We start from the raw sequence: 1150314 nt of genomic DNA, 5'->3' as shown, positions 1-1150314 counted from the left end.
AGCTTTTTGCCGAGATGTAGATGAGAAGAGGCGCTAAAGACGAAGGTAGTATGCTGTCCGGAGCTAAGAGCCGCTCCCGGGCGTCTTTCGGCAGAAGCCGCGCTAAGGAGAGCACTGTGAGCGGCACAATCGTCTTTGCGCGAAGAAGCCGCTTCTTCGGCTCCGGGAGCCGGGGAGAGCGGCAGCTTCGGAAAGGTGAAGAAGCAAGCTGTACAACACTGGGATTGTGTGCGCACCTTGTCAATTGATACAAAACAGTACTTTTGCACTCTCCTGACTTTTCCAGTCACATGAATATTCGATTGGAAGCTGTTTTGGACAACTTTTCTTCCTGCCAAACACTTGGCAGACATCCGTGCAACGTCTAGAACACGATTGGAGTTGTTTTCTGTGCTGGCACAGTTTTTCCGAGCCAGACATAGTGGAAAAGCTTTTTGCCGAGATGTAGATGAGAAGAGGCGCTAAAGACGAAGGTAGGATGCTGTCCGGAGCTAAGAGCCGCTCCCGGGCGTCTTTCGGCAGAAGCCGCGCTAAGGAGAGCACTGTGAGCGGCACAATCGTCTTTGCGCGAAGAAGCCGCATCTTCGGCTCCGGGAGCCGGAGAGAGCGGCAGCTTCGGGAAGGTGAAGAAGCAAGCTGTACAACACTGGGATTGTGTGCGCACCTTGCCAACTATTAGAAAACAGTACTTTTGCACTCTCCTGACTTTTCCAATCACATGAACGTTCGATTGGAAGCTGTTTTGGACAACTTTTCTTTTCTTCCTGCCAAACAATTGGCAGAAATCCGTGCAACGTCTAGAACACGATGGGAGATGTTTTCTGTGCTGGCACAGTTTTTCCTAGCCAGACATAGTGGAAAAGCTTTCTGCCGAGATGTAGATGAGAAGAGGCGCTAAAGACGAAGGTAGGATGCTGTCCGGAGCTAAGAGCCGCTCCGGGGCGTCTTTCGGCAGAAGCCGCGCTAAGGAGAGCACTGTGAGCGGCACAATCGTCTTTGCGCGAAGAAGCCGCTTCTTCGGCTCCGGGAGCCGTGGAGAGCGGCAGCTTCGGAACAGTGAAGAAGAAAGCTGTACAACACTGGGATGGTGTGCGCACCTTGCCAATTATTAGAAAACAGTACCTTTGCACTCTCCTGACTTTTCCAATCACATGAACATTCGATTGGAAGCAGTTTTGGACAACTTTTCTTTTCTTCCTGCCAAACACTTGGGAGACATCTCTGCAACGTCTAGAACACGATGGGAGATGTTTTCTGTGCTGGCACAGTTTTTCCTAGCCAGATAGTGGAAAAGGTTTTTGCCGAGATGTAGATGAGAAGAGGCGCTAAAGACGAAGGTAGGATGCTGTCCGGAGCTAAGAGCCGCTCCCGGGCGTCTTTCGGCAGAAGCCGCGCTAAGGAGAGCACTGTGAGCGGCACAATCGTCTTTGCGCGAAGAAGCCGCATCTTCGGCTCCGGGAGCCGGGGAGAGCGGCAGCTTCGGAAAGGTGAAGAAGCAAGCTGTACAACACTGGGATTGTGTGCGCACCTTGCCAACTATTAGAAAACAGTACTTTTGCACTCTCCTGACTTTTCCAGTCACATGAACGTTCGATTGGAAGCTGTTTTGGACAACTTTTCTTTTCTTCCTGCCAAACACTTGGCAGACATCCGTGCAACGTCTAGAACACGATGGGAGATGTTTTCTGTGCTGGCAGAGTTTTTCCTAGCCAGACATAGTGGAAAAGCTTTCTGCCGAGATGTAGATGAGAAGAGGCGCTAAAGACAAAGGTAGGATGCTGTCCGGAGCTAAGAGCCGCTCCGGGGCGTCTTTCGGCAGAAGCCGCGCTAAGGAGAGCACTGTGAGCGGCACAATCGTCTTTGCGCGAAGAAGCCGCTTCTTCGGCTCCGGGATCCGTGGAGAGCGGCAGCTTCGGAAAGGTGAAGAAGCAAGCTGTACAACACTGGGATTGTGTGCGCAGCTTGCCAACTCATAGAAAACAGTACTTTTGCACTCTCCTGACTTTTCCAATCACATGAACGTTCGATTGGAAGCTGTTTTGGACAACTTTTCTTTTCTTCCTGCCAAACACTTGGCAGACATCCGTGCAACGTCTAGAACATGATGGGAGATGTTTTCTGTGCTGGTACAGTTTTTCTTAGCCAGACATAGTGGAAAAGCTTTTTGCCGAGATGTAGATGAGAAGAGGTGCTAAAGACGAAGGTAGGATGCTGTCCGGAGCTAAGAGCCGCTCCCGGGCGTCTTTCGGCAGAAGCCGCGCTAAGGAGAGCACTGTGAGCGGCACAATCGTCTTTGCGCGAAGAAGCCGCTTCTTCGGCTCCGGGAGCCGGAGAGGGCGGCAGCTTCAGAAAGGTGAAGAAGCAAGCTGTACAACACTGGGATTGTGTGCGCACCTTGCCAACTATTAGAAAACAGTACTTTTGCACTCTCCTGACTTTTCCAATCACATGAACGTTCGATTGGAAGCTGTTTTGGACAACTTTTCTTTTCTTCCTGCCAAACACTTGGCAGACATCCGTGCAACGTCTAGAACACGATGGGAGATTTTTTCTGTGCTGGCACAGTTTTTCCTAGCCAGACATAGTGGAAAAGCTTTTTTCCAAGATGTAGATGAGAAGAGGGGCTAAAGACGAAGGTAGGATGCTATCCGGAGCTAAGAGCCGCTCCCGGGCGTCTTTCGGCAGAAGCCGCGCTAAGGAGAGCACTGTGAGCGGCACAATCGTCTTTGCACGAAGAAGCCGCTTCTTCGGCTCCGGGAGTCGGAGAGAGCGGCAGCTTCGGAAAGGTGAAGAAGCAAGCTGTACAACACTGGGATTGTGTGCGCACCTTGCCAACTGATACAAAGCAGTACTTTTGCACTCTCCTGACTTTTCCAGTCACATGAACATTCGATTAGAAGCTGTTTTGGACAACTTTTCTTTTCTTCCTGCCAAACACTTGGCAGACATCCGTGCAACGTCTGGAACACGATGGGAGATGTTTTCGGTGCTGGCACAGTTTTTCCTAGCAGACATAGTGGAAAAGCTTTTTGCCGAGATGTAGATGAGAAGAGGCGCTAAAGACGAAGGTAGGATGCTGTCCGGAGCTAAGAGCCGCTCCGGGGCGTCTTTCGGCAGAAGCCGCGCTAAGGAGAGCACTGTGAGCGGCACAATCGTCTTTGCGCGAAGAAGCCGCATCTTCGGCTCCGGCAGCAGGAGAGAGCGGCAGCTTCGGAAAGGTGAAGAAGCAAGCTGTACAACACTGGGATTGTGTGCGCACTTTGCCAACTGATACAAAACAGTACTTTTGCACTCTCCTCACTTTTCCAGTCACATGAACATTCGATTGGAAGCTGTTTTGGACAATTTTTCTTTTCTTCCTGCCAAACACTTGGCAGACATCCGTGCAACGTCTAAAACACGATGGGAGATGTTTTCTGTGCTGGCACAGTTTTTCCTAGCCAGACATAGTGGAAAAGCTTTTTGCCGAGATGTAGATGAGAAGAGGCGCTAAAGACGAAGGTAGGATGCTGTCCGGAGCTAAGAGCCGCTCCGGGGCGTCTTTCGGCAGAAGCCACGCTAAGGAGACCACTGTGAGCGGCACAATCGTCCTTGCGCGAAGAAGCCGCTTCTTCGGCTCCGGGAGGCGGAGGGAGCGGCAGCTTCGGGAAGGTGAAGAAGCAAGCTGTACAACACTGGGATTGTGTGCGCACCTTGCCAACTGATACAAAACAGTACTTTTGCACTCTCCTGACTTTTCCAGTCACATGAACATTCGATTGGAAGCTGTTTTGGACAACTTTTCTTTTCTTCCTGCCAAACACTTGGCAGACATCCGTGCAACGTCTAGAACACAATGGGAGATGTTTTCTGTGCTGGCACAGTTTTTCCTAGCCAGACATAGCGGAAAAGCTTTTTACCGAGTTGTAGATGAGAAGAGGCGCTAAAGACGAAGGTAGGATGCTGTCCGGAGCTAAGAGCCGCTCCGGGGCGTCTTTCGGCAGAAGCCGCGCTAAGGAGAGCACTGTGAGCGGCACAATCGTCTTTGCGCGAAGAAGCCGCATCTTCGGCTCCGGGAGCCGGGGAGAGCGGCAGCTTCGGAAAGGTGAAGAAGCAAGCTGTACAACACTGGGATTGTGTGCGCACCTTGCCAACTATTAGAAAACAGTACTTTTGCACTCTCCTGACTTTTCCAGTCACATGAACGTTCGATTGGAAGCTGTTTTGGACAACTTTTCTTTTCTTCCTGCCAAACACTTGGCAGACATCCGTGCAACGTCTAGAACACGATGGGAGATGTTTTCTGTGCTGGCAGAGTTTTTCCTAGCCAGACATAGTGGAAAAGCTTTCTGCCGAGATGTAGATGAGAAGAGGCGCTAAAGACAAAGGTAGGATGCTGTCCGGAGCTAAGAGCCGCTCCGGGGCGTCTTTCGGCAGAAGCCGCGCTAAGGAGAGCACTGTGAGCGGCACAATCGTCTTTGCGCGAAGAAGCCGCTTCTTCGGCTCCGGGAGCCGGAGAGGGCGGCAGCTTCAGAAAGGTGAAGAAGCAAGCTGTACAACACTGGGATTGTGTGCGCAGCTTGCCAACTCATAGAAAACAGTACTTTTGCACTCTCCTGACTTTTCCAATCACATGAACGTTCGATTGGAAGCTGTTTTGGACAACTTTTCTTTTCTTCCTGCCAAACACTTGGCAGACATCCGTGCAACGTCTAGAACATGATGGGAGATGTTTTCTGTGCTGGTACAGTTTTTCTTAGCCAGACATAGTGGAAAAGCTTTTTGCCGAGATGTAGATGAGAAGAGGTGCTAAAGACGAAGGTAGGATGCTGTCCGGAGCTAAGAGCCGCTCCCGGGCGTCTTTCGGCAGAAGCCGCGCTAAGGAGAGCACTGTGAGCGGCACAATCGTCTTTGCGCGAAGAAGCCGCTTCTTCGGCTCCGGGAGCCGGAGAGGGCGGCAGCTTCAGAAAGGTGAAGAAGCAAGCTGTACAACACTGGGATTGTGTGCGCACCTTGCCAACTATTAGAAAACAGTACTTTTGCACTCTCCTGACTTTTACAATCACATGAACGTTCGATTGGAAGCTGTTTTGGACAACTTTTCTTTTCTTCCTGCCAAACACTTGGCAGACATCCGTGCAACGTCTAGAACACGATGGGAGATTTTTTCTGTGCTGGCACAGTTTTTCCTAGCCAGACATAGTGGAAAAGCTTTTTTCCAAGATGTAGATGAGAAGAGGGGCTAAAGACGAAGGTAGGATGCTATCCGGAGCTAAGAGCCGCTCCCGGGCGTCTTTCGGCAGAAGCCGCGCTAAGGAGAGCACTGTGAGCGGCACAATCGTCTTTGCGCGAAGAAGCCGCTTCTTCGGCTCCGGGAGCCGGAGAGAGCGGCAGCTTCGGCAAGGTGAAGAAGCAAGCTGTACAACACTGGGATTGTGTGCGCACCTTGCCAACTGATACAAAGCAGTACTTTTGCACTCTCCTGACTTTTCCAGTCACATGAACATTCGATTAGAAGCTGTTTTGGACAACTTTTCTTTTCTTCCTGCCAAACACTTGGCAGACATCCGTGCAACGTCTGGAACACGATGGGAGATGTTTTCGGTGCTGGCACAGTTTTTCCTAGCAGACATAGTGGAAAAGCTTTTTGCCGAGATGTAGATGAGAAGAGGCGCTAAAGACGAAGGTAGGATGCTGTCCGGAGCTAAGAGCCGCTCCGGGGCGTCTTTCGGCAGAAGCCGCGCTAAGGAGAGCACTGTGAGCGGCACAATCGTCTTTGCGCGAAGAAGCCGCATCTTCGGCTCCGGCAGCAGGAGAGAGCGGCAGCTTCGGAAAGGTGAAGAAGCAAGCTGTACAACACTGGGATTGTGTGCGCACTTTGCCAACTGATACAAAACAGTACTTTTGCACTCTCCTCACTTTTCCAGTCACATGAACATTCGATTGGAAGCTGTTTTGGACAATTTTTCTTTTCTTCCTGCCAAACACTTGGCAGACATCCGTGCAACGTCTAAAACACGATGGGAGATGTTTTCTGTGCTGGCACAGTTTTTCCTAGCCAGACATAGTGGAAAAGCTTTTTGCCGAGATGTAGATGAGAAGAGGCGCTAAAGACGAAGGTAGGATGCTGTCCGGAGCTAAGAGCCGCTCCGGGGCGTCTTTCGGCAGAAGCCACGCTAAGGAGACCACTGTGAGCGGCACAATCGTCCTTGCGCGAAGAAGCCGCTTCTTCGGCTCCGGGAGGCGGAGGGAGCGGCAGCTTCGGGAAGGTGAAGAAGCAAGCTGTACAACACTGGGATTGTGTGCGCACCTTGCCAACTGATACAAAACAGTACTTTTGCACTCTCCTGACTTTTCCAGTCACATGAACATTCGATTAGAAGCTGTTTTGGACAACTTTTCTTTTCTTCCTGCCAAACACTTGGCAGACATCCGTGCAACGTCTGGAACACGATGGGAGATGTTTTCTGTGCTGCAACAGTTTTTCCTAGCAGACATAGTGGAAAAGCTTTTTGCCGAGATGTAGATGAGAAGAGGCGCTAAAGACGAAGGTAGTATGCTGTCCGGAGCTAAGAGCCGCTCCCGGGCGTCTTTCGGCAGAAGCCGCGCTAAGGAGAGCACTGTGAGCGGCACAATCGTCTTTGCGCGAAGAAGCCGCTTCTTCGGCTCCGGGAGCCGGAGAGAGCGGCAGCTTCGGAAAGGTGAAGAAGCAAGCTGTACAACACTGGGATTGTGTGCGCACCTTGCCAATTGATACAAAACAGTACTTTTGCACTCTCCTGACTTTTCCAGTCACATGAATATTCGATTGGAAGCTGTTTTGGACAACTTTTCTTCCTGCCAAACACTTGGCAGACATCCGTGCAACGTCTAGAACACGATTGGAGTTGTTTTCTGTGCTGGCACAGTTTTTCCGAGCCAGACATAGTGGAAAAGCTTTTTGCCGAGATGTAGATGAGAAGAGGCGCTAAAGACGAAGGTAGGATGCTGTCCGGAGCTAAGAGCCGCTCCCGGGCGTCTTTCGGCAGAAGCCGCGCTAAGGAGAGCACTGTGAGCGGCACAATCGTCTTTGCGCGAAGAAGCCGCTTCTTCGGCTCCGGGATCCGTGGAGAGCGGCAGCTTCGGAAAGGTGAAGAAGCAAGCTGTACAACACTGGGATTGTGTGCACAGCTTGCCAACTCATAGAAAACAGTACTTTTGCACTCTCCTGACTTTTCCAATCACATGAACGTTCGATTGGAAGCTGTTTTGGACAACTTTTCTTTTCTTCCTGCCAAACACTTGGCAGACATCCGTGCAACGTCTAGAACATGATGGGAGATGTTTTCTGTGCTGGTACAGTTTTTCTTAGCCAGACATAGTGGAAAAGCTTTTTGCCGAGATGTAGATGAGAAGAGGTGCTAAAGACGAAGGTAGGATGCTGTCCGGAGCTAAGAGCCGCTCCCGGGCGTCTTTCGGCAGAAGCCGCGCTAAGGAGAGCACTGTGAGCGGCACAATCGTCTTTGCGCGAAGAAGCCGCTTCTTCGGCTCCGGGAGCCGGAGAGGGCGGCAGCTTCAGAAAGGTGAAGAAGCAAGCTGTACAACACTGGGATTGTGTGCGCACCTTGCCAACTATTAGAAAACAGTACTTTTGCACTCTCCTGACTTTTACAATCACATGAACGTTCGATTGGAAGCTGTTTTGGACAACTTTTCTTTTCTTCCTGCCAAACACTTGGCAGACATCCGTGCAACGTCTAGAACACGATGGGAGATTTTTTCTGTGCTGGCACAGTTTTTCCTAGCCAGACATAGTGGAAAAGCTTTTTTCCAAGATGTAGATGAGAAGAGGGGCTAAAGACGAAGGTAGGATGCTATCCGGAGCTAAGAGCCGCTCCCGGGCGTCTTTCGGCAGAAGCCGCGCTAAGGAGAGCACTGTGAGCGGCACAATCGTCTTTGCGCGAAGAAGCCGCTTCTTCGGCTCCGGGAGCCGGAGAGAGCGGCAGCTTCGGCAAGGTGAAGAAGCAAGCTGTACAACACTGGGATTGTGTGCGCACCTTGCCAACTGATACAAAGCAGTACTTTTGCACTCTCCTGACTTTTCCAGTCACATGAACATTCGATTAGAAGCTGTTTTGGACAACTTTTCTTTTCTTCCTGCCAAACACTTGGCAGACATCCGTGCAACGTCTGGAACACGATGGGAGATGTTTTCGGTGCTGGCACAGTTTTTCCTAGCAGACATAGTGGAAAAGCTTTTTGCCGAGATGTAGATGAGAAGAGGCGCTAAAGACGAAGGTAGGATGCTGTCCGGAGCTAAGAGCCGCTCCGGGGCGTCTTTGGGCAGAAGCCGCGCTAAGGAGAGCACTGTGAGCGGCACAATCGTCTTTGCGCGAAGAAGCCGCATCTTCGGCTCCGGCAGCAGGAGAGAGCGGCAGCTTCGGAAAGGTGAAGAAGCAAGCTGTACAACACTGGGATTGTGTGCGCACTTTGCCAACTGATACAAAACAGTACTTTTGCACTCTCCTCACTTTTCCAGTCACATGAACATTCGATTGGAAGCTGTTTTGGACAATTTTTCTTTTCTTCCTGCCAAACACTTGGCAGACATCCGTGCAACGTCTAAAACACGATGGGAGATGTTTTCTGTGCTGGCACAGTTTTTCCTAGCCAGACATAGTGGAAAAGCTTTTTGCCGAGATGTAGATGAGAAGAGGCGCTAAAGACGAAGGTAGGATGCTGTCCGGAGCTAAGAGCCGCTCCGGGGCGTCTTTCGGCAGAAGCCACGCTAAGGAGACCACTGTGAGCGGCACAATCGTCCTTGCGCGAAGAAGCCGCTTCTTCGGCTCCGGGAGGCGGAGGGAGCGGCAGCTTCGGGAAGGTGAAGAAGCAAGCTGTACAACACTGGGATTGTGTGCGCACCTTGCCAACTGATACAAAACAGTACTTTTGCACTCTCCTGACTTTTCCAGTCACATGAACATTCGATTAGAAGCTGTTTTGGACAACTTTTCTTTTCTTCCTGCCAAACACTTGGCAGACATCCGTGCAACGTCTGGAACACGATGGGAGATGTTTTCTGTGCTGCAACAGTTTTTCCTAGCAGACATAGTGGAAAAGCTTTTTGCCGAGATGTAGATGAGAAGAGGCGCTAAAGACGAAGGTAGTATGCTGTCCGGAGCTAAGAGCCGCTCCCGGGCGTCTTTCGGCAGAAGCCGCGCTAAGGAGAGCACTGTGAGCGGCACAATCGTCTTTGCGCGAAGAAGCCGCTTCTTCGGCTCCGGGAGCCGGAGAGAGCGGCAGCTTCGGAAAGGTGAAGAAGCAAGCTGTACAACACTGGGATTGTGTGCGCACCTTGCCAATTGATACAAAACAGTACTTTTGCACTCTCCTGACTTTTCCAGTCACATGAATATTCGATTGGAAGCTGTTTTGGACAACTTTTCTTCCTGCCAAACACTTGGCAGACATCCGTGCAACGTCTAGAACACGATTGGAGTTGTTTTCTGTGCTGGCACAGTTTTTCCGAGCCAGACATAGTGGAAAAGCTTTTTGCCGAGATGTAGATGAGAAGAGGCGCTAAAGACGAAGGTAGGATGCTGTCCGGAGCTAAGAGCCGCTCCCGGGCGTCTTTCGGCAGAAGCCGCGCTAAGGAGAGCACTGTGAGCGGCACAATCGTCTTTGCGCGAAGAAGCCGCATCTTCGGCTCCGGGAGCCGGAGAGAGCGGCAGCTTCGGGAAGGTGAAGAAGCAAGCTGTACAACACTGGGATTGTGTGCGCACCTTGCCAACTATTAGAAAACAGTACTTTTGCACTCTCCTGACTTTTCCAATCACATGAACGTTCGATTGGAAGCTGTTTTGGACAACTTTTCTTTTCTTCCTGCCAAACAATTGGCAGAAATCCGTGCAACGTCTAGAACACGATGGGAGATGTTTTCTGTGCTGGCACAGTTTTTCCTAGCCAGACATAGTGGAAAAGCTTTCTGCCGAGATGTAGATGAGAAGAGGCGCTAAAGACGAAGGTAGGATGCTGTCCGGAGCTAAGAGCCGCTCCGGGGCGTCTTTCGGCAGAAGCCGCGCTAAGGAGAGCACTGTGAGCGGCACAATCGTCTTTGCGCGAAGAAGCCGCTTCTTCGGCTCCGGGAGCCGTGGAGAGCGGCAGCTTCGGAACAGTGAAGAAGAAAGCTGTACAACACTGGGATGGTGTGCGCACCTTGCCAATTATTAGAAAACAGTACCTTTGCACTCTCCTGACTTTTCCAATCACATGAACATTCGATTGGAAGCAGTTTTGGACAACTTTTCTTTTCTTCCTGCCAAACACTTGGGAGACATCTCTGCAACGTCTAGAACACGATGGGAGATGTTTTCTGTGCTGGCACAGTTTTTCCTAGCCAGATAGTGGAAAAGGTTTTTGCCGAGATGTAGATGAGAAGAGGCGCTAAAGACGAAGGTAGGATGCTGTCCGGAGCTAAGAGCCGCTCCCGGGCGTCTTTCGGCAGAAGCCGCGCTAAGGAGAGCACTGTGAGCGGCACAATCGTCTTTGCGCGAAGAAGCCGCATCTTCGGCTCCGGGAGCCGGGGAGAGCGGCAGCTTCGGAAAGGTGAAGAAGCAAGCTGTACAACACTGGGATTGTGTGCGCACCTTGCCAACTATTAGAAAACAGTACTTTTGCACTCTCCTGACTTTTCCAGTCACATGAACGTTCGATTGGAAGCTGTTTTGGACAACTTTTCTTTTCTTCCTGCCAAACACTTGGCAGACATCCGTGCAACGTCTAGAACACGATGGGAGATGTTTTCTGTGCTGGCAGAGTTTTTCCTAGCCAGACATAGTGGAAAAGCTTTCTGCCGAGATGTAGATGAGAAGAGGCGCTAAAGACAAAGGTAGGATGCTGTCCGGAGCTAAGAGCCGCTCCGGGGCGTCTTTCGGCAGAAGCCGCGCTAAGGAGAGCACTGTGAGCGGCACAATCGTCTTTGCGCGAAGAAGCCGCTTCTTCGGCTCCGGGATCCGTGGAGAGCGGCAGCTTCGGAAAGGTGAAGAAGCAAGCTGTACAACACTGGGATTGTGTGCGCAGCTTGCCAACTCATAGAAAACAGTACTTTTGCACTCTCCTGACTTTTCCAATCACATGAACGTTCGATTGGAAGCTGTTTTGGACAACTTTTCTTTTCTTCCTGCCAAACACTTGGCAGACATCCGTGCAACGTCTAGAACATGATGGGAGATGTTTTCTGTGCTGGTACAGTTTTTCTTAGGCAGACATAGTGGAAAAGCTTTTTGCCGAGATGTAGATGAGAAGAGGTGCTAAAGACGAAGGTAGGATGCTGTCCGGAGCTAAGAGCCGCTCCCGGGCGTCTTTCGGCAGAAGCCGCGCTAAGGAGAGCACTGTGAGCGGCACAATCGTCTTTGCGCGAAGAAGCCGCTTCTTCGGCTCCGGGAGCCGGAGAGGGCGGCAGCTTCAGAAAGGTGAAGAAGCAAGCTGTACAACACTGGGATTGTGTGCGCACCTTGCCAACTATTAGAAAACAGTACTTTTGCACTCTCCTGACTTTTCCAATCACATGAACGTTCGATTGGAAGCTGTTTTGGACAACTTTTCTTTTCTTCCTGCCAAACACTTGGCAGACATCCGTGCAACGTCTAGAACACGATGGGAGATTTTTTCTGTGCTGGCACAGTTTTTCCTAGCCAGACATAGTGGAAAAGCTTTTTTCCAAGATGTAGATGAGAAGAGGTGCTAAAGACGAAGGTAGGATGCTATCCGGAGCTAAGAGCCGCTCCCGGGCGTCTTTCGGCAGAAGCCGCGCTAAGGAGAGCACTGTGAGCGGCACAATCGTCTTTGCACGAAGAAGCCGCTTCTTCGGCTCCGGGAGTCGGAGAGAGCGGCAGCTTCGGAAAGGTGAAGAAGCAAGCTGTACAACACTGGGATTGTGTGCGCACCTTGCCAACTGATACAAAGCAGTACTTTTGCACTCTCCTGACTTTTCCAGTCACATGAACATTCGATTAGAAGCTGTTTTGGACAACTTTTCTTTTCTTCCTGCCAAACACTTGGCAGACATCCGTGCAACGTCTGGAACACGATGGGAGATGTTTTCGGTGCTGGCACAGTTTTTCCTAGCAGACATAGTGGAAAAGCTTTTTGCCGAGATGTAGATGAGAAGAGGCGCTAAAGACGAAGGTAGGATGCTGTCCGGAGCTAAGAGCCGCTCCGGGGCGTCTTTCGGCAGAAGCCGCGCTAAGGAGAGCACTGTGAGCGGCACAATCGTCTTTGCGCGAAGAAGCCGCATCTTCGGCTCCGGCAGCAGGAGAGAGCGGCAGCTTCGGAAAGGTGAAGAAGCAAGCTGTACAACACTGGGATTGTGTGCGCACCTTGCCAACTATTAGAAAACAGTACGTTTGCACTCTCCTGACTTTTCCAATCACATGAACGTTCCATTGGAAGCTGTTTTGGACAACTTTTCTTTTCTTCCTGCCAAACACTTGGCAGACATCCGTGCAACGTCTAGAACATGATGGGAGATGTTTTCTGTGCTGGCACAGTTTTTCCTAGCCAGACATAGTGGAAAAGCTTTTTGCCGAGATGTAGATGAGAAGAGGCGCTAAAGACGAAGGTAGGATGCTGTCCGGAGCTAAGAGCCGCTCCGGGGCGTCTTTCGGCAGAAGCCGCGCTAAGGAGAGCACTGTGAGCGGCACAATCGTCTTTGCGCGAAGAAGCCGCTTCTTCGGCTCCTCGAGCCGGAGAGAGCGGCAACTTGGAAAAGGTAAAGAAGCAAGCTGTACAACACTGGGATTGTGTGCGCACCTTGCCAACTATTAGAAAACAGTACTTTTGCACTCTCCTGACTTTTCCAATCACATGAACGTTCCATTGGAAGCTGTTTTGGACAACTTTTCTTTTCTTCCTGCCAAACACTCGGCAGACATCCGTGCAACGTCTAGAACACGATGGGAGATGTTTTCTGTGCTGGCACAGTTTTTCCTAGCCAGACATAGTGGAAAAGCTTTTTGCCAAGATGTAGATGAGAAGAGGCGCTAAAGACGAAGGTAGGATGCTGTCCGGAGCTAAGAGCCGCTCCCGGGCGTCTTTCGGCAGAAGCCGCGCTAAGGAGAGCACTGTGAGCGGCACAATCGTCTTTGCGCGAAGAAGCCGCTTCTTCGGCTCCGGGAGCCGGGTAGAGCGGCAGCTTCGAAAGGGTGAAGAAGCAAGCTGTACAACACTGGGATTGTGTGTGTACCTTGCCAACTGATACAAAACAGTACTTTTGCACTCTCCTGACTTTTCCAGTCACATGAACATTCGATTGGAAGCTGTTTTGGACAACTTTTCTTTTCTTCCTGCCAAACACTTGGCAGACATCCGTGCAACGTCTGGAACACGATGGGAGATGTTTTCTGTGCTGGCACAGTTTTTCCTAGCAGACATAGTGGAAAAGCTTTTTGCCGAGATGTAGATGAGAAGAGGCGCTAAAGACGAAGGTAGGATGCTGTCCGGAGCTAAGAGCCGCTCCGGGGCGTCTTTCGGCAGAAGCCGCGCTAAGGAGAGCACTGTGAGCGGCACAATCGTCTTTGCGCGAAGAAGCCGCATCTTCGGCTCCGGCAGCCGGAGAGAGCGGCAGCTTCGGAAAGGTGAAGAAGCAAGCTGTACAACACTGGGATTGTGTGCGCACCTTGCCAACTGATACAAAACAGTACTTTTGCACTCTCCTTACTTTTCCAGTCACATGAACATTCGATTAGAAGCTGTTTTGGACAACTTTTCTTTTCTTCCTGCCAAACACTTGGCAGACATCCGTGCAACGTCTAAAATACGATGGGAGATGTTTTCTGTGCTGGCACAGTTTTTCCTAGCCAGACATAGTGGAAAAGCTTTTTGCCGAGATGTAGATGAGAAGAGGCGCTAAAGACGAAGGTAGGATGCTGTCCAGAGCTAAGAGCCGCTCCCGGGCGTCTTTCGGCAGAAGCCACGCTAAGGAGACCACTGTGAGCGGCACAATCGTCCTTGCGCGAAGAAGCCGCTTCTTCGGCTCCGGGAGCCGGAGGGAGCGGCAGCTTCGGGAAGGTGAAGAAGCAAGCTGTACAACACTGGGATTGCGTGCGCACCTTGCCAACTGATACAAAACAGTACTTTTGCACTCTCCTGACTTTTCCAGTCACATGAACATTCGATTAGAAGCTGTTTTGGACAACTTTTCTTTTCTTCCTGCCAAACACTTGGCAGACATCCGTGCAACGTCTGGAACACGATGGGAGATGTTTTCTGTGCTGGCACAGTTTTTCCTAGCAGACATAGTGGAAAAGCTTTTTGCCGAGATGTAGATGAGAAGAGGCGCTAAAGACGAAGGTAGGATGCTGTCCGGAGCTAAGAGCCGCTCCCGGGCGTCTTTCGGCAGAAGCCGCGCTAAGGAGAGCACTGTGAGCGGCACAATCGTCTTTGCGCGAAGAAGCCGCTTCTTCGGCTCCGGGAGCCGGAGAGAGCGGCAGCTTCGGAAAGGTGAAGAAGCAAGCTGTACAACACTGGGATTGTGTGCGCACCTTGCCAACTGATACAAAACAGTACTTTTGCACTCTCCTGACTTTTCCAGTCACATGAATATTCGATTGGAAGCTGTTTTGGACAACTTTTCTTCCTGCCAAACACTTGGCAGACATCCGTGCAACGTCTAGAACACGATTGGAGTTGTTTTCTGTGCTGGCACAGTTTTTCCGAGCCAGACATAGTGGAAAAGCTTTTTGCCGAGATGTAGATGAGAAGAGGCGCTAAAGACGAAGGTAGGATGCTGTCCGGAGCTAAGAGCCGCTCCGGGGCGTCTTTGGGCAGAAGCCGCGCTAAGGAGAGCACTGTGAGCGGCACAATCGTCTTTGCGCGAAGAAGCCGCATCTTCGGCTCCGGCAGCAGGAGAGAGCGGCAGCTTCGGAAAGGTGAAGAAGCAAGCTGTACAACACTGGGATTGTGTGCGCACTTTGCCAACTGATACAAAACAGTACTTTTGCACTCTCCTCACTTTTCCAGTCACATGAACATTCGATTGGAAGCTGTTTTGGACAATTTTTCTTTTCTTCCTGCCAAACACTTGGCAGACATCCGTGCAACGTCTAAAACACGATGGGAGATGTTTTCTGTGCTGGCACAGTTTTTCCTAGCCAGACATAGTGGAAAAGCTTTTTGCCGAGATGTAGATGAGAAGAGGCGCTAAAGACGAAGGTAGGATGCTGTCCGGAGCTAAGAGCCGCTCCGGGGCGTCTTTCGGCAGAAGCCACGCTAAGGAGACCACTGTGAGCGGCACAATCGTCCTTGCGCGAAGAAGCCGCTTCTTCGGCTCCGGGAGGCGGAGGGAGCGGCAGCTTCGGGAAGGTGAAGAAGCAAGCTGTACAACACTGGGATTGTGTGCGCACCTTGCCAACTGATACAAAACAGTACTTTTGCACTCTCCTGACTTTTCCAGTCACATGAACATTCGATTAGAAGCTGTTTTGGACAACTTTTCTTTTCTTCCTGCCAAACACTTGGCAGACATCCGTGCAACGTCTGGAACACGATGGGAGATGTTTTCTGTGCTGCAACAGTTTTTCCTAGCAGACATAGTGGAAAAGCTTTTTGCCGAGATGTAGATGAGAAGAGGCGCTAAAGACGAAGGTAGTATGCTGTCCGGAGCTAAGAGCCGCTCCCGGGCGTCTTTCGGCAGAAGCCGCGCTAAGGAGAGCACTGTGAGCGGCACAATCGTCTTTGCGCGAAGAAGCCGCTTCTTCGGCTCCGGGAGCCGGAGAGAGCGGCAGCTTCGGAAAGGTGAAGAAGCAAGCTGTACAACACTGGGATTGTGTGCGCACCTTGCCAATTGATACAAAACAGTACTTTTGCACTCTCCTGACTTTTCCAGTCACATGAATATTCGATTGGAAGCTGTTTTGGACAACTTTTCTTCCTGCCAAACACTTGGCAGACATCCGTGCAACGTCTAGAACACGATTGGAGTTGTTTTCTGTGCTGGCACAGTTTTTCCGAGCCAGACATAGTGGAAAAGCTTTTTGCCGAGATGTAGATGAGAAGAGGCGCTAAAGACGAAGGTAGGATGCTGTCCGGAGCTAAGAGCCGCTCCCGGGCGTCTTTCGGCAGAAGCCGCGCTAAGGAGAGCACTGTGAGCGGCACAATCGTCTTTGCGCGAAGAAGCCGCATCTTCGGCTCCGGGAGCCGGAGAGAGCGGCAGCTTCGGGAAGGTGAAGAAGCAAGCTGTACAACACTGGGATTGTGTGCGCACCTTGCCAACTATTAGAAAACAGTACTTTTGCACTCTCCTGACTTTTCCAATCACATGAACGTTCGATTGGAAGCTGTTTTGGACAACTTTTCTTTTCTTCCTGCCAAACAATTGGCAGAAATCCGTGCAACGTCTAGAACACGATGGGAGATGTTTTCTGTGCTGGCACAGTTTTTCCTAGCCAGACATAGTGGAAAAGCTTTCTGCCGAGATGTAGATGAGAAGAGGCGCTAAAGACGAAGGTAGGATGCTGTCCGGAGCTAAGAGCCGCTCCGGGGCGTCTTTCGGCAGAAGCCGCGCTAAGGAGAGCACTGTGAGCGGCACAATCGTCTTTGCGCGAAGAAGCCGCTTCTTCGGCTCCGGGAGCCGTGGAGAGCGGCAGCTTCGGAACAGTGAAGAAGAAAGCTGTACAACACTGGGATGGTGTGCGCACCTTGCCAATTATTAGAAAACAGTACCTTTGCACTCTCCTGACTTTTCCAATCACATGAACATTCGATTGGAAGCAGTTTTGGACAACTTTTCTTTTCTTCCTGCCAAACACTTGGGAGACATCTCTGCAACGTCTAGAACACGATGGGAGATGTTTTCTGTGCTGGCACAGTTTTTCCTAGCCAGATAGTGGAAAAGGTTTTTGCCGAGATGTAGATGAGAAGAGGCGCTAAAGACGAAGGTAGGATGCTGTCCGGAGCTAAGAGCCGCTCCCGGGCGTCTTTCGGCAGAAGCCGCGCTAAGGAGAGCACTGTGAGCGGCACAATCGTCTTTGCGCGAAGAAGCCGCATCTTCGGCTCCGGGAGCCGGGGAGAGCGGCAGCTTCGGAAAGGTGAAGAAGCAAGCTGTACAACACTGGGATTGTGTGCGCACCTTGCCAACTATTAGAAAACAGTACTTTTGCACTCTCCTGACTTTTCCAGTCACATGAACGTTCGATTGGAAGCTGTTTTGGACAACTTTTCTTTTCTTCCTGCCAAACACTTGGCAGACATCCGTGCAACGTCTAGAACACGATGGGAGATGTTTTCTGTGCTGGCAGAGTTTTTCCTAGCCAGACATAGTGGAAAAGCTTTCTGCCGAGATGTAGATGAGAAGAGGCGCTAAAGACAAAGGTAGGATGCTGTCCGGAGCTAAGAGCCGCTCCGGGGCGTCTTTCGGCAGAAGCCGCGCTAAGGAGAGCACTGTGAGCGGCACAATCGTCTTTGCGCGAAGAAGCCGCTTCTTCGGCTCCGGGATCCGTGGAGAGCGGCAGCTTCGGAAAGGTGAAGAAGCAAGCTGTACAACACTGGGATTGTGTGCGCAGCTTGCCAACTCATAGAAAACAGTACTTTTGCACTCTCCTGACTTTTCCAATCACATGAACGTTCGATTGGAAGCTGTTTTGGACAACTTTTCTTTTCTTCCTGCCAAACACTTGGCAGACATCCGTGCAACGTCTAGAACATGATGGGAGATGTTTTCTGTGCTGGTACAGTTTTTCTTAGCCAGACATAGTGGAAAAGCTTTTTGCCGAGATGTAGATGAGAAGAGGTGCTAAAGACGAAGGTAGGATGCTGTCCGGAGCTAAGAGCCGCTCCCGGGCGTCTTTCGGCAGAAGCCGCGCTAAGGAGAGCACTGTGAGCGGCACAATCGTCTTTGCGCGAAGAAGCCGCTTCTTCGGCTCCGGGAGCCGGAGAGGGCGGCAGCTTCAGAAAGGTGAAGAAGCAAGCTGTACAACACTGGGATTGTGTGCGCACCTTGCCAACTATTAGAAAACAGTACTTTTGCACTCTCCTGACTTTTCCAATCACATGAACGTTCGATTGGAAGCTGTTTTGGACAACTTTTCTTTTCTTCCTGCCAAACACTTGGCAGACATCCGTGCAACGTCTAGAACACGATGGGAGATTTTTTCTGTGCTGGCACAGTTTTTCCTAGCCAGACATAGTGGAAAAGCTTTTTTCCAAGATGTAGATGAGAAGAGGTGCTAAAGACGAAGGTAGGATGCTATCCGGAGCTAAGAGCCGCTCCCGGGCGTCTTTCGGCAGAAGCCGCGCTAAGGAGAGCACTGTGAGCGGCACAATCGTCTTTGCACGAAGAAGCCGCTTCTTCGGCTCCGGGAGTCGGAGAGAGCGGCAGCTTCGGAAAGGTGAAGAAGCAAGCTGTACAACACTGGGATTGTGTGCGCACCTTGCCAACTGATACAAAGCAGTACTTTTGCACTCTCCTGACTTTTCCAGTCACATGAACATTCGATTAGAAGCTGTTTTGGACAACTTTTCTTTTCTTCCTGCCAAACACTTGGCAGACATCCGTGCAACGTCTGGAACACGATGGGAGATGTTTTCGGTGCTGGCACAGTTTTTCCTAGCAGACATAGTGGAAAAGCTTTTTGCCGAGATGTAGATGAGAAGAGGCGCTAAAGACGAAGGTAGGATGCTGTCCGGAGCTAAGAGCCGCTCCGGGGCGTCTTTCGGCAGAAGCCGCGCTAAGGAGAGCACTGTGAGCGGCACAATCGTCTTTGCGCGAAGAAGCCGCATCTTCGGCTCCGGCAGCAGGAGAGAGCGGCAGCTTCGGAAAGGTGAAGAAGCAAGCTGTACAACACTGGGATTGTGTGCGCACCTTGCCAACTATTAGAAAACAGTACGTTTGCACTCTCCTGACTTTTCCAATCACATGAACGTTCCATTGGAAGCTGTTTTGGACAACTTTTCTTTTCTTCCTGCCAAACACTTGGCAGACATCCGTGCAACGTCTAGAACATGATGGGAGATGTTTTCTGTGCTGGCACAGTTTTTCCTAGCCAGACATAGTGGAAAAGCTTTTTGCCGAGATGTAGATGAGAAGAGGCGCTAAAGACGAAGGTAGGATGCTGTCCGGAGCTAAGAGCCGCTCCGGGGCGTCTTTCGGCAGAAGCCGCGCTAAGGAGAGCACTGTGAGCGGCACAATCGTCTTTGCGCGAAGAAGCCGCTTCTTCGGCTCCTCGAGCCGGAGAGAGCGGCAACTTGGAAAAGGTAAAGAAGCAAGCTGTACAACACTGGGATTGTGTGCGCACCTTGCCAACTATTAGAAAACAGTACTTTTGCACTCTCCTGACTTTTCCAATCACATGAACGTTCCATTGGAAGCTGTTTTGGACAACTTTTCTTTTCTTCCTGCCAAACACTCGGCAGACATCCGTGCAACGTCTAGAACACGATGGGAGATGTTTTCTGTGCTGGCACAGTTTTTCCTAGCCAGACATAGTGGAAAAGCTTTTTGCCAAGATGTAGATGAGAAGAGGCGCTAAAGACGAAGGTAGGATGCTGTCCGGAGCTAAGAGCCGCTCCCGGGCGTCTTTCGGCAGAAGCCGCGCTAAGGAGAGCACTGTGAGCGGCACAATCGTCTTTGCGCGAAGAAGCCGCTTCTTCGGCTCCGGGAGCCGGGTAGAGCGGCAGCTTCGAAAGGGTGAAGAAGCAAGCTGTACAACACTGGGATTGTGTGTGTACCTTGCCAACTGATACAAAACAGTACTTTTGCACTCTCCTGACTTTTCCAGTCACATGAACATTCGATTGGAAGCTGTTTTGGACAACTTTTCTTTTCTTCCTGCCAAACACTTGGCAGACATCCGTGCAACGTCTGGAACACGATGGGAGATGTTTTCTGTGCTGGCACAGTTTTTCCTAGCAGACATAGTGGAAAAGCTTTTTGCCGAGATGTAGATGAGAAGAGGCGCTAAAGACGAAGGTAGGATGCTGTCCGGAGCTAAGAGCCGCTCCGGGGCGTCTTTCGGCAGAAGCCGCGCTAAGGAGAGCACTGTGAGCGGCACAATCGTCTTTGCGCGAAGAAGCCGCATCTTCGGCTCCGGCAGCCGGAGAGAGCGGCAGCTTCGGAAAGGTGAAGAAGCAAGCTGTACAACACTGGGATTGTGTGCGCACCTTGCCAACTGATACAAAACAGTACTTTTGCACTCTCCTTACTTTTCCAGTCACATGAACATTCGATTAGAAGCTGTTTTGGACAACTTTTCTTTTCTTCCTGCCAAACACTTGGCAGACATCCGTGCAACGTCTAAAATACGATGGGAGATGTTTTCTGTGCTGGCACAGTTTTTCCTAGCCAGACATAGTGGAAAAGCTTTTTGCCGAGATGTAGATGAGAAGAGGCGCTAAAGACGAAGGTAGGATGCTGTCCAGAGCTAAGAGCCGCTCCCGGGCGTCTTTCGGCAGAAGCCACGCTAAGGAGACCACTGTGAGCGGCACAATCGTCCTTGCGCGAAGAAGCCGCTTCTTCGGCTCCGGGAGCCGGAGGGAGCGGCAGCTTCGGGAAGGTGAAGAAGCAAGCTGTACAACACTGGGATTGCGTGCGCACCTTGCCAACTGATACAAAACAGTACTTTTGCACTCTCCTGACTTTTCCAGTCACATGAACATTCGATTAGAAGCTGTTTTGGACAACTTTTCTTTTCTTCCTGCCAAACACTTGGCAGACATCCGTGCAACGTCTGGAACACGATGGGAGATGTTTTCTGTGCTGGCACAGTTTTTCCTAGCAGACATAGTGGAAAAGCTTTTTGCCGAGATGTAGATGAGAAGAGGCGCTAAAGACGAAGGTAGGATGCTGTCCGGAGCTAAGAGCCGCTCCCGGGCGTCTTTCGGCAGAAGCCGCGCTAAGGAGAGCACTGTGAGCGGCACAATCGTCTTTGCGCGAAGAAGCCGCTTCTTCGGCTCCGGGAGCCGGAGAGAGCGGCAGCTTCGGAAAGGTGAAGAAGCAAGCTGTACAACACTGGGATTGTGTGCGCACCTTGCCAACTGATACAAAACAGTACTTTTGCACTCTCCTGACTTTTCCAGTCACATGAATATTCGATTGGAAGCTGTTTTGGACAACTTTTCTTCCTGCCAAACACTTGGCAGACATCCGTGCAACGTCTAGAACACGATTGGAGTTGTTTTCTGTGCTGGCACAGTTTTTCCGAGCCAGACATAGTGGAAAAGCTTTTTGCCGAGATGTAGATGAGAAGAGGCGCTAAAGACGAAGGTAGGATGCTGTCCGGAGCTAAGAGCCGCTCCGGGGCGTCTTTGGGCAGAAGCCGCGCTAAGGAGAGCACTGTGAGCGGCACAATCGTCTTTGCGCGAAGAAGCCGCATCTTCGGCTCCGGCAGCAGGAGAGAGCGGCAGCTTCGGAAAGGTGAAGAAGCAAGCTGTACAACACTGGGATTGTGTGCGCACTTTGCCAACTGATACAAAACAGTACTTTTGCACTCTCCTCACTTTTCCAGTCACATGAACATTCGATTGGAAGCTGTTTTGGACAATTTTTCTTTTCTTCCTGCCAAACACTTGGCAGACATCCGTGCAACGTCTAAAACACGATGGGAGATGTTTTCTGTGCTGGCACAGTTTTTCCTAGCCAGACATAGTGGAAAAGCTTTTTGCCGAGATGTAGATGAGAAGAGGCGCTAAAGACGAAGGTAGGATGCTGTCCGGAGCTAAGAGCCGCTCCGGGGCGTCTTTCGGCAGAAGCCACGCTAAGGAGACCACTGTGAGCGGCACAATCGTCCTTGCGCGAAGAAGCCGCTTCTTCGGCTCCGGGAGGCGGAGGGAGCGGCAGCTTCGGGAAGGTGAAGAAGCAAGCTGTACAACACTGGGATTGTGTGCGCACCTTGCCAACTGATACAAAACAGTACTTTTGCACTCTCCTGACTTTTCCAGTCACATGAACATTCGATTAGAAGCTGTTTTGGACAACTTTTCTTTTCTTCCTGCCAAACACTTGGCAGACATCCGTGCAACGTCTGGAACACGATGGGAGATGTTTTCTGTGCTGCAACAGTTTTTCCTAGCAGACATAGTGGAAAAGCTTTTTGCCGAGATGTAGATGAGAAGAGGCGCTAAAGACGAAGGTAGTATGCTGTCCGGAGCTAAGAGCCGCTCCCGGGCGTCTTTCGGCAGAAGCCGCGCTAAGGAGAGCACTGTGAGCGGCACAATCGTCTTTGCGCGAAGAAGCCGCTTCTTCGGCTCCGGGAGCCGGAGAGAGCGGCAGCTTCGGAAAGGTGAAGAAGCAAGCTGTACAACACTGGGATTGTGTGCGCACCTTGCCAATTGATACAAAACAGTACTTTTGCACTCTCCTGACTTTTCCAGTCACATGAATATTCGATTGGAAGCTGTTTTGGACAACTTTTCTTCCTGCCAAACACTTGGCAGACATCCGTGCAACGTCTAGAACACGATTGGAGTTGTTTTCTGTGCTGGCACAGTTTTTCCGAGCCAGACATAGTGGAAAAGCTTTTTGCCGAGATGTAGATGAGAAGAGGCGCTAAAGACGAAGGTAGGATGCTGTCCGGAGCTAAGAGCCGCTCCCGGGCGTCTTTCGGCAGAAGCCGCGCTAAGGAGAGCACTGTGAGCGGCACAATCGTCTTTGCGCGAAGAAGCCGCATCTTCGGCTCCGGGAGCCGGAGAGAGCGGCAGCTTCGGGAAGGTGAAGAAGCAAGCTGTACAACACTGGGATTGTGTGCGCACCTTGCCAACTATTAGAAAACAGTACTTTTGCACTCTCCTGACTTTTCCAATCACATGAACGTTCGATTGGAAGCTGTTTTGGACAACTTTTCTTTTCTTCCTGCCAAACAATTGGCAGAAATCCGTGCAACGTCTAGAACACGATGGGAGATGTTTTCTGTGCTGGCACAGTTTTTCCTAGCCAGACATAGTGGAAAAGCTTTCTGCCGAGATGTAGATGAGAAGAGGCGCTAAAGACGAAGGTAGGATGCTGTCCGGAGCTAAGAGCCGCTCCGGGGCGTCTTTCGGCAGAAGCCGCGCTAAGGAGAGCACTGTGAGCGGCACAATCGTCTTTGCGCGAAGAAGCCGCTTCTTCGGCTCCGGGAGCCGTGGAGAGCGGCAGCTTCGGAACAGTGAAGAAGAAAGCTGTACAACACTGGGATGGTGTGCGCACCTTGCCAATTATTAGAAAACAGTACCTTTGCACTCTCCTGACTTTTCCAATCACATGAACATTCGATTGGAAGCAGTTTTGGACAACTTTTCTTTTCTTCCTGCCAAACACTTGGGAGACATCTCTGCAACGTCTAGAACACGATGGGAGATGTTTTCTGTGCTGGCACAGTTTTTCCTAGCCAGATAGTGGAAAAGGTTTTTGCCGAGATGTAGATGAGAAGAGGCGCTAAAGACGAAGGTAGGATGCTGTCCGGAGCTAAGAGCCGCTCCCGGGCGTCTTTCGGCAGAAGCCGCGCTAAGGAGAGCACTGTGAGCGGCACAATCGTCTTTGCGCGAAGAAGCCGCATCTTCGGCTCCGGGAGCCGGGGAGAGCGGCAGCTTCGGAAAGGTGAAGAAGCAAGCTGTACAACACTGGGATTGTGTGCGCACCTTGCCAACTATTAGAAAACAGTACTTTTGCACTCTCCTGACTTTTCCAGTCACATGAACGTTCGATTGGAAGCTGTTTTGGACAACTTTTCTTTTCTTCCTGCCAAACACTTGGCAGACATCCGTGCAACGTCTAGAACACGATGGGAGATGTTTTCTGTGCTGGCAGAGTTTTTCCTAGCCAGACATAGTGGAAAAGCTTTCTGCCGAGATGTAGATGAGAAGAGGCGCTAAAGACAAAGGTAGGATGCTGTCCGGAGCTAAGAGCCGCTCCGGGGCGTCTTTCGGCAGAAGCCGCGCTAAGGAGAGCACTGTGAGCGGCACAATCGTCTTTGCGCGAAGAAGCCGCTTCTTCGGCTCCGGGATCCGTGGAGAGCGGCAGCTTCGGAAAGGTGAAGAAGCAAGCTGTACAACACTGGGATTGTGTGCGCAGCTTGCCAACTCATAGAAAACAGTACTTTTGCACTCTCCTGACTTTTCCAATCACATGAACGTTCGATTGGAAGCTGTTTTGGACAACTTTTCTTTTCTTCCTGCCAAACACTTGGCAGACATCCGTGCAACGTCTAGAACATGATGGGAGATGTTTTCTGTGCTGGTACAGTTTTTCTTAGCCAGACATAGTGGAAAAGCTTTTTGCCGAGATGTAGATGAGAAGAGGTGCTAAAGACGAAGGTAGGATGCTGTCCGGAGCTAAGAGCCGCTCCCGGGCGTCTTTCGGCAGAAGCCGCGCTAAGGAGAGCACTGTGAGCGGCACAATCGTCTTTGCGCGAAGAAGCCGCTTCTTCGGCTCCGGGAGCCGGAGAGGGCGGCAGCTTCAGAAAGGTGAAGAAGCAAGCTGTACAACACTGGGATTGTGTGCGCACCTTGCCAACTATTAGAAAACAGTACTTTTGCACTCTCCTGACTTTTCCAATCACATGAACGTTCGATTGGAAGCTGTTTTGGACAACTTTTCTTTTCTTCCTGCCAAACACTTGGCAGACATCCGTGCAACGTCTAGAACACGATGGGAGATTTTTTCTGTGCTGGCACAGTTTTTCCTAGCCAGACATAGTGGAAAAGCTTTTTTCCAAGATGTAGATGAGAAGAGGGGCTAAAGACGAAGGTAGGATGCTATCCGGAGCTAAGAGCCGCTCCCGGGCGTCTTTCGGCAGAAGCCGCGCTAAGGAGAGCACTGTGAGCGGCACAATCGTCTTTGCACGAAGAAGCCGCTTCTTCGGCTCCGGGAGTCGGAGAGAGCGGCAGCTTCGGAAAGGTGAAGAAGCAAGCTGTACAACACTGGGATTGTGTGCGCACCTTGCCAACTGATACAAAGCAGTACTTTTGCACTCTCCTGACTTTTCCAGTCACATGAACATTCGATTAGAAGCTGTTTTGGACAACTTTTCTTTTCTTCCTGCCAAACACTTGGCAGACATCCGTGCAACGTCTGGAACACGATGGGAGATGTTTTCTGTGCTGGCACAGTTTTTCCTAGCAGACATAGTGGAAAAGCTTTTTGCCGAGATGTAGATGAGAAGAGGCGCTAAAGACGAAGGTAGGATGCTGTCCGGAGCTAAGAGCCGCTCCGGGGCGTCTTTCGGCAGAAGCCGCGCTAAGGAGAGCACTGTGAGCGGCACAATCGTCTTTGCGCGAAGAAGCCGCATCTTCGGCTCCGGCAGCAGGAGAGAGCGGCAGCTTCGGAAAGGTGAAGAAGCAAGCTGTACAACACTGGGATTGTGTGCGCACCTTGCCAACTATTAGAAAACAGTACGTTTGCACTCTCCTGACTTTTCCAATCACATGAACGTTCCATTGGAAGCTGTTTTGGACAACTTTTCTTTTCTTCCTGCCAAACACTTGGCAGACATCCGTGCAACGTCTAGAACATGATGGGAGATGTTTTCTGTGCTGGCACAGTTTTTCCTAGCCAGACATAGTGGAAAAGCTTTTTGCCGAGATGTAGATGAGAAGAGGCGCTAAAGACGAAGGTAGGATGCTGTCCGGAGCTAAGAGCCGCTCCGGGGCGTCTTTCGGCAGAAGCCGCGCTAAGGAGAGCACTGTGAGCGGCACAATCGTCTTTGCGCGAAGAAGCCGCTTCTTCGGCTCCTCGAGCCGGAGAGAGCGGCAACTTGGAAAAGGTAAAGAAGCAAGCTGTACAACACTGGGATTGTGTGCGCACCTTGCCAACTATTAGAAAACAGTACTTTTGCACTCTCCTGACTTTTCCAATCACATGAACGTTCCATTGGAAGCTGTTTTGGACAACTTTTCTTTTCTTCCTGCCAAACACTCGGCAGACATCCGTGCAACGTCTAGAACACGATGGGAGATGTTTTCTGTGCTGGCACAGTTTTTCCTAGCCAGACATAGTGGAAAAGCTTTTTGCCAAGATGTAGATGAGAAGAGGCGCTAAAGACGAAGGTAGGATGCTGTCCGGAGCTAAGAGCCGCTCCCGGGCGTCTTTCGGCAGAAGCCGCGCTAAGGAGAGCACTGTGAGCGGCACAATCGTCTTTGCGCGAAGAAGCCGCTTCTTCGGCTCCGGGAGCCGGGTAGAGCGGCAGCTTCGAAAGGGTGAAGAAGCAAGCTGTACAACACTGGGATTGTGTGTGTACCTTGCCAACTGATACAAAACAGTACTTTTGCACTCTCCTGACTTTTCCAGTCACATGAACATTCGATTGGAAGCTGTTTTGGACAACTTTTCTTTTCTTCCTGCCAAACACTTGGCAGACATCCGTGCAACGTCTGGAACACGATGGGAGATGTTTTCTGTGCTGGCACAGTTTTTCCTAGCAGACATAGTGGAAAAGCTTTTTGCCGAGATGTAGATGAGAAGAGGCGCTAAAGACGAAGGTAGGATGCTGTCCGGAGCTAAGAGCCGCTCCGGGGCGTCTTTCGGCAGAAGCCGCGCTAAGGAGAGCACTGTGAGCGGCACAATCGTCTTTGCGCGAAGAAGCCGCATCTTCGGCTCCGGCAGCCGGAGAGAGCGGCAGCTTCGGAAAGGTGAAGAAGCAAGCTGTACAACACTGGGATTGTGTGCGCACCTTGCCAACTGATACAAAACAGTACTTTTGCACTCTCCTTACTTTTCCAGTCACATGAACATTCGATTAGAAGCTGTTTTGGACAACTTTTCTTTTCTTCCTGCCAAACACTTGGCAGACATCCGTGCAACGTCTAAAATACGATGGGAGATGTTTTCTGTGCTGGCACAGTTTTTCCTAGCCAGACATAGTGGAAAAGCTTTTTGCCGAGATGTAGATGAGAAGAGGCGCTAAAGACGAAGGTAGGATGCTGTCCAGAGCTAAGAGCCGCTCCCGGGCGTCTTTCGGCAGAAGCCACGCTAAGGAGACCACTGTGAGCGGCACAATCGTCCTTGCGCGAAGAAGCCGCTTCTTCGGCTCCGGGAGCCGGAGGGAGCGGCAGCTTCGGGAAGGTGAAGAAGCAAGCTGTACAACACTGGGATTGCGTGCGCACCTTGCCAACTGATACAAAACAGTACTTTTGCACTCTCCTGACTTTTCCAGTCACATGAACATTCGATTAGAAGCTGTTTTGGACAACTTTTCTTTTCTTCCTGCCAAACACTTGGCAGACATCCGTGCAACGTCTGGAACACGATGGGAGATGTTTTCTGTGCTGGCACAGTTTTTCCTAGCAGACATAGTGGAAAAGCTTTTTGCCGAGATGTAGATGAGAAGAGGCGCTAAAGACGAAGGTAGGATGCTGTCCGGAGCTAAGAGCCGCTCCCGGGCGTCTTTCGGCAGAAGCCGCGCTAAGGAGAGCACTGTGAGCGGCACAATCGTCTTTGCGCGAAGAAGCCGCTTCTTCGGCTCCGGGAGCCGGAGAGAGCGGCAGCTTCGGAAAGGTGAAGAAGCAAGCTGTACAACACTGGGATTGTGTGCGCACCTTGCCAACTGATACAAAACAGTACTTTTGCACTCTCCTGACTTTTCCAGTCACATGAATATTCGATTGGAAGCTGTTTTGGACAACTTTTCTTCCTGCCAAACACTTGGCAGACATCCGTGCAACGTCTAGAACACGATTGGAGTTGTTTTCTGTGCTGGCACAGTTTTTCCGAGCCAGACATAGTGGAAAAGCTTTTTGCCGAGATGTAGATGAGAAGAGGCGCTAAAGACGAAGGTAGGATGCTGTCCGGAGCTAAGAGCCGCTCCCGGGCGTCTTTCGGCAGAAGCCGCGCTAAGGAGAGCACTGTGAGCGGCACAATCGTCTTTGCGCGAAGAAGCCGCATCTTCGGCTCCGGGAGCCGGAGAGAGCGGCAGCTTCGGGAAGGTGAAGAAGCAAGCTGTACAACACTGGGATTGTGTGCGCACCTTGCCAACTATTAGAAAACAGTACGTTTGCACTCTCCTGACTTTTCCAATCACATGAACGTTCCATTGGAAGCTGTTTTGGACAACTTTTCTTTTCTTCCTGCCAAACACTTGGCAGACATCCGTGCAACGTCTAGAACATGATGGGAGATGTTTTCTGTGCTGGCACAGTTTTTCCAAGCCAGACATAGTGGAAAAGCTTTTTGCCGAGATGTAGATGAGAAGAGGCGCTAAAGACGAAGGTAGGATGCTGTCCGGAGCTAAGAGCCGCTCCGGGGCGTCTTTCGGCAGAAGCTGCGCTAAGGAGAGCACTGTGAGCGGCACAATCGTCTTTGCGCGAAGAAGCCGCTACTTCGGCTCCGGGAGCCGGGGAGAGCGGCAACTTGGAAAAGGTAAAGAAGCAAGCTGTACAACACTGGGATTGTGTGCGCACCTTGCCAACTATTAGAAAACAGTACTTTTGCACTCTCCTGACTTTTCCAATCACATGAACGTTCGATTGGAAGCTGTTTTGGACAACTTTTCTTTTCTTCCTGCCAAACACTTGGCAGACATCCGTGCAACGTCTAGAACACGATGGGAGATGTTTTCTGTGCTGGCACAGTTTTTCTTAGCCAGACATAGTGGAAAAGCTTTTTGCCAAGATGTAGATGAGAAGAGGGGCTAAAGACGAAGGTAGGATGCTATCCGGAGCTAAGAGCCGCTCCCGGGCGTCTTTCGGCAGAAGCCGCGCTAAGGAGAGCACTGTGAGCGGCACAATCGTCTTTGCGCGAAGAAGCCGCTTCTTCGGCTCCTCGAGCCGGAGAGAGCGGCAACTTGGAAAAGGTAAAGAAGCAAGCTGTACAACACTGGGATTGTGTGCGCACCTTGCCAACTATTAGAAAACAGTACTTTTGCACTCTCCTGACTTTTCCAATCACATGAACGTTCCATTGGAAGCTGTTTTGGACAACTTTTCTTTTCTTCCTGCCAAACACTCGGCAGACATCCGTGCAACGTCTAGAACACGATGGGAGATGTTTTCTGTGCTGGCACAGTTTTTCCTAGCCAGACATAGTGGAAAAGCTTTTTGCCAAGATGTAGATGAGAAGAGGCGCTAAAGACGAAGGTAGGATGCTGTCCGGAGCTAAGAGCCGCTCCCGGGCGTCTTTCGGCAGAAGCCGCGCTAAGGAGAGCACTGTGAGCGGCACAATCGTCTTTGCGCGAAGAAGCCGCTTCTTCGGCTCCGGGAGCCGGGTAGAGCGGCAGCTTCGAAAGGGTGAAGAAGCAAGCTGTACAACACTGGGATTGTGTGTGTACCTTGCCAACTGATACAAAACAGTACTTTTGCACTCTCCTGACTTTTCCAGTCACATGAACATTCGATTGGAAGCTGTTTTGGACAACTTTTCTTTTCTTCCTGCCAAACACTTGGCAGACATCCGTGCAACGTCTAAAACACGATGGGAGATGTTTTCTGTGCTGGCACAGTTTTTCCTAGCCAGACATAGTGGAAAAGCTTTTTGCCGAGATGTAGATGAGAAGAGGCGCTAAAGACGAAGGTAGGATGCTGTCCGGTGCTAAGAGCCGCTCCGGGGCGTCTTTCGGCAGAAGCCACGCTAAGGAGACCACTGTGAGCGGCACAATCGTCTTTGCGCGAAGAAGCCGCTTCTTCGGCTCCGGGAGCCGGAGAGAGCGGCAACTTGGAAAAGGTAAAGAAGCAAGCTGTACAACACTGGGATTGTGTGCGCACCTTGCCAACTATTAGAAAACAGTACTTTTGCACTCTCCTGACTTTTCCAGTCACATGAACATTCGATTGGAATCAGTTTTGGACAACTTTTCTTTTCTTCCTGCCAAACACTTGGCAGAAATCCGTGCAATGTCTAGAACACGATGGGAGATGTTTTCTGTGCTGGCACAGTTTTTCCTAGCCAGACATAGTGGAAAAGCTTTTTGCCAAGATGTAGATGAGAAGAGGGGCTAAAGACGAAGGTAGGATGCTATCCGGAGCTAAGAGCCGCTCCGGGGCGTCTTTCGGCAGAAGTCGCGCTAAGGAGAGCACTGTGAGCGGCACAATCGTCTTTGCGCGAAGAAGCCGCTTCTTCGACTCCTCGAGCCGGAGAGAGCGGCAACTTGGAAAAGGTAAAGAAGCAAGCTGTACAACACTGGGATTGTGTGCGCACCTTGCCAACTATTAGAAAACAGTACTTTTGCACTCTCCTGACTTTTCCAGTCACATGAACATTCGATTGGAAGCTGTTTTGGACAACTTTTCTTTTCTTCCTGCCAAACACTTGGCAGACATCCGTGCAACGTCTGGAACACGATGGGAGATGTTTTCTGTGCTGGCACAGTTTTTCCTAGCAGACATAGTGGAAAAGCTTTTTGCCGAGATGTAGATGAGAAGAGGCGCTAAAGACGAAGGTAGGATGCTGTCCGGAGCTAAGAGCCGCTCCGGGGCGTCTTTCGGCAGAAGCCGCGCTAAGGAGAGCACTGTGAGCGGCACAATCGTCTTTGCGCGAAGAAGCCGCATCTTCGGCTCCGGCAGCCGGAGAGAGCGGCAGCTTCGGAAAGGTGAAGAAGCAAGCTGTACAACACTGGGATTGTGTGCGCACCTTGCCAACTGATACAAAACAGTACTTTTGCACTCTCCTCACTTTTCCAGACACATGAACATTCGATTAGAAGCTGTTTTGGACAACTTTTCTTTTCTTCCTGCCAAACACTTGGCAGACATCCGTGCAACGTCTGGAACACGATGGGAGATGTTTTCTGTGCTGGCACAGTTTTTCCTAGCAGACATAGTGGAAAAGCTTTTTGCCGAGATGTAGATGAGAAGAGGCGCTAAAGACGAAGGTAGGATGCTGTCCGGAGCTAAGAGCCGCTCCCGGGCGTCTTTCGGCAGAAGCCGCGCTAAGGAGAGCACTGTGAGCGGCACAATCGTCTTTGCGCGAAGAAGCCGCTTCTTCGGCTCCGGGAGCCGGAGAGAGCGGCAGCTTCGGAAAGGTGAAGAAGCAAGCTGTACAACACTGGGATTGTGTGCGCACCTTGCCAACTGATACAAAACAGTACTTTTGCACTCTCCTGACTTTTCCAGTCACATGAATATTCGATTGGAAGCTGTTTTGGACAACTTTTCTTCCTGCCAAACACTTGGCAGACATCCGTGCAACGTCTGGAACACGATTGGAGTTGTTTTCTGTGCTGGCACAGTTTTTTCGAGCCAGACATAGTGGAAAAGCTTTTTGCCGAGATGTCGATGAGAAGAGGCGCTAAAGACGAAGGTAGGATGCTGTCCGGAGCTAAGAGCCGCTCCCGGGCGTCTTTCGGCAGAAGCCGCGCTAAGGAGAGCACTGTGAGCGGCACAATCGTCTTTGCGCGAAGAAGCCGCATCTTCGGCTCCGGGAGCCGGAGAGAGCGGCAGCTTCGGGAAGGTGAAGAAGCAAGCTGTACAACACTGGGATTGTGTGCGCACCTTGCCAACTATTAGAAAACAGTACGTTTGCACTCTCCTGACTTTTCCAATCACATGAACGTTCCATTGGAAGCTGTTTTGGACAACTTTTCTTTTCTTCCTGCCAAACACTTGGCAGACATCCGTGCAACGTCTAGAACATGATGGGAGATGTTTTCTGTGCTGGCACAGTTTTTCCTAGCCAGACATAGTGGAAAAGCTTTTTGCCGAGATGTAGATGAGAAGAGGCGCTAAAGACGAAGGTAGGATGCTGTCCGGAGCTAAGAGCCGCTCCGGGGCGTCTTTCGGCAGAAGCCGCGCTAAGGAGAGCACTGTGAGCGGCACAATCGTCTTTGCGCGAAGAAGCCGCTTCTTCGGCTCCTCGAGCCGGAGAGAGCGGCAACTTGGAAAAGGTAAAGAAGCAAGCTGTACAACACTGGGATTGTGTGCGCACCTTGCCAACTATTAGAAAACAGTACTTTTGCACTCTCCTGACTTTTCCAATCACATGAACGTTCCATTGGAAGCTGTTTTGGACAACTTTTCTTTTCTTCCTGCCAAACACTCGGCAGACATCCGTGCAACGTCTAGAACACGATGGGAGATGTTTTCTGTGCTGGCACAGTTTTTCCTAGCCAGACATAGTGGAAAAGCTTTTTGCCAAGATGTAGATGAGAAGAGGCGCTAAAGACGAAGGTAGGATGCTGTCCGGAGCTAAGAGCCGCTCCCGGGCGTCTTTCGGCAGAAGCCGCGCTAAGGAGAGCACTGTGAGCGGCACAATCGTCTTTGCGCGAAGAAGCCGCTTCTTCGGCTCCGGGAGCCGGGTAGAGCGGCAGCTTCGAAAGGGTGAAGAAGCAAGCTGTACAACACTGGGATTGTGTGTGTACCTTGCCAACTGATACAAAACAGTACTTTTGCACTCTCCTGACTTTTCCAGTCACATGAACATTCGATTGGAAGCTGTTTTGGACAACTTTTCTTTTCTTCCTGCCAAACACTTGGCAGACATCCGTGCAACGTCTGGAACACGATGGGAGATGTTTTCTGTGCTGGCACAGTTTTTCCTAGCAGACATAGTGGAAAAGCTTTTTGCCGAGATGTAGATGAGAAGAGGCGCTAAAGACGAAGGTAGGATGCTGTCCGGAGCTAAGAGCCGCTCCGGGGCGTCTTTCGGCAGAAGCCGCGCTAAGGAGAGCACTGTGAGCGGCACAATCGTCTTTGCGCGAAGAAGCCGCATCTTCGGCTCCGGCAGCCGGAGAGAGCGGCAGCTTCGGAAAGGTGAAGAAGCAAGCTGTACAACACTGGGATTGTGTGCGCACCTTGCCAACTGATACAAAACAGTACTTTTGCACTCTCCTTACTTTTCCAGTCACATGAACATTCGATTAGAAGCTGTTTTGGACAACTTTTCTTTTCTTCCTGCCAAACACTTGGCAGACATCCGTGCAACGTCTAAAATACGATGGGAGATGTTTTCTGTGCTGGCACAGTTTTTCCTAGCCAGACATAGTGGAAAAGCTTTTTGCCGAGATGTAGATGAGAAGAGGCGCTAAAGACGAAGGTAGGATGCTGTCCAGAGCTAAGAGCCGCTCCCGGGCGTCTTTCGGCAGAAGCCACGCTAAGGAGACCACTGTGAGCGGCACAATCGTCCTTGCGCGAAGAAGCCGCTTCTTCGGCTCCGGGAGCCGGAGGGAGCGGCAGCTTCGGGAAGGTGAAGAAGCAAGCTGTACAACACTGGGATTGCGTGCGCACCTTGCCAACTGATACAAAACAGTACTTTTGCACTCTCCTGACTTTTCCAGTCACATGAACATTCGATTAGAAGCTGTTTTGGACAACTTTTCTTTTCTTCCTGCCAAACACTTGGCAGACATCCGTGCAACGTCTGGAACACGATGGGAGATGTTTTCTGTGCTGGCACAGTTTTTCCTAGCAGACATAGTGGAAAAGCTTTTTGCCGAGATGTAGATGAGAAGAGGCGCTAAAGACGAAGGTAGGATGCTGTCCGGAGCTAAGAGCCGCTCCCGGGCGTCTTTCGGCAGAAGCCGCGCTAAGGAGAGCACTGTGAGCGGCACAATCGTCTTTGCGCGAAGAAGCCGCTTCTTCGGCTCCGGGAGCCGGAGAGAGCGGCAGCTTCGGAAAGGTGAAGAAGCAAGCTGTACAACACTGGGATTGTGTGCGCACCTTGCCAACTGATACAAAACAGTACTTTTGCACTCTCCTGACTTTTCCAGTCACATGAATATTCGATTGGAAGCTGTTTTGGACAACTTTTCTTCCTGCCAAACACTTGGCAGACATCCGTGCAACGTCTAGAACACGATTGGAGTTGTTTTCTGTGCTGGCACAGTTTTTCCGAGCCAGACATAGTGGAAAAGCTTTTTGCCGAGATGTAGATGAGAAGAGGCGCTAAAGACGAAGGTAGGATGCTGTCCGGAGCTAAGAGCCGCTCCCGGGCGTCTTTCGGCAGAAGCCGCGCTAAGGAGAGCACTGTGAGCGGCACAATCGTCTTTGCGCGAAGAAGCCGCATCTTCGGCTCCGGGAGCCGGAGAGAGCGGCAGCTTCGGGAAGGTGAAGAAGCAAGCTGTACAACACTGGGATTGTGTGCGCACCTTGCCAACTATTAGAAAACAGTACGTTTGCACTCTCCTGACTTTTCCAATCACATGAACGTTCCATTGGAAGCTGTTTTGGACAACTTTTCTTTTCTTCCTGCCAAACACTTGGCAGACATCCGTGCAACGTCTAGAACATGATGGGAGATGTTTTCTGTGCTGGCACAGTTTTTCCAAGCCAGACATAGTGGAAAAGCTTTTTGCCGAGATGTAGATGAGAAGAGGCGCTAAAGACGAAGGTAGGATGCTGTCCGGAGCTAAGAGCCGCTCCGGGGCGTCTTTCGGCAGAAGCTGCGCTAAGGAGAGCACTGTGAGCGGCACAATCGTCTTTGCGCGAAGAAGCCGCTACTTCGGCTCCGGGAGCCGGGGAGAGCGGCAACTTGGAAAAGGTAAAGAAGCAAGCTGTACAACACTGGGATTGTGTGCGCACCTTGCCAACTATTAGAAAACAGTACTTTTGCACTCTCCTGACTTTTCCAATCACATGAACGTTCGATTGGAAGCTGTTTTGGACAACTTTTCTTTTCTTCCTGCCAAACACTTGGCAGACATCCGTGCAACGTCTAGAACACGATGGGAGATGTTTTCTGTGCTGGCACAGTTTTTCTTAGCCAGACATAGTGGAAAAGCTTTTTGCCAAGATGTAGATGAGAAGAGGGGCTAAAGACGAAGGTAGGATGCTATCCGGAGCTAAGAGCCGCTCCCGGGCGTCTTTCGGCAGAAGCCGCGCTAAGGAGAGCACTGTGAGCGGCACAATCGTCTTTGCGCGAAGAAGCCGCTTCTTCGGCTCCTCGAGCCGGAGAGAGCGGCAACTTGGAAAAGGTAAAGAAGCAAGCTGTACAACACTGGGATTGTGTGCGCACCTTGCCAACTATTAGAAAACAGTACTTTTGCACTCTCCTGACTTTTCCAATCACATGAACGTTCCATTGGAAGCTGTTTTGGACAACTTTTCTTTTCTTCCTGCCAAACACTCGGCAGACATCCGTGCAACGTCTAGAACACGATGGGAGATGTTTTCTGTGCTGGCACAGTTTTTCCTAGCCAGACATAGTGGAAAAGCTTTTTGCCAAGATGTAGATGAGAAGAGGCGCTAAAGACGAAGGTAGGATGCTGTCCGGAGCTAAGAGCCGCTCCCGGGCGTCTTTCGGCAGAAGCCGCGCTAAGGAGAGCACTGTGAGCGGCACAATCGTCTTTGCGCGAAGAAGCCGCTTCTTCGGCTCCGGGAGCCGGGTAGAGCGGCAGCTTCGAAAGGGTGAAGAAGCAAGCTGTACAACACTGGGATTGTGTGTGTACCTTGCCAACTGATACAAAACAGTACTTTTGCACTCTCCTGACTTTTCCAGTCACATGAACATTCGATTGGAAGCTGTTTTGGACAACTTTTCTTTTCTTCCTGCCAAACACTTGGCAGACATCCGTGCAACGTCTAAAACACGATGGGAGATGTTTTCTGTGCTGGCACAGTTTTTCCTAGCCAGACATAGTGGAAAAGCTTTTTGCCGAGATGTAGATGAGAAGAGGCGCTAAAGACGAAGGTAGGATGCTGTCCGGTGCTAAGAGCCGCTCCGGGGCGTCTTTCGGCAGAAGCCACGCTAAGGAGACCACTGTGAGCGGCACAATCGTCTTTGCGCGAAGAAGCCGCTTCTTCGGCTCCGGGAGCCGGAGAGAGCGGCAACTTGGAAAAGGTAAAGAAGCAAGCTGTACAACACTGGGATTGTGTGCGCACCTTGCCAACTATTAGAAAACAGTACTTTTGCACTCTCCTGACTTTTCCAGTCACATGAACATTCGATTGGAATCAGTTTTGGACAACTTTTCTTTTCTTCCTGCCAAACACTTGGCAGAAATCCGTGCAATGTCTAGAACACGATGGGAGATGTTTTCTGTGCTGGCACAGTTTTTCCTAGCCAGACATAGTGGAAAAGCTTTTTGCCAAGATGTAGATGAGAAGAGGGGCTAAAGACGAAGGTAGGATGCTATCCGGAGCTAAGAGCCGCTCCGGGGCGTCTTTCGGCAGAAGCCGCGCTAAGGAGAGCACTGTGAGCGGCACAATCGTCTTTGCGCGAAGAAGCCGCTTCTTCGACTCCTCGAGCCGGAGAGAGCGGCAACTTGGAAAAGGTAAAGAAGCAAGCTGTACAACACTGGGATTGTGTGCGCACCTTGCCAACTATTAGAAAACAGTACTTTTGCACTCTCCTGACTTTTCCAGTCACATGAACATTCGATTGGAAGCTGTTTTGGACAACTTTTCTTTTCTTCCTGCCAAACACTTGGCAGACATCCGTGCAACGTCTAAAAAACGATGGGAGATGTTTTCTGTGCTGGCACAGTTTTTCCTAGCCAGACATAGTGGAAAAGCTTTTTGCCGAGATGTAGATGAGAAGAGGCGCTAAAGACGAAGGTAGGATGCTGTCCGGAGCTAAGAGCCGCTCCCGGGCGTCTTTCGGCAGAAGCCGCGCTAAGGAGAGCACTGTGAGCGGCACAATCGTCTTTGCGCGAAGAAGCCGCTTCTTCGGCTCCGGGAGCCGGGTAGAGCGGCAGCTTCGAAAGGGTGAAGAAGCAAGCTGTACAACACTGGGATTGTGTGTGTACCTTGCCAACTGATACAAAACAGTACTTTTGCACTCTCCTGACTTTTCCAGTCACATGAACATTCGATTGGAAGCTGTTTTGGACAACTTTTCTTTTCTTCCTGCCAAACACTTGGCAGACATCCGTGCAACGTCTGGAACACGATGGGAGATGTTTTCTGTGCTGGCACAGTTTTTCCTAGCAGACATAGTGGAAAAGCTTTTTGCCGAGATGTAGATGAGAAGAGGCGCTAAAGACGAAGGTAGGATGCTGTCCGGAGCTAAGAGCCGCTCCGGGGCGTCTTTCGGCAGAAGCCGCGCTAAGGAGAGCACTGTGAGCGGCACAATCGTCTTTGCGCGAAGAAGCCGCATCTTCGGCTCCGGCAGCCGGAGAGAGCGGCAGCTTCGGAAAGGTGAAGAAGCAAGCTGTACAACACTGGGATTGTGTGCGCACCTTGCCAACTGATACAAAACAGTACTTTTGCACTCTCCTTACTTTTCCAGTCACATGAACATTCGATTAGAAGCTGTTTTGGACAACTTTTCTTTTCTTCCTGCCAAACACTTGGCAGACATCCGTGCAACGTCTAAAATACGATGGGAGATGTTTTCTGTGCTGGCACAGTTTTTCCTAGCCAGACATAGTGGAAAAGCTTTTTGCCGAGATGTAGATGAGAAGAGGCGCTAAAGACGAAGGTAGGATGCTGTCCAGAGCTAAGAGCCGCTCCGGGGCGTCTTTCGGCAGAAGCCACGCTAAGGAGACCACTGTGAGCGGCACAATCGTCCTTGCGCGAAGAAGCCGCTTCTTCGGCTCCGGGAGCCGGAGGGAGCGGCAGCTTCGGGAAGGTGAAGAAGCAAGCTGTACAACACTGGGATTGCGTGCGCACCTTGCCAACTGATACAAAACAGTACTTTTGCACTCTCCTGACTTTTCCAGTCACATGAACATTCGATTAGAAGCTGTTTTGGACAACTTTTCTTCCTGCCAAACACTTGGCAGACATCCGTGCAACGTCTAGAACACGATTGGAGTTGTTTTCTGTGCTGGCACAGTTTTTCCGAGCCAGACATAGTGGAAAAGCTTTTTGCCGAGATGTAGATGAGAAGAGGCGCTAAAGACGAAGGTAGGATGCTGTCCGGAGCTAAGAGCCGCTCCGGGGCGTCTTTCGGCAGAAGCTGCGCTAAGGAGAGCACTGTGAGCGGCACAATCGTCTTTGCGCGAAGAAGCCGCTACTTCGGCTCCGGGAGCCGGGGAGAGCGGCAACTTGGAAAAGGTAAAGAAGCAAGCTGTACAACACTGGGATTGTGTGCGCACCTTGCCAACTATTAGAAAACAGTACTTTTGCACTCTCCTGACTTTTCCAATCACATGAACGTTCGATTGGAAGCTGTTTTGGACAACTTTTCTTTTCTTCCTGCCAAACACTCGGCAGACATCCGTGCAACGTCTAGAACACGATGGGAGATGTTTTCTGTGCTGGCACAGTTTTTCCTAGCCAGACATAGTGGAAAAGCTTTTTGCCAAGATGTAGATGAGAAGAGGCGCTAAAGACGAAGGTAGGATGCTGTCCGGAGCTAAGAGCCGCTCCCGGGCGTCTTTCGGCAGAAGCCGCGCTAAGGAGAGCACTGTGAGCGGCACAATCGTCTTTGCGCGAAGAAGCCGCTTCTTCGGCTCCGGGAGCCGGGTAGAGCGGCAGCTTCGAAAGGGTGAAGAAGCAAGCTGTACAACACTGGGATTGTGTGTGTACCTTGCCAACTGATACAAAACAGTACTTTTGCACTCTCCTGACTTTTCCAGTCACATGAACATTCGATTGGAAGCTGTTTTGGACAACTTTTCTTTTCTTCCTGCCAAACACTTGGCAGACATCCGTGCAACGTCTAAAACACGATGGGAGATGTTTTCTGTGCTGGCACAGTTTTTCCTAGCCAGACATAGTGGAAAAGCTTTTTGCCGAGATGTAGATGAGAAGAGGCGCTAAAGACGAAGGTAGGATGCTGTCCGGAGCTAAGAGCCGCTCCGGGGCGTCTTTCGGCAGAAGCCACGCTAAGGAGACCACTGTGAGCGGCACAATCGTCTTTGCGCGAAGAAGCCGCTTCTTCGGCTCCGGGAGCCGGAGAGAGCGGCAACTTGGAAAAGGTAAAGAAGCAAGCTGTACAACACTGGGATTGTGTGCGCACCTTGCCAACTATTAGAAAACAGTACTTTTGCACTCTCCTGACTTTTCCAGTCACATGAACATTCGATTGGAATCAGTTTTGGACAACTTTTCTTTTCTTCCTGCCAAACACTTGGCAGAAATCCGTGCAATGTCTAGAACACGATGGGAGATGTTTTCTGTGCTGGCACAGTTTTTCCTAGCCAGACATAGTGGAAAAGCTTTTTGCCAAGATGTAGATGAGAAGAGGGGCTAAAGACGAAGGTAGGATGCTATCCGGAGCTAAGAGCCGCTCCGGGGCGTCTTTCGGCAGAAGCCGCGCTAAGGAGAGCACTGTGAGCGGCACAATCGTCTTTGCGCGAAGAAGCCGCTTCTTCGACTCCTCGAGCCGGAGAGAGCGGCAACTTGGAAAAGGTAAAGAAGCAAGCTGTACAACACTGGGATTGTGTGCGCACCTTGCCAACTATTAGAAAACAGTACTTTTGCACTCTCCTGACTTTTCCAGTCACATGAACATTCGATTGGAAGCTGTTTTGGACAACTTTTCTTTTCTTCCTGCCAAACACTTGGCAGACATCCGTGCAACGTCTAAAAAACGATGGGAGATGTTTTCTGTGCTGGCACAGTTTTTCCTAGCCAGACATAGTGGAAAAGCTTTTTGCCGAGATGTAGATGAGAAGAGGCGCTAAAGACGAAGGTAGGATGCTGTCCGGAGCTAAGAGCCGCTCCGGGGCGTCTTTCGGCAGAAGCCACGCTAAGGAGACCACTGTGAGCGGCACAATCGTCTTTGCGCGAAGAAGCCGCTTCTTCGGCTCCGGGAGCCGGAGAGAGCGGCAACTTGGAAAAGGTAAAGAAGCAAGCTGTACAACACTGGGATTGTGTGCGCACCTTGCCAACTATTAGAAAACAGTACTTTTGCACTCTCCTGACTTTTCCAGTCACATGAACATTCGATTGGAAGCTGTTTTGGACAACTTTTCTTTTCTTCCTGCCAAACACTTGGCAGACATCCGTGCAACGTCTAGAACACGATGGGAGATGTTTTCTGTGCTGGCACAGTTTTTCCTAGCCAGACATAGCGGAAAAGCTTTTTGCTGAGATGTAGATGAGAAGAGGCGCTAAAGACGAAGGTAGGATGCTGTCCGGAGCTAAGAGCCGCTCCCGGGCGTCTTTCGGCAGAAGCCGCGCTAAGGAGAGCACTGTGAGCGGCACAATCGTCTCTGCGCGAAGAAGCCGCTTCTTCGACTCCTCGAGCCGGAGAGAGCGGCAACTTGGAAAAGGTAAAGAAGCAAGCTGTACAACACTGGGATTGTGTGCGCACCTTGCCAACTATTAGAAAACAGTACTTTTGCACTCTCCTGACTTTTCCAATCACATGAACATTCGATTGGAAGCTGTTTTGGACAACTTTTCTTTTCTTCCTGCCAAACACTTGGCAGACATCCGTGCAACGTCTAGAACACGATGGGAGATGTTTTCTGTGCTGGCACAGTTTTTCCTAGCCAGACATAGTGGAAAAGCTTTTTGCCGAGATGTAGATGAGAAGAGGCGCTGAAGACGAAGGTAGGATGCTGTCCGGAGCTAAGAGCCGCTCCCGGGCGTCTTTCGGCAGAAGCCGCGCTAAGGAGAGCACTGTGAGCGGCACAATTGTCTTTGCGCGAAGAAGCCGCTACTTCGGCTTATCGAGCCGGAGAAAGCGGCAACTTGGAAAAGGTAAAGAAGCAAGCTGTACAACACTGGGATTGTGTGCGCACCTTGCCAACTGATACAAAACAGTACTTTTGCACTCTCCTGACTTTTCCAATCACATGAACGTTCGATTGGAAGCTGTTTTGGACAACTTTTCTTCCTGCCAAACACTTGGCAGACATCCGTGCAACGTCTAGAACACGATGGGAGATTTTTTCTGTGCTGGCACAGTTTTTCCGAGCCAGACATAGTGGAAAAGCTTTTTTCCAAGATGTAGATGAGAAGAGGGGCTAAAGACGAAGGTAGGATGCTATCCGGAGCTAAGAGCCGCTCCCGGGCGTCTTTCGGCAGAAGCCGCGCTAAGGAGAGCACTGTGAGCGGCACAATCGTCTTTGCGCGAAGAAGCCGCTTCTTCGGCTCCGGGAGCCGGAGAGAGCGGCAGCTTCGGAAAGGTGAAGAAGCAAGCTGTACAACACTGGGATTGTGTGCGCACCTTGCCAACTGATACAAAGCAGTACTTTTGCACTCTCCTGACTTTTCCAGTCACATGAACATTCGATTGGAAGCTGTTTTGGACAACTTTTCTTTTCTTCCTGCCAAACACTTGGCAGACATCCGTGCAACGTCTGGAACACGATGGGAGATGTTTTCTGTGCTGGCACAGTTTTTCCTAGCAGACATAGTGGAAAAGCTTTTTGCCGAGATGTAGATGAGAAGAGGCGCTAAAGACGAAGGTAGGATGCTGTCCGGAGCTAAGAGCCGCTCCGGGGCGTCTTTCGGCAGAAGCCGCGCTAAGGAGAGCACTGTGAGCGGCACAATCGTCTTTGCGCGAAGAAGCCGCATCTTCGGCTCCGGCAGCCGGAGAGAGCGGCAGCTTCGGAAAGGTGAAGAAGCAAGCTGTACAACACTGGGATTGTGTGCGCACCTTGCCAACTGATACAAAACAGTACTTTTGCACTCTCCTCACTTTTCCAGTCACATGAACATTCGATTGGAAGCTGTTTTGGACAACTTTTCTTTTCTTCCTGCCAAACACTTGGCAGACATCCGTGCAACGTCTAAAATACGATGGGAGATGTTTTCTGTGCTGGCACAGTTTTTCCTAGCCAGACATAGTGGAAAAGCTTTTTGCCGAGATGTAGATGAGAAGAGGCGCTAAAGACGAAGGTAGGATGCTGTCCAGAGCTAAGAGCCGCTCCGGGGCGTCTTTCGGCAGAAGCCACGCTAAGGAGACCACTGTGAGCGGCACAATCGTCTTTGCGCGAAGAAGCCGCTTCTTCGGCTCCGGGAGCCGGAGAGAGCGGCAGCTTCGGGAAGGTGAAGATGCAAGCTGTACAACACTGGGATTGTGTGCGCACCTTGCCAACTATTAGAAAACAGTACGTTTGCACTCTCCTGACTTTTCCAATCACATGAACGTTCCATTGGAAGCTGTTTTGGACAACTTTTCTTTTCTTCCTGCCAAACACTTGGCAGACATCCGTGCAACGTCTAGAACATGATGGGAGATGTTTTCTGTGCTGGCACAGTTTTTCCTAGCCAGACATAGTGGAAAAGCTTTTTGCCGAGATGTAGATGAGAAGAGGCGCTAAAGACGAAGGTAGGATGCTGTCCGGAGCTAAGAGCCGCTCCGGGGCGTCTTTCGGCAGAAGCTGCGCTAAGGAGAGCACTGTGAGCGGCACAATCGTCTTTGCGCGAAGAAGCCGCTACTTCGGCTCCGGGAGCCGGAGAGAGCGGCAACTTGGAAAAGGTAAAGAAGCAAGCTGTACAACACTGGGATTGTGTGCGCACCTTGCCAACTATTAGAAAACAGTACTTTTGCACTCTCCTGACTTTTCCAATCACATGAACGTTCGATTGGAAGCTGTTTTGGACAACTTTTCTTTTCTTCCTGCCAAACACTTGGCAGACATCCGTGCAACGTCTAGAACACGATGGGAGATGTTTTCTGTGCTGGCACAGTTTTTCTTAGCCAGACATAGTGGAAAAGCTTTTTGCCAAGATGTAGATGAGAAGAGGGGCTAAAGACGAAGGTAGGATGCTATCCGGAGCTAAGAGCCGCTCCCGGGCGTCTTTCGGCAGAAGCCGCGCTAAGGAGTGCACTGTGAGTGGCACAATCGTCTTTGCGCGAAGAAGTCGCTTCTTCGGCTCCTCGAGCCGGAGAGAGCGGCAACTTGGAAAAGGTAAAGAAGCAAGCTGTACAACACTGGGATTGTGTGCTCACCTTGCCAACTATTAGAAAACAGTACTTTTGCACTCTCCTGACTTTTCCAATCACATGAACGTTCCATTGGAAGCTGTTTTGGACAACTTTTCTTTTCTTCCTGCCAAACACTCGGCAGACATCCGTGCAACGTCTAGAACACGATGGGAGATGTTTTCTGTGCTGGCACAGTTTTTCCTAGCCAGACATAGTGGAAAAGCTTTTTGCCAAGATGTAGATGAGAAGAGGCGCTAAAGACGAAGGTAGGATGCTGTCCGGAGCTAAGAGCCGCTCCCGGGCGTCTTTCGGCAGAAGCCGCGCTAAGGAGAGCACTGTGAGCGGCACAATCGTCTTTGCGCGAAGAAGCCGCTTCTTCGGCTCCGGGAGCCGGGTAGAGCGGCAGCTTCGAAAGGGTGAAGAAGCAAGCTGTACAACACTGGGATTGTGTGTGTACCTTGCCAACTGATACAAAACAGTACTTTTGCACTCTCCTGACTTTTCCAGTCACATGAACATTCGATTGGAAGCTGTTTTGGACAACTTTTCTTTTCTTCCTGCCAAACACTTGGCAGACATCCGTGCAACGTCTAAAACACGATGGGAGATGTTTTCTGTGCTGGCACAGTTTTTCCTAGCCAGACATAGTGGAAAAGCTTTTTGCCGAGATGTAGATGAGAAGAGGCGCTAAAGACGAAGGTAGGATGCTGTCCGGTGCTAAGAGCCGCTCCGGGGCGTCTTTCGGCAGAAGCCACGCTAAGGAGACCACTGTGAGCGGCACAATCGTCTTTGCGCGAAGAAGCCGCTTCTTCGACTCCGGGAGCCGGAGAGAGCGGCAACTTGGAAAAGGTAAAGAAGCAAGCTGTACAACACTGGGATTGTGTGCGCACCTTGCCAACTATTAGAAAACAGTACTTTTGCACTCTCCTGACTTTTCCAGTCACATGAACATTCGATTGGAAGCAGTTTTGGACAACTTTTCTTTTCTTCCTGCCAAACACTTGGCAGAAATCCGTGCAATGTCTAGAACACGATGGGAGATGTTTTCTGTGCTGGCACAGTTTTTCCTAGCCAGACATAGTGGAAAAGCTTTTTGCCAAGATGTAGATGAGAAGAGGGGCTAAAGACGAAGGTTGGATGCTATCCGGAGCTAAGAGCCGCTCCGGGGCGTCTTTCGGCAGAAGCCGCGCTAAGGAGAGCACTGTGAGCGGCACAATCGTCTTTGCGCGAAGAAGCCGCTTCTTCGACTCCTCGAGCCGGAGAGAGCGGCAACTTGGAAAAGGTAAAGAAGCAAGCTGTACAACACTGGGATTGTGTGCGCACCTTGCCAACTATTAGAAAACAGTACTTTTGCACTCTCCTGACTTTTCCAGTCACATGAACATTCGATTAGAAGCTGTTTTGGACAACTTTTCTTTTCTTCCTGCCAAACACTTGGCAGACATCCGTGCAACGTCTGGAACACGATGGGAGATGTTTTCTGTGCTGGCACAGTTTTTCCTAGCAGACATAGTGGAAAAGCTTTTTGCCGAGATGTAGATGAGAAGAGGCGCTAAAGACGAAGGTAGGATGCTGTCCGGAGCTAAGAGCCGCTCCCGGGCGTCTTTCGGCAGAAGCCGCGCTAAGGAGAGCACTGTGAGCGGCACAATCGTCTTTGCGCGAAGAAGCCGCATCTTCGGCTCCGGGAGCCGGAGAGAGCGGCAGCTTCGGAAAGGTGAAGAAGCAAGCTGTACAACACTGGGATTGTGTGCGCACCTTGCCAACTGATACAAAACAGTACTTTTGCACTCTCCTGACTTTTCCAGTCACATGAACATTCGATTGGAAGCTGTTTTGGACAACTTTTCTTTTCTTCCTGCCAAACACTTGGCAGACATCCGTGCAACGTCTAAAAAACGATGGGAGATGTTTTCTGTGCTGGCACAGTTTTTCCTAGCCAGACATAGTGGAAAAGCTTTTTGCCGAGATGTAGATGAGAAGAGGCGCTAAAGACGAAGGTAGGATGCTGTCCGGAGCTAAGAGCCGCTCCGGGGCGTCTTTCGGCAGAAGCCACGCTAAGACCACTGTGAGCGGCACAATCGTCTTTGCGCGAAGAAGCCGCTTCTTCGGCTCCGGGAGCCGGAGAGAGCGGCAACTTGGAAAAGGTAAAGAAGCAACCTGTACAACACTGGGATTGTGTGCGCACCTTGCCAACTATTAGAAAACAGTACTTTTGCACTCTCCTGACTTTTCCAGTCACATGAACATTCGATTGGAAGCTGTTTTGGACAACTTTTCTTTTCTTCCTGCCAAACACTTGGCAGACATCCGTGCAACGTCTAGAACACGATGGGAGATGTTTTCTGTGCTGGCACAGTTTTTCCTAGCCAGACATAGTGGAAAAGCTTTTTGCCGAGATGTAGATGAGAAGAGGCGCTAAAGACGAAGGTAGGATGCTGTCCGGAGCTAAGAGCCGCTCCCGGGCGTCTTTCGGCAGAAGCCGCGCTAAGGAGAGCACTGTGAGCGGCACAATCGTCTTTGCGCGAAGAAGCCGCATCTTCGGCTTATCGAGCTGGAGAAAGCGGCAACTTGGAAAAGGTAAAGAAGCAAGCTGTACAACACTGGGATTGTGTGCGCACCTTGCCAACTGATACAAAACAGTACTTTTGCACTCTCCTGACTTTTCCAATCACATGAACGTTCGATTGGAAGCTGTTTTGGACAACTTTTCTTCCTGCCAAACACTTGGCAGACATCCGTGCAACGTCTAGAACACGATGGGAGATTTTTTCTGTGCTGGCACAGTTTTTCCGAGCCAGACATAGTGGAAAAGCTTTTTGCCGAGATGTAGATGAGAAGAGGGGCTAAAAACGAAGGTAGGATGCTATCCGGAGCTAAGAGCCGCTCCGGGGCGTCTTTCGGCAGAAGCCGCGCTAAGGAGAGCACTGTGAGCGGCACAATCGCCTTTGCGCGAAGAAGCCGCTTCTTCGACTCCTCGAGCCGGAGAGAGCGGCAACTTGGAAAAGGTAAAGAAGCAAGCTGTACAACACTGGGATTGTGTGCGCACCTTGCCAACTATTAGAAAACAGTACTTTTGCACTCTCCTGACTTTTCCAATCACATGAACATTCGATTGGAAGCTGTTTTGGACAACTTTTCTTTTCTTCCTGCCAAACACTTGGCAGACATCCGTGCAACGTCTAGAACACGATGGGAGATGTTTTCTGTGCTGGCACAGTTTTTCCTAGCCAGACATAGTGGAAAAGCTTTTTGCCGAGATGTAGATGAGAAGAGGCGCTAAAGACGAAGGTAGGATGCTGTCCGGAGCTAAGAGCCGCTCCCGGGCGTCTTTCGGCAGAAGCCGCGCTAAGGAGAGCACTGTGAGCGGCACAATCGTCTTTGCGCGAAGAAGCCGCTACTTCGGCTTATCGAGCTGGAGAAAGCGGCAACTTGGAAAAGGTAAAGAAGCAAGATGTACAACACTGGGATTGTGTGCGCACCTTGCCAACTATTAGAAAACAGTACTTTTGCACTCTCCTGACTTTTCCAATCACATGAACGTTCCATTGGAAGCTGTTTTGGACAACTTTTCTTTTCTTCCTGCCAAACACTTGGCAGACATCCGTGCAACGTCTAGAACATGATGGGAGATGTTTTCTGTGCTGGCACAGTTTTTCCTAGCCAGACATAGTGGAAAAGCTTTTTGCCGAGATGTAGATGAGAAGAGGGGCTAAAGACGAAGGTAGGATGCTGTCCAGAGCTAAGAGCCGCTCCGGGGCGTCTTTCGGCAGAAGCCACGCTAAGGAGACCACTGTGAGCGGCACAATCGTCTTTGCGCGAAGAAGCCGCATCTTCGGCTCCGGCAGCCAGAGAGAGCGGCAGCTTCGGAAAGGTGAAGAAGCAAGCTGTACAACACTGGGATTGTGTGCGCACCTTGCCAACTGATACAAAACAGTACTTTTGCACTCTCCTCACTTTTCCAGTCACATGAACATTCGATTGGAAGCTGTTTTGGACAACTTTTCTTTTCTTCCTGCCAAACACTTGGCAGACATCCGTGCAACGTCTAAAATACGATGGGAGATGTTTTCTGTGCTGGCACAGTTTTTCCTAGCCAGACATAGCGGAAAAGCTTTTGGCCGAGTTGTAGATGAGAAGAGGCGCTAAAGACGAAGGTAGGATGCTGTCCAGAGCTAAGAGCCGCTCCGGGGCGTCTTTCGGCAGAAGCCACGCTAAGGAGACCACTGTGAGCGGCACAATCGTCCTTGCGCGAAGAAGCCGCTTCTTCGGCTCCGGGAGCCGGAGGGAGCGGCAGCTTCGGGAAGGTGAACAACCAAGCTGTACAACACTGGGATTGCGTGCGCACCTTGCCAACTGATACAAAACAGTACTTTTGCACTCTCCTGACTTTTCCAGTCACATGAACATTCGATTAGAAGCTGTTTTGGACAACTTTTCTTTTCTTCCTGCCAAACACTTGGCAGACATCCGTGCAACGTCTGGAACACGATGGGAGATGTTTTCTGTGCTGGCACAGTTTTTCCTAGCAGACATAGTGGAAAAGCTTTTTGCCGAGATGTAGATGAGAAGAGGCGCTAAAGACGAAGGTAGGATGCTGTCCGGAGCTAAGAGCCGCTCCGGGGCGTCTTTCGGCAGAAGCCGCGCTAAGGAGAGCACTGTGAGCGGCACAATCGTCTTTGCGCGAAGAAGCCGCATCTTCGGCTCCGGCAGCCGGAGAGAGCGGCAGCTTCGGAAAGGTGAAGAAGCAAGCTGTACAACACTGGGATTGTGTGCGCACCTTGCCAACTGATACAAAACAGTACTTTTGCACTCTCCTCACTTTTCCAGTCACATGAACATTCGATTGGAAGCTGTTTTGGACAACTTTTCTTTTCTTCCTGCCAAACACTTGGCAGACATCCGTGCAACGTCTAAAATACGATGGGAGATGTTTTCTGTGCTGGCACAGTTTTTCCTAGCCAGACATAGTGGAAAAGCTTTTTGCCGAGATGTAGATGAGAAGAGGCGCTAAAGACGAAGGTAGGATGCTGTCCAGAGCTAAGAGCCGCTCCGGGGCGTCTTTCGGCAGAAGCCACGCTAAGGAGACCACTGTGAGCGGCACAATCGTCCTTGCGCGAAGAAGCCGCTTCTTCGGCTCCGGGAGCCGGAGGGAGCGGCAGCTTCGGGAAGGTGAAGAAGCAAGCTGTACAACACTGGGATTGCGTGCGCACCTTGCCAACTGATACAAAACAGTACTTTTGCACTCTCCTGACTTTTCCAGTCACATGAACATTCGATTAGAAGCTGTTTTGGACAACTTTTCTTTTCTTCCTGCCAAACACTTGGCAGACATCCGTGCAACGTCTGGAACACGATGGGAGATGTTTTCTGTGCTGGCACAGTTTTTCCTAGCAGACATAGTGGAAAAGCTTTTTGCCGAGATGTAGATGAGAAGAGGCGCTAAAGACGAAGGTAGGATGCTGTCCGGAGCTAAGAGCCGCTCCCGGGCGTCTTTCGGCAGAAGCCGCGCTAAGGAGAGCACTGTGAGCGGCACAATCGTCTTTGCGCGAAGAAGCCGCTTCTTCGGCTCCGGGAGCCGGAGATAGCGGCAGCTTCGGAAAGGTGAAGATGCAAGCTGTACAACACTGGGATTGTGTGCGCACCTTGCCAACTGATACAAAACAGTACTTTTGCACTCTCCTGACTTTTCCAGTCACATGAACATTCGATTGGAAGCTGTTTTGGACAACTTTTCTTTTCTTCCTGCCAAACACTTGGCAGACATCCGTGCAACGTCTAGAACACGATGGGAGATGTTTTCTGTGCTGGCACAGTTTTATCTAGCCAGACATAGCGGAAAAGCTTTTTGCTGAGATGTAGATGAGAAGAGGCGCTAAAGACGAAGGTAGGATGCTGTCCGGAGCTAAGAGCCGCTCCGGGGCGTCTTTCGGCAGAAGCCGCGCTAAGGAGAGCACTGTGAGCGGCACAATCGTCTCTGCGCGAAGAAGCCGCTTCTTCGACTCCTCGAGCCGGAGAGAGCGGCAACTTGGAAAAGGTAAAGAAGCAAGCTGTACAACACTGGGATTGTGTGCGCACCTTGCCAACTATTAGAAAACAGTACTTTTGCACTCTCCTGACTTTTCCAATCACATGAACATTCGATTGGAAGCTGTTTTGGACAACTTTTCTTTTCTTCCTGCCAAACACTTGGCAGACATCCGTGCAACGTCTAGAACACGATGGGAGATGTTTTCTGTGCTGGCACAGTTTTTCCTAGCAGACATAGTGGAAAAGCTTTTTGCCGAGATGTAGATGAGAAGAGGCGCTAAAGACGAAGGTAGGATGCTGTCCGGAGCTAAGAGCCGCTCCGGGGCGTCTTTCGGCAGAAGCCGCGCTAAGGAGAGCACTGTGAGCGGCACAATCGTCTTTGCGCGAAGAAGCCGCATCTTCGGCTCCGGCAGCCGGAGAGAGCGGCAGCTTCGGAAAGGTGAAGAAGCAAGCTGTACAACACTGGGATTGTGTGCGCACCTTGCCAACTGATACAAAACAGTACTTTTGCACTCTCCTCACTTTTCCAGTCACATGAACATTCGATTAGAAGCTGTTTTGGACAACTTTTCTTTTCTTCCTGCCAAACACTTGGCAGACATCCGTGCAACGTCTAAAACACGATGGGAGATGTTTTCTGTGCTGGCACAGTTTTTCCTAGCCAGACATAGTGGAAAAGCTTTTTGCCGAGATGTAGATGAGAAGAGGCGCTAAAGACGAAGGTAGGATGCTGTCCGGAGCTAAGAGCCGCTCCGGGGCGTCTTTCGGCAGAAGCCACGCTAAGGAGACCACTGTGAGCGGCACAATCGTCCTTGCGCGAAGAAGCCGCTTCTTCGGCTCCGGGGGCCGGAGGGAGCGGCAGCTTCGGGAAGGTGAAGAAGCAAGCTGTACAACACTGGGATTGCGTGCGCACCTTGCCAACTGATACAAAACAGTACTTTTGCACTCTCCTGACTTTTCCAGTCACATGAACATTCGATTAGAAGCTGTTTTGGACAACTTTTCTTTTCTTCCTGCCAAACACTTGGCAGACATCCGTGCAACGTCTGGAACACGATGGGAGATGTTTTCTGTGCTGGCACAGTTTTTCCTAGCAGACATAGTGGAAAAGCTTTTTGCCGAGATGTAGATGAGAAGAGGCGCTAAAGACGAAGGTAGGATGCTGTCCGGAGCTAAGAGCCGCTCCCGGGCGTCTTTCGGCAGAAGCCGCGCTAAGGAGAGCACTGTGAGCGGCACAATCGTCTTTGCGCGAAGAAGCCGCTTCTTCGGCTCCGGGAGCCGGAGAGAGCGGCAGCTTCGGAAAGGTGAAGATGCAAGCTGTACAACACTGGGATTGTGTGCGCACCTTGCCAACTGATACAAAACAGTACTTTTGCACTCTCCTGACTTTTCCAGTCACATGAACATTCGATTGGAAGCTGTTTTGGACAACTTTTCTTTTCTTCCTGCCAAACACTTGGCAGACATCCGTGCAACGTCTAGAACACGATTGGAGTTGTTTTCTGTGCTGGCACAGTTTTTCCAAGCCAGACATAGTGGAAAAGCTTTTTGCCGAGATGTAGATGAGAAGAGGCGCTAAAGACGAAGGTAGGATGCTGTCCGGAGCTAAGAGCCGCTCCCGGGCGTCTTTCGGCAGAAGCCGCGCTAAGGAGAGCACTGTGAGCGGCACAATCGTCTTTGCGCGAAGAAGCCGCATCTTCGGCTCCGGGAGCCAGAGAGAGCGGCAGCTTCGGGAAGGTGAAGAAGCAAGCTGTACAACACTGGGATTGCGTGCGCACCTTGCCAACTGATACAAAACAGTACTTTTGCACTCTCCTGACTTTTCCAGTCACATGAACATTCGATAAGAAGCTGTTTTGGACAACTTTTCTTTTCTTCCTGCCAAACACTTGGCAGACATCCGTGCAACGTCTGGAACACGATGGGAGATGTTTTCTGTGCTGGCACAGTTTTTCCTAGCAGACATAGTGGAAAAGCTTTTTGCCGAGATGTAGATGAGAAGAGGCGCTAAAGACGAAGGTAGGATGCTGTCCGGAGCTAAGAGCCGCTCCCGGGCGTCTTTCGGCAGAAGCCGCGCTAAGGAGAGCACTGTGAGCGGCAGAATCGTCTTTGCGCGAAGAAGCCGCTTCTTCGGCTCCGGGAGCCGGAGAGAGCGGCAGCTTCGGAAAGGTGAAGAAGCAAGCTGTACAACACTGGGATTGTGTGCGCACCTTGCCAACTGATACAAAACAGTACTTTTGCACTCTCCTGACTTTTCCAGTCACATGAATATTCGATTGGAAGCTGTTTTGGACAACTTTTCTTTTCTTCCTGCCAAACACTTGGCAGACATCCGTGCAACGTCTAGAACACGATTGGAGTTGTTTTCTGTGCTGGCACAGTTTTTCCAAGCCAGACATAGTGGAAAAGCTTTTTGCCGAGATGTAGATGAGAAGAGGCGCTAAAGACGAAGGTAGGATGCTGTCCGGAGCTAAGAGCCGCTCCCGGGCGTCTTTCGGCAGAAGCCGCGCTAAGGAGAGCACTGTGAGCGGCACAATCGTCTTTGCGCGAAGAAGCCGCATCTTCGGCTCCGGGAGCCAGAGAGAGCGGCAGCTTCGGGAAGGTGAAGAAGCAAGCTGTACAACACTGGGATTGTGTGCGCACCTTGCCAACTATTAGAAAACAGTACGTTTGCACTCTCCTGACTTTTCCAATCACATGAACGTTCCATTGGAAGCTGTTTTGGACAACTTTTCTTTTCTTCCTGCCAAACACTTGGCAGACATCCGTGCAACGTCTAGAACATGATGGGAGATGTTTTCTGTGCTGGCACAGTTTTTCCTAGCCAGACATAGTGGAAAAGCTTTTTGCCGAGATGTAGATGAGAAGTGGCGCTAAAGACGAAGGTAGGATGCTGTCCGGAGCTAAGAGCCGCTCCGGGGCGTCTTTCGGCAGAAGCTGCGCTAAGGAGAGCACTGTGAGCGGCACAATCGTCTTTGCGCGAAGAAGCCGCTTCTTCGGCTCCGGGAGCCGGGGAGAGCGGCAACTTGGAAAAGGTAAAGAAGCAAGCTGTACAACACTGGGATTGTGTGCGCACCTTGCCAACTATTAGAAAACAGTACTTTTGCACTCTCCTGACTTTTCCAATCACATGAATGTTCGATTGGAAGCTGTTTTGGACAACTTTTCTTTTCTTCCTGCCAAACACTTGGCAGACATCCGTGCAACGTCTAGAACACGATGGGAGATGTTTTCTGTGCTGGCACAGTTTTTCCTAGCCAGACATAGTGGAAAAGCTTTTTGCCAAGATGTAGATGAGAAGAGGGGCTAAAGACGAAGGTAGGATGCTATCCGGAGCTAAGAGCCGCTCCGGGGCGTCTTTCGGCAGAAGCTGCGCTAAGGAGAGCACTGTGAGCGGCACAATCGTCTTTGCGCCAAGAAGCCGCTTCTTCGGCTCCGGGAGCCGGGTAGAGCGGCAGCTTCGAAAGGGTGAAGAAGCAAGCTGTACAACACTGGGATTGTGTGTGCACCTTGCCAACTGATACAAAACAGTACTTTTGCACTCTCCTGACTTTTCCAGTCACATGAACATTCGATTAGAAGCTGTTTTGGACAACTTTTCTTTTCTTCCTGCCAAACACTTGGCAGACATCCGTGCAACGTCTGGAACACGATGGGAGATGTTTTCTGTGCTGGCACAGTTTTTCCTAGCAGACATAGTGGAAAAGCTTTTTGCCGAGATGTAGATGAGAAGAGGCGCTAAAGACGAAGGTAGGATGCTGTCCGGAGCTAAGAGCCGCTCCCGGGCGTCTTTCGGCAGAAGCCGCGCTAAGGAGAGCACTGTGAGCGGCACAATCGTCTTTGCGCGAAGAAGCCGCATCTTCGGCTCCGGGAGCCGGAGAGAGCGGCAACTTCGGAAAGGTGAAGAAGCAAGCTGTACAACACTGGGATTGTGTGCGCACCTTGCCAACTGATACAAAACAGTACTTTTGCACTCTCCTGACTTTTCCAGTCACATGAACATTCGATTGGAAGCTGTTTTGGACAACTTTTCTTTTCTTCCTGCCAAACACTTGGCAGACATCCGTGCAACGTCTAAAACACGATGGGAGATGTTTTCTGTGCTGGCACAGTTTTTCCTAGCCAGACATAGTGGAAAAGCTTTTTGCCGAGATGTAGATGAGAAGAGGCGCTAAAGACGAAGGTAGGATGCTGTCCGGTGCTAAGAGCCGCTCCAGGGCGTCTTTCGGCAGAAGCCACGCTAAGGAGAGCACTGTGAGCGGCACAATCGTCTTTGCGCGAAGAAGCCGCTTCTTCGGCTCCGGGAGCCGGAGAGAGCGGCAACTTGGAAAAGGTAAAGAAGCAAGCTGTACAACACTGGGATTGTGTGCGCACCTTGCCAACTATTAGAAAACAGTACTTTTGCACTCTCCTGACTTTTCCAGTCACATGAACATTCGATTAGAAGCTGTTTTGGACAACTTTTCTTTTCTTCCTGCCAAACACTTGGCAGAAATCCGTGCAACGTCTAGAAAACGATGGGAGATGTTTTCTGTGCTGGCACAGTTTTTCCTAGCAGACATAGTGGAAAAGCTTTTTGCCGAGATGTAGATGAGAAGAGGCGCTAAAGACGAAGGTAGGATGCTGTCCGGAGCTAAGAGCCGCTCCCGGGCGTCTTTCGGCAGAAGCCGCGCTAAGGAGAGCACTGTGAGCGGCACAATCGTCTTTGCGCGAAGAAGCCGCATCTTCGGCTCCGGGAGCCGGAGAGAGCGGCAACTTCGGAAAGGTGAAGAAGCAAGCTGTACAACACTGGGATTGCGTGCGCACCTTGCCAACTGATACAAAACAGTACTTTTGCACTCTCCTGACTTTTCCAGTCACATGAACATTCGATTGGAAGCTGTTTTGGACAACTTTTCTTTTCTTCCTGCCAAACACTTGGCAGACATCCGTGCAACGTCTAAAACACGATGGGAGATGTTTTCTGTGCTGGCACAGTTTTTCCTAGCCAGACATAGTGGAAAAGCTTTTTGCCGAGATGTAGATGAGAAGAGGCGCTAAAGACGAAGGTAGGATGCTGTCCGGTGCTAAGAGCCGCTCCGGGGCGTCTTTCGGCAGAAGCCACGCTAAGGAGACCACTGTGAGCGGCACAATCGTCCTTGCGCGAAGAAGCCGCTTCTTCGGCTCCGGGAGCCGGAGAGAGCGGCAACTTGGAAAAGGTAAAGAAGCAAGCTGTACAACACTGGGATTGTGTGCGCACCTTGCCAACTATTAGAAAACAGTACTTTTGCACTCTCCTGACTTTTCCAGTCACATGAACATTCGATTGGAAGCAGTTTTGGACAACTTTTCTTTTCTTCCTGCCAAACACTTGGCTGAAATCCGTGTAATGTCTAGAACACGATGGGAGATGTTTTCTGTGCTGGCACAGTTTTTCCTAGCCAGACATAGTGGAAAAGCTTTTTGCCAAGATGTAGATGAGAAGAGGGGCTAAAGACGAAGGTAGGATGCTATCCGGAGCTAAGAGCCGCTCCGGGGCGTCTTTCGGCAGAAGCCGCGCTAAGGAGAGCACTGTGAGCGGCACAATCGTCTTTGCGCGAAGAAGCCGCTTCTTCGGCTCCGGGAGCCGGAGAGAGCGGCTGCTTCGGAAAGGTGAAGAAGCAAGCTGTACAACACTGGGAATGTGTGCGCACCTTGCCAACTATTAGAAAACAGTACTTTTGCACTCTCCTGACTTTTCCAATCACATGAACGTTCGATTGGAAGCTGTTTTGGACAACTTTTCTTTTCTTCCTGCCAAACACTTGGCAGACATCCGTGCAACGTCTAGAACACGATGGGAGATGTTTCCTGTGCTGGCACAGTTTTTCCTAGCCAGACATAGTGGAAAAGCTTTTTGCCAAGATGTAGATGAGAAGAGGGGCTAAAGACGAAGGTAGGATGCTATCCGGAGCTAAGAGCCGCTCCGGGGCGTCGTTCGGCAGAAGCCGCGCTAAGGAGTGCACTGTGAGCGGCACAATCGTCTTTGCGCGAAGAAGCCGCTTCTTCGGCTTATCGAGCTGGAGAAAGCGGCAACTTGGAAAAGGTAAAGAAGCAAGCTGTACAACACTGGGATTGTGTGCGCACCTTGCCAACTGATACAAAACAGTACTTTTGCACTCTCCTGACTTTTCCAATCACATGAACGTTCGATTGGAAGCTGTTTTGGACAACTTTTCTTTTCTTCCTGCCAAACACTTGGCAGACATCCGTGCAACGTCTAGAACACGATGGGAGATGTTTTCTGTGCTGGCACAGTTTTTCCTAGCCAGACATAGTAGAAAAGCTTTTTGCCGAGATGTAGATGAGAAGAGGCGCTAAAGACGAAGGTAGGATGCTGTCCGGAGCTAAGAGCCGCTCCCGGGCGTCTTTCGGCAGAAGCCGCGCTAAGGAGAGCACTGTGAGCGGCACAATCGTCTTTGCACAAAGAAGCCGCTTCTTCGGCTCCGGGAGCCGGGTAGAGCGGCAGCTTCGAAAGGGTGAAGAAGCAAGCTGTACAACACTGGGATTGTGTGTGCACCTTGCCAACTGATACAAAACAGTACTTTTGCACTCTCCTGACTTTTCCAGTCACATGAACATTCGATTAGAAGCTGTTTTGGACAACTTTTCTTTTCTTCCTGCCAAACACTTGGCAGACATCCGTGCAACGTCTGGAACACGATGGGAGATGTTTTCTGTGCTGGCACAGTTTTTCCTAGCAGACATAGTGGAAAAGCTTTTTGCCGAGATGTAGATGAGAAGAGGCGCTAAAGACGAAGGTAGGATGCTGTCCGGAGCTAAGAGCCGCTCCCGGGCGTCTTTCGGCAGAAGCCGCGCTAAGGAGAGCACTGTGAGCGGCACAATCGTCTTTGCGCGAAGAAGCCGCATCTTCGGCTCCGGGAGCCGGAGAGAGCGGCAGCTTCGGAAAGGTGAAGAAGCAAGCTGTACAACACTGGGATTGTGTGCGCACCTTGCCAACTGATACAAAACAGTACTTTTGCACTCTCCTGACTTTTCCAGTCACATGAACATTCGATTGGAAGCTGTTTTGGACAACTTTTCTTTTCTTCCTGCCAAACACTTGGCAGACATCCGTGCAACGTCTAAAACACGATGGGAGATGTTTTCTGTGCTGGCACAGTTTTTCCTAGCCAGACATAGTGGAAAAGCTTTTTTCTGAGATGGAGATGAGAAGAGGCGCTAAAGACGAAGGTAGGATGCTGTCCGGTGCTAAGAGCCGCTCCGGGGCGTCTTTCGGCAGAAGCCACGCTAAGGAGAGCACTGTGAGCGGCACAATCGTCTTTGCGCGAAGAAGCCGCTTCTTCGGCTCCGGGAGCCGGAGAGAGCGGCAACTTGGAAAAGGTAAAGAAGCAAGCTGTACAACACTGGGATTGTGTGCGCACCTTGCCAACTATTAGAAAACAGTACTTTTGCACTCTCCTGACTTTTCCAGTCACATGAACATTCGATTGGAAGCAGTTTTGGACAACTCTTCTTTTCTTACTGCCAAACACTTGGCAGAAATCCGTGCAATGTCTAGAACACGATGGGAGATGTTTTCTGTGCTGGCACAGTTTTTCCTAGCCAGACATAGTGGAAAAGCTTTTTGCCAAGATGTAGATGAGAAGAGGGGCTAAAGACGAAGGTAGGATGCTATCCGGAGCTAAGAGCCGCTCCGGGGCGTCTTTCAGCAGAAGCCGCGCTAAGGAGAGCACTGTGAGCGGCACAATCGTCTTTGCGCGAAGAAGCCGCTTCTTCGGCTTATCGAGCCGGAGAAAGCGGCAACTTGGAAAAGGTAAAGAAGCAAGCTGTACAACTCTGGGATTGTGTGCGCACCTTGCCAACTGATACAAAACAGTACTTTTGCACTCTCCTGACTTTTCCAATCACATGAACGTTCGATTGGAAGCTGTTTTGGACAACTTTTCTTTTCTTCCTGCCAAACACTTGGCAGACATCCGTGCAACGTCTAGAACACGATGGGAGATGTTTTCTGTGCTGGCACAGTTTTTCCTAGCCAGACATAGTGGAAAAGCTTTTTGCTGAGATGTAGATGAGAAGAGGCGCTAAAGACGAAGGTAGGATGCTGTCCGGAGCTAAGAGCCGCTCCCGGGCGTCTTTCGGCAGAAGCCGCGCTAAGGAGAGCACTGTGAGCGGCACAATCGTCTTTGCGCGAAGAAGCCGCTTCTTCGGCTCCGGGAGCCGGAGAGAGCGGCAGCTTCGGGAAGGTGAAGAAGCAAGCTGTACAACACTGGGATTGTGTGCGCACCTTGCCAACTATTAGAAAACAGTACTTTTGCACTCTCCTGACTTTTCCAGTCACATGAACATTCGATTAGAAGCTGTTTTGGACAACTTTTCTTTTCTTCCTGCCAAACACTTGGCAGACATCCGTGCAATGTCTAGAACACGATGGGAGATGTTTTCTGTGCTGGCACAGTTTTTCCTAGCCAGACATAGTAGAAAAGCTTTTTGCCGAGATGTAGATGAGAAGAGGCGCTAAAGACGAAGGTAGGATGCTGTCCGGAGCTAAGAGCCGCTCCCGGGCGTCTTTCGGCAGAAGCCGCGCTAAGGAGAGCACTGTGAGCGGCACAATCGTCTTTGCGCGAAGAAGCCGCTTCTTCGGCCCTGGGAGCCGGAGAGAGCGGCAGCTTCGGAAAGGTGAAGAAGCAAGCTGTACAACACTGGGAATGTGTGCGCACCTTGCCAACTATTAGAAAACAGTACTTTTGCACTCTCCTGACTTTTCCAATCACATGAACGTTCGATTGGAAGCTGTTTTGGACAACTTTTCTTTTCTTCCTGCCAAACACTTGGCAGACATCCGTGCAACGTCTAGAACACGATGGGAGATGTTTTCTGTGCTGGCACAGTTTTTCCTAGCCAGACATAGTGGAAAAGCTTTTTGCCAAGATGTAGATGAGAAGAGGGGCTAAAGACGACGGTAGGATGCTATCCGGAGCTAAGAGCCGCTCCGGGGCGTCTTTCGGCAGAAGCCGCGCTAAGGAGAGCACTGTGAGCGGCACAATCGTCTTTGCGCGAAGAAGCCGCTTCTTCGGCTTATCGAGCCGGAGAGAGCGGCAACTTGGAAAAGGTAAAGAAGCAAGCTGTAAACACTGGGATTGTGTGCGCACCTTGCCAACTGATACAAAACAGTACTTTTGCACTCTCCTGACTTTTCCAGTCACATGAACATTCGATTGGAAGCAGTTTTGGACAACTTTTCTTTTCTTCCTGCCAAACACTTGGCAGAAATCCGTGCAATGTCTAGAACACGATGGGAGATGTTTTCTGTGCTGGCACAGTTTTTCCTAGCCAGACATAGTGGAAAAGCTTTTTGCCAAGATGTAGATGAGAAGAGGGGCTAAAGACGAAGGTAGGATGCTATCCGGAGCTAAGAGCCGCTCCGGGGCGTCTTTCGGCAGAAGCCGCGCTAAGGAGAGCACTGTGAGCGGCACAATCGTCTTTGCGCGAAGAAGCCGCTTCTTCGACTCCTCGAGCCGGAGAGAGCGGCAACTTGGAAAAGGTAAAGAAGCAAGCTGTACAACACTGGGATTGTGTTGCCACCTTGCCAACTATTAGAAAACAGTACTTTTGCACTCTCCTGACTTTTCCAATCACATGAACGTTCGATTGGAAGCTGTTTTGGACAACTTTTCTTTTCTTCCTGCCAAACACTTGGCAGACATCCGTGCAACGTCTAGAACACGATGGGAGATGTTTTCTGTGCTGGCAGAGTTTTTCCTAGCCAGACATAGTGGAAAAGCTTTTTGCCGAGATGTAGATGAGAAGAGGCGCTAAAGACGAAGGTAGGATGCTGTCCGGAGCTAAGAGCCGCTCCCGGGCGTCTTTCGGCAGAAGCCGCGCTAAGGAGAGCACTGTGAGCGGCACAATCGTCTTTGCGCGAAGAAGCCGCTTCTTTAGCTCCGGGAGCCGGAGAGAGCGGCAGCTTCGGGAAGGTGAAGAAGCAAGCTGTACAACACTGGGATTGTGTGCGCACCTTGCCAACTATTAGAAAACAGTACTTTTGCACTCTCCTGACTTTTCCAGTCACATGAACATTCGATTAGAAGCTGTTTTGGACAACTTTTCTTTTCTTCCTGCCAAACACTTGGCAGACATCCGTGCAACGTCTAGAACACGATGGGAGATGTTTTCTGTGCTGGCACAGTTTTTCCTAGCCAGACATAGTAGAAAAGCTTTTTGCCGAGATGTAGATGAGAAGAGGCGCTAAAGACGAAGGTAGGATGCTGTCCGGAGCTAAGAGCCGCTCCCGGGCGTCTTTCGGCAGAAGCCGCGCTAAGGAGAGCACTGTGAGCGGCACAATCGTCTTTGCGCGAAGAAGCCGCTTCTTCGGCTCCGGGAGCCGGAGAGAGCGGCAGCTTCGGAAAGGTGAAGAAGCAAGCTGTACAACACTGGGAATGTGTGCGCACCTTGCCAATTATTAGAAAACAGTACTTTTGCACTCTCCTGACTTTTCCAATCACATGAACGTTCGATTGGAAGCTGTTTTGGACAACTTTTCTTTTCTTCCTGCCAAACACTTGGCAGACATCCGTGCAACGTCTAGAACACGATGGGAGATGTTTTCTGTGCTGGCACAGTTTTTCCTAGCCAGACATAGTGGAAAAGCTTTTTGCCGAGATGTAGATGAGAAGAGGCGCTAAAGACGAAGGTAGGATGCTGTCCGGAGCTAAGAGCCGCTCCGGGGCGTCTTTCGGCAGAGGCTGCGCTAAGGAGAGCACTGTGAGCGGCACAATCGTCTTTGCGCGAAGAAGCCGCTTCTTCGGCTCCGGGAGCCGGGGAGAGCGGCAACTTGGAAAAGGTAAAGAAGCAAGCTGTACAACACTGGGATTGTGTGCGCACCTTGCCAACTATTAGAAAACAGTACTTTTGCACTCTCCTGACTTTTCCAATCACATGAACGTTCGATTGGAAGCTGTTTTGGACAACTTTTCTTTTCTTCCTGCCAAACACTTGGCAGACATCCGTGCAACGTCTAGAACACGATGGGAGATGTTTTCTGTGCTGGCACAGTTTTTCCTAGCAGACATAGTGGAAAAGCTTTTTGCCGAGATGTAGATGAGAAGAGGCGCTAAAGACGAAGGTAGGATGCTGTCCGGAGCTAAGAGCCGCTCCCGGGCGTCTTTCGGCAGAAGCCGCGCTAAGGAGAGCACTGTGAGCGGCACAATCGTCTTTGCGCGAAGAAGCCGCATCTTCGGCTCCGGGAGCCGGAGAGAGCGGCAGCTTCGGAAAGGTGAAGAAGCAAGCTGTACAACACTGGGAATGTGTGCGCACCTTGCCAACTATTAGAAAACAGTACTTTTGCACTCTCCTGACTTTTCCAATCACATGAACGTTCGATTGGAAGCTGTTTTGGACAACTTTTCTTTTCTTCCTGCCAAACACTTGGCAGACATCCGTGCAACGTCTAAAACACGATGGGAGATGTTTTCTGTGCTGGCACAGTTTTTCCTAGCCAGACATAGTGGAAAAGCTTTTTGCCGAGATGTAGATGAGAAGAGGCGCTAAAGACGAAGGTAGGATGCTGTCCGGAGCTAAGAGCCGCTCCGGGGCGTCTTTCGGCAGAAGCCACGCTAAGGAGACCACTGTGAGCGGCACAATCGTCTTTGCGCGAAGAAGCCGCTTCTTCGGCTCCGGGAGCCGGAGAGAGCGGCAACTTGGAAAAGGTAAAGAAGCAAGCTGTACAACACTGGGATTGTGTGCGCACCTCGCCAACTATTAGAAAACAGTACTTTTGCACTCTCCTGACTTTTCCAATCACATGAACGTTCGATTGGAAGCTGTTTTGGACAACTTTTCTTTTCTTCCTGCCAAACACTTGGCAGACATCCGTGCAACGTCTAGAACACGATGGGAGATGTTTTCTGTGCTGGCAGAGTTTTTCCTAGCCAGACATAGTGGAAAAGCTTTTTGCCGAAATGTAGATGAGAAGAGGCGCTAAAGACGAAGGTAGGATGCTGTCCGGAGCTAAGAGCCGCTCCCGGGCGTCTTTCGGCAGAAGCCGCGCTAAGGAGAGCACTGTGAGCGGCACAATCGTCTTTGCGCGAAGAAGCCGCTTCTTCGGCTCCGGGAGCCGGAGAGAGCGGCTGCTTCGGAAAGGTGAAGAAGCAAGCTGTACAACACTGGGAATGTGTGCGCACCTTGCCAACTATTAGAAAACAGTACTTTTGCACTCTCCTGACTTTTCCAATCACATGAACGTTCGATTGGAAGCTGTTTTGGACAACTTTTCTTTTCTTCCTGCCAAACACTTGGCAGACATCCGTGCAACGTCTAGAACACGATGGGAGATGTTTCCTGTGCTGGCACAGTTTTTCCTAGCCAGACATAGTGGAAAAGCTTTTTGCCAAGATGTAGATGAGAAGAGGGGCTAAAGACGAAGGTAGGATGCTATCCGGAGCTAAGAGCCGCTCCGGGGCGTCGTTCGGCAGAAGCCGCGCTAAGGAGAGCACTGTGAGCGGCACAATCGTCTTGCGCGAAGAAGCCGCTTCTTCGGCTTATCGATCTGGAGAAAGCGGCAACTTGGAAAAGGTAAAGAAGCAAGCTGTACAACACTGGGATTGTGTGCGCACCTTGCCAACTGATACAAAACAGTACTTTTGCACTCTCCTGACTTTTCCAATCACATGAACGTTCGATTGGAAGCTGTTTTGGACAACTTTTCTTTTCTTCCTGCCAAACACTTGGCAGACATCCGTGCAACGTCTAGAACACGATGGGAGATGTTTTCTGTGCTGGCACAGTTTTTCCTAGCCAGACATAGTGGAAAAGCTTTTTGCTGAGATGTAGATGAGAAGAGGCGCTAAAGACGAAGGTAGGATGCTGTCCGGAGCTAAGAGCCGCTCCCGGGCGTCTTTCGGCAGAAGCCGCGCTAAGGAGAGCACTGTGAGCGGCACAATCGTCTTTGCGCGAAGAAGCCGCTTCTTCAGCTCCGGGAGCCGGAGAGAGCGGCAGCTTCGGGAAGGTGAAGAAGCAAGCTGTACAACACTGGGATTGTGTGCGCACCTTGCCAACTATTAGAAAACAGTACTTTTGCACTCTCCTGACTTTTCCAGTCACATGAACATTCGATTAGAAGCTGTTTTGGACAACTTTTCTTTTCTTCCTGCCAAACACTTGGCAGACATCCGTGCAACGTCTAGAACACGATGGGAGATGTTTTCTGTGCTGGCACAGTTTTTCCTAGCCAGACATAGTAGAAAAGCTTTTTGCCGAGATGTAGATGAGAAGAGGCGCTAAAGACGAAGGTAGGATGCTGTCCGGAGCTAAGAGCCGCTCCCGGGCGTCTTTCGGCAGAAGCCGCGCTAAGGAGAGCACTGTGAGCGGCACAATCGTCTTTGCGCGAAGAAGCCGCTTCTTCGGCTCCGGGAGCCGGAGAGAGCGGCAGCTTCGGAAAGGTGAAGAAGCAAGCTGTACAACACTGGGAATGTGTGCGCACCTTGCCAACTATTAGAAAACAGTACTTTTGCACTCTCCTGACTTTTCCAATCACATGAACGTTCGATTGGAAGCTGTTTTGGACAACTTTTCTTTTCTTCCTGCCAAACACTTGGCAGACATCCGTGCAACGTCTAGAACACGATGGGAGATGTTTTCTGTGCTGGCACAGTTTTTCCTAGCCAGACATAGTGGAAAAGCTTTTTGCCAAGATGTAGATGAGAAGAGGGGCTAAAGACGAAGGTAGGATGCTATCCGGAGCTAAGAGCCGCTCCGGGGCGTCTTTCGGCAGAAGCCGCGCTAAGGAGAGCACTGTGAGCGGCACAATCGTCTTTGCGCGAAGAAGCCGCTTCTTCGGCTTATCGAGCCGGAGAGAGCGGCAACTTGGAAAAGGTAAAGAAGCAAGCTGTAAACACTGGGATTGTGTGCGCACCTTGCCAACTATTAGAAAACAGTACTTTTGCACTCTCCTGACTTTTCCAGTCACATGAACATTCGATTAGAAGCTGTTTTGGACAACTTTTCTTTTCTTCCTGCCAAACACTTGGCAGACATCCGTGCAATGTCTAGAACACGATGGGAGATGTTTTCTGTGCTGGCACAGTTTTTCCTAGCCAGACATGGTGGAAAAGCTTTTTGCCGAGATGCAGATGAGAAGAGGCACTAAAGATGAAGGTAGGATGCTGTCCGGAGCTAAGAGCCGCTCCCGGGCGTCTTTCGGCAGAAGCCGCGCTAAGGAGAGCACTGTGAGCGGCACAATCGTCTTTGCGCGAAGAAGCCGCTTCTTCAGCTCCGGGAGCCGGAGAGGGCGGCAGCTTCAGTAAGGTGAAGAAGCAAGCTGTACAACACTGGGATTGTGTGCGCACCTTGCCAACTGATACAAAACAGTACTTTTGCACTCTCCTGACTTTTCCAGACACATGAACGTTCGATTGGAAACTGTTTTGGACAACTTTTCTTTTCTTCCTGCCAAACACTTGGCAGACATCCGTGCAACGTCTAGAACATGATGGGAGATGTTTTCTGTGCTGGCACAGTTTTTCCTAGCCAGACATAGTGGAAAAGCTTTTTGCCGAGATGTAGATGAGAAGAGGCGCTAAAGACGAAGGTAGGATGCTGTCCGGAGCTAAGAGCCGCTCCGGGGCGTCTTTCGGCAGAAGCTGCGCTAAGGAGAGCACTGTGAGCGGCACAATCGTCTTTGCGCGAAGAAGCCGCTTCTTCGGCTCCGGGAGCCGGGAAGAGCGGCAACTTGGAAAAGGTAAAGAAGCAAGCTGTACAACACTGGGATTGTGTGCGCACCTTGAAAACTATTAGAAAACAGTACTTTTGCACTCTCCTGACTTTTCCAGTCACATGAACATTCGATTGGAAGCTGTTTTGGACAACTTTTCTTTTCTTCCTGCCAAACACTTGGCAGACATCCGTGCAACGTCTAGAACACGATGGGAGATGTTTTCTGTGCTGGCACAGTTTTTCCTAGCCAGACATAGTGGAAAAGCTTTTTTCTGAGATGTAGATGAGAAGAGGCGCTAAAGACGAAGGTAGGATGCTGTCCGGAGCTAAGAGCTGCTCCCGGGCGTCTTTCGGCAGAAGCCGCGCTAAGGAGAGCACTGTGAGCGGCACAATCGTCTTTGCGCGAAGAAGCCGCATCTTCAGCTCCGGGAGCCGGTTAGAGCGGCAGCTTTGGATAGGTGAAGAAGCAAGCTGTACAACACTGGGATTGTGTGCGCACCTTGCCAACTGACGGAAAACAGTACCTTTGCACTCTCCTGACTTTTCCAATCACATGAACATTCGATTGGAAGCTGTTTTGGACAACTGTTCTTTTCTTCCTGCCAAACACTTGGCAGAAATCCGTGCAACGTCTAGAACACAATGGGAGATGTTTTCTGTGCTGGCACAGTTTTTCCGAGCCAGACATAGTGGAAAAGCTTTTTGCCTAGATGTAGATGAGAAGAGGCGCTAAAGACGAAGGTAGGATGCTGTCCGGAGCTAAGAGCCGCTCCCGGGCGTCTTTCGGCAGAAGCCGCGCTAAGGAGAGCACTGTGAGCGGCACAATGGTCTTTGCGCGAAGAAGCCGCATGTTCGGCTCCGGGAGCCGGAGAGAGCGGCAGCTTCGGAAAAGTGAAGAAGCAAGCTGTACAACACTGGGATTGTGTGCGCACCTTGCCAACTATTAGAAAACAGTACTTTTGCACTCTCCTGACTTTTCCAATCACATGAACGTTCGATTGGAAGCTGTTTTGGACAACTTTTCTTTTCTTCCTGCCAAACACTTGGCAGACATCCGTGCAACGTCTAGAACACGATGGGAGATGTTTTCTGTGCTGGCACAGTTTTTCTTAGCCAGACATAGTGGAAAAGCTTTTTGCCGAGATGTAGATGAGAAGAGGCGCTAAAGACGAAGGTAGGATGCGGTCCGGAGCTAAGAGCCGCTCCCGGGCGTCTTTCGGCAGAAGCCGCGCTAAGGAGAGCACTGTGAGCGGCACAATCGTCTTGCGCGAAGAAGCCGCATCTTCGGCTCCGGGAGCCGGAGAGAGCGGCAGCTTCGTGAAGGTGAAGAAGCAAGCTGTACAACACTGGGATTGTGTGCGCACCTTGCCAACTATTAGAAAACAGTACTTTTGCACTCTCCTGACTTTTCCAATCACATGAACGTTCGATTGGAAGCTGTTTTGGACAACTTTTCTTTTCTTCCTGCCAAACACTTGGCAAAAATCCGTGCAACGTCTAGAACACGATGGGAGATGTTTTCTGTGCTGGCACAGTTTTTCTTAGCCAGACATAGTGGAAAAGCTTTTTGCCGAGATGTAGATGAGAAGAGGCGCTAAAGACGAAGGTAGGATGCTGTCCGGAGCTAAGAGCCGCTCCCGGGCGTCTTTCGGCAGAAGCTGCGCTAAGGAGAGCACTGTGAGCGGCACAATCGTCTTGCGCGAAGAAGCCGCATCTTCGGCTCCAAGAGCCGGAGAGAGCGGCAGCTTCGGGAAGGTGAAGAAGCAAGCTGTACAACACTGGGATTGTGTGCGCACCTTGCCAACTATTAGAAAACAGTACTTTTGCACTCTCCTGACTTTTCCAGTCACATGAACATACGATTAGAAGCTGTTTTGGACAACTTTTCTTTTCTTCCTGCCAAACACTTGGCAGACATCCGTGCAATGTCTAGAACACGATGGGAGATGTTTTCTGTGCTGGCACAGTTTTTCCTAGCCAGACATAGTAGAAAAGCTTTTTGCCGAGATGTAGATGAGAAGAGGCGCTAAAGACGAAGGTAGGATGCTGTCCGGAGCTAAGAGCCGCTCCCGGGCGTCTTTCGGCAGAAGCCGCGCTAAGGAGAGCACTGTGAGCGGCACAATCGTCTTTGCGCGAAGAAGCCGCTTCTTCGGCTCCGGGAGCCGGAGAGAGCGGCAGCTTCGGAAAGGTGAAGAAGCAAGCTGTACAACACTGGGATTGTGTGCGCACCTTGCCAACTATTAGAAAACAGTACTTTTGCACTCTCCTGACTTTTCCAATCACATGAACGTTCGATTGGAAGCTGTTTTGGACAACTTTTCTTTTCTTCCTGCCAAACACTTGGCAGACATCCGTGCAACGTCTAGAACACGATGGGAGATGTTTTCTGTGCTGACACAGTTTTTCCTAGCCAGACATAGTGGAAAAGCTTTTTCTGAGACGTAGATGAGAAGAGGCGCTAAAGACGAAGGTAGGATGCTGTCCGGAGCTAAGAGCCGCTCCCGGGCGTCTTTCGGCAGAAGCCGCGCTAAGGAGAGCACTGTGAGCGGCACAATCGTCTTTGCGCGAAGAAGCCGCTTCTTCAGCTCCGGGAGCCGGAGAGGGCGGCAGCTTCAGTAAGGTGAAGAAGCAAGCTGTACAACACTGGGATTGTGTGCGCACCTTGCCAACTGATACAAAACAGTACTTTTGCACTCTCCTGACTTTTCCAGTCACATGAACGTTCGATTGGAAACTGTTTTGGACAACTTTTCTTTTCTTCCTGCCAAACACTTGGCAGACATCCGTGCAACGTCTAGAACATGATGGGAGATGTTTTCTGTGCTGGCACAGTTTTTCCTAGCCAGACATAGTGGAAAAGCTTTTTGCCGAGATGTAGATGAGAAGAGGCGCTAAAGACGAAGGTAGGATGCTGTCCGGAGCTAAGAGCCGCTCCGGGGCGTCTTTCAGCAGAAGCTGCGCTAAGGAGAGCACTGTGAGCGGCACAATCGTCTTTGCGCGAAGAAGCCGCTTCTTCGGCTCCGGGAGCCGGGAAGAGCGGCAACTTGGAAAAGGTAAAGAAGCAAGCTGTACAACACTGGGATTGTGTGCGCACCTTGCCAACTATTAGAAAACAGTACTTTTGCACTCTCCTGACTTTTCCAATCACATGAACGTTCGATTGGAAGCTGTTTTGGACAACTTTTCTTTTCTTCCTGCCAAACACTTGGCAGACATCCGTGCAACGTCTAGAACACGATGGGAGATGTTTTCTGTGCTGGCACAGTTTTTCCTAGCCAGACATAGTGGAAAAGCTTTTTGCCAAGATGTAGATTAGAAGAGGGGCTAAAGACGAAGGTAGGATGCTATCCGGAGCTAAGAGCCGCTCCCGGGCGTCTTTCGGCAGAAGCCGCGCTAAGGAGAGCACTGTGAGCGGCACAATCGTCTTTGCGCGAAGAAGCCGCTTCTTCGGCTCCGGGAGCCGGGTAGAGCGGCAGCTTCGAAAGGGTGAAGAAGCAAGCTGTACAACACTGGGATTGTGTGTGCACCTTGCCAACTGATACAAAACAGTACTTTTGCACTCTCCTGACTTTTCCAGTCACATGAACATTCAATTAGAAGCTGTTTTGGACAACTTTTCTTTTCTTCCTGCCAAACACTTGGCAGACATCCGTGCAACGTCTGGAACACGATGGGAGATGTTTTCTGTGCTGGCACAGTTTTTCCTAGCAGACATAGTGGAAAAGCTTTTTGCCGAGATGTAGATGAGAAGAGGCGCTAAAGACGAAGGTAGGATGCTGTCCGGAGCTAAGAGCCGCTCCCGGGCGTCTTTCGGCAGAAGTCGCGCTAAGGAGAGCACTGTGAGCGGCACAATCGTCTTTGCGCGAAGAAGCCGCATCTTCGGCTCCGGGAGCCGGAGAGAGCGGCAGCTTCGGAAAGGTGAAGAAGCAAGCTGTACAACACTGGGAATGTGTGCGCACCTTGCCAACTATTAGAAAACAGTACTTTTGCACTCTCCTGACTTTTCCAATCACATGAACGTTCGATTGGAAGCTGTTTTGGACAACTTTTCTTTTCTTCCTGCCAAACACTTGGCAGACATCCGTGCAACGTCTAGAACACGATGGGAGATGTTTTCTGTGCTGGCACAGTTTTTCCTAGCCAGACATAGTGGAAAAGCTTTTTTCTGAGATGGAGATGAGAAGAGGCACTAAAGACGAAGGTAGGATGCTGTCCGGTGCTAAGAGCCGCTCCGGGGCGTCTTTCGGCAGAAGCCACGCTAAGGAGAGCACTGTGAGCGGCACAATCGTCTTTGCGCGAAGAAGCCGCTTCTTCGGCTCCGGGAGCCGGAGAGAGCGGCAACTTGGAAAAGGTAAAGAAGCAAGCTGTACAACACTGGGATTGTGTGCGCACCTTGCCAACTATTAGAAAACAGTACTTTTGCATTCTCCTGACTTTTCCAGTCACATGAACATTCGATTGGAAGCAGTTTTGGACAACTTTTCTTTTCTTCCTGCCAAACACTTGGCAGAAATCCGTGCAATGTCTAGAACACGATGGGAGATGTTTTCTGTGCTGGCACAGTTTTTCCTAGCCAGACATAGTGGAAAAGCTTTTTGCCAAGATGTAGATGAGAAGAGGGGCTAAAGACGAAGGTAGGATGCTATCCGGAGCTAAGAGCCGCTCCGGGGCGTCTTTCAGCAGAAGCCGCGCTAAGGAGAGCACTGTGAGCGGCACAATCGTCTTTGCGCGAAGAAGCCGCTTCTTCGGCTTATCGAGCTGGAGAAAGCGGCAACTTGGAAAAGGTAAAGAAGCAAGCTGTACAACACTGGGATTGTGTGCGCACCTTGCCAACTGATACAAAACAGTACTTTTGCACTCTCCTGACTTTTCCAATCACATGAACGTTCGATTGGAAGCTGTTTTGGACAACTTTTCTTTTCTTCCTGCCAAACACTTGGCAGACATCCGTGCAACGTCTAGAACACGATGGGAGATGTTTTCTGTGCTGGCACAGTTTTTCCTAGCCAGACATAGTGGAAAAGCTTTTTGCTGAGATGTAGATGAGAAGAGGCGCTAAAGACGAAGGTAGGATGCTGTCCGGAGCTAAGAGCCGCTCCCGGGCGTCTTTCGGCAGAAGCCGCGCTAAGGAGAGCACTGTGAGCGGCACAATCGTCTTTGCGCGAAGAAGCCGCTTCTTCGGCTCCGGGAGCCGGAGAGAGCGGCAGCTTCGGGAAGGTGAAGAAGCAAGCTGTACAACACTGGGATTGTGTGCGCACCTTGCCAGCTATTAGAAAACAGTACTTTTGCACTCTCCTGACTTTTCCAGTCACATGAACATTCGATTAGAAGCTGTTTTGGACAACTTTTCTTTTCTTCCTGCCAAACACTTGGCAGACATCCGTGCAATGTCTAGAACACGATGGGAGATGTTTTCTGTGCTGGCACAGTTTTTCCTAGCCAGACATAGTAGAAAAGCTTTTTGCCGAGATGTAGATGAGAAGAGGCGCTAAAGACGAAGGTAGGATGCTGTCCGGAGCTAAGAGCCGCTCCCGGGCGTCTTTCGGCAGAAGCCGCGCTAAGGAGAGCACTGTGAGCGGCACAATCGTCTTTGCGCGAAGAAGCCGCTTCTTCGGCTCCGGGAGCCGGAGAGAGCGGCAGCTTCGGAAAGGTGAAGAAGCAAGCTGTACAACACTGGGAATGTGTGCGCACCTTGCCAACTATTAGAAAACAGTACTTTTGCACTCTCCTGACTTTTCCAATCACATGAACGTTCGATTGGAAGCTGTTTTGGACAACTTTTCTTTTCTTCCTGCCAAACACTTGGCAGACATCCGTGCAACGTCTAGAACACGATGGGAGATGTTTTCTGTGCTGGCACAGTTTTTCCTAGCCAGACATAGTGGAAAAGATTTTTGCCAAGATGTAGATGAGAAGAGGGGCTAAAGACGAAGGTAGGATGCTATCCGGAGCTAAGAGCCGCTCCGGGGCGTCTTTCGGCAGAAGCCGCGCTAAGGAGAGCACTGTGAGCGGCACAATCGCCTTTGCGCGAAGAAGCCGCTTCTTCGACTTATCGAGCCGGAGAGAGCGGCAACTTGGAAAAGGTAAAGAAGCAAGCTGTAAACACTGGGATTGTGTGCGCACCTTCCCAACTATTAGAAAACAGTACTTTTGCACTCTCCTGACTTTTCCAATCACATGAACGTTCGATTGGAAGCTGTTTTGGACAACTTTTCTTTTCTTCCTGCCAAACACTTGGCAGACATCCGTGCAACGTCTAGAACACGATGGGAGATGTTTTCTGTGCTGGCACAGTTTTTCCTAGCCAGACATAGTGGAAAAGCTTTTTGCTGAGATGTAGATGAGAAGAGGCGCTAAAGACGAAGGTAGGATGCTGTCCGGAGCTAAGAGCCGCTCCCGGGCGTCTTTCGGCAGAAGCCGCGCTAAGGAGAGCACTGTGAGCGGCACAATCGTCTTTGCGCGAAGAAGCCGCTCCTTCGGCTCCGGGAGCCGGAGAGAGCGGCAGCTTCGGGAAGGTGAAGAAGCAAGCTGTACAACACTGGGATTGTGTGCGCACCTTGCCAACTATTAGAAAACAGTACTTTTGCACTCTCCTGACTTTTCCAGTCACATGAACATTCGATTAGAAGCTGTTTTGGACAACTTTCCTTTTCTTCCTGCCAAACACTTGGCAGACATCCGTGCAATGTCTAGAACACGATGGGAGATGTTTTCTGTGCTGGCACAGTTTTTCCTAGCCAGACATGGTGGAAAAGCTTTTTGCCGAGATGCAGATGAGAAGAGGCACTAAAGATGAAGGTAGGATGCTGTCCGGAGCTAAGAGCCGCTCCCGGGCGTCTTTCGGCAGAAGCCGCGCTAAGGAGAGCACTGTGAGCGGCACAATCGTCTTTGCGCGAAGAAGCCGCTTCTTCAGCTCCGGGAGCCGGAGAGAGCGGCAGCTTCGGGAAGGTGAAGAAGCAAGCTGTACAACACTGGGATTGTGTGCGCACCTTGCCAACTGATAGAAAACAGTACTTTGGCACTCTCCTGACTTTTCCAATCACATGAACGTTCGATTGGAAGCTGTTTTGGACAACTTTTCTTTTCTTCCTGCCAAACACTTGGCAGACATCCGTGCAACGTCTAGAACACGATGGGAGATGTTTTCTGTGCTGGCACAGTTTTTCCTAGCCAGACATAGTGGAAAAGCTTTTTGCCGAGATGTAGATGAGAAGAGGCGCTAAAGACGAAGGTAGGATGCTATCCGGAGCTAAGAGCCGCTCCGGGACGTCTTTCGGCAGAAGCCGCGCTAAGGAGAGCACTGTGAGCGGCACAATCGTCTTTGCGCGAAGAAGCCGCTTCTTCGGCTCCGGGAGCCGGAGAGAGCGGCAGCTTCGGAAAGGTGAAGAAGCAAGCTGTACAACACTGGGATTGTGTGCGCACCTTGCCAACTGATACAAAACAGTACTTTTGCACTCTCCTGACTTTTCCAGTCACATGAACATTCGATCGGAAGCTGTTTTGGACAACTTGTCTTTTCTTCCTGCCAAACACTTGGCAGACATCCGTGCAACGTCTAGAACAAGATGGGAGATGTTTTCTGTGCTGGCACAGTTTTTCCTAGCCAGACATAGTGGAAAAGCTTTTTGCTGAGATGTAGATGAGAAGAGGCGCTAAAGACGAAGGTAGGATGCTGTCCGGAGCTAAGAGCCGCTCCCGGGCGTCTTTCGGCAGAAGCCGCGCTAAGGAGAGCACTGTGAGCGGCACAATCGTCTTTGCGCGAAGAAGCCGCATCTTCGGCTTCGGGAGCCGGGGAGAGCGGCAACTCGGAAAAGGTAAAGAAGCAAGCTGTACACCACTGGGATTGTGTGCGCACCTTGAAAACTATTAGAAAACAGTACTTTTGCACTCTCCTGACTTTTCCAGTCACATGAACATTCGATTGGAAGCTGTTTTGGACAACTTTTCTTTTCTTCCTGCCAAACACTTTGCAGACATCCGTGCAACGTCTAGAACACGATGGGAGATGTTTTCTGTGCTGGCACAGTTTTTCGTAGCCAGTCATAGTGGAAAAGCTTTTTTCTGAGATGTAGATGAGAAGAGGCGCTAAAGACGAAGGTAGGATGCTGTCCGGAGCTAAGAGCTGCTCCCGGGCGTCTTTCGGCAGAAGCCGAGCTAAGGAGAGCACTGTGAGCGGCACAATCGTCTTTGCGCGAAGAAGCCGCATCTTCAGCTCCGAGCCGGTTAGAGCGGCAGCTTTGGATAGGTGAAGAAGCAAGCTGTACAACACTGGGATTGTGTGCGCACCTTGCCAACTGACGGAAAACAGTACCTTTGCACTCTCCTGACTTTTCCAATCACATGAACATTCGATTGGAAGCTGTTTTGGACAACTGTTCTTTTCTTCCTGCCAAACACTTGGCAGAAATCCGTGCAACGTCTAGAACACAATGGGAGATGTTTTCTGTGCTGGCACAGTTTTTCCGAGCCAGACATAGTGGAAAAGCTTTTTGCCTAGATGTAGATGAGAAGAGGCGCTAAAGACGAAGGTAGGATGCTGTCCGGAGCTAAGAGCCGCTCCCGGGCGTCTTTCGGCAGAAGCCGCGCTAAGGAGAGCACTGTGAGCGGCACAATGGTCTTTGCGCGAAGAAGCCGCATGTTCGGCTCCGGGAGCCGGAGAGAGCGGCAGCTTCGGAAAGGTGAAGAAGCAAGCTGTACAACACTGGGATTGTGTGCGCACCTTGCCAACTATTAGAAAACAGTACTTTTGCACTCTCCTGACTTTTCCAATCACATGAACGTTCGATTGGAAGCTGTTTTGGACAACTTTTCTTTTCTTCCTGCCAAACACTTGGCAGACATCCGTGCAACGTCTAGAACACGATGGGAGATGTTTTCTGTGCTGGCACAGTTTTTCTTAGCCAGACATAGTGGAAAAGCTTTTTGCCGAGATGTAGATGAGAAGAGGCGCTAAAGACGAAGGTAGGATGCGGTCCGGAGCTAAGAGCCGCTCCCGGGCGTCTTTCGGCAGAAGCCGCGCTAAGGAGAGCACTGTGAGCGGCACAATCGTCTTGCGCGAAGAAGCCGCATCTTCGGCTCCGGGAGCCGGAGAGAGCGGCAGCTTCGTGAAGGTGAAGAAGCAAGCTGTACAACACTGGGATTGTGTGCGCACCTTGCCAACTATTAGAAAACAGTACTTTTGCACTCTCCTGACTTTTCCAATCACATGAACGTTCGATTGGAAGCTGTTTTGGACAACTTTTCTTTTCTTCCTGCCAAACACTTGGCAAAAATCTGTGCAACGTCTAGAACACGATGGGAGATGTTTTCTGTGCTGGCACAGTTTTTCTTAGCCAGACATAGTGGAAAAGCTTTTTGCCGAGATGTAGATGAGAAGAGGCGCTAAAGACGAAGGTAGGATGCTGTCCGGAGCTAAGAGCCGCTCCCGGGCGTCTTTCGGCAGAAGCCGCGCTAAGGAGAGCACTGTGAGCGGCACAATCGTCTTGCGCGAAGAAGCCGCATCTTCGGCTCCGGGAGCCGGAGAGAGCGGCAGCTTCGGGAAGGTGAAGAAGCAAGCTGTACAACACTGGGATTGTGTGCGCACCTTGCCAACTGATACAAAACAGTACTTTGGCACTCTCCTGACTTTTCCAGTCACATGAACATTCGATTGGAAGCTGTTTTGGACAACTTTTCTTTTCTTCCTGCCAAACACTTGGCAGACATCCGTGCAACGTCTAGAACACAATGGGAGATGTTTTCTGTGCTGGCACAGTTTTTCCTAGCCAGACATAGTGGAAAAGCTTTTTGCCGAGTTGTAGATGAGAAGAGGCGCTAAAGACGAAGGTAGGATGCTGTCCGGAGCTAAGAGCCGCTCCCGGGCGTCTTTCGGCAGAAGCCGCGCTAAGGAGAGCACTGTGAGCGGCACAATCGTCTTGCGCGAAGAAGCCGCATCTTCGGCTCCAAGAGCCGGAGAGAGCGGCAGCTTCGGGAAGGTGAAGAAGCAAGCTGTACAACACTGGGATTGTGTGCGCACCTTGCCAACTATTAGAAAACAGTACTTTTGCACTCTCCTGACTTTTCCAGTCACATGAACATACGATTAGAAGCTGTTTTGGACAACTTTTCATTTCTTCCTGCCAAACACTTGGCAGACATCCGTGCAATGTCTAGAACACGATGGGAGATGTTTTCTGTGCTGGCACAGTTTTTCCTAGCCAGACATAGTAGAAAAGCTTTTTGCCGAGATGTAGATGAGAAGAGGCGCTAAAGACGAAGGTAGGATGCTGTCCGGAGCTAAGAGCCGCTCCCGGGCGTCTTTCGGCAGAAGCCGCGCTAAGGAGAGCACTGTGAGCGGCACAATCGTCTTTGCGCGAAGAAGCCGCTTCTTCGGCTCCGGGAGCCGGAGAGAGCGGCAGCTTCGGAAAGGTGAAGAAGCAAGCTGTACAACACTGGGAATGTGTGCGCACCTTGCCAACTATTAGAAAACAGTACTTTTGCACTCTCCTGACTTTTCCAATCACATGAACGTTCGATTGGAAGCTGTTTTGGACAACTTTTCTTTTCTTCCTGCCAAACACTTGGCAGACATCCGTGCAACGTCTAGAACACGATGGGAGATGTTTTCTGTGCTGGCACAGTTTTTCCTAGCCAGACATAGTGGAAAAGCTTTTTGCCAAGATGTAGATGAGAAGAGGGGCTAAAGACGAAGGTAGGATGCTATCCGGAGCTAAGAGCCGCTCCCGGGCGTCTTTCGGCAGAAGCCGCGCTAAGGAGAGCACTGTGAGCGGCACAATCGTCTTTGCGCGAAGAAGCCGCTTCTTCGGCTTATCGAGCCGGAGAGAGCGGCAACTTGGAAAAGGTAAAGAAGCAAGCTGTAAACACTGGGATTGTGTGCGCACCTTGCCAACTATTAGAAAACAGTACTTTTGCACTCTCCTGACTTTTCCAATCACATGAACGTTCGATTGGAAGCTGTTTTGGACAACTTTTCTTTTCTTCCTGCCAAACACTTGGCAGACATCCGTGCAACGTCTAGAACACGATGGGAGATGTTTTCTGTGCTGGCACAGTTTTTCCTAGCCAGACATAGTGGAAAAGCTTTTTTCTGAGATGTAGATGAGAAGAGGCGCTAAAGACGAAGGTAGGATGCTGTCCGGAGCTAAGAGCCGCTCCCGGGCGTCTTTCTGCAGAAGCCGCGCTAAGGAGAGCACTGTGAGCGGCACAATCGTCTTTGCGCGAAGAAGCCGCTCCTTCGGCTCCGGGAGCCGGAGAGAGCGGCAGCTTCGGGAAGGTGAAGAAGCAAGCTGTACAACACTGGGATTGTGTGCGCACCTTGCCAACTATTAGAAAACAGTACTTTTGCACTCTCCTGACTTTTCCAGTCACATGAACATTCGATTAGAAGCTGTTTTGGACAACTTTTCTTTTCTTCCTGCCAAACACTTGGCAGACATCCGTGCAATGTCTAGAACACGATGGGAGATGTTTTCTGTGCTGGCACAGTTTTTCCTAGCCAGACATGGTGGAAAAGCTTTTTGCCGAGATGCAGATGAGAAGAGGCACTAAAGATGAAGGTAGGATGCTGTCCGGAGCTAAGAGCCGCTCCCGGGCGTCTTTCGGCAGAAGCCGCGCTAAGGAGAGCACTGTGAGCGGCACAATCGTCTTTGCGCGAAGAAGCCGCTTCTTCAGCTCTGGGAGCCGGAGAGGGCGGCAGCTTCAGTAAGGGGAAGAAGCAAGCTGTACAACACTGGGATTGTGTGCGCACCTTGCCAACTGATACAAAACAGTACTTTTGCACTCTCCTGACTTTTCCAGTCACATGAACGTTCGATTGGAAACTGTTTTGGACAACTTTTCTTCCTGCCAAACACTTGGCAGACATCCGTGCAACGTCTAGAACACGATGGGAGATGTTTTCTGTGCTGGCACAGTTTTTCCTAGCCAGACATAGTGGAAAAGCTTTTTGCTGAGATGTAGATGAGAAGAGGCGCTAAAGACGAAGGTAGGATGCTGTCCGGAGCTAAGAGCCGCTCCCGGGCGTCTTTCGGCAGAAGCCGCGCTAAGGAGAGCACTGTGAGCGGCACAATCGTCTTTGCGCGAAGAAGCCGCTTCTTCAGCTCCGGGAGCCGGAGAGAGCGGCAGCTTCGGGAAGGTGAAGAAGCAAGCTGTACAACACTGGGATTGTGTGCGCACCTTGCCAACTGATAGAAAACAGTACTTTGGCACTCTCCTGACTTTTCCAATCACATGAACGTTCGATTGGAAGCTGTTTTGGACAACTTTTCTTTTCTTCCTGCCAAACACTTGGCAGACATCCGTGCAACGTCTAGAACACGATGGGAGATGTTTTCTGTGCTGGCACAGTTTTTCCTAGCCAGACATAGTGGAAAAGCTTTTTGCCAAGATGTAGATGAGAAGAGGCGCTAAAGACGAAGGTAGGATGCTGTCCGGAGCTAAGAGCCGCTCCCGGGCGTCTTTCGGCAGAAGCCGCGCTAAGGAGAGCACTGTGAGCGTCACAATCGTCTTTGCGCGAAGAAGCCGCATCTTCGGCTCCGGGAGCCGGGGAGGGCGGCAGCTTCGGGAAGGTGAAGAAGCAAGTTGTACAACACTGGGATTGTGTGCGCACCTTGCCAACGGATACAAAACAGTACTTTTGCACTCTCCTGACTTTTCCAGTCACATGAACATTCGATCGGAAGCTGTTTTGGACAACTTGTCTTTTCTTCCTGCCAAACACTTGGCAGACATCCGTGCAACGTCTAGAACACGATGGGAGATGTTTTCTGTGCTGGCACAGTTTTTCCTAGCCAGACATAGTGGAAAAGCTTTTTGCTGAGATGTAGATGAGAAGAGGCGCTAAAGACGAAGGTAGGATGCTGTCCGGAGCTAAGAGCCGCTCCCGGGCGTCTTTCGGCAGAAGCCGCGCTAAGGAGAGCACTGTGAGCGGCACAATCGTCTTTGCGCGAAGAAGCCGCATCTTCGGCTCCGGGAGCCGGAGAGAGCGGCAGCTTCGGGAAGGTGAAGAAGCAAGCTGTACAACACTGGGATTGTGTGCGCACCTTGCCAACTGATACAAAACAGTACTTTGGCACTCTCCTGACTTTTCCAGTCACATGAACATTCGATTGGAAGCTGTTTTGGACAACTTTTCTTTTCTTCCTGCCAAACACTTGGCAGACATCCGTGCAACGTCTAGAACACAATGGGAGATGTTTTCTGTGCTGGCACAGTTTTTCCTAGCCAGACATAGCGGAAAAGCTTTTTGCCGAGTTGTAGATGAGAAGAGGCGCTAAAGACGAAGGTAGGATGCTGTCCGGAGCTAAGAGCCGCTCCCGGGCGTCTTTCGGCAGAAGCCGCGCTAAGGAGAGCACTGTGAGCGGCACAATCGTCTTGCGCGAAGAAGCCGCATCTTCGGCTCCAAGAGCCGGAGAGAGCGGCAGCTTCGGGAAGGTGAAGAAGCAAGCTGTACAACACTGGGATTGTGTGCGCACCTTGCCAACTATTAGAAAACAGTACTTTTGCACTCTCCTGACTTTTCCAGTCACATGAACATACGATTAGAAGCTGTTTTGGACAACTTTTCTTTTCTTCCTGCCAAACACTTGGCAGACATCCGTGCAATGTCTAGAACACGATGGGAGATGTTTTCTGTGCTGGCACAGTTTTTCCTAGCCAGACATAGTAGAAAAGCTTTTTGCCGAGATGTAGATGAGAAGAGGCGCTAAAGACGAAGGTAGGATGCTGTCCGGAGCTAAGAGCCGCTCCCGGGCGTCTTTCGGCAGAAGCCGCGCTAAGGAGAGCACTGTGAGCGGCACAATCGTCTTTGCGCGAAGAAGCCGCTTCTTCGGCTCCGGGAGCCGGAGAGAGCGGCAGCTTCGGAAAGGTGAAGAAGCAAGCTGTACAACACTGGGAATGTGTGCGCACCTTGCCAACTATTAGAAAACAGTACTTTTGCACTCTCCTGACTTTTCCAATCACATGAACGTTCGATTGGAAGCTGTTTTGGACAACTTTTCTTTTCTTCCTGCCAAACACTTGGCAGACATCCGTGCAACGTCTAGAACACGATGGGAGATGTTTTCTGTGCTGGCACAGTTTTTCCTAGCCAGACATAGTGGAAAAGCTTTTTGCCAAGATGTAGATGAGAAGAGGGGCTAAAGACGAAGGTAGGATGCTATCCGGAGCTAAGAGCCGCTCCGGGGCGTCTTTCGGCAGAAGCCGCGCTAAGGAGAGCACTGTGAGCGGCACAATCGTCTTTGCGCGAAGAAGCCGCTTCTTCGGCTTATCGAGCCGGAGAGAGCGGCAACTTGGAAAAGGTAAAGAAGCAAGCTGTAAACACTGGGATTGTGTGCGCACCTTGCCAACTATTAGAAAACAGTACTTTTGCACTCTCCTGACTTTTCCAATCACATGAACGTTCGATTGGAAGCTGTTTTGGACAACTTTTCTTTTCTTCCTGCCAAACACTTGGCAGACATCCGTGCAACGTCTAGAACACGATGGGAGATGTTTTCTGTGCTGGCACAGTTTTTCCTAGCCAGACATAGTGGAAAAGCTTTTTTCTGAGATGTAGATGAGAAGAGGCGCTAAAGACGAAGGTAGGATGCTGTCCGGAGCTAAGAGCCGCTCCCGGGCGTCTTTCTGCAGAAGCCGCGCTAAGGAGAGCACTGTGAGCGGCACAATCGTCTTTGCGCGAAGAAGCCGCTCCTTCGGCTCCGGGAGCCGGAGAGAGCGGCAGCTTCGGGAAGGTGAAGAAGCAAGCTGTACAACACTGGGATTGTGTGCGCACCTTGCCAACTATTAGAAAACAGTACTTTTGCACTCTCCTGACTTTTCCAGTCACATGAACATTCGATTAGAAGCTGTTTTGGACAACTTTTCTTTTCTTCCTGCCAAACACTTGGCAGACATCCGTGCAATGTCTAGAACACGATGGGAGATGTTTTCTGTGCTGGCACAGTTTTTCCTAGCCAGACATGGTGGAAAAGCTTTTTGCCGAGATGCAGATGAGAAGAGGCACTAAAGATGAAGGTAGGATGCTGTCCGGAGCTAAGAGCCGCTCCCGGGCGTCTTTCGGCAGAAGCCGCGCTAAGGAGAGCACTGTGAGCGGCACAATCGTCTTTGCGCGAAGAAGCCGCTTCTTCAGCTCTGGGAGCCGGAGAGGGCGGCAGCTTCAGTAAGGGGAAGAAGCAAGCTGTACAACACTGGGATTGTGTGCGCACCTTGCCAACTGATACAAAACAGTACTTTTGCACTCTCCTGACTTTTCCAGTCACATGAACGTTCGATTGGAAACTGTTTTGGACAACTTTTCTTCCTGCCAAACACTTGGCAGACATCCGTGCAACGTCTAGAACACGATGGGAGATGTTTTCTGTGCTGGCACAGTTTTTCCTAGCCAGACATAGTGGAAAAGCTTTTTGCTGAGATGTAGATGAGAAGAGGCGCTAAAGACGAAGGTAGGATGCTGTCCGGAGCTAAGAGCCGCTCCCGGGCGTCTTTCGGCAGAAGCCGCGCTAAGGAGAGCACTGTGAGCGGCACAATCGTCTTTGCGCGAAGAAGCCGCTTCTTCAGCTCCGGGAGCCGGAGAGAGCGGCAGCTTCGGGAAGGTGAAGAAGCAAGCTGTACAACACAGGGATTGTGTGCGCACCTTGCCAACTGATAGAAAACAGTACTTTGGCACTCTCCTGACTTTTCCAATCACATGAACGTTCGATTGGAAGCTGTTTTGGACAACTTTTCTTTTCTTCCTGCCAAACACTTGGCAGACATCCGTGCAACGTCTAGAACACGATGGGAGATGTTTTCTGTGCTGGCACAGTTTTTCCTAGCCAGACATAGTGGAAAAGCTTTTTGCCAAGATGTAGATGAGAAGAGGCGCTAAAGACGAAGGTAGGATGCTGTCCGGAGCTAAGAGCCGCTCCCGGGCGTCTTTCGGCAGAAGCCGCGCTAAGGAGAGCACTGTGAGCGTCACAATCGTCTTTGCGCGAAGAAGCCGCATCTTCGGCTCCGGGAGCCGGGGAGGGCGGCAGCTTCGGGAAGGTGAAGAAGCAAGTTGTACAACACTGGGATTGTGTGCGCACCTTGCCAACTGATACAAAACAGTACTTTTGCACTCTCCTGACTTTTCCAGTCACATGAACATTCGATCGGAAGCTGTTTTGGACAACTTGTCTTTTCTTCCTGCCAAACACTTGGCAGACATCCGTGCAACGTCTAGAACACGATGGGAGATGTTTTCTGTGCTGGCACAGTTTTTCCTAGCCAGACATAGTGGAAAAGCTTTTTGCTGAGATGTAGATGAGAAGAGGCGCTAAAGACGAAGGTAGGATGCTGTCCGGAGCTAAGAGCCGCTCCCGGGCGTCTTTCGGCAGAAGCCGCGCTAAGGAGAGCACTGTGAGCGGCACAATCGTCTTTGCGCGAAGAAGCCGCATCTTCGGCTCCGGGAGCCGGGGAGAGCGGCAACTCGGAAAAGGTAAAGAAGCAAGCTGTACACCACTGGGATTGTGTGCGCACCTTGAAAACTATTAGAAAACAGTACTTTTGCACTGTCCTGACTTTTCCAGTCACATGAACATTCGATTGGAAGCTGTTTTGGACAACTTTTCTTTTCTTCCTGCCAAACACTTGGCAGACATCCGTGCAACGTCTAGAACACGATGGGAGATGTTTTCTGTGCTGGCACAGTTTTTCCTAGCCAGACATAGTGGAAAAGCTTTTTTCTGAGATGTAGATGAGAAGAGGCACTAAAGACGAAGGTAGGATGCTGTCCGGAGCTAAGAGCTGCTCCCGGGCGTCTTTCGGCAGAAGCCGCGCTAAGGAGAGCACTGTGAGCGGCACAATCGTCTTTGCGCGAAGAAGCCGCATCTTCAGCTCCGGGAGCCGGTTAGAGCGGCAGCTTTGGATAGGTGAAGAAGCAAGCTGTACAACACTGGGATTGTGTGCGCACCTTGCCAACTGACGGAAAACAGTACCTTTGCACTCTCCTGACTTTTCCAATCACATGAACATTCGATTGGAAGCTGTTTTGGACAATTGTTCTTTTCTTCCTGCCAAACACTTGGCAGAAATCCGTGCAACGTCTAGAACACAATGGGAGATGTTTTCTGTGCTGGCACAGTTTTTCCGAGCCAGACATAGTGGAAAAGCTTTTTGCCTAGATGTAGATGAGAAGAGGCGCTAAAGACGAAGGTAGGATGCTGTCCGGAGCTAAGAGCCGCTCCCGGGCGTCTTTCGGCAGAAGCTGCGCTAAGGAGAGCACTGTGAGCGGCACAATCGTCTTTGCGCGAAGAAGCCGCATGTTCGGCTCCGGGAGCCGGAGAGAGCGGCAGCTTCGGAAAGGTAAAGAAGCAAGCTGTACAACACTGGGATTGTGTGCGCACCTTGCCAACTATTAGAAAACAGTACTTTTGCACTGTCCTGACTTTTCCAATCACATGAACGTTCGATTGGAAGCTGTTTTGGACAACTTTTCTTTTCTTCCTGCCAAACACTTGGCAGACATCCGTGCAACGTCTAGAACACGATGGGAGATGTTTTCTGTGCTGGCACAGTTTTTCTTAGCCAGACATAGTGGAAAAGCTTTTTGCCGAGATGTAGATGAGAAGAGGCGCTAAAGACGAAGGTAGGATGCTGTCCGGAGCTAAGAGCCGCTCCCGGGCGTCTTTCGGCAGAAGCCGCGCTAAGGAGAGCACTGTGAGCGGCACAATCGTCTTGCGCGAAGAAGCCGCATCTTCGGCTCCGGGAGCCGGAGAGAGCGGCAGCTTCGGGAAGGTGAAGAAGCAAGCTGAACAACACTGGGATTGTGTGCGCACCTTGCCAACTATTAGAAAACAGTACTTTTGCACTCTCCTGACTTTTCCAATCACATGAACGTTCGATTGGAAGCTGTTTTGGACAACTTTTCTTTTCTTCCTGCCAAACACTTGGCAAAAATCCGTGCAACGTCTAGAACACGATGGGAGATGTTTTCTGTGCTGGCACAGTTTTTCTTAGCCAGACATAGTGGAAAAGCTTTTTGCCGAGATGTAGATGAGAAGAGGCGCTAAAGACGAAGGTAGGATGCTGTCCGGAGCTAAGAGCCGCTCCCGGGCGTCTTTCGGCAGAAGCCGCGCTAAGGAGAGCACTGTGAGCGGCACAATCGTCTTTGCGCGAAGAAGCCGCATCTTCGGCTCCGGGAGCCGGAGAGAGCGGCAGCTTCGGGAAGGTGAAGAAGCAAGCTGTACAACACTGGGATTGTGTGCGCACCTTGCCAACTGATACAAAACAGTACTTTTGCACTCTCCTGACTTTTCCAGTCACATGAACATTCGATTGGAAGCTGTTTTGGACAACTTTTCTTTTCTTCTTGCCAAACACTTGGCAGACATCCGTGCAACGTCTAGAACACAATGGGAGATGTTTTCTGTGCTGGCACAGTTTTTCCTAGCCAGACATAGCGGAAAAGCTTTTTGCCGAGTTGTAGATGAGAAGAGGCGCTAAAGACGAAGGTAGGATGCTGTCCGGAGCTAAGAGCCGCTCCCGGGCGTCTTTCGGCAGAAGCCGCGCTAAGGAGAGCACTGTGAGCGGCACAATCGTCTTGCGCGAAGAAGCTGCATCTTCGGCTCCGGGAGCCGGAGAGAGCGGCAGCTTCGGGAAGGTGAAGAAGCAAGCTGTACAACACTGGGATTGTGTGCGCACCTTGCCAACTGATACAAAACAGTACTTTTGCACTCTCCTGACTTTTCCAGTCACATGAACATTCGATTGGAAGCTGTTTTGGACAACTTTTCTTTTCTTCCTGCCAAACACTTGGCAGACATCCGTGCAACGTCTAGAACACAATGGGCGATGTTTTCTGTGCTGGCACAGTTTTTCCTAGCCAGACATAGTGGAAAAGCTTTTTGCCGAGTTGTAGATGAGAAGAGGCGCTAAAGATGAAGGTAGGATGCTGTCCGGAGCTAAGAGCCGCTCCCGGGCGTCTTTCGGCAGAAGCCGCGCTAAGGAGAGCACTGTGAGCGGCACAATCGTCTTTGCGCGAAGAAGCCGCTTCTTCGGCTCTGGGAGCCGGAGAGAGCGGCAACTTGGAAAATGTATAGAAGCAAGCTGTACAACACTGGGATTGTGTGCGCACCTTGCCAACTATTAGAAAACAGTACTTTTGCACTCTCCTGACTTTTCCAGTCACATGAACATTCGATTGGAAGCTGTTTTGGACAACTTTTCTTTTCTTCCTGCCAAACACTTGGCAGACATCCGTGCAACGTCTAGAACACGATGGGAGATGTTTTCTGTGCTGGCACAGTTTTTCCTAGCCAGACATAGTGGAAAAGCTTTTTGCTGAGATGTAGATGAGAAGAGGCGCTAAAGACGAAGGTAGGATGCTGTCCGGAGCTAAGAGCCGCTCCCGGGCGTCTTTCGGCAGAAGCCGCGCTAAGGAGAGCACTGTGAGCGGCACAATCGTCTTTGCGCGAAGAAGCCGCTTCTTCGGCTCCGGGAGCCGGAGAGAGCGGCAACTTGGAAAATGTATAGAAGCAAGCTGTACAACACTGGGATTGTGTGCGCACCTTGCCAACTATTAGAAAACAGTACTTTTGCACTCTCCTGACTTTTCCAGTCACATGAACATTCGATTGGAAGCTGTTTTGGACAACTTTTCTTTTCTTCCTGCCAAACACTTGGCAGACATCCGTGCAACGTCTAGAACACGATGGGAGATGTTTTCTGTGCTGGCACAGTTTTTCCTAGCCAGACATAGTGGAAAAGCTTTTTGCTGAGATGTAGATGAGAAGAGGCGCTAAAGACGAAGGTAGGATGCTGTCCGGAGCTAAGAGCCGCTCCCGGGCGTCTTTTGGCAGAAGCCGCGCTAAGGAGAGCACTGTGAGCGGCACAATCGTCTTGCGCGAAGAAGCCGCATCTTCGGCTCCGGGAGCCGGAGAGAGCGGCAGCTTCGGGAAGGTGAAGAAGCAAGCTGTACAACACTGGGATTGTGTGCGCACCTTGCCAACTGATACAAAACAGTACTTTTGCACTCTCCTGACTTTTCCAGTCACATGAACATTCGATTGGAAGCTGTTTTGGACAACTTTTCTTTTCTTCCTGCCAAACACTTGGCAGACATCCGTGCAACGTCTAGAACAGAATGGGCGATGTTTTCTGTGCTGGCACAGTTTTTCCTAGCCAGACATAGCGGAAAAGCTTTTTGCCGAGTTGTAGATGAGAAGAGGCGCTAAAGACGAAGGTAGGAAGCTGTCCGGAGCTAAGAGCCGCTCCCGGGCGTCTTTCGGCAGAAGCCGCGCTAAGGAGAGCACTGTGAGCGGCACAATCGTCTTTGCGCGAAGAAGCCGCTTCTTCGGCTCCGGGAGCCGGAGAGAGCGGCAACTTGGAAAATGTATAGAAGCAAGCTGTACAACACTGGGATTGTGTGCGCACCTTGCCAACTATTAGAAAACAGTACTTTTGCACTCTCCTGACTTTTCCAGTCACATGAACATTCGATTGGAAGCTGTTTTGGACAACTTTTCTTCCTGCCAAACACTTGGCAGACATCCGTGCAACGTCTAGAACACGATGGGAGATGTTTTCTGTGCTGGCACAGTTTTTCCTAGCCAGACATAGTGGAAAAGCTTTTTGCCGAGATGTAGATGAGAAGAGGCGCTAAAGACGAAGGTAGAATGCTGTCCGGAGCTAAGAGCCGCTCCCGGGCGTCTTTCGGCAGAAGCCGCGCTAAGAGGAGCACTGAGAGCGGCACAATCGTCTTTGCGCGAAGAAGCCGCTTCTTCGGCTCCGGGAGCCGGGGTGAGCGGCAGCTTCGGAAAGGTGAAGAAGCAAGCTGTACAACACTGGGATTGTGTGCGCACCTTGGCAACTGATACAAAACAGTACTTTGGCACTCTCCTGACTTTTCCAATCACATGAACATTCGATTGGAAGCAGTTTTGGACAACTTTTCTTTTCTTCCTGCCAAACACTTGGCAGACATCCGTGCAACGTCTAGAACACGATGGGAGATGTTTTCTGTGCTGGCACAGTTTTTCTTAGCCAGACATAGTGGAAAAGCTTTTTGCCGAGATGTAGATGAGAAGAGGCGCTAAAGACGAAGGTAGGATGCTGTCCGGAGCTAAGAGCCGCTCCCGGGCGTCTTTCGGCAGAAGCCGCGCTAAGGAGAGCACTGTGAGCGGCACAATCGTCTTTGCGCGAAGAAGCCGCATGTTCGGCTCCAGGAGCCGGAGAGAGCGGCAGCTTCGGAAAGGTGAAGAAGCAAGCTGTACAACACTGGGATTGTGTGCGCACCTTGCCAACTCATAGAAAACAGTACTTTTGCACTCTCCTGACTTTTCCAATCACATGAACATTCGATTGGAAGCTGTTTTGGACAACTTTTCTTTTCTTCCTGCCAAACATTTGGAAGACATCTCTGCAACTTCTAGAACACGATGGGAGATGTTTTCTGTGCTGGCACAGTTTTTCCTAGCCAGACATAGTGGAAAAGCTTTTTGCTGAGATGTAGATGAGAAGAGGCGCTAAAGACGAAGGTAGGATGCTGTCCGGAGCTAAGAGCCGCTCCCGGGCGTCTTTCGGCAGAAGCCGCGCTAAGGAGAGCAGTGAGAGCGGCACAATCGTCTTTGCGCGAAGAAGCCGCTTCTTCGGCTCCGGGAGCCGGGGAGAGCGGCAGCTTCGAAAAAGTGAAGAAGCAAGCTGTACAACACTGGGATTGTGTGCGCACCTTGCCAGCTGACGGAAAACAGTACCTTTGCACTCTCCTGACTTTTCCAATCACATGAACATTCGATTGGAAGCTGTTTTGGACAACTGTTCTTTTCTTCCTGCCAAACACTTGGCAGACATCCGTGCAACGTCTAGAACACGATGGGAGATGTTTTCTGTGCTGGCACCGTTTTTCCGAGCCAGACATAGTGGAAAAGCTTTTTGCCTAGATGTAGATGAGAAGAGGCGCTAAAGACGAAGGTAGGATGCTGTCCGGAGCTAAGAGCCGCTCCCGGGCGTCTTTCGGCAGAAGCCGCGCTAAGGAGAGCACTGTGAGCGGCACAATCGTCTTTGCGCGAAGAAGCCGCATCTTCGGCTCCGGCAGCCGGAGAGAGCGGCAGCTTCGGGAAGGTGAAGAAGCAAGCTGTACAACACTGGGATTGTGTGCGCACCTTGCCAACTATTAGAAAACAGTACTTTTGCACTCTCCTGACTTTTCCAATCACATGAACGTTCGATTGGAAGCTGTTTTGGACAACTTTTCTTTTCTTCCTGCCAAACACTTGGCAGACATCCGTGCAACGTCTAGAACACGATGGGAGATGTTTTCTGTGCTGGCACAGTTTTTCTTTGCCAGACATAGTGGAAAAGCTTTTTGCCGAGATGTAGATGAGAAGAGGCGCTAAAGACGAAGGTAGGATGCTGTCCGGAGCTAAGAGCCGCTCCCGGGCGTCTTTCGGCAGAAGCCGCGCTAAGGAGAGCACTGTGAGCGGCACAATCGTCTTGCGCGAAGAAGCCGCATCTTCGGCTCCGGGAGCCGGAGAGAGCGGCAGCTTCGGGAAGGTGAAGAAGCAAGCTGTACAACACTGGGATTGTGTGCGCACCTTGCCAACTATTAGAAAAAAGTACTTTTGCACTCTCCTGACTTTTCCAGTCACATGAACATTCGATTGGAAGCTGTTTTGGACAACTTTTCTTTTCTTCCTGCCAAACACTTGGCAGACATCCGTGCAACGTCTAGAACACAATGGGAGATGTTTTCTGTGCTGGCACAGTTTTTCCTAGCCAGACATAGCGGAAAAGCTTTTTGCCGAGTTGTAGATGAGAAGAGGCGCTAAAGACGAAGGTAGGATGCTGTCCGGAGCTAAGAGCCGCTCCCGGGCGTCTTTCGGCAGAAGCCGCGCTAAGGAGAGCACTGTGAGCGGCACAATCGTCTTTGCGCGAAGAAGCCGCTTCTTCGGCTCCGGGAGCCGGAGAGAGCGGCAACTTGGAAAATGTATAGAAGCAAGCTGTACAACACTGGGATTGTGTGCGCACCTTGCCAACTATTAGAAAACAGTACCTTTGCACTCTCCTGACTTTTCCAATCACATGAACATTCGATTGGAAGCTGTTTTGGAAAACTTTTCTTTTCTTCCTGCCAAACACTTGGAAGACATCTCTGCAACTTCTAGAACACGATGGGAGATGTTTTCTGTGCTGGCACAGTTTTTCCTAGCCAGACATAGTGGAAAAGCTTTTTGCCGAGATGTAGATTAGAAGAGGCGCTAAAGACGAAGGTAGGATGCTGTCCGGAGCTAAGAGCCGCTCCCGGGTGTCTTTCGGCAGACGCCGTGCTAAGGAGAGCACTGTGAGCGGCACAATCGTCTTTGCGCGAAGAAGCCGCTTCTTCGGCTCCGGGAGCCGGGGAGAGAGGCAACTCGGAAAAGGTAAAGAAGCAAGCTGTACAACACTGGGATTGTGTGCGCACCTTTCCAACTATTAGAAAACAGTACTTTTGCACTCTCCTGACTTTTCCAGTCACATGAACATTCGATTGGAAGCTGTTTTGGACAACTTTTCTTTTCTTCCTGCCAAACACTTGGCAGAAATCCGTGCAATGTCTAGAACACAATGGGAGATATTTTCTGTGCTGGCACAGTTTTTCCGAGCCAGACATAGTGGTAAAGCTTTTTGCCGAGATGTAGATGAGAAGAGGCGCTAAAGACGAAGGTAGGATGCTGTCCGGAGCTAAGAGCCGCTCCCGGGCGTCTTTCGGCAGAAGCCGCGCTAAGGAGAGCACTGTGAGCGGCACAATCGTCTTTGCGCGAAGAAGCCACTTCTTCGGCTCCGGGAGCCGGGGAGAGCGGCAGCTTCGGAAAAGTGAAGAAGCAAGCTGTACAACACTGGGATTGTGTGCGCACCTTGCCAACTGATAGAAAACAGTACTTTGGCACTCTCCTGACTTTTCCAATCACATGAACATTCGATTGGAAGCAGTTTTGGACAACTTTTCTTTTCTTCCTGCCAAACACTTGGCAGACATCCGTGCAACGTCTAGAACACGATGGGAGATGTTTTCTGTGCTGGCACAGTTTTTCCTAGCCAGACATAGTGGAAAAGCTTTTTGCCGAGATGTAGATGAGAAGAGGCGCTAAAGACGAAGGTAGGATGCTCTGCGGAGCTAAGAGCCGCTCCCGGGCGTCTTTCGGCAGAAGCCGCGCTAAGGAGAGCACTGTGAGCGGCACAATCGTCTTTTCGCAAAGAAGCCGCTTCTTCGGCTCCGGGAGCCGGAGAGAGCGGCAACTTCGAAAAGGTAAAGAAGCAAGCTGTACAACACTGGGATTGTGTGCGCACCTTGCCAACTATTAGAAAACAGTACTTTTGCACTCTCCTGACTTTTCCAGTCACATGAACATTCTATTGGAAACTGTTTTGGACAACTTTTCTTTTCTTCCTGCCAAACACTTGGCAGAAATCCGTGCAACGTCTAGAACACGATGGGAGATGTTTTCTGTGCTGGCACAGTTTTTCCGAGCCAGACATAGTGGAAAAGCTTTCTGCCGAGATGTAGATGAGAAGAGGCGCTAAAGACGAAGGTAGGATGCTGTCCGGAGCTAAGAGCCGCTCCCGGGCGTCTTTCGGCAGAAGCCGCGCTAAGGAGAGCACTGTGAGCGGCACAATCGTCTTTGCGCGAAGAAGCCGCTTCTTCGGCTCGGGGAGCTGGAGAGAGCGGCAACTTGGAAAATGTATAGAAGAAAGCTGTACAACACTGGGATTGTGTGCGCACCTTGCCAACTATTAGAAAACAGTACTTTTGCACTCTCCTGACTTTTCCAGTCACATGAACATTCGATTAGAAGCTGTTTTGGACAACTTTTCTTTTCTTCCTGCCAAACACTTGGCAGACATCCGTGCAACGTCTAGAACACGATGGGAGATGTTTTCTGTGCTGGCACATTTTTTCCGAGCCAGACATAGTGGAAAAGCTTTTTGCCGAGATGTAGATGAGAAGAGGCGCTAAAGACGAAGGTAGGATGCTGTCCGGAGCTAAGAGCCGCTCCCGGGCGTCTTTCGGCAGAAGCCGCGCTAAGGAGAGCACTGTGAGCGGCACAATCGTCTTTGCGCGAAGAAGCCGCTTCTTCGGCTCCGGGAGCCGGAGAGAGCGGCAACTTGGAAAATGTATAGAAGCAAGCTGTACAACACTGGGATTGTGTGCGCACCTTGCCAACTATTAGAAAACAGTACTTTTGCACTCTCCTGACTTTTCCAGTCACATGAACATTCGATTGGAAGCTGTTTTGGACAACTTTTCTTTTCTTCCTGCCAAACACTTGGCAGAAATCCGTGCAATGTCTAGAACACGATGGGAGATGTTTTCTGTGCTGGCACAGTTTTTCTGAGCCAGACATAGTGGAAAAGCTTTTTGCCGAGATGTAGATGAGAAGAGGCGCTAAAGACGAAGGTAGGATGCTGTCCGGAGCTAAGAGCCGCTCCCGGGCGTCTTTCGGCAGAAGCCGCGCTAAGGAGAGCACTGAGAGCGGCACAATCGTCTTTGCGCGAAGAAGCCGCTTCTTCGGCTCCGGGAGCCGGAGAGGGCGGCAGCTTCAGAAAGGTGAAGAAGCAAGCTGTACAACACTGGGATTGTGTGCGCACCTTGCCAACTATTAGAAAACTGTACTTTTGCACTCTCCTGACTTTTCCAATCACATGAACATCCGATTGGAAGCTGTTTTGGACAACTTTTCTTTTCTTCCTGCCAAACACTTGGCAGACATCCGTGCAACGTCTAGAACACGATGGGAGATGTTTTCTGTGCTGGCACAGTTTTTCCTAGCCAGACGTAGTGGAAAAGCTTTTTGCTGAGATGTAGATGAGAAGAGGCGCTAAAGACGAAGGTAGGATGCTGTCCGGAGCTAAGAGCTGCTCCCGGGCGTCTTTCGGCAGAAGCCGCGCTAAGGAGAGCACTGTGAGTGGCACAATCGTCTTTGCGCGAAGAAGCCGCTTCTTCGGCTCCGGGAGCCGGGGAGAGCGGCAGCTTCGGAAAAGTGAAGAAGCAAGCTGTACAACACTGGGATTGTGTGCGCACCTTGCCAACTGATAGAAAACAGTACTTTGGCACTCTCCTGACTTTTCCAATCACATGAACATTCGATTGGAAGCTGTTTAGGACAACTTTTCTTTTCTTCCTGCCAAACACTTGGCAGACATCCGTGCAACGTCTAGAACACGATGGGAGATGTTTTCTGTGCTGGCACAGTTTTTCCTAGCCAGACATAGTGGAAAAGCTTTTTGCCGAGATGTAGATGAGAAGAGGCGCTAAAGACGAAGGTAGGATGCTGTCCGGAGCTAAGAGCCGCTCCCGGGCGTCTTTCGCCAGAAGCCGCGCTAAGGAGAGGACTGTGAGCGGCACAATCGTCTTTTCGCAAAGAAGCCGCTTCTTCGGCTCCGGGAGCCGGAGAGAGGGGCAGCTTCGGAAATGTGAAGAAGCAAGCTGTACAACACTGGGATTGTGTGCGCACCTTGCCAACTATTAGAAAACAGTACTTTTGCACTCTCCTGACTTTTCCAGTCACATGAACATTCGATTGGAAACTGGTTTGGACAACTTTTCTTTTCTTCCTGCCAAACAATTGGCAGAAATCCGTGCAACGTCTAGAACACGATGGGAGATGTTTTCTGTGCTGGCACAGTTTTTCCTAGCCAGACATAGTGGAAAAGCTTTCTGCCGAGATGTAGATGAGAAGAGGCGCTAAAGACGAAGGTAGGATGCTGTCCGGAGCTAAGAGCCGCTCCGGGGCGTCTTTCGGCAGAAGCCGCGCTAAGGAGAGCACTGTGAGCGGCACAATCGTCTTTGCGCGAAGAAGCCGCTTCTTCGGCTCCGGGAGCCGTGGAGAGCGGCAGCTTCGGAACAGTGAAGAAGCAAGCTGTACAACACTGGGATGGTGTGCGCACCTTGGCAACTATTAGAAAACAGTACCTTTGCACTCTCCTGACTTTTCCAATCACATGAACATTCGATTGGAAGCAGTTTTGGACAACTTTTCTTTTCTTCCTGCCAAACACTTGGCAGACATCTCTGCAACGTCTAGAACACGATGGGAGATGTTTTCTGTGCTGGCACAGTTTTTCCTAGCCAGATAGTGGAAAAGCTTTTAGCCGAGATGTAGATGAGAAGAGGCACTAAAGTCGAAGGTAGGATGCTGTCCGGAGCTAAGAGCCGCTCCCGGGCGTCTTTCGGCAGAAGCCGCGCTAAGGAGAGCACTGTGAGCGGCACAATCGTCTTTGCGCGAAGAAGCCGCATCTTCGGCTCCGGGAGCCGGAGAGAGGGGCAGCTTCGGAAAGGTGAAGAAGCAAGCTGTACAACACTGGGATTGTGTGCGCACCTTGCCAGCTATTAGAAAACAGTACTTTTGCACTCTCCTGGCTTTTCCAATCACATGAACATTCGATTGGAAGCTGTTTTGGACAACTTTTCTTTTCTTCCTGCCAAACACTTGGCAGACATCCGTGCAAGGTCTAGAACACAATGGGAGATGTTTTCTGTGCTGGCACAGTTTTCCCTAGCCAGACATAGTGGAAAAGCTTTCTGCCGAGATGTAGATGAGAAGAGGCGCTAAAGACGAAGGTAGGATGCTGTCCGGAGCTAAGAGCCGCTCCGGGGCGTCTTTCGGCAGAAGCCGCGCTAAGGAGAGCACTGTGAGCGGCACAATCGTCTTTGCGCGAAGAAGCCGCTTCTTCGGCTCCGGGATCCGTGGAGAGCGGCAGCTTCGGAAAGGTGAAGAAGCAAGCTGTACAACACTGGGATTGTGTGCGCACCTTGCCAACTCATAGAAAACAGTACTTTTGCACTCTCCTGACTTTTCCAATCACATGAACGTTCGATTGGAAGCTGTTTTGGACAACTTTTCTTCCTGCCAAACACTTGGCAGACATCCGTGCAACGTCTAGAACATGATGGGAGATGATTTCTGTGCTGGTACAGTTTTTCTTAGCCAGACATAGTGGAAAAGCTTTTTGCCGAGATGTAGATGAGAAGAGGTGCTAAAGACGAAGGTAGGATGCTGTCCGGAGCTAAGAGCCGCTCCCGGGCGTCTTTCGGCAGAAGCCGCGCTAAGGAGAGCACTGTGAGCGGCACAATCGTCTTTGCGCGAAGAAGCCGCTTCTTCGGCTCCGGGAGCCGGAGAGAGCGGCAGCTTCAGAAAGGTGAAGAAGCAAGCTGTACAACACTGGGATTGTGTGCGCACCTTGCCAACTGATACAAAACAGTACTTTTGCACTCTCCTGACTTTTCCAGTCACATGAACATTCGATTGAAAGCTGTTTTGGACAACTTTTCTTTTCTTCCTGCCAAACACTTGGCAGACATCCGTGCAACGTCTAGAACACAATGGGAGATGTTTTCTGTGCTGGCACAGTTTTTCCGAGCCAGACATACCGGAAAACCTTTTTGCCGAGTTGTAGATGAGAAGAGGCGCTAAAGACGAAGGTAGGATGCTGTCCGGAGCTAAGAGCCGCTCCCGGGCATCTTTCGGCAGAAGCCGCGCTAAGGAGAGCACTGTGAGCGGCACAATCGTCTTTGCGCGAAGAAGCCGCTTCTTCGGCTCCGGGAGCCGGAGAGAGCGGCAACTTGGAAAATGTATAGAAGCAAGCTGTACAACACTGGGATTGTGTGCGCACCTTGCCAACTATTAGAAAACAGTACTTTTGCACTCTCCTGACTTTTCCAGTCACATGAACATTCGATTGGAAGCTGTTTTGGACAACTTTTCTTTTCTTCCTGCCAAACACTTGGCAGACATCCGTGCAACGTCTAGAACACGATGGGAGATGTTTTCTGTGCTGGCACAGTTTTTCCGAGCCAGACATAGTGGAAAAGCTTTTTGCCGAGATGTAGATGAGGAGAGGCGCTAAAGACGAAGGTAGGATGCTGTCCGGAGCTAGGAGCCGCTCCCGGGCGTCTTTCGGCAGAAGCCGCGCCAAGGAGAGCACTGTGAGCGGCACAATCATCTTTGCGCGAAGAAGCCGCTTCTTCGGCTCCGGGAAACCGGAGAGAGCGGCAACTCGGAAAAGGTAAAGAAGCAAGCTGTACAACACTGGGATTGTGTGCGCACCTTGCCAACTGATAGAAAACAGTACTTTGGCACTCTCCTGACTTTTCCAATCACATGAACATTCGATTGGAAGCAGTTTTGGACAATTTTTCTTTTCTTCCTGCCAAACACTTGGCAGACATCCGTGCAACGTCTAGAACACGATGAGAGATGTTTTCTGTGCTGGCACAGTTTTTCTTAGCCAGACATAGTGGAAAAGCTTTTTGCCGAGATGTAGATGAGAAGAGGTGCTAAAGACGAAGGTAGGATGCTGTCCGGAGCTAAGAGCCGCTCCCGGGCGTCTTTCGGCAGAAGTCGCGCTAAGGAGAGCACTGTGAGCGGCACAATCAACTTTGCGCGAAGAAGCCGCTTCTTCGGCTCCGGGAAACCGGAGAGAGCGGCAACTCGGAAAAGGCGAAGAAGCAAGCTGTACAACACTGGGATTGTGTGCGCACCTTGCCAACTATTAGAAAACAGTACTTTTGCACTCTCCTGACTTTTCCAGTCACATGAACATTCGATTGGAAGCTGTTTTGGACAACTTTTCTTTTCTTCCTGCCAAACACTTGGCAAAAATCCGTGCAACGTCTAGAACACGATGGGAGATGTTTTCTGTGCTGGCACAGTTTTTCCGAGCCAGGCATAGTGGAAAAGCTTTTTGCCGAGATGTAGATGAGAAGAGGCGCTAAAGACGAAGGTAGGATGCTGTCCGTAGCTAAGAGCCGCTCTGGGGCGTCTTTCGGCAGAAGCCACGCTAAGGAGAGCACTGTGAGCGGCACAATCATCTTTGCGTGAAGAAGCCGCTTCTTCGGCTCCGGGAGCCGGGGAGAGCGGCAGCTTCGGGAAGGTGAAGAAGCAAGCTGTACAACACTGGGATTGTGTGCGCACCGTGCCAACAGATAAAAAACAGTACCTTTGCACTCTCCTGACTTTTCCAATCACATGAACATCCGATTGGAAGCAGCTTTGGACGACTTTTCTTTTCTTCCTGCCAAACACTTGGCAGACATCCGTGCAACGTCTAGAACACGATGGGAGATGTTTTCTGTGCTGGCACAGTTTTTCCTAGCCAGACATAGTGGAAAAGCTTTTTGCTGAGATGTAGATGAGAAGAGGCGCTAAAGACGAAGGTAGGATGCTGTCCGGAGCTAAGAGCCGCTCCCGGGCGTCTTTCGGCAGAAGCCGCGCTAAGGAGAGCACTGTGAGCGGCACAATCGTCTTTGCGCAAAGAAGCCGCTTCTTCGGCTGCGGGAGCCGGAGAGAGCGGCAGCTTCAGAAAGGTGAAGAAACAAGCTGTACAACACTGGGATTGTGTGCGCACCTTGCCAACTATTAGAAAACAGTACCTTTGCACTCTCCTGACTTTTCCAATCACATGAACATTCGATTGGAAGCTGTTTTGGACAACTTTTCTTTTCTTCCTGCCAAACACTTTGGAGACATCTCTGCAACGTCTAGAACACGATGGGGGATGTTTTCTGTGCTGGCACAGTTTTTCCTAGCCAGATAGTGGAAAAGCTTTTTGCCGAGATGTAGATGAGGAGAGGCGCTAAAGACGAAGGTAGGATGCTGTCCGGAGCTAGGAGCCGCTCCCGGGCGTCTTTCGGCAGAAGCCGCGCCAAGGAGAGCACTGTGAGCGGCACAATCGTCTTTGCACGAAGAAGCCGCTTCTTCAGCTCCGGGAGCCGGAGAGAGCGGCAACTTGGAAAATGTATAGAAGCAAGCTGTACAACACTGGGATTGTGTGCGCACCTTGCCAACTATTAGAAAACAGTACTTTTGCACTCTCCTTACTTTTCCAGTCACATGAACATTCGATTGGAAGCTGTTTTGGACAACTTTTCTTTTCTTCCTGCCAAACACTTGGCAGACATCCGTGCAACGTCTAGAACACGATGGGAGATGTTTTCTGTGCTGGCACAGTTTTTACTAGCCAGACATAGTGGAAAAGCTTTTTGCTGAGATGTAGATGAGAAGAGGCGCTAAAGACGAAGGTAGGATGCTGTCCGGAGCTAAGAGCCGCTCCCGGGCGTCTTTCGGCAGAAGCCGCGCTAAGGAGAGCACTGTGAGCGGCACAATCGTCTTTGCGCGAAGAAGCCGCTTCTTCGACTCCGGGAGCCGGGGAGAGCGGCAGCTTCGGAAAGGTGAAGAAGCAAGCTGTACAACACTGGGATTGTGTGCGCACCTTGCCAACTGATAGAAAACAGTACTTTGGCACTCTCCTGACTTTTCCAATCACATGAACATTCGATTGGAAGCAGTTATGGACAATTTTTCTTTTCTTCCTGCCAAACACTTGGCAGACATCCGTGCAACGTCTAGAACACGATGGGAGATGTTTTCTGTGCTGGCACAGTTTTTCCTAGCCAGACATAGTGGAAAAGCTTTTTGCTGAGATGTAGATGAGAAGAGGCGCTAAAGACGAAGGTAGGATGCTGTCCGGAGCTAAGAGCCGCTCCCGGGCGTCTTTCGGCAGAAGCCGGGCTAAGGAGAGCACTGTGAGCGGCACAATCGTCTTTGCGCGAAGAAGCCGCTTCTTCGGCTCCGGGAGCCGGGGAGAGCGGCAGCTTCGGAAAGGTGAAGAAGCAAGCTGTACAACACTGGGATTGTGTGCGCACCGTGCCAACAGATAAAAAACAGTACCTTTGCACTCTCCTGACTTTTCCAATCACATGAACATCCGATTGGAAGCAGTTTTGGACGACTTTTCTTTTCTTCCTGCCAAACACTTGGCAGACATCCGTGCAACGTCTAGAACACGATGGGAGATGTTTTCTGTGCTGGCACAGTTTTTCCTAGCCAGACATAGTGGAAAAGCTTTTTGCTGAGATGTAGATGAGAAGAGGCGCTAAAGACGAAGGTAGGATGCTGTCCGGAGCTAAGAGCCGCTCCCGGGCGTCTTTCGGCAGAAGCCGCGCTAAGGAGAGCACTGTGAGCGGCACAATCGTCTTTGCGCAAAGAAGCCGCTTCTTCGGCTGCGGGAGCCGGAGAGAGCGGCAGCTTCAGAAAGGTGAAGAAACAAGCTGTACAACACTGGGATTGTGTGCGCACCTTGCCAACTATTAGAAAACAGTACCTTTGCACTCTCCTGACTTTTCCAATCACATGAACATTCGATTGGAAGCTGTTTTGGACAACTTTTCTTTTCTTCCTGCCAAACACTTTGGAGACATCTCTGCAACGTCTAGAACACGATGGGGGATGTTTTCTGTGCTGGCACAGTTTTTCCTAGCCAGATAGTGGAAAAGCTTTTTGCCGAGATGTAGATGAGGAGAGGCGCTAAAGACGAAGGTAGGATGCTGTCCGGAGCTAGGAGCCGCTCCCGGGCGTCTTTCGGCAGAAGCCGCGCCAAGGAGAGCACTGTGAGCGGCACAATCGTCTTTGCACGAAGAAGCCGCTTCTTCAGCTCCGGGAGCCGGAGAGAGCGGCAACTTGGAAAATGTATAGAAGCAAGCTGTACAACACTGGGATTGTGTGCGCACCTTGCCAACTATTAGAAAACAGTACTTTTGCACTCTCCTTACTTTTCCAGTCACATGAATATTCGATTGGAAGCTGTTTTGGACAACTTTTCTTTTCTTCCTGCCAAACACTTGGCAGACATCCGTGCAACGTCTAGAACACGATGGGAGATGTTTTCTGTGCTGGCACAGTTTTTACTAGCCAGACATAGTGGAAAAGCTTTTTGCTGAGATGTAGATGAGAAGAGGCGCTAAAGACGAAGGTAGGATGCTGTCCGGAGCTAAGAGCCGCTCCCGGGCGTCTTTCGGCAGAAGCCGCGCTAAGGAGAGCACTGTGAGCGGCACAATCGTCTTTGCGCGAAGAAGCCGCTTCTTCGACTCCGGGAGCCGGGGAGAGCGGCAGCTTCGGAAAGGTGAAGAAGCAAGCTGTACAACACTGGGATTGTGTGCGCACCTTGCCAACTGATAGAAAACAGTACTTTGGCACTCTCCTGACTTTTCCAATCACATGAACATTCGATTGGAAGCAGTTATGGACAATTTTTCTTTTCTTCCTGCCAAACACTTGGCAGACATCCGTGCAACGTCTAGAACACGATGGGAGATGTTTTCTGTGCTGGCACAGTTTTTCCTAGCCAGACATAGTGGAAAAGCTTTTTGCTGAGATGTAGATGAGAAGAGGCGCTAAAGACGAAGGTAGGATGCTGTCCGGAGCTAAGAGCCGCTCCCGGGCGTCTTTCGGCAGAAGCCGGGCTAAGGAGAGCACTGTGAGCGGCACAATCGTCTTTGCGCGAAGAAGCCGCTTCTTCGGCTCCGGGAGCCGGGGAGAGCGGCAGCTTCGGAAAGGTGAAGAAGCAAGCTGTACAACACTGGGATTGTGTGCGCACCTTGCCAACTATTAGAAAACAGTACTTTTGCACTCTCCTGACTTTTCCAATCACATGAACATTCGATTGGAAACTGTTTTGGACAACTTTTCTTTTCTTCCTGCCAAAAACTTGGCAGAAATCCGTGCAACGTCTAGAACACGATGGGAGATGTTTTCTGTGCTGGCACAGTTTTTCCTAGCCAGACATAGTGGAAAAGCTTTCTGCCGAGATGTAGATGAGAAGAGGCGCTAAAGACGAAGGTAGGATGCTGTCCGGAGCTAAGAGCCGCTCCGGGGCGTCTTTCGGCAGAAGCCGCGCTAAGGAGAGCACTGTGAGCGGCACAATCGTCTTTGCGCGAAGAAGCCGCTTCTTCGACTCCGGGAGCCGTGGAGAGCGGCAGCTTCGGAAAGGCGAAGGAGCAAGCTTTACAACACTGGGATTGTGTGCGCACCTTGCCAACTATTAGAAAACAGTACTTTTGCACTCTCCTGACTTTTCCAGTCACATGAACATTCGATTGGAAGCTGTTTTGGACAACTTTTCTTTTCTTCCTGCCAAACACTTGGCAAAAATCCGTGCAACGTCTAGAACACGATGGGAGATGTTTTCTGTGCTGGAACAGTTTTTCCGAGCCAGGCATAGTGGAAAAGCTTTTTGCCGAGATGTAGATGAGAAGAGGCGCTAAAGACGAAGGTAGGATGCTGTCCGTAGCTAAGAGCCGCTCTGGGGCGTCTTTCGGCAGAAGCCACGCTAAGGAGAGCACTGTGAGCGGCACAATCGTCTTTGCGTGAAGAAGCCACTTCTTCGGCTCTGGGAGTCGGGGAGAGCGGCAGCTTCGGGAAGGTGAAGAAGCAAGCTGTACAACACTGGGATTGTGTGCGCACCGTGCCAACAGATAAAAAACAGTACCTTTGCACTCTCCTCACTTTTCCAATCACATGAACATCCGATTGGAAGCAGTTTTGGACAACTTTTCTTTTCTTCCTGCCAAACACTTGGCAGACATCCGTGCAACGTCTAGAACACGATGGGAGATGTTTTCTCTGCTGGCACAGTTTTTCCTAGCCAGACATAGTGGAAAAGCTTTTTGCTGAGATGTAGATGAGAAGAGGCGCTAAAGACGAAGGTAGGATGCTGTCCGGAGCTAAGAGCCGCTCCCGGGCGTCTTTCGGCAGAAGCCGCGCTAAGGAGAGCACTGTGAGCGGCACAATCGTCTTTGCGCAAAGAAGCCGCTTCTTCGGCTGCGGGAGCCGGAGAGAGCGGCAGCTTCAGAAAGGTGAAGAAACAAGCTGTACAACACTGGGATTGTGTGCGCACCTTGCCAACTATTAGAAAACAGTACCTTTGCACTCTCCTGACTTTTCCAATCACATGAACATTCGATTGGAAGCAGTTTTGGACAACTTTTCTTTTCTTCCTGCCAAACACTTGGGAGACATCTCTGCAACTTCTAGAACACGATGGGAGATGTTTTCTGTGCTGGCACAGTTTTTCGTAGCCAGACATAGTGGAAAAGCTTTTTGCCGAGATGTAGATGAGAAGAGGCGCTAAAGACGAAGGTAGGATGCTGTCCGGAGCTAAGAGCCGCTCCCGGGCGTCTTTCGGCAGAAGCCATGCTAAGGAGAGCACTGTGAGCGGCACAATCGTCTTTGCGCGAAGAAGCCGCTTCTTCGGCTCCGGGAGCCGGAGAGAGCGGCAACTTGGAAAATGTATAGAAGCAAGCTGTACAACACTGGGATTGTGTGCGCACCTTGCCAACTATTAGAAAACAGCACTTTTGCACTCTCCTGACTTTTCCAGTCACATGAACATTCGATTGGAAGCTGTTTTGGACAACTTTTCTTTTCTTCCTGCCAAACACTTGGCAGACATCCGTGCAACGTCTAGAACACGATGGGAGATGTTTTCTGTGCTGGCACAGTTTTTCCTAGCCAGACATAGTGGAAAAGCTTTTTGCCGAGATGTAGATTAGAAGAGGCGCTAAAGACGAAGGTAGGATGCTGTCCGGAGCTTAGAGCCGCTCCCGGGCGTCTTTCGGCAGAAGCCGCGCTAAGGAGAGCACTGTGAGCGGCACAATCGTCTTTGCGCGAAGAAGCCGCTTCTTCGGCTCCGGGAGCCGGGGAGAGCGGCAGCTTCGGAAAGGTGAAGAAGCAAGCTGTACAACACTGGGATTGTGTGCGCACCTTGCCAACTATTAGAAAACAGTACTTTTGCACTCTCCTGACTTTTCCAGTCACATGAACATCCGATTGAAGCTGTTTTGGACAACTTTTCTTTTCTTCCTGACAAAAACTTGGGAGACATCTCTGCAACTTCTAGAACACGATGGGAGATGTTTTCTGTGCTGGCACAGTTTTTCCTAGCCAGACATAGTGGAAAAGCTTTTTGCCGAGATGTAGATGAGAAGAGGCGCTAAAGACGAAGGTAGGATGCTGTCCGGAGCTAAGAGCCGCTCCCGGGCGTCTTTCGGCAGAAGCCGCGCTAAGGAGAGCACTGTGAGTGGCACAATCGTCTTTGCGCGAAGAAGCCGCTTCTTCGGCTCCGGGAGCTGGGGAGAGAGGCAACTCGGAAAAGGTAAAGAAGCAAGCTGTAAAACACTGGGATTGTGTGCGCACCTTGCCAACTATTAGAAAACAGTACTTTTGCACTCTCCTGACTTTTCCAGTCACATGAACATTCGATTGGAAGCTGTTTTGGACAACTTTTCTTTTCTTCCTGCCAAACACTTGGCAGAAATCCGTGCAATGTCTAGAACACGATGGGAGAAGTTTTCTGTGCTGGCACAGTTTTTCCTAGCCAGACATAGTGGAAAAGCTTTTTGCCGAGATGTAGATGAGGAGAGGCGCTAAAGACGAAGGTAGGATGCTGTCCGGAGCTAAGAGCCGCTCCCGGGCGTCTTTCGGCAGAAGCCGCGCTAAGGAGAGCACTGTGTGCGGCACAATCGTCTTTGCGCGAAGAAGCCACTTCTTCGGCTCCGGGAGCCGGAGAGAGCAGGTACTTGGAAAAGGCGAAGAAGCAAGCTGTACAACACTGGGATTGTGTGCGCACCTTGCCAACTATTAGAAAACAGTACTTTTGAACTCTCCTGACTTTTCCAGTCACATGAACATTCGATTGGAAGCTGTTTTGGACAACTTTTCTTTTCTTCCTGCCAAACACTTGGCAGACATCCGTGCAACGTCTAGAACACGATGGGAGATGTTTTCTGTGCTGGCACAGTTTTTCCTAGCCAGACATAGTGGAAAAGCTTTTTGCTGAGATGTAGATGAGAAGAGGCGCTAAAGACGAAGGTAGGATGCTGTCCGGAGCTAAGAGCCGCTCCCGGGCGTCTTTCGGCAGAAGCCGCGCTAAGGAGAGCACTGTGAGCGGCACAATCGTCTCTGCGCGAAGAAGCCGCAACTTCGACTCCGGGAGCCGGGGAGAGCAGCAGCTTCGGAAAGGTGAAGAAGCAAGCTGTACAACACTGGGATTGTGTGCGCACCTTGCAAACTATTAGAAAACAGTACTTTTGCACTCTCCTGACTTTTCCAATCACATGAACATCCGATTGAAGCTGTTTTGGACAACTTTTCTTTTCTTCCTGCCAAACACTTGGGAGACATCTCTGCAACTTCTAGAACACGATGGGAGATGTTTTCTGTGCTGGCACAGTTTTTCGTAGCCAGACATAATGGAAAAGCTTTTTGCCGAGATGTAGATGAGAAGAGGCGCTAAAGACGAAGGTAGGATGCTGTCCGGAGCTAAGAGCCGCTCCCGGGCGTCTTTCGGCAGAAGCCGCGCTAAGGAGAGCACTGTGAGTGGCACAATCGTCTTTGCGCGAAGAAGCCGCTTCTTCGGCTCCGGGAGCTGGGGAGAGAGGCAACTCGGGAAAGGTAAAGAAGCAAGCTGTACAACACTAGGATTGTGTGCGCACCTTGCCAACTATTAGAAAACAGTACTTTTGCACTCTCCTGACTTTTCCAGTCACATGAACATTCGATTGGAAGCTGTTTTGGACAACTTTTCTTTTCTTCCTGCCAAACACTTGGCAGAAATCCGTGCAATGTCTAGAACACGATGGGAGAAGTTTTCTGTGCTGGCACAGTTTTTCCGAGCCAGACATAGTGGAAAAGCTTTTTGCCGAGATGTAGATGAGGAGAGGCGCTAAAGACGAAGGTAGGATGCTGTCCGGAGCTAAGAGCCGCTCCCGGGCATCTTTCGGCAGAAGTCGCGCTAAGGAGAGCACTGTGTGCGGCACAATCGTCTTTGCGCGAAGAAGCCACTTCTTCGGCTCCGGGAGCCGGAGAGAGCGGGTACTTGGAAAAGGCGAAGAAGCAAGCTGTACAACACTGGGATTGTGTGCGCACCTTGCCAACTATTAGAAAACAGTACTTTTGAACTCTCCTGACTTTTCCAGTCACATGAACATTCGATTGGAAGCTGTTTTGGACAACTTTTCTTTTCTTCCTGCCAAACACTTGGCAGACATCCGTGCAACGTCTAGAACACGATGGGAGATGTTTTCTGTGCTGGCACAGTTTTTCCTAGCCAGACATAGTGGAAAAGCTTTTTGCTGAGATGTAGATGAGAAGAGGCGCTAAAGACGAAGGTAGGATGCTGTCCGGAGCTAAGAGCCGCTCCCGGGCGTCTTTCGGCAGAAGCCGCGCTAAGGAGAGCACTGTGAGCGGCACAATCGTCTCTGCGCGAAGAAGCCGCTTCTTCGGCTCCGGGAGCCGGGGAGAGCAGCAGCTTCAGAAAGGTGAAGAAGCAAGCTGTACAACACTGGGATTGTGTGCGCACCTTGCAAACTATTAGAAAACAGTACTTTTGCACTCTCCTGACTTTTCCAATCACATGAACATCCGATTGAAGCTGTTTTGGACAACTTTTCTTTTCTTCCTGCCAAACACTTGGGAGACATCTCTGCAACTTCTAGAACACGATGGGAGATGTTTTCTGTGCTGGCACAGTTTTTCGTAGCCAGACATAGTGGAAAAGCTTTTTGCCGAGATGTAGATGAGAAGAGGCGCTAAAGACGAAGGTAGGATGCTGTCCGGAGCTAAGAGCCGCTCCCGGGCGTCTTTCGGCAGAAGCCGTGCTAAGGAGAGCACTGTGAGCGGCACAATCGTCTTTGCGCGAAGAAGCCGCTTCTTCGGCTCCGGGAGCCGGAGAGAGCGGCAACTTGGAAAATGTATAGAAGCAAGCTGTACAACACTGGGCTTGTGTGCGCACCTTGCCAACTATTAGAAAACAGTACTTTTGCACTCTCCTGACTTTTCCAGTCACATGAACATTCGATTGGAAGTTGTTTTGGACAACTTTTCTTTTCTTCCTGCCAAACACTTGGCAGACATCCGTGCAACGTCTAGAACACGATGGGAGATGTTTTCTGTGCTGGCACAGTTTTTCCTAGCCAGACATAGTGGAAAAGCTTTTTGCCGAGATGTAGATGAGAAGAGGCGCTAAAGACGAAGGTAGGATGCTGTCCGGAGCTTAGAGCCGCTCCCGGGCGTCTTTCGGCAGAAGCCGCGCTAAGGAGAGCACTGTGAGCGGCACAATCGTCTTTGCGCGAAGAAGCGGCTTCTTCGGCTCCGGGAGCCGGGGAGAGCGGCAGCTTTGGAAAGGTGAAGAAGCAAGCTGTACAACACTGGGATTGTGTGCGCACCTTGCCAACTATTAGAAAACAGTACTTTTGCACTCTCCTGACTTTTCCAATCACATGAACATCCGATTGAAGCTGATTTGGACAACTTTTCTTTTCTTCCTGACAAAAACTTGGCAGAAATCCGTGCAATGTCTAGAACACGATGGGAGATGTTTTCTGTGCTGGCACAGTTTTTCCGAGCCAGACATAGTGGAAAAGCTTTTTGCCGAGATGTAGATGAGGAGAGGCGCTAAAGACGAAGGTAGGATGCTGTCCGGAGCTAAGAGCCGCTCCCGGGCATCTTTCGGCAGAAGCCGCGCTAAGGAGAGCACTGTGTGCGGCACAATCGTCTTTGCGCGAAGAAGCCACTTCTTCGGCTCCGGGAGCCGGAGAGAGCGGGTACTTAGAAAAGGTAAAGAAGCAAGCTGTACAACACTGGGATTGTGTGCGCACCTTGCCAACTATTAGAAAACAGTACTTTTGAACTCTCCTGACTTTTCCAGTCACATGAACATTCGATTGGAAGCTGTTTTGGACAACTTTTCTTTTCTTCCTGCCAAACACTTGGCAGACATCCGTGCAACGTCTAGAACACGATGGGAGATGTTTTCTGTGCTGGCACAGTTTTTCCTAGCCAGACATAGTGGGAAAGCTTTTTGCTGAGATGTAGATGAGAAGAGGCGCTAAAGACGAAGGTAGGATGCTGTCCGGAGCTAAGAGCCGCTCCCGGGCGTCTTTCGGCAGAAGCCGCGCTAAGGAGAGCACTGTGAGCGGCACAATCGTCTCTGCGCGAAGAAGCCGCTTCTTCGGCTCCGGGAGCCGGGGAGAGCAGCAGCTTCGGAAAGGTTAAGAAGCAAGCTGTACAACACTGGGATTGTGTGCGCACCTTGCCAACTATTAGAAAACAGTACTTTTGCACTCTCCTGACTTTTCCAATCACATGAACATCCGATTGAAGCTGTTTTGGACAACTTTTCTTTTCTTCCTGCCAAACACTTGGGAGACATCTCTGCAACTTCTAGAACACGATGGGAGATGTTTTCTGTGCTGGCACAGTTTTTCCAAGCCAGACATAGTGGAAAAGCTTTTTGCCGAAATGTAGATGAGAAGAGGCGCTAAAGACGAAGGTAGGATGCTGTCCGGAGCTAAGAGCCGCTCCCGGGCGTCCTTCGGCAGAAGCCGCGCTAAGGAGAGCACTGTGAGCGGCACAATCGTCTTTGCGTGAAGAAGCCGCATCTTCGGCTCCGGGAGCCGGAGAGAGCGGCAACTTGGAAAAGGTAAAGAAGCAAGCTGTACAACACTGGGATTGTGTGCGCACCTTGCCAACTATTAGAAAACAGTACTTTTGCACTCTACTGACTTTTCCAGTCACATGAACATTCGATTGGAAGCTGTTTTGGACAACTTTTTTTCTCTTCCTGCCAAACACTTAGCAGAAATCCGTGCAACGTCTAGAACACGAGGGGAGATGTTTTCTGTGCTGGCACAGTTTTTCCGAGCCAGACATATGGAAAAGCTTTTTGCCGAAATGTAGATGAGAAGAGGCGCTAAAGACGAAGGTAGGATGCTGTCCGGAGCTAAGAGCCGCTCCCGGGCGTCCTTCGGCAGAAGCCGCGCTAAGGAGAGCACTGTGAGCGGCACAATCGTCTTTGCGTGAAGAAGCCGCATCTTCGGCTCCGGGAGCCGGAGAGAGCGGCAGCTTCGGGAAGGTGAAGAAGCAAGCTGTACAACACTGGGATTGTGTGCGCACCTTGCCAACTATTAGAAAACAGTACTTTTGCACTGTCCTGACTTTTCCAATCACATGAACATTCGATCGGAAGCTGTTTTGGAAAACTTTTCTTTTCTTCCTGCCAAACACTTGGCAGACATCCGTGCAACGTCTAGAACACGATGGGAGATGTTTTCTCTGCTGGCACAGTTTTTCCGAGCCAGACATAGTGGAAAAGCTTTTTGCCGAGATGTAGATGAGAAGAGGCGCTAAAGATGAAGGTAGGATGCTGTCCGGAGCTAAGAGCCGCTCCCGGGCGTCCTTCGGCAGAAGCCGCGCTAAGGAGAGCACTGTGAGCGGCACAATCGTCTTTGCGCGAAGAAGCCGCATCTTCGGCTCCGGGAGCCGGAGAGAGCGGCAGCTTCGGGAAGGTGAAGAAGCAAGCTGTACAACACTGGGATTGTGTGCGCACCTTGCCAACTATTAGAAAACAGTACTTTTGCACTGTCCTGACTTTTCCAATCACATGAACATTCGATCGGAAGCTGTTTTGGACAACTTTTCTTTTCTTCCTGCCAAACACTTGGCAGAAATCCGTGCAACGTCTAGAACACGATGGGAGATGTTTTCTGTGCTGGCACAGTTTTTCCGAGCCAGACATAGTGGAAAAGCTTTTTGCCGAAATGTAGATGAGAAGAGGCGCTAAAGACGAAGGTAGGATGCTGTCCGGAGCTAAGAGCCGCTCCCGGGCGTCTTTCGGCAGAAGCCGCGCTAAGGAGAGCACTGTGAGCGGCACAATCGTCTTTGCGCGAAGAAGCCGCTTCTTCGGCTCCGGAAGCCGGAGAGAGCGGCAGCTTCGGAATGGTGAAGAAGCAAGCTGTACAACACTGGGATTGTGTGCGCACCTTGCCAACTGATACAAAACAGTACTTTTGCACTCTCCTGACTTTTCCAGTAACATGAACATTCGATTGGAAGCTGTTTTGGACAACTTTTCTTTTCTTCCTGCCAAACACTTGGCAGACATCCGTGCAACGTCTAGAACACGATGGGAGATGTTTTCAGTGCTGGCACAGTTTTTCCGAGCCAGACATAGTGGAAAAGCTTTTTGCCGAGATGTAGATGAGAAGAGGCGCTAAAGACGAAGGTAGGATGCTGTCCGGAGCTAAGAGCCGCTCCCGGGCGTCCTTCGGCAGAAGCCGCGCTAAGGAGAGCACTGTGAGCGGCACAATCGTCTTTGCGTGAAGAAGCCGCATCTTCGGCTCCGGGAGCCGGAGAGAGCGGCAGCTTCGGGAAGGTGAAGAAGCAAGCTGTACAACACTGGGATTGTGTGCGCACCTTGCCAACTATTAGAAAACAGTACTTTTGCACTGTCCTGACTTTTCCAATCACATGAACATTCGATCGGAAGCTGTTTTGGAAAACTTTTCTTTTCTTCCTGCCAAACACTTGGCAGACATCCGTGCAACGTCTAGAACACGATGGGAGATGTTTTCTCTGCTGGCACAGTTTTTCCGAGCCAGACATAGTGGAAAAGCTTTTTGCCGAGATGTAGATGAGAAGAGGCGCTAAAGATGAAGGTAGGATGCTGTCCGGAGCTAAGAGCCGCTCCCGGGCGTCCTTCGGCAGAAGCCGCGCTAAGGAGAGCACTGTGAGCGGCACAATCGTCTTTGCGCGAAGAAGCCGCATCTTCGGCTCCGGGAGCCGGAGAGAGCGGCAGCTTCGGGAAGGTGAAGAAGCAAGCTGTACAACACTGGGATTGTGTGCGCACCTTGCCAACTATTAGAAAACAGTACTTTTGCACTGTCCTGACTTTTCCAATCACATGAACATTCGATCGGAAGCTGTTTTGGACAACTTTTCTTTTCTTCCTGCCAAACACTTGGCAGAAATCCGTGCAACGTCTAGAACACGATGGGAGATGTTTTCTGTGCTGGCACAGTTTTTCCGAGCCAGACATAGTGGAAAAGCTTTTTGCCGAAATGTAGATGAGAAGAGGCGCTAAAGACGAAGGTAGGATGCTGTCCGGAGCTAAGAGCCGCTCCCGGGCGTCTTTCGGCAGAAGCCGCGCTAAGGAGAGCACTGTGAGCGGCACAATCGTCTTTGCGCGAAGAAGCCGCTTCTTCGGCTCCGGAAGCCGGAGAGAGCGGCAGCTTCGGAATGGTGAAGAAGCAAGCTGTACAACACTGGGATTGTGTGCGCACCTTGCCAACTGATACAAAACAGTACTTTTGCACTCTCCTGACTTTTCCAGTAACATGAACATTCGATTGGAAGCTGTTTTGGACAACTTTTCTTTTCTTCCTGCCAAACACTTGGCAGACATCCGTGCAACGTCTAGAACACGATGGGAGATGTTTTCAGTGCTGGCACAGTTTTTCCGAGCCAGACATAGTGGAAAAGCTTTTTGCCGAGATGTAGATGAGAAGAGGCGCTAAAGACGAAGGTAGGATGCTGTCCGGAGCTAAGAGCCGCTCCCGGGCGTCCTTCGGCAGAAGCCGCGCTAAGGAGAGCACTGTGAGCGGCACAATCGTCTTTGCGCGAAGAAGCCGCATCTTCGGCTCCGGGAGCCGGAGAGAGCGGCAGCTTCGGGAAGGTGAAGAAGCAAGCTGTACAACACTGGGATTGTGTGCGCACCTTGCCAACTATTAGAAAACAGTACTTTTGCACTGTCCTGACTTTTCCAATCACATGAACATTCGATCGGAAGCTGTTTTGGACAACTTTTCTTTTCTTCCTGCCAAACACTTGGCAGACATCCGTGCAACGTCTAGAACACGATGGGAGATGTTTTCTGTGCTGGCACAGTTTTTCCTAGCCAGACATAGTGGAAAAGCTTTTTGCCGAGATGTAGATGAGAAGAGGCGCTAAAGACGAAGGTAGGATGCTGTCCGGAGCTAAGAGCCGCTCCCGGGCGTCCTTCGGTAGAAGCCGCGCTAAGGAGAGCACTGTGAGCGGCACAATCGTCTTTGCGCGAAGAAGCCGCTTCTTCGGCTCCGGGAGCCAGGTAGAGCGGCAGCTTCGGGAAGGTGAAGAAGCAAGCTGTACAACACTGGGATTGTGTGCGCACCTTGCCAACTATTAGAAAACAGTACTTTTGCACTGTCCTGACTTTTCCAATCACATGAACATTCGATCGGAAGCTGTTTTGGAAAACTTTTCTTTTCTTCCTGCCAAACACTTGGCAGACATCCGTGCAACGTCTAGAACACGAGGGGAGATGTTTTCTCTGCTGGCACAGTTTTTCCGAGCCAGACATAGTGGAAAAGCTTTTTGCCGAGATGTAGATGAGAAGAGGCGCTAAAGACGAAGGTAGGATGCTGTCCGGAGCTAAGAGCCGCTCCCGGGCGTCCTTCGGCAGAAGCCGCGCTAAGGAGAGCACTGTGAGCGGCACAATCGTCTTTGCGCGAAGAAGCCGCATCTTCGGCTCCGGGAGCCGGAGAGAGCGGCAGCTTCGGGAAGGTGAAGAAGCAAGCTGTACAACACTGGGATTGTGTGCGCACCTTGCCAACTATTAGAAAACAGTACTTTTGCACTGTCCTGACTTTTCCAATCACATGAACATTCGATCGGAAGCTGTTTTGGACAACTTTTCTTTTCTTCCTGCCAAACACTTGGCAGACATCCGTGCAACGTCTAGAACACGATGGGAGATGTTTTCTGTGCTGGCACAGTTTTTCCTAGCCAGACATAGTGGAAAAGCTTTTTGCCGAGATGTAGATGAGAAGAGGCGCTAAAGACGAAGGTAGGATGCTGTCCGGAGCTAAGAGCCGCTCCCGGGCGTCCTTCGGCAGAAGCCGCGCTAAGGAGAGCACTGTGAGCGGCACAATCGTCTTTGCGCGAAGAAGCCGCATCTTCGGCTCCGGGAGCCGGAGAGAGCGGCAGCTTCGGGAAGGTGAAGAAGCAAGCTGTACAACACTGGGATTGTGTGCGCACCTTGCCAACTATTAGAAAACAGTACTTTTGCACTGTCCTGACTTTTCCAATCACATGAACATTCGATCGGAAGCTGTTTTGGACAACTTTTCTTTTCTTCCTGCCAAACACTTGGCAGACATCCGTGCAACGTCTAGAACTCGATGGGAGATGTTTTCTGTGCTGGCACAGTTTTTCCTAGCCAGGCATAATGGTAAAGCTTTTTGCCGAGATGTAGATGAGAAGAGGCGCTAAAGACGAAGGTAGGATGCTGTCCGGAGCTAAGAGCCGCTCCCGGGCGTCCTTCGGTAGAAGCCGCGCTAAGGAGAGCACTGTGAGCGGCACAATCGTCTTTGCGCGAAGAAGCCGCTTCTTCGGCTCCGGGAGCCGGGTAGAGCGGCAGCTTCGGGAAGGTGAAGAAGCAAGCTGTACAACACTGGGATTGTGTGCGCACCTTGCCAACTATTAGAAAACAGTACTTTTGCACTGTCCTGACTTTTCCAATCACATGAACATTCGATCGGAAGCTGTTTTAGAAAACTTTTCTTTTCTTCCTGCCAAACACTTGGCAGACATCCGTGCAACGTCTAGAACACGATGGGAGATGTTTTCAGTGCTGGCACAGTTTTTCCGAGCCAGACATAGTGGAAAAGCTTTTTGCCGAGATGTAGATGAGAAGAGGCGCTAAAGACGAAGGTAGGATGCTGTCCGGAGCTAAGAGCCGCTCCCGGGCGTCTTTCGGCAGAAGCCGCGCTAAGGAGAGCACTGTGAGCGGCACAATCGTCTTTGCGCGAAGAAGCCGCTTCTTCGGCTCCGGGAGCCGGAGAGAGCGGCAGCTTCGGAATGGTGAAGAAGCAAGCTGTACAACACTGGGATTGTGTGCGCACCTTGCCAACTGATACAAAACAGTACTTTTGCACTCTCCTGACTTTTCCAATCACATGAACGTTCGATTGGAAGCTGTTTTGGACAACTTTTCTTTTCTTCCTGCCAAACACTTGGCAGACATCCGTGCAACGTCTAGAACACGATGGGAGATGTTTTCTGTGCTGGCACATTTTTTCCGAGCCAGACATAGTGGAAAAGCTTTTTGCTGAGATGTAGATGAGAAGAGGCGCTAAAGACGAAGGTAGGATGCTGTCCGGAGCTAAGAGCCGGTCCCGGGCGTCTTTCGGCAGAAGCCGCGCTAAGGAGAGCACTGTGAGCGGCACAATCGTCTTTGCGCGAAGAAGCCGCTTCTTCGGCTCCGGGAGCCGGGTAGAGCGGCAACTTGGAAAAGGTAAAGAAGCAAGCTGTACAACACTGGGATTGTGTGCGCACCTTGCCAACTATTAGAAAACAGTACTTTTGCACTCTCCTGACTTTTCCAATCACATGAACATTCGATCGGAAGCTGTTTTGGACAACTTTTCTTTTCTTCCTTCCAAACACTTGGCAGACATCCGTGCAACGTCTAGAACACGATGGGAGATGTTTTCTGTGCTGGCACAGTTTTTCCTAGCCAAGCATAGTGGAAAAGCTTTTTGCCGAGATGTAGATGAGAAGAGGCGCTAAAGACGAAGGTTGGATGCTGTCCGGAGCTAAGAGCCGCTCCCGGGCGTCTTTGGGCAGAAGCCGCGCTAAGGAGAGCACTGTGAGCGGCACAATCGTCTTTGCGCGAAGAAGCCGCTTCTTCGGCTCCGGGAGCCGGAGAGAGCGGCAGCTTCGGGAAGGTAATAAGCAAGCCGTACAACACTAGGATTGTGTGCGCAGCTTGCCAACTGATAGAAAACAGTACTTTTGCACTCTCCTGACTTTTCCAATCACATGAAGATTCGATTGGAAGCTGTTTTGGACAACTTTTCTTTTCTTCCTGCCAAACACTTGGCAGACATCTCTGCAACTTCTAGAACATGATGGGAGATGTTTTCTGTGCTGGCACAGTTTTTCCGAGCCAGACGTATTGGAAAAGCGTTTTGCTCTCATGTAGACTAAAAAGGACGCTAAAGACGAAGGTAGGATGCTCTCCGGAGCTAAGAGCCGCTCCCGGGCGTCTTTGGGCAGAACCCGCGCTAAGGAGAGCACTGTGAGCGGCACAATCGTCTTTGCGCGAAGAAGCCGCTTCTTCGGCTCCGGGAGACGGAGAGAGGGGCAGCTTCGGGAAGGTGAAGAAGCAAGCTGTACAACTCTGGGATTGTGTGCGCGGCTTGCCAACTGATAGAAAACAGTACTTTTGCACTCTCCTGACTTTTCCAATCACATGAACATTCGATTGGAAGCTGTTTTGGACAACTTTTCTTTTCTTCCTGCCAAACACTTGGCAGACATCTCTGAAACTTCTAGAACATGATGGGAGATGTTTTCTGTGCTGGCCGAGTTTCTCCTAGCCAGACGTATTGGAAAAGCGTTTTGCTAAGATGTAGACTACAAAAGATGCTAAAGACGAAGGTAGGATGCTCTCCGGAGCTAAGAGCCGCTCCCGGGCGTCTTTGGGCAGAAGCCGCGCTAAGGAGAGCACTGTGAGCGGCACAATCGTCTTTGCGAGAAGAAGCCGCTTCTTCGGCTCCGGGAGCCGGGGAGAGCGGCAGCTTCGGGAAGGTGAAGAAGCAAGCTGTACAACACTGGGATTGTGTGCGCACCTTGCCAACTGATAGAAAACAGTACTTTTGCACTCTCCTGACTTTTCCAATCACATGAACATTCGATCGGAAGCTGTTTTGGAAAACTTTTCTTTTCTTCCTGCCAAACACTTGGCAGACATCCGTGCAACGTCTAGAACACGATGGGAGATGTTTTCTCTGCTGGCACAGTTTTTCCGAGCCAGACATAGTGGAAAAGCTTTTTGCCGAGATGTAGATGAGAAGAGGCGCTAAAGATGAAGGTAGGATGCTGTCCGGAGCTAAGAGCCGCTCCCGGGCGTCCTTCGGCAGAAGCCGCGCTAAGGAGAGCACTGTGAGCGGCACAATCGTCTTTGCGCGAAGAAGCCGCATCTTCGGCTCCGGGAGCCGGAGAGAGCGGCAGCTTCGGGAAGGTGAAGAAGCAAGCTGTACAACACTGGGATTGTGTGCGCACCTTGCCAACTATTAGAAAACAGTACTTTTGCACTGTCCTGACTTTTCCAATCACATGAACATTCGATCGGAAGCTGTTTTGGACAACTTTTCTTTTCTTCCTGCCAAACACTTGGCAGAAATCCGTGCAACGTCTAGAACACGATGGGAGATGTTTTCTGTGCTGGCACAGTTTTTCCGAGCCAGACATAGTGGAAAAGCTTTTTGCTGAAATGTAGATGAGAAGAGGCGCTAAAGACGAAGGTAGGATGCTGTCCGGAGCTAAGAGCCGCTCCCGGGCGTCTTTCGGCAGAAGCCGCGCTAAGGAGAGCACTGTGAGCGGCACAATCGTCTTTGCGCGAAGAAGCCGCTTCTTCGGCTCCGGAAGCCGGAGAGAGCGGCAGCTTCGGAATGGTGAAGAAGCAAGCTGTACAACACTGGGATTGTGTGCGCACCTTGCCAACTGATACAAAACAGTACTTTTGCACTCTCCTGACTTTTCCAGTAACATGAACATTCGATTGGAAGCTGTTTTGGACAACTTTTCTTTTCTTCCTGCCAAACACTTGGCAGACATCCGTGCAACGTCTAGAACACGATGGGAGATGTTTTCAGTGCTGGCACAGTTTTTCCGAGCCAGACATAGTGGAAAAGCTTTTTGCCGAGATGTAGATGAGAAGAGGCGCTAAAGACGAAGGTAGGATGCTGTCCGGAGCTAAGAGCCGCTCCCGGGCGTCCTTCGGCAGAAGCCGCGCTAAGGAGAGCACTGTGAGCGGCACAATCGTCTTTGCGCGAAGAAGCCGCATCTTCGGCTCCGGGAGCCGGAGAGAGCGGCAGCTTCGGGAAGGTGAAGAAGCAAGCTGTACAACACTGGGATTGTGTGCGCACCTTGCCAACTATTAGAAAACAGTACTTTTGCACTGTCCTGACTTTTCCAATCACATGAACATTCGATCGGAAGCTGTTTTGGACAACTTTTCTTTTCTTCCTGCCAAACACTTGGCAGACATCCGTGCAACGTCTAGAACACGATGGGAGATGTTTTCTGTGCTGGCACAGTTTTTCCTAGCCAGACATAGTGGAAAAGCTTTTTGCCGAGATGTAGATGAGAAGAGGCGCTAAAGACGAAGGTAGGATGCTGTCCGGAGCTAAGAGCCGCTCCCGGGCGTCCTTCGGTAGAAGCCGCGCTAAGGAGAGCACTGTGAGCGGCACAATCGTCTTTGCGCGAAGAAGCCGCTTCTTCGGCTCCGGGAGCCAGGTAGAGCGGCAGCTTCGGGAAGGTGAAGAAGCAAGCTGTACAACACTGGGATTGTGTGCGCACCTTGCCAACTATTAGAAAACAGTACTTTTGCACTGTCCTGACTTTTCCAATCACATGAACATTCGATCGGAAGCTGTTTTGGAAAACTTTTCTTTTCTTCCTGCCAAACACTTGGCAGACATCCGTGCAACGTCTAGAACACGAGGGGAGATGTTTTCTCTGCTGGCACAGTTTTTCCGAGCCAGACATAGTGGAAAAGCTTTTTGCCGAGATGTAGATGAGAAGAGGCGCTAAAGACGAAGGTAGGATGCTGTCCGGAGCTAAGAGCCGCTCCCGGGCGTCCTTCGGCAGAAGCCGCGCTAAGGAGAGCACTGTGAGCGGCACAATCGTCTTTGCGCGAAGAAGCCGCATCTTCGGCTCCGGGAGCCGGAGAGAGCGGCAGCTTCGGGAAGGTGAAGAAGCAAGCTGTACAACACTGGGATTGTGTGCGCACCTTGCCAACTATTAGAAAACAGTACTTTTGCACTGTCCTGACTTTTCCAATCACATGAACATTCGATCGGAAGCTGTTTTGGACAACTTTTCTTTTCTTCCTGCCAAACACTTGGCAGACATCCGTGCAACGTCTAGAACACGATGGGAGATGTTTTCTGTGCTGGCACAGTTTTTCCTAGCCAGACATAGTGGAAAAGCTTTTTGCCGAGATGTAGATGAGAAGAGGCGCTAAAGACGAAGGTAGGATGCTGTCCGGAGCTAAGAGCCGCTCCCGGGCGTCCTTCGGCAGAAGCCGCGCTAAGGAGAGCACTGTGAGCGGCACAATCGTCTTTGCGCGAAGAAGCCGCATCTTCGGCTCCGGGAGCCGGAGAGAGCGGCAGCTTCGGGAAGGTGAAGAAGCAAGCTGTACAACACTGGGATTGTGTGCGCACCTTGCCAACTATTAGAAAACAGTACTTTTGCACTGTCCTGACTTTTCCAATCACATGAACATTCGATCGGAAGCTGTTTTGGACAACTTTTCTTTTCTTCCTGCCAAACACTTGGCAGACATCCGTGCAACGTCTAGAACTCGATGGGAGATGTTTTCTGTGCTGGCACAGTTTTTCCTAGCCAGGCATAATGGTAAAGCTTTTTGCCGAGATGTAGATGAGAAGAGGCGCTAAAGACGAAGGTAGGATGCTGTCCGGAGCTAAGAGCCGCTCCCGGGCGTCCTTCGGTAGAAGCCGCGCTAAGGAGAGCACTGTGAGCGGCACAATCGTCTTTGCGCGAAGAAGCCGCTTCTTCGGCTCCGGGAGCCGGGTAGAGCGGCAGCTTCGGGAAGGTGAAGAAGCAAGCTGTACAACACTGGGATTGTGTGCGCACCTTGCCAACTATTAGAAAACAGTACTTTTGCACTGTCCTGACTTTTCCAATCACATGAACATTCGATCGGAAGCTGTTTTGGAAAACTTTTCTTTTCTTCCTGCCAAACACTTGGCAGACATCCGTGCAACGTCTAGAACACGATGGGAGATGTTTTCAGTGCTGGCACAGTTTTTCCGAGCCAGACATAGTGGAAAAGCTTTTTGCCGAGATGTAGATGAGAAGAGGCGCTAAAGACGAAGGTAGGATGCTGTCCGGAGCTAAGAGCCGCTCCCGGGCGTCTTTCGGCAGAAGCCGCGCTAAGGAGAGCACTGTGAGCGGCACAATCGTCTTTGCGCGAAGAAGCCGCTTCTTCGGCTCCGGGAGCCGGAGAGAGCGGCAGCTTCGGAATGGTGAAGAAGCAAGCTGTACAACACTGGGATTGTGTGCGCACCTTGCCAACTGATACAAAACAGTACTTTTGCACTCTCCTGACTTTTCCAATCACATGAACGTTCGATTGGAAGCTGTTTTGGACAACTTTTCTTTTCTTCCTGCCAAACACTTGGCAGACATCCGTGCAACGTCTAGAACACGATGGGAGATGTTTTCTGTGCTGGCACATTTTTTCCGAGCCAGACATAGTGGAAAAGCTTTTTGCTGAGATGTAGATGAGAAGAGGCGCTAAAGACGAAGGTAGGATGCTGTCCGGAGCTAAGAGCCGGTCCCGGGCGTCTTTCGGCAGAAGCCGCGCTAAGGAGAGCACTGTGAGCGGCACAATCGTCTTTGCGCGAAGAAGCCGCTTCTTCGGCTCCGGGAGCCGGGTAGAGCGGCAACTTGGAAAAGGTAAAGAAGCAAGCTGTACAACACTGGGATTGTGTGCGCACCTTGCCAACTATTAGAAAACAGTACTTTTGCACTCTCCTGACTTTTCCAATCACATGAACATTCGATCGGAAGCTGTTTTGGACAACTTTTCTTTTCTTCCTTCCAAACACTTGGCAGACATCCGTGCAACGTCTAGAACACGATGGGAGATGTTTTCTGTGCTGGCACAGTTTTTCCTAGCCAAGCATAGTGGAAAAGCTTTTTGCCGAGATGTAGATGAGAAGAGGCGCTAAAGACGAAGGTTGGATGCTGTCCGGAGCTAAGAGCCGCTCCCGGGCGTCTTTGGGCAGAAGCCGCGCTAAGGAGAGCACTGTGAGCGGCACAATCGTCTTTGCGCGAAGAAGCCGCTTCTTCGGCTCCGGGAGCCGGAGAGAGCGGCAGCTTCGGGAAGGTAATAAGCAAGCCGTACAACACTAGGATTGTGTGCGCAGCTTGCCAACTGATAGAAAACAGTACTTTTGCACTCTCCTGACTTTTCCAATCACATGAAGATTCGATTGGAAGCTGTTTTGGACAACTTTTCTTTTCTTCCTGCCAAACACTTGGCAGACATCTCTGCAACTTCTAGAACATGATGGGAGATGTTTTCTGTGCTGGCACAGTTTTTCCGAGCCAGACGTATTGGAAAAGCGTTTTGCTCTCATGTAGACTAAAAAGGACGCTAAAGACGAAGGTAGGATGCTCTCCGGAGCTAAGAGCCGCTCCCGGGCGTCTTTGGGCAGAACCCGCGCTAAGGAGAGCACTGTGAGCGGCACAATCGTCTTTGCGCGAAGAAGCCGCTTCTTCGGCTCCGGGAGACGGAGAGAGGGGCAGCTTCGGGAAGGTGAAGAAGCAAGCTGTACAACTCTGGGATTGTGTGCGCGGCTTGCCAACTGATAGAAAACAGTACTTTTGCACTCTCCTGACTTTTCCAATCACATGAACATTCGATTGGAAGCTGTTTTGGACAACTTTTCTTTTCTTCCTGCCAAACACTTGGCAGACATCTCTGAAACTTCTAGAACATGATGGGAGATGTTTTCTGTGCTGGCCGAGTTTCTCCTAGCCAGACGTATTGGAAAAGCGTTTTGCTAAGATGTAGACTACAAAAGATGCTAAAGACGAAGGTAGGATGCTCTCCGGAGCTAAGAGCCGCTCCCGGGCGTCTTTGGGCAGAAGCCGCGCTAAGGAGAGCACTGTGAGCGGCACAATCGTCTTTGCGAGAAGAAGCCGCTTCTTCGGCTCCGGGAGCCGGGGAGAGCGGCAGCTTCGGGAAGGTGAAGAAGCAAGCTGTACAACACTGGGATTGTGTGCGCACCTTGCCAACTGATAGAAAACAGTACTTTTGCACTCTCCTGACTTTTCCAATCACATGAACATTCGATTGGAAGCTGTTTTGGACAACTTTTCTTTTCTTCCTGCCAAACACTTGACAGACATCTCTGCAACTTCTAGAACACGATGGGAGATGTTTTCTGTGCTGGCAGAGATTTTCCTAGCCAGACGTATTGGAAAAGCGTTTTGCTAAGATGTAGACTACAAAAGATGCTAAAGACGAAGGTAGGATGCTCTCCGGAGCTAAGAGCCGCTCCCGGGCGTCTTTGGGCAGAAGCCGCGCTAAGGAGAGCACTGTGAGCGGCACAATCGTCTTTGCCCGAAGAAGCCGCTTCTTCGACTCCGGGAGCCGGGGAGAGCGGCAGCTTCGGGAAGGTGAAGAAGCAAGCTGTACAACACTGGGATTGTGTGCGCACCTTGCCAACTGATAGAAAACAGTACTTTTGCACTCTCCTGACTTTTCCAATCACATGAACATTCGATTGGAAGCTGTTTTGGACAACTTTTCTTTTCTTCCTGCCAAACACTTGGCAGACATCTCTGAAACTTCTAGAACATGATGGGAGATGTTTTCTGTGCTGGCAGAGTTTCTCCTAGCCAGACGTATTGGAAAAGCGTTTTGCTAAGATGTAGAGTACAAAAGACGCTAAAGACGAAGGTAGGATGCTCTCCGGAGCTAAGAGCCGCTCCCGGGCGTCTTTGGGCAGAAGTCGAGCTAAGGAGAGCACTGTGAGCGGCACAATCGTCTTTGCGCGAAGATGCCGCTTCTTCGGCTCCGGGAGCCGGAGAGAGCGGCAGCTTCGGGAAGGTGAAGAAGCAAGCTGTACAACACTGGGATTGTGTGCACGGCTTGCCAACTGATAGAAAACAGTACTTTTGCACTCCCCTGACTTTTCCAATCACATGAGCATTCGATTGGAAGCTGTTTTGGACAACTTTTCTTTTCTTCCTGCCAAACACTTGGCAGACATCTCTGCAACTTCTAGAACACGATGGGAGATGTTTTCTGTGCTGGCAGAGTTTCTCCTAGCCAGACATACTGGGAAAGCGTTTTGCTAAGATGTAGACTACAAAAGACGCTAAAGACGAAGGTACGATGCTCTCCGGAGCTAAGAGCCGCTCCCGGGCATCTTTGGGCAGAAGTCGAGCTAAGGAGAGCACTGTGAGCGGCACAATCGTCTTTGCGCGAAGATGCCGCTTCTTCGGATCCGGGAGCCGGAGAGAGCGGCAGCTTCGGAAAGGTGAAGAAGCAAGCTGTACAACACTGGGATTGTGTGCGCACCTTGCCAACTGATAGAAAACAGTACTTTTGCACTCTCCTGACTTTTCCAATCACATGAACATTCGATTGGAGGCTGTTTTGGACAACTTTTCTTTTCTTCCTGCCAAACACTTGACAGACATCTCTGCAACTTCTAGAACACGATGGGAGATGTTTTCTGTGCTGGCAGAGATTTTCCTAGCCAGACGTATTGGAAAAGCGTTTTGCTAAGATGTAGAGTACAAAAGACGCTAAAGACGAAGGTAGGATGCTCTCCGGAGGTAAGAGCCGCTCCCGGGCGTCCTTCGGTAGAAGCCGCGCTAAGGAGAGCACTGTGAGCGGCACAATCGTCTTTGCGAGAAGAAGCCGCTTCTACAGCTCCGGGAGCCGGGGAGAGCGGCAGCTTCGGGAAGGTGAAGAAGCAAGCTGTACAACACTGGGATTGTGTGCGCAGCTTGCCAACTGATAGAAAACAGTACTTTTGCACTCTCCTGACTTTTCCAATCACATGAACATTCGATTGGAAGCTGTTTTGGACAACTTTTCTTTTCTTCCTGCCAAACACTTGGCAGACATCTCTGCAACTTCTAGAACATGATGGGAGATGTTTTCTGTGCTGGCAGAGATTTTCCTAGCCAGACGTATTGGAAAAGCGTTTTGCTAAGATGTAGAGTACAAAAGACGCTAAAGACGAAGGTAGGATGCTCTCCGGAGCTAAGAGCCGCTCCCGGGCGTCTTTGGGCACAAGCCGCACTAAGGAGAGCACTGTGAGCGGCACAATCGTCTTTGCGAGAAGAAGCCGCTTCTACAGCTCCGGGAGCCGGGGAGAGCGACAGCTTCGGGAAGGTGAAGAAGCAAGCTGTACAACACTGGGATTGTGTGCGCAGCTTGCCAACTGATAGAAAACAGTACTTTTGCACTCTCCTGACTTTTCCAATCACATGAACATTCGATCGGAAGCTGTTTTGGAAAACTTTTCTTCTCTTCCTGCCAAACACTTGGCAGACATCCGTGCAACGTCTAGAACACGATGGGAGATGTTTTCTCTGCTGGCACAGTTTTTCCGAGCCAGACATAGTGGAAAAGCTTTTTCCCGAGATGTAGATGAGAAGAGGCGCTAAAGACGAAGGTAGGATGCTGTCCGGAGCTAAGAGCCGCTCCCGGGCGTCCTTCGGCAGAAGCCGCGCTAAGGAGAGCACTGTGAGCGGCACAATCGTCTTTGCGCGAAGAAGCCGCATCTTCGGCTCCGGGAGCCGGAGAGAGCGGCAGCTTCGGGAAGGTGAAGAAGCAAGCTGTACAACACTGGGATTGTGTGCGCACCTTGCCAACTATTAGAAAACAGTACTTTTGCACTGTCCTGACTTTTCCAATCACATGAACATTCGATCGGAAGCTGTTTTGGACAACTTTTCTTTTCTTCCTGCCAAACACTTGGCAGACATCCGTGCAACGTCTAGAACACGATGGGAGATGTTTTCTGTGCTGGCACAGTTTTTCCTAGCCAGACATAGTGGAAAAGCTTTTTGCCGAGATGTAGATGAGAAGAGGCGCTAAAGACGAAGGTAGGATGCTGTCCGGAGCTAAGAGCCGCTCCCGGGCGTCCTTCGGTAGAAGCCGCGCTAAGGAGAGCACTGTGAGCGGCACAATCGTCTTTGCGCGAAGAAGCCGCATCTTCGGCTCCGGGAGCCGGAGAGAGCGGCAGCTTCGGGAAGGTGAAGAAGCAAGCTGTACAACACTGGGATTGTGTGCGCACCTTGCCAACTATTAGAAAACAGTACTTTTGCACTGTCCTGACTTTTCCAATCACATGAACATTCGATCGGAAGCTGTTTTGGAAAACTTTTCTTTTCTTCCTGCCAAACACTTGGCAGACATCCGTGCAACGTCTAGAACACGATGGGAGATGTTTTCTGTGCTGGCACAGTTTTTCCTAGCCAGGCATAATGGTAAAGCTTTTTGCCGAGATGTAGATGAGAAGAGGCGCTAAAGACGAAGGTTGGATGCTGTCCGGAGCTAAGAGCCGCTCCCGGGCGTCTTTCGGCAGAAGCCGCGCTAAGGAGAGCACTGTGGGCGACACAATCGTCTTTGCGCAAAGAAACCGCTTCTTCGGCTCCGGGAGCCGGAGAGAGCGGCAGCTTCGGGAAGGTGAAGAAGCAAGCTGTACAACACTGGGATTGTGTGCGCACCTTGCCAACTATTAGAAAACAGTACTTTTGCACTCTACTGACTTTTCCAGTCACATGAACGTTCGATTGGAAGCTGTTTTGGAAAACTTTTTTTTTCTTCCTGCCAAACACTTGGCAGAAATCCGTGCAACGTCTAGAACACGATGGGAGATGTTTTCTGTGCTGGCACAGTTTTTCCGAGCCAGACATAGTGGAAAAGCTTTTTGCCGAAATGTAGATGAGAAGAGGCGCTAAAGACGAAGGTAGGATGCTGTCCGGAGCTAAGAGCCGCTCCCGGGCGTCTTTCGGCAGAAGCCGCGCTAAGGAGAGCACTGTGAGCGGCACAATCGTCTTTGCGCGAAGAAGCCGCTTCTTCGGCTCCGGAAGCCGGAGAGAGCGGCAGCTTCGGAATGGTGAAGAAGCAAGCTGTACAACACTGGGATTGTGTGCGCACCTTGCCAACTGATACAAAACAGTACTTTTGCACTCTCCTGACTTTTCCAGTAACATGAACATTCGATTGGAAGCTGTTTTGGACAACTTTTCTTTTCTTCCTGCCAAACACTTGGCAGACATCCGTGCAACGTCTAGAACACGATGGGAGATGTTTTCAGTGCTGGCACAGTTTTTCCTAGCAGACATAGTGGAAAAGCTTTTTGCCGAGATGTAGATGAGAAGAGGCGCTAAAGACGAAGGTAGGATGCTGTCCGGAGCTAAGAGCCGCTCCCGGGCGTCCTTCGGCAGAAGCCGCGCTAAGGAGAGCACTGTGAGCGGCACAATCGTCTTTGCGCGAAGAAGCCGCATCTTCGGCTCCGGGAGCCGGAGAGAGCGGCAGCTTCGGGAAGGTGAAGAAGCAAGCTGTACAACACTGGGATTGTGTGCGCACCTTGCCAACTGATACAAAACAGTAGTTTTGCACTCTCCTGACTTTTCCAATCACATGAACTTTCGATTGGAAGCTGTTTTGGACCACTTTTCTTTTCTTCCTGCCAAACACTTGGCAGACATCCGTGCAACGTCTAGAACACGATGGGAGATGTTTTCTGTGCTGGCACAGTTTTTCCTAGCCAGACATAGTGGAAAAGCTTTTTGCCGAGATGTAAATGAGAAGAGGCGCTAAAGACGAAGGTAGGATGCTGTCCGGAGCTAAGAGCCGCTCCGGGGCGTCTTTCGGCAGAAGCCGCGCTAAGGAGAGCACTGTGAGCGGCACAATCGTCTTTGCGCGAAGAAGCCGCTTCTTTAGCTCCGGGAGCCGGAGAGAGCGGTAGCTTCGGGAAGGTGAAGAAGCAAGCTGTACAACACTGGGATTGTGTGCGCACCTTGCCAACTATTAGAAAACAGTACTTTTGCACTCTCCTGACTTTTCCAATCACATGAACGTTCGATTGGAAGCTGTTTTGGACAACTTTTCTTTTCTTCCTGCCAAACACTTGGCAGACATCCGTGCAACGTCTAGAACACGATGGGAGATGTTTTCTGTGCTGGCACAGTTTTTCCGAGCCAGACATAGTGGAAAAGCTTTTTGCCGAAATGTAGATGAGAAGAGGCGCTAAAGACGAAGGTAGGATGCTGTCCGGAGCTAAGAGCCGCTCCCGGGCGTCCTTCGGCAGAAGCCGCGCTAAGGAGAGCACTGTGGGCGACACAATCGTCTTTGCGCAAAGAAGCCGCTTCTTCGGCTCCGGGAGCCGGAGAGAGCGGCAGCTTCGGGAAGGTGAAGAAGCAAGCTGTACAACACTGGGATTGTGTGCGCACCTTGCCAACTATTAGAAAACAGTACTTTTGCACTCTCCTGACTTTTCCAATCACATGAACATTCGATCGGAAGCTGTTTTGGACAACTTTTCTTTTCTTCCTTCCAAACACTTGGCAGACATCCGTGCAACGTCTAGAACATGATGGGAGATGTTTTCTGTGCTGGCACAGTTTTTCCTAGCCAAGCATAGTGGAAAAGCTTTTTGCCGAGATGTAGATGAGAAGAGGCGCTAAAGACGAAGGTTGGATGCTGTCCGGAGCTAAGAGCCGCTCCCGGGCGTCTTTCGGCAGAAGCCGCGCTAAGGAGAGCACTGTGGGCGACACAATCGTCTTTGCGCAAAGAAGCCGCTTCTTCGGCTCCGGGAGCCGGAGAGAGCGGCAGCTTCGGGAAGGTGAAGAAGCAAGCTGTACAACACTGGGATTGTGTGCGCACCTTGCCAACTATTAGAAAACAGTACTTTTGCACTCTCCTGACTTTTCCAATCACATGAACGTTCGATCGGAAGCTGTTTTGGACAACTTTTCTTTTCTTCCTGCCAAACACTTGGCAGACATCCGTGCAACGTCTAGAACACGATGGGAGATGTTTTCTGTGCTGGCACAGTTTTTCCTAGCCAGACATAGTGGAAAAGCTTTTTGCCGAGATGTAGATGAGAAGAGGCGCTAAAGACGAAGGTAGGACGCTGTCCGGAGCTAAGAGCCGCTTCGGGGCGTCTTTCGGCAGAAGCCGCGCTAAGGAGAGCACTGTGAGCGGCACAATCGTCTTTGCGCGAAGAAGCCGCTTCTTCGGCTCCGAGAGCCGGGTAGAGCGGCAACTTGGAAAAGGTAAAGAAGCAAGCTGTACAACACTGGGATTGTGTGCGCACCTTGCCAACTATTAGAAAACAGTACTTTTGCACTCTACTGACTTTTCCAGTCACATGAACATTCGATTGGAAGCTGTTTTGGACAACTTTTTTTTTCTTCCTGCCAAACACTTGGCAGAAATCCGTGCAACGTCTAGAACACGAGGGGAGATGTTTTCTGTGCTGGCACAGTTTTTCCGAGCCAGACATATGGAAAAGCTTTTTGCCGAAATGTAGATGAGAAGAGGCGCTAAAGACGAAGGTAGGATGCTGTCCGGAGCTAAGAGCCGCTCCCGGGCGTCCTTCGGCAGAAGCCGCGCTAAGGAGAGCACTGTGAGCGGCACAATCGTCTTTGCGTGAAGAAGCCGCATCTTCGGCTCCGGGAGCCGGAGAGAGCGGCAGCTTCGGGAAGGTGAAGAAGCAAGCTGTACAACACTGGGATTGTGTGCGCACCTTGCCAACTATTAGAAAACAGTACTTTTGCACTGTCCTGACTTTTCCAATCACATGAACGTTCGATTGGAAGCTGTTTTGGACAACTTTTCTTTTCTTCCTGCCAAACACTTGGCAGACATCCGTGCAACGTCTAGAACACAATTGGAGATGTTTTCTGTGCTGGCACAGTTTTTCCAAGCCAGACATAGTGGAAAAGCTTTTTGCCGAAATGTAGATGAGAAGAGGCGCTAAAGACGAAGGTAGGATGCTCTCCGGAGCTAAGAGCCGCTCCCGGGCGTCTTTCGGCAGAAGCCGCGCTAAGGAGAGCACTGTGAGCGGCACAATCGTCTTTGTGCGAAGAAGCCGCTTCTTCGGCTCCGGGAGCCGGAGAGAGCGGCAGCTTCGGGAAGGTGAAGAAGCAAGCTGTACAACACTGGGATTGCATGCGCACCTTGCCAACTGATACAAAATAGTACTTTTGCACTGTCCTGACTTTTCCAGTCACATGAACATTCGATTAGAAGCTGTTTTAGACAACTCTCCTTTTCTTCCTGCCAAACACTTGGCAGACATCCTGACAACGTCTGGAACACGATGGGAGATGTTTTCTGTGCCGGCACAGTTTTTCCTAGCAGACATAGTGGAAAAGCTTTTTGCCGAGATGTAGATGAGAAGAGGCGCTAAAGACGAAGGTAGGATGCTGTCCGGAGCTAAGAGCCGCTCCCGGGCGTCCTTCGGCAGAAGCCGCGCTAAGGAGAGCACTGTGAGCGGCACAATCGTCTTTGCGTGAAGAAGCCGCATCTTCGGCTCCGGGAGCCGGAGAGAGCGGCAATTTGGAAAAGGTAAAGAAGCAAGCTGTACAACACTGGGATTGTGTGCGCACCTTGCCAACTATTAGAAAACAGTACTTTTGCACTCTCCTGACTTTTTCAATCACATGAACGTTCGATTGGAAGCTGTTTTGGACAACTTTTTTTCTCTTCCTGCGAAACACTTGGCAGACATCCGTGCAACGACTAGAACACGATGGGAGATGTTTTCTCTGCTGGCACAGTTTTTCCGAGCCAGACATAATGGAAAAGCTTTTTGCCGAGATGTAGATGAGAAGAGGCGCTAAAGACGAAGGTAGGATGCTGTCCGGAGCTAAGAGCCGCTCCCGGGCGTCCTTCGGCAGAAGCCGCGCTAAGGAGAGCACTGTGAGCGGCACAATCGTCTTTGCGCGAAGAAGCCGCTTCTTTAGCTCCGGGAGCCGGAGAGAGCGGCAGCTTCGGGAAGGTGAAGAAGCAAGCTGTACAACACTGGGATTGTGTGCGCACCTTGCCAACTATTAGAAAACAGTACTTTTGCACTGTCCTGACTTTTCCAATCACATGAACATTCGATCGGAAGCTGTTTTGGACAACTTTTCTTTTCTTCCTGCCAAACACTTGGCAGACATCCGTGCAACGTCTAGAACACGATGGGAGATGTTTTCTGTGCTGGCACAGTTTTTCCTAGCCAGACATAGTGGAAAAGCTTTTTGCCGAGATGTAGATGAGAAGAGGCGCTAAAGACGAAGGTAGGATGCTGTCCGGAGCTAAGAGCCGCTCCCGGGCGTCCTTCGGTAGAAGCCGCGCTAAGGAGAGCACTGTGAGCGGCACAATCGTCTTTGCGCGAAGAAGCCGCTTCTTCGGCTCCGGGAGCCGGGTAGAGCGGCAGCTTCGGGAAGGTGAAGAAGCAAGCTGTACAACACTGGGATTGTGTGCGCACCTTGCCAACTATTAGAAAACAGTACTTTTGCACTGTCCTGACTTTTCCAATCACATGAACATTCGATCGGAAGCTGTTTTGGAAAACTTTTCTTTTCTTCCTGCCAAACACTTAGCAGACATCCGTGCAACGTCTAGAACATGATGGGAGATGTTTTCTCTGCTGGCACAGTTTTTCCGAGCCAGACATAGTGGAAAAGCTTTTTGCCGAGATGTAGATGAGAAGAGGCGCTAAAGACGAAGGTAGGATGCTGTCCGGAGCTAAGAGCCGCTCCCGGGCGTCCTTCGGCAGAAGCCGCGCTAAGGAGAGCACTGTGAGCGGCACAATCGTCTTTGCGCGAAGAAGCCGCATCTTCGGCTCCGGGAGCCGGAGAGAGCGGCAGCTTCGGGAAGGTGAAGAAGCAAGCTGTACAACACTGGGATTGTGTGCGCACCTTGCCAACTATTAGAAAACAGTACTTTTGCACTGTCCTGACTTTTCCAATCACATGAACATTCGATCGGAAGCTGTTTTGGACAACTTTTCTTTTCTTCCTGCCAAACACTTGGCAGACATCCGTGCAACGTCTAGAACACGATGGGAGATGTTTTCTGTGCTGGCACAGTTTTTCCTAGCCAGACATAGTGGAAAAGCTTTTTGCCGAGATGTAGATGAGAAGAGGCGCTAAAGACGAAGGTAGGATGCTGTCCGGAGCTAAGAGCCGCTCCCGGGCGTCCTTCGGTAGAAGCCGCGCTAAGGAGAGCACTGTGAGCGGCACAATCGTCTTTGCGCGAAGAAGCCGCATCTTCGGCTCCGGGAGCCGGAGAGAGCGGCAGCTTCGGGAAGGTGAAGAAGCAAGCTGTACAACACTGGGATTGTGTGCGCACCTTGCCAACTATTAGAAAACAGTACTTTTGCACTGTCCTGACTTTTCCAATCACATGAACATTCGATCGGAAGCTGTTTTGGAAAACTTTTCTTTTCTTCCTGCCAAACACTTGGCAGACATCCGTGCAACGTCTAGAACACGATGGGAGATGTTTTCTGTGCTGGCACAGTTTTTCCTAGCCAGACATAGTGGTAAAGCTTTTTGCCGAGATGTAGATGAGAAGAGGCGCTAAAGACGAAGGTTGGATGCTGTCCGGAGCTAAGAGCCGCTCCCGGGCGTCTTTCGGCAGAAGCCGCGCTAAGGAGAGCACTGTGGGCGACACAATCGTCTTTGCGCAAAGAAACCGCTTCTTCAGCTCCGGGAGCCGGAGAGAGCGGCAGCTTCGGGAAGGTGAAGAAGCAAGCTGTACAACACTGGGATTGTGTGCGCACCTTGCCAACTATTAGAAAACAGTACTTTTGCACTCTACTGACTTTTCCAGTCACATGAACGTTCGATTGGAAGCTGTTTTGGACAACTTTTTTTTTCTTCCTGCCAAACACTTGGCAGAAATCCGTGCAACGTCTAGAACACGATGGGAGATGTTTTCTGTGCTGGCACAGTTTTTCCTAGCCAGACATAGTGGAAAAGCTTTTTGCCGAGATGTAGATGAGAAGAGGCGCTAAAGACGAAGGTAGGATGCTGTCCGGAGCTAAGAGCCGCTCCCGGGCGTCTTTCGGCAGAAGCCGCGCTAAGGAGAGCACTGTGAGCGGCACAATCGTCTTTGCGCGAAGAAGCCGCTTCTTCGGCTCCGGAAGCCGGAGAGAGCGGCAGCTTCGGAATGGTGAAGAAGCAAGCTGTACAACACTGGGATTGTGTGCGCACCTTGCCAACTGATACAAAACAGTACTTTTGCACTCTCCTGACTTTTCCAGTAACATGAACGTTCGATTGGAAGCTGTTTTGGACAACTTTTCTTTTCTTCCTGCCAAACGTTTGGCAGACATCCGTGCAACGTCTAGAACACGATGGGAGATGTTTTCAGTGCTGGCACAGTTTTTCCGAGCCAGACATAGTGGAAAAGCTTTTTGCTGAGATGTAGATGAGAAGAGGCGCTAAAGACGAAGGTAGGATGCTGTCCGGAGCTAAGAGCCGGTCCCGGGCGTCTTTCGGCAGAAGACGCGCTAAGGAGAGCACTGTGAGCGGCACAATCGTCTTTGCGCGAAGAAGCCGCTTCTTCGGCTCCGAGAGCCGGGTAGAGCGGCAACTTGGAAAAGGTAAAGAAGCAAGCTGTACAACACTGGGATTGTGTGCGCACCTTGCCAACTATTAGAAAACAGTACTTTTGCACTCTACTGACTTTTCCAGTCACATGAACATTCAATTGGAAGCTGTTTTGGACAACTTTTTTTTTCTTCCTGACAAACACTTGGCAGAAATCCGTGCAACGTCTAGAACACGATGGGAGATGTTTTCTGTGCTGGCACAGTTTTTCCAAGCCAGACATAGTGGAAAAGCTTTTTGCCGAAATGTAGATGAGAAGAGGCGCTAAAGACGAAGGTAGGATGCTGTCCGGAGCTAAGAGCCGCTCCCGGGCGTCCTTCGGCAGAAGCCGCGCTAAGGAGAGCACTGTGAGCGGCACAATCGTCTTTGCGTGAAGAAGCCGCATCTTCGGCTCCGGGAGCCGGAGAGAGCGGCAACTTGGAAAAGGTAAAGAAGCAAGCTGTACAACACTGGGATTGTGTGCGCACCTTGCCAACTATTAGAAAACAGTACTTTTGCACTCTACTGACTTTTCCAGTTACATGAACATTCGATTGGAAGCTGTTTTGGACAACTTTTTTTTTCTTCCTGCCAAACACTTGGCAGAAATCCGTGCAACGTCTAGAACACGAGGGGAGATGTTTTCTGTGCTGGCACAGTTTTTCCGAGCCAGACATATGGAAAAGCTTTTTGCCGAAATGTAGATGAGAAGAGGCGCTAAAGACGAAGGTAGGATGCTGTCCGGAGCTAAGAGCCGCTCCCGGGCGTCCTTCGGCAGAAGCCGCGCTAAGGAGAGCACTGTGAGCGGCACAATCGTCTTTGCGTGAAGAAGCCGCATCTTCGGCTCCGGGAGCCGGAGAGAGCGGCAGCTTCGGGAAGGTGAAGAAGCAAGCTGTACAACACTGGGATTGTGTGCGCACCTTGCCAACTATTAGAAAACAGTACTTTTGCACTCTCCTGACTTTTCCAATCACATGAACATTCGATTGGAAGCTGTTTTGGACAACTTTTCTTTTCTTCCTGCCAAACACTTGGCAGACATCCGTGCAACGTCTAGAACACAATTGGAGATGTTTTCTGTGCTGGCACAGTTTTTCTGAGCCAGACATAGTGGAAAAGCTTTTTGCTGAGATGTAGATGAGAAGAGGCGCTAAAGACGAAGGTAGGATGCTGTCCGGAGCTAAGAGCCGCTCCCGGGCGTCCTTCGGCAGAAGCCGCGCTAAGGAGAGCACTGTGGGCGACACAATCGTCTTTGCGCAAAGAAGCCGCTTCTTCGGCTCCGGGAGCCGGAGAGAGCGGCAGCTTCGGGAAGGTGAAGAAGCAAGCTGTACAACACTGGGATTGTGTGCGCACCTTGCCAACTATTAGAAAACAGTACTTTTGCACTCTCCTGACTTTTCCAATCACATGAACATTCGATCGGAAGCTGTTTTGGACAACTTTTCTTTTCTTCCTTCCAAACACTTGGCAGACATCCGTGCAACGTCTAGAACACGATGGGAGATGTTTTCTGTGCTGGCACAGTTTTTCCTAGCCAAGCATAGTGGAAAAGCTTTTTGCCGAGATGTAGATGAGAAGAGGCGCTAAAGACGAAGGTTGGATGCTGTCCGGAGCTAAGAGCCGCTCCCGGGCGTCTTTCGGCAGAAGCCGCGCTAAGGAGAGCACTGTGGGCGACACAATCGTCTTTGCGCAAAGAAGCCGCTTCTTCGGCTCCGGGAGCCGGAGAGAGCGGCAGCTTCGGGAAGGTGAAGAAGCAAGCTGTACAACACTGGGATTGTGTGCGCACCTTGCCAACTATTAGAAAACAGTACTTTTGCACTCTCCTGACTTTTCCAATCACATGAACGTTCGATCGGAAGCTGTTTTGGACAACTTTTCTTTTCTTCCTGCCAAACACTTGGCAGACATCCGTGCAACGTCTAGAACACGATGGGAGATGTTTTCTGTGCTGGCACAGTTTTTCCTAGCCAGACATAGTGGAAAAGCTTTTTGCCGAGATGTAGATGAGAAGAGGCGCTAAAGACGAAGGTAGGACGCTGTCCGGAGCTAAGAGCCGCTTCGGGGCGTCTTTCGGCAGAAGCCGCGCTAAGGAGAGCACTGTGAGCGGCACAATCGTCTTTGCGCGAAGAAGCCGCTTCTTCGGCTCCGAGAGCCGGGTAGAGCGGCAACTTGGAAAAGGTAAAGAAGCAAGCTGTACAACACTGGGATTGTGTGCGCACCTTGCCAACTATTAGAAAACAGTACTTTTGCACTCTACTGACTTTTCCAGTCACATGAACATTCGATTGGAAGCTGTTTTGGACAACTTTTTTTTTCTTCCTGCCAAACACTTGGCAGAAATCCGTGCAACGTCTAGAACACGAGGGGAGATGTTTTCTGTGCTGGCACAGTTTTTCCGAGCCAGACATATGGAAAAGCTTTTTGCCGAAATGTAGATGAGAAGAGGCGCTAAAGACGAAGGTAGGATGCTGTCCGGAGCTAAGAGCCGCTCCCGGGCGTCCTTCGGCAGAAGCCGCGCTAAGGAGAGCACTGTGAGCGGCACAATCGTCTTTGCGTGAAGAAGCCGCATCTTCGGCTCCGGGAGCCGGAGAGAGCGGCAGCTTCGGGAAGGTGAAGAAGCAAGCTGTACAACACTGGGATTGTGTGCGCACCTTGCCAACTATTAGAAAACAGTACTTTTGCACTCTCCTGACTTTTCCAATCACATGAACGTTCGATTGGAAGCTGTTTTGGACAACTTTTCTTTTCTTCCTGCCAAACACTTGGCAGACATCCGTGCAACGTCTAGAACACAATTGGAGATGTTTTCTGTGCTGGCAAAGTTTTTCCAAGCCAGACATAGTGGAAAAGCTTTTTGCCGAAATGTAGATGAGAAGAGGCGCTAAAGACGAAGGTAGGATGCTCTCCGGAGCTAAGAGCCGCTCCCGGGCGTCTTTGGGCAGAAGCCGCGCTAAGGAGAGCACTGTGAGCGGCACAATCGTCTTTGCGCGAAGAAGCCGCTTCTTCGGCTCCGGGAGCCGGAGAGAGCGGCAGCTTCGGGAAGGTGAAGAAGCAAGCTGTACAACACTGGGATTGCATGCGCACCTTGCCAACTGATACAAAATAGTACTTTTGCACTGTCCTGACTTTTCCAGTCACATGAACATTCGATTAGAAGCTGTTTTAGACAACTCTCCTTTTCTTCCTGCCAAACACTTGGCAGACATCCGTGCAACGTCTGGAACACGATGGGAGATGTTTTCTGTGCTGGCACAGTTTTTCCTAGCAGACATAGTGGAAAAGCTTTTTGCCGAGATGTAGATGAGAAGAGGCGCTAAAGACGAAGGTAGGATGCTGTCCGGAGCTAAGAGCCGCTCCCGGGCATCCTTCGGCAGAAGCCGCGCTAAGGAGAGCACTGTGAGCGGCACAATCGTCTTTGCGTGAAGAAGCCGCATCTTCGGCTCCGGGAGCCGGAGAGAGCGGCAACTTGGAAAAGGTAAAGAAGCAAGCTGTACAACACTGGCATTCTCTGCGCACCTTGCCAACTATTACAAAACAGTACTTTTGCACTCTCCTGACTTTTCCAATCACATGAACGTTCGATTGGAAGCTGTTTTGGACAACTTTTTTTCTCTTCCTGCCAAACACTTGGCAGACATCCGTGCAACGTCTAGAACACGATGGGAGATGTTTTCAGTGCTGGCACAGTTTTTCCGAGCCAGACATAGTGGAAAAGCTTTTTGCCGAGATGTAGATGAGAAGAGGCGCTAAAGACGAAGGTAGGATGCTGTCCGGAGCTAAGAGCCGCTCCCGGGCGTCCTTCGGCAGAAGCCGCGCTAAGGAGAGCACTGTGAGCGGCACAATCGTCTTTGCGCGAAGAAGCCGCATCTTCGGCTCCGGGAGCCGGAGAGAGCGGCAGCTTCGGGAAGGTGAAGAAGCAAGCTGTACAACACTGGGATTGTGTGCGCACCTTGCCAACTATTAGAAAACAGTACTTTTGCACTGTCCTGACTTTTCCAATCACATGAACATTCGATCGGAAGCTGTTTTGGACAACTTTTCTTTTCTTCCTGCCAAACACTTGGCAGACATCCGTGCAACGTCTAGAACACGATGGGAGATGTTTTCTGTGCTGGCACAGTTTTTCCTAGCCAGACATAGTGGAAAAGCTTTTTGCCGAGATGTAGATGAGAAGAGGCGCTAAAGACGAAGGTAGGATGCTGTCCGGAGCTAAGAGCCGCTCCCGGGCGTCCTTCGGTAGAAGCCGCGCTAAGGAGAGCACTGTGAGCGGCACAATCGTCTTTGCGCGAAGAAGCCGCTTCTTCGGCTCCGGGAGCCGGGTAGAGCGGCAGCTTCGGGAAGGTGAAGAAGCAAGCTGTACAACACTGGGATTGTGTGCGCACCTTGCCAACTATTAGAAAACAGTACTTTTGCACTGTCCTGACTTTTCCAATCACATGAACATTCGATCGGAAGCTGTTTTGGAAAACTTTTCTTTTCTTCCTGCCAAACACTTGGCAGACATCCGTGCAACGTCTAGAACACGATGGGAGATGTTTTCTCTGCTGGCACAGTTTTTCCGAGCCAGACATAGTGGAAAAGCTTTTTGCCGAGATGTAGATGAGAAGAGGCGCTAAAGACGAAGGTAGGATGCTGTCCGGAGCTAAGAGCCGCTCCCGGGCGTCCTTCGGCAGAAGCCGCGCTAAGGAGAGCACTGTGAGCGGCACAATCGTCTTTGCGCGAAGAAGCCGCATCTTCGGCTCCGGGAGCCGGAGAGAGCGGCAGCTTCGGGAAGGTGAAGAAGCAAGCTGTACAACACTGGGATTGTGTGCGCACCTTGCCAACTATTAGAAAACAGTACTTTGGCACTGTCCTGACTTTTCCAATCACATGAACATTCGATCGGAAGCTGTTTTGGACAACTTTTCTTTTCTTCCTGCCAAACACTTGGCAGAAATCCGTGCAACGTCTAGAACACGATGGGAGATGTTTTCTGTGCTGGCACAGTTTTTCCGAGCCAGACATAGTGGAAAAGCTTTTTGCCGAAATGTAGATGAGAAGAGGCGCTAAAGACGAAGGTAGGATGCTGTCCGGAGCTAAGAGCCGCTCCCGGGCGTCTTTGGGCAGAAGCCGCGCTAAGGAGAGCACTGTGAGCGGCACAATCGTCTTTGCGCGGAGAAGCCGCTTCTTCGGCTCCGGAAGCCGGAGAGAGCGGCAGCTTCGGAATGGTGAAGAAGCAAGCTGTACAACACTGGGATTGTGTGCGCACCTTGCCAACTGATACAAAACAGTACTTTTGCACTCTCCTGACTTTTCCAGTAACATGAACATTCGATTGGAAGCTGTTTTGGACAACTTTTCTTTTCTTCCTGCCAAACACTTGGCAGACATCCGTGCAACGTCTAGAACACGATGGGAGATGTTTTCAGTGCTGGCACAGTTTTTCCGAGCCAGACATAGTGGAAAAGCTTTTTGCCGAGATGTAGATGAGAAGAGGCGCTAAAGACGAAGGTAGGATGCTGTCCGGAGCTAAGAGCCGCTCCCGGGCGTCCTTCGGTAGAAGCCGCGCTAAGGAGAGCACTGTGAGCGGCACAATCGTCTTTGCGCGAAGAAGCCGCATCTTCGGCTCCGGGAGCCGGAGAGAGCGGCAGCTTCGGGAAGGTGAAGAAGCAAGCTGTACAACACTGGGATTGTGTGCGCACCTTGCCAACTATTAGAAAACAGTACTTTTGCACTGTCCTGACTTTTCCAATCACATGAACATTCGATCGGAAGCTGTTTTGGACAACTTTTCTTTTCTTCCTGCCAAACACTTGGCAGACATCCGTGCAACGTCTAGAACACGATGGGAGATGTTTTCTGTGCTGGCACAGTTTTTCCTAGCCGGACATAGTGGAAAAGCTTTTTGCCGAGATGTAGATGAGAAGAGGCGCTAAAGACGAAGGTAGGATGCTGTCCGGAGCTAAGAGCCGCTCCCGGGCGTCCTTCGGTAGAAGCCGCGCTAAGGAGAGCACTGTGAGCGGCACAATCGTCTTTGCGCGAAGAAGCCGCATCTTCGGCTCCGGGAGCCGGAGAGAGCGGCAGCTTCGGGAAGGTGAAGAAGCAAGCTGTACAACACTGGGATTGTGTGCGCACCTTGCCAACTATTAGAAAACAGTACTTTTGCACTGTCCTGACTTTTCCAATCACATGAACATTCGATCGGAAGCTGTTTTGGACAACTTTTCTTTTCTTCCTGCCAAACACTTGGCAGACATCCGTGCAACGTCTAGAACACGATGGGAGATGTTTTCTGTGCTGGCACAGTTTTTCCTAGCCAGACATAGTGGAAAAGCTTTTTGCCGAGATGTAGATGAGAAGAGGCGCTAAAGACGAAGGTAGGATGCTGTCCGGAGCTAAGAGCCGCTCCCGGGCGTCCTTCGGCAGAAGCCGCGCTAAGGAGAGCACTGTGAGCGGCACAATCGTCTTTGCGCGAAGAAGCCGCATCTTCGGCTCCGGGAGCCGGAGAGAGCGGCAGCATCGGGAAGGTGAAGAAGCAAGCTGTACAACACTGGGATTGTGTGCGCACCTTGCCAACTATTAGAAAACAGTACTTTTGCACTGTCCTGACTTTTCCAATCACATGAACATTCGATCGGAAGCTGTTTTGGACAACTTTTCTTTTCTTCCTGCCAAACACTTGGCAGACATCCGTGCAACGTCTAGAACACGATGGGAGATGTTTTCTGTGCTGGCACAGTTTTTCCTAGCCAGGCATAATGGTAAAGCTTTTTGCCGAGATGTAGATGAGAAGAGGCGCTAAAGACGAAGGTAGGATGCTGTCCGGAGCTAAGAGCCGCTCCCGGGCGTCCTTCGGTAGAAGCCGCGCTAAGGAGAGCACTGTGAGCGGCACAATCGTCTTTGCGCGAAGAAGCCGCTTCTTCGGCTCCGGGAGCCGGAGAGAGCGGCAGCTTCGGGAAGGTGAAGAAGCAAGCTGTACAACACTGGGATTGTGTGCGCACCTTGCCAACTATTAGAAAACAGTACTTTTGCACTGTCCTGACTTTTCCAATCACATGAACATTCGATCGGAAGCTGTTTTGGAAAACTTTTCTTTTCTTCCTGCCAAACACTTGGCAGACATCCGTGCAACGTCTAGAACACGATGGGAGATGTTTTCAGTGCTGGCACAGTTTTTCCGAGCCAGACATAGTGGAAAAGCTTTTTGCCGAGATGTAGATGAGAAGAGGCGCTAAAGACGAAGGTAGGATGCTGTCCGGAGCTAAGAGCCGCTCCCGGGCGTCTTTCGGCAGAAGCCGCGCTAAGGAGAGCACTGTGAGCGGCACAATCGTCTTTGCGCGAAGAAGTCGCTTCTTCGGCTCCGGGAGCCGGAGAGAGCGGCAGCTTCGGAATGGTGAAGAAGCAAGCTGTACAACACTGGGATTGTGTGCGCACCTTGCCAACTGATACAAAACAGTACTTTTGCACTCTCCTGACTTTTCCAGTAACATGAACGTTCGATTGGAAGCTGTTTTGGACAACTTTTCTTTTCTTCCTGCCAAACACTTGGCAGACATCCGTGCAACGTCTAGAACACGATGGGAGATGTTTTCTGTGCTGGCACAGTTTTTCCGAGCCAGACATAGTGGAAAAGCTTTTTGCTGAGATGTAGATGAGAAGAGGCGCTAAAGACGAAGGTAGGATGCTGTCCGGAGCTAAGAGCCGGTCCCGGGCGTCTTTCGGCAGAAGCCGCGCTAAGGAGAGCACTGTGAGCGGCACAATCGTCTTTGCACGAAGAAGCCGCTTCTTCGGCTCCGGGAGCCGGGTAGAGCGGCAACTTGGAAAAGGTAAAGAAGCAAGCTGTACAACACTGGGATTGTGTGCGCACCTTGCCAACTATTAGAAAACAGTACTTTTGCACTCTCCTGACTTTTCCAATCACATGAACATTCGATCGGAAGCTGTTTTGGACAACTTTTCTTTTCTTCCTTCCAAACACTTGGCAGACATCCGTGCAACGTCTAGAACACGATGGGAGATGTTTTCTGTGCTGGCACAGTTTTTCCTAGCCAAGCATAGTGGAAAAGCTTTTTGCCGAGATGTAGATGAGAAGAGGCGCTAAAGACGAAGGTTGGATGCTGTCCGGAGCTAAGAGCCGCTCCCGGGCGTCTTTGGGCAGAAGCCGGGCTAAGGAGAGCACTGTGAGCGGCACAATCGTCTTTGCGCGAAGAAGCCGCTTCTTCGGCTCCGGGAGCCGGAGAGAGCGGCAGCTTCGGGAAGGTAATAAGCAAGCCGTACAACACTAGGATTGTGTGCGCAGCTTGCCAACTGATAGAAAACAGTACTTTTGCACTCTCCTGACTTTTCCAATCACATGAAGGTTCGATTGGAAGCTGTTTTGGACAACTTTTCTTTTCTTCCTGCCAAACACTTGGCAGACATCTCTGCAACTTCTAGAACATGATGGGAGATGTTTTCTGTGCTGGCACAGTTTCTCCTTGCCAGACGTATTGGAAAAGCGTTTTGCTCTCATGTAGACTAAAAAAGACGCTAAAGACGAAGGTAGGATGCTCTCCGGAGCTAAGAGCCGCTCCCGGGCGTCTTTGGGCAGAAGCCGCGCTAAGGAGAGCACTGTGAGCGGCACAATCGTCTTTGCGCGAAGAAGCCGCTTCTTCGGCTCCGGGAGACGGAGAGAGGGGCAGCTTCGGGAAGGTGAAGAAGCAAGCTGTACAACTCTGGGATTGTGTGCGCGGCTTGCCAACTGATAGAAAACAGTACTTTTGCACTCTCCTGACTTTTCCAATCACATGAACATTCGATTGGAAGCTGTTTTGGACAACTTTTCTTTTCTTCCTGCCAAACACTTGGCAGACATCTCTGAAACTTCTAGAACATGATGGGAGATGTTTTCTGTGCTGGCAGAGTTTCTCCTAGCCAGACGTATTGGAAAAGCGTTTTGCTAAGATGTAGACTACAAAAGATGCTAAAGAAGAAGGTTGGATGCTGTCCGGAGCTAAGAGCCGCTCCCGGGCGTCTTTGGGCAGTAGCCGCGCTAAGGAGAGCACTGTGAGCGGCACAATCGTCTTTGCGCGAAGATGCCGCTTCTTCGGATCCGGGAGCCGGAGAGAGCGGCAGCTTCGGGAAGGTGAAGAAGCAAGCTGTACAACACTGGGATTGTGTGCGCACCTTGCCAACTATTAGAAAACAGTACTTTTGCACTCTCCTGACTTTTCCAATCACATGAACATTCGATTGGAGGCTGTTTTGGACAACTTTTCTTTTCTTCCTGCCAAACACTTGACAGACATCTCTGCAACTTCTAGAACACGATGGGAGATGTTTTCTGTGCTGGCAGAGATTTTCCTAGCCAGACGTATTGGAAAAGCGTTTTGCTAAGATGTAGAGTACAAAAGACGCTAAAGACGAAGGTAGGATGCTCTCCGGAGCTAAGAGCCGCTCCCGGGCGTCTTTGGGCACAAGCCGCACTAAGGAGAGCACTGTGAGCGGCACAATCGTCTTTGCGAGAAGAAGCCGCTTCTACAGCTCCGGGAGCCGGGGAGAGCGGCAGCTTCGGGAAGGTGAAGAAGCAAGCTGTACAACACTGGGATTGTGTGCGCAGCTTGCCAACTGATAGAAAACAGTACTTTTGCACTCTCCTGACTTTTCCAATCACATGAACATTCGATTGGAAGCTGTTTTGGACAACTTTTCTTTTCTTCCTGCCAAACACTTGGCAGACATCTCTGCAACTTCTAGAACATGATGGGAGATGTTTTCTGTGCTGGCAGAGATTTTCCTAGCCAGACGTATTGGAAAAGCGTTTTGCTAAGATGTAGAGTACAAAAGACGCTAAAGACGAAGGTAGGATGCTCTCCGGAGCTAAGAGCCGCTCCCGGGCGTCTTTGGGCACAAGCCGCACTAAGGAGAGCACTGTGAGCGGCACAATCGTCTTTGCGAGAAGAAGCCGCTTCTACAGCTCCGGGAGCCGGGGAGAGCGGCAGCTTCGGGAAGGTGAAGAAGCAAGCTGTACAACACTGGGATTGTGTGCGCAGCTTGCCAACTGATAGAAAACAGTACTTTTGCACTCTCCTGACTTTTCCAATCACATGAACATTCGATTGGAAGCTGTTTTGGACAACTTTTCTTTTCTTCCTGCCAAACACTTGGCAGACATCTCTGCAACTTCTAGAACATGATGGGAGATGTTTTCTGTGCTGGCACAGTTTCTCCTTGCCAGACGTATTGGAAAAGCGTTTTGCTATCATGTAGACTACAAAAGGCGCTAAAGACGAAGGTAGGATGCTCTCCGGAGCTAAGAGCCGCTCCCGGGCGTCTTTGGGCAGAAGCCGCGCTAAGGAGAGCACTGTGAGCGGCACAATCGTCTTTGCGCGAAGAAGCCGCTTCTTCGGCTCCGGGAGCCGGGTAGAGCGGCAGCTTCGGGAAGGTGAAGAAGCAAGCTGTACAACACTGGGATTGTGTGCGCACCTTGCCAACTATTAGAAAACAGTACTTTTGCACTGTCCTGACTTTTCCAATCACATGAACATTCGATCGGAAGCTGTTTTGGAAAACTTTTCTTTTCTTCCTGCCAAACACTTGGCAGACATCCGTGCAACGTCTAGAACACGATGGGAGATGTTTTCTCTGCTGGCACAGTTTTTCCGAGCCAGACATAGTGGAAAAGCTTTTTGCCGAGATGTAGATGAGAAGAGGCGCTAAAGACGAAGGTAGGATGCTGTCCGGAGCTAAGAGCCGCTCCCGGGCGTCCTTCGGCAGAAGCCGCGCTAAGGAGAGCACTGTGAGCGGCACAATCGTCTTTGCGCGAAGAAGCCGCATCTTCGGCTCCGGGAGCCGGAGAGAGCGGCAGCTTCGGGAAGGTGAAGAAGCAAGCTGTACAACACTGGGATTGTGTGCGCACCTTGCCAACTATTAGAAAACAGTACTTTTGCACTGTCCTGACTTTTCCAATCACATGAACATTCGATCGGAAGCTGTTTTGGACAACTTTTTTTTTCTTCCTGCCAAACACTTGGCAGACATCCGTGCAACGTCTAGAACACGATGGGAGATGTTTTCTGTGCTGGCACAGTTTTTCCTAGCCAGACATAGTGGAAAAGCTTTTTGCCGAGATGTAGATGAGAAGAGGCGCTAAAGACGAAGGTAGGATGCTGTCCGGAGCTAAGAGCCGCTCCCGGGCGTCCTTCGGTAGAAGCCGCGCTAAAGAGAGCACTGTGAGCGGCACAATCGTCTTTGCGCGAAGAAGCCGCATCTTCGGCTCCGGGAGCCGGAGAGAGCGGCAGCTTCGGGAAGGTGAAGAAGCAAGCTGTACAACACTGGGATTGTGTGCGCACCTTGCCAACTATTAGAAAACAGTACTTTTGCACTGTCCTGACTTTTCCAATCACATGAACATTCGATCGGAAGCTGTTTTGGAAAACTTTTCTTTTCTTCCTGCCAAACACTTGGCAGACATCCGTGCAACGTCTAGAACACGACGGGAGATGTTTTCTGTGCTGGCACAGTTTTTCCGAGCCAGACATAGTGGAAAAGCTTTTTGCCGAAATGTAGATGAGAAGAGGCGCTAAAGACGAAGGTAGGATGCTGTCCGGAGCTAAGAGCCGCTCCCGGGCGTCTTTCGGCAGAAGCCGCGCTAAGGAGAGCACTGTGAGCGGCACAATCGTCTTTGCGCGAAGAAGCCGCTTCTTCGGCTCCGGGAGCCGGAGAGAGCGGCAGCTTCGGAATGGTGAAGAAGCAAGCTGTACAACACTGGGATTGTGTGCGCACCTTGCCAACTGATACAAAACAGTACTTTTGCACTCTCCTGACTTTTCCAGTAACATGAACATTCGATTGGAAGCTGTTTTGGACAACTTTTCTTTTCTTCCTGCCAAACACTTGGCAGACATCCGTGCAACGTCTAGAACACGATGGGAGATGTTTTCAGTGCTGGCACAGTTTTTCCGAGCCAGACATAGTGGAAAAGCTTTTTGCCGAGATGTAGATGAGAAGAGGCGCTAAAGACGAAGGTAGGATGCTGTCCGGAGCTAAGAGCCGCTCCCGGGCGTCCTTCGGCAGAAGCCGCGCTAAGGAGAGCACTGTGAGCGGCACAATCGTCTTTGCGCGAAGAAGCCGCATCTTCGGCTCCGGGAGCCGGAGAGAGCGGCAGCTTCGGGAAGGTGAAGAAGCAAGCTGTACAACACTGGGATTGTGTGCGCACCTTGCCAACTATTAGAAAACAGTACTTTTGCACTGTCCTGACTTTTCCTATCACATGAACATTCGATCGGAAGCTGTTTTGGACAACTTTTCTTTTCTTCCTGCCAAACACTTGGCAGACATCCGTGCAACGTCTAGAACACGATGGGAGATGTTTTCTGTGCTGGCACAGTTTTTCCTAGCCAGACATAGTGGAAAAGCTTTTTGCCGAGATGTAGATGAGAAGAGGCGCTAAAGACGAAGGTAGGATGCTGTCCGGAGCTAAGAGCCGCTCCCGGGCGTCCTTCGGCAGAAGCCGCGCTAAGGAGAGCACTGTGAGCGGCACAATCGTCTTTGCGCGAAGAAGCCGCATCTTCGGCTCCGGGAGCCGGAGAGAGCGGCAGCTTCGGGAAGGTGAAGAAGCAAGCTGTACAACACTGGGATTGTGTGCGCACCTTGCCAACTATTAGAAAACAGTACTTTTGCACTGTCCTGACTTTTCCAATCACATGAACATTCGATCGGAAGCTGTTTTGGACAACTTTTCTTTTCTTCCTGCCAAACACTTGGCAGACATCCGTGCAACGTCTAGAACACGATGGGAGATGTTTTCTGTGCTGGCACAGTTTTGCCTAGCCAGACATAGTGGAAAAGCTTTTTGCCGAGATGTAGATGAGAAGAGGCGCTAAAGACGAAGGTAGGATGCTGTCCGGAGCTAAGAGCCGCTCCCGGGCGTCTTTCGGCAGAAGCCGCGCTAAGGAGAGCACTGTGAGCGGCACAATCGTCTTTGCGCGAAGAAGCCGCATCTTCGGCTCCGGGAGCCGGAGAGAGCGGCAGCTTCGGGAAGGTGAAGAAGCAAGCTGTACAACACTGGGATTGTGTGCGCACCTTGCCAACTATTAGAAAACAGTACTTTTGCACTGTCCTGACTTTTCCAATCACATGAACATTCGATCGGAAGCTGTTTTGGACAACTTTTCTTTTCTTCCTGCCAAACACTTGGCAGACATCCGTGCAACGTCTAGAACACGATGGGAGATGTTTTCTGTGCTGGCACAGTTTTTCCTAGCCAGGCATAATGGTAAAGCTTTTTGCCGAGATGTAGATGAGAAGAGGCGCTAAAGACGAAGGTAGGATGCTGTCCGGAGCTAAGAGCCGCTCCCGGGCGTCCTTCGGTAGAAGCCGCGCTAAGGAGAGCACTGTGAGCGGCACAATCGTCTTTGCGCGAAGAAGCCGCTTCTTCGGCTCCGGGAGCCGGAGACAGCGGCAGCTTCGGAATGGTGAAGAAGCAAGCTGTACAACACTGGGATTGTGTGCGCACCTTGCCAACTGATACAAAACAGTACTTTTGCACTCTCCTGACTTTTCCAGTAACATGAACGTTCGATTGGAAGCTGTTTTGGACAACTTTTCTTTTCTTCCTGCCAAACACTTGGCAGACATCCGTGCAACGTCTAGAACACGATGGGAAATGTTTTCAGTGCTGGCACAGTTTTTCCGAGCCAGACATAGTGGAAAAGCTTTTTGCTGAGATGTAGATGAGAAGAGGCGCTAAAGACGAAGGTAGGATGCTGTCCGGAGCTAAGAGCCGGTCCCGGGCGTCTTTCGGCAGAAGCCGCGCTAAGGAGAGCACTGTGAGCGGCACAATCGTCTTTGCGCGAAGAAGCCGCTTCTTCGGCTCCGGGAGCCGGGTAGAGCGGCAACTTGGAAAAGGTAAAGAAGCAAGCTGTACAACACTGGGATTGTGTGCGCACCTTGCCAACTATTAGAAAACAGTACTTTTGCACTCTCCTGACTTTTCCAATCACATGAACATTCGATCGGAAGCTGTTTTGGACAACTTTTCTTTTCTTCCTTCCAAACACTTGGCAGACATCCGTGCAACGTCTAGAACACGATGGGAGATGTTTTCTGTGCTGGCACAGTTTTTCCTAGCCAAGCATAGTGGAAAAGCTTTTTGCCGAGATGTAGATGAGAAGAGGCGCTAAAGACGAAGGTTGGATGCTGTCCGGAGCTAAGAGCCGCTCCCGGGCGTCTTTCGGCAGAAGCCGCGCTAAGGAGAGCACTGTGGGCGACACAATCGTCTTTGCGCAAAGAAGCCGCTTCTTCGGCTCCGGGAGCCGGAGAGAGCGGCAGCTTCGGGAAGGTGAAGAAGCAAGCTGTACAACACTGGGATTGTGTGCGCACCTTGCCAACTATTAGAAAACAGTACTTTTGCACTCTCCTGACTTTTCCAATCACATGAACGTTCGATCGGAAGCTGTTTTGGACAACTTTTCTTTTCTTCCTGCCAAACACTTGGCAGACATCCGTGCAACGTCTAGAACACGATGGGAGATGTTTTCTGTGCTGGCACAGTTTTTCCTAGCCAGACATAGTGGAAAAGCTTTTTGCCGAGATGTAGATGAGAAGAGGCGCTAAAGACGAAGGTAGGACGCTGTCCGGAGCTAAGAGCCGCTTCGGGGCGTCTTTCGGCAGAAGCCGCGCTAAGGAGAGCACTGTGAGCGGCACAATCGTCTTTGCGCGAAGAAGCCGCTTCTTCGGCTCCGAGAGCCGGGTAGAGCGGCAACTTGGAAAAGGTAAAGAAGCAAGCTGTACAACACTGGGATTGTGTGCGCACCTTGCCAACTATTAGAAAACAGTACTTTTGCACTCTCCTGACTTTTCCAGTCACATGAACATTCAATTGGAAGCTGTTTTGGACAACTCTTTTTTTCTTCCTGCCAAACACTTGGCAGAAATCCGTGCAACGTCTAGAACACGATGGGAGATGTTTTCTGTGCTGGCACAGTTTTTCCAAGCCAGACATAGTGGAAAAGCTTTTTGCCGAAATGTAGATGAGAAGAGGCGCTAAAGACGAAGGTAGGATGCTGTCCGGAGCTAAGAGCCGCTCCCGGGCGTCCTTCGGCAGAAGCCGCGCTAAGGAGAGCACTGTGAGCGGCACAATCGTCTTTGCGTGAAGAAGCCGCATCTTCGGCTCCGGGAGCCGGGTAGAGCGGCAACTTGGAAAAGGTAAAGAAGCAAGCTGTACAACACTGGGATTGTGTGCGCACCTTGCCAACTATTAGAAAACAGTACTTTTGCACTCTACTGACTTTTCCAGTCACATGAACATTCGATTGGAAGCTGTTTTGGACAACTTTTTTTTTCTTCCTGCCAAACACTTGGCAGAAATCCGTGCAACGTCTAGAACACGATGGGAGATGTTCTCTCTGCTGGCACAGTTTTTCCGAGCCAGACATATGGAAAAGCTTTTTGCCGAAATGTAGATGAGAAGAGGCGCTAAAGACGAAGGTAGGATGCTGTCCGGAGCTAAGAGCCGCTCCCGGGCGTCCTTCGGCAGAAGCCGCGCTAAGGAGAGCACTGTGAGCGGCACAATCGTCTTTGCGTGAAGAAGCCGCATCTTCGGCTCTGGGAGCCGGAGAGAGCGGCAGCTTCGGGAAGGTGAAGAAGCAAGCTGTACAACACTGGAATTGTGTGCGCACCTTGCCAACTATTAGAAAACAGTACTTTTGCACTCTCCTGACTTTTCCAATCACATGAACGTTCGATTAGAAGCTGTTTTGGACAACTTTTCTTTTCTTCCTGCCAAACACTTGGCAGACATCCGTGCAACGTCTAGAACACAATTGGAGATGTTTTCTGTGCTGGCACAGTTTTTCCGAGCCAAGCATAGTGGAAAAGCTTTTTGCCGAGATGTAGATGAGAAGAGGCGCTAAAGACGAAGGTTGGATGCTGTCCGGAGCTAAGAGCCGCTCCCGGGCGTCGTTCGGCAGAAGCCGCGCTAAGGAGAGCACTGTGGGCGACACAATCGTCTTTGCGCGAAGAAGCCGCTTCTTCGGCTCCGGGAGCCGGAGAGAGCGGCAGCTTCGGGAAGGTGAAGAAGCAAGCTGTACAACACTGGGATTGTGTGCGCACCTTGCCAACTATTAGAAAACAGTACTTTTGCACTCTCCTGACTTTTCCAATCACATGAACGTTCGATCGGAAGCTGTTTTGGACAACTTTTCTTTTCTTCCTGCCAAACACTTGGCAGACATCCGTGCAACGTCTAGAACACGATGGGAGATGTTTTCTGTGCTGGCACAGTTTTTCCTAGCCAGACATAGTGGAAAAGCTTTTTGCCGAGATGTAGATGAGAAGAGGCGCTAAAGACGAAGGTAGGACGCTGTCCGGAGCTAAGAGCCGCTTCGGGGCGTCTTTCGGCAGAAGCCGCGCTAAGGAGAGCACTGTGAGCGGCACAATCGTCTTTGCGCGAAGAAGCCGCTTCTTCGGCTCCGAGAGCCGGGTAGAGCGGCAACTTGGAAAAGGTAAAGAAGCAAGCTGTACAACACTGGGATTGTGTGCGCACCTTGCCAACTATTAGAAAACAGTACTTTTGCACTCTCCTGACTTTTCCAGTCACATGAACATTCAATTGGAAGCTGTTTTGGACAACTTTTTTTTTCTTCCTGCCAAACACTTGGCAGAAATCCGTGCAACGTCTAGAACACGATGGGAGATGTTTTCTGTGCTGGCACAGTTTTTCCAAGCCAGACATAGTGGAAAAGCTTTTTGCCGAAATGTAGATGAGAAGAGGCGCTAAAGACGAAGGTAGGATGCTGTCCGGAGCTAAGAGCCGCTCCCGGGCGTCCTTCGGCAGAAGCCGCGCTAAGGAGAGCACTGTGAGTGGCACAATCGTCTTTGCGTGAAGAAGCCGCATCTTCGGCTCCAGGAGCCGGAGAGAGCGGCAACTTGGAAAAGGTAAATAAGCAAGCTGTACAACACTGGGATTGTGTGCGCACCTTGCCAACTATTAGAAAACAGTACTTTTGCACTCTACTGACTTTTCCAGTCACATGAACATTCGATTGGAAGCTGTTTTGGACAACTTTTTTTTTCTTCCTGCCAAACACTTGGCAGAAATCCGTGCAACGTCTAGAACACGAGGGGAGATGTTTTCTGTGCTGGCACAGTTTTTCCGAGCCAGACATATGGAAAAGCTTTTTCCGAAATGTAGATGAGAAGAGGCGCTAAAGACGAAGGTATGATGCTGTCCGGAGCTAAGAGCCGCTCCCGGGCGTCCTTCGGCAGAAGCCGCGCTAAGGAGAGCACTGTGAGCGGCACAATCGTCTTTGCGTGAAGAAGCCGCATCTTCGGCTCCGGGAGCCAGAGAGAGCGGCAGCTTCGGGAAGGTGAAGAAGCAAGCTGTACAACACTGGGATTGTGTGCGCACCTTGCCAACTATTAGAAAACAGTACTTTTGCACTCTCCTGACTTTTCCAATCACATGAACGTTCGATTGGAAGCTGTTTTGGACAACTTTTCTTTTCTTCCTGCCAAACACTTGGCAGACATCCGTGCAACGTCTGGAACACGATGGGAGATGTTTTCTGTGCTGGCACAGTTTTTCCTAGCAGACATAGTGGAAAAGCTTTTTGCCGAGATGTAGATGAGAAGAGGCGCTAAAGACGAAGGTAGGATGCTGTCCGGAGCTAAGAGCCGCTCCCGGGCGTCCTTCGGCAGAAGCCGCGCTAAGGAGAGCACTGTGAGCGGCACAATCGTCTTTGCGTGAAGAAGCCGCATCTTCGGCTCCGGGAGCCGGAGAGAGCGGCAGCTTCGGGAAGGTGAAGAAGCAAGCTGTACAACACTGGGATTGTGTGCGCACCTTGCCAACTATTAGAAAACAGTACTTTTGCACTCTCCTGACTTTTCCAATCACATGAACGTTCGATTGGAAGCTGTTTTGGACAACTTTTCTTTTCTTCCTGCCAAACACTTGGCAGACATCCGTGCAACGTCTAGAACACGATGGGAGATGTTTTCTGTGCTGGCACAGTTTTTCCTTGCCAGACATAGTGGAAAAGCTTTTTGCCGAGATGTAGATGAGAAGAGGCGCTAAAGACGAAGGTAGGATGCTGTCCGGAGCTAAGAGCCGCTCCCGGGCGTCCTTCGGCAGAAGCCGCGCTAAGGAGAGCACTGTGAGCGGCACAATCGTCTTTGCGTGAAGAAGCCGCATCTTCGGCTCCGGGAGCCGGAGAGAGCGGCAACTTGGAAAAGGTAAAGAAGCAAGCTGTACAACACTGGCATTCTCTGCGCACCTTGCCAACTATTACAAAACAGTACTTTTGCACTCTCCTGACTTTTCCAATCACATGAACGTTCGATTGGAAGCTGTTTTGGACAACTTTTTTTCTCTTCCTGCCAAACACTTGGCAGACATCCGTGCAACGTCTAGAACACGATGGGAGATGTTTTCTCTGCTGGCACAGTTTTTCCGAGCCAGACATAGTGGAACAGCTTTTTGCCGAGATGTAGATGAGAAGAGGCGCTAAAGACGAAGGTAGGATGCTGTCCGGAGCTAAGAGCCGCTCCCGGGCGTCCTTCGGCAGAAGCCGCGCTAAGGAGAGCACTGTGAGCGGCACAATCGTCTTTGCGTGAAGAAGCCGCATCTTCGGCTCCGGGAGCCGGAGAGAGCGGCAGCTTCGGGAAGGTGAAGAAGCAAGCTGTACAACACTGGGATTGTGTGCGCACCTTGCCAACTATTAGAAAACAGTACTTTTGCACTCTCCTGACTTTTCCAATCACATGAACGTTCGATTGGAAGCTGTTTTGGACAACTTTTCTTTTCTTCCTGCCAAACACTTGGCAGACATCCGTGCAACGTCTAGAACACAATTGGAGATGTTTTCTGTGCTGGCACAGTTTTTCTGAGCCAGACATAGTGGAAAAGCTTTTTGCCGAGATGTAGATGAGAAGAGGCGCTAAAGACGAAGGTAGGATGCTGTCCGGAGCTAAGAGCCGCTCCCGGGCGTCTTTCGGCAGAAGCCGCGCTAAGGAGAGCACTGTGAGCGGCACAATCGTCTTTGCGCGAAGAAGCCGCTTCTTCGGCTCCGGGAGCCGGAGAGAGCGGCAGCTTCGGGAAGGTGAAGAAGCAAGCTGTACAACACTGGGATTGCATGCGCACCTTGCCAACTGATACAAAATAGTACTTTTGCACTGTCCTGACTTTTCCAGTCACATGAACATTCGATTAGAAGCTGTTTTAGACAACTCTCCTTTTCTTCCTGCCAAACACTTGGCAGACATCCGTGCAACGTCTGGAACACGATGGGAGATGTTTTCTGTGCTGGCACAGTTTTTCCTAGCAGACATAGTGGAAAAGCTTTTTGCCGAGATGTAGATGAGAAGAGGCGCTAAAGACGAAGGTAGGATGCTGTCCGGAGCTAAGAGCCGCTCCCGGGCGTCCTTCGGCAGAAGCCGCGCTAAGGAGAGCACTGTGAGCGGCACAATCGTCTTTGCGTGAAGAAGCCGCATCTTCGGCTCCGGGAGCCGGAGAGAGCGGCAACTTGGAAAAGGTAAAGAAGCAAGCTGTACAACACTGGCATTCTCTGCGCACCTTGCCAACTATTACAAAACAGTACTTTTGCACTCTCCTGACTTTTCCAATCACATGAACGTTCGATTGGAAGCTGTTTTGGTCAACTTTTTTTCTCTTCCTGCCAAACACTTGGCAGACATCCGTGCAACGTCTAGAACACGATGGGAGATGTTTTCTCTGCTGGCACAGTTTTTCCGAGCCAGACATAGTGGAAAAGCTTTTTGCCGAGATGTAGATGAGAAGAGGCGCTAAAGACGAAGGTAGGATGCTGTCCGGAGCTAAGAGCCGCTCCCGGGCGTCCTTCGGCAGAAGCCGCGCTAAGGAGAGCACTGTGAGCGGCACAATCGTCTTTGCGCGAAGAAGCCGCATCTTCGGCTCCGGGAGCCGGAGAGAGCGGCAGCTTCGGGAAGGTGAAGAAGCAAGCTGTACAACACTGGGATTGTGTGCGCACCTTGCCAACTATTAGAAAACAGTACTTTTGCACTGTCCTGACTTTTCCAATCACATGAACATTCGATCGGAAGCTGTTTTAGACAACTTTTCTTTTCTTCCTGCCAAACACTTGGCAGATATCCGTGCAACGTCTAGAACACGATGGGAGATGTTTTCTGTGCTGGCACAGTTTTCCCTAGCCAGACATAGTGGAAAAGCTTTTTGCCGAGATGTAGATGAGAAGAGGCGCTAAAGACGACGGTAGGATGCTGTCCGGAGCTAAGAGCCGCTCCCGGGCGTCTTTCGGCAGAAGCCGCGCTAAGGAGAGCACTGTGAGCGGCACAATCGTCTTTGCGCGAAGAAGCCGCATCTTCGGCTCCGGGAGCCGGAGAGAGCGGCAGCTTCGGGAAGGTGAAGAAGCAAGCTGTACAACACTGGGATTGTGTGCGCACCTTGCCAACTATTAGAAAACAGTACTTTTGCACTGTCCTGACTTTTCCAATCACATGAACATTCGATCGGAAGCTGTTTTGGACAACTTTTCTTTTCTTCCTGCCAAACACTTGGCAGACATCTGTGCAACGTCTAGAACACGATGGGAGATGTTTTCTGTGCTGGCACAGTTTTTCCTAGCCAGACATAGTGGAAAAGCTTTTTGCCGAGATGTAGATGAGAAGAGGCGCTAAAGATGAAGGTAGGATGCTGTCCGGAGCTAAGAGCCGCTCCGGGGCGTCTTTCGGCAGAAGCCGCGCTAAGGAGAGCACTGTGAGCGGCACAATCGTCTTTGCGCGAAGAAGCCGCTTCTTTGGCTCCGGGAGCCGGGTAGAGCGGCAACTTGGAAAAGGTAAAGAAGCAAGCTGTACAACACTGGGATTGTGTGCGCACCTTGCCAACTATTAGAAAACAGTACTTTTGCACTCTCCTGACTTTTCCAATCACATGAACGTTCGATTGGAAGCTGTTTTGGACAACTTTTCTTTTCTTCCTGCCAAACACTTGGCAGACATCCGTGCAACGTCTGGAACACGATGGGAGATGTTTTCTGTGCTGGCACAGTTTTTCCTAGCCAGACATAGTGGAAAAGCTTTTTGCCGAGATGCAGATGAGAAGAGGCGCTAAAGACGAAGGTAGGATGCTGTCCGGAGCTAAGAGCCGCTCCCGGGCGTCTTTCGGCAGAAGCCGCGCTAAGGAGAGCACTGTGAGGGCACAATAGTCTTTGCGCGAAGAAGCCGCATCTTTGGCTCCGGGAGCCGGAGAGAGCGGCAGCTTCGGGAAGGTGAAGAAGCAAGCTGTACAACACTGGGATTGCGTGCGCACCTTGCCAACTGATACAAAATAGTACTTTTGCACTCTCCTGACTTTTCCAGTCACATGAACATTCGATTAGATACTGTTTTGGACAACTTTCCTTTTCTTCCTGCCAAACACTTGGCAGACATCCGTGCAACGTCTGGAACACGATGGGAGATGTTTTCTGTGCTGGCACAGTTTTTCCCTGCAGACATAGTGGAAAAGCTTTTTGCCGAGATGTAGATGAGAAGAGGCGCTAAAGACGAAGGTAGGATGCTGTCCGGAGCTAAGAGCCGCTCCCGGGCGTCTTTCGGCAGAAGCCGCGCTAAGGAGAGCACTGTGAGCGGCACAATCGTCTTTGTGCGAAGAAGCCGCTTCTTTAGCTCCGAGAGCCGGAGAGAGCGGCAGCTTCGGGAAGGTGAAGAAGCAAGCTGTACAACACTGGGATTGTGTGCGCACCTTGCCAACTATTAGAAAACAGTACTTTTGCACTCTCCTGACTTTTCCAATCACATGAACGTTCGATTGGAAGCTGTTTTGGACAACTTTTCTTTTCTTCCTGCCAAACACTTGGCAGACATCCGTGCAACGTCTAGAACACGATGGGAGATGTTTTCTGTGCTGGCACAGTTTTTCCGAGCCAGACATAGTGGAAAAGCTTTTTGCCGAAATGTAGATGAGAAGAGGCGCTAAAGACGAAGGTAGGATGCTGTCCGGAGCTAAGAGCTGCTCCCGGGCGTCCTTCGGCAGAAGCCGCGCTAAGGAGAGCACTGTGAGCGGCACAATCGTCTTTGCGCGAAGAAGTCGCATCTTCGGCTCCGGGAGCCGGGGAGAGCGGCAGCTTCGGGAAGGTGAAGAAGCAAGCTGTACAACACTGGGATTGTGTGCGCACCTTGCCAACTATTAGAAAACAGTACTTTTGCACTCTCCTGACTTTTCCAATCACATGAACATTCGATCGGAAGCTGTTTTGGACAACTTTTCTTTTCTTCCTTCCAAACACTTGGCAGACATCCGTGCAACGTCTAGAACACGATGGGAGATGTTTTCTGTGCTGGCACAGTTTTTCCTAGCCAAGCATAGTGGAAAAGCTTTTTGCCGAGATGTAGATGAGAAGAGGCACTAAAGACGAAGGTTGGATGCTGTCCGGAGCTAAGAGCCGCTCCCGGGCGTCTTTCGGCAGAAGCTGCGCTAAGGAGAGCACTGTGAGCGGCACAATCGTCTTTGCGCAAAGAAGCCGCTTCTTCGGCTCCGGGAGCCGGAGAGAGCGGCAGCTTCGGGAAGGTGAAGAAGCAAGCTGTACAACACTGGGATTGTGTGCGCACCTTGCCAACTATTAGAAAACAGTACTTTTGCACTCTCCTGACTTTTCCAATCACATGAACGTTCGATCGGAAGCTGTTTTGGACAACTTTTCTTTTCTTCCTGCCAAACACTTGGCAGACATCCGTGCAACGTCTAGAACACGATGGGAGATGTTTTCTGTGCTGGCACAGTTTTTCCTAGCCAGACATAGTGGAAAAGCTTTTTGCCGAGATGTAGATGAGAAGAGGCGCTAAAGACGAAGGTAGGACGCTGTCCGGAGCTAAGAGCCGCTTCGGGGCGTCTTTCGGCAGAAGCCGCGCTAAGGAGAGCACTGTGAGTGGCACAATCGTCTTTGCGCGAAGAAGCCGCTTCTTCGGCTCCGAGAGCCGGGTAGAGCGGCAACTTGGAAAAGGTAAAGAAGCAAGCTGTACAACACTGGGATTGTGTGCGCACCTTGCCAACTATTAGAAAACAGTACTTTTGCACTCTCCTGACTTTTCCAGTCACATGAACATTCAATTGGAAGCTGTTTTGGACAACTTTTTTTTTCTTCCTGCCAAACACTTGGCAGAAATCCGTGCAACGTCTAGAACACGATGGGAGATGTTTTCTGTGCTGGCACAGTTTTTCCAAGCCAGACATAGTGGAAAAGCTTTCTGCCGAAATGTAGATGAGAAGAGGCGCTAAAGACGAAGGTAGGATGCTGTCCGGAGCTAAGAGCCGCTCCCGGGCGTCCTTCGGCAGAAGCCGCGCTAAGGAGAGCACTGTGAGCGGCACAATCGTCTTTGCGTGAAGAAGCCGCATCTTCGGCTCCGGGAGCCGGAGAGAGCGGCAACTTGGAAAAGGTAAAGAAGCAAGCTGTACAACACTGGGATTGTGTGCGCACCTTGCCAACTATTAGAAAACAGTACTTTTGCACTCTCCTGACTTTTCCAGTCACATGAACATTCGATTGGAAGCTGTTTTGGACAACTTTTTTTTTCTTCCTGCCAAACACTTGGCAGAAATCCGTGCAACGTCTAGAACACGAGGGGAGATGTTTTCTGTGCTGGCACAGTTTTTCCGAGCCAGACATATGGAAAAGCTTTTTGCCGAAATGTAGATGAGAAGAGGCGCTAAAGACGAAGGTAGGATGCTGTCCGGAGCTAAGAGCCGCTCCCGGGCGTCCTTCGGCAGAAGCCGCGCTAAGGAGAGCACTGTGAGCGGCACAATCGTCTTTGCGTGAAGAAGCCGCATCTTCGGCTCCGGGAGCCGGAGAGAGCGGCAGCTTCGGGAAGGTGAAGAAGCAAGCTGTACAACACTGGGATTGTGTGCGCACCTTGCCAACTATTAGAAAACAGTACTTTTGCACTCTCCTGACTTTTCCAATCACATGAACGTTCGATTGGAAGCTGTTTTGGACAACTTTTCTTTTCTTCCTGCCAAAAACTTGGCAGACATCCGTGCAACGTCTAGAACACAATTGGAGATGTTTTCTGTGCTGGCACAGTTTTTCTGAGCCAGACATAGTGGAAAAGCTTTTTGCTGAGATGTAGATGAGAAGAGGCGCTAAAGACGAAGGTAGGATGCTCTCCGGAGCTAAGAGCCGCTCCCGGGCGTCTTTCGGCAGAAGCCGCGCTAAGGAGAGCACTGTGAGCGGCACAATCGTCTTTGCGCGAAGAAGCCGCTTCTTCGGCTCCGGGAGCCGGAGAGAGCGGCAGCTTCGGGAAGGTGAAGAAGCAAGCTGTACAACACTGGGATTGCATGCGCACCTTGCCAACTGATACAAAATAGTACTTTTGCACTGTCCTGACTTTTCCAGTCACATGAACATTCGATTAGAAGCTGTTTTAGACAACTCTCCTTTTCTTCCTGCCAAACACTTGGCAGACATCCGTGCAACGTCTGGAACACGATGGGAGATGTTTTCTGTGCTGGCACAGTTTTTCCTAGCAGACATAGTGGAAAAGCTTTTTGCCGAGATGTAGATGAGAAGAGGCGCTAAAGACGAAGGTAGGATGCTGTCCGGAGCTAAGAGCCGCTCCCGGGCGTCTTTCGGCAGAAGCCGCGCTAAGGAGAGCACTGTGAGCGGCACAATCGTCTTTGCGCGAAGAAGCCGCTTCTTCGGCTCCGGGAGCCGGAGAGAGCGGCAGCTTCGGAAAGGTGAAGAAGCAAGCTGTACAACACTGGGATTGTGTGCGCACCTTGCCAACTATTAGAAAACAGTACTTTTGCACTCTCCTCACTTTTCCAGTAACATGAACATTCGATTGGAAGCTGTTTTGGACAACTTTTCTTTTCTTCCTGCCAAACACTTGGCAGACATCCGTGCAACGTCTAGAACACGATTGGAGATGTTTTCAGTGCTGGCACAGTTTTTCCGAGCCAGACATAGTGGAAAAGCTTTTTGCCGAGATGTAGATGAGAAGAGGCGCTAAAGAAGAAGGTAGGATGCTGTCCGGAGCTAAGAGCCGCTCCCGGGCGTCTTTCGGCAGAAGCCGCGCTAAGGAGAGCACTGTGAGCGGCACAATCGTCTTTGCGCGAAGAAGCCGCTTCTTCGGCTCCGGGAGCCGGAGAGAGCGGCAGCTTCGGAAAGGTGAAGAAGCAAGCTGTACAACACTGGGATTGTGTGCGCACCTTGCCAACTGATACAAAACAGTACTTTTGCACTCTCCTGACTTTTCCAATCACATGAACGTTCGATTGGAAGCTGTTTTGGACAACTTTTCTTTTCTTCCTGCCAAACACTTGGCAGACATCCGTGCAACGTCTAGAACACGATGGGAGATGTTTTCTGTGCTGGCACAGTTTTTCCTAGCCAGACAAAGTGGAAAAGCTTTTTGCCGAGATGTAGATGAGAAGAGGCGCTAAAGAAGAAGGTAGGATGCTGTCCGGAGCTAAGAGCCGCTCCGGGGCGTCTTTCGGCAGAAGCCGCGCTAAGGAGAGCACTGTGAGCGGCACAATCGTCTTTGCGCGAAGAAGCCGCTTCTTCGGCTCCGGGAGCCGGGTAGAGCGGCAACTTGGAAAAGGTAAAGAAGCAAGCTGTACAACACTGGGATTGTGTGCGCACCTTGCCAACTATTAGAAAACAGTACTTTTGCACTCTCCTGACTTTTCCAGTCACATGAACATTCGATTGGAAGCTGTTTTGGACAACTTTTCTTTTCTTCCTGCCAAACACTTGGCAGATATCCGTGCAACGTCTAGAACACGATGGGAGATGTTTTCTGTGCTGGCACAGTTTTCCCTAGCCAGACATAGTGGAAAAGCTTTTTGCCGAGATGTAGATGAGAAGAGGCGCTAAAGACGAAGGTAGGATGCTGTCCGGAGCTAAGAGCCGCTCCCGGGCGTCTTTCGGCAGAAGCCGCGCTAAGGAGAGCACTGTGAGCAGCACAATCGTCTTTGCGCGAAGAAGCCGCATCTTCGGCTCCGGGAGCCGGAGAGAGCGGCAGCTTCGGGAAGGTGAAGAAGCAAGCTGTACAACACTGGGATTGTGTGCGCACCTTGCCAACTATTAGAAAACAGTACTTTTGCACTGTCCTGACTTTTCCAATCACATGAACGTTCGATTGGAAGCTGTTTTGGACAACTTTTCTTTTCTTCCTGCCAAACACTTGGCAGACATCCGTGCAACGTCTAGAACACGATGGGAGATGTTTTCTGTGCTGGCACAGTTTTTCCTAGCCAGACATAGTGGAAAAGCTTTTTGCCAAGATGTAGATGAGAAGATGCGCTAAAGACGAAGGTAGGATGCTGTCCGGAGCTAAGAGCCGCTCCCGGGCGTCTTTCGGCAGAAGCCGCGCTAAGGAGAGCACTGTGAGCGGCACAATCGTCTTTGCGCGAAGAAGCCGCTTCTTCGGCTCCGGGAGCCGGAGAGAGCGGCAGCTTCGGGAAGGTGAAGAAGCAAGCTGTACAACACTGGGATTGCGTGCGCACCTTGCCAACTGATACAAAAGAGTACTTTTGCACTCTCTTGACTTTTCCAATCACATGAACATTCGATTGGAAGCTGTTTTGGACAACTTTTCTTTTCTTCCTGCCAAACACTTGGCAGACATCCGTGCAACGTCTAGAACACGATGGGAGATGTTTTCTGTGCTGGCACAGTTTTTCCTAGCCAGACATAGTGGAAAAGCTTTTTGCCAAGATGTAGATGAGAAGATGCGCTAAAGACGAAGGTAGGATGCTGTCCGGAGCTAAGAGCCGCTCCCGGGCGTCTTTCGGCAGAAGCCGCGCTAAGGAGAGCACTGTGAGGGCACAATCGTCTTTGCGCGAAGAAGCCGCTTCTTTGGATCCGGGAGCCGGGGAGAGCGGCAACTTGGAAAAGGTAAAGAAGCAAGCTGTACAACACTGGGATTGTGTGCGCACCTTGCCAACTATTAGAAAACAGTACTTTTGCACTCTCCTGACTTTTCCAGTCACATGAACATTCGATTGGAAGCTGTTTTGGACAACTTTTCTTTTCTTCCTGCCAAACACTTGGCAGAAATCCGTGCAACGTCTAGAACACGATGGGAGATGTTTTCTGTGCTGGCACAGTTTTCCCTAGCCAGACATAGTGGAAAAGCTTTTTGCCGAGATGTAGATGAGAAGAGGCGCTAAAGACGAAGGTAGGATGCTGTCCGGAGCTAAGAGCCGCTCCCGGGCGTCTTTCGGCAGAAGCCGCGCTAAGGAGAGCACTGTGAGCGGCACAATAGCCTTTGCGCGAAGAAGCCGCATCTATGGCTCCGGGAGCCGGAGAGAGCGGCAGCTTCGGGAAGGTGAAGAAGCAAGCTGTACAACACTGGGATTGTGTGCGCACCTTGCCAACTATTAGAAAACAGTACTTTTGCACTCTCCTGACTTTTCCAATCACATGAATGTTCGATTGGAAGCTGTTTTGGACAACTTTTCTTTTCTTCCTGCCAAACACTTGGCAGACATCCGTGCAACGTCTAGAACACGATGGGAGATGTTTTCTGTGCTGGCACAGTTTTTCCTAGCCAGACATAGTGGAAAAGCTTTTTGCCAAGATGTAGATGAGAAGATGCGCTAAAGACGAAGGTAGGATGCTGTCCGGAGCTAAGAGCCGCTCCCGGGCGTCTTTCGGCAGAAGCCGCGCTAAGGAGAGCACTGTGAGTGGCACAATCGTCTTTGCGCGAAGAAGCCGCTTCTTCGGCTCCGGGAGCCGGAGAGAGCGGCAGCTTCGGGAAGGTGAAGAAGCAAGCTGTACAACACTGGGATTGCGTGCGCACCTTGCCAACTGATACAAAAGAGTACTTTTGCACTCTCTTGACTTTTCCAATCACATGAACATTCGATTGGAAGCTGTTTTGGACAACTTTTCTTTTCTTCCTGCCAAACACTTGGCAGACATCCGTGCAACGTCTAGAACACGATGGGAGATGTTTTCTGTGCTGGCACAGTTTTTCCTAGCCAGACATAGTGGAAAAGCTTTTTGCCAAGATGTAGATGAGAAGATGCGCTAAAGACGAAGGTAGGATGCTGTCCGGAGCTAAGAGCCGCTCCCGGGCGTCTTTCGGCAGAAGCCGCGCTAAGGAGAGCACTGTGAGCGGCACAATCGTCTTTGCGCGAAGAAGCCGCTTCTTTGGATCTGGGAGCCGGGGAGAGCGGCAACTTGGAAAAGGTAAAGAAGCAAGCTGTACAACACTGGGATTGTGTGCGCACCTTGCCAACTATTAGAAAACAGTACTTTTGCACTCTCCTGACTTTTCCAGTCACATGAACATTCGATTGGAAGCTGTTTTGGACAACTTTTCTTTTCTTCCTGCCAAACACTTGGCAGAAATCCGTGCAACGTCTAGAACACGATGGGAGATGTTTTCTGTGCTGGCACAGTTTTCCCTAGCCAGACATAGTGGAAAAGCTTTTTGCCGAGATGTAGATGAGAAGAGGCGCTAAAGACGAAGGTAGGATGCTGTCCGGAGCTAAGAGCCGCTCCCGGGCGTCTTTCGGCAGAAGCCGCGCTAAGGAGAGCACTGTGAGCAGCACAATCGTCTTTGCGCGAAGAAGCCGCATCTTCGGCTCCGGGAGTTGGAGAGAGCGGCAGCTTCGGGAAGGTGAAGAAGCAAGCTGTACAACACTGGGATTGTGTGTGCACCTTGCCAACTGATACAAAACAGTACTTTTGCACTCTCCTGACTTTTCCAATCACATGAACGTTCGATTGGAAGCTGTTTTGGACAACTTTTCTTTTCTTCCTGCCAAACACTTGGCAGATATCCGTGCAACGTCTAGAACACGATGGGAGATGTTTTCTGTGCTGGCACAGTTTTCCCTAGCCAGACATAGTGGAAAAGCTTTTTGCCGAGATGTAGATGAGAAGAGGCGCTAAAGACGAAGGTAGGATGCTGTCCGGAGCTAAGAGCCGCTCCCGGGCGTCTTTCGGCAGAAGCCGCGCTAAGGAGAGCACTGTGAGCGGCACAATCGTCTTTGCGCGAAGAAGCCGCTTCTTCGGCTCCGGGAGCCGGGTAGAGCGGCAACTTGGAAAAAGTAAAGAAGCAAGCTGTACAACACTGGGATTGTGTGCGCACCTTGCCAACTATTAGAAAACAGTACTTTTGCACTCTCCTGACTTTTCCAGACACATGAACATTCGATTGGAAGCTGTTTTGGACAACTTTTCTTTTCTTCCTGCCAAACACTTGGCAGATATCCGTGCAACGTCTAGAACACGATGGGAGATGTTTTCTGTGCTGGCACAGTTTTCCCTAGCCAGACATAGTGGAAAAGCTTTTTGCCGAGATGTAGATGAGAAGAGGCGCTAAAGACGAAGGTAGGATGCTGTCCGGAGCTAAGAGCCGCTCCCGGGCGTCTTTCGGCAGAAGCCGCGCTAAGGAGAGCACTGTGAGCAGCACAATCGTCTTTGCGCGAAGAAGCCGCATCTTCGGCTCCGGGAGCCGGAGAGAGCGGCAGCTTCGGGAAGGTGAAGAAGCAAGCTGTACAACACTGGGATTGTGTGCGCACCTTGCCAACTATTAGAAAACAGTACTTTTGCACTGTCCTGACTTTTCCAATCACATGAACATTCGATCGGAAGCTGTTTTGGACAACTTTTCTTTTCTTCCTGCCAAACACTTGGCAGACATCTGTGCAACGTCTAGAACACGATGGGAGATGTTTTCTGTGCTGGCACAGTTTTTCCTAGCCAGACATAGTGGAAAAGCTTTTTGCCGAGATGTAGATGAGAAGAGGCGCTAAAGATGAAGGTAGGATGCTGTCCGGAGCTAAGAGCCGCTCCGGGGCGTCTTTCGGCAGAAGCCGCGCTAAGGAGAGCACTGTGAGCAGCACAATCGTCTTTGCGCGAAGAAGCCGCATCTTCGGCTCCGGGAGCCGGAGAGAGCGGCAGCTTCGGGAAGGTGAAGAAGCAAGCTGTACAACACTGGGATTGTGTGTGCACCTTGCCAACTGATACAAAACAGTACTTTTGCACTCTCCTGACTTTTCCAATCACATGAACGTTCGATTGGAAGCTGTTTTGGACAACTTTTCTTTTCTTCCTGCCAAACACTTGGCAGATATCCGTGCAACGTCTAGAACACGATGGGAGATGTTTTCTGTGCTGGCACAGTTTTCCCTAGCCAGACATAGTGGAAAAGCTTTTTGCCGAGATGTAGATGAGAAGAGGCGCTAAAGACGAAGGTAGGATGCTGTCCGGAGCTAAGAGCCGCTCCCGGGCGTCTTTCGGCAGAAGCCGCGCTAAGGAGAGCACTGTGAGCAGCACAATCGTCTTTGCGCGAAGAAGCCGCATCTTCGGCTCCGGGAGCCGGAGAGAGCGGCAGCTTCGGGAAGGTGAAGAAGCAAGCTGTACAACACTGGGATTGTGTGCGCACTTTGCAAACTATTAGAAAACAGTACTTTTGCACTGTCCTGACTTTTCCAATCACATGAACATTCGATCGGAAGCTGTTTTGGACAACTTTTCTTTTCTTCCTGCCAAACACTTGGCAGACATCTGTGCAACGTCTAGAACACGATGGGAGATGTTTTCTGTGCTGGCACAGTTTTTCCTAGCCAGACATAGTGGAAAAGCTTTTTGCCGAGATGTAGATGAGAAGAGGCGCTAAAGATGAAGGTAGGATGCTGTCCGGAGCTAAGAGCCGCTCCGGGGCGTCTTTCGGCAGAAGCCGCGCTAAGGAGAGCACTGTGAGCGGCACAATCGTCTTTGCGCGAAGAAGCCGCTTCTTTGGCTCCGGGAGCCGGGTAGAGCGGCAACTTGGAAAAGGTAAAGAAGCAAGTTGTACAACACTGGGATTGTGTGCGCACCTTGCCAACTATTAGAAAACAGTACTTTTGCACTCTCCTGACATTTCCAATCACATGAACGTTCGATTGGAAGCTGTTTTGGACAACTTTTCTTTTCTTCCTGCCAAACACTTGGCAGACATCCGTGCAACGTCTAGAACACGATGGGAGATGTTTTCTGTGCTGGCACAGTTTTTCCTAGCCAGACATAGTGGAAAAGCCTTTTGCCGAGATGTAGATGAGAAGAGGCGCTAAAGACGAAGGTAGGATGCTGTCCGGAGCTAAGAGCCGCTCCCGGGCGTCTTTCGGCAGAAGCCGCGCTAAGGAGAGCACTGTGAGGGCACAATAGTCTTTGCGCGAAGAAGCCGCATCTTTGGCTCCGGGAGCCGGAGAGAGCGGCAGCTTCGGGAAGGTGAAGAAGCAAGCTGTACAACACTGGGATTGTGTGCGCACCTTGCCAACTATTAGAAAACAGTACTTTTGCACTCTCCTGACTTTTCCAATCACATGAACATTCGATTGGAAGCTGTTTTGGACAACTTTTCTTTTCTTCCTGCCAAACACTTGGCAGACATCCGTGCAACGTCTAGAACACAATGGGAGATGTTTTCTGTGCTGGCACAGTTTTTCCTAGCCAGACATAGTGGAAAAGCTTTTTGCTGAGATGTAGATGAGAAGAGGCGCTAAAGACGAAGGTAGGATGCTGTCCGGAGCTAAGAGCCGCTCCCGGGCGTCTTTCGGCAGAAGCCGCGCTAAGGAGAGCACTGTGAGCGGCACAATCGTCTTTGCGCGAAGAAGCCGCTTCTTCGGCTCCGGGAGCCGGAGAGAGCGGCAGCTTCGGGAAGGTGAAGAAGCAAGCTGTACAACACTGGGATTGCGTGCGCACCTTGCCAACTGATACAAAACAGTACTTTTGCACTCTCCTGACTTTTCCAGTCACATGAACATTCGATTAGAAGCTGTTTTGGACAACTTTCCTTTTCTTCCTGCCAAACACTTGGCAGACATCCGTGCAACGTCTGGAACACGATGGGAGATGTTTTCTGTGCTGGCACAGTTTTTCCTAGCAGACATAGTGGAAAAGCTTTTTGCCGAGATGTAGATGAGAAGAGGCGCTAAAGACGAAGGTAGGATGCTGTCCGGAGCTAAGAGCCGCTCCCGGGCGTCTTTCGGCAGAAGCCGCGCTAAGGAGAGCACTGTGAGCGGCACAATCGTCTTTGCGCGAAGAAGCCGCTTCTTCGGCTCCGGGAGCCGGAGAGAGCGGCAGCTTCGGGAAGGTGAAGAAGCAAGCTGTACAACACTGGGATTGCGTGCGCACCTTGCCAACTGATACAAAACAGTACTTTTGCACACTCCTCACTTTTCCAGTCACATGAACATTCGATTGGAAGCTGTTTTGGACAACTTTTCTTTTCTTCCTGCCAAACACTTGGCAGACATCCGTGCAACGTCTAGAACACGATGGGAGATGTTTTCAGTGCTGGCACAGTTTTTCCGAGCCAGACATAGTGGAAAAGCTTTTTGCCGAGATGTAGATGAGAAGAGGCACTAAAGACGAAGGTAGGATGCTGTCCGGAGCTAAGAGCCGCTCCCGGGCGTCTTTCGGCAGAAGCTGCGCTAAGGAGAGCACTGTGAGCGGCACAATCGTCTTTGCGCGAAGAAGCCGCTTCTTCAGCTCCGGGAGCCGGGTAGAGCGGCAACTTGGAAAAGGTAAAGAAGCAAGCTGTACAACACTGGGATTGTGTGCGCACCTTGCCAACTATTAGAAAACAGTACTTTTGCACTCTCCTGACTTTTCCAGTCACATGAACGTTCGATTGGAAGCTGTTTTGGACAACTTTTTTTTTCTTCCTGCCAAACACTTGGCAGAAATCCGTGCAACGTCTAGAACACGATGGGAGATGTTTTCTGTGCTGGCACAGTTTTTCCGAGCCAGACATAGTGGAAAAGCTTTTTGCCGAAATGTAGATGAGAAGAGGCGCTAAAGACGAAGGTAGGATGCTGTCCGGAGCTAAGAGCCGCTCCCGGGCGTCCTTCGGCAGAAGCCGCGCTAAGGAGAGCACTGTGAGCGGCACAATCGTCTTTGCGTGAAGAAGCCGCATCTTCGGCTCCGGGAGCCGGAGAGAGCGGCAGCTTCGGGAAGGTGAAGAAGCAAGCTGTACAACACTGGGATTGTGTGCGCACCTTGCCAACTATTAGAAAACAGTACTTTTGCACTCTCCTGACTTTTCCAATCACATGAACATTCGATTGGAAGCTGTTTTGGACAACTTTTCTTTTCTTCCTGCCAAACACTTGGCAGACATCCGTGCAACGTCTAGAACACAATTGGAGATGTTTTCTGTGCTGGCACAGTTTTTCCTAGCCAGACATAGTGGAAAAGCTTTTTGCTGAGATGTAGATGAGAAGAGGCGCTAAAGACGAAGGTAGGATGCTGTCCGGAGCTAAGAGCCGCTCCCGGGCGTCTTTCGGCAGAAGCCGCGCTAAGGAGAGCACTGTGAGCGGCACAATCGTCTTTGCGCGAAGAAGCCGCTTCTTCGGCTCCGGGAGCCGGAGAGAGCGGCAGCTTCGGAAAGGTGAAGAAGCAAGCTGTACAACACTGGGATTGTGTGTGCACCTTGCCAACTGATACAAAACAGTACTTTTGCACTCTCCTGACTTTTCCAATCACATGAACGTTCGATTGGAAGCTGTTTTGGAAAACTTTTCTTTTCTTCCGGCCAAACACTTGGCAGACATCCGTGCAACGTCTAGAACACGATTGGAGATGTTTTCTGTGCTGGCACAGTTTTTCCTAGCCAGACATAGTGGAAAAGCTTTTTGCCGAGATGTAGATGAGAAGAGGCGCTAAAGAAGAAGGTAGGATGCTGTCCGGAGCTAAGAGCCGCTCCCGGGCGTCTTTCGGCAGAAGCCGCGCTAAGGAGAGCACTGTGAGCGGCACAATCGTCTTTGCGCGAAGAAGCCGCTTCTTTGGCTCCGGGAGCCGGAGAGAGCGGCAGCTTCGGGAAGGTGAAGAAGCAAGCTGTACAACACTGGGATTGTGTGCGCACCTTGCCAACTGATACAAAAAAGTACTTTTTCACTCTACTGACTTTTCCAGTCACATGAACATTCGATTGGAAGCTGTTTTGGACAACTTTTCTTTTCTTCCTGCCAAACCCTTGGCAGACATCTGTGCAACGTCTAGAACACGATGGGAGATGTTTTCTGTGCTGGCACAGTTTTTCCTAGCCAGACATAGTGGAAAAGCTTTTTGCCGAGATGTAGATGAGAAGAGGCGCTAAAGATGAAGGTAGGATGCTGTCCGGAGCTAAGAGCCGCTCCGGGGCGTCTTTCGGCAGAAGCCGCGCTAAGGAGAGCACTGTGAGCGGCACAATCGTCTTTGCGCGAAGAAGCCGCATCTTCGGCTCCGGGAGCCGGAGAGAGCGGCAGCTTCGGGAAGGTGAAGAAGCAAGCTGTACAACACTGGGATTATGTGCGCACCTTGCCAACTATTAGAAAACAGTACTTTTGCACTCTCCTGACATTTCCAATCACATGAACGTTCGATTGGAAGCTGTTTTGGACAACTTTTCTTTTCTTCCTGCCAAACACTTGGCAGACATCCGTGCAACGTCTAGAAGACGATGGGAGATGTTTTCTGTGCTGGCACAGTTTTTCCTAGCCAGGCATAGTGGAAAAGCTTTTTGCCGAGATGTAGATGAGAAGAGGCGCTAAAGACGAAGGTAGGATGCTGTCCGGAGCTAAGAGCCGCTCCCGGGCGTCCTTCGGCAGAAGCCGCGCTAAGGAGAGCACTGTGAGCGGCACAATCGTCTTTGCGTGAAGAAGCCGCATCTTCGGCTCCGGGAGCCGGAGAGAGCGGCAGCTTCGGGAAGGTGAAGAAGCAAGCTGTACAACACTGGGATTGTGTGCGCACCTTGCCAACTATTAGAAAACAGTACTTTTGCACTCTCCTGACTTTTCCAATCACATGAACGTTCGATTGGAAGCTGTTTTGGACAACTTTTCTTTTCTTCCTGCCAAACACTTGGCAGACATCCGTGCAACGTCTAGAACACAATTGGAGATGTTTTCTGTGCTGGCACAGTTTTTCCTAGCCAGACATAGTGGAAAAGCTTTTTGCTGAGATGTAGATGAGAAGAGGCGCTAAAGACGAAGGTAGGATGCTGTCCGGAGCTAAGAGCCGCTCCCGGGCGTCTTTCGGCAGAAGCCGCGCTAAGGAGAGCACTGTGAGCGGCACAATCGTCTTTGCGCGAAGAAGCCGCTTCTTCGGCTCCGGGAGCCGGAGAGAGCAGCAGCTTCGGAAAGGTGAAGAAGCAAGCTGTACAACACTGGGATTGTGTGTGCACCTCGCCAACTGATACTAAACAGTACTTTTGCACTCTCCTGACTTTTCCAAACACATGAACGTTCGATTGGAAGCTGTTTTGGGCAACTTTTCTTTTCTTCCTGCCAAACACTTGGCAGACATCCGTGCAACGTCTAGAACACGATTGGAGATGTTTTCAGTGCTGGCACAGTTTTCCCTAGCCAGACATAGTGGAAAAGCTTTTTGCCGAGATGTAGATGAGAAGAGGCGCTAAAGAAGAAGGTAGGATGCTGTCCGGAGCTAAGAGCCGCTCCCGGGCGTCTTTCGGCAGAAGCCGCGCTAAGGAGAGCACTGTGAGCGGCACAATCGTCTTTGCGCGAAGAAGCCGCTTCTTTGGCTCCGGGAGCCGGAGAGAGCGGCAACTTGGAAAAGGTAAAGAAGCAAGCTGTACAACACTGGGATTGTGTGCGCACCTTGCCAACTGATACAAAACAGTACTTTTTCACTCTACTGACTTTTCCAGTCACATGAACGTTCGATTGGAAGCTGTTTTGGACAACTTGTCTTTTCTTCCTGCCAAACACTTGGCAGACATCAGTGCAACGTCTAGAACACGATGGGAGATGTTTTCTGTGCTGGCACAGTTTTTCCTAGCCAGGCATAGTGGAAAAGCTTTTTGCCGAGATGTAGATGAGAAGAGGCGCTAAAGACGAAGGTAGGATGCTGTCCGGAGCTAAGAGCCGCTCCCGGGCGTCCTTCGGCAGAAGCCGCGCTAAGGAGAGCACTGTGAGCGGCACAATCGTCTTTGCGTGAAGAAGCCGCATCTTCGGCTCCGGGAGCCGGAGAGAGCGGCAGCTTCGGGAAGGTGAAGAAGCAAGCTGTACAACACTGGGATTGTGTGCGCACCTTGCCAACTATTAGAAAACAGTACTTTTGCACTCTCCTGACTTTTCCAATCACATGAACGTTCGATTGGAAGCTGTTTTGGACAACTTTTCTTTTCTTCCTGCCAAACACTTGGCAGACATCCGTGCAACGTCTAGAACACAATTGGAGATGTTTTCTGTGCTGGCACAGTTTTTCCTAGCCAGACATAGTGGAAAAGCTTTTTGCTGAGATGTAGATGAGAAGAGGCGCTAAAGACGAAGGTAGGATGCTGTCCGGAGCTAAGAGCCGCTCCCGGGCGTCTTTCGGCAGAAGCCGCGCTAAGGAGAGCACTGTGAGCGGCACAATCGTCTTTGCGCGAAGAAGCCGCTTCTTCGGCTCCGGGAGCCGGAGAGAGCAGCAGCTTCGGAAAGGTGAAGAAGCAAGCTGTACAACACTGGGATTGTGTGTGCACCTCGCCAACTGATACTAAACAGTACTTTTGCACTCTCCTGACTTTTCCAAACACATGAACGTTCGATTGGAAGCTGTTTTGGGCAACTTTTCTTTTCTTCCTGCCAAACACTTGGCAGACATCCGTGCAACGTCTAGAACACGATTGGAGATGTTTTCAGTGCTGGCACAGTTTTCCCTAGCCAGACATAGTGGAAAAGCTTTTTGCCGAGATGTAGATGAGAAGAGGCGCTAAAGAAGAAGGTAGGATGCTGTCCGGAGCTAAGAGCCGCTCCCGGGCGTCTTTCGGCAGAAGCCGCGCTAAGGAGAGCACTGTGAGCGGCACAATCGTCTTTGCGCGAAGAAGCCGCTTCTTTGGCTCCGGGAGCCGGAGAGAGCGGCAACTTGGAAAAGGTAAAGAAGCAAGCTGTACAACACTGGGATTGTGTGCGCACCTTGCCAACTGATACAAAACAGTACTTTTTCACTCTACTGACTTTTCCAGTCACATGAACGTTCGATTGGAAGCTGTTTTGGACAACTTGTCTTTTCTTCCTGCCAAACACTTGGCAGACATCAGTGCAACGTCTAGAACACGATGGGAGATGTTTTCTGTGCTGGCACAGTTTTTCCTAGCCAGACATAGTGGAAAAGCTTTTTGCCAAGATGTAGATGAGAAGATGCGCTAAAGACGAAGGTAGGATGCTGTCCGGAGCTAAGAGCCGCTCCCGGGCGTCTTTCGGCAGAAGCCGCGCTAAGGAGAGCACTGTGAGCGGCACAATCGTCTTTGCGCGAAGAAGCCGCTTCTTCGGCTCCGGGAGCCGGAGAGAGCGGCAGCTTCGGGAAGGTGAAGAAGCAAGCTGTACAACACTGGGATTATGTGCGCACCTTGCCAACTATTAGAAAACAGTACTTTTGCACTCTCCTGACATTTCCAATCACATGAACGTTCGATTGGAAGCTGTTTTGGACAACTTTTCTTTTCTTCCTGCCAAACACTTGGCAGACATCCGTGCAACGTCTAGAAGACGATGGGAGATGTTTTCTGTGCTGGCACAGTTTTTCCTAGCCAGGCATAGTGGAAAAGCTTTTTGCCGAGATGTAGATGAGAAGAGGCCCTAAAGACGAAGGTAGGATGCTGTCCGGAGCTAAGAGCCGCTCCCGGGCGTCCTTCGGCAGAAGCCGCGCTAAGGAGAGCACTGTGAGCGGCACAATCGTCTTTGCGTGAAGAAGCCGCATCTTCGACTCCGGGAGCCGGAGAGAGCGGCAGCTTCGGGAAGGTGAAGAAGCAAGCTGTACAACACTGGGATTGTGTGCGCACCTTGCCAACTATTAGAAAACAGTACTTTTGCACTCTCCTGACTTTTCCAATCACATGAACGTTCGATTGGAAGCTGTTTTGGACAACTTTTCTTTTCTTCCTGCCAAACACTTGGCAGACATCCGTGCAACGTCTAGAACACAATTGGAGATGTTTTCTGTGCTGGCACAGTTTTTCCTAGCCAGACATAGTGGAAAAGCTTTTTGCTGAGATGTAGATGAGAAGAGGCGCTAAAGACGAAGGTAGGATGCTGTCCGGAGCTAAGAGCCGCTCCCGGGCGTCTTTCGGCAGAAGCCGCGCTAAGGAGAGCACTGTGAGCGGCACAATCGTCTTTGCGCGAAGAAGCCGCTTCTTCGGCTCCGGGAGCCGGAGAGAGCAGCAGCTTCGGAAAGGTGAAGAAGCAAGCTGTACAACACTGGGATTGTGTGCACACCTTGCCAACTGATACTAAACAGTACTTTTGCACTCTCCTGACTTTTCCAATCACATGAACATTCGATTGGAAGCTGTTTTGGACAACTTTTCTTTTCTTCCTGCCAAACACTTGGCAGACATCCGTGCAACGTCTAGAACACGATTGGAGATGTTTTCAGTGCTGGCACAGTTTTTCCGAGCCAGACATAGTGGAAAAGCTTTTTGCCGAGATGTAGATGAGAAGAGGCGCTAAAGAAGAAGGTAGGATGCTGTCCGGAGCTAAGAGCCGCTCCCGGGCGTCTTTCGGCAGAAGCCGCGCTAAGGAGAGCACTGTGAGCGGCACAATCGTCTTTGCGCGAAGAAGCCGCTTCTTTGGCTCCGGGAGCCGGAGAGAGCGGCAGCTTCCGGAAGGTGAAGAAGCAAGCTGTACAACACTGGGATTGTGTGCGCACCTTGCCAACTGATACAAAACAGTACTTTTTCACTCTACTGACTTTTCCAGTCACATGAACGTTCGATTGGAAGCTGTTTTGGACAACTTGTCTTTTCTTCCTGCCAAACACTTGGCAGACATCAGTGCAACGTCTAGAACACGATGGGAGATGTTTTCTGTGCTGGCACAGTTTTTCCTAGCCAGACATAGTGGAAAAGCTTTTTGCCAAGATGTAGATGAGAAGATGCGCTAAAGACGAAGGTAGGATGCTGTCCGGAGCTAAGAGCCGCTCCCGGGCGTCTTTCGGCAGAAGCCGCGCTAAGGAGAGCACTGTGAGCGGCACAATCGTCTTTGCGCGAAGAAGCCGCTTCTTCGGCTCCGGGAGCCGGGTAGAGCGGCAACTTGGAAAAGGTAAAGAAGCAAGCTGTACAACACTGGGATTGTGTGCGCACCTTGCCAACTATTAGAAAACAGTACTTTTGCACTCTCCTGACTTTTCCAATCACATGAACGTTCGATTGGAAGCTGTTTTGGACAACTTTTCTTTTCTTCCTGCCAAACACTTGGCAGACATCCGTGCAACGTCTAGAACACGATTGGAGATGTTTTCTGTGCTGGCACAGTTTTTCCTAGCCAGACATAGTGGAAAAGCTTTTTGCTGAGATGTAGATGAGAAGAGGCGCTAAAGACGAAGGTAGGATGCTGTCCGGAGCTAAGAGCCGCTCCCGGGCGTCTTTCGGCAGAAGCCGCGCTAAGGAGAGCACTGTGAGCGGCACAATCGTCTTTGCGCGAAGAAGCCGCTTCTTCGGCTCCGGGAGCCGGAGAGAGCGGCAGCTTCGGGAAGGTGAAGAAGCAAGCTGTACAACACTGGGATTGCGTGCGCACCTTGCCAACTGATACAAAACAGTACTTTTGCACTCTCCTGACTTTTCCAGTCACATGAACATTCGATTAGAAGCTGTTTTGGACAACTTTCCTTTTCTTCCTGCCAAACACTTGGCAGACATCCGTGCAACGTCTGGAACACGATGGGAGATGTTTTCTGTGCTGGCACAGTTTTTCCTAGCAGACATAGTGGAAAAGCTTTTTGCCAAGATGTAGATGAGAAGAGGCGCTAAAGACGAAGGTAGGATGCTGTCCGGAGCTAAGAGCCGCTCCCGGGCATCTTTCGGCAGAAGCCGCGCTAAGGAGAGCACTGTGAGCGGCACAATCGTCTTTGCGCGAAGAAGCCGCTTCTTCGGCTCCGGGAGCCGGAGAGAGCGGCAGCTTCGGGAAGGTGAAGAAGCAAGCTGTACAACACTGGGATTGCGTGCGCACCTTGCCAACTGATACAAAACAGTACTTTTGCACACTCCTCACTTTTCCAGTCACATGAACATTCGATTGGAAGCTGTTTTGGACAACTTTTCTTTTCTTCCTGCCAAACACTTGGCAGACATCCGTGCAACGTCTAGAACACGATGGGAGATGTTTTTTGTGCTGGCACAGTTTTTCCGAGCCAGACATAGTGGAAAAGCTTTTTGCCGAAATGTAGATGAGAAGAGGCGCTAAAGACGAAGGTAGGATGCTGTCCGGAGCTAAGAGCCGCTCCCGGGCGTCTTTCGGCAGAAGCCGCGCTAAGGAGAGCACTGTGAGCGGCACAATCGTCTTTGCGCGAAGAAGCCGCATCTTCGGCTCCGGGAGCCGGAGAGAGCGGCAGCTTCGGGAAGGTGAAGAAGCAAGCTGTACAACACTGGGATTGTGTGCGCACCTTGCCAACTATTAGAAAACAGTACTTTTGCACTGTCCTGACTTTTCCAATCACATGAACATTCGATCGGAAGCTGTTTTGGACAACTTTTCTTTTCTTCCTGCCAAACACTTGGCAGACATCCGTGCAATGTCTAGAAGACGATGGGAGATGTTTTCTGTGCTGGCACAGTTTTTCCTAGCCAGGCATAGTGGAAAAGCTTTTTGCCGAGATGTAGATGAGAAGAGGCGCTAAAGACGAAGGTAGGATGCTGTCCGGAGCTAAGAGCCGCTCCCGGGCGTCCTTCGGCAGAAGCCGCGCTAAGGAGAGCACTGTGAGCGGCACAATCGTCTTTGCGTGAAGAAGCCGCATCTTCGGCTCCGGGAGCCGGAGAGAGCGGCAGCTTCGGGAAGGTGAAGAAGCAAGCTGTACAACACTGGGATTGCGTGCGCACCTTGCCAACTGATACAAAAAAGTACTTTTGCACTCTCCTGACTTTTCCAGTCACATGAACATTCGATTAGAAGCGGTTTTGGACAACTTTCCTTTTCTTCCTGCCAAACACTTGGCAGACATCCGTGCAACGTCTGGAACACGATGGGAGATGTTTTCTGTGCTGGCACAGTTTTTCCTAGCAGACATAGTGGAAAAGCTTTTTGCCGAGATGTAGATGAGAAGAGGCGCTAAAGACGAAGGTAGGATGCTGTCCGGAGCTAAGAGCCGCTCCCGGGCGTCTTTCGGCAGAAGCCGCGCTAAGGAGAGCACTGTGAGCGGCACAATCGTCTTTGCGCGAAGAAGCCGCTTCTTCGGCTCCGGGAGCCGGAGAGAGCGGCAGCTTCGGAAAGGTGAAGAAGCAAGCTGTACAACACTGGGATTGTGTGCGCACCTTGCCAACTGATACAAAACAGTACTTTTGCACTCTCCTGACTTTTCCAATCACATGAACGTTCGATTGGAAGCTGTTTTGGACAACTTTTCTTTTCTTCCTGCCAAACACTTGGCAGACATCCGTGCAACGTCTAGAACACGATGGGAGATGTTTTCTGTGCTGGCACAGTTTTTCCGAGCCAGACATAGTGGAAAAGCTTTTTGCCGAAATGTAGATGAGAAGAGGCGCTAAAGACGAAGGTAGGATGCTGTCCGGAGCTAAGAGCCGCTCCCGGGCGTCCTTTGGCAGAAGCCGCGCTAAGGAGAGCACTGTGAGCGGCACAATCGTCTTTGCGCGAAGAAGCCGCATCTTCGGCTCCGGGAGCCGGAGAGAGCGGCAGCTTCGGGAAGGTGAAGAAGCAAGCTGTACAACACTGGGATTGTGTTCGCACCTTGCCAACTGATACAAAACAGTACTTTTGCACTCTCCTGACTTTTCCAGTCACATGAACATTCGATTGGAAGCTGTTTTGGACAACTTTTTTTTTCTTCCTGCCAAAAACTTGGCAGAAATCCGTGCAACGTCTAGAACACGATGGGAGATGTTTTCTGTGCTGGCACAGTTTTTCCGCGCCAGACATAGTGGAAAAGCTTTTTGCCGAAATGTAGATGAGAAGAGGCGCTAAAGACGAAGGTAGGATGCTGTCCGGAGCTAAGAGCCGCTTCCGGGGCGTCTTTCGGCAGAAGCTGCGCTAAGGAGAGCACTGTGAGCGGCACAATCGTCTTTGCGCGAAGAAGCCGCATCTTTGGCTCCGGGAGCCGGAGAGAGCGGCAGCTTCGGGAAGGTGAAGAAGCAAGCTGTACAACACTGGGATTGTGTGCGCACCTTGCCAACTATTAGAAAACAGTACTTTTGCACTGTCCTGACTTTTCCAATCACATGAACATTCGATCGGAAGCTGTTTTGGATAACTTTTCTTTTCTTCCTGCCAAACACTTGGCAGACATCCGTGCAACGTCTAGAACACAATTGGAGATGTTTTCTGTGCTGGCACAGTTTTTCCTAGCCAGACATAGTGGAAAAGCTTTTTGCTGAGATGTAGATGAGAAGAGGCGCTAAAGACGAAGGTAGGATGCTGTCCGGAGCTAAGAGCCGCTCCCGGGCGTCTTTCGGCAGAAGCCGCGCTAAGGAGAGCACTGTGAGCGGCACAATCGTCTTTGCGCGAAGAAGCCGCTTCTTCGGCTCCGGGAGCCGGAGAGAGCGGCAGCTTCGGGAAGGTGAAGAAGCAAGCTGTACAACACTGGGATTGCGTGCGCACCTTGCCAACTGATACAAAAAAGTACTTTTGCACTCTCCTGACTTTTCCAGTCACATGAACATTCGATTAGAAGCGGTTTTGGACAACTTTCCTTTTCTTCCTGCCAAACACTTGGCAGACATCCGTGCAACGTCTGGAACACGATGGGAGATGTTTTCTGTGCTGGCACAGTTTTTCCTAGCAGACATAGTGGAAAAGCTTTTTGCCGAGATGTAGATGAGAAGAGGCGCTAAAGACGAAGGTAGGATGCTGTCCGGAGCTAAGAGCCGCTCCCGGGCGTCTTTCGGCAGAAGCCGCGCTAAGGAGAGCACTGTGAGCGGCACAATCGTCTTTGCGCGAAGAAGCCGCTTCTTCGGCTCCGGGAGCCGGAGAGAGCGGCAGCTTCGGAAAGGTGAAGAAGCAAGCTGTACAACACTGGGATTGTGTGCGCACCTTGCCAACTGATACAAAACAGTACTTTTGCACTCTCCTGACTTTTCCAATCACATGAACTTTCGATTGGAAGCTGTTTTGGACAACTTTTCTTTTCTTCCTGCCAAACACTTGGCAGACATCCGTGCAACGTCTAGAACACGATTGGAGATGTTTTCAGTGCTGGCACAGTTTTTCCGAGCCAGACATAGTGGAAAAGCTTTTTGCCGAGATGTAGATGAGAAGAGGCGCTGAAGAAGAATGTAGGATGCTGTCCGGAGCTAAGAGCCGCTCCCGGGCGTCTTTCGGCAGAAGCCGCGCTAAGGAGAGCACTGTGAGCGGCACAATCGTCTTTGCGCGAAGAAGCCGCTTCTTCGGCTCCGGGAGCCGGAGAGAGCGGCAGCTTCGGGAAGGTGAAGAAGCAAGCTGTACAACACTGGGATTGTGTGCGCACCTTGCCAACTGATACAAAACAGTACTTTTGCACTCTCCTGACTTTTCCAATCACATGAACGTTCGATTGGAAGCTGTTTTGGACAACTTTTCTTTTCTTCCTGCCAAACACTTGGCAGACATCCGTGCAACGTCTAGAACACGATGGGAGATGTTTTCTGTGCTGGCACAGTTTTTCCGAGCCAGACATAGTGGAAAAGCTTTTTGCCGAAATGTAGATGAGAAGAGGCGCTAAAGACGAAGGTAGGATGCTGTCCGGAGCTAAGAGCCGCTCCCGGGCGTCCTTCGGCAGAAGCCGCGCTAAGGAGAGCACTGTGAGCGGCACAATCGTCTTTGCGCGAAGAAGCCGCATCTTCGGCTCCGGGAGCCGGAGAGAGCGGCAGCTTCGGGAAGGTGAAGAAGCAAGCTGTACAACACTGGGATTGTGTTCGCACCTTGCCAACTGATACAAAACAGTACTTTTGCACTCTCCTGACTTTTCCAGTCACATGAACATTCGATTGGAAGCTGTTTTGGACAACTTTTTTTTTCTTCCTGCCAAACACTTGGCAGAAATCCGTGCAACGTCTAGAACACGATGGGAGATGTTTTCTGTGCTGGCACAGTTTTTCCGCGCCAGACATAGTGGAAAAGCTTTTTGCCGAAATGTAGATGAGAAGAGGCGCTAAAGACGAAGGTAGGATGCTGTCCGGAGCTAAGAGCCGCTTCCGGGGCGTCTTTCGGCAGAAGCTGCGCTAAGGAGAGCACTGTGAGCGGCACAATCGTCTTTGCGCGAAGAAGCCGCTTCTTCGGCTCCGGGAGCCGGGGAGAGCGGCAACTTGGAAAAGGTAAAGAAGCAAGCTGTACAACTCTGGGATTGTGTGCGCACCTTGCCAACTATTAGAAAACAGTACTTTTGCACTGTCCTGACTTTTCCAGTCACAAGAACATTCGATTGGAAGTTGTTTTGGACGACTTTTCTTTTCTTCCTGCCAAACACTTGGCAGACATCTGTGCAACGTCTAGAACACGATGGGAGATGTTTTCTGTGCTGGCACAGTTTTTCCTAGCCAGACATAGTGGAAAAGCTTTTTGCCGAGATGTAGATGAGAAGAGGCGCTAAAGATGAAGGTAGGATGCTGTCCGGAGCTAAGAGCCGCTCCGGGGCGTCTTTGGGCAGAAGCCGCGCTAAGGAGAGCACTGTGAGCGGCACAATCGTCTTTGCGCGAAGAAGCCGCTTCTTCGGCTCCGGGAGCCGGGTAGAGCGGCAACTTGGAAAAGGTAAAGAAGCAAGCTGTACAACACTGGCATTCTCTGCGCACCTTGCCAACTATTACAAAACAGTACTTTTGCAATCTCCTGACTTTTCCAATCACATGAACGTTCGAGTGGAAGCTGTTTTGGACAACTTTTCTTTTCTTCCTGCCAAACACTTGGCAGACATCCGTGCAACGTCTAGAACACGATGGGAGATGTTTTCTCGGCTGGCACAGTTTTTCCGAGCCAGACATAGTGGAAAAGCTTTTTGCCGAGATGTAGATGAGAAGAGGCGCTAAAGACGAAGGTAGGATGCTGTCCGGAGCTAAGAGCCGCTCCCAGGCGTCCTTCGGCAGAAGCCGCGCTAAGGAGAGCACTGTGAGCGGCACAATCGTCTTTGCGCGAAGAAGCCGCTTCTTCGGCTCCGGGAGCCGGAGAGAGCGGCAGCTTCGGGAAGGTGAAGAAGCAAGCTGTACAACACTGGGATTGCGTGCGCACCTTGCCAACTGATACAAAAAAGTACTTTTGCACTCTCCTGACTTTTCCAGTCTCATGAACATTCGATTAGAAGCGGTTTTGGGCAACTTTCCTTTTCTTCCTGCCAAACACTTGGCAGACATCCGTGCAACGTCTGGAACACGATGGGAGATGTTTTCTGTGCTGGCACAGTTTTTCCTAGCAGACATAGTGGAAAAGCTTTTTGCCGAGATGTAGATGAGAAGAGGCGCTAAAGACGAAGGTAGGATGCTGTCCGGAGCTAAGAGCCGCTCCCGGGCGTCTTTCGGCAGAAGCCGCGCTAAGGAGAGCACTGAGAGCGGCACAATCGTCTTTGCGCGAAGAAGCCGCTTCTTCGGCTCCGGGAGCCGGAGAGAGCGGCAGCTTCGGAAAGGTGAAGAAGCAAGCTGTACAACACTGGGATTGTGTGCGCACCTTGCCAACTGATACAAAACAGTACTTTTGCACTCTCCTGACTTTTCCAATCACATGAACGTTCGATTGGAAGCTGTTTTGGACAACTTTTCTTTTCTTCCTGCCAAACACTTGGCAGACATCCGTGCAACGTCTAGAACACGATGGGAGATGTTTTCTGTGCTGGCACAGTTTTTCCGAGCCAGACATAGTGGAAAAGCTTTTTGCCGAAATGTAGATGAGAAGAGGCGCTAAAGACGAAGGTAGGATGCTGTCCGGAGCTAAGAGCCGCTCCCGGGCGTCCTTCGGCAGAAGCCGCGCTAAGGAGAGCACTGTGAGCGGCACAATCGTCTTTGCGCGAAGAAGCCGCATCTTCGGCTCCGGGAGCCGGAGAGAGCGGCAGCTTCGGGAAGGTGAAGAAGCAAGCTGTACAACACTGGGATTGTGTTCGCACCTTGCCAACTGATACAAAACAGTACTTTTGCACTCTCCTGACTTTTCCAGTCACATGAACATTCGATTGGAAGCTGTTTTGGACAACTTTTTTTTTCTTCCTGCCAAAAACTTGGCAGAAATCCATGCAACGTCTAGAACACGATGGGAGATGTTTTCTGTGCTGGCACAGTTTTTCCGCGCCAGACATAGTGGAAAAGCTTTTTGCCGAAATGTAGATGAGAAGAGGCGCTAAAGACGAAGGTAGGATGCTGTCCGGAGCTAAGAGCCGCTTCCGGGGCGTCTTTCGGCAGAAGCTGCGCTAAGGAGAGCACTGTGAGCGGCACAATCGTCTTTGCGCGAAGAAGCCGCATCTTCGGCTCCGGGAGCCGGAGAGAGCGGCAGCTTCGGGAAGGTGAAGAAGCAAGCTGTACAACACTGGGATTGTGTGCGCACCTTGCCAACTATTAGAAAACAGTACTTTTGCACTGTCCTGACTTTTCCAATCACATGAACATTCGATCGGAAGCTGTTTTGGACAACTTTTCTTTTCTTCCTGCCAAACACTTGGCAGACATCCGTGCAATGTCTAGAACACGATGGGAGATGTTTTCTGTGCTGGCACAGTTTTTCCTAGCCAGGCATAGTGGAAAAGCTTTTTGCCGAGATGTAGATGAGAAGAGGCGCTAAAGACGAAGGTAGGATGCTGTCCGGAGCTAAGAGCCGCTCCCGGGCGTCCTTCGGCAGAAGCCGCGCTAAGGAGAGCACTGTGAGCGGCACAATCGTCTTTGCGTGAAGAAGCCGCATCTTCGGCTCCGGGAGCCGGAGAGAGCGGCAGCTTCGGGAAGGTGAAGAAGCAAGCTGTACAACACTGGGATTGTGTGCGCACCTTGCCAACTATTAGAAAACAGTACTTTTGCACTCTCCTGACTTTTCCAATCACATGAACATTCGATTGGAAGCTGTTTTGGATAACTTTTCTTTTCTTCCTGCCAAACACTTGGCAGACATCCGTGCAACGTCTAGAACACAATTGGAGATGTTTTCTGTGCTGGCACAGTTTTTCCTAGCCAGACATAGTGGAAAAGCTTTTTGCTGAGATGTAGATGAGAAGAGGCGCTAAAGACGAAGGTAGGATGCTGTCCGGAGCTAAGAGCCGCTCCCGGGCGTCTTTCGGCAGAAGCCGCGCTAAGGAGAGCACTGTGAGCGGCACAATCGTCTTTGCGCGAAGAAGCCGCTTCTTCGGCTCCGGGAGCCGGAGAGAGCGACAGCTTTGGGAAGGTGAAGAAGCAAGCTGTACAACACTGGGATTGCGTGCGCACCTTGCCAACTGATACAAAAAAGTACTTTTGCACTCTCCTGACTTTTCCAGTCACATGAACATTCGATTAGAAGCGGTTTTGGACAACTTTCCTTTTCTTCCTGCCAAACACTTGGCAGACATCCGTGCAACGTCTGGAACACGATGGGAGATGTTTTCTGTGCTGGCACAGTTTTTCCTAGCAGACATAGTGGAAAAGCTTTTTGCCGAGATGTAGATGAGAAGAGGCGCTAAAGACGAAGGTAGGATGCTGTCCGGAGCTAAGAGCCGCTCCCGGGCGTCTTTCGGCAGAAGCCGCGCTAAGGAGAGCACTGTGAGCGGCACAATCGTCTTTGCGCGAAGAAGCCGCTTCTTCGGCTCCGGGAGCCGGAAAGAGCGGCAGCTTCGGAAAGGTGAAGAAGCAAGCTGTACAACACTGGGATTGTGTGCGCACCTTGCCAACTGATACAAAACAGTACTTTTGCACTCTCCTGACTTTTCCAATCACATGAACATTCGATTGGAAGCTGTTTTGGACAACTTTTCTTTTCTTCCTGCCAAACACTTGGCAGACATCCGTGCAACGTCTAGAACACGATTGGAGATGTTTTCAGTGCTGGCACAGTTTTTCCGAGCCAGACATAGTGGAAAAGCTTTTTGCCGAGATGTAGATGAGAAGAGGCGCTAAAGAAGAAGGTAGGATGCTGTCCGGAGCTAAGAGCCGCTCCCGGGCGTCTTTCGGCAGAAGCCGCGCTAAGGAGAGCACTGTGAGCGGCACAATCGTCTTTGCGCGAAGAAGCCGCTTCTTCGGCTCCAAGAGCCGGAGAGAGCGGCAACTTGGAAAAGGTAAAGAAGCAAGCTGTACAACTCTGGGATTGTGTGCGCACCTTGCCAACTATTAGAAAACAGTACTTTTGCACTGTCCTGACTTTTCCAGTCACAAGAACATTCGATTAGAAGTTGTTTTGGACGACTTTTCTTTTCTTCCTGCCAAACACTTGGCAGACATCTGTGCAACGTCTAGAACACGATGGGAGATGTTTTCTGTGCTGGCACAGTTTTTCCTAGCCAGACATAGTGGAAAAGCTTTTTGCCGAGATGTAGATGAGAAGAGGCGCTAAAGATGAAGGTAGGATGCTGTCCGGAGCTAAGAGCCGCTCCGGGGCGTCTTTGGGCAGAAGCCGCGCTAAGGAGAGCACTGTGAGCGGCACAATCGTCTTTGCGCGAAGAAGCCGCTTCTTCGGCTCCGGGAGCCGGGTAGAGCGGCAACTTGGAAAAGGTAAAGAAGCAAGCTGTACAACACTGGCATTCTCTGCGCACCTTGCCAACTATTACAAAACAGTACTTTTGCAATCTCCTGACTTTTCCAATCACATGAACGTTCGATTGGAAGCTGTTTTGGACAACTTTTCTTTTCTTCCTGCCAAACACTTGGCAGACATCCATGCAACGTCTAGAACACGATGGGAGATGTTTTCTCTGCTGGCACAGTTTTTCCGAGCCAGACATAGTGGAAAAGCTTTTTGCCGAGATGTAGATGAGAAGAGGCGCTAAAGACGAAGGTAGGATGCTGTCCGGAGCTAAGAGCCGCTCCCGGGCATCCTTCGGCAGAAGCCGCGCTAAGGAGAGCACTGTGAGCGGCACAATCGTCTTTGCGCGAAGAAGCCGCATCTTCGGCTCCGGGAGCCGGAGAGAGCGGCAGCTTCGGGAAGGTGAAGAAGCAAGCTGTACAACACTGGGATTGTGTGCGCACCTTGCCAACTATTAGAAAACAGTACTTTTGCACTGTCCTGACTTTTCCAATCACATGAACGTTCGATTGGAAGCTGTTTTGGACAACTTGTCTTTTCTTCCTGCCAAACACTTGGCAGACATCCGTGCAACGTCTAGAACACGATGGGAGATGTTTTCTGTGCTGGCACAGTTTTTCCTAGCCAGACATAGTGGAAAAGCTTTTTGCCAAGATGTAGATGAGAAGATGCGCTAAAGACGAAGGTAGGATGCTGTCCGGAGCTAAGAGCCGCTCCCGGGCGTCTTTCGGCAGAAGCCGCGCTAAGGAGAGCACTGTGAGCAGCACAATCGTCTTTGCGCAAAGAAGCCGCTTCTTCGGCTCCAAGAGCCGGAGAGAGCGGCAGCTTCGGGAAGGTGAAGAAGCAAGCTGTACAACACTGGGATTGCGTGCGCACCTTGCCAACTGATACAAAAGAGTACTTTTGCACTCTCTTGACTTTTCCAGTAACATGAACGTTCGATTGGAAGCTGTTTTGGACAACTTTTCTTTTCTTCCTGCCAAACACTTGGCAGACATCCGTGCAACGTCTAGAACACGATGGGAGATGTTTTCAGTGCTGGCACAGTTTTTCCGAGCCAGACATAGTGGAAAAGCTTTTTGCCGAGATGTAGATGAGAAGAGGCGCTAAAGACGAAGGTAGGATGCTGTCCGGAGCTAAGAGCCGGTCCCGGGCGTCTTTCGGCAGAAGCCGCGCTAAGGAGAGCACTGTGAGCGGCACAATCGTCTTTGCGCGAAGAAGCCGCTTCTTCGGCTCCGGGAGCCGGGTAGAGCGGCAACTTGGAAAAGGTAAAGAAGCAAGCTGTACAACACTGGGATTGTGTGCGCACCTTGCCAACTATTAGAAAACAGTACTTTTGCACTCTCCTGACTTTTCCAATCACATGAACATTCGATCGGAAGCTGTTTTGGACAACTTTTCTTTTCTTCCTGCCAAACACTTGGCAGACATTTGTGCAACGTCTAGAAGACGATCGGAGATGTTTTCTGTGCTGGCACAGTTTTTCCTAGCCAGGCATAGTGGAAAAGCTTTTTGCCGAGATGTAGATGAGAAGAGGCGCTAAAGACGAAGGTAGGATGCTGTCCGGAGCTAAGAGCCGCTCCCGGGCGTCTTTCGGCAGAAGCCGCGCTAAGGAGAGCACTGTGAGCGGCACAATCGTCTTTGCGCGAGGAAGCCGCATCTTCGGCTCCGGGAGCCGGAGAGAGCGGCAGCTTCGGGAAGGTGAAGAAGCAAGCTGTACAACACTGGGATTGTGTGCGCACCTTGCCAACTATTAGAAAACAGTACTTTTGCACTGTCCTGACTTTTCCAATCACATGAACATTCGATCGGAAGCTGTTTTGGACAACTTTTCTTTTCTTCCTGCCAAACACTTGGCAGACATCCGTGCAACGTCTGGAACACGATGGGAGATGTTTTCTGTGCTGGCACAGTTTTTCCTAGCAGACATAGTGGAAAAGCTTTTTGCCGAGATGTAGATGAGAAGAGGCGCTAAAGACGAAGGTAGGATGCTGTCCGGAGCTAAGAGCCGCTCCGGGGCGTCTTTCGGCAGAAGCCGCGCTAAGGAGAGCACTGTGAGCGGCACAATCGTCTTTGCGCGAAGAAGCCGCATTTTCGGCTCCGGGAGCCGGAGAGAGCGGCAGCTTCGGAATGGTGAAGAAGCAAGCTGTACAACATTGGGATTGTGTGCGCACCTTGCCAACTGATACAAAACAGTACTTTTGCACTCTCCTGACTTTTCCAGTAACATGAACATTCGATTGGAAGCTGTTTTGGACAACTTTTCTTTTCTTCCTGCCAAACACTTGGCAGACATCCGTGCAACGTCTAGAACACGATGGGAGATGTTTTCTGAGCTGGCACAGTTTTTCCTAGCCAGACATAGTGGAAAAGCTTTTTGCCGAGATGTAGATGAGAAGAGGCGCTAAAGACGAAGGTAGGATGCTGTCCGGAGCTAAGAGCCGCTCCCGGGCGTCCTTCGGCAGAAGCCGCGCTAAGGAGAGCACTGTGAGCGGCACAATCGTCTTTGCGCGAAGAAGCCGCATCTTCGGCTCCGGGAGCCGGAGAGAGCGGCAGCTTCGGGAAGGTGAAGAAGCAAGCTGTACAACACTGGGATTGTGTGCGCACCTTGCCAACTATTAGAAAACAGTACTTTTGCACTGTCCTGACTTTTCCAATCACATGAACGTTCGATTGGAAGCTGTTTTGGACAACTTGTCTTTTCTTCCTGCCAAACACTTGGCAGACATCCGTGCAACGTCTAGAACACGATGGGAGATGTTTTCTGTGCTGGCACAGTTTTTCCTAGCCAGACATAGTGGAAAAGCTTTTTGCCAAGATGTAGATGAGAAGATGCGCTAAAGACGAAGGTAGGATGCTGTCCGGAGCTAAGAGCCGCTCCCGGTCGTCTTTCGGCAGAAGCCGCGCTAAGGAGAGCACTGTGAGCAGCACAATCGTCTTTGCGCAAAGAAGCCGCTTCTTCGGCTCCAAGAGCCGGAGAGAGCGGCAGCTTCGGGAAGGTGAAGAAGCAAGCTGTACAACACTGGGATTGCGTGCGCACCTTGCCAACTGATACAAAAGAGTACTTTTGCACTCTCTTGACTTTTCCAGTAACATGAACGTTCGATTGGAAGCTGTTTTGGACAACTTTTCTTTTCTTCCTGCCAAACACTTGGCAGACATCCGTGCAACGTCTAGAACACGATGGGAGATGTTTTCAGTGCTGGCACAGTTTTTCCGAGCCAGACATAGTGGAAAAGCTTTTTGCCGAGATGTACATGAGAAGAGGCGCTAAAGACGAAGGTAGGATGCTGTCCGGAGCTAAGAGCCGGTCCCGGGCGTCTTTCGGCAGAAGCCGCGCTAAGGAGAGCACTGTGAGCGGCACAATCGTCTTTGCGCGAAGAAGCCGCTTCTTCGGCTTCGGGAGCCGGGTAGAGCGGCAACTTGGAAAAGGTAAAGAAGCAAGCTGTACAACACTGGGATTGTGTGCGCACCTTGCCAACTATTAGAAAACAGTACTTTTGCACTCTCCTGACTTTTCCAATCACATGAACATTCGATCGGAAGCTGTTTTGGACAACTTTTCTTTTCTTCCTGCCAAACACTTGGCAGACATTTGTGCAACGTCTAGAAGACGATCGGAGATGTTTTCTGTGCTGGCACAGTTTTTCCTAGCCAGGCATAGTGGAAAAGCTTTTTGCCGAGATGTAGATGAGAAGAGGCGCTAAAGACGAAGGTAGGATGCTGTCCGGAGCTAAGAGCCGCTCCCGGGCGTCTTTCGGCAGAAGCCGCGCTAAGGAGAGCACTGTGAGCGGCACAATCGTCTTTGCGCGAGGAAGCCGCATCTTCGGCTCCGGGAGCCGGAGAGAGCGGCAGCTTCGGGAAGGTGAAGAAGCAAGCTGTACAACACTGGGATTGTGTGCGCACCTTGCCAACTATTAGAAAACAGTACTTTTGCACTGTCCTGACTTTTCCAATCACATGAACATTCGATCGGAAGCTGTTTTGGACAACTTTTCTTTTCTTCCTGCCAAACACTTGGCAGACATTTGTGCAACGTCTAGAAGTCGATCGGAGATGTTTTCTGTGCTGGCACAGTTTTTCCTAGCCAGACATAGTGGAAAAGCTTTTTGCCGAAATGTAGATGAGAATAGGCGCTAAAGACGAAGGTAGGATGCTGTCCGGAGCTAAGAGCCGCTCCGGGGCGTCTTTCGGCAGAAGCCGCGCTAAGGAGAGCACTGTGAGCGGCACAATCGTCTTTGCGCGAAGAAGCCGCATTTTCGGCTCCGGGAGCCGGAGAGAGCGGCAGCTTCGGAATGGTGAAGAAGCAAGCTGTACAACACTGGGATTGTGTGCGCACCTTGCCAACTGATACAAAACAGTACTTTTGCACTCTCCTGAGTTTTCCAATCACATGAACGTTCGATTGGAAGCTGTTTTGGACAACTTTTCTTTTCTTCCTGCCAAACACTTGGCAGACATCTGTGCAACGTCTAGAACACGATGGGAGATGTTTTCTGTGCTGGCACAGTTTTTCCTAGCCAGACATAGTGGAAAAGCTTTTTGCCGAGATGTAGATGAGAAGATGCGCTAAAGACGAAGGTAGGATGCTGTCCGGAGCTAAGAGCCGCTTCGGGGCGTCTTTCGGCAGAAGCCGCGCTAAGGAGAGCACTGTGAGCGGCACAATCGTCTTTGCGCGAAGAAGCCGCTTCTTCGGCTCCGGGAGCCGGGTAGAGCGGCAACTTGGAAAAGGTAAAGAAGCAAGCTGTACAACACTGGGATTGTGTGCGCACCTTGCCAACTATTAGAAAACAGTACTTTTGCACTCTCCTGACTTTTCCAGTCACATGAACATTCGATTGGAAGCTGTTTTGGACAACTTTTTTTTTCTTCCTGCCAAACACTTGGCAGAAATCCGTGCAACGTCTAGAACACGATGGGAGATGTTTTCTGTGCTGGCACAGTTTTTCCGAGCCAGACATAGTGGAAAAGCTTTTTGCCGAAATGTAGATGAGAAGAGGCGCTAAAGACGAAGGTAGGATGCTGTCCGGAGCTAAGAGCCGCTCCCGGGCGTCCTTCGGCAGAAGCCGCGCTAAGGAGAGCACTGTGAGCGGCACAATCGTCTTTGCGCGAAGAAGCTGCATCTTCGGCTCCGGGAGCCGGAGAGAGCGGCAGCTTCGGGAAGGTGAAGAAGCAAGCTGTACAACACTGGGATTGTGTGCGCACCTTGCCAACTATTAGAAAACAGTACTTTTGCACTCTCCTGACTTTTCCAATCACATGAACGTTCGATTGGAAGCTGTTTTGGACAACTTTTCTTTTCTTCCTGCCAAACACTTGGCAGACATCCGTGCAACGTCTAGAACACAATTGGAGATGTTTTCTGTGCTGGCAAAGTTTTTCCTAGCAGACATAGTGGAAAAGCTTTTTGCCGAGATGTAGATGAGAAGAGGCGCTAAAGACGAAGGTAGGATGCTGTCCGGAGCTAAGAGCCGCTCCCGGGCGTCCTTCGGCAGAAGCCGCGCTAAGGAGAGCACTGTGAGCGGCACAATCGTCTTTGCGCGAAGAAGCCGCATCTTCGGCTCCGGGAGCCGGGGAGAGCGCCAGCTTCGGGAAGGTGAAGAAGCAAGCTGTACAACACTGGGATTGTGTGCGCACCTTGCCAACTGATACAAAACAGTACTTTTGCACTCTCCTCACTTTTCCAGTCACATGAACATTCGATTGGAAGCTGTTTTGGACAACTTTTCTTTTCTTCCTGCCAAACACTTGGCAGACATCCGTGCAACGTCTAGAACACGATGGGAGATGTTTTCTGTGCTGGCACAGTTTTTCCTAGCCAGGCATAGTGGAAAAGCTTTTTGCCGAGATGTAGATGAGAAGAGGCGCTAAAGACGAAGGTTGGATGCTGTCCGGAGCTAAGAGCCGCTCCCGGGCGTCTTTCGGCAGAAGCCGCGCTAAGGAGAGCACTGTGAGCGGCACAATCGTCTTTGCGCAAAGAAGCCGCTTCTTCAGCTCCGGGAGCCGGAGAGAGCGGCAGCTTCGGGAAGGTGAAGAAGCAAGCTGTACAACACTGGGATTGTGTGCGCACCTTGCCAACTATTAGAAAACAGTACTTTTGCACTCTCCTGAGTTTTCCAGTCACATGAACATTCGATTGGAAGCTGTTTTGGACAACTTTTTTTTTCTTCCTGCCAAACACTTGGCAGAAATCCGTGCAACGTCTAGAACACGATGGGAGATGTTTTCTGTGCTGGCACAGTTTTTCCGAGCCAGACATAGTGGAAAAGCTTTTTGCCGAAATGTAGATGAGAATAGGCGCTAAAGACGAAGGTAGGATGCTGTCCGGAGCTAAGAGCCGCTCCGGGGCGTCTTTCGGCAGAAGCCGCGCTAAGGAGAGCACTGTGAGCGGCACAATCGTCTTTGCGCGAAGAAGCCGCATTTTCGGCTCCGGGAGCCGGAGAGAGCGGCAGCTTCGGAATGGTGAAGAAGCAAGCTGTACAACACTGGGATTGTGTGCGCACCTTGCCAACTGATACAAAACAGTACTTTTGCACTCTCCTGACTTTTCCAGTAACATGAACATTCGATTGGAAGCTGTTTTGGACAACTTTTCTTTTCTTCCTGCCAAACACTTGGCAGACATCCGTGCAACGTCTAGAACACGATGGGAGATGTTTTCAGTGCTGGCACAGTTTTTCCGAGCCAGACATAGTGGAAAAGCTTTTTGCCGAGATGTAGATGAGAAGAGGCACTAAAGACGAAGGTAGGATGCTGTCCGGAGCTAAGAGCCGCTCCTGGGCGTCTTTCGGCAAAAGCTGCGCTAAGGAGAGCACTGAGAGCGGCACAATCGTCTTTGCGCGAAGAAGCCGCTTCTTCGGCTCCGGGAGCCGGGTAGAGCGGCAACTTGGAAAAGTTAAAGAAGCAAGCTGTACAACACTGGAATTGTGTGCGCACCTTGCCAACTATTAGAAAACAGTACTTTTGCACTCTCCTGAGTTTTCCAATCACATGAACGTTCGATTGGAAGCTGTTTTGGACAACTTTTCTTTTCTTCCTGCCAAACACTTGGCAGACATCTGTGCAACGTCTAGAACACGATGGGAGATGTTTTCTGTGCTGGCACAGTTTTTCCTAGCCAGACATAGTGGAAAAGCTTTTTGCCGAGATGTAGATGAGAAGAGGCGCTAAAGACGAAGGTAGGATGCTGTCCGGAGCTAAGAGCCGCTTCGGGGCGTCTTTCGGCAGAAGCCGCGCTAAGGAGAGCACTGTGAGCGGCACAATCGTCTTTGCGCGAAGAAGCCGCTTCTTCGGCTCCGGGAGCCGGGTAGAGCGGCAACTTGGAAAAGGTAAAGAAGCAAGCTGTACAACACTGGGATTGTGTGCGCACCTTGCCAACTATTAGAAAACAGTACTTTTGCACTCTCCTCACTTTTCCAGTCACATGAACATTCGATTGGAAGCTGTTTTGGACAACTTTTTTTTTCTTCCTGCCAAACACTTGGCAGAAATCCGTGCAACGTCTAGAACACGATGGGAGATGTTTTCTGTGCTGGCACAGTTTTTCCGAGCCAGACATAGTGGAAAAGCTTTTTGCCGAGATGTAGATGAGAAGAGGCGCTAAAGACGAAGGTAGGATGCTGTCCGGAGCTAAGAGCCGCTCCCGGGCGTCCTTCGGCAGAAGCCGCGCTAAGGAGAGCACTGTGAGCGGCACAATCGTCTTTGCGCGAAGAAGCCGCATCTTCGGCTCCGGGAGCCGGGGAGAGCGCCAGCTTCGGGAAGGTGAAGAAGCAAGCTGTACAACACTGGGATTGTGTGCGCACCTTGCCAACTGATACAAAACAGTACTTTTGCACTCTCCTCACTTTTCCAGTCACATGAACATTCGATTGGAAGCTGTTTTGGACAACTTTTCTTTTCTTCCTGCCAAACACTTGGCAGACATCCGTGCAACGTCTAGAACACGATGGGAGATGTTTTCTGTGCTGGCACAGTTTTTCCTAGCCAGGCATAGTGGAAAAGCTTTTTGCCGAGATGTAGATGAGAAGAGGCGCTAAAGACGAAGGTTGGATGCTGTCCGGAGCTAAGAGCCGCTCCCGGGCGTCTTTCGGCAGAAGCCGCGCTAAGGAGAGCACTGTGAGCGGCACAATCGTCTTTGCGCAAAGAAGCCGCTTCTTCAGCTCCGGGAGCCGGAGAGAGCGGCAGCTTCGGGAAGGTGAAGAAGCAAGCTGTACAACACTGGGATTGTGTGCGCACCTTGCCAACTATTAGAAAACAGTACTTTTGCACTCTCCTGACTTTTCCAGTCACATGAACATTCGATTGGAAGCTGTTTTGGACAACTTTTTTTTTCTTCCTGCCAAACACTTGGCAGAAATCCGTGCAACGTCTAGAACACGATGGGAGATGTTTTCTGTGCTGGCACAGTTTTTCCGAGCCAGACATAGTGGAAAAGCTTTTTGCCGAAATGTAGATGAGAAGAGGCGCTAAAGACGAAGGTAGGATGCTGTCCGGAGCTAAGAGCCGCTCCCGGGCGTCCTTCGGCAGAAGCCGCGCTAAGGAGAGCACTGTGAGCGGCACAATCGTCTTTGCGCGAAGAAGCTGCATCTTCGGCTCCGGGAGCCGGAGAGAGCGGCAGCTTCGGGAAGGTGAAGAAGCAAGCTGTACAACACTGGGATTGTGTGCGCACCTTGCCAACTATTAGAAAACAGTACTTTTGCACTCTCCTGACTTTTCCAATCACATGAACGTTCGATTGGAAGCTGTTTTGGACAACTTTTCTTTTCTTCCTGCCAAACACTTGGCAGACATCCGTGCAACGTCTAGAACACAATTGGAGATGTTTTCTGTGCTGGCAAAGTTTTTCCTAGCAGACATAGTGGAAAAGCTTTTTGCCGAGATGTAGATGAGAAGAGGCGCTAAAGACGAAGGTAGGATGCTGTCCGGAGCTAAGAGCCGCTCCCGGGCGTCCTTCGGCAGAAGCCGCGCTAAGGAGAGCACTGTGAGCGGCACAATCGTCTTTGCGCGAAGAAGCCGCATCTTCGGCTCCGGGAGCCGGGGAGAGCGCCAGCTTCGGGAAGGTGAAGAAGCAAGCTGTACAACACTGGGATTGTGTGCGCACCTTGCCAACTGATACAAAACAGTACTTTTGCACTCTCCTCACTTTTCCAGTCACATGAACATTCGATTGGAAGCTGTTTTGGACAACTTTTCTTTTCTTCCTGCCAAACACTTGGCAGACATCCGTGCAACGTCTAGAACACGATGGGAGATGTTTTCTGTGCTGGCACAGTTTTTCCTAGCCAGGCATAGTGGAAAAGCTTTTTGCCGAGATGTAGATGAGAAGAGGCGCTAAAGACGAAGGTTGGATGCTGTCCGGAGCTAAGAGCCGCTCCCGGGCGTCTTTCGGCAGAAGCCGCGCTAAGGAGAGCACTGTGAGCGGCACAATCGTCTTTGCGCAAAGAAGCCGCTTCTTCAGCTCCGGGAGCCGGAGAGAGCGGCAGCTTCGGGAAGGTGAAGAAGCAAGCTGTACAACACTGGGATTGTGTGCGCACCTTGCCAACTATTAGAAAACAGTACTTTTGCACTCTCCTGACTTTTCCAATCACATGAACGTTTGATTGGAAGCTGTTTTGGACAACTTTTCTCTTCTTTCTGCCAAACACTTGGCAGACATCCGTGCAACGTCTAGAACACGATGGGAGATGTTTTCTGTGCTGGCACAGTTTTTCCTAGCCAGACATAGTGGAAAAGCTTTTTGCCGAGATGTAGATGAGAAGAGGCGCTAAAGACGAAGGTAGGATGCTGTCTGGAGCTAAGAGCCGCTTCGGGGCGTCTTTCGGCAGAAGCCGCGCTAAGGAGAGCACTGTGAGCGGCACAATCGTCTTTGCGCGAAGAAGCCGCTTCTTCGGCTCCGGGAGCCGGGTAGAGCGGCAACTTGGAAAAGGTAAAGAAGCAAGCTGTACAACACTGGGATTGTGTGCGCAGCTTGCCAACTGATACAAAACAGTACTTTTGCACTCTCCTCACTTTTCCAGTCACATGAACATTCGATTGGAAGCTGTTTTGGACAACTTTTCTTTTCTTCCTGCCAAACACTTGGCAGACATCCGTGCAACGTCTAGAACACGATGGGAGATGTTTTCTGTGCTGGCACAGTTTTTCCTAGCCAGGCATAGTGGAAAAGCTTTTTGCCGAGATGTAGATGAGAAGAGGCGCTAAAGACGAAGGTTGGATGCTGTCCGGAGCTAAGAGCCGCTCCCGGGCGTCTTTCAGCAGAAGCCGCGCTAAGGAGAGCACTGTGAGCGGCACAATCGTCTTTGCGCAAAGAAGCCGCTTCTTCGGCTCCGGGAGCCGGTTAGAGCGGCAACTTGGAAAAGGTAAAGAAGCAAGCTGTACAACACTGGGTTGTGTGCGCACCTTGCCAAATATTAGAAAACAGTACTTTTGCACTCTCCTGACTCTTCCAGTCACATGAACATTCGATTGGAAGCTGTTTTGGACAACTTTTTTTTTCTTCCTGCCAAACACTTGGCAGAAATCCGTGCAATGTCTAGAACACGATGGGAGATGTTTTCTGTGCTGGCACAGTTTTTCCGAGCCAGACATAGTGGAAAAGCTTTTTGCCGAAATGTAGATGAGAAGAGGCGCTAAAGACGAAGGTAGGATGCTGTCCGGAGCTAAGAGCCGCTCCCGGGCGTCCTTCGGCAGATACCGCGCTAAGGAGAGCACTGTGAGCGGCACAATCGTCTTTGCGCGAAGAAGCCGCTTCTTCGGCTCCGGGAGCCGGAGAGAACGGCAGCTTCGGAAAGGTGAAGAAGCAAGCTGTACAACACTGGGATTGTGTGCGCACCTTGCCAACTATTAGAAAACAGTACTTTTGCACTCTCCTGACTTTTCCAATCACATGAACGTTCGATCGGAAGCTGTTTTGGACAACTTTTCTTTTCTTCCTGCCAAACACTTTGCAGACATCTGTGCAACGTCTAGAACACGATGGGAGATGTTTTCTGTGCTGGCACAGTTTTTCCTAGCAGACATAGTGGAAAAGCTTTTTGCCGAGATGTAGATGAGAAGAGGCGCTAAAGACGAAGGTAGGATGCTGTCCGGAGCTAAGAGCCGCTCCCGGGCGTCTTTCGGCAGAAGCCGCGCTAAGGAGAGCACTGTGAGCGGCACAATCGTCTTTGCGCGAAGAAGCCGCTTCTTCGGCTCCGGGAGCCGGAGAGAGCGGCAGCTTCGGAAAGGTGAAGAAGCAAGCTGTACAACACTGGGATTGTGTGCGCACCTTGCCAACTATTAGAAAAAAGTACTTTTGCACTCTCCTCACTTTTCCAGTCACATGAACATTCGATTGGAAGCTGTTTTGGACAACTTTTCTTTTCTTCCTGCCAAACACTTGGCAGACATCCGTGCAACGTCTAGAACACGATTGGAGATGTTTTCAGTGCTGGCACAGTTTTTCCGAGCCAGACATAGTGGAAAAGCTTTTTGCCGAGATGTAGATGAGAAGAGGCGCTAAAGAAGAAGGTAGGATGCTGTCCGGAGCTAAGAGCCGCTCCCGGGCGTCTTTCGGCAGAAGCCGCGCTAAGGAGAGCACTGTGAGCGGCACAATCGTCTTTGCGCGAAGAAGCCGCTTCTTCGGCTCCGGGACCTGGAGAGAGCGGCAGCTTCGGAATGGTGAAGAAGCAAGCTGTACAACACTGGATTGTGTGCGCACCTTGCCAACTGATACAAAACAGTACTTTTGCACTCTCCTGACTTTTCCAATCACATGAACGTTCGATTGGAAGCTGTTTTGGACAACTTTTCTTTTCTTCCTGCCAAACACTTGGCAGACATCCGTGCAACGTCTAGAACACGATGGGAGATGTTTTCTGTGCTGGCACAGTTTTTCCTAGCCAGACAAAGTGGAAAAGCTTTTTGCTGAGATGTAGATGAGAAGAGGCGCTAAAGACGAAGGTAGGATGCTTTCCGGAGCTAAGAGCCGCTCCCGGGCGTCTTTCGGCAGAAGCCGCGCTAAGGAGAGCACTGTGAGCGGCACAATCGTCTTTGCGCGAAGAAGCCGCTTCTTCGGCTCCGGGAGCCGGGTAGAGCGGCAACTTGGAAAAGGTAAAGAAGCAAGCTGTACAACACTGAGATTGTGTGCGCACCTTGCCAACTATTAGAAAACAGTACTTTTGCACTCTCCTGACTTTTCCAGTCACATGAACATTCGATTGGAAGCTGTTTTGGACAACTTTTCTTTTCTTCCTGCCAAACACTTGGCAGATATCCGTGCAACGTCTAGAACACGATGGGAGATGTTTTCTGTGCTGGCACAGTTTTCCCTAGCCAGACATAGTGGAAAAGCTTTTTGCCGAGATGTAGATGAGAAGAGGCGCTAAAGACGAAGGTAGGATGCTGTCCGGAGCTAAGAGCCGCTCCCGGGCGTCTTTCGGCAGAAGCCGCGCTAAGGAGAGCACTGTGAGCAGCACAATCGTCTTTGCGCGAAGAAGCCGCATCTTCGGCTCCGGGAGCCGGAGAGAGCGGCAGCTTCGGGAAGGTGAAGAAGCAAGCTGTACAACACTGGGATTGTGTGCGCACCTTGCCAAATATTAGAAAACAGTACTTTTGCACTGTCCTGACTTTTCCAATCACATGAACATTCGATTGGAAGCTGTTTTGGACAACTTTTCTTTTCTTCCTGCCAAACACTTGGCAGACATCTGTGCAACGTCTAGAACACGATGGGAGATGTTTTCTGTGCTGGCACAGTTTTTCCTAGCCAGACATAGTGGAAAAGCTTTTTGCCGAGATGTAGATGAGAAGAGGCGCTAAAGATGAAGGTAGGATGCTGTCCGGAGCTAAGAGCCGCTCCGGGGCGTCTTTCGGCAGAAGCCGCGCTAAGGAGAGCACTGTGAGCGGCACAATCGTCTTTGCGCGAAGAAGCCGCTTCTTTGGCTCCGGGAGCCGGGTAGAGCGGCAACTTGGAAAAGGTAAAAAAGCAAGCTGTACAACACTGGGATTGTGTGCGCACCTTGCCAACTATTAGAAAACAGTACTTTTGCACTCTCCTGACTTTTCCAATCACATGAACGTTCGATTGGAAGCTGTTTTGGACAACTTTTCTTTTCTTCCTGCCAAACACTTGGCAGACATCCGTGCAACGTCTAGAACACGATGGGAGATGTTTTCTGTGCTGGCACAGTTTTTCCTAGCCAGACATAGTGGAAAAGCTTTTTGCCAAGATGTAGATGAGAAGATGCGCTAAAGACGAAGGTAGGATGCTGTCCGGAGCTAAGAGCCGCTCCCGGGCGTCTTTCGGCAGAAGCCGCGCTAAGGAGAGCACTGTGAGCGGCACAATCGTCTTTGCGCGAAGAAGCCGCTTCTTCGGCTCCGGGAGCCGGAGAGAGCGGCAGCTTCGGGAAGGTGAAGAAGCAAGCTGTACAACACTGGGATTGCGTGCGCACCTTGCCAACTGATACAAAAGAGTACTTTTGCACTCTCTTGACTTTTCCAATCACATGAACATTCGATTGGAAGCTGTTTTGGACAACTTTTCTTTTCTTCCTGCCAAACACTTGGCAGACATCCGTGCAACGTCTAGAACACGATGGGAGATGTTTTCTGTTCTGGCACAGTTTTTCCTAGCCAGACATAGTGGAAAAGCTTTTTGCCGAGATGTAGATGAGAAGAGGCGCTAAAGACGAAGGTAGGATGCTGTCCGGAGCTAAGAGCCGCTCCCGGGCGTCCTTCGGCAGAAGCCGCGCTAAGGAGAGCACTGTGAGCGGCACAATCGTCTTTGCGCGAAGAAGCCGCTTCTTTGGATCTGGGAGCCGGGGAGAGCGGCAACTTGGAAAAGGTAAAGAAGCAAGCTGTACAACACTGGGATGGTGTGCGCACCTTGCCAACTATTAGAAAACAGTACTTTTGCACTCTCCTCACTTTTCCAGTCACATGAACATTTGATTGGAAGCTGTTTTGGACAACTTTTCTTTTCTTCCTGCCAAACACTTGGCAGAAATCCGTGCAACGTCTAGAACACGATGGGAGATGTTTTCTGTGCTGGCACAGTTTTCCCTAGCCAGACATAGTGGAAAAGCTTTTTGCCGAGATGTAGATGAGAAGAGGCGCTAAAGACGAAGGTAGGATGCTGTCCGGAGCTAAGAGCCGCTCCCGGGCGTCTTTCGGCAGAAGCCGCGCTAAGGAGAGCACTGTGAGCGGCACAATCGTCTTTGCGCGAAGAAGCCGCTTCTTCGGCTCCGGGAGCCGGAGAGAGCGGCAGCTTCGGAAAGGTGAAGAAGCAAGCTGTACAACACTGGGATTGTGTGCGCACCTTGCCAACTATTAGAAAAAAGTACTTTTGCACTCTCCTCACTTTTCCAGTCACATGAACATTCGATTGGAAGCTGTTTTGGACAACTTTTCTTTTCTTCCTGCCAAACACTTGGCAGACATCCGTGCAACGTCTAGAACACGATTGGAGATGTTTTCAGTGCTGGCACAGTTTTTCCGAGCCAGACATAGTGGAAAAGCTTTTTGCCGAGATGTAGATGAGAAGAGGCGCTAAAGAAGAAGGTAGGATGCTGTCCGGAGCTAAGAGCCGCTCCCGGGCGTCTTTCGGCAGAAGCCGCGCTAAGGAGAGCACTGTGAGCGGCACAATCGTCTTTGCGCGAAGAAGCCGCTTCTTCGGCTCCGGGAGCCGGGTAGAGCGGCAACTTGGAAAAGGTAAAGAAGCAAGCTGTACAACACTGAGATTGTGTGCGCACCTTGCCAACTATTAGAAAACAGTACTTTTGCACTCTCCTGACTTTTCCAGTCACATGAACATTCGATTGGAAGCTGTTTTGGACAACTTTTCTTTTCTTCCTGCCAAACACTTGGCAGATATCCGTGCAACGTCTAGAACACGATGGGAGATGTTTTCTGTGCTGGCACAGTTTTCCCTAGCCAGACATAGTGGAAAAGCTTTTTGCCGAGATGTAGATGAGAAGAGGCGCTAAAGACGAAGGTAGGATGCTGTCCGGAGCTAAGAGCCGCTCCCGGGCGTCTTTCGGCAGAAGCCGCGCTAAGGAGAGCACTGTGAGCAGCACAATCGTCTTTGCGCGAAGAAGCCGCATCTTCGGCTCCGGGAGCCGGAGAGAGCGGCAGCTTCGGGAAGGTGAAGAAGCAAGCTGTACAACACTGGGATTGTGTGCGCACCTTGCCAACTATTAGAAAACAGTACTTTTGCACTGTCCTGACTTTTCCAATCACATGAACATTCGATTGGAAGCTGTTTTGGACAACTTTTCTTTTCTTCCTGCCAAACACTTGGCAGACATCTGTGCAACGTCTAGAACACGATGGGAGATGTTTTCTGTGCTGGCACAGTTTTTCCTAGCCAGACATAGTGGAAAAGCTTTTTGCCGAGATGTAGATGAGAAGAGGCGCTAAAGATGAAGGTAGGATGCTGTCCGGAGCTAAGAGCCGCTCCGGGGCGTCTTTCGGCAGAAGCCGCGCTAAGGAGAGCACTGTGAGCGGCACAATCGTCTTTGCGCGAAGAAGCCGCTTCTTTGGCTCCGGGAGCCGGGTAGAGCGGCAACTTGGAAAAGGTAAAGAAGCAAGCTGTACAACACTGGGATTGTGTGCGCACCTTGCCAACTATTAGAAAACAGTACTTTTGCACTCTCCTGACTTTTCCAATCACATGAACGTTCGATTGGAAGCTGTTTTGGACAACTTTTCTTTTCTTCCTGCCAAACACTTGGCAGACATCCGTGCAACGTCTGGAACACGATGGGAGATGTTTTCTGTGCTGGCACAGTTTTTCCTAGCCAGACATAGTGGAAAAGCTTTTTGCCGAGATGTAGATGAGAAGAGGCGCTAAAGACGAAGGTAGGATGCTGTCCGGAGCTAAGAGCCGCTCCCGGGCGTCTTTCGGCAGAAGCCGCGCTAAGGAGAGCACTGTGAGGGCACAATAGTCTTTGCGCGAAGAAGCCGCATCTTTGGCTCCGGGAGCCGGAGAGAGCGGCAGCTTCGGGAAGGTGAAGAAGCAAGCTGTACAACACTGGGATTGTGTGCGCACCTTGCCAACTATTAGAAAACAGTACTTTTGCACTCTCCTGACTTTTCCAATCACATGAACGTTCGATTGGAAGCTGTTTTGGACAACTTTTCTTTTCTTCCTGCCAAACACTTGGCAGACATCCGTGCAACGTCTAGAACACGATGGGAGATGTTTTCTGTGCTGGCACAGTTTTTCCTAGCCAGACATAGTGGAAAAGCTTTTTGCCAAGATGTAGATGAGAAGATGCGCTAAAGACGAAGGTAGGATGCTGTCCGGAGCTAAGAGCCGCTCCCGGGCGTCTTTCGGCAGAAGCCGCGCTAAGGAGAGCACTGTGAGCGGCACAATCGTCTTTGCGCGAAGAAGCCGCTTCTTCGGCTCCGGGAGCCGGAGAGAGCGGCAGCTTCGGGAAGGTGAAGAAGCAAGCTGTACAACACTGGGATTGCGTGCGCACCTTGCCAACTGATACAAAAGAGTACTTTTGCACTCTCTTGACTTTTCCAATCACATGAACATTCGATTGGAAGCTGTTTTGGACAACTTTTCTTTTCTTCCTGCCAAACACTTGGCAGACATCCGTGCAACGTCTAGAACACGATGGGAGATGTTTTCTGTTCTGGCACAGTTTTTCCTAGCCAGACATAGTGGAAAAGCTTTTTGCCGAGATGTAGATGAGAAGAGGCGCTAAAGACGAAGGTAGGATGCTGTCCGGAGCTAAGAGCCGCTCCCGGGCGTCCTTCGGCAGAAGCCGCGCTAAGGAGAGCACTGTGAGCGGCACAATCGTCTTTGCGCGAAGAAGCCGCTTCTTTGGATCTGGGAGCCGGGGAGAGCGGCAACTTGGAAAAGGTAAAGAAGCAAGCTGTACAACACTGGGATGGTGTGCGCACCTTGCCAACTATTAGAAAACAGTACTTTTGCACTCTCCTCACTTTTCCAGTCACATGAACATTTGATTGGAAGCTGTTTTGGACAACTTTTCTTTTCTTCCTGCCAAACACTTGGCAGAAATCCGTGCAACGTCTAGAACACGATGGGAGATGTTTTCTGTGCTGGCACAGTTTTTCCTAGCCAGACATAGTGGAAAAGCTTTTTGCCGAGATGTAGATGAGAAGAGGCGCTAAAGACGAAGGTAGGATGCTGTCCGGAGCTAAGAGCCGCTCCCGGGCGTCTTTCGGCAGAAGCCGCGCTAAGGAGAGCACTGTGAGCAGCACAATCGTCTTTGCGCGAAGAAGCCGCATCTTCGGCTCCGGGAGCCGGAGAGAGCGGCAGCTTCGGGAAGGTGAAGAAGCAAGCTGTACAACACTGGGATTGTGTGTGCACCTTGCCAACTGATACAAAACAGTACTTTTGCACTCTCCTGACTTTTCCAATCACATGAACGTTCGATTGGAAGCTGTTTTGGACAACTTTTCTTTTCTTCCTGCCAAACACTTGGCAGATATCCGTGCAACGTCTAGAACACGATGGGAGATGTTTTCTGTGCTGGCACAGTTTTCCCTAGCCAGACATAGTGGAAAAGCTTTTTGCCGAGATGTAGATGAGAAGAGACGCTAAAGACGAAGGTAGGATGCTGTCCGGAGCTAAGAGCCGCTCCCGGGCGTCTTCCGGCAGAAGCCGCGCTAAGGAGAGCACTGTGAGCAGCACAATCGTCTTTGAGCAAAGAAGCCGCTTCTTCGGCTCCGGGAGCCGGAGAGAGCGGCAGCTTCGGGAAGGTGAAGAAGCAAGCTGTACAACACTGGGATTGTGTGCGCACCTTGCAAACTATTAGAAAACAGTACTTTTGCACTGTCCTGACTTTTCCAATCACATGAACATTCGATCGGAAGCTGTTTTGGACAACTTTTCTTTTCTTCCTGCCAAACACTTGGCAGACATCTGTGCAACTTCTAGAACACGATGGGAGATGTTTTCTGTGCTGGCACAGTTTTTCCTAGACAGACATACTGGGAAAGCTTTTTGCCGAGATTTAGATGAGAAGAGGCGCTAAAGATGAAGGTAGGATGCTGTCCGGAGCTAAGAGCCGCTCCGGGGCGTCTTTCGGCAGAAGCCGCGCTAAGGAGAGCACTGTGAGCGGCACAATCGTCTTTGCGCGAAGAAGCCGCTTCTTTGGCTCCGGGAGCCGGGTAGAGCGGCAACTTGGAAAAGGTAAAGAAGCAAGCTGTACAACACTGGGATGGTGTGCGCACCTTGCCAACTATTAGAAAACAGTACTTTTGCACTCTCCTGACATTTCCAATCACATGAACGTTCGATTGGAAGCTGTTTTGGACAACTTTTCTTTTCTTCCTGCCAAACACTTGGCAGACATCCGTGCAACGTCTAGAACACGATGGGAGATGTTTTCTGTGCTGGCACAGTTTTTCCTAGCCAGACATAGTGGAAAAGCCTTTTGCCGAGATGTAGATGAGAAGAGGTGCTGAAGACGAAGGTAGTATGCTGTCCGGAGCTAAGAGCCGCTCCCGGGCGTCTTTCGGCAGAAGCCACGCTAAGGAGAGCACTGTGAGGGCACAATAGTCTTTGCGCGAAGAAGCCGCATCTTTGGCTCCGGGAGCCGGAGAGAGCGGCAGCTTCGGGAAGGTGAAGAAGCAAGCTGTACAACACTGGGATTGTGTGCGCACCTTGCCAACTATTAGAAAACAGTACTTTTGCACTCTCCTGACTTTTCCAATCACATGAACGTTCGATTGGAAGCTGTTTTGGACAACTTGTCTTTTCTTCCTGCCAAACACTTGGCAGACATCCGTGCAACGTCTAGAACACGATGGGAGATGTTTTCTGTGCTGGCACAGTTTTTCCTAGCCAGACATAGTGGAAAAGCTTTTTGCCAAGATGTAGATGAGAAGATGCGCTAAAGACGAAGGTAGGATGCTGTCCGGAGCTAAGAGCCGCTCCCGGGCGTCTTTCGGCAGAAGCCGCGCTAAGGAGAGCACTGTGAGCAGCACAATCGTCTTTGCGCGAAGAAGCCGCTTCTTCGGCTCCAAGAGCCGGAGAGAGCGGCAGCTTCGGGAAGGTGAAGAAGCAAGCTGTACAACACTGGGATTGCGTGCGCACCTTGCCAACTGATACAAAAGAGTACTTTTGCACTCTCTTGACTTTTCCAATCACATGAACATTCGATTGGAAGCTGTTTTGGACAACTTTTCTTTTCTTCCTGCCAAACACTTGGCAGACATCCGTGCAACGTCTAGAACACGATGGGAGATGTTTTCTGTGCTGGCACAGTTTTTCCTAGCCAGACATAGTGGAAAACCTTTTTGCCGAGATGTAGATGAGAAGAGGCGCTAAAGACGAAGGTAGGATGCTGTCCGGAGCTAAGAGCCGCTCCCGGGCGTCTTTCGGCAGAAGCCGCGCTAAGGAGAGCACTGTGAGCGGCACAATCGTCTTTGCGCGAAGAAGCCGCATCTTCGGCTCCGGGAGCCGGAGAGAGCGGCAGCTTCGGGAAGGTGAAGAAGCAAGCTGTACAACACTGGGATTGTGTGCGCACCTTGCCAACTATTAGAAAACAGTACTTTTGCACTCTCCTGACTTTTCCAATCTCATGAACGTTCGATTGGAAGCTGTTTTGGACAACTTTTCTTTTCTTCCTGCCAAACACTTGGCAGACATCCGTGCAACGTCTAGAACACGATGGGAGATGTTTTCTGTACTGGCACAGTTTTTCCTAGCCAGACATAGTGGAAAACCTTTTTGCCGAGATGTAAATTAGAAGAGGCGCTAAAGACGAAGGTAGGATGCTGTCCGGAGCTAAGAGCCGCTCCGGGGCGTCTTTCGGCAGAAGCCGCGCTAAGGAGAGCACTGTGAGCGGCACAATCGTCTTTGCGCGAAGAAGCCGCTTCTTCGGCTCCGGGAGCCGGGGAGAGCGGCAACTTGGAAAAGGTAAAGAAGCAAGCTGTACAACACTGGGATTGTGTGCGCACCTTGCCAACTATTAGAAAACAGTACTTTTGCACTCTCCTCACTTTTCCAGTCACATGAACATTCGATTGGAAGCTGTTTTGGACAACTTTTCTTTTCTTCCTGCCAAACACTTGGCAGACATCCGTGCAACGTCTAGAACACGATGGGAGATGTTTTCTGTGCTGGCACAGTTTTTCCTAGCCAGACATAGTGGAAAAGCTTTTTGCCAAGATGTAGATGAGAAGATGCGCTAAAGACGAAGGTAGGATGCTGTCCGGAGCTAAGAGCCGCTCCCGGGCGTCTTTCGGCAGAAGCCGCGCTAAGGAGAGCACTGTGAGCGGCACAATCGTCTTTGCGCGAAGAAGCCGCTTCTTCGGCTCCGGGAGCCGGAGAGAGCGGCAGCTTCGGGAAGGTGAAGAAGCAAGCTGTACAACACTGGGATTGCGTGCGCACCTTGCCAACTGATACAAAAGAGTACTTTGGCACTCTCTTGACTTTTCCAATCACATGAACATTCGATTGGAAGCTGTTTTGGACAACTTTTCTTTTCTTCCTGCCAAACACTTGGCAGACATCCGTGCAACGTCTAGAACACGATGGGAGATGTTTTCTGTGCTGGCACAGTTTTTCCTAGCCAGACATAGTGGAAAAGCTTTTTGCCAAGATGTAGATGAGAAGATGCGCTAAAGACGAAGGTAGGATGCTGTCCGGAGCTAAGAGCCGCTCCCGGGCGTCTTTCGGCAGAAGCCGCGCTAAGGAGAGCACTGTGAGCAGCACAATCGTCTTTGCGCAAAGAAGCCGCTTCTTCGGCTCCAAGAGCCGGAGAGAGCGGCAGCTTCGGGAAGGTGAAGAAGCAAGCTGTACAACACTGGGATTGCGTGCGCACCTTGCCAACTGATACAAAAGAGTACTTTTGCACTCTCTTGACTTTTCCAATCACATGAACATTCGATTGGAAGCTGTTTTGGACAACTTTTCTTTTCTTCCTGCCAAACACTTGGCAGACATCCGTGCAACGTCTAGAACACGATGGGAGATGTTTTCTGTGCTGGCACAGTTTTTCCTAGCCAGACATAGTGGAAAAGCTTTTTGCCGAGATGTAGATGAGAAGAGGCGCTAAAGACGAAGGTAGGATGCTGTCCGGAGCTAAGAGCCGCTCCCGGGCGTCTTTCGGCAGAAGCCGCGCTAAGGAGAGCACTGTGAGCGGCACAATCGTCTTTGCGCGAAGAAGCCGCTTCTTTGGATCTGGGAGCCGGGTAGAGCGGCAACTTGGAAAAGGTAAAGAAGCAAGCTGTACAACACTGGGATTGTGTGCGCACCTTGCCAACTATTAGAAAACAGTACTTTTGCACTCTCCTGACTTTTCCAGTCACATGAACATTCGATTGGAAGCTGTTTTGGACAACTTTTCTTTTCTTCCTGCCAAACACTTGGCAGAAATCCGTGCAACGTCTAGAACACGATGGGAGATGTTTTCTGTGCTGGCACAGTTTTTCCGAGCCAGACATAGTGGAAAAGCTTTTTGCCGAGATGTAGATGAGAAGAGGTGCTAAAGACGAAGGTAGGATGCTGTCTGGAGCTAACAGCCGCTCCCGGGCGTCTTTCGGCAGAAGCTGCGCTAAGGAGAGCACTGTGAGCGGCACAATCGTCTTTGCGCGAAGAAGCCGCATCTTCGGCTCCGGGAGCCGGAGAGAGCGGCAGCTTCGGGAAGGTGAAGAAGCAAGCTGTACAACACTGGGATTGTGTGCGCACCTTGCCAACTATTAGAAAACAGTACTTTTGCACTCTCCTGACTTTTCCAATCTCATGAACGTTCGATTGGAAGCTGTTTTGGACAACTTTTCTTTTCTTCCTGCCAAACACTTGGCAGACATCCGTGCAACGTCTAGAACACGATGGGAGATGTTTTCTGTACTGGCACAGTTTTTCCTAGCCAGACATAGTGGAAAACCTTTTTGCCGAGATGTAAATTAGAAGAGGCGCTAAAGACGAAGGTAGGATGCTGTCCGGAGCTAAGAGCCGCTCCGGGGCGTCTTTCGGCAGAAGCCGCGCTAAGGAGAGCACTGTGAGCGGCACAATCGTCTTTGCGCGAAGAAGCCGCTTCTTCGGCTCCGGGAGCCGGGGAGAGCGGCAACTTGGAAAAGGTAAAGAAGCAAGCTGTACAACACTGGGATTGTGTGCGCACCTTGCCAACTATTAGAAAACAGTACTTTTGCACTCTCCTCACTTTTCCAGTCACATGAACGTTCGATTGGAAGCTGTTTTGGACAACTTTTCTTTTCTTCCTGCCAAACACTTGGCAGACATCCGTGCAACGTCTAGAACACGATGGGAGATGTTTTCTGTACTGGCACAGTTTTTCCTAGCCAGACATAGTGGAAAACCTTTTTGCCGAGATGTAAATTAGAAGAGGCGCTAAAGACGAAGGTAGGATGCTGTCCGGAGCTAAGAGCCGCTCCCGGGCGTCTTTCGGCAGAAGCCGCGCTAAGGAGAGCACTGTGAGCGGCACAATCGTCTTTGCGCGAAGAAGCCGCTTCTTCGGCTCCGGGAGCCGGGGAGAGCGGCAACTTGGAAAAGGTAAAGAAGCAAGCTGTACAACACTGGGATTGTGTGCGCACCTTGCCAACTATTAGAAAACAGTACTTTTGCACTCTCCTCACTTTTCCAGTCACATGAACATTCGATTGGAAGCTGTTTTGGACAACTTTTCTTTTCTTCCTGCCAAACACTTGGCAGACATCCGTGCAACGTCTAGAACACGATGGGAGATGTTTTCTGTGCTGGCACAGTTTTTCCTAGCCAGACATAGTGGAAAAGCTTTTTGCCGAGATGTAGATGAGAAGAGGCGCTAAAGACGAAGGTAGGATGCTGTCCGGAGCTAAGAGCCGCTCCCGGGCGTCTTTCGGCAGAAGCCGCGCTAAGGAGAGCACTGTGAGCGGCACAATCGTCTTTGCGCGAAGAAGCCGCTTCTTTGGATCTGGGAGCCGGGTAGAGCGGCAACTTGGAAAAGGTAAAGAAGCAAGCTGTACAACACTGGGATTGTGTGCGCACCTTGCCAACTATTAGAAAACAGTACTTTTGCACTCTCCTGACTTTTCCAGTCACATGAACATTTGATTGGAAGCTGTTTTGGACAACTTTTCTTTTCTTCCTGCCAAACACTTGGCAGAAATCCGTGCAACGTCTAGAACACGATGGGAGATGTTTTCTGTGCTGGCACAGTTTTTCCGAGCCAGACATAGTGGAAAAGCTTTTTGCCGAGATGTAGATGAGAAGAGGTGCTAAAGACGAAGGTAGGATGCTGTCTGGAGCTAACAGCCGCTCCCGGGCGTCTTTCGGCAGAAGCTGCGCTAAGGAGAGCACTGTGAGCGGCACAATCGTCTTTGCGCGAAGAAGCCGCATCTTCGGCTCCGGGAGCCGGAGAGAGCGGCAGCTTCGGGAAGGTGAAGAAGCAAGCTGTACAACACTGGGATTGTGTGCGCACCTTGCCAACTATTAGAAAACAGTACTTTTGCACTCTCCTGACTTTTCCAATCTCATGAACGTTCGATTGGAAGCTGTTTTGGACAACTTTTCTTTTCTTCCTGCCAAACACTTGGCAGACATCCGTGCAACGTCTAGAACACGATGGGAGATGTTTTCTGTACTGGCACAGTTTTTCCTAGCCAGACATAGTGGAAAACCTTTTTGCCGAGATGTAAATTAGAAGAGGCGCTAAAGACGAAGGTAGGATGCTGTCCGGAGCTAAGAGCCGCTCCGGGGCGTCTTTCGGCAGAAGCCGCGCTAAGGAGAGCACTGTGAGCGGCACAATCGTCTTTGCGCGAAGAAGCCGCTTCTTCGGCTCCGGGAGCCGGGGAGAGCGGCAACTTGGAAAAGGTAAAGAAGCAAGCTGTACAACACTGGGATTGTGTGCGCACCTTGCCAACTATTAGAAAACAGTACTTTTGCACTCTCCTCACTTTTCCAGTCACATGAACGTTCGATTGGAAGCTGTTTTGGACAACTTTTCTTTTCTTCCTGCCAAACACTTGGCAGACATCCGTGCAACGTCTAGAACACGATGGGAGATGTTTTCTGTACTGGCACAGTTTTTCCTAGCCAGACATAGTGGAAAACCTTTTTGCCGAGATGTAAATTAGAAGAGGCGCTAAAGACGAAGGTAGGATGCTGTCCGGAGCTAAGAGCCGCTCCGGGGCGTCTTTCGGCAGAAGCCGCGCTAAGGAGAGCACTGTGAGCGGCACAATCGTCTTTGCGCGAAGAAGCCGCTTCTTCGGCTCCGGGAGCCGGGGAGAGCGGCAACTTGGAAAAGGTAAAGAAGCAAGCTGTACAACACTGGGATTGTGTGCGCACCTTGCCAACTATTAGAAAACAGTACTTTTGCACTCTCCTCACTTTTCCAGTCACATGAACATTCGATTGGAAGCTGTTTTGGACAACTTTTCTTTTCTTCCTGCCAAACACTTGGCAGACATCCGTGCAACGTCTAGAACACGATGGGAGATGTTTTCTGTGCTGGCACAGTTTTTCCGAGCCAGACATAGTGGAAAAGCTTTTTGCTGAGATGTAGATGAGAAGAGGCGCTAAAGACGAAGGTAGGATGCTGTCCGGAGCTAAGAGCCGCTCCCGGGCGTCTTTCGGCAGAAGCCGCGCTAGAGAGAGCACTGTGAGCGGCACAATCGTCTTTGCGCGAAGAAGCCGCTTCTCGGCTTAGGGAGCCGGAGAGAGCGGCAGCTTCGGGAAGGTGAAGAAGCAAGCTGTACAACACTGGGATTGTGTGCGCACCTTGCCAACTATTAGAAAACAGTACTTTTGCACTCTCCTGACTTTTCCAATCACATGAACGTTCGATTGGAAGCTGTTTTGGACAACTTGTCTTTTCTTCCTGCCAAACACTTGGCAGACATCCGTGCAACGTCTAGAACACGATGGGAGATGTTTTCTGTGCTGGCACAGTTTTTCCTAGCCAGACATAGTGGAAAAGCTTTTTGCCAAGATGTAGATTAGAAGATGCGCTAAAGACGAAGGTAGGATGCTGTCCGGAGCTAAGAGCCGCTCCCGGGCGTCTTTCGGCAGAAGCCGCGCTAAGGAGAGCACTGTGAGCGGCACAATCGTCTTTGCGCGAAGAAGCCGCTTCTTCGGCTCCGGGAGCCGGAGAGAGCGGCAGCTTCGGGAAGGTGAAGAAGCAAGCTGTACAACACTGGGATTGCGTGCGCACCTTGCCAACTGATACAAAAGAGTACTTTTGCACTCTCTTGACTTTTCCAATCACATGAACATTCGATTGGAAGCTGTTTTGGACAACTTTTCTTTTCTTCCTGCCAAACACTTGGCAGACATCCGTGCAACGTCTAGAACACGATGGGAGATGTTTTCTGTTCTGGCACAGTTTTTCCTAGCCAGACATAGTGGAAAAGCTTTTTGCCGAGATGTAGATGAGAAGAGGCGCTAAAGACGAAGGTAGGATGCTGTCCGGAGCTAAGAGCCGCTCCCGCGCGTCCTTCGGCAGAAGCCGCGCTAAGGAGAGCACTGTGAGCGGCACAATCGTCTTTGCGCGAAGAAGCCGCTTCTTTGGATCTGGGAGCCGGGGAGAGCGGCAACTTGGAAAAGGTAAAGAAGCAAGCTGTACAACACTGGGATTGTGTGCGCACCTTGCCAACTATTAGAAAACAGTACTTTTGCACTCTCCTCACTTTTCCAGTCACATGAACATTCGATTGGAAGCTGTTTTGGACAACTTTTCTTTTCTTCCTGCCAAACACTTGGCAGAAATCCGTGCAACGTCTAGAACACGATGGGAGATGTTTTCTGTGCTGGCACAGTTTTCCCTAGCCAGACATAGTGGAAAAGCTTTTTGCCGAGATGTAGATGAGAAGAGGCGCTAAAGACGAAGGTAGGATGCTGTCCGGAGCTAAGAGCCGCTCCCGGGCGTCTTTCGGCAGAAGCCGCGCTAAGGAGAGCACTGTGAGCAGCACAATCGTCTTTGCGCGAAGAAGCCGCATCTTCGGCTCCGGGAGCCGGAGAGAGCGGCAGCTTCGGGAAGGTGAAGAAGCAAGCTGTACAACACTGGGATTGTGTGTGCACCTTGCCAACTGATACAAAACAGTACTTTTGCACTCTCCTGACTTTTCCAATCACATGAACGTTCGATTGGAAGCTGTTTTGGACAACTTTTCTTTTCTTCCTGCCAAACACTTGGCAGATATCCGTGCAACGTCTAGAACACGATGGGAGATGTTTTCTGTGCTGGCACAGTTTTCCCTAGCCAGACATAGTGGAAAAGCTTTTTGCCGAGATGTAGATGAGAAGAGGCGCTAAAGACGAAGGTAGGATGCTGTCCGGAGCTAAGAGCCGCTCCCGGGCGTCTTTCGGCAGAAGCCGCGCTAAGGAGAGCACTGTGAGCAGCACAATCGTCTTTGCGCAAAGAAGCCGCTTCTTCGGCTCCGGGAGCCGGAGAGAGCGGCAGCTTCGGGAAGGTGAAGAAGCAAGCTGTACAACACTGGGATTGTGTGCGCACCTTGCAAACTATTAGAAAACAGTACTTTTGCACTGTCCTGACTTTTCCAATCACATGAACATTCGATCGGAAGCTGTTTTGGACAACTTTTCTTTTCTTCCTGCCAAACACTTGGCAGACATCTGTGCAACTTCTAGAACACGATGGGAGATGTTTTCTGTGCTGGCACAGTTTTTCCTAGACAGACATACTGGGAAAGCTTTTTGCCGAGATGTAGATGAGAAGAGGCGCTAAAGATGAAGGTAGGATGCTGTCCGGAGCTAAGAGCCGCTCCGGGGCGTCTTTCGGCAGAAGCCGCGCTAAGGAGAGCACTGTGAGCAGCACAATCGTCTTTGCGCGAAGAAGCCGCTTCTTTGGCTCCGGGAGCCGGGTAGAGCGGCAACTTGGAAAAGGTAAAGAAGCAAGCTGTACAACACTGGGATTGTGTGCGCACCTTGCCAACTATTAGAAAACAGTACTTTTGCACTCTCCTGACATTTCCAATCACATGAACGTTCGATTGGAAGCTGTTTTGGACAACTTTTCTTTTCTTCCTGCCAAACACTTGGCAGACATCCGTGCAACGTCTAGAACACGATGGGAGATGTTTTCTGTGCTGGCACAGTTTTTCCTAGCCAGACATAGTGGAAAAGCCTTTTGCCGAGATGTAGATGAGAAGAGGTGCTGAAGACGAAGGTAGTATGCTGTCCGGAGCTAAGAGCCGCTCCCGGGCGTCTTTCGGCAGAAGCCACGCTAAGGAGAGCACTGTGAGGGCACAATAGTCTTTGCGCGAAGAAGCCGCATCTTTGGCTCCGGGAGCCGGAGAGAGCGGCAGCTTCGGGAAGGTGAAGAAGCAAGCTGTACAACACTGGGATTGTGTGCGCACCTTGCCAACTATTAGAAAACAGTACTTTTGCACTCTCCTGACTTTTCCAATCACATGAACGTTCGATTGGAAGCTGTTTTGGACAACTTGTCTTTTCTTCCTGCCAAACACTTGGCAGACATCCGTGCAACGTCTAGAACACGATGGGAGATGTTTTCTGTGCTGGCACAGTTTTTCCTAGCCAGACATAGTGGAAAAGCTTTTTGCCAAGATGTAGATGAGAAGATGCGCTAAAGACGAAGGTAGGATGCTGTCCGGAGCTAAGAGCCGCTCCCGGGCGTCTTTCGGCAGAAGCCGCGCTAAGGAGAGCACTGTGAGCGGCACAATCGTCTTTGCGCGAAGAAGCCGCTTCTTTGGATCTGGGAGCCGGGTAGAGCGGCAACTTGGAAAAGGTAAAGAAGCAAGCTGTACAACACTGGGATGGTGTGCGCACCTTGCCAACTATTAGAAAACAGTACTTTTGCACTCTCCTCACTTTTCCAGTCACATGAACATTTGATTGGAAGCTGTTTTGGACAACTTTTCTTTTCTTCCTGCCAAACACTTGGCAGAAATCCGTGCAACGTCTAGAACACGATGGGAGATGTTTTCTGTGCTGGCACAGTTTTCCCTAGCCAGACATAGTGGAAAAGCTTTTTGCCGAGATGTAGATGAGAAGAGGCGCTAAAGACGAAGGTAGGATGCTGTCCGGAGCTAAGAGCCGCTCCCGGGCGTCTTTCGGCAGAAGCCGCGCTAAGGAGAGCACTGTGAGCAGCACAATCGTCTTTGCGCGAAGAAGCCGCATCTTCGGCTCCGGGAGCCGGAGAGAGCGGCAGCTTCGGGAAGGTGAAGAAGCAAGCTGTACAACACTGGGATTGAGTGTGCACCTTGCCAACTGATACAAAACAGTACTTTTGCACTCTCCTGACTTTTCCAATCACATGAACGTTCGATTGGAAGCTGTTTTGGACAACTTTTCTTTTCTTCCTGCCAAACACTTGGCAGATATCCGTGCAACGTCTAGAACACGATGGGAGATGTTTTCTGTGCTGGCACAGTTTTCCCTAGCCAGACATAGTGGAAAAGCTTTTTGCCGAGATGTAGATGAGAAGAGACGCTAAAGACGAAGGTAGGATGCTGTCCGGAGCTAAGAGCCGCTCCCGGGCGTCTTTCGGCAGAAGCCGCGCTAAGGAGAGCACTGTGAGCAGCACAATCGTCTTTGAGCAAAGAAGCCGCTTCTTCGGCTCCGGGAGCCGGAGAGAGCGGCAGCTTCGGGAAGGTGAAGAAGCAAGCTGTACAACACTGGGATTGTGTGCGCACCTTGCAAACTATTAGAAAACAGTACTTTTGCACTGTCCTGACTTTTCCAATCACATGAACATTCGATCGGAAGCTGTTTTGGACAACTTTTCTTTTCTTCCTGCCAAACACTTGGCAGACATCTGTGCAACTTCTAGAACACGATGGGAGATGTTTTCTGTGCTGGCACAGTTTTTCCTAGACAGACATACTGGGAAAGCTTTTTGCCGAGATTTAGATGAGAAGAGGCGCTAAAGATGAAGGTAGGATGCTGTCCGGAGCTAAGAGCCGCTCCGGGGCGTCTTTCGGCAGAAGCCGCGCTAAGGAGAGCACTGTGAGCGGCACAATCGTCTTTGCGCGAAGAAGCCGCTTCTTTGGCTCCGGGAGCCGGGTAGAGCGGCAACTTGGAAAAGGTAAAGAAGCAAGCTGTACAACACTGGGATTGTGTGCGCACCTTGCCAACTATTAGAAAACAGTACTTTTGCACTCTCCTGACATTTCCAATCACATGAACGTTCGATTGGAAGCTGTTTTGGACAACTTTTCTTTTCTTCCTGCCAAACACTTGGCAGACATCCGTGCAACGTCTAGAACACGATGGGAGATGTTTTCTGTGCTGGCACAGTTTTTCCTAGCCAGACATAGTGGAAAAGCCTTTTGCCGAGATGTAGATGAGAAGAGGTGCTGAAGACGAAGGTAGTATGCTGTCCGGAGCTAAGAGCCGCTCCCGGGCGTCTTTCGGCAGAAGCCACGCTAAGGAGAGCACTGTGAGGGCACAATAGTCTTTGCGCGAAGAAGCCGCATCTTTGGCTCCGGGAGCCGGAGAGAGCGGCAGCTTCGGGAAGGTGAAGAAGCAAGCTGTACAACACTGGGATTGTGTGCGCACCTTGCCAACTATTAGAAAACAGTACTTTTGCACTCTCCTGACTTTTCCAATCACATGAACGTTCGATTGGAAGCTGTTTTGGACAACTTGTCTTTTCTTCCTGCCAAACACTTGGCAGACATCCGTGCAACGTCTAGAACACGATGGGAGATGTTTTCTGTGCTGGCACAGTTTTTCCTAGCCAGACATAGTGGAAAAGCTTTTTGCCAAGATGTAGATGAGAAGATGCGCTAAAGACGAAGGTAGGATGCTGTCCGGAGCTAAGAGCCGCTCCCGGGCGTCTTTCGGCAGAAGCCGCGCTAAGGAGAGCACTGTGAGCAGCACAATCGTCTTTGCGCGAAGAAGCCGCTTCTTCGGCTCCAAGAGCCGGAGAGAGCGGCAGCTTCGGGAAGGTGAAGAAGCAAGCTGTACAACACTGGGATTGCGTGCGCACCTTGCCAACTGATACAAAAGAGTACTTTTGCACTCTCTTGACTTTTCCAATCACATGAACATTCGATTGGAAGCTGTTTTGGACAACTTTTCTTTTCTTCCTGCCAAACACTTGGCAGACATCCGTGCAACGTCTAGAACACGATGGGAGATGTTTTCTGTGCTGGCACAGTTTTTCCTAGCCAGACATAGTGGAAAAGCTTTTTGCCGAGATGTAGATGAGAAGAGGCGCTAAAGACGAAGGTAGGATGCTGTCCGGAGCTAAGAGCCGCTCCCGGGCGTCTTTCGGCAGAAGCCGCGCTAAGGAGAGCACTGTGAGCGGCACAATCGTCTTTGCGCGAAGAAGCCGCATCTTCGGCTCCGGGAGCCGGAGAGAGCGGCAGCTTCGGGAAGGTGAAGAAGCAAGCTGTACAACACTGGGATTGTGTGCGCACCTTGCCAACTATTAGAAAACAGTACTTTTGCACTCTCCTGACTTTTCCAATCTCATGAACGTTCGATTGGAAGCTGTTTTGGACAACTTTTCTTTTCTTCCTGCCAAACACTTGGCAGACATCCGTGCAACGTCTAGAACACGATGGGAGATGTTTTCTGTACTGGCACAGTTTTTCCTAGCCAGACATAGTGGAAAACCTTTTTGCCGAGATGTAAATTAGAAGAGGCGCTAAAGACGAAGGTAGGATGCTGTCCGGAGCTAAGAGCCGCTCCGGGGCGTCTTTCGGCAGAAGCCGCGCTAAGGAGAGCACTGTGAGCGGCACAATCGTCTTTGCGCGAAGAAGCCGCTTCTTCGGCTCCGGGAGCCGGGGAGAGCGGCAACTTGGAAAAGGTAAAGAAGCAAGCTGTACAACACTGGGATTGTGTGCGCACCTTGCCAACTATTAGAAAACAGTACTTTTGCACTCTCCTCACTTTTCCAGTCACATGAACATTCGATTGGAAGCTGTTTTGGACAACTTTTCTTTTCTTCCTGCCAAACACTTGGCAGACATCCGTGCAACGTCTAGAACACGATGGGAGATGTTTTCTGTGCTGGCACAGTTTTTCCTAGCCAGACATAGTGGAAAAGCTTTTTGCCAAGATGTAGATGAGAAGATGCGCTAAAGACGAAGGTAGGATGCTGTCCGGAGCTAAGAGCCGCTCCCGGGCGTCTTTCGGCAGAAGCCGCGCTAAGGAGAGCACTGTGAGCGGCACAATCGTCTTTGCGCGAAGAAGCCGCTTCTTCGGCTCCGGGAGCCGGAGAGAGCGGCAGCTTCGGGAAGGTGAAGAAGCAAGCTGTACAACACTGGGATTGCGTGCGCACCTTGCCAACTGATACAAAAGAGTACTTTTGCACTCTCTTGACTTTTCCAATCACATGAACATTCGATTGGAAGCTGTTTTGGACAACTTTTCTTTTCTTCCTGCCAAACACTTGGCAGACATCCGTGCAACGTCTAGAACACGATGGGAGATGTTTTCTGTGCTGGCACAGTTTTTCCTAGCCAGACATAGTGGAAAAGCTTTTTGCCAAGATGTAGATGAGAAGATGCGCTAAAGACGAAGGTAGGATGCTGTCCGGAGCTAAGAGCCGCTCCCGGGCGTCTTTCGGCAGAAGCCGCGCTAAGGAGAGCACTGTGAGCAGCACAATCGTCTTTGCGCAAAGAAGCCGCTTCTTCGGCTCCAAGAGCCGGAGAGAGCGGCAGCTTCGGGAAGGTGAAGAAGCAAGCTGTTCAACACTGGGATTGCGTGCGCACCTTGCCAACTGATACAAAAGAGTACTTTTGCACTCTCTTGACTTTTCCAATCACATGAACATTCGATTGGAAGCTGTTTTGGACAACTTTTCTTTTCTTCCTGCCAAACACTTGGCAGACATCCGTGCAACGTCTAGAACACGATGGGAGATGTTTTCTGTTCTGGCACAGTTTTTCCTAGCCAGACATAGTGGAAAAGCTTTTTGCCGAGATGTAGATGAGAAGAGGCGCTAAAGACGAAGGTAGGATGCTGTCCGGAGCTAAGAGCCGCTCCCGGGCGTCTTTCGGCAGAAGCCGCGCTAAGGAGAGCACTGTGAGCGGCACAATCGTCTTTGCGCGAAGAAGCCGCTTCTTTGGATCTGGGAGCCGGGTAGAGCGGCAACTTGGAAAAGGTAAAGAAGCAAGCTGTACAACACTGGGATTGTGTGCGCACCTTGCCAACTATTAGAAAACAGTACTTTTGCACTCTCCTGACTTTTCCAGTCACATGAACATTCGATTGGAAGCTGTTTTGGACAACTTTTCTTTTCTTCCTGCCAAACACTTGGCAGAAATCCGTGCAACGTCTAGAACACGATGGGAGATGTTTTCTGTGCTGGCACAGTTTTTCCGAGCCAGACATAGTGGAAAAGCTTTTTGCCGAGATGTAGATGAGAAGAGGTGCTAAAGACGAAGGTAGGATGCTGTCTGGAGCTAACAGCCGCTCCCGGGCGTCTTTCGGCAGAAGCTGCGCTAAGGAGAGCACTGTGAGCGGCACAATCGTCTTTGCGCGAAGAAGCCGCATCTTCGGCTCCGGGAGCCGGAGAGAGCGGCAGCTTCGGGAAGGTGAAGAAGCAAGCTGTACAACACTGGGATTGTGTGCGCACCTTGCCAACTATTAGAAAACAGTACTTTTGCACTCTCCTGACTTTTCCAATCTCATGAACGTTCGATTGGAAGCTGTTTTGGACAACTTTTCTTTTCTTCCTGCCAAACACTTGGCAGACATCCGTGCAACGTCTAGAACACGATGGGAGATGTTTTCTGTACTGGCACAGTTTTTCCTAGCCAGACATAGTGGAAAACCTTTTTGCCGAGATGTAGATGAGAAGAGGCGCTAAAGACGAAGGTAGGATGCTGTCCGGAGCTAAGAGCCGCTCCGGGGCGTCTTTCGGCAGAAGCCGCGCTAAGGAGAGCACTGTGAGCGGCACAATCGTCTTTGCGCGAAGAAGCCGCTTCTTCGGCTCCGGGAGCCGGGGAGAGCGGCAACTTGGAAAAGGTAAAGAAGCAAGCTGTACAACACTGGGATTGTGTGCGCACCTTGCCAACTATTAGAAAACAGTACTTTTGCACTCTCCTCACTTTTCCAGTCACATGAACGTTCGATTGGAAGCTGTTTTGGACAACTTTTCTTTTCTTCCTGCCAAACACTTGGCAGACATCCGTGCAACGTCTAGAACACGATGGGAGATGTTTTCTGTACTGGCACAGTTTTTCCTAGCCAGACATAGTGGAAAACCTTTTTGCCGAGATGTAAATTAGAAGAGGCGCTAAAGACGAAGGTAGGATGCTGTCCGGAGCTAAGAGCCGCTCCGGGGCGTCTTTCGGCAGAAGCCGCGCTAAGGAGAGCACTGTGAGCGGCACAATCGTCTTTGCGCGAAGAAGCCGCTTCTTCGGCTCCGGGAGCCGGGGAGAGCGGCAACTTGGAAAAGGTAAAGAAGCAAGCTGTACAACACTGGGATTGTGTGCGCACCTTGCCAACTATTAGAAAACAGTACTTTTGCACTCTCCTCACTTTTCCAGTCACATGAACATTCGATTGGAAGCTGTTTTGGACAACTTTTCTTTTCTTCCTGCCAAACACTTGGCAGACATCCGTGCAACGTCTAGAACACGATGGGAGATGTTTTCTGTGCTGGCACAGTTTTTCCGAGCCAGACATAGTGGAAAAGCTTTTTGCCGAGATGTAGATGAGAAGAGGCGCTAAAGACGAAGGTAGGATGCTGTCCGGAGCTAAGAGCCGCTCCCGGGCGTCTTTCGGCAGAAGCCGCGCTAGAGAGAGCACTGTGAGCGGCACAATCGTCTTTGCGCGAAGAAGCCGCTTCTCGGCTTAGGGAGCCGGAGAGAGCGGCAGCTTCGGGAAGGTGAAGAAGCAAGCTGTACAACACTGGGATTGTGTGCGCACCTTGCCAACTATTAGAAAACAGTACTTTTGCACTCTCCTGACTTTTCCAATCACATGAACGTTCGATTGGAAGCTGTTTTGGACAACTTGTCTTTTCTTCCTGCCAAACACTTGGCAGACATCCGTGCAACGTCTAGAACACGATGGGAGATGTTTTCTGTGCTGGCACAGTTTTTCCTAGCCAGACATAGTGGAAAAGCTTTTTGCCAAGATGTAGATTAGAAGATGCGCTAAAGACGAAGGTAGGATGCTGTCCGGAGCTAAGAGCCGCTCCCGGGCGTCTTTCGGCAGAAGCCGCGCTAAGGAGAGCACTGTGAGCGGCACAATCGTCTTTGCGCGAAGAAGCCGCTTCTTCGGCTCCGGGAGCCGGAGAGAGCGGCAGCTTCGGGAAGGTGAAGAAGCAAGCTGTACAACACTGGGATTGCGTGCGCACCTTGCCAACTGATACAAAAGAGTACTTTTTCACTCTCTTGACTTTTCCAATCACATGAACATTCGATTGGAAGCTGTTTTGGACAACTTTTCTTTTCTTCCTGCCAAACACTTGGCAGACATCCGTGCAACGTCTAGAACACGATGGGAGATGTTTTCTGTTCTGGCACAGTTTTCCCTAGCCAGACATAGTGGAAAAGCTTTTTGCCGAGATGTAGATGAGAAGAGGCGCTAAAGACGAAGGTAGGATGCTGTCCGGAGCTAAGAGCCGCTCCCGCGCGTCCTTCGGCAGAAGCCGCGCTAAGGAGAGCACTGTGAGCGGCACAATCGTCTTTGCGCGAAGAAGCCGCTTCTTTGGATCTGGGAGCCGGGGAGAGCGGCAACTTGGAAAAGGTAAAGAAGCAAGCTGTACAACACTGGGATTGTGTGCGCACCTTGCCAACTATTAGAAAACAGTACTTTTGCACTCTCCTCACTTTTCCAGTCACATGAACATTCGATTGGAAGCTGTTTTGGACAACTTTTCTTTTCTTCCTGCCAAACACTTGGCAGAAATCCGTGCAACGTCTAGAACACGATGGGAGATGTTTTCTGTGCTGGCACAGTTTTCCCTAGCCAGACATAGTGGAAAAGCTTTTTGCCGAGATGTAGATGAGAAGAGGCGCTAAAGACGAAGGTAGGATGCTGTCCGGAGCTAAGAGCCGCTCCCGGGCGTCTTTCGGCAGAAGCCGCGCTAAGGAGAGCACTGTGAGCAGCACAATCGTCTTTGCGCGAAGAAGCCGCATCTTCGGCTCCGGGAGCCGGAGAGAGCGGCAGCTTCGGGAAGGTGAAGAAGCAAGCTGTACAACACTGGGATTGTGTGTGCACCTTGCCAACTGATACAAAACAGTACTTTTGCACTCTCCTGACTTTTCCAATCACATGAACGTTCGATTGGAAGCTGTTTTGGACAACTTTTCTTTTCTTCCTGCCAAACACTTGGCAGATATCCGTGCAACGTCTAGAACACGATGGGAGATGTTTTCTGTGCTGGCACAGTTTTCCCTAGCCAGACATAGTGGAAAAGCTTTTTGCCGAGATGTAGATGAGAAGAGGCGCTAAAGACGAAGGTAGGATGCTGTCCGGAGCTAAGAGCCGCTCCCGGGCGTCTTTCGGCAGAAGCCGCGCTAAGGAGAGCACTGTGAGCAGCACAATCGTCTTTGCGCAAAGAAGCCGCTTCTTCGGCTCCGGGAGCCGGAGAGAGCGGCAGCTTCGGGAAGGTGAAGAAGCAAGCTGTACAACACTGGGATTGTGTGCGCACCTTGCAAACTATTAGAAAACAGTACTTTTGCACTGTCCTGACTTTTCCAATCACATGAACATTCGATCGGAAGCTGTTTTGGACAACTTTTCTTTTCTTCCTGCCAAACACTTGGCAGACATCTGTGCAACTTCTAGAACACGATGGGAGATGTTTTCTGTGCTGGCACAGTTTTTCCTAGACAGACATACTGGGAAAGCTTTTTGCCGAGATGTAGATGAGAAGAGGCGCTAAAGATGAAGGTAGGATGCTGTCCGGAGCTAAGAGCCGCTCCGGGGCGTCTTTCGGCAGAAGCCGCGCTAAGGAGAGCACTGTGAGCGGCACAATCGTCTTTGCGCGAAGAAGCTGCTTCTTTGGCTCCGGGAGCCGGGTAGAGCGGCAACTTGGAAAAGGTAAAGAAGCAAGCTGTACAACACTGGGATTGTGTGCGCACCTTGCCAACTATTAGAAAACAGTACTTTTGCACTCTCCTGACATTTCCAATCACATGAACGTTCGATTGGAAGCTGTTTTGGACAACTTTTCTTTTCTTCCTGCCAAACACTTGGCAGAAATCCGTGCAACGTCTAGAACACGATGGGAGATGTTTTCTGTGCTGGCACAGTTTTTCCTAGCCAGACATAGTGGAAAAGCCTTTTGCCGAGATGTAGATGAGAAGAGGTGCTGAAGACGAAGGTAGTATGCTGTCCGGAGCTAAGAGCCGCTCCCGGGCGTCTTTCGGCAGAAGCCACGCTAAGGAGAGCACTGTGAGGGCACAATAGTCTTTGCGCGAAGAAGCCGCATCTTTGGCTCCGGGAGCCGGAGAGAGCGGCAGCTTCGGGAAGGTGAAGAAGCAAGCTGTACAACACTGGGATTGTGTGCGCACCTTGCCAACTATTAGAAAACAGTACTTTTGCACTCTCCTGACTTTTCCAATCACATGAACGTTCGATTGGAAGCTGTTTTGGACAACTTGTCTTTTCTTCCTGCCAAACACTTGGCAGACATCCGTGCAACGTCTAGAACACGATGGGAGATGTTTTCTGTGCTGGCACAGTTTTTCCTAGCCAGACATAGTGGAAAAGCTTTTTGCCAAGATGTAGATGAGAAGATGCGCTAAAGACGAAGGTAGGATGCTGTCCGGAGCTAAGAGCCGCTCCCGGGCGTCTTTCGGCAGAAGCCGCGCTAAGGAGAGCACTGTGAGCGGCACAATCGTCTTTGCGCGAAGAAGCCGCTTCTTTGGATCTGGGAGCCGGGTAGAGCGGCAACTTGGAAAAGGTAAAGAAGCAAGCTGTACAACACTGGGATGGTGTGCGCACCTTGCCAACTATTAGAAAACAGTACTTTTGCACTCTCCTCACTTTTCCAGTCACATGAACATTTGATTGGAAGCTGTTTTGGACAACTTTTCTTTTCTTCCTGCCAAACACTTGGCAGAAATCCGTGCAACGTCTAGAACACGATGGGAGATGTTTTCTGTGCTGGCACATTTTTCCCTAGCCAGACATAGTGGAAAAGCTTTTTGCCGAGATGTAGATGAGAAGAGGCGCTAAAGACGAAGGTAGGATGCTGTCCGGAGCTAAGAGCCGCTCCCGGGCGTCTTTCGGCAGAAGCCGCGCTAAGGAGAGCACTGTGAGCAGCACAATCGTCTTTGCGCGAAGAAGCCGCATCTTCGGCTCCGGGAGCCGGAGAGAGCGGCAGCTTCGGGAAGGTGAAGAAGCAAGCTGTACAACACTGGGATTGTGTGTGCACCTTGCCAACTGATACAAAACAGTACTTTTGCACTCTCCTGACTTTTCCAATCACATGAACGTTCGATTGGAAGCTGTTTTGGACAACTTTTCTTTTCTTCCTGCCAAACACTTGGCAGATATCCGTGCAACGTCTAGAACACGATGGGAGATGTTTTCTGTGCTGGCACAGTTTTCCCTAGCCAGACATAGTGGAAAAGCTTTTTGCCGAGATGTAGATGAGAAGAGACGCTAAAGACGAAGGTAGGATGCTGTCCGGAGCTAAGAGCCGCTCCCGGGCGTCTTTCGGCAGAAGCCGCGCTAAGGAGAGCACTGTGAGCAGCACAATCGTCTTTGAGCAAAGAAGCCGCTTCTTCGGCTCCGGGAGCCGGAGAGAGCGGCAGCTTCGGGAAGGTGAAGAAGCAAGCTGTACAACACTGGGATTGTGTGCGCACCTTGCAAACTATTAGAAAACAGTACTTTTGCACTGTCCTGACTTTTCCAATCACATGAACATTCGATCGGAAGCTGTTTTGGACAACTTTTCTTTTCTTCCTGCCAAACACTTGGCAGACATCTGTGCAACTTCTAGAACACGATGGGAGATGTTTTCTGTGCTGGCACAGTTTTTCCTAGACAGACATACTGGGAAAGCTTTTTGCCGAGATTTAGATGAGAAGAGGCGCTAAAGATGAAGGTAGGATGCTGTCCGGAGCTAAGAGCCGCTCCGGGGCGTCTTTCGGCAGAAGCCGCGCTAAGGAGAGCACTGTGAGCGGCACAATCGTCTTTGCGCGAAGAAGCCGCTTCTTTGGCTCCGGGAGCCGGGTAGAGCGGCAACTTGGAAAAGGTAAAGAAGCAAGCTGTACAACACTGGGATTGTGTGCGCACCTTGCCAACTATTAGAAAACAGTACTTTTGCACTCTCCTGACATTTCCAATCACATGAACGTTCGATTGGAAGCTGTTTTGGACAACTTTTCTTTTCTTCCTGCCAAACACTTGGCAGACATCCGTGCAACGTCTAGAACACGATGGGAGATGTTTTCTGTGCTGGCACAGTTTTTCCTAGCCAGACATAGTGGAAAAGCCTTTTGCCGAGATGTAGATGAGAAGAGGTGCTGAAGACGAAGGTAGTATGCTGTCCGGAGCTAAGAGCCGCTCCCGGGCGTCTTTCGGCAGAAGCCACGCTAAGGAGAGCACTGTGAGGGCACAATAGTCTTTGCGCGAAGAAGCCGCATCTTTGGCTCCGGGAGCCGGAGAGAGCGGCAGCTTCGGGAAGGTGAAGAAGCAAGCTGTACAACACTGGGATTGTGTGCGCACCTTGCCAACTATTAGAAAACAGTACTTTTGCACTCTCCTGACTTTTCCAATCACATGAACGTTCGATTGGAAGCTGTTTTGGACAACTTGTCTTTTCTTCCTGCCAAACACTTGGCAGACATCCGTGCAACGTCTAGAACACGATGGGAGATGTTTTCTGTGCTGGCACAGTTTTTCCTAGCCAGACATAGTGGAAAAGCTTTTTGCCGAGATGTAGATGAGAAGAGGCGCTAAAGACGAAGGTAGGATGCTGTCCGGAGCTAAGAGCCGCTCCCGGGCGTCTTTCGGCAGAAGCCGCGCTAAGGAGAGCACTGTGAGCAGCACAATCGTCTTTGCGCGAAGAAGCCGCTTCTTCGGCTCCAAGAGCCGGAGAGAGCGGCAGCTTCGGGAAGGTGAAGAAGCAAGCTGTACAACACTGGGATTGCGTGCGCACCTTGCCAACTGATACAAAAGAGTACTTTTGCACTCTCTTGACTTTTCCAATCACATGAACATTCGATTGGAAGCTGTTTTGGACAACTTTTCTTTTCTTCCTGCCAAACACTTGGCAGACATCCGTGCAACGTCTAGAACACGATGGGAGATGTTTTCTGTGCTGGCACAGTTTTTCCTAGCCAGACATAGTGGAAAAGCTTTTTGCCGAGATGTAGATGAGAAGAGGCGCTAAAGACGAAGGTAGGATGCTGTCCGGAGCTAAGAGCCGCTCCCGGGCGTCTTTCGGCAGAAGCCGCGCTAAGGAGAGCACTGTGAGCGGCACAATCGTCTTTGCGCGAAGAAGCCGCATCTTCGGCTCCGGGAGCCGGAGAGAGCGGCAGCTTCGGGAAGGTGAAGAAGCAAGCTGTACAACACTGGGATTGTGTGCGCACCTTGCCAACTATTAGAAAACAGTACTTTTGCACTCTCCTGACTTTTCCAATCTCATGAACGTTCGATTGGAAGCTGTTTTGGACAACTTTTCTTTTCTTCCTGCCAAACACTTGGCAGACATCCGTGCAACGTCTAGAACACGATGGGAGATGTTTTCTGTACTGGCACAGTTTTTCCTAGCCAGACATAGTGGAAAACCTTTTTGCCGAGATGTAAATTAGAAGAGGCGCTAAAGACGAAGGTAGGATGCTGTCCGGAGCTAAGAGCCGCTCCGGGGCGTCTTTCGGCAGAAGCCGCGCTAAGGAGAGCACTGTGAGCGGCACAATCGTCTTTGCGCGAAGAAGCCGCTTCTTCGGCTCCGGGAGCCGGGGAGAGCGGCAACTTGGAAAAGGTAAAGAAGCAAGCTGTACAACACTGGGATTGTGTGCGCACCTTGCCAACTATTAGAAAACAGTACTTTTGCACTCTCCTCACTTTTCCAGTCACATGAACATTCGATTGGAAGCTGTTTTGGACAACTTTTCTTTTCTTCCTGCCAAACACTTGGCAGACATCCGTGCAACGTCTAGAACACGATGGGAGATGTTTTCTGTGCTGGCACAGTTTTTCCTAGCCAGACATAGTGGAAAAGCTTTTTGCCAAGATGTAGATGAGAAGATGCGCTAAAGACGAAGGTAGGATGCTGTCCGGAGCTAAGAGCCGCTCCCGGGCGTCTTTCGGCAGAAGCCGCGCTAAGGAGAGCACTGTGAGCGGCACAATCGTCTTTGCGCGAAGAAGCCGCTTCTTCGGCTCCGGGAGCCGGAGAGAGCGGCAGCTTCGGGAAGGTGAAGAAGCAAGCTGTACAACACTGGGATTGCGTGCGCACCTTGCCAACTGATACAAAAGAGTACTTTTGCACTCTCTTGACTTTTCCAATCACATGAACATTCGATTGGAAGCTGTTTTGGACAACTTTTCTTTTCTTCCTGCCAAACACTTGGCAGACATCCGTGCAACGTCTAGAACACGATGGGAGATGTTTTCTGTGCTGGCACAGTTTTTCCTAGCCAGACATAGTGGAAAAGCTTTTTGCCAAGATGTAGATGAGAAGATGCGCTAAAGACGAAGGTAGGATGCTGTCCGGAGCTAAGAGCCGCTCCCGGGCGTCTTTCGGCAGAAGCCGCGCTAAGGAGAGCACTGTGAGCAGCACAATCGTCTTTGCGCAAAGAAGCCGCTTCTTCGGCTCCAAGAGCCGGAGAGAGCGGCAGCTTCGGGAAGGTGAAGAAGCAAGCTGTACAACACTGGGATTGCGTGCGCACCTTGCCAACTGATACAAAAGAGTACTTTTGCACTCTCTTGACTTTTCCAATCACATGAACATTCGATTGGAAGCTGTTTTGGACAACTTTTCTTTTCTTCCTGCCAAACACTTGGCAGACATCCGTGCAACGTCTAGAACACGATGGGAGATGTTTTCTGTGCTGGCACAGTTTTTCCTAGCCAGACATAGTGGAAAAGCTTTTTGCCGAGATGTAGATGAGAAGAGGCGCTAAAGACGAAGGTAGGATGCTGTCCGGAGCTAAGAGCCGCTCCCGGGCGTCTTTCGGCAGAAGCCGCGCTAAGGAGAGCACTGTGAGCGGCACAATCGTCTTTGCGCGAAGAAGCCGCTTCTTTGGATCTGGGAGCCGGGTAGAGCGGCAACTTGGAAAAGGTAAAGAAGCAAGCTGTACAACACTGGGATTGTGTGCGCACCTTGCCAACTATTAGAAAACAGTACTTTTGCACTCTCCTGACTTTTCCAGTCACATGAACATTCGATTGGAAGCTGTTTTGGACAACTTTTCTTTTCTTCCTGCCAAACACTTGGCAGAAATCCGTGCAACGTCTAGAACACGATGGGAGATGTTTTCTGTGCTGGCACAGTTTTTCCGAGCCAGACATAGTGGAAAAGCTTTTTGCCGAGATGTAGATGAGAAGAGGTGCTAAAGACGAAGGTAGGATGCTGTCTGGAGCTAACAGCCGCTCCCGGGCGTCTTTCGGCAGAAGCTGCGCTAAGGAGAGCACTGTGAGCGGCACAATCGTCTTTGCGCGAAGAAGCCGCATCTTCGGCTCCGGGAGCCGGAGAGAGCGGCAGCTTCGGGAAGGTGAAGAAGCAAGCTGTACAACACTGGGATTGTGTGCGCACCTTGCCAACTATTAGAAAACAGTACTTTTGCACTCTCCTGACTTTTCCAATCTCATGAACGTTCGATTGGAAGCTGTTTTGGACAACTTTTCTTTTCTTCCTGCCAAACACTTGGCAGACATCCGTGCAACGTCTAGAACACGATGGGAGATGTTTTCTGTACTGGCACAGTTTTTCCTAGCCAGACATAGTGGAAAACCTTTTTGCCGAGATGTAAATTAGAAGAGGCGCTAAAGACGAAGGTAGGATGCTGTCCGGAGCTAAGAGCCGCTCCGGGGCGTCTTTCGGCAGAAGCCGCGCTAAGGAGAGCACTGTGAGCGGCACAATCGTCTTTGCGCGAAGAAGCCGCTTCTTCGGCTCCGGGAGCCGGGGAGAGCGGCAACTTGGAAAAGGTAAAGAAGCAAGCTGTACAACACTGGGATTGTGTGCGCACCTTGCCAACTATTAGAAAACAGTACTTTTGCACTCTCCTCACTTTTCCAGTCACATGAACGTTCGATTGGAAGCTGTTTTGGACAACTTTTCTTTTCTTCCTGCCAAACACTTGGCAGACATCCGTGCAACGTCTAGAACACGATGGGAGATGTTTTCTGTACTGGCACAGTTTTTCCTAGCCAGACATAGTGGAAAACCTTTTTGCCGAGATGTAAATTAGAAGAGGCGCTAAAGACGAAGGTAGGATGCTGTCCGGAGCTAAGAGCCGCTCCGGGGCGTCTTTCGGCAGAAGCCGCGCTAAGGAGAGCACTGTGAGCGGCACAATCGTCTTTGCGCGAAGAAGCCGCTTCTTCGGCTCCGGGAGCCGGGGAGAGCGGCAACTTGGAAAAGGTAAAGAAGCAAGCTGTACAACACTGGGATTGTGTGCGCACCTTGCCAACTATTAGAAAACAGTACTTTTGCACTCTCCTCACTTTTCCAGTCACATGAACATTCGATTGGAAGCTGTTTTGGACAACTTTTCTTTTCTTCCTGCCAAACACTTGGCAGACATCCGTGCAACGTCTAGAACACGATGGGAGATGTTTTCTGTGCTGGCACAGTTTTTCCGAGCCAGACATAGTGGAAAAGCTTTTTGCCGAGATGTAGATGAGAAGAGGCGCTAAAGACGAAGGTAGGATGCTGTCCGGAGCTAAGAGCCGCTCCCGGGCGTCTTTCGGCAGAAGCCGCGCTAGAGAGAGCACTGTGAGCGGCACAATCGTCTTTGCGCGAAGAAGCCGCTTCTCGGCTTAGGGAGCCGGAGAGAGCGGCAGCTTCGGGAAGGTGAAGAAGCAAGCTGTACAACACTGGGATTGTGTGCGCACCTTGCCAACTATTAGAAAACAGTACTTTTGCACTCTCCTGACTTTTCCAATCACATGAACGTTCGATTGGAAGCTGTTTTGGACAACTTGTCTTTTCTTCCTGCCAAACACTTGGCAGACATCCGTGCAACGTCTAGAACACGATGGGAGATGTTTTCTGTGCTGGCACAGTTTTTCCTAGCCAGACATAGTGGAAAAGCTTTTTGCCAAGATGTAGATTAGAAGATGCGCTAAAGACGAAGGTAGGATGCTGTCCGGAGCTAAGAGCCGCTCCCGGGCGTCTTTCGGCAGAAGCCGCGCTAAGGAGAGCACTGTGAGCGGCACAATCGTCTTTGCGCGAAGAAGCCGCTTCTTCGGCTCCGGGAGCCGGAGAGAGCGGCAGCTTCGGGAAGGTGAAGAAGCAAGCTGTACAACACTGGGATTGCGTGCGCACCTTGCCAACTGATACAAAAGAGTACTTTTGCACTCTCTTGACTTTTCCAATCACATGAACATTCGATTGGAAGCTGTTTTGGACAACTTTTCTTTTCTTCCTGCCAAACACTTGGCAGACATCCGTGCAACGTCTAGAACACGATGGGAGATGTTTTCTGTTCTGGCACAGTTTTTCCTAGCCAGACATAGTGGAAAAGCTTTTTGCCGAGATGTAGATGAGAAGAGGCGCTAAAGACGAAGGTAGGATGCTGTCCGGAGCTAAGAGCCGCTCCCGCGCGTCCTTCGGCAGAAGCCGCGCTAAGGAGAGCACTGTGAGCGGCACAATCGTCTTTGCGCGAAGAAGCCGCTTCTTTGGATCTGGGAGCCGGGGAGAGCGGCAACTTGGAAAAGGTAAAGAAGCAAGCTGTACAACACTGGGATTGTGTGCGCACCTTGCCAACTATTAGAAAACAGTACTTTTGCACTCTCCTCACTTTTCCAGTCACATGAACATTCGATTGGAAGCTGTTTTGGACAACTTTTCTTTTCTTCCTGCCAAACACTTGGCAGAAATCCGTGCAACGTCTAGAACACGATGGGAGATGTTTTCTGTGCTGGCACAGTTTTCCCTAGCCAGACATAGTGGAAAAGCTTTTTGCCGAGATGTAGATGAGAAGAGGCGCTAAAGACGAAGGTAGGATGCTGTCCGGAGCTAAGAGCCGCTCCCGGGCGTCTTTCGGCAGAAGCCGCGCTAAGGAGAGCACTGTGAGCAGCACAATCGTCTTTGCGCGAAGAAGCCGCATCTTCGGCTCCGGGAGCCGGAGAGAGCGGCAGCTTCGGGAAGGTGAAGAAGCAAGCTGTACAACACTGGGATTGTGTGTGCACCTTGCCAACTGATACAAAACAGTACTTTTGCACTCTCCTGACTTTTCCAATCACATGAACGTTCGATTGGAAGCTGTTTTGGACAACTTTTCTTTTCTTCCTGCCAAACACTTGGCAGATATCCGTGCAACGTCTAGAACACGATGGGAGATGTTTTCTGTGCTGGCACAGTTTTCCCTAGCCAGACATAGTGGAAAAGCTTTTTGCCGAGATGTAGATGAGAAGAGGCGCTAAAGACGAAGGTAGGATGCTGTCCGGAGCTAAGAGCCGCTCCCGGGCGTCTTTCGGCAGAAGCCGCGCTAAGGAGAGCACTGTGAGCAGCACAATCGTCTTTGCGCAAAGAAGCCGCTTCTTCGGCTCCGGGAGCCGGAGAGAGCGGCAGCTTCGGGAAGGTGAAGAAGCAAGCTGTACAACACTGGGATTGTGTGCGCACCTTGCAAACTATTAGAAAACAGTACTTTTGCACTGTCCTGACTTTTCCAATCACATGAACATTCGATCGGAAGCTGTTTTGGACAACTTTTCTTTTCTTCCTGCCAAACACTTGGCAGACATCTGTGCAACTTCTAGAACACGATGGGAGATGTTTTCTGTGCTGGCACAGTTTTTCCTAGACAGACATACTGGGAAAGCTTTTTGCCGAGATGTAGATGAGAAGAGGCGCTAAAGATGAAGGTAGGATGCTGTCCGGAGCTAAGAGCCGCTCCGGGGCGTCTTTCGGCAGAAGCCGCGCTAAGGAGAGCACTGTGAGCGGCACAATCGTCTTTGCGCGAAGAAGCCGCTTCTTTGGCTCCGGGAGCCGGGTAGAGCGGCAACTTGGAAAAGGTAAAGAAGCAAGCTGTACAACACTGGGATTGTGTGCGCACCTTGCCAACTATTAGAAAACAGTACTTTTGCACTCTCCTGACATTTCCAATCACATGAACGTTCGATTGGAAGCTGTTTTGGACAACTTTTCTTTTCTTCCTGCCAAACACTTGGCAGACATCCGTGCAACGTCTAGAACACGATGGGAGATGTTTTCTGTGCTGGCACAGTTTTTCCTAGCCAGACATAGTGGAAAAGCCTTTTGCCGAGATGTAGATGAGAAGAGGTGCTGAAGACGAAGGTAGTATGCTGTCCGGAGCTAAGAGCCGCTCCCGGGCGTCTTTCGGCAGAAGCCACGCTAAGGAGAGCACTGTGAGGGCACAATAGTCTTTGCGCGAAGAAGCCGCATCTTTGGCTCCGGGAGCCGGAGAGAGCGGCAGCTTCGGGAAGGTGAAGAAGCAAGCTGTACAACACTGGGATTGTGTGCGCACCTTGCCAACTATTAGAAAACAGTACTTTTGCACTCTCCTGACTTTTCCAGTCACATGAACATTCGATTGGAAGCTGTTTTGGACAACTTTTCTTTTCTTCCTGCCAAACACTTGGCAGACATCCGTGCAACGTCTAGAACACGATGGGAGATGTTTTCTGTGCTGGCACAGTTTTTCCTAGCCAGACATAGTGGAAAAGCTTTTTGCCAAGATGTAGATGAGAAGATGCGCTAAAGACGAAGGTAGGATGCTGTCCGGAGCTAAGAGCCGCTCCCGGGCGTCTTTCGGCAGAAGCCGCGCTAAGGAGAGCACTGTGAGCGGCACAATCGTCTTTGCGCGAAGAAGCCGCTTCTTTGGATCTGGGAGCCGGGTAGAGCGGCAACTTGGAAAAGGTAAAGAAGCAAGCTGTACAACACTGGGATTGTGTGCGCACCTTGCCAACTATTAGAAAACAGTACTTTTGCACTCTCCTGACTTTTCCAGTCACATGAACATTCGATTGGAAGCTGTTTTGGACAACTTTTCTTTTCTTCCTGCCAAACACTTGGCAGAAATCCGTGCAACGTCTAGAACACGATGGGAGATGTTTTCTGTGCTGGCACAGTTTTTCCGAGCCAGACATAGTGGAAAAGCTTTTTGCCGAGATGTAGATGAGAAGAGGTGCTAAAGACGAAGGTAGGATGCTGTCTGGAGCTAACAGCCGCTCCCGGGCGTCTTTCGGCAGAAGCTGCGCTAAGGAGAGCACTGTGAGCGGCACAATCGTCTTTGCGCGAAGAAGCCGCATCTTCGGCTCCGGGAGCCGGAGAGAGCGGCAGCTTCGGGAAGGTGAAGAAGCAAGCTGTACAACACTGGGATTGTGTGCGCACCTTGCCAACTATTAGAAAACAGTACTTTTGCACTCTCCTGACTTTTCCAATCTCATGAACGTTCGATTGGAAGCTGTTTTGGACAACTTTTCTTTTCTTCCTGCCAAACACTTGGCAGACATCCGTGCAACGTCTAGAACACGATGGGAGATGTTTTCTGTGCTGGCACAGTTTTTCCTAGCCAGACATAGTGGAAAACCTTTTTGCCGAGATGTAAATTAGAAGAGGCGCTAAAGACGAAGGTAGGATGCTGTCCGGAGCTAAGAGCCGCTCCGGGGCGTCTTTCGGCAGAAGCCGCGCTAAGGAGAGCACTGTGAGCGGCACAATCGTCTTTGCGCGAAGAAGCCGCTTCTTCGGCTCCGGGAGCCGGGGAGAGCGGCAACTTGGAAAAGGTAAAGAAGCAAGCTGTACAACACTGGGATTGTGTGCGCACCTTGCCAACTATTAGAAAACAGTACTTTTGCACTCTCCTCACTTTTCCAGTCACATGAACATTCGATTGGAAGCTGTTTTGGACAACTTTTCTTTTCTTCCTGCCAAACACTTGGCAGACATCCGTGCAACGTCTAGAACACGATGGGAGATGTTTTCTGTGCTGGCACAGTTTTTCCGAGCCAGACATAGTGGAAAAGCTTTTTGCCGAGATGTAGATGAGAAGAGGCGCTAAAGACGAAGGTAGGATGCTGTCCGGAGCTAAGAGCCGCTCCCGGGCGTCTTTCGGCAGAAGCCGCGCTAGAGAGAGCACTGTGAGCGGCACAATCGTCTTTGCGCGAAGAAGCCGCTTCTCGGCTCCGGGAGCCGGAGAGAGCGGCAGCTTCGGGAAGGTGAAGAAGCAAGCTGTACAACACTGGGATTGTGTGCGCACCTTGCCAACTATTAGAAAACAGTACTTTTGCACTCTCCTGACTTTTCCAATCACATGAACGTTCGATTGGAAGCTGTTTTGGACAACTTTTCTTTTCTTCCTGCCAAACACTTGGCAGACATCCGTGCAACGTCTAGAACACGATGGGAGATGTTTTCTGTGCTGGCACAGTTTTTCCTAGCCAGACATAGTGGAAAAGCTTTTTGCCAAGATGTAGATTAGAAGATGCGCTAAAGACGAAGGTAGGATGCTGTCCGGAGCTAAGAGCCGCTCCCGGGCGTCTTTCGGCAGAAGCCGCGCTAAGGAGAGCACTGTGAGCGGCACAATCGTCTTTGCGCGAAGAAGCCGCTTCTTCGGCTCCGGGAGCCGGAGAGAGCGGCAGCTTCGGGAAGGTGAAGAAGCAAGCTGTACAACACTGGGATTGCGTGCGCACCTTGCCAACTGATACAAAAGAGTACTTTTGCACTCTCTTGACTTTTCCAATCACATGAACATTCGATTGGAAGCTGTTTTGGACAACTTTTCTTTTCTTCCTGCCAAACACTTGGCAGACATCCGTGCAACGTCTAGAACACGATGGGAGATATTTTCTGTTCTGGCACAGTTTTTCCTAGCCAGACATAGTGGAAAAGCTTTTTGCCGAGATGTAGATGAGAAGAGGCGCTAAAGACGAAGGTAGGATGCTGTCCGGAGCTAAGAGCCGCTCCCGGGCGTCCTTCGGCAGAAGCCGCGCTAAGGAGAGCACTGTGAGCGGCACAATCGTCTTTGCGCGAAGAAGCCGCTTCTTTGGATCTGGGAGCCGGGGAGAGCGGCAACTTGGAAAAGGTAAAGAAGCAAGCTGTACAACACTGGGATTGTGTGCGCACCTTGCCAACTATTAGAAAACAGTACTTTTGCACTCTCCTCACTTTTCCAGTCACATGAACATTCGATTGGAAGCTGTTTTGGACAACTTTTCTTTTCTTCCTGCCAAACACTTGGCAGAAATCCGTGCAACGTCTAGAACACGATGGGAGATGTTTTCTGTGCTGGCACAGTTTTCCCTAGCCAGACATAGTGGAAAAGCTTTTTGCCGAGATGTAGATGAGAAGAGGCGCTAAAGACGAAGGTAGGATGCTGTCCGGAGCTAAGAGCCGCTCCCGGGCGTCTTTCGGCAGAAGCCGCGCTAAGGAGAGCACTGTGAGCAGCACAATCGTCTTTGCGCGAAGAAGCCGCATCTTCGGCTCCGGGAGCCGGAGAGAGCGGCAGCTTCGGGAAGGTGAAGAAGCAAGCTGTACAACACTGGGATTGTGTGTGCACCTCGCCAACTGATACAAAACAGTACTTTTGCACTCTCCTGACTTTTCCAATCACATGAACGTTCGATTGGAAGCTGTTTTGGACAACTTTTCTTTTCTTCCTGCCAAACACTTGGCAGATATCCGTGCAACGTCTAGAACACGATGGGAGATGTTTTCTGTGCTGGCACAGTTTTCCCTAGCCAGACATAGTGGAAAAGCTTTTTGCCGAGATGTAGATGAGAAGAGGCGCTAAAGACGAAGGTAGGATGCTGTCCGGAGCTAAGAGCCGCTCCCGGGCGTCTTTCGGCAGAAGCCGCGCTAAGGAGAGCACTGTGAGCAGCACAATCGTCTTTGCGCAAAGAAGCCGCTTCTTCGGCTCCGGGAGCCGGAGAGAGCGGCAGCTTCGGGAAGGTGAAGAAGCAAGCTGTACAACACTGGGATTGTGTGCGCACCTTGCAAACTATTAGAAAACAGTACTTTTGCACTGTCCTGACTTTTCCAATCACATGAACGTTCGATCGGAAGCTGTTTTGGACAACTTTTCTTTTCTTCCTGCCAAACACTTGGCAGACATCTGTGCAACTTCTAGAACACGATGGGAGATGTTTTCTGTGCTGGCACAGTTTTTCCTAGACAGACATACTGGGAAAGCTTTTTGCCGAGATGTAGATGAGAAGAGGCGCTAAAGATGAAGGTAGGATGCTGTCCGGAGCTAAGAGCCGCTCCGGGGCGTCTTTCGGCAGAAGCCGCGCTAAGGAGAGCACTGTGAGCGGCACAATCGTCTTTGCGCGAAGAAGCCGCTTCTTTGGCTCCGGGAGCCGGGTAGAGCGGCAACTTGGAAAAGGTAAAGAAGCAAGCTGTACAACACTGGGATTGTGTGCGCACCTTGCCAACTATTAGAAAACAGTACTTTTGCACTCTCCTGACATTTCCAATCACATGAACGTTCGATTGGAAGCTGTTTTGGACAACTTTTCTTTTCTTCCTGCCAAACACTTGGCAGACATCCGTGCAACGTCTAGAACACGATGGGAGATGTTTTCTGTGCTGGCACAGTTTTTCCTAGCCAGACATAGTGGAAAAGCCTTTTGCCGAGATGTAGATGAGAAGAGGTGCTGAAGACGAAGGTAGTATGCTGTCCGGAGCTAAGAGCCGCTCCCGGGCGTCTTTCGGCAGAAGCCACGCTAAGGAGAGCACTGTGAGGGCACAATAGTCTTTGCGCGAAGAAGCCGCATCTTTGGCTCCGGGAGCCGGAGAGAGCGGCAGCTTCGGGAAGGTGAAGAAGCAAGCTGTACAACACTGGGATTGTGTGCGCACCTTGCCAACTATTAGAAAACAGTACTTTTGCACTCTCCTGACTTTTCCAATCACATGAACGTTCGATTGGAAGCTGTTTTGGACAACTTGTCTTTTCTTCCTGCCAAACACTTGGCAGACATCCGTGCAACGTCTAGAACACGATGGGAGATGTTTTCTGTGCTGGCACAGTTTTTCCTAGCCAGACATAGTGGAAAAGCTTTTTGCCAAGATGTAGATGAGAAGATGCGCTAAAGACGAAGGTAGGATGCTGTCCGGAGCTAAGAGCCGCTCCCGGGCGTCTTTCGGCAGAAGCCGCGCTAAGGAGAGCACTGTGAGCAGCACAATCGTCTTTGCGCAAAGAAGCCGCTTCTTCGGCTCCAAGAGCCGGAGAGAGCGGCAGCTTCGGGAAGGTGAAGAAGCAAGCTGTACAACACTGGGATTGCGTGCGCACCTTGCCAACTGATACAAAAGAGTACTTTTGCACTCTCTTGACTTTTCCAATCACATGAACATTCGATTGGAAGCTGTTTTGGACAACTTTTCTTTTCTTCCTGCCAAACACTTGGCAGACATTGGTGCAACGTCTAGAACACGATGGGAGATGTTTTCTGTGCTGGCACAGTTTTCCCTAGCCAGACATAGTGGAAAAGCTTTTTGCCGAGATGTAGATGAGAAGAGGCGCTAAAGACGAAGGTAGGATGCTGTCCGGAGCTAAGAGCCGCTCCCGGGCGTCTTTCGGCAGAAGCCGCGCTAAGGAGAGCACTGTGAGCAGCACAATCGTCTTTGCGCAAAGAAGCCGCTTCTTCGGCTCCGGGAGCCGGAGAGAGCGGCAGCTTCGGGAAGGTGAAGAAGCAAGCTGTACAACACTGGGATTGTGTGCGCACCTTGCAAACTATTAGAAAACAGTACTTTTGCACTGTCCTGACTTTTCCAATCACATGAACGTTCGATCGGAAGCTGTTTTGGACAACTTTTCTTTTCTTCCTGCCAAACACTTGGCAGACATCTGTGCAACTTCTAGAACACGATGGGAGATGTTTTCTGTGCTGGCACAGTTTTTCCTAGACAGACATACTGGGAAAGCTTTTTGCCGAGATGTAGATGAGAAGAGGCGCTAAAGATGAAGGTAGGATGCTGTCCGGAGCTAAGAGCCGCTCCGGGGCGTCTTTCGGCAGAAGCCGCGCTAAGGAGAGCACTGTGAGCGGCACAATCGTCTTTGCGCGAAGAAGCCGCTTCTTTGGCTCCGGGAGCCGGGTAGAGCGGCAACTTGGAAAAGGTAAAGAAGCAAGCTGTACAACACTGGGATTGTGTGCGCACCTTGCCAACTATTAGAAAACAGTACTTTTGCACTCTCCTGACATTTCCAATCACATGAACGTTCGATTGGAAGCTGTTTTGGACAACTTTTCTTTTCTTCCTGCCAAACACTTGGCAGACATCCGTGCAACGTCTAGAACACGATGGGAGATGTTTTCTGTGCTGGCACAGTTTTTCCTAGCCAGACATAGTGGAAAAGCCTTTTGCCGAGATGTAGATGAGAAGAGGTGCTGAAGACGAAGGTAGTATGCTGTCCGGAGCTAAGAGCCGCTCCCGGGCGTCTTTCGGCAGAAGCCACGCTAAGGAGAGCACTGTGAGGGCACAATAGTCTTTGCGCGAAGAAGCCGCATCTTTGGCTCCGGGAGCCGGAGAGAGCGGCAGCTTCGGGAAGGTGAAGAAGCAAGCTGTACAACACTGGGATTGTGTGCGCACCTTGCCAACTATTAGAAAACAGTACTTTTGCACTCTCCTGACTTTTCCAATCACATGAACGTTCGATTGGAAGCTGTTTTGGACAACTTGTCTTTTCTTCCTGCCAAACACTTGGCAGACATCCGTGCAACGTCTAGAACACGATGGGAGATGTTTTCTGTGCTGGCACAGTTTTTCCTAGCCAGACATAGTGGAAAAGCTTTTTGCCAAGATGTAGATGAGAAGATGCGCTAAAGACGAAGGTAGGATGCTGTCCGGAGCTAAGAGCCGCTCCCGGGCGTCTTTCGGCAGAAGCCGCGCTAAGGAGAGCACTGTGAGCGGCACAATCGTCTTTGCGCGAAGAAGCCGCTTCTTTGGATCTGGGAGCCGGGTAGAGCGGCAACTTGGAAAAGGTAAAGAAGCAAGCTGTACAACACTGGGATTGTGTGCGCACCTTGCCAACTATTAGAAAACAGTACTTTTGCACTCTCCTGACTTTTCCAGTCACATGAACATTCGATTGGAAGCTGTTTTGGACAACTTTTCTTTTCTTCCTGCCAAACACTTGGCAGAAATCCGTGCAACGTCTAGAACACGATGGGAGATGTTTTCTGTGCTGGCACAGTTTTTCCGAGCCAGACATAGTGGAAAAGCTTTTTGCCGAGATGTAGATGAGAAGAGGTGCTAAAGACGAAGGTAGGATGCTGTCTGGAGCTAACAGCCGCTCCCGGGCGTCTTTCGGCAGAAGCCGCGCTAAGGAGAGCACTGTGAGCGGCACAATCGTCTTTGCGCGAAGAAGCCGCATCTTCGGCTCCGGGAGCCGGAGAGAGCGGCAGCTTCGGGAAGGTGAAGAAGCAAGCTGTACAACACTGGGATTGTGTGCGCACCTTGCCAACTATTAGAAAACAGTACTTTTGCACTCTCCTGACTTTTCCAATCTCATGAACGTTCGATTGGAAGCTGTTTTGGACAACTTTTCTTTTCTTCCTGCCAAACACTTGGCAGACATCCGTGCAACGTCTAGAACACGATGGGAGATGTTTTCTGCGCTGGCACAGTTTTTCCTAGCCCGACATAGTGGAAAACCTTTTTGCCGAGATGTAAATTAGAAGAGGCGCTAAAGACGAAGGTAGGATGCTGTCCGGAGCTAAGAGCCGCTCCAGGGCGTCTTTCGGCAGAAGCCGCGCTAAGGAGAGCACTGTGAGCGGCACAATCGTCTTTGCGCGAAGAAGCCGCTTCTTCGGCTCCGGGAGCCGGGGAGAGCGGCAACTTGGAAAAGGTAAAGAAGCAAGCTGTACAACACTGGGATTGTGTGCGCACCTTGCCAACTATTAGAAAACAGTACTTTTGCACTCTCCTCACTTTTCCAGTCACATGAACATTCGATTGGAAGCTGTTTTGGACAACTTTTCTTTTCTTCCTGCCAAACACTTGGCAGACATCCGTGCAACGTCTAGAACACGATGGGAGATGTTTTCTGTGCTGGCACAGTTTTTCCGAGCCAGACATAGTGGAAAAGCTTTTTGCCGAGATGTAGATGAGAAGAGGCGCTAAAGACGAAGGTAGGATGCTGTCCGGAGCTAAGAGCCGCTCCCGGGCGTCTTTCGGCAGAAGCCGCGCTAGAGAGAGCACTGTGAGCGGCACAATCGTCTTTGCGCGAAGAAGCCGCTTCTCGGCTCCGGGAGCCGGAGAGAGCGGCAGCTTCGGGAAGGTGAAGAAGCAAGCTGTACAACACTGGGATTGTGTGCGCACCTTGCCAACTATTAGAAAACAGTACTTTTGCACTCTCCTGACTTTTCCAATCACATGAACGTTCGATTGGAAGCTGTTTTGGACAACTTTTCTTTTCTTCCTGCCAAACACTTGGCAGACATCCGTGCAACGTCTAGAACACGATGGGAGATGTTTTCTGTGCTGGCACAGTTTTTCCTAGCCAGACATAGTGGAAAAGCTTTTTGCCAAGATGTAGATTAGAAGATGCGCTAAAGACGAAGGTAGGATGCTGTCCGGAGCTAAGAGCCGCTCCCGGGCGTCTTTCGGCAGAAGCCGCGCTAAGGAGAGCACTGTGAGCGGCACAATCGTCTTTGCGCGAAGAAGCCGCTTCTTCGGCTCCGGGAGCCGGGGAGAGCGGCAACTTGGAAAAGGTAAAGAAGCAAGCTGTACAACACTGGGATTGTGTGCGCACCTTGCCAACTATTAGAAAACAGTACTTTTGCACTCTCCTCACTTTTCCAGTCACATGAACATTCGATTGGAAGCTGTTTTGGACAACTTTTCTTTTCTTCCTGCCAAACACTTGGCAGAAATCCGTGCAACGTCTAGAACACGATGGGAGATGTTTTCTGTGCTGGCACAGTTTTCCCTAGCCAGACATAGTGGAAAAGCTTTTTGCCGAGATGTAGATGAGAAGATGCGCTAAAGACGAAGGTAGGATGCTGTCCGGAGCTAAGAGCCGCTCCGGGGCGTCTTTCGGCAGAAGCCACGCTAAGGAGACCACTGTGAGCGGCACAATCGTCTTTGCGCGAAGAAGCCGCTTCTTCGGCTCCGGGAGCCGGGGAGAGCGGCAGCTTCGAAAAGGTAAAGAAGCAAGCTGTACAACACTGGGATTGTGTGCGCGCCTTGCCAACTATTAGAAAACAGTACTTTTGCACTCTCCTGACTTTTCCAGTCACATGAACATTCGATTGGAAGCTTTTTTGGACAACTTTTTTTTTCTTCCTGCCAAACACTTGGCAGACATCCGTGCAACGTCTAGAACACGATTGGAGATGTTTTCAGTGCTGGCACAGTTTTTCCGAGCCAGACATAGTGGAAAAGCTTTTTGCCGAAATGTAGATGAGAAGAGGCGCTAAAGATGAAGGTAGGATGCTGTCCGGAGCTAAGAGCCGCTCCGGGGCGTCTTTCGGCAGAAGCCGCGCTAAGGAGAGCACTGTGAGCGGCACAATCGTCTTTGCGCGAAGAAGCCGCATCTTCGGCTCCGGGAGCCGGAGAGAGCGGCAGCTTCGGGAAGGTGAAGAAGCAAGCTGTACAACACTGGGATTGTGTGCGCACCTAGCCAACTATTAGAAAACAGTACATTTGCACTCTCCTGATTTTTCCAATCACATGAACGTTCCATTAGAAGCTGTTTTGGACAACTTTTCTTTTCTTCCTGCCAAACACTTGGCAGACATCCGTGCAACGTCTAAAACACGATTGGAGTTGTTTTCTGTGCTGGCACAGTTTTTCTGAGCCAGACATAGTGGAAAAGCTTTTTGCCGAGATGTAGATGAGAAGAGGCGCTAAAGACGAAGGTAGGATGCTGTCCGGAGCTAAGAGCCGCTCCCGGGCGTCTTTCGGCAGAAGCCGCGCTAAGGAGAGCACTGTGAGCGGCACAATCGTCTTTGCGCGAAGAAGCCGCATCTCCGGCTCCGGGAGCCGGAGAGAGCGGCAGCTTCGGAAAGGTGAAGAAGCAAGCTGTACAACACTGGGATTGTGTGCGCACCTTGCCAACTGATTCAAAACAGTACTTTTGCACTCTCCTCACTTTTCCAGTCACATGAACATTCGATTGGAAGCTGTTTTGGACAACTTTTCTTTTCTTCCTGCCAAACACTTGGCAGACATCCGTGCAACGTCTGGAACACGATGGGAGATGTTTTCTGTGCTGGCACAGTTTTTCCTAGCAGACATAGTGGAAAAGCTTTTTGCCGAGATTTGTCGATGAGAAGAGGCGCTAAAGACGAAGGTAGGATGCTGTCCGGAGCTAAGAGCCGCTCCCGGGCGTCTTTCGGCAGAAGCCGCGCTAAGGAGAGCACTGTGAGCGGCACAATCGTCTTTGCGCGAAGAAGCCGCTTCTTCGGCTCCGGGAGCCGGAGAGAGCGGCAGCTTCGGAAAGGTGAAGAAGCAAGCTGTACAACACTGGGATTGTGTGCGCACCTTGCCAACTGATACAAAACAGTACTTTTGCACTCTCCTGACTTTTCCAGTCACATGAACATTCGATTGGAAGCTGTTTTGGACAACTTTTCTTTTCTTCCTGCCAAACACTTGGCAGACATCCGTGCAACGTCTAGAACACGATGGGAGATGTTTTCTGTGCTGGCACAGTTTTTCCTAGCCAGACATAGTGGAAAAGCTTTTTGCCGAGATGTAGATGAGAAGAGGCGCTAAAGACGAAGGTAGGATGCTGTCCGGAGCTAAGAGCCGCTCCGGGGCGTCTTTCGGCAGAAGCCGCGCTAAGGAGAGCACTGTGAGCGGCACAATCGTCTTCGCGCGAAGAAGCCGCTTCTTCGACTCCGGGAGCCGGGGAGAGCGGCAGCTTCGAAAATGTAAAGAAGCAAGTTGTACAACACTGGGATTGTGTGCGCACCTTGCCAACTATTAGAAAACAGTACTTTTGCACTCTCCTGATTTTCCAGTCACATGAACATTCGATTGGAAGCTGTTTTGGACAACTTTCCTTTTCTTCCTGCCAAACACTTGGCAGACATCCGTGCAACGTCTAGAACACGATTAGAGATGTTTTCAGTGCTGGCACAGTTTTTCCGAGCTAGACATAGTGGAAAAGCTTTTTGCCGAGATGTAGATGAGAAGAGGCGCTAAAGATGAAGGTAGGATGCTGTCCAGAGCTAAAAGCCGCTCCCGGGCGTCTTTCGGCAGAAGCCGCGCTAAGGAGAGCACTGTGAGCGGCACAATCGTCTTTGCGCGAAGAAGCCGCATCTTCGGCTCCGGGAGCCGGAGAGAGCGGCAGCTTCGGGAAGGTGAAGAAGCAAGCTGTACAACACTGGGATTGTGTGCGCACCTTGCCAACTATTAGAAAACAGTACTTTTGCACTCTCCTGACTTTTCCAGTCACATGAACATTCGATTGGAAGCAGTTTTGGACAAATTTTTTTTTCTTCCTGCCAAACACTTGGCAGAAATCCGTGCAACGTCTAGAACACGATGGGAGATGTTTTCTGTGCTGGCACAGTTTTTCCGAGCCAGACATAGTGGAAAAGCTTTTTGCTGAAATGTAGATGAGAAGAGGCGCTAAAGACGAAGGTAGGATGCTGTCCGGAGCTAAGAGCCGCTCCCGGGCGTCTTTCGGCAGAAGCCGCGCTAAGGACAGCACTGTGAGCGGCACAATGGTCTTTGCGCGAAGAAGCCGCATCTTCGGCTCCGGGAGCCGGAGAGAGCGGCAGCTTCGGGAAGGTGAAGAAGCAACCTGTACAACACTGGGATTGTGTGCGCACCTTGCCAACTATTAGAAAACAGTACTTTTGCACTCTCCTGACTTTTCCAATCTCATGAACGTTCGATTGGAAGCTGTTTTGGACAACTTTTCTTTTCTTCCTGCCAAACACTTGGCAGACCTCCGTGCAACGTCTAGAACACGATGGGAGATGTTTTCTGTGCTGGCACAGTTTTTCCGAGCCAGACATATGTAGAAGTCCATCCGAAAATCCTTCATTTTTTGCCTCACAATTGTCATGAGAAAAGACTACCGAAGGGTTAAAGCTGCTGAGCCGGTTGGGAAAGAAAGTCTCCTGCTTATCTGCTGTGTTCACAAGTGATGTTTGCAGAACACGCCATGCTGTACTCGAAGGGGGCATGCTGCCCTTTTCTGGACAATTGAACTGGACTTTCTTCCAAACTCCTGAGCTGGCTGGACTGAGCTCTGGGGTGGTTCCCCTCCGCTCCATGAGAAGACCCCTCTTGCCTGTCTTCAACCACCATGACAGACCAACAGAGATGCGAATCCCCTTGTCAAGGAACCCAGAACCCCTCTGGCACCCTATTGACACCCCCATGGCACCCCCATGGCACCCCCATGGCAACCTCCTTCCAGAGACAGGGACTGTTCTCCCTCCCAACTCAGGGAGGGGGAAAACTTAACGTACCTGTGAGCATTCGGCCATGAAAACAATGGACTTCTCCCCTCCATGGAAACCTAATTTCAGTTACCTTCCCCCAACCAAGAACAGTATATATATTGGGGTTCGGTCCGACTGTCCTTTGAGTACTCCCCAAGACGTGCACCAGCGAGTTTCGGCGGCGGGACCCCGAGGACATCACGTTTTGGTAGCTATACCCCATTCCCTGACCTTCTTTCCTCCCTTTTTCCTTGTCTTACCCTTCTCTTCCCCGGATCCCTTAACCAAACGCATACTTAGCTGTGGTTATAATCAATAAACTATACCTTGTTGATTTGTTACTGCAAAACCCCTGTGCCTCTTGTGTTGGTTATTTTGCACCCAAAAATCATTCGTCACCCGTTTATTTCGGGCGGACCATCACATAATTGGCGTCACGGACAAGGATTCCAGCAGCCAGTGAGATTTTGCAGGTTTTGTGTGGTTTGTAACCTCTCGCAGACTACACATGCCAAAGCCAAATCTCATGCTCGATTGAGCACACAGGCTCCGGAATTGACACAAAAGATTTTTCGGTGCAAAAGCAGGGGAAATTGTTACTGTCATTTCTGATACTGATTTTACCGGCACGGACACTGACACTGATACTTCTCCTGATCCTGATATTGATGCTGTTACTGATATTGATACTGATATTGATACTGTTGTTGTTGTTGTATTTGAATTGAATATGAACCTGTTACTGTGGTTTTTGAGTTGAATCTGAACTTGTTATTGTTGTTTTTGAGCTGAATTTGAACCTGTTACTGTTTTTTTTTTTTTTTTTACTGCTGTATTTCGTGTACCTGGACTGTCTAAAAGGGAAGGGGCAGACTTGAAGTAATTAAGCAGTGCCTTTTAGACAGATATTGTCCCTTCACCTACACAGGGAGCGAGGGGCGGCACAGCAAAGGCTGAGTGGCTTTTCCCTGTTCTAGGTTTCTCGTCCCCTCACAGAGAAAACATTTGTGTGTGTGTGTGTGAGTGTGTGCGTCTAGACTGTCTGGAAAGGAAGGGACAATCTGAAGCAATTAAAACAGTACCTTCCAGACAGATTTGGTTTCTTCAGCTATCTAGGGAGACAGAGTGGAACAAAAGTCTGTATGATTGTGTAACTTGAGTTCGCAAATCAGCTCCCTGGTATAGTCCTAGTCCCTTCACACAAAAATGAGTGAAAATCTCAATCCTAAAGCAAAAGCTGACTTTTACACCTTGCTTGCTAAATACCATGCCAAACCGTCATCTGGCGGAGAAACTTGGGCAGAGAACAATTGGTTTAATTTGGAAAATGTCATTGATAGAATATGTTCTCTGCAACATGAATCAAAATTCAAAATGGGTAAAAATAAAAACATTCTTTGCTCAGTTCTTGGAGCATGCCTTACTGCAGCCATAGAAAACCGCTGTAAACGGAGAACTGAGGAAATGGTAATTATAGATTCCCTTCAAAATTTGGTTGAAATTTTGCAAAAACAGTTAAATGAAGACAGAAATGAAATTTACACACTGCGAGCTGCTCTTAGGGAAGAACACACCAAAGCCATACATAAAATCAACTCCTCTACAGAGGAGGAAGAAAAAGTAACACCTTGCATTAAAAAGATTTATCCTTACAAAGAACTTGAGGCAGCAAAACAAAAAGAATCTGAAATAGCTAAAATTTGTGGGGAAAATTGTTGTCCTCATTTGAGACCTTTTATTAAAACTGAATACAATTACATTAATGATGAAGACATGGATCCCCACATAACAACCAAACAAACACCATTCAGCGCTACCGAATTAGCTAAATTGAAAAAGGAATTCGGTCGCCTCCCCCACGAATCAGAAACAGAATATGTGTTCCGTGTTTCTCTCACTGGTGGAGACCAGATTAAGTTAACTGAACAAGAAGCCAGTGGTTACTGGGGACACGGTGTTTTCCTAACAACGGGAGATAAGCGTGACTCCTGGTCTCTAACACAACGTGCAGCCTATTGGGCTGGAGGAATAAATCCCCTGGAAAGGGGTGATCCCTTAGCAATTGCCACTACCCCTGACCAAATCCTAGAAAGTGTACAAAAAGCTGCATGTTTGCAAATGATTCATGAGAAAAAATTAATTCCTGGTTTTGAATCCCCAATGCAATTGCCTGTGAAGCCTGAAATTATGACCCCTTTAATTCGTGGGCTTCCAGAAACACTGAAATCAACCGCAATCACTATTCAGAAAACAGTTATGGCTCTAAGCCCAATAGATAGATTAGAAAGACTTCTTAGCAACTCCACTGATCAGTCTGAATCCACTGACACTGCACCTTCACCCTACACACCAACACAGGCTCCCACAACACCATCTGATACATCTAACAGTAACCGCAAGATTTGGACATGGGGTGAGGTAGCAGTTGATTTAATAAACTATTGTAGACAGTATGGGCCTGTAAAAACCCTGGAAGAAAAATCTGAAAAAACAAAAGGTGTCCGGTTTATGGGAACCCCTAACGCTGAAAACATAGAACCAAGAAAACAGATTTCCAACAGACAACGCTGGTGGATGCTGGGAATAAAGAAAGGGGTTCCCCGGGACATAATGGATGGTTTACCACTTGAAAAATTGCAGAAAATCATAACCAACTGGAATTTTAGAAGGACAAATACCCAGCCCAGTGCCCCGATCCCCCTCCCTCACCAGAAACTAACAAATACTCCTACCAGTACACAGTTCAGTACACACAATACATCACAGTCTTTCACACAGAACACAAGCAATGAGCCAAAGTTAACTCTTTCACAGTCTCTTCCTCGGAACCTGGGCAGTGAAGCTGCATCTCAGCCTCTCCCACAGAACACAGCCAGTGAGCCAAAATTAACTCTTTCTCAGCTTCTTTCACAGAACTTGGACAGTGAAACCCTGGCTGCGTGTCTCCTGAAAAGCACCAGCAGTAAGCCGGAAGTAACTCTTTCGCAACTTCTTTCACAGAATCTAAGCAACGTAACTGCCCACCCGCCCGTGCCCCAAATCACAAACAACGAAACTTCACCAACAGAGCTTTCGGGAAACTAATATCTCCACCGCTTACAGGTGAGCGAAGGGGTGGAGATTGGGTTTACTTACGAAGGCTCACAAAAAATAAATCAGGAGACATGTTAATTACAGCAATCACGGGTCCTAAAAAAGTTCTGGTAACCTACATTGTTGATACGGGAGCCCAGATCTCTGCATTAACACATAGAGATGCCCAGAAGTGTGGAGTCGTTCCAACAAAAAAGCAATGCTGCGTTCTTAATGCTTTAGGAACCATAGAACCCATGAACATTGCTTTAGTCAAAATAACACTCCCTGGAGAAGAAAATCAATTGATTATCAAAATGGTAATTGGGGACATACCGAATAATCTGCTAGGGATGGATGTCCTTGCAGGAAGACAGTGGGAAGACACCGAGGGTTTCCTCTGGTCTTTTGGCACTCCACAACTAAACATTAGACTGCTTCAAACTGCACCCGCACTGCCTTACAGTAAAACAATCAATGTGAAACAGTATCCCTTGCCTTCTGGAGCTAGAGAAGGCATCAAACCAGTTATTCAGGAATTGCGTGATCAAGGAATAATTGTTAACACACACTCCCCATACAATTCACCCGTGTGGCCAGTCCGAAAGCCTAACGGGAAGTGGAGGCTTACGGTTGATTACCGTAGGCTGAATGCCAACACTGACCCTCTGACTGCAGCAGTTCCAAATTTAGCTGAACTGATAACATCAATACAAGAAAAGGCTCACACAATCATGGCAACCATAGATGTCAAAGACATGTTCTTCATGATACCTATACAGCCAGAGGACATGGATCGCTTTGCATTCACATGGGAGGGACAACAGTACACATTCACCAGACTCCCTCAGGGATACAAACACTCTCCAACACTAGCACATCATGCTTTAGCAAAAGAATTAGAAAAGATACCTAAACCTGACACTGTAGCTGTGTACCAATACATTGATGACATTTTGGTAGGAGGAGAGGAAATTAAAGAGGTGGGGGATCTCCAGCAGAATATAATCTCTCATCTGGAGAGCCTTGATTTAAAGATCCCTTCAGAGAAAATCCAAAAACCTTCTCAGGAAGTGAAGTTCCTGGGAATTTGGTGGCGATCTGGCAGCACATGCATCCCACCTGACACTCTAACTTCTCTAGAGCAGATGAAAATGCCTGAAAACAAAAAAGACCTCCAGCAAGCCTTAGGACTGTTAGTATTCTGGAGGAAACACATCCCAGATTTCTCAATCATTGCTAGGCCCCTTTACAATTTACTGAGGAAAGGAATAAAATGGGATTGGACTGCTTCTCAGGAGGAAGCACTGCAGTTATTGATTTTTGAAGCCACTGCACATCAGGCATTGGGGCCCATCCATCCTAAAGACCCTTTCCAAGTGGAATGGGGATTTGCCTCCTCAGGGTTATCAATACACATCTGGCAGCGAGGTCCTGAAGGCCCAACAAGGCCTGTCAGCTTCTTTTCCCGTGGTTTTAAAGATGCTGAAAAAAGATACACTACCTGGGAAAAAGGATTGTTTGTTGTTAGCTTAGCTCTCATTGAAGTAGAGAAAATCACACGGCAGCAAGCTATCATCTTGAGAGGTCCCTTCAAGGTAATTAAAGCTGTCACAAATGGGACCCCTCCACCTGACGGCATAGCTCAAAAATCATCAGTCAGGAAATGGTATGCTCAAATAGAGTATTACTGCAATAGCTTTTCTGTCACAGAAGGTGCTGCAAAATTCTTAGCCATACAAGACACTGAGAGCCTAGATAGTAGCCAAGACAAACCTGCTTCTGTAATAAAAATAGCACCACCATTCTCACCCAAAATAGCAGCAAACTGTTGGTTTACAGATGCTTCCTCAAAGCGGGAAGGAAAAATTTGGAGATATAAGGCGGCTGCCTTACAAATTTCATCTGGTGAAAAGATTATCACAGAAGGGGAGGGCAGCGCTCAGGTAGGAGAACTCATAGCCCTCTGGAGTGTCTTCCAGCGTGAGGCACAAAACACTTCTCCTGTTTACATCTACACTGATTCATATGCGGTATACAAAGGCTGCACTGAGTGGCTCCCTTTCTGGCAACAGAATGGCTGGGAAGTTAACAGAATCCCAGTTTGGCAGAAAGATAAATGGAAAGAAATCCTAGAAATCGCCAGTAAAGGAAACTTTCTGGTTGGTTGGGTAGCTTCTCATCAAACTGATGGGAATCAAGCAGGTGAATGGAACAACAAAGCTGATGAACTAGCAAGGCTTAGCCCCCTGAAAAAAGAAACTATTTCAGAGGATTGGAATCAACTGTTAGAATGGTTACATGTAAAAAGGCAGCACACAGGTGCCAAAGATCTGTACCAGGAAGCACACGCCCGCGGCTGGCCAGTCACCAGAGAAATGTGTAAAACGTGCATATCGGCCTGCGAACAGTGCCGCAAGCGACTGGAGAGGCATCCTTTAGAGGATGACCCTCTGCATTTGAGGAAAGGTAAAGGCTTGTGGGATGCGTGGCAGATAGATTATATTGGTCCTTTTAAGAAATCAGGAGGTAAACATTTTGTGTTAGTAGGAGTGGAAATTGTATCTGGGTTAGTACAAGCTGATGCTTTTAAAAGGGCCACAGGTGAAAATACAGTCAAAGCTTTGCAGGGGTGGTTTGGAACTTTTCCAAAGCCACAAGAAATTCAGTCTGACAACGGGTCTCACTTTACTGCCAAGGTGGTTCAGGATTGGGCCAAAGCCGAAGGCATAAAGTGGACCTTTCACACTCCTTACTACCCTCAGGCTAACGGGATCGTAGAAAGGACAAATGGCCTTTTAAAGCGGTTCCTTAAGCCCCACAAAGCAAGCTGGGACTGTCGACTGTGGGAGGCTGTTAAAGGGGTAAACAGCAGGTGGGGAGTGAATGGTTGCCCCAAAGTCACTGCCTTTTACCCCACACCTCCAAGCATCATCCCTTCGCTGGAAGGTCCTGACGATGCAAACAATCCATCGCATTACCCTGGACAACCTGTCTTAGTGGACCTCCCCTCGGTGGGCGAGGTACCACTTGTGCTGAAAACCCCTCTGAATAAATATGCATGGGTAGCCTCTGACGCTCTTGGAAAAGAGCACCGCATACACACACGCTGGATAATCCCCTCATTTTAAACTCCTTTCTGCCTCTCAGTGGCAGGATTTTTTGTTGTTCTTGCTTTTACAGGTGAACCCCGAGGGACATGAGAGTCGTCTGAAAACATGATAACCTTGCTAATACTTTTCTGCATTTTACCGCAATTTCATGGACAACCCCCTGGTGAGCAGCTGTGGCTTGAAGCCATTGTTCAGCACACCAGTGCCCTTGGAACCTATCCTAAGGGTCGTTACCCGAGCCTGGCAACCCTAGTGCAGCATGACTCCAAGGTATACCGCCCGAATGAGTGGAGGTGGGACCAGAATGAGTTGATGAGAACCCTGACGGGAACGGTTGGTGAGTCAATTGTGGTAACATGCAGAAAAGTGGAAGGAACCCTCCATGAAAAGGCCACCTCCATCATAATTGCTGGAAATTTTATGGAAGCAGGTGGAAAGAATTATCTGAACATCCCCTCAGCAAGATTGTGTCCCACAAAGAAATGGGGTTGTTCCAAAATAGAAAGTCCCCTTACTCTGTGTTGTCGCCAGGAACATGTTGGTAGTTATGTTTCTAGTGCCAAAACCACCAATGTTGCAATTACAAAAGATTGTAATGATGAATCACTTGATTGCTGGTACAGTTTTACTTTGGCCAAACCCACTTACGTGACATGTCGCTGGGAGAATGACACAGCTAGTCCATTAGGACTGAGAGGCTTGGTTTACACATTTAAGATAAACACTGCACCAAAACCCACACCGAGTGCTGTAATCACACTCTCTCAGACCCTAAGTGAGAGCCTTTTTTCTAACTTCACATCCCGAATGGCAGGAGCAGCAGGGAACTCCTTCGAGTGGCCCTGGTCTCATGCCTTCCTGCAATCCACCGGATCTATGGGAGATGTCACGGGTCTGAACTTGCTAACAGTAGTTACACATGAGGATATGCTGTACACCAGACAAGAATGGGAAAGACGCAGAACCTGGCAGGTTCATGGAGTAGTGGGTGAAAAAATTAGTGTTGGGTGCCGAATGGTTAATGGGTCTAATTACAGCAAAGCAAGGTCAATCAGTGTTTCCACAGATCGGGAAAACGAACAGCAGCAAATCTGCACACACCCAAGCATACGGGATTGCTGGTACAGTTTCACATTAACCGGCACTACAGAGGTAATTTGCCTCTGGGCCAAAGATACTCAAGGCCTTTCTTTTAAATTTATAATTAATGTTGAAACTACTGCTCCCACTGTCGCCACTGTTACCACTACACCCATACCACCAGTCATACTCATCCCAATAATTTTCGAGATTGGACCTTATGTGATCAGGAAAACTGGCCAACAACAAATATTGTTCAATCCGGCATGGTCTCTCAAACAAGTCAAATTGCTAATGCAGAACAATGTTTCAGATATTGAACCAGCCTGTTCTCCGTTCCTGCAAACCTCTTTTGAAGGCTGGACCACTTGGCTTCGGAAACGAAGCTCCTTTAAGAGGACACCAAGGGATGTGACCGGTGTTGTGGGTACAGGATTGGGAATTCTGAATAGCATTGACTCTGAAGTACTAATGAACAAATTGGCTGCTACAACTAGAGATCTGGCCGGACTGCAGCAACCACTGAGGTCATCTCTGTCAGCCTTAGGGACACACCAGTGGCTGCTGTCAAACATTTTGCCAAATTGGGAAAGAGTGAATGTGGATGATCACAAATTGGTAATTGATGCACTTAGTGCTACACAGAACAATGTTTCCTTAGCCCTCAGCTGTGTCCAGGCACAATTGTGGATGCAATCTGTCTCTGCTGCAATCATAAGAGAGGGCGAGGAAGGCACCTTCCCCACAGAAATTCGGAAAATAATCTGGGACAGTGCCACTGAATTTGAAAGAGAATTCCAATCCTGGTGGAACCTGGTGAACTTTACCTATGATCCCATTTCAAACACAGCCACTGCTTTTGTCCTAACCATACGCAATGCCTCTGTACATTTGGTCTTCCCTGTTATTGCATTAGGATTAAACCATGACGGAGCTGTTCTCTATCCTACTGAACATAGGGGATGGGCCCGTCAGGTTGATGACAAATGGCAAACTGTTAACCTGGAAACTTGTGTTGTCCGAGAACAGCAAGGGTTTATCTGTGAAAGCAACGCAATTGTAGCTCAGGATATCTGTTTGGACACAGAGCAGAACATCTGTCATTTCGAGATTCGTCCACATGAGGATACCCAGACAGTTCTTATATACATAGGCAATGGCTGTGCATGCTTTAGAACGACATGTGATTCTGTCTTTGTAGAAGATGTTGTAGTAGATACAAAGAATCATTCAAATTTTTGTGCTTGTAACTTTACTAAGATAGTAGGATGCGATTTCTCTTATGAAGCTCCAGTTACTTCTCACCATCTACTGCAATCCAACTACACGCTGATCCAGAAGCTGATGCCTACTCCTATCGGAATGAACCTCACCCTCGTGAGACAACTATTGCTCCATCAAGACCTGATTGACATCCTCGAGAAAATCAAGGAGAGCGGACAGAAGACCCTGGTGACTGTTCATCACAACGTGAGACAAATACACCGGGTTATGGAGAGGGTAAAGCAAGATGCTGAGCATAGGTGGTGGGATACTCTCTTCGGGTGGTCACCTACTGCCACAGGTGTTCTGAACAGTGTGTGCCATCCAATTGTTGTTCTTTTGATCCTAGTTACGCTTGGCTTTATCTTGTCAGCAGCCCTATTCATTTTGAATTGGAGAATGATGAAAAAGCTTAAGAAACTGTCAGCTGTAGTCAATGCACACCGCTTAGCTGATGTACTCCATACAATAGATGTCCCCAAAACACTTGATACAAAAAGGTTATGAATCAGGCATATGTGCTTCAGAACAACTTCTTAAATATCAAGTATGACTTACAGAAAGTTACTTTAATTTTTAGTAAATAATTTTAAAAGACGATGATTATATTATGATTTGTTTGTTGTTTTGATTATTTATGATTTGTTTTAATCATTTTGAAATTGTTAAACAAATGATATCGTTTTAATTAGTTAATATTTTTTTTTTTTTTTTTTTTGAAATTGTTAAAATTAATCATAATTTTTTGAAATTGTTGTAACAAATAACCACGTGTGAAGTTGTTATGATGATTAATTATGTTTATGTTTGTTGGTTCCCCTTTTCCCTTTTTCTTTTCCTTCTCTTCCCCTTTTATTCCCCTCTCTCCTGTCATCCTTACTTTTCCGGGGTTATGCTACCAACGTGCAACGAGTTTCGAAGACACTCTAGAGCTCTGCTGATGAAGATTCCTCAAGACAATCGTGAGTCACGGGGTCGTGTAGAAGTCCATCCGAAAATCCTTCATTTTTTGCCTCACAATTGTCATGAGAAAAGACTACCGAAGGGTTAAAGCTGCTGAGCCGGTTGGGAAAGAAAGTCTCCTGCTTATCTGCTGTGTTCACAAGTGATGTTTGCAGAACACGCCATGCTGTACTCGAAGGGGGCATGCTGCCCTTTTCTGGACAATTGAACTGGACTTTCTTCCAAACTCCTGAGCTGGCTGGACTGAGCTCTGGGGTGGTTCCCCTCCGCTCCATGAGAAGACCCCTCTTGCCTGTCTTCAACCACCATGACAGACCAACAGAGATGCGAATCCCCTTGTCAAGGAACCCAGAACCCCTCTGGCACCCTATTGACACCCCCATGGCACCCCCATGGCACCCCCATGGCAACCTCCTTCCAGAGACAGGGACTGTTCTCCCTCCCAACTCAGGGAGGGGGAAAACTTAACGTACCTGTGAGCATTCGGCCATGAAAACAATGGACTTCTCCCCTCCATGGAAACCTAATTTCAGTTACCTTCCCCCAACCAAGAACAGTATATATATTGGGGTTCGGTCCGACTGTCCTTTGAGTACTCCCCAAGACGTGCACCAGCGAGTTTCGGCGGCGGGACCCCGAGGACATCACGTTTTGGTAGCTATACCCCATTCCCTGACCTCCTTTCCTCCCTTTTTCCTTGTCTTACCCTTCTCTTCCCCGGATCCCTTAACCAAACGCATACTTAGCTGTGGTTATAATCAATAAACTATACCTTGTTGATTTGTTACTGCAAAACCCCTGTGCCTCTTGTGTTGGTTATTTTGCACCCAAAAATCATTCGTCACCCGTTTATTTCGGGCGGACCATCACAACATAGTGGAAAAGCTTTTTGCTGAGATGTAGATGAGAAGAGGCGCTAAAGACGAAGGTAGGATGCTGTCCGGAGCTAAGAGCCGCTCCCGGGCGTCTTTCGGCAGAAGCCGCGCTAAGGAGAGCACTGTGAGCGGCACAATCGTCTTCGCGCGAAGAAGCCGCTTCTTCGGCTCCGGGAGCCGGGGAGAGCGGCAGCTTCGAAAAGGTAAAGAAGCAAGTTGTACAACACTGGGATTGTGTGCGCACCTTGCCAACTATTAGAAAACAGTACTTTTGCACTCTCCTGATTTTCCAGTCACATGAACATTCGATTGGAAGCTGTTTTGGACAACTTTCCTTTTCTTCCTGCCAAACATTTGGCAGACATCCGTGCAACGTCTAGAACACGATTAGAGATGTTTTCAGTGCTGGCACAGTTTTTCCGAGCTAGACATAGTGGAAAAGCTTTTTGCCGAGATGTAGATGAGAAGAGGCGCTAAAGATGAAGGTAGGATGCTGTCCAGAGCTAAGAGCCGCTCCGGGGCGTCTTTCGGCAGAAGCCACGCTAAGGAGACCACTGTGAGCGGCACAATCGTCTTTGCGCGAAGAAGCCGCTTCTTCGGCTCCGGGAGCCGGGTAGAGCGGCAACTTGGAAAAGGTAAAGAAGCAAGCTGTACAACACTGGGATTGTGTGCGCACCTTGCCAACTGATACAAAACAGTACTTTTGCACTCTCCTGACTTTTCCAGTCACATGAACATTCGATTGGAAGCTGTTTTGGACAACTTTTCTTTTCTTCCTGCCAAACACTTGGCAGAAATCCGTGCAACGTCTAGAACACGATGGGAGATGTTTTCTGTGCTGGCACAGTTTTTCCGAGCCAGACATAGTGGAAAAGCTTTTTGCTGAAATGTAGATGAGAAGAGGCGCTAAAGACGAAGGTAGGATGCTGTCCGGAGCTAAGAGCCGCTCCCGGGCGTCTTTCGGCAGAAGCCGCGCTAAGGACAGCACTGTGAGCGGCACAATGGTCTTTGCGCGAAGAAGCCGCATCTTCGGCTCCGGGAGCCGGAGAGAGCGGCAGCTTCGGGAAGGTGAAGAAGCAACCTGTACAACACTGGGATTGTGTGCGCACCTTGCCAACTATTAGAAAACAGTACTTTTGCACTCTCCTGACTTTTCCAATCTCATGAACGTTCGATCGGAAGCTGTTTTGGACAACTTTTCTTTTCTTCCTGCCAAACACTTGGCAGACCTCCGTGCAACGTCTAGAACACGATGGGAGATGTTTTCTGTGCTGGCACAGTTTTTCCGAGCCAGACATAGTGGAAAAGCTTTTTGCTGAGATGTAGATGAGAAGAGGCGCTAAAGACGAAGGTAGGATGCTGTCCGGAGCTAAGAGCCGCTCCCGGGCGTCTTTCGGCAGAAGCCGCGCTAAGGAGAGCACTGTGAGCGGCACAATCGTCTTCGCGCGAAGAAGCCGCTTCTTCGGCTCCGGGAGCCGGGGAGAGCGGCAGCTTCGAAAAGGTAAAGAAGCAAGTTGTACAACACTGGGATTGTGTGCGCACCTTGCCAACTATTAGAAAACAGTACTTTTGCACTCTCCTGATTTTCCAGTCACATGAACATTCGATTGGAAGCTGTTTTGGACAACTTTCCTTTTCTTCCTGCCAAACATTTGGCAGACATCCGTGCAACGTCTAGAACACGATTAGAGATGTTTTCAGTGCTGGCACAGTTTTTCCGAGCTAGACATAGTGGAAAAGCTTTTTGCCGAGATGTAGATGAGAAGAGGCGCTAAAGATGAAGGTAGGATGCTGTCCAGAGCTAAGAGCCGCTCCGGGGCGTCTTTCGGCAGAAGCCACGCTAAGGAGACCACTGTGAGCGGCACAATCGTCTTTGCGCGAAGAAGCCGCTTCTTCGGCTCCGGGAGCCGGGTAGAGCGGCAACTTGGAAAAGGTAAAGAAGCAAGCTGTACAACACTGGGATTGTGTGCGCACCTTGCCAACTGATACAAAACAGTACTTTTGCACTCTCCTGACTTTTCCAGTCACATGAACATTCGATTGGAAGCTGTTTTGGACAACTTTTCTTTTCTTCCTGCCAAACACTTGGCAGAAATCCGTGCAACGTCTAGAACACGATTAGAGATGTTTTCTGTGCTGGCACAGTTTTTCCGAGCCAGACATAGTGGAAAAGCTTTTTGCTGAAATGTAGATGAGAAGAGGCGCTAAAGACGAAGGTAGGATGCTGTCCGGAGCTAAGAGCCGCTCCCGGGCGTCTTTCGGCAGAAGCCGCGCTAAGGACAGCACTGTGAGCGGCACAATCGTCTTTGCGCGAAGAAGCCGCATCTTCGGCTCCGGGAGCCGGAGAGAGCGGCAGCTTCGGGAAGGTGAAGAAGCAAGCTGTACAACACTGGGATTGTGTGCGCACCTTGCCAACTATTAGAAAACAGTACTTTTGCACTCTCCTGACTTTTCCAATCTCATGAACGTTCGATTGGAAGCTGTTTTGGACAACTTTTCTTTTCTTCCTGCCAAACACTTGGCAGACCTCCGTGCAACGTCTAGAACACGATGGGAGATGTTTTCTGTGCTGGCACAGTTTTTCCGAGCCAGACATAGTGGAAAAGCTTTTTGCTGAGATGTAGATGAGAAGAGGCGCTAAAGACGAAGGTAGGATGCTGTCCGGAGCTAAGAGCCGCTCCCGGGCGTCTTTCGGCAGAAGCCGCGCTAAGGAGAGCACTGTGAGCGGCACAATCGTCCTTGCGCGAAGAAGCCGCTTCTTCGGCTCCGGGAGCCGGAGAGAGCGGCACCTTCGGGAAGGTGAAGAAGCAAGCTGTACAACACTGGGATTGTGTGCGCACCTTGCCAACTGATACAAAACAGTACTTTTGCACTCTCCTGACTTTTCCAGTCACATGAACATTCGATTGGAAGCTGTTTTGGACAACTTTTCTTTTCTTCCTGCCAAACACTTGGCAGACATCCGTGCAACGTCTAGAACACGATTGGAGATGTTTTCAGTGCTGGCACAGTTTTTCTGAGCCAGACATAGTGGAAAAGTTTTTTGCCGAGATGTAGATGAGAAGAGGCGCGAAAGACGAAGGTAGGATGCTGTCCGGAGCTAAGAGCCGCTCCCGGGCGTCTTTCAGCAGAAGCCGCGCTAAGGAGAGCACTGTGAGCGGCACAATCGTCTTTGCGCGAAGCAGCCGCATCTTCGGCTCCGGGAGCCGGAGAGAGCGGCAGCTTCGGGAAAGTGAAGAAGCAAGCTGTACAACGCTGGGATTGTGTGCGCACCTTGCCAACTATTAGAAAACAGTACTTTTGCACTCTCCTGACTTTTCCAATCACATGAACGTTCCATTGGAAGCTGTTTTGGACAACTTTTCTTTTCTTCCTGCCAAACACTTGGCAGACATCCGTGCAACGTCTAGAACACGATGGGAGATGTTTTCTGTGCTGGCACAGTTTTTCCTAGCCAGACATAGTGGAAAAGCTTTTTGCTGAGATGTAGATGAGAAGAGGCGCTAAAGACGAAGGTAGGATGCTGTCCGGAGCTAAGAGCCGCTCCGGGGCGTCTTTCGGCAGAAGCTGCGCTAAGGAGAGCACTGTGAGCGGCACAATCGTCTTTGCGCGAAGAAGCCGCTTCTTCGGCTCCGGGAGCCGGAGAGAGCGGCAGCTTCGGAAAGGTGAAGAAGCAAGCTGTACAACACTGGGATTGTGTGCGCACCTTGCCAACTGATACAAAACAGTACTTTTGCACTCTCCTGACTTTTCCAGTCACATGAACATTCGATTGGAAGCTGTTTTGGACAACTTTTCTTTTCTTCCTGCCAAACACTTGGCAGACATCCGTGCAACGTCTAGAACACGATTGGAGATGTTTTCAGTGCTGGCACAGTTTTTCCGAGCCAGACATAGTGGAAAAGCTTTTTGCCGAGATGTAGATGAGAAGAGGCGCTAAAGACGAAGGTAGGATGCTGTCCGGAGCTAAGAGCCGCTCCCGGGCGTCTTTCGGCAGAAGCCGCGCTAAGGAGAGCACTGTGAGCGGCACAATCGTCTTTGCGCGAAGAAGCCGCTTCTTTGGCTCCGGGAGCCGCAAAGAGCGGCAGCTTCGGGAAGGTGAAGAAGCAAGCTGTACAACACTGGGATTGTGTGCGCACCTTGCCAACTATTAGAAAACAGTACTTTTGCACTCTCCTGACTTTTCCAATCACATGAACGTTCCATTGGAAGCTGTTTTGGACAACTTTTCTTTTCTTCCTGCCAAACACTTGTCAGACATCCGTGCAACGTCTAGTACATGATGGGAGATGTTTTCTGTGCTGGCACAGTTCTTCCGAGCCAGACATAGTGGAAAAGCTTTTTGCCGAGATGTAGATGAGAAGAGGCGCTAAAGACGAAGGTAGGATGCTGTCCGGAGCTAAGAGCCGCTCCCGGGCGTCTTTCGGCAGAAGCTCCGCTAAGGAGAGCACTGTGAGCGGCACAATCGTCTTTGCGCGAAGGAGCCGCTTCCTCGGCTCCGGGAGCCCCGGAGAGCGGCAACTTGGAAAAGGTAAAGAAGCAAGCTGTACAACACTGGGATTGTGTGCGCACCTTGCCAACTATTAGAAAACAGTCCTTTTGCACTCTCCTGACTTTTCCAATCACATGAACGTTCGATTGGAAGCTGTTTTGGACAACTTTTCTTTTCTTCCTGCCAAACACTTGGCAGACATCCGTGCAACGTCTAGAACACGATGGGAGATGTTTTCAGTGCTGGCACAGTTTTTCCGAGCCAGACATAGTGGAAAAGCTTTTTGCCGAGATGTAGATGAGAAGAGGCGCTAAAGACGAAGGTAGGATGCTGTCCGGAGCTAAGAGCCGCTCCCGGGCGTCTTTCGGCAGAAGCCGCGCTAAGGAGAGCACTGTGAGTGGCACAATCGTCTTTGCGCGAAGAAGCCGCATCTTCGGCTCCGGGAGCCGGAGAGAGCGGCAGCTTCGGGAAGGTGAAGAAGCAAGCTGTACAACACTGGGATTGTGTGCGCACCTTGCCAACTATTAGAAAACAGTACTTTTGCACTCTCCTGACTTTTCCAATCACATGAACGTTCGATTGGAAGTTGTTTTGGACAACTTTTCTTTTCTTCCTGCCAAACACTTGGCAGACATCCGTGCAACGTCTAGAACACGATGGGAGATGTTTTCAGTGCTGGCACAGTTTTTCCTAGCCAGACATAGTGGAAAAGCTTTTTGCCGAAATGTAGATGAGAAGAGGCGCTAAAGATGAAGGTAGGATGCTGTCCGGAGCTAAGAGCCGCTCCCGGGCGTCCTTCGGCAGAAGCCGCGCTAGGGAGAGCACTGTGAGCGGCACAATCGTCTTTGCGCGAAGAAGCCGCTTCTTCGGCTCCGGGAGCCGGGTAGAGCGGCAACTTGGAAAAGGTAAAGAAGCAAGCTGTACAACACTGGGATTGTGTGCGCACCTTGCCAACTGATACAAAACAGTACTTTTGCACTCTCCTGACTTTTCCAGTCACATGAACATTCGATTGGAAGCTGTTTTGGACAACTTTTCTTTTCTTCCTGCCAAACACTTGGCAGACCTCCGTGCAACGTCTAGAACACGATTGGAGATGTTTTCAGTGCTGGCACAGTTTTTCCGAGCCAGACATAGTGGAAAACCTTTTTGCCGAGATGTAGATGAGAAGAGGCGCTAAAGACGAAGGTAGGATGCTGTCGGGAGCTAAGAGCCGCTCCCGGGCGTCTTTCGGCAGAAGCCGCGCTAAGGAGAGCACTGTGAGCGGCACAATCGTCTTTGCGCGAAGAAGCCGCATCTTCGGCTCCGGGAGCCGGAGAGAGCGGCAGCTTCGGGAAGGTGAAGAAGCAAGCTGTACAACACTGGGATTGTGTGCGCACCTTGCCAACTATTAGAAAACAGTACTTTTGCACTCTCCTGACTTTTCCAATCACATGAACGTTCCATTGGAAGCTGTTTTGGACAACTTTTCTTTTCTTCCTGCCAAACACTTGTCAGACATCCGTGCAACGTCTAGAACATGATGGGAGATGTTTTCTGTGCTGGCACAGTTCTTCCGAGCCAGACATAGTGGAAAAGCTTTTTGCCGAGATGTAGATGAGAAGAGGCGCTAAAGACGAAGGTAGGATGCCGTCCGGAGCTAAGATCCGCTCCCGGGCGTCTTTCGGCAGAAGCTCCGCTAAGGAGAGCACTGTGAGCGGCACAATCGTCTTTGCGCGAAGGAGCCGCTTCCTCGGCTCCGGGAGCCGGGTAGAGCGGCAACTTGGAAAAGGTAAAGAAGCAAGCTGTACAACACTGGGATTGTGTGCGCACCTTGCCAACTATTAGAAAACAGTCCTTTTGCACTCTCCTGACTTTTCCAATCACATGAACGTTCGATTGGAAGCTGTTTTGGACAACTTTTCTTTTCTTCCTGCCAAACACTTGGCAGACATCCGTGCAACGTCTAGAACACGATGGGAGATGTTTTCAGTGCTGGCACAGTTTTTCCAAGCCAGACATAGTGGAAAAGCTTTTTGCCGAGATGTAGATGAGAAGAGGCGCTAAAGACGAAGGTAGGATGCTGTCTGGAGCTAAGAGCCGCTCCCGGGCGTCTTTCGGCAGAAGCCGCGCTAAGGAGAGCACTGTGAGTGGCACAATCGTCTTTGCGCGAAGAAGCCGCATCTTCGGCTCCGGGTGCCGGAGAGAGCGGCAGCTTCGGGAAGGTGAAGAAGCAAGCTGTACAACACTGGGATTGTGTGCGCACCTTGCCAACTATTAGAAAACAGTAGTTTTGCACTCTCCTGACTTTTCCAATCACATGAACGTTCGATTGGAAGCTGTTTTGGACAACTTTTCTTTTCTTCCTGCCAAACACTTGGCAGACATCCGTGCAACGTCTAGAACACGATGGGAGATGTTTTCTGTGCTGGCACAGTTTTTCCTAGCCAGACATAGTGGAAAAGCTTTTTGCCGAAATGTAGATGAGAAGAGGCGCTAAAGATGAAGGTAGGATGCTGTCCGGAGCTAAGAGCCGCTCCCGGGCGTCCTTCGGCAGAAGCCGCGCTAAGGAGAGCACTGTGAGCGGCACAATCGTCTTTGCGTGAAGAAGCCGCATCTTCGGCTCCGGGAGCCGGAGAGAGCGGCAGCTTCGGGAAGGTGAAGAAGCAAGCTGTACAACACTGGGATTGTGTGCGCACCTTGCCAACTGATACAAAACAGTACTTTTGCACTCTCCTGACTTTTCCAGTCACTTGAACATTCGATTGGAATCTTTTTTGGACAACTTTTCTTTTCTTCCTGCCAAACACTTGGCAGACATCCGTGCAACGTCTAGAACACGATGGGAGATGTTTTCTGTGCTGGCACAGTTTTTCCTAGCAGACATAGTGGAAAAGCTTTTTGCCGAGATGTAAATGAGAAGAGGCGCTAAAGACGAAGGTAGGATGCTGTCCGGAGCAAAGAGCCGCCCGGGGGCGTCTTTCGGCAGAAGCCGCGCTAAGGAGAGCACTGTGAGCGGCACAATCGTCTTTGCGCGAAGAAGCCGCTTCTTCGGCTCCGGGAGCTGGAGAGAGCGGCAGCTTCGGGAAGGTGAAGAAGCAAGCTGTACAACACTGGGATTGCGTGCGCACCTTGCCAACTGATACAAAACAGTACTTTTGCACTCCCCTGACTTTTCCAGTCACATGAACATTCGATTAGAAGCTGTTTTGGACAACTTTCCTTTTCTTCCTGCCAAACACTTGGCAGACATCCGTGCAACGTCTGGAACACGATGGGAGATGTTTTCTGTGCTGGCACAGTTTTTCCTAGCCAGACATAGTGGAAAAGCTTTTTGCCGAGATGTAGATGAGAAGATGCGCTAAAGACGAAGGTAGGATGCTGTCCGGAGCTAAGAGCCGCTCCGGGGCGTCTTTCGGCAGAAGCCACGCTAAGGAGACCACTGTGAGCGGCACAATCGTCTTTGCGCGAAGAAGCCGCTTCTTCGGCTCCGGGAGCCGGGGAGAGCGGCAGCTTCGAAAAGGTAAAGAAGCAAGCTGTACAACACTGGGATTGTGTGCGCGCCTTGCCAACTATTAGAAAACAGTACTTTTGCACTCTCCTGACTTTTCCAGTCACATGAACATTCGATTGGAAGCTTTTTTGGACAACTTTTTTTTTCTTCCTGCCAAACACTTGGCAGACATCCGTGCAACGTCTAGAACACGATTGGAGATGTTTTCAGTGCTGGCACAGTTTTTCCGAGCCAGACATTGTGGAAAAGCTTTTTGCCGAAATGTAGATGAGAAGAGGCGCTAAAGATGAAGGTAGGATGCTGTCCGGAGCTAAGAGCCGCTCCGGGGCGTCTTTCGGCAGAAGCCACGCTAAGGAGACCACTGTGAGCGGCACAATCGTCTTTGCGCGAAGAAGCCGCATCTTCGGCTCCGGGAGCCGGAGAGAGCGGCAGCTTCGGGAAGGTGAAGAAGCAAGCTGTACAACACTGGGATTGTGTGCGCACCTAGCCAACTATTAGAAAACAGTACATTTGCACTCTCCTGATTTTTCCAATCACATGAACGTTCCATTAGAAGCTGTTTTGGACAACTTTTCTTTTCTTCCTGCCAAACACTTGGCAGACATCCGTGCAACGTCTAAAACACGATGGGAGATGTTTTCTGTGCTGGCACAGTTTTTCCTAGCCAGACATAGTGGAAAAGCTTTTTGCCGAGATGTAGATGAGAAGAGGCGCTAAAGACGAAGGTAGGATGCTGTCCAGAGCTAAGAGCCGCTCCGGGGCGTCTTTCGGCAGAAGCCACGCTAAGGAGACCACTGTGAGCGGCACAATCGTCTTTGCGCGAAGAAGCCGCTTCTTCGGCTCCGGGAGCCGGAGAGAGCGGCAGCTTCGGGAAGGTGAAGAAGCAAGCTGTACAACACTGGGATTGCGTGCGCACCTTGCCAACTGATACAAAACAGTACTTTTGCACTCTCCTGACTTTTCCAGTCACATGAACATTCGATTAGAAGCTGTTTTGGACAACTTTTCTTTTCTTCCTGCCAAACACTTGGCAGACATCCGTGCAACGTCTGGAACACGATGGGAGATGTTTTCTGTGCTGGCACAGTTTTTCCTAGCAGACATAGTGGAAAAGCTTTTTGCCGAGATGTAGATGAGAAGAGGCGCTAAAGACGAAGGTAGGATGCTGTCCGGAGCTAAGAGCCGCTCCCGGGCGTCTTTCGGCAGAAGCCGCGCTAAGGAGAGCACTGTGAGCGGCACAATCGTCTTTGCGCGAAGAAGCCGCTTCTTCGGCTCCGGGAGCCGGAGAGAGCGGCAGCTTCGGAAAGGTGAAGAAGCAAGCTGTACAACACTGGGATTGTGTGCGCACCTTGCCAACTGATACAAAACAGTACTTTTGCACTCTCCTGACTTTTCCAGTCACATGAACATTCGATTGGAAGCTGTTTTGGACAACTGTTCTTTTCTTCCTGCCAAACACTTGGCAGACATCCGTGCAACGTCTAGAACACGATTGGAGTTGTTTTCTGTGCTGGCACAGTTTTTCCTAGCAGACATAGTGGAAAAGCTTTTTGCCGAGATGTAGATGAGAAGAGGCGCTAAAGACGAAGGTAGGATGCTGTCCGGAGCTAAGAGCCGCTCCGGGGCGTCTTTCGGCAGAAGCCGCGCTAAGGAGAGCACTGTGAGCGGCACAATCGTCTTTGCGCGAAGAAGCCGCATCTTCGGCTCCGGGAGCCGGAGAGAGCGGCAGCTTCGGAAAGGTGAAGAAGCAAGCTGTACAACACTGGGATTGTGTGCGCACCTTGCCAACTGATACAAAACAGTACTTTTGCACTCTCCTCACTTTTCCAGTCACATGAACATTCGATTGGAAGCTGTTTTGGACAACTTTTCTTTTCTTCCTGCCAAACACTTGGCAGACATCCGTGCAACGTCTAGAACACGATGGGAGATGTTTTCTGTGCTGGCACAGTTTTTCCTAGCAGACATAGTGGAAAAGCTTTTTGCCGAGATTTGTCGATGAGAAGAGGCGCTAAAGACGAAGGTAGGATGCTGTCCGGAGCTAAGAGCCGCTCCCGGGCGTCTTTCGGCAGAAGCCGCGCTAAGGAGAGCACTGTGAGCGGCACAATCGTCTTTGCGCGAAGAAGCCGCTTCTTCGGCTCCGGGAGCCGGAGAGAGCGGCAGCTTCGGAAAGGTGAAGAAGCAAGCTGTACAACACTGGGATTGTGTGCGCACCTTGCCAACTATTAGAAAACAGTACTTTTGCACTCTCCTGACTTTTCCAATCACATGAACGTTCGATTGGAAGCTGTTTTGGACAACTTTTCTTTTCTTCCTGCCAAACACTTGGCAGACATCCGTGCAACGTCTAGAACATGATGGGAGATGTTTTCTGTGCTGGCACAGTTTTTCCGAGCCAGACATAGTGGAAAAGCTTTTTGCCGAGATTTGTCGATGAGAAGAGGCGCTAAAGACGAAGGTAGGATGCTGTCCGGAGCTAAGAGACGCTCCCGGGCGTCTTTCGGCAGAAGCCGCGCTAAGGAGAGCACTGTGAGCGGCACAATCGTCTTTGCGCGAAGAAGCCGCATCTTCGGCTCCGGGAGCCGGAGAGAGCGGCAGCTTCGGAAAGGTGAAGAAGCAAGCTGTACAACACTGGGATTGTGTGCGCACCTTGCCAACTGATACAAAACAGTACTTTTGCACTCTCCTGACTTTTCCAGTCACATGAACATTCGATTGGAAGCTGTTTTGGACAACTTTTCTTTTCTTCCTGCCAAACACTTGGCAGACATCCGTGCAACGTCTAAAACACGATGGGAGATGTTTTCTGTGCTGGCACAGTTTTTCCTAGCCAGACATAGTGGAAAAGCTTTTTGCCGAGATGTAGATGAGAAGAGGCGCTAAAGACGAAGGTAGGATGCTGTCCGGAGCTAAGAGCCGCTCCGGGGCGTCTTTCGGCAGAAGCCACGCTAAGGAGACCACTGTGAGCGGCACAATCGTCTTTGCGCGAAGAAGCCGCTTCTTCGGCTCCGGGAGCCGGAGAGAGCGGCAGCTTCGGGAAGGTGAAGAAGCAAGCTGTACAACACTGGGATTGCGTGCGCACCTTGCCAACTGATACAAAACAGTACTTTTGCACTCTCCTGACTTTTCCAGTCACATGAACATTCGATTAGAAGCTGTTTTGGACAACTTTTCTTTTCTTCCTGCCAAACACTTGGCAGACATCCGTGCAACGTCTGGAACACGATGGGAGATGTTTTCTGTGCTGGCACAGTTTTTCCTAGCAGACATAGTGGAAAAGCTTTTTGCCGAGATGTAGATGAGAAGAGGCGCTAAAGACGAAGGTAGGATGCTGTCCGGAGCTAAGAGCCGCTCCCGGGCGTCTTTCGGCAGAAGCCGCGCTAAGGAGAGCACTGTGAGCGGCACAATCGTCTTTGCGCGAAGAAGCCGCTTCTTCGGCTCCGGGAGCCGGAGAGAGCGGCAGCTTCGGAAAGGTGAAGAAGCAAGCTGTACAACACTGGGATTGTGTGCGCACCTTGCCAACTGATACAAAACAGTACTTTTGCACTCTCCTGACTTTTCCAGTCACATGAACATTCGATTGGAAGCTGTTTTGGACAACTTTTCTTTTCTTCCTGCCAAACACTTGGCAGACATCCGTGCAACGTCTAGAACACGATTGGAGTTGTTTTCTGTGCTGGCACTGTTTTTCTGAGCCAGACATAGTGGAAAAGCTTTTTGCCGAGATGTAGATGAGAAGAGGCGCTAAAGACGAAGGTAGGATGCTGTCCGGAGCTAAGAGCCGCTCCGGGGCGTCTTTCGGCAGAAGCCGCGCTAAGGAGAGCACTGTGAGCGGCACAATCGTCTTTGCGCGAAGAAGCCGCTTCTTCGGCTCCGGGAGCCGGAGAGAGCGGCAGCTTCGGAAAGGTGAAGAAGCAAGCTGTACAACACTGGGATTGTGTGCGCAGCTTGCCAACTGATACAAAACAGTACTTTTGCACTCTCCTCACTTTTCCAGTCACATGAACATTCGATTGGAAGCTGTTTTGGACAACTTTTCTTTTCTTCCTGCCAAACACTTGGCAGACATCCGTGCAACGTCTGGAACACGATGGGAGATGTTTTCTGTGCTGGCACAGTTTTTCCTAGCAGACATAGTGGAAAAGCTTTTTGCCGAGATTTGTCGATGAGAAGAGGCGCTAAAGACGAAGGTAGGATGCTGTCCGGAGCTAAGAGCCGCTCCCGGGCGTCTTTCGGCAGAAGCCGCGCTAAGGAGAGCACTGTGAGCGGCACAATCGTCTTTGCGCGAAGAAGCCGCTTCTTCGGCTCCGGGAGCCGGAGAGAGCGGCAGCTTCGGAAAGGTGAAGAAGCAAGCTGTACAACACTGGGATTGTGTGCGCACCTTGCCAACTATTAGAAAACAGTACTTTTGCACTCTCCTGACTTTTCCAATCACATGAACGTTCGATTGGAAGCTGTTTCAGACAACTTTTCTTTTCTTCCTGCCAAACACTTGGCAGACATCCGTGCAACGTCTAGAACACGATGGGAGATGTTTTCTGTGCTGGCACAGTTTTTCCGAGCCAGACATAGTGGAAAAGCTTTTTGCCGAGATGTAGATGAGAAGAGGCGCTAAAGATGAAGGTAGGATGCTGTCCGGAGCTAAGAGCCGCTCCCGGGCGTCTTTCGGCAGAAGCCGCGCTAAGGAGAGCACTGTGAGCGGCCCAATCGTCTTTGCGCGAAGAAGCCGCATCTTCGGCTCCGGGAGCCGGAGAGAGCGGCAGCTTCGGGAAGGTGAAGAAGCAAGCTGTACAACACTGGGATTGTGTGCGCACCTTGCCAACTATTAGAAAACAGTACTTTTGCACTCTCCTGACTTTTCCAATCACATGAACATTCGATTGGAAGCAGTTTTGGACAACTTTTCTTTTCTTCCTGCCAAACACTTGACAGACATCTGTGCAACGTCTAGAACACGATGGGAGATGTTTTCTGTGCTGGCACAGTTTTTCCTAGCAGACATAGTGGAAAAGCTTTTTGCCGAGATGTAAATGAGAAGAGGCGCTAAAGACGAAGGTAGGATGCTGTCCGGAGCTAAGAGCCGCCCGGGGGCGTCTTTCGGCAGAAGCCGCGCTAAGGAGAGCACTGTGAGCGGCACAATCGTCTTTGCGCGAAGAAGCCGCTTCTTCGGCTCCGGGAGCCGGAGAGAGCGGCAGCTTCGGAAAGGTGAAGAAGCAAGCTGTACAACACTGGGATTGTGTGCGCACCTTGCCAACTATTAGAAAACAGTACTTTTGCACTCTCCTGACTTTTCCAATCACATGAACGTTCGATTGGAAGCTGTTTCAGACAACTTTTCTTTTCTTCCTGCCAAACACTTGGCAGACATCCGTGCAATGTCTAGAACACGATGGGAGATGTTTTCTGTGCTGGCACAGTTTTTCCGAGCCAGACATAGTGGAAAAGCTTTTTGCCGTGATGTAGATGAGAAGAGGCGCTAAAGATGAAGGTAGGATGCTGTCCGGAGCTAAGAGCCGCTCCCGGGCGTCTTTCGGCAGAAGCCGCGCTAAGGAGAGCACTGTGAGCGGCCCAATCGTCTTTGCGCGAAGAAGCCGCATCTTCGGCTCCGGGAGCCGGAGAGAGCGGCAGCTTCGGGAAGGTGAAGAAGCAAGCTGTACAACACTGGGATTGTGTGCGCACCTTGCCAACTATTAGAAAACAGTACTTTTGCACTCTCCTGACTTTTCCAATCACATGAACATTCGATTGGAAGCAGTTTTGGACAACTTTTCTTTTCTTCCTGCCAAACACTTGACAGACATCTGTGCAACGTCTAGAACACGATGGGAGATGTTTTCTGTGCTGGCACAGTTTTTCCTAGCAGACATAGTGGAAAAGCTTTTTGCCGAGATGTAAATGAGAAGAGGCGCTAAAGACGAAGGTAGGATGCTGTCCGGAGCTAAGAGCCGCCCGGGGGCGTCTTTCGGCAGAAGCCGCGCTAAGGAGAGCACTGTGAGCGGCACAATCGTCTTTGCGCGAAGAAGCCGCTTCTTCGGCTCCGGGAGCCGGAGAGAGCGGCAGCTTCGGGAAGGTGAAGAAGCAAGCTGTACAACACTGGGATTGCGTGCGCACCTTGCCAACTGATACAAAACAGTACTTTTGCACTCTCCTGACTTTTCCAGTCACATGAACATTCGATTAGAAGCTGTTTTGGACAACTTTCCTCTTCTTCCTGCCAAACACTTGGCAGACATCCGTGCAACGTCTGGAACACGATGGGAGATGTTTTCTGTGCTGGCACAGTTTTTCCTAGCAGACATAGTGGAAAAGCTTTTTGCCGAGATGTAGATGAGAAGAGGCGCTAAAGACGAAGGTAGGATGCTGTCCGGAGCTAAGAGCCGCTCCCGGGCGTCTTTGGGCAGAAGCCGCGCTAAGGAGAGCACTGTGAGCGGCACAATCGTCTTTGCGCGAAGAAGCCGCTTCTTCGGCTCCGGGAGCCGTGGAGAGGGGCAGCTTCGGAAAGGTGAAGAAGCAAGCTGTACAACACTGGGATTGTGTGCGCACCTTGCCAACTGATACAAAACAGTACTTTTGCACTCTCCTGACTTTTCCAGTCACTTGAACATTCGATTGGAATCTTTTTTGGACAACTTTTCTTTTCTTCCTGCCAAACACTTGGCAGACATCCGTGCAACGTCTAGAACACGATTGGAGATGTTTTCAGTGCTGGCACAGTTTTTCCGAGCCAGACATAGTGGAAAAGCTTTTTGCCGAGATGTATATGAGAAGAGGCGCTAAAGAAGAAGGTAGGATGCTGTCCGGAGCTAAGAGCCGCTCCAGGGCGTCTTTCAGCAGAAGCCGCGCTAAGGAGAGCACTGTGAGCGGCACAATCGTCTTTGCGCGAAGAAGCCGCTTCTTCGGTTCCGGGAGCCGGAGAGAGCGGCAGCTTCGGAATGGTGAAGAAGCAAGCTGTACAACACTGGGATTGTGTGCGCACCTTGCCAACTATTAGAAAACAGTACTTTTGCACTCTCCTCACTTTTCCAGTCACATGAACATTCGATTGGAAGCTGTTTTGGGCAACTTTTCTTTTCTTCCTGCCAAACACTTGGCAGACATCCGTGCAACGTCTAGAACACGATGGGAGATGTTTTCAGTGCTGGCACAGTTTTTCCGAGCCAGACATAGTGGAAAATCTTTTTGCCGAGATGTAGATGAGAAGAGGCGCTAAAGACGAAGGTAGGAGGCTGTCCGGAGCTAAGAGCCGCTCCCGGGCGTCTTTCGGCAGAAGCCGCGCTAAGGAGAGCACTGTGAGTGGCACAATCGTCTTTGGCGAAGAAGCCGCATCTTCGGCTCCGGGAGCCAGAGAGAGCGGCAGCTTCGGGAAGGTGAAGAAGCAACCTGTACAACACTGGGATTGTGTGCGCACCTTGCTACCTATTAGAAAACCGTACTTTTGCACTCTCCTGTCTTTTCCAATCACATGAACGTTCGATTGGAAGCAGTTTTGGACAACTTTTCTTTTCTTCCTGCCAAACACTTGGCAGACATCCGTGCAACGTCTAGAACACGATGGGAGATGTTTTCTGTGCTGGCACAGTTTTTCCGAGCCAGACATAGTGGAAAAGCTTTTTGCCGAGATGTAGATGAGAAGAGGCGCTAAAGACGAAGGTAGGATGCTTTCCAGAGCTAAGAGCCGCTCCGGGGCGTCTTTCGGCAGAAGCCACGCTAAGGAGACCACTGTGAGCGGCACAATCGTCTTTGCGCGAAGAAGCCGCTTCTTCGGCTCCGGGAGCCGGGTAGAGCGGCAACTTGGAAAAGGTAAAGAAGCAAGCTGTACAACACTGGGATTGTGTGCGCACCTTGCCAACTATTAGAAAACAGTACGTTTGCACTCTCCTGACTTTTCCAGTCACATGAACATTCGATTGGAAGCTGTTTTGGACAACTTTTTTTTTCTTCCTGCCAAACACTTGGCAGAAATCTGTGCAACGTCTAGAACACGATGGGAGATGTTTTCTGTGCTGGCACAGTTTTTCCTAGCCAGACATAGTGGAAAAGCTTTTTGCTGAGATGTAGATGAGAAGAGGCGCTAAAGACGAAGGTAGGATGCTGTCCGGAGCTAAGAGCCGCTCCCGGGCGTCTTTCGGCAGAAGCCGCGCTAAGGAGAGCACTGTGAGCGGCACAATCGTCTTTGCGTAAAGAAGCCGCATCTTCGGCTCCGGGAGCCGGAGAGAGCGGCAGCTTCGGGAAGGTGAAGAAGCAAGCTGTACAACACTGGGATTGTGTGCGCACCTTGCCAACTATTAGAAAACAGTACATTTGCACTCTCCTGACTTTTCCAATCACATGAACGTTCGATTGGAAGCTGTTTTGGACAACTTTTCTTTTCTTCCTGCCAAACACTTGGCAGACATCCGTGCAACGTCTAGAACACGATGGGAGATGTTTTCTGTGCTGGCACAGTTTTTCCTAGCCAGACATAGTGGAAAAGCTTTTTGCCGAGATGTAGATGAGAAGAGGCGCTAAAGACGAAGGTAGGATGCTGTCCGGAGCTAAGAGCCGCTCCGGGGCGTCTTTCGGCAGAAGCTGCGCTAAGGAGAGCACTGTGAGCGGCACAATCGTCTTTGCGCGAAGAAGCCGCTTCTTCGGCTCCGGGAGCCGGAGAGAGCGGCGACTTGGAAAAGGTAAAGAAGCAAGCTGTACAACACTGGGATTGTGTGCGCACCTTGCCAACTATTAGAAAACAGTACTTTTGCACTCTCCTGACTTTTCCAATCACATGAACGTTCGATTGGAAGCTGTTTTGGACAACTTTTCTTTTCTTCCTGCCAAACACTTGGCAGACATCCGTGCAACGTCTAGAACACGATGGGAGATGTTTTCTGTGCTGGCACAGTTTTTCCTAGCCAGACATAGTGGAAAAGCTTTTTTCCAAGATGTAGATGAGAAGAGGGGCTAAAGACGAAGGTAGGATGCTATCCAGAGCTAAGAGCCGCTCCGGGACGTCTTTCGGCAGAAGCCGCGCTAAGGAGAGCACTGTGAGCGGCACAATCGTCTTTGCGCGAAGAAGCCGCTTCTTCGGCTCCGGGAGCCGGAGAGAGCGGCAGCTTCGGAAAGGTGAAGAAGCAAGCTGTACAACACTGGGATTGTGTGCGCACCTTGCCAACTGATACAAAGCAGTACTTTTGCACTCTCCTGACTTTTCCAGTCACATGAACATTCGATTAGAAGATGTTTTGGGAAACTTTTCTTTTCTTCCTGCCAAACACTTGGCAGACATCCGTGCAACGTCTGGAACACGATGGGAGATGTTTTCTGTGCTGGCACAGCTTTTCTTAGCAGACATAGTGGAAAAGCTTTTTGCCGAGATGTAGATGAGAAGAGGCGCTAAAGACGAAGGTAGGATGCTGTCCGGAGCTAAGAGCCGCTCCCGGGCGTCTTTGGGCAGAAGCCGCGCTAAGGAGAGCACTGTGAGCGGCACAATCGTCTTTGCGCGAAGAAGCCGCTTCTTCGGCTCCGGGAGCCGGAGAGAGCGGCAGCTTCGGAAAGGTGAAGATGCAAGCTGTACAACACTGGGATTGTGTGCGCACCTTGCCAACTGATACAAAACAGTACTTTTGCACTCTCCTGACTTTTCCAGTCACATGAACATTCGATTGGAAGCTGTTTTGGACAACTTTTCTTTTCTTCCTGCCAAACACTTGGCAGACATCCGTGCAACGTCTAGAACACGATTGGAGTTGTTTTCTGTGCTGGCACAGTTTTTCCGAGCCAGACATAGTGGAAAAGCTTTTTGCCGAGATGTAGATGAGAAGAGGCGCTAAAGACGAAGGTAGGATGCTGTCCGGAGCTAAGAGCCGCTCCCGGGCGTCTTTCGGCAGAAGCCGCGCTAAGGAGAGCACTGTGAGCGGCACAATCGTCTTTGCGCGAAGAAGCCGCATCTTCGGCTCCGGGAGCCGGAGAGAGCGGCAGCTTCGGGAAGGTGAAGAAGCAAGCTGTACAACACTGGGATTGCGTGCGCACCTTGCCAACTGATACAAAACAGTACTTTTGCACTCTCCTGACTTTTCCAGTCACATGAACATTCGATTAGAAGCTGTTTTGGACAACTTTCGTTTTCTTCCTGCCAAACACTTGGCAGACATCCGTGCAACGTCTGGAACACGATGGGAGATGTTTTCTGTGCTGGCACAGTTTTTCCTAGCCAGACATAGTGGAAAAGCTTTTTGCCGAGATGTAGATGAGAAGAGGCGCTAAAGACGAAGGTAGGATGCTGTCCGGAGCTAAGAGCCGCTCCCGGGCGTCTTTCGGCAGAAGCCGCGCTAAGGAGAGCACTGTGAGCGGCACAATCGTCTTTGCGCGAAGAAGCCGCTTCTTCGGCTCCGGGAGCCGGAGAGAGCGGCAGCTTCGGAAAGGTGAAGAAGCAAGCTGTACAACACTGGGATTGTGTGCGCACCTTGCCAACTGATACAAAACAGTACTTTTGCACTCTCCTGACTTTTCCAGTCACATGAATATTCGATTGGAAGCTGTTTTGGACAACTTTTCTTTTCTTCCTGCCAAACACTTGGCAGACGTCCGTGCAACGTCTAGAACACGATTGGAGTTGTTTTCTGTGCTGGCACAGTTTTTCCGAGCCAGACATAGTGGAAAAGCTTTTTGCCGAGATGTAGATGAGAAGAGGCGCTAAAGACGAAGGTAGGATGCTGTCCGGAGCTAAGAGCCGCTCCGGGGCGTCTTTCGGCAGAAGCCGCGCTAAGGAGAGCACTGTGAGCGGCACAATCGTCTTTGCGCGAAGAAGCCGCTTCTTCGGCTCCGGGAGCCGGGGAGAGCGGCAACTCTGAAAAGGTAAAGAAGCAAGCTGTACAACACTGGGATTGTGTGCGCACCTTGCCAACTATTAGAAAACAGTACTTTTGCACTCTCCTGACTTTTCCAGTCACATGAACATTCGATTGGAAGCTGTTTTGGACAACTTTTCTTTTCTTCCTGCCAAACACTTGGCAGACATCTCTGCAACTTCTATAACACGATGGGAGATGTTTTCTGTGCTGGCACAGTTTCTCCTAGCCAGACATACTGGGAAAGCATTTTGCTAAGATGTAGACTACAAAAGACGCTAAAGACGAAGGTAGGATGCTCTCCGGAGATAAGCGCCGCTCCCGGGCGTCTTTGGGCAGAAGCCGCGCTAAGGAGAGCACTGTGAGCGGCACAATCGTCTTTGCGCGAAGAAGCCGCTTCTTCGGCTCTGGGAGACGGAGAGAGCGGTAGCTTCGGGAAGGTGAAGAAGCAAGCTGTACAACACTGGGATTGTGTGCGCAGCTTGCCAACTGATAGAAAACAGTACTTTTGCACTCTCCTTACTTTTCCAATCACATGAACATTCGATTGGAAGCTGTTTTGGACAACTTTTCTTTTCTTCCTGCCAAACACTTGGCAGACCTCTGTGCAACTTCTAGAACACGATGGGAGATGTTTTCTGTGCTGGCACAGTTTCTCCTAGCCAGACATACTGGGAAAGCGTTTTGCTAAGATGTAGACTACAAAAGACGCTAAAGACGAAGGTAGGATGCTCTCCGGAGCTAAGAGCCGCTCCCGGGCGTCTTTGGGCAGAAGCCGCGCTAAGGAGAGCACTGTGAGCGGCACAATCGTCCTTGCGCGAAGAAGCCGCTTCTTCGGCTCCGGGAGCCGGAGAGTGCGGCAGCTTCGGGAAGGTGAAGAAGCAAGCTGTACAACACTGGGATTGTGTGCGCACCTTGCCAACTGATAGAAAACAGTACTTTTGCACTCTCCTGACTTTTCCAATCACATGAACATTCGATTGGAAGCTGTTTTGGACAACTTTTCTTTTCTTCCTGCCAAACACTTGGCAGACCGCCGTGCAACTTCTAGAACACGATGGGAGATGTTTTCTGTGCTGGCACAGTTTCTCCTAGCCAGACATACTGGGAAAGCATTTTGCTAAGATGTAGACTACAAAAGACGCTAAAGACGAAGGTAGGATGCTCTCCAAAGCGAAGAGCCGCTCCCGGGCGTCTTTGGGCAGAAGCCGCGCTAAGGAGAGCACTGTGAGCGGCACAATCGTCTTTGCGCGAAGAAGCCGCTTCTTCGGCTCTGGGAGACGGAGAGAGCGGCAGCTTCGGGAAGGTGAAGAAGCAAGCTGTACAACACTGGGATTGTGTGCGCAGCTTGCCAACTGATAGAAAACAGTACTTTTGCACTCTCCTGACTTTTCCAGTCACATGAACATTCGATTGGAAGCTGTTTTGGACAACTTTTCTTCCTGCCAAACACTTGGCAGACCGCCGTGCAACTTCTAGAACACGATGGGAGATGTTTCCTGTGCTGGCACAGTTTTTCCTAGCCAGACATAGTGGAAAATCTATTTGCTAAGACGTAGACTACAAAAGACGCTAAAGACGAAGGTAGGATGCTCTCCGGAGCTAAGAGCCGCTCCCGGGCGTCTTTGGGCAGAAGCCGCGCTAAGGAGAGCACTGTGAGCGGCACAGTCGTCTTTGCGTAAAGAAGCCGCTTCTTCGACTCCAGGTGCCGGGGAGACCGGCAGCTTCGGGAAGGTGAAGAAGCAAGCTGTACAACACTGGGATTGTGTGCGCAGCTTGCCAACTGATAGATAACAGTACTTTTGCACTCTCCTGACTTTTCCAATCACATGAACATTCGATTGGAAGCTGTTTTGGACAACTTTTCTTCCTGCCAAACACTTGGCAGACATCTCTGCGACTTCTAGAACACGATGGGAGATGTTTTCTGTGCTGGCACAGTTTTTTCTAGCCAGACATACTGGGAAAGCGTTTTGCTAAGATGTAGACTACAAAAGACGCTAAAGACGAAGGTAGGATGCTCTCCGGGGCTAAGAGCCGCTCCCGGGCGTCTTTGGGCAGAAGCCGCGCTAAGGAGAGCACTGTGAGCGGCACAATCGTCTTCGCGCGAAGAAGCCGCTTCTTCGGCTCCAGGAGCCGGGGAGACCGGCAGCTTCGGGAAGGTGAAGAAGCAAGCTCTACAACACTGGGATTTTGTGCGCACCTTGCCAACTGATAGAAAACAGTACTTTTGCACTCTCCTGACTTTTCCAATCACATGAACATTCGATTGGAAGCTGTTTTGGACAACTTTTCTTTTCTTACTGCCAAACACTTGGCAGACCGTCGTGCAACTTCTAGAACACGATGGGAGATGTTTTCTGTGCTGGTACAGTATTTCCTAGACAGACATAGTGGAAAATCTATTTGCTAAGACGGAGACTACAAAAGACGCTAAAGACGAAGGTAGGATGCTCTCCGGAGCTAAGAGCCGCTCCCGGGCGTCTTTGGGCAGAAGCCGCGCTAAGGAGAGCACTGTGAGCGGCACAATCGTCTTTGCGCGAAGAAGCCGCTTCTTCGGCTCCAGGAGCCGGGGAGAGCGGCAGCTTCGGGAAGGTGAAGAAGCAAGCTGTACAACACTGGGATTGTGTGCGCACCTTGCCAACTGATAGAAAACAGTACTTTTGCACTCTCCTGACTTTTACAATCACATGAACATTCGATTGGAAGCTGTTTTGGACAACTTTTCTTCCTGCCAAACACTTGGCAGACCTCCGTGCAACTTCTAGAACACGATGGGAGATGTTTTCTGTGCTGGCACAGGTTCTCCTAGCCAGACATACTGGGAAAGCGTTTTGCTAAGATGTAGACTACAAAAGACGCTAAAGACGAAGGTAGGATGCTCTCCAGAGCGAAGAGCCGCTCCCGGGCGTCTTTGGGCAGAAGCCGCGCTAAGGAGAGCACTGTGAGCGGCACAATCGTCCTTGTGCGAAGAAGCCGCTTCTTCGGCTCCGGGAGCCGGAGAGAGCGGCAGCTTCGGGAAGGTGAAGAAGCAAGCTGTACAACACTGGGATTGTGTGCGCAGCTTGCCAACTGATAGAAAACAGTACTTTTGCACTCTCCTGACTTTTCCAGTCACATGAACATTCGATTGGAAGCTGTTTTGGACAACTTTTCTTGTCTTCCTGCCAAACACTTGGCAGACTGCCGTGCAACTTCTAGAACACGATGGGAGATGTTTTCTGTGCTGGCACAGTTTCTCCTAGCCAGACGTAGTAAAAAATCTATTTGCTAAGACGTAGACTACAAAAGACGCTAAAGACGAAGGTAGAATGCTCTCCGGAGCTAAGAGCCGCTCCCGGGCGTCTTTGGGCAGAAGCTGCGCTAAGGAGAGCACTGTGAGCGGCACAATCGTCTTTGCGCGAAGAAGCCGCTTCTTCGGCTCCAGGAGCCGGGGAGACCGGCAGCTTCGGGAAGGTGAAGAAGCAAGCTGTACAACACTGGGATTGTGTGTGCACCTTGCCAACTGATAGAAAACAGTACTTTTGCACTCTCCTGACTTTTCCAATCACATGAACATTCGATTGGAAGCTGTTTTGGCCAACTTTTCTTCCTGCCAAACACTTGGCAGACCGCCGTGCAACTTCTAGAACACGATGGGAGATGTTTTCTGTGCTGGCACAGTTTTTCCTTGACAGACATAGTGGAAAATCTATTTGCTAAGACGTAGACTACAAAAGACGCTAAAGACGAAGGTAGGATGCTCTCCGGAGCTAAGAGCCGCTCCCGGGCGTCTTTGGGCAGAAGCCCCGTTAAGGAGAGCACTGTGAGCGGCACAATCGTCTTTGCGTAAAGAAGCCGCTTCTTCGACTCCAGGTGCCGGGGAGACCGGCAGCTTCGGGAAGGCGAGGAAGCAAGCTGTACAACACTGGGATTGTGTGCGCAGCTTGCCAACTGATAGAAAACAGTACTTTTGGACTGTCCTGACTTTTCCAATCACATGAACATTCGATTGGAAGCTGTTTTGGACAACTTTTCTTCCTGCCAAACACTTGGCAGACATCTCTGCAACTTCTAGAACACGATGGGAGATGTTTTCTGTGCTGGCACAGTTTTTTCTAGCCAGACATACTGGGAAAGCGTTTTGCTAAGATGTAGACTACAAAAGACGCTAAAGACGAAGGTAGGATGCTCTCCGGGGCTAAGAGCCGCTCCCGGGCGTCTTTGGGCAGAAGCCGCGCTAAGGAGAGCACTGTGAGCGGCACAATCGTCTTTGCGTAAAGAAGCCGCTTCTTCGACTCCAGGTGCCGGGGAGACCGGCAGCTTCGGGAAGGTGAAGAAGCAAGCTGTACAACACTGGGATTGTGTGCGCAGCTTGCCAACTGATAGATAACAGTACTTTTGGACTGTCCTGACTTTTCCAATCACATGAACATTCGATTGGAAGCTGTTTTGGACAACTTTTCTTCCTGCCAAACACTTGGCAGACATCTCTGCAACTTCTAGAACACGATAGGAGATGTTTTCTGTGCTGGCACAGTTTTTTCTAGCCAGACATACTGGGAAAGCGTTTTGCTAAGATGTAGACTACAAAAGACTCTAAAGACGAAGGTAGGATGCTCTCCGGGGCTAAGAGCCGCTCCCGGGCGTCTTTGGGCAGAAGCCGCGCTAAGGAGAGCACTGTGAGCGGCACAATCGTCTTTGCGCGAAGAAGCCGCTTCTTCGGCTCCGGGAGCCGGGGAGACCGGCAGCTTCGGGAAGGTGAAGAAGCAAGCTGTACAACACTGGGATTGTGTGCGCAGCTTGCCAACTGATAGAAAACAGTACTTTTGCACTCTCGTGACTTTTCCAATCACATGAACATTCGATTGGAAGCTGTTTTGGACAACTTTTCTTCCTGCCAAACACTTGGCAGACCTCCGTGCAACTTCTAGAACACGATGGGAGATGTTTTCTGTGCTGGCACAGTTTCTCCTAGCCAGACATACTGGGAAAGCATTTTGCTAAGATGTAGACTACAAAAGACGCTAAAGACGAAGGTAGGATGCTCTCCGGAGCTAAGAGCCGCTCCCGGGCGTCTTTGGGCAGAAGCCGCGCTAAGGAGAGCACTGTGAGCGGCACAATCGTCTTTGCGCGACGAAGCCGCTTCTTCGGCTCCGGGAGCCAGAGAGAGCGGCAGCTTCGGGAAGGTGAAGAAGCAAGCTGTACAACACTGGGATTGTGTGCGCAGCTTGCCAACTGATAGAAAACAGTACTTTTGCACTCTCGTGACTTTTCCAATCACATGAACATTCGATTGGAAGCTGTTTTGGACAACTTTTCTTTTCTTCCTGCCAAACACTTGGCAGACCTCCGTGCAACTTCTAGAACACGATGGGAGATGTTTTCTGTGCTGGCACAGTTTTTCCTAGCCGGACATACTGGGAAAGCGTTTTGCTAAGATGTAGACTACAAAAGACGCTAAAGACGAAGGTAGGATGCTCTCCGGAGCTAAGGGCCGCTCTCGGGCGTCTTTGGGCAGAAGCCGCGCTAAGGAGAGCACTGTGAGCGGCACAATCGTCTTTGCGCGAAGAAGCCGCTTCTTCGGCTCCAGGAGCCGGGGAGACCGGCAGCTTCGGGAAGGTGAAGAAGCAAGCTGTACAACACTGGGATTGTGTGCGCACCTTGCCAACTGATAGAAAACAGTACTTTTGCACTCTCCTGACTTTTCCAATCACATGAACATTTGATTGGAAGCTGTTTTGGACAACTTTTCTTTTCTTCCTGCCAAACACTTGGCAGACATCTCTGCAACTTCTAGAACACGATGGGAGATGTTTTCTGTGCTGGCACAGTTTTTCCTAGACAGACATACTGGGAAAGCGTTTTGCTAAGATGTAGAATACAAAAGACGCTAAAGACGAAGGTAGGATGCTCTCCGGAGCTAAGAGCCGCTCCCGGGCGTCTTTGGGCAGAAGCCGCGCTAAGGAGAGCACTGTGAGCGGCACAATCGTCTTTGCGTAAAGAAGTCGCTTCTTCGGCTCCAGGTGCCGGAGAGAGCGGCAGCTTCGGGAAGGTGAAGAAGCAAGCTGTACAACACTGGGATTGTGTGCGCAGCTTGCCAACTGATAGAAAACAGTACTTTTGGACTGTCCTGACTTTTCCAATCACATGAACATTCGATTGGAAGCTGTTTTGGACAACTTTTCTTCCTGCCAAACACTTGGCAGACATCTCTGCAACTCCTAGAACACGATGGGAGATGTTTTCTGTGCTGGCACAGTTTTTCCTAGACAGACATAGTGGAAAATGTATTTGCTATGACGTAGACTACAAAAGACGCTAAAGACGAAGGTAGGATGCTCTCCGGAGCTAAGAGCCGCTCCCGGGCGTCTTTGGGCAGAAGCCGCGCTAAGGAGAGCACTGTGAGCGGCACAATCGTCTTTGCGCGAAGAAGCCGCTTCTTCGGCTCTGGGAGACGGAGAGAGCGGCAGCTTCGGGAAGGTGAAGAAGCAAGCTGTACAACACTGGGATTGTGTGCGCAGCTTGCCAACTGATAGAAAACAGTACTTTTGCACTCTCCTGACTTTTCCAATCACATGAACATTCGATTGGAAGCTGTTTTGGACAACTTTTCTTTTCTTCCTGCCAAACACTTGGCAGACCTCCGTGCAACTTCTAGAACACGATGGGAGATGTTTTCTCTGCTGGCACAGTTTCTCCTAGCCAGACATACTGGGAAAGCGTTTTGCTAAGATGTAGACTACAAAAGACGCTAAAGACGAAGGTAGGATGCTCTCCGGAGCTAAGAGCCGCTCCCGGGCGTCTTTGGGCAGAAGCCGCGCTAAGAACAGCACTGTGAGCGGCACAATCGTCTTTGCGCAAAGAAGCCGCTTCTTCGGCTTTAGGAGTCAGAGAGAGCGGCAGCTTCGGGAAGGTGAAGAAGCAAGCTGTACAACACTTGGATTGTGTGCGCAGCTTGCCAACTGATAGAAAACAGTACTTTTGCACTCTCCTGACTTTTCCAGTCACATGAACATACGATTGGAAGCTGTTTTGGACAACTTTTCTTCCTGCCAAACACTTGGCAGACCGCCGTGCAACTTCTAGAACACGATGGGAGATGTTTTCTGTGCTGGCACAGTTTTTCCTAGCCAGACATAGTGGAAAATCTATTTGCTAAGACGTAGACTACAAAAGACGCTAAAGACGAAGGTAGGATGCTCTCCGGAGCTAAGAGCCGCTCCCGGGCGTCTTTGGGCAGAAGCCGCGCTAAGGAGAGCACTGTGAGCGGCACAATCGTCTTTGCGTAAAGAAGCCGCTTCTTCGGCTCCAGGTGCCGGGGAGACCGGCAGCTTCGGGAAGGTGAAGAAGCAAGCTGTACAACACTGGGAATGTGTGCGCAGCTTGCCAACTGATAGAAAACAGTACTTTTGGACTCTCCTGACTTTTCCAATCACATGAACATTCGATTGGAAGCTGTTTTGGACAACTTTTCTTCCTGCCAAACACTTGGCAGACCTCCGTGCAACTTCTAGAACACGATGGGAGATGTTTTCTGTGCTGGCACAGATTCTCCTAGCCAGAAATACTGGGAAAGCGTTTTGCTAAGATGTAGACTACAAAAGACGCTAAAGACGAAGGTAGGATGCTCTCCAGAGCTAAGAGCCGCTCCCGGGCGTCTTTGGGCAGAAGCCGCGCTAAGGAGAGCACTGTGAGCGGCACAATCGTCCTTGTGCGAAGAAGCCGCTTCTTCGGCTCCGGGAGCCGGAGAGAGCGGCAGCTTCGGGAAGGTGAAGAAGCAAGCTGTACAACACTGGGATTGTGTGCGCAGCTTGCCAACTGATAGAAAACAGTACTTTTGCACTCTCCTGACTTTTCCAATGACATGAACATTCGATTGGAAGCTGTTTTGGACAACTTTTCTTGTCTTCCTGCCAAACACTTGGCAGACCGCCGTGCAACTTCTAGAACACGATGGGAGATGTTTTCTGTGCTGGCACAGTTTCTCCTAGCCAGATGTAGTGGAAAATCTATTTGCAAAGACGTAGACTACAAAAGACGCTAAAGACGAAGGTAGAATGCTCTCCGGAGCTAAGAGCCGCTCCCGGGCGTCTTTGGGCAGAAGCCGCGCTAAGGAGAGCACTGTGAGCGGCACAATCGTCTTTGCGCGAAGAAGCCGCTTCTTCGGCTCCAGGAGCCGGGGAGACCAGCAGCTTCGGGAAGGTGAAGAAGCAAGCTGTACAACACTGGGATTGTGTGTGCACCTTGCCAACTGATAGAAAACAGTACTTTTGGACTGTCCTGACTTTTCCAATCACATGAACATTCGATTGGAAGCTGTTTTGGACAACTTTTCTTCCAGCCAAACACTTGGCAGACATCTCTGCAACTTCTAGAACACGATGGGAGATGTTTTCTGTGCTGGCACAGTTTTTTCTAGCCAGACATACTGGGAAAGCGTTTTGCTAAGATGTAGACTACAAAAGACGCTAAAGACGAAGGTAGGATGCTCTCCGGGGCTAAAAGCCGCGCCCGGGCGTCTTTGGGCAGAAGCCGCGCTAAGGAGAGCACTGTGAGCGGCACAATCGTCTTTGCGCGAAGAAGCCGCTTCTTCGGCTCCAGGAGCCGGGGAGACCGGCAGCTTCGGGAAGATGAAGAAGCAAGCTGTACAACACTGGGATTGTGTGCGCACCTTGCCAACTGATAGAAAACAGTACTTTTGCACTCTCCTGACTTTTCCAATCACATGAACATTCGATTGGAAGCTGTTTTGGACAACTTTTCTTTTCTTCCTGCCAAACACTTGGCAGACCGCCGTGCAACTTCTAGAACACGATGGGAGATGTTTTCTGTGCTGGCACAGTTTTTCCTAGCCAGACATAGTGGAAAATCTATTTGCTAAGACGTAGACTACAAAAGACGCTAAAGACGAAGGTAGGATGCTCTCCGGAGCTAAGAGCCGCTCCCGGGCGTCTTTGGGCAGAAGCCGCGCTAAGGAGAGCACTGTGAGCGGCACAATCGTCTTTGCATAAAGAAGCCGCTTCTTCGGCTCCAGGTGCCGGGGAGACCGGCAGCTTCGGGAAGGTGAAGAAGCAAGCTGTACAACACTGGGATTGTGTGCGCAGCTTGCCAACTGATAGAAAACAGTACTTTTGGACTGTCCTGACTTTTCCAGTCACATGAACATTCGATTGGAAGCTGTTTTGGACAACTTTTCTTCCTGCCAAACACTTGGCAGACATCTCTGCAACTTCTAGAACACGATGGGAGATGTTTTCTGTGCTGGCACAGTTTTTCCTTGACAGACATAGTGGAAAATCTATTTGCTAAGACGTAGACTACAAAAGACGCTAAAGACGAAGGTAGGATGCTCTCCGGAGCTAAGGGCCGCTCTCGGGCGTCTTTGGGCAGAAGCCGCGCTAAGGAGAGCACTGTGAGCGGCACAATCGTCTTTGCGCGAAGAAGCCGCTTCTTCGGCTCCAGGAGCCGGGGAGACCGGCAGCTTCGGGAAGGTGAAGAAGCAAGCTGTACAACACTGGGATTGTGTGCGCACCTTGCCAACTGATAGAAAACAGTACTTTTGCACTCTCCTGACTTTTCCAATCACATGAACATTTGATTGGAAGCTGTTTTGGACAACTTTTCTTTTCTTCCTGCCAAACACTTGGCAGACATCTCTGCAACTTCTAGAACACGATGGGAGATGTTTTCTGTGCTGGCACAGTTTTTCCTAGACAGACATACTGGGAAAGCGTTTTGCTAAGATGTAGAATACAAAAGACGCTAAAGACGAAGGTAGGATGCTCTCCGGAGCTAAGAGCCGCTCCCGGGCGTCTTTGGGCAGAAGCCGCGCTAAGGAGAGCACTGTGAGCGGCACAATCGTCCTTGTGCGAAGAAGCCGCTTCTTCGGCTCCGGGAGCCGGAGAGAGCGGCAGCTTCGGGAAGGTGAAGAAGCAAGCTGTACAACACTGGGATTGTGTGCGCCGCTTGCCAACTGATAGAAAACAGTACTTTTGCACTCTCCTGACTTTTCCAGTCACATGAACATTCGATTGGAAGCTGTTTTGGACAACTTTTCTTTTCTTCCTGCCAAACACTTGGCAGACCGCCGTGCAACTTCTAGAACACGATGGGAGATGTTTTCTGTGCTGGCACAGTTTTTCCTTGACAGACATAGTGGAAAATCTATTTGCTAAGACGTAGACTACAAAAGACGCTAAAGACGAAGGTAGGATGCTCTCCGGAGCTAAGGGCCGCTCTCGGGCGTCTTTGGGCAGAAGCCGCGCTAAGGAGAGCACTGTGAGCGGCACAATCGTCTTTGCGCGAAGAAGCCGCTTCTTCGGCTCCAGGAGCCGGGGAGACCGGCAGCTTCGGGAAGGTGAAGAAGCAAGCTGTACAACACTGGGATTGTGTGCGCACCTTGCCAACTGATAGAAAACAGTACTTTTGCACTCTCCTGACTTTTCCAATCACATGAACATTTGATTGGAAGCTGTTTTGGACAACTTTTCTTTTCTTCCTGCCAAACACTTGGCAGACATCTCTGCAACTTCTAGAACACGATGGGAGATGTTTTCTGTGCTGGCACAGTTTCTCCTAGCCAGATGTAGTGGAAAATCTATTTGCAAAGACGTAGACTACAAAAGACGCTAAAGACGAAGGTAGAATGCTCTCCGGAGCTAAGAGCCGCTCCCGGGCGTCTTTGGGCAGAAGCCGCGCTAAGGAGAGCACTGTGAGCGGCACAATCGTCTTTGCGCGAAGAAGCCGCTTCTTCGGCTCCAGGAGCCGGGGAGACCAGCAGCTTCGGGAAGGTGAAGAAGCAAGCTGTACAACACTGGGATTGTGTGTGCACCTTGCCAACTGATAGAAAACAGTACTTTTGGACTGTCCTGACTTTTCCAATCACATGAACATTCGATTGGAAGCTGTTTTGGACAACTTTTCTTCCAGCCAAACACTTGGCAGACATCTCTGCAACTTCTAGAACACGATGGGAGATGTTTTCTGTGCTGGCACAGTTTTTTCTAGCCAGACATACTGGGAAAGCGTTTTGCTAAGATGTAGACTACAAAAGACGCTAAAGACGAAGGTAGGATGCTCTCCGGGGCTAAAAGCCGCGCCCGGGCGTCTTTGGGCAGAAGCCGCGCTAAGGAGAGCACTGTGAGCGGCACAATCGTCTTTGCGCGAAGAAGCCGCTTCTTCGGCTCCAGGAGCCGGGGAGACCGGCAGCTTCGGGAAGATGAAGAAGCAAGCTGTACAACACTGGGATTGTGTGCGCACCTTGCCAACTGATAGAAAACAGTACTTTTGCACTCTCCTGACTTTTCCAATCACATGAACATTCGATTGGAAGCTGTTTTGGACAACTTTTCTTTTCTTCCTGCCAAACACTTGGCAGACCGCCGTGCAACTTCTAGAACACGATGGGAGATGTTTTCTGTGCTGGCACAGTTTTTCCTAGCCAGACATAGTGGAAAATCTATTTGCTAAGACGTAGACTACAAAAGACGCTAAAGACGAAGGTAGGATGCTCTCCGGAGCTAAGAGCCGCTCCCGGGCGTCTTTGGGCAGAAGCCGCGCTAAGGAGAGCACTGTGAGCGGCACAATCGTCTTTGCATAAAGAAGCCGCTTCTTCGGCTCCAGGTGCCGGGGAGACCGGCAGCTTCGGGAAGGTGAAGAAGCAAGCTGTACAACACTGGGATTGTGTGCGCAGCTTGCCAACTGATAGAAAACAGTACTTTTGGACTGTCCTGACTTTTCCAGTCACATGAACATTCGATTGGAAGCTGTTTTGGACAACTTTTCTTCCTGCCAAACACTTGGCAGACATCTCTGCAACTTCTAGAACACGATGGGAGATGTTTTCTGTGCTGGCACAGTTTTTCCTTGACAGACATAGTGGAAAATCTATTTGCTAAGACGTAGACTACAAAAGACGCTAAAGACGAAGGTAGGATGCTCTCCGGAGCTAAGGGCCGCTCTCGGGCGTCTTTGGGCAGAAGCCGCGCTAAGGAGAGCACTGTGAGCGGCACAATCGTCTTTGCGCGAAGAAGCCGCTTCTTCGGCTCCAGGAGCCGGGGAGACCGGCAGCTTCGGGAAGGTGAAGAAGCAAGCTGTACAACACTGGGATTGTGTGCGCACCTTGCCAACTGATAGAAAACAGTACTTTTGCACTCTCCTGACTTTTCCAATCACATGAACATTTGATTGGAAGCTGTTTTGGACAACTTTTCTTTTCTTCCTGCCAAACACTTGGCAGACATCTCTGCAACTTCTAGAACACGATGGGAGATGTTTTCTGTGCTGGCACAGTTTTTCCTAGACAGACATACTGGGAAAGCGTTTTGCTAAGATGTAGAATACAAAAGACGCTAAAGACGAAGGTAGGATGCTCTCCGGAGCTAAGAGCCGCTCCCGGGCGTCTTTGGGCAGAAGCCGCGCTAAGGAGAGCACTGTGAGCGGCACAATCGTCCTTGTGCGAAGAAGCCGCTTCTTCGGCTCCGGGAGCCGGAGAGAGCGGCAGCTTCGGGAAGGTGAAGAAGCAAGCTGTACAACACTGGGATTGTGTGCGCCGCTTGCCAACTGATAGAAAACAGTACTTTTGCACTCTCCTGACTTTTCCAGTCACATGAACATTCGATTGGAAGCTGTTTTGGACAACTTTTCTTTTCTTCCTGCCAAACACTTGGCAGACCGCCGTGCAACTTCTAGAACACGATGGGAGATGTTTTCTGTGCTGGCACAGTTTTTCCTTGACAGACATAGTGGAAAATCTATTTGCTAAGACGTAGACTACAAAAGACGCTAAAGACGAAGGTAGGATGCTCTCCGGAGCTAAGGGCCGCTCTCGGGCGTCTTTGGGCAGAAGCCGCGCTAAGGAGAGCACTGTGAGCGGCACAATCGTCTTTGCGCGAAGAAGCCGCTTCTTCGGCTCCAGGAGCCGGGGAGACCGGCAGCTTCGGGAAGGTGAAGAAGCAAGCTGTACAACACTGGGATTGTGTGCGCACCTTGCCAACTGATAGAAAACAGTACTTTTGCACTCTCCTGACTTTTCCAATCACATGAACATTTGATTGGAAGCTGTTTTGGACAACTTTTCTTTTCTTCCTGCCAAACACTTGGCAGACATCTCTGCAACTTCTAGAACACGATGGGAGATGTTTTCTGTGCTGGCACAGTTTTTCCTAGACAGACATAGTGGAAAATGTATTTGCTAAGACGTAGACTACAAAAGACGCTAAAGACGAAGGTAGTATGCTCTCCGGAGCTAAGAGCCGCTCCCGGGCGTCTTTGGGCAGAAGCCGCGCTAAGGAGAGCACTGTGAGCGGCACAATCGTCCGTGCGCGAAGAAGCCGCTTCTTCGGCTCCGGGAGCCGGAGAGTGCGGCAGCTTCGGGAAGGTGAAGAAGCAAGCTGTACAACACTGGGATTGTGTGCGCACCTTGCCAACTGATAGAAAACAGTACTTTTGCACTCTCCTGACTTTTCCAATCACATGAACATTCGATTGGAAGCTGTTTTGGACAACTTTTCTTTTCTTCCTGCCAAACACTTGGCAGACCTCCGTGCAACTTCTAGAACACGATGGGAGATGTTTTCTGTGCTGGCACAGTTTCTCCTAGCCAGACATACTGGGAAAGCGTTTTGCTAAGATGTAGACTACAAAAGACGCTAAAGACGAAGGTAGGATGCTCTCCGGAGCTAAGAGCCGCTCCCGGGCGTCTTTGGGCAGAAGCCGCGCTAAGGAGAGCACTGTGAGCGGCACAATCGTCTTTGCGCAAAGAAGCCGCTTCTTCGGCTTTAGGAGCCAGAGAGAGCGGCAGCTTCGGGAAGGTGAAGAAGCAAGCTGTACAACACTGGGATTGTGTGCGCAGCTTGCCAACTGATAGAAAACAGTACTTTTGCACTCTCCTGACTTTTCCAGTCACATGAACATTCGATTGGAAGCTGTTTTGGACAACTTTTCTTTTCTTCCTGCCAAACACCTGGCAGACCGCCGTGCAACTTCTAGAACACGATGGGAGATGTTTTCTGTGCTGGCACAGTTTTTCCTAGACAGACATAGTGGAAAATGTATTTGCTAAGACGTAGACTACAAAAGACGCTAAAGACGAAGGTAGGATGCTCTCCGGAGCTAAGAACCGCTCCCGGGCGTCTTTGGGCAGAAGCCGCGCTAAGGAGAGCACTGTGAGCGGCACAATCGTCCGTGCGCGAAGAAGCCGCTTCTTCGGCTCCGGGAGCCGGAGAGTGCGGCAGCTTCGGGAAGGTGAAGAAGCAAGCTGTACAACACTGGGATTGTGCGCGCACCTTGCCAACTGATAGAAAACAGTACTTTTGCACTCTCCTGACTTTTCCAATCACATGAACATTCGATTGGAAGCTGTTTTGGACAACTTTTCTTTTCTTCCTGCCAAACACTTGGCAGACCTCCGTGCAACTTCTAGAACACGATGGGAGATGTTTTCTGTGCTGGCACAGTTTCTCCTAGCCAGACATACTGGGAAAGCGTTTTGCTAAGATGTAGACTACAAAAGACGCTAAAGACGAAGGTAGGATGCTCTCCGGAGCTAAGAGCCGCTCCCGGGCGTCTTTGGGCAGAAGCCGCGCTAAGAACAGCACTGTGAGCGGCACAATCGTCTTTGCGCAAAGAAGCCGCTTCTTCGGCTTTAGGAGCCAGAGAGAGCGGCAGCTTCGGGAAGGTGAAGAAGCAAGCTGTACAACACTGGGATTGTGTGCGCAGCTTGCCAACTGATAGAAAACAGTACTTTTGCACTCTCCTGACTTTTCCAGTCACATGAACATTCGATTGGAAGCTGTTTTGGACAACTTTTCTTCCTGCCAAACACTTGGCAGACATCTCTGCAACTTCTAGAACACGATGGGAGATGTTTTCTGTGCTGGCACAGTTTCTCCTAGCCAGACATACTGGGAAAGCGTTTTGCTAAGATGTAGACTACAAAAGACGCTAAAGACGAAGGTAGGATGCTCTCCGGGGCTAAGAGCCGCTCCCGGGCGTCTTTGGGCAGAAGCCGCGCTAAGGAGAGCACTGTGAGCGGCACAATCGTCTTTGCGCAAAGAAGCCGCTTCTTCGGCTTTAGGAGCCAGAGAGAGCGGCAGCTTCGGGAAGGTGAAGAAGCAAGCTGTACAACACTGGGATTGTGTGCGCAGCTTGCCAACTGATAGAAAACAGTACTTTTGCACTCTCCTGACTTTTCCAGTCACATGAACATTCGATTGGAAGCTGTTTTGGACAACTTTTCTTCCTGCCAAACACTTGGCAGACATCTCTGCAACTTCTAGAACACGATGGGAGATGTTTTCTGTGCTGGCACAGTTTTTTCTAGCCAGACATACTGGGAAAGCGTTTTGCTAAGATGTAGACTACAAAAGACGCTAAAGACGAAGGTAGGATGCTCTCCGGGGCTAAGAGCCGCTCCCGGGCGTCTTTGGGCAGAAGCCGCGCTAAGGAGAGCACTGTGAGCGGCACAATCGTCTTTGCGCGAAGAAGCCGCTTCTTCGGCTCCAGGAGCCGGGGAGACCGGCAGCTTCGGGAAGGTGAAGAAGCAAGCTGTACAACACTGAGATTGTGTGCGCACCTTGCCAACTGATAGAAAACAGTACTTTTGCACTCTCCTGACTTTTCCAATCACATGAACATTCGATTGGAAGCTGTTTTAGACAACTTTTCTTTTCTTCCTGCCAAACACTTGGCAGACCGCCGTGCAACTTCTAGAACACGATGGGAGATGTTTTCTGTGCTGGCACAGTTTGCCCTCGCCAGACATAGTGGAAAATCTATTTGCTAAGACGGAGACTACAAAAGACGCTAAAGACGAAGGTAGGATGCTCTCCGGAGCTAAGAGCCGCTCCCGGGCGTCTTTGGGCAGAAGCCGCGCTAAGGAGAGCACTGTGAGCGGCACAATCGTCTTTGCGCGAAGAAGCCGCTTCTTCGGCTCCAGGAGCCGGGGAGACCGGCAGCTTCGGGAAGGTGAAGAAGCAAGCTGTACAACACTGGGATTGTGTGCGCACCTTGCCAACTGATAAAAAACAGTATTTTGGACTGTCCTGACTTTTCCAATCACATGAACATTCGATTGGAAGCTGTTTTGGACAACTTTTCTTCCTGCCAAACACCTGGCAGACATCTCTGCAACTTATAGAACACGATGGGAGATGTTTTCTGTGTTGGCACAGTTTTTCCTAGCCAGACATAGTGGAAAAGCTATTTGCTAAGACGGAGACTACAAAAGACGCTAAAGACGAAGGTAGGATGCTCTCCGGAGCTAAGAGCCTCTCCCGGGCGTCTTTGGGCAGAAGCCGCGCTAAGGAGAGCACTGTGAGCGGCACAATCGTCTTTGCGCAAAGAAGCCGCTTCTTCGGCTCCGGGAGTCAGAGAGAGCGGCAGCTTCGGGAAAGTGAAGAAGCAAGCTGTACAAAACTGGGATTGTGTGCGCACCTTGCCAACTGATAGAAAACAGTACTTTTGCGCTCTCCTGACTTTTCCAATCACATGAACATTCGATTGGAAGCTGTTTTGGACAACTTTTCTTCCAGCCAAACACTTGGCAGACATCTCTGCAACTTCTAGAACACGATGGGAGATGTTTTCTGTGCTGGCACAGTTTTTTCTAGCCAGACATCCTGGGAAAGCGTTTTGCTAAGATGTAGACTACAAAAGACGCTAAAGACGAAGGTAGGATGCTCTCCGGGGCTAAGAGCCGCTCCCGGGCGTCTTTGGGCAGAAGCCGCGCTAAGGAGAGCACTGTGAGCGGCACAATCGTCTTTGCGCGAAGAAGCCGCTTCTTCGGCTCCAGGAGCCGGGGAGACCGGCAGCTTCGGGAAGGTGAAGAAGCAAGCTGTGCAACACTGGGATTGTGTGCGCACCTTGCCAACTGATAGAAAACAGTACTTTTGCACTCTCCTGACTTTTCCAATCACATGAACATTCGATTGGAAGCTGTTTTGGACAACTTTTCTTTTCTTCCTGCCAAACACTTGGCAGACATCTCTGCAACTTCTAGAACACGATGGGAGATGTTTTCTGTGCTGGCACAGTTTTTCCTAGACAGACATAGTGGAAAATCTGTTTGCTAAGACGGAGACTACAAAAGACGCTAAAGACGAAGGTAGGATGCTCTCCGGAGCTAAGAGCCGCTCCCGGGCGTCTTTGGGCAGAAGCCGCGCTAAGGAGAGCACTGTGAGCGGCACAATCGTCTTTGCGCGAAGAAGCCGCTTCTTCGGCTCCAGGCGCCGGGGAGACCGGCAGCTTCGGGAAGGTGAAGAAGCAAGCTGTACAACACTGGGATTGTGTGCGCACCTTGCCAACTGATAAAAAACAGTATTTTGGACTGTCCTGACTTTTCCAATCACATGAACATTCGATTGGAAGCTGTTTTGGACAACTTTTCTTCCTGCCAAACACCTGGCAGACATCTCTGCAACTTATAGAACACGATGGGAGATGTTTTCTGTGTTGGCACAGTTTTTCCTAGCCAGACATACTGGAAAATCTATTTGCTAAGACGGAGACTACAAAAGACGCTAAAGACGAAGGTAGGATGCTCTCCGGAGCTAAGAGCCTCTCCCGGGCGTCTTTGGGCAGAAGCCGCGCTAAGGAGAGCACTGTGAGCGGCACAATCGTCTTTGCGCAAAGAAGCCGCTTCTTCGGCTCCGGGAGTCAGAGAGAGCGGCAGCTTCGGGAAAGTGAAGAAGCAAGCTGTACAAAACTGGGATTGTGTGCGCACCTTGCCAACTGATAGAAAACAGTACTTTTGCGCTCTCCTGACTTTTCCAATCACATGAACATTCGATTGGAAGCTGTTTTGGACAACTTTTCTTCCTGCCAAACACTTGGCAGATATCTCTGCAACTTCTAGAACACGATGGGAGATGTTTTCTGTGCTGGCACCGTTTCTCCTAGCCAGACATACTGGGAAAGCATTTTGCTAAGATGTAGACTACAAAAGATGCTAAAGACGAAGGTAGGATGCTCTCCGGAGATAAGCGCCGCTCCCGGGCGTCTTTGGGCAGAAGCCGCGCTAAGGAGAGCACTGTGAGCGGCACAATCGTCTTTGCGCGAAGAAGCCGCTTCTTCGGCTCCGGGAGACGGAGAGAGCGGCAGCTTCGGGAAGGTGAAGAAGCAAGCTGTACAACACTGGGATTGTGTGCGCAGCTTGCCAACTGATAGAAAACAGTACTTTTGCACTCTCCTGACTTTTCCAATCACATGAACATTCGATTGGAAGCTGTTTTGGACAACTTTTCTTTTCTTCCTGCCAAACACTTGGCAGACCGCCGTGCAACTTCTAGAACACGATGGGAGATGTTTTCTGTGCTGGATCAGTTTTTCCTAGCCAGACATAGTGGAAAATCTATTTGCTAAGACGTAGACTACAAAAGACGCTAAAGACGAAGGTAGGATGCTCTCCGGAGCTAAGAGCCGCTCCCGGGCGTCTTTGGGCAGAAGCCGCGCTAAGGAGAGCACTGTGAGCGGCACAATCGTCTTTGCGTAAAGAAGCCGCTTCTTCGGCTCCAGGTGCCGGGGAGACCGGCAGCTTCGGGAAGGTGAAGAAGCAAGCTGTACAACACTGGGATTGTGTGCGCACCTTGCCAACTGATAGAAAACAGTACTTTTGGACTGTCCTGACTTTTCCAATCACATGAACATTCGATTGGAAGCTGTTTTGGACAACTTTTCTTCCTGCCAAACACTTGGCAGACATCTCTGCAACTTCTAGAACACGATGGGAGATGTTTTCTGTGCTGGCACAGTTTTTTCTAGCCAGACATACTGGGAAAGCGTTTTGCTAAGATGTAGACTACAAAAGACGCTAAAGACGAAGGTAGGATGCTCTCCGGAGCTAAGAGCCGCTCCCGGGCGTCTTTGGGCAGAAGCCGCGCTAAGGAGAGCACTGTGAGCGGCACAATCGTCTTTGTGCGAAGAAGCCGCTTCTTCGGCTCCAGGAGCCGGAGAGAGCGGCAGCTTCGGGAAGGTGAAGAAGCAAGCTGTACAACACTGGGATTGTGTGCGCAGCTTGCCAACTGATAGAAAACAGTACTTTTGCACTCTCCTGACTTTTCCAATCACATGAACATTCGATTGGAAGCTGTTTTGGACAACTTTTCTTTTCTTCCTGCCAAACACCTGGCAGACCGCCGTGCAACTTCTAGAACACGATGGGAGATGTTTTCTGTGCTGGCACAGTTTTTCCTAGACAGACATAGTGGAAAATGTATTTGCTAAGACGTAGACTACAAAAGACGCTAAAGACGAAGGTAGGATGCTCTCCGGAGCTAAGAGCCGCTCCCGGGCGTCTTTGGGCAGAAGCCGCGCTAAGGAGAGCACTGTGAGCGGCACAATCGTCCGTGCGCGAAGAAGCCGCTTCTTCGGCTCCGGGAGCCGGAGAGTGCGGCAGCTTCGGGAAGGTGAAGAAGCAAGCTGTACAACACTGGGATTGTGTGCGCACCTTGCCAACTGATAGAAAACAGTACTTTTGCACTCTCCTGACTTTTCCAATCACATGAACATTCGATTGGAAGCTGTTTTGGACAACTTTTCTTTTCTTCCTGCCAAACACTTGGCAGACCTCCGTGCAACTTCTAGAACACGATGGGAGATGTTTTCTGTGCTGGCACAGTTTCTCCTAGCCAGACATACTGGGAAAGCGTTTTGCTAAGATGTAGACTACAAAAGACGCTAAAGACGAAGGTAGGATGCTCTCCGGAGCTAAGAGCCACTCCCGGGCGTATTTGGGCAGAAGCCGCGCTAAGGAGAGCACTGTGAGCGGCACAATCGTCTTTGCGCAAAGATGCCGCTTCTTCGGCTTTAGGAGCCAGAGAGAGCGGCAGCTTCGGGAAGGTGAAGAAGCAAGCTGTACAACACTGGGATTGTGTGCGCAGCTTGCCAACTGATAGAAAACAGTACTTTTGCACTCTCCTGACTTTTCCAGTCACATGAACATTCGATTGGAAGCTGTTTTGGACAACTTTTCTTCCTGCCAAACACTTGGCAGACATCTCTGCAACTTCTAGAACACGATGGGAGATGTTTTCTGTGCTGGCACAGTTTTTTCTAGCCAGACATACTGGGAAAGCGTTTTGCTAAGATGTAGACTACAAAAGACGCTAAAGACGAAGGTAGGATGCTCTCCGGGGCTAAGAGCCGCTCCCAGGCGTCTTTGGGCAGAAGCCGCGCTAAGGAGAGCACTGTGAGTGGCACAATCGTCTTTGCGCGAAGAAGCCGCTTCTTCGGCTCCAGGAGCCGGGGAGACCGGCAGCTTCGGGAAGGTGAAGAAGCAAGCTGTACAACACTGGGATTGTGTGCGCACCTTGCCAACTGATAGAAAACAGTACTTTTGCACTCTCCTGACTTTTCCAATCACATGAACATTCGATTGGAAGCTGTTTTGGACAACTTTTCTTTTCTTCCTGCCAAACACTTGGCAGACCGCCGTGCAACTTCTAGAACACGATGGGAGATGTTTTCTGTGCTGGCACAGTTTTTCCTAGACAGACATAGTGGAAAATCTATTTGCTAAGACGTAGACTACAAAAGACGCTAAAGACGAAGGTAGGATGCTCTCCGGAGCTAAGGGCCGCTCTCGGGCGTCTTTGGGCAGAAGCCGCGCTAAGGAGAGCACTGTGAGCGGCACAATCGTCTTTGCGCGAAGAAGCCGCTTCTTCGGCTCCAGGAGCCGGGGAGACCGGCAGCTTCGGGAAGGTGAAGAAGCAAGCTGTACAACACTGGGATTGTGTGCGCACCTTGCCAACTGATAGAAAACAGTACTTTTGCACTCTCCTGACTTTTCCAATCACATGAACATTTGATTGGAAGCTGTTTTGGACAACTTTTCTTTTCTTCCTGCCAAACACTTGGCAGACATCTCTGCAACTTCTAGAACACGATGGGAGATGTTTTCTGTGCTGGCACAGTTTTTCCTAGACAGACATACTGGGAAAGCGTTTTGCTAAGATGTAGAATACAAAAGACGCTAAAGACGAAGGTAGGATGCTCTCCGGAGCTAAGAGCCGCTCCCGGGCGTCTTTGGGCAGAAGCCGCGCTAAGGAGAGCACTGTGAGCGGCACAATCGTCTTTGTGCGAAGAAGCCGCTTCTTCGGCTCCAGGAGCCGGAGAGAGCGGCAGCTTCGGGAAGGTGAAGAAGCAAGCTGTACAACACTGGGATTGTGTGCGCAGCTTGCCAACTGATAGAAAACAGTACTTTTGCACTCTCCTGACTTTTCCAATCACATGAACATTCGATTGGAAGCTGTTTTGGACAACTTTTCTTTTCTTCCTGCCAAACACCTGGCAGACCGCCGTGCAACTTCTAGAACACGATGGGAGATGTTTTCTGTGCTGGCACAGTTTTTCCTAGACAGACATAGTGGAAAATGTATTTGCTAAGACGTAGACTACAAAAGACGCTAAAGACGAAGGTAGGATGCTCTCCGGAGCTAAGAGCCGCTCCCGGGCGTCTTTGGGCAGAAGCCGCGCTAAGGAGAGCACTGTGAGCGGCACAATCGTCCGTGCGCGAAGAAGCCGCTTCTTCGGCTCCGGGAGCCGGAGAGTGCGGCAGCTTCGGGAAGGTGAAGAAGCAAGCTGTACAACACTGGGATTGTGTGCGCACCTTGCCAACTGATAGAAAACAGTACTTTTGCACTCTCCTGACTTTTCCAATCACATGAACATTCGATTGGAAGCTGTTTTGGACAACTTTTCTTTTCTTCCTGCCAAACACTTGGCAGACCTCCGTGCAACTTCTAGAACACGATGGGAGATGTTTTCTGTGCTGGCACAGTTTTTTCTAGCCAGACATACTGGGAAAGCGTTTTGCTAAGATGTAGACTACAAAAGACGCTAAAGACGAAGGTAGGATGCTCTCCGGAGCTAAGAGCCGCTCCCGGGCGTATTTGGGCAGAAGCCGCGCTAAGGAGAGCACTGTGAGCGGCACAATCGTCTTTGCGCAAAGAAGCCGCTTCTTCGGCTTTAGGAGCCAGAGAGAGCGGCAGCTTCGGGAAGGTGAAGAAGCAAGCTGTACAACACTGGGATTGTGTGCGCAGCTTGCCAACTGATAGAAAACAGTACTTTTGCACTCTCCTGACTTTTCCAGTCACATGAACATTCGATTGGAAGCTGTTTTGGACAACTTTTCTTCCAGCCAAACACTTGGCAGACATCTCTGCAACTTCTAGAACACGATGGGAGATGTTTTCTGTGCTGGCACAGTTTTTTCTAGCCAGACATACTGGGAAAGCGTTTTGCTAAGATGTAGACTACAAAAGACGCTAAAGACGAAGGTAGGATGCTCTCCGGGGCTAAGAGCCGCGCCCGGGCGTCTTTGGGCAGAAGCCGCGCTAAGGAGAGCACTGTGAGCGGCACAATCGTCTTTGCGCGAAGAAGCCGCTTCTTCGGCTCCAGGAGCCGGGGAGACCGGCAGCTTCGGGAAGATGAAGAAGCAAGCTGTACAACACTGGGATTGTGTGCGCACCTTGCCAACTGATAGAAAACAGTACTTTTGCACTCTCCTGACTTTTCCAATCACATGAACATTCGATTGGAAGCTGTTTTGGACAACTTTTCTTTTCTTCCTGCCAAACACTTGGCAGACCGCCGTGCAACTTCTAGAACACGATGGGAGATGTTTTCTGTGCTGGCACAGTTTTTCCTAGCCAGACATAGTGGAAAATCTATTTGCTAAGACGTAGACTACAAAAGACGCTAAAGACGAAGGTAGGATGCTCTCCGGAGCTAAGAGCCGCTCCCGGGCGTCTTTGGGCAGAAGCCGCGCTAAGGAGAGCACTGTGAGCGGCACAATCGTCTTTGCGTAAAGAAGCCGCTTCTTCGGCTCCAGGTGCCGGGGAGACCGGCAGCTTCGGGAAGGTGAAGAAGCAAGCTGTACAACACTGGGATTGTGTGCGCAGCTTGCCAACTGATAGAAAACAGTACTTTTGGACTGTCCTGACTTTTCCAATCACATGAACATTCGATTGGAAGCTGTTTTGGACAACTTTTCTTCCTGCCAAACACTTGGCAGACATCTCTGCAACTTCTAGAATACGATGGGAGATGTTTTCTGTGCTGGCACAGTTTTTTCTAGCCAGACATACTGGGAAAGCGTTTTGCTAAGATGTGGACTACAAAAGACGCTAAAGACGAAGGTAGGATGCTCTCCGGAGCTAAGAGCCGCTCCCGGGCGTCTTTGGGCAGAAGCCGCGCTAAGGAGAGCACTGTGAGCGGCACAATCGTCTTTGCGCGAAGAAGCCGCTTCTTCGGCTCCAGGAGCCGGGGAGACCGGCAGCTTCGGGAAGGTGAAGAAGCAAGCTGTACAACACTGGGATTGTGTGCGCACCTTGCCAACTGATAGAAAACAGTACTTTTGCACTCTCCTGACTTTTCCAATCACATGAACATTCGATTGGAAGCTGTTTTGGACAACTTTTCTTCCTGCCAAACACTTGGCAGACATCTCTGCAACTTCTAGAACACGATGGGTGATGTTTTCTGTGCTGGCACCGTTTCTCCTAGCCAGACATACTGGGAAAGCATTTTGCTAAGATGTAGACTACAAAAGATGCTAAAGACGAAGGTAGGATGCTCTCCGGAGATAAGCGCCGCTCCCGGGCGTCTTTGGGCAGAAGCCGCGCTAAGGAGAGCACTGTGAGCGGCACAATCGTCTTTGCGCGAAGAAGCCGCTTCTTCGGCTCCGGGAGACGGAGAGAGCGGCAGCTTCGGGAAGGTGAAGAAGCAAGCTGTACAACACTGGGATTGTGTGCGCAGCTTGCCAACTGATAGAAAACAGTACTTTTGCACTCTCCTGACTTTTCCAATCACATGAACATTCGATTGGAAGCTGTTTTGGACAACTTTTCTTTTCTTCCTGCCAAACACTTGGCAGACCGCCGTGCAACTTCTAGAACACGATGGGAGATGTTTTCTGTGCTGGCACAGTTTTTCCTAGCCAGACATAGTGGAAAATCTATTTGCTAAGACGTAGACTACAAAAGACGCTAAAGACGAAGGTAGGATGCTCTCCGGAGCTAAGAGCCGCTCCCGGGCGTCTTTGGGCAGAAGCCGCGCTAAGGAGAGCACTGTGAGCGGCACAATCGTCTTTGCGTAAAGAAGCCGCTTCTTCGGCTCCAGGTGCCGGGGAGACCGGCAGCTTCGGGAAGGTGAAGAAGCAAGCTGTACAACACTGGGATTGTGTGCGCAGCTTGCCAACTGATAGAAAACAGTACTTTTGGACTGTCCTGACTTTTCCAATCACATGAACATTCGATTGGAAGCTGTTTTGGACAACTTTTCTTCCTGCCAAACACTTGGCAGACATCTCTGCAACTTCTAGAACACGATGGGAGATGTTTTCTGTGCTGGCACAGTTTTTTCTAGCCAGACATACTGGGAAAGCGTTTTGCTAAGATGTAGACTACAAAAGACGCTAAAGACGAAGGTAGGATGCTCTCCAGAGCTAAGAGCCGCTCCCGGGCGTCTTTGGGCAGAAGCCGCGCTAAGGAGAGCACTGTGAGCGGCACAATCGTCCTTGTGCGAAGAAGCCGCTTCTTCGGCTGTGGGAGCCGGAGAGAGCGGCAGCTTCGGGAAGGTGAAGAAGCAAGCTGTACAACACTGGGATTGTGTGCGCCGCTTGCCAACTGATAGAAAACAGTACTTTTGCACTCTCCTGACTTTTCCAGTCACATGAACATTCGATTGGAAGCTGTTTTGGACAACTTTTCTTTTCTTCCTGCCAAACACTTGGCAGACCGCCGTGCAACTTCTAGAACACGATGGGAGATGTTTTCTGTGCTGGCACAGTTTTTCCTAGACAGACATAGTGGAAAATCTATTTGCTAAGACGTAGACTACAAAAGACGCTAAAGACGAAGGTAGGATGCTCTCCGGAGCTAAGGGCCGCTCTCGGGCGTCTTTGGGCAGAAGCCGCGCTAAGGAGAGCACTGTGAGCGGCACAATCGTCTTTGCGCGAAGAAGCCGCTTCTTCGGCTCCAGGAGCCGGGGAGACCGGCAGCTTCGGGAAGGTGAAGAAGCAAGCTGTACAACACTGGGATTGTGTGCGCACCTTGCCAACTGATAGAAAACAGTACTTTTGCACTCTCCTGACTTTTCCAATCACATGAACATTTGATTGGAAGCTGTTTTGGACAACTTTTCTTTTCTTCCTGCCAAACACTTGGCAGACATCTCTGCAACTTCTAGAACACGATGGGAGATGTTTTCTGTGCTGGCACAGTTTTTCCTAGGCAGACATACTGGGAAAGCATTTTGCTAAGATGTAGAATACAAAAGACGCTAAAGACGAAGGTAGGATGCTCTCCGGAGCTAAGAGCCGCTCCCGGGCGTCTTTGGGCAGAAGCCGCGCTAAGGAGAGCACTGTGAGCGGCACAATCGTCCTTGTGCGAAGAAGCCGCTTCTTCGGCTCCAGGAGCCGGAGAGAGCGGCAGCTTCGGGAAGGTGAAGAAGAAAGCTGTACAACACTGGGATTGTGTGCGCAGCTTGCCAACTGATAGAAAACAGTACTTTTGCACTCTCCTGACTTTTCCAATCACATGAACATTCGATTGGAAGCTGTTTTGGACAACTTTTCTTTTCTTCCTGCCAAACACCTGGCAGACCGCCGTGCAACTTCTAGAACACGATGGGAGATGTTTTCTGTGCTGGCACAGTTTTTCCTAGACAGACATAGTGGAAAATGTATTTGCTAAGACGTAGACTACAAAAGACGCTAAAGACGAAGGTAGGATGCTCTCCGGAGCTAAGAGCCGCTCCCGGGCGTCTTTGGGCAGAAGCCGCGCTAAGGAGAGCACTGTGAGTGGCACAATCGTCTTTGCGCGAAGAAGCCGCTTCTTCGGCTCCAGGAGCCGGGGAGACCGGCAGCTTCGGGAAGGTGAAGAAGCAAGCTGTACAACACTGGGATTGTGTGCGCAGCTTGCCAACTGATAGAAAACAGTACTTTTGGACTGTCCTGACTTTTCCAATCACATGAACATTCGATTGGAAGCTGTTTTGGACAACTTTTCTTTTCTTCCTGCCAAACACTTGGCAGACCGTCGTGCAACTTCTAGAACACGATGGGAGATGTTTTCTGTGCTGGCACAGTTTTTCCTAGACAGACATAGTGGAAAATCTATTTGCTAAGACGGAGACTACAAAAGACGCTAAAGACGAAGGTAGGATGCTCTCCGGAGCTAAGAGCCGCTCCCGGGCGTCTTTGGGCAGAAGCCGCGCTAAGGAGAGCACTGTGAGCGGCACAATCGTCTTTGCGCGAAGAAGCCGCTTCTTCGGCTCCAGGAGCCGGGGAGACCGGCAGCTTCGGGAAGGTGAAGAAGCAAGCTGTACAACACTGGGATTGTGTGCGCACCTTGCCAACTGATAGAAAACAGTACTTTTGCACTCTCCTGACTTTTCCAATCACATGAACATTCGATTGGAAGCTGTTTTGGACAACTTTTCTTCCTGCCAAACACTTTGCAGACCTCCGTGCAACTTCTAGAACACGATGGGAGATGTTTTCTGTGCTGGCACAGGTTCTCCTAGCCAGACATACTGGGAAAGCGTTTTGCTAAGATGTAGACTACAAAAGACGCTAAAGACGAAGGTAGGATGCTCTCCAGAGCTAAGAGCCGCTCCCGGGCGTCTTTGGGCAGAAGCCGCGCTAAGGAGAGCACTGTGAGCGGCGCAATCGTCCTTGTGCGAAGAAGCCGCTTCTTCGGCTCCGGGAGCCGGAGAGAGCGGCAGCTTCGGGAAGGTGAAGAAGCAAGCTGTACAACACTGGGATTGTGTGCGCAGCTTGCCAACTGATAGAAAACAGTACTTTTGCACTCTCCTGACTTTTCCAGTCACATGAACATTCGATTGGAAGCTGTTTTGGACAACTTTTCTTTTCTTCCTGCCAAACACTTGGCAGACTGCCGTGCAACTTCTAGAACACGATGGGAGATGTTTTCTGTGCTGGCACAGTTTTTCCTAGCCAGACGTAGTGGAAAATCTATTTGCTAAGACGTAGACTACAAAAGACGCTAAAGACGATGGTAGAATGCTCTCCGGAGCTAAGAGCCGCTCCCGGGCGTCTTTGGGCAGAAGCCGCGCTAAGGAGAGCACTGTGAGCGGCACAATCGTCTTTGCGCGAAGAAGCCGCTTCTTCGGCTCCAGGAGCCGGGGAGACCGGCAGCTTCGGGAAGGTGAAGAAGCAAGCTGTACAACACTGGGATTGTGTGTGCACCTTGCCAACTGATAGAAAACAGTACTTTTGCACTCTCCTGACTTTTCCAAGCACATGAACATTCGATTGGAAGCTGTTTTGGACAACTTTTCTTCCAGCCAAACACTTGGCAGACATCTCTGCAACTTCTAGAACACGATGGGAGATGTTTTCTGTGCTGGCACAGTTTTTTCTAGCCAGACATACTGGGAAAGCGTTTTGCTAAGATGTAGACTACAAAAGACGCTAAAGACGAAGGTAGGATGCTCTCCGGGGCTAAGAGCCGCGCCCGGGCGTCTTTGGGCAGAAGCCGCGCTAAGGAGAGCACTGTGAGCGGCACAATCGTCTTTGCGCGAAGAAGCCGCTTCTTCGGCTCCAGGAGCCGGGGAGACCGGCAGCTTCGGGAAGATGAAGAAGCAAGCTGTACAACACTGGGATTGTGTGCGCACCTTGCCAACTGATAGAAAACAGAACTTTTGCACTCTCCTGACTTTTCCAATCACATGAACATTCGATTGGAAGCTGTTTTGGACAACTTTTCTTTTCTTCCTGCCAAACACTTGGCAGACATCTCTGCAACTTCTAGAACACGATGGGAGATGTTTTCTGTGCTGGCACAGTTTTTCCTAGACAGACATACTGGGAAAGCGTTTTGCTAAGATGTAGAATACAAAAGACGCTAAAGACGAAGGTAGGATGCTCTCCGGAGCTAAGAGCCGCTCCCGGGCGTCTTTGGGCAGAAGCCGCGCTAAGGAGAGCACTGTGAGTGGCACAATCGTCTTTGCGTAAAGAAGCCGCTTCTTCGGCTCCAGGTGCCGGGGAGACCGGCAGCTTCGGGAAGGTGAAGAAGCAAGCTGTACAACACTGGGATTGTGTGCGCAGCTTGCCAACTGATAGAAAACAGTACTTTTGGACTGTCCTGACTTTTCCAATCACATGAACATTCGATTGGAAGCTGTTTTGGACAACTTTTCTTCCTGCCAAACACTTGGCAGACATCTCTGCAACTTCTAGAACACGATGGGAGATGTTTTCTGTGCTGGCACAGTTTCTCCTAGCCAGACATACTGGGAAAGCATTTTGCTAAGATGTAGACTACAAAAGACGCTAAAGACGAAGGTAGGATGCTCTCCGGAGATAAGCGCCGCTCCCGGGCGTCTTTGGGCAGAAGCCGCGCTAAGGAGAGCACTGTGAGCGGCACAATCGTCTTTGCGCGAAGAAGCCGCTTCTTCGGCTCCGGGAGCCGGAGAGAGCGGCAGCTTCGGGAAGGTGAAGAAGCAAGCTGTACAACACTGGGATTGTGTGCGCACCTTGCCAACTGATAGAAAACAGTACTTTTGCACTCTCCTGACTTTTCCAATCACATGAACATTCGATTGGAAGCTGTTTTGGACAACTTTTCTTTTCTTCCTGCCAAACACTTGGCAGACCTCCGTGCAACTTCTAGAACACGATGGGAGATGTTTTCTGTGCTGGCACAGTTTTTCCTGGCCAGACATAGTGGAAAATCTATTTGCTAAGATTTGGACTACAAAAGACGCTAAAGACGAAGGTAGGATGCTCTCCGGAGCTAAGAGCCGCTCCCGGGCGTCTTTGGGCAGAAGCCGCGCTAAGGAGAGCACTGTGAGCGGCACAATCGTCTTTGCGTAAAGAAGCCGCTTCTTCGGCTCCAGGTGCCGGGGAGACCGGCAGCTTCGGGAAGGTGAAGAAGCAAGCTGTACAACACTGGGATTGTGTGCGCAGCTTGCCAACTGATAGAAAACAGTACTTTTGGACTGTCCTGACTTTTCCAATCACATGAACATTCGATTGGAAGCTGTTTTGGACAACTTTTCTTCCTGCCAAACACTTGGCAGACATCTCTGCAACTTCTAGAACACGATGGGAGATGTTTTCTGTGCTGGCACAGTTTTTTCTAGCCAGACATACTGGGAAAGCGTTTTGCTAAGATGTAGACTACAAAAGACGCTAAAGACGAAGGTAGGATGCTCTCCAGAGCTAAGAGCCGCTCCCGGGCGTCTTTGGGCAGAAGCCGCGCTAAGGAGAGCACTGTGAGCGGCACAATCGTCCTTGTGCGAAGAAGCCGCTTCTTCGGCTCCGGGAGCCGGAGAGAGCGGCAGCTTCGGGAAGGTGAAGAAGCAAGCTGTACAACACTGGGATTGTGTGCGCCGCTTGCCAACTGATAGAAAACAGTACTTTTGCACTCTCCTGACTTTTCCAATCACATGAACATTTGATTGGAAGCTGTTTTGGACAACTTTTCTTTTCTTCCTGCCAAACACTTGGCAGACATCTCTGCAACTTCTAGAACACGATGGGAGATGTTTTCTGTGCTGGCACAGTTTTTCCTAGACAGACATACTGGGAAAGCGTTTTGCTAAGATGTAGAATACAAAAGACGCTAAAGACGAAGGTAGGATGCTCTCCGGAGCTAAGAGCCGCTCCCGGGCGTCTTTGGGCAGAAGCCGCGCTAAGGAGAGCACTGTGAGCGGCACAATCGTCCTTGTGCGAAGAAGCCGCTTCTTCGGCTCCAGGAGCCGGAGAGAGCGGCAGCTTCGGGAAGGTGAAGAAGCAAGCTGTACAACACTGGGATTGTGTGCGCAGCTTGCCAACTGATAGAAAACAGTACTTTTGCACTCTCCTGACTTTTCCAATCACATGAACATTCGATTGGAAGCTGTTTTGGACAACTTTTCTTTTCTTCCTGCCAAACACCTGGCAGACCGCCGTGCAACTTCTAGAACACGATGGGAGATGTTTTCTGTGCTGGCACAGTTTTTCCTAGACAGACATAGTGGAAAATGTATTTGCTAAGACGTAGACTACAAAAGACGCTAAAGACGAAGGTAGGATGCTCTCCGGAGCTAAGAGCCGCTCCCGGGCGTCTTTGGGCAGAAGCCGCGCTAAGGAGAGCACTGTGAGCGGCACAATCGTCCGTGCGCGAAGAAGCCGCTTCTTCGGCTCCGGGAGCCGGAGAGTGCGGCAGCTTCGGGAAGGTGAAGAAGCAAGCTGTACAACACTGGGATTGTGTGCGCACCTTGCCAACTGATAGAAAACAGTACTTTTGCACTCTCCTGACTTTTCCAATCACATGAACATTCGATTGGAAGCTGTTTTGGACAACTTTTCTTTTCTTCCTGCCAAACACTTGGCAGACATCTCTGCAACTTCTAGAACACGATGGGAGATGTTTTCTGTGCTGGCACAGTTTTTCCTAGACAGACATACTGGGAAAGCGTTTTGCTAAGATGTAGAATACAAAAGACGCTAAAGACGAAGGTAGGATGCTCTCCGGAGCTAAGAGCCGCTCCCGGGCGTCTTTGGGCAGAAGCCGCGCTAAGGAGAGCACTGTGAGTGGCACAATCGTCTTTGCGTAAAGAAGCCGCTTCTTCGGCTCCAGGTGCCGGGGAGACCGGCAGCTTCGGGAAGGTGAAGAAGCAAGCTGTACAACACTGGGATTGTGTGCGCAGCTTGCCAACTGATAGAAAACAGTACTTTTGGACTGTCCTGACTTTTCCAATCACATGAACATTCGATTGGAAGCTGTTTTGGACAACTTTTCTTCCTGCCAAACACTTGGCAGACATCTCTGCAACTTCTAGAACACGATGGGAGATGTTTTCTGTGCTGGCACAGTTTCTCCTAGCCAGACATACTGGGAAAGCATTTTGCTAAGATGTAGACTACAAAAGACGCTAAAGACGAAGGTAGGATGCTCTCCGGAGATAAGCGCCGCTCCCGGGCGTCTTTGGGCAGAAGCCGCGCTAAGGAGAGCACTGTGAGCGGCACAATCGTCTTTGCGCGAAGAAGCCGCTTCTTCGGCTCCGGGAGCCGGAGAGAGCGGCAGCTTCGGGAAGGTGAAGAAGCAAGCTGTACAACACTGGGATTGTGTGCGCACCTTGCCAACTGATAGAAAACAGTACTTTTGCACTCTCCTGACTTTTCCAATCACATGAACATTCGATTGGAAGCTGTTTTGGACAACTTTTCTTTTCTTCCTGCCAAACACTTGGCAGACCTCCGTGCAACTTCTAGAACACGATGGGAGATGTTTTCTGTGCTGGCACAGTTTTTCCTGGCCAGACATAGTGGAAAATCTATTTGCTAAGATTTGGACTACAAAAGACGCTAAAGACGAAGGTAGGATGCTCTCCGGAGCTAAGAGCCGCTCCCGGGCGTCTTTGGGCAGAAGCCGCGCTAAGGAGAGCACTGTGAGCGGCACAATCGTCTTTGCGTAAAGAAGCCGCTTCTTCGGCTCCAGGTGCCGGGGAGACCGGCAGCTTCGGGAAGGTGAAGAAGCAAGCTGTACAACACTGGGATTGTGTGCGCAGCTTGCCAACTGATAGAAAACAGTACTTTTGGACTGTCCTGACTTTTCCAATCACATGAACATTCGATTGGAAGCTGTTTTGGACAACTTTTCTTCCTGCCAAACACTTGGCAGACATCTCTGCAACTTCTAGAACACGATGGGAGATGTTTTCTGTGCTGGCACAGTTTTTTCTAGCCAGACATACTGGGAAAGCGTTTTGCTAAGATGTAGACTACAAAAGACGCTAAAGACGAAGGTAGGATGCTCTCCAGAGCTAAGAGCCGCTCCCGGGCGTCTTTGGGCAGAAGCCGCGCTAAGGAGAGCACTGTGAGCGGCACAATCGTCCTTGTGCGAAGAAGCCGCTTCTTCGGCTCCGGGAGCCGGAGAGAGCGGCAGCTTCGGGAAGGTGAAGAAGCAAGCTGTACAACACTGGGATTGTGTGCGCCGCTTGCCAACTGATAGAAAACAGTACTTTTGCACTCTCCTGACTTTTCCAATCACATGAACATTTGATTGGAAGCTGTTTTGGACAACTTTTCTTTTCTTCCTGCCAAACACTTGGCAGACATCTCTGCAACTTCTAGAACACGATGGGAGATGTTTTCTGTGCTGGCACAGTTTTTCCTAGACAGACATACTGGGAAAGCGTTTTGCTAAGATGTAGAATACAAAAGACGCTAAAGACGAAGGTAGGATGCTCTCCGGAGCTAAGAGCCGCTCCCGGGCGTCTTTGGGCAGAAGCCGCGCTAAGGAGAGCACTGTGAGCGGCACAATCGTCCTTGTGCGAAGAAGCCGCTTCTTCGGCTCCAGGAGCCGGAGAGAGCGGCAGCTTCGGGAAGGTGAAGAAGCAAGCTGTACAACACTGGGATTGTGTGCGCAGCTTGCCAACTGATAGAAAACAGTACTTTTGCACTCTCCTGACTTTTCCAATCACATGAACATTCGATTGGAAGCTGTTTTGGACAACTTTTCTTTTCTTCCTGCCAAACACCTGGCAGACCGCCGTGCAACTTCTAGAACACGATGGGAGATGTTTTCTGTGCTGGCACAGTTTTTCCTAGACAGACATAGTGGAAAATGTATTTGCTAAGACGTAGACTACAAAAGACGCTAAAGACGAAGGTAGGATGCTCTCCGGAGCTAAGAGCCGCTCCCGGGCGTCTTTGGGCAGAAGCCGCGCTAAGGAGAGCACTGTGAGTGGCACAATCGTCCGTGCGCGAAGAAGCCGCTTCTTCGGCTCCGGGAGCCGGAGAGTGCGGCAGCTTCGGGAAGGTGAAGAAGCAAGCTGTACAACACTGGGATTGTGTGCGCACCTTGCCAACTGATAGAAAACAGTACTTTTGCACTCTCCTGACTTTTCCAATCACATGAACATTCGATTGGAAGCTGTTTTGGACAACTTTTCTTTTCTTCCTGCCAAACACTTGGCAGACCTCCGTGCAACTTCTAGAACACGATGGGAGATGTTTTCTGTGCTGGCACAGTTTCTCCTAGCCAGACATACTGGGAAAGCGTTTTGCTAAGATGTAGACTACAAAAGACGCTAAAGCAGAAGGTAGGATGCTCTCCAGAGCTAAGAGCCGCTCCCGGGCGTCTTTGGGCAGAAGCCGCGCTAAGGAGAGCACTGTGAGCGGCACAATCGTCTTTGCGCAAAGAAGCCGCTTCTTCGGCTTTAGGAGCCCGAGAGAGCGGCAGCTTCGGGAAGGTGAAGAAGCAAGCTGTACAACACTGGGATTGTGTGCGCAGCTTGCCAACTGATAGAAAACAGTACTTTTGCACTCTCCTGACTTTTCCAGTCACATGAACATTCGATTGGAAGCTGTTTTGGACAACTTTTCTTCCTGCCAAACACTTGGCAGACATCTCTGCAACTTCTAGAACACGATGGGAGATGTTTTCTGTGCTGGCACAGTTTTTTCTAGCCAGACATATTGGGAAAGCGTTTTGCTAAGATGTAGACTACAAAAGACGCTAAAGACGAAGGTAGGATGCTCTCCGGGGCTAAGAGCCGCTCCCAGGCGTCTTTGGGCAGAAGCCGCGCTAAGGAGAGCACTGTGAGTGGCACAATCGTCTTAGCGCGAAGAAGCCGCTTCTTCGGCTCCAGGAGCCGGGGAGACCGGCAGCTTCGGGAAGGTGAAGAAGCAAGCTGTACAACACTGGGATTGTGTGCGCACCTTGCCAACTGATAGAAAACAGTACTTTTGCACTCTCCTGACTTTTCCAATCACATGAACATTCGATTGGAAGCTGTTTTGGACAACTTTTCTTCCTGCCAAACACTTGGCAGACCTCCGTGCAACTTCTAGAACACGATGGAAGATGTTTTCTGTGCTGGCACAGTTTCTCCTAGCCAGACATACTGGGAAAGCGTTTTGCTAAGATGTAGACTACAAAAGACGCTAAAGACGAAGGTAGGATGCTCTCCGGAGATAAGCGCCGCTCCCGGGCGTCTTTGGGCAGAAGCCGCGCTAAGGAGAGCACTGTGAGCGGCACAATCGTCTTTGCGCAAAGAAGCCGCTTCTTCGGCTTTAGGATCCAGAGAGAGCGGCAGCTTTGGGAAGGTGAAGAAGCAAGCTGTACAACACTGGGATTGTGTGCGCAGCTTGCCAACTGATAGAAAACAGTACTTTTGCACTCTCCTGACTTTTCCAGTCACATGAACATTCGATTGGAAGCTGTTTTGGACAACTTTTCTTCCTGCCAAACACTTGGCAGACATCTCTGCAACTTCTAGAACACGATGGGAGATGTTTTCTGTGCTGGCACAGTTTTTCCTAGCCAGACATAGTGGAAAATCTATTTGCTAAGACGGAGACTACAAAAGACGCTAAAGACGAAGGTAGGATGCTCTCCGGAGCTAAGAGCCGCTCCCGGGCGTCTTTGGGCAGAAGCCGCGCTAAGGAGAGCACTGTGAGCGGCACAATCGTCTTTGCGCGAAGAAGCCGCTTCTTCGGCTCCAGGAGCCGGGGAGACCGGCAGCTTCGGGAAGGTGAAGAAGCAAGCTGTACAACACTGGGATTGTGTGCGCACCTTGCCAACTGATAGAAAACAGTACTGTTGCACTCTCCTGACTTTTCCAATCACATGAACATTCGATTGGAAGCTGTTTTGGACAACTTTTCTTCCTGCCAAACACTTTGCAGACCTCCGTGCAACTTCTAGAACACGATGGGAGATGTTTTCTGTGCTGGCACAGGTTCTCCTTGCCAGACATACTGGGAAAGCGTTTTGCTAAGATGTAGACTACAAAAGACGCTAAAGACGAAGGTAGGATGCTCTCCGGAGCTAAGAGCCGCTCCCGGGCGTCTTTGGGCAGAAGCCGCGCTAAGGAGAGCACTGTGAGCGGCACAATCGTCTTTGCGCAAAGAAGCCGCTTCTTCGGCTTTAGGAGCCAGAGAGAGCGGCAGCTTCGGGAAGGTGAAGAAGCAAGCTGTACAACACTGGGATTGTGTGCGCAGCTTGCCAACTGATAGAAAACAGTACTTTTGCACTCTCCTGACTTTTCCAGTCACATGAACATTCGATTGGAAGCTGTTTTGGACAACTTTTCTTCCTGCCAAACACTTGGCAGACATCTCTGCAACTTCTAGAACACGATGGGAGATGTTTTCTGTGCTGGCACAGTTTTTTCTAGCCAGACATACTGGGAAAGCGTTTTGCTAAGATGTAGACTACAAAAGACGCTAAAGACGAAGGTAGGATGCTCTCCAGAGCTAAGAGCCGCTCCCGGGCGTCTTTGGGCAGAAGCCGCGCTAAGGAGAGCACTGTGAGTGGCACAATCGTCTTTGCGCGAAGAAGCCGCTTCTTCGGCTCCAGGAGCCGGGGAGACCGGCAGCTTCGGGAAGGTGAAGAAGCAAGCTGTACAACACTGGGATTGTGTGCGCACCTTGCCAACTGATAGAAAACAGTACTTTTGCACTCTCCTGACTTTTCCAATCACATGAACATTCGATTGGAAGCTGTTTTGGACAACTTTTCTTTTCTTCCTGCCAAACACTTGGCAGACCGTCGTGCAACTTCTAGAACACGATGGGAGATGTTTTCTGTGCTGGCACAGTTTTTCCTAGACAGACATAGTGGAAAATCTATTTGCTAAGACGGAGACTACAAAAGACGCTAAAGACGAAGGTAGGATGCTCTCCGGAGCTAAGAGCCGCTCCCGGGCGTCTTTGGGCAGAAGCCGCGCTAAGGAGAGCACTGTGAGCGGCACAATCGTCTTTGCGCGAAGAAGCCGCTTCTTCGGCTCCAGGAGCCGGGGAGACCGGCAGCTTCGGGAAGGTGAAGAAGCAAGCTGTACAACACTGGGATTGTGTGCGCACCTTGCCAACTGATAGAAAACAGTACTTTTGCACTCTCCTGACTTTTCCAATCACATGAACATTCGATTGGAAGCTGTTTTGGACAACTTTTCTTCCTGCCAAACACTTTGCAGACCTCCGTGCAACTTCTAGAACACGATGGGAGATGTTTTCTGTGCTGGCACAGGTTCTCCTTGCCAGACATACTGGGAAAGCGTTTTGCTAAGATGTAGACTACAAAAGACGCTAAAGACGAAGGTAGGATGCTCTCCAGAGCTAAGAGCCGCTCCCGGGCGTCTTTGGGCAGAAGCCGCGCTAAGGAGAGCACTGTGAGCGGCACAATCGTCCTTGTGCGAAGAAGCCGCTTCTTCGGCTCCGGGAGCCGGAGAGAGCGGCAGCTTCGGGAAGGTGAAGAAGCAAGCTGTACAACACTGGGATTGTGTGCGCAGCTTGCCAACTGATAGAAAACAGTACTTTTGCACTCTCCTGACTTTTCCAGTCACATGAACATTCGATTGGAAGCTGTTTTGGACAACTTTTCTTTTCTTCCTGCCAAACACTTGGCAGACTGCCGTGCAACTTCTAGAACACGATGGGAGATGTTTTCTGTGCTGGCACAGTTTTTCCTAGCCAGACGTAGTGGAAAATCTATTTGCTAAGACGTAGACTACAAAAGACGCTAAAGACGATGGTAGAATGCTCTCCGGAGCTAAGAGCCGCTCCCGGGCGTCTTTGGGCAGAAGCCGCGCTAAGGAGAGCACTGTGAGCGGCACAATCGTCTTTGCGCGAAGAAGCCGCTTCTTCGGCTCCAGGAGCCGGGGAGACCGGCAGCTTCGGGAAGGTGAAGAAGCAAGCTGTACAACACTGGGATTGTGTGTGCACCTTGCCAACTGATAGAAAATAGTACTTTTGCACTCTCCTGACTTTTCCAAGCACATGAACATTCGATTGGAAGCTGTTTTGGACAACTTTTCTTCCAGCAAAACACTTGGCAGACATCTCTGCAACTTCTAGAACACGATGGGAGATGTTTTCTGTGCTGGCACAGTTTTTTCTAGCCAGACATACTGGGAAAGCGTTTTGCTAAGATGTAGACTACAAAAGACGCTAAAGACGAAGGTAGGATGCTCTCCGGGGCTAAGAGCCGCGCCCGGGCGTCTTTGGGCAGAAGCCGCGCTAAGGAGAGCACTGTGAGCGGCACAATCGTCTTTGCGCGAAGAAGCCGCTTCTTCGGCTCCAGGAGCCGGGGAGACCGGCAGCTTCGGGAAGATGAAGAAGCAAGCTGTACAACACTGGGATTGTGTGCGCACCTTGCCAACTGATAGAAAACAGTACTTTTGCACTCTCCTGACTTTTCCAATCACATGAACATTCGATTGGAAGCTGTTTTGGACAACTTTTCTTTTCTTCCTGCCAAACACTTGGCAGACCGCCGTGCAACTTCTAGAACACGATGGGAGATGTTTTCTGTGCTGGCACAGTTTTTCCTAGCCAGACATAGTGGAAAATCTATTTGCTAAGACGTAGACTACAAAAGACGCTAAAGACGAAGGTAGGATGCTCTCCGGAGCTAAGAGCCGCTCCCGGGCGTCTTTGGGCAGAAGCCGCGCTAAGGAGAGCACTGTGAGCGGCACAATCGTCTTTGCGTAAAGAAGCCGCTTCTTCGGCTCCAGGTGCCGGGGAGACCGGCAGCTTCGGGAAGGTGAAGAAGCAAGCTGTACAACACTGGGATTGTGTGCGCAGCTTGCCAACTGATAGAAAACAGTACTTTTGGACTGTCCTGACTTTTCCAATCACATGAACATTCGATTGGAAGCTGTTTTGGACAACTTTTCTTCCTGCCAAACACTTGGCAGACATCTCTGCAACTTCTAGAACACGATGGGAGATGTTTTCTGTGCTGGCACAGTTTTTTCTAGCCAGACATACTGGGAAAGCGTTTTGCTAAGATGTGGACTACAAAAGACGCTAAAGACGAAGGTAGGATGCTCTCCGGGGCTAAGAGCCGCTCCCGGGCGTCTTTGGGCAGAAGCCGCGCTAAGGAGAGCACTGTGAGCGGCACAATCGTCTTTGCGCGAAGAAGCCGCTTCTTCGGCTCCAGGAGCCGGGGAGACCGGCAGCTTCGGGAAGGTGAAGAAGCAAGCTGTACAACACTGGGATTGTGTGCGCACCTTGCCAACTGATAGAAAACAGTACTGTTGCACTCTCCTGACTTTTCCAATCACATGAACATTCGATTGGAAGCTGTTTTGGACAACTTTTCTTCCTGCCAAACACTTGGCAGACATCTCTGCAACTTCTAGAACACGATGGGAGATGTTTTCTGTGCTGGCACAGTTTCTCCTAGCCAGACATACTGGGAAAGCATTTTGCTAAGATGTAGACTACAAAAGACGCTAAAGACGAAGGTAGGATGCTCTCCGGAGATAAGCGCCGCTCCCGGGCGTCTTTGGGCAGAAGCCGCGCTAAGGAGAGCACTGTGAGCGGCACAATCGTCTTTGCGCGAAGAAGCCGCTTCTTCGGCTCCGGGAGACGGAGAGAGCGGCAGCTTCGGGAAGGTGAAGAAGCAAGCTGTACAACACTGGGATTGTGTGCGCACCTTGCCAACTGATAGAAAACAGTACTTTTGCACTCTCCTGACTTTTCCAATCACATGAACATTCGATTGGAAGCTGTTTTGGACAACTTTTCTTTTCTTCCTGCCAAACACTTGGCAGACTGCCGTGCAACTTCTAGAACACGATGGGAGATGTTTTCTGTGCTGGCACAGTTTTTCCTAGACAGACATAGTGGAAAATCTATTTGCTAAGACGGAGACTACAAAAGACGCTAAAGACGAAGGTAGGATGCTCTCCGGAGCTAAGAGCCGCTCCCGGGCGTCTTTGGGCAGAAGCCGCGCTAAGGAGAGCACTGTGAGCGGCACAATCGTCTTTGCGTAAAGAAGCCGCTTCTTCGGCTCCAGGTGCCGGGGAGACCGGCAGCTTCGGGAAGGTGAAGAAGCAAGCTGTACAACACTGGGATTGTGTGCGCAGCTTGCCAACTGATAGAAAACAGTACTTTTGGACTGTCCTGACTTTTCCAATCACATGAACATTCGATTGGAAGCTGTTTTGGACAACTTTTCTTCCTGCCAAACACTTGGCAGACATCTCTGCAACTTCTAGAACACGATGGGAGATGTTTTCTGTGCTGGCACAGTTTTTTCTAGCCAGACATACTGGGAAAGCATTTTGCTAAGATGTAGACTACAAAAGACGCTAAAGACGAAGGTAGGATGCTCTCCAGAGCTAAGAGCCGCTCCCGGGCGTCTTTGGGCAGAAGCCGCGCTAAGGAGAGCACTGTGAGCGGCACAATCGTCCTTGTACGAAGAAGCCGCTTCTTCGGCTCCGGGAGCCGGAGAGAGCGGCAGCTTCGGGAAGGTGAAGAAGCAAGCTGTACAACACTGGGATTGTGTGCGCAGCTTGCCAACTGATAGAAAACAGTACTTTTGCACTCTCCTGACTTTTCCAGTCACATGAACATTCGATTGGAAGCTGTTTTGGACAACTTTTCTTTTCTTCCTGCCAAACACTTGGCAGACTGCCGTGCAACTTCTAGAACACGATCGGAGATGTTTTCTGTGCTGGCGCAGTTTTTCCTAGACAGACATAGTGGAAAATCTATTTGCTAAGACGTAGACTACAAAAGACGCTAAAGACGAAGGTAGGATGCTCTCCGGAGCTAAGGGCCGCTCTCGGGCGTCTTTGGGCAGAAGCCGCGCTAAGGAGAGCACTGTGAGCGGCACAATCGTCTTTGCGTAAAGAAGCCGCTTCTTCGGCTCCAGGAGCCGGGGAGACCGGCAGCTTCGGGAAGGTGAAGAAGCAAGCTGTACAACACTGGGATTGTGTGCGCACCTTGCCAACTGATAGAAAACAGTACTTTTGCACTCTCCTGACTTTTCCAATCACATGAACATTTGATTGGAAGCGGTTTTGGACAACTTTTCTTTTCTTCCTGCCAAACACTTGGCAGACATCTCTGCAACTTCTAGAACACGATGGGAGATGTTTTCTGTGCTGGCACAGTTTTTCCTAGACAGACATACTGGGAAAGCGTTTTGCTAAGATGTAGAATACAAAAGACGCTAAAGACGAAGGTAGGATGCTCTCCGGAGCTAAGAGCCGCTCCCGGGCGTCTTTGGGCAGAAGCCGCGCTAAGGAGAGCACTGTGAGCGGCACAATCGTCTTTGTGCGAAGAAGCCGCTTCTTCGGCTCCAGGAGCCGGAGAGAGCGGCAGCTTCGGGAAGGTGAAGAAGCAAGCTGTACAACACTGGGATTGTGTGCGCAGCTTGCCAACTGATAGAAAACAGTACTTTTGCACTCTCCTGACTTTTCCAATCACATGAACATTCGATTGGAAGCTGTTTTGGACAACTTTTCTTTTCTTCCTGCCAAACACCTGGCAGACCGCCGTGCAACTTCTAGAACACGATGGGAGATGTTTTCTGTGCTGGCACAGTTTTTCCTAGACAGACATAGTGGAAAATGTATTTGCTAAGACGTAGACTACAAAAGACGCTAAAGACGAAGGTAGGATGCTCTCCGGAGCTAAGAGCCGCTCCCGGGCGTCTTTGGGCAGAAGCCGCGCTAAGGAGAGCACTGTGAGTGGCACAATCGTCCGTGCGCGAAGAAGCCGCTTCTTCGGCTCCGGGAGCCGGAGAGTGCGGCAGCTTCGGGAAGGTGAAGAAGCAAGCTGTACAACACTGGGATTGTGTGCGCACCTTGCCAACTGATAGAAAACAGTACTTTTGCACTCTCCTGACTTTTCCAGTCACATGAACATTCGATTGGAAGCTGTTTTGGACAACTTTTCTTTTCTTCCTGCCAAACACTTGGCAGACCTCCGTGCAACTTCTAGAACACGATGGGAGATGTTTTCTGTGCTGGCACAGTTTCTCCTAGCCAGACATACTGGGAAAGCGTTTTGCTAAGATGTAGACTACAAAAGACGCTAAAGACGAAGGTAGGATGCTCTCCGGAGCTAAGAGCCGCTCCCGGGCGTCTTTGGGCAGAAGCCGCGCTAAGGAGAGCACTGTGAGCGGCACAATCGTCTTTGCGCAAAGAAGCCGCTTCTTCGGCTTTAGGAGCCAGAGAGAGCGGCAGCTTCGGGAAGGTGAAGAAGCAAGCTGTACAACACTGGGATTGTGTGCGCAGCTTGCCAACTGATAGAAAACAGTACTTTTGCACTCTCCTGACTTTTCCAGTCACATGAACATTCGATTGGAAGCTGTTTTGGACAACTTTTCTTCCTGCCAAACACTTGGCAGACATCTCTGCAACTTCTAGAACACGATGGGAGATGTTTTCTGTGCTGGCACAGTTTTTTCTAGCCAGACATACTGGGAAAGCGTTTTGCTAAGATGTAGACTACAAAAGACGCTAAAGACGAAGGTAGGATGCTCTCCGGGGCTAAGAGCCGCTCCCGGGCGTCTTTGGGCAGAAGCCGCGCTAAGGAGAGCACTGTGAGTGGCACAATCGTCTTTGCGCGAAGAAGCCGCTTCTTCGGCTCCAGGAGCCGGGGAGACCGGCAGCTTCGGGAAGGTGAAGAAGCAAGCTGTACAACACTGGGATTGTGTGCGCACCTTGCCAACTGATAGAAAACAGTACTTTTGCACTCTCCTGACTTTTCCAATCACATGAACATTCGATTGGAAGCTGTTTTGGACAACTTTTCTTTTCTTCCTGCCAAACACTTGGCAGACCGTCGTGCAACTTCTAGAACACGATGGGAGATGTTTTCTGTGCTGGCACAGTTTTTCCTAGACAGACATAGTGGAAAATCTATTTGCTAAGACGGAGACTACAAAAGACGCTAAAGACGAAGGTAGGATGCTCTCCGGAGCTAAGAGCCGCTCCCGGGCGTCTTTGGGCAGAAGCCGCGCTAAGGAGAGCACTGTGAGCGGCACAATCGTCTTTGCGCGAAGAAGCCGCTTCTTCGGCTCCAGGAGCCGGGGAGACCGGCAGCTTCGGGAAGGTGAAGAAGCAAGCTGTACAACACTGGGATTGTGTGCGCACCTTGCCAACTGATAGAAAACAGTACTTTTGCACTCTCCTGACTTTTCCAATCACATGAACATTCGATTGGAAGCTGTTTTGGACAACTTTTCTTCCTGCCAAACACTTTGCAGACCTCCGTGCAACTTCTAGAACACGATGGGAGATGTTTTCTGTGCTGGCACAGGTTCTCCTTGCCAGACATACTGGGAAAGCGTTTTGCTAAGATGTAGACTACAAAAGACGCTAAAGACGAAGGTAGGATGCTCTCCAGAGCTAAGAGCCGCTCCCGGGCGTCTTTGGGCAGAAGCCGCGCTAAGGAGAGCACTGTGAGCGGCACAATCGTCCTTGTGCGAAGAAGCCGCTTCTTCGGCTCCGGGAGCCGGAGAGAGCGGCAGCTTCGGGAAGGTGAAGAAGCAAGCTGTACAACACTGGGATTGTGTGCGCAGCTTGCCAACTGATAGAAAACAGTACTTTTGCACTCTCCTGACTTTTCCAGTCACATGAACATTCGATTGGAAGCTGTTTTGGACAACTTTTCTTTTCTTCCTGCCAAACACTTGGCAGACTGCCGTGCAACTTCTAGAACACGATGGGAGATGTTTTCTGTGCTGGCACAGTTTTTCCTAGCCAGACGTAGTGGAAAATCTATTTGCTAAGACGTAGACTACAAAAGACGCTAAAGACGATGGTAGAATGCTCTCCGGAGCTAAGAGCCGCTCCCGGGCGTCTTTGGGCAGAAGCCGCGCTAAGGAGAGCACTGTGAGCGGCACAATCGTCTTTGCGCGAAGAAGCCGCTTCTTCGGCTCCAGGAGCCGGGGAGACCGGCAGCTTCGGGAAGGTGAAGAAGCAAGCTGTACAACACTGGGATTGTGTGTGCACCTTGCCAACTGATAGAAAATAGTACTTTTGCACTCTCCTGACTTTTCCAAGCACATGAACATTCGATTGGAAGCTGTTTTGGACAACTTTTCTTCCAGCAAAACACTTGGCAGACATCTCTGCAACTTCTAGAACACGATGGGAGATGTTTTCTGTGCTGGCACAGTTTTTTCTAGCCAGACATACTGGGAAAGCGTTTTGCTAAGATGTAGACTACAAAAGACGCTAAAGACGAAGGTAGGATGCTCTCCGGGGCTAAGAGCCGCGCCCGGGCGTCTTTGGGCAGAAGCCGCGCTAAGGAGAGCACTGTGAGCGGCACAATCGTCTTTGCGCGAAGAAGCCGCTTCTTCGGCTCCAGGAGCCGGGGAGACCGGCAGCTTCGGGAAGATGAAGAAGCAAGCTGTACAACACTGGGATTGTGTGCGCACCTTGCCAACTGATACAAAACAGTACTTTTGCACTCTCCTGACTTTTCCAATCACATGAACATTCGATTGGAAGCTGTTTTGGACAACTTTTCTTTTCTTCCTGCCAAACACTTGGCAGACCGCCGTGCAACTTCTAGAACACGATGGGAGATGTTTTCTGTGCTGGCACAGTTTTTCCTAGCCAGACATAGTGGAAAATCTATTTGCTAAGACGTAGACTACAAAAGACGCTAAAGACGAAGGTAGGATGCTCTCCGGAGCTAAGAGCCGCTCCCGGGCGTCTTTGGGCAGAAGCCGCGCTAAGGAGAGCACTGTGAGCGGCACAATCGTCTTTGCGTAAAGAAGCCGCTTCTTCGGCTCCAGGTGCCGGGGAGACCGGCAGCTTCGGGAAGGTGAAGAAGCAAGCTGTACAACACTGGGATTGTGTGCGCAGCTTGCCAACTGATAGAAAACAGTACTTTTGGACTGTCCTGACTTTTCCAATCACATGAACATTCGATTGGAAGCTGTTTTGGACAACTTTTCTTCCTGCCAAACACTTGGCAGACATCTCTGCAACTTCTAGAACACGATGGGAGATGTTTTCTGTGCTGGCACAGTTTTTTCTAGCCAGACATACTGGGAAAGCGTTTTGCTAAGATGTGGACTACAAAAGACGCTAAAGACGAAGGTAGGATGCTCTCCGGGGCTAAGAGCCGCTCCCGGGCGTCTTTGGGCAGAAGCCGCGCTAAGGAGAGCACTGTGAGCGGCACAATCGTCTTTGCGCGAAGAAGCCGCTTCTTCGGCTCCAGGAGCCGGGGAGACCGGCAGCTTCGGGAAGGTGAAGAAGCAAGCTGTACAACACTGGGATTGTGTGCGCACCTTGCCAACTGATAGAAAACAGTACTGTTGCACTCTCCTGACTTTTCCAATCACATGAACATTCGATTGGAAGCTGTTTTGGACAACTTTTCTTCCTGCCAAACACTTGGCAGACATCTCTGCAACTTCTAGAACACGATGGGAGATGTTTTCTGTGCTGGCACAGTTTCTCCTAGCCAGACATACTGGGAAAGCATTTTGCTAAGATGTAGACTACAAAAGACGCTAAAGACGAAGGTAGGATGCTCTCCGGAGATAAGCGCCGCTCCCGGGCGTCTTTGGGCAGAAGCCGCGCTAAGGAGAGCACTGTGAGCGGCACAATCGTCTTTGCGCGAAGAAGCCGCTTCTTCGGCTCCGGGAGACGGAGAGAGCGGCAGCTTCGGGAAGGTGAAGAAGCAAGCTGTACAACACTGGGATTGTGTGCGCACCTTGCCAACTGATAGAAAACAGTACTTTTGCACTCTCCTGACTTTTCCAATCACATGAACATTCGATTGGAAGCTGTTTTGGACAACTTTTCTTTTCTTCCTGCCAAACACTTGGCAGACTGCCGTGCAACTTCTAGAACACGATGGGAGATGTTTTCTGTGCTGGCACAGTTTTTCCTAGACAGACATAGTGGAAAATCTATTTGCTAAGACGGAGACTACAAAAGACGCTAAAGACGAAGGTAGGATGCTCTCCGGAGCTAAGAGCCGCTCCCGGGCGTCTTTGGGCAGAAGCCGCGCTAAGGAGAGCACTGTGAGCGGCACAATCGTCTTTGCGTAAAGAAGCCGCTTCTTCGGCTCCAGGTGCCGGGGAGACCGGCAGCTTCGGGAAGGTGAAGAAGCAAGCTGTACAACACTGGGATTGTGTGCGCAGCTTGCCAACTGATAGAAAACAGTACTTTTGGACTGTCCTGACTTTTCCAATCACATGAACATTCGATTGGAAGCTGTTTTGGACAACTTTTCTTCCTGCCAAACACTTGGCAGACATCTCTGCAACTTCTAGAACACGATGGGAGATGTTTTCTGTGCTGGCACAGTTTTTTCTAGCCAGACATACTGGGAAAGCATTTTGCTAAGATGTAGACTACAAAAGACGCTAAAGACGAAGGTAGGATGCTCTCCAGAGCTAAGAGCCGCTCCCGGGCGTCTTTGGGCAGAAGCCGCGCTAAGGAGAGCACTGTGAGCGGCACAATCGTCCTTGTACGAAGAAGCCGCTTCTTCGGCTCCGGGAGCCGGAGAGAGCGGCAGCTTCGGGAAGGTGAAGAAGCAAGCTGTACAACACTGGGATTGTGTGCGCAGCTTGCCAACTGATAGAAAACAGTACTTTTGCACTCTCCTGACTTTTCCAGTCACATGAACATTCGATTGGAAGCTGTTTTGGACAACTTTTCTTTTCTTCCTGCCAAACACTTGGCAGACTGCCGTGCAACTTCTAGAACACGATCGGAGATGTTTTCTGTGCTGGCGCAGTTTTTCCTAGACAGACATAGTGGAAAATCTATTTGCTAAGACGTAGACTACAAAAGACGCTAAAGACGAAGGTAGGATGCTCTCCGGAGCTAAGGGCCGCTCTCGGGCGTCTTTGGGCAGAAGCCGCGCTAAGGAGAGCACTGTGAGCGGCACAATCGTCTTTGCGTAAAGAAGCCGCTTCTTCGGCTCCAGGAGCCGGGGAGACCGGCAGCTTCGGGAAGGTGAAGAAGCAAGCTGTACAACACTGGGATTGTGTGCGCACCTTGCCAACTGATAGAAAACAGTACTTTTGCACTCTCCTGACTTTTCCAATCACATGAACATTTGATTGGAAGCTGTTTTGGACAACTTTTCTTTTCTTCCTGCCAAACACTTGGCAGACATCTCTGCAACTTCTAGAACACGATGGGAGATGTTTTCTGTGCTGGCACAGTTTTTCCTAGACAGACATACTGGGAAAGCGTTTTGCTAAGATGTAGAATACAAAAGACGCTAAAGACGAAGGTAGGATGCTCTCCGGAGCTAAGAGCCGCTCCCGGGCGTCTTTGGGCAGAAGCCGCGCTAAGGAGAGCACTGTGAGCGGCACAATCGTCTTTGTGCGAAGAAGCCGCTTCTTCGGCTCCAGGAGCCGGAGAGAGCGGCAGCTTCGGGAAGGTGAAGAAGCAAGCTGTACAACACTGGGATTGTGTGCGCAGCTTGCCAACTGATAGAAAACAGTACTTTTGCACTCTCCTGACTTTTCCAATCACATGAACATTCGATTGGAAGCTGTTTTGGACAACTTTTCTTTTCTTCCTGCCAAACACCTGGCAGACCGCCGTGCAACTTCTAGAACACGATGGGAGATGTTTTCTGTGCTGGCACAGTTTTTCCTAGACAGACATAGTGGAAAATGTATTTGCTAAGACGTAGACTACAAAAGACGCTAAAGACGAAGGTAGGATGCTCTCCGGAGCTAAGAGCCGCTCCCGGGCGTCTTTGGGCAGAAGCCGCGCTAAGGAGAGCACTGTGAGTGGCACAATCGTCCGTGCGCGAAGAAGCCGCTTCTTCGGCTCCGGGAGCCGGAGAGTGCGGCAGCTTCGGGAAGGTGAAGAAGCAAGCTGTACAACACTGGGATTGTGTGCGCACCTTGCCAACTGATAGAAAACAGTACTTTTGCACTCTCCTGACTTTTCCAGTCACATGAACATTCGATTGGAAGCTGTTTTGGACAACTTTTCTTTTCTTCCTGCCAAACACTTGGCAGACCTCCGTGCAACTTCTAGAACACGATGGGAGATGTTTTCTGTGCTGGCACAGTTTCTCCTAGCCAGACATACTGGGAAAGCGTTTTGCTAAGATGTAGACTACAAAAGACGCTAAAGACGAAGGTAGGATGCTCTCCGGAGCTAAGAGCCGCTCCCGGGCGTCTTTGGGCAGAAGCCGCGCTAAGGAGAGCACTGTGAGCGGCACAATCGTCTTTGCGCAAAGAAGCCGCTTCTTCGGCTTTAGGAGCCAGAGAGAGCGGCAGCTTCGGGAAGGTGAAGAAGCAAGCTGTACAACACTGGGATTGTGTGCGCAGCTTGCCAACTGATAGAAAACAGTACTTTTGCACTCTCCTGACTTTTCCAGTCACATGAACATTCGATTGGAAGCTGTTTTGGACAACTTTTCTTCCTGCCAAACACTTGGCAGACATCTCTGCAACTTCTAGAACACGATGGGAGATGTTTTCTGTGCTGGCACAGTTTTTTCTAGCCAGACATACTGGGAAAGCGTTTTGCTAAGATGTAGACTACAAAAGACGCTAAAGACGAAGGTAGGATGCTCTCCGGGGCTAAGAGCCGCTCCCGGGCGTCTTTGGGCAGAAGCCGCGCTAAGGAGAGCACTGTGAGTGGCACAATCGTCTTTGCGCGAAGAAGCCGCTTCTTCGGCTCCAGGAGCCGGGGAGACCGGCAGCTTCGGGAAGGTGAAGAAGCAAGCTGTACAACACTGGGATTGTGTGCGCACCTTGCCAACTGATAGAAAACAGTACTTTTGCACTCTCCTGACTTTTCCAATCACATGAACATTCGATTGGAAGCTGTTTTGGACAACTTTTCTTTTCTTCCTGCCAAACACTTGGCAGACCGTCGTGCAACTTCTAGAACACGATGGGAGATGTTTTCTGTGCTGGCACAGTTTTTCCTAGACAGACATAGTGGAAAATCTATTTGCTAAGACGGAGACTACAAAAGACGCTAAAGACGAAGGTAGGATGCTCTCCGGAGCTAAGAGCCGCTCCCGGGCGTCTTTGGGCAGAAGCCGCGCTAAGGAGAGCACTGTGAGCGGCACAATCGTCTTTGCGCGAAGAAGCCGCTTCTTCGGCTCCAGGAGCCGGGGAGACCGTCAGCTTCGGGAAGGTGAAGAAGCAAGCTGTACAACACTGGGATTGTGTGCGCACCTTGCCAACTGATAGAAAACAGTACTTTTGCACTCTCCTGACTTTTCCAATCACATGAACATTCGATTGGAAGCTGTTTTGGACAACTTTTCTTCCTGCCAAACACTTTGCAGACCTCCGTGCAACTTCTAGAACACGATGGGAGATGTTTTCTGTGCTGGCAAAGGTTCTCCTTGCCAGACATACTGGGAAAGCGTTTTGCTAAGATGTAGACTACAAAAGACGCTAAAGACGAAGGTAGGATGCTCTCCAGAGCTAAGAGCCGCTCCCGGGCGTCTTTGGGCAGAAGCCGCGCTAAGGAGAGCACTGTGAGCGGCACAATCGTCCTTGTGCGAAGAAGCCGCTTCTTCGGCTCCGGGAGCCGGAGAGAGCGGCAGCTTCGGGAAGGTGAAGAAGCAAGCTGTACAACACTGGGATTGTGTGCGCAGCTTGCCAACTGATAGAAAACAGTACTTTTGCACTCTCCTGACTTTTCCAGTCACATGAACATTCGATTGGAAGCTGTTTTGGACAACTTTTCTTTTCTTCCTGCCAAACACTTGGCAGACTGCCGTGCAACTTCTAGAACACGATGGGAGATGTTTTCTGTGCTGGCACAGTTTTTCCTAGCCAGACGTAGTGGAAAATCTATTTGCTAAGACGTAGACTACAAAAGACGCTAAAGACGATGGTAGAATGCTCTCCGGAGCTAAGAGCCGCTCCCGGGCGTCTTTGGGCAGAAGCCGCGCTAAGGAGAGCACTGTGAGCGGCACAATCGTCTTTGCGCGAAGAAGCCGCTTCTTCGGCTCCAGGAGCCGGGGAGACCGGCAGCTTCGGGAAGGTGAAGAAGCAAGCTGTACAACACTGGGATTGTGTGTGCACCTTGCCAACTGATAGAAAACAGTACTTTTGCACTCTCCTGACTTTTCCAAGCACATGAACATTCGATTGGAAGCTGTTTTGGACAACTTTTCTTCCAGCAAAACACTTGGCAGACATCTCTGCAACTTCTAGAACACGATGGGAGATGTTTTCTGTGCTGGCACAGTTTTTTCTAGCCAGACATACTGGGAAAGCGTTTTGCTAAGATGTAGACTACAAAAGACGCTAAAGACGAAGGTAGGATGCTCTCCGGGGCTAAGAGCCGCGCCCGGGCGTCTTTGGGCAGAAGCCGCGCTAAGGAGAGCACTGTGAGCGGCACAATCGTCTTTGCGCGAAGAAGCCGCTTCTTCGGCTCCAGGAGCCGGGGAGACCGGCAGCTTCGGGAAGGTGAAGAAGCAAGCTGTACAACACTGGGATTGTGTGCGCACCTTGCCAACTGATAGAAAACAGTACTTTTGCACTCTCCTGACTTTTCCAATCACATGAACATTCGATTGGAAGCTGTTTTGGACAACTTTTCTTTTCTTCCTGCCAAACACTTGGCAGACCGCCGTGCAACTTCTAGAACACGATGGGAGATGTTTTCTGTGCTGGCACAGTTTTTCCTAGCCAGACGTAGTGGAAAATCTATTTGCTAAGACGTAGACTACAAAAGACGCTAAAGACGATGGTAGAATGCTCTCCGGAGCTAAGAGCCGCTCCCGGGCGTCTTTGGGCAGAAGCCGCGCTAAGGAGAGCACTGTGAGCGGCACAATCGTCTTTGCGCGAAGAAGCCGCTTCTTCGGCTCCAGGAGCCGGGGAGACCGGCAGCTTCGGGAAGGTGAAGAAGCAAGCTGTACAACACTGGGATTGTGTGTGCACCTTGCCAACTGATAGAAAACAGTACTTTTGCACTCTCCTGACTTTTCCAAGCGCATGAACATTCGATTGGAAGCTGTTTTGGACAACTTTTCTTCCAGCAAAACACTTGGCAGACATCTCTGCAACTTCTAGAACACGATGGGAGATGTTTTCTGTGCTGGCACAGTTTTTTCTAGCCAGACATACTGGGAAAGCGTTTTGCTAAGATGTAGACTACAAAAGACGCTAAAGACGAAGGTAGGATGCTCTCCGGGGCTAAGAGCCGCGCCCGGGCGTCTTTGGGCAGAAGCCGCGCTAAGGAGAGCACTGTGAGCGGCACAATCGTCTTTGCGCGAAGAAGCCGCTTCTTCGGCTCCAGGAGCCGGGGAGACCGGCAGCTTCGGGAAGGTGAAGAAGCAAGCTGTACAACACTGGGATTGTGTGCGCACCTTGCCAACTGATAGAAAACAGTACTTTTGCACTCTCCTGACTTTTCCAATCACATGAACATTCGATTGGAAGCTGTTTTGGACAACTTTTCTTTTCTTCCTGCCAAACACTTGGCAGACCGCCGTGCAACTTCTAGAACACGATGGGAGATGTTTTCTGTGCTGGCACAGTTTTTCCTAGCCAGACATAGTGGAAAATCTATTTGCTAAGACGTAGACTACAAAAGACGCTAAAGACGAAGGTAGGATGCTCTCCGGAGCTAAGAGCTGCTCCCGGGCGTCTTTGGGCAGAAGCCGCGCTAAGGAGAGCACTGTGAGCGGCACAATCGTCTTTGCGTAAAGAAGCCGCTTCTTCGACTCCAGGTGCCGGGGAGACCGGCAGCTTCGGGAAGGTGAAGAAGCAAGCTGTACAACACTGGGATTGTGTGCGCAGCTTGCCAACTGATAGAAAACAGTACTTTTGGACTGTCCTGACTTTTCCAATCACATGAACATTCGATTGGAAGCTGTTTTGGACAACTTTTCTTCCTGCCAAACACTTGGCAGACATCTCTGCAACTTCTAGAACACGATGGGAGATGTTTTCTGTGCTGGCACAGTTTTTTCTAGCCAGACATACTGGGAAAGCGTTTTGCTAAGATGTGGACTACAAAAGACGCTAAAGACGAAGGTAGGATGCTCTCCGGGGCTAAGAGCCGCTCCCGGGCATCTTTGGGCAGAAGCCGCGCTAAGGAGAGCACTGTGAGCGGCACAATCGTCTTTGCGCGAAGAAGCCGCTTCTTCGGCTCCAGGAGCCGGGGAGACCGGCAGCTTCGGGAAGGTGAAGAAGCAAGCTGTACAACACTGGGATTGTGTGCGCACCTTGCCAACTGATAGAAAACAGTACTTTTGCACTCTCCTGACTTTTCCAATCACATGAACATTCGATTGGAAGCTGTTTTGGACAACTTTTCTTCCTGCCAAACACTTGGCAGACATCTCTGCAACTTCTAGAACACGATGGGAGATGTTTTCTGTGCTGGCACAGTTTCTCCTAGCCAGACATACTGGGAAAGCATTTTGCTAAGATGTAGACTACAAAAGACGCTAAAGACGAAGGTAGGATGCTCGCCGGAGATAAGCGCCGCTCCCGGGCGTCTTTGGGCAGAAGCCGCGCTAAGGAGAGCACTGTGAGCGGCACAATCGTCTTTGCGCGAAGAAGCCGCTTCTTCGGCTCCGGGAGACGGAGAGAGCGGCAGCTTCGGGAAGGTGAAGAAGCAAGCTGTACAACACTGGGATTGTGTGCGCACCTTGCCAACTGATAGAAAACAGTACTTTTGCACTCTCCTGACTTTTCCAATCACATGAACATTCGATTGGAAGCTGTTTTGGACAACTTTTCTTTTCTTCCTGCCAAACACTTGGCAGACTGCCGTGCAACTTCTAGAACACGATGGGAGATGTTTTCTGTGCTGGCACAGTTTTTCCTAGACAGACATAGTGGAAAATCTATTTGCTAAGACGTAGACTACAAAAGACGCTAAAGACGAAGGTAGGATGCTCTCCGGAGCTAAGAGCCGCTCCCGGGCGTCTTTGGGCAGAAGCCGCGCTAAGGAGAGCACTGTGAGCGGCACAATCGTCTTTGCGTAAAGAAGCCGCTTCTTCGGCTCCAGGTGCCGGGGAGACCGGCAGCTTCGGGAAGGTGAAGAAGCAAGCTGTACAACACTGGGATTGTGTGCGCAGCTTGCCAACTGATAGAAAACAGTACTTTTGGACTGTCCTGACTTTTCCAATCACATGAACATTCGATTGGAAGCTGTTTTGGACAACTTTTCTTCCTGCCAAACACTTGGCAGACATCTCTGCAACTTCTAGAACACGATGGGAGATGTTTTCTGTGCTGGCACAGTTTTTTCTAGCCAGACATACTGGGAAAGCATTTTGCTAAGATGTAGACTACAAAAGACGCTAAAGACGAAGGTAGGATGCTCTCCAGAGCTAAGAGCCGCTCCCGGGCGTCTTTGGGCAGAAGCCGCGCTAAGGAGAGCACTGTGAGCGGCACAATCGTCCTTGTACGAAAAAGCCGCTTCTTCGGCTCCGGGAGCCGGAGAGAGCGGCAGCTTCGGGAAGGTGAAGAAGCAAGCTGTACAACACTGGGATTGTGTGCGCAGCTTGCCAACTGATAGAAAACAGTACTTTTGCACTCTCCTGACTTTTCCAGTCACATGAACATTCGATTGGAAGCTGTTTTGGACAACTTTTCTTTTCTTCCTGCCAAACACTTGGCAGACCGCCGTGCAACTTCTAGAACACGATCGGAGATGTTTTCTGTGCTGGCGCAGTTTTTCCTAGACAGACATAGTGGAAAATCTATTTGCTAAGACGTAGACTACAAAAGACGCTAAAGACGAAGGTAGGATGCTCTCCGGAGCTAAGGGCCGCTCTCGGGCGTCTTTGGGCAGAAGCCGCGCTAAGGAGAGCACTGTGAGCGGCACAATCGTCTTTGCGCGAAGAAGCCGCTTCTTCGGCTCCAGGAGCCGGGGAGACCGGCAGCTTCGGGAAGGTGAAGAAGCAAGCTGTACAACACTGGGATTGTGTGCGCACCTTGCCAACTGATAGAAAACAGTACTTTTGCACTCTCCTGACTTTTCCAATCACATGAACATTTGATTGGAAGCTGTTTTGGACAACTTTTCTTTTCTTCCTGCCAAACACTTGGCAGACATCTCTGCAACTTCTAGAACACGATGGGAGATGTTTTCTGTGCTGGCACAGTTTTTCCTAGACAGACATACTGGGAAAGCGTTTTGCTAAGATGTAGAATACAAAAGACGCTAAAGACGAAGGTAGGATGCTCTCCGGAGCTAAGAGCCGCTCCCGGGCGTCTTTGGGCAGAAGCCGCGCTAAGGAGAGCACTGTGAGCGGCACAATCGTCTTTGTGCGAAGAAGCCGCTTCTTCGGCTCCAGGAGCCGGAGAGAGCGGCAGCTTCGGGAAGGTGAAGAAGCAAGCTGTACAACACTGGGATTGTGTGCGCAGCTTGCCAACTGATAGAAAACAGTACTTTTGCACTCTCCTGACTTTTCCAATCACATGAACATTCGATTGGAAGCTGTTTTGGACAACTTTTCTTTTCTTCCTGCCAAACACCTGGCAGACCGCCGTGCAACTTCTAGAACACGATGGGAGATGTTTTCTGTGCTGGCACAGTTTTTCCTAGACAGACATAGTGGAAAATGTATTTGCTAAGACGTAGACTACAAAAGACGCTAAAGACGAAGGTAGGATGCTCTCCGGAGCTAAGAGCCGCTCCCGGGCGTCTTTGGGCAGAAGCCGCGCTAAGGAGAGCACTGTGAGTGGCACAATCGTCCGTGCGCGAAGAAGCCGCTTCTTCGGCTCCGGGAGCCGGAGAGTGCGGCAGCTTCGGGAAGGTGAAGAAGCAAGCTGTACAACACTGGGATTGTGTGCGCACCTTGCCAACTGATAGAAAACAGTACTTTTGCACTCTCCTGACTTTTCCAATCACATGAACATTCGATTGGAAGCTGTTTTGGACAACTTTTCTTTTCTTCCTGCCAAACACTTGGCAGACCTCCGTGCAACTTCTAGAACACGATGGGAGATGTTTTCTGTGCTGGCACAGTTTCTCCTAGCCAGACATACTGGGAAAGCGTTTTGCTAAGATGTAGACTACAAAAGACGCTAAAGACGAAGGTAGGATGCTCTCCGGAGCTAAGAGCCGCTCCCGGGCGTCTTTGGGCAGAAGCCGCGCTAAGGAGAGCACTGTGAGCGGCACAATCGTCTTTGCGCAAAGAAGCCGCTTCTTCGGCTTTAGGAGCCAGAGAGAGCGGCAGCTTCGGGAAGGTGAAGAAGCAAGCTGTACAACACTGGGATTGTGTGCGCAGCTTGCCAACTGATAGAAAACAGTACTTTTGCACTCTCCTGACTTTTCCAGTCACATGAACATTCGATTGGAAGCTGTTTTGGACAACTTTTCTTCCTGCCAAACACTTGGCAGACATCTCTGCAACTTCTAGAACACGATGGGAGATGTTTTCTGTGCTGGCACAGTTTGCCCTCGCCAGACATAGTGGAAAATCTATTTGCTAAGGCGTAGACTACAAAAGACGCTAAAGACGAAGGTAGGATGCTCTCCGGAGCTAAGAGCCGCTCCCGGGCGTCTTTGGGCAGAAGCCGCACTAAGGAGAGCACTGTGAGCAGCACAATCGTCTTTGCGCAAAGAAGCCGCTTCTTCGGCTCCAGGTGCCGGGGAGACCGGCAGCTCCGGGAAGGTGAAGAAGGAAGCTGTACAACACTGGGATTGTGTGCGCAGCTTGCCAACTGATAGAAAACAGTACTTTTGCACTCTCCTGACTTTTCCAATCACATGAACATTCGATTGGAAGCTGTTTTGGACAACTTTTCTTCCTGCCAAACACTTTGCAGACCTCCGTGCAACTTCTAGAACACGATGGGAGATGTTTTCTGTGCTGGCACAGGTTCTCCTTGCCAGACATACTGGGAAAGCGTTTTGCTAAGATGTAGACTACAAAAGACGCTAAAGACGAAGGTAGGATGCTCTCCAGAGCTAAGAGCCGCTCCCGGGCGTCTTTGGGCAGAAGCCGCGCTAAGGAGAGCACTGTGAGCGGCACAATCGTCCTTGTGCGAAGAAGCCGCTTCTTCGGCTCCGGGAGCCGGAGAGAGCGGCAGCTTCGGGAAGGTGAAGAAGCAAGCTGTACAACACTGGGATTGTGTGCGCAGCTTGCCAACTGATAGAAAACAGTACTTTTGCACTCTCCTGACTTTTCCAGTCACATGAACATTCGATTGGAAGCTGTTTTGGACAACTTTTCTTTTCTTCCTGCCAAACACTTGGCAGACTGCCGTGCAACTTCTAGAACACGATGGGAGATGTTTTCTGTGCTGGCACAGTTTTTCCTAGCCAGACGTAGTGGAAAATCTATTTGCTAAGACGTAGACTACAAAAGACGCTAAAGACGATGGTAGAATGCTCTCCGGAGCTAAGAGCCGCTCCCGGGCGTCTTTGGGCAGAAGCCGCGCTAAGGAGAGCACTGTGAGCGGCACAATCGTCTTTGCGCGAAGAAGCCGCTTCTTCGGCTCCAGGAGCCGGGGAGACCGGCAGCTTCGGGAAGGTGAAGAAGCAAGCTGTACAACACTGGGATTGTGTGTGCACCTTGCCAACTGATAGAAAACAGTACTTTTGCACTCTCCTGACTTTTCCAAGCACATGAACATTCGATTGGAAGCTGTTTTGGACAACTTTTCTTCCAGCCAAACACTTGGCAGACATCTCTGCAACTTCTAGAACACGATGGGAGATGTTTTCTGTGCTGGCACAGTTTTTTCTAGCCAGACATACTGGGAAAGCGTTTTGCTAAGATGTAGACTACAAAAGACGCTAAAGACGAAGGTAGGATGCTCTCCGGGGCTAAGAGCCGCGCCCGGGCGTTCTTGGGCAGAAGCCGCGCTAAGGAGAGCACTGTGAGCGGCACAATCGTCTTTGCGCGAAGAAGCCGCTTCTTCGGCTCCAGGAGCCGGGGAGACCGGCAGCTTCGGGAAGATGAAGAAGCAAGCTGTACAACACTGGGATTGTGTGCGCACCTTGCCAACTGATAGAAAACAGTACTTTTGCACTCTCCTGACTTTTCCAATCACATGAACATTCGATTGGAAGCTGTTTTGGACAACTTTTCTTTTCTTCCTGCCAAACACTTGGCAGACCGCCGTGCAACTTCTAGAACACGATGGGAGATGTTTTCTGTGCTGGCACAGTTTTTCCTAGCCAGACATAGTGGAAAATCTATTTGCTAAGACGTAGACTACAAAAGACGCTAAAGACGAAGGTAGGATGCTCTCCGGAGCTAAGAGCCGCTCCCGGGCGTCTTTGGGCAGAAGCCGCGCTAAGGAGAGCACTGTGAGCGGCACAATCGTCTTTGCGTAAAGAAGCCGCTTCTTCGGCTCCAGGTGCCGGGGAGACCGGCAGCTTCGGGAAGGTGATGAAGCAAGCTGTACAACACTGGGATTGTGTGCGCAGCTTGCCAACTGATAGAAAACAGTACTTTTGGACTGTCCTGACTTTTCCAATCACATGAACATTCGATTGGAAGCTGTTTTGGACAACTTTTCTTCCTGCCAAACACTTGGCAGACATCTCTGCAACTTCTAGAACACGATGGGAGATGTTTTCTGTGCTGGCACAGTTTTTTCTAGCCAGACATACTGGGAAAGCGTTTTGCTAAGATGTGGACTACAAAAGACGCTAAAGACGAAGGTAGGATGCTCTCCGGGGCTAAGAGCCGCTCCCGGGCGTCTTTGGGCAGAAGCCGCGCTAAGGAGAGCACTGTGAGCGGCACAATCGTCTTTGCGCGAAGAAGCCGCTTCTTCGGCTCCAGGAGCCGGGGAGACCGGCAGCTTCGGGAAGGTGAAGAAGCAAGCTGTACAACACTGGGATTGTGTGCGCACCTTGCCAACTGATAGAAAACAGTACTGTTGCACTCTCCTGACTTTTCCAATCACATGAACATTCGATTGGAAGCTGTTTTGGACAACTTTTCTTCCTGCCAAACACTTGGCAGACATCTCTGCAACTTCTAGAACACGATGGGAGATGTTTTCTGTGCTGGCACAGTTTCTCCTAGCCAGACATACTGGGAAAGCATTTTGCTAAGATGTAGACTACAAAAGACGCTAAAGACGAAGGTAGGATGCTCTCCGGAGATAAGCGCCGCTCCCGGGCGTCTTTGGGCAGAAGCCGCGCTAAGGAGAGCACTGTGAGCGGCACAATCGTCTTTGCGCGAAGAAGCCGCTTCTTCGGCTCCGGGAGACGGAGAGAGCGGCAGCTTCGGGAAGGTGAAGAAGCAAGCTTTACAACACTGGGATTGTGTGCGCACCTTGCCAACTGATAGAAAACAGTACTTTTGCACTCTCCTGACTTTTCCAATCACATGAACATTCGATTGGAAGCTGTTTTGGACAACTTTTCTTTTCTTCCTGCCAAACACTTGGCAGACTGCCGTGCAACTTCTAGAACACGATGGGAGATGTTTTCTGTGCTGGCACAGTTTTTCCTAGCCAGACATAGTGGAAAATCTATTTGCTAAGACGGAGACTACAAAAGACGCTAAAGACGAAGGTAGGATGCTCTCCGGAGCTAAGAGCCGCTCCCGGGCGTCTTTGGGCAGAAGCCGCGCTAAGGAGAGCACTGTGAGCGGCACAATCGTCTTTGCGTAAAGAAGCCGCTTCTTCGGCTCCAGGTGCCAGGGAGACCGGCAGCTTCGGGAAGGTGAAGAAGCAAGCTGTACAACACTGGGATTGTGTGCGCAGCTTGCCAACTGATAGAAAACAGTACTTTTGGACTGTCCTGACTTTTCCAATCACATGAACATTCGATTGGAAGCTGTTTTGGACAACTTTTCTTCCTGCCAAACACTTGGCAGACATCTCTGCAACTTCTAGAACACGATGGGAGATGTTTTCTGTGCTGGCACAGTTTTTCCTAGACAGACATACTGGGAAAGCGTTTTGCTAAGATGTAGAATACAAAAGACGCTAAAGACGAAGGTAGGATGCTCTCCGGAGCTAAGAGCCGCTCCCGGGCGTCTTTGGGCAGAAGCCGCGCTAAGGAGAGCACTGTGAGCGGCACAATCGTCTTTGTGCGAAGAAGCCGCTTCTTCGGCTCCAGGATCCGGAGAGAGCGGCAGCTTCGGGAAGGTGAAGAAGCAAGCTGTACAACACTGGGATTGTGTGCGCAGCTTGCCAACTGATAGAAAACAGTACTTTTGCACTCTCCTGACTTTTCCAATCACATGAACATTCGATTGGAAGCTGTTTTGGACAACTTTTCTTTTCTTCCTGCCAAACACCTGGCAGACCGCCGTGCAACTTCTAGAACACGATGGGAGATGTTTTCTGTGCTGGCACAGTTTTTCCTAGACAGACATAGTGGAAAATGTATTTGCTAAGACGTAGACTACAAAAGACGCTAAAGACGAAGGTAGGATGCTCTCCGGAGCTAAGAGCCGCTCCCGGGCGTCTTTGGGCAGAAGCCGCGCTAAGGAGAGCACTGTGAGCGGCACAATCGTCCGTGCGCGAAGAAGCCACTTCTTCGGCTCCGGGAGCCGGAGAGTGCGGCAGCTTCGGGAAGGTGAAGAAGCAAGCTGTACAACACTGGGATTGTGTGCGCACCTTGCCAACTGATAGAAAACAGTACTTTTGCACTCTCCTGACTTTTCCAATCACATGAACATTCGATTGGAAGCTGTTTTGGACAACTTTTCTTTTCTTCCTGCCAAACACTTGGCAGACCTCCGTGCAACTTCTAGAACACGATGGGAGATGTTTTCTGTGCTGGCACAGTTTCTCCTAGCCAGACATACTGGGAAAGCGTTTTGCTAAGATGTAGACTACAAAAGACGCTAAAGACGAAGGTAGGATGCTCTCCGGAGCTAAGAGCCGCTCCCGGGCGTCTTTGGGCAGAAGCCGCGCTAAGGAGAGCACTGTGAGCGGCACAATCGTCTTTGCGCAAAGAAGCCGCTTCTTCGGCTTTAGGAGCCAGAGAGAGCGGCAGCTTCGGGAAGGTGAAGAAGCAAGCTGTACAACACTGGGATTGTGTGCGCAGCTTGTCAACTGATAGAAAACAGTACTTTTGCACTCTCCTGACTTTTCCAGTCACATGAACATTCGATTGGAAGCTGTTTTGGACAACTTTTCTTCCTGCCAAACACTTGGCAGACATCTCTGCAACTTCTAGAACACGATGGGAGATGTTTTCTGTGCTGGCACAGTTTGCCCTCGCCACACATAGTGGAAAATCTATTTGCTAAGGCGTAGACTACAAAAGACGCTAAAGACGAAGGTAGGATGCTCTCCGGAGCTAAGAGCCGCTCCCGGGCGTCTTTGGGCAGAAGCCGCACTAAGGAGAGCACTGTGAGCAGCACAATCGTCTTTGCGCAAAGAAGCCGCTTCTTCGGCTCCAGGTGCCGGGGAGACCGGCAGCTCCGGGAAGGTGAAGAAGGAAGCTGTACAACACTGGGATTGTGTGCGCAGCTTGCCAACTGATAGAAAACAGTACTTTTGGACTGTCCTGACTTTTCCAATCACATGAACATTCGATTGGAAGCTGTTTTGGACAACTTTTCTTCCTGCCAAACACTTGGCAGACATCTCTGCAACTTCCAGAACACGATGGGAGATGTTTTCTGTGCTGGCACAGTTTTTCCTAGCCAGACATAGTGGAAAATCTATTTGCTAAGACGTAGACTACAAAAGACGCTAAAGACGAAGGTAGGATGCTCTCCGGGGCTAAGAGCCGCTCCCGGGCGTCTTTGGGCAGAAGCCGCGCTAAGGAGAGCACTGTGAGCGGCACAATCGTCTTTGCGCGAAGAAGCCGCTTCTTCGGCTCCAGGAGCCGGAGAGAGCGGCAGCTTCGGGAAGGTGAAGAAGCAAGCTGTACAACACTGGGATTGTGTTTGCACCTTGCCAACTGATAGAAAAAAGTACTTTTGCACTCTCCTGACTTTTCCAATCACATGAACATTCGATTGGAAGCTGTTTTGGACAACTTTTCTTTTCTTCCTGCCAAACACTTGGCAGACATCTCTGCAACTTCTAGAACACGATGGGAGATGTTTTCTGTGCTGGCACAGTTTTTCCTAGACAGACATAGTGGAAAATCTATTTGCTAAGACGGAGACTACAAAAGACGCTAAAGACGAAGGTAGGATGCTCTCCGGAGCTAAGAGCCGCTCCCGGGCGTCTTTGGGCAGAAGCCGCGCTAAGGAGAGCACTGTGAGCGGCACAATCGTCTTTGCGCGAAGAAGCCGCTTCTTCGGCTCCAGGAGCCGGGGAGACCGGCAGCTTCGGGAAGGTGAAGAAGCAAGCTGTACAACACTGGGATTGTGTGCGCACCTTGCCAACTGATAAAAAACAGTATTTTGGACTGTCCTGACTTTTCCAATCACATGAACATTCGATTGGAAGCTGTTTTGGACAACTTTTCTTCCTGCCAAACACCTGGCAGATATCTCTGCAACTTATAGAACACGATGGGAGATGTTTTCTGTGCTGGCACAGTTTTTCCTAGACAGACATACTGGGAAAGCGTTTTGCTAAGATGTAGAATACAAAAGACGCTAAAGACGAAGGTAGGATGCTCTCCGGAGCTAAGAGCCGCTCCCGGGCGTCTTTGGGCAGAAGCCGCGCTAAGGAGAGCACTGTGAGCGTCACAATCGTCTTTGTGCGAAGAAGCCGCTTCTTCGGCTCCAGGAGCCGGAGAGAGCGGCAGCTTCGGGAAGGTGAAGAAGCAAGCTGTACAACACTGGGATTGTGTGCGCAGCTTGCCAACTGATAGAAAACAGTACTTTTGCACTCTCCTGACTTTTCCAATCACATGAACATTCGATTGGAAGCTGTTTTGGACAACTTTTCTTTTCTTCCTGCCAAACACCTGGCAGACCTCCGTGCAACTTCTAGAACACGATGGGAGATGTTTTCTGTGCTGGCACAGTTTTTCCTAGACAGACATAGTGGAAAATGTATTTGCTAAGACGTAGACTACAAAAGACGCTAAAGACGAAGGTAGGATGCTCTCCGGAGCTAAGAGCCGCTCCCGGGCGTCTTTGGGCAGAAGCCGCGCTAAGGAGAGCATTGTGAGCGGCACAATCGTCCGTGCGCGAAGAAGCCGCTTCTTCGGCTCCGGGAGCCGGAGAGTGCGGCAGCTTCGGGAAGGTGAAGAAGCAAGCTGTACAACACTGGGATTGTGTGCGCACCTTGCCAACTGATAGAAAACAGTACTTTTGCACTCTCCTGACTTTTCCAATCACATGAACATTCGATTGGAAGCTGTTTTGGACAACTTTTCTTTTCTTCCTGCCAAACACTTGGCAGACCTCCGTGCAACTTCTAGAACACGATGGGAGATGTTTTCTGTGCTGGCACAGTTTCTCCTAGCCAGACATACTGGGAAAGCGTTTTGCTAAGATGTAGACTACAAAAGACGCTAAAGACGAAGGTAGGATGCTCTCCGGAGCTAAGAGCCGCTCCCGGGCGTCTTTGGGCAGAAGCCGCGCTAAGGAGAGCACTGTGAGCGGCACAATCGTCTTTGCGCAAAGAAGCCGCTTCTTCGGCTTTAGGAGCCAGAGAGAGCGGCAGCTTCGGGAAGGTGAAGAAGCAAGCTGTACAACACTGGGATTGTGTGCGCACCTTGCCAACTGATAGAAAACAGTACTTTTGCACTCTCCTGACTTTTCCAGTCACATGAACATTCGATTGGAAGCTGTTTTGGACAACTTTTCTTCCTGCCAAACACTTGGCAGACATCTCTGCAACTTCTAGAACACGATGGGAGATGTTTTCTGTGCTGGCACAGTTTTTTCTAGCCAGACATACTGGGAAAGCGTTTTGCTAAGATGTAGACTACTAAAGACGCTAAAGACGAAGGTAGGATGCTCTCCGGGGCTAAGAGCCGCTCCCGGGCGTCTTTGGGCAGAAGCCGCGCTAAGGAGAGCACTGTGAGTGGCACAATCGTCTTAGCGCGAAGAAGCCGCTTCTTCGGCTCCAGGAGCCGGGGAGACCGGCAGCTTCGGGAAGGTGAAGAAGCAAGCTGTACAACACTGGGATTGTGTGCGCACCTTGCCAACTGATAGAAAACAGTACTTTTGCACTCTCCTGACTTTTCCAATCACATGAACATTCGATTGGAAGCTGTTTTGGACAACTTTTCTTCCTGCCAAACACTTGGCAGACCGCCGTGCAACTTCTAGAACACGATGGGAGATGTTTTCTGTGCTGGCACAGTTTGCCCTCGCCAGACATAGTGGAAAATCTATTTGCTAAGGCGTAGACTACAAAAGACGCTAAAGACGAAGGTAGGATGCTCTCCGGAGCTAAGAGCCGCTCCCGGGCGTCTTTGGGCAGAAGCCGCACTAAGGAGAGCACTGTGAGCAGCACAATCGTCTTTGCGCAAAGAAGCCGCTTCTTCGGCTCCAGGTGCCGGGGAGACCGGCAGCTCCGGGAAGGTGAAGAAGGAAGCTGTACAACACTGGGATTGTGTGCGCAGCTTGCCAACTGATAGAAAACAGTACTTTTGGACTGTCCTGACTTTTCCAATCACATGAACATTCGATTGGAAGCTGTTTTGGACAACTTTTCTTCCTGCCAAACACTTGGCAGACATCTCTGCAACTTCCAGAACACGATGGGAGATGTTTTCTGTGCTGGCACAGTTTTTCCTAGCCAGACATAGTGGAAAATCTATTTGCTAAGACGTAGACTACAAAAGACGCTAAAGACGAAGGTAGGATGCTCTCCGGGGCTAAGAGCCGCTCCCGGGCGTCTTTGGGCAGAAGTCGCGCTAAGGAGAGCACTGTGAGCGGCACAATCGTCTTTGCGCGAAGAAGCCGCTTCTTCGGCTCCAGGAGCCGGGGAGACCGGCAGCTTCGGGAAGGTGAAGAAGCAAGCTGTGCAACACTGGGATTGTGTGCGCACCTTGCCAACTGATAGAAAACAGTACTTTTGCACTCTCCTGACTTTTCCAATCACATGAACATTCGATTGGAAGCTGTTTTGGACAACTTTTCTTTTCTTCCTGCCAAACACTTGGCAGACATCTCTGCAACTTCTAGAACAGGATGGGAGATGTTTTCTGTGCTGGCACAGTTTTTCCTAGACAGACATAGTGGAAAATCTATTTGCTAAGACGGAGACTACAAAAGACGCTAAAGACGAAGGTAGGATGCTCTCCGGAGCTAAGAGCCGCTCCCGGGCGTCTTTGGGCAGAAGCCGCGCTAAGGAGAGCACTGTGAGCGGCACAATCGTCTTTGCGCGAAGAAGCCGCTTCTTCGGCTCCAGGAGCCGGGGAGACCGGCAGCTTCGGGAAGGTGAAGAAGCAAGCTGTACAACACTGGGATTGTGTGCGCACCTTGCCAACTGATAAAAAACAGTATTTTGGACTGTCCTGACTTTTCCAATCACATGAACATTCGATTGGAAGCTGTTTTGGACAACTTTTCTTCCTGCCAAACACCTGGCAGACATCTCTGCAACTTATAGAACACGATGGGAGATGTTTTCTGTGCTGGCACAGTTTTTCCTAGCCAGACATACTGGAAAATCTATTTGCTAAGACGGAGACTACAAAAGACGCTAAAGATGAAGGTAGGATGCTCTCCGGAGCTAAGAGCCTCTCCCGGGCGTCTTTGGGCAGAAGCCGCGCTAAGGAGAGCACTGTGAGCGGCACAATCGTCTTTGCGCAAAGAAGCCGCTTCTTCGGCTCCGGGAGTCAGAGAGAGCGGCAGCTTCGGGAAGGTGAAGAAGCAAGCTGTACAAAACTGGGATTGTGTGCGCACCTTGCCAACTGATAGAAAACAGTACTTTTGCACTCTCCTGACTTTTCCAATCACATGAACATTCGATTGGAAGCTGTTTTGGACAACTTTTCTTCCTGCCAAACACTTGGCAGACATCTCTGCAACTTCTAGAACACGATGGGAGATGTTTTCTGTGCTGGCACAGTTTCTCCTAGCCAGACATACTGGGAAAGCATTTTGCTAAGATGTAGACTACAAAAGATGCTAAAGACGAAGGTAGGATGCTCTCCGGAGATAAGCGCCGCTCCCGGGCGTCTTTGGGCAGAAGCCGCGCTAAGGAGAGCACTGTGAGCGGCACAATCGTCTTTGCGCGAAGAAGCCGCTTCTTCGGCTCCAGGAGCCGGGGAGACCGGCAGCTTCGGGAAGGTGAAGAAGCAAGCTGTACAACACTGGGATTGTGTGCGCACCTTGCCAACTGATAGAAAACAGTACTTTTGCACTCTCCTGACTTTTCCAATCACATGAACATTCGATTGGAAGCTGTTTTGGACAACTTTTCTTCCTGCCAAACACTTTGCAGACCTCCGTGCAACTTCTAGAACACGATGGGAGATGTTTTCTGTGCTGGCACAGGTTCTCCTAGCCAGACATACTGGGAAAGCGTTTTGCTAAGATGTAGACTACAAAAGACGCTAAAGACGAAGGTAGGATGCTCTCCAGAGCTAAGAGCCGCTCCCGGGCGTCTTTGGGCAGAAGCCGCGCTAAGGAGAGCACTGTGAGCGGCACAATCGTCCTTGTGCGAAGAAGCCGCTTCTTCGGCTCCGGGAGCCGGAGAGAGCGGCAGCTTCGGGAAGGTGAAGAAGCAAGCTGTACAACACTGGGATTGTGTGCGCAGCTTGCCAACTGATAGAAAACAGTACTTTTGCACTCTCCTGACTTTTCCAGTCACATGAACATTCGATTGGAAGCTGTTTTGGACAACTTTTCTTGTCTTCCTGCCAAACACTTGGCAGACTGCCGTGCAACTTCTAGAACACGATGGGAGATGTTTTCTGTGCTGGCACAGTTTTTCCTAGCCAGACGTAGTGGAAAATCTATTTGCTAAGACGTAGACTACAAAAGACGCTAAAGACGAAGGTAGAATGCTCTCCGGAGCTAAGAGCCGCTCCCGGGCGTCTTTGGGCAGAAGCCGCGCTAAGGAGAGCACTGTGAGCGGCACAATCGTCTTTGCGCGAAGAAGCCGCTTCTTCGGCTCCAGGAGCCGGGGAGACCGGCAGCTTCGGGAAGGTGAAGAAGCAAGCTGTACAACACTGGGATTGTGTGCGCACCTTGCCAACTGATAGAAAACAGTACTTTTGCACTCTCCTGACTTTTCCAATCACATGAACATTCGATTGGAAGCTGTTTTGGACAACTTTTCTTCCAGCCAAACACTTGGCAGACATCTCTGCAACTTCTAGAACACGATGGGAGATGTTTTCTGTGCTGGCACAGTTTTTTCTAGCCAGACATACTGGGAAAGCGTTTTGCTAAGATGTAGACTACAAAAGACGCTAAAGACGAAGGTAGGATGCTCTCCGGGGCTAAGAGCCGCGACCGGGCGTCTTTGGGCAGAAGCCGCGCTAAGGAGAGCACTGTGAGCGGCACAATCGTCTTTGCGCGAAGAAGCCGCTTCTTCGGCTCCAGGAGCCGGGGAGACCGGCAGCTTCGGGAAGATGAAGAAGCAAGCTGTACAACACTGGGATTGTGTGCGCACCTTGCCAACTGATAGAAAACAGTACTTTTGCACTCTCCTGACTTTTCCAATCACATGAACATTCGATTGGAAGCTGTTTTGGACAACTTTTCTTTTCTTCCTGCCAAACACTTGGCAGACCGCCGTGCAACTTCTAGAACACGATGGGAGATGTTTTCTGTGCTGGCACAGTTTTTCCTAGCCAGACATAGTGGGAAAGCGTTTTGCTAAGATGTAGACTACAAAAGACGCTAAAGACGAAGGTAGGATGCTCTCTGGAGCTAAGAGCCGCTCCCGGGCGTCTTTGGGCAGAAGCCGCGCTAAGGAGAGCACTGTGAGCGGCACAATCGTCTTTGCGTAAAGAAGCCGCTTCTTCGGCTCCGGGAGCCAGAGAGAGCGGCAGCTTCGGGAAGGTGAAGAAGCAAGCTGTACAAAACTGGGATTGTGTGCGCACCTTGCCAACTGATAAAAAACAGTACTTTTGGACTGTCCTGACTTTTCCAATCACATGAGCATTCGATTGGAAGCTGTTTTGGACAACTTTTCTTCCTGCCAAACACTTGGCAGACATCTCTGCAACTTCCAAAAAACGATGGGAGATGTTTTCTGTGCTGGCACAGTTTTTCCTAGCCAGACATAGTGGAAAATCTATTTGCTAAGACGTAGACTACAAAAGACGCTAAAGACGAAGGTAGGATGCTCTCCGGGGCTAAGAGCCGCTCCCGGGCGTCTTTGGGCAGAAGCCGCGCTAAGGAGAGCACTGTGAGCGGCACAATCGTCTTTGCGCGAAGAAGCCGCTTCTTCGGCTCCAGGAGCCGGGGAGACCGGCAGCTTCGGGAAGGTGAAGAAGCAAGCTGTGCAACACTGGGATTGTGTGCGCACCTTGCCAACTGATAAAAAACAGTATTTTGGACTGTCCTGACTTTTCCAATCACATGAACATTCGATTGGAAGCTTTTTTGGACAACTTTTCTTCCTGCCAAACACCTGGCAGACATCTCTGCAACTTATAGAACACGATGGGAGATGTTTTCTGTGCTGGCACAGTTTTTCCTAGCCAGACATACTGGAAAATCTATTTGCTAAGACGGAGACTACAAAAGACGCTAAAGACGAAGGTAGGATGCTCTCCGGAGCTAAGAGCCTCTCCCGGGCGTCTTTGGGCAGAAGCCATGCTAAGGAGAGCACTGTGAGCGGCACAATCGTCTTTGCGCGAAGAAGCCGCTTCTTCGGCTCCGGGAGTCAGAGAGAGCGGCAGCTTCGGGAAGGTGAAGAAGCAAGCTGTACAAAACTGGGATTGTGTGCGCACCTTGCCAACTGATAGAAAACAGTACTTTTGCACTCTCCTGACTTTTCCAATCACATGAACATTCGATTGAAAGCTGTTTTGGACAACTTTTCTTCCTGCCAAACACTTGGCAGACATCTCTGCAACTTCTAGAACACGATGGGAGATGTTTTCTGTGCTGGCACAGTTTCTCCTAGCCAGACATACTGGGAAAGCATTTTGCTAAGATGTAGACTACAAAAGACGCTAAAGACGAAGGTAGGATGCTCTCCGGAGATAAGCGCCGCTCCCGGGCGTCTTTGGGCAGAAGCCGCGCTAAGGAGAGCACTGTGAGCGGCACAATCGTCTTTGCGCGAAGAAGCCGCTTCTTCGGCTCCGGGAGACGGAGAGAGTGGCAGCTTCGGGAAGGTGAAGAAGCAAGCTGTACAACACTGGGATTGTGTGCGCAGCTTGCCAACTGATACAAAACAGTACTTTTGCACTCTCCTGACTTTTCCAATCACATGAACATTCGATTGGAAGCTGTTTTGGACAACTTTTCTTTTCTTCCTGCCAAACACTTGGCAGACATCTCTGCAACTTCTAGAACACGATGGGAGATGTTTTCTGTGCTGGCACAGTTTTTCCTAGCCAGACATACTGGGAAAGCGTTTTGCTAAGATGTAGACTACAAAAGACGCTAAAGACGAAGGTAGGATGCTCTCCAGAGCTAAGAGCCGCTCCCGGGCGTCTTTGGGCAGAAGCCGCGCTAAGGAGAGCACTGTGAGCGGCACAATCGTCCTTGTGCGAAGAAGCCGCTCCTTCGGCTCTGGGAGCCGGAGAGAGCGGCAGCTTCGGGAAGGTGAAGAAGCAAGCTGTACAACACTGGGATTGTGTGCGCAGCTTGCCAACTGATAGAAAACAGTACTTTTGCACTCTCCTGACTTTTCCAATCACATGAACATTCGATTGGAAGCTGTTTTGGACAACTTTTCTTTTCTTCCTGCCAAACACTTGGCAGACCGCCGTGCAACTTCTAGAACACGATGGGAGATGTTTTCTGTGCTGGCACAGTTTGCCCTAGCCAGACATAGTGAAAAATCTATTTGCTAAGACGTAGACTACAAAAGACGCTAAAGACGAAGGTAGGATGCTCTCCGGAGCTAAGAGCCGCTCCCGGGCGTCTTTGGGCAGAAGCCGCGCTAAGGAGAGCACTGTGAGCAGCACAATCGTCTTTGCGCAAAGAAGCCGCTTCTTCGGCTCCAGGTGCCGGGGAGACCGGCAGCTTCGGGAAGGTGAAGAAGCAAGCTGTACAACACTGGGATTGTGTGCGCACCTTGCCAACTGATACAAAACAGTACTTTTGGACTGTCCTGACTTTTCCAATCACATGAACATTCGATTGGAAGCTGTTTTGGACAACTTTTCTTCCTGCCAAACACTTGGCAGACATCTCTGCAACTTATAGAACACGATGTGAGATGTTTTCTGTGCTGGCACAGTTTTTCCTAGCCAGACATACTGGGAAAGCGTTTTGCTAAGATGTAGACTACAAAAGACGCTAAAGACGAAGGTAGGATGCTCTCCAGAGCTAAGAGCCGCTCCCGGGCGTCTTTGGGCAGAAGCCGCGCTAAGGAGAGCACTGTGAGCGGCACAATCGTCTTTGCACGAAGAAGCCACTTCTTCGGCTCCGGGAGCCGGGGAGACCGGCAGCTTCGGGAAGGTGAAGAAGCAAGCTGTACAAAACTGGGATTGTGTGCGCACCTTGCCAACTGATAGAAAACAGTACTTTTGCACTCTCCTGACTTTTCCAATCACCTGAACATTCGATTGGAAGCTGTTTTGGACAACTTTTCTTCCTGCCAAACACTTGGCAGACATCTCTGCAACTTCCAGAACACGATGGGAGATGTTTTCTGTGCTGGCACAGTTTTTCCTAGCCAGACATAGTGGAAAATCTATTTGCTAAGACGTAGACTACAAAAGACGCTAAAGACGAAAGTAGGATGCTCTCCGGGGCTAAGAGCCGCCACCGGGCGTCTTTGGGCAGAAGCCGCGCTAAGGAGAGCACTGTGAGCGGCACAATCGTCTTTGCGCGAAGAAGCCGCTTCTTCGGCTCCAGGAGCCGGGGAGACCGGCAGCTTCGGGAAGGTGAAGAAGCAAGCTGTACAACACTGGGATTGTGTGTGCACCTTGCCAACTGATAGAAAACAGTACTTTTGCACTCTCCTGACTTTTCCAATCACATGAACATTCGATTGGAAGCTGTTTTGGACAACTTTTCTTTTCTTCCTGCCAAACACTTGGCAGACATCTCTGCAACTTCTAGAACACGATGGGAGATGTTTTCTGTGCTGGCACAGTTTTTCCTAGACAGACATAGTGGAAAATCTATTTGCTAAGACGTAGACTACAAAAGACGCTAAAGACGAAGGTAGGATGCTCTCCGGAGCTAAGAGCCGCTCCCGGGCGTCTTTGGGCAGAAGTCGCGCTAAGGAGAGCACTGTGAGCGGCACAATCGTCTTTGCGCAAAGAAGCCGCTTCTTCGGCTCCAGGAGCCGGGGAGACCGGCAGCTTCGGGAAGGTGAAGAAGCAAGCTGTACAACACTGGGATTGTGTGCGCACCTTGCCAACTGATAAAAAACAGTACTTTTGGACTGTCCTGACTTTTCCAATCACATGAGCATTCGATTGGAAGCTGTTTTGGACAACTTTTCTTCCTGCCAAACACTTGGCAGACATCTCTGCAACTTATAGAACACGATGGGAGATGTTTTCTGTGCTGGCACAGTTTCTCCTAGCCAGACATACTGGAAAATCTATTTGCTAAGACGGAGACTACAAAAGACGCTAAAGACGAAGGTAGGATGCTCTCCGGAGCTAAGAGTCGCTCCCGGGCGTCTTTGGGCAGAAGCCGCGCTAAGGAGAGCACTGTGAGCGGCACAATCGTCTTTGTGCGAAGAAGCCGCTTCTTCGGCTCCGGGAGCCGGAGAGAGCGGCAGCTTCGGGAAGGTGAAGAAGCAAGCTGTACAACACTGGGATTGTGTGCGCAGCTTGCCAACTGATAGAAAACAGTACTTTTGCACTCTCCTGACTTTTCCAGTCACATGAACATTCGATTGGAAGCTGTTTTGGACAACTTTTCTTTTCTTCCTGCCAAACACTTGGCAGACATCTCTGCAACTTCTAGAACACGATGGGAGATGTTTTCTGTGCTGGCACAGTTTTTCCTAGACAGACATAGTGGAAAATCTATTTGCTAAGACGTAGACTACAGAAGACGCTAAAGACGAAGGTAGGATGCTCTCCGGGGCTAAGAGCCGCTCCCGGGCGTCTTTGGGCAGAAGCCGCGCTAAGGAGAGCACTGTGAGCGGCACAATCGTCTTTGCGCGAAGAAGCCGCTTCTTCGGCTCCGGGAGTCGGAGAGAGCGGCAGCTTCGGGAAGGTGAAGAAGAAAGCTGTACAACACTGGGATTGTGTGCGCACCTTGCCAACTGATAGAAAACAGTACTTTTGCACTCTCCTGACTTTTCCAATCACATGAACATTCGATTGGAAGCTGTTTTGGACAGCTTTTCTTCCTGCCAAACACTTGGCAGACATCTCTGCAACTTCTAGAACACGATGGGAGATGTTTTCTGTGCTGGCACAGTTTCTCCTAGCCAGACACACTGGGAAAGTATTTTGCTAAGATGTAGACTACAAAAGACGCTAAAGACGAAGGTAGGATGCTCTCCGGAGATAAGCGCCGCTTCTGGGCCTCTTTGGGCAGAAGCGGCGCTAAGGAGAGCACTGTGAGCGGCACAATCGTCTTTGCGCGAAGAAGCCGCTTCTTCGGCTCCAGGAGCCGGGGAGACCGGCAGCTTCGGGAAGGTGAAGAAGCAAGCTGTACAACACTGGGATTGTGTGCGCACCTTGCCAACTGATAGAAAACAGTACTTTTGCACTCTCCTGAATTTTCCAATCACATGAACATTCGATTGGAAGCTGTTTTGGACAACTTTTCTTCCTGTCAAACACTTGGCAGACATCTCTGCAACTTCTAGAACACGATGGGAGATGTTTTCTGTGCTGGCACAGTTTCTCCTAGCCAGACATACTGGGAAAGCGTTTTGCTAAGATGTAGACTACAAAAGACGCTAAAGACGAAGGTAGGATGCTCTCTAGAGCTAAGAGCCGCTCCCGGGCGTCTTTGGGCAGAAGCCGCGCTAAGGAGAGCACTGTGAGCGGCACCATCGTCTTTGCGAGAAGAAACCGCTTCTTCGGATCCGCAAGCCGGAGAGAACGGCAGCTTCGGGAAGGTGAAGAAGCAAGCTGTACAACACTGGTATTGTGTGCGCACCTTGCCAACTGATAGAAAACAGTACTTTTGCACTCTCCTGACTTTTCCAATCACATGAACATTCGATTGGAAGCTGTTTTGGACAACTTTTCTTTTCTTCCTGCCAAACACTTGGCAGACCTCCGTGCAACTTCTAGAACACGATGGGAGATGTTTTCTGTGCTGGCACAGTTTGTCCTAGCCAGACATACTGGGAAAGCGTTTTGCTAAGATGTAGAGTACAAAAGACGCTAAAGACGAAGGTAGGATGCTCTCCGGAGCTAACAGCCGCTCCCAGGCGTCTTTGGGCAGAAGCCGCGCTAAGGAGAGCACTGTGAGCGGCACAATCGTCTTTGCGAGAAGAAGCCGCTTCTTCGGCTCCAGGAGCCGGGGAGACCGTCAGCTTCGGGAAGGTGAAGAAGCAAGCTGTACAACACTGGGATTGTGTGCGCACCTTGCCAACTGATAGAAAACAGTACTTTTGCACTCTCCTGACTTTTCCAATCACATGAACATTCGATTGGAAGCTGTTTTGGACAACTTTTCTTCCAGCCAAACACTTGGCAGACATCTCTGCAACTTCTAGAACACGATGGGAGATGTTTTCTGTGCTGGCACAGTTTCTCCGAGCCAGACATACTGGGAAAGCGTTTTGCTAAGATGTAGACTACAAAAGACGCTAAAGACGAAGGTAGGATGCTCTCCGGAGCTAAGAGCCGCTCTCGGGCGTCTTTGGGCAGAAGCCGCGCTAAGGAGAGCACTGTGAGCGGCACAATCGTCTTTGCGCGAAGAAGCCGCTTCTTCGGCTCCGGGAGCCAAGGAGACCGGCAGCTTCGGGAAGGTGAAGAAGCAAGCTGTACAACACTGGGATTGTGTGCGCACCTTGCCAACTGATAGAAAACAGTACTTTTGCACTCTCCTGACTTTTCCAATCACATGAACATTCGATTGGAAGCTGTTTTGGACAACTTTTCTTTTCTTCCTGCCTAACACTTGGCAGACCTCCGTGCAACTTCTAGAACACGATGGGAGATGTTTTCTGTGCTGGCACAGTTTCTCCTAGCCAGACATACTGGGAAAGCGTTTTGCTAAGATATAGACTGCAAAAGACGCTGAAGACGAAGGTAGGATGCTCTCCAGAGCTAAGAGCCGCTCCCGGGCGTCTTTGGGCAGAAGCCGCGCTAAGGAGAGCACTGTGAGCGGCACAACCGTCTTTGCGCGAAGAAGCCGCTTCTTCGGCTCCGGGAGTCAGAGAGAGCGGCAGCTTCGGGAAGGTGAAGAAGCAAGCTGTACAACACTGGGATTGTGTGCGCACCTTGCCAACTGATAGAAAACAGTACTTTTGCACTCTCCTGACTTTTCCAAGCACATGAACATTCGATTGGAAGCTGTTTTGGACAACTTTTCTTTTCTTCCTGCCAAACACTTGGCAGACATCCGTGCAACTTCTAGAACACGATGGGCGATGTTTTCTGTGCTGGCACAGTTTTTCCGAGCCAGACATAGTGGAAAATCTATTTGCTAAGATTTGGACTACAAAAGACGCTAAAGACGAAGGTAGGATGCTCTCCGGAGCTAAGAGCCGCTCCCGGGCGTCTTTGGGCAGAAGCCGCGCTAAGGAGAGCACTGTGAGCGGCACAATCGTCTTTGTGCGAAGAAGCCGCTTCTTCGGCTCCGGGAGCCGGAGAGAGCGGCAGCTTCGGGAAGGTGAAGAAGCAAGCTGTACAACAATGGTATTGTGTGCGCACCTTGCCAACTGATAGAAAACAGTACTTTTGCACTCTCCTGACTTTTCCAATCACATGAACATTCGATTGGAAGCTGTTTTGGACAACTTTTCTTCCTGCCAAACACTTGGCAGACATCTCTGCAACTTCTAGAACATGATGGGAGATGTTTTCTGTGCTGGCACAGTTTTTTCTAGCCAGACATACTGGGAAAGCGTTTTGCTAAGATGTAGACTACAAAAGACGCTAAAGACGAAGGTAGGATGCTCTCCGGAGCTAAGAGTCGCTCCCGGGCGTCTTTGGGCAGAAGCCGCGCTAAGGAGAGCACTGTGAGCGGCACAATCGTCTTTGCGCGAAGAAGCCGCTTCTTCGGCTCCGGGAGCCGGAGAGAGCGGCAGCTCCGGGAAGGTGAAGAAGCAAGCTGTACAACACTGGGATTGTGTGCGCACCTTGCCAACTGATAGAAAACAGTACTTTTGCACTCTCCTGACTTTTCCAAGCACATGAACATTCGATTGGAAGCTGTTTTGGACAACTTTTCTTGTCTTCCTGCCAAAAACTTGGCAGACCTCCGTGCAACTTCTAGAACACGATGGGAGATGTTTTCTGTGCTGGCACAGTTTGTCCTAGCCAGACATACTGGAAAAGCGTTTTGCTAAGATGTTGACTACAAAAGACGCTAAAGACGAAGGTAGGATGCTCTCCGGAGCTAACAGCCGCTCCCGGGCGTCTTTGGGCAGAAGCCGCACTAAGGAGAGCACTGTGAGCGGCACAATCATCTTTGTGCGAAGAAGCCGCTTCTTCGGCTCCAGGAGCCGGGGAGACCGGCAGCTTCGGGAAGGTGAAGAAGCAAGCTGTACAACACTGGGATTGTGTGCGCACCTTGCCAACTGATAGAAAACAGTACTTTTGCACTCTCCTGACTTTTCCAATCACATGAACATTCAATTGGAAGCTGTTTTGGACAACTTTTCTTCCAGCCAAACACTTGGCAGACATCTCTGCAACTTCTAGAACACGATGGGAGATGTTTTCTGTGCTGGCACAGTTTTTTCTAGCCAGACATACTGGGAAAGCGTTTTGCTAAGATGTAGACTACAAAAGACGCTAAAGACGAAGGTAGGATGCTCTCCGGAGCTAAGAGCCGCTCCCGGGCGTCTTTGGGCAGAAGCCGCGCTAAGGAGAGCACTGTGAGCGGCACAATCGTCTTTGCGCGAAGAAGCCGCTTCTTCGGCTCCAGGTGCCGGGGAGACCGGCAGCTTCGGGAAGGTGAAGAAGCAAGCTGTACAACACTGGGATTGTGTGCGCACCTTGCCAACTGATAGAAAACAGTACTTTTGCACTCTCCTGACTTTTCCAATCACATGAACATTCTATTGGAAGCTGTTTTTGACAACTTTTCTTTTCTTCCTGCCAAACACTTGGCAGACCGCCGTGCAACTTCTAGAACACGATGGGAGATGTTTTCTGTGCTGGCACAGTTTTTCCTAGACAGACATAGTGGAAAATCTATTTGTTAAGACGTAGACGACAAAAGACGCTAAAGACGAAGGTAGGATGCTCTCCGGAGCTAAGAGCCGCTTCCGGGCGTCTTTGGGCAGAAGCCGCGCTAAGGAGAGCACTGTGAGCGGCACAATCGTCTTTGCGCGAAGAAGCCGCTTCTTCGGCTCCGGGAGCCGGAGAGAGCGGCAGCTTCGGGAAGGTGAAGAAGCAAGCTGTACAACACTGGGATTGTGTGCGCACCTTGCCAACTGATAGAAAACAGTACTTTTGCACTCTCCTGACTTTTCCAATCACATGAACATTCGATTGGAAGCTGTTTTGGACAACTTTTCTTTTCTTCCTGCCAAACACTTGGCAGACATCTCTGCAACTTCTAGAACACGATGGGAGATGTTTTCTGTGCTGGCACAGTTTTTCCTAGCCAGACATACTGGGAAAGCGTTTTGCTAAGATGTAGACTACAAAAGACGCTAAAGACGAAGGTAGGATGCTCTCCGGAGCTAAGAGCCGCTCCCAGGCGTCTTTGGGCAGAAGCCGCGCTAAGGAGAGCACTGTGAGCGGCACAATCGTCTTTGCGCGAAGAAGCCGCTTCTTCGGCTCCGGGAGCCGGAGAGAGCGGCAGCTTCGGGAAGGTGAAGAAGCAAGCTGTACAACACTGGGATTGTGTGTGCACCTTGCCAACTGATAGAAAACAGTACTTTTGCACTCTCCTGACTTTTCCAATCACATGAACATTCGATTGGAAGCTGTTTTGGACAACTTTTCTTCCAGCCAAACACTTGGCAGACATCTCTGCAACTTCTAGAGCACGATGGGAGATGTTTTCTGTGCTGGCACAGTTTTTCCTAGCCAGACATACTGGGAAAGCGTTTTGCTAAGATGTAGACTACAAAAGACGCTAAAGACGAAGGTAGGATGCTCTCCAGAGCTAAGAGCCGCTCCCGGGCGTCTTTGGGCAGAAGCCGCGCTAAGGAGAGCACTGTGAGCGGCGCAATCGTCTTTGCGCGAAGAAGCCGCTTCTTCGGCTCCGGGAGCCGGAGAGAGCGGCAGCTTCGGGAAGGTGAAGAAGCAAGCTGTACAACACTGGGATTGTGTGCGCAGCTTGCCAACTGATAGAAAACAGTACTTTTGCACTCTCCTGACTTTTCCAATCACATGAACATTCGATTGGAAGCTGTTTTGGACAACTTTTCTTTTCTTCCTGCCAAACACTTGGCAGACCTCCGTGCAACTTCTAGAACACGATGGGAGATGTTTTCGGTGCTGGCACAGTTTCTCCTAGCCAGAAATACTGGGAAAGCGTTTTGCTAAGACGGAGACTACAAAAGACGCTAAAGACGAAGGTAGGATGCTCTCCGGGGCTAAGAGCCGCTCCCGGGCGTCTTTTGGCAGAAGCCACGCTAAGGAGAGCACTGTGAGCGGCACAATCGTCTTTGCGCGAAGAAGCCGCTTCTTCGGCTCCGGGAGACGGAGAGAGCGGCAGCTTCGGGAAGGTGAAGAAGCAAGCTGTACAACACTGGGATTGTGTGCGCAGCTTGCCAACTGATACAAAACAGTACTTTTGCACTCTCCTGACTTTTCCAATCACATGAACATTCGATTGGAAGCTGTTTTGGACAACTTTTCTTTTCTTCCTGCCAAACACTTGGCAGACCTCCGTGCAACTTCTCGAACAAGACGGGAGATGTTTTCTGTGCTGGCACAGTTTCTCCTAGCCAGACATAGTGGAAAGCGTTTTGCTAAGATGTAGACTGCAAAAGTCGCTAAAGACGAAGGTAGGATGCTCTCCAGAGCTAAGAGCCGCTCCCGGGCGTCTTTGGGCAGAAGCCGCGCTAAGGAGAGCACTGTGAGCGGCACAATCGTCTTTGCGCGAAGAAGCCGCTTCTTCGGCTCCGGGAGCCGGAGAGAGCGGCAGCTTCGGGAAGGTGAAGAAGCAAGCTGTACAACACTGGGATTGTGTGCGCACCTTGCCAACTGATAGAAAACAGTACTTTTGCACTCTCCTGACTTTTCCAATCACATGAACATTCGATTGGAAGCTGTTTTGGACAACTTTTCTTTTCTTCCTGCCAAACACTTGGCAGACCTCCGTGCAACTTCTAGAACACGATGGGAGATGTTTTCTGTGCTGGCACAGTTTTTCCTAACCAGACATAGTGGAAAATCTATTTTCTAAGATTTGGACTACAAAAGACGCTAAAGACGAAGGTAGGATGCTCTCCGGAGCTAAGAGCCGCTCCCGGGCGTCTTTGGGCAGAAGCCACGCTAAGGAGAGCACTGTGAGCGGCACAATCGTCTTTGCGCGAAGAAGCCGCTTCTTCGGCTCCGGGAGCCGGAGAGAGCGGCAGCTTCGGGAAGGTGAAGAAGCAAGCTGTACAACACTGGGATTGTGTGCGCACCTTGCCAACTGATAGAAAACAGTACTTTTGCACTCTCCTGACTTTTCCAATCACATGAACATTCAATTGAAAGCTGTTTTGGACAACTTTTCTTCCTGCCAAACACTTGGCAGACATCTCTGCAACTTCTAGAACACGATGGGAGATGTTTTCTGTGCTGGCACAGTTTCTCCTAGCCAGACATACTGGGAAAGCGTTTTGCTAAGATGTAGACTACAAAAGACGCTAAAGACGAAGGTAGGATGCTCTCCGGGGCTAAGAGCCGCTCCCGGGCGTCTTTGGGCAGACGCCGCGCTAAGGAGAGCACTGTGAGCGGCACAATCGTCTTTGCGCGAAGAAGCCGCTTCTTCGGCTCCAGGAGCCGGGGAGACCGGCAGCTTCGGGAAGGTGAAGAAGCAAGCTGTACAACACTGGGATTGTGTGCGCACCTTGCCAACTGATAGAAAACAGTACTTTTGCACTCTCCTGACTTTTCCAATCACATGAACATTCGATTGGAAGCTGTTTTGGACAACTTTTCTTCCTGCCAAACACTTGGCAGAAATCTCTGCAACTTCTAGAACACGATGGGAGATGTTTTCTGTGCTGGCACAGTTTTTCCTAGCCAGACATAGTGGAAAATCTATTTGCTAAGACGTAGACTACAAAAGACGCTAAAGACGAAGGTAGGATGCTCTCCGGAGCTAAGAGCAGCTCCCGGGCGTCTTTGGGCAGAAGCCGCGCTAAGGAGAGCACTATGAGCGGCACAATCGTCTTTGCGCGAAGAAGCCGCTTCTTCGGCTCCGGGAGCCGGAGAGAGCGGCAGCTTCGGGAAGGTGAAGAAGCAAGCTGTACAACACTGGGATTGTGTGTGCACCTTGCCAACTGATAGAAAACAGTACTTTTGCACACTCCTGACTTTTCCAATCACATGAACATTTGATTGGAAGCTGTTTTGGACAACTTTTCTTCCTGCCAAACACTTGGCAGACATCTCTGCAACTTCTAGAGCACGATGGGAGATGTTTTCTGTGCTGGCACAGTTTTTCCTAGCCAGACATACTGGGAAAGCGTTTTGCTAAGATGTAGACTACAAAAGACACTAAAGACGAAGGTAGGATGCTCTCCAGAGCTAAGAGCCGCTCCCGGGCGTCTTTGGGCAGAAGCCGCGCTAAGGAGAGCACTGTGAGCGGCACAATCTTTGCGCGAAGAAGCCGCTTCTTCGGCTCCGGGAGCCGGAGAGAGCGGCAGCTTCGGGAAGGTGAAGAAGCAAGCTGTACAACACTGGGATTGTGTGCGCAGCTTGCCAACTGATAGAAAACAGTACTTTTGCACTCTCCTGACTTTTCCAATCACATGAATATTCGATTGGAAGCTGTTTTGGACAACTTTTCTTTTCTTCCTGCCAAACACTTGGCAGACCTCCGTGCAACTTCTAGAACACGATGGGAGATGTTTTCTGTGCTGGCACAGTTTCTCCTAGCCAGACATACTGGGAAAGCGTTTTGCTAAGATGTAGACTACAAAAGACGCTAAAGCGAAGGTAGGATGCTCTCCGGGGCTAAGAGCCGCTCCCGGGCGTCTTTTGGCAGAAGCCGCGCTAAGGAGAGCACTGTGAGCGGCACAATCGTCTTTGCGCGAAGAAGCCGCTTCTTCGGCTCCGGGAGACGGAGAGAGCGGCAGCTTCGGGAAGGTGAAGAAGCAAGCTGTACAACACTGGGATTGTGTGTGCACCTTGCCAACTGATAGAAAACAGTACTTTTGCACACTCCTGACTTTTCCAATCACATGAACATTCGATTGGAAGCTGTTTTGGACAACTTTTCTTCCTGCCAAACACTTGGCAGACATCTCTGCAACTTCTAGAGCACGATGGGAGATGTTTTCTGTGCTGGCACAGTTTTTCCTAGCCAGACATACTGGGAAAGCGTTTTGCTAAGATGTAGACTACAAAAGACGCTAAAGACGAAGGTAGGATGCTCTCCAGAGCTAAGAGCCGCTCCCGGGCGTCTTTGGGCAGAAGCCGCGCTAAGGAGAGCACTGTGAGCGGCACAATCTTTGCGCGAAGAAGCCGCTTCTTCGGCTCCGGGAGCCGGAGAGAGCGGCAGCTTCGGGAAGGTGAAGAAGCAAGCTGTACAACACTGGGATTGTGTGCGCAGCTTGCCAACTGATAGAAAACAGTACTTTTGCACTCTCCTGACTTTTCCAATCACATGAATATTCGATTGGAAGCTGTTTTGGACAACTTTTCTTTTCTTCCTGCCAAACACTTGGCAGACCTCCGTGCAACTTCTAGAACACGATGGGAGATGTTTTCTGTGCTGGCACAGTTTCTCCTAGCCAGACATACTGGGAAAGCGTTTTGCTAAGATGTAGACTACAAAAGACGCTAAAGCGAAGGTAGGATGCTCTCCGGGGCTAAGAGCCGCTCCCGGGCGTCTTTTGGCAGAAGCCGCGCTAAGGAGAGCACTGTGAGCGGCACAATCGTCTTTGCGCGAAGAAGCCGCTTCTTCGGCTCCGGGAGACGGAGAGAGCGGCAGCTTCGGGAAGGTGAAGAAGCAAGCTGTACAACACTGGGATTGTGTGCGCAGCTTGCCAACTGATACAAAACAGTACTTTTGCACTCTCCTGACTTTTCCAATCACATGAACATTCGATTGGAAGCTGTTTTGGACAACTTTTCTTTTCTTCCTGCCAAACACTTGGCAGACCTCCGTGCAACTTCTAGAACACGATGGGAGATGTTTTCTGTGCTGGCACAGTTTTTCCTAACCAGACATAGTGGAAAATCTATTTTCTAAGATTTGGACTACAAAAGACGCTAAAGACGAAGGTAGGATGCTCTCCGGAGCTAAGAGCCGCTCCCGGGCGTCTTTGGGCAGAAGCCGCGCTAAGGAGAGCACTGTGAGCGGCACAATCGTCTTTGCGCGAAGAAGCCGCTTCTTCGGCTCCAAGAGCCGGAGAGAGCGGCAGCTTCGGGAAGGTGAAGAAGCAAGCTGTACAACACTGGGATTGTGTGCGCACCTTGCCAACTGATAGAAAACAGTACTTTTGCACTCTCCTGACTTTTCCAATCACATGAACATTCAATTGAAAGCTGTTTTGGACAACTTTTCTTCCTGCCAAACACTTGGCAGACATCTCTGCAACTTCTAGAGCACGATGGGAGATGTTTTCTGTGCTGGCACAGTTTCTCCTAGCCAGACACACTGGGAAAGCGTTTTGCTAAGATGTAGACTACAAAAGACGCTAAAGACGAAGGTAGGATGCTCTCCGGGGCTAAGAGCCGCTCCCGGGCGTCTTTGGGCAGACGCCGCGCTAAGGAGAGCACTATGAGCGGCACAATCGTCTTTGCGCGAAGAAGCCGCTTCTTCGGCTCCGGGAGCCGGAGAGAGCGGCAGCTTCGGGAAGGTGAAGAAGCAAGCTGTACAACACTGGGATTGTGTGCGCACCTTGCCAACTGATAGAAAACAGTACTTTTGCACTCTCCTGACTTTTCCAATCACATGAACATTCGATTGGAAGCTGTTTTGGACAACTTTTCTTTTCTTCCTGCCAAACACTTGGCAGACCTCCGTGCAACTTCTAGAACACGATGGGAGATGTTTTCTGTGCTGGCACAGTTTTTCCTAACCAGACATAGTGGAAAATCTATTTTCTAAGATTCGGACTACAAAAGACGCTAAAGACGAAGGTAGGATGCTCTCCAGAGCTAAGAGCCGCTCCCGGGCGTCTTTGGGCAGAAGCCACGCTAAGGAGAGCACTGTGAGCGGCACAATCGTCTTTGCGCGAAGAAGCCGCTTCTTCGGCTCCAAGAGCCGGAGAGAGCGGCAGCTTCGGGAAGGTGAAGAAGCAAGCTGTACAACACTGGGATTGTGTGCGCACCTTGCCAACTGATAGAAAACAGTACTTTTGCACTCTCCTGACTTTTCCAATCACATGAACATTCAATTGAAAGCTGTTTTGGACAACTTTTCTTCCTGCCAAACACTTGGCAGACATCTCTGCAACTTCTAGAACACGATGGGAGATGTTTTCTGTGCTGGCACAGTTTCTCCTAGCCAGACATACTGGGAAAGCGTTTTGCTAAGATGTAGACTACAAAAGACGCTAAAGACGAAGGTAGGATGCTCTCCGGGGCTAAGAGCCGCTCCCGGGCGTCTTTGGGCAGACGCCGCGCTAAGGGGAGCACTGTGAGCGGCACAATCGTCTTTGCGCGAAGAAGCCGCTTCTTCGGCTCCAGGAGCCGGGGAGACCGGCAGCTTCGGGAAGGTGAAGAAGCAAGCTGTACAACACTGGGATTGTGTGCGCACCTTGCCAACTGATAGAAAACAGTACTTTTGCACTCTCCTGACTTTTCCAATCACATGAACATTCGATTGGAAGCTGTTTTGGACAACTTTTCTTCCTGCCAAACACTTGGCAGAAATCTCTGCAACTTCTAGAACACGATGGGAGATGTTTTCTGTGCTGGCACAGTTTTTCCTAGCCAGACATAGTGGAAAATCTATTTGCTAAGACGTAGACTACAAAAGACGCTAAAGACGAAGGTAGGATGCTCTCCGGAGCTAAGAGCAGCTCCCGGGCGTCTTTGGGCAGAAGCCGCGCTAAGGAGAGCACTATGAGCGGCACAATCGTCTTTGCGCGAAGAAGCCGCTTCTTCGGCTCCGGGAGCCGGAGAGAGCGGCAGCTTCGGGAAGGTGAAGAAGCAAGCTGTACAACACTGGGATTGTGTGTGCACCTTGCCAACTGATAGAAAACAGTACTTTTGCACACTCCTGACTTTTCCAATCACATGAACATTCGATTGGAAGCTGTTTTGGACAACTTTTCTTCCTGCCAAACACTTGGCAGACATCTCTGCAACTTCTAGAGCACGATGGGAGATGTTTTCTGTGCTGGCACAGTTTTTCCTAGCCAGACATACTGGGAAAGCGTTTTGCTAAGATGTAGACTACAAAAGACGCTAAAGACGAAGGTAGGATGCTCTCCAGAGCTAAGAGCCGCTCCCGGGCGTCTTTGGGCAGAAGCCGCGCTAAGGAGAGCACTGTGAGCGGCACAATCTTTGCGCGAAGAAGCCGCTTCTTCGGCTCCGGGAGCCGGAGAGAGCGGCAGCTTCGGGAAGGTGAAGAAGCAAGCTGTACAACACTGGGATTGTGTGCGCAGCTTGCCAACTGATAGAAAACAGTACTTTTGCACTCTCCTGACTTTTCCAATCACATGAATATTCGATTGGAAGCTGTTTTGGACAACTTTTCTTTTCTTCCTGCCAAACACTTGGCAGACCTCCGTGCAACTTCTAGAACACGATGGGAGATGTTTTCTGTGCTGGCACAGTTTCTCCTAGCCAGACATACTGGGAAAGCGTTTTGCTAAGATGTAGACTACAAAAGACGCTAAAGCGAAGGTAGGATGCTCTCCGGGGCTAAGAGCCGCTCCCGGGCGTCTTTTGGCAGAAGCCGCGCTAAGGAGAGCACTGTGAGCGGCACAATCGTCTTTGCGCGAAGAAGCCGCTTCTTCGGCTCCGGGAGACGGAGAGAGCGGCAGCTTCGGGAAGGTGAAGAAGCAAGCTGTACAACACTGGGATTGTGTGTGCACCTTGCCAACTGATAGAAAACAGTACTTTTGCACACTCCTGACTTTTCCAATCACATGAACATTCGATTGGAAGCTGTTTTGGACAACTTTTCTTCCTGCCAAACACTTGGCAGACATCTCTGCAACTTCTAGAGCACGATGGGAGATGTTTTCTGTGCTGGCACAGTTTTTCCTAGCCAGACATACTGGGAAAGCGTTTTGCTAAGATGTAGACTACAAAAGACGCTAAAGACGAAGGTAGGATGCTCTCCAGAGCTAAGAGCCGCTCCCGGGCGTCTTTGGGCAGAAGCCGCGCTAAGGAGAGCACTGTGAGCGGCACAATCTTTGCGCGAAGAAGCCGCTTCTTCGGCTCCGGGAGCCGGAGAGAGCGGCAGCTTCGGGAAGGTGAAGAAGCAAGCTGTACAACACTGGGATTGTGTGCGCAGCTTGCCAACTGATAGAAAACAGTACTTTTGCACTCTCCTGACTTTTCCAATCACATGAATATTCGATTGGAAGCTGTTTTGGACAACTTTTCTTTTCTTCCTGCCAAACACTTGGCAGACCTCCGTGCAACTTCTAGAACACGATGGGAGATGTTTTCTGTGCTGGCACAGTTTCTCCTAGCCAGACATACTGGGAAAGCGTTTTGCTAAGATGTAGACTACAAAAGACGCTAAAGCGAAGGTAGGATGCTCTCCGGGGCTAAGAGCCGCTCCCGGGCGTCTTTTGGCAGAAGCCGCGCTAAGGAGAGCACTGTGAGCGGCACAATCGTCTTTGCGCGAAGAAGCCGCTTCTTCGGCTCCGGGAGACGGAGAGAGCGGCAGCTTCGGGAAGGTGAAGAAGCAAGCTGTACAACACTGGGATTGTGTGCGCAGCTTGCCAACTGATACAAAACAGTACTTTTGCACTCTCCTGACTTTTCCAATCACATGAACATTCGATTGGAAGCTGTTTTGGACAACTTTTCTTTTCTTCCTGCCAAACACTTGGCAGACCTCCGTGCAACTTCTAGAACACGATGGGAGATGTTTTCTGTGCTGGCACAGTTTTTCCTAACCAGACATAGTGGAAAATCTATTTTCTAAGATTTGGACTACAAAAGACGCTAAAGACGAAGGTAGGATGCTCTCCGGAGCTAAGAGCCGCTCCCGGGCGTCTTTGGGCAGAAGCCGCGCTAAGGAGAGCACTGTGAGCGGCACAATCGTCTTTGCGCGAAGAAGCCGCTTCTTCGGCTCCAAGAGCCGGAGAGAGCGGCAGCTTCGGGAAGGTGAAGAAGCAAGCTGTACAACACTGGGATTGTGTGCGCACCTTGCCAACTGATAGAAAACAGTACTTTTGCACTCTCCTGACTTTTCCAATCACATGAACATTCAATTGAAAGCTGTTTTGGACAACTTTTCTTCCTGCCAAACACTTGGCAGACATCTCTGCAACTTCTAGAGCACGATGGGAGATGTTTTCTGTGCTGGCACAGTTTCTCCTAGCCAGACACACTGGGAAAGCGTTTTGCTAAGATGTAGACTACAAAAGACGCTAAAGACGAAGGTAGGATGCTCTCCGGGGCTAAGAGCCGCTCCCGGGCGTCTTTGGGCAGACGCCGCGCTAAGGAGAGCACTATGAGCGGCACAATCGTCTTTGCGCGAAGAAGCCGCTTCTTCGGCTCCGGGAGCCGGAGAGAGCGGCAGCTTCGGGAAGGTGAAGAAGCAAGCTGTACAACACTGGGATTGTGTGCGCACCTTGCCAACTGATAGAAAACAGTACTTTTGCACTCTCCTGACTTTTCCAATCACATGAACATTCGATTGGAAGCTGTTTTGGACAACTTTTCTTTTCTTCCTGCCAAACACTTGGCAGACCTCCGTGCAACTTCTAGAACACGATGGGAGATGTTTTCTGTGCTGGCACAGTTTTTCCTAACCAGACATAGTGGAAAATCTATTTTCTAAGATTTGGACTACAAAAGACGCTAAAGACGAAGGTAGGATGCTCTCCGGAGCTAAGAGCCGCTCCCGGGCGTCTTTGGGCAGAAGCCACGCTAAGGAGAGCACTGTGAGCGGCACAATCGTCTTTGCGCGAAGAAGCCGCTTCTTCGGCTCCAAGAGCCGGAGAGAGCGGCAGCTTCGGGAAGGTGAAGAAGCAAGCTGTACAACACTGGGATTGTGTGCGCACCTTGCCAACTGATAGAAAACAGTACTTTTGCACTCTCCTGACTTTTCCAATCACATGAACATTCAATTGAAAGCTGTTTTGGACAACTTTTCTTCCTGCCAAACACTTGGCAGACATCTCTGCAACTTCTAGAACACGATGGGAGATGTTTTCTGTGCTGGCACAGTTTCTCCTAGCCAGACATACTGGGAAAGCGTTTTGCTAAGATGTAGACTACAAAAGACGCTAAAGACGAAGGTAGGATGCTCTCCGGGGCTAAGAGCCGCTCCCGGGCGTCTTTGGGCAGACGCCGCGCTAAGGAGAGCACTGTGAGCGGCACAATCGTCTTTGCGCGAAGAAGCCGCTTCTTCGGCTCCAGGAGCCGGGGAGACCGGCAGCTTCGGGAAGGTGAAGAAGCAAGCTGTACAACACTGGGATTGTGTGCGCACCTTGCCAACTGATAGAAAACAGTACTTTTGCACTCTCCTGACTTTTCCAATCACATGAACATTCGATTGGAAGCTGTTTTGGACAACTTTTCTTCCTGCCAAACACTTGGCAGAAATCTCTGCAACTTCTAGAACACGATGGGAGATGTTTTCTGTGCTGGCACAGTTTTTCCTAGCCAGACATAGTGGAAAATCTATTTGCTAAGACGTAGACTACAAAAGACGCTAAAGACGAAGGTAGGATGCTCTCCGGAGCTAAGAGCAGCTCCCGGGCGTCTTTGGGCAGAAGCCGCGCTAAGGAGAGCACTATGAGCGGCACAATCGTCTTTGCGCGAAGAAGCCGCTTCTTCGGCTCCGGGAGCCGGAGAGAGCGGCAGCTTCGGGAAGGTGAAGAAGCAAGCTGTACAACACTGGGATTGTGTGTGCACCTTGCCAACTGATAGAAAACAGTACTTTTGCACACTCCTGACTTTTCCAATCACATGAACATTCGATTGGAAGCTGTTTTGGACAACTTTTCTTCCTGCCAAACACTTGGCAGACATCTCTGCAACTTCTAGAGCACGATGGGAGATGTTTTCTGTGCTGGCACAGTTTTTCCTAGCCAGACATACTGGGAAAGCATTTTGCTAAGATGTAGACTACAAAAGACGCTAAAGCGAAGGTAGGATGCTCTCCGGGGCTAAGAGCCGCTCCCGGGCGTCTTTTGGCAGAAGCCGCGCTAAGGAGAGCACTGTGAGCGGCACAATCGTCTTTGCGCGAAGAAGCCGCTTCTTCGGCTCCGGGAGACGGAGAGAGCGGCAGCTTCGGGAAGGTGAAGAAGCAAGCTGTACAACACTGGGATTGTGTGCGCAGCTTGCCAACTGATACAAAACAGTACTTTTGCACTCTCCTGACTTTTCCAATCACATGAACATTCGATTGGAAGCTGTTTTGGACAACTTTTCTTTTCTTCCTGCCAAACACTTGGCAGACCTCCGTGCAACTTCTCGAACAAGACGGGAGATGTTTTCTGTGCTGGCACAGTTTCTCCTAGCCAGACATAGTGGAAAGCGTTTTGCTAAGATGTAGACTGCAAAAGTCGCTAAAGACGAAGGTAGGATGCTCTCCAGAGCTAAGAGCCGCTCCCGGGCGTCTTTGGGCAGAAGCCGCGCTAAGGAGAGCACTGTGAGCGGCACAATCGTCTTTGCGCGAAGAAGCCGCTTCTTCGGCTCCGGGAGCCGGAGAGAGCGGCAGCTTCGGGAAGGTGAAGAAGCAAGCTGTACAACACTGGGATTGTGTGCGCACCTTGCCAACTGATAGAAAACAGTACTTTTGCACTCTCCTGACTTATCCAGTCACATGAACATTCGATTGGAAGCTGTTTTGGACAACTTTTCTTTTCTTCCTGCCAAACACTTGGCAGACCTCCGTGCAACTTCTAGAACACGATGGGAGATGTTTTCTGTGCTGGCACAGTTTTTCCTAACCAGACATAGTGGAAAATCTATTTTCTAAGATTTGGACTACAAAAGACGCTAAAGACGAAGGTAGGATGCTCTCCGGAGCTAAGAGCCGCTCCCGGGCGTCTTTGGGCAGAAGCCACGCTAAGGAGAGCACTGTGAGCGGCACAATCGTCTTTGCGCGAAGAAGCCGCTTCTTCGGCTCCAAGAGCCGGAGAGAGCGGCAGCTTCGGGAAGGTGAAGAAGCAAGCTGTACAACACTGGGATTGTGTGCGCACCTTGCCAACTGATAGAAAACAGTACTTTTGCACTCTCCTGACTTTTCCAATCACATGAACATTCAATTGAAAGCTGTTTTGGACAACTTTTCTTCCTGCCAAACACTTGGCAGACATCTCTGCAACTTCTAGAACACGATGGGAGATGTTTTCTGTGCTGGCACAGTTTCTCCTAGCCAGACACACTGGGAAAGCGTTTTGCTAAGATGTAGACTACAAAAGACGCTAAAGACGAAGGTAGGATGCTCTCCGGGGCTAAGAGCCGCTCCCGGGCGTCTTTGGGCAGACGCCGCGCTAAGGAGAGCACTATGAGCGGCACAATCGTCTTTGCGCGAAGAAGCCGCTTCTTCGGCTCCGGGAGCCGGAGAGAGCGGCAGCTTCGGGAAGGTGATGAAGCAAGCTGTACAACACTGGAATTGTGTGCGCAGCTTGCCAACTGATACAAAACAGTACTTTTGCACTCTCCTGACTTTTCCAATCACATGAACATTCGATTGGAAGCTGTTTTGGACAACTTTTCTTTTCTCCCTGCCAAACACTTGGCAGACCTCCGTGCAACTTCTAGAACACGATGGGAGATGTTTTCTGTGCTGGCACAGTTTCTCCTAGCCAGACATACTGGGAAAGCGTTTTGCTAAGATGTAGACTACAAAAGACGCTAAAGACGAAGGTAGGATGCTCTCCAGAGCTAAGAGCCGCTCCCGGGCGTCTTTGGGCAGAAGCCGCGCTAAGGAGAGCACTGTGAGCGGCACAATCGTCTTTGCGCGAAGAAGCCGCTTCTTCGGCTCCAAGAGCCGGAGAGAGCGGCAGCTTCGGGAAGGTGAAGAAGCAAGCTGTACAACACTGGGATTGTGTGCGCACCTTGCCAACTGATAGAAAACAGTACTTTTGCACTCTCCTGACTTTTCCAATCACATGAACATTCAATTGAAAGCTGTTTTGGACAACTTTTCTTCCTGCCAAACACTTGGCAGACATCTCTGCAACTTCTAGAACACGATGGGAGATGTTTTCTGTGCTGGCACAGTTTCTCCTAGCCAGACATAGTGGAAAGCGTTTTGCTAAGATGTAGACTACAAAAGACGCTAAAGACGAAGGTAGGATGCTCTCCGGAGCTAAGAGCAGCTCCCGGGCATCTTTGGGCATAAGCCGCGCTAAGGAGAGCACTATGAGCGGCACAATCGTCTTTGCGCGAAGAAGCCGCTTCTTCGGCTCCGGGAGCCGGAGAGAGCGGCAGCTTCGGGAAGGTGAAGAAGCAAGCTGTACAACACTGGGATTGTGTGCGCAGCTTGCCAACTGATACAAAACAGTACTTTTGCACTCTCCTGACTTTTCCAATCACATGAACATTCGATTGGAAGCTGTTTTGGACAACTTTTCTTTTCTTCCTGCCAAACACTTGGCAGACATCTCTGCAACTTCTAGAACACGATGGGAGATGTTTTCTGTGCTGGCACAGTTTTTCCTAGCCAGACATACTGGGAAAGCGTTTTGCTAAGATGTAGACTACAAAAGACGCTAAAGACGAAGGTAGGATGCTCTCCGGGGCTAAGAGCCGCTCCCGGGCGTCTTTGGGCAGAAGCCACGCTAAGGAGAGCACTGTGAGCGGCACAATCGTCTTTGCGCGAAGAAGCCGCTTCTTCGGCTCCGGGAGCCGGAGAGAGCGGCAGCTTCGGGAAGGTGAAGAAGCAAGCTGTACAACACTGGGATTGTGTGCGCACCTTGCCAACTGATAGAAAACAGTACTTTTGCACTCTCCTGACTTTTCCAAGCACATGAACATTCGATTGGAAGCTGTTTTGGACAACTTTTCTCGTCTTCCTGCCAAACACTTGGCAGACCTCCGTGCAACTTATAGAATACGATGGGAGATGTTTTCTGTGCTGGCACAGTTTCTCCTAGCCAGACATACTGGGAAAGCGTTTTGCTAAGATGTAGACTACAAAAGACGCTAAAGACGAAGGTAGGATGCTCTCCGGAGCTAAGAGCCGCTCCCGGGCGTCTTTGGGCAGAAGCCGCACTAAGGAGAGCACTGTGAGCGGCACAATCGTCTTTGCGCGAAGAAGCCGCTTCTTCGGCTCCAGGAGCCGGGGAGACCGGCAGCTTCGGGAAGGTGAAGAAGCAAGCTGTACAACACTGGGATTGTGTGTGCACCTTGCCAACTGATAGAAAACAGTACTTTTGCACTCTCCTAACTTTTCCAATCACATGAACATTCGATTGGAAGCTGTTTTGGACAACTTTTCTTTTCTTCCTGCCAAACACTTGGCAGACATCCGTGCAACTTCTAGAACACGATGGGAGATGTTTTCTGTGCTGGCACAGTTTTTCCTAGCCAGATATAGTGGAAAATCTATTTGCTAAGATTTGGACTACAAAAGACGCTAAAGACGAAGGTAGGATGCTCTCCGGAGCTAAGAGCCGCTCCCGGGCGTCTTTGGGCAGAAGCCGCGCTAAGGAGAGCACTGTGAGCGGCACAATCGTCTTTGCGCGAAGAAGCCGCTTCTTCGGCTCCGGGAGCCAGAGAGAGCGGCAGCTTCGGGAAGGTGAAGAAGCAAGCTGTACAACACTGGGATTGTGTGCGCACCTTGCCAACTGATAGAAAACAGTACTTTTGCACTCTCCTGACTTTTCCAATCACATGAACATTCGATTGAAAACTGTTTTGGACAACTTTTCTTCCAGCCAAACACTTGGCAGACATCTCTGCAACTTCTAGAACATGATGGGAGATGTTTTCTGTGCTGGCACAGTTTCTCCTAGCCAGACATACTGGGAAAGCGTTTTGCTAAGATGTAGACTACAAAAGACGCTAAAGACGAAGGTAGGATGCTCTCCGGGGCTAAGAGTCGCTCCCGGGCGTCTTTGGGCAGAAGCCGCACTAAGGAGAGCACTGTGAGCGGCACAATCGTCTTTGCGCGAAGAAGCCGCTTCTTCGGCTCCAGCAGCCGGGGAGACCGGCAGCTTCGGGAAGGTGAAGAAGCAAGCTGTACAACACTGGGATTGTGTGCGCACCTTGCCAACTGATAGAAAACAGTACTTTTGCACTCTCCTGACTTTTCCAATCACATGAACATTCGATTGGAAGCTGTTTTGGACAACTTTTCTTCCAGCCAAACACTTGGCAGAAATCTCTGCAACTTCTAGAACACGATGGGAGATGTTTTCTGTGCTGGCACAGTTTTTCCTAGCCAGACATAGTGGAAAATCTATTTGCTAAGACGTAGACTACAAAAGACGCTAAAGACGAAGGTAGGATGCTCTCCGGAGCTAAGAGCAGCTCCCGGGCGTCTTTGGGCAGAAGCCGCGCTAAGGAGAGCACTATGAGCGGCACAATCGTCTTTGCGCGAAGAAGCCGCTTCTTCGGCTCCGGGAGCCGGAGAGAGCGGCAGCTTCGGGAAGGTGAAGAAGCAAGCTGTGCAACACTGGGATTGTGTGCGCAGCTTGCCAACTGATACAAAACAGTACTTTTGCACTCTCCTGACTTTTCCAATCACATGAACATTCGATTGGAAGCTGTTTTTGACAACTTTTCTTTTCTTCCTGCCAAACACTTGGCAGACATCTCTGCAACTTCTAGAACACGATGGGAGATGTTTTCTGTGCTGGCACAGTTTTTCCTAGCCAGACATACTGGGAAAGCGTTTTGCTAAGATGTAGACTACAAAAGACGCTAAAGACGAAGGTAGGATGCTCTCCGGGGCTAAGAGTCGCTCCCGGGCGTCTTTGGGCAGAAGCCGCGCTAAGGAGAGCACTGTGAGCGGCACAATCGTCTTTGCGCGAAGAAGCCGCTTCTTCGGCTCCGGGAGCCGGAGAGAGCGGCAGCTTCGGGAAGGTGAAGAAGCAAGCTGTACAACACTGGGATTGTGTGCGCACCTTGCCAACTGATAGAAAACAGTACTTTTGCACTCTCCTGACTTTTCCAATCACATGAACATTCGATTGGAAGCTGTTTTGGACAACTTTTCTTCCAGCCAAACACTTGGCAGACATCTCTGCAACTTCTAGAACACGATGGGAGGTGTTTTCTGTGCTGGCACAGTTTTTTCTAGCCAGACATCCTGGGAAAGCGTTTTGCTAAGATGTAGACTACAAAAGACGCTAAAGACGAAGGTAGGATGCTCTCCGGAGCTAAGAGCCGCTTTCGGGCGTCTTTGGGCAGAAGCCGCGCTAAGGAGAGCACTGCGAGCGGCACAATCGTCTTTGCGCGAAGAAGCCGCTTCTTCGGCTCCGGGAGCCGGGGAGACCAGCAGATTCGGGAAGGTGAAGAAGCAAGCTGTACAACACTGGGATTGTGTGCGCACCTTGCCAACTGATAGAAAACAGTACTTTTGCACTCTCCTAACTTTTCCAATCACATGAACATTCGATTGGAAACTGTTTTGGACAACTTTTCTTTTCTTCCTGCCAAACACTTGGCAGACATCTCTGCAACTTCTAGAACACGATGGGAGATGTTTTCTGTGCTGGCACAGTTTCTCCTAGCCAGACATACTGGGAAAGCGTTTTGCTAAGATGTAGACTACAAAAGACGCTAAAGACGAAGGTAGGATGCTCTCCGGGGCTAAGAGCCGCTCCCGGGCGTCTTTGGGCAGAAGCCACACTAAGGAGAGCACTGTGAGCGGCACAATCGTCTTTGCGCGAAGAAGCCGCTTCTTCGGCTCCAGGAGCCGGGGAGACCGGCAGATTCGGGAAGGTGAAGAAGCAAGCTGTACAACACTGGGATTGTGTGCGCACCTTGCCAACTGATAGAAAACAGTACTTTTGCACTCTCCTGACTTTTCCAAGCACATGAACATTCGATTGGAAGCTGTTTTGGACAACTTTTCTTTTCTTCCTGCCAAACACTTGGCAGACCTCCGTGCAACTTCTAGAACATGATGGGAGATGTTTTCTGTGCTGGCACAGTTTCTCCTAGCCAGACATACTGGGAAAGCATTTTGCTAAGATGTAGACTACAAAAGACGCTAAAGACGAAGGTAGGATGCTCTCCGGAGCTAAGAGCAGCTCCCGGGCGTCTTTGGGCAGAAGCCGCGCTAAGGAGAGCACTGTGAGCGGCACAATCGTCTTTGCGCGAAGAAGCCGCTTCTTCGGCTCCGGGAGCCGGGGAGAGCGGCAGCTTCGGGAAGGTGAAGAAGCAAGCTGTACAACACTGGGATTGTGTGCGCAGCTTGCCAACTGATAGAAAACAATACTTTTGCACTCTCCTGACTTTTCCAGTCACATGAACATTCGATTGGAAGCTGTTTTGGACAACTTTCCTTTTCTTCCTGCCAAACACTTGGCAGACCTCCGTGCAACTTCTAGAACATGATGGGAGATGTTTTCTGTGCTGGCACAGTTTCTCCTAGCCAGACATACTGGGAAAGCGTTTTGCTAAGATGTAGACTACAAAAGACGCTAAAGACGAAGGTAGGATGCTCTCCGGAGCTAACAGCCGCTCCCGGGCGTCTTTGGGCAGAAGCCGCGCTAAGGAGAGCACTGTGAGCGGCACAATCGTCTTTGCGCGAAGAAGCCGCTTCTTCGGCTCCGGGAGCCGGAGAGAGCGGCAGCTTCGGGAAGGTGAAGAAGCAAGCTGTACAACACTGGGATTGTGTGCGCACCTTGCCAACTGATAGAAAACAGTACTTTTGCACTCTCCTGACTTTTCCAATCACATGAACATTCGATTGGAAGCTGTTTTGGACAACTTTTCTTTTCTTCCTGCCAAACACTTGGCAGACCTCCGTGCAACTTCTAGAACACGATGGGAGATGTTTTCTGTGCTGGCACAGTTTTTCCTAACCAGACATAGTGGAAAATCTATTTTCTAAGATTTGGACTACAAAAGACGCTAAAGACGAAGGTAGGATGCTCTCCGGAGCTAAGAGCCGCTCCCGGGCGTCTTTGGGCAGAAGCCGCGCTAAGGAGAGCACTGTGAGCGGCACAATCGTCTTTGCGCGAAGAAGCCGCTTCTTCGACTCCAAGAGCCGGAGAGAGCGGCAGCTTCGGGAAGGTGAAGAAGCAAGCTGTACAACACTGGGATTGTGTGCGCACCTTGCCAACTGATAGAAAACAGTACTTTTGCACTCTCCTGACTTTTCCAATCACATGAACATTCAATTGAAAGCTGTTTTGGACAACTTTTCTTCCTGCCAAACTCTTGGCAGACATCACTGCAACTTCTAGAACACGATGGGAGATGTTTTCTGTGCTGGCAGAGTTTTTTCTAGCCAGACATACTGGGAAAGCGTTTTGCTAAGATGTAGACTACAAAAGACGCTAAAGACGAAGGTAGGATGCTCTCCGGGGCTAAGAGCCGCTCCCGGGCGTCTTTGGGCAGACGCCGCGCTAAGGAGAGCACTGTGAGCGGCACAATCGTCTTTGCGCGAAGAAGCCGCTTCTTCGGCTCCAGGAGCCGGGGAGACCGGCAGCTTCGGGAAGGTGAAGAAGCAAGCTGTACAACACTGGGATTGTGTGCGCACCTTGCCAACTGATAGAAAACAGTACTTTTGCACTCTCCTGACTTTTCCAATCACATGAACATTCGATTGGAAGCTGTTTTGGACAACTTTTCTTCCAGCCAAACACTTGGCAGAAATCTCTGCAACTTCTAGAACACGATGGGAGATGTTTTCTGTGCTGGCACAGTTTTTCCTAGCCAGACATAGTGGAAAATCTATTTGCTAAGACGTAGACTACAAAAGACGCTAAAGACGAAGGTAGGATGCTCTCCGGAGCTACGAGCAGCTCCCGGGCGTCTTTGGGCAGAAGCCGCGCTAAGGAGAGCACTATGAGCGGCACAATCGTCTTTGCGCGAAGAAGCCGCTTTCTCGGCTCCGGGAGCCGGAGAGAGCGGCAGCTTCGGGAAGGTGATGAAGCAAGCTGTACAACACTGGAATTGTGTGCGCAGCTTGCCAACTGATACAAAACAGTACTTTTGCACTCTCCTGACTTTTCCAATCACATGAACATTCGATTGGAAACTGTTTTGGACAACTTTTCTTTTCTTCCTCCAAACACTTGGCAGACCTCCGTGCAACTTCTAGAACACGATGGGAGATGTTTTCTGTGCTGGCACAGTTTCTCCTAGCCAGACATACTGGGAAAGCATTTTGCTAAGATGTAGACTACAAAAGACGCTAAAGACGAAGGTAGGATGCTCTCCAGAGCTAAGAGCCGCTCCCGGGCGTCTTTGGGCAGAAGCCGCGCTAAGGAGAGCACTGTGAGCGGCACAATCGTCTTTGCGCGAAGAAGCCGCTTCTTCGGCTCCGGGAGCCGGAGAGAGCGGCAGCTTCGGGAAGGTGAAGAAGCAAGCTGTACAACACTGGGATTGTGTGCGCACCTTGCCAACTGATAGAAAACAGTACTTTTGCACTCTCCTGACTTTTCCAATCACATGAACATTCGATTGGAAGCTGTTTTGGACAACTTTTCTTTTCTTCCTGCCAAACACTTGGCAGACCTCCGTGAAACTTCTAGAACACGATGGGAGATGTTTTCTGTGCTGGCACAGTTTTTCCTGGCCAGACATAGTGGAAAATCTATTTGCTAAGATTTGGACTACAAAAGACGCTAAAGACGAAGGTAGGATGCTCTCCGGAGCTAAGAGCCGCTCCCGGGCGTCTTTGGGCAGAAGTCGCGCTAAGGAGAGCACTGTGAGCGGCACAATCGTCTTTGCGCGAAGAAGCCGCTTCTTCGGCTCCAAGAGCCGGAGAGAGCGGCAGCTTCGGGAAGGTGAAGAAGCAAGCTGTACAACACTGGGATTGTGTGCGCACCTTGCCAACTGATAGAAAACAGTACTTTTGCACTCTCCTGACTTTTCCAATCACATGAACATTCGATTGGAAGCTGTTTTGGACAACTTTTCTTCCTGCCAAACACTTGGCAGACATCTCTGCAACTTCTAGAACACGATGGGAGATGTTTTCTGTGCTGGCACAGTTTCTCCTAGCCAGACATAGTGGAAAGCGTTTTGCTAAGATGTAGACTACAAAAGACGCTAAAGACGAAGGTAGGATGCTCTCCAGAGCTAAGAGCAGCTCCCGGGCGTCTTTGGGCAGAAGCCGCGCTAAGGAGAGCACTATGAGCGGCACAATCGTCTTTGCGCGAAGAAGCCGCTTCTTCGGCTCCGGGAGCCGGAGAGAGCGGCAGCTTCGGGAAGGTGAAGAAGCAAGCTGTACAACACTGGGATTGTGTGCGCAGCTTGCCAACTGATACAAAACAGTACTTTTGCACTCTCCTGACTTTTCCAATCACATGAACATTCGATTGGAAGCTGTTTTGGACAACTTTTCTTTTCTTCCTGCCAAACACTTGGCAGACATCTCTGCAACTTCTAGAACACGATGGGAGATGTTTTCTGTGCTGGCACAGTTTTTCCTAGCCAGACATACTGGGAAAGCGTTTTGCTAAGATGTAGACTACAAAAGACGCTAAAGACGAAGGTAGGATGCTCTCCGGGGCTAAGAGCCGCTCCCGGGCGTCTTTGGGCAGAAGCCACGCTAAGGAGAGCACTGTGAGCGGCACAATCGTCTTTGCGCGAAGAAGCCGCTTCTTCGGCTCCGGGAGCCGGAGAGAGCGGCAGCTTCGGGAAGGTGAAGAAGCAAGCTGTACAACACTGGGATTGTGTGCGCACCTTGCCAACTGATAGAAAACAGTACTTTTGCACTCTCCTGACTTTTCCAAGCACATGAACATTCGATTGGAAGCTGTTTTGGACAACTTTTCTCGTCTTCCTGCCAAACACTTGGCAGACCTCCGTGCAACTTATAGAATACGATGGGAGATGTTTTCTGTGCTGGCACAGTTTCTCCTAGCCAGACATACTGGGAAAGCGTTTTGCTAAGATGTAGACTACAAAAGACGCTAAAGACGAAGGTAGGATGCTCTCCGGAGCTAAGAGCCGCTCCCGGGCGTCTTTGGGCAGAAGCCGCACTAAGGAGAGCACTGTGAGCGGCACAATCGTCTTTGCGCGAAGAAGCCGCTTCTTCGGCTCCAGGAGCCGGGGAGACCGGCAGCTTCGGGAAGGTGAAGAAGCAAGCTGTACAACACTGGGATTGTGTGTGCACCTTGCCAACTGATAGAAAACAGTACTTTTGCACTCTCCTAACTTTTCCAATCACATGAACATTCGATTGGAAGCTGTTTTGGACAACTTTTCTTTTCTTCTTGCCAAACACTTGGCAGACCTCCGTGCAACTTCTAGAACACGATGGGAGATGTTTTCTGTGCTGGCACAGTTTTTCCTAGCCAGATATAGTGGAAAATCTATTTGCTAAGATTTGGACTACAAAAGACGCTAAAGACGAAGGTAGGATGCTCTCCGGAGCTAAGAGCCGCTCCCGGGCGTCTTTGGGCAGAAGCCGCGCTAAGGAGAGCACTGTGAGCGGCACAATCGTCTTTGCGCGAAGAAGCCGCTTCTTCGGCTCCAAGAGCCGGAGAGAGCGGCAGCTTCGGGAAGGTGAAGAAGCAAGCTGTACAACACTGGGATTGTGTGCGCACCTTGCCAACTGATAGAAAACAGTACTTTTGCACTCTCCTGACTTTTCCAATCACATGAACATTCAATTGAAAGCTGTTTTGGACAACTTTTCTTCCTGCCAAACACTTGGCAGACATCTCTGCAACTTCTAGAACACGATGGGAGATGTTTTCTGTGCTGGCACAGTTTCTCCTAGCCAGACATACTGGGAAAGCGTTTTGCTAAGATGTAGACTACAAAAGACGCTAAAGACGAAGGTAGGATGCTCTCCGGGGCTAAGAGCCGCTCCCGGGCGTCTTTGGGCAGACGCCGCGCTAAGGAGAGCACTGTGAGCGGCACAATCGTCTTTGCGCGAAGAAGCCGCTTCTTCGGCTCCAGGAGCTGGGGAGACCGGCAGCTTCGGGAAGGTGAAGAAGCAAGCTGTACAACACTGGGATTGTGTGCGCACCTTGCCAACTGATAGAAAACAGTACTTTTGCACTCTCCTGACTTTTCCAATCACATGAACATTCGATTGGAAGCTGTTTTGGACAACTTTTCTTCCTGCCAAACCCTTGGCAGAAATCTCTGCAACTTCTAGAACACGATGGGAGATGTTTTCTGTGCTGGCACAGTTTTTCCTAGCCAGACATAGTGGAAAATCTATTTGCTAAGACGTAGACTACAAAAGACGCTAAAGACGAAGGTAGGATGCTCTCCGGAGCTAAGAGCAGCTCCCGGGCGTCTTTGGGCAGAAGTCGCGCTAAGGAGAGCACTATGAGCGGCACAATCGTCTTTGCGCGAAGAAGCCGCTTCTTCGGCTCCGGGAGCCGGAGAGAGCGGCAGCTTCGGGAAGGTGAAGAAGGAAGCTGTACAACACTGGGATTGTGTGCGCAGCTTGCCAACTGATAGAAAACAGTACTTTTGCACTCTCCTGACTTTTCCAATCACATGAACATTCGATTGAAAACTGTTTTGGACAACTTTTCTTCCAGCCAAACACTTGGCAGACATCTCTGCAACTTCTAGAACATGATGGGAGATGTTTTCTGTGCTGGCACAGTTTCTCCTAGCCAGACATACTGGGAAAGCGTTTTGCTAAGATGTAGACTACAAAAGACGCTAAAGACGAAGGTAGGATGCTCTCCGGGGCTAAGAGTCGCTCCCGGGCGTCTTTGGGCAGAAGCCGCACTAAGGAGAGCACTCTGAGCGGCACAATCGTCTTTGCGCGAAGAAGCCGCTTCTTCGGCTCCAGCAGCCGGGGAGACCGGCAGCTTCGGGAAGGTGAAGAAGCAAGCTGTACAACACTGGGATTGTGTGCGCACCTTGCCAACTGATAGAAAACAGTACTTTTGCACTCTCCTGACTTTTCCAATCACATGAACATTCGATTGGAAGCTGTTTTGGACAACTTTTCTTCCAGCCAAACACTTGGCAGACATCTCTGCAACTTCTAGAACACGATGGGAGATGTTTTCTGTGCTGGCAGAGTTTTTTCTTGCCAGACATACTGGGAAAGCGTTTTGCTAAGATGTAGACTACAAAAGACGCTAAAGACGAAGGTGGGATGCTCTCCGGAGCTAAGAGCCTCTTTCGGGCGTCTTTGGGCAGAAGCCGCGCTAAGGAGAGCACTGTGAGCGGCACAATCGTCTTTGCGCGAAGAAGCCGCTTCTTCGGCTCCAAGAGCCGGAGAGAGCGGCAGCTTCGGGAAGGTGAAGAAGCAAGCTGTACAACACTGGGATTGTGTGCGCACCTTGCCAACTGATAGAAAACAGTACTTTTGCACTCTCCTGACTTTTCCAATCACATGAACATTCAATTGAATGCTGTTTTGGACAACTTTTCTTCCTGCCAAACACTTGGCAGACATCTCTGCAACTTCTAGAACACGATGGGAGATGTTTTCTGTGCTGGCACAGTTTCTCCTAGCCAGACATACTGGGAAATCTATTTGCTAAGATGTAGACTACAAAAGACGCTAAAGACGAAGGTAGGATGCTCTCCGGGGCTAAGAGCCGCTCCCGGGCGTCTTTGGGCAGAAGCCGTGCTAAGGAGAGCACTATGAGCGGCACAATCGTCTTTGCGCGAAGAAGCCGCTTCTTCGGCTCCGGGAGCCGGAGAGAGCGGCAGCTTCGGGAAGGTGAAGAAGCAAGCTGTACAACACTGGGATTGTGTGCGCAGCTTGCCAACTGATACAAAACAGTACTTTTGCACTCTCCTGACTTTTCCAATCACATGAACATTCGATTGGAAGCTGTTTCTGACAACTTTTCTTTTCTTCCAGCCAAACACTTGGCAGACATCTCTGCAACTTCTAGAACACGATGGGAGATGTTTTCTGTGCTGGCACAGTTTTTTTTAGCCAGACATACTGGGAAAGCGTTTTGCTAAGATGTAGACTACAAAAGACGCTAAAGACGAAGGTAGGATGCTCTCCGGGGCTAAGAGCCGCTCCCGGGCGTCTTTGGGCAGAAGCCACGCTAAGGAGAGCACTGTGAGCGGCACAATCGTCTTTGCGCGAAGAAGCCGCTTCTTCGGCTCCGGGAGCCGGAGAGAGCGGCAGCTTCGGGAAGGTGAAGAAGCAAGCTGTACAACACTGGGATTGTGTGCGCACCTTGCCAACTGATAGAAAACAGTACTTTTGCACTCTCCTGACTTTTCCAAGCACATGAACATTCGATTGGAAGCTGTTTTGGACAACTTTTCTTGTCTTCCTGCCAAACACTTGGCAGACCTCCGTGCAACTTCTAGAATACGATGGGAGATGTTTTCTGTGCTGGCACAGTTTCTCCTAGCCAGACATACTGGGAAAGCGTTTTGCTAAGATGTAGACTACAAAAGACGCTAAAGACGAAGGTAGGATGCTCTCCGGGGCTAAGAGCCGCTCCCGGGCGTCTTTGGGCAGAAGCCACACTAAGGAGAGCACTGTGAGCGGCACAATCGTCTTTGCGCGAAGAAGCCGCTTCTTCGGCTCCAGGAGCCGGGGAGACCGGCAGCCTCGGGAAGGTGAAGAAGCAAGCTGTACAACACTGGGATTGTGTGCGCACCTTGCCAACTGATAGAAAACAGTACTTTTGCACTCTCCTGACTTTTCCAATCACATGAACATTCGATTGGAAGCTGTTTTGGACAACTTTTCTTCCAGCCAAACACTTGGCAGACATCTCTGCAACTTCTAGAACACGATGGGCGGTGTTTTCTGTGCTGGCACAGTTTTTTCTAGCCAGACATCCTGGGAAAGCGTTTTGCTAAGATGTAGACTACAAAAGACGCTAAAGACGAAGGTAGGATGCTCTCCGGAGCTAAGAGCCGCTTTCGGGCGTCTTTGGGCAGAAGCCGCGCTAAGGAGAGCACTGTGAGCGGCACAATCGTCTTTGCGCGAAGAAGCCGCTTCTTCGGCTCCGGGAGCCGGGGAGACCAGCAGATTCGGGAAGGTGAAGAAGCAAGCTGTACAACACTGGGATTGTGTGCGCACCTTGCCAACTGATAGAAAACAGTACTTTTGCACTCTCCTAACTTTTCCAATCACATGAACATTCGATTGGAAGCTGTTTTGGACAACTTTTCTTTTCTTCCTGCCAAACACTTGGCAGACATCTCTGCAACTTCTAGAACACGATGGGAGATGTTTTCTGTGCTGGCACAGTTTCTCCTAGCCAGACATACTGGGAAAGCGTTTTGCTAAGATGTAGACTACAAAAGACGCTAAAGACGATAGTAGGATGCTCTCCGGAGCTAAGAGCCGCTCCCGGGCGTCTTTGGGCAGAAGCCACACTAAGGAGAGCACTGTGAGCGGCACAATCGTCTTTGCGCGAAGAAGCCGCTTCTTCGGCTCCAGGAGCCGGGGAGACCGGCAGATTCGGGAAGGTGAAGAAGCAAGCTGTACAACACTGGGATTGTGTGCGCACCTTGCCAACTGATAGAAAACAGTACTTTTGCACTCTCCTGACTTTTCCAAGCACATGAACATTCGATTGGAAGCTGTTTTGGACAACTTTTCTTTTCTTCCTGCCAAACACTTGGCAGACCTCCGTGCAACTTCTAGAACATGATGGGAGATGTTTTCTGTGCTGGCACAGTTTCTCCTAGCCAGACATACTGGGAAAGCGTTTTGCTAAGATGTAGACTACAAAAGACGCTAAAGACGAAGGTAGGATGCTCTCCGGAGCTAACAGCCGCTCCCGGGCGTCTTTGGGCAGAAGCCGCGCTAAGGAGAGCACTGTGAGCGGCACAATCGTCTTTGCGCGAAGAAGCCGCTTCTTCGGCTCCGGGAGCCGGGGAGAGCGGCAGCTTCGGGAAGGTGAAGAAGCAAGCTGTACAACACTGGGATTGTGTGCGCAGCTTGCCAACTGATAGAAAACAATACTTTTGCACTCTCCTGACTTTTCCAGTCACATGAACATTCCATTGGAAGCTGTTTTGGACAACTTTCCTTTTCTTCCTGCCAAACACTTGGCAGACCTCCGTGCAACTTCTAGAACATGATGGGAGATGTTTTCTGTGCTGGCACAGTTTCTCCTAGCCAGACATACTGGGAAAGCGTTTTGTTAAGATGTAGACTACAAAAGACGCTAAAGACGAAGGTAGGATGCTCTCCGGAGCTAACAGCCGCTCCCGGGCGTCTTTGGGCAGAAGCCGCGCTAAGGAGAGCACTGTGAGCGGCACAATCGTCTTTGCACGAAGAAGCCGCTTCTTCGGCTCCGGGAGCCGGAGAGAGCGGCAGCTTCGGGAAGGTGAAGAAGCAAGCTGTACAACACTGGGATTGTGTGCGCACCTTGCCAAGTGATAGAAAACAGTACTTTTGCACTCTCCTGACTTTTCCAAGCACATGAACATTCGATTGGAAGCTGTTTTGGACAACTTTTCTTCCTGCCAAACACTTGGCAGACCTCCGTGCAACTTCTAGAACATGATGGGAGATGTTTTCTGTGCTGGCACAGTTTCTCCTAGCCAGACATACTGGGAAAGCGTTTTGCTAAGATGTAGACTACAAAAGACGCTAAAGACGAAGGTAGGATGCTCTCCGGAGCTAACAGCCGCTCCCGGGCGTCTTTGGGCAGAAGCCGCGCTAAGGAGAGCACTGTGAGCGGCACAATCGTCTTTGCGCGAAGAAGCCGCTTCTTCGGCTCCGGGAGCCGGGGAGACCAGCAGCTTCGGGAAGGTGAAGAAGCAAGCTGTACAACACTGGGATTGTGTGCGCACCTTGCCAACTGATAGAAAACAGTACTTTTGCACTCTCCTGACTTTTCCAATCACATGAACATTCAATTGAAAGCTGTTTTGGACAACTTTTCTTCCTGCCAAACACTTGGCAGACATCTCTGCAACTTCTAGAACATGATGGGAGATGTTTTCTGTGCTGGCACAGTTTCTCCTAGCCAGACATACTGGGAAAGCGTTTTGCTAAGATGTAGACTACAAAAGACGCTAAAGACGAAGGTAGGATGCTCTCCGGGGCTAAGCGCCGCTCCCGGGCGTCTTTCGGCAGAAGCCGTGCTAAGGAGAGCACTGTGAGCGGCACAATCGTCTTTGCACTAAGAAGCCGCTTCTTCGCCTCCGGGAGCGGGAGAGAGCGGCACCTTCGTAAAGGTGAAGAAGGAAGCTGCACAACACTGGGATTGTGTGCGCAGCTTGCCAACTGATAGAAAACAGTACCTTTGCACTCTCCTGACTTTTCCAATCACATGAACATTCGATTGGAAGCTGTTTTGGACAAGTTTTCTTCCTGCCAAAAACTTGGCAGAACTCCGCGCAACATCTAGAATACGATGGGAGATGTTTTCTGTGCTGGCACAGTTTTTTCCTGCCAGACATAGTGGAAAAGCTTTTTGCTAAGATGTAGACGATCAGAGACGCTAAAGACAAAGGTACGATGCTCTCAGGGGCTAAGCGCTGCTCCCGGGCATCTTTCGGCAGAAGCCGCGCTAAGGAGAGAACTGTGACCGGCACAATCGTCTTTGCGCGAAGAAGCCGCTTCTTCGCCTTCGGGAGCCGGAGAGAGCGGCACCTTTGGAAAGGTGAAGAAGGAAGCTGTACAACACTGGGATTGTGTGCGCAGCTTGCCAAATGATAGAAAACAGTACATTTGCACTCTCCTGACTTTTCCAATCACATGAACATTCGATTGGAAGCTGTTTTGGACAACTTTTCTTTTCTTCCTGCCAAACACTTGGCAGACATCCGTGCAACGTCTAGAACACGATGGGAGATATTTTCTGTGCTGGCACAGGTTTTTCCTGCCGGACATAGTGAAAAAGCTTTTTGCTAAGATGTAGACGAGAAGAGACGCTGAAAACGAAGGTACGAATTTCTCCGGAGCTAAGCGCCGCTCCCGGGCGCCTTTCGGCAGAAGCCACGTCAAGGAGAGCGCTGCGAGCGGCACAATCGTCTTTGCTCGAAGAAGCCGCTTCTTCGCCTCCGGAAGCCGGAGAGAGCGGCACATTCGGAAAGGTGAAGAAGGAAGCTGTACAACACAGGGATTTTGTGCGCAGCTTGCCAACTGATAGAAAACAGTACCTTTGCACTCTCCTGACTTTTCCAATCAAATGAATATTCGATTGGAAGCTGTTTTGGACAACTTTTCTTCCTGCCAAACACTTGGCAGACCTCCGTGCAACGTCTAAAACACGATGGGAGATGTTTTCTGTGCTTGGACAGTTTTTTCCTGCCAGACATAGTGGAAAAACTTTTTGCTAAGATGTAGACGAGAAGAGACGCTAAAGACGAAGGTACGATGCTCTCAGGAGCTAAGCGCCGCTCCCGGGCATCTTTCGGCAGAAGCCGTGCTAAGGAGAGCACTGTGACCGGCACAATCGTCTTTGCTCGAAGAAGCCGCTTCTTCGCCTCCGGGAGCCGGAGAGAGCGGCACATTCGGAAAGGTGAAGAAGGAAGCTGTACAACACTGGGATTTTGTGCGCAGCTTGCCAACTGATAGAAAACAGTACCTTTGCACTCTCCTGACTTTTCCAATCAAATGAACATTCGATTGGAAGCTGTTTTGGACAACTTTTCTTCCTGCCAGACACTTGGCAGACCTCCGTGCAACGTCTAAAACACGATGGGAGATGTTTTCTGTGCTGGCACAGTTTTTTCCTGCCAGACATAGTGGAAAAGCTTTTTGCTAAGATGTAGACGAGAAGAGACGCTAAAGACAAAGGTACGATGCTCTCATGAGCTAAGCGCCGCTCCCGGGCATCTTTCGGCAGAAGCCGCGCTAAGGAGAGCACTGTGACCGGCACAATCATCTTTGGCGAAGAAACCGCTTCTTCGCCTCTGGGAGCCGGAGAGAGCGGCACCTTCGTAAAGGTGAAGAAGGAAGCTGTACAACACTGGGATTGTGTGCGCAGCTTGCCAACTGATAGAAAACAGTACCTTTGCATTCTCCTGACTTTTCCAATCACATGAACATTCGATTGGAAGCTGTTTTGGACAACTTTTCTTTTCTTCCTGCCAAACACTCGGCAGACCTCCGTGCAACGTCTAGAAAACGATGGGCGTTTTTTTCTGTGCTGGCACAGTTTTTTCCTGCCAGACATAGTGGAAAAGCTTTTTGCTAAGATGTAGACGAGAAGAGACGCTAAAGACGAAGGTACGATGCTCTCCAGAGCTTAGCGCTGCTCCCGGGCGTCTTTCGGGAGAAGACGCGCTGCGGGGAGCACTGTGAGCGGTACAATCGTCTTTGCGCGAAGAAGCCGCTTCTTCGCCTCCGGGAGCCGGAGGGAGCGACACCTTCGTGAAGGTGAAGAAGGAAGCTGTACAACACTGGGATTGTGTGCGCAGCTTGCCAAATGATAGAAAACAGTACATTTGCACTCTCCTGACTTTTCCAATCACATGAACATTCGATTGGAAGCTGTTTTGGACAACTTTTCTTTTCTTCCTGCCAAACACTCGGCAGATCTCCGTGCAACGTCTAGAACACGATGGGAGATGTTTTCTGTGCTGGCACAGGTTTTTCCTGCCAGACATAGTAAAAAGCTTTTTGCTAAGATGTAGACGAGAAGAGACGCTAAAGACAAAGGTACGAAGCTCTCCGGAGCTAAGCGCCGCTCTCGGGCGTCTTTCGGCAGAAGCCGCGCTAAGGAGAACACTGTGAGCGGCACAATTGTCTTTGCGCGAAGAAGCCGCTTCTTTGCCTCCGGGAGCCGGAGAGGGCGGCACCTTCGTAAAGGTGAAGAAGGAAGCTGTACAACACTGGGATTGTGTGCGCAGCTTGCCAACTGATAGAAAACAGTACCTTTGCACTCTCCTGACTTTTCCAATCACATGAACATTCGATTGGAAGCTGTTTTGGACAACTTTTCTTTTCTTCCTGCCAAACACTCGACAGACCTCCCTGCAACGTCTAGAACACGATGGGAGATGTTTTTTGTGCTGGCACAGTTTTTTCCTGCCAGACATAGTGGAAAAGCTTTTTGCTAAGATGTAGACGAGAAGAGACGCTGAAGACGAAGGTACGATGCTCTCCGGAGCTAAGCGCCGCTCCCGGGCGTCTTTCGGCAGAAGCTGCGCTAAGGAGAGCACTGTGAGCGGCACAATCGTCTTGGCGAGAAGAAGCCGCTTCTTCGCCTCTGGGAGCGAGAGAGAGCGCCACCTTGGGAAAGGTGAAGAAGGAAGCTGTACAACACTGGGATTGTGTGCGCAGCTTGCCAACTGATAGAAAACAGTACCTTTGCACTCTCCTGACTTTTCCAATCACATGAACATTCGATTGGAAGCTGTTCTGGACAACTTTTCTTTTCTTCCTGCCAAAAACTTGGCAGACCTCCGTGCAACATCTAGAATACGATGGGAGATGTTTTCTTTATTGGCACAGTTTTTTCCTGCCAGACATAGTGGAAAAGCTTTTTGCTAAGATGTAGACGAGAAGAGACGCTAAAGACGAAGGTACGATGCTCTCCGGACCTAAGCGCCGCTCCCGGGGGTCTTTCGGCAGAAGCCGCGTAAAGGAGAACACTGTGAGCGGCACAAATGTATTTGCGCGAAGAAGCCGCTTCTTCGCCTCCAGGAGCCGGGGAAAGCGGCACCTTCAGAAAGGTGAGAAAGGAAGCTGTACAACACTGGATTGTGGGCGCAGCTTGCCAACTGATAGAAAACAGTACCTTTGCACTCTCCTGACTTTCCCAATCACATGAACATTCTATTGGAAGCTGTTTTGGACAACTTTTCTTTTCTCCCTGCCAAACACTCGGCCGACCTCCGTGCAACGTCTAGAAGACGATGGGAGATCTTTTCTGTACTGGCACAGGTTTTTCCTGCCAGACATAGTGAACAAGCTTTTTGCTAAGATGTAGACGAGAAGAGACGCTAAAGAGAAAGGTACGATGCTCTCCGGAGCTAAGCGACGCTCCCGGGCGTCTTTGGGCAGAAGCCGCGCTAAGGAGAGCACTGTGAGCGGCACAATCGTCTTTGCGCGAAGAAGCCGCTTCTTCGCCTCCGGGAGCCGGAGAGGGCGGCACCTTCGTAAAGGTGAAGAAGGAAGCTGTACAACACTGGGATTGTGTGCGCAGCTTGCCAACTGATAGAAAACAGTACCTTTGCACTCTCCTGACTTTTCCAATCACATGAACATTCGATTGGAAGCTGTTTTGGACAGTTTTCTTTTCTTCCTGCCAAACACTCGGCAGACCTCCGTGCAACGTCTAGAAAACGATGGGAGTTTTTTTCTGTGCTGGCACAGTTTTTTCCTGCCAGACATAGTGGAAAAGCTTTTTGCTAAGATGTAGACGAGAAGAGACGCTAAAGACTAAGGTACGATGCTCTCCGGAGCTAAGCGCCGCTCCCGGGCGTCTTTCGGCAGAAGCCGCGCTAAGGAGAGCACTGTGAGCGGCACAATCGTCTTGGCGCGAAGAAGCCGCTTCTTCGCCTCCGTGAGCGGGAGAGAGCGGCACCTTGGGAAAGGTGAAGAAGGAAGCTGTGCAACACTGGATTGTGCGCGCAGCTTGCCAAATGATAGAAAACAGTACCTTTGCACTCTCCTGACTTTTCCAATCACATGAACATTCGATTGGAAGCTGTTTTGGACAACTTTTCTTCCTGCCAAAAACTTGGCAGACCTCCGTGCAACATCTAGAATACGATGGGATTTTTTCTTTTTTGGCACAGTTTTTTCCTGCCAGACATAGTGGAAAAGCTTTTTGCTAAGATGTAGACGAGAAGAGACGCTAAAGACAAAGGTACGATGCTCTCCAGACCTTAGCGCTGCTCCCGGGCGTCTTTCGGGAGAAGACGCGCTGCGGGGAGCACTGTGAGCAGCACAATCGTCTTTGCGCGAAGAAGCCGCTTCTTCGCCTCCGGGAGCCGGAGAGAGGGGCACCTTCGGAAAGGTGAAGAAGGAAGCTGTACAACACTGGGATTGTGTGCGCAGCTTGCCAACTGATAGAAAACAGAACCTTAGCACTCTCCTGACTTTTCCAATCACATGAACATTCGATTGGAAGCTGATTTGGACAACTTTTCTTTTCTTCCTGCCAAACACTTGGCAGACCTCCGTGCAACATCTAGAACATGATGGGAGATGTGTTCTGTGCTGGCACAGTTTTTTCCTGCCAGACATAGTGGAAAAGCTTTTTGCTAAGATGTAGACGAGAAGAGACGCTAAAAACGAAGGTACGAATTTCTCCGGAGCTAAGCGCCGCTCCCGGGCGCCTTTCGGCAGAAGCCACGTCAAGGAGAGCGCTGTGAGCGGCACAATCGTCTTTGCTCGAAGAAGCCGCTTCTTCGCCTCCGGAAGCTGGAGAGAGCGGCACATTCGGAAAGGTGAAGAAGGAAGCTGTACAACACTGGGATTTTGTGCGCAGCTTGCCAACTGATAGAAAACAGTACCTTTGCACTCTCCTGACTTTTCCAATCACATGAACATTCGATTGGAAGCTGTTTTGGACAACTTTTCTTCCTGCCAAACACTCGACAGACCTCCCTGCAACGTCTAGAACACGATGGGAGATGTTTTTTGTGCTGGCACAGTTTTTTCCTGCCAGACATAGTGGGAAAGCTTTTTGCTAAGATGTAGACGAGAAGAGACGCTGAAGACGAAGGTACGATGCTCTCCGGAGCTAAGCGCCGCTCCCGGGCGTCTTTCGGCAGAAGCTGCGCTAAGGAGAGCACTGTGAGCGGCACAATCGTCTTGGCGACAAGAAGCCGCTTCTTCGCCTCTGGGAGCGAGAGAGAGCGGCACCTTGGGAAAGGTGAAGAAGGAAGCTGTACAACACTGGGATTGTGTGCGCAGCTTGCCAACTGATAGAAAACAGTACCTTTGCACTCTCCTGACTTTTCCAATCACATGAACATTCGATTGGAAGCTGTTCTGGACAACTTTTCTTTTCTTCCTGCCAAAAACTTGGCAGACCTCCGTGCAACATCTAGAATACGATGGGAGATGTTTTCTTTAATGGCACATTTTTTTCCTTCCAGACATAGTGGAAAAGCTTTTTGCTGAGATGTAGACGAGAAGAGACGCTAAAGACGAAGGTACGATGCTCTCCGGACCTAAGCGCCGCTCCCGGGGGTCTTTCGGGAGAAGACGCGCTGCGGGGAGCACTGTGAGCGGTACAATCGTCTTTGCGCGAAGAAGCCGCTTCTTCGCCTCCGGGAGCCGGAGGGAGCGACACCTTCGTGAAGGTGAAGAAGGAAGCTGTACAACACTGGGATTGTGTGCGCAGCTTGCCAAATGAAAGAAAACAGTACATTTGCACTCTCCTGACTTTTCCAATCACATGAACATTCGATTGGAAGCTGTTTTGGACAACTTTTCTTTTCTTCCTGCCAAACACTCGGCAGATCTCCGTGCAACGTCTAGAACACGATGGGAGATGTTTTCTGTGCTGGCACAGGTTTTTCCTGCCAGACATAGTGAAAAGCTTTTTGCTAAGATGTAGACGAGAAGAGACGCTAAAGACAAAGGTACGAAGCTCTCTGGAGCTAAGCGCCGCTCTCGGGCGTCTTTCGGCAGAAGCCGCGCTAAGGAGAACACTGTGAGCGGCACAATTGTCTTTGCGCGAAGAAGCCGCTTCTTTGCCTCCGGGAGCCGGAGAGGGCGGCACCTTCGTAAAGGTGAAGAAGGAAGCTGTACAACACTGGGATTGTGTGCGCAGCTTGCCAACTGATAGAAAACAGTACCTTTGCACTCTCCTGACTTTTCCAATCACATGAACATTCGATTGGAAGCTGTTTTGGACAACTTTTCTTTTCTTCCTGCCAAACACTCGACAGACCTCCCTGCAACGTCTAGAACACGATGGGAGATGTTTTTTGTGCTGGCACAGTTTTTTCCTGCCAGACATAGTGGAAAAGCTTTTTGCTAAGATGTAGACGAGAAGAGACGCTAAAGACGAAGGTACGATGCTCTCCGGAGCTAAGCGCCGCTCCCGGGCGTCTTTCGGCAGACGCTGCGCTAAGGAGAGCACTGTGAGCGTCACAATCGTCTTGGCGAGAAGAAGCCGCTTCTTCGCCTCTGGGAGCGAGAGAGAGCGGCACCTTGGGAAAGGTGAAGAAGGAAGCTGTACAACACTGGGATTGTGTGCGCAGCTTGCCAACTGATAGAAAACAGTTCCTTTGCACTCTCCTGACTTTTCCAATCACATGAACATTCGATTGGAAGCTGTTCTGGACAACTTTTCTTTTCTTCCTGCCAAAAACTTGGCAGACCTCCGTGCAACATCTAGAATACGATGGGAGATGTTTTCTTTATTGGCACAGTTTTTTCCTGCCAGACATAGTGGAAAAGCTTTTTGCTAAGATGTAGACGAGAAGAGACGCTAAAGACGAAGGTACGATGCTCTCCGGACCTAAGCGCCGCTCCCGGGGGTCTTTCGGCAGAAGCCGCGCTAAGGAGAACACTGTGAGCGGTACAATCGTCTTTGCGCGAAGAAGCCGCTTCTTCGCCTCCAGGAGCCGGGGACAGCGGCACCTTCAGAAAGGTGAGAAAGGAAGCTCTACAACACTGGATTGTGTGCGCAGCTTGCCAACTGATAGAAAACAGTACCTTTGCACTCTCCTGACTTTTCCAATCACATGAACATTCTATTGGAAGCTGTTTTGGACAACTTTTCTTTTCTCCCTGCCAAACACTCGGCCGACATCCGTGCAACGTCTAGAAGCTGATGGGAGATCTTTTCTGTGCTGGCACAGGTTTTTCCTGCCAGACATAGTGAACAAGCTTTTTGCTAAGACGTAGACGAGAAGAGACGCTAAAGAGAAAGGTACGATGCTCTCCGGAGCTAAGCGACGCTCCCGGGCGTCTTTCGGCAGAAGCCGCGCTAAGGAGAGCACTGTGAGCGGCACAATCGTCTTTGCGCGAAGAAGCCGCTTCTTCGCCTCCAGGAGCCGGAGAGAGCGGCACCTTCGTAAAGGTGAAGAAGGAAGCTGTACAACACTGGGATTGTGTGCGCAGCTTGCCAACTGATAGAAAACAGTACCTTTGCACTCTCCTGACTTTTCCAATCACATGAACATTTGATTGGAAGCTGTTTTGGACAACTTTTCTTTTCTTCCTGCCAAACACTTGGCAGACCTCCGTGCAACGTCTAGAAGACGATGGGAGATGTTTTCTGTGCTGGCACAGGTTTTTCCTGCCAGACATAGTAAAAAGCTTTTTGCTAAGATGTAGACGAGAAGAGACGCTGAAGACGAAGGTACGATGCTCTCCGGAGGTAAGTGCCGCTCCCGGGCGTCTTTCGGCAGAAGCCGCACTAAGGAAAGCACTGTGAGCGGCACAATCGTCTTTGCGCGAAGAAGCCGCTTCTTCGCCTCCGGGAGACGGAGAGAGCGGCACCTTTGGAAAGGTGAAGAAGGAAGCTGTACAACACTGGGATTGTGTGCGCAGCTTGCCAACTGATAGAAAACAGTACCTTTGCACTCTCCTGACTTTTCCAATCACATGAACATTCGATTGGAAGCTGTTTTGGACAACTTTTCTTTTCTTCCTGCCAAACACTTGGCAGACCTCCGTGCAACGTCTAGAAAACGATGGGAGTTTTTTTCTGTGCTGGCACAGTTTTTTCCTGCCAGACATAGTGGAAAAGCTTTCTGCTAAGATGTAGACGAGAAGAGACGCTAAAGACAAAGGTACGATGCTCTCATGAGCTAAGCGCCGCTCCCGGGCATCTTTCGGCAGAAGCCGCGCTAAGGAGAGCACTGTGACCGGCACAATCGTCTTTGGCGAAGAAGCCGCTTCTTCGCCTCCGGGAGCCGGAGAGAGCGGCAGCTTCGGAAAGGTGAAGAAGCAAGCTGTACAACACTGGGATTGTGTGCGCAGCTTGCCAACTGATAGAAAACAGTACCTTTGCACTCTCCTGACTTTTCCAATCACATGAGCATTCGATTGGAAGCTGTTTTGGACAACTTTTCTTTTCTTCCTGCCAAACACTCGGCAGATCTCCGTGCAACGTCTAGAAAACGATGGGAGATGTTTTCTGTGCTGGCACAGTTTTTTCCTGCCAGACATAGTGGAAAAGCTTTTTGCTAAGATGTAGACGAGAAGAGACTCTAAAGACAAAGGTACGATGCTCTCCGGAACTAAGCGCCGCTCCCGGGCGTCTTTCGGCAGAAGCCGCGCTAAGGAGAGCACTGTGAGCGGCACAATCGTCTTTGCGCGAAGAAGCCGCTTCTTCGCCTCCAGGAGCCGGAGAGAGCGGCACCTTCGTAAAGGTGAAGAAGGCAGCTGTACAACACTGGGATTGTGTGCGCAGCTTGCCAACTGATAGAAAACAGTACCTTTGCATTCTCCTGACTTTTCCAATCACATGAACATTCGATTGGAAGCTGTTTTGAACAACTTTTCTTTTCTTCCTGCCAAACACTCGGCAGACCTCCGTGCAACGTCTAGAAAACGATGGGAGTTTTTTTCTGTGCTGGCACAGTTTTTTCCTGCCAGACATAGTGGAAAAGCTTTTTGCTAAGATGTAGACGAGAAGAGACGCTAAAGACGAAGGTACGATGCTCTCCAGAGCTTAGCGCTGCTCCCGGGCGTCTTTCGGGAGAAGACGCGCTGCGGGGAGCACTGTGAGCGGTACAATCGTCTTTGCGCGAAGAAGCCGCTTCTTCGCCTCCGGGAGCCGGAGGGAGCGACACCTTCGTGAAGGTGAAGAAGGAAGCTGTACAACACTGGGATTGTGTGCGCAGCTTGCCAAATGATAGAAAACAGTACATTTGCACTCTCCTGACTTTTCCAATCACATGAACATTCGATTGGAAGCTGTTTTGGACAACTTTTCTTTTCTTCCTGCCAAACACTCGGCAGATCTCCGTGCAACGTCTAGAACACGATGGGAGATGTTTTCTGTGCTGGCACAGGTTTTTCCTGCCAGACATAGTAAAAAGCTTTTTGCTAAGATGTAGACGAGAAGAGACGCTGAAGACGAAGGTACGATGCTCTCCGGAGCTAAGCGCCGCTCCCGGGCGTCTTTCGGCAGAAGCTGCGCTAAGGAGAGCACTGTGAGCGGCACAATCGTCTTGGCGAGAAGAAGCCGCTTCTTCGCCTCTGGGAGCGAGAGAGAGCGCCACCTTGGGAAAGGTGAAGAAGGAAGCTGTACAACACTGGGATTGTGTGCGCAGCTTGCCAACTGATAGAAAACAGTACCTTTGCACTCTCCTGACTTTTCCAATCACATGAACATTCGATTGGAAGCTGTTCTGGACAACTTTTCTTTTCTTCCTGCCAAAAACTTGGCAGACCTCCGTGCAACATCTAGAATACGATGGGAGATGTTTTCTTTATTGGCACAGTTTTTTCCTGCCAGACATAGTGGAAAAGCTTTTTGCTAAGATGTAGACGAGAAGAGACGCTAAAGACGAAGGTACGATGCTCTCCGGACCATAGCGCCGCTCCCGGGGGTCTTTCGGCAGAAGCCGCGTAAAGGAGAACACTGTGAGCGGCACAAATGTATTTCCGCGAAGAAGCCGCTTCTTCGCCTCCAGGAGCCGGGGACAGCGGCACCTTCAGAAAGGTGAGAAAGGAAGCTGTACAACACTGGATTGTGTGCGCAGCTTGCCAACTGATAGAAAACAGTACCTTTGCACTCTCCTGACTTTCCCAATCACATGAACATTCTATTGGAAGCTGTTTTGGACAACTTTTCTTTTCTCCCTGCCAAACACTCGGCCGACCTCCGTGCAACGTCTAGAAGACGATGGGAGATCTTTTCTGTACTGGCACAGGTTTTTCCTGCCAGACATAGTGAACAAGCTTTTTGCTAAGATGTAGACGAGAAGAGACGCTAAAGAGAAAGGTACGATGCTCTCCGGAGCTAAGCGACGCTCCCGGGCGTCTTTCGGCAGAAGCAGCGCTAAGGAGAGCACTGTGAGCGGCACAATCGTCTTTGCGCGAAGAAGCCGCTTCTTCGCCTCCGGGAGCCGGAGAGAGCGGCACCTTCGTAAAGGTGAAGAAGGAAGCTGTACAACACTGGGATTGTGTGCGCAGCTTGCCAACTGATAGAAAACAGTACCGTTGCATTCTCCTGACTTTTCCAATCACATGAACATTCGATTGGAAGCTGTTTTGGACAACTTTTCTTTTCTTCCTGCCAAACACTCGGCAGACCTCCGTGCAACGTCTAGAAAACGATGGGAGTTTTTTTCTGTGCTGGCACAGTTTTTTCCTGCCAGACATAGTGGAAAAGCTTTTTGCTAAGATGTAGACGAGAAGAGACGCTAAAGACTAAGGTACGATGCTCTCCGGAGCTAAGCGCCGCTCCCGGGCATCTTTCGGCAGAAGCCGCGCTAAGGAGAGCACTGTGAGCGGCACAATCGTCTTGGCGCGAAGAAGCCGCTTCTTCGCCTCCGTGAGCGGGAGAGAGCGGCACCTTGGGAAAGGTGAAGAAGGAAGCTGTGCAACACTGGATTGTGCGCGCAGCTTGCCAACTGATAGAAAACAGTACCTTTGCACTCTCCTGACTTTTCCAATCACATGAACATTCGATTGGAAGCTGTTTTGGACAACTTTTCTTCCTGCCAAAAACTTGGCAGACCACCGTGCAACATCTAGAATACGATGGGATTTTTTCTTTTTTGGCACAGTTTTTTCCTGCCAGACATAGTGGAAAAGCTTTTTGCTAAGATGTAGACGAGAAGAGACGCTAAAGACAAAGGTACGATGCTCTCCAGACCTTAGCGCTGCTCCCGGGCGTCTTTCGGGAGAAGACGCGCTGCGGGGAGCACTGTGAGCAGCACAATCGTCTTTGCGCGAAGAAGCCGCTTCTTCGCCTCCGGGAGCCGGAGAGAGGGGCACCTTCGGAAAGGTGAAGAAGGAAGCTGTACAACACTGGGATTGTGTGCGCAGCTTGCCAACTGATAGAAAACAGAACCTTAGCACTCTCCTGACTTTTCCAATCACATGAACATTCGATTGGAAGCTGATTTGGACAACTTTTCTTTTCTTCCTGCCAAACACTTGGCAGACCTCCGTGCAACATCTAGAACATGATGGGAGATGTGTTCTGTGCTGGCACAGTTTTTTCCTGCCAGACATAGTGGAAAAGCTTTTTGCTAAGATGTAGACGAGAAGAGACGCTAAAAACGAAGGTACGAATTTCTCCGGAGCTAAGCGCCGCTCCCGGGCGCCTTTCGGCAGAAGCCACGTCAAGGAGAGCGCTGTGAGCGGCACAATCGTCTTTGCTCGAAGAAGCCGCTTCTTCGCCTCCGGAAGCTGGAGAGAGCGGCACATTCGGAAAGGTGAAGAAGGAAGCTGTACAACACTGGGATTTTGTGCGCAGCTTGCCAACTGATAGAAAACAGTACCTTTGCACTCTCCTGACTTTTCCAATCACATGAACATTCGATTGGAAGCTGTTTTGGACAACTTTTCTTCCTGCCAAACACTCGACAGACCTCCCTGCAACGTCTAGAACACGATGGGAGATGTTTTTTGTGCTGGCACAGTTTTTTCCTGCCAGACATAGTGGGAAAGCTTTTTGCTAAGATGTAGACGAGAAGAGACGCTGAAGACGAAGGTACGATGCTCTCCGGAGCTAAGCGCCGCTCCCGGGCGTCTTTCGGCAGAAGCTGCGCTAAGGAGAGCACTGTGAGCGGCAAAATCGTCTTGGCGAGAAGAAGCCGCTTCTTCGCCTCTGGGAGCGAGAGAGAGCGGCACCTTGGGAAAGGTGAAGAAGGAAGCTGTACAACACTGGGATTGTGTGCGCAGCTTGCCAACTGATAGAAAACAGTACCTTTGCACTCTCCTGACTTTTCCAATCACATGAACATTCGATTGGAAGCTGTTCTGGACAACTTTTCTTTTCTTCCTGCCAAAAACTTGGCAGACCTCCGTGCAACATCTAGAATACGATGGGAGATGTTTTCTTTATTGGCACAGTTTTTTCCTGCCAGACATAGTGGAAAAGCTTTTTGCTAAGATGTAGACGAGAAGAGACGCTGAAGACGAAGGTACGATGCTCTCCGGAACTAAGCGCCGCTCCCGGGGGTCTTTCGGGAGAAGACGCGCTGCGGGGAGCACTGTGAGCGGTACAATCGTCTTTGCGCGAAGAAGCCGCTTCTTCGCCTCCGGGAGCGAGAGAGAGCGGCACCTTGGGAAAGGTGAAGAAGGAAGCTGTACAACACTGGGATTGTGTGCGCAGCTTGCCAACTGATAGAAAACAGTACCTTTGCACTCTCCTGACTTTTCCAATCACATGAACATTCGATTGGAAGCTGTTCTGGACAACTTTTCTTTTCTTCCTGCCAAAAACTTGGCAGACCTCCGTGCAACATCTAGAATACGATGGGAGATGTTTTCTTTATTGGCATAGTTTTTTCCTGCCAGACATAGTGGAAAAGCTTTTTGCTAAGATGTAGACGAGAAGAGACGCTGAAGACGAAGGTACGATGCTCTCCGGAACTAAGCGCCGCTCCCGGGGGTCTTTCGGGAGAAGACGCGCTGCGGGGAGCACTGTGAGCGGTACAATCGTCTTTGCGCGAAGAAGCCGCTTCTTCGCCTCCGGGAGCCGGAGGGAGCGACACCTTCGTGAAGGTGAAGAAGGAAGCTGTACAACACTGGGATTGTGTGCGCAGCTTGCCAAATGATAGAAAACAGTACATTTGCACTCTCCTGACTTTTCCAATCACATGAACATTCGATTGGAAGCTGTTTTGGACAACTTTTCTTTTCTTCCTGCCAAACACTCGGCAGATCTCCGTGCAACGTCTAGAACACGATGGGAGATGTTTTCTGTGCTGGCACAGGTTTTTCCTGCCAGACATAGTAAAAAGCTTTTTGCTAAGATGTAGACGAGAAGAGACGCTAAAGACAAAGGTACGAAGCTCTCCGGAGCTAAGCGCCGCTCTCGGGCGTCTTTCGGCAGAAGCCGCGCTAAGGAGAACACTGTGAGCGGCACAATTGTCTTTGCGCGAAGAAGCCGCTTCTTTGCCTCCGGGAGCCGGAGAGGGCGGCACCTTCGTAAAGGTGAAGAAGGAAGCTGTACAACACTGGGATTGTGTGCGCAGCTTGCCAACTGATAGAAAACAGTACCTTTGCACTCTCCTGACTTTTCCAATCACATGAACATTCGATTGGAAGCTGTTTTGGACAACTTTTCTTTTCTTCCTGCCAAACACTCGACAGACCTCCCTGCAACGTCTAGAACACGATGGGAGATGTTTTTTGTGCTGGCACAGTTTTTTCCTGCCAGACATAGTGGAAAAGCTTTTTGCTAAGATGTAGACGAGAAGAGACGCTGAAGACGAAGGTACGATGCTCTCCGGAGCTAAGCGCCGCTCCCGGGCGTCTTTCGGCAGAAGCTGCGCTAAGGAGAGCACTGTGAGCGGCACAATCGTCTTGGCGAGAAGAAGCCGCTTCTTCGCCTCTGGGAGCGAGAGAGAGCGGCACCTTGGGAAAGGTGAAGAAGGAAGCTGTACAACACTGGGATTGTGTGCGCAGCTTGCCAACTGATAGAAAACAGTACCTTTGCACTCTCCTGACTTTTCCAATCACATGAACATTCGATTGGAAGCTGTTCTGGACAACTTTTCTTTTCTTCCTGCCAAAAACTTGGCAGACCTCCGTGCAACATCTAGAATACGATGGGAGATGTTTTCTTTATTGGCACAGTTTTTTCCTGCCAGACATAGTGGAAAAGCTTTTTGCTAAGATGTAGACGAGAAGAGACGCTAAAGACGAAGGTACGATGCTCTCCGGACCTAAGCGCCGCTCCCGGGGGTCTTTCGGCAGAAGCCGCGTAAAGGAGAACGCTGTGAGCGGCACAATCGTCTTTGCGCGAAGAAGCCGCTTCTTCGCCTCCAGGAGCCGGGGACAGCGGCACCTTCAGAAAGGTGAGAAAGGAAGCTGTACAACACTGGATTGTGTGCGCAGCTTGCCAACTGATAGAAAACAGTACCTTTGCACTCTCCTGACTTTCCCAATCACATGAACATTCTATTGGAAGCTGTTTTGGACAACTTTTCTTTTCTCCCTGCCAAACACTCGGCCGACCTCCGTGCAACGTCTAGAAGACGATGGGAGATCTTTTCTGTACTGGCACAGGTTTTTCCTGCCAGACATAGTGAACAAGCTTTTTGCTAAGACGTAGACGAGAAGAGACGCTAAAGAGAAAGGTACGATGCTCTCCGGAGCTAAGCGACGCTCCCGGGCGTCTTTCGGCAGAAGCCGCGCTAAGGAGAGCACTGTGAGCGGCACAATCGTCTTTGCGCGAAGAAGCCGCTTCTTCGCCTTCGGGAGCCGGAGAGAGCGGCACCTTCGTAAAGGTGAAGAAGGAAGCTGTACAACACTGGGATTGTGTGCGCAGCTTGCCAACTGATAGAAAACAGTACCTTTGCACTCTCCTGACTTTTCCAATCACATGAACATTCGATTGGAAGCTGTTTTGGACAACTTTTCTTTTCTTCCTGCCAAACACTCGGCAGACCTCCGTGCAACGTCTAGAAAACGATGGGAGTTTTTTTCTGTGCTGGCACAGTTTTTTCCTGCCAGACATAGTGGAAAAGCTTTTTGCTAAGATGTAGACGAGAAGAGACGCTAAAGACTAAGGTACGATGCTCTCCGGAGCTAAGCGCCGCTCCCAGGCGTCTTTCGGCAGAAGCCGCGCTAAGGAGAGCACTGTGAGCGGCACAATCGTCTTGGCGCGAGGAAGCCGCTTCTTCGCCTCCGTGAGCGGGAGAGAGCGGCACCTTGGGAAAGGTGAAGAAGGAAGCTGTGCAACACTGGATTGTGCGCGCAGCTTGCCAACTGATAGAAAACAGTACCTTTGCACTCTCCTGACTTTTCCAATCACATGAACATTCGATTGGAAGCTGTTTTGGACAACTTTTCTTCCTGCCAAAAACTTGGCAGACCTCCGTGCAACATCTAGAATACGATGGGATTTTTTCTTTTTTGGCACAGTTTTTTCCTGCCAGACATAATGGAAAAGCTTTTTGCTAAGATGTAGACGAGAAGAGACGCTAAAGACAAAGGTACGATGCTCTCCAGACCTTAGCGCTGCTCCCGGGCGTCTTTCGGGAGAAGACGCGCTGCGGGGAGCACTGTGAGCAGCACAATCGTCTTTGCGCGAAGAAGCCGCTTCTTCGCCTCCGGGAGCCGGAGAGAGGGGCACCTTCGGAAAGGTGAAGAAGGAAGCTGTACAACACTGGGATTGTGTGCGCAGCTTGCCAACTGATAGAAAACAGAACCTTAGCACTCTCCTGACTTTTCCAATCACATGAACATTCGATTGGAAGCTGATTTGGACAACTTTTCTTTTCTTCCTGCCAAACACTTGGCAGACCTCCGTGCAACATCTAGAACATGATGGGAGATGTGTTCTGTGCTGGCACAGTTTTTTCCTGCCAGACATAGTGGAAAAGCTTTTTGCTAAGATGTAGACGAGAAGAGACGCTAAAAACGAAGGTACGAATTTCTCCGGAGCTAAGCGCCGCTCCCGGGCGCCTTTCGGCAGAAGCCACGTCAAGGAGAGCGCTGTGAGCGGCACAATTGTCTTTGCTCGAAGAAGCCGCTTCTTCGCCTCCGGAAGCTGGAGAGAGCGGCACATTCGGAAAGGTGAAGAAGGAAGCTGTACAACACTGGGATTTTGTGCGCAGCTTGCCAAGTGATAGAAAACAGTACCTTTGCACTCTCCTGACTTTTCCAATCACATGAACATTCGATTGGAAGCTGTTTTGGACAACTTTTCTTCCTACCAAACACTCGACAGACCACCCTGCAACGTCTAGAACACGATGGGAGATGTTTTTTGTGCTGGCACAGTTTTTTCCTGCCAGACATAGTGGGAAAGCTTTTTGCTAAGATGTAGACGAGAAGAGACGCTGAAGACGAAGGTACGATGCTCTCCGGAGCTAAGCGCCGCTCCCGGGCGTCTTTCGGCAGAAGCTGCGCTTAGGAGAGCACTGTGAGCGGCACAATCGTCTTGGCGAGAAGAAGCCGCTTCTTCGCCTCTGGGAGCGAGAGAGAGCGGCACCTTGGGAAAGGTGAAGAAGGAAGCTGTACAACACTGGGATTGTGTGCGCAGCTTGCCAACTGATAGAAAACAGTACCTTTGCACTCTCCTGACTTTTCCAATCACATGAACATTCGATTGGAAGCTGTTCTGGACAACTTTTCTTTTCTTCCTGCCAAAAACTTGGCAGACCTCCGTGCAACATCTAGAATACGATGGGAGATGTTTTCTTTATTGGCACAGTTTTTTCCTGCCAGACATAGTGGAAAAGCTTTTTGCTGAGATGTAGACGAGAAGAGACGCTAAAGACGAAGGTACGATGCTCTCCGGACCTAAGCGCCGCTCCCGGGGGTCTTTCGGGAGAAGACGCGCTGCGGGGAGCACTGTGAGCGGTACAATCGTCTTTGCGCGAAGAAGCCGCTTCTTCGCCTCCGGGAGCCGGAGGGAGCGACACCTTCGTGAAGGTGAAGAAGGAAGCTGTACAACACTGGGATTGTGTGCGCAGCTTGCCAAATGATAGAAAACAGTACATTTGCACTCTCCTGACTTTTCCAATCACATGAACATTCGATTGGAAGCTGTTTTGGACAACTTTTCTTTTCTTCCTGCCAAACACTCGGCAGATCTCCGTGCAACGTCTAGAACACGATGGGAGATGTTTTCTGTGCTGGCACAGTTTTTTCCTGCCAGACATAGTGAAAAGCTTTTTGCTAAGATGTAGACGAGAAGAGACGCTAAAGACAAAGGTACGAAGCTCTCCGGAGCTAAGCGCCGCTCTCGGGCGTCTTTCGGCAGAAGCCGCGCTAAGGAGAACACTGTGAGCGGCACAATTGTCTTTGCGCGAAGAAGCCGCTTCTTTGCCTCCGGGAGCCGGAGAGGGCGGCACCTTCGTAAAGGTGAAGAAGGAAGCTGTACAACACTGGGATTGTGTGCGCAGCTTGCCAACTGATAGAAAACAGTACCTTTGCACTCTCCTGACTTTTCCAATCACATGAACATTCGATTGGAAGCTGTTTTGGACAACTTTTCTTTTCTTCCTGCCAAACACTCGACAGACCTCCCTGCAACGTCTAGAAAACGATGGGAGATGTTTTCTGTGCTGGCACAGTTTTTTCCTGCCAGACATAGTGGAAAAGCTTTTTGCTAAGATGTAGACGAGAAGAGACGCTAAAGACAAAGGTACGATGCTCTCCGGAGCTAAGCGCCGCTCCCAGGCGTCTTTCGGCAGAAGCCGCGCTAAGGAGAGCACTGTGAGCGGCACAATCGTCTTGGCGCGAGGAAGCCGCTTCTTCGCCTCCGTGAGCGGGAGAGAGCGGCACCTTGGGAAAGGTGAAGAAGGAAGCTGTGCAACACTGGATTGTGCGCGCAGCTTGCCAACTGATAGAAAACAGTACCTTTGCACTCTCCTGACTTTTCCAATCACATGAACATTCGATTGGAAGCTGTTTTGGACAACTTTTCTTCCTGCCAAAAACTTGGCAGACCTCCGTGCAACATCTAGAATACGATGGGATTTTTTCTTTTTTGGCACAGTTTTTTCCTGCCAGACATAATGGAAAAGCTTTTTGCTAAGATGTAGACGAGAAGAGACGCTAAAGACAAAGGTACGATGCTCTCCAGACCTTAGCGCTGCTCCCGGGCGTCTTTCGGGAGAAGACGCGCTGCGGGGAGCACTGTGAGCAGCACAATCGTCTTTGCGCGAAGAAGCCGCTTCTTCGCCTCCGGGAGCCGGAGAGAGGGGCACCTTCGGAAAGGTGAAGAAGGAAGCTGTACAACACTGGGATTGTGTGCGCAGCTTGCCAACTGATAGAAAACAGAACCTTAGCACTCTCCTGACTTTTCCAATCACATGAACATTCGATTGGAAGCTGATTTGGACAACTTTTCTTTTCTTCCTGCCAAACACTTGGCAGACCTCCGTGCAACATCTAGAACATGATGGGAGATGTGTTCTGTGCTGGCACAGTTTTTTCCTGCCAGACATAGTGGAAAAGCTTTTTGCTAAGATGTAGACGAGAAGAGACGCTAAAAACGAAGGTACGAATTTCTCCGGAGCTAAGCGCCGCTCCCGGGCGCCTTTCGGCAGAAGCCACGTCAAGGAGAGCGCTGTGAGCGGCACAATTGTCTTTGCTCGAAGAAGCCGCTTCTTCGCCTCCGGAAGCTGGAGAGAGCGGCACATTCGGAAAGGTGAAGAAGGAAGCTGTACAACACTGGGATTTTGTGCGCAGCTTGCCAACTGATAGAAAACAGTACCTTTGCACTCTCCTGACTTTTCCAATCACATGAACATTCGATTGGAAGCTGTTTTGGACAACTTTTCTTCCTACCAAACACTCGACAGACCACCCTGCAACGTCTAGAACACGATGGGAGATGTTTTTTGTGCTGGCACAGTTTTTTCCTGCCAGACATAGTGGGAAAGCTTTTTGCTAAGATGTAGACGAGAAGAGACGCTGAAGACGAAGGTACGATGCTCTCCGGAGCTAAGCGCCGCTCCCGGGCGTCTTTCGGCAGAAGCTGCGCTTAGGAGAGCACTGTGAGCGGCACAATCGTCTTGGCGAGAAGAAGCCGCTTCTTCGCCTCTGGGAGCGAGAGAGAGCGGCACCTTGGGAAAGGTGAAGAAGGAAGCTGTACAACACTGGGATTGTGTGCGCAGCTTGCCAACTGATAGAAAACAGTACCTTTGCACTCTCCTGACTTTTCCAATCACATGAACATTCGATTGGAAGCTGTTCTGGACAACTTTTCTTTTCTTCCTGCCAAAAACTTGGCAGACCTCCGTGCAACATCTAGAATACGATGGGAGATGTTTTCTTTATTGGCACAGTTTTTTCCTGCCAGACATAGTGGAAAAGCTTTTTGCTGAGATGTAGACGAGAAGAGACGCTAAAGACGAAGGTACGATGCTCTCCGGACCTAAGCGCCGCTCCCGGGGGTCTTTCGGGAGAAGACGCGCTGCGGGGAGCACTGTGAGCGGTACAATCGTCTTTGCGCGAAGAAGCCGCTTCTTCGCCTCCGGGAGCCGGAGGGAGCGACACCTTCGTGAAGGTGAAGAAGGAAGCTGTACAACACTGGGATTGTGTGCGCAGCTTGCCAAATGATAGAAAACAGTACATTTGCACTCTCCTGACTTTTCCAATCACATGAACATTCGATTGGAAGCTGTTTTGGACAACTTTTCTTTTCTTCCTGCCAAACACTCGGCAGATCTCCGTGCAACGTCTAGAACACGATGGGAGATGTTTTCTGTGCTGGCACAGTTTTTTCCTGCCAGACATAGTGAAAAGCTTTTTGCTAAGATGTAGACGAGAAGAGACGCTAAAGACAAAGGTACGAAGCTCTCCGGAGCTAAGCGCCGCTCTCGGGCGTCTTTCGGCAGAAGCCGCGCTAAGGAGAACACTGTGAGCGGCACAATTGTCTTTGCGCGAAGAAGCCGCTTCTTTGCCTCCGGGAGCCGGAGAGGGCGGCACCTTCGTAAAGGTGAAGAAGGAAGCTGTACAACACTGGGATTGTGTGCGCAGCTTGCCAACTGATAGAAAACAGTACCTTTGCACTCTCCTGACTTTTCCAATCACATGAACATTCGATTGGAAGCTGTTTTGGACAACTTTTCTTTTCTTCCTGCCAAACACTCGACAGACCTCCCTGCAACGTCTAGAAAACGATGGGAGATGTTTTCTGTGCTGGCACAGTTTTTTCCTGCCAGACATAGTGGAAAAGCTTTTTGCTAAGATGTAGACGAGAAGAGACGCTAAAGACAAAGGTACGATGCTCTCCGGAACTAAGCGCCGCTCCCGGGCGTCTTTCGGCAGAAGCCGCGCTAAGGAGAGCACTGTGAGCGGTACAATCGTCTTTGCGCGAAGAAGCCGCTTCTTCGCCTCCGGGAGCCGGAGGGAGCGACACCTTCGTGAAGGTGAAGAAGGAAGCTGTACAACACTGGGATTGTGTGCGCAGCTTGCCAAATGATAGAAAACAGTACATTTGCACTCTCCTGACTTTTCCAATCACATGAACATTCGATTGGAAGCTGTTTTGGACAACTTTTCTTTTCTTCCTGCCAAACACTCGGCAGATCTCCGTGCAACGTCTAGAACACGATGGGAGATGTTTTCTGTGCTGGCACAGGTTTTTCCTGCCAGACATAGTAAAAAGCTTTTTGCTAAGATGTAGACGAGAAGAGACGCTAAAGACAAAGGTACGAAGCTCTCCGGAGCTAAGCGCCGCTCTCGGGCGTCTTTCGGCAGAAGCCGCGCTAAGGAGAACACTGTGAGCGGCACAATTGTCTTTGCGCGAAGAAGCCGCTTCTTTGCCTCCGGGAGCCGGAGAGGGCGGCACCTTCGTAAAGGTGAAGAAGGAAGCTGTACAACACTGGGATTGTGTGCGCAGCTTGCCAACTGATAGAAAACAGTACCTTTGCACTCTCCTGACTTTTCCAATCACATGAACATTCGATTGGAAGCTGTTCTGGACAACTTTTCTTTTCTTCCTGCCAAAAACTTGGCAGACCTCCGTGCAACGTCTAGAATACGATGGGAGATGTTTTCTTTATTGGCACATTTTTTTCCTTCCAGACATAGTGGAAAAGCTTTTTGCTGAGATGTAGACGAGTAGAGACGCTAAAGACGAAGGTACGATGCTCTCCGGAACTAAGCGCCGCTCCCGGGGGTCTTTCGGGAGAAGACGCGCTGCGGGGAGCACTGTGAGCGGTACAATCGTCTTTGCGCGAAGAAGCCGCTTCTTCGCCTCCGGGAGCCGGAGGGAGCGACACCTTCGTGAAGGTGAAGAAGGAAGCTGTACAACACTGGGATTGTGTGCGCAGCTTGCCAAATGATAGAAAACAGTACATTTGCACTCTCCTGACTTTTCCAATCACATGAACATTCGATAGGAAGCTGTTTTGGACAACTTTTCTTTTCTTCCTGCCAAACACTCGGCAGATCTCCGTGCAACGTCTAGAACACGATGGGAGATGTTTTCTGTGCTGGCACAGGTTTTTCCTGCCAGACATAGTGAAAAGCTTTTTGCTAAGATGTAGACGAGAAGAGACGCTAAAGACAAAGGTACGAAGCTCTCCGGAGCTAAGCGCCGCTCCCGGGGGTCTTTCGGCAGAAGCCGCGCTAAGGAGAACACTGTGAGCGGCACAAATGTATTTGCGCGAAGAAGCCGCTTCTTCGCCTCCAGGAGCCGGGGACAGCGGCACCTTCAGAAAGGTGAGAAAGGAAGCTCTACAACACTGGATTGTGTGCGCAGCTTGCCAACTGATAGAAAACAGTACCTTTGCACTCTCCTGACTTTTCCAATCACATGAACATTCTATTGGAAGCTGTTTTGGACAACTTTTCTTTTCTCCCTGCCAAACACTCGGCCGACCTCCGTGCAACGTCTAGAAGCTGATGGGAGATCTTTTCTGTGCTGGCACAGGTTTTTCCTGCCAGACATAGTGAACAAGCTTTTTGCTAAGACGTAGACGAGAAGAGACGCTAAAGAGAAAGGTACGATGCTCTCCGGAGCTAAGCGACGCTCCCGGGCGTCTTTCGGCAGAAGCCGCGCTAAGGAGAGCACTGTGAGCGGCACAATCGTCTTTGCGCGAAGAAGCCGCTTCTTCGCCTCCGGGAGCCGGAGAGAGCGGCACCTTCGTAAAGGTGAAGAAGGAAGCTGTACAACACTGGGATTGTGTGCGCAGCTTGCCAACTGATAGAAAACAGTACCTTTGCACTCTCCTGACTTTTCCAATCACATGAACATTTGATTGGAAGCTGTTTTGGACAACTTTTCTTTTCTTCCTGCCAAACACTTGACAGACCTCCGTGCAACGTCTAGAAGACGATGGGAGATGTTTTCTGTGCTGGCACAGTTTTTTCCTGCCAGACATAGTTGACAAGCTTTTTGCTAAGATGTAGACGAGAAGAGACCCTTAAGAGGAAGGTACGATGCTCTCCGGAGGTAAGTGCCGCTCCCGGGCGTCTTTCGGCAGAAGCCGCGCTAAGGAAAGCACTGTGAGCGGCACAATCGTCTTTGCGCGAAGAAGCCGCTTCTTCGCCTCCGGGAGACGGAGAGAGCGGCACCTTTGGAAAGGTGAAGAAGGAAGCTGTACAACACTGGGATTGTGTGCGCAGCTTGCCAACTGATAGAAAACAGTACCTTTGCACTCTCCTGACTTTTCCAATCACATGAACATTCGATTGGAAGCTGTTTTGGACAACTTTTCTTTTCTTCCTGCCAAACACTTGGCAGACCTCCGTGCAACTTCTAGAAAACGATGGGAGTTTTTTTCTGTGCTGGCACAGTTTTTTCCTGCCAGACATAGTGGAAAAGCTTTTTGCTAAGATGTAGACGAGAAGAGACGCTAAAGACTAAGGTACGATGCTCTCCGGAGGTAAGCGCCGCTCCCGGGCGTCTTTCGGCAGAAGCCGCGCTAAGGAGAGCACTGTGAGTGGCACAATCGTCTTGGCGCGAAGAAGCCGCTTCTTCGCCTCCGTGAGCGGGAGAGAGCGGCACCTTGGGAAAGGTGAAGAAGGAAGCTGTGCAACACTGGATTGTGCGCGCAGCTTGCCAACTGATAGAAAACAGTACCTTTGCACTCTCCTGACTTTTCCAATCACATGAACATTCGATTGGAAGCTGATTTGGACAACTTTTCTTTTCTTCTTGCCAAACACTTGGAATACCTCCGTGCAACATCTAGAACATGATGGGAGATGTGTTCTGTGCTGGCACAGTTTTTTCCTGCCAGACATAGTGGAAAAGCTTTTTGCTAAGATGTAGACGAGAAGAGATGCTAAAGACAAAGGTACGATGCTCTCCGGAACTAAGCGCCGCTCCCGGGCGTCTTTCGGCAAAAGCCGCGCTAAGGATAGCTGTGTGAGCGGCACAATCGTCTTTGCGCGAAGAAGCCGCTTCTTCGCCTCCGGGAGCCGGAGAGAGCGGCACCTTCGTAAAGGTGAAGAAGGAAGCTGTACAACACTGGGATTGTGTGCGCAGCTTGCCAACTGATAGAAAACAGTACCTTTGCACTCTCCTGACGTTTCCAATCACATGAACATTCGATTGGAAGCTTTTTTGGACAACTTTTCTTTTCTTCCTCACAAACACTTGCAAGACCTCCGTGCAACGTCTAGAACACGATGGGAGATGTTTTCTGTGCTGGCACAGGTTTTTCCTGCCGGACATAGGTGAAAAGCTTTTTGCTAAGATGTAGACGAGAAGAGACGCTAAAGAGAAAGGTACGATGGTCTCCGGAGCTAAGCGCCGCTCCCGGGCGTCTTTCGGGAGAAGCCGCGCTAAGGAGAGCACTGTGAGCGGCACAATCATCTTTGCACGAAGAAGCCGCTTCTTCGCCTCCGGGTGCCGGAGAGAGCGGCAGCTTCGTAAAGGTGAAGATGGAAGCTGTACAAAACTGGGATTGTGTGCGCAGCTGGCCAACTGATAGAAAACATTACCTTTGCACTCTCCTGACTTTCCCAATCACATGAACATTCGATTGGAAGCTGTTTTGGACAACTTTTCTTTTCTTCCTGCCAAACACTTGGCAGACCTCCGTGCAACGTCTAGAACACGATGGGAGATGTTTTCTGTGCTGGCACAGTTTTTTCCTGCCAGACATAGTGGAAAAGCTTTTTGCTAAGATGTAGACGAGAAGAGACGCTAAAGACAAAGGTACGATGCTCTCCGGACCTAAGCGCCGCTCCCGGGCGTCTTTCGGCAGAAGCCGCGCTAAGGAGAGCACTTTGAGCGGCACAATCGTCTTGGCGCGAAGAAGCCGCTTCTTCGCCTCCGGGAGCCGGAGGGAGCGGCGCCTTCGAGAAGGTGAAGAAGGAAGCTGTACAACAATGGGATTGTGTGCGCAGCTTTCCAACTGATAGAAAACAGTACCTTAGCACTCTCCTGACTTTTCCAATCACATGAACATTCGATTGGAAACTGTTTTGGTCAACTTTTCTTTTCTTCCTGCCAAACACTTGGCAGACCTCCGTGCAACGTCTAAAACACGATATGAGATGTTTTCTGTGCTGGCACAGCTTTTTCCTGCCAGACATACTGGAAAAGCTTTTTGCTAAGATGTAGACGAAAAGAGTCGCTAAAGACAAAGGTAAGATGCTCTCCAGAGCTTAGCGCTGCTCCCGGGCGTCTTTCAAGAGAAGACGCGCTGCGGGGAGCACTGTGAGCGGCACAATCGTCTTTGCGCGAAGAAGCCGCTTCTTCGCCTCCGGGAGCCGGAGAGAGCGGCACCTTCGTAAAGGTGAAGAAGGAAGCTGTGCAACACTGGATTGTGTGCGCAGCTTGCCAACTGATAGAAAACAGTACCTTTGCACTCTCCTGACTTTCCCAATCACATCAACATTCGATTGGAAGCTGTTTTGGACAACTTTTCTTTTCTCCCTGCCAAACACTCGGCCGACCTCCGTGCAACGTCTAGAAGACGATGGGAGATCGTTTCTGTGCTGGCACAGGTTTTTCCTGCCAGACATAGTGAACAAGCTTTTTGCTAAGACGTAGACGAGAAGAGACGCTAAAGAGAAAGGTACGATGCTCTCCGGAGCTAAGCGACGCTCCCGGGCGTCTTTCGGCAGAAGCCGCGCTAAGGAGAGCACTGTGAGCGGCACAATCGTCTTTGCGCTAAGAAGCCGCTTCTTCGCCTCCGGGAGCCGGAGAGAGCGGCACCTTCGTAAAGGTGAAGAAGGAAGCTGTACAACACTGGGATTGTGTGCGCAGCTTGCCAACTGATAGAAAACAGTACCTTTGCACTCTCCTGACTTTTCCAATCACATGAACATTCGATTGGAAGCTGTTTTGGACAACTTTTCTTTTCTTCCTGCCAAACACTTGACAGACCTCCGCGCAACGTCTAGAAGACGATGGGAGATGTTTTCTGTGCTGGCACAGTTTTTTCCTGCCAGACATAGTTGACAAGCTTTTTGCTAAGATGTAGACGAGAAGAGACCCTAAAGACGAAGGTACGATGCTCTCCGGAGGTAAGTGCCGCTCCCGGGCGTCTTTCGGCAGAAGCCGCGCTAAGGAAAGCACTGTGAGCGGCACAATCGTCTTTGCGCGAAGAAGCCGCTTCTTCGCCTCCGGGAGACGGAGAGAGCGGCACCTTTGGAAAGGCGAAGAAGGAAGCTGTACAACACTGGGATTGTGTGCGCAGCTTGCCAACTGATAGAAAACAGTACCTTTGCACTCTCCTGACTTTTCCAAAAACATGAACATTCGATTGGAAGCTGTTTTGGACAACTTTTCTTTTCTCCCTGCCAAACACTCGGCCGACCTCCGTGCAACGTCTAGAAAACGATGGGAGTTTTTTTCTGTGCTGGCACATTTTTTTCCTGCCAGACATAGTGGAAAAGCTTTTTGCTAAGATGTAGACGAGAAGAGACGCTAAAGACAAAGGTACGATGCTCTCCGGAGCTAAGCGCCGCTCCCGGGCGTCTTTCGGCAGAAGCCGCGCTAAGGAGAGCACTGTGAGCGGCACAATCGTCTTGGCGCGAAGAAGCCGCTTCTTCGCCTTCGTGAGCGGGAGAGAGCGGCACCTTGGGAAAGGTGAAGAAGGAAGCTGTGCAACACTGGATTGTGCGCGCAGCTTTCCAACTGATAGAAAACAGTACCTTTGCACTCTCCTGACTTTTCCAATCACATCAACATTTTATTGGAAACTGTTTTGGAACACTTTTCTTTTCTTCCTGCCAAACACTTGGCAGACATCCGTGCAACTTCTAGAACATGATGGGAGATGTTTTCTGTGCTGGCACAGTTTTTTCCGGCCAGACATAGTGGAAAAGCTTTTTGCTAAGATGTAGACGAGAAGAGACGCTAAAGACAAAGGTACGATGCTCTCCGGACCTAAGCGCCGCTCCCGGGCGCCTTTCGGCAGAAGCCACGTCAAGGAGAGCACTGTGAGCGGCACAATCGTCTTTGCTCGAAGAAGCCGCTTCTTCGCCTCCGGGAGCCGGAGAGAGCGGCACATTCGTAAAGGTGAAGAAGGAAGCTGTACAACACTGGAATTTTGTGCGCAGCTTGCCAACTGATAGAAAACAGTACCTTTGCACTCTCCTGACTTTTCCAATCACATGAACATTCGATTGGAAGCTTTTTCGGACAACTTTTCTTCCTGCCAAACACTTGGCAGACCTCCGTGCAACGTCTAAAACACGATGTGAGATGTTTTCTGTGCTGGCACAGCTTTTTCCTGCCAGACATACTGGAAAAGCTTTTTGCTAAGATGTAGACGAAAAGACGCGCTAAAGACAAAGGTACGATGCTCACCAGAGCTTAGCGCTGCTCCCTGGCGTCTTTCGGGAGAAGACGCGCTGCGGGGAGCACTGTGAGCGGCACAATCGTCTTTGCGCGAAGAAGCCGCTTCTTCGCCTCCGGGAGCCGGAGAGAGCGGCAGCTTCGTAAAAATGAAGATGGAAGCTGTACAAAACTGGGATTGTGTGCGCAGCTTGCCAACTGATAGAAAACAGTACCTTTGCACTCTCCTGACTTTCCCAATCACATGAACATTCGATTGGAAGCTGTTTTGGACAACTTTTCTTTTCTTCCTGCCAAACACTTGGCAGACCTCTGTGCAACGTCTAGAACACGATGGGAGATGTTTTCTGTGCTGGCACAGTTTTTTCCTGCCAGACATAGTGGAAAAGCTTTTTGCTAAGATGTAGACGAGAAGAGACGCTAAAGACAAAGGTACGATGCTCTCCGGACCTAAGCGCCGCTCCCGGGCGTCTTTCGGCAGAAGCCGCGCTAAGGAGAGCACTTTGAGCGGCACAATCGTCTTGGCGCGAAGAAGCCGCTTCTTCGCCTCCAGGAGCCGGAGGGAGCGGCGTTTTCGAGAAGGTGAAGAAGGAAGCTGTACAACAATGGGATTGTGTGCGCAGCTTGCCAACTGATAGAAAACAGTACCTTTGCACTCTCCTGACTTTTCCAATCACATGAACATTCGATTGGAAACTGTTTTGGTCAACTTTTCTTTTCTTCCTGCCAAACACTTGGCAGACCTCCGTGCAACGTCTAGAACACGATGGGAGATGTTTTCTGTGCTGGCACAGCTTTTTCCTTCCAGACATACTGGAAAAGCTTTTTGCTAAGATGTAGACGAGAAGAGACGCTAAAGACAAAGGTACGATGCTCACCAGAGCTTAGCGCTGCTCCCGGGCGTCTTTCGGGAGAAGACGCGCTGCGGGGAGCACTGTGAGCGGCACAATCGTCTTTGCGCGAAGAAGCCGCTTCTTCGCCTCCGGGAGCCGGAGAGAGCGGCAGCTTCGTAAAGGTGAAGATGGAAGCTGTACAAAACTGGGATTGTGTGCGCAGCTTGCCAACTGATAGAAAACAGTACCTTTGCACTCTCCTGACGTTTCCAATCACATGAACATTCGATTGGAAGCTGTTTTGGACAACTTTTCTTTTCTTCCTCACAAACACTTGCAAGACCTCCGTGCAACGTCTAGAACACGATGGGAGATGTTTTCTGTGCTGGCACAGTTTTTCCTAGCCAGACATAGTGGAAAATCTATTTGCTAAGACGTAGACTACAAAAGACGCTAAAGACGAAGGTAGGATGCTCTCCGGGGCTAAGAGCCGCTCCCGGGCGTCTTTGGGCAGAAGCCGCGCTAAGGAGAGCACTGTGAGCGGCACAATCGTCTTTGCGCGAAGAAGCCGCTTCTTCGGCTCCAGGAGCCGGGGAGACCGGCAGCTTCGGGAAGGTGAAGAAGCAAGCTTTGCAACACTGGTATTGTGTGCGCACCTTGCCAACTGATAGAAAACAGTACTTTTGCACTCTCCTGACTTTTCCAATCACATGAACATTCGATTGGAAGCTGTTTTGGACAACTTTTCTTTTCTTCCTGCCAAACACTTGGCAGACATCTCTGCAACTTCTAGAACACGATGGGAGATGTTTTCTGTGCTGGCACAGTTTTTCCTAGACAGACATAGTGGAAAATCTATTTGCTAAGACGTAGACTACAAAAGACGCTAAAGACGAAGGTAGGATGCTCTCCGGAGCTAAGTGTTGCTCCCGGGCGTCTTTGGGCAGAAGCCGCGCTAAGGAGAGCACTGTGAGCGGCACAATCGTCTTTGCGCGAAGAAGCCGCTTCTTCGGCTCCAGGAGCCGGGGAGACCGGCAGCTTCGGGAAGGTGAAGAAGCAAGCTGTACAACACTGGGATTGTGTGCGCACCTTGCCAACTGATAAAAAACAGTATTTTGGACTGTCCTGACTTTTCCAATCACATGAACATTCGATTGGAAGCTGTTTTGGACAACTTTTCTTCCTGCCAAACACCTGGCAGACATCTCTGCAACTTATAGAACACGATGGGAGATGTTTTCTGTGCTGGCACAGTTTTTCCTAGCCAGACATACTGGAAAATCTATTTGCTAAGACGGAGACTACAAAAGACGCTAAAGACGAAGGTAGGATGCTCTCCGGAGCTAAGAGCCTCTCCCGGGCGTCTTTGGGCAGAAGCCGCGCTAAGGAGAGCACTGTGAGTGGCACAATCGTCTTTGCGCAAAGAAGCCGCTTTTTCGGCTCCGGGAGTCAGAGAGAGCGGCAGCTTCGGGAAGGTGAAGAAGCAAGCTGTACAACACTGGGATTGTGTGCGCACCTTGCCAACTGATACAAAACAGTACTTTTGGACTGTCCTGACTTTTCCAATCACATGAACATTCGATTGGAAGCTGTTTTGGACAACTTTTCTTCCTGCCAAACACTTGGCAGACATCTCTGCAACTTATAGAACACGATGTGAGATGTTTTCTGTGCTGGCACAGTTTTTCCTAGCCAGACATACTGGGAAAGCGTTTTGCTAAGATGTAGACTACAAAAGACGCTAAAGACGAAGGTAGGATGCTCTCCGGAGCTAAGAGCCTCTTTCGGGCGTCTTTGGGCAGAAGCCGCGCTAAGGAGAGCACTGTGAGCGGCACAATCGTCTTTGCGCGAAGAAGCCACTTCTTCGGCTCCGGGAGCCGGGGAGACCGGCAGCTTCGGGAAGGTGAAGAAGCAAGCTGTACAAAACTGGGATTGTGTGCGCACCTTGCCAACTGATAGAAAACAGTACTTTTGCACTCTCCTGACTTTTCCAATCACATGAACATTCGATTGGAAGCTGTTTTGGACAACTTTTCTTCCTGCCAAACACTTGGCAGACATCTCTGCAACTTCCAGAACACGATGGGAGATGTTTTCTGTGCTGGCACAGTTTTTCCTAGCCAGACATAGTGGAAAATCTATTTGCTAAGACGTAGACTACAAAAGACGCTAAAGACGAAGGTAGGATGCTCTCCGGGGCTAAGAGCCGCTCCCGGGCGTCTTTGGGCAGAAGCCGCGCTAAGGAGAGCACTGTGAGCGGCACAATCGTCTTTGCGCGAAGAAGCCGCTTCTTCGGCTCCAGGAGCCGGGGAGACCGGCAGCTTCGGGAAGGTGAAGAAGCAAGCTGTACAACACTGGGATTGTGTGCGCACCTTGCCAACTGATAGAAAACAGTACTTTTGCACTCTCCTGACTTTTCCAATCACATGAACATTCGATTGGAAGCTGTTTTGGACAACTTTTCTTTTCTTCCTGCCAAACACTTGGCAGACATCTCTGCAACTTCTAGAACACGATGGGAGATGTTTTCTGTGCTGGCACAGTTTTTTCTAGCCAGACATCCTGGGAAAGCGTTTTGCTAAGATGTAGACTACAAAAGAGGCTAAAGACGAAGGTAGGATGCTCTCCGGGGCTAAGAGCCGCTCCCGGGCGTCTTTGGGCAGAAGCCGCGCTAAGGAGAGCACTGTGAGCGGCACAATCGTCTTTGCGCGAAGAAGCCGCTTCTTCGGCTCCAGGAGCCGGGGAGACCGGCAGCTTCGGGAAGGTGAAGAAGCAAGCTGTACAACACTGGGATTGTGTGCGCACCTTGCCAACTGATAAAAAACAGTACTTTTGGACTGTCCTGACTTTTCCAATCACATGAACATTCGATTGGAAGCTGTTTTGGACAACTTTTCTTCCTGCCAAACACTTGGCAGACATCTCTGCAACTTATAGAACACGATGGGAGATGTTTTCTGTGCTGGCACAGTTTTTCCTAGCCAGACATACTGGAAAATCTATTTGCTAAGACGGAGACTACAAAAGACGCTAAAGACGAAGGTAGGATGTCCTCCGGAGCTAAGAGCCTCTCCCGGGAGTCTTTGGGCAGAAGCCGCGCTAAGGAGAGCACTGTGAGCGGCACAGTCGTCTTTGCGCAAAGAAGCCGCTTCTTCGGCTCCGGGAGTCAGAGAGAGCGGCAGCTTCGGGAAGGTGAAGAAGCAAGCTGTACAAAACTGGGATTGTGTGCGCACCTTGCCAACTGATAGAAAACAGTACTTTTGCACTCTCCTGACTTTTCCAATCACATGAACATTCGATTGGAAGCTGTTTTGGACAACTTTTCTTCCTGCCAAACACTTGGCAGACATCTCTGCAACTTCTAGAACACGATGGGAGATGTTTTCTGTGCTGGCACAGTTTTTCCTAGACAGACATAGTGGAAAATCTATTTGCTAAGATTTGGACTACAAAAGACGCTAAAGACGAAGGTAGGATGCTCTCCGGAGCTAAGAGCCTCTCCCAGACGTCTTTGGGCAGAAGTCGCGCTAAGGAGAGCACTGTGAGCGGCTCAATCGTCTTTGCGCAAAGAAGCCGCTTCTTCGGCTCCAGGAGCCAAAGAGAGCGGCAGCTTGGGGAAGGTGAAGAAGCAAGCTGTACAAAACTGGGATTGTGTGCGCACCTTGCCAACTGATAGAAAACAGTACTTTTGCACTCTCCTGACTTTTCCAATCACATGAACATTCGATTGGAAGCTGTTTTGGACAACTTTTCTTCCAGCCAAACACTTGGCAGACATATCTGCAACTTCTAGAACACGATGGGAGATGTTTTCTGTGCTGGCACAGTTTTTTCTAGCAAGACATACTGGGAAAGCGTTTTGCTAAGATGTAGACTACAAAAGACGCTAAAGACGAAGGTAGGATGCTCTCCAGAGCTAAGAGCCGCTCCCGGGCGTCTTTGGGCAGAAGCCGCGCTAAGGAGAGCACTGTGAGCGGCACAATCGTCTTTGCGCAAAGAAGCCGCTTTTTCGGCTCCGGGAGCCGGAGAGAGCGGCAGCTTCGGGAAGGTGAAGAAGCAAGCTGTACAACACTGGGATTGTGTGCGCACCTTGCCAACTGATAGAAAACAGTACTTTTGCACTCTCCTGACTTTTCCAATCACATGAACATTCGATTGGAAGCTGTTTTGGACAACTTTTCTTCCTGCTAAACACTTGGCAGACATCTCTGCAACTTCTAGAACACGATGGGAGATGTTTTCTGTGCTGGCACAGTTTTTCCTAGCCAGACATAGTGGAAAATCTATTTGCTAAGACGTAGAATACAAAAGACGCTAAAGACGAAGGTAGGATGCTCTCCGGAGCTAAGAGCCGCTCCCGGGCGTCTTTGGGCAGAAGCCGCGCTAAGGAGAGCACTGTGAGCGGCACAATCGTCTTTGCGCGAAGAAGCCGCTTCTTCGGCTCCAAGAGCCGGGGAGACCGGCAGCTTCGGGAAGGTGAAGAAGCAAGCTGTACAACACTGGGATTGTGTGTGCACCTTGCCAACTGATAGAAAACAGTACTTTTGCACTCTCCTGACTTTTCCAATCACATGAACATTCGATTGGAAGCTGTTTTGGACAACTTTTCTTCCTGCCAAACACTTGGCAGACATCTCTGCAACTTCTAGAACACGATGGGAGATGTTTTCTTTGCTGGCACAGTTTTTTCTAGCCAGACATACTGGGAAAGCGTTTTGCTAAGATGTAGACTACAAAAGACGCTAAAGACGAAGGTAGGATGCTCTCCGGGGCTAAGAGCCGCTCCCGGGCGTCTTTGGGCAGAAGCCGCGCTAAGGAGAGCACTGTGAGCGGCACAATCGTCTTTGCGCGAAGAAGCCGCTTCTTCGGCTCCAGGAGCCGGGGAGACCGGCAGCTTCGGGAAGGTGAAGAAGCAAGCTGTACAACACTGGGATTGTGTGCGCACCTTGCCAACTGATAGAAAACAGTACTTTTGCACTCTCCTGACTTTTCCAATCACATGAACATTCGATTGGAAGCTGTTTTGGACAACTTTTCTTCCTGCCAAACACTTGGCAGACATCTCTGCAACTTCTAGAACACGATGGGAGATGTTTTCTGTGCTGGCAGAGTTTTTTCTAGCCAGACATACTGGGAAAGCGTTTTGCTAAGATGTAGACTACAAAAGACGCTAAGGCGAATGTAGGATGCTCTCCAGAGCTAAGAGCCGCTCCCAGGCGTCTTTGGGCAGAAGCCGCGCTAAGGAGAGCACTGTGAGCGGCACAATCGTCTTTGCGCGAAGAAGCCGCTTCTTCGGCTCCGGGAGCCGGGGAGACCGGCAGCTTCGGGAAGGTGAAGAAGCAAGCTGTACAAAACTGGGATTGTGTGCGCACCTTGCCAACTGATAGAAAACAGTACTTTTGCACTCTCCTGACTTTTCCAATCACATGAACATTCGATTGGAAGCTGTTTTGGACAACTTTTCTTCCTGCCAAACACTTGGCAGACATCTCTGCAACTTCTAGAACACGATGGGAGATGTTTTCTGTGCTGGCACAGTTTCTCCTAGCCAGACATACTGGGAAAGCGTTTTGCTAAGACGTAGACTACAAAAGACGCTAAAGACGAAGGTAGGATGCTCTCCAGAGCTAAGAGCCGCTCCCAGGCGTCTTTGGGCAGAAGCCGCGCTAAGGAGAGCACTGTGAGCGGCACAATCGTCTTTGCGCGAAGAAGCCGCTTCTTCGGCTCCGGGAGCCGGAGAGAGCGGCAGCTTCGGGAAGGTGAAGAAGCAAGCTGTACAACACTGGGATTGTGTGCGCAGCTTGCCAACTGATAGAAAACAGTACTTTTGCACTCTCCTGACTTTTCCAATCACATGAACATTCGATTGGAAGCTGTTTTGGACAACTTTTCTTCCTGCCAAACACTTGGCAGACATATCTGCAACTTCTAGAACACGATGGGAGATGTTTTCTGTGCTGGCACAGTTTTTTCTAGCAAGACATACTGGGAAAGCGTTTTGCTAAGATGTAGACTACAAAAGACGCTAAAGACGAAGGTAGGATGCTCTCCAGAGCTAAGAGCCGCTCCCGGGCGTCTTTGGGCAGAAGCCGCGCTAAGGAGAGCACTGTGAGCGGCACAATCGTCTTTGCGCAAAGAAGCCGCTTTTTCGGCTCCGGGAGCCGGAGAGAGCGGCAGCTTCGGGAAGGTGAAGAAGCAAGCTGTACAACACTGGGATTGTGTGCGCACCTTGCCAACTGATAGAAAACAGTACTTTTGCACTCTCCTGACTTTTCCAATCACATGAACATTCGATTGGAAGCTGTTTTGGACAACTTTTCTTCCTGCTAAACACTTGGCAGACATCTCTGCAACTTCTAGAACACGATGGGAGATGTTTTCTGTGCTGGCACAGTTTTTCCTAGCCAGACATAGTGGAAAATCTATTTGCTAAGACGTAGAATACAAAAGACGCTAAAGACGAAGGTAGGATGCTCTCCGGAGCTAAGAGCCGCTCCCGGGCGTCTTTGGGCAGAAGCCGCGCTAAGGAGAGCACTGTGAGCGGCACAATCGTCTTTGCGCGAAGAAGCCGCTTCTTCGGCTCCAAGAGCCGGGGAGACCGGCAGCTTCGGGAAGGTGAAGAAGCAAGCTGTACAACACTGGGATTGTGTGTGCACCTTGCCAACTGATAGAAAACAGTACTTTTGCACTCTCCTGACTTTTCCAATCACATGAACATTCGATTGGAAGCTGTTTTGGACAACTTTTCTTCCTGCCAAACACTTGGCAGACATCTCTGCAACTTCTAGAACACGATGGGAGATGTTTTCTTTGCTGGCACAGTTTTTTCTAGCCAGACATACTGGGAAAGCGTTTTGCTAAGATGTAGACTACAAAAGACGCTAAAGACGAAGGTAGGATGCTCTCCGGGGCTAAGAGCCGCTCCCGGGCGTCTTTGGGCAGAAGCCGCGCTAAGGAGAGCACTGTGAGCGGCACAATCGTCTTTGCGCGAAGAAGCCGCTTCTTCGGCTCCAGGAGCCGGGGAGACCGGCAGCTTCGGGAAGGTGAAGAAGCAAGCTGTACAACACTGGGATTGTGTGCGCACCTTGCCAACTGATAGAAAACAGTACTTTTGCACTCTCCTGACTTTTCCAATCACATGAACATTCGATTGGAAGCTGTTTTGGACAACTTTTCTTCCTGCCAAACACTTGGCAGACATCTCTGCAACTTCTAGAACACGATGGGAGATGTTTTCTGTGCTGGCAGAGTTTTTTCTAGCCAGACATACTGGGAAAGCGTTTTGCTAAGATGTAGACTACAAAAGACGCTAAGGCGAATGTAGGATGCTCTCCAGAGCTAAGAGCCGCTCCCAGGCGTCTTTGGGCAGAAGCCGCGCTAAGGAGAGCACTGTGAGCGGCACAATCGTCTTTGCGCGAAGAAGCCGCTTCTTCGGCTCCGGGAGCCGGGGAGACCGGCAGCTTCGGGAAGGTGAAGAAGCAAGCTGTACAAAACTGGGATTGTGTGCGCACCTTGCCAACTGATAGAAAACAGTACTTTTGCACTCTCCTGACTTTTCCAATCACATGAACATTCGATTGGAAGCTGTTTTGGACAACTTTTCTTCCTGCCAAACACTTGGCAGACATCTCTGCAACTTCTAGAACACGATGGGAGATGTTTTCTGTGCTGGCACAGTTTCTCCTAGCCAGACATACTGGGAAAGCGTTTTGCTAAGACGTAGACTACAAAAGACGCTAAAGACGAAGGTAGGATGCTCTCCAGAGCTAAGAGCCGCTCCCAGGCGTCTTTGGGCAGAAGCCGCGCTAAGGAGAGCACTGTGAGCGGCACAATCGTCTTTGCGCGAAGAAGCCGCTTCTTCGGCTCCGGGAGCCGGAGAGAGCGGCAGCTTCGGGAAGGTGAAGAAGCAAGCTGTACAACACTGGGATTGTGTGCGCAGCTTGCCAACTGATAGAAAACAGTACTTTTGCACTCTCCTGACTTTTCCAATCACATGAACATTCGATTGGAAGCTGTTTTGGACAACTTTTCTTCCTGCCAAACACTTGGCAGACATCTCTGCAACTTCTAGAACACGATGGGAGATGTTTTCTGTGCTGGCACAGTTTCTCCTAGCCAGACACACTGGGAAAGCATTTTGCTAAGATGTAGACTACAAAAGACGCTAAAGACGAAGGTAGGATGCTCTCCGGAGATAAGCGCCGCTCCCGGGCGTCTTTGGGCAGAAGCCGCGCTAAGGAGAGCACTGTGAGCGGCACAATCGTCTTTGCGCGAAGAAGCCGCTTCTTCGGCTCCAGGAGCCGGGGAGACCGGCAGCTTCGGGAAGGTGAAGAAGCAAGCTGTACAACACTGGGATTGTGTGCGCAGCTTGCCAACTGATAGAAAACAGTACTTTTGCACTCTCCTGACTTTTCCAAGCACATGAACCTTCGATTGGAAGCTGTTTTGGACAACTTTTCTTTTCTTCCTGCCAAACACTTGGCAGACATCTCTGCAACTTATAGAACACGATGTGAGATGTTTTCTGTGCTGGCACAGTTTCTCCTAGACAGACATAGTGGAAAATCTATTTGCTAAGACGTAGACTACAGAAGACGCTAAAGACGAAGGTAGGGTGCTCTCCGGAGCTAAGAGCCGCTCCTGGGCGTCTTTGGGCAGAAGCGGCGCTAAGGAGAGCACTGTGAGCGGCACAATCGTCTTTGCGCGAAGAAGCCGCTTCTTCGGCTCCAGGTGCCGGGGAGACCGGCAGCTTCGGGAAGGTGAAGAAGCAAGCTGTACAACACTGGGATTGTGTGCGCACCTTGCCAAATGATACAAAACAGTACTTTTGCACTCTCCTGACTTTTCCAATCACATGAACATTCGATTGGAAGCTGTTTTGGACAACTTTTCTTCCTGCCAAACACTTGGCAGACATCTCTGCAACTTATAGAACACGATGGGAGATGTTTTCTGTGCTGGCACAGTTTTTCCTAGCCAGACATACTGGGAAAGCGTTTTGCTAGGATGTAGACTACAAAAGACGCTAAAGACGAAGGTAGGATGCTCTCCGGGGCTAAGAGCCGCTCCCGGGCGTCTTTGGGCAGAAGCCGCGCTAAGGAGAGCACTGTGAGCGGCACAATCGTCTTTGCGCGAAGAAGCCGCTTCTTCGGCTCCGGGAGCCGGGGAGACCGGCAGCTTCGGGAAGGTGAAGAAGCAAGCTGTACAAAACTGGGATTGTGTGCGCACCTTGCCAACTGATAGAAAACAGTACTTTTGCACTCTCCTGACTTTTCCAAGCACATGAACATTCGATTGGAAGCTGTTTTGGACAACTTTTCTTTTCTTCCTGCCAAACACTTGGCAGACATCTCTGCAACTTATAGAACACGATGGGAGATGTTTTCTGTGCTGGCACAGTTTCTCCTAGACAGACATAGTGGAAAATCTATTTGCTAAGACGTAGACTACAGAAGACGCTAAAGACGAAGGTAGGGTGCTCTCCGGGGCTAAGAGCCGCTCCCGGGCGTCTTTGGGCAGAAGCCGCGCTAAGGAGAGCACTGTGAGCGGCACAATCGTCTTTGCGCGAAGAAGCCGCTTCTTCGGCTCCGGGAGCCGGGGAGACCGGCAGCTTCGGGAAGGTGAAGAAGCAAGCTGTACAAAACTGGGATTGTGTGCGCACCTTGCCAACTGATAGAAAACAGTACTTTTGCACTCTCCTGACTTTTCCAATCACATGAACATTCGATTGGAAGCTGTTTTGGACAACTTTTCTTCCTGCCAAACACTTGGCAGACATCTCTGCAACTTCTAGAACACGATGGGAGATGTTTTCTGTGCTGGCACAGTTTCTCCTAGCCAGACATACTGGGAAAGCGTTTTGCTAAGACGTAGACTACAAAAGACGCTAAAGACGAAGGTAGGATGCTCTCCAGAGCTAAGAGCCGCTCCCAGGCGTCTTTGGGCAGAAGCCGCACTAAGGAGAGCACTGTGAGCGGCACAATCGTCTTTGCGCGAAGAAGCCGCTTCTTCGGCTCCGGGAGCCGGAGAGAGCGGCAGCTTCGGGAAGGTGAAGAAGCAAGCTGTACAACACTGGGATTGTGTGCGCAGCTTGCCAACTGATAGAAAACAGTACTTTTGCACTCTCCTGACTTTTCCAATCACATGAACATTCGATTGGAAGCTGTTTTGGACAACTTTTCTTCCTGCCAAACACTTGGCAGACATCTCTGCAACTTCTAGAACACGATGGGAGATGTTTTCTGTGCTGGCACAGTTTCTCCTAGCCAGACACACTGGGAAAGCATTTTGCTAAGATGTAGACTACAAAAGACGCTAAAGACGAAGGTAGGATGCTCTCCGGAGATAAGCGCCGCTCCCGGGCGTCTTTGGGCAGAAGCCGCGCTAAGGAGAGCACTGTGAGCGGCACAATCGTCTTTGCGCGAAGAAGCCGCTTCTTCGGCTCCAGGAGCCGGGGAGACCGGCAGCTTCGGGAAGGTGAAGAAGCAAGCTGTACAACACTGGGATTGTGTGCGCACCTTGCCAACTGATAGAAAACAGTACTTTTGCACTCTCCTGACTTTTCCAATCACATGAACATTCGATTGGAAGCTGTTTTGGACAACTTTTCTTGCAGCCAAACACTTGGCAGACCTCCGTGCAACTTCTAGAACACGATGGGAGATGTTTTCTGTGCTGGCACAGTTTTTTCTAGCCAGACATACTCGGAAAGCGTTTTGCTAAGATGTAGACTACAAAAGACGCTAAAGACGAAGGTAGGATGCTCTCCGGGGCTAAGAGCCGCTCCCAGGCGTCTTTGGGCTGAAGCCGCGCTAAGGAGAGCACTGTGAGCGGCACAATCGTCTTTGCGCAAAGAAGCCGCTTCTTCGGCTCCGGGAGCCGGAGAGAGCGGCAGTTTCGGGAAGGTGAAGAAGCAAGCTGTACAACACTGGGATTGTGTGCGCACCTTGCCAACGGATAGAAAACAGTACTTTTGCACTCTCCTGACTTTTCCAATCACATGAGCATTCGATTGGAAGCTGTTTTGGACAACTTTTCTTTTCTTCCTGCAACTTCTAGAACACGATGGGAGATGTTTTCTGTGCTGGCACAGTTTTTCCTAGACAGACATAGTGGAAAATCTATTTGCTAAGACGTAGACTACAAAAGACGCTAAAGACAAAGGTAGGATGCTCTCCGGAGCTAAGAGCCGCTCCTGGGCGTCTTTGGGCAGAAGCGGCGCTAAGGAGAGCACTGTGAGCGGCACAATCGTCTTTGCGCAAAGAAGCCGCTTCTTCGGCTCCAGGAGCCGGGGAGACCGGCAGCTTCGGGAAGGTGAAGAAGCAAGCTGTACAACACTGGGATTGTGTGCGCACCTTGCCAACTGATAGAAAACAGTACTTTTGCACTCTCCTGAATTTTCCAATCACATGAACATTCGATTGGAAGCTGTTTTGGACAACTTTTCTTCCTGCCAAACACTTGGCAGACATCTCTGCAACTTCTAGAACACGATGGGAGATGTTTTCTGTGCTGGCACAGTTTCTCCTAGCCAGACATACTGGGAAAGCGTTTTGCTAAGATGTAGACTACAAAAGACGCTAAAGACGAAGGTAGGATGCTCTCTAGAGCTAAGAGCCGCTCCCGGGCGTCTTTGGGCAGAAGCCGCGCTAAGGAGAGCACTGTGAGCGGCACAATCGTCTTTGCGAGAAGAAGCCGCTTCTTCGGCTCCAGGAGCCGGGGAGACCGGCAGCTTCGGGAAGGTGAAGAAGCAAGCTGTACAACACTGGGATTGTGTGCGCACCTTGCCAACTGATAGAAAACAGTACTTTTGCACTCTCCTGACTTTTCCAATCACATGAACATTCGATTGGAAGCTGTTTTGGACAACTTTTCTTCCAGCCAAACACTTGGCAGATATCTCTGCAACTTCTAGAACACGATGGGAGATGTTTTCTGTGCTGGCACAGTTTCTCCTAGCCAGACATACTAGGAAAGCGTTTTGCTAAGATGTAGACTACAAAAGACGCTAAAGACGAAGGTAGGATGCTCTCCGGAGCTAAGAGCCGCTCTCGGGCGTCTTTGGGCAGAAGCCGCGCTAAGGAGAGCACTGTGAGCGGCACAATCGTCTTTGCGCGAAGAAGCCGCTTCTTCGGCTCCGGGAGCCAAGGAGACCGGCAGCTTCGGGAAGGTGAAGAAGCAAGCTGTACAACACTGGGATTGTGTACGCACCTTGCCAACTGATAGAAAACAGTACTTTTGCACTCTCCTGACTTTTCCAATCACATGAACATTCGATTGGAAGCTGTTTTGGACAACTTTTCTTGTCTTCCTGCCAAAAACTTGGCAGACCTCCGTGCAACTTCTAGAACACGATGGGAGATGTTTTCTGTGCTGGCACAGTTTCTCCTAGCCAGACATACTGGGAAAGCGTTTTGCTAAGATGTAGACTACAAAAGACGCTAAAGACGAAGGTAGGATGCTCTCCGGAGCTAACAGCCGCTCCCGGGCGTCTTTGGGCAGAAGCCGCGCTAAGGAGAGCACTGTGAGCGGCACAATCGTCTTTGCGCGAAGAAGCCGCTTCTTCGGCTCCAGGAGCCGGGGAGAGCGGCAGCTTCGGGAAGGTGAAGAAGCAAGCTGTACAACACTGGGATTGTGTGCGCACCTTGCCAACTGATAGAAAACAGTACTTTTGCACTCTCCTGACTTTTCCAATCACATGAACATTCGATTGGAAGCTGTTTTGGACAACTTTTCTTCCAGTCAAACACTTGGCAGACATCTCTGCAACTTCTAGAACACGATGGGAGATGTTTTCTGTGCTGGCACAGTTTTTTCTAGCCAGACATACTGGGAAAGCGTTTTGCTAAGATGTAGACTACAAAAGACGCTAAAGACGAAGGTAGGATGCTCTCCGGAGCTAAGAGCCGCTCCCGGGCGTCTTTGGGCAGAAGCCGCGCTAAGGAGAGCACTGTGAGCGGCACAATCGTCTTTGCGCGAAGAAGCCGCTTCTTCGGCTCCAGGTGCCGGGGAGACCGGCAGCTTCGGGAAGGTGAAGAAGCAAGCTGTACAACACTGGGATTGTGTGCGCACCTTGCCAACTGATAGAAAACAGTACTTTTGCACTCTCCTGACTTTTCCAATCACATGAACATTCGATTGGAAGCTGTTTTGGACAACTTTTCTTCCAGCCAAACACTTGGCAGACATCTCTGCAACTTGTAGAACACGATGGGAGATGTCTTCTGTGCTGGCACAGTTTGTTCTAGACAGACATACTGGGAAAGCGTTTTGCTAAGATGTAGACTACAAAAGACGCTAAAGACGAAGGTAGGATGCTCTCCAGAGCTAAGAGCCGCTCCCAGGCGTCTTTGGGCAGAAGCCGCGCTAAGGAGAGCACTGTGAGCGGCACAATCGTCTTTGCGCGATGAAGCCGCTTCTTCGGCTCCGGGAGCCGGAGAGAGCGGCAGCTTCGGGAAGGTGAAGAAGCAAGCTGTACAACACTGGGATTGTGTGCGCAGCTTACCAACTGATAGAAAACAGTACTTTTGCACTCTCCTGACTTTTCCAATCACATGAACATTCTATTGGAAGCTGTTTTTGACAACTTTTCTTTTCTTCCTGCCAAACACTTGGCAGACCGCCGTGCAACTTCTAGAACACGATGGGAGATGTTTTCTGTGCTGGCACAGTTTTTCCTAGACAGACATAGTGGAAAATCTATTTGTTAAGACGTAGACGACAAAAGACGCTAAAGACGAAGGTAGGATGCTCTCCGGAGCTAAGAGCCGCTTCCGGGCGTCTTTGGGCAGAAGCCGCGCTAAGGAGAGCACTGTGAGCGGCACAATCGTCTTTGCGCGAAGAAGCCGCTTCTTCGGCTCCGGGAGCCGGAGAGACCGGCAGCTTCGGGAAGGTGAAGAAGCAAGCTGTACAACACTGGGATTGTGTGCGCACCTTGCCAACGGATAGAAAACAGTACTTTTGCACTCTCCTGACTTTTCCAATCACATGAACATTCGATTGGAAGCTGTTTTGGACAACTTTTCTTTTCTTCCTGCCAAACACTTGGCAGACATCTCTGCAACTTCTAGAACACGATGGGAGATGTTTTCTGTGCTGGCACAGTTTTTCCTAGACAGACATAGTGGAAAATCTATTTGCTAAGACGTAGACTACAAAAGACGCTAAAGACAAAGGTAGGATGCTCTCCGGAGCTAAGAGCCGCTCCTGGGCGTCTTTGGGCAGAAGCGGCGCTAAGGAGAGCACTGTGAGCGGCACAATCGTCTTTGCGCAAAGAAGCCGCTTCTTCGGCTCCAGGAGCCGGGGAGACCGGCAGCTTCGGGAAGGTGAAGAAGCAAGCTGTACAACACTGGGATTGTGTGCGCACCTTGCCAACTGATAGAAAACAGTACTTTTGCACTCTCCTGAATTTTCCAATCACATGAACATTCGATTGGAAGCTGTTTTGGACAACTTTTCTTCCTGCCAAACACTTGGCAGACCTCCGTGCAACTTCTAGAACACGATGGGAGATGTTTTCTGTGCTGGCACAGTTTCTCCTAGCCAAACATACTGGGAAAGCGTTTTGCTAAGATGTAGACTACAAAAGACGCTAAAGACGAAGGTAGGATGCTCTCCAGAGCTAAGAGCCGCTCCCGGGCGTCTTTGGGCAGAAGCCGCGCTAAGGAGAGCACTGTGAGCGGCACAATTGTCTTTGCGCGAAGAAGCCGCTTCTTCGGCTCCGGGAGCCGGGGAGAGCAGCAGCTTCAGGAAGGTGAAGAAGCAAGCTGTACAACACTGGGATTGTGTGCGCATTTTGCCAACTGATAGAAAACAGTACTTTTACATTCTCCTGACTTTTCCGATCACATGAACATTCGATTGGAAGCTGTTTTGGACAACTTTTCTTCCTGCCAAACACTTGGCAGACATCTCTGCAACTTCTAGAACACGATGGGAGATGTTTTCTGTGCTGGCACAGTTTTTCCTAGCCAGTCAAAGTGGGAAAGCGTTTTGCTAAGATGTAGACTACAAAAGACGCTAAAGACGAAGGTAGGATGCTCTCCGGAGCTAAGAGCAGCTCCCGGGCGTCTTTGGGCAGAAGCCGCGCTAAGGAGAGCACTATGAGCGGCACAATCGTCTTTGCGCGAAGAAGCCGCTTCTTCGGCTCCGGGAGCCGGAGAGAGCGGCAGCTTCGGGAAGGTGAAGAAGCAAGCTGTACAACACTGGGATTGTGTGCGCAGCTTGCCAACTGATACAAAACAGTACTTTTGCACTCTCCTGACTTTTCCAATCACATGAACATTCGATTGGAAGCTGTTTTGGACAACTTTTCTTTTCTTCCTGCCAAACACTTGGCAGACCTCCGTGCAACTTCTAGAACACGATGGGAGACGTTTTCTGTGCTGGCACAGTTTCTCCTAGCCAGACATCCTGGGAAAGCGTTTTGCTAAGATGTAGACTACAAAAGACGCTAAAGACGAAGGTAGGATGCTCTCCGGGGCTAAGAGCCGCTCCCGGGCGTCTTTTGGCAGAAGCCACGCTAAGGAGAGCACTGTGAGCGGCACAATCGTCTTTGCGCGAAGAAGCCGCTTCTTCGGCTCTGGGAGACGGAGAGAGCGGCAGCTTCGGGAAGGTGAAGAAGCAAGCTGTACAACACTGGGATTGTGTGCGCAGCTTGCCAACTGATACAAAACAGTACTTTTGCACTCTCCTGACTTTTCCAATCACATGAACATTCGATTGGAAGCTGTTTTGGACAACTTTTCTTTTCTTCCTGCCAAACACTTGGCAGACCTCCGTGCAACTTCTCGAACAAGACGGGAGATGTTTTCTGTGCTGGCACAGTTTCTCCTAGCCAGACATAGTGGAAAGCGTTTTGCTAAGATGTAGACTGCAAAAGACGCTAAAGACGAAGGTAGGATGCTCTCCAGAGCTAAGAGCCGCTCCCGGGCGTCTTTGGGCAGAAGCCGCGCTAAGGAGAGCACTGTGAGCGGCACAATCGTCTTTGCGCGAAGAAGCCGCTTCTTCGGCTCCGGGAGCCGGAGAGAGCGGCAGCTTCGGGAAGGTGAAGAAGCAAGCTGTACAACACTGGGATTGTGTGCGCACCTTGCCAACTGATAGAAAACAGTACTTTTGCACTCTCCTGACTTTTCCAATCACATGAACATTCGATTGGAAGCTGTTTTGGACAACTTTTCTTTTCTTCCTGCCAAACACTTGGCAGACCTCCGTGCAACTTCTAGAACACGATGGGAGATGTTTTCTGTGCTGGCACAGTTTTTCCTGGCCAGACATAGTGGAAAATCTATTTGCTAAGATTTGGACTACAAAAGACGCTAAAGACGAAGGTAGGATGCTCTCCGGAGCTAAGAGCCGCTCCCGGGCGTCTTTGGGCAGAAGCCGCGCTAAGGAGAGCACTGTGAGCGGCACAATCGTCTTTGCGCGAAGAAGCCGCTTCTTCGGCTGCAAGAGCCGGAGAGAGCGGCAGCTTCGGGAAGGTGAAGAAGCAAGCTGTACAACACTGGGATTGTGTGCGCACCTTGCCAACTGATAGAAAACAGTACTTTTGCACTCTCCTGACTTTTCCAATCACATGAACATTCAATTGAAAGCTGTTTTGGACAACTTTTCTTCCTGCCAAACACTTGGCAGACATCTCTGCAACTTCTAGAACACGATGGGAGATGTTTTCTGTGCTGGCACAGTTTCTCCTAGCCAGACATAGTGGAAAGCGTTTTCCTAAGATGTAGACTACAAAAGACGCTAAAGACGAAGGTAGGATGCTCTCCGGGGCTAAGAGCCGCTCCCGGGCGTCTTTGGGCAGACGCCGCGCTAAGGAGAGCACTGTGAGCGGCACAATCGTCTTTGCGCGAAGAAGCCGCTTCTTCGGCTCCAGGAGCCGGGGAGACCGGCAGCTTCGGGAAGGTGAAGAAGCAAGCTGTACAACACTGGGATTGTGTGCGCACCTTGCCAACTGATAGAAAACAGTACTTTTGCACTCTCCTGACTTTTCCAATCACATGAACATTCGATTGGAAGCTGTTTTGGACAACTTTTCTTCCAGCCAAAGACTTGGCAGAAATCTCTGCAACTTCTAGAACACGATGGGAGATGTTTTCTGTGCTGGCACAGTTTTTCCTAGCCAGACATAGTGAAAAATCTATTTGCTAAGACGTAGACTACAAAAGACGCTAAAGACGAAGGTAGGATGCTCTCCGGAGCTAAGAGCAGCTCCCGGGCGTCTTTGGGCAGAAGCCGCGCTAAGGAGAGCACTATGAGCGGCACAATCGTCTTTGCGCGAAGAAGCCGCTTCTTCGGCTCCGGGAGCCGGAGAGAGCGGCAGCTTCGGGAAGGTGAAGAAGCAAGCTGTAGAACACTGGGATTGTGTGCGCACCTTGCCAACTGATAGAAAACAGTACTTTTGCACTCTCCTGACTTTTCCAATCACATGAACATTCAATTGAAAGCTGTTTTGGACAACTTTTCTTCCTGCCAAACACTTGGCAGACATCTCTGCAACTTCTAGAACACGATGGGAGATGTTTTCTGTGCTGGCACAGTTTTTCCTAGCCAGACATACTGGGAAAGCGTTTTGCTAAGATGTAGACTACAAAAGACGCTAAAGACGAAGGTAGGATGCTCTCCGGGGCTAAGAGCCGCTCCCGGGCGTCTTTGGGCAGACGCCGCGCTAAGGAGAGCACTGTGAGCGGCACAATCGTCTTTGCGCGAAGAAGCCGCTTCTTCGGCTCCAGGAGCCGGGGAGACCGGCAGCTTCGGGAAGGTGAAGAAGCAAGCTGTACAACACTGGGATTGTGTGCGCACCTTGCCAACTGATAGAAAACAGTACTTTTGCACTCTCCTGACTTTTCCAATCACATGAACATTCGATTGGAAGCTGTTTTGGACAACTTTTCTTCCAGCCAAACAGTTGGCAGAAATCTCTGCAACTTCTAGAACACGATGGGAGATGTTTTCTGTGCTGGCACAGTTTTTCCTAGCCAGACATAGTGGAAAATCTATTTGCTAAGACGTAGACTACAAAAGACGCTAAAGACGAAGGTAGGATGCTCTCCGGAGCTAAGAGCAGCTCCCGGGCGTCTTTGGGCAGAAGCCGCGCTAAGGAGAGCACTATGAGCGGCACAATCGTCTTTGCGCGAAGAAGCCGCTTCTTCGGCTTTGGGAGCCGGAGAGAGCGGCAGCTTCGGGAAGGTGAAGAAGCAAGCTGTACAACACTGGGATTGTGTGCGCACCTTGCCAACTGATAGTAAACAGTACTTTTGCACTCTCCTGACTTTTCCAAGCACATGAACATTCGATTGGAAGCTGTTTTGGACAACTTTTCTTGTCTTCCTGCCAAACACTTGGCAGACCTCCGTGCAACTTCTAGAATACGATGGGAGATGTTTTCTGTGCTGGCACAGTTTCTCCTAGCCAGACATACTGGGAAAGCGTTTTGCTAAGATGTAGACTACAAAAGACGCTAAAGACGAAGGTAGGATGCTCTCCGGAGCTAAGAGCCGCTCCCGGGCGTCTTTGGGCAGAAGCCGCGCTAAGGAGAGCACTGTGAGCGGCACAATCGTCTTTGCGCGAAGAAGCCGCTTCTTCGGCTCCGGGAGCCGGGGAGACCGGCAGATTAGAGAAGGTGAAGAAGCAAGCTGTACAACACTGGGATTGTGTGTGCACCTTGCCAACTGATAGAAAACAGTACTTTTGCACTCTCCTAACTTTTCCAATCACATGAACATTCGATTGGAAGCTGTTTTGGACAACTTTTCTTCCAGCCAAACACTTGGCATACATCTCTGCAACTTCTAGAACACGATGGGAGATGTTTTCTGTGCTGGCACAGTTTCTCCTAGCCAGACATACTGGGAAAGCGTTTTGCTAAGATGTAGACTACAAAAGACGCTAAAGACGAAGGTAGGATGCTCTCCGGGGCTAAGAGTCGCTCCCGGGCGTCTTTGGGCAGAAGCCGCACTAAGGAGAGCACTGTGAGCGGCACAATCGTCTTTGCGCGAAGAAGCCGCTTCTTCGGCTCCAGCAGCCGGGGAGACCGGCAGCTTCGGGAAGGTGAAGAAGCAAGCTGTACAACACTGGGATTGTGTGCGCACCTTGCCAACTGATAGAAAACAGTACTTTTGCACTCTCCTGACTTTTCCAAGCACATGAACATTCGATTGGAAGCTGTTTTGGGCAACTTTTCTTGTCTTCCTGCCAAACACTTGGCAGACCTCCGTGCAACTTCTAGAACACGATGGGAGATGTTTTCTGTGCTGGCACAGTTTCTCCTAGCCAGACATACTGGGAAAGCGTTTTGCTAAGATGTAGACTACAAAAGACGCTAAAGACGAAGGTAGGATGCTCTCCGGAGCTAAGAGCCGCTCCCGGGCGTCTTTGGGCAGAAGCCGCGCTAAGGAGAGCACTGTGAGTGGCACAATCGTCTTTGCGCGAAGAAGCCGCTTCTTCGGCTGCGGGAGCAGGGGAGAGCAGCAGCTTCAGGAAGGTGAAGAAGCCAGCTGTACAACACTGGGATTGTGTGCGCATTTTGCCAACTGATAGAAAACAGTACTTTTACATTCTCCTGACTTTTCCGATCTCATGAACATTCGATTGGAAGCTGTTTTGGACAACTTTTCTTCCTGCCAAACACTTGGCAGACATCTCTGCAACTTCTAGAACACGATGGGAGATGTTTTCTGTGCTGGCACAGTTTTTCCTAGCCAGTCAAAGTGGGAAAGCGTTTTGCTAAGATGTAGACTACAAAAGACGCTAAAGACGAAGGTACGATGCTCTCCGGGGCTAAGAGCCGCTCCCGGGCGTCTTTGGGCAGAAGCCACGCTAAGGAGAGCACTGTGAGCGGCACAATCGTCTTTGCGCGAAGAAGCCGCTTCTTCAGCTCCGGGAGCCGGGGAGACCAGCAGCTTCGGGAAGGTGAAGAAGCAAGCTGTACAACACTGGGATTGTGTGCGCACCTTGCCAACTGATAGAAAACAGTACTTTTGCACTCTCCTGACTTTTCCAAGCACATGAACATTCGATTGGAAGCTGTTTTGGACAACTTTTCTTTTCTTCCTGCCAAACACTTGGCAGACCTCCGTGCAACTTCTAGAATACGATGGGAGATGTTTTCTGCGCCGGCACAGTTTCTCCTAGCCAGACATACTGGGAAAGCGTTTTGCTAAGATGTAGACTACAAAAGACGCTAAAGACGAAGGTAGGATGCTCTCCGGATCTAACAGCCGCTCCCGGGCGTCTTTGGGCAGAAGCCGCGCTAAGGAGAGCACTGTGAGCGGCACAATCGTCTTTGCGCGAAGAAGCCGCTTCTTCGGCTCCGGGAGCCGGGGAGACCGGCAGATTCGGGAAGGTGAAGAAGCAAGCTTTACAACACTGGGATTGTGTGCGCACCTTGCCAACTGATAGAAAACAGTACTTTTGCACTCTCCTAACTTTTCCAATCACATGAACATTCGATTGGAAGCTGTTTTGGACAACTTTTCTTTTCTTCCTGCCAAACACTTGGCAGACCTCCGTGCAACTTCTAGAACACGATAGGCGATGTTTTCTGTGCTGGCACAGTTTTTCCTAGCCAGATATAGTGGAAAATCTATTTGCTAAGATTTGGACTACAAAAGACGCTAAAGACGAAGGTAGGATGCTCTCCAGAGCTAACAGCCGCTCCCGGGCGTCTTTGGGCAGAAGCCGCGCTAAGGAGAGCACTGTGAGCGGCACAATCGTCTTTGCGCGAAGAAGCCGCTTCTTCGGCTCCGGGAGCCGGAGAGAGCGGCAGCTTCGGGAAGGTGAAGAAGCAAGCTGTACAACACTGGGATTGTGTGCGCACCTTGCCAACTGATAGAAAACAGTACTTTTGCACTCTCCTGACTTTTCCAATCACATGAACATTCAATTGAAAGCTGTTTTGGACAACTTTTCTTCCTGCCAAACACTTGGCAGACATCTCTGCAACTTCTAGAACACGATGGGAGATGTTTTCTGTGCTGGCACAGTTTTTCCTAGCCAGACATACTGGGAAAGCGTTTTGCTAAGATGTAGACTACAAAAGACGCTAAAAACGAAGGTGGGATGCTCTCCGGAGCTAAGAGCCTCTTTCGGGCGCCTTTGGGCAGAAGCCGCGCTAAAAAGAGCACTGTGAGCGGCACAATCGTCTTTGCGCGAAGAAGCCGCTTCTTCGGCTCCGGGAGCCGGAGAGAGCGGCAGCTTCGGGAAGGTGAAGAAGCAAGCTGTACAACACTGGGATTGTGTGCGCACCTTGCCAACTGATAGAAAACAGTACTTTTGCACTCTCCTGACTTTTCCAATCACATGAACATTCGATTGGAAGCTGTTTTGGACAACTTTTCTTCCAGCCAAACACTTGGCAGACATCTCTGCAACTTCTAGAACACGATGGGAGATGTTTTCTGTGCTGGCACAGTTTTTTCTAGCCAGACATACTGGGAAAGCGTTTTGCTAAGATGTAGACTACAAAAGACGCTAAAGACGAAGGTAGGATGCTCTCCGGAGCTAAGAGCCGCTTTCGGGCGTCTTTGGGCAGAAGCCGCGCTAAGGAGAGCACTGTGAGCGGCACAATCGTCTTTGCGCGAAGAAGCCGCTTCTTCGGCTCCGGGAGCCGGGAAGACCGGCAGATTCGGGAAGGTGAAGAAGCAAGCTGTACAACACTGGTATTGTGTGCGCACCTTGCCAACTGATAGAAAACAGTACTTTTGCACTCTCCTGACTTTTCCAATCACATGAACATTCAATTGAAAGCTGCTTTGGACAACTTTTCTTCCTGCCAAACACTTAGCAGACATCTCTGCAACTTCTAGAACATGATGGGAGATGTTTTCTGTTGTGGCACAGTTTCTCCTAGCCAGACATACTGGGAAAGCGTTTTGCTAAGATGTAGACTACAAAAGACGCTAAAGACGAAGGTAGGATGCTCTTCGGGGCTAAGAGCCGCTCCCGGGCGTCTTTGGGCAGAAGCCACACTAAGGAGAGCACTGTGAGCGGCACAATCGTCTTTGCGCGAAGAAGCCGCTTCTTCGGCTCCAGGAGCCGGGGAGACCGGCAGCTTCGGGAAGGTGAAGAAGCAAGCTGTACAACACTGGGATTGTGTGTGCACCTTGCCAACTGATAGAAAACAGTACTTTTGCACTCTCCTGACTTTTCCAATCACATGAACATTCGATTGGAAGCTGTTTTGGACAACTTTTCTTCCAGCCAAACACTTGGCAGACATCTCTGCAACTTCTAGAACACGATGGGAGGTGTTTTCTGTGCTGGCACAGTTTTTTCTAGCCAGACATACTGGGAAAGCGTTTTGCTAAGATGTAGACTACAAAAGACGCTAAAGACGAAGGTAGGATGCTCTCCGGAGCTAAGAGCCGCTTTCGGGCGTCTTTGGGCAGAAGCCGCGCTAAGGAGAGCACTGTGAGCGGCACAATCGTCTTTGCGCGAAGAAGCCGCTTCTTCGGCTCCGGGAGCCGGGGAGACCAGCAGATTCGGGAAGGTGAAGAAGCAAGCTGTACAACACTGGGATTGTGTGCGCACCTTGCCAACTGATAGAAAACAGTACTTTTGCACTCTCCTAACTTTTCCAATCACATGAACATTCGATTGGAAGCTGTTTTGGACAACTTTTCTTTTCTTCCTGCCAAACACTTGGCAGACCTCCGTGCAACTTCTCGAAAAGATGGGAGATGTTTTCTGTGCTGGCACAGCTTCTCCTAGCCAGACATAGTGGAAAGCGTTTGGCTAAGATGTAGACTGCAAAAGACGCTAAAGACGAAGGTAGGATGGTCTCCAGAGCTAAGAGCCGCTCCCGGGCGTCTTTGGGCAGAAGCCGCGCTAAGGAGAGCACTGTGAGCGGCACAATCGTCTTTGCGCGAAGAAGCCGCTTCTTCGGCTCCGGGAGCCGGAGAGAGCGGCAGCTTCGGGAAGGTGAAGAAGCAAGCTGTACAACACTGGGATTGTGTGCGCACCTTGCCAACTGATAGAAAACAGTACTTTTGCACTCTCCTGACTTTTCCAATCACATGAACATTCGATTGGAAGCTGTTTTGGACAACTTTTCTTCCTGCCAAACACTTGGCAGACCTCCGTGCAACTTCTAGAACATGATGGGAGATGTTTTCTGTGCTGGCACAGTTTCTCCTAGCCAGACATAGTGGAAAGCGTTTTGCTAAGATGTAGACTACAAAAGACGCTAAAGACGAAGGTAGGATGCTCTCCGGGGCTAAGAGCCGCTCCCGGGCGTCTTTGGGCAGACGCCGCGCTAAGGAGAGCACTGTGAGCGGCACAATCGTCTTTGCGCGAAGAAGCCGCTTCTTCGGCTCCGGGAGCCAGAGAGAGCGGCAGCTTCGGGAAGGTGAAGAAGCAAGCTGTACAACACTGGGATTGTGTGCGCACCTTGCCAACTGATACAAAACAGTACTTTTGCACTCTCCTGACTTTTCCAATCACATGAACATTCGATTGGAAGCTGTTTTGGACAACTTTTCTTCCAGCCAAACACTTGGCAGAAATCTCTGCAACTTCTAGAACACGATGGGAGATGTTTTCTGTGCTGGCACAGTTTTTCCTAGCCAGACATAGTGGAAAATCTATTTGCTAAGACGTAGACTACAAAAGACGCTAAAGACGAAGGGAGGATGCTCTCTGGAGCTAAGAGCAGCTCCCGGGCGTCTTTGGGCAGAAGCCGCGCTAAGGAGAGCACTATGAGCGGCACAATCGTCTTTGCGCGAAGAAGCCGCTTCTTCGGCTCCGGGAGCCGGAGAGAGCGGCAGCTTCGGGAAGGTGAAGAAGCAAGCTGTACAACACTGGGATTGTGTGCGCAGCTTGCCAACTGATACAAAACAGTACTTTTGCACTCTCCTGACTTTTCCAATCACATGAACATTCGATTGGAAGCTGTTTTGGACAACTTTTCTTTTCTTCCTGCCAAACACTTGGCAGACATCTCTGCAACTTCTAGAACACGATGGGAGATGTTTTCTGTGCTGGCACAGTTTTTCCTAGCCAGACATACTGGGAAAGCGTTTTGCTAAGATGTAGACTACAAAAGACGCTAAAGACGAAGGTAGGATGCTCTCCGGGGCTAAGAGCCGCTCCCGGGCGTCTTTGGGCAGAAGCCACGCTAAGGAGAGCACTGTGAGCGGCACAATCGTCTTTGCGCGAAGAAGCCGCTTCTTCGGCTCCGGGAGCCGGAGACAGCGGCAGCTTCGGGAAGGTGAAGAAGCAAGCTGTACAACACTGGGATTGTGTGCGCACCTTGCCAACTGATAGAAAACAGTACTTTTGCACTCTCCTGACTTTTCCAAGCACATGAACATTCGATTGGAAGCTGTTTTGGACAACTTTTCTTGTCTTCCTGACAAACACTTGGCAGACCTCCGTGCAACTTCTAGAATACGATGGGAGATGTTTTCTGTGCTGGCACAGTTTTTCCTAGCCAGATATAGTGGAAAATCTATTTGCTAAGACGTAGAATACAAAAGACGCTAAAGACGAAGGTAGGATGCTCTCCGGAGCTAAGAGCCGCTCCCGGGCGTCTTTGGGCAGAAGCCGCGCTAAGGAGAGCACTGTGAGCGGCACAATCGTCTTTGCGCGAAGAAGCCGCTTCTTCGGCTCTGGGAGCCAGAGAGAGCGGCAGCTTCGGGAAGGTGAAGAAGCAAGCTGTACAACACTGGGATTGTGTGCGCACCTTGCCAACTGATAGAAAACAGTACTTTTGCACTCTCCTGACTTTTCCAATCACATGAACATTCGATTGAAAACTGTTTTGGACAACTTTTCTTCCAGCCAAACACTTGGCAGACATCTCTGCAACTTCTAGAACATGATGGGAGATGTTTTCTGTGCTGGCACAGTTTCTCCTAGCCAGACATACTGGGAAAGCGTTTTGCTAAGATGTAGACTACAAAAGACGCTAAAGACGAAGGTAGGATGCTCTCCGGGGCTAAGAGTCGCTCCCGGGCGTCTTTGGGCAGAAGCCGCACTAAGGAGAGCACTGTGAGCGGCACAATCGTCTTTGCGCGAAGAAGCCGCTTCTTCGGCTCCAGCAGCCGGGGAGACCGGCAGCTTCGGGAAGGTGAAGAAGCAAGCTGTACAACACTGGGATTGTGTGCGCACCTTGCCAACTGATAGAAAACAGTACTTTTGCACTCTCCTGACTTTTCCAATCACATGAACATTCGATTGGAAGCTGTTTTGGACAACTTTTCTTCCAGCCAAACACTTGGCAGACATCTCTGCAACTTCTAGAACACGATGGGAGATGTTTTCTGTGCTGGCAGAGTTTTTTCTAGCCAGACATACTGGGAAAGCGTTTTGCTAAGATGTAGACTACAAAAGACGCTAAAGACGAAGGTGGGATGCTCTCCGGAGCTAAGAGCCTCTTTCGGGCGTCTTTGGGCAGAAGCCGCGCTAAGGAGAGCACTGTGAGCGGCACAATCGTCTTTGCGCGAAGAAGCCGCTTCTTCGGCTCCAAGAGCCGGAGAGAGCGGCAGCTTCGGGAAGGTGAAGAAGCAAGCTGTACAACACTGGGATTGTGTGCGCACCTTGCCAACTGATAGAAAACAGTACTTTTGCACTCTCCTGACTTTTCCAATCACATGAACATTCGATTGGAAGCTGTTTTGGACAACTTTTCTTCCAGCCAAACACTTGGCAGAAATCTCTGCAACTTCTAGAACACGATGGGAGATGTTTTCTGTGCTGGCACAGTTTTTCCTAGCCAGACATAGTGGAAAATCTATTTGCTAAGACGTAGACTACAAAAGACGCTAAAGACGAAGGTAGGATGCTCTCCGGAGCTAAGAGCAGCTCCCGGGCGTCTTTGGGCAGAAGCCGCGCTAAGGAGAGCACTATGAGCGGCACAATCGTCTTTGCGCGAAGAAGCCGCTTCTTCGGCTCCGGGAGCCGGAGAGAGCGGCAGCTTCGGGAAGGTGAAGAAGCAAGCTGTACAACACTGGGATTGTGTGCGCAGCTTGCCAACTGATACAAAACAGTACTTTTGCACTCTCCTGACTTTTCCAATCACATGAACATTCGATTGGAAGCTGTTTTGGACAACTTTTCTTTTCTTCCTGCCAAACACTTGGCAGACATCTCTGCAACTTCTAGAACACGATGGGAGATGTTTTCTGTGCTGGCACAGTTTTTCCTAGCCAGACATACTGGGAAAGCGTTTTGCTAAGATGTAGACTACAAAAGACGCTAAAGACGAAGGTAGGATGCTCTCCGGGGCTAAGAGCCGCTCCCGGGCGTCTTTGGGCAGAAGCCACGCTAAGGAGAGCACTGTGAGCGGCACAATCGTCTTTGCGCGAAGAAGCCGCTTCTTCGGCTCCGGGAGCCGGAGAGAGCGGCAGCTTCGGGAAGGTGAAGAAGCCAGCTGTACAACACTGGGATTGTGTGCGCACCTTGCCAACTGATAGAAAACAGTACTTTTGCACTCTCCTGACTTTTCCAAGCACATGAACATTCGATTGGAAGCTGTTTTGGACAACTTTTCTTGTCTTCCTGCCAAACACTTGGCAGACCTCCGTGCAACTTCTAGAATACGATGGGAGATGTTTTCTGTGCTGGCACAGTTTCTCCTAGCCAGACATACTGGGAAAGCGTTTTGCTAAGATGTAGACTACAAAAGACGCTAAAGACGAAGGTAGGATGCTCTCCGGAGCTAAGAGCCGCTCCCGGGCGTCTTTGGGCAGAAGCCGCGCTAAGGAGAGCACTGTGAGCGGCACAATCGTCTTTGCGCGAAGAAGCCGCTTCTTCGGCTCCGGGAGCCGGGGAGACCGGCAGATTAGAGAAGGTGAAGAAGCAAGCTGTACAACACTGGGATTGTGTGTGCACCTTGCCAACTGATAGAAAACAGTACTTTTGCACTCTCCTAACTTTTCCAATCACATGAACATTCGATTGGAAGCTGTTTTGGACAACTTTTCTTTTCTTCCTGCCAAACACTTGGCAGACCTCCGTGCAACTTCTAGAACACGATGGGAGATGTTTTCTGTGCTGGCACAGTTTTTCCTAGCCAGATATAGTGGAAAATCTATTTGCTAAGATTTGGACTACAAAAGACGCTAAAGACGAAGGTAGGATGCTCTCCGGAGCTAACAGCCGCTCCCGGGCGTCTTTGGGCAGAAGCCGCGCTAAGGAGAGCACTGTGAGCGGCACAATCGTCTTTGCGCGAAGAAGCCGCTTCTTCGGCTCCGGGAGCCAGAGAGAGCGGCAGCTTCGGGAAGGTGAAGAAGCAAGCTGTACAACACTGGGATTGTGTGCGCACCTTGCCAACTGATAGAAAACAGTACTTTTGCACTCTCCTGACTTTTCCAATCATATGAACATTCGATTGAAAACTGTTTTGGACAACTTTTCTTCCAGCCAAACACTTGGCAGACATCTCTGCAACTTCTAGAACATGATGGGAGATGTTTTCTGTGCTGGCACAGTTTCTCCTAGCCAGACATACTGGGAAAGCGTTTTGCTAAGATGTAGACTACAAAAGACGCTAAAGACGAAGGTGGGATGCTCTCCGGAGCTAAGAGCCTCTTTCGGGCGTCTTTGGGCAGAAGCCGCGCTAAGGAGAGCACTGTGAGCGGCACAATCGTCTTTGCGCGAAGAAGCCGCTTCTTCGGCTCCAAGAGCCGGAGAGAGTGGCAGCTTCGGGAAGGTGAAGAAGCAAGCTGTACAACACTGGGATTGTGTGCGCACCTTGCCAACTGATAGAAAACAGTACTTTTGCACTCTCCTGACTTTTCCAATCACATGAACATTCAATTGAAAGCTGTTTTGGACAACTTTTCTTCCTGCCAAACACTTGGCAGACATCTCTGCAACTTCTAGAACACGATGGGAGATGTTTTCTGTGCTGGCACAGTTTTTCCGAGCCAGACATAGTGGAAAATCTATTTGCTAAGACGTAGACTACAAAAGACGCTAAAGACGAAGGTAGGATGCTCTCCGGAGCTAAGAGCCGCTCCCGGGCGTCTTTGGGCAGAAGCCGCGCTAAGGAGAGCACTGTGAGCGGCACAATCGTCTTTGCGCGAAGAAGCCGCTTCTTCGGCTCCAGCAGCCGGGGAGACCGGCAGCTTCGGGAAGGTGAAGAAGCAAGCTGTACAACACTGGGATTGTGTGCGCACCTTGCCAACTGATAGAAAACAGTACTTTTGCACTCTCCTGACTTTTCCAATCACATGAACATTCGATTGGAAGCTGTTTTGGACAACATTTCTTTTCTTCCTGCCAAACACTTGGCAGACCTCCGTGCAACTTCTAGAACACGATGGGAGATGTTTTCTGTGCTGGCACAGTTTCTCCTAGCCAGACATACTGGGAAAGCGTTTTGCTAAGATGTAGACTACAAAAGACGCTAAAGACGAAGGTAGGATGCTCTCCAGAGCTAAGAGCCGCTCCCGGGCGTCTTTGGGCAGAAGCCGCGCTAAGGAGAGCACTGTGAGCGGCACAATTGTCTTTGCGCGAAGAAGCCGCTTCTTCGGCTCCGGGAGCCGGGGAGAGCAGCAGCTTCAGGAAGGTGAAGAAGCAAGCTGTACAACACTGGGATTGTGTGCGCATTTTGCCAACTGATAGAAAACAGTACTTTTACATTCTCCTGACTTTTCCGATCACATGAACATTCGATTGGAAGCTGTTTTGGACAACTTTTCTTCCTGCCAAACACTTGGCAGACATCTCTGCAACTTCTAGAACACGATGGGAGATGTTTTCTGTGCTGGCACAGTTTTTCCTAGCCAGTCAAAGTGGGAAAGCGTTTTGCTAAGATGTAGACTACAAAAGACGCTAAAGACGAAGGTAGGATGCTCTCCGGGGCTAAGAGCTGCTCCCGGGCGTCTTTGGGCAGAAGCCACGCTAAGGAGAGCACTGTGAGCGGCACAATCGTCTTTGCGCGAAGAAGCCGCTTCTTCGGCTCCGGGAGCCGGAGAGAGCGGCAGCTTCGGGAAGGTGAAGAAGCAAGCTGTACAACACTGGGATTGTGTGCGCACCTTGCCAACTGATAGAAAACAGTACTTTTGCACTCTCCTGACTTTTCCAAGCACATGAACATTCGATTGGAAGCTGTTTTGGACAACTTTTCTTTTCTTCCTGCCAAACACTTGGCAGACCTCCGTGCAACTTCTAGAATACGATGGGAGATGTTTTCTGTGCCGGCACAGTTTCTCCTAGCCAGACATACTGGGAAAGCGTTTTGCTAAGATGTAGACTACAAAAGACGCTAAAGACGAAGGTAGGATGCTCTCCGGAGCTAACAGCCGCTCCCGGGCGTCTTTGGGCAGAAGCCGCGCTAAGGAGAGCACTGTGAGCGGCACAATCGTCTTTGCGCGAAGAAGCCACTTCTTCGACTCCGGGAGCCGGGGAGACCGGCAGATTCGGGAAGGTGAAGAAGCAAGCTGTACAACACTGGGATTGTGTGCGCACCTTGCCAACTGATAGAAAACAGTACTTTTGCACTCTCCTAACTTTTCCAATCACATGAACATTCGATTGGAAGCTGTTTTGGACAACTTTTCTTTTCTTCCTGCCAAACACTTGGCAGACCTCCGTGCAACTTCTAGAACACGATGGGCGATGTTTTCTGTGCTGGCACAGTTTTTCCTAGCCAGATATAGTGGAAAATCTATTTGCTAAGATTTGGACTACAAAAGACGCTAAAGACGAAGGTAGGATGCTCTCCGGAGCTAACAGCCGCTCCCGGGCGTCTTTGGGCAGAAGCCGCGCTAAGGAGAGCACTGTGAGCGGCACAATCGTCTTTGCGCGAAGAAGCCGCTTCTTCGGCTCCGGGAGCCGGAGAGAGCGGCAGCTTCGGGAAGGTGAAGAAGCAAGCTGTACAACACTGGGATTGTGTGCGCACCTTGCCAACTGATAGAAAACAGTACTTTTGCACTCTCCTGACTTTTCCAATCACATGAACATTCGATTGGAAGCTGTTTTGGACAACTTTTCTTTTCTTCCTGCCAAACACTTGGCAGACCTCCGTGCAACTTCTAGAACACGATGGGAGATGTTTTCTGTGCTGGCACAGTTTTTTCTCCTAGCCAGACACACTGGGAAAGCGTTTTGCTAAGATGTAGACTACAAAAGACGCTAAAGACGAAGGTAGGATGCTCTCCAGAGCTAAGAGCCGCTCCCGGGCGTCTTTGGGCAGAAGCCGCGCTAAGGAGAGCACTGTGAGCGGCACAATTGTCTTTGCGCGAAGAAGCCGCTTCTTCGGCTCCGACAGCCGGGGAGAGCAGCAGCTTCAGGAAGGTGAAGAAGCAAGCTGTACAACACTGGGATTGTGTGCGCATTTTGCCAACTGATAGAAAACAGTACTTTTACATTCTCCTGACTTTTCCGATCACATGAACATTCGATTGGAAGCTGTTTTGGACAACTTTTCTTCCAGCCAAACACTTGGCAGACATCTCTGCAACTTCTAGAACATGATGGGAGATGTTTTCTGTGCTGGCACAGTTTCTCCTAGCCAGACATACTGGGAAAGCGTTTTGCTAAGATGTAGACTACAAAAGACGCTAAAGACGAAGGTGGGATGCTCTCCGGAGCTAAGAGCCTCTTTCGGGCGTCTTTGGGCAGAAGCCGCGCTAAGGAGAGCACTGTGAGCGGCACAATCGTCTTTGCGCGAAGAAGCCGCTTCTTCGGCTCCAAGAGCCGGAGAGAGCGGCAGCTTCGGGAAGGTGAAGAAGCAAGCTGTACAACACTGGGATTGTGTGCGCACCTTGCCAACTGATAGAAAACAGTACTTTTGCACTCTCCTGACTTTTCCAATCACATGAACATTCAATTGAAAGCTGTTTTGGACAACTTTTCTTCCTGCCAAACACTTGGCAGACATCTCTGCAACTTCTAGAACACGATGGGAGATGTTTTCTGTGCTGGCACAGTTTTTCCTAGCCAGACATAGTGGAAAATCTATTTGCTAAGACGTAGACTACAAAAGACGCTAAAGACGAAGGTAGGATGCTCTCCGGAGCTAAGAGCCGCTCCCGGGCGTCTTTGGGCAGAAGCCGCGCTAAGGAGAGCACTGTGAGCGGCACAATCGTCTTTGCGCGAAGAAGCCGCTTCTTCGGCTCCGGGAGCCGGGGAGACCGGCAGATTAGAGAAGGTGAAGAAGCAAGCTGTACAACACTGGGATTGTGTGTGCACCTTGCCAACTGATAGAAAACAGTACTTTTGCACTCTCCTAACTTTTCCAATCACATGAACATTCGATTGGAAGCTGTTTTGGACAACTTTTCTTTTCTTCCTGCCAAACACTTGGCAGACCTCCGTGCAACTTCTAGAACACGATGGGAGATGTTTTCTGTGCTGGCACAGTTTTTCCTAGCCAGATATAGTGGAAAATTTATTTGCTGAGATTTGGACTACAAAAGACGCTAAAGACGAAGGTAGGATGCTCTCCGGAGCTAAGAGCCGCTCCCGGGCGTCTTTGGGCAGAAGCCGCGCTAAGGAGAGCACTGTGAGCGGCACAACCGTGTTTGCGCGAAGAAGCCGCTTCTTCGGCTCCAGGAACCGGGGAGACCGGCAGCTTCGGGAAGGTGAAGAAGCAAGCTGTACAACACTGGGATTGTGTGCGCACCTTGCCAACTGATAGAAAACAGTACTTTTGCACTCTCCTGACTTTTCCAATCACATGAACATTCAATTGAAAGCTGTTTTGGACAACTTTTCTTCCTGCCAAACACTTGGCAGACATCTCTGCAACTTCTAGAACACGATGGGAGATGTTTTCTGTGCTGGCACAGTTTCTCCTAGCCAGACATACTGGGAAAGCGTTTTGCTAAGATGTAGACTACAAAAGACGCTAAAGACGAAGGTAGGATGCTCTCCGGGGCTAAGAGCCGCTCCCGGGCGTCTTTGGGCAGACGCCGCGCTAAGGAGAGCACTGTGAGCGGCACAATCGTCTTTGCGCGAAGAAGCCGCTTCTTCGGCTCCAGGAGCCGGGGAGACCGGCAGCTTCGGGAAGGTGAAGAAGCAAGCTGTACAACACTGGGATTGTGTGCGCACCTTGCCAACTGATAGAAAACAGTACTTTTGCACTCTCCTGACTTTTCCAATCACATGAACATTCGATTGGAAGCTGTTTTGGACAACTTTTCTTCCAGCCAAACACTTGGCAGAAATCTCTGCAACTTCTAGAACACGATGGGAGATGTTTTCTGTGCTGGCACAGTTTTTCCTAGCCAGACATAGTGGAAAATCTATTTGCTAAGACGTAGACTACAAAAGACGCTAAAGACGAAGGTAGGATGCTCTCCGGAGCTAAGAGCCGCTCCCGGGCGTCTTTGGGCAGAAGCCGCGCTAAGGAGAGCACTGTGAGCGGCACAATCGTCTTTGCGCGAAGAAGCCGCTTCTTCGGCTCCGGGAGCCGGGGAGACCGGCAGATTAGAGAAGGTGAAGAAGCAAGCTGTACAACACTGGGATTGTGTGTGCACCTTGCCAACTGATAGAAAACAGTACTTTTGCACTCTCCTAACTTTTCCAATCACATGAACATTCGATTGGAAGCTGTTTTGGACAACTTTTCTTTTCTTCCTGCCAAACACTTGGCAGACCTCCGTGCAACTTCTAGAACACGATGGGAGATGTTTTCTGTGCTGGCACAGTTTTTCCTAGCCAGATATAGTGGAAAATCTATTTGCTAAGATTTGGACTACAAAAGACGCTAAAGACGAAGGTAGGATGCTCTCCGGAGCTAAGAGCCGCTCCCGGGCGTCTTTGGGCAGAAGCCGCGCTAAGGAGAGCACTGTGAGCGGCACAATCGTCTTTGCGCGAAGAAGCCGCTTCTTCGGCTCCAGGAGCCGGGGAGACCGGCAGCTTCGGGAAGGTGAAGAAGCAAGCTGTACAACACTGGGATTGTGTGCGCACCTTGCCAACTGATAGAAAACAGTACTTTTGCACTCTCCTGACTTTTCCAATCACATGAACATTCGATTGAAAACTGTTTTGGACAACTTTTCTTCCAGCCAAACACTTGGCAGACATCTCTGCAACTTCTAGAACATGATGGGAGATGTTTTCTGTGCTGGCACAGTTTCTCCTAGCCAGACATACTGGGAAAGCGTTTTGCTAAGATGTAGACTACAAAAGACGCTAAAGACGAAGGTAGGATGCTCTCCGGGGCTAAGAGTCGCTCCCGGGCGTCTTTGGGCAGAAGCCGCACTAAGGAGAGCACTGTGAGCGGCACAATCGTCTTTGCGCGAAGAAGCCGCTTCTTCGGCTCCAGCAGCCGGGGAGACCGGCAGCTTCGGGAAGGTGAAGAAGCAAGCTGTACAACACTGGGATTGTGTGCGCACCTTGCCAACTGATAGAAAACAGTACTTTTGCACTCTCCTGACTTTTCCAATCACATGAACATTCGATTGGAAGCTGTTTTGGACATCATTTCTTTTCTTCCTGCCAAACACTTGGCAGACCTCCGTGCAACTTCTAGAACACGATGGGAGATGTTTTCTGTGCTGGCACAGTTTCTCCTAGCCAGACATACTGGGAAAGCGTTTTGCTAAGATGTAGACTACAAAAGACGCTAAAGACGAAGGTAGGATGCTCTCCAGAGCTAAGAGCCGCTCCCGGGCGTCTTTGGGCAGAAGCCACGCTAAGGAGAGCACTGTGAGCGGCACAATCGTCTTTGCGCGAAGAAGCCGCTTCTTCGGCTCCGGGAGCCGGAGAGAGCGGCAGCTTCGGGAAGGTGAAGAAGCAAGCTGTACAACACTGGGATTGTGTGCGCACCTTGCCAACTGATACAAAACAGTACTTTTGCACTCTCCTGACTTTTCCAAGCACATGAACATTCGATTGGAAGCTGTTTTGGACAACTTTTCTTTTCTTCCTGCCAAACACTTGGCAGACCTCCGTGCAACTTCTAGAACACGATGGGCGATGTTTTCTGTGCTGGCACAGTTTTTCCTAGCCAGATATAGTGGAAAATCTATTTGCTAAGATTTGGACTACAAAAGACGCTAAAGACGAAGGTAGGATGCTCTCCGGAGCTAACAGCCGCTCCCGGGCGTCTTTGGGCAGAAGCCGCGCTAAGGAGAGCACTGTGAGCGGCACAATCGTCTTTGCGCGAAGAAGCCGCTTCTTCGGCTCCGGGAGCCGGAGAGAGCGGCAGCTTCGGGAAGGTGAAGAAGCAAGCTGTACAACACTGGGATTGTGTGCGCACCTTGCCAACTGATAGAAAACAGTACTTTTGCACTCTCCTGACTTTTCCAATCACATGAACATTCGATTGGAAGCTGTTTTGGACAACTTTTCTTTTCTTCCTGCCAAACACTTGGCAGACCTCCGTGCAACTTCTAGAACACGATGGGAGATGTTTTCTGTGCTGGCACAGTTTTTTCTCCTAGCCAGACACACTGGGAAAGCGTTTTGCTAAGATGTAGACTACAAAAGACGCTAAAGACGAAGGTAGGATGCTCTCCAGAGCTAAGAGCCGCTCCCGGGCGTCTTTGGGCAGAAGCCGCGCTAAGGAGAGCACTGTGAGCGGCACAATTGTCTTTGCGCGAAGAAGCCGCTTCTTCGGCTCCGACAGCCGGGGAGAGCAGCAGCTTCAGGAAGGTGAAGAAGCAAGCTGTACAACACTGGGATTGTGTGCGCATTTTGCCAACTGATAGAAAACAGTACTTTTACATTCTCCTGACTTTTCCGATCACATGAACATTCGATTGGAAGCTGTTTTGGACAACTTTTCTTCCTGCCAAACACTTGGCAGACATCTCTGCAACTTCTAGAACACGATGGGAGATGTTTTCTGTGCTGGCACAGTTTTTCCTAGCCAGTCAAAGTGGGAAAGCGTTTTGCTAAGATGTAGACTACAAAAGACGCTAAAGACGAAGGTAGGATGCTCTCCGGGGCTAAGAGCTGCTCCCGGGCGTCTTTGGGCAGAAGCCACGCTAAGGAGAGCACTGTGAGCGGCACAATCGTCTTTGCGCGAAGAAGCCGCTTCTTCGGCTCCGGGAGCCGGAGAGAGCGGCAGCTTCGGGAAGGTGAAGAAGCAAGCTGTACAACACTGGAATTGTGTGCGCACCTTGCCAACTGATAGAAAACAGTACTTTTGCACTCTCCTGACTTTTCCAAGCACATGAACATTCGATTGGAAGCTGTTTTGGACAACTTTTCTTTTCTTCCTGCCAAACACTTGGCAGACCTCCGTGCAACTTCTAGAATACGATGGGAGATGTTTTCTGTGCCGGCACAGTTTCTCCTAGCCAGACATACTGGGAAAGCGTTTTGCTAAGATGTAGACTACAAAAGACGCTAAAGACGAAGGTAGGATGCTCTCCGGAGCTAACAGCCGCTCCCGGGCGTCTTTGGGCAGAAGCCGCGCTAAGGAGAGCACTGTGAGCGGCACAATCGTCTTTGCGCGAAGAAGCCGCTTCTTCGGCTCCGGGAGCCGGGGAGACCGGCAGATTCGGGAAGGTGAAGAAGCAAGCTGTACAACACTGGGATTGTGTGCGCACCTTGCCAACTGATAGAAAACAGTACTTTTGCACTCTCCTAACTTTTCCAATCACATGAACATTCGATTGGAAGCTGTTTTGGACAACTTTTCTTTTCTTCCTGCCAAACACTTGGCAGACCTCCGTGCAACTTCTAGAACACGATGGGCGATGTTTTCTGTGCTGGCACAGTTTTTCCTAGCCAGATATAGTGGAAAATCTATTTGCTAAGATTTGGACTACAAAAGACGCTAAAGACGAAGGTAGGATGCTCTCCGGAGCTAACAGCCGCTCCCGGGCGTCTTTGGGCAGAAGCCGCGCTAAGGAGAGCACTGTGAGCGGCACAATCGTCTTTGCGTGAAGAAGCCGCTTCTTCGGCTCCGGGAGCCGGAGAGAGCGGCAGCTTCGGGAAGGTGAAGAAGCAAGCTGTACAACACTGGGATTGTGTGCGCACCTTGCCAACTGATAGAAAACAGTACTTTTGCACTCTCCTGACTTTTCCAATCACATGAACATTCAATTGAAAGCTGTTTTGGACAACTTTTCTTCCTGCCAAACACTTGGCAGACATCTCTGCAACTTCTAGAACACGATGGGAGATGTTTTCTGTGCTGGCACAGTTTTTCCTAGCCAGATATAGTGGAAAATCTATTTGCTAAGATTTGGACTACAAAAGACGCTAAAGACGAAGGTAGGATGCTCTCCGGAGCTAACAGCCGCTCCCGGGCGTCTTTGGGCAGAAGCCGCGCTAAGGAGAGCACTGTGAGCGGCACAATCGTCTTTGCGTGAAGAAGCCGCTTCTTCGGCTCCGGGAGCCGGAGAGAGCGGCAGCTTCGGGAAGGTGAAGAAGCAAGCTGTACAACACTGGGATTGTGTGCGCACCTTGCCAACTGATAGAAAACAGTACTTTTGCACTCTCCTGACTTTTCCAATCACATGAACATTCAATTGAAAGCTGTTTTGGACAACTTTTCTTCCTGCCAAACACTTGGCAGACATCTCTGCAACTTCTAGAACATGATGGGAGATGTTTTCTGTGCTGGCACAGTTTCTCCTAGCCAGACATACTGGGAAAGCATTTTGCTAAGATGTAGACTACAAAAGACGCTAAAGACGAAGGTAGGATGCTCTCCGGGGCTAAGAGCCGCTCCCGGGCGTCTTTGGGCAGAAGCCGCGCTAAGGAGAGCACTGTGAGCGGCACAATCGTCTTTGCGCGAAGAAGCCGCTTCTTCGGCTCCAGGAGCCGGGGAGACCGGCAGCTTCGGGAAGGTGAAGAAGCAAGCTGTACAACACTGGGATTGTGTGCGCACCTTGCCAACTGATAGAAAAGAGTACTTTTGCACTCTCCTGACTTTTCCAATCACATGAACATTCGATTGGAAGCTGTTTTGGACAACTTTTCTTCCAGCCAAACACTTGGCAGACATCTCTGCAACTTCTAGAACATGATGGGAGATGTTTTCTGTGCTGGCACAGTTTTTTCTAGCCAGACATACTGGGAAAGCGTTTTGCTAAGATGTAGACTACAAAAGACGCTAAAAACGAAGGTGGGATGCTCTCCGGAGCTAAGAGCCTCTTTCGGGCGTCTTTGGGCAGAAGCCGCGCTAAGGAGAGCACTGTGAACGGCACAATCGTCTTTGCGCGAAGAAGCCGCTTCTTCGGCTCCGGGAGCCGGAGAGAGCGGCAGCTTCGGGAAGGTGAAGAAGCAAGCTGTACAACACTGGGATTGTGTGCGCAGCTTGCCAACTGATAGAAAACAGTACTTTTGCACTCTCCTGACTTTTCCAATCACATGAACATTCGATTGGAAGCTGTTTTGGACAACTTTTCTTCCAGCCAAACACTTGGCAGACATCTCTGCAACTTCTAGAACACGATGGGAGATGTTTTCTGTGCTGGCACAGTTTTTTCTAGCCAGACATACTGGGAAAGCGTTTTGCTAAGATGTAGACTACAAAAGACGCTAAAGACGAAGGTAGGATGCTCTCCGGGGCTAAGAGCCGCTCCCGGGCGTCTTTGGGCAGAAGCCACACTAAGGAGAGCACTGTGAGCGGCACAATCGTCTTTGCGCGAAGAAGCCGCTTCTTCGGCTCCAGGAGCCGGGGAGACCGGCAGCTTCGGGAAGGTGAAGAAGCAAGCTGTACAACACTGGGATTGTGTGTGCACCTTGCCAACTGATAGAAAACAGTACTTTTGCACTCTCCTGACTTTTCCAATCACATGAACATTCGATTGGAAGCTGTTTTGGACAACTTTTCTTCCAGCCAAACACTTGGCAGACATCTCTGCAACTTCTAGAACACGATGGGAGGTGTTTTCTGTGCTGGCACAGTTTTTTCTAGCCAGACATACTGGGAAAGCGTTTTGCTAAGATGTAGACTACAAAAGACGCTAAAGACGAAGGTAGGATGCTCTCCGGAGCTAAGAGCCGCTTTCGGGCGTCTTTGGGCAGAAGCCGCGCTAAGGAGAGCACTGTGAGCGGCACAATCGTCTTTGCGCGAAGAAGCCGCTTCTTCGGCTCCGGGAGCCGGGGAGACCAGCAGATTCGGGAAGGGGAAGAAGCAAGCTGTACAACACTGGGATTGTGTGCGCACCTTGCCAACTGATAGAAAACAGTACTTTTGCACTCTCCTGACTTTTCCAATCACATGAACATTCGATTGGAAGCTGTTTTGGACAACTTTTCTTCCAGCCAAACACTTGGCAGACATCTCTGCAACTTCTAGAACACGATGGGAGATGTTTTCTGTGCTGGCACAGTTTTTCCTAGCCAGACATAGTGGAAAATCTATTTGCTAAGACGTAGACTACAAAAGACGCAAAAGACGAAGGTTGGAGGCTCTCCGGAGCTAAGAGCAGCTCCCGGGCGTCTTTGGGCAGAAGCCGCGCTAAGGAGAGCACTGTGAGCGGCACAATCGTCTTTGCGCGAAGAAGCCGCTTCTTCGGCTCCGGGAGCCGGAGAGAGCGGCACCTTCGTAAAGGTGAAGAAGGAAGCTGTACAACACTGGGATTGTGTGCGCAGCTTGCCAACTGATAGAAAACAGTACCTTTGCATTCTCCTGACTTTTCCAATCACATGAACATTCGATTGGAAGCTGTTTTGGACAACTTTTCTTTTCTTCCTGCCAAACACTCGGCAGACCTCCGTGCAACGTCTAGAAAACGATGGGAGTTTTTTTCTGTGCTGGCACAGTTTTTTCCTGCCAGACATAGTGGAAAAGCTTTTTGCTAAGATGTAGACGAGAAGAGACGCTAAAGACTAAGGTACGATGCTCTCCGGAGCTAAGCGCCGCTCCCGGGCGTCTTTCGGCAGAAGCCGCGCTAAGGAGAGCACTGTGAGCGGCACAATCGTCTTGGCGCGAAGAAGCCGCTTCTTCGCCTCCGTGAGCGGGAGAGAGCGGCACCTTGGGAAAGGTGAAGAAGGAAGCTCTGCAACACTGGATTGTGCGCGCAGCTTGCCAACTGATAGAAAACAGTACCTTTGGACTCTCCTGACTTTTCCAATCACATGAACATTCGATTGGAAGCTATTTTGGACAACTTTTCTTCCTGCCAAAAACTTGGCAGACCTCCGTGCAACATCTAGAATACGATGGGATTTTTTCTTTTTTGGCACAGTTTTTTCCTGCCAGACATAGTGGAAAAGCTTTTTGCTAAGATGTAGACGAGAAGAGACGCTAAAGACAAAGGTACGATGCTCTCCAGACCTTAGCGCTGCTCCCGGGCGTCTTTCGGGAGAAGACGCGCTGCGGGGAGCACTGTGAGCAGCACAATCGTCTTTGCGCGAAGAAGCCGCTTCTTCGCCTCCGGGAGCCGGAGAGAGGGGCACCTTCGGAAAGGTGAAGAAGGAAGCTGTACAACACTGGGATTGTGTGCGCAGCTTGCCAACTGATAGAAAACAGAACCTTAGCACTCTCCTGACTTTTCCAATCACATGAACATTCGATTGGAAGCGGATTTGGACAACTTTTCTTTTCTTCCTGCCAAACACTTGGCAGACCTCCGTGCAACATCTAGAACATGATGGGAGATGTGTTCTGTGCTGGCACAGTTTTTTCCTGCCAGACATAGTGGAAAAGCTTTTTGCTAAGATGTAGACGAGAAGAGACGCTAAAAACGAAGGTACGAATTTCTCCGGAGCTAAGCGCCGCTCCCGGGCGCCTTTCGGCAGAAGCCACGTCAAGGAGAGCGCTGTGAGCGGCACAATCGTCTTTGCTCGAAGAAGCCGCTTCTTCGCCTCCGGAAGCTGGAGAGAGCGGCACATTCGGAAAGGTGAAGAAGGAAGCTGTACAACACTGGGATTTTGTGCGCAGCTTGCCAACTGATAGAAAACAGTACCTTTGCACTCTCCTGACTTTTCCAATCACATGAACATTCGATTGGAAGCTGTTTTGGACAACTTTTCTTCCTGCCAAACACTCGACAGACCTCCCTGCAACGTCTAGAACACGATGGGAGATGTTTTTTGTGCTGGCACAGTTTTTTCCTGCCAGACATAGTGGGAAAGCTTTTTGCTAAGATGTAGACGAGAAGAGACGCTGAAGACGAAGGTACGATGCTCTCCGGAGCTAAGCGCCGCTCCCGGGCGTCTTTCGACAGAAGCTGCGCTAAGGAGAGCACTGTGAGCGGCACAATCGTCTTGGCGAGAAGAAGCCGCTTCTTCACCTCTGGGAGCGAGAGAGAGCGGCACCTTGGGAAAGGTGAAGAAGGAAGCTGTACAACACTGGGATTGTGTGCGCAGCTTGCCAACTGATAGAAAACAGTACATTTGCACTCTCCTGACTTTTCCAATCACATGAACATTCGATTGGAAGCTGTTTTGGACAACTTTTCTTTTCTTCCTGCCAAACACTCGGAAGATCTCCGTGCAACGTCTAGAACACGATGGGAGATGTTTTCTGTGCTGGCACAGGTTTTTCCTGCCAGACATAGTAAAAAGCTTTTTGCTAAGATGTAGACGAGAAGAGACGCTAAAGACAAAGGTACGATGCTCTCCGGACCTAAGCGCCGCTCCCGGGGGTCTTTCGGCCGAAGCCGCGCTAAGGAGAACACTGTGAGCGGCACAAATGTATTTGCGCGAAGAAGCCGCTTCTTCGCCTCCAGGAGCCAGGGACAGCGGCACCTTAAGAAAGGTGAGAAAGGAAGCTCTACAATACTGGATTGGGTGCGCAGCTTGCCAACTGATAGAAAACAGTACCTTTGCACTCTCCTGACTTTCCCAATCACATGAACATTCGATTGGAAGCTGTTTTGGACAACTTTTCTTCCTGCCAAAAACTTGGCAGACCTCCGTGCAACATCTAGAATACGATGGGATTTTTTCTTTTTTGGCACAGTTTTTTCCTGCCAGACATAGTGGAAAAGCTTTTTGCTAAGATGTAGACGAGAAGAGACGCTAAAGACAAAGGTACGATGCTCTCCAGAGCTTAGCGCTGCTCCCGGGCGTCTTTCGGGAGAAGACGCGCTGCGGGGAGCACTGTGAGCAGCACAATCGTCTTTGCGCGAAGAAGCCGCTTCTTCGCCTCCGGGAGCCGGAGAGAGGGGCACCTTCGGAAAAGTGAAGAAGGAAGCTGTACAACACTGGGATTGTGTGCGCAGCTTGCCAACTGATAGAAAACAGAACCTTAGCACTCTCCTGACTTTTCCGATCACATGAACATTCGATTGGAAGCTGATTTGGACAACTTTTCTTTTCTTCTTGCCAAACACTTGGCAGACCTCCGTGCAACATCTAGAACATGATGGGAGATGTGTTCTGTGCTGGCACAGTTTTTTCCTGCCAGACATAGGGGAAAAGCTTTTTGCTAAGATGTAGACGAGAAGAGATGCTAAAGACAAAGGTACGATGCTCTCCGGAACTAAGCGCCGCTCCCGGGCGTCTTTCGGCAAAAGCCGCGCTAAGGATAGCTGTGTGAGCGGCACAATCGTCTTTGCGCGAAGAAGCCGCTTCTTCGCCTCCGGGAGCCGGAGAGAGCGGCACCTTCGTAAAGGTGAAGAAGGAAGCTGTACAACACTGGGATTGTGTGCGCAGCTTGCCAACTGATAGAAAACAGTACCTTTGCACTCTCCTGACGTTTCCAATCACATGAACATTCGATTGGAAGCTTTTTTGGACAACTTTCCTTTTCTTCCTCACAAACACTTGCAAGACCTCCGTGCAACGTCTAGAACACGATGGGAGATGTTTTCTGTGCTGGCACAGGTTTTTCCTGCCGGACATAGTGGAAAAGCTTTTTGCTAAGATGTAGGCGAGAAGAGACGCTAAAGAGAAAGGTACGATGCTCTCCGGACCTAAGCGCCGCTCCCGGGCGTCTTTCGGCAGAAGCCGCGCTAAGGAGAGCACTTTGAGCGGCACAATCGTCTTGGCGCGAAGAAGCCGCTTCTTCGCCTCCGGGAGCCGGAGGGAGCGGCGCCTTCGAGAAGGTGAAGAAGGAAGCTGTACAACAATGGGATTGTGTGCGCAGCTTGCCAACTGATAGAAAACAGTACCTTAGCACTCTCCTGACTGTTCCAATCACATGAACATTCGATTGGAAACTGTTTTGGTCAACTTTTCTTTTCTTCCTGCCAAACACTTGGCAGACCTCCGTGCAACGTCTAGAACACGATGGGAGATGTTTTCTGTGCTGGCACAGGTTTTTCCTGCCGGACATAGTGAAAAAGCTTTTTACTAAGATGTGGACGAGAAGAGACGCAAAAGAGAAAGGTACGATGGTCTCCGGAGCTAAGCGCCGCTCCCGGGCGCCTTTCGGCATAAGCCACGTCAAGGAGAGCACTGTGAGCGACACAATCGTCTTTGCTCGAAGAAGCCGCTTCTTCGCCTCCGGGAGCCGGAGAGAGCGGCACATTCGTAAAGGTGAAGAAGGAAGCTGTACAACACTGGGATTTTGTGCGCAGCTTGCCAACTGATAGAAAACAGTACCTTTGCACTCTGCTGACTTTACCAATCAAATGAACATTCGATTGGAAGCTTTTTCGGACAACTTTTCTTCCTGCCAAACACTTGGCAGACCTCCGTGCAACGTCTAAAACACGATATGAGATGTTTTCTGTGCTGGCACAGCTTTTTCTTGCCAGACATACTGGAAAAGCTTTTTGCTAAGATGTAGACGAAAAGAGACGCTAAAGACAAAGGTAAGATGCTCTCCAGAGCTTAGCGCTGCTCCCGGGCGTCTTTCGGGAGAAGACGCGCTGCGGGGAGCACTGTGAGCGGCACAATCGTCTTTGCGCGAAGAAGCCGCTTCTTCGCCTCCGGGAGCCGGAGAGAGCGGCACCTTCGTAAAGGTGAAGAAGGAAGCTGTACAAAACTGGGATTGTGTGCGCAGCTTGCCAACTGATAGAAAACAGTACCTTTGAACTCGCCTGACTTTTCCAATCACATCAACTGTCGATTGGAAACTGTTTTGGAACACTTTTCTTTCCTTCCTGCCAAACACTTGGCAGACATCCGTGCAACGTCTAGAACACGATGGGAGATGTTTTCTGTGCTTGCACAGTTTTTTCCGGCCAGACATAGTGGAAAAGCTTTTTGCTAAGATGTAGACGAGAAGAGACGCTAAAGACGAAGGTACGATGCTCTCTGGACCTAAGATCCGCTCCCGGGGGTCTTTCGGCAGAAGCCGCGCTAAGGAGAACACTGTGAGCGGCACAAATGTATTTGCGCGAAGAAGCCGCTTCTTCGTCTCCAGGAGCCGGGGACAGCGGCACCTTCAGAAAGGTGAGAAAGGAAGCTGTACAACACTGGATTGTGTGCGCAGCTTGCCAACTGATAGAAAACAGTACCTTTGCACTCTCCTGACTTTCCCAATCACATGAACATTCTATTGGAAGCTGTTTTGGACAACTTTTCTTTTCTCCCTGCCAAACACTCGGCCGACCTCCGTGCAACGTCTAGAAGACGATGGGAGATCTTTTCTGTGCTGGCACAGGTTTTTCCTGCCAGACATAGTGAACAAGCTTTTTGCTAAGACGTAGACGAGAAGAGACGCTAAAGAGAAAGGTACGATGCTCTCCGGAGCTAAGCGACGCTCCCGGGCGTCTTTCGGCAGAAGCCGCGCTAAGGAGAGCACTGTGAGCGGCACAATCGTCTTTGCGCTAAGAAGCCGCTTCTTCGCCTCCGGGAGCCGGAGAGAGCGGCACCTTCGTAAAGGTGAAGAAGGAAGCTGTACAACAATGGGATTGTGTGCGCAGCTTGCCAACTGATAGAAAACAGTACCTTTGCACTCTCCTGACTTTTCCAATCACATGAACATTCGATTGGAAGCTGTTTTGGACAACTTTTATTTTCTTCCTGCCAAACACTTGACAGACCTCCGTGCAACGTCTAGAAGACGATGGGAGATGTTTTCTGTGCTGGCACAGTTTTTTCCTGCCAGACATAGTTGACAAGCTTTTTGCTAAGATGTAGACGAGAAGAGACCCTAAAGACGAAGGCACGATGCTCTCCGGAGGTAAGTGCCGCTCCCGGGCATCTTTCGGCAGAAGCCGCGCTAAGGAAAGCACTGTGAGCGGCACAATCGTCTTTGCGCGAAGAAGCCGCTTCTTCGCCTCCGGGAGACGGAGAGAGCGGCACCTTTGGAAAGGTGAAGAAGGAAGCTGTACAACACTGGGATTGTGTGCGCAGCTTGCCAACTGATAGAAAACAGTACCTTTGCACTCTCCTGACTTTTCCAATCACATGAACATTCGATTGGAAGCTGTTTTGGACAACTTTTCTTTTCTTCCTGCCAAACACTCGGCAGACCTCCGTGCAACGTCTAGAAAACGATGGGAGTTTTTTTCTGTGCTGGCACAGTTTTTTCCTGCCAGACATAGTGGAAAAGCTTTTTGCTAAGATGTAGACGAGAAGAGACGCTAAAGACAAAGGTACGATGCTCTCCGGAGCTAAGCGCCGCTCCCGGGCGTCTTTCGGCAGAAGCCGCGCTAAGGAGAGCACTGTGAGCGGCACAATCGTCTTGGCGCGAAGAAGCCGCTTCTTCGCCTTCGTGAGCGGGAGAGAGCGGCACCTTGGGAAAGGTGAAGAAGGAAGCTGTGCAACACTGGATTGTGCGCGCAGCTTGCCAACTGATAGAAAACAGTACCTTTGCACTCTCCTGACTTTTCCAATCACATGAACATTCGATTGGAAGCTGTTTTGGACAACTTTTCTTCCAGCCAAACACTTGGCAGACATCTCTGCAACTTCTAGAACACGATGGGAGGTGTTTTCTGTGCTGGCACAGTTTTTTCTAGCCAGACATACTGGGAAAGCGTTTTGCTAAGATGTAGACTACAAAAGACGCTAAAGACGAAGGTAGGATGCTCTCCGGAGCTAAGAGCCGCTTTCGGGCGTCTTTGGGCAGAAGCCGCGCTAAGGAGAGCACTGTGAGCGGCACAATCGTCTTTGCGCGAAGAAGCCGCTTCTTCGGCTCCGGGAGCCGGGGAGACCAGCAGATTCGGGAAGGGGAAGAAGCAAGCTGTACAACACTGGGATTGTGTGCGCACCTTGCCAACTGATAGAAAACAGTACTTTTGCACTCTCCTGACTTTTCCAATCACATGAACATTCGATTGGAAGCTGTTTTGGACAACTTTTCTTCCAGCCAAACACTTGGCAGACATCTCTGCAACTTCTAGAACACGATGGGAGATGTTTTCTGTGCTGGCACAGTTTTTCCTAGCCAGACATAGTGGAAAATCTATTTGCTAAGACGTAGACTACAAAAGACGCAAAAGACGAAGGTTGGAGGCTCTCCGGAGCTAAGAGCAGCTCCCGGGCGTCTTTGGGCAGAAGCCGCGCTAAGGAGAGCACTGTGAGCGGCACAATCGTCTTTGCGCGAAGAAGCCGCTTCTTCGGCTCCGGGAGCCGGAGAGAGCGGCACCTTCGTAAAGGTGAAGAAGGAAGCTGTACAACACTGGGATTGTGTGCGCAGCTTGCCAACTGATAGAAAACAGTACCTTTGCATTCTCCTGACTTTTCCAATCACATGAACATTCGATTGGAAGCTGTTTTGGACAACTTTTCTTTTCTTCCTGCCAAACACTCGGCAGACCTCCGTGCAACGTCTAGAAAACGATGGGAGTTTTTTTCTGTGCTGGCACAGTTTTTTCCTGCCAGACATAGTGGAAAAGCTTTTTGCTAAGATGTAGACGAGAAGAGACGCTAAAGACTAAGGTACGATGCTCTCCGGAGCTAAGCGCCGCTCCCGGGCGTCTTTCGGCAGAAGCCGCGCTAAGGAGAGCACTGTGAGCGGCACAATCGTCTTGGCGCGAAGAAGCCGCTTCTTCGCCTCCGTGAGCGGGAGAGAGCGGCACCTTGGGAAAGGTGAAGAAGGAAGCTCTGCAACACTGGATTGTGCGCGCAGCTTGCCAACTGATAGAAAACAGTACCTTTGGACTCTCCTGACTTTTCCAATCACATGAACATTCGATTGGAAGCTATTTTGGACAACTTTTCTTCCTGCCAAAAACTTGGCAGACCTCCGTGCAACATCTAGAATACGATGGGATTTTTTCTTTTTTGGCACAGTTTTTTCCTGCCAGACATAGTGGAAAAGCTTTTTGCTAAGATGTAGACGAGAAGAGACGCTAAAGACAAAGGTACGATGCTCTCCAGACCTTAGCGCTGCTCCCGGGCGTCTTTCGGGAGAAGACGCGCTGCGGGGAGCACTGTGAGCAGCACAATCGTCTTTGCGCGAAGAAGCCGCTTCTTCGCCTCCGGGAGCCGGAGAGAGGGGCACCTTCGGAAAGGTGAAGAAGGAAGCTGTACAACACTGGGATTGTGTGCGCAGCTTGCCAACTGATAGAAAACAGAACCTTAGCACTCTCCTGACTTTTCCAATCACATGAACATTCGATTGGAAGCGGATTTGGACAACTTTTCTTTTCTTCCTGCCAAACACTTGGCAGACCTCCGTGCAACATCTAGAACATGATGGGAGATGTGTTCTGTGCTGGCACAGTTTTTTCCTGCCAGACATAGTGGAAAAGCTTTTTGCTAAGATGTAGACGAGAAGAGACGCTAAAAACGAAGGTACGAATTTCTCCGGAGCTAAGCGCCGCTCCCGGGCGCCTTTCGGCAGAAGCCACGTCAAGGAGAGCGCTGTGAGCGGCACAATCGTCTTTGCTCGAAGAAGCCGCTTCTTCGCCTCCGGAAGCTGGAGAGAGCGGCACATTCGGAAAGGTGAAGAAGGAAGCTGTACAACACTGGGATTTTGTGCGCAGCTTGCCAACTGATAGAAAACAGTACCTTTGCACTCTCCTGACTTTTCCAATCACATGAACATTCGATTGGAAGCTGTTTTGGACAACTTTTCTTCCTGCCAAACACTCGACAGACCTCCCTGCAACGTCTAGAACACGATGGGAGATGTTTTTTGTGCTGGCACAGTTTTTTCCTGCCAGACATAGTGGGAAAGCTTTTTGCTAAGATGTAGACGAGAAGAGACGCTGAAGACGAAGGTACGATGCTCTCCGGAGCTAAGCGCCGCTCCCGGGCGTCTTTCGACAGAAGCTGCGCTAAGGAGAGCACTGTGAGCGGCACAATCGTCTTGGCGAGAAGAAGCCGCTTCTTCACCTCTGGGAGCGAGAGAGAGCGGCACCTTGGGAAAGGTGAAGAAGGAAGCTGTACAACACTGGGATTGTGTGCGCAGCTTGCCAACTGATAGAAAACAGTACATTTGCACTCTCCTGACTTTTCCAATCACATGAACATTCGATTGGAAGCTGTTTTGGACAACTTTTCTTTTCTTCCTGCCAAACACTCGGAAGATCTCCGTGCAACGTCTAGAACACGATGGGAGATGTTTTCTGTGCTGGCACAGGTTTTTCCTGCCAGACATAGTAAAAAGCTTTTTGCTAAGATGTAGACGAGAAGAGACGCTAAAGACAAAGGTACGATGCTCTCCGGACCTAAGCGCCGCTCCCGGGGGTCTTTCGGCCGAAGCCGCGCTAAGGAGAACACTGTGAGCGGCACAAATGTATTTGCGCGAAGAAGCCGCTTCTTCGCCTCCAGGAGCCAGGGACAGCGGCACCTTAAGAAAGGTGAGAAAGGAAGCTCTACAATACTGGATTGGGTGCGCAGCTTGCCAACTGATAGAAAACAGTACCTTTGCACTCTCCTGACTTTCCCAATCACATGAACATTCGATTGGAAGCTGTTTTGGACAACTTTTCTTCCTGCCAAAAACTTGGCAGACCTCCGTGCAACATCTAGAATACGATGGGATTTTTTCTTTTTTGGCACAGTTTTTTCCTGCCAGACATAGTGGAAAAGCTTTTTGCTAAGATGTAGACGAGAAGAGACGCTAAAGACAAAGGTACGATGCTCTCCAGAGCTTAGCGCTGCTCCCGGGCGTCTTTCGGGAGAAGACGCGCTGCGGGGAGCACTGTGAGCAGCACAATCGTCTTTGCGCGAAGAAGCCGCTTCTTCGCCTCCGGGAGCCGGAGAGAGGGGCACCTTCGGAAAAGTGAAGAAGGAAGCTGTACAACACTGGGATTGTGTGCGCAGCTTGCCAACTGATAGAAAACAGAACCTTAGCACTCTCCTGACTTTTCCGATCACATGAACATTCGATTGGAAGCTGATTTGGACAACTTTTCTTTTCTTCTTGCCAAACACTTGGCAGACCTCCGTGCAACATCTAGAACATGATGGGAGATGTGTTCTGTGCTGGCACAGTTTTTTCCTGCCAGACATAGGGGAAAAGCTTTTTGCTAAGATGTAGACGAGAAGAGATGCTAAAGACAAAGGTACGATGCTCTCCGGAACTAAGCGCCGCTCCCGGGCGTCTTTCGGCAAAAGCCGCGCTAAGGATAGCTGTGTGAGCGGCACAATCGTCTTTGCGCGAAGAAGCCGCTTCTTCGCCTCCGGGAGCCGGAGAGAGCGGCACCTTCGTAAAGGTGAAGAAGGAAGCTGTACAACACTGGGATTGTGTGCGCAGCTTGCCAACTGATAGAAAACAGTACCTTTGCACTCTCCTGACGTTTCCAATCACATGAACATTCGATTGGAAGCTTTTTTGGACAACTTTCCTTTTCTTCCTCACAAACACTTGCAAGACCTCCGTGCAACGTCTAGAACACGATGGGAGATGTTTTCTGTGCTGGCACAGGTTTTTCCTGCCGGACATAGTGGAAAAGCTTTTTGCTAAGATGTAGGCGAGAAGAGACGCTAAAGAGAAAGGTACGATGCTCTCCGGACCTAAGCGCCGCTCCCGGGCGTCTTTCGGCAGAAGCCGCGCTAAGGAGAGCACTTTGAGCGGCACAATCGTCTTGGCGCGAAGAAGCCGCTTCTTCGCCTCCGGGAGCCGGAGGGAGCGGCGCCTTCGAGAAGGTGAAGAAGGAAGCTGTACAACAATGGGATTGTGTGCGCAGCTTGCCAACTGATAGAAAACAGTACCTTAGCACTCTCCTGACTGTTCCAATCACATGAACATTCGATTGGAAACTGTTTTGGTCAACTTTTCTTTTCTTCCTGCCAAACACTTGGCAGACCTCCGTGCAACGTCTAGAACACGATGGGAGATGTTTTCTGTGCTGGCACAGGTTTTTCCTGCCGGACATAGTGAAAAAGCTTTTTACTAAGATGTGGACGAGAAGAGACGCAAAAGAGAAAGGTACGATGGTCTCCGGAGCTAAGCGCCGCTCCCGGGCGCCTTTCGGCATAAGCCACGTCAAGGAGAGCACTGTGAGCGACACAATCGTCTTTGCTCGAAGAAGCCGCTTCTTCGCCTCCGGGAGCCGGAGAGAGCGGCACATTCGTAAAGGTGAAGAAGGAAGCTGTACAACACTGGGATTTTGTGCGCAGCTTGCCAACTGATAGAAAACAGTACCTTTGCACTCTGCTGACTTTACCAATCAAATGAACATTCGATTGGAAGCTTTTTCGGACAACTTTTCTTCCTGCCAAACACTTGGCAGACCTCCGTGCAACGTCTAAAACACGATATGAGATGTTTTCTGTGCTGGCACAGCTTTTTCTTGCCAGACATACTGGAAAAGCTTTTTGCTAAGATGTAGACGAAAAGAGACGCTAAAGACAAAGGTAAGATGCTCTCCAGAGCTTAGCGCTGCTCCCGGGCGTCTTTCGGGAGAAGACGCGCTGCGGGGAGCACTGTGAGCGGCACAATCGTCTTTGCGCGAAGAAGCCGCTTCTTCGCCTCCGGGAGCCGGAGAGAGCGGCACCTTCGTAAAGGTGAAGAAGGAAGCTGTACAAAACTGGGATTGTGTGCGCAGCTTGCCAACTGATAGAAAACAGTACCTTTGAACTCGCCTGACTTTTCCAATCACATCAACTGTCGATTGGAAACTGTTTTGGAACACTTTTCTTTCCTTCCTGCCAAACACTTGGCAGACATCCGTGCAACGTCTAGAACACGATGGGAGATGTTTTCTGTGCTGGCACAGTTTTTTCCGGCCAGACATAGTGGAAAAGCTTTTTGCTAAGATGTAGACGAGAAGAGACGCTAAAGACGAAGGTACGATGCTCTCTGGACCTAAGATCCGCTCCCGGGGGTCTTTCGGCAGAAGCCGCGCTAAGGAGAACACTGTGAGCGGCACAAATGTATTTGCGCGAAGAAGCCGCTTCTTCGTCTCCAGGAGCCGGGGACAGCGGCACCTTCAGAAAGGTGAGAAAGGAAGCTGTACAACACTGGATTGTGTGCGCAGCTTGCCAACTGATAGAAAACAGTACCTTTGCACTCTCCTGACTTTCCCAATCACATGAACATTCTATTGGAAGCTGTTTTGGACAACTTTTCTTTTCTCCCTGCCAAACACTCGGCCGACCTCCGTGCAACGTCTAGAAGACGATGGGAGATCTTTTCTGTGCTGGCACAGGTTTTTCCTGCCAGACATAGTGAACAAGCTTTTTGCTAAGACGTAGACGAGAAGAGACGCTAAAGAGAAAGGTACGATGCTCTCCGGAGCTAAGCGACGCTCCCGGGCGTCTTTCGGCAGAAGCCGCGCTAAGGAGAGCACTGTGAGCGGCACAATCGTCTTTGCGCTAAGAAGCCGCTTCTTCGCCTCCGGGAGCCGGAGAGAGCGGCACCTTCGTAAAGGTGAAGAAGGAAGCTGTACAACAATGGGATTGTGTGCGCAGCTTGCCAACTGATAGAAAACAGTACCTTTGCACTCTCCTGACTTTTCCAATCACATGAACATTCGATTGGAAGCTGTTTTGGACAACTTTTATTTTCTTCCTGCCAAACACTTGACAGACCTCCGTGCAACGTCTAGAAGACGATGGGAGATGTTTTCTGTGCTGGCACAGTTTTTTCCTGCCAGACATAGTTGACAAGCTTTTTGCTAAGATGTAGACGAGAAGAGACCCTAAAGACGAAGGCACGATGCTCTCCGGAGGTAAGTGCCGCTCCCGGGCATCTTTCGGCAGAAGCCGCGCTAAGGAAAGCACTGTGAGCGGCACAATCGTCTTTGCGCGAAGAAGCCGCTTCTTCGCCTCCGGGAGACGGAGAGAGCGGCACCTTTGGAAAGGTGAAGAAGGAAGCTGTACAACACTGGGATTGTGTGCGCAGCTTGCCAACTGATAGAAAACAGTACCTTTGCACTCTCCTGACTTTTCCAATCACATGAACATTCGATTGGAAGCTGTTTTGGACAACTTTTCTTTTCTTCCTGCCAAACACTCGGCAGACCTCCGTGCAACGTCTAGAAAACGATGGGAGTTTTTTTCTGTGCTGGCACAGTTTTTTCCTGCCAGACATAGTGGAAAAGCTTTTTGCTAAGATGTAGACGAGAAGAGACGCTAAAGACAAAGGTACGATGCTCTCCGGAGCTAAGCGCCGCTCCCGGGCGTCTTTCGGCAGAAGCCGCGCTAAGGAGAGCACTGTGAGCGGCACAATCGTCTTGGCGCGAAGAAGCCGCTTCTTCGCCTTCGTGAGCGGGAGAGAGCGGCACCTTGGGAAAGGTGAAGAAGGAAGCTGTGCAACACTGGATTGTGCGCGCAGCTTGCCAACTGATAGAAAACAGTACCTTTGCACTCTCCTGACTTTTCCAATCACATCAACATTCGATTGGAAACTGTTTTGGAACACTTTTCTTTTCTTCCTGCCAAACACTTGGCAGACATCCGTGCAACGTCTAGAACATGATGGGAGATGTTTTCTGTGCTGGCACAGTTTTTTCCGGCCAGACATAGTGGAAAAGCTTTTTGCTAAGATGTAGACGAGAAGAGACGCTAAAGACAAAGGTACGATGCTCTCCGGACCTAAGCGCCGCTCCCGGGCGCCTTTCGGCAGAAGCCACGTCAAGGAGAGCACTGTGAGCGGCACAATCGTCTTTGCTCGAAGAAGCCGCTTCTTCGCCTCCGGGAGCCGGAGAGAGCGGCACATTCGGAAAGCTGAAGAAGGAAGCTGTACAACACTGGGATTTTGTGCGCAGCTTGCCAACTGATAGAAAACAGTACCTTTGCACTCTCCTGACTTTACCAATCAAATGAACATTCGATTGGAAGCTTTTTCGGACAACTTTTCTTCCTGCCAAACACTTGGCAGACCTCCGTGCAACGTCTAAAACACGATGTGAGATGTTTTCTGTGCTGGCACAGCTTTTTCCTGCCAGACATACTGGAAAAGCTTTTTGCTAAGATGTAGACGAGAAGAGACGCTAAAGACAAAGGTAAGATGCTCTCCAGAGCTTAGCGCTGCTCCCGGGCGTCTTTCGGGAGAAGACGCGCTGCGGGGAGCACTGTGAGCGGCACAATCGTCTTTGCGCGAAGAAGCCGCTTCTTCGCCTCCGGGAGCCGGAGGGAGCGGCGCCTTCGAGAAGGTGAAGAAGGAAGCTGTACAACAATGGGATTGTGTGCGCAGCTTGCCAACTGATAGAAAACAGTACCTTAGCACTCTCCTGACTTTTCCAATCACATGAACATTCGATTGGAAACTGTTTTGGACAACTTTTCTTTTCTTCCTGCCAAACACTTGGCAGACCTCCGTGCAACGTCTAGAACACGATGGGAGATGTTTTCTGTGCTGGCACAGGTTTTTCCTGCCGGACATAGTGAAAAAGCTTTTTGCTAAGATGTAGACGAGAAGAGACGCTAAAGACAAAGGTACGATGCTCTCCGGACTTAAGCGCCGCTCCCGGGCGTCTTTCGGCAGAAGCCGCGCTAAGGAGAGCGCTGTGAGCGGCACAATCGTCTTTGCGCGAAGAAGCCGCTTCTTCGCCTTCGGGAGCCGGAGAGAGCGGCACCTTCGTAAAGGTGAAGAAGGAAGCTGTACAACACTGGGATTGTGTGCGCAGCTTGCCAACTGATAGAAAACAGTACTTTTGCACTCTCCTGACTTTTCCAATCACATGAACATTCGATTGGAAGCTGTTTTGGACAACTTTTCTTTTCTTCCTGCCAAACACTTGGCAGACCTCCGTGCAACGTCTAGAACACGATGGGAGATGTTTTCTGTGCTGGCACAGTTTTTTCCTGCCAGACATAGTGGAAAAGCTTTTTGCTAAGATGTAGACGAGAAGAGACGCAAAAGAGAAAGGTACGATGGTCTCCGGAGCTAAGCGCCGCTCCCGGGCGCCTTTCGGCAGAAGCCACGTCTAGGAGAGCACTGTGAGCGGCACAATCGTCTTTGCTCGAAGAAGCCGCTTCTTCGCCTCCGGGAGCCGGAGAGAGCGGCACATTCGGAAAGGTGAAGAAGGAAGCTGTACAACACTGGAATTTTGTGCGCAGCTTGCCAACTGATAGAAAACAGTACCTTTGCACTCTCCTGACTTTTCCAATCACATGAACATTCGATTGGAAGCTTTTTCGGACAACTTTTCTTCCTGCCAAACACTTGGCAGACCTCCGTGCAACGTCTAAAACACGATGTGAGATGTTTTCTGTGCTGGCACAGCTTTTTCCTGCCAGACATACTGGAAAAGCTTTTTGCTAAGATGTAGACGAAAAGACACGCTAAAGACAAAGGTACGATGCTCACCAGACCTTAGCGCTGCTCCCGGGCGTCTTTCGGGAGAAGACGCGCTGCGGGGAGCACTGTGAGCGGCACAATCGTCTTTGCGCGAAGAAGCCGCTTCTTCGCCTCCGGGAGCCGGAGAGAGCGGCAGCTTCGTAAAGGTCAAGATGGAAGCTGTACAAAACTGGGATTGTGTGCGCAGCTTGCCAACTGATAGAAAACAGTACCTTTGCACTCTCCTGACTTTCCCAATCACATGAACATTCGATTGGAAGCTGTTTTGGACAACTTTTCTTCCTGCCAAACACTTGGCAGACCTCCGTGCAACGTCTAGAACACGATGGGAGATGTTTTCTGTGCTGGCACAGTTTTTTCCTGCCAGACATAGTGGAAAAGCTTTTTGCTAAGATGTAGACGAGAAGAGACGCTAAAGACAAAGGTACGATGCTCTCCGGACCTAAGCGCCGCTCCCGGGCGTCTTTCGGCAGAAGCCGCGCTAAGGAGAGCACTTTGAGCGGCACAATCGTCTTGGCGCGAAGAAGCCGCTTCTTCGCCTCCGGGAGCCGGAGGGAGCGGCGCCTTCGAGAAGGTGAAGAAGGAAGCTGTACAAAAATGGGATTGTGTGCGCAGCTTGCCAACTGATAGAAAACAGTACCTTTGCACTCTCCTGACTTTTCCAATCACATGAACATTCGATTGGAAACTGTTTTGGTCAACTTTTCTTTTCTTCCTGCCAAACACTTGGCAGACCTCCGTGCGACGTCTAGAACACGATGGGAGATGTTTTCTGTGCTGGCACAGTTTTTTCCGGCCAGACATAGTGGAAAAGCTTTTTGCTAAGATGTAGACGAGAAGAGACGCTAAAGAGAAAGGTACGATGGTCTCCGGAGCTAAGCGCCGCTCCCGGGCGCCTTTCGGCAGAAGCCACGTCAAGGAGAGCACTGTGAGCGGCACAATCGTCTTTGCTCGAAGAAGCCGCTTCTTCGCCTCCGGGAGCCGGAGAGAGCGGCACCTTCGTAAAGGTGAAGAAGGAAGCTGTACAACACTGGCATTGTGTGCGCAGCTTGCCAACTGATAGAAAACAGTACCTTTGCATTCGCCTGACTTTTCCAATCACATCAACATTCGATTGGAAACTGTTTTGGAACACTTTTCTTTTCTTCCTGCCAAACACTTGGCAGACATCCGTGCAACGTCTAGAACACGATGGGAGATGTTTTCTGTGCTGGCACAGTTTTTTCCTGCCAGACATAGTGGAAAAGCTTTTTGCTAAGATGTAGACGAGAAGAGACGCTAAAGACAAAGGTACGATGCTCTCCGGACCTAAGCGCCGCTCCCGGGCGTCTTTCGGCAGAAGCCTCGCTAAGGAGAGCACTTTGAGCGGCACAATCGTCTTGGCGCGAAGAAGCCGCTTCTTCGCCTCCGTGAGCCGGAGGGAGCGGCGCCTTCGAGAAGGTGAAGAAGGAAGCTGTACAACAATGGGATTGTGTGCGCAGCTTGCCAACTGATAGAAAACAGTACCTTTGCACTCTCCTGACTTTTCCAATCACATGAACATTCGATTGGAAACTGTTTTGGTCAACTTTTCTTTTCTTCCTGCCAAACACTTGGCAGACCTCCGTGCAACGTCTAGAACACGATGGGAGATGTTTTCTGTGCTGGCACAGTTTTTTCCGGCCAGACATAGTGGAAAAGCTTTTTGCTAAGATGTAGACGAGAAGAGACGCTAAAGAGAAAGGTACGATGGTCTCCGGAGCTAAGCGCCGCTCCCGGGCGCCTTTCGGCAGAAGCCACGTCAAGGAGAGCACTGTGAGCGGCACAATCGTCTTTGCTCGAAGAAGCCGCTTCTTCGCCTCCGGGAGCCGGAGAGAGCGGCACATTCGGAAAGGTGAAGAAGGAAGCTGTACAACACTGGATTGTGCGCGCAGCTTGCCAACTGATAGAAAACAGTACCTTTGCACTCTCCTGACTTTTCCAATCACATCAACATTCGATTGGAAACTGTTTTGGAACACTTTTCTTTTCTTCCTGCCAAACACTTGGCAGACATCCGTGCAACGTCTAGAACATGATGGGAGATGTTTTCTGTGCTGGCACAGTTTTTTCCGGCCAGACATAGTGGAAAAGCTTTTTGCTAAGATGTAGACGAGAAGAGACGCTAAAGACAAAGGTACGATGCTCTCCGGACCTAAGCGCCGCTCCCGGGCGCCTTTCGGCAGAAGCCACGTCAAGGAGAGCACTGTGAGCGGCACAATCGTCTTTGCTCGAAGAAGCCGCTTCTTCGCCTCCGGGAGCCGGAGAGAGCGGCACATTCGTAAAGGTGAAGAAGGAAGCTGTACAACACTGGGATTTTGTGCGCAGCTTGCCAACTGATAGAAAACAGTACCTTTGCACTCTCCTGACTTTACCAATCAAATAAACATTCGATTGGAAGCTTTTTCGGACAACTTTTCTTCCTGCCAAACACTTGGCAGACCTCCGTGCAACGTCTAAAACACGATGTGAGATGTTTTCTGTGCTGGCACAGCTTTTTCCTGCCAGACATACTGGAAAAGCTTTTTGCTAAGATGTAGACGAGAAGAGACGCTAAAGACAAAGGTAAGATGCTCTCCAGAGCTTAGCGCTGCTCCCGGGCGTCTTTCGGGAGAAGACGCGCTGCGGGGAGCACTGTGAGCGGCACAATCGTCTTTGCGCGAAGAAGCCGCTTCTTCGCCTCCGGGAGCCGGAGGGAGCGGCGCCTTCGAGAAGGTGAAGAAGGAAGCTGTACAACAATGGGATTGTGTGCGCAGCGTGCCAACTGATAGAAAACAGTACCTTAGCACTCTCCTGACTTTTCCAATCACATGAACATTCGATTGGAAACTGTTTTGGACAACTTTTCTTTTCTTCCTGCCAAACACTTGGCAGACCTCCGTGCAACGTCTAGAACACGATGGGAGATGTTTTCTGTCCTGGCACAGGTTTTTCCTGCCGGACATAGTGGAAAAGCTTTTTGCTAAGATGTAGACGAGAAGAGACGCTAAAGACAAAGGTACGATGCTCTCCGGACCTAAGCGCCGCTCCCGGGCGTCTTTCGGCAGAAGCCGCGCTAAGGAGAGCACTGTGAGCGGCACAATCGTCTTTGCGCGAAGAAGCCGCTTCTTCGCCTTCGGGAGCCGGAGAGAGCGGCACCTTCGTAAAGGTGAAGAAGGAAGCTGTACAACACTGGGATTGTGTGCGCAGCTTGCCAACTGATAGAAAACAGTACTTTTGCACTCTCCTGACTTTTCCAATCACATCAACATTCGATTGGAAGCTGTTTTGGACAACTTTTCTTTTCTTCCTGCCAAACACTTGGCAGACCTCCGTGCAACGTCTAGAACACGATGGGAGATGTTTTCTGTGCTGGCACAGTTTTTTCCTGCCAGACATAGTGGAAAAGCTTTTTGCTAAGATGTAGACGAGAAGAGACGCAAAAGAGAAAGGTACGATGGTCTCCGGAGCTAAGCGCCGCTCCCGGGCGCCTTTCGGCAGAAGCCACGTCAAGGAGAGCACTGTGAGCGGCACAATCGTCTTTGCTCGAAGAAGCCGCTTCTTCGCCTCCGGGAGCCGGAGAGAGCGGCACCTTCGTAAAGGTGAAGAAGGAAGCTGTACAACACTGGCATTGTGTGCGCAGCTTGCCAACTGATAGAAAACAGTACCTTTGCATTCGCCTGACTTTTCCAATCACATCAACATTCGATTGGAAACTGTTTTGGAACACTTTTCTTTTCTTCCTGCCAAACACTTGGCAGACATCCGTGCAACGTCTAGAACACGATGGGAGATGTTTTCTGTGCTGGCACAGTTTTTTCCTGCCAGACATAGTGGAAAAGCTTTTTGCTAAGATGTAGACGAGAAGAGACGCTAAAGACAAAGGTACGATGCTCTCCGGACCTAAGCGCCGCTCCCGGGCGTCTTTGGGCAGAAGCCTCGCTAAGGAGAGCACTTTGAGTGGCACAATCGTCTTGGCGCGAAGAAGCCGCTTCTTCGCCTCCGTGAGCCGGAGGGAGCGGCGCCTTCGAGAAGGTGAAGAAGGAAGCTGTACAACAATGGGATTGTGTGCGCAGCTTGCCAACTGATAGAAAACAGTACCTTAGCACTCTCCTGACTTTTCCAATCACATGAACATTCGATTGGAAGCTTTTTCGGACAACTTTTCTTCCTGCCAAACACTTGGCAGACCTCCGTGCAACGTCTAAAACACGATGTGAGATGTTTTCTGTGCGGGCACAGCTTTTTCCTGCCAGACATAGTGGAAAAGCTTTTTGCTAAGATGTAGACGAGAAGAGACGCTAAAGACAAAGGTACGATGCTCACCAGAGCTTAGCGCTGCTCCCGGGCGTCTTTCGGGAGAAGACGCGCTGCGGGGAGCACTGCGAGCGGCACAATCGTCTTTGCGCGAAGAAGCCGCTTCTTCGCCTCCGGGAGCCGGAGAGAGCGGCAGCTTCGTAAAGGTGAAGATGGAAGCTGTACAAAACTGGGATTGTGTGCGCAGCTTGCCAACTGATAGAAAACAGTACCTTTGCACTCTCCTGACTTTCCCAATCACATGAACATTCGATTGGAAGCTGTTTTGGACAACTTTTCTTTTCTTCCTGCCAAACACTTGGCAGACCTCCGTGCAACGTCTAGAACACGATGGGAGATGTTTTCTGTGCTGGCACAGTTTTTTCCTGCCAGACATAGTGGAAAAGCTTTTTGCTAAGATGTAGACGAGAAGAGACGCTAAAGACAAAGGTACGATGCTCTCCGGACCTAAGCGCCGCTCCCGGGCGTCTTTCGGCAGAAGCCGCGGTAAGGAGAGCACTTTGAGCGGCACAATCGTCTTGGCGCGAAGAAGCCGCTTCTTCGCCTCCGGGAGCCGGAGGGAGCGGCGCCTTCGAGAAGGTGAAGAAGGAAGCTGTACAACAATGGGATTGTGTGCGCAGCTTGCCAACTGATAGAAAACAGTACCTTTGCACTCTCCTGACTTTTCCAATCACATGAACATTCGATTGGAAACTGTTTTGGTCAACTTTTCTTTTCTTCCTGCAAAACACTTGGCAGACCTCCGTGCAACGTCTAGAACACGATGGGAGATGTTTTCTGTGCTGGCACAGTTTTTTCCGGCCAGACATAGTGGAAAAGCTTTTTGCTAAGATGTAGACGAGAAGAGACGCTAAAGAGAAAGGTACGATGGTCTCCGGAGCTAAGCGCCGCTCCCGGGCGCCTTTCGGCAGAAGCCACGTCAAGGAGAGCACTGTGAGCGGCACAATCGTCTTTGCTCGAAGAAGCCGCTTCTTCGCCTCCGGGAGCCGGAGAGAGCGGCACATTCGGAAAGGTGAAGAAGGAAGCTGTACAACACTGGGATTTTGTGCGCAGCTTGCCAACTGATAGAAAACAGTACCTTTGCACTCTGCTGACTTTACCAATCAAATGAACATTCGATTGGAAGCTTTTTCGGACAACTTTTCTTCCTGCCAAAGACTTGGCAGACCTCCGTGCAACGTCTAGAACACGATGGGAGATGTTTTCTGTGCTGGCACAGGTTTTTCCTGCCGGACATAGTGAAAAAGCTTTTTGCTAAGATGTAGACGAGAAGAGACGCTAAAGACAAAGGTACGATGCTCTCCGGACCTAAGCGCCGCTCCCGGGCGTCTTTCGGCAGAAGCCGCGCTAAGGAGAGCACTGTGAGCGGCACAACCGTCTTTGCGCGAAGAAGCCGCTTCTTCGCCTCCGGGAGCCGGAGAGAGCGGCACCTTCGTAAAGGTGAAGAAGGAAGCTGTACAACACTGGGATTGTGTGCGCAGCTTGCCAACTGATAGAAAACAGTACTTTTGCACTCTCCTGACTTTTCCAATCAAATGAACATTCGATTGGAAGCTGTTTTGGACAACTTTTCTTTTCTTCCTGCCAAACACTTGGCAGACCTCCGTGCAACGTCTAGAACACGATGGGAGATGTTTTCTGTGCTGGCACAGTTTTTTCCTGCCAGACATAGTGGAAAAGCTTTTTGCTAAGATGTAGACGAGAAGAGACGCTAAAGACAAAGGTACGATGCTCTCCGGACCTAAGCGCCGCTCCCGGGCGTCTTTCGGCAGAAGCCGCGCTAAGGAGAGCACTGTGAGCGGCACAATCGTCTTGGCGCGAAGAAGCCGCTTCTTCGCCTCCGTGAGCCGGAGGGAGCGGCGCCTTCGAGAAGGTGAAGAAGGAAGCTGTACAACAATGGGATTGTGTGCGCAGCTTGCCAACTGATAGAAAACAGTACCTTAGCACTCTCCTGACTTTTCCAATCACATGAACATTCGATTGGAAACTGTTTTGGACAACTTTTCTTTTCTTCCTGCCAAACACTCGGCAGACCTCCGTGCAACGTCTAGAACACGATGGGAGATGTTTTCTGTGCTGGCACAGGTTTTTCCTGCCGGACATAGTGAAAAAGCTTTTTGCTAAGATGTAGACGAGAAGAGACGCTAAAGACAAAGGTACGATGCTCTCCGGACCTAAGCGCCGCTCCCGGGCGTCTTTCGGCAGAAGCCGCGCTAAGGAGAGCACTGTGAGCGGCACAACCGTCTTTGCGCGAAGAAGCCGCTTCTTCGCCTCCGGGAGCCGGAGAGAGCGGCACCTTCGTAAAGGTGAAGAAGGAAGCTGTACAACACTGGGATTGTGTGCGCAGCTTGCCAACTGATAGAAAACAGTACTTTTGCACTCTCCTGACTTTTCCAATCAAATGAACATTCGATTGGAAGCTGTTTTGGACAACTTTTCTTTTCTTCCTGCCAAACACTTGGCAGACCTCCGTGCAACGTCTAGAACACAATGGGAGATGTTTCCTGTGCTGGCACAGTTTTTTCCTGCCAGACATAGTGGAAAAGCTTTTTGCTAAGATGTAGACGAGAAGAGACGCTAAAGACAAAGGTACGATGCTCTCCGGACCTAAGTGCCGCTCCCGGGTGTCTTTCGGCAGAAGCCACGTCAAGGAGAGCACTGTGAGCGGCACAATCGTCTTGGCGCGAAGAAGCCGCTTCTTCGCCTCCGTGAGCCGGAGGGAGCGGCGCCTTCGAGAAGGTGAAGAAGGAAGCTGTACAACAATGGGATTGTGTGCGCAGCTTGCCAACTGATAGAAAACAGTACCTTAGCACTCTCCTGACTTTTCCAATCACATGAACATTCGATTGGAAACTGTTTTGGACAACTTTATTTCTTCCTGCCAAACACTCGGCAGACCTCCGTGCAACGTCTAGAACACGATGGGAGATGTTTTCTGTGCTGGCACAGGTTTTTCCGGCCGGACATAGTGAAAAAGCTTTTTGCTAAGATGTAGACGACAAGAGACGCAAAAGAGAAAGGTACGATGGTCTCTGGAGCTAAGCGCCGCTCCCGGGCGCCTTTCGGCAGAAGCCACGTCAAGGAGAGCACTGTGAGCGGCACAATCGTCTTTGCTCGAAGAAGCCGCTTCTTCGCCTCCGGGAGCCGGAGAGAGCGGCACATTCGTAAAGGTGAAGAAGGAAGCTGTACAACACTGGGATTTTGTGCGCAGCTTGCCAACTGATAGAAAACAGTACCTTTGCACTCTCCTGACGTTTCCAATCACATGAACATTCGATTGGAAGCTTTTTTGGACAACTTTTCTTCCTGCCAAACACTTGGCAGACCTCCGTGCAACGTCTAAAACACGATGTGAGATGTTTTCTGTGCTGGCACAGCTTTTTCCTGCCAGACATAGTGGAAAAGCTTTTTGCTAAGATGTAGACGAGAAGAGACGCTAAAGACAAAGGTACGATGCTCACCAGAGCTTAGCGCTGCTCCCGGGCGTCTTTCGGGAGAAGACGCGCTGCGGGGAGCACTGTGAGCGGCACAATCGTCTTTGCGCGAAGAAGCCACTTCTTCGCCTCCGGGAGCCGGAGAGAGCGGCACCTTGGGAAAGGTGAAGAAGGAAGCTGTACAACACTGGGATTGTGTGCGCAGCTTGCCAACTGATAGAAAACAGTACCTTTGCACTCTCCTGACTTTTCCAATCACATGAACATTCGATTGGAAGCTGTTTTGGACGACTTTTCTTCCTGCCAAACACTCGGCAGACCTCCGTGCTACGTCTAGAACACGATGGGAGATGTTTTCTGTGCTGGCACAATTTCTCCTTTCCAGATGTAGTGGAAAAGCTTTTTGCTAAGATGTAGAAGACAAGAGAGGCTAAAGAGTGGATATAAGCAAATGACACCCATCTTCAAAAAGGCAATTAAGAGGACTCGCGATAGTGCAATCAAGCCAGTCTCTTTTTTATCCCCAGGAAGTTGATGAAGCTGCTCTTCCAGGAAAACCTTGCCAGGCGCATGAAAGACGACCAAATAATGTAGTTAGCATGATTTTTCAGGGGAATTTCATGCTGAACATCACTTTAAACTCCTCTGATGAATCAACTTGACTGGTAGATGAAGGGAATATTATCTGCCTGGGCTTCAGGGAGGTTTTTGACATATCTCTACATGGCAGCACACATACATATGGAAGCAATAGTGCAAAGGGGAGGGAATCAGTGTCTTTTCAGTGATGCTGAGGGAAAAGACAAGAGGCAGTGGGCACACACTGAAATACAGGAGATTGCCTTTGAACATCAGTAAATGTTTCTTTACTGTGAGGGTGACTGAACCACGGCACAGACTGCCCAGAAAGATTGTGGAGCCTGGATCTTTGAAGACATTAAAAGTACATCCAGATAGAATCCTGGGCAAGAGGCTCTAGGTATCCTGGTTTAGGCAGGGGGGTTGGGCCTGGTTAGCCCCTTCAACCCTTTCCACTCTCATTCATTCTGTGCTAGTGAATTTTCTTCAAGATGCATTTCAAGCACTGGCATGACAAAGTTCTGTGCAGACAGAGATCCAAATGGACATGGCATCTAAGTTCCTTAAGCAGTGTTCAAGAAGAATGTAAAACTCTGGCACAAGTGTCTCTTCCCTAACTGAATCCCTTTCATGGGAAAATTCCCAGCTCTAGAAAGATCTTCTGATACGCATGCTTAAGACTGACACTGGCTGAGCAAATTTCTCCCTATGTGTATCTAAGACCAGTTAGGATCTTCACCCAAAGTGCTGTCAACATAGTCACAGAATGCCTATTGTTAAGAAGTGACAACTTCCATCAGAATGGCAACTATTGGTCCACAAAATGGATGAATGGATGGGAATTATCTACGTGGGTTAAAAACAAAAATAAAGAGTTGGTCTTTATTTATCAATTTCATTGCAATATTGATAAGGGAAGAAAAAGACCCAAGTCCTTGAGTTTCTGAACTCGAGGAAAGATTTTAAAAATTCCTTGTAAAAATGTATGATCACAATCAGACTATTGAAACCATTTTAGTTGGGAAAAAAGTTCCAAAATTGTCTAGATAGTGGAAAAGAAGCCAAGAAAATAGGAAAGAAACAAAAAGAGAGCAAAAGAGTCAGCTTCAGTGTACAAGCTCGTTGTAGAAGTAGTCTGCTGTGAAAAGGAACCCCCAGCTGAATTTCCAATGTATTCCTGCGCTTGATTCAGTAACTGGTATATGTAAAAACCAATCCTTTTGTACAACTTCTTCCAGCAACAAAAACTCCAACAGGTTGACACTACCATCATGCCTGTTCCAGACATATTTAAAAGAGAAATGATGATTTTCTTGAAAACCTACTTGCATAAAAGTTGCAAGATGGTGGAGGGATTCCCACATCCTCCTTCCTCCATCTGGCTTGAAAGTATATTTGATAAAATATGCAACAAAGCACATGATTTATAAGGTAGAGTCAAATGGATGATTTGGGAATTGATCTCTTGTTGATAGGAAACTTCATATCCACTCGGTGTGACCTTTTTAAAACAAAATGTGGAGCTGAGGCATGAATCTGCCACAACAATTGTAAAGCAAACATACACACTCCCCTTCACATGTCCCCCCTTCCACACACACCTAGGCACACACAGAGATCAGCATAGCAGATCATGAACACCTTGGAAAAGACTGAAATGCTAAATGCCACTCTTGATGGGCAAAAGAGCTGGTGCAGTAATTCAAATGCCTGGTACAAAAATTCTGTTTAATATTTAGCTCCTATTTAAAACACAGCTTTTCATTTCATTCTATTTACAGAATATTTTCATTTCATTTGTTTCTTTAAAATTACTTAGTTCTCACCTGTTGTATGTCTAGGAATATTTTCTTCCAAAAATATTAAAAAATAGATGATATCTTTTCAGCAGAAAACTTTGGTTGATACAATTTTAAACCATCATGATATGGAAGAATTCTTCTGTCCCTCTTGAAGGTGGAAGAAGATTTTGGATCACAGATCATCTACAATGAAATACTTGACATGTTTAAGATGCTTTCAATCAATTTTGATCGTCAATTGCTTATTCGTTGTAAACAGTAATTTTTCAGTGAAGGGAAAGTGTGTGTGGTATATCTACATGATGTGTTCAAAGCCAGTTCCTACTAATGGCCAGGCTGAATTCCAGTAAATAATGTCCCGAATGATATTTTGCCGCCTTCTTTGGAACTTCATGAAATCTTACCCTGATGAAGTGCTGAAACACAGAGATTTTCTCTTAGAGAGTGTCTCATGTTGTAACCCATCCCATGGATTTTATGCTGTAATTCTTATCTCTTTTAAAATTTGCTATCTTCTGTACAGTTTTCATGAAACTTTCTGTTACAGTAGTGAATAGCACAGATAAATGTCATTTTGTACAACTTTGAATTTACCCCAAGAGCTGAGAGAAAATTTGCTCCTATACTTCAATCCGAGTTTCTTCTATAGTCCAACTTTGTTTCTCTACCATCAAGCTTCTCCTTTGTTGCTGCTCCAAGCCCCGTCCAAGGTGACCTTGAATACTTTCAGGGATGGGACACCCACAACTTCTCTGGGCAACCTGTTCCAGTGTTCCAGCACTCCCACAGTAAAAAAGGCCTTCCTTTCATCTAATATGTGTAGGAAATCATAAATCTAGGCATAGAAACTTGGAGTGCAAATTTGAAATCCTTTGGATTTGAAGCACATTTTATATGAATACTGACTTACAGATGACTAAAAGATGTTGATGGGCATTTGAGCTGACAAGTTTTGAAAAAATGCACGGAAATTAAAATTGAAACCACTAAAATTAAAAACTCCTTGCCATTTTCTTTTTCCTCTCCTATTCAAAATTGCATATGTCAGATATCAGTGCTTCATGCAAACCTCTCAGATGCTCTCAGAGAAAAAGCTTTTCTTTCAGACTAAGTTGCGGTTGACGGAGAACACTAGTAGGAGTGAAAGTTTTTCTGGGCATCGGGGCAGCACCTTCTCCTTGGATTTGTGTGCAGAATGCATTTTATCCACACTGGAAAATAGATCCCAGCTCTGTTCTATTCATCATTCTTACTGCATCAGGCCAGAAGATTCTGTGAAAAGTAACCTGTGGACCTTGAAGATAGCGCATGTGAAACAGATGAGAGGTGATGGAGAAGTTGAGGGAGAGAAGAAAGAGCATATGGCCCAGTACTTAAACCAGAAAGTATTTCTTCACGTGATCATGGCAGATTGCAGGAGCCACTTGGTGCTATCAAACCAGCCCGACTTGGCACTGGTGCCACCTTGGGTCTGGGAACCATCCTGCGTATCGTGGATTTTCAGGAGCCAGCCGGCCACTCCCAGCCACAGGCCCCCAAACACAAACCACGGCCCTTTTCTCTGGCAAACAAAACTCAGCTGCCCTGCTTCTGGATTGCAGATTGCAGGAGCCACTTGGTACTATCAAACCAGCCCGACGTTGCACTGGTGCCACCTTGGGTCTGGGTAGCGTCCTGCCTATCAATGAATTCCAGGAGCCAGCTGGCCACTCCCAGCCACAGGTCCTGAGACGGAGTGGGGATCCATTCTGAATTAAGTGAAGTGCCTGAGAGAGGTGAGAGGTCTGTAGAGCCAAAGCTGAAAGAAAGGCCGCATTCCAGAGACAGCAAAGAGACAGAAAAAAAAAACAGAAATTACCGCAAAATCGATCTACCCCAGACCTAAGAATTCCTCTGATAAAAAGAACTAGTGCTAAATGTCACGCAGAATGAATATGTATGAACTTATTGTGAAACTGTATGCATATGCATTTTAGAAAGAGATAAAAGACGACCTGAAGTCTTCAGAGGTACGCATGCCTTGTTGTGGGACTTGCGTCCGGAGCGCACCGTAAATAAACATACCGAGCTTTACAACTTTTATAAAGTTGTGAAATTTCTTCTTTTCTCCGCAAAACATTATGGCGAGCCAAGCCAGGAGTTCTCTGTCCCCGCAGGGGCGGGGGGGATAGACGGACCTCCAAGGCGCTCCCTAAGATTTTTTCCTGGTGGGGCTCCGCTCGTCTCAACTTGCCACCTGCGAAGACAGACAAGGACCTGCTGGCCTGCGGAGGAAGATACTTGTGTGTAAAAACCACATCTGATACCTGCCACCTAGTGCTGTGTGTATAGGAGGAAAGTTGAGAAACTACTGTGAAAGTCTGTAAAAACTAAGAAATAAATAATGAGAACTGACCAGAGCAAAAAAGTTCCTAAATTAGCCCCTTTTGAGAAGAGCTCACTAATAGAAGGCTGCCAGTAGGAGCAGCTCAGAAAATAAAAAGATTTATAATACTTCATTGCTCTTAGTACTGTTTTAAAATAGAAGGATAAATGAAATAGAGTTTTGTATGCTGAAATGTCTTTGTGTTTTAAGAAATCACCCAGATTTCTTGAAAAGGGAAAACAAGGCAAAGAGAAAGCAAATCAAACATGTTGTTCAGCATGCAACATAAGATAGCGACGTATGAAATCAAGCAAAGATTATCGTGCTGAAATGCAAAGCAATCACAGTTCACAAAATGAGTACATATGATTTGCTAAAGGCTCCTCCCAAAGTAAGGGAGGAAGGGTAAAGATGACCTCCCCAAAAGAGAAGAATTTTTGTTGACACAAGAGCCATATATTCAGTTTTAAATAAAACTTTAGTACCTGTAGAAAATGTTTATGTTGCAGTGTGGAGAACAACTGAACAACTAGCCAGTCTGAGAAGGCATACTTGTGCAAACCTTTAAAGTAATATGTGTACTATGTGTACCTAAAAGCTTTTGTACAATTCGCTCAATTTACTAAACATTCTCAAATGAAAAATGTTACTCTAGAAGCAAATGATATAAAGATGTTAAACTTAACATTAACAGACACTGAAATTAAGAAAGACATTAGTAAAGAAATATTAGAATAAGTAAACAAGTGTTTTCAAGAGTATGGGCCTCTGCTGTACCAAAGAGAGTGAAAGATGCTCCCCCATGAGCATCAAGTTTAAAGAAAGAAAACAACTAGTGACAACTGAGTAGTACCCTCAAAAAGAAAATAAAGAAAGAATCAGCCCAATAACTGATAGTACTAGATTAAGGGCTGTCAATAAGATAACACAGAATTTATACCCTGTGGTAGCAAATCCATATGCCTTACTGACTTGTTTAACACCTGAGCTAACCTAGTTCACTGTTTTAGGCCTAAAAGATGCCTTCTTTTGCCTCCCTATCCACGAAGCCAGCCAGAAAATTTTTGCATTCAAACTCAAGCTCACATAGTCCATGTGCCTGAAAGCTTCAAGATACCCCACTCCGATTAGAGAACAGCTTGCAAAGACCCAGAGTCCCAAGAAGCTCCACAAGAAGAAAAGAGGCTGTTGCAGTACGTAGACAATCTTCTAGTAGCCACTCAGATGAGGGAAGCGAGAGAAGCCTAGACAGTAAGCCTTTTGAATTTCCTAAGACTCCAAAGATGCAGAGTCTCAAAGAAAAAGGTACAAGTAGTGAAACAGAAAGTAATCTACCTAGAGTAAGAAGTGAGTGCTGAGCAGCAGACTTTAAAGCAGAGAAGCCGTATGCCAAACCCTGAAACCCCAGACAATGAAAGAACTCCAAACCCTCTTAAGCATAGCAAAGTAGTGCCAGCTGTAGGTTTATAATTATAGACTGCTCGCCAGACCCCTCTATGCTCTTATTGCCAATAGAAACAGAGATCTCCAGTAGACACAAGAAACCACATGAGCCTTTCGCCAGCTAGAGAGAGAGCCCTCATGTCAGCTCCAGCTTTGAAACTTCCAGATGTAAGTAAACCATTCTTTCTATTTTTCCCACGCAAAGAATTGCCCAGAGAATACTAGCTCAAGACTTAGACCCTTACTAAAGAGCAGTTGCTTACTTCTCCAAGCAACTAGATGCAACAGCCAAAAGATAGCCAAGTTGCCTCAGAGCTGTAGCAGCAGTCGTGCTGAATATTCAAAAAGCATGCAAGTTTACCCTGAGACAAAAATGACTGTGCTAGTGTCCCACACAGTGTCCGCAGCACTAAAAGTAAAAAGTAGCCACTAGCTCTCACCACAGAAGTTTCTGAAATGCCAAGCCATCATAGTAGAGCAAGACGATGTAGAGATAGTGGTGACTAATATTGTCAACTCAGCTTCTTTTCTCAGTAGACACCAGAGTTGCCTAGAGACCACCGAAGCTACCTACTCCCACCGCCCAGACTTAAGAGACACTCCTCCAGACGATGCAGAGACCTAGTTCACTAACAAAAAAGCGACATTGCAAAGTTCACAGTGACTACCTGCAGAGAAGTAATCGAGTCTAGACCCTTACAAACAAGTACCTCTGCGCAGAAAGCTGAGATAATTGCCCTGACCCGTGCCCTAGAAAGAGCAAAAGAAAAGAGAATAACCATCTACACAGACTCAAAGAATGCATTTAAAGTCATACATGCACATAGAGCCATCTGAAAAGAGAAGAGACTGCTGACCTCACAGAGAAAGAAGAGACAATCCAGCTGCTAGAAGCAGTTCAGTTACCTGAAAAAGCATATTAAGGCACACTAGAGAGTGAACTTAAAATTAGAAAAAAGAAATGAACTAGCAGATAGAGAAGCAAAGAAAGCAGCAAAGAGTGAAGTACAGATTTTCCTCAAAAGTAAGCCATAATACAGTAATACTAATCAAGAGACGTACAACTGCAAAGAGTAAGCTACCATTAAAAGAGAGCTAGTAATCCCTTCCCATTTTCATAGTTACTAGTGAAAAAAAAGCACTAAAAAACACACTAAAGCCTAACTACTTAAAAGCCTTTTATAGAGTGTAACTCCTTTTCGAAATGACCAAAGCTGCGAGTGATACAGAGTGCATTAAAATAAAGTATTGACTTTAAAGCAGTAATTTCCACAAGCTTTCTAGAACACACATCTGATTGAAAGAATCGTTGTATCGTTGTCAAGAATTTATATGCCACTATCACTCAAGTAAGCCGACAATGTGATCCTTGCCTCCAGACTAACCCCAAAATACCCCCCAGCCAAAACTCAGTCAGACTGAGAGAAGCCATGAGCCTGTACAGCAGTGACAAATTAACTTTTCAAAACTCCCAAAGAAAGAGAAGTATCATTATTTACTAGTATTGATAGATACATTTTCAGAGTAGCCAGAAACATTCCCCACCAGAACTGTCAAAGCTCAAGAAGTGACCAAATTATTTTTATAAAGAATAATACCACGCTTCAGAGTTCCAGCCACAATATCCTCAGATAAAGAATCACATTTCATTTCCAAAATAGTGCAACAGATTAGTAGCCATCTGAGCATAGATCAAGAACTTCACACCCCATACCACCCCCAATCAAGTAGCCAAGTGAAGAGAATGAATCATTTGATTAAGCAGCAAATCATAAGACTAGAGCAAGAAGTTAATCTACCCTAGCCAAACTCTTCCACTAGCACTATTGCAAATTCAAACTAAACCTTGAGCTAAAAGAATGCTGAGTCCTTTTAGAATGACTTATAGAAGACCATATAGAATACAAAGAGAATGTCCAGAATGTCCACCTACATAGTAGCATTAAGCAAACAGCTCAGAGTAATTAAGAAACATGTAGCTAGAACTCAGAGCAGAGAGTTAGATAGCCTGAAAATGATATATATGTTAAGTCTCTTACAGAAAAGACTTCAAAACCACAGTGAGAGAGACCACTGCAAGTACTTCTCACCACCTTCACTGCAATCAAAATCAAAGAGCAAAATGCCTAGATCCATCACTCTCAAGTGAAAAAAGCCCAGAAACCCCTTAAAGAGTGATGCCAAGAGACAATAAACTGAAATTAAAACTTACTCAAGCAAACTGAGTATATTGCAGTCGAGAGTAGCTCATATTTTAGTTTGTAGAATTGTATTGTGTGTAATCATAACTGAAGTTTCAGAACTCGAAAGTACCTCTGTTCAAAGTAATGCTAAATAGCCTTAGTCCCTAGCATTTAATCACTATACTTAATCCATAAGAAAACCTTCTGAGATAAAAAATTTAAACATATCTACTATAAGAATCCACGAGAATAAAGTATGTAAAGAGCAAAAATAGCAAAAGCAAAAACTGTAGACTCTTCAAAGAATCAGAAGAGAAGAAATCAAAGTAGAGTGCCAAGTCATCGATAAAGTAGCTTATGAGAAACCAGATGTAATTAGTGTCTGAACCTCCCCTGGTGTATATGAACACCAAAAAGTCTGTAGTAACCTAAGTGAATCAGACTGTTAGTGTGTTGCCTTCTAGACCAAGGCAGGCGACCTGGTTCTGAGGTACAGCTCGACAGCCCTCTCTCTAGGGCCGTTCGGGCCAATGACATACGCAGACACCAATGTGGTGGACGGTCAAAGGCGTTTATTACTTCTTCTCATGGGGTCTTATAGTCTTAGGGGTCTCTACGTCAAAAAGGGATTTGTCCTTCTTACCTAGGGTTAGTAGGGAATGGAAAAGTACTGGGTAAGGGATGGAAAGTTACTGGCTTCTGTGGGGCAACATTCCTATTGTTAGTGGGACCACATTCCTATGTTAATTTCTTATCTATGAGTACCTGAGGGTCTTATCTATGGGGAACCGAAGGTCCTAGCTTCCCGTGACATCGCGAAATCTTCCGCAGCGCCTCTTCCCTAGCTACCACCTCTCCCCCTCCCTTTTCACAAATGAATGAGGTAGTCGTGTACATAGATACTGAATTGAGGTATAAAGTTGTGACTTGACAAGGGAAAGGGATTTTGGGAAACCTGAGTAAGCTTTTGCCAGACAAGTTTTGAAAATCTTGTGACTGGCAGTGTTCTTTGGTTGAATTCCCTGGTTGAATTCACAGCAGTTGTCGTCGCCCTATGAACAGGATGTTGGTCCGTTCCAGGCGGCTCTGAACGAATGAGACCAGCTTGTTCAGCAGGCATGGTCCGAAGGTGACTGTTAGAAACAGCATCGCCAATGGACCTATCAGGGCAGAAATCAGAGTGGTTAGCCAAGGTGATTGATTGAACCAGGACTCGTACCAGCTCTGTTGGGCCTCCCTGTCTTTCTGCCTCTGGGCCAGTCGGTTCCGGAGTTCTGCCATGGAGTCTCTCACGACTCTCGTGTGGTCTGCATAGAAACCCTTTCAAGGCGGCACACAGGCCCCCTTGCTGCATGAACAGGAGGTCCAGGCCTCGCCTGTTCTGCAAGACCGCTTCGGAGAGTGAGGAGACCGACTTTTCTAGATGGGAGATGGATTTCTCAATCCTCTGCAGGTCTTCGTCAATCGTTGTCTGCAGTTGTGACAGTCCTTGGTGCTGCGTCGCTAGGGCTGAGACACCCGTGGCCGTTCCTGCTGCTCCCAGGCCGAGCAGCATTGCAATAGTTATACCTGTCATTATTTCTCTTTTGTGGATCCAGCTGGGCCCCTCAAGAAGATGGTACATCTCTTCGTCTGAGTGGTACAAGACCCTAGGAACAATCAGAACTTGGACACAGAAGTCGTTAGAGTCATTGAATTTGGGAAGGAACACACAAGGAGTCACTCCGGATCGCTGGCAAACCCACATCCCCGATGCAGATGGGACTGCCCACTTATTGTTTTTCCTGTTCAGCCTGCCAATTTTGGTGCAGATGTTACCTCCCCGCTTAGCTAGGGTTGAATTGCCAAAGCATCTGCCTCGGCTTGTGACTTGACTCAGGGTGATTCCTTTGCGAGGGGTGTCCCATCTGCACTGGTGAGGGGCGTCGGCTGTGGAATAACTGAAGGGAGTGTCTAAAGCGACTCCTTCGAAAAAGGGGGGTTTGACATCGTAACAAAGCCAGCAGGATTCGGTTAGGTTTGGGTTGGATTCGTCCAGGGATACAAAGGTAGCCTCTAACATACAAAGGATTGGGTCTGCATCTGACTCGGTTAAGCGACTCATCTGAAAGGTTTCCGCTTGACCAGTCGGGACATTGCTGACCCCTGTGGGTAAGGTTTTGGGGTAGGTTATGTTTCTCCCTTTCGGCACGCTTTTAATCACTTTGTTGGGTCCGACTGCTCGGGGTGCTGACGGTTGGAGCCTGATAATTTGCACGTTCACCCTCTCTTTTGACCCTTGAAGGACCACTGTCCATGTTCTGCCTGTGGCCCAGCTAGGGTGGTCTGGCTGCAGGACCGTCATGTTGTAATCAGTGCATGCCCGAAAGTTAGGGATTTTAATTTTGTTTCGATGGGGGTTTTCGCGAAAGAAGAAGGGTATTTTGCAGCCGATGGGTGCCCAGGTGAACTGTAAGAATTTGTCTGGTTCTTGTGGATCCCACCCAGGCCCCGACGGTCTGGCATCTGTAACTATGGTTTCGCAGCCCCAGTGCCCACAATATCCCCACCCTGGGTGATTGCAGTAGCTTTTCCCAGGGTTTGAAGCTGGGCACCAGTAGGATAGGTACGAGTGTTTGGCGTGTAGGGAATAGGGGTTTGCCCTTGGCTGTCCTGGAAACAGGTCGGTGATGCGGAGCACGAAGGATGGAGTGTTCGGTGTGGTGATTTCTCTGAGTGCTTTGCCACTACCAAGGTGTCGCATGACCCACCTGAAGGGCTGATGGGGGTAGTGGTCTGGGCTGGCTTGCCCTCTGGTGACAAGCCCCAACAGCAAAATCACACAGAAACACCCTTGGTGCTTGGGTCTCACCCGTGCGGGTCTCTCGGGTGCTGCCTGACGGCTTGGTGGTCTGTCACTTTCGTCTGGAACCGGGATGTACGCGTCACGAGGACATCCCACGAGCAGGTCCTGTAAACAAAGACTCGCAATTCTCGTCAGTCTCATTCTGCTCGCTATGAAGGTCCGGTTTAATTGACTTAAGTGGACACCACCTGATTTTGCCGTCCTTTTTGACAGCTGCGTACCCTCTCCCCGTGAGCATCAGCCTCCAACCCCGTTCCCACTCGCCTAGCTCGTTTCTGATTACCACCTGTGGGCCCTCTTCTAGCGCTCGAGTGGCCCAGTGTTTTTGGACGGGACTGTTTGTTTCATCTCCCCTAGGGAATTGATTCAGTGCCAGCAAAGCGGTTGCCAGCATACGTGCCTGATCTCCTGGGGGAATGGCATTGGCAAAGCCCTCTGCTTTTGCCAATACTTCTATCTTGGTTTTCAGGGTTTGGTTTGCTCTCTCAACTATGGCCTGCCCGGTACTGTTGTGTGGGATGCCTTGCACTAACGTGATGCCCCATTTCGCAGCGAATTCCTGTACTTGTTTAGAGATGAAATTGGAGCCATTGTCCGTTTTGATCTGTTTGGGGATACCAAGCCAAGCCATGGCTGTCAGTCAGTGCTGAATTGTGTTTTTGGAGTTGGTTTTGGGGTGCTGTGTGGCTATGATCGTCCCGCTATAAGTGTCTACCGTCACTGCAAGCCATGCTCGGGGCTTCAGCAGTTGACATAAGGTGAAGTCCGACTGCCAGATTTCTGAGGGTTTGAGACCTCTTGGGTTGACTCCGTAGGTCCAAAGGGGTGACTTCTGGCAGTAAGGGCAAGTGGCTACCACATGTTTCGCGTCTGCCGTCGGGATTCCGCATCTCTTCGCCAGTGCTTTGACTCCGATGTGGAGCGACTCGTGCAGTTGACGAGCTCTTTGCAGGGTCCAAACGCCTTTCGCTGCGGCGTCCGCTTTATCGTTGCCAGTCTGGAAGTAGCCTTTGACTGGGTCATGGCTGTTGATGTGGATGACTGACACGGTGCCCTGTCGCGAGGAAAGTGCTTCTTCCAGCATTAGGGCTGCTGCTGATGTCGACACTCCTGGTCCTGCCATGGCTAGGCAGAGCCTTGCCACGAATATAGAGTCCGTTACGATGTTGAGGTGTTCGTCTTGGAAGAGTCCGCACGCCAAAACCACTGCTGCTGCCTCCAGCTGTTGCACTGACAGTGTGGGGTCACACACTTTGACGCAGTGCCATTGCTCTCCTGCCTGCCACACTGCTGCTGCGGTTGAAGTCGTGGAGGAAGCGTCTGTGAAGACCGTTGGTCCTGGCTGCGGTCTGTCCTTGACCTTCGGTGGCACGTCCATGTCGACTACGGTCAGCAGCTTAGTCCAGGGTGGCTTGGAGGAGTAGGAGATTTCTCCTCCGAAACCGGAGAGAGCAAGGGCCAGGTACTCTGATATTGTGGCTGACTCCGAGGTCGGCTGCTTGCGAAACGGAAGGTGGATGCTTGTCGGCTCTGTCCCTAGGTGTTTCAAGGCGAGTCTCCTGCCTTTCATGATGAGACTGGCGATGCATTCGATTCCCAGGGAAAATGCACGAGCGGGTCTTCCAAGGACCACCCATTGGATTGGTCGGGCCTTTTCAGCGAGTCCTTGAGCCAGTGCTCCCACTCCTCCCTTCGGTGTAAAGTGGACGTACAAGTCCAGTGGCATGGCTGGGTTCCACCTGGCAAGTGTGCCAGTGGACATCTGGTTTTCGATGAGGTCGAGGGAGCTCGTTGCTTGTGGTGTCAGCTCCTTGGGATCCCAGGGGTTCTTCCCTTTCAGGAGTTCGTACAGAGGGTCCATGACTTCGGGAGGAATCAGGACAACGTTGCGATGCCACTGCAGCGATCTCACCAGGCGTTGCACGTCGTGGAGCGTATTGACGTCTCGGTTGACCTTCATCTCGGGGGGTGTCACGTAGGAGCTTGTGATTCCTACTCCCAGGAAGGTCACGCAGGGTCCTCTCTTGATCTTTGCGCTCGCGATCTCGAAGCCGTTGGCCTGAAGGGTCTCTGTGATTGTGGTCACCAGGTCATCTACTTGGCTTGTTGATGGTGCTGCAACTAGGATGTCGTCCATGTACTGGATGATGGTTGCGGTGGGATCGGAGTGTCGGACCGGCGTCAGTGCTTTGTCCACGGTGATCTGGCATATGGTCGGGCTGTCGACTAGGCCTTGTGGAAGCACTCTCCATTGGAAGCGAAGGTTGGGCCGCTCGCCGTTCCGAAACGCCACGGAAAAGGCAAATCGTTCTCTGTCCTCAGGGTGCAGGGGTATTGAAAAGAAGCAGTCCTTGATATCCAGTACTGCGCATGGCTGCCCTGTGGGGATGGCTGAGTTCGTGGGTAGCAGCGTCTGGACCAGACCCAGGGGTCGGATCGTCTTGTTCACCTCTCTCAGGTCGTGGACGAGACGATAGCCTTGTCCGGACCTCTTGGGGATCACGAATACAGGGGTGTTCCATGGGCTGGTGGAGGGTTCTATGTGACCCTTTTGCAGTTCGCGGTCGACCAGTTCCAGCAAGGCTGCCATTCGAGGCTCTGTCAGGGGCCACTGCTCAACCCATACAGGGTGTGATGATTTCCAAGTCAATTTGATTGGCAGCAGGGGGTCTATGGCAGTGGCCTTCAGGATAGGTTTGTAATCCGAAATCTGAGCATGGAAAGGACGTCCCGTTTCCCCAGGGCCGGGATGCTTGGAGTGAGGGTGCTGGCAGGGAAAGCTGTGCCGGCTGGGGACAGCTCGCTGAGTTGTTGCCCTTCCTCGGAAGCCTGGGCTAACGCGGTCGTCCTGCCATTCCTGCTTAAATACAGTCCGCCCCGACCCATCAAAAAGCATGCGGCTTATTTGCTTAATATCAAAAGTGAGCAGATCGTTATTGCTAGAAAGGTCATCCTCGAGAGTGGGTACTACAGCTGAGTTGATCCCTATTTCTGAAATCGCTTTGGCTTCCTTTGGGTTAACCGGGGTATATGCCCTTTGTTGGTTCCCCCGCGCTCCGGCAACCCCCCCCGGGAAAGCGTGCATGGAGGCTGCCGGTGCCCGGTCCCCACAGGCTGCTTTCATTTTTCCCCAATCGGTGAGTTTGTGTTGCGATTGTTTCTCGATATTGTTTAAATCTTTATTCGGTTTCGCTCGAAACCGCATTAATTCTACTCTCTCGATTTCCGAGTCCCAGCCGGGCTCGGTCGGCTCTTCCGAGCTGTCTGAGCAGCTGTTACTTGACTCTGAGCCGGAAGCTGACTGCCGGTACACTTCCGGCGCTCCGTGCCGTTTTGTGCGGCTTCGACCTCGCTCCTCCCTTCGGGGGTGGTGCTGCTCCCTCCCCCTGGGCTCCCCCCGCCTCCTGCCGGGGGAGGTCCTTACCCTACAAGGACCTAATTTGAATAGAGCGCTCTGGTTGTTCTTACGCTCCTCCGCGGGGGCCGCCCCGTCTCCCCGCTCGCCCGCGCATGCGTTGTTAAGCAGGCTGACTCCGTTTCCGTCCCCCGCCTCCTCCCTTCCGCCCTCGCCATGTGGTTCGGCGCCATTTTTAAACGCACATGGCGGGGACGAGTTTTTACCGATCCCAGCGGGGTCCGACAATCTGGCCTCGTTCCGCGCCTCCTCCGCGAGTCCCTGCCAGAAGCATCGCGCGCGCTGCTCTGCTTCTTGCGCCGGACCGACGGCCGGCGGGGAAGAGACGGATAGAGAAACCGCGGCTTTTTCGGACGGTTCCGCGGGGGGGCTAGGACCCGGCGGGCTCCGCGGGAAGGTCGGGGGGTCCCCTGGGGGTTCCGAGGGGTCTCCTGGGGGCTCTGGGGGGTCTGGGCTCGGGCTCGGGAAGGGGTGGAACGCGCCCGGCCCCCGCGTATTCCCGCCTTCAATCTGATCGCTCTCAGAGGCGGTTTGCGTCGCGGCCCCCACCCCCGGCTTTGGTGTAGCTAATAAATGTATACGCGCGGCTTCCCGCGTCTCCTGTTCTTCTAACGTCTTGCGTGGGGCCTCTTCTACTTTCCCCCACGCTTTCAGGTTTTTACCACTGCCTGCGGACTTTGAGTCCTTTGCTGAGGCGGCAGTGCACTTCTCCCGCGCTTCCCAATATAATATATTTACCGGACGTTCGATCGTCCCCAGCTCTAGGAGCCTTGCAATAGCAAGATTAGAATTCCTGAGCTCACCTTTAATTCCCCATTGCTCATGAGCCTGACTTACGACCTTCGCTGTGGATTCCATGGTCCAAGCTGGTCCGGGAGGCGTCCCCCCCCGCTGTGGTCAGTCCCGCTGCCACAGCCGCTGTCCTTTTTCCAGGAGTGTTCCCGTTTCCCGGGCGCAAGCCGCTGTCCCGGGTTTTGGCACCAAATGTTGCCTTCTAGACCAAGGCAGGCAACCTGGTTCTGAGGTACAGCTCGACAGCCCTCTCTCTAGGGCCGTTCGGGCCAATGACATACGCAGACACCAATGTGGTGGACGGTCAAAGGCGTTTATTACTTCTTCTCATGGGGTCTTATAGTCTTAGGGGTCTCTACGTCAAAAAGGGGTTTGTCCTTCTTACCTAGGGTTAGTAGGGAATGGAAAAGTACTGGGTAAGGGATGGAAAGTTACTGGCTTCTGTGGGGCAACATTCCTATTGTTAGTGGGACCACATTCCTATGTTAATTTCTTATCTATGAGTACCTGAGGGTCTTATCTATGGGGAACCGAAGGTCCTAGCTTCCCGTGACATCGCGAAATCTTCCGCAGCGCCTCTTCCCTAGCTACCACATTAGTGTAATTTCACCTTGATACAGCCTGTAGAAGTGACCTGCCTTTGAGCTCGAATTACTATCAGACTTTCATTTGAATTCAAAGTAGACTCTGCACTTTTTACCACAAGAAGGCCTTATACACCCCATACTAGTTCAGACCCTACCCAAACTCCAAACTTAAACCTAACGTAGTAAAGAATGTGACTGAACAACAGCTCCTTAAGTCATTTTCCAAGCCAGTTAGCTGAACACTCAGGCAATAGCTAGTAAAAAGTGCTAAACTGCAAGTAGTAAATTAACCCAAGCAAAAAAAGTGATTTTCTTTATTTATAGCTATCCCTTTTCCTACTGAAGTTTAGATTAGTAATTGTCCCAGTCTGAAGCAGTTAGATTCTGCTTAAAAGAAGTAGAGAGAGACTCCTCTCAGAGCTCAGCAGCAGGCTGTAAGATTTTAAGCATCACTTTTGTGCTGAGTGTTTCAAGTAGCAGAAACCTGATCCCAGTTTCTTCTGAAGCACTGCAATGCTCTTCTCTTAGACTTCCCCTTCATTATTTACTTGAAGCTTAGACCTGAAGCTAAGAGCAAAGTAAGTGAAGTTTCGTAGACCAAGAGAGAACATTCCTGCTTGCCACACATCTGAAAAATCAGGTGCTCTAGAGAGAGAAAGAAATTCCTGAAGTCTCTACATTTCAGAACAAACATCTGCCTCAAATATGACCTAAACCTCTATCAAATACACTTGTGAAGTGTGTCTGAATTTGCAGTGTGAGCCCAGCACATCCCTCTGGCAGGGAGGGATAGTCATAAACAGAAAGCAGTTCCTGTTCCCCATAACAAACATCTAACTGGCATATTAGAGACAAAATTAAGAGTTTTAAATAGAATTGATTCAGAAACACTAGTGAATAAACTAGCCACTGCAGCAAGTGGCCTAACAAAATTGAAGCAGCCTTTACAGTAATCTCTATTAGCATTAAGAACTAGCCAGTGACAGATTTCAAAAGTACTGCCAAAGTAAAGAAGTATAAAAAAGCCAGAGACCAAAACCACAAGTTAATAGTAAAAGCACTTAGTATAGTTCAAGATAATGTGTCTTTAGCTTTCAGTTGTATACAAGCACAGTTATGGATACAAGCAACAGCAGCTCTGATAATATAGAAAAAGAGTAAAAGTAATTTTCCAGCTAAAATTCAAGAAATTGTGTGAGATAATGCAATTGATGTTGAAAAAAAGTTTCAAACCTAGCAAACTATGATGAATTTCACCTATGATCCTGTTTCTAATGTAGCAACTGCCTTTGTACTTCCATACATAATGCCACTGTTTGTTATCCATCCCATCGTTGCTCTAAAATTAAACCATAAAAAACAATACTCCATCCTCAGAACACAGAGTGTGAGCACAAAAAATGAATAAAAAGTAGCAGACAATAAACTTAGAATCCTGCATTACTAGAGAACAGATGAAATTCATTTGTGAAAGCAATACTATTAATGCTCAAAATGTGTGTTTAGACACTGAGCAGAGTATTTGTCACTTTAAAGTCCATCCAGTCACTGACCAGAAAACTGTGCTCGTATATACTAAAAAAAAAGAGTATGCTTAAGAACTGCTTGTGCTACTGTACAAATTGATAGCAATGATGTTATTCTGTCTAGTAGAAACCATTCTAATCTCTATATATGTAATTTTGTTAAGATTATTAGATGTGATCTTTGAATGATCACCAAATGCAAATAGAATCTTTAATAAGTTGTGTCACCCCATTGTAGTCTTACTAATATTAGTTAAAATAAGTTTAAGACTATCTATTATATTATTAATTTAGTACTAGAGAATACTACAACAAATAGCTGTACTAACATCTTTGTCAAAAGCACACAGTAAAAGACTAAAAGACACTTACTATTGTAAAAGTTTTCATTAAGTAAAAGAATTTACTTATTTCCTAAGAAAGGGGGGAATGAGACGGAGTGGGGATCCATTCTGAATTAAGTGAAGTGCCTGAGAGAGGTGAGAGGTCTGTAGAGCCAAAGCTGAAAGAAAGGCCGCATTCCAGAGACAGCAAAGAGACAGAAAAAGAAAAACAGAAATTACCGCAAAGTCGATCTACCCCAGACCTAAGAATTCCTCTGATAAACAAGAACTAGTGCTAAATGTCACGCAGAATGAATATGTATGAACTTATTGTGAAACTGTATGCATATACATTTGAGAAAGAGATAAAAAACGACCTGAAGTCTTCAGAAGTACGCATGCCTTGTTAAGAGACTTGCGTCCAGCGCGCACCGTAAATAAACATACCGAGCTTTACAACTTTTATAAAGTTGTGAAGTTTCTTCTTTTCTCCGCAAAACAGCCCCCAAAAACAAACCATGGCCCTTTTCCTTGGCAAACAAAATTCACCTGCCCCGCTTCTGGATGGCCGATTGCAGGAGCCACTTGGTACTATCAAACCAGCCCGACTTGGCACTGGTGCCACCTTGGGTCTGGGAACCATCCTGCGTATCGAGGATTCTAAGGAGCCAGCCGACCACTCTCGGCCACAGACCCCAATCAAAAACAACGGCCCGTTTCCCTGGCAAACAAAACTCAGCTGCCCCGCTTCTGGATGGCAGATTCCAGGAGCCACTTTGTATCATCAAACCAGCCCGACTTGGCACTGGTGCCACCTTGGATCTGGGAATCATCCTGCGTATCGAGGATTTTAAGGAGCCAGCCGGCTACTCCCAGCCACAGGCCCCCAAACACAAACCACGGCCCTTTTTTCTGGCAAACAAAACTTAGCTGCCCCGCTTCTGGATGGCAGATTGCAGGAGCCACTTGGTACTATCAAACCAGCCTGACTTGGCACTGGTGCCACCTTGGGTCTGGGAACCATCCTGCGTATCGTGGATTCTAAGGAGCCAGAGGCCACTCCCAGCCACAGGCCCCCAAACACAAACCACGGCCCTTTTTTCTGGAAAACAAAACTCAACTGCCCCTTTTCTGGATGGCAAATTGCAGGACGCACTTGGTATTACAAAAAACAGCCTGACTTGGCAGTGGTGCCACCTTGGGTCTGGGAACCATCCTGCGTATCGTGCATTTTAAGGAGCTGGCTTGCCACTCCCAGCCATATGCCCCCAAACACAACCCAGAGCCCTTTTCCCTGGAAAACAAAACTCGCCTGCCAACTTTTTGATGGCAGATTGCAGGAGCCACTTGGTACTATCAAACCAGCCCGACTTGGCACTGGTGCCACCTTGGGTCTGGGAACCATCCTGTGTATTGTGGATTTTCAGGAGCCAGCCGGCCACTCCCAGCCACAAGCCCCCAAAAACAAACCATGGCCCTTTTCTCTGGCAAACAAAATTTACCTTCCCCGCTTCTGGATGGCCGATTGCAGGAGCCACTTGGTACTATCAAACAAGCCCGACTTGGCACTGGTGCCACCTTGGGTCTGGAACCAATCATGCGTATGGTTGATTTTCAGGAGCCAGCCGGCCAATCCCAGCCATAGGACCTCAAACACAAACCTCGGCCCATTACTCTGGCAAACAAAACTCAGCTGCCCCGCTTCTGGATGGCAGATTGCAGGAGCCACTTGGTACTATCAAACCAGCCCGACTTGGCACTGGTGCCACCTTGGGTCTGGGAAGCACCCTGCCTATCAATGAATTCCAGGAGCCAGCCGGCCACTCTCGGCCACAGACCCCCAAATCCAAACCTCGGCTTTCTTCCTTGCAAAAATAAAATCACCTGCCACGCTTCTGGATGGCACATTGCAGGAGGAACATGGTACTGTCAAACAAGCTCCACTTGGCACTGGTGCCTCTTTGGGTCTGGAAAACATCCTGCGAATCGTGGATTTTAAGGCGCCAGGCTGCCACTCCCAGCCACCGCCCCCCAAACAAAAACCACGGCCCTTTTCCTGGCAAACAAAACTCTCCTGCCCCGCTTCTGGATGGCAGATTGCAGGAGCCACTTGGTACTATCAAACCAGCCCGACTTGGCACTGTGTTGAAAACGAAGGGAAGCCAATCCACCTTGTCGTTTATCGGCATTGACTCCAATTTATTGATTAAATCAGCCACTTTATATAACAGTGGTAATTAACTTCATGCATATTGCAAAATCCAAGCTCACTAGAGGTTAACAGCGAAAACTCTAACCCCTCCTTTTGTTTTACCATACCCATGATTGTTTATTGAAAACAGGGCCAGCGCTCCCACTGTGATATGAAAGCCAAGTATTGGAGAGTGCTTTTGTTACTTCTTTAGAAGTTTAGAATATGCCAAAAAGATTCTAGCTGGGGACTTGCAATTAATGAATTATTTGCTCTAAGTAGGTCAAATGACATTATCTTTCAAAAAGGAAAAGTAGTCTTATTCCACGTGCCAATTCTAAAGTAGATTAATAAGCCTTAAGCAGAAGATGGATGTGAAGAGGGATATGACATCAAAGGTTAAGCAACACTGCTGACAGCAAAAGGCTTACCTGCTGCAGATACAGGAGACAAAATACTATTTTGACACAAACATTGCTATTCAGACGACAGTAAAATTCTGAGTGACAGCAAAATTTACTCAGTCATGACAGTAAAATTTGCCCACATCAAAATGTGCTAATCAATTCTTAGTGTAAGCTAAGCACCTTAAGCAAAGGGTAGTTCAAGGGTAACTTGGCCTGCGTTTCTCACTTCTACTCCATTCAAAAGCTTACTCTGTCTCAGATTCCTTCGGAGGGATACCAACGCAAGCCGCGAAACTGCACAAAAGTGATGATTGAAAGAAAGATAGATTAGAAAAATGGAATAATGGTTCATGTTCTTTTCCTTCCAACTGCTTTGTTTGCCCTTTTAAATTTTTGAAGTCCTTTCTGGTGTCACCATGGTTGCACTGCAGCAAGTGTTCGGCTGTAAGCTGTCCATATTGCCAGCTTCTGGACTGCCTTCAGAAATTTCCCACTGGTTTTTTATAGAAATCACAAGCAGTAGAGATGACAAAGACTGCAGAAACCTTCTCATCTCCTTCTAGAGCAAGACCATGTCTTTCAGCCACTCTTAACTAGACAACTTTCATCAGTCATGAGGGAGTCTCATGTTCAAGAGCTAAGCAGTGACAGCTGTAAATGACAAAAAGCAGACTGAAATTCTCTTGGGACTCCAGCAGAGAGCAATGAAGGAGGTTGAATTCACCTTCTTGGGAAGTTCTAAAATGCACGTTAACTTGAGTACAGGAGCTAAGCCATCGTAACCTTTGTTGAGTATGTCTGCGTAGACAGAGTTTCCATCACTGCAGAAGCAATGTTATTTAACCCACGTTATCATCTCTAGCTGCTAAGCTGCACTTATTGCAAAGTATCTGCAACGTATTTTACAGGGTGGGCTTTTATGTGTAATCCCTGAGTAACAGTGCAAAGAGAAGTACTTGGGGTGTGGGGTGGGGGGGGAACCGCAACTCTTAGGTTTTTCAAATAATGGTTCCATTTGAAAGTCAAAAAAGATGTCAAACCTTTCTTTCCTTCAAACCTTTCTTTCCTAGAAAGGTATTACCAGCACAAACTGTACCAGAATTTATGACCCGTAACTGTACCGTGGACGCTCTTTCTCTGGACTATTCCTTAAGAAACAAAGTCCTCACTAGAAATAAAACAAAATTAGCCAAAGTATTGGCCTGGGTTAGTTCCAAGGCTCTGTACTAAAGGCCAAACACGTGTAATAATAGTAACGAGTGGACTAAAAGTTAAATCAATAGAGCATTACTCAGTTCAAAGACATCTTGTGTCCTAATGTTCTCACAGAAGACTGTAAAAACCTGTCTATTTTTGTGGGTTTCTTTTATCCATTTAGCTGTACCTTCTACTTCTCTCCACTGTCTGAGAACATTGATGATAAGGTTGGATGACCTCATGTCAACTTGTAGAAGTAAAGAAAGAGAAGCCAGTAAAGAAAGGCAAATTTGTTAATTGCAGGTGGAAAGAGGGAGGCCAACAAAAGAAAACAAAAGAACAGTAATAATGAAATGCTCCCCTGTCTTCTGTGAAAAGTAAAGGCACAGACAAGAAAGAACAAGTGCAAACTTCTCACTAGAGAAACGCACTTGATCTGACTCAAGTATTTTGCGGTACATTTCTTGCTGTTTCTCATGCCAAACATATTAACCATTGAAGGTGTCGCTTTCCTCTTTCTGGAATACAGCTAGGAAGATGGCTGTGTCATTGCTGACAAGCTGCTATTCTCAGAGGTGTCCAGCTGAAAGTCCTAGACCAATTGATTTGCTCTTTCACTTTGATATGGCATGACTTACAGTTTCAGCACCTGAACTTGCCAGCCCTACAATTCTTTGCCCCTTGAATGGTTAGATAGGCTCCTTGGCAACTGGCATTTGTAAGGACATGAAACTATGCACAATTTGCACCGTGAGATGATGCCAAATGAGTCACGCCAGCGGATTAACTAGGACATGCAAGGCAGAGAGAGGGAAATGAGAGCACAAGAAGAGAGTACACAAGAAGATAGTACAATCTCCTTTTTTCTGAAACACTGTAGAGATCAAACTGAACACAAATCCTCCTAGGGGTAGTTCTTGCAAAAGACTAAGAGTTCTTTTTGTGTTCACAGGCCTGGAATATTTAGCTTTGGATCACGGCAAAATGCAGATGACAAAACGAGGCCTTGAAGTCACATCCAGTATGAAGCGGTATGAAAGAGGAAAGCAGCTGAGAGCGTCAACCCTGCTAAGTAGTCTCAGTATTCTTCTTGACATGAGCAGAAATTGGAAATGAGTCTCTGAAAATGACAAAGGAGGCAGAAGAAAAGGGAGCGATGACTCCTCTGGCATAGTGTTTCCTAACAGGGATCTTCAAAATGGAAAGGTTGTATCATCCTTTCAACTGAAGGAAGGTATGAAAACAACAGAAAGGAAATGGCATCAAATACTCTGGGCAGCGTACTTCTAGACAGAAAGGCCACTGATGGAAAACCAACTCAACTGGCACCAATGCAGCAGCATTGTACTAAAGTCAGAAATGTCCAGCACTTCGCTCTCTGCCATTCCATTCAGATGCACACAGCAGCTCTGCAACATTGCTACTGATCATCTCCTTGGCAAACTGGGAGTGAGGGTTCGTGGTGATGCAGAGTCCCCAGGCAGATGCAAAGGAGAGCTGCTTTCTTGCAAAAACCAGGCTTTTGAAACACTCAGGTTGCGGGGGACGGGACAGGTATAAGTCCAATAGTGTCAGGAACCCACGCCTTAAAAAAGGAACCCACTAGGCCGCGGCAAAATATCCAAATATGGATAACATGGTAACCAGACCAGTGAAGAGATTTTTGCTTTTATTTCCAGCACATCAGTCTCAAAATACAAAATGGAGACATGACAGCTCACTGAACCACACCAAAAAATGTCTCCTTCAACAGGGCTCATACAGCAATACATAAAATCATCTCAGACTAGAATTCAGCCAATCAGACACAGAAAACACATATTGACAAGCATTCTATCCAATCTTATAAAACATAGGTAATCGTAGCTAAAACAAAGACTAGTTGATAAGAGACAAAGAACAGAGTTCTATTCATGCTAACCTTCTAAAGATATACATTAAATAACCTTGTTGCCATCCTAAAGCCAATTCTACAGAAGCCTATTGTTATTTGTCACGTCTACTGCTTGGGAAACTTTTCTGCTTGCATGGAAAACTTTTTCTGCTTGCATGGGAAACTTTTCTGCAATGCTAACAAAACTCCAGTCTAAGGCCGACATACTTCTTTTTAACCATTTCTTAAAAATCCTCTAACCTTATGGATTCCAACATTTCCCCCTCGCTGTTTGACCCAGAAGCTTTCATTTTCTTGTCGCTTGCTATTTGCGTTTCATAGCTCTATTGCAAAATTTCTGCTTATTATCTGCTGAAGACCTATTTTCACTAAACTGATGCATTGCTATATTACGGCGCAGCAACTTAATGCTGTGAAGACCCAATCCCTGAAAGAGAGATATGAATCACGTTTGGCAACAGTCACAAGGCATCGTTCAAAAAACTCTGGTCGATTCCAAGGCCTTAATTCAAAACCTTCGTTCATGTCAATACCCTCATCTACTGCTTTCGTGAGATTTCGTACACTCTCTGTGCTTCTACTTCCTAATTCTCCTGCTTGAATGACAAAAACTTCTCGGACTGTTTTGTTCATCATTCGCCGAACACAACAGAGTATACAAGGTACCACTATCAATATCAGTATTAGAACACCTAATATGTAAAGACCTATCTTGCAAAGTTGCCTTAGCCAAGGTGCAAAACTCCAATTTTGAAACAAATCATCCAACCAGGCACCTCTATCTTCTTAATTTGTGCTGTCAGATCCTTTAATTTTTGAATGCTTTTGTGAATGGATTCAGAATGATCAGACAAATTCATACAACACAATCCTTCAAATTCCTCACAGCCATGTCCTTGTGCCAGTAAGAGAAAATCAATGGCTGCTCTGTTTTGAAGAGTAGCATGTCTAATACTATCAACATCGGTCAACATGTCACTGATTGCGGAAGATGTGGCATTAGCTTGTTTGCTCAGCCAACATCCAACTCGATTTAATTGTCTCAATGCCACAGCTGAAGCCAATTGGGGTAGAAATATACCTGCTGAAACCCTTCTGGCGGCATTCCAAGGCATAAAATCACTCTGACAGTTCTCATCATAATGAGGAACAGCTCTTGTTTTCCTTTGTTTCTTTTTCATCACTGCTTTGGCAGTGGGGGCAATTATGGTAAGCATACCAATGCTGCAAGGGCCACCTTCAAGGTGGGCTGGAATGCCTTGCCAACCTCTGTCTCCGCAAATGATCCAATACCCTTTTGGCAATTGCCGTGGATATTGGTCCGTCTCCAGAAACACATCCCAACTGTTTGAAACATTTGCTGCCCTGAGAAGTTATTTGGACCAAATGTTCCAATTGAAGGAAGGACTGTTTCCATTGTCAATTCCACCTGGTTTACCATTGGATTCTTTTCTGACCAAAGGAAACTCTTTCACTGGCGCACCAACCAAACAGCTTGAGAAAGGCTTTTCTGGTTCCAAATTAGACAGACATATAGTATCCGATCCGGCAGCCTTGGCTAAGGTCACCCAAACATTCGTTTTCGGTTGATCCACAGGCAAATCTGCACGACAAAAAACAATTAAAATCAAGCAAAACAAGTATACCATTTGATTCTGCCCCATCTCTTTCAAGAACTAAGTTTTGGCAGAATTCTTTCTAAACAAAAACAATAACCTATATTTTCAGCCAAAAATTAGCTTTGTTAAACAAACATTCAGCATTCAATTCGTATACTCATAAATAACATTGGCACAAAATCAGAGTTCATGGGTTCCACCGATGCACAAAGAACGTCAGGCACAAGAGGCGTCAGGCGAGACCCGGGATCCTTCCATTCGGTCCACGTCTGCGTACTTGCTTCCTCAGTTCTAGGCTCGACAACAGGTTCTGAAGTGCGATACGGTTTGACGTTTTTTGCAGGAACCCACTTAATTCCAGCACCTGTGGAAATAGAAGCATACCCTTTGCCCCACATTATTAATTGAAACGGACCTTCCATCTGTCCAGAGTCAGGGTTTCTAATTAGAAGAGGAGGATGTTCTTTCAGTTTTGCCTGTGTGCTATTTGAAAAGTGTCTAAAGATTGGTGGATCTGGTTCTGTACTTGAACTATTTAGACAATTAAAACCATACAAAGCCTTACTCAGTCTCATCTGTGGGGTGATTTCCGTTCCCCCTCTCTGTTGATCTAATATGCGTTTTAAGGTTTGATGTGTTCTTTCAATGATTGCTTGGCTTGTGGGAGAGTGGGGAATACCAAAAATGTGTCGAACACCCCATTCATTTAAAAATGTGGCCAATTTTTGAGATATGTATGCGGGGCCATTGTCAGTTTTTACTTCTTGGGGTATACCCAATGAAGCAAAAGCTTGCAGGAAATGATGACAGTCATGGCTGCCAGTATCACTTGTGTGAAATGAAGCAAAAACTGCACCAGAGAACGTGTCTATGGAAACATGAATATTTTTAAATTTACCAAAAGAAGGATATTTAGTAACATCTGTTTGCCACAACTGTAGGCTTTGTAAGCCTCGGGGGATGATTGCTCCTGTAGAAACAGGAGGTTGTACCAATTGACAGTCAGGGCAAGTATGAATGATAGCTTTAGCTTGACTTTTAGTGATTTGGAACATTCGCATGAGTGCTTGTGCATTTTGGTGGAAAAAGGCATGACTCAATTTTGCTTGTTCAAAACTATTTGGCAATGTGTTAGAAATGACCATTGTCAGCTTGTCCGCTCTTGCATTTCCTTCCACTAAAAATCCAGGAAGTGAAGAATGCGTCCTAATGTGAGAAACAAAATATGGATTAGTTCTATATTGCAAAGTTATAAAAAGACATGAAAGCCAACGATGTAAGTTTCATTACTAACATCCTTTAAAATGGAACCTTCTATTCTCCTGACTACATTAGCAACATAAGCAGAATCTGTGACCAAATTAAAAGGCTGAGGAAACAGTTGAAAAGCTCAAACTACTGCAGCAGGCTCAACAATTTGAGGGGATCCCTCTACTGTTTGAATATCAGATTCCCAAACATCAGTCTTTTGATTAAACCAAGTCACAACGGACTTGTGGCTTTTACCAGAGCCATCAGTGAAGAGAGTCACAGCGTGTAAAGGTTCTTCACTTAATTTAGGTTTTTCTCTGAAACTCAATTTTGCTTGCAGTAGTTTGTGAGCTGGATAGTGTATGGAACAAACACCTGGAAAACCTAAGAATGCATATTGTAAATCATCAGAATTTTGCATTGCCCAATTGAAATAATCATTTTTCAATGGCAAATAGATAACTGAAAATTCTTGACCTGCCAAAGTTAACAGTCTGGTTCTAGCCTTAATTATAATGTATGCAATCATTTCTAAAACTGAGCAAATGGTCTTTGAAAACCTGTAGGGAGGAAAAACCCATTCCATTATTAACAAAGGATCTTGTTCTGTGGCATCCCACTGGAAAATGAGACCACAAAGCTGCATCTTCTCTCCTAAGATTGCAAGAAAGAAAGGATTTTCAGGAACGCAGCAATGAGCTTGTCTTTTTTGAAGAGCTTCTGTGACTTTGTCGAGAGCAGCACGAGCTTCAGGGGTTAAAGTTCTTGGCAAAGTGATGTCGCAACTTCCTCTCAGCAAATGGAAGAGCGGACTCAGTTCATCATTGGTGATTCCCAACATCGGTCTGACCCAGTTGATTTCTCCTAGAAGTTGTTGTAACTCTTGTAGGTTGTTGACTCTGGTTCGGATCTGAATTTTCTGTGGTGTTATTGTCGTCTCAGTCATCTTCCATCCCAGGTACTTCTAAGGTGAAACTTGTTGAATTTTCGTTGCAGAGATTTCAAGTCCAGCTTTTTGAATTTCAGCAACAACACAGTCGTGAGTTTCTTCCATCTCTTCCTTTCAAAGGACTCCACCCTTAAAGCCAATTTTTCTTTCTCTGTATCTATAGATTGACAAACACCAGAACAACCATGTTTTTGCTTAACTGAAAAAGAGTTCCCCAGAACCACAATTTCCCGAGTGGAAGCTGCCACCTCAGCCTCCACCCCAGGCCCAACAGAATCCAATTCAGGTTTCAGTGTCCCTGCACAAACAATTTTAGGAAGTACAGTCACTTTTTCATTTCCATCTTTTACACACTTTGTTCCATCCCCCTTACAAGAGTCACATATTTTTACATTAACAGAACAACGCGAAGAAAAGTCCGAAAGAGTCTCATTTTTTCCCAGAGTGAGAGATAAAAGATTTTGTTCAACAGAGTTCAAAGCAATACTTTAAGCATTTGCAACAACACTTGTAACATTCTCCGATACACACACAGTCTCCGGTTTACTGGAATTTAATGAGACAGAACCAGAAGCTTTGTTTTCTGAGTCCAAGTTGATCTTATTATTATCAGTTTGTATAAAACAGCGCTCCAACAGCGCTCTACAAACCGGCACAAGTTCTCTTAAGCTTTCATCTTTTTTGAGAGAGACTAGATTATAGATTCTCCAGTTTATCTGATCCCAAAAATGAAAAGTAAAAGCAGACTGCAGATTTAAATCTTGCATATTCGCTTTAACCCAGATAAGTAAGTTTTTAAGCTCAGTTTCTGAAATTTCAGAGTGACCTTTTTCTTGTAACATTGTCTCTAATTGCTGGAAAACATCCCATTAAACTTTTGATAAATTCGTTCCTATTTTTGTGTTCTTTTAATAATTTTCTTTTTCTCTATTTTTCCTCCCAACGTCACCCAAGCGCTCTCCCGAGATAAGTTACTTACAATTTTCTAGGCTTCGGCGGGAGAGATGATACAGTGTCCTCCTTGTTAACACTTGGGTCTCCGCGGCTGGTACTTCTACGATTTTTCTTTTTTTTTCTTCTATTCTACGTCCTCACACGGGGCACCAATATGCGGGGCACGGGACAGGTATAAGTCCAATGGTGTCAGGAACCCACGCCTTAAAAAAGGAACCCACTAGGCCGCGGCAAAATATCCAAATATGGATAACATGGTAACCAGACCAGTGAAGAGATTTTTGCTTTTATTTCCAGCACATCAGTCTCAAAATACAAAATGGAGACATGACAGCTCACTGATCCACACCAAAAAATGTCTCCTTCAACAGGGCTCATACAGCAATACATAAAATCATCTCAGACTAGAATTCAGCCAATCAGACACAGAAAACACATATTGACAAGCATTCTATCCAATCTTATAAATCATAGGTAATCGTAGCTAAAACAAAGACTAGTTGATAAGAGACAAAGAACACAGTTCTATTCATGCTAACCTTCTAAAGATATACATTAAATAACCTTGTTTCCATTTGTCACGTCTACTGCTTGGGAAACTTTTCTGCTTGCATGGAAAACTTTTCTGCTTGCATGGGAAACTTTTCTGCAATGCTCACAAAACTCCAGTCTAAGGCCTACATACTTCTTTTTAACCATTTCTTAAAAATCCTCAAACCTTACGGATTCCAACATCAGGCCTTTATCAGTTCCATAGGTTTAAGCCATAACAAACACAATTCAACCAACCACCATGCACCACGCTGTGAACACACGACGGTTCTAGAACTTGTTGATTTACCTCTAATTCAGCTGCCTCACCTCCCACAGTCCTTTTCTACTTAGCCAAAGTAATGGGCCTCAGCCCAAGGCCTTCCTTTTGTAAGCTTCTAGCTATATGCAGCAGCAAACCACTACTTTCTTCTGTGCCAAGACTTTAGGTAGACGATTTGCATCTGCCCTTCCAGTGAAACCTAATGGGGAGAGAAAAGCCTCTCAGAGATGTTCAGTCATTCCATTTTCTAGACAGGCGAAATCCAAAGAAAAGCAAGCTATGGGATTGTGTACTTGCTCTTACAAAACACCTGCTGCTCTCTGACAATCAACTGGCAGAAAACCAGCCAAACTGAGACTTGAGGCAAACAACCCTTGGAAGGGAATAATGATGTGATCAATCAAGACAACACTTTTCCAGGCTACCGAGATATTGGAAATGTCAGCAAAGGCTTGAGAACAAAGGCTGAACAAATGGGGAAAGGGTAAAAGAATCCCAAGAAAAACATGACCAAAGGTTAAAACAATTCCAAGAAAAACATAGGCAACTAACCTGTTGAAGCCTTCAGGAAATCAGTGGCCGCTGATTTACATAGGCCATTCAAGTTAATTGACCCCTGCACCTTCCACTCCTTTTTCATCGGGTGAATTGAGACCATGGAATCACAATTCCTTGGATTCTGTTCTTAACATTAGGAGAGAAGTACAGCAGCTGAAGTACCTGTTACTGGTGTGATACCCAGAAACACAGAGTTGACACATTTCATTCTTGGACAATCACAGAAAGCAAGACTAAGAAGATAAGGCTGGCTTATTTTCATGACATTTTTCTTGTTTGACAGCCTGCTCTGACTGCAGTGAAACGTTTTCATTAGCTTCTCTCTAAGAGGAAAAAGTCCAGTTCACTGTGCTGCCCTACTGCTGCAAGTATACCATATGGTTGGTGGAGAAAAAAAATGAATTAGAAGGTAGGGAGCTAAGAGCCGCTCCGGGGCATCTTTCGGCAGAAGCAGCGCTAAGGAGAGCACTGTGAGCGGCACAATCGTCTTTGCGCGAAGAAGCCGCTTCTTCGGCTCCAGGAGCCGGAGAGAGCGGCAGGTTCGGGAAGGTGAAGAAGCAAGCTGTACAACACTGGGATTGTGTGCGCAGCTTGCCAACTGATAGAAAACAGTACATTTGCACTCTCCTGACTTTTCCAATCACATGAACATTCGATTGGAAGCTGTTTTGGACAACTTTTCTTTTCTTCCTGCCAAACACTTGGAAGACCTCCGTGCAACGTCTAGAACACGATGGGAGATATTTTCTGTGCTGGCACAGTTTTTCCTAGCCAGACATAGTGGAAAAGCTTTTTGCTAAGAAGTAGATGAGAAGAGACGCTAAAGACGAATGTACGATGTTCTCCGGAGGTAAGAGCCGCTCCCGGGCGTCTTTCGGCAGAAGCCACGCTAAGGAAAGCACTGTGACCGGCACAATCGTCTTTGCGCGAAGTAGCCGCTTCTTCGGCTCCGGGAGCCGGAGAGAGCGGCAGCTTCGGGAAGGTGAAGAAGGAAGCTGTACAACACTGGGATTGTGTGTGCAGCTTGCCAACTGATAGAAAACAGTACCTTTGCACTCTCCTGACTTTTCCAATCACATGAACATTCGATTGGAAGCTGTTTTGGACAACTTTTCTTTTCTTCCTGCCAAACACTTGGCAGACATCTCTGCAAATTCTAGAACACGATGGGAGATGTCTTCTGTGCTGGCACAGTTTTTCCGAGCCAGACATAGTGGAAAAGCTTTTTGCAGAGATGTAGATGAGAAGAGACACTAAACACGAATGTACGATGCTCTCCGGAGCTAAAAGCCGCTCCCGGGCGTCTTTCGGCAGAAGCCGCGCTAAGGAGAGCACTGTGACCGGCACAATCGTCTTTGCGTGAAGTAGCCGCTTCTTCGCCTCCGGGAGCCGGAGAGAGCGGCAGCTTCGGGAAGGTGAAAAAGGAAGCCATAACTAACTGGGATTGTGTGCGCAGCTTGGCAACAACTGATAGAAAACAGTACCTTTGCACTCTCCTGACTTTTCCAATCACATGAACATTCGATTGGAAGCTGTTTTGGAAAACTTTTCTTTTCTTCCTCCAAAACCATTCGCAGACCTCCGTGCAACGTCTAGAACACGATGGGAGTTGTTTTCTGTGCTGGCATAGTTTTTCCTAGCCAGACATAGTGGAAAAGCTTTCTGCTAAGATTTAGAATAGAAGAGTTGCTAAAGACGAAGGAACGCTTCTCTCCGGAGCTAAAAGCCGCTCCCGGGCGTCTTTCGGCAGATGCCGCACTAAGGAGAGCACTGTGACCGGCACAATCGTCTCGCTAGATGTAGTCGCTTATTCGCCTCCGGGAGCCGGAGAGAGCGGCATCTTCGAGAAGGTTTAGAAGGAAGCTGTACAACACTGAGATTGTGTGCGCAGCTTGCCAACTGATAGAAAACAGTACCTTTGCACTCTCCTGACTTTTCCAATCACATGAACATTCGATTGGAAGCTGTTTTGGATAACTTTTCTTTTCTTCCTGCCAAACACTTGGCAGACCTCCGTGCAACGTCTAGAACACGATGGGAGTTGTTTTCTGTGCTGGCACAGCTTTTCCTAGCCAGACATAGTGGAAAAGCTTTCTGCTAAGATGTAGACTACAAAAGACGCGAAACATGAAAGTACGATGCTCTCCGGAGCTAAAAGCCGCTCTCGGGCGTCTTTCGGCAGGAGCCGCGCTAAGGAGAGCACTGTGACCGGCACAATCATCTTTGCGCGAAGTAGCCGCTTCTTCACCTCTGGGAGCCGGAGAGAGCGGCAGCTTCGGGAAGGCGAAGAAGGAAGCTGTACAACACTGGGATTGTGTGCGCAGTGTTTTGCGGAGAAAAGATGAAACCTGAAAACTTCGTAAAAGTTGTAAAGTTCAGTGTGATTTATTACGACACGTGCCGGACGCAAGCCTCCCCAATAGGCAAGCGTACCTCTGAAGACCTCGGGTCTTCTTTTATCCCCCTCCCAAATGCATATGCATACACTTTCACAATAAGTTCATACATATTCATTCCGCGTGACATTTAGCACTAGTTCTTCTTTATCAGAGGAATTCCTAGGTCTGGGGCAGATCGGCCTTGCGGTAATTTCTGTTTTCCTTTCTCTGTCTCCTTGCTGTCTCTGGAATGCGGCCTTTCCTTCAGCTTTTGGCCTTATAGACCTCTCACCTCTTCCCGGCACTTTACCTAATTAAGAATGGATCCCAACTTCGTCTCAGCAGCTTGCCAACAACTGATAGAAAAGTGTACCTTTGCACTCTCCTGACTTTTCCAATCACATGAACATTCGATTGGAAGCTGTTTTGGACAACTTTTATTTACTTACTGCCAAACACTTGGCAGACCTCCGTGCAACGTCTAGAACATGATGGGAGTTGTTTTCTGTGCTGCCACAGTATTTCCTAGGCAGACATAGTGGAAAAGCTTTCTGCTAAGTTGTAGAGAAGAAGAGACTCTAAACACGAAAGTACAATGCTCTCCGGAGCTAAAAGCCGCTCCCGGGCGTCTTTCGGCAGAAGCCGCGCTAGGGAGAGCACTGTGACCGGCACAATCATCTTTGTGCGAAGTAGCCGCTTCTTCGCCTCCGGGAGCCGGAGAGAGCGGCAGCTTTGGGAAGTTGAAGAAGGAAGCTGTACAACACTGGGATTGTGTGCGCAGCTTGCCAACAACTGATAGAAAACAGTACCTTTGCACTCTCCTGACTTTTCCAATCACATGAACATTCGATTGGAAGCTGTTTTGGACAACTTTTCTCTTCTTCCTGCCAAACACTTGGCAGACCTCTGTGCAACGTCTCTAACACGATGGGAGTTGTTTTCTGTGCTGGCACAGTTTTTCCTAGCCAGCCATAGTGGAAAAGCTTTCTGATAAGATATAGAGGAGAAGAGACGATAAAAAGCAAAGTACGATTCTCTACGGAGCTAAAAGCCGCTCCCGGGCGTCTTTCGGCAGAAGCCGCGCTAAGGAGAGCACTGTGACCGGCGCAATCGCCTTTGCGCGAAGTAGCCGCTTCTTCGCCTCAAGGGGCCGGAGAGAGCGGCAGCTTCGGGAAGATGAAGAAGGAAGCTGTACAACACTGGGATTGTGTGCGCAGCTTGCCAACAACTGATAGAAAACAGTATCTTTGCACTCTCCTGACTTTTCTAATCACATGAACATTCGATGGGAAGCTATTTTGGACAACTTTTCTTCCTGCCAAACACTTAGCAGACCTCCGTGCAACGTCTAGAACACGATGGGAGTTGTTTTCTGTGCTGGCACAGTTTTTCCTAGCCAGACATAGTGGAAAAGCTTTCTGCTAAGATGTAGACGAGAAGAGACGCTAAACACGAAAGTACAATGCTCTCCGGAGCTAAAAGCCGCTCCCGGGCGTCTTTCGGCAGAAGCCGCGCTAGGGAGAGCACTGTGACCGGCACAATCATCTTTGCACGAAGTAGCCGCTTCTTCGCCTCCGGGAGCCGGACAGAGCGGCAGCTTCGGGAAGGTGAAGAAGGAAGCTGTAAAACACTGGGATTGTGTGCGCAGCTTGCCAACTGATAGAAAACAGTTCCTTTGCACTCTCCTGACTTTTCCAATCACATGAACATTCGATTGGAAGCTGTTTTGGACAACTTTTCTTTTCTTCCTGCCAAACACTTGGCAGACCTCCGTGCAACGTCTAGAACACGATGGGAGTTCTTTTCTGTGCTGGCAAAGTTTTTCCTGGCCAGACATAGTGGAAAAGCTTTTTGCTAAGATTTAGAGGAGAAGAGACGCTAAAGACGAAGGTACGCAGCTCTCCGGAGCTAAAAGCCGCTCCCGGGCGTCTTCCGGCAGACGCCGCGCTAAGGAGAGCACTGGGACCGGCACAATCGTCTTTGCGCAAAGTAGCCGCTTCTTCGCCTCCGGGAGCCGGAGAGAGCCGCAGTTTCGGGAAGGTGAAGAAGGAAGCTGTACAACACTGGGATTGTGCGCGCAGCTTCCAACTGATAGAAAACAGTACCTTTGCACTCTCCTGACTTACTACGATGCTCTCCGGAGCTAAAAGCCGCTCCCGGGCGTCTTTCGGCAGAAGCCGCGCTTAGGAGAGCACTGTGACCGGCACAATCGCCTTTGTGCGAAGTAGCCGCTTCTTCGCCTCCGGCAGCCGGAGAGAGTGGCAGCTTCGGGAAGATGAAGAAGGAAGCTGTACAACACTGGGATTGTGTGCGCAGCTCGCCAACAACTGATAGAAAACAGTATCTTTGCACTCTCCTGACTTTTCTAATCACATGAACATTCGATGGGAAGCTATTTTGGACAACTTTTCTTCCTGCCAAACACTTAGCAGACCTCCGTGCAACGTCTAGAACACGATGGGAGTTGTTTTCTGTGCTGGCACAGTTTCTCCTAGCCAGACATACTGGGAAAGCGTTTTGCTAAGATGTAGACTAGAAGAGACGCTAAACACGAAATTACGATGCGCTCCGGAGCTAAATCCCCTCCCGGGCGTCTTTCGGCAGAAGCCGCGCTAAGGAGAGCACTGTGACCGGCACAATCGTCTTTGCGCGAAGTAGCCGCTTCTTCGCCTCCGGGAGCCGGAGAGAGCGGCAGCTTCGGGAAGGTGAAGAAGGAAGCTTTACAACACTGGGATTGTGTGCGCAGTGTTTTGCGGGGAAAAGAAGAAACCTGAAAACTTCGTAAAAGTTGTAAAGTTCGGTATGATTTATTACGACACGTGCCGGACGCAAGCCTCCCCAATAGGCAAGCGTACCTCTGAAGACCTCGGGTCTTCTTTTATCCCCCTCCCAAATGCATATGCATACACTTTCACAATAAGTTCATACATATTCATTTCGCGTGACATTTAGCACTAGTTCTTCTTTATCAGAGGAATTCCTAGGTCTGGGGCAGATCGACCTTGCAGTAATTTCTGTTTTCCTTTCTCTGTCTCCTTGCTTTCTCTGGAATGCGGCCTTTCCTTCAGGTTTTGGCCCCATAGACCTCTCACTTCTTCCCGGCACTTTACCTAATTAAGAATGGATCCCAACTTCGTCTCAGCAGCTTGCCAACAACTGATAGAAAAGTGTACCTTTGCACTCTCCTGACTTTTCCAATCACATGAACATTCGATTGGAAGCTGTTTTGGACAACTTTTCTTTTCTTCCTGCCAAACACTTGGCAGACCTCTGTGCAACGTCTAGAACACGATGGGAGTTGTTTTCTGTGCTGGCGCAGCTTTTCCTAGCCAGACATATTGGAAAAGCTTTCTGCTAAGATGTAGACTACAAAAGACACTAAACATGAAAGTACGATGACCACCGGAGAGAAAAGCCGCTCCCGGGCGTCTTTCGGCAGAAGCCGCGCTAAGGAGAGCACTGTGACCGGCACAATCGTCTTTGCGCGAAGAAGCTGCTTCTTCGCCTCCAGGAGCCGGAGAGAGCGGCAGCTTCGGGAAGGTGAAGAAAGAAGCTGTACAACACTGGGGTTGTGTGCGCAGCTTGCCAACTGATAGAAAACAGTACCTTTGCACTCTCCTGACTTTTCCAATCACATGAACATTCGATTGGAAGCTGTTTTGGACAACTTTTCTTTTCTTCCTGCCAAACACTTGGCAGACCTCCGTGCAACGTCTAGAACACGATGGGATTTGTTTTCTGTGCTGGCACAGTTTTTCCTAGCCGGACATAGTGGAAAAGCTTTCTGCTAAGATGTAGACTACAAAAGACGCGAAACATGAAAGTACGATGCTCTCCGGAGCTAAAAGCCGCTTCCGGGGGTCTTTCGGCAGAAGCCGCACTAAGGAGAGCACTGTGACCGGCACAATCGTCTCGCTCGATGTAGTCGCTTCTTCGCCTCCGGGAGCCGGAGAGAGCGGCATCTTCGGGAAAGTTTAGAAGGAAGCTGTACAACACTGAGATTGTGTGCGCACCTTGCCAACTGATAGAAAACAGTACCTTTGCACTCTCCTGACTTTTCCAATCACATGAACATTCGATTGGAAGCTGTTTTGGACAACTTTACTTTTCTTCCTGCCAAACACTTGGCAGACCTCCGTGCAACGTCTAGAACTTGATGGGAGTTGATTTCTGTGCTGGCACAGCTTTTCCTAGCCAGACATAGTGGAAAAGCTTTCTGCTAAGATGTAGACTACAAAAGACGCGAAACATGAAAGTACGATGCTCTCCGGAGCTAAAAGCCGCTCTCGGGCGTCTTTCGGCAGGAGCCGCGCTAAGGAGAGCACTGTGACCGGCACAATCATCTTTGCGCGAAGTAGCCGCTTCTTCGCCTCCGGGAGCCGGAGAGAGCGGCAGCTTCCGGAAGGTGAAGAAGGAAGCTGTACAACACTGGGATTGTGTGCGCAGTGTTTTGCGGAGAAAAGAAGAAACCTGAAAACTTCGTAAAAGTTGTAAAGTTCGGTGTGATTTATTACGACACGTGCCGGACGCAAGCCTCCCCAATAGGCAAGCGTACCTCTGAAGACCTCGGGTCTTCTTTTATCCCCCTCCCAAATGCATATGCATACACTTTCACAATAAGTTCATACATATTCATTCCGCGCGACATTTAGCACTAGTTCTTCTTTATCAGAGGAATTCCTAGGTCTGGGGCAGATCGACCTTGCGGTAATTTCTGTTTTCCTTTCTCTGTCTCCTTGCTTTCTCTGGAATGCGGCCTTTCCTTCAGGTTTTGGCCCCATAGACCTCTCACTTCTTCCCGGCACTTTACCTAATTAAGAATGGATCCCCACTTCGTCTCAGCAGCTTGCCAAAAACTGATAGAAAAGCGTACCTTTGCACTCTCCTGACTTTTCCAAACACATGAACATTCGATTGGAAGCTGTTTTGGACAACTTTTCTTTTCTTCCTGCCAAACACTTGGCAGACCTCTGTGCAACGTCTAGAACACGATGGGAGTTGTTTTCTGTGCTGGCGCAGCTTTTCCTAGCCAGACATATTGGAAAAGCTTTCTGCTAAGATGTAGACTACAAAAGACACTAAACATGAAAGTACAATGACCACCGGAGAGAAAAGCCGCTCCAGGGCGTCTTTCGGCAGAAGCTGCGCTAAGGAGAGCACTGTGACCGGCACAATCGTCTTTGCGCGAAGAAGCTGCTTCTTCGCCTCCGGGAGACGGAGAGAGCGGCAGCTTCGGGAAGGTGAAGAAGGAAGCTGTACAACACTGGAATTGTGTGCGCAGCTTGCCAACTGATAGAAAACAGTACCTTTGCACTCTCCTGACTTTTCCAATCACATGAACATTCGATTGGAAGCTGTTTTGGACAACTTTTCTTTTATTCCTTCCAAACACTTGGCAGACATCCGTGCAACGTCTAGAACACGATGGGATTTGTTTTCTGTGCTGGCACAGTTTTTCCTAGCCAGACATAGTGGAAAAGCTTTCTGCTAAGATGTAGACTACAAAAGACGCGAAACATGAAAGTACGATGCTCTCCGGAGCTAAAAGTCGCTCTCGGGCGTCTTTCGGTAGGAGCCGCGCTAAGGAGAGCACTGTGACTGGCACAATCGTCTCGCTCGATGTAGTCGCTTCTTCGCCTCCGGGAGCCGGAGAGAGCGGCATCTTCGGGAAGGTTTAGAAGGAAGCTGTACAACACTGGGATTGTGTGCGCAGCTTGCCAACTGATAGAAAACAGTACCTTTGCACTCTCCTGACTTTTCCAATCACATGAATATTCAGTTGGAAGCTGTTTTGGACAACTTTTCTTTACTTCCTGCCAAACACTTGGCAGACCTCCGTGCAACGTCTAGAACACGATGGGAGTTGTTTTCAGTGCTGGCACAGCTTTTCCTAGCCAGACATAGTGGAAAAGCTTTCTGCTAAGATGTAGACCAGAAGAGACGCTAAACAGGAAAGTACGATGCTCTCCGGAGCTTAAAGCCGCTCCCGGGCGTCTTTCGGCAGAAGCCCCGCTAAGGAGAGCACTGTGACCGGCACAATCATCTTTGCGCGAAGTAGCCGCTTCTTCACCTCCGGGAGCCGGAGAGAGCGGCAGCTTCGGGAAGGTGAAGAAGGAAGCCGTACAACACTGGGATTGTGTGCGCAGCTTGCCAACAACTGATAGAAAACAGTACCTTTGCACTCTCCTGACTTTTCCAATCACATGAACATTCGATTGGAAGCTGTTTTGGACAACTTTTATTTTCTTCCTGCCAAACACTTGGCAGACCTCCGTGCAACATGTCTAACACGATGGGAGTTGTTTTCTGTGCTGGCACAGTTTTTACTAGCCAGACATAGTGGAAAAGCTTTCTGCTAAGATGTAGACTACAAAAGATGTTAAACACGAAAGTACGATGCTATCCGGAGCTAAATCCCCTCCCGGGTGTCTTTCGGCAGAAGCCGCGCTAAGGAGAGCACTGTGACCGGCACAATCGTCTTTGCGCGAAGTAGCCGCTTCTTCGCCTCCAGGAGCCGGAGAGAGTGGCAGCTTCGGGAAGGTGAAGAAGGAAGCTGTACAACACTGGGATTGTGTGCGCAGCTTGCCAACAACTGATAGAAAACAATATCTTTGCACTCTCCTGACTTTTCCAATCACATGAACATTCCATGGGAAGCTATTTTGGACAACTTTTCTTTTCTTCCTGCCAAACACTTAGCAGACTTCCGTGAAACGTCAAGAACATGATTGGAGTTGTTTTCTGTGCTGGCACAGTTTTTCCTAGCCAGACATAGTGGAAAAGCTTTCTGCTAAGATGTAGAATACAAGAGAGGCTAGGGACAGCATGTAGGCAAATGACACCCATCTTCAAAAAAGGCAATTAGAGGGACTCGCAATAGTACAAAACAGGCAGCCTCTATTTTATCCCCAAGAAGTTGATGAAGCAGCTCTTCCTGGAAAACCTTGCCAGGCACATGAAAGACGACAAAATAATGTAGTTCGCATGATTTTTCAGGGGAATTTCATGCTGAACATCACTTTAAACTCCTCTGATTAATCAACTTGACTGGTAGATGAAGGGAATATTATCTGCCTGGGCTTCAGGGAGGTTTTTGACATATCTCTACTAGGCAGCACACATACATATGGAAGCAATAGTGCAAAGGGGAGGGAATCAGTGTCTTTTCAGTGATGCTGAGTTAAAAGACAAGAGGCAGTGGGCACACGCTGAAATACAGGAGATTGTCTTTGAACATCAGTAAATGATTTTTTACTGTGAGGGTGACTGAACCACGGCACAGACTGCCCAGAAAGATTGTGGAGCCTGGATCTTTGAAGACATTAAAAGTACACCCAGATAGAATCCTGGGCAAGAGGCTCTAGGTATCCTGGTTTAGGCAGGGGGGTTGGGCCTGGTTAGCCCCACCAACCCCTTCCACTCTCATTCATTCTGTGCTAGTGAATTCTCTTCAAGATGCATTTCAAGCACTGGCATGACAAAGTTCTGTGCAGACAGAGATCCAAATGGACATGGCATCTAAGTTCCTTAAGCAGTGTTCAAGAAGAATGTAAAACTCTGGCACAAGTGTCTCTTCCCTAACTGAATCCCTTTCATGGGAAAATTCCCAGCTCTAGAAAGATCTTCTGATATGCATGCTTAAGACTGACACTGGCTGAGCAAATTTCTCCCTACGTGTATCTAAGACCAGTTAGGATCTTCACCCAAAGTGCTGTCAACATAGTCACAGAATGCCTATTGTTAAGAAGTGACAACTTCCATCAGAATGGCAACTATTGGTCCACAAAATGGATTAATGGATGGGAATTATCTACTTGGGTTAAAAACAAAAATAAAGAGTTGGTCTTTATTTATCAATTTCATTGCAATATTGATAAGGGAAGAAAAAGACCTAAGTCCTTGACTTTCTTAACTCGAGGAAAGATTTTAAAAATTCCTTGTAAAAATGTATGATCACAATCAGACTATTGAAACCATTTCAGTTGGGAAAAAGTTCCAAAATTTTCTAGAGAGTGGCAAAGAAGCCAAGAAAACAGGAAAGAAACAAAAAGAGAGCAAAAGAGTCAGCTTGAGTGTACAAGCTCGTTCTAGAAGTAGTCTGCTGGGGAAAGGAACCCCCAGTTGAATTTCCAATGTATTCCTGTGCTTGATTCAGTAACTGGTCAATGTAAAAACCAATCCTTTTGTACAACTTCTTCCAGCAACAAAAACTCCAGCAGGTTGACACTACCATCATGTCTGTTCCAGACATATTTAAAAGAGAAATGATGATTTTCTTGAAAACCTACTTGCATAAAAGTTGCAAGATGGTGGAGAGATTCCCACATCCTCCTTCCTCCATCTGGCTTGAAAGTATATTTGATAAAATATGCAACAAAGCACATGATTTATAAGGTAGAGTCAAATGGATGATTTGGGAATTGATCTCTTGTTGATAGGAAACTTCATATCCACTCTGTGTGACCTTTCTAAAACAAAATGTGGAGCTGAGGTATGAATCTGCCACAACAATTGTAAAGCAAACATACACACTCCCCTTCTCATGCCCCCCCTTCCACACACACCTAGGCACACACAGAGATCAACATAGCAGATCATGAACACCTTGGAAAAGACTGAAATGCTAAATGCCTCTCTTTATGGGCAAAAGAGCTGGTGCAGTAATTCAAATGCCTGGTACAAAAATTCTGTTTAATATTTAGCTCCTATTTAAAACACAGCTTTTCATTTCATTCTATTTACAGAATATTTTCATTTCATTTGTTTCTTTAAAATTACTAAGTTATCACCTGTTCTATGTCTAGGAATATTTTCTTCGAAAAATAGAAAAAAATAGATGATATCTTTTCAGCAGAAAACATTGGTTGATACAATTTTAAACCATCATGATATGGAAGAATTGTTCTGTCCCTCTCTAAGGTGGAAGAAGCATTTGGATCACAGATCATCTACAATGAAATACTTGACATGTTTAAGATGCTTTCAATCAATTTTGATCGTCAATTGCTTATTCGTTGTAAACAGTAATTTTTCAGTGAAGGGAAAGTGTGTGTGGTATATCTACATGATGTGTTCAAAGCCAGTTCCTACTAATGGCCAGGCTGAATTCCAGTAAATAATGTCCCGAATGATATTTTGCCGCCTTCTTTGGCACTTCATGAAATCTTACCATGATGAAGTGCTGAAACGCAGAGATTTTCTCTTAGAGAGTGTCTCATGTTGTAACCCATCCCATGGATTTTATGCTGTAATTCTTATCTCTTTTAAAATTTGCTATCTTCTGTACAGTTTTCATGAAACTTTCTGTTACAGTAGTGAATATCACAGATAAATGTCATTTTGTACAACTTTGAATTTACCCCAAGAGCTGAGAGAAAACATGCTCCTATACTTCAATCCGAGTTTCTTCTATAGTCCAACTTTGTTTCTCTACCGTCAAGCTTCTCCTTTGTTGCTGCTCCAAGCCCCGTCTAAGCTGACCTTGAATACTTTCAGGGATGGGACACCCACAACTTCTCTGGGCAACCTGTTCCAGTGTTCCAGCACTCCCACAGTAAAAAAGGCCTTCCTTTCATCTAATATGTATAGGAAATCATAAATCTAGGCATAGAAACTTGGAGTGCAAATTTGAAATTCTTTGGATTTGAGGCACATTTTATATGAATACTGACTTACAGATGTCTAAAAGATGTTGATGGGCATTTGAGCTGACAAGTTTTGAAAAAGTGCACGGAAATTAAAATTGAAACCACTAAAATGAAAAATTCCTTGCCATTTTCTTTTTCCTCTCCTATTCAAAATTGCATATGTCAGATATCAGCGCTTCATGCAAACCTCTAAGACGCTCTCAGAGAAAAAGCTTTTCTTTCAGACTAAGTTGCGGTTGATGTATAACACTAGCAGGAGTGAAAGCTTTTCTGGGCATCGGGGCCGAACCTTCTCCTTGGATTTGTGTGCAGAATGCATTTTATCCAAACTGGAAAATAGATCCCAGCTCTGTTCTATTCATCATTGTTACTACATCAGGCCTGAAGATTCTGGGGAAAGTAGCCTGTGGACCTTGAAGGTAGCGCATGTGAAAAAGATGAGAGGTGATGGAGAAGTTGAGGGAGAGAAGAAAGAGCATATGGCCCAGTACGGACACCAGAAGTATTTCTTGACGTGACCATGGCAGATTGCAGGAGCCACTTGGTACTATCAAACCAGCCCGACTTGGCACTGGTGCCACGTTGGATCTCGGAGCCATCCTGCATATAAAAGATTTTAAAGAGTCAGCGGGCCACTCTCAGCCAAAGGCCCGAAAAGAAAAACCATGGGCCTTTCCCCTTGCAAACAAAATTCACCTCCCCTGCTTCTGAATGGCAGACTGCAGGAGCCAGTTGGTACGTTCAAACCAGCCGGACTTGGCACTGGGGCTACCTTTGGTCTGGCAACTATCCTGCGTATCGTGGATTTTCAGGAGTCATCCGGCCACTCCCAGCCATAGGCGCCCAAACAAAAACCACGGCCCTTTTCCCTGGCAAACAAAACTCACCTGCCTCTCTCCTGGATGGCAGATTGCACGAGCCACTTGTCATTATCAAACCAGCCCGACTTGGCAGTGTTGCCACCATGGGTCTTGGAAACATCCTGCATATAGTGGATTTTCAGGAGCTAGCCGGTCACTTCCTGACACAGGCTTCCAATAAAAAACTCGGCCCTAATCCCTGGCAAACAAATGTCACCTGCCCCACTTCTGGATGGAAGATTTCTGTAGCCACTTGGAACTGCCAAATAAACCAATCTTGGCAGTGTTGCCCCTTTGGGTCTCAGAGCCATCCATCATATAAAAGATTTTAAAGAGCCACCCGGACACTCACTGCCACAGGCCACGAAAGAAAAACCATGGCCCATTCCCCTTGCAAAAAAACTCACCTGCCCTGCTTCTGGATGGCAGAATGCAGGAGCCACTTGGAACTATCAAACCAACCCGTCTTGGCACTGATGCCACCTTGGGTATGGGAACGATCCTGCGTATCATGGATTTTCAGGAGCCAGCCGGCCACGCCCAGCCATAGGACCCCAGACACAAACCACCGCCCGTTTCCCTGGCAAAAAAACATCACCAGCCTAGCTTCTGGATGGCAGATTGCAGGAGCCACTTGGAACTGTCAAACCAGCCCGACTTGGCACTGGTGCCACCTTGGGTCGGGATACCATCCTGCCTATCGTAGATTTTCAGAAACCAGCCGGCCACTACCGGCCATAGGCCCCCAGACAAGAACCTGGTCCCGTTTCCCTGGCAAACAAAACTCACCTGCCCCTCTTCTGTATGGCAGATTGCAGGAGGAACTGGGTACTATCAAACCAGCCCGACTTGGCACTGGTGCCACCTTGGGTCTGGGAACCAGCCTGCCTATCGTGGATTTCAGGAGCCAGCCAGCCACTCACAGCCACAGGCCCCCAAACACAAACCTCGGCCCATGTCCCTGGCAAACAAAACTCACCTGCCCTACTTCTGGATGGCAGATTGCAGGAGCCACTTGGTACTATCAAACCAGCCGGACTTGGGCGCGGTGCCACCTTGGGTCCGGGAACCATCCTGTGTATCGTGGATTTTCAGGAGCAAGCCAGCAACTCACAGTCACAGGCCCCCAAACAAAAACCACGGCCCTTTTCCCTGGCAAACAAAACTCAGCTGCCCCGCTTCTGGGTGGCAGATTTCAGGAGCCACTTGGTATTTCCAAACCAGCCCGACTTGGCACTAGTGCCACCTTGGGTCTGGGAACCATCCTGCGTATCGTGGATTTTCAGGAGCTTGCCGCTCACTCCCTGCCAGAGATCCCCAAAAACAAGCCTCGACTCTTTTCCCTGGCAAACAAAAGTCACCTGCCCCGCGACTGGATGGCAGATTGCTGGTGGCACTTGGTACTATCAAACCAGCCCGACTTGGCACTGGTGCCACCTTAGGTGTGGGAACCATCCGGCATATCAAAGATTTTCAGGCGCCAGCCGGCCACCCTAAGCCACAGATGTTGAAACAAAATCCACGGCCCTTTTCCCTTGCAAACAAAACTCAGCTGCCTCGCTTCTGAATGGCAGATTGCAGAAGCCAATTGCTACTATAAGAAAAGCCTGACTTGGCGCTGGTGCCACCTTGGGTCTGGGAACCATCCCGCCTATCGTAGATTTTCAGGAACCATCCGGACACTGCAGGCCATAAGGCCCAGAGAAAAACCTTGGCCCATTTCCCTGGCAAACAAAACTCACCTACCGCACTTCTGGATGGCAGATTGCAGGAGGTTCTTGGAACTATCAAACCAGCCTGACTTGGCACTGGTGCCACCATTGGTCTGGGAACCATTCTGTGTATCGTGGATTCTCAGGAGCCAGCCGGCCACTCCCAGCCACAGGCCCCAAAACAAAAACCACGGCCCTTTTCTCTGGCAAAAAAAACTCACCTGCCCCGCTTCTGGATGGCAGATTGCAGGACCCACACACTGCCACAGGCCTTCAAACTAAGACAAAGGCCCTTTTCCCTGGCAAACAAAACTCAGCTGCCCCGCCTCTGGATGGCAGATTGCAGGAGCCACTTGTTTCTATACAAGCAGCTTGACTTGGCACTGGTGCCACCTTGGGTCTGAGAACCATCCTGCCTATCGTAGATTTTCATGAAACAGCCGGACAATGCAGTCCATAAGCCCCCAGAGAAAAACCTTGGCCTGTTTCCGTGGCAAACAAAACTCGCCTGCTCCTCTCCTGATGGCAGATATCAGGAGCCACTTGGTACTGTAAAACCAGCCCGACTTGGCACTGGTGCCACCTTGAGTTTGGGAGCCATCCTGCCTATCGTAGATTTTCATGAAACAGCCGGACACTGCAGACCATGAGCCCAGAGACAAAAACCTCGGCCTGTTTATCTGGCTGTCGTGGGTTGACAGCCTTTATCCCAATATCGTGTGTTGTGTCTGGCAGCTGTGCCTTTTCTCTCTTCCCCCCCCCCGGCCGTCTTGCTGCGGCGGGGCGGGGAAGAGAGGGGGGGGAGTGTTTGACCAGGCCTTTTTGGCTTTTGGCTTTTTGCTGCTTGGCTTGGCTAGTCGCTTTGCTTGCTTGCTTTCTGCTTTTTGCGCTGTTTTTTTTTCTTTTCTTTTGTTCCCTCTTTCTTACCCTCCCCTGAAGATACTGGACCGGTTCCGGACCTGACCTGAGACGTCCAGGACACCTGGAGCTTGCAAGAGAAGCTTGACGCCCTCACCACACACAGTCTGTTTCTTTCCTTTTCTTGTGTTGGGGAGTGTTCTTTTGTTACTTGTAAATAAATAGGCTTTGTTTTCCACTTTGCTCCTCCAAGAAATTCCTTCCCGAACCCGGTGTTGGGGGAGGGGTGGTTGGAGGTTTGTTTTGTTTGGGGGGCTCCCTTTTGGAGATTTCCCCTAATTTGTCCTAAACCAGGACAATATACTTTTTGGTGCATTGGCCGGGAAATCGGAGGCCAAAAAAAAAAACAGTGGAAAAAAAACCTATAACAATAATATTTTGGTTTTGGCTATTTTGTGGGCATATTGGTGATTCATAATGTCATTTGGAGTGGAAGCTTGCCGGTATTTCTGGTCCCTAGGGGTTTTTGAAGTTTTAATACTTTTGTGGTCCCTGGGGTTATTTCCTTACCCAAAAATAGCTCTGATGTTGTCCCTAATAAGTAGCTTTTGTAAGCGGGGGGCACTAACCAGGATAGTCATTGTGCTGGTCTTATGTGTGATGATGTGTCGGATAAAAATGCTGGACTTTATTTCAGGAATGTATGGATTGCTGTTATGGTTGTTTACTCAGTTTGTTTGGGGAGAAGAAGGGGAAGGGTCTTTTCAGCCTTTGTCTTCCTTCTTGTCCTCCAAATTGTTGACATCTCTATTAGAAAATACTGAATTTCCCCTGAGTTTGAAAGAAACCATCTTTCTGGCATTTAATTTATTAAGCCTTTTCTATACTGTCTGGAGTGTGTATAAAATGAAGACTGAGATTTCTAGAGGGGTTAGAGACACTCCTGACTTAGGAGTAAAACAAAGCAGGAAAAATCTTGACTGGAGTGGGAAATGGGAGGACATGGGCCAGGCTTTAAAGGAATTTTCCGATCCTATAGACTGGGACTTTCCATCTGATCAAATTCAGGATCCAGTCGAGGTGGCAAAGTATTTGAGGGAGAAGTGTCATGGTAATACTAAGGAGGAAAGGGTTACTGCAGTGAGCTGGACCTTGACGTTTGTTTACCGTACTCTGTTAGATACTGTGGAGCAGCAGATAGCAGAAAGGGAACAGGGAGATAAGTTAGTTACTATCCCAGTGACCCAGGCTGCAGCTAACATCCCAGGCTCCAGGCTAGCAGCTGAATCAGACAATAGGCCCCAACCCATGGCTGTTGCAGCTAATACAAGAGGTGGAAAGTGTAAAGGCAAGACTGATCGAAAGGTGGAGGATGATGATGATGATGCAGGAGAAGGACCCTCACCAAAATCAGAGGCCACATCAAGGGGCACAGAATCTGGAGCTAATATTGACTCCTTTTCTCTGAAGGACCTCAGAGGCCTAAGAAAGGATTGCAGACGACAACCTGATGAATCTATAATTAGTTGATTAGTCCGCCTTTGGGATGCTGCAGGGGAGGTTACGATTTTGGATGGTACTGTAGCGAGGCATTTGGGATCCCTGTCACATGATCCTGTCATCGATCAAGGTATGATGAGGGGGGCTAACCCTCACAGCCTCTGGGAACGGGTCCTAAGAAGCGTAGCAGAACGATACTTGTGTACGGATGATCTCTATATGCAGCAGACACGGTGGAAGACCATAGAACAGGGGATCCAACGCCTGAGAGAGATGGCGGTGGCAGAGCTCATTTTCTCAGATGATATATACGCTTCTGCCCTAGCAATAATGAAGCGGGATGATACATATGAGACTGTGCTCGATATGGCAAAGAAGCTTCGAGTGTATGCAGATGCTGTGCATGGCCCAACTCATGCCAGAATTGCAGCAGTGGAAACACGACTGAAGAAACTAGAGGACAAAATAGAGGAGAATCATAAGAAACTCCGGGAAGAGATTAAGGAGGACCTTATTCAAATCTCAGCTGTACAAATTAGAGGCCCTGGTGTCCAACGCTGGCGCTCCTTTGATGGGGAGAGAAGGTACATCCCACGGGCTGAGTTATGGGCTTTTCTTCATGAGTCTGGAGAAGACATGAGGAGATGGGATGGAAAACCCACCGCTGCTTTGGCACAACGGGTACGTGATTTGAAGAAAAGAGAAAGTATCACCAAAAGGATAGCAGCTCCGGTCACTCGTAGCTGAGATGTTAAGTATGCTGATGACGATGACATGTCCGATCCCCTTGAAGGGACTTCTAAGGCATATGCCCAAGGAAAGAAGGACAATCTGGCTTAGAGGGGCCCTGCCTCCAGCCAGGAAGAGGCACGGGAGAACCGGGTTTTCTGGAAGGTGTGGATCAGATGGCCTGGCACATCAGAGCCACAAGACTATGAAGCATTGGTTGACACTGGATCACAGTGTACCTTAATGCCATCAGAACACGTGGGGACAGAACCTGTTTCCATTGCTGGAGTGACGGGGGGATCACAACAGTTGACTTTGTTGGAAGCTGAGGTGAGCTTGACTGGGAAGTAGTGGCAGGAACATCCGATTGTGACTGGTCCAGAGGCTCCGTGTATTTTGGGCATAGACTTCCTCCGGAATGGCTATTACAAAGATCCTAAGGGATTCAGGTGGGCTTTTGGAATAGCTGCAGTGGAGATAGAGGGTATTAAACAATTGAATACCTTGTCTGGACTATCAGAGAACCCATCTGCAGTAGGACTCTTGAAGGTAGAGGAACAACGAGTGCCAATTGCCACCTCAACAGTGCACCGCAGGCAGTACCAGACGAATCGAGATGCCGTGATCCCCATCCACAAAATGATCCGAGAGCTGGAGAGCCAAGGGGTGGTCAGTAAAACCCACTCACCCTTCAAAAGCCCTATCTGGCCTGTGCAAAAATCTGACGGAGAATGGAGACTGACTGTGGACTATCGTGCCTTGAATGAAGTGACTCCACCACTGAGTGCGGCTGTACCGGACATACTGGAACTGCAGTACGAGCTGGAGTCCAAGGCAGCAAAGTGGTACGCGACCATCGATATTGCTAACGCGTTTTTCTCCATCCCTCTGGCAGGAGAATGCAGGCCCCAGTTTGCTTTTACATGGAGGGGAGTGCAGTATACCTGGAACCGACTGCCCCAGGGGTAGAAACACAGTCCTACCATCTGTCATGGACTGATCCAGGCTGCACTAGAAGAGGGTGAGGCTCCAGAACATTTACAATATATTGATGATATCATTGTTTGGGGGAACACGGCAATGGAAGTGTTCGAGAAAGGAGAGAAGATAATTCATATTCTCTTGGAAGCTGGATTTGCCATTAAGAAGAGCAAAGTCAAGGGACCTGCCCGAGAAATTCAGTTTTTGGGGGTGAAGTGGCAAGATGGACGGCGTCAGATTCCTGCGGATGTTATTAACAAAATCACTGCTATGTCCCCACCAACTGATAAGAAGGAAACACAAGCTTTCTTAGGTGCTACAGGTTTCTGGAGGATGCACATCCCTGAGTATAGTCAGATTGTGAGACCCCTTTATCTGGTTACCCGCAAGAAGAACAACTTCCATTGGGGCCCTGAGCAGCAGCAAGCTTTCATCCAGATCAAGCAGGAGATCGCTCATGCTGTAGCCCTTGGTCCAGTCAGGACGGGACCAGATGTGAAGAACGTGCTCTACTCTGCAGCCGGGAGCCATGGTCTGTCCTGGAGCCTTTGGAAGAAGGTGCCTGGCGAGACCCGAGGCCGACCATTGGGATTTTGGAGTCGGAGCTACAGGGGGTCTGAAGATAACTATACCCCAACAGAAAAGGAAATCTTGGCCGCCTATGAAGGAGTCCAAGCCGCCTCAGAGGTGATTGGTACAGAGGCACAACTCCTTCTGGCACCCCGACTACCGGTGCTGGGATGGATGTTCAGAGGAAAGGTTCCCTCTACCCACCATGCCACCAATGCTACTTGGAGTAAGTGGATTGCCCTCATTACGCAGCGCGCTCGAATTGGGAAGTTAAATCGCCCTGGGATCCTGGAAATAATTACAAATTGGCCCGAAGGTGAAAGCTTTAGTGTCGCGGATGAGGAACAAGAGCCAGTGACCCGGGTTGAGGAAGCTCCGCCATACAATCAGTTACCAGAAGAAGAAACACGTTACGCTCTATTCACCAATGGTTCTTGTCGCGTCATAGGGATGAAACGGAGGTGGAAAGCAGCTGTATGGAGTCCCACTCGACGAGTTGCAGAGGCTACTGAAGGAGAAGGCGAATCCAGTCAATTTGCTGAAATCAAAGCTATTCAACTGGCCCTAGGTATTGCAGAGAGAGAGAAGTGGCCAAGGCTCTATTTGTATACCGATTCTTGGATGGTAGCCAACGCTCTGTGGGGATGGCTGAAGAGATGGAAAGAGGCCAACTGGCAGCGAAGAGGAAAACCAATTTGGGCTGCGGAAGAGTGGAAAGATATCGCTACTCGGTTAGAGAAGTTACCTGTGAAGGTTCGCCATGTAGATGCCCATGTCCCCAGAAGTAGAGCTAATGAAGAGCAGCAAAACAACCAGCAAGTACATCAGGCTGCAAAGATAAGGGAGTTGAAGATAGATCTCGACTGGGAGCATAAGGGAGAGTTATTCTTAGCACGATGGGCCCATGATGCCTCAGGCCACCAGGGTAGAGATGCCACCTATAAGTGGGCACGAGACCGAGGGGTGGATCTAACCATGGACAGTATCTCTCAGGTTATTCGTGACTGTGAGACGTGCGCTGCCATTAAGCAGGCCAAGCGGGTGAAGCCCCTCTGGTATGGGGGGCGGTGGTCTAAGTACAAATACGGGGAGGCCTGGCAGATTGATTACATCACACTGCCTCAAACCCGCCAGGGCAAGCGCTATGTACTAACCATGGTAGAAGCCACCACGGGATGGTTGGAAACCTATCCTGTGTCTCATGCCACAGCCCATAACACTATCTTGGGCCTTGAAAAGCAGGTCCTTTGGAGGCACGGTACTCCCGAGAGAATTGAGTCAGATAATGGGACTCATTTTAAAAACAATCTTATTAATACTTGGGCTAGGGAACATGGCATCGAGTGGATATACCATATCCCCTATCATGCACCAGCTGCAGGGAAAGTGGAAAGGTATAATGGATTGTTAAAAACCACCTTAAAAGCATTGGGTGGGGGGTCTTTAAAAAACTGGGAGCAGCATTTGGCAAAGGCTACCTGGTTAGTTAACACTCGAGGTTCCACCAACCGAGCGGGTCCTGCTCAGTCTGAGCTCGTTAATATAGTAGATGGGGATAAAGCCCCAGTAGCCCATGTCAGAGGTTTGTTGGGAAAGACAGTATGGATCAACCCTGCCTCGAGTATAGACAAACCCATCCGTGGGATTGTCTTTGCTCAAGGACCAGGTTATACATGGTGGATAATGCAGAAAGATGGAACAACACGGTGTGTACCTCAGGGAGACCTGATTGTGGGATGAGACTCATATATGAATGTCATTGTTTGTTGAATGTGAGACAGAAGGAAACTGTAAGTGTCAAAGGTCTGAGCAAGTAAGATGAGAGGAATGCGTAAGTGTCAAAGGTGTGAGTAAGTGAAATGAAAGTTTTTATTGCATATTCACGATATGGGATAAGGGGTGGAGTGTCGTGAGTTGACAGCCTTTATCCCAATATCGTGTGTTGTGTCTGACAGCTGTGCCTTTTCTCTCTTCCCCCCCCCCGGCCGTCTTGCTGCGGCGGGGCGGGGAAGAGAGGGGGGGGAGTGTTTGACCAGGCCTTTTTGGCTTTTGGCTTTTTGCTGCTTGGCTTGGCTAGCCGCTTTGCTTGCTTGCTTTCTGCTTTTTGCGCTGTTTTTTTTTCTTTTCTTTTGTTCCCTCTTTCTTACCCTCCCCTGAAGATACTGGACCGGCTCTGGACCTGACCTGAGACGTCCAGGACACCTGGAGCTTGCAAGAGAAGCTTGACGCCCTCACCACACACAGTCTGTTTCTTTCCTTTTCTTGTGTTGGGGAGTGTTCTTTTGTTACTTGTAAATAAATAGGTTTTGTTTTCCACTTTGCTCCTCCAAGAAATTCCTTCCCGAACCCGGTGTTGGGGGAGGGGTGGTTGGAGGTTTGTTTTGTTTGGGGGGCTCCCTTTTGGAGATTTCCCCTAATTTGTCCTAAACCAGGACACTGGCAAACAAAACTCACCTGCCCCACTTCTGGGTGGCAGATTGCAGGAGCCACTTTGCACTATCAAAACAGCCTGACTTTGCACTGGTGCCAACTTGGGTCTGGGAACCATCCTGAGTATCCTGGATTTTCAGGAGCCAGCTGGCCACTCCCAGCCACATGACCCCAAACACAAACCGTGGCCCGTTCCCCTGGCAAAGAAAACTCACCTGCCCCACTTCTGGATGGCAGATTGCAGGAGTCTCTTGGAACTATCAAACCAGCCCGACTTGGAAGCGGTGCCACCTTTGGTCTGGGAACAATCATGTGTATCCTGGATTTTCAGAAGCCAGCCGGCCACTGATGGCCATAAGCCCCCGGACACAAATCTCGGCCCATTTCCCTGGCAAAGAAAGCTCAGCTGACCCTCTTCTGGATGGCAGATTACAGGAGCCACTAGGTACTATCAAACCAACCCAACTAGGCACTGATGCCACCTTGGGTCTTGGAACCATCCTGCGTAAAGTGCATTTTCAGGAGCCAGCAGGCCACTCCGAGCCACAGTTCCCCAAACACAATCCACAGCCCTTTTCTCTGGCAAACAAAACTCACCTGCCCTGTTTGTGGATGGCAGATTGCAAGAGCCACTTGATACTATCAAAACAGCCTGACTTGGCACTGGTGCCACCTTGGGTCGGGGAACCATCCTACCTAACGTAGATTTTCAGGAGCCAGCTGGCCACTCCCAGCCACTGGCCCTCAAACACCTACCACGGCCCTTTTGCCTTGCAAAAAAACTCACCTGCCCCACTTCTGGATGGCAGATTGCAGGAGCCTCTTGGTACTATCAAACCAGCCCGACTTGGCAGCGGTGCCACCTTTGGTCTGGGAACTATCCTGTGTATTCTGGATTTTCAGGAGCCCGCCGGCCACTACCAGCCATAGGCCCCCAGACAAGAACCTGGTCCCATTTCCTGGCAAACAAAACTCACCTGCCCCGCTTCTGGATGGCAGATTTCAGGAGCCACTTGGTACTACAAAACCAGCCTGATTTGGCACTGTTGCAAACTTGGGTCTGGGAACCATCCTGCGTATGTTGGATTTTCAGGGTCCAGCCGGCCACTCCCAGCGACAGGCCCTCAAACACAAACCACGGCCCTTCTCCCTTGCAAACAAAACGCAGCTGCCCTGCTTCTGTATGCCAGATTGCAGGAGCAACTTGGTACTTTAAAAGCAGCCCGTCTTAGTACTGGTGCTGCCTTGTCTCTGGGAACCATCCTGCGTATCAAAGATTTTCAGGAGCCAGCCAGCCACACTTAGCCACAGTTGTTGAAACAAAATCCACGGCCCGTTTCCCTTGGAAACAAAACTCAGCTGCCCCGCTTCTGCATGGCAGATTGCAGAAGTCAATTAGTACTATCAAAAAAGCCTGACTTGGCGCTGGTGCCTCCTTGGGTCAGAGAAACCGTCTTGCGTATCTTGGATTTTCAGGGTCCAGCCGGCCACTGCCGGCCATAGGCCCCCATGCACAAACCACGGCCCTTTTCCCTGGCAAACAAAACTCACCTGCCCCGCTTCTAGAAGGCAGATTGCAGGAGCCCCTTTGTACTATCAAACCAGCCTGACTTGGCACTGGTCTCTAGTGGTCCCCATTGAAATCGCAAGATTGCCTTTCCTTTCCTGAAAGGAAATTTCATTTCCTTTCGGGAAGGGAAATGGAATCTTGCAACCCTGAAAAGAAAGCCTTACAAACACTCTGGAAAGGAGATAGGATCAAATGAAATGCAATTGAAAAAAACCAGAAAATCGGGAATTTTTGTGCCTTCAAAAAAGGGCCTGTGAGGAAATGAGCTGCATTGCAAAGGACCAACACATTGAAAAACTAAGCTCACAGATTTTGCAAAAGCAGGGGCAAATGTCAAGGAGGGAGAAAAAACCTATGGGGCAAAATATGCGGTACATGGCATGGACACTTCAGAAAACAACCAAAACAGGAAAAAAACTTTGCCAAAGTCAAAGCCATCAAAATGCAGGCAGCCATTACGCCAGCAAGTGCAGGCACATGCAGCAAAGCTTGCCAGAATTGATCCCCACTGAAAGCCAAAAGAGAAAATACGGACCTACGAACACTCTGGAATGGAGACACCATCAAAGGAATTGCAATTGGAGGAGAAAATAAGAAAATTTGGGAAATTTAGTGACTCTAAGGAAATGGCCCGTGATTATATCAGGTGCAGTTCAAAGGACCAACACATGCCAAAATTAAGCTCACCGACGTTGCAAAAGCAGGGGGAAAAGTCAACGAGGAGTACACACCATAGGGAGAAAGATATGAGGGACATGACATGGAGACTTAAAAAAAAAAGAAAAAAAATATTTTTCCCAAAGTCAAAACCATCAAAATGCAGTTAGGCCATATGCCATCAAGTGGAGGCACATGCAGAAAAGCTTGCCAAAATTGATACCCACTGAAAGCCAAAAGAGAAAAGAAGGACTTACAAACACGCTGGAATGGAGATAGCATCAAAGGAATTGCAATTGGTGGAGAAAAAAAGAAAATTTGGTAAATTCCCCGATTGGAAGAAAATGGACCGGGATTATATCAGGTGCAGTGCAAAACACAAAAACATGCCAAAACTTAGCTCACTGATGTTTCAAAAGCATGGGAAAACATCAAGGAAGAGGACACAACTTGGAGGGGAAGATATGAGGGACATGGCATGGATACATGAAAAAAAAAAAAGAAAGAAAAAAATTCTTCCCAAAGTCAAAGCCATCAAAAGGCATGGCATGCCATCAAGTGCAGGCACAAGCACCAAAGATTCCTCTATTGGTCCCCATTGAAGTCGCAAGATTCCCTTTCCCTTCCCGAAAGGAAAGTTCGGGAAGGAAAAGGGAATCTTGCGACCCTGAAAAGAAAGCCTTACAGACACTCTGGAAAGGATATAGGATCAAATGAAATGCAATTGATAAAAACAGAAAATCGGGAATTCTTGTGCCTTCAAAAAATGGCCTGTGAGGAAATGAGCTGCATTGCAAAGGACCAACACATGCCAAAGCTAAGCTCACCGATGTTGCAAAAGCAGGGGGAAAATTCAACGAGGAGTACACACCATAGGGAGAAAGATATGAGGGACATGGCATGGACACTTAAAAAAAAAAAAAGAAAAAAAAATTTTTCCCAAAGTCAAAACCATCAAAATGCAGGATGGCCATATGCCATCAAGTGCAGGCACATGCAGCAATGCTTGCCAAAATTGATCCCCACTGAAGGCTAAAAGAGAAAAGAAGGACTTACAAACACGCTGGAATGGAGATAGCATCAAAGGAATGTCAATTGGAGGAGAAAAAAAGAAAATTTGGGAAATTCCCCGATTAGAAGAAAATGGACCGGGATTATATCAGGTGCAGTGCAAAACACAAAAACATGCCAAAACTAAGCTCACCGATGTTTCAAAAGCACGGGAAACATCAAGGAGGAGGACACAACTCGGAGGGAAAGATATGAGGGACAGGGTGTTGGAAAAGAAATGAAATTTAGCAAAATATTTAATTATAGTGAGTTGTGTGTGAACTGGTTTGTTAAAAAGTAGTTTTGTAGCCGTTTGAAGTGTGTGTTGTGTTTTGTGTGTTACCTAGCAGGTAGTCTTAGGGATTTTATATATAATTAAACTAGTGCAGGAAAGTAAGAATGCTAACCTGTCTGGAGGCAGCATACAATGCTCTTAGAATAGGATAAGCAGAGAATTAATGATCTTGTTTGTGAACCAAGGAATGTATCACAAGGGGTCTGTGACCAGGCAAGGGGAACGGAGGACTGTTTCTTGGAAGCTAGGCAAGGGGAACGGGAAACTGTTTCTTGGAGACTTTGTTGTGAATCGCATGTATAAGAGGGAAGCATCCATACGTGAATTTGGGGGCTTGGACTTTAGAGACGTGAGTCCCCCAGTTCCCCGGGCCCTTAATAAAGCACCCACAAAACTTATCCGAGTTTTGTGTCATTTATCAATCGGGTAACAGTTTTCTGGCGACCGCGGCACGACTCCAAGGGCTGCTGGGGCGGTTCGCGTCCCGATCCACTCCAAGCCGGCACCGAGCACTTCTCGGGGAGTCATTGGTCGTGCCCGACCCCCCGCGCCTGTTGGAAAACTGCCAAGGTAAGCCCGAAGGTGCTTTATATTGGAAAAAGGTGATAATTGGATTTGGATTTGGTGGTTGGTAAAAAAAGCCTAGGCTCCTGCCATAAGACATCTAAGGACGCAGGACCGGAACTCGCCTCCTGTTTGTTTTAGGGAAGGACGGCGAGAAGGTATATTGGTTTAAGGTATATTGGTTTATTGGGATTAATAGTGGAATTAAAGGCTGTAATATGATGTCTTTTAAAACTTTTAAAACCTTAGTGCAAGCCAGTGATAAAATACCTGGAAATACACCATTAGGTTGTATATTGAAACGGTGGAAAAGTGAGGGGTATTATCAAGAATTGGATAAAAGCAAAATGATAGATTATTGTAATCATTGGTGGCCTGAATATGAGATTGGGGAAGCGGGATGGCCGGTGAATGGTACACTGGAATTGGGGATAATGGAATCTTTGATGCAATTTTTAAGGAGAAATGAGAAATGGGATGAAATACCATATTTGGATTTGTTTTTCGTTTTATATCGGAAAGAGGAATGGCAAAAGGAATGCGGTATTTTTGTTTTAGAAGTGAATGATGAAAGGGAGTGTGTGGGATGTAAAGAAAGAAAGGAGCGTAATTTGTATCCTTCAGTTGAGGAAGATTCGTCTTATTGTATAGCACCTCCGAGGGTTCAGGTTGCTCCTAATGTGCCCCCTGCTCCCTCTGCGGATATAGCTATAAAAACGGGATCTAGTGAGAGTGATAGTGATGGTGGTGATGGTGAAAAGAATGAGAGTGTTAAAAGAACTCCGTTAGCAGGGCGGACTCGCAAGGGAAGGAAGGGGCAGAAGGGGCCACAGTTAATTGCGCCGTTAAGGGAAGCTGTGGGACCACAGGGAGAAAGGATACTTATAAAGGTGCCTTTCTCCCCCGGGGATTTGGTAATATGGAAGCAATCAGCAGGGAGTTATCGGGAGGATCCTGAAAGGGTGGCAAGGGTGGTTAAAATGGTAATAAAGACTCAGAATCCGGACTGGAATGATTTACAGGTATTATTAGATACTATAATGGATTCCACGGAAAAGGAAATGGTTATTGGAGCCACTAGAGAAAAGGCTCGTGAGGAAATTCGGTTGAGACAACTAAATGAGACAGTTGATGAATTGGTACCAAGTGAGGAACCTAAGTGGGACCCAAACTCTACGGGAGGAATAAGGGCTGTAAAACAATATCAGGAATTGTTGGTGGAAGGAATTAGGACAGGAATACCTAAGACTATGAACTGGTCTAAGTTGTATTCGGTCAAGCAGGACAAGAATGAGTCTCCGTCTGCCTTTTTAGAACGATTAAAAGACATGGCTCGGAAGTTTACTAATTTAGATGTAGAGGATCAATCAGGAAAACTTCAATTGGCATTGTTGTTTATGGGGGCAATCACAAGAGGATATTAGGAAAAAGTTACAAAAGCTGGAAGGAGAGGATACAAGAAGTTTGGATAAAATGCTGGAGGTAGCGTGGAAGGTATACAACAACAGGGAAAAAGAAACTGCAAAAAGACAACAAGCTAGTATTCTGGCTGTAATGCAACAGACAGGGGCAGGAGGAAGACCCATTAGGGGTCGAGGTCAGGGAGGAGCTAATCACGGACAGAGGGGGTTGCCAAGAGGTCGGGGAGGATTTGGGTTTGCACCTAACATGGGGAGATTGGATCCAAACCAATGTGCGTTTTGCCGACAATTGGGACACTGGAAAAATGAATGCCCGGTTAGAGGAGGTATGGGCATGGGAAACATGGGATTAAGGACAGGCCCAATGGGAAATGCCCCTGTGGGAGGATTCACGGGAGGACCAGCAGAAGTCGCTCAAGCACTAGTTTTGGGAAACTATCAGAATCAAAGCTGACTAGAAAAGGATTTAAGGGTAGTTTTAGAAATAGATGGAAAGGATCAAGAATTTATGGTAGACACTGGAGCTACTTATTCTGTACTCAATAGACGGTTGGGACCTTTGAGTGACACAACGGTACAGGTGGTGGGGGCAACAGGGAAGCTAGAGGAACAACCATTTTTACAACCTTTAAATCTTAGGTTTGGGGGGAAGGAATTAGATCACCAATTTTTGTATATGCCAAACTGCCCCACACCCCTTCTTGGCAGAGACCTGTTGTCCCGACTTAATGTGAAAATAATATTTGAAGGGGGAAGGGTGAAATTGGAAATACCTGAGGAACAAATAGCAGGCATTTTTGTAATCAAGGAAGTGGATGCCTCTCCTATTCCAGAAGAAATTGAGCAGGCTGTAGTACCCTGGGTATGGGAGTCGGGTCCCCGGAAAATCTAAAGCTGCGCAGCCAGTAAAGGTGGAACTAAAGGAAGGGGCCCGACCAGTGAGGATAAAGCAATACCCCTTGAAGCTTGAGGCAAGGAGGGGAGTAGCCCCATTAATTAAACAATTTTTGGCTCAAGGAATATTACAGGAATGTGAATCGGAGTATAATACTCCAATTTTTCCAGTAAAGAAACCTAATGGTAAGTACCGTTTGGTACAGGACTTAAGGGCTATTAATGAAATAGTGAAAGACATACATCCAGTTGTTGCTAATCCTTATACCTTGTTAACATCTGTATCGGAGGAGTTTAAATGGTTCTCAGTGATTGACCTTAAAGATGCCTTCTTCTGCATCCCACTGGCAGTAGAGAGTAGGAAATATTTTGCCTTTGAGTGGGAGAGTCCTGATTTTGGGAGAAAGAAGCAGCTTATGTGGACGAGACTCCCACAGGGATTTAAATGCTCCCCTACTATTTTTGGAAACCAAATGGCCAAGGAGCTGGAGGAATGGAAGATAACCCAGGTAACAATATCCCCATCCTTGTATGTAGTCCTGCAGTACGTGGACGACATTTTTCTGGCTACTAAGGAAAGGGAAATGTGCGTGGAATTAACAATTAAATTACTCAACATGCTTGGCCAAGCAGGGTATTGGGTTTCTAAGGAAAAAACTCAATTGGTCAAAAATAGCGTTATTTACCTCGGTTGTGAGATCACACAAGGGCAGAGACGTTTGGGAGTAAACCAAATAGAGGCAATATGTGCTATTCCTTTGCCTCGTAACCATCAGGAATTGACATCTTTTCTAGGAATGGTGGGATGGTGTCGACTGTGGATCATGAATTTCGGTCTCCTAGCCAAGCCACTATATGAGGCCTTGAAGCAGCATCGGTTGGAGTGGACGACACAGCAAAAGAAGGCCTTCCAGGAATTGAAGCAGGCACTAAAGGAGGCCCCAGCCCTAGGACTCCCTGACGTGACCAAGGAATTCCAGTTGTACGTGAATGAGAGGCAAAAACTGGCATTGGGGGTCCTCACCCAGAAGGTGGGATCCTGGAAGAGGCCAGTGGGATACTTCTCTAAACAACTGGATTCGGTAAGTTCCGGGTGGCCCTCGTGTTTACGAGTCGTGGCGGCAACAATAATTCTTATTCAAGAGGCCCGGAAATTGACTTTGGGGGCAAAAATGAAAGTGTTTGTTCCCCATATGGTCATGGCCGTTTTGGAGCAAAAGGGGGGTCACTGGCTATCATCCAGTCAAATGTTGCAATACCAGGCCATCCTAAAGGAACAGGATGATATTGAAATGAGGACTTCTAATCATGTTAATCCAGCAGAGTTTTTACACAGTGATCAGGAGGCTGGGGGACTGGTGCACGATTGCGTAGAGGTAATTGAACAAGTATATGCCAGCAGACCCAACCTAAAGGATGAACCATTGGAAGAACCTGAATGGGAACTATACACTGATGGATCCAGTTTTGTCGAGAATGGGACTCGCTATGCCGGGTATGCAGTGGTAACATTGGATCAGGTAATAGAGGCAAAGGCTTTGTTACCTGGAACTTCGGCCCAGAAGGCAGAGGTGATTGGACTCACCAGAGCCCTGTATTTGAGCAAGGACAAAAGGGTTAATATCTGGACAGATTCTAAATATGCCTTTGGTGTGGTTCATGTACATGGGGCATTATGGAAGGAAAGGGGGCTTTTGAATTCACAGGGAACCAACATCAAGCACCGGGAAGAAGTGCTACAGATACTGGATGCGGTACACAGTCCCAAAGCAGTTGCAGTAATGCATGTTAGAGGACATCAGACTGCAGAAGGAGACGTTTACAGAGGAAATCGATTTGCTGATGTTACAGCACGGCGAGTGGCACGGGAAGTATGGACTCAAATGGCATTGGTACCAGTAAGAACAAATCCGGCTACCCCATACCTGAATCAGGAGCCCAAATATTCAATAGAAGATGGAAAACTAATAAACTTGCTAGGGGCACAGAAGAATCAACTTGGGTGGTACGTTACACCAATGGGACAAATAGTGGTACCTACCTGCATAATGAAATTTATTTTGGAATCAGAACATAATAAATGTCATTGGGGGGCAGAAGTATTGGTAAAATTTTTGAAGAATGAGAAAATCTCTAATCAGATGTTAACAATGGCAAAAAGAGTTAATGCAATGTGCCCAGTATGTTTGAAAAATAATCCAGTAGTTAGGAGACAAATACAAATGGGAAAGTTGCAAGTCGGGCCACAACCGGGAGATTACTGGCAAGTTGATTTTTCTGAATTGCCTAGGGCACAGGGATACAGATACTTGTAAGTGTACGTATGTACATTGTCAGGGTGGCCGGAAGCTTTTCCATGTAGAACTAATCAGGCTAAGGAGGTGGTAAAAACCTTGTTAAAAGAAATAATACCCAGATTTGGAGTACCATTAGGATTGTCATCAGATAGGGGTCCGCATTTTATAGCCGGGGTACTGCAGGAATTAGCACGAATGTTAGATATAACCTGGAATTTGCATACCCCCTGGAGACCTCAGTCTAGTGGGCAGGTGGAAAGGATGAATCAAACTCTGAAAGGACAAATCAAAAAGATTTGCCAGGAAGCTAAACTGCACTGGCCTCAAGCTTTGCCTTTGGCCCTACTCAGGATTCGAATTAAACCAAGGGAAAAGGTAGGCATAAGTCCATATGAGATATTATATGGCAAACCATATCATGCAACTGTATTAAAAGGGGAGGTACATGTGAGTGGGGACCAGGCAATTGCAGAGTATGTTATGTCACTTAATAAGATCTTGAATTCTTTAAGAAATACGTTACAGTGGAATAGACCGCTCACGCTGGAGAATTCTGTCCACGACATCTAGCCTGGGGACCAGGTGTACGTCAAGAAGTGGATCACGGATCCGCTACGGGAATCATGGACCGGACCCCACCAGGTGATGATGACGACCTACACGGCGGTGGAGGTCCAGGGGATGGATGCTTGGATCCATTACACCAGGGTAAAGAAGGCACCGTTCCAATGGGAAACCCAGATAGTGTCTCCAACCCGGATGATCTTCCGCACAAAGCCGCCTTCTTAATTATATTACTGCTAGTGATCATGAGACTAGTACCCATTCAAGGGTCTACTCTAGTATAGGTTGAAGAAACAAAGGTTACAGTCATGGAAGGGATGGATATTCAATTAACTTGTGTTATCTTTGATAGCCAGAAAGTTGAGGCCGGTGAAGTTATTGCAATATGGCAACGGGGGGCTGAAAGAAGCCGAGGCAAGATAGGAGTGGTTGGGATCAGGATAAACAACAAGGAAACACGGTACTGAATCTTACCAAGGTAACCACAAACGATACAGGAGAATATACATGTTTAGTCAAAATACGGGATAGTTTTGATTACAAAAGAGTGAGTATGAGGGTTTTGCCATGGACAGGGGATTGTGCTGAAAACATAAAGGTTAATCCAGTATCAATGGCAGTGGACATGTGGGATGGACCACCTCTCAGAATAAATTGTTCCTTCCTAGTAAGATCAAGATATCAAAGGAACCTTTGGGTCAAATGGTGGAAGCAAAATAGGGAACTGACCTGGGACAGAATAGAGGACGGGGCCAGTTGGTGGGGGAAGGAAGGCAAAGGTTGTGGGTGGTCGAGTGTCACTAATCCTAGAATAGGAAATGCATGGTGGAGGCATGACAGAATGATGTTATCCTTACAGAGACATGGTAGAAGGAGTAGACGGGAGGTTAATGATACAATAGAACGAAATACTGAGCAGGAAAACTTAGTGGTAGGATTAATCAGAGATTTTGGGATCATGCAGAATGTGACTAAAATAACAGCTTGCCTGCCATTACCACAGGCTGCAGGTGAACCAATTCCCTGGGGAATAATACCAGTAACCAAAATGCCTGAAACATTCAAGAATGTTTCATGGTCCTGCCAGTCAGTTCCCAAACCAGTAGATGTATGGAGGGATTTGTGTATGACCACTCGGGCTATGACTAGAGAGGAATGTGAAAAGAAATCCAGTCATTATGGTTGGATTCAAAATACCCGGAGGTGTTTAATTGCAACCCCAATAGATGAGCCATGCAATACAGTACGAATAAGAACGAAATCCCAACGAAATGAGATGAGTTGTCAGAATGTCACACAGAATTTTGACACCTGGAATAGTTGGAAGACATTATGGGGACCTAGTGTTTTGGAACACTATAATTACCTTGGGGAAGTACAATGGTGCATCCAATGGTCAGGAGTAAAGAATCAGTCACATTATAGGGCCCTTATCACGTCTACATCTTCCCGAGAGTTCAGACCGCAGAAAGAGGATTGGAATTGTACTGAGGTTTTTACATGTGATACACCGGAAGACCGAATCGAATTGGTACCGGTGAAAATGGCATTAAAGTGGGGATGCGAGTGTAGGGGGTATGATCACACGGTTAGCAGAGAGTCCATGGATGGACCTATAGATTGCAGATATACTACTGTGCATAGCCCTGGAAATCTAGTCTGGGTGTTGGGACACGGACAGTGGACCACACATTTACCTCTAGATGGATCAGTAACACAAATCACCCTAGGGGTTCCCACATTGTGTCCATACTGGAAACAGAATAGACTGATCCAAAGGAAAGGATTCAGAAAGAGGGAAGAATCCCTAGAGGAGCAGTGGCATGAACCTGGCTCAGGAGTACAATTTGGATGGATATTAGAGTCATTATTCCCTCCGGTAGCGACATATCGAAACAGGGAAATGCTCAACAATTTGTTAGGACAGACAGAAAGGTTTGCAGCAGCTACTAAGAAGGGATTTAAAGATCTAAATTTGCAATTGCAAGCTACATCAAGAATGACCCTACAAAACAGAATGGCATTGGATTTGCTACTGTTAAAGGAACATGGAGTTTGTGGTTACCTGAGTAGGAGAATAGATCATTGCTGTGTACACATTCCAAATGTTACACTTGAAGTTGGGAAAGATATTTCTCAACTGGCAGAAGTGGAAACAAAAACCAAGGAAATTGAAAAGGAAGCACAGCATAATTGGATAGGAGCAGTATTTGATTATTTGGGGCTTCACCTGTCTGGCTGGATTAGGTCTGCTATACAGTATGTACTAATGTTTTTAGTATTTTTAGTGACTATATGGATTGTATATAGATGCCTCTTAGGTGTGATCGAAAAGGAAAAGAGGCGATCTCTCCGGTTGCTGAAGGCGATGACCCGCGGGCGGCAGAATGAGGAACACTCCCCACCTCATTATGAAGATGTTACTGTCAATACTGTTGATTGAGTATCCTTGCAGCAGGACTGAAGGATGCTCAAAAGGGGGGAAATGTTGGAAAAGAAATGAAATTTAGCAAAATATTTAATTATAGTGAGTTGTGTGTGAACTGGTTTGTTAAAAAGTAGTTTTGTAGCGATTGAAAGTGTGTGTTGGGTTTTGTGTGTTACCTAGCAGGTAGTCTTAGGGATTTAATAAATAATTAAACTAGTGCAGGAAAGTAAGAATGCTAACCAGTCTGGAGGCAGCATACAATGCTCTTAGAATAAGATAAGCAGAGGATTAATGATCTTGTTTGTGAACCAAGGAATGTATCACAAGGGGTCTGTGACCAGGCAAGGGGAACGGAGGACTGTTTCTTGGAAGCTAGGCAAGGGGAACGGGAAACTGTTTCTTGGAGACTTTGTTGTGAATCGCATGCATAAGAGGGAAGCATCCATATGTGAATTTGGGGGCTTGGACTTTAGAGACGTGAGTCCCCCAGTTCCCCGGGCCCTTAATAAAGCACCCACAAAACTTATCCAAGTTTTGTGTCATTTATCAATCGGGCAAAAAGGGCATGGATACAAAAAAAAAAAAAAAAAAGAAAATATCCTTCCCAAAGTCAAAGCCATTAAAAGGCATGGCATGCCATCAAGGGCAGGGACAAGCACCAAAGATTCCTCTATTGGTCCCCATTGAAATAGCAAGATTCCCTTTCCCTTCCCGAAAGGAAATGAAATTTCCCTTCGGGAAGGGAAAGGGAATCTTGCGACCCTGAAAAGAAAGCCTTACAAACACTCTGGAAAGGAGATAGGATCAAATGAAATGCAATTGAAAAAACCAGAAAATCGGGAATTTTTGTGTCTTCAAAAAATGTCTACTGATAAAATGAGTTGCATTGCAAAGTACCAACACATGCCAAAACTAAGCTCACCGATGTTGCAAAAGCAGGGGGAAAATTCAACGAGGAGTACACACCATGGGGAGAAAGATATGAGGGACATGGCATGGACACTTAAAAAAAATATAAAAAAAAAAATTTTTTTCCCAAAGTCAACACCATCAAAATGCAGGATGGCCATATGCCAGCAAGGGCAGGCACATGCAGCAAAGCTTGCTAGCACTGATCCCCACTGAAGGCCAAAACAGAAAAGAAGGACCTATGAACACTCTGGAATGGAGACTCCATCAAAGGAATTGCAATTGGAGGAGGAAAAAGAATACTTGGGAAATTTAATGACTCTAAGAAAATGGCCCGGGATTATATCAGGTGCAGTGCAAAACACAAAAACATGCCAAAACTAAGCTCACAGATGTTTCAAAAGCAGGGGAAAACATCAAGGAGGAGGACACAACTTGGAGGGGAAGATATGCGGGACATGACATGGATACATGAAAAAAAGAAAAAAAGAAAAAATCCTTCCCAAAGTCAAAGCCATCAAAAGGCATGGCATGACATCAAGGGCAGGGAGAAGCACCAAAGATTCCTCTATTGGTCCCCATTGAAATCGCAAGATTCCCTTTCCCTCCCAGAAAAGAAAACTTCGGGAAGGGAAAGGCAATCTTGCGACCCACAAAAGAAAGCCTTACAAACACTCTGGAAAGGATATAGGATCAAATGAAATGCAATTGAAAAAAACAGAAAATCGGGAAATTTTGTGCCTTCAAAAAAAGGCCTGTGGGGAAATGAGCTGCATTGCAAAGGACCTACACATGCCAAAACTAAGCTCACTGATGTTGCAAAAGCAGGGGGAAAAGTCAACGAGGAGTACACACCATAAGGAGAAAGATATGAGGGACATGGCATGGAGACTTAAAAGAAAAAGAAAAAAAAAATATTTTTCCCAAAGTCTAAGCCATCAAAATGCAGGATGGCCATATGCCTCTGCGACCCTGAAAATTATGCCTTACAAACACTCTGGAAAGCGGAGAGGATCAAATGAAATGCCATTGAAAAAATTCCTGTGGCAGGGAGTGACAGGCGAGCTCATGAACATCCACGAAACGCACAATGATTCCAAGACTCAAGGTGCCAACACTGCCAAGTCAGTCTGGTTTGATAGTACAAAGAGTCTCGTGCAATCTGCCATCCACAAGTGGGGAATCCGAGTTTTGTTTGCCAGGGAAAAAGGCGGTGGATTGTGTTGCACGGCCTGGGGCTGCTAGTGGCCGGCTGGCTCCTGACAATCCACGATACACAGGATGGTTCCCAGAACCAAGGTGGCAACACTGCCAAGTCGGGCTGGTTTGATAGTACCAAGTGACTCCTCCAATCTGCCATGCGGAAGCGGGGTAGCTGAATTTTGTTTGCTAGATAAACGGGCCGAGGTTTTTTTTCAGGGTGGGTGGTTCAGAGTGGCTGGCTGGCTCCTGAAAATCCACGATACGCAGTATGGTTCCCATATCCAAGGTGGCACCAGTGCCTAGTCGGGCTGGTTTGATAGTACCAAGTGGCTCCTGCCATCTGCCATCAAGAAGCGGGGCAGGTGAGTTTTCTTTTCAGGGAAACGGGCCGAGGTTTTTTTCTGGGGGCCTATAACAGGGAGTGGCTAGCTGGGTCCTGAAAATCTACAATAGGCACGATCGTTTCCAGACCAAAGGTGGTGCCAGTGCCAAGTCAGGCTGGTTTAAAGGTGCCAAGTGGGTCCTGCAATGTTCCATGCAGAAGCAGGGCAGCTGAGTTTTGTTTACCAGGGAAAAGGGCCCTGATTTGTATTTGGGGGCCTGTGGCTGAGAGTGGCCGGCTGGCCCCTGAAAATCCACGATAGGCAGGATGATTCCCAGACTCAAAGTGGTAACAGTGTCAAGTCGGGCTGGTTTGATAGTACCAAGTGGCTCCTGCTGAGACGAAGTGGAGATCCATTCTGAATTAAGTGAAGTGCCAGGAAGAGGTGAGAGGTCTGTAGGGCCAAAAGCTGAAGGAAAGGCCGCATTCCAGAGACAGCAAAGAGATAGAGAAATGAAAACAGAAATTACCGCAAGGTCGATCTGCCCCAGACCTAAGAATTCCTCTAATAAAGAAGAACTAGTGCTAACTGTCACGCAGAATGAATATGTATGAACTTATTGTGAAACTGTATGCATATGCATTTGGGAGGGGGATAAAAGAAGACCCGAGGTCTTCAGAAGTACGCTTGCCTATTGAAGAAGCTTGCGTCCGGCACGTGTTGTAATAAAGCATACCGAACTTTACAACTTTTACGAAGTTGTGAGGTTTTTTCTTTTCTCCGCAAAACATTCTTGGCGAGCCAGCCAGGAGAAGGAGATACTTTTCGTCTCCATCTCTGTCCCCGCAGGGGCAGGGAGGGGACCGACGGACTCCTAGGCGCGCCCCAGGATTTTCCTGGTGGGGCTCCGCTCGTCTCGGCTTGCCTCCTGCTGAGACAGACAAGGACCTGCTGGCCTGCGGAGGAAGATACGGTATGTACTGAGGGGCCCCCGGGGGGGAGAAAGAAGAGCAAAAGAGTAAATCACCCAGAGACCCAGAGACGTCTGGCATCAGCTGATAGAGCAGCTGAGTTCAGCTGATAGAGCAGCTGAAAACCGTATTAGAGACGGGATTCATTGATTCTGATAGAGCGGAACCACTAGCAGCTCTGGGGGTGGGCTGGGTGAACCCGTGTATGCGTGTATTGGGGTCCATTGTTCTGATAGGGCAGAGCTGGACCCGCGTATGTTTTCTTTGCCTGTGTGTGTGAGTAGTGTCCAGACACTGTGTGGCTGTATGTTGCATTGTGTGATCAGCGCGCTGTGTTTGTAATCGTGCAAGTGTATAAAGTGTATGTTGTATAAAAGAGAGCAGATCCATAGTGCTCTACTGTGCGGGGGGGGAGTCCTACCCGCCGCCGGAGAGGCAGAGTAAGTGCCGGCCGAAGCAGGCTGCGCAGGGGGGGGAAGCCCTACCCGCCGCTGGAGAGGCTGAGTAAACATCAGCCGGAGCAGGCTGTGGGGGCGGGGAGCGCCCGACAGAGAAAACAGAGGAAAATAGAGTAAACTGTAGAAAAGTGGGTGAGAACGGTTGTTGAATAAAGGTGGTAAATTGTGGTGTAAGTTGTGTACACTCTCACCGTGGCTAGACGAACCCGAGGGGTTCCTCTGCCTCAGTAGTTTAGACTCGACCCCTGGGAGTTTGTGAATCCAGTGAATTATTAGATAGATAGGGGAGAGGAACGAGTTCATTTAGAAGGGCTCTACCAGACTTCAGCTGGCACTCTCGTAAGTCTAGACTAAGAACAGCTTGCCGTAGAAGATTTAGAGCTCCCTGTAATAAATGGAATAGCTTGCCTTTGCGGGAAATTTCCAGTAGCCTTTGGTGCATCAAGGAGCTAGCACGCTGCGTAGGTATTATTAGAGTGCATAGTTTGTGGGAAACGCTAGTATTGCTGTTCCAGCAGGCGACGGGGCACTTGCCCCAAGTGTAAGTTAGAAGTTTCTCATCGAACTGATTCAGAGTCTAAGATCTTAAAGTTTTTGTGTAGAAAATCGCATCTAGTACCTGCCACTTAGAGTGTGTGGGAGGAGGACTGGGAAGCTACTGTGAAGTCCTGTGAAAAGAGATTTGAGTAGAAGCGAGAGAGGGCAAGAAAGAAATAATGAGAACCAACCAGAGCAAGGAAGTTCCACGAGCTAGCCCCTTAGAGTGCATCTTGGCCCACTAGAAAGAAATCACTAGCCGGGGGGGCTCTGGGAATAAAAAAGATTTAATCCAGTATTGCACACACTAGTGGCCCTTGTACAAGTTAAGAGACAGAGCAAAGTGGCCACCCACTAGAACCCTAGACTATAATACTTTACTGCAGTTAATGTTGTTTTTAAGACGGGAAAGTAAATGAGATGAGGTTTCATATGCTGATATGTTTTTGTTTTAAGGAATCACCAAGAGTGGCAAAAGGACTGTGAGATTAAATCACCCTCAGACCCACTGGTCTTGGCCCTCGAAAAAGATAACAAGGCAAAGAGAGAGCAAATCAAACGCTGTTTTTCAGCATGCAGTATAAGACAACGGTGTATGAGATCGGATAAGGTCTATCGTTCTGAGGAGCAAGAACGAGACTCATTTGAGTAAGTGAAAGGTCCTCCAGCTCCTCCCCAGGGGGGGGAGGCAGAAGAAGTTGAAGCTGAAACCGAAGATGAAGAGGAAGGGAACTTCCCCAAAAAGGAGGAAGACTCAAGTAGAGAGAGCACATCTACTAGAACCCACCCTACGCGTGAGAGTCCAATTGCATCTAGAACTAAGAGGCAAGTAGTGCTACAAGCCCCTCTGCGACAGGCAGTGGGACCAGAAGAGACCAAATTGATGATCAAAGTGCCATTTACCACCCTTGATTTAGAAGCATGAGAAAAGATTGCAAGGAATTATCTTGTTGACCCAATACTCACTGCCAAACGCTTACAATATGTTATCAAACAACACAATCCAGACTGGGCTGACATCCAGCTGCTACTAGATGCTTTCACTGAGACTGAGAAACAGCTGATCTTAAAGACAGCAGAGAATTTAGCAGAAAATTACTGTAAGGCCACACAGCTGGATGTAAAAGAACATTTCCCCCTCCAAGATCCAGAATGAGATCCTAATGTGTCGGCAGAAGTAAAGAAATTAACAGAGTATCAAGAGTAGATAGCAACAAGAGTAGAAAGAGCTATTCCAAAAACCATAAACTAGTCTGCCTTATATTCCCTTAAGCAGGGGCCTTCTGAGACTCCATCTGAATTCCTAGAGCGTTTGAGAGATGCTATGCGTCGTCATACATCATTAGATCCGGAGTCTGAGATAGGGATAAATCAACTAGTTAATTCATTTTTAGAGCAGTCTGCTAGAGATATCAGACGTAAACTTCAGAAAATTCGGAGACCAGATAAGAAGAATCTCGAAGCCTTGTTAGAAGAAGCCTAGAGAGTATTTAGTAACCGAGAAGAAAGATATAAACAGAGAATGAAAAGGTTAGTGGCAGTGGTACAGGAAGAAAGGCAAAAGAAATACAACCAGAGACCGCCGAGACAGGGACCACCTCGGCTAGACAAGAACCAGTGTGCAATCTGCAAAAGAATTGGTCACTAGAAAGACCAATGCCCAGAACGAAAAAGGAGTAACCAGCAGATGGCTGCACGCGTACAAGACAACTGAAGAAGACCGAGAGATTCTACCCCAGCGGATCCACTAGTTATAACAATGAAGCTGGAAGAAGAAGGGAGAAGAGTAGAATTTTTAGTTGACATGGGAGCTACATATTCAGTTCTAAATAAAGCTTTAGTACCTGTAGAAAATGATTATGTTGTAGTGCAGGAGGCAACTAGCCAGTCTGAAAGAGCATATTTTTGTAAACCTTTGAAGTATAAATTGGGAAAACAATAGAGTATTCATAAATTCTTGTACATGCCTAACTCACCAAGAGCACTCTTAGAGAGAGATTTATTAGAACAGTTACAAGCAACCATTACATTCAAAAAGAGAGAAATTACTCTGGAAGTAAATGATCAAAAATACATAGAGTTATTAAGTTTAACTCTGACAGCTATTGGCATTAAAGAAGAAATTGATGAAGAAATACTGAGTCAAGTATTTCCTGAAGTGTGAGCCTCTGATGTGCCAAGGAGGGTGAAAAATGCATCTCCCATAATAATCAAACTCAAAGAGGAGGCGCAACCAGTGAAAATCAAGCAGTACCCCCTAAAGAAAGAAGATAAAGAAGGAATCAGCCCAATAATTGAAAATTTTCTGCAGTTAAGATTACTGAAAGAATGCCAATCTGATTTCAATACCCCCATCTTACCTGTTCAGAAACCTTATGGGTCATACCAGATAGTACAAGATTTGAGAGCTCTCAATAAAATAACAGAAGATCTGTATCCAGTAGTAGCCAATCCATACACTTTATTAACTTGCCTAACACCTGAGCTAACCTAGTTTACTGTTTTAGATCTAAAAGATGCCTTCTTTTGCCTCCCCATCCATGAAGCCAGCCAAAAAATTTTTGCATTTGAATAGGAAAGCCCTAAGAGTGGGCGCAAAACCCAGCTCACATAGACCAGACTACCCCAAAGCTAGAAAAATTCCCCTACTTTGTTCAGAGAGCAACTTGCAAAAGATCTGGAGTCCTGAGAAGCTCCACAAGAAGAAGGAAAGCTTTTGCAGTATGTAGACGACCTTCTAGTGGCCACTCAGACGAAAGAAGCATGTGTGGCCTAGACGGTAAGCCTTTTAAATTTCCTAAAACTCCAAAAATACAGAGTATCGAAAAAAAAGACGCAAATAGTAAAACAGAAAGTTATCTACCTGAGGTACGAAGTGAGTGCTGAGCAACAGACTTTAGAGCAAGCTCGCAAAGAAGCCATATGCCAGATCCCAAAACCCCAGACCGTAAAAGAGCTCCGAACCTTCTTAAGCATGGCAGGATGGTGCCGGATGTGGGTCTATAATTATAAACTGCTTGTCAGACCCCTCTATGCTCTGATTGCCGATAGAAGCAGAGATCTCCAGTAGACAAAAGAAGCAACACGAGCCTTTCACCAGCTGAAGAATGCTCTCATGTCAGCTCCAGCTTTAAGACTTCCAGATGTGAGTAAACCATTCTTCCTATTTTCCCATGAGAAACAGAGAATTGCCCTGAGAATACTGGCTCAAGACTTAAGTCCATACCGAAAGGCAGTTGCCTACCTCTCTAAACAACTAGATGCAACAGCCAAAGGATGGCCAAGTTGCCTCAGAGCTGTAGCAGCAGTTGTGCTAAACATTCAAGAAGCACGCAAGTTTACCCTGAGACAAAAATTGACTGTGCTAGTGTCCCACACTATATCTGCAGTACTAAAAGTAAAGAGTAGCCACTAGCTTTCGCCACAGAGATTTCTGAAATACCAAGCCATCATAGTAGAGCAAGATGATGTAGAGATCGTGGTGACTAATATTGTCAACCCAGCTTCCTTTCTCAGTAGAAACCAAAGAGAAGCAGTACACCATGATTGCCTAGAGACCATCGAAGCGACCTACTTCAGCCGCCCAGACTTAAAAGACACCCCTCTAGAAGATGCAGAAACCTAGTTCACTGACGGGAGCAGCTATGTTACCAATGAGAAGCGACATGCTGAGTATGCAGTGACCACCTACAGAGAAGTAATAGAGTCTAGACCCTTACCAACAAGTACCTCCGCGCAGAAAGCTGAGATAATTGCCCTGACCGGTGCCTTAGAAAAGACAAAAAAGAAGATAAACATCTACACAGACTCGAGGTACGCATTCAGAGTTGTACATGCACATAGGGCCATCTAGAAAGAGAGAAGACTGCTTACCTCACAGAGAAAGAACATCAAACATGCACAAGAAATAATCCAGCCGCTAGAAGCAGTTCAGCTGCCTGAAAAAGTAGCAATTATGCATATTAAAGCACACCAAAAAGTGAGCTCAGAATTAGAAGAAAGAAATGAGCTAGCAGATAGAGAGGCAAAAAAAGCAGCAAAAGGTGAAGTAGCTACTGAAGGAGCCCTTATTCCAGATAGACAAATCTCCCTTGAAAGTAAGCCAGAATACAACAAGAGAGATAAATTAATTGAAGATCAAAAAGAGACATATAACCAAGAAGAGTAGGCTACCATTGAAAAGAAGCTAGTAATCCCTTCCCATCTATTGTAGTCACTAGTAAGAGAAGAACACCAGAAAACGCACTAGAGAATAGATGCCCTATACACCTATCTGATTGAAAGAATTGTTGCTAAGAATTTATATGCCACTATTACTCAAGTGACCCGACAGTGTGATCTTTGCCTCCAGACTAACCCCAAAAACATCCCCAGACCGAAACTCGGTCAGATTGAGAGAGGCCATAGGCCTGGACAGCAGTAGCAAATTGACTTTTCAGAACTCCCAAGGAAAGGGGGGTTTAGGTATTTGCTAGTATTGACAGATACATTTTCAAAGTAGCCAGAAGCGTTCCCCACCAGAACTGTCAAAGCTCGAGAAGTGACCAGAGTATTATTACAAGAAATAATACCACGCTTCAGAGTTCCAGCCACAATATCCTCAGATAGAAAATCACATTTCATTTCCAAAATAGTACAACAGATTAGTAGCCACCTAAGCATAGACTGAGAACTCCACACTCCATACCGCCCCCAATCAAGCAGCCAAGTAGAGAAGATGAATCATTTGATTAAACAGCAAATCATAAGACTGAAGCAAGAAGCTAATCTACCTTAGCCCCAAGCTCTTCCAATAGCACTGTTGCGAATTCGAACGAAACGTCGAGCTAAAGAAAAGTTAAGCCCTTTTGAAATACTCTATAGAAGACCATATAGAATACAAAAGAAAGTGTCCACCCATATTAGAGAAGTAACACTAGCCACCTACATAGTGGCTTTAAACAAACAGCTCAAAGAAATTGAGAAACATGTAGCTAGAACTCAGAGCAAAGAATTAGATAGGCCAGTACATAATATACAACCTAGAGATTATGTATATGTTAAGTCTCTTACAAAAAAGACCTTAGAACCACAGTGAGAAAGACCATTCCAAGTGCTTCTCACCACCTTCACTGCAATCAAAATCAAAGAGCAGAACGCCTAGATTCATCACTCTCGAGTGAAGAAGGCCCAGAAACCTCTTGAAGAGTGACGCCAAGAGACGATGAACTGAGACTAAAACTTACTCAAGCAAAATGAGTATATTGCGGTCGAGAGTAGCTCATATTTTAGTTTGTAGAATTGTTTTGTATGTAATCATAACTAAAGTTTTAGAACTTGAAAGTACTTTTATTCAGAGCAATGCTGAATAGCCTTAGTCCCAAGCGTTTAATCAGTATACTAGATCCATGAGAAAACCTTCTGAAATAAAAGATTTAAACCTATCCACTGTAGTAATTCATAGAGATCAAGTATATAGAGAGCAAGAATGGCAAGAACAGAAGCTGTAGACACTTCAAAAGATCAGAAGAGAAGAAATTAAAGTAAGATGCCAGATGATAAATGAGACAGCTTACGAGAGACCAAATGAGATTAGTGTCTCAACCTCTCCTAGTGTACATGAACGCCAGAAAATCTGTGATAGCCTAAATGAATCAGACTGCTAGTGTAATTTCACCTTAATACAGCCTGTAGAAATAACTTGCCTTTAAGCACAAGAAGATATCGAGCTTTCATTTAAATTCAAAATAGATACTACACCTTTTACCACAGCAGAACCCTATACAGCCCACACCAAGACTCAAATAGTTCAGACTCAACCCAAACTTGAACCTGAAGTGTATAGAGTAAGCCCCTATGTAGTAAAGAATGTGAGTAAGCAGCAACTATTATTCAATCCAGAATAGTCTCTCAAACGTGTAGAATTGATAATGCAAATTAACATCTCAAAAATCCACCCAGCCTGCTCCTCCGTCCTAAAAACTTCATTTGAGAGCTAGACAGCATAGTTACAAAACCAAGCATACCTCAGAAACAGAACAAGAAGAGATCTAACTAGCATATTAAAGACAAGATTAAGAGTTTTAAATAGAATTGATTCAAAAATACTGATGAATAGACTAGCCACTGCAGCAAGTAGCCTAACAAAATTGAAGCAACCCTTGCAGTCATCTCTATTAGCATTAAGAACTAGCCAGTAGCAGATTTCGAAAGTTCTGTCAAAATAAGAAACGGCCGAAGACCAAGACCACAAACTGATAGTAGAAGCACTTAGTACAGTTCAAGATAATGTGTCCTTAACTTTCAGTTGTATACAAGCACAGTTATAATGCAAGCAACAGCAGCTCTGATCATACAGGAAGGGGGTGAAAATAATTTTCCAGCTGAAATTCGGAAAGTTGTGTGAGACAATGCAATTGATTTTGAAAAGAAATTTCAGTCCTAGTAGACTATAGTGAATTGCACCTATGATCCTGTTTCTAATGTGGCAACTGCCTTTGTGCTTACCATACGTAATGCCACTGTTTATGTTATCCATCCCATCATCGCCCTAAGATTAAACCATGAAAAAACCATACTCTATCCCTCAGAACATAGAGTATGGGCACGAAAGATGAATAGAAAGTAGCAGACAGTAAACATAGAATCCTGCATTACTAGAGAACAGATGAGATTCATTTGCGAAAGCAATACTATTAATGCTCAAGATGTGTGTTTAGACACTGAACAGAGTATTTGTCACTTTGAAATTCATCCAGTCACTGACCAGAGAACTGTGCTCGTATATACTAGAAAAAGGTGTGTGTGTCTAAAGACTGCCTGTGCTGCAGTAAATATTGATAGCAATGATGTTATTCTGTCTAGTAAAAATCATTCTAACTTCTGTAATTTTGTTAAGATTATCGAGTGTAATTTTTCGTACTTAGCCCCAGTGACATCCCACCAGCTAATTAAAGCTAATTACACAATGTATCACAGACTACCACCTACCCCTATTGAGATGAACCTTACATTAGTGAAACAATTAATTGAGCACCAAAACTTATTAGAAATCTTAAAAGAAATCCAAAAAAGTAGAAAGAAAACCTTAATTACTGTCCAACACGATACAAAAGAGATAACCAGAGTTCTACAAAGAATAAAACAAAATATAGATCATCACTAGTGAAATGTGATCTTTAAGTAGTCACCAACTGCAAATAGAATCTTTAATAAGTTGTGTCACCCCATTGTAGTTTTACTAATATTAGTTAAGTTTAAGACTATCTATTACATTATTAATTTAGAACTGTAAGATACTACAACGAATAGCTGTACTAACATCTTTGTCAAACGTGCATAGTGAAGCATTAAAAGACACCTATCGTCGCGAGAGTTTTCCTTAAGTAAAAGAATTTACTTATTTCCTAGGAAAGGGGGGAATGAGACGAAGTGGAGATCCATTCTGAATTAAGTGAAGTGCCGGGAAGAGGTGAGAGGTCTGTAGGGCCAAAAGCTGAAGGAAAGGCCGCATTCCAGAGACAACAAAGAGACAGAGAAAAGAAAACAGAAATTACCGCAAGGTCGATCTGCCCCAGACCTAAGAATTCCTCTAATAAAGAAGAACTAGTGCTAAATGTCACGCAGAATGAATATGTATGAACTTATTGTGAAACTGTATGCATATGCATTTGGGAGGGGGATAAAAGAAGACCCGAGGTCTTCAGAAGTACGCTTGCCTATTGAAGAAGCTTGCGTCCGGCACGTGTTGTAATAAAGCATACCGAACTTTACAACTTTTATAAAGTTGTGAGGTTTCTTCTTTTCTCCGCAAAACACTGCAATCTGCCTTCCAGAAGCGGGGCAGCTGAGTTTTGGTTGCCAGGGAAACGGGCCGTGGTTTGTGTTTGGGTGGCTATGGATGGGGGTGGCTAGCTGGCTCCTGAAAATCAATGATACGTGGGAGTTTTCCCAGACCCAAGGTGGCACCACTGCCAAGTCTGGCTGGTTTGATATTACCAACTCCCTCCTGCAATCTGCCATCCAGAAGCGGGACAGCTGAGTTTTGTTTGCCAGAGAAAAGGGCCGTTGTTTTTTGTTTTGGGGCTGTGGCCGGGACTGGCAGCCTGGCTCCTGAAAATCCAAGATGCTCAGGATGGTGTCCAGACACAAGTTGGCATCACTGCCAAACCGGGCTGGTTTGATATTACCAAGTGCCTCCTGCAATCTGCCATGGAGAAGCGGGGCAGCTGGATTTTGTTTGCCAGAGAAAACAGCCTTTGTATTTGTTTGTGGTTCTGTGGCAGGGAGTTGCTGAGTGGCACCTTAAAATCCACAATTCGCAGGATGTTTGCAAGACCTAAGTTGGGAGCAGTGCCAAGTTGGCCTGGTTTGATTGTAACAAGTGGCTCCTGCAACCTTCCATCCAGAAGCGGGGCAGGTGAGTTTGTTTTGCTAGGGAAAATAGCCGAGGTTTTTTTCTGGGGGCCTATGGTCTGCAGTGTCTGGCTGGTTCCAGAAAATCTACAATAGGCAGAATGGTTCCCAGACCCAAGGTGGCACCAGTGACAAGTAGGGCTGGTGTTACAGTACCAAGTGGCTCCTGCAATCTGCCATCCACAAGTGGGGCAGCTGAGTTTTATTTGCCAGGCAAACGGGACTAGGTTTTTATCTGGGGGCCTAGGGCCAGTAGTGGCCGGCTGGTTCCTGAAAATCTACGATAGGCAGGATGGTTTCCAGACCCAAGGTGGCACCCGTGCATTGTCGGACTGGTTTGATAGTACCAAGTGGCTCCTGCAATCTTCCATCCAGAAGCGGGGAAGCTGAATTTTTTTTGCCAGGGAAAAGGGCCTTTGTTTTTGTTTGGGGGTCGGTGGCAGGGAGTTGCTGGCTGGCGCCTTAAAATCCACGATACGCAGGATGGTTCCAGACCCAAGGTGGCACCAGTGCCAAGTCGTGCTGGTTTGATAGTACCAAGTGGGTCCTGCAATCTGCCATCCAGAATTGGGGCAGCTGAGTTTTGTTTGCCAGGGAAATGGGCCGTGGTTTTTGTTTGGGGGCCTTTGGCTGGGAGTGGCCGGCTGGACACTGAAAATCAAAAATACATAGGATGGTTCCCAGACCCCTGTTGGCACCAATGCCAAGTCGGGCTGATTATACCGTACCAATTGGCTCCTGCAATCTGCCATGCAGAAACAGGGCACGTGAGTTTATTTTGCCAGGGAGAAGGGCCGAGGTTTGTGTTTGGGGGCCTGTGGCTGGGAGTGGCCGGCTGGCTACTGAAAATCCACGATACACAGGATGGTTTCCCGACCCAAGGTGGCACCAGTGCCAAGTCGGGCTAGTTTGACAGTACCAAGTGTCTCCTGAAATCTGCAATCCAGAAGCGAGGCAGGTGAGTTTTTTTTGCCAGAGAAAACGCCATGGATTTTTTTTGGGGGCCTATGGCCGGTAGTGGTCGGCTGTTTCCTTAAAATCTACGATAGGCAGGATGGTTCCCAGACCAAAGTTTGCACCAGTGCCTAGTCGAGCTGGTTTGATAGTACCAAGTGGCTCCTGCAATCTGCCATTCAGAAGCGGGGAGGCTAAGTTTTGATTGCAAGGGAAAAGGGCCGTGGTCAGTGTTTGAGGGCCTGTGGCTGGGTGTGGCCAGCTGGCTCATGAAAATTTACGATACGCAGGATGGTTCCCAGTCCCGAGGTTGCACCAGTGCCTATTCAGGCTGGTTTGATAGTACCCAGTGCCTCCTGCAATCTGCCATCCAGAATCTGCTTCTGGATGGCAGATTGCAGGACCCACTTGGCACCTTTAAACCAGCCCGACTTGGCACTGGTGCCAACTTGGGTCTGGCAAACATCCTGCATATCGTAGATTTTCAGGAGGCAGCCGGCCCCTCTAAGCCATAGGCCCCCAGACAGAAACCTCGGCCCTTTTCCCTGCAAAAAAATCTCACCTGCCCTGCTTCTTGATGGCAGATTGCAGGAGCCACTTCGTATTATCAAAACAGACGGACTTGGCAGTTGTGTCACCTTGGGTCTGGGAATCATCCAGCGTATCGTGGATTTTCAGGAACCAACCGGCCACTCCTGGCCACTCGGCCTCCAACACATAAAACGGCCCTTTTCTCTGGCAAACAAAACTCACCTGCCCTGTTTCTGGATTGCAGATTGCAGGAGCCACTTGGTACTATCAGACAGGCTTGACTTGGCACTGGTGCCAACATGGGTCTGGAAAACATCCTGCGTATTATTGATTTTAAGGAGCCAGCCGGCTACCCACAGCCACAGGCCCTCAAACACAATCCACGGCCCATTTCCCTTGCAAACAAAACTCAGCTGTCCCGCCTCTGGATGGAAGATTGCAGGAACCACATGGTACTATCAAAACAGCATGTCTTGGTACTGTTACAATCTTGGGTCTTGGAAGCATCCTGCCTATCGTGGATTTTCATGAGCCAGCAGGCCACTCTGAGCCACCGGCACCAAACATAAACCACGGCCCATTTCACTGGAAAACAAAACTCAGCTGCCCCGCTTCTGGATAGCAGATTGCAGGAGCCACTTTGTCCTACCAAACCAGCCCGTCTTGGTACTGGTGCCACCTTGGGTCTGGGAACCGTCCTGCGGAAGCTCTTTTGGACAACTTTTCTTTTCTTCCTGCCAAACAATTGCCAGACCTCCGTGCAACGTCCACAACAAGATTGGAGATGTTTTCTGTTCTAGCACAGTTTGTCCTAGCAAGACATTTTGGAAAAGCTTTCTGCTTAGATGTAGAGGAGAAGAGACACTAAAGCCGAAGGTACGATGCTCTCCGGAGCTAAGCGCCGCTCCTGGGCGTCTTTCGGCAGAAGCCGCGCTAAGGAGAGCACTTTGACCGGCACAATCGTCTTTGCGCGAAGTAGCCGCTTCTTCGCCTCCGGGAGCCGGAGAGAGCGGCAGCTTCGGGAAGGTGAAGAAGGAAGCTGTACAACACTGGAATTGTGTGCGCAGCTTGCCAACTGATAGAAAACAGTACCTTTGCACTCTCCTGACTTTTCCAATCACATGAACATTCGATTGGAAGCTGTTTTAGATAACATTTCTTTTCTTCCTTCCAAACACTTGGCGGACCGCCGTGCAACTTCTAGAACACGATGGGAGTTGTTTTCTGTGCTGGCACAGTTTTTCCTAGCCAGACATAGTGGAAAAGCTTTTTCTAAGATGTAGACGACAAGAGAGGCTAGGGACTGGATGTAAGCAAATGACACCCATCTTAAAAAAAGGCAATTAGGGGGACGCACAATAGTACAAACCAGCCAGCCTCTTTTTTATCCCCAGGAAGTTGATGAAGCAGCTCTTCCTGGAAAACCTTGCCAGGCACATGAAAGACGACCAAATAATGTAGTTCGCACGATTTTTCAGGGGAATTTCATGCGTAACATCACTTTAAACTCCTCTGATGAATCAACTTGACTGGTAGATGAAGGGAATATTATCTGTCTGGGCTTCAGGGAGGTTTTTGACATATCTCTACATGGCAGCACACATACATATGGAAGCAATAGTGCAAAGGGGAGGGAATCAGTGTCTTTTCAGTGATGCTGAGGGAAAAGACAAGAGGCAGTGGGCACACACTGAAATACAGGAGATTGCCTTTGAACATCAGTAAATGATTCTTTACTGTGAGGGTGACTGAACCACGGCACAGACTGCCCAGAAAGATTGTGGAGCCTGGATCTTTGAAGACATTAAAAGTACACCCAGATAGAATCCTGGGCAAGAGGCTCTAGGTATCCTGGTTTAGGCAGGGGGGTTGGGCCTGGTTAGCCCCACCAACCCCTTCCACTCTCATTCATTCTGTGCTAGTGAATTCTCTTCAAGATGCATTTCAAGCACTGCCATGACAAAGTTCTGTTCAGACAGAGATCCAAATGGACATGGCATCTAAGTTCCTTAAGCAGTGTTCAAGAAGAATGTAAAACTCTGGCACAAGTGTCTCTTCCCTAACTGAATCCCTTTCATGGGAAAATTCCCAGCTCTAGAAAGATCTTCTGATACGCATGCTTAAGACTGACACTGGCTGAGCAAATTTCTCCCTACGTGTATCTAAGACCAGTTAGGATCTTCACCCAAAGTGCTGTCAACATAGTCACAGAATGCCTATTGTTAAGAAGTGACAACTTCCATCAGAATGGCAGCTATTGGTCCACAAAATGGATTAATGGATGGGAATTATCTACTTGGGTTAAAAACAAAAATAAAGAGTTGGTCTTTATTTATCAATTTCATTGCAATATTGATAAGGGAAGAAAAAGACCTAAGTGCTTGACTTTCTGAACTCGAGGAAAGATTTTAAAAATTCCTTGTAAAAATGTATGATCACAATCAGACTATTGAAACCATTTCAGTTGGGAAAAAGTTCCAAAATTGTCTAGATAGTGGCAAAGAAGCCAAGAAAACAGGAAAGAAACAAAAAGAGAGCAAAAGAGTCAGCTTCAGTGTACAAGCTCGTTCTAGAAGTAGTCTGCTGGGGAAAGGAACCCCTGTGCGATCTCAGCACCTCAGGATGGAGGTGCAGAGTGGCCGAAACCACCCTTGGGGGGCTCGGGAGTCCTGGAATGTTGCCCGAAGTGTCTGGTGGCAGGATTTTGATCCTACACAGGAGTCGACACCTGTATGAGGATGGGGGGATTTCACTGGGTGAATGGTGAAGGGATAAGTTAATTTGAGTGTAAAACACAGGGTTTAGGATTTCTGTACAGGGGGGTCTAAAGAAGTAAGATGGAGGAATTGGGGCGTGTCCTTTCCTTCTTCTTCTTCTTCTTGGCCTCCATCTTCTGTGGTGATGGTGGCACTTTGGGATTGGTTATTACTAGAAGTGCACTGGTTAATAAGGGTAGAAGGTATTGGCGAAAAATTATAAATATTGTATACGTAACTTCGGGTATAAAGATAAGTGACCGCCCCGGGGGCTCTCAGTGTGCTCATGGCTGGCTTGCTGTGCAGACCTCTGTTGGGCTGAAAGAAAATCTTTTAGATAAACAATTAATAAACACCGAGACCGAGAAAAGATCTGAAGTCTCTCCTCGTCCTTTGAAGCGCCGGCCCGTCCAAGGCCACCCTGGGCCTTTCCAGGCCACCTAAACAGCCGAGAAACAGACAAGTGGCGTCCCTGAGCTATCACCGGTCATAAATCAGCCGAGAGAAAAAGAAACCGACAAGTGGCGTTCGCTGCGTGGGCTACTCCCCACCAACCCTTTCGGGGGGGGATGAGCCCTGAAGAGCTGAAGAGCTGAAGAGTCAAGAGGGCAGCCTCGATCTAGGACGAGTTCCCAGGAGAGCACTGATAGCTCTGGAGGAGAGAAGCCTGAAGAAAAAGAAAAAAGAGAAAAAAAAAAGGCCGGAAGAGTCTGCAAAAAAACAGCAGTCACTGAGAATTACATCTCTCAGCTTCTGACGAAGAAAGTTCGTAGCAGAGCAGCCCGGATAGGAACCGGAAGGCGCCTCTGGATCCTTCTCCTGTGACCTTCTGGACAGAGACCGGGAGCCTTCGGACAGCTCTGACGACAGATTCGGTGAGAAGGTCAAAAAATAAGAATATGGGGGGCACACTCTCCCAAGAACAACGGGAAATTTTGTCCGCCTTACAAGGCGTGGCTCAAGCATACACAGAAGAGATCCCAAAGAAAGAATTAAAACAGTTATTGTTGTGGGCAAGGCTTAATTACCCACTTGCCGAAACATGCCTGCTATTCAAAGTGGGGTTTTGGCAGGAAATCAATAGGCACTTATATTTCTTAGCGACAAAAAAAGACGAGACAGCGTTAAAGCTGCTCTCGCCGGCAAGGGTAATGCTAGAAAAGCATATCGGTTCAGTCGAAAAGACTGGGAGAGCAACGAAAAGTTGCGGCATCCTCAGCAGAAGGGTGGGGGAGCAAAGCTCCGGGAAAAAAAATTATTTCTGGCCTTAAGAAGCTAGGGGGAAAGGGCTCTCGAGAAAAGAGAGCAGGAAATAATATTAAAACCCCCGGTCCCAAAACCCAGAAACCCCAGAAAGCTCCTAAAGCGTCCTGAAACCCCAGAGAGTACAGGAGAGTCAGAATCGGAAGGGGGGGTGCAGGGGGGAGAGAAGGGATCGGGGGAGGCGCTTACTCGCGGCGGGCACGGCGCGGCAGCAGCGGAGCAGGCGGGGAGCGCCGGTGAAGAGATAACGGGAGACATGAGTTCCGGTGCGGCTTTTGTCAGCGCAGCAACGGGGAGGGTGGTCGCCCCGGCCGGCAGGGTAGCGGAGACACGCGCGGCGGGCAAAACTCGCAAGAACGGGGGGGGGTGTCACATACCAGTGCGGGGGCGGTAAACACGGGCGGCGAAATGGGGGAAATTGCGCAGCCCCAAAAGGCCACCGTAGTGAGACACAGGAGGCGCGCTGTTATGACGTCAGACCTGGTGCAGAGGTCGGCTCTGATCGCAGAACGCGCTTGGGTGCCGGCGGGGGGCGGGCTGTACACACCGGCGGGAGGAGTGGACACAGCGTCAGAGGAGGAGGAGACAGAGTCAGGGACAGACCGAGGGGAGGAGACCTCGGAGGTGGAACAAGGGGGAGAGAGTGACGTCAGCTCGGGAGAGACAGGGAGCGGCTCGGAGAGCATGCATGTGCAGAGAGTAGAGCGAGGGCGGGGGCGGGCCCGATCCCCTGTGACGTCTCGGGCGAGGAGGGGCCGTGCTCGGGATCCTAAGTCCCGGGGCCCCACACCCTCTTCAGACTTGGTACCTCTGGTTGAAACCCTCGGAGTCCCAGTCCCTTCCCTTCAAGGGAGACGTTCTGGTGTTCAAGCTCCATTTTCAGCTGAATTAAAAGCCAGGCAGACTCGGTCTCAAACGAGATCATGAACACAGCAGTCGACCGGACGAGGGGCAGTCGAGCTCATGCTGTCATCCGAGCTGGGGAGGCCGGTGACAGCGCCACCTAGTGGGGGGAAAGGCTTTCGCTTGTGTTTCCACAGATCGAGGTTTGAAGCGGGTGTCGGCACGACACGTGAAACCAATTCGAGTGCGAGAACATGAAAACGCGGATCCGAGAAACAAAGATCCAAGAAACAAAGAGACGAGTACTCAGACAGGAGTCGAGACTCAGATTGCACAAGACGACTCGGAAGAGAAATAAAAAGAAACTAAGGACTTAGGGAATTTCCTGTTAAGGTCCTGAATGAAAAGCAAAACAATGATTTCACACAGAAGCGAAGCCATGAGTTTCATGATGCTTATGTGCATCGTTCTTTCATTCATTGCAATAAGCAATGGGGGTAATTTACCTATTAGTCAGCCAAAGCAAAATGTATGGTAGAATTCTTTGACATCTCTCGCATTTGGAGAGGAATTTTAAGGGTAGAATTCTTTGACATCTCTCCCATTTGGAGAGGAATTTTAAGAGTAGGATTCTATGTTTTAATGGTTCTCCTAGTCCTCATACTTGTCGTCTCATGCATATTTGCATGTTTAAAACGCACTATGAATCGGATAGCAAAAGAGGTCTTCCTGGTGCAATCAGAAGGGGGAGATGTGGGATCTCAGCACCTCAAGATGGAGGTGCAGAGTGGCTGAGACCACCCTTGGGGGGCTCGGGAGTCCTGGAACGTTGCCAGAAGTGTCTGGTGGCAGGATTTTGATCCTACACAGGAGACGACACCTGTATGAGGATGGGGGGATTTCACTGGGTGAATGGTGAAGGGATAAGTTAATTAGAGTGTAGAACACAGGGTTTAGGATTTCTGTACAGGGGGGTCTAAAGAAGTAAGATGGAGGAATTGGGGCGTGTCCTGTCCTTCTTCTTCTTCTTCTTGGCCTCCATCTTCTGTGGTGATGGTGGCCCTTTGGGATTGGTTATTACTAGAAGTGCACTGGTTAATATATATAGAAGGCATTGAGGAAAAATTATAAATATTGTATACGTAACTTCGGGTATAAAGATAAGTGACCGCCCCGGGGGCTCTCAGTGTGCTCATGGCTGGCTTGCTGTGCCGACCTCTGTTGAACTGAAAGAAAATCTTTTAGATAAACAATTATTAAACACCGAGACCGAGAAAAGATCAGAAGTCTCTCCTCATCCTTTGAAGCGTCGGTCAGTCCAAGGCCACCCTGGGCCATTCCAGGCCACCTAAACAGCCGAGAAAACGACAAACCCCGAGTTGAATTTCCAATGTATTCCTGCGCTTGATTCAGTAACTGGTCAATGTAAAAACCAATCCTTTTGTACAACTTCTTCCAGCAACAAAAACTCCAACAGGTTGACACTACCATCATGTCTGTTCCAGACATATTTAAAAGAGAAATGATGATTTTCTTGAAAACCTACTTGCATAAAAGTTGCAAGATGGTGGAGGGATTCCCACATCCTCGTTCCTCCATCTGGCTTGAAAATATATTTGATAAAATATGCAACAAAGCACATGATTTATAAGGTAGAGTCAAATGGATGATTTGGGAATTTATCTCTTGTTGATAGTAAACTTCATATCCACTCTGTGTGACCTTTCTAAAACAAAATGTGGAGCTGAGGCATGAATCTGCCACAACAATTGTAAAGCAAACATACACACTCCCCTTCACATGCCCCCCCTTCCAAACACACCTAGGCACACACAGAGATCAGCATAGCAGATCATGAACACCTTGGAAAAGACTGAAATGCTAAATGCCTCTCTTGATGGGCAAAAGAGCTGGTGCAGTAATTCAAATGCCTGGTACAAAAATTCTGTTTAATATTTAGCTCCTATTTAAAACACAGCTTTTCATTTCATTCTATTTACAGAATATTTTCATTTCATTTGTTTCTTTATAATTACTTAGTTCTCACCTGTTGTATGTCTAGGAATATTTTCTTCCAAAAATAGAAAAAAATAGATGATATCTTTTCAGAAGAAAACATTGGTTGATACAATTTTAAACCATCATGATATGGAAGAATTCTTCTGTCCCTCTCGAAGGTGGAAGAATCATTTGGATCACAGATCATCTACAATGAAATACTTGACATGTTTAAGATGCTTTCAATCAAATTTGATCGTCAATTGCTTATTCGTTGTAAACAGTACTTTTTCAGTGAAGGGAAAGTGTGTGTGGTATATCTACATGATGTGTTCAAAGCCAGTTCCTACTAATGGCCAGGCTGAATTCCAGTAAATAATGTCCCGAATGATATTTTGCCGCCTTCTTTGGCACTTCATGAAATCTTACCATGATGAGGTGCTGAAACACAGAGATTTTCTCTTAGAGAGTGTCTCATGTTGTAACCCATCCCATAGATTATATGCTGTAATTCTTATCTCTTTTAAAATTTGCTATCTTCTGTGCAGTTTTCATGAAACTTTCTGTTACAGTAGTGAATAGCACAGATAAATGTCATTTTGTACAACTTTGAATTTACCCCAAGAGCTGAGAGAAAACTTGCTCCTATACTTCAATCTGAGTTTCTTCTATAGTCCAACTTTTTTTCTCTACCATCAAGCTTCTCCTTTGTTGCTGCTCCAAGCCCCGTCCAAGGTGCCCTTGAATACTTTCAGGGATGGGACACCCACAACTTCTCTGGGCAACCTGTTCCAGTGTTCCAGCACTCCCACAGTAAAAAAGGCCTTCCTTTCATCTAATATGTGTAGGAAATCACAAATCTAGGCATAGAAACTTGGAGTGCAAATTTGAAATTCTTTGGATTGGAAGCACATTTTATATGAATACTGACTTACAGATGACTAAAAGATGTTGATGGGCATTTGAGCTGACAAGTTTTGAAAAAGTGCACGGAAATTAAAATTGAAACCACTAAAATGAAAAACTTCTTGCCATTTCCTTTTTCCTCTCCTATTCAAAATTGCATATGTCAGATATCAGCGCTTCATGCAAACCTCTCAGATGCTCTCAGAGAAAAAGCTTTTCTTTCAGACTAAGTTGCGGTTGACGTAGAACACTAGCAGTAGTGAAAGTTTTTCTGGGCATCGGGGCAGCACCTTCTCCTTGGATTTGTGTGCAGAATGCATTTTATCCAAACTGGAAAATAGATCCCAGCTCTGTTCTATTCATCATTCTTACTACATCAGGCCTGAAGATTCTGTGAAAAGTAGCCTGTGGACGTGGAAGATAGCGCATGTGAAACAGATGAGAGGTGATGGAGAAGTTGAGGGAGAGAAGAAAGAGCATATGGCCCAGTACGGACACCAGAAAGTATTTCTTCACGTGATCATGGCAGATTGCAGGACCACTTGGTAATACCAAACCAGCCAGACTTGGCACTGGTGCCACCATGGGTCTGGGAACAATCCTGCGTATCGCGGATTATCAGGAGCCAGTTGGCCACTACTAGCCACAGGTCCCCAAACAAAAACAAAGGCCCTTTTCTCTGGCAAACAAAACTCACCTGCCCTGCTTCTGGATGGGAGACTGCAGGAGCAAGTTGGTACGTGCAAATGAGCCCGACTTGGCAGTGGTGCCACGTTGGGTCTTGGAAGCATCCTGCGTATCGTGGATTTTCAGGAGGCAGCCGGCCACTCCCAGCCACAGGTCCTCAAACACAAACCACAGCCCTTTTCCCTGGCAAACAAAACTCACCTGCTCAGCTTCTGGATGGCAGATTGCAAGAGTCACTTGGTTCTACCAAACCAGCCCGACTTGGCAGTGTTTCCACCATGGGTCTTGGAAACATCCTGCGTATCGTGGATTTTCAGGAGCTAGCCGGTCACTCCCTGACACAGGCTGCCAAAAAAAATCTCGACCCTTTCCCCTCGGAAAAAAAAGTCACCTGCCCCGCTTCTGGATGGCAGATTGCTGGAGCCACTTGGAACTGCCAAATAAACCAGACGTGGCAGTGTTGCCCCTTTGGGTCTCGGAGCCATCCTGCATATAAAAGATTTTAAAGAGCCAGCGGGCCACTCTCAGCCAAAGGCCCCGATAGAAAAACCATGGCCCTTTACCTTTGCAAACAAAACTCAGGTGCCCCGCTTCTGGATGGCAGATTGCAGGAGCCAATTGGTACAATCAAACCAGCCTGACTTGGCACTGGTGCCACCTTGGGTCTGGGAACCATCCTGCGTATCATGGATTTTCAGGAGCCAGCCGGCCACTCCATGCCATAGGACCCCAGACACAAACCACGGCCCGATTCCCTGGCAAAAAAAACTCACCAGCCCCGCTTTTAAATGGCAGATTGCAGTAGGGACTTGGTACTATAAAACCAGCCCGACCAGGCACTGGTGCCACCTTGGGTCTGGGAATCATTCTGCATATCAAAGATATTCAGGAGCCAGCCGGCCACCATTAGCCACTGTTGTTGAAACAAAATCCACGGCCCTTTTCCCTTGGAAACAAAACTCAGCTTCCCTGCTTCGGCATGGCAGATTGCAGAAGCCAATTGCAACTATCAAAAAAGCCTCACTTGGCGCTGGTTCAACCTTGGGTCTTGGAACCATCCTGCGTATCGTGGATTTTCAGGAGCCAGACGGCCTGTCCTGGCAACAGCACTGAAACAAAAACCATGGCCCTTTTCCCCGGAAAACTAAACTCAGCTGTCCCGCTTCTGGATGGACGATTGCAGGAGCCACTTGTTACTGTCAAAGCAGCTGGACTTAGCACTGGTGCCACCTTGGGTCTGGGAACCATCCTGCGTATCTAGGATTTTCAGGCGCCAGCAGGCCACTCCCAGCCACAGGCCAAAAAACACAAACCACGGCCCCTTTCTCTGGCAAATAAAACTCACCTTCCCCGTTTCTGGATGGCAGATTGCAGGACCCCCTCCCTCCCACAGGCCCCCAAACAAAAACCACGTCCCTTTTCCCTGGCAAACAAAACTCAGCAGCCCTGCTTCTGGATGGCATATTGCCGGTGCCACTTGGTACTATCAAACCAGCCCGACATGGCACTGGTGCAAGCTTGGGTCTGGGAACCATCCTGCCTATCGTAGATTTTCAGGAACCATCCGGACACTGCAGGCCATAAGCCCCCAGAGAAAAACCTTGGCCGGTTTCCCTGGCAAACAAAACTCACCTGCCCCACTTCTGGATGGAAGATTGCAGGAGGCAGTTGGTACTATCAAACCAGCCCGACTTGGCACTGGTGCCACCTTGGGTCTGGGAACCATCCTGCGTATCTAGGATTTTCAGGAGCCAGCCGGCCACTCCCAGCCATAGGCCCCCAAACACAAACATCGCCCCTTTTCCCTGGGAAACAAACGTCACCTGCACGCTTCTGGATGGCAGATTGCTGGAGACACTTGGATTTGCCAAACCAGGCTGAAATGGCACTGGTTCCACCATGGGTCTGGGAACCATCCTGCGTATCGTGGATTTGCAGGACCCAGCCGGCCACTCCCAGCCATAGGCCCTCAAACAAAATCTAAGGCTCGTTTACCTGGCAAAGAAAACTCACCTGCCCCGCTTCCGGAGGGCAGATTGCAGGAGCCACTTGGTACTATCAAACCAGCCCGACTTGGCACTGGTGCCAACATGGGTCTGGGAACCATCCTGCTTACGTGGATTTTAAGGGGCCAGCTGGCCACTCCCAGACACAGGCCCTCAAACACAGACCACGGCCCCTTTGCCTTGCAAACAAAACTCGCCTGCCCCCCTTCTGGATGGCAGAATTCAGGAGCCATTTGGTACTATCAAACCAGCCCAACTTGGCACTGGTGCCACCTTGGGTCTGGCAACCATCCTGCCTATCGTTGATTTTCCGAATCCAGCCGGACACTACCGGCCATAGGCCCCCAGACAAGAACCTGGACCCATTACTCGGGCAAACAAAACTCACCTTCCCCTCTTCTCTATGGCAGATATCAGGAGCCACTTGGTACTATCAAACCAGTCCGACTTGGCACTGGTGCCAACATGGGTCTGGGAACCATCCTGCTTACGTGGATTTTAAGGGGCCAGATGGCCACTCCCAGACACAGGCCCTCAAACACAGACCACGGCCCCTTTGCCTTGCAAACAAAACTCGCCTGCCCCCCTTCTGGATGGCAGAATGCAGGAGCCACTTGGTACTATCAAACCAGCCCGACTTGGCACTGGTGCCACCTTGGGTCTGGCAACCATCCTGCCTATCGTTGATTTTCAGAAACCAGCCGGACACTACCGGCCATAGGCCCCCAGACAAGAACCTGGACCCATTACCCGGGCAAACATAACTCACCTTCCCCTCTTCTGGATGGCAGATTGCAAGAGAAACTTGGTACGATCAAACCAGCCCGACTTGGCAGCGGTGCCACCATGGGTCCGGGAACAATCCTGCGTATCGTGGATATTCAGGGGTCAGCCGGCTACTCACAGCCACAGGCCCCCAAACACAAACCTCGGCCCGTTTCCCTGACAAACAAAACTCACCTGCCCTGCTTCTGGATGGCAGATTTCAGAAGCAACTTGGTACTTTCAAACCAGCCCGACTTGGCAGCGGTGCCACCATGGGTCCGGGAACCATCCTGCGTATCGTGGATTTTCAGGGGACAGCCGGCTACTCCAAGCCATAGGCGCCCAAACAGAAACCACGGCCCTTCTCCTTCGAAAACAAAACTCACCTGCCCCTCTTCTGGATGGCAGATTGCAGGAGGCACTTGGTAATATCAAACCAGCCCGAATTGGCACTGGTGCCACCTTGGGTCTGGGAACCATCCTACGTAGCGTGGATTTCAGGAGCCAGCCGGCCTCTCCCGGCCACTAGCACCGAAATAAAAACTACGGCCCTTTTCTCTGGAAAACTAAATTCAGCTGTCCCGCTACTGGATGGCAGATTGCAGGAGCCACTTTTTACTATAAAACCAGCCTGACTTAGCACTGGTGCCACCTTGGGTCTGGGAACCATCCTGCGTATGGTAGATTTTAAGGAGCCAGCCGGCGACTCCCAACCACAGGCCAAAAAGCACAAACCACGTCCCCTTTCTCTGGCTAGTAAAACTCACCTGCCCCGTTTTAGGATTGGAAGATTGCAGGACCCACCCCCTTCCACAGGCCCCCAAACTAAAAACATGGCCCTTTTCCCTGGCCAACAAAACTCAGCAGCCCCGCTTCTGGATGGCATATTGCAGGTGCCACTTGGTACTATCAAACCAGCCCGACTTGGCATTGGCGCCACCTTGGGTCTGGGAACCATCCTGCCTATCGTGGATTGTCAGGAGCCTGCCGGCGACTGCCAGCCATAGGCCCCCAAACACAAACCACGGCCCTTTTCTCTGGCAAAAAAAACTCTGCTGCCCCACTTCTGGATGGCAGATTGCAGGGGCCACTTGGTAGTATCAAACCAGCCAAACTTGGCACTGGTGCCACCTTTTGTCTGGGAACCAGCCTGCATATGGAGGATTTTCAGGAGCCAGCCGGTCCCTCTCAGTCACAGGCCCCCAAACACAATCTAAGGCCCGTTTACCTGGCAAAACAAACTCACATGTCCCACTTCTGGATGGCAGATTGCAGGAGCCACTTGGGACTATCAAACAAGCCCGACTTGGCACTGGTGCAAGCTTGGGTCTTGCAAACATCCTGCGTAAAGTTCATTTTCCGGAGTCAGCAGGCCTCTTCCAGTCACAGGCGCCCAAAAAAACACCACAGCACTTTTCGCTGGCAAACAAAACTCACATTCCCTGTTTCTGGATGGCAGATTGCAGGAGCCACTTGTTACTATAAAAGCAGCCCGACTTGGCACTGGTGCCACCTTGGGTCTGGGAACCATCCTGCGTATCATGGATTTTCAGGATCCTGCCGGCAACTCCCAACTGCAGGCCCCCAAACACAAACCACGGCCCTTTTCTCTGGCAAATAGAACTCACATGCCCAACTTGTGGATGGCAGATTGCACGAGTTACTTGGGACTATCAAACCAGCCCGACTTGGTAGTGTTGCCACCATGGGTCTGGGAAACATCCTGCTTATCATGGATTTTAAGGACCTAGCAAGTCACTCCCTGCCAAAGGCCGCAAAAGATAAACCTCGGCCCGTTTCCCTGGCAAACAGAACTCAGCTGCCCCACTTGTGGATGGCAGATTGCACGAGCCACCTGAGATTATCAAACCAGCCCTACTTGGCACTGTTGCCACCATGGGTCTGGGAAACCTCCTGCGTATGGTGGATTTTCAGGAGCTAGCCGGTCACTTCCTGACACAGGCTGCTAAAAAAAAACTCGGCCCTAATCCCTGGCAAACAAAAGTCACCTGCCCCGCTTCTGGTTGGAAGATTGCTGGAGCCACTTGGAACTGCCAAATAAACCAGACTTGGCAGTGTTGCCCCTTTGGATCTCAGGGCCATCCTGCATATAATAGATTTTAACGAGCCAGCTGGCCACTCCCCGCCACAGGCCCGGAAAGAAAAACCATGGCCCTTTCCCCTTGCAAACAAAACTCATCTGCCCTGATTCTGGATGGGAGACTGCAGAAGCCATTTGGTACTATCAAACCAGGTTGGCTTGCCAGTGTTGCCACCATGGGTCTGGGAACCATCCTGCATGCAACGGATTTTCAGGAGCAAGCCGGCCACTCCCAGCCACAGGCCCCCAAACACAAACCACGGTCTTTTTCCCTGGCAAACAAAACTCAGATGCCCCGCTTCTTGATGGCAGATTGCAGGAGCCACTTGGTGCTCTCAAACCAGCCCAACTTGGCACTGCTGCCACCTTGGGTCTGGATACCATCCTGCATATCGTGGATTTTCAGGAACCAGCCGGCCACTCCCAGCTATAGGCCCCCAAACACAAACATCGGCCCTTTTCCCTGGCACGCAAAACTCGCCTGCCCCACTTCTCGATGGCAGATTGCAGGAGGCCCTTGGTAATATTAAACCAGCTCGACTTGGCACTGGTGCCTACTTGGGTCTGAGAAGCATCCTGCGTATCGTGGATTTTCAGGAACCAGCCGGCCACTCCCAGCTATAGGCCCCCAAACACAAACATCGGCCCTTTTCCCTGGCACACAAAATTCACCTGCCCCACTTCTCGATGTCAGATTGCAGGAGGCCCTTGGTAATATTAAACCAGCCCGACTTGGCACTGGTGCCACCTTGGGTCTGGGAAGTATCCTGCGCATCATGGATTTTCAGGAGCCAGCTGGCCACTCCCAGCCATAGGACCCAAGACACAAACCACGGCCCGTTTCCTGGGCAAGCAAAACTCAGATGCCCCGCTTCTGGATGGCAGATTGCAGGAGCCACTTGGTATTATCAAACAAGCCCGACTTGGCACTGGTGCCACCATGGGTCTGGGAACCATCCTGCCTATCGTGGATTTTCAGGAGCTAGCCGGTCACTCCCAGCCACAGGCCGCAAAAGATAAACCTCGGCCCGTTTCCCTGGCAAACAGAACTCACCTGCCCCACTTGTGGATGGCAGATTTCACGAGCCACTCGGGACTATCAAAACCAGCCCAACTTGGCACTGGTGCCACCATGGGTCTGGGAACCACCCTGCGTATCACGGATTTTCATGAGCCGGCCGGCCAAGCCAGGCAATAGTCCCCAAACAAAACCACGGCCCTTTTCCCTGGCAAGCAAAACTCACCTGCCCTGCTTCTGGATGGCATATTGCAGGAGCCACTTGGTCCTCTCAAACCAGACCGACTTGGCACTGGTGCCACCTTAGGTCTGGGAACCACCCTGCATATCATGGATTTTCAGGAACCAGCCGGTCACTCCCAGCCATAGGCCCGCAGACACAAACCTCGGCCGGTTGCCCTGACAAACAAAACTCTCCTGCCCCGCTTCTGGATGGCCGATTGCAGGAGGCACGTGGTACTATCAAACCAGCCCAGCTTGGCACTGGTGTCACCTTGGGTCTGGATCCCATCCTGCGAATCGTGGATTTTCAGGAGCCAGCCAGCCACTCCTACCCACAGGCCACCAAACACTAACCACGGCCCTTTTCTCTGGCAAAAAAACCTCACCTGGCCCTCTTCTTGATGGCAGATTGCAGGAGGCACTGGGTACTATCAAACCAGCCCGACTTGGCACTGGTGCCACCTTGGGTCTTGGAACCATCCTGTGTATCGTGGATTTTCAGGAGCCAGCAAGCCACTCCTACCCACAGGCCACCAAACACTAACCACGGCCTTTTTCCCTGGCAAACAAAACTCAGCTGCCCCTCTTCTGGATGGTAGATTTCAGGAGGCACTTGGTACTCTCAAACCAGTCCGACTTGACACTGGTGCCACCTTGGGTCTGGGAACCATCCTGCGAATCGTGGATTTTCAGGAGCCAGCTGGCCACTCCCAGCCATAGGACCCAAGACACAAACCACGGCCCGTTTCCTGGGCAAGCAAAACTCAGATGCCCCGCTTCTGGATGGCAGATTGCAGGAGCCACTTGGTACTATCAAACCAGCCTGACTTGGCACTGGTGCCACCTTGGGTCTGGAAGCCATCCTGCGTATGGTAGATTTGCAGGAGCCAGCCGGCCACTGCGAGCCACAGGCCCCCACACACAAACCACGGCCTTTTTCTCTTGCAAACAAAACTCAGACGCCCTGCTTCTGGATGGCAGATTTCAGGAGGCACTTGGTACTATCAAACCAGCCTGACTTGGCTCTCGTGCCACCTTGGGTCTGGGAACCATCCTGCGTATCGTAGATTTTCAGGAACCAGACGGACACTGCAAGCCTTAGGAGCCCTGACACAAACCTAGGTCTGTTTCCCTGGTAAACAAAACTCCCCTGCCCCTCTTCTGGATGGCAGATTGCAGGAGCCACTTGGTACTATCAAACCAGCCCGACTTTGCACTGGTGCCACCTTGGGTCTGAGAAGCATCCTGCGTATCGTGAATTTCAGGAACCAGCCGGCCACTCCCAGCTATAGGCCCCCAAACACAAACATCGGCCCTTTTCCCTGGCACACAAAACTCACCATCCCCACTTCTCGATGGCAGATTGCAGGAGGCCCTTGGTAATATTAAACCAGCCCGACTTGGCACTGGTGCCACCTTGGGTCTGGGAACCATTCTGCGTATCGTGGATTTTCAGGAGCCAGCCAGCCACTCCCGGCCATGGGCCCCTAGACACAAACCACGGCCCCTTTCCCAGGCAAACAAAACTCAGCTGCCTTGCTTCTGGATGCCAGATTGCAGGAGCCACTTGGTACTATAAAACCAGCGCGACCTGTCAGTGTTGCTACCTTGGGTCTGGGAACCATCCTGCGTATCGTGGATTTTCAGGAGCCAGCCAGCCACTCACAGCCACAGGCCCCAAAACACAAACCACGGCCCTTTTCCCTGGCAAAGAGAACTCACCTGCCCCCCTTGTTGATGGCAGATTGCACGAGCCACTTGGGACTATCAAACCAGCCCGACTTTGCACTGGTGCCACCATGGGTCTGGGAACCACCCTGCGTATCACGGATTTTCATGAGCCGGCCGGCCACTCCAGGCAATAGGCCCCAAACAAAAACCACGGCCCTTTTCCCTGGCAAACAAAACTCAGCTGCCCCCTTACTGGATGGCAGATTGCAGGAGCCACTTGGTGACGGTTTCTCGGCTGTTTAGGTGGCCTGGAAAGGCCCAGGTTGGCCTTGGACAGCCCGGCGCTTCAAAGGACGAGAAGAGACTTCTGATCTTTTCTCGGTCTCGGTGTTTATTAATTGTTTATCTAAAAGATTTTCTTTCGGCCTAACAGAGGTCTGCACAGCAAGCCAGCCATGAGCACATTCCGAGCCCCCGGGCGGTCACTTATCTTTATACCCGAAGTTACATATACAATATTTATAATTTTTCCCCAATACCTTCTACCCTTATTAACCGGTGCACTTCTAGTAATAACCAATCCCAAAGTGCCACCATCACCACAGAAGATGGAGGCCAATAAGAAGAAGAAGAAGGACAGGACACGCCCCAATTCCTCCATCTTACTTCTTTAGACCCCCCTGTAAAGAAATCCCAAACCCTGTGTTTTACACTCTAATTAACTTATCCCTTCACCATTCACCCAGTGAAATCCCCCCATCCTCATACAGGTGTCGTCTCCTGTGTAGGATCAAAGTCCTGCCACCAGACACTTCTGGCAACATTCCAGGACTCCCGAGCCCCCCAAGGGTGGTCCCGGCCACTCTGCACCTCCGTTCTGAGGTGCTGAGATCCCACATCTCCCCCTTCTGTTTGCACCAGGAAGACCTCTTTTGCTATCCGATTCATAGCGTGTTTTACACATGCAAATATGCATGGGACGACAAGTATGAGGGCTAGGAGAACTATTAAAACATAGAATCCTACCCTTAAAATTCCTCTCCAAATGGGAGAGATGTCAAAGAAGTCTACCAGCTGATCGATCCACGATCCATGATCCTGTGATCTCGCCAAGCTTATTTATGCTGTCCTTTATATTTTTGATACTTACATGAATTGACCTTGAATGATCTGAGAGATTCATGCAGCACATCCCTTCAAACTCTTCACACCCATGTCCATGAGCGAGCAATAGATAATCGATCGCCGCTCTGTTTTGAAGAGTCGCCTGTCTTACACCACTGATGTCTTTTAACATGTCATCCAATGCGACAGACACAGACCGTGCATGATTGCTCAACCAACAACCCATGCGGTCGACTTGAGTCAAGGCTACCCCTGATGCTGCTTGAGGTGAGAAGATTGCTGTAGCAATACTCGCTTTCTTGTCCCAAGAAAATATTTTATCATTGCAATCTGCCGCATACTGTTCTATTGATCTTTTTTCTCTGCGTTTTCTCTCCCTTAACATGTTCAAATCAGGCGATAGCATTGAAATTTCCCCAATGCTGCATGGACCTCCCATGGCATTAGCAGGAATGCCGTGCCAAATTCTGTCCCCGCAAATTAAGAACAAACCCCGTGGCAATTGCACTGGGAGTTGGACCGATCCTTTGATAGTTTTCTCTGTATATTTACACCATGCTGACGCATTCTTATAAAATTCATGAATGGGAGTCAAATCGATAGTTTTCGCCCTTGTGACCTCCAGAGCCTCAAACTGCATGCAGAGTTCCATTGTCATGGACCCAAAAATCTCCAATTCCTGAGGTTCTGTAGAAACCACAGGAAGTAGACGTGTCCAAGCACACCACTCTTTCACAGGATCTTTAATGACCTGCGAAATGTTAACTGCGGAGTGCCCTGGAACTGGCCATTCGTCCACTGGCAATCCAACCATGCATGCTGAAAATGGTTTTCCTGGCCTCGAATGTGTCAGGCAAATACTATCTAAATTTGCTGCCTGAGCTAAAGTCTCCCATACATTTTGCCTTGGTTGAGTAATAGGTAAATTACCCCCATTGCTTACTGCAACGAATGAAAGAATGATGCACATAAGCATCATGAAACCCATAATTCCGCTTCTGCGTGAAATCATTATTCTGTTTTTCATCCAAGACTCTAGAGAAAAATTCCCCCAAAGTCTTTAGCCTCTTCTTATTTTTCTTCTCAATCGTTCTGTGCGGTCTGAGTCTCGACTTCCGTCTGAGTACTCGTCTCTTTGTTTCTTGGATCAACGTTCTCGTGTTCTTGTGTTCGGAATGGCTTCACGTGCCGTGCCGACACCCACTTCAGACCTCGATCTGTGGAGATACAAGCGAAACCCTTGCCCCAAGTGGTTAGCTTGAAAGGACCTTCTATTTGTCCTGTCTCTGGGTTTCTGATCAAAACTAAAGGATTTTCCCTTAGCTTTGCCTGTGTGCTGTTTAAAAAATGTCTCACAATCAGTGGATTAGGTTCTGAGGATGAGCTATTTAGGAAATTCAACACATACAGTGCCTTATTTAATTTCATGTGAGGTGTTGCCTCTGGTTCACCCCTTCTCTGTCTGTCCAAAAGGGATTTCAGGGTGTGATGTGTTCTTTCAATGATCGCCTGACCTGTGGGCGAATATGGAATACCAAACATGTGTCTGACACCCCACCTTTTCAAGAATCTGTCAAGCACCCTGCCTGTATACATTGGCCCATTATCTGTTTTTATCTCTTGAGGCACACCTAACGCTGCGAATGCTTGCAGAAAATGTCAGCAAGCATGGTCTGCTGTTTCCCCTGCATGTGCTGAAGCAAAGACTGCCCCTGAGAATGTATCTACAGAAACATGAACATTTTTGAGCCTCCCAAAAGATGGATATTTCGTGACATCAGCTTGCCACAACTGAAGACTTTGCAGCCCCCGTGGATTGATGGCTCCGGTAGAAGAAGGTGGCTGCACAAGCTGACAATCTGGACAAGCACTAATGATTTCCCTCGCCTGACTCTTTGTGAGACGAAAGGACTCCATTAGCTCTTGCGCATTCTGATGAAAGAACGCATGACTTAGTCTTGCCTGCTCAAAAATGTCCGGCAGTGTTTGCGAAATGGGCATTGTCAACCTGTCCGCCCGAGCATTCCCTTCCGCTAAAAACCCCGGAAGTGTTGTGTGCGCTCTAATGTGTGTGATAAAATACTCTCTTTCCCTGCTCTCTAGCAGTATTTTCAAGCTTGTCAGATATGAGTATAAAACCTCATTACTGACTTCTTTCAAGAGAGAGCCTTCCAATCTCTTGACCACACCCGCAACATATGCGGAGTCTGTCACCAGATTGAGAGGTTGTTCGAACAACTGAAATGCTCGGACAACGGCTGCCAACTCCACAATCTGTGGAGAGCCCTGAACCATCCTCACGTCAGATTCCCAATCCCCTGTCGTTGAGTCTCTCCACGTGATCACTGACTTATGTGTCTTCCCTGAGCCATCCGTGAACACTGTGATCCCGTCCAGAGGTTCTTTGCTTATTCTTGGTTTTGCTCTATAGCATATTTGTGATTGCAGTATTCTATGTCGCGGAAAGTGGACTGTGCAAGTTCCTGGGAACGCCAACAACGCGATTAACAGGTCTTTCGATTGTTGCATTGCCCAATCGAAATAGTCTCGCTTCAAAGGTAATCTGATGACTGAGAATTCTCTTCCTGCCATTGTCAGCAACCTTGTTCTCGCCTTTATGATGATTTGTGCTGCCATCTCTAAATCTGTGAGAATTGTTTTTGCGGGCCTGTGTGGTAGGAAAATCCACTCTATGATTATCAAAGAGTCCTTTTGCGATTCGTCCCACTGGAAGATCAAACCATGGAACTGTGTTTTCTTCCCCAGCACTGCCAACTGAAAAGGCAACGTTGGAACAAATCGATGTGCCTGCCTTTTCTGTATCGCGTCTGCGACTTTCTCCAACTCTTTTTTCGCTTCTGGCATGAGCGTCCTGGGAGACCGAATGTCTGTGTCTCCTCTCAAAAGATCGAGCAACGCTGGGATGTCGCTGTTCGTGATTCCCAAGACTGGCCTCATCCAGTTGATTTCTCCTAAAAGCTGTTGCAGATCATGCAAATTGCTGACCTTGGTGATGATCTCCATTTTTTGAGGTTTTATTGTTCTTTCTGAAATTTTCCACCCTAGATATTTCCAAGGCGCAACCTCTTGAATCTTTGAGATGCTAATTTCCAGACCTGCCTTTTGCACCTTTGCAATCACAGTCACGAGCTTCTTGCAGCTCCTGTCGTGTTGATGCTGCAATGAGCAAATCATCCATGTAATGAATGATCTTCACCTTCGGAAATTTCTTCCGCGCTGGTGCCAAAGCTCGTGCCAAGTACCATTGACAGATCGTCGGAGAATTTTTCAGTCCTTGTGGAAGAACGACCCAATGGTACCGCTGCAGAGGCGTTTCCCTGTTGATACTCGGAACTGAAAAGGCAAATCTCGGAGCATCATCTGGATGGAGTGGAATACTGAAAAAACAACCCTTGAGGTCAATGACCACAAGCTGCCAATCTCTGGGAATCATTGAGACAGATGGAAGTCCCAACTGAAGCGGTCCCATGTCTTCTATGACTTCGTTGATCTTCCTCAGATCGTGTAACAATCTCCATTTGCCCGATAGTTTTTTCTTGATGACAAACACCGGAAAATTCCAAGGGCTGTCTGTTGGCCTCATATGTCCCTTCTGCAATTGTTCTTGGACCAGGTCTTTCAAAGCACTCAATTTTCTCTGCTCAAGGGGCCACTGATCCACCCAAACTGGATCATCTGTTTTCCATGTCAGCTTCAGTGTGGCGAGTGCTGCAGTGACCCCTATTAAAAATCCACTTCGATCTTCGCACCCCATTGTGCCAAAAGGTCCCGACCCCAGACTGTGATCGGCTTTTGGACGACAAAAGGACGAATGATCGCCGTCTTGTCTCCTGGTCCCGTGACAACGACAGAATTCTCACTTTGCAGACACAGAGATGCTCCCCCTATGCCTGAGAGAGAACCCATTGGCGCGACCAAGCTCCAACTGCGTGGCCAAAAGATGTACGATATTACCGTTACATCCGCCCCTGTGTCGAGCATACCTCTGATCGCTATTGTCCTGTCCCCACATGTCAATTGGCACGTGAGCGTGGGTCGGTCTCTACCTATGTGTTTCACCCATGTTATATGTACTTCAACATGTTCTTTCATAGGGAAACCTTCTTCATCGAAGATTGACATGACCTCTCCAACTGCGTGTGGCGGCAACGCGAAAGCTCTCGCAACCACAGTGTTTTCTGTTACAGTCAATGGTGGACGAAGCGCTCTTGCCAAAACCGTTAATTCTGTATTTTTGTCCGCTGAGACGACTGTTGGATAGACAATGAGTCCAAGAATACTGCACTTATCTTGTCCGATTATCAGGAAATCTTGCTTCTTATAGGAGTCCCCGCGGATACCCGTTGGTATCTCCGCATGACTATCATCTAAGAAGCATACTAGTCTTGAAGCTGCCAATGCACACTGTGCCCCTGGTGGGAGGAGGTCTGGGTCACTGTGGAACCGACTAAGGGTTTTGCTGAGGGCATCTGCTTGTCGCTCGCTGACGATTGCCCTGTCTGCTCTTGTGACACCGCCAGTACTTGTGTCTGAGCGCGCTGGCTTACGGGCGCACTCCGTTTCCCGTTTCCCGGATGCGGTAGCGGGTTTCCGTCCACGTCTGTCCGGGAATAACATTCTTTTGCTGAGTGTCTCCCTCTCCCGCACCACGCACAAACTGGCCTTTCCGCCTTCTGTGCTGGCGCTGGTGTATGTGCCCATGGAAAATTTCTTTTCATGTGGCCAAACTCCCCACATTTGTAGCACTGTCCTCTTGGGGGGTTGTTCTTTTTCTGCATCGTCGCAAGAACTTTGTTGATGTTCTCATCCTGCTGTTGCAGTATTTTTTCGAGCATCTTCTCCAGTGTCTTGTTCTCTGTTTGCCTTTCTGAATGTCCCTTTAGCTGTTCTTCCCATTCCTCTCTTAATTCACTCTTCACGATTCATGCGACATGCTGAGGTGTCCCCACCTTGCTGCATGCCTCCACCATCTCTGCCAAGGATGGCCGTCCTGGCATGGTGCTAATCACCCGTTGACAATCCGGGTTGGCATTGCCGAAAGCTAAGCTCTCCAAGAGAGGCCCCTTCGCTTCTTCCATCGCCAGCTGTCGATCCACGGCTTGCGTGAGTCGATCGATGAACGACATGAATGGCTCTGTGGGACCTTGCCTGATGCAAGAGAACGGGACTTCTGGAGCTCCTGTTGGTGTGATCTGCAAGATTGCCCTTCGCGCTGCTTCCTTGATGTCACTTAACACTCTTCGTGGAAGCCGCACTGCTTGTTCCCCTGGGTTGTCATCTGGAGGATCTCCTGCTAACTGCCCTTCTGTGAGGTTCGCGTTTAGCCCACCTTGATATCTGTTCCGCAATTCAGCAAGATATTTTCTCCACCTTTTCTCCCAGACAAGACTTTGCGTGTTAGTAAGAATCATTGCCACAATACTTCGAATATCATATGGTGTAAGGTCGTATGTAGTGAATGTCCCTCTTAACAGTTGTTTGAAGTATTGTGAATTCAGCCCAAAAGTTTGAGCCGCCTTCCCCAAGTCTTTGAGTATCTCGTGACCCATCCTTTCCCACCATGGGTTCTGCCCCTGGGCATCATATGTCACTGGCATTGTCAAATCTCCTGATCCTGGAAATAAATGTTTTTCCTTTGCTAATGCTTTTCTAATTTGCTTCCAATCCATCGTCTTCACTGGCTCTTGAAATTCCTCTTCTTGAGGTTCCACTGGGATTTGCATGAATAATGGTGTCGTGGATGTCATTGGTGATTCATCGTGCCTCATTCCTTGCCTTGAGGTTTTTGGCCTTGCTCCTAGATCCGAAAAGGAAACTCGAGGATCCTGTTTCGAGGATTTCTTTTTCGCTGCATCAACTGAATGCAAGAAGCTTTTTGCTGCTTCTGCTGCTGACAGCATCCATGTCGGAACACCTTCTGATGCTGTGAGCCGTATGACATCCTCTCCTTGTAGTTGTTCTTCATCTGAGCTTTCATCATCTTCATGAAATCCCGAAGTCGATGGATAGTCCCTTTGTTGTGTTAATAGTGTTTTCTTTAAAGTGCTTTTCTTTTTATATAATGTTGGAAAATATTGCTGCATTGTTGCAGTCTCGCCACGAGATGGCGCTGTGGCTCCGCTGAACCGGTCCGGCACGTCGTGCATTTCTGTCCTCCTGCGACTAGGTGGCGCTGTCACCGGCCTCCCCAGCTCAGATGATGGAATGAGCTCGACTGCTCTTCCTTTTCCGGTCGGCTGCCGTGTCGGCGATCTCATTTGAGACCGTGTTTGCTCGGCTTTTAATTCAGCTGAAGATGGGGCTTGAACACCAGAACGTCTCCCTTGAAGGGAAGGGACTGGAACTCCGAGGGTTTCATCCGAAGGTACCAAGTCTGGAGTGGGTGTGGTGCTGGGGGACGTAGAATCCCAAGCAGGGCCCCTCCTGGCCCGAGACGTCACAGGGGATCGGGCCCGCCCCCGCCCGCGCTCTACTCTCTGCGCATGCGTGCTCTCCGAGCCGCTCCCTGTCTCTCCCGAGCTGACGTCACTCTCCCCCCCTTGTTCCACCTCCGAGGTCTCCTCCCCTTGGTCTGTCCCTGATTCTGTCTCCTCCCCCTCTGACGCTGTGTCCACTCCTCCCGCCGGTGTGTACAGCCCGCCCCCCACCGGCACCCGAGCGCGTTCCGCCATACGAGCCGACCTCCGCACCGGGTCTGATGTCACAACCACGCGCCTCCTGCGTCTCACTACGGTGGCCCTTTGGGGCTGCGCAATTTCCCTCTTTTCGCCGCCCGTGTTTACCGCCTCCGCGCTGGTATGTGACACCCCCCCCCGGTTCTTGCGAGTTTTGCCCGCTGCGCGCGTCTCCGCTATTCTGCCGGCCGGGGCGCCTGCCACTCCCGGCGCTGCGCTGATAAAAGCCGCACCGGAACACGTGTCTCCCAGTATCTCTTCACCCCCGCTCCCCGCCTGCTCCGCTGCTGCCGCGCCGTGCCCCCCGCAAGGAAGAGCCCCCCCCGATCCCTTCTCTGCCCCCTGTACCCCCCCTTCCGATCCTGACTCCCCTGTACTCTCCGGGGTTTCAGGACGCTTTAGGAGCTTTCTGGGGTTGCTGGGTTTTGGGACCGGGGGTTTTAATATTATTTCCTGCTCTCTTTTCTCGAGAGCGCTTTCCCCCTGGCTTCTTGAGGCCAGAAATAATTTTTTCCTGGAGCATTGCTTCCCCCTCATTCTGAGGGTGCCGCAACTTTTCGTTGCTCTTCCAGTCTTTTAGACTGTACCGATATGCCTTCTAGCATTACTCTTGCTGGCGAGAGCAGCTTTAACGCTGTCTCGTCTTTTTTTGTCGCTAAGAAATATAAGTGCCTATTGATTTCCTGCCAAAACCCCACTTCGAATAGCAGGCATCTTTCGGCAAGTGGGTAATTAAGCCTTGCCCACAACAATAACTGTTTTAATTCTTTCTTTGGTATCCCTTCTGTGTGTGCTTGAGCCACGCCTTGTAAGGCGGACAAAATTTCCCTTTGCTCTTGGGAGAGTGTAGCCCCCATGTTCTTATTTTTTGACCTTCTCACCGAATCTGTCGTCAGAGCTGTCCGAAGGCTCTCGGTCTCTGTCCAGCAGGTCACAGGAGAAGGATCCAGAGGCGGCTTCCTGGTTCCGATCCGGGCTGCTCTGCTACGAACTGTCTTCGGTAGAAGCTGAGAGATGTAATTCTCAGTGACTGCTGTTTTTTGCAGACTCTTCTGGCCGATTTTTTTTTTTTTTTTTTTCTTCAGGCTTCTCTCCTCAGGAGCTATCAGTGCTCTCCTGGAAACTCGTCCTAGATTGAGGCTGCCCTCTTGGCTCTTCAGCTCTTCAGCTCTTCAGGGCTGATCCCCCCCCGAAAGGGTTGGTGGGGAGTAGCCCACGCAGCGAACGCCACTTGTCGGTTTCTCGGCTGTTTAGGTGGCCTGGAAAGACCCAGGGTGGCCTTGGACAGCCCGGCGCTTCAAAGGACGAGGAGAGACTTCTGATCTTTTCTTGGTCTCGGTGTTTATTAATTGTTTATCTAAAAGATTTTCTTTCAGCCCAACAGAGGTCTGCACAGCAAGCCAGCCATGAGCACACTGAGAGCCCCCAGGGCGGTCACTTATCTTTATACCCGAAGTTACGTATACAATATTTATAATTTTTCCCCAATACCTTCTACCCTTATTAACCGGTGCTCTTCTAGTAATGACAAATCCCAAAGTGCCACCATCACCACAGAAGATGGAGGCCAAGAAGAAGAAGAAGAAGGACAGGACACGCCCCAATTCCTCCATCTTACTTCTTTAGACCCCCCTGTACAGAAATCCTAAACCCTGTGTTCTACACTCTAATTAACTTATCCCTTCACCATTCACCCAGTGAAATCCTCCCAGTCCTCATACAGGTGTCATGTCCTGTGTAGGATCAAAGTCCTGCCACCAGACACTTCTGGCAACATTCCAGGACTCCCAAGCCCCCAAAGGCTGTTCATGGCCACTCTGCACCTCCATCCTGAGGTGCTGAGATCCCACACAGGCTGGTTCCATAGTACCAAGTGGCTCCTGCAATCTGCCATTAAGAAGCGGGGCAGCTGAGTTTTGTTAGACAGTGAAACAGGCCGAGGCTTGTGTTTGAGGGCCGGTGGTTGGCAGTGGCCGGCTGGCTCCTGAAAATCTACGATATGCAGGAAGGTTCCTAGACCCAAGGTGGCACCATTGCCCAGTCGGGCTGGTTTGATAGTATCAAGTGGCTCCTGCAATCGGCCATCCAGAAACAAGGCAGGTGACATTTGTTTGCCAGAGAAAGGGGCCGTGGTTTGTGTTTGAGGGCCTGTGGCTGGGAGTGGCCGGCAGGATCCTGAATATCCACGATACGCAGAACATGTCCCAGACCCAAGGTCGCACCAGTGCTAAATCTGGCTGGTTTGATAGTACCAAGTGGCTCCTGCAATCTGGCATCCAGAAGCGGGGAAGCTGAGTTTTGACTGCCAGGGAAAAGGGCCATCGTTTTTTTTTTGGGTGCTGTGGCCGGGAGTGGCCGGCTGGCTCCTGAAATTCTTTGATATGCAGGATGGTTCCAAGATCCAGATGGCACCACTGCAAAATCGTACTGGTTTGATATTACCAAGTGCCACCTGCAATCTCCCATCCAGAAGCAGGGCAGCTGAGTTTTGTTTGCCAGCGAAAAGGGCCTTTGTTTTTTTGGGGGGGCCTGTGGCAGGGAGTGGCTGGCTGGAACCTTAAAATCCACGATTCGCAGGATGTTATCCAGACCCAAGGGGGCACCAGTGCCAAGTCTTGCTGGTTTGATAGTACCAAGCGGCTCCTGCAATCTGCCATGCAGAAGCAGGACAGCTGAGTTTTGTTTGCCAGCGAAAAGGGCCTTTGTTTTTTTTGTGGGGCCTGTGGCAGGGAGTGGCCGCCTGGCTTATGAAAATCCACGATACGCAGGATAGTTTCCAGACCCAAGTTGTCACCAGTGACAAGGCGGGCTGGTTTGATAGTACCAAGTGGCCCCTGCAATCTTCCGTCCAGAAGCAGGGCAGTTGAGTTTTGCTTGCCAGGGAAACGGGCCGTGGATTGTGTCTGGGGCCTAATGCCTGCAGCTTCTGGATGGTTCCTGAAAATCAACGATAGGCAGGATGGTTCCAAGATCCAAGGTGGCACCAGTGCCAAGTCGGGCTGGTTTGATAGTACCAAGTGGCTCCCGCAATCTGCCGTCCAGAAGCGGGGCATTTGAGTTTTGTTTGCCAGAGTAAAGGGCCGTGGTTTGTCTCTGGGGGCCAATGGCCGCTAGTGGCCGGCTGGTTCGAGAAAACATACTTTAGGCAGGTTGGTTCCCAGACCCATGTTGGCACCAGTGCCTAGTCGGTCTGGTTTTTTAGAACCCCAAACAAAAACCTCCTCTCGTTCCCTGGCAAACAAAACTCACCTGCCCTGCTTCTGTATGGCAGAATGCAGGAGCTACTTGGTACTATCAAACCAGCCTGACTTTGCAGTGTTGCCACATTGGGTCTGGGGACCATCGTGCCTATTGTCGATTTTAATGAGCCAGGCGGCCACTCCCAGCCACAGGCCCCCAAAAACAAACCACAGCCCTTTTCCCTGGCAAACAAAACTCACCAGTCCCGCTTCTGGAGGGCAAATTTCAGGAGCCACTTGGAACTATGAAACCAGCCCAATATGGCACTGGTGCCACCTTGGGTCTGGGAACCCTCCTGCGTATAATGGATTTCCAGGAGCCAGCCGGCCACAGCCCGTCACAGCACCCAAAAAAAAACCACGGCGCTTTTCCCTGGTAAGCAAAACCCAGCTGTCCCGCTTCTGGATGGCAGGTTGCAGGAGCCACTTGTAACTATCAAAACAATCAGACTTAGCACTGGTGCCACCTTGGGTCTGGGAACCGTCCTGCCTATCCTAGATTTTCATGAGCCAGCCGGACACTGCAGACCATAGGCCCCCAGACAAAAACCTCGGCCTGTTTATCTGGCAAACAAAACTCACCTGCCCCGCTTCTGGATGGCAGATTGCAGGAGCCACTTGGCACGAGCCAACCAGCCGGACTTGGCCGCGGTACCACCTTTGGTCTGGGAACCATCCTGCGTATCCTGGATTTTCAGGAGACAGCCGGCCACTCCATGCCACAGGCCCCCAAACACAAACCACGGCGCTTTTCCCTGGCAAACAAAACATACCTGCCCGTCTTCTGTGTGTCAGATTGCAGGAGGCACTTGGTGATATCAAACCAGCCCAACTTGGTACTGGTGCCACCATGGGTCTGGGAACCATCCTGCGTATCGTAGATTTTCAGGAACCCGCGGACATTGCAGGCAATTGGCCCCCAGAGAAAAACATCGGAACTTTTCCCTGGAAAAAAAAATCAGCTGCCCCGGTTCTTGATGGAAGATTGCAGGAGCCACTTGGTACTATCGAACAAGCCTCTCTTGGTGCTGGTGCCACCTTGGGTCTGGGAACCATCCTCCGTATCGTGGATTTTCAGGAGCCGGACGGCCACTCCAGGCCATAGGCAAACAAACAAAAACCCCCTCCCGTTCCCTGGCAAACAAAACGCACCTGCCCCGCTTCTGGATGGCAGATTGCAGGAGCCACATGGTACTAAAAAACCAACCTGATTTGAAAGTGGTGCCAGCTTGGGTCGGGGTACCATTCTGCCTATCATAGATCTTTAGGAGCCAGACGGCCACTCCAGGCCATAGGCGCCCAAACAGAAACCTCCTCCCGTTCCCTGGCAAACAAAACTCAGCTGCCCCGCTTCTGGATGGCATATTGCAGGAGCCACTTGGTACTATCAAACCAGCCCAACTTGGCATTGGTGCCACCTTGGGGCTGGAGGCCATCCTGCCTATCGTAGATTTTCAGGAACCCGCCAGCCACTACCCGCCATAGGCCCGCAGACAAGAACCTGGTCCCGTTCCCCTTGCAAACAAAACTCACCTTCCCCTCTTCTGGATGACAGATTGCAGGCGGCACTTGCTACTATCAAACCAGCCCGACTTGGCACTGGTTCCACCTTGAGTCTGGGAAGCAGCCTGCATATCGAGGATTGTCAGGAGCCAGCCGGCCACTCTCAGCCACAGGCCCCCAAACACAAACCTCGTCCCGTTTCCCTGGCAAACAAAACTCACCTGCCCCTCGTCTAGATGGCAGATTTCAGGAGCCGCTTGGTACTACAAAACCAGCCTGATTTGGCACTGATGCAAACTTAGGTCTGGGAACCATCCTGCGTATCGTGGATTTTAAGGCGCCACTCAGCAACTCCCCGCCACAGAACCCCAAACAAACACAAAGGCCCTTTTCCCTGGCAAACAAAACTCAGCTGCCCCGCTTCTGCATGGCAGATTGCAGGAGGCACATGGTACTATCACAAAAGCCTGACTTGGCACAGGTGCCACCTTGGGTCTGGGAACCATCCTGCTTGTCATGGATTTTCAGGGGCCAGCCAGCAACTCCCAGCCACAGAACCCCCGGAAAAAACCTCGGCCACTTCCTCTGCGAAAAAAAACTCAGCTGCCCCGCTTCTGGATGGCAGATTGCAGGAGCCACTTGGTACAATCAAACCAGCCCGACTTGGCACTGGTGCAAGCTTGGGTCTGGCAACCATCCTGCGTATCGTGCATTTAAAGGCGCCAGCCAGCCACTCCCTACCACAGGCCCCCAAACAAAAACAAAGACCCTTTTCCCTGAAAAACAAAACTCAGCTGCTCGCTTCTGCATGGCAGATTGCAGGAGGCACTTGGTACTTTCAAACCAGCCTGACTTGGCACTTGTGACACCTTGGGTCTGGGAACCGTCATGCATATCGCAGATTTTCAGGAGGCAGCCAGCCACTCCCAGCCACATGCCCCCAGACAAAAACCCCTTTTTCAGGCAAACACAACTCACCTGCCTGCTTCTGGATGGCAGATTGCAGGAGCCACTTGGTACTATCAAACCAGCCCGACCTGGCAATGGTGCCACCTTGGGCCTGGCAAACATCCTGCGAATCCTTGATTTTAAGGCGCCAGCCAGCCACTTCATGCCACAGGCCCCCAAAAAAAAACAAAGGACCTTTTTCCTGACAAAGCAAACTCAGCTGCACGCTTCTGCATGGCAGATTGCAGGAGGACCTTGGTAATATCAAACCAGCCCGATTTGGCACTGGTGCCAACATGGGTCTGGGAAACATCCTGCGTATTGTTGATTTTCAGGGTCCAGCCAGCCACTCCCAGCCACAGGCCCTCAAAAACAACCCACAGACTCTTTACCTGGCAAACAAAACTCAGCTGCCCCGCTTCTGGATGGCAGATTGGAGATGCCACTTGGAATTTCCAAATAAACCAGACTTGGCTCTGTGTCCCCCTTGGGTCTCGGAGCCATCCTGCAGGAGCCATCCTGCATATCAAAGTTTTTAATGAGCCAGCCAGCCACTCTCAGCCGCAGGCCCCAAAAGAAAAACCACTGCCCTTTTCCCTTACAAGCAAATCTCACCTTCCCTGGTTCTGGATGGCAGACTGCAGGAGCCCCGTGGTACTATCAAACCAGCCCGACTTGGCACTGGTGCAAACTTGGGTCCAGGATCCATCCTGCGTATCGTAGATTTTCAGGGTCCAGGCGGCCTCTCTCAACCACCGGCCCTGAAACACAAACCTCTGCCCGTTTCCATGGCAAACAAAACTCACCTGCAAAGCTTCTGGATGGAATATTGCAGGAGCCAATTGGTACTACAAAACCAGCCCGACTTGGCACTGGTGCCGCCTTGGGTCTGGGAACCATCCTGCGTAAAGTTCATTTTCACGAGCCAGCCAGCCACTCCCAGCCACAGGCCCAAAGCACAAAACACGGCACTTTTCCCTGGAAAACAAAACTCACCTGACCCAGTTGTGGACCACAGATTGCACGAGCCAGTTAGTGCTATCAAACCAGCCCGACTTGGCAGTGTTGCCACTATGGGTCTGGGAAATATCCTGCGTAACGTGGATTTTCAGGAGCTAGCTTGCCACTCCATGCCACAGGCAGCCAAAAAAAAACCTCGGCCCTTTTCCCTGGCAAGCAAAAATCACCTGCCCCGCTTCTGGATGGCAGATTGCTGGAGCCACTTGGAACTGCCAAATAAACCAGACTTGGCTGTGTTGCCTCCTTGGGTCTCGGAGCCATCGTGTATATCAAAGATTTTAAAGAGCCGGACGGCCTCTTTCAGCCGCAGGCCCCCAAAGAAAAACCATGGCACTTTCCCCTTGCAAACAAAACTCACCTGCGCTGGTTCTGGATGGCAGATTGCAGGAGCCACTTGGTACTCTCAAACCAGCCCGACTTGGCACTGGTGCCACCTTGGGTTTTGGAACCATCCTGCCTATCGTGGATTTTAAGGAGGCAGCCGGCCACTCCCAGCCACAGGCCCTCAAACACTGACCACGGCCCCTTTCTATGGCAAACAAAACTCACCTGCCCTGGTTCTGGATGGCAGATTGCAGGAGCCGCTTGCTACAATCAAACACGCCCGACTTGGCACTGGTGCCACCTTGGGTGTGGGAACCATCCTGCATATCGTGGATTTGCAGGGGCCAGCCGGCCACTCCCAACCACCGGCCCTCAAACACAAACCTCGGCGCGTTTCACTGGCAAACAAAACTCACCTGCCCCGCTTCTGGATGGCAGATTGCAGGACCCACATGGTACCATCAAACAAGCCCCACTTGGCACTGGTGCCATGTTGGGTCTGGGAAGCATCCTGCACATTAAATGGGCCAGCCAGCCACTCTCGGCCACAGACGCCCGTACACAAACCTCGCCCTTTTCCCTTGCAAAAAATAATCACCTGCCCCGATCTTGGAAGGCACATTGCAGGAGAAACATGATACTGTCAAACAAGCCCGACTTGGCACTGGTGCCACATTGGGTCTGGGAACCATCCGGCGTATCGTAAATTTCAGGAGCCAGCCGGCCACTCCAGACCATAGACCACCAGACACAAACCACCGCCCGTTTCCCTGGCAAACAAAATACAGCGGCCCTGCGTCTGGATGGCAGATTGCAGGAGCCACTTGGCACTATAAAACAAGCCCAAATTTGCAGTGTTGCCTCTATGGGTCTGGGATCCATCCTGCGTATCGTGGATTTTCAGGGGCCAGCTGGCCACTCCCAGCCACAGTCCCTCAAACAACAGCCACGTCACTTTTACAGGCAAACAAAACTCACGTGCTCTGCTTCTAGATGGATGATTGCAGGAGCCACGTTGTACTATCAAACAAGCCTGACTAGCCACTGATGCCACCTTGGGTCTGGGAAAAATACTGCGAATGGTGGATTTTCAGGAACCAGCCAGCCACTCTCATCCGCAGGCTTCCAGCACAAACAACGGCCCTTTTCCCGGGCAAAAAAAACTCACCTGCCAGGCTTCTGGATGGCAGATTACAGGAGCTACTTGGTACTATCAAAAAAGCCTGACTGGACACTGGTGCCACCTTGGGTCTGAGAACCATTCTGCGTATCGTGGATTTTCAGGGCCCAGCCTGCTACCCTCAGCAATAGGCCCTCCAACAAAAAACACGGGCGTTTTCCCTGGCAAACAAAACTTACCTGCCCCGCTTCTGGATGGCAGATTGCAGGAGCCGCTTGGTACCATCAAAAAATCCCGACTTGGCACTGGTGCCATGTTGGGTCTGGGAAGCATCCTGCACATCAAAGAAATTCAGGAGCCAGCCTGCCACACTCGGCCACAGATCCCCCAATCCAAACCTCGCCCTTTTCCCTTGCAAAAAACAATCACGTGCCCTGATACTGAACGGCACATTGCAGGAGAGACATAGTACTGTCAAACAAGCCAAACTTGGCACTGGTGCCACCTTGGGTCTGGGAAAAATCCGCGTATCATGGATTTTCAGGAGCCAGCTGGCTACTCCCAGCCATAGACCCCCAAAAACAAACCACGGCCCGTTTCCCTGGCAAACAAAATTCAGCTGACCCGGATCTGGAGGGCAGATATCAGGAGCCACTTGGTACTATAAAACAAGCCCGACTTCTCAGTATGGCTACCTTGGGTCTGGGAACCATCCTGCGTATCGTGGATTTTCAGGAGCCAAATGGCCACTCCCACCCATAGGCCCCCAAACACAAACCACGGCCCTATTCCCGAGCAAAAAAACTCACCTGCCCAGCCTCTGGGTGGCAGATTGCAGGAGCCACTTGGTACTATTACAAAAGCCTGACTGCGCACTGGTGCCACCTTTGGTCTCGGAACCATCCTGCGTATCATGGATTTTCTGGAGCCAGCGGGCCACTCCCAGCCACAGGCCCTCAATCACAAACCACGGCCCTTTTCTCTGGCAAACTAAGCTCACCTGCCCCCCTTCTGGATGGCCGATTGCAGGAGCCACTTGGTACTGTAAAACCAGCCCTACTTGGCAATGGTGCCTCCTTGTGAATAGGAACTCTTTCACGTATGGTGGATTTTAAGGAGCCAGCCGGTCACTCTCAGCAACAGCCCCCCAAACACAAACCATGGTCCGTTTGCCTTGCAAACAAAACTCACCTGCCCCGCTTCTGGATGGGAGATTGCAGGTGCCACTTTTTACTATAAAACCAGCCCGACTTGTCAGTGTTGCCACCTTGTGTCTGGGAACCATCCTGCATTTCGTAGATTATCAGGAACCAGCCTGCCACTCCCGGCCACAGGCGCCCAATAAGAACCACGGCCTTTTCCCTTGCAATCAAAACTCTCCTGCCCAGCTTCTGGATGGCAGATTGCAGGAGCCAGTTGGTACTATCAAACCAGCCCGACTTGGCAGTGTTGCCACCTTGGGTCTGGGAATCAGTCTGTGTATCGTGGATTGTCAGTAGCCAGCCAGCCACTAGCAGCCCCAGGCCCTCCAACACAATCCACCGCCTTTTTCCCCGGCAAACAAAACTCACCTGCCCCACTTGTGGATGGCAGATTTCATGAGACACTTTGTACTATCAAACCAGCCAGACTTGGCAGTGTTGGCACCTTGGGTCTGGGAATCATCGTGCGTATCGTGGATTTTCATGAGCTCGCCTGTCATTCCCTGCCACAGGCATTTTTTCAATGGCATTTCATTTGATCCTCTCTCCTTTCCAGAGTGTATGTAAGGCTTAATTTTCAGGCTCACAGAGGCATATGGCCATCCTCCATTTTGATGGTTTTGACTTTGGGTAAAATATATTTTTTTTTCTTTTTTTTTTAAGTCTCCATGCCATGTCCCTCATATCTTTCTCCCTATGGTGTGTACTCCTCGTTGACTTTTCTCCCTGCTTTTGCAACATCGGTGAGCCTAAATTTGGCATGTTTTGGTCCTTTGCACAGCAACTGATATTAATCCCGGGCCATTTTCTTAGAGTCACTAAATTTCCCAAATATTCATTTTCCTCCTCCAATTGCAATTCCTTTGATGGTGTCTCCATTCCAAAGTGTTAGTAGGTCCTTCCTTTCTCTTTTGGCCTTCAGTGGGGATCAATTTTGGCAAGCTTTGCTGCATGTGCCTGCACTTGATGGCTAAGGCCTGCCTGCATTTTTATGGCTTTGACTTTGGCAAAGATTTTTTCCATTTTTGGTTGTTTTCTGAAGTGTCCATGCCATGTCCCTCATATCTTGCCCCCTAAGTTTTGTCTCCCTCCTTGACTTTTGCCTCTTTTTTTTTCCAAAATTTGTGAGCTTAGTTTTGGCATGTGTTGGTCCTTTGCAATGCAGCTCATTTCCTCACAGGCCATTTTTTGAAGGCACAAAAATTCCCGATTTTTCTTGTTTTTTCAATTGCATTTCATTTGATCCTATCTCCTTTCCAGAGTGTTTGTAAGGCTTTCTTTTCAGGGTCGCAAGATTCCCTTTCCCTTCCCGAAAGGAAAGTTCATTTCCTTTCGGGAAGGGAAAGGGAATGTTGCGATTTCAATGGGGACCAATAGAGCAATCTTTGATGCTTGTCCCTGCCCTTGATGGCATGCCATGCCTTTTGATGGCTTTGACTTTGGGAAGGACTTTTCTCTTTTTTTTTTTTTTCATGTATCCATGCCATGTCCCTCATATCTTCCCCTCCAAGTTGTGTCCTCCTCCTTGATGTTTTCCCAAGCTTTTGAAACATCTGTGAGCTTAGTTTTGGCATGTTTTTGTGTTTTGCACTGCACCTGATATAATCCCGGTCCATTTTCTTGTAATCGGGGAATTTCCCAAATTTTCTTTTTTTCTCCTCCAATTGCAATTCCTTTGATGCTATCTCCATTCCAGCGTGTTTCTAAGTCCTTCTTTTCTGTTTTGGCCTTCAGTGGGGATCAATTTTGGCTAGCTTTGCTGCATGTGCCTGCACTTCCTGGCGTGAGGCCTGCCTGCACTTTGATGGTTTTGACTTTGGGAAATTTTTTTTTTTTCTTTTTTTTTTAAGTGTCCATGCCATGTCCCTCATATCTTTCTCCCTATGGTGTTTACACCTCATTGACTTTTCCCCCTGCTTTTGCAACGTCGGTGAGCATAGTTTTGGCATGTATTGATCCTTTGCTCTGCACCTGATATAATCCTGGGCCATTTGCTTAGAGTCACTAAATTTCCCAAATTTTCTTTTTTCCCCTCCATTTGCAATTCCTTGGATAGTGTCTCCATTCCAGAGTTTGCATAGGCCCTTCTTTTCTCTTTTGGCCTTCAGTGGGGATCATTTTTGGCAAGCTTTTCTGCATGTGCCTGCACTTGCTGGCTAAGGCCTGCTTCATTTTTATGGCTTTGACTTAGGCAAAGATTTCTTCCTTTTTTGGTTGTTTTCTGAAGTGTCCATGCCATGTCCCTCATATCTTGCCCCCTAAGTTTTGTCTCCCTCCTTGACTTTTCCCCCTTATTTTCCAAAATCTGTGAGTTTATTTTTGGCATGTGTTGGTCCTTTGCAATGCAGCTCATTGCCTCACAGGCCATTTTTTGAAAGCACAAAATTCCCGATTATCTGGTTTTTTTCAATTGCATTTCATTTGATCCTATCTCCTTTCCAGAGTGTTTGAAAGGCTTTCTTTTCAGGGTCGCAAGTTTCCCTTTCCCTTCCCACAATGAACTGATATTTCCTTTGGAAGGGAAAAGGAATCCTGCGATTTAAATGGGGACAGATAAAGACCAGTGTAAGTCACGCTGGATTTATAGAACCAAGTGGCTCCTGCAATCTGCCATCCACATGTGGGGCAGTTGAGTTCTGTTTGCCAGGGAAACGGGCCGAGGTTATTTTTTGCGGCCTGTGGCAGGGAGTGACCATCTAGTCCCTGAAAATGCACGATACGCAGGATGTTTCCCAGACCCAAGGTGGCACCAGTGCCAAGTCGGGTTGCTTTGATATTACCAAGTGCCTCCTGCAATCTGCCATCCAGAAGAGGGACAGGTGAGTTTTGTTTGCCAGGGAAAAGGGCCGTGGTTTTTGTTTGTGCGCCTATGGCTGGGAGTGGCCGGCTGGCTCCTAAAAATCCATGATTCGCAAAATTTTTGCCAGACCCAAGGTGGCAACAGTGCCAAGTCGGACTGGTTTGATAGTACCAAGTGGCTCCTGCATTCTACCATCCAGAAGCGGGGCAGTTGAGTTTTGTTTGCCAGGGAAAAGGGCCGTGGTTTGTGTCTGGGGGCCTATGGCTGGGAGTGCCCGGCTGGGTCCTGAAAATCCACGTTACGCAGGATGGTTCCAAGACCCAAGGTGGCACCAGTGCGTAGTCGGGCGGTTTGAGAGTACCAAGTGCCTCCTACAATCTGCCATCCAGAAGTGGGGCAGCTGAGTTTTGTTTGCAAGGGAAAAGGGCCATGGTTTGTGTTTCAAGAACTGTGGCTGAGGGTGGCCTGGCTCGCTCCTTAAAATCTTTGATATTCAGGAAGGCTCCAGACCCAAGTGGCAACACTGCCAAGTCACGCTGATTTGGCAGTTCAAAGTGGCTCCAGAAATCTGCCTTCCAGTTGCAGGGCAGGTGACTTTTGTTTGCCCAAGAAAATAGCCGAGGTTTGTTTCTGGCAGCCTCTGGAAGGGAGTGACCGGCTAGCTCCTGAAAATCCGCGATACGCAGGATGTTTCCCAGACCCATGTAGCAACACTGCCAAGTTGGGTTGGTTTGATAGTACCAAGTGGCTCATGCCATCTGCCATCCAGAAGCTGGGCAGGAGAGTTTTGTTTGCTGGGAAAACGGGCCTATGTTTTTATTTTGGGTCCTATGGCTGGGAGTTGTCGGCAGCCTCCTGAAAATTTATGATAGGCAGGATGGTTCCCAGACCCAAGGTGGCACCAGTGCCCAGTCGGGCTGGTTTTATAATATAAAGTGGCTCCTGCAATCTGCCATCCAGAAGCGTGGCAGGTGAATTTTGTGTGCCGGGGAAACGGGCTGTGGTTTGTTTTTGGGGTCCTATGGCTGGGAGTGGCCAGCTGGCTACTGACAATCCACGATACGCAGGATGGTTCCAAGACCCAAGTTGGCACCAGTGCAAAATCAGGCTGGTTTGACAGTACCAAGTGGTCCTGCAGTCTGCCATCCAGAAGTGGGTTAGGTGAGTTTTTTTTGCCAGATAAAAGGGCCGTGGTTTGTATTTGGAGACTGTTTCTCGGAGTGGCTTGCTGGCTCCTGAAAACCCACGATACGCTGTATGGGTTGCAGACCCATGTTGGCACCAATGCCAAGTCGGGCTGGTTTGATAGTGCCAAGTGCCTCCTGGAATCTGCCATCCAGAAGCGGGGCAGGTGAGTTTTGCTTGCCTGGGAAACGGGCCCAGGCTTGTGTATGGGGGCCTATTGCCTGCAGTGTCCGGATGGTTCCTGAAAATCTACGAGAGGTAGGATGGTTCCCAGACCCAAGGTGGCACCAGTGCCAAGTCGGGCTGGTTTGATAGTACCAAGTGCCTCCTGCAATCTGCCATCCAGAAGTCTGGCAGGTGAGTTTTGTTTTCCAGGGAACCGGAGGAGGATTTTCTTTGGGGGCCTATGGCCTGGAGTGGCCGTCTGGCTCCTGAAAATCCACGATACGCGGGAGTTTTCCCAGACCCAGGGTAGCACCAGTGCCAAGTCGGGCTGGTTTGATAGTCCCAAGTGGCTCGTGCAATCTTCCATCCACAAGTGGGGCGGGTGAGTTCTGTTTGCCAGGAAAACGGGCCGAGGTTATTTTTTGCGGCCTGTTGCAGGGAGTGACCATCTAGCTCCTGAAAAAAAATGATACGCAGGATGTTTCCCAGACCCAAGGTGGCATCAGTGCCAAGTCGGGTTGCTTTGATATTACCAAGTGCCTCCTGCAATCTGCCATCCAGAAGAGGGGCAGGTGAGTTTTGTTTGCCAGGGAAACGGGCTGTGGTTTGTGTTTGGGACGCCTATGGCCTGCAGTGTCCGTCTGGTTCTGGAAAATCTACGATACGCAGGATGTTTCCTAGACCCATGGTGGCACCAGTGCCAAGTCGGGCTGGTTTGATAGTACCAAGTTCTTCCTGCAATCTGCCATGCAGAAGCGGGGCAGCTGAGTTTTTTTTCCAAGGGAAAGGGCCGTGGTTTTTGTTTCAACAATTGTGGCTTAGGTTGGCCCGCTGGCTCCTGAAAATCCTTGATATGCTGGATGGTTTCCAGACCCATGGTGGCACCTGTGCCAAGTCGGGCTGGTTTGATAGTACCAAGTGCATCATGCAATCTGCCATCCATTCGCGGGGCAGGTGACTTTTGTTTGCCAGGGAAAACAGTCGAGGATTGTTTTTGGAGACCTCTGGCAGGGAGTGACCAGCTAGCTGCTGAAAATCCACGATACGCAGGATGGTTGCCAGACCCATGGTTGCAACAATGCCAAGTCGGGCTGGTTTGATAGTACCAAGTGGCTCCTGCAATCTGCCATCCAGAACCGGGGCAGGTGAGTTTTGTTTGCCAGGGAAAAGGGCCGTGGTTTGTGTTTTGGGGCCTGTGGCTGTGAGTGGCTGGCTGGCTCCTGAAAATCCACGATACGCAGGATGGTTCCCAGACCCAAGGTGGCACCAGTGCCTAGTTGAGCTGGTTTGATTTTACCAAGTGGCTCCTGCAATCTGCCATCCAGAAGCGGGGCAGCTGAGTTTTCTTTGCCAGGGAAAAGGGCCTTGGTTTTTGTTTGGGGCCTGTTGCCTGGAGTAGCCAAATGGCTCATGAAAATCTACGATAGGCAGGATGGTTCCCAGACCCAGGGTGGCAGCAGTGCAAAGTCTGGCTGGTTTGATAGTATCAAGTGGTCCTGCAATCTGCCATCCAGAAGAGGGGCAGCTGAGTTTTGTTTGCCTGAGTAAATTGCCGTGATTTGTGTTTGGGGCCCTGTGGCCGGGAGTGGCCGGCTGGCTCATGAAAATCCACGATGCGCAGGATGGTTACCAGACCCATGGTGGCACCAGTGCCAAGTCTGGCTGTTTTTATACTACCAAGTGGCTCCTGCAATCTCCCATGATCACGTGAAGGAATACTTTCTGGTGTCCGTACTGGGCCATATGCTCTTTCTTCTCTCTCTCGACTTCTCCATCACCTCTCATCTTTTTCACATGCGCTATCTTCAAGGTCCACAGGCTACTTTTCACAGAATCTTCAGGCCTGATGTAGTAAGAATGATGAATAGAACAGAGCTGGGATCTATTTTCCAGTTTGGATAAAATGCATTCTGCACACAAATCCAAGGAGAAGGTGCTGCCCCGATGCCCAGAAAAACTTTCACTACTGCTAGTGTTCTACGTCAACCGCAACTTAGTCTGAAAGAAAAGCTTTTTCTCTGAGAGCATCTGAGAGGTTTGCATGAAGCGCTGATATCTGACATATGCAATTTTGAATAGGAGAGGAAAAAGAAAATGGCAAGGAGTTTTTAATTTTAGTGGTTTCAATTTTAATTTCCGTGCATTTTTTCAAAACTTGTCAGCTCAAATGCCCATCAACATCTTTTAGTCATCTGTAAGTCAGTATTCATATAAAATTTGCTTCAAATCCAAAGAATTTCAAATTTGCCCTCCAAGTTTCTATGCCTAGATTTATGATTTCCTACACATATTAGATGAAAGGAAGGCCTTTTTTAGTGTGGGAGTGCTGGAACACTGGAACAGGTTGCCCAGAGAAATTGTGGGTGTCCCATCCCTGAAAGTATTCAAGGTCAGCTTGGACGGGGCTTGGAGCAGAAACAAAGTAGAAGCTTGATGGTAGAGAAACAAAGTTGGACTATAGAAGAAACTCGGATTGAAGTGTGAAATAAACAAGGTCCAGGAGACTTCTTCTCCTTTTTAATGCCTTTATTAAAAGTGATCAGCTCAGGATTGGGCGGCTCGACGGCTCTGCAGCATCCATCCTCTCTCCCAGGGTGACTCAGAGGAGGAGGATATGCACAGCTCTGTCCACCAGGGGCAGAGCTGGGGATCAGATCCTCTTGGGAGTCTTTAGGGCCTCCTGATCCCTGTCAGATGGTGTCCCTCCCACTCTGTCAGCTTGGTCTCACTCCAATGGTCAGAGCGAGAGGGTCCGAAGGTGTTCCGCGTCTCTGCAGGCTCAGCACTCGGTTCCTGACGTCCAGACATCACTCCAGTCTCTCAGCTCTTATTTGGCTCGTTGTTTTTGGGGTCTTCTCAGTACAGTGGAGGACCATGCTGCATTGGTCTTGGAGTCACTTTGCATAACCCCCCCCACCTTCTCAGGTGTCTTCCCTATTCTGAGAAAGGTAAAACTTAGCTTCGGGCAAGGTCCCCACCCAGGAGAAGGGCCATTACCTCGCCCCAGCCAGGGCTTTTACTAATACAAAAACAACCATTTACGACAACGACCCGTGATTGCAATAACAAAGGTAGCAGCCCAGCAGTAGTGGTAACTTTTTCTCACAGAAAAAAATATTAACCAAATTTTTGTTCATAACAAAGTACAGGAGCAAGTTTTCTCTCAGCTCTTGGGGTAAATTCAAAGTTGTACAAAATGACATTTATCTGTGATATTCACTACTGTAACAGAAAGTCTCATGAAAACTGTACAGAAGATAGCAAATTTATGAGAGATAAGAATTACAGCATAAAATCCATGGGATGGGTTACAACATGAGACACTCTCTTAGAGAAAACCTCTGTCTTTCAGCACTTCATCATGTTAAGATTTCATGAAGTGCCAAAGAAGGCGGCAAAATATCATTCGGGACATTATTTACTGGAATTCAGCCTGGCCATTAGTAGGAACTGGCTTTGAACACATCATGTAGATATACCACACACACTTTCCCTTCACTGAAAAATTACTGTTTACAACGAATAAGCAATTGACGATCAAAATTGATTGAAAGCATCTTAAACATGTCAAGTATTTCATTGTAGATGATCTGTGATCCAAATGCTTCTTCCACCTTAGAGAGGGACAGAACAATTCTTCCATATCATGATGGTTTAAAATTGTATCAACCAATGTTTTCTGCTGAAAAGATATCATCTATTTTTTTCTATTTTTGGAAGAAAATATTCCTAGACATACAACAGGTGAGAACTAAGTAATTTTAAAGAAACAAATGAAATGAAAATATTCTGTAAATAGAATGAAATGAAAAGCTGTGTTTTAAATAGGAGCTAAATATTAAACAGAATTTTTGTACCAGGCATTTGAATTACTGCACCTGCTCTTTTGCCCATCAAGAGAGGCATTTAGCATTTCAGTCTTTTCCAAGGTGTTCATGATCGGCTATGCTGATCTCTGTGTGTGCCTAGGTGTGTTTGGAAGGGGGGGCATGTGAAGGGGAGTGTTTATGTTTGCTTTACAATTGTTGTGGCAGATTCATGCCTCAGCTCCACATTTGGTTTTAGAAAGGTCACACAGAGTGGATATGAAGTTTACTATCAACAAGAGATCAATTCCCAAATCATCCATTTGACTCTACCTTATAAATCATGTGCTTTGTTGCATATTTTATCAAATATACTTTCAAGCCAGATGGAGGAAGGAGGATGTGGGAATCCCTCCACCATCTTGCAACTTTTATGCAAGTAGGTTTTCAAGAAAATCATCATTTCTCTTTTAAATATGTCTGGAACAGACATGATGGTAGTGTCAACCTGTTGGAGTTTTTGTTGCTGGAAGAAGTTGTACAAAAGGATTTGTTTTTACATAGACCAGTTACTGAATCAAGCGCAGGAATACATTGGAAATTCAACTGGGGGTTCCTTTCCCCAGCAGACTACTTCTAGAACGAGCTTGTACGCTCAAGCTGACTCTTTTGCTCTCTTTTTGTTTCTTTCCTGTTTTCTTGGCTTCTTTGCCACTATCTAGACAATTTTGGAACTTTTTCCCAACTGAAATGGTTTCAATAGTCTGATTGTGATCATACATTTTTACAAGGAATTTTTAAAATCTTTCCACGAGTTCAGAAAGTCAAGCACTTAGGTCTTTTTCTTCCCTTATCAATATTGCGATGAAATTGATAAATAAAGACCAACTCTTTATTTTTGTTTTTAACCCAAGTAGATAATTCCCATCCATTAATCCATTTTGTGGACCAATAGTTGCCATTCTGATGGAAGTTGTCACTTCTTAACAATAGGCATTCTGTGACTATGTTGACAGCACTTTGGGTGAAGATCCTAACTGGTCTTAGATACACGTAGGGAGAAATTTGCTCAGCCAGTGTCAGTCTTAAGCATGCGTATCAGAAGATCTTTCTAGAGCTGGGAATTTTCCCATGAAAGGGATTCAGTTAGGGAAGAGACACTTGTGCCAGAGTTTTACATTCTTCTTGAACACTGCTTAAGGAACTTAGATGCCATGTCCATTTGGATCTCTGTCTGCACAGAACTTTGTCATGCCAGTGCTTGAAATGCATCTTGAAGAGAATTCACTAGCACAGAATGAATGAGAGTGGAAGGGGTTGGTGGGGCTAACCAGGCCCAACCCCCCTGCCTAAACCAGGATACCTAGAGCCTCTTGCCCAGGATTCTATCTGGGTGTACTTTTAATGTCTTCAAAGATCCAGGCTCCACAATCTTTCTGGGCAGTCTGTGCCGTGGTTCAGTCACCCTCACAGTAAAGAATCATTTACTGATGTTCAAAGGCAATCTCCTGTATTTCAGTGTGTGCCCACTGCCTCTTGTCTTTTCCCTCAGCATCACTGAAAAGACACTGATTCCCTCCCCTTTGCACTATTGCTTCCATATGTATGTGTGCTGCCATGGAGAGATATGTCAAAAACCTCCCTGAAGCCCAGGCAGATAATATTTCCTTCATCTACCAGTCAAGTTGATTCATCAGAGGAGTTTAAAGTGATGTTCATCATGAAATTCCCCTGAACAACCATGCGAACTACATTATTTTGTCGTCTTTCATGTGCCTGGCAAGGTTTTCCAGGAAGAGCTGCTTCATCAACTTCCTGGGGATAAAAAAGAGGCTGGCTGCTTTGTACTATTGTGAGTCCCCCTAATTGCCTTTTTTGAAGATGGGTGTCATTTGCTTACATCCAGTCCCTAGCCTCTCTTGTCGTCTACATCTTAGCAAAAAGCTTTTCCACTACGTCTGGCAAGGAGAAAACTGTGCCAGCACAGAAAACAACTCCCATCGTGTTCTAGACGTTGCACGGAGGTCTGCCAAGTGTTTGGCAGGAAGAAAAGAAAAGTTTTCCAAAACAGCTTCCAATCCAATGTTCATGTGATTGGAAAAGTCAGGAGAGTGCAAAGGTACTTTTTTCTATCAGTTGGCAAGCCGCGCCCACAATCCCAGTGTTGTACAGCTTCCTTCTTCACCTACCCGAAGCTGTCGCTCTCTCCGGCACCTGGAGGCGAAGAAGCGGCTACTTCGCGCAAAGACGATTGTGCCGGTCACAGTGCTCTCCTTAGCGCGGCCTCTGCCGAAAGACGCCCGGGAGCGGCTCTTAGCCCCAGACAGCATCATACCTTCGTCTTTAGCGTCTCTTCTCCTCTACATCTTAGCAGAAAGCTTTTCCACTATGTCTGGCTGGGACAAACTGTGCCAGGACAGAAAACATCTCCAATCGTGTTCTAGACGTTGCACAGAGGTTTGCCAAGTGTTTGGCAGGAAGAAAAGAAAAGTTGTCCAAAAGAGCTTCCGCAGGATGGTTCCCAGACCCAAGGTGGCACCAGTACCAAGACGGGCTTGTTTCGTAGGACAAAGTGGCTCCTGCAATCTGCCATCCAGAAGCGGGGCAGCTGAGTTTTGTTTGCCAGAGAAAAGGGCCGTGGTTTGTGTTTGGGGGCCTGTGGCTCGGAGTGGCCTGCTGGCTCATTAAAATCTACGATAGGTAGGATGCTTCCCAGACCCAAATTGCAACAGTACCAAGACACGCTGGTTTGATAGTACCATGTGGCTCCTCCAATCGGCCCTCCAGTGGCGGGAGAGCTGAGTTTTGTTTGCAGGGGAAAAGGGCCGTGGATTGTGATTTAGGGCCTGTGGCTGGGAGTAGCCGGCTGGCTCCTGCAAATCAACAATACGCAGGATGGTTTCCAGACCCATGTTGGCACCAGTGCCAAGTCAAGCTTGTTTGATTAGTACCAAGTGGCTCCTGCGATCTGCAATCCAGAATCAGGGCAGGTGAATTTTGTTTGCCAGAGAAAAGGCCCGTTGTTTGTGTTGGAGGCCGCATGGCCAGGAGTGGCCGGTTGGTTCCTGAAAGTCTACGATAGGCAGGATGTTTACCAGACGCAAGGTGGCACCAGTGCCATGTCGGGCTGGTTTAAGGTGCCAAGTGGGTCCTGCAATCTGCCATCCAGAAGCAGATTCTGGATTGCAGATTGCAGGAGGCACTGGCTACTATCAAACCAGCCAGACTAGGAACTGGTGCCACCTTGGGACTGGGAACCATCCTGCGTAGCGTAAATTTTCAGGAGCCAGCCGGCCACTTCCAGCCAAAGGCACCAAAACACAAACCATGGCCCTTTTCCCTGGCAAAAAAAACTCAGCTGCCCCATTCTTCAAGGCAGATTGCAGGAGCCACTTAAAACAGCCAAATAAACCAGACTTGGCTGTGTTGCCCCCTTGGGTCTCGGAGCTATCCTGCAGGTGCCATCCTGCATATCAAAGATTTTAAAGAGCCAGCCAGCCACTCTCAGCCGCAGGCCCCAAAAGAAAATCCATGGCCCTTTTCCCTTACAAAAATAACTCACCTGCCAAGGTTCTGGATGGCAGACTGCAGGAGCCACTTGGTACTAACAAACCAGCCCGACTTGGCACTGGTGCAAACTTGGGTTCGGGAACCATCCTGCGTATCGCGGATTTTAAGGGGCCAGGCGGCCACTCCAAGCCACAGGCCCCCAAACACAAACCACGGCCATTTTCTCTGGCAAACAAAACTCAACAACTCTGCTTCTGGATGGCAGATTGCAGGAGCCACTAGGTAGTACAAAACCAGCCCGACCTGTCAGTGCTGCTACCTTGTGTCTGGGAACCATCCTGCATATCATGGATTTGCAGGAGACGGCCGGCCACTCCCAGCCACAGGCTCTCCCATAAAAACAACCACCCTTATTCTGAGCAAAAAAAACTCAGCTGCCCAGCTTCTGGATGGCAGATATGAGGAGGCACTTGGTACTATCACGAAAGCCTAACTTGGCACAGGTGCCACCTTGGCTCTGGGAACCATCCTGTGTATCGTGGATTTTCAGGGGCCAGCCGTCCAGTCCCAGCCACAGAACCCTGAACAAAACGTCGGTCATTTTCTCATGCAAACAAAACTCAGCTGCCTTGCTTCTGGATGGCAGATTGCAGAAGCAACTTGGTACTATTAAAACAGCCCGTCTTGGCACTGGTGCCACCATGGGTTTTGGAACCATCCTGCGTATCGCGGATTTTAAGGGGCCAGCGGGCCACTCCCTGCCACAGGCCCCCAAAGACAACCCTCGGCCATTTTCTCTGGGAAACAAAACTCAGCTGCCTTGCTTCTGGATGGCAGATTGCAGAAGCCACTTGGTGCTTTTAAACCAGCCCGACTTGGCACTAATGCCACCTTGGGTCTGGGAACCATCCTGCGTATCGTGGATTTTGAGGAGCCAGCCGGCCACTCTCTGACATAGGCCCCCAGATACAAATTACGGCCCTTTACTCTTGCCAACAAAACTCAGTTTCCCGGCTTCTGCATGGCAGATTGCTAGAGACACTTGGAACTGCAAAATCAGCCGGACTTGGTAGTGTTGCCTCCTTGGGTCTTGGAGCCATCCTGCATATAAAAGATTTCAAGTTGCCAGGCGATCACTCCCAGCCATAGGCCCCCAAACACAAACCACGGCGCTTTTCTCTGGGAAACAAAACTCATTGCAGGAGCCACTTGGTACTATCAAACCAGTCCGACTTGGCACTGGTGCCACCTTGGGTCTGCTAACCATCCTGCGTATCGTGGATTTTCAGGAGCCAGCCGGCCACTCCCGGCCATGGGCCCCTAGACACAAACCACGGCCCCTTTCCCAGGCAAACAAAACTCAGCTGCCTTGCTTCTGGATGCCAGATTGCAGGAGCCACTTGGTACTATAAAACCAGCGCGACCTGTCAGTGTTGCTACCTTGGGTCTGGGAACCATCCTGCCTATCGTGGATTTTCAGGGGCCAGCAAGCCACTCCCAGCCACAGGCCCTCCCACAAAAACAACGTCCTTTTCCTTGGAAAAAAAAACTCACCAGCCCAGCTTCCGGATGGCAGATTGGAGGAGGCACATGGTACTATCAAACCAGCCTGACTTGGCACTGGTGCCACCTGGTGTCTGGGAACCATCCTGCGTACCGTGGATTTTCAGGAGCCAGCCGGACACTCCAGGCCATAGGCCCCCAAACACAAACCTCGGCCCGCTTCCCTGGCAAACAAAACTCACCTGCTAAGCTTCGGGATCTCAGATTGCAGGACCCACTTGGTACTATCACAAAAGCCTGACTTGGCACGGGTGCCACCTTGGGTCTGGGAACCATCCTGCGTATCGTGGATTTTCAGGAGGCAGCCGGCCACTCCAAGCCATAGGCCCCCAAACACAAACATCGGCCCGTTTCTCTGGCAAACAAAACTCACCTGCCCAGCTTCTGGATGGCAGATTGCAGGACCCACTTTGTACTATCAAAAAAGCCTGACTTGGCACTGGTGCCACCTTGAGTCTGGGAACCATCCTTTTTATCGCAGATTTTCAGGAGCCAGCCGGCCACTCCCAGCCACAGGCCCTCCAACAGAAACAACGTCCCTTATTCTTGGCAAAAAAAACTCAGCTGCCCCGCTTCTGGATGGCAGATTGCAGGAGCCACTTGGTACTATCAAACCAGCACGACGTGGCTCTGGTGGCACCTTGGGTCTGCGAACCATCCTGACTATTGTAGCTTTTAAGGAGCCAGCCGGCCACTTCCTGCCATAGGCCCCAGAAACAGACCTTGGCCCTTTTCCTTGGAAAAAAAAACTCAGCTGCCCCGCTTCTGGATGGCAGATTGCAGGAACCACTTGGTAATATCAAACCAGCCCGACTTGGCACTGGTGCCACCATGGGTCTGGGAACCATCCTGCGTATCGCCGATTTTCAGGGGCCAGCCGGCCACTCCCAGCAATAGGACACTAAACACAAACCACGGCCCTTTTCTCTGGGAAACAAAACTCATCTGCCCAGCTTCTGGATGGCAGATTGCAGGAGCCACTTGCTACTATCAAAAAAGCCCGACATGGCACTAATGCCACCTTGGGTCTGGGAACCATCCTGCGTATCGTAAATTTTCAGGACCCAGCCTGCCACTCCCGGCCATAGGCTCCCAGACACAAACCACAGCCCGTTTCCCTGGCAAACAAAACTCAGCTGCCCCGCTTCTGGATGGTAGATTGCAGGACACACTGGGTACTACCAAACCAGCCTGACTAGGCACTTGTGCCACCTTTGGTCTAGGAACCAACCTGTGTTAATTGAAATTTCAGAAGAAAGCAGGCCACTACTAGCCACAGGCCCCCAAACACAATCCACGGCCCTTTTCTCTGGCAAACAAAACTCAACTGCCCTGTTTCTGGATGGCAGATTGCAGGAGCCACTTGGTACTATCAAACCAGCCTGACTTGACTCTGGTGGCACCTTGGGTCTGGGAACCATCCTGCGTATTGTGGATTGTCAGGAGCCAGCTAGCCACTCCCGGCCATAGGCCCCCAAATACAAATTACAGGCATTTACTCTTGAAAACAAAACTCAGTTGCCCGGCTTCTTCATGGCAGATTGCTAGAGCCACTTGGAACGTCAATATCAGCCTGACGTGATAGTGTTGCCACCTTGGGTCTGGGAGCCATCCTGCATATCAAAGATTTCAAGGTGCCAGGCGGCCACTCCCAGCCACAGGCACCCAGACACAAACCACGGCCCTTTTCCCTGGCAAACAAAACTCACATGCCCACCTTCTGGATGGCAGATTTCAGGAGCCACTTGCTACTATCAAACCAGCCCGACTTGGCACTTTTACCACCTTGAGTCTGGGAACCATCCTGCGTATCGTGGATTTGCAGGAGCCAGCTGGCCACTCCCAGCCACAGGCCCCCAAACACAAACAAGGGCTCTTTTCCCTGGGAAACAAAACTCAGCTGCCCTGTTTCTGCATGGCACATTGCAGGACCCACTTGGCACCTTTAAACCAGCCTGACTTGGCACTAATGCCACCTTGGGTCTGGGAACCATCCTGCGTATCGTGGATTTTCAGGAGCCAGCCGGCCACTCCCATCCATAGCCTCCCAAACCCAAACCACGGCCCGTTTCCCTGGCAAACAAAACTCAGTTGCCCTGATTCTGCATGGCAGATTTCTAGAGCCACTTGGAACGGCAATATCAGCCTGACTTTGTAGTGTTGCCACCTTGGGTCTGGGAGCCATCCTGCATATCAAAGATTTCAAGGTGCCAGGCGGCCACTCCAACCCACAAGCCCCCAAAAACAAACCACTGCCCTTTTGCCTTGCAAACATAACTTAGCTGACCTGCTTCTGGATGGCAGATTGCAGGAGCCAGTTGGTACTATCAAACCAGCACGAGTTGGCACTAATGCCACCTTGGGTCGTGGAACCATCCTGCGTATCGTGGATTTTCAGGAGCCAGCCGGCCACTCCAATCCATAGCCTCCCAAACCCAAACCACGGCCCGTTTCCCTGGCAAACAAAGCTCAGCTGCCCCGCTTCTGGATGGCAGATTGCAGGAGCCAATTGGTAGTATAAAACCAGCCCGACTTGGCACTGGTGCCGCCTTGGGTCTGGGAACCATCCTGCATATCATGGATTTTCAGGAGCCAGCCAGCCACATCCAGCCACAGGCCCAAAAATGCAAACCACAGCCCTTTTGCCTTGCAAACGAAACTCAGCTGCCCAGCATCTGGATGGAAGATTGCAGGAGCCACTTTTTACTATCAAACCAGCCTGACTAGGCACTGGTGCCACCTTGGGTCTGGGATCCGTCTGTGTATCGTGGATTTTCAGGAATCAGCCAGGCACCCTCAGCCACAGGCTTCCAACAAAAGCAACGGCCATTTTCCCAGGAAAACAAAACTCACCTTCCCAGCTTCTGGATGGCAGATTGCAAGAGGCACTTGGTACTATCACAAAAGCCTGACTGGACACTGGTGCCACCTTGGGTCTGCAAACCATCCTGCGTATCGTGGATTTTCAGGGGCCAGCCGGCCACCCCCAGCAATAGGCTCTACAAGACAAAATATGGGCGTTTTCCCTGGTAAACAAAACTCACCCGCCCCGCTTCTGGATGGCAGATTGCAGGAGCCACTTGGTACTATCAAACCAGCCCGACTTGGCACTGGTGCCAGCATGGGTCTGGTAATCGTCTTGCCTATCTTAGATTTTCAGGAGCCAGCCGGCCACTCTCAGCCACAGGCCCCCAAACAAAAACCACGGCCCTTTTCCTGCCAAACAAAACTCAGCTGCCCCGCTTCTGAATGGCAGATTGCAGGAAACCGCTGGTACTATTAAACCAGCCCGACTTGGCTCTAATGGCACCTTGGGTCTTGGAACTATCCTGCGTATCGTGGATTTTCATTAGCCAGCAGGCCACTCCCAGCCATAGGCCCCCAAACACAAATCACGGCCCTATACTCTGGCAAAGAAAACTCAGCTGCCCTGCTTTTGGATGGCAGATTGCAGGAACCACTTGGCACTGTCAAACCAGCTGGACTTGGTACTGGTGCCACCTTGGGTCTGGGAAAACTCCCGCGTATCATGGATTTTCTGGAGCTAGGTGGCTACTCCCAGCCACAGGCCCCAAAAGACAAACTACGGCCCTTTTCCCTTGGAAAGAAAACTCACCTGCCCCGCTTCTGGATGGCAGATTGCAGGAGCTACTTTGTATTATCAAACAAGCCCGACTATGCACTGGTGTCACCTTGGGTCTGGGAACCATCCTGCGTATCGTGGATTTTCAGGGGAAAACCGGCCACCCCCAGCAACAGGCCACCAATCACAAGGCACGGCACTTTTCCCTGGCAAACAAAACTTAGCGGCCCCGCTTCTGGATGGCAGATTGCAGGAGCCACTTTGTACTATCAAACCAGCCCGACTTGGCACTGGTGCCATCTTGGGTCTGGGAACCATACTGTGTAACGTGGATTTTCAGGAGCCAGCCGGCCACTCCCAGCCACAGGCCCCCAAACACAAACCACGGCCCTTTTCCCTGGCAAACAAAACTCACCTGCTCCGCTTCTGGATGGCAGATTGCAGGAGCCTCGTTGTAGAATCAAAGCAGCCTGACTTGGCACTGTTGGCAACTTAGGGCTCCAAACCACCCTGCGTATCGTGGATTTTCCGGAGTCAGCCGGCCACTCCAAGCCACAGGCCCCCAAACACAAACCACAGCCCTCTCTCCTTGCAAACAAAACTCACATTCCCAACTTCTGGATGGCAGATCGCACATTGCACTTTGTAGTAACAAACCAGCCTGACTTGGCACTGGTGCCACCTTGGGTCTGGGAGCCATCCTGCATATCAAAGAATTTCAGGAGCCAGCCGGCACTCTCGGCCCCTGGCCGCCAAACAGAAACCTCGGTCCTTTTCCCTTACAAACAAAACTCCCCTGCCCCACTTCTGGCTGGCAGATTGCAGGAGCCACTTTGTACTATCAAACCAGCCCGACTTTGCACTGGTGCCACCTTGGGTCTGGGAACCATCCTGCATATCAAAGAATTTCAGGAGCCAGCCTGAACAATTGTTTAGCACCCTTTAAAGGTGGTGTTTGACAAACAGGGCTGAAGCAAATCTTCAAAATATCCAGGAGATCAAAATCCATTGAAGCAAATTCTCCTGGCCACTCACCTTGCTGCTGCTGCTAATTCACCCTACATACCATCTGATCAGGCCTAACAATGCTGCTGCAAAAATATTGTGAAAAAGGTAGGCACATTTTCACAGATGCAGGGAAAATCCCCTTGCATGATCATTCCAAGGCATAACTTGATGGAGCAAGTTATGCAACCTTGTCTACTGGCAATATCTAAGTTGGTGAGTTCACCATCTGTCAGCATCGCTTTCGAAAATAAATGTTTGATCCACAAAAAAAATATTTCATATGTCCTATCTACCTGCTTCATTTCAACCAATGAATAGGCTACATTCCATCAGCAAAGGGTTTATGATCCTCTCTTTCTTTAATAAGATTCAGATGCCCATGGTAGGGGTGTAATTAAATTCACATGTTAAAAATATCCTTCTTGTTATCTTTTCTTTTAATTACCCACACGTAACATCAGTCTGAGAGCTGAAGAAAACCCCTTCATTTGCTGTTTGCCAAGTATCATCTACGTGATACAAATTCTCCTTGAGAAATCACACCCATTCATTGCCATGTAAACAACCTTTTCTTCATCATTAGGTATTTTGGTGAAGTGAATGATTAGAACATAAGCAAGGGCATTTGTTCAAGATGCTCCAGAAAGAGCTGTGCTCTGTTCTCTTCTCTGCTGCCTATGTTAGCACTGAGCTGCAAAAAATGAAAGACTACTAGGAAAAGTGTTACTTTTAGTCTAAATTCGTAAATGATGTTTGAAATACCCTGTTCAATGAAAAGGTGCTCTTTTAAATGATGGCATCTTAAGGGAAAAAGTCAGCTTTAAAGAGGTTTTGAGACAGTTGCTTCTGGAAAAAAAAATAAAATAAAATTGGAGGCATCTAAGGTCTTTAGCCATCCCATCTTGAAGATTGATTCAAAACACAGTTCCTTCATACAGGAAGAAGAGAGGACCATAGGTGGCAACCTATTTGAAAATGGAGTTCTATTTCTTTCTGGTTGGGATTATCGGACACCATTTCTTGTGAAGTCGAGGGACTGCAGTTAGCTCTCCACTAATTTCCTTCCCTGAAATTCATCTGCATTTGCTCCTTTGTCTGGAGTCCCCATTTATTAGTATGCATAGATGGTATACTCCATCGATGCATGAATAACAGAGGGGATAATGTGCCTTTTGCTGCTATCTTCTTTTGCTGCTCCATTTTGCTTGCTTTGTTCTTGCTTTCTGTCAAAGAAATGCTAGCAAAAGCCCTCCTCAAGTCTTGCTGTGAAGACAGACTGCCAGAAAGGTAGAGAAACTTCAGACATTTCCAAGACCCATGTAGCACGTGTCTTGGCCAATTTCTATGCAGATCCTTTCTTCCAGCAGGACTTTTTTGCACTGTTAGCGAACACTGAACTGAATCCAATACAAAAGCAGTGGCTAGAGGAACCATTCTCTTTTCATTTGAATGGCGATAAAAATGCGCATCAAATCGAAGCATTTTAGAGCAGCAGGAAGATTTTCTATGCAGCTAGCAAATCATAACAAGATGCCTATTCACCAGCTGGGTTCCTTTCAGAATTTACAAGAATTCCTGACAGAAAACACAGCTTAGTAAACTACCAATCTAAATCACAATATCTAGAAAGGTGACATGAAAAAGAGCAAGAGGAAGAAAACCAAAAAGAAAACCAAAGGAAGCCAGAAATAAGGCACAACCTCTCCTCCTTTTCTGCTTACTACAGTACCTTAGAAGTACCTTCAAGTTTCCTAACAGTCATATCAGTAGAAAAGTGTGCCAAGAACAATTGTGGAAAACCCTTCTATCACAAGAGAAACATAGGGTTTGCTTTCACGACCATTAAATCTGCATGCAATGCCTACGGTAAGGGTATGTTTTGTATATTCAAGAACAATTGAAAACTCTTTCTGAATTGAAGGGACTGCTATTTGTTTGTTATGAATGACGTGGCTAAATATGGCGCATGTTAAAATACTGCAGACATGCGGTTCATTTTAGAGATGCCAACTGCAAAGGAGGGAAGCATTTTGTGTGCTTAAGAAGTAATGTATTGGAGAGTGCTTTTGTTACTTCTTTAGAAGGTTAGAATATGCCGAAAAGATGCTAGCTGGGGACTTGAAATTAATGAATTATTTGCTCTAAGTAGGTCAAATGACATTAGCTTTCAAAAAGGAAAAGTAGTCTTATTCCACGTGCCAATTCTAAAGTAGATTAATAAGCCTTAAGCAGAAGATGGATGTGAAGAGGGATATGACATCAAAGGTTAAGCAACACTGCTGACAGCAAAAGGCTTACCTGCTGCAGATACAGGAGACAAAATACTATTTTGACACAAACATTGCTATTCAGACGACAGTAAAATTCTGAGTGACAGCAAAATTTACTCAGTCATGACAGTAAAATTTGCCCACATCAAAATGTGCTAATCAATTCTTAGTGTAAGCTAAGCACCTTAAGCAAAGGGTAGTTCAAGCGTAACTGGTATTTGATGGCAAAAAAGGCAACTTGGCCTGCGTTTCTCACTTCTACTCCATTCAAAAGCTTACTCTGTCTCAGATTCCTTCGGAGGGATACCAACGCAAGCCGCGAAACTGCACGAAAATGATGATTGAAAGAAAGATAGATTAGAAAAATGGAATAATGGTTCATGTTCTTTTCCTTCCAACTGCTTTGTTTGCCCTTTTAAATTTTTGAAGTCCTTTCTGGTGTCACCATGGTTGCACTGCAGCAAGTGTTCGGCTGTAAGCTGTCCATATTGCCAGCTTCTGGACTGCCTTCAGAAATTTCCCACTGGTTTTTTATAGAAATCACAAGCAGTAGAGATGACAAAGACTGCAGAAACCTTCTCATCTCCTTCTAGAGCAAGACCATGTCTTTCAGCCACTCTTAACTAGACAACTTTCATCAGTCATGAGGGAGTCTCATGTTCAAGAGCTAAGCAGTGACAGCTGTAAATGACAAAAAGCAGACTGAAATTCTCTTGGGACTCCAGCAGAGAGCAATGAAGGAGGTTGAATTCACCTTCTTGGCAAGTTCTAAAATGCACATTAACTTGAGCACAGGAGCTAAGTCATCGTAACCTTTGTTGAGTATGTCTGCGTAGACAGAGTTTCCATCACTGCAGAAGCAATGTTATTTAACCCACGTTATCATCTCTAGCTGCTAAGCTGCACTTATTGCAAAGTATCTGCAACGTATTTTACAGGGTGGGCTTTTATGTGTAATCCCTGAGTAATATTGCAAAGAGAAGTACTTGGGGTGTGGGGTGGGGGGGGAACCGCAACTCTTAGGTTTTTCAAATCGTGGTTCCATTTGAAAGTCAAAAAAGATGTCAAACCTTTCTTTCCTAGAAAGGTATTACCAGCACAAACTGTACCAGAATTTATGACCCGTAACTGTACCGTGGACACTCTTTCTCTGGACTATTCCTTAAGAAACAAAGTCCTCACTAGAAATAAAACAAAATTAGCCAAAGCATTGGCCTGGATTAGTTCCAAGGCTCTGTACTAAAGGCCAAATGCGTGTAATAATAGTAACGAGTGGACTAAAAGTTAAATCAATAGAGCATTACTCAGTTCAAAGACATCTTGTGTCCTAATGTTCTCACAGAAGTCTGTAAAAACCTGTCTATTTTTGTGGGTTTCTTTTATCCATTTAGCTGTACCTTCTACTTCTCTCCACTGTCTGAGAACATTGATGATAAGGTTGGATGACCTCATGCCAACTTGTAGAAGTAAAGAAAGAGAAGCCAGTAAAGAAAGGCAAATTTGTTAATTGCAGGTGGAAAGAGGGAGGCCAACAAAAGAAAACAAAAGAACAGTAATAATGAAATGCTCCCCTGTCTTCTGTGAAAAGTAAAGGCACAGACAAGAAAGAACAAGTGCAAACTTCTCACTAGAGAAACGCACTTGATCTGACTCAAGTATTTTGCGGTACATTTCTTGCTGTTTCTCATGCCAAACATATTAACCATTGAAGGTGTCCCTTTCCTCTTTCTGGAATACAGCTAGGAAGATGGCTGTGTCATTGCTGACAAGCTGCTATTCTCAGAGGTGTCCAGCTGAAAGTCCTAGATCAATTGATTTGCTCTGTCACTTTGATATGGCATGACTTACAGTTTCAGCACCTGAACTGGCCAGCCCTACAATTCTTTGCCCCTTGAATGGTTAGATAGGCTCCTTGGCAACTGGCATTTGTAAGGACATGAAACTATGCAGAATTTGCACCGTGAGATGATGCCAAATGAGTCACGCCGGTAGATTAACTAGGGCATGCAAGGCAGAGAGAGGGAAATGAGAGCACAAGAAGAGAGTACACAAGAAGAGAGTACAATCTCCTTTTTTCTGAAACACTGTAGAGATCAAACTGAACACAAATCCTCCTAGGGGTAGTTCTTGCAAAAGACTAAGAGTTCTTTTTGTGTTCACAGGCCTGGAATATTTAGCTTTGGATCACGGCAAAATGCAGATGACAAAACGAGGCCTTGAAGTCACATCCAGTATGAAGCAGTAGGAAAGAGGAAAGCAGCTGAGAGCGTCAACCCTGCTAAGTAGTCTCAGTATTCTTCTTGACATGAGCAGAAATTGGAAATGAGTCTCTGAAAATGACAAAGGAGGCAGAAGAAAAGGGAGCGATGACTCCTCTGGCATAGTGTTTCCTAACAGGGATCTTCAAAATGGAAAGGTTGTATCATCCTTTCAACTGAAGGAAGGTATGAAAACAACAGGAAGGAAATGGCATCAAATACTCTGGGCAGTGTACTTCTAGACAGAAAGGCCACTGATGGAAAACCAACTAAACTGGCACCAATGCAGCAGCATTGTACTAAAGCCAGAAATGTCCAGCGCTTCGCTCTCTGCCATTCCGTTCAGATGCACACAGCAGCTCTGCAACATTCCTACTGATCATCTCCTTGGCAAACTGGCAGTGAGGGTCCGTGGTGATGCAGAGTCCCCAGGCAGATGCAAAGGAGAGCTGCTTTCTTGCAAAAACCAGGCTTTTGAAACACTCAGGCCTTTATCAGTTCCATAGCTTTAAGCCATAACAAACACAATTCAACCAACCACCATGCACCACGCTGTGAACACACGACGGTTCTAGAACTTGTTGATCTACCTCGAATTCAGCTGCCTCACCTTCCCACAGTCCTTTTCTACTTAGCCAAAGTAATGGGCCTCAGCCCAAGGCCTTCCTTTTGTAAGCTTCTAGCTATATGCAGCAGCAAACCACTACTTTCTTCTGTGCCAAGACTTTAGGTAGACCATTTGCATCTGCCCTTCCAGTGAAACCTAACGGGGAGAGAAAAGCCTCTCAGAGATGTTCAGTCATTCCATTTTCTAGACAGGCCAAATCAAAAGAAAAGCAAGCTATGGGATTGTGTACTTGCTCTTACAAAACACCTGCTGCCCTCTGACAATCAACTAGCAGAAAACCAGCCAAGTTGAGACTTGAGGCAAACAACCCATGGAAGGGAATAATGATGTGATCAATCAAGACAACACTTTTCCAGGCTACCGAGATATTGGAAATATCAGGAAAGGCTTGAGAGCAAAGGCTGAACTAATGGGGAAAGGGTACAAGAATCCCAAGAAAAACATGACCAAAGGTTAAAACAATTCCAGGAAAAATATAGGCAAGTAACATGTTGAAGCCTTCAGGAAATCAGTGGCCGCTGATTTACATAGGCCATTCAAGTTAATTGACCCGTGCACCTTCCACTCCTTTTTCGGCACTATAGGGTGAATTGAGACCATGGAATCACAATTCCTTGGATTCTGTTCTTAACTTTAGGAGAGAAGTACAGCAGCTGAAGTACCGGTTACTGAAGTGATACCCAGAAACACGGAGTTGACACATTTCATTCTTGGCCAATCACAACAAGCAAGACTAAGAGGATAAGGCTGGCTTATTTTCAGGACACTTTTCTTGTTTTACAGCCTGCTCTGATTCCGGTGAAACTTTTTCATTAGCTTCTCTCCAAAAGGAGAAAGTACAGTTCAAAATGAAGAAGGAAGCTGTACAACACTGGGATTGTGTGCGCAGCTTGCCAACTGATAGATGACAGTACCTTTGCACTCTCTTGACTTTTCCAATCACATGAACATTCGATTGGAAGCTGTTTTGGACAACTTTTCTTTTCTTCCTGCCAAACACTTGGCAACCCACCGTGCAGCGTCTAGAACACGATTGGAGATGTTTTCTGTCCTGGCACAGTTTGTCCCAGCCAGACATAGTGGAAAAGCTTTTTGCTAAGATGTAGACGAGAAGAGACGCTAAAGACGAAGGTACGATGCTCTCCGGAGCTAAGCGCCGCTCCCGGGCGTCTTTCGGCAGGAGCCGCCCTAAGGAGAGCACCGTGAGCAGAACAATCATCTTTGCGCGAAGAAGCCGCTTCTTCGCCTCCGGGAGCTGGAGAGAGCGGCAGCTTCGGGAAGGTGAAGAACGAAGCTGTACAACACTGGGATTGTGTGCGCAGCTTGCCAGCTGATACAAAACAGTACCGTTGCACTCTCCTCACATTTCCAATCACATGAACATTCGATTGGAAGCTGTTTTGGACAACTTTTCTTCCTGCCAAACACTTGGCAGACCTCCGTGCAACGTCTAGAACACGATGGGAGTTGTTTTCTGTGCTGGCACAGTTTTCTCCTTGCCAGATGTAGTGGAAAAGCTTTTTGCTAAGATGTAGACGACAAGAGAGGCTAAAGACTGGATGTAAGCAAATGACAGCCATCTCCAAAAAAGGCAATTAGGAGGACACACAATAGTACAAAGCAGCCAGCCTCTTTTTTATCCCCAGGAAGTTGATGAAGCAGCTCTTCCTGGAAAACCTTGCCAGGCACATGAAAGACGACAAAATAATGTAGTTAGCATGATTTTTCAGTGGAATTTCATGCTGAACATCACTTTAAACTCCTCTGATGAATCAACTTGACTGGTAGATGAAGGAAATATTATCTGCCTGGGCTTCAGGGAGGTTTTTGACATATCTCTCCATGGCAGCACACATACATATGGAAGCAATAGTGCAAAGGGGAGGAAATCAGTGTCTTTTCAGTGATGCTGAGTGAAAAGACAAGAGGCAGTGGGCACACACTGAAATACAGGAGATTGCCTTTGAACATCAGTAAATGATTCTTTACTGTGAGGGTGACTGAACCACGACACAGACTGCCCAGAAAGATTGTGGAGCCTGGATCTTTGAAGACATTAAAAGTACACCCAGATAGAATCCTGGGCAAGAGGCTCTAGGTATCCTGGTTTAGGCAGGGGGGTTGGGCCTGGTTAGCCCCACCAACCCCTTCCACTCTCACTCATTCTGTGCTAGTGAATTCTCTTCAAGATGCATTTCAAGCACTGGCATGACAAAGTTCTGTGCAGACAGAGATCCAAATGGACATGGCATCTAAGTTCCTTAAGCAGTGTTCAAGAAGAATGTAAAACTCTGGGACAAGTGTCTCTTCCCTGAATCCCTTTCATGGGAAAATTCCCAGCTCTAGAAAGATCTTCTGATACGCATGCTTAAGACTGACACTGGCTGAGCAAATTTCTCCCTACGTGTATCTAAGACCAGTTAGGATCTTCACCCAAAGTGCTGTCGACATAGTCACAGAATGCCTATTGTTAAGAAGTGACAACTTCCATCAGAATGGCAACCATTGGTCCACAAAATGGATTAATGGATGGGAATTATCTACGTGGGTTAAAAACAAAAATAAAGAGTTGGTCTTTATTTATCAATTTCATTGCAATATTGATAAGGGAGGAAAAAGACCTAAGTCCTTGACTTTCTGAACTCGAGGAAAGATTTTAAAAATTCCTTGTAAAAATGTATGATCACAATCAGACTATTGAAACCATTTCAGTTGGGAAAAAAGTTCCAAAATTGTCTAGATAGTTGCAAAGAAGCCAAGAAAATAGGAAAGAAACAAAAAGAGAGCAAAAGAGTCAGCTTGAGTGTACAAGCTCGTTCTAGAAGTAGTCTGCTGGGGAAAGGAACCCCCAGTTGAATTTCCAATGTATTCCTGCGCTTGATTCAGTAACTGGTCAATGTAAAAACCAATCCTTTTGTACAACTTCTTCCAGCAACAAAAACTCCAACAGGTTGACACTACCATCATGTCTGTTCCAGACATATTTAAAAGAGAAATGATGATTTTCTTGAAAACCTACTTGCATAAAAGTTGCGAGATGGTTGAGGGATTCCCACATCCTCCTTCCTCCATCTGGCTTGAAAGTATATTTGATAAAATATGCAACAAAGCACATGATTTTTAAGGGAGAGTCAAATGGATGATTTGGGAATTTATCTCTTGTTGATAGTAAACTTCATATCCACTCGGTGTGACCTTTCTAAAACCAAATGTGGAGCTGAGGCATGAATCTGCCACAACAATTGTAAAGCAAACATACACACTCCCCTTCACATGTCCCCCCTTCCACACACACCTAAGCACACACAGAGATCAGCATAGCCGATCATGAACACCTTGGAAAAGACTGAAATGCTAAATGCCTCTCTTGATGGGCAAAAGAGCTGGTGCAGTAATTCAAATGCCTGGTACAAAAATTCTGTTTAATATTTAGCTCCTATTTAAAACACAGCTTTTCATTTCATTCTATTTACAGAATATTTTCATTTCATTTGTTTCTTTATAATTACTTAGTTCTCACCTGTTGTATGTCTAGGAATATTTTCTTCCAAAAATAGAAAAAAAATAGATGATATCTTTTCAGCAGAAAACATTGGTTGATACAATTTTAAACCATCATGATATGGAAGAATTGTTCTGTCCCTCTCTAAGGTGGAAGAAGCATTTGGATCACAGATCATCTACAATGAAATACTTGACATGTTTAAGATGCTTTCAATCAATTTTGATCGTCAATTGCTTATTCGTTGTAAACAGTAATTTTTTAGTGAAGGGAAAGTGTGGTGGTATATCTACATGATGTGTTCAAAGCCAGTTCCTACTAATGGCCAGGCTGAATTCCAGTAAATAATGTCCCGAATGATATTTTGCCGCCTTCTTTGGCACTTCATGAAATCTTACCATGATGAAGTGCTGAAACACAGAGATTTTCTCTTAGAGTGTTTTACGGAGAAAAGAAGAAACCTCACAACTTCGTAAAAGTTGTAAAGTCCGGTATGTTTATTTACGGCGCGCGCGGGACGTAAGTCCCCCAACAAGGCATGCGTACCTCTGAAGACCTCAGGTCGTCTTTTATCCCCCTCCCAAATGCATATGCATACAGTTTCACAATAAGTTCATGCATATTCATTCCGTGTGACATTTATCACCAGTTCTTCTTTATCAAAGGAATTTCTAAGTCGGGGATAATCGACCTTGTGGTCTTTTCTGTTTTTCTTTCTCTGTCTCCTTGCTGTCTCTGGAATGCGGCCTTTCCTTCAGCTTTGGCCCTACAGACCTCTGACCTCTCCCAGGCACTTCACCTATTTCAGAATGGATCCCCACTCCGTCTCATTCCCCCCTTTCCTAGGAAATAAGTAAATTCTTTTACTTAATGAAAACTTTCACAACAGTAAGTGTCTTTTAGTGCTTCACTATGTGCTTTTGACAAAGATGTTAGTACAGCTATTCGTTGTAGCATTTTCCAGTACCAAATTAACAATATAATAGATAATCTTAAGCTTACTCTAACTAATAGTAGTAAAACTACAATGGGGTGGCACAACTTATTAAAGATTCTATTCGCAGTTGGTGACTACTCAAAGATCACATCTAATAATCTTAACATAATTACATATACAGAGATTATAATGGTTTCTACTAGACAGAATAACATCATTGCTATCAATGAGTACAGCAGCACAGGCAGTTCTCAAGCATACACTCTTTTCTAGTATATACGAGCACAGTTTTCTGGTCAGTGACTGGATGAATTTCAGAGTGACAAATACTCTGTTCAGTGTCTAAACCCATATCTTGAGCATTAATAGTATTGCTTTCGCAAATGAATCTTATCTGTTCTCTAGTAATGCAGGATTCTAAGTTTACTGTTTGCCACTTTCTATTCATCTTTCGTGCCTACACTCTATGTTCTGAAGGATAGAGTATTGTTTTTTTATGGTTTGATCTTAGAGCAATGATGGGATGGACAACATAAACAGTGGCATTATGTATGGAAGCACAAAGGCAGTTGCCACATTAGAAACAGGATCATAGGTGAAATTCACCATAGTCTGCCAGGTTTGAAACTTCTTTTCAACATCAATTGCATTATCTCACACAATTTCTTGAATTTCAGCTGGAAAATTACCTTCACCCCTTTCCCATATGATCAGAACTGCTGTTGCTTGTATCTATAACTGTGCTTGTATACAACTGAAAGCTAAAGACACATTATCTTGAACTATACTGAGTGCTTCTACTATCAACTTGTGGTCTTGGTCTCTGGCTTTTTCATACTTTTTTTACTTTGGCAGTACTTTTGAAATCTGTCACTGGCTAGTTCTCAATGCCAATAGAGATTGCTATAAAGGCTGCTTCAATTTTGTTAGGCCACCTGCTGCAGTGGCCAGTTTATTCACCAGTATTTCTGAATCAATTTCATTTAAAACTCCTAATCTTGTCCCTAATATGCCAGTTAGATGTTTGTTATGGGGAACAGGAACTGCTTTCTGTTTATGACTATTTCTCTCTGCTAGAGGGATGTGCTGGGCTCACACTGCAAATTCAGACACACTTCACAGGTGTATCTGACAGAGGTTTAGGTCATATTTGAGGCAGATGTTTGTTCTGAAATGTAGAGACTTCAGGAATCTTTTTCCCCCTCCAGAGCACCTGATTTCTCAGATGTGTGGCAAGCAGGAATGTCTCTCCTGGTCTAGCTTCAGGTCTAAGCTTCAAGTAAATGATGAAGGGGAAGTCTAAGAGAAGAGCTTAAATTCATTGCAGTGCCTCAGAAGAAACTGGGATCAGGTTTCTGCTATTTGAAACACTCAGCACAAAAGTGATGCTCAAAATCTTACAGCCTGCTGCTGAGCTCTGAGGGGGAGTTTCTCTCTACCTCTTTTAAGCAGAATCTAACTGCTTCAGACTGGGACAATCACTGATCTAAACTTCAGTAGGAAAAGGGATAGCTATAAATAAAGAAAATCACCTTTCTTGCTTGGGTTAATTTACTACCTGCAGTTCAGCACCCTTTACCAGTCATTGCCTGGGTGTTCAGCTAACCGGCTTGGAAAATGACTTAAGGAAACTGATTTCATGGTGTTCTTGGTTTTAGGCACCAGGAGAGCTGGCTCTTTCTTTTCTTGTTCTGCTCCTGATATATGCCTGTTTTAGTCTGAACTAGTATGGGGTGTATAAGGCCCTGCTGTGGTAAAAGGTGCAGTGTCCAGCCCTCAAAGGGAGTTTTTAGGAAAGAGGAGCAGGCTGGTTGGAATTTTGAGATGTTAATTTGCATTATCAACTCCACACATTTGAGAGACTATTCTGGATTGAATAATAGCTGTTGTTCAGTCACATCTACTTTGAATTCAAATGAAAGTCTGATATTAATTCGAGCTCAAAGGCAGGTCACTTCTACAGGCTGTATCAAGGTGAAATTACACCAACAGTCTGATTCACTTAGGTTATCACAGACTTCCTGGTGTTCATATACACCAGGGGAGGTTCAGACACTAATTACATCTGGTCTCTCATAAGCTACCCTATTGATGACTTGGCACCTTACTTTGATTTCTTCTCCTCTGATTCCTTGAAGAGTCTATAGTTCCTGTTCTTGCCATTCTTGCTCCTCACATATCTGATTCTCCTGGATTACTACAGTAGATATGTTTAAATCTTTTATCTCAGAAGGTGTTCTTATGGATCTAGTATACTGATTAAATGCCCGGGACCAAGGCCATTTAGCATTACTTTGAACAGAGGTACTCTCAAGTTCTGAAACTTCAGTTATGATTACACAGAATACAATTCTACAAACTAAAATATGAGCTACTCCCGACTGCAATATACTCATTTTGCCTGAGTAAGTTTTAATCTCAGTTCATTGTTTCTTGGTGTCACTCTTTAAGGGGTTTCTGGGCCTTCTTCACCCAAGAGTGATGGATCCAGGCATTCTGCTCTTTGATTTTGATTGTAGTGAAGGTGGTGAGAAGTACTCGCAGTGATCTCTCCCACTGTGTTTCCGAAGTCTCCTCTGTAAGAGACTTAACATATACATCATCCCCAGGCTATCTAACTCCCTGCTCCGAATTCCAGCCACATGTTTCTCAATTACTCTGAGCTGTTTGCTTAATGCCACCATGTAGGTGGACATTCTGGACATTCCCTTTGTATTCTATATGGTCTTCTATAAGGCATTCCAAAAGGACTCAGCATTCCTTTAGCTCAAGGTTTAGTTTGAATTTGCAATAGTGCTAGTGGAAGAGCTTGGGCTAGGGTAGAACTTGCCTCAGTCTTATGATTTGCTGCTTAATCAAATGATTCATTCTCTTCACCTGGCCACTTGATTGGGGGTGGTATGGGGTGTGAAGTTCTTGATCTATGCTCAGATGGCTACTAATCTGTTGCACTATTTTGGAAATGAAATGTGATTCTTTATCTGAGGATATCGTGGCTGGAACTCTGAAGCGTGGTATTATTCTTTATAAAAATAATCTGGTCCCCTCTTGAGCTTTGACAGTTCTGGTGGGGAATGTTTCTGGCCACCTTGAAAATGTATCTATCAATACCAGTAAATACTGATACCCCCCTTTCCTTGGGAGTTCTGAAAAGTTAATTTGCTACTGCTGTACAGGTCCGTGGCCTCTCCCAGTCTGACTGAGTTTCGGCCGGGGGCGTATTTTGTGGTTAGTCTGGAGGCAAGGATCACATTGTCGGCTTACTTGAGTGATAGTGGCATATAAATTCCTGACAACGATACAACGATTGTTTCAATCAGATGTGTGTTCTAGAAAGCTTGTGGAAATTACTGCTTCAAAGTCAACACTTCATTTCAGTGCACTCTGTATCACTCGCAGCCTTGGTCATTTTGAGAAAGGAGCCACACTCTATAAAAGGCTTTTAAGTATTTAGGCCCTAGTGTGTTTTCTAGTGCCCTTCTTTCACTAGTAACTACGAAAATGGGAAGGGATTGCTAGCTCTCTTTCAATGGTAGCCCACCCCTTGCAGTTGTACGTCTCTTTTGGTTAGTATTATTGTATTATGGCTTACCTTCGAGGAAAATCTGTACCTCACCCTTTGCTGCTTTCTTTGCCTCTCCATCCGCCAGCTCATTTCTTTCTTCCAATTTTAAGCTCTCTCTCTAGTGTGCCTTAATATGCCTTTTCAGGTTGCTGAACTGCTTCCAGCATCTGGATTGTCTCTTCTTTCCCTGTGAGGTCAGCAGTCCCCTCTCTTTCTAGATGGCTCTATGTGCATGTATGACTCTAAATGCATTCTTTGGGTCTATGTAGATGGTTATTCTCTTCTCTTTTGTTCTTTCTAGGGCACGGCTCAGGGCAATTATTTCAGCTTTCTGCGCAGAGGTACTTGTTGGTAAGGGTTTAGGCTCGATTACTTCTCTGCAGGTAGTCACTGTGAACTTTGCAATGTTGCTTTCTTGTCAGTGAACTAGGTCTCTGCATCGTCTGGAGGAGCGTCCCTTAAGTCTGGGCGGCGGGAGTAGGTAGCTTCGGTGGTCTCTAGGCAACTCTGGTGTCTACTGAGAAAAGAAGCTGAGTTGACAATATTAGTCACCACTATCTCTACATCGTCTTGCTCTATTATGATGGCTTGTTATTTCAGAAACTTCTGTGATGAGACCTAGTGGCTACTTTTTACTTCTAGTGCTGCGGACACTGTGTGGGACACTAGCACAGTCATTTTTGTCTCTTGTCTCAGGGTAAACTTGCGTGCTTCTTGAATATTTAGCACGACTGCTGCTACAGCTCTGAGGCAACTTGGCTATCTTTTGGCTGTTGCATCTAGTTGCTTAGAGAAGTAAGCAACTGCTTTTCAGTAAGGGTCTAAGTCTTGAGCCAGTATTCTCTGGGCAATTCTTTGCGTGGGAAAAATAGAAAGAATGGTTTACTTACATTTGGAAGTTTCAAAGCTGGAGTCGACATGAGGGCACTCTTTCTAGCTGGCGAAAGGCTCATGTGGTGTCTTTTGTCTACTGGAGATCTCTGTTTCTATTGGCAATAAGAGCATAGAGGGGTTTGGCGAGCAGTCTATAATTATAAACTCACAGCTGGCACTACTCTGCTATGCCCAAGAGGGTTCGGAGTTCTTTCGTTGTCTGGGGTTTCAGGGTTTGGCATACGGCTTCTTTGCCTTAAAGTCTGCTGCTCTACACTCACTTCTTACTTCAGGTAGATTACTTTCTGTTTCACTACTTGTGCCTTTTTTTTGAGACTCTACGTCTTTGGAGTCTTAGGAAATTTAAAAGTCTTACTGTCTAGGCTTCTCTCGCTTTTCTCATCTGAGTGGCTACTAGAAGATCGTCTACGTACTGCAACAGCCTCCTTTTTTCTTGTGGAGCTTCTTGGGACTCTGGGTCTTTGCAAGCTGTTCTCTAATCGGCGTGGGGAATCTTGAAGCTTTCAGGCACATGGACTATGTGAGCTTGTGTTTGAATGCAAAAATTTTCTGGCTGGCTTCGTGGATAGGGAGGCAAAAGAAGGCATCTCTTAGGCCTAAAACAGTGAACCAGGTTAGCTCAGGTGTTAAACAAGTTAGTAAGGTATATGGATTTGCTACTACAGGGTATAAATTCTGTGTTATTTTATTGACAGCCTTTAGTTTAGTACTATCAATTATTGGGCTGATTCTTTCTTTATCTTCTTTTTGAGGGTACTACTCAGTTTTCACTAGTTGTGTTCTTTCTTTAAACTTGATGCTCATGGGGGAGCATCTTTCACTCTCTCTGGTACAGCAGAGTCCCATACCCTTGAAAACACTTGTTTACTTATTCTAATATCTCTTTACTAATGTCTTTCTTAATTTCAGTGTCTGTTAATGTTAATTTTAACATCTTTATATCATTTGCTTCTAGAGTAACTTTTTTCATTTGAGAATGTTTAGCAAATTGATCGAATTGTACAAAAGCTTTTAGGTACACATAGTACACATATTACTTTAAAGGTTTGCACAAGGATGCCAGGATGCCTTCTCAGACTGGCTAGTTGTTCAGTTGTTCTTCACACTGCAACATAAACATTCTCTACAGGTACTAAAGTTTTATTTAAAACTGAATATATGACTCTTGTGTCAACAAAAATTCTTTTTTTTTGGGGAGGTCATCTTTACCCTTCTTCTCTTACCTTGGGAGGAGCTTTTAGCAAATCATATGTACTCATTTTGTGAACTGTGATTGCTTTGCATTTCAGCACGATAATCTTTGCCTGATTTCATACGTTGCTATTTTATGCTGCATGCTGAACAACATGTTTGATTTGCTTTCTCTTTGCCTTGTTTTCTCTTTTCAAGAAATCTGGGTGATTTCTTAAAACACAAAGACATTTCAGCATACAAACTCTATCTCGTTTATTTTCTTATTTTAAAACAGTACTAACAGCAATGAAGTATTATAAATCTTTTTATTTTCTGAGCTGCTCTTACTGGCAGCCTTCTCCTAGTGAGCCCCTCCCAAAAGGGGCTAATTTAGGAACTTTTTTGCTCTGGTCAGTTCTCATAATTTATTTCTCCTTGCCCTATCTCGCTTCTACTCAAACTTTTTTACAGACCTTCAGAGTAGTTTCTCAACTTTCTTCTTATACACACAGCTCCAGGTGGCAGGTATCAGATGTGGTTCTCACACACAAGTTCTAAGACTTTAGGTTCTGAATCAGCTTGACTAGAAACTTCTAATTTACATGTGCCCTGACACTTATTAGAACAGCAAAACTAGTGTTTCTCATAAACACCACACTGCAATAATAACTGCACATCCAGCTTTCGCTCACAGGCCATTCCCGTGTTCCCTGGGGAGACGGGGCAGCCAGAGCTGTCTTTGTGCTCAGGGGACAGCCACTGTCACCTCACACAGCATGTTAATCAAAAACGTGACATAGACACTATATTCTGAGCAAACAAAATATCAGTCTTTTCTAGTTCTCTTCTTGCACAATCTAATTAAGCTTTGTGTCTACTTACACTTGTTTTACTGCTTTGCAAAAAGGCTGTGCTAGTCACAGCCGAAATTCTGATATGCCCTCAGACACAAACACTCGCACCCGCACCCCCCTTTATCTCAAATTCGCTAGAGCCAAGGCTTGAATTGCTGTGAGGGGGGGGAATTCTTGGAATTTCTTTAACTCTATCGTAATTAAGCATAAATCACTGTATTATAGTTCTTCTATGTAAAATGCTACTCTTGTTGCAACAAAATCTTAAAATCTTTAGAAACACTACTATACAATGAGAATCAAATTACTACAATGCAGCGGAAGAAAATCACCACACAAAACCACTGGGAAAGGGCATATCTCTCAAAGTGCTCGCTTTTCTCAACACAACATAGCATACTATAATTCAGCATTTACTCACATCAGTTTTCTTGGACACAATCAAAATCAAACATTTAAGGCAAAGGAACTTTTTGAGCTCATACTCACAGTTAAAGTGTACCAGATCTACACAAATCACTACATTTAAACACGATAAGTACCATCACTGACATTCTTCCACTCGCTTCTCTGCGGAGCACTTCTGTCTCTGCCCCCGCAGCCTGCTGCAGCCGACGCCTCAGGCCTCACTCGGCTGCTTCAAACATGAGTAGTACTGACCCCCCGGCACTGTAGATTTATTATCTTTTATACACCATACACTTATACACTTGCACGATTAGAAACACAGTGCACCGACCACACAATGCACACATTAACCATACAGCAACACAGTGTCCGGACATCACACACACACAAACAAAGCACACATGAGCTCAACAGTTCTGCTCTATCAGAACTATGAACCTCACACACATACACAGGTTCACCCGGCTCACCCCCAGAGCCACTAGCGGTCTGCTCTATCAGAACGATGAACCCCGTCTCTAATACAGCTGCTCCATTAGCTATACTCAGACGTCTCTGGGTGGTTTACTCCCTTGCTCTCCTTTCCCTCCCCCAGGGGCCCCTCAGTACATACCGTATCTTCCTCCGCAGGCCAGCAGGTCCTTGTCTGTCCTCGCAGGTGGCAAGTTGAGACGAGCGGAGCCCCACCAGGAAAAAATCCTAGGGCGCGCCTTGGAGGTCCGTCTATCCCCCCTGCCCCTGCGGGGACAGAGAACTCCTGGCTTGGCTCGCCATAATGTTTTGCGGAGAAAAGAAGAAACCTCACAACTTCGTAAAAGTTGTAAAGTCCGGTATGTTTATTTACGGCGCGCGCCGGACGCAATTCCCCCAACAAGGCATGCGTACTTCTGAAGACTTCAGGTCGTCTTTTATCCCCCTCCCAAATGCATATGCATACAGTTTCACAATAAGCTCATACATATTCATTCCGTGTGACATTTAGCACCAGTTCTTCTTTATCAAAGGAATTTCTAAGTCAGGGGCAAATCGACCTTGCGGTAATTTCTGTTTTTCTTTCTCTGTCTCCTTGCTGTCTCTGGAATGCAGCCTTTCCTTCAGCTTTGGCCCTACAGACCTCTCACCTCTCCCAGGCACTTCACCTAATTCAGAATGGATCCCCACTCCATCTCAAGAGAGTGTCTCATGTTGTAACCCATCCCATGGATTTTATGCTGTAATTCTTATCTCTTTTAAAATTTGCTATCTTCTGTACAGTTTTCATGAACCTTTCTGTTACAGTAGTGAATAGCACAGATAAATGTCATTTTGTACAACTTTGAATTTACCCCAAGAGCTGAGAGAAAACTTGCTCCTATACTTCAATCCGAGTTTCTTCTATAGTCCAACTTTGTTTCTCTACCATCAAGCTTCTCCTTTGTTGCTGCTCCAAGCCCCGTCCAAGGTGACCTTGAATACTTTCAGGGATGGGACACCCACAACTTCTCTGGGCAACCTGTTCCAGTGTTCCAGCACTCCCACAGTAAAAAAGGCCTTCCTTTCATCTAATATGTGTAGGAAATCATAAATCTAGGCATAGAAACTTGGAGTGCAAATTTGAAATTCTTTGGATTTGAGGCACATTTTATATGAATACTGACTTACAGATGACTAAAAGATGTTGATGGGCATTTGAGCTGACAAGTTTTGAAAAAGTGCACGGAAATTAAAATTGAAACCACTAAAATTAAAAACTTCTTGCCATTTACTTTTTCCTCACCTATTCAAAATTGCATATGTCAGATATCAGTGCTTCATGCAAACCTATCAGATGCTCTCAGAGAAAAAGCTTTTCTTTCAGACTAAGTTGCGGTTGATGTAGAACACTAGCAGTAGTGAAAGTTTTTCTGGGCATCAGGGCAGCACCTTCTCCTTGGATTTGTGTGCAGAATGCATTATATCCAAACTGGAAAATAGATCACAGCTCTGTTCTATTCATCATTCTTACTACATCAGGCCTAAAGATTCTGTGAAAAGTAGCTTGTGGACGTTGAAGATAGCGCATGTGACACAGATGAGAGGTGATGGAGAAGTTGAAGGAGAGAAGAAAGAGCATATGGCCCAGTACGGACACCAGAAAGTATTTCTTAACGTGATCAAGGCAGATTGCAGGAGCCACTTGGTACTATCAAACCAGCCAGACTAGGAACTGGTGCCACCTTGGGTCTGGGAACCATCCTGCCTATCGTGGATTTTCAGGAGCCAGACGGACAGTCCCAGCCATAGGCCCCCAATCACAAACCTCAGCCCTCTTCCATGGGAAAGAAACGTCACCTGCACGCTTCTGGATGGAAGATTGCAGGAGCCACTTGGAACTGCCAAACCAGCCCGACATGGCACTGGTGCCACCTTGGGTCTGCAGTACCATCTTGCGTATCGTGGATTTTCAGGGGCCAGCCGGCTACTCCCTGCCACAGGCCCCCCAAAAAAAACAAAGGCCCTTTTTCCTGGCAAACAAAACTCAGCTTCCCCGCTTCTGGATGGCATAATCGGGAGCAACTTGGTACTATCATACCAGCCCGACTTTGCACCTGTGCCACCTTTTGTCTGGGAACCAGCCTGCATATCAACTATTTTCAGGAGCCAGCCGGCCTCTTCAAGCCATAGGCCCCCAAACACAATCTAAGGCCCGTTTACCTGGCAAAGAAAACTCAGCTGCCCCGCTTCTGGATGGCAGATTGCAGGAGCCACTTTGTACTATCAAACCAGCCCGACTTGGCTCTGGTGCCACCTTGGGTCTGGGAACTATCCTGCGTAAAGTGCATTTTCAGGAGCCAGCCAGCCATTCCCAGCCGCAGGCGCCCAAACAAAATCCACGGCCTTTTTCTCTGGCAAACAAAACTCTCCTGCCCCTCTTCTGGAATGCAGATTGCAGGAGCCGCTTGGTAATATCAAAGAAGGCCGACTTGGCGCTCGTGCCAACATGGGTCTGGGAACCATCCGTCTAATCGTAGATTTTAAGTAACCAGCCGGCCACTCCTGGCCAGTGGCCCTCAAACACAGACCACAGCCGTTTTCCCTTGCAAACAAAACTCAGCTGCCCCGCTTCTTGTTGGAAGATTGCAGGTGCCACTTGGTACTACCAAACCAGCCTGACTTGGCACTTGTGCCACCTTGCGTCTGAGAACCATCCGGCCTATCGTAGATTTTCAGGAGCCAGCTGGCCACTCCCAGCCATAGGCCCCCAGACACACACCTCGGCGTGTGCCCCTGGCAAAAAAAACTCAGCTGTCCCGCTTCTGGATGGCAGATTGCAGGAGCTACTTGGTACTATCAAACCAGCCCGACTTGGCTCTGGTGCCACCATGGGTCTGGGAACCAGCCTGCCTATTGTGGATTTCAGGAGCCAGCCGGCCACTCACAGCCACAGGCCCCCAAACACAAACCTCGCCCTGTGTCCCTGGCAAACAAAACTCACCTGCCCTGCTTCTGGATGGCAGATCGCAGGAGGCACTTGGTAATATCAAACCAGCCCGAATTGACACTGGTGCCACATTGGGTCTGGGAACCATCCTACGTATCGTGGATTTTAAGGAGCCAGCCAGACTCTCCCGGACACAGCACCGAAACAAAAACCACGGATATTTTCCCTGGTAAACCAAACTCAGCTGTCCCGCTTCTGGACAGCAGATTGCAGGAGCCACTTTTTACTATCAAACCAGCCTGACTTAGAACTTGTGCCACTTTGGGTCTGGGAACCATCCTGCGTATCGTGGATTTTCAGGAGCCAGCCGGCCACTCCCTGCCAAAGGCTCCCAAAAACACAAAACACTGCCCTTTTCCCTGGCAAACAAAACTCACCTGGCCCTCTCCTTATGGCAGATATCAGGAGCCACTTGGTACTGTAAAACCAGCCCGACTTGGCACTGGTGCCACCTTGAGTTTAGGAGCAATCCTGCCTATCGTAGATTTTCTTGAAACAGCCGGACACTGCAGACCATGAGCCCCCAGACAAAAACCTCGTCCTGTTTATCTGGCAAACAAAACTCACCTGCCCTTCTTCTGGGTGGCAGATTGCAGGAGCCACTTGGCACTATCAAAACAGCTAGACTTTTCACTGGTGCCACCTTGGGTCTGGGAACCATCCTGAGTATCCTGGATTTTCAGGAGCCAGCTGGCCACTCCCATCCAAATGACCACAAACACAAACCTTGGCCCGTTCCCCTGGCAAAGAAAACTCACCTGCCCCGCTTCTCGAAGGCAGATTGCAGGAGCCCCTTTGTACTATCAAACCAGCCCGACTTGGCACTGGTCTCTAGTGGTCCCCATTGAAATCGCAAGATTGCCGTTCCCTTCCAAAAAGGAAATTTCATTTCCTTTCGGGAAGGGAAAGGGAATCTTGCAACCCTTAAAAGAAAGCCTTACAAACACTCTGGAAAGGAGATAGGATCAAATGAAATGCAATTGAAAAAAACCAGAAAATCGGGAATTTTTGTGCCTTCAAAAAATGGCCTGTGAGGAAATGAGCTGCATTGCAAAGGACCAACACATTGAAAAACTAAGCTCATAGATTTTGCAAAAGCAGGGGCAAATGTCAAAGAGGGAGAAAAAACTTACGGGGCAAGATATGTGGTACATGGCATGGACACTTCAGAAAACAACCAAAAAAGGAAAAAAACTTTGCCAAAGTCAAAGCGATCAAAATGCAGTCAGGCCTTACGCCAGCAAGTGCAGGCACATGCAGCAAAGCTTGCCAAAAGTGATCCCCACTGAAAGCCAAAAGAGAAAATACGGACCTACGAACACTCTGGAATGGAGACACCATCAATGAATTGCAATTGGAGGAGAAAATAAGAAAATTTGGGAAATTTAGTGACTCTAAGGAAATGGCTCGTGATTATATCAGGTGCAGTGCAAAGGACCAAAACATGCCAAAACTAAGCTCACCGATGTGTCAAAAGCAGGGGCAAAAGTCAACGAGGAGTACACACCATAGGGAGAAAGATATGAGGGACATGGCATGGAGACTTAAAAAAAAAAAAAAGAAAAAAAAATATTTTTCCCAAAGTCAAAACCATCAAAATTCAGGCAGACCATATGCCATCAAGTGCAGGCACATGCAGCAAAGCTTGCCAAAATTGATCCCCACTGAAAGCCAAAAGAGAAAAGAAGGACTTACAAACACGCTGGAATGGAGATATCATCAAAGGAATTGCAATTGGAGGAGAAAAAAAGAAAATTTGGTAAATTCCCCGATTACAATGAAATTGACCCGGATAATATCAGGTGCAGTGCAAAACACAAAAACATGCCAAAACTAAGCTCACTGATGTTTCAAAAGCAGCGGAAAACATCAAGGAAGAGGACACAACTTGGAGGGGAAGATATGAGGGACATGGCATGGATACATGAAAAAAAAAAAGAAAGAAAAAAATTCTTCCCAAAGTCAAAGCCATCAAAAGGCATGGCATGCCATCAAGGGCAGGGACAAGCACCAAAGATTCCTCTATTGGTCCCCATTGAAATCGCAAGATTCCCTTTCCCTTCCCAAAAGGAAAGTTAGGGAAGGGAAAGGGAATCTTGCGACCCTGAAAAGAAAGCCTTACAGACACTCTGGAAAGGAGATAGGATCAAATGAAATGCAATTGAAAAAAACAGAAAATCGTGAATTTTTGCGCCTTCAAAAAATGGCCTGTGAGGAAATGAGCTGCATTGCAAAGGACCAACACATGCCAAAACTAAGCTCACCGATGTTGCAAAAGCAGGGAGAAAAGTCAACGAGGAGTACACACCATAGGGAGAAAGATATGAGGGACATGGCATGGACACTTAAAAAAAAAAAAAGAAAAAAAAAATTTTTCCCAAAGTCAAAACCATCAAAATGCAGGATGGCCATATGCCATCAAGTGCAGGCACATGCAGCAATGCTTGCAAAAATTGATCCCCACTGAAGGCCAAAAGAGAAAAGAAGGACTTACAAACACGCTGGAATGGAGATAGCATCAAAGGAATTGCAATTGGAGGAGAAAAAAAGAAAATTTGGGAAATTCCCCGATTAGAAGAAAATGAACCGGGATTATATCAGGTGCAGTGCAAAACACAAAAACATGCCAAAACTAAGCTCACCGATGTTTCAAAAGCATGGGAAACATCAAGGAGGAGGACACAACTCGGAGGGAAAGATATGAGGGACAGGGTGTTTGAAAAGAAATGAAATTTAGCAAAATATTTAATTATAGTGAGTTGTGTTTGAACTGGTTTGTTAAAAAGTAGTTTTGTAGCCGTTTGAAGTGTGTGTTGTGTTTTGTGTGTTACCTAGCAGGTAGTCTTAGGGATTTAATATATAATTAAACTAGTGCAGGAAAGTAAGAATGCTAACCTGTCTGGAGGCAGCATACAATGCTCTTAGAACAGGAAAAGCAGAGAATTAATGATCTTGTTTGTGAACCAAGGAATGTATCACAAGGGGTCTGTGACCAGGCAAGGGGAACGGAGGACTGTTTCTTGGAAGCTAGGCAAGGGGAACGGGAAACTGTTTCTTGGAGACTTTGTTGTGAATCGCATGTATAAGAGGGAAGCATCCATACGTGAATTTGGGGGCTTGGACTTTAGAGACGTGAGTCCCCCAGTTCCCCGGGCCCTTAATAAAGCACCCACAAAGCTTATCCGAGTTTTGTGTCATTTATCAATCGGGTAACAGTTTTCTGGCGACCGCGGCACGACTCCAAGGGCTGCTGGGGCGGTTCGCGTCCCGATCCACTCCAAGCCGGCACCGAGCGCTTCTCGGGGAGTCATTGGTCGTGCCCGACCCCCCGCGCCTGTTGGAAAACTGCCAAGGTAAGCCCGAAGGTGCTTTATATTGGAAAAAGGTGATAATTGGATTTGGATTTGGTGGTTGGTAAAAAAAGCCTAGGCTCCTGTCATAAGACATCTAAGGACGCAGGACCGGAACTCGTCTCCTGTTTGTTTTAGGGAAGGACGGCGAGAAGGTATATTGGTTTAAGGTATATTGGTTTATTTGGATTAATAGTGGAATTAAAGGCTGTAATATGATGTCTTTTAAAACTTTTAAAACCTTAGTGCAAGCCAGTGATAAAATACCTGGAAATACACCATTAGGTTGTATATTGAAACGGTGGAAAAGTGAGGGGTATTATCAAGAATTGGATAAAAGCAAAATGATAGATTATTGTAATCATTGGTGGCCTGAATATGAGATTGGGGAAGCGGGATGGCCGGTGAATGGTACACTGGAATTGGGGATAATGGAATCTTTGATGCAATTTTTAAGGAGAAATGAGAAATGGGATGAAATACCATATTTGGATTTGTTTTTCGTTTTATATCGGAAAGAGGAATGGCAAAAGGAATGCGGTATTTTTGTTTTAGAAGTGAATGATGAAAGGGAGTGTGTGGGATGTAAAGAAAGAAAGGAGCGTAATTTGTATCCTTCAGTCGAGGAAGATTTGTCTTATTGTATAGCACCTCCGAGGGTTCAGGTTGCTCCTAATGTGCCCCCTGCTCCCTCTGCGGATATAGCTATAAAAACGGGATCTAGTGAGAGTGATAGTGATGGTGGTGATGGTGAAAAGAATGAGAGTGTTAAAAGAACTTCGTTAGCAGGGCGGACTCACAAGGGAAGGAAGGGGCAGAAGGGGCCACAGTTAATTGCGCCGTTAAGGGAAGCTGTGGGACCACAGGGAGAAAGGATACTTATAAAGGTGCCTTTCTCCCCCGGGGATTTGGTAATATGGAAGCAATCAGCGGGGAGTTATCGGGAGGATCCTGAAAGGGTGGCAAGGGTGGTTAAAATGGTAATAAAGACTCAGAATCCGGACTGGAATGATTTACAGGTATTATTAGATACTATAATGGATTCCACGGAAAAGGAAATGGTTATTAGAGCCACTAGAGAAAAGGCTCGTGAGGAAATTCGGTTGAGACAACTAAATGAGACAGTTGATGAATTGGTACCAAGTGAGGAACCTAAGTGGGACCCAAACTCTACGGGAGGAATAAGGGCTGTAAAACAATATCAGGAATTGTTGGTGGAAGGAATTAGGACAGGAATACCTAAGACTATGAACTGGTCTAAGTTGTATTCGGTCAAGCAGGACAAGAATGAGTCTCCGTCTGCCTTTTTAGAACTATTAAAAGACATGGCTCGGAAGTTTACTAATTTAGATGTAGAGGATCAATCAGGAAAACTTCAATTGGCATTGTTGTTTATGGGGGCAATCACAAGAGGATATTAGGAAAAAGTTACAAAAGCTGGAAGGAGAGGATACAAGAAGTTTGGATAAAATGCTGGAGGTAGCGTGGAAGGTATACAACAACAGGGAAAAAGAAACTGCAAAAAGACAACAAGCTAGTATTCTGGCTGTAATGCAACAGACAGGGGCAGGAGGAAGACCCATTAGGGGTCGAGGTCGGGGAGGAGCTAATCACGGACAGAGGGGGTTGCCAAGAGGTCGGGGAGGATTTGGGTTTGCACCTAACATGGGGAGGTTGGATCCAAACCAATGTGCGTTTTGCCGACAATTGGGACACTGGAAAAATGAATGCCCGGTTAGAGGAGGTATGGGCATGGGAAACATGGGATTAAGGACAGGCCCAATGGGGAATGCCCCTGTGGGAGGATTCACGGGAGGACCAGCAGAAGTCGCTCAAGCACTAGTTTTGGGAAACTATCAGAATCAAAGCTGACTAGAAAAGGATTTAAGGGTAGTTTTAGAAATAGATGGAAAGGATCAAGAATTTATGGTAGACACTGGAGCTACTTATTCTGTACTCAATAGACGGTTGGGACCTTTGAGTGACACAACGGTACAGGTGGTGGGGGCAACAGGGAAGCTAGAGGAACAACCATTTTTACAACCTTTAAATCTTAGGTTTGGGGGGAAGGAATTAGATCACCAATTTTTGTATATGCCAAACTGCCCCACACCCCTTCTTGGCAGAGACCTGTTGTCCCGACTTAATGTGAAAATAATATTTGAAGGGGGAAGGGTGAAATTGGAAATACCTGAGGAACAAATAGCAGGCATTTTTGTAATCAAGGAAGTGGATGCCTCTCCTATTCCAGAAGAAATTGAGCAGGCTGTAGTACCCTGGGTATGGGAGTCGGGTCCCCGGAAAATCTAAAGCTGCGCAGCCAGTAAAGGTGGAACTAAAGGAAGGGGCCCGACCAGTGAGGATAAAGCAATACCCCTTGAAGCTTGAAGCAAGGAGGGGAGTAGCCCCATTAATTAAACAATTTTTGGCTCAAGGAATATTACAGGAATGTGAATCGGAGTATAATACTCCAATTTTTCCAGTAAAGAAACCTAATGGTAAGTACCGTTTGGTACAGGACTTAAGGGCTATTAATGAAATAGTGAAAGACATACATCCAGTTGTTGCTAATCCTTATACCTTGTTAACATCTGTATCAGAGGAGTTTAAATGGTTCTCAGTGATTGACCTTAAAGATGCCTTCTTCTGCATCCCACTGGCAGTAGAGAGTAGGAAATATTTTGCCTTCGAGTGGGAGAGTCCTGATTTTGGGAGAAAGAAGCAGCTTATGTGGACGAGACTCCCACAGGGATTTAAATGCTCCCCTACTATTTTTGGAAACCAACTGGCCAAGGAGCTGGAGGAATGGAAGATAACCCAGGTAACAATATCCCCATCCTTGTATGTAGTCCTGCAGTACGTGGACGACATTTTTCTGGCTACTAAGGAAAGGGAAATGTGCGTGGAATTAACAATTAAATTACTCAACATACTTGGCCAAGCAGGGTATTGGGTTTCTAAGGAAAAAGCTCAATTGGTCAAAAATAGCGTTATTTACCTCGGTTGTGAGATCAAACAAGGGCAGAGACGTTTGGGAGTAAACCAAATAGAGGCAATATGTGCTATTCCTTTGCCTGGTAACCATCAGGAATTGAGATCTTTTCTAGGAATGGTGGGATGGTGTCGACTGTGGATCATGAATTTCGGTCTCCTAGCCAAGCCACTATATGAGGCCTTGAAGCAGCATCGGTTGGAGTGGACGACACAGCAAAAGAAGGCCTTCCAGGAATTGAAGCAGGCACTAAAGGAGGCCCCAGCCCTAGGACTCCCTGACGTGACCAAGGAATTCCAGTTGTACGTGAATGAGAGGCAAAAACTGGCATTGGGGCCCTCACCCAGAAGGTGGGATCCTGGAAGAGGCCAGTGGGATACTTCTCTAAACAACTGGATTCGGTAAGTTCCGGGTGGCCCTCGTGTTTACGAGCCGTGGCGGCAACAATAATTCTTATTCAAGAGGCCCGGAAATTGACTTTGGGGGCAAAAATGAAAGTGTTTGTTCCCCATATGGTCATGGCCGTTTTGGAGCAAAAGGGGGGTCACTGGCTATCATCCAGTCGAATGTTGCAATACCAGGCTATCCTGAGAGAACAGGATGATATCGAAATAAGGACTACTAAACATGTTAATCCAGCAGAGTTTTTACGCAGTGACCAGGAGGCTGGGGGACTGGTGCACGATTGCGTAGAGGTAATTGAACAAGTATATGCCAGCAGACCCAACCTAAAGGATGAACCATTGGAAGAACCTGAATGGGAACTACACACTGATGGATCCAGTTTTGTCGAGAATGGGACTCGCTATGCCGGGTATGCAGTGGTAACATTGGATCAGGTAATAGAGGCAAAGGCTTTGTTACCTGGAACTTCGGCCCAGAAGGCAGAGGTGATTGGACTCACCAGAGCCCTGTATTTGAGCAAGGACAAAAGGGTTAATATCTGGACAGATTCTAAATATGCCTTTGGTGGGGTTCATGTACATGGGGCGTTATGGAAGGAAAGGGGGCTTTTGAATTCACAGGGAACCAACATCAAGCACCGGGAAGAAGTGCTACAGCTACTGGATGCGGTACACAGTCCCAAAGCAGTTGCAGTAATGCATGTTAGAGGACATCAGACTGCGGAAGGAGACGTTTACAGAGGAAATCGATTTGCTGATGTTACAGCACGGCAAGTGGCACGGGAAGTACGGACTCAAATGGCATTGGCACTGGTAAGAACAAATCCGGCTACCCCATACCTGAATCAGGAGCCCAAATATTCAATAGAAGATGGAAAACTAATAAACTTGCTAGGGGCACAGAAGAATCAACTTGGGTGGTACGTTACACCAATGGGACAAATAGTGGTACCTACCCGCATAATGAAATTTATTTTGGAATCAGAACATAATAAATGTCATTGGGGGGCAGAAGTATTGGTAAAATTTTTGAAGAATGAGATAATCTCTAATCAGATGTTAACAATGGCAAAAAGAGTTAATGCAATGTGCCCAGTATGTTTGAAAAATAATCCAGTAGTTAGGAGACAAATACAAATGGGAAAGTTGCAAGTCGGGCCACAACCGGGAGATTACTGGCAAGTTGATTTTTCTGAATTGCCTAGGGCACAGGGATACAGATACTTGTAAGTGTACGTATGTACATTGTCAGGGTGGCCGGAAGCTTTTCCATGTAGAACTAATCAGGCTAAGGAGGTGCTAAAAACCTTGTTAAAAGAAATAATACCAAGATTTGGAGTACCTTTAGGATTGTCATCAGATAGGGGTCCGCATTTTATAGCCGGGGTACTGCAGGAATTAGCACGAATTTTAGATATAACCTGGAATTTGCATACCCCCTTGAGACCTCAGTCTAGTGGGCAGGTGGAAAGGATGAATCAAACCCTGAAAGGACAAATCAAAAAGATTTGCCAGGAAACTAAACTGCACTGGCCTCAAGCTTTGCCTTTGGCCCTACTCAGGATTCGAATTAAACCAAGGGAAAAGGTAGGCATAAGTCCATATGAGATATTATATGGCAAACCATATCATGCAGCTGTATTAAAAGGGGAGGTACATGTGAGTGGGGACCAGGCAATTGCAGAGTATGTTATGTCACTTAATAAGATCTTGAATTCTTTAAGAAATACGTTACAGTGGAATAGACCGCTCACGCTGGAGAATTCTGTCCACGACATCTAGCCTGGGGACCAGGTGTACGTCAAGAAGTGGATCACGGATCCGCTACGGGAATCATGGACCGGACCCCACCAGGTGATGATGACGACCTACACGGCGGTGAAGGTCCAGGGGATGGATGCTTGGATCCATTACACCAGGGTAAAGAAGGCACCGTTCCAATGGGAAACCCAGATAGTGTCTCCAACCCGGATGATCTTCCGCACAAAGCCGCCTTCTTAATTATATTACTGCTAGTGATCATGAGACTAGTACCCATTCAAGGGTCTACTCTAGTATAGGTTGAAGAAACAAAGGTTACAGTCATGGAAGGGATGGATGTTCAATTAACTTGTGTTATCTTTGACAGCCAGAAAGTTGAGGCCGGTGAAGTTATTGCAATATGGCAACGGGGGGCTGAAAGAAGCCGAGGCAAGATAGGAGTGGTTGGGATCAGGATAAACAACAAGGAAACACGGTACTGAATCTTACCAAGGTATCCACAAACGATACGGGAGAATATACATGTTTGGTCAAAATACGGGACAGTTTTCATTACAAAAGAGTGAGTATGAGAGTTTTGCCATGGACAGGGGATCGTGCTGAAAACATAAAGGTTAATCCAGTATCAATGGCAGTGGACATGTGGGATGGGCCACCTCTCAGAATAAATTGTTCCTTCCTAGTAAGATCAAGATATCAAAGGAACCTTTGGGTCAAATGGTGGAAGCAAAATAGGGAACTGACCTGGGACAGAATAGAGGACGGGACCAGTTGGTGGGGGAAGGAAGGCAAAGATTGTGGGTGGTTGAGTGTCACTAATCCTAGAATAGGAAATGCATGGTGGAGGCATGACAGAATGATGTTATCCTTACAGAGACATGGTAGAAGGAGTAGACGGGAGGTTAATGATACAATAGAACGAAATACTGAGCAGGAAAACTTAGTGGTAGGATTAATCAGAGATTTTGGGATCATGCAGAATGTGACTAAAATAACAGCTTGCCTGCCATTACCACAGGCTGCAGGTGAACCAATTCCCTGGGGAATAATACCGGTAACCAAAATGCCTGAAACATTCAAGAATGTTTCATGGTCCTGCCAGTCAGTTCCCAAACCAGTAGATGTATGGAGGGATTTGTGTATGACCATTCGGGCTATGACTAGAGAGGAATGTGAAAAGAAATCCAATCATTATGATTGGATTCAAAATACCAGGAGGTGTTTAATTGCAACCCCAATAGATGAGCCATGCAATACAGTACGAATAAGAACGAAATCCCAACAAAATGAGATGAGTTGTCAGAATGTCACACAGAATTTTGACACCTGGAATAGTTGGAAGACATTATGGGGACCTAGTGTTTTGGAACACTATAATTACCTTGGGGAAGTACAATGGTGCATCCAATGGTCAGGAGTAAAGAATCAGTCACATTATAGGGCCCTTATCACGTCTACATCTTCCCGAGAGTTCAGACCGCAGAAAGAGGATTGGAATTGTACTGAGGTTTTTACATGTGATACACCGGAAGACCGAATCGGATTGGTACCGGTGAAAATGGCATTAAAGTGGGGATGCGAGTGTAGGGAGTATGATCACACGGTTAGCAGAGAGTCCATGGATGGACCTATAGATTGCAGATATACTACTGTGCATAGCCCTGGAAATCTAGTCTGGGTGTTGGGACACGGACAGTGGACCACACATTTACCTCTAGATGGATCAGTAACACAAATCACCCTAGGGGTTCCCACATTGTGTCCATACTGGAAACAGAATAGATTGATCCAAAGGAAAGGACTCAGAAAGAGGGAAGAATCTCTAGAGGAGCAGTGGCATGAACCTGGCTCAGGAGTACAATTTGGATGGATATTGGAGTCATTATTCCCTCCGGTAGAGACATATCGAAACAGGGAAATGCTCAACAATTTGTTAGGACAGACAGAAAGGTTGGCAGCAGCTACTAAGAAGGGATTTAAAGATCTAAATTTGCAATTGCAAGCTACATCAAGAATGACCCTACAAAACAGAATGGCGTTGGATTTGCTACTGTTAAAGGAACATGGAGTTTGTGGTTACCTGAGTAGGAGAATAGATCATTGCTGTGTACACATTCCAAATGTTACACTTGAAGTTGGGAAAGATATTTCTCAACTGGCAGAAGTGGAAACAAAAACCAAGGAAATTGAAAAGGAAGCACAGCATAATTGGATAGGAGCAGTATTTGATTATTTGGGGCTTCACCTGTCTGGCTGGATTAGGTCTGCTATACAGTATGTACTAATGTTTTTAGTATTTTTAGTGACTATATGGATTGTATATAGATGCCTCTTAGGTGTGATCGAAAAGGAAAAGAGGCGATCTCTCCGGTTGCTGAAGGCGATGACCCGCGGGCGGCAGAATGAGGAACACTCCCCACCTCGTTATGAAGATGTTACTGTCAATACTGTTGATTGAGTATCCTTGCAGCAGGACTGAAGGATGCTCAAAAGGGGGGAAATGTTGGAAAAGAAATGAAATTTAGCAAAATATTTAATTATAGTGAGTTGTGTGTGAACTGGTTTGTTAAAAAGTAGTTTTGTAGCGATTGAAAGTGTGTGTTGGGTTTTGTGTGTTACCTAGCAGGTAGTCTTAGGGATTTAATAAATAATTAAACTAGTGCAGGAAAGTAAGAATGCTAACCAGTCTGGAGGCAGCATACAATGCTCTTAGAATAAGATAAGCAGAGGATTAATGATCTTGTTTGTGAACCAAGGAATGTATACAAGGGGTCTGTGACCAGGCAAGGGGAACGGAGGACTGTTTCTTGGAAGCTAGGCAAGGGGAACGGGAAACTGTTTCTTGGAGACTTTGCTGTGAATCGCATGTATAAGAGGGAAGCATCCATACGTGAATTTGGGGGCTTGGACTTTAGAGACGTGAGTCCCCCAGTTCCCCGGGCCCTTAATAAAGCACCCAAGAAACTTATCCGAGTTTTGTGTCATTTATCAATCGGGCAACAAGGGCATGGATACAAAAAAAAAAAAAAAAAAAAGAAAATATCCTTCCCAAAGTCAAAGCCATTAAAAGGCATGGCATGCCATAAAGGGCAGGGACAAGCACCAAAGATTCCTCTATTGGTCCCCATTGAAATAGCAAGATTCCCTTTCCCTTCCCGTAAGGAAATGAAATTTCCCTTCGGGAAGGGAAAGGGAATCTTGCGACCCTGAAAAGAAAGCCTTACAAACACTCTGGAAAGGAGATAGGATCAAATGAAATGCAATTGAAAAAAATCCGAAAATCAGGAATTTTTGTGTCTTCAAAAAATGGATATAGATAAAACGAGCTGCATTGCAAAGGACCAACACATTGAAAAACTAAGCTCACCGATGTTGCAAAAGCAGGGGGAAAAGTCAACGAGGAGTACACACCATAGGGAGAAAGATATGAGGGTCATGGAAGGGAGACTTAAAAAAAATTGAAAAAAAAAAATTTTTCCCAAAGTCAACACCATCAAAATGCAGGATGGCCATATGCCAGCAAGGGCAGGCACATGCAGCAAAGCTTGCTATAATTGATCCCCACTGAAGGCCAAAACAGAAAAGAAGGACCTATGAACACTCTGGAATGGAGATAGCATCAAAGGAAATGCAATTGGAGGAGGAAAAAGAATACTTGGGAAATTTAGTGACTCTAAGAAAATGGCCCAGGATTATATCAGGTGCAGTGCAAAACACAAAAAACATGTCAAAACTAAGCTCACAGATGTTTCAAAAGCAGGGGAAAACATCAAGGAGGAGGACACAACTTGGATGGGAAGATATGCGGGACATGACATGGATACATGAAAAAAAGAAAAAAAGAAAAAATCCTTCCAAAAGTCAAAGCCATCAAAAGGCATGGCATGACATCAAGGGAAGGGACAAGCACCAAAGATTCCTCTATTGGTCCCCATTGAAATCGCAAGATTCCCTTTCCCTCCCAGAAAAGAAAACTTGGGGAAGGGAAAGGCAATCTTGCGACCCTGAAAAGAAAGCCTTACAAACACTTTGGAAAGGATATAGGATCAAATGAAATGCAATTGAAAAAAACAGAAAATCGGGAAATTTTGTGCCTTCAAAAAATGGCCTGTGGGGAAATGAGCTGCATTGCAAAGGACCAACGCATGCCAAAACTAAGCTCACTGATGTTGCAAAAGCAGGGGGAAAAGTCAACGAGGAGTACACACCATAAGCAGAAAGATATGAGGGACATGGCATGGAGACTTAAAAGAAAAAGAAAAAAAAATTTTTTTTCCCAAAGTCAAAACCATCAAAATGCAGGATGGCCATATGCCTCTGCGACCCTGAAAATTAAGCCTTACAAACACTCTGGAAAGGAGAGAGGATCAAATGAAATGCCATTGAAAAAATGCCTGTGGCAGGGAGTGACAGGCGAGCTCATGAACATCCACGAAACGCACGATGATTCCAAGACTCAAGGTGCCAACACTGCCAAGCCAGTCTGGTTTGATAGTACAAGGAGTCTCGTGCAATCTGCCATCCACAAGTGGGGCATCTGTGTTTTGTTTGCCAGGGAAAAAGGCGGTGGATTGTGTTGCACGGCCTGGGGCTGCTAGTGGCCGGCTGGCTCCTGACAATCCACGATACACAGGATGGTTCCCAGACCCAAGGTGGCAACACTGCCAAGTCGGGCTGGTTTGATAGTACCAAGTGACTCCTCCAATCTGCCATCCAGAAGCGGGGCAGGTGAGTTTTGTTTGCCAGAGAAAAAGGCCACGGTTTGTGTTTGGGGGCCTGTGGCTGAGAGTGGCCGTCTGGCTCCTGAAAATCCACGATACGCAGGATGGTTCCCAGACCCAAGGTGGCACCAGTGCCAAGTTGGGCTGGTTTGATAGTACCAAGTGTCTCCTGCAATCTGCAATCCAGAAGCGGGGCAGGTGGGTTTTGTTTGCCAGGGACACGGGCCGAGGTGTGTGTCAGGGGCCTATGGCTGGGAGTGGCCAGCAGGCTCCTGAAAATCTACGATAGGCAGGATGGTTCCCAGACGTGAGGTGGCACCAGTGCCAAGTCGGGCAGGTTTAATAGTACCAAGGGTTTCCTGCAATATGCCATCCAGAACAGGGGAAGGTGAGCTTTTTTTTCCAAAGAAAAGGGACGAGGTTTTTGTTTGAGGGCCTGTGGCGGGGAGTGGCCGGCTTACCCCAGAAAATACACGATACGCAGGATGGTTCCCAGACCCAAGGTGGCACCAGTGCCAAGTCAGGCTTTTTTGATAGTGCCTAGTGGGTCCTGCAATCTGCCATGCAGAAGCGGGGGAGGTGAGTTTTGTCTGCCACGGACACGGGTCGAGCTTTGTGTTTGGGGAACTATGGCTGGGAGTGGCCGGCTGGCTCCTGAAAATCCTCGACACGCAGGATGGTTCCCAGACCCATGGTGGCACCTGTGCCAAGTCAGACTGGTTTGATAGTACCAAGTGGCTCCTGCAATCTGCCATCCGGAAGCAGGGCAGGTGAGTTTTGTTTACCAGGGAAAATAGCCGAGGTTTTTTCTGGGGGCCTATGGTCTGTAGTGTCCGGCTGGTTCCTGAAAATCTACAATAGGCAGGATGGTTCCCAGACCCAAGGTGGCACCAGTGACAAGTTGGGCTGGTTTTACAGTACCAAGTGGCTCCTGCAATCTGCCATCCACAAGTGGGGCAGCTGAGTTTTATTTGCCAGGCAAATGGGACTAGGTTTTTATCTGGGGTCTAGGGCCAGTAGTGGCCGGCTGGTTCCTGAAAATCTACGATAGGCAGGATGGTTTCCAGACCCAAGGTGGCACCCGTGCATTGTCGGGCTGGTTTTATAGTACCAAGCGGCGCTTGCAATCTGCCATCCAGAAGAGGTGCAGTTGGGTTTTCTTTGCAAGAGAAAAGGGCGGTGGTTTGTGTTTGGGGGCCTGTGGCTGGGAGTAGCCAGCTAGCTCCTGAAAATCCACCATACGCGGGAGTTTTCCCAGACCCAAGGTGGCACCAGTACCAAGTCGAGCTGGTTTGACAGTGCCAAGTGGTTCCTGCAATCTGCCATCCAGAAGCAGGGCAGCTGAGTTTTGCTTGCCAGGAAAAGGACCCTGGTTTTTGTTTGGGGGCCTGTGGCTGAGAGTGGCAGGCTGGCTCCTGAAAATCTACGATAGGCAAGATGGTTACAAGGCCCATGGTGAAACCAGTGCCAAGTCGGGCTGGTTTGATAGTACTAAGTGGCTCCTGCAATCTGCCATCTGGAAGCGAGGCAGGTGAGTTTTGTTTACCATGAAAAATGCCCGTATTTTGTCTTGTAGGGCCTATTGCTTGGGGTGGCCGGCTGGCCCCTTAAAATCCACGATACGCAGGATGGTTCACAGACCTAATGTGGCACCAGTGTCCAGTCAGGCTTTTTTGATAGTACCAAGTGGCTCCTGCAATCTGCCATCAAGAAGCTGGGAAGGTGAGTTTTGTTTATCCGGGAAAATGGTCGTTGCTTGTGTTGGAAGCCTGTGGCTGAGGGTGGCCAGCTGGTTCCTGAAAATCCACGATTCACAGTATGGTTGCCAGACCCAAGGTGGCACCAGTGCCAAGTTGTGCGGGTTTGATATTACCAAGTGCCTCCTGCAATCTGCCATGCGGAAGCGGGGTAGCTGAATTTTGTTTGCTAGATAAATGGGCCGAGGTTTGTTTTTCAGGGTGGGTGGTTCGGAGTGGTCGGCTGGACCCTCAAAATCCACGATTCGCAGTATGGTTCCCATATCCAAGGTGGCACCAGTGCCTAGTTGGGCTGGTTTGATAGTACCAAGAGCTCCTGCCATCTGCCATCAAGAAGCGGGGCCGGTGAGTTTTCTTTTCAGGGAAATGTGCCGAGGTTTTTTTCTGGGGGCCTATAACAGGGAGTGGCTGGCTGGCTCCTGAAAACTACAATGGGCAAGATCGTTTCCAGACCCAAGGTGGCGCAAGTGCCAAGTCAGGCTGGTTTAAAGGTGCCAAGTGGGTCCTGCAATGTTCCATGCAGAAGCAGGGCAGCTGAGTTTTGTTTACCAGGGAAAAGGGCCCTGGTTTGTATTTGGGGGCCTGTGGCTGAGAGTGGCCAGCTGGCCCCTGAAAATCCACGATAGGCAGGATGATTCCCAGACTCAAAGTGGTAACAGCGTCAAGTCGGGCTGGTTTGATAGTACCAAGTGGCTCCTGCAATCTGCCTTCCAGAAGCGGGGCAGGTCAGTTTTGTTTGCCAGGGAAAAGGGTCGTGGTTTGTGTTTGGGGGCCTGCGGCTGGGAGCAGCCGCCTGGCACTTTGAAACCTTTGATATGCAGGATGGCTCCCACACCCTAAGAGGCAACACTACCAAGTCAGGCTGATATTGCAGTTCCAAGTAGCTCCTGAAATCTGCCATGCAGAAGCGGGCAACTTAGTTTTGTTTGCAAGAGTAGAGGGCCGTAATTTGCGTTTGGGGGCCTATGTCAGGGAGTGGCCGGCTGGATCCTGAAAATTGGCGTTACGCAGGATGGTTCCCAGACCCAAGGTGGCATCTGTGCCAAGTCAGGCTGGTTTGATAGTACCAAGTGGCACCTATAGTCTGCCATCGAGAAGCGGGACAGCTGAATTTTGTTTGCCAGGGAAAAGGGCCCTGGTTTGTGTTTGGGCGCGTATGGCTGGGAGTGGCCGGCTGGGTCCTGCAAATCCACGATACGCAGGATGGTTCCTAGACTGAAGGTGGTACTAGTGCCAAGTCGGGCTGCTTTTATAGCACAAAGTATCTCCTGCAATCTGCCATCCAGAAGCGAGGCAGGTGGGTTTTGTTTGCCAGAGAAAAAGGGACGTTGTTTTCCTTGGAGCGCCTGCGGCTGGGAGTGGCCGGCTGGCCCCTGAAAATCCATGATACGCAGGATCGTCTCCAGACCCCTGGTGGCACCAGTGCAAAGTCAGGCTGGTTTGATAGTACCTAGTGGCTCCTGAAATCTGCCATCCAGAAGTGGGGCCGCTATCTTTTTTTTCCAATGAAAAGTTCCGTGGCTTGTGTTTTGCGGCCTGTTGCTGGGAGTGGCGGGCTGGCTCCGGAATATCGACGATTCGCAGGATGTTTTCCAGACCCAAGGAGGCACCAGTGCCAAGTCGGGCTTGTTTTGAAAGTACCATGTTTCTCCTGCAATTTGCCATCCACGATCGGAGCAGGTGATTATTTTTTGTAAGGGAAAAGGGCGAGGTTTGGATTCGGGGGTCTGTGGCCGAGAGTGGCCGGCTGGCTCCTGAAATTCTTTGATGTGCACGATGCTTCCCAGACCCAACATGGCACCAGTTCCAAGTCAGGCTTGTTTGATGATACCAAGTGGCTCCTGCAATCTGCCATCCAGAAGCGAGGCAGGTGACTTTTGTTTGCCAGGGAAAAGGGCCGTGGTTTTAGTTTAGGGGCCTGTGGCTGGGGGTGGATGGCTGGCTCCTGAAAATCCACGATGTGCAGGATGGTTCCCAGACCCAAGGTGGCACCAGTTCCATGTCCGGCTGGTTTGGAAATACCAAGTGGCTCCTGCAATCTGCCATCCAGAAGCGGGGCAGCTGAGTTTTGTTTGCCAGGGAAACGGGCTGTGGTTTGTGTTAGGGTGGCTATGGATGGGGGTGGCTAGCTGGCTCCTGAAAATCAATGATACGTGAGATTTTTCCCAGACCCAAGGTGGCACCACTGCCAAGTCTGGCTGGTTTGATATTACCAACTCCCTCCTGCAATCTGCCATCCAGAAGCGGGACAGCTGAGTTTTTTTTGCCAGGGAAAAGGGCCTTTGGTTTTTTTGGGGGGTTGGTGGCAGGGAGTTGCTGGCTGGCGCCTTAAAATCCACGATACGCAGGATGGTTCCAGACCCAAGGTGGCACCAGTGCCAAGTCGTGCTGGTTTGATAGTACCAAGTGGGTCCTGCAATCTGCCATCCAGAATCGGGGTAGCTGAGTTTTGCTTGCCAGGGAAATGGGCCGTGGTTTTTGTTTGGGGGCTTGTGACAGGGAGTGGGTTGCTGGTGCCTTAAAATCCATGATTCGCAGAATGTTTTCCAGACCCAAGGTGGCATTAGGGCCAAGTCGGGCTGGTTTGTTAGTAACAAGTGGCTCCTGCAATCTGCCATCCACAAACAAGGGAGCTGAATTTTGTTTGCAAGGGAAAAGGGCCGTGGTTTGTATTTTGGGGCCTGTGGCTGGGAGTGGCCGGCTGGCTACTGAAAATCCACGATACGCGGGATGGTTTCCCGACGCAAGGTGGCACCAGTGCCAAGTCGGGCTAGTTTGACAGTACCAAGTGTCTCCTGAAATCTGCAATCCAGAAGTGAGGCAGGTGAGTTTTTTTTTGCCAGAGAAAACGCCATGGTTTGTGTTTGGGGGTCTTTGGCTAGGAGTGGCTGGCTGGCTCCTTAAAATCCACGATACGCAGGATGGTTTCCAGACCCAAGGTGGCAACAGTGCCAAGTCGGGCTTGCTTGATAGTACTAAGTGCCTCCTGCAATCTGTCATCCAGAAGAGGGGCAGGTGAGTTTTGTTTTCCACGGAAACGGGACCAGGTTTGTGTCTGGGCGCCTATGGCCGGTAGTGGCCGGCTGTTTCCTTAAAATCTACGATAGGCAGCATGGTTCCCAGACCCAAGTTTGCACCAGTGCCTAGTCGAGCTGGTTTGATAGTACCAAGTGGCTCCTGCAATCTGCCATTCAGAAGCGGGGAAGCTAAGTTTTGATTGCAAGGGAAAAGGGCCGTGGTGTGTGTTTGAGGGCCTGTGCCTGGGAGTGGCCAGCTGGCTCATGAAAATTTACGATACGCAGCATGGTTCCCAGCCCCGAGGTTGCACTAGTGCCTATTCAGGCTGGTTTGATAGTACCCAGTGCCTCCTGCAATCTGCCATCCAGAATCTGCTTCTGGATGGTAGATTGCAGGACCCACTTGGCACCTTTAAAACAGCCCGACTTGGCACTGGTGCCACCTTGGGTCTGGTAAACTTCCTGCATATCGTAAATTTTCAGGAGCCAGCCGGCCCCTCTAAGGCATAGGCTTCCAGACAGAAACCTCGGCCCTTTTCCCTGCAAACAAAACTCACCTGCCTTGCTTCTTGATGGCAGATTGCAGGAGCCACTTCGTATTATCAAAACAGACGCACTTGGCAGGTTTGGCACCTTGGGTCTGGGAATCATCCAGCGTATCGTGGATTTTCAGGAACCAACCGGCCACTCCTGGCCACTCGGCCTCCAACACATAAAACGGCCCTTTTTCTCTGGCAAACAAAACTCACCTGCCCTGTTTCTGGATTGCAGATTGCAGGAGCCACTTAGTACTATCAAAAAAGCCTGACTTGGCATTGGTGCCAACATGGGTCTGGAAAACATCCTGCGTATTATTGATTTTAAGGAGCCAGCCGGCTACTCCCAGCCACAGGCCCTCAAACAGAATCCACGGCCCATTTCCCTTGCAAACAAAACTCAGCTGTCCCGCCTCTGGATGGAAGATTGCAGGAGCCACATGGTACTATCAAACCAGCATGTCTTGGTACTGTTACAATCTTGGGTCTTGGAAGCATCCTGCCTATCGTGGATTTTCATGAGCCAGCAGGCCACTCCGAGCCACCGGCACCAAACATAAACCACGGCCCATTTCACTGGAAAACAAAACTCAGCAGCCCCGCTTCTGGATGGCAGATTGCAGGAGCCACTTGGTGCTACCAAACCAGCCCGTCTTTGTACTGGTGCCACCTTGGGTCTGGGAACCATCCTGCGGAAGCTCTTTTGGACAACTTTTATTTTCTTCCTGCCAAACACTTGGCAGACCTCCGTGCAACGTCTAGAACACGATGGGAGTTGTTTTCTGTGCTGGCACAGTTTTTCCTAGCCAGACATAGTGGAAAAGCTTTTTGCTAAGATGTAGACAACAAGAAAGGCTAGGGACTGGATGCAAGCAAATGACACCCATCTTCAAAAAAGGCAATTAGGGGGACTCACAATAGTACAAACCAGCCAGCCTCTTTTTTATCCCCAGGAAGTTGATGAAGTAGCTCTTCCTGGAAAACCTTTCCAGGCACATAATGACGACGAAATAATGTAGTTCGCACGATTTTTCAGGGGAATTTCATGCTGAACATCACTTTAAACTCCTCTGATGAATCAACTTGACTGGTAGATGAAGGGAATATTATCTGCCTGGGCTTCAGGGAGGTTTTTGACATATCTCTACATGGCAGCACACATACATATGGAAGCAATAGTGCAAAGGGGAGGGAATCAATGTCTTTTCAGTGATGCTGAGTGAAAAGACAAGAGGCAGTGGGCACACACTGAAATACAGGAGATTGCCTTTGAACATCAGTAAATGATTCTTTACTGTGAGGGTGACTGAACCACGGCACAGACTGCCCAGAAAGGTTGTGGAGCCTGGATCTTTGAAGACATTAAAAGTACACCCAGATAGAATCCTGGGCAAGAGGCTCTAGGTATCCTGGTTTAGGCAGGGGGGTTGGGCCTGGTTAGCCCCACCAACCCCTTCCACTCTCATTCATTCTGTGCTAGTGAATTCTCTTCAAGATGCATTTCAAGCACTGGCATGACAAAGTTCTGTGCAGACAGAGATCCAAATGGACATGGCATCTAAGTTCCTTAAGCAGTGTTCAAGAAGAATGTAAAACTCTGGCACAAGTGTCTCTTCCCTAACTGAATCCCTTTCATGGGAAAATTCCCAGCTCTAGAAAGATCTTCTGATACGCATGCTTAAGACTGACACTGGCTGAGCAAATTTCTCCCTACGTGTATCTAAGACCAGTTAGGATCTTCACCCAAAGTGCTGTCAACATAGTCACAGAATGCCTATTGTTAAGAAGTGACAACTTCCATCAGAATGGCAACTATTGGTCCACAAAATGGATGAATGGATGGGAATTATCTACTTGGGTTAAAAACAAAAATAAAGAGTTGGTCTTTATTTATCAATTTCATTGCAATATTGATAAGGGAAGAAAAAGACCTAAGTCCTTGACTTTCTTAACTCGAGGAAAGATTTTAAAAATTCCTTGTAAAAATGTATGATCACAATCAGACTACTGAAACCATTTTAGTTGGGAAAAAAGTTCAAAAATTGTCTAGATAGTGGCAAAGAAGCCAAGAAAACAGGAAAGAAACAAAAAGAGAGCAAAAGAGTCAGCTTCAGTGTACAAGCTCGTTCTAGAAGTAGTCTGCTGGGGAAAGGAACCCCTGTGCGATCTCAGCACCTCAGGATGGAGGTGCAGAGTGGCCGAGACCACCCTTGGGGGGCTCGGGAGTCCTGGAATGTTGCCAGAAGTGTCTGGTGGCAGGATTTTGATCCTACACAGGAGACGACACCTGTATGAGGATGGGGGGATTTCAATGGGTGAATGGTGAAGGGATAAGTTAATTAGAGTGTAAAACACAGAGTTTAGGATTTCTGTACAGGGGGGTCTAAAGAAGTAAGATGGAGGAATTGGGGCGTGTCCTGTCCTTCTTCTTCTTCTTCTTGGCCTCCATCTTCTGTGGTGATGGTGGCACTTTGGGATTGGTTATTACTAGAAGTGCACTGGTTAATAAGGGTAGAAGGTATTGGGGAAAAATTATAAATATTGTATACGTAACTTCGGGTATAAAGATAAGTGACCGCCCCGGGGCCTCTCAGTGTGCCCATGGCTGGCCTGCTGTGCAGACCTCTGTTGGGCTGAAAGAAAATCTTTTAGATAAACAATTAATAAACACCGAGACCAAGAAAAGATCTGAAGTCTCTCCTCGTCCTTTGAATCGCCGGACTGTCCAAGGCCACCCTGGGCCTTTCCAGGCCACCTAAACAGCCGAGAAAACGACAAACCCCAAGTTGAATTTCCAATGTATTCCTGCGCTTGATTCAGTAACTGGTCTATGTAAAAACCAATCCTTTTGTACAACTTCTTCCAGCAACAAAAACTCCAACAGGTTGACACTACCATCATGTCTGTTCCAGACATATTTAAAAGAGAAATGATGATTTTCTTGAAAACCTACTTGCATAAAAGTTGCAAGATGGTGGAGGGATTCCCACATCCTCCTTCCTCCATCTGGCTTGAAAGTATATTTGATAAAATATGCAACAAAGCACATGATTGATAAGGGAGAGTCAAATGGATGATTTGGGAATTGATCTCTTGTTGATAGTAAACTTCATATCCACTCTGTGTGACCTTTCTAAAACAAAATGTGGAGCTGAGGCATGAATCTGCCACAACAATTGTAAAGCAAACATACACACTCCCCTTCACATGCCCCCCCTTCCAAACACACCTAGGCACACACAGAGATCAGCATAGCAGATCATGAACACCTTGGAAAAGACTGAAATGCTAAATGCCTCTCTTGATGGGCAAAAGAGCTGGTGCAGTAATTCAAATGCCTGGTACAAAAATTCTGTTTAATATTTAGCTCCTATTTAAAACACAGCTTTTCATTTCATTCTATTTACAGAATATTTTCATTTCATTTGTTTCTTTATAATTACTTAGTTCTCACCTGTTGTATGTCTAGGAATATTTTCTTCCAAAAATAGAAAAAAATAGATGATATCTTTTCAGCAGAAAACATTGGTTGATACAATTTTAAACCATCATGGTATGGAAGAATTCTTCTGTCCCTCTTGAAGGTGGAAGAAGCATTTGCATCACAGATCTTCTACAATGAAATACTTGACATGTTTAAGATGCTTTCAATCAATTTTGATCGTCAATTGCTTATTCGTTGTAAACAGTAATTTTTCAGTGAAGGGAAAGTGTGTGTGGTATATCTACATGATGTGTTCAAAGCCAGTTCCTACTAATGGCCAGGCTGAATTCCAGTAAATAATGTCCCGAATGATATTTTGCCGCCTTCTTTGGCACTTCATGAAATCTTACCATGATGAAGTGCTGAAACACAGAGATTTTCTCTTAGAGAGTGTCTCATGTTGTAACCCATCCCATAGATTTTATGCTGTAATTCTTATCTCTTTTAAAATTTGCTATCTTCTGTACAGTTTTCATGAAACTTTCTGTTACAGTAGTGAATAGCACAGATAAATGTCATTTTGTACAACTTTGAATTTACCCCAAGAGCTGAGAGAAAACTTGCTCCTATACTTCAATCCGAGTTTCTTCTATAGTCCAACTTTGTTTCTCTACCATCAAGCTTCTCCTTTGTTGCTGCTCCAAGCCCCGTCCAAGGTGACCTTGAATACTTTCAGGGATGGGACACCCACAACTTCTCTGGGCAACCTGTTCCAGTGTTCCAGCACTCCCACAGTAAAAAAGGCCTTCCTTTCATCTAATATGTGTAGGAAATCATAAATCTAGGCATAGAAACTTGGAGTGCAAATTTGAAATTCTTTGGATTTGAAGCACATTTTATATGAATACTGACTTACAGATGACTAAAAGATGTTGATGGGCATTTGAGCTGACAAGTTTTGAAAAAGTGCACGGAAATTAAAATTGAAACCACTAAAATTAAAAACTTCTCGCCATTTTATTTTTCCTCCCCTGTTCAAAATTGCATATGTCAGATATCAGCGCTTCATGCAAACTTCTAAGACGTTCTCAGAGAAAAAGCTTTTCTTTCAGACTAAGTTGCGGTTGACGTAGAACACTAGCAGTAGTGAAAGTTTTTCTGGGCATCAGGGCAGCACCTTCTCCTTGGATTTGTGTGCAGAATGCATGTTATCCAAACTGGAAAATAGATCCCATCTCTGTTATATTCATCATTCTTACTACACCAGGACAGAAGACTCTGTGGAAAGTAGCCTGTGGACGTTGAAGATAGCGCATGTGAAACAGATGAGAGGTGATGGAGAAGTTGAGGGAGAGAAGAAAGAGCATATGGCCCAGTACGGACACCAGAAAGTATTTCTTCACGTGATCATGGCAGATTGCAGGAGCCACTTGGTAATATCAAACCAGCCAAACTTGGCACTGGTGCCACCTTGGGTCTGGGAACCATCCTGCGTAACGTGGATTTTCAGGAGAGAGCCGGCCACTCCCAGCCACAGGCCCCCAAATACAAACCACGGCCCTTTTCTCTAGCAAAAAACACTAACCTTCCCCACTACTGGATGGCAGATTGCAGGAGTAACTTGGTACTATCAAACCAGCCCGACTTTGCACTGGCGCCACCTTGGGTCTCAGAACCATCCTGCCTATCATAAATTTTCAGGATCCAGCCGGACACTTCCGGCCATAGGCCCCCAGACAAGAACCTGGTCCCGTTTCCCTGGCAAACAAAACTCACCTGCCCCTCTTCTGGATGATAGATTGCAGGAGGGACTGGGTACTATGAAACCAGCCCGACTTGGCACTGGTGCCACCTTGGGTCTGGGAACCATCCTGCCTATCGTGGATTGTCAGGAGCCTGCCGGCCACTCCCAGCCATAGTCCCCCATAGAAAAACCTCGGCCCTTTTCCCTTCCAAACAAAACTCAGCTGCCCCGCTTCTGGATGGCAGATTGCAGGAGCCACTTGGGACTGTCAAACCAGCCTGACATGGCACTGGTGCCACCTTGGGTCTGGGAACCAGCCTGCATATCGAGGATTTTCAGGAGCCAGCCGGCCACTCCCAATCACAGGCCCCCAAACACAATCTAAGGCCCGTTTCCCTGGCAAACAAAACTCACCTGCCCTGCTTCTGGATGGCAGATTGCAGGAGCAACTTGGTACTATCAAACCAGCCCGACTTGGCACTGGTGCCACCTTGGGTCTGGGAACCATCCAACGTATCGTGGATTTTCAGGAGCTAGCCGGTCTCTCCCTGTCAGAGATCCCCAAAAACAAACCTCGACTCTTTTCCCTGGCAAACGAAAGTCACCTGCCCCGCGACTGGATGGCAGATTGCAGGAGGCACTTGGTACTATCCAACCAGCCCGGCTTGGCACTGGTGCCACCTTGGGTCTGGGAAAAATCCTGCATATCAAAGATTTTCAGGAGCCAGCCGGCCACCCTCAGCCACAGTTGTTTAAACAAAATCCATGGACCTTTTCCCTTGGAAACAAAAGTCAGCTGCCCCGCTTCTGCATGGAAGATTGCAGAAGCCAATTGCTATTATCAGAAAAGCCTGACATCGCGCTGGTGCCACATTGGGTCTGCGAAACCATCTTTCGTATCGTGGATTTTCAGGGGCCAGCCGGCTACTCCCAGCCATAGGCGCCCAAACACAAACCACGGTCCTTTTGCTTGGCAAAAAAAACTCACCGGCCCCTCTTCTGGATGGCAGATTGCCGGAGGAACTTGGTATTATCAAACCTGCTTGAATTGGCACTGGTGCCACCTCGGGTCTGGGAACCATCCAACGTATCGAGGATTTTCAGGAGCCAGCCGGCCTCTCCCGGCCACAGCACCGAAACCACAAACCATGGCTTCTTTCTCTGGCAAATAAAACTCACATGCCCCATTTCTGGATGGCAGATTGCAGGACCCACTCCCTTCCACAGGCACCCAAACAAAAACCACGGCCCTTTTCCCTGGCAAACAAAACTCAGCTGCCCCGCTTTAGGATTGCATATGGCAGGATCTATTTGTTACTATAAAAGCAGCCTGACTTGGACCTGGTGCCACCTTTGTTCTGGGAACCATCCTGCCTATCGTAGATTTTCAGGAACCATCCGGACAATGCAGGCCATAAGCCCCTAGAGAAAATCCTTGGCCCGTTTCCCTGGCAAACAAAACTCACCTGCCCTACTTCTGGATTGCAGATTGCAGGAACCACTTGGTACTATCAAACCAGCCCGTCTTGGTACTGGTGCCACAATGGGTCTGTCAAACTTCCTGCGTAATGTGGATTTTCAGGAGACAGCCGGCCACTCCCAGCCGCAAACCTCCAAACACAAACCACGGCCCTTTACTCTGGCAAACAAAACTCAGCTGCCCCGCTTCTGGATAGCAGATTGCGGGAGCCACTTGGTACTATCAAACCAGCCTGACTGGGCACTGGTGACACCTTGGGTCTGGGAAACATCCTGGCTATCGTGGATTGGCAGGAGGCTGCCGGCCCCTCCAAGGCATAGGACCCCAAACACAAACCACGGCCCTTTTCTCTGGCAAACAAAACTCAGCTGCCCCGCTTCTGGATGGCAGATTGCAGGAGCCACTTGGTAATATCAAACTAGCCTGACTTGGCACTGGTGACACCTTGGGTCTGGGAACCATCCTGGCTATCGTGGATTGGCAGGAGGCTGCCGGCCACTCCCAGGCATAGGACCCCAAACACAAACCACGGCCCTTTTCTCTGACAAAAAAAACTCACCTGCCCGGTTTCTGGATGGCAGATTGGAGGAGCCACTTGGGACTATCAAACTGTGAAAGTCCGCCCGAAATAAACGGGTAACGAATGATTTTTGGGTGCGAAAATAACCAACACAAGGCACAGGCGTTTTGCAGTAACAAATCAACAAGGTGCAGTTTTATTGATTATAACCACAGCTAAATATGCATTTGGTTTAGGGATCCGGGGAAGAGAAGGGTAAGACAAGGAAAAAGGGAGGAAAGAAGTTCAGGGAATGGGGTACAGCTACCAAAACGTGATGTCTTCGGGGTCCCGCCGCCGAAACTCGCTGGTACACGTCTTGGGGAGTACTCAAAGGGCAGTCGGACCGAACCCCAATATATATACCGTTCTTGGTTGGGGGAAGGGTGGCTGAAATTAGGTTTCCATGGAGGGGAGAAGTCCATTGTTTTCATGGCCGAATGCTCACAGGTACGTTAAGTTTTCCCCCTCCCTGAATTGGGAGGGGGTACAGTCCCAGTCTCTGGAAGGAGGTTGCCATGGGAGTGCCATGGGGGTGCCATGGGGGTGCCAATAGGGTGCCAGAGGGGTTCTGGGTTCCTTGACGAGGGGATTCGCATCTCGGTTGGTCCATCACAATGGTTGAAGACAGGCAAGAGGGGTCTTCTCATGGAGCGGGGGGGAGCCACCCCAGAGCTCAGTCTAGCCAGCTAGGGAGTTTGGAAGAAAGTCCAGTTCAATTGTCCAGAAAAGGGCAGCATGCCCCCTTCGAGTACAGCATGGCGTGTTCTGCAAGCATCACTTGTGAACACACAAGATAAGCAGGAGACTTTCTTTCCCAACCGGCTCAGCACTTTTAACTCTTCGGTAGTCTTTTCTCATGACAATTGTGAGGCAAAAAATGAAGGATTTTCGGATGGACTTCTACACGACCCCGTGACTCACGATTGTCTTGAGGAATCTTCATCAGCAGAGCTCTAGAGTGTCTTCGAAACTCGTTGCACGTCGGTAGCATAACCCCGGAAAAGTAGGCATGACAGGAGAGAGGGGATAAAAGGGGAAGAGAAGGAAAAGAAAGAGGGAAAAGGGGAACCAATAAACATAAACATAATTAATATTGATCATCATAACAATTTCACACCTGGTTATTTGTTATAACGATTTCAAAAAATTATGATTAATTTTAACAATTTCAAAAAATATTCATCGATTAAAGCCATATCATTTGTTTAACAATTTCAAAATGATTAAAGCAAATCACAAATAATCAAAACAATAAACAAATCATAATATAATCATCGTCTTTTAAAATTATTTTCTAAAAATTAAAGTAACTTTCTGTGAATCATACTTGATATTTAAGAAGTTGTTCTAAGGCACATATGCTTGATTCATAGGTGTTTCGTATCAAGTGTTTTGGGGACATCTATTGTATCGAGTACAACAGCTAAGCGGTGTGCATTGACTACAGTTGACAATCTCTTAAGCTTTTTCATCATTCTCCAATTCAAAATGAATAGGGCTACTGACATGATAAAGCCAAGCATAACTAGGATCAAAAGAACAACAATTGGATGGCACACACTGTTCAGAACACCTGTGGCAGTAGGTGACCACTCAAAAAGAGTATCCCACCACCTATGCTCAGCATCCTGTTTTACCCTCTCCATAACCCAGTGTATTTGTTTCACATTGTGATGAACAGTCACCAGGGTCTTCTGTCCGCTCTCTTTGATTTTCTCGAGGATGTCAATCAGGTCTTGATGGAGCAATAGTTGTCTCACGAGGTTGAGGTTCATTCCAATAAGAGTGGGCATCAGCTTCTGGATCAGCGTGTAGTTGGATTGCAGTAGGTGGTGAGAAGTAACTGGAGCTTCATAAGAGAAATCGCATCCTACTATCTAAGTAAAGTTACAAGCACAAAAATTTGAATGATTCTTTGCATCTACCACAACATCTTCTACAAAGACAGAATCACATGTCGTTCTAAAGCATGCACAGCCATTGCCTATGTATATAAGAACTGTCTGGGTATCCTCATGTGGACAAATCTCGAAATGACAGATGTTGTGCTCTGTGTCCAAACAGATATACCATTTCCTGACTGATGATTTTTGAGCTATGCCGTCAGGTGGAGGGGTCCCGTTTGTGACAGCTTTAATTACCTTGAAGGGACCTCTCAAGATGATAGCTTGTTGCCGTGTGATTTTTTCTACTTCAATGAGAGCTAAGCTAACAACAAACAATCCTTTTTCCCAGGTAGTGTATCTTTTTTCAGCATCTTTAAAACCACGGGAAAAGAAGCTGACAGGCCTTGTTGGGCCTTCGGGACCTCACTGCCAGATGTGTATTGATAGCCCTGAGGAGGCAAATCCCCATTCCACTTGGAAAGGGTCTTTAGGATGGATGGGCCCCAATGCCTGATGTGCAGTGGCTTCAAAAATCAATAACTGCAGTGCTTCCTCCTGAGAAGGAGTCCAATCCCATTTGATTCCTTTCCTCAGTAAATTGTAAAGGGGCCTAGCAATGATTGAGAAATCTGGGATGTGTTTCCTCCAGAATACTAACAGTCCTAAGGCTTGCTGGAGGTCTTTTTTGTTTTCAGGCATTTTCATCTGCTCTAGAGAAGTTAGAGTGTCAGGTGGGATGCATGTGCTGCCAGATCGCCACCAAATTCCCAGGAATTTCACTTCCTGAGAAGGCTTTTGAATTTTCTCTGAGGGGATCTTTAAATCAAGGCTCTCCAGATGAGAGATTATATTCTGCTGGAGATCCCCCACCTCTTTAATTTCCTCTCCTCCTACCAAAATGTCATCAATGTATTGGTACACAGCTACAGTGTCAGGTTTAGGTATTTTTTCTAATTCTTTTGCTAAAGCATGATGTGCTAGTGTTGGAGAGTGTTTGTATCCCTGAGAGAGTCTGGTGAATGTGTACTGTTGTCCCTCCCATGTGAATGCAAAGCGATCCATGTCCTCTGGCTGTATAGGTATCATGAAGAACATGTCTTTGACATCTATGGTTGCCATGATCGTGTGAGCCTTTTCTTGTATTGATGTTATCAGTTCAGCTAAATTTGGCACTGCTGCAGTCAGAGGGTCAGTGTTGGCATTCAGCCTACGGTAATCAACCGTAAGCCTCCACTTCCCGTTAGGCTTTCGGACTGGCCACACGGATGAATTGTATGGGGAGTGTGTGTTAACAATTATTCCTTGATCACGCAATTCCTGAATAACTGGTTTGATGCCTTCTCTAGCTCCAGAAGGCAAGGGATACTGTTTCACATTGATTGTTTTACTGTAAGCCAGTGCGGGTGCGGTCTGAAGCAGTCTAATATTAAGTTGTGGAGTGCCAAAAGACCACAGGAAACCCTCAGTGTCTTCCCACTGCCTTCCTGAGAGGACATTCATCCCTAGCAGATTATTCGGTATGTCCCCAATTACCATTTTGATAATCAATTGATTTTCTTCTCCAGGGAGTGTTATTTTGACTAAAGTAACGTTCATGGGTTCTATGGTTCCTAAAGCATTAAGAACGCAGCATTGCTTTTTTGTTGGAACAACTCCACACTTCTGGGCATCTCTATGTGTTAGTGCAGAGATCTGGGCTCCCGTATCAACCATGTAGGTTATTAGAACCTTTTTAGGACCCGTGATTGCTGTAATTAACATGTCTCCTGATTTATTTTTTGTGAGCCTTCGTAAGTAAACCCAATCTCCACCCCTTCGCTCACCTGTAAGCGGTGGAGATATTAGTTTCCCGAAAGCTCTGTTGGTGAAGATTCGCTGTTTGTGATTTGGGGCACGGGCGGGTGGGCAGTTACGTTGCTTAGTTTCTGTGAAAGAAGTTGCGAAAGAGTTACTTCCAGCTTACTGCTGGCGCTTTTCAGGAGACACGCAGCCAGGGTTTCACTGTCCAAGTTCTGTGAAAGAAGCTGAGAAAGAGTTAATTTTGGCTCACTGGCTGTGTTCTGTGGGAGAGGCTGAGATGCAGCCTCACTGCCCAGGTTCCGAGGAAGAGACTGTGAAAGGGTTAACTTTGGCTCATTGCCTGTGTTCTGTGTGAAAGACTGTGATGTATTGTGTGTACTGAACTGTGTATTGGTAGGAGTGTTTGTTAATTTCTGGTGAGGGAGGGGGATCGGTACACTGGGCTGGGTATTTGTTCTTCTAAAATTCCAGTTAGTTATGATTTTCTGCAATTTTTCAAGTGGTAAACCATCCATTATGTCCCGGGGAACCCCTTTCTTTATTCCCAGCATCCACCAGCGTTGTCTGTTGGAAATCTGTTTTCTTGGTTCTATGTTTTCAGTGTTAGGGGTTCCCATAAACCGGACACCTTTTGTTTTTTCAGATTTTTCTTCCAGGGTTTTTACAGGCCCATACTGTCTACAATAGTTTATTAAATCAACTGCTACCTCACCCCATGTCCAAATCTTGCAGTTACTGTTAGATGTGTCAGATGGTGTTGTGGGAGCATGTGTTGGTGTGTAGGGTGAAGGTGCAGTGTCAGTGGATTCAGACTGATCAGTGGAGTTGTTAAGAAGTCTTTCTAATCTATCTATTGGACTTAGAGCCATAACTGTTTTCTGAATAGTGATTGCGGTTGATTTCAATGTTTCTGGAAGCCCACGAATTAAAGGGGTCATAATTTCAGGCTTCACAGGCAATTGCATTGGGGATTCAAAACCAGGAATTAATTTTTTCTCATGAATCATTTGCAAACATGCAGCTTTTTGTACACTTTCTAGGATTTGGTCAGGGGTAGTGGCAATTGCTAAGGGATCACCCCTTTCCAGGGGATTTATTCCCCCGGCCCAATAGGCTGCACGTTGTGTTAGAGACCAGGCATCACGCTTATCTCCTGTTGTTAGGAAAACACTGTGTCCCCAGTAACCGCTGGCTTCTTGTTCAGTTAACTTAATCTGGTCTCCACCAGTGAGAGACACACGGAACACATATTCTGTTTCTGATTCATGGGGGAGGCGACCGAATTCCTTTTTCAATTTAGCTAATTCGGTAGCGCTGAATGGTGTTTGTTTGGTTGTTATGTGGGGATCCATGTCTTCATCATTAATGTAATTATATTCAGTTTTAATAAAAGGTCTCAAATGAGGACAACAATTTTCCCCACAATTTTTAGCTATTTCAGATTCTTTTTGTTTTGCTGCCTCGAGTTCTTTGTAAGGATAAATCTTTTTAATGCAAGGTGTTACTTTTCCTTCCTCTTCTGTAGAGGAGTTGATTTTGTGTATGGCTTTGGTGTGTTCTTCCCTAAGAGCAGCTCGCAGTGTGTAAATTTCATTTCTGTCCTCATTTAACTGTTTTTGCAAAATTTCAACCAAATTTTGAAGGGAATCTATAATTACCATTTCCTCAGTTCTCCGTTTACAGCGGTTTTCTATGGCTGCAGTAAGGCATGCTCCAAGAACTGAGAAAAGAATGTTTTTATTTTTACCCATTTTGAATTTTGATTCATGTTGCAGAGAACATATTCTATCAATGACATTTTCCAAATTAAACCAATTGTTCTCTGCCCAAGTTTCTCCGCCAGATGATGGTTTGGCATGGTATTTAGCAAGCAAGGTGTAAAAGTCAGCTTTTGCTTTAGGATTGAGATTTTCACTCATTTTTGTGTGAAGGGACTAGGACTATACCACGGAGCTGATTTGCGAACTCAAGTTACACAATCATACAGACTTTTGTTCCACTCTGTCTCCCTAGATAGCTGAAGAAACCCAATCTGTCTGAAAGGCACTGTTTTAATTGCTTCAGATTGTCCCTTCCTTTCCAGACAGTCCAGACACACGCACTCACACACATACAAATGTTTTCTCTGTGAGGGGACCAGAAACCTAGAACAGGGAAAAGCCACTCAGCCTTCGCTGCGCCGCCCCTCGCTCCCTGTGTAGGTGAAGGGACAATATCTGTCTAAAAGGCACTGCTTAATTACTTCAAGTCTGCCCCTTCCCTTTTAGACAGACCAGGTACACAAAATACAGCAGTAAAAAACAGTAACAGGTTCAAATTCAGCTTAAAAAACAACAGTAACAGGTTCAGATTCAATTTAAATACAACAACAACAATACCAACAGAATCAATATCAGTATCAATATCAGTAACAGCATCAATATCAGGATCAGGAGAAGTATCAGTGTCAGTGTTCGTGCCAGTAAAATCAGTATCAGAAATGACAGTAACAATTTCCCCTGCTTTTGCACCGAAAAATCTTTTGTGTCAATTCCGGAGCCTGTGTGCTCAATCGAGCATGAGATTTGGCTTTGGTGTGTGTAGTCTGTGAGAGGTTACAAACTACACAAAACCTACAAAATCTCACTGGCTGCTGCAATCCTTGTCCGTGACGCCAATTATGTGAAGGTCTGCCCGAAATAAACGGGTGACGAATGATTTTTGGGTGCAAAAATAACCAACACAAGGCACAGGGGTTTTGCAGTAACAAATCAACAAGGTGCAGTTTTATTGATTATAACCACAGCTAAATATGCATTTGGTTAAGGGATCCGGGGAAGAGAAGGGTAAGACAAGGAAAAAGGGAGGAAAGAAGTTCAGGGAATGGGGTACAGCTACCAAAACGTGATGTCTTCGGGGTCCCGCCGCCGAAACTCGCTGGTACACGTCTTGGGGAGTACTCAAAGGGCAGTCGGACCGAACCCCAATATATATACCGTTCTTGGTTGGGGGAAGGGTGGCTGAAATTAGGTTTCCATGGAGGGGAGAAGTCCATTGTTTTCATGGCCGAATGCTCACAGGTACGTTAAGTTTTCCCCCTCCCTGAATTGGGAGGGGGTACAGTCCCAGTCTCTGGAAGGAGGTTGCCATGGGAGTGCCATGGGGGTGCCATGGGGGTGCCAATAGGGTGCCAGAGGGGTTCTGGGTTCCTTGACGAGGGGATTCGCATCTCGGTTGGTCCATCACAATGGTTGAAGACAGGCAAGAGGGGTCTTCTCATGGAGCGGGGGGGAGCCACCCCAGAGCTCAGTCTAGCCAGCTAGGGAGTTTGGAAGAAAGTCCAGTTCAATTGTCCAGAAAAGGGCAGCATGCCCCCTTCGAGTACAGCATGGCGTGTCCTGCAAGGATCACTTGTGAACACACTAGATAAGCAGGAGACTTTCTTTCCCAACCGGCTCAGCAGTTTTAACTCTCCGGTAGTCTTTTCTCATGACAATTGTGAGGCAAAAAATGAAGGATTTTCGGATGGACTTCTACACAAACCAGGCCGACTTGGCACTGGTGCCAACATGGGTCTGGGAACCATCCTGCGTATTGTTGATTTTCAGGAGCCAGCCGGCTACTCCCAGCCACAGGCCCATTAACACAAACGACAGCTCCTTTTCCCTGGCAAAAAAAAATCACCTGCCCCGCTTCTGGATGGCAGATTTCATGAGCCACTTGGCACTATCAAAACAGCCCGACTTGGCACTGGTGCCACCTTGAGTTTGGGAGCCATCCTGCCTATCGTAGATTTTCATGAACCAGCCGGACACTGCAGACCATAGGCCCCCAGACAAAAACCTCGGCCTGTTTATCTGACAAAAAAAACTCACCTGCCCCGCTTCTGGATGGCAGATTTCAGGAGCCACTTGGCACTATCAAAACAGCCTGACTTTGCACTGGTGCCACCTTGGGTCTGGGAACCATCCTGCGTATCGTGGATTTTCAGGAGTCAGCCAGCCACTCCAAGCCACAGGACACCAACCACAAACCTTGGCCCGTTTCCCTGGCAAACAAAACTCACCTTCCCCTCTTCTGTGTGGCAGATTGCAGGAGGCACTTGGTAATATCAAACCAGCCCTACTTGGCACTGGTGCCACCATGGGTCTGGGAACCATCCTGCGTATCGTGGATTTTCAGGAACCCGCGGACATTGCAGGCAATTGGCCCCCAGAGAAAAACATCGGCCCTTTTCCCTCGTAAAAAAAACTCAGCTGCCCCGCTTCTGGATGGAAGATTTCAGGAGGCACTTGGTAATATCAAACCAGCCCCATTTGGCACTGGTGCCACCTTGGGTCTGGAAAACATCCTGCCAATCGTGGACTGTCAGGAGCCTGCCAGCTACTCCAAGCCAAAGGCCCACAATCACAAACAACGGCCCTTTTCCCTTGCAAAGAAAACTCAGCTGCCCCGCTTTTAGATGGAAGATTGCAGGAGGCACTTGGTACTATCAAACCAGCCCGACTCGGCACTGGTGCCAACTTGGGTCTGGGAAGCATCCTGCCTATCATAAATTTTCAGGAGGCAGCCGGCCACTGCCAGCCATAGGCCTCCAGACACAAAGCTCGGCCTGTTTCCCTGGCAAAGAAAACTCAGCTGCCCCGCTTCTGGATGGCAGATTGCACGAGCCGCTAGGTACTATCAAACCAACCCGACTAGGCACTGATGCCACCTTGGGTCTGGGAACCATCCTGCACAGAGTGCATTTTCAGGAGCCAGCAGGCCACTCCTAGCCACAGTCCCCCAAACACAATCCACAGCCCCTTTTCTCTGGCAAACAAAACTCACCTGCCCTGTTTGTCGATGGCAGATTGCCAGAGCCACTTGGGAGTATCAAACCAGGCCGACTTGGCACTGGTACCAACATGGGTCTGGGAACCATCCTGCCTATCGTAGATTTTCAGGAGCCAGCCTTCCACTCCCAGCCACAGGCCCTCAAACACAGACCACGGCCCTTTTGCCTTGCAAATAAACTCACCTGCCCTGCTTCTGGACGGCAGATTGCAGGAGCAACTTGGTACTATCAAACCAGCCCGACTTGGGACTGGTGCCACCATGGATCTTGCAACCATCCTGCCTATCGTAGATTTTAAGGAACCCGCCAGCCACTACTGGCCATAGGCCCCCAGACAAGAACCTGGTCCCGTTTCCCAGGAAAACAAAACTCACCTGCCCCTCTTCTGGATTACAGATTGCAGGAGGAACTTGTTACTATCAAACCAGCCCGACCTGGCACTGGTGCAAACTTGCGTCTGGGAACCAGCCTGCGTATCCTGGATTTTCAGGAACCAGCCGGCCACTCTCACCCACAGGCCCCCGAACACAAACCTCGGCCCGTTTCCCTGGCAAACAAAACTCACCTGCCCCGCTTCTGGATGGCAGATTTCAGAAGCCACTTGGTACTACACAATCAGCCTGATTTGGCACTGGTGCAAACTTGGGTCTGGGAACCATCCTGCGTATGTTGGATTTTCAGAGTCCAGCCGGCCACTCCCAGCAAAAGGCCCTCAAAAACAAACCACGGCCCCTTACTCTGGCAAATAAAACTCACCTGCCCCATTTCTGGGTGGCAGATTTCAGGAGCCACTTGGTACTATCAAACCAGCCCGACTTGGCACTGGTGCCATCATGGGTCTGGGAACCATCCTGCCTATCTCCGATTTTCAGGAATCATCCGGACACTGCAGGCCATAAGCCCCCAGAGACAAACCTTGGCCCGTTTCCCTGGCAAATAAAACTCACCTGCCCCACGTCTGGATGGGAGATTGCAGGAGGCACTGTGTAATATCAAACCAGCCAGACTTGGCACTGGTGCCACCTTTGGTCTGGGAAATATCCTGCATATCCTGGATTTTCAGGAGCCAGCCGGCCACTCCCAGCCACAGGCCCCCAAACACAAACCAAGGCCCTTTTCCCTGGCAAACAAAACTTACCTGCCCCGCTTCTGGATGGCAGATGGAACGAGTAACTTGGTACTATCAAACCAACCCGACTTGGCAGCGGTGCCACCTTTGGTCTGGGAACCATCCTGTGTATCGTGGATTTTCAGGCGCCAGCCGGCCATCCTCAGCCACAGTTCCTGAAACAAAACCAAAGTCCTTTTCCCTTGCAAACAAAATTCAGCTCCCCCGCTTCTTCATGAACGATATCAGGAGCCAGTTGGTACTATTAAAAAAGATTACTTGGCGCTGGTGCCGCCTTGGGTCTGCGAAACCATCTTCCGTATCGTGGATTTCCAGGGGCCAGCCGGCCACTCTCATCCATAGGCGCCCAAACACAAGCCACGGTGCTTTTCCCTGGCGAACAAAAGTCACCCTCCCCTCTTCTGGGTGGCAGATTGCAGGAGGCACTTGGTAATATCAAACCAGCCCGACTTGGCACTGGTGCCACCATGGGTCTGGCAACCATCCTGCCTATCGTTGATTTTAAGGAACCCGCCGGCCACTACCGGCCACAGGCCCCCAGACAAGAACCTGGTCCCGTTTCCCAGGCAAGCAAAACTCACCTGCCCTTCTTCTGGATGACAGAATGCAGGAGCCACTTGGCGATATCAAACCAGCCTGACTTGGCACTGGTGCCACCTTGGGTCTGGAAACGACCCTGCGTATCGTGGATTTTCAGGAGCCAGCCGGCCACTCCCAGCCACAGGACCTAAAACACAAACCACGGCCCCTTACTCTGGCAAAAAAAACTCACCTGCCCCATTTCTTGATGGCAGATTGCAGGACACACACCCTGCCACAGGCCCCCAAACAAGAATAAAGGCCCTTTTTCCTGGCAAACAAAACTCTGCTGCCCCGCTTCTGGATGGCATATTGCAGGTGCCACTTGTTACTACAGAACCAGTTAGATTTGGCACTGGTGCCACCTTTGGTCTGGGAACTATCCTGCCTATCCTGAATTTTCAGGAGCCGGCCGGCCACTCCCAGCCACAGGCCCCCAAACACAAACCACTGCCCTATTCTCTGGAAAACAAAAGTCACCTGCCCTGCTACTAGATGGCAGATTGCTGGAGTCACTTGGAACTGCCAAATCAGCCTGACTTGGCAGTGTTGCCATCTTGGGTCTGGGAACCATCCTGCATAATAAAGATTTTCAGGGGCCAGCCGGCCACTCCCAGCCACAGGCTGCCAAAAAAAAACCACGGCCCTGTTCCCTGGGAAACAAAAGTCACCTGGCCCGCTTCTGGATGGCAAATTGGAGGAGCCACTTGGAACTGCCAAATAAACCAGACTTGGCAGTGTTGCCCCTTTGGGTCTTGGAACCATCCTGCATATAAAAGTTTTTAAAGAGCCAACGGGCCACTCTAAGCCAAAGGCCCCGAATGAAAAACCATTGCCCTTTCCCCTTGCAAACTAAACTCACCTGCCGTGCTTCTGTATAGCAGACTGCAGGAGCCAGTTTGTACAGTCAAACCACCCCGACGTCTCAGTGGTGCCATGTTGGGTCTGGGAAGCATCCTGCGTAACGTGGATTTTCAGGAGACAGCCGGCCACTCTCAGCCACAGGACCTCAAACACAAACCACAGCCCTTTTCCCTGGAAAACAAAACTAAGCTGCCCCGCTTCTGGAAGGCAGATTGCAGGAGCCCCTTGGTACTATCAAACCAGCCTGACTTGGCACTGGTCTCTTTTGGTCCCCCTTGAAATCGCAAGATTGCCTTTCCCTTCCCATAACGAAATTTCAGTTTCCTTTCGGGAAGGGAAAGGGAATCTTGTGACCCTGAAAAGAAAGCTGTAGATTTTCAAGTTTCTCTTTGCTGATTTAGGCTGATTTATGCTTGTCGGTTTTCTGTTTCTCCCGGCTGTTTTATGTCCGGAGATAGCTCAGGGATGCCACTTGCTCGGTTTCTCGGCTGTTTCAAAGACCTGGAAAGGCCCAGAGTGGCCTTGGGCAGCCCGGCGCTTCAAAGGACGAGGAGAGACTTCTGATCTTGTTTCGGTCTCGGTGTTTATTAATTGTTTATCTAAAAGATTTTCTTTCAGCCCGACAGCGGTCTGCACAGCAAGTCAGCCATGGGCACACTCCGCAACCCCTGGGGCGGTCACTTATCTTTATACCCCAAGTTACGTGTACAATATTTATGATTTTTCTCCAATACCTTCTACCCTTATTAACCGGTGCACTTCTAGTAAAGACCAATCCCAAAGTGCCACCATCACCACAGAAGATGGAGGCCAAGAAGAAGAAGAAGAAGGACAGGACACGCCCCAATTCCTCCATCTTACTTCTTTAGACCCCCCTGTACAGAAATCCTAAACCCTGTGTTCTATACCTTAATTAACTTATCCCTTCACCATTCACCCAGTAAAATCCTCCCAGTCCTCATACAGGTGTCATCTCCTGTGTAGGATCAAAGTCCAGCCACCAGATACTTCTGGCAACATTCCAGGACTCCCGAGCCCCCCAAGGGTGGTCTCGGTCACTGCACCTTCATCCTGAGGTGCTGAGATCCCACATCTCCCCCTTCTGTTTGCACCAGGAAAACTTCTTTTGCTATCCGATTCATAGCGTGTTTTAAACATGCAAATATGCATGGGATAACAAGTATGAGGACGAGGACTAAGAGAACTATTAAAACATAGAATCCTACCCTTAAAATTCCTCTCCAAATGGGAGAGATGTCAAAGAACTCTACCCTTAAAATTCCTCTCCAAATGGGAGAGATGTCAAAGAATTCTACCATACATTTTGCTTTGGCTGACTAATAGGTAAATTACCCCCATTGCTTACTGCAATGAATGAAAGAATGATGCAGATAAGCATCATAAAACTCATGGCTTCGCTTCTATGTGAAATCATTGTTTCGCTTTTCTTTCAGGACCTTAACAGAGAATTCCCCCAAAGTCCTTAGTTTCTTTTTATTTCTCTTCCGAGTTGTCTTGTGCAGTGTGAGTCTCGACTCCTGTCTGAGTACTCGTCTCTTTGTTCCTTGGATCATGTTTCTCGGATCCGCGTTTTCATGTTCTCGCACTCGAAATGGTTTCACGTGTCGTGCCGACACCCACGTCAGACCTCGCTCTGTGGAAACACAAGCGAAAGTCTTGCCCCCCACTAGGTGGCGCTGTCACCGGCCTCCCCAGCTCAGATGACAGCATGAGCTCGACTGCCCCTCGTCCTGTCAACTGCCGTGTTCGTGATCTCGTTTGAGACCGTGTCTGCCTGGCTTTTAATTCAGCTGGAAATGGAGCTTGAACACCAGAATGTCTCCCTTGAAGGGAAGGGTATGGGACTCCGAGGGTTTTCATCCAGAGGTACCAAGTCTGAAGAGGGTGTGGAGCTGCTGCGACATAGGAACCCGAGCACGGCCCCTCCTTGCCCGAGACGTCACAGGGGATCGGGCCCGCCCCCGCCCGCGCTCTACTACCTGCGCATGGGTGCTCTCCGAGCCACCCCCCGTCTCTCCCGGGCTGACGTCACTCTCCCCCCCTTGTTGCACCTCCGAGGTCTCCTCCCTCGGTCTGCCCCTGACTCTGTCTCTGTGTCCATTCCTCCCGCCAGTGTGTACGGCCCGCCCCTCGCCGGCACCCGGGCCCGCCCCGCCCCGCAATTCGAGCCAAATTTGTCCGCGGGTTCTTGCGAGTTCTGCCCGCCGCGCGCGTCTCCGGGGCGGCCGCCAACCCCCGGCGCCGTGCTGACAAAAGCCGCACCGGGACATGTGTCTCCCGGTATCTCTTCACCCACGCTCCCCGTCGGCTCCGCCGCTGGCGCGCCGTGCCCCCGCGAGGAAGCATCCCCCCCCGATCCCTTCTCTGTCCCCCTTCACCCCCCCTTCCAATCCTGACTCCCCTGTACTCTCCGGAGTTTCAGGACGCTTTAGGAGTTTCCTGGGGTTTCTGGGTTTTGGGACCGGTGGCTTTAATATTTTTTCCTGCTCTCTTTTCTCGAGAGACCTTTCCCCCTGGCTTCTTGAGGCCAGAGCTAATTTTTTCCCGGAGCTTTGCTCCCCCCCTCTTTCTGAGGGTGCCGCATCTTTTCGTTGCTCTTCCAGTCTTTTCGACTCTACCGATATGCCTTCCAGCATTAATCTTGCCGGCGAGAGCAGCTTTAACGCTGTCTCGTCTTTTTTTGTCGCTAAGAAATATAAGTGCATGAGGTGCTGAGATCCCACAGAAAGCCTTACAAACACTCTGGAAGAGAGATAGGATCAAATGAAATGCAATTGAAAAAAACCAGAAAATCGGGAATTTTTGTGCCTTCAAAAACTGGCCTGTGAAGAAATGAGCTGCATTGCAAAGGACCAACACATGCCAAAACTAATCTCACCAATGTTGCAAAAGCAGGGGGAAAAGTCAACCAGGAGTACACAATATAGGGAGAAAGATATGAGGGAGATGACATGGACACTTAAAAAAAAAAGAAAAAAAGAAGCAATTTTTCCCAAAGTCAAAACCAACAAAATGCAGGATGGCATTATGCCATCAAGTGCAGGCACATGCAGCAAAGCTTGCAAAAATTGATCCCCACTGAAGGCCAAAAGAGAAAAGAAGGACTTACAAACACGCTGGAATGAAGATAGCATCAAAGGAATTGCAATTGGAGGAGGAAAATAGAAAATTTGGGAAATTCCCCGATTACAAGAAAATGGACCGGGATTATATCAGGTGCAGTGCAAAACACAAAACCATGCCAAAACTAAGTTCACAGATTTTAAAAAGAAGAGGAAAACATCAAGAAGGAGGACACAACTTGGAGGGGAAGATATGAGGGACATGGCATGGATACATGAAAAAAAAAAAAAAGGAAAACAATCCTTCCCAAAGTCAAAGCCATCAAAAGGCATGGCATGCCATCAATGGCAGGGACAAGCACCAAAGATTCCTCTATTGGTCCCCATTGAAATCGCAAGATTCCCTTTCCCTTCCCGATAGGAAATTTCATTTCCTTTCGGGAAGGGAAAGGGAATCTTGCGACACGGAAAAGAAAGCCTTACAAATACTCTGGAAAGGAGATAGGATCAAATAAAATGCAATTGAAAAAAAACAGAAAATCGGGAATATTTGTGCCTTCAAAAAATGGCCTGTGAGGAAATGAGCTGCATTGCAAAGGACCAACACATGCCAAAACTAAGCTCACCGATGTTACAAAAGCAGGGGGAAAAGTCAACGAGGAGTACACACCATAGGGAGAAAGATATGAGGGTCATGGCATGGAGACATAAATAAAAAGAAAAAAAAAATTTTTCCCAATGTCAAAACCATCAAAATGCAGTCAGGCCTTACACCAGCAAGTGCAGGCACATGCAGCAAAGCTTGCTAAATTGATCCCCACTGAAAGCCAAAACAGAAAAGAAGAACTTACCCTCACGCTGGAATGGAGATAGCATCAAAGGAATTGCAATTAGTGGAGAAAAAAAGAAAATTTGGGAAATTCCCAGATTACAAGAAAATGGACCGAAATTATATCAGGTGCAGTGCAAAACACAAAAACATGCCAAAACTAAGCTCACAGATGTTTCAAAAGCTTGGGAAAACATCAAGGAGGAGGACACAACTTGGAGGGGAAGATATGAGGGACATGGCATGGATACATGAAAAAAAAAAAAAAAGAAAAAAATCCTTCCCAAAGTCAAAGCCATCAAAAGGCACGGCATACCATCAAGGGCAGGGACAAGCACCAAAGATTCCTCTATTGGTCCCCATTGAAATCGCAAGATTCCCTTTCCCTTCCCGAAAAGAAAATTTCGGGAAGGGAAAGGGAATATTGCGACCCTGAAAAGAAAGCCTTACAAACACTCTGGAAAGGATATAGGATCAAATGAAATGCAATTGAAAAAACCAGAAAACCGGGAAATTTTGTGCCTTCAAAAAATGTCCTGTGAGGAAATGAGCTGCATTGCAAAGGACCAACGCATGCCAAAACTAAGCTCACTAATGTTGCAAAAGCAGGGGGAAAAGTGAACGAGGAGTACACAACATAGGGAGAGAGATATGAGGGACAAGGCATGGAGACTTAAAAAAAAAGAAAAAAAAAATATTTTTCCCAAAGTCAAAACCATCAAAATGAAGGATGGCCATATGCCTCTGCTACCCTGAAAATTAAGCCTTAAAAACACTCTGCAAAGGAGAGAGGATCAAATGAAATGCCATTATAAAAATTCCTGTGGCAGGGAGTGACAGGCAAGCTCTTGAACATCCACGATACGCATGATGATTCCAAGACTCAAGGTGCCAACACTGCCAAGTCAGGCTGGTTTGATAGTACAAAGTGTCTCGTGCAATCTACCATCCACAAGTGGGACAGGTGAGTTTTTTTGCCAGGGAAAAAGGTGGTGGATTGTGTTGGAGGGCCTGGGGCTGCTAGTGGCCGGCTGGCTCCTGACAATCCACGATACACAGGATGGTTCCCAGACCCAAGGTAGTAACACTGCCAAGTCAGGCTGGTTTGATATTACCAAGTGGCTCCTGCAATCTGCCATCCAGAAGCTGGGCCGGTGACCTTTGATTGCAAGCGAAATAGGTCGTGGTTTGTATTGGGGGCCAGTGGCTGGGAGTGGCCGGCTGGTTCCTGATAATCCACGATACACAGGATGGTTTCCAGACACAAGGTGGCAACACTGACAAGTCGGGCTGGTTTGATAGTACCAAGTGGGTCCTGCAATCTGCCATTTAGAACCGGGGCAGCTGAGTTTTGTTTGCTCGGGAAAAAGGCCGTTGATTTTGTTGGAAGCCTGTGGCTGAGAGTGGCCGGCTGGCTTCTGAAAATTCATGATACGCGGGAGTTTTCCCAGACCCAAGGTGACACCACTGCCAAGTCGGACTGGTTTGTCAGTGCCAAGTGGTTCCTGCAATTTGACCATTCAGGATCAGGGCAGGTGATTACTTTTTGCAAGGGAAAAGGGCGAGGTTTGGTTTCGGGGATCTGTGGCCGAGAGTGGCAGGCTGGCTCCTTAAATTCTTTGATGTGCAGGATGCTTCCCAGACCCAAAATGACATGAGTGCCAAGTCAAGATTGTTTGATGGTACCAAGTGGCTCCTGCAATCTGCCCTCCAGAAGCGGGGCAGGTGAGTTTTTTTTGCCAGAGAATAGGGCCGTGGTTTCTGTTTGCGGGCCTGTGGCTGGGAGTGGCCGGCTGGCTCCTGAAAATCCACAATACGCAGGATGGTTCCCAGACCCGAGCTGGCACCAGTGCCAAGTCAGTCTTTTGTGGTACTAGCAAGTGGCTCCTGCAATCTGCCATCCAGAAGCGGGGCAGCTGAGTTTTGTTTTCCAGAGAAAAGGGCCGAGGTTTGTGTTTGGTTGCCTAAGGCTTGGAGTTGCCCGCTGGCTCCTTAAAATCCTCGATATGCAGGATGGTTCCCAGACACAAGGTGGCACCAGTGCCAATTCGGGCTGGTTTGATAGCACCAAGTGGCTCCTGCAATCTGCAATCCAGAAGCGGGTCCGCTAAGTTTTTTTTGCCAGGGTAACGGGCCCTGGCTTGTGTTTGGGGGCCTGTTGCTGGAAGTGGCCGCCTGGCTCCTGGAAATCGACGATTCGCAGGATGTTTTCCAGACCCAAGGAGGCACCAGTGCCAAGTCTGGCTTGTTTTACAGTACCATGTTTCTCCTGCAATGTGCCATCCAGGATCGGGGCAGGTGATTATTTTTTGCAAGGGAAAAGGGCAAAGTTTGGATTCGCGGGTCTGTGGCGGAGAGTTTCCGGCTGGCTCCTGAAATTTTTTGACGTGCAGGATGATTCCCAGACCCAACATGGCACCAGTGCCAAGTCGAGCTGCTTTGATGGTACCAAGTGGCTCCTGCAATCTGCCATCCCGAAGCGGTACAGTTGGGGTTTTTTTGCAAGGGAAAAGGGCCGTGGCTTGGGTTTGGTGGCCTGTGGCTGGGAGTAGCCAGCTAGCTCCTGAAAATCCACGATACGTGGGAGTTTTCCCAGACCCAAGGTGGCACCAGTCCCAAGTCAGGCTGGTTTGACAGTGCCAAGTGTTTCCTGCAATCTGCCATCCAGAAGCAGGGCAGATGAATTTTGTTTGTCAGAGTATAGGGCCGTGGTTTTTGTTTGGGGGCCTATGGCTGGGAATGGGAAGCTGGCTAATGAAAATCCACGATACGCAGGATAGTTCCAAGACCCAAGGTGGCATTAGTGCCAAGTCGGGCTGGTTTGATAGTAGCAACTGTTTCCTGCAATCTGCCATCCTGAAGCGGGGCAGCTGAGTTTTGTTGGCCAGGAAAAGGGCCGTGGTTTGTGTTTGGGGGCCTGTGGCTGAAAGTGGCCGGCTGGCTCCTGAAAATCTACGATAGGCAAGATGGTTACAAGACCCATGGAGGCACCAGTGCCAAGTCGGGCTGACTTGATAGTACCAAGTACCTCCTACAATCTGCCATCCAGAAGCTGAGACGATGAGTTTTGTTTGCCAGAGAAAATGGCCGTGAATTGTGTTTGGGGTCCTGTGGCTGGGAGTGGCCTGCTGGCCCCTGAAAATCCACGATAGGCAGTATGGTTCCCAGACCCAAGGTGGCACCAGTGTCCAGTCAGGCTTTTGTGATAGTACCAAGTGGCTCCTGCAATCTGCCATCCAGAAGCTGGGAAGGTAAATTTTGTTTGCCCGGGAAAGTGGCCGTTGCTTGTGTTGGAAGCCTGTGGCTGACAGTGGCCGGCTGGTTCCTGATAATCCACGACACACTGTATGGTTCCCAGACCCAAGGTGGCACCAGTGCCTTGTCAGGCTGGTTTGATAATAAAACGTGGCTCCTGCAATCTTCCATCCAGAAGCGGGGCAGTTGAGTTTTGTTTGCAAGGCAAAAGAGCCGTGGTTTGTGTTCGGGGGCCTGTGGCTGGAAGTGGCTTGCTGGCTCCTGAAAATCCACAATATGCAGGATGTTTCCCAGACCCAGGGGGCACCAGTGCCAAGTCGGGATTGTTTTATACTAACAAGTGGCTCCTGCAATCTGCCATCCAGAAGCGGGAGAGTTGACTTTTGTTTGCTAGGGCAACAGGCCATGGTTTGGGTTTGGGAGGCTATGGATTGGAGTGCGCGGCTGGCTCTTAAAAATCAACGATACGCAGGATGTTTCCCAGACCCAAGGGGGCATTAGTGCCAAGTCGGCCTGGTTTGATAGTTCCAACTGGCTCCTGCAATCTGCCATCCAGAAGCGGGACAGGTGAGTTTTGTTTGCCAGGGAAAAGGGCCATGGTTTTTGTCTGGGAGCTTATGGCTGGGAGTGGCCGGCTGGCTCCTGAAAAGCTACGATAGGCAGGATGGTTACCAGACCCATGGTGGCACCAATGCAAAGTCTGGATAGTTTGATAGTACAACATGGCTCCTGCAATCTGCCATCCGGAAGCGGGGCAGGTGAGTTTTGTTTGCCAGGGAAAACGCCCGTATTTCATTTGTAAGGCCTATTGCTGGGGGTGGCCGGTTTTCCCCTGAAAATCCACGATATGCAGGATGGTTCCCAGACCCAATGTACCAACACTGACAAGTCGGGCTGGTTTTATAGTACCAAGTGGCTCCTGCAATCTGCCATCCTGAAGGGGGTCAGCTGAGTTTTGTTTGCGAGGCAAAAGGGCCGTGGTTTGTGTTTGCGGGCCTGTGGCTGGGAGTGGCTGGCTGGCTCCTGAAAATCCATGATACGCAAGATGGTTCCCAGACCCAAGGTGGCACCAGTGCCAAATGGGGCTGATTTTGTAGTACCAAGAGGCTCCTGCAATCTGCCATTGAGAAGCAAGGTAGGTGAATTTTGTTTACCAGGGAAACGGGCCGAGGTCGGTGTCTGGGGGCCAATGGCCAGGAGTGGCCGGCTGGCACCTGAAAATACACAATGCGCACGATGGTTGCAAGACCCAAGGTGGCAATAGTACAGAGACCGGCTGGTTTCATAGTACCAAGTTGCTCTTCCAATCTGCCATCCAGAAGCGGGGCAGGTGAGTTTTGTTTGCCAGGGAAAAGGGCCGTGGTTTTTGCTTGGTTGCTGTGGCCATGAGTTGACGGCTGGCTCCTGAAAATCCACGATATGCAGGATGGTTGCCAGACCCAAGGATGCACCAGTGCCATGTTGGACTGGTTTGATATTGCCAAGTACCTCCTGCAATCTGCACTGCCGGAGCGGGGAAGCTGAGTTTTGTTTGCCAGGGAAAATTGTCTTTGTTTTTGTTTGGGGGCCTGTGGCAAATAGTGGCTGGCTGGCACCCTAAAATCGACGATGCGCTGGATGTTTTCAAGACCCAAGGTGGCACCAGTGCCAAATCCGGGTGGTTTGATATTACCAAGTGCCTCCTGCAATCTGCCATGGGGAAGCGGGGTAGCTGAATTTTGTTTGCCAGATAAACGGGCCGAGGTTTGTGTTTCAGGGTGGGTGGTTCGGAGTGGAAGGCTGGACCCTGAAAATCCACGATTCGCACGACACAGGCTTCCAAAAAAATCTCGGCCCTTTTCCCTGGGAGACAAAAGTCACCTGCCCCGCTTCTGGATGGCAGATTGCTGGAGCCGCTTTGAACTGCCAAATAGACCTGACTTGGCAGTGTTGCCCCTTTGGGTCTCAGAGCCATCCTGCATGTAGATGATTTTAAAGAGCCAGCGGGCCCCTCTAAGCCAAAGGTCCCAAAGAAAAACCATGGCCCTTTACCCTTGCAAACAAAACTCACCTGCCCTGCTTCTGGATGGCAGACTGCAGGAGCCAGTTGGTAGGTTCAAACCAGCCCGACTTGGCAGTGGAGCCACGTTGGGTCTGGGAAGAATCCTGCGTATGGTGGATTTTCAGGAGCCAGCCGGCCACTCCCAGCCACAGGCTCCCGACACAAACCTCGGCCCGTTTCCCTGGCAAACAAAACTCAGCTGCCCCGCTTCTGGATGGCAGAGTGCAGGAGCCACTTGATACTATCAAACCAGCCCGACTTGTCACTGTTACCACCTTGGGTCGTGCAAACATCCTGCAAATCGTGGATTTTAAGGTGCCAGCCAGCAACTCCCTGCCACAGGCCCCAAACAAAAACAACAGCCCTTTTCCTTGGCAAACAAAACTCAGCTCTCCCGCTTCTGGATGGCAGATTGCAGTAGGCACTTGGTACTATCAAACCAGCCTGACTTGGCGCTGGTGCCACCTTGGGTCTGGGAACCATCCTGCGTATTGTGGATTGTCAGGAGCCAGCCGGCCTCTCAAAGCCACAGGCCCCCAAACACAAACCACAGCCCTTTTCTCTGGCAACCAAAACTTAGCTGCCCTGCTTCTGGAAGGCAGATTGATGGGGCCACTTCTTACTATCAAACCAGCCCTACTTGGCATTGGCGCTACCTTGGGACTGGGAACAATCCTGCCTGTCGTAGATTTTCAGGAGCCAGCCGCCCACTGCCGGCCATAGGACCCCAGACACATACCTCGGCCCGTTTCCCTGGCAAACAAAACTCACATGCCCAGCTTCTGAATGGCAGATTGCAAGAGCCACTTGGTACTATCAAACCAGCCTGACTAGGCACTGGTGCCACCTTGGGTCGGGGAACCATCCTGCCTATCGTGGATTTTCAGGAGCCACCCGGCCACTCCCAGCCACAGGCCCCCAAACACAAACCACGGCCCTTTACTCTGGCAAAAAAAACTCACCATCCCCTCTTCTGGATGGAAGATTGAAGGAGCCACTTGGTACTATCAAACCAGCCTGACTTAGCAGTGGTGCCATGTTGGGTCTGGGAACAATCCTGCGAATCGTGGATTTTCAGGAACCAGCCAGCCACTCCCAGCTATAGGACCCCAGAGACAAACCACGGCCTGTTTCCCTGGCAAAAAAAACTCACCTGCTCAGCTTCTGGATGGCAGATTGCAAGAGCCACTTGGTACTATCAAAAAAGCCTGACTTGGCACTGGTGCCACCTTGGGTCTGAGAACCATCCTGCGTATCGTGGATTTTCAGGAGCCAGCCGGCCACACTCAGCCACAGGCCCCCGAATCCAAACCTCGACAGTTTTCCTTTGCAAAAAAAAATCACCTGCCCCGCTCCTGGATGGCACATTGCAGAAGAAACATGATACTATCAAACTAGCCCGACATGGCACTGGTGCCAACTTGGTCGTGCAAACATCCTGCGAATCGTGGATTTTAAGGTGCCAGCCAGCAGCTCCCTGCCACAGGCCCCCAAACAAAAACAACAGCCCTTTTCCTTGGCAAACATAACTTAGGAGTCCCGCTTCTGCATGGCAGATTGCAGGAGGCATTTGACACTATCAAACCAGCCTGACTAGGCACTGGTGCCACCTTGGGTCGGGGAACCATCCTGCCTATCGTGGATTTTCAGGAGCCACCCGGCCACTCCCAGCCACAGGCCCCCAAACACAAACCACGGATATTTTCCCTTGGAAACAAAATTCACCTGGCGCGCTTCTGGATGGCAGATTGCAGGAGCCACTGGGTGCTATCAAACCAGCCTGAATTGGCACTGGTGCCACCCTGGGTCTGGGAAAACTCCCGCGTATCGTGGATTTTCAGGAGCCAGACGGCCACTCCAGGCCATAGGCCCCCAAACACAAACCTCCTCCCGTTCTCTGGCAAACAAAACTGACCTGCCCCGCTTCTGGATGGCAGATAGCAGTAGGCACTTGGTACTATCAAACCAGCCCGACTTCGCATTGGTGCCACCTTGGGGCTGGGAACCATCCTGCATGTCGTAGATTTTCAGGAGCCAGCCGCCCCCTGCCGACCATAGGACTCCAGACACATAATTTGGCCCATTTCCCTGGCAAGCAAAACTCAGCTGCCCGGCTTCTGGATGGCAGATTGCAGGAGGCACTAGGTACATTCAAACCAGACTGCCTTTGCACTGGTTTCAACTTGGGACTGGGAACCATCCTGTGTATCGTGGATTTCCAGCGTCCACCCTGCCCCGCCCAGCCACAGGCCCTCAACACAAACCACGGCGCTTTTCCCTTGCATACAAAACTACCTACCCCGCTTGTGGATGGCAGATTGAAGGAGCCACTTGGAACTATGAAACCAGCCTGACTTGGCAGTGGTGCCACCTTGGGTCTGGGAACCATCCTGTGTATCTTGCATTTTCATGAGCCGGCCGGCCACTCCAGGCAATAGGCCCCAAACAAAAACCGCGGCCCTTATCCCTGGCAAACAAAACTCAGCTGTCCCACTTCTGGATGGCAGATTGCAGGAGCTACTTGTCACTGTCAAAACAGCCTGACTTAGCACTGGTGCCACCTTGGGTCTGGGAACCATCCTGCTTGTCGTGGATTTCAGGAACCAGCCGTCCCCTCCCAGCCACAGGCCATCAAACACAAAGCACGGCCCCTTTCTCTGGGAAAATAAACTCACCTTCCCCGTTACTGGATGGCAGATTGCAGGAGCTACTTGGTAATATCAAACCAGCCCGACTTGGCACTGGTGCCACCTTGGTTCTGGGAACCATCCTGCGTATTGTGGACTTTCCAGAACCAGATGGACACTGCACGCCATAGGCCACCAAACACAAACCACGGCCCTTTACTCTGGCAAAAAAAACTCAACTGCCCCTCTTCTGTATGGCAGTTTCAGGGGCCACTTGGTACTATCAAACCATCTCGACCTGGCACTGGTGCCAACTTTGAACTGGGAAGCATCCTGCATAACGTGGATTTTCAGGAGCCTTACGGCCACATCCAGCCATAGGCCCCCAAACAAAAACCACGGCCCTTTTCTCTGGCAAAAAAACCGCACCTGCCCTGCTTCTGGATGGCAGATTGCAGGACCACTTGATACTATCAAACCAGTCCGACTTTGCACTGGTGCCACCTTGGGTCTGGGAACCATCCTGCGTATCGTGGATTTTCAGGAGCCAGTTGGCCACTCCCAGCCACAGGCCCCCAAACACAAACCACGGCCCTTTACTCTGGCGAACAAAACTCAACTTCCTCTCTTCTGGATGGCAGATTGCAGGAGTCACTTGGTACTATCAAACCAGCCCGTCTTGGTATTGGTGCCACTAGGGGTCTTGCAAACATCCTGCGTATAGTGGATTTTAAGGAGCCAGCCGGCCCCTCCCAGCCACAGGCCCCCAAAGGTAAACCACGGCCCTTTTTTCCTGGGCAAACAAAACTCACCTGACCCGCTTCTGGATGGCAGATTGCAGGAGCCACTTGGTACTATGAAACCAGCCTGACTTGGCACTGGTGCCAGCTTGGGTCTGGGAAGCATCCTGCCTATCGTAGATTTTCCAGAACCAGATGGACACTGCAGGCCGTAGGCCCCCAAACAAAAACCTCGACCCATTTCCCTGGAAAACAAGACTCAGCTGCCCTGCTTCTGGATGTCAGATTGCTGCATCCACTTGGAATTGCCAAATAAACCAGACTTGGCAGTGTAGCCCCTTTGGGTCTTGGAGCCATCCTGCATATAAGTGATTTTAAGGAGCCAGCCGGCCACTCTCAGCCACAGGCCCCCAAACACAAACCACGGCCCTTCTCCCTTGCAAACAAAACGCAGCCGCTCCGCTTCTGGATGGCAGATTGCAGGAGGCACTTGGTACTATCAAACCAGCCCGACTTAGCACTGGTTCCACCTTGTGTCTGGGAACCATCCTGCGTATCGTGGATTTTAAGGAGCCAGCCGGCCACTCCCAGCCATAGGCGCCGAAACATAAACCATGGCCCTTTTCCCTGGCAAACAAAACTCAACTGCCCCTCTTCTGGATGGCAGATTGCAGGAGGAACTTGGTAATATCAAACCAGCCCGACTTGTCACAGGTGCCACCTTGGGTCTGGGAACCATCCTGCGTATTGTGGATTGTCAGGAGCCAGCCGGCTTCTCCCGGCCACAGCACCGAAAAAAAAACAACGGCCCTTTTCCCTGGCAAACTAAACTCAGCTGTCTCGCCTCTGGATGGAAGATTGCAGGAGCCACTTGGTGCTATCAAAACAGCCCGACTTGGCACTGGTGTCACCTTAGGTCTGGGAAGCATCCTGCGTATCGTGGATTTTCAGGAGCCAGCCGGCTACTCCAGGCCTTAGGAACCCAGACACAAACCTTGGCCCCTTTCTCTTGCAAATACAACTCACCTGCCCCGTTTCTTGATGGCAGATTGCAGGACCCACACCCTGCCACAGGCCCCCAAACAAAAACAAAGGCCCTTTTTCCTGGCAAAAAATACTCTGCTGCCCCACTTCTGGATGGCATATTGCAGGAGCCACTTGTTACTATAGAACCAGTTTGATTTGGCACTGGTGCCGCCTTGGGTCTGGAAGCCATCCTGCGTATCGTGGATTTTCAGGGTCTAGCTGGTCACTCCAAGCCACAGGCCGTCAAAAACAAACCACTGCCATTTTCCATTGCAAACAAAACTCAGCTGCCCCACTTCTGGATCGCAGATTTCAGGAGCCACTTGGTAATATCAAACCAGCCCGACTTGGCACTGGTGCCACCTTGGGTCTGGGAACCATCCTGCCTATCGTAGATTTTAAGAAACCATCCGGAAACTGCAGGCCATAAACCCCCAGAGACAAACCTTGGCCCTTTTCCCTGGCAAACAAAACTCACCTGCCCCACTTCTGGATGGCAGATTGCAGGAGCCACTTGGTACTATCAAACCAGCCCGTCTTGGTACTAGTGCCACTATGGGTCTGGCAACCATCCTGCATATCGAGTATTTTCAGGAGACAGCCGGCCACTCCCAGCCACAGGCTCCCAAACACAAACCACGGCCAATTTCCCTGGCAAATAAAACTCAACTGCCCTGCTTCTGGATGGCAGATTGCAGGAGGCACTTGGTACTATCAAACCAGCCCGACTTGGCACTGGTGCCACCTTGGCTCTTGGAACCATCCTGCCTATCGTAGATTTTCATGAGCCAGCCGGACACCGCAGACCATAGGCCCCCAGACAGAACCCTCGGTCCGTTTACCTGTCAAATAAAATTCACCTGCCCCGCTTCTGGATGGCAGATTTAAGGAGCCACTTGGCACTATTAAACCAGCCCAACTTGACAGCAGTGCCACCTTTGGTCTGGGAACGATCCTGCGTATCCTGGATTTTCAGGAGCCAGCCGGCCACTCCCAGCCACAGGCCCCCAAACACAAACCACGGAACTTTTCTCAGGCAAACAAAAGTCACCTGCTCCGCGACTGGATGGCAGATTGCTGGAGCCACTTGGAACTGCCAAATCAGCCTGACTTGGAAGCTTTGCCATCTTAGGTCTGGGAACCATCCTGCCTATCGTAGATTTTTAGGAGCCAGCTGGCCACTCCAGGCAATAGGTTCCAAACAAAATTAACGGCCCTTTTCCCTGGCAAACAAAACTCAGCGGCCCAGCTTCTGGATGGCTGATTGAAGGAGGCACTTGGTACTATCAAACCAGCTCGAATTGGCGCTGGTGCCACCGTGGGTATGGGAACCATGCTGCCTATCGTGGATTGTCAGACGCCTGCCGGCCACTGCCAGCCACAGGCCCACAATCACAAACCACGGCCCTTTTCCCTTGCAAAGAACAATCAGCTGCCCTGCTTCTGGACTGCAGATTGCAGGAGCCACTTGGTACTATCAAAGCAGCCTGACGTCGCACTGGTGCCACCTTGGGTATGGAAACCATCCTGCGTATCGTTGATTTTAGGGAGCCAGAAGGCCACTCCCAGCCACAGGTCACCAAACAAAAACCAAGGCCCTTTACTCTGGAAAACAAAACTCAGCTGCCTTGCTTCTGGGTGGCAGATTGCAGGAGCCACCTGGCACTATCAAACCAGCGTATCTTGGCACTGGTACCACCTTGGGTCTGGGAAGCATCCTGCTTATCGTGGATTGTCAGGAGCCAGCCGGCCACTCCCAGCAATAGGACCCCAAACACAAACCACAGCCCTTTTCCCCGGCACACAAAACTCACCTGCCCTGTTTCTGGATGGCAGATTGCAGGAGCCACTTAGGAGTATCAAACCAGGCCGACTTGGCACTGGTACCAACATGGGTCAGGGAACCATCCTGCCTATCGTAGATTTTCAGGAGCCAGCTGGCCACTCCCGGCCATCGGCCCCCAGAAAAAAACCTGGTCCCGTTTCCCTTGCAAACAAAACTCACCTGCCCCTCTTCTGGATGACAGATTGCAGGAGGCACTTGGTACTATCAAACCAGACCGACTTGGAACTGGTGCCACCTTGGGTCTGGGAACCACCCTGCGTATGTCGGATTTTCAGGGTCCAGCCGGCCACTCCCAGCCACAGGCCCTCAAACACAAACCACGGCCCTTCTCCCTTGCAAGCAAAAAGCAGCTGCCCTGCTTCTGGATGGCAAATTACTGGAGCCACTTGGTAGTATAAAATCAGCCCGTCTTGGTACTGGTACAACCTTGGGTCTGGGAACCATCCTGCATATCAACGATTTTCAGGAGCCAGCCAGCCACCCTTAGCCACAGTTGTTTAAACAAAAACAACGGCCCGTTTCCCTTGGAAACAAAACTCAGCTGCCCCTCTTATGCATGGCAGATTGCAGAAGCCAATTGGTACTATCAAAAAAGCCTCACTTGGCACTGGTGCCACCTTGGGTCTGGGAACCATCCTGCGTATTGTGGATTGTCAGAATCCAGCCGGGCTCTCCTGGCCACAGCACCGAAACAAAAACCACGGCTTTTTCCCTGCCAAACTAAACTCAGCTGCCCCTCTTCTGCATGGCAGATTGCAGGAGCCACTTGGCGCTATCAAACCAGCCAGACTTGGCACTGGTGCCACCTTGGGTTTGGGAACCATCCTGCATATCGTGGATTTTTAGGAGCCAGCCGGCCACTCCCAGCCATAGGCGCCGAAACAAAAACCATGGCCCTTTTCCCTGGCAAGTAAAACTCAACTGCCTTGCTTCTGGATGGCAGATTGCAGGAGGAACTTGGTAATATCAAACCAGCCCGACTTGTCACGGGTGCCACCTTGGGTCTGGGAACCATCCTGCGTATTGTGGATTGTCAGGAGCCAGCCGGCTTCTCCCGGCCACAGCACCGAAAAAAAAACAACGGCCCTTTTCCCTGGCAAACTAAACTCAGCTGTCTCGCCTCTGGATGGAAGATTGCAGGAGCCACTTGGTGCTATCAAAACAGCCCGACTTGGCAAGGGTGTCACCTTAGGTCTTGGAACCATCCTGCGTATCGTGGATTTTCAGGAGCCAGCCGGCTACTCCAGGCCTTAGGAACCCAGACACAAACCTTGGCCCCTTTCTCTTGCAAATACAACTCACCTGCCCCGTTTCTTGATGGCAGATTGCAGGACCCACACCCTGCCACAGGCCCCCAAACAAAAACAAAGGCCCTTTTTCCTGGCAAAAAATACTCTGCTGCCCCACTTCTGGATGGCATATTGCAGGAGCCACTTGTTACTATAGAACCAGTTTGATTTGGCACTGGTGCCGCCTTGGGTCTGGAAGCCATCCTGCGTATCGTGGATTTTCAGGGTCTAGCCGGTCACTCCAAGCCACAGGCCGTCAAAAACAAACCACTGCCATTTTCCATTGCAAACAAAACTCAGCTGCCCCACTTCTGGATCGCAGATTTCAGGAGCCACTTGGTAATATCAAACCAGCCCGACTTGGCACTGGTGCCACCTTGGGTCTGGGAACCATCCTGCCTATCGTAGATTTTAAGAAACCATCCGGAAACTGCAGGCCATAAACCCCCAGAGACAAACCTTGGCCCTTTTCCCTGGCAAACAAAACTCACCTGCCCCTCTTCTGGATGGCAGATTGAAGGAGCCACTTGGTACTATCAAACCAGCCCGACTTGGCACTGGTGCCACCTTGGGTCTGGGAACCATCCTGCCTATCGTAGTTTTTATGAAACCATCCGGACACTGCAGGCCATAAGCCCCCAGAGACAAACCTTGGCCCTTTTCCCTGGCAAACAAAACTCACCTGCCCCACTTCTGGATGGCAGATTTCAGGAGCCACTTGGTACTATCAAACCAGCCCGTCTTGGTACTAGTGCCACTATGGGTCTGGCAACCATCCTGCATATCGAGTATTTTCAGGAGACAGCCGGCCACTCCCAGCCACAGGCTCCCAAACACAAACCACGGCCAATTTCCCTGGCAAATAAAACTCAGCTGCCCTGCTTCTGGATGGCAGATTGCAGGAGCCACTTGGTACTATCAAACCAGCCCGACTTGGCACTGGTGCCACTTTGGGTCTGGCAACCATCCTGCCTATCGTAGATTTTCATGAGCAGGCCGGAAACCGCAGACCATAGGCCCCCAGACGGAACCCTCGGTCCGTTTACCTGTCAAATAAAATTCACCTGCCCCGCTTCTGGATGGCAGATTTAAGGAGCCACTTGGCACTATTAAACCAGCCCAACTTGACAGCAGTGCCACCTTTGGTCTGGGAACGATCCTGCGTATCCTGGATTTTCAGGAGCCAGCCGGCCACTCCCAGCCACAGGCCCCCAAACACAAACCACGGAACTTTTCTCAGGCAAACAAAAGTCACCTGCTCCGCGACTGGATGGCAGATTGCTGGAGCCACTTGGAACTGCCAAATCAGCCTGACTTGGAAGCTTTGCCATCTTAGGTCTGGGAACCATCCTGCCTATCGTAGATTTTTAGGAGCCAGCTGGCCACTCCAGGCAATAGGTTCCAAACAAAATTAACGGCCCTTTTCCCTGGCAAACAAAACTCAGCGGCCCAGCTTCTGGATGGCTGATTGAAGGAGGCACTTGGTACTATCAAATCAGCTCGACTTGGCGCTGGTGCCACCGTGGGTATGGGAACCATGCTGCCTATCGTGGATTGTCAGACGCCTGCCGGCCACTGCCAGCCACAGGCCCACAATCACAAACCACGGCCCTTTTCCCTTGCAAAGAACAATCAGCTGCCCTGCTTCTGGACTGCAGATTGCAGGAGCCACTTGGTACTATCAAAGCAGCCTGACGTCGCACTGGTGCCACCTTGGGTATGGAAACCATCCTGCGTATCGTTGATTTTAGGGAGCCAGAAGGCCACTCCCAGCCACAGGCCACCAAACAAAAACCAAGGCCCTTTACTCTGGAAAACAAAACTCAGCTGCCTTGCTTCTGGGTGGCAGATTGCAGGAGCCACCTGGCACTATCAAACCAGCGTATCTTGGCACTGGTACCACCTTGGGTCTGGGAAGCATCCTGCTTATCGTGGATTGTCAGGAGCCAGCCGGCCACTCCCAGCAATAGGACCCCAAACACAAACCACAGCCCTTTTCCCCGGCACACAAAATTCACCTGCCATGCTTCTGGATGGCAGATTGCAGGAGCCACTTGACACTATAAAACCAGCCCGATTAGGCACTGGTGCCACCTTGGGTCTGGGAACCATCCTGCCTAACATAAATTTTCAGGAGGCAGCCGGCCACTGCCGGCCAATGGCCCCAAGACACAAAGCTTGGCCTGTTTCCCCGGCAAAGAAAACTCAGCTGCCCCTCTTCTGGATGGCAGATTGCAGGAGCCACTTGGTATTATCAAATCCACCCAACTAGGCACTGATGCCACCTTGGGTCTGGGAACCATCCTGCGTAAAGTGCATTTTCAGGAGCCAGCAGGCCACTCCGAGCCACAGTCCCCCAAACACAATCCACGGCCCTTTTCTCTGGCAAACAAAACTCACCTGCCCTGTTTCTGGATGGCAGATTGCAGGAGCCACTTAGGAGTATCAAACCAGGCCAACTTGGCACTGGTACCAACATGGGTCAGGGAACCATCCTGCCTATCGTAGATTTTCAGGAGCCAGCTGGCCACTCCCGGCCATCGGCCCCCAGAAAAAAACCTGGTCCCGTTTCCCTTGCAAACAAAACTCACCTGCCCCTCTTCTGGATGACAGATTGCAGGAGGCACTTGGTACTATCAAACCAGACCGACTTGGAACTGGTGCCACCTTGGGTCTGGGAACCACCCTGCGTATGTCGGATTTTCAGGGTCCAGCCGGCCACTCCCAGCCACAGGCCCTCAAACACAAACCACGGCCCTTCTCCCTCGCAAGCAAAAAGCAGCTGCCCCGCTTCTGGATGGCAGATTGCTGGAGCCACTTGGTAGTATAAAATCAGCCAGTCTTGGTACTGGTGCAACCTTGGGTCTGGGAACCATCCTGCATATCAACGATTTTCAGGAGCCAGCCAGCCACCCTTAGCCACAGTTGTTGAAACAAAAACAACGGCCCGTTTCCCTTGGAAACAAAACTCAGCTGCCCCTCTTCTGCATGGCAGATTGCAGAAGCCAATTGGTACTATCAAAAAAGCCTCACTTGGCACTGGTGCCACCTTGAGTCTGGGGACCATCCTGCGTATTGTGGATTGTCAGAATCCAGCCGGGCTCTCCTGGCCACAGCACCGAAACAAAAACCACGGCTCTTTTCCCTGCCAAACTAAACTCAGCTGCCCCTCTTCTGGATGGCAGATTGCAGGAGCCACTTGGCGCTATCAAACCAGCCAGACTTGGCACTGGTGCCACCTTGGGTTTGGGAACCATCCTGCGTATCATGGATTTTCAGGAGCCAGCCAGGCACTCCCAGCCACAGGACCTAAAACACAAACCACGGCCCGTTTCTCTTGCAAGTAAAACTCAACTGCCTTGCTTCTTGATGGCAGATTGCAGGACCCACACCCTGCCACAGGACCCCAAACATAAACAAAGGCCCTTTTCCCTGGCAAACAAAATTCTGCTGCCCCGCTTCTGGATGGCATATTGCAGGAGCCACTTGTTACTACAGAACCAGTTCGATTTCGCACTGGTGCCACTTTGGGTCTGGGAGCCATCCTGCGTATTGTGGATTTTCAGGGTCTAGCCGCCCACTCCAATCCACAGGCCCTCAACAACAAACCACTGCCCTTTCCCCTTGCAAACAAAACTCAGCTGCCCCACTTCTGGATGGCAGAGTTCAGGAGCCACTTGGTACTATCAAACCAGCCCGACATGGCATTGGTGCCACCTTGGGTCTGGGAACCATCCTGCCTATCGTGGATTTTCAGGAACCATCCAGACACTGTAGGCCATAAGCCCTAGAGACAAACCTTGGCCCGTTTCCCTGGCAAACAAAACTCACCTGCCCCACATCTGGATGGCAGATGGCAGGATCCACTTGGTACTATCAAACCAGCCCGACATGGCATTGGTGCCACCTTGGGTCTGGGAACCATCCTGCCTATCGTGGATTTTCAGGAGCCAGCCGGCCACTACCAGCCACAGGTCCCCAAACACAAACCACGGCAATTTTCCCTGGCAAAAAAAACTCACGTGGCCCGCTTCTGGATGGCAGATTTCAAGCGCCACTTGGTACTATCAAACCAGCCCGACTTGGCATTGGTGCCACCTTGGCTCTGGGAACCATCCTGCCTATCGTAGATTTTCATGAGCCAGCCGGCCACTCGAGGCAATAGGCCCCAAACACAATCATCGGCACGTTTCCCCGGCAAACAAAACTCACCTGCCAAACTTCTGGATGGCAGATGGCACGAGCCACTTGGTACTATCAAACACCAGCCCATCTTGGCAGTTTTGCTACATGGGTCTGGAAACATCCTGCGTATCGTGGATTTTCAGGAGCTAGCCGGAATCTCTCTGCCAGAGGCTGCCAGAAACAAAGCTCGGCCCTTTACTCTGGAAAACAAAAGTCACCTCCCCCACTACTGGAAGGCAGATTTCTGGAGCCCCTGGGAACTGCAAAATCAGCCTGACTTGGCAGTGTTGCCACCTTGTATGTGGGATCCATCTTGCGTATCGTGGATTTTCAGGAGCCAGCCGGCCACCCTCCATCACAGTTCTTGAAACAAAATCCACGGCCCTTTTCCCTTGCAAACAAAACTCAGCTGCCCCACTTCTGGATGGCAGATTGCAGGAGGCACTAGGTACTATCAATCCGCCTGACTTGGCACTGGTGCTACCTTGGGTCTGGGAACCATCCTGCGTATCGAGGATTTTCAGGAGCCAGCCGGCCACTCCCAGCCATAGGCGCACAAACACAAAACACGGCACTTTTCCCTGGCAAACAAAATTGACCTGCCCCTCTTCTGGATGGCAGATTGCAGGAGGCACTTGGTAATATCAAAGCAACCCGACTTGGCACTGGTGCCACCTTGGGATTTGGAACCATCCTACCTATCGTTGATTTTCAGGAAACAGAAGGACACTGCAGGCAATTGTCCCCAGAGACAAACATTGGCCCGTTTTCCTGGCAAAAAAAACTCACCTTCCCCACTTCTGGATGGCAGATTGCAGGAGCCACTTGGTACTATCAAACCAGCCCGTCTTGGTACTAATGCCACAATGGGTCTGGCAACCATCCTGCGTAACGTGGATTTTCAGGAGACAGCCGGCCACTCCCAGCCACAGGCCCCCAAACACAAACCACGGACCTTTTCCCTGGCAAACAAAACTCACCTGCCTTGCTTCTGGATGGTAGATGGCACGAGCCACTTGGTACTATCAAACCAGCCTGACTTGGCAGTGTTGCCACCATGGGTTTGGGAACCATCCTGCGTATCGTGGATTTTCAGGAGCTAGCCAGTTACTCCCTGCCACAGGTCCCCAAAGATAAACCTCGATCTTTTTCCCTGGCAAACAAAAGTCACCTGCCCCGCTACTGGATGGCAGATTACTGGAGCCACTTGGAACTGCCAAATCAGCCTGACTTGGCAGTGTTGCCATCTTGGGTCTTGGAGCCATCCTGCAAATAAAAGATTTTCAGGAGCCAGCCGGCCATCCTCAGCCACAGTTCTTTAAACAAAACCACAGTCCTTTTCCCTTGCAAACAAAACTCAGCTGCCCCGCTTCTGCATGGAAGATTGCAGGAGCCACTTGGTACTATAACAAAAGCCTGACTTGGTACTGCTGCCACCTTGGGTTTGGGAAACATCCTGCATATCGTGCATTTTCGGGGGCCAGCTGTCCACTTCCAGCCACAGGACTTCTAACGAAAACAACGTCCCTTTTCCCTGGAAAAAAAAACTCAGCTGCCCTGCTTCTGGATGGCGGATTGCCGGAGCCACTTGGTACTATCACACCAGCCCTACTTGGCACTGGTGTAACCTTGCTTCTGGAAACCATCCTGCATATCGTGGATTTTCAGGAGCTAGCCGGCCAATCCCAGCCACCTGCCCCCAAACAAAAAACCTGCCCAGGTTCCCTGGCAAACAAAAATCAGCAGCCCCGCTTCTGGATGGCAGATAGCAAAAGCCACTTGGTACTGTCAAACCAGCCCGACTTGGCAATGGTGCCACCTTTCATCTAGGAGCTCTCTCGCGTATCGTGGATTTTAATGAGTCAGCCGGCCGCTCTCAGCCACAGCCCCCCAAACACAAACCATGGTCCCTATGCCTTGCAAACAAAACTCACCTGTCCCGCTTCTGGATGGCAGATTGCAGGAGCCACTTGGTACTATAAAACCAGCCCGTCTTGTCAGTGTTGCCACCTTGTGTCTGGGAACCATCCTGCGTATCGTAGATTATCAGGAAGCAGCCGGCCACTCCCGTCCACAGGCCCCCAATACCAGCCACGGCCCTTTTCCCTTGCAATCAAAACTCACCTGCCCAGCTTCTGGATGGCAGATTGCAGGAGCCACTTGGAACTGCCAAACCAGCCTGACTTGGCAGTGATGCCACCTTGGGTCTGGGAACCATCCTATGTATCGTTGATTGTGAGGTGCCAGGCGGCCACTAGCAGACCCGGGCCCTCCAACACAATCCACCGCCTTTTTCCCCGGCAAACAAAACTCACCGGCCCCACTTGTGGATGGCAGATTTTACGAGACACTTTGTACTATCAAACCAGGCTGACTTGGCAGTCTTGGCACCTTGGGTCTGGGAATCATCGTGCGTATCGTGGATTTTCATGAGCTCACCTGTCACTCCCTGCCACAGGCATTTTTTCAATTGCATTTCATTTGATCCTCTCTCCTTTCCAGAGTGTTTGTAAGGCTTAGTTAACTGGGTTGCAGAGGCATATGGCCATTTTGCATTTTGATGGTTTTGACTTTGGGCAAAATATCTTTTTTTTCTTTTTTTTTTAAGTCTCCATGCCATGTCCCTCATATCTTTCTCCCTATGGTGTGTACTACTCGTTGACTTTTCCCCCGGCTTTTGCAACATCGGGGAGCTTCGTTTTGCTATGTGTTGTCCTTTTCACTGCACCTGATATAATCCCGGGCCATTTTCTTACAGTCGCTAAATTTCGCAAATATTTTGTTCCTCCTCCTGTAGCAATTCCTTTGATTGTGTCTCCATTCCAAAGTGTTAGTAGGTCCTTCCTTTCTCTTTTGGCCTTCAGTGGGGATCAATTTTGTCAAGCTTTGCTGCAAGTTCCTGCACTTGCTGGCATAAGGCCTGCCTTCATTTTTATGGCTTTGACTTTGGCAAAGATTTTTTCCATTTTTGGTCGTTTTCTGAAGTGTCCATGCCATGTCTCTAATATCTTTCTCCCTAAGTTTTGTCTCCCTCCTGCACTTTTGCCCCTTTTTTTTTTCCAAACTCGGTGAGTTTAGTTTTGGCATGTGTTGGTCCTTTGCAATGCAGCTCATTTCCTCACAGGCCATTTTTTGAAGGCACAAAAATTCCCGATTTTCTGGTTTTTTCATTTGCATTTCATTTGATCCTATCTCCTTTCCAGAGTGTTTGTAAGGCTTTCTTTTCAGCGTCGCAACATTCCCTTTCCCTTCCCGAACTTTCCTTTCGGGAAGGGAAAGGGAATCTTGCGATTTCAATGGGGACCAATAGAGGAATCTTTGGTGCTTGTCCCTGCCTTTGATGGCATGTCATGCCTTTTGATGGCTTTGAATTTTGAAGGATTTTTTTCTTTTTTTCTTTTTTTCCGGTATCCATGCCATGTCCCACATATCTTCCCCTCCAAGTTTTTTCCTCCTCCTTGATGTTTTCCCCTGCTTTTGAAACATCTGTGAGCTTAGTTTTGGCATGTTTTTGTGTTTTGCACTGCACCTGATATAATCCCGGTCCATTTTCTTCTAATCGGGGAATTTCCCAAATTTTCTTTTTTTCTCCTCCAATTGCAATTCCTTTGATGCTATCTCCATTCCAGCGTGTTTGTAAGTCCTTCTTTTCTGTTTTGGCTTTCAGTGGGGATCAATTTTGGTAAGCTTTGCTGCATGTGCCTGTACTTGATGGCATATGGCCATCCTGCATTTTGATGCTTTTGAATTTTGGAAAATTTTTTCTTTTTTTCCTTTTTTTTTTTAAGTGTCCATGCCATGTCCCTCATATGTTCTCCTTATGGTGTGTACTCCTCGTTGACTTTACCTCTGCTTTTGCAACATCGGTGAGCTTAGTTTTGGCATGTATTGGTCCTTTGCAATGCAGCTCATTCCCTCACAGGCCATTTTTTGAAGGCACAAAAATTCCCGATTTTCTGTTTTTTTTCAATTGAATTTCATTTGATCCTATCTCCTTTCCAGAGTGTTTGTAAGTCTTTCTTTTCAGGGTCGCATGAAATTTCCTTTCGGGAAGGGAAAGGGAATCTTGCGATGTCAATGGGGACCAATAGAGGAATCTTTGGTGCTTGTCCCTGCCCTTGATGGCATGCCATGCCTTTTGATGGCTTTGACTTTGGGAAGGATTGTGTCTTTTTTTTTTTTTTTTTCCATGTATCCATGCCATGTTGCTCATATCTTCCCCTCCAAGTTGTGTCCTCCTCCTTGATGTTTTCCCCTGCTTTTGAAACATCTGTGAGCTTAGTTTTGGCATGTTTTTGTGTTTTGCGCTGCACCTGATATAATCCCGGTCCGTTTTCTTGTAATGGGGGAATTGCACAAATTTTCTTTTTTTCTCCTCCAATTGCAATTCTTTTGATGCTATCTCCATTCCAGTGTGTTTGTAAGTCCTTCTTTTCTCATTTGGCCTTCAGTGGGGATCAATTTTGGCAAGCTTTGCTGCATGTGCCTGCACATGATGGCATATGGCCATCCTGCATTTTCATGGTTTTTACCTTGGGAAAAGTTTTTTTTTTTTTTTTTAAGTGTCCATGCCATGTCCCTCATATCTTTCTCCCTATGTTGTGTGCCCCTCGTTGACTTTTCCCCCTGCTTTTGCAACATCGGTGAGCTTAGTTTTAGCATGTTTTTGTCCTTTGAACTGCACCTGATATAATCCCAGGCAATTTTCTCAGGGTCACTAAATTTCCCAAATATTTTTTTCCTCATGAGAAAGAGTGATGATCCATTCTGAATTAGGTGAAGTGTCTAAGAAATGTGAAATGTCTGTGAGGCCATAGCTGAAGGAAAAACTCGCATGCCGAGACAGCAAGGAGACAGAGAAAGAAAAACAGAAAAGACCACAAGGTCGATTTGCCCCCGACTTAGAAATTCCTTTGATAAAGAAGAACTGGTGCTAAATGTCACGCGGAATGAATATGTATGAACTTATTGTGAAACTGTATGCATATGCATTTGGAAGGGGGATAAAAGAAGACCCGAGGTCTTCAGAGGCACGCATGCCTTGTTGGGGGACTTGCGTCTGGCGCGCGCCGTAAATAAACATACCGGGCTTTGCAACTTTTATAAAGTTGTGAGGTTTCTTCTTTTCTCCGCAAAACATTATGGCAAGCCAGCCAGGAGTTCTCTGTCCCCGCACGGGCAGGGGGGATAGACGGACCTCCAAGGCGCGCCCTAGGATTTTTTCCTGGTGGGGCTCCGCTCGTCTCAACTTGCCACCTGCGAGGACAGACAAGGACATGCTGGCCTGCGGAGGAAGATACCGTATGTTCTGAGGGGCCCCGGGGGTGGGAAAGGAGAGCAAGGGAGTAAACCACCCAGAGACGTCTGGGTTCAGCTGATAGAGCAGCTGTATTAGAGATGGGGTTCATCGTTCTGATAGAGCAGACCGCAAGTGGTTCTGGGGGTGAGCCGGGTGAACCCATGTATGTGTGGGTTGGGGGTTCATTGTTCTGATAGAGCAGAACTGTTGAGCCCGTGTGCGCTTTGTTTGTGTGTGTGTGATGTCCAGACACTGTGTTGCTGTATGGTTAATGTGTGCATTGTGTGGTCGGTGCAATGTGTTTCTAATAGTGCAAGTGTATAAGTGTATGGTGTATAAAAGAGAATAAATCTACAGTGTGGGGGGGTCAGTACTCCTCGTGTTTGAAGCAGCCGAGTGAGGCCTGAAGCGCCGGTTGCAGCAGGCTGCGGGGGCAGGGACAGAAGTGCCCTGCAGAGAAGCGAGTGGAAGAATGTCCATGATGGTATTTATCGTCTTTAAATGTAGTGATTTGTGTAGATTTGGTACATTTCACCCGTGAGTATGAGTATGAGCTCAGAGAGTTCCTTTGCCTTGGATCTTTGATTTTGATTGTGTCCAAGAAAATTGATGTGAGTAAATGCTGAATTATGGTATGCTATGTTGTGTTTAGAAAAGCGAGCACTTTGAGAGATATGCCCTATCCCAGTGGTTTTGTGTGGTGATTTTCTTCCTCTGCATTGTGGTAATTTGATTCTCAGATTGTATAGTAGTGTTTGTGGAGATTTTAAGATTTTGTTGCAACAAGAGTGGCATTTTACATAGGAGAACTATAGTACGGTGATTTATGCTTAGTTACGATAGAGTTAAAGGAATTCTAAGAATTCCCCCCCTCACAGCAATTCAAGCCTTGGCTCTAGCGAATTTGAGATAAAGGGGGGTGTGGGTGCGAGTGTTTGTGTCTGAGGGCATATCAGAGTTTCAGCTGTGATTAGCACAGCCTTTTTGCAAAGCAGTAAAACAAGTGTATGTAGACACAGGGCTTAATTAGATTGTGCAAGAAGAGAACTAGAAAAGACTGATGTTTTGTTTGATCAGAATATAGTGTCTATATCACGTTTTTGATTAGCATTCTGTGTGAGGTGACAGTGGCTGTCCCTTGGGCACAGGGACAGCTCTGGCTGCCCCGTCTCCCCAGGGAACACGGGAATGGCCTGTGAGCGAAAGCTGGATGTGCAGTTATTATTGCAGTGCGGTGTTTATGAGAAACACTGGTTTTGCTGTTCTAATAAGTGTCAGGGCACATGTAAATTAGAGGTTTCTGGTCAAGCGGATTCAGAACCTAAGGTCTTAGAACTTGTGTGTGGGAACCACATCTGATACCTGCCACCTGGAGCTGTGTGTATAGGAGGAGAGTTGAGAAACTACTGTGAAGGTCTGTAAAAAGGTTTGAGTGGAAGCGAGATAGGGCAAGGAGAAATAAATAATGGGAACTGACCAGAGCAAAAAGGTTCCTAAATTAGCCCTTTTTGCGAGGGGCTCACTGGGAGAAGGCTGCCAGTAGGAGCAGCTCAGAAAATAAAAAGATTTATAACACTTCATTGCTGTTAGTACTGTTTTAAAATAGGAGGATAAATGGGATAGAGTTTTGTATGCTGAAATGTCTTTGTGTTTTAAGAAATCACCCAGATTTCTTGAAAAGGGAAAACAAGGCAAAGAGAAAGCAAATCAAACATGTTGTTCAGCATGCAGCATAAGATAGCAACGTATGAAATCAGGCAAGGATTATCGTGCTGAAATGCAAAGCAATCACAGTTCACAAAATGAGTACATATGATTTGCTAAAGGCTCCTCCCAAGGTAAGGGAGGAAGGGTAAAGATGACCTCCCCAAAAGGGAAGAATTTTTGTTGACACAAGAGCCATATATTCAGTTTTAAATAAAACTTTAGTACCTGTGGAGAATGTTTATGTTGCAGTGTGGGGAACAACTGAACAACTGGCCAGTCTGAGAAGGCATCCTTGTGCAAACCTTTAAAGTAACGTGTACTATGTGTACCTAAAAGCTTTTGTACAATTCGCTCAATTTGCTAAACATTCTCAAATGAGAAAGGTTATTCTGGAGGCAAATGATATAAAGATGTTAGGCTTAACATTAACAGACACTGAAATTAAGAAAGACATTAGTAAGGAGATATTAGAATAAGTAAACAAGTGTTTTCAAGGGTATGGGCCTCTGCTGTACCAGGGAGAGTGAAAGATGCTCCCCCATGAGCATCAAGCTTAAGGAAAGAACACAACTAGTGAGAACTGAGTAGTACCCTCAAAAGGAAGATAAGGAAGGAATCAGCCCAATAACTGATAGTACTGGATTAAGGGCTGTCAGTAAGATAACACAGAATTTATACCCCGTGGTAGCAAATCCATATGCCTTACTGACTTGTTTAACACCTGAGCTAACCTGGTTCACTGTTTTAGGCCTAAGAGATGCCTTCTTTTGCCTCCCTATCCACGAAGCCAGCCAGGAAATTTTTGCATTCAAACTCAAGCTCACATAGTCCATGTGCCTGAAGGCTTCAAGATTCCCCACTCCGATTGGAGAACAGCTTGCAAAGACCCAGAGTCCCAGGAAGCTCCACAAGAGGAAAGGAGGCTGTTGCAGTACGTAGCCACTCGGATGAGGGAAGCGAGAGAAGCCTGGACGGTAAGCCTTTTGAATTTCCTAGGACTCCAAGGACGCAGAGTCTCAAAGAAAAGGCACAGGTAGTGAAACAGAAGGTAATCTACCTGGGGTAAGAAGTGAGTGCGGAGCAGCAGGCTTTAAGGCAGGGAAGCCGTATGCCAAACCATGAAACCCCAGAAAATGAAAGAACTCCGAACCTTCTTAGGCATGGTAGGGTAGTGCCAGCTGTGGGTTTATAACTATGGACTGCTTGCCAGACCCCTCTATGCTCTTATTGCCAATGGAAACAGAGATCTCCAGTGGACACAAGACACCACATGGGCGTTTCGCCAGCTAGAGAGAGTGCCCTCATGTCAGCTCCAGCTTTGAAACTTCCAGATGTAGGTAAACCATTCTTTCTATTTTTCCCACGCAAGGAATTGCCCAGGGAATATTGGCTCAGGACTTGGACCCTTACTGAAGGGCAGTTGCTTACTTCTCTAAGCAACTAGATGCAACAGCCAAAGGATGGCCAGGTTGCCTCAGAGCTGTAGCAGCAGTCGTGCTGAATATTCAAGAGGAATGCAAGTTTACCCTGGGACAAAAATGACTGTGCTACTGTCCCACACAGTGTCCGCAGCACTGGAAGTAAAGGGTGGCCACTGGCTCTCACCACAGAGGTTTCTTAAATGCCAGGCCATCATGGTAGAGCAAGATGATGTAGAGATAGTGGTGACTAATATTGTCAACTCAGCTTCTTTTCTCAGTGGACACCATAATTGCCTAGAGACCACCGAAGCTACCTACTCCTGCCGCCCAGACTTAAGGGACGCTCCTCCGGACGATGCAGAGACCTGGTTCACTGACAGGAAATCGACATTGCAAAGTTCACGGTGACTACCTGCAGAGAGGTAATCGAGTCTGGACCCTTACCAACAGGTACCTCTGCACAGAAGGCTGAGATAATTGCCCTGACCCGTGCCCTGGAAAGGGCAAAAGGGAGGAGAATAACCATCTACACAGACCCAAGGAATGCATTTGGAGTCATACATGCACATGGAGCCATCTGGAAAGAGAGGGGACTGCTGACCTCACAGGGAAAGAAGAGACAATCCAGCTGCTGGAAGCAGTTCAGCTACCTGAAAAGGCATATTAAGGCACACTAGAGAGTGAGCTTAAAATTGGAGGAAAGAAATGAGCTGGCGGATGGAGAGGCAAAGAAAGCAGCAAAGGGTGAGGTACAGATTTTCCTCAAAGGTAAGCCATAATACAATAATACTAACCAAAAGAGACGTACAACTGCAAGGGGTGGGCTACCATTGAAAGAGAGCTAGTAATCCCTTCCCATTTTCGTGGTTACTAGTGAAGGAAGGGCACTAGAAAACACACTAGGGCCTAACTACTTAGAAGCCTTTTATAGAGTGTGGCCCCTTTTTCAAAATGACCAAGGCTGCGAATGATACAGAGTGCATTACACAAATCTGATTGAAACAATCATTGTATCGTTGTCAGGAATTTATATGCTGCTATCACTCAGGTAAGCCAACAATGTGATCCTTGCCTCCAGACTAACCCCAAAATACCCCCCGGCCAAAACTCGGCCAGACCGGGAGAGGCCATGGGCCTGTACAGCAGTGGCAAATTAACTTTTCAGAACTCCCAAGGAAAGGGGGGTATCAGTATTTACTGGTATTGATAGATACATTTTCAGGGTGGCCAGAAACATTCCCCACCAGAACTGTCAAAGCTCAAGAGGTGACCAGATTATTTTTATAAGGAATAATACCACGCTTCAGAGTTCCAGCCACGATATCCTCAGATAAAGAATCACATTTCATTTCCAAAATAGTGCAACAGATTAGTAGCCATCTGGGCATAGATCAGGAACTTCACACCCCATACCACCCCCAATCAAGCGGCCAGGTGGAGAGAATGAATCATTTGATTAAGCAGCAAATCATAAGACTGGGGCAAGAAGTTAATCTACCCTAGCCCAAGCTCTTCCACTAGCACTATTGCAAATTCAAACTAAACCTTGAGCTAAAGGAATGCTGAGTCCTTTTGAAATGCCTTTTAGAAGACCATATAGAATACAAAGGGAATGTCCAGAATGTCCACCTACATGGTGGCATTAAGCAAACAGCTCAGAGTAATTGAGAAACATGTGGCTGGAACTCCGAGCAGGGAGTTAGATAGCCTGGGGATGATGTATATGTTAAGTCTCTTACAGAGAAGACTTCGGAACCACAGTGGGAGACACCACTGCGAGTACTTCTCACCACCTTCACTGCAATCAAAATCAAGGAGCAGAATGCCTGGATCCATCACTCTCGGGTGAAGAAGGCCCAGAAACCCCTTAAGGAGTGACGCCAGGAGACAATGAACTGAGATTGAAACTTACTCGGGCAAAATGAGTATATTGCGGTCGGGAGTAGCTCATATTTTAGTTTGTAGAATTGTATTGTGTGTAATCATAACTGAAGTTTCAGAACTTGAGAGTACCTCTGTTCAAAGTAATGCTAAATGGCCTTGGTCCCTGGCATTTATTCAGTATACTGGATCCATAGGAAAACCTTCTGAGATAAAAGATTTAAACATATCTACTGTAGTAATCCACGAGAATCAGGTATGTGAGGAGCAAGAATGGCAAGAACAGGAACTGTGGACTCTTCAAGGAATCAGAGGAGAAGAAATCAAAGTAGGGTGCCAGGTCATCAATAGGGTAGCTTATGAGAGACCAGATGTAATTAGTGTCTGAACCTCCCCTGGTGTATATGAACACCAGGAAGTCTGTGGTAACCTAAGTGAATCAGACTGTTGGTGTAATTTCACCTTGATACAGCCTGTAGAAGTGACCTGCCTTTGAGCTCAAATTACTATCAGACTTTCATTTGAATTCAAAGTGGACACTGCACTTTTTACCACAGCAGGGCCTTATACACCCCATGCTAGTTCAGACTCTACCCAAACTCCAAACTTGAACCTAACGTAGTAAAGAATGTGACTGAACAACAGCTCCTTAGGTCATTTTCCAAGCCGGTTGGCTGAACACACAGGCAATGACTGGTAAAGGGTGCTGAACTGCAGGTGGTAAATTAACCCAAGCAAGGAAGGTGATTTTCTTTATACCTATCCCTTTTCCTACTGAGATTTGGATCAGTGATTGTCCAAGTCTGAGGTGGTTGGATTCTGCTTAAAAGAGGTAGAGAGAGACCCCCCCTCAGAGCTCAGCAACAGGCTGTAGGATTTTGAGCATCACTTTTGTGCTGAGTGTTTCAAGTAGCAGAAACCTGATCCCAGTTTCTTCTGAGGCACTGCAATGAATTTAGGCTCTTCTCTCAGACTTCCCCTTCATTATTTACTTGAGGCTTGGACCTGAAGCTAGGGGCAAGGTGGGTGAGGTTTCGTAGACCAGGAGAGACATTCCTGCTTGCCACACATCTGGGAAATCAGGTGCTCTGGAGGGGGAAGGAGATTCCTGAGGTCTCTACATTTCAGAACAAACATCTGCCTCAAATATGACCTAAACCTCTGTCAGATACACTTGTGAAGTGTGTCTGAATTTGCAGTGTGAGCCCAGCACATCCCTCTGGCAGGGAGGGATGGTCATAAACAGAAAGCAGTTCCTGTTCGCCATAACAAACATCTAACTGGCATATTAGGGACAAGATTAGGAGTTTTAAATGGAATTGATTCAGAAATACTGGTGAATAAACTGGCCACTGCAGCAGGTGGCCTAACAAAATTGAAGCAGCCTTTATAGTAATCTCTATTGGCATTAGGAACTAGCCAGTGACAGATTTCAAAAGTACTGCCAAAGTAAGGAAGTATGAAAAGGCCGGGGACCAAGACCCCAAGTTGATAGTAGAAGCACTTACTATAGTTCAAGATAATGTGTCTTTAGCTTTCAGTTGTATACAAGCACAGTTATGGATACAAGCAACAGCAGTTCTGATCATATGGGAAAGGGGTGAAGGTAATTTTCCAGCTGAAATTCAAGAAATTGTGTTGGATAATGCAATTGATGTTGAAAGGAAGTTTCAAACCTGGCAGACTATGGTGAATTTCACCTATGATCCTGTTTCTAATGTGGCAACTGCCTTTGTGCTTACCATACATATTGCCACTGTTTATGTTATCCATCCCATCATTGCCCTAGGATTAAACCATGAAAAAACAATACTCTATCCTTCAGAACATAGAGTGTGGGCACGAAAGATGAATGGAAAGTGGCAGACAGTAAACTTGGAATCCTGCATTACTAGAGAACAGATGGGATTCATTTGTGAAAGCAATACTATTAATGCTCAGGATGTGTGTTTGGACACTGAGCAGAGTATTTGTCACTCTTAAATTCATCCAGTCACTGACCAGAAAACTGTGCTCGTATATACTGGAAAAGGGTGTATGCTTGAGAACTGCTTGTGCTGCTGTACTCATTGATAGCAATGATGTTATTCGGTCTAGTCGAAACCATGCTAATCTCTGTATTTGTAATTTTGTTAAGATTATTGGGTGTGATTTTTGGTATTTGGTACCAGTAACATCCTAGCAGCTGATTTAAGCCAATTACACAATGCATCACAGACTACCACCTACCCCTAGTGGGATGAACCTTACATTTGTAAAACAATTAATTAAGCACCAAGACCTATTGGAAGGCTTGAAAGGAATCCAAGGAAGCGGAAAGAAAACCTTAATTGCTGTCCAACATGATACAAAGGAGATAACCAGAGTTCTACAAAGAATAAAACAAAATATGGATCATTACTGGTGAGATGTGATCTTTGGGTGGTCACCAACTGCAAATGGAATCTTTAATAAGTTGTGCCACCCCATTGTAGCTTTACTAATATTAGTTGGGATAAGCTTAGGATTATCTATTATATTGTTAATTTGGAACTGGAGAATGCTACAACGAATAGCTGTACTAACATCTTTGTCAAACGTACATGGTGAAGCACTAAATCACTTACTGTCATGAAGGTTTTCATTAAGTAAAAGAATTTACTTATTTCCTAGGAAAGGGGGGAATGAGACAGAGTAAAGATCGATTCTGAATTAGGTGAAGTGTCTAAGAAAGATGAAAAGTCTGTGAGGCCATAGCTGAATGAAAAACTCGCATGCCGAGACAGCAAGGAGACAGAGAAAGAAAAACAGAAAAGACCACAAGGTCAATTTGCCCCTCGACTTAGAAATTCCTTTGATAAAGAAGAACTGGTGCTAAATGTCACGCGGAATGAATATGTATGAACTTATTGTGAAACTGTATGCATATGCATTTGGAAGGGGGATAAAAGAAGACCCGAGGTCTTCAGAGGCACGCATGCCTTGTTGGGGGACATGCGTCCAGCGCGCGTCTTAAATAAACATACCGGGCATTGCAACTTTTATAAAGTTGTGAGGTTTCTTCTTTTCTCCGCAAAACACTCCTCCAATTGCAATTCCTTTGATGGCGTCTCCATTCCAGTGTGTTCGTAGGTCCGTCTTTTCTCTTTTGGCCTTCAGTGGGGATCAATTTTGGCAAGCTTTGCTGCATGTGCCTGCACTTGCTGGCATAAGGCCTGACTGCATTTTGATGGCTTTGACTTTGGCAAAGATTTTTTCCATTTTTGGTTGGTTTCTGAATTGTCCATTCCATGTCCCTCATATCTTGCCCCCTAAGTTTTGTCTCCCTCCTGGACTTTTGCCCCATTTTTTTCCAAACTCTGTGAGATTAGTTTTGGCATGTGTTCGTCGTTTGCAATGCAGCTCATTTCCTCACAGGCCATTTTTTGAAGGCACAAAAATTCCCAATTTTCTGTTTTTTTTCAATTGCATTTCATTTGATCCTATCTCCTTTCCAGAGGGTTTGTAAGGCTTTCTTTTCAGCGTAGCAACATTCCCTTTCCCTTCCCGAACTTTCCTTTCGGGAAGGGAAAGGGAATCTTGCGATTTCAATGGCGACAAATAGAGGAATCTTTGGTGCTTGTCCCTGCCCTTGATGGCATGCCATGCCTTTTGATGGCTTTGACTTTGGGAAGGATTTTTTTTTTTTTTTTTTTTCATGTATCCATGCCATGTCCGTCATATCTTCCCCTCCAAATTGTGTCCCCCTCCTTGATGTTTTCCTCTGCTTTTGAAACATCTGTGAGCTTAGTTTTGGCATGTTTTTGTGTTTTGCACTGCACCTGATATAAACCCGGTCCATTTCCGTGTAATACGGGAATTTCCCAAATTTTCTATTTTTCTCCTCCAATTGCAATTCCTTTGATGCTGTCTCCATTCCAGCATGTTTGTAAGTCCTTCTTTTCTCTTTTGGCCTTCCGTGGAGATCAATTTTGGCAAGCTTTGCTGCATGTGCCTGCACTTGATGGAATAGGGCCATCCTGCATTTTGATGGTTTTGACTTTTGGAAAAAGTTTTTTGTTTTTCTTTTTTTTTTAAGTGTCCATGCCATGTCCCGCATATCTTTCTCCCTATGGTGTGTACTCGTCGTTGACTTTTCTCCCTGCATTTGCAACATCGGTGAGCTTAGTTTTGGCATCTGTTGGTCCTTCGCAATGCAGCTCATTTCCTCACAGGCCATTTTTTGAAGGCACAAAAATTCCCGATTTTCTGTTTTTTTTCATTTGCATTTCATTTGATCCTATCTCCTTTCCAGAGTGTTTGTACGGCTTTCTTTTCAGGGTCGCAAGATTCGCTTTCCCTTCCCGAACTTTCCTTTCGGAAAGGGAATCTTGCGATTTGGATGGGGACCAATAGAGGAATCTTTGGTGCTTGTCCCTGCCCTTGATGGCATGCCATGCCTTTTGATGGCTTTGACTTTGGGTAGGATTTTTTTCTTTTTTTTTTTTTTTCCTGTATCCATGCCATGTCCCTCATATCTTTCCCTCCAAGTTGTGTCCTCCTCCTTGATGCTTTCCCCTGCTTTTGAAACATCAGTGAGCTTAGTTTTGGCATGTTTTTGTGTTTTGCACTGCACCTGATATGATCCCGGTCCATTTCCTTGTAATCGGGGAATTTCCCAAATTTTCTTTTTTTCTCCTCCAATTGCAATTCCTTTGATGCTATCTCCATTCCAGCGTGTTTGTAAGTCCTTCTTTCCTATTTTGGCCTTCAGTGGGGATCAATTTTGGCAAGCTTTGCTGCATGTGCCTGCCCAATATGGCATATGGCCGTCCTGCTTTTTTATGGTTTTGACTTTGGGAAAAATATTTTTTTTTTCTTTTTTTTTTAAGTGTCCATGCCATGTCCCTCATATCTTTCTCCCTATGGTGTGTACTCCTCGTTGACTTTTCCCCCTGCTTTTGCAACATCGGTGAGCTTAGTTTTGGCATGTGTTGGTCCTTTGCAATGCAGCTCATTTCCTCACAGGATATTTTTTGAAGGCTAAAAATTCCCGATTTTCTGGTTTTTTTCAATTGCATTTAATTTGATCCTATCTCCTTTCCAGAGGGTTTGTAAGGCTTTCTTTTCAGGGTCGCAAGATTCCCTTTCCCTTCCCGAAGTGAAATTTCATTTCCTTTCGGAAAGGGAAAGGGAATTTTGCGATTTCAGTGGCGACAAATAGAGGAATCTTTGGTGCTTATCCCTGCCCTTGATGGCATGCCATGCCATTTGATGGCTTTGACTTTGGGAAGGATTTTTTTCTTTCATTTTTTTTTTTCATGTATCCATGTCATGTCCCTCATATCTTCCCCTCCAAGTTGTGTCCTCCTCCTTGATGTTTTCCCCTGCTTTTGAAACATCTGTGAGCTTAGTTTTGGCATGTTTTTGTGTTTTGCACTGCACCTGATATAATCCCGGTCCATTTTCCTGTAATCGGGGAATTTCCCAAATTTTCTATTTTTCTCCTCCAATTGCAATTCCTTGGATGCTGTCTCCATTCCAGCGTTTTTGTAAGTCCTTCTTTTCTGTTTCGGCCTTCAGATGGGATCAATTTTGGCAAGCTTTGCTACATGTGTCCGCACTTGATGGCATATGGTTATCCTGCATTTTGATGGTTTTGACCTTTGGAAAATTTTTCTTTTTTTTTCTTTTTTTTAAGTGTCCATGCCATGTCCCTCATATCTTTCTCCCTATGGTGTGTACTCCTCATTGACTTTTCCCCTGCTTTTGCAACATCGGTGAGCTTAGTTTTGGCATGCGTTGCTCCTTTGCAATGCAGCTCATTTCCTCACAGGCCATTTTTTGAAGGCACAAAAATTCCCGATTTTCTGGTTTTTTTCAATTGCATTTCATTTGATCCTATCTCCTTTCCAGAGGGTTTGTAAGGCTTTCTTTTCAGGGTCGCAAGATTCCGTTTCCCTTCCCGAAAGGAAACTGAAATTTCCTTTCGGGAAGGGAAAGGCAATCTTGCGATTTCAATGGGGACCAATAGAGACCAGTGCCAAGTCGGGCTGGTTTGACAGTACCAATTGGCTCCTGAAATCTGCCATTCCGAAGTGGGGCCGGTGAGTTTTGTTTGCCAGGCAAACGAGTCGAGGACTTTTTCTGGGGGCCTAAGGCGCGGAGTTGACGGCTGGTTCCTGAAAATCCACAATACGCAGGATGGTTCCCAGACCCGAGGTGGCACCAGTGCCAAGTCAGGCTGGTTTGATATTACCAAGTGCCTCCTGCAATCTGCTATCCAGAAGAGGGGCGGGTGAGTTTAGTTTGCCAGAGAATAGGGCCGTGGTTTGTGTTTCAAGAACTGTGGATGAGGGTGGCCGGCTGACTCCTTAAAATCTTTGATATGCAGGATGGCTCCCAGACCCAAGGTGGAAACACTACCAAATCAGGCTGATTTGACAGTTCCAAGGGGCTCCAGCAATCTGTCTTCCAGCAGCGGGGAAGGTGAGTTTTTCTTTCCAGAAAAAAGGGCCATGGTCTGTGTTTGGAAGCCTAAGGCTGGGAGTGGCCGGGTGGCTCCTGAAAATCCACGAAAGGCAGGATGGTTCCAAGTTCCATGGTGGCACCAGTGCCAAGTCAGGCTGGTTTGATAGTTCCAAGTGGCTCCTGCAATCTGCCATTCAGAAGTTGGGCATGTGAGTTTTTTTTGCCAGGGAAACGGGCCGAGATTTGTGTCTGGGACCTATGGCCGGCAATGTCCTGCGGGTTCTTTAAAATTTATGATAGGCAGGATGGTTCCCAGACCCAAGGTGGCACCAGTGCCAAGTCAGGCTGGTTTGATAGTATCAAGTGGCTCCTGCAATCTGCCATCCAGAAGCGGGGCAGCTGAGTTTTTTTGCCAGAGAAAAGGGTGGTGGTTTCGGTTTGGGGGCCTATGGCTGGGAGTGGCCTGCCGGCTCTTGAAAATCCATGATACGCTGGATGCTTCCCACACCCAACGTGGCACCACTGCCAAGTTGGCCTGGTTTGAGTGTACAAACTTGCTCCTGCAGTCTGCCATGTAGAAGCAGGGCAAGTGAGTTTTTTTGCAAGGGGAAAGCGCCATGGTTTTTGTTTCGGGGCCTGTGGCTGGGAGTGGCCGGCTGGCTCTTTAAAATCTTTTATATGCCGGATGGCTCCGAGACCCAAAGGGGCAACACTGCCAAGTCTGGTTAATATAGCAGTTCGAAGTGGCACCTGCAGTCTGCCATCCAGAAGTGGGGCAGGTGAGTTTTGTTTGCCAGAGAAAAGGGCCGTGGTTTGTGCATGGGGGCCTATGGCCGGTAGTGGCCGGCTGGGTCCTGAAAATCCACGATACGCAGGATGGTTCCCAGACCCAAGGTGGCACCAGTGCCAAGTCGGGCTGGTTTTATTGTAAAAAGTTACTCCTGCAATCTACCATCCAGAAGTGGGGCAGCTTAGTTTTGTTTGCAAGGGTAAATTTCCGTGGTTTGTGATTCAAGAACTGAGGCTGCGGGTGGCCGGCTGGCACCTTAAAATCTTAGATACGCAGGATGGCTGCCAGACCCAATGTGGCAACACTGCCAAGTCAGGCTGATATGGCAGTTCCAAGTGGCTCCAGCAAACTGCCTTCCAGTAGCGGGGCAGGTGAGTTTCTTTTGCCAGAGAAAAGGGCCGTGCTTTGTGTTTGGTTGCCTGTGGCTCTGAGTGGCCGGCTGGCTCACGGAAGTCCACGATTAGCAGCATGGTTCTCACACCCAAGATGTCAACCCTGCCAAGTTGGGCTGGTTTGATAGTTCCAAGTGACTCGTGCAATCTGCCATCCAGAAGCGGGGCAGGTAAGGTTTTTTTACCAGAAAAATGGCCCGAGGATTTTTTCTGGGGGCATATGGCTAGGAGTGGCCGGCTGGTTCTTGAAAATCTGCGATACGCAAGATGGTTCCCAAACCCAAGGTCGCACCAGTGCTAAATCCGGCTAGCTTGATAGTACCAAGTGGCTCCTGCAACCTGCCATCCAGAAGCGGGGCAGCTGAGTTTTGTTTGCCAGAGAAAAGGGCCGTGCTTTGTGTTTGGGGGCCTGTGGCTGGGAGTAGCCGGCTGGATAATTAAAATCTACCATACGCAGGATGTTTTCCAGACCCAACATGGCACCAGTGCTAAGTCGGGCTGGTTTGATAGTACGAACTGGCTCCTGCAATCTGCCATCCAGAAGCGGAGCAGCTAAGTTTTGTTTACTAGTGAAAAAGGCCGAGGCTTGTGTTTGAGGGCCGGTGGTTGGGAGTAGCCGGCTAGCTCCTGAAAGTCCACGATACGCAGGATGGTTCCTAGATCCAAGTTGGCACCATTGCCCAGTAGGGCTGGTTTTATAGTACCACGTGCCTCCTGCAATCTGCCATCCAGAAACGGGGCAGGTGAGTTTTGTTTGCCAGAGAAAGTGGCTGTGGTTTGTGTTTGACGGCCTGTGGCTAGGAGTCGCCGGCACGCTCCTGAATATCCACGATACGCAGGACGTGTCCCAGACCCAAGGTCGCACCAGTGCTAAATCCGGCTAGCTTGATAGTACCATGTGGCTCCTGCAATCTGCCATCCAGAAGCAGGAGAGCTGAGTTTTCTTTGCCAGGGAAAAGGGCCTTTGTTTTTGTGTGGGGGCCCGTGGCAGGGAGTGGCTTGCTGGAACCTTAAAATCCACGATTCGCAGGATGTTTGCGAGACCCAAAGTGGCACCAGTGCCAAGTCTTGCCGGTTTGATAGTACCAAGCGGCTCCTGCAAACTGCCATCCAGAAGCGGGGCATCTGAGTTTCGTTTGGCAGGGAAAAGTTCCGTGGTTTCTGTATGGAGGCCTGGGGCTTAGAGTGGCCGCCTGGCTCCTTAAAATCCACGATACGCAGGATAGTTTACAGACCCAAGTTTTCACCAGTGCAAGTGGGCTGGTTTGATAGCACCAAGTGGCCCCTGCAATTTGCCGTCAAGAAGCGGGGCAGCTGAGTTTTGCTTGCCAGGGAAACAGGCCCAGGTTTGTGTTTGGGGGCCTAATGCCTGCAGTGTCTGGATGGTTCCTGAAAATCCACGATACGCAGGATGGTTCCAAGACCCAAGGTGGCACCAGTGCCAAGTCGGGCTGATTTTATAGTACCTAGTGGCTCCTGCAATCTGCCATCCAAGAGCGGGGCAGCTGAGTTTTGTTTGCAAGGGAAAAGGGCCGTGGTTTGTTTTTGCGGCCTGTGGATGGGAGTGGCCAACTGGACCCTGAAAATCAACAATAGGCAGGATGGTTCCCAGACCCATGGTCGAACCACTGCCAAGTTGTGCTGGCTTGATAGTACCAAGTGGCTCCTGCAATCTACCATCCAGAAGTGGGGAAGCTGAGTTTTGTTTCCCAGAGAAAAGTGCCGTGGTTTGTGTTTGGGGGCCTGTTTCTGGGAGTGGCCAGCTGGCTCATGAAAATCTACGATATGCAGGATGGGTCCCAGACCTAAGGTGGCACCAGTGCCAAGTCGGGCTTGTGTGATAGTACCAAGTGGCACCTGCAATCTGCCATCCAGAATTGGGGCAGGCGAGTATTGTTTGCCAGGTGCCACCTTGGGTCTGGGAACCATCCTGCCTATCCTGGATTTTCAGGAACCAGCAGGCCACTACCAGCCATAGGCTCTGAAACAAAAACCTCGGCCCGTTTAACTGGCAAAAAAAACTCACCTTCCTGGATTCTGCATGGAAAATTGCAAGAGCCACTTGGTAATATCAAACCAGCCCGTCTTGGCACTGGTGCCACCTTGGGTCTGGAAACCATCCTGCGTATAGTGGATTTTCATGAGGCAGCTGGCCACACCCAGCCGGCCCGCCAATCACAGACAACGGCCCTCATCTCCGGCAAACAAAACTCACCTGCCCCTCTTCTGGATGGAAGATTGCAGGAGCCAGTTGGTACTATCAAACCAGCCCGACTTGGCACTGGTGCAACCTTGGGTCTGGGAATCATCCTGCGTATTGTGGATTTTCATGAGCCAGCCAGCCAATCTCAGCCAGCGGCCCAAAAAAAACCTCGGGCATTTTCCCTGGCTAACAAAACTCACCTGCCCCGCTTCTGGATGGCAGATTGCAGGAGCCACTTGGTACTATCAAACCAGCCCGACTTGGAAATGGTGCCATCTTGGATATGGTAACCATCCAGCCTATCGTGGATTTTCAGGAGCCAGCCGGCCACTCCCAGCCACAGAACCCCAAACACAAATCACGGCCCTTTTCCCTGGCAAACAAAACTAACCTGCCTCGCTTCTAGATGGCAGATTGCAGGAGCCGCTTGGTACAATAAAACCAGACCGACTAGGCACTCTTGCCAACATGGGTCTGGGAACCATCCGACGTATTGTTGATTTTCAGGGTCCAGCAGGCCACTCCAAACCACAGGTCCTCAAACAAAATCTACATCCCTTTTCTCGTGCAATCAAAACTCAGCTGCCCCGCATGTGGATGGCAGATTGCACGAGCCACTTGGTATTATAAAACCAGCCCGACTTGGCACTGGTGCCACTTGGGTCTGGGAACCATCCTGCGTAACACGGATTTTCAGGAACCAGCCCGCCACTACCGTCCATAGGACCCAGACACAAACCTGGTCCCGTTTCCCTGTTAAACCAAACTCACCTGCCCCTCTTCTGGATGGCAGATTGCAGGAGCCAGTTGGTACAATCAATCCACCCCGTCTGTGCACTGGTGCCATCTTGGGTCTGGCAACCATCCTGCGTATCGTGGATTTTCAGGAGCCAGCCGGCCACTCCCAGCCACAGGCCCTCAAACTCAAACCACGGCCCTTTTCTCTGAGAAACAAAACTCACTTTCCCTGCTTCTGGATGGCAGATTGCAGGAGCCACTTGGTACTATCAAACCAGCCAGACGTGTCACTGGTGCCACCTTGGGTCTGGAAACCATCGTGCGTACCGTGGATTTTCAGGAGCCAGCCAGCCGCTCTGAGTCACAGGCCCCCAAACTCAAACCACTGCCCTTTTCTCTGGAAAACAAAACTCAGCTGCCCCTCTTCTGGATGGCAGATCGCTGGAGCCAAGTGGTACTATCATACCAGACCGTATTTGCACTGGTGCAACCTTAGGTCTGGCATCCATTCTGCCTATCGTGGATTTTCAGGAGCTAGCCGGCCACTCTAAGCCAGAGGCCACGACACAGATACCTCGGCCCATTTCCCTGGCAAACAAAATTCACCTTCCCTTCTGGATGGCAGATTGCAGGAGCCACTTGGCACTAACAAACCAGCCCAACTTGGCCCTAATGCCACCTTGGGTCTGGCAAACATCCTGCGAATCGTGGATTGTAAGGAGGCAGCAACCCACTCCCTTTCACAGGCCCCCAAAAAAAAACAAAGGCCCTTTTCCCTGGAAAACAAAACTTAGCTGCCCCACTTGTGGATGGCAGATTGCACGAGCCTCTTGGGACTGTCAAACCAGCCCAACTTAGCACTGGTGCCACCTTGGGTCTGGGAACCATCCTGCCTATATTAGATTTTCAGGAATCAGCCAGACACTGCAGACCCTACGCCCCCAGACAAAAACCTTGGCCCTTTACCCTGGTAAAATTAACTCAGCTGTCCCGCTTCTGGATGGCAGATTGCAGGAGCCAGTTGGTTCTATAAAACCAGCCCGTCTTGGAACTGGTGCCAGCTTGGGTCTGGGAACCATCCTGCGTATCGTGGATTTTCAGCAGCTCGGCGGCCACTCAGAGCCAGAGGCCCCCAAACACAAACTTCGGCCCTTTTCCCTGGCAAACAAAACTCAGCTACCCCGCTTCTGGATGGCACATTGCAGGAGCCACTGGGTACTTTCAAACCAGCCTGACTGGGCACTGGTGCCACCTTGGGAGAGGGAACCATCCTGCGTATCGTAAATTTTCAGGAGCCAGCTGGCCACTGCCAGCCAAAGGAACCCAAACACAAACCACGGCCCTTTTCCCTAGCAAACAAAACTCAGCTGCCCCGTTTTGCAAGGCAGATTGCAGGAGCCACTTGGTACTGTAAAACCAGCCCAACTTGTCACTGGTGCCACCTTGGGTCTGGCAAACATCCTGCGAATCGTGGATTGTAAGGAGGCAGCAACCCACTCCCTTTCACAGGCCCCCAAAAAAAAACAAAGGCCCTTTTCCCTGGAAAACAAAACTCAGCTGCCCCACTTGTGGATGGCAGATTGCACGAGCCTCTTGGGACTGTCAAACCAGCCCAACTTAGCACTGGTGCCACCTTGGGTCTGGGAACCATCCTGCCTATATTAGATTTTCAGGAATCAGCCAGGCACTGCAGACCCTACGCCCCCAGACAAAAACCTTGGCCCTTTACCCTGGTAAAATTAACTCAGCTGTCCCGCTTCTGGATGGCAGATTGCAGGAGCCAGTTGGTTCTATAAAACCAGCCCGTCTTGGAACTGGTGCCAGCTTGGGTCTGGGAACCATCCTGCGTATCGTGGATTTTCAGCAGCTCGGCGGCCACTCAGAGCCAGAGGCCCCCAAACACAAACTTCGGCCCTTTTCCCTGGCAAACAAAACTCAGCTACCCCGCTTCTGGATGGCACATTGCAGGAGCCACTGGGTACTTTCAAACCAGCCTGACTGGGCACTGGTGCCACCTTGGGAGAGGGAACCATCCTGCGTATCGTAAATTTTCAGGAGCCAGCTGGCCACTGCCAGCCAAAGGAACCCAAACACAAACCACGGCCCTTTTCCCTAGCAAACAAAACTCAGCTGCCCCGTTTTGCAAGGCAGATTGCAGGAGCCACTTGGTACTGTAAAACCAGCCCAACTTGTCACTGGTGCCACCTTGGGTCTGGCAAACATCCTGCGAATCGTGGATTTTCAGGAGCCAGCCGGCCACTCCCACCCAAAGGCACCCAAACACAAACCACGGACCTTTTCCCTGGCCAAAAAACTCAACTGCCCCGCTTCTGGATGGCAGATTGCAGGAGACACTTGGTACTACCAAACCAGTCTGACATGGCACTTGTGCCACCTTGGGTCTGGGAACCATCCTGCCTATCGTAGATTTTAAGGAACCAGCAGGCCACTACCATCCATAGCCACCCAAATACAAACCATTGCCTTTTTCTCTGGATAACAAAACTTACCTGCCCTGCTTCTGGATGTAAGATTGCAGAAGCCTCTTTGTACTATCAAACCAGCCCGACCTTGCACTGGTGCCACCTTGGGTCTGGGAACCATACTGAGTATAGTGGATTTTCAGGAACCAGTCGGCCACTCTCAGCCACAGGCCCCAAATCAAAAACAACGGCCCCTTTCCAGGGAAAGCAAAACTCACCTACGCAGGTTCTGGATGGCAGATTGCAGGAGCTACTTGGCACTATCAAAAAAGCCTGACTGGACACTGGTGCTACCTTGGGTCTGAGAACCATTCTGCGTATCGTGGATTTTCAGGGGCCAGCCAGCCACCCCCAGCAATCGGCACTCCAACACAAATTACGGGAGTTTTCCCTGGCAAAAAAACTCAGCTGTCCCGCTTCTGGATGGCAGATTTCAGGAGCCACTTGATACTATCAAACCAGTCCGACATGGCACTGGTGCAACCATGGCTCTGGGAACCATCCTGCGTATCGTAGATTTTGAGGAGCCAGCCGGCCAGTCCCAGCAATGGGCCCGCAGACACAAACCTCAGCCCGTGTCCCTGGCAAAAAAAAACTCAGCTGCCCCGCTTCTGGATGGCACATTGCAGGAGCCACTTGGTACTATCAAACCAGCCCGACTTCGAACTAGTGCCGCCTGGGGTCTTGGAACCATCCTGCGTATCGTGGATTTTTAGGAGCTAGCTGTCGACTCCCAGCCACAGGCCCCCAAAAGCAAACCACGGCCCTTTTCCCTTTCAAAGAAAACTCAGCTGACACTCTTCTGGATGGCAGATTGCAGGAGCCACATGGTAATATCAAACCAGCTTGACTTGGCACTGGTGCCACCTTGGGTCTGGGAACCATCCTGCCTCACGTAGCTTTTGAGGAGCTAGCCGGCCACTCCCAGCCACATGCTCCCAGACACAAACCTTGGCCCGTTTCCCTGGCAAAAAACAGTCAGCTGCCCCGCTTCTGGATGGCAGATTGCAGGAGGCACTCCGTACTATCAAACCAGCCACACCTGGCACTGGTGCCACCTTGGGTCTGGCAACCATCCTGCGTATCCTGGATTTTCAGGAGCCAGCCGGCCAATCCGGGCCATCGGCTCACAAACTCAAACCTCGGCCCGTTTCCCTGGCAAACAAAACTCACCTGCCCTCCTTCTGGATGGCAGATGGCAGGACCCACGTGCTACTATCAAAAAAGCCTGACTTGGCACTGGTGCCTTCTTGGGTCTAGGAGGCATCCTGCCTATCGTGGATTTTCAGGGGCCACCCGGCCTCTCCCGGCCATAGGCCCCCAGACAAAAACCTCAGCCCTTTTCCCTGCAAACAAAACACAGCTGCCCTGCTTCTTGATGGCAGATTGCTGGAGCCACTTGGAACAATCAAACCAGACTGACTAGGCACTGGTGCCACCTTGGGTCTGGGAACCATACTGGGTATCGTGGATTTTCAGGAACCAGCCGGCCACTCCCAGCCACAGGCTTCCAGCACAAAAAATGGCCCTTTTCCCTGGCAAACAAAACTAACCTGCCCCGCTTCTGGATGGCAGATTGCAGGAGCCACTTGGTACTATCAAACCAGCCCGACTTGGCACTGGTGCGATTTTGGGTCTGGGAAGCATCCTGCGTATCGTGGATGTTCAGGAGGCAGCCGGCCACTCCCACCCATAGGCCCCTAAACACAAACCACAGCCCTTTTCTCTGGCAAACTAAGCTCACCTGCCCCACATCTGGATGGCAGATTGCAGGAGACACTTGGTACTATCAAACCAGCCCAACTTGGCTCTGGTGTCGCCTTGCTTCTGGAAACCATCCTGTGTATCGTGGATTTTCAGAAGCTAGCCGGCCAATCCCAGCCACATGCACCTAAACAAAAATCTCGGCCTTTTTCCCTGGCAAACAAAAATCAGCAGCCCCACTTCTGGATGGCAGATAGCAGAAGGAACTTGGTACTGTCAAACCAGCCCAACTTGGCAGTTGTGCCACCTTGTGAATAGGAACTCTCTCGCGTATCGTGGATTTAAAGGAGCCAGCCAGCCACTCTCAGACACAGCCCCCCAAACACAAACCATGGTCCATTTGCCTTTCAAACAAAACTCACCTGCCCCGCTTCTGGATGGCAGATTGCAGGAGCCACTTTTTACTTTAAAACCAGCCCGACTTGTCAGTGTTGCCACCTTCTGTCTGGGAACCATCCTGCGTATCGTAGATTATCAGGAACCAGCCAGCCACTCCCAGCCACAGGCCCCCAATACAAACCACGGCCCTTTCCCCTTGCAATAAAAACTTCCCTGCCCAGCTTCTGGATGGCAGATTGCAGGAGCCAGTTGGTACGATCAAACCATCCTGACTTGGCAGCGTTGCCACCTTGGGTCTGGGAACCATGCTGTGTATCATGGATTGTCAGGAGCCAGCCGGCCACTGGCAGCCCCAGGCCCTCCAACACAATCCACCGCCTTTTTCCCTGGCAAACAAAACTCACCTGCCCCACTGGTAGATGGCAGATTGCACGAGACACTTTGTACTATGAAACCAGTCTGACTTGGCAGTGTTGGCACCTTGAGTCTTGGAATCATCTTGCGTATCGTGGATTTTCATGAGCTCGCCTGTCACTCCCTGCCACAGGCATTTTTTCAATGGCATTTCATTTGATCCTCTCTCCTTTCCAGAGTGTTTGTAAGGGTTAATTTTCAGGCTCGCAGAGGCATATGACCATCCTGCATTTTGATGGTTTTGACTTTGGGAAAAATATTTTTTTTTTCTTTTTTTTTTTTTTAAGTGTCCATGCCATGTCCCTCATCTCTTTCTCCCTAAGGTGTGAATTCCTCGTTGACTTTTCCCCCTGCTTTTGCAACATCGGTGAGCTTAATTTTGACATGTTTTGGTCCTTTGCACTGCAAATGATATAATCCTGGACCATATTCTTACAGTCACTAAATTTCCCTAATATTCTTTTTCCTCCTCCTGTAGCAATTACTTTGATGGTGTCTCCATTCCAGAGTGTTCGTAGGGCCGTCTTTTTTCTTTTGGCCTTCAGTGGAGATCAATTTTTGCAAGCTCTGCTGCATGTGCCTGCACTTGCTGGCGTAAGGCCTGCCTGCATTTTGATGGCTTTCACTTTGGCAAAGATTTTTTCCATTTTTGGTTGGTTTCTGAAGTGTCCATGCCATGTCCCTCATATCTTGCCCCCTAAGTTTTGTCTCCCTCCTTGACTTTTCTCCCATTTTTTTTTCCAATCTCTGCGAGCTTAGTTTTGGCATGTGTTGGTCCTTTGCAATGCAGCTAATTTCCTCAAAGGCCATTTTATGAAGGCACAAAAATTCCCGATTTTCTGGTTTTTTCATTTGCATTTCATTCGTTCCTATCTCCTTTCCAGAGTGTTTGTAAGGCTTTCTTTTCAGCGTCGCAACATTCCCTTTCCCTTCCCGAACTTTCCTTTCGGGAAGGGAAAGGGAATCTTGCGATTTCAATGGGGACCAATAGAGGAACCTTTGGTGCTTGTCCCTGCCCTTGATGGCATGCCATGCCTTTTGATGGCTTTGACTTTGGGAAGGATTATTTCTTTTTTTTTTTTTTTCATGTATCCATGCCATGTCCCTCATATCTTTCTCCCTATGGTGTGTACTCCTCGTTGACTTTCCCCCCTGCTTTTGCAACATCGGTGAGCTTAGTTTTGGCATTTGTTGGTCCTATGCAATGCAGCTCATTTCCTCACAGGCCATTTTTTGAAGGCACAAAAATTCCCGATTTTCTGGTTTTTTTCAATTGCATTTCATTTGATCCAATCTCATTTCCAGAGTGTTTGTATGGCTTTCTATTCAGGGCCGCAAGATTCCCTTTCCCTTCCCGAAGGGAAATTTAATTTCCTTTTTGGGAGGGAAAGGGAATCTTGCGATTTCAATGGGGAACAATAGAGGAATCTTTGGTGCTTGTCCCTGCCCTTGATGGCATGCCATGCCCTTTGATGGATTTGACTTTGGGAAGGATTTTTTTTTTTTTTTTTTCTTGTATCCATGCCATGTCTCTCATATCTTCCCCTCCAAGTTGTGTTCTCCTCCTTGATGCTTTCCCCTGCTTTTGAAACATCTGTGAGCTTAGTTTTGGCATGTTTTTGTGTTTTGCACTGCACCGAATATAATCCGGGTCCACTTTCTTGTAATCAGGGAATTTCAAAAATTTTCTTTCTTTCTCCCCCAATTGCAATTCCTTTGATGCTATCTCCATTCCAGCGTGTTTTTAGGTCCGTCTTTTCTATTTTGGCCTGTAGTGGGGATCAATTTTAGCAAAATTTGCTGCATGTGCCTGCACTTACTGGCGTAAGGGCTGCCTGTATTTTGATGGCTTTGACTTTGGAAAAGATTTTTTCCATTTTTGGTTGTTTTCTGAAGTGTCCATGCCATGTCCCTCATATCTTGCCCCCTAAGTTTTGTCTCCCTCCTGGACTTTTCTCCCATTTTTTTTTCCAAACTCTGCGAGCTTAGTTTTGGCATGTGTTGGTCCTTTGCAATGCAGCTCATCTCCTCACAGGCCATTTTTTGAAGGGACAAAAATTCCCAATTTTCTGTTTTTTTTCAATTGCACCTCATTTGATCCTATCTCCTTTCAGGAGGGTTTGTAAGGCTTTCTTTTCAGGGTCGTAAAATTCCCTTTCCCTTCCCGAAAGGAAATGAAATTTCCTTTATGAAAGAGAAAGGTAATATTGCGATTTCAATGGAGACCAATAGAGACCAGTGCCAAGTCAAGCTGGTTTGATAGTACCAAGTGACTCCTGCAGTCTGCCGTCCACAAGTGGGGCAGGTTAGTCCTGTTTGCCAGGGAAACGGGCCGAGGTTATTTTTTGCGACTTGCGGCAGGGAGTGATCATCTAGCTCCTGAAAATCCACGATACGCAGGATGTTTCCCAGACCCATGGTGGCAACACTGCAAAGTCGGGCTGGTTTGATAGTACCAAGTGGCTCCTGCAATCTGCCATCCAGAAGCAGGGCTGGTGAGTTTTGTTTGCTGGGGAAATGAGCCGAGGTTTGTGTCTGGGGGCCTATGGCCTGCAGTGTCCGTCTGGTTATGGAAAATCTACGACAGGCAGGATGGTTCCCAGACCCAAGTTTTCACCAGTGCCAAGTCGGGCTGGTTTGATAGTACCAAGTGCCTCCTGCAATCTGCCTTCCAGAAGTGGGGCATGGGAGGTTTTTTTCCGAGAGAAAAGGGCCGTGGTTTCTGTTTGGGGGCCTATGGCATGAAGTGGCCAGTAGGCTCCTGAAAATCCAAGATAGGCAGGATGCTTCCCAGACCAAAGCTGGCTCCAGTGCCATGTTGGGCTGGTTTGACAGTACCAAGTGGCTCCTGCAATCTGCCACCCAGAAGCGGAGCAGGTGAGTTTTGTTTGCAGGGAAAAGGGCCGTGGTGTGAGTTTGAGGGCCTGTGGCTGGGAGTGGCCGGCTGCCTCCTGAAAATCCAAAATACGCAGGATGGTTCCCAGGCCAAACGTGGAACCACTGCCAAGTTTTGCTGGTTTGATAGCACCAAGTGGCTCCTGCCGTCTGCCTTCCAGAAGCGGAGCAGGTGACTTTTGATTCCCAGGGAAAAGGGCCGTGGTTTGTGTTTGCGAGCCTGTGGCTGGGAGTTGCCGGCTGGCTCCTGAAAATCCAGGTTACGCAGGATGGTTGCCAGACCCATGGTGGCACCAGTACCAAGACAAGCCACTTTTATAGTACCAAGCGGCTCCTGCCATCTGCCATCCAGAAGCGGGGAAGGTGAGTTTTGTTGGCCAGAGAAAAGGTGCGTGGTTTGTATTTGGGGGACCTATGGCTGGGAGTGGCCGGCTGCCTCCTGAAAATCCACGATACGCATGATGCTTCCCAGACCCAAGGTGGCACCAGTGCCAAGTCGGGCTGGTTTGATAGTACGAAGTGGCTCCTGCAATCTGCCATGATCACGTGAAGAAATACTTTCTAGTTTCAGTACTGGGACATATGCTCTTTCTCCTCTCCCTCAACTTCTCCATCACCTCTCATCTGTTTCACATGCGCTATCTTCAACGTCCACAGGCTACTTTTCACAGAATCTTCAGGCCTGAGGTAGTAAGAATGATGAATAGAACAGAGCTGGGATCTATTTTCCAGTTTGGATAAAATGCATTCTGCACACAAATCCAAGGAGAAGGTGCTGCCCTGATGCCCAGAAAAACTTTCACTACTGCTAGTGTTCTACGTCAACCGCAACTTAGTCTGAAAGAAAAGCTTTTTCTCTGAGAGCATGTGAGAAGTTTGCATGAAGCGCTGATATCTGACATATGCAATTTTGAAAAGGTAAGGAAAAAAATATGGCAAGAAGTTTTTAATTTTAGTGGTTTCAATTTTAATTTCCGTGCACTTTTTCAAAACTTGTCAGCTCAAATGCCCATCAACATCTTTTAGTCATCTGTAAGTCAGTATTCATATAAAATGTGCTTCAAATCCAAAGAATTTCAAATTTGCACTCCAAGTTTCTATGTCTAGATTTATGATTTCCTATACATATTAGATGAAAGGAAGGCCTTTTTTACTGTGGGAGTGCTGGAACACTGGAACAGGTTGCCCAGAGAAGTTGTGGGTGTCCCATCCCTGAAAGTATTCAAGGTCATCTTGGACGGGGCTTGGAGCAGCAACAAAGGAGAAGCTTGATGGTAGAGAAACAAAGTTGGACTATAGAAGAAACTCGGATTGAAGTATTGGAGCAAGTTTTCTCTCAGCTCTTGGGGTAAATTCAAAGTTGTACAAAATGACATTTATCTGTGCTATTCACTACTGTAATAGAAATGTTCATGAAAACTGTACAGAAGATAGCAAATTTTAAAAGAGATAAGAATTACAGCATAAAATCCATGGGATGGGTTACAACATGAGACACTCTCTAAGAGAAAATCTCTGTGTTTCAGCACTTCATCAGGGTAAGATTTCATGAAGTGCCAAAGAAGGCGGCAAAATACCATTCGGGACATTATTTACTGGAATTTAGCCTGGCCATAAGTAGGAACTGGGTTTGAACAAATCATGTAGATATACCACACACATTTTCCCTTCACTGAAAAATTACTGTTTACAACGAATAAGCAATTGACGATCAAAATTGATTGAAAGCATCTTAAACATGTCAAGTATTTCATTGTACATGATCTGTGATCCAAATCCCTCTTCCACCTTCAAGAGGGAGAGAAGAATTCTTCCATATCATGATGGTTTAAAATTGTATCAACCAAGGTTTTCTGCTGAAAAGATATCATCTATTTTTTTCTATTTTTGGAAGAAAATATTCCTAGACATACAACAGGTGAGAACTAAGTAATTTTAAAGAAACAAATGAAATGAAAATATTCTGTAAATAGAATGAAATGAAAAGCTGTGTTTTAAATAGGAGCTAAATATTAAACAGAATTTTTGTACCAGGCATTTGAATTACTGCACCAGCTCTTTTGCCCATCAAGAGAGGCATTTAGCATTTCAGTCTTTTCCAAGGTGTTCATGATCTGCTATGCTGATCTCTGTGTGTGCCTAGGTGTGTGTGGAAGGGGGGACATGTGAAGGGGAGTGTGTATGTTTGCTTTACAATTGTTGTGGCAGATTCACGCCTCATCTCCACATTTTGTTTTAAAAAGGTCACGCCGAGTGGATATGAAGTTTACTATCAACAAGAGATCAATTCCCAAATCATCCATTTGACTCTCCCTTATAAATCATGTGATTTGTTGCATATTTTATCAAATATACTTTCAAGCCAGATGGAGGAAGGAGGATGTGGGAATCCCTCCACCATCTTGCAACTTTTATGCAAGTAGGTTTTCAAGAAAATCATCATTTCTCTTTTAAATATGTCTGGAACAGGCATGATGGTAGTGTCAACCTGCTGGAGCTTTTGTTGCTGGAAGAAGTTGTACAAAAGGATTTGTTTTTACATAGACCAGTTACTGAATCAAGCGCAGGAATACATTGGAAATTCAACTGGGGGTTCCTTTCCCCAGCAGACTACTTCTAGAACGAGCTTGTACACTCAAGCTGACTCTTTTGCTCTCTTTTTGTTTCTTTCCTGTTTTCTTGGCTTCTTTGCCACTATCTAGACAATTTTTGAACTTTTTTCCCAACTAAAATGGTTTCAGTAGTCTGATTGTGATCATACATTTTTACAAGGAATTTTTAAAATCTTTCCTCGAGTTAAGAAAGTCAAGGACTTAGGTCTTTTTCTTCCCTTATCAATATTGCAATGAAATTGATAAATAAAGACCAACTCTTTATTTTTGTTTTTAACCCAAGTAGATAATTCCCATCCATTAATCCATTTTGTGGACCAATAGTTGCCATTCTGATGGAAGTTGTCACTTCTTAACAATAGGCATTCTGTGACTATGTTGACAGCACTTTGGGTGAAGATCCTAACTGGTCGTAGATACACATAGGGAGAAATTTGCTCAGCCAGTTTCAGTCTTAAGCATGCGTATCAGAAGATCTTTCTAGAGCTGGGAATTTTCCCATGAAAGGGATTCAGTTAGGGAAGAGACACTTGTGCCAGAGTTTTACATTCTTCTTGAACACTGCTTAAGGAACTTAGATGCCATGTCCATTTGGATCTCTGTCTGCACAGAACTTTGTCATGCCAGTGCTTGAAATGCATCTTGAAGAGAATTCACTAGCACAGAATGAATGAGAGTGGAAGGGGTTGGTGGGGCTAACCAGGCCCAAACCCCCTGCCTAAACCAGGATACCTAGAGCCTCTTGCCCAGGATTCTATCTGGGTGTACTTTTAATGTCTTCAAAGATCCAGGCTCCACAATCTTTCTGGGCAGTCTGTGCCGTGGTTCAGTCACCCTCACAGTAAAGAAACATTTACTGATGTTCAAAGGCAATCTCCTGTATTTCAGTGTGTGCCCACTGCCTCTTGTCTTTTCACTCAGCATCACTGAAAAGACACTGATTCCCTCCCCTTTGCACTACTGCTTGCATATGTATGTGTGCTGCCATGTAGAGATATGTCAAAAACCTCCCTGAAGCCCAGGAAGATACTATTTCCTTCATCTACCAGTCAAGTTGATTCATCAGAGGAGTTAAAAGTGATGTTCAGCATGAAATTCCCCTGAAAAATCATGCGAACTACATTATTTTGTCGTCTTTCATGTGCCTGGCAAGGTTTTCCAGGAAGAGCTGCTTCATCAACTTCCTGGGGATAAAAAAGAGGCTGGCTGGTTTGTACTATTCTGAGTCCTCCTAATTGTCTTTTTTGAAGATGGGTGTCATTTGCTTACATCCAGTCTTTAGGCTCTCTCGCCGTCTACATCTTAGCAAAAAGCTTTTCCACTATGTCTGACTAGGAAAAACTGTGCCAGCACAGAAAACAACTCCCATCGTGTTCTAGATGTTGCACGGATGTCTGCCAAGTGTTTGGCAGGAAGAAAAGAAAAGTTGTCCAAAACAGCTTCCAATCGAATGTTCATGTGATTGGAAAAGTCAGGAGAGTGCAAAGGTACTCTTTTCTATCAGTCGACAAGCTGCGCACACAATCCCAATGTTTTACAGCTTCCTTCGTCGCCTTTCCGAAGCTGCCGCTCTCTCCGGCTCCCGGAGGCGAGGAAGTGGCTACTTCGAGCAAAGACGATTGTGCGGGTCACAGTGCTCTCAGTAGAGTGGCTTTGGCCGAAAGATGCCCGGCAGCGGCTTTTCGCTCCGGAGAGCATCGTACATTTCTGTTTAGCGTCATTTTTAGTCTACATCTTAGCAGAAAGCTTTTCCACTATGTTTGACTAGGAAAAACTGTGCCAGCACAGAAAACAACTCCCATCGTGTTCTAGATGTTGCACGGATGTCTGCCAAGTGTTTGGCAGGAAGAAAAGAAAAGTTGTCCAAAACAGCTTCCAATCGAATGTTCATGTGATTGGAAAAGTCAGCAGAGTGCAAAAGTACTGTTTTCTATCAGTTGGCAATCTGCGCACACAGTCCCAATGTTGTACAGCTTCCTTCGTCGCCTTTCCAAAGCTGCCTCTCTCTCCGGCTCCCGGAGGCGAAGAAGCGGCTATCCGCGTAAAGACGATTGTGCCGGTCACAGTGCTCTCCTTAGTGCGGCTTCTGCGGCAAGACGCCCGGGAACGGCTTTTAGCTCCGGAGAGCATCGTACTTTCGTGTTTAGCGTCTTTTGTAGTCTACATCTTAGCAGAAAGCTTTTCCACTATGTCTGGCTAGGAAAAACTGTGCCAGCACAGAAGACAACTCCCATCTTGTTCTAGACGTTGCACGGAGGTCTGCCAAGTGTTTGGCAGGAAGAAAAGAAAAGTTGTCCAAAACAGCTTCCAATCGAATGTTCATGTGATTGGAAAAGGCAGCAGAGTGCAGAGGTACTGTTTTCTATCAGTTGGCAAGCTGCGCACACAATCCCAGTGTTGTACAGCTTCCTCCTTCACCTTCCCGAAGCTGCCGCTCTCTCCGGCTCCCGGAGGCGAAGAAGCGGCTACTTCGCGCAAAGACGATTGTGCCGGTCACAGTTCCCTCCGGAGCGCGGCTTCTGCCGAAAGACGCCCGGGAGCGGCTTTTAGCTCCGGAGAGCATCGTACTTTCGTGTTTAGCGTCTTTTGTAGTCTACATCTTAGCAGAAAGCTTTTCCACTATGTCTGGCTAGGAAAAACTGTGCCAGCACAGAAAACAACTCCCATCGTGTTCTAGACATTGCACGGATGTCTGCCAAGTTTTTGGCAGGAAGAAAAGAAAAGTTGTCCAAAACAGCTTCCAATCGAATGTTCATGTGATTGGAAAAGTAAGGAGAGCGCAAAGGTACTGTTTTCTATCAGTTGGCAAGGTGCGCACACAATCCCAGTGTTGTACAGCTTCCTCCTTCACCTTCCCGAAGCTGCTTCTCTCTCCGGCTCCCGGAGGCGAAGAAGCGGCTACTTCGCGCAAAGACGATTGTGCTGGTCACAGTTCTCTCCGGAGCGCGGCTTCTGCGGCAAGACGCCCGGGAGCGGCGTTTAGCTCCGGAGAGCATCGTACTTTCCTGTTTAACGTCTTTTTTAGTCTACATCTTAGCAGAAAGCTTTTCCACTATGTCTGGCTAGGAAAAACTGTGCCAGCACAGAAAACAATTCCCATCGTGTTCTAGACGTTGCACGGAGGTCTGCCAAGTGTTTGGCAGGAAGAAAATTGTCCAAAACAGCTTTCGCAGGATGGTTCGAAAACCCAAGGTGGCACCAGTTCCAAGTCAGGCTGGTTTGATGGTAACAAATGACTCCTGCAATCTGCCATCCAGTGTCGGTTTCTCAGCTGTTTAGGTGGCCTGGAAAGGCCCAGAGTGGCCTTGGGCAGCCCGGCGCTTCAAAGGACGAGGAGAGACTTCTGATCTTGTTTCAGTCTCAGTGTTTATTAATTGTTTATCTAAAAGATTTTCTTTCAGCCCGACAGAGGTCTGCACAGCAAGTCAGCCATGGGCACACTCCCGCAGCCCCTGGGGCGGTCACTTATCTTTATATTCGAAGTTACGTGTACAATATTTATAATTTTTCTCCAATACTTTCTACTCCTTTTAACCGGTGCACTTCTAGTAAAGACCAATCCCAAAGTGCCACCATCACCACAGAAGATGGAGGCCAAGAAGAAGAAGAAGAAGGACAGGACACACCGCAATTCCTCCATCTTACTTCTTTAGACCCCCCTGTACAGAAATCCTAAACCCTGTGTTCTACACCTTAATTAACTTATCCCTTCACCATTCACCAAGTGAAATCCTCCCAGTCCTCATACAGGTGTCATCTCTTGTGTAGGATCAAAGTCCTGTCACCAGACACTTCTGGCAACATTCCATGACTCCCGAGCCCCCCAAGGGTGTTCTCGGCCACTCTGCACCTCTGTCCTGAGGTGCTGAGATCCCACAATCCAGAAGAGGGGTAGGTGAGTTTTGTATGCAAGGGAAAAGGGCCGTGGTTTGTGTTTTAGGGCCTGTGGCTGGGAGGGGAAGGGTGGACGCGTAAAATCCATGATACGCAAAATTGTTCCCAGACCCAGGGTGGCACCGGTGCCAAGACAGTCTGTTTTGATAGTACAAAGTGCCTCCTGCAATCTGCCATCCAGAAGCAGGGCAGGTGAGTTTTGTTTGCCAGGCAACAGGCGGAGGTTTGTGGAAGGGGGCCTGTGGCCTGGAGTGGCCGTCTGGCTCCTGAAAATCCACGATGCGCGGGATGTTTCCCAGACCCATGGTGGCACCAGTGCCAAGTCAGGCTGGTTTGATAGCACCAAGTGGCTCCTGCAATCTGCCTTCCAGAAGCGGGCCGGATGAGTTCTGTTTCCAAGGGAAAAGGGCCGTGGTTTTTGTTTGGGGGCCTGTGGCTGGGAGTGGCCGGCTGGACCCTTAAAGTCCACGATACGCAGGATGGTTCCCAGACCCAAGATGGCAACAGTAGCAAGTCGGGCAGGTTTGGTAGTACCAAGTCGCTCCTCCAATCTTCCATCCAGAAGCCGCACCGCTGAGTTTTGCTTGCCAGGAAAAGGACCGTTGTTTTAGTTTGGGGCCTGTGGCCGGGAGTGGCCGGCTGGCTCTTGACAATCCATGATACACAGGATGGTTCCCAGACCCAAGGTGGCACCAGCACCAAGTCAGGCTGGTTTGATAGTACCAAGTGCCTCCTGCAATCTGCCACTCAGAAGTGGGCCAGGTGAGTTTTGTTTCCAAGGGAAAAGGGCCGTGAATTGTGTTTGGGGGCCTGTGGCTGGGAGTGGCCGGCTGGCTCCTGAAAATCCGTTAGACGCTGGATGGTTCCCAGACCCAAGGTGGCACCAATGCCAAGTCATGCTGGTTTGATAGTAAGAAGTGGCTCCATCAATCTGCCATCCAGAAGCGGGGCAGCTAAGTTTTGTTTCCCAGAGAAAAGGGCTGTGGTTTGTGTTCGGGGGCCTGTGGCTGTGGGAGGCCGGCTGGCTCCTGACAATCCATGATACGCAGGATGGTTACCAGACCCAAGGTGGCACCAGTGCAAAGTCAGGCTGGTTTGATAGTACCAAGTGCCTCCTGCAATCTGCCATCCAGAAGCAGGGCAGGTGAGTTTTCTTTGCCAGGGAACGGGAGGCGGTTTATGTTAGGGGGCCTATGGCTGGGAGTGGCCGTCTGGCTCCTGAAAATCCACGATACGCGTGAGTTTTCCCAGACTCAGGGTGGCACCAGTGCCAAGTCAGGCTTGTTTGATAGTACCAAGTGGGTCCTGCAATCTGCCATCTGGAAGCGGGGCAGGTGACTTTTGTCTCCCAGGAAAAAGGGCTGAGTTTTTTTTGGCAGCCTGTGTCAGGGAGTGGTAGGTTAGCTCCTGGACATCCACGATACGCAGGATGTTTCCCAGACCCATGGTGGCGACACTGCCAAGTCGAGCTGGTTTGATAGTCCCAAGTGGCTCCTGCCATCTGCCATCCAGAAGAGGGGCAGGTGAGTTGTGCTTGCCAGGGAAACGGGTCAAGTTTTGTGTCTGGGGGCCTATTGCCTGCAGTGTCCGGATTGTTCCTGAAAATTTACGATAGGCAGGATGGTTCCCAGACCCAAGATGGATATCAGTACCAAGCCGGGCTGGTTCGATTGTTCCAAGTGGCTCCTGCAATCTTCCATCAAGAACCGGGGCAGCTGAATTTTGTTTACCAGGGAAAAGGGCCGATGTTTTTCTCTGGGGGCCGATTGCCTGCAGTTTCCGCTGGTTCCTGAAAATCTACAATACGCAGGATGGTTCCCAGACCCATGGTGGCACCAGTGCCAAGTCGGGCTCGTTTTTCTGTACGAAGTGTCTCCTACAATCTGCCATACAGAAGCGGGGCAGCTGAGTTTTGTTTGCCAGGGAACGGGAGGAGGTTTGTGTTTGGGGGCCTATGGCCTGGAGTGGCCGTCTGGCTCCTGAAAATCCACAATACGCAGGATGGTTCCCAGCCCTAAGGTGACACTGTTTTGCGGAGAAAAGATGAAACCTCACAACTTCGTAGAAGTTGTAAAGTTCGGTATGCTTTATTACGACACGTGCCGGACGCAAGCCTCCCCAATAGGCAAGCGTACCTCTGAAGACCTCGGGTCTTCTTTTATCCCCTTCCCAAATGCATATGCATACAGTTTCACAATAAGTTCATACATATTCATTCCGCGTGACATTTAGCACTAGTTCTTCTTTATCAGAGGAATTCCTAGGTCTGGGGCAGATCGACCTTGCGGTAATTTCTGTTTCCCTTTCTCTGTCTCCTTGCTGTCTCTGGAATGCGGCCTTTCCTTCAGCTTTGGCCCCACAGACCTCTCACCTCTTCCGGGCACTTCACCTAATTCAGAATGGATCCCCACTTCGTCTCATTCCCCCCTTTCCTAGGAAATAAGTAAATTCTTTTACTTAATGAAAACCTTCACAACAGTAAGTGTCTTTTAACGCTTCACCATGCACGTTTGACAAAGAGGTTAGTACAGCTATTCGTTGTAGCATCCTACAGTTCCAAATTAACAATGTAATAGATAGTCCTAAACTTATCCCAACTGATATTAGTAAAACTACACTGGGGTGACACAACTTATTAAGGATTCCATTCGCAGTTGGTGACCACCCAAAGATCAGATCCCACCAGTGATGATCCATATTTTGTTTTATTCTTTGTAGAACCCTGGTTATCTCCTTTGTATCGTGTTGGACTGTAATTAAGGTTTTCTTTCCACTTTCTTGGATTTCCTTCAGGATTTCCAATAAGTCTTGGTGCTCAATTAATTGTTTCACTAATATAAGGTTCATCCCAATAGGGGTAGGTGGTAGTCTGTGATACATTGTGTAATTAGCTTTATTCAGCTGGTGGGATGTCACTGGGGCCAAGTACGAAAAATCACACCCGATAATCTTAACAAAATTACAAATACAGAAGTTAGAATATTTTTACTAGACAGAATAACATCATTGCTATCAATATTTACTGAAGCACAGGTAGTCCTTAGACACACACACCCTTTTCCAGTATATACGAGCACAGTTCTCTGGTCAGTGACTGGATGAATTTCAAAGTGACAAATACTCTGTTCAGTGTCCAAACACACATCCTGAGCATTAATAGTATTGCTTTCGCAAATGAATCCCATCTGTTCTCTAGTAATGCAGGATTCTAAGTTTACTGTCTGCCACTTTCCATTCATCTTTCGTGCCCATACTCTATGTTCTGAGGGATAGAGTATGTTTTTTTCATGGTTTAATACTAGGGTGATGATGGGATGGATAACATAAACAGTGGCATTACGTATGGTAAGCACAAAGGCAGTTGCCACATTAGAAACAGGATCATAGGTGAAATTCACCATAGTCCACCAGGACTGAAATTTCCTTTCAAAATCAATTGCATTATCCCACACAACCTTCCGAATTTCAGCTGGAAAATTACCTTCACCCCCTTCCCGTATGATCAGAGCTGCTGTTGCCTGCATCCATAACTGTGCTTGTATACAACTGAAAGCTAAGGACACATTATCTTGAAGTGTACCAAGCGCTTCTACTATCAGCTTGTGGTCTTGGTCCCCGGCCGTTTCCCATTTTGACAGAACTTTCGAAATCTGCCACTGCCTAGTTCCTAATGCCAATAGAGATGACTGCAAGGGTTGCTTCAATTTTGTTAGGCTACCTGCTGCAGTGGCCAGTCTATTCATCAGTATTTCTGAATCAATTCCATTTAAAACTCCTAATCCTGTCCCTAATATGCCAGTTAGATCCCTTCTTGTTCTGTTCCTGAGGTATGCCTGTTTTTGTAACCATGTTGTCCAGCCCCCAAATGAAGTTTTTAGGAAGGAGGAGCAGGCTGGTTGGATTTTTGAGATGTTAATTTGCATTATCAACTCCACACGTTTGAGAGACCATTCTGGATTGAATAATAGTTGCTGCTCACCCACATTCCTTACTACATAGGGGCCTACCCCATACACCTCAGGTTAAAGTTTGGGTTGAGTCTGAACTATTTGAGTCTTGGTGTGGGCTGTATAGGGTTCTGCTGTGGTAAAAGGTGTAGTATCTATTTTGAATTTAAATGAAAGCCCGATATCTTCCTGTGCCCAAAGGCAAGTTATTTCTACAGGCTGTATTAAGGTGAAATTACACCAGCAGTCTGATTCATTTAGGCTATCACAGATTTTCTGGCGTTCATGTACACCAGGAGAGGTTGAGACACTAATCTCATTTGGTCTCTCGTAAGCTGTCCCATTTATCATCCGGCATCCTACCTTAATTTCTTCTCCTCTGATCCCTTGAAGTGTCCACAGCCTCTGTTCCTGCCATTCCTGCTCCCCATATACCTGATCTCCATGAATTACCACAGTGGATAGGTTTAAATCCTTTATCTCAGAAGGTTTTCCCATGGATCCAGTATACTGATTAAACGCCTGGGACCAAGGCCATTCAGCATTGCTCTGAATAAAGGTACTTTCAAGTTCTAAAACCTTAGTTATGATTACATACAAAACAATTCTACAAACTAAAATATGAGCTACTCCCGACCGCAATATACTCATTTTGCCCGAGTAAGTTTTAGTCTCAGTTCATCGTCTCCTGGCGTCACTCCTCAAGAGGTTTCTGGGCCTTCTTCACCCGAGAGTGATGAATCCAGGCGTTCTGCTCCTTGATTTTGATTGCAGTGAAGGTGGTGAGAAGCACTTGGAATGGTCCTTCCCACTGTGGTTCCAAGGTCTTTTCTGTAAGAGACTTAACATATACATAATCTCCAGGTTGTATATTATGTACTGGCCCATCTAATTCCCTGCTCCGAGTTCCAGCCACATGTTTCTCAATTTCCTTGAGCTGTTTGTTTAAAGCCACCATGTAGGTGGCTAGTGTTACCTCTCCAATATGGGTGGACACTCCCTTTTGTATTCCATATGGTCTTCCATCGAGTATTTCAAAAGGGCTTAACTTTTCTTTAGCTCGAGGTTTCGTTCGAATTCGCAACAGTGCTATTGGAAGAGCCTGGGGCCAAGGTAGATTAGCTTCCTGCCCCAGTCTTATGATTTGCTGTTTAATCAAATGATTCATCTTCTCCACCTGGCCGCTTGATTGGGGCGGTAGGGAGTGTGGAGTTCCCAGTCTATGCCCAGGTGGCTACTAATCTGTTGTACTATTTTGGAAACGAAATGTGATCCTCTATCTGAGGATATTGTGGCTGGAACTCCGAAGCGTGGTATTATTTCTTGTAATAATACTCTGGTCACCTCTCGAGCTTTGACAGTTCTGGTGGGGAACGCTTCTGGCCACCCTGAAAATGTATCTGTCAATACCAGCAAATACCGATACCCCCCTTTCCTTGGGAGTTCTGAAAAGTCAATTTGCCACTGCTGTCCAGGCCCATGGCCTCTCCCAATCTGACCGAGTTTCAGTCTGGGGGTGTTTTTGGAGTTAGTCTGGAGGCAAAGATCACACTGTCGGGTCACCTGAGTAATAGTGGCATATAAATTCCTAGCAACAATTCTTTCAATCAGGTAGGTGTATAGGGCATCTATTCCCCAGTGCGTTTTCTGGTGTTCCTCCCTTACTAGTGACCACAATAGATGGGAAGGGATTACCAGCTTCTTTTCAATGGTAGCCCATACTTCTTGGTTATACGTCCCTTTTTGATCTTCAATTAATTTCCTATCTCTCTTGTTGTATTCTGGCTTACCTTCAAGGGAGATTTGTCCATCTGGAATAAGGGCTCCTTCAGTAACTACCTCACCTTTTGCTGCTTCTTTTGCCTCTCTATCCTCCAGCTCATTTCCTTCTTCCAATTCTGAGCTCACTTTTTGGTGTGCCTTAATATGCATAATTGCTACCTTTTCAGGCAGCTGAACTGCTTCCAGCAGCTGGATTATCTCTTGTGCATGTTTGATGTTCTTTCCCTGTGAGGTAAGCAGTCCTCTCTCCTTCCAGATGGCCCCATGTGCATGTACAACTCCGAATGCGTACCTCGAGTCTGTGTAGATGTTTATCCTCCTCCCTTTTGCCCTTTCCAAGGCACGGGTCAGGGCAATTATCTCAGCCTTCTGCGCGGAGGTACCTGTTGGTAAGGGTCCAGACTCGATTACCTCTCTGTAGGTGGTCACTGCATACCCAGCATGTCGCTTCCCATTGGTAACATAGCTGCTCCCGTCAGTGAACCAGGTCTCTGCATCTTCCAGAGGGGTGTCCTTTAAGTCTGGGCGGCTGGAGTAGGTCGCTTCGATGGTCTCCAGGCAATCATGGTGTACTGCTTCTCCTTGGTTTCCACTGAGAAAGGAAGCTGGGTTGACAATATTAGTCACCACGATCTCTACATCATCTTGCTCTACCATGATGGCCTGGTATTTCAGAAATCTCTGTGGCGAAAGCCAGTGGCCACCCTTTACTTCCAGTACTGCAGATACAGTGTGGGACACTAGCACAGTCAATTTTTGTCCCAGAGTAAACTTGCGTGCCTCTTGAATGTTCAGCACAACTGCTGCTACAGCTCTGAGGCAACCTGGCCATCTTTTGGCTGTTGCATCTAGTTGTTTAGAGAGGTAGGCAACTGCCCTTCGGTATGGACCCAAGTCCTGAGCCAGTATTCCCAGGGCAATTCCCGGTTTCTCATGGGAAAATAGGAAGAATGGTTTACTCACATCTGGAAGTCCCAAAGCTGGAGCTGACATGAGAGCATTCTTCAGCTGGTGAAAGGCCCGTGTTGCTTCTTTTGTCCACTGGAGATCTCTGCTTCCATCGGCAATCAGGGCATAGAGGGGTCTGACAAGCAGTCCATAGTTATAAACCCACAGCCGGCACCATCCTGCCATGCCTAAGAAGGTTCGGAGCTCTTTTATGGTCTGGGGTTTTGGGGTCTGGCATATGGCTTCCTTGTGAGCCTGCCCTAAAGTCCGTTGCCCAGCACTCACCTCGTACCCCAGGTAGATAACTTTCTGTTTTACTATCTGCGCCTTTTTCTTTGATACTCTGTATCCTTGGAGTCCTAGGAAATTCAAAAGGCTTACCGTCCAGGCCACACATGCTTCCCTCGTCTGAGTGGCCACTAGAAGGTCGTCCACATACTGCAAAAGCCTTCCTTCTTCCTGTGGAGCTTCCCAGGACTCCAGATCCTTTGCAAGTTGCTCCCCGAACAAAGTAGGGGAATTTTTCCAGCCTTGGGGTATTCTGGTCCATGTGAGCTGGGTTTTGCGCCCACTCTTAGGGCTTTCCCATTCAAATGCAAAAATTTTTTGGCTGGCTTCATGGATGGGGAGGCAAAAGAAGGCATCCTTTAGATCTAAAACAGTAAACCAGGTTAGCTCAGGTGTTAGGCAAGTTAGTAAAGTGTATGGATTGGCTACCACCGGATACAGATCTTCTGTTATTTTATTGACAGCCCTCAAATCCTGTACTATCGGGTATGACCCATCAGGTTTCCGAACAGGTAAGATGGGGGTATTGAAATCAGATTGGCATTCTTTCAGTAATCCTAACCGCAGAAAATTTTCAATTATTGGGCTGATTCCTTCCCTATCCTCTTTCTTTAGGGGGTACTGCTTGATTCTCACTGGTTGCCCCCCCTCCTTGAGTTTGATTATTATGGGAGAGGCATTTTTCGCCCTCCCTGGCACATCAGAGGCCCACACCCCAGGAAATACCTGACTCAGTATTTCTTCATCAATTTCTTCCTTAATGCCAATAGCTGTCAGAGTTAAACTTGATAACTCTATGTATTTTTGATCATTTACCTCCAGAGTAATTTCCCCCTTTTTGAATGTAATGGTTGCTTGTAACTGTTCCAATAAATCTCTCCCTAAGAGTGCTCTTGGTGAGTTAGGCATGTACAAGAATTTATGAATACCCCATTGTTTTCCCAATTTATACCTCAAAGGTTTACAAAAATATGCCCTTTCAGACTGGCCAGTTGCCCCCTGCACTACAACATAATCATTTTCCACAGGTACTAAAGCCTTATTTAAAACTGAATATGTAGCCCCCGTGTCAACCAAAAATTCCACCCTTCTCCCTTCTTCCCCCAGCCTCATTGTTATAACCAGTGGATCTGCTGGGGTAGAATCCTCCGGTCCTCCTCAGTTATCTTGTACGTGTGCAGCCATCTGTTGGTTACTCCTTCTTCGTTCTGGGCATTGGCCTTTCCAGTGACCAATTCTTTTGCAGATTGCACACTGGTTCCTGTCCAGCAGAGGTGGTCCCTGTCTCGGCGGTCTCTGGTTGTATTTCCTCTGCCTTTCCTCCTGTACCACTGCCACCAACCTTTTCATTCCCTGTTTATATCCTTCCTCCCGGTTACTAAATACTCTCCAGGCTTCCTCTAACAAGGCTTCGAGATTCCTCCCATCTGGTCCCCGAATTTTCTGAAGTTTACGTCTGATATCTCCAGCAGACTGCCCCAAAAATGAATTAACTAGTTGATTTATGCCTATCTCAGACTCCGGATCTAATGATGTATGACGACGCATAGCATCCCTCAAACACTCTAGGAATTCAGATGGAGTCTCAGAAGGCCCCTGCTTAAGGGAATATAAGGCAGACCAGTTTATGGTTTTTGGAATAGCTCTTTCTACCCCTGTTGCTATCCACTCTTGATACTCTGTTAATTTCTTTACCTCTGCCGACACATTAGGATCCCATTCTGGATCTTGGAGGGGGAAATGTTCTTTTACATCCAGCTGTGTGGCCTTACAGTAATCCTCTGCCAAATTCCCTGCTGTCTTTAAGATCAGCTGTTTCTCAGTCTCAGTGAAAGCATCTAGTAGCAGCTGGATGTCAGCCCAGTCTGGATTGTGTTGTTTGATAACATATCGTAAGCGTTTGGCAGTGAGTATCGGGTCAACACGATAATTCCTTGCAATCCTTTCCCATGCTTCTAAATCAAGGGTGGTAAATGGCACTTTGATCATCAATTTGGCCCCTTCTGGTCCCACTGCCTGTTGCAGGGGGGCCTGTAGCACTACTTGCCTCCTAGTTCTAGATGCAATTGGACTCCCACGCGTAGGGTGGGTTCTAGTAGATGTGCCCTCCCCACCTGAGTCCTCCTCCTTTTTGGGGAAGTTCCCTTCCTCCTCATCCTCGGTTTCAGCCTCAACCTCCTCCGCCTCCCCCCCCCGGGGAGGAGCTGGAGGACCTTTCACCCACTCAAATGAGTCTCGTTCTTGCTCCTCAGAACGATAGACCTTATCCGATCTCATACACCGTTGTCCTATACTGCATGCTGAACAACAGCATTTGATTTGCCCTCTCTTTGCCTTGTTATCTTTTTCGAGGGCCAAGACCAGTGGGTCTGAGGGTGATTTAATCCCACAGTCCTTTTGCCACTCTTGGTGATTCCTTAAAACAAAAAACATATCAGCATATGAAACCTCATCCCATTTACCTTCCCGTCTTAAAAACAACATTAACTGCAGTAAAGTATTATAGTCTAGGGTTCCAGTGGGTGGCCACCTTGCTCTGTCCCCTAACCTGTACAAGGGCCACCAGCGTGTGCAATACTGGATTAAATCCTTTTTATTCTCAGAGCCCCCCTGGCTAGTGATTTCCTTCCAGTGGGCCAAGATGCACCCTAAGGGGCTAGCCCGTGGAACTACCTTGCTCTGGTTAGTTCCCATTATTTCCTTCTTGCCCTCTCTCGCTTCCACCCAAACCTCTTTTCACAGGACTTCACAGTAGCTTCCCAGTCCTCCTCCCACATACTCCAAGTGGCAGGTACCAGATGCGATTTTCCACACAAAAGCTTTAAGATCTTCGACTCTGAATCAGTTCGATGAGAAACCTCTAACTTACACTTGGGGCAAGTGCCCCGTCGCCTGCTGGAACAGCAATACCAGCGTTTCCCACAAACTATGCACTCTAATAATACCCACGCAGCGTGCCAGCCCCTTGATGCACCAAAGGCTACTGGAAATTTCCTGCAAAGGCAAGCTATTCCATTTATTACAGGGAGCTCTAAATCCTCTACGGCAAGCTGTTCCCAGTCCAGACTTACGAGAGTGCCAGCTGAAGTCCGGTAGAGCCCCTCTAAATGAACTCGTTCGTCTCCCCTATCTATCCAATAATTCACCGGATTCACAAACTCCCAGGGGTCGAGTCCAAACCACTGAGGCAGAGGAACCCCTCGGGTTCGTCTAGCCACGGTGAGAGTGTACACAACCTACACCACAATATACCACCTTTATTCAACAACCGTTCTCACCCACACTTTTCTACAGTTTACTCTGTTTTCCTCTGTTTTCTCTGTCGGGCGCTCCCCGCCCCCGCAGCCTGCTTCGGCTGATGTTTACTCAGCCTCTCCAGCGGCGGGTAGGGCTTCCCCCCCGCGTGGCCTGCTTCGGCCGGCACTTACTCTGCCTCTCCGGCGGCGGGTAGGACTCCCCCCCCGCACAGTAGAGCACTATGGATCTGCTCTCTTTTATACAACATACACTTCATACACTTGCACGATTACAAACACAGCGCGCTGATCACACAATGCAACATACAGCCACACAGTGTCCGGACACCACTCACACACACAGGCAAAGAAAACATACGCGGGTCCAGCTCTGCCCTATCAGAACAATGAACCCCAATACACGCATACACGGGTTCACCCAGCCCACCCCCAGAGCTGCTAGCGGTTCCGCTCTATCAGAATGATGAACCCCGTCTCTAATACAGTTTTCAGCTGCTCTAACAGCTGAACTCAGCTGAACTATCAGCTGATCCCAGACGTCTCTGGGTCTCTGGGTGATTTACTCTCTTGCTCTTCTTCCTCCCCCTCGGGGGCCCCTCAGTACATACCGTATCTTCCTCCGCAGGCCAGCAGGTCCTTGTCTGTCCCAGCAGGAGGCAAGCCGAGACGAGCGGAGCACCACCAGGAAAATCCTGGGGCGCGCCTAGGAGTCCGTCGGTCCCCTCCCTGCCCCTGCGGGGACAGAGATGGAGACGAAAAGTATCTCCTTCTCCTGGCTGGCTCGCCAAGAATGTTTTGCGGAGAAAAGATGAAACCTCACAACTTCGTAAAAGTTGTAAAGTTCGGTATGCTTTATTACGACACGTGCCGGACGCAAGCCTCCCCAATAGGCAAGCGTACCTCTGAAGACCTCGGGTCGTCTTTTATCCCCCTCCCAAATGCATATGCATACAGTTTCACAATAAGTTCATACATATTCATTCCGCGTGACATTTAGCACTAGTTCTTCTTTATCAGAGGAATTCCTAGGTCTGGGGCAGATCGACCTTGCGGTAATTTCTGTTTCCCTTTCTCTGTCTCCTTGCTGTCTCTGGAATGCGGCCTTTCCTTCAGCTTTGGCCCCACAGACCTCTCACCTCTTCCGGGCACTTCACCTAATTCTGAATGGATCCCCACTTCGTCTCAGCACCCCTGCCAAGTCGGGCTGGTTTGATAGTGTCAAGTGCCTCCCTCAATCTGCCATGCAGAAGCGGGGTTCCTGAGTTTTGTTTGCCAAGGAAAAGGGCTGTTGTTTTTGTTTGGGGGCCTGTGGCAGAGAGTTGCTTGCTGGCACCTTAAAATCCACGATTCGCAAGATGTTTGCACCACCCAAGGTGGCACCAGTGCCAAGTCGGGCTGGTCTGATAGTACCATGTTTCTTCTGCAATGTGCCATCCAGGAGCGGGGGAAGGTAATTTCTTTTTGCGAAGGAAAACTGTCGAGGTTTGGATTCGGGGGCCTGTGGCTGAGTGTGGCCGGCTGGCTCCTGAAAATCCACGATACGCAGGATGGTTCTCAGACCCAAGGTGGCACGAGTGCCAAGTAAGGCTTTTTTGATAGTACCAAGTGGCTCTTGCAATCTGCCATCCAGAAGCTGAGCAGGTGAGGTTTTTTTGCCAGGGAAACAGGCCGTGGTTTGTGTCTGGGGTGCTATAGCTAGGAGTGGCCAGCTGGTTCCTGAAAATCCACGATTCGCCGGATGCTTCCCAGACCCAACGTGGCACCACTGCCAAGTCGGGCTGGTTTGATAGTACCAAGTGGCTCCTTCAATCTGCCATCCAGAAGAGGGGCAGGTGAGTTTTTTTTGCCAGAGTAAAGGGCCGTGGTTTGTGTTTGGGGGCCTGTGGCTGGGAGTGGCCGGTTGGCTCCTGAAAATCCACGATAGGCAGGATTGTTCCCAGACCCAAGGTGGCACCAGTGCAAAGTCAGGCTGATTTGATAGTACCAAGTGGCTCCTGCAATCTGCCATTCAGAAGTGGAGAGGGGTGAGTTTTGTTTGCCAGGGAAACGGGCCGAGGTATGTGTCTGGGGTCCTATGGCCGGCAGTGGGCGGCTGGCTCCTGAAAATCTACGACAGGCAGGATTGTTCCCAGTCCCAAGGTGGCGCAAATGCCAAGTCGGGCTGGTTTGGTAGTAAGAAGTGGCTCCATCAATCTGCCTTCCAGAAGCGGGGCAGCTAAGTTTTGTTTTCCAGAGAAAAGGGCTGTGGTTTGTGTTTTGGGGCCTGTGGCTGTGAGAGGCCGGCTGGCTCCTGAAAATCCATGATACACAGGATGGTTCCCAGACCCAAGGTGGCACCACTGCCAAGTTGGCTGGTTTGACAGTGTCAAGTGCCTCCTACAATCTGTCATGCAGAAGCGGGAGAGCTGAGTTTTGTTTGCCAAGGAAAAGGGCTGTTGTTTTTTTTGGGGGGCCTGTGGCAGGGAGTTGCTGGCTGGCACCTTAAAATCCACGATTCGCAGGATGTTTGCACGACCCAAGGTGGCACCACTGCCAAGTCGAGCTGGTTTGATAGTATCAAGTGGCTCCTGCACTCTGCCATCCAGAAGCGGGGCAACTGAGTTTTGTTTGCCAGGGAAACGGGCCGAGGTTTGTGTCGGGGGCCTGTGACTGGGAGTGGCCGGCTGTCTCCTGAAAATCCACGATACGCAGGATGCTTCCCAGAACCAACGTGGCACCACTGCCAAGTCGGGCTGGTTTGAACGTACCAACTGGCTCCTGCAGTCTGCCGTCCAGAAGCAGGGCAGGTGAGTTTTTTTTGCAAGGGTAAAGGGCCATGGTTTTTCTTTCAGGGCCTTTGGCTGAGAGTGGCCCGCTGGCTCTTTAAAATCATTTACATGCAGGATGGCTCCGAGACCAAAAGGGGCAACACTGCCAAGTCAGGTCTATTTGGCAGTTCAAAGCGGCTCCAGCAATCTGCCATCCAGAAGCGGGGCAGATGACTTTTGTCTCCCAGGGAAAAGGGCCGAGTTTTTTTTTTGGTAGACTGTGTCAGGGAGTGACCGGTTAGATGCTAAAAATCCACGATACGCAGGATGTTTCCCAGACCCATGGTGGCAACACTGCCAAGTTGGGCTGGATTGACAGTCCCAAGTGGCTCGTGCAATCTGCCATCCACAAGTAGGGCAGCTGAGATTTGTTTGCCAGGGAAACGGGCCGAGGTTTTAGGCGGGGGCTTATGGCCTGCAGTGTCCGTCTGGTTCTGGAAAAACTACGATACGCAGGATGGTTCCCAGACCCAAGGTGGCACCAATGCCAAGTCAGGCTGGTTTTACAGTTCCAAGTGCCTCCTGCAATCTGCCATGCAGAAGCAAGGCAGCTGAGTTTTGTTTGCCAAGGAAAAGTGCTGTTGTTTTTCTTTGGGGGCCTGTGGCAGGGAGTTGCTGGCTGGCACCTTAAAATCCACGATTCGCAGGATGTTTCCCAGACCCATGGTGGCAACACTGCCAAGTCGGGCTGGATTGACAGTCCCAAGTGGCTCGTGCAATCTGCCATCCACAAGTAGGGCAGCTGAGTTTTGTTTGCCAGGGAAACGGGCCGAGGTTTTAGGCGGGGGCTTATGGCCTGCAGTGTCCGTCTGGTTCTGGAAAAACTACGATACGCAGGATGGTTCCCAGACCCAAGGTGGCACCAATGCCAAGTCAGGCTGGTTTTACAGTTCCAAGTGCCTCCTGCAATCTGCCATGCAGAAGCAAGGCAGCTGAGTTTTGTTTGCCAAGGAAAAGTGCTGTTGTTTTTGTTTGGGGGCCTGTGGCAGGGAGTTGCTGGCTGGCACCTTAAAATCCACGATTCGCAGGATGTTTCCCAGACCCATGGTGGCAACACTGCCAAGTCAGGCTGGATTGACAGTCCCAAGTGGCTCGTGCAATCTGCCATCCACAAGTGGGGCAGCTGAGTTTTGCTTGCCAGGGAAACAGGCCGAGGTTTGTGTCGGGCGCTTATGGCTTGCAGTGTCCGTCTGGTTCTGGAAAATCTACGATACGCAGGATGGTTCCCAGACCCAAAGTGGCACCAATGACAAGTCGGGCTGGTTTGACAGCTCCAAGTGGCTCCTGCAATCTGCCATACACATTTGGGGCAGGTGAGATTTCTTTGTCAGGGAAACGGGCCGAGGTTTGTGTCTGGGGGCCTATGGCCCGGAGTGGCTGGCTGGCACCTTAAAATCCACGATTCGCAGGATGTTTGCACGACCCAAGGTGGCACCAGCACCAAGTCGGGCTGGTTTGATAGTATCAAGTGGCTCCTGCAATCTGCAGTCCAGAAGCTTGGCATGTGGTTTTTGTTTGCCAGGGAAACGGGTCTTGTTTTGTGTTTAGGGGCCTATGGCTGGGAGTTGCCGGCAGGGTCCTGAAAATCCACGATAGGCAGGATGGTTCCCAGTCCCAAGGTGGCACCAGTGCCAAGTTGGGCTCGTTTTTCTGTACCAAGTGGCTCCTACAATCTTCCATCCAGAAGCGGAGAGGGTTGAGTTTTGTTTGCCAGGGAAACGGGCCTAGGTATATGTCTGGGGTCCTATGGCCGGCAGTGGGCAGCTGGCTCCTGAAAATCTACGACAGGCAGAATGGTTCCCAGTCCCAAGGTGGCGCCAATGCCAAGTAGGGCTGGTTTGATAGTACCAAGTGGCTCCATCAGTCTGCCTTCCAGAAGCGGGGCAGCTAAGTTGTGTTTGCCAGAGTAAAGGGCTGTGGTTTGTGTTTGGGGCCTGTGGCTGTGAGAGGCCGGCTGGCTCCTGACAATCCATTATATGCAGGATGGTTCCCAGACCCAAGGTGGCAACACTGCCAAGTCAGGCTGGTTTGATAGTACCAAGTGCCTCCTGCAATCTGCCATCCAGAAGCGGGGCAGTTGACTTTTTTCTCCCAGGAAAAAGGGCCAAGTATTTTTTGGCAGCCTGTGTCAGGGAGTGATAGGCTAGCTCCTGAACATCCACGATACGCAGGATGTTTCCCAGACCCATGGTGGCAACACTACCAAGTTGGGCTGGTTTGATAGTCCCAAGTGGCTCGTGTAATCTGCCATCCACAAGTGGGGCAGGCGAGTTCATTTTGCCAGGGAAACGGGCCGAGGGTTATCTTTCGCGGCCTGTGGCAGGCAGTGACCGGCGAGCTCCTGAAAATCCACAATACGCAGGATGTTTCCCAGACCCATGGTGGCAACACTGCAAAGTCGGGCTGGTTTGATAGTATCAAGTGGCTCCTGCAATCTGCCATCCAGAAGCGGGGCCGCTGAGTTTTCTTTGCCAGAGAAACGGGCCGAGGTTTGTGTTTGGGGGCCTATGGCCTGCAGTGTCCCTCTAGTTCTGGAAAATGTACAATACGCAGGATGGTTCCCAGACTCAAGGCGGCTCCACTGCCAAATCGGGCTGGTTTGGTAGGACCAAGTGGCTCCTGCAATCTGCCATCCAGAAGCGGGGAAGCTGAGTTTTGTTTGCTAGAGAAAAGGGCTGTGGTTTATGTTTGGGGGCCTGTGGCTCGGAGTGTGGCCTGCTGGCTCATGAAAATCTACCATAGGCAGGATGCTTCCAAGACCCAATAGTGCAACAGTACCAAGAAACACTGGTTTGATAGTACCATGTGGCTCCTGCAATCTGCCATCCAGAGGCGGGACAGCTGAGTTTTGTTTGCAAGGGAAATGGGCCGTGGATTGTGTTTGAGGGCCTATGGCTTGGAGTAGACGGCTGCCTCCTGAAAATCCACGATACGCTGGATGATTCCCAGACCCAATGTGCCACCACTGCCAATTATGTCTGTTTTGATAGTATAAAGTGGCTCCTGCCATCTGCCATCCAGAAGCGGGGCAGGTGAGTTTTGTTTGCAGGGAAACGGCCTGAGGTTTCTGTTTGGGGGCCTATGGCTGGTAGTGGCTGGCTGGCTCCTGAAAATCTGAGATAGGCAGGATGTTTGCCAGACCCAAGTTGGCACCAGTGACAAGTCGAGCTGGTATACAGGTGCCAAGTGGGTCCTGCAATCTGCAATCTAGAAGGAGACTCTGGATGGCAGATTACAGGAGGCACTGGGTACTATCAAACCAGCCTGAATAGGCACTGGTGCCATTTTGGTACTGGGAACCATCCTGCATGTCGTAAATTTTCATGAGCCAGCCGGCCACTCCAAGCCACAGGCCCCCAAACACAAACCACGGCCCTTTTCTCTGGGAAATAAAACTCACCTGCCCCGCTTCTCGATGGCAGATTGCAGGAGACAGTTGGTACTATCAAACCAGTTCGATGTGGCACTGGTGCCAACTTGGGTCTGGGAACCATCCTGCGTATCGTAGATTTTAAGGAAACAGCCGGCCTCTGACGGCCATAGATGCCCAGACACAAACCTGGTCCCATTTCAGTAGAAAACAAAGCTCACCTGCCCCTCTTCTGGATGACAGATTGCAGGAGGCACTTGGTACTACAAAACCAGCCCAATTTGGCACTGGTGTCACCTTGGGTCTGGGAACCATCCTGCGTATCGTGGATTTTCTGGAGCCAGCCAGCCACTCCTAGCCATCGGCCCCCAAACACAAACCACGGCCTTTTCTCTGGCAAACAAAACTCAACTGCCTCGCTTATGGATGGCAAATTTCAGGAGCCACTTCGTGCCATCAAACAAGCTTGACTTGGCACTGGTGCCATGTTAGGTCTGAGAAGCATCTGCACATCAAAGAATTTCAGGAGCCAGCTGGCCACTCTCGGCCACAGACCCCCGAATCCAAACCTTGCCCTTTTCCCTTGCAAAACATAATCACCTGCTCCGATCGTGGATGGTAAATTGCAGGAGAAACATGGTACTGTCAAACAAGCCCGACTTGGCACTGGTGCCTCCTTGGGTCTGGAGAACATCCTCCGAATCGTCGATTTTCAGGAGACAGCCGGCCACTCCCAGCAACAGGCCGCAAAATACAAGCCACGGCACTTTTCCCTGGAAAACAAAACATAGCAGCCCCGCTTCTGGATGGCAGATTTCAGGAGCCACTTGGTACTATCACAAAAGACTGACTTTGCACTGGTGCCACCATGGGTCTGGGAACCATCCTGCGTATCGCGGATTTTCAGGTGCCAGCCGGCCACTCCCAGCCACAGGCCCCCAAAAATGAACCACGGCCCTTTTCTCTGGGAAGCAAAACTCATCTGCCTAGCTTCTGGATGGTAGATTGCAGGACCCACTTGGTACTATAAAACCAGCTCGACTTGGCACTGGTGCCACCTTGCGTCTCAGAACCATCCTGCCGATCGTGGATATTCAGGGACCAGCTGGCCACTTACAAACACAGGCCCTCCAAGAAAAACAACGTCCCTTTTCCCTGGCAAACAAAACTCACCTGCCTTGCGTCTGGATGGCAGATTGCCGGAGCCACTTGGTATTATCAAACCAGCCAGACGTGGCACTGGTGCCACCTTGGGTCTGGGGTCCGTCAGGCGTACCATGGATTTGCAGGAGCCAGCCGGCCACTCCAAGCCATAGGCGCCAATACACAAACCAGGGCCTGTTTCCCTGGCAAACAAAACTCAGCTTACCCGCTTCTGCAGTGCAGATTACAGGAGGTACTTGTTAATATCAAACCAGCCCAACTAGGCCCTGGTGCCACCTTGGGTCTGGCAAAAACCCTGCATATCGTGGATTTTCAGGAGCCAGCCGTCAGCTCATGGCCACTGCAACCAAACAAAAACCACGGCCCTTTTCCATGGCGAACAAAACTCACCTGCCCCGCTTCTGGATGGCAGATTGGAGGAGCAACTTAGTACTATGAAACCCGCCCGTCTCTGTACTATTGCCACCTTGGGTCTCGCAACCATCATGCGCATTGTGTATTTTCAGGTGCCAGCCGGCCACTCCTGGCCATTGGCCCCCAGACGCAAACCTCGGCCCGTTTCCCTGGTAAACAAAACTCACCTGCCTTACTTCTCAATGGCAGATTGCAGGAGGCACTTGGTACTACAAAACCAGCCCAATTTGGCACTGGTGCCACCTTGGGTCTGGGAACCATCCTGCGTATTGTGGATTTTCTGGAGCCAGCCAGCCACTCCTTGCCTTAGGCCCCCAAACACAAACCACGGCCTTTTCTCTGGCAAACAAAACTCAACTGCCCCGCTTATGGATGGCAAATTTCAGGAGCCACTTCGTGCCATCAAACAAGCTTGACTTGGCACTGGTGCCATGTTAGGTCTGAGAAGCATCTGCACATCAAAGAATTTCAGGAGCCAGCTGGCCACTCTTGGCCACAGACCCCCGAATCCAAACCTCGCCCTTTTCCCTTGCAAAACATAATCACCTGCTCCGATCGTGGATGGTAAATTGCAGGAGAAACATGGTACTGTCAAACAAGCCCGACTTGGCACTGGTGCCTCCTTGGGTCTGGAGAACATCCTCCGAATCGTCGATTTTCAGGAGACAGCCGGCCACTCCCAGCAACAGGCCGCAAAACACAAGCCACGGCACTTTTCCCTGGTAAACAAAACATAGCGGCCCCGCTTCTGGATGGCAGATTTCAGGAGCCACTTGGTACTATCACAAAAGCCTGACTTTGCACTGGTGCCACCATGGGTCTGGGAACCATCCTGCGTATCGCGGATTTTCAGGTGCCAGCCGGCCACTCCCAGCCACAGGCCCCCAAAAATGAACCACGGCCCTTTTCTCTGGGAAGCAAAACTCATCTGCCTAGCTTCTGGATGGTAGATTGCAGGACCCACTTGGTACTATAAAACCAGCTCGACTTGGCACTGGTGCCACCTTGCGTCTCGGAACCATCCTGCCGATCGTGGATATTCAGGGACCAGCTGGCCACTTACAAACACAGGCCCTCCAAGAAAAACAACGTCCCTTTTCCCTGGCAAACAAAACTCACCTGCCTTGCGTCTGGATGGCAGATTGCCGGAGCCACTTGGTATTATCAAACCAGCCAGACGTGGCACTGGTGCCACCTTGGGTCTGGGGTCCGTCAGGCGTACCATGGATTTGCAGGAGCCAGCCGGCCACTCCAAGCCATAGGCGCCAATACACAAACCAGGGCCTGTTTCCCTGGCAAACAAAACTCAGCTTACCCGCTTCTGCAGTGCAGATTGCAGGAGGTACTTGTTAATATCAAACCAGCCCAACTAGGCCCTGGTGCCACCTTGGGTCTGGCAACAACCCTGCATATCGTGGATTTTCAGGAGCCAGCCGTCAGCTCATGGCCACTGCAACCAAACAAAAACCACGGCCCTTTTCCATGGCGAACAAAACTCACCTGCCCCGCTTCTGGATGGCAGATTGGAGGAGCAACTTAGTACTATGAAACCCGCCCGTCTCTGTACTATTGCCACCTTGGGTCTCGCAACCATCGTGCGCATTGTGCATTTTCAGGTGCCAGCCGGCCACTCCTGGCCATTGGCCCCCAGACGCAAACCTCGGCCCGTTTCCCTGGTAAACAAAACTCACCTGCCTTACTTCTCAATGGCAGATTGCAGGAGCCTCTTGGTACTACAAAACCAGCCCAATTTGGCACTGGTACCACCTTGGGTCTGGGAACCATGTTGCGTATCGTGGATTTTCAGGAGCCAGCTGGCCACTCCCAGCCACACGCGCGCAAACACAAACCACGGCCCTTTTGCCTTGCAAACAGAACTCAACTGCCCCGCTTCTGGATGGGAGATTGCAGGAGCCATTTGATACTATCAAACCAGCCCGACTTGGCACTTGTGCAACCATGGGTCTGGCAACCATCCTGCGTATCGTGGATTTTCAGGAGCCAGTCGGCCACTCCCATCCATAGCCACCCAAACACAACCCTTCTCCCCTTTCCCTGGCAAACAAATCTCAGCTGCCCCGCTTCTGGAGGGCAGATTGCAGGAGCCACTTGGTAATTTCAAACCAGCCCGACTTGGCACTGGTGCCACCTTGGGTCTGGGAACCATCTTGCGTATCGTGGATTTTCAGGAGCCAGCCAGCCACTCGCAGCCACAGGCCCAAACACACAAACCACGGCCCTTTTCCCTTGCAAAATAAACTCAACTTCCCCACTTCTGGATGGCAGATTGCAGGAGCCACTTGGTACCATCAAACAATCTTGACTTGGCACTCATGCCATGTTGGGTCTGGGAAGCATCCTGCACATCAAAGAATTTAAGGAGCCAGCCTGCCACTCTCGGCCACAGACCCCCGAATCCAAACCTCGCCCTTTTCCTATGCAAAAAATAATCACCTGCCCTGATCTGGAATGGCAGATTGCAGGAACCACTGGTGCCACCTTGGGTCTGGGAAAACTCCCGCGTATCATGAATTTTCAGAAGCCAGCCGGCCACTCCCAGCCATAGCCCCCCAAAAAAAAAACCACGGCCCGTTTCCCTGGGAAACAAAACTCAGCTACCCCGGTACTAAATGGCAGATTGCAGGAGCCACTTGGTACTATCAAACTAGCCTGACTTGGAACTGGTGCCACCTTGGGTCTGGGAACCATACTGCGTATCTTGGATTGTCAGGAACCAGCCGGCCACTCTCAGCCACAGGCTTCCGACATAAACCAAGGTCCGTTTGCCTTGCAAACAAAACTCAGCTGCCCCGCTTCTGGATGGCAGATTGCAGGAGCCAGTTGGTACTATAAAACCAGCCTGACTTTTCAGTGTTGCCACCTTGTGTCTGGGAACCATCCTGTGTATCGTGGATTGTCAGGAGCCAGCCGGCCACTAGCAGCCCCGGGCCCTGCAACAAAATCCACCACCTTTTTCCCTGGCAAAAAAACTCACCTGCCCCACTTGTGGATGGTAGATTGCACGAGAAACTTTGTACTGTCAAACCAGCCTGACTTGGCAGTGTTGGCACCTTGAGTCTTGGAATCATCTTGCGTATCCTGGATGTTCAAGAGCTCGCCTGTCACTCCCTGCCACAGGAATTTTTATAATGGCATTTCATTTGATCCTCTCTCCTTAGCAGAGTGTTTTTAAGGCTTAATTTTCAGGGTAGCAGAGGCATATGGCCATCCTTCAATTTGATGGTTTTGACTTTGGGAAAAATACTTTTATTTTCTGTTTCTTTAAGTGTCCATGCCATGTCCCTCATATCTTTCTCCCTATGGTGTGTACTCCTCGTAACTTTTCCCCCTGCTTTTGCAACATCGGTGAGCTTAGTTTTGGCATGTGTTGTTCCTTTTCACTGCACCTGATATAATCCCGGGCCATTTTCTAAGAGTCACTAAATTTCCCAAATTTTCTTTTTCCTCCTCCAATTGCAATTCCTTTGATTGTTTCTCCAATCCAGAGTGTTCGTAGGTCCTTCTTTTCTCTTTTGGCCTTCAGTGGGGATCAATTTTGGCAAGCTTAGCTGCATGTGCCTGCATTTGCTGCCATAAGGCCTGACTGCATTTTGATGGCTTTGACTTTGGCAAAGATTTTTTCCATTTTTGGTTGTATTCTGAAGTGTCTATTCCATGTCCATCATATCTTGCCCCCTCAGTTTTGTCTCCCTCCTGGACTTTTGCCCCTTTTTTTTTCTAATCTCTGGGAGCATAGTTTTGGCATTTGTTGGTCCTTTGCAATGCAGCTCATTTCCTCACAGGCCATTTTTTGAAGGCACAAAAATTCCCAATTTTCTGGTTTTTTTCAATTGCATTTCATTTGATCCTATCTCCTTTCCTGAGTGTTTGTAAGGCTTTCTTTTCAGGGTCGCAAGATTCCCTTTCCCTTCCCGAAAGTAAATTTCATTTCCTTTCGGAAAGGGAAAGGCAATCTTGCGTTTTCAATGGGGACAAATAGAGGAATCTTTGGTGCTTGTCCCTGCCCTTGATGGCATGCCATGCCTTTTGATGGCTTTGACTTTGGGAAGGATTATTTTCTTTTTTTTTTTTTTCTTGTATCCATGCCGTGTCCCTCATAACTTCCCCTCCAAGTTGTGTCCTCCTCCTTGATGTTTTCCCCTGCTTTTGAAACATCTGTGAGCTTAGTTTTGGCATGTTTTTGTTTTTTGCACTGCACGTGATATAATCCCGGTCCATTTTCTTGTAATCGGGGAATTTCCCAAATTTTCTTTTTTTCTCCACCAATTGCAATTCCTTAGATGCTATCTCCATTCCAGCATGTTTGTAAGTCCTTCTTTTCTGTTTTGGCCTTCAGTGGGGATCAATTTTGGCAAGCTTTGCCGCATGTGTCCGCGCTTGATGGCCTATGGCCATCCTGCACGTTGATGGTTTTTACATTGGGAAAAATGTTTTTTTTTCTTTTTTTTTTTGATTGTCCATGCCATGTCCCTCATATTTTTCTCTCTATGGTGTGTACTCCTCTTTGACTTTTCCTATTACCGGCCCTGAGTGGGTCGCAGCTGGTGATAGAGAGACTGTGAATCTTGTATCTTGTTCAGGAGGCTTGATTTATTAAGATATTTTATATAATACATTATGACTATATTATTAGAATATAGAGAGACGTTTGCAGAGCAGCTAGGCTAGCTAAGAATAGAAAGAAACAATCTATAACAAAGTTGTGGCCAAGGACTCAGTCCCCTAGCTTGCACTGGTGATTGGCCCTTAATTATAAACATAGGAAATCAGCCAATCAAGGTGTCCCTGTTGCATTCCACAGCAGCTGATAATAATTGTTTACCTTTTCTTCTGAAGCATCTGGCCTCCAGAAGACGCAGAAATCCGAAAGAAAGGATTTCTGTGGAGAAATGTCCGCGACATCTCACCTTTCCAAACTGTACAAAATAAAAGAAAAATGCTGATGTGGAATGAACAGGAAATTTCTTCACCTATAAAATATAGAATACTAACAATTCACTAAAACAATCCTACAATATAAGAAAAATTCCAAAAACAATGCAAAGAAAATTGAAGTCCATGCAGCTGAGTTTCAGGAACAGTCCAAGAGCCGAAGTTGTTTCCCTTGGAATATCTAAGGGTCCTTTTGGTCCTGAAACATACTTCTGCAAAAGAGTTCCATCAATAGCCATCAAAAACCACCGACAGTCTTAATACAATTTTTAACAATTTAAAACAATTTGAAACAATTTGAACAATTTTGGAATGTCTTTTCTGGCCCTTCAATGCTTCAGCGCTTCAGAGCTGCTGCCCCCTATTTTCAATCTTTTTTATTTAATTTTAAATTTTTTTTTTTTTTTTTTTTTTTTTTGATTGAAAACAAAAGAGCAGCAGCCGAGCAGAGCAGTTCCAGAGAAGGAAAGGCCCTGGGTGCCCTGGCCCATGCTGGACCAGGAACCCCAAAACTGGCTCACAAAGGGGGACCAGGACCGGTAGGAGAAACCAGAACCCCCAGAAACACAAGGAGGCCAAGTGACGGCCCTGGCCCAGGAACCTCCTGAGCCCAACGTCCCAGTCCAAACTCATAAGGAAGGCTCTGCATATCCTCAGGCCTGAACCCTGCTGCCAGTACAATGGCAGCACGGGTAGTGAGACGCTTCCTTTCCCCTAAACCACTGAGGCTTTCCAGCAGTGAGGAAATAGAAGCTTCCCCGAGAATCTTCATCTCAGGTCTGGGAATGTTTGTTTCCCACAGCAACACGGCACCACCCCAACCCGGCCTGGGGACCAAAGGCAGGGCTCTCAGGAGACCCCTCCCCCTCGCCCCTAGGGCACAAGAGGGGCGGCAGAGATGGCAGCCTCCATGGGACAGCAACCGAAACATCACCCCCCAAACCGCCGCTGATCTTAAAAACCGGCAGCTGGATTGCCGCAAGAGTCAGCTGGTGGGCAGCCTCCGCTCCACTGAAGGAGAGACCCCCCACCGGGGCGGCTGCTGGGGCAGCTGGCCCGGGATGGCTAGAGCTCGAACAAGCCGCCGCTTCCAGGGCAGTCTCTGACGCCGACCCGGAGGGCAGAGTCGCTGGGACGTCCGGTGGAAGCAGTGGGGGGGAAGCCGGAACTGGGGAGGGAACTGCGCTGAATGTGGGATCCGCCGCGGTCTGCTCCGAGGGTCCCGCAGGTTCAGCGGCGTTTTCTGCCGCTGACTCCAGGGCCTGCTGCGGAGGCGCAGTCGCAGCCTCGGTCGCAGCGCAAACAGGCAGCAGCGGAGCCTGGAGAAGCGACAGAGCATCGCTGTTGCTTAGCAACAGGTCAATCGCTGAAAGTGCTGTCTCTTCTGCCTTCTCCGACACAGGCTCTGGCGGGGGCGGGGAGGCCGGTGAAACCGCGGGCGGGACCTCCTGGAGTGACGGCTCTGGCAGGGGTGTGGAGGAAACCTCAGAGACCGGTGCCGCCCACATGTCTGAAGGAGGCGGAGTCTGAGAGGCCGGTGCTGGCTTGAGCGGCCACTCCCATCCCCCCGGAGAGAGAGAAGGGGGGAAAGGAGAAAACTCCATCTGAGCATGCTCCAGAGCAAGAGTAATAAAAACTTCTTCGTGCCGTGAAGTTTCAGCCCCCCCCACCGCGAAGCAGGAGCGGGGAAAAAGCCCAAAGTCATCACCCACTGGGTCTTCTTCCGGGGGGGGGGGAAACGGAGCCTGGCCATAACAATTAGAGATCCATTGAAAACAAGCTGCTCTGCGTTTCAGGACTGGGAAAAGCTTTATAAATGCTGGGTAGGTAGTAGGCAACACGCGTCCATGACTGTAGACGCACTGGATAATCGAGTCCATGCACTCCCAGACGAAAACATCTAAAGCATACAGGACATCAGTAAAGAACCCAAAAAGCTTTGCCCATCAAAAGAATTCATAGATATCTGTTTCTGACAAAAGGAAACCGTCTTCCCTGCACCAATGTTCCCACAGGGCAATAACTTTCTCCTCTGAAGGGGAGAATTGAATCTCTTCTGGCAAGGCATGTGTCTGCCATACGAAAAGCCACAAGCTACAAAGGGCTGGTTCATCAGGGATAGAAAAGTGAACACTACCTTTTGAAAGAGTCCAGCTTGCTCTGGCCAGCTCCACAGGTCTGCAGCTCTTTTCCATCATCTTTCCTGATGGTTTTCCAGAAGAAGGTTCTGTTGTGGTCAGCCTTGGCTGTGAAATCTATCCAAATCTTCAGTTCTTCAGCTCCGGGCTTGAATCCACTTTTGTGGACACTTCAAAGCAACCATCAAATGCTACACATACAGGATTTTTACCCAGTGCAGCAATTTGCTCCTCTGGTCTTATTACATTAATTTTTGCTCTTAGACGAGGGGTCACCAGATATTACCGCACCTGAGTGGGTCGCAGCTGGTGATAGAGAGACGGTGAATCTTGTATCTTGATCAGAAGGCTTGATTTATTAAGATATTATATATAATACATTATGACTATATTAATAGAATATAGAGAGAGGTTTGCAGAGCAGCTGGGCTAGCTAAGAATAGAAAGAAAGAATCTATAACAAAGTTGTGGCCAAGGACTCAGTCCCCTAGCTCGCACTGGTGATTGGCCCTTAATTATAAACATAGGAAATCAGCCAATCAAGGTGTCCTTGTTGCATTCCACAGCAGCTGATAATAATTGTATACCTTGTCTTCTGAAGCCTCTGGCCTCCAGAAGACGCAGAAATCTGAAAGAAAGAATTTCTGTGGAGAAATGTCTGCAACATTACCCCCTGCTTTTGCAACATCGGTGAGCTTAGTTTTGGCATGTGTTGGTCCTTTGCAATGCAGCACATTTCCTCACTGGCCATTTTTTCAAGACACAACAATTCCCGATTTTCTGGTTTTTTTCATTTGCATTTCATTTGATCCTATCTCCTTTCCAGAGTGTTTGAAGGCTTTCTTTTCAGGGTCGCAAGGTTCAGTTTCCCTTCCCGAAGGGAAATTTCATTTCCTTTCTGGGAGGGAAAGGGAATCTTGCGATTTCAATGGGGACCAATAGAGGAATCTTTGGTGCTTGTCCCTGCCCTTGATGGCATGCCATGCCTTTTGATGGCTTTGACTTTGGGTAGGATTTTTTTCTTTTTTTTTTTTTTTTTTTCATGTATCCATGCCATGTCCCTCATATCTTCCCCTCCAAGTTGTGTCCTCCTCCTTGATGTTTTCCCCTGCTTTTTAAACATCTGTGAGCTAAGTTTTGGCATGTTTTTGTGTTTTGCACTGCACCTGATATAATCCCGGTCCATTTCCTTGTAATCGGGGAATTTCCCAAATTTTCTTTTTTTCTCCTCCAATTGCAATTCCTTTGATGCTATATCCATTCCAGCATGTTTGTAAGTCCTTCTTTTCTGTTTTGGCCTTCAGTGGGGATCAACTTAGCAAGCTTTGCTGCCTCTACCTGCACTTCATTGCATATGGCCATCCTGCATTTTGATGGTTTTGACTTTGGGAAAAATATTTTTTTTTCTTTTTTTTTTTAAGTGTCCATGCCATGTCTCTCATATTTTTCTCCCTATGGTGTGTACTCCTAGTTGACTTTTCCCCCTGCTTTTGCAACATCGGTGAGCTTAGTTTTGGCATGTGTTGGTCCTTTGCACTGCACCTGATATAATCGCGGGCCATTTTCTTAGACTCACTAAATTTCCCAAATTTTCTCATTTCCTCCCCCAATTGCAATTCCTTTGATGGTGTCTCCATTCCAGAGTGTTCGTAGGTCCGTCTTTTCTCTTTTGACCTTCAGTGGGGATCGCTTTTGGCAAGCTTTGCTGTATGTGCCTGCACTTGCTGGCGTAATGGGTGCCTGCATTTTGAGGGATTTGATTTTGGCAAAGTTTTTTTCCATTTTTGGTTGTTTTCTGATGTGTCCATGCCATGTCCCTCATATCTTGCCCCCTAAGTTTTTTCTCCCTCCTTGACATTGGCCCCTGCTTTTGCAAAATCTGTGAGCATAGTTTTGGCATGTGTTGGTCCTTTGCAATGCAGCTCATTTCCTCACAGGCCAATTTTTGAAGTCTCAAAAATTCCCGATTTTCTGTTTTTTTTTCAATTGCATTTCATTTGATCCTATCTCCCTTCCTGAGTGTCTGTAAGGCTTTCTTTCAGGGTCGCAAGATTCCCTTTCCCTTCCCGAAAGGAAATGAAATTTCCTTTTGGGAAGGGAAAGGCAATCTTGCGTTTTCGAGGGGGACCAATAGAGACCAGGGCCAAGTCAGGCTGGTTTGATAGTACCAAGGGGCTCCTGCAATCTGCCTTCCAGAAGCAGGGCAGCTGAGTTTTGTTTTCCAGGGAAAAAGGCTGTGGTTTGTGTTTGAGGGCCTGTGGTTGGGAGTGGCCGGCTGTCTCCTGAAAATCCACGTTACGCAGGATGCTTCCCAGACCCAACATGGCACCACTGACACGTCGGGCTGGTTTGAACATACCAACTGGCTCCTGCAGTCTGCTATACAGAAGCAGGGCAGGTGAGTTTTTTTTGCAAGGGGAAAGGGCCATGGTTTTTCATTCTGAGCCCTTGGCTGAGAGTGGCCCGCTGGCTGTTTAAAATCTTTTATATGCAGGATGGCTCCGAGACCCAAAGGGGCAACACTGCCAAGTCTAGTTTATTTGGCAGTTCCAAGTGGCTCCAGAAATCTGCCATCCAGAAGCGGGACAGGTGAATTTTGTTTCCCAGGGAACAGGGCCGAGGTTTTTTTTGGCAGCCGGTGGCTGGGAGTCGCCGGCTGGCCCCTGAAAATCCACGATACGCAAGATGGTTTCGAAGACCCAAGGTGGCACCAGCGCCAAGTGAGGCTTTTTTGATAGTACCAATTGGCTTCTGCAATCTGCCATGCAGAAGCGGGGCAGCTGAGTTTTGTTTCCAAGGGAGAAGGGCCATGGTTTATCTTTTAGGGCCTGTGGCTGGGAGTGGCTTGCTGCACCCTGAAAATCCAAAACACGCAGGATGGTTCCCAGACCAACGCTGGCACCAGTGCAAAATTTGGCTGGTTTTGTAGTACCAAGTGGCTCCTGATATCTGCCATCCAGAAGCAGGGCAGGTGAGTTTTGATTGCCAGGAAAAATGGCCGTCGTTTGTCTTTGGGCGCCTTCGGCTGGGAGTAGCCGGATGGCTCCTGAAAATCCACGATACGCAGGATTGTTCCCAGACCCAAGGTGGCACCAGTACCAAGACAGGCTGGTTTGGTATTACCAAGTGGCTCCTGCAATCTTCTGTCCAGAAGCGGGGCGGCTGAGTTGTTTTTACCAGGGAAAAGGGCCGATGTTTGTCTCTGGGGGCCAATTGCCTGCAATGTCCACGGGTTCCTGAACATCAACGATACGCAGGATGGTTCCCAGACCCATGGTGGCACCAGTGCCAAGTCTGGCTGGTTTGATAGTACCAAGTGGCTCATGCCATCTACCATCCAGAAGCGGGGCAGGTGAGTTTGGTTTTCCAGGGAAAATGGCCGTGGTTTGTGTTTGGGGGCCTGTGGCTGGGAGTGTCCGGCTGGCTCATGAAAATCCAGGATACGCAGGATAGTTCCCAGACCAAAGGTGGCACCAGTGCCAAATCGAACTGGTTCTGTAGTAACAAGTGGCACCTGCAATATGCCATCCAGAAGCGGGGCAGCAGAGTTTTGCTTGCCAGGAAAAAGGGCCTTTGTTTTTGTTTGGGGGCCTGTGGAAGGGTGTGTGTCCTGCAATCTGCCATCAAGAAACGGGGCAGGTGAGTTTTTTTTGCCAGAGTAAGGGGCCGTGGTTTGTGTTTTAGGTCCTGTGGCTGGGAGTGGCCGGCTGGCTCCTGAAAATCCACGATACGCAGGATTGTTTCCAGACCCAAGGTGGCACCAGTGCCATGTCAGGCTGGTTTGATAGCACCAAGTGGCTCCTGCAATCTGCCATCCAGAAGCGGGACAGCTGAGTTTTGTTTGCCAGGGAAACGGGACGAGGTTTGTGTTTGGGGGCCTGTGGCTGAGAGTGGCCGGCTGGCTCCTGACAATCCACGATAGGCAGGATGGTTCCCAGACCCAAGGTGGCACCAGTGCCAAGTCGGGCTGGTTTGATAGTACCAAGTGCCTCCTACAATCTGTCATCCAGAAGAGGGGAGGGTGACTTTTGTTTTCCAGGGAAAAGCGCCGTGGCTTGTGTTTGGGCGCCTATGGCTGGGAGTGGCCGGCTGGCCCCTGAAAATCCACGATACGGAAGATGGTTTCTCAGACCCAAGGTGGAACCAGCGCCAAGTAGTCTTTTTTAATAGTACCAACTGGCTCCTGATATCTTCCATGAAGAAGCGGGGCAGCTGAGTTTTGTTTGCAAGGGAAAAGGACTGTGGTTTTGTTTCAGGAACTGTGGCTGAGGATGGCCGGCTGGCTCCTGAAAATCTAGGATACGCAGGATAGTTCCCAGACCCAACGTGGCACCGCTGCCAAGTCGGGCTGGTTTGATAGTACAAAGTGGCTCCTGAAATCTGCCATCCAGAAGAGGGGCAGGTGCGTTTTGTTTGCGAGATAAACGGGCCAAGGTTTTTGTCTGGGGGCCTATGGTCTTCAGTGTATGGCTGGTTCATGAAAATCGACGATAGGCAGGATGGCTCCCAAACTCAAGGTGGCACCAGTGCCAAGTCGGGCTGGTTTTACAGTACCAAGTGGCTCCTGCAATCTGCCATCCAGGAGAGGGGAAGTTGAGTTTTGTTTGCCAGAGGAAAGGGACAAGGTTTTTGTCTGGGGGCCTATGGTCTGCAGTGTCCGGCTGGTTCATGAAAATCGACGATAGGCAGGATGGCTCCCAAACTCAAGGTGGCACCAGTGCCAAGTCGGGCTGGTTTTACAGTACCAAGTGTCTCCTGCAATCTGCCATCCAGGAGAGGGGCAGTTGAGTTTTGTTTGCCAGAGTAAAGGACGGTGGTTTGTGTTTGGGGGCCTGTGGCTGGGAGTGGCCGGCTGTCTCCTTAAAATCCACGATACGCAGGATGGTTCCCAGACCTGATGCCGAATTTTGCCCCAAAAGGCGAGAATAACTGCTAAAGAGACCCAGTCTAAGTCAGATAATCAGGAGGTATTTTATTACGACGCATCAGAGAAATCAGAAAATGGATTTCTAAATTATGTACAGCAAAAGCGGGTTTTTATACAATTTTAAACAGGGATTACATGATTTATTACATGCTTATTCATAGGCAGGTGGAGTCTTCCGGGAATTCTTGGTCTTCCTTAGTTAAATTTTAAGCTTTTCCTAATTTGGATATCTTCCTGTTATCTTTGGCATGTTTTTCCATGGCTTGGCTGAAGTTACTGTTGTACTTGGCTTGATCCTAGCGGCTTGGCAGGTCACTTTAACTTATTGGCTTCCACTTCTGTTTCTTCAAATACTCTAATTCCAAAGTTTCTTCTGTGAGTGTATTTTAGATTACCTTATCCAAATATTGTGAGTGTATTTTACATTGCCTTATCTGATCAAAGTTCTTCCTGAAAGTGTATTTTAGGTTATTTATTAACTGCTGCGATTCCCTTAATATATTTTGAGTGTCTTTTAATCTTTTAATTCTTTTATTTTTCAGAAGCTATTAGCCATTATAATAAATGGCTTCATTTCCCCCCTTTTCTTATTACTTACGAATTCTTTCGTCAAATTCTAACCCTGTAGGGCGCTGATATGCTCGTACCATAGCCCAGATCATTTGGGTTCTTTTCATTATGATTCTCAGTCTCCACCACATACAAATATTTGTGAGAGTTAATAGTAACAGAACTATGATTATTATTAGCGTTGGGTGCACCAGATAGTTAAAGACTTGTGTAGCTGTTGGGTAGTATTCCACAAAGATATCCCACCAATGATGCTGGCCTACTTGTTCTACTTTAGTCAGGACATTCTTTATTTTTTCTGAATTATGTTCTACCTGCCATACCATTCGTTTGGTTGTTTGGTTTACCTTTTGTATCAATTCCTTTACCTTAGGATGTGTGAGCATTTCTTTAAGAACTTCGATGTCCATCCCTATTTGTAATTTCGGTATCTCTTGGTATAGGTCGAAATCTGCGTTAATTAACTGTTGAGTAGTTATTGGGACAGTATAATGAAAATCACAACCTACTATCTTGGTGAAGTTGCATACACAGAAGTTAGTATTATTAGTCTCTTCTTGGCAATTATCTATAGTGACGTTGTCACAAGCTGTCCTCATGCAAGCACACCCATTCCCTATATAGTAAACTTGTGATTGTGTTCTATTATGCGGGAGCATTTCAAAGGTGCATACACTATTTTCGGCATCTAAGCATAGATCTTCTGCTTCTACTACAGCGTTTTCACAGACATAGCCTAATTGTCCTCTAGGAATGCATGCTTCTGTGCTAACCAATTGTCACCTCTTTTTGGTATTATCATAACTAGCCCAGACATTATGGTCTATTGGCCTGACAATAACATCTTGATGTATTGTCCCTAGAGTGAGGATAGGAAAGATAGCTCTTTCCTCTGCTGCACTAATGGTGAGGACATAGGCTTCAATGTGTTCCTGTTGAGGCTCATAAGTGAAATTTACTAATTGCCACCAGGCTTGGTGGTCCTTCTCAAATTGTGTAGTATGATTGTAGTATGATTGTCCTTTAATATTGTTTCTCTTATTTCTTGAGGTAATATACCTGACGTTCCTTCTCTCATTATTCCTGCCGCTACTGATTGTACCCATTGTTGTGTCTGAGGGCACTGGATAGCTAGTGCAATTTCTTTGTTCAGTTCCCCTGTATAGTTAGCAAACTTCAAAAAATCCTCTTCAGTGTGGTTTGCTACTATGGTTAGCAATTTTACTACTAGCGATTGTGTTTCTGCTAACGTGAGCATGGATGCACTGAGGGGCATTTTTAGTTTTCCTAAGTTTGACGTGACGGTACTTAATTTATTCACTAATACTTCTTGATCTATCGTGTTTAATATACCAAATCCAGTGCCAATCCACCCACTTAAATCTCTTTGTGCTCTTCTATGATGAGACCTTGTTGCTAGCCATGCATTCCATCCCTTAAGGCTTTGCTGTATAAACGGTTGGCAATCCTTCTGCAAATACGTAATATCGGTGTGGAAGTTCATCTGCACCTTTTTTCAGGGAATAAGTGGGGTCTAACAATAATTTTTGTTCATTAGATTTTCTTATCACCTGAGGCCCTATAAAGGTTAGGTTATGTACTACTTTACATACCACCGGTGGAGTGGTTTCTTGGGGCAAGTCTAGATCTGGATACAATGGAATCACGTCTTCCGGTAATGCTACCTTATATGCGACAGCACGCTTAGGGAAGCCAAAACCCATTTCCAGGGCTTTCAGCTCCCTTTCACATGTGAACGTCATCGACTGATCCAATCTAAATGCCATCTCACACTGTGCTTTCCCTTCCTCAGGACCATTAGATGCTACAATCTTTCCCGCAGAAAAGAGAAGAGGGTGTAAGTCAAGGGTTATGTTTTCAGGATGTAGTTCCCCAAGCGGATCTTCTCTATAAACTACTGAATTTCGGGGTTGTGATCCGGGTGGATCTTCCCTGAAGTCACTCCACTGGCATGAAATTGGGCCCTTTTGCTGAATCCAGACAGTGGGTTTCCCCATTTTCACTGGACTAAAGGTGATTAGGTTGTGTTCAGAGGCTGCCATCAAGGGTTGAATTGTTAATACTATCCGCCTTGTTTTTCCTTCTATTGGGTCAAGCTCTCGACACCCAATTTGGATTTGGTCTCCCTCGTACGCTACCATGGAGGGCTGATCCCATACTTTACTCGCATATGGCTGATTGTTACGTAAGGCATAAACCTCAAAGTAGGGCCCCTTCGGTCCCGTTTCCAACTCCGGGTGGATACACTGGTGTGCATTAGACCATGGGTCTATTGAGACAGAGCCTTGGGGAAGAATTATACTTATCATTAGTCCAATGATCAGGGTTGTGAAGATCTGAGGTGGAGTCAGGATCATGATGTCTGCTCCTCTTGTTTATTCTCCGGAGCTTTCTTGACTCGTGAGTAATGGATCCACGTAGGTCACTCCTTGATCCGAACCGCGGTGAAGGTAGTCAGCAGCACTTGGAAAGGTCCCTCCCACTTTTCTTGTAGGGGTTTTCCTAAAAGATTCTTAACATACACCCAATCACCGGGATTAAACGGATGCAACTTACAATCAGGTTGTTTAGGTTGGTGCCCTATCACCACAGTAGCATTCTTATCGAACTGTTTCCCCACCATAATTATATAATCATAAATGTACTGATTACCGATTTGGTCTATAGCGTCCCCATTTACAACCTGCATAGCATAAGGTCTACCATACAGAATTTCAAATGGACTTAACTTTTCTTTTGATCTTGGTTTGACTCTCAGTCTGAGCAGAGCAATAGGCAAAGCCTGATACCACTGCAAATTAGTCTCCTGGCATATTTTGGCAATTTGCTGTTTGATGAGATGATTCATCTTTTCCACTTGCCCACTGGCCTGTGGACGATAAGGTGTGTGTAGTTGCCATTTGATTTGTAATGCTTTGCTTATTGCTCTCACCACTTTTGCACAGAAATGTGTACCTCTATCCGAAGAAATGCTTTTCGGTACCCCAAACCGTGGAATAATTTCATTCAACAGTACTTTAGTCACCTCTCTTTCCTTATTTGTCCTACAAGGGAATGCTTCAGGCCAGCCAGAAAATGTATCAGTTAATACCAACAAATACCGAAACCCCCCTTTTCTTGGGAGTTCAGAAAAATCAATTTGCCATACTTCACCTGGGAATTTACCTCGATTTATGGCTCCTTGGTGTACCTTGGTTCCCGTATTCGGGTTATTTTTCAGACACCGCTCGCACTGGGATGTAACGTGCTTTACAGTAGTAAATAATTTCGGTCCTGCTATCCTAGCTCGCAAATGTTGGTAAAGTGGATCTAGGCCCCAATGGGCCTTTTCATGCTCCGTTTTCACAATCTGCCACATTAGGTTCCCTGGTATTATCAACTGTCCTGTCTCTAATTGTCCCCATCCACTGTCTAACAGTTTACCTTTATTCTTTTGAATCCATCTGTGATCTGATTCCTGATAATCTGGATGGATATTGGTATCCAGCTCTCCTTGTATTAGGGCCACTATTTCTACTTCTCTAGTCCTTGTGGCAGCCAATTTAGCTTCCGTATCTGCCTTCCTGTTCCCTATTTCTGGGATAGTGTTACCTTTCAGATGTCCTTTACAATGCATTATGGCCACTTGTGCTGGGAGTTGGACCGCCTCTAGCAATCGCAGAATCTCTTCAGCATGTTTGACTGTTTTTCCTTGTGTAGTCAATAGTCCTCTTTCTTTCCAGATGGCCCCATGAGCATGTACAACGGAGAAGGCATATTTAGAGTCTGTCCATATATTAATTTGCATGTTTTCTGCCAATTCCAGGGCTCGAGTCAGAGCTATCAGCTCTGCCTTTTGGGCTGAAGTCCCTGCAGGCAAGGGGTTCGACTCAATTACCCTTTCTGTAGTAGTGACTGCATAGCCAGCCATTCTTACTCCTTGCTTCACGAAGCTGCTGCCATCTGAGAACCAGTTGTCCGCACCTTCGAGCGGCTCTTCTTTGAGATCTGGGCGACTGGAGTAGACGGCTTCAATTGTTTCCAGGCAGTCGTGTTCGATGGGTTCTGCTGGGGCTCTCCCTTCTAGAAATGAAGCTGGGTTCACAATGTTAGTTACCTGAATGGTTATGTCATCTGATTCGGCCAAGATGGCCTGGTATTTTAAGAATCTGGAAGGCGACAACCAATGGTTGCCTTTCTGTTCCAGCACGGCCGATACAGTGTGAGATACTAACACAGTCATCTTTTGGCCCAGCGTGAGCTTTCTGGCCTCTTCTATGTTAATTATCACTGCAGCCACTGCCCTCAGACAGCCTGGCCATCCTTTACTTACTTCATCCAATCGCTTGGAGAAGAAGGCCACAGCTCTCTTGTGTGGTCCCAACTGCTGTGCTAGGACTCCTAGGGCCATCCCTTGTGGTTCATGGGAGAACAGCCAGAATGGTTTTGATACGTCTGGAAGACCTAAGGCCGGTGCTCTCATTAGCTCCAGCTTCAACTTCTTGAAGGCCCCTTCTGCCTCGGGGGTCCAAACTAGAACGTCCTTAGTTTCTTTCAACAAATCGTACAGTGGTTTAGCGAGTATCCCGTACTGGTAGATCCATAGCCGACACCAACCTGTCATCCCCAGAAAGGCGCAGATCTCTCACTGTCTCTGGTTTAGGCATCTGACAGATGGCCTCTTTTCTAGCTGCTCCCAGGGATCGCTGTCCTCTGGAGACTTCGTATCCCAAGTACACCACTTCTTTTTGCACCAGCTGTGCCTTCTGTTGAGAGACTCGATATCCACTTAAACCCAGGAAATTTAACAAGGAAATAGTCCATTCAATGCATTCTTCCTCTGTCACTGTTGCTATTAGGAGGTCGTCTACGTATTGCAGAAGGGTGCCATCTCCCAGCGGCCTTTCCCACTGTTCTAATTCTTTGGCTAACTGATTCCCAAAAATTGTAGGAGAATTAGTCCATCCTTGGGGCAGTACCGTCCAGGTAAGTTGGGTCTTTCTTCCTTTATCTACAGATTCCCATTCAAAGGCAAAAATCTTTTGACTCTCGGGAGCTAAGGGAAGGCAGAAGAATGCATCTTTCAAATCTAATACGGTGAACCAGGCCAAATTATCCTTGAGTCTAGTTAAAAGCGTGTATGGATTAGCAACTAAAGGATGTAATGTCTTGGTTATTTCGTTTACTGCTCTCAGATCCTGAACTAGTCTATAAGCTCCATTAGGTTTCTTTACTGGCAGGATTGGTGTATTAAAATCTGATTCACATTCTACCAATAACCCCAGTTCCAGAAACCTTTTGATTATGGGCTCAATCCCCTTCCTGTCTTCTATTCTCAAAGGGTATTGTTTTCTTACCACCGGTCTTGCCCCGTTTTTAAGTTCCACAACAATCGGTGCTGCTTGTTTTGATTTTCCAGGTATATCAGTAGCCCATAATAATGGGTATGCCTCGCTCAGGATTCGCTCAAGATTGTGATTCTCAGATTTAGGTTCCACACAACTGATTGTTAGGCTTAGGGCTGCAATCAGTTGTTCTTCTTTTACTTGAAATTCCAATCTGTCCTTATTGAACTTTATTATGGCTCCCAAGTTCTCCAGTAAGTCTCTCCCTAGTAGAGGCTTTGGTGAATTTGGCAAGTACAGAAACTGGTGAATCCCCATTTGTTTCCCAATTTTGTATTTGATAGGTTTCAAAAAGTAAGCTTTTTCTGGTTGGCCTGTTGCTCCCACAACTTGTACAAATTCATCACTTTTAGGCACCAGTTCTTGATTTAAAACCGAAAAAGTTGCTCCCGTATCAATCAAAAAGTCCAATTCCTTTTTACCTTCCCCTAGCTCCATTTTAACCAGTGGGTCTGCTAGGGTACGGCCCACCGGTCCCCCTCATTCACTTTCTTGCTGTGTGGTGGTAGTGGTGGCCATTAGCCTTTTCTTTAACTGGGGGCATTCTTGTTTCCAGTGTCCCGTCTGTAGGCAGTATGCACATTGATCTGGCCCTACTCTAGCTGGGTGGGGTTGCAACCTCCCTCCCCCTCTCACTGGGTAGCCTCTACCCCTACCCCTGGCTCCAGGTTCCGGGTAACCTGTCTTCTGAGCTGCTACTGCCACAGCCACTACTCGAGCTATCCTCCTGTCCTCCCTTTTCTTCTCCTCAACTTCTCTATTATTATATACCTTCCATGCCTCATTCAGCAAGGCCTCCAGGTTTTTATTTTCTGGATGTTCAAGCTTTTGCAATTTCTTCCTGATGTCTGGGTTACTCTGTCCCATCATTAATCCCAACAGGTGTTGTTTCCCTTCTTCCGTTGCTGGGTCCAGGGGTGTGTATTGTCTCATGGCTGCCCTAAGTCTATCCAAAAACTCTGACGGGGTCTCATCCTTTCCCTGCCTAATGTCATATAGCATCGACCAATTGATAGCCTTAGGGATCGCATTACGCAAGCCCATCGCTATCAGTTTTCTATACTGCACCAGTCGTCGATAGTGCTCTTCATTGCCCGGGTCCCATTCTGGTTTACTGCTGGGGAAATTATCTTCTAGTCTCCCTGATAATACTTGAGCATGTTGTTTTCCTGTTTCCAATACGAGTTCCCTTTCTGTATCTGTCAATTCTGACAGCATCACCTCTATATCTTCCCAATCAATATCTAAATTCTTTGCCATTAATTCAAACCTCTTCGCTACTCCCTCTGGATTCCTCCTGAAGTTCCTTGCCTCATCCCGCCAATTGTTCAGATCACTCGTGGAGAACGACACCTTTACCCTAGTCCTTTCTCCTACCATTGGCATAAGTTGTCGGAGAGGAGCTATTGTATGATTCCCTTCTTTTTGCTTTGCTTCCCTCTGTGCCACAGATCTGGTATAATACGAATGACTGGTCCCTTCCCCGGGATCTTCCTCCTGTGCCTCAATGTCTTCCCTATTCTTTCTCTTCTCTTTTCTCTTTCCCTTTCCCTGTTCTTCATCTTCACCTTCTATTTCTGTTAATTCTTTTCCTACTACTCCCCTAGCATGGTTTACACAGTCCAACCGCCTCTCGCTCTGCATCTGTCGCCTTTCTTCCCACATCTGCCGGCGCCTATCCTGTTCCGGGCTACTGTCCTCATCTTCTGTTCCCCTTCCATCTCTCTTATCCTCTATCTGAATTACTATATTCAGCTTCTGTGAGTTGTTCTCTGCCTCCCTTTTGCATATCTCATTGTCATTCTTCTCACTATACTTCAGCTTAGAGACGTCGCCTCCTAGTGAGTTACTTTTATCCCCATTCCTCGGTGTGCTGGTTTCTATTCTACAGGTACCTGATTTCCTAAAACCCCCATTCCTGGGTGTGCTACTATCCCCATATGGACTTAGTTCGGGCAGGCTGCGTGTCTCCCCTCGACTCTCTGCTTCGTGTGGACTGTCTTCTTCCCTCTCAACTTCTAGTCTAGGTGGGCTGTCAGCATCCCTGTAGCTCCCCGACCCCTGTGGACTATCTGGTCCCTGTGGACTGCTTTCCCTCTTGTCAATCCCCGATTTTAATGGACTATCCTCCTCCCAAGTGTTGTCTAGTTTCTGAGGGCTGTGCCCAAACTTAGATTTCCACCATCGTTCCAGCTCCTTTAATGGGCTAGGGTCCCCTTGTTCCTCCTTTGGCCTGGGAAGAGGCCCTTCCCGTCCTGGGGCGAATGGATGGTATTCCCACAGGCTTATTTCGCTCTCCTTTCCACTATCCCTTCTTGTTAATTTAAGACATTGTTGCCCAATGCTACATGCATCACAGCAACGTTCTTTAGGCTTTGAACCTTTCTTATCTTTTTCCAGGGCTAGTACTAAGGGATCCTGAGGTGCTACGTTTACCCCGCACTCTTTTTGCCACTCCGGTTTATTTCTTAGGGTAAAGAACATGTCAGCATACATTACTTCGTCCCATTTATTAAGTCGGCGGAGGAAAAGCATCAATTGCAAAATAGTGTTATAATTAGTTGTTCCCTCCGGCGGCCATTTCTCATTGTCATCTAACTTGTACAATGGCCACCACTGTGTACAATATTTAAGGAGTGCCTTTTTACTTATGTTTCCCCCCGGGATCCCTCCCAAGTCCTTCCAGTGCTTTAGGATACATCCTAAGGGGGTTTTCATATTTATGTCCTTACTCTGTTGGCCTCCCATTGCTATTCCATGTGTCTGTCTAACCAGATCAGTCTCTGTTGTCTCGCATGTACTGTTACTAATTTATTTTAACACTTCATACACACAATCGGCAATCGCTTTGTCCTTTTCCGACCTGGCTTCTCGCGAAGAACAGGAAATGCGGAGTGGAACTCCCTCTCGCTTCGCAGCGATGCTGCGTCTCATTCACTCTCACTCATACCCACACCTTTACGAAGTAGTTCCTACCTTATAGTCTATATCAGAACGGACTGTTTTAACAGGTTTGGTCACAAGAGGTCGCCTACAGACCGCGAGATACCGGTTTGCCAGACTCATGCAATCACAACTGTAGACAGTATAACAATTGCAGGGGGTGACAAATTTCTTCCCAGACGTCTATCAACTTATTCTCTTCTAAAAGATTACAGAGAGAGCGACCAGATATTTCCTGTAAGATTTTGCAACAGACACATAGAACAGACACAAGAAGATCTCCGGCTGACAGACCTCTCAGAAAACAATCCACAGTGTTATAACACAGTGCGCAATGTTTAAAACAGTTCCCACACAGTAAAAACAGATCGAAGATACCAAGATAAACAAATACTCCCTCCAGCAGGACTTTAACCTGTGTTTTCTCTCAATCAATTTTGACCAATGCTGGGATTTTAACCCCAGCAAAACCAATGCTAGCAAACCAATGCTAGCAAACCAATGCTAGCAAACAAATGCTAGGATTTCAACGCAGCTGGGATTCTTTACTGGGGCGTCCCCCAGCTTTCCCTTCGGGCGGTCAGGTCTGACCCCCGTTTCCCAACAAAGCGCTTTATTCCAAAACCAATAAAGAATTGAAATACCTCTTAATTGGAGCAGGAGATGCAGGGTACTCTTCGTCCAGCGAAAGCACTGGTCCGGGGGGGAGCCTCTTATGACAAAAGTTAGTCAGGGGCGCCAGAGGGTCCCGAACCCGGACCAGGCTCGGGGAGGACCCCTCAAGTCCTGGATCTCCTGTCTGGTCCCATCTGGGTCGCCAGAAAATGATGCCGAATTTTGCCCCAAAAGGCGAGAATAACTGCTTAAGAGACCCAGTCTAAGTCAGATAAGCAGGAGGTATTTTATTACGACGCGTCGGAGAAATCACAAAATGGATTTCTAAATTATGTACAGCAAAAGCGGGTTTTTATACAATTTTAAACAGGGATTACATCATTTATTACATGCATATTCATAGACAGGTAGAGTCTTCCGGGAATTCTTGGTCTTCCTTAGTTAAATTTTAAGCTTTTCCTAATTTGGGCTTCTTCCTGTTATCTTTGGCATGTTTTTCCATGGCTTGGCTGAAGTTACTGTTGTACTTGGCTTGATCCTAGCGGCTTGGCAGGTCACTTTAACTTATTGGCTTCCACTTCTGTTTCTTCAAATACTCTAATTCCAAAGTTTCTTCTGTGAGTGTATTTTAGATTACCTTATCCAAATATTGTGAGTGTATTTTACATTGCCTTATCTGATCAAAGTTCTTCCTGAAAGTGTATTTTAGGTTATTTATTAACTGCTGCGATTCCCTTAATATATTTTGAGTGTCTTTTAATCTTTTAATTCTTTTATTTTTCAGAAGCTATTAGCCATTATAATAAATGGCTTCAGATACAACGTGGCACCAGTGCAAAGTCGGGCTGGTTTGATAGTACCAAGTGACTCCCACAATCTGTCATCCAGAAGAGGGGAAGGTGAGTTTTGTTTGCCAGGGAAACGGGACCAGGTTCTTGTCTAGGGCCTGTGGCCGGTAGTGGCCGGCTGGTTCCTGAAAATCTGCGATAGGCAGGATGGTTGCCAGGCCCAAGGTGGCACCAGTGCCAAGTCGGGCTGGTTTGATAGTACCAAGTGGCTCCTGCAATCTGCCATCCAGAAGTGGGGCAGCTGAGTTTTATTTGCAAGGGAAAAGGGCCGAGGTTTTTGTCTGGGGGCCTGTGGCTGAGAGTGTTTGGCTAGCTCCTGAAAATCCACAATAGGCAGGATGGTTGCCAGACCAAAGGTGGCACCCGTGCCAAGTCGGGCTGGTTTGATAGTCCCAAGTGGCTTCAGCAATCTGCCATCCAGAAGCGGGGCAGGCGAGTTTTTATTCTCATAGATAAGGTCCGTGGTATATGTTTGGGGGCCGGTGGCTGGGAGTGGTTGGTTGGCGCCTGACAATCCACGATCCGCAGGATGGTTGCCAGACCCAAGGTGGCACCAGTGCCAAGTCTGGCTGATTTGATAGTACAAAGTGGCTCCTCCAATCTGCCATCCAGAAGCCAGGCAGGTGAGTTTTTTTTGCCAGAGAAAAGCGTCGTGGTTTGTGTTTAGGGTCCCATGGCTGGGAGTGGCCGGCAGCCTCCTGCCAATCCACGATAGCCAGGATGGTTCTCAGACCCAAGGTGTCACCAGTGCCAAGTCAGGCTGGTTTGATAGTACCAAGTGGCTCCTGCAATCTGCCATCCAGAAGCGGGGCAGCTGAGTTTTGTTTGCCAGAGACAAGGGCTGTGGTTTGTGTTTGGGGGCCTGTGGCTGTGAGAGGCCGGCTGTCTCCTGAAAATCCACATTACGCAGGATGGTTGACAGACCCATTGGGGCACCAGTACCAAGACGGGCTGGTTTGATAGTACCAAGTGGCTCTTGCAATCTGCCATGATCACGTGGAGAAATACTTTCTGGTGTCCGTACTGGGCCATATGCTCTTTCTTCTCTCCCTCAACTTCTCCATCACCTCTCATCTGTTTCACATGCACTATCTTCAACGTCCACAGGCTAGTTTAACTGAATCTTCAGGCCTGATGTAGTAAGAATGATGAATAGAACAGACATGGGATCTATGTTCCAGTTTGGATAACATGCATTCTGCACACAAATCCAAGGAGAAGGTGCTGCCCCGATGCCCAGAAAAACTTTCACTCCTGCTAGTGTTCTACGTCAACCGCAACTTAGTCTGAAAGAAAAGCTTTTTCTCTGAGAGCATCTGAGAGGTTTGCATGAAGCGCTGATATCTGAAATATGTAATTTTGAGTAGGAGAGGAAAAAGAAAATGGCAAGAAGATTTTCATTTTAGTGGTTTCAATTTTAATTTCCGTGCACTTTTTCAAAACTTGTCAGCTCAAATGCCCATCAACATCTTTTAGTCATCTGTAAGTCAGTATTCATATAAAATGTGCTTCAAATCCAAAGAATTTCAAATTTGCACTCCAAGTTTCTATGCCTAGATTTATGATTTCCTACACATATTAGATGAAAGGAAGGCCTTTTTTACTGTGGGAGTGCTGGAACACTGGAACAGGTTGCCCAGAGAAGTTGTGGGTGTCCCATCCCTGAAAGTATTCAAGGCCAGCTTGGACGGGGCTTGGAGCAGCAACAAAGGAGAAGCTTGATGGTAGAGAAACAAAGTTGGACTATTGAAGAAACTCAGATTGAAGTATAGGAGCAAGTTTTCTCTCAGCTCTTGGGGTAAATTCAAAGTTGTACAAAATGACATTTATCTGTGCTATTCACTACTGTAACAGAAAGTTTCATGAAAACTGTACAGAAGATAGCAAATTTTAAGAGAGATAAGAATTACAGCATAAAATACATGGAATGGGTTACAACATGAGACACTCTCTAAGAGAAAATCTCTGTCTTTCAGCACTTCATCATGGTAAGATTTCATGAAGTGCCAAAGAAGGCGGCAAAATATCATTCGGGACATTATTTACTGGAATTCAGCCTGGCCATTAGTAGGAACTGGGTTTGAACAAATCATGTAGATATACCACACACACTTTCCCTTCACTGAAAAATTACTGTTTACAACGAATAAGCAATTGACAATCAAAATTGATTGAAAGCATCTTAAACATGTCAAGTATTTCATTGTAGATGATCTGTGATCCAAATGCTTCTTCCACCTTAGAGAGGAACAGAATAATTCTTCCATATCATGATGGTTTAAAATTGTATCAACCAATGTTTTCTGCTGAAAAAATATCATCTATTTTTTTTCTATTTTTCGAACAAAATATTCCTAGACATACAACAGGTGAGAACTAAGTAATTTTAAAGAAACAAATGAAATGAAAATATACTGTAAATAGAATGAAATGAAAAGCTGTGTTTTAAATAGGAGCTAAATATTAAACAGAATTTTTGTACCAGGCATTTGAATTACTGCACCAGCTCTTTTGCCCATCAAGAGATGCATTTAGCATTTCAGTCTTTTCCAAGGTGTTCATGATCTGCTATGCTGATCTCTGTGTGTGCCTAGGTGTGTGTGGAAGGGGGGGCATGAGAATGGGAGTGTGTATGTTTACTTTACAATTATTGTGGCAGATTCATGCCTCAGCTCCACATTTTGTTTTAGAAAGGTCACACCGAGTGGATATGAAGTTTCCTATCAACAAGAGATCAATTCCCAAATCATCCATTTGACTCTCCCTTATAAATTATGTGCTTTGTTGCATATTTTATCAAATATACTTTCAAGCCAGATGGAGGAAGGAGGATGTGGGAATCCCTCCACCATCTTGCAACTTTTATGCAAGTAGGTTTTCAAGAAAATCATCATTTCTCTTTTAAATATGTCTGGAACAGGCATGATGGTAGTGTCAACCTGTTGGAGTTTTTGTTGCTGGAAGAAGTTGTACAAAAGGATTGGTTTTTACATTGACCAGTTACTGAATCAAGCGCAGGAATACATTGGAAATTCAACTGGGGGTTCCTTTCCCCAGCAGACTACTTCTAGAACGAGCTTGTACACTCATGCTGACTCTTTTGCTCTCTTTTTGTTTCTTTCCTGTTTTCTTGGCTTCTTTGCCACTATCTAGACAATTTTTGAACTTTTTTCCCAACTAAAATGGTTTCAGTAGTCTGATTGTGATCATACATTTTTACAAGGAATTTTTAAAATCTTTCCTCGAGTTAAGAAAGTCAAGGACTTAGGTCTTTTTCTTCCCTTATCAATATTGCAATGAAATTGATAAATAAAGACCAACTCTTTATTTTTGTTTTTAACCCAAGTAGATAATTCCCATCCATTAATCCATTTTGTGGACCAATAGTTGCCATTCTGATGGAAGTTGTCACTTCTTAACAATAGGCATTCTGTGACTATGTTGACAGCACTTTGGGTGAAGATCCTAACTGGTCTTAGATACACGTAGGGAGAAATTTGCTCAGCCAGTTTCAGTCTTAAGCATGCGTATCAGAAGATCTTTCTAGAGCTGGGAATTTTCCCATGAAAGGGATTCAGTTAGGGAAGAGACACTTGTCCCAGAGTTTTACATTCTTCTTGAACACTGCTTAAGGAACTTAGATGCCATGTCCATTTGGATCTCTGTCTGCACAGAACTTTGTCATGCCAGTGCTTGAAATGCATCTTGAAGAGAATTCACTAGCACAGAATGAATGAGAGTGGAAGGGGTTGGTGGGGCTAACCAGGCCCAACCCCCGTGCCTAAACCAGGATAACTAGAGCCTCTTGCCCAGGATTCTATCTGGGTGTACTTTTAATGTCTTCAAAGATCCAGGCTCAATAATCTTTCTGGGCAGTCGGGGCTGTGCTTCAGTCACCCTTACAGTAAAGAATCTTTTACTAAAGTTCAAAGGCAATCTCCTGTATTTCAGTGTGTGCCCACTGCCTCTTGTCTTTTCACTCAGCATCACTGAAAAGACACTGATTCCCTCCCCTTTGCACTCTTGCTTCCATATGTATGTGTGCTGCCATGTAGAGATATTTCAAAAATGTACCTGAAGCCCAGGCAGATAATATTCCCTTCATCTACCAGTCAAGTGGATTCATCAGAGGAGTTTAAAGTGATGTTCAGCATGAAATTCCCCTGAAAAATGATGCGAACTACATTATTTTGTCGTCTTTCATGTGCCTGGCAAGGTTTTCCAGGAAGAGCTGCTTCATCAACTTCCTGGGGATAAAAAAGAGGCTGGCTGGTGTGTACTATTGTGAGTCCCCCTAATTGCCTTTTTTGAAGATGGGTGTCATTTGATTACATCCAGTCCCTAGCCTCTCTTGTCGTCTACATCTTAGCAAAAAGCTTTTCCACTATGTCTGGCTAGGAAAAACTGTGCCAGCAGAGAAAACAACTCCCATCGTGTTCTAAAGGTTGTACGGAGGTCTGCCAAGTGTTTGGCGGGAAGAAAAGAAAAGTTGTTCAAAAGAGCTTCCGCAGGATGGTTACCAGACCCGAAGTGGCACCAGTACCAAGAGGGGCTGGTTTGGATGGACCAAGTGGCTCCTGCAATCTGCCATCTAGAAGAGGGGCAGCTGAGTTTTTTTTTGCCAGAGAAAAGGGCCGTGGTTTTTGTTTGGGGGCCTGTGGCTCGGAATGGCGTTCTGGCTCATGAAAATCTACGATAGGCAGGATGCTTCAAAGACCCAAGTTTGCAACAGTACCAAGACACGCTGGTTTCATAGTACCATGTGGCTCCTGCAATCTGCCATCCCGAGGCGGTTCAGCTGACTTTTGTTTGCCAGGGAAACGGGCCATGGATTGTGTTTGAGGGATATTGGCTGGTAGTAGCCGGCTGGCTCGTGAAAATTAACAATACGCAGGTTGGTTTCCAGACCCATGTTGGCATCAGTGCCAAGTCGAGCTTGTTTGAAAGTACCAAGTGGCTCTTACAATCTGCAATCAAGAAACAGGGCAGGGGAGTTTTGTTTGCCGAAGAAAAGGGCCGTTGTTTTTGTTGGAGGCCGTGTGGACAGGAGTGACTGGTTAGTTCCTGAAAATCCACGATACGCTGGATGATTCCCAGACCCAAGGTGCCACCACTGCCAAGTCCGTCTGTTTTGATATTACCAAGTGGCTCCTGCAATCTGCCATCCAGAAGCGGGGCAGGTGAGTTTTGTTTGCAGGGAAACGGGCCGAGGTTTCTGGCTGGGGGCCTATGGCTGGGAGAGCCACTACCGGCCATAGGCGCCCAGACACAAACCTGGTCCCGTTTCCGTGGCTAACAGAACTCACCTGCCCCTCTTTTTGATGACAGATTGCAGGAGGCACTTGGTAATATCAAACCAGCCCGACATGGACGGTGCCACCTTGGGTGTGGAAACCATCCTGCGTATCGTGGATTTTCAGGACCCAGCCAGCCACCCCGAGCCATAGGCCCCAAAAGAGAAACAAAAACCTCGGCCCTACTCTCTGTCAAACAAAACTCACCTGGCCCTCTTCCGGATGGCAGATTGCAGGAGCCACTTGGTACTGTCAAACTAGCCCGACTTGGCAATGGTGTCACCTTGGGTCTGGGAACCATCCTGCGTATCGTAGATTTTCAGGAGCCAGCCGGCCACTCACAGCCACAGGCCCCCAAACACAAACCAAGGCCCTTTTCCCTTGCAAACAAAACTCAGCTGCTCCGCTTGTGGATGGCAGATTGCAGGACCCAGTTGGTACTATCAAACCAGCCAGACTTGGCACTGGTGCCACCTTGGGTCTGGGAACCATCCTGCGTATTGCGGATTTTCAACTGCCAGCCGGCCACTCCCAGCCACAGGCCCTTCAAGAAAAAGAACGTCCCTTTTCCCTGGCAAACAAAACTCACCTGCCTCGCTTCTGGATGGCAGATTGCAGGAGGAACTTGGTACTATCACAAAAGCCTGACTTGGCACAGGTGCCACATTGGGTCTAGGAACCATCCTCCGTATCGTGGATTTTCAGGGGCCCGCCGCCCAGTCCAAGCCACAGAACCCTGAACAAAACCTCGGTCATTTTCTCTGGAAAACAAAAATCATCTGCTCCGCTTCTGGATGGCAGATTGCAGGAGCCACATGGTACTATCAATCCAGCCCGACTTGGCAGTTTTTACCACCTTGAGTCTGGGAACCATCCTGACTATCGTGGATTTTCAGGGGCCAGCTGGCCACTCCCAGCCACAGGCCCCTAAACAAAAACCACGGCCCTATTCTCTGGCAAACAAAACTCAGCTGCCCTGCTTCTGAATGGCGCACTGCAGGAGCCACTTGGTACTATAAAAAAAGCCTGACTTGGCACTGGTGCCACCTTGGGTCTGGGAACCATCTTGCCTATCGTCGATTTTCAGGGGCCAGCCGGCCACTCCCAGCCACAGGCCCTCCAACAAATCAACATCCCTTTTCCTTGGAAAAAAAAACTCACCAGCCGAGCTTCTGGATGGCAGATTGCAGTGGACACATGGTACTATCAAACCAGCCCGACTTGGAACTGGTGCCACCTTGGGTCTGGGAACCATCCTGCTTATCGTGGATTTTCAGGAGCCAGCCGGCCACTCCAGGCCATAGGCCCCAAAACACAAACCTCGGCCCTTTTCCCTGGCAAACAAAACTCGCCTGCTCAGCTTCTGGATCGCAGATTGCAGGAGCCACTTGGTACTGATGCCGAATTTTGCCCCAAAAGGCGGTAATAAGCTGCCCAGAGACTGGATTTAAGGCCTATAGGCAGGAGGTATTTATTGGCAACGCGTTGGAGAAGTCACTAAATGGATTTCTAAGTTATGTACAGCAAAAGCAGGATTTTATACAGTTTTAACAAGGATTACATCATTTATTACATGCATATTCATAGTATAGGCAGAGTCTTCCGAGAATTCTTGGTCTTCCTTAGTTAAATTTTAAGCTTTTCCTAATTTGGATATCTTCCTGTTATCCTTGGCATGTTTTTCCATGGCTTGGCTGAAGTTATTGCTGTATTTGGCTTGATTCTAACGGCTTGGCAGGTCACTTTAACTTATTGGCTTCCACTTCTGTTTCTTCAAATATTCTAATTCCAAAGTTTCTTCTGTGAGTGTATTTAAGATTAACTTATCTAGATATCTGATCAAAGTTCTTCCTGAAAGTGTATTTTAGGTTATTTATTAACTTCTGCGATTCCCTTGATATACTTTTAGTGTCATTTAATTCTTTTATTTCTCAGAAACTATTGTTCATTATAATAAATGGCTTCAGTACTATCAAACCAGCCCGACTTGGCACTGGTGCCACCTTGGGTCTGGGAACCATCCTGACTATCGTAGCTTTTCAGGAGCCAGCCGGCCACTTCCTGCCATAGGCCCCCAGACAGAGACCTCGGCCCTTTTCCCTGGCAAACAAAACTCAGCTGCTCCGCTTCTGGATGGTATATTGCAGGACACACTTGGTACTATCAAACCAGCCCGACTTGGCACTGGTGCCATCCTGCGTCTGGGAACCATCCTGCCTATCGTGGATTTTCAAAGGTCAGCTGGCCACTCCCAACCACAGGCCCTCCAGGAAAAAAAAACGTCCCTTTTCCCTGGCAAAAAAAATTAATCTGCCCTGCTTCTGGATGGCAGATTGCAGTGGACACATGGTACTATCAAACCAGCCCGACTTGGCACTGGTGCCACCTTGGGTCTGGGAACCATCCTGCGTATCACGGATTTTCAGGGGCAAGCCGTCCAGTCCCAGCCACAGAACCCTGAAAAAAACCTCGGTCATTCTCTCTCACAAAAAAAAACTCACCTGCCCTGCTTGTGGATGGCACATTGCAGGAGCCACTTGGTACTATCAAACCAGCCCGACTTGGCACTGGTGCCACCAGGGGTCTGGAAACCATCCTGCTTATCACGGATTTTCAGGGGCCAGCCGGCCACTCCCAGCCACATGCCCCCAAACACAAACCTCGGCCATTTCCTCTGGCAAACAAAACTCATCTGCTCCGCTTCTGGATGGCAGATTGCAGGAGCAACTTGGTACTATCAACCCAGACAAACTTGGCACTAATGCCACCTTGGGTCTGGGAACCATCTTGCCTATCTTGGATTTTCAGGGGCCAGCCAGCCACTCCCAGCCACAGGCCCTCCAACAAATCAACATCCCTTTTCCTTGGAAAAAAAAACTCACCAGCCCAGCTTCTGGATGGCAGATTGCAGGAGACACATGGTACTATCAAACCAGCCCGACTTGGAACGAATGCCACCTTGGGTCTGGGAAACATCCTGCCTATCGTGGATTTTCAGGAACCAGCCGGCCACTCCCAGCCACAGGCCCCCAAAAAAAAACCACGGCCCTTTTCCCTGGCAAACAAAACTCGCCTGCTCAGCTTCTGGATGGCAGATTGCAGGAGCCACTTGGTACTATCAAAAAAGCCTGACTTGGCACTGGTGCCACCTTGGGTCTGGGAACCATCCTGCCTATCGTGGATTTTCCGGGGCCAGCTGCCCACTCCCAGCCACAGGTCCTCCAAGGAAGACAACGTCCTTTTTCCCTGGCAAACAAAACTCAGCTGCCTCGCTTCTGGATGGCAGATTTCAGGAGTTACTTTGTGCTATAAAACCAGCCTGACTTGGCAATGGTACCACCTTGAGTCTAGGAACCGTCCTGCGTATCGTGGATTTTCAGGAGCCAGCCGGCCACTCCCTGACATAGGCCCCCAAGAACAAATTACGGCCCTTTACTCTTGCAAACAAAACTCAGTTGCCCTGCTTCTGCATGGCAGATTGCTAGAGCCTCTTGGAACTGCAATATCAGCCTGACTTGGTAGTGTTGCCACCTTGGGTCTGGGAGCCATCCTGCATATCAACGATTTCAAGGTACCAGGCGGCCACTCCCAGCCCCAGGCCCCCAAACACAAACCACGGCCCTTTTCCCTGGCAAAAAAAGCTCAACTGCCCCGCTCCTGGAAGGCAGATTGCAGGAGCCATTTGGTACTATCAAACCAGCCCGACTTGGAACTGTTACCACCTTGAGTCTGGGAACCATCCTGCGTATCGCGGATTTTCAATTGCCAGCCAGCCGCTCTCAGCCACAGGCCCCGAAACACAAACCACGGCCCTTTTCTCTGGGAAACAAAACACATCTGCCCTGTTTCTGGATGGCAGATTGCAGGAGCCACTTGGTACTATAAAACCGGCTCGACCTGTCAGTGTTTCTACCTTGGGTCTGGGGACAATCCTGCGTATCGCGGATTTTCAGGGGCCAGCCGGCCACTCCCAGCCACAGGCCCCCAAACAAAAACACCGGCCATTTTCTCTGGCAAACAGAACTCATCTGCTCCGCTTCTGGATGGCAGATTGCAGGAGCCACTTGGTACTATCAAACCAGACCATCTTGGCACTAATGCCAACATGGGTCTGGGAAGCATCCTGCATACCGTGGATTTTCAGGGGCCAGCCGGCCACTCCCAGCCATAGGCCCCCACACACAAACCTCGGCCCTTTTCTCTGGCAAACAAAACTCTGCTGCCTTGCTTCTGGACGGCAGATTGCAGCAGCCACTTGGTACTATCAAACCAGCCCGACTTGGTACTGGTGCCACCTTGGGTCTAGGAACCTTCCTGCATATGTTGGATTTTCAGGAGCCAGCCGGCCACTCCCATCCATAGCCACCCAAACACAAACCTTGCCCAGTTTTCCTTTCAAACAAAAGTCACGGGCCCTGATTCTGGATGGCAGATTGCAGGAGCCACTTGGTACTATCACACCAGTCTGACTTCGCATCAGTGCCACCGTGGCTCTGGGAACCATCCTGCGTATCGAGGATTTTCATGAGCAAGCCGGCCACTCCCAGCCGTAGGCCCCCAAACACAAACCACGGCAGTTTTCCCTTGCAAAGAAAACTCAGCTTCCCCGCTTCTGCAGTGCAGATTGCAGGAGCCACTTGGTAATATCAAACCAGTCTAACTTGGCACTGGTGCCACCTTGGGTCTGGCAACCATCCTGCGTGTCGTGGATTTTCAGGAGCCAGCCGGCCACTCCCAGCCACAGGCCCTCAAACACAAACCACGGCCATTTTGCCTTGCAAACAAAACTCAACTGACCCGCTTCAGGATGGCAGATTGCCGGACCCACTTGGTACTATCAAACCAGCCCGTCTTGGCACTGGTGCCGCCTTGGGTCTGGGAAGCATCCTGCGTATCGAGGATTTTCAGGAGCCAGCCGGCCACTCCCAGCCATAGGCCCCCACACACAAACCTCGGCCCTTTTCTCTGGCAAACAAAACACAGCTGCCCCGCTTCTGGATTGCAGATTGCAGGAGCCATTTGGTACTAGCACAAAAGCCTGACTTGTCTCTGGTGCCACCTTGGGTCTGGGAACCATCCTGCGTATCATGGATTTTCAGGGGCCAGCCGGAAACTCCCAGCCACAGGCCCCCAAACACAGACCATGGCCCTTTTCCCTGGCAAGCAAAAGTCACCGGTCCCGCTTCTGGATGGCAGATTGCAGGAGCCACTTGGTACTATCAAACCCGCTTTACTTGTCACTGTTATCACCTTGAGTCTGTGAACCATCCTGCGTATCGTGGATTTCCAGGGGCCAGCCAGCCACTCCCAGCCTCAGGCCCCCAAACACAAACCAGGACCCTTTTCCCCGGTAAACAAAACTCAGCTGCCCTGCTTCTGCATAGAACATTGCAGGACCCACTTGGCACCTTTAAACCAGCCTGACTCGGAACTGGTGCCACCATGGGTCTGGGAACGATCCTGCCTATCGTAGATTTTCAGGAGCCACCCGGCCACTACAAGCCATCGGCCCCCAAACACAAACCACGGCCCGTTTCCCTTGCAAAGAAAACTCAGCTGCCCTCCTTCTGGATGGAAGATGGCAGGAGCCACTTGGTACTATCAAACCAGCCTGACTAGGCACTGGTGCCACCTTGGATCTGGGAACGATACTGCGAATCGTGGATTTGCAGGGTCCAGCCGGCCACTCCGAACCACCCATCCTGAAACACAAACCTCGGCCCGTTTATCTGGCAAACAAAATTCAGCTACCCTGCTACCGCATGGCAGATTGCAGGAGGCACTCGGTAATATCAAACCAGCCGGATTTTTCAGTGGTGCCACCTTGGGTCTGGCAAACATCCTGCGAATCGTGGATTTTAAGGCACCAGCCAGCCACTCCCTGCCACATGCCCCCAAACAAAAAGAAAGACACTTTTCCCTGGCAAACAAAACTCAGCTTCCCCGCTTCTGCAGTGCAGATTGCAGGAGGTACTTGGTAATATCAAACCAGCCCGACTTGGCACTGGTGCCACCTTGGGTCTGACAACCATCCTGCGTATCGTGGATTTTCAGGAGCCAGTCGTCCACTCCTGGCCACAGCAACCAAACAAAAACCACGGCCCTTTTCCCTGGCAAAAAAAACTCACCTCCCCGCATCAGGATGGCAGATTGCAGGAGCCACTTGGTACTATAAAACCAGCCCAACTTGTCAGTGTTAGTACATTGGGTCTGGGATCCATCCTGCGTATCGTGGATTTTCAGGAGCCAGCCAGCCACTCCCGGCCATAGGCCCCCAGACAAAAACCTCGGCCCGTTTCCCTGCAAACAAAATTAATCTGCCCTGCTTCTGGATGGCAGATTGCAGGAGCCACTCAGTACTATCACAAAGGCCTTACTGGACACTGCAGCCACGCTGGGGCACGGAACCATCCTGCGTATCGTGGATTTTCAGGGGAAAACCGACCACCCCCAGCAATAGGCCCTACAACAGAAAATACGGGCGTTTTCCCTGGCAAACAAAACTCACCTGACCCACTTCTGGATGGCAGATTGCAGGAGCCACTTTTTACTATCAAACCAGCCCGACTTGACACTGGTGTCTCCTTGCTTCCGGAACCCATCCAGCGTATCGTGGATTTTCAGGAGCTAGCCAGCCAATCCTAGCCACATGCCCCCAAACAAAATCTCGGCCTGTTTCCCCGGCAAACAAAAATCAGCAGCCCCGCTTCTTGATGGCAGATTGCAGAAGCCACTTGGTACTGACAAAACAGCCCGACTTAGCAATGGTACCACCTTGCGTCTAGGAACTCTCTCGCGTATTGTGGATTTTAAGGAGCCAGCCGGCCACTCTCAGCCACAGACTCCCAAACACAAACCAAGGTCCGTTTGCCTTCCAAATAAAACTCACCTGCCCCGCTTCTGGAAGGCAGATTGCAGGAGCCACTTGGTACTATCAAACCAGCCCGAACTGGCAGTGTTGCCACCTTGGGTCTGGGAACCATCCTGTGTATCGTGGATTGTCAGGAGCCAGCCGGCCACCAGAAGCCCCAGCCCCTGCAACACAATCCACCGCCTTTTTCCCTGGCAAACAAAACTCACCTCCCCCAATTGTGGATGGCAGATTGCACGAGACACTTTGTACTATCAAACCAACCTGACTTGGCAGTGCTGACACCTTGTGTCTTGGAATCATCGTGCGTATCGTGGATTTTCATGAGCTCACTGTCACTCCCTGCCACAGGAATTTTTTCAATGGCATTTCATTTGATCCTCTCTCCTTTCCAGAGTGTTTCTAAGGCTTAATTTTCAGGGTCGCAGAGGCATATGGCCATCCTGAATTTTGATTGTTTTAACTTTGGGAAAAATATTTTTTTTTCTTTTTTTTTTTAAGTCTCCATGCCATGTCCCTCATATCTTCCCCCTAAGTTTTGTCTCCCTCCTTGACTTTTGCCTCTTTTTTTTTCCAAACTCTATGAGCTTAGTTTTGGCATGTGTTGGTCCTTTGCAATGCAGCTCATTTCCTCACAGGCCATTTTTTGAAGGCCCAAAAATTCCCGATTTTCTGTTTTTTTCAATTGCATTTCATTTGATCTTATCTCCTTTCCAGAGTGTTTGTAAGGCTTTCTTTTGTGGGTCGCAAGATTCACTTTCAACCAGGACCAACACGAAAATCTTTGGTGCTTGTCCCTGCCCTTGATGGCATGCCATGCCTTTTGATGGCTTTGACTTTGGGAAGGATTATTTTCTTTTTTTTTTTTTTTGAATGTATCCATGCCATGTCCCTCATATCTTCCCCTCCAAGTGGTGCCCTCCTCCTTGATGTTTTCCCATGCTTTTGAAACATCTGTGAGCTTAGTTTTGGCATGTTTTTGTGTTTTGCACTGCACCTGATATAATCCCGGTCCATTTTCTTGTAATCGGGGAAATTCCCAAATTTTCTTTCTTTCTCCTCCAATTGCAGTTCCTTTGATGCTATCTCCATTCCAGCGTGTTTGTAAGTCCTTCTTTTCTGTTTTGGCCTTCAGTGGGGATCAATTTTGGCAAGCTTTGCTGCATGTGCCTGCACTTGATGGCATATGGCCATCCTGCATTTTGATTCTTTTGACGTTTGGAAAATTTCTCTTTTTTTTTCTTTTTTTTTTAAGTGTCCATGCCATGTCTCTCATATCTTTCTCCCTATGGTGTGTACTCCTCGTTGACTTTTCCCCCTGCTTTTGCAACATCGGTGAGCTTAGTTTTGGCATGTGTTGGTCCTTTGCAATGCAGCTCATTTCCTCACAGGATATTTTTTGAAGGCTAAAAATTCCCGATTTTCTGGTTTTTTTCAATTGCATTTCATTTGATCCTACCTCCTTTCCTGAGTGTTTGTAAGGCTTTCTTTTCAGGGTCGCAAGATTCCCTTTCCATTCCCGAAATTTCCTTTCGAGAAGGGAAAGGGAATCTTGAGATTTCAATGGGTACCAATAGAGCAATCTTTGGTGCTTGTCGCAGCCCTTAAAGGCATGCCATGCCTTTTGATGGCTCTGAATTTTGGAAGGATTTTTTTTTTTTTTTTTTTCATGTATCCATGCCATGTCCCTCATATCTTTCCCTCCAAGTTGTGTCCTCCTCCTTGATGTTTTCCCCTGCTTTTGAAAGATCTATGAGCTAAGTTTTTGCATGTTTTTGTGTTTTGCACTGCACCTGATATAATCCCAGTCCATTTTCTTGTAATCGAGGAATTTCCCTAATTTTCATTTTTTCTCCTCCAATTGCAATTCCTTTGATGCTATCTTCATTCCAGCGTGATTGTAAGTCCTTCTTTTCTGTTTTGGCTTTCAGTGGGGATCAATTCTGGCAAGCTTTGCTGCATGTGCCTGCCCGATATGGCATATGGCCATCCTGAATTTTTATGGTTTTGATTTTGGGAAAAGTTTGTTGTTTTTTTTTTTTTTTTAACGGTCCATGCCATGTCCCTCATATCTTTCTCCCTATGGTGTGTACTCCTCGTTGACTTTTCCCCCTGCTTTTGCAACATCGGTGAGCTTAGTTTTGGCATGTGTTGGTCCTTTGCAATGCAGCTCATATCCTCACAGGCCATTTTTTGAAGGCACAAAAATTCCCGATTTTCTGGTTTTTTTCAATTGCATTTCATTTGATCCTACCTCCTTTCCTGAGTGTAAGGCTTTCATTTCAGGGTCGCAAGATTCCCTTTCCCTTCCCGAAGGGAAATTTCATTTCTTTTCGGGAAGGGAAAGGGAATCTTGCGATTTCAATGGGAACCAATAGAGGAATCTTTGGTGCTTGTCCCTGCCCTTGATGGCATGCCATGCCTTTTGATGGCTTTGACTTTGGGAAGGATTTTTTTTCATTTTTTTTTTCATGTATCCATGCCATGTCCCTCATATCTTTCCCTCCAAGTTGTGTCCTCCTCCTTGATGTTTTCCCCTGCTTTTGAAACATCTATGAGCTAAGTTTTTGCATGTTTTTGTGTTTTGCACTGCACCTGATATAATCCCGGTCCATTTTCTTGTAATCGAGGAATTTCCCAAATTTTCATTTTTTCTCCTCCAATTGCAATTCCTTTGATGCTATCTTCATTCCAGCATGATTGTAAGTCCTTCTTTTCTGTTTTGGCCTTCAGTGGGGATCAACTCTGGCAAGCTTTGCTGCATGTGCCTGCCCGATATGGCATATGGCCATCCTGAATTTTTATGGTTTTGATTTTGGGAAAAGTTTGTTGTTTTTTTTTTTTTTTTTAACGGTCCATGCCATGTCCCTCATATCTTTCTCCCTATGGTGTGTACTCCTCGTTGACTTTTCCCCCTGCTTTTGCAACATCGGTGAGCTTAGTTTTGGCATGTGTTGGTCCTTTGCAATGCAGCTCATATCCTCACAGGCCATTTTTTGAAGGCACAAAAATTCCCGATTTTCTGGTTTTTTTCAATTGCATTTCATTTGATCCTACCTCCTTTCCTGAGTGTAAGGCTTTCATTTCAGGGTCGCAAGATTCCCTTTCCCTTCCCGAAGGGAAATTTCATTTCTTTTCGGGAAGGGAAAGGGAATCTTGCGATTTCAATGGGAACCAATAGAGGAATCTTTGGTGCTTGTCCCTGCCCTTGATGGCATGCCATGCCTTTTGATGGCTTTGACTTTGGGAAGGATTTTTTTTCATTTTTTTTTTCATGTATCCATGCCATGTCCCTCATATCTTTCCCTCCAAGTTGTGTCCTCCTCCTTGATGTTTTCCCCTGCTTTTGAAACATCTGTGAGCTTAGTTTTGGCATGTTTTTGTGTTTTGCACTGCACCTGATATAATCCCGGTCCATTTTCTTGTAATCAGGGAATTTCCCAAATTTTCATTTTTTCTCTTCCAATTGCAATTCCTTTGATGCTATCTACATTCCAGCGTGTTTGTAAGTCCTTCTTTTCTTTTTTGGCCTTCAGTGGGGATCAATTTTTGCGAGCTTTGCTGCATCTGCCTGCACTTGATAGCATATGGCCTGCCTGCATTTTGATGGTTTTGACTTTGGAAAATAATTTTTCCATTTTTGGTTGTTTTCTAAAGTGCCCTAGCCATGTCCCTCATATCTTGCCCCCTAAGATTTTTCTCCCTCCTTGACTTATGCCCATTTTTTTTTTCAAAATCTGTGAGCTTAGTATTTTATTTGTATGTTAGTCCTTTGCAATGCAGCTCACTTCCTCACAGGCCATTTTTTGAAGGCAAAAAATTCCAGATTTTCTAGTCTTTTTCAATTTCATTTCATTTGATCCTAACTCTTTTCCAGAGCATATGTAAGGCTTTCTTTTCAGGGTCGCAAGATTCCCTTTCCTTTGCCGAAGGGAAATTTCATTTCCGTTCGGGAAGGGAAAGGGAATCTTGCAATTTCAATGGGGACCAATAGAGGAATCTTTGGTGCTTGTCCCTGCCCTTGATGGCATGCCATGCCTTTTGATGGCTTTGACTTTGGGAAGGATTATTTTCTTTTTTTTTTTTTTGAATGTATCCATGCCATGTCCCTCATATCTTCCCCTCCAAGTTGCGTCCTCCTCCTTGATGTTTTCCCCTACTTTTGAAACATCTGTGAGCTTAGTTTTGGCATGTTTTTGTGTTTTGCACTGCACCTGATATAATCCCAGTCCATTTTCTTGTAATCGGGGAATTTCCCAAATTTTCTTTTTTTCTCCTCCAATTGCAGTTCCTTTGATGCTATCTCCATTTCAGCGTGTTTGTAAGTCCTTCTTTTCTGTTTTGGCCTTCAGTGGGGATCAATTTTTGCAAGCATTGCTGCATGTGCCTGCACTTGATGGCATATGGCCATCCTGCGTTTTGATGGTTTTGACTTTGGGAAAAATATTTTTTTTTCTTTTTTTTTTAATTGTTCATGCCATGTCCCTCATATCTTTCTCTCTATGGTGTGTACTCCTCGTTGGCTTTTCCCTATTGCTGCGTCTGAGTGGGTCGCAGCTGGTGATAGAGAGACGGTGAACCTTGTATCTTGTTCAGAAGGCTTGAATTTTAAGATATTATATATAATACATTATGACTATATTAATAGAATATAGAGAGAGGTTTGCAGAGCAGCTAGGCTAGCTAAGAATAGAAAGAAACAATCAATAACAAAGTTGTGGCCAAGGACTCAGTCCCCTTACTCGCACTGGTGATTGGTCCTTAATTATAAACATAGGAAATCAGCCAATCAAGGTTTCCCAGTTGCATTCAACAGCAGCTGATAAAAATTGTTTACATTGTCTTCTGAAGCCTCTGGTCTTCAGAAGACGCAGCAATCCGAGAGAAACGATTTCTGTGGAGAAATGTCCGCAACATTTCCCCCCTGCATTTGCAACATCCGTGAGCCTAGTTTTGGCAAGTGTTGGTCCTTTGCAATGCAGTTCATTTCCTCACAGGCCATTTTGTTAAGGCCCTAAAATTCCCAATTTTCTGGTTTTTTTCAATTGCATATCAAATGATCCTATCTCCCTTCCAGAGTGTTTGTAAGGCTTTCTTTCAGGGTCGCAAGATTCCCTTTCCCTTCCCAAAATGACACGAAATTTCCTTTTGGGAAGGGAAAGGGAATCTTGCGATTTCAATGGGGACCAATAGAGACCAGTGCCAAGTCGGGCTGGTTTGACAGTACCAAGTGGCTCCTGCAATCTGCCTTCCAGAAGCGGGACAGCTGAGTTTTTTTTGCCAGGGAAAAGAGCCGTGGTTTATGTTTTAGGACCAGTGGCTGGGAGTGGCCGTCTGCCTCCTGAAAAACCACGATACGCAGGATGCTTCCCAGACACAACATGGAACCACTGCCAAGTCGGGCTGGTTTGAACGTACCAACTGGCTCCTGCAGTCTGCAAGCCAGAAGCAGGGCAGGTGAGTTTTGTTTGCAAGGGGAAAGGGCCATGGTTTTTCTTTCGGGGCCTTTGGCTGAGAGAGGCCCGCTGGCTCTTTAAAACCTTTTATATGCAGGATGGCTCCCAGACCCAAAGGGGCAACACTTCCAAGTCGGGTTTATTTGGCAATTCCAAGTGGCTCCAGCAATCTGCCATCCAGAAGCGGGCCGGGTGACTTTTGTTTCCCAGGGAAAAGGGCCGATTTTTTTTTTGGCAGCTTGTGTCAGGGAGTGACCGGCTAGCTCCTGAAAATCCATGATACGCAGGATGTTTCCCAGACCCATGGTGGCAACACTGCCAAGTCGGGCTGGTTTGTTAGTACCAAGTGGCTCCTGCAATCTGCCATCCACAAGTGGGGCAGGTGAGTTCTGTTTGCCAGGGAAACCGGCCGAGGTTTTTTTTTGACGCCTTTGGCAGGGAGTGACCGTCTAGCTCCTGAAAATCCACGATACGCAGGATGTTTCCCAGACCCATGGTGGCAACACTGCAAAGTCGGGCTGCTTTTATAGTACCAAGTGGCTCCTGCAATCTGCCATCCAGAAACAGGGCAGGTGAATTTTGCTTGCCAGGGAAACGGGCCAAGGTTTGCGTCTGGGGGCCTATGGCGTGCAGTGTCCGTCTGGTTCTGGAAAATCTACGATAGGCAGGATGGTTCCCAGACCCAAGGTGGCACCAGTTCCAATTCGGGCTGGTTTGAGAGTACCAAGTGGCTCCTGCAATATGCCATCCAGAAGCGGGGCAGCAGAGTTTTGTTTGCCAGGGAAAAAAGCCTTTTTTTTTGGGGGGGGCCGGTGGCAGGGTGTGGGTCCTGCAATCTGCCCTCAAGAAATGGGGCAGTTGAGTTTTATTGGCAAGAGAAAGGGGCCGTGGTCTTTGTGTGAGGGCCTGTGGCTGGGAGTGGCCAGCAGGCTCCTGAAAATCTACGATAGGCAGGATGGATCCCAGACTCATGTTGGTGCCAGTTCCAATTCGGCCTGGTTTGATACTCCCAAGTGGCTCCTGCAATCTGCCATCCAGAAACAGGGCAGGTGAGTATTTTTGCCAGAGAAAAGGGTAGTGGATTGTGTTTGGGGGACTGTGGCTCGGAGTGGCCTGCTGGCTCCTGAAAATGCACTTTTTGCAGGATGTTTCCCAGACCCAAGGTGGCATCAGTGCCTAGTTGAGTTGGTTTGATTGTACCTAGTGGCTACTGCAATCTGCCATCCAGAAGAAGGGCAGCTGAGTTTTCTTTGCCCGGGAAACGGGCCGAGCTTTGTGTCTGGGGGCCTATGGCCGGCAGTGGCCGGCTGCCTCCTGAAAATTTATGATGGGCAGGATGGTTCCCAGACCCAAGGTGGCACCAGTGCCAAGTCGGGCTGGTTTTATAGTATCAAGTGGCTCCGGCAATCTGCCGTTCAGAAGCGTGGCAGGTGAATTTGGTTTGTCAGAGTAAAGGACCTTGGTTTGTGTTTGGTGGCCTGTTGCTAGGAGTGGCTGGCTGGCTCCTTAAAATCCTCGATACGCAGGATGGTTTCCAGACCCAAGGTGGCACCAGTGCCAAGTCAGGCTGGTTTGATAGTACCAAGTGGCTCCTGCAATCTTCCATCCAGAAGGAGGGCAGCTGAGTTTTCTTTGCAAGGGGAACGGGCCGTGGTTTGTGATTGTGGGCCTGAGGCTGGGAGTGGCCGGCAGGCTCCTGACAATCCACATTAGGCCAGATGGTTCCCATACCCACGGTGGGATCAGTGCCAAGTCGAGCTGGTTTGATAGTACCAAGTGCCTCCTGTAATCTGCCATCCAGAAGCTGGGCCGCTGAATTTTGTTTGCCAGGGAAAAGGGCCGATGTTTGTCTCTGGGGGCCAATTGCCTGCAATGTCCGCGGGTTCTTGAAAATCTACGATACGCAGCATGGTTGCCACGACCCATGGTGGCACCAGTGCCAAGTCGGGCTGGTTTGATAGTACCAAGTGCCTCCTGCAATCTGCCACCCAGAAGATGGGCAGGTAAGTTTTGTTTGCCAGGGAAAAGCGCCGTGGTTTGTGTTTGGGCGCCTATGGCTGGGAGTGGCTGGCTGGCCCCTGAAAATCCACGATGCGGAAGATGGTTTCGCAGACCCAAGGTGGCACCACCGCCAAGTAATCTTTTTAATAGTACCAATTGGCTCCTGCAATCTTCCATGCAGAAGCGGGGCAGATGAGTTTTGTTTGCAAAGGAAAAGGACTGTGGTTTATTTTCAAGGACTGTGGCTGAGGATGGCCGGCTGGCTCCTGAAAATCTTTGATATGCAGGATGGCACCCAGACCCAAGATGGCAACACTGCCAAGTCAGGCTGATTTGGCATTTCCAAGTCGCTCCATCAATCTGCCATCCAGTAGCGGGGCAGGTGACTTTTGTTTGCCAGGGAAAAGGGTCAAGGTTTATTTTCGGGGACCTGTGGCAGGGAGTGACCGGCTAGCTCCTGAAAATCCACGATACGCAGGATGGTTCCCAGACTCATGGTGGCAACGCTGCCAAGTCTGGCTGGTTTTATAGTACCAAGTGGCGTATGCCATCTACCATGCAGAAGCGGGGCAGGTGAGTTTTGTTTTCCAGGGAAAAGTGCCGTGGTTTGTGTTTTGGGGCCTCTGGCTGGGAGTGGCCGGCTGGCTCCTGAAAATCCAGGATACGCAGGATGGTTCCCAGACCAAAGGTGGCACCGCTGCCAAGTCGGGCTGGTTTGATAGTGCCAAGTGGCTCCTGCAATCTGCCATCCAGAAGCAGGGTCGGTGAGTGTCGCAGACATTTCTCCACAGAAATCCTTTCTTTCGGATTTCTGTGTCTTCTGGAGGCCAGAGGCTTCAGAAGACAAGGGAAGCAATTATTATCAGCATCTGGGGAATGCAACAGGGACACCTTTATTGGCTCATTTTCTATGTTTATTATTAAGGGCCAATCACCAGTGCAAGCTAGGGGACTGAGTCCTTGGCCACAACTTTGTTATGGATTCTTTCTTTTCTATTCTTAGCTAGCCTAGCTGCTCTGCAAACCTCTCTCTATATTCTATTAGTATAGTGATAATGTATTATATATTATATCTTACTAAATCAAGCCTTCTGATCAAGATACAAGATTCACCGTCTCTCTCTCACCAGCCGCGCCCACTCAGGTGCGGTAATATCTGGTGACCCCTTGTGTAAGAGCAAAAATTAATGTAATAAGACCAGAGGAGCAAATTGCTGCACTGGGTAAAAATCCTGTATGTGTAGCATTTGATGGTTGCTTTGAAGTGACCACAAAAGTGGATTCAAGCCCGGAGCTGAAGAACTGAAGATTTGGATAGAGTTCACAGCCAAGGCTGACCACAACAGAACCTTCTTCTGGAAAACCATCAGGAAAGATGATGGAAAAGAGCTGCAGACCTGTGGAGCTGGCCAGAGCAAGCTGGACTCTTTCAAAAGTTACTGTTCACTTTTCTATCCCTGATGAACCAGCCCTGCGTAGCTTGTGGCTGTTCGTATGGCAGACACATGCCTTGCCAGAAGAGAGTCAATTCTCCCCTTCAGAGGTGAAGATCATAGCCCTCTGGAAACATTGGTGCAGGGAAGACGGTTTCCTTTTGTCAGAAACAGATATCTATGAATTCTTTCGATGGGCAAAACTTTTTGGGTTCTTTACTGATGTCCTGTACGCTTTAGATGTTTTTGTCTGGGAGTGCATGGACTCGATTCTCCAGTTCATCTGGAGCCAGGGACGTGTCCTGCCTTCTACCTACCCAGCATTTATAAAGCTTTTCCCAGTCCTGAAACGCAGAGCAGCTTGTTTTCAATGGATCTCTAATTGTTATGGCCAGGCTCCGTTTCCACCACCCCTGGCAGAAGACCCCGTGGGTGATGGCTTTGGGTTTTTCCCCCCCCCCCCTGTTTCGCGGCGGGGGGGGCTGAAACTTTGCGGCGTGAAAAAGTTTTTTTTACTCTTGCTCCAGAGCATGCTCAGATGGAGCCTTCTCCTTCCCCCCTTCTCTCTCTCCGGGGGGATGGGAGTGGCCGCTCAAGCCAGCGCCGGCCTCTCAGACTCCGCCTCCTTCAGACATGTGGGCGGCACCGGTCTCTGAGGCTTTCTCCACGCCCCTTCCAGAGCCGTCACTCCAGGAGATCCCGTCTCCACCTCTCCAGGAGGTCCCGCCCGCGGTTTCACCAGCCCCCGCCAGAGCCTGTGTCGGAGAAGGCAGAAGATACAGCACTTTCAGCGATTGACCTGTTGCTAAGCAATAGCGATGCTCCGCCGTTTCTCCAGGCTCCGCTGCTGCCCGTGCTGTGCCTGCCGCCGCTTTCAGAGCCAAGGGACGCAGCAACAGCGTGTTTCCGCGCATCCCCGCTGCCTCAAGCCGAGACAGTTCCTGTTCAGGATGGGGCTGAAAATGGCGTTGAGCCCGCGGGACTCTCGGAGTGGCCCGTGGATCCCACGCTCAGCGTGGTTCCCTCTCCAGTTCCGACTCCCCCCCCGCTGCTTCCACCGGATGTCCCAGCGGCTTTGCCGTTGTCAGAGACTGCCATGGCACCGGCGGCTTGTTTGAACTCGGACCATCCCAGACCTGCTGCCCCAGCAGCCGCCCTGGCGGGGTGTCTTTCCTTCCGTGGAGCGGGGGCTGCCCGCCAGCTGACTGTTGCGGAAGTCCAGCTGCCTGTTTTTAAGATCAGCATTCTCAGCGGTTTGGGGGGTGGTTTTTCGGGGATTGTCCCATGGAGGCCGCCGCCTCTCTTGTGCCCTAGCGGCATGGGGGGGCAGGTGCATCCAGAGAGTTCTGCCTCTGATCCCCAGCCCGGAGGGGATGGGGATGATGCCACGGGGCGGATGAGAGACAAAGCCGATGCATTGCAGAGGGAGAGGGCACAGTTGGAGGAGACCATAGCTGGTTTGCTGTGGGAAACAAACATCTCCAGACCCCAGATGGGATTGCTGGGGAAGGCTTCTATTTCCCTGCTGCTGGCATGCCTCAGTGGTTTAGGGGAAAGGAAGCGTCTCACTACCCGTGCTGCCATTGTGCTGGCAACAGGGTTCAGGCCTGTGGATATGCAGAGCCTTCCTTATGGGTTTGGCCTGGGCCGTTTGGCTCAGGAAATTTCTGGGCCGGGCCCACTGCGAGGCCTCCTGATGTCTTTGGGGATTCTGGTTTGTCCTACCGGTCCTGGTCCCCCTTTGTGAGCCAGTTTTGGGGTTCCTGGTCCACCATGGGCCAGGGCCCCCATGGCCTTTCCTTCTCTGGCACTGCTCTGCTCGGCTGGCTGCTGCTCTTTTGCTTTTCGATTCAAAAAAAAAAAAAAAAATTTAAAAATGAAATAAAAAAGATTTAAATAGCGGGCAGCAGCTCTGAAGCACTGAAAGCACTGAAGGGCCAGAAAAGGACATTCTAAAAATTTTTTCAAACAGTTTTAAATTGTTTGAAATTGTGTTATGCTGTTTCAGGAGAAAAAGGACTCTAAGGACTCTCAGATGTCCAAAAGAAACAACTTCAGCTGATAGACTGTTCCTGAAACTCAGCTGCATGGACTCAAATTCTCTTTGCATTCTTTCTTGAAATTTTCTTATATTGTAGGATTGTTTTAGTGAATTGTTAGTATTCTATATTTTATAGGTGAAGGAATTTCCTGTTCATTCCACATCAGCATTTCTTTTATTTTATACAATTTAGAAAGGTGAGATGTCGCAGACATTTCTCCACAGAAATCCTTTCTTTCGGATTTCTGCGTCTTCTGGAGGCCAGAGGCTTCAGAAGACAAGGTAAACAATTATTATCAGATGCTGGGGAATGCAACAGGGACACCTTGATTGGCTCATTTTCTATGTTTATAATTAAGGGCCATTCACCAGTGCCAGCTAGGGGACTAAGTCCTTGGCCACAACTTTGTTATGGATTCTTTCTTTTCTATTCTTAGCTAGCCTAGCTGCTTTATGTGGGATCTCAGCACCTCAGGACGGAGGTGCAGAGTGGCCGAGACCACCCTAGGGGGCTCGGGAGTCCTGGAATGTTGCCAGAAGTGTCTGGTGGCAGGACTTTGATCCTAAACAGGAGACGACACCTGTATGAGGATAGGAGGAATTCACTGGGTGAATGGTGAAGGGATAAGCTAATTAGAGTGTAAAACACAGAGTTTAGGATTTCTGTACAGGGGGGTCTAAAGAAGTAAGATGGAGGAATTGGGGCGTGTCCTGTTCTTCTTCTTCTTCTTCTTGGCCTCCATCTTCTGTGGTGATGGTGGCACTTTGGGATTGGTTATTACTAGAAGTGCACCGGTTAATAAGGGTAGAAGGTATTGGGGAAAAATTATAAATATTGTATATGTAACTTCGGGTATAAAGATAAGTGACCGCCCCGGGGGCTCGCAGTGTGCTCATGGCTGGCTTGCTGTGCAGACCTCTGTCAGGCTGAAAAAAAATCTTTTAGATAAACAATTAATAAACACCGAGACCGAGAAAAGATCAGAAGTCTCTTCTCGTCCTTTGAAGCGCCGGGCTGTCCAAGGCCACCCTGGGCCTTTCCAGGCCACCTAAACAGCCGAGAAACCGACAGCTCTACAAACCTCTCTCTGTATTCTATTAGTACAGTCATAATGTACTATATATAATATCTTAATAAATCAAGCCTTCTCATCAAGATACAAGATTCACCGTCTCTCTCTCACCAGCTGCGCACATTCAGGTACGGTAATAGGTGAGTTTTGTTTGCCAGATAAACGGACCGAGGTTTTTGTCTCTGGGCCTATAGTCTGAAGTGTCCGGCTGGCTCATGAAAATCTACGATAGGCAGGATGGTTCCCAGACCCAAGGTGGCACCAGGGCCAAGTCGGGCTGGTTTAATAGTACCAAGTGCCTCTTGCAATCTGCCATCCAGAAGAGGGGCAGGTGAGTTTGGTTTGCCAGGGAAACGGGACCAGGTTCTTGCCTGGGGGCCTATGGCCGGCTGTGGCCGGCTGGTTCCTGAAAATCTACGATAGGCAGGATGGTTGCTAGACCCAAGGCGGCACCAGTGCCAAGTCGGGCTAGTTTGAAAGTACCAAGTGGCTCCAAAAATCTGCCATGCAGAAGCGGGGCAGGTGAGTTGTTTTGCAAGGCAAAAGGGCTGTGGTCTGTGTTTGAGGGCCTGTGGCTGGGAGTGGACGGCTGTCTCGTGAAAATCCACGTTACGCAGGATGGTTGCAAGACCCATTGTGGCACAAGTACCAAGTCAGGCTGGTTTGATAGTACCAAGTGGCTCCTGCAATCTGCCATCCAGAAACAGGGCGTGTGAGTTTCGTTTGCCAGGGAAAATGGCCGTGGTTTGTGTTTGGGAGCCTGTGGCTGGGAGTGGCCGGCTGTCTCCTGAAAATCCACGTTACGCAGGATGGTTGCCAGACCGATTGTGGCACAAGTACCAAGTCGGGCTGGTTTGATAGTACCAAGTGGCTCCTGCAATCTGCCATCCAGAAGCGGGGCAGCAGAGTATTGTTTGCCAGGGAAACGGGCCTTCGTTTTTGTTTGGAGGCCTGTGGCAGGGTGTGGGTCCTGCAATCTGCCATCCAGAAACGGGGCAGGCAAGTTTTATTTGCCAGAGAAAGGGGCCGTGGTTTGTGTTTTAGGTCCTGTGGCTGGGAGTGGCCGGGTTGCTCCTGAAAATCCACGATACGCAGGATGATTGCCAGACCCAAGGTGGCACCAGTGCAGTGTCGGGCTGGTTTGATATTACCAAGTTCCTCCTGAAATCTGCCATCCAGAAGAGGGGCAGGTGAGGTTTGTTTGCCAGGGAAAAGCGCCGTGGTTTGTGTTTGGGCGCCTATGGCTGGGAGTGGCCGGCTGGCCCCTGAAAATCCACGATACGCAAGATGTTTTCGCAGACCCAAGGTGGCACCAGCGCCAAGTGAGGCTTTTTGGATAGTACCAATTGGCTTCTGCAATCTGCCATGCAGAAGCGGGGCAGCTGAGTTTTGTTTCCAAGCGAAACGGGCCGTGGTTTTTGTTTCAACAACTGTGGCTAAGGGTGGCCGGCTGGCTCCTGAAAATCTTTGATATTCAGGATGGTTCCCAGACCCAAGGTGGCACCAGTGCCAAGTCGGGCTGGTTTGATAGTACTTAGTGCCTCCTGCAATCTTCCATCCAGAAGCGGTGCAGCTGAGTCTCCTTTGCAAGGGAAAAGGGCCGTGGTTTGTGATTGTGGGCCTGTGGCTGGAAGTGGCCGGCAGGCTCTTGACAATCCACGATAGGCAGGATGGTTCCCATACCCAAGGTGGCACCAGTGCCAAGTCGAGCTGTTTTGATAGTCCCAAGTGGCTCCTGCAATCTGCCATCCAGAAGCTGGGCCGCTGAGTTTTGTTGGCCAGGGAAAAGGGCCAAGGTTTGTCTCTGGGGGCTTATGGCCTGCAGTGTCCGGATGGTTCCTGAAAATCTACGATAGGCAAGATGGTTCCCAGACCCAAGGTGGCACCAGTGCCAAGTCGGGCTGTTTAGATAGTACCTAGTGACTCCTGAAATCTGCCATCCAGAAGTGGGGCAGCTGAGTTTTGTTCGCAAGGGTAAAGGGCAGTGGTTTGTTTTTGAGGGCCTGTGGCTTGGAGTGGCCGGCTAGCACTGAAAATCCTCGATATGAAGGCTGGTTCCCAGACCCAAGGTGGCACCAGTGCCAAATCGAACTGGTTCTGTAGCAACAAGGGTCTCCTGCAATATGACATCCAGAAGCGGGGCCGGTGAGTTTTGTTTGCCAGGGGAAAGGGCCGAGGTTTTTGTTTGGGCGCCTATGGCTGGGAGTGGCCGGCTGGCCCCTGAAAATCCACGATACGCAAGATGGTTTTGCAGACCCAAGGTGGCACCAGCGCCAAGTGAGGCTTTTTTCATAGTACCAATTGCCTTCTGTAATCTGCCATGCAGAAGCGGGGCAGCTGAGTTTTGTTTCGAAGGGAAACGGGCCGTGGTTTTTGTTTCAACAACTGTGGCTAAGGGTGGCCGGCTGGCTCCTGAAAATTATTGATTTGCAGGATGGTTCCCAGACCCAAGGTGGCACCAGTACCAAGACGGGCTGGTTTGATAGTACCAAGTGCCTCGTGCAATCTGCTATCCAGAAGCAGGGCAGCTGCGTTTTGTTTGCAAGGGAGAAGGGCCGTGGTTTGTGTTTGAGGGCCTGTGGCTGGGAGTGACCGGCTGAACCGTGCAAATCAGCAATACGCAGGATGGTTCCTAGACCCACGTTTGCACCCGTGCCAAATCAGGCTGGTTTTGTAGTACCAAGTGGCTCCTGCAATCTGCCATCCAGAAGCGGGGCAGGTGAGTTTTGTTTGCCAAGGAAACGGGCCGAGGTTTGTGTTTCGGGGCCTGTGGCTTAGAGTGGCCGGCGGGCTCCTGAAAATCCTCGATATGAAGGCTGGTTCCCAGACCCAAGGTGGCACCAGTGCCAAGTCGGGCTGGTTTGATAGTACCAAGTGCCTCCTGCAATCTGCCATCCAGAAGATGGGCAGGTGAGTTTGGTTTGCCAGGGAAACGGGACCAGGTTCTTGTCTAGGGGCCTGTGGCTGGGAGCGGCCGGCTGGCTCCTGAAAATCTACGATAGGCAGGATGGTTCCCAGACCCATGTTGGTACCAGTGCCAAGTCGCCCTGGTTTGATACTCCCAATTGGCTCCTGCAATCTGCCATCCAGAAACAGGGCAGGTGAGTTTTGTATGCCAGAGAAAAGGTCCGTGGATTGTGTTTGGGGGACTGTGGCTCGGAGTGGCCTGCTGGCTCCTGACAATCCACGATACGCACGATGCATCCCAGACCCAAGGTGGCACCAGTGCCAAGTAGGGCTGGTTTGATAGTACCAAGTGGCTCCGGAAATCTGCCATCCAGAAGCGTAGTAGGTGAATTTTGTGCGCCGGGGAAAAGGGCCGTGGTTTGTGTTTGTGGTCCTGTGGCGGGTTGTGTCCCTCTGGCTCCTGACAATCCACGATACGCAGGACGCTTCCCAGACCCAAGGTGGCACAAGTACCAAGTGGGGCTGGTTTGATAGTACCAAGTGGCTCCTGAAATCTGCTACCCAGAAGCGGGGCAGCTGAGTTTTGTTTGCCAGAGTAAAGGGCCGTGGTTTGTGTTTGAGGGCCTGTGCCTGGGAGTGGCCCGCTGCACCCTGAAAATCCAAATTACGCAGGACGGTTCCCAGACCTAAGTTGGCACCTATGCCAAATCAGGCTGGTTTTGTAGTACCAAGTGGCTCTTGCAAACTGCCGTCCAGAAGCGAGGAAGGTGAGTTTTGTTTTCCATGGAAAATGGCCGAGGTTTCTGTCTGGGGGCCTTTGGCTGGGAGTTGCCAGGTGGCTCCTGAAAATCCACGATACGCAGGATGGTTCCCAGACCCAATGTGGCACCAGATCCAAGGCGGGCTGGTTTGATAGTACCAACTGGGTCCTGCATTGTGCCATCCAGAAGAGGGGCATTTGAGTTTTGTTTGCCAGAGTAATGGGCCTTGGTTTGTGTTTGGGGGCCTGTGGCTGGGAGTGGCCGTCTGGCTCCTGAAAATCCTCGATACGGAAGATGGTTTCGCAGACCCAAGGTGGCACCACCGCCAAGTAATCTTTTTTAACAGTACCAATTGGCTCCTGCAATCTTCCATGCAGAAGCGCGGCAGCTGAGTTTTTTTTGCACGGGAAAAGGACTGTTGTTTTGTTTCAAGAACTGTGGCTAAGGATGGCCGGCTGGCTCCTGAAAATCTTTGATATGCAGGATGGCTCCCAGAGCCAAGATGGCAATATTGCCAAGTCAGGCTGATTTGGCAGTTCCAAGTGGCTCCAGCAATCTACCATCCAGAAGCAGAACAGCTGAGTTTTGTTTGCCAGGGAAAAGGGTCGAGGTTTAGTTTTGGGGACCTGTGGCAGGGAGCGACCGGCTAGCTCCTGAAAATCCACGATACGCAGGATGGTTCCCAGACCCATGGTGGCAACACTGACAAGTCGGGCTTGTTTTATAGTACCAAGTGGCTTGTGCCATCTACCATCCCGAAGCGGGGCAGGTGAGTTTTGTTTTCCAGGGAAAAGGGCCGTGGTTTGTGTTTGGGGCCTGTGGATGGGAGTGGCCGGCTGGCTCCTGAAAATCCAGGATACGCAGGATGGTTCCCATACCCAAGGTGGCACCGCTGCCAAGTCGGGCTGGTTTGATAGTGCCAAGTGGCTCCTGCAATCTGCCATCCAGAAGCGGGGCTAGTGAGTTTTGCTTGCCAGATAATTGGACTGAGGTTTTTGTCTGGGGGCCTATGGCCGGTAGTGGCCGGCTGGTTCCTGAAAATCTACGATAGGCAGGATGGTTGCCAGGTGCAAGGTGGCACCAGTGCCAAGTCAGACTGGTTTGATAGTACCAAGTGGCTCCTGCAATCTGCCATCCAGAAGCGGGGCAGGTAAGTTTTGTTTGCAAGGGAAAATGGCCGTGGTTTTTGTTTGGGGGCCTGTGGCTGGGAGTGGCTGGCTGGCTCCTGAAAATAAACAATACGCAGGATGGCTCCCAGACCCATGTTTGCACCAGTGCCAAGTCGGCCTGGTTTGATAGTCCCAAATGGCTCCTGAAATCTGCCATCCAGAAACAGGGCAGGTGAGTTTTGTTTACCAGAGAAAAGTGCTGTGGTTTGTGTTTGGGGGCCTGTGGCTGGGAGAGGCCTGCTGGCTAAGCAAAATGATCTTTACTCAGGCTGGTTCCCAGACCCACGTTGGCACCAGTGCCAAGACGGGCTGGTGTTATAGTCCAAAATGGCTCCTGCAATTTGCCATCCAGAAGTGGGGCAGGTGAGTTTTGTTTGTCACTGATAAGGGTTGTGGTATATTTTTGGGGCCCTGTGGCTGGGAGTGGCCGGCTGGCGCCCTAAAATCCACATTACGCAGCATGGTTGCAAGACCCAAGGTGGCACCAGGGCCAAGTAGGGCTGGTTTGATAGTACCAAGTGTCTCCTCCAATCTGCCATCTAGAAGCCGGGCAGGTGAGTTTTTTTTGCCAGGGAAACGGGCCGAGGCTTGTGTCTGGGGGCATATGGCCAGGAGTGACCGGCTGGCTCCTGAAAATCTACGATAGGCAGGATGGTTCCCAGACCCAAGGTGGCACCAGTGCAAAGTCTGGCTGGTTTGATAGTACCAAGTAACTCCTGCTATCTGCCATCCACATGTGTGGCAGGTGAGTTTTGTTTGCCAGGGAAAATGGCCGTGGTCTCTGCATAGGGGCCTATGACCGGAAGTGGTCGGCTGGCTCCTGAAAATCTACGATAGGCAGGATGATTCCCAGACCCATGTTGGCACCAGTGCCAAGTCAGCCTTGTTTGATAGCCCCAAGTGGCTCCTGCAATCTGCCATCCAGAAACAGGGCAGGTGAGTTTTGTTTGCCAGAGGAAAGGGCCGTGGATTGTCTTTGGGGGCCTTTGGCTGGGAGTGGCCTTCTGGCTCCTGAAAATGCACTTTATGCAGGATGGTTCCCAGACCCAAGTTTGCACCAGTGCCTAGTCGGGTTGGTTTGATAGTACCAAGTGGCTCCTGCAATCTGCCATCCAGAAGCGGGGCAGCTGAATTTTCTTTGCCAGGGAAACGGGCCGAGCTTTGTGACTGGGGGCCTATGGGTGGCAGTGGCCGGCTGGCTCCTGAAAATTTATGATAGGCAGGATGGCTCCCAGACCCATGGCGGCATCAGTGCCTAGTCGGGCTGGTTTGATAGTATCAAGTTGCTCCTGCAATCTGCTACCCCGAAGCGGGGAAGCTGAGTTTTGTTTGCCAGAGTAATGGGTCTTGGTTTTTTTTTGGTGGTCTGTGGCCGGCAGTGGCCGGCTGGCTCCTGAAAATCTGCGATAGGCGGGATGGTTACCAGACCCAAGGTGGCACCAGGGCCAAGTTTTGCTGGTTTAATAGTACTAATTGGCCCCTGCAATCTGCCATCCAGAAGCGCGGTAGCTGAGTTTAGTTTGCAAGGGAAAAGGGCCATGGTTTCTGCATTGGGGCCTGTGGCTGGCAGTTGCCAGCAGGCTCTTGAAAATCCACGATACGCTGGATGGTTCCCAGACCCAAGGTGGCACCAGTGCCAAGTCGGGCTGGTTTGATAGTACCAAGTGCCTCCTGCAATCTGCCATCCAGAAGCGGGGCAGCTGAGTTTTTTTTGCCAGGGAAAAGGGCCATTGTTTTTGTTTGGGGGCCTACGGTATGTACTGAGGGGCCCCCATGGGAGAGAAAGGAGAGCAAGGGAGTAAACCACCCAGAGACATCTGGGTTCAGCTGATAGAGCAGCTGTATTAGACATGGGGTTCATCGTTCTGATAGAGCAGACCGCTAGTGGCTCTGGGGGTGAGCCGGGTGAAGTCGTGTATGTGTGTTGGGGGTTCATAGTTCTGATAGAGCAGAACCGCTAGAGGCTCTAGGGGTGAGCCCGGTGAACCTGTGTATGTGTGGGTTGGGGGTCCATAGTTCTGATAGAGCAGAACTGTTGAGCCCGTGTGTGATTTGTTTGTGTGTGTGTGATTTCCGGACACTGTGTTGCTGTATGGTTAATGTGTGCATTGTGTGGTCGGTGCACTGTGTTTCTAATCGTGCAAGTGTGTAAGTGTATGGTGTATAAAAGGAATAAATCTACAGTGCGGGGGGGGTCAGTACTACCCTTGTTTGAAGCAGCCGAGTGAGGCCTGAGGCGCCGGCTGCAGCAGGCTGCGGGGTCAGGGACAGAAGTGCCCCGCAGAGAAGCGAGTGGAAGAATGTCAGTGATGGTACTTATCGTGTTTAAATGTAGTGATTTGTGTAGATCTGGTACATTTTAACCGTGAGTATGAGTATGAGCTCAGAGAGTTCCTTTGCCTTGGATGTTTGATTTTGATTGTGTCCAAGAAAATTGATGTGAGTAAATGCTGAATTATGGTATGCTGTGTTGTGTTGAGAAAAGCGAGCACTTTGAGAGATATGCCCTTTCCCAGTGGTTTTGTGTGGTGATTGTCTTCCGCTGCATTGTGGTAATTTGATTTTCAGATTGTATAGTAGTGTTTGTGGAGATTTTAAGATTTTGTTGCAACCAGAGTGGCATTTTACATAGGAGAACTATAGTACGGTGATTTATGCTTAATTACGATAGAGTTAAAGGAATTCCAAGAATTCCCCCCATCACAGCAATTCAAGCCTTGGCTCTAGCGAATTTGAGATAAAGGGGGGGTGCGGGTGCGAGTGTTTGTGTCTGAGGGCATATCAGAGTTTCAGCTGTGATTAGCACAGCCTTTTTGCAAAGCAGTAAAACAAGTGTATGTAGACACAGGGCTTAATTAGATTGTGCAAGAAGAGAACTAGAAAAGACTGATGTTTTGTTTGATCAGAATATAGTGTCTATATCACGTTTTTGATTAGCATGCTGTGTGAGGTGACAGTGGCTGTCCCCTGGGCACAGGGACAGCTCTGGCTGCCCCGTCTCCCCAGGGAACACGGGAATGGCCTGTGAGCGAAAGCTGGATGTGCAGTTATTATTGCAGTGCGGTGTTTATGAGAAACACTGGTTTTGCTGTTCTAATAAGTGTCAGGGCACATGTAAATTAGAGGTTTCTGGTCAAGCGGGTTGAGAACCTAAGGTCTTAGAACTTGTGTGTGGGAACCACATCTGATACCTGCCACCTGGAGCTGTGTGTATAGGAGGAAAGTTGAGAAACTACCGTGAAGGTCTGTAAAAAGGTTTGAGTGGAAGCGAGATAGGGCAAGGAGAAATAAATAATGAGAACTGACCAGAGCAAAAAGGTTCCTAAATTAGCCCCTTTTGGGAGGGGCTCACTGGGAGAAGGCTGCCAGTAGGAGCAGCTCAGAAAATAAAAAGATTTATAATACTTCATTGCTGTTAGTACTGTTTTAAAATAGGAGGATAAATGGGATAGAGTTTTGTATGCTGAAATGTCTTTGTGTTTTAAGAAATCACCCAGATTTCTTGAAAAGGGAAAACAAGGCAAAGAGAAAGCAAATCAAACATCTTGTTCAGCATGCAGCATAAGATAGCAACGTATGAAATCAGGCAAGGATTATCGTGCTGAAATGCAAAGCAATCACAGTTCACAAAATGAGTACATATGATTTGCTAAAGGCTCCTCCCAAGGTAAGGGAGGAAGGGTAAAGATGACCTCCCCAAAAGGGAAGAATTTTTGTTGACACAAGAGCCATATATTCAGTTTTAAATAAAACTTTAGTACCTGTGGAGAATGTTTATGTTGCAGTGTGGGGAACAACTGAACAACTGGCCAGTCTGAGAAGGCATCCTTGTGCAAACCTTTAAAGTAACGTGTACTATGTGTACCTAAAAGCTTTTGTACAATTCACTCAATTTGCTAAACATTCTCAAATGAGAAAGGTTACTCTGGAGGCAAATGATATAAAGATGTTAGGCTTAACATTAACAGACACTGAAATTAAGAAAGACATTAGTAAGGAGATATTAGAATAAGTAAACAAGTGTTTTCAAGGGTATGGGCCTCTGCTGTTCCAGGGAGAGTGAAAGATGCTCCCCCATGAGCATCAAGTTTAAGGAAAGAACACAACTAGTGAGAACTGAGCAGTACCCTCAAAAGGAAAATAAGGAAGGAATCAGCCCAATAATTGATAGTACTGGACTTAGGGCTGTCAATAAGATAACACAGAATTTATACCCTGTGGTAGCAAATCCATATGCCTTACTGACTTGTTTAACACCTGAGCTAACCTGGTTCACTGTTTTAGGCCTAAGAGATGCCTTCTTTTGCCTCCCTATCCACGAAGCCAGCCAGGAAATTTTTGCATTCAAACTCAAGCTCACATAGTCCATGTGCCTGAAGGCTTCAAGATTCCCCACTCCGATTGGAGAACAGCTTGCAAAGACCCAGAGTCCCAGGAAGCTCCACAAGAGGAAAGGAGGCTGTTGCAGTACGTGGACGATCTTCCAGTAGCCACTCGGATGAGGGAAGCGAGAGAAGCCTGGACGGTAAGCCTTTTGAATTTCCTAGGACCCCAAGGATGCAGAGTCTCAAAGAAAAAGGCACAGGTAGTGAAACAGAAAGTAATCTGCCTGGGGTAAGAAGTGAGTGCTGAGCAGCAGGCTTTAAGGCAGGGAAGCCGTATGCCAAACCCAGAAACCCCAGACAACGAAAGAACTCCGAACCCTCTTAGGCATGGTAGGGTTGTGCCACCTGTGGGTTTATAATTATGAACTTCTCGCCAGACCCCTCTATGCTCTTATTGCCAATGGAAACAGAGATCTCCAGTGGACACAAGACACCACATGGGCCTTTCGCCAGCTAAAGAGAGTGCCCTCATGTCGGCTCCAGCTTTGAAACTTCCAGATGTAAGTAAGCCATTCTTTCTATTTTTCCCACGCAAGGAATTGCCCAGGGAATACTGGCTCAGGACTTGGACCCTTACTGAAAGGCAGTTGCTTACCTCTCTAAGCAACTAGATGCAACAGCCAAAGGATGGCCAGGTTGCCTCAGAGCTGTAGCAGCAGTCGTGCTGAATATTCAACAGGCACGCAAGTTTACCCTGGGACAAAAATGACTGTGCTAGTGTCCCACACAGTGTCCGCAGCACTGGAAGTAAAGGGTGGCCACTGGCTCTCACCACAGAGGTTTCTGAAATACCAGGCCATCATGGTAGAGCAAGACGATGTAGAGATAGTGGTGACTAATATTGTCAACTCAGCTTCTTTTCTCAGTGGACACCATAGTTGCCTAGAGACCACCGAAGCTACCTACTCCCGCCGTCCAGACTTAAGGGACACTCCTCCGGACGATGCAGAGACCTGGTTCACTGACAGGAAAGCAACATTGCAAAGTTCACGGTGACTACCTGCAGAGAGGTAATCGAGTCTGGACCCTTACCAACAGGTACCTCTGCACAGAAGGCTAAGATAATTGCCCTGACCCGTGCCCTGGAAAGGGCAAAAGGGAGGAGAATACCCATCTACATAGACCCAAGGAATGCATTTGGAGTCATACATGCACATGGAGCTTTCTGGAAAGAGAGGGGACTGCTGACCTCACAGGGAAAGAAGAGACAATCCAGCTGCTGGAAGCAGTTCAGCTACCTGAAAAGGCATATTAAGGCACACTAGAGAGTGAGCTTAAAATTGGAGGAAAGAAATGAGCTGGTGGATGGAGAGGCAAAGAAAGCAGCAAAGGGTGAGGTACAGATTTTCCTCGAAGGTAAGCCATAATACAATAATACTAACCAAAAGAGACGTACAACTGCAAGGGGTGGGCTACCATTGAAAGAGAGCTAGTAATCCCTTCCCATTTTCGTGGTTACTAGTGAAGGAAGGGCACTAGAAAACACACTAGGGCCTAACTACTTAGAAGCCTTTTATAGAGTGTGGCCCCTTTTTCAAAATGACCAAGGCTGCGAATGATACAGAGTGCATTGAAATGAAGTGTTGACTTTGAAGCAGTAATTTCCAAAGGCTTTCTAGAACACACATCTAATTGAAACAATCGTTGTATCGTTGTCAGGAATTTATATGCCACTATCACTCAGGTAAGCCGACAATGTGATCCTTGCCTCCAGACTAACCCCAAAATACGCCCCCGGCCAAAACTCGGTCAGACTGGGAGAGGCCATGGGCCTGTACAGCAGTGGCAAATTAACTTTTCAGAACTCCCAAGGAAAGGGGGGTATCAGTATTTACTGGTATTGATAGATACATTTTCAGGGTGGCCAGAAACATTCCCCACCAGAACTGTCAAAGCTCAAGAGGTGACCAGATTATTGTTATAAGGAATAATACCACGCTTCAGAGTTCCAGCCACAATATCCTCAGATAAAGAATCACATTTCATTTCCAAAATAGTGCAACAGATTAGTAGCCATCTGGGCATAGATCAGGAACTTCACACCCCATACCACCCCCAATCAAGCGGCCAGGTGGAGAGAATGAATCATTTGATTAAGCAGCAAATCATAAGACTGGGGCAAGAAGTTAATCTACCCTAGCCCAAGCTCTTCCACTAGCACTATTGCAAATTCAAACTAAACCTTGAGCTAAAGGAATGCTGAGTCCTTTTGGAATGCCTTATAGAAGACCATATAGAATACAAAGGGAATGTCCAGAATGTCCACCTACATGGTGGCATTAAGCAAACAGCTCAGAGTAATTGAGAAACATGTGGCTGGAATTCGGAGCAGGGAGTTAGATAGCCTGGGGATGATGTATATGTTAAGTCTCTTACATAGAAGACTTCGGAACCACAGTGGGACAGACCACTGCGAGTACTTCTCACCACCTTCACTGCAATCAAAATCAAGGATGCCTGGATCCATCACTCTCGGGTGAAGAAGGTCCAGAAACCCCTTAAGGAGTGACGCCAGGAGACAATGAACTGAGATTAAAACTTACTCGGGCAAACTGAGTATATTGCGGTTGGGAGTAGCTCATATTTTAGTTTGTAGAATTGTATTGTGTGTAATCATAACTGAAGTTTCAGAACTCGAGAGTACCTCTGTTCAAAGTAATGCTAAATGGCCTTGGTCCCTGGCATTTAATCACTATACTGGATCCATAGGAAAACCTTCTGAGATAAAAGATTTAAACATATCTACTGTAGTAATCCACGAGAATCAGGTATGTGAGGAGCAAGAATGGCAAGAACAGGAACTGTGGACTCTTCAAGGAATCAGAGGAGAAGAAATCAAAGTAGGGTGCCAGGTCATCAATAGGGTAGCTTATGAGAGACCAGATGTAATTAGTGTCTGAACCTCCCCTGGTGTATATGAACACCAGGAAGTCTGTGGTAACCTAAGTGAATCAGACTGTTGGTGTAATTTCACCTTGATACAGCCTGTAGAAGTGACCTGCCTTTGAGCTCGAATTACTATCAGACATTCATTTGAATTCAAAGTGGACACTGCACTTTTTACCACAGCAGGGCCTTATACACCCCATACTAGTTCAGACTCTACCCAAACTCCAAACTTGAACCTAACGTAGTAAAGAATGTGACTGAACAACAGCTCCTTAGGTCATTTTCCAAGCCGGTTGGCTGAACACACAGGCAATGACTGGTAAAGGGTGCTGAACTGCAGGTGGTAAATTAACCCAAGCAAGAAAGGTGATTTTCTTTATTTATAGCTATCCCTTTTCCTACTGAGGTTTGGATCAGTGATTGTCCCAGTCTGAGGCAGTTGGATTCTGCTTAAAAGAGGTAGAGAGAGACTCCCCCTCAGAGCTCAGCAGCAGGCTGTAGGATTTTGAGCATCACTTTTGTGCTGAGTGTTTCAAGTAGCAGAAACCTGATCCCAGTTTCTTCTGAGGCACTGCAATGAATTTAGGCTCTTCTCTCAGACTTCCCCTTCATTATTTACTTGAGGCTTGGACCTGAAGCTAGGGGCAAGGTGGGTGAGGTTTCGTAGACCAGGAGAGACATTCCTGATTGCCACACATCTGGGAAATCAGGTGCTCTGGAGGGGGAAGGAGATTCCTGAGGTCTCTACATTTCAGAACAAACATCTGCCTCAAATATGACCTAAACCTCTGTCAGATACACTTGTGAATGGTGTCTGAATTTGCAGTGTGAGCCCAGCACATCCCTCTGGCAGGGAGGGATGGTCATAAACAGAAAGCAGTTCCTGTTCCCCATAACAAACATCTAACTGGCATATTAGGGACAAGATTAGGAGTTTTAAATGGAATTGATTCAGAAATACTGGTGAATAAACTGGCCACTGCAGCAGGTAGCCTAACAAAATTGAAGCAGCCTTTATAGTAATCTCTATTGGCATTGGGAACTAGCCAGTGACAGATTTCAAAAGTACTGCCAAAGTAAGGAAGTATGAAAAGGCCGGGGACCAAGACCACAAGTTGATAGTAGAAGCACTTAGTATAGTTCAAGATAATGTGTCTTTAGCTTTCAGTTGTATACAAGCACAGTTATGGATACAAGCAACAGCAGCTCTGATCATATGGGAAAGGGGTGAAGGTAATTTTCCAGCTGAAATTCAAGAAATTGTGTTGGATAATGCAATTGATTTTGAAAGGAACTTTCAATCCTGGCAGACTATGGTGAATTTCACCTGTGATCCTGTTTCTAATGTGGCAACTGCCTTTGTGCTTCCATACATAATGCCACTGTTTATGTTATCCATCCCATCATTGCCCTAGGATTAAACCATGAAAAAACAATACTCTATCCTTCAGAACATAGAGTGTGGGCACGAAAGATGAATGGAAAGTGGCAGACAGTAAACTTGGAATCCTGCATTACTAGAAAACAGATGGGATTCATTTGCGAAAGCAATACTATTAATGCTCAGGATGTGTGTTTGGACACTGAACAGAGTATTTGTCACTTTGAAATTCATCCTGTCACTGACCAGAAAACTGTGCTCGTATATACTGGAAAAGGGTGTATGCTTGAGAACTGCTTGTGCTGCTGTACAAATTGATAGCAATGATGTTATTCTGTCTAGTAGAAACGATTCTAATCTCTGTATATGTAATTTTGTTAAGATTATTGGATGTGATCTTTGGGTGGTCACCAACTGCAAATGGAATCTTTAATAAGTTGTGCCACCCCATTGTAGTTTTACTAATATTAGTTGGGGTAAGCTTAGGATTATCTATTATATTGTTAATTTGTAACTGGAGAATGCTACAACGAATAGCTGTACTAACATCTTTGTCAAAAGCACATGGTGAAGCACTAAAAGACACTTACTGTTGTGAAGGTTTTCATTAAGTAAAAGAATTTACTTATTTCCTAGGAAAGGGGGGAATGAGACAGAGTAAAGATCCATTCTGAATTAGGTGAAGTGTCTAAGAGAGGTGAAAAGTCTGTGAGGCCAAAGCTGAAGGAAGAACTCGCATGCCGAGACAGCAAGGAGACAGAGAAAGAAAAACAGAAAAGACCACAAGGTCGATTTGCCCCCGACTTAGAAATTCCTTTGATAAAGAAGAACTGGTGCTAAATGTCACACGGAATGAATATGTATGAACTTATTCTGAAACTGTATGCATATGCATTTGGAAGGGGGATAAAAGAAGACTCGAGGTCTTCAGAGGCACGCATGCCTTCTTGGGGGACTTGCGTCCGGCGCGCGCCGTAAATAAACATACCGGGCTTTACAACTTTTACAAAGTTGTGAGGTTTCTTCTTTTCTCCACAAAACAATGGTTCCCAGACCCAAGGTGGCACCAGTGTCAAGTCGGGCTGGTTTGATAGTACCAAGTGGCTCCTGCAATCCGCCATCCAGAACCGGGGCAGGTGAGTTTTGTTTTCCAGGGAAACGGGCCAAAGTTTGTGTCTGGGGTCCTAAGGCCCGAAGTGGCCGGCTGGCTCCTGAAAATCCTCGATATGCAGGATGGTACCCATTCCCAAGGTGGCACCAATGCCAAGTCGGGCAGGTTTGATAGTAAGAAGTGTCTCCATCAATCTGCCATCCAGAAGTGGGGCAGCTGAGTTTCGTTTGCCAGAGAAAAGGGCTGTGGTTTGTGTTCAGGCGACAGTGGCTGTGAAAGGCCGGCTGGCTCCTGACAATCCACGATACGCAGGATGGTTCCCAGACCCAAGGTGGCACCAGTGCCAAGTCAGGCTGGTTTGTTAGTACCAAGTGCCTCCTGATGTCTGCCATCCAGAAGTGGAGCAGGAGAGATTTGTTTGCCAGGGAACGGGAGGATGTTTGTGTTTGGGGGCCTATGGCCTGGAGTGGCCATCTGGCTCCTGAAAATCCACGATACGCAGGAGTTTTCCCAGACCCAGGGTGGCACCACTGCCAAGTCGGGCTGGTTTGATAGTCCCAAGTGGCTCGTGCAATCTGCCATCCACAACTGGGGCAGGTGAGTTCTGTTTGCCAGGGAAACGGGCCGAGGTTCATTTTTTGCGGCCTGTATCAGGGAGTGACCGGCTAGCTCCTGAAAATCCACGATACGCAGGCTGTTTCCCAGACCCATGGTGGCAAAACTGCAAAGTCGGGCTGGTTGGATAGTACCAAGTGGCTCCTGTAATCTGCCATCCAGAAGCGGGGCAGGTGAGTTTTTTTTGCCAGGAAAGCAGGCCGTGGTTTGTGTTTTGGCACCTATGGCTGGGAGTGGCCGGCTGGCTCCTGAAAATCCACGATACGCAAGATGGTTTCGCAAACCCAAGGTGGCACCAGCGCCAAGTCAGACTTTTTTGATAGTACCAAGTGCTTCCTGCAATCTGCCATGCAGAAGCGGGGCAGCTGAGTTTTGTTTCAAGGGAAAAGGGCAGTGGTTTTTGTTTCAACAACCGTGGCTAAGGGTAGCCGGGTGGCTCCTGAAAATCATTGATATGCAGGATGGTTCCCAGACCCAAGGTGGCACCAGTGCCAAGTCGCGCTGGTTTGATAGTACCAAGTGGCTCCTGAAATCTGCCATGCAGAAGCGGGGCAGCTGAGTTTTGTTTGCAAGGGAAAAGGGCCGTGGACGGTGTTTGAAGACCTGTGGCTGGGAGTGGCCGGCTGGCTCCTGAAAATCTACGATAGGCAAGATGGTTCCCAGACCCAAGGTGGCACTTTTGCCAAGTCAGGGTGGTTTGATAGTACCAAGTGCCTCCGGCAATCTCCCATCCAGAAGCGGAGCAGCTAAATTTTGTTTGCCAGGGATACGGGCCTTAGATTGTGTTTTGGGGCCTGCGGCTGAGAGTGGCCGGCAGGCTCCTGAAAATCCATGATACGCGGGATGGTTCCCAGACCCATGGTGGCACCAAGGCCATGTGGGGCTGATTTGGCAGTTCCAAGTGGCTCCTGCAATCTGCCATCCAGAAGCGGGGCAGGTGACGTTTGTTTCCCAGGGAAAAGGGCCGAGGTTTGTGTTTTGGGGCCTATGGCTGGGACTGTCCGGCTGGCTCCCGAATATCCACGATACACGGGATGTTTCCCAGACCCAAGGAGGCACTAGTGCCAAGTCTGGCTGTTTTGATATTACCAAATGGCTCCTGCAGTCTGCATGATCACGTGAAGGAATACTTTCTGGTGTCCGTACTGGGCCATATGCTCTTTCTTTTCTCCCTCAACTTCTCCATCACCTTTCATCTGTTTCACATGCGCTATCTTCAAGGTCCACAGGCTACTTTTCACACAATCTTCAGGCCTGATGTAGTAAGAATGATAAATAGAACAGAGCTGGGATCTATTTTCCAGTTTGGATAACATGCATTCTGCACACAAATCCAAGGAGAAGGTGCTGCCCCGATGCCCAGAAAAGCTTTCACTACTGCTAGTGTTCTCCGTCAACCACAACTTAGTCTGAAAGAAAAGCTTTTTCTCTGAGAGCATCTGAGAGGTTTGCATGAAGCGCCTATATCTGACATATGCAATTTTGAATAGGAGAGGAAAAAGAAAATGGCAAGGAGTTTTTAATTTTAGTGGTTTCAATTTTAATTTCCGTGCACTTTTTCAAAACTTGTCAGCTCAAATGCCCATCAACATCTTTTAGTCATCTGTAAGTCAGTATTCATATAAAATGTGCTTCAAATCCAAAGAATTTCAAATTTGCACTCCAAGTTTCTATGCCTAGATTTATGATTTCCTACACATATTAGATGAAAGGAAGGCCTTTTTTACTGTGGGAGTGCTGGAACACTGGAACAGGTTGCCCAGAGAAGTTGTGGGTGTCCCATCCCTGAAAGTATTCAAGGTCAGCTTGGACGGGGCTTGGAGCAGCAACAAAGGAGAAGCTTGACGGTAGAGAAACAAAGTTGGACTATAGAAGAAACTCGGATTGAAGTATAGGAGCAAGTTTTCTCTCAGCTCTTGAGATAAATTCAAAGTTGTACAAAATGACATTTATCTGTGCTATTCACTACTGTAACAGAAAAGTTCATGAAAACTGTACAGAAGATAGCAAATTTTAAAAGAGATAAGAATTACAGCATAAAATCCATGGGATGGGTTACAACATGAGACACTCTCTAAGAGACAATCTCTGTGTTTCAGCACTTCATCAGGGTAAGATTTCATGAAGTGCCAAAGAAGGCGGCAAAATATCATTTGGGACATTATTTACTGGAATTCAGCCTGGCCATTAGTAGGAACTGGGTTTGAACACATCATGTAGATATACCACACACACTTTCCCTTCACTGAAAAATTACTGTTTACAACGAATAAGGAATTGACGATCAAAACTGATTGAAAGCATCTTAAACATGTCAAGTATTTCATTGTAGATGATCTGTGATCCAAATGCTTCTTCCACCTTAGAGAGGGACAGAACAATTCTTCCATATCATGATGGTTTAAAATTGTATCAACCAATGTTTTCTGCTGAAAAGATATCATCTATTTTTTTCCATTTTTCGAAGAAAATATTCCTAGACATACAACAGGTGAGAACTAAGTAATTTTAAAGAAACAAATGAAATGAAAATATTCTGTAAATAGAATGAAATGAAAAGCTGTGTTTTAAATAGGAGCTAAATATTAAACAGAATTTTTGTACCAGGCATTTGAATTACTGCACCAGCTCTTTTGCCCATCAAGAGAGGCATTTAGCATTTCAGTCTTTTCCAAGGTGTTCATGATCTGCTATGCTGATCTCTGTGTGTGCCTAGGTGTGTGTGGAAGGGGGGGCATGTGAAGGGGAGTGTGTATGTTTGCTTTACAATTGTTGTGGCAGATTCATGCCTCAGCTCCACATTTTGTTTTAGAAAGGTCACGCCGAGTGGATATGAAGTTTCCTATCAACAAGAGATCAATTCCCAAATCATCCATTTGACTCTACCTTATAAATCATGTGCTTTGTTGCATATTTTATCAAATATACTTTCAAGCCAGATGGAGGAAGGAGGATGTGGGAATCCCTCCACCATCTTGCAACTTTTATGCAAGTAGGTTTTCAAGAAAATCATCATTTCTCTTTTAAATATGTCTGGAACAGACATGGTGGTAGTGTCAACCTGTTGGAGTTTTTGTTGCTGGAAGAAGTTGTACAAAAGGATTGGTTTTTACATTGACCAGTCACTGAATCAAGCGCAGGAATACATTGGAAATTCAGCTGGGGGTTCCTTTCCCCAGCAGACTACTTCTAGAACGAGCTTGTACACTGAAGCTGACTCTTTTGCTCTCTTTTTGTTTCTTTCCTGTTTTCTTGGCTTCTTTGCCACTATCTAGACAATTTTGGAACTTTTTCCCAACTGAAATGGTTTCAATAATCTGATTGTGATCATACATTTTTACAAGGAATTTTTAAAATCTTTCCTCGAGTTCAGAAAGTCAAGGACTTAGGTCTTTTTCTTCCCTTATCAATATTGCAATGAAATTGATAAATAAAGACCAACTCTTTATTTTTGTTTTTAACCCAAGTAGATAATTCCCATCCATTAATCCATTTTGTGGACCAATAGCTGCCATTCTGATGGAAGTTGTCACTTCTTAACAATAGGCATTCTGTGACTATGTTGACAGCACTTTGGGTGAAGATCCTAACTGGTCGTAGATACACATAGGGAGAAATTTGCTCAGCCAGTGTCAGTCTTAAGCATGCGTATCAGAAGATCTTTCTAGAGCTGGGAATTTTCCCATGAAAGGGATTCAGTTAGGGAAGAGACACTTGTCCCAGAGTTTTACATTCTTCTTGAACACTGCTTAAGGAACTTAGATGTCATGTCCATTTGGATCTCTGTCTGCACAGAACTTTGTCATGCCAGTGCTTGAAATGCATCTTGAAGAGAATTCACTAGCACAGAATGAATGAGAGTGGAAGGGGTTGGTGGGGCTAACCAGGCCCAACCCCCCTGCCTAAACCAGGATACCTAGAGCCTCGTGCCCAGGATTCTATCTGGGCGTACTTTTAATGTCTTCAAAGATCCAGGCTCCACAATCTTTCTGGGCAGTCTGTGCCGTGGTTCAGTCACCCTCACAGTAAAGAATCATTTACTGATGTTCAAAGGCAATCTCCTATATTTCAGTGTGTGCCCACTGCCTCTTGTCTTTTCACTCAGCATCACTGAAAAGACACTGATTCCCTCCCCTTTGCACTATTGCTTCCATATGTATGTGTGCTGCCATGTAGAGATATGTCAAAAACCTCCCTGAAGCCCCGGCAGATAATATTCCCTTCATCTACCAACCAAGTTGATTCATCAGAGGAGTTTAAAGTGATGTTCAGCATGAAATTTCCCTAAATAATCATGCAAACTACATTATTTTGTCGTCTTTCATGTGCCTGGCAAGGTTTTCCAGGAAGAGCTGCTTCATCAACATCCTGGGGATAAAAAAGAGGCTGGCTGGTTTGTACTATTGTGAGTCCCCCTAATTGCCTTTTTTGAAGATGGGTGTCATTTGCTTACATCCAGTCCCTAGCCTCTCTTGCCTACTACATCTTATCAAAAAGATTTTCCACTATGTCTGGCTAGGAGAAACTGTGCCAGCAGAGAAAACAACTCCCATCGTGTTCTAGACGTTCCACGGAGGTCTGCCAAGTGTTTGGCAGGAAGAAAAGAAAAGTTGTCCAAAACAGCTTACGCAGGCTGGTTCCCAGACCCAAGGTGGCACAAGTGCCAAGTCAGGCTGGTTTCATAGTACAGAGTGGCTCCTGCAATCTGCCTTCCAGAAGCGGGGGGGTGACTTTTGCTTCCCAGGGAAAAGGGCCGAGTTTGTTTTTGGTAGCCTGTGTCTGGGAGTGACCGGTTAGCTCCTTAACATCCACAATATGCAGGATGTTTGCACAAGCCAAGGTGGCACCAGTGCCAAGTCGGGCTGGTTTGACAGTCCCAAGTGGCTCGTGCAATCTGCAAACCACAAGTGGGGCAGCTGAGTTTTGTTTGCCAGGGAAACAGGCCGAGGTTTGTGCCGGGGGCCTATGACCTGCAGAGTCCGTCTGATTCTGGAAAATCTACGATACGCAGGATGGTTCCCAGACCCAAGGTGGCACCAGTGCCAAGTCGGGCTGGTTTGATACTATCAAGCGGCTCCTGCAATCTGCCATCCTGAAGCGGGGCAGCTGAGTTTTTTTTGCCAGAGAAAAGGGCCGTGGTTTGTGTTTGGGGGCCTATGGCTGTGGGTGGACGGCAGGCTCCTGACTATCCACGATACGCAGGATGGTTCCCAGTCCTAAGCTGGAACCAGTGCCATGTCAGACTCGTTTTTCTGTACCAAGTGGCTCCTACAATCTGCCATCCAGAAGCGGGGAGGGGTGAGTTTTGTTTGCCAGAGAAAAGGGCAGTAGTTTGTGTTTGGGCGCCTGTGGCTGTGAAAGGCCGGCTGGCTCCTGAAAATCCACGATACGCAGAATGGTTCCCACACCCAAAGTGGCATGAGTTCCAAGTCGTGCTGGTTTGATAGTACCAAGTGGCTCGTGCAATCTGCCATCCACACGTGGGGCAGGTGAGTTTTGTTTGCCAGGGAAACGGGCCGCAGTTTTTTTTTTGGTGGCCTGTGGCAGGGAGTAAAAGGTTAGCTCCTGAAAATACACGATATGCAGCATGTTTCCCAGACCCATGTTGGCAACAGTGCAAAGTCGGGCTGGTTTGATAGTACAAAGTGACTCCTCAATCTGCAATTCAGAAGCGGGGAAGCTGAGTTTTGATTGAAAGGGGAAAGGGCCGTGGTTTGTGTTTGAGGGCCTGTGGCTCGGAGTGGCGTGCTGGCTCCTGAAAATCCACGATACGCAGGATGGTTCCCAGACCGAAGGTGGCACCAGTGCCAAGTCGGGCTTGTTTGAGAGTATCAAGCGGCTCCTGCAATCTGCCATCCAGAATCTGCTTCTGGATGGCAGATTGCAGGGCCCACTTGGAACCTTAAAACCAGCCCAACTTGGCACTGGTGCAACCTTGGGTCTGGCAAACATACTGCCTATCGTAGATTTTAAGGAGGCAGCCGGCCACTCCCAGCCATAGGACCCCAGACAGAAACCTCAGACCGTTTCTCTGGTAAACAAAACTCACCTGCCCCGCTTCTGGATGGCAGATTGAAGGAGCCACTAGGTACTATCAAACCAGCCCAATGTGGCACTTTGGCCACCTTGGGTCTGGGAACAATCCTGTGTATCGCGGATTTTCAAGGGCCAGGCGGCAACTCCCAACCACAGGCCCCCAAACACAAACCACGGCCCTTTTCCCTGGCAAACAAAACTCAAATGCACTGCTTCTGCATGGCAGATTGCAGGAGCCACTTGGTACTATCAAACCAGCTCGACTTGGCACAGGCGCCAACATGGGTCTGGAAACCATCCTGCGTATTGTTGATTTTCAGTAGCCAGCCGGCTACTCCCAGCCACAGGCCCTCAAACAAAATCCACGGCCCTTTTCCCTTGCAAACAAAACTCAGCTCTCCCGCCTCAGCATGGCAGATTGCAGGAGCCACATGGTAATATCAAACCAACGTGTCTTGGTACTGTTGCAGTCTCGGGTCTGGGAAGCATCCTGCCTATTGTAGATTTTCAAGAGCCAGCAGGCCACACCGAGCCACTGGCCCCTAACACAAACCGCGGCCCTTTTCACTGGCAAAAAAAAACTCAGCTGCCCCGCTTCTGGATGGCAGATTGCAGGAGCCACTTGGCCATACCAAACCAGCCTGTCTTTGTACTGGTGCCACCTTGGGTCTCAGAAAAATCCTGCGGAAGCTCTTTTGGACAACTTTTCTTTTCTTCCTGCCAAACACTTGGCAGACCTCCTTGCAATGTCTAGAACACGATGGGAGTTGTTTTCTGTGCTGGCACAGTTTGTCCTAGCCAGACATCGTGGAAAAGCTTTCTGCTAAGATGTAGACTACAAAAGACGCTAAACACGCAAGTAGGCTGCTCTGTGGAACTAAAAGCCGCTCCCAGGCGTCTTTCGGCAGAAGCCGCGCTAAGGAGAGCACTGTGACCGGCACAATCGTCTTTGCGCGAAGTAGCCGCTTCTTCGCCTCCAGGAGCCGGAGAGAACGGCAGCTTCGGGAAATTGAAGAAGGAAGCTGTACAACACTGGGATTGTGTGCGCAGCTTGCCAACTAATAGAAAACAGTACCTTTGCAGTCTCCTGACTTTTCCAATCACATGAACATTCGATTGGAAGCTGTTTTGGACAACTTTTCTTTTCTTCCTGCCAAACACTTGGCAGACCTCCGTGCAACGTCTAGAACACGATGGGAGATGTTTTCTGTGCTGGCACAGATTATCCTAGCCAGACATCGTGGAAAAACTTTCTGCTAAGATGTAGACTACAAAAGACGCTAAACACGCTAGTAGGCTGCTCTGTGGAACTAAAAGCCGCTCCCAGGCGTCTTTCGGCAGAAGCCGCGCTAAGGAGAGCACTGTGACCGGCACAATCGTCTTTGCGCGAAGTAGCCGCTTCTTCGCCTCCAGGACCCGGAGAGAGCGGCAGCTTCGGGAAATTGAAGAAGGAAGCTGTACAACACTGGGATTGTGTGCGCAGCTTGCCAACTAATAGAAAACAGTACCTTTGCACTCTCCTGACTTTTCCAATCACATGAACATTCGATTGGAAGCTGTTTTGGACATCTTTACTTTTCTTCCTGCAAACACTTGGCAGACCTCCGTGCAACGTCTAGAACCTGATGGGAGTTGTTTTCTGTGCTGGCACAGTTTGTCCTAGCCAGACATATTGGAAAAGATTTTTGCTAAGATGTAGAGGAGAAGAGGTGCTAAATACGAAGGTACGCTGCTCTCCGGAGCTAAAAGCCGCTCCCGGGCATCTTTTGGCAGAAGCCGTGCTAAGGAGAGCACTGTGACCGGCACAATCGTCTTTGCCCGAAGTAGCCGCTTCTTCGCCTCGGGGAGCCGGAGAGAGCGGCAGCTTCGGAAAGGTGATGGAGGAAGCTGTACAACACTGGGATTGTGTGCGCAGCTTGCCTACCGATAGAAAACAGTACCTTTGCACTCTCCTGACTTTTCCAATCACATGAACATTCGATTGGAAGCTGTTTTGGACAACTTTTCTTTTCTTCCTGCCAAACACTTGGCAGACCTCCGTGCAACGTCTAGAACACGATGGGAGATGTTTTCTGTGCTGGCACAGTTTGTCCTAGCCAGATGTAGAGGAAAAGCTTTTTGCTAAGATGTAGACGACAAGAGAGGCTAAAGACTGGGTGTAAGTAAATGACACCCATCTTCAAAAAAGGCAATTAGGAGGACGCGGAATAGTACAAACCAGCCAGCCTCTTTTTTATCCCCAGGAAGTTGATGAAGCAGCTCTTTCTGGAAAACCTTGCCAGGTACATGAAAGATGACAAAATAATGTAGTTAGCAAGATTTTTCAGGGGAATTTCATGCTGAACATCACTTTAAACTCCTCTGATGAATCAACTTGACTGGTAGACGAAGGGAATATTATCTGCCTGGGCTTCAGGGAGGTTTTTGAAATATCTCTACATGGCAGCACACATACATATGGAAGCAATAGTGCAAAGGGGAGGGAACCAGTGTCTTTTCAGTGATGCTGAGTGAAAAGACAAGAGGCAGTGGGCACACACTGAAATATAGGAGATTGCCTTTGAACATCAGTAAATGATTCTTTACTGTGAGGGTGACTGAACCACGGCACAGACTGCCCAGAAAGATTGTGGAGCCTGGATCTTTGAAGACATTAAAAGTACACCCAGATAGAATCCTGGGCACGAGGCTCTAGGTATCCTGGTTTAGGCAGGGGGGTTGGGCCTGGTTAGCCCCACCAACCCCTTCCACTCTCATTCATTCTGTGCTAGTGAATTCTCTTCAAGATGCATTTCAAGCACTGGCATGACAAAGTTCTGTGCAGACAGAGATCCAAATGGACATGGCATCTAAGTTCCTTAAGCAGTGTTCAAGAAGAATGTAAAACTCTGGGACAAGTGTCTCTTCCCTAACTGAATCCCTTTCATGGGAAAAGTCCCAGCTTTAGAAAGATCTTCTGATACGCATGCTTAAGACTGACACTGGCTGAGCAAATTTCTCCCTACGTGTATCTAAGACCAGTTAGGATCTTCACCCAAAGTGCTGTCAACATAGTCACAGAATGCCTATTGTTAAGAAGTGACAACTTCCATCAGAATGGCAACTATTGGTCCACAAAATGGATTAATGGATGGGAATTATCTACTTGGGTTAAAAACAAAAATAAAGAGTTGGTCTTTATTTATCAATTTCATTGCAATATTGATAAGGGAGGAAAAAGACCCAAGTCCTTGACTTTCTTAACTCGAGGAAAGATTTTAAAAATTCTTTGTAAAAATCTATGATCACAATCAGACTATTGAAACCATTTCAGTTGGGAAAAAGTTCCAAAATTGTCTAGATAGTGGCAAAGAAGCCAAGAAAACAGGAAAGAAACAAAAAGAGAGCAAAAGGGTCAGCTTCAGTGTACAAGCTCATTCTAGAAGTAGTCTGCTGGGGAAAGGAACCCCCAGTTGAATTTCCAATGTGTTTCTGAGCTTGATTCAGTAACTGGTGAATGTAAAATCCAATCCTTTTGTACAACTTCTTCCAGCAACAAAAACTCCAACAGGTTGACACTACCATCATGTCTATTCCAGACATTTTTAAAACAGAAATGATGATCTTCTTGAAAACCTACTTGCATAAAAGTTGCAAGATGGTGGAGGGATTCCCACATCCTCCTTCCTCCATCTGGCTTGAAAGTATATTTGATAAAATATGCAACAAAGCACATGATTTATAAGGTAGAGTCAAATGGATGATTTGGGGATTGATCTCTTGTTGATAGGAAACTTCATATCCACTCTGTGTGACCTTTTTAAAACAAAATGTGGAGCTGAGGCATGAATCTGCCACAACAATTGTAAAGCAAACATACACACTCCCCTTCACATGCCCCCCCTTCCACACACACCTAGGCACACACAGAGATCAGCATAGCAGATCATGAACACCTTGGAAAAGACTGAAATGCTAAATGCCTCTCTTGATGGGCAAAAGAGCTGGTGCAGTAATTCAAATGCCTGGTACAAAAATTCTGTTTAATATTTAGCTCCTATTTAAAACACAGCTTTTCATTTCATTCTATTTACAGAATATTTTCATTTCATTTGTTTCTTTAAAATTATTTAGTTCTCACCTGTTGTATGTCTAGGAATATTTTCTTCGAAAAATGGAAAAAAATAGATGATATCTTTTCAGCAGAAAACATTGGTTGATACAATTTTAAACCATCATGATATGGAAGAATTATTCTGTTCCTCTCTAAGGTGGAAGAAGAATTTGGATCACAGATCTTCTACAATGAAATACTTGACATGTTTAAGATGCTTTCAATCAGTTTTGATCGTCAATTCCTTATTCGTTGTAAACAGTAATTTTTCAGTGAAGGGAAAGTGTGTGTGGTATATCTACATGATGTGTTCAAAGCCAGTTCCTACTAATGGCCAGGCTGAATTCCAGTAAATAATGTCCCGAATGATATTTTGCCGCCTTCTTTGGCACTTCATGAAATCTTACCCTGATGAAGTGCTGAAACACAGAGATTTTCTCTTAGAGAGTGTCTCATGTTGTAACCCATCCCATGGATTTTATGCTGTAATTCTTATCTCTTTTAAAATTTGCTATCTTCTGTACAGTTTTCATGAACCTTTCTGTTACAGTAGTGAATAGCACAGATAAATGTCATTTTGTACAACTTTGAATTTATCTCAAGAGCTGAGAGAAAACTTGCTCCTATACGTCAATCCGAGTTCCTTCTATAGTCCAACTTTGTTTCTCTACCATCAAGCTTCTCCTTTGTTGCTGCTCCAAGCCCCGTCCAAGGTGACCTTGAATACTTTCAGGGATGGGACACCCACAACTTCTCTGGGCAACCTGTTCCAGTGTTCCAGCACTCCCACAGTAAAAAAGGCCTTCCTTTCATCTAATATGTGTAGGAAATCATAAATCTACGCATAGAAACTTGGAGTGCAAATTTGAAATTCTTTGGATTTGAAGCACATTTTATATGAATACTGACTTACAGATGACTAAAAGATGTTGATGGGCATTTGAGCTGACAAGTTTTGAAAAAGTGCACGGAAATTAAAATTGAAACCACTAAAATTAAAAACTTCTTGCCATTTTATTTTTCCTCTCCTATTCAAAATTGCATATGTCAGATATAGGCGCTTCATGCAAACCTCTCAGATGCTCTCAGAGAAAAAGCTTTTCTTTCAGACTAAGTTGCGGTTAACGCCGAACACTAGCAGTAGTGAAAGTTTTTCTGGGCATCGGGGCAGGACCTACTCCTTGGATTTGTGTGCAGAATGCATGTTATCCAAACTGGAAAATAGATCCCAGCTCTGTTCTATTCATCATTCCTACTACATCAGGCCTGAAGATTCTGTGAAAAGTAGCCTGTGGACCTTGAAGATAGCGCATGTGAAACAGATGAGAGGTGATGGAGAAGTTGAGGGAGAGAAGAAAGAGCATATGGCCCATTACGGTCACCAGAAAGTATTCCTTCACGTGATCATGGCAGATTGCAGGAGCCACTTGTTAATATCAAAACAGCCAGACTGGGCACTGGTGCCACCTTGGGTCTGGGAACCATCCTGCATATCGTGGATTTTCAGGAGCCAGCCGGCCACTCCCTACCAAAGGCCCCCAAACACAAATCACAGCACTTTACTCTGGCAAACAAAACTCACCTTCCCCGCTTCTGGGTGGCAGCTTACAGGAGCCACTTGGTACTATCAAACCAGCCCATCTTGGTACTGGTGTCACCTTGGGTCTGGGAATCATCCTGTGTAACGTGGATTTTCAGGAGCTAGCCGGCCACTCCAAGCCACAGGCTCCCAAAAAAAAATCACAGCCCTTTTCCCTGTCAAAAAAAACTCAGCTGCCCCGTTTCTGGATGGCAGATTACAGGAGCCACTTGGGACTATCAAACCAGCCTGACTTGGCAGTGTTCCCACCATGGGTCTGGTAAACTTCTCGCGTATCGTGGATTTTCAGGAGCTAGCTGGTCACTTCCTGACACAGGCTGCCAAAAAAAAACTCGGCACTTATCCATGGCAAAACAAGTCACCTGCCCCTCTTCTGGATGGTTGATATCTGGAGCTGCTTCGAACTGCCAAATAAACCAGACTTGGCAATGTTGCCCCTTTGGGTCTCGGAGCCATCCTGCATATAAAAGATTTTAAAGAGCCAGCCAGCCACTCTCAGCCACAGGCCCGGAAATAAAAACCTTGGCCCTTTCACCTTGCAAACAAAACTCACCTGCCCTGCTTCTGGACGGCAGACTGCAAGAGCCAGTTGGCACTATCAAACCAGCCCGACTTGGCACTGGTGCCACCTTGGGTCTGGGAAGAATCCTGCGTATCGTGGATTTTCAGGAGGCAGCCGGCCACTCCCAGCCACAGGCCCTCAAACACAAACCACGGCCCTTTACTCTGGCAAACAAAACTCAGATGCCTTGCTTCTGGATGGCAGATTGCAGGAGCCACTTGGTACTATCAAACCAGCCTGACTTGGCACTGGTGCCACCTTGGGTTTGAGAGCCATCCTGCCTATTGTGGACTTTCAGGAGCCAGCCAGCCACTCTCAGCCACAGGCCCCCGAATCCAAACTTCGAAACTTCTCATTGCAAAAAGAAATCACCTGCCCCGCTCCTGGATGGCACATTGCAGAAGAAACATGGTACTATAAAACCAGCCCTACTTGACTCTGGTGCCAACTTTGGTCGCGAAAACATCCTGCGAATCGTGAATTTTAAGGTGCCAGCAAGCCACTCCCAGCCACAGGCCCCCAAACAAAACCAACAGCCGTTTTGCTTGGCAAATAAAACTCAGCTGCCCCGCTTCTGGATGGCAGATTGCAAAAGCCACTTGACACTGTCAAACCATCCCGACTTGGCAGTGGTGCCTCCTTGGGTCTGGGAACCATCCTGCGTAACGTGGATTTTCAGGAGGCAGCCGGCCACTCCCAGCCACAGGCCCTCAAACAAAAATCACAGCCATTTTCCATGGCAAACAAAACTCACCTGCTCAGCTTCTGGATGGCAGATTTCAGGAGGCACATGGTAATATCAAACCAGCCTGACTTGGCACTGGTGCCAACTTGGGTTTTTGGAACCATCCTTGGTATCGTCGATTTTCAGGAGCCAGCCGGCCACTCCCAGCCACAGGCCCCCAAACAAAAACCACGGCCCTTTGCCCTGGCAAACACAAATCACCTGCCACACTTGTGGATGGCAGATTGCAGGAGGCACTTGGTGCTATCAAACCAGCCCAACTTGGCAGCGCTGGAAACCTTGGATCCGGGAACCATCCTGCGTATCGTGGATTTTCAGGAGCCAGCCGGCCACACACAGCCAAGGGCCCCCAAACAAAAACCACGGCCCTTTTCCCTGGCAAACAAAACTCACCTGCCCCGCTTCTTGATGGCAGATAGCAGGAGCCATTTGGTACTATCAAACCAGCCCGACTTGGAAGTGTTGCTACCATGGGTCTGGGAACCATCCTGCGTATCGTGGATTTTCAGGAGCCAGCAAGCCACTGCCTGCCACAGGCCTGCAAACACAATCTAAGGCCAGTTTCCCTGGCAAACAAAATTTAGCTGCCCCTCTTCGGGATGGCGGATAGCAGGAGGCATTGGTAATATCAAACCAGCCCGACTTGGCACTGGTGCCACCTTGGGCCTGGGAACCATCCTGCGTATCGAGGATTTTCAGGAGCCAGCCGGCCACTCCAGGCAATAGGCGCCAAACACAAACATCGGCCCGTTTCCTCGGGAAACAAAACTCACCTTCCAAGCTTCTGGATGGCAGATGGCACGAGCCACTTGGTACTATAAAACCAGCCCTACTTGGCAGTGTTTCTACATGGGTCTGGGAAACATCCTGTGTATCGTGGATTTTCAGGAGCTAGCCGGTCACTCCCTGCCAGAGGCTGCCAGAAACAAACCTCGGCCCTTTTCCCTGGCAAACAAAACTCAGCTGCCCCGCTTCTGGATAGCAGAATGCAGGAGCCACTTGGTACTATCAAACCAGCCGGCTTGATACTGGCGCCACCTTGGGTCTGGGGAGCATCCTACCTAAAGTGGATTTCAAGAGCCTGCCGGCCACTCCCAGCCACAGGCCCGCAAACTCAAACCACGGCACTTTTCCCTGGCAAACAAAACTGACCTCCCCCGCTTCTGGGTAGCAGACTGCAGGAGGCACTTGGTACTATCAAACCAGCCCGACCCTGCACTGGTGCCAGCTTGGGTCTGGGAACCATCCTGCGTATCCTGGATTTTCAGGAGCCAGCCGGCCACTCCCAGCCACAGGCCCCCAAACAAAAACCACGGCCCTTTTCCCTGGCAAACAAAACTCACCTGCCCCGCTTCTTGATGGCAGATAGCAGGAGCCATTTGGTACTATCAAACCAGCCCGACTTGGAAGTGTTGCTACCATGGGTCTGGGAACCATCCTGCGTATCGTGGATTTTCAGGAGCCAGCAAGCCACTCCCTGCCACAGGCCTGCAAACACAATCTAAGGCCAGTTTCCCTGGCAAACAAAATTTAGCTGCCCCTCTTCGGGATGGCGGATAGCAGGAGGCATTGGTAATATCAAACCAGCCCGACTTGGCACTGGTGCCACCTTGGGCCTGGGAACCATCCTGCGTATCGAGGATTTTCAGGAGCCAGCCGGCCACTCCAGGCAATAGGCGCCAAACACAAACATCGGCCCGTTTCCTCGGGAAACAAAACTCACCTTCCAAGCTTCTGGATGGCAGATGGCACGAGCCACTTGGTACTATAAAACCAGCCCTACTTGGCAGTGTTTCTACATGGGTCTGGGAAACATCCTGTGTATCGTGGATTTTCAGGAGCTAGCCGGTCACTCCCTGCCAGAGGCTGCCAGAAACAAACCTCGGCCCTTTTCCCTGGCAAACAAAACTCAGCTGCCCCGCTTCTGGATAGCAGAATGCAGGAGCCACTTGGTACTATCAAACCAGCCGGCTTGATACTGGCGCCACCTTGGGTCTGGGAAGCATCCTACCTAAAGTGGATTTTCAAGAGCCTGCCGGCCACTCCCAGCCACAGGCCCGCAAACTCAAACCACGGCACTTTTCCCTGGCAAACAAAACTCACCTCCCCCGCTTCTGGGTAGCAGACTGCAGGAGGCACTTGGTACTATCAAACCAGCCCGACCCTGCACTGGTGCCAGCTTGGGTCTGGGAACCATCCTGCCTATCATAAATTTTCAAGAGTCAGCCGGCCACTGCCGGCCATAGGCCCCAGACACAAATTTTGGCCCGTTTCTCTGGCAAACAAAACTTACCAGCCCTGCTTCTGGATGGCAGACTGCAGGACCCACATGGTACTATCAAACCAGCCCGACTTTGCAGTTTTTCCACCATGGGTCTGGGAAACATCCTGCGTATCGTGGATTTTGAGGAGCTACATGGTCACCACCTGCCACTGGCCGCAAAAAATAACCTTGGCCCCTTTTCCCTGGAAAACAGAACTCACCTGCCCCACTTGTGGATGGCAGATTGCAGGAGGCACTTGGTACTATCAAACCAGCATGCCTTGGCACTGGTCTCTATTGGTCCCCATTGAAATCGCAAGATTTCATTTCCTTTCGGGAAGGGAAGGGGAATCTTACGGCCCTGAAAAGAAAGCCTTACAAACCCTCTGGAAAGGACATAGGATCACATGAAATGCAATTGAAAAAAACCAGAAAATCGGGAATTTTTTTGCCTTCAAAAAATGGACTGTGAGGAAATGAGTTGCATTGCAAAGGACCAACACATGCCACAACTAAGCTCACGGATGGTGCAAAAGCAGGGGGAAAATGTCGCGGACATTTCTCCACAGAAATCCTTTCTTTTGGATTTCTGCATCTTCTGGAGGCCAGAGGCTTCAGAAGACAAGGTAAACAATTATTATCAGCTGCTGGGGAATGCAACAGCGACACCTTGATTGGCTCATTTCTTATGTTTATAATTAAGGGCCAATCACCAGTGCTAGCTAGGGGACTGAGTCCTTGGCCACAACTTTGTTGTAGATTCTTTCTTTCTATTCTTAGCTGGCCTAGCTGCTCTGCAAACCTCTCTCTATATTCTTTTAATATAGTCATAATGTATTATATATAATATCTTTATAAATCAAGCCTTCTGATCAAGATACAAGATTCATCGTCTCTCTATCACCAGCTGCGACCCACTCAGGTGCGGTAATATCTGGTGACCCCTCGTCTAAGGGCAAAAATTAATTTAATAAGACCAGAGGAGCAAATTGCTGCACTGGGTAAAAATCCTGTATGTGTAGCATTTGATGGTTGCTTTGAAGTGACCACAAAAGTGGATTCAAGCCCGGAGCTGAAGAACTGAAGATTTGGATAGAGTTCACAGCCAAGGCTGACCACAACAGAACCTTCTTCTGGAAAACCATCAGGAAAGATGATGGACAAGAGCTGCAGACCTGTGGAGCTGGCCAGAGCAAGCTGGACTCTTTCAAAAGGTATTGTTCACTTTTCTATCCCTGATGAACCAGCCCTTTGTAGCTTGTGGCTGTTCGTATGGCAGACACATGCCTTGCCAGAAGAGATTCAGTTCTCCCCTTCAGAGGAGCAAGTTATTGCCCTGTGGGAACATTGGTGCAGGGAAGACAGTTTCCTTTTGTCAGAAACAGATATCTATGAATTCTTTCGATGGGCAAAGCTTTTTGGGTTCTTTACTGATGTCCTGTATGCTTTAGATGTTTTCGTCTGGGAGTGCATGGACTCGATTATCCAGTGCGTCTACAGTCAGGGACGCGTGTTGCCTTCTACCTACCCAGCATTTATAAAGCTTTTCCCAGTCCTGAAAAGCAGAGCAGCTTGTTTTCAATGGATCTCTAATTTTTATGGCCAGGCTCCGTTTCCCCCCCCCTTGGCATTAGACCACGTGGGTGATGACTTTGTGCTTTTTCCCCGCTCCTGCTTCGCGGTGGGGGGGGCTGAAACTTTGCGGCGCGAAGAAGTTTTTTTTACTCTTGCTCCGGAGCATGCTCAGATGGAGTTTTCTCCTTCTCCCCCTTCTCTCTCTCCGGGGGGATGGGAGTGGCCGCTCAAGCCAGCGCCGGTTTCTCAGACTCCGCCTTCTTAAGACATGGGGGCGGCACCGGTCTCTGAGGTTTCCTCCACGCCCCTGCCAGAGCCGTCACTCCAGGAGGTCCCGCCCGCGGTTTCACCGGCCTCCCCGCCCCCTCCAGAGCCCGTGTCGGAGAAGGCAGAAGAGACAGCACTTTCGGCGATTGACCTGTTGCTAAGAAACAGCGATGCTCCGCCGCTTCTCCGGGCTCCGCTGCTGCCTGTTTGCACTGCGAGGGAGGCTGCGACTGCGCCTCCGCAGCAGACCCTGGAGTCAGCGGCAGAAAACGCCGCTGAACCTGCGGGACCCTCGGAGCAGCCTGCGGCGGATCCCATGCTCAGCGCCGTTCCCTCCCCAGTTCCGGCTTCCCCCCCGCTGCTTCCACCGGACGTCCCAGCGGCTCTGCCCTCCGGGTTGGCGTCAGAGACTGCCCTGGAAGCGGCAGCTTGTTCGAGCTCTGGCCGTCCCGAGCCGGCTGCCCCAGCAGCCTCCCTGGCGGGGGGTCTCTCCTTCGTTTGAGCGGGGGCTGCCCGCCAGCTGACTCTTGCAGCAGTCCAGCTGCCGGTTTTTAAGATCAGCAGCGGTTTGGGGGGTGGTGTTTCGGTTGCTGTCCCATGGAGGCTGCCATCTCTGCCGCCCCTCTTGCACCCTAGGGGCGAGGAGGAGGGGGCTCCTGAGAGCCCTGCCTTTGGTCCCCAGCCCGGTGGGGGTGGTGCCGTCTTTCTGTGGGAAACAAACATTCCCAGACCCGAGATGAAGATTCTCGGGGCAGCTTCTATTTCCTCACTGCTGGCATGCCTCAGTGGTTTAGGGGAAAGGAAGCGTCTCACTACCCGTGCTGCCATTGTACTGGCAGCAGGGTTCAGGCCTGTGGATATGCAGAGCCTTCCTTATGAGTTTGGACTGGGACGTTGGGCTCAGGAGGTTCCTGGGCCAGGGCCGTCACTTGGCCTCCTTGTGTTTCTGGGGGTTCTGGTTTCTCCTACCGGTCCTGGTCCCCCTTTTTGAGCCAGTTTTAAGGTTCCTGGTCCAGCATGGGTCAGGGCCCCCAGGGCCTTTCCTTCTCTGGCACTGATCTGCTTGGCTGCTGCTCTTTTGTTTTCGATCAAAAAAAAAAAAAAAAAAAGGAAAAAAAAAATTAAAATTAAATAAAAAAGATTGAAAATAGCGGGCAGCAGCTCTGAAGCGCTGAAGCATTGAAGGGCCAGAAAGGACATTCCAAAATTGTTCAAATGGTTTCAAATTGTTTTAAATTGTTTAAAATTGTATTAAGACTGTCGGTGGTTTTTGATGGCTATTGATGGAACTCTTTTGCAGAAGTCTGTTTCAGGACCAAAAGGACTCTCAGATATTCCAAGGGAAACAACGTTGGCTCTTGGACTGTTCCTGAAACTCAGCTGCATGGACTTCAATTTTCTTTGCATTGTTTTTGGCATTTTTCATATATTGTAGGATTGTTTTAGTGAATTGTTAGTATTCTATATTTTATAGGTGAAGAAATTTCCTGTTCATTCCACATAAGCATTTTTCTTTTATTTTGTACAGTTTGGAAAGGTGAGATGTAGCGGACATTTCTCCACAGAAATCCTTTCTTTCGCATTTCTGCGTCTTCTAGAGGCCAGAGGCTTCCGAAGACAAGGTAAATAATTATTATCAGCTGCTGTGGAATACAACAGGGACACCTTGACTGGCTCATTTCCAATGTTTATAATTAGGGCCAAACGCCAGTGCACGCTAGTGGACTGAGTCCTTGGCCACAACTTTGTTATAGATTGTTTCTTTCTATTCTTAGCTAGCCTAGCTGCTCTGCAAACGTCTCTCTATATTCTATTAATATAGTCCTAATGTATTATATATAATATCTTAATAAATCAAGCCTTCTGATCAAGATACAAGATTCACCGTCTCTCTATCACCAGCTGCGACCCACTCAGGCGCGGTAATAGGAAAAGTCAACGAGGAGTACACACCATAGGGAGAAAGATATGAGGGACATAGCATGGAGACTTAAAAAAAAAGGAAAAAAATAAAAATCTTTTCCAAAGTCAAAACCATCAAAATGCAGGATGGCCATATGCCATCAAGTGCAGGCGCATGCAGCAAAGCTTGCCAAAATTGATCCCCACTGAAGGCCAAAACAGGAAAGAAGGACTTACAAACACGCTGGAATGGAGATAGCATCAAAGGAATTGCAATTGGAGGAGAAAAAAAGAAAATTTGGGAAATTCCCGGATTACAAGACAATGGACCGGGATTATATCAGGTGCAGTGCAAAACACAAAAACATGCCAAAACTAAGCACACAGATGTTTCAAAAGCAGGGGAAAACATCAAGGAGGAGGACACAACTTGGAGGGGAAGATATGAGGGACATGCCATGGAAACATGAAAAAAAAAAAAAAAGAAAAAAATCCTTCCCAAAGTCAAAGCCACCAAAAGGCATGGAATGCCATCAAGGGCAGGGACAAGCACCAAAGATTCCTCTATTGGTCCCCATTGAACTAGCAAGATTCCCTTTACCTTCCCGAAAGGAAATGAAATTTCCCTTGGGGAAGGGAAAAGCAATCTTGCGACCCTGAAAAGAAAGTCTTACAAACATTCTGGAAAGGAGATAGTATCAAATGAAATGCAATTGAAAAAAAAAAACAGAAAATCGGGAATTTTTGTGCCTTCAAAAAATTGCCTATGAGGAAATGAGCTGCATTGCAAAGGACCAACACATGCCAAAACTAAGCTCACAGATTGTGGAAAAAAAAAGGGGTAAAAGTCAAGGATGGAGACAAAAGTTAGGGGGCAAGATATGAGGGACATGGCATGGACACTTCAGAAAACAACCAAAAATGGAAAAAATCTTTGCCAAAGTCAAAGCCATCAAAATGAAGGCAGGCCTTACGCAAGCAACTGCAGGCACATGCAGCAAAGCTTGCCAAAATTATCCCCACTGAAGGCCAAAAGAGAAAAGAAGGACCTATGAACACTCTGGAATGCAGACACCATCAAAGGAATTGCTACAGGAGGAGGAAAATGAATATTTGGGAAATTTAGTGACTCTAAGAAAATGGCCCAGGATTATATCAGGTGCAGTGCAAAGGACCAAAACATGCCAAAACTAGGCCCACCGATGTTGCAAACGCAGAGGGAAAAGTCAACGAGGACTACACACCATAGGGAGAAAGATATGAGGGACATAGCATGGACAATTTAAATAAAAATAAAAAACAGAAAATTTTTCCCAAAGACAAAATCATCAAAATGCAGGATGGCCATATGCCATCAAGTGCAGGCACATGCAGCAAAGCTTGCCAGAATTGATCCCCACTGAAGGCCAAAACATAAAAGAAGAACTTACAAACACGCAGGAATGGAGATAGCATCAAAGGAATTGCAATTGGAGGAGAAAAAAAGAAAATTTGGGAAATTCCCCGATTACAAGAAAATGGACCGGGGTATATCAGGTGCAGTGCAAAACACAAAAACATGCCAAAACTAAGCTCACAGATGTTTCAAAACAGTGGAAAACATCAAGGAGGAGGACACAACTTGGAGGGGAAGATATGAGGGACATGGCATGGATACATGAAAAAAAAAAAAAAAGAAAAAATTCCTTCCCAAAGTCAAAGCCATCAAAAGGCATGGCATGCCATCAAGGGCAGGGACAAGCACCAAAGATTCCTCTATTGGTCCCCATTAAATTGCAAGATTCCCTTTCCCTTCCCAAAAAGAAAATGTCGGGAAGGGAAAGGGAATCTCGCGACCCTGAAAAGAAAGCCTTACAAAACCTCGGGAAAGATATAGGATCAAATGAAATGCAATTGAAAAAACCAGAAAATCGGGAAATTTTGTGCCTTCAAAAAATGGCCTGTGAGGAAATGAGCAGCATTGCAAAGGACCAACACATGCCAAAACTAAACTCACCGATGTTGCAAAAGCAGGGTGAAAAGTCAATGAGGAGTACCCACCATAGGGAGAAAGATATGAGGGACATGGCATGGAGACTTAAAAAAAAAAAGAAAAAAAAGATATTTTGCCCAAAGTCAAAATCATCAAAATGCAAAATGGCCATATGCCTCTGCAACCCAGAAAATTAAGCCTTACAAACACTCTGGAAAGGAGAGAGGATCAAATGAAATGCAATTGAAAAAATGCCCGTGGCAGGGAGTGACAGGCGAGCTCATGAAAATCCACGATATGCACCATGATTCCCAGGCCCAAGGTGCCAAGACTGCCAAGTCAGGCTGGTTTGATAGTACAAAGTGTCTCATGCAACCTGCCATCCACAAGTGGGGCCGGTGAGTTTTGTTTGCCGGGGAAAAAGGCGGTGGGTTGTGTTGGAGGGCCTGGGGCTGCTAGTGGCCGCCTGGCTCCTGACAATCCACGATACATAGGATGGTTCCCAGTCCAAAGGTGGCAAGCCTGCCAAGTCAGGCTGGTTTTTTAGTACCAAGTTGCTCCTGCAATCTGCCATCCAGAAGTGGGGCAGGTGAGTTTTGTTTGCAAGGCAAACGGACCGTGGTTTGTGTTTGGTGGGCTGTGGCTGAGAGTGGCCGGCTGGCTCCTTAAAATCCAAGAAACGCGAGAGAGAGCTCCTAGACGCAAGATGGCACCATTGCCAAGTCGGGCTGGTTTGACAGTACCAAGTGGCTTCTGCTATCTGCCATCCAGAAGTGGGGCTGCTGATTTTTGTTTGCCAGGGAAACAGGCCGAGTTGTTTGTTTGGGGGCATGTGGCTGGGATTGGCCGGCTAGCTCCTGAAAATCCACGTTATGCACGATGGTTCCCAGACCCAAAATGGCACCAGTGCCAAGTCAAGATTGATTGATAGTACCAAGTGGCTCCTGCAATCTGCCATCCAGAAGCAGGGCAGGTGATTTTTGTTTGCCAGGACAAAGGGACGTTGTTTTCGTTGGAGGTCCTGTTGCTGGGAGTGGCTAGGTGGCCCCTGAAAATCCACGTTAAGCAGGATGGTTCCCAAACCCAAGTTGGCACCAGTACCAAGTCAGGCTTTTGTGATAGTACCAAGTGGGTCCTGCAATCTGCCATCCAGAAGCGGGGCAGCTCAGTTTTGTTTTCCAGGGAAACAGGCCGAGGTTTGTTTTTGGGGGCAAATGGCCACGAGGGCCAGCTGGCTCCTGATAATCCACGATACGCAGGATGGTTGCGAGACCCAAGGTGGCATTAGTGCCAAGTAGGGCTGGTTTGATAGTTCCAAGTGGCTCCTGCAATCTGCCTTCCAGAAGAGGCGCAGCTGAGTTTTGTTTGCCAGAGAAAATGACCAAGGTTTTGTTCAGGGTTCTGTGGCTGGGACTGGACGGCTGGCCCCTGAAAATCCACGATACACAGGATGGTTTCCAGACCCAAGGTGGCACCTTTACCAAGTCAGGCTTTCGTGATAGTACCAAGTGCCGCCTGCAATATGCCATCCAGTAGCGGGGCAGCTGAGTTTTGTTTGCCAGAGAAAAGGGCCGAGGTTTTTGTTTGGGGGCCTGTTGCTGGGCGTGGCCCGCTGGCTCCTGAAAATCCACAGCATGCAGGATGGTTCTCACACCCAGGGTGGCAGTAAGTGCCAAGTCTGGCTGGTTTGATTGTACCAAGTGCCTCCTGCAATCTGCCATCCAGAAGCGGGGCCGGTGAGTTTTGTTTGCCAAGGAAAAGAGCCGTGGTTTTTCTTTTGGCACCTATGGCTGGGAGTAGCCGGCTGGCCCCTGAAAATCCACGATACGCAAGATGGTTTCGCAGACCCATGGTGTCACCAGCCCCAAGTCAGGCTTTTCTGATAGTAGCAATTGGCTTCAGCAATCGGCCATGCAGAAGCGGGGCAGCTGAGTTTTGTTTCCAAGGGAGAAGGGTCGTGGATTTTTTTCAAAAACTATGGCTAAGGGTGGCCAGCTGGCTCCTGAAAATCTTTGATATGCAGGATGGTTCCCAGACCCAAGGTGGCACCAGTGCCAAGTCAGGCTGGTTTGATAGTACCAAGCGGCTCCTGCAATCTGCCATCCAGTCGCGGGGCAGGTGACTTTTGTTTTCCAGAGTGAAGGGCCGTGCTTTGTGTTTGGAGGCCTGTGGATGGGAGTGACCGGCTAGCTCCTGAAAATCCACGTTACGCAGGATGGTTTACAGAAACATTGTGGCACCAGTACCAAGATGGGCTGGTTTGATAGTACCAAGTGGCTCCTGCAATCTGCCATCCAGAAGTAGGGAAGGTGAGTTTTGTTTGCCAGGGAAACGGGCCAAGGTTTTTTTCTGGGGGCTTATGGCCTGCATTGTCCGGATGGTTCCTGAAAATCCATGATATGCAGGATGCTTCCCAGACCCAAGGTGGCACCAGTGCCAAGTCGGGCTGCTTTTATAGTAACAAGTGGCTCCTGCAATCTGCCATCCAGAGGCGGGGCAGCTGAGTTTTGTTTACCAGGGAAAAGGGCCTTTGTTTTTCTTTGGGGGCCTGTGGCAGGGTGTGGGTCCTGCAATCTGTCATCCAGAAGCGAAGCAGCTGAGTTTTTTTTGCCAGAGAAAAGGGCCGTGGTTTGTGTTTGGAGGCCTGTGGCTGGGAGTGGCCAGCTAGCTCCTGAAAATCCACGTAACGCGGGATGGTTGACAGACCCATTATGGCACCAGTACCAAGACGGGCTGGTTTGATAGTACCAAGTGGGTCCTGCAATCTGCCATCAAGAAGTAGGGCAGGTGAGTTTTGTTTGCCAGGGAAAAGGGCCTTTGTTTTTTTTTTCCGAGCCTGTGGCAGGGTGTGGGTCCTGCAATCTGCCATTCAGAAGTGGGGCAGCTGAGGTTTTTTTGCCAGAGAAAAGGGCCGTGGGTTTTTTTTGGGAGCCTGTTGCTGGGAGTGGCTGGCTGGCTCCTGAAAATCAACAATACGCAGGATGGTTCCCAGAGCCATGTTGGTACCAGTGCCAAGTCGGCCTGGTTTGATAGCACCAAGTGGCTCCTGCAATCTGCCATCCAGAAGCGGGACAGCTGAGTTAATTTACCAGGGAAAATGGCCGTGGTTTTTGTTTCGGTGCTGTGGCCGGGACAGGCTGGCTGGCTCCTGAAAATCCACGATACGTTGGATGGTTCCCACACCCAAGGTGGCACCAGTGCCAATTCTTGCTGGTTTGATATTACCAAGTGCCTCCTGCAATCTGCCATCCAGAAGAGCGGCCGGTGAGTTTGGTTTGCCAAGGAAAAGGGCCGTGGTTTGTGTTTGGGCGCCTACGGCTGGGAGTAGCCGGCTGTCTCCTGAAAATCTTTGATATGCAGGATGGTTCCCAGACCCAAGGTGGCACCAGTGCCAAGTCGGGCTGGTTTGATAGTACCAAGTGGCTCCTGCAATCTGCCATCCAGAAGCGGGGCAGGGGAGTTTTTTTGCAAGGCAAAAGGGCTGTGGTCTGTGTTTGAGGGCCTGTGGCTGGGAGTGGCCGGCTGGCTCCTGAAAATCTACGATAGGAAGGATGGTTTCCAGATCCATGTTGGTACCAGTGCCAAGTCGGCCTGGTTTGATACTCCCAAGTGGCTCCTGCAATCTGCCATCCACAAACAGGGCAGGTGAGTTTTTTTTGACAGAGAAAAGGGCTGTGGATTGTGTTTGGGGGACTGTGGCTCGTAGTGGCCTGCTGGCTCCTGAAATTGCACTTTACGCAGGATGGTTCCCAGACCCAAGGTGGCATCAGTTCCTAGTCGGGTTGGTTTGATAGTACCATGAGTGTCCTGCAATCTTCCATTCAGAAGCGGGGCAGCTGAGTTTTGTTTGCAAGGGAAAAGGACTGTGGTTTTTTTTCAAGAACTGTGGCTGAGGATGGCCGGCTGGCTCCTGAAAATCTTTGATATGCAGGATGGCTCCCAGACCCAAGATGGCAACACTGCCAAGTTAGGCTGATTTGGCAGTTCCAAGTGGCTCCAGCAATCTGCCATCCAGTAGCGGGGCAGGTGACTTTTGTTTGCCAGGGAAAAGGGTCGAGGTTTTTTTTTGGGGACCTGTGGCAGGGAGTGACCGGCTAGCTCCTGAAAATCCACGATACGCAGGATGGTTCCCAGACCCATGGTGGCACCACTGCCAAGTCGGGCTGGTTTGATAGTACCAAGTGGCTCGTGCCATCTACCATCAAGAAGCGAGGCAGGTGAGTTTTGTTTGCCAGGGAAAAGGGCAGTGGTTTTTTTTTAGGGGCCTGTGGCTGGGAGTGGCCGGCTGGCTCCTGAAAATCCAGGATACGCAGGATAGTTCCCAGACCAAAGGTGGCACCGCTGCCAAGTTGGGCTGGTTTGATAGTACCAAGTGGAGCCTGAAATCTGCTATCCAGAAGTGGGGCAGGTGAGTTTTGTTTGCCAGGGAAACGGGCCAGAGTTTGTGGTTTCGGTCCTGTGGATGGGAGTGGCCGGCTGGTTCCTGAAAATCTGCGATACGCAGGATGATTCCCAGACCCAAGTTGGCACCAGTGCAAAGACGGGCTGTTTTGATAGTGCCAAGTGTTTCCTGCAATCTGCATTCAAGAAGCGGGGCAGGTGAGTTTCTTTTTCTAGATGAACGGGCCGAGGTTTTTGTCTGGGGGCCTATGGTCTGCAGTGTCCGGCTGGTTCATGAAAATCTACGATAGGCAGGATGACTCCCAAACTCAAGCTGGCACCAGTGCCAAGTCGGGCTTGTTTTACAGTACCAGGTGGCTCCTGCAATCTGCCATCCAGAAGCTGGGCCGTTGAGGTTTGTTTGCCAGGGAAAAGGGCCGTGGTTTTTGTTTGGGCCCTATTGCCTTGAGTGGCCGGCTGGCTCCTAAAAATCCACGATAGGCAGGATGGTTTCCAGACCCAAGGTAGCACCAGTACAAAGACGGGCTGGTTTGATAGTACCAAGTGACTCCTGCAATCTGTCATCCAGAAGAGGGGCTGCTTAGTTTTGTTTACCAGGGAAACGGGACCAGGTTTTTGTCTGGGGGCCTATGGTCTTCAGTGTCCGGCTGGTTCATGAAAATCTACAATAGGCAGGATGGTTCCCAGACCCATAGTGGCACCAGTGCCAAGTCGGCCTGGTTTTATATTACCAAGTGCGTCCTGCAATCTGCCATCCAGAAGAGGGGTAGGTGAGTTTTGTTTGCCAGGGAAAAAGGCCGTGGATTTTGTTTAGGTGGCTATGGATGTGAGTGGCCGGCTGGCTCCTGAAAATCCATGATACGCGGGAGTTTTCCCAGACCCAAGGTGGGACCAGTGCCAAGTCGGCCTGGTTTATAGTCCCAAATGGCTCCTGCAATCTTCCATGCAGAAGCGGGGCAGTTGAGTTTTGTTTGCCAGCGAAAAGTGCCGTGGTTTGTATTTGGGGGCCTGTGGCTGGGAGAGGCCTGCTGACTCCGAAAATGCACTTTACGCAGGAAGTTTCCACGACCCAAGGTGGCACCAGTGCCAAGTCGGGCTTGTTTGATAGTAGTAAGTGGCTCTTGCAATTTGCTATCCAGAAGTAGGGCAGGTGAGTTTTGTTTGCCAGGTAAAGGGGCCTTAGATTGCGTTTGGGGGCCTGTGGCTGAGTGTGGCCGGCTGGCTCCTGAAAATCCTCGATATGCAGGCTGGTTCCCAGAAAAAAGGTGGCACCAGTGTCAAGTCGGGCTGATTTGATAGTACCACCTGGCTCCCGCAATCTGCCATCCAGAAGCTAGACAGCTGAGTTTTGTTTGCAAGGGAAAAGGCCCGAGGTTTCTGTTTGGGGTCCTCTGGCTTAGAGTGGCCAGCTACCTCCTGCAAATCCACGATACTCAGGATGGTTGCCAGACCCAAAGTGGCACCAGTGCCAAGTCGGGCTGGTTTGATAGTTCCAAGTGGCTCCTGCAATCTCCCATCGCGAAGTGGGGCCGGTGCATTTTGTTTGCCCGGGAAACGGGCAAAGTTTGTGGTTGGGGGCCTAGGGCCGGTAGTGGCCGGCTGGTTTCTGAAAATCTACGATAGGCAGGATGGTTCCCAGACGCAAGATGTCACCAGTGCCAAGTCAGGCTTGTATGATTGTACCAAGTGGCTCCTGAAATCTGCCATCCAGAAGCGGGGCAGCTGAGTTTTGTTTGCCAGGGAAAAGGTCCGTGGCTGTGTTTGAGGGCCTGTGGCCTGGAGTGCCTGGCTGTCTTCTTAAAATCTACGATACGCAGGATGGTTCCCAGACCCATGTTGGCACCAGTGCCAAGTCGGCCTGGTTTGATAGTACCAAGTGGCTCCTGCAATCTGCCATCCAGAAGTGGGGCCGCTGAGTTTTGTTTGCCAGGTAAACGAGCCTTAGATTGTGTTTGAGGGCCTGTGGCTGAGAGTGGCCGGCTGGCTCCTTAAAATCCCCGATATGCAGGCTGGTTCCTAGACAAAAAGTGGCACCAGTGCCAAGTCGGTCTGGTTTGATAGCACCAAGTGGCTCCTGCAATCTGCCATCCAGAAGCAGGGAAGCTGACTTTTGTTTTAAAGGGAGAAGGGCCGTGGTTTTTTTTTGGGGGCCTCTTGCTGAGAGTGGCGGGCTAGCTCCTGAAAATCCACGATACGCAGGATGGTTGCCAGACCCGAAGTGGCACCAGTGCCAAGTCAGGCTGGTTTGATAGTACCAAGTGGCTAATGCAATCCGCCATCCAGAAGCGGGACAGCTGAGTTTTGTTTGCCAGGGAAAATGCCCGTGGTTTTTGTTTCGGTGCTGTGGCCGGGACAGGCCGGCTGGCTCCTGAAAATCCAAGATACGTGGGATGGTCCCCACACCCAAGGTGGCACCAGTGCAAAATCGGGCTTGTTTGACAGTGCCAAGTGGCTCCTGCAATCTGCCAGCCAGTCGCGGGGCAGGTGACTTTTGTTTGCCAGGGAAAAGAGTCGAGTTTTATTTTTAAGGATCACTGGCAGGGAGTGACCGGCTAGCTCCTGAAAATCCACGATACGCAGGATGCTTCCCAGACCCAAGGTGGCACCAGTGCCAAGTCGGGCTGGTTTGATAGTGCCAAGTGGCTCCTGCAATCTGCCATCCAGAAGCGGGGAAGCTGACTTTTGTTTTAAAGGGAGAAGGGCCGTGGTTTTTTTTTGGTGGCCTCTTGCTGTGAGTGGCTGGCTAGCTCCTGAAAATCCACAATACGCAGGATGGTTGCCAGACCCAAAGTGGCACCAATGCAAAGTCAGGCTGGTTTGATAGTACCAAGTGGCTAATGCAATCTCCCATCCCGAAGTGGGGCCGGTGAGTTTTGTTTGCCAGGGAAACGGGCCGAGGTTTGCGTCTGGGGGCCTGTGGCAAGGAATGGGTCCTGCAATCTGCCATCCACAAACGGGGCAGGTGAGTTTTATTTGCCAGAGAAAGGGGCCGTGGTTTGTGTTTTTGGGCCTGTGGCTGGGAGTGGCCGGCTGGCTCCTGAAAATACACGATACGTGGGATGGTCCCCACACCCAAGGTGGCACCAGTGCCAATTCAGGCTGGTTTGATATTACCAAGTGCCTCCTGCAATCTGCCATCCATAAGAGGGGCCGGTGAGTTTTGTTTGCCAAGGAAAAGGGCATGGTTTGTGTTTGGGCGCCTACTGCTGGGAGTAGCCGGCTGGCTCCTGAAAATCTTTGATATGCAGGATGGTTCCCAGACCCAAGGTGGCACCAGTGCAAAATCGGGCTGGTTTGATAGTGCCAAGTGGCTCCTGCAATCTGCCAGCCAGTCGCGGGGCAGGTGACTTTTGTTTGCCAGGGAAAAGAGTCGAGTTTTATTTTTGGGGATCTCTGGCGGGGAGTGACCGGCTAGCTCCTGAAAATCCACGATACGCAGGATGCTTCCCAGACCCAAGGTGGCACCAGTGCCAAGTCGGGCTGGTTTGATAGTACCAAGTGGCTCCTGCAATCTGCCATCCAGAAGCAGGCAGGTGTCGTTAGTTTCCCAGGGAAAAAGGCCGTGGTTTTTGCATGGGCGCCTATGGCTTTGAGCGGCTGGCTGGCTCCTGAAAATCCACGATATACAGGATGCTTCCCAGACCCAAGGTGGAACGAGTGCCAAGTCGGGCTGGTTTGATAGTTCCAAGTGGCTCCTGCAATCTGCCATCCATAAGCTGGGCAGGTGAGTTTTTTTTGCCAGGGAAACGGGCCGTGGTTTGTGTCTGTGGTCCGATGGCTGGGAGTGGCTGGCTGGCCCCTGAAAATCCATGATACGCAGGATGGTTCCCAGAGCCAAGGTTGCAGCAGTGCCAAGTCGGGCTGGTTTGATAGTACAAAGTGTCTCCTGCAAACTGCCATCCAGAAGCGGGGCAGCTGAGTTTTTCTTGCCAGGGAAAGGGGCCGTGTTTTTTGTCTGGGGTCCGATGGCTTGGAGTGTCTGGCTGGCCCCTGAAAATCCATGATAGGCAGGATGCTTCCCAGACCCAAGGTGGCACCAGTGCCAAGTCGGGCTGGTTTGAACGTACCAACTGGCTCCTGCAGTCTGCCATTCCAGAAGCAGGGCTGGTGAGTTTTGTTTGCAAGGGGAATAGGCCATGGTTTTACTTTCGGGGCCTGTGGCTGGGAGTGGCCGACTGGCTCCTGAAAAACCCCGATACGCAGGATGGTGCCCAGACCCATGGTGGCACCAGTGCCATTTCAGGCTGGTTTGCCAGTTCTAAGTGGCTCCAGCAATCTGCCATCCAGAAGCTGAGCAGGTGACGTTTGTTTCCCAGGGATAAAGGGGGAGGTTTTTGTTTGGCGGCCTATGGCTGGGAGAGTCCGGCTGGCTCCTGAAATCTATGACATGCAGGATGGTTCCCAGACCCAAGGTGGCACCAGTGCCAAGTCGGGCTAGTTTGATAGTACCAAGTGGCTCCTGCAATCTCCCATCCTGAAGCGGGGAAGCTAAATTTTTTTTGCCAGGGAATCGGGCCTTAGATTGTGTTTGGGGACCTATGGCTGGGAGTGGCCGACTGGCTCCTGAAAAACCACGATATGCAGAATTGTTCCCAGACCCAAGGTGGCACCCGTGCCAAGTTGGGCTGGTTTGAAAGTACCAAGTGGCTCCTGCAATCTGCCATCCAAGAGCGGGGCAGGTGAGTTTTGTTTGCCAGGGAAATGTGACGTGGTTGTTGTTGGAGGGCCTGTGGCTGGGAGTGGCCAGCTGGCCCCTAGAAATCCCTGATACGCAGGATGGTTCCCAGACCCAGGGTAGCAACACTGACAAGTCGGGCTGGTTTTAAAGTACCAAGTGGCTCCTGCAATCTGCAATCCAGAAGCAGGGCCGCTGAATTTTGTTTGCCAGAGAAAAGGGCCAAGGTTTGTGTCTGGGGGCCTATGGGTGGGTGTGGCCGGCTTGCTCCTGAAAATTTATTATACGCAGGATGGTTCCCAGACCCAATGTGGTACCAGCGCCAACTCGAGCTTGTTTGACGGTACCAAGTGGCTCCTGCAAGCTTCCATCCAGAAGCGGGGCAGGTGACTTTTGTTTGCAAGGGAAACAGGCCAACGTTTGTGTTTGGCTGGCTATGGATGGGAGTGGCCGGCTGGCTCCTGAAAATTTACGATATGCAGGAAGGTTCCCAGACCCAAGGTGGACACAGTGCCAAGTCGGGCTGGTTTGATAGTACCAACTGGCTCCTGCAATCTGCCATCCAGAAGCGGGGCAGCTGCGTTTTGTTTGCCAGAGAAAAGGGCCTTGGTTTGTGTTTCGGGGGCTATGGCTGGGAGTGGCCGGCTGGCTCCTTAAAATCCATGATACGCGGGAATTTTCCCAGACCCAAGGCGGCTCCAGTGCAAAGTCAGGCTGGATTGACACTGCCAAGTGTTTCCTGCAATCTGCCATCCAGAAGCAGGGCAGTTGAGTTTTGTTTGCCAGAGAATAGGGCCGTGGTTTGTGTTTGCGGGCCTGTGGCTGGGAGTCGAAGGCTGGCTCCTGAAAATCCACGATACACAGGATGGTTCCCAGACCCAAGGTGGCACCAGTGCCAAGTCAGGCTACCGTGGTAGTACCAAGTGGCTCCTGCAATCTGCCATCCCGAAGCAGGGCATCTGAGTTTTGTTTGCCAGAGAAAAGGGCCGAGGTTTGTGTCTGGGGGCCTATGGGTGGGAGTGGCCGGCTGACTCCTGACAATCCACGATATGCAGGATGCTTCCCAGACCCAAGGTGGAACGAGTGCCAAGTCGGGCTGGTTTGATAGTTCCAAGTGGCTCCTGCAATCTGCCATCCATAAGCTGGGCAGGTGAGTTTTTTTTGCCAGGGAAACGGGCCGTGGTTTGTGTCTGTGGTCCGATGGCTGGGAGTGGCTGGCTGGCCCCTGAAAATCCATGATACGCAGGATGGTTCCCAGAGCCAAGGTTGCAGCAGTGCCAAGTCGGGCTGGTTTGATAGTACAAAGTGTCTCCTGCAAACTGCCATCCAGAAGCGGGGCAGCTGAGTTTTTCTTGCCAGGGAAAGGGGCCGTGTTTTTTGTCTGGGGTCCGATGGCTTGGAGTGTCTGGCTGGCCCCTGAAAATCCATGATAGGCAGGATGCTTCCCAGACCCAAGGTGGCACCAGTGCCAAGTCGGGCTGGTTTGAACGTACCAACTGGCTCCTGCAGTCTGCCATTCCAGAAGCAGGGCTGGTGAGTTTTGTTTGCAAGGGGAATAGGCCATGGTTTTACTTTCGGGGCCTGTGGCTGGGAGTGGCCGACTGGCTCCTGAAAAACCCCGATACGCAGGATGGTGCCCAGACCCATGGTGGCACCAGTGCCATTTCAGGCTGGTTTGCCAGTTCTAAGTGGCTCCAGCAATCTGCCATCCAGAAGCTGAGCAGGTGACGTTTGTTTCCCAGGGATAAAGGGGGAGGTTTTTGTTTGGCGGCCTATGGCTGGGAGAGTCCGGCTGGCTCCTGAAATCTATGACATGCAGGATGGTTCCCAGACCCAAGGTGGCACCAGTGCCAAGTCGGGCTAGTTTGATAGTACCAAGTGGCTCCTGCAATCTCCCATCCTGAAGCGGGGAAGCTAAATTTTTTTTGCCAGGGAATCGGGCCTTAGATTGTGTTTGGGGACCTATGGCTGGGAGTGGCCGACTGGCTCCTGAAAAACCACGATATGCAGAATTGTTCCCAGACCCAAGGTGGCACCCGTGCCAAGTTGGGCTGGTTTGAAAGTACCAAGTGGCTCCTGCAATCTGCCATCCAAGAGCGGGGCAGGTGAGTTTTGTTTGCCAGGGAAATGTGACGTGGTTGTTGTTGGAGGGCCTGTGGCTGGGAGTGGCCAGCTGGCCCCTAGAAATCCCTGATACGCAGGATGGTTCCCAGACCCAGGGTAGCAACACTGACAAGTCGGGCTGGTTTTAAAGTACCAAGTGGCTCCTGCAATCTGCAATCCAGAAGCAGGGCCGCTGAATTTTGTTTGCCAGAGAAAAGGGCCAAGGTTTGTGTCTGGGGGCCTATGGGTGGGTGTGGCCGGCTTGCTCCTGAAAATTTATTATACGCAGGATGGTTCCCAGACCCAATGTGGTACCAGCGCCAACTCGAGCTTGTTTGACGGTACCAAGTGGCTCCTGCAAGCTTCCATCCAGAAGCGGGGCAGGTGACTTTTGTTTGCAAGGGAAACAGGCCAACGTTTGTGTTTGGCTGGCTATGGATGGGAGTGGCCGGCTGGCTCCTGAAAATTTACGATATGCAGGAAGGTTCCCAGACCCAAGGTGGACACAGTGCCAAGTCGGGCTGGTTTGATAGTACCAACTGGCTCCTGCAATCTGCCATCCAGAAGCGGGGCAGCTGCGTTTTGTTTGCCAGAGAAAAGGGCCTTGGTTTGTGTTTCGGGGGCTATGGCTGGGAGTGGCCGGCTGGCTCCTTAAAATCCATGATACGCGGGAATTTTCCCAGACCCAAGGCGGCTCCAGTGCAAAGTCAGGCTGGATTGACACTGCCAAGTGTTTCCTGCAATCTGCCATCCAGAAGCAGGGCAGTTGAGTTTTGTTTGCCAGAGAATAGGGCCGTGGTTTGTGTTTGCGGGCCTGTGGCTGGGAGTCGAAGGCTGGCTCCTGAAAATCCACGATACACAGGATGGTTCCCAGACCCAAGGTGGCACCAGTGCCAAGTCAGGCTACCGTGGTAGTACCAAGTGGCTCCTGCAATCTGCCATCCCGAAGCAGGGCATCTGAGTTTTGTTTGCCAGAGAAAAGGGCCGAGGTTTGTGTCTGGGGGCCTATGGGTGGGAGTGGCCGGCTGACTCCTGACAATCCACGATATGCAGGATGGTTCCCAGACCCATGGTGGCACCAGTGCCAAGTCGGGCTGCTTTGATAGTATGAAGTGGCTCCTGCAATCTGCCATCCAGAAGCGGGTCAGCTGAGATATGTTTGCCAGGGACACGGGCCATGGTTTGTGTCTGGGGGCCTATGGCTGAAAGTGGCCAGCTGGCTCCTGAAAATCTACGACAGGCAGGATGGTTCCCAGACGCAATGTGGCACCAGTGTCAAGTCAGGCTGGTTTGATAGTACCTAGTGGCTCCTGCAATCTGCCATCCAGGAGTGGGGCAGGTGAGTTTTTTTTGCCAAGGAAAAGAGACGAGATTTTGTTTGAGGGCCTGTGGCTGGGAGTGGCCGGCTGATCCTTGAAAATCCATGATACGCAGGATGGGTCCGAGACCCAAGCTGGCACCAGTGGCAAGTTGGGCTGGTTTGATAGTATGAAATGGCTCCTGCAATCTGCCATCCAGAAGCGGGGCAGCTGAGTTTTCTTTGCCTGACTAAAGGGCCGTGGTTTGTGTTTGGGGGGCTATGGCTAGGAGTGGCCGGCTGGCTCCTGAAAATCCATGATACGCAGGAATTTTCCCAGACCCAAGGTGGAACCAGTGCCAAGTCAGGCTGGTTTGACACTGCCAAGTGTTTCCTGCAATCTGCCATCCAGAAGCAGGGGAGGTGAGTTTTGTCTGCCAGGGAAACGGACCAAGGTTTGTGTTTGGGGGCCTATGGCCGACAGGTCCCGGCTGGCTCCTGAAAATCTACAATACGCAGGATGGTTCCCAGACACAAGGTGGCACCAGTGCCAAGTCACGTTTTTCTGATAGTACCAAGTGGCTCTTGCAATCTGCCATCCAGACGCTGGGAAGGTGAGTTTTTTTTTCCCGGGAAAAGGGCCGTTGATTTTGTTGGAAGCCTTTGGCTTAGAGTGGCCGGCTGGTTCCTGAAAATCCACGATACGCGGTATGGTTCCCAGACCCAAGGTGGCACCAGTGCCTAGTCAGGCTGGTTTGATAGTAAAAAGTGGCTCCTGCAATCTTCCATCCAGTAGCAGGGCAATTGAGTTTTGTTTGCAAGGCAAAAGGGCCGTTTTTTGTGTTAGGGGGCCTGTGGTTGGAAGTGGCTGGCTGGCTCCTGAAAATCCACGACATGCAGGATGGTTCCCAGACCCAAGGTGGCACCAGTGCCAAGTCGGGCTGGTTTTATACTACCAATTGGGTCCTGCATTCTGCCATCCAGAAGCGGAGCAGCTGAGTTTTTTTTGCCAGGGAAACGGACTGTGGTTTGGGTTTGGGAGGCTATGGATGGGAGTGGCCGGGTGGCTCCTGAAAATCCACGATACGCAGGATGGTTCTCAGACCCAATGTACCAACACAGACAAGTCGGGCTGGTTTTATAGTACTAAGTGGCTCCTGCAATCTGCCATCCTGAAGTGTGTCAGCTGAGTTTTGTTTGCAAGGCAAAAGGGCCGTGGTTTGTGTTTGAGGGCCTGTGGCTGGGAGTGGCCAGCTGGCTCCTGAAAATCCACGATACGCGGGAGTTTTCCCAGACCTAATGTGGTACCAGTGCCAAATGGGGCAGGTTTTGTTGTACCAAGAGGCTCCTGCAATCTGCCATTGAGAAGCAAGCCAGGTGAGTTTTGTTTGTCTGGGAAAAGGGCCGAGGTTTGTGTCTGGGGGCCTATTGCCGGGAGTGGCCTGCTGACGCTTGAAAATACACGATGCGCACGATGGTTGCCAGACCCAAGGTGGAAATAGTACCAAGACGGGCTGGTTTGATAGTACCATGTGGCTCCTCCAATCTGCCATCCAGAAGCGGGGCAGGTGAATTTTGTTTTCCAGGGAAAAGGGCCGTGGTTTTTGTTTGGGGGCCTGTGGAAGGGAGTGGCTGGCAGGTGCCTTAAAATCCAGGGTTCGCAGGATTTTTGCCAGACCCAAGGTGGCACCAGTGCCAAATCTGGCTGGTTTGATATTACCAAATGCCTCCTGCAATATGCCATGCAGAAGCCTCGTAGCTGAATTTTGTTTGTCAGATAAACGGGCCAAGGTTTGTGTTTCAGGGTGGGTGGTTCGGAGTGGCCGGCTGGACCCTGAAAAGCCAATATTCGCAGTATGCTTCCCAGATCCAAGGTGGCACCAGTGCCTAGTCGGGCTGGTTTGATAGTACCAAGTGGCTTCTGCAATCTGCCATACAGAAGCGGGGCAGCTGAGTTTTGTTTACCAGGGAAAAGGGCCCTGGTCTGTTTTTGGGGGCCTGTGGCTGGGAGTTGCCGGCTGGCTCCTGCAAATCCACGATACGCGGGAGTTTTCCCAGACCTAATGTGGTACCAGTGCCAAATGGGGCAGGTTTTGTTGTACCAAGAGGCTCCTGCAATCTGCCATCCAGAAGCGGGGCAGGTGAGTTTTGTTTGCAAGAGAAAAGGGCTGTGGTTTGTGTTTGGGGGCCTGTGGCTGGCAGTGGCCGCCTGGCACCTTGAAATCTTTGATATGCAGGATGGCTCCCAGACCCAAGCTGGCAACACTACCAAGTCAGGCTGATATTGCAGTTCCAAGTGGCTCTAGCCATCTGCAATCCAGAATCGGGACAGCTGAGTTTTGTTTGCCAGGGAAAAGTGCCTGGATTGTGTTTGGGCGATAAGGCTTGGAGCGGCCAGCTGGGTTATGCAAATCCACAATACGCAGGATGGTTCCCAGACTCAAGGAGGTACCAGTGCCAAGTCGGGCTGGTTTTATAGCACAAATTAGCTCCTGCAATCTGCCAGCCAGAAGCGAGGCAGGTGAGTTTTGATTGACAGGGAAAAGGGACGTGGTTTGTGTTTGAGGGCCGGTGGCTTGGAGTGGCCGGCTGGCTCCTGAAAATCCACGATACGCAGGATGATTCCCAGACCCAAGGTGGCACCAGTGCCAAATGGGGCTGGTTTTGTAGTACCAAGAGGCTCCTGCAATCTGCCATAGAGAAGCGGGGCAGGTGAGTTTTGTTTGCCAGGGAAACAGGCTGAGGTTTGTGTCGGGGGTCCTATGGCCGGGAGTGGCCGGCTGGCGCCTGAAAATACAAGATGCGCACGATGGCTGCCAGAGCCAAGGTGGCAATAGTACCTAGACAGGCTGGTTTGATAGTACCAAGTGGCTCCTCCAATCTGCCATCCAGAAGAGGGGCAGGTGACTTTTGCTTGCCAGAGAAAAGAGCCGTGGTTTGTTTTTGGGGGCCTGTGGCTGGGAGTTGCAGGCTGGCTCCTGAAAATCCACGATACGCAGGATGGTTCCCAGACCCAAGTTGGCACGAGTGCTAAATGGGGCTGGTTTTGTAGTACCAAGAGGCTCCTGCAATCTGGCATCGAGAATTGGGGTGGCAGGTGAATTTTGTTTGCCAGGGAAAAAGGCCGTGGTCTTTGTTTGGTTGCTGTGGCCAGGAGTGGACGCCTGGGTCCTGAAAATACAAGATGCGCACAATGGTTTCCAGACCCAAGGTGGCAATAGTACCGAGACGGGCTGGTTTGATAGTACCAAGTGGCTCCTCCAACCTGCCAGCCTGAAGCGGGGCAGCTGAGTTTTGTTTGCCAGGGAAAAACGCCGTGGACTTTGTTTGGTTGCTGTGGCCAGCAGTGAGTGGCTGGCTCCTGAAAATCCACGATATTCAGGGTGGTTACCCGACCCAAGGTGGCACCAATGCCAAGTCGTGCTGGTTTGATATTACCAAGTACCTCCTGCAATCTGCACTGCAGAAGTGGGGCAGCTGATTTTCGTTTGCCAGGGAAAAGGGCCTTTGATTTTTTTGGGGGGCCTGTGGCGGGAAGTGGCTGGCTGGCGCCTAAAAATCCAGGATTCGCAGGATGTTTGCCAGACCCAAGGTGGCACCAGTGCCAAGTCGGGCTGGTTTGATAGTACCAAGTGGCTCCTGCAATTTGCCATCCAGACGTGTGGCAGGTGAGTTTTGTGTGCTAGGGAAAAGGGCCGAGGTTTGTGTCTGGGGGCCTACGGCATGCAGTGTCCGTCTGGTTCCTGAAAATCAACGATACGCAGGATGTTTCACAGACCCAAGGTGGCACCAGTGCAAAGTTGGGCTTGTTTGATAGTACCATGTGCCTCCTGCAATCTGCCATCTAGAAGAGGGGCAGGTGAGTTTTGTTTGCCAGAGAAAAGAGCCGTGGTTCGTGTTTGGGGGCCTGTGGCTGGGAGTTGCTGACTGGCTCCTGAAAATCCACGATACACAGGATGGATTGCAGACCCAAGTTGGAACCAGTGCTAGGTCGGGCTGGTTTGATAGTACCAAGTTGCTCCTGCAATCTGCCTTGCAGAACGGGGCAGCTGAGGTTTTTTTGCCAGGGGAAAGTGCCGTTGTTTGTGTTTGGGTGCCTTTGGCTGGGAGTGGCCGGCTGACTCATGAAAATTTACGATACGCAGGATCGTTCCCAGTCCCAAGGTTGCACTAGTGCCTAGTCAGGCTGGTTTGATAGTATCCAGTGCCTCCTGCAATCTGCCACCACGAATCTGCTTCTGGATGGCAGATTGCACGACACACTTGGCACCTTAACCAGCCTGACTTGGCACTGGTGCCACCTTGGGTCTTGCAAACATACTGCCTATCATAGATTTTAAGGTGCCAGCCGGCCACTCCCAGCTATAGGCCCCCAGATGGAAACCTCGGCCCGTTTCCCTGCAAATAAAACTCACCTGCCTCGTTTCTAGATGGCAGATTACAGCAGCCACTTGGTACTATCAAAACAGATGGACTTGGCAGTGGTGGCACCTTGGGTCTGGGAACCATCCTGTGTATCGTGGATTTTCAGGAACAAACCAGCCACTCCTGGCCACACGTCCTCCAACACAAAAAACGGCCCTTTTCCCTTGCAAAAAAAACTCAGCTGTCCCACCTCTGGATAGCAGATTGGAGGGGCCACATGGTACTATCAAACCAGCGTGTCTTGGTACTGTTGCAATCTTGGCTCTGGGCAGCAGCCTGCCTAACGTAGATTTTCATGAGCCAGCAGGCCACTCTGACCCACAGGCCCCCAAACACAAACCACGGCCCTTTTCTCTGTTAAACAAAACTCAGCTGCCCCGCTCCTGGATGGCAAATTGCAGGAGTCACTGGGTCCTACCAAACCAGCCCGTCTTGGTACTGGTGGCACCTTGGGTCTGGGAACCATTCTGCAGAAGCTCTTTTGGACAACTTTTCTTCCTGCCAAACACTTGGCAGACCTCCGTGCATTGTCTAAAACACGATTGGAGATGTTTTCTGTTCTGGCATAGTTTGTCCTAGCCAGACATAGTGGAAAAGCTTTTTGCCAAGATGTAGACGAGAAGAGGCGCTAAAGACGAAGGTACGATGGTCTCCGGAGCTAAGAGCCGCTCCCAGGCGTCTTTGGGCAGAAGCCGCGCTAAGGAGAGCACTGTGAGCAGCACAATCGTCTTTGCGGGAAGAAGCCGCTTCTTCGCCTCCGGGAGCCGGAGAGAGCGGCAGCTTCGGAAAGGTGAAGAAGGAAGCTGTACAACACTGGGATTGTGTGCGCAGCTTGCCAACTGATAGAAAACAGTACCTTTGCACTCTCCTGACTTTTCCAATCACATGAACATTCGATTGGAAGCTGTTTTGGACAACTTTTATTTCTTCCTGCCAAACACTTGGCAGACCTCCGTGCAATGTCTAGAACACGATGGGAGATGTTTTCTGTGCTGGCACAGTTTCTCCTTGCCAGATGTAGTGGAAAAGCTTTTTGATAAGATGTAGACGACAAGAGAGGCTAACGAGTGGATGTAAGCAAATTGCACCCATCTTCAAAAAAGGCAATTAAGAGGACTCGCGATAGTACAAACCAGCCAGCCTCTTTTTTATCCCCAGGAAGTTGTTGAAGCAGCTCTTCCTGGAATACCTTGCCAGGCACATGAAAGACAAGAAAATAATGAAGTTAGCATGATTTTTCAGGGGAATTTCATGCTGAACATCACTTTAAACTCCTCTGATGAATCAACTTGACTGGTAGACGAAGGGAATATTATCTGCCTGGGCTTCAGGGAGGTTTTTGAAATATCTCTACATGGCAGCACACATACATATGGAAGCAATAGTGCAAAGGGGAGGGAATCAGTGTCTTTTCAGTGATGCTGAGGGAAAAGACAAGAGGCAGTGGGCACACACTGAAATACAGGAGATTGCCTTTGAACATCAGTAAATGATTCTTTACTGTGAGGGTGACTGAACCACGGCACAGACTGCCCAGAAAGATTGTGGAGCCTGGATCTTTGAAGACATTAAAAGTACACCCAGATAGAATCCTGGGCAAGAGGCTCTAGGTATCCTGGTTTAGGCAGGGGGGTTGGGCCTGGTTAGCCCCACCAACCCCTTCCACTCTCATTCATTCTGTGCTAGTGAATTCTCTTCAAGATGCATTTCAAGCACTGGCATGACAAAGTTCTGTGCAGACAGAGATCCAAATGGACATGGCATCTAAGTTCCTTAAGCAGTGTTCAAGAAGAATGTAAAACTCTGGCACAAGTGTCTCTTCCCTAACTGAATCCCTTTCATGGGAAAATTCCCAGCACTAGAAAGATCTTCTGATACGCATGCTTAAGACTGACACTGGCTGAGCAAATTTCTCCCTATGTGTATCTAAGACCAGTTAGGATCTTCACCCAAAGTGCTGTCAACATAGTCACAGAATGCCTATTGTTAAGAAGTGACAACTTCCATCAGAATGGCAACTATTTGTCCACAAAATGGATGAATGGATGGGAATTATCTACGTGGGTTAAAAACAAAAATAAAGAGTTGGTCTTTATTTATCAATTTCATTGCAATATTGATAAGGGAAGAAAAAGACCCAAGTCCTTGACTTTCTGAACTCGAGGAAAGATTTTAAAAATTCCTTGTAAAAATGTATGATCACAATCAGACTATTGAAACAATTTCAGTTGGGAACAAAGTTCCAAAATTGTCTAGATAGTGGCAAAGAAGCCAAGAAAACAGGAAAGAAACAAAAAGAGAGCAAAAGAGTCAGCTTCAGTGTACAAGCTCGTTCTAAAAGTAGTCTGCTGGGAAAAGGAACCCCCAGCTGAATTTCCAATGTATTCCTGCGCTTGATTCAGTAACTGGTCAATGTAAAAACCAATCCTTTTGTACAACTTCTTCCAGCAACAAAAACTCCAACAGGTTGACACTACCATCATGTCTGTTCCAGACATATTTAAAAGAGAAATGATGATTTTCTTGAAAACCTACTTGCATAAAAGTTGCAAGATGGTGGAGGGATTCCCACATCCTCCTTCCTCCATCTGGCTTGAAAGTATATTTGATAAAATATGCAACAAAGCACATGATTTATAAGGGAGAGTCAAATGGATGATTTGGGAATTGATCTCTTGTTGATAGTAAACTTCATATCTGCTCGGCGTGACCTTTTTAAAACAAAATGTGGAGCTGAGGCATGAATCTGCCACAACAATTGTAAAGCAAACATACACACTCCCCTTCACATGCCCCCCCTTCCACACACACCTAGGCACACACAGAGATCAGCATAGCAGATCATGAACACCTTGGAAAAGACTGAAATGCTAAATGCCTCTCTTGATGGGCAAAAGAGCTGGTGCAGTAATTCAAATGCCTGGTACAAAAATTCTGTTTAATATTTAGCTCCTATTTAAAAAACAGCTTTTCATTTCATTCTATTTACAGAATATTTTCATTTCATTTGTTTCTTTAAAATTACTTAGTTCTCACCTGTTGTATGTCTAGGAATATTTTCTTCCAAAAATAGAAAAAAATAGTTGATATCTTTTCAGCAGAAAACATTGGTTGATACAATTTTAAACCATCATGATATGGAAGAATTCTTCTGTCCCTCTTGAAGGTGGAAGAAGCATTTGCATCACAGATCTTCTACAATGAAATACTTGACATGTTTAAGATGCTTTCAATCAATTTTGATCGTCAATTGCTTATTCGTTGTAAACAGTAATTTTTCAGTGAAGGGAAAGTGTGTGTGGTATATCTACATGATGTGTTCAAACCCAGTTCCTACTAATGGCCAGGCTGAATTCCAGTAAATAATGTCCCGAATGATATTTTGCCACCTTCTTTGGCACTTCATGAAATCTTACCATGATGAAGTGCTGAAACACAGAGATTTTCTCTTAGAGAGTGTCTCATGTTGTAACCCATCCCATGGATTTTATGCTGTAATTCTTATCTCTTTTAAAATTTGCTATCTTCTGTACAGTTTTCATGAACCTTTCTGTTACAGTAGTGAATAGCACAGATAAATGTCATTTTGTACAACTTTGAATTCACCCCAAGAGCTGAGAGAAAACTTGCTCCTATACTTCAATCCGAGTTTCTTCTATAGTCCAACTTTGTTTCTCTACCATCAAGCTTCTCCTTTGTTGCTGCTCCAAGCCCCGTCCAATGTGACCTTGAATACTTTCAGGGATGGGACACCCACAACTTCTCTGGGCATCATGTTGTAGTGTTCCAGTACTCCCACAGTAAAAAAGGCCTTCCTTTCATCTAATATGTGTAGGAAATCATAAATCTAGGCATAGAAACTTGGAGTGCAAATTTGAAATTCTTTGGATTTGAAGCACATTTTATATGAATACTGACTTACAGATGACTAAAAGATGTTGATGGGCATTTGAGCTGACAAGTTTTGAAAAAGTGCACGGAAATTAAAATTGAAACCACTAAAATTAAAAACTTCTTGCCATTTCCTTTTTCCTCTCCTATTCAAAATTGCATATGTCAGATATCAGTGCTTCATGCAAACCTCTCAGATGCTCTCAGAGAAAAAGCTTTTCTTTCAGACTAAGTTGCAGCTGACGTGGAACACTAGCAGTAGTGAAAGCTTTTCTGGGCATCGGGGCAGCACCTTCCCCTTGGATTTGTGTGCAGAATGCATTTTATCCAAACTGGAAAATAGATCCCAGCTCTGTTCTATTCATCATTCTTACTGCATCAGGCCTGAAGATTCTGTGAAAAGTAGCCTGTGGACCTTGAAGATAGCGCATGTGGAAAAGATGAGAGGTGATGGAGAAGTTGAGGGAGAGAAGAAAGAGTATATGGCCCAGTACGGACACCAGAAAGTATTTCTTCATGTGATCATGGGAGATTGCAGGAGCCACTTGCTGCTATCAAACCAGCCCGACTTGGCACTTGTGCCACCTTGGGTCTGGGAACCATCCTGCATATCGTGGATTTTCAGGAGCCAGCCGGCCACTCCCAGCCATAGGCTGCCAAAAAAAACCACGGCACTTTTCCCTGGCTAACAAAATTCAGATGCCCCACTTCTGGATGGCAGATTGCAGGAACCACTTGGAACTGCCAAACCAGCCCGACTTGGCACTGGTGCCACCTTGGGTCTGGGAACTCCCCCACGTATCATGGATTTTCAGGAGCCAGCCGGCCTCTCCCAGCCACAGGCCCCCAAACACAAACCAAGGCCTTTTTCCCTGGCAAACAAAACTCACCTGCTCCGCTTCTGGATGGCAGATTGCAGGAGCCTCGTTGTAGTATCAAAGCAGCCTGACTTGGAACTGGTGGCAACTTAGGGCTCCGCACCAGCCTGCGTATCGTGGATTTTCCGGAGTCAGCTGGCCACTCCAAGCCACAGGCCCCGAAACACAAACCACAGCCCTCTTCCCTTGCAAACAAAACTCACCTGCCCCACTTCTGGATGGCAGATCGCACAAGGCACTTGGTAGTAACAAACCAGCCTGACTTGGCGCTGGTGCCACCTTGGATCTGGGAGCCATCCTGCATATCAAAGAATTTCAGGAGCCAGCCGGCACTCTCGGCCCCTGGCCGCCAAACAGAAACCTCGGTCCTTTTCCCTTACAAACAAAACTCCCCTGCCCCACTTCTGGCTGGCAGATTGCAGGAGCCACTTGGTACTATCAAACCAGCCCGACTTGGCAGTATTGCTCCCTTGGGTCTGGCAACCATCCTGCATATCAAAGAATTTCAGGAGCCAGCCTGAACAATTGTTTAGCACCCTTTAAAGGCGGTGTTTCACAAACAGGGCTGAAGCAAATCTTCAAAATATCCAGGAGATCAAAATCCATTGAAGCAAATTCTCCTGGCCAGTCACCTTGCTGCTGCTGCTAATTCACCCTACATACCATCTGATCAGGCCTAACAATGCTCCTGCAAAAATATTGTGAAAAAGGTAGGCACATTTTCACAGATGCAGGGAAAATCCCCTTGGATGATCATTCCAAGGCATAACTTGATGGAGCAAGTTATGCAACCTTGTCTACTGGCAATATCTAAGTTGGTGAGTTCACCATCTGTCAGCATCGCTTTCGAAAATAAATGTTTGATCCACAAAAAAAATATTTCATATGTTCTGTCTACCTGCTTCATTTCAACCAATGAATAGGCTACATTCCATCAGCAAAGGGTTTATGATCCTCTCTTTCTTTAATAAGATTCAGATGCCCATGGTAGGGGTGTAATTAAATTCACATGTTAAAAATATCCTTCTTGTTATCTTTTCTTTTAATTACCCACACGTAACATCAGTCTGAGAGCTGAAGAAAACCCCTTCATTTGCTGTTTGCCAAGTATCATCTACGTGATACAAATTCTACTTGAGAAATCACACCCATTCATTGCCATGTAAACAACCTTTTCTTCATCGTTAGGTATTTTGGTGAAGTGAATGATTAGAACATAAGCAAGGGCATTTGTTCAAGATGCTCCAGAAAGAGCTGTGCTCTGTTCTCTTCTTTGCTGCCTATGTTAGCACTGAGCTGCAAAAAATGAAAGACTACTAGGAAAAGTGTTACTTTTAGTCTAAATTCGTAAATGATGTTTGAAATACTCTGTTAAATGAAAAGGTGCTCTATTAAATGATGGCATCTTAAGGGAAAAAGTCAGCTTTAAAGAGGTTTTGAGACAGTTGCTTCTGAAAAAAAAATATAATAAAATTGGAGGCATCTAAGGTCTTTAGCCATCCCATCTTGAAGATTGATTCAAAACACAGTTCCTTCATACAGGAAGAAGAGAGGACCATAGGTGGCAACCCATTTGAAAATGGAGTTCTATTTCTTTCTGGTTGGGATTATCGGACACCATTTCTTGTGAAGTCGAGTGACTGCAGTTAGCTCTCCACTAATTTCCTTCCCTGAGATTCATCTGCATTTGCTCCTTTGTCTGGAGTCCCCATTTATTAGTATGCATAGATGGTATACTCCATCGATGCATGAATAACAGAGGGGATAATGTGCCTTTTGCTGCTATGTTCTTTTGCTGCTCCATTTTGCTTGCTTTGTTCTTGCTTTCTGTCAAAGAAATGCTAGCAAAAGCCCTCCTCAAGTCTTGCTGTGAAGACAGACTGCCAGAAAGGTAGAGAAACTTCAGACATTTCCAAGACCCATGTAGCACGTGTCTTGGTCAATTTCTATGCAGATCCTTTCTTCCAGCAGGACTTTTTTGCACCGTTAGCGAACACTGAACTGAATCCAATACAAAAGCAGTGGCTAGAGGAACCATTCTCTTTTCATTTGAATGGTGATAAAAATGCATATCAAATCAAAGCATTTTAGAGCAGCAGGAAGATTTTCTATGCAGCTAGCAAATCATAACAAGATGCCTATTCACCAGCTGGGTTCCTTTCGGAATTTACAAGAATTCCCGACAGAAAACACAGCTTAGTAAACTACCAATCTAAATCACAATATCTAGAAAGGTGACATGGAAAAGAGCAAGAGGAAGAAAACCAAAAAGAAAACCAAAGGAAGCCAGAAAATAAGGCACAACCTCTCCTCCTTTTCTGCTTACTACAGTACCTTAGAAGTACCTTCAAGTTTCCTAACAGTCATATCAGTAGAAAAGTGTGCCAAGAACAATTGTGGAAAACTGTGGAAAACCCTTCTATCACAAGAGAAACATAGGGTTTGCTTTCACGACCATTAAATCTGCATGCAATGCCTACGGTAAGGGTATGTTTTGTATATTCAAGAACAATTGAAAACTCTTTCTGAATTGAAGGGACTGCTTTTTGTTTGTTATGAATGACTTGGCTAAATATGGCGCATGTTAAAATACTGCAGACATGCGGTTCATTTTAGAGATGCCAACTGCAAAGGAGGGAAGCATTTTGTGTGCTTAAGAAGTAATGTATTGGAGAGTGCTTTTGTTACTTCTTTAGAAGGTTAGAATATGCCGAAAAGATGCTAGCTGGGGACTTGCAATTAATGAATTATTTGCTGTAAGTAGGTCAAATGACATTAGCTTTCAAAAAGGAAAAGTAGTCTTATCCCACGTACCAATTCTAAAGTAGATTAATAAGCCTTAAGCAGAAGATGGATGTGAAGAGGGATATGACATGAAAGGTTAAGCAACACTGCTGACAGCAAAAGGCTTACCTGCTGCAGATACAGGAGACAAAATACTATTTTGACACAAACATTGCTATTCAGACGACAGTAAAATTCTGAGTGACAGCAAAATTTACTCAGTCATGACAGTAAAATTTGCCCACATCAAAATGTGCTAATCAATTCTTAGTGTAAGCTAAGCACCTTAAGCAAAGGGTAGTTCAAGCGTAACTGGTATTTGATGGCAAAAAAGGCAACTTGGCCTGTGTTTCTCACTTCTACTCCATTCAAAAGCTTACTCTGTCTCAGATTCCTTCGGAGGGATACCAACGCAAGCCGCGAAACTGCACGAAAATGATGATTGAAAGAAAGATAGATTAGAAAAATGGAATAATGGTTCATGTTCTTTTCCTTCCAACTGCTTTGTTTGCCCTTTTAAATTTTTGAAGTCCTTTCTGGTGTCACCATGGTTGCACTGCAGCAAGTGTTCGGCTGTAAGCTGTCCATATTGCCAGCTTCTGGACTGCCTTCAGAAATTTCCCACTGGTTTTTTATAGAAATCACAAGCAGTAGAGATGACAAAGACTGCAGAAACCTTCTCATCTCCTTCTAGAGCAAGACCATGTCTTTCAGCCACTCTTAACTAGACAACTTTCATCAGTCATGAGGGAGTCTCATGTTCAAGAGCTAAGCAGTGACAGCTGTAAATGAAAAAAAGCAGACTGAAATTCTCTTGGGACTCCAGCAGAGAGCAATGAAGGAGGTTGAATTCACCTTCTTGGGAAGTTCTAAAATGCACGTTAACTTGAGCACAGGAGCTAAGCCATCGTAACCTTTGTTGAGTATGTCTGCGTAGACAGAGTTTCCATCACTGCAGAAGCAATGTTATTTAACCCACGTTATCATCTCTAGCTGCTATGCTGCACGTCTTGCAAAGTATCTGCAACGTATTTTACAGGGTGGGCTTTTATGTGTAATCCCTGAGTAACAGTGCAAAGAGAAGTACTTGGGGTGTGGGGTGGGGGGGGAACCGCAACTCTTAGGTTTTTCAAATAATGGTTCCATTTGAAAGTCAAAAAAGATGTCAAACCTTTCTTTCCTTCAAACCTTTCTTTCCTAGAAAGGTATTACCAGCACAAACTGTACCAGAATTTATGACCCGTAACTGTACCGTGGACGCTCTTTCTCTGGACTATTCCTTAAGAAACAAAGTCCTCACTAGAAATAAAACAAAATTAGCCAAAGTATTGGCCTGGGTTAGTTCCAAGGCTCTGTACTAAAGGCCAAACACGTGTAATAAAAGTAACGAGTGGACTAAAAGTTAAATCAATAGAGCATTACTCAGTTCAAAGACATCTTGTGTCCTAATGTTCTCACAGAAGACTGTAAAAACCTGTCTATTTTTGTGGGTTTCTTTTATCCATTTAGCTGTACCTTCTACTTCTCTCCACTGTCTGAGAACATTGATGATAAGGTTGGATGACCTCATGTCAACTTGTAGAAGTAAAGAAAGAGAAGCCAGTAAAGAAAGGCAAATTTGTTAATTGCAGGTGGAAAGAGGGAGGCCAACAAAAGAAAACAAAAGAACAGTAATAATGAAATGCTCCCCTGTCTTCTGTGAAAAGTAAAGGCACAGACAAGAAAGAACAAGTGCAAACTTCTCACTAGAGAAACGCACTTGATCTGACTCAAGTATTTTGCGGTACATTTCTTGCTGTTTCTCATGCCAAACATATTAACCATTGAAGGTGTCGCTTTCCTCTTTCTGGAATACAGCTAGGAAGATGGCTGTGTCATTGCTGACAAGCTGCTATTCTCAGAGGTGTCCAGCTGAAAGTCCTAGACCAATTGATTTGCTCTGTCACTTTGATATGGCATGACTTACAGTTTCAGCACCTGAACTTGCCAGCCCTACAATTCTTTGCCCCTTGAATGCTTAGATAGGCTCCTTGGCAACTGGCATTTGTAAGGACATGAAACTATGCAGAATTTGCACCGTGAGATGATGCCAAATGAGTCACGCCAGCGGATTAACTAGGGCATGCAAGGCAGAGAGAGGGAAATGAGAGCACAAGAAGAGAGTACACAAGAAGAGAGTACAATCTCCTTTTTTCTGAAACACTGTAGAGATCAAACTGAACACAAATCCTCCTAGGGGTAGTTCTTGCAAAAGACTAAGAGTTCTTTTTGTGTTCACAGGCCTGGAATATTTAGCTTTGGATCACGGCAAAATGCAGATGACAAAACGAGGTCTTGAAGTCACATCCAGTATGAAGCGGTATGAAAGAGGAAAGCAGCTGAGAGCGTCAACCCTGCTAAGTAGTCTCAGTATTCTTCTTGACATGAGCAGAAATTTGAAATGAGTCTCTGAAAATGACAAAGGAGGCAGAAGAAAAGGGAGCGATGACTCCTCTGGCATAGTGTTTCCTAACAGGGATCTTCAAAATGGAAAGGTTTTATCATCCTTTCAACTGAAGGAAGGTATGAAAACAACAGGAAGGAAATGGCATCAAATACTCTGGGCAGTGTACTTCTAGACAGAAAGGCCACTGATGGAAAACCAACTCAACTGGCACCAATGCAGCAGCATTGTATTAAAGTCAGAAATGTCCAGCGCTTCGCTCTCTGCCATTCCATTCAGATGCACACAGCAGCTCTGCAACATTCCTACTGATAATCTCCTTGGCAAACTGGGAGTGAGGGTTCGTGGTGATGCAGAGTCCCCAGGCAGATGCAAAGGAGAGCTGCTTTCTTGCAAAAACCAGGCTTTTGAAACACTCAGGCTGCGGGGCACGGGACAGGTATAAGTCCAATGGTGTCAGGAACCCACGCCTTAAAAAAGGAACCCACTAGGTCGCGGCAAAATATCCAAATATGGATAACATGACAACCAGAGCAGTGAAGAGATTTTTGCTTTTATTTCCAGCACATCAGTCTCAAAATACAAAATGGAGACATGATAGCTCACTGATCCACACCAAAAAATGTCTCCTTCAACCAGGCTCATACAGCAATACATAAAATCATCTCAGACTAGAATTCAGCCAATCAGACACAGAAAACACATCTTGACAAGCATTCTATCCAATCTTATAAAAAATACGTAATCGTAGCTAAAACAAAGACTAGTTGATAAGAGACAAAGAACAGAGTTCTATTCATGCTAACCTTCTAAAGATATACATTAAATAACCTTGTTGCCATCCTAAAGCAAATTCTACAGAAGCCTATTGTTATTTGTCACATCTACTGCTTGGGAAACTTTTCTACTTGCATGGAAAACTTCTTCTGCTTGCATGGGAAACTTTTTCTGCTTGCATGGGAAACTTTTCTGCAATGCTAACAAAACTCCAGTCTAAGGCCGACATACTTCTTTTTAACCATTTCTTAAAAATCCTCTAACCTTATGGATTCCAACATTTCCCCCTCTCTGTTTGACCCAGAAGCTTTCATTTTCTTGTTGCTTGCTATTTGCGTTTCATAGCTCTATTGCAAAATTTCTGCTTATTATCTGCTGAAGACCTATTTTCACTAAACTGAAGCATTGCTATATTACGGCACAGCAACTTAATGCTCTGAAGACCCAATCCCTGAAAGAGAGATATGAATCACGTTTGGCAACAGTCACAAGGCATCGTTCAAAAAACTCTGGTCGATTCCAAGGCCTTAATTCAAAACCATCGTTCATGTCAATACCCTCATCTACTGCTTTCGTGAGATTTCGTACACTCTCTGTGCTTCTACTTCCTAATTCTCCTGCTTGAATGACAAAAACTTCTCGGACTGTTTTGTTCATCATTCGCCGAACACAACAGAGTATACAAGGTGCCACTATCAATATCAGTATTAGAACACCTAATATGTAAAGACCTATCTTGCAAAGTTGCCTTAGCCAAGGTGCAAAACTCCAATTTTGAAACAAATCATCCAACCAGGAACCTCCATCTTCTTTAATTTGGGCTGTCAGATCCTTTAATTTTTGAATGCTTTTGTGAATGGATTCAGAACGATCAGACAAATTTATACAACACAATCCTTCAAATTCCTCACAACCATGTCCTTGTGCCAGTAAGAGAAAATCAATGGCTGCTCTGTTTTGAAGAGTAGCATGTCTAATACTATCAACATCGGTCAACATATCACTGATTGCGGAGGATGTGGCATTAGCTTGTTTGCTCAGCCAACATCCAACTCGATCTAATTGTCTCAATGCCACAGCTGAAGCCAATTGGGGTAGAAATATACCTGCTGAAAGCCTTCTGGCGGCATTCCAAGGCATAAAATCACTCTGACAGTTCTCATCATAATGAGGAACAGCTCTTGTTTTCCTTTGTTTCTTTTTCATCACTGCTTTGGCAGTGGGGGCAATTATGGTAAGCATACCAATGCTACAAGGGCCACCTTCAAGGTGGGCTGGAATGCCTTGCCAACCTCTGTCTCCGCAAATGATCCAATACCCTTTTGGCAATTGCCGTGGATATTGGTCCGTCTCCAGAAACACATCCCAACTGTTTGAAACATTTGCTGCCCTGAGAAGTTTGTTGGACCTAATGTTCCAATTGAAGGAAGGACTGTTTCCATTGTCAATTCCACCTGGTTTACCATTGGATTCTTTTCTGACCAAAGGAAACTCTTTCACTGGCACACCAACCAAACAGGTTGAGAAAGGCTTTTCTGGTTCCGAATTAGACAGACATATAGTATCCGATCCGGCAGCCTTGGCTAAGGTCACCCAAACATTCGTCTTCGGTTGATCCACAGGCAAATCTGCACGACAAAAAACAATTAAAATCAAGCAAAACAAGTATACCATTTGATTCTGCCCCATCTCTTTCAAGAACTAAGTTTTGGCCGAATTCTTTCTAAACAAAAACAAGAACCTAAATTTTAAGCCAAAAATTAGCTTTGTTAAACAAACATTCAGCATTCAATTCGTATACTCATAAATAACATTGGCACAAAATCAGAGTTCACGGGTTCCACCGATGCACAAAGAACGTCAGGCACAAGAGGCGTCAGGCGAGACCCGGGATCCTTCCATTCGGTCCACGTCTGCGTACTCGCTTCCTCAGTTCTAGGCTCGACAACAGGTTCTGAAGTGCGATACGGTTTGACGTTTTTGGCAGGAACCCACTTAATTCTTCCAGCACCTGTGGAAATAGAAGCATACCCTTTGCCCCACGTTATTAATTGAAACGGGCCTTCCATCTGTCCAGAGTCAGGGTTTCTAATTAGAAGAGGAGGATGTTCTTTCAGTTTTGCCTGTGTGCTATTTGAAAAGTGTCTAAAGATTGGTGGATCTGGTTCTGTACTTTTACTATTTAGAAAATTAAAAACATACAAAGCCTTACTCAGTCTCATCTGTGGGGTGATTTCCGTTCCCCCTCTCTGTTGATCTAATATGCGTTTTAAGGTTTGATGTGTTCTTTCAATGATTGCTTGGCTTGTGGGAGAGTGGGGAATACCAAAAATGTGTCGAACACCCCATTCATTTAAAAATGTGGCCAATTTTTGAGATATGTATGCGGGACCATTGTCAGTTTTTACTTCTTGGGGTATACCCAATGAAGCAAAAGCTTGCAGGAAATGATGACAGGCATGGCTGCCAGTTTCCCCTGTGTGAAGGGAAGCAAAAACTGCACCAGAGAACGTGTCTATGGAAACATGAATATTTTTAAATTTACCAAAAGAAGGCTATTTAGTAACACCTGTTTGCCACAACTGTAGGCTTTGTAAGCCTCGGGGGTTGATTGCTCCTGTAGAAACAGGAGGTTGTACCAATTGACAGTCAGGGCAAGTATGAATGATAGCTTTAGCTTGACTTTTAGTGATTTGGAACATTCGCATGAGTGCTTGTGCATTTTGGTGGAAAAAGGCATGACTCAATTTTGCTTGTTCAAAACTATTTGGCAATGTGTTAGAAATGACCATTGTCAGCTTGTCCGCTCTTGCATTTCCTTCCACTAAAAATCCAGGAAGTGAAGAATGCGCCCTAATGTGAGAAACAAAATATGGATTAGTTCTATATTGCAAAGTTATAAAAAGACATGAAAGCCAACGATGTAAAGCTTCATTACTAACATCCTTTAAAATGGAACCTTCTATTCTCCTGACTACATTAGCAACATAAGCAGAATCTGTGACCAAATTAAAAGGCCGAGGAAACAGCTGAAAAGCTCAAACTACTGCAGCAAGCTCAACAATTTGAGGGGATCCCTCTACTGTTTGAATATCAGATTCCCAAACATCAGTCTTTTGATTAAACCAAGTCACAACGGACTTGTGGCTTTTACCAGAGCCATCAGTGAAGAGAGTCACAGCATGTAAAGGTTCTTCACTTAATTTAGGTTTTCCTCTGAAACTCAATTTTGCTTGCAGTAGTTTGTGAGCTGGATAGTGTATGGAACAAACACCTGGAAAACCTAAGAATGCATATTGTAAATCATCAGAATTTTGCATTGCCCAATTGAAATAATCATTTTTCAATGGCAAATAGATAACTGAAAATTCTTGACCTGCCAAAGTTAACAATCTGGTTCTAGCCTTAATTATAATGTATGCAATCATTTCTAAAACTGAGCAAATGGTCTTTGAAAACCTGTAGGGAGGAAAAACCCATTCCATTATTAACAAAGGATCTTGTTCTGTGGCATCCCACTGGAAAATGAGACCACAAAGCTGCATCTTCTCTCCTAAGATTGCAAGAAAGAAAGGATTTTCAGGAACGCAGCGATGAGCTTGTCTTTTTTGAAGAGCTTCTGTGACTTTGTCGAGAGCAGCACGAGCTTCAGGGGTTAAAGTTCTTGGCGAAGTGATGTCGCAACTTCCTCTCAGCAAATGGAAGAGTGGACTCAGTTCACCATTGGTGATTCCCAGCATCGGTCTGACCCAGTTGATTTCTCCTAGAAGTTGTTGTAACTCTTGTAGGTTGTTGACTCTGGTTCGGATCTGAATTTTCTGTGGTATTATTGTCGTCTTCCATCGTCTTCCATCATCTTCCATCGCAGGTACTTCTAAGGTGAAACTTGTTGAATTTTCGTTGCAGAGATTTCAAGTCCAGCTTTTTGAATTTCAGCAACAACACAGTCGCGAGTTTCTTCCATCTCTTCCTTTCAAAGGACTCCACCCTTAAAGCCAATTTTTCTTTCTCTGTATCTATAGATTGACAAACACCAGAACAACCATGTTTTTGCTTAACTGAAAAAGAGTTCCCCGGAACCACAATTTCCCGAGTGGAAGCAGCCACCTCAGCCTCCACCCCAGGCCCAACAGAATCCAATTCAGGTTTCAGTGTCCCTGCACAAACAATTTTAGGAAGTACAGTCACTTTTTCATTTCCATCTTTTACACACTTTGTTCCATCCCCCTTACAAGAGTCACATATTTTTACATTAACAGAACAACGCGAAGAAAAGTCCAAAAGAGTCTCATTTTTTCCCAGAGAGAGAGAAGAAAGATTTTGTTCAACAGAGTTCAAAGCAATACTTTCAGCATTTGCAACAACACTTGTAACATTCTCCGATACTCACACAGTCTCCGGTTTACTGGAATTTAATGAGACAGAACCAGAAGCTTTGTTTTCTGAGTCCAAGTTGATCTTATTATTATCCGTTTGTTTAAAACAGCGCTCCAACAGCGCTCTACAAACCGACATAAGTTCTCTTAAGCTTTCATCTTTTTTGAGAGAGACTAGATTATAGATTCTCCAGTTTATCTGATCCCAAAAATGAAAAGTAAAAGCAGACTGCAGATTTAAATCTTGCGTATTCGCTTTAACCCAGATAAGTAAGTTTTTAAGCTCAGTTTTTGAAATTTCAGAGTGACCTTTTTCTTGTAACATTGTCTCTAATTGATGAAAAACATCTCATTCAACTTTTGATAAATTCGTTCCCATTTTTGTGTTCTTTTAATAATTTTCTTTTTCGCTATTTTGCCTCCCAACGTCACCCAAGCGCTCTCCCGAGATAAGTTACTTACAATTTTCTTGGCTTCGGCGGGAGAGATGATACAGTGTGCTCCTTGTTAACACTTGGGTCTCCGCAGCTGGTACTTCCACGATTTTTCTTTGTTTTTCTTCTATTCTACGTCCTCACACGAGGCACCAATATGCGAGGGACGGGACAGGTATAAGTCCAATAGTGTCAGGAACCCACGCCTTAATAAAGGAACCCACTAGGCCGCGGCAAAATATCCAAATATGGATAACATGGTAACCAGACCAGTGAAGAGATTTTTGCTTTTATTTCCAGCACATCAGTCTCAAAATACAAAATGGAGACATGACAGCTCACTGATCCACACCAAAAAATGTCTCCTTCAACAGGGCTCATACAGCAATACATAAAATCATCTCAGACTAGAATTCAGCCAATCAGACACAGAAAACACATCTTGACAAGCATTCTATCCAATCTTATAAAACATAGGTAATCGTAGCTAAAACAAAGACTAGTTGATAAGAGACAAAGAACAGAGTTCTATTCATGCTAGCCTTCTAAAGATATTCATTAAATAACTTTGTTGCCATCCTAAAGCCAATTCTACAGAAGCCTATTGTTATTTGTCACGTCTACTGCTTGGGAAACTTTTCTGCTTGCATGGAAAACTTTTTCTGCTTGCATGGGAAACTTTTCTGCAATGCTTACAAAACTCCTGTCTAAGGCCTACATACTTCTTTGTAACCATTTCTTAAAAATCCTCTTACCTTATGGATTCCAACATTTCCCCCTCTCTGTTTGACCCAGAAGCTTTCATTTTCTTGTCGCTTGCTATTTGCGTTTCATAGCTCTATTGCAAAATTTCTGCTTATTATCTGCTGAAGACCTATTTTCACTAAACTGAAGCATTGCTATATTACGGCACAGCAACTTAATGCTCTGAAGACCCAATCCCTGAAAGAGAGATATGAATCACGTTTGGCAACAGTCACAAGGCATCGTTCAAAAAACTCTGGTCGATTCCAAGGCCTTAATTCAAAACCATCGTTCATGTCAATACCCTCATCTACTGCTTTCGTGAGATTTCGTACACTCTCTGTGCTTCTACTTCCTAATTCTCCTGCTTGAATGACAAAAACTTCTCGGACTGTTTTGTTCATCATTCCCCGAACACAACAGAGTATACAAGGTGCCACTATCAATATCAGTATTAGAACACCTAATATGTAAAGACCTATCTTGCAAAGTTGCCTTAGCCAAGGTGCAAAACTCCAATTTTGAAACAAATCATCCAACCAGGAACCTCCATCTTCTTTAATTTGGGCTGTCAGATCCTTTAATTTTTGAATGCTTTTGTGAATGGATTCAGAACGATCAGACAAATTCATACAACACAATCCTTCCAATTCCTCACAACCATGTCCTTGTGCCAGTAAGAGAAAATCAATGGCTGCTCTGTTTTGAAGAGTAGCATGTCTAATACTATCAACATCGGTCAACATATCACTGATTGCGGAGGATGTGGCATTAGCTTGTTTGCTCAGCCAACATCCAACTCGATCTAATTGTCTCAATGCCACAGCTGAAGCCAATTGGGGTAGAAATATACCTGCTGAAAGCCTTCTGGCGGCATTCCAAGGCATAAAATCACTCTGACAGTTCTCATCATAATGAGGAACAGCTCTTGTTTTCCTTTGTTTCTTTTTCATCACTGCTTTGGCAGTGGGGGCAATTATGGTAAGCATACCAATGCTACAAGGGCCACCTTCAAGGTGGGCGGGAATGCCTTGCCAACCTCTGTCTCCGCAAATGATCCAATACCTTTTTGGCAATTGCCGTGGATATTGGTCCGTCTCCAGAAACACATCCCAACTGTTTGAAACATTTGCTGCCCTGAGAAGTTTTTTCGAACAAATGTTCCAATTGAAGGAAGGACTTTTTCCATTGTCAATTCCACCTGGTTTACCATTGGATTCTTTTCTGACCAAAGGAAACTCTTTCACTGGCACACCAACCAAACAGGTTGAGAAAGGCTTTTCTGGTTCCGAATTAGACAGACATATAGTATCCGATCCGGCAGCCTTCGCTAAGGTCACCCAAACATTCGTTTTCGGTTGATCCACAGGCAAATCTGCACGACAAAAAACAATTAAAATCAAGCAAAACAAGTATACCATTTGATTCTGCCCCATCTCTTTCAAGAACTAAGTTTTGGCAGAATTCTTTCTAAACAAAAACAAGAACCTAAATTTTCAGCCAAAAATTAGCTTTGTTAAACAAACATTCAGCATTCAATTCGTATACTCATAAATAACATTGGCACAAAATCAGAGTTCATGGGTTCCACCGATGCACAAAGAACGTCAGGCACAAGAGGCGTCAGGCGAGACCCGGGATCCTTCCATTCGGTCCACGTCTGCGTACTCGCTTCCTCAGTTCTAGGCTCTACAACAGGTTCTGAAGTGCGATACGGTTTGACGTTTTTGGCAGGAACCCACTTAATTCTTCCAGCACCTGTGGAAATAGAAGCATACCCTTTGCCCCACGTTATTAATTGAAACGGGCCTTCCATCTGTCCAGAGTCAGGGTTTCTAATTAGAAGAGGAGGATGTTCTTTCAGTTTTGCCTGTGTGCTATTTGAAAAGTGTCTAAAGATTGGTGGATCTGGTTCTGTACTTGAACTATTTAGAAAATTAAAACCATACAAAGCCTTACTCAGTCTCATCTGTGGGGTGATTTCCGTTCCCCCTCTCTGTTGATCTAATATGCGTTTTAAGGTTTGATGTGTTCTTTCAATGATTGCTTGGCTTGTGGGAGAGTGGGGAATACCAAAAATGTGTCGAACACCCCATTCATTTAAAAATGTGGCCAATTTTTGAGATATGTATGCGGGACCATTGTCAGTTTTTACTTCTTGGGGTATACCCAATGAAGCAAAAGCTTGCAGGAAATGATGACAGGCATGGCTGCCAGTTTCACCTGTGTGAAGGGAAGCAAAAACTGCACCAGAGAACGTGTCTATGGAAACATGAATATTTTTAAATTTACCAAAAGAAGGCTATTTAGTAACATCTGTTTGCCACAACTGTAGGCTTTGTAAGCCTCGGGGGTTGATTGCTCCTGTAGAAACAGGAGGTTGTACTAATTGACAGTCAGGACATGTACGAAAGATAGCTTTAGCTTGACATTTAGTGATTTGGAACATTCGCATGAGTGCTTGTGCATTTTGGTGGAAAAAGGCATGACTCAATTTTGCTTGTTGAAAAATATGTGGCAATGTGTTAGAAATGACCATTGTCAGCTTGTCCGCTCTTGCATTTCCTTCCACTAAAAATCCAGGAAGTGAAGAATGCGCCCTAATGTGAGAAACAAAATATGGATTAGTTCTATATTGCAAAGTTATAAAAAGACATGAAAGCCAATGATGTAAAGCTTCATTACTAACATCCTTTAAAATGGAACCTTCTATTCTCCTGACTACATTAGCAACATAAGCAGAATCTGTGACCAAATTAAAAGGCCGAGGAAACAGCTGAAAAGCTCAAACTACTGCAGCAAGCTCAACAATTTGAGGGGATCCCTCTACTGTTTGAATATCAGATTCCCAAACATCAGTCTTTTGATTAAACCAAGTCACAACGGACTTGTGGCTTTTACCAGAGCCATCAGTGAAGAGAGTCACAGCATGTAAAGGTTCTTCACTTAATTTAGGTTTTCCTCTGAAACTCAATTTTGCTTGCAGTAGTTTGTGAGCTGGATAGTGTATGGAACAAACACCTGGAAAACCTAAGAATGCATATTGTAAATCATCAGAATTTTGCATTGCCCAATTGAAATAATCATTTTTCAATGGCAAATAGATAACTGAACATTCTTGACCTGCCAAAGTTAACAATCTGGTTCTAGCCTTAATTATAATGTATGCAATCATTTCTGAAACTGAGCAAATGGTCTTTGAAAACCTCTAGGGAGGAAAAACCCATTCCATTATTAACAAAGGATCTTGTTCTGTGGCATCCCACTGGAAAACGAGACCACAAAGCTGCATCTTCTCTCCTAAGATTGCAAGAAAGAAAGGATTTTCAGGAACGCAGCGATGAGCTTGTCTTTTTTGAAGAGCTTCTGTGACTTTGTCGAGAGCAGCACGAGCTTCAGGGGTTAAAGTTCTTGGCGAAGTGATGTCGCAACTTCCTCTCAGCAAATGGAAGAGCGGACTCAGTTCATCATTGGTGATTCCCAACATCGGTCTGACCCAGTTGATTTCTCCTAGAAGTTGTTGTAACTCTTGTAGGTTGTTGACTCTGGTTCGGATCTGAATTTTCTGTGCTGTTCTTGTCGCCTCAGTCATCTTCCATCGCAGGTACTTCTAAGGTGAAACTTCTTGAATTTTCGTTGCAGAGATTTCAAGTCCAGCTTTTTGAATTTCAGCAACAACACAGTCGCCAGTTTCTTCCATCTCTTCCTTTCAAAGGACTCCACCCTTAAAGCCAATTTTTCTTTCTCTGTATCTATAGATTGACAAACACCAGAACAACCATGTTTTTGCTTAACTGAAAAAGAGTTCCCCGGAACCACAATTTCTCGAGTGGAAGCAGCCACCTCAGCCTCCACCCCAGGCCCACCAGAATCCAATTCAGGTTTCAGTGTCCCTGCACAAACAATTTTAGGAAGTACAGTCACTTTTTCATTTCCATCTTTTACACACTTTGTTCCATCCCCCTTACAAGAGTCACATATTTTTACATTAACAGAACAACGCGAAGAAAAGTCCAAAAGAGTCTCATTTTTTCCCAGAGAGAGAGAAGAAAGATTTTGTTCAACAGAGTTCAAAGCAATACTTTCAGCATTTGCAACAACACTTGTAACATTCTCCGATACTCACACAGTCTCCGGTTTACTGGAATTTAATGAGACAGAACCAGAAGCTTTGTTTTCTGAGTCCAAGTTGATCTTATTATTATCCGTTTGTTTAAAACAGCGCTCCAACAGCGCTCTACAAACCGGCATAAGTTCTCTTAAGCTGTCATCTTTTTTGAGAGAGACTAGATTATAGATTCTCCAGTTTATCTGATCCCAAAAATGAAAAGTAAAAGCAGACTGCAGATTTAAATCTTGCGTATTCGCTTTAACCCAGATAAGTAAGTTTTTAAGCTCAGTTTTTGAAATTTCAGAGTGACCTTTTTCTTGCAACATTGTCTCTAATTGATGAAAAACATCCCATTCAACTTTTGATAAATTCGTTCCCATTTTTGTGTTCTTTTAATAATTTTCTTTTTCGCTATTTTGCCTCCCAACGTCACCCAAGCGCTCTCCCGAGATAAGTTACTTACAATTTTCTTGGCTTCGGCAGGAGAGATGATACAGTGTGCTCCTTGTTAACACTTGGGTCTCCGCAGCTGGTACTTCCACGATTTTTCTTTGTTTTTCTTCTATTCTACGTCCTCACACGAGGCACCAATATGCGGGGGACGGGACAGGTATAAGTCCAATAGTGTCAGGAACCCACGCCTTAATAAAGGAACCCACTAGGCCGCGGCAAAATATCCAAATATGGATAACATGGTAACCAGACCAGTGAAGAGATTTTTGCTTTTATTTCCAGCACATCAGTCTCAAAATACAAAATGGAGACATGACAGCTCACTGATCCACACCAAAAAATGTCTCCTTCAACAGGGCTCATACAGCAATACATAAAATCATCTCAGACTAGAATTCAGCCAATCAGACACAGAAAACACATCTTGACAAGCATTCTATCCAATCTTATAAAACATAGGTAATCGTAGCTAAAACAAAGACTAGTTGATAAGAGACAAAGAACAGAGTTCTATTCATGCTAACCTTCTAAAGATATACATTAAATAACTTTGTTGCCATCCTAAAGCCAATTCTACAGAAGCCTATTGTTATTTGTCACGTCTACTGCTTGGGAAACTTTTCTGCTTGCATGGAAAACTTTTTCTGCTTGCATGGGAAACTTTTCTGCAATGCTTACAAAACTCCTGTCTAAGGCCTACATACTTCTTTGTAACTATTTCTTAAAAATCCTCTAACCTTATGGATTCCAACATTTCCCCCTCTCTGTTTGACCCAGAAGCTTTCATTTTCTTGTCGCTTGCTATTTGCGTTTCATAGCTCTATTGCAAAATTTCTGCTTATTATCTGCTGAAGACCTATTTTCACTAAACTGAAGCATTGCTATATTACGGCACAGCAACTTAATGCTCTGACGACCCAATCCCTGAAAGAGAGATATGAATCACGTTTGGCAACAGTCACAAGGCATCGTTCAAAAAACTCTGGTCGATTCCAAGGCCTTAATTCAAAACCATCGTTCATGTCAATACCCTCATCTACTGCTTTCGTGAGATTTCGTACACTCTCTGTGCTTCTACTTCCTAATTCTCCTGCTTGAATGACAAAAACTTCTCGGACTGTTTTGTTCATCATTCCCCGAACACAACAGAGTATACAAGGTGCCACTATCAATATCAGTATTAGAACACCTAATATGTAAAGACCTATCTTGCAAAGTTGCCTTAGCCAAGGTGCAAAACTCCAATTTTGAAACAAATCATCCAACCAGGAACCTCCATCTTCTTTAATTTGGGCTGTCAGATCCTTTAATTTTTGAATGCTTTTGTGAATGGATTCAGAATGATCAGACAAATTTATACAACACAATCCTTCCAATTCCTCACAACCATGTCCTTGTGCCAGTAAGAGAAAATCAATGGCTGCTCTGTTTTGAAGAGTAGCATGTCTAATACTATCAACATCGGTCAACATATCACTGATTGCGGAGGATGTGGCATTAGCTTGTTTGCTCAGCCAACATCCAACTCGATCTAATTGTCTCAATGCCACAGCTGAAGCCAATTGGGGTAGAAATATACCTGCTGAAAGCCTTCTGGCGGCATTCCAAGGCATAAAATCACTCTGACAGTTCTCATCATAATGAGGAACAGCTCTTGTTTTCCTTTGTTTCTTTTTCATCACTGCTTTGGCAGTGGGGGCAATTATGGTAAGCATACCAATGCTACAAGGGCCACCTTCAAGGTGGGCGGGAATGCCTTGCCAACCTCTGTCTCCGCAAATGATCCAATACCTTTTTGGCAATTGCCGTGGATATTGGTCCGTCTCCAGAAACACATCCCAACTGTTTGAAACATTTGCTGCCCTGAGAAGTTTTTTCGAACAAATGTTCCAATTGAAGGAAGGACTTTTTCCATTGTCAATTCCACCTGGTTTACCATTGGATTCTTTTCTGACCAAAGGAAACTCTTTCACTGGCACACCAACCAAACAGGTTGAGAAAGGCTTTTCTGGTTCCGAATTAGACAGACATATAGTATCCGATCCGGCAGCCTTCGCTAAGGTCACCCAAACATTCGTTTTCGGTTGATCCACAGGCAAATCTGCACGACAAAAAACAATTAAAATCAAGCAAAACAAGTATACCATTTGATTCTGCCCCATCTCTTTCAAGAACTAAGTTTTGGCAGAATTCTTTCTAAACAAAAACAAGAACCTAAATTTTCAGCCAAAAATTAGCTTCATTAAACAAACATTCAGCATTCAATTCGTATACTCATAAATAACATTGGCACAAAATCAGAGTTCACGGGTTCCACCGATGCACAAAGAACGTCAGGCACAAGAGGCGTCAGGCGAGACCCGGGATCCTTCCATTCGGTCCACGTCTGCGTACTCGCTTCCTCAGTTCTAGGCTCGACAACAGGTTCTGAAGTGCGATACGGTTTGACGTTTTTGGCAGGAACCCACTTAATTCTTCCAGCACCTGTGGAAATAGAAGCATACCCTTTGCCCCACGTTATTAATTGAAACGGGCCTTCCATCTGTCCAGAGTCAGGGTTTCTAATTAGAAGAGGAGGATGTTCTTTCAGTTTTGCCTGTGTGCTATTTGAAAAGTGTCTAAAGATTGGTGGATCTGGTTCTGTACTTGAACTATTTAGAAAATTAAAACCATACAAAGCCTTACTCAGTCTCATCTGTGGGGTGATTTCCGTTCCCCCTCTCTGTTGATCTAATATGCGTTTTAAGGTTTGATGTGTTCTTTCAATGATTGCTTGGCTTGTGGGAGAGTGGGGAATACCAAAAATGTGTCGAACACCCCATTCATTTAAAAATGTGGCCAATTTTTGAGATATGTATGCGGGACCATGGTCAGTTTTTACTTCTTGGGGTATACCCAATGAAGCAAAAGCTTGCAGGAAATGATGACAGGCATGGCTGCCAGTTTCACCTGTGTGAAGGGAAGCAAAAACTGCACCAGAGAACGTGTCTATGGAAACATGAATATTTTTAAATTTACCAAAAGAAGGCTATTTAGTAACATCTGTTTGCCACAACTGTAGGCTTTGTAAGCCTCGGGGGTTGATTGCTCCTGTAGAAACAGGAGGTTGTACTAATTGACAGTCAGGACATGTACGAAAGATAGCTTTAGCTTGACATTTAGTGATTTGGAACATTCGCATGAGTGCTTGTGCATTTTGGTGGAAAAAGGCATGACTCAATTTTGCTTGTTGAAAAATATGTGGCAATGTGTTAGAAATGACCATTGTCAGCTTGTCCGCTCTTGCATTTCCTTCCACTAAAAATCCAGGAAGTGAAGAATGCGCCCTAATGTGAGAAACAAAATATGGATTAGTTCTATATTGCAAAGTTATAAAAAGACATGAAAGCCAACGATGTAAAGTTTCATTACTAACATCCTTTAAAATGGAACCTTCTATTCTCCTGACTACATTAGCAACATAAGCAGAATCTGTGACCAAATTAAAAGGCCGAGGAAACAGCTGAAAAGCTCAAACTACTGCAGCAAGCTCAACAATTTGAGGGGATCCCTCTACTGTTTGAATATCAGATTCCCAAACATCAGTCTTTTGATTAAACCAAGTCACAACGGACTTGTGGCTTTTACCAGAGCCATCAGTGAAGAGAGTCACAGCATGTAAAGGTTCTTCACTTAATTTAGGTTTTCCTCTGAAACTCAATTTTGCTTGCAGTAGTTTGTGAGCTGGATAGTGTATGGAACAAACACCTGGAAAACCTAAGAATGCATATTGTAAATCATCAGAATTTTGCATTGCCCAATTGAAATAATCATTTTTCAATGGCAAATAGATAACTGAACATTCTTGACCTGCCAAAGTTAACAATCTGGTTCTAGCCTTAATTATAATGTATGCAATCATTTCTGAAACTGAGCAAATGGTCTTTGAAAACCTCTAGGGAGGAAAAACCCATTCCATTATTAACAAAGGATCTTGTTCTGTGGCATCCCACTGGAAAATGAGACCACAAAGCTGCATCTTCTCTCCTAAGATTGCAAGAAAGAAAGGATTTTCAGGAACGCAGCGATGAGCTTGTCTTTTTTGAAGAGCTTCTGTGACTTTGTCGAGAGCAGCACGAGCTTCAGGGGTTAAAGTTCTTGGCGAAGTGATGTCGCAACTTCCTCTCAGCAAATCGAAGAGCGGACTCAGTTCATCATTGGTGATTCCCAACATCGGTCTGACCCAGTTGATTTCTCCTAGAAGTTGTTGTAACTCTTGTAGGTTTTTGACTCTGGTTCGGATCTGAATTTTCTGTGGTGTTCTTGTCGTCTTCCATCATCTTCCATCCCAGGAACTTCTAAGGTGAAACTTGTTGAATTTTTGTTGCAGAGATTTCAAGTCCAGCTTTTTGAATTTCAGCAACAACACAGTCGCCAGTTTCTTCCATCTCTTCCTTTCAAAGGACTCCACCCTTAAAGCCAATTTTTCTTTCTCTGTATCTATAGATTGACAAACACCAGAACAACCATGTTTTTGCTTAACTGAAAAAGAGTTCCCCGGAACCACAATTTCTCGAGTGGAAGCAGCCACCTCAGCCTCCACCCCAGGCCCACCAGAATCCAATTCAGGTTTCAGTGTCCCTGCACAAACAATTTTAGGAAGTACAGTCACTTTTTCATTTCCATCTTTTACACACTTTGTTCCATCCCCCTTACAAGAGTCACATATTTTTACATTAACAGAACAACGCGAAGAAAAGTCCAAAAGAGTCTCATTTTTTCCCAGAGAGAGAGAAGAAAGATTTTGTTCAACAGAGTTCAAAGCAATACTTTCAGCATTTGCAACAACACTTGTAACATTCTCCGATACTCACACAGTCTCTGGTTTACTGGAATTTAATGAGACAGAACCAGAAGCTTTGTTTTCTGAGTCCAAGTTGATCTTATTATTATCCGTTTGTTTAAAACAGCGCTCCAACAGCGCTCTACAAACCGGCATAAGTTCTCTTAAGCTTTCATCTTTTTTGAGAGAGACTAGATTATAGATTCTCCAGTTTATCTGATCCCAAAAATGAAAAGTAAAAGCAGACTGCAGATTTAAATCTTGCGTATTCGCTTTAACCCAGATAAGTAAGTTTTTAAGCTCAGTTTTTGAAATTTCAGAGTGACCTTTTTCTTGCAACATTGTCTCTAATTGATGAAAAACATCCCATTCAACTTTTGATAAATTCGTTCCCATTTTTGTGTTCTTTTAATAATTTTCTTTTTCGCTATTTTGCCTCCCAACGTCACCCAAGCGCTCTCCCGAGATAAGTTACTTACAATTTTCTTGGCTTCGGCGGGAGAGATGATACAGTGTGCTCCTTGTTAACACTTGGGTCTCCGCAGCTGGTACTTCCACGATTTTTCTTTGTTTTTCTTCTATTCTACGTCCTCACACGAGGCACCAATATGCGGGGGACGGGACAGGTATAAGTCCAATAGTGTCAGGAACCCACGCCTTAATAAAGGAACCCACTAGGCCGCGGCAAAATATCCAAATATGGATAACATGGTAACCAGACCAGTGAAGAGATTTTTGCTTTTATTTCCAGCACATCAGTCTCAAAATACAAAATGGAGACATGACAGCTCACTGATCCACACCAAAAAATGTCTCCTTCAACAGGGCTCATACAGCAATACATAAAATCATCTCAGACTAGAATTCAGCCAATCAGACACAGAAAACACATCTTGACAAGCATTCTATCCAATCTTATAAAACATAGGTAATCGTAGCTAAAACAAAGACTAGTTGATAAGAGACAAAGAACAGAGTTCTATTCATGCTAACCTTCTAAAGATATACATTAAATAACTTTGTTGCCATCCTAAAGCCAATTCTACAGAAGCCTATTGTTATTTGTCACGTCTACTGCTTGGGAAACTTTTCTGCTTGCATGGAAAACTTTTTCTGCTTGCATGGGAAACTTTTCTGCAATGCTTACAAAACTCCTGTCTAAGGCCTACATACTTCTTTGTAACTATTTCTTAAAAATCCTCTAACCTTATGGATTCCAACATTTCCCCCTCTCTGTTTGACCCAGAAGCTTTCATTTTCTTGTCGCTTGCTATTTGCGTTTCATAGCTCTATTGCAAAATTTCTGCTTATTATCTGCTGAAGACCTATTTTCACTAAACTGAAGCATTGCTATATTACGGCACAGCAACTTAATGCTCTGACGACCCAATCCCTGAAAGAGAGATATGAATCACGTTTGGCAACAGTCACAAGGCATCGTTCAAAAAACTCTGGTCGATTCCAAGGCCTTAATTCAAAACCATCGTTCATGTCAATACCCTCATCTACTGCTTTCGTGAGATTTCGTACACTCTCTGTGCTTCTACTTCCTAATTCTCCTGCTTGAATGACAAAAACTTCTCGGACTGTTTTGTTCATCATTCCCCGAACACAACAGAGTATACAAGGTGCCACTATCAATATCAGTATTAGAACACCTAATATGTAAAGACCTATCTTGCAAAGTTGCCTTAGCCAAGGTGCAAAACTCCAATTTTGAAACAAATCATCCAACCAGGAACCTCCATCTTCTTTAATTTGGGCTGTCAGATCCTTTAATTTTTGAATGCTTTTGTGAATGGATTCAGAATGATCAGACAAATTTATACAACACAATCCTTCCAATTCCTCACAACCATGTCCTTGTGCCAGTAAGAGAAAATCAATGGCTGCTCTGTTTTGAAGAGTAGCATGTCTAATACTATCAACATCGGTCAACATATCACTGATTGCGGAGGATGTGGCATTAGCTTGTTTGCTCAGCCAACATCCAACTCGATCTAATTGTCTCAATGCCACAGCTGAAGCCAATTGGGGTAGAAATATACCTGCTGAAAGCCTTCTGGCGGCATTCCAAGGCATAAAATCACTCTGACAGTTCTCATCATAATGAGGAACAGCTCTTGTTTTCCTTTGTTTCTTTTTCATCACTGCTTTGGCAGTGGGGGCAATTATGGTAAGCATACCAATGCTACAAGGGCCACCTTCAAGGTGGGCGGGAATGCCTTGCCAACCTCTGTCTCCGCAAATGATCCAATACCTTTTTGGCAATTGCCGTGGATATTGGTCCGTCTCCAGAAACACATCCCAACTGTTTGAAACATTTGCTGCCCTGAGAAGTTTTTTCGAACAAATGTTCCAATTGAAGGAAGGACTTTTTCCATTGTCAATTCCACCTGGTTTACCATTGGATTCTTTTCTGACCAAAGGAAACTCTTTCACTGGCACACCAACCAAACAGGTTGAGAAAGGCTTTTCTGGTTCCGAATTAGACAGACATATAGTATCCGATCCGGCAGCCTTCGCTAAGGTCACCCAAACATTCGTTTTCGGTTGATCCACAGGCAAATCTGCACGACAAAAAACAATTAAAATCAAGCAAAACAAGTATACCATTTGATTCTGCCCCATCTCTTTCAAGAACTAAGTTTTGGCAGAATTCTTTCTAAACAAAAACAAGAACCTAAATTTTCAGCCAAAAATTAGCTTCGTTAAACAAACATTCAGCATTCAATTCGTATACTCATAAATAACATTGGCACAAAATCAGAGTTCACGGGTTCCACCGATGCACAAAGAACGTCAGGCACAAGAGGCGTCAGGCGAGACCCGGGATCCTTCCATTCGGTCCACGTCTGCGTACTCGCTTCCTCAGTTCTAGGCTCGACAACAGGTTCTGAAGTGCGATACGGTTTGACGTTTTTGGCAGGAACCCACTTAATTCTTCCAGCACCTGTGGAAATAGAAGCATACCCTTTGCCCCACGTTATTAATTGAAACGGGCCTTCCATCTGTCCAGAGTCAGGGTTTCTAATTAGAAGAGGAGGATGTTCTTTCAGTTTTGCCTGTGTGCTATTTGAAAAGTGTCTAAAGATTGGTGGATCTGGTTCTGTACTTGAACTATTTAGAAAATTAAAACCATACAAAGCCTTACTCAGTCTCATCTGTGGGGTGATTTCCGTTCCCCCTCTCTGTTGATCTAATATGCGTTTTAAGGTTTGATGTGTTCTTTCAATGATTGCTTGGCTTGTGGGAGAGTGGGGAATACCAAAAATGTGTCGAACACCCCATTCATTTAAAAATGTGGCCAATTTTTGAGATATGTATGCGGGACCATGGTCAGTTTTTACTTCTTGGGGTATACCCAATGAAGCAAAAGCTTGCAGGAAATGATGACAGGCATGGCTGCCAGTTTCACCTGTGTGAAGGGAAGCAAAAACTGCACCAGAGAACGTGTCTATGGAAACATGAATATTTTTAAATTTACCAAAAGAAGGCTATTTAGTAACATCTGTTTGCCACAACTGTAGGCTTTGTAAGCCTCGGGGGTTGATTGCTCCTGTAGAAACAGGAGGTTGTACTAATTGACAGTCAGGACATGTACGAAAGATAGCTTTAGCTTGACATTTAGTGATTTGGAACATTCGCATGAGTGCTTGTGCATTTTGGTGGAAAAAGGCATGACTCAATTTTGCTTGTTGAAAAATATGTGGCAATGTGTTAGAAATGACCATTGTCAGCTTGTCCGCTCTTGCATTTCCTTCCACTAAAAATCCAGGAAGTGAAGAATGCGCCCTAATGTGAGAAACAAAATATGGATTAGTTCTATATTGCAAAGTTATAAAAAGACATGAAAGCCAACGATGTAAAGTTTCATTACTAACATCCTTTAAAATGGAACCTTCTATTCTCCTGACTACATTAGCAACATAAGCAGAATCTGTGACCAAATTAAAAGGCCGAGGAAACAGCTGAAAAGCTCAAACTACTGCAGCAAGCTCAACAATTTGAGGGGATCCCTCTACTGTTTGAATATCAGATTCCCAAACATCAGTCTTTTGATTAAACCAAGTCACAACGGACTTGTGGCTTTTACCAGAGCCATCAGTGAAGAGAGTCACAGCATGTAAAGGTTCTTCACTTAATTTAGGTTTTCCTCTGAAACTCAATTTTGCTTGCAGTAGTTTGTGAGCTGGATAGTGTATGGAACAAACACCTGGAAAACCTAAGAATGCATATTGTAAATCATCAGAATTTTGCATTGCCCAATTGAAATAATCATTTTTCAATGGCAAATAGATAACTGAACATTCTTGACCTGCCAAAGTTAACAATCTGGTTCTAGCCTTAATTATAATGTATGCAATCATTTCTGAAACTGAGCAAATGGTCTTTGAAAACCTCTAGGGAGGAAAAACCCATTCCATTATTAACAAAGGATCTTGTTCTGTGGCATCCCACTGGAAAATGAGACCACAAAGCTGCATCTTCTCTCCTAAGATTGCAAGAAAGAAAGGATTTTCAGGAACGCAGCGATGAGCTTGTCTTTTTTGAAGAGCTTCTGTGACTTTGTCGAGAGCAGCACGAGCTTCAGGGGTTAAAGTTCTTGGCGAAGTGATGTCGCAACTTCCTCTCAGCAAATCGAAGAGCGGACTCAGTTCATCATTGGTGATTCCCAACATCGGTCTGACCCAGTTGATTTCTCCTAGAAGTTGTTGTAACTCTTGTAGGTTTTTGACTCTGGTTCGGATCTGAATTTTCTGTGGTGTTCTTGTCGTCTTCCATCATCTTCCATCCCAGGAACTTCTAAGGTGAAACTTGTTGAATTTTTGTTGCAGAGATTTCAAGTCCAGCTTTTTGAATTTCAGCAACAACACAGTCGCCAGTTTCTTCCATCTCTTCCTTTCAAAGGACTCCACCCTTAAAGCCAATTTTTCTTTCTCTGTATCTATAGATTGACAAACACCAGAACAACCATGTTTTTGCTTAACTGAAAAAGAGTTCCCCGGAACCACAATTTCCCGAGTGGAAGCAGCCACCTCAGCCTCCACCCCAGGCCCAACAGAATCCAATTCAGGTTTCAGTGTCCCTGCACAAACAATTTTAGGAAGTACAGTCACTTTTTCATTTCCATCTTTTACACACTTTGTTCCATCCCCTTACAAGAGTCACATATTTTTACATTAACAGAACAACGCGAAGAAAAGTCCAAAAGAGTCTCATTTTTTCCCAGAGAGAGAGAAGAAAGATTTTGGTCAACAGAGTTCAAAGCAATACTTTCAGCATTTGCAACAACACTTGTAACATTCTCCGATACTCACACAGTCTCCGGTTTCCTGGAATTTAATGAGACAGAACCAGAAGCTTTGTTTTCTGAGTCCAAGTTGATCTTATTATTATCCGTTTGTTTAAAACAGCGCTCCAACAGCGCTCTACAAACCGGCATAAGTTCTCTTAAGCTTTCATCTTTTTTGAGAGAGACTAGATTATAGATTCTCCAGTTTATCTGATCCCAAAAATGAAAAGTAAAAGCAGACTGCAGATTTAAATCTTGCGTATTCGCTTTAACCCAGATAAGTAAGTTTTTAAGCTCAGTTTTTGAAATTTCAGAGTGACCTTTTTCTTGCAACATTGTCTCTAATTGATGAAAAACATCCCATTCAACTTTTGATAAATTCGTTCCCATTTTTGTGTTCTTTTAATAATTTTCTTTTTCGCTATTTTGCCTCCCAACGTCACCCAAGCGCTCTCCCGAGATAAGTTACTTACAATTTTCTTGGCTTCGGCGGGAGAGATGATACAGTGTCCTCCTTGTTAACACTTGGGTCTCCGCAGCTGGTACTTCCATGATTTTTCTTTCTTTTTCTTCTATTCTACATCCTCACACGAGGCACCAATATGCGGGGGACGGGACAGGTATAAGTCCAATGGTGTCAGGAACCCACGCCTTAAAAAAGGAACTCACTAGGTCGCGGCAAAATATCCAAATATGGATAACATGGTAACCAGACCAGTGAAGAGATTTTTGCTTTTATTTCCAGCACATCAGTCTCAAAATACAAAATGGAGACATGACAGCTCACTGATCCACACCAAAAAATGTCTCCTTCAACAGGGCTCATACAGCAATACATAAAATCATCTCAGACTAGAATTCAGCCAATCAGACACAGAAAACACATCTTGACAAGCATTCTATCCAATCTTATAAAACATAGGTAATCGTAGTTAAACAAAGACTAGTTGATAAGAGACAAAGAACAGAGTTCTATTCATGCTAACCTTCTAAAGATATACATTAAATAACCTTGTTGCCATTTGTCACGTCTACTGCTTGAGAAAATTTCTGCTTGCACGGAAAACTTTTCTGCTTGCATGGAAAACTTTTTCTGCAAAGCTCACAAAACTCCAGTCTATGGCCTACAAACTTGTTTTTAACCATTTCTTAAAAATCTAACCTTATGGATTCCAACATCAGGCCTTTATCAGTTCCATAGCTTTAAGCCATAACAAACACAATTCAACCAACCATTATGCACCACGCTGTGAACACACGACGGTTCTAGAACTTGTTGATCTACCTCAAATTCAGCTGCCTCACCTTCCCACAGTCCCCTTCTTCTTAGCCAAAGTAATGGGCCTCAGCCCAAGGCCTTCCTTTTGTAAGCTTCTAGCTATATGCAGCAGCAAACCACTACTTTCTTCTGTGCCAAGACTTTAGGTAGACCATTTGCATCTGCCCTTCCAGTGAAACCTAATGGGAAGAGAAAAGCCTCTCAGAGATGTTCAGTCATTCCATTTTCTAGACAGGCCAAATCCAAAGAAAAGCAAGCTATGGGATTGTGTACTTGCTCTTACAAAACACCTGCTGCCCTCTGACAATCAACTAGCAGAAAACCAGCCAAACTGAGACTTGAGGCAAACAACCCTTGGAAGGGAATAATGATGTGATCAATCAAGACAAAACTTTTCCAGGCTAACAAGATATTGGAAATATCAGCAAAGGCTTGAGAGCAAAGGCTGAACTAATGGGGAAAGGGTAAAAGAATCCCAAGAAAAACATGACCAAAGGTTAAAAGAATTCCAAGAAAAACATAGGCAAGTAACCTGTTGAAGCCTTCAGGAAATCAGTGGCCGCTGATTTACATAGGCCATTCAAGTTAATTGATCCCTGCACCTTCCACTCCTTTTTCATAGGGTGAATTGAGACCATGGAATCACAATTCCTTGGATTCTGTTCTTAACTTTAGGAGATAAGTACAGCAGCTGAAGTACCTGTTACTGATGTGATACCCAGAAACACAGAGTTGACACATTTCATTCTTGGCCAATCACAACAAGCAAGACTAAGAGGATAAGGCTGGCTTATTTTCATGACATTTTTCCTGTTTGACAGCCTGCTCTGATTGCAGTGAAACTTTTTCATTAGCTTCCCTCAAAAAGGAGAAAGTCCAGTTCACTGTCCTGCCCTACTGCTGCAAGTAGACCATTTGGTTTGTCGAGCCAAAAATTTGAATTGGAAGGTACGGAGCTAAGAGCCGCTCCAGGGCGTCTTTGGGCAGAAGCCGCGCTAAGGAGAGCACTGTGAGCGGCACAATCGTCTTTGCGCGAAGAAGCCGCTTCTTCGGCTCCGGGAGTCGGGGAGAGCGGCAGCTTCGGGAAGGTGAAGAAGCAAGCTGTACAACACTGGGATTGTGTGCACAGCTTGCCAACTGATAGAAAACAGTACCTTTGCACTCTCCTGACTTTTCCAATCACATGAACATTCGATTGGAAGCTGTTTTGGACAACTTTTCTTTTCTTCCTGCCAAACACTTGGCAGACATCCATAAAACGTCTAGAACATGATGGGAGATGTTTTCTGTGCTGGCACAGTTTCTCCTTGCTAGATGTAGTGGAAAAGCTTTTTGCTGAGATGTAGATGAGAAGAGACGCTAAAGACAAAGGTAGGATGCTCTCCGGAGCTAAGAGCCGCTCCCGGGCGTCTTTGGGCAGAAGCCGCACTAAGGAGAGCACTGTGAGCGGCACAATCGTCTTTGCGCGAAGAAGCCGCTTCTTCGGCTCCGGGAGCCGGGGAGAGCGGCAGCTTCGGGAAGGTGAAGAAGCAAGCTGTACAACACTGGGATTGTGTGTGCACCCTGCCAACTGATAGAAAACAGTACTTTTGCACTCTCCTGACTTTTCCAATCACATGAACATTCGATTGGAAGCTGTTTTGGACAACTTTTCTTTTCTTCCTGCCAAACACTTGGCAGACATCTCTGCAACTTCTAGAACACGATGGGAGATGTTTACTGTGCTGGCACAGTTTCTCCTAGCCAGACATACTGGGAAAGCGTTTTGCTAAGATGTAGACTACAAAAGACGCTAAAGACGAAGGTAGGATGCTCTCCGGTGCTAAGAGCCGCTCCCGGGCGTCTTTGGGCAGAAGCCGCGCTAAGGAGAGCACTGTGAGCGGCACAATCGTCTTTGCGCGAAGAAGCCGCTTCTGCGGCTCCGGGAGCCGGAGAGAGCGGCAGCTTCGGGAAGGTGAAGAAGCAAGCTGTACAACACTGGGATTGTGTGTGCACCCTACCAACTGATAGAAAACAGTACTTTTGCACTCTCCTGACTTTTCCAATCACATGAACATTCGATTGGAAGCTGTTTTGGACAACTTTTCTTTTCTTCCTGCCAAACACTTGGCAGACATCCGTGCAATGCCTAGAACACGATGGGAGATGTTTTCTGTGCTGGCACAGTTTCTCCTAGCCAGACATACTGGGAAAGCGTTTTGCTAAGATGTAGACTACAAAAGACGCTAAAGACGAAGGTAGGATGCTGTCCGGAGCTAAGAGCCGCTCCCGGGCGTCTTTGGGCAGAAGCCGCGCTAAGGAGAGCACTGTGAGCGGCACAATCGTCTTTGCGCGAAGAAGCCGCTTCTTCGGCTCCGGGAGCCGGAGAGAGCGGCAGCTTCGGGAAGGTGAAGAAGCAAGCTGTACAACACTGGGATTGTTTGCGCACCTTGCCAACTGATAGAAAACAGTACTTTTGCACTCTCCTGACTTTTCCAATCACATGAACATTCGATTGGAAGCTGTTTTGGACAACTTTTCTTTTCTTCCTGCCAAACACTTGGCAGACATCTCTGCAACTTCTAGAACACGATGGGAGATGTTTTCTGTGCTGGCACAGTTTTTCCTAGCCAGACATAGTGGAAAAGCGTTTTGCTAAGATGTAGACTACAAAAGACGCTAAAGACGAAGGTAGGATGCTCTCCGGAGCTAAGAGCCGCTCCCGGGCGTCTTTGGGCAGAAGCCGCGCTAAGGAGAGCACTGTGAGCGGCACAATCGTCTTTGCGCAAAGAAGCCGCTTCTTCGGCTCCGGGAGCCGGGGAGAGCGGCAGCTTCGGGAAGGTGAAGAAGCAAGCTGTACAACACTGGGATTGTGTGCGCAGCTTGCCAACTGATAGAAAAGAGTAATTTTGCACTCTCCTGACTTTTCCAATCACATGAACATTCGATTGGAAGCTGTTTTGGACAACTTTTCTTTTCTTCCTGCCAAACACTTGGCAGACATCTCTGCAACTTCTAGAACACGATGGGAGATGTTTTCTGTGCTGGCACAGTTTCTCCTAGCCAAACATACTGGGAAAGCGTTTTGCTAAGATGTAGACTACAAAAGACGCTAAAGACGAAGGTAGGATGCTCTCCAGAGCTAAGAGCCGCTCCCGGGCGTCTTTGGGCAGAAGCCGCGCTAAGGAGAGCACTGTGAGCGGCACAATCGTCTTTGCGCGAAGAAGCCGCTTCTTCGGCTCCGGGAGCCGGGGAGAGCGGCAGCTTCGGGAAGGTGAAGAAGCAAGCTGTACAACACTGGGATTGTGTGCGCACATTGCCAACTGATAGAAAACAGTACTTTTGCACTCTCCTGACTTTTCCAATCACATGAACATTCGATTGGAAGCTCTTTTGGACAACTTTTCTTTTCTTCATGCCAAACACTTGGCAGACCTCTCTGCAACTTCCAGAACACGATGGGAGATGTTTACTGCGCTGGCACAGTTTCTCCTTACTCGATGTATTGGAAAAGCTTTTTGCTGAGATGAAGATGAGAAGAGACGCTAAAGACAAAGGTAGGATGCTCTCCGGAGCTAAGAGCCGCTCCCGGGCGTCTTTGGGCAGAAGCCGCGCTAAGGAGAGCACTGTGAGCGGCACAATCATCTTAGCGCGAAGAAGCCGCTTCTTCGGCTCCGGGAGCCGGAGAGAGCGGCAGCTTCGGAAAGGTGAAGAAGCAAGCTGTACAACACTGGGATTGTGTGCGCAGCTTGCCAACTGATAGAAAACAGTACTTTTGCACTCTCCTGACTTTTCCAATCACATGAACATTCGATTGGAAGCTGTTTTGGACAACTTTTCTTTTCTTCCTGCCAAACACTTGGCAGACATCTCTGCAACTTCTAGAACACGATGGGAGATGTTTTCTGTGCTGGCACAGTTTTTCCTAGCCAGACATAGTGGGAAAGCGTTTTGCTAAGATGTAGACTACAAAAGACGCTAAAGACGAAGGTAGGATGCTCTCCGGTGCTAAGAGCCGCTCCCGGGCGTCTTTGGGCAGAAGCCGCGCTAAGGAGAGCACTGTGAGCGGCACAATCGTCTTTGCGCGAAGAAGCCGCTTATGCGGCTCTGGGAGCCGGAGAGAGCGGCAGCTTCGGGAAGGTGAAGAAGCAAGCTGTAAAACACTGAGATTGTGCGCGCACCTTGCCAACTGATAGAAAACAGTACTTTTGCACTCTCCTGACTTTTCCAATCACATGAACATTCGATTGGAAGCTGTTTTGGACAACTTTTCTTCCTGCCAAACACTCGGCAGACATCTCTGCAACTGCTAGAACACGGTGGGAGATGTTTTCTGTTCTGGCACAGTTTCTCCTAGCCAGACATAGTGGGAAAGCATTTTGCTAAGATGTAGACTACAAAAGACGCTAAAGACGAAGGTAGGATGCTCTCCGGAGCTAAGAGCCGCTCCCGGGCGTCTTTGGGCAGAAGCCGCGCTAAGGAGAGCACTGTGAGCGGCACAATCGTCTTTGCGCGAAGAAGCCGCTTCTTCGGCTCCGGGAGCCGGGGAGACCGACAGCTTCAGGAAGGTGAAGAAGCAAGCTGTACAAAACTGGGATTGTGTGCGCAGCTAGCCAACTGATAGAAAACAGTACTTTTGCACTCTCCTGACTTTTCCAATCACATGAACTTTCGATTGGAAGCTGTTTTGGACAACTTTTCTCTTCTTCCTGCCAAACACTTGGCAGACATCTCTGCAACTTCTAGAACACTCTGGGAGATGTTTTCTGTGCTGGCACAGTTTCTCCTTGCTCGATGTAGTGGAAAAGCTTTTTGCTGAGATGTAGTTGAGAAGAGACGCTAAAGACAAAGGTAGGATGCTCTCCGGAGCTAAGAGCCGCTCCCGGGCGTCTTTGGGCAGAAGCCGCGCTAAGGAGAGCACTGTGAGCGGCACAATCGTCTTTGTGCGAAGAAGCCACTTCTTCGGCTCCTGGAGACGGAGAGAGCGGCAGCTTCGGGAAGGTGAAGAAGCAAGCTGTACAACACTGGGATTGTGTGCGCACCTTGCCAACTGATAGAAAACAGTACTTTTGCACTCTCCTGACTTTTCCAATCACATGAACATTCGATTGGAAGCTGTTTTGGACAACTTTTCTTTTCTTCCTGCCAAACACTTGGCAGACATCTCTGCAACTTCTAGAACACGATGGGAGATGTTTACTGTGCTGGCACAGTTTCTCCTAGCCAGACATACTGGGAAAGCGTTTTGCTAAGATGTAGACTACAAAAGACGCTAAAGACGAAGGTAGGATGCTCTCCGGTGCTAAGAGCCGCTCCCGGGCGTCTTTGGGCAGAAGCCGCGCTAAGGAGAGCACTGTGAGCGGCACAATCGTCTTTGCGCGAAGAAGCCGCTTCTGCGGCTCCGGGAGCCGGAGAGAGCGGCAGCTTCGGGAAGGTGAAGAAGCAAGCTGTACAACACTGGGATTGTGTGTGCACCCTACCAACTGATAGAAAACAGTACTTTTGCACTCTCCTGACTTTTCCAATCACATGAACATTCGATTGGAAGCTGTTTTGGACAACTTTTCTTTTCTTCCTGCCAAACACTTGGCAGACATCCGTGCAATGCCTAGAACACGATGGGAGATGTTTTCTGTGCTGGCACAGTTTCTCCTAGCCAGACATACTGGGAAAGCGTTTTGCTAAGATGTAGACTACAAAAGACGCTAAAGACGAAGGTAGGATGCTCTCCGGAGCTAAGAGCCGCTCCCAGGCGTCTTTGGGCAGAAGCCGCGCTAAGGAGAGCACTGTGAGCGGCACACTCGTCTTTGCGCGAAGAAGCCGCTTCTGCGGCTCCGGGAGCCGGAGAGAGCGGCAGCTTCGGGAAGGTGAAGAAGCAAGCTGTAAAACACTGGGATTGTGTGCGCAACTTGCCAACTGATAGAAAACAGTACTTTTGCACTCTCCTGACTTTTCCAATCACATGAACATTCGATTGGAAGCTGTTTTGGACAACTTTTCTTTTCTTCCTGCCAAACACTTGGCAGACATGTCTGCAACTTCTAGAACACGATGGGAGATGTTTTCTGTGCTGGCACAGTTTTTCCTAGCCAGACATAGTGGGAAAGCGTTTTGCTAAGATGTAGACTACAAAAGACGCTAAAGACGAAGGTAGGATGCTCTCCGGAGCTAAGAGCCGCTCCCGGGCGTCTTTCGGCAGAAGCTGCGCTAAGGAGAGCACTGTGAGCGGCACAATCGTCTTTGCGCGAAGAAGCCGCTTCTTCGGCTCCGGGAGCCGGGGAGAGCGGCAGCTTCGGGAATGTGAAGAAGCAAGCTGTACAACACTGGGATTGTGTGCGCACCTTGCCAACTGATAGAAAACAGTACTTTTGCACTCTCCTGACTTTTCCAATCACATGAACATTCGATTGGAAGCTGTTTTGGACAACTTTTCTTTTCTTCCTGCCAAACACTTGGCAGACCTCTCTGCAACTTCCAGAACACGATGGGAGATGTTTACTGCGCTGGCACAGTTTCTCCTTACTCGATGTATTGGAAAAGCTTTTTGCTGAGATGAAGATGAGAAGAGACGCTAAAGACAAAGGTAGGATGCTCTCCGGAGCTAAGAGCCGCTCCCGGGCGTCTTTGGGCAGAAGCCGCGCTAAGGAGAGCACTGTGAGCGGCACAATCATCTTAGCGCGAAGAAGCCGCTTCTTCGGCTCCGGGAGCCGGAGAGAGCGGCAGCTTCGGTAAGGTGAAGAAGCAAGCTGTACAACACTGGGATTGTGTGCGCAGCTTGCCAACTGATAGAAAACAGTACTTTTGCACTCTCCTGACTTTTCCAATCACATGAACATTCGATTGGAAGCTGTTTTGGACAACTTTTCTTTTCTTCCTGCCAAACACTTGGCAGACATCTCTGCAACTTCTAGAACACGATGGGAGATGTTTTCTGTGCTGGCACAGTTTCTCCTAGCCAGACATACTGGGAAAGCGTTTTGCTAAGATGTAGACTACAAAAGACGCTAAAGACGAAGGTAGGATGCTCTCCGGTGCTAAGAGCCGCTCCCGGGCGTCTTTGGGCAGAAGCCGCGCTAAGGAGAGCACTGTGAGCGGCACAATCGTCTTTGCGCGAAGAAGCCGCTTCTGCGGCTCTGGGAGCCGGAGAGAGCGGCAGCTTCGGGAAGGTGAAGAAGCAAGCTGTAAAACACTGAGATTGTGCGCGCACCTTGCCAACTGATAGAAAACAGTACTTTTGCACTCTCCTGACTTTTCCAATCACATGAACATTCGATTGGAAGCTGTTTTGGACGACTTTTCTTCCTGCCAAACACTTGGCAGACATCTCTGCAACTGCTAGAACACGGTGGGAGATGTTTTCTGTTCTGGCACAGTTTCTCCTAGCCAGACATAGTGGGAAAGCGTTTTGCTAAGATGTAGACTACAAAAGACGCTAAAGACGAAGGTAGGATGCTGTCCGGAGCTAAGAGCCGCTCCCGGGCGTCTTTGGGCAGAAGCCGCGCTAAGGAGAGCACTGTGAGCGGCACAATCGTCTTTGCGCGAAGAAGCCGCTTCTTCGGCTCCGGGAGCCGGGGAGACCGACAGCTTCAGGAAGGTGAAGAAGCAAGCTGTACAACACTGGGATTGTGTGCGCAGCTAGCCAACTGATAGAAAACAGTACTTTTGCACTCTCCTGACTTTTCCAATCACATGAACTTTCGATTGGAAGCTGTTTTGGACAACTTTTCTTTTCTTCCTGCCAAACACTTGGCAGACATCTCTGCAATTTCTAGAACACAATGGGAGATGTTTACTGTGCTGGCACAGTTTATCCTAGCCAGACATACTGGAAAAGCGTTTTGCTAAGATGTAGACTACAAAAGACGCTAAAGACGAAGGTAGGATGCTCTCCGGTGCTAAGAGCCGCTCCCGGGCGTCTTTGGGCAGAAGCCGCGCTAAGGAGAGCACTGTGAGCGGCACAATCATCTTTGCGCGAAGAAGCCGCTTCTTCGGCTCCCGGAGCCGGAGAGAGCGGCAGCTTCGGGAAGGTGAAGAAGCAAGCTGTACAACACTGGAATTGTTTGCGCACCTTGCCAACTGATAGAAAACAGTACTTTTGCACTCTCCTGACTTTTCCAATCACATGAACATTCGATTGGAAGCTGTTTTGGACAACTTTTCTTTTCTTCCTGCCAAACACTTGGCAGACATCTCTGCAACTTCTAGAACACGATGGGAGATGTTTTCTGTGCTGGCACAGTTTTTCCTAGCCAGACATAGTGGAAAAGCGTTTTGCTAAGATGTAGACTGCAAAAGACGCTAAAGACGAAGGTAGGATGCTCTCCGGAGCTAAGAGCCGCTCCCGGGCGTCTTTGGGCAGAAGCCGCGCTAAGGAGAGCACTGTGAGCGGCACAATCGTCTTTGCGCGAAGAAGCCGCTTCTTCGGCTCCGGGAGCCAGGGAGAGCGGCAGCTTCGGGAATGTGAAGAAGCAAGCTGTACAACACTGGGATTGTGTGCGCACATTGCCAACTGATAGAAAACAGTACTTTTGCACTCTCCTGACTTTTCCAATCACATGAACATTCGATTGGAAGCTCTTTTGGACAACTTTTCTCTTCTTCCTGCCAAACACTTGGCAGACATCTCTGCAACTTCTAGAACACTCTGGGAGATGTTTTCTGTGCTGGCACAGTTTCTCCTTGCTCGATGTAGTGGAAAAGCTTTTTGCTGAGATGTAGATGAGAAGAGACGCTAAAGACAAAGGTAGGATGCTCTCTGGAGCTAAGAGCCGCTCCCGGGCGTCTTTGGGCAGAAGCCGCGCTAAGGAGAGCACTGTGAGCGGCACAATCGTCTTTGTGCGAAGAAGCCACTTCTTCGGCTCCTGGAGACGGAGAGAGCGGCAGCTTCGGGAAGGTGAAGAAGCAAGCTGTACAACACTGGGATTGTGTGCGCACCTTGCCAACTGATAGAAAACAGTACTTTTGCACTCTCCTGACTTTTCCAATCACATGAACATTCGATTGGAAGCTGTTTTGGACAACTTTTCTTTTCTTCCTGCCAAACACTTGGCAGACATCTCTGCAACTTCTAGAACACGATGGGAGATGTTTACTGTGCTGGCACAGTTTCTCCTAGCCAGACATACTGGGAAAGCGTTTTGCTAAGATGTAGACTACAAAAGACGCTAAAGACGAAGGTAGGATGCTCTCCGGTGCTAAGAGCCGCTCCCGGGCGTCTTTGGGCAGAAGCCGCGCTAAGGAGAGCACTGTGAGCGGCACAATCGTCTTTGCGCGAAGAAGCCGCTTCTTCGGCTCCGGGAGCCGGGGAGACCGACAGCTTCAGGAAGGTGAAGAAGCAAGCTGTACAACACTGGGATTGTGTGCGCAGCTTGCCAACTGATAGAAAACAGTACTTTTGCACTCTCCTGACTTTTCCAATCACATGAACTTTCGATTGGAAGCTGTTTTGGACAACTTTTCTTTTCTTCCTGCCAAACACTTGGCAGACATCTCTGCAATTTCTAGAACACGATGGGAGATGTTTTCGGTGCTGGCACAGTTTCTCCTAGCCAGACATACTGGAAAAGCGTTTTGCTAAGATGTAGACTACAAAAGACGCTAAAGACGAAGGTAGAATGCTCTCCGGTGCTAAGAGCCGCTCCCGGGCGTCTTTGGGCAGAAGCCGCGCTAAGGAGAGCACTGTGAGCGGCACAATCATCTTTGCGCGAAGAAGCCGCTTCTTCGGCTCCCGGAGACGGAGAGAGCGGCAGCTTCGGGAAGGTGAAGAAGCAAGCTGTACAACACTGGGATTGTGTGCGCAGCTTGCCAACTGATAGAAAACAGTACTTTTGCACTCTCCTGACTTTTCCAATCACATGAACATTCGATTGGAAGCTGTTTTGGACAACTTTTCTTTTCTTCCTGCCAAACACTTGGCAGACATCTCTGAAACATCTAGAACACGATGGGAGATGTTTTCTGTGCTGGCACAGTTTCTCCTAGCCAAACATACTGGGAAAGCGTTTTGCTAAGATGTAGACTACAAAAGACGCTAAAGACGAAGGTAGGATGCTCTCCGGAGCTAAGAGCCGCTCCCGGGCGTCTTTGGGCAGAAGCCGCGCTAAGGAGAGCACTGTGAGCGGCACAATCGTCTTTGCGCGAAGAAGCCGCTTCTTCGGCTCCGGGAGCCAGGGAGAGCGGCAGCTTCGGGAATGTGAAGAAGCAAGCTGTACAACACTGGGATTGTGTGCGCACATTGCCAACTGATAGAAAACAGTACTTTTGCACTCTCCTGACTTTTCCAATCACATGAACATTCGATTGGAAGCTGTTTTGGACAACTTTTCTCTTCTTCCTGCCAAACACTTGGCAGACATCTCTGCAACTTCTAGAACACTCTGGGAGATGTTTTCTGTGCTGGCACAGTTTCTCCTTGCTCGATGTAGTGGAAAAGCTTTTTGCTGAGATGTAGATGAGAAGAGACGCTAAAGACAAAGGTAGGATGCTCTCCGGAGCTAAGAGCCGCTCCCAGGCGTCTTTGGGCAGAAGCCGCGCTAAGGAGAGCACTGTGAGCGGCACAATCGTCTTTGCGCGAAGAAGCCGCTTCTTCGGCTCCGGGAGCCGGAGAGAGCGGCAGCTTCGGAAAGGTGAAGAAGCAAGCTGTACAACACTGGGATTGTGTGCGCAGCTTGCCAACTGATAGAAAACAGTACTTTTGCACTCTCCTGACTTTTCCAATCACATGAACATTCGATTGGAAGCTGTTTTGGACAACTTTTCTTTTCTTCCTGCCAAACACTTGGCAGACATCTCTGCAACTTCTAGAACACGATGGGAGATGTTTTCTGTGCTGGCACAGTTTCTCCTAGCCAGACATAGTGGGAAAGCGTTTTGCTAAGATGTAGACTACAAAAGACGCTAAAGACGAAGGTAGGATGCTGTCCGGAGCTAAGAGCCGCTCCCGGGCGTCTTTGGGCAGAAGCCGCGCTAAGGAGAGCACTGTGAGCGGCACAATCGTCTTTGCGCGAAGAAGCCGCTTCTTCGGCTCCGGGAGCCGGGGAGACCGACAGCTTCAGGAAGGTGAAGAAGCAAGCTGTACAACACTGGGATTGTGTGCGCAGCTAGCCAACTGATAGAAAACAGTACTTTTGCACTCTCCTGACTTTTCCAATCACATGAACTTTCGATTGGAAGCTGTTTTGGACAACTTTTCTTTTCTTCCTGCCAAACACTTGGCAGACATCTCTGCAATTTCTAGAACACGATGGGAGATGTTTTCGGTGCTGGCACAGTTTCTCCTAGCCAGACATACTGGAAAAGCGTTTTGCTAAGATGTAGACTACAAAAGACGCTAAAGACGAAGGTAGGATGCTCTCCGGTGCTAAGAGCCGCTCCCGGGCGTCTTTGGGCAGAAGCCGCGCTAAGGAGAGCACTGTGAGCGGCACAATCGTCTTTGCGCGAAGAAGCCGCTTCTTCGGCTCCCGGAGACGGAGAGAGCGGCAGCTTCGGGAAGGTGAAGAAGCAAGCTGTACAACACTGGGATTGTGTGCGCACCTTGCCAACTGATAGAAAACAGTACTTTTGCACTCTCCTGACTTTTCCAATCACATGAACATTCGATTGGAAGCTGTTTTGGACAACTTTTCTTTTCTTCCTGCCAAACACTTGGCAGACATCCGTAAAACGTCTAGAACATGATGGGAGATGTTTTCTGTGCTGGCACAGTTTCTCCTTGCTAGATGTAGTGGAAAAGCTTTTTGCTGAGATGTAGATGAGAAGAGACGCTAAAGACAAAGGTAGGATGCTCTCCGGAGCTAAGAGCCGCTCCCGGGCGTCTTTGGGCAGAAGCCGCGCTAAGGAGAGCACTGTGAGCGGCACAATCGTCTTTGCGCGAAGAAGCCGCTTCTGCGGCTCCGGGAGCCGGAGAGAGCGGCAGCTTCGGGAAGGTGAAGAAGCAAGCTGTACAACACTGGGATTGTGTGTGCACCCTACCAACTGATAGAAAACAGTACTTTTGCACTCTCCTGACTTTTCCAATCACATGAACATTCGATTGGAAGCTGTTTTGGACAACTTTTCTTCCAGCCAAACACTTGGCAGACATCTCTGCAACTTCTAGAACACGATGGGAGATGTTTACTGTGCTGGCACAGTTTCTCCTAGCCAGACATACTGGGAAAGCGTTTTGCTAAGATGTAGACTACAAAAGACGCTAAAGACGAAGATAGGATGCTGTCCAGAGCTAAGAGCCGCTCCCGGGCGTCTTTGGGCAGAAGCCGCGCTAAGGAGAGCACTGTGAGCGGCACAATCGTCTTTGCGCGAAGAAGCCGCTTCTTCGGCTCCGGGAGCCGGAGAGAGCGGCAGCTTCGGGAAGGTGAAGAAGCAAGCTGTACAACACTGGAATTGTTTGCGCACCTTGCCAACTGATAGAAAACAGTACTTTTGCACTCTCCTGACTTTTCCAATCACATGAACATTCGATTGGAAGCTGTTTTGGACAACTTTTCTTTTCTTCCTGCCAAACACTTGGCAGACATCTCTGCAACTTCTAGAACACGATGGGAGATGTTTTCTGTGCTGGCACAGTTTTTCCTAGCCAGACATAGTGGAAAAGCGTTTTGCTAAGATGTAGACTACAAAAGACGCTAAAGACGAAGGTAGGATGCTCTCCGGAGCTAAGAGCCGCTCCCGGGCGTCTTTGGGCAGAAGCCGCGCTAAGGAGAGCACTGTGAGCGGCACAATCGTCTTTGCGCGAAGAAGCCGCTTCTTCGGCTCCGGGAGCCAGGGAGAGCGGCAGCTTCGGGAATGTGAAGAAGCAAGCTGTACAACACTGGGATTGTGTGCGCAGCTTGCCAACTGATAGAAAACAGTACTTTTGCACTCTCCTGACTTTTCCAATCACATGAACATTCGATTGGAAGCTGTTTTGGACAACTTTTCTTTTCTTCCTGCCAAACACTTGGCAGACATCTCTGCAACTTCTAGAACACGATGGGAGATGTTTTCTGTGCTGGCACAGTTTCTCCTAGCCAAACATACTGGGAAAGCGTTTTGCTAAGATGTAGACTACAAAAGACGCTAAAGACGAAGGTAGGATGCTCTCCGGTGCTAATAGCCGCTCCCGGGCGTCTTTGGGCAGAAGCCGCGCTAAGGAGAGCACTGTGAGCGGCACAATCGTCTTTGCGCGAAGAAGCCGCTTCTTCGGCTCCGGGAGCCGGGGAGAGCGGCAGCTTCGGGAATGTGAAGAAGAAAGCTGTACAACACTGGGATTGTGTGCGCACCTTGTCAACTGATAGAAAACAGTACTTTTGCACTCTCCTGACTTTTCCAATCACATGAACATTCGATTGGAAGCTCTTTTGGACAACTTTTCTTTTCTTCATGCCAAACACTTGGCAGACCTCTCTGCAACTTCCAGAACACGATGGGAGATGTTTACTGCGCTGGCACAGTTTCTCCTTACTCGATGTATTGGAAAAGCTTTTTGCTGAGATGAAGATGAGAAGAGACGCTAAAGACAAAGGTAGGATGCTCTCCGGAGCTAAGAGCCGCTCCCGGGTGTCTTTGGGCAGAAGCCGCGCTAAGGAGAGCACTGTGAGCGGCACAATCATCTTAGCGCGAAGAAGTCGCTTCTTCGGCTCCGGGAGCCGGAGAGAGCGGCAGCTTCGGGAATGTGAAGAAGCAAGCTGTACAACACTGGGATTGTGTGCGCAGCTTGCCAACTGATAGAAAACAGTACTTTTGCACTCTCCTGACTTTTCCAATCACATGAACATTCGATTGGAAGCTGTTTTGGACAACTTTTCTTTTCTTCCTGCCAAACACTTGGCAGACATCTCTGCAACTTCTAGAACACGATGGGAGATGTTTTCTGTGCTGGCACAGTTTCTCCTAGCCAGACATACTGGGAAAGCGTTTTGCTAAGATGTAGACTACAAAAGACGCTAAAGACGAAGGTAGGATGCTCTCCGGTGCTAAGAGCCGCTCCCGGGCGTCTTTGGGCAGAAGCCGCGCTAAGGAGAGCGCTGTGAGCGGCACAATCGTCTTTGCGCGAAGAAGCCGCTTCTGCAGCTCTGGGAGCCGGAGAGAGCGGCAGCTTCGGGAAGGTGAAGAAGCAAGCTGTAAAACACTGAGATTGTGCGCGCACCTTGCCAACTGATAGAAAACAGTACTTTTGCACTCTCCTGACTTTTCCAATCACATGAACATTCGATTGGAAGCTGTTTTGGACAACTTTTCTTCCTGCCAAACACTTGGCAGACATCTCTGCAACTGCTAGAACACGGTGGGAGATGTTTTCTGTTCTGGCACAGTTTCTCCTAGCCAGACATAGTGGGAAAGCATTTTGCTAAGATGTAGACTACAAAAGACGCTAAAGACGAAGGTAGGATGCTGTCCGGAGCTAAGAGCCGCTCCCGGGCGTCTTTGGGCAGAAGCCGCGCTAAGGAGAGCACTGTGAGCGGCACAATCGTCTTTGCGCGAAGAAGCCGCTTCTTCGGCTCCAGGAGCCGGGGAGACCGACAGCTTCAGGAAGGTGAAGAAGCAAGCTGTACAACACTGGGATTGTGTGCGCAGCCAGCCAACTGATAGAAAACAGTACTTTTGCACTCTCCTGACTTTTCCAATCACATGAACTTTCGATTGGAAGCTGTTTTGGACAACTTTTCTCTTCTTCCTGCCAAACACTTGGCAGACATCTCTGCAACTTCTAGAACACTCTGGGAGATGTTTTCTGTGCTGGCAAAGTTTCTCCTTGCTCGATGTAGTGGAAAAGCTTTTTGCTGAGATGTAGATGAGAAGAGACGCTAAAGACAAAGGTAGGATGCTCTCCGGAGCTAAGAGCCGCTCCCGGGCGTCTTTGGGCAGAAGCCGCGCTAAGGAGAGCACTGTGAGCGGCACAATCGTCTTTGTGCGAAGAAGCCACTTCTTCGGCTCCTGGAGACGGAGAGAGCGGCAGCTTCGGGAAGGTGAAGAAGCAAGCTGTACAACACTGGGATTGTGTGCGCACCTTGCCAACTGATAGAAAACAGTACTTTTGCACTCTCCTGACTTTTCCAATCACATGAACATTCGATTGGAAGCTGTTTTGGACAACTTTTCTTTTCTTCCTGCCAAACACTTGGCAGACATCCGTAAAACGTCTAGAACATGATGGGAGATGTTTTCTGTGCTGGCACAGTTTCTCCTAGCCAGACATACTGGGAAAGCGTTTTGCTAAGATGTAGACTACAAAAGACGCTAAAGACGAAGGTAGGATGCTCTCCGGTGCTAAGAGCCGCTCCCGGGCGTCTTTGGGCAGAAGCCGCGCTAAGGAGAGCACTGTGAGCGGCACAATTGTCTTTGCGCGAAGAACTCGCTTCTTCGGCTCCGGGAGCCGGAGAGAGCGGCAGCTTCGGGAAGGTGAAGAAGCAAGCTGTACAACACTGGGATTGTGTGCGCAGCTTGCCAACTGATAGAAAACAGTACTTTTGCACTCTCCTGACTTTTCCAATCACATGAACATTCGATTGGAAGCTGTTTTGGACAACTTTTCTTTTCTTCCTGCCAAACACTTGGCAGACATCTCTGCAACTTCTAGAACACGATGGGAGATGTTTACTGTGCTGGCACAGTTTATCCTAGCCAGACATACTGGGAAAGCGTTTTGCTAAGATGTAGACTACAAAAGACGCTAAAGACGAAGGTAGGATGCTCTCCGGTGCTAAGAGCCGCTCCCGGGCGTCTTTGGGCAGAAGCCGCGCTAAGGAGAGCACTGTGAGCGGCACAATCGTCTTTGCGCGAAGAAGCCGCTTCTGCGGCTCCGGGAGCCGGAGAGAGCGGCAGCTTCGGGAAGGTGAAGAAGCAAGCTGTACAACACTGGGATTGTGTGTGCACCCTACCAACTGATAGAAAACAGTACTTTTGCACTCTCCTGACTTTTCCAATCACATGAACATTCGATTGGAAGCTGTTTTGGACAACTTTTCTTTTCTTCCTGCCAAACACTTGGCAGACATCCGTGCAATGCCTAGTACACGATGGGAGATGTTTTCTGTGCTGGCACAGTTTTTCCTAGCCAGACATAGTGGGAAAGCGTTTTGCTAAGATGTAGACTACAAAAGACGCTAAAGACGAAGGTAGGATGCTCTCCGGAGCTAAGAGCCGCTCCCGGGCGTCTTTCGGCAGAAGCTGCGCTAAGGAGAGCACTGTGAGCGGCACAATCGTCTTTGCGCGAAGAAGCCGCTTCTTCGGCTCCGGGAGCCGGGGAGAGCGGCAGCTTCGGGAAGGTGAAGAAGCAAGCTGTACAACACTGGGATTGTGTGCGCACCTTGCCAACTGATAGAGAAAAGTACTTTTGCACTCTCCTGACTTTTCCAGTCACATGAACATTCGATTGGAAGCTCTTTTGGAAAACTTTTCTTTTCTTCCTGCCAAACACTTGGCAGACATCTCTGCAACTTCTAGAACACGATGGGAGATGTTTTCTGTGCTGGCACAGTTTTTCCTAGCCAGACATAGTGGGAAAGCGTTTTGCTAAGATGTAGACTACAAAAGACGCTAAAGACGAAGGTAGGATGCTCTCCGGAGCTAAGAGCCGCTCCCGGGCGTCTTTGGGCAGAAGCCGCGCTAAGGAGAGCACTGTGAGCGGCACAATCGTCTTTGTGCGAAGAAGCCGCTTCTTCGGCTCCGGGAGCCGGGGAGAGCGGCAGCTTCGGGAAGGTAGGAAGCAAGCTGTACAACACTGGGATTGTGTGCGCAGCTTGCCAACAGATAAAAAACAGTACTTTTGCACTCTCCTGACTTTTCCAATCACATGAACATTCGATTGGAAGCTGTTTTGGACAACTTTTCTTTTCTTCCTGCCAAACACTTGGCAGACATCTCTGCAATTTCTAGAACACGATGGGAGATGTTTTCTGTGCTGGCACAGTTTCTCCTAGCCAAACATACTGTGAAAGCGTTTTGCTAAGATGTAGACTACAAAAGACGCTAAAGACGAAGGTAGGATGCTCTCCGGAGCTAAGAGCCGCTCCCGGGTGTCTTTGGGCAGAAGCCGCGCTAAGGAGAGCACTGTGAGCGGCACAATCATCTTAGCGCGAAGAAGCCGCTTCTTCGGCTCCGGGAGCCGGAGAGAGCGGCAGCTTCGGAAAGGTGAAGAAGCAAGCTGTACAACACTGGGATTGTGTGCGCAGCTTGCCAACTGATAGAAAACAGTACTTTTGCACTCTCCTGACTTTTCCAATCACATGAACATTCGATTGGAAGCTGTTTTGGACAACTTTTCTTTTCTTCCTGCCAAACACTTGGCAGACATCTCTGCAACTTCTAGAACACGATGGGAGATGTTTTCTGTGCTGGCACAGTTTTTCCTAGCCAGACATAGTGGGAAAGCGTTTTGCTAAGATGTAGACTACAAAAGACGCTAAAGACGAAGGTAGGATGCTCTCCGGTGCTAAGAGCCGCTCCCGGGCGTCTTTGGGCAGAAGCCGCGCTAAGGAGAGCGCTGTGAGCGGCACAATCGTCTTTGCGCGAAGAAGCCGCTTCTGCAGCTCTGGGAGCCGGAGAGAGCGGCAGCTTCGGGAAGGTGAAGAAGCAAGCTGTAAAACACTGAGATTGTGCGCGCACCTTGCCAACTGATAGAAAACAGTACTTTTGCACTCTCCTGACTTTTCCAATCACATGAACATTCGATTGGAAGCTGTTTTGGACAACTTTTCTTTTCTTCCTGCCAAACACTTGGCAGACATCCGTGCAATGCCTAGTACACGATGGGAGATGTTTTCTGTGCTGGCACAGTTTTTCCTAGCCAGACATAGTGGGAAAGCGTTTTGCTAAGATGTAGACTACAAAAGACGCTAAAGACGAAGGTAGGATGCTCTCCGGAGCTAAGAGCCGCTCCCGGGCGTCTTTCGGCAGAAGCTGCGCTAAGGAGAGCACTGTGAGCGGCACAATCGTCTTTGCGCGAAGAAGCCGCTTCTTCGGCTCCGGGAGCCGGGGAGAGCGGCAGCTTCGGGAAGGTGAAGAAGCAAGCTGTACAACACTGGGATTGTGTGCGCACCTTGCCAACTGATAGAGAAAAGTACTTTTGCACTCTCCTGACTTTTCCAGTCACATGAACATTCGATTGGAACCTGTTTTGGACAACTTTTCTTTTCTTCCTGCCAAACACTTGGCAGACATCTCTGCAACTTCTAGAACACGATGGGAGATGTTTTCTGTGCTGGCACAGTTTTTCCTAGCCAGACATAGTGGGAAAGCGTTTTGCTAAGATGTAGACTACAAAAGACGCTAAAGACGAAGGTAGGATACTCTCCGGAGCTAAGAGCCGCTCCCGGGCGTCTTTGGGCAGAAGCCGCGCTAAGGAGAGCACTGTGAGCGGCACAATCGTCTTTGTGCGAAGAAGCCGCTTCTTCGGCTCCGGGAGCCGGGGAGAGCGGCAGCTTCGGGAAGGTAGGAAGCAAGCTGTACAACACTGCGATTGTGTGCGCAGCTTGCCAACAGATAAAAAACAGTACTTTTGCACTCTCCTGACTTTTCCAATCACATGAACATTCGATTGGAAGCTGTTTTGGACAACTTTTCTTTTCTTCCTGCCAAACACTTGGCAGACATCTCTGCAATTTCTAGAACACGATGGGAGATGTTTTCTGTGCTGGCACAGTTTCTCCTAGCCAAACATACTGTGAAAGCGTTTTGCTAAGATGTAGACTACAAAAGACGCTAAAGACGAAGGTAGGATGCTCTCCGGAGCTAAGAGCCGCTCCCGGGCGTCTTTGGGCAGAAGCCGCGCTAAGGAGAGCACTGTGAGCGGCACAATCGTCTTTGCGCGAAGAAGCCGCTTCTTCGGCTCCGGGAGCCGGGGAGAGCGGCAGCTTCGGGAATGTGAAGAAGAAAGCTGTACAACACTGGGATTGTGTGCGCACCTTGTCATCTGATAGAAAACAGTACTTTTGCACTCTCCTGACTTTTCCAATCACATGAACATTCGATTGGAAGCTCTTTTGGACAACTTTTCTTTTCTTCATGCCAAACACTTGGCAGACCTCTCTGCAACTTCCAGAACACGATGGGAGATCTTTACTGCGCTGGCACAGTTTCTCCTTACTCGATGTATTGGAAAAGCTTTTTGCTGAGATGAAGATGAGAAGAGACGCTAAAGACAAAGGTAGGATGCTCTCCGGAGCTAAGAGCCGCTCCCGGGCGTCTTTGGGCAGAAGCCGCGCTAAGGAGAGCACTGTGAGCGGCACAATCATCTTAGCGCTAAGAAGCCGCTTCTTCGGCTCCGGGAGCCGGAGAGAGCGGCAGCTTCGGAAAGGTGAAGAAGCAAGCTGTACAACACTGGGATTGTGTGCGCAGCTTGCCAACTGATAGAAAACAGTACTTTTGCACTCTCCTGACTTTTCCAATCACATGAACATTCGATTGGAAGCTGTTTTGGACAACTTTTCTTTTCTTCCTGCCAAACACTTGGCAGACATCTCTGCAACTTCTAGAACACGATGGGAGATGTTTTCTGTGCTGGCACAGTTTCTCCTAGCCAGACATAGTGGGAAAGCGTTTTGCTAAGATGTAGACTACAAAAGACGCTAAAGACGAAGGTAGGATGCTCTCCGGAGCTAAGAGCCGCTCCCGGGTGTCTTTGGGCAGAAGCCGCGCTAAGGAGAGCACTGTGAGCGGCACAATCGTCTTTGCGCGAAGAAGCCGCTTCTTCGGCTCCGGGAGCCGTTGAGAGCGGCAGCTTCGGGAAGGTGAAGAAGCAAGCTGTACAACACTGGGATTGTGTGCGCAGCTTGCCAACTGATAGAAAACAGTACTTTTGCACTCTCCTGACTTTTCCAATCACATGAACATTCGATTGGAAGCTGTTTTGGACAACTTTTCTTTTCTTCCTGCCAAACACTTGGCAGACATCTCTGCAACTTCTAGAACACGATGGGAGATGTTTTCTGTGCTGGCACAGTTTTTCCTAGCCAGACATAGTGGGAAAGCGTTTTGCTAAGATGTAGACTACAAAAGACGCTAAAGACGAAGGTAGGATGCTCTCCGGTGCTAAGAGCCGCTCCCGGGCGTCTTTGGGCAGAAGCCGCGCTAAGGAGAGCGCTGTGAGCGGCACAATCGTCTTTGCGCGAAGAAGCCGCTTCTGCAGCTCTGGGAGCCGGAGAGAGCGGCAGCTTCGGGAAGGTGAAGAAGCAAGCTGTAAAACACTGAGATTGTGCGCGCACCTTGCCAACTGATAGAAAACAGTACTTTTGCACTCTCCTGACTTTTCCAATCACATGAACATTCGATTGGAAGCTGTTTTGGACAACTTTTCTTTTCTTCCTGCCAAACACTTGGCAGACATCCGTGCAATGCCTAGTACACGATGGGAGATGTTTTCTGTGCTGGCACAGTTTTTCCTAGCCAGACATAGTGGGAAAGCGTTTTGCTAAGATGTAGACTACAAAAGACGCTAAAGACGAAGGTAGGATGCTCTCCGGAGCTAAGAGCCGCTCCCGGGCGTCTTTCGGCAGAAGCTGCGCTAAGGAGAGCACTGTGAGCGGCACAATCGTCTTTGCGCGAAGAAGCCGCTTCTTCGGCTCCGGGAGCCGGGGAGAGCGGCAGCTTCGGGAAGGTGAAGAAGCAAGCTGTACAACACTGGGATTGTGTGCGCACCTTGCCAACTGATAGAGAAAAGTACTTTTGCACTCTCCTGACTTTTCCAGTCACATGAACATTCGATTGGAAGCTCTTTTGGACAACTTTTCTTTTCTTCCTGCCAAACACTTGGCAGACATCTCTGCAACTTCTAGAACACGATGGGAGATGTTTTCTGTGCTGGCACAGTTTTTCCTAGCCAGACATAGTGGGAAAGCGTTTTGCTAAGATGTAGACTACAAAAGACGCTAAAGACGAAGGTAGGATACTCTCCGGAGCTAAGAGCCGCTCCCGGGCGTCTTTGGGCAGAAGCCGCGCTAAGGAGAGCACTGTGAGCGGCACAATCGTCTTTGTGCGAAGAAGCCGCTTCTTCGGCTCCGGGAGCCGGGGAGAGCGGCAGCTTCGGGAAGGTAGGAAGCAAGCTGTACAACACTGCGATTGTGTGCGCAGCTTGCCAACAGATAAAAAACAGTACTTTTGCACTCTCCTGACTTTTCCAATCACATGAACATTCGATTGGAAGCTGTTTTGGACAACTTTTCTTTTCTTCCTGCCAAACACTTGGCAGACATCTCTGCAATTTCTAGAACACGATGGGAGATGTTTTCTGTGCTGGCACAGTTTCTCCTAGCCAAACATACTGTGAAAGCGTTTTGCTAAGATGTAGACTACAAAAGACGCTAAAGACGAAGGTAGGATGCTCTCCGGAGCTAAGAGCCGCTCCCGGGCGTCTTTGGGCAGAAGCCGCGCTAAGGAGAGCACTGTGAGCGGCACAATCGTCTTTGCGCGAAGAAGCCGCTTCTTCGGCTCCGGGAGCCGGGGAGAGCGGCAGCTTCGGGAATGTGAAGAAGAAAGCTGTACAACACTGGGATTGTGTGCGCACCTTGTCATCTGATAGAAAACAGTACTTTTGCACTCTCCTGACTTTTCCAATCACATGAACATTCGATTGGAAGCTCTTTTGGACAACTTTTCTTTTCTTCATGCCAAACACTTGGCAGACCTCTCTGCAACTTCCAGAACACGATGGGAGATCTTTACTGCGCTGGCACAGTTTCTCCTTACTCGATGTATTGGAAAAGCTTTTTGCTGAGATGAAGATGAGAAGAGACGCTAAAGACAAAGGTAGGATGCTCTCCGGAGCTAAGAGCCGCTCCCGGGCGTCTTTGGGCAGAAGCCGCGCTAAGGAGAGCACTGTGAGCGGCACAATCATCTTAGCGCTAAGAAGCCGCTTCTTCGGCTCCGGGAGCCGGAGAGAGCGGCAGCTTCGGAAAGGTGAAGAAGCAAGCTGTACAACACTGGGATTGTGTGCGCAGCTTGCCAACTGATAGAAAACAGTACTTTTGCACTCTCCTGACTTTTCCAATCACATGAACATTCGATTGGAAGCTGTTTTGGACAACTTTTCTTTTCTTCCTGCCAAACACTTGGCAGACATCTCTGCAACTTCTAGAACACGATGGGAGATGTTTTCTGTGCTGGCACAGTTTCTCCTAGCCAGACATAGTGGGAAAGCGTTTTGCTAAGATGTAGACTACAAAAGACGCTAAAGACGAAGGTAGGATGCTCTCCGGAGCTAAGAGCCGCTCCCGGGTGTCTTTGGGCAGAAGCCGCGCTAAGGAGAGCACTGTGAGCGGCACAATCGTCTTTGCGCGAAGAAGCCGCTTCTTCGGCTCCGGGAGCCGTTGAGAGCGGCAGCTTCGGGAAGGTGAAGAAGCAAGCTGTACAACACTGGGATTGTGTGCGCAGCTTGCCAACTGATAGAAAACAGTACTTTTGCACTCTCCTGACTTTTCCAATCACATGAACATTCGATTGGAAGCTGTTTTGGACAACTTTTCTTTTCTTCCTGCCAAACACTTGGCAGACATCTCTGCAACTTCTAGAACACGATGGGAGATGTTTTCTGTGCTGGCACAGTTTCTCCTAGCCAAACATACTGGGAAAGCGTTTTGCTAAGATGTAGACTACAAAAGACGCTAAAGACGAAGGTAGGATGCTCTCCGGTGCTAAGAGCCGCTCCCGGGCGTCTTTGGGCAGAAGCCGCGCTAAGGAGAGCACTGTGAGCGGCACAATCGTCTTTGCGCGAAGAAGCCGCTTCTTCGGCTCCGGGAGCCGGGGAGAGCGGCAGCTTCGGGAATGTGAAGAAGAAAGCTGTACAACACTGGGATTGTGTGCGCACCTTGTCAACTGATAGAAAACAGTACTTTTGCACTCTCCTGACTTTTCCAATCACATGAACATTCGATTGGAAGCTCTTTTGGACAACTTTTCTTTTCTTCATGCCAAACACTTGGCAGACCTCTCTGCAACTTCCAGAACACGATGGGAGATGTTTACTGCGCTGGCACAGTTTCTCCTTACTCGATGTATTGGAAAAGCTTTTTGCTGAGATGAAGATGAGAAGAGACGCTAAAGACAAAGGTAGGATGCTCTCCGGAGCTAAGAGCCGCTCCCGGGTGTCTTTGGGCAGAAGCCGCGCTAAGGAGAGCACTGTGAGCGGCACAATCATCTTAGCGCGAAGAAGCCGCTTCTTCGGCTCCGGGAGCCGGAGAGAGCGGCAGCTTCGGGAATGTGAAGAAGCAAGCTGTACAACACTGGGATTGTGTGCGCAGCTTGCCAACTGATAGAAAACAGTACTTTTGCACTCTCCTGACTTTTCCAATCACATGAACATTCGATTGGAAGCTGTTTTGGACAACTTTTCTTTTCTTCCTGCCAAACACTTGGCAGACATCTCTGCAACTTCTAGAACACGATGGGAGATGTTTTCTGTGCTGGCACAGTTTCTCCTAGCCAGACATACTGGGAAAGCGTTTTGCTAAGATGTAGACTACAAAAGACGCTAAAGACGAAGGTAGGATGCTCTCCGGTGCTAAGAGCCGCTCCCGGGCGTCTTTGGGCAGAAGCCGCGCTAAGGAGAGCGCTGTGAGCGGCACAATCGTCTTTGCGCGAAGAAGCCGCTTCTGCAGCTCTGGGAGCCGGAGAGAGCGGCAGCTTCGGGAAGGTGAAGAAGCAAGCTGTAAAACACTGAGATTGTGCGCGCACCTTGCCAACTGATAGAAAACAGTACTTTTGCACTCTCCTGACTTTTCCAATCACATGAACATTCGATTGGAAGCTGTTTTGGACAACTTTTCTTCCTGCCAAACACTTGGCAGACATCTCTGCAACTGCTAGAACACGGTGGGAGATGTTTTCTGTTCTGGCACAGTTTCTCCTAGCCAGACATAGTGGGAAAGCGTTTTGCTAAGATGTAGACTACAAAAGACGCTAAAGACGAAGGTAGGATGCTGTCCGGAGCTAAGAGCCGCTCCCGGGCGTCTTTGGGCAGAAGCCGCGCTAAGGAGAGCACTGTGAGCGGCACAATCGTCTTTGCGCGAAGAAGCCGCTTCTTCGGCTCCAGGAGCCGGGGAGACCGACAGCTTCAGGAAGGTGAAGAAGCAAGCTGTACAACACTGGGATTGTGTGCGCAGCCAGCCAACTGATAGAAAACAGTACTTTTGCACTCTCCTGACTTTTCCAATCACATGAACTTTCGATTGGAAGCTGTTTTGGACAACTTTTCTCTTCTTCCTGCCAAACACTTGGCAGACATCTCTGCAACTTCTAGAACACTCTGGGAGATGTTTTCTGTGCTGGCAAAGTTTCTCCTTGCTCGATGTAGTGGAAAAGCTTTTTGCTGAGATGTAGATGAGAAGAGACGCTAAAGACAAAGGTAGGATGCTCTCCGGAGCTAAGAGCCGCTCCCGGGCGTCTTTGGGCAGAAGCCGCGCTAAGGAGAGCACTGTGAGCGGCACAATCGTCTTTGTGCGAAGAAGCCACTTCTTCGGCTCCTGGAGACGGAGAGAGCGGCAGCTTCGGGAAGGTGAAGAAGCAAGCTGTACAACACTGGGATTGTGTGCGCAGCTTGCCAACTGATAGAAAACAGTACTTTTGCACTCTCCTGACTTTTCCAATCACATGAACATTTGATTGGAAGCTGTTTTGGACAACTTTTCTTTTCTTCCTGCCAAACACTTGGCAGACATCCGTAAAACGTCTAGAACATGATGGGAGATGTTTTCTGTGCTGGCACAGTTTCTCCTAGCCAGACATACTGGGAAAGCGTTTTGCTAAGATGTAGACTACAAAAGACGCTAAAGACGAAGGTAGGATGCTCTCCGGTGCTAAGAGCCGCTCCCGGGCGTCTTTGGGCAGAAGCCGCGCTAAGGAGAGCACTGTGAGCGGCACAATTGTCTTTGCGCGAAGAACTCGCTTCTTCGGCTCCGGGAGCCGGAGAGAGCGGCAGCTTCGGGAAGGTGAAGAAGCAAGCTGTACAACACTGGGATTGTGTGCGCAGCTTGCCAACTGATAGAAAACAGTACTTTTGCACTCTCCTGACTTTTCCAATCACATGAACATTCGATTGGAAGCTGTTTTGGACAACTTTTCTTTTCTTCCTGCCAAACACTTGGCTGACATCTCTGCAACTTCTAGAACACGATGGGAGATGTTTACTGTGCTGGCACAGTTTATCCTAGCCAGACATACTGGGAAAGCGTTTTGCTAAGATTTAGACTACAAAAGACGCTAAAGACGAAGGTAGGATGCTCTCCGGTGCTAAGAGCCGCTCCCGGGCGTCTTTGGGCAGAAGCCGCGCTAAGGAGAGCACTGTGAGCGGCACAATCGTCTTTGCGCGAAGAAGCCGCTTCTGCGGCTCCGGGAGCCGGAGAGAGCGGCAGCTTCGGGAAGGTGAAGAAGCAAGCTGTACAACACTGGGATTGTGTGTGCACCCTACCAACTGATAGAAAACAGTACTTTTGCACTCTCCTGACTTTTCCAATCACATGAACATTCGATTGGAAGCTGTTTTGGACAACTTTTCTTTTCTTCCTGCCAAACACTTGGCAGACATCCGTGCAATGCCTAGTACACGATGGGAGATGTTTTCTGTGCTGGCACAGTTTTTCCTAGCCAGACATAGTGGGAAAGCGTTTTGCTAAGATGTAGACTACAAAAGACGCTAAAGACGAAGGTAGGATGCTCTCCGGAGCTAAGAGCCGCTCCCGGGCGTCTTTCGGCAGAAGCTGCGCTAAGGAGAGCACTGTGAGCGGCACAATCGTCTTTGCGCGAAGAAGCCGCTTCTTCGGCTCCGGGAGCCGGGGAGAGCGGCAGCTTCGGGAAGGTGAAGAAGCAAGCTGTACAACACTGGGATTGTGTGCGCACCTTGCCAACTGATAGAGAAAAGTACTTTTGCACTCTCCTGACTTTTCCAGTCACATGAACATTCGATTGGAAGCTCTTTTGGACAACTTTTCTTTTCTTCCTGCCAAACACTTGGCAGACATCTCTGCAACTTCTAGAACACGATGGGAGATGTTTTCTGTGCTGGCACAGTTTTTCCTAGCCAGACATAGTGGGAAAGCGTTTTGCTAAGATGTAGACTACAAAAGACGCTAAAGACGAAGGTAGGATGCTCTCCGGAGCTAAGAGCCGCTCCCGGGCGTCTTTGGGCAGAAGCCGCGCTAAGGAGAGCACTGTGAGCGGCACAATCGTCTTTGTGCGAAGAAGCCGCTTCTTCGGCTCCGGGAGCCGGGGAGAGCGGCAGCTTCGGGAAGGTAGGAAGCAAGCTGTACAACACTGGGATTGTGTGCGCAGCTTGCCAACAGATAAAAAACAGTACTTTTGCACTCTCCTGACTTTTCCAATCACATGAACATTCGATTGGAAGCTGTTTTGGACAACTTTTCTTTTCTTCCTGCCAAACACTTGGCAGACATCTCTGCAATTTCTAGAACACGATGGGAGATGTTTTCTGTGCTGGCACAGTTTCTCCTAGCCAAACATACTGTGAAAGCGTTTTGCTAAGATGTAGACTACAAAAGACGCTAAAGACGAAGGTAGGATGCTCTCCGGAGCTAAGAGCCGCTCCCGGGTGTCTTTGGGCAGAAGCCGCGCTAAGGAGAGCACTGTGAGCGGCACAATCATCTTAGCGCGAAGAAGCCGCTTCTTCGGCTCCGGGAGCCGGAGAGAGCGGCAGCTTCGGAAAGGTGAAGAAGCAAGCTGTACAACACTGGGATTGTGTGCGCAGCTTGCCAACTGATAGAAAACAGTACTTTTGCACTCTCCTGACTTTTCCAATCACATGAACATTCGATTGGAAGCTGTTTTGGACAACTTTTCTTTTCTTCCTGCCAAACACTTGGCAGACATCTCTGCAACTTCTAGAACACGATGGGAGATGTTTTCTGTGCTGGCACAGTTTCTCCTAGCCAGACATACTGGGAAAGCGTTTTGCTAAGATGTAGACTACAAAAGACGCTAAAGACGAAGGTAGGATGCTCTCCGGTGCTAAGAGCCGCTCCCGGGCGTCTTTGGGCAGAAGCCGCGCTAAGGAGAGCGCTGTGAGCGGCACAATCGTCTTTGCGCGAAGAAGCCGCTTCTGCAGCTCTGGGAGCCGGAGAGAGCGGCAGCTTCGGGAAGGTGAAGAAGCAAGCTGTAAAACACTGAGATTGTGCGCGCACCTTGCCAACTGATAGAAAACAGTACTTTTGCACTCTCCTGACTTTTCCAATCACATGAACATTCGATTGGAAGCTGTTTTGGACAACTTTTCTTTTCTTCCTGCCAAACACTTGGCAGACATCCGTGCAATGCCTAGTACACGATGGGAGATGTTTTCTGTGCTGGCACAGTTTTTCCTAGCCAGACATAGTGGGAAAGCGTTTTGCTAAGATGTAGACTACAAAAGACGCTAAAGACGAAGGTAGGATGCTCTCCGGAGCTAAGAGCCGCTCCCGGGCGTCTTTCGGCAGAAGCTGCGCTAAGGAGAGCACTGTGAGCGGCACAATCGTCTTTGCGCGAAGAAGCCGCTTCTTCGGCTCCGGGAGCCGGGGAGAGCGGCAGCTTCGGGAAGGTGAAGAAGCAAGTTGTAAAACACTGAGATTGTGCGCGCACCTTGCCAACTGATAGAAAACAGTACTTTTGCACTCTCCTGACTTTTCCAATCACATGAACATTCGATTGGAAGCTCTTTTGGACAACTTTTCTTCCTGCCAAACACTTAGCAGACATCTCTGCAACTGCTAGAACACGGTGGGAGATGTTTTCTGTTCTGGCACAGTTTCTCCTAGCCAGACATAGTGGGAGAGCATTTTGCTAAGATGTAGACTACAAAAGACGCTAAAGACGAAGGTAGGATGCTGTCCGGAGCTAAGAGCCGCTCCCGGGCGTCTTTGGGCAGAAGCCGCGCTAAGGAGAGCACTGTGAGCGGCACAATCGTCTTTGCGCAAAGAAGCCGCTTCTTCGGCTCCGAGAGCCGTTGAGAGCGGCAGCTTCGGGAAGGTGAAGAAGCAAGCTGTACAACACTGGGATTGTGTGCGCAGCTTGCCAACTGATAGAAAACAGTACTTTTGCACTCTCCTGACTTTTCCAATCACATGAACATTCGATTGGAAGCTGTTTTGGACAACTTTTCTTTTCTTCCTGCCAAACACTTGGCAGACATCTCTGCAACTTCTAGAACACGATGGGAGATGTTTTCTGTGCTGGCACAGTTTCTCCTAGCCAAACATACTGGGAAAGCGTTTTGCTAAGATGTAGACTACAAAAGACGCTAAAGACGAAGGTAGGATGCTCTCCGGAGCTAAGAGCCGCTCCCGGGCGTCTTTGGGCAGAAGCCGCGCTAAGGAGAGCACTGTGAGCGGCACAATCGTCTTTGCGCGAAGAAGCCGCTTCTTCGGCTCCGGGAGCCGGGGAGAGCGGCAGCTTCGGGAATGTGAAGAAGAAAGCTGTACAACACTGGGATTGTGTGCGCACCTTGTCAACTGATAGAAAACAGTACTTTTGCACTCTCCTGACTTTTCCAATCACATGAACATTCGATTGGAAGCTCTTTTGGACAACTTTTCTTTTCTTCATGCCAAACACTTGGCAGACCTCTCTGCAACTTCCAGAACACGATGGGAGATGTTTACTGCGCTGGCACAGTTTCTCCTTACTCGATGTATTGGAAAAGCTTTTTGCTGAGATGAAGATGAGAAGAGACGCTAAAGACAAAGGTAGGATGCTCTCCGGAGCTAAGAGCCGCTCCCGGGCGTCTTTGGGCAGAAGCCGCGCTAAGGAGAGCACTGTGAGCGGCACAATCATCTTAGCGCGAAGAAGCCGCTTCTTCGGCTCCGGGAGCCGGAGAGAGCGGCAGCTTCGGAAAGGTGAAGAAGCAAGCTGTACAACACTGGGATTGTGTGCGCAGCTTGCCAACTGATAGAAAACAGTACTTTTGCACTCTCCTGACTTTTCCAATCACATGAACATTCGATTGGAAGCTGTTTTGGACAACTTTTCTTTTCTTCCTGCCAAACACTTGGCAGACATCTCTGCAACTTCTAGAACACGATGGGAGATGTTTTCTGTGCTGGCACAGTTTCTCCTAGCCAGACATACTGGGAAAGCGTTTTGCTAAGATGTAGACTACAAAAGACGCTAAAGACGAAGGTAGGATGCTCTCCGGTGCTAAGAGCCGCTCCCGGGCGTCTTTGGGCAGAAGCCGCGCTAAGGAGAGCACTGTGAGCGGCACAATCGTCTTTGCGCGAAGAAGCCGCTTCTGCGGCTCTGGGAGCCGGAGAGAGCGGCAGCTTCGGGAAGGTGAAGAAGCAAGCTGTAAAACACTGAGATTGTGCGCGCACCTTGCCAACTGATAGAAAACAGTACTTTTGCACTCTCCTGACTTTTCCAATCACATGAACATTCGATTGGAAGCTGTTTTGGACAACTTTTCTTTTCTTCCTGCCAAACACTTGGCAGACATCTCTGCAACTGCTAGAACACGGTGGGAGATGTTTTCTGTTCTGGCACAGTTTCTCCTAGCCAGACATAGTGGGAAAGCATTTTGCTAAGATGTAGACTACAAAAGACGCTAAAGACGAAGGTAGGATGCTGTCCGGAGCTAAGAGCCGCTCCCGGGCGTCTTTGGGCAGAAGCCGCGCTAAGGAGAGCACTGTGAGCGGCACAATCGTCTTTGCGCGAAGAAGCCGCTTCTTCGGCTCCGGGAGCCGGGGAGACCGACAGCTTCAGGAAGGTGAAGAAGCAAGCTGTACAACACTGGGATTGTGTGCGCAGCTAGCCAACTGATAGAAAACAGTACTTTTGCACTCTCCTGACTTTTCCAATCACATGAACTTTCGATTGGAAGCTGTTTTGGACAACTTTTCTCTTCTTCCTGCCAAACACTTGGCAGACATCTCTGCAACTTCTAGAACACTCTGGGAGATGTTTTCTGTGCTGGCACAGTTTCTCCTTGCTCGATGTAGTGAAAAAGCTTTTTGCTGAGATGTAGATGAAAGGAGACGCTAAAGACAAAGGTAGGATGCTCTCCGGAGCTAAGAGCCGCTCCCGGGCGTCTTTGGGCAGAAGCCGCGCTAAGGAGAGCACTGTGAGCGGCACAATCGTCTTTGTGCGAAGAAGCCACTTCTTCGGCTGTGGGAGCCGGAGAGAGCGGCAGCTTCGGGAAGGTGAAGAAGCAAGCTGTACAACACTGGGATTGTGTGCGCACCTTGCCAACTGATAGAAAACAGTACTTTTGCACTCTCCTGACTTTTCCAATCACATGAACATTCGATTGGAAGCTGTTTTGGACAACTTTTCTTTTCTTCCTGCCAAACACTTGGCAGACATGTCTGCAACTTCTAGAACACGATGGGAGATGTTTTCTGTGCTGGCACAGTTTTTCCTAGCCAGACATACTGGGAAAGCGTTTTGCTAAGATGTAGACTACAAAAGATGCTAAAGACGAAGGTAGGATGCTCTCCGGTGCTAAGAGCCGCTCCCGGGCGTCTTTGGGCAGAAGCCGCGCTAAGGAGAGCACTGTGAGCGGCACAATTGTCTTTGCGCGAAGAACTCGCTTCTTCGGCTCCGGGAGCCGGAGAGAGCGGCAGCTTCGGGAAGGTGAAGAAGCAAGCTGTACAACACTGGGATTGTGTGCGCAGCTTGCCAACTGATAGAAAACAGTACTTTTGCACTCTCCTGACTTTTCCAATCACATGAACATTCGATTGGAAGCTGTTTTGGACAACTTTTCTTTTCTTCCTGCCAAACACTTGGCAGACATCTCTGCAACTTCTAGAACACGATGGGAGATGTTTACTGTGCTGGCACAGTTTCTCCTAGCCAGACATACTGGGAAAGCGTTTTGCTAAGATGTAGACTACAAAAGACGCTAAAGACGAAGGTAGGATGCTCTCCGGTGCTAAGAGCCGCTCCCGGGCGTCTTTGGGCAGAAGCCGCGCTAAGGAGAGCACTGTGAGCGGCACAATCGTCTTTGCGCGAAGAAGCCGCTTCTGCGGCTCCGGGAGCCGGAGAGAGCGGCAGCTTCGGGAAGGTGAAGAAGCAAGCTGTACAACACTGGGATTGTGTCTGCACCCTACCAACTGATAGAAAACAGTACTTTTGCACTCTCCTGACTTTTCCAATCACATGAACATTCGATTGGAAGCTGTTTTGGACAACTTTTCTTTTCTTCCTGCCAAACACTTGGCAGACATCTGTGCAATGCCTAGAACACGATGGGAGATGTTTTCTGTGCTGGCACAGTTTCTCCTAGCCAGACATACTGGGAAAGCGTTTTGCTAAGATGTAGACTACAAAAGACGCTAAAGACGAAGGTAGGATGCTCTCCGGAGCTAAGAGCCGCTCCCGGGCGTCTTTGGGCAGAAGCCGCGCTAAGGAGAGCACTGTGAGCGGCACAATCGTCTTAGCGCGAAGAAGCCGCTTCTTCGGCTCCGGGAGCCGGAGAGAGCGGCAGCTTCGGAAAGGTGAAGAAGCAAGCTGTACAACACTGGGATTGTGTGCGCAGCTTGCCAACTGATAGAAAACAGTACTTTTGCACTCTCCTGACTTTTCCAATCACATGAACATTCGATTGGAAGCTGTTTTGGACAACTTTTCTTTTCTTCCTGCCAAACACTTGGCAGACATCTCTGAAACATCTAGAACACGATGGGAGATGTTTTCTGTGCTGGCACAGTTTCTCCTAGCCAAACATACTGGGAAAGCGTTTTGCTAAGATGTAGACTACAAAAGACGCTAAAGACGAAGGTAGGATGCTCTCCGGAGCTAAGAGCCGCTCCCGGGCGTCTTTGGGCAGAAGCCGCGCTAAGGAGAGCACTGTGAGCGGCACAGTCGTCTTTGCGCGAAGAAGCCGCTTCTTCGGCTCCGGGAGCCGGGGAGAGCGGCAGCTTCGGGAATGTGAAGAAGCAAGCTGTACAACACTGGGATTGTGTGCGCACATTGCCAACTGATAGAAAACAGTACTTTTGCACTCTCCTGACTTTTCCAATCACATGAACATTCGATTGGAAGCTCTTTTGGACAACTTTTCTCTTCTTCCTGCCAAACACTTGGCAGACATCTCTGCAACTTCTAGAACACGATGGGAGATGTTTTCTGTGCTGGCACAGTTTCTCCTTGCTCGATGTAGTGGAAAAGCTTTTTGCTGAGATGTAGATGAGAAGAGACGCTAAAGACAAAGGTAGGATGCTCTCCGGAGCTAAGAGCCGCTCCCGGGCGTCTTTGGGCAGAAGCCGCGCTAAGGAGAGCACTGTGAGCGGCACAATCGTCTTAGCGCGAAGAAGCCGCTTCTTCGGCTCCGGGAGCCGGAGAGAGCGGCAGCTTCGGGAAGGTGAAGAAGCAAGCTGTACAACACTGGGATTGTGTGTGCACCCTACCAACTGATAGAAAACAGTACTTTTGCACTCTCCTGACTTTTCCAATCACATGAACATTCGATTGGAAGCTGTTTTGGACAACTTTTCTTTTCTTCCTGCCAAACACTTGGCAGACATGTCTTCAACTTCTAGAACACGATGGGAGATATTTTCTGTGCTGGCACAGTTTCTCCTAGCCAGACATACTGGGAAAGCGTTTTGCTAAGATGTAGACTACAAAAGACGCTAAAGACAAAGGTAGGATGCTCTCCGGAGCTAAGAGCCGCTCCCGGGCGTCTTTGGGCAGAAGCTGCGCTAAGGAGAGCACTGTGAGCGGCACAATCGTCTTAGCGCGAAGAAGCCGCTTCTTCGGCTCCGGGAGTCGGAGAGAGCGGCAGCTTCGGGAAGGTGAAGAAGCAAGCTGTACAACACTGGGATTGTGTGCGCACCTTGCCAACTGATAGAAAACAGTACTTTTGCACTCTCCTGACTTTTCCAATCACATGAACATTCGATTGGAAGCTGTTTTGGACAACTTTTCTTTTCTTCCTGCCAAACACTTGGCAGACATCTCTGCAACTTCTTAAACACGATGGGAGATGTTTTCTGTGCTGGCACAGTTTTTCCTAGCCAGACATAGTGGGAAAGCGTTTTGCTAAGATGTAGACTACAAAAGACGCTAAAGACGAAGGTAGGATGCTCTCCGGAGCTAAGAGCCGCTCCCGGGCGTCTTTGGGCAGAAGCCGCGCTAAGGAGAGCACTGTGAGCGGCACAATCGTCTTTGTGCGAAGAAGCCGCTTCTTCGGCTCCGGGAGCCGGGGAGAGCGGCAGCTTCGGGAAGGTAGGAAGCAAGCTGTACAACACTGGGATTGTGTGCGCAGCTTGCCAACTGATAGAAAACAGTACTTTTGCACTCTCCTGACTTTTCCAATCACATGAACATTCGATTGGAAGCTGTTTTGGACAACTTTTCTTTTCTTCCTGCCAAACACTTGGCAGACATCTCTGCAACTTCTAGAACACGATGGGAGATGTTTACTGTGCTGGCACAGTTTCTCCTAGCCAGACATACTGGGAAAGCGTTTTGCTAAGATGTAGACTACAAAAGACGCTCAAGACGAAGGTAGGATGCTCTCCGGTGCTAAGAGCCGCTCCCGGGCGTCTTTGGGCAGAAGCCGCGCTAAGGAGAGCACTGTGAGCGGCACAATCGTCTTTGCGCGAAGAAGCCGCTTCTGCGGCTCCGGGAGCCGGAGAGAGCGGCAGCTTCGGGAAGGTGAAGAAGCAAGCTGTACAACACTGGGATTGTGTGTGCACCCTACCAACTGATAGAAAACAGTACTTTTGCACTCTCCTGACTTTTCCAATCACGTGAACATTCGATTGGAAGCTGTTTTGGACAACTTTTCTTTTCTTCCTGCCAAACACTTGGCAGACCTCCGTGCAACTTCTAGAACACGATGGGAGATGTTTTCTGTGCTGGCACAGTTTCTCCTAGCCAGACATACTGGGAAAGCGTTTTGCTAAGATGTAGACTACAAAAGACGCTAAAGACGAAGGTAGGATGCTCTCCGGAGATAAGAGCCGCTCCCGGGCGTCTTTGGGCAGAAGCCGCGCTAAGGAGAGCACTGTGAGCGGCACAATCGTCTTTGCGCGAAGAAGCCGCTTCTTCGGCTCCGGGAGCCGGGGAGAGCGGCAGCTTCGGGAAGGTGAAGAAGCAAGCTGTAAAACACTGGGATTGTGTGCGCAACTTGCCAACTGATAGAAAACAGTACTTTTGCACTCTCCTGACTTTTCCAATCACATGAACATTCGTTTGGAAGCTGTTTTGGACAACTTTTCTTTTCTTCCTGCCAAACACTTGGCAGACATCTCTGCAACTTCTAGAACACGATGGGAGATGTTTTCTGTGCTGGCACAGTTTTTCCTAGCCAGACATAGTGGGAAAGCGTTTTGCTAAGATGTAGACTACAAAAGACGCTAAAGACGAAGGTAGGATGCTCTCCGGAGCTAAGAGCCACTCCCGGGCGTCTTTCGGCAGAAGCCGCGCTAAGGAGAGCACTGTGAGCAGCACAATCGTCTTTGCGCGAAGAAGCCGCTTCTTCGGCTCCGGGAGCCGGGGAGAGCGGCAGCTTCGGGAAGGTGAAGAAGCAAGCTGTTCAACACTGGGATTGTGTGCGCACCTTGCCAACTGATAGAAAACAGTCCTTTTGCACTCTCCTGACTTTTCCAATCACATGAACATTCGATTGGAAGCTGTTTTGGACAACTTTTCTTTTCTTCCTGCCAAACACTTGGCAGACATCTCTGCAACTGCTAGAACACGGTGGGAGATGTTTTCTGTTCTGGCACAGTTTCACCTAGCCAGACATAGTGGGAAAGCATTTTGCTAAGATGTAGACTACAAAAGACGCTAAAGACGAAGGTAGGATGCTGTCCGGAGCTAAGAGCCGCTCCCGGGCGTCTTTGGGCAGAAGCCGCGCTAAGGAGAGCACTGTGAGCGGCACAATCGTCTTTGCGCGAAGAAGCCGCTTCTTCGGCTCCGGGAGCCGGGGAGACCGACAGCTTCAGGAAGGTGAAGAAGCAAGCTGTAATACACTGGGATTGTGTGCGCACCTTGCCAACTGATAGAAAACAGTACTTTTGCACTCTCCTGACTTTTCCAATCACATGAACATTCGATTGGAAGCTGTTTTGGACAACTTTTCTTTTCTTCCTGCCAAACACTTGGCAGACATCTCTGAAACATCTAGAACACGATGGGAGATGTTTTCTGTGCTGGCACAGTTTCTCCTAGCCAAACATACTGGGAAAGCGTTTTGCTAAGATGTAGACTACAAAAGACGCTAAAGACGAAGGTAGGATGCTCTCCGGAGCTAAGAGCCACTCCCGGGCGTCATTGGGCAGAAGCCGCGCTAAGGAGAGCACTGTGAGCGGCACAATCGTCTTTGCGCGAAGAAGCCGCTTCTTCGGCTCCGGGAGCCGGGGAGAGCGGCAGCTTCGGGAATGTGAAGAAGCAAGCTGTACAACACTGGGATTGTGTGCGCACATTGCCAACTGATAGAAAACAGTACTTTTGCACTCTCCTGACTTTTCCAATCACATGAACATTCGATTGGAAGCTGTTTTGGACAACTTTTCTTTTCTTCCTGCCAAACACTTGGCAGACATCTCTGCAACTTCTAGAACACGATGGGAGATGTTTTCTGTGCTGGCACAGTTTCTCCTAGCCAGACATACTGGGAAAGCGTTTTGCTAAGATGTAGACTACAAAAGATGCTAAAGACGAAGGTAGGATGCTCTCCGGTGCTAAGAGCCGCTCCCGGGCGTCTTTGGGCAGAAGCCGCGCTAAGGAGAGCACTGTGAGCGGCACAATTGTCTTTGCGCGAAGAACCCGCTTCTTCGGCTCCGGGAGCCGGAGAGAGCGGCAGCTTCGGGAAGGTGAAGAAGCAAGCTGTACAACACTGGGATTGTGTGCGCAGCTTGCCAACTGATAGAAAACAGTACTTTTGCACTCTCCTGACTTTTCCAATCACATGAACATTCGATTGGAAGCTGTTTTGGACAACTTTTCTTTTCTTCCTGCCAAACACTTGGCAGACATCTCTGCAACTTCTAGAACACGATGGGAGATGTTTACTGTGCTGGCACAGTTTCTCCTAGCCAGACATACTGGGAAAGCGTTTTGCTAAGATGTAGACTACAAAAGACGCTAAAGACGAAGGTAGGATGCTCTCCGGTGCTAAGAGCCGCTCCCGGGCGTCTTTGGGCAGAAGCCGCGCTAAGGAGAGCACTGTGAGCGGCACAATCGTCTTTGCGCGAAGAAGCTGCTTCTGCGGCTCCGGGAGCCGGAGAGAGCGGCAGCTTCGGGAAGGTGAAGAAGCAAGCTGTACAACACTGGGATTGTGTGTGCACCCTACCAACTGATAGAAAACAGTACTTTTGCACTCTCCTGACTTTTCCAATCACATGAACATTCGATTGGAAGCTGTTTTGGACAACTTTTCTTTTCTTCCTGCCAAACACTTGGCAGACATCCGTGCAATGCCTAGAACACGATGGGAGATGTTTTCTGTGCTGGCACAGTTTCTCCTGGCCAGACATACTGGGAAAGCGTTTTGCTAAGATGTAGACTACAAAAGACGCTAAAGACGAAGGTAGGATGCTCTCCGGAGCTAAGAGCCACTCCCAGGCGTCTTTGGGCAGAAGCCGCGCTAAGGAGAGCACTGTGAGCGGCACACTCGTCTTTGCGGGAAGAAGCCGCTTCTGTGGCTCCGGGAGCCGGAGAGAGCGGCAGCTTCGGGAAGGTGAAGAAGCAAGCTGTAAAACACTGGGATTGTGTGCGCAACTTGCCAACTGATAGAAAACAGTACTTTTGCACTCTCCTGACTTTTCCAATCACATGAACATTCGATTGGAAGCTGTTTTGGACAACTTTTCTTTTCTTCCTGCCAAACACTTGGCAGACATGTCTGCAACTTCTAGAACACGATGGGAGATGTTTTCTGTGCTGGCACAGTTTTTCCTACCCAGACATAGTGGGAAAGCGTTTTGCTAAGATGTAGACTACAAAAGACGCTAAAGACGAAGGTAGGATGCTCTCCGGAGCTAAGAGCCGCTCCCGGGCGTCTTTGGGCAGAAGCCGCGCTAAGGAGAGCACTGTGAGCGGCACAATCGTCTTTGCGCGAAGAACCCGCTTCTTCGGCTCCGGGAGCCGGAGAGAGCGGCAGCTTCGGGAAGGTGAAGAAGCAAGCTGTACAACACTGGGATTGTGTGCGCAGCTTGCCAACTGATAGAAAACAGTACTTTTGCACTCTCCTGACTTTTCCAATCACATGAACATTCGATTGGAAGCTGTTTTGGACAACTTTTCTTTTCTTCCTGCCAAACACTTGGCAGACATCTCTGCAACTTCCAGAACACGATGGGAGATGTTTACTGTGCTGGCACAGTTTCTCCTAGCCAGACATACTGGGAAAGCGTTTTGCTAAGATGTAGACTACAAAAGACGCTAAAGACGAAGGTAGGATGCTCTCCGGTGCTAAGAGCCGCTCCCGGGCGTCTTTGGGCAGAAGCCGCGCTAAGGAGAGCACTGTGAGCGGCACAATCGTCTTTGCGCGAAGAAGCTGCTTCTGCGGCTCCGGGAGCCGGAGAGAGCGGCAGCTTCGGGAAGGTGAAGAAGCAAGCTGTACAACACTGGGATTGTGTGTGCACCCTACCAACTGATAGAAAACAGTACTTTTGCACTCTCCTGACTTTTCCAATCACATGAACATTCGATTGGAAGCTGTTTTGGACAACTTTTCTTTTCTTCCTGCCAAACACTTGGCAGACATCCGTGCAATGCCTAGAACACGATGGGAGATGTTTTCTGTGCTGGCACAGTTTCTCCTAGCCAGACATACTGGGAAAGCGTTTTGCTAAGATGTAGACTACAAAAGACGCTAAAGACGAAGGTAGGATGCTCTCCGGAGCTAAGAGCCGCTCCCAGGCGTCTTTGGGCAGAAGCCGCGCTAAGGAGAGCACTGTGAGCGGCACACTCGTCTTTGCGGGAAGAAGCCGCTTCTGTGGCTCCGGGAGCCGGAGAGAGCGGCAGCTTCGGGAAGGTGAAGAAGCAAGCTGTAAAACACTGGGATTGTGTGCGCAACTTGCCAACTGATAGAAAACAGTACTTTTGCACTCTCCTGACTTTTCCAATCACATGAACATTCGATTGGAAGCTGTTTTGGACAACTTTTCTTTTCTTCCTGCCAAACACTTGGCAGACATGTCTGCAACTTCTAGAACACGATGGGAGATGTTTTCTGTGCTGGCACAGTTTTTCCTAGCCAGACATAGTGGGAAAGCGTTTTGCTAAGATGTAGACTACAAAAGACGCTAAAGACGAAGGTAGGATGCTCTCCGGAGCTAAGAGCCGCTCCCGGGCGTCTTTCGGCAGAAGCTGCGCTAAGGAGAGCACTGTGAGCGGCACAATCGTCTTTGCGCGAAGAAGCCGCTTCTTCGGCTCCGGGAGCCGGGGAGAGCGGCAGCTTCGGGAAGGTGAAGAAGCAAGCTGTACAACACTGGGATTGTGTGCGCACCTTGCCAGCTGATAGAAAACAGTACTTTTGCACTCTCCTGACTTTTCCAATCACATGAACATTCGATTGGAAGCTCTTTTGGACAACTTTTCTTTTCTTCCTGCCAAACACTTGTCAGACATCTCTGCAACTTCTTAAACACGATGGGAGATGTTTTCTGTGCTGGCACAGTTTTTCCTAGCCAGACATAGTGGGAAAGCGTTTTGCTAAGATGTAGACTACAAAAGACGCTAAAGACGAAGGTAGGATGCTCTCCGGAGATAAGAGCCGCTCCCGGGCGTCTTTGGGCAGAAGCCGCGCTAAGGAGAGCACTGTGAGCGGCACAATCGTCTTTGTGCGAAGAAGCCGCTTCTTCGGCTCCGGGAGCCGGAGAGAGCGGCAGCTTCGGGAAGGCAGGAAGCAAGCTGTACAACACTGGGATTGTGTGCGCAACTTGCCAACTGATAGAAAACAGTACTTTTGCACTCTCCTGACTTTTCCAATCACATGAACATTCGATTGGAAGCTGTTTTGGACAACTTTTCTTCCTGCCAAACACTTGGCAGACCTCCGTGCAACTTCTAGAACACGATGGGAGATGTTTTCTGTGCTGGCACAGTTTCTTCTTGCCAGATGTAGTGGAAAAGCTTTTTGCTAAGATGTAGACGACAAGAGAGGCTAAAGAGTGGATGTAAGCAAATGACAGCCATCTTCAAAAAAGGCTATTAAGAGGACTCGCGATAGTACATACTAGCAAGCCTCTTTTTTATGCCCAGGAATTTGATGAAGCAGCTCTTCCTGGAAAACCTTGCCAGGCACATGAAAGACGACCAAATAATGTAGTTAGCATGATTTTTCAGGGGAATTTCATGCTGAACATCACTTTAAACTTTTCTGATGAATCAACTTGACTGGTAGATGATAGGGAATATTATCTGCCTGGGCTTCAGGGAGGTTTTTGACATATCTCTACATGGCAGCACACATACATATGCAAGCAATAGTGCAAAGGGGAGGGAATCAGTGTCTTTTCAGTGATGCTGAGGGAAAAGACAAGAGGCAGTGGGCGCACACTGAAATACAGGAGATTGCCTTTGAACATCAGTAAATGTTTCTTTACTGTGAGGGTGACTGAACCACGGCACAGACTGCCCAGAAAGATTGTGGAGCCTGGATCTTTGAAGACATTAAAAGTACACCCAGATAGAATCCTGGGCAAGAGGCTCTAGGTATCCTGGTTTAGGCAGGGGGGTTGGACCTGGTTAGCCCCACCAACCCCTTCCACTCTTTTTCGTTCTGTGCTAGTGAATTCTCTTCAAGATGCATTTCAAGCACTGGCATGACAAAGTTCTGTGCAGACAGAGATCCAAATGGACATGGCATCTAAGTTCCTTAAGCAGTGTTCAAGAAGAATGTAAAACTCTGGCACAAGTGTCTCTTCCCTACCTGAATCCCTTTCAAGGGAAAATTCCCAACTCTAGAAAGATCTTCTGATACGCATGCTTAAGACTGACACTGGCTGAGCAAATTTCTCCCTATGTGTATCTAAGACCAGTTAGGATCTTCACCCAAAGTGCTGTCAACATAGTCACAGAATGCCTATTGTTAAGAAGTGACAACTTCCATCAGAATGGCAACTATTGGTCCACAAAATGGATTAATGGATGGGAATTATCTACGTGGGTTAAAAACAAAAATAAAGAGTTGGTCTTTATTTATCAATTTCATTGCAATATTGATAAGGGAAGAAAAAGATCTAAGTCCTTGACTTTCTGAACTCGAGGAAAGATTTTAAAAATTCCTTGTAAAAATGTATGATCACAATCAGACTATTGAATCCATTTTAGTTGGGAAAAAAGTTCCAAAATTGTCTAGATAGTGGCAAAGAAGCCAAGAAAATAGGAAAGAAACAAAAAGAGAGCAAAAGAGTCAGCTTCAGTGTACAAGCTCGTTCTAGAAGTAGTCTGCTGGGAAAAAGAAACCCCCAGCTGAATTTCCAATGTATTCCTGCGCTTGATTCAGTGACTGGTCAATGTAAAAAACCAATCCTTTTGTACAACTTCTTCCAGCAACAAAAACTCCAACAGGTTGACACTACCATCATGCCTGTTCCAGACATATTTAGAAGAGAAATGATGATTTTCTTGAAAACCTACTTGCATAAAAGTTGCAAGATGGTGGAGGGATTCCCACATCCTCCTTCCTCCATCTGGCTTGAAAGTATATTTGATAAAATATGCAACAAAGCACATGATTTATAAGGGAGAGTCAAATGGATGATTTGGGAATTGATCTCTTGTTGATAGGAAACTTCATATCTACTTGGTGTGACCTTTTTAAAACAAAATGTGGAGCTGAGGCATGAATCTGCCACAACAATTGTAAAGCAAACATACACACTCCCCTTCACATGCCCCCCCTTCCACACACACCTAGGCACACACAGAGATCAGCATAGCAGATCATGAACACCTTGGAAAAGACTGAAATGCTAAATGCCTCTCTTGATGGGCAAAAGAGCTGGTGCAGTAATTCAAATGCCTGGTACAAAAATTCTGTTTAATATTTAGCTCCTATTTAAAACACAGCTTTTCATTTCATTCTATTTACAGAATATTTTCATTTCATTTGTTTCTTTAAAATTACTTAGTTCTCACCTGTTGTATGTCTAGGAATATTTTCTTCCAAAAATAGAAAAAAATAGATGATATCTTTTCAAGCAGAAAACATTGGTTGATACAATTTTAAACCATCATGATATGGAAGAGTTCTTCCGTCCCTCTCTAAGGTGGAAGAAGCATTTGGATCACAGATCATCTACAATGAAATACTTGACATGTTTAAGATGCTTTCAATCAATTTTGATCGTCAATTGCTTATTTGTTGTAAACAGTAATTTTTCAGTGAAGGGAAAGTGTGTGTGGTATATCTACATGATGTGTTCAAAGCCAGTTCCTACTAATGGCCAGGCTGAATTCCAGTAAATAATATCCCGAATGATATTTTGCCGCCTTCTTTGGCACTTCATGAAATCTTACCCCGATGAAGTGCTGAAACACAGAGATTTTCTCTTGTAACCCATCCCATGGATTTTATGCTGTAATTCTTATCTCTTTTAAAATTTGCTATCTTCTGTACAGTTTTCATGAAACTTTCTGTTACAGTAGTGAATAGCACAGATAAATGTCATTTTGTACAACTTTGAATTTACCCCAAGAGCTGAGAGAAAACTTGCTCCTATACTTCAATCCGAGTTTCTTCTATAGTCCAACTTTGTTTCTCTACCATCAAGCTTCTCCTTTGTTGCTGCTCCAAGCCCCGTCCAAGGTGACCTTGAATACTTTCAGGGATGGGACACCCACAACTTCTCTGGGCAACCTGTTCCAGTGTTCCAGCACTCCCACAGTCAAAAAGGCCTTCCTTTCATCTAATATGTGTAGGAAATCATAAATCTAGGCATAGAAACTTGGAGTGCAAATTTGAAATTCTTTGGATTTGAAGCACATTTTATATGAATACTGACTTACAGATGACTAAAAGATGTTGATGGGCATTTGAGCTGACAAGTTTTGAAAAAGTGCACGGAAATTAAAATTGAAACCACTAAAATTAAAAACTCCTTGCCATTTTCTTTTTCCTCTCCTATTCAAAATTGCATATGTCAGATATCAGTGCTTCATGCAAACCTCTCAGATGCTCTCAGAGAAAAAGCTTTTCTTTCAGACTAAGTTGCGGTTGACGTAGAACACTAGCAGGAGTGAAAGTTTTTCTGGGCATCGGGGCAGCACCTACTCCTTGGATTTGTGTGCAGAATACATTTTATCCAAACTGGAAAATAGATCCCAGCTCTGTTCTATTCATCATTCTTAATGCATCAGGCCTGAAGATTCTGTGAAAAGTAGCCTGTGGACCTTGAAGATAGCGCATGTGAAACAGATGAGAGGTGATGGAGAAGTAGAGGGAGAGAAGAAAGAGCATATGGCTGAAACCAGAAAGTATTTCTTCACGTGATCATGGCAGATTGCAGGAGCCATTTGGTACTATCAACCCAGCCTGACTTGGCACTGGTGCCACCTTGGATCTGGGAACCATCCTGCGTATCGTGGATTTTCAGGAGCCAGCCGGCCACTCTCAGCCATAGGCCCCCAAACACAAACCTGGGCCCTTTTCTCTGGCAAACAAAACTCAACTGCCCCTCTTCTGGATGGCAAATTGCAGGAGCCACTTGGTACTACAAAAACAGCCCGACTTGGCACTGGTGCCACCTTGGGTCTGGTTACCATCCTGCGTATCGTGCATTTTAAGGAGCCAGCTGGCCACTCCCAGCCATATGCCCCCAAACACGCCCACGGCCCTTTTCTCTGGCAAACAAAACGCAGCTGCCCAGCTTCTGGATGGAAGATTGCAGGAGCCACTTGGTACTATCAAACCAGCCCGACTTGGCACTGGTGCCACCTTGGGTCTGGGAAGCATCCTGCCTGCCAATGAATTCCAGGAGCCAGCCTGCCACTCTCGGCCACAGGCCCCCAAATCCAAACCTCGACCCTTTTCCCTTGCAAAAAAAAAATCACCTGCCACGCTTCTGGATGGCACATTGCAGGAGGAACATGGTACTGTCAAACAAGCTCGACTTGGCACTGGTGCCTCTTTGGGTCTGCAAAACATCCTGCGAATCGTGGATTTTAAGGCGCCAGGCAGCCACTCCCTGCCATAGGCCCCCAAACAAAAACAACAGCCCTTTTCCCTGGCAAACAAAACTCGCCTGCCCCTCTTCTGCATGGCAGATTGCAGAAGCGACTTGACACTGTCGAAACAGCCCGACTTGGCAGTGGTGCCACCTTGGGCATAGCAACCATCCTGCGTATCGTGGATTTTCAGGAGCCAGCCGGCCACTCCCAGCCACAGCCCCCCAAACACAAACCACGGCCCTTTTCTCTGGCAAACAAAACTCTCCTGCCCCGCTTCTGGATGGCAGATTGCAGGAGCCACTTGGTACTATCAAACCAGCCCGACTTGGCGCTGTGTTGAAAACGAAGGGAAGCCAATCCACCTTGTCGTTGATCAGCATTGACTCCAATTTATTGATTAAATCAGCCACTTTATATAACAGTGGTAATTAACTTCACGCATATTGCAAAATCCAAGCTCACTAGAGGTTAACAGCGAAAACTCTAACCCCTCCTTTTGTTTTACCATACCCATGATTGTTTATTGAAAACAGGGCCAGCGCTCCCACTGTGATATGAAAGCCAAGTATTGGAGAGTGTTTTTGTTACTTCTTTAGAAGTTTAGAATATGCCAAAAAGATGCTAGCTGGGGACTTGCAATTAATGAATTATTTGCTCTAAGTAGGTCAAATGACATTAGCTTTCAAAAAGGAAAAGTAGTCTTATTCCACGTGCCAATTCTAAAGTAGATTAATAAGCCTTAAGCAGAAGATGGATGTGAAGAGGGATATGACATGAAAGGTTAAGCAACACTGCTGACAGCAAAAGGCTTACCTGCTGCAGATACAGGAGACAAAATACTATTTTGACACAAACATTGCTATTCAGACGACAGTAAAATTCTGAGTGACAGCAAAATTTACTCAGTCATGACAGTAAAATTTGCCCACATCAAAATGTGCTAATCAATTCTTAGTGCAAATTAAGCACCTTAAGCAAAGGGTAGCTCAAGCGTAACTGGTATTTGATGGCAAAAAAGGCAACTTGGCCTGCGTTTCTCACTTCTACTCCATTCAAAAGCTTACTCTGTCTCAGATTCCTTCGGAGGGATACCAACGCAAGCCGCGAAACTGCACGAAAATGATGATTGAAAGAAAGATAGATTAGAAAAATGGAATAATGGTTCATGTTCTTTTCCTTCCAACTGCTTTGTTTGCCCTTTTAAATTTTTGAAGTCCTTTCTGGTGTCACCATGGTTGCACTGCAGCAAGTGTTCGGCTGTAAGCTGTCCATATTGCCAGCTTCTGGACTGCCTTCAGAAATTTCCCACTGGTTTTTTATAGAAATCACAAGCAGTAGAGATGACAAAGACTGCAGAAACCTTCTCATCTCCTTCTAGAGCAAGACCATGTCTTTCAGCCACTCTTAACTAGACAACTTTCATCAGTCATGAGGGAGTCTCATGTTCAAGAGCTAAGCAGTGACAGCTGTAAATGACAAAAAGCAGACTGAAATTCTCTTGGGACTCCAGCAGAGAGCAATGAAGGAGGTTGAATTCACCTTCTTGGGAAGTTCTAAAATGCACGTTAACTTGAGCACAGGAGCTAAGCCATCGTAACCTTTGTTGAGTATGTCTGCGTAGACAGAGTTTCCATCACTGCAGAAGCAATGCTATTTAACCCACGTTATCATCTCTAGCTGCTAAGCTGCACTTATTGCAAAGTATCTGCAACGTATTTTACAGGGTGGGCTTTTATGTGTAATCCCTGAGTAACCGTGCAAAGAGAAGTACTTGGGGTGTGGGGTGGGGGGGGAACCGCAACTCTTAGGTTTTTCAAATAATGGTTCCATTTGAAAGTCAAAAAAGATGTCAAACCTTTCTTTCCTTCAAACCTTTCTTTCCTAGACGTATTACCAGCACAAACTGTACCAGAATTTATGACCCGTAACTGTACCGTGGACGCTCTTTCTCTGGACTATTCCTTAAGAAACAAAGTCCTCACTAGAAATAAAACAAAATTAGCCAAAGTATTGGCCTGGGTTAGTTCCAAGGCTCTGTACTAAAGGCCAAACACGTGTAATAATAGTAACGAGTGGACTAAAAGTTAAATCAATAGAGCATTACTCAGTTCAAAGACATCTTGTGTCCTAATGTTCTCACAGAAGACTGTGAGAAAAACCTGTCTATTTCTGTGGGTTTCTTTTATCCATTTAGCTGTACCTTCTACTTCTCTCCACTGTCTGAGAACATTGATGATAAGGTTGGATGACCTCATGTCAACTTGTAGAAGTAAAGAAAGAGAAGCCAGTAAAGAAAGGCAAATTTGTTAATTGCAGGTGGAAAGAGGGAGGCCAACAAAAGAAAACAAAAGAACAGTCATAATGAAATGCTCCCCTGTCTTCTGTGAAAAGTAAAGGCACAGACAAGAAAGAACAAGTGCAAACTTCTCACTAGAGAAACGCACTTGATCTGACTCAAGTATTTTGCGGTACATTTCTTGCTGTTTCTCATGCCAAACATATTAACCATTGAAGGTGTCGCTTTCCTCTTTCTGGAATACAGCTAGGAAGATGGCTGTGTCATTGCTGACAAGCTGCTATTCTCAGAGGTGTCCAGCTGAAAGTCCTAGATCAATTGATTTGCTCTGTCACTTTGATATGGCATGACTTACAGTTTCAGCACCTGAACTTGCCAGCCCTACAATTCTTTGCCCCTTGAATGCTTAGATAGGCTCCTTGGCAACTGGCATTTGTAAGGACATGAAACTATGCAGAATTTGCACCGTGAGATGATGCCAAATGAGTCACGCCAGCGGATTAACTAGGGCATGCAAGGCAGAGAGAGGGAAATGAGAGCACAAGAAGAGAGTACACAAGAAGAGAGTACAATCTCCTTTTTTCTGAAACACTGTAGAGATCAAACTGAACACAAATCCTCCTAGGGGTAGTTCTTGCAAAAGACTAAGAGTTCTTTTTGTGTTCACAGGCCTGGAATATTTAGCTTTGGATCACGGCAAAATGCAGATGACAAAATGAGGTCTTGAAGTCACATCCAGTATGAAGCGGTATGAAAGAGGAAAGCAGCTGAGAGCGTCAACCCTGCTAAGTAGTCTCAGTATTCTTCTTGACATTAGCAGAAATTTGAAATGAGTCTCTGAAAATGACAAAGGAGGCAGAAGAAAAGGGAGCGATGACTCCTCTGGCATAGTGTTTCCTAACAGGGATCTTCAAAGTGGAAAGGTTGTATCATCCTTTCAACTGAAGGAAGGTATGAAAACAACAGGAAGGAAATGGCATCAAATACTCTGGGCAGTGTACTTCTAGAGAGAAAGGCCACTGATGGAAAACCAACTCAACTGGCACCAATGCAGCAGCATTGTACTAAAGCCAGAAATGTCCAGCACTTCGCTCTCTGCCATTCCATTCAGATGCACACAGCAGCTCTGCAACATTCCTACTGATCATCTCCTTGGCAAACTGGGAGTGAGGGTTCGTGGTGATGCAGAGTCCCCAGGCAGATGCAAAGGAGAGCTGCTTTCATGCAAAAACCAGGCTTTTGAAACACTCAGGCTGCAAGGGACGGGACAGGTATAAGTCCAATGGTGTCAGGAACCCACGCCTTAAAAAAGGAACCCACTAGGCCGCGGCAAAATATCCAAATATGGATAACATGACAACCAGAGCAGTGAAGAGATTTTTGCTTTTATTTTCAGCACATCAGTCTCAAAATACAAAATGGAGACATGACAGCTCACTGATCCACACCAAAAAATGTCTCCTTCAACAGGGCTCATACAGCAATACATAAAATCATCTCAGACTAGAATTCAGCCAATCAGACACAGAAAACACATCTTGACAAGCATTCTATCCAATCTTATAAAACATAGGTAATCGTAGCTAAAACAAAGACTAGTTGATAAGAGACAAAGAACAGAGTTCTATTCATGCTAACCTTCTAAAGATATACATTAAATAACCTTGTTGCCATCCTAAAGCCAATTCTACAGAAGCCTATTGTTATTTGTCACGTCTACTGCTTGGGAAACTTTTCTGCTTGCATGGAAAACTTTTTCTGCTTGCATGGGAAACTTTTCTGCAATGCTAACAAAACTCCAGTCTAAGGCCTACATACTTCTTTTTAACCATTTCTTAAAAATCCTCTAACCTTATGGATTCCAACATTTCCCCCTCTCTGTTTTACCCAGAAGCTTTCATTTCCTTGTCGCTTGCTATTTGCGTTTCATAGCTCTATTGCAAAATTTCTGCTTATTATCTGCTGAAGACCTATTTTCACTAAACTGAAGCATTGCTATATTACGGCACAGCAACTTAATGCTCTGAAGACTCAATCCCTGAAAGAGAGATATGAATCACGTTTGGCAACAGTCACAAGGCATCGTTCAAAAAACTCTGGTCGATTCCAAGGCCTTAATTCAAAACCTTCGTTCATGTCAATACCCTCATCTACTGCTTTCGTGAGATTTCGTACACTCTCTGTGCTTCTACTTCCTAATTCTCCTGCTTGAATGACAAAAACTTCTCGGACTGTTTTGTTCATCATTCGCCAAAGACAACAGAGTATACAAGGTGCCACTATCAATATCAGTATTAGAACACCTAATATGTAATGACCTATCTTGCAAAGTTGCCTTAGCCAAGGTGCAAAACTCCAATTTTGAAACAAATCATCCAACCAGGAACCTCCACCTTCTTTAATTTGGGCTGTCAGATCCTTTAATTTTTGAATGCTTTTGTGAAATGATTCAGAATGATCAGACAAATTCATACAACAAAATCCTTCAATTCCTCACAACCATGTCCTTGTGCCAGTAAGAGAAAATCAATGGCTGCTCTGTTTTGAAGAGTAGCATGTCTAATACTATCAACATCGGTCAACATATCACTGATTGCGGAGGATGTGGCATTAGCTTGTTTGCTCAGCCAACATCCAACTCGATCTAATTGTCTCAATGCCACAGCTGAAGCCAATTGGGGTAGAAATATACCTGCTGAAACCCTTCTGGCGGCATTCCAAGGCATAAAATCACTCTGACAGTTCTCATCATAATGAGGAACAGCTCTTGTTTTCCTTTGTTTCTTTTTCATCACTGCTTTGGCAGTGGGGGCAATTATGGTAAGCATACCAATGCTACAAGGGCCACCTTCAAGGTGGGCTGGAATGCCTTGCCAACCTCCGTCTCCGCAAATGATCCAATACCCTTTTGGCAATTGCCGTGGATATTGGTCCGTCTCCAGAAACACATCCCAACTGTTTGAAACATTTGCTGCCCTGAGAAGTTTCTTGGACCAAATGTTCCAATTGAAGGAAGGACTGTTTCCATTGTCAATTCCACCTGGTTTACCATTGGATTGTTTTCTGACCAAAGGAAACTCTTTCACTGGCACACCAACCAAACAGGTTGAGAAAGGCTTTTCTGGTTCCGAATTAGACAGACATATAGTATCCGATCCGGCAGCCTTCGCTAAGGTCACCCAAACATTCGTTTTCGGTTGATCCACAGGCAAATCTGCACGACAAAAAACAATTAAAATCAAGCAAAACAAGTATACCATTTGATTCTGCCCCATCTCTTTCAAGAACTAAGTTTTGGCAGAATTCTTTCTAAACAAAAACAAGAACCTAAATTTTCAGCCAAAAATTAGCTTCGTTAAACAAACATTCAGCATTCAATTCGTATACTCATAAATAACATTGACACAAAATCAGAGTTCACGGGTTCCACCGATGCACAAAGAACGTCAGGCACAAGAGGCGTCAGGCGAGACCCGGGATCCTTCCATTCGGTCCACGTCTGCGTACTTGCTTCCTCAGTTCTAGGCTCGACAACAGGTTCTGAAGTGCGATACGGTTTGACGTTTTTGGCAGGAACCCACTTAATTCTTCCAGCACCTGTGGAAATAGAAGCATACCCTTTGCCCCACGTTATTAATTGAAACGGGCCTTCCATCTGTCCAGAGTCAGGGTTTCTAATTAGAAGAGGAGGATGTTCTTTCAGTTTTGCCTGTGTGCTATTTGAAAAGTGTCTAAAGATTGGTGGATCTGGTTCTGTACTTGAACTATTTAGACAATTAAAACCATACAAAGCCTTACTCAGTCTCATCTGTGGGGTGATTTCCGTTCCCCCTCTCTGTTGATCTAATATGCGTTTTAAGGTTTGATGTGTTCTTTCAATGATTGCTTGGCTTGTGGGAGAGTGGGGAATACCAAAAATGTGTCGAACACCCCATTCATTTAAAAATGTGGCCAATTTTTGAGATATGTATGCGGGACCATGGTCAGTTTTTACTTCTTGGGGTATACCCAATGAAGCAAAAGCTTGCAGGAAATGATGACAGGCACGGCTGCGAGTTTCACCTGTGTGAAGGGAAGCAAAAACTGCACCAGAGAACGTGTCTATGGAAACATGAATATTTTTAAATTTACCAAAAGAAGGCTATTTAGTAACATCTGTTTGCCACAACTGTAGGCTTTGTAAGCCTCGGGGGTTGAGTGCTCCTGTAGAAGCAGGAGGTTGTACCAATTGACAGTCAGGGCAAGTACGAATGATAGCTTTAGCTTGACTTTTAGTGATTTGGAACATTCGCATGAGTGCTTGTGCATTTTGGTGGAAAAAGGCATGACTCAATTTTGCTTGTTCAAAACTATTTGGCAATGTGTTAGAAATGACCATTGTCAGCTTGTCCGCTCTTGCATTTCCTTCCACTAAAAATCCAGGAAGTGAAGAATGCGCCCTAATGTGAGAAACAAAATATGGATTAGTTCTATATTGCAAAGTTATAAAAAGACATGAAAGCCAACGATGTAAAGTTTCATTACTAACATCCTTTAAAATGGAACCTTCTATTCTCCTGCCTACATTAGCAACATAAGCAGAATCTGTGACCAAATTAAAAGGCCGAGGAAACAGCTGAAAAGCTCAAACTACTGCAGCAAGCTCAACAATTTGAGGGATCCCTCTACTGTTTGAATATCAGATTCCCAAACATCAGTCTTTTGATTAAACCAAGTCACAACGGACTTGTGGCTTTTACCAGAGCCATCAGAGAAGAGAGTCACAGCGTGTAAAGGTTCTTCACTTAATTTAGGTTTTTCTCTGAAACTCAATTTTGCTTGCAGTAGTTTGTGAGCTGGATAGTGTATGGAACAGACACCTGGAAAACCTAAGAATGCATATTGTAAATCATCAGAATTTTGCATTGCCCAATTGAAATAATCATTTTTCAATGGCAAATAGATAACTGAACATTCTTGACCTGCCAAAGTTAACAATCTGGTTCTAGCCTTAATTATAATGTATGCAATCATTTCTAAAACTGAGCAAATGGTCTTTGAAAACCTGTAGGGAGGAAAAACCCATTCCATTATTAACAAAGGATCTTGTTCTGTGGCATCCCACTGGAAAATGAGACCACAAAGCTGCATCTTCTCTCCTAAGATTGCAAGAAAGAAAGGATTTTCAGGAACGCAGCGATGAGCTTGTCTTTTTTGAAGAGCTTCTGTGACTTTGTCGAGAGCAGCACCAGCTTCAGGGGTTAAAGTTCTTGGCGAAGTGATGTCGCAACTTCCTCTCAGCAAATGGAAGAGAGGACTGAGTTCATCATTGGTGATTCCCAACATCGGTCTGACCCAGTTGATTTCTCCTAGAAGTTGTTGTAACTCTTGTAGGTTGTTGACTCTAGTTCGGATCTGAATTTTCTGTGGTGTTCTTGTCGTCTCAGTCATCTTCCATCCCAGGTACTTCTAAGGTGAAACTTCTTGAATTTTCGTTGCAGAGATTTCAAGTCCAGCTTTTTGAATTTCAGCAACAACACAGTCGCCAGTTTCTTCCATCTCTTCCTTTCAAAGGACTCCACCCTTAAAGCCAATTTTTCTTTCTCTGTATCTATAGATTGACAAACACCAGAACAACCATGGATTTACTTAACTGAAAAAGAGTTCCCCGGAACCACAATTTCCCGAGTGGAAGCAGCCACCTCAGACTCCACCCCAGGCCCAACAGAATCCAATTCAGGTTTCAGTGTCCCTGCACAAACAATTTTAGGAAGTACAGTCACTTTTTCATTTCCATCTTTTACACACTTTGTTCCATCCCCCTTACAAGAGTCACATATTTTTACATTAACAGAACAACGCGAAGAAAAGTCCGAAAGAGTCTCATTTTTTCCCAGAGAGAGAGAAGAAAGATTTTGTTCAACAGAGTTCAAAGCAATACTTTCAGCATTTGCAACAACACTTGTAACATTCTCGGATACACACACAGTCTCCGGTTTACTGGAATTTAATGAGACAGAACCAGAAGCTTTGTTTTCTGAGTCCAAGTTGATCTTATTATTATCAGTTTGTTTAAAACAGTGCTCCAACAGCGCTCTACAAACCGGCACAAGTTCTCTTAAGCTTTCATCTTTTTTGAGAGAGACTAGATTATAGATTCTCCAGTTTATCTGATCCCAAAAATGAAAAGTAAAAGCAGACTGCAGATTTAAATCTTGCGTATTCGCTTTAACCCAGATAAGTAAGTTTTTAAGCTCAGTTTTTGAAATTTCAGAGTGACCTTTTTCTTGTAACATTGTCTCTAATTGATGAAAAACATCCCATTCAACTTTTGATAAATTCGTTCCCATTTTTGTGTTCTTGTAATAATTTTCTTTTTCTCTATTTTGCCTCCCAACGTCACCCAAGCGCTCTCCCAAGATAAGTTACTTACAATTTTCTTGGCTTCGGCGGGAGAGATGATACAGTGTGCTCCTTGTTAACACTTGGGTCTCCGCGGCTGGTACTTCCACGATTTTTCTTCTTTTTTCTTCTATTCTATGTCCTCACACGAGGCACCAATATGCGGGGGACGGGACAGGTATAAGTCCAATGGTGTCAGGAACCCACGCCTTAAAAAAGGAACCCACTAGGCCGTGGCAAAATATCCAAATATGGATAACATGACAACCAGAGCAGTGAAGAGATTTTTGCTTTTATTTTCAGCACATCAGTCTCAAAATACAAAATGGAGACATGACAGCTCACTGATCCACACCAAAAAAATGTCTCCTTCAATTGGGCTCATACAGCAATACATAAAATCATCTCAGACTAGAATTCAGCCAATCAGACACAGAAAACACATCTTGACAAGCATTCTATCCAATCTTATAAAACATAGGTAATCGTAGCTAAAACAAAGACTAGTTGATAAGAGACAAAGAACAGAGTTCTATTCATGCTAACCTTCTAAAGATATACATTAAATAACCTTGTTGCCATCCTAAAGCCAACTCTACAGAAGCCTATTGTTATTTTTCACGTCTACTGCTTGGGAAACTTTTCTGCTTGCATGGAAAACTTTTCTGATTGCATGGGAAACTTTTCTGCAATGCTAACAAAACTCCAGTCTAAGGCCGACATATTTCCTTTTAACCATTTCTTAAAAATCCTCTAACCTTATGGATTCCAACATTTCCCCCTCTCTGTTTGACCCAGAAGCTTTCATTTTCTTGTCGCTTGCTATTTGCGTTTCATAGCTCTATTGCAAAATTTCTGCTTATTATCTGCTGAAGACCTATTTTCACTAAACTGAAGCATTGCTATATTACGGCACAGCAACTTAATGCTGTGAAGACCCAATCCCTGAAAGAGATATGTTTGGCAACAGTCACAAGGCATCGTTCAAAAAACTCTGGTCGATTCCAAGGCCTTAATTCAAAACCTTCGTTCATGTCAATACCCTCATCTACTGGTTTCGTGAGATTTCGTACACTCTCTTTGCTTCTACTTCCTAATTCTCCTGCTTGAATGACAAAAAATTCTCGGACTGTTTTGTTCATCATTCGCCAAAGACAACAGAGTATACAAGGTACCACTATCAATATCAGTATTAGAACACCTAATATGTAAAGACCTATCTTGCAAAGTTGCCTTAGCCAAGGTGCAAAACTCCAATTTTGAAACAAATCATCCAACCAGGAACCTCCATCTTCTTTAATTTGGGCTGTCAGATCCTTTAATTTTTGAATGCTTTTGTGAATGGATTCAGAATGATCAGACAAATTCATACAACACAATCCTTCCAATTCCTCACAACCATGTCCTTGTGCCAGTAAGAGAAAATCAATGGCTGCTCTGTTTTGAAGAGTAGCATGTCTAATACTATCAACATCGGTCAACATATCACTGATTGCGGAGGATGTGGCATTAGCTTGTTTGCTCAGCTGTTGAAGTGAGGGGAGAACGACCATCCTGTGATGCATCGGACTCGATTTATTGATCGATCAGTCAGCTTAAATAATAGTGTTAACGAACTTCATGCATATTCTGAAATACAGGTTTATGATAGGCTAACAGAGAAAACTCTAACCACACCTTTTGTTTTACTACACCGTTGATTGTTTACACAAAACAAAACCAGTGTTCTCACTGTGATACGAACGGTTCCCAAAACTTCCACATCTGTTCTCAGGGTGCCATCTTTTCCCAGAGAGAGTGTTACACTTGTTATGAGAAGACTGCCTGAGAACTTCATTGTTTATACAATGATGCCTGAAAGAGTCTAATTGTTTATAGAAGTCAGGCTGGGAACTGCTTCACAGCTACCTGTTACTTTTCTCTCAATTTCATGGCTTCATGGCCTTTTTCTTCAAGCCATGCCTGAACTAAACTTTCCACACTTCCCCCGCTTTTTTCTTTAAGAGAAAGGAGGTTAGTTTGCCAGGTATTCTCTATCATCCTACTAACCATCTTTTGGATACAGCTACAGAAACAAGGTAATATAAGTAAAAGTAATAAGAGTACCCCTAATATCCCTATAGCATATGTTATAAGGTTTCTTAGCCAGGGTCCCAATCCGAAACTTTTCAGCCATTCATCAACACCCAATCCTTCTTCTTCCTTAAGTTTGTTAAAACCTAGCCGTAGCTCTTTTAACTTAGCATGAATAGATACAGAATGATCAGATAAGTTCATGCAACACATTCCTTCAAACTCTTCACACCCATGGCCTTGTGCTAATAATAAGAAATCTATAGCAGCTCTATTTTGTAGAACAGCGTGATTAACACTTTGTACATCTGAAGTTAACATATCTAATATCTGTGAAGTTTTATTCAGTTCACCCTTAGCCCAACACCCTATTTGTTTTGCTAGAGTCAATGCTTTGCTGGCAGCACCCCATGGCAGGAAAGCTGAAACAATCACTTGCTTAAATTTACTCAAGAACCACGGATCTCCTATTTGACTACAGTCTAAATTATGTAAGCTACGCTTTTGCCTGCTTATCTTATGGCTTAATTGCATTAGCACAGATATATTAGGGTGGAATAAAGATAATTTGCCTAAATAACAAGGTCCACCCTGAGGCTGGGCAGGTATACCATTCCAGGCTCTATCTCCGCAAATTAGAAATATACCCGTAGGTAATTTCTTAGGTGTTATGATGCTAGAGCCTTTACAATGATTGTAGAGTTGTTTAGACACTATGTTTGGCTTTAGGGCTGAATCCAGGGTAGCCCACGTTTGTGTATGTGGATTCATCTTTTGAGGATTAGAATAATCAAAGCTAAACCACCCACCGTCGGAAGTGCTGGTCATGCTAGCATTTGCACTCCCGAAAAGCTCCAATTCCTCAGGTGGAGAATGCAAAGGAATATTAAGTGATTGAATTAACAGGCATTGACGGTAGCCGTCACTCTGACTGGCAGTATACCCTTTAGGCAATTTAATATTTACCATACTGCGCATACATAAGGCATGGTTATTAATAAAACTGCAGAATTCTTGAGGAGACCATACTGGAAGTCCTACCAAACATGTTCGAAAGGGGTTAGTAACTCCTCCAATGCTGAGACAAAGCGATGTCTGATTAATCTGCCTAGCAAGTGTTAACCATACATTATCTCTAGACTGACTAAAATGTGTTACTTTTAATTCTTCAGCTACCACTACACCAAGTAATATAATAAAAGGAAACCTCATTTTTCTGGTTTTACTTTGACCTTCTTCTTCTTATCAGTTTTTAACCTTACTGTTCCCGAGGCCCGAAGACCACACCTTTGTAACCTTCTAATGCAGTTGTCTAATGCCTGATTGGGATCTCCTTTTATAGGCCCTACAATGGAATGTTGTGTTAAAGGCACCAGTTTTCTACACCTTACAGAGGTAATATATGATGCACTTTGAGCTTTAACCCTTTTCAAAATACACTGTACCTCCCACCGATAATAAGCCAAGATTTTCTGCTCATGTGACTCATAAAGAGCTAAAGCTGAGGCAGTGTTTAGTCCTGTTTCATTCCGTAGTGCCCACTCCCAATTATGTTCCCAGTTATGTTCATAATTACAGGTATTACACCATAAATGAAAAAGTGACAACTGATCCACCCAAAAAGTCCTGTCACAACCCCCACAACACAGTGCAACCCAAGCAGCACAATGTGGGCTGTGACATTCAAGGCAGTTCTCTTTTGCCGGTCCTTTTATATGGAAAGATGATAATGATTCAATAATGTCAATCAGTTCCCTGGTTGTCCGGCAACTGCGTGTTATGGCCCTGTCGATTGCCTTCGAGTGTGCCTTCAGTTGAAGCAGTAGTGGTCTCAGGATCAGGAACAGCTTCTTCTCCAGACGGTCCTTGTCCTCTTCTGTGAGTTGATCCACCAGGCGCTGCATCAAGAACAGGTTTAGTCCACTTGGCAGGTACCCACAGTGCTCCTGTAGGGGTGGAAATACAAACATATCCCCTTCCCCAGAACAAGACCTTAGCAGGATCCTTCCATAGCCCTGTCTTGGGGTCTCGGTATTTTACCCATACCTCTTTTTCCTGCTCACCAGTTTCTGGTGGCTTATAGTGTAGTTCTGCTGGGGGCTGCCCTACATCACCAAACACACACAAATGATTGATCACAAATAAGCTTTTTAGTAATCTGGAGTGGGGGTCAGTTACCTCTTCCTGTTTGGCTAAATACTTCTTTAAGGTACCATGTGCCCTTTCAATGATGGCCTGCCCTGTTGGGGAATTAGGTATACCTGTAACATGTTCAATTCCCCAATTTCTAAAGAATTTCCCTATTCTATGACTAGTATAGGCAGAACCATTATCTGTTTTAATTCTTTTTGGTGTACCCATCACTGCAAAGCAACTGTACAGATGTCTTTCTACATGTATAGCTTTTTCTCCTGACTGAGCTGTTGCCCATATATATTTGCTATAAGTATCAACGGACACATGTACATACTTTAGGTTGCCAAAACTAGGGACATGTGTAACGTCCATTTGCCACAATTCATTTGTTTGCAGGCCTCGTGGATTTACTCCTAGGCCTAAACCACTTCCCCCATTATGGTGACTACAAATAGGGCAAGCCCTCACAATGGCTTTAGCTTCTGAGAGTGTTATTTTAAATTCTCTGCTTAAGCCTTTTGCATTCTGGTGAAACATTGAGTGAGCTTCTCGAGTCAATTGGTGACTTGACAGAGGTGTACTTTGGGTAATAGTAACCAATCTATCTGCCCTATCATTTCCTTCACCTAAACCAACGTTCCATTTATGACTTCTAATATGTATTACAGCATAAGCATGTTCCCTGGATCTTGTAGCTCTTTTTAGCTGCAATAGTAGTTCATATAGTCTTTGATTTTGCACCTCTTTTATGGAAGCATCTTCAATTCTTGCTACAACTCCTGCTACATACAGAGAGTCTGTAACAACATTCAAAGGTTCCTTAAATTGTACCATTGCCCATACCACTGCTAACAGTTCCATGGTTTGTAGGCTGTCCACTGCTTCTGCTTGCAGAATATGATGCTTCCATACTCCCTTTTCCTGCCAGGTTATTGCAGCTGTTCTTGATTTCCTGCCAGCGTCTGTAAATGCAGTAATAGCACCTGAGATAGGAGAATTCTCTCGCTTTGGACGAGTTATCCAGTCCCAGTCCCCTATCCATTGAATAGATGCTGGTCGAAGCTGGTGTGTGTCAATAGGGCAACGTGCACCCAAAAGGGCTTCCTGCATTTCCTCTGAATTAGTCAAATACCAGTCCAAGGTATCCTTCTTCATTGGAATCTTGATGGCAGCTGGTTCTGACCCAGCTACCTGCAACATCCTTTCTCTGCCCTTCTTTATCAAATTTGCTAACATTTCAATTTTTTGAAGAAGAGTCTTGCTTTGTTGTAGTGGGGGGGAGATCCATTCTAATATCCGTGTTGCCCGTTTCTTTTTTACATTGTGTAAGTGCACCCAAAAATATTGTGGGCCTTTCCAGATGGTAAGATCTATGGGTACTTCTGGATCCCTTCGATGAACATGTCCATGCATAACACAGTCCATAATTTGCTGAATGGCCTGCTGTTGCTTATCAGTGATGCACACCGGATGAGCTGGATCAGTTCCTTTTAACAGTGGACGCAGCTCATCAAGCAGTTCATTAGGTATTCCCACCATTGGTTTTAACCACTGTAAATCACCTAAGAATCTCTGAGCTTCATTTAAGGTAGTTATTTTTGTTTTTAATTGCAGCTTTTGAGGTTTAACAATTTGTTCTGTTATAGACCATCCCAGATATTTCCAGGGAGCAGTTGTTTGAATTTTCTCAGGAGCTACTACTAAAGAATATTGTGCCAGTGTTGTTCTTATTTCCTGGACTTGTTGTTGCGTGAAAGGCATCGGCTGAGCAAACAATACATCATCCATGTAATGATATATCACTGTATTAGGCCATTGCTTTCTGAGAGGTTGCAAAGCTGCACTTACATAAAGCTCACACAAGGTGGGGCTGTTCCGCATGCCCTGCGGAAGAACGGTCCATTCAAACCTCTGATCGGGTGCTTCTTTGTTAATCGCGGGCAATGTGAATGCAAATCGTCACATATTCTGCGGGTGAAGGGCAATAGTAAAAAAGCAGTCCTTGAGATCAATAATCCGCAAAGGCCAATCCATCGGGATCATGGCTGGGTTAGGTAATCCAGGTTGTAATGAACCCATAGGTTCCATCTGATCATTGACAGCACGCAAGTCATGGAGCAGTCTGTATTTCCCTGATTTCTTTTTGATTACAAAAATTGGAGTATTCCAGGGGCTGGTAGACAAACGCAAATGTCCCTGTTGAAACTGTTCTGAAACGAGCTGATGTGCGTGTTGTAAACTTTCCCCTTTCAAAGGCCATTGCTTAACCCATACCGGGGTGTCATCGACCCAGGTGATGGGAATTGGGAAAGTCCAAGCAATGGTTTTTACTCCAAAGGGTGTTCATTTGTTAGAACAACCCCTAGCTGAGCCATAATGTCCCGGCCTAAAAGGCATTGAACAGTAGGTGGTAACTGCACCACCGAGAAAGTCGCCGTCAGCTGCTTGCCGTCGATGTGAACTTGAAGGGGGGGCGAACGGCTTGCCAAGGTAAATCCTCCTACCCCAGATACGGCAGTGGCTGCCGGCTGCAAGGGCCAGTGATGAGGCCAGCAGCTAGGACTAATAATGCTGGAATCTGCTCCAGTATCCAGCAGACCTGAAAATGACCTTTTCTGTCCGTTATATTCTATCTCAACTTTTTTCTTCGGTCTCTCGGTAAGATTTAAAGTTAACAAAGTAAGTCCTCCTGTAGAACCAAAAGCGCTGTCTCTCCTCTCTTGGGTTTTCATGGGTTGTATTCCTTTCGTCATTTGCTCAAGCGGTACCAGCTGAGCAATTCTTTGTCCTTTGTTAATTTGGAGAGGAGGAAAAGGAGTATAAACCATGACCATAATCTCTCCCGTGTAATCCGCGTCAATAACGCCAGGTAAAACAAACAGTCCTAACATAGATGTGGAAGATCTCCCAAATAGTAGCACACCCATCGCTTTGTTTTGTATAATAATAGGTCCTTGAACCCCCGTAGGGACTTTTTGCGGGTGCGGAGTCATCAGCGTTACGTCTACTGCGGCTGCCAGGTCCATGTCGAGGCTCCCTGCTGTGGCGGGTTGGAGACTCCCGGCTGCGGCGGGTTGGAGACTGCCTGCTGCGGCGGGTTGGAGACTGCCTGCTGTGGAGGGTTGAAAGAGTGGGGGGGTGTTATCTCTGCAGCGGCAATTTGTGTCTGGGCGTGGCTGCTGCGGGAATACGCGCTCCTGGAGAAGTTTCCCGACCTCCGCTTACAAGCGCTTGTATGATGATTATCCATACGGTATTTCTGGCACCAGACTCCAGTAGCCTGGCACTCCTGGCGCGTATGTCCAAAGCCTCCGCAGCGAAAACATTTTATGCGGCCCTTTTTACTTGATGCTGCAAATGCGGCTGACGCTTGAAGAGGTGCAAGCGCAGCTAAAACCTGACTCTGAGAAGATTTTGCCTGTTCTTGCAACCCTACTCCTAGGTGTTTAATTGCGTCTACCACTAAAGCCTGCTGCCCGGTTGGCACAAGAGCCATCCTCTCCAATGCCTCCTCAATAGTCCAATTTGCTCCTAAGGTATTAAGTATGTTTCTAGTGGCAGAATTACAATTTTGGATCGCACACTGCTTGAGAAGGGCCCCGCGCATAAATTCGGCTACTCCAGCCCTCTCAATTGCAGCCGCAGCTCTATCAATAAAAGCGCCAAATGATTCCTCTCTACCTTGCTTAATTCCCATATATACTGGTATCCCTCCTGGTTCCTTTACCCTTTCTATCGCGAGTCTGACTAACCTCATTGCCTCCCAGCACTTCTCCTGACCTATTAAAGCTTGTGCTTCAGTGCGAAGGAAAAGTCCCAGACCCATAAGCTCATTAACAGTGACGCCATGGAGGGGGTCACCCTGCTGTCTTTGTACTGCCACGCACTCATTTACTAAAGCTTGCCAATGGGCGTTAAAAAGCAATTGCTGATGTTGAGTAAAGATTAATTTGACTATGCCACGACAATCATTAATAAGAAGAATACTGGTGTCAAAAATATAGTCCAGCATTTGCTTGGCTGGTTCGCTTTTAAAGCCAAACTGACTAACAGTGGCTCGCAACTGAGATAACATCTTCCAATCTAAAGCGCTAATTGTCGCTTGCATGCCTCCACCAGCCTGAGGGGTGAAAATAACCGGACAAGCCAGTTCGCTCGCTAAGCTAATCAACTCCTGGTCTCCCTTTTCCACTGCATCTTTGGCCAGAGCTGCCCACGCATCCCGTCTTTCCCATGCAATCATCGCCGCTCGATCGTTTTCCAACCCAGGGCTCTGATTACTTTTCGGGAACGGAACACACGTTTTTGGCTCTGGCTGCTGCGATGCGAGCGATACGGGAGACTCAGAAGTGCTGCGGATAGCCTGCGGCAAAGCGGGCAATAAAGCACCCTGCGGAGCACCCTGCGGAGCTTGGCTCGTTAGGGGGGGCTGGTTTGTTAAAGGAGGCAGTGGAAGCGGCGCTGGAAGCAGCGCGGCTAAAGGAGGCGGTGGAAGCGGTGCTGGAAGCGGCGCGGCGGGTAGTAAAGCGGCCTGTGGAGCTTGGCTCGGAACCTGGCTTGTAGCCGGGCTCACAGCCCGGCTCGGAACCTGGTTTGCAGGAACCTGGCTCAGAACCTGGCTCGCAGCCTGGCTCGGCGCCTGGCTCGCAGTCGGGCTTGCCGAGGGAGGTGGCGAGGCTGGTAATAAAACTGTCCTCATTGCGGGGCCGAGAGGGGTCCCTGACTCTTTATCATACTCCCTGTCTCGATCGTATTCTTTATTACAATCGTGAGCGGCAGTAGCCTGATGGGCAGCCCTCTTTTCCGCCTGAAACTGCAACAGTTCGGTGTTAATGACCCGCCATAATTTACCCATTTTCCTAGCAGTTTTATCATCGTCTAACGTAGCCTGCCATAATATATCACCAAATTTACGCCACTCAGACAACTCGTGAATCGTGTGGGGATTCACAAAGACTCCCCGTTCCAGACCATAAGCCAAAAGACCTTGCAATTCCTTCTGTAAATCTTTTCCCTTAACTTGCCTTTTTTGCAAAAAAGTAATAAAAAGTTCATATGCGGCTTGCCTTTCCATACCTCTTTTTAAGTGCGCACTTTTACCTAGCAGCGATTTCCAGGCATCGGCCAAACGTATCAGCTGGACCCATCTATATGGTCGCCAGGGCACGGCACATATCGGCGGCTTTTTTGTTTTTTCTCCGCTTTGGTTTCGCGCTTATTTGCCGCTCCCGCTGCTTCGGAGCCTGAACCAGTCCTCACTTCTCGTGGTGTTCGCAATTCCCGTGGTGGTCGCGATCGTCGTGTCCGCTATCACGTCCGGGTGGTCACCATTTGTTGAAGTGAGGGGAGAACGACCATCCTGTGATGCATCGGACTCGATGTATTGATCGATCAGTCAGCTTAAATAATAGTGTTAACGAACTTCATGCATATTCTGAAATACAGGTTTATGATAGGCTAACAGAGAAAACTCTAACCACACCTTTTGTTTTACTACACCGTTGATTGTTTACACAAAACAAAACCAGTGTTCTCACTGTGATACGAACGGTTCCCAAAACTTCCACATCTGTTCTCAGGGTGCCATCTTTTCCCAGAGAGAGTGTTACACTTGTTATGAGAAGACTGCCTGAGAACTTCATTGTTTATACAATGATGCCTGAAAGAGTCTAATTGTTTATAGAAGTCAGGCTGGGAACTGCTTCACAGCTACCTGTTACTTTTCTCTCAATTTCATGGCTTCATGGCCTTTTTCTTCAAGCCATGCCTGAACTAAACTCTCCACACTCAGCCAACATCCAACTCGATCTAATTGTCTCAATGCCACAGTTGAAGCCAATTGGGGTAGAAATATACCTGCTGAAACCCTTCTGGCGGCATTCCAAGGCATAAAATCACTCTGACAGTTCTCATCATAATGAGGAACAGCTCTTGTTTTCCTTTGTTTCTTTTTCATCACTGCTTTGGCAGTGGGGGCAATTATGGTAAGCATACCAATGCTACAAGGGCCACCTTCAAGGTGGGCTGGAATGCCTTGCCAACCTCCGTCTCCGCAAATGATCCAATACCCTTTTGGCAATTGCCGTGGATATTGGTCCGTCTCCAGAAACACATCCCAACTGTTTGAAACATTTGCTGCCCTGAGAAGTTTCTTGGACCAAATGTTCCAATTGAAGGAAGGACTGTTTCCATTGTCAATTCCACCTGGTTTACCATTGGATTGTTTTCTGACCAAAGGAAACTCTTTCACTGGCACACCAACCAAACAGGTTGAGAAAGGCTTTTCTGGTTCCGAATTAGACAGACATATAGTATCCGATCCGGCAGCCTTCGCTAAGGTCACCCAAACATTCGTTTTCGGTTGATCCACAGGCAAATCTGCACGACAAAAAACAATTAAAATCAAGCAAAACAAGTATACCATTTGATTCTGCCCCATCTCTTTCAAGAACTAAGTTTTGGCAGAATTCTTTCTAAACAAAAACAAGAACCTAAATTTTCAGCCAAAAATTAGCTTTGTTAAACAAACATTCAGCATTCAATTCGTATACTCATAAATAACATTGGCACAAAATCAGAGTTCATGGGTTCCACCGATGCACAAAGAACGTCAGGCACAAGAGGCGTCAGGCGAGACCCGGGATCCTTCGATTCGGTCCACGTCTGCGTACTTGCTTCCTCAGTTCTAGGCTCGACAACAGGTTCTGAAGTGCAATACGGTTTGACATTTTTGGCAGGAACCCACTTAATTCTTCCAGCACCTGTGGAAATAGAAGCATACCCTTTGCCCCACGTTATTAATTGAAACGGGCCTTCCATCTGTCCAGAGTCAGGGTTTCTAATTAGAAGAGGAGGATGTTCTTTCAGTTTTGCCTGTGTGCTATTTGAAAAGTGTCTAAAGATTGGTGGATCTGGTTCTGTACTTGAACTATTTAAAAAATTACAACCATACAAAGCCTTACTCAGTCTCATCTGTGGGGTGATTTCCGTTCCCCCTCTCTGTTGATCTAATATGCGTTTTAAGGTTTGATGTGTTCTTTCAATGATTGCTTGCCTTGTGGGAGAGTGGGGAATACCAAAAATGTGTCGAACACCCCATTCATTTAAAAATGTGGCCAATTTTTGAGATATGTATGCGGGACCATGGTCAGTTTTTACTTCTTGGGGTATACCCAATGAAGCAAAAGCTTGCAGGAAATGATGACAGGCATGGCTGCCAGTTTCACCTGTGTGAAGGGAAGCAAAAACTGCACCAGAGAACGTGTCTATGGAAACATGAATATTTTTAAATTTACCAAAAGAAGGCTATTTAGTAACATCTGTTTGCCACAACTGTAGGCTTTGAAAGCCTCGGGGGTTGATTGCTCCTGTAGAAGCAGGAGGTTGTACCAATTGACAGTCAGGGCAAGTATGAATGATAGCTTTAGCTTGACTTTTAGTGATTTGGAACATTTGCATGAGTGCTTGTGCATTTTGGTGGAAAAAGGCATGACTCAATTTTGCTTGTTCAAAACTATTTGGCAATGTGTTAGAAATGACCATTGTCAGCTTGTCCGCTCTTGCATTTCCTTCCACTAAAAATCCAGGAAGTGAAGAATGCGCCCTAATGTGAGAAACAAAATATGGATTAGTTCTATATTGCAAAGTTATAAAAAGACATGAAAGCCAACGATGTAAAGTTTCATTACTAACATCCTTTAAAATGGAACCTTCTATTCTCCTGACTACATTACCAACATAAGCAGAATCTGTGACCAAATTAAAAGGCTGAGGAAACAGCTGAAAAGCTCAAACTACTGCAGCAAGCTCAACAATTTGAGGGGATCCCTCTACTGTTTGAATATCAGATTCCCAAACATCAGTCTTTTGATTAAACCAAGTCACAACGGACTTGTGGCTTTTACCAGAGCCATCAGTGAAGAGAGTCACAGCGTGTAAAGGTTCTTCACTAAATTTAGGTTTTTCTCTGAAACTCAATTTTGCTTGCAGTAGTTTGTGAGCTGGATAGTGTATGGAACAGACACCTGGAAAACCTAAGAATGCATATTGTAAATCATCAGAATTTTGCATTGCCCAATTGAAATAATCATTTTTCAATGGCAAATAGATAACTGAACATTCTCGACCTGCCAAAGTTAACAATCTGGTTCTAGCCTTAATTATAATGTATGCAATCATTTCTAAAACTGAGCAAATGGTCTTTGAAAACCTGTAGGGAGGAAAAACCCATTCCATTATTAACAAAGGATCTTGTTCTGTGGCATCCCACTGGAAAATGAGACCACAAAGCTGCATCTTCTCTCCTAAGGTTGCAAGAAAGAAAGGATTTTCAGGAACGCAGCGATGAGCTTGTCTTTTTTGAAGAGCTTCTGTGACTTTGTCGAGAGCAGCACGAGCTTCAGGGGTTAAAGTTCTTGGCGAAGTGATGTCGCAACTTCCTCTCAGCAAATGGAAGAGCGGACTCAGTTCATCATTGGTGATTCCCAACATCGGTCTGACCCAGTTGATTTCTCCTAGAAGTTGTTGTAACTCTTGTAGGTCTTTGACTCTAGTTCGGATCTGAATTTTCTGTGGTGTTCTTGTCGTCTCAGTCATCTTCCATCCCAGGTACTTCTAAGGTGAAACTTGTTGAATTTTCGTTGCAGAGATTTCAAGTCCAGTTTTTTGAATTTCAGCAACAACACAGTCGCCAGTTTCTTCCATCTCTTCCTTTCAAAGGACTCCACCCTTAAAGCCAATTTTTCTTTCTCTGTATCTATAGATTGACAAACACCAGAACAACCATGTTTTTGCTTAACTGAAAAAGAGTTCCCCGGAACCACAATTTCCCGAGTGGAAGCAGCCACCTAGGCCTCCACCCCAGGCCCAACAGAAGCCAATTCAGGTTTCAGTGTCCCTGCACAAACAATTTTAGGAAGTACAGTCACTTTTTCATTTCCATCTTTTACACACTTTGTTCCATCCCCCTTACAAGAGTCACATATTTTTACATTAACAGAACAACGCGAAGAAAAGTCCGAAAGAGTCTCATTTTTTCCCAGAGAGAGAGAAGAAAGATTTTGTTCAACAGAGTTCAAAGCAATACTTTCAGCATTTGCAACAACACTTGTAACATTCTCCGATACACACACAGTCTCCGGTTTACTGGAATTTAATGAGACAGAACCAGAAGCTTTGTTTTCTGAGTCCAAGTTGATCTTATTTTTATCAGTTTGTTTAAATAGCACTCCAACAGCGCTCTACAAACCGGCATAAGTTCTCCTAAGCTTTCATCTTTTTTGAGAGAGACTAGATTATAGATTCTCCAGTTTATCTGATCCCAAAAATGAAAAGTAAAAGCAGACTGCAGATTTAAATCTTGCGTATTCGCTTTAACCCAGATAAGTAAGTTTTTAAGCTCAGTTTTTAAAATTTCAGAGTGACATTTTTCTTGTAACATTGTCTCTAATTGATGAAAAACATCCCATTCAGCTTTTGATAAATTCACTCCTATTTTTGTGTTCTTTTAATAACTTTCTTTTTCTCTATTTTGCCTCCCAACGTCACCCAAGCGCTCTCCCAAGATAAGTTACTTACAATTTTCTTGGCTTCGGCGGGAGAGATGATACAGTGTGCTCCTTGTCAACACTTGGGTCTCCGCGGCTGGTACTTCCACGATTTTTCTTTTTTTTTCTTCTATTCTACGTCCTCACATGGGGCACCAATATGTGGGGGACGGGACAGGTATAAGTCCAATGGTGTCAGGAACCCACGCCTTAATAAAGGAACCCACTAGGCCGCGGCAAAATATCCAAATATGGATAACATGGTAACCAGACCAGTGAAGAGATTTTTGCTTTTATTTCCAGCACATCAGTCTCAAAATACAAAATGGAGACATGACAGCTCACTGATCCACACCAAAAAATGTCTCCTTCAACAGGACTCATACAGCAATACATAAAATCATCTCAGACTAGAATTCAGCCAATCAGACACAGAAAACACATCTTGACAAGCATTCTATCCAATCTTATAAAACATAGGTAATCGTAGCTAAAAGACTAGTTGATAAGAGACAAAGAACAGAGTTCTATTCATGCTAACCTTCTAAATATATACATTAAATAACCTTGTTGCCATTTGTCATGACTACTGCTGGGGAAACTTTTCTGCTTGCGTGGGAAACTTTTCTGCAATGCTCACAAAACTCCAGTCTAAGGCCTACATACTTCTTTTTAACCATTTCTTAAAAATCTAACCCTATGGATTCCAACATCAGGCCTTTATCAGTTCCATAGATTTAAGCCATAACAAACACAATTCAACCAACCACCATGCACCACGCTGTGAACACACGACGGTTCTAGAACTTGTTGATTTACCTCTAATTCAGCTGCCTCACCTCCCACAGTCTTTTTCTACTTAGCCAAAGTAATGGGCCTCAGCCCAAGGCCTTCCTTTTGTAAGCTTCTAGCTATATGCAGCAGCAAACCACTACTTTCTTCTGTGCCAAGACTTTAGGTAGACGATTTGCATCTGCCCTTCCAGTGAAACCTAATGGGGAGAGAAAAGCCTCTCAGAGATGTTCAGTCATTTCATTTTCTAGACAGGCCAAATTCAAAGAAAAGTAAGCTATGGGATTGTGTACTTGCTATTACAAAACACCTGCTGCCCTCTGACAATCAACTAGCAGAAAACCAGCCAAACTGAGACTTGAGGCAAACAACCCTTGGAAGGGAATAATGATGTGATCAATCAAGACAACACTTTTCCAGGCTACCGAGATATTGGAAATGTCAGCAAAGGCTTGAGAGCAAAGGCTGAACAAATGGGGAAAGGGTAAAAGAATCCCAAGAAAAACATGACCAAAGGTTAAAACAATTCCAAGAAAAACATAGGCAAGTAACCTGTGGAAGCCTTCAGGAAATCAGTGGCCGCTGATTTACATAGGCCATTCAAGTTAATGGATCCCTGCACCTTCCACTCCTTTTTCATAGGGTGAATTGAGACCATGGAATCACAATTCCTTGGATTCTGTTCTTTACTTTAGGAGAGAAGTACAGCAGCTGAAGTACCTGTTACTGATGTGATACCCAGAAACACAGAGTTGACACATTTCATTCTTGGCCAATCACAACAAGCAAGACTAAGAGGATTAGGCTGGTTTATTTTCATGACATTTTTCTTGTTTGACAGCCTGCTCTGATTGCAGTGAAACTTTTCCATTAGCTTCTCTCTAAAAGGAGAAAGTCCAGTTCACTGACCTGCCCTACTGCTGCAAGTAGACCATTTGGTTTGTCGAGCCAAAAAATTGAATTGGAAGGTACGGAGCTAAGAGCCACTCCGGGGCGTCCTTCAGCAGAAGTCGCGCTAAGGAGAGCGCTGTGCGAGGCACAATCGTCTTTGCGCGAAGAAGCCGCTTCTTCGGCTTAGGGAGCCTGAGAGAGCGGCAGCTTCGGGAAGGTGAAGAAGCAAGCTGTACAACACTGGGTTTGTGTGCGCACCTTGCCAATTGATACAAAACTGTACCTTTGCACTCTCCTGACTTTTCCAATCACATGAAGATTTGATTGGAAGCTGTTATGGACAACTTTTCTTTTCTTCCTGCCAAACACTTGGCAGACATCTCTGCAACTTCTAGAACACGATGGGAGATGTTTTCTGTGCTGGCACAGTTTTTCCTAGCCAGAAATAGTGGAAAAGCTTTTTGCAGAGATGTAGACTACAAAAGACGCTAAAGACGAAGGTAGGATGCTCTCCGGAGCTAAGAGCCGCTCCCGGGCGTCTTTGGGCGGAAGCCGCGCTAAGGAGAGCACTGTGAGCGGCACAATCGTCTTTGCGAGAAGAACTCGCTTCTTCGGCTCCGGGAGTCGGGGAGAGCGGCAGCTTCGGGAAGGTGAAGGAGCAAGCTGTATACAACACTGGGATTGTGTGCGCAGCTTGCCAACTGATAGAAAACAGTACTTTTGCACTCTCCTGACTTTTCCAATCACATGAACATTCGATTGGAAGCTGTTTTGGACAACTTTTCTTTTCTTCCTGCCAAACACTTGGCAGACCTCCGTGCAACGTCTAGAACACGATGGGAGATGTTTTCTGTGCTGGCACAGTTTCCCCTTGCCAGATATAGTGGAAAAGCTTTTTGCTAAGATGTAGACGACAAGTGAGGCTAAAGAGTGAATGTAAGCAAATGACAGCCATCTTCAAAAATGCCTATTAAGAGGACTCGCGATAGTGCAAACTAGCCAGCCTCTTTTTTATGCCCAGGGAGTTGATGAGGCAGCTCTTCCTGGAAAACCTTGCCAGGCACATGAAAGACGACCAAATAATGTAGTTAGCATGATTTTTCAGGGGAATTTCATGCTGAACATCACTTTAAACTCCTCTGATGAATCAACTTGACTGGTAGATGAAGGGAATATTATCTGCCTGGGCTTCAGGGAGGTTTTTGACATATCTCTACATGGCAGCACACATACATATGCAAGCAGTAGTGCAAAGGGGAGGGAATCAGTGTCTTTTCAGTGATGCTGAGGGAAAAGACAAGAGGCAGTGGGCACACACTGAAATACAGGAGATTGCCTTTGAACATCAGTAAATGTTTCTTTACTGTGAGGGTGACTGAACCACGGCACAGACTGCCCAGAAAGATTGTGGAGCCTGGATCTTTGAAGACATTAAAAGTACACCCAGATAGAATCCTGGGCAAGAGGCTCTAGGTATCCTGGTTTAGGCAGGGGGGTTGGGCCTGGTTAGCCCCACCAACCCCTTCCACTCTCTTTCATTCTGTGCTAGTGAATTCTCTTCAAGATGCATTTCAAGCACTGGCATGACAAAGTTCTGTGCAGACAGAGATCCAAATGGACATGGCATCTGAACTTAGATTAGGGTTCTGATTAGCAGTGTTCAAGAAGAATGTAAAACTCTGGCACAAGTGTCTCTTCCCTAACTGAATCTCTTTCATGGGAAAATTCCCAGCTCTAGAAAGATCTTCTGATACGCATGATTAAGACTGACACTGGCTGAGCAAATTTCTCCCTATGTGTATCTAAGACCAGTTAGGATCTTCACCCAAAGTGCTGTCAACATAGTCACCGAATGCCTATTGTTAAGAAGTGACAACTTCCATCAGAATGGCAACTATTGGTCCACAAAATGGATGAATGGATGGGAATTATCTACGTGGGTTAAAAACAAAAATAAAGAGTTGGTCTTTATTTATCAATTTCATTGCAATATTGATAAGGGAAGAAAAAGATCTAAGTCCTTGACTTTCTGAACTCGAGGAAAGATTTTAAAAATTCCTTGTAAAAATGTATGATCACAATCAGACTATTGAAACCATTTTAGTTGGGAACAAAGTTCCAAAATTGTCTAGATAGTGGCAAAGAAGCCAAGAAAATAGGAAAGAAACAAAAAGAGAGCAAAAGAGTCCGCTTCAGTGTACAAGCTCGTTCTAGAAGTAGTCTGCTGGGAAAAGGAACCCCCAGCTGAATTTCCAATGTATTCCTGCGCTTGATTCAGTGACTGGTCAATGTAAAAACCAATCCTTTTGTACAACTTCTTCCAGCAACAAAAACTCCAACAGGTTGACACTACCATCATGCCTGTTCCAGACATATTTAGAAGAGAAATGATGATTTTCTTGAAAACCTACTTGCATAAAAGTTGCAAGATGGTGGAGGGATTCCCACATCCTCCTTCCTCCATCTGGCTTGAAAGTATATTTGATAAAATATGCAACAAAGCACATGATTTATAAGGGAGAGTCAAATGGATGATTTGGGAATTGATCTCTTGTTGATAGGAAACTTCATATCCACTCGGTGTGACCTTTTTAAAACAAAATGTAGAGCTGAGGCATGAATCTGCCACAACAATTGTAAAGCAAACATACACACTCCCCTTCACATGCTCCCCCTTCCACACACACCTAGGCACACACAGAGATCAGCATAGCAGATCATGAACACCTTGGAAAAGACTGAAATGCTAAATGCCTCTCTTGATGGGCAAAAGAGCTGGTGCAGTAATTCAAATGCCTGGTACAAAAATTCTGTTTAATATTTAGCACCTATTTAAAACACAGCTTTTCATTTCATTCTATTTACAGAATATTTTCATTTCATTTGTTTCTTTAAAATTACTTAGTTCTCACCTGTTGTATGTCTAGGAATATTTTCTTCCAAAAATAGAAAAAAATAGATGATATCTTTTCAGCAGAAAACATTGGTTGATGCAATTTTAAACCATCATGATATGGAAGAATTCTTCTGTCCCTCTCGAAGGTGGAAGAAGCATTTGGATCACAGATCATCTACAATGAAATACTTGACATGTTTAAGATGCTTTCAATCAATTTTGATCGTCAATTGCTTATTTGTTGTAAACAGTAATTTTTCAGTGAAGGGAAAGTGTGTGTGGTATATCTACATGATGTGTTCAAAGCCAGTTCCTACTAATGGCCAGGCTGAATTCCAGTAAATAATGTCCCGAATGATATTTTGCCGCCTTCTTTGGCACTTCATGAAATCTTACCCCGATGAAGTGCGGAAACACAGAGATTTTCTCTTAGAGAGTGTCTCATGTTGTAACCCATCCCATGGATTTTATGCTGTAATTCTTATCTCTTTTAAAATTTACTATCTTCTGTACAGTTTTCATGAAACTTTCTGTTACAGTAGTGAATAGCACAGATAAATGTCATTTTGTACAACTTTGAATTTACCCCAAGAGCTGAGAGAAAACTTGCTCCTATACTTCAATCCGAGTTTCTTCTATAGTCCAACTTTGTTTCTCTACCATCAAGCTTCTCCTTTGTTGCTGCTCCAAGCCCTGTCCAAGGTGACCTTGAATACTTTCAGGGATGGGACACCCACAACTTCTCTGGGCAACCTGTTCCAGTGTTCCAGCACTCCCACAGTCAAAAAGGCCTTCCTTTCATCTAATATGTGTAGGAAATCATAAATCTAGGCATAGAAACTTGGAGTGCAAATTTGAAATTCTTTGGATTGGAAGCACATTTTATATGAATACTGACTTACAGATGACTAAAAGATGTTGATGGGCATTTGAGCAGACAAGTTTTGAAAAAGTGCACGGAAATTAAAATTGAAACCACTAAAATTAAAAACTCCTTGCCATTTTCTTTTTCCTCTCCTATTCAAAATTGCATATGTCAGATATCAGTGCTTCATGCAAACCTCTCAGATGCTCTCAGAGAAAAAGCTTTTCTTTCAGACTAAGTTGCGGTTGACGTAGAACACTAGCAGGAGTGAAAGTTTTTCTGGGCATGGGGCAGCACCTACTCCTTGGATTTGTGTGCAGAATACATTTTATCCAAACTGGAAAATAGATCCCAGCTCTGTTCTATTCATCATTCTTACTGCATCAGGTCTGAAGATTCTGTGAAAAGTAGCCTGTGGACCTTGAAGATAGCGCATGTGAAACAGATGAGAGGTGATGGAGAAGTTGAGGGAGAGAAGAAAGAGCATATGACTGAAACCAGAAAGTATTTCATCACGTGATCATGGCAGATTGCAGGAGCCACTTGGTACTATCAACCCAGCCTGACTTGGCACTGGTGCCACCTTGGATCTGGGAACCATCCTGCGTATCGTGGATTTTCAGGAGCCAGCCGGCCACTCTCAGCCATAGGCCGCCAAACACAAACCACGGCCCTTTTCTCTGGCAAACAAAACTCAACTGCCTCTCTTCTGGATGGAAAATTGCAGGAGCCACTTGATACTACAAAAACAGCCCGACTTGGCACTGGTGCCACCTTGGGTCTGGTTACCATCCTGCGTATCATGCATTTTAAGGAGCCAGCTGGCCACTCCCAGCCATATGCCCCCAAACACGCCCACGGCCCTTTACTCTGGCAAACAAAACTCAGCTGCCCAGCTTCTGGATGGCAGATTGCAGGAGCCACTTGGTACTATCAAACCAGCCCGACTTGGCACTGGTGCCACCTTGGGTCTGGGAAGCATCCTGCCTATCAATGAATTCCAGGAGCCAGCCGGCCACTCTCGGCCACAGGCCCCCAAATACAAACCTCGACCCTTTTCCCTTGCAAAAAAAAAATCACCTGCCACGCTTCTGGATGGCACATTGCAGGAGGAACATGGTACTGTCAAACAAGCTCGACTTGGCACTGGTGCCTCTTTGGGTCTGGAAAACATCCTGCGAATCGTGGATTTTAAGGCGCCAGGCAGCCACTCCCTGCCATAGGCCCCCAAACAAAAACAACGGCCCTTTTCCCTGGCAAACAAAACTCACCTGCCCCTCTTCTGCATGGCAGATTGCAGAAGCGACTTGACACTGTCGAAACAGCCCGACTTGACAGTGGTGCCACCTTGGGCATAGCAACCATCCTGCGTATCGTGGATTTTCAGGAGCCAGCCGGCCACTCCCAGCCACAGCCCCCCAAACACAAACCACGGCCCTTTTCCCTGGCAAACAAAACTCTCCTGCCCCGCTTCTGGATGGCAGATTGCAGGAGCCACTTGGTACTATCAAACCAGCCCGACTTGGCGCTGTGTTGAAAACGAAGGGAAGCCAATCCACCTTGTTGTTGATCAGCATTGACTCCAATTTATTGATTAAATCAGCCACTTTATATAACAGTGGTAATTAACTTCATGCATATTGCAAAATCCAAGCTCACTACAGGTTAACAGCGAAAACTCTAACCCCTCCTTTTGTTTTACCATACCCATGATTGTTTATTGAAAACAGGGCCAGCGCTCCCACTGTGATATGAAAGCCAAGTATTGGAGAGTGTTTTTGTTACTTCTTTAGAAGTTTAGAATATGCCAAAAAGATGCTAGCTGGGGACTTGCAATTAATGAATTATTTGCTCTAAGTAGGTCAAATGACATTAGCTTTCAAAAAGGAAAAGTAGTCTTGTTCCACGTGCCAATTCTAAAGTAGATTAATAAGCCTTAAGCAGAAGATGGATGTGAAGAGGGATATGACATGAAAGGTTAAGCAACACTGCTGACAGCAAAAGGCTTACCTGCTGCAGATACAGGAGACAAAATACTATTTTGACACAAACATTGCTATTCAGACGACAGTAAAATTCTGAGTGACAGCAAAATTTACTCAGTCATGACAGTAAAATTTGCTCACATCAAAATGTGCTAATCAATTCTTAGTGTAAATTAAGCACCTTAAGCAAAGGGTAGCTCAAGCGTAACTGGTATTTGATGGCAAAAAAGGCAACTTGGCCTGCGTTTCTCACTTCTACTCCATTCAAAAGCTTACTCTGTCTCAGATTCCTTCGGAGGGATACCAACGCAAGCCGCGAAACTGCACGAAAATGATGATTGAAAGAAAGATAGATTAGAAAAATGGAATAATGGTTCATGTTCTTTTCCTTCCAACTGCATTGTTTGCCCTTTTAAATTTTTGAAGTCCTTTCTGGTGTCACCATGGTTGCACTGCAGCAAGTGTTCGGCTGTAAGCTGTCCATTTTGCCAGCTTCTGGACTGCCTTGGGAAATTTCCCACTGGTTTTGTATAGAAATCACAAGCAGTAGAGATGACAAAGACTGCAGAAACCTTCTCATCTCCTTCTAGAGCAAGACCATGTCTTTCAGCCACTCTTAACTAGACAACTTTCATCAGTCATGAGGGAGTCTCATGTTCAAGAGCTAAGCAGTGACAGCTGTAAATGACAAAAAGCAGACTGAAATGCTCTTGGGACTCCAGCAGAGAGCAATGAAGGAGGTTGAATTCACCTTCTTGGGAAGTTCTAAAATGCACATTAACTTGAGCACAGGGGCTAAGCCATCGTAACCTTTGTTGAGTATGTCTGCGTAGACAGAGTTTCCATCACTGCAGAAGCAATGTTATTTAACCCACGTTATCATCTCTAGCTGCTAAGCTGCACTTATTGCAAAGTATCTGCAACGTATTTTACAGGGTGGGCTTTTATGTGTAATCCCTGAGTAACAGTGCAAAGAGAAGTACTTGGGGTGTGGGGTGGGGGGGGAACCGCAACTCTTAGGTTTTTCAAATAATGGTTCCATTTGAAAGTCAAAAAAGATGTCAAACCTTTCTTTCCTTCAAACCTTTCTTTCCTAGACGTATTACCAGCACAAACTGTCCCAGAATTTATGACCCGTAACTGTACCGTGGACGCTCTTTCTCTGGACTATTCCTTAAGAAACAAAGTCCTCACTAGAAATAAAACAAAATTAGCCAAAGTATTGGCCTGGGTTAGTTCCAAGGCTCTGTACTAAAGGCCAAACACGTGTAATAATAGTAACGAGTGGACTAAAAGTTAAATCAATAGAGCATTACTCAGTTCAAAGACATCTTGTGTCCTAATGTTCTCACAGAAGACTGTGAGAAAAACCTGTCTATTTCTGTGGGTTTCTTTTATCCATTTAGCTGTACCTTCTACTTCTCTCCACTGTCTGAGAACATTGATGATAAGGTTGGATGACCTCATGTCAACTTGTAGAAGTAAAGAAAGAGAAGCCAGTAAAGAAAGGCAAATTTGTTAATTGCAGGTGGAAAGAGGGAGGCCAACAAAAGAAAACAAAAGAACAGTAATAATGAAATGCTCCCCTGTCTTCTGTGAAAAGTAAAGGCACAGACAAGAAAGAACAAGTGCAAACTTCTCACTAGAGAAATGCACTTGACCTGACTCAAGTATTTTGCGGTACATTTCTTTCTGTTTCTCATGCCAAACATATTAACCATTGAAGGTGTCGCTTTCCTCTTTCTGGAATACAGCTAGGAAGATGGCTGTGTCATTGCTGACAAGCTGCTATTCTCAGAGGTGTCCAGCTGAAAGTCCTAGATCAATTGATTTGCTCTGTCACTTTGATATGGCATGACTTACAGTTTCAGCACCTGAACTTGCCAGCCCTACAATTCTTTGCCCCTTGAATGGTTAGATAGGCTCATTGGCAACTGGCATTTGTAAGGACATGAAACTATGTAGAATTTGCACCGTGAGATGATGCCAAATGAGTCACGCCAGTGGATTAACTAGGGCATGCAAGGCAGAGAGAGGGAAATGAGAGCACAAGAAGAGAATACACAAGAAGAGAGTACAATCTCCTTTTTTCTGAAACACTGTAGAGATCAAACTGAACACAAATCCTCCTAGGGGTAGTTCTTGCAAAAGACTAAGAGTTCTTTTTGTGTTCACAGGCCTGGAATATTTAGCTTTGGATCACGGCAAAATGCAGATGACAAAACGAGGTCTTGAAGTCACATCCAGTATGAAGCGGTATGAAAGAGGAAAGCAGCTGAGAGCGTCAACCCTGCTAAGTAGTCTCAGTATTCTTCTTGACATTAGCAGAAATTTGAAATGAGTCTCTGAAAATGACAAAGGAGGCAGAAGAAAAGGGAGCGATGACTCCTCTGGCATAGTGTTTCCTAACAGGGATCTTCAAAATGGAAAGGTTTTATCATCCTTTCAACTGAAGGAAGGTATGAAAACAACAGGAAGGAAATGGCATCAAATACTCTGGGCAGTGTACTTCTAGAGACAAAGGCCACTGATGGAAAACCAACTCAACTGGCACCAATGCAGCAGCATTGTAATAAAGCCAGAAATGTCCAGCACTTCGCTCTCTGCCATTCCATTAAGATGCACACAGCAGCTCTGCAACATTCCTACTGATCATCTCCTTGGCAAACTGGGAGTGAGGGTTCGTGGTGATGCAGAGTCCCCAGGCAGATGCAAAGGAGAGCTGCTTTCTTGCAAAAACCAGGCTTTTGAAACACTCAGGCTGCAGGGGACGGGACAGGTATAAGTCCAATGGTGTCAGGAACCCATGCCTTAAAAAAGGAACCCACTAGGCCGCGGCAAAATATCCAAATATGGATAACATGGTAACCAGAGCAGTGAAGAGATTTTTGCTTTTATTTCCAGCACATCAGTCTCAAAATACAAAATGGAGACATGACAGCTCACTGATCCACACCAAAAAATGTCTCCTTCAACAGGGCTCATACAGCAATACATAAAATCATCTCAGACTAGAATTCAGCCAATCAGACACAGAAAACACATCTTGACAAGCATTCTATCCAACCTTATAAAACATAGGTAATCGCAGCTAAAACAAAGACTAGTTGATAAGAGACAAAGAACAGAGTTCTATTCATGCTAACCTTCTAAAGATATACATTAAATAACCTTGTTGCCATCCTAAAGCCAATTCTACAGAAGCCTATTGTTATTTGTCACGTCTACTGCTTGGGAAACTTTTCTGCTTGCATGGAAAACTTTTTCTGCTTGCATGGGAAACTTTTCTGCAATGCTAACAAAACTCCAGTCTAAGGCTTTTGGAAAAAAAGTGGCTCCCAATATTATCAGTTAGATTGTACTTGGGCCAGTCTGACCCTCGCTGCTGGGCCAAAGGCAGCAACTGCAGTGTCTCACCCCAGAGATACCTTGGCTTGCTAGTGGTTGCAGCTGGGCACTGAACAAGTCCAGGCTTGTAAGGGACCCCGTTACCTCAGGAGGGATAGCTTCAGGCGATGGTGAAGAGAAAAAGGAGATGGATTCTGCTGGAGGGTTTAATGTCCAGAGGTTTATTCCATGGTTACAGAGGTCGGAACGTGAGCAACTGCTCCAACAGAATCCAGACCGCATGGTCTGATTCACCTTTTAAGCTCAGGGACAGAGGGAGGGGAGGTACAGGTGAGCCATCAACCAGGTGAGAGGGGCAGGATCTCAGGGGAAGATGACACCCAGACAGGCCAATGACCTCTGGGCATAGGGGCATCCTTTGAACTTGACCAACCACACAACGCCTTGCTGGAATGTTAAGTCTGAGTGACAGGACTCACTCAGCATGGGGGTAAGGGGGAAGGGAGAGAGACATAGGCACACCTGGGAAAGTGACCTGGAAGACCAAAATGGGACAATACAGCACACCACAGCATCTCCCCCTAGTTTTGTTTAAAAAGGACTGTGTTTGTGGTGCAGAATGATTGCCAAACCATGGTTGGTAAATCAGTTCTTCCTCCACAGGAGGGTCAGTGTTTTCCACTGAGGCTTCTAGGTCATCCATTGGAGCACTGAGGGCTTCCAAATGGTAGACCTCAGGAGGGGGAGATGAGCTTGAAATTAACTTGAGAACCATGCGTTTGATTAGTCCAAAAACAATGCTAACAACTACAATAACTATAACTGAAATAAACAGCACTAAAAACACAGTTTTCAGAATAGATCCCAACCAGCCCGAGAGTCCCCAGCCTTTGAACAGTCCATTCAGCCCGTTTTCAGTTTCTCTGTTGATGTCTGAGAGCCTTTGTCAAGGTAGTCCATATGTGGTTTGGGCTGAGGCACTATGCAGGAGGTCACAGGTGGGATGATCACGAGTAGGACGAGAAGCAGGCTCGGTCTCATGGTGTCTCGAGGCTACACACGAACAGTGGGATCTAAACTGGCACAAAAACTTGAAACAAATATATATTATAAACTATTCCAGATAGGAGGCTTAAATGGAATTTCCTCCAGAGAACGCGTGCGGCGTTTTCTTCTCCAGGCAGCATGAGCAACCTGGGGTGCTTCTGTAGATTTCTCTGAGACCTTGGGAACATAGGGCTTTACCCATTTGGAAGGAACCCACCTTAAACCAGAGGGGGTGGACACACAGGCATATCCACGTCCCCAAGTAACCAATTTGTAGGGTCCCACCATTTTCCAAGTCTCAGGGTCCTTTACTAAAACTGGAGGTTTTTCTTTCATTAACTTATGATTGCTCCCCCCAAAGTGGCGTAGGATGGGTGGGTTCAGGCTGTCAAAAGAACAATTCAGAAAATTGATTGTGAATAGTGCCCTGGATAACCGGATGTGGGGAGGTTCTACCTTCAGAACCTGTTGTTACTGGTCCAGGACCCTTTTAATATCACGGTGAGTTCTTTCTACAATGGCTTGACCTGTAGGGGAGTAGGGGATGCCAGTTTTGTGCTCTACTCCCCATTGCTGCAGGAAGCTCCCAAATTCCTTGGATTTTTAAGCAGGCCCATTATCAGTTTTCAGCTCCTTGGGGATGCCCATGAAAGAAAAAGCCTGTAACGGGTGCTTAATAGCATCAATAGATGATTCTCCTGTGTGGGCAGAAGCATAGACCGCTCCAGAAAAGGTATCTACACTAACATGAACATATTTCTGCCGTCCAAAAGACTGTATGTGTGTTACATCTGTTTGCCACAGTTCACAACTGTTCAGTCCCCTTGGGTTTGCTCCCGTACTCACTGTAGGGAGTGCACGTTGTTGGCAATTTGGGCATGTGGCCACAATCGCTTTGGCCTGTTCTCGAGTGATGTTAAACTGACGAACCAGGCCAGGTGCATTTTGGTGGAAAAGCTGGTGGCTGATTTTTGCCTGTTCAAAAACATTTGGGAGAGTAGCCATCACTGCAGGTGCAGCAAGAGCATCTGCCCTTCTGTTGCCTTCAGCGATAAACCCTGGCAAGTCAGTGTGTGATCTGACATGCATCACATAAAATGGTTGCTCTCAGTGAGTGACTAACTTTACCAGTTTTGAGAGCAATTCGAAAAGTGCGATGTTAGACACATCTTGCAGTATTGCTTGATCTGCCCTGGATACTACTCCTGCCACGTATGCAGAGTCTGTAATCAGATTAAATGGTTCTGAGAACCTTTCAAAGGCCCTAACAACTGCAGCACATTCAGCAACCTGAGGTGAACCTTCCACCTCAGCAATGTCTGTTTCCCACTGCTGGGATTGAGGATCCTTCCAAGTCATAACGGACTTGTGGGACCTCCCAGATGCATCTGTGAAGACAGTTAGAGCCCTTTTTAAAGGTCTCCTACTTAGAGCACTTCTCAGTTTTAAGGTAAATTGAACATCTTGTTCGAACAATTTGTGAGTGGGCCGCGCTACCGAAATTTGTCCTGAGTAGGAATCCAGAGCAAACTGCAACACTTCATTTTCTTGAAACAATTGTTCCAGTATTTTCATAGTATTTTGACCTGATTTTAACTCAACTGGAATGTGAATGCACTTAAAATCACATCCTGCTAACTCCCTGATCCAGGTCCTTGCTTTCCGGATCAGTTCTGCTACCAGCTCCTGAGGCTTTGTCAGTCTCTTGGACCTTTTGTGACTGAGGAAAACCCATTCTATGATCAAGAGAGGGTCCCTCCGGTCCCGGTCCTTTTTTGGTGTGTTCTTTGCCTTAGGTGTTTGTTTTTCCTCCCACTGGAAAATAATTCCATGGAGGTGTGGCAACTTACCTAGGATGATAAATTTGAATGGCAGGTCAGGCCGGCATCGGTTGGCCTGTCTTGTGGACATTGCAATCTGAACCTTTTCTAGAGCTTTCCGTGCCTCTGGGGTAATAGACCTAGGAGCACCTGGGTCCTCTCTCCCTTTCAATAAATTGAAAAGAGGGGCAAGGTCTTCATTAGTCAGACCGAGCCATGGTCTTACCCAATTCAAAGACCCACACAACTTGTGGACATCTGCAAGGGTCTTGATCTTTGGATTGATTTCTAATTTTTGAGGAACAATGGTCCTATTTCCAATTTCTAAGCCCAAATACTTCCAAGGTGGCATCTTTTGAATTTTCTTTTCCTGGAGCTCAAACCCTGCAACAATCAATGCATCGATCGTTAGGTCAAGCGCATGTGTGAGTAAATCATCATTGGGGGCACACACAAGGATATCATTCATATAATGATAGATAATGGCCTTCTCTGCAGCTGCACGTACTGGGGAAAGCAGGGAAGACACATACCACTGGCAGATAGCTGGAGATACCTTTAATCCCTGAGGAAGAACGGTCCAATGGTACCTTTTCATAGGGGATTCCATATCAATAGAAGGAACTGAGAATGCAAAACACAGTGCATCGTCAGGGTGCAAGGGGATTTGGAAAAAACAATCCTTAATATCAATAACAGCTAATTTCCAGTCTTGGGGAAGCATTGTTGGGGATGGCATACCAGGTTGGGGAGAACCCATATCTTCAATTACATTATTAATTTGTCGGAGGTCGCAGAGGAGCCGCCATCTCTTTTTGTCAGCTTTTTGGATGACAAACACTGGAGAGTTCCATGGGGACATGGTCTCCACAATGTGGCCCTTTTTTAGTTGCTCTTCCACTAGTTCTTCAAGCACCTTTATTTTTTGTTTATTGAGCGGCCACTGTTTCACCTGAACTGGTTTGTCTGTTATCCACTTCAATTTTTGGGTGGGGCGCTGTTGTTCAATGACTGCTGTACAAATATGCTGTGGAGAGTCTGGAATATCAATTGTGACACCCCACTGGGCCATTAAATCTCTCCCTAACAAAGGTTCTGAATAATCCAACACAAATGGACGGATATTTGCCAATTGTCCGTTTGGTCCCTCAAATTGAATAATGCTTTTGGATTGTCTTGCCAATTGCAGACCTCCTACACCTTGAAGGTGACCGGCAACATCTTGCAAAGGCCAATGTGCTGGCCAGTCTTGTACTGGAATTACTGTGCAGTCTGCACCTGTGTCTACAAGCATCTCAATGCGTTTAGACTCCCCACCCCCACTGACATTACACCATAATTTGGGTTTGTCTTTCCCAATAACTTGTACTCGGGCGATTGTGGGCCCTTGTTTTTTTGATATTTTGAAGTAAAGATGTCACAGGGATAGCTTGTGCAACAATTTGTCCCTTGGGAAGGAACAGGGGTGGGTGGAAACAATGCAGGCCGAGAACAAATTGCTCAGGATCTGATGTTGTCATTCCCGGAGCAATTTCGATCTCTTGTGGTGTGTGTTTGGTGTCCCCAATGACGATGTACTTACAACGAATCCGGTTCCAAGTACCTTTCTGTTCAGGATTTACAGACACAAAATGCCAATCACTGTCCTTCAGGTGGAGTGACTCAGTCAGCTGCAACCTGTAAGGCTCATTGACAGAAGAGGTGGTTAACACAGGATCACCTAAATCATACACAGTCTTTGAAGCACCTGCTTCACTTACACAAACATTAATATTATTGCGTGCTTGATTTGTTTTGCTACCCTTATTCCCTTGGCCTGCTCTTTTTGTGTCTGCGCGCCTGGCAGGCGGGCGCTTTCTTTTCAGTTTTTTTGTTGTTGTTGACCCCCAGGGAGGGCTTGGAGTTCTCCTCCCCTGCCATTTCTAAATTCATCAAATTCCCTTTTCAGGGGGCACTGGTTACTCCAGTGCCCTAGGTTGTTACAAAGCAGGCATGGTTTTGTGGGCTCAGCCAGTGCTGGTCTCCGCTGCTGCCCAGGGTACTGCTGTGCTGAGGGAAAAGGCGCAGGGCCGGCAACAGCGACACGTTGAGGTGGTCTTGGCAGCAGCCTTGGTCTGGTGTCTTCAGCCACACTCATCAGAGGCACTTTCCTGTTACACACTAGGAGCATATCTTTGATGGTTGGAGAAGGTTGAAGAGGAAGGCTAAGGATTGCTGCTTGACACTGTTTATTTGCATTTGTAAATGCCATTTATTCTAAAATTGCTTCCCTAGCATTCTCTTTTTTAACTTGTATTTCAATAGCTCTAATTAACCTTTCTACAAATTTCAAAAAAGGCTCTGATGGTAGCTGTTTAATTTTACTATAGGGCTCAAAAGGCCCCTCAGGTTGTAGGGAAAAGAATGCTTTTTCAGCTGCTTCTTTTACTTTCTCGAGAGTTTCTGCAGGGATTGCAGTAGCTTGGATTGAGGGAGAAGACCATTGGCCCTCACCACAGAGGTGCTCAATGGTGATAGGGTTACCACTGTTGTCTTTGGCTGTGTTTGGATCAGCATGCAAGCCTGGGAGAGCATCATTCAGCATTTGTTTCCATGCTATTTCCCATAATTTGAATTCCGTGGAGGTCATGAGACAGGAAAAAAGCTGTTTTAAATCATGTGGAATCACTACAGTCCTACTCAATTCAGAATTTAAAAGGCCACGGAAATATGGACTGTGTGGACCATATTCTTTATGAGATTTACAGATCTCTTTAATCAATTGTCGTCCAAAAGAACTCCAATTAGCAGTTGGAGCTGCTCCCCCCTGAGCAGCAGGCTGAAAGGTAACAGGAGCCAGTGACAACATGGGACTATGCATTGAATCTGCTGTTCCCTGCTCTGTATCCCTTGAAACAGAAGCATTGGGATCACAGATACAGGTTTGGGGAATGGCAGTGGGTGTGTCCCCACTGTGGGAACCCGGGGAGGGGGCGGGGATGCAACGGGTACAGGGGGCGGGGACAGGGGGCTGGCAAGGGGCGGGGAAACCGTGGGAACAAGGGGCGGGGACACCTGGTGACATCACGTCAGCAGACGCCCCCTGGAAGGAGTAGAGGGGTGGAGCTGAGGGTATTGCAGGAAAGGGAGGGGGAGGGGGGAAGGTGTCACGAGGAACAGGAGGAGAGGGGGATGGGGCTGGAGTTTTGGGATGCTTAAGGGGATTTTGGGAAGAAGAAGACCAGGTTTGGGGGCCATTTTGGGTAACACTACTCTCTGCAAAGCTAACACGTGCTGTGGGTTTCTGAGGATGGGACACAGGGGATTAGGAAAGGTTCCACGCAGCCTGGCCAGGGCCTTGTGAACAGGGCAACTCAGGCATTTCAACAGACTTTGGGCGTCGACTTCCCAATGAGTTTGATCTGTTTAAAATACTAAGTTTTGGGGAAAGAGGTTTAGGGGTTTTAGAACTAGGAGAGGGAGAAACAGGGAGAGCAGAGGTACATGGCTTTACATTTGGCTTTTTCTCCATTTCCTTTTGTTTGAGCAATGCTGTACGAATTTGTAAACTCCAAAACACAAATTTAGCTGAGGGGGCATTGCCAGATTGTCCTAAGGTTGTCAATTCATTTCCAACTTTATCCCAGAATTGAATATTGTGGATTTCTTCAGGGGAGATTTGTGGGAAGTGGAAGAAAAGCCATCTTACAAACTGTTTCAATTTTCCTTTAGAGAACTTAACATTATCACTGTCCAAAATGCTTACAATATTATAATACACTCCTTTTTGTACAATGCTGAGTTTCAAACCCATGTTAGATGTAAAAAGCAAAGTACTAAATCCTGCCTGACCAAAAACAAAGCCAAAATCAGCTACCGATTTCAAAAAAAAACCACAGATGGAAAGGGATAACGAGCCGACAAAAGCTTCACAATGCAGCTGTATATACTGCTTTTAAAATTCCCGGGCAGCAGCAGCAGGGCACGCCCTGCCGAGCAAAGGCAGAAACAAAGCCTCCCCCCCGCCATGGAATGCACCCCCCCGCGGAGCAGAGAGAGCAGCTACGCCACGTGGCAAGCCGAAACCGGGCCCCCCCTGCGCCGCGTGTGCAGAGAACTCCCCTTCCTCCACAGAGAGAGAGAAAGAGAGTCCCCCGCGGCAAGAGAGCCGAGAACCCCCCCTCCCCCGCACAGAGAGAGAGAGAAAGATCTCCCGACCACGTGGAGAGAGCCGAGCCTGCAGAGCCGGGAGGGAAGGGCAGAGAGCTCCCACGCGAATTCCAAAAGACAGCAAAACACGCGGCAGAAAGCTAATAGCTAGAAATCAATGAATTCCCGTCTGTGGGGCTGCGCAGCCAAAAATACAAATGCAAAAAAGAACAGAACTCACGGCAGAGTCTGTTTTTGAGCTCCTGCCCTACCGAGAGCAGAGATACTCACCCGAAATGGAAGCTGTAGCTGGCTGGGTACAGGCAGATCTCTTCACCAGAACAGGACCTCTCTGTGGGCGAGAGAGGCTCCCCTGTCCTCCCTCTGGAAAATCTGCTCACCAGAAAGGAGCTGGGCTTTCCAGAGGCGCCGAACAGTCCACGAAACTTCTTCTGGGAATATTCCCTAAGTCTCTAGCTGAGGGCGTTGCAACCAAAGCCCCTTTCAGCTAGATGCACGGCTGCCAGAAGCTTCTCCAAGGTACTGCAAGTCTGTCTCGGGCTGCAGAGTCGCTTTGCCCACCTCAGGGACGCCAATTATTGGAAAAAAAAGTTCCCAGTATTACCAGTTAGATTGTGCCTGGGCCAGTCTGACCCTCACTGCTGGGCCAAAGGCAGCAACTGGGGTGTGTCACCCCAGAGATACCTTAGCTTGCTGGTGGTTGCAGCTGGGCACTGAACAAGTCCAGGCTTGTTAGGACCCCGTTTACCTCAAGAGGATACCTTCAGGCAATGGTGAAGAGAAAAGGAGATGGATTCTGCTGGAGGGTTTAATGTCCAGAGGTTTATTCCATGGTTACAGAGGTCGGAACGTGAGCAACTGCTCCAACAGAATCCAGACCGCATGGTCTGATTCACCTTTTAAGCTCAGGGACAGAGGGAGGGGAGGTACAGGTGAGCCACCAACCAGGTGAGAGGGGCAAGGTCTCAGGGGAAGATGACACCCAGACAGGCCAATGACCTCTGGGCATAGGGGCATCCTTTGAACTTCACCAACCACACGACGCCTTGCTGGAATGTTAAGTCTGAGTGACAGGACTCACTCAGCATGGGGGTAAGGGGGAAGGGAGAGAGACATAGGCAAACCTGGGAAAGTGACCTGGAAGGCCAAAATGGGACAATACAGCACACAACAACAAAGGCCTACATACTTCTTTTTAACCATTTCTTAAAAATCCTCTAACCTTATGGATTCCAACATTTCCCCCTCTCTCTTTGACCCAGAAGCTTTCATTTTCTTGTTGCTTGCTATTTGCGTTTCATAGCTCTATTGCAAAATTTCTGCTTATTATCTGCTGAAGACCTATTTTCACTAAACTGAAGCATTGCTATATTACGGCACAGCAACTTAATGCTGTGAAGACCCAATCCCTGAAAGAGAGCTATGAATCACGTTTGGCAACAGTCACAAGGCATCGTTCAAAAAACTCTGGTCGATTCCAAGGCTTAATTCAAAACCTTCGTTCATGTCAATACCCTCATCTACTGCTTCCGTGAGATTTCATACACTCTCTGTGCTTCTACTTCCTAATTCTCCTGCTTGAATGACAAAAACTTCTCAGACTGTTTTGTTCATCATTCGCCGAACACAACAGAGTATACAAGGTACCACTATCAATATCAGTATTAGAACACCTAATATGTAAAGACCTATCTTGCAAAGTTGCCTTAGCCAAGGTGCAAAACTCCAATTTTGAAACAAATCATCCAACCAGGAACCTCCATCTTCTTTAATTTGGGCTGTCAGATCCTTTAATTTTTGAATGCTTTTGTGAATGGATTCAGAATGATCAGACAAATTCATACAACACAATCCTTCCAATTCCTCACAACCATGTCCTTGTGCCAGTAAGAGAAAATCAATGGCTGCTCTGTTTTGAAGAGTAGCATGTCAAATACTATCAACATCGGTCAACATATCACTGATTGCGGAGGATGTGGCATTAGCTTGTTTGCTCAGCCAACATCCAACTCGATCTAATTGTCTCAATGCCACAGCTGAAGCCAATTGGGGTAGAAATATACCTGCTGAAACCCTTCTGGCGGCATTCCAAGGCATAAAATCACTCTGACAGTTCTCATCATAATGAGGAACAGCTCTTGTTTTCCTTTGTTTCTTTTTCATCACTGCTTTAGAAGTGAGGGCAATTATGGTAAGCATACCAATGCTACAAGGGCCACCTTCAAGGTGGGCTGGAATGCCTTGCCAACCTCTGTCTCCGCAAATGATCCAATACCCTTTTGGCAATTGCCGTGGATATTGGTCCGTCTCCAGAAACACATCCCAACTGTTTGAAACATTTGCTGCCCTGAGAAGTTTGTTGGACCAAATGTTCCAATTGAAGGAAGGACTGTTTCCATTGTCAATTCCACCTGGTTTACCATTGGATTGTTTTCTGACCAAAGGAAACTCTTTCACTGGCACACCAACCAAACAGGTTGAGAAAGGCTTTTCTGGTTCCGAATTAGACAGACATATAGTATCCGATCCGGCAGCCTTGGCTAAGGTCACCCAAACATTCGTCTTCGGTTGATCCACAGGCAAATCTGCATGACAAAAAACAATTAAAATCAAGCAAAACAAGTATACCATTTGATTCTGCCCCATCTCTTTCAAGAACTAAGTTTTGGCAGAATTCTTTCTAAACAAAAACAAGAACCTAAATTTTCAGCCAAAAATTAACTTTGTTAAACAAACATTCAGCATTCAATTCGTATACTCATAAATAACATTGACACAAAATCAGAGTTCACGGGTTCCACCGATGCACAAAGAATGTCAGGCACAAGAGGCGTCAGGCGAGACCCGGGATCCTTCCATTCGGTCCACGTCTGCGTACTTGCTTCCTCAGTTCTAGGCTCGACAACAGGTTCTGAAGTGCGATACGGTTTGACGTTTTTGGCAGGAACCCACTTAATTCTTCCAGCACCTGTGGAAATAGAAGCATACCCTTTGCCCCACGTTATTAATTGAAACGGACCTTCCATCTGTCCAGAGTCAGGGTTTCTAATTAGAAGAGGAGGATGTTCTTTCAGTTTTGCCTGTGTGCTATTTGAAAAGTGTCTAAAGATTGGTGGATCTGGTTCTGTACTTGAACTATTTAGACAATTAAAACCATACAAAGCCTTACTCAGTCTCATCTGTGGGGTGATTTCCGTTCCCCCTCTCTGTTGATCTAATATGCGTTTTAAGGTTTGATGTGTTCTTTCAATGATTGCTTGCCTTGTGGGAGAGTGGGGAATACCAAAAATGTGTCGAACACCCCATTCATTTAAAAATGTGGCCAATTTTTGAGATATGTATGCGGGACCATGGTCAGTTTTTACTTCTTGGGGTATACCCAATGAAGCAAAAGCTTGCAGGAAATGATGACAGGCATGGCTGCCAGTTTCACCTGTGTGAAGGGAAGCAAAAACTGCACCAGAGAACGTGTCTATGGAAACATGAATATTTTTAAATTTACCAAAAGAAGGCTATTTAGTAACATCTGTTTGCCACAACTGTAGGCTTTGTAAGCCTCGGGGGTTGATTGCTCCTGTAGAAGCAGGAGGTTGTTCCAATTGACAGTCAGGGCAAGTATGAATGATAGCTTTAGCTTGACTTTTAGTGATTTGGAACATTTGCATGAGTGCTTGTGCATTTTGGTGGAAAAAGGCATGACTCAATTTTGCTTGTTCAAAACTATTTGGCAATGTGTTAGAAATGACCATTGTCAGCTTGTCCGCTCTTGCATTTCCTTCCACTAAAAATCTAGGAAGTGAAGAATGCGCCCTAATGTGAGAAACAAAATATGGATTAGTTCTATATTGCAAAGTTATAAAAAGACATGAAAGCCAACGATGTAAAGCTTCATTACTAACATCCTTTAAAATGGAACCTTCTATTCTCCTGACTACATTAGCAACATAAGCAGAATCTGTGACCAAATTAAAAGGCTGAGGAAACAGCTGAAAAGCTCAAACTACTGCAGCAAGCTCAACAATTTGAGGGGATCCCTCTACTGTTTGAATATCAGATTCCCAAACATCAGTCTTTTGATTAAACCAAGTCACAACGGACTTGTGGCTTTTACCAGAGCCATCAGTGAAGAGAGTCACAGCATGTAAAGGTTCTTCACTTAATTTAGGTTTTTCTCTGAAACTCAATTTTGCTTGCAGTAGTTTGTGAGCTGGATAGTGTATGGAACAAACACCTGGAAAACCTAAGAATGCATATTGTAAATCATCAGAATTTTGCATTGCCCAATTGAAATAATCATTTTTCAATGGCAAATAGATAACTGAAAATTCTTGACCTGCCAAAGTTAACAATCTGGTTCTAGCCTTAATTATAATGTATGCAATCATTTCTAAAACTGAGCAAATGGTCTTTGAAAACCTGTAGGGAGGAAAAACCCATTCCATTATTAACAAAGGATCTTGTTCTGTGGCATCCCACTGGAAAATGAGACCACAAAGCTGCATCTTCTCTCCTAAGATTGCAAGAAAGAAAGGATTTTCAGGAACGCAGCGATGAGCTTGTCTTTTTTGAAGAGCTTCTGTGACTTTGTCGAGAGCAGCACGAGCTTCAGGGGTTAAAGTTCTTGGCGAAGTGATGTCGCAACTTCCTCTCAGCAAATGGAAGAGCAGACTCAGTTCATCATTGGTGATACACAGCATCGGTCTGACCCAGTTGATTTCTCCTAGAAGCTGTTGTAACTCTTGTAGGTTGTTGACTCTGATTCAGATCTGAATTTTCTGTGGTATTATTGTCGTCTCAGTCATCTTCCATCCCAGGTACTTCTAAGGTGAAACTTCTTGAATTTTCGTTGCAGAGATTTCAAGTCCAGCTTTTTGAATTTCAGCAACAACACAGTCACCAGTTTCTTCCATCTCTTCCTTTCAAAGGACTCCACCCTTAAAGCCAATTTTTCTTTCTCTGTATCTATAGATTGACAAACACCAGAACAACCATGTTTTTGCTTAACTGAAAAAGAGTTCCCCGGAACCACAATTTCCCGAGTGGAAGCAGCCACCTCAGCCTTCACCCCAGGCCCAACAGAATCCAATTCAGGTTTCAGTGTCCCTGCACAAACAATTTTAGGAAGTACAGTCACTTTTTCATTTCCATCTTTTACACGCTTTGTTCCATCCCCCTTACAAGAGTCACATATTTTTACATTAACAGAACAACGTGAAGAAAAGTCCGAAAGAGTCTCAGTTTTTCCCAGAGAGAGAGAAGAAAGATTTTGTTCAGCAGAGTTCAAAGCAATACTTTCAGCATTTGCAACAACACTTGTAACATTCTCCGATACACACACAGTCTCCGGTTTACTGGAATTTAATGAGACAGAACCAGAAGCTTTGTTTTCTGAGTCCAAGTTGATCTTATAATTATCAGTTTGTTTAAAACAGCGCTCCAACAGCGCTCTACAAACCGGCATAAATTCTCTTAAGCTTTCATCTTTTTTGAGAGAGACTAGATTATAGATTTTCCAGTTTATCTGATCCCAAAAATGAAAAGTAAAAGCAGACTGCAGATTTAAATCTTGCGTATTCGCTTTAACCTAGATAAGTAAGTTTTTAAGCTCAGTTTTTGAAATTTCAGAGTGACCTTTTTCTTGTAACATTGTCTCTAATTGATGAAAAACATCCCATTCAACTTTTGATAAATTCGTTCCCATTTTTGTGTTCTTTTAATAATTTTCTTTTTCTCTATTTTGCCTCCCAACGTCACGCAAGCGCTCTCCCGAGATAAGTTACTTGCAATTTTCTTGGCTTCGGCGGGAGAGATGATACAGTGTCCTCCTTGTTAACACTTGGGTCTCCGCGGCTGGTACTTCCACGATTTTTCTTTTTTTATTTTCTATTCTACGTCCTCACACGGGGCACCAATATGCAGCGCACGGGACAGGTATAAGTCCAATGGTGTCAGGAACCCACGCCTTAAAAAAGGAACCCACTAGGCCACGGCAAAATATCCAAATATGGATAACATGATAACCAGAGCAGTGAAGAGATTTTTGCTTTTATTTCCAGCACATCAGTCTCAAAATACAAAATGGAGACATGACAGCTCACTGATCCACACCAAAAAATGTCTCCTTCAACAGGGCTCATACAGCAATACATAAAATCATCTCAGACTAGAATTCAGCCAATCAGACACAGAAAACACATCTTGACAAGCATTCTATCCAATCTTATAAAACATAGGTAATCGTAGCTAAAACAAAGACTAGTTGATAAGAGACAAAGAACAGAGTTCTATTCATGCTAACCTTCTAAAGATATACATTAAATAACCTTGTTGCCATCCTAAAGCCAATTCTACAGAAGCCTATTGTTATTTGTCACGTCTACTGCTTGGGAAACTTTTCTGCTTGCATGGAAAACTTTTTCTGCTTGCATGGGAAACTTTTCTGCAATGCTAACAAAACTCCAGTCTAAGGCCGACATACTTCTTTTTAACCATTTCTTAAAAATCCTCTAACCCTATGGATTCCAACATTTCCCCCTCTCTGTTTGACCCAGAAGCTTTCATTTTCTTGTTGCTTGCTATTTGCGTTTCATAGCTCTATTGCAAAATTTCTGCTTATTATCTGCTGAAGACTTATTTTCACTAAACTGAAGCATTGCTATATTACGACACAGCAACTTAATGCTGTGAAGACCCAATCCCTGAAAGAGAGATATGAATCACGTTTGGCAACAGTCACAAGGCATCGTTCAAAAACTCTGGTCGATTCCAAGGCCTTAATTCAAAACCTTCGTTCATGTCTGTCGTGGGTTGACAGCCTTTATCCCAATATCCTGTGTTGTGTGTGGCAGCTGTGCCTTTTCTCTCTTCCCCCCCTCCCCCCGGCCGTCTTTCTGCGGCGGGGCGGGGAAGAGAGGGGGGGAGTGTTTGACCAGGCTTTTTGGCTTTTGGCTTTTTGCTGCTTGGCTTGGCTAGCCGCTTTGCTTGCTTGCTTTCTGCTTTTTGCGCTATTTTTTTTTCTTTTCTTTTGTTCCCTCTTTCTTACCCTCCCCTGAAGATACTGGACCGGCTCCGGACCTGACCTGAGACGTCCAGGACACCTGGAGCCTGCAAGAGAAGCTTGACGCCCTCACCACACACAGTCTGTTTCTTTCCTTTTCTTGTGTTGGGGAGTGTTCTTTTGTTACTTGTAAATAAATAGGTTTTGTTTTCCACTTTGCTCCTCCGAGAAATTCCTTCCTGAACCCGGTGTTTGGGGAGGGGTGGTTGGAGGTTTGTTTATTTGGGGGGCTCCCTTTTGCAGATTTCCCTTAATTTGTCCTAACCCAGGAAAATATACATTTTGGTGCGTTGGCCGGGAAACGGAGGCCAAAACAAAAACAGTGGAAAAAAACCCTATAACAATAATATTTTGGTTTTGGCTATTTTGGTGGGCATATTGGTTATTCATAATGTCATTTGGAGTGGAAGCTTGCCGATATTTCTGGTCCCTAGGGGTTTTTGAAGTTTTAATACTTTTGTGGTCCCTGGGGTTATTTCCTTACCCAAAAATAGCTCTGATGTTGTCCCTAATAAGTAGCTTTTGTAAGCGGGGGGCGCTAACCAGAATAGTCATTGTGCTGGTCTTATGTGTGATGATGTGTCGGATAAAAATGCTGGACTTTATTTCAGGAATGTATGGATTGCTGTTATGGTTGTTTACTCAGTTTGTTTGGGGAGAAGAAGGGGAAGGGGCTTTTCAGCCTTTGTCTTCCTTCTTGTCCTCCAAATTGTTGACATCTCTATTAGAAAATACTGAATTTCCCCTGAGTTTGAAAGAAACCATCTTTCTGGCATTTAATTTATTAAGCCTTTTCTATACTGTCTGGAGTGTGTATAAAATGAAGACTGAGATTTCTAGAGGGGTTAGAGACACTCCTGACTTAGGAGTAAAACAAAGCAGGAAAAATCTTGACTGGAGTGGGAAATGGGAGGACATGGGCCAGACTTTAAAGGAATTTTCCGATCCTATAGACTGGGACTTTCCATCTGATCAAATTCAGGATCCAGTCGAGGTGGCAAAGTATTTGAGGGAGAAGTGCCATGGTAATACTAAGGAGGAAAGGGTTACTGCAGTGAGCTGGGCCTTGGCGTTTGTTTACCGTACTCTGCTAGATACTGTGGAGCAGCAGATAGCAGAAAGGGAACAGGGAGATAAGTTAGTTACTATCCCAGTGACCCAGGCTGCAGCTAACATCCCAGGCTCCAGGCTAGCAGCTGAATCAGACAATAGGCCCCAAACCATGGCTGTTGCAGCTAATACAAGAGGTGGAAAGTGTAAAGGCAAGACTGAACGAAAGGTGGAGGATGATGATGATGATGCAGGAGAAGGACCCTCACCAAAATCAGAGGCCACATCAAGGGGCACAGAATCTGGAGCTAATATTGACTCCTTTTCTCTGAAGGACCTCAGAGGCCTAAGAAAGGATTACAGACGACAACCTGACGAATCTATAATTAGTTGGTTAGTCCGCCTTTGGGATGCTGCAGGGGAGGTTACGATTTTGGATGGTACTGAAGCGAGGCATTTGGGATCCCTGTCACATGATCCTGTCATTGATCAAGGTATGATGAGGGGGGCTAACCCTCACAGCCTCTGGGAACGGGTCCTAAGAAGCGTAGCAGAACGATACCTGTGTACGGATGATCTCTATATGCAGCAGAAACGGTGGAAGACCATAGAACAGGGGATCCAACGCCTGAGAGAGATGGCGGTGGCAGAGCTCATTTTCTCAGATGATACAACAACTAGGAATCCGGACCTGGTACCATGCACACCTGTAATGTGGAGGAAACTTGTGCGACTTGGGCCACCTGAATATGCTTCTGCCCTAGCAATAATGAAGCGGGATGATACATATGAGACTGTGCTCGATATGGCAAAGAAGCTTCGAGCGTATGCAGATGCTGTGCATGGCCCAACTCATGCCAGAATTGCAGCAGTGGAAACTCGACTGCAGAAACTAGAGGACAAAATAGAGGAGAATCATAAGAAACTCCGGGAAGAGATTAAGGAGGACCTTATTCAAATCTCAGCTGTACAAATTAGAGGCCCTGGTGTCCAACGCTGGCGCTCCTTTGATGGGGAGAGAAGGTACATCCCACGGGCTGAGTTATGGGCTTTTCTTCGTGAGTCTGGAGAAGACATGAGGAGATGGGATGGAAAACCCACCGCTGCTTTGGCACAACAGGTACGTGATTTGAAGAAAAGAGAAAGTATCACCAAAAGGATAGCAGCTCCGGTCGCTCGTAGCCGAGATGTTAAGTATGCTGATGACGATGACATGTCCGATCCCCTTGAAGGAACTTCTAAGGCATATGCCCAAGGAAAGAAGGACAATCTGGCTTAGAGGGGCCCTGCCTCCAGCCAGGAAGAGGCACGGGAGAACCGGGTTTTCTGGAAGGTGTGGATCAGATGGCCTGGCACATCAGAGCCACAAGACTATGAAGCATTGGTTGACACTGGATCACAGTGTACCTTGATGCCATCGGAACACGTGGGGACAGAACCTGTTTCCATTGCTGGAGTGACAGGAGGATCACAACAGTTGACTTTGTTGGAAGCTGAGGTGAGCTTGACTGGGAAGGAGTGGCAGGAACATCCAATTGTGACTGGTCCAGAGGCTCCGTGTATTTTGGGCATAGACTTCCTCCGGAATGGCTATTACAAAGATCCTAAGGGATTCAGGTGGGCTTTTGGAATAGCTGCAGTGGAGATAGAGGGTATTAAACAATTGAATACCTTGTCTGGACTATCAGAGAACCCATCTGCAGTAGGACTCTTGAAGGTAGAGGAACAACGAGTGCCAATTGCCACCTCAACAGTGCACCGCAGGCAGTACCGGACGAATCGAGATGCCGTGATCCCCATCCACAAAATGATCCGAGAGCTGGAGAGCCAAGGGGTGGTCAGTAAAACCCACTCACCCTTCAACAGCCCTATCTGGCCTGTGCGAAAATCTGACGGAGAATGGAGACTGACTGTGGACTCTCGTGCCTTGAATGAAGTGACTCCACCACTGAGTGCGGCTGTACCGGACATACTGGAACTGCAGTACGAGCTGGAGTCCAAGGCAGCAAAGTGGTACGCGACCATCGATATTGCTAACGCGTTTTTCTCCATCCCTCTGGCAGCAGAATGCAGGCCCCAGTTTGCTTTTACATGGAGGGGAGTGCAGTATACCTGGAACCGACTGCCCCAGGGGTGGAAACACAGTCCTACCATCTGTCATGGACTGATCCAGGCTGCACTAGAAGAGGGTGAGGCTCCAGAACATTTACAATATATTGATGATATCATTGTTTGGGGGAACACAGCAATAGAAGTGTTCGAGAAAGGAGAGAAGATAATTCATATTCTCTTGGAAGCCGGATTTGCCATTAAGAAGAGCAAAGTCAAGGGACCTGCCCGAGAAATTCAGTTTTTGGAGGTGAAGTGGCAAGATGGACGGTGTCAGATTCCTGCAGATGTTATTAACAAAATCACTGCTATGTCCCCACCAACTGATAAGAAGGAAACACAAGCTTTCTTAGGTGCTATAGGTTTCTGGAGGATGCACATCCCTGAGTATAGTCAGATTGTGAGACCCCTTTATCTGGTTACCCGCAAGAAGAACAACTTCCATTGGGGCCCTGAGCAGCAGCAAGCTTTCCTCCAGATCAAGCAGGAGATCGCTCATGCTGTAGCCCTTGGTCCAGTCAGGACGGGACCAGATGTGAAGAACGTGCTCTACTCTGCAGCTGGGAGCCATGGTCTGTCCTGGAGCCTTTGGCAGAAGGTGCCTGGCGAGACCCGAGGCCGACCATTGGGATTTTGGAGTCGGAGCTACAGGGGGTCTGAAGATAACTATACCCCAACAGAAAAGGAAATCTTGGCCGCCTATGAAGGAGTCCAAGCCGCCTCGGAGGTGATTGGTATAGAGGAACAACTCCTTCTGGCACTCTGACTACCGGTGCTGGGATGGATGTTCAGAGGAAAGGTTCCCTCTACCCACCATGCCACCAATGCTACTTGGAGTAAGTGGATTGCCCTCATTACGCAGCGCGCTCAAATTGGGAAGTTAAATCGCCCTGGGATCCTGGAAATAATTACAAATTGGCCCGAAGGTGAAAGCTTTAGTGTCGCGGATGAGGAACAAGAGCCAGTGACCCGGGTTGAGGAAGCTCCGCCATACAATCAGTTACCAGCAGAAGAAACGCGTTACGCTCTATTCACCGATGGTTCTTGTCGCGTCATAGGGATGAAACGGAGGTGGAAAGCAGCTGTATGGAGTCCCACTCGACGAGTTGCAGAGGCTACTGGAGGAGAAGGCGAATCCAGTCAATTTGCTGAAATCAAAGCTATTCAACTGGCCCTAGGTATTGCAGAGAGAGAGAAGTGGCCAAGGCTCTATTTGTATACCGATTCTTGGATGGTAGCCAATGCTCTATGGGGATGGCTGAAGAGATGGAAAGAGGCGAACTGGCAGCGAAGAGGAAAACCGATTTGGGCTGCGGAAGAGTGGAAAGATATCGCTACTCGGTTAGAGAAGCTACCTGTGAAGGTTCGCCATGTAGATGCCCATGTCCCCAGAAGTAGAGCTAATGAAGAGCAGCAAAACAACCAGCAAGTACATCAGGCTGCAAAGATAGGGGAGTTGAAGATAGATCTCGACTGGGAGCATAAGGGAGAGTTATTCTTAGCACGATGGGCCCATGATGCCTCAGGCCACCAGGGTAGAGATGCCACCTATAAGTGGGCACGAGACCGAGGGGTGGATCTAACCATGGACAGTATCTCTCAGGTTATTCGTGACTGTGAGACGTGCGCTGCCATTAAGCAGGCCAAGCGGGTGAAGCCCCTCTGGTATGGGGGGCGGTGGTCTAAGTACAAATACGGGGAGGCCTGGCAGATTGATTACATCACACTGCCTCAGACCCGCCAGGGCAAGCGCTATGTACTAACCATGGTAGAAGCCACCACGGGATGGTTGGAAACCTATCCTGTGTCTCATGCCACAGCCAGTAACACTATCTTGGGCCTTGAAAAGCAGGTCCTTTGGAGGCACGGTACTCCCGAGAGAATTGAGTCGGATAATGGGACTCATTTTAAAAACAATCTTATTAATACTTGGGCTAGGGAACATGGCATCGAGTGGATATACCATATCCCCTATCATGCACCAGCTGCAGGGAAAGTGGAAAGGTACAATGGATTGTTAAAAACCACCTTAAAAGCATTGGGTGGGGGGTCTTTAAAAAACTGGGAGCAGCATTTGGCAAAGGCTACCTGGTTAGTTAACACTTGAGGTTCCACCAACCGAGCGGGTCCTGCTCAGTCTGAGCTCCTTAATATAGTAGATGGGGATAAAGCCCCAGTGGCCCATGTCAGAGGTTTGTTGGGAAAGACAGTATGGATCAACCCTGCCTCGAGTACAGACAAACCCATCCGTGGGATTGTCTTTGCTCAAGGACCAGGTTATACATGGTGGATAATGCAGAAAGATGGAACAACACGGTGTGTACCTCAGGGAGACCTGATTGTGGGATGAGACTCATATATGAATGTCATTGTTTGTTGAATGTGAGACAGAAGGAAACTGTAAGTGTCAAAGGTCTGAGCAAGTAAGATGAGAGGAATGCGAAAGTGTCAAAGGTGTGAGTAAGTGAAATGAAATTTTTTATTGTATATTCACGATATGGGATAAGGGGTGGAGTGTCGTGGGTTGACAGCCTTTATCCCAATATCGTGTGTTGTGTCTGGCAGCTGTGCCTTTTCTCTCTTCCCCCTACCCCCCCGGCCGTCTTGCTGCGGCGGGGCGGGGAAGAGAGGAGGGGAGTGTTTGACCAGGCTTTTTGGCTTTTGGCTTTTTGCTGCTTGGCTTGGCTAGCCGCTTTGCTTGCTTGCTTTCTGCTTTTTGCGCTATTTTTTTTTCTTTTCTTTTGTTCCCTCTTTCTTACCCTCCCCTGAAGATACTGGACCGGCTCCGGACCTGACCTGAGACGTCCAAGACACCTGGAGCCTGCAAGAGAAGCTTGACGCCCTCACCACACACAGTCTGTTTCTTTCCTTTTCTTGTGTTGGGGAGTGTTCTTTTGTTACTTGTAAATAAATAGGCTTTGTTTTCCACTTTGCTCCTCCGAGAAATTCCTTCCCGAACCCGGTGTTGGAGGAGGGGTGGTTGGAGGTTTGTTTTGTGTGGGGGGCTCCCTTTTAGACATTTCCCTTAATTTGTCCTAAACCACGACAATGCCAATACCCTCATCTACTGCTTTCGTGAGATTTCGTACACTCTCTATGCTTCTACTTCCTAATTCTCCTGCTTGAATGACAAAAACTTCTCGGACTGTTTTGTTCATCATTCGCCGAACACAACAGAGTATACAAGGTACCACTATCAATATCAGTATTAGAACACCTAATATGTAAAGACCTATCTTGCAAAGTTGCCTTAGCCAAGGTGCAAAACTCCAATTTTGAAACAAATCATCCAACCAGGAACCTCCACCTTCTTTAATTTGGGCTGTCAGATCCTTTAATTTTTGAATGCTTTTGTGAAATGATTCAGAATGATCAGACAAATTCATACAACAAAATCCTTCCAATTCCTCACAACCATGTCCTTGTGCCAGTAAGAGAAAATCAATGGCTGCTCTGTTTTGAAGAGTAGCATGTTTAATACTATCAACATCGGTCAACATATCACTGATTGCGGAGGATGTGGCATTAGCTTGTTTGCTCAGCCAACATCCAACTCGATCTAATTGTCTCAATGCCACAGCTGAAGCCAATTGGGGTAGAAATATACCTGCTGAAACCCTTCTGGCGGCATTCCAAGGCAAAAAATCACTCTGACAGTTCTCATCATAATGAGGAACAGCTCTTGTTTTCCTTTGTTTCTTTTTCATCACTGCTTTGGCAGTGGGGGCAATTATGGTAAGCATACCAATGCTACAAGGGCCACCTTCAAGGTGGGCTGGAATGCCTTGCCAACCTCTGTCTCCGCAAATGATCCAATACCCTTTTGGCAATTGCCGTGGATATTGGTCCGTCTCCAGAAACACATCCCAACTGTTTGAAACATTTGCTGCCCTGAGAAGTTTCTTGGAACAAATGTTCCAATTGAAGGAAGGACTGTTTCCATTGTCAATTCCACCTGGTTTACCATTGGATTGTTTTCTGACCAAAGGAAACTCTTTCACTGGCACACCAACCAAACAGGTTGAGAAAGGCTTTTCTGGTTCCGAATTAGACAGACATATAGTATCCGATCCGGCAGCCTTGGCTAAGGTCACCCAAACATTCGTCTTCGGTTGATCCACAGGCAAATCTGCACGACAAAAAACAATTAAAATCAAGCAAAACAAGTATACCATTTGATTCTGCCCCATCTCTTTCAAGAACTAAGTTTTGGCAGAATTCTTTCTAAACAAAAACAAGAACCTAAATTTTCAGCCAAAAATTAGCTTTGTTAAACAAACATTCAGCATTCAATTCGTATACTCATAAATAACATTGGCACAAAATCAGAGTTCATGGGTTCCACCGATGCACAATGAACGTCAGGCACAAGAGGCGTCAGGCGAGACCCGGGATCCTTCCATTCGGTCCACGTCTGCGTACTTGCTTCCTCAGTTCTAGGCTCGACAACAGGTTCTGAAGTGCGATACGGTTTGACGTTTTTGGCAGGAACCCACTTAATTCTTCCAGCACCTGTGGAAATAGAAGCATACCCTTTGCCCCACATTATTAATTGAAACGGACCTTCCATCTGTCCAGAGTCAGGGTTTCTAATTAGAAGAGGAGGATGTTCTTTCAGTTTTGCCTGTGTGCTATTTGAAAAGTGTCTAAAGATTGGTGAATCTGGTTCTGTACTTGAACTATTTAGACAATTAAAACCATACAAAGCCTTACTCAGTCTCATCTGTGGGGTGATTTCCGTTCCCCCTCTCTGTTGATCTAATATGCGTTTTAAGGTTTGATGTGTTCTTTCAATGATTACTTGCCTTGTGGGAGAGTGGGGAATACCAAAAATGTGTCGAACACCCCATTCATTTAAAAATGTGGCCAATTTTTGAGATATGTATGCGGGACCATTGTCAGTTTTTACTTCTTGGGGTATACCCAATGAAGCAAAAGCTTGCAGGAAATGATGACAGGCATGGCTGCCAGTTTCACCTGTGTGAAGGGAAGCAAAAACTGCACCAGAGAACGTGTCTATGGAAACATGAATATTGTTAAATTTACCAAAAGAAGGCTATTTAGTAACATCTGTTTGCCATAACTGTAGGCTTTGTAAGCCTCGGGGGTTGAGTGCTCCTGTAGAAGCGGGAGGTTGTACCAATTGACAGTCAGGGCAAGTATGAATGATAGCTTTAGCTTGACTTTTAGTGATTTGGAACATTTGCATGAGTGCTTGTGCATTTTGGTGGAAAAAGGCATGACTCAATTTTGCTTGTTCAAAACTATTTGGCAATGTGTTAGAAATGACCATTGTCAGCGTGTCCGCTCTTGCATTTCCTTCCACTAAAAATCCAGGAAGTGAAGAATGCGCCCTAATGTGAGAAACAAAATATGGATTAGTTCTATATTGCAAAGTTATAAAAAGACATGAAAGCCAACGATGTAAAGTTTCATTACTAACATCCTTTAAAATGGAACCTTCTATTCTCCTGACTACATTAGCAACATAAGCAGAATCTGTGACCAAATTAAAAGGCTGAGGAAACAGCTGAAAAGCTCAAACTACTGCAGCAAGCTCAACAATTTGAGGGGATCCCTCTACTGTTTGAATATCAGATTCCCAAACATCAGTCTTTTGATTAAACCAAGTCACAACGGACTTGTGGCTTTTACCAGAGCCATCAGTGAAGAGAGTCACAGCATGTAAAGGTTCTTCACTTAATTTAGGTTTTTCTCTGAAACTCAATTTTGCTTGCAGTAGTTTGTGAGCTGGATAGTGTATGGAACAAACACCTGGAAAACCTAAGAATGCATATTGTAAATCATCAGAATTTTGCATTGCCCAATTGAAATAATCATTTTTCAATGGCAAATAGATAACTGAACATTCTTGACCTGCCAAAGTTAACAATCTGGTTCTAGCCTTAATTATAATGTATGCAATCATTTCTAAAACTGAGCAAATGGTCTTTGAAAACCTGTAGGGAGGAAAATCCCATTCCATTATTAACAAAGGATCTTGTTCTGTGGCATCCCACTGGAAAATGAGACCACAAAGCTGCATCTTCTCTCCTAAGATTGCAAGAAAGAAAGGATTTTCAGGAACGCAGCGATGAGCTTGTCTTTTTTGAAGAGCTTCTGTGACTTTGTCGAGAGCAGCACGAGCTTCAGGGGTTAAAGTTCTTGGCGAAGTGATGTCGCAACTTCCTCTCAGCAAATCGAAGAGCGGACTCAGTTCATCATTGGTGATTCCCAGCATCGGTCTGACCCAGTTGATTTCTCCTAGAAGTTGTTGTAACTCTTGTAGGTTTTTGACTCTGGTTCGGATCTGAATTTTCTGTGGTGTTCTTGTCGTCTCAGTCATCTTCCATCCCAGGTACTTCTAAGGTGAAACTTCTTGAATTTTCGTTGCAGAGATTTCAAGTCCAGCTTTTTGAATTTCAGCAACAACACAGTCGCCAGTTTCTTCCATCTCTTCCTTTCAAAGGACTCCACCCTTAAAGCCAATTTTTCTTTCTCTGTATCTATAGATTGACAAACACCAGAACAACCATGTTTTTGCTTAACTGAAAAAGAGTTCCCCGGAACCACAATTTCCCGAGTGGAAGCAGCCACCTCAGACTCCACCCCAGGCCCAACAGAATCCAATTCAGGTTTCAGTGTCCCTGCACAAACAATTTTAGGAAGTACAGTCACTTTTTCATTTCCATCTTTTACACACTTTGTTCCATCCCCCTTACAAGAGTCACATATTTTTACATTAACAGAACAACGCGAAGAAAAGTCCAAAAGAGTCTCATTTTTTCCCAGAGAGAGAGAAGAAAGATTTTGTTCAACAGAGTTCAAAGCAATACTTTCAGCATTTGCAACAACACTTGTAACATTCTCTGATACACACACAGTCTCCGGTTTACTGGAATTTAATGAGACAGAACCAGAAGCTTTGTTTTCTGAGTCCAAGTTGATCTTATTATTATCCGTTTGTTTAAAACAGCGCTCCAACAGCGCTCTACAAACCGGCATAAGTTCTCTTAAGCTTTCATCTTTTTTGAGAGAGACTAGATTATAGATTCTCCAGTTTATCTGATCCCAAAAATGAAAAGTAAAAGCAGACTGCAGATTTAAAACTTGCGTATTCGCTTTAACCCAGATAAGTAAGTTTTTAAGCTCAGTTTTTGAAATTTCAGAGTGACCTTTTTCTTGTAACATTGTCTCTAATTGATGAAAAACATCCCATTCAACTTTTGATAAATTCGTTCCCATTTTTGTGTTCTTGTAATAATTTTCTTTTTCTCTATTTTTCTTCCCAACGTCACCCAAGCGCTCTCCCGAGATAAGTTACTTACAATTTTCTTGGCTTCGGCGGGAGAGATGATACAGTGTGCTCCTTCTTAACACTTGGGTCTCCGCGGCTGGTACTTCCACGATTTTTCTTTTCTTATTTTCTATTCTACGTCCTCACACGGGGCACCAATATGCAGGGCACGGGACAGGTATAAGTCCAATGGTGTCAGGAACCCACGCCTTTAAAAAGGAACTCACTAGGCCGCGGCAAAATATCCAAATATGGATAACATGGTAACCAGAGCAGTGAAGAGATTTTTGCTTTTATTTCCAGCACATCAGTCTCAAAATACAAAATGGAGACATGACAGCTCACTGATCCACACCAAAAAATGTCTCCTTCAATTGGGCTCATACAGCAATACATAAAATCATCTCAGACTAGAATTCAGCCAATCAGACACAGAAAACACATATTGAAAGGCATTCTATCCAATCTTATAAAACATGGGTAATCGTAGCTAAAACAAAGACTAGTTGATAAGAGACAAAGAACAGAGTTCTATTCATGCTAACCTTCTAAAGATATACATTAAATAACCTTCTTGCCATTTGTCACGTCTACTTCTTGGGAAAATTTCTGCTTGCACGGAAAACTTTTCTGCTTGCATGGGAAACTTTTCTGCAATGCTCACAAAACTCCAGTCTAAGGCCTACATACTTCTTTTTAACCATTTCTTAAAAATCTAACCTTATGGATTCCAACATCAGGCCTTTATCAGTTCCATAGCTTTAAGCCATAACAAACACAATTCAACCAACCACCATGCACCACGCTGTGAACACACGACGGTTCTAGAACTTGTTGATTTACCTCTAATTCAGCTGCCTCACCTCCCACAGTCCTTTTCTACTTAGCCAAAGTAATGGGCCTCAGCCCAAGGCCTTCCTTTTGTAAGCTTCTAGCTATATGCAGCAGCAAACCACTACTTTCTTCTGTGCCAAGACTTTAGGTAGACGATTTGCATCTGCCCTTCCAGTGAAACCTAATGGGGAGAGAAAAGCCTCTCAGAGATGTTCAGTCATTCCATTTTCTAGACAGGCCAAATCCAAAGAAAAGCAAGCTATGGGATTGTGTACTTGCTCTTACAAAACACCTGCTGCCCTCTGACAATCAACTAGCAGAAAACCAGCCAAACTGAGACTTGAGGCAAACAACCCTTGGAAGGGAATAATGATGTGATCAATCAAGACAACACTTTTCCAGGCTACCGAGATATTGGAAATGTCAGCAAAAGCTTGAGAGCAAAGGCTGAACAAATGGGGAAAGGGTAAAAGAATCCCAAGAAAAACATGTCCAAAGGTTAAAAGAATTCCAAGAAAAACATAGGCAAGTAACCTGTTGAAGCCTTCAGGAAATCAGTGGCCGCTGATTTACATAGGCCATTCAAGTTAATTGATCCCTGCACGTTCCCCTCCTTTTTCATAGGGTGAATTGAGACCATGGAATCACAATTCCTTGGATTCTGTTCTTAACTTTATGAGAGAAGTACAGCAGCTGAAGTACCTGTTACTGATGTGATACCCAGAAACACAGAGTTGACAATTTTCATTCTTGGCCAAACACAACAAGCAAGACAAAGAGGATAAGGCTGGCTTATTTTCATGACATTTTTCTTGCTTGACAGCCTACTCTGATTGCAGTGAAACTTTTTCATTAGCTTCTCTCTAAATAGAGAAAGTCCAGTTCAATGTCCTGCCCTACTGCTGAAGTAGACCATTTGGTTTGTCGAGCCAAAAAATTGAATTTGAAGGTACGGAGCTAAGAGCCGCTCCAGGGCGTCTTTCGGCAGAAGCCGCGCTAAGGAGAGCACTGTGAGCGGCACAATCGTCTTTGCGCGAAGAAGCCGCATCTTCGGCTCAGGGAGCCAGGGAGAGCAGCAGCTTCGGAAAGGTGAAGAAGCAAGCTGTACAACACTAGGATTGTGTGCACACCTTGCCAAGTGATAAAAAACAGTACTTTTGCACTCCTTACTTTTCCAATCACATGAACATTCGATTGGAAGCTGTTTTGGACAACTTTTCTTTTCTCCCGGCCAAACACTTGGCAGACATCACTGCAACTTCTAGAACACGATGGGAGATGTTTTCTCTGCTGGCACAGTTTTTCCTAGCCAGACATAGTGGGAAAGCGTTTTGCTAAGATGTAGACTACAAAAGACGCTAAAGACGAAGGTAGGATGCTCTCCGGAGCTAAGAGCCGCTCCCGGGCGTCTTTGGGCAGAAGCCGCGCTAAGGAGAGCACTGTGAGCGGCACAATCGTCTTTGCGCGAAGAAGCCGCTTCTTCGACTCCGGGAGCCGGAGAGAGCGGCAGCTTCGGGAAGGTAAGAAGCAAGCTGTACAAAACTAGGATTGTGTGCGCAGCTTGCCAACTGATAGAAAACAGTACTTTTGCACTCTCCTGACTTTTCCAATCACATGAACATTCGATTGGAAGCTGTTTTGGACAACTTTTCTTTTCTTGCTGCCAAACACTTGGCAGACATCTCTGCAACTTCTAGAACACAATGGGAGATATATTCTGTGCTGGCACAGTTTTTTCTAGCCAGACATAGTGGGAAAGCGTTTTGCTAAGATGTAGACTACAAAAGACGCTAAAGACGAAGGTAGGATGCTCTCCGGAGCTAAGAGCCGCTCCCGGGCGTCTTTGGGCAGAAGCCGCGCTAAGGAGAGCACTGTGAGCGGCACAATCGTCTTTGCGCGAAGAAGCCGCTTCTTCGGCTCCGGGAGCCGGGGAGAGCGGCAGCTTCGGGAAGGTGAAGAAGCAAGCTGTACAACACTGGGATTGTGTGCGCAGCTTGCCAACTGATAGAAAACAGTACTTTTGCACTCTCCTGACTTTTCCAATCACATGAACATTCGATTGGAAGCTGTTTTGGACAACTTTTCTTTTCTTCCTGCCAAACATTTGGCAGACATCTCTGCAACTTCTAGAACACGATGGGAGATGTTTTCTGTGCTGGCACAGTTTATCCTAGCCAGACATAGTAGAAAAGCTATTTGCTGAGATGTAGATGAGAAGAGACGCTAAAGACGAAGGTAGGATGCTCTCTGGAGCTAAGAGCCGCTCCCAGGCGTCTTTGGGCACAAGCCGCGCTAAGGAGAGCACTGTGAGCGACACAATCGTCTTTGCGAGAAGAAGCCGCTTCTTCGGCCCCGGGAGCCGGAGAGAGCGGCAGCTTCGGGAAGGTAAGAAGCAAGCTGTACAACACTAGGATTGTGTGCGCAGCTTGCCAACTGATAGAAAACAGTACTTTTGCACTCTCCTGACTTTTCCAATCACATGAACATTCGATTGGAAGCTGTTTTGGACAACTTTTCTTTTCTTCCTGCCAAACATTTGGCAGACCTCCGTGCAACGTCTAGAACACGATGGGAGATGTTTTCTGTGCTGGCACAGTTTTTCCTAACGAGACATACTGGGAAAGCGTTTTGCTAAGATGTAGACTACAAAAGACGCTAAAGACGAAGGTAGGATGCTCTCCGGAGCTAAGAGCCGCTCCCGGGCGTCTTTCGGCAGAAGCCGCGCTAAGGAGAGCACTGTGAGCGGCACAATCATCTTTGCCCGAAGAAGCCGCTTCATCGACTCCGGGAGCCGAGGAGAGCGGCAGCTTCGGGAAGGTGAAGAAGCAAGCTGTACAACACTGGGATTGTGTCCGCAGCTTGCCAACTGATAGAAAACAGTACTTTTGCACTCTCCTGACTTTTCCAATCACATGAACATTCGATTGGAAGCTGTTTTGGACAACTTTTCTTTTCTTCCTGCCAAACACTTGGCAGACATCTCTGCAACTTCTAGAACACGATGGGAGATGTTTTCTGTGCTGGCACAGTTTCTCCTAGCCAGACATACTGGGAAAGTGTTTTGCTAAGATGTAGACTACAAAAGACGCTAAAGACGAAGGTAGGATGCTCTCCGGAGCTAAGAGCCGCTCCCGGGCGTCTTTGGGCAGAAGCCGCGCTAAGGAGAGCACTGTGAGCCGCACAATCGTCTTTGCGAGAAGAAGCCGCTTCTTCGGCTCCGGGAGCCGGGGAGAGCGGCAGCTTCGGAAAGGTGAAGAAGCAAGCTGTACAACACTGGGATTGTGTGCGCACCTTGCCAACTGATAGAAAACAGTACTTTTGCACTCTCCTGACTTTTCCAATCACATGAACATTCGATTGGAAGCTGTTTTGGACAACTTTTCTTTTCTTCCTGCCAAACACTTGGCAGACATCTCTGCAACTTCTAGAACACGATGGGAGATGTTTTCTGTGCTGGCATAGTTTCTCCTAGCCAGACATACTGGGAAAGCGTTTTGCTAAGATGTAGACTACAAAAGATGCTAAAGACGAAGGTAGGATGCTCTCCGGAGCTAAGAGCCGCTCCCGGGCGTTTTTGGGCAGAAGCCGCGCTAAGGAGAGCATTGTAAGCGGCACAATCGTCTTTGTGAGAAGAAGCCGCTTCTTCGGCTCCGGGAGCCTGAGAGAGCGGCAGCTTCGGGAAGGTGAAGAAGCAAGCTGTACAACACTAGGATTGTGTGCGCAGCTTGCCAACTGATAGAAAACAGTACTTTTGCACTCTCCTGACTTTTCCAATCACATGAACATTCGATTGGAAGCTGTTTTGGACAACTTTTCTTTTCTTCCTGCCAAACACTTGGCAGACATCTCTGCAACTTCTAGAACACGATGGGAGATGTTTTCTGTGCTGGCACAGTTTCTCCTAGCCAGACATACTGGGAAAGTGTTTTGCTAAGATGTAGACTACAAAAGACGCTAAAGACGAAGGTAGGATGCTCTCCGGAGCTAAGAGCCGCTCCCGGGCGTCTTTGGGCAGAAGCCGCGCTAAGGAGAGCACTGTGAGCCGCACAATCGTCTTTGCGCGAAGATGCCGCTTCTTCGGCTCCGGGAGCCGGGGAGAGCGGCAGCTTCAGGAAGGTGAAGAAGCAAGCTGTACAACACTGGGATTGTGTGCGCACCTTGCCAACTGATAGAAAACAGTACTTTTGCACTCTCCTGACTTTTCCAATCACATGAACATTCGATTGGAAGCTGTTTTGGACAACTTTTCTTTTCTTCCTGCCAAACACTTGGCAGACATCTCTGCAACTTCTAGAACACGATGGGAGATGTTTTCTGTGCTGGCATAGTTTCTCCTAGCCAGACATACTGGGAAAGCGTTTTGCTAAGATGTAGACTACAAAAGACGCTAAAGACGAAGGTAGGATGCTCTCCGGAGCTAAGAGCCGCTCCCGGGCGTTTTTGGGCAGAAGCCGCGCTAAGGAGAGCATTGTAAGTGGCACAATCGTCTTTGTGAGAAGAAGCCGCTTCTTCGGCTCCAGGAGCCGGAAAGAGCGGCAGCTTCGGGAAGGTGAAGAAGCAAGCTGTACAACACTGGGATTGTGTGCACAGCTTGCCAACTGATAGAAAACAGTACTTTTGCACTCTCCTGACTTTTCCAATCACATGAACATTCGATTGGAAGCTGTTTTGGACAACTTTTCTTTTCTTCCTGCCAAACACTTGGCAGACATCTCTGCAACTTCTAGAACACGATGGGAGATGTTTTCTGTGCTAGCAGAGTTTCTCCTATCCAGACATACTGGGAAAGCGTTTTGCTAAGATGTAGACTACAAAAGACGCTAAAGACGAAGGTACGATGCTCTCCGGAGCTAAGAGCCGCTCCCGGGCGTCTTTGGGCAGAAGCCGCGCTAAGGAGAGCACTGTGAGCGGCACAATCGTCTTTGCGCGAAGATGCCGCTTCTTCGGCTCCGGGAGCCGGAGAGAGCGGCAGCTTCGGGAAGGTGAAGAAGCAAGCTGTACAAACCTGGGATTGTGTGCGCGGCTTGCCAACTGATAGAAAACAGTACTTTTGCACTCTCCTGACTTTTCCAATCACATGAACATTCGATTGGAAGCTGTTTTGGACAACTTTTCTTTTCTTCCTGCCAAACACTTGGCAGACATCTCTGAAACTTCTAGAACACGATGGGAGATGTTTTCTGTGCTGGCATAGTTTCTCCTAGCCAGACATACTGGGAAAGCGTTTTGCTAAGATGTAGACTACAAAAGACACTAAAGACGAAGGTAGGATGCTCTCCGGAGCTAAGAGCCGCTCCCGGGCGTTTTTGGGCAGAAGCCGCGCTAAGGAGAGCATTGTAAGCGGCACAATCGTCTTTGTGAGAAGAAGCCGCTTCTTCGGCTCCGGGAGCCTGAGAGAGCGGCAGCTTCGGGAAGGTGAAGAAGCAAGCTGTACAACACTAGGATTGTGTGCGCAGCTTGCCAACTGATAGAAAACAGTACTTTTGCACTCTCCTGACTTTTCCAATCACATGAACATTCGATTGGAAGCTGTTTTGGACAACTTTTCTTTTCTTCCTGGAAAACACTTGGCAGACATCTCTGCAACTTCTAGAACACGATGGGAGATGTTTTCTGTGCTGGCACAGTTTCTCCTAGCCAGACGTAGTGGAAAAGCGTTTTGCTAAGATGTAGACTACAAAAGACGCTAAAGACGAAGGTAGGATGCTCTCCGGAGCTAAGAGCCGCTCCCGGGCGTCTTTGGGCAGAAGCCACGCTAAGGAGAGCACTGTGAGCCGCACAATCGTCTTTGCGCGAAGATGCCGCTTCTTCGGCTCCGGGAGCCGGGGAGAGCGGCAGCTTCAGGAAGGTGAAGAAGCAAGCTGTACAACACTGGGATTGTGTGCGCACCTTGCCAACTGATAGAAAACAGTACTTTTGCACTCTCCTGACTTTTCCAATCACATGAACATTCGATTGGAAGCTGTTTTGGACAACTTTTCTTTTCTTCCTGCCAAACACTTGGCAGACATCTCTGCAACTTCTAGAACACGATGGGAGATGTTTTCTGTGCTGGCATAGTTTCTCCTAGCCAGACATACTGGGAAAGCGTTTTGCTAAGATGTAGACTACAAAAGACGCTAAAGACGAAGGTAGGATGCTCTCCGGAGCTAAGAGCCGCTCCCGGGCGTTTTTGGGCAGAAGCCGCGCTAAGGAGAGCATTGTAAGTGGCACAATCGTCTTTGTGAGAAGAAGCCGCTTCTTCGGCTCCAGGAGCCGGAAAGAGCGGCAGCTTCGGGAAGGTGAAGAAGCAAGCTGTACAACACTGGGATTGTGTGCGCACCTTGCCAACTGATAGAAAACAGTACTTTTGCACTCTCCTGACTTTTCCAATCACATGAACATTCGATTGGAAGCTGTTTTGGACAACTTTTCTTTTCTTCCTGCCAAACACTTGGCAGACATCTCTGCAACTTCTAGAACACGATGGGAGATGTTTTCTGTGCTAGCAGAGTTTCTCCTAGCCAGACATACTGGAAAAGCGTTTTGCTAAGATGTAGACTACAAAAGACGCTAAAGACGAAGGTACGATGCTCTCCGGAGCTAAGAGCCGCTCCCGGGCGTCTTTGGGCAGAAGCCGCGCTAAGGAGAGCACTGTGAGCGGCACAATCGTCTTTGCGCGAAGATGCCGCTTCTTCGGCTCCGGGAGCCGGAGAGAGCGGCAGCTTCGGGAAGGTGAAGAAGCAAGCTGTACAACACTGGGATTGTGTGCGCGGCTTGCCAACTGATAGAAAACAGTACTTTTGCACTCTCCTGACTTTTCCAATCACATGAACATTCGATTGGAAGCTGTTTTGGACAACTTTTCTTTTCTTCCTGCCTAACACTTGGCAGACATCTCTGAAACTTCTAGAACACGATGGGAGATGTTTTCTGTGGTGGCAGAGATTTTCCTTGCCAGACGTATTGGAAAAGCGTTTTGCTAAGATGTAGACTACAAAAGACGCTAAAGACGAAGGTAGGATGCTCTCCGGAGCTAAGAGCCGCTCCCGGGCGTCTTTGGGCAGAAGCCGCGCTAAGGAGAGCACTGTGAGCGGCACAATCGTCTTTGCGAGAAGAAGCCGCTTCTTCAGCTCCGGGAGCCGGGGAGAGCGGCAGCTTCGGGAAGGTGAAGAAGCAAGCTGTACAACACTGGGATTGTGTGCGCACCTTGCCAACTGATAGAAAACAGTACTTTTGCACTCTCCTGACTTTTCCAATCACATGAACATTCGATTGGAAGCTGTTTTGGACAACTTTTCTTTTCTTCCTGCCAAACACTTGGCAGACATCTCTGCAACTTCTAGAACACGATGGGAGATGTTTTCTGTGCTGGCACAGTTTCTCCTAGCCAGACGTAGTGGAAAAGCGTTTTGCTAAGATGTAGACTACAAAAGACGCTAAAGACGAAGGTAGGATGCTCTCCGGAGCTAAGAGCCGCTCCCGGGCGTCTTTGGGCACAAGCTGCACTAAGGAGAGCACTGTGAGCGGCACAATCGTCTTTGCGAGAAGAAGCCGCTTTATCGGATCCGGGAGTCGGGGAGAGCGGCAGCTTCGGGAAGGTGAAGAAGCAAGCTGTACAACACTGGGATTGTGTGCGCACCTTGCCAACTGATAGAAAACAGTACTTTCGCACACTCCTGACTTTTCCAATCACATGAACATTCGATTGGAAGCTGTTTTGGACAACTTTTCTTTTCTTCCTGCCAAACACTTGGCAGACATCTCTGCAACTTCTAGAACATGATGGGGGATGTTTTCTTTGCTGGCAGAGTTTTTCCTAGCCAGACGTATTGAAAAAGCGTTTTGCTAAGATGTAGACTACAAAAGATGCTAAAGACGAAGGTAGGATGCTCTCCGGAGCTAAGAGCCGCTCCCGGGCGTCTTTGGGCAGAAGCCGCGCTAAGGAGAGCACTGTGAGCGGCACAATCGTCTTTGCGCGAAGAAGCCGCTTCTTCGGCTCCGGGAGACGGAGAGAGCGGCAGCTTCGGGAAGGTAATAAGCAAGCTGTACAACACTAGGATTGTGTGCGCAGCTTGCCAACTGATAGAAAACAGTACTTTTGCACTCTCCTGACTTTTCCAATCACATGAACATTCGATTGGAAGCTGTTTTGGACAACTTTTCTTTTCTTCCTGCCAAACACTTGGCAGACATCTCTGCAACTTCTAGAACATGATGGGGGATGTTTTCTTTGCTGGCAGAGTTTTTCCTAGCCAGACGTATTGGAAAAGCGTTTTGCTATCATGTAGACTAAAAAAGACGCTAAAGACGAAGGTAGGATGCTCTCCGGAGCTAAGAGCCGCTCCCGGGCGTCTTTGGGCAGAAGCCGCGCTAAGGAGAGCACTGTGAGCGGCACAATCGTCTTTGCGCGAAGAAGCCGCTTCTTCGGCTCCGGGAGCCGGAGAGAGGGGCAGCTTCGGGAAGGTGAAGAAGCAAGCTGTACAACACTGGGATTGTGTGCGCGGCTTGCCAACTGATAGAAAACAGTACTTTTGCACTCTCCTGACTTTTCCAATCACATGAACATTCGATTGGAAGCTGTTTTGGACAACTTTTCTTTTCTTCCTGCCAAACACTTGGCAGACATCTCTGCAACTTCTAGAACATGATGGGAGATGTTTTCTGTGCTGGCAGAGTTTCTCCTAGCCAGACGTATTGGAAAAGCGTTTTGCTAAGATGTAGACTACAAAAGATGCTAAAGACGAAGGTAGGATGCTCTCCGGAGCTAAGAGCCGCTCCCGGGCATCTTTGGGCAGAAGCCGCGCTAAGGAGAGCACTGTGAGCGGCACAATCGTCTTTGCGAGAAGAAGCCGCTTCTTCGGCTCCGGGAGCCGGGGAGAGCGGCAGCTTCGGGAAGGTGAAGAAGCAAGCTGTACAACACTGGGATTGTGTGCGCACCTTGCCAACTGATAGAAAACAGTACTTTTGCACTCTCCTGACTTTTCCAATCACATGAACATTCGATTGGAAGCTGTTTTGGACAACTTTTCTTTTCTTCCTGCCAAACACTTGGCAGACATCTCTGCAACTTCTAGAACACGATGGGAGATGTTTTCTGTGCTAGCAGAGTTTCTCCTAGCCAGACATACTGGGAAAGCGTTTTGCTAAGATGTAGACTACAAAAGACGCTAAAGACGAAGGTACGATGCTCTCCGGAGCTAAGAGCCGCTCCCGGGCGTCTTTGGGCAGAAGCCGCGCTAAGGAGAGCACTGTGAGCGGCACAATCGTCTTTGCGCGAAGATGCCGCTTCTTCGGCTCCGGGAGCCGGAGAGAGCGGCAGCTTCGGGAAGGTGAAGAAGCAAGCTGTACAACACTGGGATTGTGTGCGCGGCTTGCCAACTGATAGAAAACAGTACTTTTGCACTCTCCTGACTTTTCCAATCACATGAACATTCGATTGGAAGCTGTTTTGGACAACTTTTCTTTTCTTCCTGCCTAACACTTGGCAGACATCTCTGAAACTTCTAGAACACGATGGGAGATGTTTTCTGTGGTGGCAGAGATTTTCCTTGCCAGACGTATTGGAAAAGCGTTTTGCTAAGATGTAGACTACAAAAGACGCTAAAGACGAAGGTAGGATGCTCTCCGGAGCTAAGAGCCGCTCCCGGGCGTCTTTGGGCAGAAGCCGCGCTAAGGAGAGCACTGTGAGCGGCACAATCGTCTTTGCGAGAAGAAGCCGCTTCTTCAGCTCCGGGAGCCGGGGAGAGCGGCAGCTTCGGGAAGGTGAAGAAGCAAGCTGTACAACACTGGGATTGTGTGCGCACCTTGCCAACTGATAGAAAACAGTACTTTTGCACTCTCCTGACTTTTCCAATCACATGAACATTCGATTGGAAGCTGTTTTGGACAACTTTTCTTTTCTTCCTGCAAAACACTTGGCAGACATCTCTGCAACTTCTAGAACACGATGGGAGATGTTTTCTGTGCTGGCACCGTTTCTCCTAGCCAGACGTAGTGGAAAAGCGTTTTGCTAAGATGTAGACTACAAAAGACGCTAAAGACGAAGGTAGGATGCTCTCCGGAGCTAAGAGCCGCTCCCGGGGATCTTTGGGCACAAGCTGCACTAAGGAGAGCACTGTGAGCGGCACAATCGTCTTTGCGAGAAGAAGCCGCTTCTTCGGATCCGGGAGTCGGGGAGAGCGGCAGCTTCGGGAAGGTGAAGAAGCAAGCTGTACAACACTGGGATTGTGTGCGCACCTTGCCAACTGATAGAAAACAGTACTTTCGCACACTCCTGACTTTTCCAATCACATGAACATTCGATTGGAAGCTGTTTTGGACAACTTTTCTTTTCTTCCTGCCAAACACTTGGCAGACATCTCTGCAACTTCTAGAACATGATGGGGGATGTTTTCTTTGCTGGCAGAGTTTTTCCTAGCCAGACGTATTGAAAAAGCGTTTTGCTAAGATGTAGACTACAAAAGATGCTAAAGACGAAGGTAGGATGCTCTCCGGAGCTAAGAGCCGCTCCCGGGCGTCTTTGGGCAGAAGCCGCGCTAAGGAGAGCACTGTGAGCGGCACAATCGTCTTTGCGCGAAGAAGCCGCTTCTTCGGCTCCGGGAGACGGAGAGAGCGGCAGCTTCGGGAAGGTAATAAGCAAGCTGTACAACACTAGGATTGTGTGCGCAGCTTGCCAACTGATAGAAAACAGTACTTTTGCACTCTCCTGACTTTTCCAATCACATGAACATTCGATTGGAAGCTGTTTTGGACAACTTTTCTTTTCTTCCTGCCAAACACTTGGCAGACATCTCTGCAACTTCTAGAACATGATGGGGGATGTTTTCTTTGCTGGCAGAGTTTTTCCTTGCCAGACGTATTGGAAAAGCGTTTTGCTATCATGTAGACTACAAAAGACGCTAAAGACGAAGTTAGGATGCTCTCCGGAGCTAAGAGCCGCTCCCGGGCGTCTTTGGGCAGAAGCCGCGCTAAGGAGAGCACTGTGAGCGGCACAATCGTCTTTGCGTGAAGAAGCCGCTTATTCGGCTCCGGGAGCCGGAGAGAGGGGCAGCTTCGGGAAGGTGAAGAAGCAAGCTGTACAACACTGGGATTGTGTGCGCGGCTTGCCAACTGATAGAAAACAGTACTTTTGCACTCTCCTGACTTTTCCAATCACATGAACATTCGATTGGAAGCTGTTTTGGACAACTTTTCTTTTCTTCCTGCCAAACATTTGGCAGACATCTCTGAAACTTCTAGAACATGATGGGAGATTTTTTCTGTGCTGGCAGAGTTTCTCCTAGCCAGACGTATTGGAAAAGCGTTTTGCTAAGATGTAGACTACAAAAGATGCTAAAGACGAAGGTAGGATGCTCTCCGGAGCTAAGAGCCGCTCCCGGGCGTCTTTGGGCAGAAGCCGCGCTAAGGAGAGCACTGTGAGCGGCACAATCGTCTTTGCGAGAAGAAGCCGCTTCTTCGGATCCGGGAGCCGGAGAGAGCGGCAGCTTCGGGAAGGTGAAGAAGCAAGCTGTACAACACTGGGATTGTGTGCGCACCTTGCCAACTGATAGAAAACAGTACTTTTGGACTCTCCAGACTTTTCCAATCACATGAACATTCGATTGGAAGCTGTTTTGGACAACTTTTCTTTTCTTCCTGCCAAACACTTGGCAGACATCTCTGCAACTTCTAGAACACGATGGGAGATGTTTTCTGTGCTGGCACAGTTTCTCCTAGCCAGACGTAGTGGAAAAGCGTTTTGCTAAGATGTAGACTACAAAAGACGCTAAAGACGAAGGTAGGATGCTCTCCGGAGCTAAGAGCCGCTCCCGGGCGTCTTTGGGCACAAGCTGCACTAAGGAGAGCACTGTGAGCGGCACAATCGTCTTTGCGAGAAGAAGCCGCTTTATCGGATCCGGGAGTCGGGGAGAGCGGCAGCTTCGGGAAGGTGAAGAAGCAAGCTGTACAACACTGGGATTGTGTGCGCACCTTGCCAACTGATAGAAAACAGTACTTTCGCACACTCCTGACTTTTCCAATCACATGAACATTCGATTGGAAGCTGTTTTGGACAACTTTTCTTTTCTTCCTGCCAAACACTTGGCAGACATCTCTGCAACTTCTAGAACATGATGGGGGATGTTTTCTTTGCTGGCAGAGTTTTTCCTAGCCAGACGTATTGAAAAAGCGTTTTGCTAAGATGTAGACTACAAAAGATGCTAAAGACGAAGGTAGGATGCTCTCCGGAGCTAAGAGCCGCTCCCGGGCGTCTTTGGGCAGAAGCCGCGCTAAGGAGAGCACTGTGAGCGGCACAATCGTCTTTGCGCGAAGAAGCCGCTTCTTCGGCTCCGGGAGACGGAGAGAGCGGCAGCTTCGGGAAGGTAATAAGCAAGCTGTACAACACTAGGATTGTGTGCGCAGCTTGCCAACTGATAGAAAACAGTACTTTTGCACTCTCCTGACTTTTCCAATCACATGAACATTCGATTGGAAGCTGTTTTGGACAACTTTTCTTTTCTTCCTGCCAAACACTTGGCAGACATCTCTGCAACTTCTAGAACATGATGGGGGATGTTTTCTTTGCTGGCAGAGTTTTTCCTAGCCAGACGTATTGGAAAAGCGTTTTGCTATCATGTAGACTAAAAAAGACGCTAAAGACGAAGGTAGGATGCTCTCCGGAGCTAAGAGCCGCTCCCGGGCGTCTTTGGGCAGAAGCCGCGCTAAGGAGAGCACTGTGAGCGGCACAATCGTCTTTGCGCGAAGAAGCCGCTTCTTCGGCTCCGGGAGCCGGAGAGAGGGGCAGCTTCGGGAAGGTGAAGAAGCAAGCTGTACAACACTGGGATTGTGTGCGCGGCTTGCCAACTGATAGAAAACAGTACTTTTGCACTCTCCTGACTTTTCCAATCACATGAACATTCGATTGGAAGCTGTTTTGGACAACTTTTCTTTTCTTCCTGCCAAACACTTGGCAGACATCTCTGCAACTTCTAGAACATGATGGGAGATGTTTTCTGTGCTGGCAGAGTTTCTCCTAGCCAGACGTATTGGAAAAGCGTTTTGCTAAGATGTAGACTACAAAAGATGCTAAAGACGAAGGTAGGATGCTCTCCGGAGCTAAGAGCCGCTCCCGGGCATCTTTGGGCAGAAGCCGCGCTAAGGAGAGCACTGTGAGCGGCACAATCGTCTTTGCGAGAAGAAGCCGCTTCTTCGGCTCCGGGAGCCGGGGAGAGCGGCAGCTTCGGGAAGGTGAAGAAGCAAGCTGTACAACACTGGGATTGTGTGCGCACCTTGCCAACTGATAGAAAACAGTACTTTTGCACTCTCCTGACTTTTCCAATCACATGAACATTCGATTGGAAGCTGTTTTGGACAACTTTTCTTTTCTTCCTGCCAAACACTTGGCAGACATCTCTGCAACTTCTAGAACACGATGGGAGATGTTTTCTGTGCTAGCAGAGTTTCTCCTAGCCAGACATACTGGGAAAGCGTTTTGCTAAGATGTAGACTACAAAAGACGCTAAAGACGAAGGTACGATGCTCTCCGGAGCTAAGAGCCGCTCCCGGGCGTCTTTGGGCAGAAGCCGCGCTAAGGAGAGCACTGTGAGCGGCACAATCGTCTTTGCGCGAAGATGCCGCTTCTTCGGCTCCGGGAGCCGGAGAGAGCGGCAGCTTCGGGAAGGTGAAGAAGCAAGCTGTACAACACTGGGATTGTGTGCGCGGCTTGCCAACTGATAGAAAACAGTACTTTTGCACTCTCCTGACTTTTCCAATCACATGAACATTCGATTGGAAGCTGTTTTGGACAACTTTTCTTTTCTTCCTGCCTAACACTTGGCAGACATCTCTGAAACTTCTAGAACACGATGGGAGATGTTTTCTGTGGTGGCAGAGATTTTCCTTGCCAGACGTATTGGAAAAGCGTTTTGCTAAGATGTAGACTACAAAAGACGCTAAAGACGAAGGTAGGATGCTCTCCGGAGCTAAGAGCCGCTCCCGGGCGTCTTTGGGCAGAAGCCGCGCTAAGGAGAGCACTGTGAGCGGCACAATCGTCTTTGCGAGAAGAAGCCGCTTCTTCAGCTCCGGGAGCCGGGGAGAGCGGCAGCTTCGGGAAGGTGAAGAAGCAAGCTGTACAACACTGGGATTGTGTGCGCACCTTGCCAACTGATAGAAAACAGTACTTTTGCACTCTCCTGACTTTTCCAATCACATGAACATTCGATTGGAAGCTGTTTTGGACAACTTTTCTTTTCTTCCTGCAAAACACTTGGCAGACATCTCTGCAACTTCTAGAACACGATGGGAGATGTTTTCTGTGCTGGCACCGTTTCTCCTAGCCAGACGTAGTGGAAAAGCGTTTTGCTAAGATGTAGACTACAAAAGACGCTAAAGACGAAGGTAGGATGCTCTCCGGAGCTAAGAGCCGCTCCCGGGGATCTTTGGGCACAAGCTGCACTAAGGAGAGCACTGTGAGCGGCACAATCGTCTTTGCGAGAAGAAGCCGCTTCTTCGGATCCGGGAGTCGGGGAGAGCGGCAGCTTCGGGAAGGTGAAGAAGCAAGCTGTACAACACTGGGATTGTGTGCGCACCTTGCCAACTGATAGAAAACAGTACTTTCGCACACTCCTGACTTTTCCAATCACATGAACATTCGATTGGAAGCTGTTTTGGACAACTTTTCTTTTCTTCCTGCCAAACACTTGGCAGACATCTCTGCAACTTCTAGAACATGATGGGGGATGTTTTCTTTGCTGGCAGAGTTTTTCCTAGCCAGACGTATTGAAAAAGCGTTTTGCTAAGATGTAGACTACAAAAGATGCTAAAGACGAAGGTAGGATGCTCTCCGGAGCTAAGAGCCGCTCCCGGGCGTCTTTGGGCAGAAGCCGCGCTAAGGAGAGCACTGTGAGCGGCACAATCGTCTTTGCGCGAAGAAGCCGCTTCTTCGGCTCCGGGAGACGGAGAGAGCGGCAGCTTCGGGAAGGTAATAAGCAAGCTGTACAACACTAGGATTGTGTGCGCAGCTTGCCAACTGATAGAAAACAGTACTTTTGCACTCTCCTGACTTTTCCAATCACATGAACATTCGATTGGAAGCTGTTTTGGACAACTTTTCTTTTCTTCCTGCCAAACACTTGGCAGACATCTCTGCAACTTCTAGAACATGATGGGGGATGTTTTCTTTGCTGGCAGAGTTTTTCCTAGCCAGACGTATTGGAAAAGCGTTTTGCTATCATGTAGACTAAAAAAGACGCTAAAGACGAAGGTAGGATGCTCTCCGGAGCTAAGAGCCGCTCCCGGGCGTCTTTGGGCAGAAGCCGCGCTAAGGAGAGCACTGTGAGCGGCACAATCGTCTTTGCGCGAAGAAGCCGCTTCTTCGGCTCCGGGAGCCGGAGAGAGGGGCAGCTTCGGGAAGGTGAAGAAGCAAGCTGTACAACACTGGGATTGTGTGCGCGGCTTGCCAACTGATAGAAAACAGTACTTTTGCACTCTCCTGACTTTTCCAATCACATGAACATTCGATTGGAAGCTGTTTTGGACAACTTTTCTTTTCTTCCTGCCAAACACTTGGCAGACATCTCTGAAACTTCTAGAACATGATGGGAGATGTTTTCTGTGCTGGCAGAGTTTCTCCTAGCCAGACGTATTGGAAAAGTGTTTTGCTAAGATGTAGACTACAAAAGATGCTAAAGACGAAGGTAGGATGCTCTCCGGAGCTAAGAGCCGCTCCCGGGCGTCTTTGGGCAGAAGCCGCGCTAAGGAGAGCACTGTGAGCGGCACAATCGTCTTTGCGAGAAGAAGCCGCTTCTTCGGCTCCGGGAGCCGGGGAGAGCGGCAGCTTCGGGAAGGTGAAGAAGCAAGCTGTACAACACTGGGATTGTGTGCGCACCTTGCCAACTGATAGAAAACAGTACTTTCGCACACTCCTGGCTTTTCCAATCACATGAACATTCGATTGGAAGCTGTTTTGGACAACTTTTCTTTTCTTCCTGCCAAACACTTGGCAGACATCTCTGCAACTTCTAGAACATGATGGGGGATGTTTTCTTTGCTGGCAGAGTTTTTCCTAGCCAGACGTATTGGAAAAGCGTTTTGCTAAGATGTAGACTACAAAAGATGCTAAAGACGAAGGTAGGATGCTCTCCGGAGCTAAGAGCCGCTCCCGGGCGTCTTTGGGCAGAAGCCGCGCTAAGGAGAGCACTGTGAGCGGCACAATCGTCTTTGCGCGAAGAAGCCGCTTCTTCGGCTCCGGGAGCCAGAGAGAGCGGCAGCTTCGGGAAGGTGAAGAAGCAAGCTGTACAACACTGGGATTGTGTGCGCACCTTGCCAACTGATAGAAAACAGTACTTTTGCACTCTCCTGACTTTTCCAATCACATGAACATTCGATTGGAAGCTGTTTTGGACAACTTTTCTTTTCTTCCTGCCAAACACTTGGCAGACATCTCTGCAACTTCTAGAACATGATGGGAGATGTTTTCTGTGCTGGCACAGTTTTTCCTTGCCAGACGTATTGGAAAAGCGTTTTGCTATCATGTAGACTACAAAAGACGCTAAAGACGAAGTTAGGATGCTCTCCGGAGCTAAGAGCCGCTCCCGGGCGTCTTTGGGCAGAAGCCGCGCTAAGGAGAGCACTGTGAGCGGCACAATCGTCTTTGCGTGAAGAAGCCGCTTATTCGGCTCCGGGAGCCGGAGAGAGGGGCAGCTTCGGGAAGGTGAAGAAGCAAGCTGTACAACACTGGGATTGTGTGCGCGGCTTGCCAACTGATAGAAAACAGTACTTTTGCACTCTCCTGACTTTTCCAATCACATGAACATTCGATTGGAAGCTGTTTTGGACAACTTTTCTTTTCTTCCTGCCAAACATTTGGCAGACATCTCTGAAACTTCTAGAACATGATGGGAGATTTTTTCTGTGCTGGCAGAGTTTCTCCTAGCCAGACGTATTGGAAAAGCGTTTTGCTAAGATGTAGACTACAAAAGATGCTAAAGACGAAGGTAGGATGCTCTCCGGAGCTAAGAGCCGCTCCCGGGCGTCTTTGGGCAGAAGCCGCGCTAAGGAGAGCACTGTGAGCGGCACAATCGTCTTTGCGAGAAGAAGCCGCTTCTTCGGATCCGGGAGCCGGAGAGAGCGGCAGCTTCGGGAAGGTGAAGAAGCAAGCTGTACAACACTGGGATTGTGTGCGCACCTTGCCAACTGATAGAAAACAGTACTTTTGGACTCTCCAGACTTTTCCAATCACATGAACATTCGATTGGAAGCTGTTTTGGACAACTTTTCTTTTCTTCCTGCCAAACACTTGGCAGACATCTCTGCAACTTCTAGAACACGATGGGAGATGTTTTCTGTGCTGGCACAGTTTCTCCTTGCCAGACATACTGGGAAAGTGTTTTGTTAAGATGTAGACTACAAAAGACGCTAAAGACGAAGGTAGGATGCTCTCCGGAGCTAAGAGCCGCTCCCGGGCGTCTTTGGGCAGAAGCCGCGCTAAGGAGAGCACTGTGAGCGGCACAATCGTCTTTGCGCGAAGAAGCCGCTTCTTCGGATCCGGGAGCCGGGGAGAGCGGCAGCTTCGGGAAGGTGAAGAAGCAAGCTGTACAACACTGGGATTGGGTGCGCACCTTGCCAACTGATAGAAAACAGTACTTTTGCACTCTCCTGACTTTTCCAATCACATGAACATTCGATTGGAAGCTGTTTTGGACAACTTTTCTTTTCTTCCTGCCAAACACTTGGCAGACATCTCTGCATCTTCTAGAACACGATGGGAGATGTTTTCAGTGCTGGCACAGTTTCTCCTAGCCAGACATACTGGGAAAGCGTTTTGCTAAGATGTCGACTACAAAAGACGCTAAAGACGAAGGTAGGATGCTCTCCGGAGCTAAGAGCCGCTCCCGGGCGTCTTTGGGCAGAAGCCGCGCTAAGGAGAGCACTGTGAGCGGCACAATCGTCTTTGCGCGAAGAAGCCGCTTCTTCGGCTCCGGGAGCCGGAGAGAGCGGCAGCTTCAGGAAGGTAATAAGCAAGCTGTACAACACTAGGATTGTTCGCGCAGCTTGCCAACTGATAGAAAACAGTACTTTTGCACTCTCCTGACTTTTCCAATCACATGAGTATTCGATTGGAAGCTGTTTTGGACAACTTTTCTTTTCTTCCTGCCAAACATTTGGCAGACCTCCGTTCAACGTCTACAACACAATGGGAGATGTTTTCTGTGCTGGCAGAGTTTCTCCTAGCCAGACGTATTGGAAAAGCGTTTTGCTAAGATGTAGACTAAAAAAAGATGCTAAAGACGAAGGTAGGATGCTCTCCGGAGCTAAGAGCCGCTCCCGGGCGTCTTTGGGCAGAAGCCGCGCTAAGGAGAGCACTGTGAGCGGCACAATCGTCTTTGCGAGAAGAAGCCGCTTCTTCGGCTCCGGGAGCCGGGGAGAGCGGCAACTTCGGGAAGGTGAAGAAGCAAGCTGTACAACACTGGGATTGTGTGCGCACCTTGCCAACTGATAGAAAACAGTACTTTTGCACACTCCTGACTTTTCCAATCACATGAACATTCGATTGGAAGCTGTTTTGGACAACTTTTCTTTTCTTCCTGCCAAACACTTGGCAGACATCTCTGCAACTTCTAGAACATGATGGGGGATGTTTTCTTTGCTGGCAGAGTTTTTCCTAGCCAGACGTATTGGAAAAGCGTTTTGCTAAGATGTAGACTACAAAAGATGCTAAAGACGAAGGTAGGATGCTCTCCGGAGCTAAGAGCCGCACCCGGGCGTCTTTGGGCAGAAGCCGCGCTAAGGAGAGCACTGTGAGCGGCACAATCGTCTTTGCGCGAAGAAGCCGCTTCTTCGGCTCCGGGAGCCAGAGAGAGCGGCAGCTTCGGGAAGGTGAAGAAGCAAGCTGTACAACACTGGGATTGTGTGCGCACCTTGCCAACTGATAGAAAACAGTACTTTTGCACTCTCCTGACTTTTCCAATCACATGAACATTCGATTGGAAGCTGTTTTGGACAACTTTTCTTTTCTTCCTGCCAAACACTTGGCAGACATCTCTGCAACTTCTAGAACATGATGGGAGATGTTTTCTGTGCTGGCACAGTTTTTCCTTGCCAGACGTATTGGAAAAGCGTTTTGCTAAGATGTAGACTACAAAAGACGCTAAAGACGAAGTTAGGATGCTCTCCGGAGCTAAGAGCCGCTCCCGGGCGTCTTTGGGCAGAAGCCGCGCTAAGGAGAGCACTGTGAGCGGCACAATCGTCTTTGCGCGAAGAAGCCGCTTATTCGGCTCCGGGAGCCAGAGAGAGGGGCAGCTTCGGGAAGGTGAAGAAGCAAGCTGTACAACACTGGGATTGTGTGCGCGGCTTGCCAACTGATAGAAAACAGTACTTTTGCACTCTCCTGACTTTTCCAATCACATGAACATTCGATTGGAAGCTGTTTTGGACAATTTTTCTTTTCTTCCTGCCAAACATTTGGCAGACATCTCTGCAACTTCTAGAACATGATGGGAGATTTTTTTCTGTGCTGGCAGAGTTTCTCCTAGCCAGACATACTGGGAAAGCGTTTTGCTAAGATGTCGACTACAAAAGACGCTAAAGACGAAGGTAGGATGCTCTCCGGAGCTAAGAGCCGCTCCCGGGCGTCTTTGGGCAGAAGCCGCGCTAAGGAGAGCACTGTGAGCGGCACAATCGTCTTTGCGCGAAGAAGCCGCTTCTTCGGCTCCGGGAGCCGGAGAGAGCGGCAGCTTCAGGAAGGTAATAAGCAAGCTGTACAACACTAGGATTGTTTGCGCAGCTTGCCAACTGATAGAAAACAGTACTTTTGCACTCTCCTGACTTTTCCAATCACATGAGTATTCGATTGGAAGCTGTTTTGGACAACTTTTCTTTTCTTCCTGCCAAACATTTGGCAGACCTCCGTGCAACGTCTACAACACAATGGGAGATGTTTTCTGTGCTGGCAGAGTTTCTCCTAGCCAGACGTATTGGAAAAGCGTTTTGCTAAGATGTAGACTACAAAAGATGCTAAAGACGAAGGTAGGATGCTCTCCGGAGCTAAGAGCCGCTCCCGGGCGTCTTTGGGCAGAAGCCGCGCTAAGGAGAGCACTGTGAGCGGCACAATCGTCTTTGCGAGAAGAAGCCGCTTCTTCGGCTCCGGGAGCCGGGGAGAGCGGCAGCTTCGGGAAGGTGAAGAAGCAAGCTGTACAACACTGGGATTGTGTGCGCACCTTGCCAACTGATAGAAAACAGTACTTTTGCACTCTCCTGACTTTTCCAATCACATGAACATTCGATTGGAAGCTGTTTTGGACAACTTTTCTTTTCTTCCTGCCAAACACTTGGCAGACATCTCTGCAACTTCTAGAACATGATGGGAGATGTTTTCTGTGCTGGCACAGTTTTTCCTTGCCAGACGTATTGGAAAAGCGTTTTGCTAAGATGTAGACTACAAAAGACGCTAAAGACGAAGTTAGGATGCTCTCCGGAGCTAAGAGCCGCTCCCGGGCGTCTTTGGGCAGAAGCCGCGCTAAGGAGAGCACTGTGAGCGGCACAATCGTCTTTGCGCGAAGAAGCCGCTTATTCGGCTCCGGGAGCCGGAGAGAGGGGCAGCTTCGGGAAGGTGAAGAAGCAAGCTGTACAACACTGGGATTGTGTGCGCGGCTTGCCAACTGATAGAAAACAGTACTTTTGCACTCTCCTGACTTTTCCAATCACATGAGTATTCGATTGGAAGCTGTTTTGGACAACTTTTCTTTTCTTCCTGCCAAACATTTGGCAGACCTCCGTGCAACGTCTACAACACAATGGGAGATGTTTTCTGTGCTGGCAGAGTTTCTCCTAGCCAGACGTATTGGAAAAGCGTTTTGCTAAGATGTAGACTACAAAAGATGCTAAAGACGAAGGTAGGATGCTCTCCGGAGCTAAGAGCCGCTCCCGGGCGTCTTTGGGCAGAAGCCGCGCTAAGGAGAGCACTGTGAGCGGCACAATCGTCTTTGCGAGAAGAAGCCGCTTCTTCGGCTCCGGGAGCCGGGGAGAGCGGCAGCTTCGGGAAGGTGAAGAAGCAAGCTGTACAACACTGGGATTGTGTGCGCACCTTGCCAACTGATAGAAAACAGTACTTTCGCACACTCCTGACTTTTCCAATCACATGAACATTCGATTGGAAGCTGTTTTGGACAACTTTTCTTTTCTTCCTGCCAAACACTTGGCAGACATCTCTGCAACTTCTAGAACATGATGGGGGATGTTTTCTTTGCTGGCAGAGTTTCTCCTAGCCAGACGTATTGAAAAAGCGTTTTGCTAAGATGTAGACTACAAAAGATGCTAAAGACGAAGGTAGGATGCTCTCCGGAGCTAAGAGCCGCTCCCGGGCGTCTTTGGGCAGAAGCCGCGCTAAGGAGAGCACTGTGAGCGGCACAATCGTCTTTGCGCGAAGAAGCCGCTTCTTCGGCTCCGGGAGACGGAGAGAGCGGCAGCTTCGGGAAGGTAATAAGCAAGCTGTACAACACTAGGATTGTGTGCGCAGCTTGCCAACTGATAGAAAACAGTACTTTTGCACTCTCCTGACTTTTCCAATCACATGAACATTCGATTGGAAGCTGTTTTGGACAACTTTTCTTTTCTTCCTGCCAAACACTTGGCAGACATCTCTGCAACTTCTAGAACATGATGGGGGATGTTTTCTTTGCTGGCAGAGTTTTTCCTAGCCAGACGTATTGGAAAAGCGTTTTGCTATCATGTAGACTAAAAAAGACGCTAAAGACGAAGGTAGGATGCTCTCCGGAGCTAAGAGCCGCTCCCGGGCGTCTTTGGGCAGAAGCCGCGCTAAGGAGAGCACTGTGAGCGGCACAATCGTCTTTGCGCGAAGAAGCCGCTTCTTCGGCTCCGGGAGCCGGAGAGAGGGGCAGCTTCGGGAAGGTGAAGAAGCAAGCTGTACAACACTGGGATTGTGTGCGCGGCTTGCCAACTGATAGAAAACAGTACTTTTGCACTCTCCTGACTTTTCCAATCACATGAACATTCGATTGGAAGCTGTTTTGGACAACTTTTCTTTTCTTCCTGCCAAACACTTGGCAGACATCTCTGAAACTTCTAGAACATGATGGGAGATGTTTTCTGTGCTGGCAGAGTTTCTCCTAGCCAGACGTATTGGAAAAGCGTTTTGCTAAGATGTAGACTACAAAAGACGCTAAAGACGAAGGTAGGATGCTCTCCGGAGCTAAGAGCCGCTCCCGGGCGTCTTTGGGCAGAAGCCGCGCTAAGGAGAGCACTGTGAGCGGCACAATCGTCTTTGCGAGAAGAAGCCGCTTCTTCAGCTCCGGGAGCCGGGGAGAGCGGCAGCTTCGGGAAGGTGAAGAAGCAAGCTGTACAACACTGGGATTGTGTGCGCACCTTGCCAACTGATAGAAAACAGTACTTTTGCACTCTCCTGACTTTTCCAATCACATGAACATTCGATTGGAAGCTGTTTTGGACAACTTTTCTTTTCTTCCTGCCAAACACTTGGCAGACATCTCTGCAACTTCTAGAACACGATGGGAGATGTTTTCTGTGCTGGCACAGTTTCTCCTAGCCAGACGTAGTGGAAAAGCGTTTTGCTAAGATGTAGACTACAAAAGACGCTAAAGACGAAGGTAGGATGCTCTCCGGAGCTAAGAGCCGCTCCCGGGCGTCTTTGGGCACAAGCTGCACTAAGGAGAGCACTGTGAGCGGCACAATCGTCTTTGCGAGAAGAAGCCGCTTTATCGGATCCGGGAGTCGGGGAGAGCGGCAGCTTCGGGAAGGTGAAGAAGCAAGCTGTACAACACTGGGATTGTGTGCGCACCTTGCCAACTGATAGAAAACAGTACTTTCGCACACTCCTGACTTTTCCAATCACATGAACATTCGATTGGAAGCTGTTTTGGACAACTTTTCTTTTCTTCCTGCCAAACACTTGGCAGACATCTCTGCAACTTCTAGAACATGATGGGGGATGTTTTCTTTGCTGGCAGAGTTTTTCCTAGCCAGACGTATTGAAAAAGCGTTTTGCTAAGATGTAGACTACAAAAGATGCTAAAGACGAAGGTAGGATGCTCTCCGGAGCTAAGAGCCGCTCCCGGGCGTCTTTGGGCAGAAGCCGCGCTAAGGAGAGCACTGTGAGCGGCACAATCGTCTTTGCGCGAAGAAGCCGCTTCTTCGGCTCCGGGAGACGGAGAGAGCGGCAGCTTCGGGAAGGTAATAAGCAAGCTGTACAACACTAGGATTGTGTGCGCAGCTTGCCAACTGATAGAAAACAGTACTTTTGCACTCTCCTGACTTTTCCAATCACATGAACATTCGATTGGAAGCTGTTTTGGACAACTTTTCTTTTCTTCCTGCCAAACACTTGGCAGACATCTCTGCAACTTCTAGAACATGATGGGGGATGTTTTCTTTGCTGGCAGAGTTTTTCCTAGCCAGACGTATTGGAAAAGCGTTTTGCTATCATGTAGACTAAAAAAGACGCTAAAGACGAAGGTAGGATGCTCTCCGGAGCTAAGAGCCGCTCCCGGGCGTCTTTGGGCAGAAGCCGCGCTAAGGAGAGCACTGTGAGCGGCACAATCGTCTTTGCGCGAAGAAGCCGCTTCTTCGGCTCCGGGAGCCGGAGAGAGGGGCAGCTTCGGGAAGGTGAAGAAGCAAGCTGTACAACACTGGGATTGTGTGCGCGGCTTGCCAACTGATAGAAAACAGTACTTTTGCACTCTCCTGACTTTTCCAATCACATGAACATTCGATTGGAAGCTGTTTTGGACAACTTTTCTTTTCTTCCTGCCAAACACTTGGCAGACATCTCTGCAACTTCTAGAACATGATGGGAGATGTTTTCTGTGCTGGCAGAGTTTCTCCTAGCCAGACGTATTGGAAAAGCGTTTTGCTAAGATGTAGACTACAAAAGATGCTAAAGACGAAGGTAGGATGCTCTCCGGAGCTAAGAGCCGCTCCCGGGCATCTTTGGGCAGAAGCCGCGCTAAGGAGAGCACTGTGAGCGGCACAATCGTCTTTGCGAGAAGAAGCCGCTTCTTCGGCTCCGGGAGCCGGGGAGAGCGGCAGCTTCGGGAAGGTGAAGAAGCAAGCTGTACAACACTGGGATTGTGTGCGCACCTTGCCAACTGATAGAAAACAGTACTTTTGCACTCTCCTGACTTTTCCAATCACATGAACATTCGATTGGAAGCTGTTTTGGACAACTTTTCTTTTCTTCCTGCCAAACACTTGGCAGACATCTCTGCAACTTCTAGAACACGATGGGAGATGTTTTCTGTGCTAGCAGAGTTTCTCCTAGCCAGACATACTGGGAAAGCGTTTTGCTAAGATGTAGACTACAAAAGACGCTAAAGACGAAGGTACGATGCTCTCCGGAGCTAAGAGCCGCTCCCGGGCGTCTTTGGGCAGAAGCCGCGCTAAGGAGAGCACTGTGAGCGGCACAATCGTCTTTGCGCGAAGATGCCGCTTCTTCGGCTCCGGGAGCCGGAGAGAGCGGCAGCTTCGGGAAGGTGAAGAAGCAAGCTGTACAACACTGGGATTGTGTGCGCGGCTTGCCAACTGATAGAAAACAGTACTTTTGCACTCTCCTGACTTTTCCAATCACATGAACATTCGATTGGAAGCTGTTTTGGACAACTTTTCTTTTCTTCCTGCCTAACACTTGGCAGACATCTCTGAAACTTCTAGAACACGATGGGAGATGTTTTCTGTGCTGGCACCGTTTCTCCTAGCCAGACGTAGTGGAAAAGCGTTTTGCTAAGATGTAGACTACAAAAGACGCTAAAGACGAAGGTAGGATGCTCTCCGGAGCTAAGAGCCGCTCCCGGGCGTCTTTGGGCAGAAGCCGCGCTAAGGAGAGCACTGTGAGCGGCACAATCGTCTTTGCGAGAAGAAGCCGCTTCTTCGGATCCGGGAGTCGGGGAGAGCGGCAGCTTCGGGAAGGTGAAGAAGCAAGCTGTACAACACTGGGATTGTGTGCGCACCTTGCCAACTGATAGAAAACAGTACTTTCGCACACTCCTGACTTTTCCAATCACATGAACATTCGATTGGAAGCTGTTTTGGACAACTTTTCTTTTCTTCCTGCCAAACACTTGGCAGACATCTCTGCAACTTCTAGAACATGATGGGGGATGTTTTCTTTGCTGGCAGAGTTTTTCCTAGCCAGACGTATTGAAAAAGCGTTTTGCTAAGATGTAGACTACAAAAGATGCTAAAGACGAAGGTAGGATGCTCTCCGGAGCTAAGAGCCGCTCCCGGGCGTCTTTGGGCAGAAGCCGCGCTAAGGAGAGCACTGTGAGCGGCACAATCGTCTTTGCGCGAAGAAGCCGCTTCTTCGGCTCCGGGAGACGGAGAGAGCGGCAGCTTCGGGAAGGTAATAAGCAAGCTGTACAACACTAGGATTGTGTGCGCAGCTTGCCAACTGATAGAAAACAGTACTTTTGCACTCTCCTGACTTTTCCAATCACATGAACATTCGATTGGAAGCTGTTTTGGACAACTTTTCTTTTCTTCCTGCCAAACACTTGGCAGACATCTCTGCAACTTCTAGAACATGATGGGGGATGTTTTCTTTGCTGGCAGAGTTTTTCCTAGCCAGACGTATTGGAAAAGCGTTTTGCTATCATGTAGACTAAAAAAGACGCTAAAGACGAAGGTAGGATGCTCTCCGGAGCTAAGAGCCGCTCCCGGGCGTCTTTGGGCAGAAGCCGCGCTAAGGAGAGCACTGTGAGCGGCACAATCGTCTTTGCGCGAAGAAGCCGCTTCTTCGGCTCCGGGAGCCGGAGAGAGGGGCAGCTTCGGGAAGGTGAAGAAGCAAGCTGTACAACACTGGGATTGTGTGCGCGGCTTGCCAACTGATAGAAAACAGTACTTTTGCACTCTCCTGACTTTTCCAATCACATGAACATTCGATTGGAAGCTGTTTTGGACAACTTTTCTTTTCTTCCTGCCAAACACTTGGCAGACATCTCTGAAACTTCTAGAACATGATGGGAGATGTTTTCTGTGCTGGCAGAGTTTCTCCTAGCCAGACGTATTGGAAAAGTGTTTTGCTAAGATGTAGACTACAAAAGATGCTAAAGACGAAGGTAGGATGCTCTCCGGAGCTAAGAGCCGCTCCCGGGCGTCTTTGGGCAGAAGCCGCGCTAAGGAGAGCACTGTGAGCGGCACAATCGTCTTTGCGAGAAGAAGCCGCTTCTTCGGCTCCGGGAGCCGGGGAGAGCGGCAGCTTCGGGAAGGTGAAGAAGCAAGCTGTACAACACTGGGATTGTGTGCGCACCTTGCCAACTGATAGAAAACAGTACTTTCGCACACTCCTGGCTTTTCCAATCACATGAACATTCGATTGGAAGCTGTTTTGGACAACTTTTCTTTTCTTCCTGCCAAACACTTGGCAGACATCTCTGCAACTTCTAGAACATGATGGGGGATGTTTTCTTTGCTGGCAGAGTTTTTCCTAGCCAGACGTATTGGAAAAGCGTTTTGCTAAGATGTAGACTACAAAAGATGCTAAAGACGAAGGTAGGATGCTCTCCGGAGCTAAGAGCCGCTCCCGGGCGTCTTTGGGCAGAAGCCGCGCTAAGGAGAGCACTGTGAGCGGCACAATCGTCTTTGCGCGAAGAAGCCGCTTCTTCGGCTCCGGGAGCCAGAGAGAGCGGCAGCTTCGGGAAGGTGAAGAAGCAAGCTGTACAACACTGGGATTGTGTGCGCACCTTGCCAACTGATAGAAAACAGTACTTTTGCACTCTCCTGACTTTTCCAATCACATGAACATTCGATTGGAAGCTGTTTTGGACAACTTTTCTTTTCTTCCTGCCAAACACTTGGCAGACATCTCTGCAACTTCTAGAACATGATGGGAGATGTTTTCTGTGCTGGCACAGTTTTTCCTTGCCAGACGTATTGGAAAAGCGTTTTGCTATCATGTAGACTACAAAAGACGCTAAAGACGAAGTTAGGATGCTCTCCGGAGCTAAGAGCCGCTCCCGGGCGTCTTTGGGCAGAAGCCGCGCTAAGGAGAGCACTGTGAGCGGCACAATCGTCTTTGCGTGAAGAAGCCGCTTATTCGGCTCCGGGAGCCGGAGAGAGGGGCAGCTTCGGGAAGGTGAAGAAGCAAGCTGTACAACACTGGGATTGTGTGCGCGGCTTGCCAACTGATAGAAAACAGTACTTTTGCACTCTCCTGACTTTTCCAATCACATGAACATTCGATTGGAAGCTGTTTTGGACAACTTTTCTTTTCTTCCTGCCAAACATTTGGCAGACATCTCTGAAACTTCTAGAACATGATGGGAGATTTTTTCTGTGCTGGCAGAGTTTCTCCTAGCCAGACGTATTGGAAAAGCGTTTTGCTAAGATGTAGACTACAAAAGATGCTAAAGACGAAGGTAGGATGCTCTCCGGAGCTAAGAGCCGCTCCCGGGCGTCTTTGGGCAGAAGCCGCGCTAAGGAGAGCACTGTGAGCGGCACAATCGTCTTTGCGAGAAGAAGCCGCTTCTTCGGATCCGGGAGCCGGAGAGAGCGGCAGCTTCGGGAAGGTGAAGAAGCAAGCTGTACAACACTGGGATTGTGTGCGCACCTTGCCAACTGATAGAAAACAGTACTTTTGGACTCTCCAGACTTTTCCAATCACATGAACATTCGATTGGAAGCTGTTTTGGACAACTTTTCTTTTCTTCCTGCCAAACACTTGGCAGACATCTCTGCAACTTCTAGAACACGATGGGAGATGTTTTCTGTGCTGGCACAGTTTCTCCTTGCCAGACATACTGGGAAAGTGTTTTGTTAAGATGTAGACTACAAAAGACGCTAAAGACGAAGGTAGGATGCTCTCCGGAGCTAAGAGCCGCTCCCGGGCGTCTTTGGGCAGAAGCCGCGCTAAGGAGAGCACTGTGAGCGGCACAATCGTCTTTGCGCGAAGAAGCCGCTTCTTCGGATCCGGGAGCCGGGGAGAGCGGCAGCTTCGGGAAGGTGAAGAAGCAAGCTGTACAACACTGGGATTGGGTGCGCACCTTGCCAACTGATAGAAAACAGTACTTTTGCACTCTCCTGACTTTTCCAATCACATGAACATTCGATTGGAAGCTGTTTTGGACAACTTTTCTTTTCTTCCTGCCAAACACTTGGCAGACATCTCTGCATCTTCTAGAACACGATGGGAGATGTTTTCAGTGCTGGCACAGTTTCTCCTAGCCAGACATACTGGGAAAGCGTTTTGCTAAGATGTCGACTACAAAAGACGCTAAAGACGAAGGTAGGATGCTCTCCGGAGCTAAGAGCCGCTCCCGGGCGTCTTTGGGCAGAAGCCGCGCTAAGGAGAGCACTGTGAGCGGCACAATCGTCTTTGCGCGAAGAAGCCGCTTCTTCGGCTCCGGGAGCCGGAGAGAGCGGCAGCTTCAGGAAGGTAATAAGCAAGCTGTACAACACTAGGATTGTTCGCGCAGCTTGCCAACTGATAGAAAACAGTACTTTTGCACTCTCCTGACTTTTCCAATCACATGAGTATTCGATTGGAAGCTGTTTTGGACAACTTTTCTTTTCTTCCTGCCAAACATTTGGCAGACCTCCGTTCAACGTCTACAACACAATGGGAGATGTTTTCTGTGCTGGCAGAGTTTCTCCTAGCCAGACGTATTGGAAAAGCGTTTTGCTAAGGTGTAGACTAAAAAAAGATGCTAAAGACGAAGGTAGGATGCTCTCCGGAGCTAAGAGCCGCTCCCGGGCGTCTTTGGGCAGAAGCCGCGCTAAGGAGAGCACTGTGAGCGGCACAATCGTCTTTGCGAGAAGAAGCCGCTTCTTCGGCTCCGGGAGCCGGGGAGAGCGGCAGCTTCGGGAAGGTGAAGAAGCAAGCTGTACAACACTGGGATTGTGTGCGCACCTTGCCAACTGATAGAAAACAGTACTTTCGCACACTCCTGACTTTTCCAATCACATGAACATTCGATTGGAAGCTGTTTTGGACAACTTTTCTTTTCTTCCTGCCAAACACTTGGCAGACATCTCTGCAACTTCTAGAACATGATGGGGGATGTTTTCTTTGCTGGCAGAGTTTTTCCTAGCCAGACGTATTGGAAAAGCGTTTTGCTAAGATGTAGACTACAAAAGATGCTAAAGACGAAGGTAGGATGCTCTCCGGAGCTAAGAGCCGCTCCCGGGCGTCTTTGGGCAGAAGCCGCGCTAAGGAGAGCACTGTGAGCGGCACAATCGTCTTTGCGCGAAGAAGCCGCTTCTTCGGCTCCGGGAGCCAGAGAGAGCGGCAGCTTCGGGAAGGTGAAGAAGCAAGCTGTACAACACTGGGATTGTGTGCGCACCTTGCCAACTGATAGAAAACAGTACTTTTGCACTCTCCTGACTTTTCCAATCACATGAACATTCGATTGGAAGCTGTTTTGGACAACTTTTCTTTTCTTCCTGCCAAACACTTGGCAGACATCTCTGCAACTTCTAGAACATGATGGGAGATGTTTTCTGTGCTGGCACAGTTTTTCCTTGCCAGACGTATTGGAAAAGCGTTTTGCTATCATGTAGACTACAAAAGACCCTAAAGACGAAGTTAGGATGCTCTCCGGAGCTAAGAGCCGCTCCCGGGCGTCTTTGGGCAGAAGCCGCGCTAAGGAGAGCACTGTGAGCGGCACAATCGTCTTTGCGCGAAGAAGCCGCTTATTCGGCTCCGGGAGCCGGAGAGAGGGGCAGCTTCGGGAAGGTGAAGAAGCAAGCTGTACAACACTGGGATTGTGTGCGCACCTTGCCAACTGATAGAAAACAGTCCTTTTGCACTCTCCTGACTTTTCCAATCACATGAACATTCGATTGGAAGCTGTTTTGGACAACTTTTCTTTTCTTCCTGCCAAACATTTGGCAGACATCTCTGAAACTTCTAGAACATGATGGGAGATTTTTTCTGTGCTGGCAGAGTTTCTCCTAGCCAGACATACTGGGAAAGCGTTTTGCTAAGATGTCGACTACAAAAGACGCTAAAGACGAAGGTAGGATGCTCTCCGGAGCTAAGAGCCGCTCCCGGGCGTCTTTGGGCAGAAGCCGCGCTAAGGAGAGCACTGTGAGCGGCACAATCGTCTTTGCGCGAAGAAGCCGCTTCTTCGGCTCCGGGAGCCGGAGAGAGCGGCAGCTTCAGGAAGGTAATAAGCAAGCTGTACAACACTAGGATTGTTTGCGCAGCTTGCCAACTGATAGAAAACAGTACTTTTGCACTCTCCTGACTTTTCCAATCACATGAGTATTCGATTGGAAGCTGTTTTGGACAACTTTTCTTTTCTTCCTGCCAAACATTTGGCAGACCTCCGTGCAACGTCTACAACACAATGGGAGATGTTTTCTGTGCTGGCAGAGTTTCTCCTAGCCAGACGTATTGGAAAAGCGTTTTGCTAAGATGTAGACTACAAAAGATGCTAAAGACGAAGGTAGGATGCTCTCCGGAGCTAAGAGCCGCTCCCGGGCGTCTTTGGGCAGAAGCCGCGCTAAGGAGAGCACTGTGAGCGGCACAATCGTCTTTGCGAGAAGAAGCCGCTTCTTCGGATCCGGGAGCCGGAGAGAGCGGCAGCTTCGGGAAGGTGAAGAAGCAAGCTGTACAACACTGGGATTGTGTGCGCACCTTGCCAACTGATAGAAAACAGTACTTTTGGACTCTCCAGACTTTTCCAATCACATGAACATTCGATTGGAAGCTGTTTTGGACAACTTTTCTTTTCTTCCTGCCAAACACTTGGCAGACATCTCTGCAACTTCTAGAACACGATGGGAGATGTTTTCTGTGCTGGCACAGTTTCTCCTTGCCAGACATACTGGGAAAGTGTTTTGTTAAGATGTAGACTACAAAAGACGCTAAAGACGAAGGTAGGATGCTCTCCGGAGCTAAGAGCCGCTCCCGGGCGTCTTTGGGCAGAAGCCGCGCTAAGGAGAGCACTGTGAGCGGCACAATCGTCTTTGCGCGAAGAAGCCGCTTCTTCGGATCCGGGAGCCGGGGAGAGCGGCAGCTTCGGGAAGGTGAAGAAGCAAGCTGTACAACACTGGGATTGGGTGCGCACCTTGCCAACTGATAGAAAACAGTACTTTTGCACTCTCCTGACTTTTCCAATCACATGAACATTCGATTGGAAGCTGTTTTGGACAACTTTTCTTTTCTTCCTGCCAAACACTTGGCAGACATCTCTGCATCTTCTAGAACACGATGGGAGATGTTTTCAGTGCTGGCACAGTTTCTCCTAGCCAGACATACTGGGAAAGCGTTTTGCTAAGATGTCGACTACAAAAGACGCTAAAGACGAAGGTAGGATGCTCTCCGGAGCTAAGAGCCGCTCCCGGGCGTCTTTGGGCAGAAGCCGCGCTAAGGAGAGCACTGTGAGCGGCACAATCGTCTTTGCGCGAAGAAGCCGCTTCTTCGGCTCCGGGAGCCGGAGAGAGCGGCAGCTTCAGGAAGGTAATAAGCAAGCTGTACAACACTAGGATTGTTCGCGCAGCTTGCCAACTGATAGAAAACAGTACTTTTGCACTCTCCTGACTTTTCCAATCACATGAGTATTCGATTGGAAGCTGTTTTGGACAACTTTTCTTTTCTTCCTGCCAAACATTTGGCAGACCTCCGTTCAACGTCTACAACACAATGGGAGATGTTTTCTGTGCTGGCAGAGTTTCTCCTAGCCAGACGTATTGGAAAAGCGTTTTGCTAAGATGTAGACTAAAAAAAGATGCTAAAGACGAAGGTAGGATGCTCTCCGGAGCTAAGAGCCGCTCCCGGGCGTCTTTGGGCAGAAGCCGCGCTAAGGAGAGCACTGTGAGCGGCACAATCGTCTTTGCGAGAAGAAGCCGCTTCTTCGGCTCCGGGAGCCGGGGAGAGCGGCAGCTTCGGGAAGGTGAAGAAGCAAGCTGTACAACACTGGGATTGTGTGCGCACCTTGCCAACTGATAGAAAACAGTACTTTCGCACACTCCTGACTTTTCCAATCACATGAACATTCGATTGGAAGCTGTTTTGGACAACTTTTCTTTTCTTCCTGCCAAACACTTGGCAGACATCTCTGCAACTTCTAGAACATGATGGGGGATGTTTTCTTTGCTGGCAGAGTTTTTCCTAGCCAGACGTATTGGAAAAGCGTTTTGCTAAGATGTAGACTACAAAAGATGCTAAAGACGAAGGTAGGATGCTCTCCGGAGCTAAGAGCCGCTCCCGGGCGTCTTTGGGCAGAAGCCGCGCTAAGGAGAGCACTGTGAGCGGCACAATCGTCTTTGCGCGAAGAAGCCGCTTCTTCGGCTCCGGGAGCCAGAGAGAGCGGCAGCTTCGGGAAGGTGAAGAAGCAAGCTGTACAACACTGGGATTGTGTGCGCACCTTGCCAACTGATAGAAAACAGTACTTTTGCACTCTCCTGACTTTTCCAATCACATGAACATTCGATTGGAAGCTGTTTTGGACAACTTTTCTTTTCTTCCTGCCAAACACTTGGCAGACATCTCTGCAACTTCTAGAACATGATGGGAGATGTTTTCTGTGCTGGCACAGTTTTTCCTTGCCAGACGTATTGGAAAAGCGTTTTGCTATCATGTAGACTACAAAAGACCCTAAAGACGAAGTTAGGATGCTCTCCGGAGCTAAGAGCCGCTCCCGGGCGTCTTTGGGCAGAAGCCGCGCTAAGGAGAGCACTGTGAGCGGCACAATCGTCTTTGCGCGAAGAAGCCGCTTATTCGGCTCCGGGAGCCGGAGAGAGGGGCAGCTTCGGGAAGGTGAAGAAGCAAGCTGTACAACACTGGGATTGTGTGCGCACCTTGCCAACTGATAGAAAACAGTCCTTTTGCACTCTCCTGACTTTTCCAATCACATGAACATTCGATTGGAAGCTGTTTTGGACAACTTTTCTTTTCTTCCTGCCAAACATTTGGCAGACATCTCTGAAACTTCTAGAACATGATGGGAGATTTTTTCTGTGCTGGCAGAGTTTCTCCTAGCCAGACATACTGGGAAAGCGTTTTGCTAAGATGTCGACTACAAAAGACGCTAAAGACGAAGGTAGGATGCTCTCCGGAGCTAAGAGCCGCTCCCGGGCATCTTTGGGCAGAAGCCGCGCTAAGGAGAGCACTGTGAGCGGCACAATCGTCTTTGCGCGAAGAAGCCGCTTCTTCGGCTCCGGGAGCCGGAGAGAGCGGCAGCTTCAGGAAGGTAATAAGCAAGCTGTACAACACTAGGATTGTTTGCGCAGCTTGCCAACTGATAGAAAACAGTACTTTTGCACTCTCCTGACTTTTCCAATCACATGAGTATTCGATTGGAAGCTGTTTTGGACAACTTTTCTTTTCTTCCTGCCAAACATTTGGCAGACCTCCGTGCAACGTCTACAACACAATGGGAGATGTTTTCTGTGCTGGCAGAGTTTCTCCTAGCCAGACGTATTGGAAAAGCGTTTTGCTAAGATGTAGACTACAAAAGATGCTAAAGACGAAGGTAGGATGCTCTCCGGAGCTAAGAGCCGCTCCCGGGCGTCTTTGGGCAGAAGCCGCGCTAAGGAGAGCACTGTGAGCGGCACAATCGTCTTTGCGAGAAGAAGCCGCTTCTTCGGCTCCGGGAGCCGGGGAGAGCGGCAGCTTCGGGAAGGTGAAGAAGCAAGCTGTACAACACTGGGATTGTGTGCGCACCTTGCCAACTGATAGAAAACAGTACTTTCGCACACTCCTGACTTTTCCAATCACATGAACATTCGATTGGAAGCTGTTTTGGACAACTTTTCTTTTCTTCCTGCCAAACACTTGGCAGACATCTCTGCAACTTCTAGAACATGATGGGGGATGTTTTCTTTGCTGGCAGAGTTTTTCCTAGCCAGACGTATTGGAAAAGCGTTTTGCTAAGATGTAGACTACAAAAGATGCTAAAGACGAAGGTAGGATGCTCTCCGGAGCTAAGAGCCGCTCCCGGGCGTCTTTGGGCAGAAGCCGCGCTAAGGAGAGCACTGTGAGCGGCACAATCGTCTTTGCGCGAAGAAGCCGCTTCTTCGGCTCCGGGAGCCAGAGAGAGCGGCAGCTTCGGGAAGGTGAAGAAGCAAGCTGTACAACACTGGGATTGTGTGCGCACCTTGCCAACTGATAGAAAACAGTACTTTTGCACTCTCCTGACTTTTCCAATCACATGAACATTCGATTGGAAGCTGTTTTGGACAACTTTTCTTTTCTTCCTGCCAAACACTTGGCAGACATCTCTGCAACTTCTAGAACATGATGGGAGATGTTTTCTGTGCTGGCACAGTTTTTCCTAGCCAGACGTATTGGAAAAGCGTTTTGCTATCATGTAGACTACAAAAGACGCTAAAGACGAAGTTAGGATGCTCTCCGGAGCTAAGAGCCGCTCCCGGGCGTCTTTGGGCAGAAGCCGCGCTAAGGAGAGCACTGTGAGCGGCACAATCGTCTTTGCGAGAAGAAGCCGCTTCTTCGGATCCGGGAGCCGGAGAGAGCGGCAGCTTCGGGAAGGTGAAGAAGCAAGCTGTACAACACTGGGATTGTGTGCGCACCTTGCCAACTGATAGAAAACAGTACTTTTGCACTCTCCTGACTTTTCCAATCACATGAACATTCGATTGGAAGCTGTTTTGGACAACTTTTCTTTTCTTCCTGCCAAACACTTGGCAGACATCTCTGCAACTTCTAGAACATGATGGGGGATGTTTTCTTTGCTGGCAGAGTTTTTCCTAGCCAGACGTATTGGAAAAGCGTTTTGCTATCATGTAGACTAAAAAAGACGCTAAAGACGAAGGTAGGATGCTCTCCGGAGCTAAGAGCCGCTCCCGGGCGTCTTTGGGCAGAAGCCGCGCTAAGGAGAGCACTGTGAGCGGCACAATCGTCTTTGCGCGAAGAAGCCGCTTCTTCGGCTCCGGGAGACGGAGAGAGCGGCAGCTTCGGGAAGGTGAAGAAGCAAGCTGTACAACACTAGGATTGTGTGCGCGGCTTGCCAACTGATAGAAAACAGTACTTTTGCACTCTCCTGACTTTTCCAATCACATGAACATTCGATTGGAAGCTGTTTTGGACAACTTTTCTTTTCTTCCTGCCAAACACTTGGCAGACATCTCTGAAACTTCTAGAACATGATGGGAGATGTTTTCTGTGCTGGCAGAGTTTCTCCTAGCCAGACGTATTGGAAAAGCGTTTTGCTAAGATGTAGACTACAAAAGATGCTAAAGACGAAGGTAGGATGCTCTCCGGAGCTAAGAACCGCTCCCGGGCGTCTTTGGGCAGAAGCCGCGCTAAGGAGAGCACTGTGAGCGGCACAATCGTCTTTGCGAGAAGAAGCCGCTTCTTCGGCTCCGGGAGCCGGGGAGAGCGGCAGCTTCGGGAAGGTGAAGAAGCAAGCTGTACAACACTGGGATTGTGTGCGCACCTTGCCAACTGATAGAAAACAGTACTTTCGCACACTCCTGACTTTTCCAATCACATGAACATTCGATTGGAAGCTGTTTTGGACAACTTTTCTTTTCTTCCTGCCAAACACTTGGCAGACATCTCTGCAACTTCTAGAACATGATGGGGGATGTTTTCTTTGCTGGCAGAGTTTTTCCTAGCCAGACGTATTGGAAAAGCGTTTTGCTAAGATGTAGACTACAAAAGATGCTAAAGACGAAGGTAGGATGCTCTCCGGAGCTAAGAGCCGCTCCCGGGCGTCTTTGGGCAGAAGCCGCGCTAAGGAGAGCACTGTGAGCGGCACAATCGTCTTTGCGCGAAGAAGCCGCTTCTTCGGCTCCGGGAGCCAGAGAGAGCGGCAGCTTCGGGAAGGTGAAGAAGCAAGCTGTACAACACTGGGATTGTGTGCGCACCTTGCCAACTGATAGAAAACAGTACTTTTGCACTCTCCTGACTTTTCCAATCACATGAACATTCGATTGGAAGCTGTTTTGGACAACTTTTCTTTTCTTCCTGCCAAACACTTGGCAGACATCTCTGCAACTTCTAGAACATGATGGGAGATGTTTTCTGTGCTGGCACAGTTTTTCCTTGCCAGACGTATTGGAAAAGCGTTTTGCTATCATGTAGACTACAAAAGACGCTAAAGACGAAGTTAGGATGCTCTCCGGAGCTAAGAGCCGCTCCCGGGCGTCTTTGGGCAGAAGCCGCGCTAAGGAGAGCACTGTGAGCGGCACAATCGTCTTTGCGCGAAGAAGCCGCTTATTCGGCTCCGGGAGCCGGAGAGAGGGGCAGCTTCGGGAAGGTGAAGAAGCAAGCTGTACAACACTGGGATTGTGTGCGCGGCTTGCCAACTGATAGAAAACAGTACTTTTGCACTCTCCTGACTTTTCCAATCACATGAACATTCGATTGGAAGCTGTTTTGGACAACTTTTCTTTTCTTCCTGCCAAACATTTGGCAGACATCTCTGAAACTTCTAGAACATGATGGGAGATTTTTTCTGTGCTGGCAGAGTTTCTCCTAGCCAGACGTATTGGAAAAGCGTTTTGCTAAGATGTAGACTACAAAAGATGCTAAAGACGAAGGTAGGATGCTCTCCGGAGCTAAGAGCCGCTCCCGGGCGTCTTTGGGCAGAAGCCGCGCTAAGGAGAGCACTGTGAGCGGCACAATCGTCTTTGCGAGAAGAAGCCGCTTCTTCGGATCCGGGAGCCGGAGAGAGCGGCAGCTTCGGGAAGGTGAAGAAGCAAGCTGTACAACACTGGGATTGTGTGCGCACCTTGCCAACTGATAGAAAACAGTACTTTTGGACTCTCCAGACTTTTCCAATCACATGAACATTCGATTGGAAGCTGTTTTGGACAACTTTTCTTTTCTTCCTGCCAAACACTTGGCAGACATCTCTGCAACTTCTAGAACACGATGGGAGATGTTTTCTGTGCTGGCACAGTTTCTCCTTGCCAGACATACTGGGAAAGTGTTTTGTTAAGATGTAGACTACAAAAGACGCTAAAGACGAAGGTAGGATGCTCTCCGGAGCTAAGAGCCGCTCCCGGGCGTCTTTGGGCAGAAGCCGCGCTAAGGAGAGCACTGTGAGCGGCACAATCGTCTTTGCGCGAAGAAGCCGCTTCTTCGGATCCGGGAGCCGGGGAGAGCGGCAGCTTCGGGAAGGTGAAGAAGCAAGCTGTACAACACTGGGATTGGGTGCGCACCTTGCCAACTGATAGAAAACAGTACTTTTGCACTCTCCTGACTTTTCCAATCACATGAACATTCGATTGGAAGCTGTTTTGGACAACTTTTCTTTTCTTCCTGCCAAACACTTGGCAGACATCTCTGCATCTTCTAGAACACGATGGGAGATGTTTTCAGTGCTGGCACAGTTTCTCCTAGCCAGACATACTGGGAAAGCGTTTTGCTAAGATGTCGACTACAAAAGACGCTAAAGACGAAGGTAGGATGCTCTCCGGAGCTAAGAGCCGCTCCCGGGCGTCTTTGGGCAGAAGCCGCGCTAAGGAGAGCACTGTGAGCGGCACAATCGTCTTTGCGCGAAGAAGCCGCTTATTCGGCTCCGGGAGCCGGAGAGAGGGGCAGCTTCGGGAAGGTGAAGAAGCAAGCTGTACAACACTGGGATTGTGTGCGCGGCTTGCCAACTGATAGAAAACAGTACTTTTGCACTCTCCTGACTTTTCCAATCACATGAACATTCGATTGGAAGCTGTTTTGGACAACTTTTCTTTTCTTCCTGCCAAACATTTGGCAGACATCTCTGAAACTTCTAGAACATAATGGGAGATTTTTTCTGTGCTGGCAGAGTTTCTCCTAGCCAGACATACTGGGAAAGCGTTTTGCTAAGATGTCGACTACAAAAGACGCTAAAGACGAAGGTAGGATGCTCTCCGGAGCTAAGAGCCGCTCCCGGGCGTCTTTGGGCAGAAGCCGCGCTAAGGAGAGCACTGTGAGCGGCACAATCGTCTTTGCGCGAAGAAGCCGCTTCTTCGGCTCCGGGAGCCGGAGAGAGCGGCAGCTTCAGGAAGGTAATAAGCAAGCTGTACAACACTAGGATTGTTTGCGCAGCTTGCCAACTGATAGAAAACAGTACTTTTGCACTCTCCTGACTTTTCCAATCACATGAACATTCGATTGGAAGCTGTTTTGGACAACTTTTCTTTTCTTCCTGCCTAACATTTGGCAGACCTCCGTGCAACGTCTACAACACAATGGGAGATGTTTTCTGTGCTGGCAGAGTTTCTCCTAGCCAGACGTATTGGAAAAGTGTTTTGCTAAGATGTAGACTACAAAAGATGCTAAAGACGAAGGTAGGATGCTCTCCGGAGCTAAGAGCCGCTCCCGGGCGTCTTTGGGCAGAAGCCGCGCTAAGGAGAGCACTGTGAGCGGCACAATCGTCTTTGCGAGAAGAAGCCGCTTCTTCGGCTCCGGGAGCCGGGGAGAGCGGCAGCTTCGGGAAGGTGAAGAAGCAAGCTGTACAACACTGGGATTGTGTGCGCACCTTGCCAACTGATAGAAAACAGTACTTTCGCACACTCCTGACTTTTCCAATCACATGAACATTCGATTGGAGGCTGTTTTGGACAACTTTTCTTTTCTTCCTGCCAAACACTTGGCAGACATCTCTGCAACTTCTAGAATATGATGGGGGATGTTTTCTTTGCTGGCAGAGTTTTTCCTAGCCAGACGTATTGGAAAAGCGTTTTGCTAAGATGTAGACTACAAAAGATGCTAAAGACGAAGGTAGGATGCTCTCCGGAGCTAAGAGCCGCTCCCGGGCGTCTTTGGGCAGAAGCCGCGCTAAGGAGAGCACTGTGAGCGGCACAATCGTCTTTGCGCGAAGAAGCCGCTTCTTCGGCTCCGGGAGCCAGAGAGAGCGGCAGCTTCGGGAAGGTGAAGAAGCAAGCTGTACAACACTGGGATTGTGTGCGCACCTTGCCAACTGATAGAAAACAGTACTTTTGCACTCTCCTGACTTTTCCAATCACATGAACATTCGATTGGAAGCTGTTTTGGACAACTTTTCTTTTCTTCCTGCCAAACACTTGGCAGACATCTCTGCAACTTCTAGAACATGATGGGAGATGTTTTCTGTGCTGGCACAGTTTTTCCTTGCCAGACGTATTGGAAAAGCGTTTTGCTAAGATGTAGACTACAAAAGACGCTAAAGACGAAGTTAGGATGCTCTCCGGAGCTAAGAGCCGCTCCCGGGCGTCTTTGGGCAGAAGCCGCGCTAAGGAGAGCACTGTGAGCGGCACAATCGTCTTTGCGCGAAGAAGCCGCTTCTTCGGCTCCGGGAGCCGGAGAGAGGGGCAGCTTCGGGAAGGTGAAGAAGCAAGCTGTACAACACTGGGATTGTGTGCGCGGCTTGCCAACTGATAGAAAACAGTACTTTTGCACTCTCCTGACTTTTCCAATCACATGAACATTCGATTGGAAGCTGTTTTGGACAACTTTTCTTTTCTTCCTGCCAAACATTTGGCAGACATCTCTGAAACTTCTAGAACATGATGGGAGATTTTTTCTGTGCTGGCAGAGTTTCTCCTAGCCAGACATACTGGGAAAGCGTTTTGCTAAGATGTCGACTACAAAAGACGCTAAAGACGAAGGTAGGATGCTCTCCGGAGCTAAGAGCCGCTCCCGGGCGTCTTTGGGCAGAAGCCGCGCTAAGGAGAGCACTGTGAGCGGCACAATCGTCTTTGCGCGAAGAAGCCGCTTCTTCGGCTCCGGGAGACGGAGAGAGCGGCAGCTTCGGGAAGGTGAAGAAGCAAGCTGTACAACACTAGGATTGTGTGCGCGGCTTGCCAACTGATAGAAAACAGTACTTTTGCACTCTCCTGACTTTTCCAATCACATGAACATTCGATTGGAAGCTGTTTTGGACAACTTTTCTTTTCTTCCTGCCAAACATTTGGCAGACCTCCGTGCAACGTCTACAACACAATGGGAGATGTTTTCTGTGCTGGCAGAGTTTCTCCTAGCCAGACGTATTGGAAAAGCGTTTTGCTAAGATGTAGACTACAAAAGATGCTAAAGACGAAGGTAGGATGCTCTCCGGAGCTAAGAGCCGCTCCCGGGCGTCTTTGGGCAGAAGCCGCGCTAAGGAGAGCACTGTGAGCGGCACAATCGTCTTTGCGAGAAGAAGCCGCTTCTTCGGCTCCGGGAGCCGGGGAGAGCGGCAGCTTTGGGAAGGTGAAGAAGCAAGCTGTACAACACTGGGATTGTGTGCGCGGCTTGCCAACTGATAGAAAACAGTACTTTTGCACTCTCCTGACTTTTCCAATCACATGAACATTCGATTGGAGGCTGTTTTGGACAACTTTTCTTTTCTTCCTGCCAAACACTTGGCAGACATCTCTGCAACTTCTAGAACATGATGGGGGATGTTTTCTTTGCTGGCAGAGTTTTTCCTAGCCAGACGTATTGGAAAAGCGTTTTGCTAAGATGTAGACTACAAAAGATGCTAAAGACGAAGGTAGGATGCTCTCCGGAGCTAAGAGCCGCTCCCGGGCGTCTTTGGGCAGAAGCCGCGCTAAGGAGAGCACTGTGAGCGGCACAATCGTCTTTGCGCGAAGAAGCCGCTTCTTCGGCTCCGGGAGCCAGAGAGAGCGGCAGCTTCGGGAAGGTGAAGAAGCAAGCTGTACAACACTGGGATTGTGTGCGCACCTTGCCAACTGATAGAAAACAGTACTTTTGCACTCTCCTGACTTTTCCAATCACATGAACATTCGATTGGAAGCTGTTTTGGACAACTTTTCTTTTCTTCCTGCCAAACACTTGGCAGACATCTCTGCAACTTCTAGAACATGATGGGAGATGTTTTCTGTGCTGGCACAGTTTTTCCTTGCCAGACGTATTGGAAAAGCGTTTTGCTATCATGTAGACTACAAAAGACGCTAAAGACGAAGTTAGGATGCTCTCCGGAGCTAAGAGCCGCTCCCGGGCATCTTTGGGCAGAAGCCGCGCTAAGGAGAGCACTGTGAGCGGCACAATCGTCTTTGCGCGAAGAAGCCGCTTCTTCGGCTCCGGGAGCCGGAGAGAGGGGCAGCTTCGGGAAGGTGAAGAAGCAAGCTGTACAACACTGGGATTGTGTGCGCGGCTTGCCAACTGATAGAAAACAGTACTTTTGCACTCTCCTGACTTTTCCAATCACATGAACATTCGATTGGAAGCTGTTTTGGACAACTTTTCTTTTCTTCCTGCCAAACATTTGGCAGACATCTCTGAAACTTCTAGAACATGATGGGAGATTTTTTCTGTGCTGGCAGAGTTTCTCCTAGCCAGACGTATTGGAAAAGCGTTTTGCTAAGATGTAGACTACAAAAGATGCTAAAGACGAAGGTAGGATGCTCTCCGGAGCTAAGAGCCGCTCCCGGGCGTCTTTGGGCAGAAGCCGCGCTAAGGAGAGCACTGTGAGCGGCACAATCGTCTTTGCGAGAAGAAGCCGCTTCTTCGGATCCGGGAGCCGGAGAGAGCGGCAGCTTCGGGAAGGTGAAGAAGCAAGCTGTACAACACTGGGATTGTGTGCGCACCTTGCCAACTGATAGAAAACAGTACTTTTGGACTCGCCAGACTTTTCCAATCACATGAACATTCGATTGGAAGCTGTTTTGGACAACTTTTCTTTTCTTCCTGCCAAACACTTGGCAGACATCTCTGCAACTTCTAGAACACGATGGGAGATGTTTTCTGTGCTGGCACAGTTTCTCCTTGCCAGACATACTGGGAAAGTGTTTTGTTAAGATGTAGACTACAAAAGACGCTAAAGACGAAGGTAGGATGCTCTCCGGAGCTAAGAGCCGCTCCCGGGCGTCTTTGGGCAGAAGCCGCGCTAAGGAGAGCACTGTGAGCGGCACAATCGTCTTTGCGCGAAGAAGCCGCTTCTTCGGATCCGGGAGCCGGGGAGAGCGGCAGCTTCGGGAAGGTGAAGAAGCAAGCTGTACAACACTGGGATTGGGTGCGCACCTTGCCAACTGATAGAAAACAGTACTTTTGCACTCTCCTGACTTTTCCAATCACATGAACATTCGATTGGAAGCTGTTTTGGACAACTTTTCTTTTCTTCCTGCCAAACACTTGGCAGACATCTCTGCATCTTCTAGAACACGATGGGAGATGTTTTCAGTGCTGGCACAGTTTCTCCTAGCCAGACATACTGGGAAAGCGTTTTGCTAAGATGTCGACTACAAAAGACGCTAAAGACGAAGGTAGGATGCTCTCCGGAGCTAAGAGCCGCTCCCGGGCGTCTTTGGGCAGAAGCCGCGCTAAGGAGAGCACTGTGAGCGGCACAATCGTCTTTGCGCGAAGAAGCCGCTTCTTCGGCTCCGGGAGCCGGAGAGAGCGGCAGCTTCAGGAAGGTAATAAGCAAGCTGTACAACACTAGGATTGTTTGCGCACCTTGCCAACTGATAGAAAACAGTACTTTTGCACTCTCCTGACTTTTCCAATCACATGAGTATTCGATTGGAAGCTGTTTTGGACAACTTTTCTTTTCTTCCTGCCAAACATTTGGCAGACCTCCGTGCAACGTCTACAACACAATGGGAGATGTTTTCTGTGCTGGCACAGTTTCTCCTAGCCAGACATGCTGGGAAAGTGTTTTGCTAAGATGTAGACTACAAAAGACGCTAAAGACGAAGGTAGGATGCTCTCCGGAGCTAAGAGCCGCTCCCGGGCGTCTTTGGGCAGAAGCCGCGCTAAGGAGAGCACTGTGAGCGGCACAATCGTCTTTGCGAGAAGAAGCCACTTCTTCGGCTCCGGGAGCCGGGGAGAGCGGCAGCTTCGGGAAGGTGAAGAAGCAAGCTGTACAACACTGGGATTGTGTGCGCACCTTGCCAACTGATAGAAAACAGTACTTTTGCACTCTCCTGACTTTTCCAATCACATGAACATTCGATTGGAAGCTGTTTTGGACAACTTTTCTTTTCTTCCTGCCAAACACTTGGCAGACATCTCTGCAACTTCTAGAACACGATGGGAGATGTTTTCTGTGCTGGCACAGTTTTTCCTAGCCAGACATAGTGGGAAAGCGTTTTGCTAAGATGTAGACTACAAAAGACGCTAAAGACGAAGGTAGGATGCTCTCCGGAGCTAAGAGCCGCTCCCGGGCGTCTTTGGGCACAAGCCGCGCTAAGGAGAGCACTGTGAGCGGCACAATCGTCTTTGCGCGAAGAAGCCGCTTCTTCGGCTCCGGGAGCCGGGGAGAGCGGCAGCTTCGGGAAGGTGAAGAAGCAAGCTGTACAACACTAGGATTGTGTGCGCAGCTTGCCAACTGATAGAAAACAGTACTTTTGCACTCTCCTGACTTTTCCAATCACATGAACATTCGATTGGAAGCTGTTTTGGACAACTTTTCTTTTCTTCCTGCCAAACACTTGGCAGACATCTCTGCAACTTCTAGAACACGATGGGAGATGTTTTCTGTGCTGGCACGGTTTTTCGTAGCCAGACATACTGGGAAAGTGTTTTGCTAAGATGTAGACTACAAAAGACGCTAAAGACGAAGGTAGGATGCTCTCCGGAGCTAAGAGCCGCTCCCGGGCGTCTTTGGGCAGAAGCCGCGCTAAGGAGAGCACTGTGAGCGGCACAATCGTCTTTGCGAGAAGAAGCCGCTTCTTCGGATCCGGGAGCCGGAGAGAGCGGCAGCTTCGGGAAGGTGAAGAAGCAAGCTGTACAACACTGGGATTGTGTGCGCACCTTGCCAACTGATAGAAAACAGTACTTTTGCACTCTCCTGACTTTTCCAATCACATGAACATTCGATTGGAGGCTGTTTTGGACAACTTTTCTTTTCTTCCTGCCAAACACTTGACAGACATCTCTGCAACTTCTAGAACACGATGGGAGATGTTTTCTGTGCTGGCAGAGTTTTTCCTAGCCAGACGTATTGGAAAAGCGTTTTGCTAAGATGTAGAGTACAAAAGACGCTAAAGACGAAGGTAGGATGCTCTCCGGAGCTAAGAGCCGCTCCCGGGCGTCTTTGGGCACAAGCCGCACTAAGGAGAGCACTGTGAGCGGCACAATCGTCTTTGCGAGAAGAAGCCGCTTCTTCGGATCCGGGAGTCGGGGAGAGCGGCAGCTTCGGGAAGGTGAAGAAGCAAGCTGTACAACACTGGGATTGTGTGCGCACCTTGCCAACTGATAGAAAACAGTACTTTCGCACACTCCTGACTTTTCCAATCACATGAACATTCGATTGGAAGCTGTTTTGGACAACTTCTCTTTTCTTCCTGCCAAACACTTGGCAGACATCTCTGCAACTTCTAGAACATGATGGGGGATGTTTTCTTTGCTGGCAGAGTTTTTCCTAGCCAGACGTATTGGAAAAGCGTTTTGCTAAGATGTAGACTACAAAAGATGCTAAAGACGAAGGTAGGATGCTCTCCGGAGCTAAGAGCCGCTCCCGGGCGTCTTTGGGCAGAAGCCGCGCTAAGGAGAGCACTGTGAGCGGCACAATCGTCTTTGCGCGAAGAAGCCGCTTCTTCGGCTCCGGGAGACGGAGAGAGCGGCAGCTTCGGGAAGGTAATAAGCAAGCTGTACAACACTAGGATTGTGTGCGCAGCTTGCCAACTGATAGAAAACAGTACTTTTGCACTCTCCTGACTTTTCCAATCACATGAACATTCGATTGGAAGCTGTTTTGGACAACTTTTCTTTTCTTCCTGCCAAACACTTGGCAGACATCTCTGCAACTTCTAGAACATGATGGGAGATGTTTTCTGTGCTGGCACAGTTTTTCCTTGCCAGACGTATTGGAAAAGCGTTTTGCTATCATGTAGACTAAAAAAGACGCTAAAGACGAAGGTAGGATGCTCTCCGGAGCTAAGAGCCGCTCCCGGGCGTCTTTGGGCAGAAGCCGCGCTAAGGAGAGCACTGTGAGCGGCACAATCGTCTTTGCGCGAAGAAGCCGCTTCTTCGGCTCCGGGAGCCGGAGAGAGGGGCAGCTTCGGGAAGGTGAAGAAGCAAGCTGTACAACACTGGGATTGTGTGCGCGACTTGCCAACTGATAGAAAACAGTACTTTTGCACTCTCCTGACTTTTCCAATCACATGAACATTCGATTGGAAGCTGTTTTGGACAACTTTTCTTTTCTTCCTGCCAAACACTTGGCAGACATCTCTGAAACTTCTAGAACATGATGGGAGATGTTTTCTGTGCTGGCAGAGTTTCTCCTAGCCAGACGTATTGGAAAAGCGTTTTGCTAAGATGTAGACTACAAAAGATGCTAAAGACGAAGGTAGGATGCTCTCCGGAGCTAAGAGCCGCTCCCGGGCGTCTTTGGGCAGAAGCCGCGCTAAGGAGAGCACTGTGAGCGGCACAATCGTCTTTGCGAGAAGAAGCCGCTTCTTCGGATCCGGGAGCCGGAGAGAGCGGCAGCTTCGGGAAGGTGAAGAATCAAGCTGTACAACACTGGGATTGTGTGCGCAGCTTGCCAACTGATGGAAAACAGTAATTTTGCACTCTCCTGACTTTTCCAATCACATGAACATTCGATTGGAAGCTGTTTTGGACAACTTTTCTTTTCTTCCTGCCAAACACTTGGCAGACATCTCTGCAACTTCTAGAACACGATGGGAGATGTTTTCTGTGCTGGCACAGTTTTTCCTAGCCAGACATAGTGGGAAAGCGTTTTGCTAAGATGTAGACTACAAAAGACGCTAAAGACGAAGGTAGGATGCTCTCCGGAGCAAAGAGCCGCTCCCGGGCGTCTTTGGGCACAAGCCGCGCTAAGGAGAGCACTGTGAGCGGCACAATCGTCTTTGCGCGAAGAAGCCGCTTCTTCGGCTCCGGGAGCCGGAGAGAGCGGCAGCTTCAGGAAGGTAATAAGCAAGCTGTACAACACTAGGATTGTGTGCGCAGCTTGCCAACTGATAGAAAACAGTACTTTTGCACTCTCCTGACTTTTCCAATCACATGAACATTCGATTGGAAGCTGTTTTGGACAACTTTTCTTTTCTTCCTGCCAAACACTTGGCAGACATCTCTGCAACTTCTAGAACACGATGGGAGATGTTTTCTGTGCTGGCACAGTTTCTCCTAGCCAGACATACTGGGAAAGTGTTTTGCTAAGATGTAGACTACAAAAGACGCTAAAGACGAAGGTAGGATGCTCTCCGGAGCTAAGAGCCGCTCCCGGGCGTCTTTGGGCAGAAGCCGCGCTAAGGAGAGCACTGTGAGCCGCACAATCGTCTTTGCGAGAAGAAGCCGCTTCTTCGGCTCCGGGAGCCGGGGAGAGCGGCAGCTTCGGAAAGGTGAAGAAACAAGCTGTACAACACTGGGATTGTGTGCGCACCTTGCCAACTGATAGAAAACAGTACTTTTGCACTCTCCTGACTTTTCCAATCACATGAACATTCGATTGGAAGCTGTTTTGGACAACTTTTCTTTTCTTCCTGCCAAACACTTGGCAGACATCTCTGCAACTTCTAGAACACGATGGGAGATGTTTTCTGTGCTGGCACAGTTTCTCCTTGCCAGACATACTGGGAAAGCGTTTTGCTAAGATGTAGACTACAAAAGACACTAAAGACGAAGGTAGGATGCTCTCCGGAGCTAAGAGCCGCCCCCGGGCGTTTTTGGGCAGAAGCCGCGCTAAGGAGAGCATTGTAAGCGGCACAATCGTCTTTGTGAGAAGAAGCCACTTCTTCGGCTCCGGGAGCCGGAGAGAGGGGCAGCTTCGGGAAGGTGAAGAAGCAAGCTGTACAACACTAGGATTGTGTGCGCAGCTTGCCAACTGATAGAAAACAGTACTTTTGCACTCTCCTGACTTTTCCAATCACATGAACATTCGATTGGAAGCTGTTTTGGACAACTTTTCTTTTCTTCCTGCCAAACACTTGGCAGACATCTCTGCAACTTCTAGAACACGATGGGAGATGTTTTCTGTGCTGGCACAGTTTCTCCTAGCCAGACATACTGGGAAAGCGTTTTGCTATCATGTAGACTACAAAAGACGCTAAAGACGAAGGTAGGATGCTCTCCGGAGCTAAGAGCCGCTCCCGGGCGTCTTTGGGCAGAAGCCGCGCTAAGGAGAGCACTGTGAGCGGCACAATCGTCTTTGCGCGAAGAAGCCGCTTCTTCGGCTCCGGGAGCCGGGGAGAGCGGCAGCTTCAGGAAGGTGAAGAAGCAAGCTGTACAACACTGGGATTGTGTGCGCACCTTGCCAACTGATAGAAAACAGTACTTTTGCACTCTCCTGACTTTTCCAATCACATGAACATTCGATTGGAAGCTGTTTTGGACAACTTTTCTTTTCTTCCTGCCAAACACTTGGCAGACATCTCTGCAACTTCTAGAACACGATGGGAGATGTTTTCTGTGCTGGCATAGTTTCTCCTTGCCAGACATACTGGGAAAGCGTTTTGCTAAGATGTAGACTACAAAAGACGCTAAAGACGAAGGTAGGATGCTCTCCGGTGCTAAGAGCCGCTCCCGGGCGTCTTTGGGCAGAAGCCGCGCTAAGGAGAGCATTGTAAGTGGCACAATCGTCTTTGTGAGAAGAAGCCGCTTCTGCGGCTCCAGGAGCCTGAGAGAGCGGCAGCTTCGGGAAGGTGAAGAAGCATGCTGTACAACACTGGGATTGTGTGCGCAGCTTGCCAACTGATAGAAAACAGTACTTTTGCACTCTCCTGACTTTTCCAATCACATGAACATTCGATTGGAAGCTGTTTTGGACAACTTTTCTTTTCTTCCTGCCAAACACTTGGCAGACATCTCTGCAACTTCTAGAACACGATGGGAGATGTTTTCTGTGCTAGCAGAGTTTCTCCTAGCCAGACATACTGGGAAAGCGTTTTGCTAAGATGTAGACTACAAAAGACGCTAAAGACGAAGGTACGATGCTCTCCGGAGCTAAGAGCCGCTCCCGGGCGTCTTTGGGCAGAAGTCGAGCTAAGGAGAGCACTGTGAGCGGCACAATCGTCTTTGCGCGAAGAAGCCGCTTCTTCGGCTCCGGGAGCCGGAGAGAGCGGCAGCTTCGGGAAGGTGAAGAAGCAAGCTGTACAACACTGGGATTGTGTGCGCGGCTTGCCAACTGATAGAAAACAGTACTTTTGCACTCTCCTGACTTTTCCAATCACATGAACATTCGATTGGAAGCTGTTTTGGACAACTTTTCTTTTCTTCCTGCCAAACACTTGGCAGACATCTCTGCAACTTCTAGAACACGATGGGAGATGTTTTCTGTGCTGGCACAGTTTCTCCTAGCCAGACGTAGTGGAAAAGCGTTTTGCTAAGATGTAGACTACAAAAGACGCTAAAGACGAAGGTAGGATGCTCTCCGGAGCTAAGAGCCGCTCCCGGGAGTCTTTGGGCAGAAGCCGCGTTAAGGAGAGCACTGTGAGCGGCACAATCGTCTTTGCGAGAAGAAGCCGCTTCTTCGGATCCGGGAGCCGGAGAGAGCGGCAGCTTCGGGAAGGTGAAGAAGCAAGCTGTACAACTCTGGGATTGTGTGCGTACCTTGCCAACTGATAGAAAACAGTACTTTTGCACTCTCCTGACTTTTCCAATACCATGAACATTCGATTGGAGGCTGTTTTGGACAACTTTTCTTTTCTTCCTGCCAAACACTTGACAGACATCTCTGCAACTTCTAGAACTCGATGGGAGATGTTTTCTGTGCTGGCAGAGTTTTTCCTAGCCAGACGTATTGGAAAAGCGTTTTGCTAAGATGTAGAGTACAAAAGACGCTAAAGACGAAGGTAGGATGCTCTCCGGAGCTAAGAGCCGCTCCCGGGCGTCTTTGGGCACAAGCCGGACTAAGGAGAGCACTGTGAGCGGCACAATCGTCTTTGCGAGAAGAAGCCGATTCTTCGGATCCGGGAGTCGGGGAGAGCGGCAGCTTCGGGAAGGTGAAGAAGCAAGCTGTACAACACTGGGATTGTGTGCGCAGCTTGCCAACTGATGGAAAACAGTACTTTTGCACTCTCCTGACTTTTCCAATCACATGAACATTCGATTGGAAGCTGTTTTGGACAACTTTTCTTTTCTTCCTGCCAAACACTTGACAGACATCTCTGCAACTTCTAGAACACGATGGGAGATGTTTTCTGTGCTGGCAGAGTTTTTCCTTGCCAGACGTATTGGAAAAGCGTTTTGCTAAGATGTAGAGTACAAAAGATGCTAAAGACGAAGGTAGGATGCTCTCCGGAGCTAAGAGCCGCTCCCGGGCGTCTTTGGGCAGAAGCCGCGCTAAGGAGAGCACTGTGAGCGGCACAATCGTCTTTGCGCGAAGAAGCCGCTTCTTCGGCTCCGGGAGCCGGAGAGAGCGGCAGCTTCGGGAAGGTGAAGAAGCAAGCTGTACAACACTGGGATTGTGTGCGCACCTTGCCAACTGATAGAAAACAGTACTTTTGCACTCTCCTGACTTTTCCAATCACATGAACATTCGATTGGAAGCTGTTTTGGACAACTTTTCTTTTCTTCCTGCCAAACATTTGGCAGACCTCCGTGCAACGTCTAAAACACAATGGGAGATGTTTTCTGTGCTGGCACAGTTTTTCCTTGCCAGACATAGTGGGAAAGCGTTTTGCTAAGATGTAGACTACAAAAGACGCTAAAGACGAAGGTAGGATGCTCTCCGGAGCTAAGAGCCGCTCCCGGGCGTCTTTGGGCAGAAGCCGCGCTAAGGAGAGCACTGTGAGCGGCACAATCGTCTTTGCGCGAAGAAGCCGCTTCTTCGGCCCCGGGAGCCGGAGAGAACGGCAGCTTCGGGAAGGTAAGAAGCAAGCTGTACAACACTAGGATTGTGTGCGCAGCTTGCTAACTGATAGAAAACAGCACTTTTGCACTCTCCTGACTTTTCCAATCACATGAACTTTTGATTGGAAGCTGTTTTGGACAACTTTTCTTTTCTTCCTGCCAAACACTTGGCAGACATCTCTGCAACTTCTAGAACACGATGGGAGATGTTTTCTGTGCTGGCATAGTTTCTCCTAGCCAGACATACTGGGAAAGCGTTTTGCTAAGATGTAGACTACAAAAGACGCTAAAGACGAAGGTAGGATGCTCTCCGGAGCTAAGAGCCGCTCCCGGGCGTCTTTGGGCAGAAGCCGCGCTAAGGAGAGCATTGTAAGCGGCACAATCGTCTTTGCGAGAAGAAGCCGCTTCTTCGGCTCCGGGAGCCTGAAGGAGCGGCAGCTTCGGGAAGGTAAGAAGCAAGCTGTACAACTCTGGGATTGTGTGCGCACCTTGCCAACTGATAGAAAACAGTACTTTTGCACTCTCCTGACTTTTCCAATCACATGAACATTCGATTGGAAGCTGTTTTGGACAACTTTTCTTTTCTTCCTGCCAAACACTTGACAGACATCTCTGCAACTTCTAGAACACGATGGGAGATGTTTTCTGTGCTGGCAGAGTTTTTCCTAGCCAGACGTAGTGGAAAAGCGTTTTGCTAAGATGTAGAGTACAAAAGACACTAAAGACGAAGGTAGGATGCTCTCCGGAGCTAAGAGCCGCTCCCGGGCGTTTTTGGGCAGAAGCCGCGCTAAGGAGAGCATTGTAAGTGGCACAATCGTCTTTGTGAGAAGAAGCCGCTTCTTCGGCTCCAGGAGCCTGAGAGAGCGGCAGCTTCGGGAATGTGAAGAAGCAAGCTGTACAACACTGGGATTGTGTGCGCAGCTTGCCAACTGATAGAAAACAGTACTTTTGCACTATCCTGACTTTTCCAATCACATGAGCATTCGATTGGAGGCTGTTTTGGACAACTTTTCTTTTCTTCCTGCCAAACACTTGGCAGACATCTCTGCAACTTCTAGAACACGATGGGAGATGTTTTCTGTGCTGGCAGAGTTTCTCCTAGCCAGACATACTGGGAAAGCGTTTTGCTAAGATGTAGACTACAAAAGACGCTAAAGACGAAGGTACGATGCTCTCCGGAGCTAAGAGCCGCTCCCGGGCGTCTTTGGGCAGAAGTCGAGCTAAGGAGAGCACTGTGAGCGGCACAATCGTCTTTGCGCGAAGATGCCGCTTCTTCGGCTCCGGGAGCCGGAGAGAGCGGCAGCTTCGGGAAGGTGAAGAAGCAAGCTGTACAACACTGGGATTGTGTGCGCGGCTTGCCATCTGATAGAAAACAGTACTTTTGCACTCTCCTGACTTTTCCAATCACATGAACATTCGATTGGAAGCTGTTTTGGACAACTTTTCTTTTCTTCCTGCCAAACACTTGGCAGACATCTCTGCAACTTCTAGAACACGATGGGAGATGTTTTCTGTGCTGGCAGAGTTTTTCCTAGCCAGACGTATTGGAAAAGCGTTTTGCTAAGATGTAGAGTACAAAAGACGCTAAAGACGAAGGTAGGATGCTCTCCGGAGCTAAGAGCCGCTCCCGGGCGTCTTTGGGCAGAAGCCGCGCTAAGGAGAGCACTGTGAGCGGCACAATCGTCTTTGCGAGAAGAAGCCGCTTCTTCAGCTCCGGGAGCCGGGGAGAGCGGCAGCTTCGGGAAGGTGAAGAAGCAAGCTGTACAACACTGGGATTGTGTGCGCACCTTGCCAACTGATAGAAAACAGTACTTTTGCACTCTCCTGACTTTTCCAATCACATGAACATTCGATTGGAAGCTGTTTTGGACAACTTTTCTTTTCTTCCTGCCAAACACTTGGCAGACATCTCTGCAACTTCTAGAACACGATGGGAGATGCTTTCTGTGCTGGAACAGTTTCTCCTAGCCAGACGTAGTGGAAAAGCGTTTTGCTAAGATGTAGACTACAAAAGACGCTAAAGACAAAGGTAGGATGCTCTCCGGAGCTAAGAGCTGCTCCCGGGCGTCTTTGGGCAGAAGCCGCGCTAAGGAGAGCATTGTAAGCGGCACAATCGTCTTTGTGAGAAGAAGCCACTTCTTCGGCTCCGGGAGCCTGAGAGAGCGGCAGCTTCGGGAAGGTGAAGAAGCAAGCTGTACAACACTAGGATTGTGTGCGCAGCTTGCCAACTGATAGAAAACAGTACTTTTGCACTCTCCTGACTTTTCCAATCACATGAGCATTCGATTGGAAGCTGTTTTGGACAACTTTTCTTTTCTTCCTGCCAAACACTTGGCAGACATCTCTGCAACTTCTAGAACACGATGGGAGATGTTTTCTGTGCTGGCACAGTTTCTCCTAGCCAGACATACTGGGAAAGCGTTTTGCTATCATGTAGACTACAAAAGACGCTAAAGACGAAGGTAGGATGCTCTCCGGAGCTAAGAGCCGCTCCCGGGCGTCTTTGGGCAGAAGCCGCGCTAAGGAGAGCACTGTGAGCGGCACAATCGTCTTTGCGCGAACAAGCCGCTTCTTCGGCTCCGGGAGCCGGGGAGAGCGGCAGCTTCAGGAAGGTGAAGAAGCAAGCTGTACAACACTGGGATTGTGTGCGCACCTTGCCAACTGATAGAAAACAGTACTTTTGCACTCTCCTGACTTTTCCAATCACATGAACATTCGATTGGAAGCTGTTTTGGACAACTTTTCTTTTCTTCCTGCCAAACACTTGGCAGACATCTCTGCAACTTCTAGAACACGATGGGAGATGTTTTCTGTGCTGGCATAGTTTCTCCTTGCCAGACATACTGGGAAAGCGTTTTGCTAAGATGTAGACTACAAAAGACGCTAAAGACGAAGGTAGGATGCTCTCCGGAGCTAAGAGCCGCTCCCGGGCGTTTTTGGGCAGAAGCCGCGCTAAGGAGAGCATTGTAAGTGGCACAATCGTCTTTGTGAGAAGAAGCCGCTTCTGCGGCTCCAGGAGCCTGAGAGAGCGGCAGCTTCGGGAAGGTGAAGAAGCAAGCTGTACAACACTGGGATTGTGTGCGCAGCTTGCCAACTGATAGAAAACAGTACTTTTGCACTCTCCTGACTTTTCCAATCACATGAACATTCGATTGGAAGCTGTTTTGGACAACTTTTCTTTTCTTCCTGCCAAACACTTGGCAGACATCTCTGCAACTTCTAGAACACGATGGGAGATGTTTTCTGTGCTAGCAGAGTTTCTCCTAGCCAGACATACTGGGAAAGCGTTTTGCTAAGATGTAGACTACAAAAGACGCTAAAGACGAAGGTACGATGCTCTCCGGAGCTAAGAGCCGCTCCCGGGCGTCTTTGGGCAGAAGTCGAGCTAAGGAGAGCACTGTGAGCGGCACAATCGTCTTTGCGCGAACAAGCCGCTTCTTCGGCTCCGGGAGCCGGAGAGAGCGGCAGCTTCGGGAAGGTGAAGAAGCAAGCTGTACAACACTGGGATTGTGTGCGCGGCTTGCCAACTGATAGAAAACAGTACTTTTGCACTCTCCTGACTTTTCCAATCACATGAACATTCGATTGGAAGCTGTTTTGGACAACTTTTCTTTTCTTCCTGCCAAACACTTGGCAGACATCTCTGCAACTTCTAGAACACGATGGGAGATGTTTTCTGTGCTGGCACAGTTTCTCCTAGCCAGACGTAGTGGAAAAGCGTTTTGCTAAGATGTAGACTACAAAAGACGCTAAAGACGAAGGTAGGATGCTCTCCGGAGCTAAGAGCCGCTCCCGGGAGTCTTTGGGCAGAAGCCGCGTTAAGGAGAGCACTGTGAGCGGCACAATCGTCTTTGCGAGAAGAAGCCGCTTCTTCGGATCCGGGAGCCGGAGAGAGCGGCAGCTTCGGGAAGGTGAAGAAGCAAGCTGTACAACTCTGGGATTGTGTGCGCACCTTGCCAACTGATAGAAAACAGTACTTTTGCACTCTCCTGACTTTTCCAATACCATGAACATTCGATTGGAGGCTGTTTTGGACAACTTTTCTTTTCTTCCTGCCAAACACTTGACAGACATCTCTGCAACTTCTAGAACTCGATGGGAGATGTTTTCTGTGCTGGCAGAGTTTTTCCTAGCCAGACGTATTGGAAAAGCGTTTTGCTAAGATGTAGAGTACAAAAGACGCTAAAGACGAAGGTAGGATGCTCTCCGGAGCTAAGAGCCGCTCCCGGGCGTCTTTGGGCACAAGCCGGACTAAGGAGAGCACTGTGAGCGGCACAATCGTCTTTGCGAGAAGAAGCCGCTTCTTCGGATCCGGGAGTCGGGGAGAGCGGCAGCTTCGGGAAGGTGAAGAAGCAAGCTGTACAACACTGGGATTGTGTGCGCAGCTTGCCAACTGATAGAAAACAGTACTTTTGCACTCTCCTGACTTTTCCAATCACATGAACATTCGATTGGAAGCTGTTTTGGACAACTTTTCTTTTCTTCCTGCCAAACACTTGACAGACATCTCTGCAACTTCTAGAACACGATGGGAGATGTTTTCTGTGCTGGCAGAGTTTTTCCTTGCCAGACGTATTGGAAAAGCGTTTTGCTAAGATGTAGAGTACAAAAGATGCTAAAGACGAAGGTAGGATGCTCTCCGGAGCTAAGAGCCGCTCCCGGGCGTCTTTGGGCAGAAGCCGCGCTAAGGAGAGCACTGTGAGCGGCACAATCGTCTTTGCGCGAAGAAGCCGCTTCTTCGGATCCGGGAGCCGGAGAGAGCGGCAGCTTCGGGAAGGTGAAGAAGCAAGCTGTACAACACTGGGATTGTGTGCGCACCTTGCCAACTGATAGAAAACAGTACTTTTGCACTCTCCTGACTTTTCCAATCACATGAACATTCGATTGGAAGCTGTTTTGGACAACTTTTCTTTTCTTCCTGCCAAACATTTGGCAGACCTCCGTGCAACGTCTAAAACACAATGGGAGATGTTTTCTGTGCTGGCACAGTATTTCCTTGCCAGACATAGTGGGAAAGCGTTTTGCTAAGATGTAGACTACAAAAGACGCTAAAGACGAAGGTAGGATGCTCTCCGGAGCTAAGAGCCGCTCCCGGGCGTCTTTGGGCAGAAGCCGCGCTAAGGAGAGCACTGTGAGCGGCACAATCGTCTTTGCGCGAAGAAGCCGCTTCTTCGGCCCCGGGAGCCAGAGAGAACGGCAGCTTCGGGAAGGTAAGAAGCAAGCTGTACAACACTAGGATTGTGTGCGCAGCTTGCTAACTGATAGAAAACAGCACTTTTGCACTCTCCTGACTTTTCCAATCACATGAACTTTTGATTGGAAGCTGTTTTGGACAACTTTTCTTTTCTTCCTGCCAAACACTTGGCAGACATCTCTGAAACTTCTAGAACACGATGGGAGATGTTTTCTGTGCTGGCATAGTTTCTCCTAGCCAGACATACTGGGAAAGCGTTTTGCTAAGATGTAGACTACAAAAGACGCTAAAGACGAAGGTAGGATGCTCTCCGGAGCTAAGAGCCGCTCCCGGGCGTCTTTGGGCAGAAGCCGCGCTAAGGAGAGCATTGTAAGCGGCACAATCGTCTTTGCGAGAAGAAGTCGCTTCTTCGGCTCCGGGAGCCTGAAGGAGCGGCAGCTTCGGGAAGGTAAGAAGCAAGCTGTACAACTCTGGGATTGTGTGCGCACCTTGCCAACTGATAGAAAACAGTACTTTTGCACTCTCCTGACTTTTCCAATCACATGAACATTCGATTGGAAGCTGTTTTGGACAACTTTTCTTTTCTTCCTGCCAAACACTTGACAGACATCTCTGCAACTTCTAGAACACGATGGGAGATGTTTTCTGTGCTGGCAGAGTTTTTCCTAGCCAGACGTAGTGGAAAAGCGTTTTGCTAAGATGTAGAGTACAAAAGACACTAAAGACGAAGGTAGGATGCTCTCCGGAGCTAAGAGCCGCACCCGGGCGTTTTTGGGCAGAAGCCGCGCTAAGGAGAGCATTGTAAGTGGCACAATCGTCTTTGTGAGAAGAAGCCGCTTCTTCGGCTCCAGGAGCCTGAGAGAGCGGCAGCTTCGGGAAGGTGAAGAAGCAAGCTGTACAACACTGGGATTGTGTGCGCACCTTGCCAACTGATAGAAAACAGTACTTTTGCACTCTCCTGACTTTTCCAATCACATGAACATTCGATTGGAAGCTGTTTTGGACAACTTTTCTTTTCTTCCTGCCAAACACTTGGCAGACATCTCTGCAACTTCTAGAACACGATGGGAGATGCTTTCTGTGCTGGAACAGTTTCTCCTAGCCAGACGTAGTGGAAAAGCGTTTTGCTAAGATGTAGACTACAAAAGACGCTAAAGACGAAGGTAGGATGCTCTCCGGAGCTAAGAGCTGCTCCCGGGCGTCTTTGGGCAGAAGCCGCGCTAAGGAGAGCACTGTGAGCGGCACAATCGTCTTTGCGCGAAGAAGCCGCTTCTTCGGCTCCGGGAGCCGGGGAGAGCGGCAGCTTCGGGAAGGTGAAGAAGCAAGCTGTACAACACTGGGATTGTGTGCGCACCGTGCCAACTGATAGAAAACAGTACTTTTGCACTCTCCTGACTTTTCCAATCACATGAACATTCGATTGGAGGCTGTTTTGGACAACTTTTCTTTTCTTCCTGCCAAACACTTGGCAGACATCTCTGCAACTTCTAGAACACGATGGGAGATGTTTTCTGTGCTGGCACAGTTTCTCCTAGCCAGACATACTGGGAAAGCGTTTTGCTAAGATGTAGACTACAAAAGACGCTAAAGACGAAGGTACGATGCTCTCCGGAGCTAAGAGCCACTCCCGGGCGTCTTTGGGCAGAAGTCGAGCTAAGGAGAGCACTGTGAGCGGCACAATCGTCTTTGCGCGAAGATGCCGCTTCTTCGGCTCCGGGAGCCGGAGAGAGCGGCAGCTTCGGGAAGGTGAAGAAGCAAGCTGTACAACACTGGGATTGTGTGCGCGGCTTGCCAACTGATAGAAAACAGTACTTTTGCACTCTCCTGACTTTTCCAATCACATGAACATTCGATTGGAAGCTGTTTTGGACAACTTTTCTTTTCTTCCTGCCAAACACTTGGCAGACATCTCTGCAACTTCTAGAACACGATGGGAGATGTTTTCTGTGCTGGCAGAGATTTTCCTAGCCAGACGTATTGGAAAAGCGTTTTGCTAAGATGTAGAATACAAAAGATGCTAAAGACGAAGGTAGGATGCTCTCCGGAGCTAAGAGCCGCTCCCGGCCGTCTTTGGGCAGAAGCCGCGCTAAGGAGAGCACTGTGAGCGGCACAATCGTCTTTGCGAGAAGAAGCCGCTTCTTCGGCTCCGGGAGCCGGGGAGAGCGGCAGCTTCGGGAAGGTGAAGAAGCAAGCTGTACAACACTGGGATTGTGTGCGCACCTTGCCAACTGATAGAAAACAGTACTTTTGCACTCTCCTGACTTTTCCAATCACATGAACATTCGATTGGAAGCTGTTTTGGACAACTTTTCTTTTCTTCCTGCCAAACACTTGGCAGACATCTCTGCAACTTCTAGAACACGATGGGAGATGTTTTCTGTGCTGGCACAGTTTCTCCTAGCCAGACGTAGTGGAAAAGCGTTTTGCTAAGATGTAGACTACAAAAGACGCTAAAGACGAAGGTAGGATGCTCTCCGGAGCTAAGAGCCGCTCCCGGGAGTCTTTGGGCAGAAGCCGCGCTAAGGAGAGCACTGTGAGCGGCACAATCGTCTTTGCGAGAAGAAGTCGCTTCTTCGGATCCGGGAGCCGGAGAGAGCGGCAGCTTCGGGAAGGTGAAGAAGCAAGCTGTACAACACTGGGATTGTGTGCGCGGCTTGCCAACTGATAGAAAACAGTACTTTCGCACTCTCCTGACTTTTCCAATCACATGAACATTCGATTGGAGGCTGTTTTGGACAACTTTTCTTTTCTTCCTGCCAAACACTTGACAGACATCTCTGCAACTTCTAGAACACGATGGGAGATGTTTTCTGTGCTGGCAGAGTTTTTCCTAGCCAGACGTATTGGAAAAGCGTTTTGCTAAGATGTAGAGTACAAAAGACGCTAAAGACGAAGGTAGGATGCTCTCCGGAGCTAAGAGCCGCTCCCGGGCGTCTTTGGGCACAAGCCGCACTAAGGAGAGCACTGTGAGCGGCACAATCGTCTTTGCGAGAAGAAGCCGCTTCTACAGCTCCGGGAGCCGGGGAGAGCGGCAGCTTCGGGAAGGTGAAGAAGCAAGCTGTACAACACTGGGATTGTGTGCGCACCTTGCCAACTGATAGAAAACAGTACTTTTGCACTCTCCTGACTTTTCCAATCACATGAACATTCAATTGGAAGCTGTTTTGGACAACTTTTCTTCCTGCCAAACACTTGACAGACATCTCTGCAACTTCTAGAACACGATGGGAGATGTTTTCTCTGCTGGCAGAGTTTTTCCTAGCCAGACGTAGTGGAAAAGCGTTTTGCTAAGATGTAGAGTACAAAAGACACTAAAGACGAAGGTAGGATGCTCTCCGGAGCTAAGAGCCGCTCCCGGGCGTCTTTGGGCAGAAGCCGCACTAAGGAGAGCACTGTGAGCGGCACAATCGTCTTTGCGAGAAGAAGCCGCTTCTACAGCTCCGGGAGCCGGGGAGAGCGGCAGCTTCGGGAAGGTGAAGAAGCAAGCTGTACAACACTGGGATTGTGTGCGCACCTTGCCAACTGATAGAAAACAGTACTTTTGCACTCTCCTGACTTTTCCAATCACATGAACATTCGATTGGAAGCTGTTTTGGACAACTTTTCTTCCTGCCAAACACTTGGCAGACATCTCTGCAACTTCTAGAACACGATGGGAGATGTTTTCTGTGCTGGCAGAATTTCTCCTAGCCAGACATTGTGGAAAATCTATTTGCTAAGATGTAGACTACAAAAGACTCTAAAGACGAAGGTAGGATGCTCTCCGGAGCTAAGAGCCGCTCCCGGGCGTCTTTCGGCAGAAGCCGCGCTAAGGAGAGCATGGTAAGTGGCACAATCGTCTTTGTGAGAAGAAGCCGCTTCTTTGGCTCCAAGAGCCTGAGAGAGCGGCAGCTTCGGGAAGGTGAAGAAGCAAGCTGTACAACACTGGGATTGTGTGCGCAGCTTGCAAACTGATAGAAAACAGTACTTTTGCACTATCCTGACTTTTCCAATCACATGAGCATTCGATTGGAGGCTGTTTTGGACAACTTTTCTTTTCTTCCTGCCAAACACTTGGCAGACATCTCTGCAACTTCTAGAACACGATGGGAGATGTTTTCTGTGCTGGCAGAGTTTCTCCTAGCCAGACATACTGGGAAAGCGTTTTGCTAAGATGTAGACTACAAAAGACGCTAAAGACGAAGGTACGATGCTCTCCGGAGCTAAGAGCCGCTCCCGGGCGTCTTTGGGCAGAAGTCGAGCTAAGGAGAGCACTGTGAGCGGCACAATCGTCTTTGCGAGAAGAAGCCGCTTCTACAGCTCCGGGAGCCGGGGAGAGCGGCAGCTTCGGGAAGGTGAAGAAGCAAGCTGTACAACACTGGGATTGTGTGCGCACCTTGCCAACTGATAGAAAACAGTACTTTCGCACACTCCTGACTTTTCCAATCACATGAACATTCGATTGGAAGCTGTTTTGGGCAACTTTTCTTTTCTTCCTGCCAAACACTTGGCAGACATCTCTGCAACTTCTAGAACATGATGGGGCATGTTTTCTTTGCTGGCAGAGATTTTCCTAGCCAGACGCATTGGAAAAGCGTTTTGCTAAGATGTAGACTACAAAAGATGCTAAAGACGAAGGTAGGATGCTCTCCGGAGCTAAGAGCCGTTCCCGGGCGTCTTTGGGCAGAAGCCGCGCTAAGGAGAGCACTGTGAGCGGCACAATCGTCTTTGCGCGAAGAAGCCGCTTCTTCGGCTCCGGGAGCCGGAGAGAGCGGCAGCTTCGGGAAGGTAATAAGCAAGCCGTACAACACTAGGATTGTGTGCGCAGCTTGCCAACTGATAGAAAACAGTACTTTTGCACTCTCCTGACTTTTCCAATCACATGAAGATTCGATTGGAAGCTGTTTTGGACAACTTTTCTTTTCTTCCTGCCAAACACTTGGCAGACATCTCTGCAACTTCTAGAACATGATGGGAGATGTTTTCTGTGCTGGCACAGTTTCTCCTTGCCAGACGTATTGGAAAAGCGTTTTGCTCTCATGTAGAATAAAAAATACGCTAAAGACGAAGGTAGGATGCTCTCCGGAGCTAAGAGCCGCTCCCGGGCGTCTTTGGGCAGAAGCCGCGCTAAGGAGAGCACTGTGAGCGGCACAATCGTCTTTGCGCGAAGAAGCCGCTTCTTCGGCTCCGGGAGACGGAGAGAGGGGCAGCTTCGGGAAGGTGAAGAAGCAAGCTGTACAACACTGGGATTGTGTGCGCGGCTTGCCAACTGATAGAAAACAGTACTTTTGCACTCTCCTGACTTTTCCAATCACATGAACATTCGATTGGAAGCTGTTTTGGACAACTTTTCTTTTCTTCCTGCCAAACACTTGGCAGACATCTCTGAAACTTCTAGAACATGATGGGAGATGTTTTCTGTGCTGGCAGAGTTTCTCCTAGCCAGACGTATTGGAAAAGCGTTTTGCTAAGATGTAGACTACAAAAGATGCTAAAGACGAAGGTAGGATGCTCTCCGGAGCTAAGAGCCGCTCCCGGGCGTTTTTGGGCAGAAGCCGCGCTATGGAGAGCATTGTAAGTGGCACAATCGTCTTTGTGAGAAGATGCCGCTTCTTCGGCTCCAGGAGCCTGAGAGAGCGGCAGCTTCGGGAAGGTGAAGAAGCAAGCTGTACAACACTGGGATTGTGTGCGCAGCTTGCCAACTGATAGAAAACAGTACTTTTGCACTCTCCTGACTTTTCCAATCACATGAGCATTCGATTGGAGGCTGTTTTGGACAACTTTTCTTTTCTTCCTGCCAAACACTTGGCAGACATCTCTGCAACTTCTAGAACACGATGGGAGATGTTTTCTGTGCTGGCAGAGTTTCTCCTTGCCAGACATACTGGGAAAGCGTTTTGCTAAGATGTAGACTACAAAAGACGCTAAAGACGAAGGTACGATGCTCTCCGGAGCTAAGAGCCGCTCCCGGGCGTCTTTGGGCAGAAGTCGAGCTAAGGAGAGCACTGTGAGCGGCACAATCGTCTTTGCGCGAAGATGCCGCTTCTTCGGCTCCGAGAGCCGGAGAGAGCGGCATCTTCGGGAAGGTGAAGAAGCAAGCTGTACAACACTGGGATTGTGTGCGCGGCTTGCCAACTGATAGAAAACAGTACTTTTGCACTCTCCTGACTTTTCCAATCACATGAACATTCGATTGGAAGCTGTTTTGGACAACTTTTCTTTTCTTCCTGCCAAACACTTGGCAGACATCTCTGCAACTTCTAGAACACGATGGGAGATGTTTTCTGTGCTGGCAGAGATTTTCCTAGCCAGACGTATTGGAAAAGCGTTTTGCTAAGATGTAGAATACAAAAGATGCTAAAGACGAAGGTAGGATGCTCTCCGGAGCTAAGAGCCGCTCCCGGGCGTCTTTGGGCAGAAGCCGCGCTAAGGAGAGCACTGTGAGCGGCACAATCGTCTTTGCGAGAAGAAGCCGCTTCTTCGGCTCCGGGAGCCGGGGAGAGCGGCAGCTTCGGGAAGGTGAAGAAGCAAGCTGTACAACACTGGGATTGTGTGCGCACCTTGCCAACTGATAGAAAACAGTACTTTTGCACTCTCCTGACTTTTCCAATCACATGAACATTCGATTGGAAGCTGTTTTGGACAACTTTTCTTTTCTTCCTGCCAAACACTTGGCAGACATCTCTGCAACTTCTAGAACACGATGGGAGATGTTTTCTGTGCTGGCAGAGTTTTTCCTAGCCAGACGTATTGGAAAAGCGTTTTGCTAAGATGTAGAGTACAAAAGACGCTAAAGACGAAGGTAGGATGCTCTCCGGAGCTAAGAGCCGCTCCCGGGCGTCTTTGGGCACAAGCCGCACTAAGGAGAGCACTGTGAGCGGCACAATCGTCTTTGCGAGAAGAAGCCGCTTCTACAGCTCCGGGAGCCGGGGAGAGCGGCAGCTTCGGGAAGGTGAAGAAGCAAGCTGTACAACACTGGGATTGTGTGCGCACCTTGCCAACTGATAGAAAACAGTACTTTTGCACTCTCCTGACTTTTCCAATCACATGAACATTCAATTGGAAGCTGTTTTGGACAACTTTTCTTCCTGCCAGACACTTGACAGACATCTCTGCAACTTCTAGAACACGATGGGAGATGTTTGCTCTGCTGGCAGAGTTTTTCCTAGCCAGACGTAGTGGAAAAGCGTTTTGCTAAGATGTAGAGTACAAAAGACACTAAAGACGAAGGTAGGATGCTCTCCGGAGCTAAGAGCCGCTCCCGGGCGTCTTTGGGCACAAGCCGCACTAAGGAGAGCACTGTGAGCGGCACAATCGTCTTTGCGAGAAGAAGCCGCTTCTACAGCTCCGGGAGCCGGGGAGAGCGGCAGCTTCGGGAAGGTGAAGAAGCAAGCTGTACAACACTGGGATTGTGTGCGCACCTTGCCAACTGATAGAAAACAGTACTTTTGCACTCTCCTGACTTTTCCAATCACATGAACATTCGATTGGAAGCTGTTTTGGACAACTTTTCTTCCTGCCAAACACTTGGCAGACATCTCTGCAACTTCTAGAACACGATGGGAGATGTTTTCTGTGCTGGCAGAATTTCTCCTAGCCAGACATAGTGGAAAATCTATTTGCTAAGATGTAGACTACAAAAGACGCTAAAGACGAAGGTAGGATGCTCTCCGGAGCTAAGAGCTGCTCCCGGGCGTTTTTGGGCAGAAGCCGCGCTAAGGAGAGCATTGTAAGTGGCACAATCGTCTTTGTGAGAAGAAGCCGCTTCTTCGGCTCCAGGAGCCTGAGAGAGCGGCAGCTTCGGGAAGGTGAAGAAGCAAGCTGTACAACACTGGGATTGTGTGCGCAGCTTGCAAACTGATAGAAAACAGTACTTTTGCACTATCCTGACTTTTCCAATCACATGAGCATTCGATTGGAGGCTGTTTTGGACAACTTTTCTTTTCTTCCTGCCAAACACTTGGCAGACATCTCTGCAACTTCTAGAACACGATGGGAGATGTTTTCTGTGCTGGCAGAGTTTCTCCTAGCCAGACATACTGGGAAAGCGTTTTGCTAAGATGTAGACTACAAAAGACGCTAAAGACGAAGGTACGATGCTCTCCGGAGCTAAGAGCCGCTCCCGGGCGTCTTTGGGCAGAAGTCGAGCTAAGGAGAGCACTGTGAGCGGCACAATCGTCTTTGCGCGAAGATGCCGCTTCTTCGGCTCCGGGAGCCGGAGAGAGCGGCAGCTTCGGGAAGGTGAAGAAGCAAGCTGTACAACACTGGGATTGTGTGCGCGGCTTGCCAACTGATAGAAAACAGTACTTTTGGACTCTCCAGACTTTTCCAATCACATGAACATTCGATTGGAAGCTGTTTTGGACAACTTTTCTTTTCTTCCTGCCAAACACTTGGCAGACATCTCTGCAACTTCTAGAACACGATGGGAGATGTTTTCTGTGCTGGCAGAGATTTTCCTAGCCAGACGTATTGGAAAAGCGTTTTGCAAAGATGTAGACTACAAAAGACGCTAAAGACGAAGGTAGGATGCTCTCCGGAGCTAAGAGCCGCTCCCGGGCGTCTTTGGGCAGAAGCCGCGCTAAGGAGAGCACTGTGAGCGGCACAATCGTCTTTGCGAGAAGAAGCCGCTTCTTCGGCTCCGGGAGCCGGGGAGAGCGGCAGCTTCGGGAAGGTGAAGAAGCAAGCTGTACAACACTGGGATTGTGTGCGCACCTTGCCAACTGATAGAAAACAGTACTTTTGCACTCTCCTGACTTTTCCAATCACATGAACATTCGATTGGAAGCTGTTTTGGACAACTTTTCTTTTCTTCCTGCCAAACACTTGACAGACATCTCTGCAACTTCTAGAACACGATGGGAGATGTTTTCTGTGCTGGCAGAGATTTTCCTAGCCAGACGTATTGGAAAAGCGTTTTGCTAAGATGTAGACTACAAAAGATGCTAAAGACGAAGGTAGGATGCTCTCCGGAGCTAAGAGCCGCTCCCGGGCGTCTTTGGGCAGAAGCCGCGCTAAGGAGAGCACTGTGAGCGGCACAATCGTCTTTGCCCGAAGAAGCCGCTTCTTCGACTCCGGGAGCCGGGGAGAGCGGCAGCTTCGGGAAGGTGAAGAAGCAAGCTGTACAACACTGGGATTGTGTGCGCACCTTGCCAACTGATAGAAAACAGTACTTTTGCACTCTCCTGACTTTTCCAGTCACATGAACATTCGATTGGAAGCTGTTTTGGACAACTTTTCTTTTCTTCCTGCCAAACACTTGGCAGACATCTCTGAAACTTCTAGAACATGATGGGAGATGTTTTCTGTGCTGGCAGAGTTTCTCCTAGCCAGACGTATTGGAAAAGCGTTTTGCTAAGATGTAGAGTACAAAAGACGCTAAAGACGAAGGTAGGATGCTCTCCGGAGCTAAGAGCCGCTCCCGGGCCTCTTTGGGCAGAAGTCGAGCTAAGGAGAGCACTGTGAGCGGCACAATCGTCTTTGCGCGAAGATGCCGCTTCTTCGGCTCCGGGAGCCGGAGAGAGCGGCAGCTTCGGGAAGGTGAAGAAGCAAGCTGTACAACACTGGGATTGTGTGCACGGCTTGCCAACTGATAGAAAACAGTACTTTTGCACTCCCCTGACTTTTCCAATCACATGAGCATTCGATTGGAAGCTGTTTTGGACAACTTTTCTTTTCTTCCTGCCAAACACTTGGCAGACATCTCTGCAACTTCTAGAACACGATGGGAGATGTTTTCTGTGCTGGCAGAGTTTCTCCTAGCCAGACATACTGGGAAAGCGTTTTGCTAAGATGTAGACTACAAAAGACGCTAAAGACGAAGGTAGGATGCTCTCCGGAGCTAAGAGCTGCTCCCGGGCGTTTTTGGGCAGAAGCCGCGCTAAGGAGAGCATTGTAAGTGGCACAATCGTCTTTGTGAGAAGAAGCCGCTTCTTCGGCTCCAGGAGCCTGAGAGAGCGGCAGCTTCGGGAAGGTGAAGAAGCAAGCTGTACAACACTGGGATTGTGTGCGCAGCTTGCAAACTGATAGAAAACAGTACTTTTGCACTATCCTGACTTTTCCAATCACATGAGCATTCGATTGGAGGCTGTTTTGGACAACTTTTCTTTTCTTCCTGCCAAACACTTGGCAGACATCTCTGCAACTTCTAGAACACGATGGGAGATGTTTTCTGTGCTGGCAGAGTTTCTCCTAGCCAGACATACTGGGAAAGCGTTTTGCTAAGATGTAGACTACAAAAGACGCTAAAGACGAAGGTACGATGCTCTCCGGAGCTAAGAGCCGCTCCCGGGCGTCTTTGGGCAGAAGTCGAGCTAAGGAGAGCACTGTGAGCGGCACAATCGTCTTTGCGCGAAGATGCCGCTTCTTCGGCTCCGGGAGCCGGAGAGAGCGGCAGCTTCGGGAAGGTGAAGAAGCAAGCTGTACAACACTGGGATTGTGTGCGCGGCTTGCCAACTGATAGAAAACAGTACTTTTGGACTCTCCAGACTTTTCCAATCACATGAACATTCGATTGGAAGCTGTTTTGGACAACTTTTCTTTTCTTCCTGCCAAACACTTGGCAGACATCTCTGCAACTTCTAGAACACGATGGGAGATGTTTTCTGTGCTGGCAGAGATTTTCCTAGCCAGACGTATTGGAAAAGCGTTTTGCAAAGATGTAGACTACAAAAGACGCTAAAGACGAAGGTAGGATGCTCTCCGGAGCTAAGAGCCGCTCCCGGGCGTCTTTGGGCAGAAGCCGCGCTAAGGAGAGCACTGTGAGCGGCACAATCGTCTTTGCGAGAAGAAGCCGCTTCTTCGGCTCCGGGAGCCGGGGAGAGCGGCAGCTTCGGGAAGGTGAAGAAGCAAGCTGTACAACACTGGGATTGTGTGCGCACCTTGCCAACTGATAGAAAACAGTACTTTTGCACTCTCCTGACTTTTCCAATCACATGAACATTCGATTGGAAGCTGTTTTGGACAACTTTTCTTTTCTTCCTGCCAAACACTTGACAGACATCTCTGCAACTTCTAGAACACGATGGGAGATGTTTTCTGTGCTGGCAGAGATTTTCCTAGCCAGACGTATTGGAAAAGCGTTTTGCTAAGATGTAGACTACAAAAGATGCTAAAGACGAAGGTAGGATGCTCTCCGGAGCTAAGAGCCGCTCCCGGGCGTCTTTGGGCAGAAGCCGCGCTAAGGAGAGCACTGTGAGCGGCACAATCGTCTTTGCCCGAAGAAGCCGCTTCTTCGACTCCGGGAGCCGGGGAGAGCGGCAGCTTCGGGAAGGTGAAGAAGCAAGCTGTACAACACTGGGATTGTGTGCGCACCTTGCCAACTGATAGAAAACAGTACTTTTGCACTCTCCTGACTTTTCCAGTCACATGAACATTCGATTGGAAGCTGTTTTGGACAACTTTTCTTTTCTTCCTGCCAAACACTTGGCAGACATCTCTGAAACTTCTAGAACATGATGGGAGATGTTTTCTGTGCTGGCAGAGTTTCTCCTAGCCAGACGTATTGGAAAAGCGTTTTGCTAAGATGTAGAGTACAAAAGACGCTAAAGACGAAGGTAGGATGCTCTCCGGAGCTAAGAGCCGCTCCCGGGCCTCTTTGGGCAGAAGTCGAGCTAAGGAGAGCACTGTGAGCGGCACAATCGTCTTTGCGCGAAGATGCCGCTTCTTCGGCTCCGGGAGCCGGAGAGAGCGGCAGCTTCGGGAAGGTGAAGAAGCAAGCTGTACAACACTGGGATTGTGTGCACGGCTTGCCAACTGATAGAAAACAGTACTTTTGCACTCCCCTGACTTTTCCAATCACATGAGCATTCGATTGGAAGCTGTTTTGGACAACTTTTCTTTTCTTCCTGCCAAACACTTGGCAGACATCTCTGCAACTTCTAGAACACGATGGGAGATGTTTTCTGTGCTGGCAGAGTTTCTCCTAGCCAGACATACTGGGAAAGCGTTTTGCTAAGATGTAGACTACAAAAGACGCTAAAGACGAAGGTAGGATGCTCTCCGGAGCTAAGAGCCGCTCCCGGGCGTCTTTGGGCACAAGCCGCACTAAGGAGAGCACTGTGAGCGGCACAATCGTCTTTGCGAGAAGAAGCCGCATCAACAGCTCCGGGAGCCGGGGAGAGCGGCAGCTTCGGGAAGGTGAAGAAGCAAGCTGTACAACACTGGGATTGTGTGCGCAGCTTGCCAACTGATAGAAAACAGTACTTTTGCACTCTCCTGACTTTTCCAATCACATGAACATTCGATTGGAAGCTGTTTTGGACAACTTTTCTTTTCTTCCTGCCAAACACTTGGCAGACATCTCTGCAACTTCTAGAACATGATGGGAGATGTTTTCTGTGCTGGCAGAGATTTTCCTAGCCAGACGTATTGGAAAAGCGTTTTGCTAAGATGTAGAGTACAAAAGACGCTAAAGACGAAGGTAGGATGCTCTCCGGAGCTAAGAGCCGCTCCCGGGCGTCTTTGGGCACAAGCCGCACTAAGGAGAGCACTGTGAGCGGCACAATCGTCTTTGCGAGAAGAAGCCACTTCTACAGCTCCGGGAGCCGGGGAGAGCGGCAGCTTCGGGAAGGTGAAGAAGCAAGCTGTACAACACTGGGATTGTGTGCGCAGCTTGCCAACTGATAGAAAACAGTACTTTTGCACTCTCCTGACTTTTCCAATCACATGAACATTCGATTGGAAGCTGTTTTGGACAACTTTTCTTTTCTTCCTGCCAAACACTTGGCAGACATCTCTGAAACTTCTAGAACATGATGGGAGATGTTTTCTGTGCTGGCACAGTTTCTCCTTGCCAGACGTATTGGAAAAGCGTTTTGCTATCATGTAGACTACAAAAGGCGCTAAAGACGAAGGTAGGATGCTCTCCGGAGCTAAGAGCCGCTCCCAGGCGTCTTTGGGCAGAAGCCGCGCTAAGGAGAGCACTGTGAGCGGCACAATCGTCTTTGCGCGAAGAAGCCGCTTCTTCGGCTCCGGGAGACGGAGAGAGGGGCAGCTTCGGGAAGGTGAAGAAGCAAGCTGTACAACACTGGGATTGTGTGCGCACCTTGCCAACTGATAGAAAACAGTACTTTTGCACTCTCCTGACTTTTCCAATCACATGAACGTTCGATTGGAAGCTGTTTTGGACAACTTTTCTTTTCTTCCTGCCAAACACTTGGCAGACATCTCTGAAACTTCTAGAACACGATGGGAGATGTTTTCTGTGCTGGCAGAGTTTCTCCTAGCCAGACGTATTGGAAAAGCGTTTTGCTAAGATGTAGAGTACAAAAGACGCTAAAGACGAAGGTAGGATGCTCTCCGGAGCTAAGAGCCGCTCCCGGGCGTCTTTGGGTAGAAGTCGAGCTAAGGAGAGCACTGTGAGCGGCACAATCGTCTTTGCGCGAAGATGCCGCTTCTTCGGCTCCGGGAGCCGGAGAGAGCGGCAGCTTCGGGAAGGTGAAGAAGCAAGCTGTACAACACTGGGATTGTGTGCGCGGCTTGCCAACTGATAGAAAACAGTACTTTTGCACTCTCCTGACTTTTCCAATCACATGAACATTCGATTGGAAGCTGTTTTGGACAACTTTTCTTTTCTTCCTGCCAAACACTTGGCAGACATCTCTGCAACTTCTAGAACACGATGGGAGATGTTTTCTGTGCTGGCAGAGATTTTCCTAGCCAGACGTATTGGAAAAGCGTTTTGCTAAGATGTAGACTACAAAAGACGCTAAAGACGAAGGTAGGATGCTCTCCGGAGCTAAGAGCCGCTCCCGGGCGTCTTTGGGCACAAGCCGCACTAAGGAGAGCACTGTGAGCGGCACAATCGTCTTTGCGAGAAGAAGCCGCTTCTACAGCTCCGGGAGCCGGGGAGGGCGGCAGCTTCGGGAAGGTGAAGAAGCAAGCTGTACAACACTGGGATTGTGTGCGCACCTTGCCAACTGATAGAAAACAGTACTTTCGCACACTCCTGACTTTTCCAATCACATGAACATTCGATTGGAAGCTGTTTTGGGCAACTTTTCTTTTCTTCCTGCCAAACACTTGGCAGACATCTCTGCAACTTCTAGAACATGATGGGGGATGTTTTCTTTGCTGGCAGAGATTTTCCTAGCCAGACGCATTGGAAAAGCGTTTTGCTAAGATGTAGACTACAAAAGATGCTAAAGACGAAGGTAGGATGCTCTCCGGAGCTAAGAGCCGCTCCCGGGCGTCTTTGGGCAGAAGCCGCGCTAAGGAGAGCACTGTGAGCGGCACAATCGTCTTTGCGCGAAGAAGCCGCTTCTTCGGCTCCGGGAGCCGGAGAGAGCGGCAGCTTCGGGAAGGTAATAAGCAAGCCGTACAACACTAGGATTGTGTGCGCAGCTTGCCAACTGATAGAAAACAGTACTTTTGCACTCTCCTGACTTTTCCAATCACATGAAGATTCGATTGGAAGCTGTTTTGGACAACTTTTCTTTTCTTCCTGCCAAACACTTGGCAGACATCTCTGCAACTTCTAGAACATGATGGGAGATGTTTTCTGTGCTGGCACAGTTTCTCCTTGCCAGACGTATTGGAAAAGCGTTTTGCTCGCATGTAGACTAAAAAAGACGCTAAAGACGAAGGTAGGATGCTCTCCGGACCTAAGAGCCGCTCCCGGGCGTCTTTGGGCAGAAGCCGCGCTAAGGAGAGCACTGTGAGCGGCACAATCGTCTTTGCGCGAAGAAGCCGCTTCTTCGGCTCCGGGAGACGGAGAGAGCGGCAGCTTCGGGAAGGTGAAGAAGCAAGCTGTACAACTCTGGGATTGTGTGCGCGGCTTGCCAACTGATAGAAAACAGTACTTTTGCACTCTCCTGACTTTTCCAATCACATGAACATTCGATTGGAAGCTGTTTTGGACAACTTTACTTTTCTTCCTGCCAAACACTTGGCAGACATCTCTGAAACTTCTAGAACATGATGGGAGATGTTTTCTGTGCTGGCAGAGTTTCTCCTAGCCAGACGTATTGGAAAAGCGTTTTGCTAAGATGTAGACTACAAAAGATGCTAAAGACGAAGGTAGGATGCTCTCCGGAGCTAAGAGCCGCTCCCGGGCGTCTTTGGGCAGAAGCCGCGCTAAGGAGAGCACTGTGAGCGGCACAATCGTCTTTGCGCGAAGATGCCGCTTCTTCGGCTCCGGGAGCCGGAGAGAGCGGCAGCTTCGGGAAGGTGAAGAAGCAAGCTGTACAACACTGGGATTGTGTGCGCGGCTTGCCAACTGATAGAAAACAGTACTTTTGCACTCTCCTGACTTTTCCAATCACATGAACATTCGATTGGAAGCTGTTTTGGACAACTTTTCTTTTCTTCCTGCCAAACACTTGGCAGACATCTCTGCAACTTCTAGAACACGATGGGAGATGTTTTCTGTGCTGGCAGAGATTTTCCTAGCCAGACGTATTGGAAAAGCGTTTTGCTAAGATGTAGACTACAAAAGACGCTAAAGACGAAGGTAGGATGCTCTCCGGAGCTAAGAGCCGCTCCCGGGCGTCTTTGGGCACAAGCCGCACTAAGGAGAGCACTGTGAGCGGCACAATCGTCTTTGCGAGAAGAAGCCGCTTCTACAGCTCCGGGAGCCGGGGAGAGCGGCAGCTTCGGGAAGGTGAAGAAGCAAGCTGTACAACACTGGGATTGTGTGCGCACCTTGCCAACTGATAGAAAACAGTACTTTCGCACACTCCTGACTTTTCCAATCACATGAACATTCGATTGGAAGCTGTTTTGGGCAACTTTTCTTTTCTTCCTGCCAAACACTTGGCAGACATCTCTGCAACTTCTAGAACATGATGGGGGATGTTTTCTTTGCTGGCAGAGATTTTCCTAGCCAGACGCATTGGAAAAGCGTTTTGCTAAGATGTAGACTACAAAAGATGCTAAAGACGAAGGTAGGATGCTCTCCGGAGCTAAGAGCCGCTCCCGGGCGTCTTTGGGCAGAAGCCGCGCTAAGGAGAGCACTGTGAGCGGCACAATCGTCTTTGCGCGAAGAAGCCGCTTCTTCGGCTCCGGGAGCCGGAGAGAGCGGCAGCTTCGGGAAGGTAATAAGCAAGCCGTACAACACTAGGATTGTGTGCGCAGCTTGCCAACTGATAGAAAACAGTACTTTTGCACTCTCCTGACTTTTCCAATCACATGAAGATTCGATTGGAAGCTGTTTTGGACAACTTTTCTTTTCTTCCTGCCAAACACTTGGCAGACATCTCTGCAACTTCTAGAACATGATGGGAGATGTTTTCTGTGCTGGCACAGTTTCTCCTAGCCAGACGTATTGGAAAAGCGTTTTGCTCGCATGTAGACTAAAAAAGACGCTAAAGACGAAGGTAGGATGCTCTCCGGAGCTAAGAGCCGCTCCCGGGCGTCTTTGGGCAGAAGCCGCGCTAAGGAGAGCACTGTGAGCGGCACAATCGTCTTTGCGCGAAGAAGCCGCTTCTTCGGCTCCGGGAGACGGAGAGAGCGGCAGCTTCGGGAAGGTGAAGAAGCAAGCTGTACAACTCTGGGATTGTGTGCGCGGCTTGCCAACTGATAGAAAACAGTACTTTTGCACTCTCCTGACTTTTCCAATCACATGAACATTCGATTGGAAGCTGTTTTGGACAACTTTTCTTTTCTTCCTGCCAAACACTTGGCAGACATCTCTGAAACTTCTAGAACATGATGGGAGATGTTTTCTGTGCTGGCAGAGTTTCTCCTAGCCAGACGTATTGGAAAAGCGTTTTGCTAAGATGTAGACTACAAAAGATGCTAAAGACGAAGGTAGGATGCTCTCCGGAGCTAAGAGCCGCTCCCGGGCGTCTTTGGGCAGAAGCCGCGCTAAGGAGAGCACTGTGAGCGGCACAATCGTCTTTGCGAGAAGAAGCCGCTTCTTCGGCTCCGGGAGCCGGGGAGAGCGGCAGCTTCGGGAAGGTGAAGAAGCAAGCTGTACAACACTGGGATTGTGTGCGCACCTTGCCAACTGATAGAAAACAGTACTTTTGCACTCTCCTGACTTTTCCAATCACATGAACATTCGATTGGAAGCTGTTTTGGACAACTTTTCTTTTCTTCCTGCCAAACACTTGACAGACATCTCTGCAACTTCTAGAACACGATGGGAGATGTTTTCTGTGCTGGCAGAGATTTTCCTAGCCAGACGTATTGGAAAAGCGTTTTGCTAAGATGTAGACTACAAAAGATGCTACAGACGAAGGTAGGATGCTCTCCGGAGCTAAGAGCCGCTCCCGGGCGTCTTTGGGCAGAAGCCGCGCTAAGGAGAGCACTGTGAGCGGCACAATCGTCTTTGCCCGAAGAAGCCGCTTCTTCGACTCCGGGAGCCGGGGAGAGCGGCAGCTTCGGGAAGGTGAAGAAGCAAGCTGTACAACACTGGGATTGTGTGCGCACCTTGCCAACTGATAGAAAACAGTACTTTTGCACTCTCCTGACTTTTCCAATCACATGAACATTCGATTGGAAGCTGTTTTGGACAACTTTTCTTTTCTTCCTGCCAAACACTTGGCAGACATCTCTGAAACTTCTAGAACATGATGGGAGATGTTTTCTGTGCTGGCAGAGTTTCTCCTAGCCAGACGTATTGGAAAAGCGTTTTGCTAAGATGTAGAGTACAAAAGACGCTAAAGACGAAGGTAGGATGCTCTCCGGAGCTAAGAGCCGCTCCCGGGCGTCTTTGGGCAGAAGTCGAGCTAAGGAGAGCACTGTGAGCGGCACAATCGTCTTTGCGCGAAGATGCCGCTTCTTCGGCTCCGGGAGCCGGAGAGAGCGGCAGCTTCGGGAAGGTGAAGAAGCAAGCTGTACAACACTGGGATTGTGTGCACGGCTTGCCAACTGATAGAAAACAGTACTTTTGCACTCCCCTGACTTTTCCAATCACATGAGCATTCGATTGGAAGCTGTTTTGGACAACTTTTCTTTTCTTCCTGCCAAACACTTGGCAGACATCTCTGCAACTTCTAGAACACGATGGGAGATGTTTTCTGTGCTGGCAGAGTTTCTCCTAGCCAGACATACTGGGAAAGCGTTTTGCTAAGATGTAGACTACAAAAGACGCTAAAGACGAAGGTACGATGCTCTCCGGAGCTAAGAGCCGCTCCCGGGCATCTTTGGGCAGAAGTCGAGCTAAGGAGAGCACTGTGAGCGGCACAATCGTCTTTGCGCGAAGATGCCGCTTCTTCGGATCCGGGAGCCGGAGAGAGCGGCAGCTTCGGGAAGGTGAAGAAGCAAGCTGTACAACACTGGGATTGTGTGCGCACCTTGCCAACTGATAGAAAACAGTACTTTTGCACTCTCCTGACTTTTCCAATCACATGAACATTCGATTGGAGGCTGTTTTGGACAACTTTTCTTTTCTTCCTGCCAAACACTTGACCGACATCTCTGCAACTTCTAGAACACGATGGGAGATGTTTTCTGTGCTGGCAGAGATTTTCCTAGCCAGACGTATTGGAAAAGCGTTTTGCTAAGATGTAGAGTACAAAAGACGCTAAAGACGAAGGTAGGATGCTCTCCGGAGCTAAGAGCCGCTCCCGGGCGTCTTTGGGCACAAGCCGCACTAAGGAGAGCACTGTGAGCGGCACAATCGTCTTTGCGAGAAGAAGCCGCTTCTACAGCTCCGGGAGCCGGGGAGAGCGGCAGCTTCGGGAAGGTGAAGAAGCAAGCTGTACAACACTGGGATTGTGTGCGCAGCTTGCCAACTGATAGAAAACAGTACTTTTGCACTCTCCTGACTTTTCCAATCACATGAACATTCGATTGGAAGCTGTTTTGGACAACTTTTCTTTTCTTCCTGCCAAACACTTGGCAGACATCTCTGCAACTTCTAGAACATGATGGGAGATGTTTTCTGTGCTGGCAGAGATTTTCCTAGCCAGACGTATTGGAAAAGCGTTTTGCTAAGATGTAGAGTACAAAAGACGCTAAAGACGAAGGTAGGATGCTCTCCGGAGCTAAGAGCCGCTCCCGGGCGTCTTTGGGCACAAGCCGCACTAAGGAGAGCACTGTGAGCGGCACAATCGTCTTTGCGAGAAGAAGCCGCTTCTACAGCTCCGGGAGCCGGGGAGAGCAGCAGCTTCGGGAAGGTGAAGAAGCAAGCTGTACAACACTGGGATTGTGTGCGCAGCTTGCCAACTGATAGAAAACAGTACTTTTGCACTCTCCTGACTTTTCCAATCACATGAACATTCGATTGGAAGCTGTTTTGGACAACTTTTCTTTTCTTCCTGCCAAACACTTGGCAGACATCTCTGCAACTTCTAGAACACGATGGGAGATGTTTTCTGTGCTGGCACAGTTTCTCCTTGCCAGACGTATTGGAAAAGCGTTTTGCTATCATGTAGACTACAAAAGGCGCTAAAGACGAAGGTAGGATGCTCTCCGGAGCTAAGAGCCGCTCCCGGGCGTCTTTGGGCAGAAGCCGCGCTAAGGAGAGCACTGTGAGCGGCACAATCGTCTTTGCGCGAAGAAGCCGCTTCTTCGGCTCCGGGAGACGGAGAGAGGGGCAGCTTCGGGAAGGTGAAGAAGCAAGCTGTACAACACTGGGATTGTGTGCGCAGCTTGCCAACTGATAGAAAACAGTACTTTTGCACTCTACTGACTTTTCCAATCACATGAACGTTCGATTGGAAGCTGTTTTGGACAACTTTTCTTTTCTTCCTGCCAAACACTTGGCAGACATCTCTGAAACTTCTAGAACACGATGGGAGATGTTTTCTGTGCTGGCAGAGTTTCTCCTAGCCAGACGTATTGGAAAAGCGTTTTGCTAAGATGTAGACTACAAAAGATGCTAAAGACGAAGGTAGGATGCTCTCCGGAGCTAAGAGCCGCTCCCGGGCGTCTTTGGGCAGAAGCCGCGCTAAGGAGAGCACTGTGAGCGGCACAATCGTCTTTGCGAGAAGGAGCCGCTTCTTCGGCTCCGGGAGCCGGGGAGAGCGGCAGCTTCGGGAAGGTGAAGAAGCAAGCTGTACAACACTGGGATTGTGTGCGCACCTTGCCAACTGATAGAAAACAGTACTTTTGCACTCTCCTGACTTTTCCAATCACATGAACATTCGATTGGAAGCTGTTTTGGACAACTTTTCTTTTCTTCCTGCCAAACACTTGACAGACATCTCTGCAACTTCTAGAACATGATGGGAGATGTTTTCTGTGCTGGCAGAGTTTCTCCTAGCCAGACGTATTGGAAAAGCGTTTTGCTAAGATGTAGAGTACAAAAGACGCTAAAGACGAAGGTAGGATGCTCTCCGGAGCTAAGAGCCGCTCCCGGGCGTCTTTGGGCAGAAGTCGAGCTAAGGAGAGCACTGTGAGCGGCACAATCGTCTTTGCGCGAAGATGCCGCTTCTTCGGCTCCGGGAGCCGGAGAGAGCGGCAGCTTCGGGAAGGTGAAGAAGCAAGCTGTACAACACTGGGATTGTGTGCGCGGCTTGCCAACTGATAGAAAACAGTACTTTTGCACTCTCCTGACTTTTCCAATCACATGAACATTCGATTGGAAGCTGTTTTGGACAACTTTTCTTTTCTTCCTGCCAAACACTTGGCAGACATCTCTGCAACTTCTAGAACACGATGGGAGATGTTTTCTGTGCTGGCAGAGATTTTCCTAGCCAGACGTATTGGAAAAGCGTTTTGCTAAGATGTAGACTACAAAAGACGCTAAAGACGAAGGTAGGATGCTCTCCGGAGCTAAGAGCCGCTCCCGGGCGTCTTTGGGCAGAAGCCGCGCTAAGGAGAGCACTGTGAGCGGCACAATCGTCTTTGCGAGAAGAAGCCGCTTCTTCGGCTCCGGGAGCCGGGGAGAGCGGCAGCTTCGGGAAGGTGAAGAAGCAAGCTGTACAACACTGGGATTGTGTGTGCACCTTGCCAACTGATAGAAAACAGTACTTTTGCACTCTCCTGACTTTTCCAATCACATGAACATTCGATTGGAAGCTGTTTTGGACAACTTTTCTTTTCTTCCTGCCAAACACTTGGCAGACATCTCTGCAACTTCTAGAACACGATGGGAGATGTTTTCTGTGCTGGCACAGTTTCTCCTAGCCAGATGTAGTGGAAAAGCGTTTTGCTAAGATGTAGACTACAAAAGACGCTAAAGACGAAGGTAGGATGCTCTCCGGAGCTAAGAGCCGCTCCCGGGCGTCTTTGGGCAGAAGCCGCGCTAAGGAGAGCACTGTGAGCGGCACAATCGTCTTTGCGAGAAGAAGCCGCTTCTTCGGCTCCGGGAGCCGGGGAGAGCGGCAGCTTCGGGAAGGTGAAGAAGCAAGCTGTACAACACTGGGATTGTGTGCGCACCTTGCCAACTGATAGAAAACAGTACTTTTGCACTCTCCTGACTTTTCCAATCACATGAACTTTCGATTGGAAGCTGTTTTGGACAACTTTTCTTTTCTTCCTGCCAAACACTTGACAGACATCTCTGAAACTTCTAGAACATGATGGGAGATGTTTTCTGTGCTGGCAGAGTTTCTCCTAGCCAGACGTATTGGAAAAGCGTTTTGCTAAGATGTAGAGTACAAAAGACGCTAAAGACGAAGGTAGGATGCTCTCCGGAGCTAAGAGCCGCTCCCGGGCGTCTTTGGGCAGAAGTCGAGCTAAGGAGAGCACTGTGAGCGGCACAATCGTCTTTGCGCGAAGATGCCGCTTCTTCGGCTCCGGGAGCCGGAGAGAGCGGCAGCTTCGGGAAGGTGAAGAAGCAAGCTGTACAACACTGGGATTGTGTGCGCGGCTTGCCAACTGATAGAAAACAGTACTTTTGCACTCTCCTGACTTTTCCAATCACATGAACATTCGATTGGAAGCTGTTTTGGACAACTTTTCTTTTCTTCCTGCCAAACACTTGGCAGACATCTCTGCAACTTCTAGAACACGATGGGAGATGTTTTCTGTGCTGGCACAGTTTCTCCTAGCCAGACGTAGTGGAAAAGCGTTTTGCTAAGATGTAGACTACAAAAGACGCTAAAGACGAAGGTAGGATGCTCTCCGGACCTAAGAGCCGCTCCCGGGAGTCTTTGGGCAGAAGCCGCGCTAAGGAGAGCACTGTGAGCGGCACAATCGTCTTTGCGAGAAGAAGCCGCTTCTTCGGATCCGGGAGCCGGAGAGAGCGGCAGCTTCGGGAAGGTGAAGAAGCAAGCTGTACAACACTGGGATTGTGTGCGCACCTTGCCAACTGATAGAAAACAGTACTTTTGCACTCTCCTGACTTTTCCAATCACATGAACATTCGATTGGAGGCTGTTTTGGACAACTTTTCTTTTCTTCCTGCCAAACACTTAGCAGACATCTCTGCAACTTCTAGAACACGATGGGAGATGTTTTCTGTGCTGGCAGAGATTTTCCTAGCCAGACGTATTGGAAAAGCGTTTTGCTAAGATGTAGAGTACAAAAGACGCTAAAGACGAAGGTAGGATGCTCTCCGGAGCTAAGAGCCGCTCCCGGGCGTCTTTGGGCACAAGCCGCACTAAGGAGAGCACTGTGAGCGGCACAATCGTCTTTGCGAGAAGAAGCCGCTTCTACAGCTCCGGGAGCCGGGGAGAGCGGCAGCTTCGGGAAGGTGAAGAAGCAAGCTGTACAACACTGGGATTGTGTGCGCACCTTGCCAACTGATAGAAAACAGTACTTTCGCACACTCCTGACTTTTCCAATCACATGAACATTCGATTGGAAGCTGTTTTGGGCAACTTTTCTTTTCTTCCTGCCAAACACTTGGCAGACATCTCTGCAACTTCTAGAACATGATGGGGGATGTTTTCTTTGCTGGCAGAGATTTTCCTAGCCAGACGTATTGGAAAAGCGTTTTGCTAAGATGTAGACTACAAAAGATGCTAAAGACTAAGGTAGGATGCTCTCCGGAGCTAAGAGCCGCTCCCGGGCGTCTTTGGGCAGAAGCCGCGCTAAGGAGAGCACTGTGAGCGGCACAATCGTCTTTGCGCGAAGAAGCCGCTTCTTCGGCTCCGGGAGCCGGAGAGAGCGGCAGCTTCGGGAAGGTAATAAGCAAGCTGTACAACACTAGGATTGTGTGCGCAGCTTGCCAACTGATAGAAAACAGTACTTTTGCACTCTCCTGACTTTTCCAATCACATGAACATTCGATTGGAAGCTGTTTTGGACAACTTTTCTTTTCTTCCTGCCAAACACTTGGCAGACATCTCTGCAACTTCTAGAACATGATGGGAGATGTTTTCTGTGCTGGCACAGTTTTTCCTTGCCAGACGTATTGGAAAAGCGTTTTGCTATCATGTAGACTAAAAAAGACGCTAAAGACGAAGGTAGGATGCTCTCCGGAGCTAAGAGCCGCTCCCGGGCGTCTTTGGGCAGAAGCCGCGCTAAGGAGAGCACTGTGAGCGGCACAATCGTCTTTGCGCGAAGAAGCCGCTTCTTCGGCTCCGGGAGCCGGAGAGAGGGGCAGCTTCGGGAAGGTGAAGAAGCAAGCTGTACAACACTGGGATTGTGTGCGCGGCTTGCCAACTGATAGAAAACAGTACTTTTGCACTCTCCTGACTTTTCCAATCACATGAACATTCGATTGGAAGCTGTTTTGGACAACTTTTCTTTTCTTCCTGCCAAACACTTGGCAGACATCTCTGAAACTTCTAGAACATGATGGGAGATGTTTTCTGTGCTGGCAGAGTTTCTCCTAGCCAGACGTATTGGAAAAGCGTTTTGCTAAGATGTAGACTACAAAAGATGCTAAAGACGAAGGTAGGATGCTCTCCGGAGCTAAGAGCCGCTCCCGGGCGTCTTTGGGCAGAAGCTGCGCTAAGGAGAGCACTGTGAGCGGCACAATCGTCTTTGCGAGAAGAAGCCGCTTCTTCGGCTCCGGGAGCCGGGGAGAGCGGCAGCTTCGGGAAGGTGAAGAAGCAAGCTGTACAACACTGGGATTGTGTGCGCACCTTGCCAACTGATAGAAAACAGTACTTTTGCACTCTCCTGACTTTTCCAATCACATGAACATTCGATTGGAAGCTGTTTTGGACAACTTTTCTTTTCTTCCTGCCAAACACTTGGCAGACATCTCTGCAACTTCTAGAACACGATGGGAGATGTTTTCTGTGCTGGCACAGTTTCTCCTAGCCAGACGTATTGGAAAAGCGTTTTGCTCGCATGTAGACTAAAAAAGACGCTAAAGACGAAGGTAGGATCCTCTCCGGAGCTAAGAGCCGCTCCCGGGCGTCTTTGGGCAGAAGCCGCGCTAAGGAGAGCACTGTGAGCGGCACAATCGTCTTTGCGCGAAGAAGCCGCTTCTTCGGCTCCGGGAGCCGGAGAGAGGGGCAGCTTCGGGAAGGTGAAGAAGCAAGCTGTACAACACTGGGATTGTGTGCGCGGCTTGCCAACTGATAGAAAACAGTACTTTTGCACTCTCCTGACTTTTCCAATCACATGAACGTTCGATTGGAAGCTGTTTTGGACAACTTTTCTTTTCTTCCTGCCAAACACTTGGCAGACATCTCTGAAACTTCTAGAACACGATGGGAGATGTTTTCTGTGCTGGCAGAGTTTCTCCTAGCCAGACGTATTGGAAAAGCGTTTTGCTAAGATGTAGACTACAAAAGATGCTAAAGACGAAGGTAGGATGCTCTCCGGAGCTAAGAGCCGCTCCCGGGCGTCTTTGGGCAGAAGCCGCGCTAAGGAGAGCACTGTGAGCGGCACAATCGTCTTTGCGAGAAGAAGCCGCTTCTTCGGCTCCGGGAGCCGGGGAGAGCGGCAGCTTCGGGAAGGTGAAGAAGCAAGCTGTACAACACTGGGATTGTGTGCGCACCTTGCCAACTGATAGAAAACAGTACTTTTGCACTCTCCTGACTTTTCCAATCACATGAACATTCGATTGGAAGCTGTTTTGGACAACTTTTCTTTTCTTCCTGCCAAACACTTGACAGACATCTCTGAAACTTCTAGAACATGATGGGAGATGTTTTCTGTGCTGGCAGAGTTTCTCCTAGCCAGACGTATTGGAAAAGCGTTTTGCTAAGATGTAGAGTACAAAAGACGCTAAAGACGAAGGTAGGATGCTCTCCGGAGCTAAGAGCCGCTCCCGGGCGTCTTTGGGCAGAAGTCGAGCTAAGGAGAGCACTGTGAGCGGCACAATCGTCTTTGCGCGAAGATGCCGCTTCTTCGGCTCCGGGAGCCGGAGAGAGCGGCAGCTTCGGGAAGGTGAAGAAGCAAGCTGTACAACACTGGGATTGTGTGCGCGGCTTTCCAACTGATAGAAAACAGTACTTTTGCACTCTCCTGACTTTTCCAATCACATGAACATTCGATTGGAAGCTGTTTTGGACAACTTTTCTTTTCTTCCTGCCAAACACTTGGCAGACATCTCTGCAACTTCTAGAACACGATGGGAGATGTTTTCTGTGCTGGCAGAGATTTTCCTAGCCAGACGTATTGGAAAAGCGTTTTGCTAAGATGTAGACTACAAAAGACGCTAAAGACGAAGGTAGGATGCTCTCCGGAGCTAAGAGCCGCTCCCGGGCGTCTTTGGGCAGAAGCCGCGCTAAGGAGAGCACTGTGAGCGGCACAATCGTCTTTGCGAGAAGAAGCCGCTTCTTCGGCTCCGGGAGCCGGGGAGAGCGGCAGCTTCGGGAAGGTGAAGAAGCAAGCTGTACAACACTGGGATTGTGTGCGCACCTTGCCAACTGATAGAAAACAGTACTTTTGCACTCTCCTGACTTTTCCAATCACATGAACATTCGATTGGAAGCTGTTTTGGACAACTTTTCTTTTCTTCCTGCCAAACACTTGGCAGACATCTCTGCAACTTCTAGAACACGATGGGAGATGTTTTCTGTGCTGGCACAGTTTCTCCTAGCCAGACGTAGTGGAAAAGCGTTTTGCTAAGATGTAGACTACAAAAGACGCTAAAGACGAAGGTAGGATGCTCTCCGGAGCTAAGAGCCGCTCCCGGGCGTCTTTGGGCAGAAGCCGCGCTAAGGAGAGCACTGTGAGCGGCACAATCGTCTTTGCGAGAAGAAGCCGCTTCTTCGGCTCCGGGAGCCGGGGAGAGCGGCAGCTTCGGGAAGGTGAAGAAGCAAGCTGTACAACACTGGGATTGTGTGCGCACCTTGCCAACTGATAGAAAACAGTACTTTTGCACTCTCCTGACTTTTCCAATCACATGAACATTCGATTGGAAGCTGTTTTGGACAACTTTTCTTTTCTTCCTGCCAAACACTTGACAGACATCTCTGAAACTTCTAGAACACGATGGGAGATGTTTTCTGTGCTGGCAGAGTTTCTCCTAGCCAGACGTATTGGAAAAGCGTTTTGCTAAGATGTAGAGTACAAAAGACGCTAAAGACGAAGGTAGGATGCTCTCCGGAGCTAAGAGCGGCTCCCGGGCGTCTTTGGGCAGAAGTCGAGCTAAGGAGAGCACTGTGAGCGGCACAATCGTCTTTGCGCGAAGATGCCGCTTCTTCGGCTCCGGGAGCCGGAGAGAGCGGCAGCTTCGGGAAGGTGAAGAAGCAAGCTGTACAACACTGGGATTGTGTGCGCACCTTGCCAACTGATAGAAAACAGTACTTTTGCACTCTCCTGACTTTTCCAATCACATGAACATTCGATTGGAAGCTGTTTTGGACAACTTTTCTTTTCTTCCTGCCAAACACTTGGCAGACATCTCTGCAACTTCTAGAACACGATGGGAGATGTTTTCTGTGCTGGCAGAGATTTTCCTAGCCAGACGTATTGGAAAAGCGTTTTGCTAAGATGTAGACTACAAAAGACGCTAAAGACGAAGGTAGGATGCTCTCCGGAGCTAAGAGCCGCTCCCGGGCGTCTTTGGGCAGAAGCCGCGCTAAGGAGAGCACTGTGAGCGGCACAATCGTCTTTGCGAGAAGAAGCCGCTTCTTCGGCTCCGGGAGCCGGGGAGAGCGGCAGCTTCGGGAAGGTGAAGAAGCAAGCTGTACAACACTGGGATTGTGTGCGCACCTTGCCAACTGATAGAAAACAGTACTTTTGCACTCTCCTGACTTTTCCAATCACATGAACATTCGATTGGAAGCTGTTTTGGACAACTTTTCTTTTCTTCCTGCCAAACACTTGGCAGACATCTCTGCAACTTCTAGAACACGATGGGAGATGTTTTCTGTGCTGGCACAGTTTCTCCTAGCCAGACGTAGTGGAAAAGCGTTTTGCTAAGATGTAGACTACAAAAGACGCTAAAGACGAAGGTAGGATGCTCTCCGGAGCTAAGAGCCGCTCCCGGGCATCTTTGGGCAGAAGCCGCGCTAAGGAGAGCACTGTGAGCGGCACAATCGTCTTTGCGAGAAGAAGCCGCTTCTTCGGATCCGGGAGCCGGAGAGAGCGGCAGCTTCGGGAAGGTGAAGAAGCAAGCTGTACAACACTGGGATTGTGTGCGCACCTTGCCAACTGATAGAAAACAGTACTTTTGCACTCTCCTGACTTTTCCAATCACATGAACATTCGATTGGAGGCTGTTTTGGACAACTTTTCTTTTCTTCCTGCCAAACACTTGACAGACATCTCTGCAACTTCTAGAACACGATGGGAGATGTTTTCTTTGCTGGCAGAGATTTTCCTAGCCAGACGTATTGGAAAAGCGTTTTGCTAAGATGTAGAGTACAAAAGACGCTAAAGACGAAGGTAGGATGCTCTCCGGAGCTAAGAGCCGCTCCCGGGCGTCTTTGGGCACAAGCCGCACTAAGGAGAGCACTGTGAGCGGCACAATCGTCTTTGCGAGAAGAAGCCGCTTCTACAGCTCCGGGAGCCGGGGAGAGCGGCAGCTTCGGGAAGGTGAAGAAGCAAGCTGTACAACACTGGGATTGTGTGCGCACCTTGCCAACTGATAGAAAACAGTACTTTCGCACACTCCTGACTTTTCCAATCACATGAACATTCGATTGGAAGCTGTTTTGGGCAACTTTTCTTTTCTTCCTGCCAAACACTTGGCAGACATCTCTGCAACTTCTAGAACATGATGGGGGATGTTTTCTTTGCTGGCAGAGATTTTCCTAGCCAGACGTATTGGAAAAGCGTTTTGCTAAGATGTAGACTACAAAAGATGCTAAAGACTAAGGTAGGATGCTCTCCGGAGCTAAGAGCCGCTCCCGGGCGTCTTTGGGCAGAAGCCGCGCTAAGGAGAGCACTGTGAGCGGCACAATCGTCTTTGCGCGAAGAAGCCGCTTCTTCGGCTCCGGGAGCCGGAGAGAGCGGCAGCTTCGGGAAGGTAATAAGCAAGCTGTACAACACTAGGATTGTGTGCGCAGCTTGCCAACTGATAGAAAACAGTACTTTTGCACTCTCCTGACTTTTCCAATCACATGAACATTCGATTGGAAGCTGTTTTGGACAACTTTTCTTTTCTTCCTGCCAAACACTTGGCAGACATCTCTGCAACTTCTAGAACATGATGGGAGATGTTTTCTGTGCTGGCACAGTTTTTCCTTGCCAGACGTATTGGAAAAGCGTTTTGCTATCATGTAGACTAAAAAAGACGCTAAAGACGAAGGTAGGATGCTCTCCGGAGCTAAGAGCCGCTCCCGGGCGTCTTTGGGCACAAGCCACGCTAAGGAGAGCACTGTGAGCGGCACAATCGTCTTTGCGCGAAGAAGCCGCTTCTTCGGCTCCGGGAGCCGGAGAGAGGGGCAGCTTCGGGAAGGTGAAGAAGCAAGCTGTACAACACTGGGATTGTGTGCGCGGCTTGCCAACTGATAGAAAACAGTACTTTTGCACTCTCCTGACTTTTCCAATCACATGAACATTCGATTGGAAGCTGTTTTGGACAACTTTTCTTTTCTTCCTGCCAAACACTTGGCAGACATCTCTGAAACTTCTAGAACATGATGGGAGATGTTTTCTGTGCTGGCAGAGTTTCTCCTAGCCAGACGTATTGGAAAAGCGTTTTGCTAAGATGTAGACTACAAAAGATGCTAAAGACGAAGGTAGGATGCTCTCCGGAGCTAAGAGCCGCTCCCGGGCGTCTTTGGGCAGAAGCTGCGCTAAGGAGAGCACTGTGAGCGGCACAATCGTCTTTGCGAGAAGAAGCCGCTTCTTCGGCTCCGGGAGCCGGGGAGAGCGGCAGCTTCGGGAAGGTGAAGAAGCAAGCTGTACAACACTGGGATTGTGTGCGCACCTTGCCAACTGATAGAAAACAGTACTTTTGCACTCTCCTGACTTTTCCAATCACATGAACATTCGATTGGAAGCTGTTTTGGACAACTTTTCTTTTCTTCCTGCCAAACACTTGGCAGACATCTCTGCAACTTCTAGAACACGATGGGAGATGTTTTCTGTGCTGGCACAGTTTCTCCTAGCCAGACGTAGTGGAAAAGCGTTTTGCTAAGATGTAGACTACAAAAGACGCTAAAGACGAAGGTAGGATGCTCTCCGGAGCTAAGAGCCGCTCCCGGGAGTCTTTGGGCAGAAGCCGCGCTAAGGAGAGCACTGTGAGCGGCACAATCGTCTTTGCGAGAAGAAGCCGCTTCTTCGGATCCGGGAGCCGGAGAGAGCGGCAGCTTCGGGAAGGTGAAGAAGCAAGCTGTACAACACTGGGATTGTGTGCGCACCTTGCCAACTGATAGAAAACAGTACTTTTGCACTCTCCTGACTTTTCCAATCACATGAACATTCGATTGGAGGCTGTTTTGGACAACTTTTCTTTTCTTCCTGCCAAACACTTGACAGACATCTCTGCAACTTCTAGAACACGATGGGAGATGTTTTCTGTGCTGGCAGAGTTTTTCCTAGCCAGACGTATTGGAAAAGCGTTTTGCTAAGATGTAGTGTACAAAAGACGCTAAAGACGAAGGTAGGATGCTCTCCGGAGCTAAGAGCCGCTCCCGGGCGTCTTTGGGCACAAGCCGCACTAAGGAGAGCACTGTGAGCGGCACAATCGTCTTTGCGAGAAGAAGCCGCTTCTACAGCTCCGGGAGCCGGGGAGAGCGGCAGCTTCGGGAAGGTGAAGAAGCAAGCTGTACAACACTGGGATTGTGTGCGCACCTTGCCAACTGATAGAAAACAGTACTTTCGCACACTCCTGACTTTTCCAATCACATGAACATTCGATTGGAAGCTGTTTTGGGCAACTTTTCTTTTCTTCCTGCCAAACACTTGGCAGACATCTCTGCAACTTCTAGAACATGATGGGGTATGTTTTCTTTGCTGGCAGAGATTTTCCTAGCCAGACGTATTGGAAAAGCGTTTTGCTAAGATGTAGACTACAAAAGATGCTAAAGACTAAGGTAGGATGCTCTCCGGAGCTAAGAGCCGCTCCCGGGCGTCTTTGGGCAGAAGCCGCGCTAAGGAGAGCACTGTGAGCGGCACAATCATCTTTGCGCGAAGAAGCCGCTTCTTCGGCTCCGGGAGCCGGAGAGAGCGGCAGCTTCGGGAAGGTAATAAGCAAGCTGTACAACACTAGGATTGTGTGCGCAGCTTGCCAACTGATAGAAAACAGTACTTTTGCACTCTCCTGACTTTTCCAATCACATGAACATTCGATTGGAAGCTGTTTTGGACAACTTTTCTTTTCTTCCTGCCAAACACTTGGCAGACATCTCTGCAACTTCTAGAACATGATGGGAGATGTTTTCTGTGCTGGCAGAGTTTCTCCTAGCCAGACGTATTGGAAAAGCGTTTTGCTATCATGTAGACTAAAAAAGACGCTAAAGACGAAGGTAGGATGCTCTCCGGAGCTAAGAGCCGCTCCCAGGCGTCTTTGGGCAGAAGCCGCGCTAAGGAGAGCACTGTGAGCGGCACAATCGCCTTTGCGCGAAGAAGCCGCTTCTTCGGCTCCGGGAGCCGGAGAGAGGGGCAGCTTCGGGAAGGTGAAGAAGCAAGCTGTACAACACTGGGATTGTGTGCGCACCTTGCCAACTGATAGAAAACAGTACTTTTGCACTCTCCTGACTTTTCCAACCACATGAACATTCGATTGGAAGCTGTTTTGGACAACTTTTCTTTTCTTCCTGCCAAACACTTGGCAGACATCTCTGCAACTTCTAGAACACGATGGGAGATGTTTTCTGTGCTGGCAGAGTTTCTCCTAGCCAGACGTAGTGGAAAAGCGTTTTGCTAAGATGTAGACTACAAAAGACGCTAAAGACCAAGGTAGGATGCTCCCTGGAGCTAAGAGCCGCTCCCGGGAGTCTTTGGGCAGAAGCCGCGCTAAGGAGAGCACTGTGAGCGGCACAATCGTCTTTGCGAGAAGAAGCCGCTTCTTCGGATCCGGGAGCCGGAGAGAGCGGCAGCTTCGGGAAGGTGAAGAAGCAAGCTGTACAACACTGGGATTGTGTGCGCACCTTGCCAACTGATAGAAAACAGTACTTTTGCACTCTCCTGACTTTTCCAATCACATGAACATTCGATTGGAAGCTGTTTTGGACAACTTTTCTTTTCTTCCTGCCAAACACTTGGCAGACATCTCTGCAACTTCTAGAACACGATGGGAGATGTTTTCTGTGCTGGCACAGTTTTTCCTTGCCAGACGTATTGGAAAAGCGTTTTGCTATCATGTAGACTACAAAAGACGCTAAAGACGAAGGTAGGATGCTCTCCGGAGCTAAGAGCCGCTCCCGGGCGTCTTTGGGCAGAAGCCGCGCTAAGGAGAGCACTGTGAGCGGCACAATCGTCTTTGCGAGAAGAAGCCGCTTCTTCAGCTCCGGGAGCCGGGGAGAGCGGCAGCTTCGGGAAGGTGAAGAAGCAAGCTGTACAACACTGGGATTGTGTGCGCACCTTGCCAACTGATAGAAAACAGTACTTTTGCACTCTCCTGACTTTTCCAATCACATGAACATTCGATTGGAAGCTGTTTTGGACAACTTTTCTTTTCTTCCTGCCAAACACTTGGCAGACATCTCTGCAACTTCTAGAACTTGATGGGAGATGTTTACTGTGCTGGCACAGTTTCTCTTAGCCAGACGTAGTGGAAAAGCGTTTTGCTAAGATGTAGACTACAAAAGACGCTAAAGACGAAGGTAGGATGCTCTCCGGAGCTAAGAGCCGCTCCCGGGCGTCTTTGGGCAGAAGCCGCGCTAAGGAGAGCACTGTGAGCGGCACAATCGTCTTTGCGAGAAGAAGCCGCTTCTTCGGATCCGGGAGCCGGAGAGAGCGGCAGCTTCGGGAAGGTGAAGAAGCAAGCTGTACAACACTGGGATTGTGTGCGCACCTTGCCAACTGATAGAAAACAGTACTTTTGCACTCTCCTGACTTTTCCAATCACATGAACATTCGATTGGAAGCTGTTTTGGACAACTTTTCTTTTCTTCCTGCCAAACACTTGGCAGACATCTCTGCATCTTCTAGAACACGATGGGAGATGTTTTCAGTTCTGGCACAATTTCTCCTAGCCAGACATACTGGGAAAGCGTTTTGCTAAGATGTCGACTACAAAAGACGCTAAAGACGAAGGTAGGATGCTCTCCGGAGCTAAGAGCCGCTCCCGGGCATCTTTGGGCAGAAGCCGCGCTAAGGAGAGCACTGTGAGCGGCACAATCGTCTTTGCCCGAAGAAGCCGCTTCTTCGACTCCGGGAGCCGGGGAGAGCGGCAGCTTCGGGAAGGTGAAGAAGCAAGCTGTACAACACTGGGATTGTGTGCGCAGCTTGCCAACTGATAGAAAACAGTACTTTTGCACTCTCCTGACTTTTCCAATCACATGAACATTCGATTGGAAGCTGTTTTGGACAACTTTTCTTTTCTTCCTGCCAAACACTTGGCAGACATCTCTGCAACTTCTAGAACATGATGGGAGATATATTCTGTGCTGGCACAGTTTCTCCTAGCCAGACATAGTGGGAAAGCGTTTTGCTAAGATGTAGACTACAAAAGACGCTAAAGACGAAGGTAGGATGCTCTCCGGAGCTAAGAGCCGCTCCCGGGCGTCTTTGGGCAGAAGCCGCGCTAAGGAGAGCACTGTGAGCGGCACAATCGTCTTTGCGCGAAGAAGCCGCTTCTTCGGCTCCGGGAGCCGGAGAGAACGGCAGCTTCGGGAAGGTAAGAAGCAAGCTGTACAACACTAGGATTGTGTGCACAGCTTGCCAACTGATAGAAAACAGCACTTTTGCACTCTCCTGACTTTTCCAATCACATGAACATTCGATTGGAAGCTGTTTTGGACAACTTTTCTTTTCTTCCTGCCAAACACTTGGCAGACATCTCTGCAACTTCTAGAACACGATGGGAGATGTTTTCTGTGCTGGCACAGTTTCTCCTAGCCAGACATACTGGGAAAGTGTTTTGATAAGATGTAGACTACAAAAGACGCTAAAGACGAAGGTAGGATGCTCTCCGGAGCTAAGAGCCGCTCCCGGGCGTCTTTGGGCAGAAGCCGCGCTAAGGTGAGCATTGTAAGCGGCACAATCGTCTTTGCGAGAAGAAGCCGCTTCTACAGCTCCGGGAGCCGGGGAGAGCGGCAGCTTCGGGAAGGTGAAGAAGCAAGCTGTACAACACTGGGATTGTGTGCGCGACTTGCCAACTGATAGAAAACAGTACTTTCGCACTCTCCTGACTTTTCCAATCACATGAACATTCGATTGGAAGCTGTTTTGGACAACTTTTCTTTTCTTCCTGCCAAACACTTGGCAGACATCTCTGCAACTTCTAGAACACGATGGGAGATGTTTTCTGTGCTGGCACAGTTTTTCCTTGCCAGACGTTTTGGAAAAGCGTTTTGCTATCATGTAGACTACAAAAGACGCTAAAGACGAAGGTAGGATGCTCTCCGGAGCTAAGAGCCGCTCCCGGGCGTCTTTGGGCAGAAGCCGCGCTAAGGAGAGCACTGTGAGCGGCACAATCGTCTTTGCGCGAAGAAGCCGCTTCTTCGGCTCCGGGAGCCGGAGAGAGCGGCAGCTTCGGGAAGGTGAAGAAGCAAGCTGTACAACACTGGGATTGTGTGCGCAGCTTGCCAACTGATAGAAAATAGTGCTTTTGCACTCTCCTGACTTTTCCAATCACATGAACATTCAATTGGAAGCTGTTTTGGACAACTTTTCTTTTCTTCCTGCCAAACACTTAGCAGACATCTCTGAAACTTCTAGAACATGATGGGAGATGTTTTCTGTGCTGGCACAGTTTTTCCTTGCCAGATGTATTGGAAAAGCGTTTTGCTAAGATGTAGACTACAAAAGATGCTAAAGACGAAGGTAGGATGCTCTCCGGAGCTAAGAGCCGCTCCCGGGCGTCTTTCGGCAGAAGCCGCGCTAAGGAGAGCACTGTGAGCGGCACAATCGTCTTTGCGAGAAGAAGCCGCTTCTTCGGCTCCGGGAGCCGGGGAGAGCGGCAGCTTCGGGAAGGTGAAGAAGCAAGCTGTACAACACTGGGATTGTGTGCGCACCTTGCCAACTGATAGAAAACAGTACTTTTGCACTCTCCTGACTTTTCCAATCACATGAACATTCGATTGGAAGCTGTTTTGGACAACTTTTCTTTTCTTCCTGCCAAACACTTGGCAGACATCTCTGCAACTTCCAGAACACGATGGGAGATGTTTTCTGTGCTGGAACAGTTTCTCCTAGCCAGACGTAGTGGAAAAGCGTTTTGCTAAGATGTAGACTACAAAAGACGCTAAAGACGAAGGTAGGGTGCTCTCCGGAGCTAAGAGCCGCTCCCGGGCGTCTTTGGGCAGAAGCCGCGCTAAGGAGAGCACTGTGAGCGGCACAATCGTCTTTGCGCGAAGAAGCCGCTTCTTCAGCTCCGGGAGCCGGAGAGAGCGGCAGCTTCGGGAAGGTGAAGAAGCAAGCTGTACAACACTGGGATTGTGTGCGCAGCTTGCCAACTGATAGAAAACAGTACTTTTGCACTCTCCTGACTTTTCCAATCACATGAACATTCGATTGGAAGCTGTTTTGGACAACTTTTCTTTTCTTCCTGCCAAACACTTGACAGACATCTCTGCAACTTCTAGAACACGATGGGAGATGTTTTCTGTGCTGGCAGAGATTTTCCTAGCCAGACGTATTGGAAAAGCGTTTTGCTAAGATGTAGACTACAAAAGATGCTAAAGACGAAGGTAGGATGCTCTCCGGAGCTAAGAGCCGCTCCCGGGCGTCTTTGGGCAGAAGCCGCGCTAAGGAGAGCACTGTGAGCGGCACAATCGTCTTTGCGAGAAGAAGCCGCTTCTTCAGCTCCGGGAGCCGGGGAGAGCGGCAGCTTCGGGAAGGTGAAGAAGCAAGCTGTACAACACTGGGATTGTGTGCGCACCTTGCCAACTGATAGAAAACAGTACTTTTGCACTCTCCTGACTTTTCCAATCACATGAACATTCGATTGGAAGCTGTTTTGGACAACTTTTCTTTTCTTCCTGCCAAACACTTGGCAGACATCTCTGCAACTTCTAGAACATGATGGGGGATGTTTTCTTTGCTGGCAGAGTTTTTCCTAGCCAGACGTATTGGAAAAGCGTTTTGCTAAGATGTAGACTACAAAAGATGCTAAAGACGAAGGTAGGATGCTCTCCGGAGCTAAGAGCCGCTCCCGGGCGTCTTTGGGCAGAAGCCGCGCTAAGGAGAGCACTGTGAGCGGCACAATCGTCTTTGCGCGAAGAAGCCGCTTCTTCGGCTCCGGGAGACGGAGAGAGGGGCAGCTTCGGGAAGGTGAAGAAGCAAGCTGTACAACACTGGGATTGTGTGCGCGACTTGCCAACTGATAGAAAACAGTACTTTTGCACTCTCCTGACTTTTCCAATCACATGAACATTCGATTGGAAGCTGTTTTGGACAACTTTTCTTTTCTTCCTGCCAAACACTTGGCAGACATCTCTGAAACTTCTAGAACATGATGGGAGATGTTTTCTGTGCTGGCAGAGTTTCTCCTAGCCAGACGTATTGGAAAAGCGTTTTGCTAAGATGTAGAGTACAAAAGACGCTAAAGACGAAGGTAGGATGCTCTCCGGAGCTAAGAGCCGCTCCCGGGCGTCTTTGGGCACAAGCCGCACTAAGGAGAGCACTGTGAGCGGCACAATCGTCTTTGCGCGAAGAAGCCGCTTCTACAGCTCCGGGAGCCGGGGAGAGCGGCAGCTTCGGGAAGGTGAAGAAGCAAGCTGTACAACACTGGGATTGTGTGCGCACCTTGCCAACTGATAGAAAACAGTACTTTTGCACTCTCCTGACTTTTCCAATCACATGAACATTCGATTGGAAGCTGTTTTGGACAACTTTTCTTTTCTTCCTGCCAAACACTTGGCAGACATCTCTGCAACTTCTAGAACATGATGGGAGATGTTTTCTGTGCTGGCACAGTTTCTCCTTGCCAGACGTATTGGAAAAGCGTTTTGCTATCATGTAGACTACAAAAGACGCTAAAGACGAAGGTAGGATGCTCTCCGGAGCTAAGAGCCGCTCCCGGGCGTCTTTGGGCAGAAGCCGCGCTAAGGAGAGCACTGTGAGCGGCACAATCGTCTTTGCGCGAAGAAGCCGCTTCTTCGGCTCCGAGAGCCGGAGAGAGGGGCAGCTTCGGGAAGGTGAAGAAGCAAGCTGTACAACACTGGGATTGTGTGCGCGGCTTGCCAACTGATAGAAAACAGTACTTTTGCACTCTCCTGACTTTTCCAATCACATGAACATTCGATTGGAAGCTGTTTTGGACAACTTTTCTTTTCTTCCTGCCAAACACTTGGCAGACATCTCTGCAACTTCTAGAACACGATGGGAGATGTTTTCTGTGCTGGCACAGTTTCTCCTAGCCAGACGTATTGGAAAAGCGTTTTGCTAAGATGTAGACTACAAAAGATGCTAAAGACGAAGGTAGGATGCTCTCCGGAGCTAAGAGCCGCTCCCGGGCGTCTTTGGGCAGAAGCCGCGCTAAGGAGAGCACTGTGAGCGGCACAATCGTCTTTGCGAGAAGAAGCCGCTTCTTCGGCTCCGGGAGCCGGGGAGAGCGGCAGCTTCGGGAAGGTGAAGAAGCAAGCTGTACAACACTGGGATTGTGTGCGCACCTTGCCAACTGATAGAAAACAGTACTTTTGCACTCTCCTGACTTTTCCAATCACATTAACATTCGATTGGAAGCTGTTTTGGACAACTTTTCTTTTCTTCCTGCCAAAAACTTGGCAGTCATCTCTGCAACTTCTAGAACACGATGGGAGATGTTTACTGTGCTGGCACAGTTTCTCTTAGCCAGACGTAGTGGAAAAGCGTTTTGCTAAGATGTAGACTACAAAAGACGCTAAAGACAAAGGTAGGATGCTCTCCGGAGCTAAGAGCCGCTCCCGGGCGTCTTTGGGCAGAAGCCGCGCTAAGGAGAGCACTGTGAGCGGCACAATCGTCTTTGCGCGAAGAAGCCGCTTCTTCGGCCCCGGGAGCCGGAGAGAACGGCAGCTTCGGGAATGTAAGAAGCAAGCTGTACAACACTAGGATTGTGTGCGCAGCTTGCCAACTGATAGAAAACAGCACTTTTGCACTCTCCTGACTTTTCCAATCACATGAACATTCGATTGGAAGCTGTTTTGGACAACTTTTCTTTTCTTCCTGCCAAACACTTGGCAGACATCTCTGCAACTTCTAGAACAGGATGGGAGATGTTTTCTGTGCTGGCACAGTTTCTCCTAGCCAGACATACTGGGAAAGTGTTTTGCTAAGATGTAGACTACAAAAGACGCTAAAGACGAAGGTAGGATGCTCTCCGGAGCTAAGAGCCGCTCCCGGGCGTCTTTGGGCAGAAGCCGCGCTAAGGAGAGCACTGTGAGCGGCACAATCGTCTTTGCGAGAAGAAGCCGCTTCTTCGGCTCCGGGAGCCGGGGAGAGCGGCAGCTTCGGGAAGGTGAAGAAGCAAGCTGTACAACACTGGGATTGTGTGCGCACCTTGCCAACTGATAGAAAACAGTACTTTTGCACTCTCCTGACTTTTCCAATCACATGAACATTTGATTGGAAGCTGTTTTGGACAACTTTTCTTTTCTTCCTGCCAAACACTTGGCAGACATCTCTGCAACTTCTAGAACACGATGGGAGATGTTTTCTGTGCTGGCAGAGTTTCTCCTAGCCAGACATACTGGGAAAGCGTTTTGCTAAGATGTAGACTACAAAAGACGCTAAAGACGAAGGTAGGATGCTCTCCGGAGCTAAGAGCCGCTCCCGGGCGTTTTTGGGCAGAAGCCGCGCTAAGGAGAGCATTGTAAGCGGCACAATCGTCTTTGCGAGAAGAAGCCGCTTCTTCGGCTCCGGGAGCCTGAAGGAGCGGCAGCTTCGGGAAGGTAAGAAGCAAGCTGTACAACACTGGGATTGTGTGCGCAGCTTGCCAACTGATAGAAAACAGTACTTTTGCACTCTCCTGACTTTTCCAATCACATGAACATTCAATTGGAAGCTGTTTTGGACAACTTTTCTTTTCTTCCTGCCAAACACTTAGCAGACATCTCTGAAACTTCTAGAACATGATGGGAGATGTTTTCTGTGCTGGCACAGTTTTTCCTTGCCAGATGTATTGGAAAAGCGTTTTGCTAAGATGTAGACTACAAAAGATGCTAAAGACGAAGGTAGGATGCTCTCCGGAGCTAAGAGCCGCTCCCGGGCGTCTTTCGGCAGAAGCCGCGCTAAGGAGAGCACTGTGAGCGGCACAATCGTCTTTGCGAGAAGAAGCCGCTTCTTCGGCTCCGGGAGCCGGGGAGAGCGGCAGCTTCGGGAAGGTGAAGAAGCAAGCTGTACAACACTGGGATTGTGTGTGCACCTTGCCAACTGATAGAAAACAGTACTTTTGCACTCTCCTGACTTTTCCAATCACATGAACATTCGATTGGAAGCTGTTTTGGACAACTTTTCTTTTCTTCCTGCCAAACACTTGGCAGACATCTCTGCAACTTCTAGAACACGATGGGAGATGTTTTCTGTGCTGGAACAGTTTCTCCTAGCCAGACGTAGTGGAAAAGCGTTTTGCTAAGATGTAGACTACAAAAGACGCTAAAGACGAAGGTAGGATGCTCTCCGGAGCTAAGAGCCGCTCCCGGGCGTCTTTGGGCAGAAGCCGCGCTAAGGAGAGCACTGTGAGCGGCACAATCGTCTTTGCGCGAAGAAGCCGCTTCTTCAGCTCCGGGAGCCGGGGAGAGCGGCAGCTTCGGGAAGGTGAAGAAGCAAGCTGTACAACACTGGGATTGTGTGCGCAGCTTGCCAACTGATAGAAAACAGTACTTTTGCACTCTCCTGACTTTTCCAATCACATGAACATTCGATTGGAAGCTGTTTTGGACAACTTTTCTTTTCTTCCTGCCAAACACTTGACAGACATCTCTGCAACTTCTAGAACACGATGGGAGATGTTTTCTGTGCTGGCAGAGATTTTCCTAGCCAGACGTATTGGAAAAGCGTTTTGCTAAGATGTAGACTACAAAAGATGCTAAAGACGAAGGTAGGATGCTCTCCGGAGCTAAGAGCCGCTCCCGGGCGTCTTTGGGCAGAAGCCGCGCTAAGGAGAGCACTGTGAGCGGCACAATCGTCTTTGCGAGAAGAAGCCGCTTCTTCAGCTCCGGGAGCCGGGGAGAGCGGCAGCTTCGGGAAGGTGAAGAAGCAAGCTGTACAACACTGGGATTGTGTGCGCACCTTGCCAACTGATAGAAAACAGTACTTTTGCACTCTCCTGACTTTTCCAATCACATGAACATTCGATTGGAAGCTGTTTTGGACAACTTTTCTTTTCTTCCTGCCAAACACTTGGCAGACATCTCTGCAACTTCTAGAACATGATGGGGGATGTTTTCTTTGCTGGCAGAGTTTTTCCTAGCCAGACGTATTGGAAAAGCGTTTTGCTAAGATGTAGACTACAAAAGATGCTAAAGACGAAGGTAGGATGCTCTCCGGAGCTAAGAGCCGCTCCCGGGCGTCTTTGGGCAGAAGCCGCGCTAAGGAGAGCACTGTGAGCGGCACAATCGTCTTTGCGCGAAGAAGCCGCTTCTTCGGCTCCGGGAGCCGGAGAGAGGGGCAGCTTCGGGAAGGTGAAGAAGCAAGCTGTACAACACTGGGATTGTGTGCGCGACTTGCCAACTGATAGAAAACAGTACTTTTGCACTCTCCTGACTTTTCCAATCACATGAACATTCGATTGGAAGCTGTTTTGGACAACTTTTCTTTTCTTCCTGCCAAACACTTGGCAGACATCTCTGAAACTTCTAGAACATGATGGGAGATGTTTTCTGTGCTGGCAGAGTTTCTCCTAGCCAGACGTATTGGAAAAGCGTTTTGCTAAGATGTAGAGTACAAAAGACGCTAAAGACGAAGGTAGGATGCTCTCCGGAGCTAAGAGCCGCTCCCGGGCGTCTTTGGGCACAAGCCGCGCTAAGGAGAGCACTGTGAGCGGCACAATCGTCTTTGCGCGAAGAAGCCGCTTCTACAGCTCCGGGAGCCGGGGAGAGCGGCAGCTTCGGGAAGGTGAAGAAGCAAGCTGTACAACACTGGGATTGTGTGCGCACCTTGCCAACTGATAGAAAACAGTACTTTTGCACTCTCCTGACTTTTCCAATCACATGAACATTCGATTGGAAGCTGTTTTGGACAACTTTTCTTTTCTTCCTGCCAAACACTTGGCAGACATCTCTGCAACTTCTAGAACATGATGGGAGATGTTTTCTGTGCTGGCACAGTTTCTCCTTGCCAGACGTATTGGAAAAGCGTTTTGCTATCATGTAGACTACAAAAGACGCTAAAGACGAAGGTAGGATGCTCTCCGGAGCTAAGAGCCGCTCCCGGGCGTCTTTGGGCAGAAGCCGCGCTAAGGAGAGCACTGTGAGCGGCACAATCGTCTTTGCGCGAAGAAGCCGCTTCTTCGGCTCCGAGAGACGGAGAGAGGGGCAGCTTCGGGAAGGTGAAGAAGCAAGCTGTACAACACTGGGATTGTGTGCGCGGCTTGCCAACTGATAGAAAACAGTACTTTTGCACTCTCCTGACTTTTCCAATCACATGAACATTCGATTGGAAGCTGTTTTGGACAACTTTTCTTTTCTTCCTGCCAAACACTTGGCAGACATCTCTGCAACTTCTAGAACATGATGGGAGATGTTTTCTGTGCTGGCACAGTTTCTCCTAGCCAGACGTATTGGAAAAGCGTTTTGCTAAGATGTAGACTACAAAAGATGCTAAAGACGAAGGTAGGATGCTCTCCGGAGCTAAGAGCCGCTCCCGGGCGTCTTTGGGCAGAAGCCGCGCTAAGGAGAGCACTGTGAGCGGCACAATCGTCTTTGCGAGAAGAAGCCGCTTCTTCAGCTCCGGGAGCCGGGGAGAGCGGCAGCTTCGGGAAGGTGAAGAAGCAAGCTGTACAACACTGGGATTGTGTGCGCACCTTGCCAACTGATAGAAAACAGTACTTTTGCACTCTCCTGACTTTTCCAATCACATTAACATTCGATTGGAAGCTGTTTTGGACAACTTTTCTTTTCTTCCTGCCAAAAACTTGGCAGACATCTCTGCAACTTCTAGAACACGATGGGAGATGTTTACTGTGCTGGCACAGTTTCTCTTAGCCAGACGTAGTGGAAAAGCGTTTTGCTAAGATGTAGACTACAAAAGACGCTAAAGACGAAGGTAGGATGCTCTCCGGAGCTAAGAGCCGCTCCCGGGCGTCTTTGGGCAGAAGCCGCGCTAAGGAGAGCACTGTGAGCGGCACAATCGTCTTTGCGAGAAGAAGCCGCTTCTTCGGATCCGGGAGCCGGAGAGAGGGGCAGCTTCGGGAAGGTGAAGAAGCAAGCTGTACAACACTGGGATTGTGTGCGCACCTTGCCAACTGATAGAAAACAGTACTTTTGCACTCTCCTGACTTTTCCAATCACATTAACATTCGATTGGAAGCTGTTTTGGACAACTTTTCTTTTCTTCCTGCCAAACATTTGGCAGACCTCCGTGCAACGTCTAGAACACAATGGGAGATGTTTTCTGTGCTGGCACAGTTTTTCCTAGCCAGACATAGTGGGAAAGCGTTTTGCTAAGATGTAGACTACAAAAGACGCTAAAGACGAAGGTAGGATGCTCTCCGGAGCTAAGAGCCGCTCCCGGGCGTCTTTGGGCAGAAGCCGCGCTAAGGAGAGCACTGTGAGCGGCACAATCGTCTTTGCGCGAAGAAGCCGCTTCTTCGGCCCCGGGAGCCGGAGAGAACGGCAGCTTCGGGAATGTAAGAAGCAAGCTGTACAACACTAGGATTGTGTGCGCAGCTTGCCAACTGATAGAAAACAGCACTTTTGCACTCTCCTGACTTTTCCAATCACATGAACATTCGATTGGAAGCTGTTTTGGACAACTTTTCTTTTCTTCCTGCCAAACACTTGGCAGACATCTCTGCAACTTCTAGAACAGGATGGGAGATGTTTTCTGTGCTGGCACAGTTTCTCCTAGCCAGACATACTGGGAAAGTGTTTTGCTAAGATGTAGACTACAAAAGACGCTAAAGACGAAGGTAGGATGCTCTCCGGAGCTAAGAGCCGCTCCCGGGCGTCTTTGGGCAGAAGCCGCGCTAAGGAGAGCACTGTGAGCGGCACAATCGTCTTTGCGAGAAGAAGCCACTTCTTCGGCTCCGGGAGCCGGGGAGAGCGGCAGCTTCGGGAAGGTGAAGAAGCAAGCTGTACAACACTGGGATTGTGTGCGCACCTTGCCAACTGATAGAAAACAGTACTTTTGCACTCTCCTGACTTTTCCAATCACATGAACATTTGATTGGAAGCTGTTTTGGACAACTTTTCTTTTCTTCCTGCCAAACACTTGGCAGACATCTCTGCAACTTCTAGAACACGATGGGAGATGTTTTCTGTGCTGGCAGAGTTTCTCCTAGCCAGACATACTGGGAAAGCGTTTTGCTAAGATGTAGACTACAAAAGACGCTAAAGACGAAGGTAGGATGCTCTCCGGAGCTAAGAGCCGCTCCCGGGCGTTTTTGGGCAGAAGCCGCGCTAAGGAGAGCATTGTAAGCGGCACAATCGTCTTTGCGAGAAGAAGCCGCTTCTTCGGCTCCGGGAGCCTGAAGGAGCGGCAGCTTCGGGAAGGTAAGAAGCAAGCTGTACAACACTGGGATTGTGTGCGCAGCTTGCCAACTGATAGAAAACAGTACTTTTGCACTCTTCTGACTTTTCCAATCACATGAACATTCGATTGGAAGCTGTTTTGGACAACTTTTCTTTTCTTCCTGCCAAACACTTGGCAGATATCTCTGCAACTTCTAGAACACGATGGGAGATGTTTTCTGTGCTGGCAGAGTTTCTCCTAGCCAGACATACTGGGAAAGCGTTTTGCTAAGATGTAGACTACAAAAGACGCTAAAGACGAAGGTAGGATGCTCTCCGGAGCTAAGAGCCGCTCCCGGGCGTCTTTGGGCAGAAGCCGCGCTAAGGAGAGCACTGTGAGCGGCACAATCGTCTTTGCGAGAAGAAGCCGCTTCTTCAGCTCTGGGAGCCGGGGAGAGCGGCAGCTTCGGGAAGGTGAAGAAGCAAGCTGTACAACACTGGGATTGTGTGCGCACCTTGCCAACTGATAGAAAACAGTACTTTTGCACTCTCCTGACTTTTCCAAACACATGAACATTCGATTGGAAGCTGTTTTGGACAACTTTTCTTTTCTTCCTGCCAAAAACTTGGCAGACATCTCTGCAACTTCTAGAACATGATGGGAGATGTTTTCTGTGCTGGCACAGTTTTTCCTTGCCAGACGTATTGGAAAAGCGTTTTGCTATCATGTAGACTACAAAAGACACTAAAGACGAAGGTAGGATGCTCTCCGGAGCTAAGAGCCGCTCCCGGGCGTCTTTGGGCAGAAGCCGCGCTAAGGAAAGCACTGTGAGCGGCACAATCGTCTTTGCGCGAAGAAGCCGCTTCTTCGGCTCCGGGAGCCGGAGAGAGCGGCAGCTTCGGGAAGGTGAAGAAGCAAGCTGTACAACACTGGGATTGTGTGCGCGGCTTGCCAACTGATAGAAAATAGTGCTTTTGCACTCTCCTGACTTTTCCAATCACATGAACATTCAATTGGAAGCTGTTTTGGACACCTTTTCTTTTCTTCCTGCCAAACACTTAGCAGACATCTCTGCAACTTCTAGAACATGATGGGAGATGTTTTCTGTGCTGGCACAGTTTTTCCTTGCCAGACGTATTGGAAAAGCATTTTGCTAAGATGTAGACTACAAAAGATGCTAAAGACGAAGGTAGGATGCTCTCCGGAGCTAAGAGCCGCTCCCGGGCGTCTTTCGGCAGAAGCCGCGCTAAGGAGAGCACTGTGAGTGGCACAATCGTCTTTGCGAGAAGAAGCCGCTTTTTCGGCTCCGGGAGCCGGGGAGAGCGGCAGCTTCGGGAAGGTGAAGAAGCAAGCTGTACAACACTGGGATTGTGTGCACGGCTTGCCAACTGATAGAAAACAGTACTTTCGCACACTCCTGACTTTTCCAAACACATGAACATTCGATTGGAAGCTGTTTTGGACAACTTTTCTTTTCTTCCTGCCAAACACTTGGCAGACATCTCTGCAACTTCTAGAACATGATGGGGGATGTTTTCTGTGCCGGCAGAGTTTTTCCTAGCCAGACGTATTGGAAAAGCGTTTTGCTAAGATGTCGACTACAAAAGATGCTAAAGACGAAGGTAGGATGCTTTCCGGAGCTAAGAGCCGCTCCCGGGCGTCTTTGGGCAGAAGCCGCGCTAAGGAGAGCACTGTGAGCGGCACAATCATCTTTGCCAGAAGAAGCCGCTTCTTCGGCTCCGGGAGCCGGGGAGAGCGGCAGCTTCGGGAAGGTGAAGAAGCAAGCTGTACAACACTGGGATTGTGTGCGCGACTTGCCAACTGATAGAAAACAGTACTTTTGCACTCTCCTGACTTTTCCAATCACATGAACATTCGATTGGAAGCTGTTTTGGACAACTTTTCTTTTCTTCCTGCCAAACACTTAGCAGACATCTCTGCAACTTCTAGAACACGATGAGAAATGTTTTCTGTGCTGGCACAGTTTCTCCTTGCCAGACGTAGTGGAAAAGCGTTTTGCTAATATGCAGACTACAAAAGACGCTAAAGACGAAGGTAGGATGCTCTCCGGAGCTAAGAGCCGCTCCCGGGCGTCTTTGGGCAGAAGCCGCGCTAAGGAGAGCACTGTGAGCGGCACAATCGTCTTTGCGCGAAGAAGCCGCTTCTTCGGCTCCGGGAGCCGGAGAGAGCGGCAGCTTCGGGAAGGTGAAGAAGCAAGCTGTACAACACTGGGATTGTGTGCGCGGCTTGCCAACTGATAGAAAACAGTACTTTTGCACTCTCCTGACTTTTCCAATCACATGAACATTCGATTGGAAGCTGTTTTGGACAACTTTTCTTTTCTTCCTGCCAAACACTTGGCAGACATCTCTGAAACTTCTAGAACATGATGGGAGATGTTTTCTGTGCTGGCAGAGTTTCTCCTTGCCAGACGTATTGGAAAAGCGTTTTGCTTAGATGTTGACTACAAAAGATGCTAAAGACGAAGGTAGGATGCTCTCCGGAGCTAAGAGCCGCTCCCGGGCGTCTTTGGGCAGAAGCCGCGCTAAGGAGAGCACTGTGAGCGACACAATCGTCTTTGCGAGAAGAAGCCGCTTCTTCAGCTCCGGGAGCCGGGGAGAGCGGCAGCTTCGGGAAGGTGAAGAAGCAAGCTGTACAACACTGGGATTGTGTGCGCACCTTGCCAACTGATAGAAAACAGTACTTTTGCACTCTCCTGACTTTTCCAATCACATGAACATTCGATTGGAAGCTGTTTTGGACAACTTTTCTTTTCTTCCTGCCAAACACTTGGCAGACATCTCTGCATCTTCTAGAACACGATGGGAGATGTTTTCGATGCTGGCACAGTTTCTCCTAGCCAGACATACTGGGAAAGCGTTTTGCAAAGATGTCGACTACAAAAGACGCTAAAGACGAAGGTAGGATGCTCTCCGGAGCTAAGAGCCGCTCCCGGGCGTCTTTGGGCACAAGCCGCGCTAAGGAGAGCACTGGGAGCGGCACAATCGTCTTCGCGAGAAGAAGCCACTTCTTCGGCTCTTGGAGCCGGGGAGAGCGGCAGCTTCGGGAAGGTGAAGAAGCAAGCTGTACAACACTGGGATTGTGTGCGCACCTTGCCAACTGATAGAAAACAGTACTTTTGCACTCTCCTGACTTTTCCAATCACATGAACATTCAATTGGAAGCTGTTTTGGACAACTTTTCTTTTCTTCCTGCCAAACACTTGGCAGACATCTCTGCAACTTCATGAACACGATGGGAGATGTTTTCTGTGCTGGCATAGTTTCTCCTAGCCAGACGTAGTGGAAAAGCGTTTTGCTAAGATGTAGACTACAAAAGACGCTAAAGACGAAGGTAGGATGCTCTCCGGAGCTAAGAGCCGCTCCCGGGCGTTTTTGGGCAGAAGCCGCGCTAAGGAGAGCATTGTAAGCGGCACAATCGTCTTTGCGCGAAGAAGCCGCTTCTTCGGCTCCGGGAGCCGGGGAGAGCGGCAGCTTCGGGAAGGTGAAGAAGCAAGCTGTACAACACTGGGATTGTGTGCGCAGCTTGCCAACTGATAGAAAACAGTACTTTTGCACTCTCCTGACTTTTCCAATCACATGAACATTCAATTGAAAGCTGTTTTGGACAACTTTTCTTTTCTTCCTGCCAAACACTTGGCAGACATCTCTGCAACTTCTAGAACACGATGGGAGATGTTTACTGTGCTGGCACAGTTTCTCTTACCCAGACGTAGTGGAAAAGCGTTTTGCTATCATGTAGACTACAAAAGACGCTAAAGACGAAGGTAGGATGCTCTCCGGAGCTAAGAGCCGCTCCCGGGCGTCTTTGGGCACAAGCCGCGCTAAGGAGAGCACTGGGAGCGGCACAATCGTCTTCGCGAGAAGAAGCCACTTCTTCGGCTCTTGGAGCCGGGGAGAGCGGCAGCTTCGGGAAGGTGAAGAAGCAAGCTGTACAACACTGGGATTGTGTGCGCACCTTGCCAACTGATAGAAAACAGTACTTTTGCACTCTCCTGACTTTTCCAATCACATGAACATTCAATTGGAAGCTGTTTTGGACAACTTTTCTTTTCTTCCTGCCAAACACTTGGCAGACATCTCTGCAACTTCTAGAACACGATGGGAGATGTTTTCTGTGCTGGCATAGTTTCTCCTAGCCAGACGTAGTGGAAAAGCGTTTTGCTAAGATGTAGACTACAAAAGACGCTAAAGACGAAGGTAGGATGCTCTCCGGAGCTAAGAGCCGCTCCCGGGCGTTTTTGGGCAGAAGCCGCGCTAAGGAGAGCATTGTAAGCGGCACAATCGTCTTTGCGCGAAGAAGCCGCTTCTTCGGCTCCGGGAGCCGGGGAGAGCGGCAGCTTCGGGAAGGTGAAGAAGCAAGCTGTACAACACTGGGATTGTGTGCGCAGCTTGCCAACTGATAGAAAACAGTACTTTTGCACTCTCCTGACTTTTCCAATCACATGAACATTCAATTGAAAGCTGTTTTGGACAACTTTTCTTTTCTTCCTGCCAAACACTTGGCAGACATCTCTGCAACTTCTAGAACACGATGGGAGATGTTTACTGTGCTGGCACAGTTTCTCTTACCCAGACGTAGTGGAAAAGCGTTTTGCTATCATGTAGACTACAAAAGACGCTAAAGACGAAGGTAGGATGCTCTCCGGAGCTAAGAGCCGCTCCCGGGCGTCTTTGGGCAGAAGCCGCGCTAAGGAGAGCACTGTGAGCGGCACAATCGTCTTTGCGCGAAGAAGCCGCTTCTTCGGCTCCGGGAGCCGGAGAGAGCGGCAGCTTCGGGAAGGTGAAGAAGCAAGCTGTACAACACTGGGATTGTGTGCGCAGCTTGCCAACTGATAGAAAATAGTGCTTTTGAACTCTCCTGACTTTTCCAATCACATGAACATTCAATTGGAAGCTGTTTTGGACAACTTTTCTTTTCTTCCTGCCAAACACTTAGCAGACATCTCTGCAACTTCTAGAACACGATGAGAAATGTTTTCTGTGCTGGCAGAGTTTCTCCTTGCCAGACGTAGTGGAAAAGCGTTTTGCTAACATGTAGACTACAAAAGACGCTAAAGACGAAGGTAGGATGCTCTCCGGAGCTAAGAGCCGCTCCCGGGCGTCTTTCGGCAGAAGCCGCGCTAAGGAGAGCACTGTGAGCGGCACAATCGTCTTTGCGCGAAGAAGCCGCTTCTTTGGCTCCGGGAGCCGGAGAGAGCGGCAGCTTCGGGAAGGTGAAGAAGCAAGCTGTACAACACTGGGATTGTGTGCGCGGCTTGCCAACTGATAGAAAACAGTACTTTTGCACTCTCCTGACTTTTCCAATCACATGAACATTCGATTGGAAGCTGTTTTGGACAACTTTTCTTTTCTTCCTGCCAAACACTTAGCAGACATCTCTGCAACTTCTAGAACACGATGGGAGATGTTTTCTGTGCTGGCACAGTTTCTCCTCGCCAGACATACTGAAAAAGCGTTTTGCTAAGATGTAGACTACAAAAGATGCTAAAGACGAAGGTAGGATGCTCTCCGGAGCTAAGAGCCGCTCCCGGGCGTCTTTGGGCAGAAGCCGCGCTAAGGAGAGCACTGTGAGCGGCACAATCGTCTTTGCGCGAAGAAGCCGCTTCTTCGGCTCCGGGAGCCGGAGAGAGCGGCAGCTTCGGGAAGGTGAAGAAGCAAGCTGTACAACACTGGGATTGTGTGCGCGGCTTGCCAACTGATAGAAAACAGTACTTTTGCACTCTCCTGACTTTTCCAATCACATGAACATTCGATTGGAAGCTGTTTTGGACAACTTTTCTTTTCTTCCTGCCAAACACTTGACAGACATCTCCGCAACTTCTAGAACACGATGGGAGATGTTTTCTGTGCTGGCAGAGTTTCTCCTAGCCAGACATACTGGGAAAGTGTTTTGCTAAGATGTAGACTACAAAAGACGCTAAAGACGAAGGTAGGATGCTCTCCGGAGCTAAGAGCCGCTCCCGGGCGTCTTTGGGCACAAGCCGCGCTAAGGAGAGCACTGTGAGCGGCACAATCGTCTTCGCGAGAAGAAGCCGCTTCTTCGGCTCTTGGAGCCGGGGAGAGCGGCAGCTTCGGGAAGGTGAAGAAGCAAGCTGTACAACACTGGGATTGTGTGCGCACCTTGCCAACTGATAGAAAACAGTACTTTTGCACTCTCCTGACTTTTCCAATCACATGAACATTCAATTGGAAGCTGTTTTGGACAACTTTTCTTTTCTTCCTGCCAAACACTTGGCAGACATCTCTGCAACTTCTAGAACACGATGGGAGATGTTTTCTGTGCTGGCATAGTTTCTCCTAGCCAGACATACTGGGAAAGCGTTTTGCTAAGATGTAGACTACAAAAGACGCTAAAGACGAAGGTAGGATGCTCTCCGGAGCTAAGAGCCGCTCCCGGGCGTTTTTGGGCAGAAGCCGCGCTAAGGAGAGCATTGTAAGCGGCACAATCGTCTTTGCGCGAAGAAGCCGCTTCTTCGGCTTCGGGAGCCGGGGAGAGCGGCAGCTTCGGGAAGGTGAAGAAGCAAGCTGTACAACACTGGGATTGTGTGCGCAGCTTGCCAACTGATAGAAAACAGTACTTTTGCACTCTCCTGACTTTTCCAATCACATGAACATTCAATTGAAAGCTGTTTTGGACAACTTTTCTTTTCTTCCTGCCAAACACTTGGCAGACATCTCTGCAACTTCTAGAACACGATGGGAGATGTTTTCTGTGCTGGCACAGTTTCTCTTACCCAGACGTAGTGGAAAAGCGTTTTGCTATCATGTAGACTACAAAAGACGCTAAAGACGAAGGTAGGATGCTCTCCGGAGCTAAGAGCCGCTCCCGGGCGTCTTTGGGCAGAAGCCGCGCTAAGGAGAGCACTGTGAGCGGCACAATCGTCTTTGCGCGAAGAAGCCGCTTCTTCGGCTCCGGGAGCCGGAGAGAGCGGCAGCTTCGGGAAGGTGAAGAAGCAAGCTGTACAACACTGGGATTGTGTGCGCAGCTTGCCAACTGATAGAAAATAGTGCTTTTGCACTCTCCTGACTTTTCCAATCACATGAACATTCAATTGGAAGCTGTTTTGGACAACTTTTCTTTTCTTTTTTCCAAACACTTAGCAGACATCTCTGCAACTTCTAGAACACGATGAGAAATGTTTTCTGTGCTGGCACAGTTTCTCCTTGCCAGACGTAGTGGAAAAGCGTTTTGCTAACATGTAGACTACAAAAGACGCTAAAGACGAAGGTAGGATGCTCTCCGGAGCTAAGAGCCGCTCCCGGGCGTCTTTGGGCAGAAGCCGCGCTAAGGAGAGCACTGTGAGCGGCACAATCGTCTTTGCGCGAAGAAGCCGCTTCTTTGGCTCCGGGAGCCAGAGAGAGCGGCAGCTTCGGGAAGGTGAAGAAGCAAGCTGTACAACACTGGGATTGTGTGCGCGACTTGCCAACTGATAGAAAACAGTACTTTTGCACTCTCCTGACTTTTCCAATCACATGAACATTCGATTGGAAGCTGTTTTGGACAACTTTTCTTTTCTTCCTGCCAAACACTTGGCAGACATCTCTGCAACTTCTAGAACATGATGGGAGATGTTTTCTGTGCTGGCAGAGTTTCTCCTTGCCAGACGTATTAGAAAAGCTTTTTGCTAAGATGTAGACTACAAAAGATGCTAAAGACGAAGGTAGGATGCTCTCCGGAGCTAAGAGCCGCTCCCGGGCGTCTTTCGGCAGAAGCCGCGCTAAGGAGAGCACTGTGAGCGGCACAATCGTCTTTGCGAGAAGAAGCCGCTTCTTCGGCTCCGGGAGCCGGGGAGAGCAGCAGCTTCGGGAAGGTGAAGAAGCAAGCTGTACAACACTGGGATTGTGTGCACGGCTTGCCAACTGATAGAAAACAGTACTTTCGCACACTCCTGACTTTTCCAAACACATGAACATTCGATTGGAAGCTGTTTTGGACAACTTTTCTTTTCTTCCTGCCAAACACTTGGCAGACATCTCTGCAACTTCTAGAACATGATGGGAGATGTTTTCTGTGCCGGCAGAGTTTTTCCTAGCCAGACGTATTGGAAAAGCGTTTTGCTAAGATGTCGACTACAAAAGATGCTAAAGACGAAGGTAGGATGCTCTCCGGAGCTAAGAGCCGCTCCTGGGCGTCTTTGGGCAGAAGCCGCGCTAAGGAGAGCACTGTGAGCGGCACAATCCTCTTTGCGCGAAGAAGCCGCTTCTTCGGCTCCGGGAGCCGGAGAGAGCGGCAGCTTCGGGAAGGTGAAGAAGCAAGCTGTACAAGACTGGGATTGTGTGCGCACCTTGCCAACTGATAGAAAACAGTACTTTTGCACTCTCCTGACTTTTCCAATCACATGAACATTCGATTGGAAGCTGTTTTGGACAACTTTTCTTTTCTTCCTGCCAAACACTTGGCAGACATCTCTGCAACTTCTAGAACATGATGGGAGATGTTTTCTGTTCTGGCACAGTTTTTCCTTGCCAGAGGTATTGGAAAAGCGTTTTGCTATCATGTAGACTACAAAAGACGCTAAAGACGAAGGTAGGATGCTCTCCGGAGCTAAGAGCCGCTCCCGGGCGTCTTTGGGCACAAGCCACGCTAAGGAGAGCACTGTGAGCGGCACAATCGTCTTTGCGCGAAGAAGCCGCTTCTTCGGCTCCGGGAGCCGGGGAGAGCGGCAGCTTCGGGAAGGTGAAGAAGCAAGCTGTACAACACTGGGATTGTGTGCGCGACTTGCCGACTGATAGAAAACAGTACTTTTGCACTCTCCTGACTTTTCCAATCACATGAACATTCGATTGGAAGCTGTTTTGGGCAACTGTTCTTTTCTTCCTGCCAAACACTTGGCAGACATCTCTGCAACTTCTAGAACATGATGGGAGATGTTTTCTGTGCTGGCACAGTTTCTCCTAGCCAGACATAGTGGGAAAGCGTTTTGCTAACATATAGACTACAAAAGACGCTAAAGACGAAGGTAGGATGCTCTCCGGAGCTAAGAGCCGCTCCCGGGCGTCTTTGGGCAGAAGCCGCGCTAAGGAGAGCACTGTGAGCGGCACAATCGTCTTTGCGCGAAGAAGCCGCTTCTTCGGCTCCGGGAGCCGGAGAGAGCGGCAGCTTCGGGAAGGTGAAGAAGCAAGCTGTACAAGACTGGGATTGTGTGCGCACCTTGCCAACTGATAGAAAATAGTGCTTTTGCACTCTCCTGACTTTTCCAATCACATGAACATTCAATTGGAAGCTGTTTTGGACAACTTTTCTTTTCTTCCTGCCAAACACTTAGCAGACATCTCTGCAACTTCTAGAACATGATGGGAGATGTTTTCTGTGCTGGCACAGTTTCTCCTTGCCAGACGTAGTGGAAAAGCGTTTTGCTAACATGTAGACTACAAAAGACGCTAAAGACGAAGGTAGGATGCTCTCCGGAGCTAAGAGCCGCTCCCGGGCGTCTTTGGGCAGAAGCCGCGCTAAGGAGAGCACTGTGAGCGGCACAATCGTCTTTGCGCGAAGAAGCCGCTTCTTCGGCTCCGGGAGCCGGAGAGAGCGGCAGCTTCGGGAAGGTGAAGAAGCAAGCTGTACAAGACTGGGATTGTGTGCGCACCTTGCCAACTGATAGAAAACAGTACTTTTGCACTCTCCTGACTTTTCCAATCACATGAACATTCGATTGGAAGCAGTTTTGGACAACTTTTCTTTTCTTCCTGCCAAACACTTGGCAGACATCTCTGAAACTTCTAGAACATGTTGGGAGATGTTTTCTGTGCTGGCAGAGTTTCTCCTTGCCAGACGTATTGGAAAAGCGTTTTGCTTAGATGTTGACTACAAAAGACGCTAAAGACGAAGGTAGGATGCTCTCCGGAGCTAAGAGCCGCTCCCGGGCGTCTTTGGGCAGAAGCCGCGCTAAGGAGAGCACTGTGAGCGGCACAATCGTCTTTGCGCGAAGAAGCCGCTTCTTCGGCCCCGGGAGCCGGAGAGAACGGCAGCTTCGGGAATGTAAGAAGCAAGCTGTACAACACTAGGATTGTGTGCGCAGCTTGCCAACTGATAGAAAACAGCACTTTTGCACTCTCCTGACTTTTCCAATCACATGAACATTCGATTGGAAGCTGTTTTGGACAACTTTTCTTTTCTTCCTGCCAAACACTTGGCAGACATCTCTGCAACTTCTAGAACAGGATGGGAGATGTTTTCTGTGCTGGCACAGTTTCTCCTAGCCAGACATACTGGGAAAGTGTTTTGCTAAGATGTAGACTACAAAAGACGCTAAAGACGAAGGTAGGATGCTCTCCGGAGCTAAGAGCCGCTCCCGGGCGTCTTTGGGCAGAAGCCGCGCTAAGGAGAGCACTGTGAGCGGCACAATCGTCTTTGCGAGAAGAAGCCACTTCTTCGGCTCCGGGAGCCGGAGAGAGAGCGGCAGCTTCGGGAAGGTGAAGAAGCAAGCTGTACAACACTGGGATTGTGTGCGCACCTTGCCAACTGATAGAAAACAGTACTTTTGCACTCTCCTGACTTTTCCAATCACATGAACATTTGATTGGAAGCTGTTTTGGACAACTTTTCTTTTCTTCCTGCCAAACACTTGGCAGACATCTCTGCAACTTCTAGAACACGATGGGAGATGTTTTCTGTGCTGGCAGAGTTTCTCCTAGCCAGACATACTGGGAAAGCGTTTTGCTAAGATGTAGACTACAAAAGACGCTAAAGACGAAGGTAGGATGCTCTCCGGAGCTAAGAGCCGCTCCCGGGCGTTTTTGGGCAGAAGCCGCGCTAAGGAGAGCATTGTAAGCGGCACAATCGTCTTTGCGAGAAGAAGCCGCTTCTTCGGCTCCGGGAGCCTGAAGGAGCGGCAGCTTCGGGAAGGTAAGAAGCAAGCTGTACAACACTGGGATTGTGTGCGCAGCTTGCCAACTGATAGAAAACAGTACTTTTGCACTCTTCTGACTTTTCCAATCACATGAACATTCGATTGGAAGCTGTTTTGGACAACTTTTCTTTTCTTCCTGCCAAACACTTGGCAGATATCTCTGCAACTTCTAGAACACGATGGGAGATGTTTTCTGTGCTGGCAGAGTTTCTCCTAGCCAGACATACTGGGAAAGCGTTTTGCTAAGATGTAGACTACAAAAGACGCTAAAGACGAAGGTAGGATGCTCTCCGGAGCTAAGAGCCGCTCCCGGGCGTCTTTGGGCAGAAGCCGCACTAAGGAGAGCACTGTGAGCGGCACAATCGTCTTTGCGAGAAGAAGCCGCTTCTTCAGCTCTGGGAGCCGGGGAGAGCGGCAGCTTCGGGAAGGTGAAGAAGCAAGCTGTACAACACTGGGATTGTGTGCGCAGCTTGCCAACTGATAGAAAACAGTACTTTTGCACTCTCCTGACTTTTCCAATCACATGAACATTCAATTGGAAGCTGTTTTGGACAACTTTTCTTCCTGCCAAACACTTGGCAGACATCTCTGCAACTTCTAGAACACGATGGGAGATGTTTTCTGTGCTGGCAGAGTTTTTCCTAGCCTGACGTATTGAAAAAGCGTTTTGCTAAGATGCAGAGTACAAAAGACGCTAAAGACGAAGGTAGGATGCTCTCCGGAGCTAAGAGCCGCTCCCGGGCGTCTTTGGGTAGAAGCCGCGCTAAGGAGAGCACGGTGAGCGGCACAATCGTCTTTGCGCGAAGAAGCCGCTTCTTCGGCTGTGGGAGCCGGAGAGAGCGGCAGCTTCGGGAAGGTGAAGAAGCAAGCTGTACAACACTGGGATTGTGTGCGCACCTTGCCAACTGATAGAAAACAGTACTTTTGCACTCTCCTGACTTTTCCAAACACATGAACATTCGATTGGAAGCTGTTTTGGACAACTTTTCTTTTCTTCCTGCCAAAAACTTGGCAGACATCTCTGCAACTTCTAGAACATGATGGGAGATGTTTTCTGTGCTGGCACAGTTTTTCCTTGCCAGACGTATTGGAAAAGCGTTTTGCTATCATGTAGACTACAAAAGACGCTAAAGACGAAGGTAGGATGCTCTCCGGAGCTAAGAGCCGCTCCCGGGCGTCTTTGGGCAGAAGCCGCGCTAAGGAAAGCACTGTGAGCGGCACAATCGTCTTTGCGCGAAGAAGCCGCTTCTTCGGCTCCGGGAGCCGGGGAGAGCGGCAGCTTCGGGAAGGTGAAGAAGCAAGCTGTACAACACTGGGATTGTGTGCGCAGCTTGCCAACTGATAGAAAACAGTACTTTTGCACTCTCCTGACTTTTCCAATCACATGAACATTCAATTGGAAGCTGTTTTGGACACCTTTTCTTTTCTTCCTGCCAAACACTTAGCAGACATCTCTGCAACTTCTAGAACATGATGGGAGATGTTTTCTGTGCTGGCACAGTTTTTCCTTGCCAGACGTATTGGAAAAGCATTTTGCTAAGATGTAGACTACAAAAGATGCTAAAGACGAAGGTAGGATGCTCTCCGGAGCTAAGAGCCGCTCCCGGGCGTCTTTCGGCAGAAGCCGCGCTAAGGAGAGCACTGTGAGTGGCACAATCGTCTTTGCGAGAAGAAGCCGCTTTTTCGGCTCCGGGAGCCGGGGAGAGCGGCAGCTTCGGGAAGGTGAAGAAGCAAGCTGTACAACACTGGGATTGTGTGCACGGCTTGCCAACTGATAGAAAACAGTACTTTCGCACACTCCTGACTTTTCCAAACACATGAACATTCGATTGGAAGCTGTTTTGGACAACTTTTCTTTTCTTCCTGCCAAACACTTAGCAGACATCTCTGCAACTTCTAGAACATGATGGGGGATGTTTTCTGTGCCGGCAGAGTTTTTCCTAGCCAGACGTATTGGAAAAGCGTTTTGCTAAGATGTCGACTACAAAAGATGCTAAAGACGAAGGTAGGATGCTTTCCGGAGCTAAGAGCCGCTCCCGGGCGTCTTTGGGCAGAAGCCGCGCTAAGGAGAGCACTGTGAGCGGCACAATCATCTTTGCCAGAAGAAGCCGCTTCTTCGGCTCCGGGAGCCGGGGAGAGCGGCAGCTTCGGGAAGGTGAAGAAGCAAGCTGTACAACACTGGGATTGTGTGCGCGACTTGCCAACTGATAGAAAACAGTACTTTTGCACTCTCCTGACTTTTCCAATCACATGAACATTCGATTGGAAGCTGTTTTGGACAACTTTTCTTTTCTTCCTGCCAAACACTTGGCAGACATCTCTGCAACTTCTAGAACACGATGGGAGATGTTTTCTGTGCTGGCACAGTTTCTCCTAGCCAGACATACTGGGAAAGCGTTTTGCTAACATATAGACTACAAAAGACGCTAAAGACGAAGGTAGGATGCTCTCCGGAGCTAAGAGTCGCTCCCGGGTGTCTTTGGGTAGAAGCCGCGCTAAGGAGAGCACTGTGAGCGGCACAATCGTCTTTGCGCGAAGAAGCCGCTTCTTCGGCTCCGGGAGCCGGAGAGAGCGGCAGCTTCGGGAAGGTGAAGAAGCAAGCTGTACAACACTGGGATTGTGTGCGCAGCTTGCCAACTGATAGAAAATAGTGCTTTTGCACTCTCCTGACTTTTCCAATCACATGAACATTCAATTGGAAGCTGTTTTGGACAACTTTTCTTTTCTTCCTGCCAAACACTTAGCAGACATCTCTGCAACTTCTAGAACACGATGAGAAATGTTTTCTGTGCTGGCACAGTTTCTCCTTGCCAGACGTAGTGGAAAAGCGTTTTGCTAACATGTAGACTACAAAAGACGCTAAAGACGAAGGTAGGATGCTCTCCGGAGCTAAGAGCCGCTCCCGGGCGTCTTTGGGCAGAAGCCGCGCTAAGGAGAGCACTGTGAGCGGCACAATCGTCTTTGCGCGAAGAAGCCGCTTCTTCGGCTCCGGGAGCCGGAGAGAGCGGCAGCTTCGGGAAGGTGAAGAAGCAAGCTGTACAACACTGGGATTGTGTGCGCGGCTTGCCAACTGATAGAAAACAGTACTTTTGCACTCTCCTGACTTTTCCAATCACATGAACATTCGATTGGAAGCAGTTTTGGACAACTTTTCTTTTCTTCCTGCCAAACACTTGGCAGACATCTCTGAAACTTCTAGAACATGATGGGAGATGTTTTCTGTGCTGGCAGAGTTTCTCCTTGCCAGACGTATTGGAAAAGCGTTTTGCTTAGATGTTGACTACAAAAGATGCTAAAGACGAAGGTAGGATGCTCTCCGGAGCTAAGAGCCGCTCCCGGGCGTCTTTGGGCAGAAGCCGCGCTAAGGAGAGCACTGTGAGCGACACAATCGTCTTTGCGAGAAGAAGCCGCTTCTTCAGCTCCGGGAGCCGGGGAGAGCGGCAGCTTCGGGAAGGTGAAGAAGCAAGCTGTACAACACTGGGATTGTGTGCGCACCTTGCCAACTGATAGAAAACAGTACTTTTGCACTCTCCTGACTTTTCCAATCACATGAACATTCGATTGGAAGCTGTTTTGGACAACTTTTCTTTTCTTCCTGCCAAACACTTGGCAGACATCTCTGCATCTTCTAGAACACGATGGGAGATGTTTTCGGTGCTGGCACAGTTTCTCCTAGCCAGACATACTGGGAAAGCGTTTTGCAAAGATGTCGACTACAAAAGACGCTAAAGACGAAGGTAGGATGCTCTCCGGAGCTAAGAGCCGCTCCCGGGCGTCTTTGGGCACAAGCCGCGCTAAGGAGAGCACTGGGAGCGGCACAATCGTCTTCGCGAGAAGAAGCCACTTCTTCGGCTCTTGGAGCCGGGGAGAGCGGCAGCTTCGGGAAGGTGAAGAAGCAAGCTGTACAACACTGGGATTGTGTGCGCACCTTGCCAACTGATAGAAAACAGTACTTTTGCACTCTCCTGACTTTTCCAATCACATGAACATTCAATTGGAAGCTGTTTTGGACAACTTTTCTTTTCTTCCTGCCAAACACTTGGCAGACATCTCTGCAACTTCTAGAACACGATGGGAGATGTTTTCTGTGCTGGCATAGTTTCTCCTAGCCAGACGTAGTGGAAAAGCGTTTTGCTAAGATGTAGACTACAAAAGACGCTAAAGACGAAGGTAGGATGCTCTCCGGAGCTAAGAGCCGCTCCCGGGCGTTTTTGGGCAGAAGCCGCGCTAAGGAGAGCACTGTAAGCGGCACAATCGTCTTTGCGCGAAGAAGCCGCTTCTTCGGCTCCGGGAGCCGGGGAGAGCGGCAGCTTCGGGAAGGTGAAGAAGCAAGCTGTACAACACTGGGATTGTGTGCGCAGCTTGCCAACTGATAGAAAACAGTACTTTTGCACTCTCCTGACTTTTCCAATCACATGAACATTCAATTGGAAGCTGTTTTGGACAACTTTTCTTCCTGCCAAACACTTGGCAGACATCTCTGCAACTTCTAGAACACGATGGGAGATGTTTTCTGTGCTGGCAGAGTTTTTCCTAGCCTGACGTATTGGAAAAGCGTTTTGCTAAGATGCAGAGTACAAAAGACGCTAAAGACGAAGGTAGGATGCTCTCCGGAGCTAAGAGCCGCTCCCGGGCGTCTTTGGGTAGAAGCCGCGCTAAGGAGAGCACGGTGAGCGGCACAATCGTCTTTGCGCGAAGAAGCCGCTTCTTCGGCTGTGGGAGCCGGAGAGAGCGGCAGCTTCGGGAAGGTGAAGAAGCAAGCTGTACAACACTGGGATTGTGTGCGCACCTTGCCAACTGATAGAAAACAGTACTTTTGCACTCTCCTGACTTTTCCAAACACATGAACATTCGATTGGAAGCTGTTTTGGACAACTTTTCTTTTCTTCCTGCCAAAAACTTGGCAGACATCTCTGCAACTTCTAGAACATGATGGGAGATGTTTTCTGTGCTGGCACAGTTTTTCCTTGCCAGACGTATTGGAAAAGCGTTTTGCTATCATGTAGACTACAAAAGACGCTAAAGACGAAGGTAGGATGCTCTCCGGAGCTAAGAGCCGCTCCCGGGCGTCTTTGGGCAGAAGCCGCGCTAAGGAAAGCACTGTGAGCGGCACAATCGTCTTTGCGCGAAGAAGCCGCTTCTTCGGCTCCGGGAGCCGGAGAGAGCGGCAGCTTCGGGAAGGTGAAGAAGCAAGCTGTACAACACTGGGATTGTGTGCGCAGCTTGCCAACTGATAGAAAATAGTGCTTTTGCACTCTCCTGACTTTTCCAATCACATGAACATTCAATTGGAAGCTGTTTTGGACACCTTTTCTTTTCTTCCTGCCAAACACTTAGCAGACATCTCTGCAACTTCTAGAACATGATGGGAGATGTTTTCTGTGCTGGCACAGTTTTTCCTTGCCAGACGTATTGGAAAAGCATTTTGCTAAGATGTAGACTACAAAAGATGCTAAAGACGAAGGTAGGATGCTCTCCGGAGCTAAGAGCCGCTCCCGGGCGTCTTTCGGCAGAAGCCGCGCTAAGGAGAGCACTGTGAGTGGCACAATCGTCTTTGCGCGAAGAAGCCGCTTTTTCGGCTCCGGGAGCCGGGGAGAGCGGCAGCTTCGGGAAGGTGAAGAAGCAAGCTGTACAACACTGGGATTGTGTGCACGGCTTGCCAACTGATAGAAAACAGTACTTTCGCACACTCCTGACTTTTCCAAACACATGAACATTCGATTGGAAGCTGTTTTGGACAACTTTTCTTTTCTTCCTGCCAAACACTTGGCAGACATCTCTGCAACTTCTAGAACATGATGGGGGATGTTTTCTGTGCCGGCAGAGTTTTTCCTAGCCAGACGTATTGGAAAAGCGTTTTGCTAAGATGTCGACTACAAAAGATGCTAAAGGCGAAGGTAGGATGCTTTCCGGAGCTAAGAGCCGCTCCCGGGCGTCTTTGGGCAGAAGCCGCGCTAAGGAGAGCACTGTGAGCGGCACAATCATCTTTGCCAGAAGAAGCCGCTTCTTCGGCTCCGGGAGCCGGGGAGAGCGGCAGCTTCGGGAAGGTGAAGAAGCAAGCTGTACAACACTGGGATTGTGTGCGCGACTTGCCAACTGATAGAAAACAGTACTTTTGCACTCTCCTGACTTTTCCAATCACATGAACATTCGATTGGAAGCTGTTTTGGACAACTTTTCTTTTCTTCCTGCCAAACACTTGGCAGACATCTCTGCAACTTCTAGAACACGATGGGAGATGTTTTCTGTGCTGGCACAGTTTCTCCTAGCCAGACATACTGGGAAAGCGTTTTGCTAACATATAGACTACAAAAGACGCTAAAGACGAAGGTAGGATGCTCTCCGGAGCTAAGAGTCGCTCCCGGGTGTCTTTGGGTAGAAGCCGCGCTAAGGAGAGCACTGTGAGCGGCACAATCGTCTTTGCGCGAAGAAGCCGCTTCTTCGGCTCCGGGAGCCGGAGAGAGCGGCAGCTTCGGGAAGGTGAAGAAGCAAGCTGTACAACACTGGGATTGTGTGCGCAGCTTGCCAACTGATAGAAAATAGTGCTTTTGCACTCTCCTGACTTTTCCAATCACATGAACATTCAATTGGAAGCTGTTTTGGACAACTTTTCTTTTCTTCCTGCCAAACACTTAGCAGACATCTCTGCAACTTCTAGAACACGATGAGAAATGTTTTCTGTGCTGGCACAGTTTCTCCTTGCCAGACGTAGTGGAAAAGCGTTTTGCTAACATGTAGACTACAAAAGACGCTAAAGACGAAGGTAGGATGCTCTCCGGAGCTAAGAGCCGCTCCCGGGCGTCTTTGGGCAGAAGCCGCGCTAAGGAGAGCACTGTGAGCGGCACAATCGTCTTTGCGCGAAGAAGCCGCTTCTTCGGCTCCGGGAGCCGGAGAGAGCGGCAGCTTCGGGAAGGTGAAGAAGCAAGCTGTACAACACTGGGATTGTGTGCGCGGCTTGCCAACTGATAGAAAACAGTACTTTTGCACTCTCCTGACTTTTCCAATCACATGAACATTCGATTGGAAGCTGTTTTGGACAACTTTTCTTTTCTTCCTGCCAAACACTTGGCAGACATCTCTGAAACTTCTAGAACATGATGGGAGATGTTTTCTGTGCTGGCAGAGTTTCTCCTTGCCAGACGTATTGGAAAAGCGTTTTGCTTAGATGTTGACTACAAAAGATGCTAAAGACGAAGGTAGGATGCTCTCCGGAGCTAAGAGCCGCTCCCGGGCGTCTTTGGGCAGAAGCCGCGCTAAGGAGAGCACTGTGAGCGACACAATCGTCTTTGCGAGAAGAAGCCGCTTCTTCAGCTCCGGGAGCCGGGGAGAGCGGCAGCTTCGGGAAGGTGAAGAAGCAAGCTGTACAACACTGGGATTGTGTGCGCACCTTGCCAACTGATAGAAAACAGTACTTTTGCACTCTCCTGACTTTTCCAATCACATGAACATTCGATTGGAAGCTGTTTTGGACAACTTTTCTTTTCTTCCTGCCAAACACTTGGCAGACATCTCTGCATCTTCTAGAACACGATGGGAGATGTTTTCGGTGCTGGCACAGTTTCTCCTAGCCAGACATACTGGGAAAGCGTTTTGCAAAGATGTCGACTACAAAAGACGCTAAAGACGAAGGTAGGATGCTCTCCGGAGCTAAGAGCCGCTCCCGGGCGTCTTTGGGCACAAGCCGCGCTAAGGAGAGCACTGGGAGCGGCACAATCGTCTTCGCGAGAAGAAGCCACTTCTTCGGCTCTTGGAGCCGGGGAGAGCGGCAGCTTCGGGAAGGTGAAGAAGCAAGCTGTACAACACTGGGATTGTGTGCGCACCTTGCCAACTGATAGAAAACAGTACTTTTGCACTCTCCTGACTTTTCCAATCACATGAACATTCAATTGGAAGCTGTTTTGGACAACTTTTCTTTTCTTCCTGCCAAACACTTGGCAGACATCTCTGCAACTTCTAGAACACGATGGGAGATGTTTTCTGTGCTGGCATAGTTTCTCCTAGCCAGACGTAGTGGAAAAGCGTTTTGCTAAGATGTAGACTACAAAAGACGCTAAAGACGAAGGTAGGATGCTCTCCGGAGCTAAGAGCCGCTCCCGGGCGTTTTTGGGCAGAAGCCGCGCTAAGGAGAGCACTGTAAGCGGCACAATCGTCTTTGCGCGAAGAAGCCGCTTCTTCGGCTCCGGGAGCCGGGGAGAGCGGCAGCTTCGGGAAGGTGAAGAAGCAAGCTGTACAACACTGGGATTGTGTGCGCGGCTTGCCAACTGATAGAAAACAGTACTTTTGCACTCTCCTGACTTTTCCAATCACATGAACATTCGATTGGAAGCTGTTTTGGACAACTTTTCTTTTCTTCCTGCCAAACACTTGGCAGACATCTCTGAAACTTCTAGAACATGATGGGAGATGTTTTCTGTGCTGGCAGAGTTTCTCCTTGCCAGACGTATTGGAAAAGCGTTTTGCTTAGATGTTGACTACAAAAGATGCTAAAGACGAAGGTAGGATGCTCTCCGGAGCTAAGAGCCGCTCCCGGGCGTCTTTGGGCAGAAGCCGCGCTAAGGAGAGCACTGTGAGCGACACAATCGTCTTTGCGAGAAGAAGCCGCTTCTTCAGCTCCGGGAGCCGGGGAGAGCGGCAGCTTCGGGAAGGTGAAGAAGCAAGCTGTACAACACTGGGATTGTGTGCGCACCTTGCCAACTGATAGAAAACAGTACTTTTGCACTCTCCTGACTTTTCCAATCACATGAACATTCGATTGGAAGCTGTTTTGGACAACTTTTCTTTTCTTCCTGCCAAACACTTGGCAGACATCTCTGCATCTTCTAGAACACGATGGGAGATGTTTTCGGTGCTGGCACAGTTTCTCCTAGCCAGACATACTGGGAAAGCGTTTTGCAAAGATGTCGACTACAAAAGACGCTAAAGACGAAGGTAGGATGCTCTCCGGAGCTAAGAGCCGCTCCCGGGCGTCTTTGGGCACAAGCCGCGCTAAGGAGAGCACTGGGAGCGGCACAATCGTCTTCGCGAGAAGAAGCCACTTCTTCGGCTCTTGGAGCCGGGGAGAGCGGCAGCTTCGGGAAGGTGAAGAAGCAAGCTGTACAACACTGGGATTGTGTGCGCACCTTGCCAACTGATAGAAAACAGTACTTTTGCACTCTCCTGACTTTTCCAATCACATGAACATTCAATTGGAAGCTGTTTTGGACAACTTTTCTTTTCTTCCTGCCAAACACTTGGCAGACATCTCTGCAACTTCTAGAACACGATGGGAGATGTTTTCTGTGCTGGCATAGTTTCTCCTAGCCAGACGTAGTGGAAAAGCGTTTTGCTAAGATGTAGACTACAAAAGACGCTAAAGACGAAGGTAGGATGCTCTCCGGAGCTAAGAGCCGCTCCCGGGCGTTTTTGGGCAGAAGCCGCGCTAAGGAGAGCACTGTAAGCGGCACAATCGTCTTTGCGCGAAGAAGCCGCTTCTTCGGCTCCGGGAGCCGGGGAGAGCGGCAGCTTCGGGAAGGTGAAGAAGCAAGCTGTACAACACTGGGATTGTGTGCGCAGCTTGCCAACTGATAGAAAACAGTACTTTTGCACTCTCCTGACTTTTCCAATCACATGAACATTCAATTGAAAGCTGTTTTGGACAACTTTTCTTTTCTTCCTGCCAAACACTTGGCAGACATCTCTGCAACTTCTAGAACACGATGGGAGATGTTTACTGTGCTGGCACAGTTTCTCTTACCCAGACGTAGTGGAAAAGCGTTTTGCTATCATGTAGACTACAAAAGACGCTAAAGACGAAGGTAGGATGCTCTCCGGAGCTAAGAGCCGCTCCCGGGCGTCTTTGGGCAGAAGCCGCGCTAAGGAGAGCACTGTGAGCGGCACAATCGTCTTTGCGCGAAGAAGCCGCTTCTTCGGCTCCGGGAGCCGGAGAGAGCGGCAGCTTCGGGAAGGTGAAGAAGCAAGCTGTACAACACTGGGATTGTGTGCGCAGCTTGCCAACTGATAGAAAATAGTGCTTTTGCACTCTCCTGACTTTTCCAATCACATGAACATTCAATTGGAAGCTGTTTTGGACAACTTTTCTTTTCTTCCTGCCAAACACTTAGCAGACATCTCTGCAACTTCTAGAACACGATGAGAAATGTTTTCTGTGCTGGCAGAGTTTCTCCTTGCCAGACGTAGTGGAAAAGCGTTTTGCTAACATGTAGACTACAAAAGACGCTAAAGACGAAGGTAGGATGCTCTCCGGAGCTAAGAGCCGCTCCCGGGCGTCTTTCGGCAGAAGCCGCGCTAAGGAGAGCACTGTGAGCGGCACAATCGTCTTTGCGCGAAGAAGCCGCTTCTTCGGCTCCGGGAGCCGGGGAGAGCGGCAGCTTCGGGAAGGTGAAGAAGCAAGCTGTACAACACTGGGATTGTGTGCGCGGCTTGCCAACTGATAGAAAACAGTACTTTTGCACTCTCCTGACTTTTCCAATCACATGAACATTCGATTGGAAGCTGTTTTGGACAACTTTTCTTTTCTTCCTGCCAAACACTTAGCAGACATCTCTGCAACTTCTAGAACACGATGGGAGATGTTTTCTGTGCTGGCACAGTTTCTCCTCGCCAGACATACTGAAAAAGCGTTTTGCTAAGATGTAGACTACAAAAGATGCTAAAGACGAAGGTAGGATGCTCTCCGGAGCTAAGAGCCGCTCCCGGGCGTCTTTGGGCAGAAGCCGCGCTAAGGAGAGCACTGTGAGCGGCACAATCGTCTTTGCGCGAAGAAGCCGCTTCTTCGGCTCCGGGAGCCGGAGAGAGCGGCAGCTTCGGGAAGGTGAAGAAGCAAGCTGTACAACACTGGGATTGTGTGCGCGGCTTGCCAACTGATAGAAAACAGTACTTTTGCACTCTCCTGACTTTTCCAATCACATGAACATTCGATTGGAAGCTGTTTTGGACAACTTTTCTTTTCTTCCTGCCAAACACTTGACAGACATCTCCGCAACTTCTAGAACACGATGGGAGATGTTTTCTGTGCTGGCACAGTTTCTCCTAGCCAGACATACTGGGAAAGTGTTTTGCTAAGATGTAGACTACAAAAGACGCTAAAGACGAAGGTAGGATGCTCTCCGGAGCTAAGAGCCGCTCCCGGGCGTCTTTGGGCACAAGCCGCGCTAAGGAGAGCACTGTGAGCGGCACAATCGTCTTCGCGAGAAGAAGCCGCTTCTTCGGCTCTTGGAGCCGGGGAGAGCGGCAGCTTCGGGAAGGTGAAGAAGCAAGCTGTACAACACTGGGATTGTGTGCGCAGCTTGCCAACTGATAGAAAACAGTACTTTTGCACTCTCCTGACTTTTCCAATCACATGAACATTCAATTGGAAGCTGTTTTGGACAACTTTTCTTTTCTTCCTGCCAAACACTTGGCAGACATCTCTGCAACTTCTAGAACACGATGGGAGATGTTTTCTGTGCTGGCATAGTTTCTCCTAGCCAGACATACTGGGAAAGCGTTTTGCTAAGATGTAGACTACAAAAGACGCTAAAGACGAAGGTAGGATGCTCTCCGGAGCTAAGAGCCGCTCCCGGGCGTTTTTGGGCAGAAGCCGCGCTAAGGAGAGCATTGTAAGCGGCACAATCGTCTTTGCGCGAAGAAGCCGCTTCTTCGGCTCCGGGAGCCGGGGAGAGCGGCAGCTTCGGGAAGGTGAAGAAGCAAGCTGTACAACACTGGGATTGTGTGCGCACCTTGCCAACTGATAGAAAACAGTACTTTTGCACTCTCCTGACTTTTCCAATCACATGAACATTCAATTGAAAGCTGTTTTGGACAACTTTTCTTTTCTTCCTGCCAAACACTTGGCAGACATCTCTGCAACTTCTAGAACACGATGGGAGATGTTTTCTGTGCTGGCACAGTTTCTCTTACCCAGACGTAGTGGAAAAGCCTTTTGCTATCATGTAGACTACAAAAGACGCTAAAGACGAAGGTAGGATGCTCTCCGGAGCTAAGAGCCGCTCCCGGGCGTCTTTGGGCAGAAGCCGCGCTAAGGAGAGCACTGTGAGCGGCACAATCGTCTTTGCGCGAAGAAGCCGCTTCTTCGGCTCCGGGAGCCGGAGAGAGCGGCAGCTTCGGGAAGGTGAAGAAGCAAGCTGTACAACACTGGGATTGTGTGCGCAGCTTGCCAACTGATAGAAAATAGTGCTTTTGCACTCTCCTGACTTTTCCAATCACATGAACATTCAATTGGAAGCTGTTTTGGACAACTTTTCTTTTCTTCCTTCCAAACACTTAGCAGACGTCTCTGCAACTTCTAGAACACGATGAGAAATGTTTTCTGTGCTGGCACAGTTTCTCCTTGCCAGACGTAGTGGAAAAGCGTTTTGCTAACATGTAGACTACAAAAGACGCTAAAGACGAAGGTAGGATGCTCTCCGGAGCTAAGAGCCGCTCCCGGGCGTCTTTCGGCAGAAGCCGCGCTAAGGAGAGCACTGTGAGCGGCACAACCGTCTTTGCGCGAAGAAGCCGCTTCTTTGGCTCCGGGAGCCAGAGAGAGCGGCAGTTTCGGGAAGGTGAAGAAGCAAGCTGTACAACACTGGGATTGTGTGCGCGACTTGCCAACTGATAGAAAACAGTACTTTTGCACTCTCCTGACTTTTCCAATCACATGAACATTCGATTGGAAGCTGTTTTGGACAACTTTTCTTTTCTTCCTGCCAAACACTTGGCAGACATCTCTGAAACTTCTAGAACATGATGGGAGATGTTTTCTGTGCTGGCAGAGTTTCTCCTTGCCAGACGTATTAGAAAAGCTTTTTGCTACGATGTAGACTACAAAAGATGCTAAAGACGAAGGTAGGATGCTCTCCGGAGCTAAGAGCCGCTCCCGGGCGTCTTTCGGCAGAAGCCGCGCTAAGGAGAGCACTGTGAGCGGCACAATCGTCTTTGCGAGAAGAAGCCGCTTCTTCGGCTCCGGGGGCCGGGGAGAGCAGCAGCTTCGGGAAGGTGAAGAAGCAAGCTGTACAACACTGGGATTGTGTGCACGGCTTGCCATCTGATAGAAAACAGTACTTTCGCACACTCCTGACTTTTCCAAACACATGAACATTCGATTGGAAGCTGTTTTGGACAACTTTTCTTTTCTTCCTGCCAAACACTTGGCAGACATCTCTGCAACTTCTAGAACATGATGGGGGATGTTTTCTGTGCCGGCAGAGTTTTTCCTAGCCAGACGTATTGGAAAAGCGTTTTGCTAAGATGTCGACTACAAAAGATGATAAAGACGAAGGTAGGATGCTCTCCGGAGCTAAGAGCCGCTCCTGGGCGTCTTTGGGCAGAAGCCGCGCTAAGGAGAGCACTGTGAGCGGCACAATCCTCTTTGCGCGAAGAAGCCGCTTCTTCGGCTCCGGGAGCCGGAGAGAGCGGCAGCTTCGGGAAGGTGAAGAAGCAAGCTGTACAAGACTGGGATTGTGTGCGCACCTTGCCAACTGATAGAAAACAGTACTTTTGCACTCTCCTGACTTTTCCAATCACATGAACATTCGATTGGAAGCTGTTTTGGACAACTTTTCTTTTCTTCCTGCCAAACACTTGGCAGACATCTCTGCAACTTCTAGAACATGATGGGAGATGTTTTCTGTTCTGGCACAGTTTTTCCTTGCCAGAGGTATTGGAAAAGCGTTTTGCCATCATGTAGACTACAAAAGACGCTAAAGACGAAGGTAGGATGCTCTCCGGAGCTAAGAGCCGCTCCCGGGCGTCTTTGGGCACAAGCCACGCTAAGGAGAGCACTGTGAGCGGCACAATCGTCTTTGCGCGAAGAAGCCGCTTCTTCGGCTCCGGGAGCCGGGGAGAGCGGCAGCTTCGGGAAGGTGAAGAAGCAAGCTGTACAACACTGGGATTGTGTGCGCGACTTGCCGACTGATAGAAAACAGTACTTTTGCACTCTCCTGACTTTTCCAATCACATGAACATTCGATTGGAAGCTGTTTTGGGCAACTGTTCTTTTCTTCCTGCCAAACACTTGGCAGACATCTCTGCAACTTCTAGAACACGATGGGAGATGTTTTCTGTGCTGGCACAGTTTCTCCTAGCCAGACATAGTGGGAAAGCGTTTTGCTAACATATAGACTACAAAAGACGCTAAAGACGAAGGTAGGATGCTCTCCGGAGCTAAGAGCCGCTCCCGGGCGTCTTTGGGCAGAAGCCGCGCTAAGGAGAGCACTGTGAGCGGCACAATCGTCTTTGCGCGAAGAAGCCGCTTCTTCGGCTCCGGGAGCCGGAGAGAGCGGCAGCTTCGGGAAGGTGAAGAAGCAAGCTGTACAAGACTGGGATTGTGTGCGCACCTTGCCAACTGATAGAAAACAGTACTTTTGCACTCTCCTGACTTTTCCAATCACATGAACATTCGATTGGAAGCTGTTTTGGACAACTTTTCTTTTCTTCCTGCCAAACACTTGGCAGACATCTCTGCAACTTCTAGAACATGATGGGAGATGTTTTCTGTTCTGGCACAGTTTTTCCTTGCCAGAGGTATTGGAAAAGCGTTTTGCTATCATGTAGACTACAAAAGACGCTAAAGACGAAGGTAGGATGCTCTCCGGAGCTAAGAGCCGCTCCCGGGCGTCTTTGGGCACAAGCCACGCTAAGGAGAGCACTGTGAGCGGCACAATCGTCTTTGCGCGAAGAAGCCGCTTCTTCGACTCCGGGAGCCGGAGAGAGCGGCAGCTTCGGGAAGGTGAAGAAGCAAGCTGTACAACACTGGGATTGTGTGCGCAGCTTGCCAACTGATAGAAAATAGTGCTTTTGCACTCTCCTGACTTTTCCAATCACATGAACATTCAATTGGAAGCTGTTTTGGACAACTTTTCTTTTCTTCCTGCCAAACACTTAGCAGACATCTCTGCAACTTCTAGAACACGATGAGAAATGTTTTCTGTGCTGGCACAGTTTCTCCTTGCCAGACGTAGTGGAAAAGCGTTTTGCTAACATGTAGACTACAAAAGACGCTAAAGACGAAGGTAGGATGCTCTCCAAAGCTAAGAGCCGCTCCCGGGCGTCTTTGGGCAGAAGCCGCGCTAAGGAGAGCACTGTGAGCGGCACAATCGTCTTTGCGCGAAGAAGCCGCTTCTTCGGCTCCGGGAGCCGGAGAGAGCGGCAGCTTCGGGAAGGTGAAGAAGCAAGCTGTACAACACTGGGATTGTGTGCGCGGCTTGCCAACTGATAGAAAACAGTACTTTTGCACTCTCCTGACTTTTCCAATCACATGAACATTCGATTGGAAGCTGTTTTGGACAACTTTTCTTTTCTTCCTGCCAAACACTTGGCAGACATCTCTGAAACTTCTAGAACATGATGGGAGATGTTTTCTGTGCTGGCAGAGTTTCTCCTTGCCAGACGTATTGGAAAAGCGTTTTGCTAAGATGTAGACTACAAAAGATGCTAAAGACGAAGGTAGGATGCTCTCCGGAGCTAAGAGCCGCTCCCGGGCGTCTTTGGGCAGAAGCCGCGCTAAGGAGAGCACTGTGAGCGACACAATTGTCTTTGCGAGAAGAAGCCGCTTCTTCAGCTCCGGGAGCCGGGGAGAGCGGCAGCTTCGGGAAGGTGAAGAAGCAAGCTGTACAACACTGGGATTGTGTGCACACCTTGCCAACTGATAGAAAACAATACTTTTGCACTCTCCTGACTTTTCCAATCACATGAACATTCGATTGGAAGCTGTTTTGGACAACTTTTCTTTTCTTCCTGCCAAACACTTGGCAGACATCTCTGCAACTTCTAGAACACGATGGGAGATGTTTACTGTGCTGGCACAGTTTCTCTTAGCCAGACGTAGTGGAAAAGCGTTTTGCTAAGATGTAGACTACAAAAGACGCTAAAGACGAAGGTAGGATGCTCTCCGGAGCTAAGAGCCGCTCCCGGGCGTCTTTGGGCAGAAGCCGCGCTAAGGAGAGCACTGTGAGTGGCACAATCGTCTTTGCGAGAAGAAGCCGCTTCTTCGGATCCGGGAGCCGGAGAGAGCAGCAGCTTCGGGAAGGTGAAGAAGCAAGCTGTACAACACTGGGATTGTGTGCGCACCTTGCCAACTGATAGAAAACAGTACTTTTGCACTCTCCTGACTTTTCCAATCACATGAACATTCGATTGGAAGCTGTTTTGGACAACTTTTCTTCCTGCCAAACCCTTGGCAGACATCTCTGCAACTTCTAGAACGCGATGGGAGATATATTCTGTGCTGGCACAGTTTCTCCTAGCCAGACATACTGGGAAAGCGTTTTGCTTAGATGTAGACTACAAAAGATGCTCAAGACGAAGGTAGGATGCTCTCCGGAGCTAAGAGCCGCTCCCGGGCGTCTTTGGGCACAAGCCGCGCTAAGGAGAGCACTGTGAGCGACACAATCGTCTTTGCCCGAAGAAGCCGCTTCTCCGGCCCCTGGAGCCGGAGAGAGCAGCAGCTTCGGGAAGGTAAGAAGCAAGCTGTACAACACTAGGATTGTGTGCGCAGCTTGCCAACTGATAGAAAACAGTACTTTTGCACTCTCCTGACTTTTCCAATCACATGAACATTCGATTGGAAGCTGTTTTGGACAACTTTTCTTTTCTTCCTTCCAAACACTTAGCAGACATCTCTGCAACTTCTAGAACACGATGGGAGATGTTTTCTGTGCTGGCACAGTTTCTCCTCGCCAGACATACTGGGAAAGCGTTTTGCTAAGATGTAGACTACAAAAGACGCTAAAGACGAAGGTAGGATGCTCTCCGGAGCTAAGAGCCGCTCCCGGGCGTCTTTGGGCAGAAGCTGCGCTAAGGAGAGCACTGTGAGCGGCACAATCGTCTTTGCGCGAAGAAGCCGCTTCTTCGGCTCCGGGAGCCGGAGAGAGCGGCAGCTTCGGGAAGGTGAAGAAGCAAGCTGTACAACACTGGGATTGTGTTCGCACCTTGCCAACTGATAGAAAACAGTATTTTTGAACTCTCCTGACTTTTCCAATCACATGAACATTCGATTGGAAGCTGTTTTGGACAACTTTTCTTTTCTTCCTGCCAAACACTTGACAGACATCTCTGCAACTTCTAGAACACGATGGGAGATGTTTTCTGTGCTGGCACAGTTTCTCCTAGCCAGACATACTGGGAAAGTGTTTTGCTAAGATGTAGACTACAAAAGACGCTAAAGACGAAGGTAGGATGCTCTCCGGAGCTAAGAGCCGCTCCCGGGCGTCTTTGGGCACAAGCCGCGCTAAGGAGAGCACTGTGAGCGGCACAATCGTCTTCGCGAGAAGAAGCCACTTCTTCGGCTCTGGGAGCCGGGGAGAGCGGCAGCTTCGGGAAGGTGAAGAAGCAAGCTGTACAAGACTGGGATTGTGTGCGCACCTTGCCAACTGATAGAAAACAGTACTTTTGCACTCTCCTGACTTTTCCAATCACATGAACATTCAATTGGAAGCTGTTTTGGACAACTTTTCTTTTCTTCCTGCCAAACACTTGGCAGACATCTCTGCAACGTCTAGAACACGATGGGAGATGTTTTCTTTGCTGGCATAGTTTCTCCTAGCCAGACATACTGGGAAAGCGTTTTGCTAAGATGTAGACTACAAAAGACGCTAAAGACGAAGGTAGGATGCTCTCCGGAGCTAAGAGCCGCTCCCGGGCGTTTTTGGGCAGAAGCCGCGCTAAGGAGAGCATTGTAAGCGGCACAATCGTCTTTGCGCGAAGAAGCCGCTTCTTCGGCTCCGGGAGCCGGGGAGAGCGGCAGCTTCGGGAAGGTGAAGAAGCAAGCTGTACAACACTGGGATTGTGTGCGCAGCTTGCCAACTGATAGAAAACAGTACTTTTGCACTCTCCTGACTTTTCCAATCACATGAACATTCGATTGGAAGCTGTTTTGGACAACTTTTCTTTTCTTCCTGCCAAACACTTGGCAGACATCTCTGCAACTTCTAGAACACGATGGGAGATGTTTACTGTGCTGGCACAGTTTCTCTTAGCCAGACGTAGTGGAAAAGCGTTTTGCTAAGATGTAGACTACAAAAGACGCTAAAGACGAAGGTAGGATGCTCTCCGGAGCTAAGAGCCGCTCCCGGGCGTCTTTGGGCAGAAGCCGCGCTAAGGAGAGCACTGTGAGCGGCACAATCGTCTTTGCGAGAAGAAGCCGCTTCTTCGGATCCGGGAGCCGGGGAGAGCGGCAGCTTCGGAAAGGTGAAGAAGCAAGCTTTACAACACTGGGATTGTGTGCGCACCTTGCCAACTGATAGAAAACAGTACTTTGGCACTCTCCTGACTTTTCCAGTCACATGAACATTCGATTGGAAGCTGTTTTGGACAACTTTTCTTTTCTTCCTGCCAAACACTTTGCAGACATCTGTGCAACGTCTAGAACACGATGGGAGATGTTTTCTGTGCTGGCACAGTTTTTCCTAGCCAGACATAGTGGAAAAGCTTTTTGCTGAGATGTAGATGAGAAGAGGCGCTAAAGACGAAGGTAGGATGCTCCCTGGAGCTAAGAGCCCCTCCCGGGCGTCTTTCGGCAGAAGCCGCGCTAAGGAGAGCACTGTGAGTGGCACAATCATCTTTGCGCGAAGAAGCCGCTTCTTCGGCTCCGGGAGCTGGGGAGAGCGGCAGCTTCGGAAAGGTGAAGAAGCAAGCTGTACAACACTGGGATTGTGTGCGCACCTTGCCAACTGATACCAAACAGTACTTTGGCACTCTCCTGACTTTTCCAATCACATGAACATTCGATTGGAAGCTGTTTTGGACAACTTTTCTTTTCTTCCTGCCAAACACTTGGCAGACATCTCTGCAACGTCTAGAACACGATGGGAGATGTTTTCTGTGCTGGCACAGTTTTTCCTAGCCAGACATAGTGGAAAAGCTTTTTGCTGAGATGTAGATGAGAAGAGGCGCTAAAGACGAAGGTAGGATGCTGTCCAGAGTTAAGAGCGCTCCCGGGCGTCTTTCGGCAGAAGCCGCGCTAAGGAGATCACTGAGAGCGGCACAACCGTCTTTGCGCGAAGAAGCCGCTTCTTCGGCTCCGGGAGCCGGGGAGAGCGGCAGCTTCGGGAAGGTGAAGAAGCAAGCTGTACAACACTGGGATTGTGTGCGCACCTTGCCAACTGATACAAAACAGTACTTTGGCACTAACCTGACTTTTCCAATCACATGAACATTCGATTGGAAGCTGCTTTGGACAACTTTTCTTTTCTTCCTGCCAAACACGTGGCAGACATCTCTGCAACTTCTAGAACACGATGGGAGATGTTTTCTGTGCTGGCACAGTTTTTCCAAGCCAGACATAGAGGAAAAGCTTTTTGCCGAGATGTAGATGAGAAGAGGCGCTAAAGACAAAGGTAGGATGCTGTCCGGAGCTAAGAGCCGCTCCCGGGCGTCTTTCGGCAGAAGCCGCGCTAAGGAGAGCACTGTGAGCGGCACAATCATCTTGGCGCGAAGAAGCCGCTTCTTCGGCTCCGGGAGCTGGGGAGAGCGGCAGCTGCGGAAAGGTGAAGAAGCAAGCTGTACAACACTGGGATTGTGTGCGCACCTTGCCAACCTATACCAAACAGTACTTTGGCACTCTCCTGACTTTTCCAATCACATGAACATTCGATTGGAAGCTGTTTTGGAAAACTTTTCTTTTCTTCCTGCCAAACACATGGCAGACATCTCTGCAACTTCTAGAACACGATGGGAGATGTTTTCTGTGCTGGCACAGTTTTTCCTAGCCAGACATAGTGGAAAAGCTTTTTGCTGAGATGTAGATGAGAAGAGGTGCTAAAGACGAAGGTAGGATGCTGTCCAGAGCTAAGAGCGCTCCCGGGCGTCTTTCGGCAGAAGCCGCGCTAAGGAGAGCACTGTGAGTGGCACAATCATCTTTGCGCGAAGAAGCCGCTTCTTCGGCTCCGGGAGCTGGGGAGAGCGGCAGCTTCGGAAAGGTGAAGAAGCAAGCTGTACAACACTGGGATTGTGTGCGCACCTTGCCAACTGATACCAAACAGTACTTTGGCACTCTCCTGACTTTTCCAATCACATGAACATTCGATTGGAAGCTGTTTTGGACAACTTTTCTTTTCTTCCTGCCAAACACTTGGCAGACATCTCTGCAACGTCTAGAACACGATGGGAGATGTTTTCTGTGCTGGCACAGTTTTTCCTAGCCAGACATAGTGGAAAAGCTTTTTGCTGAGATGTAGATGAGAAGAGGCGCTAAAGACAAAGGTAGGATGCTGTCCAGAGTTAAGAGCGCTCCCGGGCGTCTTTCGGCAGAAGCCGCGCTAAGGAGAGCACTGTGAGTGGCACAATCATCTTTGCGCGAAGAAGCCGCTTCTTCGGCTCCGGGAGCCAGGGAGAGCGGCAGCTTCGGAAAGGTGAAGAAGCAAGCCGTACAACACTGGGATTGTGTGCACAACTTGCCAACTGATAGCAAACAGTACTTTTGCACTCTCCTGACTTTTCCAATCACATGAACATTCGATTGGAAGCTGTTTTGGACAACTTTTCTTTTCTTCCTGCCAAAACCTTGGCAGACCTCCGTGCAACGTCTAGAACACGATGGGAGATGTTTTCTGTGCTGGCACCGTTTTTCCTAGCCAGACATAGTGGAAAAGCTTTTTGCCGAGATGTAGATGAGAAGAGGCGCTAAAGACGACGGTAGGATGCTGTCCGGAGCTAAGAGCCGCTCCCGGGCGTCTTTGGGCAGAAGCCGCGCTAAGGAGAGCACTGGGAGCGGCACAATCGTCTTTGTGCGAAGAAGCCGCTTCTTCAGCTCCGGGAGCCGGGGAGAGCGGCAGCTTCGGAAAGGTGAAGAAACAAGCTGTACAACACTGGGATTGTGTGCGCACCTTGCCAACTGACACAAAACAGTACTTTTGCACTCTCCTGACTTTTCCAATCACATGAACATTCGATTGGAAGCTGTTTTGGACAACTTTCCTTTTCTTCCTGTCAAACACTTGGCAAACATCTCTGACACTTCTAGAACACGATGGGAGATGTTTTCTGTGCTGGCACAGTTTTTCCTAGCCAGACATAGTGGAAAAGCTTTTTGCCGAGATGTAGATGAGAAGAGGTGCTAAAGACGAAGGTAGGATGCTGTCCGGAGCTAAGAGCCGCTCCGGGGCGTCTTTCGGCAGAAGCCGTGCTAAGGAGAGCACTGTGAGCGGCGCAATCGTCTTTGCGCGAAGAAGCCGCTTCTTCGGCTCCGGGAGCCGGAAAGAGCGGCAGCTTCGGGAAGGTGAAGAAGCAAGCTGTACAACACTGGGATTGTGTGCGCACCTTGCCAACTGACAGAAAACAGAACTTTTGCCCTCTCCTGACTTTTCCAGTCACATGAACATTCGATTGGAAGCTGTTTTGGACAACTTTTCTTTTCTTCCTGTCAAACACTTGGCAGACATCCGTGCAACGTCTAGAACACGATGGGAGATGTTTTCTGTGCTGGCACAGTTTCTCCTAGCCAGACATAGTGGAAAAGCTTTTTGCTGAGATGTAGATGAGAAGAGGCGCTAAAGACGAAGGTAGGATGCTGTCCGGAGCTAAGAGCCGCTCCGGGGCGTCTTTCGGCAGAAGCCGCACTAAAGAGAGCACTGTAAGCGGCACAATCGTCTTTGCGCGAAGAAGCCGCTTCTTCGGCTCCGGGAGCCGGAGAGAGCGGCAACTTGGAAAAGGTAAAGAAGCAAGCTGTACAACACTGGGATTGTGTGTGCACCTTGCCAACTGATACAAAACAGTACTTTTGCACTCTCCTGACTTTTCCAGTCACATGAACATTCGATTGGAAGCTGTTTTGGACAACTTTTCTTTTCTTCCTGCCAAACACTTGGCAGACATCCGTGCAACGTCTAGAACACGATGGGAGATGTTTTCTGTGCTGGCACAGTTTTTCCTAGCCAGACATAGTGGAAAAGCTTTTTGCTGAGATGTAGATGAGAAGAGGCGCTAAAGACGAAGGTAGGATGCTGTCCGGAGCTAAAAGCCCCTCCCGGGCGTCTTTCGGCAGAAGCCGCGCTAAGGAGAGCACTGTGAGCGGCACAACCGTCTTTGCGCGAAGAAGCCGCTTCTTCGGCTCCAGGAGCTGGAGAGAGCGGCAACTTCGGGAAGGTGAAGAAGCAAGCTGTACAACACTGGGATTGTGTGCGCACCTTGCCAACTGATAGAAAACAGTACTTTTGCACTCTCCTGACTTTTCCAATCACATGAACGTTCGATAGGAAGCTGTTTTGGACAACTTTTCTGTTCTTCCTGCCAAACACTTGGAAGACATCCGTGCAACGTCTAGAACACGATGGGAGATGTTTTCTGTGCTGGCACAGTTTTTCCTAGCCAGACATAGTGGAAAAGCTTTTTGCTGAGATGTAGATGAGAAGAGGCGCTAAAGACGAAGGTAGGATGCTGTCCGGAGCTAAGAGCCGCTCCCGGGCGTCTTTCGGCAGAAGCCGCGCTAAGGAGAGCACTGAGAGCGGCACAATCGTCTTTGCACGAAGAAGCCGCTTCTTCGGCTCCGGGAGCCGGGGAGAGCGGCAACTCGGAAAAGGTAAAGAAGCAAGCTGTACAACAATGGGATTGTGTGCGCACCTTGCCAACTGATGCAAAACAGTACTTTTGCACTCTCCTGACTTTTCCAGTCACGTGAACATTCGATTGGAAGCTGTTTTGGACAACTTTTCTTTTCTTCCTGCCAAACACTTGGCAGACATCCGTGCAACGTCTAGAACACGATGGGAGATGTTTTCTGTGCTGGCACAGTTTTTCCTAGCCAGACATAGTGGAAAGGCTTTTTGCTGAGATGTAGATGAGAAGAGGCGCTAAAGACGAACGTAGGATGCTGTCCAGAGCTAAGAGCGCTCCCGGGCGTCTTTCGGCAGAAGCCGAGCTAAGGAGAGCACTTTGAATGGCACAATCATCTTTGCGCGAAGAAGCCGCTTCATCGGCTCCGGGAGCCAGGGAGAGCGGCAGCTTCGGAAAGGTGAAGAAGCAAGCTGTACAACACTGGGATTGTGTGCGCAGCTTGCCAACTGATACAAAACAGTACTTTTGCACTCTCCTGACTTTTCCAATCACATGAACATTCGATTGGAAGCTGCTTTGGACAACTTTTCTTTTCTTCCTGCCAAACACTTGGCAGACATCTCTGCAACTTCTAGAACACGATGGGAGATGTTTTCTGTGCTGGCACAGTTTTTCCTAGCCAGACATTGAGGAAAAGCTTTTTGCCGAGATGTAGATGAGAAGAGGCGCTAAAGACGAAGGTAGGATGCTGCCCGGAGCTAAGAGCCCCACCCGGGCGTCTTTCAGCAGAAGCCGCGCTAAGGAGAGCACTGTGAGTGGCACAATCGTCTTTGCGCGAAGAAGCCGCTTCTTCGGCTCCGGGAGCCAGGGAGAGCGGCAGCTTCGGAAAGGTGAAGAAGCAAGCTGTACAACACTGGGATTGTGTGCGCACCTTGCCAACTGATAGCAAACAGTACTTTGGCACTCTCCTGACTTTTCCAGTTACATGAACATTCGATTGGAAGCTGTTTTGGACAACTTTGCTTTTCTTCCTGCCAAACACTTGGCAGACATCCGTGCAACGTCTAGAACACGATGGGAGATGTTTTCTGTGCTGGCACAGTTTTTCCGAGCCAGACATAGTGGAAAAGCTTTTTGCTGAGATGTAGATGAGAAGAGGCGCTAAAGACGAAGGTAGGATGCTGTCCGGAGCTAAGAGCCGCTCCCGGGCGTCTTTCGGCAGAAGCCGCGCTAAGGAGAGCACTGTGAGCGGCACAATCGTCTTTGCGCGAAGAAGCCGCTTCTTCGGCTCCGGGAGCCGGGGAGAGCGGCAGCTTCGGGAAGGTGAAGAAGCAAGCTGTACAACACTGGGATTGTGTGCGCACCTTGCCAACTGATAGAAAACAGTGCCTTTGCACTCTCCTTACTTTTCCAATCACATGAACATTCGATTGGAAGCTGTTTTGGACAACTTTTCTTTTCTTCCTGCCAAACACTTGGCAGACATCCGTGCAATGTGTAGAACAAGATGGGAGATGTTTTCTGTGCTGGCACAGTTTTTCCTAGCCAGACATAGTGGAAAAGCTTTTTGCCGAGATGTAGATGAGAAGAGGCGCTAAAGACGAAGGTAGGATGCTGTCCGGAGCTAAGAGCCGCTCCCGGGCGTCTTTCGGCAGAAGCCGCGCTAAGGAGAGCACTGTGAGCGGCACAATCGTCTTTGCGCGAAGAAGCCGCTTCTTCGGCTCCGGGAGCCCGAGAGAGCGGCAACTTGGAAAAGGTAAAGAAGCAAGCTGTACAACACTGGGATTGTGTGCGCACCTTGCCAACTGATACAAAACAGTACTTTTGCACTCTCCTGACTTTTCCACTCACATGAACATTCGATTGAAAGCTCTTTTGGACAACTTTTCTTTTCTTCCTGCCAAACACTTGGCAGACATCCGTGCAACGTCTAGAACACGATGGGAGACGTTTTCTGTGCTGGCACAGTTTTTCCTAGCCAGACATAGTGGAAAAGCTTTTTGCTGAGATGTAGATGAGAAGAGGCGCTAAAGACGAAGGTAGGATGCTGTCCGGAGCTAAGAGCCGCTCCCGGGCGTCTTTCAGCAGAAGCCGCGCTAAGGAGAGCACTGTGAGCGGCACAATCGTCTTTGCGCAAAGAAGCCGCTTCTTCGGCTCCGGGAGCCGGAGAGAGCGGCAGCTTCGGAAAGGTGAAGAAGCAAGCTGTACAACACTGGGATCGTGTGCGCACCTTGCCAACTATTAGAAAACAGTACCTTTGCACTCTCCTGACTTTTCCAATCACATGAACATTCGATTGGAAGCTGTTTTGGACAACTTTGCTTTTCTTCCTGCCAAACACTTGGCAGACATCTCTGCAACTTCTAGAACACGATGGGAGATGTTTTCTGTGCTGGCACAGTTTTTCCTAGCCAGACATAGTGGAAAAGCTTTTTACTGAGATGTAGATGAGAAGAGGCGCTAAAGACGAAGGTAGGATGCTGTCCGGAGCTAAGAGCCGCTCCCGGGCGTCTTTCGGCAGAAGCCGCGCTAAGGAGAGCACTGTGAGCGGCACAATCGTCTTTGCGCGAAGAAGCCGCTTCTTCGGCTCCGGGAGCCGGAGAGAGCGGCAACTTGGAAAAGGTAAAGAAGCAAGCTGTACAACACTGGGATTGTGTGCACACCTTGCCAACTGATACCAAATAGTACTTTGGCACTCTCCTGACTTTTCCAGTCACATGAACATTCGATTGAAAGCTGTTTTGGACAACTTTTCTTTTCTTCCTGCCAAACACTTGGCAGACATCCGTGCAACGTCTAGAACACGATGGGAGATGTTTTCTGTGCTGGCACAGTTTCTCCTAGCCAGACATAGTGGAAAAGCTTTTTGCTGAGATGTAGATGAGAAGAGGCGCTAAAGACGAAGGTAGGATGCTGTCCGGAGCTAAGAGCCGCTCCCGGGCGTCTTTCAGCAGAAGCCGCGCTAAGGAGAGCACTGTGAGCGGCACAATCGTCTTTGCGCAAAGAAGCCGCTTCTTCGGCTCCGGGAGCCGGAGAGAGCGGCAGCTTCGGAAAGGTGAAGAAGCAAGCTGTACAACACTGGGATTGTGTGCGCACCTTGCCAACTATTAGAAAACAGTACCTTTGCACTCTCCTGACTTTTCCAATCACATGAACATTCGATTGGAAGCTGTTTTGGACAACTTTGCTTTTCTTCCTGCCAAACACTTGGCAGACATCTCTGCAACTTCTAGAACACGATGGGAGATGTTTTCTGTGCTGGCACAGTTTTTCCTAGCCAGACGTAGTGGAAAAGCTTTTTGCTGAGATGTAGATGAGAAGAGGCGCTAAAGACGAAGGTAGGATGCTGTCCGGAGCTAAGAGCCGCTCCCGGGCGTCTTTCGGCAGAAGCCGCGCTAAGGAGAGCACTGTGAGCGGCACAATCGTCTTTGCGCGAAGAAGCCGCTTCTTCGGCTCCGGGAGCCGGAGAGAGCGGCAGCTTCGGAAAGGTGAAGAAGCAAGCTGTACAACACTGGGATTGTGTGCGCACCTTGCCAACTGATAGAAAACAGTACTTTTGCACTCTCATGACTTTTCCAGTCACATGAACATTCGATTGGAAGCTGTTTTGGACAACTTTTCTTTTCTTCCTGCCAAACACTTGGCAGACATCCGTGCAACGTCTAGAACACGATGGGAGATGTTTTCTGTGCTGGCACAGTTTTTCCTAGCCAGACATAGTGGAAAAGCTTTTTGCCGAGATGTAGATGAGAAGAGGCGCTAAAGACGAAGGTAGGATGCTGTCCGGAGCTAAGAGCCGCTCCCGGGCGTCTTTCGGCAGAAGCCGCGCTAAGGAGAGCACTGAGAGCGGCACAATCGTCTTTGCGCGAAGAAGCCGCTTCTTCGGCTTTGGGAGCTGGAGAGAGCGGCAGCTTCGGAAAGGTGAAGAAGCAAGCTGTACAACACTGGGATTGTGTGCGCACCTTGCCAACTGATAGAAAACAGTGCCTTTGCACTCTCCTTACTTTTCCAATCACATGAACATTCGATTGGAAGCTGTTTTGGACAACTTTTCTTTTCTTCCTGCCAAACACTTGGCAGACATCCGTGCAACGTCTAGAACACGATGGGAGATGTTTTCTGTGCTGGCACAGTTTTTCCTAGCCAGACATAGTGGAAAAGCTTTTTGCTGAGATGTAGATGAGAAGAGGCGCTAAAGACGAAGGTAGGATGCTGTCCGGAGCTAAGAGCCGCTCCCGAGCGTCTTTCGGCAGAAGCCGCGCTAAGGAGAATACTGTGAGCGGCACAATCGTCTTTGCGCGAAGAAGCCGCTTCTTCGGCTTTGGGAGCTGGAGAGAGCGGCAGCTTCGGAAAGGTGAAGAAGCAAGCTGTACAACACTGGGATTGTGTGCGCACCTTGCCAACTGATAGCAAACAGTGTCTTTGCACTCTCCTTACTTTTCCAATCACATGAACATTCGATTGGAAGCTGTTTTGGACAACTTTTCTTTTCTTCCTGCCAAACACTTGGCAGACATCCGTGCAACGTGTAGAACAAGATGGGAGATGTTTTCTGTGCTGGCACAGTTTTTCCTAGCCAGACATAGTGGAAAAGCTTTTTGCCGAGATGTAGATGAGAAGAGGCGCTAAAGACGAAGGTAGGATGCTGTCCGGAGCTAAGAGCCGCTCCCGGGCGTCTTTCTGCAGAAGCCGCGCTAAGGAGAGCACTGAGAGCGGCACAATCGTCTTTGCGCGAAGAAGCCGCATCTTCGGCTCCGGGAGCCGGAGAGAGCGGCAACTTGGAAAAGGTAAAGAAGCAAGCTGTACAACACTGGGATTGTGTGCGCACATTGCCAACTGATAGAAAACAGTACCTTTGCACTCTCCTGACTTTTCCAATCACATGAACATTTAATTGGAAGCTGTTTTGGACAACTTTTCTTTTCTTCCTGTCAAACACTTGGCAGACATCCGTGCAACGTCTAGAACACGATGGGAGATGTTTCCTGTGCTGGCACAGTTTTTCCTAGCCAGACATAGTGTAAAAGCTTTTTGCCGAGATGTAGATGAGAAGAGGCGCTAAAGACGAAGGTAGGATGCTGTCCGGAGCTAAGAGCCGCTCCCGGGCGTCTTTCGGCAGAAGCCGCGCTTAGGAGAGCACTGTGAGCGGCACAATCGTCTTTGCGCGAAGAAGCCGCTTCTTCGGCTCCGGGAGCCGGAGAGAGCGGCAACTTGGAAAAGGTAAAGAAGCAAGCTGTACAACACTGGGATTGTGTGCGCACTTTGCCAACTATTTGAAAACAGTACTTTTGCACTCTCCTGACTTTTCCAATCACATGAACATTCGATTGGAAGCTGTTTTGGACAACTTTTCTTTTCTTCCTGCCAAACACTTGGCAGACATCCGTGCAACGTCTAGAACACGATGGGAGATGTTTTCTGTGCTGGCACAGTTTTTCCGAGCCAGACATAGTGGAAAGCTTTTTGCTGAGATGTAGATGAGAAGAGGCACTAAAGACGAAGGTAGGATGCTGTCCGGAGCTAAGAGCCGCTCCCGGGCGTCTTTCGGCAGAAGCCGCGCTAAGGAGAGCACTGAGAGCGGCACAATCGTCTTTGCGCGAAGAAGCCGCTTCTTCGGCTCAGGGAGCCGGGGAGAGCGGCAGCTTCGGAAAGGTGAAGAAGCAAGCTGTACAACACTGGGATTGTGTGCGCACCTTGCCAACTGATAGAAAACAGTACTTTTGCACTCTCCTGACTTTTCCAATCACATGAACATTCGATTGGAAGCAGTTTTGGAGCACTTTTCTTTTCTTCCTGCCAAACACTTGGCAGACATCCGTGCAACGTCTAGAACACGATGGGAGATGTTTTCTGTGCTGGCACAGTTTTTCCTAGCCAGACATAGTGGAAAAGCTTTTTGCTGAGATGTAGATGAGAAGAGGCGCTAAAGACGAAGGTAGGATGCTGTCCGGAGCTAAGAGCCGCTCCCGGGCGTCTTTCAGCAGAAGCCGCGCTAAGGAGAGCACTGTGAGCGGCACAATAGTCTTTGCGCAAAGAAGCCGCTTCTTCGGCTCTGGGAGCCGGAGAGAGCGGCAGCTTCGGAAAGGTGAAGAAGCAAGCTGTACAACACTGGGATTGTGTGCGCACCTTGCCAACTATTAGAAAACAGTACTTTTGCACTCTCCTGACTTTTCCAATCACATGAACATTCGATTGGAAGCTGTTTTGGACAACTTTGCTTTTCTTCCTGCCAAACACTTGGCAGACATCTCTGCAACTTCTAGAACACGATGGGAGATGTTTTCTGTGCTGGCACAGTTTTTCCTAGCCAGACATAGTGGAAAAGCTTTTTGCTGAGATGTAGATGAGAAGAGGCGCTAAAGACGAAGGTAGGATGCTGTCCGGAGCTAAGAGCCGCTCCGGGGCGTCTTTCGGCAGAAGCCGCACTAAAGAGAGCACTGTAAGCGGCACAATCGTCTTTGCGCGAAGAAGCCGCTTCTTCGGCTCCGGGAGCCGGAGAGAGCGGCAACTTGGAAAAGGTAAAGAAGCAAGCTGTACAACACTGGGATTGTGTGTGCACCTTGCCAACTGATACAAAACAGTACTTTTGCACTCTCCTGACTTTTCCAGTCACATGAACATTCGATTGGAAGCTGTTTTGGACAACTTTTCTTTTCTTCCTGCCAAACACTTGGCAGACATCCGTGCAACGTCTAGAACACGATGGGAGATGTTTTCTGTGCTGGCACAGTTTTTCCTAGCCAGACATAGTGGAAAAGCTTTTTGCTGAGATGTAGATGAGAAGAGGCGCTAAAGACGAAGGTAGGATGCTGTCCGGAGCTAAGAGCCGCTCCCGGGCGTCTTTCGGCAGAAGCCGCGCTTAGGAGAGCACTGTGAGCGGCACAATCGTCTTTGCGCGAAGAAGCCGCTTCTTCGGCTCCGGGAGCCGGAGAGAGCGGCAACTTGGAAAAGGTAAAGAAGCAAGCTGTACAACACTGGGATTGTGTGCGCACTTTGCCAACTATTTGAAAACAGTACTTTTGCACTCTCCTGACTTTTCCAATCACATGAACATTCGATTGGAAGCTGTTTTGGACAACTTTTCTTTTCTTCCTGCCAAACACTTGGCAGACATCCGTGCAACGTCTAGAACACGATGGGAGATGTTTTCTGTGCTGGCACAGTTTTTCCGAGCCAGACATAGTGGAAAGCTTTTTGCTGAGATGTAGATGAGAAGAGGCGCTAAAGACGAAGGTAGGATGCTGTCCGGAGCTAAGAGCCGCTCCCGGGCGTCTTTCGGCAGAAGCCGCGCTAAGGAGAGCACTGAGAGCGGCACAATCGTCTTTGCGCGAAGAAGCCGCTTCTTCGGCTCAGGGAGCCGGGGAGAGCGGCAGCTTCGGAAAGGTGAAGAAGCAAGCTGTACAACACTGGGATTGTGTGCGCACCTTGCCAACTGATACAAAACAGTACTTTTGCACTCTCCTGACTTTTCCAATCACATGAACATTCGATTGGAAGCAGTTTTGGAGCACTTTTCTTTTCTTCCTGCCAAACACTTGGCAGACATCCGTGCAACGTCTAGAACACGATGGGAGATGTTTTCTGTGCTGGCACAGTTTTTCCGAGCCAGACATAGTGGAAAAGCTTTTTGCTGAGATGTAGATGAGAAGAGGCGCTAAAGACGAAGGTAGGATGCTGTCCGGAGCTAAGAGCCGCTCCCGGGCGTCTTTCAGCAGAAGCCGCGCTAAGGAGAGCACTGTGAGCGGCACAATAGTCTTTGCGCAAAGAAGCCGCTTCTTCGGCTCCGGGAGCCGGAGAGAGCGGCAGCTTCGGAAAGGTGAAGAAGCAAGCTGTACAACACTGGGATTGTGTGCGCACCTTGCCAACTGATAGAAAACAGTACTTTTGCACTCTCCTGACTTTTCCAATCACATGAACATTCGATTGGAAGCTGTTTTGGACAACTTTGCTTTTCTTCCTGCCAAACACTTGGCAGACATCCGTGCAACGTCTAGAACACGATGGGAGATGTTTTCTGTGCTGGCACAGTTTTTCCTAGCCAGACATAGTGGAAAAGCTTTTTGCTGAGATGTAGATGAGAAGAGGCGCTAAAGACGAAGGTAGGATGCTGTCCGGAGCTAAGAGCCGCTCCCGGGCGTCTTTCGGCAGAAGCCGCGCTAAGGAGAGCACTGTGAGCGGCACAATCGTCTTTGCGCGAAGAAGCCGCTTCTTCGGCTCCGGGAGCCGGAGAGAGCGGCAGCTTCGGAAAGGTGAAGAAGCAAGCTGTACAACACTGGGATTGTGTGCGCACCTTGCCAACTGATACAAAACAGTACTTTGGCACTCTCATGACTTTTCCAGTCACATGAACATTCGATTGGAAGCTGTTTTGGACAACTTTTCTTTTCTTCCTGCCAAACACTTGGCAGACATCCGTGCAACGTCTAGAACACGATGGGAGATGTTTTCTGTGCTGGCACAGTTTTTCCTAGCCAGACATAGTGGAAAAGCTTTTTGCCGAGATGTAGATGAGAAGAGGCGCTAAAGACGAAGGTAGGATGCTGTCCGGAGCTAAGAGCCGCTCCCGGGCGTCTTTCGGCAGAAGCCGCGCTTAGGAGAGCACTGTGAGCGGCACAATCGTCTTTGCGCGAAGAAGCCGCTTCTTCGGCTTTGGGAGCTGGAGAGAGCGGCAGCTTCGGAAAGGTGAAGAAGCAAGCTGTACAACACTGGGATTGTGTGCGCACCTTGCCAACTGATAGAAAACAGTGCCTTTGCACTCTCCTTACTTTTCCAATCACATGAACATTCGATTGGAAGCTGTTTTGGACAACTTTTCTTTTCTTCCTGCCAAACACTTGGCAGACATCCGTGCAACGTCTAGAACACGATGGGAGATGTTTTCTGTGCTGGCACAGTTTTTCCTAGCCAGACATAGTGGAAAAGCTTTTTGCTGAGATGTAGATGAGAAGAGGCGCTAAAGACGAAGGTAGGATGCTGTCCGGAGCTAAGAGCCGCTCCCGAGCGTCTTTCGGCAGAAGCCGCGCTAAGGAGAGTACTGTGAGCGGCACAATCGTCTTTGCGCGAAGAAGCCGCTTCTTCGGCTTTGGGAGCTGGAGAGAGCGGCAGCTTCGGAAAGGTGAAGAAGCAAGCTGTACAACACTGGGATTGTGTGCGCACCTTGCCAACTGATAGCAAACAGTGTCTTTGCACTCTCCTTACTTTTCCAATCACATGAACATTCGATTGGAAGCTGTTTTGGACAACTTTTCTTTTCTTCCTGCCAAACACTTGGCAGACATCCGTGCAACGTGTAGAACAAGATGGGAGATGTTTTCTGTGCTGGCACAGTTTTTCCTAGCCAGACATAGTGGAAAAGCTTTTTGCCGAGATGTAGATGAGAAGAGGCGCTAAAGACGAAGGTAGGATGCTGTCCGGAGCTAAGAGCCGCTCCCGGGCGTCTTTCGGCAGAAGCCGCGCTAAGGAGAGCACTGAGAGCGGCACAATCGTCTTTGCGCGAAGAAGCCGCATCTTCGGCTCCGGGAGCCGGAGAGAGCGGCAACTTGGAAAAGGTAAAGAAGCAAGCTGTACAACACTGGGATTGTGTGCGCACATTGCCAACTGATAGAAAACAGTACCTTTGCACTCTCCTGACTTTTCCAATCACATGAACATTTAATTGGAAGCTGTTTTGGACAACTTTTCTTTTCTTCCTGTCAAACACTTGGCAGACATCCGTGCAACGTCTAGAACACGATGGGAGATGTTTCCTGTGCTGGCACAGTTTTTCCTAGCCAGACATAGTGTAAAAGCTTTTTGCCGAGATGTAGATGAGAAGAGGCGCTAAAGACGAAGGTAGGATGCTGTCCGGAGCTAAGAGCCGCTCCCGGGCGTCTTTCGGCAGAAGCCGCGCTTAGGAGAGCACTGTGAGCGGCACAATCGTCTTTGCGCGAAGAAGCCGCTTCTTCGGCTCCGGGAGCCGGAGAGAGCGGCAACTTGGAAAAGGTAAAGAAGCAAGCTGTACAACACTGGGATTGTGTGCGCACTTTGCCAACTATTTGAAAACAGTACTTTTGCACTCTCCTGACTTTTCCAATCACATGAACATTCGATTGGAAGCTGTTTTGGACAACTTTTCTTTTCTTCCTGCCAAACACTTGGCAGACATCCGTGCAACGTCTAGAACACGATGGGAGATGTTTTCTGTGCTGGCACAGTTTTTCCGAGCCAGACATAGTGGAAAGCTTTTTGCTGAGATGTAGATGAGAAGAGGCGCTAAAGACGAAGGTAGGATGCTGTCCGGAGCTAAGAGCCGCTCCCGGGCGTCTTTCGGCAGAAGCCGCGCTAAGGAGAGCACTGAGAGCGGCACAATCGTCTTTGCGCGAAGAAGCCGCTTCTTCGGCTCAGGGAGCCGGGGGGAGCGGCAGCTTCGGGAAGGTGAAGAAGCAAGCTGTACAACACTGGGATTGTGTGCGCACCTTGCCAACTGATAGAAAACAGTACTTTTGCACTCTCCTGACTTTTCCAATCACATGAACATTCGATTGGAAGCAGTTTTGGAGCACTTTTCTTTTCTTCCTGCCAAACACTTGGCAGACATCCGTGCAACGTCTAGAACACGATGGGAGATGTTTTCTGTGCTGGCACAGTTTTTCTGAGCCAGACATAGTGGAAAAGCTTTTTGCTGAGATGTAGATGAGAAGAGGCGCTAAAGACGAAGGTCGGATGCTGTCCGGAGCTAAGAGCCGCTCCCGGGCGTCTTTCAGCAGAAGCCGCGCTTAGGAGAGCACTGTGAGCGGCACAATAGTCTTTGCGCAAAGAAGCCGCTTCTTCGGCTCTGGGAGCCGGAGAGAGCGGCAGCTTCGGGAAGGTGAAGAAGCAAGCTGTACAACACTGGGATTGTGTGCGCACCTTGCCAACTGATACAAAACAGTACTTTTGCACTCTCCTGACTTTTCCAATCACATGAACATTCGATTGGAAGCTGTTTTGGACAACTTTGCTTTTCTTCCTGCCAAACACTTGGCAGACATCTCTGCAACTTCTAGAACACGATGGGAGATGTTTTCTGTGCTGGCACAGTTTTTCCTAGCCAGACATAGTGGAAAAGCTTTTTGCTGAGATGTAGATGAGAAGAGGCGCTAAAGACGAAGGTAGGATGCTGTCCGGAGCTAAGAGCCGCTCCGGGGCGTCTTTCGGCAGAAGCCGCACTAAAGAGAGCACTGTAAGCGGCACAATCGTCTTTGCGCGAAGAAGCCGCTTCTTCGGCTCCGGGAGCCGGAGAGAGCGGCAACTTGGAAAAGGTAAAGAAGCAAGCTGTACAACACTGGGATTGTGTGTGCACCTTGCCAACTGATACAAAACAGTACTTTTGCACTCTCCTGACTTTTCCAGTCACATGAACATTCGATTGGAAGCTGTTTTGGACAACTTTTCTTTTCTTCCTGCCAAACACTTGGCAGACATCCGTGCAACGTCTAGAACACGATGGGAGATGTTTTCTGTGCTGGCACAGTTTTTCCTAGCCAGACATAGTGGAAAAGCTTTTTGCTGAGATGTAGATGAGAAGAGGCGCTAAAGACGAAGGTAGGATGCTGTCCGGAGCTAAGAGCCGCTCCCGGGCGTCTTTCGGCAGAAGCCGCGCTTAGGAGAGCACTGTGAGCGGCACAATCGTCTTTGCGCGAAGAAGCCGCTTCTTCGGCTCCGGGAGCCGGAGAGAGCGGCAACTTGGAAAAGGTAAAGAAGCAAGCTGTACAACACTGGGATTGTGTGCGCACTTTGCCAACTATTTGAAAACAGTACTTTTGCACTCTCCTGACTTTTCCAATCACATGAACATTTGATTGGAAGCTGTTTTGGACAACTTTTCTTTTCTTCCTGCCAAACACTTGGCAGACATCCGTGCAACGTCTAGAACACGATGGGAGATGTTTTCTGTGCTGGCACAGTTTTTCCGAGCCAGACATAGTGGAAAGCTTTTTGCTGAGATGTAGATGAGAAGAGGCGCTAAAGACGAAGGTAGGATGCTGTCCGGAGCTAAGAGCCGCTCCCGGGCGTCTTTCGGCAGAAGCCGCGCTAAGGAGAGCACTGAGAGCGGCACAATCGTCTTTGCGCGAAGAAGCCGCTTCTTCGGCTCAGGGAGCCGGGGAGAGCGGCAGCTTCGGAAAGGTGAAGAAGCAAGCTGTACAACACTGGGATTGTGTGCGCACCTTGCCAACTGATACAAAACAGTACTTTTGCACTCTCCTGACTTTTCCAATCACATGAACATTCGATTGGAAGCAGTTTTGGAGCACTTTTCTTTTCTTCCTGCCAAACACTTGGCAGACATCCGTGCAACGTCTAGAACACGATGGGAGATGTTTTCTGTGCTGGCACAGTTTTTCCGAGCCAGACATAGTGGAAAAGCTTTTTGCTGAGATGTAGATGAGAAGAGGCGCTAAAGACGAAGGTAGGATGCTGTCCGGAGCTAAGAGCCGCTCCCGGGCGTCTTTCAGCAGAAGCCGCGCTAAGGAGAGCACTGTGAGCGGCACAATAGTCTTTGCGCAAAGAAGCCGCTTCTTCGGCTCTGGGAGCCGGAGAGAGCGGCAGCTTCGGAAAGGTGAAGAAGCAAGCTGTACAACACTGGGATTGTGTGCGCACCTTGCCAACTGATAGAAAACAGTACTTTTGCACTCTCCTGACTTTTCCAATCACATGAACATTCGATTGGAAGCTGTTTTGGACAACTTTGCTTTTCTTCCTGCCAAACACTTGGCAGACATCTCTGCAACTTCTAGAACACGATGGGAGATGTTTTCTGTGCTGGCACAGTTTTTCCTAGCCAGACATAGTGGAAAAGCTTTTTGCTGAGATGTAGATGAGAAGAGGCGCTAAAGACGAAGGTAGGATGCTGTCCGGAGCTAAGAGCCGCTCCCGGGCGTCTTTCGGCAGAAGCCGCGCTAAGGAGAGCACTGTGAGCGGCACAATCGTCTTTGCGCGAAGAAGCCGCTTCTTCGGCTCCGGGAGCCGGAGAGAGCGGCAGCTTCGGAAAGGTGAAGAAGCAAGCTGTACAACACTGGGATTGTGTGCGCACCTTGCCAACTGATACAAAACAGTACTTTGGCACTCTCATGACTTTTCCAGTCACATGAACATTCGATTGGAAGCTGTTTTGGACAACTTTTCTTTTCTTCCTGCCAAACACTTGGCAGACATCCGTGCAACGTCTAGAACACGATGGGAGATGTTTTCTGTGCTGGCACAGTTTTTCCTAGCCAGACATAGTGGAAAAGCTTTTTGCTGAGATGTAGATGAGAAGAGGTGCTAAAGACGAAGGTAGGATGCTGTCCGGAGCTAAGAGCCGCTCCCGGGCGTCTTTCGGCAGAAGCCGCGCTAAGGAGAGCACTGAGAGCGGCACAATCGTCTTTGCGCAAAGAAGCCGCTTCTTCGGCTCCGGGAGCTGGGGAGAGCGGCAGCTTCGGAAAGGTGAAGAAGCAAGCTGTACAACACTGGGATTGTGTGCGCACCTTGCCAACTGATAGAAAACAGTACTTTTGCACTCTCCTGACTTTTCCAATCACATGAACATTCGATTGGAAGCTGTTTTGGACAACTTTTCTTTTCTTCCTGCCAAACACTTGGCAGACATCCGTGCAACGTCTAGAACACGATGGGAGATGTTTTCTGTGCTGGCACAGTTTTTCCTAGCCAGACATAGTGGAAAAGCTTTTTGCTGAGATGTAGATGAGAAGAGGCGCTAAAGACGAAGGTAGGATGCTGTCCGGAGCTAAGAGCCGCTCCCGAGCGTCTTTCGGCAGAAGCCGCGCTAAGGAGAGTACTGTGAGCGGCACAATCGTCTTTGCGCGAAGAAGCCGCTTCTTCGGCTTTGGGAGCTGGAGAGAGCGGCAGCTTCGGAAAGGTGAAGAAGCAAGCTGTACAACACTGGGATTGTGTGCGCACCTTGCCAACTGATAGAAAACAGTGCCTTTGCACTCTCCTTACTTTTCCAATCACATGAACATTCGATTGGAAGCTGTTTTGGACAACTTTTCTTTTCTTCCTGCCAAACACTTGGCAGACATCCGTGCAACGTGTAGAACAAGATGGGAGATGTTTTCTGTGCTGGCACAGTTTTTCCTAGCCAGACATAGTGGAAAAGCTTTTTGCCGAGATGTAGATGAGAAGAGGCGCTAAAGACGAAGGTAGGATGCTGTCCGGAGCTAAGAGCCGCTCCCGGGCGTCTTTCGGCAGAAGCCGCGCTAAGGAGAGCACTGAGAGCGGCACAATCGTCTTTGCGCGAAGAAGCCGCATCTTCGGCTCCGGGAGCCGGAGAGAGCGGCAACTTGGAAAAGGTAAAGAAGCAAGCTGTACAACACTGGGATTGTGTGCGCACATTGCCAACTGATAGAAAACAGTACCTTTGCACTCTCCTGACTTTTCCAATCACATGAACATTTAATTGGAAGCTGTTTTGGACAACTTTTCTTTTCTTCCTGTCAAAATTTTGGCAGACATCCGTGCAACGTCTAGAACACGATGGGAGATGTTTCCTGTGCTGGCACAGTTTTTCCTAGCCAGACATAGTGTAAAAGCTTTTTGCCGAGATGTAGATGAGAAGAGGCGCTAAAGACGAAGGTAGGATGCTGTCCGGAGCTAAGAGCCGCTCCCGGGCGTCTTTCGGCAGAAGCCGCGCTTAGGAGAGCACTGTGAGCGGCACAATCGTCTTTGCGCGAAGAAGCCGCTTCTTCGGCTCCGGGAGCCGGAGAGAGCGGCAACTTGGAAAAGGTAAAGAAGCAAGCTGTACAACACTGGGATTGTGTGCGCACTTTGCCAACTATTTGAAAACAGTACTTTTGCACTCTCCTGACTTTTCCAATCACATGAACATTCGATTGGAAGCTGTTTTGGACAACTTTTCTTTTCTTCCTGCCAAACACTTGGCAGACATCCGTGCAACGTCTAGAACACGATGGGAGATGTTTTCTGTGCTGGCACAGTTTTTCCGAGCCAGACATAGTGGAAAGCTTTTTGCTGAGATGTAGATGAGAAGAGGCGCTAAAGACGAAGGTAGGATGCTGTCCGGAGCTAAGAGCCGCTCCCGGGCGTCTTTCGGCAGAAGCCGCGCTAAGGAGAGCACTGAGAGCGGCACAATCGTCTTTGCGCGAAGAAGCCACTTCTTCGGCTCAGGGAGCCGGGGGGAGCGGCAGCTTCGGGAAGGTGAAGAAGCAAGCTGTACAACACTGGGATTGTGTGCGCACCTTGCCAACTGATAGAAAACAGTACTTTTGCACTCTCCTGACTTTTCCAATCACATGAACATTCGATTGGAAGCAGTTTTGGAGCACTTTTCTTTTCTTCCTGCCAAACACTTGGCAGACATCCGTGCAACGTCTAGAACACGATGGGAGATGTTTTCTGTGCTGGCACAGTTTTTCTGAGCCAGACATAGTGGAAAAGCTTTTTGCTGAGATGTAGATGAGAAGAGGCGCTAAAGACGAAGGTCGGATGCTGTCCGGAGCTAAGAGCCGCTCCCGGGCGTCTTTCAGCAGAAGCCGCGCTTAGGAGAGCACTGTGAGCGGCACAATAGTCTTTGCGCAAAGAAGCCGCTTCTTCGGCTCTGGGAGCCGGAGAGAGCGGCAGCTTCGGGAAGGTGAAGAAGCAAGCTGTACAACACTGGGATTGTGTGCGCACCTTGCCAACTGATACAAAACAGTACTTTTGCACTCTCCTGACTTTTCCAATCACATGAACATTCGATTGGAAGCTGTTTTGGACAACTTTGCTTTTCTTCCGGCCAAACACTTGGCAGACATCTCTGCAACTTCTAGAACACGATGGGAGATGTTTTCCGTGCTGGCACAGTTTTTCCTAGCCAGACATAGTGGAAAAGCTTTTTGCTGAAATGTAGATGAGAAGAGGTGCTAAAGACGAAGGTAGGATGCTGTCCGGAGCTAAGAGCCGCTCTGGGGCGTCTTTCGGCAGAAGCCGCGCTAAGGAGAGCACTGTGAGCGGCACAATCGTCTTTGCGCGAAGAAGCCGCTTCTTCGGCTCCGGGAGCCGGAGAGAGCGGCAACTTGGAAAAGGTAAAGAAGCAAGCTGTACAACACTGGGATTGTGTGCGCACCTTGCCAACTGATACAAAACAGTACTTTTGCACTCTCCTGACTTTTCCAGTCACATGAACATTCGATTGGAAGCTGTTTTGGACAACTTTTCTTTTCTTCCTGCCAAACACTTGGCAGACATCCGTGCAACGTCTAGAACACGATGGGAGATGTTTTCTGTGCTGGCACAGTTTTTCCGAGCCAGACATAGTGGAAAGCTTTTTGCTGAGATGTAGATGAGAAGAGGCGCTAAAGACGAAGGTAGGATGCTGTCCGGAGCTAAGAGCCGCTCCCGGGCGTCTTTCGGCAGAAGCCGCGCTAAGGAGAGCACTGAGAGCGGCACAATCGTCTTTGCGCGAAGAAGCCACTTCTTCGGCTCAGGGAGCCGGGGAGAGCGGCAGCTTCGGAAAGGTGAAGAAGCAAGCTGTACAACACTGGGATTGTGTGCGCACCTTGCCAACTGATAGAAAACAGTACTTTGGCACTCTCATGACTTTTCCAATCACATGAACATTCGATTGGAAGCAGTTTTGGAGCACTTTGCTTTTCTTCCTGCCAAACACTTGGCAGACATCCGTGCAACGTCTAGAACACGATGGGAGATGTTTTCTGTGCTGGCACAGTTTTTCCGAGCCAGACATAGTGGAAAAGCTTTTTGCTGAGATGTAGATGAGAAGAGGCGCTAAAGACGAAGGTAGGATGCTGTCCGGAGCTAAGAGCCGCTCCCGGGCGTCTTTCAGCAGAAGCCGCGCTTAGGAGAGCACTGTGAGCGGCACAATAGTCTTTGCGCAAAGAAGCCGCTTCTTCGGCTCTGGGAGCCGGAGAGAGCGGCAGCTTCGGGAAGGTGAAGAAGCAAGCTGTACAACACTGGGATTGTGTGCGCACCTTGCCAACTGATACAAAACAGTACTTTTGCACTCTCCTGACTTTTCCAATCACATGAACATTCGATTGGAAGCTGTTTTGGACAACTTTGCTTTTCTTCCGGCCAAACACTTGGCAGACATCTCTGCAACTTCTAGAACACGATGGGAGATGTTTTCCGTGCTGGCACAGTTTTTCCTAGCCAGACATAGTGGAAAAGCTTTTTGCTGAAATGTAGATGAGAAGAGGTGCTAAAGACGAAGGTAGGATGCTGTCCGGAGCTAAGAGCCGCTCCCGGGCGTCTTTCGGCAGAAGCCGCGCTAAGGAGAGCACTGTGAGCGGCACAATCGTCTTTGCGCGAAGAAGCCGCTTCTTCGGCTCCGGGAGCCGGAGAGAGCGGCAACTTGGAAAAGGTAAAGAAGCAAGCTGTACAACACTGGGATTGTGTGCGCACCTTGCCAACTGATACAAAACAGTACTTTTGCACTCTCCTGACTTTTCCAGTCACATGAACATTCGATTGGAAGCTGTTTTGGACAACTTTTCTTTTCTTCCTGCCAAACACTTGGCAGACATCCGTGCAACGTCTAGAACACGATGGGAGATGTTTTCTGTGCTGGCACAGTTTTTCCGAGCCAGACATAGTGGAAAAGCTTTTTGCTGAGATGTAGATGAGAAGAGGTGCTAAAGACGAAGGTAGGATGCTGTCCAGAGCTAAGAGCCCCTCCCGGGCATCTTTGGGCAGAAGCCACGCTAAGGAGAGCACTGTGAGTGGCACAATCGTCTTTGCGCGAAGAAGCCGCTTCTTCGGCCCTGGGAGCCCGAGAGAGCGGCAACTTGGAAAAGGTAAAGAAGCAAGCTGTACAACACTGGGATTGTGTGCGCACCTTGCCAACTGATACAAAACAGTACTTTTGCACTCTCCTGACTTTTCCAGTCACATGAACATTCGATTGGAAGCTGTTTTGGACAACTTTTCTTTTCTTCCTGCCAAACACTTGGCAGACATCTCTGCAACTTCTAGAACACGATGGGAGATGTTTTCTGTGCTGGCACATTTTTTCCTAGCCAGACATAGTGGAAAAGCTTTTTGCCGAGATGTAGATGAGAAGAGGCGCTAAAGACGAAGGTAGGATGCTGTCCGGAGCTAAGAGCCGCTCCCGGGCGTCTTTCGGCGGACGCCGCGCTAAGGAGAGCACTGTGAGCCGCACAATCGTCTTTGCGCGAAGAAGCCGCTTCTTCGGCTCCGGGAGCCGGAGAGAGCGGCAGCTTCGGAAAGGTGAAGAAGAAAGCTGTACAACACTGGGATTGTGTGCGCACCTTGCCAACTGATAGAAAACAGTACTTTGGCACTCTCATGACTTTTCCAATCACATGAACATTCGATTGGAAGCTGTTTTGGACAACTTTTCTTTTCTTCCTGCCAAACACTTGGCAGACATCTCTGCAAATTCTAGAACACGATGGGAGATGTTTTCTGTGCTGGCACAGTTTTTCCTAGCCAGACATAGTGGAAAAGCTTTTTGCCAAAATGTAGATGAGAAGAGGCGCTAAAGACGAAGGTAGGATGCTGTCCGGAGCTAAGAGCCGCTCCCGGGCGTCTTTTGGCAGAAGCCGCGCTAAGGAGAGCACTGAGAGCGGCACAATCGTCTTTGCGCGAAGAAGCCGCTTCTTCGGCTCAGGGAGCCGGGGAGAGCGGCAGCTTCGGAAAGGTGAAGAAGCAAGCTGTACAACACTGGGATTGTGTGCGCACCTTGCCAACTGATAGAAAACAGTACTTTTGCACTCTCCTGACTTTTCCAGTCACATGAACATTCGATTGGAAGCTGTTTTGGACAACTTTTCTTTTCTTCCTGCCAAACACTTGGCAGACATCCGTGCAACGTCTAGAACACGATGGGAGATGTTTTCTGTGCTGGCACAGTTTTTCCGAGCCAGACATAGTGGAAAAGCTTTTTGCTGAGATGTAGATGAGAAGAGGTGCTAAAGACGAAGGTAGGATGCTGTCCGGAGCTAAGAGCCGCTCCCGGGCGTCTTTCGGCAGAAGCCGCGCTAAGGAGAGCACTGTGAGCGGCACAATCGTCTTTGCGCAAAGAAGCCGCTTCTTCGGCTCCGGGAGCCGGAGAGAGCGGCAGCTTCGGGAAGGTGAAGAAGCAAGCTGTACAACACTGGGATTGTGTGCGCACCTTGCCAACTGATACAAAACAGTACTTTTGCACTCTCCTGACTTTTCCAATCACATGAACATTCGATTGGAAGCTGTTTTGGACAACTTTGCTTTTCTTCCGGCCAAACACTTGGCAGACATCTCTGCAACTTCTAGAACACGATGGGAGATGTTTTCCGTGCTGGCACAGTTTTTCCTAGCCAGACATAGTGGAAAAGCTTTTTGCTGAAATGTAGATGAGAAGAGGTGCTAAAGACGAAGGTAGGATGCTGTCCGGAGCTAAGAGCCGCTCTGGGGCGTCTTTCGGCAGAAGCCGTGCTAAGGAGAGCACTGTGAGCGGCACAATCGTCTTTGCGCGAAGAAGCCGCTTCTTCGGCTCCGGGAGCCGGAGAGAGCGGCAACTTGGAAAAGGTAAAGAAGCAAGCTGTACAACACTGGGATTGTGTGCGCACCTTGCCAACTATTAGAAAACAGTACTTTTGCACTCTCCTGACTTTTCCAGTCACATGAACATTCGATTGGAAGCTGTTTTGGACAACTTTTCTTTTCTTCCTGCCAAACACTTGGCAGACATCTCTGCAACTTCTAGAACACGATGGGAGATGTTTTCTGTGCTGGCACATTTTTTCCTAGCCAGACATAGTGGAAAAGCTTTTTGCCGAGATGTAGATGAGAAGAGGCGCTAAAGACGAAGGTAGGATGCTGTCCGGAGCTAAGAGCCGCTCCCGGGCGTCTTTCGGCGGAAGCCGCGCTAAGGAGAGCACTGTGAGCCGCACAATCGTCTTTGCGCGAAGAAGCCGCTTCTTCGGCTCCGGGAGCCGGAGAGAGCGGCAGCTTCGGAAAGGTGAAGAAGCAAGCTGTACAACACTGGGATTGTGTGCGCACCTTGCCAACTGATAGAAAACAGTACTTTGGCACTCTCATGACTTTTCCAATCACATGAACATTCGATTGGAAGCTGTTTTGGACAACTTTTCTTTTCTTCCTGCCAAACACTTGGCAGACATCTCTGCAAATTCTAGAACACGATGGGAGATGTTTTCTGTGCTGGCACAGTTTTTCCTAGCCAGACATAGTGGAAAAGCTTTTTGCCGAGATGTAGATGAGAAGAGGCGCTAAAGACGAAGGTAGGATGCTGTCCGGAGCTAAGAGCCGCTCCCGGGCGTCTTTTGGCAGAAGCCGCGCTAAGGAGAGCACTGTGAGCGGCACAATCGTCTTTGCGCAAAGAAGCCGCTTCTTCGGCTCCGGGAGCCGGAGAGAGCGGCAGCTTCGGGAAGGTGAAGAAGCAAGCTGTACAACACTGGGATTGTGTGCGCACCTTGCCAACTGATAGAAAACAGTACTTTGGCACTCTCATGACTTTTCCAATCACATGAACATTCGATTGGAAGCAGTTTTGGAGCACTTTGCTTTTCTTCCTGCCAAACACTTGGCAGACATCCGTGCAACGTCTAGAACACGATGGGAGATGTTTTCTGTGCTGGCACAGTTTTTCCGAGCCAGACATAGTGGAAAAGCTTTTTGCTGAGATGTAGATGAGAAGAGGCGCTAAAGACGAAGGTAGGATGCTGTCCGGAGCTAAGAGCCGCTCCCGGGCGTCTTTCAGCAGAAGCCGCGCTTAGGAGAGCACTGTGAGCGGCACAATAGTCTTTGCGCAAAGAAGCCGCTTCTTCGGCTCTGGGAGCCGGAGAGAGCGGCAGCTTCGGGAAGGTGAAGAAGCAAGCTGTACAACACTGGGATTGTGTGCGCACCTTGCCAACTGATACAAAACAGTACTTTTGCACTCTCCTGACTTTTCCAGTCACATGAACATTCGATTGAAAGCTGTTTTGGACAACTTTTCTTTTCTTCCTGCCAAACACTTGGCAGACATCTCTGCAACTTCTAGAACACGATGGGAGATGTTTTCTGTGCTGGCACATTTTTTCCTAGCCAGACATAGTGGAAAAGCTTTTTGCCGAGATGTAGATGAGAAGAGGCGCTAAAGACGAAGGTAGGATGCTGTCCGGAGCTAAGAGCCGCTCCCGGGCGTCTTTCGGCGGACGTCGCGCTAAGGAGAGCACTGTGAGCCGCACAATCGTCTTTGCGCGAAGAAGCCGCTTCTTCGGCTCCGGGAGCCGGAGAGAGCGGCAGCTTCGGAAAGGTGAAGAAGAAAGCTGTACAACACTGGGATTGTGTGCGCACCTTGCCAACTGATAGAAAACAGTACTTTGGCACTCTCATGACTTTTCCAATCACATGAACATTCGATTGGAAGCTGTTTTGGACAACTTTTCTTTTCTTCCTGCCAAACACTTGGCAGACATCTCTGCAAATTCTAGAACACGATGGGAGATGTTTTCTGTGCTGGCACAGTTTTTCCTAGCCAGACATAGTGGAAAAGCTTTTTGCCAAAATGTAGATGAGAAGAGGCGCTAAAGACGAAGGTAGGATGCTGTCCGGAGCTAAGAGCCGCTCCCGGGCGTCTTTTGGCAGAAGCCGCGCTAAGGAGAGCACTGAGAGCGGCACAATCGTCTTTGCGCGAAGAAGCCGCTTCTTCGGCTCAGGGAGCCGGGGAGAGCGGCAGCTTCGGAAAGGTGAAGAAGCAAGCTGTACAACACTGGGATTGTGTGCGCACCTTGCCAACTGATAGAAAACAGTACTTTTGCACTCTCCTGACTTTTCCAGTCACATGAACATTCGATTGGAAGCTGTTTTGGACAACTTTTCTTTTCTTCCTGCCAAACACTTGGCAGACATCCGTGCAACGTCTAGAACACGATGGGAGATGTTTTCTGTGCTGGCACAGTTTTTCCGAGCCAGACATAGTGGAAAAGCTTTTTGCTGAGATGTAGATGAGAATAGGTGCTAAAGACGAAGGTAGGATGCTGTCCGGAGCTAAGAGCCGCTCCCGGGCGTCTTTCGGCAGAAGCCGCGCTAAGGAGAGCACTGTGAGCGGCACAATCTTCTTTGCGCAAAGAAGCCGCTTCTTCGGCTCCGGGAGTCGGAGAGAGCGGCAGCTTCGGAAAGGTGAAGAAGCAAGCTGTACAACACTGGGATTGTGTGCGCACCTTGCCAACTATTAGAAAACAGTACCTTTGCACTCTGCTGACTTTTCCAATCACATGAACATTTGATTGGAAGCAGTTTTGGACAACTTTTCTTTTCTTCCTGCCAAACACTTGGCAGACATCTCTGCAACTTCTAGAACACGATGGGAGATATTTTCTGTGCTGGCACATTTTTTCCTAGCCAGACATAGTGGAAAAGCTTTTTGCCGAGATGTAGATGAGAAGAGGCGCTAAAGACGAAGGTAGGATGCTGTCCGGAGCTAAGAGCCGCTCCCGGGCGTCTTTCGGCGGAAGCCGCGCTAAGGAGAGCACTGTGAGCCGCACAATCGTCTTTGCGCGAAGAAGCCGCTTCTTCGGCTGCGGGAGCCGGAGAGAGCGGCAGCTTCGGAAAGGTGAAGAAGAAAGCTGTACAACACTGGGATTGTGTGCGCACCTTGCCAACTGATAGAAAACAGTACTTTGGCACTCTCATGACTTTTCCAATCACATGAACATTCGATTGGAAGCTGTTTTGGACAACTTTTCTTTTCTTCCTGCCAAACACTTGGCAGACATCTCTGCAAATTCTAGAACACGATGGGAGATGTTTTCTGTGCTGGCACAGTTTTTCCTAGCCAGACATAGTGGAAAAGCTTTTTGCCGAGATGTAGATGAGAAGAGGCGCTAAAGACGAAGGTAGGATGCTGTCCGGAGCTAAGAGCCGCTCCCGGGCGTCTTTTGGCAGAAGCCGCGCTAAGGAGAGCACTGAGAGCGGCACAATCGTCTTTGCGCAAAGAAGCCGCTTCTTCGGCTCAGGGAGCCGGGGAGAGCGGCAGCTTCGGAAAGGTGAAGAAGCAAGCTGTACAACACTGGGATTGTGTGCGCACCTTGCCAACTGATAGAAAACAGTACTTTTGCACTCTCCTGACTTTTCCAGTCACATGAACATTCGATTGGAAGCTGTTTTGGACAACTTTTATTTTCTTCCTGCCAAACACTTGGCAGACATCCGTGCAACGTCTAGAACACGATGGGAGATGTTTTCTGTGCTGGCACAGTTTTTCCGAGCCAGACATAGTGGAAAAGCTTTTTGCTGAGATGTAGATGAGAAGAGGTGCTAAAGACGAAGGTAGGATGCTGTCCGGAGCTAAGAGCCGCTCCCGGGCGTCTTTCGGCAGAAGCCGCGCTAAGGAGAGCACTGTGAGCGGCACAACCGTCTTTGCGCGAAGAAGCCGCTTCTTCGGCTCCGGGAGCCGGAGAGAGCGGCAACTTGGAAAAGGTAAAGAAGCAAGCTGTACAACACTGGGATTGTGTGCGCACCTTGCCAACTGATACAAAACAGTACTTTTGAACTCTCCTGACTTTTCCAGTCACATGAACATTCGATTGAAAGCTGTTTTGGACAACTTTTCTTTTCTTCCTGCCAAACACTTGGCAGACATCCGTGCAACATCTAGAACACGATGGGAGATGTTTTCTGTGCTGGCACAGTTTTTCCTAGCCAGACATAGTGGAAAAGCTTTTTGCTGAGATGTAGATGAGAAGAGGCGCTAAAGACGAAGGTAGGATGCTGTCCGGAGCTAAGAGCCGCTCCCGGGCGTCTTTCAGCAGAAGCCGCGCTAAGGAGAGCACTGTGAGCGGCACAATCGTCTTTGCGCAAAGAAGCCGCTTCTTCGGCTCCGGGAGCCGGAGAGAGCGGCAGCTTCGGGAAGGTGAAGAAGCAAGCTGTACAACACTGGGATTGTGTGCGCACCTTGCCAACTGATAGAAAACAGTACTTTGGCACTCTCATGACTTTTCCAATCACATGAACATTCGATTGGAAGCAGTTTTGGAGCACTTTGCTTTTCTTCCTGCCAAACACTTGGCAGACATCCGTGCAACGTCTAGAACACGATGGGAGATGTTTTCTGTGCTGGCACAGTTTTTCCGAGCCAGACATAGTGGAAAAGCTTTTTGCTGAGATGTAGATGAGAAGAGGCGCTAAAGACGAAGGTAGGATGCTGTCCGGAGCTAAGAGCCGCTCCCGGGCGTCTTTCAGCAGAAGCCGCGCTTAGGAGAGCACTGTGAGCGGCACAATAGTCTTTGCGCAAAGAAGCCGCTTCTTCGGCTCTGGGAGCCGGAGAGAGCGGCAGCTTCGGGAAGGTGAAGAAGCAAGCTGTACAACACTGGGATTGTGTGCGCACCTTGCCAACTGATACAAAACAGTACTTTTGCACTCTCCTGACTTTTCCAATCACATGAACATTCGATTGGAAGCTGTTTTGGACAACTTTGCTTTTCTTCCGGCCAAACACTTGGCAGACATCTCTGCAACTTCTAGAACACGATGGGAGATGTTTTCCGTGCTGGCACAGTTTTTCCTAGCCAGACATAGTGGAAAAGCTTTTTGCTGAAATGTAGATGAGAAGAGGTGCTAAAGACGAAGGTAGGATGCTGTCCGGAGCTAAGAGCCGCTCTGGGGCGTCTTTCGGCAGAAGCCGCGCTAAGGAGAGCACTGTGAGCGGCACAATCGTCTTTGCGCGAAGAAGCCGCTTCTTCGGCCCTGGGAGCCCGAGAGAGCGGCAACTTGGAAAAGGTAAAGAAGCAAGCTGTACAACACTGGGATTGTGTGCGCACCTTGCCAACTGATACAAAACAGTACTTTTGCACTCTCCTGACTTTTCCAGTCACATGAACATTCGATTGAAAGCTGTTTTGGACAACTTTTCTTTTCTTCCTGCCAAACACTTGGCAGACATCTCTGCAACTTCTAGAACACGATGGGAGATGTTTTCTGTGCTGGCACATTTTTTCCTAGCCAGACATAGTGGAAAAGCTTTTTGCCGAGATGTAGATGAGAAGAGGCGCTAAAGACGAAGGTAGGATGCTGTCCGGAGCTAAGAGCCGCTCCCGGGCGTCTTTCGGCGGACGCCGCGCTAAGGAGAGCACTGTGAGCCGCACAATCGTCTTTGCGCAAAGAAGCCGCTTCTTCGGCTCCGGGAGCCGGAGAGAGCGGCAGCTTCGGAAAGGTGAAGAAGAAAGCTGTACAACACTGGGATTGTGTGCGCACCTTGCCAACTGATAGAAAACAGTACTTTGGAACTCTCATGACTTTTCCAATCACATGAACATTCGATTGGAAGCTGTTTTGGACAACTTTTCTTTTCTTCCTGCCAAACACAAGGCAGACATCTCTGCAAATTCTAGAACACGATGGGAGATGTTTTCTGTGCTGGCACAGTTTTTCCTAGCCAGACATAGTGGAAAAGCTTTTTGCCAAAATGTAGATGAGAAGAGGCGCTAAAGACGAAGGTAGGATGCTGTCCGGAGCTAAGAGCCGCTCCCGGGCGTCTTTCGGCAGAAGCCGCGCTAAGGAGAGCACTGTGAGCGGCACAATCGTCTTTGCGCGAAGAAGCCGCTTCTTCGGCTCCGGGAGCCGGAGAGAGCGGCAGCTTCGGAAAGGTGAAGAAGCAAGCTGTACAACACTGGGATTGTGTGCGCACCTTGCCAACTATTAGAAAACAGTACTTTTGCACTCTCCTGACTTTTCCAATCACATGAACATTCGATTGGAAGCTGTTTTGGACAACTTTTCTTTTCTTCCTGCCAAACACTTGGCAGACATCCGTGCAACGTCTAGAACACGATGGGAGATGTTTTCTGTGCTGGCACAGTTTTTCCTAGCCAGACATAGTGGAAAAGCTTTTTGCTGAGATGTAGATGAGAAGAGGTGCTAAAGACGAAGGTAGGATGCTGTCCGGAGCTAAGAGCCGCTCCCGGGCGTCTTTCGGCAGAAGCCGCGCTAAGGAGAGCACTGAGAGCGGCGCAATTGTCTTTGCGCAAAGAAGCCGCTTCTTCGGCTCCGGGAGCCGGGGAGAGCGGCAGCTTCGGAAAGGTGAAGAAGCAAGCTGTACAACACTGGGATTGTGTGCGCACCTTGCCAACTGATAGAAAACAGTACTTTGGCACTCTCATGACTTTTCCAGTCACATGAACATTCGATTGGAAGCTGTTTTGGACAACTTTTCTTTTCTTCCTGCCAAACACTTGGCAGACATCTCTGCAACTTCTAGAACACGATGGGAGATGTTTTCTGTGCTGGCACAGTTTTTCCTAGCCAGACATAGTGGAAAAGCTTTTTGCTGAGATGTAGATGAGAAGAGGTGCTAAAGACGAAGGTAGGATGCTGTCCAGAGCTAAGAGCCGCTCCCGGGCGTCTTTGGGCAGAAGCCGCGCTAAGGAGAGCACTGTGAGTGGCACAATCGTCTTTGCGCGAAGATGTCGCTTCTTCGACTCCAAGAGCCCGAGAGAGCGGCAACTTGGAAAAGGTAAAGAAGCAAGCTGTACAACACTGGGATTGTGTGCGCACCTTGCCAACTATTAGAAAACAGTACTTTTGCACTCTCCTGACTTTTCCAATCACATGAACATTCGATTGAAAGCTGTTTTGGACAACTTTTCTTTTCTTCCTGCCAAACACTTGGCAGACATCCGTGCAACGTCTAGAACACGATGGGAGATGTTTTCTGTGCTGGCACAGTTTTTCCTAGCCAGACATAGTGGAAAAGCTTTTTGCTGAGATGTAGATGAGAAGAGGCGCTAAAGACGAAGGTAGGATGCTGTCCGGAGCTAAGAGCCGCTCCCGGGCGTCTTTCGGCAGAAGCCGCGCTAAGGAGAGCACTGTGAGCGGCACAATCGTCTTTGCGCAAAGAAGCCGCTTCTTCGGCTCCGGGAGCCGGAGAGAGCGGCAGCTTCGGAAAGGTGAAGAAGCAAGCTGTACAACACTGGGATTGTGTGCGCACCTTGCCAACTGATACAAAACAGTACTTTTGCACTCTCCTGACTTTTCCAATCACATGAACATTCGATTGGAAGCTGTTTTGGACAACTTTGCTTTTCTTCCGGCCAAACACTTGGCAGACATCTCTGCAACTTCTAGAACACGATGGGAGATGTTTTCCGTGCTGGCACAGTTTTTCCTAGCCAGACATAGTGGAAAAGCTTTTTGCTGAAATGTAGATGAGAAGAGGTGCTAAAGACGAAGGTAGGATGCTGTCCGGAGCTAAGAGCCGCTCTGGGGCGTCTTTCGGCAGAAGCCGCGCTAAGGAGAGCACTGTGAGCGGCACAATCGTCTTTGCGTGAAGAAGCCGCTTCTTCGGCTCCGGGAGCCGGAGAGAGCGGCAACTTGGAAAAGGTAAAGAAGCAAGCTGTACAACACTGGGATTGTGTGCGCACCTTGCCAACTGATACAAAACAGTACTTTTGCACTCTCCTGACTTTTCCAGTCACATGAACATTCGATTGAAAGCTGTTTTGGACAACTTTTCTTTTCTTCCTGCCAAACATTGGCAGACATCCGTGCAACGTCTAGAACACGATGGGAGATGTTTTCTGTGCTGGCACAGTTTTTCCTAGCCAGACATAGTGGAAAAGCTTTTTGCTGAGATGTAGATGAGAAGAGGTGCTAAAGACGAAGGTAGGATGCTGTCCAGAGCTAAGAGCCGCTCCCGGGCGTCTTTCGGCAGAAGCCGCGCTAAGGAGAGCACTGAGAGCGGCACAATCGTCTTTGCGCAAAGAAGCCGCTTCTTCGGCTCCGGGAGCCGAGGAGAGTGGCAGCTTCGGAAAGGTGAAGAAACAAGCTGTACAACACTGGGATTGTGTGCGCAGCTTGCCAACTGATAGAAAACAGTACTTTTGCACTCTCCTGACTTTTCCAATCACATGAACATTCGATTGGAAGCTGTTTTGGACAACTTTTCTTTTCTTCCTGCCAAACACTTGGCAGACATCTCTGCAACTTCTAGAACACGATGGGAGATGTTTTCTGTGCTGGCACAGTTTTTCCTAGCCAGACATAGTGGAAAAGTTTTTTGCCGAGATGTAGATGAGAAGAGGCGCTAAAGACGAAGGTAGGATGCTGTCCGGGGCTAAGAGCCGCTCCCGGGCGTCTTTGGGCAGAAGCCGCGCTAAGGAGAGCACTGTGAGTGGCACAATCGTCTTTGCGCGAAGATGTCGCTTCTTCGGCTCCAAGAGCCCGAGAGAGCGGCAACTTGGAAAAGGTAAAGAAGCAAGCTGTACAACACTGGGATTGTGTGCGCACCTTGCCAAATGATACAAAACAGTACTTTTGCACTCTCCTGACTTTTCCAGTCACATGAACATTCGATTGAAAGCTGTTTTGGACAACTTTTCTTTTCTTCCTGCCAAACACTTGGCAGACATCCGTGCAACGTCTAGAACACGATGGGAGATGTTTTCTGTGCTGGCACAGTTTTTCCTAGCCAGACATAGTGGAAAAGCTTTTTGCTGAGATGTAGATGAGAAGAGGCGCTAAAGACGAAGGTAGGATGCTGTCCGGAGCTAAGAGCCGCTCCCGGGCGTCTTTCAGCAGAAGCCGCGCTAAGGAGAGCACTGTGAGCGGCACAATCGTCTTTGCGCAAAGAAGCCGCTTCTTCGGCTCCGGGAGACGGAGAGAGCGGCAGCTTCGGGAAGGTGAAGAAGCAAGCTGTACAACACCGGGATTGTGTGCGCACCTTGCCAACTGATACAAAACAGTACTTTTGCACTCTCCTGACTTTTCCAATCACATGAACATTCGATTGGAAGCTGTTTTGGACAACTTTGCTTTTCTTCCGGCCAAACACTTGGCAGACATCTCTGCAACTTCTAGAACACGATGGGAGATGTTTTCCGTGCTGGCACAGTTTTTCCTGGCCAGACATAGTGGAAAAGCTTTTTGCTGAAATGTAGATGAGAAGAGGTGCTAAAGACGAAGGTAGGATGCTGTCCGGAGCTAAGAGCCGCTCTGGGGCGTCTTTCGGCAGAAGCCGCGCTAAGGAGAGCACTGTGAGCGGCACAATCGTCTTTGCGCGAAGAAGCCGCTTCTTCGGCTCCGGGAGCCGGAGAGAGCGGCAACTTGGAAAAGGTAAAGAAGCAAGCTGTACAACACTGGGATTGTGTGCGCACCTTGCCAACTGATACAAAACAGTACTTTTGCACTCTCCTGACTTTTCCAGTCACATGAACATTCGATTGGAAGCTGTTTTGGACAACTTTTCTTTTCTTCCTGCCAAACACTTGGCAGACATCCGTGCAACGTCTAGAACACGATGGGAGATGTTTTCTGTGCTGGCACAGTTTTTCCGAGCCAGACATAGTGGAAAAGCTTTTTGCTGAGATGTAGATGAGAAGAGGTGCTAAAGACGAAGGTAGGATGCTGTCCGGAGCTAAGAGCCCCTCCCGGGCATCTTTGGGCAGAAGCCACGCTAAGGAGAGCACTGTGAGTGGCACAATCGTCTTTGCGCGAAGAAGCCGCTTCTTCGGCCCTGGGAGCCCGAGAGAGCGGCAACTTGGAAAAGGTAAAGAAGCAAGCTGTACAACACTGGGATTGTGTGCGCACCTTGCCAACTGATACAAAACAGTACTTTTGCACTCTCCTGACTTTTCCAGTCACATGAACATTCGATTGAAAGCTGTTTTGGACAACTTTTCTTTTCTTCCTGCCAAACACTTGGCAGACATCTCTGCAACTTCTAGAACACGATGGGAGATGTTTTCTGTGCTGGCACAGTTTTTCCGAGCCAGACATAGTGGAAAAGCTTTTTGCCAAAATGTAGATGAGAAGAGGCGCTAAAGACGAAGGTAGGATGCTGTCCGGAGCTAAGAGCCGCTCCCGGGCGTCTTTGGGCAGAAGCCGCGCTAAGGAGAGCACTGTGAGTGGCACAATCGTCTTTGCGCGAAGATGTCGCTTCTTCGGCTCCAAGAGCCCGAGAGAGCGGCAACTTGGAAAAGGTAAAGAAGCAAGCTGTACAACACTGGGATTGTGTGCGCACCTTGCCAAATGATACAAAACAGTACTTTTGCACTCTCCTGACTTTTCCAGTCACATGAACATTCGATTGAAAGCTGTTTTGGACAACTTTTCTTTTCTTCCTGCCAAACACTTGGCAGACATCCGTGCAACGTCTAGAACACGATGGGAGATGTTTTCTGTGCTGGCACAGTTTTTCCTAGCCAGACATAGTGGAAAAGCTTTTTGCTGAGATGTAGATGAGAAGAGGCGCTAAAGACGAAGGTAGGATGCTGTCCGGAGCTAAGAGCCGCTCCCGGGCGTCTTTCAGCAGAAGCCGCGCTAAGGAGAGCACTGTGAGCGGCACAATCGTCTTTGCGCAAAGAAGCCGCTTCTTCGGCTCCGGGAGCCGGAGAGAGCGGCAGCTTCGGGAAGGTGAAGAAGCAAGCTGTACAACACTGGGATTGTGTGCGCACCTTGCCAACTGATACAAAACAGTACTTTTGCACTCTCCTGACTTTTCCAATCACATGAACATTCGATTGGAAGCTGTTTTGGACAACTTTGCTTTTCTTCCGGCCAAACACTTGGCAGACATCTCTGCAACTTCTAGAACACGATGGGAGATGTTTTCCGTGCTGGCACAGTTTTTCCTGGCCAGACATAGTGGAAAAGCTTTTTGCTGAAATGTAGATGAGAAGAGGTGCTAAAGACGAAGGTAGGATGCTGTCCGGAGCTAAGAGCCGCTCTGGGGCGTCTTTCGGCAGAAGCCGCGCTAAGGAGAGCACTGTGAGCGGCACAATCGTCTTTGCGCGAAGAAGCCGCTTCTTCGGCTCCGGGAGCCGGAGAGAGCGGCAACTTGGAAAAGGTAAAGAAGCATGCTGTACAACACTGGGATTGTGTGCGCACCTTGCCAACTGATACAAAACAGTACTTTTGCACTCTCCTGACTTTTCCAGTCACATGAACATTCGATTGGAAGCTGTTTTGGACAACTTTTCTTTTCTTCCTGCCAAACACTTGGCAGACATCCGTGCAACGTCTAGAACACGATGGGAGATGTTTTCTGTGCTGGCACAGTTTTTCCGAGCCAGACATAGTGGAAAAGCTTTTTGCTGAGATGTAGATGAGAAGAGGTGCTAAAGACGAAGGTAGGATGCTGTCCGGAGCTAAGAGCCCCTCCCGGGCATCTTTGGGCAGAAGCCACGCTAAGGAGAGCACTGTGAGTGGCACAATCGTCTTTGCGCGAAGAAGCCGCTTCTTCGGCCCTGGGAGCCCGAGAGAGCGGCAACTTGGAAAAGGTAAAGAAGCAAGCTGTACAACACTGGGATTGTGTGCGCACCTTGCCAACTGATACAAAACAGTACTTTTGCACTCTCCTGACTTTTCCAGTCACATGAACATTCGATTGAAAGCTGTTTTGGACAACTTTTCTTTTCTTCCTGCCAAACACTTGGCAGACATCTCTGCAACTTCTAGAACACGATGGGAGATGTTTTCTGTGCTGGCACATTTTTTCCTAGCCAGACATAGTGGAAAAGCTTTTTGCCGAGATGTAGATGAGAAGAGGCGCTAAAGACGAAGGTAGGATGCTGTCCGGAGCTAAGAGCCGCTCCCGGGCGTCTTTCGGCGGAAGCCGCGCTAAGGAGAGCACTGTGAGCCGCACAATCGTCTTTGCGCGAAGAAGCCGCTTCTTCGGCTCCGGGAGCCGGAGAGAGCGGCAGCTTCGGAAAGGTGAAGAAGCAAGCTGTACAACACTGGGATTGTGTGCGCACCTTGCCAACTGATAGAAAACAGTACTTTGGCACTCTCATGACTTTTCCAATCACATGAACATTCGATTGGAAGCTGTTTTGGACAACTTTTCTTTTCTTCCTGCCAAACACTTGGCAGACATCTCTGCAAATTCTAGAACACGATGGGAGATGTTTTCTGTGCTGGCACAGTTTTTCCTAGCCAGACATAGTGGAAAAGCTTTTTGCCAAAATGTAGATGAGAAGAGGCGCTAAAGACGAAGGTAGGATGCTGTCCGGAGCTAAGAGCCGCTCCCGGGCGTCTTTTGGCAGAAGCCGCGCTAAGGAGAGCACTGTGAGCGGCACAATCGTCTTTGCGCAAAGAAGCCGCTTCTTCGGCTCCGGGAGCCGGAGAGAGCGGCAGCTTCGGAAAGGTGAAGAAGCAAGCTGTACAACACTGGGATTGTGTGCGCACCTTGCCAACTATTAGAAAACAGTACCTTTGCACTCTCCTGACTTTTCCAGTCACATGAACATTCGATTGGAAGCTGTTTTGGACAACTTTTCTTTTCTTCCTGCCAAACACTTGGCAGACATCCGTGCAACGTCTAGAACACGATGGGAGATGTTTTCTGTGCTGGCACAGTTTTTCCGAGCCAGACATAGTGGAAAAGCTTTTTGCTGAGATGTAGATGAGAAGAGGTGCTAAAGACGAAGGTAGGATGCTGTCCGGAGCTAAGAGCCCCTCCCGGGCATCTTTGGGCAGAAGCCACGCTAAGGAGAGCACTGTGAGTGGCACAATCGTCTTTGCGCGAAGAAGCCGCTTCTTCGGCCCTGGGAGCCCGAGAGAGCGGCAACTTGGAAAAGGTAAAGAAGCAAGCTGTACAACACTGGGATTGTGTGCGCACCTTGCCAACTGATACAAAACAGTACTTTTGCACTCTCCTGACTTTTCCAGTCACATGAACATTCGATTGAAAGCTGTTTTGGACAACTTTTCTTTTCTTCCTGCCAAACATTGGCAGACATCCGTGCAACGTCTAGAACACGATGGGAGATGTTTTCTGTGCTGGCACAGTTTTTCCTAGCCAGACATAGTGGAAAAGCTTTTTGCTGACATGTAGATGAGAAGAGGCGCTAAAGACGAAGGTAGGATACTGTCCGGAGCTAAGAGCCCCTCCCGGGCGTCTTTCAGCAGAAGCCGCGCTAAGGAGAGCACTGTGAGCGGCACAATCGTCTTTGCGCAAAGAAGCCGCTTCTTCGGCTCCGGGAGCCGGAGAGAGCGGCAGCTTCGGAAAGGTGAAGAAGCAAGCTGTACAACACTGGGATTGTGTGCGCACCTTGCCAACTATTAGAAAACAGTACCTTTGCACTCTCCTGACTTTTCCAATCACACGAACATTCGATTGGAAGCTGTTTTGGACAACTTTGCTTTTCTTCCTGCCAAACACTTGGCAGACATCTCTGCAACTTCTAGAACACGATGGGAGATGTTTTCTGTGCTGGCACATTTTTTCCTAGCCAGACATAGTGGAAAAGCTTTTTGCCGAGATGTAGATGAGAAGAGGCGCTAAAGACGAAGGTAGGATGCTGTCCGGAGCTAAGAGCCGCTCCCGGGCGTCTTTCGGCAGAAGCCGCGCTAAGGAGAGCACTGTGAGCCGCACAATCGTCTTTGCGCGAAGAAGCCGCTTCTTCGGCTCCGGGAGCCGGAGAGAGCGGCAGCTTCGGAAAGGTGAAGAAGCAAGCTGTACAACACTGGGATTGTGTGCGCACCTTGCCAACTGATAGAAAACAGTACTTTGGCACTCTCATGACTTTTCCAATCACATGAACATTCGATTGGAAGCTCTTTCGGACAACTTTTCTTTTCTTCCTGCCAAACACTTGGCAGACATCTCTGCAAATTCTAGAACACGATGGGAGATGTTTTCTGTGCTGGCACAGTTTTTCCTAGCCAGACATAGTGGAAAAGCTTTTTGCCAAAATGTAGATGAGAAGAGGCGCTAAAGACGAAGGTAGGATGCTGTCCGGAGCTAAGAGCCGCTCCCGGGCGTCTTTCGGCAGAAGCCGCGCTAAGGAGAGAACTGTGAGCGGCACAATCGTCTTTGCGCGAAGAAGCCGCTTCTTCGGCTCCGGGAGCCGGAGAGAGCGGCAACTTGGAAAAGGTAAAGAAGCAAGCTGTACAACACTGGGATTGTGTGCGCACCTTGCCAACTGATACAAAACAGTACTTTTGCACTCTCCTGACTTTTCCAGTCACATGAACATTCGATTGGAAGCTGTTTTGGACAACTTTTCTTTTCTTCCTGCCAAACACTTGGCAGACATCTCTGCAACTTCTAGAACACGATGGGAGATGTTTTCTGTGCTGGCACAGTTTTTCCTAGCCAGACATAGTGGAAAAGCTTTTTGCTGAGATGTAGATGAGAAGAGGTGCTAAAGACGAAGGTAGGATGCTGTCCGGAGCTAAGAGCCGCTTCCGGGCGTCTTTGGGCAGAAGCCGCGCTAAGGAGAGCACTGTGAGTGGCACAATTGTCTTTGCGCGAAGAAGCCGCTTCTTCGGCTCCGGGAGCCCGAGAGAGCGGCAACTTGGAAAAGGTAAAGAAGCAAGCTGTACAACACTGGGATTGTGTGCGCACCTTGCCAACTGATACAAAACAGTACTTTTGCACTCTCCTGACTTTTCCAGTCACATGAACATTCGATTGAAAGCTGTTTTGGACAACTTTTCTTTTCTTCCTGCCAAACACTTGGCAGACATCCGTGCAACGTCTAGAACACGATGGCAGATGTTTTCTGTGCTGGCACAGTTTTTCCTAGCCAGACATAGTGGAAAAGCTTTTTGCTGAGATGTAGATGAGAAGGGGCGCTAAAGACGAAGGTAGGATGCTGTCCGGAGCTAAGAGCCGCTCCCGGGCGTCTTTCGGCAGAAGCCGCGCTAAGGAGGGCACTGTGAGCCGCACAATCGTCTTTGCGCGAAGAAGCCGCTTCTTCGGCTCCGGGAGCCGGAGAGAGCGGCAACTTGGAAAAGGTAAAGAAGCAAGCTGTACAACACTGGGATTGTGTGCGCACCTTGCCAACTATTAGAAAACAGTACTTTTGCACTCTCCTGACTTTTCCAGTCACATGAACATTCGATTGGAAGCTGTTTTGGACAACTTTTCTTTTCTTCCTGCCAAACACTTGGCAGACATCCGTGCAACGTCTAGAACACGATGGGAGATGTTTTCTGTGCTGGCACAGTTTTTCCTAGCCAGACATAGTGGAAAAGCTTTTTGCTGAGATGTAGATGAGAAGAGGCGCTAAAGACGAAGGTAGGATGCTGTCCGGAGCTAAGAGCCGCTCCCGGGCATCTTTCGGCAGAAGCCGCGCTAAGGAGAGCACTGTGAGAGGCACAATCGTCTTTGCGCAAAGAAGCCGCTTCTTCGGCTCCGGGAGCCGGAGAGAGCGGCAGCTTCGGAAAGGTGAAGAAGCAAGCTGTACAACACTGGGATTGTGTGCGCACCTTGCCAACTATTAGAAAACAGTACCTTTGCACTCTCCTGACTTTTCCAATCACATGAACATTCGATTGGAATCAGTTTTGGACAACTTTGCTTTTCTTCCTGCCAAACACTTGGCAGACATCTCTGCAACTTCTAGAACACGATGGGAGATGTTTTCTGTGCTGGCACAGTTTTTCCTAGCCAGACATAGCGGAAAAGCTTTTTGCTGAGATGTAGATGAGAAGAGGCGCTAAAGACGAAGGTAGGATGCTGTCCGGAGCTAAGAGCCGCTCTGGGGCGTCTTTCGGCAGAAGCCGCGCTAAGGAGGGCACTGTGAGCGGCACAATCGTCTTTGCGCGAAGAAGCCGCTTCTTCGGCTCCGGGAGCCGGAGAGAGCGGCAGCTTCGGAAAGGTGAAGAAGCAAGCTGTACAACACTGGGATTGTGTGCGCACCTTGCCAACTGATAGAAAACAGTACTTTTGCACTCTCCTGACTTTTCCAATCACATGAAAATTTAATTGGAAGCTGTTTTGGACAACTTTTCTTTTCTTCCTGTCAAACACTTGGCAGACATCTCTGCAACTTCTAGAACACGATGGGAGATGTTTTCTGAGCTGGCACAGTTTTTCCTATCCAGACATAGTGGAAAAGCTTTTTGCTGAGATGTAGATGAGAAGAGGCGCTAAAGACGAAGGTAGGATGCTGTCCGGAGCTAAGAGCCCCTCCCGGGCGTCTTTCAGCAGAAGCCGCGCTAAGGAGAGCACTGTGAGCGGCACAATCGTCTTTGCGCAAAGAAGCCGCTTCTTCGGCTCCGGGAGCCGGAGAGAGCGGCAGCTTCGGAAAGGTGAAGAAGCAAGCTGTACAACACTGGGATTGTGTGCGCACCTTGCCAACTATTAGAAAACAGTACCTTTGCACTCTCCTGACTTTTCCAATCACACGAACATTCGATTGGAAGCTGTTTTGGACAACTTTGCTTTTCTTCCTGCCAAACACTTGGCAGACATCTCTGCAACTTCTAGAACACGATGGGAGATGTTTTCTGTGCTGGCACATTTTTTCCTAGCCAGACATAGTGGAAAAGCTTTTTGCCGAGATGTAGATGAGAAGAGGCGCTAAAGACGAAGGTAGGATGCTGTCCGGAGCTAAGAGCCGCTCCCGGGCGTCTTTCGGCAGAAGCCGCGCTAAGGAGAGCACTGTGAGCCGCACAATCGTCTTTGCGCGAAGAAGCCGCTTCTTCGGCTCCGGGAGCCGGAGAGAGCGGCAGCTTCGGAAAGGTGAAGAAGCAAGCTGTACAACACTGGGATTGTGTGCGCACCTTGCCAACTGATAGAAAACAGTACTTTGGCACTCTCATGACTTTTCCAATCACATGAACATTCGATTGGAAGCTCTTTCGGACAACTTTTCTTTTCTTCCTGCCAAACACTTGGCAGACATCTCTGCAAATTCTAGAACACGATGGGAGATGTTTTCTGTGCTGGCACAGTTTTTCCTAGCCAGACATAGTGGAAAAGCTTTTTGCCAAAATGTAGATGAGAAGAGGCGCTAAAGACGAAGGTAGGATGCTGTCCGGAGCTAAGAGCCGCTCCCGGGCGTCTTTCGGCAGAAGCCGCGCTAAGGAGAGAACTGTGAGCGGCACAATCGTCTTTGCGCGAAGAAGCCGCTTCTTCGGCTCCGGGAGCCGGAGAGAGCGGCAACTTGGAAAAGGTAAAGAAGCAAGCTGTACAACACTGGGATTGTGTGCGCACCTTGCCAACTGATACAAAACAGTACTTTTGCACTCTCCTGACTTTTCCAGTCACATGAACATTCGATTGGAAGCTGTTTTGGACAACTTTTCTTTTCTTCCTGCCAAACACTTGGCAGACATCTCTGCAACTTCTAGAACACGATGGGAGATGTTTTCTGTGCTGGCACAGTTTTTCCTAGCCAGACATAGTGGAAAAGCTTTTTGCTGAGATGTAGATGAGAAGAGGTGCTAAAGACGAAGGTAGGATGCTGTCCGGAGCTAAGAGCCGCTTCCGGGCGTCTTTGGGCAGAAGCCGCGCTAAGGAGAGCACTGTGAGTGGCACAATTGTCTTTGCGCGAAGAAGCCGCTTCTTCGGCTCCGGGAGCCCGAGAGAGCGGCAACTTGGAAAAGGTAAAGAAGCAAGCTGTACAACACTGGGATTGTGTGCGCACCTTGCCAACTGATACAAAACAGTACTTTTGCACTCTCCTGACTTTTCCAGTCACATGAACATTCGATTGAAAGCTGTTTTGGACAACTTTTCTTTTCTTCCTGCCAAACACTTGGCAGACATCCGTGCAACGTCTAGAACACGATGGCAGATGTTTTCTGTGCTGGCACAGTTTTTCCTAGCCAGACATAGTGGAAAAGCTTTTTGCTGAGATGTAGATGAGAAGGGGCGCTAAAGACGAAGGTAGGATGCTGTCCGGAGCTAAGAGCCGCTCCCGGGCGTCTTTCGGCAGAAGCCGCGCTAAGGAGGGCACTGTGAGCCGCACAATCGTCTTTGCGCGAAGAAGCCGCTTCTTCGGCTCCGGGAGCCGGAGAGAGCGGCAACTTGGAAAAGGTAAAGAAGCAAGCTGTACAACACTGGGATTGTGTGCGCACCTTGCCAACTATTAGAAAACAGTACTTTTGCACTCTCCTGACTTTTCCAGTCACATGAACATTCGATTGGAAGCTGTTTTGGACAACTTTGCTTTTCTTCCTGCCAAACACTTGGCAGACATCCGTGCAACGTCTAGAACACGATGGGAGATGTTTTCTGTGCTGGCACAGTTTTTCCTAGCCAGACATAGTGGAAAAGCTTTTTGCTGAGATGTAGATGAGAAGAGGCGCTAAAGACGAAGGTAGGATGCTGTCCGGAGCTAAGAGCCCCTCCCGGGCGTCTTTCGGCAGAAGCCGCGCTAAGGAGAGCACTGTGAGAGGCACAATCGTCTTTGCGCAAAGAAGCCGCTTCTTCGGCTCCGGGAGCCGGAGAGAGCGGCAGCTTCGGAAAGGTGAAGAAGCAAGCTGTACAACACTGGGATTGTGTGCGCACCTTGCCAACTATTAGAAAACAGTACCTTTGCACTCTCCTGACTTTTCCAATCACATGAACATTCGATTGGAATCAGTTTTGGACAACTTTGCTTTTCTTCCTGCCAAACACTTGGCAGACATCTCTGCAACTTCTAGAACACGATGGGAGATGTTTTCTGTGCTGGCACAGTTTTTCCTAGCCAGACATAGCGGAAAAGCTTTTTGCTGAGATGTAGATGAGAAGAGGCGCTAAAGACGAAGGTAGGATGCTGTCCGGAGCTAAGAGCCGCTCTGGGGCGTCTTTCGGCAGAAGCCGCGCTAAGGAGGGCACTGTGAGCGGCACAATCGTCTTTGCGCGAAGAAGCCGCTTCTTCGGCTCCGGGAGCCGGAGAGAGCGGCAGCTTCGGAAAGGTGAAGAAGCAAGCTGTACAACACTGGGATTGTGTGCGCACCTTGCCAACTGATAGAAAACAGTACTTTTGCACTCTCCTGACTTTTCCAATCACATGAAAATTTAATTGGAAGCTGTTTTGGACAACTTTTCTTTTCTTCCTGTCAAACACTTGGCAGACATCTCTGCAACTTCTAGAACACGATGGGAGATGTTTTCTGAGCTGGCACAGTTTTTCCTATCCAGACATAGTGGAAAAGCTTTTTGCTGAGATGTAGATGAGAAGAGGCGCTAAAGACGAAGGTAGGATGCTGTCCGGAGCTAAGAGCCGCTCCCGGGCATCTTTGGGCAGAAGCCACGCTAAGGAGAGCACTGTGTGTGGCACAATCGTCTTTGCGCGAAGAAGCCGCTTCTTCGGCTCCGGGAGCCCGAGAGAGCGGCAACTTGGAAAAGGTAAAGAAGCAAGCTGTACAACACTGGGATTGTGTGCGCACCTTGCCAACTGATACAAAACAGTACTTTTGCACTCTCCTGACTTTTCCAGTCACATGAACATTCGACTGAAAGCTGTTTTGGACAACTTTTCTTTTCTTCCTGCCAAACATTGGCAGACATCCGTGCAACGTCTAGAACACGATGGGAGATGTTTTCTGTGCTGGCACAGTTTTTCCTAGCCAGACATAGTGGAAAAGCTTTTTGCTGAGATGTAGATGAGAAGAGGCGCTAAAGACGAAGGTAGGATGCTGTCCGGAGCTAAGAGCCGCTCCCGGGCGTCTTTCAGCAGAAGCTGCGCTAAGGAGAGCACTGTGAGCGGCACAATCGTCTTTGCGCAAAGAAGCCGCTTCTTCGGCTCCGGGAGCCGGAGAGAGCGGCAGCTTCGGAAAGGTGAAGAAGCAAGCTGTACAACACTGGGATTGTGTGCGCACCTTGCCAACTGATAGAAAACAGTACTTTGGCACTCTCATGACTTTTCCAATCACATGAACATTCGATTGGAAGCTGTTTTGGACAACTTTGCTTTTCTTCCTGCCAAACACTTGGCAGACATCTCTGCAACTTCTAGAACACGATGGGAGATGTTTTCTGTGCTGGCACATTTTTTCCTAGCCAGACATAGTGGAAAAGCTTTTTGCCGAGATGTAGATGAGAAGAGGCGCTAAAGACAAAGGTAGGATGCTGTCCGGAGCTAAGAGCCGCTCCCGGGCGTCTTTCGGCAGAAGCCGCGCTAAGGAGAGCACTGTGAGCGGCACAATCGTCTTTGCGCGAAGAAGCCGCTTCTTTGGCTCCGGGAGCCGGAGAGAGCGGCAACTTGGAAAAGGTAAAGAAGCAAGCTGTACAACACTGGGATTGTGTGCGCACCTTGCCAACTATTAGAAAACAGTACTTTTGCACTCTCCTGACTTTTCCAGTCACATGAACATTCGATTGGAAGCTGTTTTGGACAACTTTTCTTTTCTTCCTGCCAAACACTTGGCAGACATCCGTGCAACGTCTAGAACACGATGGGAGATGTTTTCTGTGCTGGCACAGTTTTTCCTAGCCAGACATAGTGGAAAAGCTTTTTGCTGAGATGTAGATGAGAAGAGGTGCTAAAGACGAAGGTAGGATGCTGTCCGGAGCTAAGAGCCGCTCCCGGGCGTCTTTGGGCAGAAGCCGCGCTAAGGAGAGCACTGTGAGTGGCACAACCGTCTTTGGGCGAAGAAGCCGCTTCTTCGGCTCCGGGAGCCCGAGAGAGCGGCAACTTGGAAAAGGTAAAGAAGCAAGCTGTACAACACTGGGATTGTGTGCGCACCTTGCCAACTGATACAAAACAGTACTTTTGCACTCTCCGGACTTTTCCAGTCACATGAACATTCGATTGGAAGCTGTTTTGGACAACTTTGCTTTTCTTCCTGCCAAACACTTGGCAGACATCCGTGCAACGTCTAGAACACGATGGGAGATGTTTTCTGTGCTGGCACAGTTTTTCCGAGCCAGACATAGTGGAAAAGCTTGTTGCTGAGATGTAGATGAGAAGAGGCGCTAAAGACGAAGGTAGGATGCTGTCCGGAGCTAAGAGCCGCTCCCGGGCGTCTTTCAGCAGAAGCCGCGCTAAGGAGAGCACTGAGAGCGGCACAATCTTCTTTGCGCAAAGAAGCCGCTTCTTCGGCTCCGGGAGCCGGGGAGAGCGGCAGCTTCGGAAAGGTGAAGAAGAAAGCTGTACAACACTGGGATTGTGTGCGCACCTTGCCAACTGATAGAAAACAGTACTTTTGCACTCTCATGACTTTTCCAATCACATGAACATTCGATTGGAAGCAGTTTTGGACAACTTTTCTTTTCTTCCTGCCAAACACTTGGCAGACATCCGTGCAACGTCTAGAACACGATGGGAGATGTTTTCTGTGCTGGCACAGTTTTTCCTAGCCAGACATAGTGGAAAAGCTTTTTACCGAGATGTAGATGAGAAGAGGCGCTAAAGACGAAGGTAGGATGCTGTCCGGAGCTAAGAGCCGCTCCCGGGCGTCTTTCGGCAGAAGCCGCGCTAAGGAGAGCACTGTGAGCGGCACAATCGTCTTTGCGCGAAGAAGCCGCTTCTTCGGCTCCGGGAGCCGGAGAGAGCGGCAGCTTTGGAAAGGTGAAGAAGCAAGCTGTACAACACTGGGATTGTGTGCGCGCCTTGCCAGCTATTAGAAAACAGTACCTTTGCACTCTCCTGACTTTTCCAATCACATGAACATTCGATTGGAAGCTGTTTTGGACAACTTTTCTTTTCTTCCTGCCAAACACTTGGCAGACATCTCTGCAACTTCTAGAACACGATGGGAGATGTTTTCTGTGCTGGCACAGTTTTTCCTAGCCAGACATAGTGGAAAAGCTTTTTGCCGAGATGTAGATGAGAAGAGGCGCTAAAGACGAAGGTAGGATGCTGTCCGGAGCTAAGAGCCGCTCCCGGGCGTCTTTCGGCAGAAGCCGCGCTAAGGAGAGCACTGTGAGCGGCACAATCGTCTTTGCGCGAAGAAGCCGCTTCTTCGGCTCCGGGAGCCGGAGAGAGCGGCAACTTGGAAAAGGTAAAGAAGCAAGCTGTACAACACTGGGATTGTGTGCGCACCTTGCCAACTATTAGAAAACAGTACTTTTGCACTCTCCTGACTTTTCCAGTCACATGAACATTCGATTGGAAGCTGTTTTGGACAACTTTTCTTTTCTTCCTGCCAAACACTTGGCAGACATCCGTGCAACGTCTAGAACACGATGGGAGATGTTTTCTGTGCTGGCACAGTTTTTCCGAGCCAGACATAGTGGAAAAGCTTTTTGCTGAGATGTAGATGAGAAGAGGCGCTAAAGACGAAGGTAGGATGCTGTCCGGAGCTAAGAGCCGCTCCCGGGCGTCTTTCAGCAGAAGCCGCGCTAAGGAGAGCACTGTGAGCGGCACAATCGTCTTTGCGCAAAGAAGCCGCTTCTTCGGCTCCGGGAGCCGGAGAGAGCGGCAGCTTCGGAAAGGTGAAGAAGCAAGCTGTACAACACTGGGATTGTGTGCGCACCTTGCCAACTATTAGAAAACAGTACTTTTGCACTCTCCTGACTTTTCCAATCACATGAACATTCGATTGGAAGCTGTTTTGGACAACTTTGCTTTTCTTCCTGCCAAACACTTGGCAGACAACCGTGCAACGTCTAGAACACGATGGGAGATGTTTTCTGTGCTGGCACAGTTTTTCCTAGCCAGACATAGTGGAAAAGCTTTTTGCTGAGATGTAGATGAGAAGAGGTGCTAAAGACGAAGGTAGGATGCTGTCCGGAGCTAAGAGCCGCTCCCGGGCGTCTTTCGGCAGAAGCCGCGCTAAGGAGAGCACTGAGAGCGGCACAATTGTCTTTGCGCAAAGAAGCCGCTTCTTCGGCTCCGGGAGCCGGGGAGAGCGGCAGCTTCGGAAAGGTGAAGAAGCAAGCTGTACAACACTGGGATTGTGTGCGCACCTTGCCAACTGATAGAAAACAGTACCTTTGGCACTCTCATGACTTTTCCAATCACATGAACATTCGATTGGAAGCTGTTTTGGACAACTTTGCTTTTCTTCCTGCCAAACACTTGGCAGACATCTCTGCAACTTCTAGAACACGATGGGAGATGTTTTCTGTGCTGGCACAGTTTTTCCTAGCCAGACGTAGTGGAAAAGCTTTTTGCCGAGATGTAGATGAGAAGAGGCGCTAAAGACGAAGGTAGGATGCTGTCCGGAGCTAAGAGCCGCTCCCGGGCGTCTTTCGGCAGAAGCCGCGCTAAGGAGAGCACTGAGAGCGGCACAATCGTCTTTGCGCGAAGAAGCCGCATCTTCGGCTCCGGGAGCCGGAGACAGCGGCAACTTGGAAAAGGTAAAGAAGCAAGCTGTACAACACTGGGATTGTGTGCGCGCCTTGCCAACTATTAGAAAACAGTACTTTTGCACTCTCCTGACTTTTCCAATCACATGAACATTCGATTGGAAGCTGTTTTGGACAACTTTTCTTTTCTTCCTGCCAAACACTTGGCAGACATCTCTGCAACGTCTAGAACACGATGGGAGATGTTTTCTGTGCTGGCACAGTTTTTCCGAGCCAGACATAGTGGAAAAGCTTTTTGCTGAGATGTAGATGAGAAGAGGCGCTAAAGACGAAGGTAGGATGCTGTCCGGAGCTAAGAGCCGCTCGCGGGCGTCTTTCAGCAGAAGCCGCGCTAAGGAGAGCACTGTGAGCGGCACAATCGTCTTTGCGCAAAGAAGCCGCTTCTTCGGCTCCGGGAGCCGGGGAGAGCGGCAGCTTCGGAAAGGTGAAGAAGCAAGCTGTACAACACTGGGATTGTGTGCGCACCTTGCCAACTGATACAAAACAGTACTTTTGCACTCTCCTGACTTTTCCAGTCACATGAACATTCGATTGAAAGCTGTTTTGGACAACTTTTCTTTTCTTCCTGCCAAACACTTGGCAGACATCCGTGCAACGTCTAGAACACGATGGGAGATGTTTTCTGTGCTGGCACAGTTTTTCCGAGCCAGACATAGTGGAAAAGCTTTTTGCTGAGATGTAGATGAGAAGAGGCGCTAAAGACGAAGGTAGGATGCTGTCCGGAGCTAAGAGCCGCTCCCGGGCGTCTTTCAGCAGAAGCCGCGCTAAGGAGAGCACTGTGAGCGGCACAATCGTCTTTGCGCAAAGAAGCCGCTTCTTCGGCTCCGGGAGCCGGGGAGAGCGGCAGCTTCGGAAAGGTGAAGAAGCAAGCTGTACAACACTGGGATTGTGTGCGCACCTTGCCAACTGATACAAAACAGTACTTTTGCACTCTCCTGACTTTTCCAGTCACATGAACATTCGATTGAAAGCTGTTTTGGACAACTTTTCTTTTCTTCCTGCCAAACACTTGGCAGACATCCGTGCAACGTCTAGAACACGATGGGAGATGTTTTCTGTGCTGGCACAGTTTTTCCGAGCCAGACATAGTGGAAAAGCTTTTTGCTGAGATGTAGATGAGAAGAGGTGCTAAAGACGAAGGTAGGATGCTGTCCGGAGCTTAGAGCCGCTCCCGGGCGTCTTTCAGCAGAAGCCGCGCTAAGGAGAGCACTGTGAGCGGCACAGTCGTCTTTGCGCAAAGAAGCCGCTTCTTCGGCTCCGGGAGCCGGAGAGAGCGGCAGCTTCGGAAAGGTGAAGAAGCAAGCTGTACAACACTGGGATTGTGTGCGCACCTTGCCAACTATTAGAAAACAGTACCTTTGCACTCTCCTGACTTTTCCAATCACATGAACATTCGATTGGAAGCTGTTTTGGACAACTTTGCTTTTCTTCCAGCCAAACACTTGGCAGACATCTCTGCAACTTCTAGAACACGATGGGAGATGTTTTCTGTGCTGGCACAGTTTCTCCTAGCCAGACATACTGGTAAAACGTTTTGCTAAGATGTAGACTACAAAAGACGCTAAAGACGAAGGTAGGAAGCTCTCCGGAGCTAAGAGCCGCTCCTGGGCGTCTTTCAGCAGAAGCCGCGCTAAGGAGAGCACTGTGAGCGGCACAATCTTCTTTGCGCGAAGAAGCCACTTCTTCGGCTCCGGGAGCCGGAGAGAGCGGCAACTTGGAAAAGGTAAAGAAGCAAGCTGTACAACACTGGGATTGTGTGCGCACCTTGCCAACTGATACAAAACAGTACTTTTGCACTCTCCTGACTTTTCCAGTCACATGAACATTCGATTGGAAGCTGTTTTGGACAACTTTTCTTTTCTTCCTGCCAAACACTTGGCAGACATCCGTGCAACGTCTAGAACACGATGGGAGATGTTTTCTGTGCTGGCACAGTTTTTCCGAGCCAGACATAGTGGAAAAGCTTTTTGCTGAGATGTAGATGAGAATAGGTGCTAAAGACGAAGGTAGGATGCTGTCCGGAGCTAAGAGCCGCTCCCGGGCGTCTTTCGGCAGAAGCCGCGCTAAGGAGAGCACTGAGAGCGGCACAATCTTCTTTGCGCAAAGAAGCCGCTTCTTCGGCTCCGGGAGCCGGGGAGAGCGGCAGCTTCGGAAAGGTGAAGAAGAAAGCTGTACAACACTGGGATTGTGTGCGCACCTTGCCAACTGATAGAAAACAGTACTTTGGCACTCTCATGACTTTTCCAATCACATGAACATTCGATTGGAAGCAGTTTTGGACAACTTTTCTTTTCTTCCTGCCAAACACTTGGCAGACATCCGTGCAACGTCTAGAACACGATGGGAGATGTTTTCTGTGCTGGCACAGTTTTTCCTAGCCAGACATAGTGGAAAAGCTTTTTGCTGAGATGTAGATGAGAAGAGGCGCTAAAGACGAAGGTAGGATGCTGTCCGGAGCTTAGAGCCGCTCCCGGGCGTCTTTCGGCAGAAGCCGCGCTAAGGAGAGCACTGTGAGCGGCACAATCGTCTTTGCGCAAAGAAGCCGCTTCTTCGGCTCCGGGAGCCGGAGAGAGCGGCAGCTTCGGAAAGGTGAAGAAGCAAGCTGTACAACACTGGGATTGTGTGCGCACATTGCCAACTATTAGAAAACAGTACCTTTGCACTCTCCTGACTTTTCCAATCACATGAACATTCGATTGGAAGCTGTTTTGGACAACTTTGCTTTTCTTCCAGCCAAACACTTGGCAGACATCTCTGCAACTTCTAGAACACGATGGGAGATGTTTTCTGTGCTGGCACAGTTTCTCCTAGCCAGACATACTGGTAAAACGTTTTGCTAAGATGTAGACTACAAAAGACGCTAAAGACGAAGGTAGGAAGCTCTCCGGAGCTAAGAGCCGCTCCTGGGCGTCTTTCAGCAGAAGCCGCGCTAAGGAGAGCACTGTGAGCGGCACAATCTTCTTTGCGCGAAGAAGCCGCTTCTTCGGCTCCGGGAGCCGGAGAGAGCGGCAACTTGGAAAAGGTAAAGAAGCAAGCTGTACAACACTGGGATTGTGTGCGCACCTTGCCAACTGATACAAAACAGTACTTTTGCACTCTCCTGACTTTTCCAGTCACATGAACATTCGATTGGAAGCTGTTTTGGACAACTTTTCTTTTCTTCCTGCCAAACACTTGGCAGACATCCGTGCAACGTCTAGAACACGATGGGAGATGTTTTCTGTGCTGGCACAGTTTTTCCGAGCCAGACATAGTGGAAAAGCTTTTTGCTGAGATGTAGATGAGAATAGGTGCTAAAAACGAAGGTAGGATGCTGTCCGGAGCTAAGAGCCGCTCCCGGGCGTCTTTCGGCAGAAGCCGCGCTAAGGAGAGCACTGAGAGCAGCACAATCTTCTTTGCGCAAAGAAGCCGCTTCTTCGGCTCCGGGAGCCGGGGAGAGCGGCAGCTTCGGAAAGGTGAAGAAGAAAGCTGTACAACACTGGGATTGTGTGCGCACCTTGCCAACTGATAGAAAACAGTACTTTGGCACTCTCCTGACTTTTCCAATCACATGAACATTCGATTGGAAGCTGTTTTGGACAACTTTTCTTTTCTTCCTGCCAAACACTTGGCAGACATCTCTGCAACTTCTAGAACACGATGGGAGATGTTTTCTGTGCTGGCACAGTTTTTCCTAGCCAGACATAGTGGAAAAGCTTTTTGCCGAGATGTAGATGAGAAGAGGCGCTAAAGACGAAGGTAGGATGCTGTCCGGAGCTAAGAGCCGCTCCCGGGCGTCTTTCGGCAGAAGCCGCGCTAAGGAGAACACTGTGAGCGGCACAATCGTCTTTGCGCGAAGAAGCCGCTTCTTCGGCTCCGGGAGCCGGAGAGAGCGGCAACTTGGAAAAGGTAAAGAAGCAAGCTGTACAACACTGGGATTGTGTGCGCACCTTGCCAACTATTAGAAAACAGTACTTTTGCACTCTCCTGACTTTTCCAGTCACATGAACATTCGATTGGAAGCTGTTTTGGACAACTTTTCTTTTCTTCCTGCCAAACACTTGGCAGACATCCGTGCAACGTCTAGAACACGATGGGAGATGTTTTCTGTGCTGGCACAGTTTTTCCGAGCCAGACATAGTGGAAAAGCTTTTTGCTGAGATGTAGATGAGAAGAGGCGCTAAAGACGAAGGTAGGATGCTGTCCGGAGCTAAGAGCCGCTCCCGGGCGTCTTTGGGCAGAAGCCGCGCTAAGGAGAGCACTGTGAGTGGCACAATCGTCTTTGCGCGAAGAAGCCGCTTCTTCGGCTCCGGGAGCCCGAGAGAGCGGCAACTTGGAAAAGGTAAAGAAGCAAGCTGTACAACACTGAGATTGTGTGCGCACCTTGCCAACTGATACAAAACAGTACTTTTGCACTCTCCTGACTTTTCCAGTCACATGAACATTCGATTGAAAGCTGTTTTGGACAACTTTTCTTTTCTTCCTGCCAAACACTTGGCAGACATCCGTGCAACGTCTAGAACACGATGGGAGATGTTTTCTGTGCTGGCACAGTTTTTCCGAGCCAGACATAGTGGAAAAGCTTTTTGCTGAGATGTAGATGAGAAGAGGCGCTAAAGACGAAGGTAGGATGCTGTCCGGAGCTAAGAGCCGCTCCCGGGCGTCTTTCAGTAGAAGCCGCGCTAAGGAGAGCACTGTGAGTGGCACAATCGTCTTTGCGCAAAGAAGCCGCTTCTTCGGCTCCGGGAGCCGGAGAGAGCGGCAGCTGCGGAAAGGTGAAGAAGCAAGCTGTACAACACTGGGATTGTGTGCGCACCTTGCCAACTATTAGAAAACAGTACTTTTGCACTCTCCTGACTTTTCCAATCACATGAACATTCGATTGGAAGCTGTTTTGGACAACTTTGCTTTTCTTCCGGCCAAACACTTGGCAGACATCTCTGCAACTTCTAGAAAACGATGGGAGATGTTTTCTGTGCTGGCACAGTTTCTCCTAGCCAGACATACTGGTAAAACGTTTTGCTAAGATGTAGACTACAAAAGACGCTAAAGACGAAGGTAGGAAGCTCTCCGGAGCTAAGAGCCGCTCCTGGGCGTCTTTCAGCAGAAGCCGCGCTAAGGAGAGCACTGTGAGCGGCACAATCTTCTTTGCGCGAAGAAGCCGCTTCTTCGGCTCCGGGAGCCGGAGAGAGCGGCAACTTGGAAAAGGTAAAGAAGCAAGCTGTACAACACTGGGATTGTGTGCGCACCTTGCCAACTGATACAAAACAGTACTTTTGCACTCTCCTGACTTTTCCAGTCACATGAACATTCGATTGGAAGCTGTTTTGGACAACTTTTCTTTTCTTCCTGCCAAACACTTGGCAGACATCCGTGCAACGTCTAGAACACGATGGGAGATGTTTTCTGTGCTGGCACAGTTTTTCCGAGCCAGACATAGTGGAAAAGCTTTTTGCTGAGATGTAGATGAGAATAGGTGCTAAAAACGAAGGTAGGATGCTGTCCGGAGCTAAGAGCCGCTCCCGGGCGTCTTTCGGCAGAAGCCGCGCTAAGGAGAGCACTGAGAGCAGCACAATCTTCTTTGCGCAAAGAAGCCGCTTCTTCGGCTCCGGGAGCCGGGGAGAGCGGCAGCTTCGGAAAGGTGAAGAAGAAAGCTGTACAACACTGGGATTGTGTGCGCACCTTGCCAACTGATAGAAAACAGTACTTTGGCACTCTCCTGACTTTTCCAATCACATGAACATTCGATTGGAAGCTGTTTTGGACAACTTTTCTTTTCTTCCTGCCAAACACTTGGCAGACATCTCTGCAACTTCTAGAACACGATGGGAGATGTTTTCTGTGCTGGCACAGTTTTTCCTAGCCAGACATAGTGGAAAAGCTTTTTGCCGAGATGTAGATGAGAAGAGGCGCTAAAGACGAAGGTAGGATGCTGTCCGGAGCTAAGAGCCGCTCCCGGGCGTCTTTCGGCAGAAGCCGCGCTAAGGAGAACACTGTGAGCGGCACAATCGTCTTTGCGCGAAGAAGCCGCTTCTTCGGCTCCGGGAGCCGGAGAGAGCGGCAACTTGGAAAAGGTAAAGAAGCAAGCTGTACAACACTGGGATTGTGTGCGCACCTTGCCAACTATTAGAAAACAGTACTTTTGCACTCTCCTGACTTTTCCAGTCACATGAACATTCGATTGGAAGCTGTTTTGGACAACTTTTCTTTTCTTCCTGCCAAACACTTGGCAGACATCCGTGCAACGTCTAGAACACGATGGGAGATGTTTTCTGTGCTGGCACAGTTTTTCCGAGCCAGACATAGTGGAAAAGCTTTTTGCTGAGATGTAGATGAGAAGAGGCGCTAAAGACGAAGGTAGGATGCTGTCCGGAGCTAAGAGCCGCTCCCGGGCGTCTTTGGGCAGAAGCCGCGCTAAGGAGAGCACTGTGAGTGGCACAATCGTCTTTGCGCGAAGAAGCCGCTTCTTCGGCTCCGGGAGCCCGAGAGAGCGGAAACTTGGAAAAGGTAAAGAAGCAAGCTGTACAACACTGAGATTGTGTGCGCACCTTGCCAACTGATACAAAACAGTACTTTTGCACTCTCCTGACTTTTCCAGTCACATGAACATTCGATTGAAAGCTGTTTTGGACAACTTTTCTTTTCTTCCTGCCAAACACTTGGCAGACATCCGTGCAACGTCTAGAACACGATGGGAGATGTTTTCTGTGCTGGCACAGTTTTTCCGAGCCAGACATAGTGGAAAAGCTTTTTGCTGAGATGTAGATGAGAAGAGGCGCTAAAGACGAAGGTAGGATGCTGTCCGGAGCTAAGAGCCGCTCCCGGGCGTCTTTCAGTAGAAGCCGCGCTAAGGAGAGCACTGTGAGTGGCACAATCGTCTTTGCGCAAAGAAGCCGCTTCTTCGGCTCCGGGAGCCGGAGAGAGCGGCAGCTGCGGAAAGGTGAAGAAGAAAGCTGTACAACACTGGGATTGTGTGCGCACCTTGCCAACTGATAGAAAACAGTACTTTGGCACTCTCCTGACTTTTCCAATCACATGAACATTCGATTGGAAGCTGTTTTGGACAACTTTTCTTTTCTTCCTGCCAAACACTTGGCAGACATCTCTGCAACTTCTAGAACACGATGGGAGATGTTTTCTGTGCTGGCACAGTTTTTCCTAGCCAGACATAGTGGAAAAGCTTTTTGCCGAGATGTAGATGAGAAGAGGCGCTAAAGACGAAGGTAGGATGCTGTCCGGAGCTAAGAGCCGCTCCCGGGCGTCTTTCGGCAGAAGCCGCGCTAAGGAGAACACTGTGAGCGGCACAATCGTCTTTGCGCGAAGAAGCCGCTTCTTCGGCTCCGGGAGCCGGAGAGAGCGGCAACTTGGAAAAGGTAAAGAAGCAAGCTGTACAACACTGGGATTGTGTGCGCACCTTGCCAACTATTAGAAAACAGTACTTTTGCACTCTCCTGACTTTTCCAGTCACATGAACATTCGATTGGAAGCTGTTTTGGACAACTTTTCTTTTCTTCCTGCCAAACACTTGGCAGACATCCGTGCAACGTCTAGAACACGATGGGAGATGTTTTCTGTGCTGGCACAGTTTTTCCGAGCCAGACATAGTGGAAAAGCTTTTTGCTGAGATGTAGATGAGAAGAGGCGCTAAAGACGAAGGTAGGATGCTGTCCGGAGCTAAGAGCCGCTCCCGGGCGTCTTTGGGCAGAAGCCGCGCTAAGGAGAGCACTGTGAGTGGCACAATCGTCTTTGCGCGAAGAAGCCGCTTCTTCGGCTCCGGGAGCCCGAGAGAGCGGCAACTTGGAAAAGGTAAAGAAGCAAGCTGTACAACACTGAGATTGTGTGCGCACCTTGCCAACTGATACAAAACAGTACTTTTGCACTCTCCTGACTTTTCCAGTCACATGAACATTCGATTGAAAGCTGTTTTGGACAACTTTTCTTTTCTTCCTGCCAAACACTTGGCAGACATCCGTGCAACGTCTAGAACACGATGGGAGATGTTTTCTGTGCTGGCACAGTTTTTCCGAGCCAGACATAGTGGAAAAGCTTTTTGCTGAGATGTAGATGAGAAGAGGCGCTAAAGACGAAGGTAGGATGCTGTCCGGAGCTAAGAGCCGCTCCCGGGCGTCTTTCAGTAGAAGCCGCGCTAAGGAGAGCACTGTGAGTGGCACAATCGTCTTTGCGCAAAGAAGCCGCTTCTTCGGCTCCGGGAGCCGGAGAGAGCGGCAGCTGCGGAAAGGTGAAGAAGCAAGCTGTACAACACTGGGATTGTGTGCGCACCTTGCCAACTATTAGAAAACAGTACTTTTGCACTCTCCTGACTTTTCCAATCACATGAACATTCGATTGGAAGCTGTTTTGGACAACTTTGCTTTTCTTCCGGCCAAACACTTGGCAGACATCTCTGCAACTTCTAGAAAACGATGGGAGATGTTTTCTGTGCTGGCACAGTTTTTCCTAGCCAGACATAGTGGAAAAGCTTTTTGCTGAGATGTAGATGAGAAGAGGCGCTAAAGACGAAGGTAGGATGCTGTCCGGAGCTAAGAGCCGCTCCCGGGCGTCTTTCGGCAGAAGCCGCGCTAAGGAGAGCACTGTGAGCGGCACAATCGTCTTTGCGCGAAGAAGCCGCTTCTTCGGCTCCGGGAGCCGGAGAGAGCGGCAACTTGGAAAAGGTAAAGAAGCAAGCTGTACAACACTGGGATTGTGTGCGCACCTTGCCAACTGATACAAAACAGTACTTTTGCACTCTCCTGACTTTTCCAGTCACATGAACATTCGATTGGAAGCTGTTTTGGACAACTTTTCTTTTCTTCCTGCCAAACACTTGGCAGACATCCGTGCAACGTCTAGAACACGATGGGAGATGTTTTCTGTGCTGGCACAGTTTTTCCGAGCCAGACATAGTGGAAAAGCTTTTTGCTGAGATGTAGATGAGAAGAGGCGCTAAAGACGAAGGTAGGATGCTGTCCGGAGCTAAGAGCCGCTCCCGGGCGTCTTTCGGCAGAAGCCGCGCTAAGGAGAGCACTGAGAGCGGCACAATCTTCTTTGCGCAAAGAAGCCGCTTCTTCGACTCCGGGAGCTGGGGGGAGCGGCAGCTTCGGAAAGGTGAAGAAGCAAGCTGTACAACACTGGGATTGTGTGCGCACCTTGCCAACTGATAGAAAACAGTACTTTGGCACTCTCATGACTTTTCCAATCACATGAACATTCGATTGGAAGCTGTTTTGGACAACTTTGCTTTTCTTCCTGCCAAACACTTGGCAGACATCTCTGCAACTTCTAGAACACGATGGGAGATGTTTTCTGTGCTGGCACAGTTTTTCCTAGCCAGACGTAGTGGAAAAGCTTTTTGCTGAGATGTAGATGAGAAGAGGCGCTAAAGACGAAGGTAGGATGCTGTCCGGAGCTAAGAGCCGCTCCCGGGCGTCTTTCGGCAGAAGCCGCGCTAAGGAGAGCACTGTGAGCGGCACAACCGCCTTTGCGCGAAGAAGCCGCTTCTTCGGCTCCGGGAGCCGGAGAGAACGGCAACTTGGAAAAGGTAAAGAAGCAAGCTGTACAACACTGGGATTGTGTGCGCACCTTGCCAACTGATACAAAACAGTACTTTTGCACTCTCCTGACTTTTCCAGTCACATGAACATTCGATTGAAAGCTATTTTGGACAACTTTTCTTTTCTTCCTGCCAAACACTTGGCAGACATCTCTGCAACGTCTAGAACACGATGGGAGATGTTTTCTGTGCTGGCACAGTTTTTCCGAGCCAGACATAGTGGAAAAGCTTTTTGCTGAGATGTAGATGAGAAGAGGCGCTAAAGACGAAGGTAGGATGCTGTCCGGAGCTAAGAGCCGCTCCCGGGCGTATTTCAGCAGAAGCCGCGCTAAGGAGAGCACTGTGAGCGGCACAATCGTCTTTGCGCGAAGAAGCCGCTTCTTCGGCTCCGGGAGCCGGAGAGAGCGGCAGCTTCGTAAAGGTGAAGAAGCAAGCTGTACAACACTGGGATTGTGTGCGCACCTTGCCAACTGATAGAAAACAGTACTTTGGCACTCTCCTGACTTTTCCAATCACATGAACATTCGATTGGAAGCTGTTTTGGACAACTTTTCTTTTCTTCCTGCCAAACACTTGGCAGACATCTCTGCAACTTCTAGAACACGATGGGAGATGTTTTCTGTGCTGGCACAGTTTTTCCTAGCCAGACATAGTGGAAAAGCTTTTTGCCGAGATGTAGATGAGAAGAGGCGCTAAAGACGAAGGTAGGATGCTGTCCGGAGCTAAGAGCCGCTCCCGGGCGTCTTTCGGCAGAAGCCGCGCTAAGGAGAACACTGTGAGCGGCACAATCGTCTTTGCGCGAAGAAGCCGCTTCTTCGGCTCCGGGAGCCGGAGAGAGCGGCAACTTGGAAAAGGTAAAGAAGCAAGCTGTACAACACTGGGATTGTGTGCGCACCTTGCCAACTATTAGAAAACAGTACTTTTGCACTCTCCTGACTTTTCCAGTCACATGAACATTCGATTGGAAGCTGTTTTGGACAACTTTTCTTTTCTTCCTGCCAAACACTTGGCAGACATCCGTGCAACGTCTAGAACACGATGGGAGATGTTTTCTGTGCTGGCACAGTTTTTCCGAGCCAGACATAGTGGAAAAGCTTTTTGCTGAGATGTAGATGAGAAGAGGCGCTAAAGACGAAGGTAGGATGCTGTCCGGAGCTAAGAGCCGCTCCCGGGCGTCTTTGGGCAGAAGCCGCGCTAAGGAGAGCACTGTGAGTGGCACAATCGTCTTTGCGCGAAGAAGCCGCTTCTTCGGCTCCGGGAGCCCGAGAGAGCGGCAACTTGGAAAAGGTAAAGAAGCAAGCTGTACAACACTGAGATTGTGTGCGCACCTTGCCAACTGATACAAAACAGTACTTTTGCACTCTCCTGACTTTTCCAGTCACATGAACATTCGATTGAAAGCTGTTTTGGACAACTTTTCTTTTCTTCCTGCCAAACACTTGGCAGACATCCGTGCAACGTCTAGAACACGATGGGAGATGTTTTCTGTGCTGGCACAGTTTTTCCGAGCCAGACATAGTGGAAAAGCTTTTTGCTGAGATGTAGATGAGAAGAGGCGCTAAAGACGAAGGTAGGATGCTGTCCGGAGCTAAGAGCCGCTCCCGGGCGTCTTTCAGTAGAAGCCGCGCTAAGGAGAGCACTGTGAGTGGCACAATCGTCTTTGCGCAAAGAAGCCGCTTCTTCGGCTCCGGGAGCCGGAGAGAGCGGCAGCTGCGGAAAGGTGAAGAAGCAAGCTGTACAACACTGGGATTGTGTGCGCACCTTGCCAACTATTAGAAAACAGTACTTTTGCACTCTCCTGACTTTTCCAATCACATGAACATTCGATTGGAAGCTGTTTTGGACAACTTTGCTTTTCTTCCGGCCAAACACTTGGCAGACATCTCTGCAACTTCTAGAAAACGATGGGAGATGTTTTCTGTGCTGGCACAGTTTTTCCTAGCCAGACATAGTGGAAAAGCTTTTTGCTGAGATGTAGATGAGAAGAGGCGCTAAAGACGAAGGTAGGATGCTGTCCGGAGCTAAGAGCCGCTCCCGGGCGTCTTTCGGCAGAAGCCGCGCTAAGGAGAGCACTGTGAGCGGCACAATCGTCTTTGCGCGAAGAAGCCGCTTCTTCGGCTCCGGGAGCCGGAGAGAGCGGCAACTTGGAAAAGGTAAAGAAGCAAGCTGTACAACACTGGGATTGTGTGCGCACCTTGCCAACTGATACAAAACAGTACTTTTGCACTCTCCTGACTTTTCCAGTCACATGAACATTCGATTGGAAGCTGTTTTGGACAACTTTTCTTTTCTTCCTGCCAAACACTTGGCAGACATCCGTGCAACGTCTAGAACACGATGGGAGATGTTTTCTGTGCTGGCACAGTTTTTCCGAGCCAGACATAGTGGAAAAGCTTTTTGCTGAGATGTAGATGAGAAGAGGCGCTAAAGACGAAGGTAGGATGCTGTCCGGAGCTAAGAGCCGCTCCCGGGCGTCTTTCGGCAGAAGCCGCGCTAAGGAGAGCACTGAGAGCGGCACAATCTTCTTTGCGCAAAGAAGCCGCTTCTTCGACTCCGGGAGCTGGGGGGAGCGGCAGCTTCGGAAAGGTGAAGAAGCAAGCTGTACAACACTGGGATTGTGTGCGCACCTTGCCAACTGATAGAAAACAGTACTTTGGCACTCTCATGACTTTTCCAATCACATGAACATTCGATTGGAAGCTGTTTTGGACAACTTTGCTTTTCTTCCTGCCAAACACTTGGCAGACATCTCTGCAACTTCTAGAACACGATGGGAGATGTTTTCTGTGCTGGCACAGTTTTTCCTAGCCAGACGTAGTGGAAAAGCTTTTTGCTGAGATGTAGATGAGAAGAGGCGCTAAAGACGAAGGTAGGATGCTGTCCGGAGCTAAGAGCCGCTCCCGGGCGTCTTTCGGCAGAAGCCGCGCTAAGGAGAGCACTGTGAGCGGCACAACCGCCTTTGCGCGAAGAAGCCGCTTCTTCGGCTCCGGGAGCCGGAGAGAACGGCAACTTGGAAAAGGTAAAGAAGCAAGCTGTACAACACTGGGATTGTGTGCGCACCTTGCCAACTGATACAAAACAGTACTTTTGCACTCTCCTGACTTTTCCAGTCACATGAACATTCGATTGAAAGCTATTTTGGACAACTTTTCTTTTCTTCCTGCCAAACACTTGGCAGACATCTCTGCAACGTCTAGAACACGATGGGAGATGTTTTCTGTGCTGGCACAGTTTTTCCGAGCCAGACATAGTGGAAAAGCTTTTTGCTGAGATGTAGATGAGAAGAGGCGCTAAAGACGAAGGTAGGATGCTGTCCGGAGCTAAGAGCCGCTCCCGGGCGTATTTCAGCAGAAGCCGCGCTAAGGAGAGCACTGTGAGCGGCACAATCGTCTTTGCGCGAAGAAGCCGCTTCTTCGGCTCCGGGAGCCGGAGAGAGCGGCAGCTTCGGAAAGGTGAAGAAGCAAGCTGTACAACACTGGGATTGTGTGCGCACCTTGCCAACTATTAGAAAATAGTACCTTTGCACTCTCCTGACTTTTCCAATCACATGAACATTCGATTGGAAGCTGTTTTTGACAACTTTTCGTTTTTTCCTGCCAAGCACTTGGCAGACATCCGTGCAACTTCTAGAACACGATGGTGGATGTTTTCTGTGCTGGCACAGTTTTTCCTAGCCAGACATAGTGGAAAAGCTTTTTGCTGAGATGTAGATGAGAAGAGGCGCTAAAGACGAAGGTAGAATGCTGTCCGGAGCTAAGAGCCGCTCCCGGGCGTCTTTCAGCAGAAGCCGCGCTAAGGAGAGCACTGTGAGCGGCACAATCGTCTTTGCGCGAAGAAGCCGCTTCTTCGGCTCCGGGAGCCGGAGAGAGCGGCAGCTTCGGAAAGGTGAAGAAGCAAGCTGTACAACACTGGGATTGTGTGCGCACCTTGCCAACTATTAGAAAACAGTACCTTTGCACTCTCCTGACTTTTCCAATCACATGAACATTCGATTGGAAGCTGTTTTTGACATTTTTCGTTTTTTCCTGCCAAACACTTGGCAGACATCTCTGCAACTTCTAGAACACGATGGGAGATGTTTTCTGTGCTGGCACAGTTTTTCCTAGCCAGACATAGTGGAAAAGCTTTTTGCTGAGATGTAGATGAGAAGAGGCGCTAAAGACGAAGGTAGGATGCTGTCCGGAGCTAAGAGCCGCTCCCGGGCGTCTTTGGGCAGAAGCCGCGCTAAGGAGAGCACTGTGAGCGGCACAATCGTCTTTGCGCGAAGAAGCCGCTTCTTCGGCTCCGGGAGCCGGAGAGAGCGGCAACTTGGAAAAGGTAAAGAAGCATGCTGTACAACACTGGGATTGTGTGCGCACCTTGCCAACTGATAGAAAACAGTACTTTTGCACTCTCCTGACTTTTCCAGTCACATGAACATTCGATTGGAAGCTGTTTTGGACAACTTTTCATCCTGCCAAACACTTGGCAGACATCCGTGCAACGTCTAGAACACGATGGGAGATGTTTGCTGTGCTGGCACAGTTTTTCCTAGCCAGACATAGTGGAAAAGCTTTTTGCCGAGATGTAGATGAGAAGAGGTGCTAAAGACGAAGGTAGGATGCTGTCCGGAGCTAAGAGCCGCTCCCGGGCGTCTTTCGGCAGAAGCCGCGCTAAGGAGAGCACTGTGAGCGGCACAATCGTCTTTGCGCGAAGAAGCCGCTTCTTCGGCTCCGGGAGCCGGAGAGAGCGGCAGCTTCGGAAAGGTGAAGAAGCAAGCTGTACAACACTGGGATTGTGTGCGCGCCTTGCCAACTATTAGAAAACAGTACCTTTGCACTCTCCTGACTTTTCCAATCACATGAACATTCGATTGGAAGCTGTTTTGGACAACTTTGCTTTTCCTCCTGCCAAACACTTGGCAGACATCTGTGCAACTTCTAGAACACGATGGGAGATGTTTTCTGTGCTGGCACAGTTTTTCCGAGCCAGACATAGTGGAAAAGCTTTTTGCCGAGATGTAGATGAGAAGAGGTGCTAAAGACGAAGGTAGGATGCTGTCCGGAGCTAAGAGCCGCTCCCGGGCGTCTTTGGGCAGAAGCCGCGCTAAGGAGAGCACTGTGAGCGGCACAATCGTCTTTGCGCGAAGAAGCCGCTTCTTCGGCTCCGGGAGCCGGAGAGAGCGGCAGCTTCGGAAAGGTGAAGAAGCAAGCTGTACAACACTGGGATTGTGTGCGCACCTTGCCAACTGATAGAAAACAGTACTTTGGCACTCTCATGACTTTTCCAATCACATGAACATTCGATTGGAAGCTGTTTTGGACAACTTTGCTTTTCTTCCTGCCAAACACTTGGCAGACATCTCTGCAACTTCTAGAACACGATGGGAGATGTTTTCTGTGCTGGCACAGTTTTTCCTAGCCAGACATAGTGGAAAAGCTTTTTGCTGAGATGTAGATGAGAAGAGGCGCTAAAGACGAAGGTAGGATGCTGTCCGGAGCTAAGAGCCGCTCCCGGGCGTCTTTCGGCAGAAGCCGCGCTAAGGAGAGCACTGTGAGCGGCACAATCGTCTTTGCGCGAAGAAGCCGCTTCTTCGGCTCCGGGAGCCGGAGAGAGCGGCAACTTGGAAAAGGTAAAGAAGCAAGCTGTACAACACTGGGATTGTGTGCGCACCTTGCCAACTGATACAAAACAGTACTTTTGCACTCTCCTGACTTTTCCAGTCACATGAACATTCGATTGGAAGCTGTTTTGGACAACTTTTCTTTTCTTCCTGCCAAACACTTGGCAGACATCCGTGCAACGTCTAGAACACGATGGGAGATGTTTTCTGTGCTGGCACAGTTTTTCCGAGCCAGACATAGTGGAAAAGCTTTTTGCCGAGATGTAGATGAGAAGAGGCGCTAAAGACGAAGGTAGGATGCTGTCCGGAGCTAAGAGCCGCTCCCGGGCGTCTTTCGGCAGAAGCCGCGCTAAGGAGAGCACTGTGAGCGGCACAATCGTTTTTGCGGGAAGAAGCCGCTTCTTCGGCTCCGGGAGCCGGAGAGAGCGGCAACTTGGACAAGGTAAAGAAGCAAGCTGTACAACACTGGGATTGTGTGCGCACCTTGCCAACTATTAGAAAACAGTACTTTTGCACTCTCCTGACTTTTCCAGTCACATGAACATTCGATTGAAAGCGGTTTTGGACAACTTTTCTTCCTGCCAAACACTTGGCAGACATCTCTGCAACTTCTAGAACACGATGGGAGATGTTTTCTGTGCTGGCACAGTTTTTCCTAGCCAGACATAGTGGAAAAGCTTTTTGCCGAGATGTAGATGAGAAGAGGCGCTAAAGACGAAGGTAGGATGCTGTCCGGAGCTAAGAGCCGCTCCCGGGCGTCTTTCGGCAGAAGCCGCGCTAAGGAGAGCACTGAGAGCGGCACAATCGTCTTTGCGCGAAGAAGCCGCATCTTCGGCTCCGGGAGCCGGAGACAGCGGCAACTTGGAAAAGGTAAAGAAGCAAGCTGTACAACACTGGGATTGTGTGCGCGCCTTGCCAGCTATTAGAAAACAGTACCTTTGCACTCTCCTGACTTTTCCAAACACATGAACATTCGATTGGAAGCTGTTTTGGACAACTTTTCTTTTCTTCCTGCCAAACACTTGGCAGACATCTCTGCAACTTCTAGAACACGATGGGAGATGTTTTCTGTGCTGGCACAGTTTTTCCGAGCCAGACATAGTGGAAAAGCTTTTTGCCAAAATGTAGATGAGAAGAGGCGCTAAAGACGAAGGTAGGATGCTGTCCGGAGCTAAGAGCCGCTCCCGGGCGTCTTTCGGCAGAAGCCGCGCTAAGGAGAGCACTGTGAGCGGCACAATCGTTTTTGCGGGAAGAAGCCGCTTCTTCGGCTCCGGGAGCCGGAGAGAGCGGCAACTTGGACAAGGTAAAGAAGCAAGCTGTACAACACTGGGATTGTGTGCGCACCTTGCCAACTATTAGAAAACAGTACTTTTGCACTCTCCTGACTTTTCCAGTCACATGAACATTCGATTGAAAGCGGTTTTGGACAACTTTTCTTCCTGCCAAACACTTGGCAGACATCTCTGCAACTTCTAGAACACGATGGGAGATGTTTTCTGTGCTGGCACAGTTTTTCCTAGCCAGACATAGTGGAAAAGCTTTTTGCCGAGATGTAGATGAGAAGAGGCGCTAAAGACGAAGGTAGGATGCTGTCCGGAGCTAAGAGCCGCTCCCGGGCGTCTTTCGGCAGAAGCCGCGCTAAGGAGAGCACTGTGAGCGGCACAATCGTTTTTGCGGGAAGAAGCCGCTTCTTCGGCTCCGGGAGCCGGAGAGAGCGGCAACTTGGACAAGGTAAAGAAGCAAGCTGTACAACACTGGGATTGTGTGCGCACCTTGCCAACTATTAGAAAACAGTACTTTTGCACTCTCCTGACTTTTCCAGTCACATGAACATTCGATTGAAAGCGGTTTTGGACAACTTTTCTTCCTGCCAAACACTTGGCAGACATCTCTGCAACTTCTAGAACACGATGGGAGATGTTTTCTGTGCTGGCACAGTTTTTCCTAGCCAGACATAGTGGAAAAGCTTTTTGCCGAGATGTAGATGAGAAGAGGCGCTAAAGACGAAGGTAGGATGCTGTCCGGAGCTAAGAGCCGCTCCCGGGCGTCTTTCGGCAGAAGCCGCGCTAAGGAGAGCACTGAGAGCGGCACAATCGTCTTTGCGCGAAGAAGCCGCATCTTCGGCTCCGGGAGCCGGAGACAGCGGCAACTTGGAAAAGGTAAAGAAGCAAGCTGTACAACACTGGGATTGTGTGCGCGCCTTGCCAGCTATTAGAAAACAGTACCTTTGCACTCTCCTGACTTTTCCAAACACATGAACATTCGATTGGAAGCTGTTTTGGACAACTTTTCTTTTCTTCCTGCCAAACACTTGGCAGACATCTCTGCAACTTCTAGAACACGATGGGAGATGTTTTCTGTGCTGGCACAGTTTTTCCTAGCCAGACATAGTGGAAAAGCTTTTTGCCAAAATGTAGATGAGAAGAGGCGCTAAAGACGAAGGTAGGATGCTGTCCGGAGCTAAGAGCCGCTCCCGGGCGTCTTTCGGCAGAAGCCGCGCTAAGGAGAGCACTGTGAGCGGCACAATCGTCTTTGCGCGAAGAAGCCGCTTCTTCGGCTCCGGGAGCCGGAGAGAGCGGCAACTTGGAAAAGGTAAAGAAGCAAGCTGTACAACACTGGGATTGTGTGCGCACCTTGCCAACTATTAGAAAACAGTACTTTTGCACTCTCCTGACTTTTCCAGTCACATGAACTTTCGATTGGAAGCTGTTTTGGACAACTTTTCTTTTCTTCCTGCCAAACACTTGGCAGACATCCGTGCAACGTCTAGAACACGATGGGAGATGTTTTCTGTGCTGGCACAGTTTTTCCGAGCCAGACATAGTGGAAAAGCTTTTTGCTGAGATGTAGATGAGAAGAGGCGCTAAAGACGAAGGTAGGATGCTGTCCGGAGCTAAGAGCCGCTCCCGGGCGTCTTTCAGCAGAAGCCGCGCTAAGGAGAGCACTGTGAGCGGCACAATCGTCTTTGCGCAAAGAAGCCGCTTCTTCGGCTCCGGGAGCCGGGGAGAGCGGCAGCTTCGGAAAGGTGAAGAAGCAAGCTGTACAACACTGGGATTGTGTGCGCACCTTGCCAACTGATACAAAACAGTACTTTTGCACTCTCCTGACTTTTCCAGTCACATGAACATTCGATTGGAAGCTGTTTTGGACAACTTTTCTTTTCTTCCTGCCAAACACTTGGCAGACATCCGTGCAACGTCTAGAACACGATGGGAGATGTTTTCTGTGCTGGCACAGTTTTTCCGAGCCAGACATAGTGGAAAAGCTTTTTGCCGAGATGTAGATGAGAAGAGGCGCTAAAGACGAAGGTAGGATGCTGTCCGGAGCTAAGAGCCGCTCCCGGGCGTCTTTCGGCAGAAGCCGCGCTAAGGAGAGCACTGTGAGCGGCACAATCGTTTTTGCGGGAAGAAGCCGCTTCTTCGGCTCCGGGAGCCGGAGAGAGCGGCAACTTGGACAAGGTAAAGAAGCAAGCTGTACAACACTGGGATTGTGTGCGCACCTTGCCAACTATTAGAAAACAGTACTTTTGCACTCTCCTGACTTTTCCAGTCACATGAACATTCGATTGAAAGCGGTTTTGGACAACTTTTCTTCCTGCCAAACACTTGGCAGACATCTCTGCAACTTCTAGAACACGATGGGAGATGTTTTCTGTGCTGGCACAGTTTTTCCTAGCCAGACATAGTGGAAAAGCTTTTTGCCGAGATGTAGATGAGAAGAGGCGCTAAAGACGAAGGTAGGATGCTGTCCGGAGCTAAGAGCCGCTCCCGGGCGTCTTTCGGCAGAAGCCGCGCTAAGGAGAGCACTGAGAGCGGCACAATCGTCTTTGCGCGAAGAAGCCGCTTCTTCGGCTCCGGGAGCCGGAGACAGCGGCAACTTGGAAAAGGTAAAGAAGCAAGCTGTACAACACTGGGATTGTGTGCGCAGCTTGCCAACTGATAGAAAACAGTACCTTTGCACTCTCCTGACTTTTCCAATCACATGAACATTCGATTGGAAGCTGTTTTGGACAACTTTTCTTTTCTTCCTGCCAAACACTTGGCAGACATCTCTGCAACTTCTAGAACACGATGGGAGATGTTTTCTGTGCTGGCACATTTTTTCCTAGCCAGACATAGTGGAAAAGCTTTTTGCCGAGATGTAGATGAGAAGAGGCGCTAAAGACGAAGGTAGGATGCTGTCCGGAGCTAAGAGCCGCTCCCGGGCGTCTTTCGGCAGAAGCCGCGCTAAGGAGAGCACTGTGAGCGGCACAATCGTCTTTGCGCGAAGAAGCCGCTTCTTCGGCTCCGGGAGCCGGAGAGAGCGGCAACTTGGAAAAGGTAAAGAAGCAAGCTGTACAACACTGGGATTGTGTGCGCACCTTGCCAACTGATACAAAACAGTACTTTTGCACTCTCCTGACTTTTCCAGTCACATGAACATTCGATTGGAAGCTGTTTTGGACAACTTTTCTTTTCTTCCTGCCAAACACTTGGCAGACATCCGTGCAACGTCTAGAACACGATGGGAGATGTTTTCTGTGCTGGCACAGTTTTTCCTATCCAGACATAGTGGAAAAGCTTTTTGCTGAGATGTAGATGAGAAGAGGCGCTAAAGACGAAGGTAGGATGCTGTCCGGAGCTAAGAGCCGCTCCCGGGCGTCTTTCGGCAGAAGCCGCGCTAAGGAGAGCACTGAGAGCGGCACAATCTTCTTTGCGCAAAGAAGCCGCTTCTTCGACTCCGGGAGCTGGGGAGAGCGGCAGCTTCGGAAAGGTGAAGAAGCAAGCTGTACAACACTGGGATTGTGTGCGCACCTTGCCAACTGATAGAAAACAGTACTTTGGCACTCTCATGACTTTTCCAATCACATGAACATTCGATTGGAAGCTGTTTTGGACAACTTTGCTTTTCTTCCTGCCAAACACTTGGCAGACATCTCTGCAACTTCTAGAACACGATGGGAGATGTTTTCTGTGCTGGCACAGTTTTTCCTAGCCAGACGTAGTGGAAAAGCTTTTTGCTGAGATGTAGATGAGAAGAGGCGCTAAAGACGAAGGTAGGATGCTGTCCGGAGCTAAGAGCCGCTCCCGGGCGTCTTTCGGCAGAAGCCGCGCTAAGGAGAGCACTGTGAGCGGCACAACCGCCTTTGCGCGAAGAAGCCGCTTCTTCGGCTCCGGGAGCCGGAGAGAACGGCAACTTGGAAAAGGTAAAGAAGCAAGCTGTACAACACTGGGATTGTGTGCGCACCTTGCCAACTGATAGAAAACAGTACTTTTGCACTCTCCTGACTTTTCCAGTCACATGAACATTCGATTGAAAGCTATTTTGGACAACTTTTCTTTTCTTCCTGCCAAACACTTGGCAGACATCTCTGCAACGTCTAGAACACGATGGGAGATGTTTTCTGTGCTGGCACAGTTTTTCCGAGCCAGACATAGTGGAAAAGCTTTTTGCTGAGATGTAGATGAGAAGAGGCGCTAAAGACGAAGGTAGGATGCTGTCCGGAGCTAAGAGCCGCTCCCGGGCGTATTTCAGCAGAAGCCGCGCTAAGGAGAGCACTGTGAGCGGCACAATCGTCTTTGCGCGAAGAAGCCGCTTCTTCGGCTCCGGGAGCCGGAGAGAGCGGCAGCTTCGGAAAGGTGAAGAAGCAAGCTGTACAACACTGGGATTGTGTGCGCACCTTGCCAACTATTAGAAAATAGTACCTTTGCACTCTCCTGACTTTTCCAATCACATGAACATTCGATTGGAAGCTGTTTTTGACAACTTTTCGTTTTTTCCTGCCAAGCACTTGGCAGACATCCGTGCAACTTCTAGAACACGATGGTGGATGTTTTCTGTGCTGGCACAGTTTTTCCTAGCCAGACATAGTGGAAAAGCTTTTTGCTGAGATGTAGATGAGAAGAGGCGCTAAAGACGAAGGTAGAATGCTGTCCGGATCTAAGAGCCGCTCCCGGGCGTCTTTCAGCAGAAGCCGCGCTAAGGAGAGCACTGTGAGCGGCACAATCGTCTTTGCGCGAAGAAGCCGCTTCTTCGGCTCCGGGAGCCGGAGAGAGCGGCAGCTTCGGAAAGGTGAAGAAGCAAGCTGTACAACACTGGGATTGTGTGCGCACCTTGCCAACTATTAGAAAACAGTACCTTTGCACTCTCCTGACTTTTCCAATCACATGAACATTCGATTGGAAGCTGTTTTTGACAACTTTTCGTTTTTTCCTGCCAAACACTTGGCAGACATCTCTGCAACTTCTAGAACACGATGGGAGATGTTTTCTGTGCTGGCACAGTTTTTCCTAGCCAGACATAGTGGAAAAGCTTTTTGCTGAGATGTAGATGAGAAGAGGCGCTAAAGACGAAGGTAGGATGCTGTCCGGAGCTCAGAGCCGCTCCCGGGCATCTTTCGGCAGAAGCCGCGCTAAGGAGAGCACTGTGAGCGGCACAATCGTCTTTGCGCGAAGAAGCCGCTTCTTCGGCTCCGGGAGCCGGAGAGAGCGGCAACTTGGAAAAGGTAAAGAAGCATGCTGTACAACACTGGGATTGTGTGCGCACCTTGCCAACTGATAGAAAACAGTACTTTTGCACTCTCCTGACTTTTCCAGTCACATGAACATTCGATTGGAAGCTGTTTTGGACAACTTTTCATCCTGCCAAACACTTGGCAGACATCCGTGCAACGTCTAGAACACGATGGGAGATGTTTTCTGTGCTGGCACAGTTTTTCCTAGCCAGACATAGTGGAAAAGCTTTTTGCCGAGATGTAGATGAGAAGAGGTGCTAAAGACGAAGGTAGGATGCTGTCCGGAGCTAAGAGCCGCTCCCGGGCGTCTTTCGGCAGAAGCCGCGCTAAGGAGAGCACTGTGAGCGGCACAATCGTCTTTGCGCGAAGAAGCCGCTTCTTCGGCTCCGGGAGCCGGAGAGAGCGGCAGCTTCGGGAAGGTGAAGAAGCAAGCTGTACAACACTGGGATTGTGTGCGCGCCTTGCCAACTATTAGAAAACAGTACCTTTGCACTCTCCTGACTTTTCCAATCACATGAACATTCGATTGGAAGCTGTTTTGGACAACTTTGCTTTTCCTCCTGCCAAACACTTGGCAGACATCTGTGCAACTTCTAGAACACGATGGGAGATGTTTTCTGTGCTGGCACAGTTTTTCCGAGCCAGACATAGTGGAAAAGCTTTTTGCCGAGATGTAGATGAGAAGAGGTGCTAAAGACGAAGGTAGGATGCTGTCCGGAGCTAAGAGCCGCTCCCGGGCGTCTTTGGGCAGAAGCCGCGCTAAGGAGAGCACTGTGAGCGGCACAATCGTCTTTGCGCGAAGAAGCCGCTTCTTCGGCTCCGGGAGCCGGAGAGAGCGGCAGCTTCGGAAAGGTGAAGAAGCAAGCTGTACAACACTGGGATTGTGTGCGCACCTTGCCAACTATTAGAAAACAGTACTTTTGCACTCTCCTGACTTTTCCAATCACATGAAGATTCGATTGGAAGCAGTTTTGGACAACTTTGCTTTTCTTCCTGCCAAACACTTGGCAGACATCCGTGCAACGTCTAGAACACGATGGGAGATGTTTTCTGTGCTGGCACAGTTTTTCCAAGCCAGACATAGTGGAAAAGCTTTTTGCCGAGATGTAGATGAGAAGAGGCGCTAAAGACGAAGGTAGGATGCTGTCCGGAGCTAAGAGCCGCTCCCGGGCGTCTTTCAGCAGAAGCCGCGCTAAGGAGAGCACTGTGAGCGGCACAATCGTCTTTGCGCAAAGAAGCCGCTTCTTCGGCTCCGGGAGCCGGGGAGAGCGGCAGCTTCGGAAAGGTGAAGAAGCAAGCTGTACAACACTGGGATTGTGTGCGCACCTTGCCAACTGATACAAAACAGTACTTTTGCACTCTCCTGACTTTTCCAGTCACATGAACATTCGATTGGAAGCTGTTTTGGACAACTTTTCTTTTCTTCCTGCCAAACACTTGGCAGACATCCGTGCAACGTCTAGAACACGATGGGAGATGTTTTCTGTGCTGGCACAGTTTTTCCGAGCCAGACATAGTGGAAAAGCTTTTTGCCGAGATGTAGATGAGAAGAGGCGCTAAAGACGAAGGTAGGATGCTGTCCTTAGCTAAGAGCCGCTCCCGGGCGTCTTTCGGCAGAAGCCGCGCTAAGGAGAGCACTGTGAGCGGCACAATCGTTTTTGCGGGAAGAAGCCGCTTCTTCGGCTCCGGGAGCCGGAGAGAGCGGCAACTTGGACAAGGTAAAGAAGCAAGCTGTACAACACTGGGATTGTGTGCGCACCTTGCCAACTATTAGAAAACAGTACTTTTGCACTCTCCTGACTTTTCCAGTCACATGAACATTCGATTGAAAGCGGTTTTGGACAACTTTTCTTCCTGCCAAACACTTGGCAGACATCTCTGCAACTTCTAGAACACGATGGGAGATGTTTTCTGTGCTGGCACAGTTTTTCCTAGCCAGACATAGTGGAAAAGCTTTTTGCCGAGATGTAGATGAGAAGAGGCGCTAAAGACGAAGGTAGGATGCTGTCCGGAGCTAAGAGCCGCTCCCGGGCGTCTTTCGGCAGAAGCCGCGCTAAGGAGAGCACTGAGAGCGGCACAATCGTCTTTGCGCGAAGAAGCCGCTTCTTCGGCTCCGGGAGCCGGAGACAGCGGCAACTTGGAAAAGGTAAAGAAGCAAGCTGTACAACACTGGGATTGTGTGCGCAGCTTGCCAACTGATAGAAAACAGTACCTTTGCACTCTCCTGACTTTTCCAATCACATGAACATTCGATTGGAAGCTGTTTTGGACAACTTTTCTTTTCTTCCTGCCAAACACTTGGCAGACATCTCTGCAACTTCTAGAACACGATGGGAGATGTTTTCTGTGCTGGCACATTTTTTCCTAGCCAGACATAGTGGAAAAGCTTTTTGCCGAGATGTAGATGAGAAGAGGCGCTAAAGACGAAGGTAGGATGCTGTCCGGAGCTAAGAGCCGCTCCCGGGCGTCTTTCGGCAGAAGCCGCGCTAAGGAGAGCACTGTGAGCGGCACAATCGTCTTTGCGCGAAGAAGCCGCTTCTTCGGCTCCGGGAGCCGGAGAGAGCGGCAACTTGGAAAAGGTAAAGAAGCAAGCTGTACAACACTGGGATTGTGTGCGCACCTTGCCAACTGATACAAAACAGTACTTTTGCACTCTCCTGACTTTTCCAGTCACATGAACATTCGATTGGAAGCTGTTTTGGACAACTTTTCTTTTCTTCCTGCCAAACACTTGGCAGACATCCGTGCAACGTCTAGAACACGATGGGAGATGTTTTCTGTGCTGGCACAGTTTTTCCGAGCCAGACATAGTGGAAAAGCTTTTTGCTGAGATGTAGATGAGAAGAGGCGCTAAAGACGAAGGTAGGATGCTGTCCGGAGCTAAGAGCCGCTCCCGGGCGTCTTTCGGCAGAAGCCGCGCTAAGGAGAGCACTGAGAGCGGCACAATCGTCTTTGCGCAAAGAAGCCGCTTCTTCGACTCCGGGAGCTGGGGAGAGCGGCAGCTTCGGAAAGGTGAAGAAGCAAGCTGTACAACACTGGGATTGTGTGCGCACCTTGCCAACTGATAGAAAACAGTACTTTGGCACTCTCATGACTTTTCCAATCACATGAACATTCGATTGGAAGCTGTTTTGGACAACTTTGCTTTTCTTCCTGCCAAACACTTGGCAGACATCTCTGCAACTTCTAGAACACGATGGGAGATGTTTTCTGTGCTGGCACAGTTTTTCCTAGCCAGACGTAGTGGAAAAGCTTTTTGCTGAGATGTAGATGAGAAGAGGCGCTAAAGACGAAGGTAGGATGCTGTCCGGAGCTAAGAGCCGCTCCCGGGCGTCTTTCGGCAGAAGCCGCGCTAAGGAGAGCACTGTGAGCGGCACAACCGCCTTTGCGCGAAGAAGCCGCTTCTTCGGCTCCGGGAGCCGGAGAGAACGGCAACTTGGAAAAGGTAAAGAAGCAAGCTGTACAACACTGGGATTGTGTGCGCACCTTGCCAACTGATACAAAACAGTACTTTTGCACTCTCCTGACTTTTCCAGTCACATGAACATTCGATTGAAAGCTATTTTGGACAACTTTTCTTTTCTTCCTGCCAAACACTTGGCAGACATCTCTGCAACGTCTAGAACACGATGGGAGATGTTTTCTGTGCTGGCACAGTTTTTCCGAGCCAGACATAGTGGAAAAGCTTTTTGCTGAGATGTAGATGAGAAGAGGCGCTAAAGACGAAGGTAGGATGCTGTCCGGAGCTAAGAGCCGCTCCCGGGCGTATTTCAGCAGAAGCCGCGCTAAGGAGAGCACTGTGAGCGGCACAATCGTCTTTGCGCGAAGAAGCCGCTTCTTCGGCTCCGGGAGCCGGAGAGAGCGGCAGCTTCGGAAAGGTGAAGAAGCAAGCTGTACAACACTGGGATTGTGTGCGCACCTTGCCAACTATTAGAAAATAGTACCTTTGCACTCTCCTGACTTTTCCAATCACATGAACATTCGATTGGAAGCTGTTTTTGACAACTTTTCGTTTTTTCCTGCCAAGCACTTGGCAGACATCCGTGCAACTTCTAGAACACGATGGTGGATGTTTTCTGTGCTGGCACAGTTTTTCCTAGCCAGACATAGTGGAAAAGCTTTTTGCTGAGATGTAGATGAGAAGAGGCGCTAAAGACGAAGGTAGAATGCTGTCCGGATCTAAGAGCCGCTCCCGGGCGTCTTTCAGCAGAAGCCGCGCTAAGGAGAGCACTGTGAGCGGCACAATCGTCTTTGCGCGAAGAAGCCGCTTCTTCGGCTCCGGGAGCCGGAGAGAGTGGCAGCTTCGGAAAGGTGAAGAAGCAAGCTGTACAACACTGGGATTGTGTGCGCACCTTGCCAACTATTAGAAAACAGTACCTTTGCACTCTCCTGACTTTTCCAATCACATGAACATTCGATTGGAAGCTGTTTTTGACAACTTTTCGTTTTTTCCTGCCAAACACTTGGCAGACATCTCTGCAACTTCTAGAACACGATGGGAGATGTTTTCTGTGCTGGCACAGTTTTTCCTAGCCAGACATAGTGGAAAAGCTTTTTGCTGAGATGTAGATGAGAAGAGGCGCTAAAGACGAAGGTAGGATGCTGTCCGGAGCTAAGAGCCGCTCCCGGGCATCTTTCGGCAGAAGCCGCGCTAAGGAGAGCACTGTGAGCGGCACAATCGTCTTTGCGCGAAGAAGCCGCTTCTTCGGCTCCGGGAGCCGGAGAGAGCGGCAACTTGGAAAAGGTAAAGAAGCATGCTGTACAACACTGGGATTGTGTGCGCACCTTGCCAACTGATAGAAAACAGTACTTTTGCACTCTCCTGACTTTTCCAGTCACATGAACATTCGATTGGAAGCTGTTTTGGACAACTTTTCATCCTGCCAAACACTTGGCAGACATCCGTGCAACGTCTAGAACACGATGGGAGATGTTTTCTGTGCTGGCACAGTTTTTCCTAGCCAGACATAGTGGAAAAGCTTTTTGCCGAGATGTAGATGAGAAGAGGTGCTAAAGACGAAGGTAGGATGCTGTCCGGAGCTAAGAGCCGCTCCCGGGCGTCTTTCGGCAGAAGCCGCGCTAAGGAGAGCACTGTGAGCGGCACAATCGTCTTTGCGCGAAGAAGCCGCTTCTTCGGCTCCGGGAGCCGGAGAGAGCGGCAGCTTCGGAAAGGTGAAGAAGCAAGCTGTACAACACTGGGATTGTGTGCGCGCCTTGCCAACTATTAGAAAACAGTACCTTTGCACTCTCCTGACTTTTCCAATCACATGAACATTCGATTGGAAGCTGTTTTGGACAACTTTGCTTTTCCTCCTGCCAAACACTTGGCAGACATCTGTGCAACTTCTAGAACACGATGGGAGATGTTTTCTGTGCTGGCACAGTTTTTCCGAGCCAGACATAGTGGAAAAGCTTTTTGCCGAGATGTAGATGAGAAGAGGTGCTAAAGACGAAGGTAGGATGCTGTCCGGAGCTAAGAGCCGCTCCCGGGCGTCTTTGGGCAGAAGCCGCGCTAAGGAGAGCACTGTGAGCGGCACAATCGTCTTTGCGCGAAGAAGCCGCTTCTTCGGCTCCGGGAGCCGGAGAGAGCGGCAGCTTCGGAAAGGTGAAGAAGCAAGCTGTACAACACTGGGATTGTGTGCGCACCTTGCCAACTATTAGAAAACAGTACTTTTGCACTCTCCTGACTTTTCCAATCACATGAAGATTCGATTGGAAGCAGTTTTGGACAACTTTGCTTTTCTTCCTGCCAAACACTTGGCAGACATCCGTGCAACGTCTAGAACACGATGGGAGATGTTTTCTGTGCTGGCACAGTTTTTCCAAGCCAGACATAGTGGAAAAGCTTTTTGCCGAGATGTAGATGAGAAGAGGCGCTAAAGACGAAGGTAGGATGCTGTCCGGAGCTAAGAGCCGCTCCCGGGCGTCTTTCAGCAGAAGCCGCGCTAAGGAGAGCACTGTGAGCGGCACAATCGTCTTTGCGCAAAGAAGCCGCTTCTTCGGCTCCGGGAGCCGGGGAGAGCGGCAGCTTCGGAAAGGTGAAGAAGCAAGCTGTACAACACTGGGATTGTGTGCGCACCTTGCCAACTGATACAAAACAGTACTTTTGCACTCTCCTGACTTTTCCAGTCACATGAACATTCGATTGGAAGCTGTTTTGGACAACTTTTCTTTTCTTCCTGCCAAACACTTGGCAGACATCCGTGCAACGTCTAGAACACGATGGGAGATGTTTTCTGTGCTGGCACAGTTTTTCCGAGCCAGACATAGTGGAAAAGCTTTTTGCCGAGATGTAGATGAGAAGAGGCGCTAAAGACGAAGGTAGGATGCTGTCCTTAGCTAAGAGCCGCTCCCGGGCGTCTTTCGGCAGAAGCCGCGCTAAGGAGAGCACTGTGAGCGGCACAATCGTTTTTGCGGGAAGAAGCCGCTTCTTCGGCTCCGGGAGCCGGAGAGAGCGGCAACTTGGACAAGGTAAAGAAGCAAGCTGTACAACACTGGGATTGTGTGCGCACCTTGCCAACTATTAGAAAACAGTACTTTTGCACTCTCCTGACTTTTCCAGTCACATGAACATTCGATTGAAAGCGGTTTTGGACAACTTTTCTTCCTGCCAAACACTTGGCAGACATCTCTGCAACTTCTAGAACACGATGGGAGATGTTTTCTGTGCTGGCACAGTTTTTCCTAGCCAGACATAGTGGAAAAGCTTTTTGCCGAGATGTAGATGAGAAGAGGCGCTAAAGACGAAGGTAGGATGCTGTCCGGAGCTAAGAGCCGCTCCCGGGCGTCTTTCGGCAGAAGCCGCGCTAAGGAGAGCACTGAGAGCGGCACAATCGTCTTTGCGCGAAGAAGCCGCTTCTTCGGCTCCGGGAGCCGGAGACAGCGGCAACTTGGAAAAGGTAAAGAAGCAAGCTGTACAACACTGGGATTGTGTGCGCAGCTTGCCAACTGATAGAAAACAGTACCTTTGCACTCTCCTGACTTTTCCAATCACATGAACATTCGATTGGAAGCTGTTTTGGACAACTTTTCTTTTCTTCCTGCCAAACACTTGGCAGACATCTCTGCAACTTCTAGAACACGATGGGAGATGTTTTCTGTGCTGGCACATTTTTTCCTAGCCAGACATAGTGGAAAAGCTTTTTGCCGAGATGTAGATGAGAAGAGGCGCTAAAGACGAAGGTAGGATGCTGTCCGGAGCTAAGAGCCGCTCCCGGGCGTCTTTCGGCAGAAGCCGCGCTAAGGAGAGCACTGTGAGCGGCACAATCGTCTTTGCGCGAAGAAGCCGCTTCTTCGGCTCCGGGAGCCGGAGAGAGCGGCAACTTGGAAAAGGTAAAGAAGCAAGCTGTACAACACTGGGATTGTGTGCGCACCTTGCCAACTGATACAAAACAGTACTTTTGCACTCTCCTGACTTTTCCAGTCACATGAACATTCGATTGGAAGCTGTTTTGGACAACTTTTCTTTTCTTCCTGCCAAACACTTGGCAGACATCCGTGCAACGTCTAGAACACGATGGGAGATGTTTTCTGTGCTGGCACAGTTTTTCCGAGCCAGACATAGTGGAAAAGCTTTTTGCTGAGATGTAGATGAGAAGAGGCGCTAAAGACGAAGGTAGGATGCTGTCCGGAGCTAAGAGCCGCTCCCGGGCGTCTTTCGGCAGAAGCCGCGCTAAGGAGAGCACTGAGAGCGGCACAATCTTCTTTGCGCAAAGAAGCCGCTTCTTCGACTCCGGGAGCTGGGGAGAGCGGCAGCTTCGGAAAGGTGAAGAAGCAAGCTGTACAACACTGGGATTGTGTGCGCACCTTGCCAACTGATAGAAAACAGTACTTTGGCACTCTCATGACTTTTCCAATCACATGAACATTCGATTGGAAGCTGTTTTGGACAACTTTGCTTTTCTTCCTGCCAAACACTTGGCAGACATCTCTGCAACTTCTAGAACACGATGGGAGATGTTTTCTGTGCTGGCACAGTTTTTCCTAGCCAGACGTAGTGGAAAAGCTTTTTGCTGAGATGTAGATGAGAAGAGGCGCTAAAGACGAAGGTAGGATGCTGTCCGGAGCTAAGAGCCGCTCCCGGGCGTCTTTCGGCAGAAGCCGCGCTAAGGAGAGCACTGTGAGCGGCACAACCGCCTTTGCGCGAAGAAGCCGCTTCTTCGGCTCCGGGAGCCGGAGAGAACGGCAACTTGGAAAAGGTAAAGAAGCAAGCTGTACAACACTGGGATTGTGTGCGCACCTTGCCAACTGATACAAAACAGTACTTTTGCACTCTCCTGACTTTTCCAGTCACATGAACATTCGATTGAAAGCTATTTTGGACAACTTTTCTTTTCTTCCTGCCAAACACTTGGCAGACATCTCTGCAACGTCTAGAACACGATGGGAGATGTTTTCTGTGCTGGCACAGTTTTTCCGAGCCAGACATAGTGGAAAAGCTTTTTGCTGAGATGTAGATGAGAAGAGGCGCTAAAGACGAAGGTAGGATGCTGTCCGGAGCTAAGAGCCGCTCCCGGGCGTATTTCAGCAGAAGCCGCGCTAAGGAGAGCACTGTGAGCGGCACAATCGTCTTTGCGCGAAGAAGCCGCTTCTTCGGCTCCGGGAGCCGGAGAGAGCGGCAGCTTCGGAAAGGTGAAGAAGCAAGCTGTACAACACTGGGATTGTGTGCGCACCTTGCCAACTATTAGAAAATAGTACCTTTGCACTCTCCTGACTTTTCCAATCACATGAACATTCGATTGGAAGCTGTTTTTGACAACTTTTCGTTTTTTCCTGCCAAGCACTTGGCAGACATCCGTGCAACTTCTAGAACACGATGGTGGATGTTTTCTGTGCTGGCACAGTTTTTCCTAGCCAGACATAGTGGAAAAGCTTTTTGCTGAGATGTAGATGAGAAGAGGCGCTAAAGACGAAGGTAGAATGCTGTCCGGAGCTAAGAGCCGCTCCCGGGCGTCTTTCAGCAGAAGCCGCGCTAAGGAGAGCACTGTGAGCGGCACAATCGTCTTTGCGCGAAGAAGCCGCTTCTTCGGCTCCGGGAGCCGGAGAGAGCGGCAGCTTCGGAAAGGTGAAGAAGCAAGCTGTACAACACTGGGATTGTGTGCGCACCTTGCCAACTATTAGAAAACAGTACCTTTGCACTCTCCTGACTTTTCCAATCACATGAACATTCGATTGGAAGCTGTTTTTGACAACTTTTCGTTTTTTCCTGCCAAACACTTGGCAGACATCTCTGCAACTTCTAGAACACGATGGGAGATGTTTTCTGTGCTGGCACAGTTTTTCCTAGCCAGACATAGTGGAAAAGCTTTTTGCTGAGATGTAGATGAGAAGAGGCGCTAAAGACGAAGGTAGGATGCTGTCCGGAGCTAAGAGCCGCTCCCGGGCATCTTTCGGCAGAAGCCGCGCTAAGGAGAGCACTGTGAGCGGCACAATCGTCTTTGCGCGAAGAAGCCGCTTCTTCGGCTCCGGGAGCCGGAGAGAGCGGCAACTTGGAAAAGGTAAAGAAGCATGCTGTACAACACTGGGATTGTGTGCGCACCTTGCCAACTGATAGAAAACAGTACTTTTGCACTCTCCTGACTTTTCCAGTCACATGAACATTCGATTGGAAGCTGTTTTGGACAACTTTTCATCCTGCCAAACACTTGGCAGACATCCGTGCAACGTCTAGAACACGATGGGAGATGTTTTCTGTGCTGGCACAGTTTTTCCTAGCCAGACATAGTGGAAAAGCTTTTTGCCGAGATGTAGATGAGAAGAGGTGCTAAAGACGAAGGTAGGATGCTGTCCGGAGCTAAGAGCCGCTCCCGGGCGTCTTTCGGCAGAAGCCGCGCTAAGGAGAGCACTGTGAGCGGCACAATCGTCTTTGCGCGAAGAAGCCGCTTCTTCGGCTCCGGGAGCCGGAGAGAGCGGCAGCTTCGGAAAGGTGAAGAAGCAAGCTGTACAACACTGGGATTGTGTGCGCGCCTTGCCAACTATTAGAAAACAGTACCTTTGCACTCTCCTGACTTTTCCAATCACATGAACATTCGATTGGAAGCTGTTTTGGACAACTTTGCTTTTCCTCCTGCCAAACACTTGGCAGACATCTGTGCAACTTCTAGAACACGATGGGAGATGTTTTCTGTGCTGGCACAGTTTTTCCGAGCCAGACATAGTGGAAAAGCTTTTTGCCGAGATGTAGATGAGAAGAGGTGCTAAAGACGAAGGTAGGATGCTGTCCGGAGCTAAGAGCCGCTCCCGGGCGTCTTTGGGCAGAAGCCGCGCTAAGGAGAGCACTGTGAGCGGCACAATCGTCTTTGCGCGAAGAAGCCGCTTCTTCGGCTCCGGGAGCCGGAGAGAGCGGCAGCTTCGGAAAGGTGAAGAAGCAAGCTGTACAACACTGGGATTGTGTGCGCACCTTGCCAACTATTAGAAAACAGTACTTTTGCACTCTCCTGACTTTTCCAATCACATGAAGATTCGATTGGAAGCAGTTTTGGACAACTTTGCTTTTCTTCCTGCCAAACACTTGGCAGACATCTCTGCAACTTCTAGAACACGATGGGAGATGTTTTCTGTGCTGGCACAGTTTTTCCTAGCCAGACATAGTGGAAAAGCTTTTTGCTGAGATGTAGATGAGAAGAGGCGCTAAAGACGAAGGTAGGATGCTGTCCGGAGCTAAGAGCCGCTCCCGGGCGTCTTTCGGCAGAAGCCGCGCTAAGGAGAGCACTGTGAGCGGCACAATCGTCTTTGCGCGAAGAAGCCGCTTCTTCGGCTCCGGGAGCCGGAGAGAGCGGCAACTTGGAAAAGGTAAAGAAGCAAGCTGTACAACA

Source organism: Melospiza georgiana, chromosome W (assembly GCF_028018845.1).
Source record: "Melospiza georgiana isolate bMelGeo1 chromosome W, bMelGeo1.pri, whole genome shotgun sequence".
Classification (NCBI taxonomy): domain Eukaryota; kingdom Metazoa; phylum Chordata; class Aves; order Passeriformes; family Passerellidae; genus Melospiza; species Melospiza georgiana.
The sequence above is the reverse complement of the archived record's forward strand: the minus strand, read 5'-3'. Positions refer to the sequence as shown.